Source organism: Schistocerca serialis, chromosome 9 (assembly GCF_023864345.2).
Source record: "Schistocerca serialis cubense isolate TAMUIC-IGC-003099 chromosome 9, iqSchSeri2.2, whole genome shotgun sequence".
In the NCBI taxonomy this organism is placed as follows: Eukaryota; Metazoa; Arthropoda; class Insecta; order Orthoptera; family Acrididae; genus Schistocerca; species Schistocerca serialis.
Window position 1 is genome coordinate 523,113,335 of NC_064646.1, and position 1,153,433 is coordinate 524,266,767.

The window sequence follows — 1,153,433 nt, forward strand, 5'->3', positions numbered from 1 at the left end:
CACAATGCCGCCTTAAGTACAAGAATAGAGACTCTTCTTACAGTCGTTTTTTTGAGCATTCCCTGTGAGACCAGTATTAGTTTCCGATACACCACTGCAGGTTCAATGTATTCCTTGGACCTTCACTTTGACGACGAAACACAGAAACCGCATCGGAATTAAATACAAAAGGCACAATGCCGCCTTAAGTACAAGAATAGAGATTCTTTTTACAGTCGGTGCTTTGAGCATTCCCTGTGAGACCAGTATTAGTTCCGATACACCACTGCAGATTCAATGTATTCCTTGTAGCTTCACATTTGCGAAGAAACACAGAAATCGCATCGGAATTAAATACACAAAGCACAAAACCGCCTTAAGTGAGGGAGTGGAGACTCTTGTTACAGTCGTTGCTTTGAGCATTCCCTGTGAGACCAGTATTAGTTTCCGATACACAGCTGCAGTTTCAATGTATTCCTTGGACATTCACATTGACGATCAAACACTGAAATTACATTGGAATTAAATACCAAAAGCACAATGCCGCTTAATTGCAAGAACAGTGAGACTTCTTAGAGTCAGTGATTTGATCCTTTCCTGTGAGACCAGTATTAGTTTCCGATACACCACTGCAGGTGCAATGTATTCCTTGGACCTTCACATTGACGATGAAACACAGAAATCGCATCGTAATTAAATACAAAAGGCAGAATGCCGCCTTAAGTACAAGAACACAGACTCTTCTTACAGTCTGTGCTTTGAGCATTCCCTGTGAGACCAGTATTAGTTTCCGAGACACCACTGCAGCTTCAATGTATTCCTTGGACCTTCACATTTGCGAAGAAACACAGAAATCGCATCGGAATTAAATACAAAAGGCACAATGCCGCCTTAAGTACAAGAACAGAGACTATTCTTACAGTTGGTGCTTTGAGCATTCCCTGTGAAACCAGTATTAGTTTCCGATACACCACTGCCGGTTCAATGTATTCCTTGGACCTTCACTTTGACGATGAAACACAGAAATCGCATCGCAGTTAAATACAAAAGGCACAATGCCGCCTTAATTACAAGAATAGAGACTCATCTTACAGTCGGTGCTTTGAGTATTCCCTGTGAGACCAGTAATAGTTTTCGATACACCACTGCAGGTTCAATGTATTCCTTGGACGTAAACATTGACGATGGAACACTGAAATTATATGGGAATTAAATACAAAAGGCACAATGCCGCCTTAAGTACAAGAATAGACACTCTTCTTACAGTCGGTGCTTTTAGCATTCCCTGTGAGACCAGTATTAGTTTCCAATACACCACTGCAGGTTCAAAGTATTCCTTGGACCTTCACATTGACTATGAAACACAGAAATCGCATCGGAATTAAATGCAAAAGGCACAAAGCCGCCTTAAGTACAAGAATAGAGACTCTTCATACAGTCGGTGTTTGGAGCATTGCCTGTGAGACCAGTATTAGTTTCTGATACAGCACTGCAGGTTCAATGTATACCTTGGACCTTCACATTTGCGAAGAAACACAGAAATCGAATCGGAATTAAATAAAAAAGGCACAATGCCGCCTTAAGTACAAGAATAGAGACTCTTCTTACAGTCGGTGATTTGAGCATTCCCTGTGAGACCAGTATTAGTTTCCGATACAACACTGCAGGTTCAATGTATTCCCTGGACATACACAATGACGATGAAACACTGAAATTACATCGGAATTAAATACAAATGACACAATGCCGCCTTAATGCAAGAATAGTGAGACTTCTTAGAGTCCATTCTTTGATGCTTTCCTGTGAGACCAGTATTAGTTTCCGATACACCACTGCAGGTCCAATGTATTCCTTGGACCTTCACATTGACGATGAAACACAGAAATCGCATCGGAATTAAATACAAAAGGCACAATGCCGCCTTAATTCCAAGAAGAGAGATTTCTTAGAGTCTGTGCTTGATCCTTTCCTGTGAGACCAGTATTAGTTTCCGATACACCACTGCAGGTTCAATGTATTCCTTGGACCTTCACATTGACGATGAAACACAGAAATCGCATAGGAATTAAATACAAATGGCACAATGCCGCCATATTTGCAAGAAGTATGAGACTTCTTAGAGTCTGTGCTTTGATCCTTTCCTGTGAGACCAGTATTAGTTCCGATACACCACTGCACGTTCAATGCATTCCTTGGACCATCACATTGAATATGAAAGACAGAAATCGTATCGGAATTAAACTCAAAAGGCACTAAGATGCCTTAAGTACAAGAATACAGACTTTTCTTACAGTCGATGCTTTGAGCATTCCCTGTGAGACCTATATTAGTTTCCGATACACCACTGCAGGTTCAATGTATTCCTTTGACCTTCACATTGACGATGAAACACAGAAATCGCATAGGAATTAAATATAAAAGGCACAATGCCGCATTAAGTACAAGAATAGAGACTCTTCTTACAGTCGGTGCTATGAGCTTTAACTGTGAGACCAGTATTAGTTTCCGATACACCACTGCAGGTTCAATGTATTATAAAGGCACATTTGCATGCCGAGCGTGAGTTTCCTCGGAAACGCGAGATATTAATTAAATAAATAATCAGTGACAAATAAATAAAGCCTATGGCACACAACTGCAGCGCTGTGTCGCTGATAAAACAAAAGTACATTTTCGTTAGTCGTATTTTTGATTAAAAAAGAAGAGCCCTGGTTGAAGTGGTGCGAGAAGCACGTATTTTAGTTTATTGTCTGGCACACCGCCATATTTCGTGATATAGAAAATTACTGCGAGTTGCAACCATACTAGGCACTCGATTCTGTAAAGAATTTATATTTATAAAAGTAAGTAGGATTATGAACTGTAGGCTTATTCATTGAATATATCTGATTTAACTAACTGTGTAATTTTTTGTTTAGTAGACAATCACCTCTGTACGACGTTTTGGCATGGCTGGCAAATTATTGTAATATTGAGATTTAGATTATGAGTCCGCACCTACCGCAGCAGTCTTTGGAAACGATTTAATTACGAAGTCCGATTATTTCAGTTTTATTTCACGGTCAACTACGAGTAACATTGCCTTTACGAAAAAGCCATTGTCAAGCGTCTGATACCGAATAATCAAAACCTGACGACTCATAGGAGAGCCAATCAGACAGATAAAAATAATTAATATTTTATTTTATTTTATTTTATTTATTTTATATTGGCGACTGCGTGTCGGACTTGTTATTTTGTCATTTGTTACATTGTTCTCTTTGTTTCATGTGAAAAATCAACCTTCTGGTCCTGGACTTGACTATATGAGAAATAAAAAAAAAATCAGAAGATATTTGCCAATTATAAAATTTTGCGGGAAGACGCAAAGAAGCTTCCAGCAAAATAAGGTAAGACGCAGCATCTTTGCATTAGCAGGCTTGACCAGACGTATAATTCAGTGTATTAGCTTTTCAGTAAAATTCTGTAGTGTTTCTTTTCCGCATAACAGTTTCAGTGATAAATTCCATTCTCAGTATTTTTCCTTAAACAATAACGTATGCAACAATACCAATACACGAGTGTACAATATGGCCGACTTCTGTACGATATCATGTAACATGGCCAGCAGCCATTACCAATAATCTCAAATTCAGTTTATATTTTTAAATTAACAGACAGCCATTGTTGCTACGACCGATTCATGCTCAACTGCATTTTATTTTAAAACCAGTGTCAAACATTAATTTCTTGAAATATATAGCACGTGTGGCATGGTAATAACTAGAAAACAATACGCAAAAATGGAACAGCAAAGACGTACTATTCAGACGCAATCCGACTCGGACGAGAGACAAATGTTAGAAAATGACTTTACGACAGCAACCGGTAGTGACGATACATCAAATATTGACGCAAGTGTCAACGGAAATTTTGACAATAGGCCGTCCACCACAAAAATTTCAAAGTCTCAGTCAGAGCCCATGTTAATACATGACGTCACGTCTAATGACGCGGCGGGGGCAGAGACCTTGCAAACAGTAAACATTGCCAACATGTTACAAATGCTAATGAAACAAAACGCAGAAAATATGGCAACCTTAAGGATGCAGAACGCGGAAAACATGGCAACCTTAAAGACACAAAATGAACAGTTAAAGACACAAAATGACGAAATTAAATCTGATCTCATAGCAATCAAGGCATGTAATGACACTTTGTGTAAACGTGTGGAATTTATAGACGCCACACTGACCGAACAGATGACTGAACTCAGTACGAAATTTTCCAAGCTTAATACGAGACAAGAAAAGACTACAAATGACGTAGCACTTTTACAGAAACAATTAAAAAACCTTAATGTCACGTGTGAAGCTCTTACTGAACAAATTCAAACATATCCTTCAGTACACGACAACCTTGAAAAACGAATTACTGACGTGCAGAATAAATTTGACGATGTTGAACAACACCTGACTGACATCTTACAATCTGATGCCACAGCTCATTTTCAAAATATTAATAAAGAATTTCATGATTGGGTAGAGAACAAAGACAAACATTTTGATAGATGCATACGTGAAAATTTACCAACAATTGTGCACGACTCCGTAGCGGAATACATCACTAATAACAAACAGCTGATTAGTGACGCAGTACAATCCGTCACTGCACCCATGAGACAATTCACCGATCAACCACAGTCTGAATGTAACGAAAATATCAGTCAAAATGTACAGTTCAGAAACCAATATACATTCGAGTATGACGCACACATACCGCACACCACAAACACACAAGAACAAAACACACCACGACTACAACACATACCACGACGTGCAACCACAAACACAAGCTATTATCATGGTAAACCACAGCAACATTATCGTAATTACTCGCCAGCTGAGCATTGCAGTAATTACAGTGGAACAAATCCATATCATAATGCAAAGGAAGAAGAAAGCTTAATAAAACACAGGCAATTTCAGGCTTTTATCCCAGAGAAACGAACCATTCATCCGGTGATTTTTCTTAAATCTTTTAGTAACGCATTTCCACGCACTTGGAGTGACCGGAAAAAGATTTCATATATTGTCGGTTACATCCAAGGCGATGCAGCTGTCTGGGCATTCAGTCAAGCTGACGTATGTACCACGTACAGTGAGTTTGAGCGTGCCTTTCTGAACAAATTCTGGTCGCAATCCGTCCAGGAGCGACTCAGGAGACAAATTTTAGAACCTGAAACTTTTAACAGTAAAAATGGTAACTTACGCAGATATTTTGAAAAATACTTGAACATGGGACATTTTTTAGACGAACCAGTCGCAACGCGTGATATACTCCGTGCGTTGAAGGCCAAATTGCCTTTCAACATTAAAGAAAAACTCCTACATATCCCGGATGACGATTCAGATTATTTTTTAACAGCTTTAGATTCGGTTGACATGGTACTTGAAGATCAGCGCTTCGCGCGGCAAAACAGCAGCCACAATGTTTACACTAGTGGTATGCAAAACATGCAGGCTTGCCAACACAATTCTGGCGCGCCCACAGTTGGATACGCGGTACAACAAAAACAGCAAACTCACATGCCGTCTCAGTACGGAAATCAAAATCAACACGCGTATTCCAATACGAACAATAGTTACAACAGTAATAACATTTCATGCGGCAATCCATACAAAAGGCACCGCGGTAATAACTGCAACGGTAACAACGGATACAAAGGTAATAACAAAAACACAAACAGAAATAGAAATAATAATAACTACGAGCCAAGACAGCATCAAGGTTGGACTCGTAACGATCAGTACTTTCATTCAAACTCTGCTTTACCACAGCAGCCACCAGGTCAAAATTGGAGCATACCTTACGACCGACAGGTAAGTTATAATGCGCAACAGCAACAACAACCGCAAAAGTTTGGAGATCATAATAGGCAATATCCGAATGTGAATATAATAGAAATGACACCTGATGCACAACCTCAATCTGTGTCAGTACCTAGTACAAATGATAATCCAACAAACTAGAAACAGTCACTACTTTGCCCCAGGTCGTGGCTGAAGAATCCTTGGGGGGCGGCTTCAATGTTAATCAGTTATTTGACACCACACTTGAACAACAGAATAATGATATGCCGAGTAATTCTAAACAAAAACTACCTGTTTTATTTATAAGATACAACCACAATAACAATATATCAGATGAACTTTTACAAGACAGTACACAATGTCGTTTAAACACAAATGAAATTGTTTTAGCATCTACTACTGGTGTAGTAGGTGGGATTCCAACTACTATTATCCTAGATACAGGTGCAGCTGTGAGCGTTTTATCTTTTAATTTTTATAAAAAGATGTGTGAATTGGAACCTGTGCCTGAGTTTCCTGCCCAAAACTGTAAAATAACTACTGCACTAGGTAATAAGTCATGTAGGGTTACGAAGCAAGTTTTTGTAAACGTTAAAATAGGTAATGGAACAGTACAATGGCCATTCCTGGTTGTACAAAACCTTGTGACAAATTGCATATTAGGAATAGATATTATGAGCGAGAAGGACTGCATTATAGACTTCTCCAAAGGTAAATGTATTTTAAATGATAAAGGCAGTGTAATTATTATTGATTTGGACAGGAGAACTCTAAAGCATGACAAACACTGTACAGGGTACAAGGTACAGTTATTACTTGACAAAGACATTCAAGACATGCAAACACACTCATCTGACAGAGAGCTAATGGACTTGAAAACATTGCTTGATCATAAGATAAGTGAAGCTACAGCTCTCAGTGTACATGAACGTATAAAACTACAGGAAGTGTTATCCAAATATTTACAAGTTTTTACCAAACGATTAGGTGTTATCAACACGTATGTGTACAAGATTGAAGTTAAGCCTCACAAGATCTTCTACCATAAGACATATAACGTACCGTTATCTCAACGACCTGCTGTGTGGCAAGAACTAAAACAAATTACAACATAGATTATAAGTAGTATAGAAATTTTCATTTCAGCGGTTCCAGTGACGCAGTTGAAGACAGAAGAACTTTTCTTTCAACGCCGCGGTTCCACCGAGAAGACTGAATATTAAAGTAAAATTTATGATTACGTAGCAGTGAATGATATATAAATTTTTCACGGAACATTTGTGACTGTAGGTACCACTGACTTGCTATGACACCTGACGAACCGACAGACGTCATCTGTGAAGCGATCTTTTACTTCGAGAAATAGATTAGACGCACATCTCTCAGCAAGAAAAGCATCTACCAGTAGTCAAGGCCACACAGACACACTACACACACGCACAAAACGCGAGGAATCGAACATTTTCTCTCTCTTACTATTTTGAATATTTATTGAGTAGTGAAAACGCCTGGTCTTGCCTACTGATGTAATGAATGTTGTGTCTAACCTATCTTAATTTCAGATGACATCACAAAAAACATCGATAATATCCCAGCAAAACCGCTAAAGAGGATGTAAATATCTGCAATTCATGTAATCAAATATGACACAATGTAATAACCTATAGCTATGTAATGATGATGTAAACATGTTTATGTGCAACTGTATTATGTTTATGCTAAGAAAATATGTGACGTGTGTATGTATTATTACTTATGTTTTTTTAAACTGATGTATAATGTAACTGTTACTGTGTGAAAATTTGAACGATAACGAGTGCCAAAATGTGAAAAACTTTTTAAAAAAAAAAAAAAAAAAATTGCGTAGTGAACCACTATTCACGGACATTAACGTACATTACTAAGTCTGCAACTACGCAGAAACCTATGTGAAAGAAACTGTTAATGACATTCATGATGCATCGTACCTTTGTTAACGCGATGAACGATTTCTTCGATGAGTAACCACGAACATTTAGGTGAGCTATATTTAAAAAAAAAAAAAAAAAACTGAATATGTGAAGTGCATAATTCGTGCATCGTCTAGCGACATTACTACAGTACCCAACTTCAAGATGTTAACTGGATTAAATGGACACAAAGTGCCTGTCCAGAAAACAACACGACGGGTGGAAGAATTTTGGTTGGTACTTCAGGGAATGAAATGTTCTCGAAATGTGACGGACACGCTTACCTGGACTGTCCAAGGATCGACGCCAGCTATGTGCCGTCCGAGGTTCTGCAACCAAGCTTCCACGGAATATCGAAAACGAACTGCATATGGACTAATTACTCGACGGGTCACGTCTGATCTGTAATAAACAATGCTTTTTGTCACAACGAACTGCATCACAACGACTATAATGGAAATAGGAAATGGACATGCTTATGTATCAATCACGTTGTTATACAACGATGTTACTGTGATCAAAAAAACTTTACCACGACGATACTAACCTGTAAAAAATTATTGTGCAGCAGATGAATATGAACTGTGATAACGACACCATGTGTATAGGTCAACGCACCTGAAAAATACGGACATTTTTCTTTGAAGCATTTCATTGCAATGCTATGTAACTAAGAACATTCAACAATCTAAAGTTGTATTGTATTATAACAAATATTGTAATTTTAAAACTAAGTTACCTGTCATAGAATGTAGCCTTCATATGTAATCTTGGTGGAGTATTTTCTTTGTGCAACGACTAAGAAATGCGCGCGCACACGAACAATATGAACTGCAATACTGTGCCGCGTGATCTAAATTTACGAAATAACGGCAGTGCCGTAGTTACACAGACGCTTCTGCGCATGCGCGCACTCTGTTTTGCCAACATAAGAACTTTTTCGGCGCACGCGCGTCATTCAAATTTTGTGTATAATATACAGTATAATGTAAGTCATGTAAATAGTTGTAGATAATTTAGATTTTCTTGCGCCTTTAGGTGAATTGCTCGCCTGCAGGTGTGTCCTTTCGCCTCGCAATTCAGGGGGCAATATAAAGGCACATTTGCATGCCGAGCGTGAGTTTCCTCGGAAACGCGAGATATTAATTAAATAAATAATCAGTGACAAATAAATAAAGCCTATGGCACACAACTGCAGCGCTGTGTCGCTGATAAAACAAAAGTACATTTTCGTTAGTCGTATTTTTGATTAAAAAAGAAGAGCCCTGGTTGAAGTGGTGCGAGAAGCACGTATTTTAGTTTATTGTCTGGCACACCGCCATATTTCGTGATATAGAAAATTACTGCGAGTTGCAACCATACTAGGCACTCGATTCTGTAAAGAATTTATATTTATAAAAGTAAGTAGGATTATGAACTGTAGGCTTATTCATTGAATATATCTGATTTAACTAACTGTGTAATTTTTTGTTTAGTAGACAATCACCTCTGTACGACGTTTTGGCATGGCTGGTAAATTATTGTAATATTGAGATTTAGATTATGAGTCCGCACCTACCGCAGCAGTCTTTGGAAACGATTTAATTACGAAGTCCGATTATTTCAGTTTTATTTCACGGTCAACTACGAGTAACATTGCCTTTACGAAAAAGCCATTGTCAAGCGTCTGATACCGAATAATCAAAACCTGACGACTCATAGGAGAGCCAATCAGACAGATAAAAATAATTAATATTTTATTTTATTTTATTTTATTTATTTTATAGTATTCCTTGGACCTTCACATTGACGATGAAACACTGAAATCGCATCGGAATTAAATACAAAAGGGACAATGCCGCCTTAAGTGCAAGCAGAGTGAGACTTCTTAGAGTCTGTGCTTTGATCCTTTCCTGTGAGGCCAGTATTAGTTTCTGATACACCACTGCAGGTTCAATGTATTCCTTGTACCTTCACATTGACGATGAATCAAAGAAATCGCATCGGAATTAAATTCAAAAGGCACAGCGGAGCCTTAAGTACAAGAATAGAGACTCTTCTTACAGTCGGTGCTTTGAGCATTCCCTGTGAGACCAGTATTAGTTTCCCATACACCACTGCAGGTTCAAAGTATTCCTTGGAGCTTCACATTGACTATGAAACACAGAAATCGCATCGGAATTAAATGCAAAATGCACAAAGCCGCCTTAAGTACAAGAATAGAGACTCTTCATAGAGTCGGTGTTTTGAGCATTTCCTGTGAGACCAGTATTAGTTTCCGATACACCACTGCAGGTTCAATGTATTCCTTGGACCTTCACATTGACGATGAAACACAGAAATTTCATCGGAATTAAATACAAAAGGCTCAATGCCGCCTTAAGTACAAGAATAGAGACTCTTCTTGCAGTCGGTGATTTGAGCATTCCCTGTGAGACCAGTATTAGTTTCCGATACAACACTGCTGGTTCAATGTATTCCCTGGACATACACAATGACGATGAAACACTGAAATTACATCGGAATTAAATACAAAAGACACAATGCCGCCTTAATGCAAGAAGAGTGAGACTTCTTAGAGTCCATTCTTTGATCCTATCCTGTGAGACCAGTATTAGTTTCCGATACACCACTGCAGGTTCAATGTATTCCTTGGACCTTCACATTGACGATGAAACACAGAAATCGCATCGGAATTAAATACAAAAAGCCAGAATGCCGCCTTAATTCCAAGAAGAGTGAGACTTCTTAGAGTTTTTGCTTGGTCCTTTCCTTTGAGAGCAGTATTAGTTTTCGATACACCACTGCAGGTTCAATGTATTCCTTGGACCTTCACATTGACGATGAAACACAGAAATCGCATCGGAATTAAATACAAAAGGCACAATGCCGCCTTAATTACAAGAATAGAGACTCTTGTTACAGCCGTTGCTTTGAGCATTCCCTGTGAGACCAGTAATAGTTTCCGATACACCACTGCAGGTTTAATGTATTCCTTGGACGTCCACATTCACGATGAAACACAGAAATTGCATCGGAATTAAATAGAAAAGGCACAATGCCGCCTTAAGTACAAGAATAGAGACACTTCTTACAATCGGTGCTTTGAGCATTGTCTCTGAGCGCAGTATTAGTTTCTGATACACCACTGCAGGTTCAAGGTATTCCTTGGACCTTCACATTGACTATGAAACACAGAAATCGCATCGGAATTAAATACAAAAGGCACAATGCCGCCATAATTACAAGAATAGAGACTCTTCTTACAGTCGGTGCTTTGAGCATTCCCTGTGAGACTAGTATTAGTTTCCGATACACCACTGCAGGTTCAAAGTATTCCTTGGACCTTCACATTGACTATGAAACACAGAAATCGCATCGGAATTAAATACAAAAGGCACAATGCCGCCATAATTACAAGAATAGAGACTCTTCTAACAGTCGGTGCTTTGAGGATTCCCCGTGAGACCAATATTAGTTTCCGATACACCACTGCAGGTTCCATGTATCCCTTGGACCTTCACATTGACGATGAGACACAGAAATCGCATCGTAATTAAATACAAAAGGCACAATGCCGCCTTAAGTACAAGAATAGAGACCCTTCTTACAGTTAATGCTTTGAGCATTCCCTGTGAGACCAGTATTAGTTTCCGATACACCACTGCAGGTTCAATGTATTCCTCGGACCTTCACACTGATGATGAAACACAGAAATCGCATCGGAATTAAATACAAAATGCACAATGCCGCCTTAAGCACAATAATAGAGACACTTCTTACAGTCGTTGCATTGAGCATTCCCTCTGAGACCAAGATTAGTTTCCGATACACCACTGCAGGTTCAATGTATTCCTTTGACCTTCACATTGACGATGAAACACAGAAATCGCATCGTAATTAAATACAAAAGGCACAATGCCGCCTTAAGTACAAGAATAGAGACTATTCTTACAGTCGGTGCTTTGAGCATTCCCTGAGAGACGAGTATTAGTTTCCGATACACCACTGCAGGTTCAATGTATTCCTTGGACATACACATTGACGATGAAACACTGAAATTACATCGGAATTAAATACAAAATGAACTATGCCGCCTTAATTGCAAGAACAGTGAGACTTCTTAGAGTCTGTGCTTTGATCCTTTCCTGTTAGCCCAGTATTAGATTCCGATACACCACTGCACGTTCAATGTATTTCTAGGAGAGTCACATTGACGATGAAAGACAGAAATCGCACTGGAATTAAATACAAAAGGCACAATGCCGCCTTAAGTACAAGAATACAGACTCTTCTTACAGTCGGTTCTCTGAGCATTCTCTGTGAGACCTGTATTAGTTTCCGATACTGCACTGCAGGTTCAATGTATTCCTTGGACCTTCACATTGACGATGAAACACAGAAATCGCATCGGAATTAAATGCAAAAGGCACAAAGCCGCCTTAAGTACAAGAATAGAGACTCTTCGTAGAGTCTGTGTTTTGATCCTTTCCTCTGAGACCAGTATTAGTTCCGATACTCCACTGCAGTTTCAATGTATTCCTTGGACCTTCACATTGACGATGAATCACAGACATCGCATCGGAATTAAATACAAAAGGCACAATGGCGCCTTAAGTACAAGAATAGAGACTCTTCTTGGAGTCGGTGCTTGGAGCATTCCCTGTGAGACCAGTATTAGTTTCCGATACACCACTGCAGATTCAATGTATTTCTTGGAGCTTCACATTGACGATGAGACACAGAAATCGCACCGGAATTAAATACAAAATTCACAATACCGCCTTGTGTGAGGGAGTAGAGACTCTTCTTACAGTCGTTGCTTTGAGCATTCCCTGTGAGACCAGTATTAGATTCCGATACACAGCTGCAGGTTCAATGTATTCCTTGGACATTCACATTGACGATCAAACACTGAAATTACATCGGAATTAAATACAAAAGGCACAATGCCGCCTTAATTGCAAGAAGAGTGAGACTTCTTAGAGTCAGTGCTTTGATCCTTTCCTGTGAGACCAGTATTAGTTTCCGATACACCACTGCAGGTTCAATGTATTCCTTGGACCTTCACATTGACGATGAAACACAGAAATTTCATCGGAATTAAATACAAAAGGCACAATGCCGCCTTAAGTACAAGAATAGAGACTCTTCTTACAGTCGGTGATTTGAGCATTCCCTGTGAGACCAGTATTACTTTCCGAAACAAAACTGCTGGTTCAATGTATTCCCTGGACATACACAATGACGATGAAACACTGAAATTACATCGGAATTAAATACAAAAGACACAATGCCGCCTTAATGCAAGAAGAGTGAGACTCCTTAGAGTCCATTCTTTGATCCTTTCCTGTGAGACCAGTATTAGTTTCCGATACACCACTGCAGGTTCAATGTATTCCTTGGACCTTCACACTGACGATGAAACACAGAACTCGCATCTGAATTAAATACAAAAAGCCACAATGCCGCCTTAATTCCAAGAAGAGTGAGACTTCTTAGAGTTTGTGCTTGGTCCTTTCCTGTGAGAGCAGTATTAGTTTTCGATACACCACTGCAGGTTCAATGTATTCCTTGGACCTTCACATTGACGATGAAACACAGAAATCGCATCGGAATTAAATACAAAAGGCACAATGCCGCCTTAATTACAAGAATAGAGACTCTTGTTACAGCCGGTGCTTTGAGCATTCCCTGTGAGACCAGTAATAGTTTCCGATACACCACTGCAGGTTTAATGTATTCCTTGGACGTCCACATTCACGATGAAACACAGAAATTGCATCGGAATTAAATAGAAAAGGCACAATGCCGCCTTAAGTAGAAGAATAGAGACACTTCTTACAATCGGTGCTTTGAGCATTGCCTCTGAGCGCAGTATTAGTTTCTGATACACCACTGCAGGTTCAAGGTATTCCTTGGAGCTTCACATTCACTATGAAACACAGAAATCGCATCGGAATTAAATACGAAAGGCACAAGGAAGCCTTAAGTACAAGAATAGAGACTCTTCTTAAAGTCGGTGCTTTGAGCATTCCCTGTGAGACTAGTATTAGTTTCCGATACACCACTGCAGGTTCAAAGTATTCCTTGGACCTTCACATTGACTATGAAACACAGAAATCGCATCGGAATTAAATACAAAAGGCACAATGCCGTCTTAATTACAAGAATAGAGACTCTTCTAACAGTCGGTGCTTTGAGGATTCCCCTTGAGACCAATATTAGTTTGCGATACACCACTGCAGGTTCCATATATCCCTTGGACCTTCACATTGACGATGAAACACAGAAATCGCATCGTAATTAAATACAAAAGGCACAATGCCGCCTTAAGTACAAGAATAGAGACTCTTCTTACAGTTGGTGCTTTGAGCATTCCCTGTGAGACCAGTATTAGTTTCCGATACACCTCTGCAGGTTCAATGTATTCCTTGGACCTTCACATTGATGATGAAACACAGAAATCTCATCGGAATTAAATACAAAATGCACAATGCCGTCTTAAGCACAATAATAGAGACACTTCTTACAGTCGGTGCATTGAGCATTCCCTCTGAGAGCAGTATTAGTTTCCGTACACCACTGCAGGTTCAAAGTATTCCTTGGACCTTCACATTGACTATGAAACACAGAAATCGCATCGGAATTAAATACAAAAGGCTCAATGCCGCCTTAAGTACCAGAATAGAGACTCTTCTTACAGTCGGTGCTTTGAGCATTCCCTCTTATACCAAGATTAGTTTCCAATACACCACTGCAGGTTCAATGTATTCCTTTGACCTTCAAATTGACGATGAAACACAGAAATCGCATCGTAATTAAATACAAAAGGCACAATGCCGCCTTAAGTACAAGAATAGAGACTATTCTTACAGTCGGTGCTTTGAGCATTCCCTGAGAGACGAGTATTAGTTTCCGATACACCACTGCAGGTTCAATGTATTCCTTGGACATACACATTGACGATGAAACACTGAAATTACATCGGAATTAAATACAAAATGAACTATGCCGCCTTAATTGCAAGAACAGTGAGACTTCTCAGTGTCTGTGCTTTGATCCTTTCCTGTGAGCCCAGTATTAGATTCCGATACACCACTGCACGTTCAATGTATTTCTAGGACCGTCACATTGACGATGAAAGACAGAAATCGCACTGGAATTAAATACAAAAGGCACAATGGCGCCTTAAGTACAAGAATAGAGACTCTTCTTGGAGTCGGTGCTTGGAGCATTCCCTGTGAGACCAGTATTAGTTTCCGATACACCACTGCAGATTCAATGTATTTCTTGGAGCTTCACATTGACGATGAGACACAGAAATCGCACCGGAATTAAATACAAAATTCACAATACCGCCTTGTGTGAGGGAGTAGAGACTCTTCTTACAGTCGTTGCTTTGAGCATTCCCTGTGAGACCAGTATTAGATTCCGATACACAGCTGCAGGTTCAATGTATTCCTTGGACATTCACATTGACGATCAAACACTGAAATTACATCGGAATTAAATACAAAAGGCACAATGCCGCCTTAATTGCAAGAAGAGTGAGCCTTCTTAGAGTCAGTGCTTTCATCCTTTCCTGTGAGACCAGTATTAGTTTCCGATACTCCACTGCAGTTTCAATGTATTCCTTGGACCTTCACATTGACGATGAAACACAGAAATCGCATCGGAATTACATACAAAAGGCACAATGCCGCCTTAAGTACAAGAATAGAGACTCTTCTTACAGTCTGTGCTATGAGCTTTCCCTGTGAGACCAGTATTAGTTTCCGATACACAGCTGCAGGTTCAATGTATTCCTTGGACATTCACATTAACGATCAAACACTGAAATTACATCGGAATTAAATAGAAAAGGCACAATGCCGCCTTAATTGCAAGAAGAGTGAGACTTCTTAGTGTCAGTGCTTTGATCCTTTCCTGTGAGACCAGTATTAGTTTCCAATAGTCCACTGCAGATTCAATGTATTCCTTGGACCTTCACATTGACGATGAAACACAGAAATCGCATCGGAATTAAATACAAAAGGCACAATGATGCCTTAAGTACAAGAATAGAGACTCTTCTTACAGTCTGTGCTATGAGCTTTCCCTGTGAGACCAGTATTAGTTTCCGATACACAGCTGCAGGTTCAATGTATTCCTTGGACATTCACATTGACGATCAAACACTGAAATTACATCGGAATGAAATAGAAAAGGCACATTGCCGCCTAAATTGCAAGGAGAGTAAGACTTCCTAGAGTCTGTGCTTTGATCCTTTCCTGTGAGACCAGTATTAGTTTTTAATACACCACAGCAGGTTCAATGTATTGCTTGGATCTTCACATTGACGATGAATCACAGAAATCGCGTAGGAATTAAATACAAAAGTCACAATGGCGCCTTAAGTACAAGAATAGAGATTCTTGTTACAGTCGGTGCTTGGAGCATTCCCTGTGAGACCAGTATTAGATTCCGATACACCTCTGAAGATTCAATGTATTCCTTGGAGCTTCACATTGACGATGAAACACAGAAATCGCATGGGAATTAAATACAAAAGGGCACAAATCCGCCTTAAGTGAGGGAGTAGAGTCTCATCTTACAGTCGTTGCTTTGAGCATTCCCTGTGAGACCAGTATTAGTTTCCGATACACAGCTGCAGGTTCAATGTATTCCTTGGACATTCACATTGACGATCAAACACTGAAATTACATTGCAATTAAATACAAAAGGCATAATGCCGCCTTAATTGCAAGAAGAGTGAGACTTCTTAGAGTCAGTGCTTTGATCCTTTCCTGTGAGACCTGTATTAGTTTTCGATACACCACCGCAGGTTCAATGTATTCCTTGGACCTTCACATTGACGATGAAACAAAGAAATCGCATCGGAATTCAATACAAAAGGCACAATGCCGCCCTAATTACAAGAATAGAGACTCATCTTACAGTCGGTGCTATGAGCCTTTCCTGTGAGACCAGTAATAGTTTCCGATACACCACTGCAGGTTCAATGTATTCCTTGGACGTTAGAATTCACGATGAAACACAGAAATCGCATCGGAATTAAATACAAAAGGCACAATGCCGCCTTAAGTACAAGAATAGAGACACTTCTTACAGTTGGTGCTTTGAGCATTCCCTGTGAGACCAGTATTAGTTTCCATTACACCACTGCAGGTTCAATGTATTCCTTGGACGTAAACATTGACGATCGAACACTGAAATTACATGGAAATTAAATACAAAAGGCACAATGCCGCCTTAAGTACAAAAATAGAGACTCTTCTTACAGTCGGTGCTTTGAGCATTCCCTGTGAGACCAGTATTAGTTTCCGATACACCACTGCAGGTTCAAAGTATTCCTTGGACCTTCACATTGACTATGAAACACAGAAATCGCATCGGAATTAAATGCAAAAGGCACAAAGCCGCCTTAAGTACAAGAATAGAGACTCTTCTTACAGTCGGTGATTTGAGTATTTCCTGTGAGACCAGTATTAGTTTCCGATACACCACTGAAGGTTCAATTTATTCCTTGGACCTTCACATTGACGATGAAACACAGTAATCTCATCGGAATTAGATACAAAAGGCACAATGCCACCTTAAGAACAAGAATAGAGACACTTCTTACAGTCGGAGCTTAGAGCATTCCCTCTGAGAGCAGTATTACTTTCCGATACACCACTGCAGGTTCAAAGTATTCCTTGGACATTCACAATGACGATGAAACACTGAAATTACATCGGAATTAAATACAAAAGACACAATGCCGCCTTAATGCAAGAATAGTGAGACTTCTTAGAGTCCATTATTTGATCCTTTCCTGTGAGACCAGTATTAGTTTCCGATACACCACTGCTTGTTCAATGTATTCCTTGGACCTTCAAATTGACGATGAAACAAAGAAATCGCATCGGAATTAAATACAAAAGGCACAATGCCGCCTTAAGTACCAGAATAGAGACTCTTCTTACAGTCGGTGCTTTGAGCATTCCCTGTGAGACCAGTATTAGTTTCCGATACACCACCGCAGGTTCAATGTATTCCTTGGACCTTCACATTGACGATGAAACACAGAAATCGCATCGGAATTAAATACAAAAGGCACAATGCCGCTTTAATTCCAAGAGGAGTGAGACTTCTTAGAGTCTGTGCTTGATCCTTTCCTGTGAGACCAGTATTAGTTTCCGATACACCACTGCAGGTTCAATGTATGACTTGGACCTTCACATTGACGATGAAACACAGAAATCGCATCGGAAATAAATACAAAATACACAATGAAGCCTTAATTACAAGAATAGAGACTCTTCTTATAGTCGGTGCTTGGAGCATTCCCTGTGAGACCAGTAATAGTTTTCGATACACCACTGCAGGTTCAAAGTATTCCTTGGACGTTCACATTCACAATGAAACATAGAAATCGCATCGGAATTAAATACAAAAGGCACAATGCCGCCTTAAGTACAAGAATAGAGACACTTCTTAAAGTCGGTGATTTGAGCATTGCCTCTGAGGGCAGTATTAGTTTCCGATACACCACTGCAGGTTCAAGGTATTCCTTGGACCTTCAAATTGACTATGAAACACAGAAATAGCATCGGAATTAAATACAAAAGGCACAAGGAAGACTTAAGTACAAGAATAGAGACTCTTCTTACAGTCGGTGCTTTGAGCATTCCCTGTGAGACCAGTATTAGTTTCCGATACACCACTGTAGGTTCAAAGTATTCCTTGGACATTCACATTGACTATGAAACACAGAAATCGCATCGGAATTAAATGCAAAAGGCACAAAGCCGCCTTAAGTACAAGATCAGAGACTCTTCTTACAGTCGGTGCTTTAAGCATTCCCTGTGAGACCAGTATTAGTTTCCGATACACCACTGTAGGTTCAAAGTATTCCTTGGTCCTTCACATTGACTATGAAACATAGAAATCGCATCGGAATTAAATGCAAAAGGCACAAAGCCGCCTTAAGTACAAGAATAGAGACTCTTCTTACAGTCGGTGTTTTGAGCATTTCCTGTGAGACCAGTATTAGTTTCTGATACACCACTGCAGGTTCAATGTATTCCTTGGACCTTCACATTGACGATGAAACACAGAAATCGCATCGGAATTAAATACAAAAGGCACAAAGCCGCCTTAAGCACAAGAATAGAGACTCTTCTTACAGTCGTTGCATTGAGCATTCCCTGTGAGACCAGTATTAGTTAACGATACACAGCTGCAGGTTCAATGTATTCCTTGGACATTCACATTGACGATCAAACACTGAAATTACATTGCAATTAAATACAAAAGGCATAATGCCGCCTTAATTGCAAGAAGAGTGAGACTTCTTAGAGTCAGTGCTTTGATCCTTTCCTGTGAGACCAGTATTAGTCTCCGATACACCACTGCAGGTTCAAAGTATTCCTTGGACCTTCACATTGACGATGAAACACAGAAATCGCATCGGAATTAAATACAAAAGGCACAAAGCCGCCTTAAGTACAAGAATAGAGACTATTCTTACAGTCGTTCCTTTGAGCATTCCCTGTGAGACCAGTATTAGTTTCCGATACACAGCTGCAGGTTCAATGTATTACTTGGACATTCACATTGACGATCGAACACTAAAATTACATTGGAATTAAATACAAAAGGCACAATGCCGCCTTAATTGCATGCAGAGTGAGACTTCTTAGAATCTGTGTTTGATCCTTTCCTGTGAGTCCAGTATTAGTTTCCGATACACCACTGCACGTTCAATACAGGGCGTTTCAAAAAGAAAGAGCAGATTTCAAACATTTATTTCTCAAAAACTACAAATGATAGAAACACAATTCCAACGGTCCTTCACTCAATATGAGTACCAAATGTTACACAACAAATATCAAAACTGTACCTCAATATGAGCACCATTTGTTACACGACAAATATCAAACCGGTATCTCACTTCTTGCCACACACGACGCAACTGGTCTTTAGTTACCGAATTCACGGCCGCAACAATTCGATGTCGTACCTCTTGAAGAGTAGCGGGCATAGGTGGGACATAAACACAGTCCTTTATGTACCCCCACAAATAAAAATCGCAGGGAGTAAGGTCTGGTGACCTGGGAGGCCACAGACGATGACATTGATCTTGTGCTCCTGCTCTTCCAATCCACCGTCCTGGAATGGTGTTATTTAGGTACCGTCGTACAGGTTCAGAGAAGTGTGGTGGGGCGCCATCTTGCATGAAGATGAAGTGATTTGAATCTTCCTGAAGTTGAGGAAATAGCCAGTTTTCTAACATGTCCAGGTAAATGGTTCCTGTGATAGTTTTCTCCATGAAAAAGAAAGGTCCATAAACTTTGTTTACCGAAATTGCACAAAAGACGTTAACCTTTGGTGAGTCTCTTTCATGTTGAATAACGTCCCTCGGAGTTTCACTCGCCCAAATTCGTACGTTATGCCGATTAACTTTACCAGAAATGTGAAACGTTGATTCATCTGAAAAAATTAATCGTTCGGCAAAATTGTCCTCTTCCATGTCCTGTAGAATTGCAGTTGAAAATTCGAACCTTTTGTTGTGGTCGTCAGGACGCAATGCTTGCAATAACTGCAGTTTGTACGGCTTCATGTGCAGACGGTTACTCAGAACGCGCCATACCGTTGTTTTAGACATGTTTAGTTCGTGACTTGCCCGTGCCGTGGATTTTCTAGGGCTCCTTTCGTAAGCTGCACGGACACGCTCGACATTTTCATCCGATGTGCGTGGACGACCCGTGCTTTTTCGCTTGCAGATGCAACCATCTTCTACGAATCTGTGATGCCACTCATAAATTTGCTTATGACGAGGCGGCTGTTTGTTGAATTGACGGCGGAATGCACGTTGCACACCAACAATGGACTCTAACTTTGCAAATTGCACCACACAAAATGATCGTTCCTGTGGTGTCGTCGCCATTTTCCTACAAACAAACGCCAGCGCCACTGCGGATTTGCATGGAACTTCTGCGCGGACCATTGAAAAACTTTGAACCTTTCTCTGACAAGAAACGTTTGAATTGTGTTTCTATCATTTGTAGTTTTTGAGAAATAAATGTTTGAAATCTGCTCTTTCTTTTTGAAACGCCCTGTATATTCCTTGGACGGTCACATTGAATATGAAAGACAGAAATCGTATCGGAACTAAACTCAAAAGGCACTAAGCCGCCTTAAGTACAAGAATACAGTTTTTTATTACAGTCGATGCTTTGAGCAATCCCTGTGAGACCTGTATTAGTTTCCGATACACCACTGCAGGTTCAATGTATTCCTTGGACCTTCACATTAACGATGAAACACAGAAATCGCATCGGAATTAAATATAAAAGGCACAATGCCGCCTTAAGTACATGAATAGAGACTCTTCTTACAGTCGGTGCTATGAGCTTTCCCTGTGAGACCAGTATTAGTTTCCGATACACCACTGCAGGTTCAATGTATTCCTTGGACCTTCACATTGTCGATGAAACACAGAAATCGCATCGGAATTAAATACAAAAGGCACAATGCCGCCTTAATTACAAGAATAGAGACTCATCTTACAGTCGGTGCTTTGAGCATTCCCTGTGAGACCAGTAATAGTTTCCGATACACCACTGCACGTTCAATGTATTCCTTGGACGTTCACATTCACGATGAAACACAGAAATCGCATCGGAATTACATACAAAAGGCACAATGCCGCCTTAAGTACAAGAATAGAGACACTTCTTACAGTTGGTGCTTTGAGCATTCCCTGTGATACCAGTATTAGTTTCCATTACACCACTGCAGGTTCAATGTATTCCTTGGACGTAAACATTGACGATGGAACACTGAAATTACATGGGAATTAAATACAAAAGGCACAATGCCGCCCTCAGTACATAAATAGAGACTCTTCTTACAGTCGGTGCTTTGAGCATTCCCTGTGAGACCAGTATTAGTTTCCGATACACCACTGCAGGTTCAAAGTATTCCTTGGACCTTCACATTGACTATGAAACACAGAAATCGCATCGGAATTAACTGCAAAAGGCACAAAGCCGCCTTAAGTACAAGAATAGAGACTCTTCTTACAGTCGGTGTTTTGACCATTTCCTATGAGACCAGTATTATTTTCCGATACACCACTGCAGGTTCAATGTATTCCTTGGACCTTCACATTGACGATGAAACACAGAAATCTCATCGGAATTAGATACAAAAGGCACAATGCCGCCTTAAGAACAAGAATAGAGACACTTCTTACAGTCGGAGCTTAGAGCATTCCCTCTGAGAGCAGTATTAGTTTCCGATACACCACTGCAGGTTCAAAGTATTCCTTGGACATACACAATGCCGATGAAACACTGAAATTACATCGGAATTAAATACAAAAGACACAATGCCGCCTTAATGCAAGAAGAGTGAGACTTCTTAGAGTCCATTATTTGATCCATTCCTGTGAGTCCAGTATTAGTTTCCGATACACCACTGCATGTTCAATGTATTCCTTGGACCTTCAAATTGACGATGAAACAAAGAAATCGCATCGGAATTAAATACAAAAGGCACAATGCCGCCTTAAGTACAAGAATAGAGACTCTTCTTACAGTCGGTGCTTTGAGCATTCCCTGTGAGACCAGTATTAGTTTCCGATACACCACCGCAGGTTCAATGTATTCCTTATACCTTCACATTGACGATGAAACACAGAAATCGCATCGGAATTAAATACAAAAGGCACAATGCCGCCTTAATTCTAAGAAGAGTGAGACTCCTTAGAGTCTGTGCTTGATCCTTTCCTGAGAGACCAGTATTAGTTTCCGATACACCACTGCAGGTTCAATGAATGACTTGGACCTTCACATTGACGATGAAACACAGAAATCGCATCGGAATTAAATACAAAAGGCACAATGCCGCCTTAATTACATGAATAGAGACTCATCTTACAGTCGGTGCTTTGAGCATTCCCTGTGAGACCAGTAATAGTTTCCGATACACCACTGCACGTTCAATGTATTCCTTGGACGTTCACATTCACGATGAAACACAGAAATCGCATCGGAATTAAATACAAAAGGCACAATGCCGCCTTAACTACAAGAATAGAGACACTTCTTACAGTTGGTGCTTTGAGCATTCCCTGTGAGACCAGTATTAGTTTCCATTACACCACTGCAGGTTCAATGTATTCCTTGGACGTAAACATTGACGATGGAACACTGAAATTACATGGGAATTAAATACAAAAGGCACAATGCCGCCTTAAGTACAAAAATAGAGACTCTTCTTACAGTCGGTGCTTTGAGCATTCCCTGTGAGACCAGTATTAGTTTCCGATACACCACTGCAGGTTCAAAGTATTCCTTGGACCTTCACATTGACTATGAAACACAGAAATCGCATCGGAATTAAATGCAAAAGGCGCAAAGCCGCCTTAAGTACAAGAATAGAGACTCTTCTTACAGTCGGTGTTTTGAGCATTTCCTATGAGACGAGTATTAGTTTCCGATACACCACTGCAGGTTCAATGTATTCCTTGGACCTTCACATTGTCGATGAAACACAGAAATCTCATCGGAATTAGATACAAAAGGCACAATGCCGCCTTAAAAACAAGAATAGAGACACTTCTTACAGTCGGAGCTTAGAGCATGCCCTCTGAGAGCAGTATTAGTTTCCGAAACACCACTGCAGGTTCAAAGTATTCCTTGGACATACACAATGCCGATGAAACACTGAAATTACATCGGAATTAAATACGAAAGACACAATGCCGCCTTAATGCAAGAAGATTGAGACTTCTTAGAGTCCATTATTTGATCCTTTCCTGTGAGTCCAGTATTAGTTTCCGATACACCACTGCATGTTCAATGTATTCCTTGGACCTTCAAATTGACGATGAAACAAAGAAATCGCATCGGAATTATATACAAAAGGCACAATGCCGCCTTAAGTACAAGAATAGAGACTGTTCTTACAGTCGGTGCTTTGAGCATTCCCTGTGAGACCAGTATTAGTTTCCGATACACCACCGCAAGTTCAATGTATTCCTTAGGCCTTCACATTGACGATGAAACACAGAAATCGCATCGGAATTAAATACAAAAGGCACAATGCCGCCTTAATTCCAAGAAGAGTGAGACTTCTTAGAGTCTGTGCTTGATCCTTTCCTGAGAGACCAGTATTAGTTTCCGATACACCACTGTAGGTTCAATGTATGACTTGGACCTTCACATTGACGATGAAACACAGAAATCGCATCGGAAATAAATACAAAAGGCACAATGCCGCCTTAATTACAAGAATAGAGACTCTTCTTATAGTCGGTGCTTTGAGCATTCCCTGTGAGAACAGTGATAGTTTTCGATACACCACTGCAGGTTCAATGTATTCCTTGGACGTTCACATTCACAATGAAACATATAAATCGCATCGGAATTAAATACAAAAGGCACAATGCCGCCTTAAGTACAAGAATAGAGACACTTCTTAAAGTCGGTATTTGAGCATTGCCTCAGAGGGCAGTATTAGTTTCCGATAGACCACTGCAGGTTCAAGGTATTCCTTGGACCTTCAAATTGACTATGAAACACAGAAATAGCATCGGAATTAAATACAAAAGGCACAAGGAAGACTTAAGTACAAGAATAGAGACTCTTCTTACAGTCGGTGCTTTGAGCATTCCCTGTGAGACCAGTATTAGTTTCCGATACACCACTGCAGGTTCAAAGTATTCCTTGGATCTTCACATTGACTATGAAACACAGAAATCGCATCGGAATAAAATGCAAAAGGCACAAAGCCGTCTTAAGTACAAGAATAGAGACTCTTCTTACAGTCGGTGTTTTGAGCATTTCCTGTGAGACCAGTATTAGTTTCCGATACACCACTGCAGGTTCGATGTATTCCTTGGACCTTCACATTGACGATGAAACACAGAAATCTCATCGGAATTAAATACAAAAGGCACAATGCCGCCTTAAGCACAAGTATAGAGACACTTCTTAAAGTCGGTATTTGAGCATTGCCTCAGAGGGCAGTATTAGTTTCCGATAGACCACTGCAGGTTCAAGGTATTCCTTGGACCTTCAAATTGACTATGAAACACAGAAATAGCATCGGAATTAAATACAAAAGGCACAAGGAAGACTTAAGTACAAGAATAGAGACTCTTCTTACAGTCGGTGCTTTGAGCATTCCCTGTGAGACCAGTATTAGTTTCCGATACACCACTGCAGGTTCAAAGTATTCCTTGGATCTTCACATTGACTATGAAACACAGAAATCGCATCGGAATAAAATGCAAAAGGCACAAAGCCGTCTTAAGTACAAGAATAGAGACTCTTCTTACAGTCGGTGTTTTGAGCATTTCCTGTGAGACCAGTATTAGTTTCCGATACACCACTGCAGGTTCGATGTATTCCTTGGACCTTCACATTGACGATGAAACACAGAAATCTCATCGGAATTAAATACAAAAGGCACAATGCCGCCTTAAGTACAAGAATAGAGACTCTTCTTACAGTCTGTGCTTTGATCCTTTCCTGTGAGACCAGTATTAGTTTCCGATACACCACTGCAGGTTCAAGGTATTCCTTGGACCTTCACATTGACGATGAAACACAGTAATCGCATCGGAATTAAATACAAAGGTCACAAAGCCGCCTTAAGTACATGTACAGAGATTCTTCTTACAGTCGTTGCATTGAGCATTCCCTGTGAGACCAGTATTAGTTTCCGATACACAGCTGCAGGTTCAATGTATTCCTTGGACATTCACATTGACGATCAATCACTGAAAATACATTGCAATTAAATACAAAAGGCATAATGCCGCCTTAATTGCAAGAAGAGTGAGACTTCTTAGAGTCAGTGCTTTGATTCTTTCCTGTGAGACCAGTATTAGTTTCCGATACATCACTGCAGGTTCAATGTATTCCTTGGACCTTCACATTGACGATGAAACACAGAAATCGCATCGGAATTAAATACAAAAGGCACAAAGCCGCCTTAAGTACAAGAATAGAGACTCTTCTTACAGTCGTTGCTTTGAGCATTCCCTGTGAGACCAGTATTAGTTTCCGATACACCACTGCAGGTTCAATGTATTCCTTGGACCTTCACATTAACGATGAAACACAGAAATCGCATCGGAATTAAATATAAAAGGCACAATGCCGCCTTAAGTACAAGAATAGAGACTCTTCTTACAGTCGGTGCTATGAGCTTTCCCTGTGAGACCAGTATTAGTTTCCGATACACCACTGCACGTTCAATGTATTCCTTGGACGGTCACATTGAATATGAAAGACAGAAATCGTATCGGAATTAAACTCAAAAGGCACTAAGCCGCATTAAGTACAAGAATACAGACTTTTCTTACAGTCGATGCTTTGAGCATTCCCTGTGAGACCTGTATTAGTTTCCGATACACCACTGCATATTCAATGTATCCTTTGACCTTCACATTAACGATGAAACACAGAAATGGCATCGGAATTAAATATAAAAGGCACAATGCCGCCATAAGTACAAGAATAGAGACTCTTCTTACAGTTGGTGCTATGAGCTTTCCCTGTGAGACCAGTATTAGTTTCCGATACACCACTGCAGGTTCAATGTATTCCTTGGACATACACAATGACGATGAAACACTGAAATTAAATCGGAATTAAATACAAAAGACACAATGCCGCCTTAATGCAAGAAGAGTGAGACTTCTTAGAGTCCATTATTTGATCCTTTCCTGTGAGACCAGTATTAGTTTCCGACACACCACTGCATGTTCAATGTATTACTTGGACCTTCAAATTGACGATGAAACACAGAAATCGCATGGGAATTAAATGCAAAAGGCACAAAGCCGCCTTAAGTACAAGAATAGAGACTCTTCTTACAGTCGGTGCTTTGAGCACTCCCTGTGAGACCAGTATTAGTTTCCGATACACCACTGCAGGTTCAATGTATTCCTTGGACCTTCACATTGACGATGAAACACAGAAATCGCATCGGAATTAAATAAAAAAGGCACAAAGCCGCCTTAAGTACAAGAATAGAGACTCTTCTTACAGTCGTTGCTTTGAGCATTCCCTGTGAGACCAGTATTAGTTTCCGATACACCACTGCAGGTTCAATGTATTCCTTGGACCTTCACATTAACGATGAAACACCGAAATCGCATCGGAATTAAATATAAAAGGCACAATGCCGCCTTAAGTACAAGAATAGAGACTCTTCTTACAGTCGGTGCTATGAGCTTTCCCTGTGAGACCAGTATTAGTTTCCGATACACCACTGCAGGTTCAATGTATTCCTTGGACCTTCACATTGACGATGAAACACAGAAATCGCATCGGAATTAAATACAAAAGGCACAATGCCGCCTTAATTACAAGAGTAGAGACTCATCTTACAGTCGGTACTTTGGGCATTCCCTGTGAGACCAGTAATAGTTTCCGATACACCACTGCACGTTCAATGTATTCCTTGGACGTTCACATTCACGATGAAACACAGAAATCGCATCGGAATTAAATACAAAAGGCCCAATGCCACCTTAAGTACAAGAATAGAGACACTTCTTACAGTTGGTGCTTTGAGCATTCCCTGTGAGACCAGTATTAGTTTCCATTACACCACTGCAGGTTCAATGTATTCTTTGGACGTAAACATTGACGATTGAACACTGAAATTACATGGAAATTAAATACAAAAGGCACTATGCCGCCTTAAGTACAAGAATAGAGACTCTTCTTACAGTCGGTGCTTTGAGCATTCCCTGTGAGACCAGTATTAGTTTCCGATACACCACTGCAGGTTCAAAGTATTCCTTGGACCTTCACATTGACTATGAAACACAGAAATCGCATCGGAATTGTGGTGTCACCGCCAGACACCACACTTGCTAGGTGGTAGCTTAAATCGGCCGCGGTCCATTTAGTACATGTCGGACCCGCGTGTCGCCACTGTGTAATTGCAGACCTAGCGCCACCACCAAGGCAGGTCTCGTGATACGAGAGAGCACTCGCCCCAGTTGTACGAGAACCTAGCTACCGACCAGATGTACGAAGCCTTTCTCTCTCATTAGCCGAGAGACAGAATAGCCATCAGCTAAGTTAATGGCTACGAACTAGCAAGGCGCCATTAGCCATACAGTGATTGAACTTAAAGTCTTCTGTGTATCGTCAAGATCGATGTACCACAAGGAATGAGTAAAGTTAAGTATTAAACCTGCTCTGTACTTTTCTTCCTAACATTAATTACGTATCCTGTTCCAGTACTTCACGCCCGTCTGCGTTAGTCTAGCCTGCCTTTTCAGCCATCTCAACTTCACGGTGTCGGCCCAGCTACCGACACAACATTGGCGACGAGGGAAAAGAGTTCTTTCTGATTGCTTACATTTAATTGTGTCATGGCTTCGCCGCATTCTCCAGATGTACTGTCCGAATTTTATCGCTTGCAGAATCAGCAGACGCAGGCGTTACTGGATGCCCTTGGACAGCTCGTCCAGGGTCAACGTACCATTCAAACCGATGCGGCCGCCGCCGCTTCTTCGCTACCGCTGCCGCTAAACGCTGTTGCACCTCCCTTTCGACCATACGTGGCAGCCGATGAGACCTGGCACGAGTGGTCTCGCCAGTTCAACTTTCATCTAGCAGCCTACAGAATTCAAGGTAAAGAGCGGCAGCCGTTTTTGCTTTCTTGTGTCGGTGTGTCCACATACCGTGTGATAGTGAAATTGTTTCCCCGACGCGACGTAGCAACTCTGTCCTACGAGGAAATTTTGTCTGCATTAGATGCCTATTTCAAAGAAACAGTTAATGTGGTAGCAAAACGGTATACGTTTTTTCGTACAAAACGTACGGCGTGTCAAACTAATAGGGAGTGGGTAGCAACATTGCAAGGACTTACTAGGGACTGTGCCTTTGAATGTGACTGTGGTCTTTCTTATTCAGATACAATGGTGCGTGATGCAATTGCACAGAACGTTTCTGATGTTCGCATAAGGGAGCAAATTTTGAAACTAGTTAATCCCTCCCTTCAACAAGAGTTAGACATATTGGATAGATAGGACACACTTGACTGTGCTCAGGAATCTTTTGAAACTTCGCCAGCCGTGTGTAACATTAACCGGCCCGCTGGACGCGCTGCGCGGCCCGGTAACCGGGCCTCGCGCACGTCCGCACAGCTGCCGCCGCGCGCTAAGCCACGTGTGCCGCGCCAGCCCACAAATGTAGTGAAATCGTGCCCGCGGTGTGCTACTGGACATTCGCGCAAACATTGCCCGTCACGCCAAGCTATTTGCTTTTTCTGCAATAAGAAAGGACATGTTCAAAGTGTTTGTCAGAAAAAGCTCAGATCAGACAATCACAATCATTCCAGGCCCTTTGCTTCGCGCCGGAATCGAACCAAGGACACTCAGGCTCGTGGACCTTCGCCTATGGACATTCATGTCGTTAATTCCGCTTCGTCCAGTGACACTTTCTCTAACAGTGACTGTGATCGTCCCACAAAAACTGTGCGTCGACGTCGCCGGAAATCACGTCAATTAGCAAGTGATTCTGTACCAGTGTCTGTTCCAATTGCACAAAACAGTCGCTCTTGTCGTCAGCAGAACAATAAACTTTTTGTGGACTTAGACTTTGAAGGCAAAGTGATACCATTCCAGCTCGATACCGGAGCTGCAGTTTCATTGCTCAATCACGACACGTACAAACAACTGGGCAAACCTCCGTTGCGTCCGCAAATGTTAAGCTAACTACATATTCCGGACAGAAAATTCCTGTGTTTGGACAGTGCAGCCTTCTTGCAACATACAAGGGACAAACAAAACTTGTGTCATTTTACGTTCTTCGTTCTTCTTCTGCAGTGAACTTGTTTGGTCTAGATTTATTTCAGTTGTTTAACATGTCTATTGTAAATCAGGTCCTATCAGTGAATCAGACTGTGCCTACAGACAGTGTTTCTCGGCTGTGTGACGAATTTGCAGACATTTTTGCACCGGGCTTAGGTTGCGCTAAAAACTATGAAGCACATTTAGAACTGAAGGTAAACGCGCAACCGAAATTTTTCAGGGCGCGCAATGTTCCCGACGCATTGCGTGATGAGGTCGCAAGAACGTTACACGATCTCGAATCACAGGGTGTAATTGAACGTGTGCAAGCTTCTCTGGGCCTCACCCTTAGTAATTTTGCCAAAACCTTCCGGAAAATTGAGACTTTGCGTGGACTTCAAGGCCACAGTGAATCAACAGCTAGTGACTGCTACTTTTCCTTTGCCCCGCCCGGAAGATCTTTTTGCTAAACTGTGCCCGGGAAAATATTTTTCAAAGTTGGACCTAGCCGATGCGTACTTGCAAATACCGGTGGACGACGAATCCCAGCGCGTATTGGTGGTTAACACGCATCTTGGATTGTACCGCTTCAAAAGACTGCCATTCGGGTGTGCATCCGCCCCTGCCTTGTTTCAGCAATATTTACAAACTATTTGTGCGTCGGTCCCTACTGCAGCAAACTATCTGGACGATATAGTGATCTCCGGACAGACAGAAGAAGATCATCTTGCGAACTTACGAACATTATTTCAGGTCTTGCGGCAAAATGGTCTTCGCTTGAGGAAGGACAAATGTGTGTTTTTTGCTCGTGACTTACCATACCTGGGACATGTCATTAATGCCCAAGGCATACATCCGAGTCCAGAGCACCTCCGTGCCATACAAGAATTGCCTTCCCCTCAAAATGTGAAACAGCTACAGAGTGTGTTGGGTAACATTAATTATTACAATAAATATGTGCGCAATGCCTCTTCCATTTCAGCTCCGCTTCATCGCTTACGCCGTAAAGGTGTTCCGTTCGTCTGGACGACGGAATGTGAACGCGCCTTTCGCCAGTTGAAATCGGCGTTGCTTTCTAATACTTGCCTTACGCCATTCGATCCCCAGAAACCCCTTTTGTTGATGGTAGATGCATCGGATTTCGGGATCGGTGCTGTGCTTGCGCACAAAGTTGGCTCCCATGATCGCCCTATTGCCTTTGCGTCCAAATTGCTCTCGTCTGCGCAAAGAAATTATTCACAGATAGAGAAAGAAGCTTTGGCTCTCGTGTTTGGTGTTACTAAGTTCCATGATTTCTTGTATGGTCGTCACTTTACCATCATCACAGACCACAAACCTTTGACATCGCTTTTTATCCGACCAAGCCTGTACCTCCACGTACAGCGCAGAAATTCATTCGCTGGTCTATGTTCCTCTCGCAGTACCGCTACGATATCTTGTATCGGTCCACTGCTAAGCACGGAAACGCCGATGCGTTGTCCCGTTTGCCTGTTGCTGAGGATAAAGCATTCGATTCTTCCGAACTTGCTTGCATGTTCATTGATTCGGAAACCGATGAAGTGGTCGAATCGTTTCCGATTGATTTTCGTCGTGTCGCTACAGCCACAGCTGCTGACCCTGTCCTTGCTACTGTTTTACGTTTTGTTGCTACGCAATGGCCTTTGTCAAAGTCTCGGATCGAGGATCCGTTGGTTCGCCGATTTTTTGCTCACAAGGAGAGACTTCTTGTTCGACGTGGTGTTTTGTTGTTGCGTTCTGATAATGATCAGTCCAGAGTCGTGGTCCCACGTTCGTTACAGTCCTCTGTTTTACGGCTTCTTCACCACGGACATTGGGGTATAGTGCGAACTAAACAACTTGCTCGTCAGCACTGTACTTGGTTCGGAATCGATGCTGCGATTACGAATATGTGTTCTTCGTGCCCGGCGTGTGCCGAACAACAATCCGCACCGCCGCGGAAAGTCTTTGCATGGCTAAAAGCCACTTCCCCTTGGCAACGCTTGCACATTGATTTTGCTGGTCCATTCTGGAATGCTCGATGGTTGGTTCTGGTCGACGCCTTCAGTAATTTTCCTTTTGTTGTCCGGATGTCTTCCACGACGTCCTCCGCCACCATCCAAGCGTTGTCTGCTATCTTTTGCATTGAAGGTCTTCCGCAGACTATTGTTTCCGACAATGGCCCACAATTCATGTCCGCAGAATTTCAGTCATTCAGCCAGGCCAATGGTATTCAACATCTGACATCCGCGCCGTTTTCGCCTCAGTCCAACGGTGCCGCTGAACGATTGGTCCGGACTTTCAAGTCACAGATGTTCAAATTGAAAGAGTCGCATTCTCGGGAGGACGCATTGTTGCTCTTTTTGTCTTCGTATCGCTCTCAGCCCCGAGATGGTCGCTCGCCGGCTGAGTTGCTCCACGGTCGTCCTCATCGCACCTTGATGTCTTTGCTGCATCCGCCGCATCAGGTTCCTGTGCAGCGGCAGACTCCTGCTTTTGCTCCAGGCGACGTTGTATTTTATCGCAACTATCGAGGTTCACGGCGTTGGCTCGCAGGGCCCATTCTTCGCTGCCTCGGCCGCGCGATGTATTTGGTTTTGGGGGCCTCTGGTGAGGTGCGTCGGCATCTCAATCAGCTGCGCCTCTGTCGTCGCTCGGGTTCTACCGCTCCCCGTCTGCTTTCAGCGACGGTGCCGTCCGGTCAGCGCCCTGGGGACCCATCTACTGGCTCGCGCTCATCCCCAGGTGTTACCGACGATGCCTTCCATTTTGCCCCATGGCGACGCGCCGCCGCAGCAGCCGCCGCCGCCGCCGCCGCCTGTTCTCCCGCCGGCGCCGCCCGCATTAGACGCTTCGCTGCAGCCGCCAAGCGCCTCCCAGGGTCACGCGCCGCCGATCGCTTCCCGTGACCAGCTGTCCTCCGCCATGGAACTCCCGCCCGCTCCGGACCACATGACGTCATCGCGCGTCGGCTACCCCGACGCAATGGAGGTTGATCCTTCGGTCCCTCCTGTCTCTTTACGGGCGCATACACCGCATGTTGACGTGCACCCTGGAATAGTTTTTCAAGCGTTTCCTAGCTCCCCTCGGACCGAATGGCCGGGTGCGGGTGGCACAGCCTCGCCTGTTGTTAGGCTCCCCACCTCATCGCATACGTCAACATGTGGTCCTCCCCACGGCGGGCGGAAGCCTTATCACACGACCGTTCGCCGATTTGCGGGGGAGGAATGTGGTGTCACCGCCAGACACCACACTTGCTAGGTGGTAGCTTAAATCGGCCGCGGTCCATTTAGTACATGTCGGACCCGCGTGTCGCCACTGTGTAATCGCAGACCTAGCGCCACCACCAAGGCAGGTCTCGTGATACGAGAGAGCACTCGCCCCAGTTGTACGAGAACCTAGCTACCGACCAGATGTACGAAGCCTTTCTCTCTCATTAGCCGAGAGACAGAATAGCCATCAGCTAAGTTAATGGCTACGAACTAGCAAGGCGCCATTAGCCATACAGTGATTGAACTTAAAGTCTTCTGTGTATCGTCAAGATCGATGTACCACAAGGAATGAGTAAAGTTAAGTATTAAATCTGCTCCGTACTTTTCTTCCTAACATTAATTACGTATCCTGTTCCAGTACTTCACGCCCGTCTGCGTTAGTCTAGCTTGCCTTTTCAGCCATCTCAACTTCACGGTGTCGGCCCAGCTACCGACACAACAGCAATTAAATGCAAAAGGCACAAAGCCGCCTTAAGTACAAGAATAGAGACTCTGCTTACAGTCGGTGTTTTGAGCATTTCCTGTGAGACCAGTATTAGTTTCCGATACACCACAGCAGGTTCAATGTATTCCTTGGACCTTCACATTGACCATGAAACACAGAAATCTAATCGGAATTAAATACAAAAGGCACAATGCCGCCTTAAATACAATAATAGAGACTCTTCTTACAGTCGTTGCTTTGAGCATTCCTGTGAGACCAGTATTAGTTTCCGATACACAGCTGCAGGTTCAATGTATTCCTTGGACATCACATTGACGATCAAACACTGAAATTACATTGCAATTAAATACAAAAGGCATAATGCCGTCTTATTTGCAAGAAGAGTGAGACTTCTTAGTGTCAGTGCTTTGATCCTTTCCTGTGAGACCAGTATTACTTTCCGATACAACACTGCGGGTTCAATGTATTCCTTGGACGGTCACATTGAATATGAAAGACAGAAATCGTATCGGAATTAAACTGAAAAGGCACTAAGCCGCCTTAAGTACAAGAATACAGACTTTTCTTACAGTCGATGCTTTGAGCATTCCCTGTGAGACCTGTATTAGTTTCCGTTACACCACTGCAGGTTCAATGTATTCCTTCGACCTTCACCTTAACGATGAAACACAGAAATCGCATCGGAATTAAATATAAAAGGCACAATGCCGCCTTAAGTACAAGAATTGAGACTCTTCTTACAGTCGGTGCTATGAGCTTTCCCTGTGAGACCAGTATTAGTTTCCGATACATCACTGCAGGTTCAATGTACTCCTTGGACCTTCACATTGACGATGAAACACAGAAATCGCATCGGAATTAAATACAAAAGGCACAATGCCGCCTTAATTACAAGAGTAGAGACTCATCTTACAGTCGGTGCTTTGGGCATTCCCTGTGAGACCAGTAATAGTTTCCGATACACCACTGCACGTTCAATGTATTCCTTGGACGTTCACATTCACGATGAAACACAGAAATCGCATCGGAATTATATACAAAGGGCACAATGCCACCTTAAGTACAAGAATAGAGACACTTCTCACAGTTGGTGCTTTGAGCATTCCCTGTGAGAAAAGTATTAGTTTCCATTAAACCACTGCAGGTTCAATGTATTCCTTGGACGTAAACATTGACGATGGAACACTGAAATTACATGGGAATTAAATACAAAAGGCACAATGCCGCCTTAAGTACAAGAATAGAGACTATTCCTACAGTCGGTGCTTTGAGCATTCCCTGTGAGACCAGTATTAGTTTCCGATACACCACTGCAGGTTCAAAGTATTCCTTGGACCTTCACATTGACTATGAAACACAGAAATCGCATCGGAATTAAATACAAAAGGCACAATGCCGCCTTAATTACAAGAATAGAGACTCATCTTACAGTCGGTGCTTTGGGCATTCCCTGTGAGACCAGTAATAGTTTCCGATACACCACTGCACGTTCAATGTATTCCTTGGACGTTCACATTCACGATGAAACACAGAAATCGCATCGGAATTAAATACAAAAGGCACAATGCCACCTTAAGTACAAGAATAGAGACACTTCTCACAGTTGGTGCTTTGAGCATTCCCTGTGAGAAAAGTATTAGTTTCCATTACACCACTGCAGGTTCAATGTATTCCTTGGACGTAAACATTGACGATGGAACACTGAAATTACATGGGAATTAAATACAATAGACACAATGCCGCCTTAAGTGCTAGAAGACTGAGACTTCTTAGAGTCTGTGCCTTGATCCTTTCCTGTGAGACCAGTATTAGTTTCCGATACACCACTGCAGGTTCAATGTATTCCTTGGACTTTCACATTGACGATGAAACACAGAAATCGCATCGGAACTAAATACAAAAGGCACAATGCCGCCTTATTTACAATAATAGAGACTCTTCTTACAGTCGGTGCTTTGAGCATTCCCTGTGAGTCCAGTAATAGTTTCCGATACACCACTGCCGGTTCAAGGTATTCCTTGGACCTTCACATTGACTATGAAACACAGAAATTGCATCGGAATTAAATACAAAAGGCACAAGGCCGCCTTAAGTACAAGAATAGAGACTCTTCTTACAGTCGGTGCTTTGAGCATTCGCTGTGAGACCAGTATTAGTTTCCGATACACCACAGCAGGTTCAAAGTATTCCTTGGACCTTCACATTGACTATGAAACACAGAAATCGCATCGGAATTAAATACAAAAGGCACAATGCCACCTTAAGAACAAGAATAGAGACACTTCTTAGTGTCGGAGCTTAGAGCATTCCCTCTGAGAGCAGTGTTAGTTTCTGATACAAAACTGCAGGTTCAAAGTATTCCTTGGACATACACAATGACGATGAAACACTGAAATTACATCGGAATTAAATACAAAAGACACAATGCCGCCTTAATGCAAGAAGAGTGAGACTTCTTAGAGTCCTTTATTTGATCCTTTCCTGTGAGACCAGTATTAGTTTCCGATACACCACTGCAGGTTCAATGTATTCCTTGGACGTTCACATTCACAATGAAACATAGAAATCGCATCGGAATTAAATACAAAAGGCACAATGCCGCCTTAAGTACAAGATTAGAGACTCTTCTTACAGTCGGTGCTTTGAGCATTCCCTGTGAGACCAGTTTTAGTTTCCGATATACCACTGCAGGTTCAATGTATTATATGGACCTTCACATTGACGATGAACACAGAAATCGCATCGGAATTAAATACAAAAGGCACAATGCGCCTTAAGTACAAGAATAGAGACACTTCTTACAGTCGGTGCTTTGAGCATTCCCTCTGAGAGCAGTATTAGTTTCCGATACACCACTGCAGGTTGAAAGTATTCCTTGGACCTTCGCATTGTCTATGAAACACCGAAATCGCATCGGAATTCAATACAAAAGGCACAATGCCGCCTTAAGTACAAGAATAGAGACTCTTCTTACAGTCGGTGCTTTGAGCATTCCCTGTGAGACCAGTATTAGTTTTCGATACACCACTGCAGGTTCAATGTATTCCTTGGACCTTCATATTGACGATGAAACACAGAAATCGCATCGGAATTAAATACAAAAGGCACAATGCCGTCTTATGTGCTAGAAGAGTGAGACTTCTTAGAGTCTGTGCCTTGATCCTTTCCTGTGAGACCAGTATTAGTTTCCGATACACCACTGCAGATTCAATGTATTCCTTGGACCTTCACATTGACGATGAAACACAGAAATCGCATCGGAATTAAATACAAAAGGCACAATGCCGCCTTAAGTACAAGATTAGAGACTCTTCTTACAGTCGGTGCTTTGAGCATTCCCTGTGAGACCAGTTTTAGTTTCCGATATACCACTGCAGGTTCAATGTATTATTTGGACCTTCACATTGACGATGAACACAGAAATCGCATCGGAATTAAATACAAAAGGCACAATGCCGTCTTAAGTACAAGTATAGAGACTCTTCTTACAGTCGGTGATTTGAGCATACCCTGTGAGACCAGTATTAGTTTCCGATACACCACTGCAGGTTCAATGTATTCCCAGGACATACACAATGACGAAGAAACACTGAAATTACATCGGAATTAAATACAAAATACACAATGCCGCCTTAATGCAAGAAGAGTGAGACTTCTTAGAGTCCATTCTTTGATGCTTTCCTGTGAGACCAGTATTTGTTTCTGATACACCACTGCATGTTCAATGTATTCCTTGGACCTTCAAATTAACGATGAAACAAAGAAATCGCATCTGAATCAAATACAAATGGCACAATGCCGCCTTAATTACAAGAATGGAGACACTTCTTGCAGTCGGTGCTTTGAGCATTCCCTGTGAGACCAGTATTAGTATCCTATACACCACTGCAGGTACAATGTATTCCTTAGACCTTCACATTGACGATGAAACACAGAAATCGCATCGGAATTAAATACAAAAGGCACAATGCCGCCTTAAGTACAAGAATAGAGAAACTTCTTACATACGGTGATTTGAGCATTCCTTCTGAGAGCAGTATTAGTTTCCGATACACCACTGCAGGTTCAAGGTATTCCTTGGACTTTCACATTGACTATGAAATACAGAAATCGCATCGGAATTAAATACAAAAGGCACAATGCCGCCTTATGTACAAGTATAGAGACTCTTCTTACATTCGGTGTTTTGAGCATTCCCTGTGAGACCATTATTAGTTTCCGATACACCACTGCAGTTTCAATGTATTCCTTGGACCTTCACATTGACGATGAAACACAGAAATCGCATCGGAATTAAATACAAAAGGCACAATGCCGCCTTAAGTACAAGAATAGAGACACTTCTTTCAGTCGGTGCTTTGAGCATTGCCTCTGAGAGCAGTATTAGTTTCCGATACACCACTGCCGGTTCAAGGTATTCCTTGGACCTTCACATTGACTATGAAACACAGAAATTGCATCGGAATTAAATACAAAAGGCACAAGGCCGCCTTAAGTACAAGAATAGAGACTCTTCTTACAGTCGGTGCTTTGAGCATTCGCTGTGAGACCAGTATTAGTTTCCGATACACCACAGCAGGTTCAAAGTATTCCTTGTACCTTCACATTGACTATGAAACACAGAAATCGCATCGGAATTAAATACAAAAGGCACAATGCCACCTTAAGGACAAGAATAGAGACACTTCTTACAGTCGGAGCTTAGAGCATTCTTTCTGAGAGCAGTGTTTGTTTCCGATACACCACTGCAGGTTCAAAGTATTCCTTGGACATACACAATGACGATGATACACTGATATTACATCGGAATTAAATACAAAAGACACAATGCCGCCTTAATGCAAGAAGAGTGAGACTTCTTAGAGTCCATTATTTGATCCTTTCCTGTGAGACCAGTATTAGTTTCCGATACACCACTGCAGGTTCAATGTATTCCTTGGACGTTCCCATTCACAATGAAACATAGAAATCGCATCGGAATTAAATACAAAAGGCACAATGTCGCCATAAGTACAAGAATAGAGACACTTCTTAAAGTCGGTGCTTTGAGCATTGCCTCTGAGGGCAGTATTAGTTTCCGATACATCACTGCGGGTTCAAGGTATTCCTTGGACCTTCAAATTGACTATGAAACACAGAAATAGCATCGGAATTAAATACAAAAGGCACAAGGAAGACTTAAGTACAAGAATAGATACTCTTCTTACAGTCGGTGCTCTGAGCTTTCCCTGTGAGACCAGTATTAGTTTCCGATACACCACTGCAGGTTCAAAGTATTCCTTGGACCTTCACATTAACTATGAAACACAGAAATCACATCGGAATTAAATTCAAAAAGCACAATGCGCCTTAAGTACAAGTATAGAGACACTTCTTACAGTCGGTGATTTGAGCATTCCCTCTGAGAGCAGTATTAGTTTCCGATACACCACTGCAGGTTGAAAGTATTCCTTGGACCTTCGCATTGTCTATGAAACACCGAAATCGCATCGGAATTCAATACAAAAGGCACAATGCCGCCTTAAGTACAAGAATAGAGACTCTTCTTACAGTCGGTGCTTTGAGCGTTCCCTGTGAGACCAGTATTAGTTTTCGATACACCACTGCAGGTTCAATGTATTCCTTGGACCTTCACATTGACGATGAAACACAGAAATCGCATCGGAATTAAATACTAAAGGCACAATGACGCCATAAGTACAAGAAAAGAGACTCTTCTTACAGTCGGTGCTTTGAAAATTCCCTGTGAGACAAGTATTAGTTTCCGATACACCACTGTAGGTTCAATGTATTCCTTGGACATACACATTGACGATGAGATAATGGAATTACATCGGAATTAAATACAAAAGGCACAATGCCGTCTTATGTGCTAGAAGAGTGAGACTTCTTAGAGTCTGTGCCTTGATCCTTTCCTGTGAGACCAGCATTAGTTTCCGATACACCACTGCAGATTCAATGGATTCCATGGACCTTCACATTGACGATGAAGCACAGAAATCGCATCGGAATTAAATACAAAGGCACAATGCCGCCTTAAGTACAAGAATAGAGACTCTTCTTACAGTCGGTGCATTGAGCATTCCCTGTGAGACCAGTTTTAGTTTCCGATATACCACTGCAGGTTCAATGTATTATTTGGACCTTCACATTGACGATGAGCGCAGATATCGCATCGGAATTAAATACAAAAGGCACAATGCCGTCTTAAGTACAAGTATAGAGACTCTTCTTACAGTCGGTGATTTGAGCATACCCTGTGAGACCAGTATTAGTTTCCGATACACCACTGCAGGTTGAATGTATTCCCTGGACATACACAATGCCGATGAAACACTGAAATTACATCGCAATTAAATACAAAATACACAATGCCGCCTTAATGCAAGAGGAGTGAGACTTCTTAGAGTCCATTCTTTGATGCTTTCCTGTGAGACCAGTATTAGTTTCTGATACACCACTGCATGGTCAATGTATTCCTTGGACCTTCAAATTAACGATGAAACAAAGAAATCGCATCTGTATTAAATACAAATGGCACAATGCAGCCTTAATTACAAAAATGGAGACACTTCTTACAGTCGGTGCTTTGAGCATTCCCTGTGAGACCAGTATTAGTATCCTATACACCACTGCAGGTACAATGTATTCCTTAGACCTTCACATTGACGATGAAACACAGAAATCGCATCGGAATTAAATACAAAAGGCACAATGCCGCCTTAAGTACAAGTATAGAGACTCTTCTTACATTCGGTGCTTTGAGCATTCCCTGTGAGACCATTATTAGTTTCCGATACACCACTGCAGTTTCAATGTATTCCTTGGACCTTCACATTGACGAACAAACACAGAAATCGCATCGGAATTAAATACAAAAGGCACAATGCCGCCTTAATTACAAGAATAGAGACTCTTCTTGCAGTCGGTGTTTTGAGCATTCCCTGTGAAACCAGTATTAGTTTCAGATACACCACTGCAGGTTCAATGTATTCCTTGGACCTTCACATTGACGATGAAACACAGAAATCGAATCGGAATTAAATACAAAAGGCACAATGCCGCCTTAAGTACAAGTGTAGAGACTCTTCTTACAGTCGGTTCTTTGAGCATTCCCTGTGAGACCAGTATTAGTTCCCGAAACACCACTGCAGGTTCAAAGTATTCCTTGGACCTTGACATTGACTATGAAACACAGAAATCGCATCGGAATTAAATGCAAAAGGCACAATGAGGCCTTAAGTACAAGTATAGAGACTCTTCTTACAGTCGGTGCTTAGAGCATTCCCTGTGAGACCAGTATTAGTTTCCGATTCACCACTGCAGGTTGAAAGTATTCCTTGGACCTTCACATTGACGATGAAACACAGAAATCGCATCGGAATTAAATACAAAAGGCACAATGCCGCCTTAAGTACAAGAATAGAGACACTTCTTACAGTCGGTGCTTTGAGCATTCCTTCTGAGAGCAGTATAAGTTTCCGATACACCACTGCACGTTCAAGGTATTCCTTGGACATACACAATGACGATGAAACACTGAAATTACATCGGGATGAAATACAAAAGACACAATGCCGCCTCAATGCAAGAAGAGTGAGACTTCTTAGTGTCCATTCTTTGAGCCTTTCCGGTGAGACCAGTATTGGTTTCCGATACACCACTGCAGGTTCATTGTATTCCTTGGACCATCACATTGACGATGAAACACAGAAATCGCATCGGCATTAAATACAAAAGGCACAATGCCGCCTTAATTACAAGAATTGACACTCTTCTTACAGTCGGTGCTTTGAGCATTCCCTGTGAGACCACTATTAGATTCTGATACACCACTGTAGGTTCAATGTTTTCCTTGGCCATACACATTGACGATGAAACACTGAAATTACATCGGAATTAAATACAAAAGGCACAATGCCGCCTTAAGTGCAAGAAGAGTGAGACTTCTTAGAGCCTGTGCCTTGATCCTTTCCTGTGCGACCAGTATTAGTTTCCGATACACCACTGCAGGTTCATTGTATTCCTTGGACCATCTTATTGACGATGAAACACAGAAATCGCATCGGAATTAAATACAAAAGGCACAATGCCGCCTTAAGTACAAGAATAGAGATTCTTGTTACAGTCGGTGCTTCGAGCATTCCCTGTGAGACCAATATTGGTTTCCGATACACCACTGCAGGTTCAATGTATACCTTGGACATTCACATTGACGATGAAAAACAGAAATCGCATCGGAATAAAATACAAAAGGCACAATGCCGACTTAAGTACAAGAATAGAGACCCTTCTTACATACGGTAATTTGAGCATTCCTTCTGAGAGCAGTATTAGTTTCCAATACACCACTGCAGGTTCACGGTATTCCTTGGACTTTCACATTGACTATGAAACACAGAAATCGCATCGGAATTAAATACAAAAGGCACAATGCCGCCTTAAGTACAAGTATAGAGACTCTTCTTACATTCGGTGCTTTGAGCATTCCCTGTGAGACCATTATTAGTTTCCGATACACCACTGCAGTTTCAATGTATTCCTTGGACCTTCACATTGACGAAGAAACACAGAAATCGCATCGGAATTAAATACAAAAGGCACAATGCCGCCTTAATTACAAGAATAGAGACTCTTCTTGCAGTCGGTGTTTTGAGCATTCCCTGTGAAACCAGTATTAGTTTCAGATACACCACTGCAGGTTCAATGTATTCCTTGGACCTTCACATTGACGATGAAACACAGAAATCGAATCGGAATTAAATACAAAAGGCACAATGCCGCCTTAAGTACAAGTATAGAGACTCTTCTTACAGTCGGTTCTTTGAGCATTCCCTGTGAGACCAGTATTAGTTCCCGATACACCACTGCAGGTTCAAAGTATTCCTTGGACCTTGACATTGACTATGAAACACAGAAATCGCATCGGAATTAAATGCAAAAGGCACAATGAGGCCTTAAGTACAAGTATAGAGACTCTTCTTACAGTCGGTGCTTTGAGCATTCCCTGTGAGACCAGTATTAGTTTCCGATTCACCACTGCTGGTTCAATGTATACCTTGGACATTCACATTGACGATGAAAAACAGAAATCGCATCGGAATAAAATACAAAAGGCACAATGCCGACTTAAGTACAAGAATAGAGACCCTTCTTACAGTCGGTGCTATGAGTATTCCCTGTGAGACCAGTATTAGTTTCCGATACACCACTGCAGGTGCAATGTATTCCTTGGACCCTCACATTGACGATGAAACACTGAAATCGCATCGGAATTAAATACAAAAGGTACAATGCCGCCTTAATTGCAAGAAGAGTGAGACTTCTTAGAATCTGTGCTTTGATCCTTTCCTGTGAGTCCAGTATTAGTTTCCGATACACCACTGCACGTTCAATGTATTCCTTGGACGGTCACATTCAATATGAAAGACAGAAATCGTATCGGAATTAAACTCAAAAGGCACTAAGCCGCCTTAAGTACAAGAATACAGACTTTTCTTACAGTCGATGCATTGAGCATTCCCTGTGAGACCTGTATTAGTTTCCGATACACCACTGCAGGTTCAATGTATTCCTTGGACCTTCACATTGACGATGAAACACAGAAATCGCATCGGAATTAAATATAAAGGGCACAATGCCGCCTTAAGTACAAGAATAGAGACTCTTCTTACAGTCGGTGCTATGAGCTTTCCATGTGAGACCAGTATTAGTTTCCGATACACCACTGCATGTTCAATGTATTCCTTGGACCTTCACATTGACGATGAAACACTGAAATCGCATCGGAATTAAATACAAAATGGACAATGCCGCCTTAAGTGCAAGAAGAGTGAGACTTCTTAGAGTCTGTGCTTTGATCCTTTCCTCTGAGACTAGTATTAGTTTCTGATACACCACTGCAGGTTCAATGTATTCCTTGGACCTTCACATTGACGATGAATCACAGAAATCGCATCGGAATTAAATACAAAAGGCAAATTGGAGCCTTAAGTACAACAATAGAGACTCTTCTTACAGTCGGTGCTTGGAGCATTCCCTGTGAGACCAGTATTAGTTTCCGATACACCACTGCAGGTTCAATGTATTCCTTGGACATTCACATTGACGATGAAACACAAAAATAGCATCGCAATTAAATACAAAAGGCACAATGCCGCCTTAAGTAAAGAACACAGACTCTTCTTACAAAGTGTGCTTTGAGCATTCCCTGTGAGACCAGTATTAGTTTTCGATACACCACTGCAGGTTCAATGTATTCCTCGGACCTTCACATTTGCGAAGGAACACAGAATTCGCATCGGAATCAAATACAAAAGGCACAATGCCGCCTTAAGTACAAGAATGGAGACTCTTCTTACAGTTGGTGCTTTGAGCATTTCCTGTGAAACCAGTATTAGTTTCCGATACACCACTGCAGGTTCAATGTATTCCTTGGACCTTCACATTGACGATGAAACACAGAAATCGCATCGGAATTAAATACAAAAGGCACAATGCCGCCTTAATTACAATAATAGAGACTCTTGTTACAGTCGGTGTTTTGAGCATTCCCTGTGAGACCAGTAATAGTTTCCGATACACCACTGCATGTTCAATGTATTCCTTGGACGTTCACATTCACGATGAAACACAGTAATCGCATCGGAATAAAATACAATAGGCACAATGTCGCCTTGAGTACATGAATAGAGACACTTCTTACAGTTGGTGCTTTGAGCATTTCATGTTAGAATAGTATTAGTTTCCATTTCACCACTGCATGTTCAATGTATTCCTTGGACGTAAACATTGACGATGGAACACTGAAATTACATGGGAATTAAATACAAAAGGCACAATGCCGCCTTAAGTACAAGAATAGAGACTCTTCTTACAGTCGGTGCTTTGAGCATTCCCTGTGAGACCAGTATTAGTTACCGATACACCACTGCAGGTTCAAAGTATTCCTTGGACCTTCACATTGACTATGAAACACAGAAATCGCATCGGAATTAAATGCAAAAGGCACAAAGCCGCCTTAAGTACAAGAATAGAGACTCTTCTTACAGTCGGTGTTTTGAGCATTTCCTGTGAGACCGGTATTAGTTTCCGATACACCACAGCAGGTTCAATGTATTCCTTGGACCTTCACATTGACGATGAAACACAGAAATCTCATCGGAATTAAATACAAAAGGCACAATGCCGCCTTAAGTACAAGAATAGAGACACTTCTTAAAGTCGGTGCTTTGAGCTTTGCCTCTGAGGGCGGTATTAGTTTCCGATACACCACTGTAGGTTCAAGGTATTCCTTGGACCTTCAAATTGACTATGAAACACAGAAATAGCATCGGAATTAAATACAAAAGACACAAGGAAGACTTAAGTACAAGAATTGAGACTCTTCTTACAGTCGGTGATTTGAGCTTTCCCTGTGGGACCAGTATTAGTTTCCGATACACCACTGCAGGTTCAAAGTATTCCTTGGACCTTCACATTGACTATGAAACACAGAAATCTCATCGGAATTAAATACAAAAGGCACAATGCCGCCTTAAGTACAAGAATAGAGACACTTCTTACAGTCGGTGCTTTGAGCATTCCCTCTGAGAGCAGTATTAGTTTCCGATACACCACTGCAGGTTCAAAGTAATCCTTGGACCTTCACATTGTCTATGAAACACAGAAATCGCATTGGAATTAAATACAAAAGGCACAATGCCGCCTTAAGTACAAGAATAGAGACTCTTCTTACAGTCGGTGCTTTGATCATTCCCTGTGAGACCAGTATTAGTTTTCGATACACCACTGCAGGGTCAATGTATTCTTTGGACCTTCACATTGACGATGAAACACAGAAATCTCATCGGAATTAAATACAAAAGGCACAATGCCGCCTTAAGTGCTAGAAGACTGAGACTTCTTAGAGTCTGTGCCTTGATCCTTTCCTGTGAGACCAGTATTATTTTCCGATACACCACTGCAGGTTCAATGTATTCCTTGGACCTTCACATTGACGATGAAACACAGAAATCGAATCGGAACTAAATACAAAAGGCACAATGCCGCCTAATTTACAAGAATAGAGACCCTTCTTACAGTCGGTGCTTTGAGAATTCCCTGTGAGACCAGTATTAGTTTCCGATACACCACAGCACGTTCAAAGTATTCCTTGGACCTTCACATTGACTATGAAACACAGAAATCGCATCGGAATTAAATACAAAAGGCACAATGCCGCCTTAAGAACAAGAATAGAGACACTTCTTACAGTCGGAGCTTAGAGCATTCCCTCTGAGAGCAGTATTAGTTTCCGATACACCACTGCAGGTTCAAAGTAATCCTTGGACATACACAATGGCGATGAAACACTGAAATTACATCGGAATTAAATACAAAAGACACAATGCCGCCTTATTGCAAGAATAGTGAGACTTCTCTGAGTCCATTATTTGATCCTTTCCTGAGAGACCAGTATTAGTTTCCGATACACCGCTGCATGTTCAATGTATTCCTTGGACCTTCAAATTGACGATGAAACAAAGAAATCGCATCGGACTTAAAATACAAAAGTCACAATGCCGCCTTAATTACAAGAATAGAGATTCTTCTTACAGTCGGTGATTTGAGCATTCCCTGTGAGACCAGAATTAGTTTCCGATACACCACCGCAGGTTCAATGTATTCCTTAGACCTTCACATTGACGATGAAACACAGAAATCGCGACGGAATGAAATACAAAAGGCACAATGCCGCCTTAATTCCAAGAAGAGTGAGACTTCTTAGAGTCTGTGCTTGATCCTTTCCTGTGAGACCAGTATTAGTTTCCGATAAGCCACTGCAGGTTCAATGTATTCCTTGGACCTTCACATTGACGAGGAAACACAGAAATCGCATCGGAAATAAATACAAAAGGCACAATGCCGCCTTAATTACAAGAATAGAGACTCTTCTTGCAGTCGGTGCTTGGAGCATTCCCTGTGAGACCAGTAATAGTTTCCGATACACCACTGCAGGTTCAATGTATTCCTTGGACGTTCACATTCACAATGAAACATAGAAATCGCATCGGAATTAAATACAAAAGGCACAATGCCGCCTTAAGTACAAGAATAGAGGCACTTCTTAAAGTTGGTGATTTGAGCATTGCCTCTGAGGGCAGTATTAGTTTCCGATACACCACTGCAGGGTCAAGGTATTCCTTAGACCTTCAAATTGACTATGAAACACAGAAATAGCATCGGAATTAAATACAAAAGGCACAAGGAAGACTTAAGTACGAGAATAGAGACTCTTCTTACAGTCGGGACTTTGAGCTTTCCCTGTGAGACCAGTATTAGTTTCCGATACACCACTGCAGGTTCAAAGTATTCCTTGGACCTTCACATTGACTATGAAACACTGAAATCGCATCGGATTTAAATACAAAAGGCACAATGCCGCCTTAAGTACAAGAATAGAGACACTTCTTACAGTCGGTGCTTTGAGCATTCCCTCTGAGAGCAGTATTAGTTTTCGATACACCACTGCATTTTCAAAGTATTCCTTGGACCTTCACATTGTCTATGAAACACAGAAATCGCATCGGAATTAAATACAAAAGGCACAATGCCGCCTTTAGTACAAGAATAGAGACTCTTCTTACAGTCGGTGCTTTGGGCATTCCCTGTGAGACCAGTATTAGTTTTCGATACACCACTGCAGGTTCAATGTATTCCTTGGACCTTCACATTGACGATGAAACACAGAAATCGCATCGGAATTAAAAACAAAAGGCACAATGACGCCAGACGTACAAGAAAAGAGAGTCTTCTTACAGTCGGTGCTTTGAAAATTCCCTGTGAGACCAGTGTTAGTTTCCGATACACCACTGTAGGTTCAATGTATTCCTTGGACATACACATTGACGATGAGATACTGAAATTACATCGGAATTAAATACAAAAGGCACAATGCCGCCTGAAGTACAAGTATAGAGACTCTTCTTACAGTCGGTGCTTTGAGCAGTCCCTGTGAGACCAGTATTAGTTTCCGATACACCACTGCAGGTTCAATGTATTCCTTGGACCTTCACATTGTCTATGAAACACAGAAATCGCATCGGAATTAAATACAAAAGGCACAATGCCGCCTTAAGTACAAGAATAGAGACACTTCTTACAGTCGGTGCTTTGAGCATTCCTTCTGAGAGCAGTATTAGTTTCCGATACACCACTGCAGGTTGAAGGTATTCCTTGGACTTTCACATTGACTATGAAACACAGAAATCGCATCGGAATTAAATACAAAAGGCACAATGCCGCCTTAAGTACAAGTATAGAGACTCTTCTTACAGTCGGTGCTTTGAGCATTCCCTGTGAGACCAGTATTAGTTTCCGATACACCACTGCAGGTTCAATGTATTCCTTGGACCTTCACATTGACGAAGAAACACAGAAATCGCATCGGAATTAAATACAAAGGGCAAAATGCCGCCTTAATTGCAGGAATAGAAACTCTTCTTACAGTCGGTGTTTTGAGCATTCCTTTTGAGACCAGTATTAGTTTCAGATACGCTACTGCAGGTTCAATGTATTCCTTGGACCTTCACATTGACGATGAAACACAGAAATCGCATCGGAATTAAATACAAAAGGCACAATGCCGCCTTAATTACAATAATAGAGACTCTTCTTACAGTCGGTGTTTTGAGCATTCCCTGTGAGACCAGTAATAGTTTCCGATACACCACTGCATGTTCAATGTATTCCTTGGACGTTCACATTCACGATGAAACACAGTAATCGCATCGGAATAAAATACAATAGGCACAATGTCGCCTTAAGTACATGAATAGAGACACTTCTTACAGTTGGTGCTTTGAGCATTCCATGTTAGACCAGTATTAGTTTCCATTTCACCACTGCATGTTCAATGTATTCCTTGGACGTAAACATTGACGATGGAACACTGAAATTACATGGGAATTAAATACAAAAGGCACAATGCCGCCTTAAGTACAAGAATAGAGACTCTTATTACAGTCGGTGCTTTGAGCATTCCCTGTGAGACCAGTATTAGTTACTGATACACCACTGCAGGTTCAACGTATTCCTTGGATCTTCACATTGACTATGAAACACAGAAATCGCATCGGAATTAAATGCAAAAGCCACAAAGCCGCCTTAAGTACAAGAATAGAGACTCTTCTTACAGTCGGTGTTTTGAGCATTTCCTGTGAGACCGGTATTAGTTTCCGATACACCACTGCAGGTTCAATGTATTCCTTGGACCTTCACATTGACGATGAAACACAGAAATCTCATCGGAATTAAATACAAAAGGCACAATGCCGCCTTAAGTACAAGAATAGAGACACTTCTTAAAGTCGGTGCTTTGAGCTTTGCCTCTGAGGGCGGTATTAGTTTCCGATACACCACTGCAGGTTCAAGTAATTCCTTGGACCTTCAAATTGACTATGAAACACAGAAATAGCATCGGAATTAAATACAAAAGGCACAAGGAAGACTTAAGTACAAGAATAGAGACTCTTCTTACAGTCGGTGCTTTGAGCTTTCCCTGTGAGACCAGTATTAGTTTCCGATACACCACTGCAGGTTCAAAGTATTCCTAGGACCTTCACATTGACTATGAAACACAGAAATCTCATCGGAATTAAATACAAAAGGCACAATGCCGCCTTAAGTACAAGAATAGAGACACTTCTTACAGTCGGTGCTTTGAGCATTCCCTCTGAGAGCAGTATTAGTTTCCGATACACCACTGCAGGTTCAAAGTAATCCTTGGACCTTCACATTGTCTATGAAACACAGAAATCGCATTGGAATTAAATACAAAAGGCACAATGCCGCCTTAAGTACAAGAATAGAGACCCTTCTTACAGTCGGTGCTTTGATCATTCCCTGTGAGACCAGTATTAGTTTTCGATACACCACTGCAGGGTCAATGTATTCTTTGGACCTTCACATTGACGATGAAACACTGAAATCTCATCGGAATTAAATACAAAAGGCACAATGCCGCCTTAAGTGCTAGAAGACTGAGACTTCTTAGAGTCTGTGCCTTGATCCTTTCCTGAGAGTCCAGTATTATTTTCCGATACACCACTGCAGGTTCAATGTATTCCTTGGACCTTCACATTGACGATAAAACACAGAAATCGAATCGGAACTAAATACAAAGGGCACAATGCCGCCTTATTTACAAGAATAGAGACTCTTCTTACAGTCGGTGCTTTGAGCATTCCCTGTGAGACCAGTAATAGTTTCCGATACACCACTGCAGGTTCAATGTATTCCTTGGACCTTCACATTCACGATGAGACACAGAAATCGCATCGGGATTAAATACAAAAGGCACAATGCCGCCTTAAGTACAAGAATAGAGACACTTCTTTCAGTCGGTGCTTTGAGCATTGCCTCTGAGAGCAGTATTAGTTTCCGATACACCAATGCCGGTTCAAAGTATTCCTTGGACCTTCACATTGACTATGAAACACAGAAATCGCATCGGAATTAAATACAAAAGGCACAAGACCACCTTAAGTACAAGAATAGAGACACTTCTTACAGTCGGTGCATTGAGCATTGCCTCTGAGAGCAGTATTAGTTTCCGATACACCACTGCAGGTTCAAGGCATTCCTTGATCTTTACAATGACTATGAAACACAGAAATCGCATCGGAATTAAATACAAAAGGCACAAGGCCGCCTTAAGTACAAGAATAGAGACATTTCTTACAGTCGGTGCTTTGAGCATTCCCTGTGAGATTAGTATTAGTTTCCGATACACCACTGCGGGTTCAAAGTATTCCTTGGACCTTCACATTGACGAGGAAACACAGATATCGCATCGGAAATAAATACAAAAGGCACAATGCCGCCTTAATTACAAGAATAGAGACGCTTCTTGCAGTCGGTGCTTGGAGCATTCCATGTGAGACCAGTAATAGTTTCCGATACACCGCTGCAGGTTCAATGTATTCCTTGGACGTTCACATTCACAATGAAACATAGAAATCGCATCGGAATTAAATACAAAAGGCACAATGCCGCCTTAAGTACAAGAATAGAGGCACTTCTTAATGTCGGTGCTTTGAGCATTGCCTCTGAGGGCAGTATTAGTTTCCGATACACCACTGCACGTTCAAGGTATTCCTTAGACCTTCAAATTGACTATGAAACACGTAATAGCATCGGAATTAAATACAAAAGGCACAAGGAAGACTTAAGTACAAGAATAGAGACTCTTCTTACAGTCGGGGCTTTGAGCTTTCCCTGTGAGACCAGTATTAGTTTCCGATACACCACTGCAGGTTCAAAGTATTCCTTGGACCTTCACATTGACGATGAAACACAGATATCGCATCGGAATGAAATACAAAAGGCACAATGACGCCAGACGTACAAGAAAAGAGACTCTTCTTACAGTCGGTGCTTTGAAAATTCCCTGTGAGACCAGTATTAGTTTCCGATACACCACTGTAGGTTCAGTGTATTCCTTGGACATACACATTGACGATGAGATACTGAAATTACATCGGAATTAAATACAAAAGGCACAATGCCGCCTTAAGTACAAGTATAGAGACTCTTCTTACAGTCGGTGCTTTGAGCATTCCCTGTGAGACCAGTATTAGTTTCCGATACACCACTGCAGGTTCAATGTATTCCTTGGACCTTCACATTGTCTATGAAACACAGAAATCGCATCGGAATTAAATACAAAAGGCACAATGCCGCCTTAAGTACAAGAATAGAGACACTTCTTACAGTCGGTGCTTTGAGCATTCCTTCTGAGAGCAGTATTAGTTTCCGATACACCACTGCAGGTTGAACGTATTCCTTGGACTTTCACATTGACTATGAAACACAGAAATCGCATCGGAATTAAATACAAAAGGCACAATGCCGCCTTGAGTACAAGTATAGAGACTCTTCTTACAGTCGGTGCTTTGAGCATTCCCTGTGAGACCAGTATTAGTTTCCGATACACCACTGCAGGTTCAATGTATTCCTTGGACCTTCACATTGACGAAGAAACACAGAAATCGCATCGGAATTAAATACAAAAGGCACAATGCCGCCTTAATTGCAAGAATAGAAACTCTTCTTACAGTCGGTGTTTTGAGCATTCCTTTTGAGACCAGTATTAGTTTCAGATACGCTACTGCAGGTTCAATGTATTCCTTGGACCTTCACATTGACGATGAAACATAGAAATCGAATCGGAATTGAATACAAAAGGCACAATGCCGCCTTAAGTACAAGTATAGAGACTCTTCTTACAGTCGGTGCTTTGAGCATTCCCTGTGAGACCAGTATTAGTCCCGATACACCACTGCAGGTTCAAAGAATTCCTTGGACCTTGACATTGACTATGAAACAAGAAATCGCATCGGAATTAAATACAAAAGGCACAATGCCGCCTTAATTACAGGAATAGAGACTCTTCTTACAGTCGGTGCTTTGAGCATTCCCTGTGAGACCACTATTAGTTTCTGATACACCACTGTAGGTTCAAGGTTTTCCTTGGACATACACATTGACGATGAAACACTGAAATTACATCGGAATTAAATACAAAAGGCACAATGCCGCCTTAAGTGCAAGAAGAGTGAGACCTCTTAGAGCCTGTGCCTTGATCCTTTCTTGTGCGACCAGTATTAGTTTCCGATACACCACTGCAGGTTCAATGTATTCCTTGGAAATACACATTGACGAAGAAACACAGATATCGCATCGGAATTAAATACAAGAGGCACAATGCCGACTTCAGTACAAGAATAGAGACTCTTCTTACAGTCGGCGCTTTGAGCGTTCCCTGTGAGACCAGTATTAGTTTCCGATACACCACTGCAGGTTCAATGTATTGCTTGGAGCTTCACATTGACGATAATACACAGAAATCGCATCGGAATTAAATACAAAAGGCACAATGCCGCCTTAAGTCCAGGAGTAGAGACCCTTCTTACAGTCGGTGCTTTGAATATTACCTGTGAGACCAGTATTAATTTCCGATAAACCACTGCAGGTTCAATGTATTCCTTGTCATACACATTGACGATGAAACACTGAAATTACATCGGAATTTAATACAAAAGGCAGAATGCCGCCTTAAGTCCAAGAATAGAGACTCTTCTTACAGTCGGTGCTTTGAGCATTCCCTGTGAGACCAGTATTAGTTTCCGATACACAACTGCAGGTTCAGTAAATTCCTTGGACCTTCATATTGACGATGAAACACAGAAATCGCATCGGAATTAAATACAAAAGGAACAATGCCGCCGTAAGTACAAGAATACAGATTCTTGTTACAGTCGGTGCTTTGAGCATTCCCTGTGAGACCAGTATTTGTTCCCGATACACCACTGCAGGTTCAATGTATTCCTTGGACATTCACATTGACGATGAAACACAGAAATCGCATCGGAATAAAATACAAAAGGCACAATGCCGACTTAAGTACAAGAATAGACACACTTCTTACTGTCGGCACTATGCGCGTTCCCTGTGAAACCAGTATTTGTTTCCGATACACCACTGCAGGTTCAATGTATTCCTTGGACATTCACATTGACGCTGAAACACAGAAATCGCATCGGAATTAAATACAAGAAGCACAATGCCGCCTTAACTACAGGAGTAGAGACCCTTCTTACAGTCGAAGCTTTGAATATTCCCTGTGAGACCAGTATTAATTTCCGATACACCACCGCAGGTTCAATGTATTCCTTCTCATACACATTGACGATGAAACACTGAAATTACATCAGAATTAAATACAAAAGGCACAATGCCGACTTAATTTCTAGAATAGAGTCTCATCTTACATTCGTTGCTTTGAGCATTCCCTGTGAGACCAGTAATAGTTTCCGATTCACCACTGCAGGTTCAATGTATTCCGTGGACCTTCACATTCACGATGAAACACAGAAATCGCATCGGAATTAAATACAAAAGGCACAATGACGCCTTAAGTACACGAATAGAGACACTTCTTACAGTCGGTGCTTTGAGCATTCCCTCTGAAAGCAGTATTAGATTCCGATACACCACTGCAGGTTCAAAGTATTCGTTGGACCTTCACATTGACTATGAAACACAGAAATCGCATCGGAATTAAATATAAAAGGCACAATGCCGGCTTAAGTACAAGAATAGAGACTCTTCTTACAGTTGGTGCTTTAAGCATTCCCTGTGAGACCAGTATTAGTTTCCGATACACCACTGCAGGTTCAATGTATTCTTTTGACCTGCACATTGACGATGAAACACAGAAATCGCATCGGAATTAAATACAAGAAGCACAATGCCGCCTTAAGTGCAAGAATAGAGACTCTCCTTACAGTCGGTGCTTTGAGCATTCCCTGTGAGACCAATATTAGTTTCCGATACACCGCTGCAGGTTCAATGTATTCCTTGGACATACACAATGACGATGAAACACTGAAATTACATCGGAATTAAATACAAAAGGCACAATGCTGCCTTAATGCAAGAAGAGTGAGACTTCTTACAGTCCACCCTTTGATCCTTTCCTGTGAGACCAGTATTAGTTTCCGATACACCACTGCAGGTTCAATGTATTCCTTGGACCTTCACATTGACGATGAAACCCAGAAATCGCATCGGATTTAAATATAAAAGGCACAATGCCGAATTAATTGCAAGAATAGAGACTCTTATAACAGTCGGTGCTTTGAGCAGTATCAGTTTCCGATACAACACTGCAGGTTCAATTTATTCCTTGGACCTTCACATTGACGATGAAACACAGAAATCGCATCGGAATTAAATACAAAAGGCACAATGCCGCCTTAAGTACAAGAATAGAGACACTTCGTACAGTCGGTGCTTTGAGAATTCTCTCTGAGAGCAGTATTAGTTTCCGATACACCACTGCAGGTTCAAGGTATTCCTTGGACCTTCAAATTGACTATGAAACTCAGAAATCGCATCGGAATTAAATACAAAAGGCACAAGGCCGCCTTAAGTACAAGAATAGAGACTCTTCTTACAGTTGGTGCATTGAGCATTCCCTGTAAGACCAGTATTAGTTTCCGATACACCACTGAAGGTTCAAAGTATTCCGTGCACCTTCTCATTGACTATGAAACACAGACATCGCATCGGAATTAAATACAAAGGGCAAAATGCCGCCTTAAGTACAAGAATAGAGACACTTCTTACCGTCGATGCTTTGAGCATTCCCTCTGAGAGCAGTATTAGTTTCCGATACACCACTGCAGGTTCAAAGTATTCCTTGGACCTTCACATTGACTATGAATCACAGAAATCGCATCGGAATTAAATACAAAAGGCACAATGCCGGCGTAAGTACAAGAATAGATACTCTTCTTACAGTTAGTGCTTTGAGCATTCCCTGTGAGACCAGTATTACTTTCCAATACACCACTGCCGGTTCAATGTATTCCTTGGACTTTCACATTGACGATGAAACACAGAAATCGCATCGGAATTAAATACAAAAGGCACAATGCAGGCTTAAGTACAAGAATAGAGACCCGTCTTACAGTTGGTGCCTTGAGCATTCCCTGTGAGACCAGTATTAGTCTCCGATACAACACTGCAGGTTCAATGTATTCCTTGGACCTTCACATTGACGATGAAACACAGAAATCGCATCGGAATTAAATACAAAAGGCACAATGCCGCCTTAAGTACAAGAAAAGAGACACTTCTTACCATCGATGCATTGAGCATTCCCTCTGAGAGCAGTATTAGTTTCCGATACACCACTGCAGGTTCAAAGTATTCCTTGGAGCTTTACATTGACTATGAAACACAGAAATCGCATCGTAATTAAATACAAAAGGCACAATGCCGGCTTAAGTACAAGAATAGAGACTCTTCTTACAGTTAGTGCCTTGAACATTCCCTGTGAGACCAGTATTACTTTCCGATACACCACTGCAGATTCAATGTATCCCTTGGACTTTCACATTGACGATGAAACACAGAAATCGCATCGGAATTAAATACAAGAAGCACAATGACGCGTAATGTACAAGATCAGAGACTCTTCTACAGTCTGTGCCTCGAACACTCCCTGTGAGACCAGTATTAGTTTGCGATACACCACTGCAGGTTCAATGTACTCCTTGGGCATACACATTGACGATGAAACACTAAAATTACATCGAAATTAAATACAAAAGGCACAATGCCGCCTTAAGTGCAAGAAGAGTGAGACATCTTAGAGTCTGTGCTTTGATCCTTTCCTGTGAGACCAGTATTAGTTTCCGATACACCACTGCAGGTTCAATGTATTCCTTGGACCTTCACATTGACGATGAAACACAGAAATCGCATCGGAATTAAATACAAGAAGCACAATGCCGCGTAAAGTACAAGATCAGAGACTCTTCTACAGTCTGTGCCTTGAACACTCCCTGTGAGGCCAGTATTAGTTTCCGATACACCACTGCAGGTTCAATGTATTCCTTGGACATACACATTGACGATGAAACACTCAAATTACATCGGAATTAAATACAAAAGGCACAATGCCGCCTTAGGTGCCAGAAGAGTGAGACTTCTTAGTGTCTGTGCTTTGATCGTATCCTGTGAGACCAGTATAAGTTTCCGATACACCACTACAGGTTCAATGTATTTCTTGGACCATCACATCGACGATGAAACACAGAAATCGCATCGGAATTAAATACAAGAAGCACAATGCCGCGTAAAGTACATGATCAGAGACTCTTCTACAGTCTGTGGCTTGAACACTCCCTGTGTGACCAGTATTAGTTTCCGATGCACCACTACAGGCTCAATGTATTCCTTGGACCTAAACATTGATGATGAAACACTAAAATTACATCGGAATTAAATACAAAAGGCACAATGCCGTCTTTAGTGCAAGATGAGTGAGACTTCTTAGAATCTGTGCTTTGATCCTTTAATGTGAGACCTGTACTAGTTTCCGATACACGACTGCAGGTTCAAAGAATACCTTTAACCTTCACATTGACTATGAAACACAGAAATCGCATCGGAATTAAATACAAAGGGCACAATGCCGGCTTCAGTACAAGATTATAGACTCTTCTTACTGTTGGTGCCTTGAGCATTCCCTGTGAGACCAATATTAGTTTCCGATATACCACTGCAGGTTCAATGTATTCCTTTGACCTTCACATTGACGATGAAACACAGAAATCGCATCGGAATTAAATACAAGAGGCACAATGCCGACTTAAGTACAAGAATAGAGACCCTTCTTACAGCCGGTGCTTTGAGCTTTCCCTGTGAGACCAGTATTAGTTTCCAGTACACCACTGGAGGTTTAAAGTATTCTTTGGACCTTCACATTGACTATGAAACACAGAAATCGCATCGGAATTAAATGCAAAAGCACGAAGCCGCCTTAAGTACAAGAATAGAGACTCTTCTTACAGTCGGTGATTTGGGCATATCCTGCGAGACCAGTATTAGTTTCCGATACACCACTGCAGGTTCAATGTATTCCTTGGACCTTCACATTGACAATGAAACACAGAAATCGCATCGGAATTAAATACAAATGGCACAATGCCGCCTTAAGTACAAGAATAGAGACACTTCTTACAGTCGGAGCTTTGAGCATTCCCTCTGAGAGCAGTATTAGTTTCCGATACACCACTGCAGGTTCAATGTATTCCTTGGACCTTCACATTGACGATGAAACACAGAAATCGCATCGGAACTAAATACAAAAGGCACAATGCCGCCTTAAGTGCTAGAGGAGTGAGACTTCTTAGTGTCTGTGCCTTGATCCTTTCCTGTGAGACCAGTATTAGTTTCCGATACACCACTGCAGGTTTAATCTATTCCTTGTACCTTCACATTGACGATGAAACACAGAAATCGCATCGGAACTAAATACAAAAGGCACAATGCCGCCTTAATTTCAAGAATAGAGACTCTTCTTACAGTCGGTGCTTGAGCATTCCCTGTGAGACCAGTAATAGCTTCCGATACACCACTGCAGGTTCAAAGTATTCCTTGTAACTTCACTTTGACTATGAAACACAGAAATTGCATCGGAATTAAATGCAAAAGGCAGAATGCCGCCTTAAGTACAAGAATAGAGACACTTCTTACAGTCGGAGCTTTGAGCATTCCCTCTGAGAGCAGTATTAGTTTCCGATACACCACTGCAGTTTCAATGTATTCCTTGGACCTTCACATTGACGATGAAACACAGAAATCGCATCGGAATTAAATACAAAATGCAGAATGCCGCCATAAGTACAAGAATAGAGAATCTTCTTACAGTCGGTGCTTTGAGCATTCCCTGTGAGACCAGTATTAGTTTCCGATACACCACTGCAGTTTCAATGTATTCCTTGGACGTACACATTGACGATGAAACACTGAAATTACATCGGAATTAAATACAAAAGGCACAATGCCGCCTTAAGTGCAAGAAGAGTGAGACTTCTTAGAGTCTGTGCCTTGATCCATTCCTGTGCGACCAGTATTAGTTTCCGATACACCACTGCAGGTTCAATGTATTCCTTGGCCCTTCACATTGACGATGAAACACAGAAATCGCATCGCAATTAAATACAAAAGGCACAATGCCGACTTAAGTACATGAATAGAGACTCTTCTTACAGTCGGTGCTTTGAGCGTTTCCTGTGAGACCAGTTCTAGTTTCCGATTCACCACTGCAGGTTCAATGTATTGCTTGGAGCTTCACATCGACGTTGAAACACAGAAATCGCATCGGAAATAAATACAAAAGGCACAATGCCGCCTTAAGTACAAGATAAGAGACACTTCTTACAGTCGGTGCTTTGAGCATTCCCTCTGAGAGCAGTATTAGTTTCCGATACACCACTTCAGGTTCAAGGTATTCCTTGGACCTTCACATTGACTACGAAACACAGAAATCGCATCGGAGTTAAATACAAAAGGCACAAGGCCGCCTTAAGTAGTATAATAGAGACTCTTCTTACAGTTGGTGCTTTGAGCATTCCCTGTGAGTCCAGTATTAGTTTCCGATACACCACTGCCGGTTCAAAGTATTCCTTGGACCTTCACATTGTCTATGAAACACAGAAATCGACGCGGAATTAAATGCAAAAGGCACAATGCAGCCATAAGTACAAGAATAGAGACACTTCTTACAGTCGGTGCTTTGAGCACTCCCTCTGAGAGCAGTATTAGTTTCCGATACACCACTGCAGGTTCAAAGTACCTTGGACCTTCACATTGACTATGAAACACAGATATCGCATCGGAATTAAATACAAAAGGCACAAGGCCGCCTTAATTACAAGAATAGATACTCTTCTTACATTCGGTGCTTTGAGCACTCCCTGTGAGACCAGTATTAGTTTCCGATACACCACTGCAGGTTCAAAGTATTCCTTGGACCTTCACAGTGACTATGAAAGACAGAAATCGCATCGGAATTAAGTACAAAGGGCACAATGCTGCCTTAAGTACAAGAATAGAGACACTTCTTACAGTCTTTGCTTTCAGCATTGCCTCTGAGAGCAGTATTAGTTTCCGATACACCACTGCAGGTCAAAGTATTCCTTGGACCTTCACATTGACTATGAAACACAGAAATCGCATCGGAATTAAATACAAAAGGCACAATGCCGGCTTAAGTACAAGAATAGTGACTCTTCTTACAGTTAGTGCTTTGAGCATTCCCTGTGAGACCAGTATTACTTTCCGATACACCACTGCAGGTTCAGTGTATTCCTTGGACTTTCACATTGACGATGAAGCACAGAAATCGCATCGGAATTAAATACAAGAAGCAAAATGCCGCGTAAAGTACAAGATCAGAGACTCTTCTACAGTCTGTGCCTTGAACACTCCCTGTGAGACCAGTATTAGTTTCCAATACACCACTGCAGGTTCAATGTATTCCTTGGACATACACATTGACGATGAAACACTGAAATTACATCGAAAATAAATACAAAAGGCACAATACCGCCTTAAGTGCAAGAAGAGTGAGACTTCTTAGAGTCTGTGCTTTGATCCTTTCCTGTGAGACAAGTACTAGTTTCCGATTCACCACAGTAGGTTCAATGTATTCCTTGGACATACACATTGACGATGAAACACTGATATTACTTCGGAATTAAATAAAAAAGGCACAATGACGCCTTCAGTGCAAGAAGAGTGAGACTTCTTAGAGTCTGTGCTTTGATCCTTTCATGTGAGACCGGTATTAGATTGCGATACACCACTGCAGGTTCAATGTATTCCTTGGACCTTCACATTGACGATGAAACACAGAAATCGCATCGGAATTAAATACAAGAACCACAATGCCGCGTAAAGTACAAGATCAGAGACTCTTCTACAGTCTGTGCCTTGAACACTCCCTGTGAGACCAGTATTAGTTTCCGATACACCACTGCAGGTTCAATGTATTGCTTGGACCTTCACATTGACGATGAAACACAGAAATCGCATCGGAATTAAATACAAAATGCACAATGCCGCCTTAAGTACAAGAATAGAGACTCTTCTCACAGCCGGTGCTTTGAGCTTTCCCTGTGAGACCAGTATTAGTTTCCGATACACCGCTGCAGGTTCAATGTATTCCTTGGACATACACAAGGACGATGAAACACTGAAATTACATCGGAATTAAATACAAAAGACACAATGCCGCCATAATGCAAGAAGAGTGAGACTTCTTAGAGTCCATTCTTTGATCTTTTCCTGTAAGACCAGTATTAGTTTCTGATACACCACTGCAGGTTCAATGTATTCCATGGACCTTCACATTGATGATGAATCCTAGAATTCGCATCGGATTTAAATATAAAAGGCACAATGCCGCCTTAATTACAAGAATAGAGACTCTTCTAACAGTCGGTGCTTTGAGCATTCCCTGTGAGACCAGTATTAGTCTCCGATACAACATTGCAGGTTCAATGTATTCCTTGGACCTTCACATTGACGATGAAACACAGAAATGGCATCGTAATTAAATACAAAAGGCAAAATGCCGCCTTAAGTACAAGAATAGAGACACTTCTTACAGTCGGTGCTTTGAGCATTCACTCTGAGAGCAGTATTAGTTTCCGATACACATCTGCAGATACAAGGTATTCCTTGTACCTTCACATTGACTATGAAACACAGAAATCGCATCGGAATTAAATACAAAAGGCACAAGACCGCCTTAAGTACAAGAATAGAGACTCTTCTTACAGTTGTTGCTTTGAGCATTCCCTGTGAGACCAGTATTAGTTTCCGGTACGCCACTGCAGGTTCAAAGTATTCCGTGCACCTTCACATTGACTATGAATCACAGAAATCGCATCGGAATTAAATACAAAGGGCACAATGCCGCTCTAAGTACAAGAATAGAGACACTTCTTACCGTCGATGCTTTGAGCATTCCCTCTGAGAGCAGTATTAGTTTCCGATACAGCACTGCAGGTTCAAAGTATTCCTTGGAACTTCACATTGACTATGAAACACAGAAATCGCATCGGAATTAAATACAAAAGGCACAATGCCGGCTTAAGTACAAGAATAGAGACTCTTCTTACAGTTAGTGCTTTGAGCATTCCCTGTGAGACTAGTATTACTCTCCGATACACCACTGCAGGTTCAAAGTATTCCTTGGACTTTCACATTGACGATGAAACACAGAAATCGCATCGGAATTAAATACAAGAAGCACAATGCCGCGTAAAGTACAAGATCAGAAACTCTTCTACAGTCTGTGCCTTGAACACTCCCCGTGAGACCAGTATTAGTTTCCGATACACCACTACAGGTTCAATGAATTTCTTGGACCTTCACATTGACGATGAAACACAGAAATCGCAACGGAATGAAATACAAGAAGCACAATGCCGCGTAAAGTACATGATCAGAGACCCTTCTACAGTCTGTGCCTTGAACACTCCCTGTGTGACCAGTATTAGTTTCCGATGGACCACTACAGGCTCAATGTATTCCTTGGACATACACATTGACGATGAAACACTGAAATTACATCGGAATTAAATACAAAAGGCACAATGCCGCCTTTAGTGCAAGATGAGTGAGACTTCTTAGAATCTGTGCTTTGATACTTTAATGTGAGACCAGTATTAGTTTCCGATACAGGACTGCAGGTTCAAAGAATTCCTTTAACCTTCACATTGACTATGAAACACAGAAATCGCATCGGAATTAAATACAAAGGGCACAATGCCGTGTTAAGTACAAGAATACAGACTCTTCTTACAGTTAGTGCTTTGAGCATTCCCTGTGAGGCCAGTATTAATTTCCGATACACCACTGCAGTTTCAATGTATTCCTTGGACATACACATTGACGATGAAACACTGAAATTACATCGGAATTAAATACAAAAGGCACAATGCCGCCTTAAGTGCAAGAAGAGTGAGACTTCTTAGAGTCTGTGCTTTGATCGTTTCCGGTGAGACCAGTATTAGTTTCCGATACACCACTGCAGGTTCAATGTATTGCTTGGACCTTCACATTGACGATGAAACACAGAAATCGCATCGGAATTAAATACAAAAGGCAGAAAGCCGCCTTAAGTACAACAATAGAGATTCTTCTTACAGTCGGTGCTATGAGCATTCCCTGTGAGACCAGTATTAGTTTCCGATACACCACTGCAGGTTCAATGTATTCCTTGGACCTTCACATTGACTATCAAACACAGAAATCGCATCGTAATTAAATACAAAATGCACAATGCCGCCTTAAGTACAAGAATAGAGACTCTTCTCACAGCCGGTGCTTTGAGCTTTCCCTGTGAGACCAGTATTAGTTTCCGATACACCGCTGCAGGTTCAATGTATTCCTTGGACATACACAAGGACGATGAAACACTGAAATTACATCGGAATTAAATACAAAAGACACAATGCCGCCATAATGCAAGAAGAGTGAGACTTCTTAGAGTCCATTCTTTGATCTTTTCCTGTAAGACCAGTATTAGTTTCTGATACACCACTGCAGGTTCAATGTATTCCATGGACCTTCACATTGATGATGAATCCTAGAATTCGCATCGGATTTAAATATAAAAGGCACAATGCCGCCTTAATTACAAGAATAGAGACTCTTCTAACAGTCGGTGCTTTGAGCATTCCCTGTGAGACCAGTATTAGTCTCCGATACAACATTGCAGGTTCAATGTATTCCTTGGACCTTCACATTGACGATGAAACACAGAAATGGCATCGTAATTAAATACAAAAGGCAAAATGCCGCCTTAAGTACAAGAATAGAGACACTTCTTACAGTCGGTGCTTTGAGCATTCACTCTGAGAGCAGTATTAGTTTCCGATACACATCTGCAGATACAAGGTATTCCTTGTACCTTCACATTGACTATGAATCACAGAAATCGCATCGGAATTAAATACAAAAGGCACAAGACCGCCTTAAGTACAAGAATAGAGACTCTTCTTACAGTTGTTGCTTTGAGCATTCCCTGTGAGACCAGTATTAGTTTCCGGTACGCCACTGCAGGTTCAAAGTATTCCGTGCACCTTCACATTGACTATGAATCACAGAAATCGCATCGGAATTAAATACAAAGGGCACAATGCCGCTCTAAGTACAAGAATAGAGACACTTCTTACCGTCGATGCTTTGAGCATTCCCTCTGAGAGCAGTATTAGTTTCCGATACAGCACTGCAGGTTCAAAGTATTCCTTGGAACTTCACATTGACTATGAAACACAGAAATCGCATCGGAATTAAATACAAAAGGCACAATGCCGGCTTAAGTACAAGAATAGAGACTCTTCTTACAGTTAGTGCTTTGAGCATTCCCTGTGAGACTAGTATTACTCTCCGATACACCACTGCAGGTTCAAAGTATTCCTTGGACTTTCACATTGACGATGAAACACAGAAATCGCATCGGAATTAAATACAAAAGGCACAATGCCGGCTTAAGTACAAGAATAGAGACTCTTCTTACAGTTAGTGCTTTGAGCATTCCCTGTGAGACTAGTATTACTCTCCGATACACCACTGCAGGTTCAAAGTATTCCTTGGACTTTCACATTGACGATGAAACACAGAAATCGCATCGGAATTAAATACAAGAAGCACAATGCCGCGTAAAGTACAAGATCAGAAACTCTTCTACAGTCTGTGCCTTGAACACTCCCCGTGAGACCAGTATTAGTTTCCGATACACCACTACAGGTTCAATGAATTTCTTGGACCTTCACATTGACGATGAAACACAGAAATCGCAACGGAATGAAATACAAGAAGCACAATGCCGCGTAAAGTACATGATCAGAGACCCTTCTACAGTCTGTGCCTTGAACACTCCCTGTGTGACCAGTATTAGTTTCCGATGGACCACTACAGGCTCAATGTATTCCTTGGACATACACATTGACGATGAAACACTGAAATTACATCGGAATTAAATACAAAAGGCACAATGCCGCCTTTAGTGCAAGATGAGTGAGACTTCTTAGAATCTGTGCTTTGATCCTTTAATGTGAGACCAGTATTAGTTTCCGATACAGGACTGCAGGTTCAAAGAATTCCTTTAACCTTCACATTGACTATGAAACACAGAAATCGCATCGGAATTAAATACAAAGGGCACAATGCCGTGTTAAGTACAAGAATACAGACTCTTCTTACAGTTAGTGCTTTGAGCATTCCCTGTGAGGCCAGTATTAATTTCCGATACACCACTGCAGTTTCAATGTATTCCTTGGACATACACATTGACGATGAAACACTGAAATTACATCGGAATTAAATACAAAAGGCACAATGCCGCCTTAAGTGCAAGAAGAGTGAGACTTCTTAGAGTCTGTGCCTTGATCCATTCCTGTGCGACCAGTATTAGTTTCCGATACACCACTGCTGGTTCAATGTATTCCTTGCACCTTCACATTGACGATGAAACACAGAAATCGCATCGAAATTAAATACAAAAGGCAGAATGCCGCCTTAAGTACAAGAATAGAGACTCTTCTTACAGTCGGTGCTTTGAGCATTCCCTGTGAGACCAGTATTAGTTTCCGATACACCACTGCAGTTTCAATGTATTCCTTGGACATACACATTGAGGATGAGACACTGAAATTACATCGGAATTAAATACAAAAGGCACAATGCCGCCTTAAGTGCAAGAAGAGTGAGACTTCTTAGGGTCTGTGCCTTGATCCATTCCTGTGCGACCAGTATTAGCTTCCGATACACCATTGCAGGTTCAATGTATTGCTTGGAGCTTCACATCGACGATGAAACACAGAAATCGCATCGGAATTAAATACAAAAGGCACAATGCCGCCTTAAGTCCAGGAGTAGAGACCCTTCTTACTGTTGGTGCTTTGAATATTCCCTGTAAGACCAGTATTAATTTCCGATAAACCACTGCAGCTTCAATGTATTTCTTGTCATACACATTGACGATGAAACACTTAAATTACATCGGAATTAAATACAAAAGGCACAATGCCACCTTAAGTGCAAGAGTAGAAACTCTTCTTACAGTCGTTGCTTTGAGCATTCCCTGTGAGACCAGTATTAGTTTCCGATACACAACTGCAGGTTCAGTGTATTCCTTGGACCTTCATATTTGCAATGAAACACAGAAATCGCATCGGAATTAAATACAAAAACACAATGCCGCCTTAAGTACAAGAGTAGAGATTCTTGTTACAGTCGGTGCATGTGAGACCAGTATTTGTTTCCGATACACCACTGCAGTTTCAATGTATTCCTTGGACCTTCACATTGAAGATGAAACACAGAAATCGCATCGGAATTAAATACAAAAGGCACAATGCCACCTTAATTACAAGAATAGAGACTCTTCTTACAGTCGGTGCTTTGAGCATTCCCTGTGAGACCAGTATTAGTTTCCGATACACCACTGCAGGTTCAAAGTATTCCTTGGACCTTCACATTGTCTATGAAACACAGAAATCGACGCGGAATTAAATGCAAAAGGCACAATGCCGCCTTAAGTACAAGAATAGAGACACTTCTTACAGTCGGTGCTTTGAGCATTCCCTCTGAGAGCAGTATTAGTTTCCGATACACCACTGCGGGTTCAAAGTATTCGTTGGTCCTTCACATTGACTATGAAACACAGAAATCGCATCGGAATTAAATATAAAAGGCACAAGGCCGCCTTCATTACAAGAATAGAGACTCTTCTTACATTCGGTGCTTTGAACATTGCCAGTGAGACCAGTATTAGTTTCCGATACACCACTGCAGGTTCGAAGTATTCCTTGGACCATCACAGTGACTATGAAACACAGAAATCGCATCGGAATTAAATACAAAGGGCACAATGCCGCCTTAAGTACAAGAATAGAGACACTTCTTACTGTCGGTGCTTTGAGCATTCCCTCTGAGAGGAGTATTAGTTTCCGATACACCACTGCAGGTTCAAAGTATTCCTTGGACCTTCACATTGACTATGAAACATAGAAATCGCAACGGATTTAAATACAAAAGTCACAATGCCGGCTTAAGTACAAGAATAGAGACTCTTCTTACAGTTCGTGCTTTAAACATTCCCTGTGAGACCAGTATTAGTTTCCGATACACCGCTGCAGGTTCAATGTATTCCTTTGACTTTCACATTGACGATGAAACACAGAAATCGCATCGGAATTAAATACAAACGTCACAATGCCGCCTTAAGTACAAGAATAGAGACTCTTCTTACAGTCGGTGCTTTGAGCAATCCCTGTGAGACCAGTATTAGTTTCCGATACACCGCTGCAGGTTCAATATATTCCTTGGACATACACAATGACGATGAAACACTGAAATTACATCGGAATTAAATACAAAAGACACAATGCCGCCTTAATGCAAGAAGAGTGAGACTTCTTACAGTCCATACTTTGATCCTTTCCTGTGAGACCAGTATTAGTTTCCGATACACCACTGCAGATTCAATGTATTCCTTGGACCTTCACATTGACGATGAAACCCAGAAATCGCATCGGAATTTAATATAAAAGGCACAATGCCGCCTTAAGTACAAGAAAAGAGACAATTCTTACAGTCGGTGCTTTGAGCATTCCCTCTGAGAGCAGTATTAGTTTCCGATAAACCACTTCAGGTTCAAGGTATTCCTTGGACCTTCACATTGACTATGAAACACAGAAATCGCATCGGAATTAAATTCAAAAGGCACAATGCCGGCTTAAGTACAAGAATAGAGACTCTTCTTACAGTTAGTGCTTTGAGCATTCCCTGTGAGACCAGTATTACTTTCCGATACACCACTGCATGTTCAATGTATTCCTTGGACTTTCACATTGACGATGAAGCACAGAAATCGCATCGGAATTAAATACAAGAATCACAATGCCGCGTAAAGTACAAGATCAGAGGCTCTTCTACAGTCTGTGCCTTGAACACTCCCTGTGAGACCAGTATTAGTTTCCGATACACCACTGCAGGTTCAATGTATTCCTTGGACATACACATTGACGATGAAACACTGAAATTACATCGAAATTAAATACAAAAGGCACAATGCCGCCTTAAGTGCAAGAAGAGTGAGACTTCTTAGAATCTGTGCTTTGATCCATTCATGTGAGACCAGTATTAGTTTCCGATTCACCACTGTAGGTTCAATGTATTCCTTGGACGTACACATTGACGATGAAACACTGATGTTTGTTGTGTTGTTGTGGTTTTCAGTCCAGAGACTGGTTTGATGCAGCTCTCCATGCTACTCTATCCTGTGCAAGCTGCTTCATCTCCCAGTACCTACTGCAACCTACATCCTTCTGAATCTGCTTAGTGTATTCATCTCTTGGTCGCCCTCTACGATTTTTACCCTCCACGCTGTCCTCCAATACTAAATTGGTGATCCCTTGATGCCTCAGGACATGTCCTACCAACCGATCCCTTCTTCTGGTCAAGTTGTGCCACAAACTTCTCTTCTCCCCAATCCTATTCAATACTTCCTCATTAGTTATGTGATCTACCCATCTAATCTTCAGCATTCTTCTGTAGCACCACATTTCGAAAGCTTCTATTCTCCTCTTGTCCAAACTATTTATCGTCCATGTTTCACTTCCATACATGGCTACACTCCATACGAATACTTTCAGAAATGACTTCCTGACACTTAAATCTATACTGGATGTTAACAAATTTCTCTTCTTCAGAAACGCTTTCCTTGCCATTGCCAGCCTACATTTTATATCCTCTCTACTTCGACCATCATCAGTTATTTTGCTCCCCAAATAGCAAAACTCCTTTACTACTTTAAGTGCCTCATTTCCTAATCTAATTCCCTCAGCATCACCCGACTTAATTAGACTACATTCCATTATCCTTGTTTTGCTTTTGTTGATGTTCATCTTATATCCTCCTTTCAAGACACTGTCCATTCCATTCCACTGCTCTTCCAAGTCCTTTGCTGTCTCTGACAGAATTACAATGTCATCGGCAAACCTCAAAGTTTTTATTTCTTCTCCATGAATTTTAATACCTACTCCGAATTTTTCTTTTGTTTCCTTTACTGCTTGCTCAATATACAGATTGAACAACATTGGGGAGAGGCTACAACCCTGTCTTACTCCCTTCCCAACCACTGCTTCCCTTTCATGTCCCTCGACTCTTATAACTGCCATCTGGTTTCTGTACAAATTGTAAATAGCCTTTCGCTCCCTGTATTTTACCCCTGCCACCTTCAGAATTTGAAAGAGAGTATTCCAGTCAACATTGTCAAAAGCTTTCTCTAAGTCTACAAATGCTAGAAACGTAAGTTTGCCTTTCCTTAATCTTTCTTCTAAGATAAGTCGTAAGGTCAGTATTGCCTCACGTGTTCCAGTGTTTCTACGGAATCCAAACTGATCTTCCCCGAGGTTGGCTTCTACTAGTTTTTCCATTCGTCTGTAAAGAATTCGTGTTAGTATTTTGCAGCTGTGACTTATTAAGCTGATAGTTCGGTAATTTTCACATCTGTCAACACCTGCTTTCTTTGGGATTGCAATTATTATATTCTTCTTGAAGTCTGAGGGTATTTTGCCTGTTTGATACATCTTGCTCACCAGATGGTGGAGTTTTGTCAGGACTGGCTCTCCCACGGCCGTCAGTAGTTCCAATGGAATATTGTCTACTCCGGGGGCCTTGTTTCGACTCAGGTCTTTCAGTGCTCTGTCAAACTCTTCACGCAGTAACATATCTTCCATTTCATCTTCATCTACATCCTCTTCCATTTCCATAATATTGTCTTCAAGTACATCGCCCTTGTATAGACCCTCTATATACTCCTTCCACCTTTCTGCTTTCCCTTCTTTGCTTAGAACTGGGTTTCCATCTGAGGTCTTGATATTCATACAAGTCGTTCTCTTATCTCCAAAGGTGTCTTTAATTTTCCTGTAGGCGGTATCTATCTTACCCCTAGTGAGATAGGCCTCTACATCCTTACATTTGTCCTCTAGCCATCCCTGCTTAGCCATTTTGCACTTCCTGTCGAACTCATTTTTGAGACGTTTGTATTCCTATTTGCCTGTTTCACTTACTGCATTTTTATATTTTCTCCTTTCATCAATTAAATTCAATATTTCTTCTGTTACCCAAGGATTTCTACTAGCCCTCGTCTTTTTACCTACTTGATCCTCTGCTGCCTTCACTACTTCATCCCTCAAAGCTACCCATTCTTCTTCTACTGTATTTATTTCCCCCATTCCTGTCAATTGCTCCCTTATGCTCTCTCTGAATCTCTGTACAACCTCTGGTTCTTTTAGTTTATCCAGGTCCCATCTCCTTAAATTCCCACCTTTTTGCAGTTTCTTCAGTTTTAATCTACAGGTCACAACCAATAGAATGTGGTCAGAATCCACATCTGCCCCTGGAAATGTCTTACAATTTAAAACCTGGTTCCTAAATCTCTGTCTTACCATTATATAATCTATTTGATACCTTTTAGTATCTCCAGGGTTCTTCCATGTATACAACCTTCTTTCATGATTCTTAAACCAAGTGTTAGTTATGATTATGTTGTGCTCTGTGCAAAATTCGACCAGGCGGCTTCCTCTTTCATTTCTGTCCCCCAATCCATATTCACCTACTATGTTTCCTTCTCTCCCTTTTCCTATACTCGAATTCCAGTCACCCATGACTATTAAATTTTCGTCTCCCTTCACAATCTTAATAATATCTTTTATTTCATCATACATTTCTTCAATTTCTTCGTCATCTGCAGAGCTAGTTGGCATATAAACTTGTACTACTGTAGTAGGTGTGGGCTTCGTATCTATCTTGGCCACAATAATGCGTTCACTATGCTGTTTGTAGTAGCTTGCCCGCATTCTTATTTTCCTATTCATTATTAAACCTACTCCTGCATTACCCCTATTTAATTTTGTGTTTATAACCCTGTAGTCACCTGACCAGAAGTCTTGTTCCTCCTGCCACCGAACTTCACTAATTCCCACTATATCTAACTTCAACCTATTAATTTCCCTTTTTAAATTTTCTAACCTACCTGCCCGATTAAGGGATCTGACATTCCACGCTCCGATCCGTAGAACGCCTGTTTTCTTTCTCCTGATAACGACATCCTCTTGGGTAGTCCCCGCCCGGAGATCCGAATGGGGGACTATTTTACCCCCGGAATATTTTACCCAAGAGGACGCCATCATCATGTAATCATACAGTAAAGCTGCATGCCCTCGGGAAAAATTATGGCTGTAGTTTCCCCTTGCTTTCAGCCGTTCGCAGTACCAGCACAGCAAGGCCGTTTTGGCTATTCTTACAAGGCCAGATCAGTCAATCATCCAGACTGTTGCCCTAGAAACTACTGAAAAGGCTACTGCCCCTCTTGAGGAACCACACGTTTGTCCGGCCTCTCAACAGATACCCCTCCGTTGTGGTTGCACCTACGGTACGGCTATCTGTATCGCTGAGACACGCAAGCCTCCCCACCAACGGCAAGGTCCATGGTTACATCGGAATTAAATACAAAAGGCACAATGCCGCCTTAAGTGCAAGAAGAGTGAGACTTCTTAGAGTCTGTGTTTTGATCCTTTCCTGTGAGACCGGTATTAGATTCCGATACACCACTGCAGGTTCAATGTATTCCTTGGACCTTCACATTGACGATGAAACACAGAAATCGCATCGGAATTAAATACAAGAAGCACAAAGCCGCCTTAAGTACAACAATAGAGATTCTTCTTACAGTCGGTGCTTTGAGCATTCCCTGTGAGACCAGTATTAGTTTCCGATACACCACTGCAGGTTCAATGTAATCTTTGGACATACACATTGACGATGAAACACTCAAATTACATCGGAATTACATACAAAAGGCACAATGCCGCCTTAAGTGCAAGAAGAGTGAGACTTCTTAGAGTCTGTGTTTTGATCCTTTCCTGTGAGACCAGTATTAGTTTCCGATACACCACTGCAGGTTCAATGTATTCCTTGGACCTTCACATTGGCGATGAAACACAGAAATCGCATCGGAATTAAATACAAAAGGCACAAAGCCGCCTTAAGTACAACAATAGAGATTCTTCTTAAAGTAGGTGCTTTTAGCATTCCCTGTGAGACCAGTATTAGTTTCCGATACACCACTGCAGGTTCAATGTATTCCTTGGAACTTCAAGTTGACGATGAAACACAGAAATCGCATCGGAATTAAATTCAAAAGGCAACAATGCCGCCTTAAGTACAAGAATAGAGAACCTTCTTACAGTCGGTGCTTTGAGCATTCACTGTGAGACCAGTATTAGTTTCCGATACACCACTGCAGGTTCAATGTATTCCTTGGACCTTCACATTGACGATGACACACAGAAATCACTTCGGAATTAAATACAAGAAGCACAATGCCGCGTAAAGTACAAGATCAGAGACTCTTCTACAGTCTGTGCCTTGAACACTCCCTGTGAGACCAGTATTAGTTTCCGATACACCACTGCAGGTTCAATGTATTCTTTGGACATACACATTGACGATGAAACACTCAAATTACATCGGAATTAAATACAAAAGGCACAATGCCGCCTTAAGTGCAAGAAGAGTGAGACTTCTTAGAGTCTGTGCGTTGATCCTTTCCTGTGAGAACAGTATTAGTTTCCGATACACCACTGCAGGTTCAATGTATTCCTTGGACCTTCACATTGACGATGAATCACCGAAATCGCATCGGAATTAAATACAAAAGGCAACAATGCCGCCATAAGTACAAGAATAGGGAATCTTCTTACAGTCGGTGCTATAAGCATTCACTGTGAGACCAGTATTAGTTTCCGATACACCACTGCAGGTTCAATGTATTCCTTGGACCTTCACATTGACTATGAAACATAGAACTCGCATCGGAATTAAATACAAAAGGCACAAGGCCGCCGTAAGTACAAGAATAGAGACTCTTCTTACAGTCGGTGCTTTGAGCATTCCCTGTGAGACCAGTATTAGTTTCCCATACACCACTGCAGGTTCAATGCATTCCTTGGACCTTCACGTTGACGATGAAACACGGAAATAGCATCGGAATTAAATACAAAAGGCACAAGGCCGCCGTAAGTACAAGAATAGAGACTCTTCTTACAGTCGGTGCTTTGAGCATTCCCTGTGAGACCAGTATTAGTTTCCGATACACCACTGCAGGTTCAATGTATTCCTTGGAACTTCAAGTTTACGATGAAACACAGAAATCGCATCGGAATTAAATACAAAAGGCAACAATGCCGCCTTAAGTACAAGAATAGAGAATCTTCTTACAGTCGGTGCTTTGAGCATTCACTGTGAGACCAGTATTAGTTTCCGATACACCACTGCAGGTTCAATGTATTCCTTGGACCTTCACATTGACGATGAAACACAGAAATCGCATCGGAATTAAATACAAGAAGCACAATGCAGCGTAAAGTACAAGATCAGAGACTCTTCTACAGTCTGTGCCTTGAACACTCCCTGTGAGACCAGTACTAGTTTCCGATACACCACTGAAGGTTCAATGTATTCTTTGGACATACACATTGACGATGAAACACTCAAGTTACATCGGAATTAAATACAAAAGGCACAATGCCGCCTTAAGTGCAAGAAGAGTGAGACTTCTTAGAGTCTGTGCTTTGATCCTTTCCTGTGAGACCAGTATTAGTTTCCTATACACCACTGCAGGTTCAATGTATTCCTTGGACCTTCACATTGACGATGAAACACAGAAATCGCATCGGAATTAAATGCAAAAGGCACAAAGCCGCCTTAAGTACACCAATAGAGATTCTTCTTACAGTAGGTGCTTTGAGCATTCCCTGTGAGACCAGTATTAGTATCCGATACACCACTGCAGGTTCAATGTACTCCTTGGAACTTCAAGTCGACGATGAAACACAGAAATGGCATCGGAATTAAACACAAAAGGCAACAATGCCGCCTTAAGTACAAAAATAGAGAATCTTCTTACAGTCGGTGCTTTGAGCATTCACTGTGAGACCAGTATAAGTTTCCGATACACCACTGCAGGTTCAATGTATTCCTTGGACCTTCACATTGACGATGAAACACAGAAATCGCATCGGAATTAAATACAAGAAGCACAATGCCGCGTAATGTACAAGATCAGAGACTCTTCTACAGTCTGTGCCTTGAACACTCCCTGTGAGACCAGTATTAGTTTCCGTTACACCACTGCAGGTTCAAAGTATTCGTTGGACCTTCACATTGACTATGAAACACAGAAATCGCATCGGAATTAAATATAAAAGGCACAAGGCCGCCTTCATTACAAGAATAGAGACTCTTCTTATATTCGGTGCTTTGAGCATTGCCTGTGAGACCAGTATCAGTTTCCGATACACCACTGCAGGTTCAAAGTATTCCTTGGACCTTCACAGTGACTATGAAACACAGAAATCGCCTCGGAATTAAATACAAAGGGCACAATGCCGCCTTAAGTACAAGAATAGAGACTCTTCTTACAGTCGGTGCTTTGAGCATTCCCTGTGAGACCAGTATTAGTTTCCGATACACCGCTGCAGATTCAATATATTCCTGGGACATACACAATGACGATGAAACACTGAAATTACATCGGAATTAAATACAAAAGACACCATGCCGCCTTAATGCAAGAAGAGTGAGACTTCTTAGAGTCCATACTTTGATCCTTTCCTGCGAGACCAGTATTAGTTTCCGAGACACCACTGCAGATTCAATGTATTCCTTGGACCTTCACATTGACGATGAAACCCAGAAATCGCATCGGAATTAAATATAAAAGGCACAATGCCGCCTTAAGTACAAGAAAAGAGACAATTCTTACAGTCGGTGCTTTGAGCATTCCCTCTGAGAGCAGTATTAGTTTCCGATAAACCACTTAAGGTTCAAGGTATTCCTTGGACCTTCACATTGACTATGAAACACAGAAATCGCATCGGAATTAAATACAAAAGGCACAAGGCCGCCTTAAGTACAAGAATAGAGACTCTTCTTACAGTCGGTGCTTTGAGCATTCCCTGTGAGACCAGTATTAGTTTCCGATACACCACTGCAGGTTCAAAGTATTCCTTGGACCTTCACAGTGACTATGAAACATAGAAATCGCATCGGAATTAAATACAAAGGGCACAATGCCGCCTTAAGTACAAGAATAGAGACACTTCTTACAGTCGGTGCTTTGAGCATTCCCTCTGAGAGCAGTATTAGTTTCCGATACACCACTGCAGGTTCAGAGAATTCCTTGGACCTTCACATTGACTATGAAACACAAAAATCGCAACGGAATTAAATACAAAAGACACAAGGCCGCCTTAATTACAAGAATAGGGACTCTTCTTACATTCGGTGCTTTGAGCATTCCCTGTGAGACCAGTATTAGTTTCCGATACACCACTGCAGGTTCAAAGTATTCCTTGGACCTTCACAGTGACTATGAAACATAGAAATCGCATCGGAATTAAATACAAAGGGCACAATGCCGCCTTAAGTACAAGAATAGAGACACTTCTTACAGTTGGTGCTTTGAGCATTCCCTCTGAGAGCAGTATTAGTTTCCGATACACCACTGCAGGTTCAATGTATTCCTTGGTCTTTCACATTGACGATGAAGCACAGAAATCGCATCGGAATTAAATACAAGAATCACAATGCCGCGTAAAGTACAAGATCAGAGGCTCTTCTACAGTGTGTGCCTTGAGCACTCCCTGTGAGACCAGTATTAGTTTCCGATACACCACTGCAGGTTCAAAGTATTCCTAGGACATACACATTGACGATGAAACACTGAAATTACATCGAAATTAAATACAAAAGGCACAATGCCGCCTTAAGTGCAAGAAGAGTGAGACTTCTTAGAGCCTCTGCTTTGATCCTTTCATGTGAGACCAGTATTAGTTTCCGATTCACCACTGTAGGTTCAATGTATTCCTTGGAGATACACATTGACGATGAAACACTGATGTTTGTTGTGTTGTTGTGGTTTTCAGTCCAGAGACTGGTTTGATGCAGCTCTCCATGCTACTCTATCCTGTGCAAGCTTTTTCATCTCCCAGTACCTACTGCAACCTACATCCTTCTGAATCTGCTTAGTGTATTCATCTCTTGGTCGCCCTCTACGATTTTTACCCTCCACGCTGCCCTCCAATACTAAATTGGTGATCCCTTGATGCCTCAGGACATGTCCTACCAACCGATCCCTTCTTCTGGTCAAGTTGTGCCACAAACTTCTCTTCTCCCCAATCCTATTCAATACTTCCTCATTAGTTATGTGATCTACCCATCTAATCTTCAGCATTCTTCTGTAGCACCACATTTCGAAAGCTTCTATTCTCTTCTTGTCCAAACTATTTATCGTCCATGTTTCACTTCCATACATGGCTACACTCCATACGAATACTTTCAGAAATGACTTCCTGACACTTAAATCTATACTGGATGTTAACAAATTTCTCTTCTTCAGAAACGCTTTCCTTGCCATTGCCAGCCTACATTTTATATCCTCTCTACTTCGACCATCATCAGTTATTTTGCTCCCCAAATAGCAAAACTCCTTTACTACTTTAAGTGCCTCATTTCCTAATCTAATTCCCTCAGCATCACCCAACTTAATTAGACTACATTCCATTATCCTTGTTTTGCTTTTGTTGATGTTCATCTTATATCCTCCTTTCAAGACACTGTCCATTCCATTCAACTGCTCTTCCAAGTCCTTTGCTGTCTCTGACAGAATTACAATGTCATCGGCAAACCTCAAAGTTTTTATTTCTTCTCCATGAATTTTAATACCTACTCCGAATTTTTCTTTTGTTTCCTTTACTGCTTGATCAATATACAGATTGAACAACATCGGGGAGAGGCTACAACCCTGTCTTACTCCCTTCCCAACCACTGCTTCCCTTTCATGTCCCTCGACTCTTATAACTGCCATCTGGTTTCTGTACAAATTGTAAATAGCCTTTCGCTCCCTGTATTTTACCCCTGCCACCTTCAGAATTTGAAAGAGAGTATTCCAGTCAACATTGTCAAAAGCTTTCTCTAAGTCTACAAATGCTAGAAACGTAAGTTTGCCTTTCCTTAATCTTTCTTCTAAGATAAGTCGTAAGGTCAGTATTGCCTCACGTGTTCCAGTGTTTCTACGGAATCCAAACTGATCTTCCCCGAGGTTGGCTTCTACTAGTTTTTCCATTCGTCTGTAAAGAATTCGTGTTAGTATTTTGCAGCTGTGACTTATTAAGCTGATAGTTCGGTAATTTTCACATCTGTCAACACCCGCTTTTTTTGGGATTGCAATTATTATATTCTTCTTGAAGTCTGAGGGTATTTCGCCTGTTTCATACATCTTGCTCACCAGATGGTAGAGTTTTGTCAGGACTGGCTCTCCCACGGCCGTCAGTAGTTCCAATGGAATATTGTCTACTCCGGGGGCCTTGTTTCGACTCAGGTCTTTCAGTGCTCTGTCAAACTCTTCACGCAGTATCATATCTCCCATTTTATCTTCATCTACATCCTCTTCCATTTCCATAATATTGTCTTCAAGTACATCGCCCTTGTATAGACCCTCTATATACTCCTTCCACCTTTCTGGTTTCCCTTCTTTGCTTAGAACTGGGTTTCCGTCTGAGCTCTTGATATTCATACAAGTCGTTCTCTTATCTCCAAAGGTGTCTTTAATTTTCCTGTAGGCGGTATCTATCTTACCCCTAGTGAGATAGGCCTCTACATCCTTACATTTGTCCTCTAGCCATCCCTGCTTAGCCATTTTGCACTTCCTGTCGAACTCATTTTTGAGACGTTTGTATTCCTATTTGCCTGTTTCACTTACTGCATTTTTATATTTTCTCCTTTCATCAATTACATTCAATATTTCTTCTGTTACCCAAGGATTTCTACTAGCCCTCGTCTTTTTACCTACTTGATCCTCTGCTGCCTTCACTACTTTATCCCTCAAAGCTACCCATTCTTCATCTACTGTATTTATTTCCCCCATTCCTGTCAATTGCTCCCTTATGCTCTCTCTGAATCTCTGTACAACCTCTGGTTCTTTTAGTTTATCCAGGTCCCATCTCCTTAAATTCCCACCTTTTTGCAGTTTCTTCAGTTTTAATCTACAGGTCATAACCAATAGAATGTAATCAGAATCCACATCTGCCCCTGGAAATGTCTTACAATTTAAAACCTGGTTCCTAAATCTCTGTCTTACCATTATATAATCTATTTGATACCTTTTAGTATCTCCAGGGTTCTTCCATGTATACAACCTTCTTTCATGATTCTTAAACCAAGTGTTAGTTATGATTATGTTGTGCTCTGTGCAAAATTCGACCAGGCGGCTTCCTCTTTCATTTCTGTCCCCCAATCCATATTCACCTACTATGTTTCCTTCTCTCCCTTTTCCTACACTCGAATTCCAGTCACCCATGACTATTAAATTTTCGTCTCCCTTCACAATCTGAATAATTTCTTTTTTATCATCATACATTTCTTCAATTTCTTCGTCATCTGCAGAGCTAGTTGGCATATAAACTTGTACTACTGTAGTAGGTGTGGGCTTCGTATCTATCTTGGCCACAATAATGCGTTCACTATTCTGTTTGTAGTAGCTTACCCGCATTCCTATTTTCCCATTCATTATTAAACCTACTCCTGCATTACCCCTATTTAATTTTGTGTTTATAACCCTGTAGTCACCTGACCAGAAGTCTTGTTCCTCCTGCCACCGAACTTCACTAATTCCCACTATATCTAACTTCAACCTATCCATTTCCCTTTTTAAATTTTCTAACCTACCTGCCCGATTAAGGGATCTGACATTCCATGCTCCGATCCGTAGAACGCCAGTTTTCTTTCTCCTGATAACGACATCCTCTTGGGTAGTCCCCGCCCGGAGATCCGAATGGGGGACTATTTTACCTCCGGAATATTTTACCCAAGAGGACGCCATCATCATGTAATCATACAGTAAAGCTGCATGCCCTCGGGAAAAATTACGGCTGTAGTTTCCCCTTGCTTTCAGCCGTTCGCAGTACCAGCACAGCAAGGCCGTTTTGGCTATTCTTACAAGGCCAGATCAGTCAATCATCCAGACTGTTGCCCTAGAAACTACTGAAAAGGCTACTGCCCCTCTTGAGGAACCACACGTTTGTCCGGCCTCTCAACAGATACCCCTCCATTGTGGTTGCACCTACGGTACGGCTATCTGTATCGCTGAGACACGCAAGCCTCCCCACCAACGGCAAGATCCATGGTTACATCGGAATTAAATACAAAAGGCACAATGCCGCTTTAAGTGCAAGAAGAGTGAGACTTCTTAGAGTCTGTGCTTTGATCCTTTCCTGTGAGACCGGTATTAGATTCCGACACACCACTGCAGGTTCAATGTATTCCTTGGACCTTCGCATTGACGATGAAACACAGAAATCGCATCGGAATTAAATACAAGAAGCACAAAGCCGCCTTAAGTACAACAATAGAGATTCTTCTTACAGTCGGTGCTTTGAGCATTCCCTGTGAGACCAGTATTAGTATCCGATACACCACTGCAGGTTCAATGTATTCCTTGGAACTTCAAGTTGACGATGAAACACAGAAATCGCATCGGAATTAAATACAAAAGGCAACAATGCCGCCTTAAGTACAAGAATAGAGGATCTTCTTACAGTCGGTGCTTTAAGCATTCACTGTGAGACCAGTATTAGTTTCCGATACACCACTGCAGGTTCAATGTATTCCTTGGACCTTCACATTGACGATGAAACACAGAAATCGTATCGGAATTAAATACAAGAAGCACAATGCCGCGTAAAGTACAACATCAGACACTCTTCTACAGCCTGTGCCTTGAACACTCCCTGTGAGACCAGTACTAGTTTCCGATACACCACTGCAGGTTCAATGTATTCTTTGGACATACACATTGACGATGAAACACTCAAATTACATCGGAATTAAATACAAAAGGCACAATGCCGCCTTAAGTGCAAGAAGAGTGAGACTTCTTAGAGTCTGTGCTTTGATCCTTTCGTGTGGGACCAGTATTAGTTTCCGATGCACCACTGCAGGTTCAATGTATTCCTTGGACCTTCACATTGACGATGAAACACAGAAATCGCATCGGAATTAAATACAAAAGGCAAAAATCCGTCATAAGTACAACAATAGAGATTCTTCCTACAGTAGGTGCTTTGAGCATTCCCTGTGAGACCAGTATTGGTTTCCGATACACCACTGCAGGTTTAATGTATTCCTTGGAACTTCAAGTTGACGATGAAACACAGAAATCGCATCGGAATTAAATACAAAAGGCAACAAAGCCGCCTTAAGTACAAGAATAGAGAATCTTCTTACAGTCGGTGTTTTGAGCATTCACTGTGAGACCAGTATTAGTTTCCGATACACCACTGCAGTTTCAATGGTTTCCTTTGACCTTCACATTGACGATGAAACACAGAAATCGCATCGGAATTAAATACAAGAAGCACAATGCCGCGTAAAGTACAAGATCAGAGACTCTTCTACAGGCTGTGCCTTGAACAGTCACTGTGAGACCAGTATTAGTTTCCGATACACCACTGCAGGTTCAATGTATTCTTTGGACATACACATTGACTATGAAACACTCAAATTACATCGGAATTAAATACAAAAGGCACAATGCCGCCTTAAGTGCAAGAAGAGTGAGACTTCTTAGAGTCTGTGCTTTGATCCTTTCCTGTGAGACCAGTATTAGTTTCCGATACACCACTGCAGGTTCAATGTATTCCTTGGACCTTCAAATTGACGATGAATCACAGAAATCGCATCGGAATTAAATACAAAAGGCACAAAGCCGCCTTACGTACAACAATAGAGATTCTTCTTACAGTCGGTGCTTTGAGCATTCCCTGTGAGACCAGTATTAGTTTCCGATACACCACTGCAGGTTCAATGTATTCCTTGGAACTTCAAGTTGACGATGAAACACAGAAATCGCATCGGAATTAAATACAAAAGGCAACAATGCCGCCTTAAGTACAAGAATGGGGAATCTTCTTACAGTCGGTGCTTTGAGCATTCACTGTGAGACCAGTATTAGTTTCCGATACACCACTGCAGGTTCAATGTATTCCTTGGACCTTCACATTGACGATGAAACACAGAAATTACATCGGAATTAAATACAAAAGACAGAATGCCGCCTTAATGCAAGAAGAGTGAGACTTCTTAGAGTCCATTCTTTGTTCCTTTCCTGTGAGACCAGTATTAGTTTCCGATACACCACTGCAGGTTCAATGTATTCCTTGGACCTTCACATTGAGGATGAGACACAGATATCTCATCGGATTTAAATACAAATGGCACAATGCCGCCTTAATTACAAGTATAGAGACTGTTCTTACAGTCGCTGCTTTGAGGATTCCCTGTGAGACCAGTATTAGTTTCCGACACACCACTGCAGTTTCAGTGTATTCCTTGGACCTTCACGTTGACGATGAAACACAGAAATCGCATCGGAATTAAATACAAAAGGCACAATTCCGCCTTAAGTACAAGAATAGAGACACTTCTTACAGTCGGTGATTTGAGCATTCCCTCTGAGAGCAGTATTAGTTTCCGATACACCACTGCAGGTTCAAGGTATTCCTTGGACCTTCACATTGACTATGAAACATAGAACTCGCATCGGAATTAAATACAAAAGGCAAAAGGCCGCCTTAAGTACAAGAACAGAGACTCTTCTAACAGTCGGTGCTTTGAGCATTCCCTGTGAGGCCAGTATTAGTTACCCATACACCACTGCAGGTTCGAAGTATTTCTTGGACATTAACATTGACTATGAAACACAGAAATCGCATCGGAATTAAATGCAAATGGCACAATGCCGCCTTAAGTAGAAGAATAGAGACTCTTCTTACCGTCGGTGGTTTGAGCATTCCCTGTGAGACCAGTATTAGTTTCCGATACACCACTACAGTTTCAATATATCCCTTGGACCTTCACATTGACGATGAAACACGGAAATAGCATCGGAATTAAATACAAAAGGCAGAAGGACGCCGTAAGTACAAGAATAGAGATTCTTCTTACAGTCGGTGCTTTGAGCATTCCCTGTGAGACCAGTATTAGTTTCCGAAATACCACTGCAGGTTCAAAGTATTCCTTGGACCTTCACATTGACTATGAAACTCAGAAATCGCATCGGAATTAAATGCAAAAGGCACAATGCCGCCTTAAGTACAAGAATAGAGACTCTTCTCACAGTCGGTGTTTTGAGCATTCCCTGTGAGACCAGTATTAGTTTCCGATACACCACTGCAGGTTCAATGTATTCCTTGGACCTTCACATTTACGATGAAACACAGAAATCGCATCGGAATTAAATACACGAAGCACAATGCCGCGTAAAGTACAAGATCAGAGACTCTTCTACAGTCTGTGCCTTGAACACTCCCTGTGAGACCAGTACTAAATTCCGATACACCACTGCAGATTCAATGTATTCTTTGGACCTACACATTGACGATGAAACACTCAAGTTACATGGGAATTAAATACAAAAGGCACAAATCCGCCTTAAGTACAACAATAGAGATTCTTCTTACAGTAGGTGCTTTGAGCATTCCCTTTGAGACCAGTATTAGTTTCCGATACACCACTGCAAGTTCAATGTTTTCCTTGGAACTTCAAGTTGACGATGAAACACAGAAATCGCATCGGAATTAAATACAAAAGGCAACAATGCCGCCTTAAGTACAAGAACAGAGTATCTTCTTACAGTCGGTGCTTTGAGCATTCACTGTGAAACCAGTATTAGTTTCCGATACACCACTGCAGGTTCAATGTATTCCTTGGACCTTCACATTGACAATGAAACACAGAAATCGCATCGGAATTAAATACAAGAAGCACAATGCCGCGTAAAGTACAAGATCAGAGACTCTTCTACAGTCTGTGCCTTGAACACTCCCTGTGAGACCAGTATTAGTTTCCGATACACCACTGCAGGTTCAATGTATTCCTTGGACATACTCATTGACGGTGAAATACTGAAATTACATCGGAATTAAATACAAAAGGCACAATGCCGCCTTAAGTGCTAGAGGAGTGAGACTTCTTAGTGTCTGTGCTTGATCCTTTCTTGTGAGACCAGTATTAGTTTCCGATACACCACTGCAGGTTCAATGTATTCCTTGGACCATCACATTGACGATGAAACACAGAAATCGCATCGGAATTAAATACAAAAGGAACAATGCTGCCATAATTACAAGAATAGAGACTCTTCTTACAGTCGGTTCTTTGAGCATTCCCTGTGAGACCAGTATTAGTTTCCGATACACCGCTGCAGGTTCAATGTATTCCTTGGACATACACAAGGACGATGAAACACTGAAATTACATCGGAATTAAATACAAAAGACACAATGCCGCCATAATGCAAGAAGAGTGAGACTTCTTAGAGTCCATTCTTTGAACCTTTCCTGTGAGACCAGTATTAGTTTCCAATACACCACTGCAGGTTCAATGTATTCCTTGGACCTTCACATTGACGATGAATCCCAGAATTCGCATCGGATTTAAATATAAAAGGCACAATGCCGCCTTAATTACAAGAATAGAGACTCATCTAACAGTCGGTGCTTTGAGCATTCCCTCTGAGAGCGGTATTAGTTTCCGATCCACATCTGCAGGTACAAGGTATTCCTTGGACCTTCACATTGACTATGAGACACAGAAATCGCATGGGAATTAAATACAAAAGGAACAAGGCCGCCTTAAGTACAAGAATAGAGACTCTTCTTACAGTTGGTGCTTTGAGCATTCCCTGTGAGACCAGTATTAGTTTCCGGTACACCACTGCAGGTACAAAGTATTCCGTGCACCTTCACATTGACTATGAATCACAGAAATCGCATCGGAATTAAATACAAAGGGCACAATGCCGCCTTAATTACAAGAATAGAGACACTTCTTACCGTCGATGCTTTGAGCTTTCCCTCTGAGAGCAGTATTAGTTTCCGATACACCACTGCAGGTTCAAAGTATTCCTTGGACCTTCACATTGACCATGAAACACAGAAATCGCATCGGAATTAAATACAAGAAGCACAATGCCGCCTAAAGTACATGATCAGAGACTCTTCTACAGTCTGTGCCTTGAACACTCCCTGTGTGACCAGTATTAGTTTCCGATGCACCACTGTGGGTTCAATGTATTCCTTGGACATACACATTGACGATGAAATACTGAAAATACATCGGAATTAAATACAAAAGGCACAATGCCGCCTTAAGTGCTAGAAGAGTGAGACTTCTTAGAGTCTTTTCCTTGATCCTTTCCTGTGAGACCAGGATTAGTTTCCGATACACCACTGCAGGTTCAATGTATTCCTTGGACCTTCACATTGACGATGAAATACAGAAATCGCATCGGAACTAAATACAAAAGGCACAATGCCGTCTTAATTACAAGAATAGAGACTCTTCTTACAGTCGGTGCTTTGAGCATTCCCTGTGAGGCCAGTAATAGTTTCCGATACACCATTGCATGTTCAAGGTATTCCTTGGACCTTCACATTCACTATGAAACACAGAAATCGCATCGGAATTAAATACAAAAGGCACAATGCCGCCTTAAGTACAAGAATAGAGGCTCTTCTTACAGCCGGTGCTTTGAGCTTTCCCTGTGAGACCAGTATTAGATTCCGATACACCACTGCAGGTTCAAAGTATTCCTTGGACCTTCACATTGACTACGAAACACAGAAATCGCATCGGAATTAAATGCAAAAGGCACAAAGCCGCCTTAAGTACAAGAATAGAAACTCTTCTTACAGTCGGTGTTTGTACATATCCTGTGAGACCAGTATTAGTTTCCGATACACCACTGCGGTTTCAATGTATTCCTTGGACCTTCACATTGACGATGAAACACAGAAATCGCATCGGAATTAATTACAAAAGGCACAATGCCGCTTTAAGTACAAGAATAGAGACTCATCTTACAGTCGGTGCTTTGAGCATTCCCTGTGAGACCAGTATTAGTTTCCGATACACCACTGCAGGTTCAATGTATTCCTTGGACGTACACATTGACGATGAAATACTCAAATTACATCGGAATTAGATACAAAAGGCACAATGCCGCCTTAAGTGCTAGAGGAGTGAGGCTTCTTAGTGTCTGTGCCTTGATCGTTTTCTGTGAGACCAGTATTAGTTTCCGATACGCCACTGCAGGTTCAATCTATTCCTTGGACCTTCACATTGACGATGAAACACAAAAATCGCATCGGAACTAAATACAAAAGGCACAATGCCGCCTTAATTTCATGAATAGAGACTCTTCTTACAGTCCGTGCTTGAGCATTCCCTGTGAGACCAGTAATAGTTTCCGATACACCACTGCAGGTTCAAAGTATTCCTTGTACCATCACATTGACTATGAAACACAGAAATCGCATCGCAATTAAATGCAAAAAGCAGAATGCCGCCTTAAGTACAAGAATAGAGACACTTCTTACAGTCGGAGCTTTGAGCATTCCCTCTGAGAGCAGTATTAGTTTCCGATACACCACTGCAGGTTCAATGAATTCCTTGGACCTTCACATTGACGATGAAACTCAGAAATCACATCGGAATTAAATACAAAAGGCAGAATGCCGCCTTAAGTACAAGAATAGAGCCTCTTCTTACAGTCGGTGCTTTGAGCGTTCCCTGTGAGACCAGTATTAGTTTCCGATACACCACTGCAATTTCAATGTATTCCTTGGACATACACATTGACGATGAAACACTGAAATTACATCGGAATTAAATACAAAAGGCACAATGCCGCCTTAAGTGCAAGAAGAGTGAGACTTCTTAGAGTCTGTGCCTTGATCCATTCCTGTGCGACCAGTACTAGTTTCCGATACACCACTGCAGGTTCAATGTATTCCTTGGACATACACAATGACGATGAAACACTGAAATTACATCGGAATTAAATACAAAAGACAGAATGCCGTCTTAATGCAAGAAGAGTAAGACTTCTTAGAGTCCATTCTTTGATCCTTTCCTGTGAGACCAGTATTAGTTTCCGATACACCACTGCAGGATCAATGTATTCCTTGGACCTTCACATTGAAGATGAAACACAGAAATCGCATCGGAATTAAATACAAAAGGCACAATGCCGCCTTAATTACAAGAATAGAGACTCTTCTTACAGTTGGTGCTTTGAGTATTCCCTGTGAGACCAGTATTAGTTTCCGATACACCACTGCAGGTTCAAAGTATTCCTTGGACCTTCACATTGACTATGAAATACAGAAATCGCAACGGATTTAAATACAAAAGGCACAATGCCGGCTTATGTACAAGAATAGAGACTCTTCTTACAGTTCGTGCTTTGAGCATTCCCTGTGAGACCAGTATTAGTTTCCGATACACCGCTGCAGGTTCAATGTATTCCTTTGACTTTCACATTGACGATGAAACACAGAAATCGCATCGGAATTAAATACAAAAGGCACAATGCCGCCTTAAGTACAAGAATAGAGACTCTTCTTACAGTCGGTGCTTTGAGCATTCCCTGTGAGACCAGTATTAGTTTCCGATACACCGCTGCAGGTTCAATATATTCCTTGGACATACACAATGACGATGAAACACTGAAATTACATCGGAATTAAATACAAAAGACAGAATGCCGTCTTAATGCAAGAAGAGTAAGACTTCTTAGAGTCCATTCTTTGATCCTTTCCTGTGAGACCAGTATTTGTTTCCGATACACCACTGCAGGATCAATGTATTCCTTGGACCTTCACATTGTAGATGAAACACAGAAATCGCATCGGAATTAAATACAAAAGGCACAATGCCGCCTTAATTACAAGAATACAGACTCTTCTTACAGTTGGTGCTTTGAGCAATCCCTGTGAGACCAGTATTAGTTTCCGATACACCACTGCAGGTTCAAAGTATTCCTTGGACCTTCACATTGACTATGAAATACAGAAATCGCAACGGATTTAAATACAATAGGCACAATGCCGGCTTAAGTACAAGAATAGAGACTCTTCTTACAGTTCGTGCTTTGAGCATTCCCTGTGAGGCCAGTATTAGTTTCCGATACACCGCTGCAGGTTCAATGTATTCCTTTGACTTTCACATTGACGATGAAACACAGAAATCGCATCGGAATTAAATACAAAAGGCACAATGCCGCCTTAAGTACAAGAATAGAGACTCTTCTTACAGTCGGTGCTTTGAGCATTCCCTGTGAGACCAGTATTAGTTTCCGATACACCACTGCAGGTTCAATGTATTCCTTGTCATACACATTGACGATGAAACACTGAAATCACATCGGAATTAAATACAAAAGGCACAATGCCGCCTTAAGTACATGAATAGAGACTCTTCCTACAGTCGGTGCTTTGAGCATTCCCTGTGAGACCAGTATTAGTTTCCGATACACCACTGTAGGTTCAATGTATTCCTTGGACATACACGTTGACGATGAAATACTGAAATTACATCGGAATTAAATACAAAAGGCACAATGCCGCCTTAAGTGCTAGAAGAGTGAGACTTCTTAGAGTCTGTTCCTTGATCCTTTCCTGTTAGACCAGTATTAGTTTCCGATACACCACTGCAGGTTCAATGTATTCCTTGGACCTTCACATTGACGATGAAACACGGAAATCGCATCGGAACTAAATACAAAAGGCACAATGCCGCCTTAATTACAAGAATAGAGACTCTTCTTACAGTCGGTGCATTGAGCATTCCCTGTGATGCCAGTAATAGTTTCCGATACACCACTGCAGGTTCAATGTATTCCTTGGACCTTCACATTGACGATGAAACACAGAAATCGCATCGGAATTAAATACAAAAGGCACAATGCCGCCTTAAGTACAAGAATAGAGACACTTCTTACAGTCGGTGATTTGAGCATTCCCTCTGAGAGCAGTATTACTTTCCGATACACCACTGCACATTCAATGTATTCCTTAGACCTTCACATTGACGATGAAACACAGAAATCTCACCGGAATTAAATATAAAATGCACAATGCCGCCTAAAGTACAAGAATTGAGACACTGTTTACAGTTGGTGCTTTGAGCATTCCCTGTGAGACCAGTTTTAGTTTTCAATACACCACTGCAGGTTCAATGTATTCTTTGGACATACACATTGACGATGAAACTCTGAGATTACATCGGAATTAAATACAAAAGGCACAATGCTGTCTGAAGTACAAGAATAGGGACTCTTCTTACAGTCGGTGCTTTGAACATTCCCTGTGCGACCTGTATTTGTTTCCGATACACCACTGCAGGATCAATGTATTACTTGGACCTTCACATTGACGATGAAACACAAAAATCGCATCGGAATTAAATACAAAAGGCACAATGCCGTCTTAAGAACAAGAATAGAGACTCTTCTTGCAGTCGGTGCTTTGAGCATTCCCTGTGAGACCAGTATCAGCTTCCGATACACCACTACAGATTCAATGTATTCCTTGGACCTTCTCATTGACGATGAAACACAGAAATCGCATCGGAATTAAATACAAAAGGCACAATGCCGCCTTAAGTACAAGAATAGAGACTCTTCTTACAGTCGGTGCTTTGAGCATTCCCTGTGAGACCAGTATTAGTTTCCGATACACCACTGCAGGTTCAATGTATTCCTTGGACATACACATTGACGATGAAACACATAAATTACATCGGAATTAAATACAGAAGGCACCATGCCGCCTTAAGTACATGAATAGAGACTCTTCTTACAGTCGGTGCTTTGAGCATTCCCTGTGAGACCAGTATTAGTTTCCGATACACCACTGTAGGTTCAATGTATTCCTTGGACCTTCATATTGACGATGAAACACAGAAATCTCATCGGAATTAAATATAAAAGGCACAATGCCGCCTTAAGTACAAGAATAGAGACACTTCTTGCAGTCTGTGCTTTCAGCATTCCCTGTGAGACCAGTATTAGTTTCCTATACACCACTGCAGGTTCAATGTATTCTTTGGACATACACATTGACGATGAAACACTGAGATTACATCGGAATTAAATACAAAAGGCACAATGCCGCCTGAAGTACAAGAATAGAGACTCTTCTTACAGTCGGTGCTTTGAGCACTCCCTGTGCGATCAGTATTAGTTTCCGATACACCTCTGCAGGTTCAATGTATTACTTGGACCTTCACATTGACGATGAAACACATAAACTACATCGGAATTAAATACAAGAGGCACAATAACGCCTTAAGTACAAGAATAGAGACACTTCTTACAGTTGGTGCTTTGAGCATTCCCTGTGAGACACGTATTAGTTTCCAATACACCACTGCAGCCTCAAAGTATTCCTTGGACGTAAACATTGACGATGAACCACTGAAATTACATGGGAATTAAATACAAATAGCACAATGCCGCCTTAAGTACAAGAATAGAGACTCGTCTTACAGTCGGTGTTTGAGCATTCCCGGTGAGACCAGTATTAGTTTCCGATACACCACTGCACGTTCAATGTATTCCTTGGACCTTCACATTGACGATAAAACAAAGAAATCGCATCGGAATTAAATACAAAAGGCACAATGCCGCCTTCAGTACAAGAATGTAGACTCTTCTTACAGTCGGTTATTTAAGCATTCCCTGTGAGACCAGTAATAGTTTCCGATACACCACTGCCGGTTCAATGTATTCCTTGGACATACACATTGACGATGAAACACATAAATTACATCGGAATTAAATACAGAGGGCACAATGTCGCCTTAAGTACAAGAATAGGGACTCTTCTTACAGTCGGTGCTTTGAGCATTCCCTGTGAGACCAGTATTAGTTTCCGATACCCCACTGCAGGTTCAATGTATTCCTTGGACCTTCACATTGACGATGAAACACAGTAATCTCATCGGAATTAAATATAAAATGCACAATGCCGCCTAAAGTACAAGAATAGAGACACTTCTTACAGTCGGTGCTTTGAGCATTCGCTGTGAGACCAGTATTAGTTTCCAATACACCACTGCAGGTTCAATGTATTCCTTGGACATACACATTGACGATGAAACTCTGAGATTACATCGGAATTAAATACAAAAGGCACAATGCCGTCTCAAGTACAAGAATAGAGACTCTTCTTGCAGTCGGTGCTATGAGCATTCCCTGTGCGACCTGTATTAGTTTCCGATACAACACTGCGGGATCAATGTATTACTTGGACCTTCACATTGACGATGAAACACAAAAATCGCATCGGAATTAAATACAAAAGGCACAATGCCGTCTTAAGTACAAGAATAGAGACTCTTCTTACAGTCGGTGCTTTGACCATTCCCTGTGAGACCAGTATTAGTTTCCGATACACCACCACAGGTTCAATGTATTCCTTGGACCATCACATTGTCGATGAAACACAGATATCGCATCGGAATTAAATACAAAAGGCACAATGAGACCTTAAGTACAAGAATAGAGACTCTTCTTACAGTCGGTGCTTTGAGCATTCCCTGTGAGACCAGTATTAGATTCCGATACAGCACTACACGTACAATGTATTCTTTTGACATAAAAATTGACGATGAAACACTGAAATTATCTCGGAATTAAATACAAAAGGCACAATGCCGCCTTAAATGCAACAAGAGTGAGACTTCTTAGGATCTGTGCTTTGTTCCTTTCCTGTGAGACCAGTATTAGTTTCCGATACACTACTGCAGGTTCATTGTTTTCCTTGGACCATCAGATTTACGATGAAACACAGAAATCGCATCGGAATTAAATACAAAAGGCACAATGCCGCCTTAAGTGCAAGAAGAGTGAGACTTCTTAGAGTCTGTGCTTTGATCCTTTCCTGTGAGACCGGTATTAGATTCCGACACACCACTGCAGGTTCAATGTATTCCTTGGACCTTCACATTGACGATGAAACACAGAAATCGCATCGGAATAAAATACAAGAAGCACAATGCCGCGTAAAGTACAAGATCAGAGACTCTTCTACAGTCTGTGCCTTGAACACTCCCTGTGAGACCAGTATTAGTTTCCGATACACCACTGCAGGTTCAATGTAATCTTTGGACATACACATTGACGATGAAACACTCAAATTACATCGGAATTCAATACAAAAGGCACAATGCCGCCTTAAGTGCAAGAAGAGTGAGACTTCTTAGAGTCTGTGTTTTGATCCTTTCCTGTGAGACCAGTATTAGTTTCCGATACACCACTGAAGGTTCAATGTATTCCTTGGACCTTCACATTGACGATGAAACGCAGAAATCGCATCGGAATTAAATACAAAAGGCACAAAGCCGCCTTAAGTACAACAATAGAGATTCTTCTTACAGTCGGTGCTTTGAGCATTCCCTGTGAGACCAGTATTAGTTTCCGATACACCACTGCAGGTTCAATGTATTCCTTGGAACTTCAAGTTGACGATGAAACACAGAAATCGCATCGGAATTGAATACAAAAGGCAACAATGCCGACTTAAGTACAAGAATAGAGGATCTTCTTACAGTCGGTGCTTTGAGCATTCACTGTGAGACCAGTATTAGTTTCCGATACACCACTGCAGGTTCAATGTATTCCTTGGACCTTCACATTGACGATGAAACACAGAAATCGTATCGGAATTAAATACAAGAAGCACAATGCCGCGTAAAGTTCAAGATCAGACACTCTTCTACAGCCTGTGCCTTGAACACTCCCTGTGAGACCAGTACTAGTTTCCGATACACCACTGCAGGTTCAATGTATTCTTTGGACATACACATTGACGATGAAACACTCAAATTACATCGGAATTAAATACAAAAGGCACAATGCCGCCTTAAGTGCAAGAAAAGTGAGACTTCTTAGAGTCTGTGCTTTGATCCTTTCGTGTGGGACCAGTATTAGTTTCCGATGCACCACTGCAGGGTCAATGTATTCCTTGGACCTTCACATTGACGATGAAACACAGAAATCGCATCGGAATTAAATACAAAATGCAAAAATCCGCCATAAGTACAACAATAGAGATTCTTCCTACAGTAGGTGCTTTGAGCATTCCCTGTGAGACCAGTATTAGTTTCCGATACACCACTGCAGGTTTAATGTATTCCTTGGAACTTCAAGTTGACGATGAAACACAGAAATCGCATCGGAATTAAATACAAAAGGCAATAATGCCGCCTAAAGTACAAGAATAGAGAATCTTCTTACAGTCGGTGTTTTGTGCATTCACTGTGAGACCAGTATTAGTTTCCGATACACCACTGCAGTTTCAATGGTTTCCTTTGACCTTCACATTGACGATGAAACACAGAAATCGCATCGGAATTAAATACAAGAAGCACAATGCCGCGTAAAGTACAAGATCAGAGACTCTTCTACAGGCTGTGCCTTGAACAGTCACTGTGAGACCAGTATTAGTTTCCGATACACCACTGCAGGTTCAATGTATTCTTTGGACATACACATTGACTATGAAACACTCAAATTACATCGGAATTAAATACAAAAGACACAATGCCGCCTTAAGTGCAAGAAGAGTGAGACTTCTTCGAGTCTGTGCTTTGATCCTTTCCTGTGAGACCAGTATTAGTTTCCGATACACCACTGCAGGTTCAATGTATTCCTTGGACCTTCACATTGACGATGAATCACAGAAATCACATCGGAATTAAATATAAAAGGCACAAAGCCGCCTTACGTACAACAATAGAGATTCTTCTTACAGTCGGTGCTTTGAGCATTCCCTGTGAGACCAGTATTAGTTTCCGATACACCACTGCAGGTTCAATGTATTCCTTGGAACTTCAAGTTGACGATGAAACACAGAAATCGCATCGGAATTAAATACAAAAGGCAACAATGCCGCCTTAAGTACAAGAATGGGGAATCTTCTTACAGTCGGTGCTTTGAGCATTCACTGTGAGACCAGTATTAGTTTCCGATACACCACTGAAGGTTCAATGTATTCCTTGGACCTTCACATTGACGATGAACACAGAAATTACATCGGAATTAAATACAAAAGACAGAATGCCGCCTTAATGCAAGAAGAGTGAGACTTCTTAGAGTCCATTCTTTGATCCTTTCCTGTGAGACCAGTATTAGTTTCCGATACACCACTGCAGGTTCAATGTATTCCTTGGACCTTCACATTGAGGATGAGACACAGATATCTCATCGGAATTAAATACAAAAGGCACAATGCCGCCTTAATTACAAGTATAGAGACTCTTCTTACAGTCGCTGCTTTGAGGATTCCCTGTGAGACCAGTATTAGTTTCCGATACACCACTGCAGTTTCAATGTATTCCTTGGACCTTCACGTTGACGATGAAACACAGAAATTCCATCGGAAATAAATACAAAAGGCACAATTCCGCCTTAAGTACAAGAATAGAGACACTTCTTACAGTCGGTGATTTGAGCATTCCCTCTGAGAGCAGTATTAGTTTCCGATACACCACTGCAGGTTCAAGGTATTCCTTGGACCTTCACATTGACTATGAAACATAGAACTCGCATCGGAATTAAATACAAAAGGCACAAGGCCGCCTTAAGTACAAGAACAGAGACTCTTCTAACAGTCGGTGCTTTGAGCATTCCCTGTGAGGCCAGTATTAGTTTCCCATATACCACTGCATGTTCGAAGTATATCTTGGACATTAACATTGACTATGAAACACAGAGATCGCATCGGAATTAAATGCAAAAGGCACAATGCCGCCTTAAGTAGAAGAATAGAGACTCTTCTTACCGTCGGTGGTTTGAGCATTCCCTGTGAGACCAGTATTAGTTTCCGATACACCACTACAGTTTCAATATATTCCTTGGACCTTCACATTGACGATGAAACACGGAAATAGCATCGGAATTAAATACAAAAGGCAGAAGGCCGCCGTAAGTACAAGAATAGAGACTCTTCTTACAGTCGGTGCTTTGAGCATTCCCTGTGAGACCAGTATTAGTTTCCGATATACCACTGCAGGTTCAAAGTATTCCTTGGACCTTCACATTGACTATGAAACTCAGAAATCGCATCGGAATTAAATGCAAAAGGCACAATGCCGCCTTAAGTACAAGAATAGAGACTCTTCTCACAGTCGGTGTTTTGAGCATTCCCTGTGAGACCAGTATTAGTTTCCGATACACCACTGCAGGTTCAATGTATTCCTTGGACCTTCACATTGACGATGAAACACAGAAATCGCATCGGAATTAAATACACGAAGCACAATGCCGCGTAAAGTACAAGATCAGAGACTCTTCTACAGTCTGTGCCTTGAACACTCCCTGTGAGACCAGTACTAAATTCCGATACACCACTGCAGATTCAATGTATTCTTTGGACCTACACATTGACGATGAAACACTCAAGTTACATGGGAATTAAATACAAAAGGCACAATGCCGCCTAAAGTGCAAGAAGAGTGCGACTTCTTAGAGTCTGTGCTTTGATCCTTTCCTGTGAGACAAGTATTAGTTTCCGATACACCACTGCAGGTTTAATGTATTCCTTGGACCTTCACATTGACGATGAAACACAGAAATCGCATCGGAATTAAATACAAAAGGCACAAAGCCGCCTTAAGTACAACAATAGAGATTCTTCTTACAGTAGGTGCTTTGAGCATTCCCTTTGAGACCAGTATTAGTTTCCGATACACCACTGCAGGTTCAATGTATTCCTTGGACCTTCACATTGACGATGAAACACAGAAATCGCATCGGAATTAAATACAAGAAGCACAATGCCGCGTAAAGTACAAGATCAGAGACTCTTCTACAGTCTGTGCCTTGAACACTCCCTGTGAGACCAGTATTAGTTTCCGATACACCACTGCAGGTTCAATGTATTCCTTGGACATACACATTGACGGTGAAATACTGAAATTACATCGGAATTAAATACAAAAGGCACAATGCTGCCATAATTACAAGAATAGAGACTCTTCTTACAGTCGGTTCTTTGAGCATTCCCTGTGAGACCAGTATTAGTTTCCGATACACCGCTGCAGGTTGAATGTATTCCTTGGACATACACAAGGACGATGAAACACTGAAATTACATCGGAATTAAATACAAAAGACACAATGCCGCCATAATGCAAGTAGAGTGAGACTTCTTAGAGTCCATTCTTTGATCCTTTCCTGTGAGACCAGTATTAGTTTCCGATACACCACTGCAGGTTCAATGTATTCCTTGGACCTTCACATTGACGATGAATCCCAGAATTCGCATTGGATTTAAATATAAAAGGCACAATGCCGCCTTAATTACAAGAATAGAGACTCTTCTAACAGTCGGTGCTTTGAGCATTCCCTCTGAGAGCGGTATTAGTTTCCGATCCACATCTGCAGGTACAAGGTATTCCTTGGACCTTCACATTGACTATGAGACACAGAAATCGCATCGGAATTAAATACAAAAGGAACAAGGCCGCCTTAAGTACAAGAATAGAGACTCTTCTTACAGTTGGTGCTTTGAGCATTCCCTGTGAGACCAGTATTAGTTTCCGGTACACCACTGCAGGTACAAAGTATTCCGTGCACCTTCACATTGACTATGAATCACAGAAATCGCATCGGAATTAAATACAAAGGGCACAATGCCGCCTTAATTACAAGAATAGAGACACTTCTTACCGTCGATGCTTTGAGCTTTCCCTCTGAGAGCAGTATTAGTTTCCGATACACCACTGCAGGTTCAAAGTATTCCTTGGACCTTCACATTGACTATGAAACACAGCAATCGCATCGGAATTAAATACAAGAAGCACAATGCCGCGTAAAGTACATGATCAGAGACTCTTCTACAGTCTGTGCCTTGAACACTCCCTGTGTGACCAGTATTAGTTTCCGATGCACCACTGTAGGTTCAATGTATTCCTTGGACATACACAATGACGATGAAACACTGAAATTACATCGGAATTAAATACAAAAGACAGAATGCCGTCTTAATGCAAGAAGAGTAAGACTTCTTAGAGTCCATTCTTTGATCCTTTCCTGTGAGACCAGTATTAGTTTCCGATACACCACTGCAGGATCAATGTATTCCTCGGACCTTCACATTGTAGATGAAACCCAGAAATCGCATCGGAATTAAATACAAAAGGCACAATGCCGCCTTAATTACAGGAATACAGACTCTTCTTACAGTTGGTGCTTTGAGCATTCCCTGTGAGACCAGTATTAGTTTCCGATACACCACTGCAGGTTCAAAGTATTCCTTGGACCTTCACATTGACTATGAAATACAGAAATCGCAACGGATTTAAATACAAAAGGCACAATGCCGGCTTAAGTACAAGAATAGAGACTCTTCTTACAGTTCGTGCTTTGAGCATTCCCAATGAGGCCAGTATTAGTTTCCGATACACCGCTGCAGGTTCAATGTATTCCTTTGACTTTCACATTGACGATGAAACACAGAAATCGCATCGGAATTAAATACAAAAGGCACAATGCCGCCTTAAGTACAAGAATAGAGTCTCTTCTTACAGTCGGTGCTTTGAGCATTCCCTGTGAGACCAGTATTAGTTTCCGATACACCGCTGCAGGTTCAATATATTCCTTGGACATACACAAAGACGATGAAACACTGAAATTACATCGGAATTAAATACAAAAGACACAATGCCGCCTTAATGCAAGAAGAGTGAGACTTCTTAAAGTCCATACTTTGATCCTTTCCTGTGAGACCAGTATTAGTTTCCGATACACCACTGCAGATTCAATGTATTCCTTGGACCTTCACATTGACGATGAAACCCAGAAATCGCATCGAAATTAAATATAAAAGGCACAATGCCGCCTTAAGTACAAGAAAAGAGACAATTCTTACAGTCGGTGCTTTGAGCATTCCCTCTGAGAGCAGTATTAGTTTCCGATACACCACTGCAGGTTCAAAGTATTCCTTGGACCTTCACATTGACTATGAAACACAGAAATCGCATCGGCATTAAATACAAAAGGCACAATGCCGGCTTAGGTACAAGAAAAGAGACTCTTCTTACAGTTAGTGCTTTGAGCATTCCCTGTGAGACCAGTATTACTTTCCGATACACCACTGCAGGTTCAATGTATTCCTTGGACTTTCACATTGACGATGAAACACAGAAATCGCATCGGAATTAAATACAAGAATCACAGTGCCGCGTAAAGTACAAGATCAGAGACTCTTCTACAGTCTGTGCCTTGAACACTCCCTGTGAGACTAGTATTAGTTTCCGATGCACCACTACAGGCTCAATGTTTTCCTTGGACATACACATTGACGATGAAATACTGAAATTACATCGGAATTAAATACAAAAGGCACAATGCCGACCTTCGTGCAAGATGAGTGAGCCTTCTTAGAATCTGTGCTTTGATCCTTTAATGTGAGACCAGTATTAGTTTTCGATATACGACTGCAGGTTCAAAGAATTCCTTTAACCTTCACATTGACTATGAAACACAGAAATCGCATCGGAATTAAATACAAAGGGCACAATGCCGGCTTAAGTACAAGAATACAGACTATTCTTACAGTTAGTGCTTTGAGCATTCCCTGTGAGGCCAGTATTAATTTCCGATACACCACTGCAGGCACAATGTATTCCTTGTCATACACATTGACGATGAAACACTGAAATCACATCGGAATTAAATACAAAAGGCACAATGCCGCCTTAAGTACATGAATAGAGACCCTTCTTACAGTCGGTGCTTTGAGCATTCCCTGTGAGACCAGTATTAGTTTCCGATACACCACTGTAGGTTCAATGTATTCCTTGGACATACACATTGACGATGAAATACTGAAATTACATCGGAATTAAATACAAAAGGCACAATGCCGCCTTAAGTGCTAGAAGAGTGAGACTTCTTAGAGTCTGTTCCTTGATCCTTTCCTGTGAGACCAGTATTAGTTTCCGATACACCACTGCACGTTCAATGTATTCCTTGGACCTTCACATTGACGATGAAACACGGAAATCGCATCGGAACTAAATACAAAAGGCACAATGCTGCCTTAATTACAAGAATAGAGACTCTTCTTACCGTCGGTGCTTTGAGCATTCCCTGTGATGCCAGTAATAGTTTCCGATACACCACTGCAGGTTCAATGTATTCCTTGGACCTTCACATTGACGATGAAACACAGAAATCGCATCGGAATTAAATACAAAAGGCACAATGCCGCCTTAAGTACAAGAATAGAGACACTTCTTACAGTCGGAGATTTGAGCATTCCCTCTGAGAGCAGTATTAGTTTCCGATACACCACTGCAGGTTCAATGAACTCCTTGGACCTTCACATTGACGATGAAACTCAGAAATCGCATCGGAATTAAATACAAAAGGCAGAATGCCGCCTTTTGTACAAGAATAGAGACTCTTCTTACAGTCGGTGGTTTGAGCTTTCCCTGTGAGACCAGTATTAGTTTCCGATACACCACTGCAGTTTCAATGTATTCCTTGGACATACACATTGACGATGAAACACTGAAATTACATCGGAATTAAATACAAAAGGCACAATGCCGCCTTAAGTGCAAGAAGAGTGAGACTTCTTAGAGTCTGTGCCTTGATCCATTCCTGTGCGACCAGTATTAGTTTCCGATACACCACTGCAGGTTGAATGTATTCCTTGGACCTTCACATTGACGATGAAACACAGAAATCGCATCGGAATTAAATACAAAAGGCAGAATGCCGCCTTAATTACATGAATAGAGACTCTTCTTACAGTCGGTGCTTTGAGCATTCCCTGTGAGACCAGTATTAGTTTCCGATGAACCACTGCAGTTTCAATGTAGTCCTTGGACATACACATTGACGATGAAATACTCAAATTACATCGGAATTAAATACAAAAGGCACAATGCCGCCTTAAGTGCAAGAAGAGTGAGACTTCTTAGAGTCTTTGCCTTGATCCATTCCTGTGCGACCAGTATTAGTTTCCGATACACCACTGCCGGTTCAATGTATTGCTTGAAGCTTCACATCGACGATGAAACACAGAAATCGCATCGGAATTAAATACAAAAGGCACAATGCCGCCTTAAGTCCAGGAGTAGAGACCCTTCTTACAGTCGGTGCTTTGAATATTCCCTGTGAGACCAGTATTAATTTCCGATAAACCACTGCAGCTTCAATGTATTCCTTGTCATACACATTGACGATGAAACACTTAAATTTCATCGGAATTAAATACAAAAGGCACAAAGCCGCCTTAATTACAAGAATAGAGACTCTTCTTACAGTCGGTGCTTTGAGCATTCCCTGTGAGACCATTATTAGTTTCCGATACACCACTGCAGGTACAAAGTATTCCTTGGACCTTCACAGTGACTATAAAATACAGAAATCGCATCGGAATTAAATACAAAGGGCACAATGCCGCCTTAAGTACAAGAATAGAGACACTTCTTACAGTCGGTGATTTGAGCATTCCCTCTGAGAGCAGTATTAGTTTCTGATACACCACTGCAGGTTCAAAGTATTCCTTGGACCTTCACATTGACTATGAAACATAGAAATCGCAACGGATTTAAATACAAAAGGCACAATGCCGGCTTAAGTACAAGAATAGAGACTCTTCTTACAGTTCGTGCATTGAGCATTCCCTGTGAGACTAGTATTAGTTTCCGATACACCACTGCAGGTTCAATGTATTCCTTTGACTTTCACATTGACGATGAAACACAGAAATCGCATCGGAATTAAATACAAAAGGCACAATGCCGCCTTAAGTACAAGAATGTAGACTCTTCTTACAGTCGGTGCTTTGAGCATTCCCTGTGAGACCAGTATTAGTTTCCGATACAGCACTGCAGGTTCAATGTAATCCTTGGACGTAAACATTGACGATGAAACACTGAGAACACATCGGAATTAAATATAAAAGGCACAATGCCGCCTTAAGTACAAGAATAGAGACACATCTTACAGTTGGTGCTTTGAGCATTCCCTGTGAGACCAGTATTAGTTTCCGATACACCACTGCAGGTTCAATGTATTCCTTGGACATACACATTGACGATGAAACACATAAATTACATCGGAATTAAATACAGAAGGCACCATGCCGCCTTAAGTACATGAATAGAGACTCTTCTTACAGTCGGTGCTTTGAGCATTCCCTGTGAGACCAGTATTAGTTTCCGATACACCACTGTAGGTTCAATGTATTCCTTGGACCTTCATATTGACGATGAAACACAGAAATCTCATCGGAATTAAATATAAAAGGCACAATGCCGCCTTAAGTACAAGAATAGAGACACTTCTTGCAGTCGGTGCTTTGAGCATTCCGTGTGAGACCAGTATTAGTTTCCTATACACCACTGCAGGTTCAATGTATTCTTTGGACATACACATTGACGATGAAACACTGAGATTACATCGGAATTAAATACAAAATGCACAATGCCGCCTGAAGTACAAGAATAGAGACTCTTCTTACAGTCGGTGCTTTGAGCATTCCCTGTGCGATCAGTATTGGTTTCCGATACACCTCTGCAGGTTCAATGTATTACTTGGACCTTCACATTGACGATGAAACACATAAATTACATCGGAATTAAATACAAGAGGCACAATTCCGCCTTAAGTACAAGAATAGAGACACTTCTTACAGTTGGTGCTTTGAGCATTCCCTGTGAGACACGTATTAGTTTCCAGTACACCACTGCAGGCTCGAAGTATTCCTTGGACGTAAACATTGACGATGAACCACTGAAATTACATGGGAATTAAATACAAATAGCACAATGCCGCCTTAAGTACAAGAATAGAGACTCGTCTTACAGTCGGTGTTTGAGCATTCCCGGTGAGACCAGTATTAGTTTCCGATACACCACTGCACGTTCAATGTATTCCTTGGACCTTCACATTGACGATAAAACAAAGAAATCGCATCGGAATTAAATACAAAAGGCACAATGCCGCCTTCAGTACAAGAATGTAGACTCTTCTTACAGTCGGTTATTTAAGCATTCCCTGTGAGACCAGTAATAGTTTCCGATACACCACTGCCGGTTCAATGTATTCCTTGGACATACACATTGACGATGAAACACATAAATTACATCGGAATTAAATACAGAGGGCACAATGTCGCCTTAAGTACAAGAATAGGGACTCTTCTTACATTCGGTGCTTTAAGCATTCCCTGTGAGACCAGTATTAGTTTCCGATACCCCACTGCAGGTTCAATGTATTCCTTGGACCTTCACATTGACGATGAAACACAGTAATCTCATCGGAATTAAATATAAAATGCACAATGCCGCCTAAAGTACAAGAATAGAGACACTTCTTACAGTCGGTGCTTTGAGCATTCGCTGTGAGACCAGTATTAGTTTCCAATACACCACTGCAGGTTCAATGTATTCCTTGGACATACACATTGACGATGAAACTCTGAGATTACATCGGAATTAAATACAAAAGGCACAATGCCGTCTCAAGTACAAGAATAGAGACTCTTCTTGCAGTCGGTGCTATGAGCATTCCCTGTGCGACCTGTATTAGTTTCCGATACAACACTGCGGCATCAATGTATTACTTGGACCTTCACATTGACGATGAAACACAAAAATCGCATCGGAATTAAATACAAAAGGCACAATGCCGTCTTAAGTACAAGAATAGAGACTCTTCTTATAGTCGGTGCTTAGAGCATTCCCTGTGAGACAAGTATTAGTTTCCGATACACCACTGCCGGTTCAATTTGTTACTTGGACTTTCAGATTGACCATTAAAAACAGAAATCGCATCGCAATTACATACAAAAAGTACAATGCCGCCTTAAGTACAAGAATAGAGACTCCTCTTACAGTCGGTGCTTTGAGCATTTCCTGTGAGACCAGTATTAGTTTCCGATACAGCACTGCACGTTTAATGAATTCTTTGGAAATTCACAATGACGATGAAACACAGAAATTGCATCGGAATTAAATACAAAAGTCACTATGCCGCCTTAAGTACAAGAATAGAGACTCTTCTTACAGTCGGTGCTTTGATCCTTTCCTGTGAGACCTGTATTAGTTTCCGATACCCCACTGCAGGTTCAATGTATTCCTTGGACATACACATTGACGATGAAACACTGAAATTACATCGGAATTAAATGCAAAAGGCACAATGCCGTTTTAAATGCAAGAAGAGTGAGACTTCTTAGAGTCTGTGCTTTGTTCCTTTCCTCTGAGACCAGTATTAGTTTCCGATACACCACTGCCGGTTCAATGTATTCCTTGGACATACACATTGACGATGAAACACATAAAATACATCGGAATTCAATACAAAAGGCACAATGCCGCCTTAAGTACAAGAATAGAGACCCTTCTTACAGTCGGAGCTTTGAGCATTCCCTGTGCGACCAGTATTAGTTTCCGATACACCACTGCAGGTTCAATGTATTACTTGGACCTTCACAATGACTATGAAATACAGAAATCGCAACGGATTTAAATACAAAAGGCACAATGCCGGCTTATGTACAAGAATAGAGACTCTTCTTACAGTTCGTGCTTTGAGCATTCCCTGTGAGACCAGTATTAGTTTCCGATACACCGCTGCAGGTTCAATGTATTCCTTTGACTTTCACATTGACGATGAAACACAGAAATCGCATCGGAATTAAATACATAAGGCACAATGCCGCCTTAAGTACAAGAATAGAGACTCTTCTTACAGTCGGTGCTTTGAGCATTCCCTGTGAGACCAGTATTAGTTTCCGATACACCGCTGCAGGTTCAATATATTCCTTGGACATACACAATGACGATGAAACACTGAAATTACATCGGAATTAAATACAAAAGACAGAATGCCGTCTTAATGCAAGAAGAGTAAGACTTCTTAGAGTCCATTCTTTGATCCTTTCCTGTGAGACCAGTATTAGTTTCCGATACACCACTGCAGGATCAATGTATTCCTCGGACCTTCACATTGTAGATGAAACCCAGAAATCGCATCGGAATTAAATACAAAAGGCACAATGCCGCCTTAATTACAGGAATACAGACTCTTCTTACAGTTGGTGCTTTGAGCATTCCCTGTGAGACCAGTATTAGTTTCCGATACACCACTGCAGGTTCAAAGTATTCCTTGGACCTTCACATTGACTATGAAATACAGAAATCGCAACGGATTTAAATACAAAAGGCACAATGCCGGCTTAAGTACAAGAATAGAGACTCTTCTTACAGTTCGTGCTTTGAGCATTCCCAATGAGGCCAGTATTAGTTTCCGATACACCGCTGCAGGTTCAATGTATTCCTTTGACTTTCACATTGACGATGAAACACAGAAATCGCATCGGAATTAAATACAAAAGGCACAATGCCGCCTTAAGTACAAGAATAGAGTCTCTTCTTACAGTCGGTGCTTTGAGCATTCCCTGTGAGACCAGTATTAGTTTCCGATACACCGCTGCAGGTTCAATATATTCCTTGGACATACACAAAGACGATGAAACACTGAAATTACATCGGAATTAAATACAAAAGACACAATGCCGCCTTAATGCAAGAAGAGTGAGACTTCTTAGACTCCATACTTTGATCCTTTCCTGTGAGACCAGTATTAGTTTCCGATACACCACTGCAGATTCAATGTATTCCTTGGACCTTCACATTGACGATGAAACCCAGAAATCGCATCGGAATTAAATATAAAAGGCACAATGCCGCCTTAAGTACAAGAAAAGAGACAATTCTTACAGTCGGTGCTTTGAGCATTCCCTCTGAGAGCAGTATTAGTTTCCGATACACCACTGCAGGTTCAAAGTATTCCTTGGACCTTCACATTGACTATGAAACACAGAAATCGCATCGGCATTAAATACAAAAGGCACAATGCCGGCTTAGGTACAAGAAAAGAGACTCTTCTTACAGTTAGTGCTTTGAGCATTCCCTGTGAGACCAGTATTACTTTCCGATACACCACTGCAGGTTCAATGTATTCCTTGGACTTTCACATTGACGATGAAACACAGAAATCGCATCGGAATTAAATACAAGAATCACAGTGCCGCGTAAAGTACAAGATCAGAGACTCTTCTACAGTCTGTGCCTTGAACACTCCCTGTGAGACTAGTATTAGTTTCCGATGCACCACTACAGGCTCAATGTTTTCCTTGGACATACACATTGACGATGAAATACTGAAATTACATCGGAATTAAATACAAAAGGCACAATGCCGACCTTCGTGCAAGATGAGTGAGCCTTCTTAGAATCTGTGCTTTGATCCTTTAATGTGAGACCAGTATTAGTTTTCGATATACGACTGCAGGTTCAAAGAATTCCTTTAACCTTCACATTGACTATGAAACACAGAAATCGCATCGGAATTAAATACAAAGGGCACAATGCCGGCTTAAGTACAAGAATACAGACTATTCTTACAGTTAGTGCTTTGAGCATTCCCTGTGAGGCCAGTATTAATTTCCGATACACCACTGCAGGTTCAATGTATTCCTTGTCATACACATTGACGATGAAACACTGAAATCACATCGGAATTAAATACAAAAGGCACAATGCCGCCTTAAGTACATGAATAGAGACCCTTCTTACAGTCGGTGCTTTGAGCATTCCCTGTGAGACCAGTATTAGTTTCCGATACACCACTGTAGGTTCAATGTATTCCTTGGACATACACATTGACGATGAAATACTGAAATTACATCGGAATTAAATACAAAAGGCACAATGCCGCCTTAAGTGCTAGAAGAGTGAGACTTCTTAGAGTCTGTTCCTTGATCCTTTCCTGTGAGACCAGTATTAGTTTCCGATACACCACTGCACGTTCAATGTATTCCTTGGACCTTCACATTGACGATGAAACACGGAAATCGCATCGGAACTAAATACAAAAGGCACAATGCTGCCTTAATTACAAGAATAGAGACTCTTCTTACAGTCGGTGCTTTGAGCATTCCCTGTGATGCCAGTAATAGTTTCCGATACACCACTGCAGGTTCAATGTATTCCTTGGACCTTCACATTGACGATGAAACACCGAAATCGCATCGGAATTAAATACAAAAGGCACAATGCCGCCTTAAGTACAAGAATAGAGACACTTCTTACAGTCGGAGATTTGAGCATTCCCTCTGAGAGCAGTATTAGTTTCCGATACACCACTGCAGGTTCAATGAACTCCTTGGACCTTCACATTGACGATGAAACTCAGAAATCGCATCGGAATTAAATACAAAAGGCAGAATGCCGCCTTCTGTACAAGAATAGAGACTCTTCTTACAGTCGGTGGTTTGAGCTTTCCCTGTGAGACCAGTATTAGTTTCCGATACACCACTGCAGTTTCAATGTATTCCTTGGACATACACATTGACGATGAAACACTGAAATTACATCGGAATTAAATACAAAAGGCACAATGCCGCCTTAAGTGCAAGAAGAGTGAGACTTCTTAGAGTCTGTGCCTTGATCCATTCCTGTGCGACCAGTATTAGTTTCCGATACACCACTGCAGGTTGAATGTATTCCTTGGACCTTCACATTGACGATGAAACACAGAAATCGCATCGGAATTAAATACAAAAGGCAGAATGCCGCCTTAATTACATGAATAGAGACTCTTCTTACAGTCGGTGCTTTGAGCATTCCCTGTGAGACCAGTATTAGTTTCCGATGAACCACTGCAGTTTCAATGTAGTCCTTGGACATACACATTGACGATGAAATACTCAAATTACATCGGAATTAAATACAAAAGGCACAATGCCGCCTTAAGTGCAAGAAGAGTGAGACTTCTTAGAGTCTTTGCCTTGATCCATTCCTGTGCGACCAGTATTAGTTTCCGATACACCACTGCCGGTTCAATGTATTGCTTGAAGCTTCACATCGACGATGAAACACAGAAATCGCATCGGAATTAAATACAAAAGGCACAATGCCGCCTTAAGTCCAGGAGTAGAGACCCTTCTTACAGTCGGTGCTTTGAATATTCCCTGTGAGACCAGTATTAATTTCCGATAAACCACTGCAGCTTCAATGTATTCCTTGTCATACACATTGACGATGAAACACTTAAATTTCATCGGAATTAAATACAAAAGGCACAAAGCCGCCTTAATTACAAGAATAGAGACTCTTCTTACAGTCGGTGCTTTGAGCATTCCCTGTGAGACCATTATTAGTTTCCGATACACCACTGCAGGTACAAAGTATTCCTTGGACCTTCACAGTGACTATAAAATACAGAAATCGCATCGGAATTAAATACAAAGGGCACAATGCCGCCTTAAGTACAAGAATAGAGACACTTCTTACAGTCGGTGATTTGAGCATTCCCTCTGAGAGCAGTATTAGTTTCTGATACACCACTGCAGGTTCAAAGTATTCCTTGGACCTTCACATTGACTATGAAACATAGAAATCGCAACGGATTTAAATACAAAAGGCACAATGCCGGCTTAAGTACAAGAATAGAGACTCTTCTTACAGTTCGTGCATTGAGCATTCCCTGTGAGACTAGTATTAGTTTCCGATACACCGCTGCAGGTTCAATGTATTCCTTTGACTTTCACATTGACGATGAAACACAGAAATCGCATCGGAATTAAATACAAAAGGCACAATGCCGCCTTAAGTACAAGAATGTAGACTCTTCTTACAGTCGGTGCTTTGAGCATTCCCTGTGAGACCAGTATTAGTTTCCGATACAGCACTGCAGGTTCAATGTAATCCTTGGACGTAAACATTGACGATGAAACACTGAGAACACATCGGAATTAAATATAAAAGGCACAATGCCGCCTTAAGTACAAGAATAGAGACACATCTTACAGTTGGTGCTTTGAGCATTCCCTGTGAGACCAGTATTAGTTTCCGATACACCACTGCAGGTTCAATGTATTCCTTGGACATACACATTGACGATGAAACACATAAATTACATCGGAATTAAATACAGAAGGCACCATGCCGCCTTAAGTACATGAATAGAGACTCTTCTTACAGTCGGTGCTTTGAGCATTCCCTGTGAGACCAGTATTAGTTTCCGATACACCACTGTAGGTTCAATGTATTCCTTGGACCTTCATATTGACGATGAAACACAGAAATCTCATCGGAATTAAATATAAAAGGCACAATGCCGCCTTAAGTACAAGAATAGAGACACTTCTTGCAGTCGGTGCTTTGAGCATTCCGTGTGAGACCAGTATTAGTTTCCTATACACCACTGCAGGTTCAATGTATTCTTTGGACATACACATTGACGATGAAACACTGAGATTACATCGGAATTAAATACAAAATGCACAATGCCGCCTGAAGTACAAGAATAGAGACTCTTCTTACAGTCGGTGCTTTGAGCATTCCCTGTGCGATCAGTATTGGTTTCCGATACACCTCTGCAGGTTCAATGTATTACTTGGACCTTCACATTGACGATGAAACACATAAATTACATCGGAATTAAATACAAGAGGCACAATTCCGCCTTAAGTACAAGAATAGAGACACTTCTTACAGTTGGTGCTTTGAGCATTCCCTGTGAGACACGTATTAGTTTCCAGTACACCACTGCAGGCTCAAAGTATTCCTTGGACGTAAACATTGACGATGAACCACTGAAATTACATGGGAATTAAATACAAATAGCACAATGCCGCCTTAAGTACAAGAATAGAGACTCGTCTTACAGTCGGTGTTTGAGCATTCCCGGTGAGACCAGTATTAGTTTCCGATACACCACTGCACGTTCAATGTATTCCTTGGACCTTCACATTGACGATAAAACAAAGAAATCGCATCGGAATTAAATACAAAAGGCACAATGCCGCCTTCAGTACAAGAATGTAGACTCTTCTTACAGTCGGTTATTTAAGCATTCCCTGTGAGACCAGTAATAGTTTCCGATACACCACTGCCGGTTCAATGTATTCCTTGGACATACACATTGACGATGAAACACATAAATTACATCGGAATTAAATACAGAGGGCACAATGTCGCCTTAAGTACAAGAATAGGGACTCTTCTTACAGTCGGTGCTTTAAGCATTACCTGTGAGACCAGTATTAGTTTCCGATACCCCACTGCAGGTTCAATGTATTCCTTGGACCTTCACATTGACGATGAAACACAGTAATCTCATCGGAATTAAATATAAAATGCACAATGCCGCCTAAAGTACAAGAATAGAGACACTTCTTACAGTCGGTGCTTTGAGCATTCGCTGTGAGACCAGTATTAGTTTCCAATACACCACTGCAGGTTCAATGTATTCCTTGGACATACACATTGACGATGAAACTCTGAGATTACATCGGAATTAAATACAAAAGGCACAATGCCGTCTCAAGTACAAGAATAGAGACTCTTCTTGCAGTCGGTGCTATGAGCATTCCCTGTGCGACCTGTATTAGTTTCCGATACAACACTGCGGCATCAATGTATTACTTGGACCTTCACATTGACGATGAAACACAAAAATCGCATCGGAATTAAATACAAAAGGCACAATGCCGTCTTAAGTACAAGAATAGAGACTCTTCTTATAGTCGGTGCTTAGAGCATTCCCTGTGAGACAAGTATTAGTTTCCGATACACCACTGCCGGTTCAATTTGTTACTTGGACTTTCAGATTGACCATAAAAAACAGAAATCGCATCGCAATTACATACAAAAAGTACAATGCCGCCTTAAGTACAAGAATAGAGACTCCTCTTACAGTCGGTGCTTTGAGCATTTCCTGTGAGACCAGTATTAGTTTCCGATACAGCACTGCACGTTTAATGAATTCTTTGGAAATTCACAATGACGATGAAACACAGAAATTGCATCGGAATTAAATACAAAAGTCACAATGCCGACTTTAGTACAAGTATAGAGACTCTTCTTACAGTCGTTGCTTTGAGAATTTCCTGTGAGACCAGTATTAAATTTCCGATACACCACTGCAGGTTCAATGTATTCCTTCGACCATAACATTGAAGATGAAACACAGAAATCGCATCGGAATTATATACAAAAGGCACTATGCCGCCTTAAGTACAAGAATAGAGACTCTTCTTACAGTCGGTGCTTTGATCCTTTCCTGTGAGACCTGTATTAGTTTCCGATACCCCACTGCAGGTTCAATGTATTCCTTGGACATACACATTGACGATGAAACACTGAAATTACATCGGAATTAAATGCGAAAGGCACAATGCCGTTTTAAATGCAAGAAGAGTGAGACTTCTTAGAGTCTGTGCTTTGTTCCTTTCCTCTGAGACCAGTATTAGTTTCCGATACACCACTGCCGGTTCAATGTATTCCTTGGACATACACATTGACGATGAAACACATAAAATACATCGGAATTCAATACAAAAGGCACAATGCTGCCTTAAGTACAAGAATAGAGACCCTTCTTACAGTCGGAGCTTTGAGCATTCCCTGTGCGACCAGTATTAGTTTCCGATACACCACTGCAGGTTCAATGTATTACTTGGACCTTCACAATGACGATGAAACACAGAAATCGCTTCGGAATTAAATACAAAAGGCACAAAGCCGCCTTAAGTACAAGAATAATGGCCCTTCTTACAGTCGGAGCTTTGAGCATTCCCTGTGAGACCACTATTAGTTTCCAATACACCACTGCAGGTTCAATGTATTCCTTGGACATACACATTGACTATGAAACACTGAGATTACATCGGAATTAAATACAAAAGGCACAATGCCGCCTGAAGTACAAGAATAGAGACTCTTCTTACAGTCGGTGCTTTGACCATTCCCTGTGCGACCAGTATTAATTTCCGATACACCACTGCAGGTTCAATGTATTACTTGGACCTTCACAATGACGATGAAACACAGAAATCGCTTCGGAATTAAATACAAAAGGCACAATGCCGCCTTAAGTACAAGCATAGAGATTCTTCTTACAGTCGGTGATTTGAGCATTCCCTGTGAGACCAGTATTAGTTTCCGATACACCACTGCAGGTTCAATGTATTTCTTGGACATACACATTGACGATGAAACGCTGAAATTACATCGGAATTAAATAAAAAAGGCACCATGCCTCCTTAAGTGCAAGAGGAGTGAGACTTCTTAGAGTCTGTGCTTTGATCCTTTCCATGTGAGGCCAGTATTAGTTTCCGATACACCACTGCAGGTTCAATGTATTCCTTGGACCTTCACATTGACGATGAAACACAGAAAACGCATCGGAATTAAATACAAAAGGCACAATGCCGCCTTAAGTACAAGAATAGAGAGTCTTCTTACAGTCGGTGCTTTGAGCATTCACTGTGTGACCAGTATTGGTTTCCGATACACCACTGCCGGTTCAATGTATTCCTTGGACGTAAAGATTGACGATGAAACACACAAATCGTATCGGAATTAAATACAAAAGGCACAATCCCGCCTTAAGTACAAGAATAGAGACTCTCCTTACAGTCTGTTCTTTGATTCTTTCCTGTGAGACCAGTATAAGTTTCTGATACACCATTTCAGGTTCTATGTAGTCCTTTGACCTTCACATTGACGATGAAACACAGAAATCGGATCGGAACTAAATACAAAAGGCACATTGCCGCCTTATGTACAAGAATAATGACTCTTCTTACAGTCTGTGCTTTGATCCTCTCCTGTGAGACCAGTATTAGTTTCCGATACACCACTGCAGGGTCGATGTATTCCATTGACCCTCACATTGACGATGAAACACATAAATCGCATCGGAATTAAATACATAAGGCACAATGCCGCCATAAGTACAAGCATAGAGACTCTTCTTACAGTCAGTGCTTTGATCCTTTCCTGTGACACCAGTATTAGTTTCCGATACACCACTGCTGGTTCAATGGATTCCTTGGACCTTCACATTCTCGATGAAACACAGAAATTGCATCGGAATTAAATACAAAAGGCACAATGCCGCCTTAAGTGCAAGAGGAATGCGGCTTCTTAGAGTCTGGGCTTTGATCCTTTCCTGTGAGAACAGTATTAGTTTCCGATACACCACTGCAAGTTAATTGTATTCCTTGGACCTTTAAATTGATGATAAAACACGTAAATCGCGTCAGAATTAAATACAAATGGCACAACGCCGCCTTAAGTACAAGAATAGAGACTCCTCTTACAGTCGGTGCTTTGAGCATTCCCTGTGAGACCCGTATTAGTTTCCGATACCCCACTGCAGGTTCAATGTATTCCTTGGACCTTCACATTGACGATGAAACACAGAAATCGCATCGGAATTAAATACAAAATGCTCAATGCCAACTTAAGTACAAGAATAGAGACTCTTCTTACAGTTGGTGCTTTGAGCATTTCCTGTGACACCAGTATTAGTCTCCGATACACCACTGCAAGTTCAATGTATTCCTTGGACCTTCAAATTGAAGATGAAACACAGAAATCGCATCGGAGTTAAATACAAAACGCACAATGCGCCCTTAAGTACAAGAATAGAGACTCTTCTTACAGTCGGTGCTTTGAGCATTCCCTGTGGGACCAGTATTAGTTTCCAATACACCACTGCAGGTTCAATGTATTCCTTGGACCTTCACATTTACGATGAAACACTGAAATTACATCGGAATTAAATACAAAATGCACAATGCCGCCTGAAGTACAAGAATAGAGACTCTTCTTACAGTCGGTGCTTTGAGCATTCCCTGTGGGACCAGTATTAGTTTCCAATACACCACTGCAGGTTCAATGTATTCCTTGGACCTTCACATTTACGATGAAACACTGAAATTACATCGGAATTAAATACAAATAGCACAATGCCGCCTTAAGTACAAGAATAGAGACTCGTCTTACAGTCGGTGTTTGAGCATTCCCGGTGAGACCAGTATTAGTTTCCGATACACCACTGCACGTTCAATGTATTCCTTGGACCTTCACATTGACGATAAAACAAAGAAATCGCATCGGAATTAAATACAAAAGGCACAATGCCGCCTTCAGTACAAGAATGTAGACTCTTCTTACAGTCGGTTATTTAAGCATTCCCTGTGAGACCAGTAATAGTTTCCGATACACCACTGCCGGTTCAATGTATTCCTTGGACATACACATTGACGATGAAACACATAAATTACATCGGAATTAAATACAGAGGGCACAATGTCGCCTTAAGTACAAGAATAGGGACTCTTCTTGCAGTCGGTGCTATGAGCATTCCCTGTGCGACCTGTATTAGTTTCCGATACAACACTGCGGCATCAATGTATTACTTGGACCTTCACATTGACGATGAAACACAAAAATCGCATCGGAATTAAATACAAAAGGCACAATGCCGTCTTAAGTACAAGAATAGAGACTCTTCTTATAGTCGGTGCTTAGAGCATTCCCTGTGAGACAAGTATTAGTTTCCGATACACCACTGCCGGTTCAATTTGTTACTTGGACTTTCAGATTGACCATAAAAAACAGAAATCGCATCGCAATTACATACAAAAAGTACAATGCCGCCTTAAGTACAAGAATAGAGACTCCTCTTACAGTCGGTGCTTTGAGCATTTCCTGTGAGACCAGTATTAGTTTCCGATACAGCACTGCACGTTTAATGAATTCTTTGGAAATTCACAATGACGATGAAACACAGAAATTGCATCGGAATTAAATACAAAAGTCACAATGCCGACTTTAGTACAAGTATAGAGACTCTTCTTACAGTCGTTGCTTTGAGAATTCCCTGTGAGACCAGTATTAAATTTCCGATACACCACTGCAGGTTCAATGTATTCCTTCGACCATAACATTGAAGATGAAACACAGAAATCGCATCGGAATTATATACAAAAGGCACTATGCCGCCTTAAGTACAAGAATAGAGACTCTTCTTATAGTCGGTGCTTTGAGCATTCCCTGTGAGACCAGTATTAGTTTCCGATACACCACCGCCGATTCAATGTATTCCTTGGACCTTCAAATTGAAGATGAAACACAGAAATCGCATCGGAGTTAAATACAAAACGCACAATGCGCCCTTAAGTACAAGAATAGAGACTCTTCTTACAGTCGGTGCTTTGAGCATTCCCTGTGGGACCAGTATTAGTTTCCAATACACCACTGCAGGTTCAATGTATTCCTTGGACCTTCACATTTACGATGAAACACTGAAATTACATCGGAATTAAATACAAAAGGCACAATGCCGCCTTCAGTGCATGAAGAGTGAGACTTCTTAGAGTCTGTGCTTTGATCCTTTTCTGTGAGACCAGAATTAGTTTCCGATACACCACTGCAGGTTCAATGTATTCCTTGCACCTTCACATTGACGATGAAACACAGATATCGCATCGTAATTAAATACAAAAATCACAATGTCACCTTATGTACAAGAATACAGACTCTTCTTACGGTCGGTGTTTGAGCATTCCCTGTGAGACCAGTTTTAGATTCCGATACATCACTGCCGGTTCAATGTATTCCTTGGACCTTCACATTGACGATCAAACACAGAAATCTCATCGGAATTAAATATAAAATGCACAATGCCGCCTTAAGTACAAGAATAGAGACACTTCTTACAGTCGGTGCTTTGAGCATTCCCTGTGAGACCAGTATTAGTTTCCGATACCCCACTGCAGGTTCAATGTATTCCTTGGACCTTCACATTGACGATCAAACACAGAAATCTCATCGGAATTAAATATAAAATGCACAATGCCGCCTTAAGTACAAGAATAGAGACACTTCTTACAGTCGGTGCTTTGAGCATTCCCTGTGAGACCAGTATTAGTTTCCAATACACCACTGCAGGTTCAATGTATTCCTTGGACATACACATTGACGATGAAACTCTGAGATTACATCGGAATTAAATACAAAAGGCACAATGCCGTCTGAAGTACAAGAATAGAGACTCTTCTTACAGTCGGTGCTTTGAGCATTCCCTGTGAGCCAGTATTAGTTTCCGATTGACTACTGCACGTTCAATGTATTCGTTGGACCTTCACATTGACGATGAAACACAGAAATCGCATCGGAATTAAATACAAAATGCTCAATGCCAACTTAAGTACAAGAATAGAGACTCTTCTTACAGTTGGTGCTTTGAGCATTCCCTGTGAGACCAGTATTAGTTTCCGATACACCACTGCAGGTTCAATGTATTCCTTGGACATACACATTGACGATGAAACACTGAAATTACATCGGAATTAAATACAAAAGGCACAATGCCGTCTGAAGTACAAGAAAAGAGACTCTTCTTACAGTCGGTGCTTTGAGCATTCCCTGTGAGCCAGTATTAGTTTCCGATTGACTACTGCACGTTCAATGTATTCGTTGGACCTTCACATTGACGATGAAACACAGAAATCGCATCGGAATTAAATACAAAATGCTCAATGCCAACTTAAGTACAAGAATAGAGACTCTTCTTACAGTCGGTGTCTGAGCATTCCCTGTGAGACCAGTTTTAGATTCCGATACATCACTGCCGGTTCAATGTATTCCTTGGACCTTCACATTGACGATGAAACACAGAAATCGCATCGGAATTAAATACAAAAGGCACAATGCCGCCATAAGTACAAGAATAGAGACTCTTCTTATAGTCGGTGCTTTGAGCATTCCCTGTGAGACCAGTATTAGTTTCCGATACACCACCGCCGATTCAATGTAATCCTTGGACCTTCACATTGACGATAAAACACAGAAATCGTATCGCAATTACATACAAAAAGCACAATGCCGCCTTAAGTACAAGAATAGAGACAGTCGGTGCTTTGACCATTCCCTGTGAGACCAGTATTAGTTTCCGATACACCACTGCAGGTTCAATGTATTCCTTGGAGCATCACATTGACGATGAATCACAGATATCGCATCGGAATTAAATACAAAAGTCACAATGCCACCTTAAGTACAAGAATTGAGACTCTTCTTACAGTCGGTGCTTTGAGCATTCCCTGTGAGACCAGTATTAGTTTCCGATACACCACTGCAGGTTCAATGTATTCCTTGGACATTCACAATTACGATGAAACACTGAAATTACATCGGAATTAAATACAAAAGGCACTATGCCGCCTTAAGTGCATGAAAAGTGGGACTTCTTAGAGTCTGTGCTTGGATCCTTTTCTGTGAGACCAGTATTAGTTTCCGACACACCACTGCAGGTTCAATGTACTCCTTGGACCTTCACATTGACGATAAAACACAGAAATCGCATCGTAATTAAATACAAAAATTACAATGTCACCTTATGTACAAGAGTACAGACTCTTCTTACAGTCGGTGATTTGAGCATTCCCTGTGAGACCAGTTTTAGATTCCGATACATCACTGCCGGTTCAATGTATTCCCTGGACCTTCACATTGACGACGAAACACAGAAATCGCATCGGAATTAAATACAAAAGGCACAATGCCGCCATAAGTACAAGAATAAAGACTCTTCTTATAGTCGGTGCTTTGAGCATTCCCTGTGAGACCAGTATTAGTTTCCGAATCACCACTGCAGGTTCAATGTATTCGTCGGACCTACACATTGACGATGAAACACAGAAATCGCAACGGAATTTAATACAAAAGTCACAATGCCGCCTTAAGTACAAGAATAGAGACTCTTCTTACAGTCGGTGCATTGAGCATTCCCTGTGAGACCAGTATTAGCTTCCGATACACCACTGCAGGTTCAATGTAATCCTTGGAGCATCACATTGACGATGAAACACAGATATCGCATCGGAATTAAATACAATAGGCACAATGCCACCTTAAGTACAAGAATAGAGACTCTTCTTACAGTCGGTGCTTTGAGCATTCCCTGTGAGACCAGTATTAGTTTCCGATACAGCACTACAGGATCAATGTATTCTTTGGACATAAAAATTGACGATGAAACACTGAAATTATCTCGGAATTAAATACAAAAGGCACAATGCCGCCTTAAGTACAAGAATAGAGACACTTCTTACAGTCGGTGCTTTGAGCATTCCCTGTGAGACCAGTATTAGTTTCCGATACACCACTCCAGGTTCAATGTATTTCTTGGACATACACATTGACGATGAAACACTGAAATTTCATCGGTATTAAATAAAAAAGGCACCATGCCTCCTTAAGTGCAAGAAGAGTGAGACTTCTTAGAGTCTGTGCTTTGATTCTTTCCTGTGAGACCAGTATTAGTTTCCGATACACCACGTCAGGTTCAATGTAGTCCTTTGACCTTCACATTGACGATGAAACACAGAAATCGGATCGGAATTAAATACAAAAGTAACAATGCCGCCTTAAGTACAAGAATAGAGACTCTTTTTACAGTCTGTGCTTTGATCCTTTCCTGTGAGACCATTATTAGTTTCCGATACACCACTGCAGGTTCAATGTATTCCATTGACCCTCACATTGACGATGAAACACAGAAATCGCATCGGAATTAAATACAAAAGGCACAATGCCGCCTTAAGTACAAGCATAGAGACTCTTCTTACAGTCGGTGCTTTGAGCATTCCCTTGTGGGACCAGTATTAGTTTCCAATACACCACTGCAGGTTCAGTGTATTCCTTGGTCATACACATTGACGATGAAACACTGAAATTACATCGGAATTAAATACAAATGGCACAATGCCGCTTTCAGTGCAAGAAGAGTGAGACTTCTTAGAGTCTGTGCTTTGTTCCTTTCCTGTGAGATCAGTATTAGTTTCCGATACACTACTGCAGGCTCAAGGTAATCCTTGGACCTTAGCATTGATGATGAAACACAGATATTACATCGGAATTAAATTCAAAAGACACAATGCTGCCGTAAGTACAAGAATAGAGACGCTACTTACAGTCGGTGCTTTGAGCATTCCCTGTGAGACCAGTATTAGTTTCCGATACACCACTGCAGGTTCAATGTATTCCTTGGACCTTCACATTTACGATGAAACACTGAAATTACATCGGAATTAAATACATAAGGCACAATGCCGCCTTCAGTGCATGAAGAGTGAGACTTCTTAGAGTCTGTGCTTTGATCCTTTTCTGTGAGACCAGAATTAGTTTCCGATACACCACTGCAGGTTCAATGTATTCCTTGCACCTTCACATTGACGATGAAACACAGAAATCGCATCGTAATTAAATACAAAAATCACAATGTCACCTTATGTACAAGAATACAGACTCTTCTTACAGTCGGTGTTTGAGCATTCCCTGTGAGACCAGTTTTAGATTCCGATACATCACTGCCGGTTCAATGTATTCCTTGGACCTTCACATTGACGATGAAACACAGAAATCGCATCGGAATTAAATACAAAAGGCACAATGCCGCCATAAGTACTAGCATAGAGACTCTTCTTACAGTCAGTGCTTTGATCCTTTCCTGTGACACCAGTATTAGTTTCCGATACACCACTGCAGGTTCAATGGATTCCTTGGACCTTCACATTCACGATGAAACACAGAAATTGCATCGTAATTAAATACAAAAGGCACAATGCCGCCTTAAGTGCAAGAGGAATGAGGCTTCTTAGAGTCTGGGCTTTGATCCTTTCCTGTGAGACCAGTATTAGTTTCCGATACACCACTGCAAGTTAATTGTATTCCTTGGACCTTTAAATTGATGATAAAACACGTAAATCGCGTCAGAATTAAATACAAATGGCACAACGCCACCTTAAGTACAAGAATAGAGACTCCTCTTACAGTCGGTGCTTTGAGCATTCCCTGTGAGACCCGTATTAGTTTCCGATACCCCACTGCAGGTTCAATGTATTCCTTTCACCTTCACATTGACGATCAAACACAGAAATCTCATCGGAATTAAATATAAAATGCACAATGCCGCCTTAAGTACAAGAATAGAGACACTTCTTACAGTCGGTGCTTTGAGAATTCCCTGTGAGACCAGTATTAGTTTCCAATACACTACTGCAGGTTCAATGTATTCCTTGGACATACACATTGACGATGAAACTCTGAGATTACATCGGAATTAAATACAAAAGGCACAATGCCGTCTGAAGTACAAGAATAGAGACTCTTCTTACAGTCAGTGCTTTGAGCATTCCCTGTGAGCCAGTATTAGTTTCCGATTGACTACTGCACGTTCAATGTATTCGTTGGACCTTCACATTGACGATGAAACACAGAAATCGCATCGGAATTAAATACAAAATGCTCAATGCCAACTTAAGTACAAGAATAGAGACTCTTCTTACAGTTGGTGCTTTGAGCATTCCCTGTGAGACCAGTATTAGTTTCCGATACACCACTGCAGGTTCAATGTATTCCTTGGACATAGTCATTGACGAAGTAACACTGAAATTACATCGGAATTAAATACAAAATGCACAATGCCGCCTTCAGTGCATGAAGAGTGAGACTTCTTAGAGTCTGTGCTTTGATCCTTTTCTGTGAAACCAGAATTAGTTTCCGATACACCACTGCAGGTTCAATGTATTCCTTGCACCTTCACATTGACGATGAAACACAGAAATCGCATCGTAATTAAATACAAAAATCACAATGTCACCTTATGTACAAGAATACAGACTCTTCTTACAGTCGGTGTTTGAGCATTCCCTGTGAGACCAGTTTTAGATTCCGATACATCACTGCTGGTTCAATGTATTCCTTGGACCTTCACATTGACGATGAAACACAGAAATCGCATCGGAATTAAATACAAAAGGCACAATGCCGCCATAAGTACAAGAATAGAGACTCTTCTTATAGTCGGTGCTTTGAGCATTCCCTGTGAGACCAGTATTAGTTTCCGATACACCACCGCCGATTCAATGTAATCCTTGGACCTTCACATTGACGATAAAACACAGAAATCGTATCGCAATTACATACAAAAAGCACAATGCCGCCTTAAGTACAAGAATAGAGACTCTTCTTACAGTCGGTGCTTTGACCATTCCCTGTGAGACCAGTATTAGTTTGCGATACACCACTGCAGGTTCAATGTATTCCTTGGAGCATCACATTGACGATGAAACACAGATATCGCATCGGAATTAAATACAAAAGTCACAATGCCACCTTAAGTACAAGAATAGAGACTCTTCTTACAGTCGGTGCTTTGAGCATTCCCTGTGAGACCAGTATTAGTTTCCGATACACCACTGCAGGTTCAATGTATTCCTTGGACCTTCACAATTACGATGAAACACTGAAATTACATCGGAATTAAATACAAAAGGCACTATGCCGCCTTAAGTGCATGAAAAGTGGGACTTCTTAGAGTCTGTGCTTCGATCCTTTTCTGTGAGACCAGTATTAGTTTCCGACACACCACTGCAGGTTCAATGTATTCCTTGGACCTTCACATTGACGATAAAACACAGAAATCGCATCGTAATTAAATACAAAAATTACAATGTCACCTTATGTACAAGAGTACAGACTCTTCTTACAGTCGGTGATTTGAGCATTCCCTGTGAGACCAGTTTTAGATTCCGATACACCACTGCTGGTTCAATGTATTCCCTGGACCTTCACATTGACGACGAAACACAGAAATCGCATCGGAATTAAATACAAAAGGCACAATGCCGCCATAAGTACAAGAATAAAGACTCTTCTTATAGTCGGTGCTTTGAGCATTCCCTGTGAGACCAGTATTAGTTTCCGATACACCACTGCAGGTTCAATGTATTCGTCGGACCTTCACATTGACGATGAAACACAGAAATCGCAACGAAATTTAATACAAAAGTCACAATGCCGCCTTAAGTACAAGAATAGAGACTCTTCTTACAGTCGGTGCATTGAGCATTCCCTGTGAGACCAGTATTAGCTTCCGATACACCACTGCAGGTTCAATGTAATCCTTGGACCTTCACATTGACGATAAAACACAGAAATCGTATCGCAATTACATACAAAATGCTCAATGCCGCCTTAAGTACAAGAATAGAGACTCTTCTTACAGTCGGTGCTTTGACCATTCCCTGTGAGACCAGTATTAGTTTCCGATACACCACTGCAGGTTCAATGTATTCCTTGGAGCATCACATTGACGATAAAATACAGATATCGCATCGGAATTAAATACAAAAGGCACAATGCCACCTTAAGTACAAGAATAGAGACTCTTCTTACAGTCGGTGCTTTGAGCATTCCCTGTGAGACCAGTATTAGTTTCCGATACAGCACTACAGGATCAATGTATTCTTTGGACATAAAAATTGACGATGAAACACTGAAATTATCTCGGAATTAAATACAAAAGGCACAATGCCGCCTTAAATGTAACAAGAGTGAGACTTCTTAGAATCTGTGCTTTGATCCTTTCCTGTGAGACCAGTATTAGTTTCCGATACACCACTGCACGTTCAATGAATCCTTGGACCTTCACATTGACGATGAAACACAGAAATTGCATCGGAATAAAATACAATAGGCAAAATGCCGCCTTTAGTACAAGAATAGAGACTCTTCTTACAGTCGTTCCTTTGAGCATTCCCTGTGAGATCAGTATTAAATTTCCGATACACCACTGCAGGTTCAATGGATTACTTCGACCATAACGTTGAAGACGAAACACAGCAATCGCATCGGAATTAAATACAAAAGGCACAATGCCGCCTTAAGTACAAGAATAGAGACTCTTCTTACAGTCGGTGCTTTGAGCATTCCCTGTGAGACCAATATTAGTTTCCAATACACCACTGCAGGTTCAATGTATTCCTTGGACATACACATTGACGATGAAACACTGAAATTACATCGGAATTAAATGCAAAAGGCACAATGCCGTTTTAAATGCAAGAAGAGTGAGACTTCTTAGAGTCTGTGCTTTGATCCTTTCCTGTGAGACCAGTATTAGTTTCCGATACACCACTGCACGTTCAATGAATCCTTGGACCTTCACATTGACGATGAAACACAGAAATTGCATCGGAATAAAATACAATAGGCAAAATGCCGCCTTTAGTACAAGAATAGAGACTCTTCTTACAGTCGTTCCTTTGAGCATTCCCTGTGAGATCAGTATTAAATTTCCGATACACCACTGCAGGTTCAATGGATTCCTTCGACCATAACGTTGAAGACGAAACACAGCAATCGCATCGGAATTAAATACAAAAGACACAATGCCGCCTTAAGTACAAGAATAGAGACTCTTCTTACAGTCGGTGCTTTGAGCATTCCCTGTGAGACCAATATTAGTTTCCAATACACCACTGCAGGTTCAATGTATTCCTTGGACATACACATTGACGATGAAACACATAAATTACATCGGAATTAAATACAAAAGGCACAATGCCGCCTTAAGTACAAGAGTAGAGACTCTTCTTACAGTCGGAGCTTTGAGCATTCCCTGTGAGACCAGAATTAGTTTCCGATACACCACTGCACGTTCAATGAATCCTTGGACCTTCACATTGACGATGAAACACAGAAATCGCATCGGAATTAAATACAAAAGGCACAATGCCGCCTTAAGTACAAGCATAGAGATTCTTCTTACAGTCGGTGCTTTGAGCATTCCCTGTGAGACCAGTATTAGTTTCCGATACACCACTCCAGGTTCAATGTATTTCTTGGACATACACATTGACGATGAAACACTGAAATTTCATCGGTATTAAATAAAAAAGGCACCATGCCTCCTTAAGTGCAAGAAGAGTGAGACTTCTTAGAGTCTTTGCTCTGATTCTTTCCTGTGAGACCAGTATTAGTTTCCGATACACCACGTCAGGTTCAATGTAGTCCTTTGACCTTCACATTGACGATGAAACACAGAAATCGGATCGGAATTAAATACAAAAGGCACAATGCCGCCTTAAGTACAAGAATAGAGACTCTTTTTACAGTCTGTGCTTTGATCCTTTCCTGTGAGACCATTATTAGTTTCCGATACACCACTGCAGGTTCAATGTATTCCATTGATCCTCACATTGACGATGAAACACAGAAATCGCATCGGAATTAAATACAAAAGGCACAATGCCGCCTTAAGTACAAGCATAGAGACTCTTCTTACAGTCGGTGCTTTGAGCATTCCCTTGTGGGACCAGTATTAGTTTCCAATACACCACTGCAGGTTCAGTGTATTCCTTGGGCATACACATTGACGATGAAACACTGAAACTACATCGGAATTAAATACAAATGGCACAATGCCGCTTTCAGTGCAAGAAGAGTGAGACTTCTTAGAGTCTGTGCTTTGTTCCTTTCCTGTGAGATCAGTATTAGTTTCCGATACACTACTGCAGGCTCAAGGTAATCCTTGGACCTTAGCATTGATGATGAAACACAGATATTACATCGGAATTAAATTCAAAAGACACAATGCTGCCGTAAGTACAAGAATAGAGACGCTTCTTACAGTCGGTGCTTTGAGCATTCCCTGTGAGACCAGTATTAGTTTCCGATACACTACTGCAGGTTCAATGTATTCCTTGCACCTTCACATTGACGATGAAACACAGAAATCGCATCGTAATTAAATACATAAATCACAATGTCACCTTATGTACAAGAATACAGACTCTTCTTACAGTCGGTGTTTGAGCATTCCCTGTGAGACCAGTTTTAGATTCCGATACATCACTGCCGGTTCAATGTATTCCTTGGACCTTCACATTGACGATGAAACACAGAAATCGCATCGGAATTAAATACAAAAGGCACAATGCCGCCATAAGTACAAGAATAGAGACTCTTCTTATAGTCGGTGCTTTGAGCATTCCCTTCGAGACCAGTATTAGTTTCCGATACACCACTGCCGATTCAATGTAATCCTTGGACCTTCACATTGACGATAAAACACATAAATCGTATCGCAATTACATACAAAAAGCACAATGCCGCCTTAAGTACAAGAATAGAGACTCTTCTTACGGTCGGTGCTTTGACCATTACCTGTGAGACCAGTATTAGTTTCCGATACACCACTGCAGGTTCAATGTATTCCTTGGAGCATCACATTGACGATGAAACACAGATATCGCATCGGAATTAAATACAAAAGGCACAATGCCACCTTAAGTACAAGAATAGAGACTCTTCTTACAGTCGGTGCTTTGAGCATTCCCTGTGAGACCAGTATTAGTTTCCGATACACCACTGCAGGTTCAATGTATTCCTTGGACCTTGACAATTACGATGAAACACTGAAATTACATCGGAATTAAATACAGAAGGCACTATGCCGCCTTAAGTGCATGAAGAGTGGGACTTCTTAGAGTCTGTGCTTCGATCCTTTTCTGTGAGACCAGTATTAGTTTCCGACACACCACTGCAGGTTCAATGTATTCCTTGGACCTTCACATTGACGATGAAACACAGAAATCGCATCGTAATTAAATACAAATATTACAATGTCACCTTATGTACAAGAGTACAGACTCTTCTTACAGTCGGTGATTTGAGCATTCCCTGTGAGACCAGTTTTAGATTCCGATACACCACTGCCGGTTCAATGTATTCCCTGGACCTTCACATTGACGACGAAACACAGAAATCGCATCGGAATTAAATACAAAATGCACAATGCCGCCATAAGTACAAGAATAAAGACCCTTCTTATAGTCGGTGCTTTGAGCATTCCCTGTGAGACCAGTATTAGTTTCCGATACACCACTGCAGGTTCAATGTATTCGTCGGACCTTCACATTGACGATGAAACACAGAAATCGCAACGGAATTTAATACAAAAGTCACAATGCCGCCTTAAGTACAAGAATAGAGACTCTTCTTACAGTCGGTGCATTGAGCATTCCCTGTGAGACCAGTATTAGCTTCCGATACACCACTGCAGGTTCAATGTAATCCTTGGACCTTCACATTGACGATAAAACACAGAAATCGTATCGCAATTACATACAAAAAACACAATGCCACCTTAAGTACAAGAATAGAGACTCCTCTTACAGTCGGTGCTTTGAGCATTCCCTGTGAGACCAGTATTAGTTTCCGATACAGCACTACAGGTTCAATGTATTCTATGGACATAAAAATTGACGATGAAACACTGAAATTATCTCGGAATTAAATACAAAAGGCACAATGCCGCCTTAAATGTAACAAGAGTGAGACTTCTTAGAATCTGTGCTTTGATCCTTTCCTGTGAGACCAGTATTAGTTTCCGATACACCACTGCACGTTCAATGAATCCTTGGACCTTCACATTGACGATGAAACACTGAAATTGCATCGGAATTAAATACAATAGGCAAAATGCCGCCTTTAGTACAAGAATAGAGACCCTTCTTACAGTCGTTGCTTTGAGCATTCCCTGTGAGATCAGTATTAAATTTCCGATACACCACTGCAGGTTCAATGTATTCCTTCGACCATAACATTGAAGATGAAACACAGCAATCGCATCGGAATTAAATACAAAAGGCACAATGCCGCCTTAAGTACAAGAATAGAGTCTCTTCTTACAGTCGGTGCTTTGAGCATTCCCTGTGAGACCAATATTAGTTTCCAATACACCACTGCAGGTTCAATGTATTCCTTGGACCTTCACATTGACGATGAAACACTGAAATTACATCGGAATTAAATGCAAAAGGCACAATGCCGTTTTAAATGCAAGAAGAGTGAGACTTCTTAGACTCTGTGCTTTGATCCTTTCCTGTGAGACCAGTATTAGTTTCCGATACACCACTGCAGGTTCAATGTATTCCTTGGACATACACATTGACGATGAAACACATAAATTAAATCGGAATAAAATACAAAAGGCACAATGCCGCCTTAAGTACAAGAGTAGAGACTCTTCTTACAGTCGGAGCTTTGAGCATTCCCTGTGAGACCAGTATTAGTTTCCGATACACCACTGCACGTTCAATGTATTCCTTGGACCTTCACATTGACGATTAAACACAGAAATCTCATCGGAATTAAATATAAAAGGCACAATGCCACCTTAAGTACAAGAATAGCGACACTTCTTACAGTCGGTGCTTTGAGCATTCCCTGTGAGACCAGTATTAGTTCCCAATACACCACTGCAGGTTCAATGTATTCCTTGGACATACACATTGGCGATGAAACACTGAGATTACATCGGAATTAAATACAAAAGGCACAATGCCGCCTGAAGTACAAGAATAGAGACTCTTCTTACAGTCGGTGCTTTGAGCATTCCCTGTGCGACCAGTATTAGTTTCCGATACACCACTGCAGGTTCAATGTATTACTTGGACCTTCACATTGACGATGAAACACAGAAATCGCATCGGAATTAAATACAAAAGGCACAATGCCGCCTTAAGTACAAGCATAGAGACCCTTCTTACAGTCGTTGCTTTGAGCATTCCCTGTGAGATCAGTATTAAATTTCCGATACACCACTGCAGGTTCAATGTATTCCTTCGACCATAACATTGAAGATGAAACACAGCAATCGCATCGGAATTAAATACAAAAGGCACAATGCCGCCTTAAGTACAAGAATAGAGTCTCTTCTTACAGTCGGTGCTTTGAGCATTCCCTGTGAGACCAATATTAGTTTCCAATACACCACTGCAGGTTCAATGTATTCCTTGGACCTTCACATTGACGATGAAACACTGAAATTACATCGGAATTAAATGCAAAAGGCACAATGCCGTTTTAAATGCAAGAAGAGTGAGACTTCTTAGACTCTGTGCTTTGATCCTTTCCTGTGAGACCAGTATTAGTTTCCGATACACCACTGCAGGTTCAATGTATTCCTTGGACATACACATTGACGATGAAACACATAAATTAAATCGGAATAAAATACAAAAGGCACAATGCCGCCTTAAGTACAAGAGTAGAGACTCTTCTTACAGTCGGAGCTTTGAGCATTCCCTGTGAGACCAGTATTAGTTTCCGATACACCACTGCACGTTCAATGTATTCCTTGGACCTTCACATTGACGATTAAACACAGAAATCTCATCGGAATTAAATATAAAAGGCACAATGCCACCTTAAGTACAAGAATAGCGACACTTCTTACAGTCGGTGCTTTGAGCATTCCCTGTGAGACCAGTATTAGTTCCCAATACACCACTGCAGGTTCAATGTATTCCTTGGACATACACATTGGCGATGAAACACTGAAATTACATCGGTATTAAATAAAAAAGGAACCATGCCTCCTTAAGTGCAAGAAGAGTGAGACTTCTTAGAGTCTGTGCTTTGATTCTTTCCTGTGAGACCAGTATTAATTTCCGATACACCACGTCAGGTTCAATGCAGTCCTTTGACCTTCACATTGACGATGAAACACAGAAATCGGATCGGAATTAAATACAAAAGGCACAATGCCGCCTTAAGTACAAGAATAGAGACTCTTATTACAGTCTGTGCTTTGATCCTTTCCTGTGAGACCATTATTAGTTTCCGATACACCACTGCAGGTTCAATGTATTCCATTGACCCTCACATTGACGATGAAACACAGAAATCGCATCGGAATTAAATACAAAAGGCACAATGCCGCCATAAGTACAAGCATAGAGACTCTTCTTACAGTCTGTGCTTTGATCCTTTCCTGTGAGACCAGTATTAGTTTCCGATACACCACTGCAGGTTCAATGCATTCTTTGGACCTTCACATACACGATGAAACACAGAAATCGCATCGGAATTAAATACAAAATGCACAATGCCGCCTTAAGTACAGGAATAGAGACACTTCTTACAGTCTGTGCTTTGATCCTTTCCTGTGAGACCAGTATTAGTTTCCGATACACCACTGCAGGTTCAATGTATTCATTGGACATACACATTGTCAATGAAACACTGAAATTACATCGGAATTAAATAAAAATGGCACAATGCCGCCTTAAGTGCAAGAGGAATGAGGCTTCTTAGAGTCTGGGCTTTGATCCTTTCCTGTGAGACCGGTATTAGTTTCCGATACACCACTGCAAGTTCAATGTATTCCTTGGACCTTTACATTGATGATAAAACACAGAAATCGCATCAGAATTAAATACAAATGGCACAACGCCGCCTTAAGTACAAGAATAGAGACACTTCTTACTGTCGATGCTTGGAGCATTCCCTGTGAGATTAGTATTAGTTTCCGATGTACCACTGCAGGTTCAATGTATTCCTTGGACATACACATTGACGATGAAACACTGAAATTACATCGGAATTATATACAAAAGCCACAATGCCGCCTTAAGTGCAAGAAGAGTGAGACTTCTTAGAGTCTGTGCTTTGATCCTTTCCTGTGAGACCAGTATTAGTTTCCGACACACCACTGCAGGTTCCATGTATTCCTTGTACCTTCACATTGACGATGAAACACCGAAATCGCATCGGAATTAAATACAAAAGGCACAATGCGGGCTTAAGTACAAGAATAGAGACTCTTTTTACAGTCTGTGCTTTGATCCTTTCCTGTGAGACCATTATTAGTTTCCGATACACCACTGCAGGTTCAATGTATTCCATTGACCCTCACATTGACGATGAAACACAGAAATCGCATCGGAATTAAATACAAAAGGCACAATGCCGCCTTAAGTACAGGATTAGAGACACTTCTTACAGTCTGTGCTTTGATCCTTTCCTGTGAGACCAGTATTAGTTTCCGATACACCACTGCAGGTTCAATGTATTCATTGGACATACACATTGTCAATGAAACACTGAAATTACATCGGAATTAAATAAAAAAGGCACAATGCCGCCTTAAGTGCAAGAGGAATGAGGCTTCTTAGAGTCTGGGCTTTGATCCTTTCCTGTGAGACCAGTATTAGTTTCCGATACACCACTGCAAGTTCAATGTATTCCTTGGACCATTACATTGATGATAAAACACAGAAATCGCATCAGAATGAAATACAAATGGCACAACGCCGCCTTAAGTACAAGAATAGAGACACTTCTTACTGTCGATGCTTGGAGCATTCCCTGTGAGACCAGTATTAGTTTCCGATACACCACTGCAAGTTCAATGTATTCCTTGGACCTTCACATTGACGATGAAACACAGAAATCGCATCGGCATTAAATACAAAAGGCACAATGCGGACTTAAGTACAAGAATAGAGACTCTTCTTACAGTCGGTGCTTTGAGCATTCCCTGTGAGACCAATATTAGTTACCGATACACCACTGTAGGTTCAATGTATTCCTTCGACACTCACATTGACTATGAAACACAGAAATCGCATCGGAAGTAAATACAAAAGACACAATGCCGCCTTAAGTACAAGAATAGAGACTCTTCTTTCAGTCTGTGCTTTCATCCTTTCCTGTGAGACCAGTATTAGTTTCCAATACACCACTGCAGGTTCAATGTATTACTTTGACCAACACATTGACGATGAAACACAGAAATCGCATCGGAATTTAATACAAAAGGCACAATGCCGCCTAAGGTACAAGAATAGAGACTCTTCTTACATTCGGTGCTTTGATCCTTTCCTGTGAGACCAGTATTCGTTTCCAATACACCACTGCAGGTTCAATGTAGTCCTTGGACGTAAACATTGCCGATGAAACACACAAATCGCAACGGAATTAAAAAAAAAAGGCACAATGCCGCCTTAAGAACACGAATAGAGACTCTTCTCACAGTCTGTGCTTTGATCCTTTCCTGTGAGACCAGTATTAGTTTCCGATACACCACTGCAGGTTCAATGTACTCCATTGACCCTCACATTGACGATGAAACACAGAAATCTCATCGGAATTAAATACAAAAGTCACAATGCCGCCTTAAGTACAAGAATTGAGACACTTCTTACAGTCTGTGCTTTGATCCCATCCTGTGAGACCAGTATTAGTTTTCGATACATCACTGCAGGATCAATGAATTCCTTGGACATACACATTGTCACTGAAACACTGAAATTACATCGGAATTAAATACAAAAGGCACAATGCCGCCTTAAGTGCGAGAGGAATGAGGCTTCTTAGAGACTGGGCTTTGATCCTTTCCTGTGAGACCAGTATCAGTTTCCGATACACCACTGCTGGTTCATTGTATTCCTTGGACCTTCACATTGATGATTAAACACAGAAATCGCATCGGAATTAAATACAAATGGCACAATGCCGCCTTAAGTACAAGAATAGAGACACTTCCTACTGTCGATGCTTTGTGCATTCCCTGTGAGACCAGTATTAGTTTCCGATGTACCACTGCAGGTTCAATGTATTCCTTGGACATACACATTGACGATGAAACACATAAATTACATCGGAATTAAAGACAAAAGGCACAATGCCGCCTAAAGTACAAGCATAGAGATTCTTCTTACAGTCGGTGCTTTGAGCATTGCCTGTGAGACCAGTATTAGTTTCCGATACCCCACTGCAGGTTCAATGTATTTCTTGGACATACACATTGACGATGAAACTCTGAAATTACATCGGTATTAAATAAAAAAGGCACTATGCCTCCTTAAGTGCTAGAAGAGTGAGACTTCTTAGAGTCTGTGCTTTGATCCTTTCCTGTGAGACCACTATTAGTTTCCGATACACCACTGCAGGTTCAATGTATTCCTTGGACCTTCAAATTGACGATGAAACACAGAAATCGCATCGGAATTTAATACAAAAGGCACAATACCGCCTTAAGTACAAGAATAGAGACTCTTCTTACAGTCGGTGCTTAGAGCATTCCCTGTGTGACCAGTATTAGTTTCCAATACACCACTGCAGGTTCAATGTATTCCTTCGACGTAAACATTGACGAAGAAACACTCAAATCGTATCGGAATTAAATACAAAAGGCTCAATTCTGCCTTAAGTACAAGAATAGAGACTCTTCTAACAGTCTGTGCTTTGATCCTTTCCTGTGAGACCAGTATTAGTTTCCGATACACCACCTCAGGTTCAATGTAGTCCTTTGACCTTCACATTGACGATGAAACACAGAAATCGGATCGGAATTAAATACAAAAGGCACAATGCCGCCTTAAGTACAAGTATAGAGACTCTTTTTACAGTCTGTGCTTTGATCCTTTCCTGTGAGACCATTATTAGTTTCCGATACACCACTGCAGGTTCAATGTATTCCATTGACCCTCACATTGACGATGCAACACAGAAATAGCCTCGGAATTAAATACAAAAGGCACAAAGCCGCATTAAGCACAAGCATAGAGATTCTTCTTACAGTCGGTGCTTTGAGCATTGCCTGTGAGACCAGTATTACTTTCCGATACACCACTGCAAGTTCAATGTATTCCTTGGACCTTTACATTGATGATAAAACACAGAAATCGCATCAGAATTAAATACAAATGGCACAACACCGACTTAAGTACAAGAATAGTGACATTTCTTACTGTCGATGCTTGGAGCATTCCCTGTGAGATTAGTATTAGTTTCCGATGTACTACTGCAGGTTCAATGTATTCCTTGGACATACACATTGACGATGAAACACTGAAATTACATCGGAATTAAATAAAAAAGCCACAATGCCGCCTTAAGTGCAAGAAGAGTGAGACTTCTTAGAGTCTGTGCTTTGATCCTTTCCTGTGACACCAGTATTAGTTTCCGATACACCACTGCAGGTTCAATGTATTCCTTGGACCTTCACATTGACGATGAAACACAGAAATCGCATCGGAATTAAATACAAAAGGCACAATGCGGACTTAAGTACAAGAATAGAGGCTCTTCTTACAGTCTGTGCTTTGATCCTTTCGTGTGAGACCAGTATTAGTTTCCGATACACCACTGCAGGTTCAATGTATTACTTTGACCTTCACATTGACGATGAAACACAGAAATCGCATCGGAATTAAATACAAAAGGCACAATGCCGCCTTAGGTAAAAGAATAGAGACTCTTCTTACAGTCGGTGCTTTGATCCTTTCCTGTGAGACCAGTATTCGTTTCCGATACACCACTGCAGGTTCAATGTATTCCTTGGACGTAAACATTGACGATGAAACACACAAATCGCATCGGAATTAAATACAAAAGGCACAATGCCGCCTTAAGAACACGAATAGAGACTCTTCTTACAGTCTGTTCTTTGATTCTTTCCTGTGAGACCAGTATTAGTTTCCGATACACCACTGCAGATTCAATGTATTCCTTGGACCGTCACATTCACGATGAAACACAGATATCGCATCGGAATTAAATAAAAAAGGCACAATGCCGCCTTAAGTACAAGAATAGAGACACTTCTTACAGTCTGTGCTTTGATCCCTTCCTGTGAGACCAGTATTAGTTTTCGATGCACCACTGCATATTCATTGTATTCCTTGGACATACACATTGTCAATGAAACACTGAAATTACATCGGAATTAAATACAAAAGGCACAATGCCGCCTTAAGTGCGAGAGGAATAAGGCTTCTTAGGGTCTGGGCTTTGATCCTTTCCTGTGAGACCAGTATCAGTTTCCGATACACCACTGCAGGTTCAATGTATTCCTTGGACCTACACATTGATGATAAAACACAGAAATCGCATCGGAATTAAATACAAATGGCACAATGCCGCCTTAAGAACAAGAATAGAGACACTTCTTATTGTCGATGCTTTGTGCATTCCCTGTGAGACCAGTATTAATTTCCGATGTACCACTGCAGGTTCAATGTATTCCTTGGACATACACATTGACGATGAAACACTGAAATTACATCGGAAATAAATACAAAAGCCACAATGCCCCCATAAGTGCAAGAAGAGTGAGACCTCTCAGAGTCTGTGCTTTTATCCTTTCCTGTGGGACCAGTATTAGTTTCCCATACACCACTGCAGGTTCAATGTATTCCTTGGACCTTCACATTGACGATGAAACACAGAAATCGCATCGGACTTATATACAAAAGGCACTATGCCGCCTTAAGTACAAGAATAGAGACTCTTCTTACAGTCGGTGCTTTGAGCATTTTCTGTGAGACCAGTAGTAGTTTCCGATACACCACTGCCGGTTCAATGTATTCCTTCGACATTCACATTGACGATGAAACACAGAAATCGCATCGGAATTAAATACAAAAGGCACAGTGCCGCCTTAAGTTCAAGAATAGAGGCTCTTCTTACAGTCTGTGCTTTGATCCTTTCCTGTGAGACCAGTATTAGTTTCCGATACACCACTGCAGGTTCAATGTATTCCTTTGACCTTCACATTGACGATGACACACAGAAATCGCATCGGAATTTAATACAAAAGGCACAATGCCGCCTTAGGTACAAGAATGTAGACTCTTCATACAGTCAGTGCTTTATCCTTTCCTGTGAGACCAGTATTAGTTTCCGATACAACACTGCTGGTTCAATGTATTCCTTGAATCTTCACATTGACGATGAAACACAGATATCACATCGGAATTAAATGCAAAAGGCACAATGCCGCCTTAAGTACAAGAATAGAAATTCTTCTTACAGTCGGTGCTTTGAGCATTCCCTGTGAGACCAGTATTAGTTTCCGATACACCACTTCAGGTTCAGTGTATTCCTTGGACCATCACATTGACGATGAAAGACAGAAATCGCATTGGAAATAAATACAAAACGCACAATGCCGCCTTAAGTACAAGAATAGAGACTCATCTTACAGTCGGAGTTTTGAGCATACCCTGTGAGACCAGTATTAGTTTCCGATACAGCACTGCACGTTCAAAGTATTCCTTGAACGTAAACATTGCCGATGAAACACTGAAATTACATCGGAATTAAATACAAAAGGCACAATGCCGCCTTAAGTACAAGAATAGAGACCCTTCTTACGGTCAGTGCTTTGAGCATTGCCTGTGAGACCAGTGTTAGTTTCCGATACACCACTGCAGGTTGAATGTATTCCTTGGACCTTCACATTGACGATGAAACACAGAAATCGCATAGGAATTAAATACAAAAGCCACACTGCCGTCATAGGTACAAGAATAGAGACTCTCCTTACAGTCGGTGATTTAAGCATTCGTGTGAGACCAGTTTTACTTTCCGATACACCACTGCAGGTTCAATGTATTCCTTGGACATACGCATTGACGATGAAACCTAAAATTTACATCGGAATTAAAAACAAAAGGCACAATGCCGCCATAAGTGTAAGAAGAGTGAGACTTCTTAGAGTCTGTGTTTGATCCTTTTCTGTGAGACCATTATTAGTTTCCGATACACCTCTGCCGGTTCAATGTATTCCTTGGACCTTCACATTGATGATAAAACACAGAAATCGCATCGGAGTTAAATACAGATGGCACAATGCCGCCTTAAGTACAAGAATGGAGACATTTCTATTGTCGATGCTTTGAGCATTCCCTGTGAGTCCAGTATTAATTACCGATACACCACTGCAGGATAAATGTATTCATTGGACCATCACATTGACGATGAAACACAGAAATCGCATGGGAATTAAATACAAAACGCACAATGCCGCCTTAGGTGCAAGAAGAGTGAGACTTCTTAGAGTCTGTGCTTTCATCCTTTCCTGTGAGCCCAGTATTAGTTTCCGATACACCACTGCAGGTTCAATGTATTCCTTGGACCTTCACATTGACGATGAAACACAGAAATCGCATCGGAATGAAATACAAAAGGCACAATACCGCCATAGGTACAAGAATAGAGAGTCTTCTCACAGTCGGTGCTTTGAGCATTCCCTGTGATACCAGCATTAGTTTCCGATACACCACTGCGGGTTCAATTTATTAGTTGGACCTTCACATTGACGATGAAACACAGAAATCGCAATTGAATTAAATGCAAATGGCACAATGCCGTCTTAAGTACAAGAATAGAGATTCTTCTTACAGTCGGTGCTTTGAGCAATCCCTGTGAGACCACTATTAGTTTCCGATACACCACTGCAGGTTCAATGTATTCCTTGGACCATCACATTGACGATGAAAGACAGAAATCGCATGGGAATTAAATACAAAACGCACAATGCCGCCTTAAGTACAAGAATAGAGACCCATCTTACAGTCGGTGCTTTAAGCATTCCCTGTGAGACGAGTATTAGTTTCCGATACAGCACTGCATGTTCAATGTATTCCTTGGACGTAAACATTCACGATGAAACACTGAAATTACATCGGAGTTAAATACAAAAGGCACAATGCCTCCTTAAGTACAAGAATAGAGACTCTTCATACTGTCGGTGCTTTGAGCATTCCCTGTGAGACCAGTATTAGTGTCCGATACACCACTGCACGTTCAATGTATTGCTTGGTGCTTCACATTGATGATGAAACACAGAAATCGCATCGGAATTAAATTCAAAAGGCACAATGCCGCCTTAAGTACAAGATTTGAGACTCTTCTTACAGTCGGTGCTTTGAGCATTCCCTGTGAGACCAGTATTAGTTTCCGATACACCACTGCAGGTTCAATGTATTCCTTGGACATACACATTGACGATGAAACACTGAAATTACATCGGAAATAAATACAAAAGCCACAATGCCGCCATAAGTGCAAGAAGAGTGAGACTTCTTAGAGTCTGTGCTATTATCCTTTCCTGTGAGACCAGTATTAGTTTCCCATACACCACTGCAGGTTCAATGTATTCCTTGGACCTTCACATTGACGATGAAACACAGAAATCGCATCGGACTTATATACAAAAGGCACTATGCCGCCTTAAGTACAAGAATAGAGACTCTTCTTACAGTCGGTGCTTTGAGCATTTTCTGTGAGACCAGTAGTAGTTTCCGATACACCACTGCCGGTTCAATGTATTCCTTCGACATTCACATTGACGATGAAACACAGAAATCGCATCGGAATTAAATACAAAAGGCACAGTGCCGCCTTAAGTTCAAGAATAGAGGCTCTTCTTACAGTCTGTGCTTTGATCCTTTCCTGTGAGACCAGTATTAGTTTCCGATACACCACTGCAGGTTCAATGTATTCCTTTGACCTTCACATTGACGATGACACACAGAAATCGCATCGGAATTTAATACAAAAGGCACAATGCCGCCTTAGGTACAAGAATGTAGACTCTTCATACAGTCAGTGCTTTATCCTTTCCTGTGAGACCAGTATTAGTTTCCGATACAACACTGCTGGTTCAATGTATTCCTTGAATCTTCACATTGACGATGAAACACAGATATCACATCGGAATTAAATGCAAAAGGCACAATGCCGCCTTAAGTACAAGAATAGAAATTCTTCTTACAGTCGGTGCTTTGAGCATTCCCTGTGAGACCAGTATTAGTTTCCGATACAGCACTGCATGTTCAATGTATTCCTTGGACGTAAACATTCACGATGAAACACTGAAATTACATCGGAGTTAAATACAAAAGGCACAATGCCTCCTTAAGTACAAGAATAGAGACTCTTCATACTGTCGGTGCTTTGAGCATTCCCTGTGAGACCAGTATTAGTGTCCGATACACCACTGCACGTTCAATGTATTGCTTGGTGCTTCACATTGATGATGAAACACAGAAATCGCATCGGAATTAAATTCAAAAGGCACAATGCCGCCTTAAGTACAAGATTTGAGACTCTTCTTACAGTCGGTGCTTTGAGCATTCCCTGTGAGACCAGTATTAGTTTCCGATACACCACTGCAGGTTCAATGTATTCCTTGGACATACACATTGACGATGAAACACTGAAATTACATCGGAAATAAATACAAAAGCCACAATGCCGCCATAAGTGCAAGAAGAGTGAGACTTCTTAGAGTCTGTGCTATTATCCTTTCCTGTGAGACCAGTATTAGTTTCCCATACACCACTGCAGGGTCAATGTATTCCTTTGACCTTTACATTGACGATGAAACACAGAAATCGCATCGGAATTAAATACAAAAATTACAATGCCGCCTTAAGTACAAGAATAGAGACTCGTCTTACGGTCTGTGATTTGATCCTTTCCTGTGAGACCAGTATTAGTTTCCGATACACCACTGCAGGTTCAATGTATTCGATTGACCTTCACATTGACGACGAAACACAGAAATCGCATCGGAATTAAATACAAAAGGCACAATGCCGCCTTAGGTACAAGAATAGAGACTCTTCTTACAGTCGGTGCTTTGATCCTTTCCTGTGAGACCAGTATTATTTTCCGATACACCACTGCAGGTTCAATGTATTCCTTGGACGTAAACATTGACGATGAAACACACAAATCGCATCGGAATTAAATACAAAAGGCACAATGCAGCCTTATGTACAAGAATAGAGTCTCTTCTTACAGTCTGTGCTTTGATCCTTTCCTGTGAGACCAGTATTAGTTTCCGATACACCACTGCAAGTTCAATGTATTCCATTGACCCTCACATTGACGACGAAACACAGAAATCGCATCGGAATTAAATACAACAGGCTAAATGCCGCCTTAAGTACAAGAATAGAGACCCTTCTTACAGTCTGTTCTTTGATCCTATCCTGTGAGACCAGTATTAGTTTCCGGTACACCACTGCAGGTTCAATGCATTCCTTGGACCTTCACATTCACGATGAAACACAGAAATCGCATCGGAATTAAATACAAAAGGCACAATGCCGCCTTAAGTACAAAAATAGAGACACTTCTTACAGTCTGTGCTTTGATCCTTTCCTGTGAGACCAGAATTAGTTTCCGATACACCACTGCAGGTTCAATGTATTCCTTGGACATCCACATTGTCAATGAAAAACTGAAATTACATCGGAATTAAATACAAAAGGCACAATGCCGCCTTAAGTGCAAGAAGAGTGAGACTTCTTTGAGTCTGTGCTTTCATCCTTTCCTGTGAGCCCAGTATTAGTTTCCGATTCACAACTGCAGGTTCAATGTATTCCTTCGACATTCACATTGACGTTGAAACACAGAAATCGCATCGGAATTAAATACAAAAGGCACAATGCCGCCTTCAGTACAAGAATAGAGACTCTTCTTACAGTCTGTGCTTTGATCCTTTCCTGTGAGACCAGTATTAGTTTCCGATACACCACTGCAGGTTCTATGGATTCCTTTGACCTTCTCATTGACGATGAAACACAGAAATCGCATCGGAATTAAATACAAAAGTCACAATGCCGCCTTAAGTAGAAGAATAGAGACTCTTCTTACAGTCTGTGGTTTGATCTATTCCTGTGAGACCAGTATTAGTTTCCGATACACCACTGCAGGTTCAGTGTATTCCATTGACCCTCACATTGACGAGGAAACACAGATATCGCATCGGAATTAAATACAAAAGGCACAATGCAACCTTAAGTAAAAGAATAGAGACTCTTCTTACAGTCTGTGCTTTGATCCTTTCCTGTGAGACCTGTATTAGTTTCCGATACACCACTGCAGGTTCAATGAATTCCTTGGACATTCATATTGACGATGAAACACAGAAATCGCATAGGAATTAAATACAAAAGCCACAATGCCGTCATAGGTACAAGAATAGAGACTCTCCTTACAGTCGGTGATTTAAGCATTCGAGTGAGACCAGTTTTAGTTTCCGATACACCACTGCAGGTTCAATGTATTCCTTGGACATACACATTGACGATGAAACATTGTATTTACATCGGAATTAAATACAAAAGGCACAATGCCGCCTTAAGTGTAAGAAGAGTTAGACTTCTGAGAGTCTGTGTTTGATCCTTTTCTGTGAGACCATTATTAGTTTCCGATACACCTCTGCAGGTTCAATGTATTCCTTGGACATACACATTGACGATGAAACACTGAAATTACATCGAAATTAAATACAAAAGGCACAATGCCGCCTTAAGTGCAAGAAGAGTGAGACTTCTTAGAGTCTGTGCTTTCATCCTTTCCTGTGAGCCCAGTATTAGTTTCCGATACACAGCTGCAGGTTCAATGTATTCCTTGGACCTTCACATTGAAGATGAAACACAGAAATAGCATCGGAATGAAATACAAAAGGCACAATGCCGCCATAAGTACAAGATTTGAGACTCTTCTTACAGTCGGTGCTTTGAGCATTCCCTGTGAGACCAGTATTAGTTTCCGATACACCACTGCAGGTTCAATGTATTCCTTGGACCTTCATATTGACGATGAAACACAGAAATACCATAGGAATTAAATACAAAAATTACAATGCCGCCTTAAGTACAAGAATAGAGACTCTTCTTACAGTCTGTAATTTGATTTTTTCCTGTGAGACCAGTATTAGTTTCAGATACACCACTGCAGGTTCAATGTATTCCTTGGACCTTCATATTGACGATGAAACACAGAAATACCATAGGAATTAAATACAAAAATTACAATGCCGCCTTAAGTACAAGAATAGAGACTCTTCTTACAGTCTGTAATTTGATTTTTTCCTGTAAGACCAGTATTAGTTTCAGATACACCACTGCAGGTTCAATGTATTCGTTTGACCTTCACATTGACGATGAATCACAGAAATCGCATCGGAATTAAATACAAAAGGCACAATGCCGCGTTATGTACAAGAATAGAGACTCTTATTACAGTCTGTGCTTTGACCCTTTCCGGTGAGGCCAGCATTAGTTTCCGATACACCACTGCAGGTTCAATGTATTCCTTCGACATTCACATTGACGATGAAACACAGAAATCGCATCGGAATTAAATACAAAAGGCACAGTGCCGCCTTAAGTTCAAGAATAGAGGCTCTTCTTACAGTCTGTGCTTTGATCCTTTCCTGTGAGACCAGTATAAGTTTCCGATACACCACTGCAGGTTCAATGTATTACTTTGACCTTCACATTGACGATGAAACACAGAAATCGCATCGGAATTAAATACAAAAGGCACAATGCCGCCTTATGTAAAAGAATAGAGACTCTTCTTACAGTCGGTGCTTTGATCCTTTCATGTGAGACCAGTATTCGTTTCCGATACACCACTGCAGGTTCAATGTATTCCTTGGACGTAAACATTGACGATGAAACACACAAATCGCATCGGAATTAAATACAAAAGGCACAATGCCGCCTTAAGAACACGTATAGAGACTCTTCTTACAGTCTGTGCTTTGGTCCTTTCCTGTGAGACCAGTATTAGTTTCCGATACACCACTGCAGATTCAATGTATTCCTTGGACCGTCACATTCACGATGAAACACAGATATCGCATCGGAATTAAATAAAAAAGGCACAATGCCGCCTTAAGTACAAGAATAGAGACACTTCTTACAGTCTGTGCTTTGATCCCTTCCTGTGAGACCAGTATTAGTTTTCGATACACCACTGCATGTTCATTGTATTCCTTGGACATACACATTGTCAATGAAACACTGAAATTACATCGGAATTAAATACAAAAGGCACAATGCCGCCTTAAGTACAAGAATAGTGACACTTCTTACTGTCGATGCTTTGTGCATTCCCTGTGAGACCAGTATTAGTTTCCGATGTACCACTGCAGGTTCAATGTATTCCTTTGACCTTCACATTGACGATGACACACAGAAATCGCATCGGATTTTAATACAAAAGGCACAATGCCGCCTTAGGTACAAGAATGTAGACTCTTCATACAGTCAGTGCTTTATCCTTTCCTGTGAGACCAGTATTAGTTTCCGATACAACACTGCTGGTTCAATGTATTCCTTGAATCTTCACATTGACGATGAAACACAGATATCACATCGGAATTAAATGCAAAAGGCACAATGCCGCCTTAAGTACAAGAATAGAAATTCTTCTTACAGTCGGTGCTTTGAGCATTCCCTGTGAGACCAGTATTAGTTTCCGATACACCACTGCAGGTTCAGTGTATTCCTTGGACCATCACATTGACGATGAAAGACAGAAATCGCATTGGAAATAAATACAAAACGCACAATGCCGCCTTAAGTACAAGAATAGAGACTCATCTTACAGTCGGTGTTTTGAGCATACCCTGTGAGACCAGTATTAGTTTCCGATACAGCACTGAACGTTCAAAGTATTCCTTGAACGTAAACATTGACGATGAAACACTGAAATTACATCGGAATTAAATACAAAAGGCACAATGCCGCCTTAAGTACAAGAATAGAGACCCTTCTTACGGTCAGTGCTTTGAGCATTGCCTGTGAGACCAGTGCTAGTTTCCGATACACCACTGCAGGTTGAATGTATTCCTTGGACCTTCACATTGACGATGAAACACAGAAATCGCATAGGAATTAAATACAAAAGAAACAATGCCGTCATAGGTACAAGAATAGAGACTCTCCTTACAGTCGGTGATTTAAGCATTCGTGTGAGACCAGTTTTACTTTCCGATACACCACTGCAGGTTCAATGTATTCCTTGGACATACACATTGACGATGAAACATAGTATTTACATCGGAATTAAATACAAAAGCACAATGTCGCCATAAGTGTAAGAAGAGTGAGACTTCTTAGAGTCTGAGTTTGATCCTTTTCTGTGAGACCATTATTAGTTTCCGATACACCTCTGCCGGTTCAATGTATTCCTTGGACCTTCACATTGATGATAAAACACATTAATCGCATCGGAGTTAAATACAAATGGCAAAATGCCGCCGTAAGTACAAGAATGGAGACATTTCTATTGTCGATGCTTTGAGCATTCCCTGTGAGTCCAGTATTAATTACCGATACACCACTGCAGGATAAATGTATTCATTGGACCATCACATTGACGATGAAACACAGAAATCGCATGGGAATTAAATACAAAACGCACAATGCCGCCTTAGGTGCAAGAAGAGTGAGACTTCTTAGAGTCTGTGCTTTCATCCTTTCCTGTGAGCCCAGTATTAGTTTCCGATACACCACTGCAGGTTCAATGTATTCCTTGGACCTTCACATTGACGATGAAACACAGAAATCGCATCGGAATGAAATACAATAGGCACAATACCGCCATAGGTACAAGAATAGAGAGTCTTCTCACAGTCGGTGCTTTGAGCATTCCCTGTGATACCAGCATTAGTTTCCGATACACCACTGCGGGTGCAATTTATTAGTTGGACCTTCACATTGACGATGAAACACAGAAATCGCAATTGAATTAAATGCAAATGGCACAATGCCGTCTTAAGTACAAGAATAGAGATTCTTCTTACAGTCGGTGCTTTGAGCAATCCCTGTGAGACCACTATTAGTTTCCGATACACCACTGCAGGTTCAATGTATTCCTTGGACCATCACATTGACGATGAAAGACAGAAATCGCATGGGAATTAAATACAAAACGCACAATGCCGCCTTAAGTACAAGAATAGAGACCCTTCCTACAGTCGGTGCTTTAAGCATTCCCTGTGAGACGAGTATTAGTTTCCGATACAGCACTGCATGTTCAATGTATTCCTTGGACGTAAACATTCACGATGAAACACTGAAATTACATCGGAGTTAAATACAAAAGGCACAATGCCTCCTTAAGTACAAGAATAGAGACTCTTCATACTGTCGGTGCTTTGAGCATTCCCTGTGAGACCAGTATTAGTGTCCGATACACCACTGCACGTTCAATGTATTGCTTGGTGCTTCACATTGACGATGAAACACAGAAATCGCATCGGAATTAAATTCAAAATGCACAACGCCGCCTTAAGTACAAGATTTGAGACTCTTCTTACAGTCGGTGCTTTGAGCATTCCCTGTGAGACCAGTATTAGTTTCCGATACACCACTGCAGGATCAATGTATTCCTTGGACACACACATTGACGATGAAACACTGAAATTACATCGGAAATAAATACAAAAGCCACAATGCCGCCATAAGTGCAAGAAGAGTGAGACTTCTTAGAGTCTGTGCTTTTATCCTTTCCTGTGAGACCAGTATTAGTTTCCCATACACCACTGCAGGTTCAATGTATTCCTTTGACCTTTACATTGACGATGAAACACAGAAATCGCATCGGAATTAAATACAAAAATTACAATGCCGCCTTAAGTACAAGAATAGAGACTCGTCTTACGGTCTGTGATTTGATCCTTTCCTGTGAGACCAGTATTAGTTTCCGATACACCACGGCAGGTTCAATGTATTCCTTGGACGTAAACATTGACGATGAAACACACAAATCGCATCGGAATTAAATACAAAAGGCACAATGCAGCCTTATGTACAAGAATAGAGTCTCTTCTTACTGTCTGTGCTTTGATCCTTTCCTGTGAGACCAGTATTAGTTTCCGATACACCACTGCAAGTTCAATGTATTCCATTGACCCTCACATTGACGACGAAACACAGAAATCGCATCGGAATTAAATACAACAGGCTAAATGCCGCCTTAAGTACAAGAATAGAGACCCTTCTTACAGTCTGTTCTTTGATCCTATCCTGTGAGACCAGTATTAGTTTCCGGTACACCACTGCAGGTTCAATGCATTCCTTGGACCTTCACATTCACGATGAAACACAGAAATCGCATCGGAATTAAATACAAAAGGCACAATGCCGCCTTAAGTACAGAAATAGAGACACTTCTTACAGTCTGTGCTTTGATCCTTTCCTGTGAGACCAGAATTAGTTTCCGATACACCACTGCAGGTTCAATGTATTCCTTGGACACCCACATTGTCAATGAAAAACTGAAATTACATCGGAATTAAATACAAATGGCACAATGCCGCCTTAAGTGCAAGAAGAGTGAGACTTCTTTGAGTCTGTGCTTTCTTCCTTTCCTGTGAGCCCAGTATTAGCTTCCGATACACAACTGCAGGTTCAATGTATTCCTTCGACATTCACATTGACGTTGAAACACAGAAATCGCATCGGAATTAAATACAAAAGGCACAATGCCGCCTTCAGTACAGGAATAGAGACTCTTCTTACAGTCTGTGCTTTGATCCTTTCCTGTGAGACCAGTATTAGTTTCCGATACACCACTGCAGGTTCTATGGATTCCTTTGACCTTCTCATTGACGATGAAACACAGAAATCGCATCGGAATTAAATACAAAAGTCACAATGGCGCCTTAAGTAGAAGAATAGAGACTCTTCTTACAGTCTGTGGTTTGATCTATTCCTGTGAGACCAGTATTAGTTTCCGATACACCACTGCAGGTTCAGTGTATTCCATTGACCCTCACATTGACGAGGAAACACAGATATTGCATCGGAATTCAATACAAAAGGCACAATGCAACCTTAAGTAAAAGAATAGAGACTCTTCTTACAGTCTGTGCTTTGATCCTTTCCTGTGAGACCTGTATTAGTTTCCGATACACCACTGCAGGTTCAATGAATTCCTTGGACATACATATTGACGATGAAACACAGAAATCGCATAGGAATTAAATACAAAAGCCACAATGCCGTCATAGGTACAAGAATAGAGACTCTCCTTACAGTCGGTGATTTAAGCATTCGTGTGAGACCAGTTTTAGTTTCCGATACACCACTGCAGGTTCAATGTATTCCTTGGACATACACATTGACGATGAAACATTGTATTTACATCGGAATTAAATACAAAAGGCACAATGCCGCCTTAAGTGTAAGAAGAGTTAGACTTCTGAGAGTCTGTGTTTGATCCTTTTCTGTGAGACCATTATTAGTTTCCGATACACCTCTGCAGGTTCAATGTATTCCTTGGACATACACATAGACGATGAAACACTGAAATTACATCGAAATTAAATACAAAAGGCACAATGCCGCCTTAAGTGCAAGAAGAGTGAGACTTCTTAGAGTCTGTGCTTTCATCCTTTCCTGTGAGCCCAGTATTAGTTTCCGATACACAGCTGCAGGTTCAATGTATTCCTTGGACCTTCACATTGAAGATGAAACACAGAAATAGCATCGGAATGAAATACAAAAGGCACAATGCCGCCATAGGTACAAGAATAGAGACTCTTCTCACAGTCGGTGCTTAGAGCATTCCCTGTGAGACCAGTATTAGTTTCCGATACACCACTGCAGGTTCAATGTATTCCTTGGACCTTCACATTGACGTTGAAACACAGAAATCGCATCGGAATTAAATGCAAAAGGCACAATGCCGCCTTAAGTACAAGAATAGAGATTCTTCTTACAGTCGGTGCTTTGAGCATTCCCTGTGAGACCAGTATTAGTTTCCGATACACCACTGCAGGTTCCACGTATTCCTTGGACCATCACATTGACGATGAAAAACAGAAATCGCATTGGAATTAAATACAAAACGCACAAAGCCACCTTAAGTACAAGAATAGAGACTCTTCTTACAGTCGGTGCTTTGAGCATTCCCTGTGAGACCAGTATTAGTTTCCGATACAGAACTGCATGTTCAATGTATTACATGGACGTAAACATTGACGATGAAACACTGAAATTACATCGGAATTAAATACAAAAAGCACAATGCCTCCTTAAGTACAAGAATAGAGACTCTTCTTACTGTCGGTGCTTTGAGCATTCCCTGTGAGACCAGTATTAGTATCCGATACACCACTGCAGGTTCAATGTATTCCTTGGACCTTCATATTGACGATGAAACACAGAAATACCATAGGAATTAAATACAAAAATTACAATGCCGCCTTAAGTACAAGAATAGAGACTCTTCTTACAGTCTGTAATTTGATTTTTTCCTGTGAGACCAGTATTAGTTTCAGATACACCACTGCAGGTTCAATGTATTCGTTTGACCTTCACATTGACGATGAAACACAGAAATCGCATCGGAATTAAATACAAAAGGCACAATGCCGCGTTATGTACAAGAATAGAGACTCTTCTTACAGTCGGTGCTTTGACCCTTTCCGGTGAGGCCAGCATTAGTTTCCGATACACCACTGCAGGTTCAATGTATTCCTTTGACGAAAACATTGACGATGAATCACACAAATCGCATCGGAATTAAATACGAAAGGCACAATGCAGCCTTAAGTACAAGAATAGAGTCTCTTCTTACAGTCTGGGCTTTGATCCTTTCCTGTGAGACCAGTATTAGTTTCCGATACATTACTGCAGGTTCAATGTATTCCATAGACCCTCACATTGACGATGAAACACAGAAATCGCATCGGAATTAAATACAACAGGCTAAATGCCGCCTTAAGTACAAGAATAGAAACCCTTCTTACAGTCCGTGCTTTGATCCTTTAATGTGAGACCAGTATTAGTTTCCGATACACCACTGCAGGTTCAATGTATTCCTTGGATATACACATTGTCGATGAAACACTGAAATTACATCGGAATTAAATACAAAAGTCACAATGCCGCCTTAAGTGCAAGAGGAATGAGGCTTCTTAGAGTCTGGGCTTTGATCCTTTCCTGTGTGACCAGTATTAGTTTTCTATACACCACTGCAGGTTCAATATATTCCTTTGACCTTCACATTGACGATGACACACAGACATCGCATCGGAATTAAATACAAAAGGCACTATGCCGCCTTAGGTACAAGAATGTAGACTCTTCATACAGGCGCTGCTTTTAGAATTCCCTGTTAGACCAGTATTAGATTCCGATACAACACTGCAGGTTCAATGTATTCCTTGGACATACACATGGACGATGAAACACTGAAATTACATCGGAATTAAATACAAAAGGCACAATGCCGCCTTAAGTGCAAGAAGAGAGAGACTTCTTAGAGTCTGTGCTTTGACACTTTTCTGTGAGACCAGTATTAGATTCCGATACACAACTGCTGGTTCAATGTATTCCTTAGATCTTCATATTGACGATGAAACACAGAAATCGCATCGGAATTAAATACAACAGGCTAAATGCCGCCTTAAGTACAAGAATAGAAACCCTTCTTACAGTCCGTGCTATGATCCTTTAATGTGAGACCAGTATTAGTTTCCGATACACCACTGCAGGTTCAATGTATTCCTTCGACATTCACATTGACGATAAAAAACAGAAATCGCATCGGAATTAAATACAAAAATCACAATGAAGCCTTAAGTACAAGAATAGAGACTCTTCTTACAGTCTGTGCTTTGATCACTTCCTGTGAGACCAGTATTAGTTTCCGATACACCACTGCAGGTTCAATGTATTCCTTGGACCTTCACATTGACGATGAAACACAGAAATCGCATCGGAATTAAATACAAATGGCACAATGCCGCCTTAAGTACAAGAATAGAGACACTTCTTACATTCGGTGCTTTGAGCATTCCCTGTGAGACCAGTATTAGTTTCCGATACACCACTGCAGGCTCAATGTATTCCTTCGACATTCACATTGACGATGAAACAAAGAAATCGCATCGGAATTAAATACAAAAGGCACAATGAAGCCTTAAGTACAAGAATAGAGACTCTTCTTACAGTCTGTGCTTTGATCCTTTCCTGTGAGACTAGTATTAGTTTCCGATACATCACTGCAGGTTCAATGTATACATTTGACCTTCATATTGACGATGAAACACAGAAATCGCATCGGAGATAAATACTAAAAGCACAATGCCGCCTTAACTACAAGAATAGAGACTCTTCTTACAGTCTATGTTTTGATCCTTTCCTGTGATACCAGTATTAGTTTCCGATACACCACTGCAGGCTCAATGTATTCCTTCGACATTCACATTGACGATGAAACAAAGAAATCGCATCGGAATTAAATACAAAAGGCACAATGAAGCCTTAAGTACAAGAATAGAGACTCTTCTTACAGTCTGTGCTTTGATCATTTCCTGTGAGACCAGTATTAGTTTCCGATACACCACTGCAGGTTCAATGTATTCCTTAGACATACACATTGTCGGTTGAAACACTGAAATTACATCGGAATTAATTACAAAAGGCACAATGCCGCCTTAAGTGTAAGAGGAATGAGGCTTCTTAGAGTCTGGGCTTTGTTCCTTTCCTGTGAGACCAGTATTATATTCCGATACACCACTGCAGGTTCAATGTATTCCTTGGACCTTCACATTGACGATGAAACACAGAAATCGCATCGGAATTAAATACAAATGGCACAATGCCGCCTTAAGTACAAGAATAGAGACACTACTTACAGTCGATGCTTTGAGCATTCCCTGCGAGACCAGTATTAGTTTCCGATACACCAGGGCAGGTTCAATGTATTCCTTTGACCACAACATTGACGATGACACACAGATATCGCATCGGAATTAAATACAAAAGGCACAATGCCGCCTTAGGTACAAGAATGTAGACTCTTCATACAGTCGCTGCTTTGAGAATTCGCTGTTAGACCAGTATTAGTTTTTTATACCACACTGCAGGTTCAATGTATACTTTGTACATACACATGGACGATGAAACACTGAAATTACATCGTAATTAAATACAAAAGGCACAATGCCGCCTTAAGTACAAGAATAGAGACACCTCTTGGAGTCGGTGCTTTGAGCATTGCCTGTGAGACCAGTGGTAGTTTCCGATACACCACTGCAGGTTCAATGTATTCCTTGGACCTTCACATTGACGATGAAACACAGAAATCGCATAGGAATTAAATAAAAAGGCACAATGCTGCCATAGGTACAAGAATAGAGACTCTCCTTACAGTCGATGCTTTAAGCATTCCCTGTGAGACCAGTATTAGTTTCCGATACACCTCTGCAGGTTCAATGTATTCCTTGGACATACACATTGACGATGAAACATTGTATTTACATCGGAATTAAGTACAAAAGGCACAATGCAAACTTAAGTACAAGAATAGAGACTCTACTTACAGTCTGTGCTTTGATCCTTTCCTGTGAGACCAGTATTAGTTTCCGATACACCACTGCAGGTTCAATGCAATCCTTGGACCTTCACATTGACGATGAAACACAGGAATCGCATCGGAATTAAATACAAAAGGCACAACGGCGCGTTAAGTACAAGAATAGAGACTCTTTTTACAGTATGTGCCTTGAACACTCAATGTGAGACCAGTATTACTTTCCGATACACCACTGTAGGCTCTATGTATTCCTTGGACCTTCACATTGACGATGAAACACTGAAATTACATCGGAATTAAATACAAAAGGCACAATGCCGCCTTAAGTGCAAGAAGAGTGAGACTTCTTAGAGTCTGTGCTTTGATCCTTTCCTGTGAGCCCAGTATTAGTTTCCGATACACCTCTGCAGGTTCAGTACATTCCTTGGACCTTCACATTGGCGATGAAACACAGATATCGCATAGGAATGAAATACAAAAGGCACAATTGTGCCATAAGTACAAGAAAAGAGACTCTTCTCACAGTCGGTGCTTTGAGCATTCCCTGTGAGACCAGTATTAGTTTCTGATACACCACTGCAGGTTCGAATTATTCCTTGGACCTTCACGTTGACGATGAAACACAGATATCGCATCGGAATTAAATAGAAAACGCACAATGCCGCCTTAAGTACAAGAATCGAGATTCTTCTTACAGTCGGTACTTTGAGCATTCCCTGTGAGACCAGTATTGGTTTCCGATACACCACTGCAGGTTCAATTATTCCTTGGACCTTCACATTGACGATGAAACACAGAAATCCCATCGGAATTAAATGCAAAAGGCACAATGCCGCCGTAAGTACAAGAATAGAGATTGTTCTTACAGTCGGTGCTTTGAGCATTCCTTGTGAGACCAGTATTAGTTTCCGATACACCACTGCTTGTTCTTTGTATTCCTTGGACCATCATATTGACGATGAAACACAGAAATCGCATTGGAATTAAATACAGAACGCACAATGCCGCCTTAAGTACAAGAATAGAGACTCTTCTTACATCGGTGTTTTGAGCATTGCCTGTGAGACCAGTATCAGTTTCCGATACAGCACTGCTTGTTCAATGTATTCCTTGGACGTACACATTGACGATAAAACACTGAAATTACATCGGAATTAAATTCAAAAGGCACAATGCCGCCTTAAGTACAAGAATAGAGACTCTTCTTACAGTCGGTGATTCGAGCATTCCCTGTGAGACCAGTATTAGTTTCCGATACACCTTTGCACGTTCAATGTATTCCCTGGACCTTCACATTGACGATGAAACACAGAAATCGCATCGGATTTAAATACAAAAGGCCCAATGCCGCCTTAAGTACAAAATTTGAGACTTCTCCTACAGTCGGTGCTTTGAGCATTCCCTGTGAGACCAGTATTAGTTTCCGATACACCACTGCAGGTTCAATGTATTCCTTGGACCTTCATATTGACGATGAAACACAGAAATCTCATAGGAATTAAATACAAAAGGCACAATGCCACCATAAGTACAAGAATAGCGACTCTCCTTACAGTCGGTGCTTTAAACATTCCCAGTGAGACCAGTATTAGTTTCCGATACACCTTTGCACGTTCAATGTATTCGTTGGACCTTCACATTGACGATGAAACACAGAAATCACATCGGAATTAAATACAAAAGGCACAATGCCGCCTTAAGTACAAGAATAGAGACTCTTCTTACAGTCGGTGCTTTGACCCATTCCTGTGAGACAAGTATTAGTTTCCGATACAGCACTGCCGGTTCAGTGTATTCCTTGGACATTCACATTGACGATGAAACACTGAAATTACATCGGAATTACATACAAAATGCACAACGCCGCCTTAAGTGCAAGAGGAATGAGGCTTCTTAGAGTCTAGGCTTTGATCCTTCCCTGTGAGACCAGTATTATTTTCCGATACACCACTGCAGGTTCAAAGTATTCCTTGGACCTTCACATTGACGATGAAACACAGAAATCGCATCGGAATTAAATACAAATGGCACAATGCCGCCTTAAGTACAAGAATAGAGACACTTCTTACAGTCGATGCTTTGAGCATTCCCTGTGAGACCAGTATTAGTTTCCGATACACCACTGCAGGTTCAATGTATTCCTTGGACCTTCACATTGACGATGAAACACAGAAATCACATCGGAATTAAATACAAATGGCACAATGCCGCCTTAGGTACAAGAATTTAGACTCTTCATACAGTCGCTGTTTTGAGAATTCCCTGTTAGACCAGTATTAGTTTCCGATACAACACTGCAGGTTCAATGTATTCCTTGGACATACACATTGACGATGAAACACTGAAATTACATCGGAATTAAATACAAAAGCCACATTGACGCCTTAAGTGCAAGAAGAGTGAGACTTCTTAGAGCCTGTGCTTTGATCCTTTCCTGTGAGACCAGTATTAGTTTCCGTTACACCACTGCAGTTTCAATGTATTCCTTGGACCTTCACATTGACGATGAAACACAGAAATCGCATCGGAATTAAATACAAAAGGCACAATGCCGCCTTAGGTACAAGAATAGAGACTCTTCTTACATTCGGTGCTTTGAGCATTCCCTGTGAGACCAGTATTAGTTTCCGATACACCACTGCAGGCTCAATGTATTCCTTCGACATTCACATTGACGATGAAACACAGAAATCGCATCGGAATTAAATACAAAAGGCACAATAAAGCATTAAATACAAGAATAGAGACTCTTCTTACAGTCTGTGCTTTGATCCTTTCCTGTGAGACCAGTATTAGTTTCCGATACACCACTGCAGGTTCAATGTATTCCTTGGACCTTCACATTGACGATGAAACACAGAAATCGCATCGGAATGAAATACAAATGGCACAATGCCGCCTTAAGTACAAGAATAGAGTCACTTCTTACAGTCGATGCTTTGAGCATTCCCTGTGAGACCAGTATTAGTTTCCGATACACCACTGCAGGTTCAATGTATTCCATTGACCCTCACATTGACGATGAAACACAGAAATCGCATCGGAATTAAATACAAAAGGCACAATGCAAACTTAAGTACAAGAATAGAGACTCTTGTTACAGTGTGTGTTTTGATCCTTTCCTGTGAGACCAGTATTAGTTTCCGATACACCACTGCAGGTTCAATGTATTCCTTGGACATACACAATGTCGATGAAACACTCAAATTACATCGGAATTAAATACAAAAGGCACAATGCCGCCTTAAGTGCAAGAGGAATGAGGCTTCTTAGAGTCTGGGTTTTGATCCTTCCCTGTGAGACCAGTATTATTTTCCGATACACCACTGCAGGTTCAATGTATTCCTTGGACCTTCACATTGACGATGAAACACAGAAATCGCATCGGAATTAAATACAAATGGCACAATGCCGCCTTAAGTACGAGAATAGAGACACTTCTTACAATCGATGCTTTGAGCATTCCCTGTGAGACCAGTATTAGTTTCCGATACACCACTGCAGTTTCAATGTATTCCTTTGACCTTCACATTGACGATGACACACAGAAATCGCATCGGAATTAAATACAAATAGCACAATGCCGCCTTAGGTACAAGAATTTAGACTCTTCATACAGTCGCTGCTTTAAGAATTTCCTGTTAGACCAGTATTAGTTTCCGATACAACACTGCAGCTTCAATGTATTCCTTGGACATACACATTGACGATGAAACACTGAAATTACATCGGAATTAAATACAATAGCCACAATGCCGCCTTAAGTGCAAGAAGAGTGAGACTTCTTAGAGTCTGTGCTTTGATCCTTTCCTATGAGACCAGTATTAGTTTCCGTTTCACCACTGCAGTTTCAATGTATTCCTTGGACCTTCACATTGACGATGAAACACAGAAATCGCATCGGAATTAAATACAAAAGGCACAATGCCGCCTTAAGTACAAGAATAGAGACTCTTCTTACATTCGGTGCTTTGTGCATTCCCTGTGAGACCAGTATTAGTTTCCGATACACCACTGCAGGCTCAATGTATTCCTTCGACATTCACATTGACGATGAAACACAGAAATCGCATCGGAATTAAATACAAAAGGCACAATGAAGCCTTAAGTACAAGAATAGAGACTCTTCTTACAGTCTGTGCTTTGATCCTTTCCTGTGACACCAGTATTAGTTTCCGATACATCACTGCTGGTTCAATGTATTCCATTGACCCTCACATTGACGATGAAACACAGAAATCGCATCGGAATTAAATACAAAAGGCCCAATGCAACCTTAAGTACAAGAATAGAGACTCTTCTTACAGTCTGTGTTTGATCCTTTCCTGTGAGACCAGTATTAGTTTCCGATACACCACTGATGGTTCAATGTATTCCTTGGACATACATATTGTCGATGAAACACTGAAATTACATCGGAATTAAATACAAAAGGCACAATGCCGCCTTAAGTGTAAGAGGAATGAGGCTTCTTAGAGTCTGGGCTTTGATCCTTTCCTGTGAGACCAGTATTATATTCCGATACACCACTGCAGGTTCAATGTATTCCTTGGACCTTCACATTGACGATGAAACACAGAAATCGCATCGGAATTAAATACAAATGGCACAATGCCGCCTTAAGTACAAGAATAGAGACACTTCTTACAGTCGATGTTTTGAGCATTCCCTGCGAGACCAGTATTAGTTTCCGATACACCACTGCAGGTTAAACGTATTCCTTTGACCTCCACATTGACGATGACACAGAGAAATCGCATCGGAATTAAATACAAAAGGCATAATGCCGCCTTAGGTACAAGAATGTAGACTCTTCATACAGTCGCTGCTTTGAGAATTCCCTGTTAGACCAGTATTAGTTTCCGATACAACACTGCAGGTTCAATGTATTCCTTGGGTCTTCACATTGACGATGAAACACGGAAATCACATGGGAATTAAATGCAAAAGGCATAATGCCGGCTTAAGTACAAGAATAGAGATTCTTTTTACAGTCGGAGATTTGAGCATTCCCTGTGAGACCAGTATTAGTTTCCGATACACCACTGCAGGTACAATGTATTCCTTGGGCCATCACATTCACGATGAAAGACGGAAATCGCATTGGAATTAAATACAAAACTCACAATGCCGCCTTAAGTACAAGAATAGAGTCTCTTCTTACAGTCGGTGTTATGAGCATAACCTGTGAGACCAGTATTAGTTTCCGATACAGCACTGCAGGTTCAATGTATACCTTGGACGTAAACATTGACTGTGAAACTCTGAAATTACATCGTAATTAAATACAAAAGGCACAATGCCGCCTTAAGTACAAGAATAGAGACTCCTCTTAGAGTCGGTGCTTTGAGCATTGCCTGTGAGACCAGTGTTAGTTTCCGATACACCACTGAATGTTCAATGTATTCCTTGGACGTACACATTGACGATGAAACACTGAAATTACATCGGAATTAAATACAAAAGCCACAATGCCGCCTTAAGTGCAAGAACAGTGAGACTTCTTAGAGTCTGTGCTTTGATCCTTTCCTGTGAGACCAGTACTAGTTTCCGTTACACCACTGCAGTTTCGATGTATTCCTTGGACCTTCACATTGACGATGAAACACAGAAATCGCATCGGAATTAAATACAAAAGGCACAAGGCCGCCTTAAGTACAAGAATAGAGACTCTTCTTACATTCGGTGCTTTGAGCATTCCCTGTTAGACCAGTATTAGTTTCCGATACACCACTGCAGGCTCAATGTATTCCTTCGACACTCACATTGACAATGAAACACAGAAATCGCATCGGAATTAAATACATAAGGAACAATGAAGCCTTAAGTACAAGAATTGAGACTCTTCTTACAGTCTGTGCATTGATCCTTTCCTGTGAGACCAGTATTAGTTTCCGATACACCACTGCAGGTTCAATGTATTCCTTTGACCTTCACATTGACGATGAAACACAGAAATCGCATCGGAATTAAATACAAAAGGCACAATGCCACCTTAAGTACAAGAATAGAGACTCTTCTCACAGTCTGTGCTTTGATCCTTTCCTGTGATACCAGTATTAGTTTCCGATACACCACTGCTGGTTCAATGTATTCCATTGACCCTCACATTGACGATGAAACACAGAAATCGCATCGGAATTAAATACAAAAGGCCCAATGCAACCTTAAGTACAAGTATAGAGACTCTTCTTACAGTCTGTGCTTTGATACTTTCCTGTTAGACCAGTATTAGTTTCCGATACACCACTGCAGGTTCAATGTATTCCTTGGACATACACATTGTCGATGAAACACTGAAATTACATCGGAATTAAATACAAAAGGCACAATGCCGCCTTAAGTGTAAGAGGAATGAGGCTTCTTAGAGTCTGGGCTTTGATCCTTTCCTGTGAGACCAGTATTATATTCCGATACACCACTGCAGGTTCAATGTATTCCTTGGACCTTCACATTGACGATGAAACATAGAAATCACATCGGAATTAAATACAAATGGTACAATGCCGCCTTAAGTTCAAGAATAGAGACACTTCTAACAGTCGATGCTTTGAGCATTCCCTGCGAGACCAGTATTAGTTTCCGATACACCACTGCAGGTTCAATGTATTCCTTTGACTTCCACATTGACGATGACACACAGAAATCGCATCGGAATTAAATACAAAAGGCACAATGCCGCCTTTGGTACAAGAATGTAGACTCTTCATACAGTCGGTGCTTTGAGAATTCCCTGTTAGACCAGTATTAGTTTCCGATACAACACTGCAGGTTCAATGTATTCCTTGGACATACACATGGACGATGAAACACTGAAATTACATCGTAATTAAATAGAAAAGGCACAATGCCGCCTTAAGTGCAAGAAGAGAGAGACTTCTTACAGTCTGTGCTTTGATCCTTTCCTGTGAGACCAGTATTAGTTTCCGATACACCACTGCAGGTACAATGTATTCCTTGGACCATCACATTGACGATGAAAGACAGAAATCGCATTGGAATTAAATACAAAACTCACAATGCCGCCTTAAGTACAAGAATAGAGTCTCTTCTTACAGTCGGTGTTATGAGCATAACCTGTGAGATCAGTATTAGTTTCCGATACAGCTCTGCAGGTTCAATGTATACCTTGGACGTAAACATTGACGATGAAACACTGAAATTACATCGTAATTAAATACAAAAGGCACAATGCCGCCTTAAGTACAAGAATAGAGACTCCTCTTAGAGTCGGTGCTTTGAGCATTGCCTGTGAGACCAGTGTTAGTTTCCGATACACCACTGCAGGTTCAATGTATTCCTTAGACCTTCACATTGACGATGAAACACTGAAATTACATCGGAATTAAATACAAAAGGCACAATGCCGCCTTAAGTGCAAACAAAGTGAGACTTCTTAGAGTCAGTGCTTTGATCCTTTCCTGTGAGCCCAGTATTAGTATCCGATACACCACTGCAGGTTCAGTATATTCCTTGGACCTTCACATTGACGATGAAACACAGATATCGCATTGGAATGAAATACAAAAGGCACAATGGTGCCATAAGTACAAGAAAAGAGACTCTTCTCACAGTCGGTGCTTTGAGCATTCCCTGTGAGACCAGTATTAGTTTCCGATACACCACTGCAGGTTCAATGTATTCCTTGGACCTTCACATTGACGATGAAACACAGAAATCCCATCGGAATTAAATGCAAAAGGGACAATGCCGCCTTAAGTACAAGAATAGAGATTGTTCTTACAGTCGGTGCTTTGAGCATTCCTTGTGAGACCAGTATTAGTTTCCGATACACCACTGCTGGTTCTTTGTATTCCTTGGACCATCACATTGACGATGAAACACAGAAATCGCATTGGAATTAAATACAGAACGCACAATGCCGCCTTAAGTACAAGAATAGAGACTCTTCTTACAGTCGGTGCTTTGAGCATTCCCTGTGAGACCAGTATTAGTTTCCGATACAGCACTGTATGTTCAATGTATTCCTTGGACGTACACATTGACGATGAAACACTGAAATTACATCGGAATTAAATACAAAAGGCACAATGCCGCATTAAGTACAAGAATAGAGACTCTTCTTACAGTCGGTGATTTGAGCATTCCCTGTGAGACCAGTATTAGTTTCCGATACACCTCTGCACGTTCAATGTATTCCTTGGACCTTCACATTGACGATGAAACACAGAAATCGCATCGGAATTAAATACAAAAGGCCCAATGCCGCCTTAAGTACAAGATTAGAGACTCTTCCTACAGTCGGTGCTTTGAGCATTCCCTGTGAGACCAGTATTAGTTTCCGATACACCACTGCAGGTTCAATGTATTCCTTGGACCTTCATATTGACGATGAAACACGGAAATCGCATAGGAATTAAATACAAATGGCACAATGCCGCCTTAAGTACAAGAATAGAGACACTTCTTACAGTCGATGTTTTGAGCATTCCCTGCGAGACCAGTATTAGTTTCCGATACACCACTGCAGGTTAAACGTATTCCTTTGACCTCCACATTGACGATGACACAGAGAAATCGCATCGGAATTAAATACAAAAGGCATAATGCCGCCTTAGGTACAAGAATGTAGACTCTTCATACAGTCGCTGCTTTGAGAATTCCCTGTTAGACCAGTATTAGTTTCCGATACAACACTGCAGGTTCAATGTATTCCTTGGGTCTTCACATTGACGATGAAACACGGAAATCGCATCGGAATTAAATACAAAAGGCACAAGGCCGCCTTAAGTACAAGAATAGAGACTCTTCTTACATTCGGTGCTTTGAGCATTCCCTGTTAGACCAGTATTAGTTTCCGATACACCACTGCAGGCTCAATGTATTCCTTCGACACTCACATTGACAATGAAACACAGAAATCGCATCGGAATTAAATACATAAGGAACAATGAAGCCTTAAGTACAAGAATTGAGACTCTTCTTACAGTCTGTGCTTTGATCCTTTCCTGTGAGACCAGTATTAGTTTCCGATACACCACTGCAGGTTCAATGTATTCCTTTGACCTTCACATTGACGATGAAACACAGAAATCGCATCGGAATTAAATACAAAAGGCACAATGCCACCTTAAGTACAAGAATAGAGACTCTTCTCACAGTCTGTGCTTTGATCCTTTCCTGTGATACCAGTATTAGTTTCCGATACACCACTGCTGGTTCAATGTATTCCATTGACCCTCACATTGACGATGAAACACAGAAATCGCATCGGAATTAAATACAAAAGGCCCAATGCAACCTTAAGTACAAGTATAGAGACTCTTCTTACAGTCTGTGCTTTGATACTTTCCTGTTAGACCAGTATTAGTTTCCGATACACCACTGCAGGTTCAATGTATTCCTTGGACATACACATTGTCGATGAAACACTGAAATTACATCGGAATTAAATACAAAAGGCACAATGCCGCCTTAAGTGTAAGAGGAATGAGGCTTCTTAGAGTCTGGGCTTTGATCCTTTCCTGTGAGACCAGTATTATATTCCGATACACCACTGCAGGTTCAATGTATTCCTTGGACCTTCACATTGACGATGAAACATAGAAATCGCATCGGAATTAAATACAAATGGCACAATGCCGCCTTAAGTTCAAGTATAGAGACACTTCTTACAGTCGATGCTTTGAGCATTCCCTGCGAGACCAGTATTAGTTTCCGATACACCACTGCAGGTTCAATGTATTCCTTTGACTTCCACATTGACGATGACACACAGAAATCGCATCGGAATTAAATACAAAAGGCACAATGCCGCCTTTGGTACAAGAATGTAGACTCTTCATACAGTCGGTGCTTTGAGAATTCCCTGTTAGACCAGTATTAGTTTCCGAACAACACTGCAGGTTCAATGTATTCCTTGGACATACACATGGACGATGAAACACTGAAATTACATCGTAATTAAATAGAAAAGGCACAATGCCGCCTTAAGTGCAAGAAGAGAGAGACTTCTTAGAGTCTGTGCTTTGATCCTTTCCTGTGAGACCAGTATTAGTTTCCGATACACCACTACAGGTACAATGTATTCCTTGGACCATCACATTGACGATGAAAGACAGAAATCGCATTGGAATTAAATACAAAACTCACAATGCCGCCTTAAGTACAAGAATAGAGTCTCTTCTTACAGTCGGTGCTATGAGCATAACCTGTGAGATCAGTATTAGTTTCCGATACAGCTCTGCAGGTTCAATGTATACCTTGGACGTAAACATTGACGATGAAACACTGAAATTACATCGTAATTAAATACAAAAGGCACAATGCCGCCTTAAGTACAAGAATAGAGACTCCTCTTAGAGTCGGTGCTATGAGCATTGCCTGTGAGACCAGTGTTAGTTTCCGATACACCACTGCAGGTTCAATGTATTCCTTAGACCTTCACATTGACGATGAAACACTGAAATTACATCGGAATTAAATACAAAAGGCACAATGCCGCCTTAAGTGCAAAAAAAGTGAGACTTCTTAGAGTCAGTGCTTTGATCCTTTCCTGTGAGCCCAGTATTAGTATCCGATACACCACTGCAGGTTCAGTATATTCCTTGGACCTTCACATTGACGATGAAACACAGATATCGCATTGGAATGAAATACAAAAGGCACAATGGTGCCATAAGTACAAGAAAAGAGACTCTTCTCACAGTCGGTGCTTTGAGCATTCCCTGTGTGACCAGTATTAGTTTCCGATACACCACTGCAGGTTCAATGTATTCCTTGGACCTTCACATTGACGATGAAACACAGAAATCCCATCGGAATTAAATGCAAAAGGGACAATGCCGCCTTAAGTACAAGAATAGAGATTGTTCTTACAGTCGGTGCTTTGAGCCTTCCTTGTGAGACCAGTATTAGTTTCCGATACACCACTGCTGGTTCTTTGTATTCCTTGGACCATCACATTGACGATGAAACACAGAAATCGCATTGGAATTAAATACAGAACGCACAATGCCGCCTTAAGTACAAGAATAGAGACTCTTCTTACAGTCGGTGCTTTGAGCATTCCCTGTGAGACCAGTATTAGTTTCCGATACAGCACTGTATGTTCAATGTATTCCTTGGACGTACACATTGACGATGAAACACTGAAATTACATCGGAATTAAATACAAAGGGCACAATGCCGCATTAAGTACAAGAATAGAGACTCTTCTTACAGTCGGTGATTTGAGCATTCCCTGTGAGACCAGTATTAGTTTCCGATACACCTCTGCACGTTCAATGTATTCCTTGGACCTTCACATTGACGATGAAACACAGAAATCGCATCGGAATTAAATACAAAAGGCCCAATGCCGCCTTAAGTACAAGATTTGAGACTCTTCCTACAGTCGGTGCTTTGAGCATTCCCTGTGAGACCAGTATTAGTATCCGATACACCACTGCAGGTTCAATGTATTCCTTGGACCTTCATATTGACGATGAAACACGGAAATCGCATAGGAATTAAATACAAACGGCACAATGCCGCCATAAGTACAAGAATAGCGACTCTCCTTACAGTCGGTGCTTTAAACATTCCCAGTGAGACCAGTATTAGTTTCCGATACACCACTGCGGGTCAATGTATTCCTTTGACCTTCACATTGACGATGAAAGACAGAAATCGCATGGGATATAAATATAACAGGCAGAATGACGCCTTAAGTACAAGGATCGAGACTCTTCTTACGGTCGGTGCTTTGAGTACTCCCTGTGAGATCAGTATTAGTTTCCAATACACCACTGCAGGTTCAATGTATTCTTTGGACCTTCACATGGACGATGAAACATTGAAATTACATCGGAATGAAATACAAAAGGCACAATGCCGCTTTAAGTACAAGAAGACTGAGACTTCTTAGAGTCTGTGCTTTGATCCTTTCCTGTGAGCCCAGTATTAGTTCCCGATACACCACTGCTGGTTCAATGTATTCCTTGGACATACACATTGACGATGAAACACAGAATTCGCATCGGAATTAAATACAAAAGGCACAATGCCGCCTTAAGTACAAGAATAGAGACTCTTCTCACAGTCGGTGCTTTGAGCATTCCCTGTGAGACCAGTATTCGTTTCCGATACACCACTGCAGGTTCGATGTATTCCTTGGACCTCCACACTGACGATGATACACAGATATCGCATTGGAATTAAATAGAAAAGGCACAATTCCGCCTTAAGCACAAGAATAGAGACTCTTCTTACAGTCGGTGCTTTGATCTATTCCTGTGAGACCAGTATTAGTTTCCGATACACCACTGCAGGTTCAATGTATTCCTTGGACATACACATTGACGATGAAACACTGAAATTACATCGGAATTACATACTAAAGGCACAATGCCGCCTTAAGTGCAAGAAGAGTGAGACTTCTTAGAGTCTGTGCTTTGATCCATTCCTATGAGACCAGTATTAGTTTCCGATACACCACTGCAGGTTCAACGTATTCCTTTTAGATACACATTGACGATGAAACACTGATATTACATCGGAATTAAATACAAAAGGCACAATGCAGCCTTAAGTGTAAGAAGAGTGAGACTTCTTAGAGTCTGTGCTTTGATCCTTTCCTATGAGACCAGTATTAGTTACCGATACACCACTGCCGGTTCAATGTATTCCTTGGTCCTTCACATTGACGATGAAACACAGAAATCGCATCGGAATGAAATACAAAAGGCACAATGCCGCCATAGGTACAAGAAAAGGGACTCTTCTCACAGTCGGTGCTTTGAGCATTCCCTGTGAGACCAGTATTAGTTTCCGATACACCACTGAAGGTTCGAATTATTCCTTGGACCTTCATGTTGACGATGAAACACAGAAATCGCATCGGAATTAAATAGAAAACGCACAATGCCGCCTAAGTACAATAATCGAGATTCTTCTTACAGGCGGTGCTTTGAGCATTCCCTGTGAGACCAGTATTAGTTTCCGATACACCACTGCTGGTTCTTTGTATTCCTTGGACCATAACATTGACGATGAAACACAGAAATCGCATTGGAATTAAAAACAAATGACACATTGCCGCCTTAAGTACAAGAATAGAGACTCTTCTTACAGTCTGTGCTTTGACCCATTCCTGTGAGACCAGTATTAGTTTCCGATACACCACTGCAGGTTCAATGGATTCCTTGGACTTTCACATTGACGATGAAACACTGAAATTACATCGGAATTACATAGAATAGGCACAATGCCGACTTAAGTGCAAGAAGAGTGAGACCTCTTTAGAGTCTGTGCTTTGATCCTTTCCTATGAGACCAGTCTTAGTTTCCGATACACCACTGCAGGTCAATGTATTCCTTGGACCTTCACATTGACGATGAAACACAGAAATCACATCGGAATTAAATACAAAATGCACAATTCCGCCTTAAGTACAAGAATAGAGACTCTTCTTTCGGTCGGTGCTTTGAGCATTCCCTGTGCCACCAGTATTAGTTTCCGATACACCTCAACAGGTTCAATGTATTCCTTGGACATACACATTGACGATGAAACACAGAAATCGCATCGGAATTAAATACAAATGGCAGAATGCCGCCTTAAGTACAAGAATAGATACTCTTCTTACTGTCGTTGCTTTGACCATTCCCTGTGAGACCAGTATTAGTTTCCGATACACCACTGCAGGTTCAATGTATTCCTTGGACCTTCACATTGACGATGAAACACAGAAATCGCATCGGATATAAATACAACAGGCACAATGACGCCTTAAGTACAAGGATCGAGACTCTTCTTACAGTCGGTGCTTTGAGTACTCCCTGCGAGATCAGTATTAGTTTCCGATACACCACTGCAGGTTCAATGTATTCCTTGGACCTTCACATGGACGATGAAACTTTGAAATTACATCGGAATGAAATAAAAAAGGCACAATGCCGCCTTAAGTACAAGAAGACTGAGACTTCTTAGAGTCTGTGCTTTGATCCTCTCCTGTGAGCCCAGTATTAGTTTCCGATACACCACTGCAGGTTCAATGTATTCCTTGGACCATCACATTAACGATGAAACACAGAAATCGCATAGGAATTAAATACAACAGCAACAATGCCGCCTAAGTACAAGAATAGAGACTCTTCTTACAGTCTGTGACTTGAACACTCCCTGTGAGACCAGTATAAGTTTCCGATACACCACTGAAGGCTCAATGTATCTCTTGGACGTTCACTTTGACGATGAAACACTGAATTTCCATCGGAATTAAATACAAAAGGCATAATGCCGCCTTAAGTGCAAGAATACAGACTCTTCTTACAGTCGGTGATATGAGCATTACCTGTGAGACCAGTATTAGTTTCCGATACACCTCTGCACGTTCAATGTATTCCTTGGAACTTCTCATTGACGATGAAACACAGAAATCGCATCGGAATTAAATACAAAAGGCCCAATGCCACCTTAAGTACAAGATTTGAGACTCTTCCTACAGTCGGTGCTTTGAGCATTCCCTGTGAGACCAGTATTAGTTTCCGATACACCACTGCAGGTTCAATGTATTCCTTGGAGCTTCATATTGACGATGAAACACGGAAATCGCATAGGAATTAAATACAAAAGGCACAATGCCGCCATAAGTACAAGAATAGCGACTCTTCTTACAGTCGGTGCTTTGATCTATTCCTGTGAGACCAGTATTAGTTTCCGATACACCACTGCAGGTTCAATGTATTCCTTGGACATACACATTGACGATGAAACACTGAAATTACATCGGAATTACATACTAAAGACACAATGCCGCCTTAAGTGCAAGAAGAGTGAGACTTCTTAGAGTCTGTGCTTTGATCCTTTCCTATGAGACCAGTATTAGCTAACGATACTCCACTGAAGGTTCAATGTATTCCTTTTACATACACATTGATGATGAAACACTGAAATTTTATTGGAATTAATTGCAATATGCACAAAGCCGCCATAAGTGCAAGAAGCGTGAGACTTCTTAGAGTCTGTGCTTTGATCGTTTCCTGTGAGACAAGTATTAGTTGCCAATACACCACTGCAGGGCCAATGTATTCCTTTGACCTTCACATTGACGATGAAACACAGAAATCGCATCGGAATTATATACAAAATGCACAATGCCGCCTTAAGTACAAGAATAAAGACTCTTCTTACTGTCGGTGCTTTGAGCATTCCCTGTGAGACCAGCATTAGTTTCCGGTACACCACTGCAGGATCAATGTATTCCTTGGACATACACATTGACGATGAAACACTGAAAATACATCGGAATAAAATACAAAAGTCACAATGCCACCTTAAGTGCAAGAGGAGTGAGACTTCTTAGAGTCTGTGCTTTGATCCTTTCCTATTTGACCAGAATTAGTTTCCGATACACCACTGCAGGTTCAATGTAATCCGTTTACATACACATTGACGATGTAACACTGATATTACGTCGCAATTAAATTCAAAAGGCACAATGCCGCCTTAAGTGCAATTAGAGTGAGACTTCTTAGAGTCTGTGCTTTGATCCTATTTTGTGAGACCAGTATTCGTTTCCGATACACCACTATAGGTTCAATGTATTCCTTGGACCTTCACATTGACGATGAAACACAGATATCGCATCGTAATTAAATAGAAAAGGCACAATGCCGCCTTATGTACAAGAATAGAGACTCTTCTTACAGTCGGTGCTTTGATCCATTCCTGTGAGACTAGTATTAGTTTCCGATAAACCACTGCAGGTTCAATGTATTCCTTGGACTTTCACATTGAGGATGAATCACTGAAATTACATCGGAATGATATACAAAAGGCTCAATGCCGCCTTAAGTACAAGAATAGAGACTCTTCTTAAAGTCAGTGCTTTGAGCATTCCCTGTGAGACCAGTATTCGTTGCCGATACACCACTGCAGGTTCAATGTATTCCTTGGACCTTCACATTGACGATGAAACACAGATATCGCATCGTAATTAAATAGAAAAGGCACAATGCCGCCTTATGTACAAGAATAGAGACTCTTCTTACAGTCGGTGCTTTGATCCATTCCTGTGAGACTTGTATTAGTTTCCGATAAACCACTGCAGGTTCAATGTATTCCTTGGACATTCACATTGACGATGAAACACTGAAATTGCATCGGAATTACATACAAAAGGCACAATGCCGCTTTAAGTACACGACTCGAGACTCTTCTTACAGTCGGTGCTTTGAGATTTCCCTGTGAGGGCAGTATTAGTTTCCGATAAACCACTGCAGGTTCAATGTATTCCTTGGACTTACACATTGACGATGAAACACTGAATTTACATCGGAATTACATACAAAAGGCACAATGCCGCCTTAAGTGCAAGAAGAGTGAGACTTCTTAGAGTCTGTGCTTTGATCCTTTCCTATGAGACCAGTTTAGTTTCCGATACACCACTGCAGGTTCAATGTATTCCTTTTACATACACATTGACGATGAAACACTGAAATTACATCGGAATTAAAGACAAGAGGCACAATGCCCATTTAAATGCAAGAAGAGTGAGAATTCTTAGATTCTGTGCTTTGATCCTTTCCTGTGAGACCTGTATTAGTATCCGATACACCACATCAAGTTCAATGTATTCCTTCGTCCATCACATTGACGATGAAACACTGAAATCCCATCGGAATTAAAACAAAACGCACAATGCCGCCTTAAGTACAAGAATAGAGACTCTTCTTACAGTCGGTGCTTTGAGCATTCCCTGTGAGACCAGTATTAGGTTCTGATACACCACTGCAGGTTCAATGTATTCCTTGGACATACACATTGACGATGAAACACAGAAATTGCATTAGAATTAAATACAAAAGGCACAATGCCGCCTTAAGTATAAGAGTAGAGACTCTTCTTATAGTCGGTGCTTTGATCCATACCTGTGAGACCTGTATTAGTTTCCGATAAACCACTGCGGGTTCAATGTATTCCTTGGACTTACACATTGACGATTAAACACTGAATTTACATCGGAATTAAATACAAAAGGCACAATGCCGCCTTAAGTGCAAGAAGAGTGAGACTTCTTAGAGTCTGTGCTTTGATCTTTTCCTATGAGACCAGTATTACTTTCCGATACACCACTTAAGGTTCAATGTATTCCTTTTACTTACACATTGACGATGAAACACTGAAATTACATCGGAATTAAATACAAAAGGCGCAATGCCGCCTTAAGTTCAAGAAGAGTGAGACTTCTTAGAGTCTGTGTTTTGATCCTTTCCTGTGAGACCAGTATTAGTTTCCGATACACCACTGCAGGTTCAATGTATTCCTTGGACATTCACTTTGACGATGAAACACAGAAATCGCATCGGAATTAAATACAAAAGGCACAATGCCGCCTTAAGTACAAGATTATAGACTCTTCTTAGAGTCAGTGCATTAAGCATTCCCTGTGAGACCAGTATTCGTTTCCGATACACCACTGCAGGTTCAATGTATTCCTTGGACCTTCACATTGACGATGAACCACAGATATCGCGTCGGAATTAAATAGAAAAGGCACAATGCCGCCTTAAGTACAGGAATTGAGACTCTTCTTACAGTCTGTGCCTTGAATACTCCCTGTGAGACCAGTATTAGTTTTCGAAACACCACTGCAGGCACAATGTCTTCCTTGGACGTTCACATTGACGATGAAACACAGATATCGCATCGCAATTAAATAGAAATGGCACAATGCCGCCTTATGTACAAGAATAGAGACTCTTCTTACAGTTGGTACTTTGATCAATTCCTGTGAGACTAGTATTAGTTTCCGATAAACCACTGCAGGTTCAATGTATTCCTTGGACATTCACATTGACGATGAAACCCTGAAATTACATCGGAATTACATACAAAAGGCACAAACCCGCCTTAAGTGCAAGAAATGTGAGTTTTCTTAGAGTCTGTGCTTTGATTCGTTCCTATGAGACCTGTATTAGTTTCCGATACACCACTGCAAGTTCAATATACTCCTTTTACATACACATTGACGATGAAACACTGAAATTACATCGGAGTTAAATTCAATAGGCACAATGCCGCCTTAAGTTCAAGAAGAGTGAGACTTCTTAGAGTCTGTGCTTTGATCCTTTCCTATGAGACCAGTATTAGTTTGCGATACACCACTGCAGGTTCAATGTATTCCTTTTACATACACATTGACGATGAAACACTGAAATTACATCGAAATTAAATACATAGGCACAACGCCCCATTAAATGCAAGAAGATTGAGAATTCTTAGATTCTGTGCTTTGATCCTTTCCTGTGAGACCTGTATTAGTTTCCGATACACCACATCAGGTTCAATGTATTCCTTCGTCCATCACATTGACGATGAAACACAGAAATCGCAACGGAATTAAAACAAAACGCACAATCCCGCCTTAAGTTCGAGAATAGAGACTCTTCTTACAGTCGGTGCATTGAGCATTCCCTGTGAGACCAGTATTAGGATCTGATACACCACTGCAGGTTCAATGTATTTCTTGGACATACACATTGACGATGAAACAGAGAAATCGCATCGGAATTAAATACAAAAGGCACAATGCCGCATTAAGTATAAGAATAGAGACCCTTCTTACAGTCGGTTCTTTGATCCTTTCCTGTGAGACCAGTATTATTTTCTGATACACCACTACAGGTTCAATGTATTCCTTGGACATGCACATTGACGATGAAACACTGAAATTACATCGGAATAAAATACAAAAGGGACAATGCAGCCTTAAATGCAAGAAGAGTGAGACTTCTTAGAGTCTGTGCTTTGATCCTTTCCTATGAGACCAGTATTAGTTTCCGATACACCACTGCAGGTTCAAAGTATTCCTTTTACATACACATTGACGATGAAACCCTCAAATTACATCGGAATTAAATACAAAAGGCACAATGCCGCCTTAAGTGCAAGAAGAGTGAGACCTCTTAGAGTCTGTGCTTTGATCTTTTCCTATGAGACCTGTATTACTTTCCGATACACCACTTCAGGTTCAAAGTATTCCTTTTACTTACACATTGACGATGAAACACTGAAATTACATCGGAATGAAATAAAAAAGGCACAATGCCGCCTTAAGTACAAGAAGACTGAGACTTCTTAGAGTCTGTGCTTTGATCCTCTCCTGTGAGCCCAGTATTAGTTTCCGATACACCACTGCAGGTTCAATGTATTCCTTGGACCATCACATTAACGATGAAACACAGAAATCGCATAGGAATTAAATACAACAGCAACAATGCCGCCTAAGTACAAGAATAGAGACTCTTCTTACAGTCTGTGACTTGAACACTCCCTGTGAGACCAGTATAAGTTTCCGATACACCACTGAAGGCTCAATGTATCTCTTGGACGTTCACTTTGACGATGAAACACTGAATTTCCATCGGAATTAAATACAAAAGGCATAATGCCGCCTTAAGTGCAAGAATAGAGACTCTTCTTACAGTCGGTGATATGAGCATTACCTGTGAGACCAGTATTAGTTTCCGATACACCTCTGCACGTTCAATGTATTCCTTGGAACTTCTCATTGACGATGAAACACAGAAATCGCATCGGAATTAAATACAAAAGGCCCAATGCCGCCTTAAGTACAAGATTTGAGACTCTTCCTACAGTCGGTGCTTTGAGCATTCCCTGTGAGACCAGTATTAGTTTCCGATACACCACTGCAGGTTCAATATATTCCTTGGAGCTTCATATTGACGATGAAACACGGAAATCGCATAGGAATTAAATACAAAAGGCACAATGCCGCCATAAGTACAAGAATAGCGACTCTTCTTACAGTCGGTGCTTTGATCTATTCCTGTGAGACCAGTATTAGTTTCCGATACACCACTGCAGGTTCAATGTATTCCTTGGACATACACATTGACGATGAAACACTGAAATTACATCGGAATTACATACTAAAGACACAATGCCGCCTTAAGTGCAAGAAGAGTGAGACTTCTTAGAGTCTGTGCTTTGATCCTTTCCTATGAGACCAGTATTAGCTAACGATACTCCACTGAAGGTTCAATGTATTCCTTTTACATACACATTGATGATGAAACACTGAAATTTTATTGGAATTAATTGCAATATGCACAAAGCCGCCATAAGTGCAAGAAGCGTGAGACTTCTTAGAGTCTGTGCTTTGATCGTTTCCTGTGAGACAAGTATTAGTTGCCAATACACCACTGCAGGGCCAATGTATTCCTTTGACCTTCACATTGACGATGAAACACAGAAATCGCATCGGAATTATATACAAAATGCACAATGCCGCCTTAAGTACAAGAATAAAGACTCTTCTTACTGTCGGTGCTTTGAGCATTCCCTGTGAGACCAGCATTAGTTTCCGGTACACCACTGCAGGATCAATGTATTCCTTGGACATACACATTGACGATGAAACACTGAAAATACATCGGAATAAAATACAAAAGTCACAATGCCACCTTAAGTGCAAGAGGAGTGAGACTTCTTAGAGTCTGTGCTTTGATCCTTTCCTATTTGACCAGAATTAGTTTCCGATACACCACTGCAGGTTCAATGTAATCCGTTTACATACACATTGACGATGTAACACTGATATTACGTCGCAATTAAATTCAAAAGGCACAATGCCGCCTTAAGTGCAATTAGAGTGAGACTTCTTAGAGTCTGTGCTTTGATCCTATTTTGTGAGACCAGTATTCGTTTCCGATACACCACTATAGGTTCAATGTATTCCTTGGACCTTCACATTGACGATGAAACACAGATATCGCATCGTAATTAAATAGAAAAGGCACAATGCCGCCTTATGTACAAGAATAGAGACTCTTCTTACAGTCGGTGCTTTGATCCATTCCTGTGAGACTAGTATTAGTTTCCGATAAACCACTGCAGGTTCAATGTATTCCTTGGACTTTCACATTGAGGATGAATCACTGAAATTACATCGGAATGATATACAAAAGGCTCAATGCCGCCTTAAGTACAAGAATAGAGACTCTTCTTAAAGTCAGTGCTTTGAGCATTCCCTGTGAGACCAGTATTCGTTGCCGATACACCACTGCAGGTTCAATGTATTCCTTGGACCTTCACATTGACGATGAAACACAGATATCGCATCGTAATTAAATAGAAAAGGCACAATGCCGCCTTATGTACAAGAATAGAGACTCTTCTTACAGTCGGTGCTTTGATCCATTCCTGTGAGACTTGTATTAGTTTCCGATAAACCACTGCAGGTTCAATGTATTCCTTGGACATTCACATTGACGATGAAACACTGAAATTGCATCGGAATTACATACAAAAGGCACAATGCCGCTTTAAGTACACGACTCGAGACTCTTCTTACAGTCGGTGCTTTGAGATTTCCCTGTGAGGGCAGTATTAGTTTCCGATAAACCACTGCAGGTTCAATGTATTCCTTGGACTTACACATTGACGATGAAACACTGAATTTACATCGGAATTACATACAAAAGGCACAATGCCGCCTTAAGTGCAAGAAGAGTGAGACTTCTTAGAGTCTGTGCTTTGATCCTTTCCTATGAGACCAGTTTAGTTTCCGATACACCACTGCAGGTTCAATGTATTCCTTTTACATACACATTGACGATGAAACACTGAAATTACATCGGAATTAAAGACAAGAGGCACAATGCCCATTTAAATGCAAGAAGAGTGAGAATTCTTAGATTCTGTGCTTTGATCCTTTCCTGTGAGACCTGTATTAGTATCCGATACACCACATCAAGTTCAATGTATTCCTTCGTCCATCACATTGACGATGAAACACTGAAATCCCATCGGAATTAAAACAAAACGCACAATGCCGCCTTAAGTACAAGAATAGAGACTCTTCTTACAGTCGGTGCTTTGAGCATTCCCTGTGAGACCAGTATTAGGTTCTGATACACCACTGCAGGTTCAATGTATTCCTTGGACATACACATTGACGATGAAACACAGAAATTGCATTAGAATTAAATACAAAAGGCACAATGCCGCCTTAAGTATAAGAGTAGAGACTCTTCTTATAGTCGGTGCTTTGATCCATACCTGTGAGACCTGTATTAGTTTCCGATAAACCACTGCGGGTTCAATGTATTCCTTGGACTTACACATTGACGATTAAACACTGAATTTACATCGGAATTAAATACAAAAGGCACAATGCCGCCTTAAGTGCAAGAAGAGTGAGACTTCTTAGAGTCTGTGCTTTGATCTTTTCCTATGAGACCAGTATTACTTTCCGATACACCACTTAAGGTTCAATGTATTCCTTTTACTTACACATTGACGATGAAACACTGAAATTACATCGGAATTAAATACAAAAGGCGCAATGCCGCCTTAAGTTCAAGAAGAGTGAGACTTCTTAGAGTCTGTGTTTTGATCCTTTCCTGTGAGACCAGTATTAGTTTCCGATACACCACTGCAGGTTCAATGTATTCCTTGGACATTCACTTTGACGATGAAACACAGAAATCGCATCGGAATTAAATACAAAAGGCACAATGCCGCCTTAAGTACAAGATTATAGACTCTTCTTAGAGTCAGTGCATTAAGCATTCCCTGTGAGACCAGTATTCGTTTCCGATACACCACTGCAGGTTCAATGTATTCCTTGGACCTTCACATTGACGATGAACCACAGATATCGCGTCGGAATTAAATAGAAAAGGCACAATGCCGCCTTAAGTACAGGAATTGAGACTCTTCTTACAGTCTGTGCCTTGAATACTCCCTGTGAGACCAGTATTAGTTTTCGAAACACCACTGCAGGCTCAATGTCTTCCTTGGACGTTCACATTGACGATGAAACACAGATATCGCATCGCAATTAAATAGAAATGGCACAATGCCGCCTTATGTACAAGAATAGAGACTCTTCTTACAGTTGGTACTTTGATCAATTCCTGTGAGACTAGTATTAGTTTCCGATAAACCACTGCAGGTTCAATGTATTCCTTGGACATTCACATTGACGATGAAACCCTGAAATTACATCGGAATTACATACAAAAGGCACAAACCCGCCTTAAGTGCAAGAAATGTGAGTTTTCTTAGAGTCTGTGCTTTGATTCGTTCCTATGAGACCTGTATTAGTTTCCGATACACCACTGCAAGTTCAATATACTCCTTTTACATACACATTGACGATGAAACACTGAAATTACATCGGAGTTAAATTCAATAGGCACAATGCCGCCTTAAGTTCAAGAAGAGTGAGACTTCTTAGAGTCTGTGCTTTGATCCTTTCCTATGAGACCAGTATTAGTTTGCGATACACCACTGCAGGTTCAATGTATTCCTTTTACATACACATTGACGATGAAACACTGAAATTACATCGAAATTAAATACATAGGCACAACGCCCCATTAAATGCAAGAAGATTGAGAATTCTTAGATTCTGTGCTTTGATCCTTTCCTGTGAGACCTGTATTAGTTTCCGATACACCACATCAGGTTCAATGTATTCCTTCGTCCATCACATTGACGATGAAACACAGAAATCGCAACGGAATTAAAACAAAACGCACAATCCCGCCTTAAGTTCGAGAATAGAGACTCTTCTTACAGTCGGTGCATTGAGCATTCCCTGTGAGACCAGTATTAGGATCTGATACACCACTGCAGGTTCAATGTATTTCTTGGACATACACATTGACGATGAAACAGAGAAATCGCATCGGAATTAAATACAAAAGGCACAATGCCGCATTAAGTATAAGAATAGAGACCCTTCTTACAGTCGGTTCTTTGATCCTTTCCTGTGAGACCAGTATTATTTTCTGATACACCACTACAGGTTCAATGTATTCCTTGGACATGCACATTGACGATGAAACACTGAAATTACATCGGAATAAAATACAAAAGGGACAATGCAGCCTTAAATGCAAGAAGAGTGAGACTTCTTAGAGTCTGTGCTTTGATCCTTTCCTATGAGACCAGTATTAGTTTCCGATACACCACTGCAGGTTCAAAGTATTCCTTTTACATACACATTGACGATGAAACCCTCAAATTACATCGGAATTAAATACAAAAGGCACAATGCCGCCTTAAGTGCAAGAAGAGTGAGACCTCTTAGAGTCTGTGCTTTGATCTTTTCCTATGAGACCTGTATTACTTTCCGATACACCACTTCAGGTTCAATGTATTCCTTTTACTTACACATTGACGATGAAACACTGAAATTACATCGGAATTAAATACAAAAGGCGCAATGCCGCCTTAAGTTCAAGAAGAGTGAGACTTCTTAGAGTCTGTGGTTTGATCCTGTCCTATGAGACCAGTATTAGTTTCCGATACACCACTGCAGGTTCAATGTATTACTTGCAAATACACATTTACGATGAAACACTGAAATTACATCGGAATTAAATACAAAACGCAAAATGCCGCCTTAAGTGCAAGAAGAGTGAGACTTCTTAGAGTCTGTGTTTTGATCCTTTCCTGTGAGACCAGTATTAGTTTCCGATACACCACTGCAGGTTCAATGTATTCCTTGGACCTTCACTTTGACGATGAAACACAGAAATCGCATCGGAATTAAATACAAAAGGCACAATGCCACGTTAAGTACAAGAATAGAGACTCTTCTTACAGTCGGTGCATTAAGCATTCCCTGTGAGACCAGTATTCGTTTCCGATGGACCACTGCAGTTTCAATGTATTCCTTGGACATACACATTGACGATGAAACACTGAAATTACATCGGAATTGAATACAAAAGGCACAATGCCGCCTTAAGTGCAAGAAGAGTGAGACTTCTTTGAGTCTGTGCTTTGTTCCTTTCCTGTGAGACCAGTATTACTTTCCGATACACCACTGCAGCTTCAATGTATTCCTTGCACCTTCACATTGACGATGAATCACAGATATCGCATCGGAATTAAATAGAAAAGACACAATGCCGCCTTAAGTACAAGAATAGGGACTCTTCTTACAGTCGGTGCTTCGATCCATTCCTGTGAGACTAGTATTAGTTTCCGATAAACCACTGCAGGTTCAATGTATTCCTTGGACTTTCACATTGACGATGAATCACTGAAATTACATCGGAATTACATACAAAAGGCACAATGCCGCCTTAAGTGCAAGAAGAGTGAGACTTCATAGAGTCTGTGCTTTGATCCATCCCTATGAGACCAGTATTAGTTTCCGATACACCACATCAGGTTCAATGTATTCCTTGGTCCATCACATTGACCATGAAACACAGAAATCGCATCGGATTTAAAACAAAACGCACAATGCCGCCTTAAGTACAAAAATAGAGAGTCTTCTTACAGACGGTGCTTTGATCCATTCCTGTGAGACCAGTATTAGTTTCCGATACACCACTGCAGGTTCAATGTATTCCTTGGACATTCACATTGACAATGAAACACTGAAATTACATCGGAATTACGTACAAAAGGCACAATGCCGCCTTAAGTGCAAGAAGAGTGAGACTTCATAGAGTCTGTGCATTGATCCTTTCCTGTGAGACCAGTATTAGTTTCCGATTCACCACTGCAGATTCAATGTAATCCTTGGACCTTCACATTGACGATGAAACACAGAAATCGCATCGGAATTAAATACAAAAGGCACAATGCCGCATTAAGTATAGGAAAAGAGACTCTTCTTACGGTCGGTTTTTTGATCCTTTCCTGTGAGACCAGTATTAGTTTCTGATACACCACTACAGGTTCAATGTATTTCTTGGACATGCACATTGACGATGAAACACTGAAATTACATCGGAATTAAATACAAAAGGCGCAATGCCGCCTTAAATGCAGGAAGAGTGAGACTTCTTAGAGTCTGTGCTTTGATCCTTTCCTATGAGACCAGTATTAGTTTCCGATACACCACTGCAGGTTCAAAGTATCCTTTTACATACACATTGACGATGAAACACTGAAATTACATCGGAATTAAATACAAGAGGCACAATGCCGCCTTAAGTGCAAGAAGAGTGAGACTTCTTAGAGTCTGTGCTTTGATGCTTTCCTGTGAGACCAGTATTAGTTTCCGATACCCCACTGCAGGTTCAATGAATTCCTAGGACCTTCACTTTGACGATGAAACACAGATATCGCATCGGAATTCAATAGAAAAAGCACAATGCAGCCTTAAGTACAAGAATAGAGCCTCTTCTTACAGTCGGTGCATTAAGCATTCCCTGTGAGACCAGTATTCCCTTCCGATGCACCACTGCAGGTTCAATGTATTCCTAGGACCTTCACATTGACGATAAAACACAGATATCGCGTCGGAATTAAATTGAAAAGGCACAATGCCGCCTTAAGTACTAGAATAGAGACTCTTCTTACAGTCGGTGCTTTGAGCATTCCCTTTGAGACCAGTATAAGTTTCCGATACACCACTGCAGTTTCAATGTATTCATTGGAGATACACATTGACGATGAAACAGTGAAATTACATCGGAATTGAATACAAAAGGCACAATGCCGCCTTAAGTGCAAGAAGAGTGAGACTTCTTTGAGTCTGTGCTTTGTTCCTTTCCTGTGAGACCAGTATTAGTTTCCGATACACCACTGCAGTTTCAATGTATTCCTTGGACCTTCACATTGACAATGAAACACAGAAATCGCATCTTAATTAAATACAAAACTCGCAATGCCGCCTTAAGTACAAGAATAGAGACTCTTCTTACAGTCGGTGTTATGAGCATTCCCTGTGAGACCAGTATTGGTTTCCGATACACCACTGCAGGTTCAATGTATTCCTTAGACATACACATTGACGATGTAACACTGAAATTAAATCGAATTAAATACAAAAGGCACAATGCCGCCTTAAGTGCAAGAAGAGTGAGACTTCTTAGAATCTGGGCTTTGATCCTTGCCTGTGAGACCAGTATTAGGTTCCGATACACCACTGCTGGTGCAATGTATTCCTTGGACCTTCACATTGACGATGAAACACAGAAATCGCATCGGAAGTAAATACAAAAGGCGCAATGGAGCCTTAAGTACAAGATTCGAGACTCTTTTTACAGTCGGTGGTTTGAGCAATCCCTGTGAGACCAGTATTAGATTCTGATACACCACTGCAGGGTCAATGTATTCCTTGGTCATACACATTGACGATGAAACACAGAAATCGCTTCGGAATTGAATACACAAGGCACAATGCCGCATTAAGTACAAGAATAGAGACTCTTCTTACAGTCGGTGCTTTGAACATTCCCTGTGAGACCAGTAATAGTTTCCGATACAACACTGCAGGTTCAATGTATTCCTTGGACCTTCACATTGACGATGAAACACAGACATCGCATCGGAATTAAATACAAAAGGCACAATGCCGCCTTCAGAACGAGAATAGAAACTCTTCTTACATTCGGTGCTTTGATCCATTTCTGTGAGACCAATATTAGTTTCGGAAACACCACTGCAGGTTCAATGTATTCCTTGGACTTTCACATTGACGATGAAACACTGATTTACATCGGAATTACATACAAAAGGCACAATGCCGCCTTAAGTGCAAGAAGAGTGAGACTTCTTAGAGTCTGTGCTTTGATACTTTCCTGTGGGACCAGTATTAGTTTCCGATACACCACTGCAAGTTCAATGTATTCCTTGGACCTTCACATTGACGATGAAACACAGAAATCGCATCGGAATTAAATACAAAAGGCACAATGCCGCCTTAAGTACAAGAATAGAGACTCTTCTTACAGTCGGTGCTTTGAGCATTCCCTGTGAGACCAGTATTAGTTTCCGATACACCACTGCTCTTTCAATGTATACCTTGGAACTTCACATTGACGATGCAACACAGATATCGCATTGGAATTAAATACAAAAGGCACAATGCCGCCTTAAGTACGCGGATAGAGCCTCTTCTTACAGTCGGTGCTTTGATCCATTTCTGTAAGAGTAAAATAATTTTCCGATGCTACACTGCAGGTTCAATGTATTCCTTGGACATACACATTGACGATGAAACACTGTATATACATCGGAGTTTAACACAAAAGGCACAATGCAGCCTTAAGTGCAAGAAGAGTGAGACTTCTTAGAGTCTGCGCTTTGATCATTTCCTATGAGACCAATATTAGTTTTCGATACATCACTGCAGGTTCAAAGTATTCTTTTTACGAGTACATACACATTGACGCTGAAACACTGAAATTGCATCGGAATTAAATACAAAAGGCGCAATGCCGCCTTAAGTCCATGAAGAGTGGAACTTCTTAGAGTCTGTGCATCGATCCTTTCCTGTGAGACCAGTATTAGTTTCCAATAAACCACTGCAGGTTCAATGTATTCCTTGGACCTTCACATTGACGATGAAACACAGAAATCGCATCGGAATTAAATACATAAGGCACAATGCCGCATTAAGTACAAGAATAGAGACTCTTCTTACAGCCGGTTCTTTGATCCTTTCCTGTGAGACCAGTATTAGTTTCCGACACACCACTGCAGGTTCAATGTTTCCTTGGACATTCACATTGACGATAAGACACTGAAATTACATCGGAGTTAAATACAAAGGGCACAATGCCGCCTTAAATGCAAGAAGAGTGAGACTTCTTAGAGTCTGTGCTTTGATCCTTTCCTATGAGACCAGTATTAGTTTCCGATACACCACTGCAGGTTCAATGTATTCCTTTTACATACACATTGACGATGAAACACTAACATTACATCGGAAAAAAACACAAAAGGCACAATGTCGCCTTAAGTGCAAGAAGAGTGAGACTTCTTAGAGTCTATGCTTTAATCCTTTCCTGTGAGACCAGTATTAGTTTCCGATACACCACTGCAGGTTCAATGTAATCCCTGTACATAAACATTGACGATGAAACACTGAAATTACATCGGAATTAAATGCAAAAGGCAAAATGCCGTCTTAAGTGCAAGAAGAGTGAGACTTCTTAGGGTCTGAGTTTGATCCTTTCCTGACAGACCAGTGTTAGTTTCCGATATACCACTGCAGGTTCAATGTATTCCTTGGACTTTCGCATTGACGATGAAATACAGAAATCGCATCGGAATTAAATACAAAAGGCACAATGCCGCCTTTAGTACAGAATAAAGACTCTTCTTACTGTCGGTGTTTTGATCCCTTCCTGTGAGACCAGTAATAGTTTCCGATACACCACTGCAGGTTCAATGTATTCCTTTGACATTCCCATTGACGATGAAACACTGAAATTACATCATAATTACATAGAAAAGGCACAATGCCGCCTTAAATGCAAGAAGAGTGAGATTTCTTAGAGTCTGTGCTTTGATCCTTTGCTATGAGCACAAAATTAGTTTCCGAAACACCACGGCAGGTTCAATGTATTCCTTTTACTTACACATTGACGATGAAACACTGAAATTACATCGGAATTAAATACAAAAGGCACAATGCCGCCTTCAGTGCAAGAAGAGTGAGACTTCTTAGGGTCTGTGCTTTGATCTTTTCCTACGAGTTCAGTATTAGTTTCCGATACATAACTTCAGGTTCAATGTATTCCTTTTACTTACACATTGACGATGAAACACTGAAATTATATCGGAATTAAATACAAAAGGCACAATGCCGCCTTAAGTGCAAGAAGAGTGAGACTTCTTAGAGTTTGTGATTTGATCCTTTACTATGAGAACAGTATTAGTTTCCAATACACCACTGCAGGTTCAATGTATTCCTTTTACATACACATTGATGATGAAACACTGAAATTACATCGCAATTAAATAAAAAAGGCACAATACCGCCTTAAGTGCAAGAGGTGTGAGACTTCTCAGAGTCAGTGCTTTGAGCATACCCTGTGAGACCAGTATTAGTTTCCGATACACCACTGCAGGTTCAATGCATTCATTGCAAATACACATTGACGATGAAACACTGAAATTACATCGGAATTAAATACAAAAGGCAGAATGCCACCTTAAGAGCAAGAAGAGTGAGACTTCTTAGAGTCTGTGCTTTGATCCTTTCCTGTGAGACCAGTATTAGTTTCCGATACACCACTGCAGGTTCAATGTATTCCTTGGACCTTCACATTGACGATGAAACACAGAAATCGCATCGGAAATAGATACAAAAAGCACAATGCCACCTTAAGTTCAAGAATAGAGACTCCTTTTACAGTCGGTGCTTTAAGCATTCCCTGTGAGACTAGTATTCGTTTCCGATACACCACTGCAGGTTCAATGTATTCCTTGGACCTTCACATTGACGAGGAAACACAGATATTGCGTCGGAATTAAGTAGAAATTGCACAATGCCGCCTCAAGTACAAGAATCGAGACTCTTCATACAGTCGGTGTTTTGAGCATTCCCTGTGGGACCAGTATTAGTTTCCGATACACCACTGCAAGTTCAATGTTTTCCATGGACATATACATTTACGATGAAACACTGAAATCGCATCGGAATTAAATACAAAAGGCACAATGCCGCCTTAAGTACAAGAATAGAGACTCATTTTGCAGTCGGTGATTTGAGCACTCCCTGTGGGACCAGTATTAGTTTCCGATACACCACTGCAGGTTCAATGTTTTCCATGGACATACACATTTACGATGAAACACTGAAATTACATCGGAATTAAATACAAAAGGCACAATGCCGCCTTAAGTGCAAGTAGAGTGAGACTTCTTAGAGTCTGTGCTTTGATCCTTTCCTGTGGGCCAGTATTAGTTTCCGATACACCGCTGCAGGTTCAATGTATTCCTTGGACCTTCACATTGACGAGGAAACACAGAAATCGCATAGGAATTAAATACAAAAGGCACAATGCCGCCTTAAGTACGAGAATAGAGACTCTTCTTACAGTCTGTGCTTTGATCCATTTCTGTGAGACCAATATTATTTTCCGATACACCACTTCAGGTTCAATGTATTCCTTGGACATTCACATTGACAATGGAACACTGAAATTACATCGGAATTACATACAAAAGGCACAATGCCGATTTAAGTGCAAGAAGAGTGAGACTTCTTAGAGTCTGTGCTTTGACCCCTTCCCATGAAAACAGTATTAGTTTCCGATACACCACTGAAGGTTCAATGTAATCCTTTTACATACACATTGACGATGAAACACTAACATTAGATCGGAATTAAATACAAAGGGCACAATGCCGCCTTAAGTACAAGAATCGAGACTCTTCTTACGGTCGGTGCTCTGAGCATTCCCTGGGAGACCAGTATTAGTTTGGGATACACCACTGCAGGTTCAATGTTTTCCTTGGACATACACAGTTACGATGAAACACTGAAATCGCATCGGAATTAAATACAAAATGCACAATGCCGCCTTAAGTACAAGAATAGAGACTCTTCTTGCAGTCGGTGATTTGAGCATTCCCTGTAAGACCCGTATTAGTTTCTGATACACCACTGCACTTTCAATGTGTACCTTGGACCTTCACATTGACGATGAATCACAGATATTGCATCGGAATTAAATACAATAGGCACAATGCCGCCTTAAGTACGATAATAGAAACTCTTCTTACAGTCGGTGCTTTGATCCATTTCTGTTAGACCAATATTAGTTTCCGATACACCACTGCTGGTTCAATGTATTCCTTGGACTTTCACATTGATGATGAAACACTGAAATTACATCGGAATTACATACAAAAGGCACAAGGCCGCCTTAAGTGCAAGAAGAGTGAGACTTCTTAGAGTCTGTGCTTTGATCCTTTCCTGTGGGACCAGTATTAGATTCCGATACACCACTGCAGGTTCAATGTATTCCTTGGACCTTCACATTGACGATGAAACACAGAAATCGCATCGGAATTAAAACAAAAATGCACAATGCCGCCTTAAGTACAAGAATAGATACTCTTCTTACAGTCAGTGCTTTGAGCATTCCCTGTGAGACCAGTATTAGTTTCCGATACTGCACTGCACTTTCAATGTATTCCTTGGAACTTCACAATGACGATGAAACACAGATATCGCATCGGAATTAAATACAAAAGGTACAATGCCGCCTTAAGTACAAGAATAGATACTCTTCATACAGTCGGTTCTTTGATCCTTTCCTGTGAGACCAGTATTAGTTTCCGATACACCACTGCAGGTTCAATGTATTCCATGGACATTCACATTGATGATGAAACACTGAAATTACATCGGAGTTAAATACAAAAGGCACAATGCCGCCTTAAATGCAACAAGAGGGAGACTTCTTAGAGTCTGTGCTATGATCCTTTCCTATGAGACCGGTATTAGCTTCCGATACACCGCTGCAGGTTCAATGTATTCCTTTTACATACACATTGACGATGAAACACTAACATTACATCGGAAAAAAATACAAAAGGCACAATGCCGCCTTAAGTGCAAGAAGAGTGAGACTTCTTAGAGTCTGTGCTTTGATCCTTTCCTGTGAGACCAGTATTAGTTTCCGATTCACCACTGCAGGTTCAATGTATTCCTTTTACATACACAATGACGATGAAACACTGAAATTACATCGGAATTAAATGCAAAAGGCAAAATGCCGCCTTAAGTGCAAGAAGAGTGAGACTTCTTAGAGTCTGTGTTTGATCCTTTCCTGACAGACCAGTATTAGTTTCCGATACACCACTGCAGGTTCAATGTATTCCTTGGACTTTCGCATTGACGATGAAAAACAGAAATCGCATTGGAATTAAATACAAAAGGCACAATGCCGCCTTAAATGCAAGAAGAGTGAGACTTCTTAGAGTCTGTGCTTTGATCCTTTCCTATGAGCACAGTATTAGTTTCCGATACACCACTGCAGGTTCAATGTATTCCTTTTACTTACACATTGACAATGAGACACTGAAATTACATCGGAATTAAATACAAAAGGCACAATGCCGCCTTAAGTGCAAGCAGAGTGAGACTTCTTAGGGTCTGTGCTTTGATCTTTTCCTATGAAAAGAGTTTTAGATTCCGATACACCACTGCGTGTTCAATGTATTCCTTTTACTTACACATTGACGATGAAACACTGTAATTACATCGGAATTAAATACAAAAGGCACAATGCCGCCTTAAGTTCAAGAAGAGTGAGACTTCTTAGAGTATGTGATTTGATCCTTTCCTATGAGACCAGTATTAGTTTCCGATACACAACTGCAGGTTCAATGTATTCCTTTTACATACACATTGATGATGAAACACTGAAATTACATCGGAATTGAATACAAAAGGCACAATGCCGCCTTAAGTGCAAGAAGTGTGAGACTTCTTAGAGTCTGTGCTTTGATCCTTTCCTCTGAGACCAGTATTAGTATCCAATACACCACTGCAATTTCAATGTATACCTCGGACCTTCACATTGACGATGAAACACAGAAATCGCATCGGAATAAAATACAAAACGCAAAATGCCGCCTAAAGTACAAGAATAGAGATTCTTCTCAGAGTCGTTGCTTTGAACATTCCCTGTGAGACCAGTATTAGTTTCCGATACACCACTGCAGGTTCAATGTGTTCATTCCAAATACACATTGACGATAAAACACTGAAATTACATCGGAATTAAATACAAAAGGCAGAATGCCGCCTTAAGTGCAAGAAGAGTGTGACTTCTTAGAGTCTAAGCTTTGATCCTTTCCTGTAGGACCAGTATTAGTTTCCGATACACCACTGCAGGTTCAATGTATTCCTTGGACCTTCACATTGACGATGAAACACAGCAATCGCATCGGAATTAAATACAAAAGGCACAATGCCGCCTTAAGTACAAGAATAGAGACTCTTCTTACCGTCGGTGCTTTAAGCGTTCCCTGTGAGACCACTATTCGTTTCCGATACACCACTGCAGGTTCAATGTATTCCTTGGACCTTCACATTGACGATGAAACACAGATATCGCGTCGGAATTAAGTAGAAAGTGCACAATGCCGCCTTAAGTACAAGAATCGAGACTCTTCTTACAGTCGGTGCTTTGAGCATTCCCTGTGGGACCAGTATTAGTTTCTGATACACCACTGCAGGTTCAATGTTTTCTTTGGACATACTCATTTACGATGAAACACTGAAACCGCATCGGAATTAAATATAAAAGGCACAATGCCGCCTTAAGTACAAGAATAGAGACTATTCTTACAGTCGGTGCTTTGATCCATTCCAGTGAGACCAGTATTAGTATCCGATACACTCCTGCAGGTTCAATGTATTCCTTGGACATTCACATTGACAATGAAACACAGAAATCGCATCGGAATTAAATACAAAAGGCACAATGCCCCCTTAAGAGCAAGAAGAGTGAGACTTCGTAGAGACTGTGCTTTGATCCCTTCCCATGAGAATAGTATTAGTTTCAGATACACCACTGCAGGTTCAATGTTTTCCTTGGACATTCACATTGACGATGAAACACTGAAATTACATCGCAATTAAATAAAAAAGTCATAATGCCGCCTTAAGTGCAAGAAGAGTGAGACTTCTTAGAGTCTGTGCTTTGACCCTTTCCTGTGGGACCAGTATTAGTTTCCGATACACCACTGCAAGTTCAATGTATTCCTTGGACCTTCACATTGACGATGAAACACAGAAATCGCATCGGAATGAAATACAAAAGGCACAATGCCGCCTTAAGTACGAGAATAGAGACTCTTCTTACAGTCTGTGCTTTGATCCATTTCTGTGAGACCAATATTATTTTCCGATACACCACTGCAGGTTCAATGTATTCCTTGGACATTCACATTGATAATGGAAGACTGAAAATACATCGGAATTACATACAAAAGGCACAATGCCGCCTTAAGTGCAAGAAGAGTGAGACTTCGTAGAGACTGTGCTTTGATCCCTTCCCATGAGACCAGTATTAGTTTCAGATACACCACTGCAGGTTCAATGTAATCCTTTTACATACACATTGACGATGAAACACTAACATTACATCGGAATTAAATACAAAAGGCACAATGCCGCCCTAAGTACGAGAATAGAGACTCTTCTTACAGTCGGTGCTTTGATCCATTCCAGTAAGACCAGTATTAGTTTCCGATACACCACTGCAGGTTCAATGTATTCCTTGGACATTCACATTGACAATGAAACACTGAAATTACATCGGAATTACATTCAAAAGGCACAATGCCACCCTAAGTGCAAGAAGAGTGAGACTTCTTAAAAGTCTGCGATTTGATCCTTTCCTATGAGACCAGTATTAGTTTCCGATACATCACTTCAGGTTCAATGTACTCCTTTTACATACACATTGATGATGAAACACTGAAATTACATCGGAATAGAATACAAAAGGCAGAATGCCGCCTTAAGTGCAAGAAGAGTGAGACTTCTTAGAGTCTGTGTTTTTATCCTTTCCTGTGAGACCAGTATTGGTTTCCGATACACCACTGCAAGTTCAATGTATTCCTTGGACCTTCACTTTGACGAAGAAACACAGAAATCGCATCGGAATAAAATACAAAAGTCACAATGCAGCCTTAAGTACAAGAATAGAGACTCTTCATACAGTCGGTGCTTTAAGCATTCCCTGTCAGACCAGTATTCGTTTCCGATACACCACTGCAGGTTCAATGTATTCCTTGGACCTTCACATTGACGATGAAACACAGATATCGCGTAGGAATTAAATAGAAAAGGCACAATGCCGCCTTAAGAACAAGAATAGACACTCTTCTTACAGTCGGTGCTTTGAGCATTCCCTGTGAGACCAGTATTAGTTTTCGATACACCACTGCAGTTTCAATGTATTCCTTGGACATACACATTGACGATGAAACACTGAAATTACATCGGAATTAAATACAAAAGGCACAATGCCGCCTTAAGTGCAAGAAGAGTGAGACTTCTTAGAGTCTATGCTTTGTTCGTTTCCTGTGAGACCAGTATTAGTTTCCGATACACCACTGCAAGTTCAATGTATTCCTTGGACCTTAACATTGACAATGAAACACAGAAATCGCATCTTAATTAAATAAAAAAGGCGCAATGCCCCCTTAAGTACAAGAATAGAGATTCTTCTTGCAGTCGGTGTTTTGAGCATTCCCTGTGAGACCAGTATTAGTTTCCGATACGCCACTGCAGGTTCAATGTATTCCTTAGACATACATATTGACGATGAAACACTGAAATTAAATCGAATTAAATACAAAAGGCACAATGCAGCCTGAAGTACAAGAAGAGTGAGACTTCTTAGAGTCTGTGCATTGATCCTTGCCTGTGAGACAAGTATTAGTTTCCGATACACCACTGCGGGGTCAATGTATTCCTTGGACCTTCACATTGACGATGAAACACAGCAATTGCATCGGAAGTAAATGCAAAAGGCACAATGCAGCTCAAAGTACTAGAAACGAGACTCTTCTTACAGTCGGTGGTTTGAGCTATCCCTGTGGACCAGTATTAGTTTCTGATACACCACTGCAGGTTCAATGTATTCCTTGGTCATACACATTGACGATGAAACACAGAAATCGCATCGGAATTGAATACAAAAGGCACAATGCCGCATTAAGTACAAGAATAGAGACTCTTCTACCAATCGGTGCTTTGAACATTCCCAGTGAGGCAAGTATTAGTTTCCGATACACCACTGCAGTTTCAATGTATTCCTTGGACCTTCACATTGACGATGAAACACAGAAATCGCATCGGAATTAAATACAAAAGGCACAATGCCGCCTAAAGTACAAGAATCGAGACTCTTCCTACGGTCGGTGCTTTGAGCATTCCCTGGGAGACCAGTATTATTTTCCGATACAACACTGCAGGTTCAATGTTTTCCTTGGACATACACATTTACAATGAAACACTGTAATCGTATCGGAATTAAATACAAAATGCACAATGCCGCCTTAAGTACAAGAATAGAGACTCTTCTTGCAGTCGGTGATTTGAGCATTCCCAGTGAGACCAGTATTAGTTTCCGATACACCACTGCACTTTCAATGTATACCTTGGACCTTCACATTGACGATGAAACACAGATATCACATCGGAATTAAATACAATAGGCACAATGCCGCCTTAGGTACGAGAATGGAAACTCTTCTTACAGTCGGTGTTTTTACCATTTCTGTGAGACCAATATTAGTTTCCGATACACCAATGCAGGTTCAATGTATTCCTTGGACATTCACATTGACGATGAAACACTGAAATGACATCGGAATTACATACAAAAGGCACAATGCCGCCGTAAGTGCAAGAAGAGTGAGACTTCTTAGGGTCTGCGCTTTGATCCCTTCCTATGAGACCAATAGTAGTTTCCGATACATCACTGCGGGTTCAATGTATTCTTTTTACATACACATTGAGGATGAAACACTGAAATTACATTGGAATTAAATACAAAAGGCACAATTCCGCCCTAAGTGCAAGAAGAGTGAGACTTCTATGAGTCTGTGCATTGATCCTTTCCTGTGAGACCAGTATTAGTTTCCGATACACCACTGCAGGCTCAATGTATTCCTTGGACATTCACATTGACGATGAAACACTGAAATGACATCGGAATTACATACAAAAGGCACAATGCCGCCGTAAGTGCAAGAAGAGTGAGACTTCGTAGAGACTGTGCTTTGATCCCTTCCCATGAGACCAGTATTAGTTTCAGATACACCACTGCAGGTTCAATGTAATCCTTTTACATACACATTGACGATGTATTACTAATATTACATCGGAATTAAATACAAAAGGCACAATGCCGCCTTAAGTACGAGAATAGAGACTCTTCTTACAGTCGGTGCTCTGATCCATTCCAGTGAGAACAGTATTAGTTTCCGATACACCACTGCAGGTTCAATGTATTCCTTGGACATTCACATTGACAATGAAACACTGAAATTACATCGGAATTACATACAAAAGGCACAATGCCGCCTTAAGTGCAAGAAGAGTGAGACTTCTTAGAGTTTGCGCTTTGATCCTTTCCTATGAGACCAATATTAGTTTCCGATACATCACTGCAGGTTCAATGTACTCCTTTTACATACACATTGAGGATGAAACACTGAAATTACATCGGAATTAAATACAAAAGGCAAAATGCGGCCTTAAGTGCAAGAAGAGTGAGACTTCTTAGAGTCTGTGATTTGATCCTTTCCTATGAGACCAGTATTAGTTTCCGATACACCACTGCAGGTTCAATGTATTCCTTTTACATACACATTGATGATGAAACACTGAAATTACATCGGAATAGAATACAAAGGGCAGAATGCCGCCTTAAGTGCAAGAAGAGTGAGACTTCTTAGAGTCTGTGTTTTGATCCTTCCCTGTGAGACCAGTATTAGTTTCCGATACACCACTGCAGGTTCAATGTATTCCTTGGACCTTCACTTTGACGAAGAAACACAGATATCGCATCGGAATTAAATACAAAAGGCACAATGCCGCCATAAGTACAAGAATAGAGACTCTTCTTACAGTCGGTGCTTTAAGCATTCCCTGTGAGACCAGAATTCGTTTCCGATACACCACTGCAGGTTCAATGTATTCCTTGGACCTTCACATTGACGATGAAACACAGATATGGCGTCGGAATTAAATAGAAAAGGCACAATGCCGCCTTAAGAACAAGAATAGACACTCTTCTTACAGTCGGTGCTTTGAGCATTCCCTGTGAGACCAGTATTAGTTTCCGATACACCACTGCAGTTTCAATGTATTCCTTGGACATACACATTGACGATGAAACACTGAAATTACATCGGAATTAAATACAAAAGGCACAATGCCGACTTAAGTGCAAGAAGAGTGAGACTTCTTAGAGTCTATGCTTTGTTCCTTTCCTGTGAGACCAGTATTAGTTTCCGATACACCACTGCAAGTTCAATGTATTCCTTGGACCTTAACATTGACAATGAAACACAGAAATCGCATCTTAATTAAATACAAAAGGCGCAAAGCCCCCTTAAGTACAAGAATAGAGACTCTTCTTACAGTCGGTGTTTTGAGCATTCCCTGTGAGACCAGTATTAGTTACCGATACACCACTGCAGGTTCAATGTATTCCTTAGACATACACATTGACGATGAAACACTGAAATTAAATCGAATTAAATACAAAAGGCACAATGCAGCCTGAAGTGCAAGAAGAGTGAGACTTCTTAGAGTCTGTGCTTTGATCCTTGCCTGTGAGACCAGTAATAGGTTCCGATACACCACTGCAGGTGCAATGTATTCCTTGCACCTTCACATTGACGATGAAACACAGAAATCGCATCGGAATTAATACAAAAGGCACAATGCCGCCTTAAGTACAAGAATAGAGACTCTTCTTACAGTCGGCGCTTGAGCATTCCCTGTGAGACCAGTATTAGTTTCCGATACAACACTGCAGGTTCAAAGTTTTCCTTGGACATACACATTGACGAAGAAACACTGAAATTCAAACCGAATTAAATACAAAAGTCACAATGCCGCTTAAAGTGCAAGAAGAGTGAGACTTCTAGGAGTCTGTGCTTTGATCCTTTCCTGTGAGACCAGTATTAGTATCCGATACACCACTGCGGGGTCAATGTATACCTTGGACCTTCACATTGACGATGAAACACAGAAATTGCATCGGAAGTAAATACAAAAGGCACAATGCAGCCTTAAGTACTAGAATCGAGACTCTTCTTACAGTCGGTGGTTTGAGCTATCCTTGTGAGACCAGTATTAGTTTCTGATACACCACTGCAGGTTCAATGTATTCCTTGGTCTTACACATTGACGATGAAACACAGAAATCGCATCGGAATTAAATACAAAATGCACAATGCCGCCTTAAGTACAAGAATAGAGACTCTTCTTGCAGTCGGTGATTTGAGCATTCCCAGTGAGACCAGTATTAGTCTCCGATACACCACTGCACTTTCAATGTATACCTTTGACCTTCACATTGACGATGAAACACAGATATCACATCGGAATTAAATACAATAGGCACAATGCCGCCTTAAGTACAAGAATAGAGACTCTTCTCACAGTCGGTGCTTTGATCCATTTCTGTGTCACCAATATTATTTTCCGATACACCACTGCAGGTTCAATGTATTTCTTGGACATACACATTGACGATGAAACACTGAATATACATCGGAATTTAACACATAAGGCACAATGCAGCCTTAAGTGCAAGAAGAGTGAGACTTCATAGAGTCTGCGCTTTGATCCTTTCCTATGAGACCAATACTAGTTTCCGATACATCACTGCAGGTTCAATGTATTCTTTATACATACACATTGCGGATGAAACACTGAAATTACATCGGAATTAAATACAAAACGCACAATGCCGTCTTAAGTGCAAGAAGAGTGAGACTTCTTAGAGTCTATGCATCGATCCTTTCCTGTGAGACCAGTATTAGTTTCCGATACACCACTGCAGGTTCAATGTATTCCTTGGACCTTCACATTGACGATGAAACACAGAAATCGCATCGGAATTAAATACAAAAGGCACAATGCCGCATTAAGTACAAGAATAGAGACTCTTCTTACAGTCGGTTCTTTGATCCTTTCCTGTGAGACCAGTATTAGTTTGGGATACACCACTGCAGGTTCAATGTATTCCTTGGACATTCACATTGACGATGAAACACTGAAATTACATCGGAGTTAAATACAAAAGGCACAATGCCGCCTTAAATGCAAGAAGAGTGCGACTTCTTAGAGTCTGTGCTTTAATCCTTTTCTATGAGACCAGTATTAGTTTCCGATACACCACTGCAGGTTCAATGTATTCCTTTTACATACACATAGACGATGAAACACTAACACTACATGGGAATCAAAATACAAAAGGGACAATGCCGGCTTAAGTGCAAGAAGAGTGAGACTTCTTAGAGTCTGTGCTTTGATCCTCTCCTGTGAGACCAGTATTACTTTCCGATAAAAAACTGCAGGTTCAATGTATTCCTTTTACATACACATTGACGATGAAACACAGAAATTACATCGGAATTAAATGCAAAATGCAAAATGACGTCTTAAGTGCAAGAAGAGTGAGACTTCTTAGAGTCTGTGCTTAGATCCTTTCCTGACAGACCAGTATTAGTTTCCGATACACCACTGCAGGTTCAATGTATTACTAGGACTTTCGCATTGACGATGAAATACAGAAATCGCATCGGATTTAAATACAAAAGGCACAATGCCGCCTTTAGTACAAGAATAGAGACCCGTCTTACTGTCGGTGTTTTGATCCTTTCCTGTGAGACCAGTATTAGTTTCTGATACACCACTGCAGGTTCAATGTATTCCTTTGACATTCACATTGACGATGAAACACTGAAATTACATCGGAATTAAAAACAAAAGGCACAATGCCGCCTTAAGTGCAAGAAGAGTGAGACTTCTTAGAGTCTGTGCTTTGATCCTTCCCTCTGAGACCAGTATTAGTTTCCGATACACCACAGCAGGTTCAGTGTATACCTTGGACCTTCACATTGACGATGAAACACAGAAATCGCATCGGAATAAAATACAAAACGCAAAATGCCGCCTTAAGTACAAGAATAGAGACTCTTCTCAGAGTCGGTCCTTTGAGCATTCCCTGTGAGACCAGTATTAGTTTCCGATACACCACTGCAGGTTCAATGTATTCATTGCAAATAGACATTGACGATGAAACACTGAAATTACATCGGAATTAAATACAAAAGGCAGAATGCCGCCTTAAGTGCAAGAAGAGTGAGACTTCTTAGAGTCTGTGCTTTGATCCTCTCCTGTGAGACCAGTATTAGTTTCCGATACACCACTGCAGGTTCAATGTATTCCTTGGACCTTCACATTGACGATGAAACACAGAAATCGCATCGGAATTAAATACAAAAGGCACAATGCCGCCTTAAGTACAAGAATTGGGTCTCTTCTTACAGTCGGTGCTTTAAGCATTCCCTGTGAGACCAGTATTCGTTTCCGATACACCACCGCAGGTTCAATGTAATCCTTGGACCTTCACATTGACGTTGAAACACAGATATCGCGACGGAATTATGTAGAAAAGGCACAATGCCGCCTTAAGTACAAAAATCGAGACTCTTCTTACAGTCGGTGGTTTGAGCATTCCCTGTGGGACCAGTATTAGTTTCCGATACACCACTGCAGGTTCAATGTTTTCCTTGGACATACACATTTACGATGAAACACTGGAATCGCATCGGATTTAAATACAAAATGCACAATGCCCCTTAAGTACAAGAATAGAGACTCTTTTTGCAGTCGGTGATTTGAGCATTCCCTGTGGGACCAGTATTAGTTTCCGATACACCACTGCAGGTTCAGTGTATTCCTTGGAACTTCACATTGACGATGAAACACAGAAATCGCATCGGAATTAAATACAAAAGGCACAATGCCGCCTTAAGTACGAGAATAGAGACTCTTCTTACAGTCGGTGCTTTGATCCATTTCTGTGAGACCAATATTATTTTCCGATACACCCCTGCAGGTTCAATGTATTCCTTGGACATTCACATTGACAATGGAAAACTGAAATTACATCGGAATGACATACAAAAGGCACAATGCCGCATTAAGTGCAAGAAGAGTGAGACTTCTTAGAGTCTGTGCTTTGATCCTTTCCCATGAGACCAGTATTAGTTTCCGATACACCACTGCAGGTTCAATGTATTCCTTTTACATACACATTGACAATGAAACACCAACATTACATCGGAATTAAATGCAAAAGGCAAAAGGCCGTCTTAAGTGCAAGAATAGTGAGACTTCTTAGAGTCTGTGCTTTGATCCTTTCCTGACAAACCAGTATTAGTTTCCGATACACCACTTTAGGTTCAATGTATTCCTTGGACCATCGCATTGACGATGCAATACAGAAATCGCATCGGAAGTAAATACAAAAGGCACAATACCCCCTTTAGTACAAGAATAGAGACACTTCTTATTGTTGGTGTTTGATCCCTTCCTGTGAGACCAGTATTAGTTTCTGATACACCACTGCAGGTTCAACGTATTACTTTGACATTCACATTGACGATGAAACACTGAAATTACATCATAATTACGTAGAAAAGGCACAATGCCGCCTTAAATGCAAGAATAGTGAGACTTCTTAGAGTCTGTGCTCTGATACTTTCCTATGAGAACAGTATTAGTTTCCGATACACCACTGCAGGTTCAATGTATTCCTTGGACCTTCACATTGTCGATGAAACACAGAAATTACATCGGAATTAAATACATAAGGCACAATGAAGCCATAAATGCAAGAAGAGTGAGACTTCTTAGAGTCTCTGCTTTGATCCTTTCCTGTGTGACCAGTATTAGTTTCCGATACACCACTGCAGGTTCAATGTTTTCCTTGGACATTCACATTGACGATGAAACACTGAAATTACATCAAAATTAAATACAAAAGGCACAATGCCGTCTTAAATGCAAGATGAGTGAGACCTCTTAGTGTCGGTGTTTTGGTCCTTTCCTGTGAGACCAGTATTAGCTTCCGATACACCACCGCAGGTTTAATGTATTCCATGGACCTTCACTTTGAAGATGAAACACAGAAATCGCAATGGAATTAGAAACAAAAGGCGCAATGCCGCCTTAAGTACATGAATCGAGACTCTTCTTACAGTCGGTGCTTTGAGAATTCACTGTGAGACCAGTATTAGTTCCCGATACACCACTGCAGGTTCAATCATTAGACATACACATTGACGATGAAACACTGAAATTACATCAGAATTAAATACAAATGACACAATACCGCCTAAGGTGCAAGAAGAGTGAGACTTCGTAGAGTCTGTGCTTTGATCCTTTCCTGTGAGACCAGTATTAGGTTCCGATACACCACTGCGGGTGCAATGTATTAATTGGACCTTCACATTGACGATGAAACACAGAAATCGCATCGGAATTATATACAAAAGGCACAATGCCGCCTTAAGTACGAGAATAGAGACTCTTCTTAAAGTCGGTGCTTTGATCCATTTCTATGAGTCCAATATTAGTTTCCGATACACCACTGCCGATTCAAAGTATTCCTTGGACATTCACATTGACGATGAAACAGTGAAATTACATCAGAATTACATACAAAAGGCACAATACCGCCTTAAGTGCAAGAAGAGTGAGGCTTCTTAGAGTGTGCGCTTTGATCCTTTCCTATGAGACCAATATTAGTTTCCGATACATCACTGCCGGTTCAATGTATTCTTTTTACATACACATTGAGGATGAAACACTGAAATTACATCGGAATTAAATACAAAAGGCACAATGCCGCCTTCAGTGCAAGAAGAGTGAGACTTCTTAGGGTCTGTGCATTGATCCTTTCCTGTGAGACCAGAATTAGTTTCCGATACACCACTGCATGTTCAATGTATTCCTTACACCTTCACATTGACGATGAAACGCAGAAATCGCATCGGAATTTAATACATAAGGCACAATGCCGCATTAAGTACAAGAATAGAGACTCTGCTTACAGTCGGTTCTTTGATCCTTTCTTGTGAGACCAGTATTATTCTCCGATACACCACTGCAGGTTCAATGTATTCCTTTTACATACACATTGACGATGAAACACTATCATTACATCGGAATTAAATAGAAAAGGCACAATGCCGCATTAAATGCAAGAAGAGTGAGACTTCTTAGAGTCTGTGCTTTGATTCTTTCCTATGAGACCAGTATTAGTTTCCGATACACCAATGCAGGTTCAATGTATTCCTTGGACCTTCAATTTGACGACGAAACACAGAAATCGCATCGGAATTAAATACAAAAGGCACAATGCCACCTTAAGTACAAGAATATAGACTCTTCTTAGAGTCGGTGCTTCGATCCTTTCCTATGAGACCAGTATTAGTTTCCGATACACCACTGCAGGTTCAATGAATTTCTTTTACATACACATTGACGATGAAACACTGAAATTACATAGGAAATAAATACAAAAGGCACAATGACGCCTTAAGTGCAAGAAGGGTGAGACTTATTGGAGTCTGTGCTTTGATTCTTTCCTATGAGACCAGAATTAGTTTCCGATACACCACTGCAGGTTCAATGTATTTCTTTGACCGTCACATTATCGACGAAACACAGAAATCGCATCGGAATTAAATGCAAAAGGCACAATGTCGCCTTATATGCAAGATGAGTGAGACTTCTTAGAGTCTGTGCTTTGATCCTTTTCTATGAGACCAGTATTAGTTTCCGATACACCACTGCAGGTTCAATGTATACCTTTTACATACACATCGACGATGAAACACTATCATTACATCGGAATTAAATACAAAAGGCACAATGCCGCTTTAAGTGCAAGAAGAGTGAGACTTCTTAGGGTCTGTGAATTGATCCTTTCCTATGAGGCCAGTATTAGTTTCCGAACACCACTGCAGGTTCAATGTGTTCCTTTTACATACACATTGACGACGAAACACTGAAATTACATCGGAAATAAATACAAAAGGAATAATGCCGCCTTAAGGGCAAGAATAGTGAGACCTCTTAGAGTCTGTGCTTTGATCCTTTCCTGTAAGACCAGAATTAGTTTCCGATACACCACTGCAGGTTCAATGGATTTCTTTGACCGTCACATTATCGACGAAACACAGAAATCGCATCGGAATTAAATGCAAAAGGCACAATGTCGCCTTATATGCAAGATGAGTGAGACTTCTTAGAGTCTGTGCTTTGATCCTTTCCTGTGAGACCAGTATTAGTTTCCGATACACCACTGCAGGTTCAATGTATTCCTTGGTCATTCACATTGACGATGAGACAATGAAATTACATCAAAATTAAATACAAAAGGCACAATGCCGCATTAAATGCAAGAAGAGTGAGACTTCTTAGAGTCTGCGGTTTGATCCTTTCCTATGAGACCAATATTAGTTTCCGATACATCACTGCAGGTTCAATGTACTCCTTTTACATATACATTGAGGATGAAACACTGAAATTACATCGGAATTAAATACAAAAGTCAAAATGCCGCCTTAAGTGCAAGAAGAGTGAGACTTCTTAGAGTCTGTGATTTGATCCTTTCCTATGAGACCAGTATTAGTTTCCGATACACCACTGCAGGTTCAATGTATTCCTTTTACATACACATTGATGATGAAACACTGAAATTACATCGGAATAGAATACAAAAGGCACAATGCCGCCTTAAGTGCAAGAAGAGTGAGACTTCTTAGAGTCTATGTTTTGTTCCTTTCCTGTGAGACCAGTATTAGTTTCCGATACACCACTGCAAGTTCAATGTATTCCTTGGACCTTAACATTGACAATGAAACACAGAAATCGCATCTTAATTAAATACAAAAGGCGCAAAGCCCCCTTAAGTACAAGAATAGAGACTCTTCTTACAGTCGGTGTTTTGAGCATTCCCTGTGAGACCAGTATTAGTTTCCGATACACCACTGCAGGTTCAATGTATTCCTTAGACATACACATTGACGATGAAACACTGAAATTAAATCGAATTAAATAGAAAAGGCACAATGCAACCTGAAGTGCAAGAAGAGTGAGACTTCTTAGAGTCTGTGCTTTGATCCTTGCCTGTGAGACGAGTAATAGGTTCCGATACACCACCTCAGGTGCAATGTATTCCTTGCACCTTCACATTGACGATGAAACACAGAAATCGCATCGGAATTAATACAAAAGGCACAATGCCGCCTTAAGTACAAGAATAGAGACTCTTCTTACAGTCGGCGCTTTGAGCATTCCCTGTGAGACCAGTATTAGTTTCCGATACAACACTGCAGGTTCAATGTTTTCCTTGGACATACACATTGACGAAGAAACACTGAAATTCAAACCGAATTAAATACAAAAGTCACAATGCCGCTTAAAGTGCAAGAAGAGTGAGGCTTCTTGGAGTCTGTGCTTTGATCCTTTCCTGTGAGACCAGTATTAGTATCCGATACACCACTGGGGGGTCAATGTATACCTTGGACCTTCACATTGACGATGAAACACAGAAATTGCATCGGAAGTAAATACAAAAGGCACAATGCAGCCTTAAGTACTAGAATCGAGACTCTTCTTAAAGTCGGTGGTTTGAGCTATCCCTGTGAGACCAGTATTAGTTTCTGATACACCACTGCAGGTTCAATGTATTCCTTGGTCATACACATTGACGATGAAACCCAGAAATCGCATCGGAATTGAATACAAAAGGCACAATGCCGCATTAAGTACAAGAATAGAGACTCTTCTTACAGTCGGTGCTTTGAACATTCCCAGTGAGGCAAGTATTAGTTTCCGATACACCACTGCAGTTTCAATGTATTCCTTGGACCTTCACATTGAGGATGAAACACAGAAATCGCATCGGAATTAAATACAAAAGGCACAATGCCGCCTAAAGTACAAGAATCGAGACTCTTCTTACGGTCGGTGCTATGAGCATCCCCTGGGAGACCAGTATTAGTTTCCGATACACCACTGCAGGTTCAATGTTTTCCTTGGACATACACATTTACAATGAAACACTGTAATCGCATCGGAATTAAATACAAAATGCACAATGCCGCCTTAAGTACAAGAATAGAGACTCTTCTTGCAGTCGGTGATTTGAGCATTCCCAGTGAGACCAGTATTAGTCTCCGATACACCACTGCACTTTCAATGTATACCTTGGACCTTCACATTGACGGTGAAACACAGATATCACATCGGAATTAAATACAATAGGCACAATGCCGCCTTAAGTACAAGAATAGAGACTCTTCTTACAGTCGGTGCTTTGATCCAATTCTGTGTCACCAATATTATTTTCCGATACACCACTGCAGGTTCAATGTATTTCTTGGACATACACATTGACGATGAAACACTGAATATACATCGGAATTTAACACAAAAGGCACAATGCAGCCTTAAGTGCAAGAAGAGTGAGACTTCATAGAGTCTACGCTTTGATCCTTTCCTATGAGACCAATACTAGTTTCCGATACATCACTGCAGGTTCAATGTATTCTTTATACATACACATTGCGGATGAAACACTGAAATTACATCGGAATTAAATACAAAAGGCACAATGCCGTCTTAAGTGCAAGAAGAGTGAGACTTCTTAGAGTCTATGCATCGATCCTTTCCTGTGAGACCAGTATTAGTTTCCGATACACCACTGCAGGTTCAATGTATTCCTTGGACCTTCACATTGACGATGAAACACAGAAATCGCATCGGAATTGAATACAAAAGGCACAATGCCGCATTAAGTACAAGAATAGAGACTCTTCTTACAGTCGGTGCTTTGAACATTCCCAGTGAGGCAAGTATTAGTTTCCGATACACCACTGCAGTTTCAATGTATTCCTTGGACCTTCACATTGAGGATGAAACACAGAAATCGCATCGGAATTAAATACAAAAGGCACAACGCCGCCTAAAGTACAAGAATCGAGACTCTTCTTACGGTCGGTGCTTTGAGCATCCCCTGGGAGACAAGTATTAGTTTCCGATACACCACTGCAGGTTCAATGTTTTCCTTGGACATACACATTAACAATGAAACACTGTAATCGCATCGGAATTAAATACAAAATGCACAATGCCGCATTAAGTACAAGAATAGAGACTCTTCTTACCGTCTGTGCCTTGAACACTCCCTGTGAGACCAGTACTAGTTTTCGATACACCACTGCAGGCTCAATGTATTCCTTGGACCTTCACATTGTCGATGAAACACAGAAATTACATCGGAATTAAATACATAAGGCACAATGAAGCCATAAATGCAAGAAGAGTGAGACTTCTTAGAGTCTCTGCTTTGATCCTTTCCTGTGTGACCAGTATTAGTTTCCATTACACCACTGCAGGTTCAATGTTTTCCTTGGACATTCACATTGACGATGAAACACTGAAATTATATCAAAATTAAATACAAAAGGCACAATGCCGTCTTAAATGCAAGATGAGTGAGACCTCTTAGTGTCGGTGTTTTGGTCCTTTCCTGTGAGACCAGTATTAGCTTCCGATACACCACCGCAGGTTTAATGTATTCCATGGACCTTCACTTTGAAGATGAAACACAGAAATCGCAATGGAATTAGAAACAAAAGGCGCAATGCCGCCTTAAGTACATGAATCGAGACTCTTCTTACAGTCGGTGCTTTGAGAATTCACTGTGAGACCAGTATTAGTTCCCGATACACCACTGCAGGTTCAATCCTTAGACATACACATTGACGATGAAACACTGAAATTACATCAGAATTAAATACAAATGACACAATACCGCCTAAGGTGCAAGAAGAGTGAGACTTCGTAGAGTCTGTGCTTTGATCCTTTCCTGTGAGACCAGTATTAGGTTCCGATACACCACTGCGGGTGCAATGTATTAATTGGACCTTCACATTGACGATGAAACACAGAAATCGCATCGGAATTATATACAAAAGGCACAATGCCGCCTTAAGTACGAGAATAGAGACTCTTCTTAAAGTCGGTGCTTTGATCCATTTCTATGAGTCCAATATTAGTTTCCGATACACCACTGCCGATTCAAAGTATTCCTTGGACATTCACATTGACGATGAAACAGTGAAATTACATCAGAATTACATACAAAAGGCACAATACCGCCTTAAGTGCAAGAAGAGTGAGGCTTCTTAGAGTGTGCGCTTTGATCCTTTCCTATGAGACCAATATTAGTTTCCGATACATCACTGCCGGTTCAGTGTATTCTTTTTACATACACATTGAGGATGAAACACTGAAATTACATCGGAATTAAATACAAAAGGCACAATGCCGCCTTAAGTGCAAGAAGAGTGAGACTTCTTAGGGTCTGTGCATTGATCCTTTCCTGTGAGACCAGAATTAGTTTCCGATACACCACTGCATGTTCAATGTATTCCTTACACCTTCACATTGACGATGAAACGCAGAAATCGCATCGGAATTTAATACATAAGGCACAATGCCGCATGAAGTACAAGAATAGAGACTCTGCTTACAGTCGGTTCTTTGATCCTTTCCTGTGAGACCAGTATTATTTTCCGATACACCACTGCAGGTTCAATGTATTCCTTTTACATACACATTGACGATGAAACACTATCATTACATCGGAATTAAATAGAAAAGGCACAATGCCGCATTAAATGCAAGAAGAGTGAGACTTCTTAGAGTCTGTGCTTTGATTCTTTCCTATGAGACCAGTATTAGTTTCCGATACACCAATGCAGGTTCAATGTATTCCTTGGACCTTCAATTTGACGACGAAACACAGAAATCGCATCGGAATTAAATACAAAAGGCACAATGCCACCTTAAGTACAAGAATATAGACTCTTCTTAGAGTCGGTGCTTCGATCCTTTCCTATGAGACCAGTATTAGTTTCCGATACACCACTGCAGGTTCAATGAATTTCTTTTACATACACATTGACGATGAAACACTGAAATTACATAGGAAATAAATACAAAAGGCACAATGACGCCTTAAGTGCAAGAAGGGTGAGACTTATTGGAGTCTGTGCTTTGATTCTTTCCTATGAGACCAGAATTAGTTTCCGATACACCACTGCAGGTTCAATGTATTTCTTTGACCGTCACATTATCGACGAAACACAGAAATCGCATCGGAATTAAATGCAAAAGGCACAATGTCGCCTTATATGCAAGATGAGTGAGACTTCTTAGAGTCTGTGCTTTGATCCTTTTCTATGAGACCAGTATTAGTTTCCGATACACCACTGCAGGTTCAATGTATACCTTTTACATACACATTGACGATGAAACACTATCATTACATCGGAATTAAATACAAAAGGCACAATGCCGCTTTAAGTGCAAGAAGAGTGAGACTTTTTAGGGTCTGTGATTTGATCCTTTCCTATGAGGCCAGTATTAGTTTCCGAACACCACTGCAGGTTCAATGTGTTCCTTTTACATACACATTGACGACGAAACACTGAAATTACATCGGAAATAAATACAAAAGGAATAATGCCGCCTTAAGGGCAAGAATAGTGAGACTTCTTAGAGTCTGTGCTTTGATCCTTTCCTGTAAGACCAGAATTAGTTTCCGATACACCACTGCAGGTTCAATGGATTTCTTTGACCGTCACATTATCGACGAAACACAGAAATCGCATCGGAATTAAATGCAAAAGGCACAATGTCGCCTTATATGCAAGATGAGTGAGACTTCTTAGAGTCTGTGCTTTGATCCTTTCCTGTGAGACCAGTATTAGTTTCCGATACACCACTGCAGGTTCAATGTATTCCTTGGACATTCACATTGACGATGAGACAATGAAATTACATCAAAATTAAATACAAAAGGCACAATGCCGCATTAAATGCAAGAAGAGTGAGACTTCTTAGAGTCTGTGATTTGATCCTTTCCTATGAGACCAGTATTAGTTTCCGATACACCACTGCAGGTTCAATGTATTCCTTTTACATACACATTGATGATGAAACACTGAAATTACATCGGAATAGAATACAAAAGGCACAATGCCGCCTTAAGTGCAAGAAGAGTGAGACTTCTTAGAGTCTATGTTTTGTTCCTTTCCTGTGAGACCAGTATTAGTTTCCGATACACCACTGCAAGTTCAATGTATTCCTTGGACCTTAACATTGACAATGAAACACAGAAATCGCATCTTAATTAAATACAAAAGGCGCAAAGCCCCCTTAAGTACAAGAATAGAGACTCTTCTTACAGTCGGTGTTTTGAGCATTCCCTGTGAGACCAGTATTAGTTTCCGATACACCACTGCAGGTTCAATGTATTCCTTAGACATACACATTGACGATGAAACACTGAAATTAAATCGAATTAAATAGAAAAGGCACAATGCAACCTGAAGTGCAAGAAGAGTGAGACTTCTTAGAGTCTGTGCTTTGATCCTTGCCTGTGAGACGAGTAATAGGTTCCGATACACCACCTCAGGTGCAATGTATTCCTTGCACCTTCCCATTGTCGATGAAACACAGAAATCGCATCGGAATTAATACAAAAGGCACAATGCCGCCTTAAGTACAAGAATAGAGACTCTTCTTACAGTCGGCGCTTTGAGCATTCCCTGTGAGACCAGTATTAGTTTCCGATACAACACTGCAGGTTCAATGTTTTCCTTGGACATACACATTGACGAAGAAACACTGAAATTCAAACCGAATTAAATACAAAAGTCACAATGCCGCTTAAAGTGCAAGAAGAGTGAGGCTTCTTGGAGTCTGTGCTTTGATCCTTTCCTGTGAGACCAGTATTAGTATCCGATACACCACTGGGGGGTCAATGTATACCTTGGACCTTCACATTGACGATGAAACACAGAAATTGCATCGGAAGTAAATACAAAAGGCACAATGCAGCCTTAAGTACTAGAATCGAGACTCTTCTTACAGTCGGTGGTTTGAGCTATCCCTGTGAGACCAGTATTAGTTTCTGATACACCACTGCAGGTTCAATGTATTCCTTGGTCATACACATTGACGATGAAACCCAGATATCGCATCGGAATTGAATACAAAAGGCACAATGCCGCATTAAGTAAAAGAATAGAGACTCTGCTTACAGTCGGTGCTTTGAACATTCCCAGTGAGGCAAGTATTAGTTTCCGATACACCACTGCAGTTTCAATGTATTCCTTGGACCTTCACATTGAGGATGAAACACAGAAATCGCATCGGAATTAAATACAAAAGGCACAATGCCGCCTAAAGTACAAGAATCGAGACTCTTCTTACGGTCGGTGCTTTGAGCATCCCCTGGGAGACCAGTATTAGTTTCCGATACACCACTGCAGGTTCAATGTTTTCCTTGGACATACACATTTACAATGAAACACTGTAATCGCATCGGAATTAAATACAAAATGCACAATGCCGCCTTAAGTACAAGAATAGAGACTCTTCTTGCAGTCGGTGATTTGAGCATTCCCAGTGAGACCAGTATTAGTCTCCGATACACCACTGCACTTTCAATGTATACCTTGGACCTTCACATTGACGATGAAACACAGATATCACATCGGAATTAAATACAATAGGCACAATGCCGCCTTAAGTACAAGAATAGAGACTCTTCTTACAGTCGGTGCTTTGATCCATTTCTGTGTCACCAATATTATTTTCCGATACACCACTGCAGGTTCAATTTATTTCTTGGACATACACATTGACGATGAAACACTGAATATACATCGGAATTTAACACAAAAGGCACAATGCAGCCTTAAGTGCAAGAAGAGTGAGACTTCATAGAGTCTACGCTTTGATCCTTTCCTATGAGACCAATACTAGTTTCCGATACATCACTGCAGGTTCAATGTATTCTTTATACATACACATTGCGGATGAAACACTGAAATTACATCGGAATTAAATACAAAAGGCACAATGCCGTCTTAAGTGCAAGAAGAGTGAGACTTCTTAGAGTCTATGCATCGATCCTTTCCTGTGAGACCAGTATTAGTTTCCGATACACCACTGCAGGTTCAATGTATTCCTTGGACCTTCACATTGACGATGAAACACAGAAATCGCATCGGAATTGAATACAAAAGGCACAATGCCGCATTAAGTACAAGAATAGAGACTCTTCATTACAGTCGGTGCTTTGAACATTCCCAGTGAGGCAAGTATTAGTTTCCGATACACCACTGCAGTTTCAATGTATTCCTTGGACCTTCACATTGAGGATGAAACACTGAAATCGCATCGGAATTAAATACAAAAGGCACAACGCCGCCTAAAGTACAAGAATCGAGACTCTTCTTACGGTCGGTGCTTTGAGCATCCCCTGGGAGACAAGTATTAGTTTCCGATACACCACTGCAGGTTCAATGTTTTCCTTGGACATACACATTTACAATGAAACACTGTAATCGCATCGGAATTAAATACAAAATGCACAATGCCGCCTTAAGTACAAGAATAGAGACTCTTCTTGCAGTCGGTGATTTGAGCATTCCCAGTGAGACCAGTATTAGTCTCCGATACACCACTGCACTTTCAATGTATACCTTGGACCTTCACATTGACGATGAAACACAGATATCACATCGGAATTAAATACAATAGGCACAATGCCGCCGTAAGTACAAGAATAGAGACTCTTCTTACAGTCGGTGCTTTGATCCATTTCTGTGTCACCAATATTATTTTCCGATACACCACTGCAGGTTCAATGTATTTCTTGGACATACACATTGACGATGAAACACTGAATATACATCGGAATTTAACACAAAAGGCACAATGCAGCCTTAAGTGCAAGAAGAGTGAGACTTCATAGAGTCTGCGCTTTGTTCCTTTCCTATGAGACCAATACTAGTTTCCGATACATCACTGCAGGTTCAATGTATTCTTTATACATACACATTGCGGATGAAACACTGAAATTACATCGGAATTAAATACAAAAGGCACAATGCCGTCTTAAGTGCAAGAAGAGTGAGACTTCTTAGAGTCTATGCATCGATCCTTTCCTGTGAGACCAGTATTAGTTTCCGATACACCACTGCAGGTTCAATTTATTCCTTGGACCTTCACATTGACGATGAAACACAGAAATCGCATCGGAATTAAATACAAAAGGCACAATGCCGCATTAAGTACAAGAATAGAGACTCTTCTTACAGTCGGTTCTTTGATACTTTCCTGTGAGACCAGTATTAGTTTGGGATACACCACTGCAGGTTCAATGTATTCCTTGGACATTCACATTGACGATGAAACACTGAAATTACATCGGAGTTAAATACAAAAGGCACAATGCCGCCTTAAATGCAAGAAGAGTGCGACTTCTTAGAGTCTGTGCTTTGATCCTTTTCTATGAGACCAGTATTAGTTTCCGATACACCACTGCAAGTTCAATGTATTCCTTGGACCTTAACATTGACAATGAAACACAGAAATCGCATCTTAATTAAATACAAAAGGCGCAAAGCCCCCTTAAGTACAAGAATAGAGACCCTTCTTACAGTCGGTGTTTTGAGCATTCCCTGTGAGACCAGTATTAGTTTCCGATACACCACTGCAGGTTCAATGTATTCCCTAGACATACACATTGACGATGAAACACTGAAATTAAATCGAATTAAATACAAAAGGCACAATGCAGCCTGAAGTGCAAGAAGAGTGAGACTTCTTAGAGTCTGTGCTTTGATCCTTGCCTGTGAGACCAGTAATATGTTCCGATACACCACCGCAGGTGCAATGTATTCCTAGCACCTTCACATTGACGATGAAACACAGAAATCGCATCGGAATTAATACAAAAGGCACAATGCCGCCTTAAGTACAAGAATAGAGACTCTTCTTACAGTCGGCGCTTTGAGCATTCCCTGTGAGACCAGTATTAGTTTCCGATACAACACTGCAGGTTCAATGTTTTCCTTGGACACACACATTGACGAAGAAACACTGAAATTCAAACTGAATTAAATACAAAAGTCACAATGCCGCTTAAAGTGCAAGAAGAGTGAGACTTCTTGGAGTCAGTGCTTTGATCCTTTCCTGTGAGACCAGTATTAGTATCCGATACACCACTGGGGGGTCAATGTATACCTTGGACCTTCACATTGACGATGAAACACAGAAATTGCATCGGAAGTAAATACAAAAGGCACAATGCAGCCTTAAGTACTACAATCGAGACTCTTCTTACAGTCGGTGGTTTGAGCTATCCCTGTGAGACCAGTATTAGTTTCTGATACACCACTGCAGGTTCAATGTATTCCTTGGTCATACACATTGACGATGAAACACAGAAATCGCATCGGAATTGAATACAAAAGGCACAATGCCGCATTAAGTACAAGAATAGAGACTCTTCGTACAGTCGGTGCTTTGAACATACCCAGTGAGGCAAGTATTAGTTTCCGATACACCACTGCAGTTTCAATGTATTCCTTGGACCTTCACATTGAGGATGAAACACAGAAATCGCATCGGAATTAAATACAAAAGGCACAATGCCGCCTAAAGTACAAGAATCGAGACTCTTCTTACGGTTGGTGCTTTGAGCATCCCCTGGGAGACCAGTATTAGTTTCCGATACACCACTGCAGGTTCAATGTTTTCCTTGGACATACACATTTACAATGAAACACTGTAATCGCATCTGACTTAAATACAAAATGCACAATGCCGCCTTAAGTACAAGAATAGAGACTCTTCTTGCAGTCGGTGATTTGAGCATTCCCAGTGAGACCAGTATTAGTCTCCGATACACCACTGCACTTTCAATGTATACCTTGGACCTTCACATTGACGATGAAACACAGATATCACATCGGAATTAAATACAATAGGCACAATGCCGCCTTAAGTACAAGAATAGAGACTCTTCTTACAATCGGTGCTTTGATCCATTTCTGTGTCACCAATATTATTTTCCGATACACCACTGCAGGTTCAATGTATTTCTTGGACATACACATTGACGATGAAACACTGAATATACATCGGAATTTAACACAAAAGGCACAATGCAGCCTTAAGTGCAAGAAGAGTGAGACTTCATAGAGTCTGCGCTTTGATCCTTTCCTATGAGACCAATACTAGTTTCCGATACATCACTGCAGGTTCAATGTATTCTTTATACATACACATTGCGGATGAAACACTGAAATTACATCGGAATTAAATACAAAAGGCACAATGCCGTCTTAAGTGCAAGAAGAGTGAGACTTCTTAGAGTCTATGCATCGATCCTTTCCTGTGAGACCAGTATTAGTTTCCGATACACCACTGCAGGTTCAATGTATTCCTTTTACATACACATTGACGAAGAAACACTAACACTACATGGGAATCAAAATACAAAAGGGACAATGCGGGCTTAAGTGCAAGAAGAGTGAGACTTCTTAGAGTCTGTGCTTTGATCCTCTCCTGTGAGACCAGTATTACTTTCCGATAAACCACTGCAGGTTCAATGTATTCCTTTTACATACACATTGACGATGAAACACTGAAATTACATCGGAATTAAATGCAAAATGCTAAATGACGTCTTAAGTGCAAGAAGAGTGAGACTTCTTAGAGTCTGTGCTTAGATCCTTTCCTGACAGACCAGTATTAGTTTCCGATACACCACTGCAAGTTCAATGTATTACTTGGACTTTCGCATTGACGATGAAATACAGAAATCGCATCGGATTTAAATACAAAAGGCACAATGCCGCCTTTAGTACAAGAATAGAGACCCGCCTTACTGTCGGTGTTTTGATCCTTTCCTGTGAGACCAGTATTAGTTTCTGATACACCACTGCAGGTTCAATGTATTCCTTTGACATTCACATTGACGATGAAACACTGAAATTACATCATAATTACATAGAAAAGGCACAATGCCGCCTTAAATGCAAGAAGAGTGAGACTTCTTAGAGTCTGCGCTTTGATCCTTTCCTATGAGGACAGTATTAGTTTCCGATACACCACTGCAGGTTCAATGTATTCCTTTTACTTACACATTGACGATGAAACACTGAAATTACATCGTAATTAAAAACAAAAGGCACAATGCCGCCTTAAGTGCAAGAAGAGTGAGACTTCTTAGAGTCTGTGCTTTGATCCTTTCCTCTGAGACCAGTATTAGTTTCCGATACACCACAGCAGGTTCAATGTATACCTTGGACCTTCACATTGATGATGAAACACAGAAATCGCATCGGAATAAAATACAAAACGCAAAATGCCGCCTTAAGTACAAGAATAGAGACTCTTCTCAGAGTCGGTCTTTTGAGCATTCCCTGTGAGACCAGTATTAGTTTCCGATACACCACTGCAGGTTCAATGTATTCATTGCAAATACACATTGACGATGAAACACTTAAATTACATCGGAATTAAATACAAAAGACAGAATGCCGCCTTAAGTGCAAGAAGAGTGAGACTTCTTAGAGTCTGTGCTTTGATCCTTTCCTGTGAGACCAGTATTAGTTTCCGATACACCACTGCAGGTTCAATGTATTCCTTGGACCTTCACATTGACGATGAAACACAGAAATCGCATCGGAATTAAATACAAAAGGCACAATGCCGCCTTAAGTACAAGAATTGGGTCTCTTCTTACAGTCGGTGCTTTAAGCATACCCTGTGAGACCAGTATTCGTTTCCGATACACCACCGCAGGTTCAATGTAATCCTTGGACCTTCACATTGACGATGAAACACAGATATCGCGACGGAATTAAGTAGAAAAGGCACAATGCCGCCTTAAGTACAAAAATCGAGACTCTTCTTACAGTCGGTGGTTTGAGCATTCCCTGTGGGACCAGTATTAGTTTCCGATACACCACTGCAGGTTCAATGTTTTCCTTGGACATACACATTTACGATGAAACACTGAAATCGCATCGGATTTTAATACAAAATGCACAATGCCCCTTAAGTACAAGAATAGAGACTCTTTTTGCAGTCGGTGATTTGAGCATTCCCTGTGGGACCAGTATTAGTTTCCGATACACCACTGCAGGTTCAATGTATTCCTTGGACCTTCACATTGACGATGAAACACTGAAATTACATCGGAATTAAATACAAAAGGCACAATGCCGCCTTAAGTGCAAGAAGAGTGATACTTCCAAGAGTCTGTGCTATGATCCTTTCCTGTGAGACCAGTATTAGTTTCCGATACACCACTGCAGGTTCAATGTATTCCTTTTACATACACATTGACGATGAAACACTATCATTACATCGGAATTTAATACAAAAGGCACAATGCCGCATTAAATGCAAGGAGAGTGAGACTTCTTAGAGTCTGTGCTTTGATTCTTTCCTATGACACCAGTTTTAGTTTCCGATACACCACTGCAGGTTCAATGTATTCCTTGGACCTTCAATTTGACGACGAAACACAGAAATCGCATCGGAATTAAATACAAAAGGCACAATGCCACCTTAAGTACAAGAATATAGACTCTTCTTAGAGTCGGTGCTTCGATCCTTTCCTATGAGACCAGTATTAGTTTCCGATAGACCACTGCAGGTTCAATGAATTCCTTTTACACACACATTGACGATGAAACACTGAAATTACATAGGAAATAAATACAGAAGGCACAATGCCGCCTTAAGTGCAAGAAGGGTGAGACTTATTGGAGTCTGTGCTTTGATACTTTCTTATGAGACCAGAATTAGTTTCCGATACACCACTGCAGGTTCAATGTATTTCTTGGACCGTCACATTGACGACGAAACACAGAAATCGCATCGGAAATAAATGCAAAAGGCACAATGCCGTCATATATGCAAGAATAGTGAGACTTCTTTGAGTCTGTGCTTTGATCCTTTCCTATGAGACCAGTATTAGTTTCCGATACACCACTGCAGGTTCAATGTATTCCTTTTACATACACATTGACAATGAAACACTATCACTACATCGGAATTAAATACAAAAGGCACAATGCCGCCTTACGTGCAAGAAGAGTGAGACTTCTTAGGGTCTGGAACTTGATCCTTTCCTGTGAGACCAGTATTAGTTTCCGATACACCACTGCAGGTTCTATGTATTGCTTGGACCTTCACATTGACGATGAAACACAGAAATTACATAGGAATTAAATACAAAAGGCACAATGACTCCTTAAATGCAACAAGAGTGAGACTTCTTAGAGTCTGTGCTTTGATCCTTTCCTGTGAGACCAGTATTAGTTTCCGATACACCACTGCAGGTTCAATGTATTCGTTGGACATTCACATAGACGATGAAACACTGAAATTACATCAACATAAAATACAAAAGGCACAATGCCGCCTTAAATGTAAGAAGAGTGAGACTTCTTAGAGTCTGTGCTTTGATCCTTTCCTATGAGACCAGTATTAGTTTCCGATACACCACTGCAGGTTCAATGTATTCCTTGCACATTCACATTGACGATGAAACACTGAAATTACATCAACATTAAATACAAAAGGCACAATGCCGCCTTAAATGAAGAAGAGTGAGATTTCTTAGATTCTGTGCTTTGATGCTTTCCTGTGAGACCAATACTAGTTTCATATACACCACTGTAGGTTCAATGTATCCCTTGGACAATCACATTGACGATGAAACACAGAAATCGTATCGGAATTAAATACAAAAGGCACAATGCCGCCTTAAGTACAAGAAAAGAGTCTCTTCTTACAGGTGGTGCTTTGAGCAGCCCCTGTGAAACCAGTATTAGTTTCCGATACACCACTGCAGGTTCAATGTATTCCTTGGACCTTCACATTGACGATGAAACACAGAGATCGCAACGGAATTAAATACAAAAGGCACAAAGCCGCATTAAGTACAAGAATAGAAACTCTGCTTACAGTCGGTTCTTTGATCCTTTCCTGTGAGACCAGTATTAGTTTCCGATACACCACTGCAGGTTCTATGTATTGCTTGGACCTTCACATTGACGATGAAACACAGAAATTACATAGGAATTAAATACAAAAGGCACAATGACTCCTTAAATGCAACAAGAGTGAGACTTCTTAGAGTCTGTGCTTTGATCCTTTCCTGTGAGACCAGTATTAGTTTCCGATACACCACTGCAGGTTCAATGTATTCCTTGGACATTCACATAGACGATGAAACACTGAAATTACATCAACATAAAATACAAAAGGCACAATGCCGCCTTAAATGTAAGAAGAGTGAGACTTCTTAGAGTCTGTGCTTTGATCCTTTCCTATGAGACCAGTATTAGTTTCCGATACACCACTGCAGGTTCAATGTATTCCTTGCACATTCACATTGACGATGAAACACTGAAATTACATCAACATTAAATACAAAAGGCACAATGCCGCCTTAAATGAAGAAGAGTGAGGTTTCTTAGATTCTGTGCTTTGGTGCTTTCCTGTGAGACCAATACTAGTTTCATATACACCACTGTAGGTTCAATGTATCCCTTGGACAATCACATTGACGATGAAACACAGAAATCGTATCGGAATTAAATACAAAAGGCACAATGCCGCCTTAAGTACAAGAAAAGAGTCTCTTCTTACAGTTGGTGCTTTGAGCAGCCCCTGTGAAACCAGTATTAGTTTCCGATACACCACTGCAGGTTCAATGTATTCCTTGGACCTTCACATTGACGATGAAACACAGAGATCGCAACGGAATTAAATACAAAAGGCACAAAGCCGCATTAAGTACAAGAATAGAAACTCTGCTTACAGTCGGTTCTTTGATCCTTTCCTGTGAGACCAGTATTAGTTTCCGATACACCACTGCAGGTTCAATATATCCCTTGGACATTCCCATTGACGATGAAACACTGAAATTACATCTGAATTAAATACAAATGGCACAATGCCGCCTTATATGCAAGAAGAGTGAGACTTCTTAGAGTCTGTGCTTTGATCCTTTCCTATGAGACCAGTATTAGTTTCCGATACACCACTGCAGGTTCAATGTATTCCTTTTACATACACATTGAGGATGAAACACTATCATTACATCGCAATTAAATACAAAAGGCACAATGCCGCCTTAAGTGCAAGAAGAGTGAGACTTCTTAGGGTCTGTGATTTGATCCTTTTCTATGAGACCAGTATTAGTTTCCGAACACCACTGCAGGTTTAATGTGTTCCTTTTACATACACATTGACGATGAAACACTGAAATTACATCGGAATTAAATACAAAAGGTATAATGCCGCCTTAAGTGCAAGAAGAGTGAGACTTCTTAGAGTCTGTGCTTTGATCCTTTCCTGTGAGACCAGAATTAGTTTCCGATACACCACTGCAGGTTCAATGTATTCCTTGGACCTTCACATTGACGACGAGACACAGAAATCGCATCGGAATTAAATACAAAAGGTACAATGCCACCTTAAATACAAGAATATAGACTCTTCTTAGAGTCTGTGCTTTGATCCTTTCCTATGAGACCAGTATTAATTTCCGATACACCACTGCAGGTTCAATGAATTTCTTTTACATACACATTGACGATGAAACACTGAAATTGCATAGGAAATAAATACAAAAGGCACAATGTCGCCTTAAGTGCAAGAAGGGTGAGACTTATTGGAGTCTGTGCTTTGATTCTTTCCTATGAGACCAGAATTAGTTTCCGATACACCACTGCAGGTTCAATGTATTTCTTTGACCGTCACATTATCGACGAAACACAGAAATCGCATCGGAATTAAATGCAAAAGGCACAATGTCGCCTTATATGCAAGATGAGTGAGACTTCTTAGAGTCTGTGCTTTGATCCTTTTCTATGAGACCAGTATTAGTTTCCGATACACCACTGCAGGTTCAATGTATACCTTTTACATACACATTGACGACGAAACACTATCATTACATCGGAATTAAATACAAAAGGCACAATGCCGCCTTAAGTGCAAGAAGAGTGAGACTTCATAGGGTCTGTGATTTGATCCTTTCCTATGAGAGCAGTATTAGTTTCCGAACACCACTGCAGGTTCAATGTGTTTCTTTTACATACACATTGACGACGAAACACTGAAATTACATCGGAAATAAATACAAAAGGAATAATGCCGCCCTAAGGGCAAGAATAGTGAGACTTCTTAGAGTCTGTGCTTTGATCCTTTCCTGTAAGACCAGAATTAGTTTACGATACACCACTGCAGGTTCAATGGATTTCTTTGACCGTCACATTATCGACGAAACACAGAAATCGCATCGGAATTAAATGCAAAAGGCACAATGTCGCCTTATATGCAAGATGAGTGAGACTTCTTAGAGTCTGTGCTTTGATCCTTTCCTGTGAGACCAGTATTAGTATCCGATACACCACTGCAGGTTCAATGTATTCCTTGGACATTCACATTGACGATGAGACAATGAAATTACATCAAAATTAAATACAAAAGGCACAATGCCGCATTAAATGCAAGAAGAGTGAGTCTTCTTAGAGACTGTTCATTGATCCTTTCCTGTGAGACCACTACTAGTTTCAGATACACCACTGCAAGTTCAATGTATTACTTGGACATTCACATTGACGATGAAAAACTGCAATTACATCGGAATTAAATACAAAAGGCACAATGCCAAATTAAGTACAAGAATATAGACTCTTCTTACAGTCGGTTTTTTGATCCTTTCCTGTGAGACCAGTATTAGTTTCCGATACACCACTTCAGGTTCAAAGTAATCCTTGGACCTTCACATTGGCGATGAAACACAGAAATCGCATCGGAATTAAATACAAAAGGCACAATGCCGCCTTAAGTACAAGAATAGACACTCTTCTTAAAGTCGGTGTTTTGATCCATTCCTGTGAGACCAGTATTAGTTACCGTTACACCACTGCAGGTTCAATGTATTCCTTGGACATTCACATTGACGATGAAACACTGAAATTACATTGAAATTAAATACAAAAGGCACAATGCCGCCTTTAGTGCAAGAAGAGTGAGACTTCTAAGAGTCTGTACTTTGATCCTTTCCTGTGAGACCAGTTTTAGTTTCCGATACACCACTGCAGGTTCAATGTATTCCTTGGACATTCACATTGACGATGAAACACTGAAATTACATCAAAATTAAATACAAAAGGCACAATGCCGCCTTAAATGCAAGAAGAGTGAGACCTCTTAGTGTCTGTGTTTTGGTCCTTTCCTGTGAGACCAATATTAGTTTCCGATACACCACTGCAGGTTCAAAGTAATCCTTCGACCTTCACATTGGCGATGAAACACAGAAATCGCATCGGAATTAAATACAAATGGCACAATGCCGCCTTAAGTACAAGAATTGGGACTCTTCTTACAGTCAATGCTTTGAGCATTTCCTGTGAGACCAGTATTACTTTCCGATATACCACTGCAGGTTCAATGTATTCCTTAGACATACACATTGACGAAGAAACACTGAAATTACATCGGAATTAAATACAAAAGGTATAATGCCGCCTTAAGTGCAAGAAGAGTGAGACTTCTTAGAGTCTGTGCTTTGATCCTTTCCTGTGAGACCAGAATTAGTTTCCGATACACCACTGCAGGTTCAATGTATTCCTTGGACCTTCACATTGACGACGAAACACAGAAATCGCATCGGAATTAAATACAAAAGGTACAATGCCACCTTAAATACAAGAATATAGACTCTTCTTAGAGTCTGTGCTTTGATCCTTTCCTATGAGACCAGTATTAATTTCCGATACACCACTGCAGGTTCAATGAATTTCTTTTACATACACATTGACGATGAAACACTGAAATTGCATAGGAAATAAATACAAAAGGCACAATGTCGCCTTAAGTGCAAGAAGGGTGAGACTTATTGGAGTCTGTGCTTTGATTCTTTCCTATGAGACCAGAATTAGTTTCCGATACACCACTGCAGGTTCAATGTATTTCTTTGACCGTCACATTATCGACGAAACACAGAAATCGCATCGGAATTAAATGCAAAAGGCACAATGTCGCCTTATATGCAAGATGAGTGAGACTTCTTAGAGTCTGTGCTTTGATCCTTTTCTATGAGACCAGTATTAGTTTCCGATACACCACTGCAGGTTCAATGTATACCTTTTACATACACATTGACGACGAAACACTATCATTACATCGGAATTAAATACAAAAGGCACAATGCCGCCTTAAGTGCAAGAAGAGTGAGACTTCATAGGGTCTGTGATTTGATCCTTTCCTATGAGAGCAGTATTAGTTTCCGAACACCACTGCAGGTTCAATGTGTTTCTTTTACATACACATTGACGACGAAACACTGAAATTACATCGGAAATAAATACAAAAGGAATAATGCCGCCCTAAGGGCAAGAATAGTGAGACTTCTTAGAGTCTGTGCTTTGATCCTTTCCTGTAAGACCAGAATTAGTTTACGATACACCACTGCAGGTTCAATGGATTTCTTTGACCGTCACATTATCGACGAAACACAGAAATCGCATCGGAATTAAATGCAAAAGGCACAATGTCGCCTTATATGCAAGATGAGTGAGACTTCTTAGAGTCTGTGCTTTGATCCTTTCCTGTGAGACCAGTATTAGTATCCGATACACCACTGCAGGTTCAATGTATTCCTTGGACATTCACATTGACGATGAGACAATGAAATTACATCAAAATTAAATACAAAAGGCACAATGCCGCATTAAATGCAAGAAGAGTGAGTCTTCTTAGAGACTGTTCATTGATCCTTTCCTGTGAGACCACTACTAGTTTCAGATACACCACTGCAAGTTCAATGTATTACTTGGACATTCACATTGACGATGAAAAACTGCAATTACATCGGAATTAAATACAAAAGGCACAATGCCAAATTAAGTACAAGAATATAGACTCTTCTTACAGTCGGTTCTTTGATCCTTTCCTGTGAGACCAGTATTAGTTTCCGATACACCACTTCAGGTTCAAAGTAATCCTTGGACCTTCACATTGGCGATGAAACACAGAAATCGCATCGGAATTAAATACAAAAGGCACAATGCCGCCTTAAGTACAAGAATAGACACTCTTCTTAAAGTCGGTGTTTTGATCCATTCCTGTGAGACCAGTATTAGTTACCGTTACACCACTGCAGGTTCAAAGTATTCCTTGGACATTCACATTGACGATGAAACACTGAAATTACATTGAAATTAAATACAAAAGGCACAATGCCGCCTTTAGTGCAAGAAGAGTGAGACTTCTAAGAGTCTGTACTTTGATCCTTTCCTGTGAGACCAGTTTTAGTTTCCGATACACCACTGCAGGTTCAATGTATTCCTTGGACATTCACATTGACGATGAAACACTGAAATTACATCAAAATTAAATACAAAAGGCACAATGCCGCCTTAAATGCAAGAAGAGTGAGACCTCTTAGTGTCTGTGTTTTGGTCCTTTCCTGTGAGACCAATATTAGTTTCCGATACACCACTGCAGGTTCAAAGTAATCCTTCGACCTTCACATTGGCGATGAAACACAGAAATCGCATCGGAATTAAATACAAATGGCACAATGCCGCCTTAAGTACAAGAATTGGGACTCTTCTTACAGTCAATGCTTTGAGCATTTCCTGTGAGACCAGTATTACTTTCCGATATACCACTGCAGGTTCAATGTATTCCTTAGACATACACATTGACGAAGAAACACTGAAATTACATCGGAATTAAATACAAAAGGTATAATGCCGCCTTAAGTGCAAGAAGAGTGAGACTTCTTAGAGTCTGTGCTTTGATCCTTTCCTGTGAGACCAGAATTAGTTTCCGATACACCACTGCAGGTTCAATGTATTCCTTGGACCTTCACATTGACGACGAAACACAGAAATCGCATCGGAATTAAATACAAAAGGTACAATGCCACCTTAAATACAAGAATATAGACTCTTCTTAGAGTCTGTGCTTTGATCCTTTCCTATGAGACCAGTATTAATTTCCGATACACCACTGCTGGTTCAATGAATATCTTTTACATACACATTGACGATGAAACACTGAAATTGCATAGGAAATAAATACAAAAGGCACAATGTCGCCTTAAGTGCAAGAAGGGTGAGACTTATTGGAGTCTGTGCTTTGATTCTTTCCTATGAGACCAGAATTAGTTTCCGATACACCACTGCAGGTTCAATGTATTTCTTTGACCGTCACATTATCGACGAAACACAGAAATCGCATCGGAATTAAATGCAAAAGGCACAATGTCACCTTATATGCAAGATGAGTGAGACTTCTTAGAGTCTGTGCTTTGATCCTTTTCTATGAGACCAGTATTAGTTTCCGATACACCACTGCAGGTTCAATGTATACCTTTTACATACACATTGACGATGAAACACTATCATTACATCGGAATTAAATACAAAAGGCACAATGCCGCCTTAAGTGCAAGAAGAGTGAGACTTCATAGGGTCTGTGATTTGATCCTTTCCTATGAGAGCAGTATTAGTTTCCGAACACCACTGCAGGTTCAATGTGTTTCTTTTACATACACATTGACGACGAAACACTGAAATTACATCGGAAATAAATACAAAAGGAATAATGCCGCCTTAAGGGCAAGAATAGTGAGACTTCTTAGAGTCTGTGCTTTGATCCTTTCCTGTAAGACCAGAATTAGTTTACGATACACCACTGCAGGTTCAATGGATTTCTTTGACCGTCACATTATCGACGAAACACAGAAATCGCATCGGAATTAAATGCAAAAGGCACAATGTTGCCTTATATGCAAGATGAGTGAGACTTCTTAGAGTCTGTGCTTAGATCCTTTCCTGTGAGACCAGTATTAGTTTCCGATACACCACTGCAGGTTCAATGTATTCCTTGGACATTCACATTGACGATGAGACAATGAAATTACATCAAAATTAAATACAAAAGGCACAATGCCGCATTAAATGCAAGAAGAGTGAGTCTTCTTAGAGACTGTTCATTGATCCTTTCCTGTGAGACCACTACTAGTTTCAGATACACCACTGCAAGTTCAATGTATTACTTGGACATTCACATTGACGATGAAAAACTGCAATTACATCGGAATTAAATACAAAAGGCACAATGCCAAATTAAGTACAAGAATATAGACTCTTCTTACAGTCGGTTCTTTGATCCTTTCCTGTGAGACCAGTATTAGTTTCCGATACACCACTTCAGGTTCAAAGTAATCCTTGGACCTTCACATTGGCGATGAAACACAGAAATCGCATCGGAATTAAATACAAAAGGCACAATGCCGCCTTAAGTACAAGAATAGACACTCTTCTTAAAGTCGGTGTTTTGATCCATTCCTGTGAGACCAGTATTAGTTACCGTTACACCACTGCAGGTTCAATGTATTCCTTGGACATTCACATTGACGATGAAACACTGAAATTACATTGAAATTAAATACAAAAGGCACAATGCCGCCTTTAGTGCAAGAAGAGTGAGACTTCTAAGAGTCTGTACTTTGATCCTTTCCTGTGAGACCAGTTTTAGTTTCCGATACACCACTGCAGGTTCAATGTATTCCTTGGACATTCACATTGACGATGAAACACTGAAATTACATCAAAATTAAATACAAAAGGCACAATGCCGCCTTAAATGCAAGAAGAGTGAGACCTCTTAGTGTCTGTGTTTTGGTCCTTTCCTGTGAGACCAATATTAGTTTCCGATACACCACTGCAGGTTCAAAGTAATCCTTCGACCTTCACATTGGCGATGAAACACAGAAATCGCATCGGAATTAAATACAAATGGCACAATGCCGCCTTAAGTACAAGAATCGGGACTCTTCTTACAGTCAATGCTTTGAGCATTTCCTGTGAGACCAGTATTACTTTCCGATATACCACTGCAGGTTCAATGTATTCCTTAGACATACACATTGACGAAGAAACACTGAAATTACATCGGAATTAAATACAAAAGGCACAATGACGCCTTAAATGCAAGAAGAGTGAGACTTCTTAGAGTCTGTGCTTTGATCCTTTCCTGTGAGACCAGTATTAGTTTCCGATACACCACTGCAGGTTCAATGTATTCCTTTTACATACACATTGACGATGAAACACTAACATTACATCGGAATTAAATACAAAAGGCACAATGCCGCCTTAAGTGCAAGAGGATTGAGACATCTTAGAGTCTATGCTTTGTTCCATTCCTATGAGACCAGTATTAGTTTCAGAACACCACTGCAGGTTCAATGTGTTCCTATTACATACACATTGACGATGAAACACGGAAATTACATCGGAATTAAATACAAAAGGAATAATGCCGCCTTAAGTGCAAGAAGAGTGAGACTTCTTAGAGTCTGTGCTTTGATCCTTTCCTGTGAGACCAGTATTAGTTTCCGATACACCACTGCAGGTTCAATGTAATCCTTGGAACTTCACATTGACAATGAAACACAGAAATTACATCGGAATTAAATACAAAAGGCACAATGCCGCATTAAATGCAAGAAGAGTGAGACTTCTTAGTGACTGTGCATTGATCCTTTCCTGTGAGACCACTACTAGTTTCCGATACACCACTGCAGGTTCAATGTATTCCTTGGAAATTCACATTGACGATGAAAAACTGCAATTACATTGGAATTAAATACAAAAGTCCCAATGCCGAATAAGGTACAAGAATATAGACTCTTCTTACAGTCTGTTCTTTGATCCTTTCCTGTGAGACCAGTATTTGTTTCCGATACACCACTGCAGGTTCAAAGTAATCCTTGGACCTTCACATTGGCGATGAAACACAGAAATCGCATCGGAATTAAATACAAAATGCACAATGCCGCCTTAAGTACAAGAATAGACACTCTTCTTAAAGTCGGTGCTTTGATCCTTTCCTGTGAGTGCAGTATTAGTTACCGTTAGAGCACTGCAGGTTCAATGTATTCCTTGGATATTTACATTGACGATGGAACACTGAAATTACATTGAAATTAAATACAAAAGGCACAATGCCGCCTTTAGTGCAGGAAGAATGAGACTTCTAAGAGTCTGTACGTTGATCCTATCCTGTGAGACCAGTATTAGTTTCCGATACACCACTGCAGGTTCAATGTATTCCTTGGACATTCACATTGATGATGAAACACTGAAATTACATCAAAATTAAATTCAAAAGGCACCATGCCGCTTTAAATGCAAGAAGAGTGAGACTTCTTAGTGTCTGTGCTTTGGTCCTTTCCTGTGAGACCAATAGTAGTTTCCGATACACCACTACATGTTCAAAGTAATCCTTGGACCTTCACTTTGCCGATGAAACACAGAAATCGCATCGGAATTAAATACAAAAGGCACAATGCCGCCTTAAGTATAAGAATAGAGTCTCTTCTTACAGTCGAAGCTTTGAGCAGCTCCTGTGAGACCAGTATTAGTTTCCGATACACCACTGCAGGTTCAATGTATTCCTTGGACCTTCACATTGACGATGAAACACAGATATCGCATCGGATTTAAATACAAAAGGCACAATGCCGGCTTAAGCGCAAGAAGAGTGAGACTTCGTAGAGTCTGTGCTTTGATCCTTTCCTGTGAGACCTGTATTAGGTTCCGATACATCACTGCAGGTTCAATGTATTCTTTTTATATACACATTGAGGATGAAATACTGAAATTACATAGGAATTAAATACAAAAGGCACAATGCCGCCTTAAGTGCAAGAAGAGTGAGACTTCTTAGAGTCTTTGCATTGATCCTTTCCTGTGAGACCAGTATTAGTTTCCGATACACCACTGCAGGTTCAATGTATTCCTTAGACCTTCACATTGACGATGAAACACAGAAATCGCATCGGAATTTAATACAAAAGGCACAATGCCGCATTAAGTACAAGAATAGAGACTCTTCTTACAGTCGGTTCTTTGTTCCTTTCCTGTGAGACCGATATTAGTTTCCGATACACCTCTGCAGGTTCAGAGTAATCCTTGGACCTTCACATTGGCGATGAAACAAATAAATCGCATCGGAATTAAATACAAAAGGCACAATGCCGCCTTAAGTACAAGAATAGAGACTCTTCTTACCGTCTGTGCCTTGAACACTCCCTGTGAGACCAGTACTAGTTTTCGATACACCACTGCAGGCTCAATGTATTCCTTGGACCTTCACATTGACGATGAAACACTGAAATTACATCGGAATTGAATACAATAGGCATAATGCCGCCTTAAGTGCAAGAAGAGTGAGACTTCCAAGAGTCTTTGCTATGATCCTTTCCTGTGAGACCAGTATTAGTTTCCGATTCACCACTGCAGGTTCAATGAATTCCTTGGACCTTCACATTGACGATGAAACACTGAAATTACCTCGGAATTAAATACAAAAGGCACAATGACGCCGTAAGTACAAGAAGAGTGAGACATCTTAGAGTCTGTGCTTTGATCCTTTCCTATTAGACGAGTATTACTTTCCGATACATCACTGCAGGTTCAATGTATTCTTTTTATATACACATTGAGGATGAAACACTGAAATTACATAGGAATTAAATACAAAAGTCACAATGCCGCCTTAAGTGCAAGAAGAGTGAGACTTCTTAGAGTCTTAGCATTGATCCTTTCCTGTGAGACCAGTATTAGTTTCCGATACACCACTGCAGGTTCAATGTATTACTTAGACCTTGACATTGACGATGAAACACAGAAATCGCATCGGAATTTAATACAAAAGGCACAATGCCGCATTAAGTACAAGAATAGAGACTCTTCTTACAGTCGGTTCTTTGATCCTTTCCTGTGAGACCAATATTAGTTTCCGATACACCACTGCAGGCTCAAAGTAATCCTTGGACCTTCACATTGGCGATGAAACACATAAATCGCATCGGAATTAAATACAAAAGGCACAATGCTGCCTTAAGTACAAGAATAGAGACTCTTCTTACAGTCTGTGCCTTGAACACTCCCTGTGAGACCAGTATTAGTTTCCGATACACCACTGCAGGTTCAGTGTATTCCTTGGACCTTCACATTGAAGATGCAACACAGAAATCGCGTCGGAATTAAATACAAAAAGCACAATGCCGCCTTAAGTACGAGAATAGAGACTCTTCTTACAGTCTGTGCTTCGATCCATTTCTTTGAGACCAGTATTAGTTTCCGATACACCACTGCGGGTTCAATGTATTCCTTGGACATTCACATTGACTATGAAACACTGAAATTACATCGGAATTACATACAAAAGGCGGAATGCCTCCTTAAGTGCAAGAAGAGTGAGACCTCTTAGAGTCTGCGCTTTGATCCTTTCCTATGAGACCAATATTAGTTTCCAATACATCACTGCAGGTTCAATGTATTCTTTTTCCATACACATTGAGGATGAAACACTGAAATTACATCGGAATTAAATACAAAAGGCACAATGCCGCCCTAAGTGCAAGAAGAGTGAGACTTCTTAGAGTCTGTGCATTGATCCTTTCCTGTGAGACCAGTATTAGTTTCCGATACACCACTGCAGGTTCAATGTATTCCTTGGACCTTCACATTGACGATGAAACACAGACATCGCATCGGAATTAAATACAAAAGGCTAAAAGCCGCATTAAGTACAAGAATAGAGACTCTTCTTACAGTCGGTTCTTTGATCCTTTCCTGTGAGACCAGTATTAGTTTCCGATACACCACTGCAGGTTCAATGTATTCCTTGGACATTCACATTGACGATGAAACACTGAAATTACATCGGAATTAAATACAAAAGGCACAATGCTGCCTTAAATGCAAGAAGAGTGAGACTTCTTAGAGTCTGTGCTTTGATCCTTTCCTATGAGACCAGTATTAGTTTCCGATACACCACTGCAGGTACAATAAATTCCTTTTACATACATATTGACGATGAAACACTAACATTACATCGGAATTAAATACAAAAGGCAAAATGACACCTTAAGTACAAGAAGAGTGAGACTTCTTAGGGTCTGTGATTTGATCCTTTCCTATGAGACCAGTATTAGTTTCCGAACACCACTGCAGGTTCAATGTATTCCTTGGACCTTCACATTGACGATGAAACACAGAAATTACATCGGAATTAAATACAAAAAGCACAATGCCGCCTTAAGTACAAGATTATAGACTCTTCTTACAGTCGGATCTTTGATCCTTTCCTGTGAGACCAGTATTAGTTTCCGATACACCACTGCAGGTTCAATGTATTCCTTGGACATTCACATTGACGATGAAACACTGAAATTACATCGGAATTAAATACAAAACGCACAATGCCGTCTTAAATGCAAGAAGAGTGAGACTTCTTAGAGTCTGTGCTTTGATCCTTTCCTATGAGACCAGTATTAGTTTCCGATACACCACTGCAGGGTCAATGTATACCTTGGACCTTCACATTGACAATGAAACACTGAAATTACATCGGAATTAAATACAAAAGGCACAATGACGCCTTAAATGCAAGAAGAGTGAGACTTCTTAGAGTGTGTGCTTTGATCCTTTCATGTGAGACCAGTATTAGTTTCCGATACACCACTGCAGGTACAATGTATTCCTTGGACATTCACATTGACGATCAAACACTAAAATTACATCGGAATTAAATACAAATCGCACAACGCCGCCTTAAGTGCAAGAAGAGTGAGACTTCCTAGAGTCTGTGGTTTGATCCTTTACTATGAGACCAGTATTAGTTTCCGATACACCACTGCAGGTTCAATGTATTCCTTGGACCTTCACATTGACGATGAAACATTGTATTTACATCGGAATTGCATACGAAAGGCACAATGCTGCCTTAAGTGCAAGACGAGTGAGACTTCTATGACTCTGTGCTTTGACCCTTTCCTGTGAGACTACTATTAGTTTCCGATACTCCAGAGCAGGTTTAAAGTAATACTTAGACCTTCACATTGACGATGTAACACAGAAATCGCATCGGAATTAAATACAAAAGGCACAATGCCGCCTTAAGTACAATAATAGAGACTCTTCTTACAGTCTGTGCCTTGAACACTCTCTGTGAGACTAGTATTAGTTTTCGGTACACCACTGCCGGCTCAATGTATTCCTTGGACATTCTCATTGACGATGAAATACTGAAATTACATCGGAATTAAATCCAAAGGCACAATGCCGCCTTAAGTGCAAGAAGAGTGAGTCTTCTTAGAGTCTGTCCTTTGATCCTTTCCTGTGAGACCAGTATTAGTTTCCGATACACCACTGCAGGGTCAATGTATACCTTGGACCTTCACATTGACAATGAAACACTGAAATTACATCGGAATTAAATACAAAAGGCACAATGCCATCTTAAATGCAAGAAGAATGAGACTTCTTGGAATCTGTGCTTTGATCCTTTCCTATGAGACCAGTATTAGTTTCCGATACACCACTGCACGTTCAATGTATTCCTTTTACATACACATTGACGATGAAACACTAACGTTACATCGGAATTAAATACAAAAGGCACAATGCCGCCTTAAGTGCAAGAAGATTGAGACTTCTTAGAGTCTGTGATTTGATCCTTTCCTATGAGACCAGTATTAGTTTCCTAACACCACTGCAGGTTCATTGTGTTCCTTTTACGTACACATTGACGATGAAACACTGAAATCACATCGGAATTAAATACAAAAGGCACAATGACGCCTTAAATGCAAGAAGAGTGTGACGTTTTAGAGTCTGTGCTTTGATCCTTTCCTGTGAGACCAGTATTAGTTTCCGATATACCACTGCAGGTTCAATGTATTCCTTGGACATTCACATTGACGATGAAACACTGAAATTACATCAAAATTAAATACAAAAGGCACAATGACGCATTACATGCAAGAAGAGTGAGACTTCTTAGAGTCTGTGCTTTGATCCTTTCCTGTGAGACCAGTACTAGTTTCCGATACACCACTGCAGGTTCAATGTATTCCGTGGACATTCACATTGACGATGAAAAACTGCAATTACATCGGTATTAAATACAAAAGGCACAATGCCGCCTTAAGTACAAGAATATAGACTCTTCTTACAGTCGGCTCTTAGATCCTTTCCTGTGAGACCAGTATTAGTTTCCGATACACCACTGAAGGTTCAAAGTAATCCTTGGACCTTCACATTGACGATGAAACACAGAAATCGCATCGGAATTAAATACAAAAGGCACAATGCCGCCTTAAGTACAATAATAGAGACTCTACTTACAGTCTGTGCCTTGAACACTCTCTGTGAGACCTGTATTAGTTTTCGATACACCACTGCTGGCTCAATGTATTCCATGGACCTGCACATTGACGATGAAACACAGAAATTACATCGAAATTAAATACAAAAGGCACAATGACGCCTTAAGTGCAAGAAGATTGAGACTTCTAAGAGTCTGTGATTTGATCCTTTCCTATGAGACCAGTATTAGTTTCCTAACACCACTGCAGGTTCATTGTGTTCCTTTTACGTACACATTGACGATGAAACACTGAAATTACATCGCAATTAAATACAAAAGGAATAATGCCGCCTTAAGTGCAAGAAAAGTGAGACTTCTTAGAGTCTGTGCTTTGATCCTTTCCTGTGACACCAGTATTACTACCGATACACCAATGCAGGTTCAATGTATTCCTGGGCCCTCCACATTGACGCTGAAACACAGAAATTACATCGGAATTAAATACAAAAGGCACAATGACGCCTTAAATGCAAGAAGAGTGAGACTTAGAGCCTGTGCTTTGATTCTTTCCTGTGAGACCAGCATTAGTTTCCGATACACCACTGCAGGTTCAATGTATTCCTTGGACATTCACATTGCCGATGAAACACTGAAATTACATCAAAATTAAATACAAAAGGCACAATGCCACATTAAATGCAAGAAGAGTGAGACTTCTTTGACTCTGTGCTTTGATCCTTTCCTGTGAGACCAGTATTAGTTTCCGATACACCACTGCAGGTTCAAAGTAATCCTTGGACCTTCACATTGACGATGTAACACAGAAATCGCATCGGAATTAAATACAAAAGGCACACTGCCGCCTTAAGTACAATAATAGAGACTCTTCTTACAGTCTGTGCCTTGAACACTCTCTTTGAGACCAGTATTAGTTTTCGATACACCACTACCGGCTCAATGAATTCCTTGGACCTTCACATTGACGATGAAACACTGAAATTTCATCGGAATTAAATACAAAAGGCACAATGCGGCCTTAAGTGCAAGAAGAGTGAGACTTCTTTGACTCTGTGCTTCGATCCTTTCCTGTGAGACCAGTACTAGTTTCCGATACACCACTGCTGGTTCAATGTATTCCTTGGACATTCACATTGACGATGAAAAACTGCAATTACATCGGAATTAAATACAAAATGCACAATGCCGCCTTAAGTACAAGAATATAGAATCTTCTTACAGTCGGCTCTTAGATCCTTTCCTGCGAGACCAGTATTAGATTCCGATACACCACTGCAGGTTCAAAGGAATCCTTGGACCTTCACATTGACGATGAAACACAGAAATCGCATCGGAATTAAATACAAAAGGCACAATGCCGCCTTAAGTACAATAATAGAGGCTCTACTTACAGTCTGTGCCTTGAACACTCTCTGTGAGACCTGTATTAGTTTTCGATACACCGCTGCCGGCTCAATGTATTCCAAGGACCTTCACATTGACGATGAAAAACTGCAATTACATCGGAATTAAATACAAAGGGCACAATGCTGCCTTAAATGCAAGAAGAGTGAGACTTCTTAGAGTGTGTGCTTTGATCCTTTCCTGTGACACCAGTATTAGTTTCCGATACACCACTGCAGGTTCAATGTATTCCGTGGACTTTCACATTCACGATCAAACACTAAAATTACATCGGAATTAAATACAAATGGCATAATGCTGCCTTAAGTGCAAGAAGAGTGAGACTTCTTAGAGTCTGTGCTTTGATCCTTTCCTGTGAGACCAGTATTAGTTTCCGATACACCACTGCAGGTTAAATGTATTCCTTGGACACACACATTGACGATGAAACACTGTATTTACATCGGAATTGCAACCGAAAGGCACAATGCTTCCTTAAGTGCAAGAAGAGTGAGACTTCTTTGACTCTGTGCTTCGATCATTTCCTGTGAGACCAGTATTAGTTTCCGAAACACCACTGCAGGTTCAAAGTAATCCTTGGACCTTCGCATTGACGATGAAACATAGAAATCGCATCGGAATTAAATACAAAAAGCATCATGCCGCCTTAAGTACAATAATAGAGACTCTTCTTACAGTCTGTGCCTTGAACACTCTCTGTGAGACCAGTATTAGTTTCCGATACACCACTGCAGGTTCAATGTATTCCTTGGACATTAACATTGACGATGAAACACTGAAATTACATCGGAATTAAATACAAAAGGCACAATGCCGCCTTAAATGCAAGAAGAGTGAGACTTCTTAGAGTCTGTGCTTTGATCCTTTCCTGTGAGACCAGTATTAGTTTCCGATACACCACTGCAGGTTCAATGTATTCCTTGGACATTCACATTTACGATGAAAAACTGCAATTACATCGGAATTAAATACAGAAGGCACAATGCCGCCTTAAATGCAAGAAGAGTGAGCCTTCTTAGAGTGTGTGCTTTGATCCTTTCCTGTGAGACCAGTATTAGTTTCCGATACACCACTGCAGGTTCAATGTATTCCTTGGACATTTACATTGACGATCAAACACTAAAATTACATCGGAATTAAATGCAAATGGCAAAACGCCGCCTTAAGTGCAAGAAGAGTGAGACTTCTTAGAGTCTGTGGTTTGATCCTTTTCTGTGAGACCAGTATTAGTTTCCGATACACCACTGCAGGTTCAAAGTAATCCTTGGAGCTTCACATTGACGATGAAACACAGAAATCGCATCGGAATTAAATACAAAAGGCACAATGCCGCCTTAAGTACAATAATAGAGACTCTTCTTACAGTCTGTGCCTTGAACACTCTCTGTGAGACCAGTATTAGTTTTCGATACACCACTGCCGGCTCAATGTATTCCTTGGACCTTCACATAGACGATGAAACACTGAAATTACATCGAAATTAAATACAAAAGGCACAATGCTGCCTTAAGTGCAAGAAGAGTGAGACTTCTTTGTCTCTGTGCTTTGATCCTTTCCTGTGAGACCAGTACTAGTTTCCGATACACCACTGCAGGTTCGATGTATTCCTTGGACATTCACATTGACGATGAAAAACTGCAATTACATCGGAATTAAATACAAAAGGCACAATGCCACCTTAAGTACAAGAATATAGACTCTTCTTACAGTCGGTTCTTTGATCCTTTCCTGTGAGACCAGTATTAGTTTCCGATACACCACTGCAGGTTCAAAGTAATCCTTGGACCTTCACATTGGCGATGAAACACAGAAATCGCATCGGAATTAAATACAAAAGGCACAATGCCGCCTTAAGTACAATAATAGAGACTCTTCTTACAGTCTGTGCCTTGAACACTCTCTGTGAGACCAGTAATAGTTTTCGATACACCACTGCCGGCTCAATGTATTCCTTGGACCTTCACATTGACGATGAAAAACTGCAATTACATCGGAATTAAATACAAAGGGCACAATGCCGCCTTAAATGCAAGAAGAGTTAGACTTCTTAGAGTGTGTGCTTTGATCCTTTCCTGTGAGACCAGTATTAGTTGCCGATACACCACTGCATTTTCAATGTATTCCTTGGACATTCACATTGACGATCAAACACTAAAATTACATCGGAATTAAATACAAATGGCACAAAGCCGCCTTTAGTGCAAGAAGAGTGAGACTTCTTTGACTCTGTGCTTTGATCCATTCCTGTGAGACCAGTATTAGTTTCCGATACACCACTGCAGGTTCAAAGTAATCCTTGGACCTTCACATTGACGATGAAACACAGAAATCGCATCGGAATTAAATACAAAAGGCACAATGCCGCCTTAAGTACAATAATAAAGACTCTGCTTACCGTCTGTACCTTGAACACTCTCTGTGAGACCAGTATTAGTTTTCGATACAACACTGCCGGCTCAATGCATTCCTTGGACCATCACATTGACGATGAAACACTGAAATTACATCGGAATTAAATCAAAAAGCACAATGCCGCCTTAAGTGCAAGAAGAGTGAGACTTCTTACTGTCTGTCCTTTGATCCTTTCCTGTGAGACCAGTATTAGTTTCCGATAGACCATTGCAGGGTCAATGTATACCTTGGACCATCACATTGACAATGAAACACTGAAATTACATCGGAATTATATACAAAAGGCACAATGACGCCTTAAATGCAAGAAGAGTGAGACTTCTTAGAGTCTGTGATTTGATCCTTTCCTGTGAGCCCAGTATTAGTTTCCGATACACCACTGCAGGTTCAATGTATTCCTTTTACATACACATTGACGATGAAACACTGAAATTACATAGGAAATAAATACAAAATGCACAATGCCGTATTAAGTGCAAGAAGATTGAGACTTATTGGAGTCTGTGCTTTGTTTGTTTCCTATGAGACCAGTATTAGTTTCCGATACACCACTGCAGGTTCAATGTATTTCTTGGACCGTCACATTGACGACGAAACACAGAAATCGCATCGGAATTATATACAAAAGGCACAATGCCGCCGTAAGTACAAGTATATAGACTCTTCTTACAGTCGGTTCTTTGATCCTTTCCAGTGAGACCAGTATTAGTTTCCGATACACCACTGCAGGTTCAATGTATTCCTTTTACATACACATTGACGATGAAACACTACATTACATCGGAATTAAATACAACAGGCACAATGCCGCCTTAAGTGCAAGAAGATTGAGACTTAGATTCTGTGATTTGATCCTTTCCTATGAGACCAGTATTAGTTTCCGAACACCACTGCAGGTTCAATGTGTTCCTTTTACATACACATTGACGATGAAACACTGAAATTACATCGGAATTAAATACAAAAGGAATAATGCCGCCTTAAGTGCAAGAAGAGTGAGACTTCTTACAGTCTGTGCATTGATCCTTTCCTGTGAGACCGGTATTAGTTTCCGATACACCACTGCAGGTTCAATGTATTCCTTGGACCTTCAAATTGACGATGAAACACAGAAATTACATTGGAATTTAATACAAAAGGCACAATGACGCCTTAAATGCAAGAAGAGTGAGACTTCTTAGAGTCTGTGCTTTGATCCTTTCCTGTGAGACCAGCATTAGTTTCCGATACACCACTGCAGGTTCAATGTATTCCTTGGACATTCACATTGACGATGAAAAACTGCAATTACATCGGAATTAAATAAAAAAGGCACAATGCCGCCTTAAGTACAAGAATATAGACTCTTCTTACAGTCGGTTTTTTGATACTTTCCTGTGAGACCAGTATTAGTTTCCGATACACCACTGCAGGTTCAATGTATTCCTTGGACATTCACATTGACGATGAAACACTGAAATTACATCGGAATTAAATACAAAAGGCACAATGCCACCTTAAATGCAAGAAGAGTGATACTTCTTAGAGTCTGTGCTTTGATACTTTCCTATGAGACAAGTATTAGTTTCCGATACAGCACTGCAAGTTCAACGTATTCCATTTAGATAAACATTGACGATGAAACACTAACATTACATCGGAACTAAAAACAAAACTCACAATGCCGCCTTAAGTGCAAGAAGAGTGAGAATTCTTAGAGTCTGTGAGTTGATCCTTTCCTATGAGACCAGTATTAGTTTCCGAACACCACTGCAGGTTCAATGTGTTCATTTTACATACACATTGACGATGAAACACTGAAATTACATCGGAATTAAATACAAAGGCACAATGCCGCCCTAAGTGCAAGAAGAGTAAGACTTCTTAGCGTCTGTGCTTTGATCCTATCCTGTGAGACCAGTATTAGTTTCCGATACACCACTGCAGGTTCAATGTATGCCATGGACCTGCACATTGACGATGAAACACAGATATTACATCGAAATTAAATACAAAAGGCACAATGACGCCTTAAATGCAAGGAGAGTGAGACTCCTTAGAGTCTGTGCTTTGATCCTATCCTGTGAGACCAGTATTAGTTTCCGATACACCACTGCATTTTCAATGTATTCCTTGGACATTCACATTGACGATCAAACACTAAAATTACATCGGAATTAAATACAAATGGCACAACGCCGCCTTAAGTGCAAGAAGAGTGAGACTTCTTAGAGTCTGTGCTTTGATCCTTTACTATGAGACCAGTATTAGTTTTCGATACACCACTGCAGGTTCAATGTATTCCTTGGACATACACGTTGACGATGAAACACTGAATTTACATCGGAATTGCATACGAAAGGCACAATGATGCCTTAAGTGCAAGAAGAGTGAGACTTCTTTGACTGTGTGCTTTGATCCTTTCCTGTAAGACCAGTATTAGTGTCCGATACACCACTGCAGGTTCAAAGTAATCCTTGGTCCTTCACATTGACGATGAAACACAGAAATCGCATCGGAATTAAATACAAAAGCACAATGCCGCCTTAAGTACAATAATAGAGACTCTTCTTACAGTCTGTGCCTTGAACACTCTCTGTGAGACCAGTATTAGTTTTCGATACACCACTGCCGGCTCAATGTATACCTTGGACCTTCACAATGACGATGAAACACTGAAATTACATCGGAATTAAATACAAAAGGCACAATGCTGCCGTATGTGCAAGAAGAGTGAGACTTCTTTGATTCTGTGCTTTGATCCTTTCCTGTGAGACCAGTACCAGTTTCCGATACACCACTGCAGGTTCAATGTATTCCTTGGACATTCACATTGACAATGAAAAACTGCAATTACATCGGAATTAAATACAAAAGGCACAATGCCGCCTTAAGTACAAGAATATAGACTCTTCTTACAGTCGGTTGATTGATCCTATCCTGTGAGACCAGTATTACTTTCCGATACACCACCGCAGGTTCAAAGTAATCCTTGGACTTTCACATTGACGATGAAACACAGAAATCGCATCGGAATTTAATACATAAGGCACAATGCCGCCTTAAGTACAATAATAGAGACTCTTCTTACAGTCTGTGCCTTGAACACTCTCTGTGAGACCAGTATTAGTTTTCGATACACCACTGCCGGCTCAATGTGTTCCTTGGACCTTCACATTGACGATGAAACACTGAAATTACATCGGAATTAAATCCAAAGGCACAATGCCGCCTTAAGTGCAGGAAGAGTGAGACTTCTTACTGTCTGTCGTTTGATCCTTTCCTGTGAGACCAGTATTAGTTTCCGATAGACCATTGCAGGTTCAATGTATTCCTTGGACCTTCACATTGACGATGAAACCCAGAAATTACATCGGAATTAAATACAAAAGGCAGAATGACGCCTTAAATGCAAGAAGAGTGAGACTTCTTAGAGTCTGTGCTTTGATCCTTTCCTGTGAGACCAGCATTAGTTTCCGATACACCACTGCAGGTTCAATGTATTCCTTGGACATTCACATTGACGATGAAACACTGAAATTACATCAAAATTAAATACAAGAGGCACAATGCCGCATTAAATGCAAGAAGAGTGAGACATCTTAGAGACTGTGCATTGATCCTTTCCTGTGAGACCAGTACTAGTTTCCGATACACCACTGCAGGTTCGATGTATTCCTTGCACATTCACATTGACGAGGAAAACAGCAATTACATCGGAATTACATAAAAAAGGCACAATGCCGCCTTAAGTACAAGAATATAGACTCCTCTTACAGTCGGTTCTTTGATCCTTTCCTGTGGGACCAGTATTAGTTTCCGATACGCCACTGCAGGTTCAATGTATTCCTTGGACATTCTTATTGACGATGAAACACTGAAATTACATCGGAATTAAATACAAAAGGCACAATGCCGCCTTAAATGCAAGAAGAGTGATACTTCTTAGATTCTGTGCTTTGATCATTTCCTATGAGACCAGTATTAGTTTCCGATACACCACTGCAGGTTCAATGCATTCCATTTACATAAACATTGACGATGAAACACTAACATTACATCGGAATTAAATACAAAAGTCACAATGCCGCCTTAAGTGCAAGAAGAGTGAGAATTCTTAGAGTCTGTGATTTGATCCTTTCCTGTGAGACCAGCACTAGTTTCCGATACACCACTGCAGGTTCAATGTATTCCTTGTACATTCACATTGACGATGAAACACTGAAATTACATCAAAATTAAATACAAGAGGCCCAATGCCGCATTAAATGCAAGAAGAGTGAGACTTCTTAGAGACTGTGCATTGATCCTTTCCTGTGAGACCAGTACTAGTTTCCGATACACCACTGCAGGTTCAATGTATTCCTTGGACATTCACATTGACGATGAAAAACTGCAATTACATCGGAATTAAATAAAAAAGGCACAATGCCGCCTTAAGGACAAAAATATAGACTCTTCTTACAGTCGGTTCTTTGATCCTTTCCTGTGAGACCAGTATTAGTTTCCGATACACCACTGCAGGTTCAATGTATTCCTTGAACATTCACATTGACGATGAAACACAGAAATCGCATCGGAATTAAATACAAAAGCACAATGCCAACTTAAGTACAATAATAGAGACTCTTCTTACAGTCTGTGCCTTGAACACTCTCTGTGAGACCAGTATTAGTTTTCGATACACCACTGCCGGCTCAATGTATTCCTTGGGCCTTCACAATGACGATGAAACACTGAAATTACATCGGAATTAAATACAAAAGGCACAATGCTGTCGTATGTGCAAGAAGAGTGAGACTTCTTTGACTCTGTGCTTTGATCCTTTCCTGTGAGACCGGTACCAGTTTCCGATACACCACTGCAGGTTCAATGTATTCCTTGGACATTCACATTGACAATGAAAAACTGCAATTACATCGGAATTAAATACAAAAGGCACAATGCCGCCTTAGGTACAAGAATATAGACTCTTCTTACAGTCGGTTCTTTGATCCTATCCTGTGAGACCAGTATTAGTTTCCGTTACACCACCGCAGGTTCAAAGTAATCCTTGGACTTTCACATTGACGATGAAACATAGAAATCGCATCGGAATTAAATACAAAAGGCACAATGCCGCCTTAAGTACAATAATAGAGACTCTTCTTACAGTCTGTGCCTTGAACACTCTCTGTGAGACCAGTATTAGTTTTCGATACACCACTGCCGGCTCAATGTATTCCTTGGACCTTCACATTGACGATGAAACACTGAAATAACATCGGAATTAAATCCAAAGGCACAATGCCGCCTTAAGTGCAGGAAGAGTGAGACTTCTTACTGTCTGTCGTTTGATCCTTTCCTGTGAGACCAGTATTAGTTTCCGATAGACCATTGCAGGGTCAATGTATACCTTGACCTTCACATTGGCAATGAAACACTGAAATTACATAGGAAATAAATACAAAAGGCACAATGCCGCCTTAAGTGCAAGAAGATTGAGACTTCTTAGAGTCTGTGATTTGATCCTTTCCTATGAGACCAGTATTAGTTTCCGAACACCACTGCAGGTTCAATGTGTTCCTTTTACATACACATTGACGATGAAACTCTGAAATTACATCGGAATTAAATACAAAAGGAATAATGCCGCCTTAAGTGCAAGAAGAGTGAGACTTCTTACAGTCTGTGCCTTGAACACTCTCTGTGAGACCAGTATTAGTTTCCGAACACCACTGCAGGTTCAATGTGTTCCTTTTACATACACATTGACGATGAAACTCTAATATTACTTCGGAATTAAATACAAAAGGAATAATGCCGCCTTAAGTGCAAGAAGAGTGAGAATTCTTAGAGTCTGTGATTTGATCCTTTCCTGTGAGACCATCACTAGTTTCCGATACACCACTGCAGGTTCAATGTATTCCTTGGACATTCACATTGACGATGAAACACTGAAATTACATCAAAATTAAATACAAGAGGCCCAATGCCGCATTAAATGCAAGAAGAGTGAGACTTCTTAGAGACTGTGCATTGATCCTTTCCTGTGAGACCAGTACTAGTTTCCGATACACCACTGCAGGTTCAATGTATTCCTTGGACATTCACATTGACGATGAAAAACTGCAATTACATCGGAATTAAATAAAAAAGGCACAATGCCGCCTTAAGGACAAGAATATACACTCATCTTACAGTCGGTTCTTTGATCCTTTCCTGTGAGACCAGTATTAGTTTCCGATACACCACTGCAGGTTCAATGTATTCCTTGAACATTCACATTGACGATGAAACACAGAAATCGCATCGGAATTAAATACAAAAGCACAATGCCGCCTTAAGTACAATAATAGAGACTCTTCTTACAGTCTGTGCCTTGAACACTCTCTGTGAGACCAGTGTTAGTTTTCGATACACCACTGCCGGCTCAATGTATTCCTTGGGCCTTCACAATGACGATGAAACACTGAAATTACAACGGAATTAAATACAAAAGGCACAATGCTGCCGTATGTGCAAGAAGAGTGAGACTTCTTTGACTCTGTGCTTTGATCCTTTCCTGTGAGACCGGTACCAGTTTCCGATACACCACTGCAGGTTCAATGTATTCCTTGGACATTCACATTGACAATGAAAAACTGCAATTACATCGGAATTAAATACAAAAGGCACAATGCCGCCTAAGTACAAGAATATAGACTCTTCTTACAGTCGGTTCTTTGATCCTATCCTGTGAGACCAGTATTAGTTTCCGTTACACCACCGCAGGTTCAAAGTAATCCTTGGACTTTCACATTGACGATGAAACATAGAAATCGCATCGGAATTAAATTCAAAAGGCACAATGCCGCCTTAAGTACAATAATAGAGACTCTTCTTACAGTCTGTGCCTTGAACACTCTCTGTGAGACAAGTATTAGTTTTCGATACACCACTGCCGGCTCAATGTATTCCTTGGACCTTCACATTGACGATGAAACACTGAAATAACATCGGAATTAAATCCAAAGGCACAATGCCGCCTTAAGTGCAGGAAGAGTGAGACTTCTTACTGTCTGTCGTTTGATCCTTTCCTGTGAGACCAGTATTAGTTTCCGATAGACCATTGCAGGGTCAATGTATACCTTGGACCTTCACATTGACAATGAAACACTGAAATTACATAGGAAATAAATACAAAAGGCACAATTCCGCCTTAAGTGCAAGAAGATTGAGACTTCTTAGAGTCTGTGATTTGATCCTTTCCTATGAGACCAGTATTAGTTTCCGAACACCACTGCAGGTTCAATGTGTTCCTTTTACATACACATTGACGATGAAACACTGAAATTACATCGGAATTAAATACAAAAGGCACAATGACACCTTAAATGCAAGAAGAGTGAGACTTCTTAGAGTCTGTGCTTTGATCCTTTCCTGTGAGGCCAGCATTAGTTTCCGATACACCACTGCAGGTTCAATGTATTCCTTGGACATTCACATTGACGATGAAACACTGAAATTACATCTAAATTAAATTCAAGAGGCACAATGCCGCCTTAAATGCAAGAAGAGTGATACTTCTTAGAGTCTGTGCTTTGATCCTTTCCTATGAGACCAGTATTAGTTTCCGATACACCACTGCATGTTCAATGCATTCCATTTACATAAACATTGACGATGAAATACTAACATTACATCGGAATTAAATACAAAAGTCACAATGCCGCCTTAAGTGCAAGAAGAGTGAGAATTCTTAGAGTCTGTGCTTTGATCCTATCCTGTGAGACCAGTATTAGTTTCCGATACACCACTGCTGGTTCAATGTATTCCATGGACCTGCACATTGACGATGAAACACAGATATTACATCGAAATTAAATCCAAAAGGCACATAGACGCCTTAAATGCAATTAGAGTGAGACTTCTTAGAGTCTGTGCTTTGATCCTTTCCTGTGAGACCAGTATTAGTGTCCGATACACCACTGCAGGTTCAATGTATTCCTTGGACATTCACATTGACGATGTAACACTGAAATTACATCAAAATTAAATACAAAAGGCACAATGACGCATTAAATGCAAGAAGAGTGAGACTTCTTAGAGTCTGTGCATTGATCTTTTCCTGTGAGACCAGTACTAGTTTCCGATACACCACTGCAAGTTCAATGTATTCCTTGTACGTTCACATTGACGATGAAAAACTGCAATTACATCGGAATTAAATACAAAAGGCACAATGCCGCCTTAAATGCAAGAAGAGTGAGATTTCTTAGAGTGTGTGCTTAGATCCTTTCCTGTGAGACCAGTATTAGTTTCCGATACACCACTGCAGGTTCAATGTATTCCTTGGACATTCACATTGACGATCAAACACTAAAATTACATCGGAATTAAATACAAATGGCACAACGCCGCCTTAAGTGCAAGAAGTGTGAGACTTCTTAGAGTCTGTGCTTTGATCCTTTACTATGAAACCAGTATTAGTTTTCGATACACCACTGCAGGTTCAAAGTAATCCTTGGACTTTCACATTGACGATGAAACACAGAAATCGCATCGGAATTAAATACAAAAGGCACAATGCCACTTAACTGCTTGAAGAGTGAGACTTCTTACTGTCTATCCTTTGATCCTTTCCTGTGAGACCAGTATTAGTTTCCGATAGACCATTGCAGGGTCAATGTATACCTTGGACCTTCACATTGACAATGAAGCACTGAAATTACATAGGAAATAAATACAAAAGGCACAATGCCGCCTTAAGTGCAAGAAGATTGAGACTTATTGGAGTCTGTGCTTTGATTCTTTCCTATGAGACCAGTATTAGTTTCCGATACACCACTGCAGGTTCAATGTATTTCTTGGACCGTCACATTGACGACGAAACACAGAAATCGCATCGGAAATATATACAAAAGGCACAATGCCGCCTTAACAACAAGAATATAGACTCTTCCTACAGTCGGTTTTTTGATCCTTTCCAGTGAGACCAGTATTAGTTTCCGATACACCACTGCAGGTTCAATGTATTCCTTGGACATTCACATTAACGATGAAACACTGAAATTACATCGGAATTAAATACAAAAGGCACAATGCCGCCTTAAATGCAAGAAGAGTGAGACTTCTTAGAGTCTGTGCTTTGATCCTTTCCTATGAGACCAGTATTAGTTTCCGATACACCACTGCAGGTTCAATGTATTCCTTTTACATACACATTGACGATGAAACACTATCATTACATCGGAATTAAATACAAAAGGTACAATGCCGCCTTAAGTGCAAGAAGATTGAGACTTCTTAGAGTCTGTGATTTGATCCTTTCCTATGAGACCAGTATTAGTTTCCGAACACCACTGCAGGTTCAATGTGTTCCTTTTAAATACACATTGACGATGAAACACTATCATTGCATCGGAATTAAATACAAAAGGTACAATGCCGCCGTAAGTGCAAGAAGAGTGAGACTTCTTACAGTCTGTGCTTTGATCCTTTCCTGTGAGACCAGTATTAGCTTCCGATACACCACTGCAGGTTCATTGTATTCCTTGGACCTTCACATTGACGATGAAACAGAGAAATTACATCGGAATTAAATACAAGAGGCACAATGACGCCTTAAGTGCAAGAAGAGTGAGACTTCTTAGAGTCTGTGCATTGATCCTTTCCTGTGAGACCATCATTAGTTTCCGATACACCACTGCAGGTTCAATGTATTCCTTGGACATTCACATTGACGATGAAACACTGAAATTACATCAAAATTAAATACAAAAGGCACAATGCCGCATTAAATGCAAGAAGAGTGAGACTTCTTAGAGACTGTGCATTGATCCTTTCCTGTGAGACCAGTACTAGTTTCCGATACACCACTGTAGGTTCAATGTATTCCTTGGACATTCACATTGACGATGAAAAACTGCAATTACATCGGAATTAAATACAAAAGGCACAATCCCGCCTAAAGTTCAAGAAGAGTGAGACTTCTTAGAGTCTGTGCTTTGATCCTTTCCTATGAGACCAGTATTAGTTTCCGATACACCACTGCTGGTTCAATGTATTCCTTAGACATACACATTGAGGATGAAACACTGAAATTACATCGGAATTCAATACAAAAGGCACAATGCCGCCTTAAGTGCAAGAAGAGTGAGACTTCTTAGAGTCTGTGATTTGATCTTTTCCTATGAGACCAGTATTAGTTTCCGAACACCACTGCAGGTTCAACGTATTCCTTGTACATACACATTGACGATGAAACACTGAAATTAAATCGGACTTAAGTACAAAAGGAATAATGCCGCCTTAAGTGCAAGAAGAGTGAGACTTCTTAGAGTCTGTGCTTTGATCCTTTTCTATGAGACCAGTATTATTATCCGATACACCACTGCAGGTTCAATGTATTCCCTTTACATACACATTGACTATGAAACACTGATATTACATCGGAATTAAATGCAAAAGGCAAAATGCCGTCTTAAGTGCGAGAAGAGCGAGACATCTTAGAGTCTGTGCTTTGATCCTTTCCTATGAGAATAGTATTAGTTTCCGATACACCACTGCAGCTTCAATGTATTCCTTGGACATTCACATTGACGATGAAACACTGATATTACATCCGAATTAAATACAATAGGCACAATGCCGCCTTAAATGCAAGAAGAGAGAGACTTCTTCGAGTCTGTGCTTTGATTCTTTCCTATGAGACCAGTATTAGTTTCCGATACACCACTGCAGGTTCAATATATTCCTTTTACATACACATTGACGATGAAACACTGATATTACATCGGAATTAAATAGAAAAGGCACAATGTCGCCTTAAGTGCAAGAAGAGTGAGACTTCTTAGGCTCCGTGCTTTGATCCTTTCCTGTGAGACCAGTATTAGTTTCCGATACACCACTGCAGGATCAATGTATTCCTTAGAAATTCACATTGACGACCAAACACTAAAATTACATCGGAGTAAAATACAAATGGCACAATGCCGCACTATGTGCATGAAGAGTGAGACTTCTCAGAGTCTGTGATTTGATACTTTCCTATGAGACCAGTATTAGTTTCCGATACACCACTACAGGTTCAATGTCTTTCTCGGACCTTCACATTCACAATGAAACACAGAAATCGGATCGGAATTAAATACAAAAGGCACAATGCCGCCTTAAGTACAAGATTATGGACTCTTCTTACAGTCAGTGCTTTGATCCTTTCCTGTGAGACCAGTATTAGTTTCCGATACACCACTGCAGGTTCAATGTATTCCTTGGACATTCACATTGACGATGAAAAACTGATATTACATCAGAATTAAATACAATAGGCACAATGCCGCCTTAAATGCATGAAGACAGAGACTTCTTAGAGTCTGTGCTTTGATCCTTTCCTATGAGACCAGTATTAGTTTCCAATACACCACTGCAGTTTCAATGTATTGCTTGGACCTTCACATTGACGATGAAACACAGAAATTACATCGGAATTAAATACAAAAGGCACAATGACGCCTTAAATGCAAGAAGAGTGAGACTTCTTAGAGTCTGTGCTTTGATCCTTTCCTGTGAGACCAGTATTAGTTTCCGATACACCACTGCAGGTTCTATGTATTCCTTGGACATTCACATTGACGATGAAACACTGAAATTACATCAATATTAATTACAAAAGGCACAATGCCGCATTAAATGCAAGAAGAGTCAGACTTTTTGGAGTCTGTGCTTTGATCCTATCCTACGAGACCAGTATTAGTTTCCGATACACCACTGCCGGTTCAATGTATTTCTTGGATCTTCACGTTGACGACGAAACACAGAAATCGCATCGGAATTAAACACAAAAGGCACAATGCCGCCTTAAGTACAATAATATAGACTCTTCTTAGGGTCGGTGCTTTGATAATTTCCTGTGAGACCAGTATTAGTTTCCGATACACCACTGCAGGTTCAATGTATTCCTGGGACATTCACATTGACGATGAAAACTGCAATTACATCGGAATTAAAAACAAAAGGCACAATGCCGCCATAAATGCAAGAAGAGTGAGACTTCATAGAGAGTGTGCTTTGATCCTTTCCTGTGAGACCAGTTTTAGTTTCCGATACACCACTGCAGGTTCAATGTATTCCTTGGACATTCACATTGACGATCAACCACTAAAATTACATCGGATTTAAATACAAATGGCACAACGCCGCCTTAAGTGCAAGAAGAGTGAGACTTCTTAGAGTCTGTGCTTTGATCCTTTCCTATGAGACCAGTATTAGTTTCCGATTCACCGCTGCACGTTCAATGTATTCCTTGGACATACACATTGACGATGAAACACTGAATTTACATCGGAATTGCATACAATAGGCACAATGCTGCCGTAAGTGCAAGAAGAGTGAGACTTCTTAGAGTCTGTGCTTTGATCCCATCCTGAGAGACCAGTAATAGTTTCCGATACACCACTGCAGGTTCAATGTATTCCTTGGACCATCACATTGACGATAAAACACAGAAATCGCGTCGGATTATATTCAAAAGGCACAATGCCGCCTTAAGTACAAGAATAGAGACTCTTCTTACAGTCGGTGCTTTGATCCTTTCCTGTGAGACCAGTATTAGCTTTCGATACGCAACTGCAGGTTCAATGTATTCCTTGGACATTCACATTGACGATGTACCACTGAAATTACACCGGAATTAAATACAAAAGGCAAAATGCCGCCTTAAATGCAAGAAGAGTGAGACTTCTTAGAGTCTGTGCTTTGATTCTTTCCTATGAGATAAGTATTAGTTTCCGATACACCACTGCAGTGTTAATGTATTCCTTTTACATATACATTGACGATGAAACACTGAATTTACATCGGAATTAAATACAAAAAGGCACTATGCCGCATTAAGTGCAAGAAGAGTGAGACTTCTTAGAGTCTGTGCTTTGATCCTTTCCTGTGAGACCAGTATTATTTTCCTATACACCACTGCAGGTTCAATGTATTCCTTGGACCTTCACATTGACGACAAAACACAGAAATCGCAATGGAATTAAATACAAAAGGCACAATGCGCCTTAAGTACAAGAAGAGTGAGACTTCTTGGAGTCTGTGCTTTGATTCTTTCCTATGGGATCAGTATTATTTTCCGATACACCACTCCAGGTTCAATGTATTTTTTGGACCTTCACATTGACGACGATACACAGAAATCGCATCGGAATTTAATACAAAGGGATCAATGCCGTCTTAAGTAAAAGAATATAGACTCTTCTTACAGTCGGTGCTTTGATCCTTTCCTGTGAGACCAGTACTAGTTTCCGATACACCACTGCAGGTTCAATGTATTCCTTAGAAATTCATATTGACGATCAAACACTAAAATAACATCGGAATTAAATACAAATGGCACAATGCCGTCTTAAGTGCAAGAAGAGTGAGACTTCTTAGAGTCTGTGCTTTGATACTTTCCTATGAGACCAGTATTAGTTTCCGATACACCACTGCAGGTTCAATGTATTTCTTGGACCTTCACATTGACAATGAAACACAGAAATCGCATCGGAATTAAATACAAAAGGCACAATGCCGCCTTAAGTACAAGGTAATGGACTCTACTTACAGTCGGTGCTTTGATCCTTTCCTGTGAGACCAGTATTAGTTTCCGATACACCACTGCAGGTTCAATGTATTCCTTGGACATTCACATTGACGATGAAAAACTGATATTACATCCGAATTAAATACAAAAGGCACAATGCCGCCTTAAATGCAAGAAGAGTGAGACATCTTAGAGTATTTGCTTTGATCCTTTCCTATGAGACCAGTATCAGTTTCTGTTACACCACTGCAGTTTCAATGTATTCCTTGGACCTTCATATTGACGATGAAACACAGAAATTACATTGGAATTAAATACAAAAGGCACAATGACGCCTTAAATGCAAGAAGGGTGAGACTTCTTAGAGTCTGTGCTTTGATCCTTTCCTGTGAGACCAGTATTAGTTTCCGATACACCACTGCAGGTCCTATGTATTCCTTGGACATTCACATTGACGATGAAACACTGAAATTACATCAAAATTAATCACAAAGGCACAATGCCGCATTAAATGCTAGAAGTGTCACACTTATTAGAGTCTGTGCTTTGATCCTTTCCTATGAGACCAGTATTAGTTTCCGATACACCACTGCAGGTTCAATGTATTCCTTGGAACTTCACATTGACGACGAAACACAGAGATCGCATCGCAATTAAAAACAAATGGAACAATGCCACCTTAAGTACAAGAATATAGACTCTTCGTAGAGTCGGTGCTTTGATCCTTTCCTATGAGACCAGTATTAGTTTCCGATACACCACTGCAGGTTCAATTATTCCTTTTACATACACATTAACGATGAAACACTGAAATTACATAGGAATTAAATACAAAAGGCACAATGCCGCCTTAAGTGCAAGAAGAGTGAGACTTCTTTGACTCTGTGCTTTGATCCTTTCTTGTGAGACCAGTATTAGTTTCCGATACACCACTGCCGGTTCAATGTATTCCTTTTACATACACATTGACGATGAAACACTGAAATTACATCGCAATTAAATACAAAAGGCACAATGCCGCCTTAAGAGCAAGAAGAGTGAGACTTCTTAGAGTCTGTGATTTGATCCTTTCCTGTGAGATCAGTATTCGTTTCCGATACACCACTGCAGGTTCAATGTATTCCCGTAACATACACATTGACGATGAAACACTGAAAATACATCGGAATTAATTACAAAAGGCACAATGCCACCTTATGTGCAGGAAGAGTGAGACTTTTTAGAGTCTATGATTTGATCCTTCCCTGTGGGACCAGTATTCGTTTTTGATACACCACTGCAGGTTCAATGTATTCCTTGGACCTTCACATTGACGATGAAACAGAGAAATTACATCGGAATTAAATACAAGAGGCACAATGACGCCTTAAGTGCAAGAAGAGTGAGACTTCTTAGAGTCTGTGCATTGATCCTTTCCTGTGAGACCATCATTAGTTTCCGATACACCACTGCAGGTTCAATGTATTCCTTGGACATTCACATTGACGATGAAACACTGAAATTACATCAAAATTAAATACAAAAGGCACAATGCCGCATTAAATGCAAGAAGAGTGAGACTTCTTAGAGACTGTGCATTGATCCTTTCCTGTGAGACCAGTACTAGTTTCCGATACACCACTGTAGGTTCAATGTATTCCTTGGACATTCACATTGACGATGAAAAACTGCAATTACATCGGAATTAAATACAAAAGGCACAATCCCGCCTAAAGTTCAAGAAGAGTGAGACTTCTTAGAGTCTGTGCTTTGATCCTTTCCTATGAGACCAGTATTAGTTTCCGATACACCACTGCTGGTTCAATGTATTCCTTAGACATACACATTGAGGATGAAACACTGAAATTACATCGGAATTCAATACAAAAGGCACAATGCCGCCTTAAGTGCAAGAAGAGTGAGACTTCTTAGAGTCTGTGATTTGATCTTTTCCTATGAGACCAGTATTAGTTTCCGAACACCACTGCAGGTTCAACGTATTCCTTGTACATACACATTGACGATGAAACACTGAAATTAAATCGGACTTAAGTACAAAAGGAATAATGCCGCCTTAAGTGCAAGAAGAGTGAGACTTCTTAGAGTCTGTGCTTTGATCCTTTTCTATGAGACCAGTATTATTATCCGATACACCACTGCAGGTTCAATGTATTCCCTTTACATACACATTGACTATGAAACACTGATATTACATCGGAATTAAATGCAAAAGGCAAAATGCCGTCTTAAGTGCGAGAAGAGCGAGACATCTTAGAGTCTGTGCTTTGATCCTTTCCTATGAGAATAGTATTAGTTTCCGATACACCACTGCAGCTTCAATGTATTCCTTGGACATTCACATTGACGATGAAACACTGATATTACATCCGAATTAAATACAATAGGCACAATGCCGCCTTAAATGCAAGAAGAGAGAGACTTCTTCGAGTCTGTGCTTTGATTCTTTCCTATGAGACCAGTATTAGTTTCCGATACACCACTGCAGGTTCAATATATTCCTTTTACATACACATTGACGATGAAACACTGATATTACATCGGAATTAAATAGAAAAGGCACAATGTCGCCTTAAGTGCAAGAAGAGTGAGACTTCTTAGGCTCCGTGCTTTGATCCTTTCCTGTGAGACCAGTATTAGTTTCCGATACACCACTGCAGGATCAATGTATTCCTTAGAAATTCACATTGACGACCAAACACTAAAATTACATCGGAGTAAAATACAAATGGCACAATGCCGCACTATGTGCATGAAGAGTGAGACTTCTCAGAGTCTGTGATTTGATACTTTCCTATGAGACCAGTATTAGTTTCCGATACACCACTACAGGTTCAATGTCTTTCTCGGACCTTCACATTCACAATGAAACACAGAAATCGGATCGGAATTAAATACAAAAGGCACAATGCCGCCTTAAGTACAAGATTATGGACTCTTCTTACAGTCAGTGCTTTGATCCTTTCCTGTGAGACCAGTATTAGTTTCCGATACACCACTGCAGGTTCAATGTATTCCTTGGACATTCACATTGACGATGAAAAACTGATATTACATCAGAATTAAATACAATAGGCACAATGCCGCCTTAAATGCATGAAGACAGAGACTTCTTAGAGTCTGTGCTTTGATCCTTTCCTATGAGACCAGTATTAGTTTCCAATACACCACTGCAGTTTCAATGTATTGCTTGGACCTTCACATTGACGATGAAACACAGAAATTACATCGGAATTAAATACAAAAGGCACAATGACGCCTTAAATGCAAGAAGAGTGAGACTTCTTAGAGTCTGTGCTTTGATCCTTTCCTGTGAGACCAGTATTAGTTTCCGATACACCACTGCAGGTTCTATGTATTCCTTGGACATTCACATTGACGATGAAACACTGAAATTACATCAATATTAATTACAAAAGGCACAATGCCGCATTAAATGCAAGAAGAGTCAGACTTTTTGGAGTCTGTGCTTTGATCCTATCCTACGAGACCAGTATTAGTTTCCGATACACCACTGCCGGTTCAATGTATTTCTTGGATCTTCACGTTGACGACGAAACACAGAAATCGCATCGGAATTAAACACAAAAGGCACAATGCCGCCTTAAGTACAATAATATAGACTCTTCTTAGGGTCGGTGCTTTGATAATTTCCTGTGAGACCAGTATTAGTTTCCGATACACCACTGCAGGTTCAATGTATTCCTGGGACATTCACATTGACGATGAAAACTGCAATTACATCGGAATTAAAAACAAAAGGCACAATGCCGCCATAAATGCAAGAAGAGTGAGACTTCATAGAGAGTGTGCTTTGATCCTTTCCTGTGAGACCAGTTTTAGTTTCCGATACACCACTGCAGGTTCAATGTATTCCTTGGACATTCACATTGACGATCAACCACTAAAATTACATCGGATTTAAATACAAATGGCACAACGCCGCCTTAAGTGCAAGAAGAGTGAGACTTCTTAGAGTCTGTGCTTTGATCCTTTCCTATGAGACCAGTATTAGTTTCCGATTCACCGCTGCACGTTCAATGTATTCCTTGGACATACACATTGACGATGAAACACTGAATTTACATCGGAATTGCATACAATAGGCACAATGCTGCCGTAAGTGCAAGAAGAGTGAGACTTCTTAGAGTCTGTGCTTTGATCCCATCCTGAGAGACCAGTAATAGTTTCCGATACACCACTGCAGGTTCAATGTATTCCTTGGACCATCACATTGACGATAAAACACAGAAATCGCGTCGGATTATATTCAAAAGGCACAATGCCGCCTTAAGTACAAGAATAGAGACTCTTCTTACAGTCGGTGCTTTGATCCTTTCCTGTGAGACCAGTATTAGCTTTCGATACGCAACTGCAGGTTCAATGTATTCCTTGGACATTCACATTGACGATGTACCACTGAAATTACACCGGAATTAAATACAAAAGGCAAAATGCCGCCTTAAATGCAAGAAGAGTGAGACTTCTTAGAGTCTGTGCTTTGATTCTTTCCTATGAGATAAGTATTAGTTTCCGATACACCACTGCAGTGTTAATGTATTCCTTTTACATATACATTGACGATGAAACACTGAATTTACATCGGAATTAAATACAAAAAGGCACTATGCCGCATTAAGTGCAAGAAGAGTGAGACTTCTTAGAGTCTGTGCTTTGATCCTTTCCTGTGAGACCAGTATTATTTTCCTATACACCACTGCAGGTTCAATGTATTCCTTGGACCTTCACATTGACGACAAAACACAGAAATCGCAATGGAATTAAATACAAAAGGCACAATGCGCCTTAAGTACAAGAAGAGTGAGACTTCTTGGAGTCTGTGCTTTGATTCTTTCCTATGGGATCAGTATTATTTTCCGATACACCACTCCAGGTTCAATGTATTTTTTGGACCTTCACATTGACGACGATACACAGAAATCGCATCGGAATTTAATACAAAGGGATCAATGCCGTCTTAAGTAAAAGAATATAGACTCTTCTTACAGTCGGTGCTTTGATCCTTTCCTGTGAGACCAGTACTAGTTTCCGATACACCACTGCAGGTTCAATGTATTCCTTAGAAATTCATATTGACGATCAAACACTAAAATAACATCGGAATTAAATACAAATGGCACAATGCCGTCTTAAGTGCAAGAAGAGTGAGACTTCTTAGAGTCTGTGCTTTGATACTTTCCTATGAGACCAGTATTAGTTTCCGATACACCACTGCAGGTTCAATGTATTTCTTGGACCTTCACATTGACAATGAAACACAGAAATCGCATCGGAATTAAATACAAAAGGCACAATGCCGCCTTAAGTACAAGGTAATGGACTCTACTTACAGTCGGTGCTTTGATCCTTTCCTGTGAGACCAGTATTAGTTTCCGATACACCACTGCAGGTTCAATGTATTCCTTGGACATTCACATTGACGATGAAAAACTGATATTACATCCGAATTAAATACAAAAGGCACAATGCCGCCTTAAATGCAAGAAGAGTGAGACATCTTAGAGTATTTGCTTTGATCCTTTCCTATGAGACCAGTATCAGTTTCTGTTACACCACTGCAGTTTCAATGTATTCCTTGGACCTTCATATTGACGATGAAACACAGAAATTACATTGGAATTAAATACAAAAGGCACAATGACGCCTTAAATGCAAGAAGGGTGAGACTTCTTAGAGTCTGTGCTTTGATCCTTTCCTGTGAGACCAGTATTAGTTTCCGATACACCACTGCAGGTCCTATGTATTCCTTGGACATTCACATTGACGATGAAACACTGAAATTACATCAAAATTAATCACAAAGGCACAATGCCGCATTAAATGCTAGAAGTGTCACACTTATTAGAGTCTGTGCTTTGATCCTTTCCTATGAGACCAGTATTAGTTTCCGATACACCACTGCAGGTTCAATGTATTCCTTGGAACTTCACATTGACGACGAAACACAGAGATCGCATCGCAATTAAAAACAAATGGAACAATGCCACCTTAAGTACAAGAATATAGACTCTTCGTAGAGTCGGTGCTTTGATCCTTTCCTATGAGACCAGTATTAGTTTCCGATACACCACTGCAGGTTCAATTATTCCTTTTACATACACATTAACGATGAAACACTGAAATTACATAGGAATTAAATACAAAAGGCACAATGCCGCCTTAAGTGCAAGAAGAGTGAGACTTCTTTGACTCTGTGCTTTGATCCTTTCTTGTGAGACCAGTATTAGTTTCCGATACACCACTGCCGGTTCAATGTATTCCTTTTACATACACATTGACGATGAAACACTGAAATTACATCGCAATTAAATACAAAAGGCACAATGCCGCCTTAAGAGCAAGAAGAGTGAGACTTCTTAGAGTCTGTGATTTGATCCTTTCCTGTGAGATCAGTATTCGTTTCCGATACACCACTGCAGGTTCAATGTATTCCCGTAACATACACATTGACGATGAAACACTGAAAATACATCGGAATTAATTACAAAAGGCACAATGCCACCTTATGTGCAGGAAGAGTGAGACTTTTTAGAGTCTATGATTTGATCCTTCCCTGTGGGACCAGTATTCGTTTTTGATACACCACTGCAGGTTCAATGTATTCCTTGGACCTTCACACTAACGACGAAACACAGAAATCGCGTCGGAATGAAATGCAAAAGCCACAATGCCGCCTTAAGTACAAGAATAGAGACTCTTCTTGCAGTCGGTGTTTTGATCCTTTCCTGTGAGACCAGTATTAGTTTCCGATACACCACTGCAGGTTCTATGTATTCCTTGGAAATTCACATTGACGATGAAACACTGAAATTACATCGGAATTAAATACAAAAGGCACAATGCCGCCTTAAGAGCAAGAAGAGTGGGACTTCTAAAAGTCTGTGATTTGATCCTTTCCTATGACACCAGTATTAGTTTCCGATACAACACTGCAGGTTCAATGTATTCCTTTTACATACACATTAACGATGAAACACTGATATTACATCGGAATTAAATACAAAAGGCACAATGCCACCTTAAGTGCAAAAGGTGTGAGACTTCATAGAGTCTGTGCTTTGATCCTTTCCTATGAGGCCAGTATTAGTTTCCGATACACCACTGCAGGTTCAATGTATTCCTTTTATATACACATTGACGATGAAACACTGAAATTACATCTGTATTAAATACAAAAGGCACAATGCCACCGTAAGTGCAAAAGATGAGAGACTTCATCCAGTCTGTGCTTTGATCCTTTCCTATGAGACCAGTATTAGTTTCCGATACACCACTGCAGGTTCAATGTATTCCTTTTACATAGACATTGACGATGAAGCACTGAAATTACATCGCAATTAAATACAAAAGGCACAATGCCGCCTTAAGTGCAAGAAGAGTGAGACTTCTTAGAGTCTCTGATTTGATCCTTTCTGTGAGATCAGTATTCGTTTCCGATACACCAATGCAGGTTCAATGTATTCCTTGGACCTTCACATTAACGTCGAAACACAGAAAGCGCGTGTGAATTAAATACAAAAGGCACAATGCCGCCTTAAGTACAAGAATAGAGACTCTTCTTACAGTCTGTGCTTTGATTCTTTCCTGTGAGACCAGTATTAGTTTCCGATACACCACTGCAGGTTCTATGTATTCCTTGGATATTCACATAGACGATGAAACACTGAAATTACATCGGAATTAAATACAAAATGCACAATGCCACCTTAAGTGCAAAAGGAGTGAGACTTCTTATAGTCTGGGCTTTGATCCTTTCCTATGAGACCAGTATTAGTTTCCGATACACCACCGCAGGTTCAATGTATTCCTTTTACATACACATTGACGATGAAACACTGATATTACATCGGAATTAAATACAAAAGGCACAATGCCACCTTAAGTACAAAAGGAGTGAGACTTCTTAGAGTCTGTGCTTTGATCCTGTCCTATGAGACCAGTACTAGTTTCCGATACACCACTGCAGGTTCAATGTATCCCTTTTACATACACATTGACGATGAAACACTGAAATTACATCGGAATTAAATACAAAAGGCACAATGCCGCCTTAAGTGCAAGAAGAGTGAGACTTCTTAGAGTCTGTGATTTGATCCTTTTCTGTGAGACCAGTATTCGTTTCCGATACACCACTGCAGGTTCAGTGTATTCCTTTTACATGCACATTGACCATGAAACACTGAAATTACATCGGAATCAAATACAAAAGGCACAATGCCGCCTTAAATGCAAGAAGAGTGAGACTTCTTAAAGTCTGTGCTTTGATCCTTTCCTATGAGACCAGTATTAGTTTCCGATACACCACTGCAGGTTCAATGTATTCCTGTAACATGCACATTGACGATGAAACACTGATATGACATCGGAATTAATTACAAAAGGCACAATGCCACCTTAAGTGCAGGAAGAGTGAGACTTCTTAGAGTCTATGATTTGATCCTTTCCTGTGAGACCAGTATTCGTTTCCGATACACCACTGAAGGTTCAATGTATTCCTTGGACCCTCACACTAACGACGAATCACAGAAATGGCGTCGGAATTAAATGCAAAAGGCACAATTTCGCCTTAAGTACAAGAATAGAGACTCTTCTAGCAGTCGGTGCTTTGATCCTTTCCTGTGAGACCAGTATTAGTTTCCGATACACCACTGCAGGTTCTATGTATTCCTTGGATATTCACATTGACGATGAAACACTGAAATTACATCGGAGTTAAATACAAAATGCACAATGCCACCATAAGTGCAAAAGGAGTGAGACTTCTTATAGTCTGGGCTTTGATCCCTTCCTATGAGACCAGTATTACTTTCCGATACACAACTGCAGGTTCAATGTAATCCTTTTACATACACATTGACGATGAAACACTGAAATTACATCGGAATTAAATACAAAATGCACAATGCCACCTTAAGTGCAAAAGGAGTGAGATTTCTTATAGTCTGGGCTTTGATCCCTTCCTATGAGACCAGTATTAGTTACCGATACACCACTGCAGGTTCAATGTAATCCTTTTACATACACATTGTCGATGAAACACTGATATTACATCGGAATTAAATACAAAAGGCACAATGCCACCTTAAGTACAAAAGGAGTGAGACTTTTAAGAGTCTGTGCTTTGATCCTTTCCTGTGAGACCAGTATTCGTTTCCGATACACCACTGCAGGTTCAATGTGTTCCTTGGACCTTCACATAAACGACGAAACACAGAAATCGCGTCGGAATGAAATACAAAAGGCACAATGCCGCCTTAAGTACAAGAATAGAGACTCTTCTTAGAGTCTGTGCTTTGATCCTTTCCTGTGAGACCAGTATTAGTTTCCGATACACCACTGCAGGTTCTATGTATTCCTTGGACATTCACACTGACGATGAAACACTGAAATTACATCGGAATTAAATACAAAAGGCACAATGCCGCCTTAAGTGCAAGAAGAGTGAGACTTCTTAGAGTATGTGATTTGATCCTTTCCTGTGAGACCAGTATTCGTTTCCGATACACCACTGCAGGTTCTATGTATTCCTGCGATTTTCACATTGACGATGAAACACTGAAATTACATCGGAATTAAATACAAAAGGCACAACTCCGCCTTAAGTGCCAGGAGAGTGAGACTTCTTGGAGTCTGTGATTTGATCCTTTCCTATGTGACCAGTATTCGTTTCCTATACACCACTGCAGGTTCAATGTATTCCTTGAACATTCACATTAACGACGGAACACAGAAATCGCGTCGGAATTAAATACAAAAGGCACAATGCCGCCTTAAGTACAAGAACAGAGACTCTTCGTAGAGTTTGTGCTTTGATCCTTTCCTGTGAGACCAGTATTAGTTTCCGATACACCACTGCAGGTTCTATGTAATCCTTTTACATACACATTGACGATGAAACACTGATATTACATAGGAATTAAATACAAAAGGCGCAATGCCAACTTAAGTACAAAAGGAGTGAGACTTCTTAGAGTCTGTGCTTTGATCCTTTCCTATGAGACCACTATTAGTTTCCGATACACCACTGCAGGTTCAATGTATTCCTTTTACATACACATTGACGATGAAACACTGAAATTAGATAGGTATTAAATCCAAATGCACAATGCCGCCTTAAGTGCAAGAAGAGTGAGACTTCTAAGAGTCTGTGATTTGATCCTTTCCTATAAGACCAGTATTAGTTTCTGATACAACACTGCAGGATCAATGTATGCCTTTTACATACACATTAACGATGAAACACTGATATTACATCGGAATTAAATACAAAAGGCACAATGCCACCTTAAGTGCAAAAGGTGTGAGACTTCTTAGAGTCTGTGCTTTGATCCTTTCCTATGAGACCAGTATTAGTTTCCGATTCACCACTGCAGGTTCAATGTATTCCTTTTACAAACACATTGACGATGAAACACTGAAATTACATCTGTATTAAATACAAAAGGCACAATGCCACCGTAAGTGCAAAAGGTGACAGACTTCTTCCAGTCTGTGCTTTGATCCTTTCCTATGAGACCAGTATTAGCTTCCGATACACCACTGCAGGTTCAATGTATTCCTTTTACATAGACATTGACGATGAAACACTGAAATTACATCGCAATTAAGTACAAAAGGCACAATGCCGCCTTAAGTGCAAGAAGAGTGAGACTTCTTAGAGTCTGTGATTTGATCCTTTCCTGTGAGATCAGTATTCGTTTCCGATACACCAATGCAGGTTCAATGTATTCCTTGGACCTTCACACTAACGACGAAACACAGAAATCGCGTCGGAATTAAATGCAAAAGGCACAATGCCGCCTTAAGTACAAGAATAGAGACTCATCTTGCAGTCGGTGCTTTGATCCTTTCCTCTGGGACCACTATTAGTTTCCGATACACCACTGCAGGTTCAATGTATTCCTTTTACATACACATTGACGATGAAACACTGAAATTACATAGGTATTAAATACAAAAGGCACAATGCCGCCTTAAGTGCAAGAAGAGTGAGACTTCTAGGAGTCTGCGATTTGATCCTTTCCTATAAGAACAGTATTAGTTTCTGATACAACACTGCAGGTTCAATGTATTCCTTTTACATACACATTAACGATGAAACACTGATATTACATCGGAATTAAATACAAAAGGCACAATGCCACCTTAAGTGCAAAAGGAGTGAGACTTCTTATAGTCTGTGCTTTGATCCTTTCCTATGAGACCAGTATTAGTTTCCGATACACCACTGCAGGTTCAATGTATTCCTTTTACTTACACATTGACGATGAAACACTGAAATTACATCGGAATTAAATACAAAATGCACAATGCCACCTTAAGTGCAAAAGGAGTGAGACTTCTTATAGTCTGTGATTTGATCCTTTCCTATGACACCAGTATTAGTTTCCGATACACCACTGCAGGTTCAATGTATTCCTTTTACATACACATTGACGATGAAACGCTGATATTACATCGGAATTAAATACAAAAGGCATAATACCACCTTAAGTACAAAAGGAGTGAGACTTCTTAGAGTCTGTGCTTTGATCCATACCTATGAGACCAGTATTAGTTTCCGATACACCACTGCAGGTTCAATGTATTCCTTGGCCCTTCACATTAACGACGAAACACAGAAATCGCGTCGGAATGAAATACAAAAGGCACAATGCCGCCTTAAGTACAAGAACAGAGACTCTTCGTACAGTCTGTGCTTTGATCCTTTCCTGTGAGACCAGTATTAGTTTCCGATACACCACAGCAGGTTCTATGTATTCCTTGGACATCCACATTGACGATGAAATACTGAAATTACATCGGAATTAAATACAAAAGGCACAATGACGCCTTAAATGCAAGAAGAGTGAGACTTCTTAAAGTCAGTGCTTTGATCCTTACCTATGAGACCAGTATTAGTTTCCGATACACCACTGCAGGTTCAATGTATTCCATTTACATACACATTGACGATGAAACACTGATATTACATCGGAATTACATACAAAAGACACAATGCCGCCTTAAGTGCAAGAAGAGTGAGACTTCTTAGAGTCTGTGATTTGATCCTTTCCTGTGAGACCAGTATTCGTCTCGATACACCACTGCAATTTCAATGTATTCCTTGGACATTCACATTGACGATGAAACACTGAAATTACATCGGAATTAAATAGAAAAGGCACAATGCCGACTTAAATGCAATAAGAGTGAGACTTCTTAGAGTCTGTGCTTTCATCCTTTCCTATGAGACCAGTATTAGTGTCCGATACACCACTGCAGGTTCAAAGTAATCCTTGGACCTTCACATTGACGATGATACACTGAAATTACATCGGAATGAAATACAAAAGGCACAATGCCGCCTAAAGTGCAAGAAGAGTGAGACTTCTTAGAGTCTGAGCTTTGATCCTTTCCTGTGAGACCAGTATTAGTTTCCGATAGACCACTGCCGGTTCAAACTATTCCTTGGTCCTTCACACTGACGATGAAACACTAAAATTACATCGGAATCAAATACAAAAGCACAATGACGCCATAAGTACAAGAAGAATTACACTTCTTAGAGTATGTGCTTTGATCCTTTCCTATGAGGCAAGTATTAGTTTCCGATACACCACTGCAGGTTCTATGTATTCCTTGGACCTTCACATTAACGACGAAACACAGAAATCGCGTCGGAATTAAATACAAAAAAGCACAATGCTGCCTTAAGTACAAAAATAGAGACTCTTCCTACAGTCGGTGCTTTGATCCTTTCCTGTGAGAACAGTATTAGTTTCCGGTACACCACTGCTGGTTCTATGTATTCCTTGGATATTCACATTGACGATGAAACACTGAAATTGCATCGGAATTAAATACAAAATGCACAATGCCACCTTAAGTGCAAAAGCAGTGAGACTTCTTATAGTCTGTGCTTTGATCCTTTCCTATGAGACCAGTATTAGTTTCCGACACACCACTGCAGGTTCAATGTATTCCTTTTACATACACATTCACGTTGAAACACTAATATTACATCGGAATTAGATACAAAAGGCACAATGCCACCTTAAGTAGAAAAGGATTGAGACTTCTTAGAGTCTGTGCTTTGATCCTTTCCCATGAGACCAGTATTAATTTCCGATACAACACTGCAGGTTCAATGTATTCCTATTACCTACACATTGACGATGAAGCACTGATATTTCATAGGAATTAAATACAAAAGGCACAATGCCACCTTAAGTACAAAAGAAGTGAGACTTCTTAGAGTCTGTGCTTTGATCCTTTCCTATGAGACCACTATTAGTTTCCGATACACCACTGCAGGTTCAATGTAATCCTTTTACATACACATTGTCGATGAAACACTGATATTACATCGGAATTAAATACAAAAGGCACAATGCCACCTTAAGTACAAAAGGAGTGAGACTTTTAAGAGTCTGTGCTTTGATCCTTTCCTGTGAGACCAGTATTCGTTTCCGATACACCACTGCAGGTTCAATGTGTTCCTTGGACCTTCACATAAACGACGAAACACAGAAATCGCGTCGGAATGAAATACAAAAGGCACAATGCCGCCTTAAGTACAAGAATAGAGACTCTTCTTAGAGTCTGTGCTTTGATCCTTTCCTGTGAGACCAGTATTAGTTTCCGATACACCACTGCAGGTTCTATGTATTCCTTGGACATTCACATTGACGATGAAACACTGAAATTACATCGGAATTAAATACAAAAGGCACAATGCCGCCTTAAGTGCAAGAAGAGTGAGACTTCTTAGAGTATGTGATTTGATCCTTTCCTGTGAGACCAGTATTCGTTTCCGATACACCACTGCAGGTTCTATGTATTCCTGCGATTTTCACATTGACGATGAAACACTGAAATTTCATCGGAATTAAATACAAAATGCACAATGCCACCTTAAGTGCAAAAGGAGTAAGACTTCTTATAGTCTGTGCTTTGATCCATTCCTATGAGACCAGTATTAGTTTCCGATACACCACTGCAGGTTCAATGTATTCCTTTTACATACACATTGACGATGAAACACTGAAATTACATCGGAATTAAATACAAAAGGCACAACTCCGCCTTAAGTGCCAGGAGAGTGAGACTTCTTGGAGTCTGTGATTTGATCCTTTCCTATGTGACCAGTATTCGTTTCCTATACACCACTGCAGGTTCAATGTATTCCTTGAACATTCACATTAACGACGGAACACAGAAATCGCGTCGGAATTAAATACAAAAGGCACAATGCCGCCTTAAGTACAAGAACAGAGACTCTTCGTAGAGTTTGTGCTTTGATCCTTTCCTGTGAGACCAGTATTAGTTTCCGATACACCACTGCAGGTTCTATGTAATCCTTTTACATACACATTGACGATGAAACACTGATATTACATAGGAATTAAATACAAAAGGCGCAATGCCAACTTAAGTACAAAAGGAGTGAGACTTCTTAGAGTCTGTGCTTTGATCCTTTCCTATGAGACCACTATTAGTTTCCGATACACCACTGCAGGTTCAATGTATTCCTTTTACATACACATTGACGATGAAACACTGAAATTAGATAGGTATTAAATCCAAATGCACAATGCCGCCTTAAGTGCAAGAAGAGTGAGACTTCTAAGAGTCTGTGATTTGATCCTTTCCTATAAGACCAGTATTAGTTTCTGATACAACACTGCAGGATCAATGTATGCCTTTTACATACACATTAACGATGAAACACTGATATTACATCGGAATTAAATACAAAAGGCACAATGCCACCTTAAGTGCAAAAGGTGTGAGACTTCTTAGAGTCTGTGCTTTGATCCTTTCCTATGAGACCAGTATTAGTTTCCGATTCACCACTGCAGGTTCAATGTATTCCTTTTACAAACACATTGACGATGAAACACTGAAATTACATCTGTATTAAATACAAAAGGCACAATGCCACCGTAAGTGCAAAAGGTGACAGACTTCTTCCAGTCTGTGCTTTGATCCTTTCCTATGAGACCAGTATTAGCTTCCGATACACCACTGCAGGTTCAATGTATTCCTTTTACATAGACATTGACGATGAAACACTGAAATTACATCGCAATTAAGTACAAAAGGCACAATGCCGCCTTAAGTGCAAGAAGAGTGAGACTTCTTAGAGTCTGTGATTTGATCCTTTCCTGTGAGATCAGTATTCGTTTCCGATACACCAATGCAGGTTCAATGTATTCCTTGGACCTTCACACTAACGACGAAACACAGAAATCGCGTCGGAATTAAATGCAAAAGGCACAATGCCGCCTTAAGTACAAGAATAGAGACTCATCTTGCAGTCGGTGCTTTGATCCTTTCCTCTGGGACCACTATTAGTTTCCGATACACCACTGCAGGTTCAATGTATTCCTTTTACATACACATTGACGATGAAACACTGAAATTACATAGGTATTAAATACAAAAGGCACAATGCCGCCTTAAGTGCAAGAAGAGTGAGACTTCTAGGAGTCTGCGATTTGATCCTTTCCTATAAGAACAGTATTAGTTTCTGATACAACACTGCAGGTTCAATGTATTCCTTTTACATACACATTAACGATGAAACACTGATATTACATCGGAATTAAATACAAAAGGCACAATGCCACCTTAAGTGCAAAAGGAGTGAGACTTCTTATAGTCTGTGCTTTGATCCTTTCCTATGAGACCAGTATTAGTTTCCGATACACCACTGCAGGTTCAATGTATTCCTTTTACTTACACATTGACGATGAAACACTGAAATTACATCGGAATTAAATACAAAATGCACAATGCCACCTTAAGTGCAAAAGGAGTGAGACTTCTTATAGTCTGTGCTTTGATCCTTTCCTATGACACCAGTATTAGTTTCCGATACACCACTGCAGGTTCAATGTATTCCTTTTACATACACATTGACGATGAAACGCTGATATTACATCGGAATTAAATACAAAAGGCATAATACCACCTTAAGTACAAAAGGAGTGAGACTTCTTAGAGTCTGTGCTTTGATCCATACCTATGAGACCAGTATTAGTTTCCGATACACCACTGCAGGTTCAATGTATTCCTTGGCCCTTCACATTAACGACGAAACACAGAAATCGCGTCGGAATGAAATACAAAAGGCACAATGCCGCCTTAAGTACAAGAACAGAGACTCTTCGTACAGTCTGTGCTTTGATCCTTTCCTGTGAGACCAGTATTAGTTTCCGATACACCACAGCAGGTTCTATGTATTCCTTGGACATCCACATTGACGATGAAATACTGAAATTACATCGGAATTAAATACAAAAGGCACAATGACGCCTTAAATGCAAGAAGAGTGAGACTTCTTAAAGTCAGTGCTTTGATCCTTACCTATGAGACCAGTATTAGTTTCCGATACACCACTGCAGGTTCAATGTATTCCATTTACATACACATTGACGATGAAACACTGATATTACATCGGAATTACATACAAAAGACACAATGCCGCCTTAAGTGCAAGAACAGAGACTCTTCGTAGAGTTTGTGCTTTGATCCTTTCCTGTGAGACCAGTATTAGTTTCCGATACACCACTGCAGGTTCTATGTAATCCTTTTACATACACATTGACGATGAAACACTGATATTACATAGGAATTAAATACAAAAGGCGCAATGCCAACTTAAGTACAAAAGGAGTGAGACTTCTTAGAGTCTGTGCTTTGATCCTTTCCTATGAGACCACTATTAGTTTCCGATACACCACTGCAGGTTCAATGTATTCCTTTTACATACACATTGACGATGAAACACTGAAATTAGATAGGTATTAAATCCAAATGCACAATGCCGCCTTAAGTGCAAGAAGAGTGAGACTTCTAAGAGTCTGTGATTTGATCCTTTCCTATAAGACCAGTATTAGTTTCTGATACAACACTGCAGGATCAATGTATGCCTTTTACATACACATTAACGATGAAACACTGATATTACATCGGAATTAAATACAAAAGGCACAATGCCACCTTAAGTGCAAAAGGTGTGAGACTTCTTAGAGTCTGTGCTTTGATCCTTTCCTATGAGACCAGTATTAGTTTCCGATTCACCACTGCAGGTTCAATGTATTCCTTTTACAAACACATTGACGATGAAACACTGAAATTACATCTGTATTAAATACAAAAGGCACAATGCCACCGTAAGTGCAAAAGGTGACAGACTTCTTCCAGTCTGTGCTTTGATCCTTTCCTATGAGACCAGTATTAGCTTCCGATACACCACTGCAGGTTCAATGTATTCCTTTTACATAGACATTGACGATGAAACACTGAAATTACATCGCAATTAAGTACAAAAGGCACAATGCCGCCTTAAGTGCAAGAAGAGTGAGACTTCTTAGAGTCTGTGATTTGATCCTTTCCTGTGAGATCAGTATTCGTTTCCGATACACCAATGCAGGTTCAATGTATTCCTTGGACCTTCACACTAACGACGAAACACAGAAATCGCGTCGGAATTAAATGCAAAAGGCACAATGCCGCCTTAAGTACAAGAATAGAGACTCATCTTGCAGTCGGTGCTTTGATCCTTTCCTCTGGGACCACTATTAGTTTCCGATACACCACTGCAGGTTCAATGTATTCCTTTTACATACACATTGACGATGAAACACTGAAATTACATAGGTATTAAATACAAAAGGCACAATGCCGCCTTAAGTGCAAGAAGAGTGAGACTTCTAGGAGTCTGCGATTTGATCCTTTCCTATAAGAACAGTATTAGTTTCTGATACAACACTGCAGGTTCAATGTATTCCTTTTACATACACATTAACGATGAAACACTGATATTACATCGGAATTAAATACAAAAGGCACAATGCCACCTTAAGTGCAAAAGGAGTGAGACTTCTTATAGTCTGTGCTTTGATCCTTTCCTATGAGACCAGTATTAGTTTCCGATACACCACTGCAGGTTCAATGTATTCCTTTTACTTACACATTGACGATGAAACACTGAAATTACATCGGAATTAAATACAAAATGCACAATGCCACCTTAAGTGCAAAAGGAGTGAGACTTCTTATAGTCTGTGCTTTGATCCTTTCCTATGACACCAGTATTAGTTTCCGATACACCACTGCAGGTTCAATGTATTCCTTTTACATACACATTGACGATGAAACGCTGATATTACATCGGAATTAAATACAAAAGGCATAATACCACCTTAAGTACAAAAGGAGTGAGACTTCTTAGAGTCTGTGCTTTGATCCATACCTATGAGACCAGTATTAGTTTCCGATACACCACTGCAGGTTCAATGTATTCCTTGGCCCTTCACATTAACGACGAAACACAGAAATCGCGTCGGAATGAAATACAAAAGGCACAATGCCGCCTTAAGTACAAGAACAGAGACTCTTCGTACAGTCTGTGCTTTGATCCTTTCCTGTGAGACCAGTATTAGTTTCCGATACACCACAGCAGGTTCTATGTATTCCTTGGACATCCACATTGACGATGAAATACTGAAATTACATCGGAATTAAATACAAAAGGCACAATGACGCCTTAAATGCAAGAAGAGTGAGACTTCTTAAAGTCAGTGCTTTGATCCTTACCTATGAGACCAGTATTAGTTTCCGATACACCACTGCAGGTTCAATGTATTCCATTTACATACACATTGACGATGAAACACTGATATTACATCGGAATTACATACAAAAGACACAATGCCGCCTTAAGTGCAAGAAGAGTGAGACTTCTTAGAGTCTGTGATTTGATCCTTTCCTGTGAGACCAGTATTCGTCTCGATACACCACTGCAATTTCAATGTATTCCTTGGACATTCACATTGACGATGAAACACTGAAATTACATCGGAATTAAATAGAAAAGGCACAATGCCGACTTAAATGCAATAAGAGTGAGACTTCTTAGAGTCTGTGCTTTCATCCTTTCCTATGAGACCAGTATTAGTGTCCGATACACCACTGCAGGTTCAAAGTAATCCTTGGACCTTCACATTGACGATGATACACTGAAATTACATCGGAATGAAATACAAAAGGCACAATGCCGCCTAAAGTGCAAGAAGAGTGAGACTTCTTAGAGTCTGAGCTTTGATCCTTTCCTGTGAGACCAGTATTAGTTTCCGATAGACCACTGCCGGTTCAAACTATTCCTTGGTCCTTCACACTGACGATGAAACACTAAAATTACATCGGAATCAAATACAAAAGCACAATGACGCCATAAGTACAAGAAGAATTACACTTCTTAGAGTATGTGCTTTGATCCTTTCCTATGAGGCAAGTATTAGTTTCCGATACACCACTGCAGGTTCTATGTATTCCTTGGACCTTCACATTAACGACGAAACACAGAAATCGCGTCGGAATTAAATACAAAAAAGCACAATGCTGCCTTAAGTACAAAAATAGAGACTCTTCCTACAGTCGGTGCTTTGATCCTTTCCTGTGAGAACAGTATTAGTTTCCGGTACACCACTGCTGGTTCTATGTATTCCTTGGATATTCACATTGACGATGAAACACTGAAATTGCATCGGAATTAAATACAAAATGCACAATGCCACCTTAAGTGCAAAAGCAGTGAGACTTCTTATAGTCTGTGCTTTGCTCCTTTCCTATGAGACCAGTATTAGTTTCCGACACACCACTGCAGGTTCAATGTATTCCTTTTACATACACATTCACGTTGAAACACTAATATTACATCGGAATTAGATACAAAAGGCACAATGCCACCTTAAGTAGAAAAGGATTGAGACTTCTTAGAGTCTGTGCTTTGATCCTTTCCCATGAGACCAGTATTAATTTCCGATACAACACTGCAGGTTCAATGTATTCCTATTACCTACACATTGACGATGAAGCACTGATATTTCATAGGAATTAAATACAAAAGGCACAATGCCACCTTAAGTACAAAAGAAGTGAGACTTCTTAGAGTCTGTGCTTTGATCCTTTCCTATGAGACCACTATTAGTTTCCGATACACCACTGCAGGTTCAATGTATTCCTTTTACATACACATTAACGATGAAACACTGATATTACATCGGAATTAAATACAAAAGGCACAATGCTACCTTAAGTGCAAAAGGTGTGAGACTTCTTAGAGTCTGTGCTTTGATCGTTTCCTATGAGACCAGTATTAGTTTCCGATACACCACTGCAGGTTCAATGTATTCCTTTTACATACACATTGACGATGAAACACTGAAATTACATCTGTATTAAATACAAAAGGCACAATGCCACTGTTAGTGCAAAACGTGAGAGACTTCTTCCAGTCTGTGCTTTGATCCTTTCCTAAGAGACCAGAATTAGTTTCCGATACACCACTGCAGGTTCAATGTATTCCTTTTACATAGACATTGACGATGAAACACTGAAATTACATCGCAATTAAATACAAAAGGCACAATGCCGCCTTAAGTGCAAGAAGAGTGAGACTTCTTAGAGTCTGTGATTTGATCCTTTCCTGTTAGATCAGTATTCGTTTCCGATACACCAATGCAGGTTCAATGTATTCCTTGGACCTTCACATTAACGACGAAACACAGAAAGCGCGTCTGAATTAAATACAAAAGGCACAATGCCGCCTTAAGTACAAGAATAGAGACTCTTCTTACAGTCTGTGCTTTGAACCTTTCCTGTAAGACCAGTATTAGTTTCCGATACACCACTGCAGGTTCTATGTATTCCTTGGATATTCACATTGACGATGAAACACTGAACTTACATCGGAATTAAATACAAAATGCACAATGCCACCTTAAGTGCAAAAGGAGTGAGACTTCTTATAGTCTGGGCTTTGATCCTTTCCTATGAGACCAGTATTAGTTTCCGATACACCACTGCAGGTTCAATGTATTCCTTTTACATACACATTGACGATGAAACACTGATATTACATAGGAATTAAATACAAAAGGCGCAATGCCAACTTAAGTACAAAAGGAGTGAGACTTCTTGGAGTCTGTGATTTGATCCTTTCCTATGTGACCAGTATTCGTTTCCTATACACCACTGCAGGTTCAATGTATTCCTTGAACATTCACATTAACGACGGAACACAGAAATCGCGTCGGAATTAAATACAAAAGGCACAATGCCGCCTTAAGTACAAGAACAGAGCCTCTTCGTAGAGTTTGTGCTTTGATCCTTTCCTGTGAGACCAGTATTAGTTTCCGATACACCACTGCAGGTTCTATGTAATCCTTTTACATACACATTGACGATGAAACACTGATATTACATAGGAATTAAATACAAAAGGCGCAATGCCAACTTAAGTACAAAAGGAGTGAGACTTCTTAGAGTCTGTGCTTTGATCCTTTCCTATGAGACCACTATTAGTTTCCGATACACCACTGCAGGTTCAATGTATTCCTTTTACATACACATTGACGATGAAACACTGAAATTAGATAGGTATTAAATCCAAATGCACAATGCCGCCTTAAGTGCAAGAAGAGTGAGACTTCTAAGAGTCTGTGATTTGATCCTTTCCTATAAGACCAGTATTAGTTTCTGATACAACACTGCAGGATCAATGTATGCCTTTTACATACACATTAACGATGAAACACTGATATTACATCGGAATTAAATACAAAAGGCACAATGCCACCTTAAGTGCAAAAGGTGTGAGACTTCTTAGAGTCTGTGCTTTGATCCTTTCCTATGAGACCAGTATTAGTTTCCGATACACCACTGCAGGTTCAATGTATTCCTTTTACAAACACATTGACGATGAAACACTGAAATTACATCTGTATTAAATACAAAAGGCACAATGCCACCGTAAGTGCAAAAGGTGACAGACTTCTTCCAGTCTGTGCTTTGATCCTTTCCTATGAGACCAGTATTAGCTTCCGATACACCACTGCAGGTTCAATGTATTCCTTTTACATAGACATTGACGATGAAACACTGAAATTACATCGCAATTAAATACAAAAGGCACAATGCCGCCTTAAGTGCAAGAAGAGTGAGACTTCTTAGAGTCTGTGATTTGATCCTTTCCTGTGAGATCAGTATTCGTTTCCGATACACCAATGCAGGTTCAATGTATTCCTTGGACCTTCACACTAACGACGAAACACAGAAATCGCGTCGGAATTAAATGCAAAAGGCACAATGCCGCCTTAAGTACAAGAATAGAGACTCATCTTGCAGTCGGTGCTTTGATCCTTTCCTCTGGGACCACTATTAGTTTCCGATACACCACTGCAGGTTCAATGTATTCCTTTTACATACACATTGACGATGAAACACTGAAATTACATAGGTATTAAATACAAAAGGCACAATGCCGCCTTAAGTGCAAGAAGAGTGAGACTTCTAGGAGTCTGCGATTTGATCCTTTCCTATAAGAACAGTATTAGTTTCTGATACAACACTGCAGGTTCAATGTATTCCTTTTACATACACATTAACGATGAAACACTGATATTACATCGGAATTAAATACAAAAGGCACAATGCCACCTTAAGTGCAAAAGGAGTGAGACTTCTTATAGTCTGTGCTTTGATCCTTTCCTATGAGACCAGTATTAGTTTCCGATACACCACTGCAGGTTCAATGTATTCCTTTTACTTACACATTGACGATGAAACACTGAAATTACATCGGAATTAAATACAAAATGCACAATGCCACCTTAAGTGCAAAAGGAGTGAGACTTCTTTTAGTCTGTGCTTTGATCCTTTCCTATGACACCAGTATTAGTTTCCGATACACCACTGCAGGTTCAATGTATTCCTTTTACATACACATTGACGATGAAACGCTGATATTACATCGGAATTAAATACAAAAGGCATAATACCACCTTAAGTACAAAAGGAGTGAGACTTCTTAGAGTCTGTGCTTTGATCCATACCTATGAGACCAGTATTAGTTTCCGATACACCACTGCAGGTTCAATGTATTCCTTGGCCCTTCACATTAACGACGAAACACAGAAATCGCGTCGGAATTAAATACAAAAGGCACAATGCCGCCTTAAGTACAAGAACAGAGACTCTTCGTACAGTCTGTGCTTTGATCCTTTCCTGTGAGACCAGTATTAGTTTCCGATACACCACTGCAGGTTCTATGTATTCCTTGGACATTCACATTGACGATGAAATACTGAAATTACATCGGAATTAAATACAAAAGGCACAATGACGCCTTAAATGCAAGAAGAGTGAGACTTCTTAAAGTCAGTGCTTTGATCCTTACCTATGAGACCAGTATTAGTTTCCGATACACCACTGCAGGTTCAATGTATTCCATTTACATACACATTGACGATGAAACACTGATATTACATCGGAATTACATACAAAAGACACAATGCCGCCTTAAGTGCAAGAAGAGTGAGACTTCTTAGAGTCTGTGATTTGATCCTTTCCTGTGAGACCAGTATTCGTCTCGATACACCACTGCAATTTCAATGTATTCCTTGGACATTCACATTGACGATGAAACACTGAAATTACATCGGAATTAAATAGAAAAGGCACAATGCCGACTTAAATGCAATAAGAGTGAGACTTCTTAGAGTCTGTGCTTTCATCCTTTCCTATGAGACCAGTATTAGTGTCCGATACACCACTGCAGGTTCAAAGTAATCCTTGGACCTTCACATTGACGATGATACACTGAAATTACATCGGAATGAAATACAAAAGGCACAATGCCGCCTAAAGTGCAAGAAGAGTGAGACTTCTTAGAGTCTGAGCTTTGATCCTTTCCTGTGAGACCAGTATTAGTTTCCGATAGACCACTGCCGGTTCAAACTATTCCTTGGTCCTTCACACTGACGATGAAACACTAAAATTACATCGGAATCAAATACAAAAGCACAATGACGCCATAAGTACAAGAAGAATTACACTTCTTAGAGTATGTGCTTTGATCCTTTCCTATGAGGCAAGTATTAGTTTCCGATACACCACTGCAGGTTCTATGTATTCCTTGGACCTTCACATTAACGACGAAACACAGAAATCGCGTCGGAATTAAATACAAAAAAGCACAATGCTGCCTTAAGTACAAAAATAGAGACTCTTCCTACAGTCGGTGCTTTGATCCTTTCCTGTGAGAACAGTATTAGTTTCCGATACACCACTGCTGGTTCTATGTATTCCTTGGATATTCACATTGACGATGAAACACTGAAATTGCAGCGGAATTAAATACAATATGCACAATGCCACCTTAAGTGCAAAAGCAGTGAGACTTCTTATAGTCTGTGCTTTGCTCCTTTCCTATGAGACCAGTATTAGTTTCCGACACACCACTGCAGGTTCAATGTATTCCTTTTACATACACATTCACGTTGAAACACTAATATTACATCGGAATTAGATACAAAAGGCACAATGCCACCTTAAGTAGAAAAGGATTGAGACTACTTAGAGTCTGTGCTTTGATCCTTTCCCATGAGACCAGTATTAATTTCCGATACAACACTGCAGGTTCAATGTATTCCTATTACCTACACATTGACGATGAAGCACTGATATTTCATAGGAATTAAATACAAAAGGCACAATGCCACCTTAAGTACAAAAGAAGTGAGACTTCTTAGAGTCTGTGCTTTGATCCTTTCCTATGAGACCACTATTAGTTTCCGATACACCACTGCAGGTTCAATGTATTCCTTTTACATACACATTAACGATGAAACACTGATATTACATCGGAATTAAATACAAAAGGCACAATGCTACCTTAAGTGCAAAAAGAGTGAGACTTCTTAGAGTCTGTGCTTTGATCGTTTCCTATGAGACCAGTATTAGTTTCCGATACACCACTGCAGGTTCAATGTATTCCTTTTACATACACATTGACGATGAAACACTGAAATTACATCTGTATTAAATACAAAAGGCACAATGCCACTGTAAGTGCAAAACGTGAGAGACTTCTTCCAGTCTGTGCTTTGATCCTTTCCTAAGAGACCATAATTAGTTTCCGATACACCACTGCAGGTTCAATGTATTCCTTTTACATAGACATTGACGATGAAACACTGAAATTACATCGCAATTAAATACAAAAGGCACAATGCCGCCTTAAGTGCAAGAAGAGTGAGACTTCTTAGAGTCTGTGATTTGATCCTTTCCTGTTAGATCAGTATTCGTTTCCGATACACCAATGCAGGTTCAATGTATTCCTTGGACCTTCACATTAACGACGAAACACAGAAAGCGCGTCTGAATTAAATACAAAAGGCACAATGCCGCCTTAAGTACAAGAATAGAGACACTTCTTACAGTCTGTGCTTTGATCCTTTCCTGTAAGACCAGTATTAGTTTCCGATACACCACTGCAGGTTCTATGTATTCCTTGGATATTCACATTGACGATGAAACACTGAACTTACATCGGAATTAAATACAAAATGCACAATGCCACCTTAAGTGCAAAAGGAGTGAGACTTCTTATAGTCTGGGCTTTGATCCTTTCCTATGAGACCAGTATTAGTTTCCGATACACCACTGCAGGTTCAATGTATTCCTTTTACATACACATTGACGATGAAACACTGATATTACATCGGAACTAAATACAAAAGGCACAATGCCACCTTAAGTACAAAAGGAGTGAGACTTCTTAGAGTCGGTGCTTTGATCCTTTCCTATGAGACCAGTATTAGTTTCCCATACACCACTGCATGTTCAATGTATTCCTTTTACATACACATTGACGATGAAACACTGAAATTACATCGGAATTAAATACAAAAGGCACAATGCCGCCTTAAGTGCAAGAAGAGTGAGACTTCTTTGAGTCTGTGATTTGATCCTTTTCTGTGAGACCAGTATTCGTTTCCGATACACCACTGCAGGTTCAATGTATTCCTTTTACATACACATTGACGATGAAACACTGAAATTACATCGGAATTAAATACAAAAGGCACAATGCCGCCTTAAATGCAAGAAGAGTGAGACTTCTTAAAGTCTGTGCTTTGATCCTTTCCTATGAGACCAGTATTAGTTTCCGATACACCACTGCAGGTTCAATGTATTCCTGTAACATACACATTGACGATGAAACACTGAAATTACATCGTAATTAATTACAAAAGGCACAATGCCACCTTAAGTGCAGGAAGAGTGAGACTTTTTAGAGTCAATGATTTGATCCTTTCCTGTGAGACCAGTATAAGTTTCCGATACACCACTGCAGGTTCAATGTATTCCTTGGACCTTCACACTAACGACGAAACACAGAAATCGTGTCGGAATTAAATGCAAAAGGCACAATGCCGCCTTAAGTACAAGAATAGAGACTCTACTTAGAGTCTGTGCTTTGATCCTTTCCTGTGAGACCAGTATTAGTTTCCGATACACCACTGCAGGTTCTATGTATTCCTTGGACATTCACATTGACGATGAAACACTGAAATTACATCGGAATTAAATACAAAATGCACAATGCCACCTTAAGTGCAAAGGGAGTGAGACTTCTAATAGTCTGGGATTTGATCCTTTCCTATGAGACCAGTATTAGTTTCCGATACACCTCTGCAGGTTCAATGTAATCCTTTTACATACACATTGACGATGAAACACTGATATTACATCGGAATTAAATACAAAAGGCACAATGCCACCTTAACTACAAAAGGAGTGAGACTTCTTAGAGTCTGTGCTTTGATCCTTTCCTGTGAGACCAGTATTCGTTTCCGATACACCACTGCTGGTTCAATGTGTTCCTTGGACCTTCACATAAACGACGAAACACAGAAATCGCGTCGGAATTAAATACAAAAGGCACAATACCGCCTTAAGTACAAGAATAGAGACTCTACTTAGAGTCTGTGCTTTGATCCTTTCCTGTGAGACCGGTATTAGTTTCCGATACACCACTGCAGGTTCTATGTATTCCTTGGACATTCACATTGACGATGAAACACTGAAATTACATCGGAATTAAATACAAAATGCACATTGCCACCTTAAGTGCAAAAGGAGTGGGACTTCTTATAGTCTGTGCATTGATCCTTTCCTATGAGACCAGTATTAATTTCCGATACACCACTGCAGGTTCAATGTATTCCTTTTACATTCACATTGACGATGAAACACTGATATTACATCGGAATTAAATACAAAAGGCATAATGCCGCCTTAAGTACAAAAATAGAGACTCTTCTTACAGTCTGTGCTTTGATCCTTTCCTATGAGACCAGTATTAATTTCCGATACACCACTGCAGGTTCAATGTATTCCTTTTACATACACATTGACGATGAATCACTGAAATTACATCGGAATTAAATACAAAAGGCACAATTTCACCTTAAGTGCAAGAAGAGTGAGACTTCTTAGAGTCTGTGATTTGATCCTTTCCTGTGAGTCCAGTATTCGTTTCCGATACACCACTGCAGGTTCTATGTATTCCTGGGATATTCACATTGACGATGAAACACTGAAATTTCATCGGAATTAAATACAAAATGCACAATGCCACCTTAAGTGCAAAAGGAGTGAGACTTCTTATAGCCTGTGATTTGATCCATTCCTATGAGACCAGTATTAGTTTCCGATACACCACTGCAGGTTCAATGTATTCCTTTTACATACACATTGACGATGAAACACTGAAATTACATCGGAATTAAATACAAAAGGCACAATGCCGCCTTAAGTGCCAGGAATGTGAGACTTCTTAGAGTCTGTGATTTGATCCTTTCCTATGAGACCAGTATTCGTTTCCGATACACCACTGCAGGTTAAATGTATTCCTTGGACCTTCACATTAACGACGAAACACAGAAATCGCGTCGGAATTAAATACAAAAGGCACAATGCCGCCTTAAGTACAAGAACAGAGACTCTTCGTACAGTCTGTGCTTTGATCCTTTCCTGTGGGACCAGTATTAGTTTCCGATACACCACTGCAGGTTCTATGTATTCTTTGGACATTCACATTGACGATGAAATACTGAAATTACATCCGAATTAAATACAAAAGGCACAATGCTGCCTTAAATGCAAGAAGAGTGAGACTTCTTAAAGTCAGTGCTTTGATCCTTTCCTATCAGACCAGTATTAGTTTCCGATACACCACTGCAGGTTCAATGTATTCCATTTACATACACATTGCCGATGAAACACTGATATTACATCGGAATTAAATACAAAAGACACAATGCCGCCTTAAGTGCAAGAAGAGTGAGACTTCTTAGAGTCTGTGATTTGATCCTTTCCTGTGAGACCAGTATTCGTTTCCGATACACCACTGCAAGTTCAATGTATTCCTTGGACATTCACATTGACGATGAAAAACTGAAATTACATCGGAATTAAATAGATAAGGCACAATGCCACCTTAAGTGCAAAAGGAGTGAGACTTCTTAGAGTCTGTGCTTTCATCCTTTCCTATGAGACCAGTATTAGTTTCCGATACACCACTGCTGGTTCAAGGTATTCCTTTCACTTACACATTGACGATGAAACACTGAAATTACGTCGGAATTAAATACAAAAGGCACAATGCCGCCTTAAGTGCAAGAAGAATGAGACTTCTTAGAGTCTGTGCTTTGATCCTTTCCTGTGCAACCAGTTATAGTTTCCGATACACCACTGCAAGTTCAATGTATTCCTTCGACCTTCACATTAACGATGAAACACAGAAATCGCGTCGGAATTAAATACAAAAGACACAATGCCACCTTAAGTACAAGAATAGAGACTCTTCTTACAGTCGGTGCATTGATCCTTTCCTATGAGACCAGTATTAATTTCCGATACACCACTGCAGGTTCAATGTATTCCTTTTACATTCACATTGACGATGAAACACTGATATTACATCGGAATTAAATACAAAAGGCATAATGCCGCCTTAAGTACAAGAATAGAGACTCTTCTTACAGTCTGTGCTTTGATTCTTTCCTATGAGACCAGAATTAGTTTCCGATACATCACTGCAGGTTCGATTTATTCCTTTTACATACACATTGACGATGAAACACTGAAATTACATCGGAATTAAGTACAAAACGCACAATGCCGCCTTAAGTGCAAGAAGAGTGAGACTTTTTAGAATCTGTGATTTGATCCTTTCCTGTGAGACCAGTATTCGTTTCCGATACACCACTGCAGGTTCTATGTTTTCCTTGGACCTTCACATTAACGACGAAACACAGAAATCGCGTCGGAATTAAATACAAAAAGGCACAATGCTCTCTTAAGTACAAAAATAGAGACTCTTCTTACAGTCGGTGCTTTGATCCTTTCCTGTGAGACCAGTATTAGTTTCCGATACAACACTGCTGGTTCTATGTATTCCTTGGATATTCACATTGACGATGAAACACTGAAATTACATCGGAATTAAATACAAAATGCACAATGCCACTTTAAGTGCAAAAGCAGTGAGACCTCTTATAGTCTGTGCCTTGATCCTTTCCTATGAGACCATTATTAGTTTCCGAAACACCACTGCAGGTTCAATGTATTCCTTTTACATACACATTCACGTTGAAACACTAATATTACATCGGAATTAGATACAAAAGGCACAATGCCACCTTAAGTACAAAAGGAGTGAGACTTCTTAGAGTCTGTGGTTTGATCCTTTCCAATGAGACAAGTATTAATTTCCGATACATCACTGCAGGTTCAATGTATTCCTTTTACATACACATTGACGATGAAACACTGATATTACATCGCAATTAAATACAAAAGGCACAATGCCACCTTAAGTACAAAAGGAGTGAGACTTCTTAGAGTCTGTGCTTTGAACCTTTCCTATGAGACCACTATTAGTTTCCGATACACCACTGCAGGTTCAATGTATTCCTTTTACATACACATTGACGATGAAACACTGAAATTACATCGGAATGAAATACAAAAGGCACAATGCCGCCTTAAGTGCAAGAAGAGTGAGACTTCTTAGAGTCTCTGATTTGATCCTTTCCTATGAGACCAGTATTAGTATCCGATACAACACTGCAGGTTCAACGTATTCCTTTGACATAGACATTGACGATGAACCACTGATATTACATCGGAATTAAATACAAAAGGCACAATGCCACCTTAAGTGCAAAAGGTGTGAGACTTCTTAGAGTCTGTGCTTTGATCCTTTCCTATGAGACCAGTACTAGTTTCCGATACACCACTGCAGGATCAATTTATTCCTTTTACATACACATTGACGATGAAACACTGAAATTACGTCTGTATTAAATACAAAAGGCACAATGCCATCGTAAGTGCAAAAGGTGAGAGACTTCTTCCAGTCTGTGCTTTGATCCTTTCCTATGAGACCAGTACTAGTTTCCGATACACCACTGCAGGTTCAATTTATTCCTTTTACATACACATTGACGATGAAACCCTGAAATTACATCGGAATTAAATACAAAAGGCACAATGCCGCCTTAAATGCAAGAAGAGTGAGACTTCTTAAAGTCTGTGTTCTGATCCTTTCCTATGAGACCAGTATTAGTGTCCGATACACCACTGCAGGTTCAATGTAATCCTTTTACATACACATTGACGATGAAACACTGATATTACATCGGAATTAAATACAAAAGGCACAATGCCACCTTAAGTACAAAAGGAGTAAGACTTCTTAGAGTCTGTGCTCTGATCATTTCCTGTGAGACCAGTATTTGTTTCCGATACACCACTGCAGGTTCAATGTGTTCCTTGGACCTTCACATAAACGACGAAACACAGAAATCGCGTCGGTATTAAACACAAAAGGCACAATGCCGCCTAAAGTACAAGAATACAGACTCTTCTTACAGTCTGTGCTTTGATCCTTTCCTGTGAGACCAGTATTAGTTTCCGATACACCACTGCAGGTTCTATGTATTCCTTGGACATTCACATTGACGATGAAACACTGAAATTACTTCGGAATTAAATACAAAAGGCACAATGCCACCTTAAGTGGTAAAGGAGTGAGACTTCTTATAGTCTGTGCTTTGATCCTTTCCTATGAGACCAGTATTACTTTCCGATACACCACTGCAGGTTCAATGTATTCCTTTTACTTACACATTGACGATGAAACACTGAAATCACATCGGAATTAAATACAAAATGCGCAATGCCACCTTAGGTGCAAAAGGAGTGAGACTTCTTATAGTCTGTGCTTTGATCCTTTCCTATGAGACCAGTATTAGTTTCCGATACACCACTGCAGGTTCAATGTATACCTTTTACATACACATTGACGATGGAACACTGATATTACATCGGAATTAAATACAAAAGGCACAATGCCACCTTAAGTACAAAAGGAGTGAGACTTCTTAGAGTCTGTGGTTTGATCCTTTCCAATGAGACAAGTATTAATTTCCGATACAACACTGCAGGTTCAATGTATTCCTTTTACATACACATTGACGATGAAACACTGATATTACATCGCAATTAAATACAAAAGGCACAATGCCACCTTAAGTACAAAAGGAGTGAGACTTCTTAGAGTCTGTGCTTTGAACCTTTCCTATGAGACCACTATTAGTTTCCGATACACCACTGCAGGTTCAATGAATTCCTTTTACATACACATTGACGATGAAACACTGAAATTACATCGGAATGAAATACAAAAGGCACAATGCCGCCTTAAGTGCAAGAAGAGTGAGACTTCTTAGAGTCTCTGATTTGATCCTTTCCTATGAGACCAGTATTAGTATCCGATACAACACTGCAGGTTCAACGTATTCCTTTTACATAGACATTGACGATGAAACCCTCATATTACATCGGAATTAAATACAAAAGGCACAATGCCACCTTAAGTGCAAAAGGTGTGAGACTTCTTAGAGTCTGTGCTTTGATCCTTTCCTATGAGACCAGTACTAGTTTCCGATACACCACTGCAGGATCAATTTATTCCTTTTACATACACATTGACGATGAAACACTGAAATTACATCTGTATTAAATACAAAAGGCACAATGCCACCGTAAGTGCAAAAGGTGAGAGACTTCTTCCAGTCTGTGCTTTGATCCTTTCCTGTGAGACCAGTACTAGTTTCCGATACACCACTGCAAGTTCAATTTATTCCTTTTACATACACATTGACGATGAAACCCTGAAATTACATCGGAATTAAATACAAAAGGCACAATGCCGCCTTAAATGCAAGAAGAGTGAGACTTCTTAAAGTCTGTGCTTTGATCCTTTCCTATGACACTAGTATTAGTGTCCGATTCACCACTGCAGGTTCAATGTAATCCTTTTACATACACATTGACGATGAAACACTGATATTACATCGGAATTAAATACAAAAGGCACAATGCCACCTTAAGTACAAAAGGAGTAAGACTTCTTAGAGTCTGTGCTCTGATCATTTCCTGTGAGACCAGTATTCGTTTCCGATACACCACTGCAGGTTCAATGTGTTCCTTGGACCTTCACATAAACGACGAAACACAGAAATCGCGTCGGTATTAAACACAAAAGGCACAATGCTGCCTAAAGTACAAGAATACAGACTCTTCTTACAGTCTGTGCTTTGATCCTTTCCTGTGAGACCAGTATTAGTTTCCGATACACCACTGCAGGTTCTATGTATTCCTTGGACATTCACATTGACGATGAAACACTGAAATTACATCGGAATTAAATACAAAAGGCACAATGCCACCTTAAGTGGTAAAGGAGTGAGACTTCTTATAGTCTGTGCTTTGATCCTTTCCTATGAGACCAGTATTACTTTCCGATACACCACTGCAGGTTCAATGTATTCCTTTTACTTACACATTGACGAAGAAACACTGAAATCACATCGGAATTAAATACAAAATGCACAATGCCACCTTAGGTGCAAAAGGAGTGAGACTTCTTATAGTCTGTGCTTTGATCCTTTCCTATGAGACCAGTATTAGTTTCCGATACACCACTGCAGGTTCAATGTATACCTTTTACATACACATTGACGATGGAACACTGATATTACGTCGGAATTAAATACAAAAGGCATAATACCACCTTAAGTACAAAAGGAGTGAGACTTCTTAGAGTCTGTGCTTTGATCCATACCTATGAGACCAGTATTAGTTTCCGATACACCACTGCAGGTTCAATGTATTCCTTTTACATACACATTGACGATGAAACACTGACATTACATTGGAATTAAATACAAAAGGCACAATGCCGCCTTAAGTGCAAGAAGAGTGAGACTTCTTAGAGTCTGTGATTTGATCCTTTCCTGTGAGACCAGTATTCGTTTCCGATACACCACTGCAGGTTCAATGTATCCCTTTTACATACACATTGACGATGATACACTGAAATTACATTGGAATTAAATACAAAAGGCATAATGCCGCCTTAAATGCAAGATGAGTAAGACTTCTTAAAGTCTGTGCTTTGATCCTTTCCTATGAGACCAGTATTAGTTTCCGATACACCACTACAGGTTCAATGTATTCTTTTTACATACACATTGACGATGAAACACTGAAATTACATCGGAATTAAATACAAAAGGCGCAGTGCCGCCTTAAGTGCAAGAAGAGTGAGACTTCATAGAGTCTGTGATTTGATCCTTTCCTGTGAGACCAGTATTGGTTTCCGATACACCGCTGCAGGTTCTATGTATTCCTGGGATATTCACATTGACGATGAAACACTGAAATTTCATCGGAATTAAATACAAAATGCACAATGCCACCTTAAGTGCAAAAGGAGGGAGACTTCTTATAGTCTGTGCTTTGATCCATTCCTATGAGACCAGTATTAGTTTCCGATACACCACTGCAGGTTCAATGTATTCCTTTTACATACTCTTTGACGATGAAACACTGAAATTACATCGGAATTAAATAGAAAAGGCACAATGCCGCCTTAAGTGCATGGAGAGTGAGACTTCTTTGAGTCTGTGATTTGATCCTTTCCTATGAGACCAGTATTCGTTTCCGATACACCACTGCAGGTTCAACGTATTCCTTGGACCTTCACATTAACGACGAAACACAGAAATCGCGTCGGAATTAAATACAAAAGGCACAATGCCGCCTTAAGTACAAGAACAGAGACTCTTCGTACAGTCTGTGCTATGATCCTTTCCTGTGAGACCAGTATTAGTTTCCGATACACCACTGCTGGTTCTATGTATTCCTTGGACATTCACATTGACGATGAAACACTGAAATTACATCGGAATTAAATACAAAATGCACAATGCCACCTTAAGTGCAAAAGGAGTGAGACTTTTTATAGTCTGTGCATTGATCCTTTCCTATGAGACCAGTATTAGCTTCCGATACACCACTGCAGGTTCAATGTATTCCTTTTACATACACATTGACGATGAAACACTGATATTACATCGGAATGAAATACAAAAGGCACAATGCCACCTTAAGTACAAAAGAAGTGAGACTTCTAAGGGTCTGTGCTTTGATCCTTTCCTATGAGACCAGTATTAGTTTCCGATACAACACTGCAGGTTCAATGTATTCCTTTTACATATAGATTGACGATGAAACACTGAAATTACATCGGAATTAAATACAAAAGGCACAATGCCGCCTTAAATGCAAGAAGAGTGAGACTTCTTAAAGTCAGTGCTTTGATCCTTTCCTATGAGACCAGTATTAGTTTCCGATACACCACTGCCGGTTCAATGTATTCCATTTACATACACATTGACGATGAAACACTGATATTACATCGGAATTAAATACAAAAGACACAATGCCGCCTTAAGTTCAAGAGGAGTGAGAATTCTTAGAGTCTGTGATTGGATCCTTTCCTGTGAGACCAGTATTCGTTTCCGATACACCACTGCAGGTTCAATGTATTCCTTGGACCTTCACATTAATGACGAAACACAGAAATCGCGTCGGAATTAAATACAAAAGGCACAATGCCGCCTTAAGTACAAGAATAGAGACTCTTCTTACAGTCGGTGCTTTGATCCTTTCCTGTGAGACCAGTATTTGTTTCCGATACACCACTGCAGGTTCAATGTATTCCCTTTACACACACATTGACGATTAAACACTGAAATTACATCGGAATTAAATACAAAATGCACAATGCCACCTTAATTGCAAAAGGAGTGAGACTTTTTATAGTCTGTGCTTTGATCCTTTCCTATGAGACCAGTATTAGCTTCCGATACACCACTGCAGGTTCAATGTATTCCTTTTACATACACATTGACGATGAAACACTGATATTACATCGGAATGAAATACAAAAGGCACAATGCCACCTTTAGTACAAAAGGAGTGAGACTTCTAAGGGTCTGTGCTTTGATCCTTTCCTATGAGACCAGTATTAGTTTCCGATACAACACTGCAGGTTCAATGTATTCCTTTTACATATAGATTGACGATGAAACACTGAAATTACATCGGAATTAAATACAAAAGGCACAATGTCGCCTTAAGTGCAAGAAGAGTGAGACTTTTTATAGTCTGTGCTTTGATCCTTTCCTATGAGACCAGTATTAGCTTCCGATACACCACTGCAGGTTCAATGTATTCCTTTTACATACACATTGACGATGAAACACTGCAATTACATCGGAATTAAATACAAAAGGCACAATGCCACCTTAAGTGCAAAAGGAGTGAGACTTCTTAGAGTCTGTGCTTTGATCCTTTCCTATGAGACCAGTATTAGTTTCCGATACACCACTGCTGGTTCTATGTATTCCTTGGACATTCACATTGACGATGAAACACTGAAATTACATCGGAATTAAATACAAAAGGCACAATGCCGCCTTAAATGCAAGAAGAGTGAGACTTCTTAAAGTCAGTGCTTTGATCCATTCCTATGAGACCAGTATTAGTTTCCGATACACCACTGCAGGTTCAATGTATTCCATTTACATACACACTGACGATGAAACACTGATATTACATCGGAATTAAATACATAAGACACAATGCCGCCTTAAGTTCAAGAGGAGTGAGAATTCTTAGAGTCTGTGATTGGATCCTTTCCTGTGAGACCAGTATTCGTTTCCGATACACCACTGCAGGTTCAATGTATTCCTTGGACCTTCACATTAATGACGAAACACAGAAATCGCGTCGGAATTAAATACAAAAGGCACAATGCCGCATTAAGTACAAGAATAGAGACTCTTCTTACAGTCGGTGCTTTGATCCTTTCCTGTGAGACCAGTATTTGTTTCCGAAACACCACTGCAGGTTCAATGTATTCCTTTTACACACACATTGACGATTAAACACTGAAATTACATCGGAATTAAATACAAAATGCACAATGCCACCTTAAGTGCAAAAGGAGTGAGACTTTTTATAGTCTGTGCTTTGATCCTTTCCTATGAGACCAGTATTAGCTTCCGATACACCACTGCAGGTTCAATGTATTCCTTTTACATACACATTGACGATGAAACACTGATATTACATCGGAATGAAATACAAAAGGCACAATGCCACCTTTAGTACAAAAGGAGTGAGACTTCTAAGGGTCTGTGCTTTGATCCTTTCCTATGAGACCAGTATTAGTTTCCGATACAACACTGCAGGTTCAATGTATTCCTTTTACATATAGATTGACGATGAAACACTGAAATTACATCGGAATTAAATACAAAAGGCACAATGTCGCCTTAAGTGCAAGAAGAGTGAGACTTTTTATAGTCTGTGCTTTGATCCTTTCCTATGAGACCAGTATTAGCTTCCGATACACCACTGCAGGTTCAATGTATTCCTTTTACATACACATTGACGATGAAACACTGCAATTACATCGGAATTAAATACAAAAGGCACAATGCCACCTTAAGTGCAAAAGGAGTGAGACTTCTTAGAGTCTGTGCTTTGATCCTTTCCTATGAGACCAGTATTAGTTTCCGATACACCACTGCTGGTACAAGGTATTCCTATTACTTACACATTGACGATGAAATACTGAAATTACATCGGAAATAAATACAAAAGGCACAATACCGCCTTAAGTGCAAGAAGTGTGAGACTTCTTAGAGTCTGTGATTTGATCCTTTCCTGTGAGACCAGTTATAGTTTCCGATACACCACTGCAGGTTCATTGTATTCCTTGGACCTTCACATTAACGATGAAAGCCAGAAATCGCGTCGGAATTAATTACAAAAGACACAATGCCACCTTAAGTACAAGAATAGAGACTCTTCTTACAGTCGGTGCTTTGAGCATTCCCTGTGAGATCAGTATTACTTTCCGAAACACCACTGCAGGTTCAATGTATTCCTTGGACATTCACATTGACGATGAAACACTGAAATTACATCGGAATTAAATACAAAAGGCACAATGCCGCATTAAATGCAAGAAGAGTGAGACTTCTTAGAGTCTGTGCTTTGATCCTTTCCTATGAGACCAGTATTAGTTTCCGATACACCACTGCAGGTTCAATGTATTCCTTTTTCATACACATTGACGATGAAACAGTGAAATTACATCGGAATTAAATACAAAAGGCATAATGCCGCCATAAGTACAAGAATAAAGACACTTCTGACAGTCGGTGCTTTGAGCATTCCCTGTGAGACCAGTATTAGTTTCCGATACACCACTGCAGGTTCAATGTATTCCTTTTACACACACATTGACGATTAAACACTGAAATTACATCGGAATTAAATACAAAATGCACAATGCCACATTAAGTGCAAAAGGAGTGAGACTTTTTATAGTCTGTGCTTTGATCCTTTCCTATGAGACCAGTATTAGTTTCCGATACACCACTGCAGGTTCAATGTATTCCTTTTACATACACATTGACGATGAAACACTGCAATTACATCGGAATTAAATACAAAAGGCACAATGCCACCTTAAGTGCAAAAGGAGTGAGACTTCTTAGAGTCTGTGCTTTGATCCTTTCCTATGAGACCAGTATTAGTTTCCGATACACCACTGCTGGTACAAGGTATTCCTATTACTCACACATTGACGATGAAATACAGAAATTACATCGGAATTAAATACAAAAGGCACAATACCGCCTTAAGTGCAAGAAGAGTGACACTTCTTAGAGTCTGTGATTTGATCCTTTCCTGTGAGACCAGTTATAGTTTCCGATACACCACTGCAGGTTCATTGTATTCCTTGGACCTTCACATTAACGATGAAAGCCAGAAATCGCGTCGAAATTAATTACAAAAGACACAATGCCACCTTAATTACAAGAATAGAGACTCTGCTTACAGTCGGTGCTTTGATTCTTTCCTGTGAGACCAGTATTAGTTTGCGATACACCACTGCAGGTTCAATGTATTCCTTTTACAGACACACAGACGATGAAGCACTGAAATTACATCGGAATTAAATACAAAAGGCACAATGCCACCTTAAGTGCTAAAGGTGTGAGACTTGTTAGAGTCTGTGCTTTGATCCTTTCCTATGAGACCAGTATTAGTTTCCGATACACCACTGCAGGTTCAATGTATTCCTTTTACATGCACATTGACGATGAAACACTGAAATTACATCGGAATTAAATACAAAAGGCACAATGCCAACTGAAGTGAAAAAGGAGTGAGACTTCTTAGAGTCTGTGCTTTGATCCTTTCCTATGAGACCAGTATTGGTTTCCGATACACCACTGCAGGTTCAATGTATTCCTTTTACATCCACATTGACGATGAATCACTTAAATTACATCGGAATTAAGTACAAAGCGCACAATGCCGCCTACAGTGCAAGAAGAGTGAGACTTCTTAGAGTCTGTGATTTGATCCTTTCCTGTGAGACCAGTATTAGTTTCCGATACACCACTGCAGGTTCAATGTACTCCCTGGATCTTCACATTAACGATGAAACACAGAAATCGCGTCGGAATTAACTACAATAGGCACAATGCCGCCTTAAGTACAAGAATAGAGACTCTTCTTACAGTCGGTGCTTTAATCCATTCCTGTGAGACCAGTATTATTTTGCGATACACCACTGCCGGTTCAATGTATTCCTTGGACATTCACATTGACGACGAAACACTGACATTACATCGGAATTAAATACAAAAGGCACAATGCCATCTTAAGTGCAAAATGAGTGAGACTTCTTAGAGACTGTGCTTTGATCCTTTCCTATGAGACCAATATTAGATTCAGATACACCACTGCAGGTTCAATGTATTCTTTGGATCTTCACATTGACGATGAATCTCAGAAATCGCATCGGAATTAAATACAAAAGGCACAACGCCGCTTTAAGTACAAGAATTGAGACTCTACTTACAGTCGGTGCTTTGATCCATTCCTGTGAGACCAGTATTCGTTTCAGATACACCTCTGTTGGTTTTATGTATTCCTTGGACCATCACATTGACGATGAAACACAAAAATCGCATCGGAATTAAATACAAAAGGCACAACGCCGCCATAAGTAGAAGAATTGAGACTGTTCTTACAGTCGGAGCTTTGATCCTTTCCTGTGAGACCTCTATTAGTTTCCGATACACCACTGCAGGTTCAATGTATTCCTTGGACATACACTTGACGATGAAACACTGAAATTACATCGGAATTAAATACAAAAGGCACAATGCCGCCTTAAGTGCAAGAAGAGTGAGACTTCTTAGAGTCTGTGCTTTGACCCTTTCCTGTGAGACCAGTGTTAGTTTCCGATGCTCCACTGCAGTTTAAATGTATTCCTTGTACCTACACATCGGCGATGAAACACAGAAATCGCATCGGAATTAAATACGAGAGGCACAATGCCGCCTTAAGTACAAGAATAAAGACTCTTCTTACAGTCGGTGCTTTGAGCATTCCCTATGAGACCAGTATTAGTTTCCGATACAACACTGCCGGTTCAAGGTATGCCTTGGACCTTTACATTGACGATGAAACACAGAAATCGCATCGGATTTAAATACAAAAGGCACAACGCCGCCTTAAGTACAAGAATAACGACTCTTCTTACAGTCGGTGCTTTGAGCATTCCCTGTGAGATCAGTATTACTTTCCGAAACACCACTGAAGGTACAATGTATTCCTTGGACCTTCACATTGACGATGCAACGCAGAAATCGCATCGGAATTAATTACAAAAGGCACAATGCCGTCTTAAGTACAAGAATAGAGACTCTTCTTACAGTCGGTGCTTTGATCCTTTCCTGTGAGACCAGTATTAGTTTCCGATACACCACTGCAGGTTCAATGTATTCCTTGGACATTCACATTGACGATGAAACACTGAAATTACATCGGAATTAAATACAAAAGGCACAATGCCGCATTAAATGCAAGAAGAGTGAGACTTCGTAGAGTCTGTGCTATGATCCTTTCCTATGAGACCAGTATTAGTTTCCGATACACCACTGCAGGTTCAATGTATTCTTTTTTCATACACATTGACGATGAAACAGTGAAATTACATCGGAATTAAATACAAAAGGCATAATGCCGCCATAAGTACAAGAATAAAGACACTTCTGACAGTCGGTGCTTTGAGCATTCCCTGTGAGACCAGTATTAGTTTCCGATACACCACTGCAGGTTCAATGTATTCCTTTTACACACACATTGACGATTAAACACTGAAATTACATCGGAATTAAATACAAAATGCACAATGCCACATTAAGTGCAAAAGGAGTGAGACTTTTTATAGTCTGTGCTTTGATCCTTTCCTATGAGACCAGTATTAGCTTCCGATACACCACTGCAGGTTCAATGTATTCCTTTTACATACACATTGACGATGAAACACTGATATTACATCGGAATGAAATACAAAAGGCACAATGCCACCTTAAGTACAAAAGGAGTAAGACTTCTAAGGGTCTGTGCTTTGATCCTTTCCTATGAGACCAGTATTAGTTTCCGATACAACACTGCAGGTTCAATGTATTCCTTTTACATATACATTGACGATGAAACACTGAAATTACATCGGAATTAAATACAAAAGGCACAATGACGCCTTAAGTACAAGAAGAGTGAGACTTCTTAGAGTCTGTGCTTTGATCCTTTCCTGTGAGACCAGTATTATTTTCCGATACACCACTACAGGTTCAACGTATTCCTTGGACCTTCACATTGACCACAAAACACAGAAATCGCATCGGAATAAAATACAAAAGCCACAATGCCGCCTTAAGTACTAGAATATAGACTCTTCTTACAGTCGGTGCTTTGATCCTTTCCTGTAAGACCAGTATTAGTTTCCGATACACCACTGCAAGTTCAATGTATTCCTTGGACATTCACATTGACGATGAAACTCTGAATTTACATCGGAATTAAATAGAAAAGGCACAATGCCGACTTAAATGCAAGAAGAGTGAGACTTCTTAGAGTCTGTGCTTTCATCCTATCCTATGAGACCAGTATTAGTTTCCGATACACCACTGCAGGTTCAATGTATTCCTTTTACATACACATTGACGATGAAACACTGCAATTACATCGGAATTAAATACAAAAGGCACAATGCCACCTTAAGTGCAAAAGGAGTGAGACTTCTTAGAGTCTGTGCTTTGATCCTTTCCTATGAGACCAGTATTAGTTTCCGATACACCACTGCTGGTACAAGGTATTCCTATTACTTACACATTGACGATGAAATACTGAAATTACATCGGAATTAAATACAAAAGGCACAATACCGCCTTAAGTGCAAGAAGAGTGACACTTCTTAGAGTCTGTGATTTGATCCTTTCCTGTGAGACCAGTTATAGTTTCCGATACACCACTGCAGGTTCATTGTATTCCTTGGACCTTCACATTAACGATGAAAGCCAGAAATCGCGTCGAAATTAATTACAAAAGACACAATGCCACCTTAATTACAAGAATAGAGACTCTGCTTACAGGCGGTGCTTTGATCCTTTCCTGTGAGACCAGTATTAGTTTGCGATACACCACTGCAGGTTCAATGTATTCCTTTTACAGACACACAGACGATGAAGCACTGAAATTACATCGGAATTAAATACAAAAGGCACAATGCCACCTTAAGTGCAAAAGGTGTGAGACTTGTTAGAGTCTGTGCTTTGATCCTTTCCTATGAGACCAGTATTAGTTTCCGATACACCACTGCAGGTTCAATGTCTTCCTTTTACATACACATTGACGATGAAACACTGATATTACATCGGAATTAAATACAAAAGGCACAATGCCAACTTAAGTGCAAAAGGAGTGAGACTTCTTAGAGTCTGTGCTTTTATCCCTTCCTATGAGACCAGTATTGGTTTCCGATACACCACTGCAGGTTCAATGTATTCCTTTTACATCCACATTGACGATGAATCACTTAAATTACATCGGAATTAAGTACAAAGCGCACAATGCCGCCTAAAGTGCAAGAAGAGTGAGACTTCTTAGAGTCTGTGATTTGATCCTTTCCTGTGAGACCAGTATTAGTTTCCGATACACCACTGCAGGTTCAATGTACTCCTTGGATCTTCACATTAACGATGAAACACAGAAATCGCGTCGGAATTAACTACAATAGGCACAATGCCGCCTTAAGTACAAGAATAGAGACTCTTCTTACAGTCGGTGCTTTAATCCATTCCTGTGAGACCAGTATTAGTTTGCGATACACCACTGCCGGTTCAATGTATTCCTTGGACATTCACATTGACGACGAAACACTGACATTACATCGGAATTAAATACAAAAGGCACAATGCCATCTTAAGTGCAAAATGAGTGAGACTTCTTAGAGACTGTGCTTTGATCCTTTCCTATGAGACCAATATTAGATTCAGATACACCACTGCAGGTTCAATGTATTCTTTGGACCTTCACATTGACGATGAAACTCAGAAATCGCATCGGAATTAAATACAAAAGGCACAACGCCGCTTTATGTACAAGAATTGAGACTCTACTTACAGTCGGTGCTTTGATCCATTCCTGTGAGACCAGTATTGGTTTCAGATACACCTCTGCTGGCTTTATGTATTCCTTGGACCATCACATTGACAATGAAACACAAAAATCGCATCGGAATTAAATACAAAAGGCACAACGCCGCCATAAGTAGAAGAATTGAGACTGTTCTTACAGTCGGAGCTTTGATCCTTTCCTGTGAGACCTGTATTAGTTTCCGATACACCACTGCAGGTTCAATGTATTCCTTGGACATACACTTGACGATGAAACACTGAAATTACATCGGAATTAAATACAAAAGGCACAATGCCGCCTTAAGTGCAAGAAGAGTGAGACTTCTTAGAGTCTGTGCTTTGACCCTTTCCTGTGAGACCAGTGTTAGTTTCCGATGCTCCACTGCAGTTTAAATGTATTCCTTGGACCTACACATTGGCGATGAAACACAGAAATCGCATCGGAATTAAATACGAGAGGCACAATGCCGCCTTAAGTACAGGAATAAAGACTCTTCTTACAGTCGGTGCTTTGAGCATTCCCTATGAGACCAGTATTAGTTTCCGATACACCACTGCCGGTTCAAGGTATGCCTTGGACCTTCACATTGACGATGAAACACAGAAATCGCATCGGATTTAAATACAAGAGGCACAACGCCGCCTTAAGTACAAGAATAACGACTCTTCTTACAGTCGGTGCTTTGAGCATTCCCTGTGAGATCAGTATTACTTTCCGAAACACCACTGCAGGTACAATGTATTCCTTGGACCTTCACATTGACGATGCAACGCAGAAATCGCATCGGAATTAAATAGAAAAGGCACAATGCCGTCTTAAGTACAAGAATAGAGACTCTTCTTACAGTCGGTGCTTTGATCCTTTCCTGTGAGACCAGTATTAGTTTCCGATACACCACTGCAGGTTCAATGTATTCCTTGGACATTCACATTGACGATGAAACACTGAAATTACATCGGAATTAAATACAAAAGGCACAATGCCGCATTAAATGCAAGAAGAGTGAGACTTCGTAGAGTCTGTGCTATGATCCTTTCCTATGAGGCCAGTATTAGTTTCCGATACACCACTGCAGGTTCAATGTATTCCTTTTTCATACACATTGACGATGAAACAGTGAAATTACATCGGAATTAAATACAAAAGGCATAATGCCGCCATAAGTACAAGAATAAAGACACTTCTGACAGTCGGTGCTTTGAGCATTCCCTGTGAGACCAGTATTAGTTTCCGATACACCACTGCAAGTTCAATGTATTCCTTGGACCTTCACATTGAGGATGAAACACAGATATCGCATAGGAATTAAATAAAAAATGCACAATGCCGCCTTAAGTACAAGAATAGAGACTCTTCTTACAGTCGGTGCTTTGATCCTTTCCTGTGAGACCAGTATTAATTTCCGATACACCACTGCCGGTTCAATGAATTCCTTGGACTGTCACATTGACGATGAAACACTGAAATTACATCGGAATTAAGTACAAAAGGCACAATGCCCCCTTAAATGCAAGAAGAGTGCGACACCTTAGAGTCTGTGCTTTGATCCTTTCCTATGAGACCAGTATTAGTTTCCGATACACCACTGCAAGTTCAATGTATTCCTTCGACCTTCACATTAACGATGAAACACAGAAATCGCGCCGGAATTAAATACAAAAGACACAATGCCACCTCAAGTACAAGAATAGAGACTCTTCTTACAGTCGGTGTTTTGATCCTTTCCTGTGAGACCAGTATTAGTTTGCGATACACCACTGCAGGTTCAATGTATTCCTTTTACATACGCATTGACGATGAAACACTGAAATTACATCTGAATTAAATACAAAAGGCACAATGCCACCGTAAGTGCAAAAGGTGAGAGACTTCTTCCAGTCTGTGCTTTGATCCTTTCCTATGAGACTAGAATTAGTTTCCGATACATCACTGCAGGTTCGATTTATTCCTTTTACATACACATTGACGATGAAACACTGAAATTACATCGGAATTAAGTACAAAAGGCACAATGCCGCCTTAAGTGCAAGAAGAGTGAGACTTTTTAGAGTCTGTGATTTGATCCTTTCCTGTGAGACCAGTATTCGTTTCCGATACACCACTGCAGGTTCTACGTATTCCTTGGACCTTCACATTAACGACGAAACACACAAATCGCGTCGGAATTAAATACAAAAAGGCAAAATGCTATCTTAAGTACAAAAATAGAGACTCTTCTTACAGTCGATGCTTTGATCCTTTCCTGTGAGACCAGTATTAGTTTCCGATACACCACTGCTGGTTCTATGTATTCCTTGGATATTCACACTGACGATGAAACACTGAAATTACATCGGAATTAAATACAAAATGCACAATGCCACTTTAAGTGCAAAAGCAGTGAGACCTCTTATAGTCTGTGCCTTGATCCTTTCCTATGAGACCAGTATTAGTTTCCGAAACACCACTGCAGGTTCAATGTATTCCATTTACATACACATTCACGTTGAAACACTAATATTACATCGGAATTAGATACAAAAGGCACAATGCCACCTTAAGTACAAAAGGAGTGAGACTTCTTAGAGTCTGTGCTTTGATCCTTTCCAATGAGACAAGTATTAATTTCCGATACAACACTGCAGGTTCAATGAATTCATTTTACATACACATTGACGATGAAACACTGATATTACATCGCAATTAAATACAAAAGGCACAATGCCACCTTAAGTACAAAAGGAGTGAGACTTCTTAGAGTCTGTGCTTTGATCCTTTCCTATGAGACCACTATTAGTTTCCGATACACCACTCCAGGTTCAATGTATTCCTTTTACATACACATTGACGATGAAACACTGAAATTACATCGGAATGAAATACAAAAGGCACAATGCCGCCTTAAGTGCAAGAAGAGTGAAACTTCTTAGAGTCTCTGATTTGATCCTTTCCTATGAGACCAGTATTAGTTTCCGATACAACACTGCAGGTTCAACGTATTCCTTTTACATAGACATTGACGATGAAACACTGATATTACATCGGAATTAAATACAAAAGGCACAATGCCACCTTAAGTGCAAAAGGTGTGAGACTTGTTAGAGTCTGTGCTTTGATCCTTTCCTATGAGACCAGTACTAGTTTCCGATACACCACTGCAGGATCAATTTATTCCTTTTACATACACATTGACGATGAAACACTGACATTACATCTGTATTAAATACAAAAGGCACATTGCCACCGTAAGTGCAAAAGGTGAGAGACTTCCTCCAGTATGTGCTTTGATCCTTTCCTATGAGACCAGTACTAGTTTCCGATACACCACTGCAAGTTCAATTTATTCCTTTCACATACACATTGACGATGAAACCCTGAAATTACATCGGATTAAATACAAAAGGCACAATGCCGCCTTAAATGCAAGAAGAGTGAGACTTCTTAAAGTCTGTGCTTTGATCCTTTCCTATGAGACCAGTATTATTGTCCGATACACCACTGCAGGTTCAATGTAATCCTTTTACATACACATTGACGATGAAACACTGATATTACATCGGAATTAAATACAAAAGGCACAATGCCACCTTAAGTACAAAAGGAGTAAGACTTCTTAGAGTCTGTGCTTTGATCATTTCCTGTGAGACCAGTATTAGTTTCCGATACACCACTACATGTTCAATGTATTCCTTTTACTTACACATTGACGATGAAACACTGAAATTACATCGGAATTAAATACAAAATGCACAATGCAACCTTAAGTGCAAAAGGAGTGAGACTTCTTATAGTCTGTGCTTTGATCCTTTCCTATGAGACCAGTATTAGTTTCCGATACACCACTACATGTTCAATGTATACCTTCTACATACACATTGACGATGGAACACTGATATTACATCGGAATTAAATACAAAAGGCATAATACCACCTTAAGTACAAAAGGAGTGAGACTTCTTAGAGTCTGTGCTTTGATCCATACCTATGAGACCAGTATTAGTTTCCGATACTCCACTGCAGGTTCAATGTATTCCTTTTACATACACATTGACGATGTAACACTGACATTACATTGGCATTAAATACAAAAGGCACAATGCCGCCTTAAGTGCAAGAAGAGTGAGACTTCTTAGAGTCTGTGATTTGATCCTTTCCTGTGAGACCATTATTCGTTTCCGATACACCACTGCAGGTTCAATGTATTCCTTTTACATACACATTGACGATGATACACTGAAATTACATTGGAATTAAATACAAAAGGCATAATGCCGCCTTAAATGCGAGATGAGTAAGACTTCTTAGAGTCTGTGATTTGATCCTTTCCTGTGAGACCAGTATTGGTTTCCGATACACCACTGCAGGTTCTATGTATTCCTGGGATATTCACATTGACGATGAAACACTGAAATTTCATCGGAATTAAATACAAAATGCACAATGCCACCTTAAGTGCAAAAGGAGTGAGACTTCTTATAGTCTGTGCTTTGATCCATTCCTATGAGACCAGTATTAGTTTCCGATACACCACTGCAGGTTCAATGTATTCCATTTACATACACATTGACGATGAAACACGGATATTACATCGGAATTAAATACAAAAGACACAATGCCGCCTTAAGTTCAAGAAGAGTGAGACTTCTTAGAGTCTGTGATTTGATCCTTTCCTGTGAGACCAGTATTCGTTTCCGATACACCACTGCAGGTTCAATGTATTCCTTGGACCTTCACATTAATGACGAAACACAGAAATCGCGTCGGAATTAAATACAAAAGGCACAATGCCGCCTTAAGTACAAGAATAGAGACTCTTCTTACAGGCGGTGCTTTGATCCTTTCCTGTGAGACCAGTATTTGTTTCCGATACACCACTGCAGGTTCAATGTATTCCTTTTACACACACATTAACGATTAAACACTGAAATTACATCGGAATTAAATAAAAAATGCACAATGCCTACTTAAGTGCAAAAGGAGTGAGACTTTTTATAGTCTGTGCTTTGATCCTTTCCTATGAGACCACTATTAGCTTCCGATACACCACTGCAGGTTCAATATATTCCTTTTACATACACATTGACGATGAAACATTGATATTACATCGGAATGAAATACAAAAGGCACAATGCCACCTTAAGTACAAAAGGAGTGAGACTTCTAAGGGTCTGTGCTTTGATCCTTCCCTATGAGACTAGTATTAGTTTCCGATACAACACTGCAGGTTCAATGTATTCCTTTTACATATAGATTGACGATGAAACACTGAAATTACATCGGAATTAAATACAAAAGGCACAATGTCGCCTTAAGTGCAAGAAGAGTGAGACTTCTTAGAGTCTGTGCTTTGATCCTTTCCTGTGAGACCAGTATTATTTTGCGATACACCACTACAGGTTCAACGTATTCCTTGGACCTTCACATTGACCACAAAACACAGAAATCGCATCGGAATAAAATACAAAAGGAACAATGCCGCCTTAAGTACTAGAATATAGACTCTTCTTACTGTCGGTGCTTTGATCCTTTCCTGTGAGACCAGTATTAGTTTCCGATACACCACTGCAAGTTCAATGTATTCCTTTTACATACACATTGACGATGAAACACTGCAATTACATCGGAATTAAATACAAAAGGCACAATGCCACCTTAAGTGCTAAAGGAGTGAGACATCTAAGAGTCTGTGCTTTGATCCTTTGCTATGAGACCAGTATTAGTTTCCGATACACCACTGCTGGTACAAGGTATTCCTATTACTTACACATTGACGATGAAACACTGAAATAACATCGGAATTAAATACAAAAGGCACAATGCCGCCTTAAGTGCAAGAAGTGTGAGACTTTTTAGAGTCTGTGATTTGATCCTTTCCTGTGAGACCAGTTATAGTTTCCGATACACCACCGCAGGTTCATTGTATTCCTTGGACCTTCACATTAACGATGAAAGCCAGAAATCGCGTCGGAATTAATTACAAAAGACACAATGCCAGCTTAAGTACAAGAATAGAGACTCTTCTTACAGTCGGTGCTTTGAGCATTCCCTGTGAGATCAGTATTACTTTCCGAAACACCACTGCAGGTACAATGTATTCCTTGGACCTTCACATTGACGATGCAACGCAGAAATCGCATCGGAATTAAATACAAAAGGCACAATGCCGTCTTAAATACAAGAATAGAGACTCTTCTTACAGTCGGTGCTTTGATCCTTTCCTGTGAGACCTGTATTAGTTTCCGATACACCACTGCAGGTTCAATGTATTCCTTGGACATTCACATTGACGATGAAACACTGAAATTACATCGGAATTAAATACAAAAGGCACAACGCCGCATTAAATGCAAGAAGAGTGAGACTTCGTAGAGTCTGTGCTTTGATCCTTTCCTATGAGACCAGTATTAGTTTCCGATACACCACTGCAGGTTCAAAGTATTCCTTTTTCATACACATTGACGATGAAACAGTGAAATTACATCGGAATTAAATACAAAAGGCATAATGCCGCCATAAGTACAAGAATAAAGACACTTCTGACAGTCGGTGCTTTGAGCATTCCCTGTGAGACCAGTATTAGTTTCCGATACACCACTGCAGGTTCAATGTATTCCTTTTACACACACATTGACGATTAAACACTGACATTACATCCGAATTAAATACAAAATGCACAATGCCACATTAAGTGCAAAAGGATTGAGACTTTTTATAGTCTGTGCTTTGATCCTTTCCTATGAGACCAGTATTAGCTTCCGATAAACCACTGCAGGTTCAATGTATTCCTTTTACATACACATTGACGATGAAACACTGATATTACATCGGAATGAAATACAAAAGGCACAATGCCACCTAAAGTACAAAAGGAGTGAGACTTCTAAGGGTCTGTGCTTTGATCCTTTCCTATGAGACCAGTATTAGTTTCCGATACAACACTGCAGGTTCAATGTATTCCTTTTACATATACATTGACGATGAAACACTGAAATTACATCGGAATTAAATACAAAAGGCACAATGTCGCCTTAAGTGCAAGAAGAGTGAGACTTCTTAGAGTCTGTGCTTTGATCCTTTCCTGTGAGACCAGTATTATTTTCCGATACACCACTACAGGTTCAACGTATTCCTTGGACCTTCACATTGACCACAGAACGCAGAAATCGCATCGGAATAAAATACAAAAGCCACAATGCCGCCTTAAGTACTAGAATATAGTCTCTTCTTACAGTCGGTGCTTTGATCCTTTCCTGTGAGACCAGTATTAGTTTCCGATACACCACTGCAAGTTCAATGTATTCCTTGGACATTCACATTGACGATGAAACACTGAAATTACATCGGAATTAAATAGAAAAGGCACAATGCCGACTTAAATGCAAGAAGAGTGGGACTTCTTAGAGTCTGTGCTTTCATCCTTTCCTATGAGACCAGTAATAGTTTCCGATACACCACTGCAGGTTCAATGTATTCCTTTTACATACACATTGACGATGAAACACTGCAATTACTTCGGAATTAAATACAAAAGGCACAATGCCACCTTAAGTGCAAAAGGAGTGAGACTTCTTAGAGTCTGTGCTTTGATCCTTTCCTATGAGACCAGTATTAGTTTCCGATACACCACTGCTGGTACAAGGTATTCCTATTACTTACACATTGACGATGAAATACTGAAATTACATCGGAATTAAATACAAAAGGCACAATACCGCCTTAAGTGCAAGAAGAGTGAGACTTCTTAGAGTCTGTGATTTGATCCTTTCCTGTGAGACCAGTTATAGTTTCCGATACACCACTGCAGGTTCATTGTATTCCTTGGACCTTCACATTAACGATGAAATCCAGAAATCGCGTCGAAATTAATTACAAAAGACACAATGCCACCTTAATTACAAGAATAGAGACTCTGCTTACAGTCGGTGCTTTGATCCTTTCCTGTGAGACCAGTATTAGTTTGCGATACACCTCTGCAGGTTCAATGTATTCCTTTTACAGACACACAGACGATGAAGCACTGAAATTACATCGGAATTAAATACAAAAGGCACAATGCCACCATAAGTGCAAAAGGTGTGAGACTTGTTAGAGTCTGTGCTTTGATCCTTTCCTATGTGACCAGTATTAGTTTCCGATACACCACTGCAGGTTCAATGTATTCCTTTTACATACACATTGACGATGAAACACTGAAATTACATCGGAATTAAATACAAAAGACACAATGCCAACTTAAGTGCAAAAGGAGTGAGACTTCTTAGAGTCTGCGCTTTGATCCTTTCCTATGAGACCAGTATTGGTTTCCGATACACCACTGCAGGTTCAATGTATTCCTTTTACATCCACATTGACGATGAATCACTTAAATTACATCGGAATTAAGTACAAAGCGCACAATGCCGCCTAAAGTGCAAGAAGAGTGAGACTTCTTAGAGTCTGTGATTTGATCCTTTCCTGTGAGACCAGTATTAGTTTCCGATACACCACTGCAGGTTCAATGTACTCCTTGGATCTTCACATTAACGATGAAACACAGAAATCGCGTCGGAATTAACTACAATATTGACAATGCCGCCTTAAGTACAAGAATAGAGACTCTTCTTACAGTCGGTGCTTTAATCCTTTCCTGTGAGACCAGTATTAGTTTGCGATACACCACTGCCGGTTCAATGTATTCCTTGGACATTCACATTGACGATGAAACACTGACATTTCATCGGAATTAAATACAAAAGGCACGATGCCACCTTAAGTGCAAAAGCGTGAAACTTCTTAGAGTCTGTGCTTTGATCCTTTCCTATGAGACCAGTATTAGTTTACGATACACCACTGCAGGTTCAATGTATTCCTTTTACATACACATTGACGATGAAACACTGAAATTACATCGGAATTAAATACAAAAGGCACAATGCCATCTTAAGTGCAAAATGATTGAGACTTCTTAGAGACTGTGCTTTGATCCTTTCCTATGAGACCAATATTAGATTCAGATACACCACTGCAGGTTCAATGTATTCTTTGGACCTTCACATTGACGATGAAACTCAGAAATCGCATCGGAATTAAATACAAAAGGCACAGCGCCGCTTTAAGTACAAGAATTGAGACTCTACTTACAGTCGGTGCTTTGATCCATTCCTGTGAGACCAGTATTAGTTTCAGATACACCTCTGCTGGTTTTATGTATTCCTTGGACCATCACATTGACGATGAAACACAAAAATCGCATCGGAATTAAATACAAAAGGCACAACGCCGCCATAAGTAGAAGAATTGAGACTGTTCTTACAGTCGGTGCTTTGATCCTTTCCTGTGAGACCTGTATTAGTTTCCGATACACCACTGCAGGTTCAATGTATTCCTTGGACATACACTTGACGATGATACACAGAAATCGCATCGGAATTAAATACAAAAATGCACAATGCCGCCTTTAGTACAAGAATAGAGACTCTTCTTACAGTCGGTGCTTTGAGCTTTCCCTGTGAGACCAGTATTAGTTTCCGAAACACCACTGCTGGTTCTATGTATTCCTTGGACATTCACATTGACGATGAAACACTGAAATTACATCGGAATTAAATACAAAAGGCACAATGCCGCCTTAAGTGCAAGAAGAGTGAGACTTCTTAGAGTCTGTGCTTTGACCCTTTCCTGTGAGACCAGTGTTAGTTTCCGATGCTCCACTGCAGTTTAAATGTATTCCTTGGACCTACACATTGGCGATGAAACACAGAAATCGCATCGGAATTAAATACGAGAGGCACAATGCCGACTTAAGTACAAGAATAAAGACTCTTCTTACAGTCGGTGCTTTGAGCATTCCCTGTGAGATCAGTATTACTTTCCGAAACACCACTGCAGGTACAATGTAATCCTTGGACCTTCACATTGACGATGCAACGCAGAAATCGCATCGGAATTAAATACAAAAGGCACAATGCCGTCTTAAGTACATGAATAGAGACTCTTCTTACAGTCGGTGCTTTGATCCTTTCCTGTGAGACCAGTATTAGTTTCCGATACACCACTGCAGGTTCAATGTATTCCTTGGACATTCACATTGACGATGAAACACTGAAATTACATCGGAATTAAATACAAAAGGCACAATGCCGCATTAAATGCAAGAAGAGTGAGACTTCGTAGAGTCTGTGCTATGATCCTTTCCTATGAGACCAGTATTAGTTTCCGATACACCACTGCAGGTTCAATGTATTCCTTTTTCATACACATTGACGATGAAACATTGAAATTACATCGGAATTTCATACGATAGGCACAATGCCGCCTTAAGTGCAAGAAGAGTGGGACTTCTTAGAGTCAGTGCTTTGATCCTTTCCTGTGAGGCCAGTATTAGTTTCCGATACAACACTGCAGGTTCAATGTATTCCTTGGACCTTCACATTGACGATGAAACTCAGAATTCGCATCGGAATTATATACAAAAGGCACAACGCCGCCTTAAGGACAAGAATTGAGACTCTTCTTACAGTCGGTGCTTTGATCCTTTCCTGTGAGACCAGTATTAGTTTCCGATACAGCACTGCTGGTTCTATGTATTCCTTGCACCATCACATTGACGATGAAACACAGAAATCGCATCGGAATTTAATACAAAAGGCACAACGCCGCCTTAAGTACAAGAATTGACACACTTCTTACAGTCGGTGCTTTGATCCTTTCCTGTGAGACCAGTATTAGTTTCCGATACACCAATGCTGGTTCTATGTATTCATTGGACATTCACATTGACGATGAAACACTGAAATTACGGCGGAAATAAATACAAAAGGCACAATGCCGCCTTACGTGCAAGAAGAGTAAGACTTCTTAGAGTCTGTGTTTGATCCTTTCCTGTGAGACCAGTGTTAGTTTCCGATACTCCACTGCAGGGTCGATGTATCCCTTGGACCTTCACATTGACGATGAAACACAGAAATCGCATCGTAATTAAATACAAAACGCACAATGCAGCCTTAAGTTCGAGAATAAAGACTCGTCTTACAGTCGGTGTTTTGAGCATTTCCTGTGAGATCAGTATTAGTTTCCGATACACCACTGCAGGTTCAATGTATTCCTTGGACCTTCACATTGACGATGAAACACAGAAATCGCATCGGAATTAAATACAAAAGGCACAATGACGACTTAAGTACAAGAATAGAGACTCTTCTTACAGTCGGTGCTTTGATCCTTTCCTGCTTGACTAGTGTTAATTTCCGATACACCACTGCAGGTTCAATGTATTCCTTGGACATTCACATTGACGATGAAACACTGAAATTACATCGGAATTAAATACAAAAGGCACAATGCCACCTTAAACGCAAGAAGAGTGAGACTTCGTAGAGTCTGTGCTTTGATCCATTTCTATAAGACCAGTATTAGGTTCCGATACACCACTGCAGGTTCAATGTATTCCTTTTACATACACATTGACGATGAAACACTGAAATTACATCGGAATTAAATACAAAAGGCACAATGCCGCATTAAATGCAAGAAGAGTGAGACTTCGTAGAGTCTGTGCTTTGATCCTTTCCTATGAGACCAGTATTAGTTTCCGATACACCACTGCAGGTTCAATGTATTCCTTTTTCTTACACATTGACGATGAAACAGTGAAATTACATCGGAATTAAATACAAAAGGCATAATGCCGCCATAAGTACAAGAATAAAGACACTTCTGACAGTCGGTGCTTTGAGCATTCCCTGTGAGACCAGTATTAGTTTCCGATACACCACTGCAGGTTCAATGTATTCCTTTTACACACACATTGACGATTAAACACTGAAATTACATCGGAATTAAATACAAAATGCACAATGCCACATTAAGTGCCAAAGGAATGAGACTTTTTATAGTCTGTGCTTTGATCCTTTCCTATGAGACCAGTAATAGCTTCCGATACACCACTGCAGGTTCAATGTATTCCTTTTACATACACATTGACGATGAAACACTGATATTACATCGGAATGAAATACAAAAGGCACAATGACACCTTAAGTACAAAAGGAGTGAGACTTCTAAGGGTCTGTGCTTTGATCCTTTCCTATGAGACCAGTATTAGTTTCCGATACAACACTGCAGGTTCAATGTATTCCTTTTACATATACATTGACGATGAAACACTGAAATTACATCGGAATTAAATACAAAAGGCACAATGTCGCCTTAAGTGCAAGAAGAGTGAGACTTCTTAGAGTCTGTGCTTTGATCCTTTCCTGTGAGACCAGTATTATTTTCCGATACACCACTACAGGTTCAACGTATTCCTTGGACCTTCACATTGACCTCAAAACACAGAAATCGCATCGGAATAAAATTCAAAAGCCACAATGCCGCCTTAAGTACTAGAATATAGACTCTTCTTACAGTCGGTGCTTTGATCCTTTCCTGTGAGACCAGTATTAGTTTCCGATACACCACTGCAAGTTCAATGTATTCCTTGGACATTCACATTGACGATGAAACACTGAAATTACATCGGAATTAAATAGATAAGGCACAATGCCGACTTAAATGCAAGATGAGTGAGACTTCTTAGAGTCTGTGCTTTCATCCTTTCCTATGAGACCAGTATTAGTTTCCGATACACCACTGCAGGTTCAATGTATTCCTTTTACATACACATTGACGATGAAACACTGCAATTACATCGGAATTACATACAAAAGGCACAATGCCACCTTAAGTACAAAAGGAGTGAGACTTCTTAGAGTCTGTGCTTTGTTCCTTTGCTATGAGACCAGTATTAGTTTCCGATACACCACTGCTGGTACAAGGTATTCCTATTACTTACACATTGACGATGAAATACTGAAATTACATCGGAATTAAATACAAAATGCACAATACCGCCTTAAGTGCAAGAAGAGTGAGACTTCTTAGAGTCTGTGATTTGATCCTTTCCTGTGAGACCAGTTATAGTTTCCGATACACCACTGCAGGTTCATTGTATTCCTTCGACCTTCACATTAACGAAGAAAGCCAGAAATCGCGTCGAAATTAATTACAAGAGACACAATGCCACCTTAATTACAAGAATAAAGACTCTGCTTACAGTCGGTGCTTTGATCCTTTCCTGTGAGACCAGTATTAGTTTGCGATACACCACTGCAGGTTCAATGTATTCCTTTTACAGACACACAGACGATGAAGCACTGAAATTACATCGGAATTAAATACAAAAGGCACAATGCCACCTTAAGTGCAAAAGGTGTGAGACTTGTTAGAGTCTGTGCTTTGATCCTTTCCTATGAGACCAGTATTAGTTTCCGATACACCACTGCAGGTTCAATGTATTCCTTTTACATACACATTGTTGATGAAACACTGAAATTACATCGGAATAAAATACAAAAGGCACAATGCCAACTTAAGTGCAAAAGGAGTGAGACTTCTTAGAGTCTGTGCTGTGATCCTTTACTATGAGACCAGTATTGGTTTCCGTTACACCACTGCAGGTTCAATGTATTCCTTTTACATCCACATTGACGATGAATCACTTAAAATACATCGGAATTAAGTACAAAGCGCACAATGCCGCCTAAAGTGCAAGAAGAGTGAGACTTCTTAGAGTCTGTGATTTGATCCTTTCCTGTGAGACCAGTATTAGTTTCCGATACACCACTGCAGGTTCAATGTACTCCTTGGATCTTCACATTAACGATGAAACACAGAAATCGCGTCGGAATTAACTACGATAGGCACAATGCCGCCTTAAGTACAAGAATAGAGACTCTGCTTACAGTCGGTGCTTTGATCCTTTCCTGTGAGACCAGTATTAGTTTGCGATACACCACTGCAGGTTCAATGTATTCCTTTTACAGACACACAGACGATGAAGCACTGAAATTACATCGGAATTAAATACAAAAGGCACAATGCCACCATAAGTGCAAAAGGTGTGAGACTTGTTAGAGTCTGTGCTTTGATCCTTTCCTATGAGACCAGTATTAGTTTCCAATACACCACTGCAGGTTCAATGTATTCCTTTTACATACACATTGACGATGAAACACTGAAATTACATCGGAATTAAATACAAAAGGCACAATGCCAACTTAAGTGCAAAAGGAGTGAGACTTCTTAGAGTCTGTGCTTTGATCCTTTCCTATGAGACCAGTATTGGTTTCCGATACACCACTGCAGGTTCAATGTATTCCTTTTACATCCACATTGACGATGAATCACTTAAATTACATCGGAATTAAGTACAAAGCGCACAATGCCGCCTAAAGTGCAAGAAGAGTGAGACTTCTTAGAGTCTGTGATTTGATCCTTTCCTGTGAGACCAGTATTAGTTTCCGATACACCACTGCAGGTTCAATGTACTCCTTGGATCTTCACATTAACGATGAAACACAGAAATCGCGTCGGAATTAACTACAATAGGGACAATGCCGCCTTAAGTACAAGAATAGAGACTCTTCTTACAGTCGGTGCTTTAATCCTTTCCTGTGAGACCAGTATTAGTTTGCGATACACCACTGCCGGTTCAATGTATTCCTTGGACATTCACATTGACGACGAAACACTGACATTTCATCGGAATTAAATACAAAAGGCACGATGCCACCTTAAGTGCAAAAGCGTGAGACTTCTTAGAGTCTGTGCTTTGATCCTTTCCTATGAGACCAGTATTAGTTTACGATACACCACTGCAGGTTCAATGTATTCCTTTTACATACACATTGACGATGAAACACTGAAATTACATCGGAATTAAATACAAAAGGCACAATGCCATCTTAAGTGCAAAATGATTGAGACTTCTTAGAGACTGTGCTTTGATCCTTTCCTATGAGACCAATATTAGATTCAGATACACCACTGCAGGTTCAATGTATTCTTTGGACCTTCACATTGAAGATGAAACTCAGAAATCGCATCGGAATTAAATACAAAAGGCACAACGCCGCTTTAAGTACAAGAATTGAGACTCTACTTACAGTCGGTGCTTTGATCCTTTCCTGTGAGACCAGTATTAGTTTCCGAAACACCACTGCTGGTTCTATGTATTCCTTGGACATTCACATTGACGATGAAACACTGAAATTACATCGGAATTAAATACAAAAGGCACAATGCCGCCTTAAGTGCAAGAAGAGTGAGACTTCTTAGAGTCTGTGCTTTGACCCTTTCCTGTGAGACCAGTGTTAGTTTCCGATGCTCCACTGCAGTTTAAATGTAATCCTTGGACCTACACATTGGCGATGAAACACAGAAATCGCATCGTAATTAAATACGAGAGGCACAATGCCGACTTAAGTACAAGAATAAAGACTCTTCTTACAGTTGGTGCTTTGAGCATTCCCTGTGAGATCAGTATTACTTTCCGAAACACCACTGCAGGTACAATGTATTCCTTGGACCTTCACATTGACGATGCAACGCAGAAATCGCATCGGAATTAAATACAAAGGGCACAATGCCGTCTTAAGTACAAGAATAGAGACTCTTCTTACAGTCGGTGCTTTGATCCTTTCCTGTGAGACCAGTATTAGTTTCCGATACACCACTGCAGGTTCAATGTATTCCTTGGACATTCACATTGACGATGAAACACTGAAATTACATCGGAATTAAATACAAAAGGCACAATGCCGCATTAAATGCAAGAAGAGTGAGACTTCGTAGAGTCTGTGCTATGATCCTTTCCTATGAGACCAGTATTAGTTTCCGATACACCACTGCAGGTTCAATGTATTCCTTTTTCATACACATTGACGATGAAACATTGAAATTACATCGGAATTTAATACGATAGGCACAATGCCGCCCTAAGTGCAAGAAGAGTGGGACTTCTTAGAGTCAGTGCTTTGATCCTTTCCTGTGAGGCCAGTATTAGTTTCCGATACAACACTGCAGTTTCAATGTATTCCTTGGACCTTCACATTGACGATGAAACTCAGAATTCGCATCGGAATTATATACAAAAGGCACAACGCCGCCTTAAGTACAAGAATTGAGACTCTTCTTACAGTCGGTGCTTTGATCCTTTCCTGTGAGACCAGTATTAGTTACCGATATACCACTGCTGGATCTATGTATTCCTTGCACCATCACATTGACGATGAAACACAGAAATCGCATCGGAATTTAATACAAAAGGCACAACGCCGCCTTAAGTACAAGAATTGACACACTTCTTACAGTCGGTGCTTTGATCCTCTCCTGTGAGACCAGTATTAGTTTCCGATACACCAATGCTGGTTCTATGTATTCATTGGACATTCACATTGACGATGAAACACTGAAATTACGGCGGAAATAAATACAAAAGGCACAATGCCGCCTTACGTGCAAGAAGAGTAAGACTTCTTAGAGTCTGTGCTTTGATCCTTTCCTGTGAGACCAGTGTTAGTTTCCGATACTCCACTGCAGGGTCGATGTATCCCTTGGACCTTCACATTGACGATGAAACACAGAAATCGCATCGTAATTAAATACAAAACGCACAATGCAGCCTTAAGTTCGAGAATAAAGACTCGTCTTACAGTCGGTGTTTTGAGCATTTCCTGTGAGATCAGTATTAGTTTCCGATACACCACTGCAGGTTCAATGTATTCCTTGGACCTTCACATTGACGATGAAACACAGAAGTCGCATCGGAATTAAATACAAAAGGCACAATGACGACTTAAGTACAAGAATAGAGACTCTTCTTACAGTCGGTGCTTTGATCCTTTCCTGTGAGACTAGTGTTAATTTCCGAAACACCACTGCAGATTCAATGTATTCCTTGGACATTTACATTGACGATGAAACACTGAAATTACATCGGAATTAAATACAAAAGGCACAATGCCGCCTTAAACGCAAGAAGAGTGCGACTTCGTAGAGTCTGTGCTTTGATCCTTTCCTATAAGACCAGTATTAGGTTCCGATACACCACTGCAGGTTCAATGTATTCCTTTTACATACACATTGACGATGAAACACTGAAATTACATCGGAATTAAATACAAAAGGCACAATGCCGCATTAAATGCAAGAAGAGTGAGACTTCGTAGAGTCTGTGCTTTGATCCTTTCCTATGAGACCAGTATTAGTTTCCGATACACCACTGCAGGTTCAATGTATTCCTTTTTCATACACATTGACGATGAAACAGTGAAATTACATCGGAATTAAATACAAAAGGCATAATGCCGCCATAAGTACAAGAATAAAGACACTTCTGACAGTCGGTGCTTTGAGCATTCCCTGTGAGACCAGTATTAGTTTCCGATACACCACTGCAGGTTCAATGTATTCCTTTTACACACACATTGACGATTAAACACTGAAATTACATCGGAATTAAATACAAAATGCACAATGCCACATTAAGTGCAAAAGGAGTGAGACTTTTTATAGTCTGTGCTTTGATCCTTTCCTATGAGACCAGTAATAGCTTCCGATACACCACTGCAGGTTCAATGTATTCCTTTTACATACACATTGACGATGAAACACTGCAATTACATCGGAATTAAATACAAAAGGCACAATGCCACCTTAAGTGCAAAAGGAGTGAGACTTCTTAGAGTCTGTGCTTTGATCCTTTCCTATGAGACCAGTATTAGTTTCAGATACACCACTGCTGGTACAAGGTATTCCTATTACTTACACATTGACGATGAAATACTGAAATTACATCGGAATTAAATACAAATTGCACAATACCGCCTTAAGTGCAAGAAGAGTGAGACTTCTTAGAGTCTGTGATTTGATCCTTTCCTGTGAGACCAGTTATAGTTTCCGATACACCACTGCAGGTTCATTGTATTCCTTGGACCTTCACATTAACGATGAAATCCAGAAATCGCGTCGAAATTAATTACAAGAGACACAATGCCACCTTAATTACAAGAATAGAGACTCTGCTTACAGTCGGTGCTTTGATCCTTTCCTGTGAGACCAGTATTAGTTTGCGATACACCACTGCAGGTTCAATGTATTCCTTTTACAGACACACAGACGATGAAGCACTGAAATTACATCGGAATTAAATACAAAAGGCACAATGCCACCTTAAGTGCAAAAGGTGTGAGACTTGTTAGAGTCTGTGCTTTGATCCTTTCCTATGAGACCAGTATTAGTTTTCGATACACCACTGCAGGTTCAATGTATTCCTTTTACATACACATTGACGATGAAACACTGAAATTACATCGGAATTAAATACAAAAGGCACAATGCCAACTTAAGTGCAAAAGGAGTGAGACTTCTTAGAGTCTGTGCTTTGATCCTATACTATGATACCAGTATTGGTTTCCGTTACACCACTGCAGGTTCAATGTATTCCTTTTACATCCACATTGACGATGAATCACTTAAATTACATCGGAATTAAGTACAAAGCGCACAATGCCGCCTAAAGTGCAAGAAAAGTGAGACTTCTTAGAGTCTGTGATTTGATCCTTTCCTGTGAGACCAGTATTAGTTTCCGATACACCACTGCAGGTTCAATGTACTCCTTGGATCTTCACATTAACGATGAAACACAGAAATCGCGTCGGAATTAACTACAATAGGCACAATGCCGCCTTAAGTACAAGAATAGAGACTCTTCTTACAGTCGGTGCTTTAATCCTTTCCTGTGAGACCAGTATTAGTTTGCGATACACCACTGCCGGTTCAATGTATTCCTTGGACATTCACATTGACGACGAAACACTGACATTTCATCGGAATTAAATACAAAAGGCACGATGCCACCTTAAGTGCAAAAGCGTGAGACTTCTTAGAGTCTGTGCTTTGATCCTTTCCTATGAGACCAGTATTAGTTTACGATACACCACTGCAGGTTCAATGTATTCCTTGGACATACACTTGACGATGATACACAGAAATCGCATCGGAATTAAATACAAAAATGCACAATGCCGCCTTTAGTACAGGAATAGAGACTCTTCTTACAGTCGGTGCTTTGAGCTTTCCCTGTGAGACCAGTATTAGTTTCCGAAACACCACTGCTGGTTCTATGTATTCCTTGGACATTCACATTGACGATGAAACACTGAAATTACATGGGAATTAAATACTAAAGGCACAATGCCGCCTTAAGTGCAAGAAGAGTGAGACTTCTTAGAGTCTGTTCTTTGACCCTTTCCTGTGAGACCAGTGTTAGTTTCCGATGCTCCACTGCAGTTTAAATGTATTCCTTGGACCTACACATTGGCGATGAAACACAGAAATCGCATCGGACTTAAATACGAGAGGCACAATGCCGCCTTAAGTACAAGAATAAAGACTCTTCTTACAGTCGGTGCTTTGAGCATTCCCTATGAGACCAGTATTAGTTTCCGATACACCACTGCTGGTACAAGGTATTCCTATTACTTACACATTGACGATGAAATACTGAAATTACATCGGAATTAAATACAAAATGCACAATACCGCCTTAAGTGCAAGAAGAGTGAGACTTCTTAGAGTCTGTGACTTGATCCTTTCCTGTGAGACCAGTTATAGTTTCCGATACACCACTGCAGGCTCATTGTATTCCTTGGACCTTCACATTAACGATGAAATCCAGAAATCGCGTCGAAATTAATTACAAGAGACACAATGCCACCTTAATTACAAGATTAGAGACTCTGCTTACAGTCGGTGCTTTGATCCTTTCCTGTGAGACCAGTATTAGTTTGCGATACACCACTGCAGGATCAATGTATTCCTTTTACAGACACACAGACGATGAAGCACTGAAATTACATCGGAATTAAATACAAAAGGCACAATGCCACCTTAAGTGCAAAAGGTGTGTGACTTGTTAGAGTCTGTGTTTTGATCCTTTCCTATGAGACCAGTATTAGTTTCCGATACACCACTGCAGGTTCAATGTATTCCTTTTATATACACATTGACGAATAAACACTGAAATTACATCGGAATTAAATACAAAAGGCACAATGCCAACTTAAGTGCAAAAGGAGTGAGACTTCTTAGAGTCTGTGCTTTGATCCTTTACTATGAGACCAGTATTGGTTTCCGTTACACCACTGCAGGTTCAATGTATTCCTTTTACATCCACATTGACGATGAATCACTTAAATTAAATCGGAATTAAGTACAAAGCGCACAATGCCGCCTAAAGTGCAAGAAGAGTGAGACTTCGTAGAGTCTGTGCTATGATCCTTTCCTATGAGACCAGTATTAGTTTCCGATACACCACTGCAGGTCCAATGTATTCCTTTTTCATACACATTGACGATGACACATTGAAATTACATCGGAATTTAATACGATAGGCACAATGCCGCCTTATGTGCAAGAAGAGTGGGACTTCTTAGAGTCAGTGCTTTGATCCTTTCCTGTGAGGCCAGTATTAGTTTCCGATACAACACTGCAGGTTCAATGTATTCCTTGGACCTTCACATTGACGATGAAACTCAGAATTCGCATCGGAATTATATACAAAAGGTACAACGCCGCCTTAAGTACAAGAATTGAGACTCTTCTTACAGTCGGTGCTTTGATCCTTTCCTGTGAGACCAGTATTAGTTTCCGATACACCACTGCTGGTTCTATGTATTCCTTGCACCATCACATTGACGATGAAACACAGAAATCGCATCGGAATTTAATACAAAAGGCACAACGCCGCCTTAAGTACAAGAATTGACACACTTCTTACAGTCGGTGCTTTGATCCTTTCCTGTGAGACCAGTATTAGTTTCCGATACACCAATGCTGGTTCTATGTATTCATTGGACATTCACATTGACGATGGAACACTGAAATTACGGCGGAAATTAATACAAAAGGCACAATGCCGCCTTACGTGCAAGAAGAGTAAGACTTCTTAGAGTCTGTGCTTTGATCCTTTCCTGTGAGACCAGTGTTAGTTTCCGATACTCCACTGCAGGGTCGATGTATTCCTTCGACCTTCACATTGACGATGAAACACAGAAATCTCATCGTAATTAAATACAAAACGCCCAATGCAGCCTTAAGTTCGAGAATAAAGACTCGTCTTACAGTCGGTGTTTTGAGCATTTCCTGTGTGATCAGTATTAGTTTCCGATACACCACTGCAGGTTCAATGTATTCCTTGGACCTTCACTTTGACGATGAAACACAGAAATCGCATCGGAATTAAATACAAAAGGCACAATGACGACTTAAGTACAAGAATAGAGACTCTTCTTACAGTCGGTGCTTTGATCCTTTCCTGTGAGACTAGTGTTAATTTCCGATACACCACTGCAGGTTCAATGTATTCCTTGGACATTCACATTGACGATGAAACACTGAAATTACATCGGAATTAAATACAAAAGGCACAATGCCGCCTTAAACGCAAGAAGAGTGAGTTTTCGTAGAGTCTGTATTTTGATCCTTTCCTATAAGACCAGTATTAGGTTCCGATACACCACTGCAGGTTCAATGTATTCCTTTTACGTACACAATGACGATGAAACACTGAAATTACATCGGAATTAAATACAAAAATGCATAATGCCGCCTTAAGTGCAAGAAGTGTGAGACTTCTTGGAGTCTGTGTTTTGATCCTTTCTTATGAGACTAGTATTAGTTTCCGATACACCACTGCAGGGTCAATGTATTCCTTGGAAATTCACATTGACGATGAAACACAGAAATCGCATCGCAATTAAATACAAAAGCCACAATGCCGCCTTAAGTACAAGAATAGAGACTCTTCTTACAGTCAGTGCTTTAATCCTTTCCTGTGAGACCAGTATTAGTTTGCGATACACCACTGCCGGTTCAATGTATTCCTTGGACATTCACATTGACGACGAAACACTGACATTTCATCGGAATTAAATACAAAAGGCACGATGCCACCTTAAGTGCAAAAGCGTGAGACTTCTTAGAGTCTGTGCTTTGATCCTTTCCTATGAGACCAGTATTAGTTTACGATACACCACTGCAGGTTCAATGTATTCCTTTTACATACACATTGACGATGAAACACTGAAATTACATCGGAATTAAATACAAAAGGCACAATGCCATCTTAAGTGCAAAATGATTGAGACTTCTTAGAGACTGTGCTTTGATCCTTTCCTATGAGACCAATATTAGATTCAGATACACCACTGCAGGTTCAATGTATTCTTTGGACCTTCACATTGACGATGAAACTCAGAAATCGCATCGGAATTAAATACAAAAGGCACAACGCCGCATTAAGTACAAGAATTGAGACTCTACTTACAGTCGGTGCTTTGATCCATTCCTGTGAGACCAGTATTAGTTTCAGAGACACCTCTGCTGGTTTTATGTATTCCTTGGACCATCACATTGACGATGAAACACAAAAATCGCATCGGAATTAAATACAAAAGGCACAACGCCGCCATAAGTAGAAGAATTGAGACTGTTCTTACAGTCGGTGCTTTGATCCTTTCCTGTGAGACCTGTATTAGTTTCCAATACACCACTGCAGGTTCAATGTATTCCTTGGACATACACTTGACGATGATACACAGAAATCGCATCGGAATTAAATACAAAAATGCACAATGCCGCCTTTAGTACAAGAATAGAGACTCTTCTTACAGTCGGTGCTTTGAGCTTTCACTGTGAGACCAGTATTAGTTTCCGAAACACCACTGCTGGTTCTATGTATTCCTTGGACATTCACATTGACGATGAAACACTGAAATTACATCGAAATTAAATACAAAAGGCACAATGCCGCCTTAAGTGCAAGGAGAGTGAGACTTCTTAGAGTCTGTGCTTTGACCCTTTCCTGTGAGACCAGTGTTAGTTTCCGATGCTCCACTGCAGTTTAAATGTATTCCTTGGACCTACACATTGGCGATGAAACACAGAAATCGCATCGGACTTAAATACGAGAGGCACAATGCCGCCTTAAGTACTAGAATAAAGACTCTTCTTACAGTCGGTGCTTTGAGCATTCCCTATGAGACCAGTATTAGTTTCCGATACACCACTGCTGGTACAAGGTATTCCTATTACTTACACATTGACGATGAAATACTGAAATTACATCGGAATTAAATACAAAATGCACAATACCGCCTTAAGTGCAAGAAGAGTGAGACTTCTTAGAGTCTGTGATTTGATCCTTTCCTGTGAGACCAGTTATAGTTTCCGATACACCACTGCAGGTTCATTTTATTCCTTGGACCTTCACATTAACGATGAAATCCAGAAATCGCGTCGAAATTAATTACAAGAGACAGAATGCCACCTTAATTACAAGAATAGAGACTCTGCTTACAGTCGGTGCTTTGATCCTTTCCTGTGAGACCAGTATTAGTTTGCGATACACCACTGCAGGTTCAATGTATTCCTTTTACAGACACACAGACGATGAAGCACTGAAATTACATCGGAATTAAATACAAAAGGCACAATGCCACCTTAAGTGCAAAAGGTGTGAGACTTGTTAGAGTCTGTGCTTTGATCCTTTCCTATGAGACCAGTATTAGTTTCCGATACACCACTGCAGGTTCAATGTATTCCTTTTACATACACATTGACGATGAAACACTGAAATTACATCGGAATTAAATACAAAAGGCACAATGCCAACTTAAGTGCAAAAGGAGTGAGACTTCTTAGAGTCTGTGCTTTGATCCTTTACTATGAGACCAGTATTGGTTTCCGTACACCACTGCAGGTTCAATGTATTCCTTTTACATCCACATTGACGATGAATCACTTAAATTAAATCGGAATTAAGTACAAAGCGCACAATGCCGCCTAAAGTGCAAGAAGGGTGAGACTTCGTAGAGTCTGAGCTATGATCCTTTCCTATGAGACCAGTATTAGTTTCCGATACACCACTGCAGGTCCAATGTATTCCTTTTTCATACACATTGACGATAACACATTGAAATTACATCGGAATTTAATACGATAGGCACAATGCCGCCTTAAGTGCAAGAAGAGTGGGACTTCTTAGAGTCAGTGCTTTGATCCTTTCCTGTGAGGCCAGTATTAGTTTCCGATACAACACTGCAGGTTCAATGTATTCCTTGGACCTTCACATTGACGATGAAACTCAGAATTCGCATCGGAATTATATACAAAAGGCACAACGCCGCCTTAAGTACAAGAATTGAGACTCTTCTTACAGTCGGTGCTTTGATCCTTTCCTGTGAGACCAGTATTAGTTTCCGATACACCACTGCTGGTTCTATGTATTCCTTGCACCATCACATTGACGATGAAACACAGAAATCGCATCGGAATTTAATACAAAAGGCACAACGCCGCCTTAAGTACAAGAATTGACACACTTCTTACAGTCGGTGCTTTGATCCTTTCCTGTGAGACCAGTATTAGGTTCCGATACACCAATGCTGGTTCTATGTATTCATTGGACATTCACATTGACGATGGAACACTGAAATTACGGCGGAAATTAATACAAAAGGCACAATGCCGCCTTACGTGCAAGAAGAGTAAGACTTCCTAGAGTCTGTGCTTTGATCCTTTACTGTGAGACCAGTGTTAGTTTCCGATACTCCACTGCAGGGTCGATGTATTCCTTCGACCTTCACATTGACGATGAAACACAGAAGTCGCATCGTAATTAAATACAAAACGCACAATGCAGCCTTAAGTTCGAGAATAAAGACTCGTCTTACAGTCGGTGTTTTGAGCATTTCCTGTGTGATCAGTATTAGTTTCCGATACACCACTGCAGGTTCAATGTATTCCTTGGACCTTCACATTGACGATGAAACACAGAAATCGCATCGGAATTAAATACAAAAGGCACAATGACGACTTAAGTACAAGAATAGAGACTCTTCTTACAGTCGGTGCTTTGATCCTTTCCTGTGAGACTAGTGTTAATTTCCGATCCACCACTGCAGGTTCAATGTATTCCTTGGACATTCACATTGACGATGAAACACTGAAATTATATCGGAATTAAATACAAAAGGCACAATGCCGCCTTAAACGCAAGAAGAGTGAGTTTTCGTAGAGTCTGTGCTTTGATCCTTTCCTATAAGACCAGTATTAGGTTCCGATACACCACTGCAGGTTCAATGTATTCCTTTTACGTACACATTGACGATGAAACACTGAAATTACATCGGAATTAAATACAAAAGGCATAATGGCGCCTTAAGTGCAAGAAGAGTGAGACTTCTTAGAGTCAGTGGTTTGATATTTTCCTGTGAGACCAGACTTAGTTTCCGATACACCACTGCAGGTTCAATGTATTCCTTGGACCTTCCCATTGACGATGAAACACTGAAATCGCATCGGAATTGAATACAAAAGGCACAACGCCGCCTTAAGTACAAGAATTGAGGCTCTTCTTACAGTCGGTGCTTTGATCCTTTCCTGTGAGACCAGTATTCGTTTCAGATAAACCACTGCTAGTTATATGTATTCCTTGGACATTCACAATGACGATGAAACACTGAAATGATATCGGAATTAAATACAAAAGGCACAATGCCGCCATAGGTGCAAGAAGAGTGAGACTTCTTAGAGTCTGTGCTTTGATCCTTTCCTGTGAGACCAGTTTTAGTTTCCGATACTCCACTGCAGGTTCAATGTATTCCTTTTACATGCACATTGACGATGAAACACAGAAATTACATCGGAATTAAATACAAAAGGCACAATTCCGCCTTAAGTGCAAGAAGATTGAGACTTCATTGAGTCTGTGCTTTGATCCTTTGCTGTGAGACCAGTTTTAGTTTCCGATACACCACTGCAGGTTCAAAGTATTGCTTGGACCTTCACATTGACGATGAAACACAGAAAACGCATCGGGATTATATTCAAAAGGCACAACGCCGCCTTAAGTACAAGAATAGAGAATCTTCATACAGTCGGTGCTCTGATCCTTTCCTGTGAGTCCAGTATTAGTTTCCGATACACCACTGCAGGTTCAATGTATCCCTTTTACATACACATTGACGATGAAACACTGAAATTACATCGGAATTAAATACAAAAAGCACAATTCCGCCTTAAATGCAAGAAGAGTGAGACTTCTTGGAGTCTGTGTTTTGATCCTTTCTTATGAGACTAGTATTAGTTTCCGATACACCACTGCAGGGTCAATGTATTCCTTGGAAATTCACATTGACGATGAAACACAGAAATCGCATCGCAATTAAATACAAAAGCCACAATGCCGCCTTAAGTACTAGAACATAGACTCTTCTTACAGTCGGTGTTTTGATCCTTTCCTGTGAGACCAGTATTAGTTTCCGATACACCACTGGAAGTTCAATGTATTCCCTGGACATTCCCAATGACGATGAAACACTGAAATTACTTCGGAATTATTTACCAAAGGCGCAATGCCGCCTTACGTGCAAGGAGAGTGAGACTTCTTAGAGTCTTAGATTTGATCCTTTCTGTGAGACCAGTATTAGTTTCCGATACACCACTACTGGTTCAATGTATTCCATGGACCTTCACATTAACGATGAAACGCAGAAATTGCGTTGGAATTAAATACAAAAGGCACAATGCCGCCTTAAGAACAAGAATAGAGACTCGTCTTACAGTCGGTGCTTTGATCGTTTCCTGTGAGACCAGTATTAGTTTCCGATACACCACTGCAGGTTCTATGTATTCCTTGGACATTCACATTGACGACGAAACACTGAAATTACATCGGAATTATATACAAAATGCACAATGCCACCTTAAGTGCAAAAGGAGTGAGACTTGTTATAGTCTCTGCTTTGATCCTTTCCTATGAGACCAGTATTAGTTTCCGATACACCACTGCAGGTTCAATGTATTCCTTTTACATACACATTGACGATGAAACACTGAAATTACATCGCAAATAAATACAACAGGCACAATGCCACCTTAAGTACAAAAGGAGTGAGACTTCTTAGAGTCTGTGACTTGATCCTTTCCTATGAGACCAGTATTAGTTTCCGATACACCACTGCAGGCTCAATGCTTTCCTTGGACAATCACATTGACGATGAAAGACTGAAATCACATCGGAATTCAATACAAAAGGCACAATGCCGCCTTTAATGCAAGAAGAGTGAGACTTCTTAGAGTCTGCGCTTTGATTCTTTCTTATGAGACAAGTATTAGTTTCCGATACACCACTGCAGGTTCAATGTATTCCTTTTACATACACATTGACGATGAAATACTGAAATTACATCGGAATTAAATACAAAAGGCGCAAAGCCGCCTTAAGTGCAAGAAGAGTGAGACTTCTTAGAGTCTGTCTTTTGATCCTTTCCTGTGAGACCAGTATTATTTTCCCATACACCACTGCAGTTTCAATGTATTTCTTGGACCTTCACATTGACGGCTAAACAAAGAAATCGCATCGGAATTAAATACAAAAGGCACAACGCCGCCTTAATTACAAGAATAGAGACTCTTCTTACAATCGGTGCTTTGATACTCTAATGTGAGGCCAGTATTACTTTCCGATACACCACTGCAGGTTTAATGTATTCCTTGGACATTCACATTAACGACGCAACACTGAAATTACATCGGAATTAAATACAAAAGCACAATGCCGCCTTGAATGCAAGAAGAGTGGGACTTCTTAGGGTCTGTGCTTTGATCCTTTCCTGTGAGACCAGTATTAGTTTCCGATACACCACTGCAGGTTCAATGTATTCCTTTTACATTCACATTGACGATGAATCACTTAAATTACATCGGAATTAAGTACAAAGCGCACAATGCCGCCTAAAGTGCTAGAAGAGTGAGACTTCTTAGAGTCTGTGATTTGATCCTTTCCTGTGAGACCAGAATTAGTTTCCGATACACCACTGCAGGTTCAATGTACTCCTTGGATCTTCACATTAACGATGAAACACAGAAATCGCGTCGGAATTAACTACAATAGGCACAATGCCGCCTTAAGTACAAGAATAGAGACTCTTCCTACAGTCGGTGCTTTAATCCTTTCCTGTGAGACCAGTATTAGTTTGCGATACACCACTGCCGGTTCAATGTATTCCTTGGACATTCACATTGACGACGAAACACTGACATTACATCGGAATTAAATACAAAAGGCACGATGCCACCTTAAGTGCAAAAGGAGTGAGACTTCTTAGAGTCTGTGCTTTGATCCTTTCCTATGAGACCAGTATTAGTTTACGTTACACCACTGCAGGTTCAATGTATTCCTTTTACATACACATTGACGATGAAACACTGAAATTACATCGGAATTAAATACAAAAGGCACAATGCCATCTTATGTGCAAAATGAGTGAGACTTCTTAGAGTCTGTGCTTTGATCCTTTCCTATGAGACCAATATTAGATTCAGATACACCACTGCAGGTTCAATGTATTCTTTGGAAGTTCACATTGACGATGAAACTCAGAAATCGCATCGGAATTAAATCCAAAAGGCACAACGCCGCTTTAAGTACAAGAATTGAGACTCTACTTACGGTCGGTGCTTTGATCCATTCCTGTGAGACCAGTATTAGTTTCTGATACACCTCTGCTGGTTTTATGTATTCCTTGGACCATCACATTGACGATGAAACACAAAAATCGCATCGGAATTAAATACAAAAGGCACAACGCCGCCATAAGTAGAAGAATTGAGACTGTTCTTACAGTCGGTGCTTTGATCCTTTCCTGTGAGACCTGTATTAGTTTCCGATACACCACTGCAGGTTCAATGTATTCCTTGGACATACACTTGACGATGATACACAGAAATCGCATCGGAATTAAATACAAAAATGCACAATGCCGCCTTTAGTACAAGTATAGAGACTCTTCTTACAGTCGGTGCTTTGAGCTTTCCCTGTGAGACCAGTATTAGTTTCCGAAACACAACTGCTGGTTCTATGTTTTCCTTGGACATTCACATTGACTATGAAACACTGACATTACATCGGAATTAAATACAAAAGGCACAATGCCGCCTTAAGTGCAAGAAGAGTGAGACTTCTTAGAGTCTGTGCTTTGACCCTTTCCTGTGAGACCAGTGTTAGTTTCCGATGCTCCACTGCAGTTTAAATGTATTCCTTGGACCTACACATTGGCGATGAAACACAGAAATCGCATCGGAATTAAATACGAGAGGCACAATGCCGCCTTAAGTACAAGAATAAAGACTCTTCTTACAGTCGGTGCTTTGAGCATTCCCTATGAGACCAGTATTAGTTTCCGATACACCACTGCCGGTTCAAGGTATGACTTGGACCTTCACATTGACGATGAAACACAGAAATCGCATCGGATTTAAATACAAAAGGCACAACGCCGCCTTAAGTACAAGAATAAAGACTCTTCTTACAGTCGGTGCTTTGAGCATTCCCTGTGAGATCAGTATTACTTTCCGAAACACCACTGCAGGTACAATGTATTCCTTGGACCTTCACATTGACGATGCAACGCAGAAATCGCATCGGAATTAAATTCAAAAGGCACAATGCCGTCTTAAGTACAAGAATAGAGACTCTTCTTACAGTCGGTGGTTTGATCCTTTCCTGTGAGACCAGTATTAGTTTCCGATACACCACTGCAGGTTCAATGTATTCCTTGGACATTCACATTGACGATGAAACACTGAAATTACATCGGAATTAAATACAAAAGGCACTATGCCGCATTAAATGCAAGAAGAGTGAGACTTCGTAGAGTCTGTGCTATGATCCTTTCCTATGAGACCAGTATTAGTTTCCGATACACCACTGCAGGTTCAATGTATTCCTTCTTCATACACATTGACGATGAAACAGTGAAATTACATCGGAATTAAATACAAAAGGCATGATGCCGCCATAAGTACAAGAATAAAGACACTTCTGACAGTCGGTGCTTTGAGCATTCCCTGTGAGACCAGTATTAGTTTCCGATACACCACTGCAAGTTCAATGTATTCCTTGGACCTTCACATTGAGGATGAAACACAGAAATCGCATCGGAATTAAATAAAAAATGCACAATGCCGCCTTAAGTACAAGAATAGAGACTCTTCTTACAGTCGGTGCTTTGATCCTTTCCTGTGAGACCAGTATTAATTTCCGATACACCACTGCCGGTTCAATGAATTCCTTGGACTGTCACATTGACGATGAAACACTGAAATTACATCGGAATTAAGTACAAAAGGCACAATGCCCCCTTAAATGCAAGAAGAGTGCGACACCTTAGAGTCTGTGCTTTGATCCTTTCCAATGAGACCAGTATTAGTTTGCGATATACCACTGCAGGTTCAATGTATTCCTTTTACATACACATTGACGATGAAACATTGAAATTACATCGGAATTTAATACGATAGGCACAATGCCGCCTTAAGTGCAAGAAGAGTGGGACTTCTTAGAGTCAGTGCTTTGATAATTTCCTGTGAGGCCAGTATTAGTTTCCGATACAACACTGCAGGTTCAATGTATTCCTTGGACCTTCACATTGACGATGAAACTCAGAATTCGCATCGGAATTATATACAAAAGGCACAACGCCGCCTTAAGTACAAGAATTGACACTCTTCTTACAGTCGGTGCTTTGATCCTTTCCTGTGAGACCAGTATTAGTTTCCGATACACCAATGCTGGTTCTATGTATTCATTGGACATTCACATTGACGATGAAACACTGAAATTACGGCGGAAATAAATACAAAAGGCACAATGCCGCCTTACGTGCAAGAAGAGTAAGACTTCTTAGAGTCTGTGCTTTGATCCTTTCCTGTGAGACCAGTGTTAGTTTCCGATACTCCACTGCAGGGTCGATGTATTCCTTGGACCTTCACATTGACGATGAAACACAGAAATCGCATCGTAATTAAATACAAAAGGCACAATGCAGCCTTAAGTTCGACAATGAAGACTCGTTTTACAGTCGGTGTTTTGAGCATTTCCTGTGAGATCAGTATTAGTTTCCGATACACCACTGCAGGTTCAATGTATTCCTTGGACCTTCACATTGACGATGAAACACAGAAATCGCATCGGAATTAAATACAGAAGGCACAATGACGACTTAAGTACAAGAATAGAGACTCTTCTTACAGTCGGTGCTTTGATCCTTTCCTGTGAGACTAGTGTTAATTTCCGATACACCACTGCAGGTTCAATGTATTCCTTGGACATTCACATTGACGATGAAACACTGAAATTACATCGGAATTAAATACAAAAGGCACAATGCCGCCTTAAACGCAAGAAGTGTGAGACTTCGTAGAGTCTGTGCTTTGATCCTTTCCTATAAGACCAGTATTAGGTTCCGATACACCACTGCAGGTTCAATGTATTCCTTTTAGATACACATTGACGATGAAACACTGAAATTACATCGGAATTAAATACAAAAGGCATAATGCCGCCTTAAGTGCAAGAACAGTGAGACTTCTTAGAGTCAGTGCTTTGATCCTTTCCTGTGAGACCAGACTTAGTTTCCGATACACCACTGCAGGTTCAATGTATTCCTTGGACCTTCCCATTGACGATGAAACACTGAAATCGCATCGGAATTAAATACAAAAGGCACAACGCCGCCTTAAGTACAAGAATTGAGACTCTTCTTACAGTCGGTGCTTTGATCCTTCCCTGTGAGACCAGTACTCGTTTCAGATAAACCACTGCTAGTTATATGTATTCCTTGGACATTCACAATGACGATGAAACACTGAAATGACATCGGAATTAAATACAAAAGGCACAATGCCGCCATAAGTGCAAGAAGAGTGAGACTTCTTAGAGTCTGTGCTTTGATCCTTTCCTGTGAGACCAGTTTTAGTTTTCGATACTCCACTGCAGGTTCAATGTATTCCTTTTACATGCACATTGACGATGAAACACAGAAATTACATCGGAATTAAATACAAAAGGCACAATTCCGCCTTAAGTGCAAGAAGATTGAGACTTCATTGAGTCTGTGCTTTGATCCTTTGCTGTGAGACCAGTTTTAGTTTCCGATACACCACTGCAGGTTCAATGTATTGCTTGGACCTTCACATTGACGATGAAACACAGAAAACGCATCGGGATTAAATACAAAAGGCACAACGCCGCCTTAAGTACAAGAATAGAGAATCTTCATACAGTCGGTGCTCTGATCCTTTCCTGTGAGTCCAGTATTAGTTTCCGAAACACCACTGCAGGTTCAATGTATCCCTTTTACATACACATTGACGTTGAAACACTGAAATTACATCGGAATTAAATACAAAAAGCACAATTCCGCCTTAAATGCAAGAAGAGTGAAACTTCTTAGAGCCTCTGCTTTGATCCTTTCCTATAAGACCAGTATTTGTTAACGATACACCACTGCATGTTCAACGTATTCCTCTTACATAAACATTGACGATGAAACACTGAAATTACATCGGAATTAAATACAAAAGGCTCAATGCCGCCTTAAATGCAAGAAGAGTGAGACTTCTTAGAGTCTTAGATTTGATCCTATCTGTGAGACCGGTATTAGTTTCCGATACACCACTACTGGTTCAATGTATTCCATGGACCTTCACATTAACGATGAAACGCAGAAATTGCGTTGGAATTAAATACAAATGGCACAATGCCGCCTTAAGAACAAGAATAGAGACTCGTCTTACAGTCGGTGCTTTGATCCTTTCCTGTGAGACCAGTATTAGTTTCCGATACACCACTGCAGGTTCAATGTATTCCTTGGACATTCACATTGACGACGAAACACTGAAATTACATCGGAATTAAATACAAAAGGCACTATGCCGCATTAAATGCAAGAAGAGTGAGACTTCGTAGAGTCTGTGCTATGATCCTTTCCTATGAGACCAGTATTAGTTTCCGATACACCACTGCAGGTTCAATGTATTCCTTCTTCATACACATTGACGATGAAACAGTGAAATTACATCGGAATTAAATACAAAAGGCATGATGCCGCCATAAGTACAAGAATAAAGACACTTCTGACAGTCGGTGCTTTGAGCATTCCCTGTGAGACCAGTATTAGTTTCCGATACACCACTGCAAGTTCAATGTATTCCTTGGACCTTCACATTGAGGATGAAACACAGAAATCGCATCGGAATTAAATAAAAAATGCACAATGCCGCCTTAAGTACAAGAATAGAGACTCTTCTTACAGTCGGTGCTTTGATCCTTTCCTGTGAGACCAGTATTAATTTCCGATACACCACTGCCGGTTCAATGAATTCCTTGGACTGTCACATTGACGATGAAACACTGAAATTACATCGGAATTAAGTACAAAAGGCACAATGCCCCCTTAAATGCAAGAAGAGTGCGACACCTTAGAGTCTGTGCTTTGATCCTTTCCAATGAGACCAGTATTAGTTTGCGATATACCACTGCAGGTTCAATGTATTCCTTTTACATACACATTGACGATGAAACATTGAAATTACATCGGAATTTAATACGATAGGCACAATGCCGCCTTAAGTGCAAGAAGAGTGGGACTTCTTAGAGTCAGTGCTTTGATAATTTCCTGTGAGGCCAGTATTAGTTTCCGATACAACACTGCAGGTTCAATGTATTCCTTGGACCTTCACATTGACGATGAAACTTAGAATTCGCATCGGAATTATATACAAAAGGCACAACGCCGCCTTAAGTACAAGAATTGACACTCTTCTTACAGTCGGTGCTTTGATCCTTTCCTGTGAGACCAGTATTAGTTTCCGATACACCAATGCTGGTTCTATGTATTCATTGGACATTCACATTGACGATGAAACACTGAAATTACGGCGGAAATAAATACAAAAGGCACAATGCCGCCTTAAAAGCAAGAAGAGTGAGACTTCTTAGAGTCTGCGCTTTGATTCTTTCTTATGAGACAAGTATTAGTTTCCGATACACCACTGCAGGTTCAATGTATTCCTTTTACATACACATTGACGATGAAACACTGAAATTACATCGGAATTAAATACAAAAGGCGGAAAGCCGCCTTAAGTGCAAGAAGAGTGAGACTTCTTAGAGTCTGTCTTTTGATCCTTTCCTGTGAGACCAGTATTATTTTCCCATACACCACTGCAGGTTCAATGTATTTCTTGGACCTTCACATTGACGGCTAAACAAAGAAATCGCATCGGAATTAAATACAAAAGGCACAACGCCGCCTTAATTACAAGAATAGAGACTCTTCTTACAATCGGTGCTTTGATCCTTTAATGTGAGGCCAGTATTACTTTCCGATACACCACTGCAGGTTTAATGTATTCCTTGGACATTCACATTAACGACGCAACACTGAAATTACATCGAAATTAAATACAAAAGCACAATGCCGCCTTAAATGCAAGAAGAGTGAGACTTCTTAGAGTCTGTGCTTTGATCCTTTCCTGTGAGACCAGTATTAGTTTCCGATACACCATTGCAGGTTCAATGTATTCCTTTTACATACACATTGGCGATGAAACACTGAAATTACATCGGAATTAAATAGAAAAGGCACAATGCCGCCTTCAATGTAAGAAGAGTGAGCCTTCTTAAAGTCTGTGCTTTGATCCTTTCATGTGAGACCAGTATTAGTTTCCTATACACCACTGTAGGTTCAATGTATTCCTTTTACATACACATTGACGGTGAAACACTGAAATTACATCGGAATTAAATACAAAAGGCACAACGCCGCCTTAAGTGCAAGAAGAGTGGGACTTCTTAGAGTCTGTGTTTTGATCCTTACTTGTAAGACCAGTATTAGTTTCCGATACACCACTGCAGGTTCAACGTATTCCTTGGACCTTCACATTAACGATGAAACACAGAAATCGCGTCGGAATTAAATACAATAGGCACTATGCCGTCTTAAGTACAAGAATAGAGACTCTTCTTACAGTCGGTGTTTTGATCCTGTCCTGTGAGACCAGTATTAGTTTCCGATACACCACTGCAGGTTCTATGTATTCCTTAGACATTCACATTGACGACGAAACACTGAAATTACATCGGAATTAAATACAAAATGCACTATGCCACCTTAAGTGCAAAAGGAGTGAGACTTGTTAGAGTCTCTGCTTTGATCCTTTCCTATGAGACCAGTATTAGTTTCCGATACACCACTGCAGGTTCAATGTATTCCTATTACATACAAATTGACGATGAAACACTGAAATTACATCGGAATTAAATACAAAAGGCACAATGCCACCTTAAGTGCAAAAGGAGTGAGACTTCTTAGAGTCTGTGCTTTGATCCTTCCCTGTGAGACCAGTTTTAGTTTCCGATTCACCACTGCAGGTTCAATGTATTCCTTGGACCTTCACATTGACGATGATACACAGAAATCACATCGGAATTAAATACAAAAGGCACAACGCCGCTTTAAGTACAAGAATTAAGACTCAACTTACAGTCGTTGCATTGATCCTTTCCTGTGAGGCCAGTGTTAGTTTCCGATACTCCACTGCAATTTCAATGTATTCCTTGGACCTACACATGTCGATGAAACTCAGAAATCGCATCGGAATTAAATACAAAAGGCACAATGCCGCCTTAAGTACAAGAATAGAGACTCTTCTTACAGTCGGTGCTTTGATCCTTTCCTGTGAGACCAGTATTAGTTTCCGATACACCACTGCAGGTTCAATGTATTCCTTGGTCATTTACATTGACGACGAAACACTGAAATTACATCGGAAATAAATACAAAAGGCATAATGCCGCCTTAAGTGCAAGAAGAGTGAGACTTCTTAGAGTCAGTGCTTTGATCCTTTCCTGTGAGACCAGTATTATATTCCGATACACCACTGCAGGTTCAATGTATTCCGTGGACCTTCACATTAAAGATGAAACACAGAAATCGCGTCGGAATTAAATACAAAAGACACAATGCCACCTTAAGTAACAAGAATAGAGGCTCTTCTTACAGTCGGTGCTTTGCAACTTTCCTGTGAGACCAGTATTAGTTTGCAATACACCACTGCAGGTTCAAGGTATTCCTTGGTCCTTCACATTGACGATGAAACACAGAAATCGCTTCGGAATTAAATACAAAAGGCTCAACGCCGCTTTAAGTACAAGAATTAAGACTCTACTTACAGTCGGTGCATTGATCCTTTCCTGTGAGACCAGTATTAGTTTCAGATACACCACTGCTGGTTATATGTATTCCACGGTCCTTCACATTGACGATGAAACACAAAAATCGCATCGGAATTAAATATAAAAGGCTCAACGCACCCTTAAGTAGAGGAATTGAGACTCTTCTTACAGTCGGTGCTTTGATCCTTTCCTGTGAGACCAGTATTAGTTTCCGAAACACCACTGCTGGTTCTATGTATTCTTTGGACATTCACATTGACGATGAAACACTGAAATTACATCGGAATTAAATACAAAGGGTACAATGCCGCCTTAAATGCAAGAAGAGTGAGACTTCTTAGAGTCTGTGTTTTGATCCTTTCCTATGAGCCAGTGTTAGTTTCCGATACACCACTGCATGTTCAATGTATTCCTTGGACCTTCACATTGACGATGAAACACAGAAATCGCATCGGAATTAAATACAAAAGGCACAACGCAGCTTTAAGTACAAGAATTAAGACTCTACCTACAGTCGGTGCTTTGATCCTTTCCTGTGAGACCAGTATTAGTTTCAGATACACCACTGCTGGTTATATGTATTCCTTGGACCTTCACATTGACGATGAAACACCAAAATCGCATCGGAATTAAATACAAAAGGCTCAACGTCGCCTTAAGTAGAAGAATTGAGACTCTTCTTACAGTCTGTGCTTTGATCCTTTCCTGTGAGACCAGTTTTAGTTTACGATACACCACTGCAGGTTCAATGTATTCCTTGGACGTTCACATTGACGATGAGACACTGAAATTACATCGGAATAAAATACAAAAGGCACAATGCCGCCATAAATGCAAGAAGAGTGAGTCTTCGTAGAGTCTGTGCTTTGATCCTTTCCTATGAGACCATTATTAGTTTCCGATACACCACTGCAGGTTCAATGTATTCCTTTTACATACACATTGACGACGAAACACTGAAATTACATCGGAATTTAATACAAAAGGCATAATGCCGCCATAAGTGCCAGAAGAGTGAGACTTCTTAGAGTCAGTGCTTTGATCCTTTCCTGTGAGACCAGTATAAGTTTCCGATACACCACTGCAGGTTCAATGTATTCCTTGGACATTTACATTGACGATGAAACACAGAAATCGCATTGGAATTAAATACAATTGGCACAATGCCGCCTTAAGTACAAGATTAGAGACTCTTCTTACAGTCGGTGCTTTGATCCTTTCCTGTGAGACCAGTATTAGTTTCCGATACACCACTGCAGGTTCAATGCATTCCTTGGACATTCACATTGACGATGAAACACTGAAATTACATCGGAATTAAATACAAAAAGCACAATGCCACCTTAAGTGCAAAAGGAGTGAGACTTCTTCGTGTCTGTGCTTTGATCCTTTCCTATGAGACCAGTATTAATTTCCGATACACCATGGCAGGTTCAATGTATTCCTTTTACATACGCATTGACGATGAGACACTGAAATTACATCGGAATTATGTAAAAAAGGCACAATGCCGCCTTACGTGCAAGAAGGGTGAGACATCTTAGAGTCTGTAATTTGATCGTTTCCTGTGAGACCATTATTAGTTTCCGATACACCACTGCAGGTTCCATGTATTCCTTGGACCTTCACATTGACGATGAAACATAGAAATCGCATCGGAATTAAATACAGAAGGCACAACGCCGCCATAAGTACAAGAATTGAGACTCTTCTTACAGTCGGTGCTTTGATCCTTTCCTGTGAGACCAGTATTAGTTTCCGATACACCACTGCTGGTTTTATGAATTCCTTGGTCCTTCACATTGACGATGAAACACCAAAATCGCATCGGAATTATATACAAAAGGCTCAACGCCGCCTTAAGTAGAAGAATTGAGACTCTTCTTACAGTCGGTGCTTTGATCCTTTCCTGTGAGACCAGTATTAGTTTCCGATACACCACTGCTGGTTCTATGTATTCCTTGGACATTCACATTGACGATGAAACGCTGAAATGACATCGGATTTAAATACAAAAGGCACAATGCCACCTTAAGTGCAAAAGGAGTGAGACTTATTAGAGTCTGTGCTTTGATCCTTTCCCATGAGACCAGTATTAGTTTCCGATACACCACTGCAGGTTCAATGTATTCCTTGGACCTTCGCATTGACGATGAAACACAGAAATCGCATCGGAATTAAATACTAAAGGCACAATGCCGCCTTAAGTACAAGAATAGAGACTCTTCTTACAGGCGGTGCTTTGTGCATTCCCTGTGATACCAGTATTAGTTTCCGATACACCACTGCAGGTACAATGTATTCCTTGGACTTTCACATTGACGATGAACACTGAGATTACATCGGAATTAAATACAAAAGGCACAATCCCGCCTTAATTGCAAGAAGAGTGAGACTTCTTAGAGTCTGTGCTTTGATTCTTTCCTATGAGACCAGTATTAGTTTCCGATACACCACTGCAGGTTCAATGTATTCCTTTTACATACACATTGACGACGAAACACAGAAATTACATCGGAATTAAATCAAAAGGCATAATGCCAACTTAAGTGCTAGAAGAGTGAGACTTCTTAGAGTCAGTGCTTTGATCCTTTCCTGTGAGACCAGTATTAGTTTCCGATACACCACTGCAGGTTCAATGTATTCCTTGGACCTTTACAATGACGATGAAACATAGAAATCGCATCGGAATTAAATACAAAAGGCACAACTCCGCCTTAGGTACAAGAATTGAGACTCTTCTTACAGTCGGTGCTTTGATCCTTTCCTGTGAGACCAGTATTAGTTTCCGATACACCACTGCTGGTTTTATGTATTCCTTGGACCTTCACATTGACGATGAAACACCAAATTCTCATCGGAATTATATACAAAAGGCTCAACGCCGCCTTAAGTAGAAGAATTGAGACTCTTCTTACAGTCGGTGTTTGATCCTTTCCTGTGAGACCAGTATTAGTTTCCGATACACCACTGCTGGTTCTATGTATTCCTTGGACATTCACATTGACGATGAAACACTGAAATGACATCGGATTTAAATACAAAAGGCACAATGCCACCTTAAGTGCAAAAGGAGTGAGACTTATTAGAGTCTGTGCTTTGATCCTTTCCTATGAGACCAGTATTAGTTTCCGATACACCACTGCAGGTTCAATGTATTCCTTGGACCTTCGCACTGACGATGAAACACAGAAATCGCATCGGAATTAAATACAAAAGGTAACACGCCGCTTTAAGTACAAGAATTAGGACTCTACTTACAGTCGGTGCTTTGATCCTTTCCTGTGAGACCAGTATTAGTTTCAGATACACCACTGCTGGTTTTATGTATTCCTTGGACCTTCAAATTGACGATGAAACACAAAAATCGCATCGGAATTAAATACAAAAGGCTCAACGCCACCTTAAGTAGAAGAATGGAGGCTCTTCTTACAGTCGGTGCTTTGATCCTTTCCTGTGAGACCAGTATTAGTTTCCGATACACCACTGCTGGTTCTATGTATTCCTTGGACATTCACATTGACGATGAAACACTGAAATGACATCGGATTTAAATACAAAATTCACAATGCCACCTTAAGTGCAAAAGGAGTGAGACTTATTAGAGTCTGTGCTTTGATTCTTTCCTATGGGACCAGTATTAGTTTCCGATTCACCACTGCAGGTTCAATATATTCTTTTACATACACATTGACGATGAAACACTGAATTTACTTCGGAATTAAATACGAAAGGCACAATGCCGCCTTAAGTGCAAGAAGGTTGAGACCTCTTAGAGTCTGTGATTTGATCCTTTCCTGTGAGACCAGTATTAGTTTCCGATACACCACTGCAGGTTCAATGTATTCCTTGGACATTCACATTGACGATGAAACACAGAAATCGCATCGGAATTAAATACAAAAGGCACAATGCCGCCTTAAGTACAAGAATAGAGACTCTTCTTACAGTCGGTGCTTTGATCCTTTCCTGTGAGACCAGTATTAGTTTCTGATACAACACTGCAGGTTCAATGTATTCCTTGGACATTCACATTGACGATGAAACACTGAAATTACATCGGAATTAAATACAAAAGGCACAATGCCACCTTAAGTACAAGAATAGGGACTCTTCTTACAGTCGGTGCTTTGATCCTTTCCTGTGAGACCAGTATTAGTTTCTGATACAACACTGGAGGTTCAATGTATTCCTTGGACATTCATATTGACGATGAAACACTGAAATTGCATCGGAATTAAATTCAAAAGGCACAATGCCGCCTTAAGTGCAAGAAGAGTGAGACTTCATTGTGTCTGTGCTTTGATCCTTTCCTGTGAGTCCAGTTTTAGTTTCCGATACACCACTGCAGGTTCAATGTATTGCTTGGACCTTCACATTGAAGATGAAACACAGAAAACGGATCGGGATTAAATACAAAAGGCACAATGCCGCCTTAAGTGCAAGAAGAGTGAGACTTCTTAGAGTCAGTGCTTTGATTCTTTCCTGTGAGACCAGTATTAGTTTCCGATACACCACTGCAGGTTCAATGTAGTCCTTCGACCTTCACATTGACGAGGAAACATAGAAATCACATCGGAATTAATTACAAAAGGCACAACTCCGCCTTAGGTACAAGAATTGAGACTCTTCTTACAGTTGGTGCTTTGATCCTTTCCTGTGAGACCAGTGTTAGTTTCCGATACACCACTGCTGGTTCTATCTATTCCTTGGACATTCACATTGACGATGAAACACTGAAATTACATCGGAATTAAATACAAAAGGCATAATTCCGCCTAAAGTGCAAAAAGAGTGAGGCCTCTTAGAGTCTGTGCTTTGATCCTTTCCTGTGAGACCGGTGTTAGTTTCTGATATTCCACTGCAGGTTCAATGAATTCCTTTTACATTCACATTGACGATGAAACACTGAAATTACATCGGAATTAAATACAAAAGGCACAATGCCATCGTAAGTGCAAGAAGAGTGAGACTTCTTATAGTCTGTGCTTTGATCCTTCCCTATGGGACCAGTATTAGTTTCCAATACACCACTGCAGGTTCAATGTATTCCTTGTACCTTCACATTGACGATGAAACACAGAAATCGCATCGGAATTAAATACAAAAGGCACAATGCCGGCATAAGTACAAGAATAAAGACTCTTCTTACAGTCGGTGCTTTGAGCATTCCCTGTGAGACCAGTATTAGTTTCCGATTCACCACTGCAGGTTCAAAGTATTCCTTGGACCTTCAAATTGTCGATGAAACACTGAAATTACATCGGAATTAAATACAAAAGGCACAATGCCACCTTAAGTGCAGAAGGAGTGAGACTTCTACGAGTCTGTGCTTTGATCCTTTCCTATGATACCAGTATTAATTTCCGATACACCACAGCAGGTTCAATGTATTCCTTTTACATACACATTGACAATGAAACACTGAAATTACATCGGAATTAAGTACAAAAGGCACAATGCCACCTTAAGTGCAAAAGGAGTGAGACTTCTTAGAGTCTGTGCTTTGATCCTTTCCTATGAGACCAGTATTAGTTTCCGTACACCACTGCAGGTTCAATGTATTCCTTTAACATACACATTGACGATGAAACACTGATATTACATCGGAATTAAGTACAAAAGGCACAATGCCGCCTTACGTGCAAGAAGGGTGAGACTTCTTAGAGTCAGTGCTTTGATCTTTTCCAGTGAGACCAGACTTAATTTCCGATACACCACTGCGGGTTCAATGTATTCCTTGGACCTTCACATTGACGATGAAACACAGAAATCGCATCGGAATTAAATACAGAATGCACAACGCCGTCTTAAGTACAAGAATTGAGACTCTTCTTACAGTCGGTGCTTTGATCCTTTCCTGTGAGACCAGTATTAGTTTCCGATACACCACTGCAGGTTCAATGTATTCCTTTTACATATACATTGACGATGAAACACTGAAATTACATCGGAATTAAATACAAAAGGCATAATGCCGCCTTAAGTGCAAGAAGAATGAGACTTCTTAGAGTCAGTGCTTTGATCGTTTCCAGTGAGACCAGACTTCATTTCCGATACACCACTGCGGGTTCAATGTATTCCTTGGACCTTCACATTGACGATGAAACACAGAAATCGCATCGGAATAAAATACAGAATGCACAACGCCGTCTTAAGTACAAGAATTGAGACTCTTCTTACAGTCGGTGCTTTGATCCTTTCCTGTGAGACCAGTATTCGTTTCCGATACACCAATGCTGGTTCTATGTATTCCTTCGACATTCATATTGACGATGAAACACTGAAATTACATCGGAATTAAATTCAAAAAGCACAATGCCAACTTAAGTGCAAGAACAGTGAGACTTCTTAGAGTCTGTGCTTTGATCCTTTCCTATGACACCAGTATTAGTTTCCGATACACCACTGCAGGTTCAATGTATTCCTTTTACATACAAATTGGCGATGAAACACTGAAATTACATTGGAATTAAATACAAAAGGCACAATGCCGCCTTAAGTGCAAGAAGAGTGAGGCTTCTTAGAGTCTGTGCTTTGATCCTTTCCTATGAGACCAGTATTAGTTTCCTATACAACACAGCAGGTTCAATGTATTCCTTTTACATACACATTGACGATGAAACACTGAAATTACATCGGAATTAAATACAAAACGCACAATGCCGCCTTAAGTACAAGAATAGAGACACTTCATACAGTCTGAGATTTGATCCTTTCCTGTGAGACCAGTATTAATTTCCGATACACCACTGCACGTTCAATGTATTCCTTGGACATTCCCAATGACGATGAAACACTGAACTTACTTCGGAATGAAATACAAAACGCAAAATGCCGCACTAAGTGCAAGAAGAGTGAGACTTCTTAGAGTCTGTGCTTTGATCCTTTCCTGTGAGACCAGTATAAATTTCCGATACACCACTGCAGGTTCAATGTATTCCTTTTACATACACATTGACGATGAAACACTGAAATTACATCGGAATTAAGTACAAAAGGCACAATGCCACCTTAAGTGCAAAAGTAGTGAGACTTCTTAGAGTCTGTGCTATGATCCTTTCCTATGAGACCAGTATAAGTTTGCGATACACCACTGCAGGTTCAATGTATTCCTTTTACATACACATTGGCGATGAAACACTGAAATTACATCGGAATTAAGTACAAAAGGCATTATGCCGCGTTACGTGCAAGAAGGGTGAGACTTCGTAGAGTCTGTGAATTGATCCTTTCCTGTGAGACCAGTATTAGTTTCCGATACACCACTGAAGGTTCAATGTAATCCTTGGACATTCACATTGACGATGAAACACAGAAATCGCATCGGAATGAAATACAAAAGTCACAATGGCGCCTTAAGTACAGGAATAGATACTCTTCTTACTGTCGGTGCTTTTTTCCTTTCCTGTGAGACCAGTATTAGTTTCCGATACACCACTGCAGGTTCAATGTATTCCATTTACATAAACATTGACGATGAAAGACTAACATTACATCGGAATTAAATACAAAAGGCACAATGCCGCCTTAAGTGCAAGAAGAGTGAGACTTCATAGAGTCTGTGCTTTGATCCTGTCCTATGAGACCAGTATTAGTTTCCGATACACCAATGCAGGTTCAGTGTATTCCTATTACATATACATTGACGATGAAACACTGAAATTACATCGGAATTAAATGCAAAATCATATGGCCGCCTTAAGTGCAAGAAAAATGAGACTTCTTAGAGTCAGTGCTTTGATCCTTTCCTGTGACACCAGACTTAGTTTCCGATACACCACTGCGGGTTGAATGTATTCCTTGGACTTTCACATTGACGATGAAACACAGTAATCGCATCGGAATTAAATACAGAATGCACAACGCAGCCTTAAGTACAAGAATTGAGACTCTTCTAACAGTCGGTGCTTTGATCCTTTCCTGTGAGACCAGTATTCGTTTCCGATACACCACTGCCGGTTCTATGTATTCCTTGGACATTCATATTGACGATGAGACACTGAAATTACATCGGAATTAAATACAAAAGGCACAATGCCGCCTTAAGTGCAAGAAGATTGAGACTTCATTGAGTCTGTGCTTTGATCCTTTCCTGTGAGACCAGATTTAGTTTCCGATACACCACTGCAGGTTCATTGTATTGCTTGGACCTTCACATTGAAGATGAAACACAGAAAACACATCGGGTTAAATACAAAAGGCACAATGCTGCCTTAAGTACAAGAATAGAGACTCTTCTTACAGTCGGTGCTCTGATCCTTTCCTGTGAGACCAGTATTAGTTTCCAATACACCACTGCAGGTTCAATGTTTTAGTTTTACATACACATTGACGATGAAGCACTGAAATTACATCGGAATTAAATACAAAAGGCACAATGCCGCCATAAATGCATGAAGAGTGAGACTTCTTAGAGTCTGTGCTTTTGTTCCTTTCCTATGACACCAGTATTAGTTTCCGATACACCACTGCAGGTTCAATGTATTCCTTTTACATACAAATTGACGATGAAACACTGAAATTACATTGAAATTAAATACAAAAGGCACAATGCCGCCTTAAATGCAAGAAGAGTGAGACTTCTTAGAGTCTGTGCTTTGATCCTTTCCTATGAGACCAGTATTAGTTTCCGACACACCACTGCAGGTTCAATGTATTCCTTTTAGATACACATTGACGATGAAACACTTAAATTACATTGGAATTAAATACAAAAGGCACAATGCCGCCTTAAATGCAAGAAGAGTGTGACTTCTTTACAGTCTTTGCTTTGATCCTTTCCTATGAGACCAGTATTAGTATCCGATACACCACTGCAGGTTCAATGTATTTCTTTTACATACACATTGACGATGAAACATTGAAATTACATAACAATTAAATACAAAAGCCACAATGCAGCCTTAAATGCAAGAAGAGTGAGACTTCTTAGAGTCTCTGCTTTGATCCTTTCCTATAAGACCAGTATTAGTTTACGATACACCACTGCAAGTTCAATTTATTCCTCTTACATACACATTGACGGTGAAACACTGAAATAACATCGGAATTAAATACAAAAGGCTCAATGCCGCCTTAAGTGCAAGAAGAGTGAGACTTCTTAGAGTCTGTGCTTCGATCCTTTCCTATGAGACCAGTATTAGTTTCCGATACACCACTGCAGGGTGAATGTATTCCTTGGACCTTCACATTGACGATGAAACACAGAAATCGCATCGCAATTAAATACAAAAGGCACAATGCCGCCTTAAGTACAAGAATAGAGACTCTGCTTACAGTCGGTGTTTTGATCCTTTCCTGTGAGACCAGTATTAGTTTCCGATACATCACTGCAGGTTCAGTGTATTCCTTGGACATTCACATTGACGATGAAACACTGAAATTACATCGGAATTAATTACAAAAGGCACAGTGCCGCCTTAAGAGCAAGATGAGTGAGACTTCTTAGAGTCTGTGCGTCGATCCTATCCTATGAGACCAGTATTAGTTTCCGATACACCACTGCGGGTTCAATGTATTACGTTTACATACACATTGACGATGAAACACTGAAATTACATCGGAATTAAATAGAAAAGGCACCATGCCGCCTTAAGTGTAAGAAGAGTGAGACTTCTTATAGTCTGTGCTTTGATCCTTTCCTATGAGACCAGTATTAGTTCTCGATACAACACAGCAGGTTCACTGTATTCCTTTTACATACACAGTGACGATGAAACACTGAAATTACATCAGAATAAAATACAAAAGGCACAATGCCGCCTTAAGTACAAGAATAGAGTCTCTTCTTACAGTTGAGCTTTGATCCTTTCCTGTGAGACCAGTATTAGTTACCGATACACCACTGCACGTTCAATATATTCCATGGACCTTCACATTGACGATGAAACAATGATAATACTTCGGAACTAAATACAAAAGGCACAATGCCGACTTAAGTGCAAGAAGATTGAGACTTCTTACAGTCAGTGCTTTTATCCTTTCCGATGAGACCAGTATTAGTTTCCGATACACCACCGCAGGTTCAATGTATTCCTTTTACATACACATTGACGATGAAACACTGAAATTACGTCGGAATTAAATACAAAAAGCACAATGCCGACTTAAGTACAAGAATAGAGACTCTTCTTACAGTCTGTGCTTTGATCCTTTCCTGTGAGACAAGGATACACCACTGCACGTTCAATGTGTTCGTTGGACATTCACATTGACGATGATACACTGAAATTACATCGGAATTAAATACAAAAGGCACAATGCCGCCTTAAGTGCAAGAAGAGTAAGACTTCTTAGAGTTTGTGCTTTGATCCTTTCCTATGAGACCAGTATTAGTTTCCGATACACCACTGCAGGTTCAATGTATTCCTTATACATACACATTGACGATGAAACACTGAAATTACTTCGGAATTATATACAAAATGCACAATGAGGCCTTAAGTGCAAGGAGATTGAGACTTCATAGAGTCTGTGCTTTGATCCTTTCCTGTGAGACCAGTATTAGTTTCCGATACACCATTGCAGGTTCAATGTATACCTTGGACCTTCACATTGACGATGAAACACAGAAATCGCATCGGAATTAAATACAAAAGCCACAATGCCGCCTTAAGTATAGGAATAGAGACTCTTCTTACAGTTTGTGCTTTGATCCTTTCCTATGTGACCAGTATTAGTTTCCGATACACCACAGCATATTCAATGTATTCCTTTTACATACACATTGACGATGAAGCACTGAAATTACATCGGAATTAAATACAAAAGGCAAAATGCCGCCTTAAGTACAAGAATAGAGACACTTCTTACAGTCTGAGCTTTGATCCTTTCCTGTGAGACCAGTATTAGTTTCCGATACACCACTGCACGTTCCATGTATTCCTTGGACATTCACATTGACGATGAAACACTGAAATTACTTCGGAAATAAATACAAAAGGCACAATGCCGCGATAAGTGCAAGAGGAGTGAGACTTCTTAGTGTCTGTGCTTTGATACTGTCCTATGAGACCAGTATTAGTTTCCGATACACCATTGCAGGTTCAATGTATACCTTGGACATTCACATTGACGATGAAACACTGAAATTACATCGGAATTAAATACAAAAGGCACAATGCCGCCTTAAGTGCAAGAAGAGTGAGACTTCTTAGAGTCTGTGCTTTGATTCTTTCCTATGAGACCAGTATTAGTTTCCGATAACCCACTGCAGGTTCAATGTATTCCGTTTACATAAACTTTGACGATGAAACACTGAGATTAAATCGGAATTAAATACAAATGGCACAATGCCGCCTTAAGTGCAAGAAGAGTGAGACTTCTCAGTGTCTGTGCTTAGATCCTGTCCTATGAGACCAGTATTAGTTTCCGATACACCCCTGCAGGTTCAATGTATTCCTTTTGCATACACATTGACGATGAAACATTGATATTACATCGGAATTAAATACAAAAGGCACAATACCGCCTTAAATGAAAGAAGAGTGACACTTTTTACAGTCTGTGCTTTGATCCTTTCCTATGAGACCAGTATTAGTTTCCGATACACCACAGCTGGTTCAATGTATTACTTTTACATACACATTGACGGTGAAACACAGAAATTACATCGGAATTAAATGCTAAAGGCACAATGTCGCCTTAAGTACAAAAATAGAGACTCTTCTTACAGTCTGAGATTTGATCCTTTCCTGTGAGACCAGTATTAGTTTCCGATACACCACTGCACGTTCAACGTATCCCTTGGACATTCCCAATGACGATGAAACCCAGAAATTACTTCGGAATTAAATACAAAAGGCACAATGCAGCCTTAAGTGCAAGAAGAGTGAGACTTCTTAGGGTCTGTGCTTTGCTCCTTTCCTATGAGACCAGTATTAGTTTCCGATACTCCACTGCAGGTTCAATGTTATCTTTGGACCTTCACATGGACGTTGGAACACAGAAATCGCATCGGAATTAAACACAAAAGACACAATGCCGCCTAAAGTATAAGAATAGTGACTCTTCTTACAGTCGGAGCTTTGATCCTTTCCCGTGAGACCAGTATTAGTTTCGGATACACCACTGCAGGTTCAATGTATTCCTTGGACATTCACATTGACGATGAAACACTGAAATTGCATCGGAATTAAATACAAAAGGCACAATGCCGCCTTAAGTGCAAGAAGAGTGAGACCTCTTAGAGTCTGTGCTTTGATCCTTTCCTATGGGACCAGTATTAGTTTCCGATAACCCACTGCAGGTTCAATGTATTCCGTTTACATACACATTGACGATGAAACACTGATATTACTTCGGAATTGAATACAAAAGGCACAATGCCGGCTTAAGTGCAAGAAGAGTGAGACTTCTTAGCGTGTGTGCTTTGATCCTTTCCCATGAGACCAGTATCAGTTTCCGATACACTACTTCAGGGTCAATGTATTCCTTGGACCTTCACATTGACGATGAAACACAGAAATCGCATCGGAAATAAATACAAAAGGCACAATGCAGCCTTAAGTACAAGAACAGAGACTCTTCTTACAGACGGTGCTTTGATCCTTTCCTGTGAGACCAGTATTAGTTTCCGATACACCACTGCAGGTGCAATGTATTCCTTGGACATTCACATTGACGATGAAACACTGAAATTACATCGGAATTTAATACAAAAGGCACAATGCCGCCTTAAGTGCAAGAAGAGTGAGACTTCTTACAGCGTGTGCTTTGATCATTTTCTATGAGACCAGTATTAGTTTCCGATACACCACTGCAGGTTCAATGTATTAAGTTTACATACACATTGACGATGAAACACTAAAATTACATCGGAGTGAAATACAAAGGCACAATGCTGCCTTAAGTGCAAGAAGAGTGAGACTTCTCAGTGTCTGTGCTTTGATCCTTTCCTGTGAGACCAGTATTAGTTTCCGATACACCACTGCACGGTCAATATATTATTTGGACCTTCACATTGACGATGAAACACTGATATTACTTCGGAATTGAATACAAAAGGCACAATGCCGCCTTAGGTGCAAGGAGATTGAGATTTCATAGGGTCTGTGCTTTGATCCTTTCCAATAAGACCAGTATTAGTTTCCGTTACACCATTGCAGGTTCAATGTATTCCTTGGACCTTCACATTGACGATGAAACACAGAAATCGCATCGGAATTTAATACAAAAGCCACAATGCCGCCTTAAGTATAAGAATAGAGACTCTTCTTACAGTCTGTGCTTTGATCCTTTCCTATGAGACCAGTATTAGTTTCCGATACACCACTGCAGGTTCAATGTATTCCTTTTACATACACATTGAGGATGAAACACTGAAATTGCATCGGAATTAAATACAAAAGGCACAATGCCGCCTTAAATCCTAGAAGAGTGAGACTTCTCAGAGGCTGTGCTTTGATCCTTTCCTATGAGACCAGTATTAGTTTCCGATACAACACTGCAGGGTCAATGTATTCCTTGAACCTTCACATTGGTGATGAAACACAGAAATCGAATCGGAATTTAGTACAAAAGGCACAATGCCGCCTTAAGTACAGGAATAGACACTCTTCTTACAGTCGGTGCTTTGATCCTTACCTGTGAGACCAGTATTAGTTTCCAATACACCACTGCAGGTTCAATGTATTCCTTTTACATACACATTGACGATGAAGCACTGAAATTACATCGGAATTATATACAAAAGGCAAAATGTCACCTTAAGTGGATGAAGAGTGAGACTTCTGAGAGTCTGTGCTTTGATCCTTTCTTATGAGACCAGTATTAGTTTCCGATACACCACTGCAGGATCAATGTATTCCTTTTGCATACACATTGACGATGAAACACTGAAATTACATCGGAATTAAACACAAAAGGCACAATACCGCCTTAAATGCAAGAAGAGTGAGACTTAATACAGTCTGTGCTTTGATCCTTTCCTATGAGACCAGTATTAGTTTCCGATACACCACCGCAGGTTCAATGTATTCCTTTTACATACACGTTGAGGATGAAACACTGAAATTACATCGGAATTAAATACAAAAGGCACAATGCCGCCTTAAATCCTAGAAGAATGAGACTTCTCAGAGTCTGTGCTTTGATCCTTTCCTATGAGACCAGTATTAGTTTCCGATACAAGACTGCTGGGTCAATGTATTCCTTGAACCTTCACATTGGCGATGAAACACAGAAATCGAATCGGAATTTAGTACAAAAGGCACAATGCCGCCTTAAGTACTAGAATAGACACTCTTCTTACAGTCGGTGCTTTGATCCTTACCTGTGAGACCAGTATTAGTTTCCGATACACCACTGCAGGTTCAATGTATTCCTTTTACATACACATTGACGATGAAGCACTGAAATTACATCGGAATTATATACAAAAGGCAAAATGTCGCCTTAAGTGGATGAAGAGTGAGACTTCTTAGAGTCTGTGATTTGATCCTTTCCTATGAGACCAGTATTAGTTTCCGATACACCACTGCAGGTTCAATGTATTCCTTTTACATACACATTGACGATCAATCACTGAAATTACATCGGATTTAAATACAAAAGGCACAATGCCGCCTTAAGTGCAAGAAAAGTGAGACTTCTTAGAGTCTGTGCTTTGATCCTTTCCTATGAGACCAGTATTAGTTTCCGATACACCACTGCAGGTTGAATGTATTCCTTGGACATTCACAATGACGATGAAACACTGAAATTACATCGGAATTAAATACAAAAGGCACAATGCTGCCTTAAGTGCAAGGAAAGTGAGACTTCTTAGAGTCGGTGCTTTGATCCTTTCCTATGAGACCAGTATTAGTTTCCGATACACCATTGCAAGTTCAATGTATTCCTTGGACATTCACATTGACGATGAAACACTGAAATTACATCGGAATTAAATACAAAAGGCACAATGCTACCTTAAGTGCAAGAAGAGTGAGACTTCTTAGAGTCTGTGCTTTGATCTTTTCCTATGAGACCAGTATTAAATTCCGACACACCATTGCAGGTTCAATGTATTCCTTGGACATTCACATTGACGATGAAACACTGAAATTACATCGGAATTAAATACAAAAGGCACAATGCCGCCTTAAGTGCAAGAAGAGTGAGACTTCTTAGAGTCTGTGCTTTTATTTTTCCCTATGAGACCAGTATTAGTTTGCGATAACCCACTTCAGGTTCAATGTATTCCGTTTACATACACATTGACGATGAAACACTGAAATTACATCGGAATTAAATACAAATGGCACAATGCCGCATTAAGTGCAGGAAGAGTGAGACTTCTTAGTGTCTGTGTTTTGATCCTGTCCTATGAGACCAGTATTAGTTTCCGATACACCACTGCAGGATCAATGTATTCCTTTTGCATACACATTGACGATGAAACACTGAAATTACATCGGAATTAAATACAAAAGGCACAATACCGCCTTAAATGCAAGAAGAGTGAGACTTATTACAGTCTGTGCCTTGATCCTTTCCTATGAGACCAGTATTAGTTTCCGATACACCACTGCAGGTTCAATGTATTCCTTTTACATACACATTGACGATGGAACACTGAAATTACATCGGAAATAAATACAAAAGGCACAATGCCGCCTTAAATCCTAGAAGAGTGAGACTTCTCAGAGTCTGTGCTTTGATCCTATCCTATGAGACCAGTATTAGTTTCCGATACAACACTGCAGGGTCAATGTATTCCTTGAACCTTCACATTGGCGATGAAACACAGAAATGGAATCGGAATTTAATACAAAAGGCACAATGCCGCCTTAAGTACAAGAATAGACACTCTTCTTACAGTCGGTGCTTTGATCCTCACTTGTGAGACCAGTATTAGTTTCCGATACACCACTGCAGGTCCAATGTATTCCTTTTACATACACATTGACGATGAAGCACTGAAATTACATCGGAATTAAATACAAAAGGCAAAATGTCGCCTTAAGTGGATGAAGAGTGAGACTTCTTAGAGTCTGTGCTTTGATCCTTTCCTATGAGACCAGTATTAGTTTCCGATACACCACTGCAGGTTCAATGTATTCCTTTTACATACACATTGAAGATGAAACACTGAAATTACATCGGATTTAAATACAAAAGGCACAATGCCGCCTTAAGTGCAAGAAAAGTGAGACTTCTTAGAGTCTGTGCTTTGATCGTTTCCTATGAGACCAGTATTAGTTTCCGATACACCACTGCAGGATCAATGTATTCCTTGGACATTCACATGGACGACGAAACACTGAAATTACATCGGAATTAAATACAAAACGCACAATGCTGCCTTAAGTGGAAGAACAGTGAGACTTCTTAGAGTCTGTGCTTTGATGCTTTCCAATGAGAGCAGTATTAGTTTCCGATACACCATTGCAGGTTCAATGTATTCCTTGGACATTCACATTGACGATGAAACACTGAAATTACATCGGAATTAAATACAAAAGGCACAATGCCGCCTTAAGTGCAAGAAGAGGGAGACTTCTTAGAGTCTGTGCTTTGATTCTTTCCTATGAGACCAGTATTAGGTTCCGATAATCCACTGCAGGTTCAATGTATTCCGTTTACATACACATTGACGATGAAACACTGAAATTACATCGGAATTAAATACAAATGGCACAATGCCGCCTTAAGTGCAGGAAGAGTGAGACTTCTTAGTGTCTGTGCTTTGATCCTGACCTATGAGACCAGTATTAGTTTCCGATACACCACTGCAGGATCAATGTATTTCTTTTGCTTACACATTGACGATGAAACACTGATATTACATCGGAATTAAATACAAAAGGCACAATACCGCCTTAAATGCAAGAAGAGTGAGACTTATTACAGTCTGTGCTTTGATCCTTTCCTATGAGACCCGTATTAGTTTCCGATACACCACTGCAGGTTCAATGTATTCCTTTTAAATACACATTGACGATGAAACACTGAAATTACATCGGAATTAAATACAAAAGGCACAATGCCGCCTTAAATCCTAGAAGATTGAGACTTCTCAGAGTCTGTGCTTTGATCCTTTAATATGAGACCAGTATTAGTTTCCGATACAACACTGCAGGATCAATGTATTCCTTGGACCTTCACATTGGCGATGAAACACAGAAATCGAATCGGAATTTAATACAAAAGGCACAATGCCGCCTTAAGTACAAGAATAGACACTCTTCTTACAGTCGGTGCTTTGATCCTTTCCTGTGAGACCAGTATTATTTTCCGATACACCACTGCAGGTTCAATGTATTCCTTTTACATACACATTGACGATGAAACACTGAAATTACATCGGATTTAAATACAAAAGGCACAATGCCGCCTTAAGTGCAAGAAGTTTGAGACTTTTTGAGTCTATGCCTTGATCCTTTCCTATGAGACCAGTATTAGTTTCCGATACACCACTGCAGGTTCAATGTAATACTTGGACATTCACATGGACGATGAAACACTTAAATTACATCGGAATTAAATACAAAAGGCACAATGATACCTTAAGTGCAAGAAGAGTGAGACTTCTTAGAATCTGTGCTTTGATCTTTCCTATGAGACCAGTATTAATTTCCGATACACCATTGCAGGTTCAATGTATTACTTGGACATTCACATTGACGATGAAACACTGAAATTACATCGGAATTAAATACAAAAGGCACAATGCCGCCTTAAGTGCAAGAAGAGTGAGACATCTTAGAGTCTGTGCATTGATTCTTTCCAATGAGACCAGTATTAGTTTCCGATACAACACTTCAGGGTCAATGTATTTCTTGGACCTTCACATTGGCGATGAAACACAGAAATCGAATCGGAATTTAATACAAAAGGCACAATGCCGCCTTAAGTACAAGAATAGACACTCTTCTTACAGTCGGTGCTTTGATCCTTTCCTGTGAGACCAGTATTAGTTTCCGACACAACACTGCAGGTTCAATGTATTCCTTTTACATACACATTGACGACGAAGCACTGAAATTACATCGGAATCAAATACAAAACGCAAAATGCCACCTTAAGTGCAAGAAGAGTGAGACTTCTTAGAGTCTGTGCTTTGATCCTTTCCTATGAGACCAGTATTATTTTCCGATACACCACTGCAGGTTCAATGTATTCCTTTTACATACACATTGACGATGAAACACTGAAATTACATCGGATTTAAATACAAAAGGCACAATGCCGCCTTAAGTGCAAGAAGTTTGAGACTTTTAGAGTCTATGCCTTGATCCTTTCCTATGAGACCAGTATTAGTTTCCGATACACCACTGCAGGTTCAATGTAATACTTGGACATTCACATGGACGATGAAACACTTAAATTACATCGGAATTAAATACAAAAGGCACTATGATACCTTAAGTGCAAGAAGAGTGAGACTTCTTAGAATCTGTGCTTTGATCTTTCCTATGAGACCAGTATTAATTTCCGATACACCAATGCAGGTTCAATGTATTCCTTGGACATTCACATTGACGATGATACACTGAAATTACATCGGAATTAAATACAAATGGCACGATGCCGCCTTAAGTACAGGAAGAGTGAGACTTCTAATTGTCTGTGCTTTGATCCTGTCCTATGAGACCATTATTAGTTTCCGATACACCACTGCAGGATCAATGTATTCCTTTTACATACACATTGACGATGAAACACTGAAATTACATCGGAATTAAATACAAAAGGCACAATACCGCCTTAAATGCAAGAAGAGTGAGACTTATTACAGTCTGTGCTTTGATCCTTTCCTATGAGACCCGTATTAGTTTCCGATACACCACTGCAGGTTCAATGTATTCCTTTTAAATACACATGGACGATGAAACACTGAAATTACATCGGAATTAAATACAAAAGGCACAATGCTGCCTTAAATCCTAGAAGATTGAGACTTCTCAGAGTCTGTGCTTTGATCCTTTCCTATGAGACCAGTATTAGTTTCCGATACAACACTTCAGGGTCAATGTATTTCTTGGACCTTCACATTGGCGATGAAACACAGAAATCGAATCGGAATTTAATACAAAAGGCACAATGCCGCCTTAAGTACAAGAATAGACACTCTTCTTACAGTCGGTGCTTTGATCCTTTCCTGTGAGACCAGTATTAGTTTCCGACACAACACTGCAGGTTCAATGTATTCCTTTTACATACACATTGACGACGAAGCACTGAAATTACATCGGAATCAAATACAAAAGGCAAAATGCCACCTTAAGTGCAAGAAGAGTGAGACTTCTTAGAGTCTGTGCTTTGATCCTTTCCTATGAGACCAGTATTAGTTTCCGATACACCACTGCAGGTTCAATGTATTCCTTTTACATACACATTGACGATGAAACACTGAAATTACATCGGATTTAAATACAAAAGGCTCAATGCCGCCTTAAGTGCAAGAAGAGTGAGACTTCTTAGTGTGTGTGCTTTAATCCTTTCCTATGAGACCAGTTTTTAGTTTCCGATACAACACTGCAGGGTCAATGTATTCCTTGAACCTTCACATTGGCGATGAAACACAGAAATCGAATCGGAATTTAATACAAAAGGCACAATGCCGCCTTAAGTACAAGAATAGACACTCTTCTTACAGTCGGTGCTTTGATCCTTACCTGTGAGACCAGTATTACTTTCCGATACACCACTGCAGGTTCAATGTATTCCTTTTACATACACAATGACGATGAAGCACTGAAATTACATCGGAATTAAATACAAAAGGCAAAATGTCGCCTTAAGTGGATGAAGAGTGAGACTTCTTAGAGTCTGTGCTTTGATCATTTCCTATGAGACCAGTATTAGTTTCCGATACACCACTGCAGGTTCAATGTATTCCTTTTACATACACATTGACGATGAAACACTGAAATTACATCGAATTTAAATACAAAAGGCACATAGCCGTCTTAAGTGCAAGAAGAGTGAGACTTCTTAGGGTCTGTGCTTTGATCCTTTCCTATGAGACCAGTATTAGTTTTCGATTCAACACTGCAGGGTCAATGTATTCCTTCAACCTTCACATTGGCGATGAAACACAGAAATCGAATCGGAATTTAATACAAAAGGCACAATGCCGCCTTAAGTACAAGAATAGACACTCTTCTTACAGTCGGTGCTTTGATCCTTACCTGTGAGACCAGTATTACTTTCCGATACACCACTGCAGGTTCAATGTATTCCTTTTACATACACAATGACGATGAAGCACTGAAATTACATCGGAATTAAATACAAAAGGCAAAATGTCGCCTTAAGTGGATGAAGAGTGAGACTTCTTAGGGTCTGTGCTTTGATCCTTTCCTATGAGACCAGTATTAGTTTTCGATTCAACACTGCAGGGTCAATGTATTCCTTCAACCTTCACATTGGCGATGAAACACAGAAATCGAATCGGAATTTAATACAAAAGGCTCAATGCCGCCTTAATTACAAGAATAGAGACTCATCTTACAGTCTGTGCTATGAGCATTCCCTGTGAGACCAGTATTAGATTCCGATACACCACTGCAGGTTCAATGTATTCCTTGGTCCTTCACATTGACGATGAAACACAGAAATCGCATCGGAATTAAATAAAAAAGGCACAATGCCGCCTTAAGTACAAGAATAGATACTCTTATTACAGTCGGTGCTTTGATCCTTTCCTGTGGGACCAGTATTACTTTCCGATACACCACTGCAGGTTCAATGTATTCCTTGGACATTCACATTGACGATGAAACACTGAAATTACATCGGAATTAAATACAAAATGCACAATGCCGCCTTAAATGCAAGAAGAATGAGACTTCGTAGAGTCTTTGCTTTGATCCTTTCCTATGAGACCAGTATTAGTTTTCAATACACCACTGCAGGTTCAATGTATTCCTTTTACATACACATTAACGATGAAACACTGATATTACATCGGAATTAAATACAAAAGGCATAATGCCGACTTAAGTGCAAGAAGAATGAGGCTTCTTAGAGTCAGTAATTTGATCCTTTCCTGTGAGACCTGACTTAGTTTCCGATACACCACTGCAGATTCAATGTACTCCTTGGACCTTCACATTGACGATGAAACACAGAAATCGCATCGGAATTAAATACAGAAGGCACAACGCCGCCTTAAGTACAAAAATTGAGACTCTTCTTACAGTCGGTGCTTTGATCCTTTTCTGTGAGACCATTATTCGTTTCCGATACACCACTGCTGGTTCTATGTATTCCTTGGAGATTCATATTGACGATGAAACACTGAAATTACATCGGAATTAAATGTAAAAGGCACAATGCCGCCTTAAGTGCAAGAAGAGTGAGACTTTTTAGAGTCTGTGCATTGATCGTTTCCTGTGAGACCAGTGTTAGTTTCCGATACTCCACTGCAGGTTCAATGTATTCCTTATACATACACTTTGACGATGAAACACTGAAATTACATCGGAATTAAATACAAAAGGCACAATACCGCCTTAAGTGCAAGAAGATTGTGACTTCATTGAGTCTGTGCTTTGATCCTTTCCTGTGAGACCAGTATTAGTTTCCGATACACCACTGCAGGTTCAATGTATTCGTTTTACATACACATTTACGATGAAACACTGAAATTACATCGGAATTAAATACAAAAGGCCAATGCCGCCTTAAATGCAAGAAGAGTGAGACTTCTTAGAGTCTGCGCTTTGTTCCTTTCCTATGACACCAGTATTAGCTTCCGATACACCACTGCAGATTCAATGTATTCCTTTTACATAAACATTGACGATGAAACACTGAAATTACATTGGAATTAAATACAAAAGGCACAATGCCGCCTTAAGTACCAGTATAGAGACTCTTCTTACTGTCGGTGTTTTGATCCTTTCCTGTAAGACCAGTATTAGTTTATGATACACCACTGCAGGTTCAATGTATTCCTTGGACATTCACATTGACGATGAAACACTGAAATTACATCGGAATTAAATACAAAAGGCACAATGCCGCCTTAAGAGCAAGATGAGTGAGACTTCTAAGAGTCTGTGCTTTGATCCTTTCCTATGAGACCAGTATTAGTTTCCGATACACCACTGCGGGTTCAATGTATTCCGTTTACATACACATTGACGATGAAACACTGAAATTACATCGGAATTAAATTCAAAGGCACAATGCCGCCTTAAGTGCAAGAAGAGTGAGACTTCTTAGCGTCTGTGCTTTGATCCTTTCCTGTGAGACCAGTATTAGTTTCCGATACACCACTGCACGATCAATGTATTCCTTGGACCTTCACATTGGCGATGAAACACTGATATTACTTCGGAATTAAATACAAAAGGCACAATGCCGCCTTAAGTGCAAGAAGAGTGAGACTTCTTAGAGTCTGTGCTTTGATCCTTTCCTATGAGACCAGTATTAGTTTTCGATACAACACAGCAATTTCAATTGATTCCTTTTACATACACATTGACGATGAAACACAGAAATTACATCAGAATTAAATACAAAAGGCACAATGCCGCCTTTAGTAAAAGAATAGAGACTCTTCTTACAGTCTGAGCTTTGATCCTTTCCTGTGAGACCAGTATTAGTTACCGATACACCACTGCACGTACAATGTATTCCTTGGACATTCCCAATGACGATGAAACACTGAAATTACTTCGGAATTAAATACAAAAGGCACAATGCCGCCTTAAGTGCAATAAGATTGAGACATCATTGAGTCTGTGGTTTGATCTTTTCCTGTGAGACCAGTTTTAGTTTCCGATGCACCACTGCAGGTTCAATGTATTGCTTGGACCTTCACATTGAAGAAAACGCATCGGGATTAAATACACAAGGCACAACGCCGTATTAAGTACAAGAATAGAGACTCTTCTTACAGTCGGTGCTCTGATCCTTTCCTGTGAGACCAGTATTAGTTTCCGATTCACCACTCCAGGTTCAATGTATTCCGTTTACATACACATTGACGACGAAACACTGAAATTACATCGGAATTAAATACAAATTGCACCATGCCGCCTTAAGTGCAGGAAGAGTGAGACTTCTTAGTGTCTGTGCTTTGAACCTGTCCTATGAGACCAGGATTAGTTTCCGATACACCACTGCACGATCAATGTATTATTTTTGCATACACATTGAAGATGAAACACTGAAATTACACCGGAATTAAATACAAAAGGCACAATACCGCATTAAATGCAAGAAGAGTGAGACTTATTACAGTCTGTGCTTTGATCCTTTCCTATGGGACCAGTATTAGTTTCCGATACACCACTGCAGGCTTAATGTATTCCTTTTAAAATTGACATTGACGATGAAACACTGAAATTACATTTGAATTAAATACAAAAGGCACAATGCCGCCTTAAGTACAAGAATAGAGACTCTTCTTACAGTCTGAGCTTTGATCCTTTCCTGTGAGACCAGTATTAGTTTCCGATACACCACTGCACGTTCAATGTATTCCTTGGACATTCCCAATGACGATGAAACACTGAAATTACTTCGTAATTAAATACAAAAGGCACAATGCCGCCTTAAGTGCAAGAAGAGTGAGACATCTTAGTGTCTGTGCTTTGATCCTTTCCTATGAGACCAGTATTAATTTCCGATACACCACTGCAGGTTCAATGTATTCCTTTTACATACACATTGACGATGAAACACTGAAATTACATCGGAATTAAATACAAAAGGCATAATGCCGCCTTAACTGCAAGAAGAATGAGACTTCTTAGAGTCAATGCTTTGATCCTTTCCTGTGAGACCAGACTTAGTTTCCGATACACCACTGCAGGTTCAATGTATTCCTTGGACCTTCACATTGACGATGAAACACAGAAATCGCATCGGAATTAAATACAGAAGGCACAACGCAGACTTAAGTACAAGAATTGAGACTCTTCTTACAGTCGGTGCTTTGATCCTTTCCTGTGAGACCAGTATTAGCTTCCGATACACCACTGCTGGTTCTATGTTTCCTTGGACATTCATCTTGACGATGAAACACTGAAATTACATCGGAATTAAATTCAAAAGGCACAATGCCGCCTTAAGTGCAAGAAGAGTGAGAGTTCTTAGAGTCTGTGCTTTGATCCTTTCCTGTGATCCCAGTGTTAGTTTCCGATACACCACTGCAGGTTCAATGTATTCCTTTTACATACACATTGACGATGAAAACTGAAATTACATCACAATTAAATACAAAAGGCACAATTCCACCTTAAATGCAAGAAGAGTGAGACTTCTTAGAGTCTCTGCTTTGATCCTTTCCAATAAGACCAGTATTACATTACGATACACCACTGCAGGTTCAATGTATTTCTCTTACATACACTTTGACGATGAAACACTGAAATTACATCGGAATTAAATACAAGAGGCTTAATGCCGCCTTAAGTGCAAGAAGAGTGAGACTTCTTAGAGTCTGTGCTTCGATCCTTTCCTATGAGACCAGTATTGGTTTCCGATACACCACTGCAGGGTGAATGTATTCCTTGGACCTTCACATTGACGATGAAACACAGAAATCACATCGCAATTATATACAAAATGCACAATGCCGCCTTAAATACTAGAATAGAGACTCTTCTTACAGTCGGTGTTTTGATCCTTTCCTGTGAGACCAGTATTAGGATCCGATCCACCACTGCAGGTTTAATGTATTCCTTGGACATTCACATTGACGATGAAACAATGAAATTACATCGGAATTAAATACAAAAGGCACAATGCCGCCTTAAGGGCAAGATGAGTGAGACTTCTTAGAGTCCGTGCTTTGATCCTTTCCTATGAAACCAGTATTAGTTTCCGATACACCACGGCGGGTTCAATGTATTCCGTTTACATACACATTGACGATGAAACACTGAAATTACAACGGAATTAAATACAAAGGCACAATGCCGCCCTAAGTGCAAGAAGAGTAAGGCTTCTTAGCGTCTGTGCTTTTATCCTTTCCTGTGAGACCAGTATTAGTTTCCGATACACCACTGCACGTTCAATGTATTCCTTGGACCTTCACATTGGCGATGAAACACTGATATTACTTCGGAATTAAATACAAAAGGCACAATGCCGCCTTAAGTGCAAGAAGAGTGAGACTTCTTAGAGTCTGTGCTTTGATCCTTTCCTATGAGACCGGTATTAGTTTTCGATACAACACAGCAGGTTCAATGTATTCCTTTTACATACACATTGACGATGAAACACTGTCATTACATCAGAATTAAATACAAAAGGCACATTGCCGCCTTAAGTACAAGATTAGAGACTCTTCTTACAGTCGGTGCTTTGATCCTTTCCTGTGAGACCAGTATTAGTTTCCGATACACCACTGCAGGTTCAATGTATTCCTTGGACATTCACATTGACGATGAAACACTGAAATTACATCGGAATTAAATACAAAAGGCACAATGCCGCCTTAAGTGCAAGAAGTGTGAGACTTCTTAGAGTCTTTGCTTTGATCCTTTCCTATGAGACCAATATTAGTTTCCGATACACCACAGCACGTTCAATGTATTACTTTTACATACACATTGACGATGAAACACAGAAATTACATCGCAATTAAATACAAAAGGCACAATGTCGCCTTAAGTACAAGAATAGTGACTCGTCTTACAGTCTGAGCTTTGATCCCTTCCTGTGAGACCAGTATTAGTTTCCGATACACCACTGCACGTTCTATGTATTCCTTGGACATTCCCAATGACGATGAAACACTGAAATTACTTCGGAATAAAATACAAAATGCACAATGCCGCCTTAAGTGCAAGAAGAGTGAGACTTCTTAGAGTCTGTGCTTTAATCCTTTCCTATGAGACCAGTATTAGTTTCCGATACACCACTGCAGGGTCAATGTATTCCTTGGACCTTCACATTGACGATGAAACACAGAAATCGCATCGGAATTATATACAAAAGGCACAAAGCCGCCTTAAGTACAAGAATAGAGACTCTTCTTACAGTCGGTGCTTTGATCCTTTCCTGTGAGACCAGTATTAGTTTTCGATACACCACTGCAGGTGCAATGTATTCCTTGGACATTCACATTGACGATGAAACACTGAAATTACATCGGAATTAAATACAAAAGGCACAATGCCGCCTTAAGAGCAAGATGAGTGAGACTTCTTAGAGTCTGTGCATTGATCCTTTCCTATGAGACCAGTATTAGTTTCCGATACACCACTGCGGGTTCAATGTATTCCGTTTACATACACATAGACGATGAAACACTGAAATTACATCGGAATTAAATACATAGGCACAATGCCGCCTTAAGTGCAAGAAGAGTGAGACTTCTTAGCGTCTGTGCTTTGATCCGTTCCTGTGAGACCAGTATTAGTTTCCGATACACCACGGCATGTTCAATGTATTCCTTGGACCTTCACATTGGCGATGAAACACTGATATTACTTCGGAATTAGATACAAAAGGCACAATGCCGCCTTAAGTGCAAGAAGAGTGAGACTTCTTAGAGTCTGTGCTTTGATCCTTTCCTATGAGACCAGTATTAGCTTTCGATACAACACAGCAGGTTCAATGTACTCCTTTTACATACACATTGACGATGAAACACTGAAATTACATCAGAATTAAATACAAAAGGCACAATGCCGCCTTAAGTATAAGAATAGAGACTCTTCTTACAGTCTGAGCTTTGATCCTTTCCTGTGAGACCAGTATTAGTTGCCGATACACCACTGCACGTTCAATGTATTCCTTGGACATACCCAATGACGATGAAACACTGAAATTACTTCGGAATTAAATACAAAAGGCATAATGCCGCCTTAAGTGCAAGAAGAATGAGTCATCTTAGTGTCTGTGCTTAGATCCTTTCCTATGAGACCAGTATTAATTTCCGATACACAACTGCAGGTTCAATGTATTCCTTTTACATACACATTGACGATGAAACACTGAAATTACATCGGAATTAAATACAAAAGGCATAATGCCACCTTAAGTGCAAGAAGAATGAGACTTCTTAGAGTCAGCGCTTTGATCCTTTGCTGTGAGACCAGACTTAGTTTCCGATACACCACTGCAGGTTCAATGTATTCCTTGGACCTTCACATTGACGATGAAACACAGAAATCGCATCGGAATTAAATACAGAAGGCACAACGCCGGCTTAAGTACAAGAATTGAGACTCTTCTTACAGTCGGTGCTTTGATCCTTTCCTGTGAGACCAGAATTAGTTTCCGATACATCACTGCTGGTTCCATGTATTCCTTGGACATTCATCTTGACGATGAAACCCTGAAATTACATCGGAATTAAATTCAAAAGGCACAATGCCGCCTTAAGTGCAAGAAGAGTGAGACTTCTTAGGGTCTGTGCTTTGATCCTTTCCTGTGAGACCAGTGTTAGTTTCCGATACACCACTGCAGGTTCAATGTATTCCTTTTACATACACATTGACGATGAAAACTGAAATTACGTCACAATTAAATACAGAAGGCACAATTCCGCCTTAAATGCAAGAAGAGTGAGACTTCTTAGAGTCTCTGCTTTGATCCTTTCCTATAAGACCAGTATTACATTACGATACACCACTGCAGGTTCAATGTAATTCTCTTACATACACATTGACGATGAAACACTGAAATTACATCGGACTTAAATACAAGAGGCTTAATGCCCCCTTAAGTGCAAGAAGAGTGAGACTTCTTAGAGTCTGTGCTTCGATCCTTTCCTATGAGACCAGTATTAGTTTCCGATACACCACTGCAGGGTGAATGTATTCCCTGGACCTTCACATTGACGATGAAACACAGAAATCGCATCGCAATTATATACAAAAGGCACAATGCCGCCTTAAGTACTAGAATAGAGACTCTTCTTACAGTCGGTGTTTTGATCCTTTCCTGTGAGACCAGTATTAGTTTCCGATCCACCACTGCAGGTTTAATGTATTCCTTGGACATTCACATTGACGATGAAACACTGAAATTACATCAGAATTAAATACATAAGGCACAATGCCGCCTTAAGGGCAAGATGAGTGAGACTTCTTAGAGTCTGTGCTTTGATCCTTTCCTATGAAACCAGTATTAGTTTCCGATACACCACGGCGGGTTCAATGTATTCCGTTTACATAATAAATTGACGATGAAGCACTGAAATTACATCGGAATTAAGTACAAAGGCACAATGCCGCCCTAAGTGCAAGAAGAGTAAGACTTCTTAGCGTCTGTGCTTTGATCCTTTCCTGTGAGACCAGTATTAGTTTCCGATACACCACTGCAGGTGCAATGTATTCCTCGGACGTTCACATTGACGATGAAACACTGAAATTACATCGGAATTAAATACAAAAGGCACAATGCCGCCTTAAGAGCAAGATGAGTGAGACTTCTTAGAGTCTGTGCATTGATCCTTTCCTATGAGACCAGTATTAGTTTCCGATACACCACTGCGGGTTCAATGTATTCCGTTTACATACACATAGACGATGAAACACTGAAATTACATCGGAATTAAATACAAAGGCACAATGCCGCCTTAAGTGCAAGAAGAGTGAGACTTCTTAGCGTTTGTGCTTTGATCCGTTCCTGTGAGACCTGTATTAGTTTCCGATACACCACTGCATGTTCAATGTATTCCTTGGACCTTCACATTGGCGATGAAACACTGATATTACTTCGGAATTAGATACAAAAGGCACAATGCCGCCTTAAGTGCAAGAAGAGTGAGACTTCTTAGAGTCTGTGCTTTGATCCTTTCCTATGAGACCAGTATTAGCTTTCGATACAACACAGCAGGTTCAATGTAGTCCTTTTACATACACATTGACGATGAAACACTGAAATTACATCAGAATTAAATACAAAAGGCACAATGCCGCCTTAAGTACAAGAATAGAGACTCTTCTTACAGTCTGAGCTTTGATCCTTTCCTGTGAGACCAGTATTAGTTGCCGATACAACACTGCACGTTCAATGTATTCCTTGGACATAATCAATGACGATGAAACACTGAAATTACTTCGGAATTAAATACAAAAGGCATAATGCCGCCTTAAGTGCAAGAAGAATGAGACATCTTAGTGTCTGTGCTTTGATCCTTTCCTATGAGACCAGTATTAATTTCCGATACACCACTGCAGGTTCAATGTATTCCTTTTACATACACATTGACGATGAAACACTGAAATTACATCGGAATTAAATACAAAAGGCATAATGCCGCCTTAAGTGCAAGAAGAATGAGACTTCTTAGAGTCAGTGCTTAGATCCTTTCCCGTGAGACCAGTATTAGTTTCCGATACACCACTAATAGTTCTATGTATTCCTTGGACATTCATCTAGACGATGAAACACTGAAATTACATCGGAATTAAATTCAAAGGGCACAATGCCGCCTTAATTGCAAGAAGAGTGAGACTTCTTAGAGTCTGTGCTTTGATCCTTTCCTGTGAGACCAGTGTTAGTTTCCGATACACCACTGCAGGTTCAATGTATTCCTTTTACATACACATTGACGATGAAAACTGAAATTACGTCACAATTAAATACAAAAGGCACAATTCCGCCTTAAATGCAAGAAGAGTGAGACTTCTTAGAGTCTGTGCTTCGATCCTTTCCTATGAGACCAGTATTACTTTCCGATATACCATTGCAGGGTGAATGTATTCCTTGGACCTTCACATTGACGATGAAACACAAAAATCGCATCGCAGTTATATACAAAATGCACAATGCCGCCTTAAGTACTAGAATAGAGACTCTTCTTACAGTCGGTGTTTTGATCCTTTCCTGTGAGACCAGTATTAGTTTCCGATCCTCCACTGCAGGTTTAATGTATTCCTTGGACATTCACATTGACGATGAAACACTGAAATTACATCGGAATTAAATACAAAAGGCACAATGCCGCCTTAAGAGCAAGATGAGTGAGACTTCTTAGAGTCTGTGCTTTGATCCTTTCCTATGAAACCAGTATTAGTTTCCGATACACCACGGCGGGTTCAATGTATTCCGTTTACATACACATTGACGATGAAACACTGAAATTACATCGGAATTAAGTACAAAGGCACAATGCCGCCCTAAGTGCAAGAAGAGTGAGACTTCTTAGCGTCTGTGCTTTGATCCTTTCCTGTGAGACCAGTATTAGTTTCCGATACACCACTGCACGTTCAATGTATTCCTTGGACCTTCACATTGGCGATGAAACACTGATATTACTTCGGAATTAAATACAAAAGGCACAATGCCGCCTTAAGTGCAAGCAGAGTGAGACTTCTTAGAGTCTGTGCTTTGATCCTTTACTATGAGACCAGTATTAGTTTTCGATACAACACAGCAGGTTCAATGTATTCCTTTTACATACACATTGACGATGAAACACTGAAATTACATCAGAATTATATACAAAAGGCACATTGCCGCCTTAAGTACAAGAATAGAGACTCTTCTTACAGTCGGTGCTTTAATCCTTTCCTGTGAGACCAGTATTAGTTTCCGATACACCTCTGCAGGTTCAATGTATTCCTTGGACATTCACATTGACGATGAAACACTGATATTACTTCGGAATTAGATACAAAAGGCACAATGCCGCCTTAAGTGCAAGAAGAGTGAGACTTCTTAGAGTCTGTGCTTTGATCCTTTCCTATGAGACCAGTATTAGCTTTCGATACAACACAGCAGGTTCAATGTACTCCTTTTACATACACATTGACGATGAAACACTGAAATTACTTCAGAATTAAATACAAAAGGCACAATGCCGCCTTAAGTACAAGAATAGAGACTCTTCTTACAGTCTGAGCTTTGATCCTTTCCTGTGAGACCAGTATTAGTTGCCGATACGCCACTGCACGTTCAATGTATTCCTTGGACATACCCAATGACGATGAAACACTGAAATTACTTCGGAATTAAATACAAAAGGCATAATGCCGCCTTAAGTGCAAGAAGAATGAGTCATCTTAGTGTCTGTGCTTAGATCCTTTCCTATGAGACCAGTATTAATTTCCGATACACAACTGCAGGTTCAATGTATTCCTTTTACATACACATTGACGATGAAACACTGAAATTACATCGGAATTAAATACAAAAGGCATAATGCCACCTTAAGTGCAAGAAGAATGAGACTTCTTAGAGTCAGCGCTTTGATCCTTTGCTGTGAGACCAGACTTAGTTTCCGATACACCACTGCAGGTTCAATGTATTCCTTGGACCTTCACATTGACGATGAAACACAGAAATCGCATCGGAATTAAATACAGAAGGCACAACGCCGGCTTAAGTACAATAATTGAGACTCTTCTTACAGTCGGTGCTTTGATCCTTTCCTGTGAGACCAGAATTAGTTTCCGATACATCACTGCTGGTTCCATGTATTCCTTGGACATTCATCTTGACGATGAAACACTGAAATTACATCGGAATTAAATTCAAAAGGCACAATGCCGCCTTAAGTGCAAGAAGAGTGAGACTTCTTAGAGTCTGTGCTTTGATCCTTTCCTGTGAGACCAGTGTTAGTTTCCGATACACCACTGCAGGTTCAATGTATTCCTTTTACATACACATTGACGATGAAAACTGAAATAACGTCACAATTAAATACAGAAGGCACAATTCCGCCTTAAATGCAAGAAGAGTGAGACTTCTTAGAGTCTCTGCTTTGATCCTTTCCTATAAGACCAGTATTACATTACGATACACCACTGCAGGTTCAATGTAATTCTCTTACATACACATTGACGATGAAACACTGAAATTACATCGGACTTAAATACAAGAGGCTTAATGCCCCCTTAAGTGCAAGAAGAGTGAGACTTCTTAGAGTCTGTGCTTCGATCCTTTCCTATGAGACCAGTATTAGTTTCCGATACACCACTGCAGGGTGAATGTATTCCCTGGACCTTCACATTGACGATGAAACACAGAAATCGCATCGCAATTATATACAAAAGGCACAATGCCGCCTTAAGTACTAGAATAGAGACTCTTCTTACAGTCGGTGTTTTGATCCTTTCCTGTGAGACCAGTATTAGTTTCCGATCCACCACTGCAGGTTTAATGTATTCCTTGGACATTCACATTGACGATGAAACACTGAAATTACATCAGAATTAAATACATAAGGCACAATGCCGCCTTAAGGGCAAGATGAGTGAGACTTCTTAGAGTCTGTGCTTTGATCCTTTCCTATGAAACCAGTATTAGTTTCCGATACACCACGGCGGGTTCAATGTATTCCGTTTACATAATAAATTGACGATGAAGCACTGAAATTACATCGGAATTAAGTACAAAGGCACAATGCCGCCCTAAGTGCAAGAAGAGTAAGACTTCTTAGCGTCTGTGCTTTGATCCTTTCCTGTGAGACCAGTATTAGTTTCCGATACACCACTGCAGGTGCAATGTATTCCTCGGACGTTCACATTGACGATGAAACACTGAAATTACATCGGAATTAAATACAAAAGGCACAATGCCGCCTTAAGAGCAAGATGAGTGAGACTTCTTAGAGTCTGTGCATTGATCCTTTCCTATGAGACCAGTATTAGTTTCCGATACACCACTGCGGGTTCAATGTATTCCGTTTACATACACATAGACGATGAAACACTGAAATTACATCGGAATTAAATACAAAGGCACAATGCCGCCTTAAGTGCAAGAAGAGTGAGACTTCTTAGCGTTTGTGCTTTGATCCGTTCCTGTGAGACCAGTATTAGTTTCCGATACACCACTGCATGTTCAATGTATTCCTTGGACCTTCACATTGGCGATGAAACACTGATATTACTTCGGAATTAGATACAAAAGGCACAATGCCGCCTTAAGTGCAAGAAGAGTGAGACTTCTTAGAGTCTGTGCTTTGATCCTTTCCTATGAGACCAGTATTAGCTTTCGATACAACACAGCAGGTTCAATGTACTCCTTTTACATACACATTGACGATGAAACACTGAAATTACATCAGAATTAAATACAAAAGGCACAATGCCGCCTTAAGTACAAGAATAGAGACTCTTCTTACAGTCTGAGCTTTGATCCTTTCCTGTGAGACCAGTATTAGTTGCCGATACAACACTGAACGTTCAATGTATTCCTTGGACATAATCAATGACGATGAAACACTGAAATTACTTCGGAATTAAATACAAAAGGCATAATGCCGCCTTAAGTGCAAGAAGAATGAGACATCTTAGTGTCTGTGCTTTGATCCTTTCCTATGAGACCAGTATTAATTTCCGATACACCACTGCAGGTTCAATGTATTCCTTTTACATACACATTGACGATGAAACACTGAAATTACATCGGAATTAAATACAAAAGGCATAATGCCGCCTTAAGTGCAAGAAGAATGAGACTTCTTAGAGTCAGTGCTTTGATCCTTTCCTGTGAGACCAGACTTAGTTTCCGATACACCACTGCAGGTTCAATGTATTCCTTGGACCTTCACATTGACGTTGAAACACAGAAATCGCATCGGAATTAAATACAGAAGGCACAACGCCGGCTTAAGTACAAGAATTGAGACTCTTCTTACAGTCGGTGCTTAGATCCTTTCCCGTGAGACCAGTATTAGTTTCCGATACACCACTAATAGTTCTATGTATTCCTTGGACATTCATCTAGACGATGAAACACTGAAATTACATCGGAATTAAATTCAAAGGGCACAATGCCGCCTTAATTGCAAGAAGAGTGAGACTTCTTAGAGTCTGTGCTTTGATCCTTTCCTGTGAGACCAGTGTTAGTTTCCGATACACCACTGCAGGTTCAATGTATTCCTTTTACATACACATTGACGATGAAAACTGAAATTACGTCACAATTAAATACAAAAGGCACAATTCCGCCTTAAATGCAAGAAGAGTGAGACTTCTTAGAGTCTGTGCTTCGATCCTTTCCTATGAGACCAGTATTACTTTCCGATATACCATTGCAGGGTGAATGTATTCCTTGGACCTTCACATTGACGATGAAACACAAAAATCGCATCGCAGTTATATACAAAATGCACAATGCCGCCTTAAGTACTAGAATAGAGACTCTTCTTACAGTCGGTGTTTTGATCCTTTCCTGTGAGACCAGTATTAGTTTCCGATCCTCCACTGCAGGTTTAATGTATTCCTTGGACATTCACATTGACGATGAAACACTGAAATTACATCGGAATTAAATACAAAAGGCACAATGCCGCCTTAAGAGCAAGATGAGTGAGACTTCTTAGAGTCTGTGCTTTGATCCTTTCCTATGAAACCAGTATTAGTTTCCGATACACCACGGCGGGTTCAATGTATTCCGTTTACATACACATTGACGATGAAACACTGAAATTACATCGGAATTAAGTACAAAGGCACAATGCCGCCCTAAGTGCAAGAAGAGTGAGACTTCTTAGCGTCTGTGCTTTGATCCTTTCCTGTGAGACCAGTATTAGTTTCCGATACACCACTGCACGTTCTATGTATTCCTTGGACCTTCACATTGGCGATGAAACACTGATATTACTTCGGAATTAAATACAAAAGGCACAATGCCGCCTTAAGTGCAAGCAGAGTGAGACTTCTTAGAGTCTGTGCTTTGATCCTTTACTATGAGACCAGTATTAGTTTTCGATACAACACAGCAGGTTCAATGTATTCCTTTTACATACACATTGACGATGAAACACTGAAATTACATCAGAATTATATACAAAAGGCACATTGCCGCCTTAAGTACAAGAATAGAGACCCTTCTTACAGTCGGTGCTTTAATCCTTTCCTGTGAGACCAGTATTAGTTTCCGATACACCTCTGCAGGTTCAATGTATTCCTTGGACATTCACATTGACGATGAAACACTGAAATTACATCGGAATTAAATACAAAAGGCACATTGCCGCCTTAAGTGCAAGAAGAGTGAGACTTCTTAGAGTCTTTGCTTTGATCCTTTCCTATGAGACCAGTATTAGTTTCCGATACACCACAGCACGTTCAATGTATTACTTTTACATACACATTGACGATGAAACACAGAAATTACATCGGAATTAAATACAAAAGGCACAATGTCGCCTTAAGTACAAGAATAGTGACTCGTCTTACAGTCTGAGATTTGATCCCTTCCTGTGAGACCAGTATTAGTTTCCGATACACCACTGCACGTTCTATGTATTCCTTGGACATTCCCAATGACGATGAAACACTGAAATTACTTCGGAATTAAATACAAAATGCACAATGCCGCCTTAAGTGCAAGAAGAGTGAGACTTCTTAGAGTCTGAGCTTTAATCCTGTCCTATGAGACCAGTATTAGTTTCCGATACACCACTGCAGGGTCAATGTATTCCTTGGACCTTCACATTGACGATGAAACATAGAAATCGCATCGGAATTAAATACAAAAGGCACAAAGCCACCCTAAGAGCAAGATGAGTGAGACTTCTTAGCGTCTGTGCTTTGATCCTTTCCTATGAGACCAGTATTAGTTTCCGATACACCACAGCAGGTTCAATGTAATACTTTTACATACACATTGACGATGAAACACTGAATTTACATCGCAATTAAATACAAAAGGCACAATGCCGCCTTAAGTGCAAGAAGATTGAGACTTCATTGAGTCCGTGCTATGATCCTTTCCTGTGAGCCCAGTTTTAGTTTCCGATACACCACTGCAGGATCAATGTATTCCTTTTGCATACACATTGAAGATGAAACACTGAAATTACATCGGAATTAAATTCAAAAGGCACAATACCGCCTTAAATGCAAGAAGAGTGAGACTTATTACAGTCTGTGCTTTGATTCTTTCCTATGAGACCAGTATTAGTTTCCGATACACCACTGCAGGTTCAATGTATTCCTTTTAAATATACATTGACGATGAAACACTGAAATTACATCGGAGTTAAATGCAAAAGGCACAATGCCGCCTTAAATCCTAGAAGAGTGAGACTTCTTAGAGTCTTTGCTTTGACCCTTTCCTATGAGACCAGTATTAGATTCCGATACAACACTGCAGGATCAATGTATTCCTTGGACCTTCACATTGGCGATGAAACACAGAAATCGAATCGGAATTTAATACAAAAGGCACAATGCCGCCTTAAGAACAAGAATAGAGACTCTTCTTACAGTCGGTGCTTTGATCCTTTCCTGTGAGACCAGTATTAGTTACCGATACACCACTGCAGGTTCAATGTATTACTTGGACCTTCACATTGACGATGAAACACTGATATTACTTCGGAATTAAATAAAAAAGGCGCAATGCCGCCTTAAGTGCAAGAAGAGTGAGACTTCTTAGAGTCTGTGCTTTGATCCTTTCCTATGAGACCAGTATTAGTTTCCGAAACAACACAGCAGGTTCAATGTATTCCTCTTACATACACATTGACGATGAAACACTGAAATTACATCGGAATTAAATACAAAAGGCACAATGCCGCCTTAAGTACAAGAATAGAGACTCTTCTTACAGTCTGAGCTTTGATCCTTTCCTGTGAGACCAGTATTAGTTTCCGATACACAACTGCACGTTCAATGTATTCCTTGGACATTCCCAATGACGATGAAACACTGAAATTACTACGGAATTAAATACAAAAGGCATAATGCCGCCTTAAGTGCAAGAAGAGTGAGACTTCTTAGAGTCTGTGCTTTGATCCTTTCCTATGTGACCAGTATTAATTTCCGATACACCACTGCAGGTTCAATGTATTCCTTTTACATACACATTGACGATGAAACACTGAAATTACATCGGAATTAAATAAAAATGGCATAATGCCGCCTGAAGTGCAAGAAGATTGAGACTTCTTAGAGTCAGTGCTTTGATCCTTTCCTGTGAGACCAGACTTAGTTTCCGATACACCACTGCAGGTTCAATGTATTCCTTGGACCTTCACATTGACGATAAAACACAGAAATCGCATCGGAATTAAATACAGAAGCGCAACGCCGCCTTAAGTACAAGAATTGAGACTCTCCTTACAGTCGGTGCTTTGATCCTTTCCTGTGAGACCAGTATTAGTTTCCGATACACCACTGCGGGTTCTATGCATTCCTTGGACATTCATATTGACGATGAAACACTGAAATTACATCGGAATTAAATTGAAAAGGCACAATGCCGCCTTAAGTACAAGAAGAGTGAGACTTCTTAGAGTCTGTGCTTTGATCCTTTCCTGTGAGACCAGTATTAGTTTCCGATACACCACTGCAGGTTCAATGTATTCCTTGGACATTCACATTGACGATGAAACACAGATATCGCAACGGACTTAAATACAAAAGGCACAATGCCGCCTTAAGTGCAAGAAGAGTGTGACTTCTTAGAATCTGTGCTTTGATCCTTTCCTGTGTGACCAGTGATAGTTTCCGATACTCCACTGCAGGTTCAATGTATTCCTTTAACATACACTTTGACGATGAAACACTGAAATTACATCGGAATTAAATACAAAAGGCACAATGCCGCCTTAAGTGCAAGAAGATTGAGACTTTATTGAGTCTGTGCTTTGATCCTGTCCTGTGAGACCAGTTTTAGTTTCCGATACACCACTGGAGGTTCAATGTATTGCTTGGATCTCCACATTGAAGTTGAAACACAGAAAACGCATCGGGATTAAATACAAAAGGCACAACGCCGCCTTAAGTACAAGAATAGAGACTCTTCTTACAGTCGGTGCTCTGATCCTTTCCTGTGAGACCAGTATTAGTTTCCGATACAACACTGCAGGTTCAATGTGTTCCTTTTACATACACATTGACGATGAAACACTGAAATTACATTGGAATTAAATACAAAAGGCACAATGCCGCCTTAAATGCAAGAAGAGTGAGACTTCTTACAGTCTGTGCTTTGATCCTTTCCTATGAGACCAGTATTAGTTTCCGATACACCACTGCAGGTTCAATGTATTCCTTTTACATACACATTGACGATGAAAACTGAAATTACATCACAATAAAATACAAAAGGCACAATTCCGACTTAAATGCAAGAAGAGTGAGACTTCTTAGAGTCTCTGCTTTGATCCTTTCCTGTGAGACCAGTATTAGTTTCCGATACACCACTGACGTTTAATGTATCCCTTGGACCTTCACATTGGCGATGAAACACTGATATTACTTCGGAATTAAATACAAAAGGCACAATGAAGCCTAAGTGCAAGAAGAGTGAGACTTCTTAGAGTCTGTGCTTTGATCCTTTCCTATGAGACCAGTATTAGTTTCCGATACACCACAGCAGGTTCAATGTAATACTTTTACATACACATTGACGATGAAACACTGAATTTACATCGCAATTAAATACAAAAGGCACAATGCCGCCTTAAGTGCAAGAAGATTGAGACTTCATTGAGTCCGTGATATGATCCTTTCCTGTGAGCCCAGTTTTAGTTTCCGATACACCACTGCAGGATCAATGTATTCCTTTTGCATACACATTGAAGATGAAACACTGAAATTACATCGGAATTAAATTCAAAAGGCACAATACCGCTTTAAATGCAAGAAGAGTGAGACTTATTACAGTCTGTGCTTTGATTCTTTCCTATGAGACCAGTATTAGTTCCCGATACACCACTGCAGGTTCAATGTATTCCTTTTAAATATACATTGACGATGAAACACTGAAATTACATCGGAGTTAAATGCAAAAGGCACAATGCCGCCTTAAATCCTAGAAGAGTGAGACTTCTTAGAGTCTTTGCTTTGACCCTTTCCTATGAGACCAGTATTAGATTCCGATACAACACTGCAGGATCAATGTATTCCTTGGACCTTCACATTGGCGATGAAACACAGAAATCGATTCGGAATTTAATACGAAAGGCACAATGCCGCCTTAAGTACAAGAATAGAGACTCTTCTTACAGTCGGTGCTTTGATCCTTTCCTGTGAGACCAGTATTAGTTACCGATACACCACTGCAGGTTCAATGTATTACTTGGACCTTCACATTGACGATGAAACACTGATATTACTTCGGAATTAAATAAAAAAGGCGCAATGCCGCCTTAAGTGCAAGAAGAGTGAGACTTCTTAGAGTCTGTGCTTTGATCCTTTCCTATGAGACCAGTATTAGTTTCCGAAACAACACAGCAGGTTCAATGTATTCCTCTTACATACACATTGACGATGAAACACTGAAATTACATCGGAATTAAATACAAAAGGCACAATGCCGCCTTAAGTACAAGAATAGAGACTCTTCTTACAGTCTGAGCTTTGATCCTTTCCTGTGAGACCAGTATTAGTTTCCGATACACAACTGCACGTTCAATGTATTCCTTGGACATTCCCAATGACGATGAAACACTGAAATTACTACGGAATTAAATACAAAAGGCATAATGCCGCCTTAAGTGCAAGAAGAGTGAGACTTCTTAGAGTCTGTGCTTTGATCCTTTCCTATGTGACCAGTATTAATTTCCGATACACCACTGCAGGTTCAATGTATTCCTTTTACATACACATTGACGATGAAACACTGAAATTACATCGGAATTAAATAAAAATGGCATAATGCCGCCTGAAGTGCAAGAAGATTGAGACTTCTTAGAGTCAGTGCTTTGATCCTTTCCTGTGAGACCAGACTTAGTTTCCGATACACCACTGCAGGTTCAATGTATTCCTTGGACCTTCACATTGACGATAAAACACAGAAATCGCATCGGAATTAAATACAGAAGCGCAACGCCGCCTTAAGTACAAGAATTGAGACTCTCCTTACAGTCGGTGCTTTGATCCTTTCCTGTGAGACCAGTATTAGTTTCCGATACACCACTGCGGGTTCTATGCATTCCTTGGACATTCATATTGACGATGAAACACTGAAATTACATCGGAATTAAATTGAAAAGGCACAATGCCGCCTTAAGTACAAGAAGAGTGAGACTTCTTAGAGTCTGTGCTTTGATCCTTTCCTGTGAGACCAGTATTAGTTTCCGATACACCACTGCAGGTTCAATGTATTCCTTGGACATTCACATTGACGATGAAACACAGATATCGCAACGGACTTAAATACAAAAGGCACAATGCCGCCTTAAGTGCAAGAAGAGTGTGACTTCTTAGAATCTGTGCTTTGATCCTTTCCTGTGTGACCAGTGATAGTTTCCGATACTCCACTGCAGGTTCAATGTATTCCTTTAACATACACTTTGACGATGAAACACTGAAATTACATCGGAATTAAATACAAAAGGCACAATGCCGCCTTAAGTGCAAGAAGATTGAGACTTTATTGAGTCTGTGCTTTGATCCTGTCCTGTGAGACCAGTTTTAGTTTCCGATACACCACTGGAGGTTCAATGTATTGCTTGGACCTCCACATTGAAGTTGAAACACAGAAAACGCATCGGGATTAAATACAAAAGGCACAACGCCGCCTTAAGTACAAGAATAGAGACTCTTCTTACAGTCGGTGCTCTGATCCTTTCCTGTGAGACCAGTATTAGTTTCCGATACAACACTGCAGGTTCAATGTGTTCCTTTTACATACACATTGACGATGAAACACTGAAATTACATTGGAATTAAATACAAAAGGCACAATGCCGCCTTAAATGCAAGAAGAGTGAGACTTCTTACAGTCTGTGCTTTGATCCTTTCCTATGAGACCAGTATTAGTTTCCGATACACCACTGCAGGTTCAATGTATTCCTTTTACATACACATTGACGATGAAAACTGAAATTACATCACAATAAAATACAAAAGGCACAATTCCGACTTAAATGCAAGAAGAGTGAGACTTCTTAGAGTCTCTGCTTTGATCCTTTCCTGTGAGACCAGTATTAGTTTCCGATACACCACTGACGTTTAATGTATCCCTTGGACCTTCACATTGGCGATGAAACACTGATATTACTTCGGAATTAAATACAAAAGGCACAATGAAGCCTAAGTGCAAGAAGAGTGAGACTTCTTAGAGTCTGTGCTTTGATCCTTTCCTATGAGACCAGTATTAGTTTCCGATACACCACAGCAGGTTCAATGTATTACTTTTACATACACATTGACGATGAAACACAGAAATTACATCGGAATTAAATACAAAAGGCACAATGTCGCCTTAAGTACAAGAATAGAGACTCGTATTACAGTCTGAGCTTTGATCCCTTCCTGTGAGACCAGTATTAGTTTCAATTACACCACTGCAGGTTCAATGTATTCCTTTTACATACACATTGACGATGAAACACTAAAATTACATCGGAATTAAATACAAAAGTCACAATGCCGCCTTAAGTGCAAGGAGTTTGAGACTTCATAGAGTCTGTGCTTTGATCCTTTCCTATGAGACCAGTATTAGTTTTCGATACACCATTGCAGGTTCAATGTATTCTTTGGACCTTCACATTGACGATGAAACACAGAAATCGCATCGGAAATAAATACAAAAGGCACAATGCTGCCTTAAGTGCAAGAAGAGTGAGACTTCTTAGAGTCTGTGCTTTGATCCTTTCCTATGAGACCAGTATTAGTTTCCCATACACCATTGCAGGTTCAATGTATTCCTTGGACCTTCACATTGACGATGAAACACAGAAATCGCATCGGAATTAAATACAAAAGGCACAATGCTGCCTTAAGTGCAAGAAGAGTGAGACTTCTTAGCGACTGTGCTTTGATCCTTTATTGTGAGACCAGTATTAGTTTCCGATACACCACTGCACATTCAATGTATTCCTTGGACCTTCACATTGGCGATGAAACACTGAAATTACTACGGAATTAAATACAAAAGGCATAATGCCGCCTTAAGTGCAAGAAGAGTGAGACTTCTTAGAGTCTGTGCTTTGATCCTTTCCTATGAGACAAGTATTAATTTCAGATACACCTCTGCAGGTTCAATGTATTCCTTTTACATACACATTGACGATGAAACACTGAAATTACATCGGAATTAAATACAAATGGCATAATGCCGCCTTAAGTGCAAGAAGATTGAGACTTCTTAGAGTCAGTGCTTTGATCCTTTCCTGTGAGACCAGACTTAGTTTCCGATACACCACTGCAGGTTCAATGTATTCCTTGGACCTTCACATTGACGATAAAACACAGAAATCGCATCGGAATTAAATACAGAAGGCACAACGCCGCCTTAAGTACAAGAATTGAGACTCTCCTTACAGTCGGTGCTTTGATCCTTTCCTGTTAGACCAGTATTAGTTTCCGATACACCACTGCTGGTTCTATGCATTCCTTGGACATTCATATTGACGATGAAACACTGAAATTACATCGGAATTAAATTGAAAAGGCACAATGCCGCCTTAAGTACAAGAAGAGTGAGACTTCTTAGAGTCTGTGCTTTGATCCTTTCCTGTGAGACCAGTATTAGTTTCCGATACACCACTGCAGGTTCAATGTATTCCTTGGACATTCACATTGACGATGAAACACAGATATCGCAACGGACTTAAATACAAAAGGCACAATGCCGCCTTAAGTGCAAGAAGAGTGTGACTTCTTAGAATCTGTGCTTTGATCCTTTCCTGTGAGACCAGTGATAGTTTCCGATACTCCACTGCAGGTTCAATGTATTCCTTTTACTTACACTTTGACGATGAAACACTGAAATTACATCGGAATTAAATACAAAAGGCACAATGGCGCCTTAAGTGCAAGAAGATTGAGACTTTATTGAGTCTGTGCTTTGATCCTGTCCTGTGAGACCAGTTTTAGTTTCCGATACACCACTGGAGGTTCAATGTATTGCTTGGACCTTCACATTGAAGTTGAAACACAGAAAACGCATCGGGATTAAATACAAAAGGCACAACGCCACCTTAAGTACAAGAATAGAGTCTCTTCTTACAGTCGGTGCTCTGATCCTTTCCTGTGAGACCAGTATTAGTTTCCGATACAACACTGCAGGTTCAATGTATTCCTTTTACATACACATTGACGATGAAACACTGAAATTACATTGGAATTAAATACAAAAGGCACAATGGCGCCTTAAATGCAAGAGGAGTGAGATTTCTTACAGTCTGTGCTTTGATCCTTTCCTATGAGACCAGTATTAGTTTCCGATACACCACTGCAGGTTCAATGTATTCCTTTTACATACAAATTGACGATGAAAACTGAAATTACATCACAATAAAATACAAAAGGCACAATTCCGACTTAAATGCAAGAAGAGTGAGACTTCTTAGAGTCTCTGCTTTGATCCTTTCCTGTGAGACCAGTATTAGTTTCCGATACACCACTGACGTTTAATGTATTCCTTGGACCTTCACATTGGCGATGAAACACTGATATTACTTCGGAATTAAATACAAAAGGCACAATGCCGCCTAAGTGCAAGAAGAGTGAGACTTCTTAGAGTCTGTGCTTTGATCCTTTCCAATGAGACCAGTATTAGTTTCCGATACACCACAGCAGGTTCAATGTATTACTTTTACATACACATTGACGATGAAACACAGAAATTACATCGGAATTAAATACAAAAGGCACAATGTCGCCTTAAGTACAAGAATAGAGACTCGTATTACAGTCTGAGTTTTGATCCCTTCCTGTGAGACCAGTATTAGTTTCAATTACACCACTGCAGGTTCAATGTATTCCTTTTACATACACATTGACGATGAAACACTAAAATTACATCGGAATTAAATACAAAAGTCACAATGCCGCCTTAAGTGCAAGGAGATTGAGACTTCATAGAGTCTGTGATTTGATCCTTTCCTATGAGACCAGTATTAGTTTCCGATACACCATTGCAGGTTCAATGTATTCTTTGGACCTTCACATTGACGATGAAACACAGAAATCGCATCGGAATTAAATACAAAAGGCACAATGCTGCCTTAAGTGCAAGAAGAGTGAGACTTCTTAGAGTCTGTGCTTTGATCCTTTCCTATGAGACCAGTATTAGTTTCCGATACACCATTGCCGGTTCAATGTATTCCTTGGACCGTCACATTGACGATGAAACACAGAAATCGCATCGGAATTAAATACAAAAGGCACAACGCTGCCTTAAGTGCAAGAAGAGTGAGACTTCTTAGCGACTGTGCTTTGATCCTTTATTGTGAGACCAGTATTAGTTTCCGATACACCACTGCACGTTCAATGTATTCCTTGGACCTTCACATTGGCGATGAAACACTGATATTACTTCGGAATTAAATACAAAAGGCACAATCCCGCCTTAAGTGCAAGAAGAGTGAGACTTCTTAGAATTTGTGCTTTGATCCTTTCCTATGAGACCAGTATTAGTTTTCGATACAACACAGCAGGTTCAATGTATTCCTTTTACATACACATTGACGATGAGACACTGAAATTACATTAGAATTAAATACAAAAGGCACAATGCCGCCTTAATTACAAGAATAGGGACTCTTCTTACAGTCGGTGCTTTGATCCATTCCTGTGAGGCCAGTATTAGTTTCCGATACACCACTGCAGGTGCGATGTATTCCTTGGACATTCACATTGACGATGAAACACTGAAATTACATCGGAATTAAATACAAAAGGCACAATGTCGCCTTAAGTACAAGAATAGAGACTCGTATTACAGTCTGAGCTTTGATCCCTTCCTGTGAGACCAGTATTAGTTTCAATTACACCACTGCAGGTTCAATGTATTCCTTTTACATACACATTGACGATGAAACACTGAAATTACATCTGAATGAAATACAAAGGAACAATGCTGCCTAAAGTGCAAGAAGAGTGAGACTTCGCAGAGTCTGTGCTTTGATCCTTTCCTGTGATACCAGTATTAGTTTCTGATACACCACTGCACGTTCAATATATTCCTTGGACCTTCACATTGACGATGAAACACTGATATTACTTCTGAAGTAAATACAAAAGGCACAATGCCGACTTAAGTGCAAGAAGATTGAGACTTCTTAGAGTCTGTGCTTCGATCATTTCCTATAAGACCAGTATTAGTTTCCGATACACCACTGCACGGTGAATGTATTCCTTGGACCTTCACATTGACGATGAAACACAGAAATCGCATCGCAATTAAATACAAAAGGCACAATGCCGCCTTAAGTACTAGAATAGAGACTCTTCTTGCAGTCGGTGTTTTGATCCTTTCCTGTGAGACCAGAATTAGTTTCCGATACACCACTGCAGGTTCAATGTATTCCTTTTACATACACATTGACGATGAAACACTGAAATTACATCGGAATTAAATACAAAAGGCACAATGCCGCGTTAAGTGCAAGGAGATTGAGACTTCATAGAGTCTGTGCTTTGATCCTTTCCTATGAGACCAGTATTAGTTTCCGATACACCATTGCAGGTTCAATGTATTCCTTGGACCTTCACATTGACGATGAAACACAGAAATCGCATCGGAATTAAATACAAATGCCACAATGCCGCCTTAAGTATAAGAATAGAGACTCTTCTTACAGTCTGTGCTTTGATCCTTTCCTATGTGACCAGTATTAGTTTCCGATACACCACAGCATATTCAATGTATTCCTTTTACATACACATTGACGATGAAGCACTGAAATTACATCGGATTTAAATACAAAAGGCAAAAAGCCGCCTTAAGTACAAGAATAGAGACTCTTCCTACAGTCTGAGCTTTGATCCTTTCCTGTGAGACCAGTATTAGTTTCCGATACACCACTGCACGTTCAATGTATTCCTTGGACATTCACATTGACGATGAAAGACTGATATTACTTCGGAATTAAATACAAAAGGCACAATGATGCCTTAAGTGCAAGAAGAGTGAGACTTCATAGAGTCTGTGCTTTGATCCTTTCCTATGAGAACAGTATTAGTTTCCGATACACCACTGCAGGTTCAATGTATTCCTTTTACATACACATCGACGATGAACCACTGAAATTACATCGGAATTAAATACAAAAGGCACAATGCTGCCTTAAGTGCAAGAAGAGTGAGACTTATTACAATCTGTGCTTTGATCCTATCCTATGAGACCAGTATTAGTTTCCGATACACCATTGCAGGTTCAATGTATCCCTTGGACATTCACATTGACGATGAAACACTGAAATTACATCACAATTAAATACAAAAGGCACAATGCCGCCTTAAGTGCAAGAAGAGTGAGACTTCTTAGAGTCTGTGCTTTGATCCTTTCCTATGAGACCAGTATTAGTTTTCGATACAACACAGCAGGTTCAATGTATTCATTTTACATACACATTGACGATGACACACTGAAATTACATCAGAATTAAATACAAAAGGCACAATGCCGCCTTAAGTACAAGAATAGAGACTCTTATTACAGTCGGTGCTTTGATCCTTTCCTGTGAGACCAGTATTAGTTTCCGATACACCACTGCAGGTGCAATGTATTCCTTGGACATTCACATTGACGATGAAACACTGAAATTACATCGTAGTTAAATACAAAAGGTACAATGCGGCCTTAAGTGCAAGAAGAGTGAGACTTCTTATAGTCTGTGCTTTGATCATTTCCTATGAGACCAGTGTTAGTTTCCGATACACCACTGCTGTTTCAATGTATTCCGTTTACATACACATTGACGATGAAACACTGAAATTACATCGGATTGAAATACAAAGGAACAATGCTGCCTTAAGTGCAAGAAGAGTGAGACTTCTCAGAGTCTGTGCTTTGATCCTTTCCTGTGAGACCAGTATTAGTTTCCGATACACCACTGCACGTTCAATATATTCCTTGGACCTTCACAATGACGATGAAACACTGATATTACTTCTGAAGTAAATATAAAAGGCACAATGCCGCCTTAAGTGCAAGAAGATTGAGACTTCTTAGAGCCTGTGCTTCGATCCTTTACTATGAGACCAGCATTAGTTTCCGATACACCACTGCAGGGTGAATGTATTCCTTGGGCATTCACATGGACGATGAAACACTGAAATTACATTGGAATTAAATACAAAAGGCACAATGCTGCCTTAAGTGCAAGAAGAGTGAGACTTCTTAGAGTCTGTGCTTTGATCCTTTCCTATGAGACCAGTATTAGTTTCCGATACACCATTGCAGGTTCAATGTATTCCTTGGACATTCACATTGACGATGAAACACTGAAATTACATCGGAATTAAATACAAAAGGCACAATGCCGCCTTAGGTGCAAAAAGAGTGAGACTTCTTAGAGTCTGTGCTTTGATTCTTTCCTATGAGACCAGTATTAGTTTCCGATAACCCACTGCAGGTTCAATGTATTCCGTTTACATACACATTGATGATGAAACACTGAAATTACATCGGTATTAAATACAAATGGCACAATGCCGCCTTAAGTGCAAGAAGAGTGAGACTTCTTAGTGTCTGTGCTTTGATCCTGTCCTAAGAGACCAGTATTAGTTTCCGATACACCAGTGCAGGTTCAATGTATTCCTTTTGCATACACATTGACGATGAAACACTGAAATTACATCGGAATTAAATGCAAAAGGCACAATACCGCCTTAAATGCAAGAAGAGTGAGACTTATTACAATCTGTGCTTTGATCCTTTCCTATGAGACCAGTATTACTATCCGCTACACCACTGCAGGTTCAATGTATTCCTTTTAAATCCACATTTACGATGAAACACTGAAGTTACATCGGAATTAAATACAAAAAGCACAATGCCGCCTTAAGTGCTAGAAGAGTGAGACTTCTTAGAGTCTGTGCTTTGATCCTTTCCTATGAGACCAGTATTAGTTTTCGATACAACACAGCAGGTTCAATGTATTCCTTTTACAAACACATTGACGATGAGACACTGAAATTACATCAGAATTAAATACAAAAGGCACAATGCCGCCTTAAGTACAAGAATAGAGACTCTTCTTACAGTCGGTGCTTTGATCCTTTCCTGTGAGACCAGTATTAGTTTCCGATACACCACTGCAGGTGCAATGTATTCCTTTTACATACACATTGACGATGAAACACTGAAATTACATCGGAATTAAATACAAAAGGCACAATGCCGCCTTAAGTGCAAGAGGAGTGAGACTTCTTATAGTCTGTGCTTTGATCATTTCCTATGAGACCAGTATTAGTTTCCGATACACCACTGCTGTTTCAATGTATTCCGTTTACATACACATTGACGTTGAAACACTGAAATTACATCGGAATGAAATACAAAGGAACAATGCTGCCTTAAGTACAAGAAGAGTGAGACTTCTCAGAGTCTGTGCTTTGATCCTTTCCTGTGATACCATTATTAGTTTCCGATACACCACTGCACGTTCAATATATTCCTTGGACCTTCACATTGACGATGAAACACTGATATTACTTCTGAAGTAAATACAAAAGGCACAATGCCGCCTTAAGTGCAAGCAGATTGAGACTTCTTAGAGTCTGTGTTTCGATCCTTTCCGATGAGACCAGTATTACTTTCCGATACACCACTGCAGGGTGAATGTATTCCTTGGACCTTCACATTGACGATGAAACACAGAAATCGCAACGCAATTAAATACAAAAGGCCCAATGCCGCGTTAAGTACTAGAATAGAGACTCTTCTTACAGTCGGTGTTTTGATCCTTTCCTGTTAGACCAGTATTAGTTTCCGATACACCACTGCAGGTTCAATGTATTCCTTATACATACACATTGACGATGAAACACTGAAATTACATCGGAATTAAATACAAAAGGCACAATGCCGCCTTAAGTGCAAGGAGATTAAGACTTCATAGAGTCTGTGCTTTGATCCTTTCCTATGAGACCAGTATTAGTTTCCGATACACCATTGCAGGTTCAATGTATTCCTTGGACATTCACATTGACGATGAAACACAGAAATCGCATCGGAATTAAATACAAAAGCCACAATGCCGCCTTAAGTATAAGAATAGAGACTCTTCTTACAGACTGTGCTTTGATCCTTTCCTATGTGACCAGTATTAGTTTCCGATACACCACAGCATATTCAATGTATTCCTTTTACATACACATTGACGATGAAGCACTGAAATTACATCGGAATTAAATACAATAGGCAAAATGCCGCCTTAAGTACAAGAATAGAGTCTCTTCTTACAGTCTGAGCTTCGATCCTTTCCTGTGAGACCAGTATTAGTTTCCGATGCACCACTGCACGTTCAATGTATTCCTTGGACATTCACATTGACGATGAAACACTGAAATTACTTCGGAATTAAATACAAAAGGCTCAATGAAGCCTTAAGTGCAAGAAGAGTGAGACTTCATAGAGTCTGTGCTTTGATCCTTGCCTATGAGAACAGTATTACCTTCCGATACACCACTGCAGCTTCAATGTATTCCTTTTACATACACATTGACGATGAAACACTGAAATTACATCGGAAATAAATACAAAAGGCACAATGCTGCCTTAAGTGCAAGAAGAGTGAGACTTCTTAGAGTCTGTGCTTTGATCCTTTCCTATGAGACCAGTATTAGTTTCCGATACACCATTGCAGGTTCAATGTTTCCTTGGACATTCACATTGACGATGAAACACTGAAATTACATCGGAAATAAATACAAAAGGCACAATGCCGCCTTAAGTGCACGAAGAGTGAGACTTCTTAGAGACTGTGCTTTGATGCTTTCCTATGAGACCAGTATTAGTTTTCGATACAACACAGCAGGTTCAATGTATTCGTTTTACATACACATTGACGATGAGACACTGAAATTACATCAGAATTAAATACAAAAGGCACAATGCCGCCTTAAGTACAAGAATAGAGACTCTTCTTACAGTCGGTGCTTTGATCCTTTCCTGTGAGACCAGTACTAGTTTCCGATACACCACTGCAGGTGCAATGTATTCCTTGGACATTCACATTGACGATGAAACACTGAAATTACATTGGAATTAAATACAAAAGGCACAATGCCGCCTTAAGTGCAAGAAGAGTGAGACTTCTTATAGTCTGTGCTTTGATCATTTCCTATGAGACCAGTATTAGTTTCCGATACACCACTGCTGTTTCAATGTATTCCATTTACATACACATTGACGTTGAAACGCTGAAATTACATCGGAATGAAATACAAAGGAACAATACTGCCTTAAGTGCAAGAAGAGTGAGACTTCTCAGAGTCTGTGCTTTGATCCTATCCTGTGAGACCAGTATTAGTTTCCGATACACCACTGCACGTTCAATATATTCCTTGGACCTTCACATTGACGATGAAACGCTGATATTACTTCTGAAGTAAATAGAAAAGGCACAATGCTGCCTTAAGTGCAAGAAGATTGAGACTTCTTAGAGTCTGTGCTTCGATCCTTTCCTATGAGACCAGTATTAGTTTCCGATACACCACTGCAGGGTGAATGTATTCCTTGGACCTTCACATTGACGATGAAACACAGAAATCGCATCACAATTAAATACAAAAGGCCCAATGCCGCCTTAAGTACTAGAATAGACACTCTTCTTACAGTCTGAGCTTTGATCCTTTCCTGTGAGACCAGTATTAGTTTCCGAAACACCACTGCACGTTCAATGTATTCCTTGGACATTCACATTGACGATGAAACACTGAAATTACTTCGGAATTAAATACAAAAGGCAAAATGAAGCCTTAAGTGCAAGAAGAGTGAGACTTCTTAGAGTCTGTGCTTTGATCCTTTCCTATGAGATCAGAATTAGTTTCCGATACACTACTTCAGGTTCAATGTATTCCTTGGACATTCACATGGACGATGAAACACTGAAATTACATCGGAATTAAATACAAAAGGCACAATGCTGCTTAAGTGCAAGAAGAGTGAGACTTCTTAGAGTCTGTGCTTTGATTCTTTCCTATGAGACCAGTATTAGTTTCCGATAACCCACTGCAGGTTCAATGTATTCCGTTTACATACACATTGACGATGAAACACTGAAATTACATCGGAATTAAATACAAATGGCACAATGCCCCCTTAAGTGCAAGAAGAGTGAGACTTCTTAGTGTCTGTGCTTTGATCCTGTCCTAAGAGACCAGTATTAGTTTCCGATACACCACTGCAGGTTCAATGTATTCCTTTTAAATTCACATTTACGATGAAACACTGAAATTACATCGGAATTAAATACAAAAGGCATAATGCCACCTTAAATCCTGGAAGAGTGAGACTTCTTAGAGTCTGTGCTTTGATCCTTTCCTATGAGACCAGTATTAGTTTCCGATACAACACTGCAGGGTCAATGTATTCCTTGGACATTCACATTGGCGATGAAACACAGAAATCGAATCGGAATTAAATACAAAAGCCACAATGCCGCCTTAAGTACAAGAATAGAGACTCTTCTTACAGTCGGTACTTTGATCCTTCCCTATGAGACCAGTATTAGTTTCCGATACACCACTGCACGTTCAATGTATTCCTTTTACATTCACATTGACGATGAAACACTGAAATTACATCGGAATTAAATACAAAAGGCAGAATGCCGCCTTAAGTGTTAGAAGAGTGAGACTTCTTAGAGTCTTTGCTTTGATCCTTTCCTATGAGACCAGTATTAGTTTCCGATACACCACTGCAGGTTCAATGTATTCCTTTTACATACACATTGACGATAAACCACTGAAATTACATCGGAATTAAATACAAAAGGCACAATGCTGCCTTAAGTGCAAGAAGAGTGAGACTTCTTAGAGTCTGTGCTTTGACCCTTTCGTATGAGACCAGTATTAGTTTCCGATACACCATTGCAGGTTCAAAGTATTCCTTGGACATTCACATTGACGATGAAACACTGAAATTACATCGGAATTAAATACAAAAGGCACAATGCCGCCTTAAGTGTTAGAAGAGTGAGACTTCTTAGAGTCTTTGCTTTGATCCTTTCCTATGAGACCAGTATTAGTTTCCGATACACCACTGCAGGTTCAATGTATTCCTTTTACATACACATTGACGATAAACCACTGAAATTACATCGGAATTAAATACAAAAGGCACAATGAAGCCTTAAGTGCAAGAAGAGTGAGACCTCATAGAGCCTGTGCTTTGATCTTTTCCTATGAGAACAGTATTACTTTCCGATACACCACTGCAGGTTCAATGTATTCCTTTTACATACACATTGACGATGAAACACTGAAATTACATCGGAATTAAATTCAAAAGCCACAATGCCGCCTTCAGTATAAGAATAGAGACTCTTCTTACAGACTGTGCTTTGATCCTTTCCTATGTGACCAGTATTAGTTTCCGATACACCACAGCATATTCAATGTATTCCTTTTACATACACATTGACGATGAAGCACTGAAATTACATCGGAATTAAATACAATAGGCAAAATCCCGCCTTAAGTACATGAATAGAGTCTCTTCTTACAGTCTGAGCTTTGATCCTTTCCTGTGAGACCAGTATTAGTTTCCGATGCACCACTGCACGTTCAATGTATTCCTTGGACATTCACATTGACGATGAAACACTGAAATTACTTCGGAAATAAATACAAAAGGCACAATGCCGCCTTAAGTGCAAGAAGAGTGAGACTTCTTAGAGACTGTGCTTTCATCCTTTCCTATGAGACCAGTATTAGTTTTCGATACAACACAGCAGGTTCAATGTATTCGTTTTACATACACATTGACGATGAGACACTGAAATTACATCAGAATTAAATACAAAAGGCACAATGCCGCCTTAAGTACAAGAATAGAGACTCTTCTTACAGTCGGTGCTTTGATCCTTTCCTGTGAGACCAGTACTAGTTTCCGATACACCACTGCAGGTGCAATGTATTCCTTGGACATTCACATTGACGATGAAACACTGAAATTACATTGGAATTAAATACAAAAGGCACAATGCCGCCTTAAGTGCAAGAAGAGTGAGACTTCTTATAGTCTGTGCTTTGATCATTTCCTATGAGACCAGTATTAGTTTCCGATACACCACTGCTGTTTCAATGTATTCCGTTTACATACACATTGACGTTGTAACGCTGAAATTACATCGGAATGAAATACAAAGGAACAATACTGCCTTAAGTGCAAGAAGAGTGAGACTTCTCAGAGTCTGTGCTTTGATCCTTTCCTGTGAGACCAGTATTAGTTTCCGATACACCACTGCACGTTCAATATATTCCTTGGACCTTCACATTGACGATGAAACGCTGATATTACTTCTGAAGTAAATAGAAAAGGCCGCCTTAAGTGCAAGAAGATTGAGACTTCTTAGAGTCTGTGCTTCGATCCTTTCCTATGAGACCAGTATTAGTTTCCGATACACCACTGCAGGGTGAATGTATTCCTTGGACTTTCACATAGACGATGAAACACAGAAATCGCAACACAATTAAATACAAAAGGCCCAATGCCGCCTTAAGTACTAGAATAGAGACTCTTCTTACAGTCTGAGCTTTGATCCTTTCCTGTGAGACCAGTATCAGTTTCCGAAACACCACTGCACGTTCAATGTATTCCTTGGACATTCACATTGACGATGAAACACTGAAATTACTTCGGAATTAAATCCAAAAGGCAAAATGAAGCCTTAAGTGCAAGAAGAGTGAGACTTCTTAGAGTCTGTGCTTTGATCCTTTCCTATGAGATCAGTATTAGTTTCCGATACACTACTTCAGGTTCAATGTATTCCTTGGACATTCACATGGACGATGAAACACTGAAATTACATCGGAATTAAATACAAAAGGCACAATGCTGCTTAAGTGCAAGAAGAGTGAGACTTCTTAGAGTCTGTGCTTTGATTCTTTCCTATGAGACCAGTATTAGTTTCCGATAACCCACTGCAGGTTCAATGTATTCCGTTTACATACACATTGACGATGAAACACTGAAATTACATCGGAATTAAATACAAATGGCACAATGCCCCCTTAAGTGCAAGAAGAGTGAGACTTCTTAGTGTCTGTGCTTTGATCCTGTCCTAAGAGACCAGTATTAGTTTCCGATACACCACTGCAGGTTCAATGTATTCCTTTTAAATTCACATTTACGATGAAACACTGAAATTACATCGGAATTAAATACAAAAGGCACAATGCCGCCTTAAATCCTAGAAGAGTGAGACTTCTTAGAGTCTGTGCTTTGATCCTTTCCTATGAGACCAGTATTAGTTTCCGATACAACACTGCAGGGTCAATGTATTCCTTGGACATTCACATTGGCGATGAAACACAGAAATCGAATCGGAATTAAATACAAAAGCCACAATGACGCCTTAAGTACAAGAATAGAGACTCTTCTTACAGTCGGTACTTTGATCCTTTCCTATGAGACCAGTATTAGTTTCCGATACACCACTGCACGTTCAATGTAATCCTTTTACATTCACATTGACGATGAAACACTGAAATTACATCGGAATTAAATACAAAAGGCAGAATGCCGCCTTAAGTGTTAGAAGAGTGAGACTTCTTAGAGTCTTTGCTTTGATCCTTTCCTATGATACCAGTATTAGTTTCCGATACACCACTGCAGGTTCAATGTATTCCTTTTACATACACATTGACGATAAACCACTGAAATTACATCGGTATTAAATACAAAAGGCACAATGCTGCCTTAAGTGCAAGAAGAGTGAGACTTCTTAGAGTCTGTGCTTTGATCCTTTCCTATGAGACCAGTATTAGTTTCCGATACACCATTGCAGGTTCAAAGTATTCCTTGGACATTCACATTGACGATGAAACACTGAAATTACATCGGAATTACATACAAAAGGCACAATGCCGCCTTAAGTGCAAGAAGAGTGAGACTTCTTAGAGTCTGTGCTTTGATTCTTTCCTATGAGACCAGTATTAGTTTGCGATAACCCACTGCAGGTTCAATGTATTCCGTTTACATACACATTGACGATGAAACACTGAAATTACATCGGAATTAAATACAAATGGCACAATGCCGCCTTAAGTGCAAGAAGAGTGGGACTTCTTAGTGTCTGTGCTTTGATCCTGTCCTAAGAGACCAGTATTAGTTTCCGATACACCACTGCAGGTTCAATGTATTCCTTTTGCATACACATTGACGATGAAACACTGAAATTACATCGAAATTAAATACAAAAGGCGCAATACCGCCTTAAATGGAAGAAGAGTGAGACTTATTACAGTCTGTGCTTTGATCCTTTTCTATGAGACCAATATTAGTTTCCGATACACCACTGCAGGTTCAATGTATTCCTTTCAAATCCACATTGACGATGAAACACTGAAATTACATCGGAAGTAAATACAAAAGGCACAATGCCGCCTTAAGTACAAGAATAGAGACTCTTCTTACAGTCGGTGCTTTGATCCTTTCCTATGTGACCAGTATTAGTTTCTGATACACCACAGCATATTCAATGTATTCCTTTTACATACACATTGACGATGAAGCACTGAAATTACATCGGAATTAAATACAAAAGGCAAAATGCCGCATTAAGTACAAGAATAGAGACTCTTCTTACAGTCTGCGCTTTGTTCCTTTCCTGTGAGATCAGTATTAGTTTCCGATACACCACTGCACATTCAATGTATTCCTTTTAAATCCACATTTACGATGAAACACCGAAATTACATCGTAATTAAATACAAAAGGCACAATGCCGCTTTAAATCCTAGAAGAGTATGACTTCTTAGAGTCTGTGCTTTGATCCTTTCCTATGAGACCAGTATTAGTTTCCGATACAACACTGCTGGGTCAATGTATTCCTTGGACATTCACATTGGCGATGAAACACAGAAATCGAATCGGAATTAAATACAAAAGGCACAATGCCGCCTTAAGTTCAAGAATAGAGACTCTTCTTACAGTCGGTACTTTGATCCTTTCCTATGAAACCAGTATTAGTTTCCGATACACCACTGCACGTTCAATGTATTCCTTGGACATTCACATTGACGATGAAACACTGAAATTACATCGGAATTAAATACACAAGGCACAATGCCGCCTTAAGTGTTAGAAGAGTGAGACTTCTTAGAGTCTTTGCTTTGATCCTTTCCTATGAGACCAGTACTAGTTTCCGAAACACCACTGCAGGTTCAATGTATTCCTTTTACTTACACATTGACGATGAAACACTGAAATTACTTCGGAATTAAAGACAAAAGGCACAATGCCGCCTTAAGTGCAAGGAGATTGAGACTTCATAGAGTCTGTGCTTTGATCCTTTCCTATGAGACCAGTATTAGTTTCCGATACACCATTGCAGGTTCAATGTATTCCTTGGACCTTCACATTGACGATGAAACACAGAAATCGCATCGGAATTAAATACAAAAGCCACAATGCCGGCTTAAGTATAAGAATAGAGACTCTTCTTACAGTCTGTGCTTTGATCCTTTTCTATGTGACCAGTATTAGTTTCCGATACACCACAGCATATTCAATGTATTCCTTTTACATACACATTGACGATGAAGCACTGAAATTGCATCGGAATTAAATACAAAAGGCAAAATGCCGCCTCAAGTACAAGAATAGAGACTCTTCTTACAGTCGGTGCTCTGATCCTTTCCTGTGAGACCAGTATTAGTTTCCGATACACCACTGCAGGTTCAATGTATTCCTTTTACATACACATTGACGATGAAACACTGAAATTACTTCGGAATTAAAGACAAAAGGCACAATGCCGCCTTAAGTGCAAGGAGATTGAGACTTCATAGAGTCTGTGCTTTGATCCTTTCCTATGAGGCCAGTATTACTTTCCGATACACCACTGCACGTTCAATGTATTCCTTGGACATTCACATTGACGATGAAACACTGAAATTACATCGGAATTAAATACAAAAGGCACAATGCCGCCTTAAGTGTTACAAGAGTGAGACTTCTTAGAGTCTTTGCTTTGATCCTTTCCTATGAGACCAGTATTAGTTTCCGATACATCACTGCAGATTCAATGTATTCCGTTTACATACACATTGCCGTTGAAACACTGAAATTACATCGGAATTAAATACAAAGGCACAATGCCGCCTTAGGTGCAAGAAGAGTGAGACTTCTTAGAGTCTGTGCATTGATCCTTTCCTGTGAGACCAGCGTTAGTTTCCGATACAGCACTGCACGTTCAATGTATTCCTTGGACCTTCACATTGACGATGAAACACTGGTATTACTTCGGAATTAAATACAAAAGGCACAATGCCGCCTTAAGCGCAAGAAGAGTGAGACTTCTTAGAGTCTGGGCTTTGATCCTTTCCTAAGAGACCAGTATTAGTTTCCGATAACCCACTGCAGGTTCAATGTATTCCTTTTACGTACACATTGACGGTGAAACACTGAAATTACATCGGAATTAAATACAAAGGGCACAATGCCGCCCTAAGTGCAAGAAGAGTGAGACTTCTTAGTGTCTGTGCTTTGATCCTCTCCTATGAGACCAGTATTAGTTTCCAATACACCACTGCAGGTTCAATGTATTCCTTTTACATACACATTGACGATGAAACACTGAAATTACATCGGAATTAAATACAAAATGCACAATGCCGCCTTAATTGCAAGAAGAGTGAGACTTCTTACAGTCTGAGCTTTGATCCTTTCCTACGAGACCAGTATTAGTTTCCACTACACCACTGCTATTTCAATGTTTCCTTTTACACACACATTAACGACGAAACACTGAAATTACATCGGAATTAAATACAAAAGGCACAATGCCGTCTTAAATGCAAGAAGAGTGAGACTTCTCAGAGTCTGTGCTTTGATCCTTTCCTCTGAGACCAGTATTAGTTTCCGATACACCACTGCAGGGTCAATGTATTCCTTGGACCTTCACATTGACGATGAAACACAGAAATCTCAACGGAATTAAATACAAAAGGCACAATGCCCCCTTAAGTACAAGAATAGAGACTCTTCTTACAGTCGGTGCTCTGATCCTTTCCTGTGAGACCAGTATTAGTTTCCGATACACCACTGCAGGTTCAATGTTATCCTTGGACATTCACAGTTACGATGAAACACTGAAATTACATCGGAATTAAATACGAAAGGCACAATGCCGCCTTTAGTGCAAGGTGAGTGAAACTTCTTAGAGTCTGTGCTTTGATCCTTTCCTATGAGACCAGTATTAGTTTCCGATACATCACCGCAGGTTCAATGTATTACTTTTACATACACATTGACGATGAAACACAGAAATTACTTCGGAATTAAATACAAAAGGCACAATGTCGCCTTAAGTACAAGAATAGAGACTCTTCTTGCAGTCTGAGCTTTGATCCTTTCCTGTGAGACCAGTATTAGTTTCCAATACACCACTGCAGGGTCAATGTATTCCTTGAACCTTCACATTGACGATGAAACACAGAAATCGCATCGGAATTAAATACAAAAGGCACAATGCCGCCTTAAGTATGAGAATAGAGACTCTTCTTACAGTCGGTGCTTTGATTCTTTCCTGTGAGACCAGTATTAGTTTCCGATACACCACAGCAGGTTCAATGTATTCCTTGGACCTTCACATTGACGATGATACACAGAAATCGCATCGGAATCAAATACAAAAGGCACAATGCCGCCTTAAGTACAAGATTAGAGACTCTTCTTACAGTCGGTGCTTTGATCCTTTCCTGTGAGACCAGTATTAGTTTCCGATACACCACTGCAGGTGCAATGTATTCCTTGGCCATTCACATTGACGATGAAAAACTGAAATTACGTCGGAATTAAATACAAAAGGCACAATGCCGCCCTAATTGCAAGAAGAGTGAGACTTCTTAGAGTCTGTGCTTTGATTATTTCCTATGAGACTAGTATTAGTTTCCGATACACCACTGCAGGTTCAATGTAATCCTGTTACATACTCATTGACGAAGAAACACTGAAATTACATCGGAATTAAATACAAAAGGCACAATGCCGCCTTGAATGCAAGAAGAGTGAGACTTCTTAGAGTCTGTGCTTTGATCCTTTCCTATGAGACCAGTATTAGTTTCCGATACACCACTGCAGGTTCAATGTATTCTGTTTACATTCACATTGACGATGAAACACTGAAATTACATCGGAATGAAATACAAAGGCACAATGCTGCCTTAAGTGCAAGAAGATGAGACTTCTTAGAGTCAGTGCTTTGATCCTTTCCGATGAGACCAGTATTAGTTTCCGATAGACGACTGCAGGTTCAATGTATTCCTTTTACATACACATTGACGATGAAACACTGAAATTACATCGGAATTAATTACAAAAAGCACAATGCCGAATTAAGTACAAGAATAGAGACTCTTCTTACAGTCTGTGCTTTGATCCTTTCCTGTGAGACCAGTATTAGTTTCCGATGCACCACTGCACTTTCAATGTATTCCTTTTACATACACATTGACGATGAAACACTGAAATTACATCGGAATTAAATAGAAAAGGCACAATGCCGCCTTAAGTGCAAGAAGATTGAGACTTCATAGAGTCTGTGCTTTGATCCTTTCCTATGAGACCAGTATTAGTTTCCGATACACCATTGCAGGTTCAATGTATTCCTTGGACCTTCACATTGACGATGAAACACAGAAATCGCATCGGAATTAAATACAGAAGCCACAATGGCGCCTTATGTATAAGTATAGAGACTCTTCTTACAGTCTGTGCTTTGATCCTTTCCTATGTGACCAATATTAGTTACCGATACACCACAGCATATTCAATGTATTCCTTTTACATACACATTGACGATGAAGCACTGAAATTACATCGGAATTAAATACAAAAGGCACAATGCCGCCTTAAGTGCAGGAAGAGTGAGACTTCTTAGTGTCTGTGCTTGGATCCTGTCCTATGAGACCAGTATTAGTTTCCGATACACCACTGCAGGATCAATGTATTCTATTTGCATACACATTGACGATGAAACACTGAAATTACATCGGAATTAAATACAAAAGGCACAATGCCGCCTTAAATCCTAGAAGAGTGGGACTTCTTAAAGTCTGTGCTTTGATCCTTTTCTATGAGACAAGTATTAGTTTCCGATACAACACTGCAGGGTAAATGTATTCCTTGGACCGTCACATTGGCGATGAAACACAGAAATCGAATCGGAATTTAATTCAAAACGCACAATGCCGCCTTAAGTACAAGAATAGAGACTCTTCTTACAGTCGGTGCTTTGATCCTTTCCTGTGAGACCAGTATTAGTTTCCGATACACCACTGCAGGTTCAATGTATTCCTCTTAAATACACATTGACGGTGAAACACTGAAATTACATCGGAATTAAATACAAAAGGCACAATGCCGCCTTAAATCCTAGAAGAGTGGGACTTCTTAAAGTCTGTGCTTTGATCCTTTTCTATGAGACAAGTATTAGTTTCCGATACAACACTGCAGGGTAAATGTATTCCTTGGACCGTCACATTGGCGATGAAACACAGAAATCGAATCGGAATTTAATTCAAAACGCACAATGCCGCCTTAAGTACAAGAATAGAGACTCTTCTTACAGTCGGTGCTTTGATCCTTTCCTGTGAGACCAGTATTAGTTTCCGATACACCACGGCAGGTTCAATGTATTCCTTGGACATTCACATTGACGATGAAACACTGAAATTGCATCGGAATTAAATACAAAAGGCACAATGCCGCCCTAAGTGCAAGAAGAGTGAGACTTCTTAGTGTCTGTGCTTTGATCCTTTCCTGTGAGACCAGTATTAGTTTCCGATACACCACTGCAGATTCGATGTATTCCTTTTACATACACATCGACGATGAAACACTGAAATTACATCGGAATTAAATACAAAAGGCACAATGCCGCCATAAGTGCAAGAAGAGTGAGACTTCTTAGAGTCTGTGCTTTTATCCTTTCCTATGAGAGCAGTATTAGTTTCCGATACACCACTGCAGGTTCAATGTATTCCGTAGACATTCACATAGACGATGAAACACTTAAATTACATCGAAATTAAATGCAAAAGGCACTATGCTGCCTAAAGTGCAAGAAGAGTGAGACTTCTTAGAGTCTGTGCTTTGATCCTTTCCTATGAGCCCAGTATTAGTTTCCTATATACCATTGCAGGTTCAATGTATTCCTTGGACAATCACATTGACGATGAAACATTGAAAGTACGTCGCAATTAAATACAAAAGGCACAATGCCGCCCTAATTGCAAGAAGAGTGAGACTTCTTAGAGTCTGTGCTTTGATTCTTTCCTAAGAGACTAGTATTAGTTTCCGATACACCACTGCAGGTTCAATGTAATCCTGTTACATACTCATTGACGAAGAAACACTGAAATTACATCGGAATTAAATACAAAAGGCACAATGCCGCCTTGAATGCAAGAAGAGTGAGACTTCTTAGAGGCTGTGCTTTGATCCTTTCCTATGAGACCAGTATTAGTTTCTGATACACCACTGCAGGGTCAATGTATTCCTTGGACCTTCACATTGACGATGAAACAAAGAAATCGCATCAGAATTAAGTACAAAAGGCACAATGCCGCCTTAAGTACAAGAATAGAGACTCCTCTTACAGTCGGTGCTTTGATCCTTTCCTGTGAGACCAGTATTAGTTAACGATACACCACTGCAGGTTCAATGTATTCCTTGGACATCCACATGACGATGAAACACTGACATTACATCGGAATTAAATACAAAAGGAACAATGCCGCCTTAAGTGCAACATGGGTGAGACTTCTTAGAGTCTGTGCTTTGATCCTTTCCTATGAGACCACTATTAGTTTCCGAAAACCCACTGCAGGTTCAATGTATTCCGTTTACATACACATTGACGATGAAACACTGAAAATACATCGGAGTTAAATACAAATAGCACAAAGCCGCAATAAGTGCAAGAGGAGCGAGATTTCTTAGTGTCTGTGATCCTTTCCAATGAGACCAGTATTAGTTTCCACTACACTACTGCAGGTTCAATGTATTCCTTTTACATACACATTAACGATGAAACACTGAAATTACATCGGAATTAAATTCAAAAGGCACAATGCCGCCTTAAATGCAAGAAGAGTGGGACTTCTTAGAGTCTGTGCTCTGATCCTTTCCTATGAGACCAGTATTAGTTTCCGATACACCACTGCAGGGTCAATGTATTCCTTGGACCTACACATTGACGATGAAACACAGAAATCGCATCGGAATTAAAAACGAAAGGCACAATGCCGCCTTAAGTACAACAATAGAGACTCTTCTTACTGTCGGTGCTTTGATCCTTTCCTGTGAGACCAGTATTAGTTTCCGATACACCACTTGTAACACTACCGCCCTACTCGGACGTAGGTTAGCTATATAAAGCCTGTACTGTAATAAGTTTACTGGATTCACCTTATGAACAAGGATTTTAGTACGAAAGTTGACCGCGTGTACCTAATAGAAGCAAGATCGGACTTATATTCAGTCAATAACTACAGTGATGCATCAAGTAAATGTAGAGTATAATTACTCTTCCGCATGGACAAGAAGTACACACAGTAGATGCTACCTATAATTAACAATTCGGTCGCCAGCCTACTTAGGCAATGAATGAGTTTTTCCTTGTACAGGTGGGTGCATGTACAAGCATAGTAACTCGTAGTAATGAAGCGTTATCTGGCAAAGTTTGGAACCCGAAAAAAATCCACTGAACTAAAGTTTTCTCTTTTTGGTACTAATTTGGACGAGCTACATTTACACAACACCACACAGTAATGATTACTACGAACTGCATTTTGTATGTTGAGCAGACTGAAATCGGGCATAGATTGCCCTAGCGTCGACAATCTTAAAAGTACACACACAATATCACTATGAATAAAGGAAAAACTCTAATACATTTAGGATTAATATAGAATTTAGCTTTACTGGTCAAATTTGATCAGTACACATCAAGGTTTGAACGAATGAACAAGAGCAAAAGGGGGGGGGGGGGGCCTGAAACTGTTATAGTCGTTATTCTGAAACTGTCTAGTACTGAAGGCAAATTAACACACAAAATTATCAATCTCTGGATAACTACGCTTTTGTCTTACTTCTGAATAATTTAACAGTCATTATTTCTGGCTCAAATTAATTAAATAACATCGCTAACTCCATCCAACAAAAACTCTTTTGTTCTTTACCAATATTTGCAACAGCACATAGAACTATAGATACCTTTATGGCATAGATTAATCTGCTGATAATTTTCATTAACACAAATATAAAACTTTCAGTTTAAGATACTCGGATTGCACAATACGAGGTAAGGATCCTGTCTAGGTCAGTGATCAGGATAAGTCATGGCTAAAGCAATTCTGGTACAAGTCACGTTATTATTGAACCATTAGAAACATTTTCGACACTGGTCCACACAGATACACTTCTAAAGATGAAATAAATGTTTGACCTGTGCAAGTCGGTGCGGCGGTTGGCGGGCAGCAAGATAGCGGGCAGCACGGCACACATGCAAGCACGGCTAAGGCTCACACAAGATCGGCACTTTCCATCTTCTTAGCGTCGTAATCTTTCCAATTTTGTGCCTCAGAATATAGCCATGCCAAGTAGTCGTCGGAATCGGTTCATCCGAGGCTCAATGGAATCCACTTTTCCTGGGTAGCCTCCTCGGTACAGTACGTGTACTTCCGACTGTTGCTCGCCTCCGACTGTGTTACTGAGCCCGTTGTGCCGAACCGCGCCCAGTGTGCGTTTTCCCGCCTCGCCTGCCTCCACCTTTTCCAGCTCCCCTACAGGTAGGGTATTCACCACAGGTTTTCTACTACACATATCCTAATGCATTACCTACGTATGGACCAAGTGTATAAATTACAATTTCACATCTTACAATAGTATTTAACATTAAATACACTTTCCTTTGATTACCACATTATTTGAAATCTAACATAAATAATATTCGTTTCAAAAGTTACTCAGAGTTTCTTTAACATGACACGAAAAGAATCGAAAAAGAAATTTAACACATTGCTATTATTAAATTATCTAAATTCATAAAGAAAAAAAATTCTTCTACGTATAATTCTCGTTACACACTGCTTGTTCAATGTATTCCTTGGACATTCACAATTACGATGAAACACTGTTATTACATCGGAATTAAATACAAAAGGCACAATGCCGCCTTAAGTACAAGGAGAGTGAGACTTCTTAGAGTCTGTGCTTTCCTATGAGACCAGTATTAGGTTCCGATACACCACTGCAGGTTCAATGTATTCCAATTACATACACATTGACGATGAAACACTGAAATTACATCGGAATTAAATACAAAGGCACAATGCCGCGTTAAGTGCAAGAGGAGTGAGGCTTCTTAGAGTCTGTGCTTTGATCCTTTCCTGTGAGACAAGTATTAGTTTCCGATACACCACTGCACGTTCAATGTATTCCTTGGACCTTCACATTGATGATGAAACACTGATATAACTTCGGAATTAAATACAAAAGGCACAATGCCGCCGTAAGTGCAAGAAGAGTGAGACTTCTTAGAGTCTGTGCTTAGATCCATTCCTATGATACCAGTATTACTTTTCGATACACCACTGCAGGTTGAATGTATTCCTTTTACATACACATTGACGATGAAACACTGAAATTACGTCGGAATTAAATACAAAAGGCACAATGCCGCCTTAAGTGCAAGAAGATTGAGACATCATAGAGCCTGTGCTTTGATCCTTTCCTATGAGACCAGTTTTAGTTTCCGATACACCACTGCAGGTTCAATGTATTCCTTGGACCTTCACATTGACGATGAAACACAGAAATCGCATCGGAATTAAATACAAAAGCCACAATGCCGCCTTACCTATAAGAATGGAGACTCTTCTTACAGTCGGTACTTTGATCCTTTCCTGTGAGTCCAGTATTAGTTTCCGATACACCACTGCAGGTACAATGTATTCCTTAAACATTCACATTGACGATTAAACACTGAAATTACATGGGAATTATATACAAAAGGCACAATGCCGCCTTACGTGCATGAAGAGTGAGACTTCTTAGGGTCTGTGCTTTGATCCTTTCCTATAAGACCAGTATTAGTTTCCATTACACCACTGCAGGTGCAATGTATTCCTTGGACATTCACATGGACGATGACACACTGAAATTACATCGGAATTAAATAAAAAAGGCACAACGCCGCCTTAAGTGCAAGAAGAGTGAGACTTCTTAGAGTCTGTGCTTTGATCCTTTCCTATGAGACCAGTGTTAGTTTCCGATACACCACTGCAGGTTCAATGTATTTCCTAGACATTCACATTGACGATGAAACACTGAAATTACATCGGAATTAAATACAGAAGGCACAATGCCGCCTTAAGTGCAAGAAGAGTGAGACTTCTTAGAGTCTGTGCTTTGATCCCTTAATATGAGACCATTATTAGTTTCCGACAACCCACTGCAGGTTCAATGTATTCCGTGTACATACACCTTGACGATGAAACACTGAAATTACATCGGAATTAAATACAAAAGGCACTATGCCGCCTTAAATGCAAGAAGATTGTGACTTCTTAGAGCCTGTGCTTTGATCCTTTCCTATGAGACCAGTATTAGTTTCCGATACACCACTGCAGGTTCAATGTATTCCGTTTACATACACATTGACGATGAAACACTGAAATTTTATCGGAATTAAATACAAAAGGCACAATGCCGCCTTAAGTGCAAGAGGAGTGAGACTTCTTAGAGTCTGTGCTTTGATCCTTTCCTGTGAGCCCAGTTTTAGTTTCCGATACACCACTGCAGGATCATGTATTCCTTGGTCCTTCACATTGACGATGAAACACTGACATTACTTCGGAATTAAATACAAAAGCCACAATGCCGCTTAAGTGCAAGAAGAGTGTGACTATTTTGAGTCTGTGCTTTAATCCTTTCCTGCGAGACCAGTATTAGTTTCCGATACACCACCGCAGGTTCAATGTATTCCTTGGACCTTCACATTGATGATGAAACACAGAAATCGAATCGGAATAAAATACAAATTTCACAGTGCCGCCATAAGTACAAGAATAGAGCCTCTTCTTACAGTCGGTGCTTTGAGCATTCCCTGTGAGACCAGTATTAGTTTCCGATACACCACTGCAGGTTCAATGTATTCCTTGCACCTTCACATTGACGACGAAACAAAGATATCGCATCGAAATTAAATACAAAACTCATAACGCCGCCTCAATTACAAGATTAGAGACTCTTCTTAGAGTCGGTGTTTTGATATTTTCCTGTGAGACCAGTATTAGATTCCGACACACCACTGCAGTTTCAATGTATCCTTGGACATAAACATTGACGATGAAACACTGAAATTCCATCGGAATTAAAAACAAATGGCACATTGCCGCCTTAAGTGCAAGAAGAGTGAGACTTCTTAGAGTCTGTGCTTTGTTCCTTTAGTGTGAGACCAGTATTAGTTTCCGATACACCACTGCATGTCAATATATTCCTTGGACATACTCATTGACGAGGAAACACTGAAATTACATCGGAATTAAATACAAAAGGCTCAATGCCGCCTTAAGTGCAAGCAGAGCGAGACGTTTTAGAGTCTGTGCTTTGATCCTTTCCTGTGTGACCTGTATTAGTTTCCGATACACCACTGCAGGTTCAATGTATTCCTTGGACCTTCACATTGACGATGAAACACCGAAATCGCATCGGAATTAAATACAAAAGTCATAACGCCGCCATAAGTACAAGAATAGAGCCTCTTCTTACAGTCGGTGCTTTGAGCATTCCCTGTGAGACCAGTATTAGTTTCCGATACACCACTGCAGGTTCAATGTATTCCTTGCACCTTCACATTGACGACGAAACAAAGATATCGCATCGAAATTAAATACAAAACTCATAACGCCGCCTCAATTACAAGATTAGAGACTCTTCTTAGAGTCGGTGTTTTGATATTTTCCTGTGAGACCAGCATTAGTTTCCGATACACCACTGCAGGGTGAATGTATTCCTTGGGCATTCACATGGACGATGAAACACTGAAATTACATTGGAATTAAATACAAAAGGCACAATGCTGCCTTAAGTGCAAGAAGAGTGAGACTTCTTAGAGTCTGTGCTTTGATCCTTTCCTATGAGACCAGTATTAGTTTCCGATACACCATTGCAGGTTCATTGTATTCCTTGGACATTCACATTGACGATGAAACACTGAAATTACATCGGAATTAAATACAAAAGGCACAATGCCGCCTTAGGTGCAAAAAGAGTGAGACTTCTTAGAGTCTGTGCTTTGATTCTTTCCTATGAGACCAGTATTAGTTTCCGATAACCCACTGCAGGTTCAATGTATTCCGTTTACATACACATTGATGATGAAACACTGAAATTACATCGGTATTAAATACAAATGGCACAATGCCGCCTTAAGTGCAAGAAGAGTGAGACTTCTTAGTGTCTGTGCTTTGATCCTGTCCTAAGAGACCAGTATTAGTTTCCGATACACCAGTGCAGGTTCAATGTATTCCTTTTGCATACACATTGACGATGAAACACTGAAATTACATCGGAATTAAATGCAAAAGGCACAATACCGCCTTAAATGCAAGAAGAGTGAGACTTATTACAATCTGTGCTTTGATCCTTTCCTATGAGACCAGTATTACTATCCGCTACACCACTGCAGGTTCAATGTATTCCTTTTAAATCCACATTTACGATGAAACACTGAAGTTACATCGGAATTAAATACAAAAAGCACAATGCCGCCTTAAGTGCTAGAAGAGTGAGACTTCTTAGAGTCTGTGCTTTGATCCTTTCCTATGAGACCAGTATTAGTTTTCGATACAACACAGCAGGTTCAATGTATTCCTTTTACAAACACATTGACGATGAGACACTGAAATTACATCAGAATTAAATACAAAAGGCACAATGCCGCCTTAAGTACAAGAATAGAGACTCTTCTTACAGTCGGTGCTTTGATCCTTTCCTGTGAGACCAGTATTAGTTTCCGATACACCACTGCAGGTGCAATGTATTCCTTTTACATACACATTGACGATGAAACACTGAAATTACATCGGAATTAAATACAAAAGGCACAATGCCGCCTTAAGTGCAAGAGGAGTGAGACTTCTTATAGTCTGTGCTTTGATCATTTCCTATGAGACCAGTATTAGTTTCCGATACACCACTGCTGTTTCAATGTATTCCGTTTACATACACATTGACGTTGAAACACTGAAATTACATCGGAATGAAATACAAAGGAACAATGCTGCCTTAAGTACAAGAAGAGTGAGACTTCTCAGAGTCTGTGCTTTGATCCTTTCCTGTGATACCATTATTAGTTTCCGATACACCACTGCACGTTCAATATATTCCTTGGACCTTCACATTGACGATGAAACACTGATATTACTTCTGAAGTAAATACAAAAGGCACAATGCCGCCTTAAGTGCAAGCAGATTGAGACTTCTTAGAGTCTGTGTTTCGATCCTTTCCGATGAGACCAGTATTACTTTCCGATACACCACTGCAGGGTGAATGTATTCCTTGGACCTTCACATTGACGATGAAACACAGAAATCGCAACGCAATTAAATACAAAAGGCCCAATGCCGCGTTAAGTACTAGAATAGAGACTCTTCTTACAGTCGGTGTTTTGATCCTTTCCTGTTAGACCAGTATTAGTTTCCGATACACCACTGCAGGTTCAATGTATTCCTTATACATACACATTGACGATGAAACACTGAAATTACATCGGAATTAAATACAAAAGGCACAATGCCGCCTTAAGTGCAAGGAGATTAAGACTTCATAGAGTCTGTGCTTTGATCCTTTCCTATGAGACCAGTATTAGTTTCCGATACACCATTGCAGGTTCAATGTATTCCTTGGACATTCACATTGACGATGAAACACAGAAATCGCATCGGAATTAAATACAAAAGCCACAATGCCGCCTTAAGTATAAGAATAGAGACTCTTCTTACAGACTGTGCTTTGATCCTTTCCTATGTGACCAGTATTAGTTTCCGATACACCACAGCATATTCAATGTATTCCTTTTACATACACATTGACGATGAAGCACTGAAATTACATCGGAATTAAATACAATAGGCAAAATGCCGCCTTAAGTACAAGAATAGAGTCTCTTCTTACAGTCTGAGCTTCGATCCTTTCCTGTGAGACCAGTATTAGTTTCCGATGCACCACTGCACGTTCAATGTATTCCTTGGACATTCACATTGACGATGAAACACTGAAATTACTTCGGAATTAAATACAAAAGGCTCAATGAAGCCTTAAGTGCAAGAAGAGTGAGACTTCATAGAGTCTGTGCTTTGATCCTTGCCTATGAGAACAGTATTACTTTCCGATACACCACTGCAGCTTCAATGTATTCCTTTTACATACACATTGACGATGAAACACTGAAATTACATCGGAAATAAATACAAAAGGCACAATGCTGCCTTAAGTGCAAGAAGAGTGAGACTTCTTAGAGTCTGTGCTTTGATCCTTTCCTATGAGACCAGTATTAGTTTCCGATACACCATTGCAGGTTCAATGTTTCCTTGGACATTCACATTGACGATGAAACACTGAAATTACATCGGAAATAAATACAAAAGGCACAATGCCGCCTTAAGTGCACGAAGAGTGAGACTTCTTAGAGACTGTGCTTTGATGCTTTCCTATGAGACCAGTATTAGTTTTCGATACAACACAGCAGGTTCAATGTATTCGTTTTACATACACATTGACGATGAGACACTGAAATTACATCAGAATTAAATACAAAAGGCACAATGCCGCCTTAAGTACAAGAATAGAGACTCTTCTTACAGTCGGTGCTTTGATCCTTTCCTGTGAGACCAGTACTAGTTTCCGATACACCACTGCAGGTGCAATGTATTCCTTGGACATTCACATTGACGATGAAACACTGAAATTACATTGGAATTAAATACAAAAGGCACAATGCCGCCTTAAGTGCAAGAAGAGTGAGACTTCTTATAGTCTGTGCTTTGATCATTTCCTATGAGACCAGTATTAGTTTCCGATACACCACTGCTGTTTCAATGTATTCCATTTACATACACATTGACGTTGAAACGCTGAAATTACATCGGAATGAAATACAAAGGAACAATACTGCCTTAAGTGCAAGAAGAGTGAGACTTCTCAGAGTCTGTGCTTTGATCCTTTCCTGTGAGACCAGTATTAGTTTCCGATACACCACTGCACGTTCAATATATTCCTTGGACCTTCACATTGACGATGAAACGCTGATATTACTTCTGAAGTAAATAGAAAAGGCACAATGCCGCCTTAAGTGCAAGAAGAGTGAGACTTCTTACAGTCTGAGCTTTGATCCTTTCCTGTGAGACCAGTATTAGTTTCCGAAACACCACTGCACGTTCAATGTATTCCTTGGACATTCACATTGACGATGAAACACTGAAATTACTTCGGAATTAAATACAAAAGGCAAAATGAAGCCTTAAGTGCAAGAAGAGTGAGACTTCTTAGAGTCTGTGCTTTGATCCTTTCCTATGAGATCAGAATTAGTTTCCGATACACTACTTCAGGTTCAATGTATTCCTTGGACATTCACATGGACGATGAAACACTGAAATTACATCGGAATTAAATACAAAAGGCACAATGCTGCTTAAGTGCAAGAAGAGTGAGACTTCTTAGAGTCTGTGCTTTGATTCTTTCCTATGAGACCAGTATTAGTTTCCGATAACCCACTGCAGGTTCAATGTATTCCGTTTACATACACATTGACGATGAAACACTGAAATTACATCGGAATTAAATACAAATGGCACAATGCCCCCTTAAGTGCAAGAAGAGTGAGACTTCTTAGTGTCTGTGCTTTGATCCTGTCCTAAGAGACCAGTATTAGTTTCCGATACACCACTGCAGGTTCAATGTATTCCTTTTAAATTCACATTTACGATGAAACACTGAAATTACATCGGAATTAAATACAAAAGGCATAATGCCGCCTTAAATCCTGGAAGAGTGAGACTTCTTAGAGTCTGTGCTTTGATCCTTTCCTATGAGACCAGTATTAGTTTCCGATACAACACTGCAGGGTCAATGTATCCCTTGGACATTCACATTGGCGATGAAACACAGAAATCGAATCGGAATTAAATACAAAAGCCACAATGCCGCCTTAAGTACAAGAATAGAGACTCTTCTTACAGTCGGTACTTTGATCCTTCCCTATGAGACCAGTATTAGTTTCCGATACACCACTGCACGTTCAATGTATTCCTTTTACATTCACATTGACGATGAAACACTGAAATTACATCGGAATTAAATACAAAAGGCAGAATGCCGCCTTAAGTGTTAGAAGAGTGAGACTTCTTAGAGTCTTTGCTTTGATCCTTTCCTATGAGACCAGTATTAGTTTCCGATACACCACTGCAGGTTCAATGTATTCCTTTTACATACACATTGACGATAAACCACTGAAATTACATCGGAATTAAATACAAAAGGCACAATGCTGCCTTAAGTGCAAGAAGAGTGAGACTTCTTAGAGTCTGTGCTTTGACCCTTTCGTATGAGACCAGTATTAGTTTCCGATACACCATTGCAGGTTCAAAGTATTCCTTGGACATTCACATTGACGATGAAACACTGAAATTACATCGGAATTAAATACAAAAGGCACAATGCCGCCTTAAGTGTTAGAAGAGTGAGACTTCTTAGAGTCTTTGCTTTGATCCTTTCCTATGAGACCAGTATTAGTTTCCGATACACCACTGCAGGTTCAATGTATTCCTTTTACATACACATTGACGATAAACCACTGAAATTACATCGGAATTAAATACAAAAGGCACAATGAAGCCTTAAGTGCAAGAAGAGTGAGACCTCATAGAGCCTGTGCTTTGATCTTTTCCTATGAGAACAGTATTACTTTCCGATACACCACTGCAGGTTCAATGTATTCCTTTTACATACACATTGACGATGAAACACTGAAATTACATCGGAATTAAATTCAAAAGCCACAATGCCGCCTTCAGTATAAGAATAGAGACTCTTCTTACAGACTGTGCTTTGATCCTTTCCTATGTGACCAGTATTAGTTTCCGATACACCACAGCATATTCAATGTATTCCTTTTACATACACATTGACGATGAAGCACTGAAATTACATCGGAATTAAATACAATAGGCAAAATCCCGCCTTAAGTACATGAATAGAGTCTCTTCTTACAGTCTGAGCTTTGATCCTTTCCTGTGAGACCAGTATTAGTTTCCGATGCACCACTGCACGTTCAATGTATTCCTTGGACATTCACATTGACGATGAAACACTGAAATTACTTCGGAAATAAATACAAAAGGCACAATGCCGCCTTAAGTGCAAGAAGAGTGAGACTTCTTAGAGACTGTGCTTTGATCCTTTCCTATGAGACCAGTATTAGTTTTCGATACAACACAGCAGGTTCAATGTATTCGTTTTACATACACATTGACGATGAGACACTGAAATTACATCAGAATTAAATACAAAAGGCACAATGCCGCCTTAAGTACAAGAATAGAGACTCTTCTTACAGTCGGTGCTTTGATCCTTTCCTGTGAGACCAGTACTAGTTTCCGATACACCACTGCAGGTGCAATGTATTCCTTGGACATTCACATTGACGATGAAACACTGAAATTACATTGGAATTAAATACAAAAGGCACAATGCCGCCTTAAGTGCAAGAAGAGTGAGACTTCTTATAGTCTGTGCTTTGATCATTTCCTATGAGACCAGTATTAGTTTCCGATACACCACTGCTGTTTCAATGTATTCCGTTTACATACACATTGACGTTGTAACGCTGAAATTACATCGGAATGAAATACAAAGGAACAATACTGCCTTAAGTGCAAGAAGAGTGAGACTTCTCAGAGTCTGTGCTTTGATCCTTTCCTGTGAGACCAGTATTAGTTTCCGATACACCACTGCACGTTCAATATATTCCTTGGACCTTCACATTGACGATGAAACGCTGATATTACTTCTGAAGTAAATAGAAAAGGCCGCCTTAAGTGCAAGAAGATTGAGACTTCTTAGAGTCTGTGCTTCGATCCTTTCCTATGAGACCAGTATTAGTTTCCGATACACCACTGCAGGGTGAATGTATTCCTTGGACTTTCACATAGACGATGAAACACAGAAATCGCAACACAATTAAATACAAAAGGCCCAATGCCGCCTTAAGTACTAGAATAGAGACTCTTCTTACAGTCTGAGCTTTGATCCTTTCCTGTGAGACCAGTATCAGTTTCCGAAACACCACTGCACGTTCAATGTATTCCTTGGACATTCACATTGACGATGAAACACTGAAATTACTTCGGAATTAAATCCAAAAGGCAAAATGAAGCCTTAAGTGCAAGAAGAGTGAGACTTCTTAGAGTCTGTGCTTTGATCCTTTCCTATGAGATCAGTATTAGTTTCCGATACACTACTTCAGGTTCAATGTATTCCTTGGACATTCACATGGACGATGAAACACTGAAATTACATCGGAATTAAATACAAAAGGCACAATGCTGCTTAAGTGCAAGAAGAGTGAGACTTCTTAGAGTCTGTGCTTTGATTCTTTCCTATGAGACCAGTATTAGTTTCCGATAACCCACTGCAGGTTCAATGTATTCCGTTTACATACACATTGACGATGAAACACTGAAATTACATCGGAATTAAATACAAATGGCACAATGCCCCCTTAAGTGCAAGAAGAGTGAGACTTCTTAGTGTCTGTGCTTTGATCCTGTCCTAAGAGACCAGTATTAGTTTCCGATACACCACTGCAGGTTCAATGTATTCCTTTTAAATTCACATTTACGATGAAACACTGAAATTACATCGGAATTAAATACAAAAGGCACAATGCCGCCTTAAATCCTAGAAGAGTGAGACTTCTTAGAGTCTGTGCTTTGATCCTTTCCTATGAGACCAGTATTAGTTTCCGATACAACACTGCAGGGTCAATGTATTCCTTGGACATTCACATTGGCGATGAAACACAGAAATCGAATCGGAATTAAATACAAAAGCCACAATGACGCCTTAAGTACAAGAATAGAGACTCTTCTTACAGTCGGTACTTTGATCCTTTCCTATGAGACCAGTATTAGTTTCCGATACACCACTGCACGTTCAATGTAATCCTTTTACATTCACATTGACGATGAAACACTGAAATTACATCGGAATTAAATACAAAAGGCAGAATGCCGCCTTAAGTGTTAGAAGAGTGAGACTTCTTAGAGTCTTTGCTTTGATCCTTTCCTATGAGACCAGTATTAGTTTCCGATACACCACTGCAGGTTCAATGTATTCCTTTTACATACACATTGACGATAAACCACTGAAATTACATCGGTATTAAATACAAAAGGCACAATGCTGCCTTAAGTGCAAGAAGAGTGAGACTTCTTAGAGTCTGTGCTTTGATCCTTTCCTATGAGACCAGTATTAGTTTCCGATACACCATTGCAGGTTCAAAGTATTCCTTGGACATTCACATTGACGATGAAACACTGAAATTACATCGGAATTACATACAAAAGGCACAATGCCGCCTTAAGTGCAAGAAGAGTGAGACTTCTTAGAGTCTGTGCTTTGATTCTTTCCTATGAGACCAGTATTAGTTTGCGATAACCCACTGCAGGTTCAATGTATTCCGTTTACATACACATTGACGATGAAACACTGAAATTACATCGGAATTAAATACAAATGGCACAATGCCGCCTTAAGTGCAAGAAGAGTGGGACTTCTTAGTGTCTGTGCTTTGATCCTGTCCTAAGAGACCAGTATTAGTTTCCGATACACCACTGCAGGTTCAATGTATTCCTTTTGCATACACATTGACGATGAAACACTGAAATTACATCGAAATTAAATACAAAAGGCGCAATACCGCCTTAAATGGAAGAAGAGTGAGACTTATTACAGTCTGTGCTTTGATCCTTTTCTATGAGACCAATATTAGTTTCCGATACACCACTGCAGGTTCAATGTATTCCTTTCAAATCCACATTGACGATGAAACACTGAAATTACATCGGAAGTAAATACAAAAGGCACAATGCCGCCTTAAGTACAAGAATAGAGACTCTTCTTACAGTCGGTGCTTTGATCCTTTCCTATGTGACCAGTATTAGTTTCTGATACACCACAGCATATTCAATGTATTCCTTTTACATACACATTGACGATGAAGCACTGAAATTACATCGGAATTAAATACAAAAGGCAAAATGCCGCATTAAGTACAAGAATAGAGACTCTTCTTACAGTCTGCGCTTTGTTCCTTTCCTGTGAGATCAGTATTAGTTTCCGATACACCACTGCACATTCAATGTATTCCTTTTAAATCCACATTTACGATGAAACACCGAAATTACATCGTAATTAAATACAAAAGGCACAATGCCGCTTTAAATCCTAGAAGAGTATGACTTCTTAGAGTCTGTGCTTTGATCCTTTCCTATGAGACCAGTATTAGTTTCCGATACAACACTGCTGGGTCAATGTATTCCTTGGACATTCACATTGGCGATGAAACACAGAAATCGAATCGGAATTAAATACAAAAGGCACAATGCCGCCTTAAGTTCAAGAATAGAGACTCTTCTTACAGTCGGTACTTTGATCCTTTCCTATGAAACCAGTATTAGTTTCCGATACACCACTGCACGTTCAATGTATTCCTTGGACATTCACATTGACGATGAAACACTGAAATTACATCGGAATTAAATACACAAGGCACAATGCCGCCTTAAGTGTTAGAAGAGTGAGACTTCTTAGAGTCTTTGCTTTGATCCTTTCCTATGAGACCAGTACTAGTTTCCGAAACACCACTGCAGGTTCAATGTATTCCTTTTACTTACACATTGACGATGAAACACTGAAATTACTTCGGAATTAAAGACAAAAGGCACAATGCCGCCTTAAGTGCAAGGAGATTGAGACTTCATAGAGTCTGTGCTTTGATCCTTTCCTATGAGACCAGTATTAGTTTCCGATACACCATTGCAGGTTCAATGTATTCCTTGGACCTTCACATTGACGATGAAACACAGAAATCGCATCGGAATTAAATACAAAAGCCACAATGCCGGCTTAAGTATAAGAATAGAGACTCTTCTTACAGTCTGTGCTTTGATCCTTTTCTATGTGACCAGTATTAGTTTCCGATACACCACAGCATATTCAATGTATTCCTTTTACATACACATTGACGATGAAGCACTGAAATTGCATCGGAATTAAATACAAAAGGCAAAATGCCGCCTCAAGTACAAGAATAGAGACTCTTCTTACAGTCGGTGCTCTGATCCTTTCCTGTGAGACCAGTATTAGTTTCCGATACACCACTGCAGGTTCAATGTATTCCTTTTACATACACATTGACGATGAAACACTGAAATTACTTCGGAATTAAAGACAAAAGGCACAATGCCGCCTTAAGTGCAAGGAGATTGAGACTTCATAGAGTCTGTGCTTTGATCCTTTCCTATGAGGCCAGTATTACTTTCCGATACACCACTGCACGTTCAATGTATTCCTTGGACATTCACATTGACGATGAAACACTGAAATTACATCGGAATTAAATACAAAAGGCACAATGCCGCCTTAAGTGTTACAAGAGTGAGACTTCTTAGAGTCTTTGCTTTGATCCTTTCCTATGAGACCAGTATTAGTTTCCGATACATCACTGCAGATTCAATGTATTCCGTTTACATACACATTGCCGTTGAAACACTGAAATTACATCGGAATTAAATACAAAGGCACAATGCCGCCTTAGGTGCAAGAAGAGTGAGACTTCTTAGAGTCTGTGCATTGATCCTTTCCTGTGAGACCAGCGTTAGTTTCCGATACAGCACTGCACGTTCAATGTATTCCTTGGACCTTCACATTGACGATGAAACACTGGTATTACTTCGGAATTAAATACAAAAGGCACAATGCCGCCTTAAGCGCAAGAAGAGTGAGACTTCTTAGAGTCTGGGCTTTGATCCTTTCCTAAGAGACCAGTATTAGTTTCCGATAACCCACTGCAGGTTCAATGTATTCCTTTTACGTACACATTGACGGTGAAACACTGAAATTACATCGGAATTAAATACAAAGGGCACAATGCCGCCCTAAGTGCAAGAAGAGTGAGACTTCTTAGTGTCTGTGCTTTGATCCTCTCCTATGAGACCAGTATTAGTTTCCAATACACCACTGCAGGTTCAATGTATTCCTTTTACATACACATTGACGATGAAACACTGAAATTACATCGGAATTAAATACAAAATGCACAATGCCGCCTTAATTGCAAGAAGAGTGAGACTTCTTACAGTCTGAGCTTTGATCCTTTCCTACGAGACCAGTATTAGTTTCCACTACACCACTGCTATTTCAATGTTTCCTTTTACACACACATTAACGACGAAACACTGAAATTACATCGGAATTAAATACAAAAGGCACAATGCCGTCTTAAATGCAAGAAGAGTGAGACTTCTCAGAGTCTGTGCTTTGATCCTTTCCTCTGAGACCAGTATTAGTTTCCGATACACCACTGCAGGGTCAATGTATTCCTTGGACCTTCACATTGACGATGAAACACAGAAATCTCAACGGAATTAAATACAAAAGGCACAATGCCCCCTTAAGTACAAGAATAGAGACTCTTCTTACAGTCGGTGCTCTGATCCTTTCCTGTGAGACCAGTATTAGTTTCCGATACACCACTGCAGGTTCAATGTTATCCTTGGACATTCACAGTTACGATGAAACACTGAAATTACATCGGAATTAAATACGAAAGGCACAATGCCGCCTTTAGTGCAAGGTGAGTGAAACTTCTTAGAGTCTGTGCTTTGATCCTTTCCTATGAGACCAGTATTAGTTTCCGATACATCACCGCAGGTTCAATGTATTACTTTTACATACACATTGACGATGAAACACAGAAATTACTTCGGAATTAAATACAAAAGGCACAATGTCGCCTTAAGTACAAGAATAGAGACTCTTCTTGCAGTCTGAGCTTTGATCCTTTCCTGTGAGACCAGTATTAGTTTCCAATACACCACTGCAGGGTCAATGTATTCCTTGAACCTTCACATTGACGATGAAACACAGAAATCGCATCGGAATTAAATACAAAAGGCACAATGCCGCCTTAAGTATGAGAATAGAGACTCTTCTTACAGTCGGTGCTTTGATTCTTTCCTGTGAGACCAGTATTAGTTTCCGATACACCACAGCAGGTTCAATGTATTCCTTGGACCTTCACATTGACGATGATACACAGAAATCGCATCGGAATCAAATACAAAAGGCACAATGCCGCCTTAAGTACAAGATTAGAGACTCTTCTTACAGTCGGTGCTTTGATCCTTTCCTGTGAGACCAGTATTAGTTTCCGATACACCACTGCAGGTGCAATGTATTCCTTGGCCATGCACATTGACGATGAAAAACTGAAATTACGTCGGAATTAAATACAAAAGGCACAATGCCGCCCTAATTGCAAGAAGAGTGAGACTTCTTAGAGTCTGTGCTTTGATTATTTCCTATGAGACTAGTATTAGTTTCCGATACACCACTGCAGGTTCAATGTAATCCTGTTACATACTCATTGACGAAGAAACACTGAAATTACATCGGAATTAAATACAAAAGGCACAATGCCGCCTTGAATGCAAGAAGAGTGAGACTTCTTAGAGTCTGTGCTTTGATCCTTTCCTATGAGACCAGTATTAGTTTCCGATACACCACTGCAGGTTCAATGTATTCTGTTTACATTCACATTGACGATGAAACACTGAAATTACATCGGAATGAAATACAAAGGCACAATGCTGCCTTAAGTGCAAGAAGATGAGACTTCTTAGAGTCAGTGCTTTGATCCTTTCCGATGAGACCAGTATTAGTTTCCGATAGACGACTGCAGGTTCAATGTATTCCTTTTACATACACATTGACGATGAAACACTGAAATTACATCGGAATTAATTACAAAAAGCACAATGCCGAATTAAGTACAAGAATAGAGACTCTTCTTACAGTCTGTGCTTTGATCCTTTCCTGTGAGACCAGTATTAGTTTCCGATGCACCACTGCACTTTCAATGTATTCCTTTTACATACACATTGACGATGAAACACTGAAATTACATCGGAATTAAATAGAAAAGGCACAATGCCGCCTTAAGTGCAAGAAGATTGAGACTTCATAGAGTCTGTGCTTTGATCCTTTCCTATGAGACCAGTATTAGTTTCCGATACACCATTGCAGGTTCAATGTATTCCTTGGACCTTCACATTGACGATGAAACACAGAAATCGCATCGGAATTAAATACAGAAGCCACAATGGCGCCTTATGTATAAGTATAGAGACTCTTCTTACAGTCTGTGCTTTGATCCTTTCCTATGTGACCAATATTAGTTACCGATACACCACAGCATATTCAATGTATTCCTTTTACATACACATTGACGATGAAGCACTGAAATTACATCGGAATTAAATACAAAAGGCACAATGCCGCCTTAAGTGCAGGAAGAGTGAGACTTCTTAGTGTCTGTGCTTGGATCCTGTCCTATGAGACCAGTATTAGTTTCCGATACACCACTGCAGGATCAATGTATTCTATTTGCATACACATTGACGATGAAACACTGAAATTACATCGGAATTAAATACAAAAGGCACAATGCCGCCTTAAATCCTAGAAGAGTGGGACTTCTTAAAGTCTGTGCTTTGATCCTTTTCTATGAGACAAGTATTAGTTTCCGATACAACACTGCAGGGTAAATGTATTCCTTGGACCGTCACATTGGCGATGAAACACAGAAATCGAATCGGAATTTAATTCAAAACGCACAATGCCGCCTTAAGTACAAGAATAGAGACTCTTCTTACAGTCGGTGCTTTGATCCTTTCCTGTGAGACCAGTATTAGTTTCCGATACACCACTGCAGGTTCAATGTATTCCTCTTAAATACACATTGACGGTGAAACACTGAAATTACATCGGAATTAAATACAAAAGGCACAATGCCGCCTTAAATCCTAGAAGAGTGGGACTTCTTAAAGTCTGTGCTTTGATCCTTTTCTATGAGACAAGTATTAGTTTCCGATACAACACTGCAGGGTAAATGTATTCCTTGGACCGTCACATTGGCGATGAAACACAGAAATCGAATCGGAATTTAATTCAAAACGCACAATGCCGCCTTAAGTACAAGAATAGAGACTCTTCTTACAGTCGGTGCTTTGATCCTTTCCTGTGAGACCAGTATTAGTTTCCGATACACCACTGCAGGTTCAATGTATTCCTTGGACATTCACATTGACGATGAAACACTGAAATTGCATCGGAATTAAATACAAAAGGCACAATGCCGCCCTAAGTGCAAGAAGAGTGAGACTTCTTAGTGTCTGTGCTTTGATCCTTTCCTGTGAGACCAGTATTAGTTTCCGATACACCACTGCAGATTCGATGTATTCCTTTTACATACACATCGACGATGAAACACTGAAATTACATCGGAATTAAATACAAAAGGCACAATGCCGCCATAAGTGCAAGAAGAGTGAGACTTCTTAGAGTCTGTGCTTTTATCCTTTCCTATGAGAGCAGTATTAGTTTCCGATACACCACTGCAGGTTCAATGTATTCCGTAGACATTCACATAGACGATGAAACACTTAAATTACATCGAAATTAAATGCAAAAGGCACTATGCTGCCTAAAGTGCAAGAAGAGTGAGACTTCTTAGAGTCTGTGCTTTGATCCTTTCCTATGAGCCCAGTATTAGTTTCCTATATACCATTGCAGGTTCAATGTATTCCTTGGACAATCACATTGACGATGAAACATTGAAAGTACGTCGCAATTAAATACAAAAGGCACAATGCCGCCCTAATTGCAAGAAGAGTGAGACTTCTTAGAGTCTGTGCTTTGATTCTTTCCTAAGAGACTAGTATTAGTTTCCGATACACCACTGCAGGTTCAATGTAATCCTGTTACATACTCATTGACGAAGAAACACTGAAATTACATCGGAATTAAATACAAAAGGCACAATGCCGCCTTGAATGCAAGAAGAGTGAGACTTCTTAGAGGCTGTGCTTTGATCCTTTCCTATGAGACCAGTATTAGTTTCTGATACACCACTGCAGGGTCAATGTATTCCTTGGACCTTCACATTGACGATGAAACAAAGAAATCGCATCAGAATTAAGTACAAAAGGCACAATGCCGCCTTAAGTACAGGAATAGAGACTCCTCTTACAGTCGGTGCTTTGATCCTTTCCTGTGAGACCAGTATTAGTTAACGATACACCACTGCAGGTTCAATGTATTCCTTGGACATCCACATGACGATGAAACACTGACATTACATCGGAATTAAATACAAAAGGAACAATGCCGCCTTAAGTGCAACATGGGTGAGACTTCTTAGAGTCTGTGCTTTGATCCTTTCCTATGAGACCACTATTAGTTTCCGAAAACCCACTGCAGGTTCAATGTATTCCGTTTACATACACATTGACGATGAAACACTGAAAATACATCGGAGTTAAATACAAATAGCACAAAGCCGCAATAAGTGCAAGAGGAGCGAGATTTCTTAGTGTCTGTGCTTTGATCCTTTCCAATGAGACCAGTATTAGTTTCCACTACACTACTGCAGGTTCAATGTATTCCTTTTACATACACATTAACGATGAAACACTGAAATTACATCGGAATTAAATTCAAAAGGCACAATGCCGCCTTAAATGCAAGAAGAGTGGGACTTCTTAGAGTCTGTGCTCTGATCCTTTCCTATGAGACCAGTATTAGTTTCCGATACACCACTGCAGGGTCAATGTATTCCTTGGACCTACACATTGACGATGAAACACAGAAATCGCATCGGAATTAAAAACGAAAGGCACAATGCCGCCTTAAGTACAAGAATAAAGACTCTTCTTACTGTCGGTGCTTTGATCCTTTCCTGTGAGACCAGTATTAGTTTCCGATACACCACTTGTAACACTACCGCCCTACTCGGACGTAGGTTAGCTATATAAAGCCTGTACTGTAATAAGTTTACTGGATTCACCTTATGAACAAGGATTTTAGTACGAAAGTTGACCGCGTGTACCTAATAGAAGCAAGATCGGACTTATATTCAGTCAATAACTACAGTGATGCATCAAGTAAATGTAGAGTATAATTACTCTTCCGCATGGACAAGAAGTACACACAGTAGATGCTACCTATAATTAACAATTCGGTCGCCAGCCTACTTAGGCAATGAATGAGTTTTTCCTTGTACAGGTGGGTGCATGTACAAGCATAGTAACTCGTAGTAATGAAGCGTTATCTGGCAAAGTTTGGAACCCGAAAAAAATCCACTGAACTAAAGTTTTCTCTTTTTGGTACTAATTTGGACGAGCTACATTTACACAACACCACACAGTAATGATTACTACGAACTGCATTTTGTATGTTGAGCAGACTGAAATCGGGCATAGATTGCCCTAGCGTCGACAATCTTAAAAGTACACACACAATATCACTATGAATAAAGGAAAAACTCTAATACATTTAGGATTAATATAGAATTTAGCTTTACTGGTCAAATTTGATCAGTACACATCAAGGTTTGAACGAATGAACAAGAGCAAAAGGGGGGGGGGGGCCTGAAACTGTTATAGTCGTTATTCTGAAACTGTCTAGTACTGAAGGCAAATTAACACACAAAATTATCAATCTCTGGATAACTACGCTTTTGTCTTACTTCTGAATAATTTAACAGTCATTATTTCTGGCTCAAATTAATTAAATAACATCGCTAACTCCATCCAACAAAAACTCTTTTGTTCTTTACCAATATTTGCAACAGCACATAGAACTATAGATACCTTTATGGCATAGATTAATCTGCTGATAATTTTCATTAACACAAATATAAAACTTTCAGTTTAAGATACTCGGATTGCACAATACGAGGTAAGGATCCTGTCTAGGTCAGTGATCAGGATAAGTCATGGCTAAAGCAATTCTGGTACAAGTCACGTTATTATTGAACCATTAGAAACATTTTCGACACTGGTCCACACAGATACACTTCTAAAGATGAAATAAATGTTTGACCTGTGCAAGTCGGTGCGGCGGTTGGCGGGCAGCAAGATAGCGGGCAGCACGGCACACATGCAAGCACGGCTAAGGCTCACACAAGATCGGCACTTTCCATCTTCTTAGCGTCGTAATCTTTCCAATTTTGTGCCTCAGAATATAGCCATGCCAAGTAGTCGTCGGAATCGGTTCATCCGAGGCTCAATGGAATCCACTTTTCCTGGGTAGCCTCCTCGGTACAGTACGTGTACTTCCGACTGTTGCTCGCCTCCGACTGTGTTACTGAGCCCGTTGTGCCGAACCGCGCCCAGTGTGCGTTTTCCCGCCTCGCCTGCCTCCACCTTTTCCAGCTCCCCTACAGGTAGGGTATTCACCACAGGTTTTCTACTACACATATCCTAATGCATTACCTACGTATGGACCAAGTGTATAAATTACAATTTCACATCTTACAATAGTATTTAACATTAAATACACTTTCCTTTGATTACCACATTATTTGAAATCTAACATAAATAATATTCGTTTCAAAAGTTACTCAGAGTTTCTTTAACATGACACGAAAAGAATCGAAAAAGAAATTTAACACATTGCTATTATTAAATTATCTAAATTCATAAAGAAAAAAAATTCTTCTACGTATAATTCTCGTTACACACTGCTTGTTCAATGTATTCCTTGGACATTCACAATTACGATGAAACACTGTTATTACATCGGAATTAAATACAAAAGGCACAATGCCGCCTTAAGTACAAGGAGAGTGAGACTTCTTAGAGTCTGTGCTTTCCTATGAGACCAGTATTAGGTTCCGATACACCACTGCAGGTTCAATGTATTCCAATTACATACACATTGACGATGAAACACTGAAATTACATCGGAATTAAATACAAAGGCACAATGCCGCGTTAAGTGCAAGAGGAGTGAGGCTTCTTAGAGTCTGTGCTTTGATCCTTTCCTGTGAGACAAGTATTAGTTTCCGATACACCACTGCACGTTCAATGTATTCCTTGGACCTTCACATTGATGATGAAACACTGATATAACTTCGGAATTAAATACAAAAGGCACAATGCCGCCGTAAGTGCAAGAAGAGTGAGACTTCTTAGAGTCTGTGCTTAGATCCATTCCTATGATACCAGTATTACTTTTCGATACACCACTGCAGGTTGAATGTATTCCTTTTACATACACATTGACGATGAAACACTGAAATTACGTCGGAATTAAATACAAAAGGCACAATGCCGCCTTAAGTGCAAGAAGATTGAGACATCATAGAGCCTGTGCTTTGATCCTTTCCTATGAGACCAGTTTTAGTTTCCGATACACCACTGCAGGTTCAATGTATTCCTTGGACCTTCACATTGACGATGAAACACAGAAATCGCATCGGAATTAAATACAAAAGCCACAATGCCGCCTTACCTATAAGAATGGAGACTCTTCTTACAGTCGGTACTTTGATCCTTTCCTGTGAGTCCAGTATTAGTTTCCGATACACCACTGCAGGTACAATGTATTCCTTAAACATTCACATTGACGATTAAACACTGAAATTACATGGGAATTATATACAAAAGGCACAATGCCGCCTTACGTGCATGAAGAGTGAGACTTCTTAGGGTCTGTGCTTTGATCCTTTCCTATAAGACCAGTATTAGTTTCCATTACACCACTGCAGGTGCAATGTATTCCTTGGACATTCACATGGACGATGACACACTGAAATTACATCGGAATTAAATAAAAAAGGCACAACGCCGCCTTAAGTGCAAGAAGAGTGAGACTTCTTAGAGTCTGTGCTTTGATCCTTTCCTATGAGACCAGTGTTAGTTTCCGATACACCACTGCAGGTTCAATGTATTTCCTAGACATTCACATTGACGATGAAACACTGAAATTACATCGGAATTAAATACAGAAGGCACAATGCCGCCTTAAGTGCAAGAAGAGTGAGACTTCTTAGAGTCTGTGCTTTGATCCCTTAATATGAGACCATTATTAGTTTCCGACAACCCACTGCAGGTTCAATGTATTCCGTGTACATACACCTTGACGATGAAACACTGAAATTACATCGGAATTAAATACAAAAGGCACTATGCCGCCTTAAATGCAAGAAGATTGTGACTTCTTAGAGCCTGTGCTTTGATCCTTTCCTATGAGACCAGTATTAGTTTCCGATACACCACTGCAGGTTCAATGTATTCCGTTTACATACACATTGACGATGAAACACTGAAATTTTATCGGAATTAAATACAAAAGGCACAATGCCGCCTTAAGTGCAAGAGGAGTGAGACTTCTTAGAGTCTGTGCTTTGATCCTTTCCTGTGAGCCCAGTTTTAGTTTCCGATACACCACTGCAGGTTCATGTATTCCTTGGTCCTTCACATTGACGATGAAACACTGACATTACTTCGGAATTAAATACAAAAGCCACAATGCCGCTTAAGTGCAAGAAGAGTGTGACTATTTTGAGTCTGTGCTTTAATCCTTTCCTGCGAGACCAGTATTAGTTTCCGATACACCACCGCAGGTTCAATGTATTCCTTGGACCTTCACATTGATGATGAAACACAGAAATCGAATCGGAATAAAATACAAATTTCACAGTGCCGCCATAAGTACAAGAATAGAGCCTCTTCTTACAGTCGGTGCTTTGAGCATTCCCTGTGAGACCAGTATTAGTTTCCGATACACCACTGCAGGTTCAATGTATTCCTTGCACCTTCACATTGACGACGAAACAAAGATATCGCATCGAAATTAAATACAAAACTCATAACGCCGCCTCAATTACAAGATTAGAGACTCTTCTTAGAGTCGGTGTTTTGATATTTTCCTGTGAGACCAGTATTAGATTCCGACACACCACTGCAGTTTCAATGTATCCTTGGACATAAACATTGACGATGAAACACTGAAATTCCATCGGAATTAAAAACAAATGGCACATTGCCGCCTTAAGTGCAAGAAGAGTGAGACTTCTTAGAGTCTGTGCTTTGTTCCTTTAGTGTGAGACCAGTATTAGTTTCCGATACACCACTGCATGTCAATATATTCCTTGGACATACTCATTGACGAGGAAACACTGAAATTACATCGGAATTAAATACAAAAGGCTCAATGCCGCCTTAAGTGCAAGCAGAGCGAGACGTTTTAGAGTCTGTGCTTTGATCCTTTCCTGTGTGACCTGTATTAGTTTCCGATACACCACTGCAGGTTCAATGTATTCCTTGGACCTTCACATTGACGATGAAACACCGAAATCGCATCGGAATTAAATACAAAAGTCATAACGCCGCCATAATTACAAGAATAGAGACTCTTCTTACAGTCGGTGCTTTGATCTTTTCCAGTGAGACCAGTAATAGATTCCGATTCACCACTGCAGGTTCAATGTATTCCTTGGACATACACATTGACGATGAAACACTGAAATTACATCGGAATTAAATACAAAAGGCACAATGCCGGCTTCAGTGCAAGCGTAGCGAGACTTTTTAGAGTCTGTGCTTTGATCCTTTCCAGTGAGACCAATATTAGTTTCCGATACACCACTGCAGGTTCAATGTATTCCTTGCACCTACACATTAACGATGAAACACCGAAACCGCATCGGAATTATATACAAAAAGGCACAATGCCGCCTTAAGTAAAAGAATAGAGACTCTGCTTACAGTCTGTGCTTTGAGCATTACCTGTCAGGCCAGTATTAGTTTCCGATACACCACTGCTGTTTCAATGTATTCCTTGGACCTTCACATTGACGATGAAACACCGAAATCGCATCGCACGTAAATACAAAAGGCACAATGCCGCCTTAAGTTCAAGAATAGAGACTCTTCTTACAGTCGGTGTTTGATCCTTTCCTGTGAGACCAGTTTTAGTTTCCGATACACCACTGCAGGTTCAATGTATTCCTTGGACATTCACATTGACGATGAAACACTGAAATTACGTAGGAATTAAATACAAAAGGCACAATGCCGCCTTAAGTGCTACAAGAGTGAGACTTCTTAGAGTCTGAGCTTTGATCCTTTCCTATGAGACCATTATTAGTTTCCGATACACCACTGTAGGTTCAAATTATTCCGTTTACATACACATTGACGTAGAAACACTGAAATTACATCTAAATTAAGTACAAAGGCACAATGCCGCGTTAAGTGCTAGAAGAGTGAGACTTCTTAGAGCCTGTGCTTTGATACTTTCCTGTGAGACCAGTATTAGTTTCCGATACACCACTAAACGTTCAATGTATTCCTTGGACCTTCACATTGACGATGCTACACTGATAATACTTCGGAATTAAATACAAAAGGCACAATGCCGCCTTACATGCAAGAAGAGTGAGACCTCTTAGAGTCTGTGCTTTGATCCTTTCCTATGAGACCAGTATTACTCTCCGATACACCACTGCAGGTTCAATGTATTGCTTTTACATACACATTGACGATGAAACACTGAAATTACATCGGAATTAAATGCAAAAGGCACAATGCCGCCTTAAGTGCATGAAGAGTGAGACTTCTTAGAGTATGTGCATTGTTCCTTTCCTATGAGACAAGTATTAGTTTCCGATACACCACTGCAAGTTCAATGTATTCCTTGGACATTCACATTGACGATGAAACACTGAAATTACATAGGAATTAAATACAAATGGCACAATGCCGCCTTAAGTGCAAGAAGAGTGAGACTTCTTAGAGTCTGAGCTTTTATCCTTTCCAATGAGACCAGTATTAGCTTCCGATAACCCACTGCAGTTTCAATGTATTCCGAATACATACACATTGACGATGAAACGCTGAAATTACATCGGAAATAAATACAAAAGGCACAATGCCGCCTTAAGTGCTAGAAGAGTTTTACTTCTCAGAGTCTGTGCTTTGAACCTTTCCTATGAGACCAGTATTAGTCTCCGATACACCACTGCAGGTTCAGTGTATTCCGTTTACATACACATTGACGATGAAACACTGAAATTACATCGGATTTAAATACAAAAGGCACAATGCCGCCTTAAGTGCAAGAAGAGTGAGACTTCTTAGAGTCTGTGTTTTGATCCTATCCTGTGAGACCAGCATTAGTTTCCGATACACCACTGCAGGTCCAATGTATTCCTTGGACAGACACATTGACGAGAAAACACTGAAATTACATTGGAATTAAATACAAAAGGCACAATGCCGCCTTAAGTGCAAGAAGAGTGAGACATCTTAGAGTCTGTGGTTTGATACTTTCGTGTGAGACCAGTATTGTTTTCCGATACACCACTGCACGGTCACTGTATTCCTTGGACCTTCACATTGACAATGAAACACTGAAATCGCATCGGAACTATATACAAAAGGCACAATGCCGCCTTAAGTACAAGAATAGAGACTCTTATTACAGTCGGTGTTTGATCCTTTCCTGTGAGACCAGTATTAGTTTCCGATACACCACTGCAGGTTCACTGTATTCCTTGGACATTCACATTAATGATGAAACACGGCAAATACATAGGAATTAAATACAAAAGGCACAATGCCGCCTTAAGTGCAAGACGAGTGAGACTTCTTAGAGTCTGTGCTTTGATCCTTTCCTATGAGACCATTATTAGTTTCCGATACACCACTGCAGGTTCAATGTATACCACTTACATACACATTGACGATGAAACACTGAAATTAGATCGGAATTAAATACAAAAGCACAATGCCGCGTTAAGTGCAAGAAGAGTGAGACTTCTTAGAGACTGTGCTTTGATCCTTTCCTGTGAGACCAGTATTAGTTTCCGATACACCACTGCACGTTCAATGTATTCCTTGGACATACACATTGACGAGAAAACACTGAAATTACATCTGAATTAAATACAAAAGGCACAATGCCGCCTTAAGTGCAAGAAGAGTGAGACTTCTTAGAGTCTGTGCTTTGATCGTTTCCTATGAGACCAGTGATACTTTCCGATACACCACTGCAGGTTCGATGTATTCCTTTTACATACACATTGACGACGAAACACTGAAATTACATCGGAATTAAATACAAAAGGCACAATGCCGCCTTAAGTGGAAGAAGAGTGAGACTTCTTAGAGTCTGTGCTTTGATCCTTTCCTGTGAGTCCAGTATTAGTTTCCGATACACAACTGCAGGTTCAATGTAATCCTTGGACATACACATTGACGAGAAAACACTGAAATTACATCTGAATTAAATACAAAAGGCAGAATGCCGCCTTAAGTGCAAGAAGAGTGAGACTTCTTAGAGTCTGTGGTTTGATACTTTCCTGTGAGACCAGTATTAGTTTCCGATACACCACTGCAGGTTCAAAGTATTCCTTGGCCCTTCACATTGACGATGAAACACAGAAATCGCATCGGAATTATAAACAAAAGGCACAATGCCGCCTTACGTACAAGAATAGAGACTCTTCTTACAGTCGGTGCTTTGATCCTTTCCTGTGAGAGCAGTATTAGTTTCCGATACACCACTGCAGGTTCAATGTATTCCTTGGACATTCCCACTGACGATGAAACACTGAAATTACATCGGAATTAAATACAAAAGGCACAATGCCGCCTTAAGTGGAAGAAGAGTGAGACTTCTTGGAGTCTGTGATTTGATCCTGTCGTTCGAGACCAGAATTAGTTTCCGATGCACCACTGCAGGTTCAATGTATTCCGTTTACAAACACATTGACGATGAAACCCTGAAACTACATCGGAAATAAATACAAAAGTCACAATGCCGCCTTAAGTGCAAGAAGAGTGAGACTTTTTAGAGTCTTTGCTTTGATCCATTCCAGTGAGACCAATATTAGTTTCCGATACACCACTGCAGGTTCTATGTATTCCTTGGACCATCACATTGACGATGAAACACAGATATCGCATCGGAATTAAATACAAAATGCACAATGCCGCCTTAAGTACAAGAATAGAGCCTCTTCTTACAGTCTGTGCTTTGAGTATTCCCTGTGAGACCAGTATTAGTTTCCGATACACCACTGCAGGTTCAATGTATTCCTTGGACCCTCTCATTGACGATGGAACACAGAAATCGCATCGGAATTAAATACAAATGGCACATTGACGCCTTAAGTACAAGTATAGAGATTCTTCTTACAGTCGGTGCTTTGATCCATTAATGTGACACCAGTATTAGTTTCCGATACACCACTGCAGTTCAATGTATTCCTTGGACATTCACATTGAGGATGAAAAACTGAAATTACATCGGAATTAAATACAAAAGGCACAATGCCGCCTTAAATGCAAGAAGAGTTTGACCTCTTAGAGTCTGTGCTTTGATCCTTTCCTATGAGAGCAGTATTAGTTTCCGATACACCACTGCAGGTTCAATGTATTCCTTTTACATTCACATTGACGTTGAAAAATTGAAATTACATCAGAATTAAATACAAAAGGCACAATGCCGCCTTAAGTGCAAGAAGAGTGAGACTTCATAGAGTCTGTGCTTTGATCCTTTCCTGTGTGACCATTATTAGTTTCCGATACACCACTGCAGGTTCAATGTCTTCCTTGGACCTTCACATTGTCGAGGAAACACAGAAAACGCATCGGGATTAAATACAAATGGCACAGTGCCGCCTTAAGTACAAGAATAGAGACTCTTCTTACACTCGGTGCTTTGATCCTTTCCTATGAGACCAGTTTTAGTTGCCGAAACACCACTGCAGATTCAATGTATTCCTTTTACATACACATTGACGATGAAACACTGAAATTACATCAGAATTAAATACAAAAGATACAATGCCGCCTTAAGTGCAAGAAGAGTGAGACTTCTTAGAGTCTGTGCTTTGATCCTTTCCTGTGAGACCAGTATTAGTTTCCGATACACCACTGCAGGTTCAATGTATTCCTTGGACCTTCACATTGACGATGAAACACAGAAATCACATCGGAATTAACTACAAAAGGCACAAAGCCGCCTTAAGTACAAAATTAGAGACTATTCTTACAGTCGGTGCTTCGATCCTTTCCTATGACACCAGTATTAGTTTCCGACACACCACTGCAGGTTCAATATATTCCTTGGACCTTCACGTTGACGATGAAACACAGAAATCGCATCGGAATTAAATACAAAAATAACAATGCCGCCTTAAGTAAAAGAAAAGAGACTCTTCTTACAGTCGGTGCTTTGATCCTTTCCTATGAGACCAGTTTTAGTTTCCGATACACCACCGCAGGTTCAATGTATTCCTTTTACATACACATTGACGATGAAACACTGAATTTACATCGGAATTAAATACAAAAGGCACAATGCCGCCTTAAGTGCAAGAAGAGTGAGACTTCTTACAGTCTGTGCTTTGATCCTTAACTGTGAGACCAGTAATAGTTTCCGATACACCACTGCAGGTTCAATGTATTCCTTGGACCATCACATTGACGATGAAACAAAGAAATCGCATCGGAATTAAATACGTAAGGCACATTGCCGCCTTAAGTGCAAGAAGAGTGACACCTCTTAGAGTCTGTGCTTTGAACCTTTCCTGTGAGACCAGTATTAGTTTCCGATACACCACTGCAGGTTCAAAGTATTCCTTGGACCTTCACATTGACGATGAAACACAGAAATCACATCGGAGATAAATACAACAGGCACAATGCCGCCTTAAGTGCGAGAAGAGTAAGACTTCTTAGAGTCTGAGCTTTGATCCTTTCCTGTGAGTCCAGTATTAGTTTCCGATACACCACTGCAGGTTCAATGTATTCCTTGGACATACACATTGACGATGAAACACAGAAATCGCATCCGAATGAAATACAAAAAGCACAATGCCGACTTAAGTGCTAGAAGTGTGAGACTTCTTAGAGTCTGTGCTTTGATCCCTTAATATGAGACCATTATTAGTTTCCGACAACCCACTGCAGGTTCAATGTATTCCGTGTACATACACCTTGACGATGAAACACTGAAATTACATCGGAATTAAATACAAAAGGCACTATGCCGCCTTAAATGCAAGAAGATTGTGACTTCTTAGAGCCTGTGCTTTGATCCTTTCCTATGAGACCAGTATTAGTTTCCGATACACCACTGCAGGTTCAATGTATTCCGTTTACATACACATTGACGATGAAACACTGAAATTTTATCGGAATTAAATACAAAAGGCACAATGCCGCCTTAAGTGCAAGAGGAGTGAGACTTCTTAGAGTCTGTGCTTTGATCCTTTCCTGTGAGCCCAGTTTTAGTTTCCGATACACCACTGCAGGTTCAATGTATTCCTTGGTCCTTCACATTGACGATGAAACACTGAAATTACTTCGGAATTAAATACAAAAGCCACAATGCCGCTTAAGTGCAAGAAGAGTGTGACTATTTTGAGTCTGTGCTTTAATCCTTTCCTGCGAGACCAGTATTAGTTTCCGATACACCACCGCAGGTTCAATGTATTCCTTGCACCTTCACATTGACGACGAAACATAGAAATCGCATCGAAATTAAATACAAAACTCATAACGCCGCCTCAATTACAAGAATAGAGACTCTTCTTAGAGTCGGTGTTTTGATATTTTCCTGTGAGACCAGTATTAGATTCCGACACACCACTGCAGTTTCAATGTATCCTTGGACATAAACATTGACGATGAAACACTGAAATTCCATCGGAATTAAAAACAAATGGCACATTGCCGCCTTAAGTGCAAGAAGAGTGAGACATCTTAGAGTCTGTGCTTTGTTCCTTTAGTGTGAGACCAGTATTAGTTTCCGATACACCACTGCATGTCAATATATTCCTTGGACATACTCATTGACGAGCAAACACTGAAATTACATCGGAATTAAATACAAAAGGCTCAATGCCGCCTTAAGTGCAAGCAGAGCGAGACGTTTTAGAGTCTGTGCTTTGATCCTTTCCTGTGTGACCAGTATTAGTTTCCGATACAACACTGCAGGTTCAATGTATTCCTTGGACCTTCACATTGACGATGAAACACCGAAATCGCATCGGAATTAAATACAAAAGTCATAACGCCGCCATAATTACAAGAATAGAGACTCTTCTTACAGTCGGTGCTTTGATCTTTTCCAGTGAGACCAGTAATAGATTCCGATTCACCACTGCAGGTTCAATGTATTCCTTGGACATACACATTGACGATGAAACACTGAAATTACATCGGAATTAAATACAAAAGGCACAATGCCGGCTTCAGTGCAAGCGTAGCGAGACTTTTTAGAGTCTGTGCTTTGATCCTTTCCAGTGAGACCAATATTAGTTTCCGATACACCACTGCAGGTTCAATGTATTCCTTGCACCTACACATTGACGATGAAACACCGAAACCGCATCGGAATTATATACAAAAAGGCACAATGCCGCCTTAAGTAAAAGAATAGAGACTCTGCTTACAGTCTGTGCTTTGAGCATTCCCTGTCAGGCCAGTATTAGTTTCCGATACACCACTGCTGGTTCAATGTATTCCTTGGACCTTCACATTGACGATGAAACACCGAAATCGCATCGCACGTAAATACAAAAGGCACAATGCCGCCTTAAGTTCAAGAATAGAGACTCTTCTTACAGTCGGTGTTTGATCCTTTTCTGTGAGACCAGTTTTAGTTTCCGATACACCACTGCAGTTTCAATGTATTCCTTGGACATTCACATTGACGATGAAACACTGAAATTACGTAGGAATTAAATACAAAAGGCACAATGCCGCCTTAAGTGCTACAAGAGTGAGACTTCTTAGAGTCTGAGCTTTGATCCTTTCCTATGAGACCATTATTAGTTTCCGATACACCACTGTAGGTTCAAATTATTCCGTTTACATACACATTGACGTAGAAACACTGAAATTACATCTAAATTAAGTACAAAGGCATAATGCCGCGTTAAGTGCTAGAAGAGTGAGACTTCTTAGAGCCTGTGCTTTGATACTTTCCTGTGAGACCAGTATTAGTTTCCGATACACCACTATACGTTCAATGTATTCCTTGGACCTTCACATTGACGATGCTACACTGATAATACTTCGGAATTAAATACAAAAGGCACAATGCCGCCTTACGTGCAAGAAGAGTGAGACCTCTTAGAGTCTGTGCTTTGATCCTTTCCTATGAGACCAGTATTACTTTCCGATACACCACTGCAGGTTCAATGTATTGCTTTTACATACACATTGACGATGAAACACTGAAATTACATCGGAATTAAATGCAAAAGGCACAATGCCGCCTTAAGTGCATGAAGAGTGAGACTTCTTAGAGTATGTGCATTGTTCCTTTCCTATGAGACAAGTATTAGTTTCCGATACACCACTACAAGTTCAATGTATTCATTGGACATTCACATTGACGATGAAACACTGAAATTACATAGGAATTAAATACAAATGGCACAATGCCGCCTTAAGTGCAAGAAGAGTGAGACTTCTTAGAGTCTGAGCTTTTATCCTTTCCAATGAGACCAGTATTAGTTTCCGATAACCCACTGCAGTTACAATGTATTCCGAATACATACACATTGACGATGAAACACTGAAATTACATCGGAAATAAATACAAAAGGCACAATGCCGCCTTAAGTGCTAGAAGAGTTTGACTTCTTAGAGTCTGTGCTTTGAACCTTTCCTATGAGACCAGTATTAGTCTCCGATACACCACTGCAGGTTCAGTGTATTCCGTTTACATACACATTGACGATGAAACACTGAAATTACATCGGAATTAAATACAAAAGGCACAATGCCGCCTTAAGTGCAAGAAGAGTGAGACTTCTTAGAGTCTGTGTTTTGATCCTTTCCTGTGAGACCAGCATTAGTTTCCGATACACCACTGCAGGTCCAATGTATTCCTTGGACAGAAACATTGACGAGAAAACACTGAAATTACATTGGAATTAAATACAAAAGGCACAATGCCGCCTTAAGTGCAAGAAGAGTGAGACATCTTAGAGTCTGTGGTTTGATACTTTCGTGTGAGACCAGTATTGTTTTCCGATACACCACTGCACGGTCAATGTATTCCTTGGACCTTCACATTGACAATGAAACACTGAAATCGCATCGGAACTATATACAAAAGGCACAATGCCGCCTTAAGTACAAGAATAGAGACTCTTATTACAGTCGGTGTTTGATCCTTTCCTGTGAGACCAGTATTAGTTTCCGATACACCACGGCAGGTTCACTGTATTCCTTGGACATTCACATTAATGATGAAACACGGCAAATACATAGGAATTAAATACAAAAGGCACAATGCCGCCGTAAGTGCAAGACGAGTGAGACTTCTTAGAGTCTGTGCTTTGATCCTTTCCTATGAGACCATTCTTAGTTTCCGATACACCACTGCAGGTTCAATGTATACCGCTTACATACACATTGACGATGAAACACTGAAATTAGATCGGAATTAAATGCAAAAGCACAATGCCGCGTTAAGTGCAAGAAGAGTGAGACTTCTTAGAGTCTGTGCTTTGATCCTTTCCTGTGAGACCAGTATTAGTTTCCGATACACCACTGCACGTTCAATGTATTCCTTGGACATACACATTGACGAGAAAACACTGAAATTACATCTGAATTAAATACAAAAGGCACAATGCCGCCTTAAGTGCAAGAAGAGTGAGACTTCTTAGAGTCTGTGCTTTGATCGTTTCCTATGAGACCAGTGATACTTTCCGATACACCACTGCAGGTTCGATGTATTCCTTTTACATACACATTGACGACGAAACACTGAAATTACATCGGAATTAAATACAAAAGGCACAATGCCGCCTTAAGTGGAAGAAGAGTGAGACTTCTTAGAGTCTGTGCTTTGATCCTTTCCTGTGAGTCCAGTATTAGTTTCCGATACACAACTGCAGGTTCAATGTAATCCTTGGACATACACATTGACGAGAAAACACTGAAATTACATCTGAATTAAATACAAAAGGCACAATGCCGCCTTAAGTGCAAGAAGAGTGAGACTTCTTAGAGTCTGTGGTTTGAAACTTTCCTGTGAGACCAGTATTAGTTTCCGATACACCACTGCAGGTTCAAAGTATTCCTTGGCCCTTCACATTGACGATGAAACACAGAAATCGCATCGGAATTATATACAAAAGGCACAATGCCGCCTTACGTACAAGAATAGAGACTCTTCTTACAGTCGGTGTTTTGATCCTTTCCTGTGAGAGCAGTATTAGTTTCCGATACACCACTGCAGGTTCAATGTATTCCTTGGACATTCCCACTGACGATGAAACACTGAAATTACATCGGAATTAAATACAAAAGGCACAATGCCGCCTTAAGTGGAAGAAGAGTGAGACTTCTTAGAGTCTGTGATTTGATCCTGTCGTTCGAGACCAGAATTAGTTTCCGATGCACCACTGCAGGTTCAATGTATTCCGTTTACAAACACATTGACGATGAAACCCTGAAACTACATCGGAAATAAATACAAAAGTCACAATGCCGCCTTAAGTGCAAGAAGAGTGAGACTTTTTAGAGTCTTTGCTTTGATCCATTCCAGTGAGACCAATATTAGTTTCCGATACACCACTGCAGGTTCTATGTATTCCTTGGACCATCACATTGACGATGAAACACAGATATCGCATCGGAATTAAATACAAAAGGCACAATGCCGCCTTAAGTACAAGAATAGAGCCTCTTCTTACAGTCTGTGCTTTGAGTATTCCCTGTGAGACCAGTATTAGTTTCCGATACACCACTGCAGGTTCAATGTATTCCTTGGACCCTCTCATTGACGATGGAACACAGAAATCGCATCGGAATTAAATACAAAAGGCACATTGACGCCTTAAGTACAAGTATAGAGATTCTTCTTACAGTCGGTGCTTTGATCCATTAATGTGACACCAGTATTAGTTTCCGATACACCACTGCAGTTCAATGTATTCCTTGGACATTCACATTGAGGATGAAAAACTGAAATTACATCGGAATTAAATACAAAAGGCACAATGCCGGCTTAAATGCAAGAAGAGTTTGACTTCTTAGAGTCTGTGCTTTGATCCTTTCCTATGAGAGCAGTATTAGTTTCCGATACACCACTGCAGGTTCAATGTATTCCTTTTACATTCACATTGACGTTGAAAAATTGAAATTACATCAGAATTAAATACAAAAGGCACAATGCCGCCTTAAGTGCAAGAAGAGTGAGACTTCATAGAGTCTGTGCTTTGATCCTTTCCTGTGTGACCATTATTAGTTTCCGATACACCACTGCAGGTTCAATGTCTTCCTTGGACCTTCACATTGTCGAGGAAACACAGAAAACGCATCGGGATTAAATACAAATGGCACAGTGCCGCCTTAAGTACAAGAATAGAGACTCTTCTTACACTCGGTGCTTTGATCCTTTCCTATGAGACCAGTTTTAGTTGCCGATACACCACTGCAGATTCAATGTATTCCTTTTACATACACATTGACGACGAAACACTGAAATTACATCAGAATTAAATACAAAAGATACAATGCCGCCTTAAGTGCAAGAAGAGTGAGACTTCTTAGAGTCTGTGCTTTGATCCTTTCCTGTGAGACCAGTATTAGTTTCCGATACACCACTGAAGGTTCAATGTATTCCTTGGACGTTCACATTGACGATGAAACACAGAAATCACATCGGAATTAACTACAAAAGGCACAAAGCCGCCTTAAGTACAAAATTAGAGACTATTCTTACAGTCGGTGCTTCGATCCTTTCCTATGACACCAGTATTAGTTTCCGACACACCACTGCAGGTTCAATATATTCCTTGGACCTTCACGTTGACGATGAAACACAGAAATCGCATCGGAATTAAATACAAAAATAACAATGCCGCCTTAAGTAAAAGAAAAGAGACTCTTCTTACAGTCGGTGCTTTGATCCTTTCCTATGAGACCAGTTTTAGTTTCCGATACACCACCGCAGGTTCAATGTATTCCTTTTACATACACATTGACGATGAAACACTGAATTTACATCGGAATTAAATACAAAAGGCACAATGCCGCCTTAAGTGCAAGAAGAGTGAGACTTCTTACAGTCTGTGCTTTGATCCTTAACTGTGAGACCAGTATTAGTTTCCGATACACCACTGCAGGTTCAATGTATTCCTTGGACCATCACATTGACGATGAAACAAAGGAATCGCATCGGAATTAAATACGTAAGGCACATTGCCGCCTTAAGTGCAAGAAGAGTGACACCTCTTAGAGTCTGTGCTTTGATCCTTTCCTGTGAGACCAGTATTAGTTTCCGATACACCACTGCAGGTTCAAAGTATTCCTTGGACCTTCACATTGACGATGAAACACAGAAATCACATCGGAGATAAATACAACAGGCACAATGCCGCCTTAAGTGCAAGAAGAGTAAGACTTCTTAGAGTCTGAGCTTTGATCCTTTCCTGTGAGTCCAGTATTAGTTTCCGATACACCACTGCAGGTTCAATGTATTCCTTGGACATACACATTGACGATGAAACACAGAAATCGCATCCGAATGAAATACAAAAAGCACAATGCCGACTTAAGTGCTAGAAGTGTGAGACTTCTTATAGTCTGTGCTATGATCCTTTCCTGTGAGACCAGTATTAGTTTCCGATACACGACTGCAGGTTCAATGTATTCCTTGGACATACGCATTGACAAGGAAACACTGAAATTACATCGGAATTAAATACAAAAGGCACAATGCCGCTTAAATGTAAGAAGAGTGAGACTTCTTAGAGTCTGTGGTTTGATCCTCTCCTGTGCGACCAGTATTAGTTTCCGATACACCACTGCAGGTTCAATGTATTCCTTGAACATACACATTGACGATGAAACACAGAAATCCCATCACAATTAAATACAAAAGGCACAATGCCGCCTTAAGTACAAGAATAGGGACTCTTCTTACGGTCGGTGCTTTGATCCTTTCCTGTGAGACCAGTATTAGTTTCCGATACACCACTGCAGGTTCAATGTATTCCTATGACCTTCACATTGCCGATGAAACACAGCAATCGCTTCGGAATTAAATACAAAAGGCACAATGCCGCATTAAGTGCAAGAACAGTAAGACTTCTTAGAGTCTGTGCTTTGGTCCTTTCCTGTGGGACCAGTATTAGTTTCCGATACACGATTGCAGGTTCAATGTATTCCTTGGACCTTCACATTGACGATGAAACACATAAATCGCGTCGGAATTAAATACAAAAGGCACAATGCTGCCTTTTCTATAACAATAGAGACTATTCTTACAGTCGGTGTTTGAGCATTCCCTGTGAGACCAGTATTAGTGTCCGATACACCACTGCAGGTTCAATGTATTCCTTTGGACGTACACATTGACGATGAAACACTGAAATTAGATCGGAATTAAATACAAAACTCACAACGCCGCGATAAGTGCAAGAAGAGTGAGACTTCTTAGAGTCTGTGCTTTGATTTTTTCCTGTGAGACCAATATTAGATCCCAACACAACCGCAGGTTCAATGTATTCCTTGGACCTTCACATTGACGATGAAACACAGAAATCGCATCGGAATTAAATACAAAAGGCACAATGATGCCTTAAGTGCAAGAAGGGTGAGACTTCTTAGAGTCTGTGCATTAATTCATTCCTGTGAGACCAGTATTAGTTTCCGATACACCACTGCAGGTTCAATGTATTCCTTGTACCGTCACATTGACCGTGAAACACAGATATCGCATCGGAATTAAATACAAAAGGCACAATGCCGCCTTAAGTAAAGGAATAGAGACTCTTCTTACAGTCGGTGCTTTGTTCCCTTCCTGTGAGACCAGTATTAGTTTCCGATACACCTCTGCAGGTTCAATGTATTCCTTTTACACACACATTGACGATGAAACACTGAAATTACATCGGAATTAAAAACAAAAGGCACAAAGCCGCCTTAAGTACAAGAATAGAGACTCTTCTCTCAGTCGTTGCTTTGATCCTTTCCTGTGAGGCCAGTATTAGTGTCCGATACACCACTGCAGGTTCAATGTATTCCTTGTACCTTCACATTGACGATGAACCACAGATATCACATCGGAGATAAATGCAACAGGCACAATGCCGCTTTAAGTGCAAGAAGAATAAGACTTCTTAGAGTCTGTGCTTTGATCCTTTCGTGTTAGACCAGTATTAGTTTCCGATACACCACTGCAGGTTCGATGTATTCCTTGGACATACACATTGACGATGAAACACAGATATCGCATCGGAATTAAATACAAAAGGCACAATGCCGACTTACGTGCAAGAAGAGTGAGACTTCTTATAGTCTCCTTTGATCCTTTCCTGTGAGACCAGTATTAGTTTCCGATACACCACTGCAGGTTCAATGTGTTCCTTAGACATACACATTGACGATGAAACACTGACATTACATCGGAATTAAATACAAAAGCCACAATGCCGCCTTAAGTGCAAGAAGAGTGAGACTTCTTAGAGTCTGTGCTTTGATCCTTTCCTGTTATTCCAGTATTAGTTTCCGATACACCACTGCAGGTTCAATGTATTCCTTGAACATACACATTGACGATGAAACACTGAAATTACATCGGAATTAAATACAAAGGGGAAAATGCCGGCTTCGGTGCAAGAAGAGAGAGACTTCTTAGAGTCTGTGCTTTGATCCTTTCCTGTGAGACCAGTATTAGTTTCCGTTTCACCACTGCAGCTGCAATGTATTCCTTGGACCTTCACATTGACGATGAAACACAGAAATCGCATCGGAATTAAATACAAAAGGCACAATGCCGCTTAAATGTAAGAAGAGTGAGACTTCTTAGAGTCTGTGGTTTGATCCTCTCCTGTGCGACCAGTATTAGTTTCCGATACACCACTGCAGGTTCAATGTATTCCTTGAACATACACATTGACGATGAAACACAGAAATCCCATCACAATTAAATACAAAAGGCACAATGCCGCCTTAAGTACAAGAATAGGGACTCTTCTTACGGTCGGTGCTTTGATCCTTTCCTGTGAGACCAGTATTAGTTTCCGATACACCACTGCAGGTTCAATGTATTCCTATGACCTTCACATTGCCGATGAAACACAGCAATCGCTTCGGAATTAAATACAAAAGGCACAATGCCGCCTTAAGTGCAAGAACAGTAAGACTTCTTAGAGTCTGTGCTTTGGTCCTTTCCTGTGAGACCAGTATTAGTTTCCGATACACGATTGCAGGTTCAATGTATTCCTTGGACCTTCACATTGACGATGAAACACATAAATCGCGTCGGAATTAAATACAAAAGGCACAATGCTGCCTTTTCTATAACAATAGAGACTATTCTTACAGTCGGTGTTTGAGCATTCCCTGTGAGACCAGTATTAGTGTCCGATACACCACTGCAGGTTCAATGTATTCCTTTGGACGTACACATTGACGATGAAACACTGAAATTAGATCGGAATTAAATACAAAACTCACAACGCCGCGATAAGTGCAAGAAGAGTGAGACTTCTTAGAGTCTGTGCTTTGATTTTTTCCTGTGAGACCAATATTAGATCCCAACACAACCGCAGGTTCAATGTATTCCTTGGACCTTCACATTGACGATGAAACACAGAAATCGCATCGGAATTAAATACAAAAGGCACAATGATGCCTTAAGTGCAAGAAGGGTGAGACTTCTTAGAGTCTGTGCATTAATTCATTCCTGTGAGACCAGTATTAGTTTCCGATACACCACTGCAGGTTCAATGTATTCCTTGTACCGTCACATTGACGGTGAAACACAGATATCGCATCGGAATTAAATACAAAAGGCACAATGCCGCCTTAAGTAAAGGAATAGAGACTCTTCTTACAGTCGGTGCTTTGTTCCCTTCCTGTGAGACCAGTATTAGTTTCCGATACACCACTGCAGGTTCAATGTATTCCTTTTACACACACATTGACGATGAAACACTGAAATTACATCGGAATTAAAAACAAAAGGCACAAAGCCGCCTTAAGTACAAGAATAGAGACTCTTCTCTCAGTCGTTGCTTTGATCCTTTCCTGTGAGGCCAGTATTAGTGTCCGATACACCACTGCAGGTTCAATGTATTCCTTGTACCTTCACATTGACGATGAACCACAGATATCACATCGGAGATAAATGCAACAGGCACAATGCCGCTTTAAGTGCAAGAAGAATAAGACTTCTTAGAGTCTGTGCTTTGATCCTTTCGTGTTAGACCAGTATTAGTTTCCGATACACCACTGCAGGTTCGATGTATTCCTTGGACATACACATTGACGATGAAACACAGATATCGCATCGGAATTAAATACAAAAGGCACAATGCCGACTTACGTGCAAGAAGAGTGAGACTTCTTATAGTCTCCTTTGATCCTTTCCTGTGAGACCAGTATTAGTTTCCGATACACCACTGCAGGTTCAATGTGTTCCTTAGACATACACATTGACGATGAAACACTGACATTACATCGGAATTAAATACAAAAGCCACAATGCCGCCTTAAGTGCAAGAAGAGTGTGACTTCTTAGAGTCTGTGCTTTGATCCTTTCCTGTTATTCCAGTATTAGTTTCCGATACACCACTGCAGGTTCAATGTATTCCTTGAACATACACATTGACGATGAAACACTGAAATTACATCGGAATTAAATACAAAGGGGACAATGCCGGCTTCGGTGCAAGAAGAGAGAGACTTCTTAGAGTCTGTGCTTTGATCCTTTCCTGTGAGACCAGTATTAGTTTCCGTTTCACCACTGCAGCTGCAATGTATTCCTTGGACCTTCACATTGACGATGAAACACAGAAATCGCATCGGAATTAAATACAAAAGGCACAATGCCGCTTTAAGTACAAGAATAGAGACTCTTCTTACAGTAGGTGCTTTGATCGTTTCCTATGAGGCCAGTATTAGTTTCCGATACACCACTGCAGGTTCAATGTATTCCTTGGATCTTCACATTGACGATGAAACACAGAAATCGCATCGGAATTAAATACAAAAAGAACAATGCCGCTTTAAGTAAAAGAATAGAGACTCTTCTTACAGTCGGTGATTCAATAATTTTCCTATGAGACCAGTTTTAGTTCCCGATACACCACTGCAGGTTCAAAGTATTCCTTGGACCTTCACATTGACGATGAAACACAGACATCGCATCGGAATTAAATACAAAAGGCACAATGCCGCCTTCAGTACAAGAATAGTGACTCTTCTTACAGACGGTGCTTTGATCCTTTCCTGTGAGACCATTATTAGTTTCCGATACATCACTGCAGGTCTAATGTATTCCTTGGACCTTCACATTGACGATGAAACACAGAAATCGCGTCGGAATTAAATACAAACGGCACAATGCCGCCTTAAGTACAAGAATAGAGACTCTTCTTACAGTCGGTGTTTTGAGCAATCCCTGTGAGACCAGTATTAGTTTCCGATACACCACTGCAGGCTCAATGTATTCCTTGGACATACACATTGACGATGAAACAGAGAAATTATATCGGAATTAAATACAAAAGGCACAATGCCGCCTTAAGTGCAAGAAGAGTGAGACTTCTTAGAGTCTGTGCTTTGATCCTTTCCTGTGAGACCTGTATTAGTTTCCAATACTACACTGCTGGTTCAATGTATTCCTTGGACCTTCACATTGACGATGTAACACAGAAAGCGCATCGGAATTAAATACAAAACGCACAAGGCCGCCTTAAGTACATGAATAGAGACTCTTCTTACAGTCGGTGCTTTGAGCATTCCCTGTGAGACCAGTCTTAGTTTCCGATACACCACTGCTGGTTCAATGTATTCCTTGGACATACACATTGACGATGAAACACTGAAATTACATCGGAATTAAATACAAAAGGCACAATGCAATCTTAACCGCAAGAAGTGTGAGACTTCTTAGAGTCTGTGCTTTCATCTTTTCCTGTGAGACCAGTATTAGTTTCCGATACACCACTGCAGGTTCAATGTATTCCTTGGACCTTTAAATTGACGAGGAAACACAGAAATAGCATCGGAATTAAATACAAAAGGAACAATGCCGCTTTAAGTACAAGAATAGAGACTCTTCTTACAGTCGGTGATTTAATCCTTTCCAATGAGACCAGTTTTAGTTACTGATACACCATTGCATGTTCAATGTATTCCTTGGACATTCACATTGACGATGAAACACAGAAATCGCATCGGAATTAAATACAAATGACACAATGCCGCCTTAAGTAAAAGAATAGAGACTCTTCTTACAGTCGGTGCTTTGATCCTTTCCTATGACACCAGTATTAGTTTCCGATACACCACTGCAGGTTCAATGTATTCCTTGGACCTTCACATTGACGATGAAACACAGAAATCGCATCGGAATTAAATACAAAAAGCACAGTGCCGCCTTAGGTACAAGAATAGAGACTCTTCTTACTGTCGGTGTTTTGATCCTTTCCTGTGAGGCCAGTATTTGTTTCCGATACACCACTGCAGGTCTAATGTATTCCTTGGACCTTCACATTGACGATGAAACACAGAAATCGCATCGGAACTAAATACAAATGGCACAATGCCGCCCTAAGTACAGGAATAGAGACTCTTCTTACAGTCGGTGCTTTGATACTTTCCTATGACACCAGTATTAGTTTCCGATACACCACTGCAGGTTCAATGTATTCCTTGGACCTTCACATTGAAGGTGAAACACAGAAATCGCATCGGAATTGAATACAAAAGGAACAATGCCGCTTTAAGTACAAGAATAGAGACTCTTCTTACTGTCGGTGCTTTGGTCCTTTCCTGTGAGACCAGTATTTGTTTCCTATACACCACTGCAGGTCTAATGTATTCCTTGGACCTTCACATTGACGATGAAACACAGAAATCACATCGGAACTAAATACAAATGGCACAATGCCGAGTTAAGTACAAGAATAGAGACTCTTCTTACAGACGGTGCTTTGCTTCTTTCCTATGAGACTAGTTTTAGTTTCCGCTACACCACTTCAGGATCAATGTATTCCTTTTACACACACATTGACGATGAAAGACTGAAATTACATCGGAATTAAATACAAAAGGCACAATACCGCCTTAAGTGCAAGAAGAGTGAGACTTCTTAGAGTCTGGGCTTTGATCCTTTCCTGTGAGACCAGTATTAGTTTCCGATACACCAATGCAGGTTCAATATATTCCTTGCACCTTCACATTGACGATGAAACACAGAAATCGCATCGGAATTAAATACAAAAGGCACAATGCCGCCTTAAGTACAAGAATAGAGACTCCTCTCTCAGTCGTTGCTTGGATCCTTTCCTGTGAGACCAGTATTAGTTTCCGATACATCACTGCTTTTTCAATGTATTCCTTTTACATACACATTGACGATGAAACACTGAATTTACATCGGAAATAAATACAAAAGGCACAATGCCGCCTACAGTGCAAGAGGAGTTAGACTTCTTAGAGTCTGTGCTTTGATCCGTAACTGTGAGACCAGTATTAGTTTCCGATACACCACTGCAGGTTCAATGTATTTCTTGGACATACACGTTGACGATGAAACACAGAAATAGCATCGGAAATAAATACGAAAGGCACAATGCCCCCTTAAGTGCAAGAAGAGTGACACCTCTTAGAGTCTATGCTTTGATCCGTTCCTGGGAGACCAGTATTAGTTTCCGATACACCACTGCAGGTTCAATGTGTTCCTTGGACCTTCACATTGACGATGAAACACAGAAGTCACATCGGAGGGAAATGCAACCGGCACAATGCCGCCTAAAGTGCAAGAAGAGTAAGACTTCTTAGAGTCTGTGATTTGATTTCTTCCTGTGAGACCAGTATTAGTTTCCGATACACAAATGCAGGTTCAATGTATTCCTTGAACCTTCACATTGACGACGAAACACAGAAATCGCATCGGAATTATATACAAAACGCACAATGCCGCCTTAAGTGCAAGAAGGGTGAGACTTCTTAGAGTCTGTGCATTGATCCATTCCTGTGAGACCAGTATTAGTTTCGGATACACGACTGCAGGTTCAATGTATTCCTTGGACCCTCACATTGACGATGAAACACAGAATTCGCGTCGGAATTAAATACAAAAGGCACAATGCTGCCTTAAGTATAAGAATAGAGACTATTCTTACAGTCGGTGTTTGAGCATTCCCTGTGAGACCAGCATTAGTTTCCGATACACCACTGTAGGTTCAATGTATTCCTTGGACATACCCATTGACGATGAAACACTGAAATTAGATCGGAATAAAATACAAAACTCACAATGCCGCCTTAAGTGCAAGAAGAGTGAGACTTCTTAGAGCCTGTGCTTTGATTTCTTCCTGTGAGACCAGTATTAGTTTCCGATACACAAATGCAGGTTCAATGTATTCCTTGGACCTTCACATTGACGATGAAACACAGAAATCGCATCGGAATTATATACAAAAGGCAAAATGCCGCCTTAAGTGCAAGAAGGGTGAGACTTCTAAGAGTCTGTGCATAGATCCATTCCTGTGAGACCAGTATTAGTTTCCGATACTCCACTGCAGGATCAATGTATTCCTTGGACCTTCACATTGACGTTGAAACACAGAAATCGCATCGGAATTGATTACAAAAGGCACAATGCCGCCTTAAGTGCAAGAAGCGCGAGACTTCTTAGAGTCTGTGCATTGATCCATTCCTGTTAGACCAGTATTAGTTTCCGATACACCACTTCAGATTCAATGTATTCCTTGGACCTTCACATTGACGAGGAAACACAGAAATCGCGTCGGAATTAAATGCAAAAGGCACAATGCCGCCTTAAGTACAAGAATAGAGACTCTTCTTACAGTCGGTGTTTTGAGCAATCCCTGTGAGACCAGTATTAGTTTCCGATACACTACTGCAGGTTCAATGTATTAATAGGACCTTCACATTGACGATGAAACACAGAAATCGCGTCGGAATTAAATACAAAAGGCCCAATGCCGCCTTAACTATAAGAATAGAGACTCATCTTACAGTCGGTGTTTTGAGTATTCCCTGTGAGACCAGTATTAGTTTCCGATACACCACTGCAGGTTCAATGTATTTCTTGGACATGCACGTTGACGATGAAACACAGAAATAGCATCGGAAATAAATACGAAAGGCACAATGCCCCCTTAAGTGCAAGAAGAGTAAGACTTCTTAGAGTCTGTGCTTTGATCCTTTCCTGTGAGACCAGTATTATTTTCCGATACACCACTGCAGGTTCAATGTATTCGTTGGACATTAACATTGACGATGAAACACAGATATCGCATCGGAATTAAATACAATAGGCACAATGCCGACTTAAGTGCAAGAACAGTGAGACTTCTTATAGTCTGTGCTTTGATCCTTTCCTGTGAGACCAGTATTAGTTTCCGATACACCACTGCAGGTGTATGTCCAAGGAATACATTGGTATTCCTTGGATATACACATTGACAAGGAAACACTGAAATTACATCGGAATTAAATACAAAAGGCACAATGCCGCCTTAAGTGTAAGAAGAGTGAGACTTCTTAGAGTCTGTGGTTTGATCCCCTCCTGTGCGACCAGTATTAGTTTCCGATACACCACTGCAGATTCAATGAATTCCTTGGACCTTCAAATTGACGATGTAACACTGAAATCGCATCGGAATTAAATACATATAGCACAATGCCGCCTTAAGTACACGAATAGAGACTCTTCTTACAGTCTGTGCTTTGAGCATTCCCTGTGAGACCAGTATTAGTTTCCGATATACCACTGCAGGTTCAATGTGTTCCTTGGACATACACATTGACGATGAAACACTGACATTACATCGGAATTAAATACAAAAGGCACAATGCCGCCTTAAGTGCAAGAAGAGTGAGACTTCTTAGAGTCTGTGCTTTGATCCTTTCCTGTGAGACCAGTATTAGTTTCCGATACACCACTGCAGGTTCAATGTATTCCTTGAACATACACATTGACGATGAAACACTGAAATTACATCGGAATTAAATACAAAAGGCACAATGCCGGCTTAGGTGCAAGAAGAGAGAGACTTCTTAGAGTCTGTGCTTTGATCCTTTCCTGTAAGACCAGTATTAGTTCCCGATACACCACTGCAGGTTCAATGTATTCCTTGGACCTTCACATTGACGATGAAACACAGAAATCCCATCGCAATTAAATACAAAAGGCACAATGCCGCCTTATGTACAAGAATAGGGTCTCTCCTTACAGTCGGTGGTTTGATCCTTTCCAGTGAGACCAGTATTAGTTTCCGATACACCACTGCAGATTCAATGTATTCCTTGGACCTTCACATTGACGATGAAACACAGAAATCGCATCGGAATTAAATACAAATGGCACAAAGCCGCATTAAGGGCAAGAAGAGTATGACCTCTTAGAGGCTGTGCTTTGATCCTTTCCTGTGAGACCAGTATTAGTTTCCGATACACCAATGTAGGTTCAATGTATTCCTTGGACTTACACATTGACGATGAAACACTGAAATTAGATCGGAATTAAATACAAAACTCACAATGCCGCCTTAAGTGCAAGAAGAGTGAGACTTCTTAGAGCCTGTGCTTCGATTTCTTCCTGTGAGACCAGTATTAGTTTCCGATACACAACTGCAGGTTCAATGTATTCCTTGGACCTTCACATTGACGATGAAACACAGAAATCGCATCGGAATTATATACAAACGGCACAATGCCGCCTTAAGTGCAAGATGGCCGAGACTTCTTAGAGTCTGTGAGACCAGTATTAGTTTCCGATACTCCACTGCAGTTTCAATGTATTCCTTGGACCTTCACATTGACGATGAAACACTGAAATCGCATCGGAATTGAATACAAAAGGCACAATGCCGCCTTAAGTGCAAGAAGCGTGAGACTTCTTAGAGTCTGTGCAACGATCCATTCCTGTGAGACCAATATTAGTTTCCGATACACCATTTCAGATTCAATGTATTCCTTGGACCTTCACATTGACGAGGAAACACAGAAATCGCGTCGGAATGAAATGCAAAAGGCACAATGCCGCCTTATGTACAAGAATATAGACTCTTCTTACAGTCGGTGCTTTGAGCAATCCCTGTGAGACCAGTATTAGTTTCCGATACACCACAGCAGGTTCAATGTATTCCTAGGACCTTCACATTGACGATGAAACACAGAAATCGCGTCGGAATTAAATACAATACGCACAATGCCGCCTTAACTATAAGAATAGAGACTCTTCTTACAGTCGGTGTTTTGAGTATTCCCTGTGAGACCAGTATTAGTTTCCGATACACCACTGCAGGTTCAATGTATTCCTTGGACATACACATTGACGATGAAACAGTGAAATTAGATCGGAATTAAATACAAAAGGCACAATGCCGCCTTATGTGCAAATAGAGTGAGACTTCTTAGAGTCTGTGCTTTGATCCTTTCATGTGAGACCAGTATTAGTTTCCGATACACCACTGCAGGTTCAATGTATTCCGTGGACTTTCACATTGACGATGAAACACAGAAATCGCGTCGGAATTAAATACAAAAGGCACAATGCTGCCTTAAGTATAAGATTAGAGACTCTTCTTACAGTCTGTGTTTTGAGCAATCCCTGTGAGACCAGTATTAGTTTCCGATACACCCCTGCAGGTGCAATGTATTCCTTGGACCTTCACATTGACGATGAAACACAGAAATCGCGTCGGAATTAAATACAAAAGGCACAAAGGTGCCTTAAGTATAAGAATAGAGACTCTTCTTACAGTCGGTGCTTTGAGCATTCCCTGTGAGACCAGTATTAGATTCCGATACACCACTGCAGGTTCAATGTATTCCTTGGACATACACATTGACGATGAAACACTGAAATTAGATCGGAATTAAATACAAAAGACACAATGCCGCCTTAAGTGCGAGAAGAGTGAGCCTTCTTAGAGTGTGTGCTTTGAGCCTTTCCGGTGAGACCAGTATTAGTTTCCGATACACCACTGCCGGTTCAATGTATTCCTTGGACCTTCAAATTGACCATGATATACTGAAATCGCATCGGAATTAAATACAAAAGGGACAATGCATTCTTAAGCGCAAGAAGAGTGAGACTTCTTAGAGTCTGTGCTTTCAATTTTTCCTTTGAGACCTGTATTAGTTTCCGATACACCACTGCAGGTTCAATGCACTTCTTGGACCTTCACATTGACGATGAAACACAGAAATCGCGTCGTAATGAAATAAAAAATGGACAATGCCGCCTTAAGTACAAGAATAGAGACTCTTCTTACAGTCGGTGTTTTGAGCATTCCCTGTGAGACCAGTATTAGTTTCCGATACACCACTACTGGTTCAATGGATTCCTTGTACATACACATTGACGATGAAACACAGAAATCGCATCGGAATTAAATTCAAAAGGCACAAAGCCGCCTTAAGTGCAAGAAGAGTGAGACCTCTTAGAGTCTGTGCATTGATCCTTTCCTGTGGGACCAGTATTAGTTACCGATACTCCACTGCAGCTTCAATGTATTCCTTGAACCTTCACATTGAAGATGTAACACAGAAATCGCATCGAAATTAAATACATAAGGCACAATGCCGCCTTAAGTACAAGAATCGAGACTCCTCTTAAAGTCGGTGCTTTGAGCATTCCCTGTTAGACCAGTATTAGTTTCCGATACTCTACTGCAGGTTCAGTGTGTTCCTTGGACATACACATTGACGATGAAACACTGACATTACATCGGAATTAAATACAAAAGGCACAATGCCGCCTTAAGTGCAAGAGGAGTGAGACTTCTTAGAGTCTGTGCTTTGATCCTTTCCTGTGAGACCAGTATTAGTTTCCGATACACCACTGCAGGTTCAATGTATTCCTTGGACATACACATTGACGACGAAACACTGAAATTACATCGGAATGAAATACAAAGGGCACAATGCCGGCTTAGGTGCAAGAAGAGAGAGACTTCATAGAGTCTGTGCATTGATCCTTTCCTGTGAGACCAGTATTAGTTTCCGATACACCACTGCAGGTTCAATGTATTCCTTGGACCTTCACATTGACGATGAAACACAGAAATCGCATCAGAATTAAATACAAAAGGCACAATGCCGCCTTAAGTTCAAGAAGAGAGACACTTCTTAGAGTCGGTGCTTTGACCCTTTCCTGTGAGACCAGTATTAGTTTCCGATACACCACGGCAGGTTCAATGTATTCCTTGGACCTTCACATTGACGATGAAACACAAAAATCGCGTCGGAATTATATACAAAAGGCACAATGCTGCCTTAAGTATAAGAATAGAGGCTCTTCATACAGTCGGTGCTTTGCTTCTTTCCTATGGGACCAGTTTTAGTTTCCGCTACACCACTGCAGTATCAATGTATTCCTTTTACACACAGATTGACGGTGAAAGACTGTAATTACATCGGAATTAAATACAAAAGGCACAATACCGCCTTAAGTGCAAGAAGAGTGAGACTTCTTAGAGTCTGTGCTTTGATCCTTTCCTGTGAGACCAGTATTAGTTTCCGATACACCACTGCATGTTCAATATATTCACCGACTCTAAGAAGTGTCTCTCTTCTTGAACTTAAGGCGGCATTGTGCTTTTTGTATTTAATTCCGATGCGATTTCTGTGTTTCATCGTCAATGTGAAGGTCCAAGGAATACATTGAACCTGCAGTGGTGTATGGGAAACTAATACTGGTCTCACAGGAAAGGATCAATGGCACATTGACGATGAAACACAGAAATCGCATCGGAATTAAATACAAAAGGCACAATGCCACTTTAAGTGCAAGAAGAGTGACACCTCTTAGAGTCTGTGCTTTGATCCGTTCCTGGGAGACCAGTATTAGTTTCCGATACACCACTGCAGGTACAATGTGTTCCTTGGACCTTCACATTGACGATGAAACACAGAAGTCACATCGGAGGTAAATGCAACAGGCACAATGCCGCCTTAAGTTGAGGAAGAGAGACACTTCTTAGAGTCTGTGCTTTGACCCTTTCCTGTGAGACCAGTATTAGTTTCCGCTACACCACTGCAGTATCAATGTATTCCTTTTACACACAGATTGACGGTGAAAGACTGTAATTACATCGGAATTAAATACAAAACTCATAATGCCGCCTTAAGTGCAAGAAGAGTGAGACTTCTTAGAGCCTGTGCTTTGATTTCTTCCTGTGAGACCAGTATTAGTTTCCGATACACAAATGCAGGTTCAATGTATTCCTTGGACCTTCACATTGACGATGAAACACAGAAATCGCATCGGAATTATATACAAAAGGCACAATGCCGCCTTAAGTGCAAGAAGGGTGAGACTTCTTAGAGTCTGTGCATTGATCCATTCCTGTGAGACCAGTATTAGTTTCCGATACACCACTTTAGGTTCAATGTATTCCTTGGATCTTCACGTTGACGAGGAAACACAGAAATCGCGTCGGAATTAAATGCAAAAGGCACAATGCCGCCTTACGTACAAGAATAGAGACTCTTCTTACAGTCGGTGTTTTGAGCAATCCCTGTGAGACCAGTATTAGTTTCCGATACACCACTGCAGGTTCAATGTATTCCTTGGACCTTCACATTGACGATGAAACACAGAAATCGCGTCGGAATTAAATACAAAAGGCACAATGCCGCCTTAACTATAAGAATAGAGACTCTTCTTACAGTCGGTGTTTTGAGTATTCCCTGTGAGACCAATATTAGTTTCCGATATACCACTGCAGGTTCAATGTGTTCCTTGGACATACACATTGACGATGAAAGACTGACATTACATCGGAATTAAATACAAAAGTCACAATGCCGCCTTAAGTGTAAGAAGAGTGAGACTTCTTACAGTCTGTGGTTTGATCCCCTCCTGTGCGACCAGTATTAGTTTCCGATACACCACTGCAGATTCAATGAATTCCTTGGACCTTCAAATTGACGATGTAACACAGAAATCGCATCGGAATTAAATACATAAAGCACAATGCCGCCTTAAGTACACGAATAGAGACTCTTCTTACAGTCGGTGCTTTGAGCATTCCCTGTGAGACCAATATTAGTTTCCGATATACCACTGCAGGTTCAATGTGTTCCTTGGACATACACATTGACGATGAAACACTGACATTACATCGGAATTAAATACAAAAGGCACAATGCAGCTTTAAGTGCAAGAGGAGTGAGACTTCTTAGAGTCTGTGCTTTGTTCCTTTCCTGTGAGACCAGTATTAGTTTCCGATACACCACTGCAGGTTCAATGTATTCCTTGAACATACACATTGACGATGAAACACTGAAATTACATCGGAATTAAATAGAAAGGGCACAATGCCGGCTTAGGTGCAAGAAGAGAGAGACTTCTTAGAGTCTGTGCATTGATCCTTTCCTGTAAGACCAGTATTTGTTTCCGATACACCACTGCAGGTTAAATGTATTCCTTGGACCTTCACATTGACGATGAAACACAGAAATCCCATCGCAATTAAATACAAAAGGCACAATGCCGCCTTAAGTACAAGAATAGGGACTATTCTGACAGTCGGTGCTTTTATCCTTTCCTGTGAGACCAGTATTAGTTTCCGATACACCACTGCAGATTCAATGTATTCCTTGGACCTTCACATTTACGATGAAACACAGAAATCGCATCGGAATTAAATACAAATGGCACAAAGCCGCATTAAGGGCAAGAAGAGTAAGAGTTCTTAGAGTCTGTGCTTTGATCCTTTCCTGTGAGACCAGTATTAGTTTCCGATACACCACTGTAGGTTCAATGTATTCCTTGGACACACACATTGACGATGAAACACTGATATTAGATCGGATTAAATCCAAAACTCACAATGTCGCCTTAAGTGCAAGAAGAGTTAGACATCTTAGAGCCTGTGCTTCGATTTCTTCCTGTGAGACCAGTATTAGTTTCCGATACACAACTGCAGGTTCTATGTATTCCTTGGACCTTCACATTGACGATGAAACACAGAAATCGCATCGGAATTATATACAAAAGGCACAATGCCGCCTTAAGTGCAAGATGGCCGAGACTTCTTAGAGTCTGTGCATTGATCCATTCCTGTGAGACCAGTATAAATTTCCGATACTCCACTGCAGGTTCAATGTATTCCTTATACCTTCACATTGACGATGAAACACAGAAATCGCATCGGAATTGTATACAAAAGGCACAATGCCGCCTTAACTGCAAAAAGAGTGAGACTTCTTAGAGTCTGTGCTTTGATCCTTTCCTGTGAGACCAGTATTAGTTTCCGATACACCACTGCAGGTTCAATGTATTCCTTGGACATACACATTGACGATGAAACACTGAAATTACATCGGAATTAAATACAAAAGCACAATGCATTCTTAAGCGCAAGAAGAGTGAGACTTCTTAGAGTCTGTGCTTTCCTCTTTTCCTGTGAGACCAGTATTAGTTTCCGATACACCACTGCAGGTTCAATGCACTCCTTGGACCTTCACATTGACGATGAAACACAGAAATCGCGTCGTAATGAAATACAAAATGGACAATGCCGCCTTAAGTACAAGAATAGAGACTCTTCTTACAGTCGGTGTTTTGAGCATTCCCTGTGAGACCAGTATTAGTTTCCGATACACCACTACTGGTTCAATGGTTCCTTGGACATACACATTGACGATGAAACACAGAAATCGCATCGGAATTAAATTCAAAAGGCACTATGCCGCCTTAAGTGCAAGAAGAGTGAGACCTCTTAGAGTCTGTGCATTGATCCGTTCCTGTGGGACCAGTATTAGTTTCCGATACTCCACTGCAGATTCAATGTATTCCTTGAAACTTCACATTGACGATGTAACACAGAAATCGCATCGAAATTAAATACATAAGGCACAATGCCGCCTTAAGTACAAGAATCGAGGCTCCTCTTAAAGTCGGTGCTTTGAGCATTCCCTGTGAGACCAGTATTAGTTTCCGATACACTACTGCAGGTTCAGTGTGTTCCTTGGACATACACATTGACGATGAAACACTGACATTACATCGGAATTAAATACAAAAGGCACAATGCCGCCTTAAGTGCAAGAAGAGTGAGACTTCTTAGAGTCTGTGCTTTGATCCTTTCCTGTGAGACCGGTATTAGTTTCCGATACACCACTGCAGGTTCAATGTAATCCTTGGACCATCAAATTGACCATGATATACAGAAATCGCATCGGAATTAAATACAAAAGGGACAATGCTGCCTTAAGTGCAAGAAGAGTGAGACTTCTTAGAGTCTGTTGTTTGATCCTTTCCTGTGAAACCAGTATTAGTTTCCAATACAACACTGCAGGTTCAATGTATTCCTTGGACCTTCATATTGACGATGAAACCCAGAAAGCGCATCGGAATTAAATACAAAAGGCACAAGGCCGCCTTAAGTACAAGAATAGAGACTCTTCTTACAGTCGGTGATTTGAGCATTCCCTGTGACACCAGTATTAGTTTCCGATACACCACTGCTGGTTCAATGTATTCCTTGGACATACACATTGACTATGAAGCACTGAAATTAGATCGGAATTAAATACAAAACTCACAATGCCGCCTTAAGTGCAAGAAGAGTGAGACTTCTTAGAGCCTGTGCTTCGATTTCTTCCTGTGGACCAGTATTAGTTTCCGATACACAACTGCAGGTTCATTGTATTCCTAGGACCTTCACATTGACGATGAAACACAGAAATCGCATCGGAATTAAATACAAAAGGCACAATGCCGCCTTAAGTGCTAGATGGCCGAGACTTCTTAGAGTCTGTGCATTGATTCATTCCTGTGAGACCAGTATTAGTTTCCGATACTCCACTGCAGGTTCAATGTATTCCTTGGACCTTCACATTGACGATGAAACACAGAAATCGCATCGGAATTGAATACAAAAGGCACAATGCCGCCTTAAGTGCAAGAAGCGTGAGACTTCTTAGAGTCTGTGCATTGATCCATTCCTGTGAGACCAGTATTAGTTTCCGATACACCACTTCAGGTTCAATGTATACCTTGGACCTTCACATTGACGAGGAAACACAGAAATCGCGTCGGAATTAAATGCAAAAGGCACAATGCCGCCTTAAGTACAAGAATAGAGACTCTCCTTACAGTCGGTGTTTTGAGCAATCCCTGTGAGGCCAGTATTAGTTTCCGATACACCACTGCAGGTTCAATGTATTCCTAGGACATTCACATTGGCGATGAAACACAGAAATCGCGTCGGAATTAAATACAAAAGGCACAATGCCGCTTTAACTATAAGAATAGAGACTCTTCTTACAGTCGGTGTTTTGAGTATTCCCTGTGAGACCAGTATTAGTTTCCGATACACCACTGCAGGTTCAATGTATTCCTTGGACATACACATTGACGATGAAAGACTGAAATTAGATCGGAATTAGATACAAAAGGCACAATGCCGCCTTAAGTGCAAGAAGAGTGAGCCTTCTTAGAGTGTGTGCTTTGATCCTTTAATGTGAGACCGGCATTGGTTTCCGATACACCACTTCAGGTTCAATGTATTCCTTGGACCATCGAATTGACCATGATATACAGAAATCGCATCGGAATTAATTACAAAAGGGACGATGCTGCCTTAAGTGCAAGAAGAGTGAGACTTCTTAGAGTCTGTTGTTTGATCCTTTCCTGTGAAACCAGTATTAGTTTCCAATACAACACTGCAGGTTCAATGTATTCCATGGACCTTCATATTGACGATGAAACCCAGAAAGCGCATCGGAATTAAATACAAAAGGCACAAGGCCGCCTTAAGTACAAGAATAGAGACTCTTCTTACAGTCGGTGATTTGAGCATTCCCTGTGAGACCAGTATTAGTTTCCGATACACCACTGCTGGTTCAATGTATTCCTTGGACATACACATTGACGATGAAACACTGACATTACATCGGAATTAAATACAAAAGGCACAATGCCGCCTTAAGTGCAAGAAGAGTGAGACTTCTTAGAGTCTGTGCTTTGATCCTTTCCTGTGAGACCGGTATTAGTTTCCGATACACCACTGCAGGTTCAATGTATTCCTTGGACCATCAAATTGACCATGATATACAGAAATCGCATCGGAATTAAATACAAAAGGGACAATGCTGCCTTAAGTGCAAGAAGAGTGAGACTTCTTAGAGTCTGTTGTTTGATCCTTTCCTGTGAAACCAGTATTAGTTTCCAATACAACACTGCAGGTTCAATGTATTCCTTGGACCTTCAAATTGACGATGAAACCCAGAAAGCGCATCGGAATTAAATACAAAAGGCACAAGGCCGCCTTAAGTACAAGAATAGAGACTCTTCTTACAGTCGGTGATTTGAGCATTCCCTGTGACACCAGTATTAGTTTCCGATACACCACTGCTGGTTCAATGTATTCCTTGGACATACACATTGACTATGAAGCACTGAAATTAGATCGGAATTAAATACAAAACTCACAATGCCGCCTTAAGTGCAAGAAGAGTGAGACTTCTTAGAGCCTGTGCTTCGATTTCTTCCTGTGGACCAGTATTAGTTTCCGATACACAACTGCAGGTTCAAGGTATTCCTTGGACCTTCACATTGACGATGAAACACAGAAATCGCATCGGAATTGAATACAAAAGGCACAATGCCGCCTTAAGTGCAAGAAGCGTGAGACTTCTTAGAGTCTGTGCATTGATCCATTCCTGTGAGACCAGTATTAGTTTCCGATACACCACTTCAGGTTCAATGTATACCTTGGACCTTCACATTGACGAGGAAACACAGAAATCGCGTCGGAATTAAATGCAAAAGGCACAATGCCGCCTTAAGTACAAGAATAGAGACTCTCCTTACAGTCGGTGTTTTGAGCAATCCCTGTGAGGCCAGTATTAGTTTCCGATACACCACTGCAGGTTCAATGTATTCCTAGGACATTCACATTGGCGATGAAACACAGAAATCGCGTCGGAATTAAATACAAAAGGCACAATGCCGCTTTAACTATAAGAATAGAGACTCTTCTTACAGTCGGTGTTTTGAGTATTCCCTGTGAGACCAGTATTAGTTTCAGATACACCACTGCAGGTTCAATGTATTCCTTGGACATACACATTGACGATGAAAGACTGAAATTAGATCGGAATTAGATACAAAAGGCACAATGCCGCCTTAAGTGCAAGAAGAGTGAGCCTTCTTAGAGTGTGTGCTTTGATCCTTTAATGTGAGACCGGCATTGGTTTCCGATACACCACTTCAGGTTCAATGTATTCCTTGGACCATCGAATTGACCATGATATACAGAAATCGCATCGGAATTAATTACAAAAGGGACGATGCTGCCTTAAGTGCAAGAAGAGTGAGACTTCTTAGAGTCTGTTGTTTGATCCTTTCCTGTGAAACCAGTATTAGTTTCCAATACAACACTGCAGGTTCAATGTATTCCATGGACCTTCATATTGACGATGAAACCCAGAAAGCGCATCGGAATTAAATACAAAAGGCACAAGGCCGCCTTAAGTACAAGAATAGAGACTCTTCTTACAGTCGGTGATTTGAGCATTCCCTGTGAGACCAGTATTAGTTTCCGATACACCACTGCTGGTTCAATGTATTCCTTGGACATACACATTGACGATGAAGCACTGAAATTACATCGGAATTAAATACAAAAGGCACAATGCATTCTTAAGCGCAAGAACAGTAAGACTTCTTAGAGTCTGTGCTTTCATCTTTTCCTGTGAGACCAGTATTAGTTTCCGATACACCACTGCTGGTTCAATGTATTCCTTGGACATACACATTGACGATGAAACACAGAAATCGCATCGGAATTAAATACAAAAGGCACAATGCTGCCTTAAGTAGAAGAATAGAGACTCTTCTCACAGTCGGTGATTTGAGCAACCCCTGTGAGACCAGTATTAGTTTCCGATACACCACTGCAGGTTCAATGTATTCCTTGGACCTTCACATTGACGATGAAACACAGAAATCGCGTCGGAATTAAATTCAAAAGGCAGAATGGCGCCTTAAGTGTAAGAATAGAGACTCTTCTTACAGTCGGTGTTTTGAGCATTCCCTGTGAGACCAGTATTAGATTCCGATACACCACAGCAGGTTCAATGTATTCCTTGGACATTAACACATTGACGATGAAATACTGAAATTAGATCGGAATTAAATACAGAAGGCACAATTCCGCCTTAAGTGCAAGAAGAGTGAGCCTTCTTATAGTCTGTGCTTTGATCCTTTCCTGTGAGACCAGTATTAGTTTCCGATACACCACTGCAGGTTCAATGTATTCCTTGGACCTTCAAATTGACCATGATATACAGAAATCGCATCGGAATTAAATACAAAATGGACAATGCTGCCTTAAGTGCAAGAAGAGTGAGACTTCTTAGAGTCTGTCCTTTGATCCTTTCCTGTGACACCAGTATTAGTTTCCGATACTCCACTGCAGGTTCAATGTATTCCCTGGACCTTCACATTGACGATGAAACACAGAAATCGCATCGGAATTAAATACAAATGCACAATGCCGCCTTAAGTACAAGAAGAGTGACACTTCTAAGAGTGTCTGCTTTGATCCTTTCCTGTGAGTCAAGTATTAGTTTCCGATACACCACTGCAGGTTCAATGTATTCCTTGGACATACACATTGACGATGAAACACTGAAATTACATCGGAATGAAGTACAAAGGGCACAATGCCGGCTTAGGTGTAAGAAGAGAGAGACTTCATAGAGTCTGTGCATTGATCCTTTCCTGTGAGACCAGAATTAGTTTCTGATACACCACTGCAGGTTCAATGTATTCCTTGGACCTTCCCATTGACGATGAAACACAGAAATCGCATCGGAATTAAATACAAAAGGCACAATGCCGCCTTAAGTTCAAGAAGAGAGACACTTCTTAGAGTCTGTGCTTTGACCCTTTCCTGTGAGACCAGTATTAGTTTCCGATACACCACGGCAGGTTCACGTATTCCTTGGACCTTCACATTGACGATGAAACACAGGAATCGCGTCGGAATTAAATACAAAAGGCACAATGCTGCCTTAAGTATAAGAATAGAGACTCTTCTTACAGTCGGTGTTTTGAGCATTCCCTGTGAGACGAGTATTAGTTTCCGATACACCACTGCCGGTTCAATGTATTCCTTGGACATACTTATTGACGATGAAACACTGAAATTGGATCTGAATTAAATACAAAACTCACAACGCCGCCGTAAGTGCAAGAAGAGTGACTCTTCTTAGAGTCTGTGCTTTGATTTCTTCCTGTGAGACCAGTATTAGGTTCCGATACACAACTGCAAGTTCAATGCATTGCTTGGACCTTCACATTGACGATGAAACACAGAAAACGCATCGGAATGAAATACAAAAGGCACAATGCTGCCTTAAGTGCAAGAAGAGTGAGCCTTCTTAGAGTGTGTGCTTTGAGTCTTTCCTGTGAGACCAGTATTAGTTTCCGATACACCACTGCAGGTTCAATGTATTCCTTGGACCTTCAAATTGACCATGATATACTGAAATCGCATCGGAATTAAATACAAAAGGGACAATGCTGCCTTAAGTGCAAGAAGAGTGAGACTTCTTAGAGTCTGTCCTTTGATCCTTTCCTGTGAGACCAGTATTAGTTTCCAATACTACACTGCAGGTTCAATGTATTCCTTGGACCTTCACTTTGACGATGAAACACTGAAATTACATCGGAATTAAATACAAAAGGCACAATGCATTTTTAAGCGCAAGAAGAGTGAGACTTTTTAGAGTCTGTGCTTTCATCTTTTCCTGTGAGACCAGTATTAGTTTCCGATACACCACTGCAGGTTCAATGCACTTCTTGGACCTTCACATTGACGATGAAACAGAGAAATCGCGTCATAATGAAATACAAAATGGACAATGCCGCCTTAAGTACAAGAATAGAGACTCTTCTTACAGTCGGTGATTTGAGCATTCCCTGTGAGACCAGTATTAGTTTCCGAGACACCACTGCTGGTTCAATGTATTCCTTGGACATACTCATTGACGATGAAACACTGAAATTACATCGGAGATAAATACAAAAGGCACAATGCATTCTTAAGCGCAAGAAGAGTGAGACTTCTTAGAGTCTGTGCTTTCATCTTTTCCTGTGAGACCAGTATTAGTTTCCGATACACCACTGCTGGTTCAATGGATTCCTTGGACATACACATTGACGATGAAACACAGAAATCGCATCGGAATTAAATACAAAAGGCACAACGCCGCCTTAAGAGCAAGAAGAGTGAGACTTCTTAGAGTCTGTGCATTGATCCTTTCCTGTGGGACCAGTATTAGTTTCCGATACTCCACTGCAGGTTCGATGTATTCCTTGGACCTTCACATAGACGATGAAACACAGAAATCCCATCGGAATTAAATACAAAAGGCACAATGCTGCCTTAAGTAGAAGAATAGAGACTCTTCTCACAGTCGGTGTTTTGAGCAACCCCTGTGAGACCAGTATTAGTTTCCGATACACCACTGCAGGTTCAATGTATTCCTTGGACCTTCACATTGACGATGAAACACAGAAATCGCATCGGAATTAAATACAAATGCACAATGCCGCCTTAAGTGCAAGAAGAGTGACACTTCTAAGAGTGTCCGCTTTGATCCTTTCCTGTGAGACCAGTATTGGTTTCCGATACACCACTGCAGGTTCAATGTATTCTTTGGACATACACATTGACGATGAAACACTGAAATTAGATCGGAATTAGATACAAAAGGCACAATGCCGCCTTAAGTGCAAGACGAGTGAGCCTTCTTAGAGTGTGTGCTTTGATCCTTTCCTGTGAGGCCAGTATTAGTATCCGATACACCGCTGCAGGTTCAATGTAATCCTTGGACCTTCAAATTGACCATGATATACAGAAATCGCATCGGAATTAAATACAAAAGGGACAATGCTGCCTTAAGTGCAAGAAGAGTGAGACTTCTAGGAGTTTGTTGTTTGATCCTTTCCTGTGAGACCAGTATTAGTTTCCAATACTACACTGCAGGTTCAATGTATTCCTTGGACCTTCACATTGACGATGAAACCCGGAAAGCGCATCGGAATTAAATACAAAAGGCACAAGGCCGCCTTAAGTACAAGAATAGAGACTCTTCATACAGTCGGTGATTTGAGCATTCCCTGTGAGACCAGTATTAGTTTCCGTTACACCACTGCTGGTTCAATGTATTCCTTGGACATACACATTGACGATGAAACACTGAAATTACATCGGAATTAAATACAAAAGGCGCAATGCATTCTTAAGCGCAAGAAGAGTGAGACTTCTTAGAGTCTGTGCTTTCTTCTTTTCCTGTGAGACCAGTATTAGTTTCCGATACACCACTGCAGGTTCAATGTACCCCTTGGACGTTCACATTGACGATGAAACACAGAAATCGCGTCGTAATGAAATACAAAATGGACAATGCCGCCTTAAGTACAAGAATAGAGACTCTTCTTACAGTCGGTGATTTGAGCATTCCCTGTGAGACCAGTATTAGTTTCCGTATACAACACTGCTGGTTCAATGTATTCCTTGGACATACACATTGACGATGAAACACAGAAATCGCATCGGAATTAAATACAAAACGCACAATGCTGCCTTAAGTATAAGAATAGAGACTCTTCTCACAGTCGGTGTTTTGAGCAACCCCTGTGAGACCACTATTAGATTCCGATACACCACTGCAGGTTCAATGTATTCCTTGGACCTTCACATTGACGTTGAAACACAGAAATCGCGTCGGAATTAAATACAAAAGGCACAATGGCGCCTTAAGTATAAGAATAGAGACTCTTCTTACAGTCGGTGTTTTGAGCATTCCCTGTGAGACCAGTATTTGGTTCCGATACACCACTGCAGGTTCAATGTATTCCTTGGACATACACATTGACGATGAAACACTGAAATTAGATCGGAATTAAATACAGAAGGCACAATGCCGCCTTAAGTGCAAGAAGAGTGAGCCTTCTTATAGTCTGTGCTTTGATCCTTTCCTGTGAGACCTGTATTAGTTTCCGATACACCACTGCAGGTTCAATGTATTCATTGGACCTACAAATTGACCATGACATAGAGATATCGCTTCGAAATAAAATACAAAAGGGACAATGCTGCCTTAAGTGCAAGAAGAGTGAGACTTCTTAGAGTCTGTCCATTGTTCCTTCGCTGTGACACCAGTATTAGTTTCCAATACAACACTGCTGGTTCAATGTATTCCTTGGACCTTCGCATTGACGATGAAACACAGAAAGCGCATCGGAATTAAATACAAAAGGCGCAAGGCCGCCTTTAGTACAAGAATAGAGACTCTTCTTACAGTCGGTGTTTTGAGCATTCCCTGTGAGACCAGTATTAGTTTCCTATACACCACTGCTGGTTCAATGTATTCCTTGGACATACACATTGACGATGAAACACAGAAATCGCATCGGAAATAAATACAAAAGGCACAATGCCGCCTTAAGTGCGAGAAGAGTGAGACTTCTTAGAGTCTGTGCATTGATCCTTTCCTGTGGGACCAGTATTAGCTTCCAATACTCCACTGCAGGTTCAATGTATTCCTTGGACCTTCACATTGACGATGAAACGCAGAAATCGCATCGGAATTAAATACAAATGCACAATGCCGCCTTAAGTGCAAGAAGAGTGACACTTCTTAGAGTTTCTGCTTTGATCCTCTCCTGTGAGACCAGTATTGGTTTCCGATACACCACTGCAGGTTCAATGTATTCCTTAGACCTTCACATTGAAGATGAAGCACAGAAATTACATCGGAATGAAATACAAAGGGCACAATGCCGGCTTAGGTGCAAGAAGAGAGAGACTTCACAGAGTCTGTGCATTGATCCTCTCCTGTGAGACCAGTATTAGTTTCCGATACACCACTGCAGGTATAATGTATTCCTTGTACCTTCACATTGACGATGAAACACAGAAATCGCATCGGAATTAAATACAAATGGCACAATGCCGCCTTAAGTTCAAGAAGAGAGACACTTCTTAGAGTCTGTGCTTTGACCCTTTCCTGGGAAACCAGTATTAGTTTCCGATACACCACGGCAGGTTCAACGTATTCCTTGGACCTTCACATTGACGATGAAACACAGAAATCGCGTCGGAATTAAATACAAAAGGCACAATGCTGCCTTAAGTATAAGAATAGAGACTCTTCTTACAGTCGGTGTTTTGAGCAATCCCTGTGAGGCCAGTATTAGTTTCCGATACACCACTGCAGGTGCAATGTATTCCTTGGACCTTCCCATTGACGATGAATTAAATACAAAAGGCACAATGGCGCCTTAAGTATAAGAATAGAGACTCTTCTTACAGTCGGTGTTTTGAACATTCCCTGTGAGACCAGTATTAGATTCCGATACACCACTGCAGGTTCAATGTATTCCTTGGACATACACATTGACGATGAAACACTGAAATTAGATCGGAATTAGATACAGAAGGCACAATGCCGCCTTAAGTGCAAGAAGGGTGAGCCTTCATAGAGTCTGTTGTTTGATCCTTTCCTGTGAGACCAGTATTAGTTTCCAATACTACACTGCAGGTTCAATGTATTCCTTGGACCTTCAAATTGACGATGAAACCCGGAAAGCGCATCGGAATCAAATACAAAAGACACAAGGCCGATTTAAGTACAGGAATAGAGACTCTTCTTACAGTCGGTAATTTGAGCATTCCCTGTGAGACCAGTATTTGTTTCCGATTCACCACTGCTGGTTCAATGTATTCCTTGGACATACACACTGACGATGAAACACTGAAATTACATCGGAATTAAATACAAAAGCCACAATGCATTCATAAGCGCAAGAGGAGTGAGACTTCTTAGAGTCTGTGCTTTCATCTTATCCTGTGAGACCAGTATTAGTTTCCGATACACCACTGCAGGTTCAATGTACTCCTTGGACCTTCACATTGACGATGAAACACAGAAATCGCGTCGTAATGAAATACAAAATGCACAATGCCGCCTTAAGTGCAAGAAGAGTGACACTTCTTAGAGTGTCTGCTTTGATCCTTTCCTGTGAGACCAGTATTGGCTTCCGATACACAACTGCAGGTTCAATGTATTCTTTGGTCATACACATTGACGATGAAACACTGAAATTACATCGGAATTAAATACAAAAGGCGCAATGCCGCCTTAAGTGAAAGAAGAGTGGGATTTCTTAGAGTCTGTGCATTGATCTTTCCTGTGTGAGCAGTATTAGTTTCCGATACACCACTGCTGGTTCAATGTATTCCTTGGACAAACACATTGACGATGAAACACAGAAATCGCATCGGAATTAAATACAAAAGGCACAATGCCGACTTAAGTGCAAGAAGAGTGAGACTTCTTATAGTCTGTGCTTTGATCCTTTCCTGTGAGACCAGTATTACTTTCCGATACACAACTGCAGGTTCAATGTAATCCTTGGTCCTTCACATTGACGATGAAACACAGAAATCGCGTCGGAATTGAATACAAAAGGCACAGTGCCTCCATAAGTACAAGAATAGAGACTCGTCTTACAGTCTGTGTTTTGAGCACTCCCTGTGAGACCAGTAATAGTTTGCGATACACCACTGCAGGTTCAGTGTATTCCTTGGACATACACATTGACGATGAAACACTGAAATTAGATCGGATTTAAATAAAAAAGGCTCAATGCCGCCTTAAGTGCAAGAAGAGTGAGACTTCTTAGAGTCTTTGCTTTGATCCTTTCCTGTGAGACCAGTATTAGTTTCCGATACACCACTGCAGGTTCTATGTATTCCTTGGACCTTCACGTTGACGATGAAACACAGAAATCGCATCGGAATTAAATACAAAAGGCACAATGCCGCCTTAAGTGCAAGAAGAGTGACACTTCTTAGAGTCTGTGCTTAGATCCTTTCCTGTGAGACCACTATTAGTTCCCGATACACCACTGCAGGTACAATGTATTCCTTGGACCTTCACATTGACGATGAAACTCAGAAATCACATCGGAGAGAAATACATCAGGCACAATGCCGCTATAAGTGCAAGTAGAGTGGGACTTCTTAGAGTCTGTGCATTGATCCTTTCCTGTGAGACCAGTATTAGCTTCCGATACACCACTGCAGGTTCAGTGTATTCCTTGGACCTTCACATTGACGATGAAACACAGAAATCACATCGGAGATAAATACAACAGGCACAATGCCGCCTTAAGTGCAAGAAGAGTGCGACTTCTTAGAGTCTGTGCATTGATCCTTTCCTGTGAGACCAGTAATAGTTTCCGATACACCACTGCTGGTTCAATGTATTCCTTGGAAATACACATTGACAATGAAACACAGAAATCGCATCGGAATTAAATACAAAAGTCACAATGCCTCCATAAGTACAAGAATAGAGACTCTTCTTACAGTCGGTGTTTTGAGCACTCCCTGTGAGACCAGTATTAGTTTGCGATACACCACTGCAGGTTCAATGTATTCCTTGGACATACACATTGTGGGTGAAACACTGAAATTAGATTGGAACTATATAAAAAAGACTCAATGCCGCCTTAAATGCAAGAAGAGTGAGACTTCTTATGGTCTGTCCTTTGATCCTTTCCTGTGAGACCAGTATTAGTTTCCGATACACCATTGCAATTTCAATGTATTCCTTGGACCTTCACATTGACGATTAAACACAGAAACGCATCGGAATTAAATACAAAAGGCACAATGCCTCCATAGGTACTAGAATAGAGACTCTTCTTACAGTCGGTGTTTTGAGCACTCCCTGTGAGACCAGTATTAGTTTGCGATACACCACTGCAGGTTCAATGTATTCCTTGGACATACACATTGACGATGAAACACTGAAATTAGATCGGAATTAAATAAAAAAGGCTCAATGCCGCCTTAAGTGCAAGAGGAGTGAGACTTCTTAGAGTCCTTGCTTTGATCCTCTCCTGTGAGACCAGTATTAGTTTCCGATACACCACTGCAGGTTCAATGTATTCCTTGGACGTTCACATTGACGATGAAACACAGAAATCGCATCGGAATTAAATACAAAAGGCACAATGCCTCCATAAGTACAACAATAGAGACTCTTCTTACAGTCGGTGTTTTGAGCACTCCCTGTGAGACCAGTATTAGTTTCCGATACACCAGTGCAATTTAAATGTATTCCTTGGACCTTCACATTGACGATGAAACACAGAAATCGCATCGGAATTAAATACAAAAGGCACAATGCCACCATAAGTACAAGAATAGAGACTCTTCTTACAGTCGGTGTTTTGAGCACTCCCTGTGAGACCAGTATTAGTTTGCGATACACCACTGCAGGTTCAATGTATTCCTTGGACATACACATTGACGATGAAACACTGAAATTGGATCGGAATTAAATAAAAAAGGCTCAATGCCGCCTTAAGTGCAAGAAGAGTGAGACTTCTTATAGTCTGTGCTTTGATCCTTTCCTGTGTGACCAGTATTAGTTTCCGATACACCACTGCAATTTCAATGTATTCTTTGGACCTTCACATTGATGATGAAACACAGAAATCGCATCGGAATTAAATACAAAAGGCACAATGCCTACTTAAGTGCAAGAAGAGTGAGACTTCTTATAGTCTGTGTTTTGATCCTTACCTGTGAGACCAGTATTAGTTTCCGATACACCATTGCAATTTCAATGTATTCCATGGACCTTCACATTGACGATGAAACACTGAAATCGCATCGGAATTTAATACAAAAGGCACAGTGATGCCTTAAGTGCAAGAAGACAGAGACTTCTTAGAGTCTGTGCTTTGATCCTTTCCTGTGAGACCAGTATTAGTTTCCGATACACCACTCCAAATTCTATGTATTCCTTGGACCTTCACGTTGACGATGAAACACAGAAATCGCATCGGAATTAAGTACTAAAGGCACAATGCCGCTTTAAGTGCATGAAGAGTGACACTTCTTAGAGTCTGTGCTGTGATCCTTTCCTGTGAGACCAGTTTTATTTTCCGATGCACCACTGCAGGTTCAATGTATTGCTTGGACCTTCACATTGACGATAAAACACAGAAACCGCATCGGAATTAAATACAAAAGGCACAATGCCGCCTTAAATGCATGAAGAGTGACACTTCTTAGAGTCTGTGCTTTGATCCTTTCCTGTGAGACCAGTATTAGTTTCCGATTCGCCACTGCAGGTTCAATGTATTCCTTGTGCCTTCACATTGACGATGAAACACAGAAATCGCATCGGAATTAAATACAAAAGGCACAATGCCACCTGAAGTACATGAACAGAGCCTCTTCTTACAGTCGGTCCTTTGAGCATTCCCTGTGAGACCAGTATTAGTTTCCGACACACCACTGCAGATTCAATGTATTCCTTATACCTTCGCATTTACGATGAAACTCAGAAATCGCGTCGGAATTAAATACAAAAGGCACAATGCAGCCTTAAGTACAAGAATAGAGACTCTTCTTACAGTCGGTGTTTTGAGCATACCCTGTGAGGCCAGTATTAGTTTCCGATACACCACTGCTGGTTCAATGTATTCCATGGACATACACTTTGACGATGAAACACTGAAATTAGATCGGAATTAAATACAAAAGGCACAATGCCGCCTTAAGTGCAACAAGAGTGACACTTCTTAGAGTCACTGCTTTGATCCTTTCCTGTGAGATCAGTATTAGTTTCCGATACACCACTGCAGGTTCAATGTATTCCTCGGGCATACACGTTGACGATGAAACACTGAAATTAGATCGGAATTAAATACAAAAGGCACAATGCGACTTAAGTGCAAGAAGAGTGAGACTTCTTAGAGTCTGTGTTTGATCCTTTACTGTGAGACCAGTATTAGTTTCCGATTCACCACTGCAGGTTCAATGTATTCCTTGGACATTCACATTGAGGATGAAACACAGAGATCGTATCGGTATTAAATACAAAAGGCACAATGCCGCCTTATGTGCAAGAAGAGTGTGACTTCTTAGAGTCTGTGCATTGATCCTTTTCTGTGAGACCAGTATTAGTTTCCGACACACCACTGCAGGTTCAATGTATTCCTTGGACCTTCACATTGACGATGAAACTCAGAAATCGCGTCGAAATTAAATACAAAAGGCACAATGCAGCCTTAAGTACAAGAATAGAGACTCTTCTTACAGTCGGTGTTTTGAGCACTCCCTGTGAGACCAGTATTAGTTTCCGATACACCACTGCAATTTAAATGTATTCCTTGGCCCTTCACATTGACGATGAAACACAGAAATCGCATCGGAATTAAATACAAAAGGCACAATGCCTCCATAAGTACAAGAATAGAGACTCTTCTTACAGTCGGTGTTTTGAGCACTCCCTGTGAGACCAGTATTAGTTTGCGATACACCACTGCAGGTTCAATGTATTCCTTGGACATACACATTGACGATGAAACACTGAAATTGGATCGGAATTAAATAAAAAAGGCTCAATGCCGCCTTAAGTGCAAGAAGAGTGAGACTTCTTATAGTCTGTGCTTTGATCCTTTCCTGTGTGACCAGTATTAGTTTCCGATACACCACTGCAATTTCAATGTATTCTTTGGACCTTCACATTGATGATGAAACACAGAAATCGCATCGGAATTAAATACAAAAGGCACAATGCCTACTTAAGTGCAAGAAGAGTGAGACTTCTTATAGTCTGTGTTTTGATCCTTTCCTGTGAGACCAGTATTAGTTTCCGATACACCATTGCAATTTCAATGTATTCCTTAGACTTTCACATTGACGATGAAACACAGAAACGCATCGGAATTAAATACAAAAGGCACAATGCCTCCATAAGTACAAGAATAGAGACTCTTCTTACAGTCGGTGTTTTGAGCACTCCCTGTGAGACCAGTATTAGTTTGCGATACACCACTGCAGGTACAATGTATTCCTTGGACATACACATTGACGATGAAACACTGAAATTAGATCGGAATTAAATAAAAAAGGTTCAATGCCGCCTTAAGTGCAAGAAGAGTGAGACTTCCTGGAGTCTGTGCTTTGATCCTTTCCTGTGAGACCAGTATTAGTTTCCAATTCACCACTGCAGGTTCAATGTACTCCTTGGACATTCACATTGAGGATGAAACACAGAGATCGCATCGGTATTAAATACAAAAGGCACAATGCCGCCTTAAGTGCAAGAAGAGTGTGACTTCTTAGAGTCTGTGCATTGATCCTTTTCTGTGAGACCAGTATTAGTTTCCGACACACCACTGCAGGTTCAATGTATTCCTTGGACCTTCACATTGACGATGAAACTCAGAAATCGCGTCGAAATTAAATACAAAAGGCACAATGCAGCCTTAAGTACAAGAATAGAGACTCTTCTTACAGTCGGTGTTTTGAGCATTCCCTGTGAGACCAGTATTAGTTTCAGATACACCACTGCAGGTTCAATGTATTCCTTGGTCATACACATTGACGATGAAACACTGAAATTAGATCGGAATTAAATACACAATGCACAATGCTGCCTTAAGTACAAGCAGGGTGAGACTTCTTAGAGTCTGTGCTTTGATCCGTCCCTGTGAGACCAGTATTAGTTTCCGATACACCACTGCAGGTTCAATGTGTTCCTTGGAACTTCACATTGACGATGAAACACAGAAAACGCATCGGAATTAAATACAAAAGGGACAATGCTGCCTTAAGTGCAAGAAGAGTGAGACTTCTTAGAGTCTGTTGTTTGATCCTTTCCTGTGAGAGCAGTATTAGTTTCCAATACTACACTGCAGGTTCAATGTATTCCTTGGACCTTCAAATTGACGATGAAACCCGGAAAGCGCATCGGAATTAAATACAAAAGACACAAGGCCGACTTAAGTACAAGAATAGAGACTCTTCTTACAGTCGGTGATTTGAGCATTCCCTGTGAGACCAGTATTTGTTTCCGATTCACCACTGCTGGTTCAATGTATTCCTTGGACATACACACTGACGATGAAACACTGAAATTACATCGGAATTAAATACAAAAGCCACAATGCATTCATAAGTGCAAGAGGAGTGAGACTTCTTAGAGTCTGTGCTTTCATCTTTTCCTGTGAGACCAGTATTAGTTTCCGATACACCACTGCAGGTTCAATGTACTCCTTGGACCTTCACATTGACGATGAAACACAGAAATCGCGTCGTAATGAAATACAAAATGCACAATGCCGCCTTAAGTGCAAGAAGAGTGACACTTCTTAGAGTGTCTGCTTTGATCCTTTCCTGTGAGACCAGTATTGGCTTCCGATACACAACTGCAGGTTCAATGTATTCTTTGGTCATACACATTGACGATGAAACACTGAAATTACATCGGAATTAAATACAAAAGGCGCAATGCCGCCTTAAGTGAAAGAAGAGTGGGATTTCTTAGAGTCTGTGCAATGATCTTTCCTGTGTGAGCAGTATTAGTTTCCGATACACCACTGCTGGTTCAATGTATTCCTTGGACATACACATTGACGACGAAACACAGAAATCGCATCGGAATTAAATACAAAAGGCACAATGCCGACTTAAGTGCAAGAAGAGTGAGACTTCTTATAGTCTGTGCTTTGATCCTTTCCTGTGAGACCAGTATTACTTTCCGATACACAACTGCAGGTTCAATGTAATCCTTGGACCTTCACATTGACGATGAAACACAGAAATCGCGTCGGAATTGAATACAAAAGGCACAGTGCCTGCATAAGTACAAGAATAGAGACTCTTCTTACAGTCTGTGTTTTGAGCACTCCCTGTGAGACCAGTAATAGTTTGCGATACACCACTGCAGGTTCAGTGCATTCCTTGGACATACACATTGACGATGAAACACTGAAATTAGATCGGAATTAAATAAAAAAGGCTCAATGCCGCCTTAAGTGCAAGAAGAGTGAGACTTCTTAGAGTCTTTGCTTTGATCCTTTCCTGTGAGACTAGTATTAGTTTCCGATACACCACTGCAGGTTCTATGTATTCCTTGGACCTTCACGTTGACGATGAAACACAGAAATCGCATCGGAATTAAATACAAAAGGCACAATGCCGCCTTAAGTGCAAGAAGAGTGACACTTCTTAGAGTCTGTGCTTAGATCCTTTCCTGTGAGGCCACTATTAGTTTCCGATACACCACTGCAGGTACAATGTATTCCTTGGACCTACACATTGACGATGAAACTCAGAAATCACATCGGAGAGAAATACATCAGGCACAATGCCGCTATAAGTGCAAGAAGAGTGGGACTTCTTAGAGTCTGTGCATTGATCCTTTCCTGTGAGACCAGTATTAGCTTTCGATACACCACTGCAGGTTCAGTGTATTCCTTGGACCTTCACATTGACGATGAAACACAGAAATCACATCGGAGATAAATACAACAGGCACAATGCCGCCTTAAGTGCAAGAAGAGTGCGACTTCTTAGAGTCTGTGCATTGATCCTTTCCTGTGAGACCAGAAATAGTTTCCGATACACCACTGCTGGTTCAATGTATTCCTTGGAAATACACATTGACAATGAAACACAGAAATCGCATCGGAATTAAATACAAAAGTCACAATGCCTCCATAAGTACAAGAATAGAGACTCTTCTTACAGTCGGTGTTTTGAGCACTCCCTGTGAGACAAGTATTAGTTTGCGATACACCACTGCAGGTTCAATGTATTCCTTGGACATACACATTGTGGGTGAAACACTGAAATTAGATCGGAACTATATAAAAAAGACTCAATGCCGCCTTAAATGCAAGAAGAGTGAGACTTCTTATAGTCTGTGCTTTGATCCTTTCCTGTGAGACCAGTATTAGTTTCCGATACACCAATGCAATTTCAATGTATTCCTTGGACCTTCACATTGACGATGAAACACAGAAACGCATCGGAATTAAATGCAAAAGGCACAATGCCTCCATAAGTACTAGAATAGAGACTCTTCTTACAGTCGGTGTTTTGAGCACTCCCTGTGAGACCAGTATTAGTTTGCGATACACCACTGCAGGTTCAATGTATTCCTTGGACATACACATTGACGATGAAACACTGAAATTAGATCGGAATTAAATAAAAAAGGCTCAATGCCGCCTTAAGTGCAAGAAGAGTGAGACTTCTTAGAGTCCTTGCTTTGATCCTTTCCTGTGAGACCAGTATTAGTTTCCGATACACCACTGCAGGTTCAATGTATTCCTTTGACGTTCACATTGACGATGAAACACAGAAATCGCATCGGAATTAAATACAAAAGGCAAAATGCCTCCATAAGTACAACAATAGAGACTCTTCTTACAGTCGGTGTTTTGAGCGCTCCTTGTGAGACCAGTATTAGTTTGCGATGCACCACTGCAGGTTCAATGTATTCCTTGGACATACACATTGACGATGAAACACTGAAATTAGATCGGAATTAAATAAAAAAGGCTCAATGCCGCCTTAAGTGCAAGAAGAGTGAGACTTCTTAGAGTCTGTGTTTGATCCTTTACTGTGAGACCAGTATTAGTTTCCGATTCACCACTGCAGGTTCAATGTATTCCTTGGACATTCACATTGAGGATGAAACACAGAGATCGCATCGGTATTAAATACAAAAGGCACAATGCCGCCTTAAGTGCAAGAAGAGTGTGACTTCTTAGAGTCTGTGCATTGATCCTTTTCTGTGAGACCAGTATTAGTTTCCGACACACCACTGCAGGTTCAATGTATTCCTTGGACCTTCACATTGACGATGAAACTCAGAAATCGCGTCGAAATTAAATACAAAAGGCACAATGCAGCCTTAAGTACAAGAATAGAGACTCTTCTTACAGTCGGTGTTTTGAGCATTCCCTGTGAGACCAGTATTAGTTTCCGATACACCACTGCAGGTTCAATGTATTCCTTTGACGTTCACATTGACGATGAAACACAGAAATCGCATCGGAATTAAATACAAAAGGCAAAATGCCTCCATAAGTACAACAATAGAGACTCTTCTTACAGTCGGTGTTTTGAGCACTCCCTGTGAGACCAGTATTAGTTTCCGATACACCACTGCAATTTAAATGTATTCCTTGGACCTTCACATTGACGATGAAACACAGAAATCGCATCGGAATTAAATACAAAAGGCACAATGCCTCCATAAGTACAAGAATAGAGACTCTTCTTACAGTCGGTGTTTTGAGCGCTCCTTGTGAGACCAGTATTAGTTTGCGATGCACCACTGCAGGTTCAATGTATTCCTTGGACATACACATTGACGATGAAACACTGAAATTGGATCGGAATTAAATAAAAAAGGCTCAATGCCGCCTTAAGTGCAAGAAGAGTGAGACTTCTTATAGTCAGTGCTTTGATCCTTTCCTGTGAGACCAGTATTAGTTTCCGATACACCACTGCAATTTCAATGTATTCTTTGGACCTTCACATTGATGATGAAACACAGAAATCGCATCGGAATTAAATACAAAAGGCACAATGCCTACTTAAGTGCAAGAAGAGTGAGACTTCTTATAGTCTGTGTTTTGATCCTTTCCTGTGAGACCAGTATTAGTTTCCGATACACCATTGCAATTTCAATGTATTCCTTAGACTTTCACATTGACGATGAAACACAGAAACGCATCGGAATTAAATACAAAAGGCACAATGCCTCCATAAGTACAAGAATAGAGACTCTTCTTACAGTCGGTGTTTTGAGCACTCCCTGTGAGACCAGTATTAGTTTGCGATACACCACTGCAGGTTCAATGTATTCCTTTTACATACACATTGACGATGAAACACTGAAATTAGATCGGAATTAAATAAAAAAGGTTCAATGCCGCCTTAAGTGCAAGAAGAGTGAGACTTCCTGGAGTCTGTGCTTTGATCCTTTCCTGTGAGACCAGTATTAGTTTCCGATACACCACTGCAGGTTCAATGTATTCCATGGACCTTCACATTGACGATGAAACACTGAAATCGCATCGGAATTTAATACAAAAGGCACAATGATGCCTTAAGTGCAAGAAGACAGAGACTTCTTAGAGTCGGTGCTTTGATCCTTTCCTGTGAGACCAGTATTAGTTTCCGATACACCACTCCAAATTCGATGTATTCCTTGGACCTTCACGTTGACGATGAAACACAGAAATCGCATCGGAATTAAGTACTAAAGGCACAATGCCGCTTTAAGTGCATGAAGAGTGACACTTCTTAGAGTCTGTGCTGTGATCCTTTCCTGTTGGACCAGTTTTATTTTCCGATGCACCACTGCAGGTTCAATGTATTGCTTGGACCTTCACATTGACGATAAAACACAGAAACCGCATCGGAATTAAATACAAAAGGCACAATGCCGCCTTAAGTGCAAGAAGAGTGACACTTCTTAGAGTCTGTGCTTTGATCCTTTCCTGTGAGACCAGTATTAGTTTCCGATTCGCCACTGCAGGTTCAATGTATTCCTTGTGCCTTCACATTGACGATGAAACACAGAAATCGCATCGGAATTAAATACAAAAGGCACAATGCCACCTGAAGTACATGAACAGAGACTCTTCTTACAGTCGGTGCTTTGAGCATTCCCTGTGAGACCAGTATTAGTTTCCGTCACACCACTGCAGATTCAATGTATTCCTTATACCTTCGCATTTACGACGAAACTCAGAAATCGCATCGGAATTAAATACAAAAGGCACAATGCAGCCTTAAGTACAAGAATAGAGACTCTTCTTACAGTCGGTGTTTTGAGCATTCCCTGTGAGGCCAGTATTAGTTTCCGATACACCACTGCTGGTTCAATGTATTCCATGGACATACACTTTGACGATGAAACACTGAAATTAGATCGGAATTAAATACAAAAGGCACAATGCCGCCTTAAGTGCAACAAGAGTGACACTTCTTAGAGTCACTGCTTTGATCCTTTCCTGTGAGATCAGTATTAGTTTCTGATACACCACTGCAGGTTCAATGTATTCCTCGGGCATACACGTTGACGATGAAACACTGAAATTAGATCGGAATTAAATACAAAAGGCACTATGCGACTTAAGTGCAAGAAGAGTGAGACTTCTTAGAGTCTGTGTTTGATCCTTTACTGTGAGACCAGTATTAGTTTCCGATTCACCACTGCAGGTTCAATGTATTCCTTGGACATTCACATTGAGGATGAAACACAGAGATCGCATCGGTATTAAATACAAAAGGCACAATGCCGCCTTAAGTGCAAGAAGAGTGTGACTTCTTAGAGTCTGTGCATTGATCCTTTTCTGTGAGACCAGTATTAGTTTCCGACACACCACTGCAGGTTCAATGTATTCCTTGGACCTTCACATTGACGATGAAACTCAGAAATCGCGTCGAAATTAAATACAAAAGGCACAATGCAGCCTTAAGTACAAGAATAGAGACTCTTCTCACAAGCGGTGTTTTGAGCATTCCCTGTGAGACCAGTATTAGTTTCCGATACACCACTGCAGGTTCAATGTATTCCTTGGTCATACACATTGACGATGAAACACTGAAATTAGATCGGAATTAAATACACAATGCACAATGCTGCCTTAAGTACAAGAAGGGTGAGACTTCTTAGAGTCTGTGCTTTGATCCGTCCCTGTGAGTCCAGTATTAGTTTCCGATACACCACTGCAGGTTCAATGTGTTCCTTGGACCTTCACATTGACGATGAAACACAGAAAACGCATCGGAATTAAATACAAAAGGCACAATGCCGCCTTAAGTGCGAGAAGAGTGAGACTTCTTAGAGTCTGTGCATTGATCCTTTCCTGTGAGCCTGTGAGACCTGTATTAGTTTCAGATACTCCACTGCAGGTTCAATGTATTCCTTGGACCTTCACATTGACGATGAAACATAGAAATCGCATCGGAATTAAATACAAAATGCACAATGCCGCCTGAAATGCAAGAAGATTGAGACTTCATAGAGTCTGTTCTTTGATCCTTTCCTGTGAGACCAGTATTAGTTTCCGATACACCACTGCAGGTTCAATGTATTCCTTGGACACTCACATTGACGATAAAACACAGAAATCGCACCGGACTTAAATATAAAAGGCACAATGCCGCCATAAGTGCAAGAAGAGTTTGACTCCTTAGAGTCTGTGATTTGATCCTTTCCTGTGAGAGCAGTATTAGTTTCCGATACTCCACTGCAAGTTCAGTGTATTCCTTGTACCTTCACACTGACGATGAAACACAGAAATCGCATCGGAATTAAATACAAAAGGCACAATGCTACCTTAAGTACAAGAACATAGACTCTTCTTACAGTCGGTGCTTTGAGCATTCCCTGTGAGACCAGTATTAGTTTCCGACACACCACTGGAGGTTCAATGTATTCCTTGGACCTTCACATTGACGATGAAACTCAGAAATCGTGTCGCAATTAAATACAAAAGGCACAATGCAGCCTTAAGTACAAGAATAGAGACTCTTCTTACAGTCGGTGTATTGAGCATTCCCTGTATAGTGTAACGACGTATTAGTTTTTCGTTTGATATATGTATGACCATGTGCAGACTTCGTCACCTACGTCAGTTACAACCCACTTCAAAAATGATTCATATTCTTTTAAATTGTCATAGAATGGTTCTTGAACGAAACTGTAAAACATCAGTTGAGTCGTGTGCAAAGAATTACATCACTTGGGCCAATTGGTTTATGTAACTTTTCCCAATTTTAATTTCGTTTGTTTCTCCTCAGAAATTATATTGACACACGTTATCTTGATCTAATCGATATCAGAATCACACATTAAATAAACTTTTTAGATTCAACGTTTCGGCGAACGACGTAAGAATTACTAATCTTGTCAAATATATTATTAATCCGTTCCCACAATTCTTCATAAATAAATCTTCAAGACACGTGTTTCAACTTTAATAGCATAGACTATTTTATTAGCTTCCTACACATACAGATGTGAACTTGAGCGTTGACAGACAGTGACTGACATTTCAATAAGATTAAGCTCTATACGACGTCATTGTTGTACAAAAAGAGTATAAAAATTCATTTTTAATTTTTAGAAACACGACGCAACAACTCGGTTCCAGGATCTTCTGTTGCTCCTTGGCTGTCGACCCGCGACGTATAGCGGCCAGCAATTTCCTCTCTGGTCGCGGCAACGAAGATGCTGTCCCCGTTCGTTGGGCCGATCTCTCCGTACATGAAACACATAAAAAAAATACAAAACTTTTAGATAATTCACATCTATTACAAATAATAAGAAAACACATAAACAAAACTAAATTAAACTTATAGTCACCTGCAAACTTGGCTGACTTTGGTGGATGGGTGACGCTTAATTTCGTCCCACTACATACCCCACCCACAAGCTCAGTTTGTCAGGTTTTAACCGAAATTAAAACTTTTCAATATACAATATTTAACTGTTAATACATTTTCCTCACATTTTACGTAACCTAGAGTCCTTGCTCTTAGATAGATTTAATCCTTTTAATACGAAATTGTTGTGACTATTTGTCATTTACTCTTAATTGTACTATTATGGTAATTCGTAACCAAATATAGGGAGATTGCTCCTCTTCAGTTAATAGTTGCTAATAAATACTAATTTAGTACGTTCTTTAACGTTGTCCTTTAGGACAGAGCGTTCATATTGTGCATGTGCAGACTTCGTCACCTACGTCAGTTACAACCCACTTCAAAAATGATTCATATTCCTTTAAATTGTCATAGAATGGTTCTTGAACGAAACTGTAAAACATCAGTTGAGTCGTGTGCAAAGAATTACATCACTTGGGCCAATTGGTTTTTGTAACTTTTCCCAATTTAAATTTCGTTTGTTTCTCCTCAGAAATTATATTGACACACGTTATCTTGATCTAATCGATATCAGAATCACACATTAAATAAACTTTTTAGATTCAAAGTTTCGGCGAACGACGTAAGAATTACTAATCTTGTCAAATATATTATTAATCCGTTCACACAATTCTTCATAAATAAATCTTCAAGACACGTGTTTCAACTTTAATAGCATAGACTATTTTATTAGCTTCCTACACATACAGATGTGAACTTGGGCGTTGACAGACAGTGACTGACATTTCAATAAGATTAAGCTCTATATGACGTCATTGTTGTTCAAAAGGAGTATAAAAATTCATTTTTAATTTTTAGAAACACGACGCAACAACTCGGTTCCAGGATCTTCTGTTGCTCCTTGGCTGTCGACCCGCGACGTATAGCGGCCAGCAATTTCCTCTCTGGTCGCGGCAACGAAGATGCTGTCCCCGTTCGTTGCGCCGCCCTCTCCGTACATGAAACACATAAAAAAAATACAAAACTTTTAGATAATTCACATCTATTACAAATAATAAGAAAACAAATAAACAAAACTAAATTAAACTTATAGTCACCTGCAAACTGGGCTGACTTTGGTGGATGGGTGACGCTTAATTTCGTCCCACTACATACCCCACCCACAAGCTCAGTTTGTCAGGTTTTAACCGAAATTAAAACTTTTCAATATACAATATTTAACTGTTAATACATTTTCCTCACATTTTACGTAACCTAGAGTCCTTGCTCTTAGATTGATTTAATCCTTTTAATACGATATTGTTGTGACTATTTGTCATTTACTCTTAATTGTGCTATTATGGTAATTCGTAACCGAATATAGGGAGATTGCTCCTCTTCAGTTAATAGTTGCTAATCAATACTAATTTAGTACGTTCTTTAACGTTGTCCATTAGGACAGAGCGTTCAAATTGTGATAGATTAGTTTCAGTTTCATTTATTTACTAGAGTTATTCTTTTCAAGAATGTATATTACTAATAAGTTTCTCACAATAACTAATAGTACTATTTACTTTACGTCATTCTCTTCCCTAATGCCTTATTTATGCCTGAGATCAAGAAGAAATCAAGCAAAACTTTCTTTAGAATCTCGGCACGGCTTTCTTTACCTTCGGACACCTTGTTGGGTAATGGCCATTGATTTAGGAGAAACAAGCGAGAGAGCCCCGTTTGGTGTGTTCTATATTAACACTATTACAAACCTCTATTAAAGGCACTCTGCTATGTTCTCGTGAGCCATATAGCTCTGGACGTCCATGGTCCCTAAAACTATTAACCATCCCCTTTGGTTCCTACTTTTCGAGTAAATTTAAAATACGCAAAATTCCTTTAGACCTAAGAGCAAAATTTCCTCCATATAAATCCCCCTTTTGGTTATCTTTCTCATTTTGAAGTACCAGTAGATTATTGTAGAACACATGTTTAAGCTTTCTGTCATTTATTTAAAATAACACGTAACTATCACGAAAAACTTCACATGAATAAACTATGAACGCTCTTCCGTGTGTAACATATACTAAATATTAACTTATTTAGGAATGAAGGGTTTCATTTGATCAACACTATATAATCCTTTAATTACACCTGATGAAGGTTCCATAAGAAGTAATGCTTTGGGATGTACAATCTTATGTACAACATATGGACCTTCAAAGATAAAGAAGAATTTTCTACATTCCTTACCGATCTTAGAACTTTTAGGATGAGATCGTACTAACACAAGATCTCCTACCTGAAATGAGGGTTCTATAGCCTGTTGATTATAACTTTTAATTCTCCGTTCGGCATTTTTTACAATCTGTTCGCAAACTTTTTCGTCTGAAATGCATTGTTGGATCTCATTTACTGGTGGCCAAGGTAAAGCAGCTAGTAAAGGCTCACCTATAATTCGTTTGCCTAAAATTTCTATAGGTGATAATCCCGTCGTTAGGTGAGGCAATTCATTTAATATCTTTTCGAATTCAGGCAATAGTTTGGCCCACCGAGTATGTTTATGTGCACAATAAGTTCTACATAATCGTCCTAGTTCTTTCATGACTCTTTCTAATAAATTACTTTGAGGGTGATATTTCGAAATTAAGATATGTTTGATTCCATATAGTCTTATTATATCTTGATATCTTTGACTAATAAAGGCACTACCGTTGTCAGACATAAGCCGTTTAGGAATTCCCCAGTTAACAAAGTAATTTCGGGTGAGGCAGCGTATAACGCTTGCTGTATTCGCTCGTTTCAAAGTATATAGCTTCACATGTTTGGACCAACATTCCATTACAACAAACACATATGTTAATCCTCCTGAACTCCGAGGCAGAGGGCCGAAAAAATCTAATGACAGTAGATCCCACAAACCTCGAGGAATTACAGCATATAATTTATAACGCTAAGATTTGTTATTAACTCTAACCTTTTGACAGGTTTCACAAGCCCTAATAATACTTCTCACAATACGGGACATATTTTTGAAATAATAATACTTCATTAGATGTTTAATACATTTATGAATTCCAAAATGCCCGTAACCTTCATGAATATAAGTAATTAACTCGTCCACAACAGTTTTTGGAATGCAGATTTTCCATCTCTGGTGTTCCCTCTGTGCTTTCCAATACAACAAGTCGTTAAAATATAACCACACACCCCGGGTGTTAACTGTTTCGTCCCCATTATTAAGGTTTTGTATAATTCGTAGAATAACATTTTCCTTTCCTGTACATAATACGGTAACCTACTACTTAGGACTCGTATTAGATGACTTTCAATAATTGGTTCTTCAATTAACTGAGCACGGTTTAAAGGCCATTCAAAATAATTCCTATAACCTCTCCACCGTTTAGAATATGGAGGAGGGTCTAACAACTCTAAAGTTAAGTGCTGTTGTTTTACTCTTGACCAATAATTTTGTTTAAACTGCTTAACTAAATCATCCCAATCCCTGAATTCAGTTCTATGCAGTACTGCCCATTCCGCAGCTTCTGCTTCTAAATGTCCTATTACAAATTGAATGCGTTTTTCATTACTCCATTTAGGAGATAATGATGTTTCAAAAGCTTTTATAAAGATTATAGGGTGAAGTTCACCTCCTGGTTTGAATACAGGAAATCGACTTGCTACATTTGAATTTGTCGTTATGTCATCCAGACACTCTGCGAGAGAAATAGTCGGATTTTGTTTAGATTGCAGAGACGGAGTTGCATCGGATTGGCTTGCCGTGATTGCTTTATTCATATTGTTGTCGTCCGTGCTAGCAAATTCGATGCGACTGCTGTCTCTGATTACTTTATTACCTCTGCTACCTGAAATGTTCTCGTTATTATCTAATTTCGATAACCGTTTAGTAATTTCCTGTATCCGCATTTCTGTATTGGATACGCGATTAGCTAATATCGATTCTTCACTGTGCTCACGATGTGAACGCTCTGTACCTTCATCGATGTTATTATCTTTGGCAGTCTCAAGGTTACTGCATATTTCAGTAATTAAAAATTTCATGTTTTCGATTTCGGTATGGTCCTTTTCTACTTGATGGGTTAATGTCTCTAATTCTACATTATCTATTGAAGAAATCTCTACAGGTTTGGTAGAGACCTCTTTAATAGATTTCAATAATTCTCTGCGAACAGTTTCTGTTTGCATAGAAAATTCATCTCGTAACATATCGTTATTTTTCTGTATTTCATTTACAACTAAGATATGGACACTATCTAGTCTCTCGGTAAAGTCAGTGATACCGTTTCGCATGCGAGCTTTTTCCTCGCGCGATTCCTGGATATGTTCTTCTAACCTTTTACAATTATCAGCAATCTTATTACTAAGTCCTACTAATTTTTCCTGCATTTCAACTTTAGAAGACTCTATTTTATCACTTAATTCTCGACTGGTTTCATTAAGATATTCCTGCAACCTGTCTGTTGATTTTGTTAGCTCCCCTTTAAGTCTAGCAGTAGATTCCTCGTTAGACTGTTTTAATTCCTGTTTTAGTTCCTCTTTTAATCTAGCAGTAGATTCCTCGTTAGACTGTTTTAATCTAGCCATAGATTCTTCGTTAGACTGTTTTAATTCCTGTTTTAGTTCCTCTTTTAATCTAGCAGTAGATTCCTCGTTAGATTGTTTTAATTTAGCGATCGCCCTAAAAAGGGCTCTCATGCTCCTATCGGACATAGATTGCTCTTCGTCTGACATTTCACTTCCCGACATTATTGTAAGATATTAACTATTTACACACGCAGACTTGTAATCAACAATCCTGTAAAAGCACGCTCCCTATGTACAACACTCCACTTCCAACTTGAAACAAACTCAGCGGACACTAATATTGTAATTTGTAGTTCTCGATGATCAGTGTGCTGCTATGGGCTGCAGATGTAACAGCCGTCGATGCAGCCGCTGAGATGCTGCGACCCCGCTTCCGCAACCGGCAGGACGCTGAGTCGAACACCGGAAACGTCACTGGCTGCTACCACGCCCGGCACCGCCGTAGACAGGCGAAGCCCTCAGCAACACCTCTAATACCAGCTGGAGGAACGCCCCGCAGCTGACGTACTGGGCCTATTAGTTTAGGGAGAAAAAAGGTTGTCTGGGTTTGCAGCGTTCAGCTGCTGCCCAACAGATGCGCCTTCTCGTGGAACAACTGCGTGACCGTACTGCTTGGCTGCGGCTCCGTCAGATGCCCACACCCACGAAGTCGCCGCTGGCTGGTGAAGGCTCCACGAAAACTCGCGTTGATTTCCGAAGGACTCTTGATGTTTTGTTTCGTACCTGTGTGCCTTAGTTGCACACAAGTCCTGTCACGGTCGCCACGGTATAGTGTAACGACGTATTAGTTTTTCGTTTGATATATGTATGACCATGTGCAGACTTCGTCACCTACGTCAGTTACGACCCACTTCAAAAATGATTCATATTCTTTTAAATTGTCATAGGATGGTTCTTGAACGAAACTGTAAAACATCAGTTGAGTCGTGTGCAAAGAATTACATCACTTGGGCCAATTGGTTTTTGTAACTTTTCCCAATTTAAATTTCGTTTGTTTCTCCTCCGAAATTATATTGACACACGTTATCTTGATCTAATCGATATCAGAATCACACATTAAATAAACTTTTTAGATTCAAAGTTTCGGCGAACGACGTAAGAATTACTAATCTTGTCAAATATATTATTAATCCGTTCACACAATTCTTCATAAATAAATCTTCAAGACACGTGTTTCAACTTTAATAGCATAGACTATTTTATTAGCTTCCTACACATACAGATGTGAACTTGAGCGTTGACAGACAGTGACTGACATTTCAATAAGATTAAGCTCTATATGACGTCATTGTTGTTCAAAAAGAGTATAAAAATTCATTTTTAATTTTTAGAAACACGACGCAACAACTCGGTTCCAGGATCTTCTGTTGCTCCTTGGCTGTCGACCCGCGACGTATAGCGGCCAGCAATTTCCTCTCTGGTCGCGGCAACGAAGATGCTGTCCCCGTTCGTTGCGCCGCCCTCTCTGTACATGAAACACATAAAAAAAATACAAAACTTTTAGATAATTCACATCTATTACAAATAATAAGAAAACACATAAACAAAACTAAATTAAACTTATAGTCACCTGCAAACTGGGCTGACTTTGGTGGATGGGTGACGCTTAATTTCGTCCCACAACATACCCCACCCACAAGCTCAGTTTGTCAGGTTTTAACCGAAATTAAAACTTTTCAATATACAATATTTAACTGTTAATACATTTTCCTCACATTTTACGTAACCTAGAGTCCTTGCTTTTAGTTAGATTTAATCCTTTTAATACGAAATTGTTGTGACTATTTGTCATTTACTCTTAATTGTGCTATTATGGTAATTCGTAACCGAATATAGGGAGATTGCTCCTCTTCAGTTAATAGTTGCTAATCAATACTAATTTAGTACGTTCTTTAACGTTGTCCATTAGGACAGAGCGTTCAAATTGTGATAGATTAGTTTCAGTTTCATTTATTTACTAGAGTTATTCTTTTCAAGAAAGTATATTACTAATAAGTTTCTCACAATAACTAATAGTACTATTTACTTTACGTCATTCTCTTCCCTAATGCCTTATTTATGCCTGAGGTCAAGAAGAAATCAAGCAAAACTTTCTTTAGAATCTCGGCACGGCTTTCTTTACCTTCGGACACCTTGTTGGGTAATGGCCATTGATTTAGGAGAAACAAGCGAGAGAGCCCTGTTTGGTGTGTTCTATATTAACACTATTACAAACCTCTATTAAAGGCACTCTGCTATGTTCTCGTGAGCCATATAGCTCTGGACGCCCATGGTCCCTTAAACTATTAACCATCCCCTTTGGTTCCTACTATCCGAGTAAATTTAAAATACGGAATATTCCTTTAAACCTAAGAGCAAAATTTCCTCCATATAAATCCCCCTTTTGGTTATCTTTCTCTTTTTGAAGTACCAGTAGATTATTGTAGAACACATGTTTAAGCTTTCTGTCATTTATTTAAAATAACACGTAACTATCACGAAAAACTTCACATGAATAAACTATGAACGCTCTTCCGTGTGTAACATATACTAAATATTAACTTATTTAGGAATGAAGGGTTTCATTTGATCAGCACTATATAATCCTTTAATTACACCTGATGAAGGTTCCATAAGAAGTAATGCTTTGGGATGTACAATCTTATGTACAACATATGGACCTTCAAAGACAAAGAAGAATTTTCTACATTCCTTACCGATCTTAGAACTTTTAGGATGAGATCGTACTAACACAAGATCTCCTACCTGAAATGAGGGTTCTATAGACTGTTGATTATAACTTTTAATTCTCCGTTCGGCATTTTTTACAATCTGTTCGCAAACTTTTTCGTCTGAAATGCATTGTTGGATCTCATTTACTGGTGGCCAAGGTAAAGCAGCTAGTAAAGGCTCACCTATAATTCGTTTGCCTAAAATTTCTATAGGTGATAATCCCGTCGTTAGGTGAGGCAATTCATTTAATATCTTTTCGAATTCAGGCAATAGTTTGGCCCACCGAGTATGTTTATGTGCACAATAAGTTCTACATAATCGTCCTAGTTCTTTCATGACTCTTTCCACTAAATTATTTTGAGGGTGATATTTCGAAATTAAGATATGTTTGATTCCATATTGTCTTATCATATCTTGAAATCTTTGACTAATAAAGGCACTACCGTTGTCAGACATAAGCCGTTTAGGAATTCCCCAGTTAACAAAGTAATTTCGTGTGAGGCAGCGTATAACGCTTGCTGTATTCGCCCGTTTCAAAGTATATAGCTTCACATGTTTGGACCAACATTCCATTACAACAAACACATATGTTAATCCTCCTGAACTCCGAGGCAGAGGGCCGAAAAAATCTAATGACAGTAGATCCCACAAACCTCGAGGAATTACAGCATATAATTTATAACGCTTAGATTTGTTATTAACTCTAACCTTTTGACAGGTTTCACAAGCCCTAATAATACTTCTCACAATACGGGACATATTTTTGAAATAATAATACTTCATTAGATGTTTAATACATTTATGAATTCCAAAATGCCCGTAACCTTCATGAATATAAGTAATTAACTCGTCCACAACAGTTTTTGGAATGCAGATTTTCCATCTCTGGTGTTCCCTCTGTGCTTTCCAATACAACAAGTCGTTAAAATATAACCACACACCCCGGGTGTTAACTGTTTCGTCCCCATTATTAAGGTTTTGTATAATTCGTAGAATAACATTTTCCTTTCCTGTACATAATACGGTAACCTACTACTTAGGACTCGTATTAGATGACTTTCAATAATTGGTTCTTCAATTAACTGAGCACGGTTTAAAGGCCATTCAAAATAATTCCTATAACCTCTCCACCGTTTAGAATATGGAGGAGGGTCTAACAACTCTAAAGTTAAGTGCTGTTGTTTTACTCTTGACCAATAATTTTGTTTAAACTGCTTAACTAAATCATCCCAATCCCTGAATTCAGTTCTATGCAGTACTGCCCATTCAGCAGCTTCTGCTTCTAAATGTCCTATTACAAATTGAATGCGTTTTTCATTACTCCATTTAGGAGATAATGATGTTTCAAAAGCTTTTATAAAGATTATAGGGTGAAGTTCGCCACCTGGTTTGAATACAGGAAATCGACTTGCTACATTTGAATTTGTCGTTATGTCATCCAGACACTCTGCGAGAGAAATAGTCGGATTTTGTTTAGATTGCAGAGACGGAGTTGCATCGGATTGGCTTGCCGTGATTGCTTTATTCATATTGTTGTCGTCCGTGCTAGCAAATTCGATGCGACTGCTGTCTCTGATTACGTTATTACCTCTGCTACCTGAAATGTTCTCGTTATTATCTAATTTCGATAACCGTTTAGTAATTTCCTGTATCCGCATTTCTGTATTGGATACGCGATTAGCTAATATCGATTCTTCACTGTGCTCACGATGTGAACGCTCTGTACCTTCATCAATGTTATTATCTTTGGCAGTCTCAAGGTTACTGCATATTTCAGTAATTAAAAATTTCATGTTTTCGATTTCGGTATGGTCCTTTTCTACTTGATGGGTTAATGTCTCTAATTCTACATTATCTATTGAAGAAATCTCTACCGGTTTGGTAAAGACCTCTTTAATAGATTTCAATAATTCTCTGCGAACAGTTTCTGTTTGCATAGAAAATTCATCTCGTAACATATCGTTATTTTTCTGTATTTCATTTACAACTAAGATATGGACACTATCTAGTCTCTCGGTTAAGTCAGTGATATCGTTTCGCATGCGAGCTTTTTCCTCGCGCGATTCCTGGATATGTTCTTCTAACCTTTTACAATTATCAGCAATCTTATTACTAAGTCCTACTAATTTTTCCTGCCTTTCAACTTTAGAAGACTCTATTTTATCACTTAATTCTCGACTGGTTTCATTAAGATATTCCTGCAACCTGTCTGTTGATTTTGTTAGCTCCCCTTTAAGTCTAGCAGTAGATTCCTCGTTAGACTGTTTTAATTCCTGTTTTAGTTCCTCTTTTAATCTAGCAGTAGATTCCTCGTTAGACTGTTTTAATCTAGCCATAGATTCTTCGTTAGACTGTTTTAATTCCTGTTTTAGTTCCTCTTTTAATCTAGCAGTAGATTCCTCGTTAGATTGTTTTAATTTAGCGATCGCCCTAAAAAGGGCTCTCATGCTCCTATCGGACATGGATTGCTCTTCGTCTGACATTTCACTTCCCGACATTATTGTAAGATATTAACTATTTACACACGCAGACTTGTAATCAACAATCCTGTAAAAGCACGCTCCCTATGTACAACACTCCACTTCCAACTTGAAACAAACTCAGCGGACACTAATATTGTAATTTGTAGTTCTCGATGATCAGTGTGCTGCTATGGGCTGCAGATGTAACAGCCGTCGATGCAGCCGCTGAGATGCTGCGACCCCGCTTCCGCAACAGGCAGGACGCTGAGTCGAACACCGGAAACGTCACTGGCTGCTACCACGCCCGGCACCGCCGTAGACAGGCGAAGCCCTCAGCAACACCTCTAATACCAGCCGGAGGAACGCCCCGCAGCTGACGTACTGGGCCTATTAGTTTAGGGAGAAAAAAGGTTGTCTGGGTTTGCAGCGTTCAGCTGCTGCCCAACAGATGCGCCTTCTCGTGGAACAACTGCGTGACCGTACTGCTTGGCTGCAGCTCCGTCAGATGCCCACACCCACGATGTCGCCGCTGGCAGGTGAAGGCTCCACGAAAACTCGCGTTGACTTCCGAAGGACTCTTGATGTTTTGTTTCGTACCTGTGTGCCTTAGTTTCACACAAGTCCTGTCACGGTCGCCATGGAATAGTGTAACGACGTATTAGTTTTTCGTTTGATATATGTATGACCATGTGCAGACTTCGTCACCTACGTCAGTTACAACCCACTTCAAAAATGATTCATATTCTTTTAAATTGTCATAGAATGGTTCTTGAACGAAACTGTAAAACATCAGTTGAGTCGTGTGCAAAGAATTATATCACTTGGGCCAATTGGTTTTTGTAACTTTTCCCAATTTAAATTTCGTTTGTTTCTCCTCAGAAATTATATTGACACACGTTATCTTGATCTAATCGATATCAGAATCACACATTAAATAAACTTTTTAGATTCAAAGTTTCGGCGAACGACGTAAGAATTACTAATCTTGTCAAATATATTATTAATCCGTTCACACAATTCTTCATAAATAAATCTTCAAGACACGTGTTTCAACTTTAATAGCATAGACTATTTTATTAGCTTCCTACACATACAGATGTGAACTTGAGCGTTGACAGACAGTGACTGAATTTCAATAAGATTAAGCTCTATACGACGTCATTGTTGTACAAAAAGAGTATAAAAATTCATTTTTAATTTTTAGAAACACGACGCAACAACTCGGTTCAAGGATCTTCTGTTGCTCCTAGGCTGTCGACCCGCGACGTATAGCGGCCAGCAATTTCCTCTCTGGTCGCGGCAACGAAGATGCTGTCCCCGTTCGTTGCGCCGATCTCTCCGTACATGAAACACATAAACAAAATACAAAACTTTTAGATAATTCACATCTATTACAAATAATAAGAAAACACATAAACAAAACTAAATTAAACTTATAGTCACCTGCAAACTGGGCTGACTTTGGTGGATGGGTGACGCTTAATTTCGTGACACTACACCTGTGAGACCAGTATTAGTTTCCGATACACCACTGCTGGTTCAATGTATTCCATGGACATACACTTTGACGATGAAACACTGAAATTAGATCGGAATTAAATACAAAAAGCACAATGACGCCTTAAGTGCAACAAGAGTGAGACTTCTTAGAGTCAGTGCTTTGATCCTTTCCTGTGAGAGCAGTATTAGTTTCCGATACACCACTGCAGCATCAATGTATTCCTTGGACCTTCACATTGACGATGAAACACAGAAATCGCATCGGAATTAAATACAAAAGGCACAATGCCGCCTTAACTGCAAGAAGAGTGAGACTTCCTAGAGTCTGTGCATTGATCCTTTCCTGTGAGATCAGTATTAGTTTCTGATATGCCACTGCAGGTTCAATGTATTCCTTGAACCTTCACATTGACGATGAAACACAGAAATCGCATCGGAATTAAATACATATGGCACAATGCCACCTTAAGTGCAAGAAGAGTGAGACTTCTTAGAGTCTGTGCTTTGTTCCTTTCCTCTGAGACCAGCATTAATTTCCAATACACCACTGCAGGTTCAATGTATTCCTTGGACCTTCACATTGACGATGAAACACAGAAATCGCATCGGAATTAAATACAAAAAGCACAATGCCGCATTAAGTACAAGAATACAGACTCTTCTTACTGTTGGTGCTTTGAGCTTTCCGTGTGAGATCAGTATTAGTTTCCGATACACCACTGCAGGTTCAATGTATTCCTTGGACATACACACTGACGATGAACTACTGAAATTAGATCGGAATTAAATACAAAAGGCACAATACGACTTAAGTGCAAGAAGAGTGAGACTTCTTAGAGTCTGTGCTTTGATCGTTTCCTGTGAGACCAGTATTAGTTTCCGATTCCCTACTGCAGGTTCAATGTATGCCTCGGACATACACGTTGACGATGAAACACTGAAATTAGATCGGAAATAAATACAAAAGGCACAATGCTACTTAAGTGCAAGAAGAGTGAGACTTCTTAAAGTCTGTGCTTTGATCCTTTACTGTGAGACCAGTATTAGTTTCCGATACACCACTGCAGGTTCAATGTATTCCTTGGACATTCACATTTAGGATGAAACACAGAAATCGCATCGGTACTAAATACAAAAGTTACAATGCCGCCTTAAGTGCAAGAAGAGTGTGACTTCTTAGAGTCTGTTCTTTGATCCTTTTCTGTGAGACCAATATTTGTTTCCGACACACCACTGCAGGTTCAATGAACGCCTTGGACCTTCACACTGACGATGAAACACAGAAATCGCGTCGGAATTAAATACAAAAGGCACAATGCCGCCTTAAGTATAAGAATAGAGACTCTTCTTACAGTCGGTGTTTTGAGCATTCCCTATGAGACCAGTATTAGTTTCTGACACACCACTACAGGTTCAATGTATTCCTTGGACATACACGTTGACGATGAAACACTGAAATTAGATCGGAATTAAATACAAAAGGCACAATACGACTTAAGTGGAAGAAGAGTGAGACTTCTTAGAGTCTGTGCTTTGATCCTTTCCTGTGAGACTAGTATTAGTTTCCGATTCCCCACTGCAGGTTCAATGTATTCCTCGGACATACACATTGACGATGAATCACTGACATTAGATCGGAATTAAATACAAAAGGCAAAATGGGACTTAGGTGCAAGAAGAGTGAGACTCCTTAAAGTCTGTGATTTGATCCTTTACTGTGAGACCAGTATTAGTTTCTGACACACCACTGCAGGTTCAATGTATTCCGAGGACACACACATTGTCGATAAACCACTGAAATTACATCGGAATTAAATACAAAAGGCGCAGTGCCGCCTTAAGTGCAAGAAGAGTGAGACTTCTTAGAGTCTGTGATTTGATCCATTCCTGTGAGATTAGTATTAGTTTCCGATACTCCACTGCAGGTTCAATGTATTCCTTAGACCTTCACATTGACGATGAAACACAGAACTCGCATCGGAATTAAATACAAAAGGCACAATGCCGCATTAAGTGCAAGAAGAGTGACACTTCTTAGAGTCTGTGATTTGATCCTTTCCTGTGAGACCAGTATTAGTTTCCGATACACCACTGCAGGCTTAATGTATTCCTTGGACCTTCACACTGACGATGAAACACAGAAATCGCATTGGAACTATATTCAAAAGGCACAATGCCGCCATAAGTGCAAGAAGAGTGAGACTTCTAAGAGTCTGTGCATAGATCCTTTCCTGTGAGACCAGTTTTAGTTTCCGATACTCCACCGCAGGTTCTAAGTATTTATTGGACCTTCACATTGACGATGAAACACAGAAATCGCATCGGAATGAAATACGAAAGGCACAATGCCGCCTTAAGTACAAGAACAGAGACGCTTCTTACACCCAGTGTTTTGAGCATTCCCTGTGAGACCAGTATTAGTTTCCGATACACCACTGCAGGTTCAATGTATTCCTTGGACCTTCACATTGACGATGAAACACAGAAATGGCATAATGGCATCGGAATTAAATACAAAAGGCACAATGCCGCCTTAAGTACAAGAAGAGTGAGACTTCTTAGAGTCCGTGCTTTGATCCTTTCCTGTGAGACCAGTATTAGTTTCCGATACACCACTTCAGGTTCAATGTATTCCTTGGACCTTCACATTGACGATGAAACAGAGAAATCGCATCGGAATTAAATACAAAAGGCACAATGCCTCCTTATGTACAAGAAGAGTGGGACTTCTTAGAGTCTGTGCTTTGATCCTTTCCTGTGAGACCGGTATTAGTTTCTGATACACCACTGCAGGTTCAATGTATTCCTTGGACCTTCACATTGACATATGAAACACAGAGATCGAATCGGAATTTAATACAAAAGGCACAATGCCGCCTTAAGTGCAAGAAGAGTGAGACTTCTTACAGTCTGTGCATTAATCCTTTCCTGTGAGACCAGTATTAGTTTCCGATACTCCACTGCAGGTTCAATGTATTCCTTGGACATTCACTTTCACGATGAAACACAGAAATCGCATCGGAATTAAATACAAAAGGCACAATGCCGAATTAAGTGCAACAAGAGTGAGACTTCTTAGAGTCTGTGCTTTGATCCTTTCCTGCGAGACCAGTATTAGTTTCCGATACACCACTGAGGTTCAATGTATTCGTTGGACATTCACATTGACGATGAAACACAGATATCGCATCGGAATTAAATACATAAGGCAGAATGCCGCCTTAAGTGCAAGAAGAGTGTGACTTCTTCGAGTGTGTGCTTTGATCCTTTCCTGTGAGACCAGTATTAGTTTCCGATATACCACTGGAGGTTCAATGTATTCCTTGAACCTGCACATTGACGATGAACTACTGAAATTAGATCGGAATTAAATACAAAAGGCACAATGCCGCCTTAAGTATAAGAATAGAGACACTTCTTACAGTCGGTGTTTTGAGCATTCCCTGTGAGACCAGTATTAGTTTCTGAGACACCACTGCAGGTACAATGTATTCCTTGGACATACACACTGACGATGAACTACTGAAATTAGATCCGAATTAAATACAAAAGGCACAATGCCGCCTTAAGTGCAAGAAGAGTGGGACTTCTTATAGTCTGTGCTTTGATCCTTTCCTGTGAACCAGTATTAGTTTCCGATGCACCACTGCAGGTTCAATGTATTCCTTGGACCTTGACATTGATGATGAAACACAGAAATCGCATAACAATTAAATACAAAAGGCACAATGCCACGTTAAGTACAGGAATAGAGACTCTTCTTACGGTCGGTGCTTTGAGCATTCCCTGTGAGACCAGTATTAGTTTCCGATACACCACTGCAGGATCAATGTATTCCTTGGACATACACGTTGACGATGAAACACTGAAATTATATCAGAATTAAATACAAAAGGCACAATACGACTTAAGTGCAAGAAAAGAGAGACTACTAAGAGTCTGAGACTTGATCCTTGCTAGTGTGACCAGTATCAGTTTCCGATACAACCCCTGCAGGTTCAATGTATTCCTTGGACATTAACATTGACGATGAAACACAGATATCTCATCGGTATTAAATACAAAAGGCACAATGCCTCTTTAAGTGCAAGAAGAGTGTGACTTCTTGGAGTCTGTGCTTTGGTCCTTTCCTGTGAGACCAGTATTAGTTTCCGACACACCACTGCAGGTTCAATGTACTCCTTGGACCTTCACATTGACGATGAAACACAGAAATCGCGTCGGAATTAAATACAAACGCCACAATGCTGCCTTAAATATAAGAATAGAGACTCCTCTTACAGTCGGTGTTTTGAGCATTCCCTGTGAGACCAGTATTAGTTTCTGACACACCACTGCAGGTTAAATGTATTCCTTGGACATACACATTGACGATGAAACACCGAAATAAATCGGAATTGAATACAAAACTTACAATGCCACCTTAAGTGCAAGAAGTGTGAGACTTCTTAGAGTCTGTGCTTTGATCCTTTCCTGTGAGACCAGTATTAGTGTCCGATACACCACTGCAGGTTCAATGTATTCCTAGGACATACACATCGACGATAAACCACTGAAATTACATCGGAAATAAATACAAAAGGCGCAGTGCCACCTTAAGTGCAAGAAGAGTGAGACTTCTTAGAGTCTGTGCTTTGATCCTTTCTGTGAGACCAGTATTAGTTCCCCATACTCCACTTCAGGGTCAATGTATTCCTTGGACCTTCACATTGACGATGAAACACAGAAAGCGGAGCGGAATTAAATACAAAAGGCACAATGCCGCATTAAGTGCAAGAAGAGTGACACTTCTTAGAGTCTGTGCTTTGATCCTTTCCTGTGAGACCAGTATTAGTTTCCGATAAACCACTGCAGGTTCAATGTATTCCATGGACCTTCACATTGACGATGAAACACAGAAATCACATCGGAGATATATCCGAGGGCAGAATGCCGCCTTAAGTGCAAGAAGAGTGAGACTTCTTAGAGTCTGTGCTTTGATCCTTTCCCGTGAGACCAGTATTAGTTTCCGATACACCACTGCAGGTTCAATGTATTCCTTGGACATACACATTGACAATGAAACACAGAAATCGCATCGGAATTAAATGCAAAAGGCACAATGCTACCTTAAGTACAAGAACAGAGACTCTTCTTACAGTCGGTGCTTTCAGCATTCCCTGTGAGACCAGTATTAGTTTCCGATACACCACTGCAGGTTCAATGTATTCCTTGGACATACACATTGACTATGAAACACAGAAATCGCATCGGTATTAAATACAAGAGGCACAATGCTACCTTAAGTACAAGAACAGAGACTCTTCTTACAGTCGGTGCTTTCAGCATTCCCTGTGTGACCAGTATTAGTTTCCGATACACCACTGCAGGTTCAATGAATTCCTTTGACATACACACTGACGATGAATCACTAAAATTAGATCGGAATTAAATACAAAAGGCACAACGCCGCCTTAAGTGCAAGAAGAGTGAGACTTCTTAGAGTCTGTACTCTGATCCTTTCCTGCGAGACCAGTATTAGTTCCGATACACCACTGCAGGTTCAATGTATTCCTTGGAACTTCACATTGACGATGAAACACAGAAATCGCATCGGAATTAAATACAAAACGCACAATGCCACCTTAAGTGAACAAGAGTTAGACTTCTTAGAGTCTGTGCTGTGAACTTTTCCTGCGAGACCAGTATTAGTTACCGATACACCACTGCAGGTTCAATGTATTCCTTGGACATACACATTGACCATGAAACACAGAAATCGCATCGGTATTAAATACAAGAGGCACAATGCTACCTTAAGTACAAGAACAGAGACTCTTCTTACAGTCGGTGCTTTCAGCATTCCCTGTGTGACCAGTATTAGTTACCGATACACCACTGCAGGTTCAATGTATTCCTTGAACCTTCACATTGACGATGAAACAGAGAAATCGCATCGGAATTAAATAGAAATGGCACAATGCCGCCTTAAGTGCAAGAAGAGTGAGACTTCTTAGAGTCTGTGCTTTGTTCCTTTCCTGTGAGACCAGTATTAGTTTCCGATACACCACTGCAGGTTCGATGTATTTCTTCGACATTCACATTGACGATGAAACACAGAAATCGCATCGGAATTAAATACAAAAGGCACAATCCCGCCTTAAGTGCAAGAGGATTGTGGCTTCTTAGAGTCTGTGCTTTGATCCTTTCCTGTGAGACCAGTATCAGTTTCCGATTTACCACAGCAGACTCAATGTATTCCTTGGACCTTCACATTGACGATGTAACACAGAAATCGCATCGGAATTAAATACAAAAGGCACAATGCCGCCTAAGGTGCAAAAAGAGTGAGATTTCTTAGAGTCTGTGCTTTGATCCTTTCCCCTGCGGCCAGTATTAGTTTCCGATACACCACTGCAGGTTCAATGTATTCCTTGGACCTTCACTTTGACGATGAAATACAGAAATCGCATCGGAATTAAATGCAAAAGGCACAATGCAGCCATAAGTACAAGAATAGAGACTCTTCTTACAGTCGGTGCTTTGAGCTTTCCCTGTGAGACCAGTATTATCTTCCGATACACCACTGCAGGTTCAATGTATTCCTTGGGCATTCACACTGACGATGAACTACTGAAATTAGATCGGAATTAAATACAAAAGGCACAATGCCGCCATAAGTGCAAGAAGAGTGGGAGTTCTAATAGTCTGTGCTTTGATCCTTTCCTGTGATCCAGTATTAGTTTCCGATGCACCACTGCAGGTTCAATGTATTCCTTGGACCTTCACATTGATGATGAAACACAGAAATCGCATCACAATTAATTACAAAAGGCACAATGCCGCGTTAAGTACAGGAATAGAAACTCTTCTTACGGTCGGTGCTTTGAGCATTCCCTGTGAGACCACTATTAGTTTCCGTTACACGACTGCTGGATCAATGTATTCCTTGGACATACACGTTGACGATGAAACACTGAAATTAGATCAGAATTAAATACAAAAGGAACAATACGACTTAAGTGCAAGAGAAGAGAGACTACTAAGAGTCTGAGCTTTGATCCTTTCCTGTGAGACCAGTATTAGATTCCGATACACCACTGCAGGTTCAATGTATTCTTTGGACCTTCACATTGACGATGAAACACAGATATCTCATCGGAATTAAATACAAAAGGCACAATGCCGCCTTGAGTGCAACAAGAGTGAGGCTTCTTAGAGTCTGTGCCCTGATCCTTTCCTGCGAGACCAGTATTTGTTTCCGATACTCCACTGCAGGTTCAATGTATTCCTTGGACATTCACATTGACGATGAAACACAGAAATCGCATCGGAATTTAATACAAAATGCAGAATGCCGCCTTAAGTGCAAGAAGAGTGTGACTTCTTCGAGTCTGTGCATTGATCCTTTCCTGTGAGACCAGTATTAGTTACAGATATACCACTGCAGGATCAATGTATTCCTTGAACATTCACATTGACGATCAAACACAGAAATCGCATCGGAATTAAATACAAATGGCACAATACCGCCTTAAGTGCGAGAAGGGTGAGACTTCTTAGAGTCTGTGCTTTGTTCCTTTCCGGTGAGACCAGTATTAGTTTCCGATACACCACTGAAGGTTCAATGAATTCCTTGGACCTTCACATTGACGATGAAACACATAAATCGAATCGGAATTAAATACTAAAGGCACAATGCCGCCTTAAGTATAAGAATAGAGACTCTTCTTACAGTCGGTGTTTTGAGCATTCCCTGTGAGACCAGTATTAGTTTCTGACACACCATTGCAGGTTCAAGGTATTCCTTGGACATACACATTGTCGATGAAACACTAAAATTAAATCGGAATTAAGTACAAAAGGCACAATGCCACTTTAGTGCAAAAAGAGTGATACTTCTTAGAGTCTGTGCTTTGATCCTTTCCTGTGAGAGCAGTATTAGTTTCCGATACACCACTGCAGGTTCAATGTATTCCTTGGACATTCACATTGACGATGAAACACAGAAATCGCATCGGAATTAAATACAAAAGGCACAATGCCGCCTTAAGTGCAAGAGGCGTGTGACTTCTTAGGGTCTGTGCTTTGATCCTTTCCTGTGAGTCCAGTATTAGTTTCCGATACACCACTGCAGGGTCAATGTATTCCTTGGACCTTCACATTGACGATGAAACACAAATATCGCATCGGAATTAAATGCAAAAGGCACAATGCCGCCTTAAGTACAAGAATAGAGACTCTACTTACAGTCGGTGCTTTGAGCATTCCCTGTGAGACCAGTATTAGTTTCCGATACACCACTGCAGGTTCAATGTATTTCTTGGACATACACACTGACGATGAACTACTATAATTAAATCGGAATTAAATACAAAAGGCTCAATACCGCCTTAAGTGCAAGAAGAGTGGGACTTATTATAGTCTGTGCTTTGATCCATTCCTGTGAACCAGTATTAGTTTCCGATGCACCACTGCAGGTTCAATGTATTCCTTGGACCTTCACATTGATGATGAAACACAGAAATCACATCACAATTAAATACAAAAAGCACAATGCCGCCTTAAGTACAGGAATAGAGACTCTTCCTACTGTCGGTGCTTTGAGCATTCCCTGTGAGACCCGTATTAGTTTCCGATACACCACTGCAGGTTCAATGTATTCCCTGGACATACACGTTGACGATGAAACACTTACATTAGATCGGAATTAAATAAAAAAGGCACAATGCGACTTAAGTGCAAGAAGAGTGAGACTTCTTAGAGTCTGTGCTTTGATCCTTACCTGTGAGACCAGCATTAGTCTCCGATACACCAATGCAGGTTCAATGTATTCCTTGGACATTATCATTAACGATGAAACACAGATATCACATCGGCATTAAATACAAAAGGCACAATGCCGCTTTAAGTGCAAGAAGACTCCTTAGAGTCTGTAATTTGATCCTTTCCTGTGACACCAGTAATATTTTCAGATACACCACTGCAGGTTCAATGTACTCCTTGTACCTTCACATTGACAATGAAACACAGAAATCGCGTCGGAATTAAATACAAAAGGCACAATGCTGCCTTAAGTATAATATTAGAGACACTTCTTACAGTCGGTGTTTTGAGCATTCCCTGTGTGACCAGTATTAGTTTCTGACACACCACTGCAGATACAATGTACTCCTTGGATATACACATTGACGATGAAACACTGAAATTATATCGGAATTGAATACAAAACTCACAATGCCGCCTTAAGTGCAAGAAGAGTGAGGCTTCATAGAGTCTGTGCATTGATCCTTTCCTGTGAGACCAGTATTAGTTTCCGATACTCCACTGCAGGTTCAATGTATTCCTTGGACCTTCACATTGACGATGAAATACAGAAATCGCATCGGAATTAAATACAAAAGGCACAATGCCGCCTTAAGTGCAAGAAGAGAGAGACTTCTTAGAGTCTGTGCATTGATCCTGTCCTGTGAGAACAGTATTAGTTTCCGATATACCACTGCAGATTCAAGGTATTCCTGGGACCTTCACATTGACGATGAAACACAGAAATCGTTCCGGAATTTAATACAAAAGGCACAATGCCGCCTTAAGTGCAAGAAGAGTGAGACTTCTTAGAGTCTGTGCTTTGATCCTTTCCTGTGAGGCCAGTATTGGTTTCCGATACACCACTGCAGGTTCAATGTACTCCTTGGACCTTCACATTGACGATGAAACAAAGAAATTGCATCGGAATTAAATACAAAAGGCACAATGCCGCCTTAGGTACAAGAACAGAGACTCTTCTTACACCCGGTGCTTTGAGCATTCCCTGTGAGACCGGTATTAGTTTCCGATACACCACTGCAGTTTCAATGTATTCCTTGGACATACACGTTGACGATGAAACACTGAAATTAGATCGGAGTTAAATACAAAAGCCACAATGCGACTTGAGTGCAAGAAGAGTGTGACTTCTTAGAGTCTGTGCTTTGATCCTTTCCTGTGAGACCAGTATTAGTTTCCGATAAACCACTGCAGGTTCAATGTACTCCTTGGACCTTCACATTGATGATGAAACACAGAAATCGCATCACAATTAAATACAAAAGGCACAATGCCGCCTTAAGTACAGGAATAGAGACTCTTCCTACAGTCGGTGCTTTGAGCAATCCCTGTGAGACCAGTATTAGTTTCCGATACACCACAGCAGGTTCAATGTATTCCTTGGACATACACATTGACGATGAAACACAGAAATCGCATCGGAATTAAATACAAAAGGCACAATGCCGCCTTAAGTACAAGAACAGAGACTCTTCTTACACCCGGTGCTTTGAGCATTCCCTGTGAGACCAGTATTTGTTTAAGATACACCACTGCAGGTTCAATGTATTCCTTGGACATACACGTTGATGATGAATCACTGAAATTAGATCGGAATTAAATACAAAAGGCACAATACGACTCGAGTGCAAGAAGAGTGTGACTTCTTAGAGTCTGTGCTTTGATCCTTTCCTGTGAGACCAGTATTAGTTTCCGATAAACCACTGCAGGTTCAATGTACTCCTTGGACCTTCACATTGACGATGAAACACAGAAATCGCGTCGGAATTAAATACAAAAGGCACAATGCCGCCTTAAGTATAAGAATAGAGACTCTTCTTACAGTCCGTGTTTTGAGCATTCCCTGTGAGACCAGTATTAGTTTCTGACACACCACTGCAGGTACAATGTAATCCTTGGTCCTTCACATTGACGATGAAACACAGAAATCGCATCGGAATTAAATACAGAAGGCACAATGCCGCCTTAAATGCAATAAGAGTGAGACTTCTTAGAGTCTGTGCTTTGATCCTTTCCTGCGATACCAGTATTAGTTTCCGATGCACCACTGCAGGTTCAATGTATTCCTAGGACATACACATTGACGATAAACCACTGAAATTACATCGAAATTAAATACAGAAGGCGCAGTGCCACCTTAAGTGCAAGAAGAGTGAGACATCTTAGAGTCTGTGCTTTGATCCTTTCCTGTGAGACCAGTATTAGTTTCCGATACTCCACTGCAGGTTCAGTGTATTCCTTGGACCTTCCCATTGACGATGAAACACGGAAAACGCATCGGAATTAAATACAAAAGGCACAATGCCGCATTAAGTGCAAGAAGAGTGACACTTCTTAGAGTCTGTGCTTTGATCCTTTCCTGTGAGACCAGCATTAGATTCCGATAAACCACTGCAGGTTCAATGTATTCCTTGGACCTTCACATTGACGAAGAAACACAGAAATCACATCGGAGATAAATCCAAAGGCACAATGCCGCCTTAAGTGCAAGTAGAGTGAGACTTCTTAGAGTCTGTGCTTTGATCCTTTCCTGTGAGACCAGTATTAGTTTTCGAAACACCACTGCAGGTTCAATGTATTCCTTGGACATACACATTGACGATGAAACACAGAAATCGCATCGGAATTAAATACAAAAGCCACAATGCCGCCATAAGTGCAAGAAGAGTGAAACATCTTAGAGTCTGTGCTTTGATCCTCTCCTGTGAGACCAGTATTAGTTTCCGATACACCACTGCAGGTTCAATGTATTCCTTGGACCTTCACATTGACGATGAAACACAGAAATCGCATCGAAATTGAATACAAATGGCACAATGCCGCCTTAAATGAAACAAGATTGAGACTTCTTAGAGTCTGTGCTTTGATCCTTTCCTGCGATACCGGTATTAGTTTCCGATACACCACTGCAGGTTCAATGTATTTGTTGGACATTCACATTGACGATGAAACACAGAAATCGCATCGGAATTAAATACATAAGGCACAATGCCGCCTTAAGTGCAAGAGGCGTGTGCTCTCTTAGAGTCTGTGCTTTGATCCTTTCCTGTGAGACCAGTATCAGTTTCCGATATACCACTGCAGATTCAATGTATTCCTTGGACCTTCACATTGACGATGAAACACAGAAATCGCATCACAATTATATACAAAAGGCAAAATACCGCCTTAAGTACAAGAATAGCGACTCTTCCTACAGTCGGTGCTTTGAGCATTTCCTGTGAGACCAGTATTAGTTTCCGATACACCACTGCAGGTTATTTGTATTCCTTGGACGTACACGTTGACCGTGAAACACTGAAATTAGATCAGAATTAAATACAAAAGGCAAAATACGACTTAAATGCAAGAAAAGTGAGATTTCTTCGAGTCTGTGCTTTGATCCTTTCCCGTGTGTCCAGTATTAGTTTTCGAAACACCACTGCAGGTTCAATGTATTCCTTGGACATACACATTGACGATGAAACACAGAAATCGCATCGGAATTAAATACAAAAGCCACAATGCCGCCATAAGTGCAAGAAGAGTGAGACTTCTTAGAGTCTGTGCTTTGATCCTTTCCTGTGAGACCAGTTTTAGTTCCCGATACACCACTGCAGGTTCAATGTATTCCTTCGACATTATCATTGACGATGAAACACAGATATCTCATCGGTATTAAATACGAAAGGCACAATGCCGCTTTAAGTGCAAGACGAGTGTGACTTCTTAGAGTCTGTGCTCTGGTCCTTTCCTATGGGACCAGTATTAGTTTCCTACACACCACTGCAGGTTCAATATACTCCTTGGACCTTCACATTGGCGATAAAACACGGAGATCGCGTCGGAATTACATACAAAAATCACAATGCCGCCTTAAATATAAGAATAGAGACTCCTCTTACAGTCTGTGTTTTGAGTATTCCCTGTGAGACCAGTATTAGTTTCTGACACATTACTGCAGGTTCAATTTATTCCTTGGACATATTAATTGACGATGAAACACTGAAATTAAAACGGAATTGAATACAAAACACACAATGCCGCCTTAAGTGCAAGAAGAGTGAGACTTCTTAGAGTCTGTGCTTTGATCCTTTCCTGTGAGACCAGTATTAGTTTCCGATACACCACTGCAGGTTCAATGTATTCCTAGGACATACACATTGACGATAAACCACTGAAATTACATCGGAATTAAATACAGAAGGCGCAGTGCCATCTTAAGTGCAAGAAGAGTGAGACTTCTTAGAGTCTGTGCTTTGATCCTTTCCTGTGAGACCAGTAGTAGTTTCCGATACTCCACTGCAGGTTCAATGTATTCCTTGGACCTTCACTTTGACGATGAAACACAGAAATCGCATCGGAATTAAATTCAAAAGGCACAATGCCGCCTTACTAGCAAGAGGCGTGTGACTTCTTAGAGTCTGTGTTTTGATCCTTTCCTGTGAGACCAGTATCGGTTTCCGATATACCACTGCAGATTCAATGTATTCCTTGGACCTTCACATTGACGATGAAACACAGAAATCGCATCGGAATTAAATACAAAAGGCACAATGCCGCCTTAAGTGCGAGAAGAGTGAGACTTCTTAGAGTCCGTGCTTTTGATCCTTTCCTGTGAGGCCAGTATTAGTTTCCGATACACCACTGCAGGTTCAATGTATTCCGTGGACCTTCACATTTACGATGAAACACAAATATCGCATCGCAATTAAATACAAAAGGCACAATGCCGCCTTAAGTACAGGAATAGAGACTCTTCCAACAGTCGGTGCTTTGAGCAATCCCTGTGAGACCAGTATTAGTTTCTGATACACCACTGCAGGTTCAATGTATTCCTTCGACATACACGTTGACGATGAAACACTGAAATTAGAACGGAATTAAATACAAAAGGCACAATGCGACTTAAGTGCAAGAAGAGTGAGACTTCTTAGAGTCTGTGCTTTGATCCTTTCCTGTGGGACCAGTTTTAGTTCCCGATACAACACTGCAGGTTCAATGCATTCCTTGGACATACACATTGACGATGAAGCACCGAAATCGTATCGGAATTAAATACAAAAGCCACAATACCGCCTTAAGTGCAAGAACAATGAGACATCTTAGAGTCTGTGCTTTGATCCTCTCCTGTGAGACCAGTAATAGTTTCCGATACACCACAGCAGGTTCAATGTATTCCTTGGACCTTCACATTGTCGATGAAACACAGAAATCGCATCGGAATTAAATACAAAAGGCACAATGCCGCCTTAAGTACAAGAATAGCGACTCTTCCTACAGTCGGTGCTTTGAGCATTTCCTGTGAGACCAGTAATAATTTCCGATACACCACTGCAGGTTCAATGTATTCCTTGGACGTACACGTTGACCGTGAAACACTGAAATTAGATCAGAATTAAATACAAAAGGCAAAATACGACTTAAATGCAAGAAAAGTGAGATTTCTTCGAGTCTGTGCTTTGATCCTTTCCCGTGTGTCCAGTATTAGTTTCCGATACACCACTGCAGGTTCAATGTATTCCTTGGACATGCACGTTGACGATGAAACACTGAAATTAGATCGGAATTAAATACAAAAGGCACAATGCGACTTAAGTGCAAGAAGAGTGAGACTTCTTAGAGTCTGTGCTTTGATCCTTTCCTGTAGACCAGTATTAGTTTCCGATACACCACTGCAGGTTCAATGTATTCCTAGGACATACACATTGACGATAAACCACTGAAATTACATCGGAATTAAATACAGAAGGCGCAGTGCCATCTTAAGTGCAAGAAGAGTGAGACTTCTTAGAGTCTGTGCTTTGATCCTTTCCTGTGAGACCAGTAGTAGTTTCCGATACTCCACTGCAGGTGCAATGTATTCCTTGGACATACACACTGACGATGAACTACTGAAATTAGATCGGAATTAAATACAAAATTCACAATACCCCTTAAATGCAAGAAGAGTGGGACTTCTTATTGTCTGTGCTTTGATCCTTTCCTGTGAACCAGTATTAGTTTCCGATGCACCACTGCAGCTTCAATGTATTCCTTGAACCTTCACATTGATGATGAAACACAGAAATCGCATCACAATTAAATACAAAAGGCAAAATGCCGCCTTAAGTACAGGAATAGAGACTCTTCTTACAGTCGGTGCTTTGAGCATACCCTGTGAGACCAGTATTAGTTTCCGATACACCACTGCAGGTTCAATGTATTCCTTGGACATACACGTTGACGATGAAACACTGATATTAGATCAGGATTAAATACAAAATGCACAATGCGACTTAAGTGCAAGAAGAGTGAGACTTCTTAGAGTCTGTGTTTTGATCCATTCCTGTGAGACCAGTATTAGTTTCCGATACACCACTGCAGGTTCAATGTACTCCTTGGACCTTCACATTGACGATGAAACACAGAAATCGCGTCGGAATTAAATACAAAAGGCACAATGCCGCCTTAAATATAAGAATAGAGACGCCTCTTACAGTCGATGTTTTGAGCATTCCCTGTGAGACCAGTATTAGTTTCTGACACACCACTGCAGGTTCAATGTATTCCTTGGACATACACATTGACGATGAAACACTGAAATTAAATCGGAATTGAATACAAAACACACAATGCCGCCTTAAGTGCAAGGAGAGTGAGACTTCTTAGAGTCTGTACTTTGATATTTTCCTGTGATATCACTATTAGTTTCCGATACACCACTGCAGGTTCAATGTTTTCCTAGGACATACACATTGACGATAAACCACTGAAATTACATCGGAATTAAATACATAAGGCGCAGTGCCACCTTAAGTGCAAGAAGAGTGAGACTTCTTAGAGTCTGTGCTTTGATCCTTTTCCTGGAGACCAGTAATAGTTTCCGATACTCCACTGCAGGGTCAATGTATTCCTTGGACCTTCACATTGAAGATGAAACACAGAAATCGCATCGGAATTAAATACGAAAGGCACAATGCCGCATTAAGTGCAAGAAGAGTGACACTTCTTAGAGTCTGTACTTTGATCCTTTCCTGTGAGACCAGTTTTAGTTTCCGATAAACCACTGCATGTTCAATGTATTCCTTGGACCGTCACATTGACGATGAAACACAGAAATCACATCGGAGATAAATCCAAAGGCACAATGCCGCCTTAAGTGCAAGAAGAGTGAGACTTCTTAGGGTCTGTGCTTTGTCCTTTCCTGTGAGACCAGTATTAGTTTCCGATACACCACTGCAGGTTCAATGTATTCCTTGGACCTTCACATTGTCGATGAAACACAGAAATCGCATCGGAATTTAATACAAAAGGCACAATGCCGTTTTAAGTACAAGAACAGAGACTCTTCTTACACTCGGTGCTCTGAGCATTCCCTGTGAGACCAGTATTAGTTTCCGATACACCACTGCGGGTTCAATGTATTCCTCGGACATACACATTGACGATGAAACACAGAAATCGCATCGGAATCAAATACAAAAGCCACAATGCCGCCTTAAGTGCAAGAAGAGTGAGACATCTTACAGTCTGTGATTTGATCCTCTCCTGTGAGACCAGTATTAGTTTCCGATACACCACTGCAGGTTCAATGTATTCCTTGCACCTTCACATTGACGATAAAACACAGAAATCGCATCGGAATTAAATACAAAAGGCACAATGCCACCTTAAGTATAAGAATAGAGACTCTTCTTACAGTCAGTTTTTTGAGCATTCCCTGTGAGACCAGTATTAGTTTCTGACACACCACTGCAGGTTCAATGTATTCCTTGGACATACACATTGACGATGAAACACTGACATTAAATCGGAAATGAATACACAACTCACAATGCCGCCTTAAGTGCAATAAGAGTGAGACTTCTTAGAGTCTGTGCTTTGATCCTTTCCTGTGAGACCAGTAATAGTTTCCGATACGCCACTGCAGGTTCAATGTATTAATTTTAATTTCACATTGACGATGAAACACAGAGATCGCATCGGAATTAAATACAAACGGCACAATGCCCCCTTAAGTGCCAGAAGAGTGAGACTTCTTAGAGCCTGTGTATTGATCCTTTCCTGTGAGACCAGTATTAGTTTCCGATACTAAACTGCAGGTTAAATGTATTCCTTGGACCTTCACATTGACGATGAAACACAGAAATCGCATCGGAATTAAATACAAAAGGCACAATGCCGCCTTAAGTGCGAGAAGGGTGAGACTTCTTAGAGTCTGTGCTTTGAACCTTTCCTGTGAGGCCAGTATTAGTTTCCGATACACCACTGCAAGTTCATTGTATTCCTTGGACCTTCACATTGATGTTGACACACAGAAATCGCATCGCAATTAAATACAAAAGGCACAATGCCGCCTTAAGTACAAGAATAGAGACTCTTCTTACAGTCGGTGCTTAGAGCTTTCCCTGTGAGACCAGTATTAGATTCCGATACACCACTGCAGGTTCAATGTATTCCTTGGACATACACATTGACGATGAAACACTGAAATTACATCGGAATTAAAAACAAAAGGCACAATGCGACTTATGTGCAAGAAGAGTGAGACTTCTTAGAGTCTGTGCTTTGAACCTTTCCTGTGAGACCAGTTTTAGTTTCCGATACACCACTGCAGGTTCAATGTATTCCTTCGACATTATCATTGACGATGAAACACAGATATCTCATCGGTATTAAATACGAAAGGCACATTGCCGCTTTAAATGCAAGAAGAGTGTGACTTCTTAGAGTCTGTGCTTTGGTCCTTTCCTGTGAGACCAGTATTAGTTTCCGACACACCACTGCAGGTTTAATGTACTCCTTGTACCTTCACATTGACGCGTGAAACACAGAGATCGCGTCGGAATTAAATACAAAATGCACAATGCCGCCTTAAATATAAGAATAGAGACTCCTCTTACAGTCGGTGTTTTGAGTATTCCCTGTGAGACCAGTATTAGTTTCTGACACACCACTGCAGGTTCAATGTATTCCTTGGACATATTAATTGACGATGAAATACTGAAATTAAATCGGAATTGAATACAAAACACACAATGCCGCCATAAGTGCAAGAAGAGTGAGACTTCTTAGAGTCTGTGCTTTGATCCTTTCCTGTGAGACCCGTATTAGTTTCCGATACACCACTGCAGGTTCAATGTATTCCTAGGACATACACATTGACGATAAACCACTGAAATTACATCTGAATTAAATACAAAAGGCGCAGTGCCACCTTAAGTGCAACAAGAGTGACACTTCTTACCGTCTGTCCTTTGATCCATTCCTGTGAGACCAGCATTAGTTTCCGATAAACCACTGCAGGTTCAATGTATTCCTTGGACCTTCCCATTGACGAAGAAACACAGAAATCTCATCGGAGATAAATCCAAAGGCACAATGCCGCCTTAAGTGAAGAAGAGTGAAACTTCTTAGAGTCTGTGATTTGATCCTTTCCTGTGAGACCAGTATTAGTTTCCGATACACCACTGCAGGTTCAATGTATTCCTTGGACATACACATTGACGATGAAACACAGAAATCGCATCGGAATTAAATACAAATGCCACAATGCGACTTAAGTGCAAGAAGAGTGAGACTTCTTAGAGTCAGTGTTTTGATCCTTTCCTGTGTGACCAGTATTAGTTTCCGATACACCACTGCTGGTTCAATGTATTCCTTGGACATTATCATTGACGATGAAACACAGTTATCTCATCGGTATTAAATACAAAAGGCACAATGTCGCTTTAAGTGCAAGAAGAGTGTGACTTCTTAGAGTCTGTGCTTTGGTCCTTTCCTGTGAGACCAGTATTAGTTTCCGACACACCACTGCAGGTTCAATGTACTCCTTGGACCTTCACATTGACGACGAAACACAGAAATCGCGTGGGAATTTTATACAAAAGGCACAATGCCGCCTTAAATATTTGAATAGAGACTCCTCTTACAGTCGGTGATTTGAGCATTCCCTGTGAGACCAGTATTGGTTTCTGACACACCACTGCAGGTTCAATGTAATCCTTGGACATACACATTGACGATGAAACACTGAAACTAAATCGGAATTGAATACAAAATTCACAATGCCGCCTTAAGTGCAAGAAGAATGAGACTTCTTAGAGTCTGTGCTTTGATCCTTTCCTGTGAGACGAGTATTTGTTTCAGATAAACCACTGCAGGTTCAATGTATTCCTAGAACATACACATTGACGATAAACCACTGAAATTACATCGGAATTAAGTACAAAAGGCGCAGTGCCACCTTAAGTGCAAGAAGAGCGAGACTTCTTAGCGTCTGTGCTTTGATCCTCTCCTGTGAGACCAGTATTAGTTTCCGATACACCACTGCAAGTTCAATGTAGTCCTTGGACCTTCACATTGATGATGAAACACAGAAATCGCATCTGAATTAAATACAAATGGCACAATGTCGCATTAAGTGCAAGAAGAGTGACACTTCTTAGAGTCTGTGCTATGATCCTTTCCTGTGAGACCAGCATTAGTTTCCGATAAACCACTGCAGGTTCAATGTATTCCTTGGACCTTCCCATTGACGAAGAAACACAGAAATCTCATCGGAGATAAATCCAATGGCACAATGCCGCCTTAAGTGCAAGAAGAGTGAGACTTCTTAGAGTCTGTGATTTGATCCTTTCCTGTGAGACCAGTATTAGTTTCCGATACACCACTGCAGGTTCAATGTATTCCTTGGACATACACATTGACGATGAAACACAGAAATCGCATCGGAATTAAATGCAAAAGCCACAATGCCGCCTTAAGTGCAAGAAGAGTGAGACATCTTAGAGTCTGTGCTTTGATTCTCTCCTGTAAGACCGGTATTAGTTTCCGATACACTACTGCAGGTTCAATGTATTCCTTGGACCTTCACATTGACGAAGAAACACAGAAATCGCATCGCAATTAAATACAAAAGGCACAATGCCGCCTTAAGTTCAAGAACAGACACTATTCTTTCACCCGGTGCTTTGAGCATTCCCTGTGAGACGGTGTTTTGATCATTCTCTGTGAGACCAGTATTAGTTTCCGATACACAACTGCAGGTTCCATGTGTTCCTCGGACGTACACGTTGATCATGAAACACTGAAATTAGATCGGAATTAAATACAAAAGACACAATGCCACCTTCAGTGCAAGAAGAATGAGACTTCTTAGAGTCTGTGCTTTGATCCTTTCCTGTGAGACCAGTATTTGTTTCCGATACACCACTGCATTTTCAATGTATTCCTTGGACCTTCACATTGACGATGAAACATAGAAATCGCATCGGAATTAAATACAATAGGCACAATTCGACTTAAGTGCAAGAAGAGTGAGACTTCTTAGAATCTGTGCTTTGATCTTTTCCTGTGAGACCAGTATTAGTTTCTGATACACCACTGCAGGTTCAATGTATTCCTTGGACATTAACATTGACGATGAAACACAGATATCCCCTCGGTAATAAATACTAAAGGCACAATGCCGCTTTAAGTGCAAGAAGGGTGTGACTTCTTAGAGTCTGTGCTTTGGTCCTTTCCTGTGAGACCAGTATTAGTTTCCGACACACCACTGCAGTTTCAATGTACTCCTTGGACCTTCACATTGACGATGAAACACAGAAATCGCGTCGGAATTCAATACAAAAGGCACAATGCCGCCTCAAATATAAGAATAGAGACGTTGATGATGAAACACTGAAATTTAATCGGAATCGAATACAAAACTCACAATGCCGCCTTAAGTGCAAGAAGAGTGAGAATTCTTAGATTCTGTGCTTTGATCCTTTCCTGTGGGACCAGTATTAGTTTCTGATACTCCACTGCAGGGTCAATGTATTTCTTGGACCTTCACATTGACGATGAAACACAGAATTCGCATCGGAATTAAATACAAAATGCACAATGCCTCATTAAGTGCAAGAAGATTGACTTCTCATAGAGTCTCTGCTTTGATCCTTTCCTGTAACACCAGTATTAGTTTCCGATAAACCACTGCAGGTTCAATGTATTCCTTGGACCTTCACATTGACGATGAAACACAGAAATCGCATCGGAATTAAATACAAAAGGCACAATGCCGCCTTAAGTGAAAGAAGAGTGGGACTTCTTAGAGTCTGTGCATTGATCATTTCCTCTGAGACCAGTATTAGTTTCCGATACTCCACTGCAGGTTCAGTGTATTCCTTGGACCTTCACATTGACGATGAAACACAGAAATCGCATCGGAATTAAATACAAAAGGCACAATGCCGCCTTAAGTGCAAGAAGAGTGAGACTTCTTAGAGTCTGTGCTTTGATCCTTTGCTGTGACACCAGTATTAGCTTCCGATACACCACTGCTGGGTCAATCTATTCCTTTTACCTTCACATTGACGATGAAACACAGAAATCGCATAGGAATTAAATACAAAAGGCACAATGCCGCATTTAAGTGAAAGAAGAGTGGGACTTCTTAGAGTCTGTGCATTGATCATTTCCTCTGAGACCAGTATTAGTTTCCGATACTCCACTGCAGGTTCAGTGTATTCCTTGGACCTTCACATTGACGATGAAACACAGAAATCGCATCGGAATTAAATACAAAAGGCACAATGCCGCCTTAAGTGCAAGAAGAGTGAGACTTCTTAGAGTCTGTGCTTGGATCCTCTCCTGTGAGACCAGTATTAGTTTCCGATACTCCACTGCAGGTTCAGTGTATTCCTTGGACCTTCACATTGACGATGAAACACAGAAATCGCATCGGAATTAAATACAAAAGGCACAATGCCGCCTTAAGTGCAAGAAGAGTGAGACTTCTTAGAGTCTGTGCTTGGATCCTCTCCTGTGAGACCAGTATTAGTTTCCGATACACCACTGCAGGTTCAATGTATTCCTTGGACTTCATATTGATGATGAAACACAGAAATCGCATCGTAATTAAATACAAAAGGCACCATCCCGCCTTAAGTACAGGAATAGAGACTCTTCTTACAGTCGGTGCTTTGAGCATTCCCTGTGAGACCAGTATTAGTTTCCGATACACCACTGCAGGTTCAATGTATTCCTTGGACATACACGTTGACGATGAAACACTGAAATTAGATCGGAATTAAATACAAAAGGCACAATGCGACTTAAGTGCAAGAAGAGTGAGACTTCTTAGAGTCTGTGTTTCGATCCTTTCCTGTGAGACCAGTATTAGTTTCCGATACACCACTGCAGGTTCAATGTATTCCTTGGACATTATCATTAACGATGAAACACAGTTATCTCATCGGTATTAAATACAAAAGGGACAATGCCGCTTTAAGTGCAAGAAGAGTGTGACTTATTAGAATCTGTGCTTTGGTCGTGTCCTGTGAGACCAGTATTAGTTTCCGACACACCACTGCAGGTTCAATGTACTCCTTGGACCTTCACATTGACGATGAAACACAGTAATCGAGTCGGAATTAAATACAAAAGGCACAATGCCGCCTTAAATATAAGAATAGAGACTCCTCTTACAGTCGGTGTTTTGTGCATTCCCTGTGAGACCAGTATTAGTTTCTGACACACCACTGCGGGTTCAATGTATTCCTTGGACATACACATTGACGATGAAACACTGAAATTAAATCGGAATTGAATACAAAACTCACAATGCCGCCTTAAGTGCAAGAAGAGTGAGACTTCTTAGAGTCTGTGTTTGATCCTTTCCTGTGAGACCAGTATTTGTTTCCGATACACCACTGCAGGTTCAATGTGTTCCTAGGACATACACATTGACGATAAACCACTGAAATTGCATCGGAATTAAATACAAAAGGCGCAGTGCCACCTTAAGTGCAAGAAGTGTTAGTCTTCTTAGAGTCTGTGCTTTGATCCTTTCCTGTGAGACCAGTATTAGTTTCCGATACACCACTGCCGGTTCAATGTATTCCTTGGACCTTCACATTGACGATGAAACACAGAAATCGCATCGGAATTAAATACAAAAGGCTCATTGCATCCATAAGTGCAAGAAGAGTGAGACGCCTTTGAGTCTGTGCTTTCATCCTTTCCTGTGAGACCAGTATTATTTTTCGATGCACCACTGCAGGTTCAATGTATTCCTTGGACATACACATTGACGATGACACACAGAAATCGCATCGGAATTAAATACAAAAGGCACAATGCCGCCTTAAGTACAAGAATAGAGACTCTTCTTACAGTCGGTGTTTTGAGCATTCTCTGTGAGACCAGTATTAGTTTCCGATACACCACTGCAGGTTCAATGTATTCCTTGGACGTACACGTTGGTGATGAAAAACTGAAATTAGATAGGACTTAAATACAAAAGGCACAATGCCCCCTTAAGTGCAAGAAGAGTGAGACTCCTTAGAGTCTGTGTTTTGACCCTTTCCTGTGAGACCAGTATTAGTTTCCGATACATCACTGCAAATTCAATGTATTCCATGGACATTCACATTGACGATGAAACACAGATATCGCAACAGAATTAAATACAAAAGGCACAATGCCGCCTTAAGTGCATGAAGAGTGTGACTTCTTAGAGTCTGTGCTTTCATCCTTTCCTGTGGGACCAGTATTAGTTTTGATAAACCACTGCAGGTTTAATGTATTCCATGGACCTACACATTGACGATGAAACACAGAAATCGCATCGGAATTAAATACAAAAGGCACAATGCCGCCTTATGTGCAAGAAAGCCGAGACTTCTTAGAGTCTAAGCTTTGATCATATCCTGTGAGACCGGTATTAGTTTCCGATACACCACTGCAGGTTCAATGTATTCCTTGGACCTTCACAATGACGATGAAACACAGAAATCGCATCGGAATTAAATACGCAAGGTACAATGCCGCCCTAAGTATAAGAATAGAGACTCTTCTTACAGTCGGTGATATGAGCTTTCCCTGTGAGACCAGTATTAGTTTCCGATACACCACTGCAGGTTCAATGTATTCCTTGCACATTCACATTGACGATGAAACACAGATATCGCAACGGAATTAAAAACTAAAGGCACAATGCCGACTTATGTGCTAGAAGAGTGTGACTTCTTAGAGTCTTTGCTTTGATCTTTTCCTGTGAGACCAGTGTTAGTTTCCGATACACCACTGGAGGCTCAATGTATTCCTTGGACCTTCACATTGACGATGAAACACAGAAATCGCATCGGATTTATATACAAATGGAACAATGTCGCATTAAGTGCAAGAAGAGTGACACTTCTTAGAGTCTGTGCTTTGATCCTTTCCTGTGAGACCAGCATTAGTTTCCGATAAACCACTGCAGGTTCAATGTATTCCTTGTACCTTCCCATTGACGAAGAAACACAGAAATCTCATCGGAGATAAATCCAATGGCACAATGCCGCCTTAAGTGCAAGAAGAGTGAGACTTCTTAGAGTCTGTGATTTGATCCTTTCCTGTGAGACCAGTATTAGTTTCCGATACACCACTGCAGGTTCAATGTATTCCTTGGACATACACATTGACGATGAAACACAGAAATCACATCGGAATTAAATGCAAAAGCCACAATGCCGCCTTAAGTGCAAGAAGAGTGAGACATCTTAGAGTCTGTGCTTTGATTCTCTCCTGTGAGACTAGTATTAGTTTCCGATACACTACTGCAGGTTCAATGTATTCCTTGGACCTTCACATTGACGATGAAACACAGAAATCGCATCGGAATTAAATACAAAAGGCACAATGCCGCCTTAAGTTCAAGAACAGACACTCTTCTTTCACCCGGTGCTTTGAGCATTCCCTGTGAGACCAGTATTAGTTTCCGATACACCACTGCAGGTTCAATGTATTCCTTGGACATACACACCGACGATGAACTACTGAAATTAGATCGTAATTAAATACAAAAGGTACAATACCCCCTTAAATGCAAGAAGAGTGGGACTTCTTATAGTCTGTACTTTGATCCTTTCCTGTGAACCAGTATTAGTTTCCGTTGCACCACTGCAGGGTCAATGTATTCCTTGGACCTTCACAATGATGATGAAACACAGAAATCGCATCACAATTAAATACAAAAGGCACAATGCCGCCTTAAGTACAGGAATAGGGACTCTTCTTACATTTGGTGCTTTGAGCATTCCCTGTGAGACCAGTATTAGTTTCCGATACACCACTGCAGGTTCAATGTATTCCTTGGACATACACGTTGACGATGAAACACTGAAATTAGATCAGAATGAAATACAAAAGGCACAATACGACTTAAGTGCAAGAAAAGTGAGACTTCTAAGAGTCTGTGCTTTGATCCTTTCCTGTTTGACCAGTATTAGTTTCCGATACACCACTGCAGGGTCAATGTATTCCTTGGACATACACATTGACGATGAAACACTGAAATTAAATCGGAATTGAATACAAAACTCACAATGCCGCCTTAAAGGCAAGAAGAGTGAGACTTCTTAGAGTCTGTGCTTTCATCCTTTCCTGTGAGACCAGTATTTCTTTCCGATACACCACTGCAGGTTCAATGTATTCCTAGGACATACACATTGACGATAAACCACTGAAATTACATCGGAATTAAATACAAAAGGCGCAGTGCCACCTTAAGTGCAAGAAGAGTGAGACTTCTTAGAGTCTGTGCTTTGATCCATTCCTGTGAGACCAGTATTAGTTTCCGATACACCACTGCAGGTTCAATGTATTCCTTGGACCTTCACATTGACGATGAAACACAGAAATCGCATCGGAATTAAATACAAAAGGCACAATGCCGCCTTAAGTGCATGTAGAGTGAGACTTCTTAGAGTCTGTGCTTTCATCTTCTCCTGTGAGACCAGTATTAATTTCCGATACACCACTGCAAGTTCAATGTATTCCTTGGACCTTCACATTGATGATGAAACACAGAAATCGCATCGCAATTAAATACAAAAGGCACAATGCCGCCTTAAGAACAAGAATAGAGACTCTTCTTACAGTCGGTGCTTTGAGCATTCCCTGTGAGACCAGTATTAGTTTCCGATACACCACTGCAGGTTCAATGAATTCCTAGAACATACACGTTGCCGATGAACCACTGAAATTACATCGGAATTAAATACAAAAGGCGCAATGACGCCATAAATGCAAGGAGAGTGAGACTTCTTAGAGTCTGTGCATTGATGCTTTCCTGTGAGACCAGTATTGGTTTCTGCTACTCCACTGCAGGTTCAATGTATTCCTTGGACCTACACATTGACGATGAAACACAGAAATCGCATCGCAATTAAATACAAAAGGCACAATGCCGCCTTAAGTACAAGAATAGAGACTCTTCTTACAGTCGATGCTTAGAGCTTTCCCTGTGAGACCAGTATTAGATTCCGATACACCACTGCAGGTTCAATGTATTCCTTGGACATACACGTTGACGATGAAACACTGAAATTAGATCAGAATTAAATACAAAAGGCACAATACGACATAAGTGCAAGAAAAGTGAGACTTCTCAGAATCTGTGCTTTGATCCTTTCCTGTGTGACCACAATTAGTTTCCGATACACCACTGCAGGTTCAATGTATTCCTTGGACATACACGTTGACGATGAAACACTGAAATTACATCGGAATTAAAAACAAAAGGCACAATGCGACTTATGTGCAAGAAGAGTGAGACTTCTTAGAGTCTGTGCTTTGAACCTTTCCTGTTAGACCAGTTTTAGTTTCCGATACACCACTGCAGGTTCAATGTATTCCTTCGACATTATCATTGACGATGAAACACAGATATCTCATCGGTATTAAATACGAAAGGCACATTGCCGCTTTAAATGCAAGAAGAGTGTGACTTCTTAGAGTCTGTGCTTTGGTCCTTTCCTGTGAGACCAGTATTAGTTTCCGACACACCACTGCAGGTTTAATGTACTCCTTGGACCTTCACATTGACGATGAAACACAGAGATCGCGTCGGAATTAAATACAAAATGCACAATGCCGCCTTAAATATAAGAATAGAGACTCCTCTTACAGTCGGTGTTTTGAGTATTCCCTGTGAGACCAGTATTAGTTTCTGACACACCACTGCAGGTTCAATGTGTTCCTTGGACATATTAATTGACGATGAAATACTGAAATTAAATCGGAATTGAATACAAAACACACAATGCCGCCATAAGTGCAAGAAGAGTGAGACTTCTTAGAGTCTGTGCTTTGATCCTTTCCTGTGAGACCCGTATTAGTTTCCGATACACCACTGCAGGTTCAATGTATTCCTAGGACATACACATTGACGATAAACCACTGAAATTACATCTGAATTAAATACAAAAGGCGCAGTGCGACCTTAAGTGCAAGAAGAGTGACACTTCTTACAGTCTGTCCTTTGATCCATTCCTGTGAGACCAGCATTAGTTTCCGATAAACCACTGCAGGTTCAATGTATTCCTTGGACCTTCCCATTGACGAAGAAACACAGAAATCTCATCGGAGATAAATCCAAAGGCACAATGCCGCCTTAAGTGAAGAAGAGTGAAACTTCTTAGAGTCTGTGATTTGATCCTTTCCTGTGAGACCAGTATTAGTTTCCGACACACCACTGCAGGTTCAATGTACTCCTTGGACCTTCACATTGACGACGAAACACAGAAATCGCGTGGGAATTTTATACAAAAGGCACAATGCCGCCTTAAATATTTGAATAGAGACTCCTCTTACAGTCGGTGATTTGAGCATTCCCTGTGAGACCAGTATTGGTTTCTGACACACAACTGCAGGTTCAATGTAATCCTTGGACATACACATTGACGATGAAACACTGAAACTAAATCGGAATTGAATACAAAATTCACAATGCCGCCTTAAGTGCAAGAAGAATGAGACTTCTTAGAGTCTGTGTTTTGATCCTTTCCTGTGAGACCAGTATTTGTTTCAGATAAACCACTGCAGGTTCAATGTATTCCTAGAACATACACATTGACGATAAACCACTGAAATTACATCGGAATTAAGTACAAAAGGCGCAGTGCCACCTTAAGTGCAAGAAGAGTGAGACTTCTTAGCGTCTGTTCTTTGATCCTCTCCTGTGAGACCAGTATTAGTTTCCGATACACCACTGCAAGTTCAATGTAGTCCTTGGACCTTCACATTGATGATGAAACACAGAAATCGCATCTGAATTAAATACAAATGGCACAATGTCGCATTAAGTGCAAGAAGAGTGACACTTCTTAGAGTCTGTGCTTTGATCCTTTCCTGTGAGACCAGCATTAGTTTCCGATAAACCACTGCAGGTTCAATATATTCCTTGGACCTTCCCATTGACGAAGAAACACAGAAATCTCATCGGAGATAAATCCAATGGCACAATGCCGCCTTATGTGCAAGAAGAGTGAGACTTCTTAGAATCTGTGCTTTGATTCTCTCCTGTAAGACCGGTATTAGTTTCCGATACACTACTGCAGGTTCAATGTATTCCTTGGACCTTCACATTGACGAAGAAACACAGAAATCGCATCGCAATTAAATACAAAAGGCACAATGCCGCCTTAAGTTCAAGAACAGACACTCTTCTTTCACCCGGTGCTTTGAGCATTCCCTGTGAGACGGTGTTTTGATCATTCTCTGTGAGACCAGTATTAGTTTCCGATACACCACTGCAGGTTCCATGTGTTCCTCGGACGTACACGTTGATCATGAAACACTGAAATTAGATCGGAATTAAATACAAAAGACACAATGCCACCTTCAGTGCAAGAAGAATGAGACTTCTTAGAGTCTGTGCTTTGATCTTTTCCTGTGAGACCAGGATTTGTTTCCGATACACCACTGCAGGTTCAATGTATTCCTTGGACCTTCACATTGACGATGAAACATAGAAATCGCATCGGAATTAAATACAAAAGGCACAATTCGACTTAAGTGCAAGAAGAGTGAGACTTCTTAGAATCTGTGCTTTGATCTTTTCCTGTGAGACCAGTATTAGTTTCTGATACACCACTGCAGGTTCAATGTATTCCTTGGACATTAACATTGACGATGAAACACAGATAACCCCTCGGTAATAAATACTAAAGGCACAATGCCGCTTTAAGTGCAAGAAGGGTGTGACTTCTTAGAGTCTGTGCTTTGGTCCTTTCCTGTGAGACCAGTATTAGTTTCCGACACACCACTGCAGTTTCAATGTACTCCTTGGACCTTCACATTGACGATGAAACACAGAAATCGCGTCGGAATTCAATACAAAAGGCACAATGCCGCCTTAAATATAAGAATAGAGACGTTGATGATGAAACACTGAAATTTAATCGGAATCGAATACAAAACTCACAATGCCGCCTTAAGTGCAAGAAGAGTGAGAATTCTTAGATTCTGTGCTTTGATCCTTTCCTGTGGGACCAGTATTAGTTTCTGATATTCCACTGCAGGGTCAATGTATTTCTTGGACCTTCACATTGACGATGAAACACAGAATTCGCATCGGAATTAAATACAAAATGCACAATGCCTCATTAAGTGCAAGAAGAGTGACTTCTCATAGAGTCTCTGCTTTGATCCTTTCCTGTGACACCAGTATTAGTTTCCGATAAACCACTGCATGTTCAATGTATTCCTTGGACCTTCACATTGACGATGAAACACAGAAATCACATCGGAGTTAAATCCAAAGGCACAATGCCGCCTTAAGTGCAAGAAGAGTGAGACTTCTTAGAGTCTGTGCTTTGATCCTTTGCTGTGACACCAGTATTAGCTACCGATACACCACTGCTGGGTCAATCTATTTTTTTACCTTCACATTGACGATGAAACACAGAAATCGCATAGGAATTAAATACAAAAGGCACAATGCCGCATTTAAGTGAAAGAAGAGTGGGACTTCTTAGAGTCTGTGCATTGATCATTTCCTCTGAGACCAGTATTAGTTTCCGATACTCCACTGCAGGTTCAATGTATTCCTTGGACCTTCACATTGACGATGAAACACAGAAATCGCATCGGAATTAAATACAAAAGGCACAATGCCGCCTTAAGTGCAAGAAGAGTGAGACTTCTTAGAGTCTGTGCTTTGATCCTCTCCTGTGAGACCAGTATTAGTTTCCGATACACCACTGCAGGTTCAATGTATTCCTTGGACTTCACATTGATGATGAAACACAGAAATCGCATCGTAATTAAATACAAAAGGCACCATCCCGCCTTAAGTACAGGAATAGAGACTCTTCTTACAGTCGGTGCTTTGAGCATTCCCTGTGAGACCAGTATTAGTTTCCGATACACCACTGCAGGTTCAATGTATTCCTTGGACATACACGTTGACGATGAAACACTGAAATTAGATCGGAATTAAATACAAAAGGCACAATGCGACTTAAGTGCAAGAAGAGTGAGACTTCTTAGAGTCTGTGTTTCGATCCTTTCCTGTGAGACCAGTATTAGTTTCCGATACACCACTGCAGGTTCAATGTATTCCTTGGACATTATCATTGACGATGAAACACAGTTATCTCATCGGTATTAAATACAAAAGGGACAATGCCGCTTTAAGTGCAAGAAGAGTGTGACTTATTAGAGTCTGTGCTTTGGTCGTTTCCTGTGAGACCAGTATTAGTTTCCGACACACCACTGCAGGTTCAATGTACTCCTTGGACCTTCACATTGACGATGAAACACAGTAATCGAGTCGGAATTAAATACAAAAGGCACAATGCCGCCTTAAATATAAGAATAGAGACTCCTCTTACAGTCGGTGTTTTGAGCATTCCCTGTGAGACCAGTATTAGTTTCTGACACACCACTGCGGGTTCAATGTATTCCTTGGACATACACATTGACGATGAAACACTGAAATTAAATCGGAATTGAATACAAAACTCACAATGCCGCCTTAAGTGCAAGGAGAGTGAGACTTCTTAGAGTCTGTGTTTGATCCTTTCCTGTGAGACCAGTATTTGTTTCCGATACACCACTGCAGGTTCAATGTGTTCCTAGGACATACACATTGACGATAAACCACTGAAATTGCATCGGAATTAAATACAAAAGGCGCAGTGCCACCTTAAGTGCAAGAAGTGTTAGTCTTCTTAGAGTCTTTGCTTTGATCCTTTCCTGTGAGACCAGTATTAGTTTCCGATACACCACTGCCGGTTCAATGTATTCCTTGGACCTTCACATTGACGATGAAACACAGAAATCGCATCGGAATTAAATACAAAAGGCTCATTGCATCCATAAGTGCAAGAAGAGTGAGACGCCTTTGAGTCTGTGCTTTCATCCTTTCCTGTGAGACCAGTATTATTTTTCGATACACCACTGCAGGTTCAATGTATTCCTTGGACCTTCACAATGACGATGAAACACAGAAATCGCATCGGAATTAAATACGCAAGGTACAATGCCGCCCCCGAAGTATAAGAATAGAGACTCTTCTTACAGTCGGTGATATGAGCTTTCCCTGTGAGACCAGTATTAGTTTCCGATACACCACTGCAGGTTCAATGTATTCCTTGCACATTCACATTGACGATGAAACACAGATATCGCAACGGAATTAAAAACTAAAGGCACAATGCCGACTTATGTGCTAGAAGAGTGTGACTTCTTAGAGTCTTTGCTTTGATCTTTTCCTGTGAGACCAGCATTAGTTTCCGATAAACCACTGCAGGTTCAATGTATTCCTTGTACCTTCCCATTGACGAAGAAACACAGAAATCTCATCGGAGATAAATCCAATGGCACAATGCCGCCTTAAGTGCAAGAAGAGTGAGACTTCTTAGAGTCTGTGATTTGATCCTTTCCTGTGAGACCAGTATTAGTTTCCGATACACCACTGCAGGTTCAATGTATTCCTTGGACATACACATTGACGATGAAACACAGAAATCGCATCGGAATTAAATGCAAAAGCCACAATGCCGCCTTAAGTGCAAGAAGAGTGAGACATCTTAGAGTCTGTGCTTTGATTCTCTCCTGTGAGACTAGTATTAGTTTCCGATACACTACTGCAGGTTCAATGTATTCCTTGGACCTTCACATTGACGATGAAACACAGAAATAGCATCGGAATTAAATACAAAAGGCACAATGCCGCCTTAAGTTCAAGAACAGACACTCTTCTTTTACCCGGTGCTTTGAGCATTCCCTGTGAGACCAGTATTAGTTTCCGATACACCACTGCAGGTTCAATGTATTCCTTGGACATACACACCGACGATGAACTACTGAAATTAGATCGTAATTAAATACAAAAGGCACAATACCCCCTTAAATGCAAGAAGAGTGGGACTTCTTCTAGTCTGTACTTTGATCCTTTCCTGTGAACCAGTATTAGTTTCCGTTGCACCACTGCAGGGTCAATGTATTCCTTGGACCTTCACAATGATGATGAAACACAGAAATCGCATCACAATTAAATACAAAAGGCACAATGCCGCCTTAAGTACAGGAATAGGGACTCTTCTTACATTTGGTGCTTTGAGCAATCCCTGTGAGACCAGTATTAGTTTCCGATACACCACTGCAGGTTCAATGCATTCCTTGGACATACACGTTGACGATGAAACACTGAAATTAGATCAGAATGAAATACAAAAGGCACAATACGACTTAAGTGCAAGAAAAGTGAGACTTCTAAGAGTCTGTGCTTTGATCCTTTCCTGTTTGACCAGTATTAGTTTCCGATACACCACTGCAGGGTCAATGTATTCCTTGGACATACACATTGACGATGAAACACTGAAATTAAATCGGAATTGAATACAAAACTTACAATGCCGCCTTAAAGGCAAGAAGAGTGAGACTTCTTAGAGTCTGTGCTTTCATCCTTTCCTGTGAGACCAGTATTTCTTTCCGATACACCACTGCAGGTTCAATGTATTCCTAGGACATACACATTGACGATAAACCACTGAAATTACATCGGAATTAAATACAAAAGGCGCAGTGCCACCTTAAGTGCAAGAAGAGTGAGACTTCTTAGAGTCTGTGCTTTGATCCTTTCCTGTGAGACCAGTATTAGTTTCCGATACACCACTGCAGGATCAATGTATTCCTTGGACCTTCACATTGACGATGAAACACAGAAATCGCATCGGAATTAAATACAAAAGGCACAATGCCGCCTTAAGTGCATGTAGAGTGAGACTTCTTAGAGTCTGTGCTTTCATCTTCTCCTGTGAGACCAGTATTAGTTTCCGATACACCACTGCAAGTTCAATGTATTCCTTGGACCTTCACATTGATGATGAAACACAGAAATCGCATCGCAATTAAATACAAAAGGCACAATGCCGCCTTAAGAACAAGAATAGAGACTCTTCTTACAGTCGGTGCTTTGAGCATTCCCTGTGAGACCAGTATTAGTTTCCGATACACCACTGCAGGTTCAATGAATTCCTAGAACATACACGTTGCCGATGAACCACTGAAATTACATCGGAATTAAATACAAAAGGCGCAATGACGCCATAAATGCAAGGAGAGTGAGACTTCTTAGAGTCTGTGCATTGATGCTTTCCTGTGAGACCAGTATTGGTTTCTGCTACTCCACTGCAGGTTCAATGTATTCCTTGGACCTTCACATTGACGATGAAACACAGAAATCGCATCGCAATTAAATACAAAAGGCACAATGCCGCCTTAAGTACAAGAATAGTGACTCTTCTTACAGACGGTGTTTTGATCATTCTCTGTGAGACCAGTATTAGTTTCCGATACACCACTGCAGGTTCCATGTGTTCCTCGGACGTACACGTTGATCATGAAACACTGAAATTAGATCGGAATTAAATACAAAAGACACAATGCCACCTTCAGTGCAAGAAGAATGAGACTTCTTAGAGTCTGTGCTTTGATCCTTTCCTGTGAGACCAGTATTTGTTTCCGATACACCACTGCAGGTTCAATGTATTCCTTGGACCTTCACATTGACGATGAAACATAGAAATCGCATCGGAATAAAATACAAAAGGCACAATTCGACTTAAGTGCAAGAAGAGTGAGACTTCTTAGAGTCTGTGCTTTGGTCCTTTCCTGTGAGACCAGTATTAGTTTCCGACACACCACTGCAGTTTCAATGTACTCCTTGGACCTTCACATTGACGATGAAACACAGAAATCGCGTCGGAATTAAATACAAAAGGCACAATGCCGCCTTAAATATAAGAATAGAGACTCCTCTTACAGTCGCTGTTTTGAGCATTCCCTGTGAGACCAGTATTAGTTTCTGACACACCACTGCAGGTTCAATGTATTCCTTGCATATACAAGTTGATGATGAAACACTGAAATTAAATCGGAATCGAATACAAAACTCACAATGCCGCCTTAAGTGCGAGAAGAGTGAGAATTCTTAGATTCTGTGCTTTGATCCTTTCCTGTGGGACCAGTATTAGTTTCTGATACTCCACTGCAGAGTCAATGTATTTCTTGGACCTTCACATTGACGATGAAACACAGAATTCGCATCGGAATGAAATACAAAATGCACAATGCCTCATTAAGTGCAAGAAGAGTGACTTTTCATAGAGTCTCTGCTTTGATCCTTTCCTGTGACACCAGTATTATTTTCCGATAAACCACTGCAGGTTCAATGTATTCCTTGGACCTTCACATTGACGATGAAACACAGAAATCACATCGGAGTTAAATCCAAAGGCACAATGCCGCCTTAAGTGCAAGAAGAGTGAGACTTCTTAGAGTCTGTGCTTTGATCCTTTTCTGTGACACCAGTATTAGTTTCCGATACACCACTGCTGGGTCAATCTATTCCTTTTACCTTCACATTGACGATGAAACACAGAAATCGCATAGGAATTAAATACAAAAGGCACAATGCCGCATTTAAGTGAAAGAAGAGTGGGACTTCTTATAGTCTGAGCATTGATCATTTCCTCTGAGACCAGTATTAGTTTCCGATACTCCACTGCAGGTTCAATGTATTCCTTGGACCTTCACATTGACGATGAAACACATAAATCGCATCGGAATTAAATACAAAAGGGACAATGCCGCCTTAAGTGCAAGAAGAGTGAGACTTCTTAGAGTCTGTGCTTTGATCCTCTCCTGTGAGACCAGTATTAGTTTCCGATACACCACTGCAGGTTCAATGTATTCCTTGGACATACACGTTGACGATGAAACACTGAAATTAGATCGGAATTAAATACAAAAGGCACAATGCGACTTAAGTGCAAGAAGAGTGAGACTTCTTAGAGTCTGTGTTTCGATCCTTTCCTGTGAGACCAGTATTAGTTTCCGATACACCACTGCAGGTTCAATGTATTCCTTGGACATTATCATTGACGATGAAACACAGTTATCTCATCGGTATTAAATACAAAAGGCACAATACCGCTTTAAGTGCAAGAAGAGTGTGACTTCTTAGAGTCTGTGCTTTGGTCGTTTCCTGTGAGACCAGTATTAGTTTCCGACACACCACTGCAGGTTCAATGTACTCCTTTGACCTTCACATTGACGATGAAACACAGTAATCGCGTCGGAATTAAATACAAAAGGCACAATGCCGCCTTAAATATAAGAATAGAGACTCCTCTTACAGTCGGTATTTTGAGCATTCCCTGTGAGACCAGTATTAGTTTCTGACACACCACTGCGGGTTCAATGTATTCCTTGGACCTACACATTGACGATGAAACACTGAAAATAAATCGGAATTGAATACAAAACTCACAATGCCGCCTTAAGTGCAAGAAGAGTGAGACTTCTTACAGTCTGTGCTTTGATCCTTTCCTATGAGACCAGTATTAGTTTCCGGTACACCACTGCAGGTTCAATGTATTCCTTGGACATTTACATTGACGTTGACACACAGATATCGCAACGGAATTAAATACAAAAGGCACGATGCCGCCTTAAGTACAAGAAAAGAGACTCTTCCTACAGTCGGTGCTTAGAGCATTCCCTATGAGACCAGTATAAGCTTCCGATACTCCACTGCAGGTTCAATGTTTTCCTTGGACATACACATTGACGATGAAACACAGAAATCGCATCAGAATAAAATAAAAAAGGCTCAATGGCGCCTTAAGTGCAAGTAGAGTTAGACTTCTTAGAGTCTGTGCTTTGATCCTTTCCTGTGAGACCAGTATTAGTTTCCGATACACCACTGCAGGTTCAATGTATTCATTGGACCTTCACATCGATGATGAAACACAGAAATCGCATCGCAATTAAATACAAAAGGCACAATGCCGCCTTAAGTACAAGAATAGAGACTCTTCTTACAGTCGGTGCTTTGATCCTTTCCTGTGACACCAGTATTAGTTTCCGATACATCACTGCAGGTTCATTGTATTCCTTGGACCTTCACAATGACGATGAAACACAGAAATCGCATCGGAATTAAATACAAAAGGCACAATGCCGTCTTAAGGGCAAGAAGAGTGTGACTTCTTAGATTCTGTGCTTTGACCCTTTCCTGTGAGACCAGTATTAGTTTCCGATACACCACTGCAGGTTTAATGTATTCCTTGGACCTTCACATTGACGATGGAACACTGAAATCGCATCGGAATTATATACAAAGGCAAAATGCCGCCTTAAGTGCAAGAAGAGTGAGACTTCTTAGAGTGTGTTCTTTGATCCTTTCCTGTGAGACCGGTGTTAGTTTCCGAAACACCACTGCAGGTTCAATGTATTCCTTGGACCTTCCCAATGACGATGAAACACAGAAATCGCATCGGAATTTAATACAAAATGCACAATGCCGCCTGAAGTATAAGAATAGAGACTTATCTTACAGTCGGTGCTTTGAGCGTTCCCTGTGAGACCAGTATTAGTTTCCGATACACCACTGCTGGTTCAATGTATTCCTTGGACATACATATTGATGATGAAACACTGAAATTACATCGGAATTAAATACAAAAGCCACAATGCCGCCTTAAGTGCAAGAAGAGTGAGACTTCTTAGAGTCTGTGCTTTGATCCTTTCCTGTGAGTCCAGTATTAGTTTCCAATACACCACTGCAGGTTAAATGTATTCCTTGGACCTTCACATTGACGATGAAACACAGAAATCGCATCGTAATTAAATACAAAAGGCACAATGCCGCCTTAAGTGCAAGAAGAGTGAGACTTCTTAGAGTCTGTGCTTTGATCCTTTCCTGTGAGACCAGTATTAGTTTTCGATACACCACTGCAGGTTCAATGTATTCCTTCGACCTTCACATTGACGATGAAACACAGAAATCGCATCGGAATTAAATACAAAAGGCACAATGCCGCCTTAAGTACATGAATAGAGACTCTTCTTACAGTCGGTGTTTGAGCATTCTCTGTGAGACCAGTATTAGTTTCCGATACACCACTGCAGGTTCAATGTTTTCTTTGGACGTACAAGTTGGTGATGAAAAACTGAAATTAGTTCGGAATTAAATACAAAAGGCATAATGCCGCCTTAAGTGCAACAAGAGTGAGACTTCTTAGAGTCTGTGCTTTGATCCTTTCCTGTGAGTCCAGTATTAGTTTCCGATACACCACTGCAGGTTAAATGTATTCCTTGGACCTTCACATTGACGATGAAACACAGAAATCGCATCGTAATTAAATACAAAAGGCACGATGCCGCCTTAAGTGCAAGAAGAGTGAGACTTCTTAGAGTCTGTGCTTTGATCCTTTCCTATGAGACCAGTATTAGTTTCCGGTACACCACTGCAGGTTCAATGTATTCCTTAGACATTCACATTGACGATGAAACACAGAAATCGCAACGGAATTAAATACAAAAGGCACAATGCCGCCTTAAGTGCAAGAAGGGTGTGACTTCTTAGAGTCTGTGCTTTGAGCCTTTCCTATGAGACCAGTATTAGTTTCCGATACACCACTGCAGGTTCAATGTATTCCTTGGACCTTCACATTGACGATGAAACACAGAAATCGCATTGGAATTAAATACAAAAGGCACAATGCCGCCTTGAGTGCAAGAAGAGTGAGACTTCTTAGAGTCTGTGCTTTGATCCTTTCCTGTGAGAATAGTATTAGTTTCCGATACACCACTGCAGGTTCAATGTATTCCTTGGACCTTCACATTGACGATGATACATAGAAATCGCATCGGAATTAAATACAAAAGGCACAATGCCGCCTTAAGTACAAGAATAGATACTCTTCTTACAGTCGGTGTTTTGAGCATTCCCTGTGAGACCAGTATTTGGTTCCGATGCACCACTGCAGGTTCAATGAATTCCTTGGACATACACATTGACGATGAAACACAGAAATCGCATCGGAATTAAATAGAAAAAGCACAATGCCGCCCTAAGTACAAGAATAGATTTTCTTCTTACAGTCGGTGCTTTGAGCATTCCCTGTGAGACCAGTATTAGTTTCCGATACACCTCTGCAGGTTCAATGTATTCCTTCGACATACACATTGACGATGAAACACTGAAATCGCATCGGAATTAAATACAGAAGGCACAATACCGCCTTTAGTACAAGAATCGAGACTCTTCTTACAGTCGGTGCTTTTAGAATTCCCTGTGAGGCCAGTATTAGTTTCCGATACACCACTGCAGGTTCAATGTATTCCTTGTACATACACATTGACGATGATACACAGAAATCGCATCGGAATTAAATACAAAAGGCACAATGCCGCCTTTAGTACAAGAATAAGACTCTTCTTACAGTCGGTGCTTTGAACATTCCCTGTGAGACCAGTATTAGTTTCCGATACACCGCTGCAAGTTCAATGTATTCCTTGGACATACACATTGACGAAGAAACACTGTAATCGCATCGGAATTAAATACAGAAGGCACAATACCGCCTTAAGTACAAGAATAGAGACTTTTCTTACAGTCGGTGCTTTTAGCATTCCCTGTGAGACCAGTATTAGGTTTCGATGCACCACTGCAGGTTCAATGTATTCTTTGGACATACACGTTGACGATGAAACACAGAAATCGCATCATAATTAAATACAAAAGGAACAATGCCGCCCTAAGTACAAGAATAGAGACTCTTCTTACAGTCGGTGCTTTGAGCATTCCCTGTGAGACAAGTATTAGCTTCCGATACACCACTGCAGGTTCAATGTATTACTTGGACATACACATTGACGATGATAAGCAGAAATCACATCGAAATTAAATACAAAAGGCACAATGCCGCCTTTAGTACAAGAATAGAGACTCTTCCTACAGTCGGTGCTTAGAGCATTCCCTGTGAGACCAGTATTAGCTTCCGATAAACCACTGCAAGGTTCAATGTCTTCCTTGGACATACACATTGACGATGAAACACAGAAATCGCTTCGGAATTAAATAAAAAAGCATCAATGCCGCCTTAAGTGCAAGTAGAGTGAGACTTCTTAGAGTCTGTGATTTGATCCTTTCCTGTGAGACCAGTATTAGTTTCCGATACACCACTGCAGGTTCAATGTATTCCTTGGACATTCACATTGACGATGAAACACAGAAATCGCATCGGAATTAAATACAAAAGGCTCATTGAATCCTTAAGTGAAAGAAGAGTGAGACGTCTTTGAGTCTGTGTTTTGATCCTTTCCTGTGAGACCAGTATTAGTTTCCGATACACCACTGCCAGTTCAATGTATTCCTAGGACCTTCACATTGACGATGAAACACAGATATCGCAACGGAATTAAATACAAAAGGCACAATGTCGCCTTAAGTGCAATAAGAGTGTGATTTCTTAGAGTCTGTGCTTTGATCCTTTCCTGTGAGACCAGTATTAGTTTCCGATACACCACTGCCGGTTCAATGTATTCCTTGGACCTTCACATTGACGATGAAACACAGAAATCGCATCGGAATTAAATACAAAAGGCACAATGTCGCATTAAGTACAACAATAGAGACTCTTCTTACAGGCGGTGCTTTGAGCTTTCCCTGTGGGACCAGTATTAGTTTCCGATACACCATTGCAGGTTTAATGTATTCCGTCGACCTTCACATTGACGATGAAACACAGAAATCGCATCGGAATTAAATACAAAAGGCACAATTCCGCATTAAGTACAAGAATAGAGACTCTTCTTACAGGCGGTGCTTTGAGCTTTCCCTGTGAGACCAGTATTAGTTTCCGATACACCACTGCAGGTTTAATGTATTCCTTCGACCTTCACATTGACGATGAAACACAGAAATCGCATCGGAATTAAATACAAAAGGCACAATGCCGCCTTAAGAGCAAGAAGAGTGTGACTTCTTAGATTCTGTGCTTTGATCCTTTCCTGTGAGACCAGAATTAGTTTCCGATACACCACTGCAGGTTTGATGTATTCCTTGGACCTTCACACTGACGATGGAACACTGAAATCGCATCGGAATTAAATACAAAAGGCACAATGCCGCCTTAGGTGCAAGAAGAGTGAGACTTCTTAGAGTGTGTGCTTTGATCCTTTCCTGTGAGACCGGTATTAGTTTCCGAAACACCACTGCAGGTTCAATGTATTCCTTGGACCTTCACAATGACGATGAAACACAGAAATCGCATCGGAATTAAATACAAAAGGCACAATGCCGCCTTAAGTACAAGAATTGAGACACATCTTACAGTCGGTGCTTTGAGCGTTCCCTGTGAGACCAGTATTAGTTTCCGATACACCACTGCTGGTTCAATGTATCCCTTGGACATACACATTGATGATGAAACACTGAAATTACATCGGAATTAAATACAAAAGCCACAATGCCGCCTTAAGTGCAAGAAGAGTGAGACTTTTTAGAGTCTGTCCTTTGATCCTTTCCTGTGAGACGAGTATTAGTTTCCGATACACCACTGCTGGTTCAATGTATTCCTTGGACATACACATTGATGATGAAACACTGAAATTACATCGGAATTGAATACAATAGCCAGAATGCCGCCTTAAGTGCAAGAAGAGTGAGACTTTTAGAGTCTGTCCTTTGATACTTTCTTGTGAGACCAGTATTAGTTTCCGATGCACCACTGCAGGTTCAATGTATTCCTTGTACATACACATTGACGATGAAACACAGAAATCGCATCGGAATTAAATACAAAAGGCACAATGCCGCCTTAAGTACATGAATAGAGACTCTTCTTACAGTCGGTGTTTTGAACATTCACTGTGAGACCAGTATTAGTTTCCGATACACCACTGCAGGTTCAATGTTTTCTTTGGACGTACAAGTTGGTGATGAAAAACTGAAATTAGATCGGAATTAAATACAAAAGGCACAATGCCGCCATAAGTGCAAGAAGAGTGAGACTTCTTAGAGTCTGCGCTTGGATCCTTTCCTGTGAGACCAGTATTAGTTTCCGATACACCACTGCAGGTTAAATGTATTCCTTGGACCTTCACATTGACGATGAAACACAGAAATCGCAACGGAATTAAATTCAAAAGGCACAATGCCGCCTTAAGTGCAAGAAGGGTGTGACTTCTTAGAGTCTGTGCTTTGATCCTTTCCTGTGAGACCAGTATTAGTTTCCGATACACCACTGCAGGTTCAATGTATTCCTTGGACCTTCACATTGATGATGACACACAGAAATCGCATTGGAATTAAATACAAAAGGCACAATGCCGCCTTGAGTGCAAGAAGAGTGAGACTTCTTAGAGTCTGTGCTTTGATCCTTTCCTGTGAGAATAGTATTAGTTTCCGATACACCACTGCAGGTTCAATGTATTCCTTGGACCTTCACATTGACGATGATACATAGAAATCGCATCGGAATTAAATACAAAAGGCACAATGCCGCCTTAAGTACAAGAATAGAGACTCTTCTTACAGTCGGTGTTTTGAGCATTCCCTGTGAGACCAGTATTAGGTTCCGATGCACCACTGCAGGTTCAATGAATTCCTTGGACATACACATTGACGATGAAACACAGAAATCGCATCGGAATTAAATACAAAAGGCACAATGCCGCCCTAAGTACAAGAATAGATACTCTTCTTACAGTCGGTGCTTTGAGCATTCCCTGTGAGACCAGTATTAGTTTCCCATACACCTCTGCAGGTTCAATGTATTCCTTGGACATACACATTGACGATGAAACACTGAAATCGCATCGGAATTAAATACAGAAGGCACAATACCGCCTTAAGTACAAGAATCGAGACTCTTCTTACAGTCGGTGCTTTTAGCATTCCCTGTGAGACCAGTATTAGTTTCCGATACACCACTGCAGGTTCAATGTATTCCTTGTACATACACATTGACGATGATACACAGAAATGGCATCGGAATAAAATACAAAAGGCACAATGCCGCCTTTAGTACAAGAATAAGACTCTTCTTACAGTCGGTGCTTTGAGCATTCCCTGTGAGACCAGTATTAGTTTCCGATACACCACTGCAGGTTCAATATATTCCTTGGACATACACATTGACGATGAAACACAGATATCGCATCGGAATTAAATACAAAAGGCACAATGCCGCCCTAAGTACAACAATATAGACTCCTCTTACAGTCGGTGTTTTGAGCATTCCCTGTGAGACAAGTATTAGTTTCCGATACACCACTGCAAGTTCAATGTATTCCTTGGACATACACATTGACGAAGAAACACTGTAATCGCATCGAAATTAAATACAGAAGGCACAATACCGCCTTAAGTACAAGAATAGAGACTCTTCTTACAGTCGGTGCTTTTAGCATTCCCTGTGAGACCAGTATTAGGTTTTGATGCACCACTGCAGGTTCAATGTATTCCTTGGACATACACGTTGACGATGAAACACAGAAATCGCATCGGAATTAAATACAAAAGGCACAATGCCGCCCTAAGTACAAGGATAGAGACTCTTCTTACAGTCGGTGCTTTGAGCATTCCCTGTGAGACAAGTATTAGTTTCCGATACACCACTGCAGGTTCTATGTATTACTTGGACATACACATTGACGATGATACGCAGAAATCACATCGAAATTAATTACAAAAGGCACAATGCCGCCTTTAGTACAAGAATAAAGACCCTTCCTACAGTCGGTGCTTGGAGCATTCCCTGTGAGACCAGTATTAGCTTACGATAAACCACTGCAAGGTTCAATGTTTTCCTTGGACATACACATTGACGATGAAACACAGAAATCGCTTCGGAATTAAATAAAAAAGCCTCAATGCCGCCTTAAGTGCAAGTAGAGTGAGACTTCTTAGAGTCTGTGCTTTGATCCTTTCCTGTGAGACCAGTATTAGTTTCCGATACACCACTGCAGGTTCAATGTATTCCTTGGACATTCACATTGACGATGAAACACAGAAATCGCATCGGAATTAAATACAAAAGGCTCATTGATTCCTTAAGTGCAAGAAGAGTGAGACGTCTTTGAGTCTGTGCTTTGATCCTTTCCTCTGAGATCAGTATTAGTTTCCGATGCACCACTGCAGGTTCAATGTATTCCTTGTACATACACATTGACGATGAAACACAGAAATCGCATCGGAATTAAATACAAAAGGCACAATTCCGCCTTAAGTACATGAATAGAGACTCTTCTTACAGTCGGTGTTTTGAGCATTCTCTGTGAGACCAGAATTAGTTTCCGATACACCACTGCAGGTTCAATTTATTGCTTGGACGTACAAGTTGGTGATGAAAAACTGAAATTAGATCGGAATTAAATACAAAAGGCACAATGCCGCCATAAGTGCAAGTAGAGTGAGACTTCTTAGAGTCTGTGCTTTGATCCTTTCCTGTGAGACCAGTATTAGTTTCCGATACACCACTGCAGGTTCAATGTATTCCTTGGACCTTCGCATTGACGATGAAACACTGAAATCGCATCGTAATTAAATACAAAAGGCACAATGCCTACTTAAGTGCAAGAAGAGTAGGACTTCTTAGAGTCAGTGCTTTGATCCTTTCCTATGAGACCAGTATTAGTTTCTGGTACACCACTGCAGGTTTAATGTATTCCTTGGACATTCACATTGACGATGAAACACAGATATTGCAACGGAATTAAATACAAAAGGCACAATGCCGCCTTAAGTGCAATAAGAGTGTGACTTCTTAGAGTCTGTGCTTTGATCCTTTCCTGTGAGACCAGTTTTAGTTTCCGATACACAACTGCAGGTTCAATGTATTCCTTGTACATACACGTTGACGATGAAGCACAGAAATAGCATCGGAATTAAATACAAAATGCACAATGCCGCCTTAAGTACATGAATAGAGACTCTTCTTACAGTCGGTGTTTTGAGCATTCTCTGTGAGACCAGTATTAGTTTCCGATACACCACTGCAGTTTCAATGTATTCCTTGGACGTACAAGTTGGTGATGAAAAACTGATATTATATGGGAATTAAATACAAAAGGCACAATGCCGCCTTAAGTGTTAGAAGAGTGAGACTGCTTAGAGTTTGTGTTTGATCCTTTCCTGTGAGACCAGTATTAGCTTCCGATACACCACTGCAGGTTCAATGTATTTCTTGGACCTTCACATTGACGATGAAACACAGAAATCGCATCGTAATTAAATACAAAAGGCACTATGCACACTTAACTGCAAGAAGAGTGAGACTTCTTAGAGTCTGTGCTTTGATCCTTTCCTATGAGACCAGTATTAGTTTCCGATACACCACTGCAGGTTCAATGTATTCCTTGGACCTTCACATTGACGATGATACACAGAAATCGCATCGGAATTAAATACAAAAGGCACAATGCCGCCTTAAGTACAAGAATAGAGACTCTTCTTACAGTCGGTGTTTTGAGCATTCCCTGTGAGACCAGTATTAGGTTCCGATGCACCACTGCAGGTTCAATGAATTCCTTGGACATACACACTGACGATAAAACACAGAAATCGCATCGGAATTAAATACAAAAGGCACAATGCCGCCCTAAGTACAAGAATAGATACTCTTCTTACAGTCGGTGTTTTGAGCATTCCCTGTGAGACCAGTATTAGTTTCCGATACACCTCCGCAGGTTCAATGTATTCCTTGGACATACACACTGACGATGAAACACTGAAATCGCATCGGAAATAAATACAGAAGGCACAATACCGCCTTAAGTACCAGAATAGAGACTCATATTACAGTCGGTGCTTTTAGCATTCCCTGTGAGATCAGTATTAGTTTCCGATACACCACTGCAGGTTCAATGTATTCCTTGGACATACACATTGACAATTATACACAGAAATCGCATCGGAATTAAATACAAAAGGCTAAATGCCGCCCTAAGTACAAGAATAGAGACTCTTCTTACAGTCGGGGCTTTGAGCATTCCCTGTGAGACAAGTATTAGTTTCCGATACACCACTGCAGGTTCAATGTATGACTTGGACGTACACATTGACGATGATAAACAGAAATCGCATCGGAATTAAATACAATAGGCACAATGCCGCCTTTAGTACAAGAATAGAGACTCTTCCTACAGTCGGTGCTTAGAGCATTCCCTGTGAGACCAGTATTAGCTTCCGATACACCACTGCAAGTTTCAATGTTTTCCTTGGACATACACATTGACGATGAAACACATAAATCGCATCGGAATTAAATAAAAAAGCCTCAATGCGGACATAAGTGCAAGTAGAGTGAGACTTCTTAGAGTCTGTGCTTTGATCCTTTCCTGTGAGACCAGTATTACTTTCCGATTCACCACTGCAGGTTCAATGTATTCCTTGGACCTTCACATTGACGATGAAACACAGAAATCGCATCGGAATTAAATACAAAAGGCTCATTGCATCCTTAAGTGCAAGAAGAGTGAGACGTCTTTGAGTCTGTGCTTTGATCCTTTCCGGTGAGACCAGTATTAGTTTCCGATGCACCACTGCAGGTTCAATGTATTCCTTGGACATACACATTGACGATGAAACAGAGATATCGCATCGGAATTAAATACAAAAGGCACAATGCCGCCCTAAGTACAAGAATAGAGACTCTTCTTACAGTCGGTGCCCTGAGCATTCCCTGTGAGACCAGTATTACTTTCCGATACACCTCTGCAGGTTCAATGTATTCCTTGGACATACACATTGACGATGAAACACTGACATCGCATCGGAATTAAATACAGAAGGCACAATACCGCCTTAAATACAAGAATAGGGACTCTTCTTACAGTCGGTGCTTTGAGCATTCCCTGTGAGACAAGTATTAGTTTCCGATACACCACTGCAGGTTCAATGTATTCCTTGGACATACAAATTGACGATGAAACACAGAAGTCGCATCGGAATTAAATACAAAAGGACAATGCCGCCTTTAATACAAGAATAAGACTCTTCTTACAGTCGGTGCTTTGAGCATTCCCTGTGAGACCAGTATTAGTTTCCGATACACCACTGCAGGTTCAATGTACTCCTTGGACATACACATTGACGAAGAAACACAGATATCGCATCGGAATTAAATACAAAAGGCACAATGCCGCCCTAAGTACAAGAATAGAGACTCTTCTTACAGTCGGTGCTTTGAGCATTCCCTGTGAGACAAGTATTAGTTTCCGATACACCACTGCAGGTTCAATGTATTCCTTGGACATACACATTGACGATGAAACACTGAAATCGCATCGAAATTAAATACAGAAGGCACAATACCGCCTTAAGTACAAGAATAGAGACTCTTCTTACAGTCGGTGCATTTAGCATTCCCTGTGAGACCAGTATTAGGTTTCGATGCACCACTGCAGGTACAATGTATACTTTGGACATACACGTTGACGATGAAACACAGAAATCGCATCGGAATTAAATACAAAAGGCACAATGCCGCCCTAAGTACAAGAATAGAGACTCTTCTTACAGTCGGTGCTTTGAGCATTCCCTGTGAGACAAGTATTAATTTCCGATACACCACTGCAGGTTCAATGAATTACTTGGACATACACATTGACGATGATACACAGAAATCGCTTCGGAATTAAATACAAAAAGCACAATGCCGCCTTTAGTACAAGAATAGAGACTCTTCCTACAGTCGGTGCTTAGAGCATTCCCTGTGAGACCAGTATTAGCTTCCGATACACCACTGCAAGGTTCAATGTATTCCTTGGACCTTCACATTGACGATGATACACAGAAATAGCATCATAATTAAATACAAAAGGCACAATGCCGCCTTAAGTGCAAGAAGAGTGAGACTTCTTAGAGTATGTGCTTTGATCCTTTCCTGTGAGACCAGTATTAGTTTCCGATACAACACTGCCGGTTCAATGTATTCCTAGGACCTTCACATTGACGATTAAATACAGATATCGCAACGGAATTAAATACAAAAGGCAAAAATGCCGCCTTAAGTGCAATAAGAGTGTGACTTCTTTGAGTCTGTGCATTGATCCTTTCCTGGGAGACCAGTATTAGTTTGCGATACACCACTGCCGGATCAATGTATTCCTTGGACCTTCACATTGTCGATGGAACACAGAAATCGCATCGGAATTAAATACAAAAGGCACAATGCCGCCTTAAGTACAAGAAAAGTGACACTTCTTAGAGTCTGTGCTTTGATCCTTTCCTGTGAGACCAGTATCAGTTTCCGATACACCACTGCAGGTTCAATGTACTCCTTGGACCTCCACTTTGGCGATGAAATACAGAAATCGCATCGGAATTAAATACAAAAGGCACAATGCCGCATTAAGTACAAGAATAGAGACTCTTCTTACAGGCGGTGCTTTGAGCTTTCCCTGTGAGACCAGTATTACTTTCCGATACACCAATGCAGGTTTAATGTATTCCTTCGACCTTCACATTGACGATGAAACACAGAAATCACATCGGAATTAAGTACAAAAAGCACAATGCCGCCTTAAGTGCAAGAAGAGTGAGACTTCATAGAGTCTGTGATTTGATCCTTTCCTTTGAGACCGGTATTAGTTTCCGATACACCACTGCAGGTTCAATGTATTCCTTGGACCTTCACAATGACGATGAAACACAGAAATCGCATCGGAATTAGATACAAAAGGCACAATGCCGCCTTAAGTACAAGAAGAGTGAGACTTCTTAGAGTCTGTGCTTTGTTCCTTTCCTGTGAGACCAGTATTAGTTTCCGATACACCACTGCTGGTTCAATGTATTCCTTGGACATTCACATTGACGATGAAACACAGATAACGCAACGGAATTAAATACAAAAGGCACAATGCCGCCTTAAGTGCATGAAAGTGTGACTTCTTACAATCTGTGCTTTGATCCTTTCCTGTGAGACCAGTATTAGTATCCGATACACCACTGCAGGTTCAATGTATTCCTTGGACCTTCATAATGACGATGAAACACAGAAATCGCATCGGAATTAAGTACAAAAGCCACAATGCCGCCTTAAGTACAAGAATAGAGACTCTTCTTACAGTCGGTGCTTTGAGCTTTCCCTGTGAGACCAGTATTAGTTTCCGATACACCACTGCAGGTTCAATGTATTCCTTGGACCTTCACATTGACGATGAAACACAGAAATCGCATCGGAATTAAATACCAAAGGCACAATGCCGCCTTAAGTACAAGAATGGAGACTCTTCTTACAGTCGGTGCTTTGAGCATTCCCTGTGAGATCTGTATTAGTTTCCGATACACCACTGCAGGTTCAATGGATTCCTTGGACCTTCACATTGACGATTATACATAGAAATCGCATCGGAATTAAATACAGAACGCACAATACCGCCTTAAGTACAAGAATAGAGACTCTTCTTACAGTCGGTGCTTTTAGCATTCCCTGTGAGACCAGTATTAGGTTTCGATGCACCACTGCAGGTTCAATGTATTCTTTGGACATACACGTTGACGATGAAACACAGAAATCGCATCGGAATTAAATACAAAAGGCACAATGCCGCCCTAAGTACAAGAATAGAGACTCTTCTTACAGTCGGTGCTTTGAGCATTCCCTGTGAGACAAGTATTAGTTTCCGATACACCACTGCAGGTTCTATGTATTACTTGGACATACACATTGACGATGATACGCAGAAATCACATCGAAATTAATCACAAAAGGCACAATGCTGCCTTTAGTACAAGATAGAGACTCTTCCTACAGTCGGTGCTTGGAGCATTCCCTGTGAGACCAGTATTAGCTTCCGATAAACCACTGCAAGTTTCAATGTTTTCCTTGGACATACACATTGACGATGAAACACAGAAATCGCGTCGGAATTAAATAAAAAAGCCTCATTGATTCCTTAAGTGCAAGAAGAGTGAGACGTCTTAGAGTCTGTGCTTTGATCCTTTCCTCTGAGACCAGTATTAGTTTCCGATGGACCTCTGCAGGTTCAATGTATTCCTTGTACATACACATTGACGATGAAACACAGAAATCGCATCGGAATTAAATACAAAAGGCACAATTCCGCCTTAAGTACATGAATAGAGACTCTTCTTACAGTCGGTGTTTTGAGCATTCTCTGTGAGACCAGAATTAGTTTCCGATACACCACTGCAGGTTCAATTTATTGCTTCGACGTACAAGTTGGTGATGAAAAACTGAAATTAGATCGGAATTAAATACAAAAGGCACAATGCCGCCATAAGTGCAAGTAGAGTGAGACTTCTTAGAGTCTGGGCTTTGATCCTTTCCTGTGAGACCAGTATTAGTTTCCGATACACCACTGCAGGTTCAATGTATTCCTTGGACATTCACATTGACGATGAAACACAGAAATCGCATCGGAATTAAATACAAAAGGCTCATTGATTCCTTAAGTGCAAGAAGAGTGAGACGTCTTAGAGTCTGTGCTTTGATCCTTTCCTCTGAGACCAGTATTAGTTTCCGATGCACCTCTGCAGGTTCAATGTATTCCTTGTACATACACATTGACGATGAAACACAGAAATCGCATCGGAATTAAATACAAAAGGCACAATTCCGCCTTAAGTACATGAATAGAGACTCTTCTTACAGTCGGTGTTTTGAGCATTCTCTGTGAGACCAGAATTAGTTTCCGATACACCACTGCAGGTTCAATTTATTGCTTCGACGTACAAGTTGGTGATGAAAAACTGAAATTAGATCGGAATTAAATACAAAAGGCACAATGCCGCCATAAGTGCAAGTAGAGTGAGACTTCTTAGAGTCTGTGCTTTGATCCTTTCCTGTGAGACCAGTATTAGTTTCCGATACACCACTGCAGGTTCAATGTATTCCTTGGACCTTCGCATTGACGATGAAACACAGAAATCGCATCGTAATTAAATACAAAAGGCACAATGCCTACTTAAGTGCAAGAAGAGTAGGACTTCTTAGAGTCTGTGCTTTGATCCTTTCCTATGAGACCAGTATTAGTTTCCGGTACACCACTGCAGGTTTAATGTATTCCTTGGACATTCACATTGACGATGAAACACAGATATCGCAACGGAATTAAATACAAAAGGCACAATGCCGCCTTAAGTGCAAGAAGAGTGTGACTTCTTAGAGTCTGTGCTTTGATCCTTTCCTGTGAGACCAGTTTTAGTTTCCGATACACCACTGCAGGTTCAATGTATTCCTTGTACATACACGTTGACGATGAAACACAGAAATAGCATCGGAATTAAATACAAAAGGCACAATGCCGCCTTAAGTACATGAATAGAGACTCTTCTTACAGTCGGTGTTTTGAGCATTCTCTGTGAGACCAGTATTAGTTTCCGATACACCACTGCAGTTTCAATGTATTCCTTGGACGTACAAGTTGGTGATGAAAAACTGATATTATATGGGAATTAAATACAAAAGGCACAATGCCGCCTTAAGTGTTAGAAGAGTGAGACTGCTTAGAGTTTGTGCTTTGTTCCTTTCCTGTGAGACCAGTATTAGCTTCCGATACACCACTGCAGGTTCAATGTATTCCTTGGACCTTCACATTGACGATGAAACACAGAAATCGCATCGTAATTAAATACAAAAGGCACAATGCACACTTAAGTGCAAGAAGAGTGAGACTTCTTAGAGTCTGTGCTTTGATCCTTTCCTATGAGACCAGTATTAGTTTCCGATACACCACTGCAGGTTCAATGTATTCCTTGGACCTTCACATTGACGATGATACACAGAAATCGCATCGGAATTAAATACAAAAGGCACAATGCCGCTTTAAGTACAAGAATAGAGACTCTTCCTACAGTCGGTGTTTTGAGCATTCCCTGTGAGACCAGTATTAGGTTCCGATGCACCACTGCAGTTTCAATGAATTCCTTGGACATACACACTGACGATAAAACACAGAAATCGCATCGGAATTAAATACAAAAGGCACAATGCCGCCCTAAGTACAAGATTAGATACTCTTCTTACAGTCGGTGTTTTGAGCATTCCCTGTGAAACCAGTATTAGTTTCCGATACACCTCTGCAGGTTCAATGTATTCCTTGGACATACACATTGACGATGAAACACTGAAATCGCATCGGAAATAAATACAGAGGGCACAATACCGCCTTAAGTACCAGAATAGAGACTCATCTTACAGTCGGTGCTTTAGCATTCCCTGTGAGACCAGTATTAGTTTCCGATACACCACTGCAGGTTCAATGTATTCCTTGGACATACACATTGACAATTATACACAGAAATCGCATCGGAATTAAATACAAAAGGCACAATGCCGCCTTTAGTACAAGAATAAGACTCTTCTTACAGTCGGTGCTTTGAGCATTCCCTGTGAGACCAGTATTAGTTTCCGATACACCACTGCAGGTTCAATGTATTCCTTGGACATACACATTGACGATGAAACACTGAAATCGCATCGTAATTAAATACAGAAGACACAATACCGCCTTAAGTACAAGAATAGAGACTCTTCTTACAGTCGGTGCATTTAGCATTCCCTGTGAGACCAGTATTAGGTTTCGATGCACCACTGCAGGTTCAATGTATACTTTGGACATACACGTTGACGATGAAACACAGAAATCGCATCGGAATTAAATACAAAAGGCACAATGCCGCCCTAAGTACAAGAATAGAGACTCTTCTTACAGTCGGTGCTTTGAGCATTCCCTGTGAGACAAGTATTAGTTTCCGATACACCACTGCAGGTTCAATGTATGACTTGGACATACACATTGACGATGATAAACAGAAATCGCATCGGAATTAAATACAATAGGCACAATGCCGCCTTTAGTACAAGAATAGAGACTCTTCCTACAGTCGGTGCTTAGAGCATTCCCTGTGAGACCAGTATTAGCTTCCGATACACCACTGCAAGTTTCAATGTTTTCCTTGGACATACACATTGACGATGAAACACATAAATCGCATCGGAATTAAATAAAAAAGCCTCAATGCGGACATAAGTGCAAGTGGAGTGAGACTTCTTAGAGTCTGTGCTTTGATCCTTTCCTGTGAGACCAGTATTACTTTCCGATACACCACTGCAGGTTCAATGTATTCCTTGGACATACACATTGACGATGAAACAGAGAAATCGCATCGGAAATAAATACAAAAGGCACAATGCCGCCCTAAGTACAAGAATAGAGACTCTTCTTACAGTCGGTGCCCTGAGCATTCCCTGTGAGACCAGTATTAGTTTCCGATACACCACTGCAGGTTCAATGTATTCCTTGGACATACACATTGACGATGAAACACTGACATCGCATCGGAATTAAATACAGAAGGCACAATACCGCCTTAAATACAAGAATAGAGACTCTTCTTACAGTCGGTGCTTTTAGCATTCCCTGTGAGACAAGTATTAGTTTCCGATACACCACTGCAGGTTCAATGTATTCCTTGGACATACACATTGACGATGAAACAGAGAAATCGCATCGGAATTAAATACAAAAGGCACAATGCCGCCCTAAGTACAAGAATAGAGACTCTTCTTACAGTCGGTGCTTTGAGCATTCCCTGTGAGACAAGTATTAGTTTCCGATACACCACTGCAGGTTCAATGTATTCCTTGGACATACACATTGACGATGAAACACTGAAATCGCATCGAAATTAAATACAGAAGGCACAATACCGCCTTAAGTACAAGAATAGAGACTCTTCTTACAGTCGGTGCATTTAGCATTCCCTGTGAGACCAGTATTAGGTTTCGATGCTCCACTTCAGGTTCAATGTATACTTTGGACATACACGTTGACGATGAAACACAGAAATCGCATCGGATATAAATACAAAAGGCACAATGCCGCCCTAAGTACAAGAATAGAGACTCTTCTTACAGTCGGTGCTTTGAGCATTCCCTGTGAGACAAGTATTAGTTTCCGATACACCACTGCAGGTTCAATGTATTACTTGGACATACACATTGACGATGATACACAGAAATCGCATCGGAATTAAATACAAAAAGCACAATGCCGCCTTTAGTACAAGAATAGAGACTCTTCCTACAGTCGGTGCTTAGAGCATTCCCTGTGAGACCAGTATTAGCTTCCGATACACCACTGCAAGGTTCAATGTATTCCTTGGACCTTCACATTGACGATGATACACAGAAATAGCATCATAATTAAATACAAAAGGCACAATGCCGCCTTAAGTGCAAGAAGAGTGAGACTTCTTAGAGTATGTGCTTTGATCCTTTCCTGTGAGACCAGTATTAGTTTCCGATACAACACTGCCGGTTCAATGTATTCCTAGGACCTTCACATTGACGATTAAATACAGATATCGCAACGGAATTAAATACAAAAGGCACAATGCCGCCTTAAGTGCAATAAGGGTGTGACTTCTATGAGTCTGTGCATTGATCCTTTCCTGGGAGACCAGTATTAGTTTCCGATACACCACTGCCGGTTCAATGTATTCCTTGGACCTTCACATTGTCGATGGAACACAGAAATCGCATCGGAATTAAATACAAAAGGCACAATGCCGCCTTAAGTACAAGAAGAGTGACACTTCTTAGAGTCTGGGCTTTGATCCTTTCCTGTGAGACCAGTATCAGTTTCCGATACACCACTGCAGGTTCAATGTACTCCTTGGACCTTCACATTGGCGATGAAATACAGAAATCGCTTCGGAATTAAATACAAAAGGCACAATGCCGCATTAAGTACAAGAAAAGAGACTCTTCTCACAGGCGGTGCTTTGAGCTTTCCCTGTGAGACCAGTATTACTTTCCGATACACCAATGCAGGTTTAATGTATTCCTTCGACCTTCACATTGACGATGAAACACAGAAATCACATCGGAATTAAGTACAAAAAGCACAATGCCGCCTTAAGTGCAAGAAGAGTGAGACTTCATAGAGTCTGTGCTTTGATCCTTTCCATTGAGACCGGTATTAGTTTCCGATACACCACTGCAGGTTCAATGTATTCCTTGGACCTTCACAATGACGATGAAACACAGAAATCGCATCGGAATTAAATACAAAAGGCACAATGCCGCCTTAAGTACAAGAAGAGTGAGACTTCCTAGAGTCTGTGCTTTGTTCCTTTCCTGTGAGACCAGTATTAGTTTCCGATACACCACTGCTGGTTCAATGTATTCCTTGGACATTCACATTGACGATGAAACACAGATAACGCAACGGAATTAAATACAAAAGGCACAATGCTGCCTTAAGTGCATGAAAAGTGTGACTTCTTAGAGTCTGTGCTTTGATCCTTTCCTGTGAGACCAGTATTAGTTTCCGATACACCACTGCAGGTTCAATGAATTCCTTGGACCTTCATAATGACGATGTAACACAGAAATCGCATCGGAATTAAGTACAAAAGCCACAATGCCGCCTTAAGTACAAGAATAGAGACTCTTCTTACAGTCGGTGCTTTGAGCTTTCCCTGTGAGACCAGTATTAGTTTCCGATAGACCACTGCAGGTTCAATGTATTCCTTGGACCTTCACATTGACGATGAAACACAGAAATCGCATCGGAATTAAATACCAAAGGCACAATGCCGCCTTAAGTACAAGAATAGAGACTCTTCTTACAGTCGGTGCTTTGAGCATTCCCTGTGAGATCTGTATTAGTTTCCGATACACCACTGCAGGTTCAATGGATTCCTTGGACCTTCACATTGACGATGATACATAGAAATCGCATCGGAATTAAATACAAAAGGCACAATGCCGCCTTAAGTACAAGAATACAGACTCTTCTTACAGTCGGTGTTTTGAGCATTCGCTGTGAGACCAGTATTACGTTCCGATGCACCACTGCAGGTTCAATGTATTCCTTGGACATACAAATTGGCGATGAAACACAGAAATCGCATCGGAATTAAATACAAAAGGCACAATGCCGCCCTAAGTACAAGAATAGAGACTCTTCTTACTGTCGGTGCTTTAAGCATTCCCTGTGAGACCAGTATTAGTTTCCGTTACACCACTGCAGGTTCAATGTATTCCTTGGACATACAAATTGACGATGAAACACAGAAATCGCATCGGAATTAAATACAAAAGGCACAATGCCGCCTTAAGTACAAGAATAGAGACTCTTCTTACAGTCGGTGCTTTGAGCATTCCATGTGAGACCAGTATTAGTTTCCGATACACCACTGCCGGTTCAATGTATTCCTTGGACCTTCACATTGACGATGAAACACAGAAATCGCATCGGAATTAAATACAAAAGGCAATATGCAACCTGAAGTGCAAGAAGAGTGAGACGTCTTAGAGTCTGGGCTTTGATCCTTTCCTGTGAGACCAGTATTAGTTTCCGATGCACCACTACAGGTTCAATGTATTCCTTGGACATACACATTGACTATGAAATACAGAAATCTCTTCGGAATTAAATACAAAAGGCACAATGCCGCCTTAAGTGCAAGAAGATTGAGACTTCTTAGAGTCTGAGCTTTGATCCTTTCCTGTGAGTCCAGTGTTAGTTTCAGATACACCACTGCAGGTTCAATGTATTCCTAGGACCTTCACATTGACGATGAAACACAGATATCGCAACGGAATTAAATACAGAAGGCACAATGCCGCCTTAAGTGCAATAAGAGTGTGACTTCTTAGAGTCTGTGCTTTGATCCTTTCCTGGGAGACCAGTATTAGTTTCCGATACACCACTGCTGGTTCAATGTATTCCTTGGACCTTCACATTGACGATGAAACACAGATATCGCATCGGAATTAAATACAAAAGGCACAATGCCGCCTTAAGTACAAGAAGAGTGGGACTTCTTTGAGTCTGTGCTTTGATCCTTTCCTGTGTGATCTGTATTAGTTTCCGATACACCACTGCAGGTTCAATATATTCCTTGGACCTTCACATTGACGATGAAACACAGAAATCGCATCGGAATTAAATACAAAAGGCACAATGCCGCATTAAGTACAAGAAAAGAGACTCTTCTTACAGGCGGTGCTTTGAGCTTTCCCTGTGAGACCAGTATTAGTTTCCGATACACCACTGCAGGTTAAATGTATTCCTTGGACCTTCACATTGACGATGAAATACAGAAATCGCATCGGAATTAAACACTAAAGGCACAATGCCGCCTTAAGTGCAAGAAGAGTGAGACTTCTTAGAGTCTGTGTTTTGATCCTTTCCTTTGAAACCGGTATTAGTTTCCGATACACCACTGCAGGTTCAATGTAATCCTTGGACCTTCATAATGACGATGAAACACAGAAATCGCATCGGAATTAAGTACAAAAGCCACAATGCGGACTTAAGTACAAGAATAGAGATTCTTCTTACAGTCGGTGCTTTGTGCTTTCCCTGTGAGACCAGTATTAGTTTCCGATACACCACTGCAGGTTCAATGTATTCCTTGAACCTTCACATTCACGATGAAACACAGAAATCGCATCGGAATTAAATACAAAAGGCACAATGACGCCTTAAGTGCAAGACGAGTGAGACTTCTTACAGTCTGTGCATTGATCCTTTCCTGCGAGACCAGTATTAGTTTCCGATACACCACTGCAGGTTCAATGTATTCCTTGGACCTTCACATTGACGATGAAACACAGAAATCGCATCGTAATTAAATATAAAAGACACAATGCAGCCTTTAGTGCAAGAAGAGTGAGACTTCTTGGAGTCTGTGCTTTGTTCCTTTCTTGTGAGACCAGTATTAGTTTCCGATACACTACTGCAGGTGCAATGTATTCCTTGGACATTCACATTGACGATGAAACACAGATATCGCAACGGAATTAAATACAAAAGGCACACTGCCGCCTTAAGTGCAAGAAGAGTGTGACTTCTTAGAGTCTGTGATTTGATCCTCTCCTGTGAGACCAGTATTAGTTTCCGATACCTCACTACAGGTTCAATGTATTCCTTGGACCTTCACATTGACGATGAAACATAGAAATCGCATCGGAATTAAATACAAAAGGCACAATGCCGCCTTAAGTGCAAGAAGAGTGAGACTTCTTAGAGTCTGTGCATTGATCCATTCCTGTGAGACCAGTATTACTTTCCGATACACCACTGCAGGTTCAATGTATTCCTTGCACCTTCACATTGTCGATGGAACACAGAAATCGCATCGGAATTAAATACCAAAGGCACAATGCCGCCTTAAGTACAAGAAGAGTGAGACTTCTTAGAGTCTGTGCTTTGTTCCCTTCCTGTGAGACCTGTATTAGTTTCCGATACACCACTGCATGTTCAATGTATTCCTTGGACATTCACATAGACGATGAAACACAGAAATCGCATCGGAATTAAATACCAAACTCACAATGCCGCCTTAAGTACAAGAATAGAGACTCTTCTAACAGTCGGTGTCTTGAGCATTCCCTGTGAGACCTGTATTAGTTTCGGATACACCACTGCTGGTTCAATGTATTCCTTGGACCTTCACATTGACGATGATACATAGAAATCGCATCGGAATTAAATACAAAAGGGACAATGCCGCCCTAAGTACAAGAAAGGAGACTCTTCCTACAGTCGGTGCTTTGAGCATTCCCTGTGAGACCAGTATTAGTTTCCGATACACCTCTGCAGGTTCAATGTATTCCTTGGACCTTCTCATTGACGATGAAACACAGAAATCGCATCGGAATTAAATACAAAAGGCTCAATGCAACCTGAAGTGCAAGAAGAGTGAGACGTCTTAGAGTCTGGGCTTTGATCCTTTCCTGTGAGACCAGTATCACTTTCCGATACACCACTGCAGGTTCAATGTACTCCTTGGACCTTCACATTGGCGATGAAATACAGAAAACGCATCGGAATTAAATACAAAAGGCACAATGCCGCATTAAGTACAAGAATAGAGACTCTTCTTACAGGCGGTGCTTTGAGCTTTCCCTGTGAGACCAGTATTACTTTCCGATACACCAATGCAGGTTTAATGTTTTCCTTCGACCTTCACATTGACGGTGAAAGAGAGAAATCACATCGGAATTAAGTACAAAAAGCACAATGCCGCCTTAAGTGCAAGAAGAGTGAGACTTCATAGAGTCTGTGCTTTGATCCTCTCCTTTGAGACCGGTATTAGTTTCCGATACACCACTGCAGGTTCAATGTATTCCTTGGACCTTCACAATGACGATGAAACACAGAAATCGCATCGGAATTAAATACAAAAGGCACAATGCCGCCTTAAGTACAAGAAGAGTGAGACTTCTTAGAGTCTGTGCTTTGTTCCTTTCCTGTGAGACCAGTATTAGTTTCCGATACACCACTGCTGGTTTAATGTATTCCTTGGACATTCACATTGACGATGAATCACAGATAACGCAACGGAATTAAATACAAAAGGCACAATGCCGCCTTAAGTGCATGAAAAGTGTGACCTCTTAGAGTCTGTGCTTTGATCCTTTCCTGTGTGATCTGTATTACTTTCCGATACACCACTGCAGGTTCAATATATTCCTTGGACCTTCACATTGACGATGAAACACAGAAATCGCATCGGAATTAAATACAAAAGGCACAATTCCGCATTAAGTACAAGAATAGAGACTCTTCTTACAGGCGGTGCTTTGAGCTTTCCCTGTGAGACCAGTATTAGTTTCCGATACACCACTGCAGGTTAAATGTATTCCTTGGACCTTCACATTGACGATGAAATACAGAAATCGCACCGGAATTAAACACTAAAGGCACAATGCCGTCTTAAGTGCAAGAAGAGTGAGACTTCTTAGAGTCTGTGCATTGATCCTTTACTGTGAGACCAGTATTAGTTTCCGATACACCACTGCAGGTACAATGTATTCCTTGGACCTCCACATTGACGATGAAACACCGAAATCGCATCGTAATTAAATATAAAAGACACAATGCCGCCTTTAGTGCAAGAAGAGTGAGACTTCTTGGAGTCTGTGCATTGTTCCTTTCTTGTGAGACCAGTATTAGTTTCCGATACACCACTGCAGGTGCAGTGTATTCCTTGGACATTCACATTGACGATGAAACACAGATATCGCAACGGAATTAAATACAAAAGGCAGAATGCCGCCTTAAATGCAAGAAGAGTGTGACTTTTTAGAGTCTGTGATTTGATCCTTTCCTGTGAGACCAGTATTAGTTTCCGATACACCACTACAGGTTCAATGTATTCCTTGGACCTTCACAGTGACGATGAAACACAGAAATTGCATCGGAATTAAATACAAAAGGCACAATGCCGCCTTAAGTGCAAGAAGAGTGAGACTTCTTAGAGTCTGCGCATTGATCCATTCCTGTGAGACCAGTATTAGTTTCCGATACACCACTGCAGGTTCAATGTATTCCTTGGACCTTCACATAGAACGATGAAACACAGAAATCGCATCGGAATTAAATACCTAAGGCACAATGCCGCCTTAAGTACAAGAAGAGTGAGACTTCTTAGAGTCTGTGCTTTGTTCCTTTCCTGTGAGACCAGTATTAGTTTCCGATACACCACTGCAGGTTCAATGTATTTCTTGGACATTCACATTGACGATGAAACACAGAAATCGCATCGGAATTAAATACCAAAGGCACAATGCCGCCTTAAGTACAAGAATAGAGACTCTTCTAACAGTCGGTGCTTTGAGCATTCCCTGTGAGACCTGTATTAGTTTCGGATACACCACTGCCGGTTCAATGTATTCCTTGGACTTTCACATTGACGATGATACATAGAAATCGCATCGGAATTAAATACAAAAGGCACAATGCCGCCCTAAGTACAAGCAAGGAGACTCTTCTAACAGTCGGTGCTTTGAGCATTCCCTGTGAGACCAGTATTAGTTTCCGATTCACCGCTGCAGTTTCAATGTATTCCTTGGACATACACATTGACGATGAAACACAGATATCGCATCGGATTTAAATACCAAAGGCACAATGCCGCCATAAGTACGAGGATAGAGACTCTTCTTACAGTCGGTGCTTTGAGCAATCCCTGTGGGACTTGTATTAGTTTCCGCTACATCACTGCAGGTTCAATGCATTTCTTAAAGCTTCACATTGACGATAATACATAGAAATCGCATCGGAATTAAACACAAAAGGGACAATGCCGCCCTAAGTACAAGAATAGGGACTCTTCTTACAGTCGGTGATTTGAGCATTCCCTGTGAGACCAGTATTAGGTTCCGATGCACATCTGCAGGTTCAATGTATTCCTTGGACATACACATTGACGATGAAACACAGAAATCGCATCGCAATTGAATACAGAAGGCACAATGCCGCCCTAAGTACAAGAATAGAGACTCTTCTTACAGTCGGTGCTTTGAGCATTCCCTGTGAGACCAGTATTAGTTTCCGATACACCACTGCAGGTTCAATGTATTCCTTTGACAAACACATTGACGATGAAACAACGAAATCGCATCGGAATTAAATACAAAGGGCACAATGCCGCCTTAAGTACAAGAATAGAGACTCTTTTTACAGTCGGTGCTTTGAGCATTCCCTGTGTGACCAGTATTAGTTTTCGATACACCACTGCAGGTTCAATGTATTCGTTGGACCTTCAAATTGACGATGAAACACAGATATCGCATTGGAATTAAATACAAAGGGCTCAATGCAACCTAAAGTGCAAGAAGAGTGAGACGTCTTAGAGTCTGGGCTTTGATCCTTTCCTGAGAGACCAGTATTAGTTTCCGCTGCACCACTGCAGGTTCAATGTATTCCTTGGACATACACATTGACGATGAAACACAGAAATCGCAACGGAAATAAATACAGAAGGCACAATGCCGCCTTAAGTACAAGAATAGAGACCCTTCTTACAGTCGGTGCTTTGATCCTTTCCAGTGAGACCAGTATTAGTTTCCGATTCATCACTGCAGGTTCAATGTATTCCTTGGACCTTCACAATGACGGTGAAACACAGAAATCGCGTCGGGATTAAATACAAAAGGCACAATGCCGCCTTAAGAGCAAGAAGGGTGTGATTTCGTAGATTCTGTGCTTTGATCCTTTTCTGTGTGACCAGTATTAGTTTCCGATACACCAATGCAGGTTTAATGTACTCCTTGGACCTTCACATTGACGATGAAACACAGAAATCGCATCGGAATTAAATACAAAAGGCACAATGCCGCCTTAAGTGCAAGAAGAGTGAGACTTCTTAGAGTCTGTGCTTTGATCCTTTCCTGTGAGACCAGTATTAGTTTCCGATACACCACTGCAGGTTCAATGTATGCCTTGGACCCTCACATTGACGATGAAACACAGTAATCGCATCGGAATTAAATACAAAAAGGCACAATGCCGCCTTAAGTACAAGAATAGAGACTCTTCTTAAAGTCGGTGTTTTGAGCATTCCCTGTGAGACCTGTATTAGTTTCCGATACACCACTGCAGGTTCAATGTATTCCTTGGACCTTCACATTGACGATGATACATAGAAATCACATCGGAATTAAATACAAACGGCACAATGCCGCCCTAAGTACAAGAATAGAGACTCTTCTTACAGTCGGTGCTTTGAGCATTCCCTGTGAGACCAGTATTAGTGTCCGATACACCTCTGCAGGTTCAATGTATTCCTTGGAAAAACACATTGACGATGAAACACTGAAATCGCATCGGAATTAAATACAGAAGGCACAATACCGCCTTAAGTACAAGAATAGAGACTCATCTTACAGTCGGTGCTTTGAGCGTTCCCTGTGAGACCAGTATTAGTTTCCGATACACCACTGCAGGTTCAATGTATTCCTTGGACCTTCACAATGACGATGAAACACAGAAATCGCATCGGAATTAAATACAAAAGTCACAATGCCGCCTTAAGTACAAGAATAGAGACTCATCTTACAGTCGGTGCTTTGAGCAATCCCTGTGAGACCAGTATTAGTTTCCGATATACCACTGCAGGTTCAATGTATTCCTTGGACCTTCACATTGAAGATGAAACACAGAAATCGCATCGGAAATAAATACAAAAGGCACAATGCCGCCGTAAGTACATGAATAGAGACTCTTCTTACAGTCGGTGTTTTGAGCATTCCCTGTGAGACCAGTATTAGTTTCCGATACACCACTGCAGGTTCAATGTATTCCTTGGACCTTCACATTGACGATGAAACACAGAAATCGCATCGTAATTAAATATAAAAGACACAATGCAGCCTTTAGTGCAAGAAGAGTGAGACTTCTTGGAGTCTGTGCTTTGTTCCTTTCTTGTGAGACCAGTATTAGTTTCCGATACACCACTGCAGGTGCAATGTATTCCTTGGACATTCACATTGACGATGAAACACAGATATCGCAACGGAATTAAATACAAAAGGCACACTGCCGCCTTAAGTGCAAGAAGAGTGTGACTTCTTAGAGTCTGTGATTTGATCCTCTCCTGTGAGACCAGTATTAGTTTCCGATATCTCACTAATGGTTCAATGTATTCCTTGGACCTTCACATTGACGATGAAACATAGAAATCGCATCGGAATTAAATACAAAAGGCACAATGCCGCCTTAAGTGCAAGAAGAGTGAGACTTCTTAGAGTCTGTGCATTGATCCATTCCTGTGAGACCAGTATTAGTTTCCGATACACCACTGCAGGTTCAATGTATTCCTTGGACCTTCACATTGTCGATGAAACACAGAAATCGCATCGGAATTAAATACCAAAGGCACAATGCCGCCTTAAGTACAAGAAGAGTGAGACTTCTTAGAGTCTGTGCTTTGTTCCTTTCCTGTGAGACCAGTATTAGTTTCCGATACACCACTGCAGGTTCAATGTATTCCTTGGACATTCACATAGACGATGAAACACAGAAATCACATCGGAATTAAATACAAAAGGCACAACGCCGCCTTAAGTACAAGAATAGAGACTCTTCTAACAGTCGGTGTTTTGAGCATTCCCTGTGAGACCTGTATTAGTTTCGGATACACCACTGCTGGTTCAATGTATTCCTTGGACCTTCACATTGACGATGATACATAGAAATCGCATCGGAATTAAATACAAAAGGGACAATGCCGCCCTAAGTACAAGAAAGGAGACTCTTCCTACAGTCGGTGCTTTGAGCATTCCCTGTGAGACCAGTATTAGTTTCCGATACACCTCTGCAGGTTCAATGTATTCCTTGGACCTTCTCATTGACGATGAAACACAGAAATCGCATCGGAATTAAATACAAAAGGCACAATGCCGCCTTAAGTACAAGAATAAAGACGCTTCTTACAGTCGGTGTTTTGAGCATTCACTGTGAGACCAGTATTAGTTTCCGATACACCACTGCAGGTTCAATGTATTCCTTGGACATTCACATTGACGATGAAATACAGATATCGCAACGGAATTAAATACAAAAGGTACAATGCCGCCTTAAGTGCAAGAAGAGTGAGACTTCTTAGTCTGATCTTCGATCCTTTCCTGTGAGACCAGTATTAGTTTCCGATACACCACTGCAGGTCCAATGTATTCCTAGGACCTTCACATTGACGATGAAACACAGATATCGCAACGGAATTAAATACAAAAGGCACAATGCCGCCTTAAGTGCAATAAGAGTGTGACTTCTTAGAGTCTGTGCTTTGATCCTTTCCTGGGAGACCAGTATTAGTTTCCGATACACCACTGCAGGATCAACGTATTCCTTGGACCTTCACATTGACGATGAAACACAGAAATCGCATCGGAATTAAATACAAAAGGCACAATGCCGCCTTAAGTACAAGAAGAGTGAGACTTCTTAGAGTCTGTGCTTTGATCCTTTCCTGTGAGATCTGTATTAGTTTCCGATACACCACTGCAGGTTCAATATATTCCTTGGACCTTCACATTGACGATGAAACACAGAAATCGCATCGGAATTAAATACAAAAGGCACAATGCCGCATTAAGTACAAGAATAGAGACTCTTCTTACAGGCGGTGCTTTGAGCTTTCCCTGTGAGACCAGTATTAGTTTCCGATACACCACTGCAGGTTAAATATATTCCTTGGACCTTCACATTGAAACGAAATACAGAAATCGCACCGGAATTTAACACTAAAGGCACAATGACGCCTTAAGTGCAAGAAGAGTGAGACTTCTTAGAGTCTGTGTTTTGATCCTTTCCTTTGAAACCGGTATTAGTTTCCGATACACCACTGCAGGTTCAATGTATTTCTTGGACCTTCATAATGACGATGAAACACAGAAATAGCATCGGAATTAAGTACAAAAGCCACAATGCCGCCTTAAGTACAAGAATAGAGACTCTTCTTACAGTCGGTGCTTTGAGCTTTCCCTGTGAGACCAGTATTAGTTTCCCATACACCACTGCAGGTTCAATGTATTCCTTGGACCTTCACATTGACGATGAAACACAGAAATCGCATCGGAATTAAATACAAAGGCCACAATGACGCCTTTAGTGCAAGACGAGTGAGACTTCTTAGTCTGTGCATTGATCCTTTACTGTGAGACCAGTATTAGTTTCCGATACACCACTGCAGGTACAATGTATTCCTTGGACCTCCACATTGACGATGAAACACCGAAATCGCATCGTAATTAAATATAAAAGACACAATGCCGCCTTTAGTGCAAGAAGAGTGAGACTTCTTGGAGTCTGTGCATTGTTCCTTTCCTGTGAGACCAGAATTAGTTTCCGATACACCACTGCAGGTTCAATGTATATCTTGGACATTCACATTGACGATGAAACAAAGAAATCGCATCGGAATTAAATACCAAAGGCACAATGCCGCCTTAAGTACAAGAATAGAGACACTTCTAACAGTCGGTGCTTTGAGCATTCCCTGTGAGACCTGTATTAGTTTCGGATACACCACTGCCGGTTCAATGTATTCCTTGGACTTTCACATTGACGATGATACATAGAAATCGCATCGGAATTAAATACAAAAGGCACAATGCCGCCCTAAGTACAAGAAAGGAGACTCTTCTAACAGTCGGTGCTTTGAGCATTCCCTGTGAGACCAGTATTAGTTTCCGATTCACCTCTGCAGTTTCAATGTATTCCTTGGACATACACATTGACGATGAAACACAGATATCGCATCGGATTTAAATACCAAAGGCACAATGCCGCCATAAGTACGAGGATAGAGACTCTTCTTACAGTCGGTGCTTTGAGCAATCCCAGTGGGACTTGTATTAGTTTCCGCTACACCACTGCAGGTTCAATGCATTTCTTAAAGCTTCACATTGACGATAATACATAGAAATCGCATCGGAATTAAACACAAAAGGGACAATGCCGCCCTAAGTACAAGAATAGAGACTCTTCTTAAAGTCGGTGATTTGAGCATTCCCTGTGAGACCAGTATTAGGTTCCGATGCACCACTGCAGGTTCAATGTATTCCTTGGACATACACATTGACGATGAAACACAGAAATCGCATCGCAATTGAATACAGAAGGCACAATGCCGCCCTAAGTACGAGAATAGAGATTCTTCTTACAGTCGGTGCTTTGAGCATTCCCTGTAAGACCAGTATTAGTTTCCGATACACCACTGCAGGTTCAATGTATTCCTTTGACAAACACATTGACGATGAAACAACGAAATCGCATCGGAATTAAATACAAAGGGCACAATGCCGCCTTAAGTACAAGAATAGAGACTCTTCTTACAGTCGGTGCTTTGAGCATTCCCTGTGTGACCAGTATTAGTTTTCGATACACCACTGCAGGTTCAATGTATTCGTTGGACCTTCAAATTGACGATGAAACACAGATATCGCATTGGAATTAAATACAAAGGGCTCAATGCAACCTAAAGTGCAAGAAGAGTGAGACGTCTTAGAGTCTGGGCTTTGATCCTTTCCTGAGAGACCAGTATTAGTTTCCGCTGCACCACTGCAGGTTCAATGTATTCCTTGGACATACACATTGACGATGAATCACAGAAATCGCAACGGAAATAAATACAAAAGGCACAATGCCGCCTTAAGTACAAGAATAGAGACTCTTCCTACAGTCGGGGGTTAGAGCATTCCCTGTGAGACCCGTATTAGCTTCCGATACACCACTGCAGGTTCAATGTTTTCCTTGGACATACACATTGACGATGAAACACAGAAATCGCAACGGAAAAAAATACAAAAGGCACAATGCCGCCATAAGTACAAGAATAGAGACTCTTCTTACAGTCGGGGCTTTGATCCTTTCCAGTGAGACCAGTATTAGTTTCCGATACATCACTGCAGGTTCAATGTATTCCTTGGACCTTCACAATGACGGTGAAACACAGAAATCGCGTCGGAATTAAATACAAAAGGCACAATGCCGCCTTAAGAGCAAGAAGAGTGTGATTTCTTAGATTCTGTGCTTTGATCCTTTTCTGTGTGACCAGTATTAGTTTCCGATACACCAATGCAGGTTTAATGTACTCCTTGGACCTTCACATTGATGATGGAACACTGAAATCGCATCGGAATTAAATACAAAAGGCACAATGCCGCCTTAAGTGCAAGAAGAGTGAGACTTCTTAGAGTGTGTGCTTTGATCCTTTCCTGTGAGACCGGTATTAGTTTCCGAAACACCACTGCAGGTTCAATGTATTCCTTGGACCTTCACAATGACGATCAAACACAGAAATCGCATCGGAATTAAATACAAAAGGCACAATGCCGCCTTAAGTACAAGACTAGAGACTTATCTTACAGTCGGTGCTTTGAGCGTTCCCTGTGAGACCAGTATTAGTTTCCGATACATCACTGCTGGTTCAATGTATTCCTTGGACATACACATTGATGACGAAACAAAGAAATTACATCGGAATTAAATACAAAAGCCACAATGACGCCTTAAGTACAAGAAGAGTGAGACTTCTTAGAGTCTGTGCTTTGATCCTTTCCTATGAGACCAGTATTATTTTCCGGTACACCACTGCAGGTTCAATGTATTCCTTGGACATTCACATTGACGATGAAACACAGATATCGCAACGGAATTAAATACAAAAGGCACAATGCCGCCTTAAGTGCAAGAAGAGTGTGACTTCTTAGAGTCTGTGCTTTGATCCTTTCCTGTGAGACCAGTATTGGTTTCCGATACACCACTGAAGATTCAATGTATTCCTTGGACCTTCACATTGACGATGAAACACAGAAATCGCATCGGAATTAAATACAAAAGGCATAATGCCGCCTTAAGTGCAAGAAGAGTGAGACTTCTTAGAGTCTGTGCTTTGATCCTTTCCTGTGAGACCAGTATTAGTTTCCGATACACCACTGCAGGTTCAATGTATGCCTTGGACCCTCACATTGACGATGAAACACAGTAATAGCATCGGAATTAAATACAAAAAGGCACAATGCCGCCTTAAGTACAAGAATAGAGACTCTTCTTAAAGTCGGTGTTTTGAGCATTCCCTGTGAGAGCTGTATTAGTTTCCGAAACACCACTGCAGGTTCAATGTATTCCTTGGACCTTCACATTGACGATGATACATAGAAATCACATCGGAATTAAATACAAAAGGCACAATGCCGCCCTAAGTACAAGAATAGAGACTCTTCCTACAGTCGGTGCTTTGAGCATTCCCTGTGAGACCAGTATTAGTGTCCGATACACCTCTGCAGGTTCTATGTATTCCTTGGAAATACACATTGACGATGAAACACTGAAATCGCATCGGAATTAAATACAGAAGGCACAATACCGCCTTAAGTACAAGAATAGAGACTCTTCTTACAGTCGGTGCTTTTAGCATTCCCTGTGAGACCAGTATTGGTTTCCGATACACCACTGCAGGTTCAATGTATTCCTTGGACATACACATTGACGATGATACACAGAAATCGCATCGGAATTAAATACAAAAGGCACAATGCCGCCTTTAGTACAAGAATAAGACTCTTCTTACAGTCGGTGCTTTGAGCATTCCCTGTGAGACCAGTATTAGTTTCCGATACACCACTGCAGGTTCAATGTATTCCTTGGACCTTCACAATGACGATGAAACACAGAAATCGCATCGGAATTAAATACAAAAGTCACAATGCCGCCTTAAGTACAAGAATAGAGACTCATCTTACAGTCGGTGCTTTGAGCGTTCCCTGTGAGACCAGTATTAGTTTCCGATACACCACTGCTGGTTCAATGTATTCCTTGGACATACACATTGATGATGAAACACTGAAATTACATCGGAATTAAATACAAAAGCCACAATGCCGCCTTAAGTGCAAGAAGAGTGAGACTTTTTAGAGTCTGACCTTTGATCCTTACCTGTGAGATCAGTATTAGTTTCCGATATACCACTGCAGGTTCAGTGTATTCCTTGGACCTTCACATTGAAGATGAAACACAGAAATCGCATCGGAAATAAATACAAAAGGCACAATGCCGCCGTAAGTACATGAATAGAGACTCTTCTTACAGTCGGTGTTTTGAGCATTCCCTGTGAGACCAGTATTAGTTTCCGATACACCACTGCAAGTTCAATGTATTCCTTGGACGTACAAGTTGGTGATGAAAAACTGAAATTAGATCGGAATTAAATACAAAGGTCACAATGCCGCCTTAAGTGCAAGAAGAGTGAGACTTCTTAGAGTCTGTGCTTTGATCCTTTCCTGTGAGACCAGTATTAGTTTCCGATACTCCACTGCAGGTTCGATGTATTCCTTGGACCTCCACTTTGCCGATGACACACAGAAATCGCATCGGAATTAAATAGAAATAGCACAATGCCGCCTTAAGTGCAAGAAGAGTGAGACTTCTTCGAGTCTGTGCATTGATCCTTTCCTGTGAGACCAGTATTAGTTTCCGATTCACCACTGCAGGTTCAATGTATTCCTTGGACATACACATTGACGATGAAACACAGAAATCGCAACGGATATAAACACAAAAGGCACAATGCCGCCTTAAGTAGAAGAATAGAGACTCTTCCTACAGTCGGTGGTTAGAGCATTCCCTGTGAGACCCATATTAGCTTCCGATACACCACTGCAGGTTCAATGTTTTCCTTGGACATACACATTGACGATGAAACACAGAAATCGCAACGGAAAAAAATACAAAAGGCACAATGCCGCCTTAAGTACAAGAATAGAGACTCTTCTTACAGTCGGTGCTTTGATCCTTTCCAGTGAGACCAGTATTAGTTTCCGATACATCACTGCAGGTTCAATGTATTCCTTTGACAAACACATTGACGATGAAACAACGATTTCGCATCGGAATTAAATACAAAGAGCACAATGCCGCCTTAAGTACAAGAATAGAGACTCTTCTTACAGTCGGTGCTTTGAGCATTCCCTGTGTGACCAGTATTAGTTTTCGATACACCACTGCAGGTTCAATGTATTCGTTGGACCTTCAAATTGACGATGAAACACAGATATCACATTGGAATAAAATACAAAGGGCTCAATGCAACCTAAGGTGCAAGAAGAGTGAGACGTCTTAGAGTCTGGGCTTTGATCCTTTCCTGAGAGACCAGTATTAGCTTCCGCTGCACCACTGCAGGTTCAATGTATTCCTTGGACATACACATTGACGATGAAACACAGAAATCGCAACGGAAATAAATACAAAAGGCACAATGCCGCCTTAAGTACAAGAATAGAGACTCTTCCTACAGTCGGTGGTTAGAGCATTCCCTGTGAGACCCGTATTAGCTTCCGATACACCTCTGCAGGTTCAATGTTTTCCTTGGACATACACATTGACGATGAAACACAGAAATCGCAACGGAAAAAAATACAAAAGGCACAATGCCGCCTTAAGTACAAGAATAGAGACTCTTCTTACAGTCGGTGCTTTGATCCTTTCCAGTGAGACCAGTATTAGTTTCCGATACATCACTGCAGGTTCAATGTATTCCTTGGACCTTCACAATGACGGTGAAACACAGTAATCGCGTCGGAATTAAATACAAAACGCACAATGCCGTCTTAAGAGCAAGAAGAGTGTGATTTCTTAGATTCTGTGCTTTGATCCTTTTCTGTGTGACCTGTATTAGTTTCCGATACACCAATGCAGGTTTAATGTACTCCTTGGACCTTCACATTGACGATGGAACACTGAAATCGCATCGGAATTAAATACAAAAGGCACAATGCCGCCTTAAGTGCAAGAAGAGTGAGACTTCTTAGAGTGTGTGCTTTGATCCTTTCCTGTGAGACCGGTATTAGTTTCCGAAACACCACTGCAGGTTCAATGTATTCCTTGGACCTTCACAATGACGATCAAACACAGTAATCGCATCGGAATTAAATACAAAAAGGCACAATGCCGCCTTAAGTACAAGAATAGAGACTCTTCTTAAAGTCGGTGTTTTGAGCATTCCCTGTGAGACCTGTATTAGTTTCCGATACACCACTGCGGGTTCATTGAATTCCTTGGACATACACATTGACGAAGAAACACAGATATCGCATCGGAATTAAATACAAAAGGCACAATGCCGCCCTAAGTACAAGAATAGAGACTCTTCTTACAGTCGGTGCTTTGAGCATTCCCTGTGAGACCAGTATTAGTGTCCGATACACCTCTGCAGGTTCAATGTATTCCTTGGAAATACACATTGACGATGAAACACTGAAATCGCATCGGAGTTAAATACAGAAGGCACAATACCGCCTTAAGTACATGAATAGAGACTCTTCTTACAGTCGGTGCTTTTAGCATTCCCTGTGAGACCAGTATTGGTTTCCGATACACCACTGCAGGTTCAATGTATTCCTTGGACATACACATTGACGATGATACACAGAAATCGCATCGGAATTAAATACAAAAGGCACAATGCCGCCTTTAGTACAAGAATAAGACTCTTCTTACAGTCGGTGCTTTGAGCATTCCCTGTGAGACCAGTATTAGTTTCCGATACACCACTGCAGGTTCAATGTACTCCTTGGACCTTCACAATGACGATGAAACACAGAAATCGCATCGGAATTAAATACAAAAGGCACAATGCCGCCTTAAGTACAAGAATAGGGACTCTTCTTACAGTCGGTGTTTTGAGCATTCCCTGTGAGACCAGTATTAGTTTCCTATACACCACTGCAAGTTCAATGTATTCCTTGGACGTACAAGTTGGTGATGAAAAACTGAAATTAGATCGGAATTAAATACAAAGGGCACAATGCCGCATTAAGTGCAAGAAGAGGGAGACTTCTTAGAGTCTGTGCTTTGATCCTTTCCTGTGAGAGCAGTATTAGTTTCCGATGCTCCACTGCAGGTGCGATGTATTCCTTGGACCTTCACATTGCCGATGACACACAGAAATCGCATCGGAATTAAATAGAAAGGGCACAATGCCGCCTTAAGTGCAAGAAGAGTGAGACTTCTTCGAGTCTGTGCATTGATCCTTTTCTGTGAGACCAGTATTAGTTTCCGATACACCACTGCAGGTTCAATGTATTCCTTGGACTTCACATTGACAATGAAACACAGAAATCGCATCGGAATTAAATACCAAAGGCACAATGCCTCCTTAAGTACAAGAATAGAGACTCTTCTTACTGTCGGTGCTTTGAGCATTCCCTGTGACACCTGTATTAGTTTTCGATACACCACTGCAGGTTCAATGGATTCCTTGGACCTTCACATTGACGATGATACATAGAAATCGCATCGGAATTAAATACAAAAGGCACAATGCCGCTTTAAGTACAAGAATAGAGACTCTTCTTACAGTCGGTGTTTTGAGCATTCGCTGTGAGACCAGTATTAGGTTCCGATGCACCACTGCAGGTTCTATGTATTCCTTGGACATACACATTGACGATGAAACACAGAAATCGCATCGGAATTAAATACAAAAGGCACAATGCAGCCCTAAGTACAAGAATAAAGACTCTTCTAACTGTCGGTGCTTTAAGCATTCCCTGTGAGACCAGTATTTGTTTCCGATGCACCACTGCAGGTTCAATGTATTCCTTGGACATACACATATACGATGAAACACAGAAATCGCAACGGAATTAAATACAAAAGGCACAATGCCGCCTTAAGTACAAGAATAGAGACTCGTCCTACAGTCGGTGCTTAGAGCATTCCCTGTGAGACCAGTATTAGCTTCCGATACACCACTGCAGGTTCAATGTATTCCTTGAACATACACATTGAAGATGAAACACTGAAATCGCATCGGAATTAAATAAAAAAGGCTCAATGCCACTTATTTGCAAGTAGGGTGAGACTTCTTAGAGTCTGTGATTTGATCCGTTCCTGTGAGACCAGTATTAGTTTCCGATACATCACTGCAGTTTCAATGTACTCCTTGGACATTCACATTGACGATGAAACACAGAAATCGCATCGGAATTGAATACAAAAGGCTCATTGCAACCTTAAGTGCAAGAAGAGTGAGACGTCTCAGAGTCTGTGCCTTGATCCTTTCCTGTGAGACCAGTATTAGTTTCCAATGCACCACTGCAGGTTCAATGTATTCCTTGGACATACACATTGACGATGAAATACAGAAATCGCATCGGAATTAAATACAAAAGGCACAATGCCGCCTTAAGTACAAGAATAGAGACGCTTCTTACAGTCGGTGTTTTGAGCATTGACTGTGAGACCAGTATTAGCTTCCGATACACCACTGCAGGTTCAATGTATTCCTTGGACGTACGCGTTGGTGATGAAGAACTGAAATTAGATCGGAATTAAATACAAAAGGCACAATTCCGCATTAAGTACAAAAATAGAGACCCTTCTTACAGGCGGTGCTTTGAGCTTTCCCTGTGAGACCGGTATTAGTTTCCGATACACCACTGCAGGTTCAATGGATTCCTTGGACCTTCACATTGACGATGATACATAGAAATCGCATCGGAATTAAATACAAAAGGCACAATGCCGTCTTAAGTACATGAATAGAGACTCTTCTTACAGTCGGTGTTTTGAGCATTCCCTGTGAGACGAGTATTAGTTTCCGATACACCACTGCAAGTTCAATGTATTCCTTGGACGTACAAGTTGGTGATGAAAAACTGAAATTAGGTCGGAATTAAATACAAAAGGCACAATGCCGCCTTAAGTGCAAGAAGAGTGAGACTTCTTAGAGTCTGTGCTTTGATCCTTTCCTGTGAGACCAGTGTTAGTTTCTGATACACTATTGCAGGTTCAATGTATTCCTAGGACCTTCACATTGACGATGAAACACAGAAATCGCATCGTAATTAAATACAAAAGGCACAATGCCGCCTTAAGTGCAAGAAGAGTGAGACTTCTTAGAGTCTGTGCTTTGATCCTTTCCTATGAGACCAGTATTAGTTTCCGGTACACCACTGCAGGTTTAATGTATTCCTTGGACATTCACATTGACGATGAAACACAGATGTCGCAACGGAATTAAATACAAGAGGCACAATGCCGCCTTAAGTGCAAGAAGAGTGAGACTTCTTAGAATCTGTGGGTTGATACTTTCCTGTGAGACCAGTATTAGTTTCCGATACACCACTGCAGGGTCAATGTATTCATTGGACCTTCACATTGATGATGAAAGACAGAAATCGCATCGCAATTAAATACAAAAGGCACAATGCCGCCTTAAGTACAAGAATAGAGACTCTTCTTACAGTCGGTGCTTTGATTCTTTCCTGTGAGACCAGTATTAGTTTCCGATACACCACTGCAGGTTCAATGTATTCTTTGGACCTTCACAATGACGATGAAACACAGAAATCGCATCGGAATTGAATACAAAAGGCGCAATGCAGCCTTAAGTACAAGAATAGAGACTCATCTTACAGTCGGTGATTTGAGAGTTCCCTGTGAGACCAGTATTAGTTTCCGATACACTACTGCTGGTTCAATGAATTCCTTGGACATACACATTGATGATGAAACACTGAAATTACATCGGAATTAAATACAAAAGGCACAATGCCGCCGTAAGTACATGATTAGAGACTCTTCTTACAGTCGGTGTTTTGAGCATTCCCTGTGAGACCAGTATAAGTTTCCGATACACCACTGCAAGTTCAATGCATTCCTTGGACGTACAAGTTGGTGATGAAAAACTGAAATTAGATCGGAATTAAATACAAAGGGCACAATGCCGCCTTAAGTGTAAGAAGAATGAGACTTCTTAGAGTCTGTGCTTTGATCCTTTCCTGTGAGACCAGTATTAGTTTCCGATACACCACTGCAGGCTCAATGTATTCCATGGACCTTCACATTGCCGATGAAACACAGAAATCGCATCGTAATTAAATACAAAAGGCACAATGCCGCCTTAAGAGCAAGAAGAGAGTGATTTCTTAGATTCTGTGCTTTAATCCTTTCCTGTGAGACCAGTATTAGTTTCCGATACCCCACTGTAGGTTCAATGTATTCCTTGGACCTTCACAATGACGATGAAACACAGAAATCGCATCGGAATTGAATACAAAATGCACAATGCCGCTTTAAGTACAAGAATAGAGACTCATCTTACAGTCGGTGATTTGAGCGTTCCCTGTGAGACCAGTATTAGTTTCCGATACACCACTGCTGGTTCAGTGTATTCCTTGGACATACACATTGATGATGAAACACTGAAATTACATCGGTATTAAATAGAAAAGGCACAATGCCGCCGTAAGTACATGATTAGAGACTCTTCTTACAGTCGGTGTTTTGAGCATTCCCTGTGAGACCAGTATTAGTTTCCGATACACCACTGCAAGTTCAATGTATTCCTTGGACGTACAAGTTGGTGATGAATAACTGAAATTAGATCGGAATTAAATACAAAAGGCACAATGCCGCCTTAAGTGTAAGAAGAATGGGACTTCTTAGAGTCTGTGCTTTGATCCTTTCCTGTGAGACCAGTATTAGTTTCCGATACACCACTGCAGGCTCAATGTATTCCTTGGACCTTCACATTGCCGATGAAACACAGAAATCGCATCGTAATTAAATACAAAAGGCACAATGCCGCCTTAAGTGCAAGAAGAGTGAGACTTCTTAGAGTCTGTGCTTTGATCCTTTCCTATGAGACCAGTATTAGTTTCCGGTACACCACTGCAGGTTCAATGTATTCCTTGGACATTCACATTGATGATGAAACACAGATATCGCAACGGAATTAAATACAAAAGGCACAATGCCGCCTTAAGTGCAAGAAGAGTGTGACTTCTTAGAGGCTGTGCTTTGATCCTTTCCTGTGAGACCAGTATTAGTTTCCGATACACCACTGCAGGTTCAATGTATTCCTTGGACCTTCACATTGACGATGAAACACAGAAATCGCATCGGAATTAAATACAAAAGGCACAATGCCGCCTTAAGTGCAAGAAGAGTGAGACTTCTTAGAGTCTGTGCTTTGATCCTTTCCTGTGAGACCAGTATTAGTTTCCGATACACCACTGCAGGTTCAATGTTTTCCTTGGACATACACATTGACGATGAAACACAGAAATCGCATCGGAATTAAATACAAAAAGGCACAATGCCGCCTTAAGTACAAGAATAGAGACTCTTCATAAAGTCGGTTATTTGAACATTCCCTGTGAGACCTGTATTAGTTTCCGATACACCACTGCAGGTTCAATGTATTCCTTGGACCTTCACATTGACGATGATACATAGAAATCGGATCGGAATTAGATACAAAAGGCACAATGCCGCCTTAAGTACAAGAACAGAGACTCTTCTTACAGTCGGTGTTTTGAGCATTCCCTGTGAGACCAGTATTAGCTTCCGATACACCACTGCAGGTTCAATGTTTTCCTTGGACATACACATTGACGATGAAACACAGAAAACGCAACGGAAATAAATACAAAAGGCACAATGCCGCCTTAAGTACAAGAATAGAGACTCTTCTTACAGTCGGTGCTTTGATCCTTTCCAGTGAGACCAGTATTAGTTTCCGATTCATCACTGCAGGTTCAATGTATCCCTTGGACCTTCACAATGACGGTGAAACACAGAAATCGCGTCGGAATTAAATACAAAAGGCACAATGCCGCCTTAAGAGCAAGAAGAGTGTGATTTCTTAGATTCTGTGCTTTGATCCTTTTCTGTGTGACCAGTATTAGATTCCGATACACCAATGCAGGTTTAATGTACTCCTTGGACCTTCACATTGACGATGGAACACTGAAATCGCGTCGGAATTAAATACAAAAGGCACAATGCCGCCTTAAGGGCAAGAAGAGTGTGATTTCTTAGATTCTGTGCTTTGATCCTTTCCTGTGAGACCAGTTTTAGTTTCCGAAACACCACTGCAGGTTCAATGTATTCCTTGGACCTTCACAATGACGATGAAACACACAAATCGCATCGGTATTAAATACAAAAGGCACAATGCCGCCTTAAGTACAAGACTAAAGACTCATCTTACAGTCGGTGCATTGAGCGTTCCCTGTGAGACCAGTATTAGTTTCCGATACACCACTGCTGGTTCAATGTATGCCTTGGACATACACATTGATGATCAAACACCGAAATTACATCGGAATTAAATACAAAAGCCACAATGCCGCCTTAAGTGCAAGAAGAGTGAGACTTCTTAGAGTCTGTGATTTGATCCTTTCCTATGAGACCAGAATTAGTTTCCGGTACACCACTGCAGGTTCAATGTATTCCTTGGACAGTCACATTGACGATGAAACACAGATATCGCAACGGAATTAAATACAAAAGGCACAATGCCGCCTTAAGTGCAAGAAGAGTGTGACTTCTTAGAGTCTGTGCTTTGATCCTTTCCTGTGAGACCAGTATTAGTTTCCGATACACCACTGCAGGTTCAATGTATGCCTTGGACCCTCACATTGACGATGAAACACAGTAATCGCATCGGAATTAAATACAAAAAGGCACAATGCCGCCTTAAGTACAAGAATAGAGACTCTTATTAAAGTCGGTGTTGTGAGCATTCCCTGTGAGACCTGTATTAGTTTCCGATACACCACTGCAGGTTCAATGTATTCCTTGGACCTTCACAATGACGATGATACATAGAAATCATATCGGAATTAAATAGAAAAGGCACAATGCCGCCTTAAGTACAAGAATAGAGACTCTTCTTTCAGTCGGTGTTTTGAGCATTCCCTGTGAGACCAGTATTAGGTTCCGATGCACCACTGCAGGTTCAATGTATTCCTTGGAAATACACATTGACGATGAAACACTGAAATCGCATCGGAATTAAATACAGAAGGCACAATGCCGCCTTAAGTGCAAGAAGAGTGAGACTTCTTAGAGTCTGTGATTTGATCCTTTCCTGTGAGAGCAGTATTAGTTTCCGATACTCCACTGCAGGTTCGATGTATTCCCTGGACCTTCACTTTGCCGATGACACACAGAAATCGCATCGGAATTATATAGAAAAGGCACAATGCCGCCTTAAGTGCAAGAAGAGTGAGACTTCTTCGAGTCTGTGCATTGATCCTTTCCTGTGAGACCAGTATTAGTTTCCGATACACCACTGAAGGTTCAATGTATTCCTTGGACCTTCACATTGACGATGAAACACACAAATCGCATCGGAATTAGATACCAAAGGCACAATGCCGCCTTAAGTACAAGAATAGAGACTCTTCTTACTGTCGGTGCTTTGAGCATTCCCTGTGAGACCTGTATCAGTTTCCGATACACCACTGCAGGTTCAATGGATTCCTTGGACCTTCTCATTGGCGATGATACATAGAAATCGCATCGTAATTAAATACAAAAGGCACAATGCCGCATTAAGTTCAAGACTAGAGACTCTTCTTACAGTCGGTGTTTTGAGCATTGGCTGTGTGACCTGTATTAGGTTCCGATGCATCACTGCAGGTTCTATGTATTCCTTGGACATACACATTGACGATGAAACACAGAAATCGCATCGGAATTAAATACAAAAGGCACAATGCAGCCCTAAGTACAAGAATAGAGACTCTTCTAACTGTCGGTGCTTTAAGCATTCCCTGTGAGACCAGTATTAGTTTCCGATGCACCACTGCAGGTTCAATGTATTCCTTGGACATACACATTGACGATGAAACACAGAAATCGCAACGGAATTAAATACAAAAGGCACAATGCCGCATTAAGTACAAGAATAGAGACTCTTCCTAGAGTCGGTGCTTAGAGCATTCCCTGTGAGCCCAGTATTAGCTTCCGATACACCACTGCCGGTTCAATGCATTCCTTGGACATACACATTGATGATGAAACACAGAAATCGCATCGGAATTAAATAAAAAAAGGCTCAATGCCACTTATTTGCAAATAGAGTGAGACTTCTTAGAGTCTGTGCTTTGATCCTTTCCTGTGAGACCAGTATTAGTTTCCGATACACCACTGCAGTTTCAATGTATTCCTTGGACATTCACATTGACGATGAAACACAGAAATCGCATCGGAATTGAATATAAAATGCTCATTGCAACCGTAAGTGCAAGAAGAGTGAGACGTCTCAGAGTCTGTGCTTTGATCCTCTCCTGTGAGACCAGTATTAGTTTCCGATGCACCACTGCAGGTTCAATGTATTCCTTGGACATACACATTGACGATGAAATACAGAAATCGCATCGGAATTAAATACAAAAGGCACAATGCCGCCTTAAGTACAAGAATAGAGACGCTTCCTACAGTCGGTGTTTTGAGCATCACTGTGAGACCAGTATTAGTTTCCGATACGCCACTGCAGGTTGAATGTATTCCTTGGACGTACACGTTGGTGATGAAAAACTGAAATTAGGTCGGAATTAAATACAAAAGGCACAATGCCGCATTAAGTACAAGAATAGAGACTCTTCTTACAGGCGGTGCTTTGAGCTTTCCCTGTGAGACCGGTATTAGTTTCCGATACACCACTGCAGGTTCAATGGATTCCTTGGACCTTCACATTGACGATGATACATAGAAATCGCATCGGAATTAAATACAAAAGGCACAATGCCGCCTTAAGTACATGAATAGAGACTCTTCTTACAGTCGGTGTTTTGAGCATTCCCTGTGAGACCAGTATTTGTTTCCGATACACCACTGCAAGTTCAATATATTCCTTGGACGTACAAGTTGGTGATGAAAAACTGAAATTAGATCGGAATTAAATACAAAAGGCACAATGCCGCCTTATGTGCAAGAAGAGTGAGACTTCTTAGAGTCTGTGCTTTGATCCTTTGCTGTGAGACCAGTATTAGTTTCCGATACACCACTGCAGGTTCAATGTATTCCTTGGACCTTCACACTGACGATGAAACACAGAAATCGCATCGTAATTAAATACAAAAGGCACAATGCCGTCTTAAGTGCAAGAAGAGTGAGACTTCTTAGAGTCTGTGCTTCGATCCTTTCCTATGAGACCAGTATTAGTTTCCGGTACACCACTGCAGGTCCAATGTATTCCTTGGACATTCACATTGACGAAGAAACACAGATGTCGCAACGGAATTAAATACTAAAGGCACAATGCCGCCTTAAGTGCAAGAAGAGTGTGACTTCTTAGAGTCTGTGCTTTGATCCTTTCCTGCGAGACCAGTATTAGTTTCCGATACACCACTGCAGGTTCAATGTATGCCTTGGACCCTCACATTGACGATGAAACACAGAAATCGCATCGGATTAAATACGAAAAGGCACAATGCCGCCTTAAGTACAAGAATAGAGACTGTTCTTACAGTCGGTGCTTTGAGCTTTCCCTGTGAGACCAGTATTAGTTTCCGATACACCACTGCAGGTTCAATGTATTCCTTGGACATACACATTGACGATGAAACACAGAAATCGCATCGGAATAAAATAAAAAAGGCTCAATGGCGCCTTAAGTGCAAGTAGAGTGAGACTTCTTAGAGTCTGTGCGTTGATCCTTTCCTGTGAGACCAGTATTAGTTTCCGATACACCACTGCTGGTTCAATGTATTCATTGGACCTTCACATTGATGATGAAAGACAGTAATCGCATCCCAATTAAATACATAAGGCACAATGCCGCCTTAAGTACAAGAATAGAGACTCTTCTTACAGTCGGTGCTTTGATCCTTTCCTGTGAGACCAGTATTAGTTTCCGATACATCACTGCAGATTCAATGTATTCCTTGGACCTTCACAATGACGATGATACACAGAAATCGCGTCGGAATTAAATACAAAAGGCACAATGCCGCCTTAAGAGCAAGAAGAGTGTGACTTCTTAGATTCTGTGCTTTGATCCTTTTCTGTGAGACCAGTATTAGTTTCCGATACACCACTGCAGGTTTAATGTATTCCTTGGACCTTCACATTGACGATGGAACACTGAAATCGCATGGGAATTAAATACAAAAGGCACAATGCCGCCTTAAGTGCAAGAAGAGTGAGACTTCTTAGAGTGTGTGCTTTGATCCTTTCCTGTGAGACCATTATTAGTTTCCGAAACACCACTGCAGGTTCAATGTATTCCTTGGACCTTCACAATGACGATGAAACACAGAAATCGCATCGGAATTAAATTCAAAAGGCACAATGCCGCCTTAAGTACAAGAATAGAGACTCATCTTACAGTCGGTGCTTTGAGCGTTCCCTGTGAGACCAGTATTAGTTTCCGATACACCACTGCTGGTTCAATGTATTCATTGGACCTTCACATTGATGATGAAAGACAGTAATCGCATCGCAATTAAATACATAAGGCACAATGCCGCCTTAAGTACAAGAATAGAGACTCTTCTTACAGTCGGTGCTTTGATCCTTTCCTGTGAGACCAGTATTAGTTTCCGATACATCACTGCAAGTTCAATGTATTCCTTGGACATACACATTGATAATGAAACACTGAAATTACATCGGAATTTAATACAAAAGGCACAATGCCGCCGTAAGTACATGAATAGAGACTCTTCTTACAGGCTGTGTTTTGAGCATTCCCTGTGAGACCAGTATTAGTTTCCGATACACCACTGCAAGTTCAATGTATTCCTTGGACGTACAAGTTGGTGATGAAAAACTGAAATTAGATCGGAATTAAATACAAAAGGCACAATGCCGCCTTAAGTGCAAGAAGAGTGAGACTTCTTAGAGTCTGTGCTTTGATCCTTTCCTGTGGGACCAGTATTAGTTTTCGATACACCACTGCAGGTTCAATGTATTCCTTGGACCTTCACATTGACGATGAAACACAGAAATCGCATCGGAATTAAATACAAAAGGCACAATGTCGTCTTAAGTGCAAGAAGAGTGAGACTTCTTAGAGTCTGTGATTTGATCCTTTCCTGCGAGACCAGTATTAGTTTCCGATACACCACTGCAGGTTCAATGTATGCCTTGGACCCTCAAATTGACGATGAAACACAGAAATCGCATCGGAATTAAATACAAAAAGGCAGAATGCCGCCTTAAGTACAAGAATAGAGACTCTTCTTAAAGTCGGTGCTTTGAGCATTCCCTGTGGGACAAGTATTAGTTTCCGATACACCACTGCAGGTTCAATGTATTACTTGGACACACACATTGACGATGATACACAGAAATCCCTTCGGAATTAAATACAAAAGGCACAATGCCGTCTTTAGTACAAGAATAGAGACTCTTCTTACAGTCGGTGCTTTGAGCATTCCCTGTGGGACAAGTATTAGTTTCCGATACACCACTGCAGGTTCAATGTATTACTTGGACACACACATTGACGATGATACACAGAAATCCCTTCGGAATTAAATACAAAAGGCACAATGCCGTCTTTAGTACAAGAATAGAGACTCTTCCTACAGTCGGTGGTTAGAGCATTCCCTGTGAGACCAGTATTAGCTTCCGATACACCACTGCAAGGTTCAATGTTTTCCTTGGACATACACATTGACGATGAAACACAGAATTCGCATCGGAATTAAATACAAAAGGAACAATGTCGCCTTAAGTACAAGAATAGAGACTCTTCTTACAGTCGGTGTTTTGAGCATTCTCTGTGAGACCAGTATTAGTTTCCGATACACCACTGCCGGTTCAATGTATTCCTTGGACGTACACGTTGGTGATGAAAAACTGAAATTAGATCGGAATTAAATACAAAAGGCACAACGCCGCCTTAAGTGCAAGAAGAGTGAGACTTCTTAGAGTCTGTGCTTTGATCCTTTCCTGTGAGACCAGTATTAGTTTCCGATACTCCACTGCAGGTTCAATGTATTCCTTGGACCTAAAGATTGACAATGAAACACAGAAAACTCATCATAATTAAATACAAAAGGCACAATGCGGCCTTAAGTGCAAGAAGAGTGAGACTTCTTAGAGTCTGTGCTTTGATCCTTTCCTGTGAGACCAGTATTAGTTTCCGATACACCACTGCCGGTACAATGTATTCCTAGGACCTTCACATTGACGATGAAACACAGAAATCGCATTGGAATTAAATACAAAAGGAACAATGCCGCCTTAAGTACAAGAAGAGTGAGACTTCTTAGAGTCTGTGCTTTGATCCTTTCCTGTGAGACCAGTATTAGTTTCCGATACACCACTGCAGGTTCAATGTATTCCTAGGACCTTCACATTGACGATGAAACACAGAAATCGCATCGGAATTAAATACAAAAGGCACAATGCCGCATTAAGTACAAGAATAGAGACTCTTCTTACAGGCGGTGCTTCGAGCTTTCCCTGTGAGACCAGTATTAGTTTCCGATACACCACTGCATTTTTAATGTATTCCTTCGACCATCACATAGACGATGAAACTCAGAAATCGCATCGGAATTAAATACAAAAGGCACAATGCCGCCTTAAGTGCAAGAAGAGTGAGACTTCTTAGGGTGTGTGCTTTGATCCTTTCCTTTGAGACCGGTATTAGTTTCAGATACACCAATGCAGGTTCAATGTATTCCTTGGACCTTCACAATGACGATGAAACACAGGAATCGCATCGGAATTAAATACAAAAGGCACAATGCCGCCTTAAGTACAAGAAGAGTGAGACTTCATTGAGTTAGTGCTTTGTTCCATTCCTGTGAGACCAGTATTAGTTTCCGATACACCACTGCAGATTCAATGTATTCCTTGGACATTCACATTGCCGATGAAACACAGATATAGCAACGGAATTAAATACAAAAGTCACAATGCCGCCTTAAGTGCAAGAAGAGTGTGACTTCTTAGAGTCTCTGCTTTGATCCTTTCCTGTGAGACCAGTATTAGTTTCCGATACTCCACTGCAGGTTCGATGTATTCCTTGGACCTTCACTTTGCCGATGACACACAGAAATCGCATCGGAATTAAATAGAAAAGGCACAATGCCGCCTTAAGTGCAAGAAGAGTGAGACTTCTTCGAGTCTGTGCATTGATCCTTTCCTGTGAGACCAGTATTAGTTTCCGATACACCACTGCAGGTTCAATGGATTCCTTGGACCTTCAGATTGACGATGATACATAGAAATCGCAACGGAATTAAATACAAAAGGCACAATGCCGCCTTAAGTACAAGAATAGAGACTCTTCTTACAGTCGGTGTTTTGAGCATTCGCTGTGAGACCAGTATTATGTTCCGAAGCACCACTGCAGGTTCTATGTATTCCTTGGACATACACATTGACGATGAAACACAGAAATCGCATCGGAATTAAATACAAACGGCACAATGCAGCCCTAAGTACAAGAATAGAGACTCTTCTAACTGTCGGTGTTTTAAGCTTTCCCTGTGAGACCAGTATTAGTTTCCGATGCACCACTGCAGGTTCAATGTATTCCTTGGACATACACATTGACGATGAAACACAGAAATCGCAACGGAATTAAATACAAAAGGCACAATGCCGCCTTAAGTACAAGAATAGAGACTCTTCCTACAGTCGGTGCTTAGAGCATTCCCTGTGAGACCAGTATTAGCATCCGATACACCACTGCAGGTTCAATGTATTCCTTGGGCATACACATTGAAGATGAGACACAGAAATCGCATCGGAATTAAATAGAAAAGGCTCAATGACACTTATTTGCAAGTAGAGTGAGACTTCTTAGAGTCTGTGCTTTGATCCTTTCCTGTGAGACCAGTATTAGTTTCCGATACGCCACTGCAGTTTCAATGTATTCCTTGGACATTCACATTGACGATGAAACACAGAAATCGCATCGGAATTGAATACAAAAGGCTCATTGCAACCTTAAGTGCAAGAAGAGTGAGACGTCTCAGAGTCTGTGCTTTGATCGTTTCCTGTGAGACCAGTATTAGTTTCCGATGCACCACTGCAGGTTCAATGTATTCCTTGGACATACACATTGACGATGAAATACAGAAATCGCATCGGAATTAAATACAAAAGGCACAATGCCGCCTTAAGTACAAGAATAGAGACGCTTCTTACAGTCGGTGTTTTGAGCATTCACTGTGAGACCAGTGTTAGTTTCCGATACACCACTGCAGGTTCAATGTATTCCTTGGACGTACACGTTGGTGATGAAAAACTGAAATTAGATCGCAATTAAATACAAAAGGCACAATGCCGCCTTAAGTGCAAGAGGAGTGAGACTTCTTAGAGTCTGGGCTTTGATCCTTTCGTGTGAGACCAGTATTAGTTTCCGATACACCACTGCAGATTCAATTTATTCCTTCGACCTTCACATTGACGATGAAACACAGAAATCGCATCGTAATTAAATGCAAAAATCACAATGCCGCCTAAAGTGCAAGAAGAGTGAGACTTCTTAGAGTCTGTGCTTTGATCCTTTCCTGTGAGACCAGTATTAGTTTCCGATACACCACTGCAGGTTTAATGTATTCCTAGGACCTTCACATTGACGATGAAACACAGATATCGCAACGGAATTAAATACAAAAAAACACAATGCCGCCTTAAGTGCAATAAAAGTGTGACTTCTTAGAGTCTGTGCTTTGATCCTTTCCTGGGAGACCTGTATTAGTTTCCGATACACCACTGCAGGTTCAATGTATTCCTTGGACCTTCACATTGACGATGAAATACAGAAATCGCATCGGAATTAAATACTAAAGGCACATTGCCGCCTTAAGTGCAAGAAGAGTGAGACTTCTTAGAGTCTGTGCTTTGATCCTTTCCCTTGAGACCGGTATTAGATTCCGATACACCACTGCAGGTTCAATGTATTCCATGGACCTTCACAATGACGACGAAACACAGAAATCGCATCGGAATTAAATACAAAACGCACAATGCCGCCTTAAGTACAAGAAGAGTGTGACTTCTTAGAGTCTGTGATTTGATCCTTTCCTGTGAGACCAGTATTAGTTTCCGATACACCACTACAGGTTCAATGTGTTCCTTGGACCTTCACATTGACGATGAAACACAGATATCGCAATGGAATTAAATACAAAAGGCACAATGCTGCCTTAAGTGCAATAAGAGTGTGACTTCTTAGAGTCTGTGCTTTGATCCTTTCCTGAGAGACAAGTATTAGTTTCCGATACACCACTGCAGGTTCAATGTATTCCTTGGACCTTCACATTGACGATGAAACACAGAAATCGCATCGGAAATAAATACAAAAGGCACAGTGCCGCCTTAAGTACAAGAAGAGTGAGACTTCTTAGAGTCTGTGCTTTGATCCTTTCCTGTGAGACCAGTATTAGTTTCCGATACACCACTGCAGGTTCAATGTATTCCTTGGACCTTCACATTGACGATGAAACAAGAAATCGCATCCGAATTAAATACAAAAGGCACAATGCCGCATTATGTACAAGAATAGAGACTCTTCTTACAGGCGGTGCTTTGAGTTTTCCCTGTGAGACCGGTATTTGTTTCCGATACACCACTGCAGGTTAAATGTAATCCTTGGACCTTCACATTGACGATGAAACACAGAAATCGCATCGGAATTAAATACAAAAGGCACAATGCCGCCTTAAGTGCAAGAAGAGTGAGACCTCTTAGAGTCTGTGCGTTGATCCATTCCTGTGAGACCAGTATTAGTTTCCGATACACCACTGCAGGTTCTATGTTTTCCTTGGACCTTCACATTGACGATGAAACACAGAAATCGCATCGGAATTAAATACAAAAGGCACAATGCCGCCCTAAGTACAAGAATAGAGACTCTTCTTACAGTCGGTGCTTTAAGCATTCCCTGTGAGACCAGTATTAGTTTCCGATACACCACTGCAGGTTCAATGTATTCCTTGGACATACACATTGGCGATGATACACAGTAATCGCATCGGAATTAAATACAAAAGGCACAATGCCGCCTTAAGTACAAGAATAGAGACTCTTCTTACAGTCGGTGCTTCGAGCATTCCCTGTGAGACGAGTATTACTTTCCGATACACCACTGCAGGGTCAATGTATTCCTTGGACCTTCACATTGACGATGAAACACAGAAAACGCATCGGAATTAAATACAAAAGTCTCAATGCAACCTGAAATGCAAGAAGAGTGAGACTTCTTAGAGTCTGGGCTTTGATCCTTTTCTGTGAGCCCAGTATTAGTTTCCGATGCACCACTGCAGGTTCAATGTACTCCTTGGACATACACATTAAAGATGAAACACAGATATCGCAACGGAATTAAATAGAAAAGGCACAATGCCGCCTTAAGTACAAGAACAGAGACTCTTCTTACAGTCGGTGTTTTGAGCATTCACTGTGAGACCAGTATTACTTTCCGATACACCACTGCAGGTTTAATGTATTCCTTGGACGTACACGTTGGTGAAGAAAAACTGAAATTAGATCGGAATTAAATACAAAAGGCACAATGCCGAATTAAGTACAAGAATAGATACTCTTCTTACAGTCGGTGTTTTGAGCATTCGCTGTGAGACCAGTATTAGGTTCCGATGCATCACTGCAGGTTCAATGTATAACTTGGACATACACATTGACGATGAAACACAGAAATCGCATCGGAATTATATACAAAAGGCACAATGCCGCCTTAAGTACAAGAATAGAGACGCTTCTTACAGTCGGTGATTTGAGCATTCACTGTGAGACCAGTATTAGTTTCCGATACACCGCTGCAGGTTCAATGTATTCATTGGACGTACACGTTGGTGATGAAAAACTGAAATTAGATCGGAATTAAATACAAAAGGCACAATGCCGCCTTAAGTACAAGAATAGAGACTGTTTTACAGTCGGTGTTTTGAGCATTCGCTGTGAGACCAGTATTAGGTTCCGATGCGCCACTGGAGGTTCAATGTATTCCTTGGACATACACATTGAAGATGAAACACAGAAATCGCATCGCAATTAAATACAAAAGGCACAATGCCGCCCTAAGTACAAGAATAGAGACTCTTCTTACCGTCGGTGCTTAAAGCATTCCCTGTGAGACCAGTATTAGTTTTGGATACACCACTGCAGGTTCTATGTATTCCTTGGACATACACATTGACGATGAAACACAGAAATCGCATCGGAATTAAATACAAAAGGCACAATGCAGCCCTAAGTACAAGAATAGAGACTCTTCTAACTGTCGGTGCTTTAAGCATTCCCTGTGAGACCAGTATTAGTTTCCGATGCACCACTGCAGGTTCAATGTATTCCTTGGACATACACATTGACGATGAAACACAGAAATCGCAACGGAATTAAATACAAAAGGCACAATGCCGCCTTAAGTACAAGAATAGAGACTCTTCCTACAGTCGGTGCTTAGAGCATTCCCTGTGAGACCAGTATTAGCATCCGATACACCACTGCAGGTTCAATGTATTCCTTGGACATACACATTGAAGATGAAACACAGAAATCGCATCGGAATTAAATAGAAAAGGCTCAATGACACTTATTTGCAAGTAGAGTGAGACTTCTTAGAGTCTGTGCTTTGATCCTTTCCTGTGAGACCAGTATTAGTTTCCGATACGCCACTGCAGTTTCAATGTATTCCTTGGACATTCACATTGACGATGAAACACAGAAATCGCATCGGAAATGAATACAAAAGGCTCATTGCAACCTTAAGTGCAAGAAGAGTGAGACGTCTCAGAGTCTGTGCTTTGATCGTTCCTGTGAGACCAGTATTGGTTTCCGATGCACCACTGCAGGTTCAATGTATTCCTTGGACATACACATTGACGATGAAATACAGAAATCGCATCGGAATTAAATACAAAAGCCACAATGCCGCCTTAAGTACAAGAATAGAGACGCTTCTTACAGTCGGTGTTTTGAGCATTCACTGTGAGACCAGTGTTAGTTTCCGATACACTACTGCAGGTTCAATGTATTCCTAGGACGTACACGTTGGTGATGAAAAACTGAAATTAGATCGCAATTAAATACAAAAGGCACAATGCCGCCTTAAGTGCAAGAGGAGTGAGACTTCTTAGAGTCTGGGCTTTGATCCTTTCGTGTGAGACCACTATTAGTTTCCGATACACCACTGCAGATTCAATTTATTTCTTGGACCTTCACTTTGACGATGAAACACAGAAATTGCATCGTAATTACATGCAAAAGTCACAATGCCGCCTTAAGTGCAAGAAGAGTGAGACTTCTTAGAGTCTGTGCTTTGATCCTTTCCTGTGAGACCAGTATTAGTTTCCGATACACCACTGCAGGTTCAATGTATTCCTAGGACCTTCACATTGACGATGAAACACAGAAATCGCATCGGAATTAAATACAAAAGGCACAATGCAGCCCTAAGTACAAGAATAGAGACTCTTCTAACTGTCGGTGCTTTAAGCATTCCCTGTGAGACCAGTATTAGTTTCCGATGCACCACTGCAGGTTCAATGTATTCCTTGGACATACACATTGACGATGAAACACAGAAATCGCAACGGAATTAAATACAAAAGGCACAATGCCGCCTTAAGTGCAAGAAGAGTGTGACTTCTTAGAGTCTGTGATTTGATCCTTTCCTGTGAGACCAGTATTAGTTTCCGATACACCACTGCATGTTCAATGTAATCCTTGGACCTTCACATTGACGATGAAACACAGAAATCGCATCGGAATTAAATACAAAAGCCACAATGCCGCCTTAAGTGCAAGAAGAGTGAGACCTCTTAGAGTCTGTGCATTGATCCATTCCTGTGAGACCAGTATTAGTTTCCGATACACCACTGCAGGTTCTATGTTTTCCTTGGACCTTCACATTGACGATGAAACAAGAAATCGCATCGGAATTAAATACAAAAGGCACAATGCCGCATTATGTACAAGAATAGAGACTCTTCTTACAGGCGGTGCTTTGAGCTTTCCCTGTGAGACCGGTATTTGTTTCCGATACACCACTGCAGGTTAAATGTATTCCTTGGACCTTCACATTGACGATGAAACACAGATATCGCAACGGAATTAAATACAAAAGGCACAATGCCGCCTTAAGTGCAAGAAGAGTGTGACTTCTTAGAGTCTGTAATTTGATCCTTTCCTGTGAGACCAGTATTAGTTTCCGATACACCACTGCATGTTCAATGTAATCCTTGGACCTTCACATTGACGCTGAAACACAGAAATCGCATCGGAATTAAATACAAAAGGCACAATGCAGCCCTAAGTACAAGAATAGAGACTCTTCTAACTGTCGGTGCTTTAAGCATTCCCTGTGAGACCAGTATTAGTTTCCGATGCACCACTGCAGGTTCAATGTATTCCTTGGACATACACATTGACGATGAATTACAGAAATCGCAACGGAGTTAAATACAAAAGGCACAATGCCGCCTTAAGTGCAAGAGGAGTGAGACTTCTTAGAGTCTGGGCTTTGATCCTTTCGTGTGAGACCACTATTAGTTTCCGATACACCACTGCAGATTCAATTTATTTCTTGGACCTTCACATTGACGATGAAACACAGAAATCGCATCGTAATTAAATGCAAAAGTCAGAATGCCGCCTTAAGTGCAAGAAGAGTGAGACTTCTTAGAGTCTGTGCTTTGATCCTTTCCTGTGAGACCAGTATTAGTTTCCGATACACCACTGCAGGTTCAATGTATTCCTAGGACCTTCACATTGACGATGAAACACAGAAATCGCATCGGAATTAAATACAAAAGGCACAATGCAGCCCTAAGTACAAGAATAGAGACTCTTCTAACTGTCGGTGCTTTAAGCATTCCCTGTTAGACCAGTATTAGTTTCCGATGCACCACTGCAGGTTCAATGTATTCCTTGGACATACACATTGACGATGAAACACAGAAATCGCAACGGAATTAAATACAAAAGGCACAATGCCGCCTTAAGTGCAAGAAGAGTGTGACTTCTTAGAGTCTGTGATTTGATCCTTTCCTGTGAGACCAGTATTAGTTTCCGATACACCACTGCAGGTTCAATGTATTCCTTGGACATACACATTGACGATGAAACACAGAAGTCGCATCGGAATTAAATACAAAAGGCACAATGCCGCCTTAAGTACAAGAACAGAGACTCTTCTTACAGTCGGTGATTTGAGCATTCGCTGTGAGACCAGTATTGGGTTCCGATGCACCACTGCAGGTTCAATGTATTCTTTGGGCAAAGACATTTACGATGAAACACAGAAATCGCATCGGAATTAAATGCAAAAGGCACAATGCCGCTCTAAGTACAAGAATAGAGACTCTTATTACAGTCGGTGCTTTAAGCATTCCCTGTGAGACCAGTATTAGTTTCCGATACACCACTGCAGGTTCAATGTATTCCTTGGACATACACATTGGCGATGAAACACAGTAATCGCATCGGAATTAAATACAAAAGGCACAATGCCGCCTTAAGTACAAGAATAGAGACTCTTCTTACAGTCGGTGCTTCGAGCATTCCCTGTGAGACGAGTATTACTTTCCGATACACCACTGCTGGGTCAATGTATTCCTTGGACCTTCACAATGACGATGAAACACAGAAAACGCATCGGAATTAAATACAAAAGTCTCAATGCAACCTGAAATGCAAGAAGATTCAGACGTCTTAGAGTCTGGGCTTTGATCCTTTTCTGTGAGACCAGTATTAGTTTCCGATGCACCACTGCAGGTTCAATGTATTCCTTGGACATACACGTTAAAGATGAAACACAGATATCGCAACGGAATTAAATACAAAAGGCACAATGCCGCCTTAAGTACAAGAACAGAGACTCTTCTTACAGTCGGTGTTTTGAGCATTCACTGTGAGACCAGTATTACTTTCCGATACACCACTGCAGGTTTAATGTATTCCTTGGAATACACGTTGGTGAAGAAAAACTGAAATTAGATCGGAATTAAATGCAAAAGGCACAATGCCGAATTAAGTACAAGAATAGATACTCTTCTTACAGTCGGTGCTTTGAGCATTCGCTGTGAGACCAGTAATAGGTTCTGATGCATCACTGCAGGTTCAATGTATAACTTGGACATACACATTGACGATGAAACACAGAAATCGCATCGGAATTAAATACAAAAGGCACAATGCCGCCTTAAGTACAAGAATAGAGACTCTTCTTACAGTCGGTGTATTGAGCATTCACTGTGAGACCAGTATTAGTTTCCGATACACCACTGCAGGTTGAATGTATTCATTGGACGTACACGTTGGTGATGAAAAACTGAAATTAGATCGGAATTAAATACAAAAGGCACAATGCCGCCTTAAGTACAAGAATAGAGACTGTTTTACAGTCGGTGTTTTGAGCATTCGCTGTGAGACCAGTATTAGGTTCCGATGCGCCACTGGAGGTTCAATGTATTCCTTGGACATACACATTGAGGATGAAACACAGAAATCGCATCGCAATTAAATACAAAAGGCACAATGCCGCCCTAAGTACAAGAATAGAGACTCTTCTTACCGTCGGTGCTTTAAGCATTCCCTGTGAGACCAGTATTAGTTTTCGATACACCACTGCAGGTTCAATGTATTCCTTGGACTTACACGTTGGTGATGAAAAACTGAATTAGATCGGAATTAAATACAAAAGGCACAATTCCGCCATAAGTGCAAGAAAACGGAGATTTCTTAGACTCTGGGCTTTGATCCTTTCCTGTGAGACCAGTATTAGTTTCCGATTCACCACTGCAGGTTCAATTTATTCCTTGGACCTTCACATTGACGATGAAACACAGAAATCGCATCGGAATTCAATACCAAAGGCACAATGCCGCCTTAAGTACAAGAATAGAGACTCTTCTTACTGTCGGTGCTTTGAGCATTCCCTGTGAGACCTGTATTAGTTTCCGATACACCACTGCGGGTTCAATGGATTCCTTGTACCTTCAGATTGACGATGATACATAGAAATCGCAACGGAATTAAATACAAAAGGCACAATGCCGCCTTAAGTACAAGAATAGAGACTCTTCTTACAGTCGGTGTTTTGAGCATTCGCTGTGAGACCAGTATTAGGTTCCGATGCACCACTGCAGGTTCTATGTATTCCTTGGACATACACATTGACGATGAAACACAGAAATCGCATCGGAATTAAATACAAAAGGCACAATGCAGCCCTAAGTACAAGAATAGAGACTCCTCTAACTGTCGGTGCTTTAAGCATTCCCTGTGAGACCAGTATTAGTTTCCGATGCACCACTGCAGGTTCAATGTATTCCTTGGACATACACATTGACGATGAAACACAGAAATCGCAACGGAATTAAATACAAAAGGCACAATGCCGCCTTAAGTACAAGAATAGAGACTCTTCCTACAGTCGGTGCTTAGAGCATTCCCTGTGAGACCAGTATTAGCATCCGATACACCACTGCAGGTTCAATGTATTCCTTGGACATACACATTGAAGATGAAACACAGAAATCGCATCGGAATTAAATAGAAAAGGCTCAATGACACTTATTTGCAAGTAGAGTGAGACTTCTTAGAGTCTGTGCTTTGATCCTTTCCTGTGAGACCAGTATTAGTTTCCGATACGCCACTGCAGTTTCAATGTATTCCTTGGACATTCACATTGACGATGAAACACAGAAATCGCATCGGAATTGAATACAAAAGGCTCATTGCAACCTTAAGTGCAAGAAGAGTGAGACGTCTCAGAGTCTGTGCTTTGATCGTTTCCTGTGAGACCAGTATTGGTTTCCGATGCACCACTGCAGGTTCAATGTATTCCTTGGACATACACATTGACGATGAAATACAGAAATCGCATCGGAATTAAATACAAAAGGCACAATGCCGCCTTAAGTACAAGAATAGAGACGCTTCTTACAGTCGGTGTTTTGAGCATTCACTGTGAGACTAGTGTTAGTTTCCGATACACCACTGCAGGTTCAATGTATTCCTTGGACGTACACGTTGGTGATGAAAAACTGAAATTAGATCGCAATTAAATACAAAAGGCACAATGCCGCCTTAAGTGCAAGAGGAGTGAGACTTCTTAGAGTCTGGGCTTTGATCCTTTCGTGTGAGACCACTATTAGTTTCCGATACACCACTGCAGATTCAATTTATTTCTTGGACCTTCACATTGACGATGAAACACAGAAATGGCATCGTAATTAAATGCAAAAATCACAATGCCGCCTTAAGTGCAAGAAGAGTGAGACTTCTTAGAGTCTGTGCTTTGATCCTTTCCTGTGAGACCAGTATTAGTTTCCGATACACCACTGCAGGTTCAATGTATTCCTAGGACCTTCACATTGACGATGAAACACAGATATCGCAACGGAATTAAATACAAAAAGCACAATGCCGCCTTAAGTGCAATAAAAGTGTGACTTCTTAGAGTCTGTGATTTGATCCTTTCCTGGGAGACCAGTATTAGTTTCCGATACACCACTGCAGGTTCAATGTATTCCTTGGACCTTCACATTGACGATGAAACACAGAAATCGCATCGGAAATAAAAACAAAAGGCAAAATGCCGCCTTAAATACAAGAAGAGTGAGACTTCTTAGAGTCTGTGCTTTGATCCTTTCCTGTGAGACCAGTATTAGTTTCCGATACACCACTGCAGGTTCAATGTAATCCTTGGACCTTCACATTGACGATGAAACACAGAAATCGCATCGGAATTAAATACAAAAGGCACAATGCCGCATTAAGAACAAGAATAGAGACTCTTCTTACAGGCGGTGCTTTGAGCTTTCCCTGTGAGACCGGTATTAGTTTCCGATACACCACTGCGGGTTAAATGTATTCCTTGGACCTTCACATTGACGATGAAATACAGAAATCGCATCGGAATTAAATACTAAAGGCACATTGCCGCCTTAAGTGCAAGAAGAGTGAGACTTCTTAGAGTCTGTGCTTTGATCCTTTCCCTTGAGACCGGTATTAGATTCCGATACACCACTGCAGGTTCAATGTATTCCTTGGACCTTCACAATGACGATGAAACACAGAAATCGCATCGGAATTAAATACAAAACGCACAATGCCGCCTTAAGTACAAGAAGAGTGTGACTTCTTAGAGTCTGTGATTTGATCCTTTCCTGTGAGACCAGTATTAGTTTCCGATACACCACTACAGGTTCAATGTGTTCCTTGGACCTTCACATTGACGATGAAACACAGATATCGCAACGGAATTAAATACAAAAGGCACAATGCCGCCTTAAGTGCAATAAGAGTGTGACTTCTTAGAGTCTGTGCTTTGATCCTTTCCTGGGAGACCAGTATTAGTTTCCGATACACCACTGCAGGTTCAATGTATTCCTTGGACCTTCACATTGACGATGAAACACAGAAATCGCATCGGAAATAAATACAAAAGGCACAGTGCCGCCTTAAGTACAAGAAGAGTGAGACTTCTTAGAGTCTGTGGTTTGATCCTTTCCTGTGAGACCAGTATTAGTTTCCGATACACCACTGCAGGTTCAATGTATTCCTTGGACCTTCACATTGACGATGAAACAAGAAATCGCATCGGAATTAAATACAAAAGGCACAATGCCGCATTATGTACAAGAATAGAGACTCTTCTTACAGGCGGTGCTTTGAGCTTTCCCTGTGAGACCGGTATTTGTTTCCGATACACCACTGCAGGTTAATTGTATTCCTTGGACCTTCACATTGACGATGAAACACAGATATCGCAACGGAATTAAATACAATGGCACAATGCCGCCTTAAGTGCAAAAAGAGTGTGACTTCTTAGAGTCTGTGATTTGATCCTTCCCTGTGAGACCAGAATTAGTTTCCGATACACCACTGCATGTTCAATGTAATCCTTGGACCTTCACATTGACGATGAAACACAGAAATCGCATCGGAATTAAATACAAAAGGCACAATGCCGCCTTAAGTGCAAGAAGAGTGAGACCTCTTAGAGTCTGTGCATTGATCCATTCCTGTGAGACAAGTATTAGTTTCCGATACACCACTGCAGGTTCTATGTTTTCCTTGGACCTTCACATTGACGATGAAACACAGAAATCGCATAGTAATTAAATACCAAAGGCACAATGCCGCCTTAAAAACAAGAACAGAGACTCTTCTTACAGTCGGTGTTTTGAGCATTCGCTGTGAGACCAGTATTACTTTCCGATACACCACTGCAGGTTTAATGTATTCCTTGGACGTACACGTTGGTGAAGAGAAACTGAAATTAGATCGGAATTAAATACAAAAGGCACAATGCCGCCTTAAGTACAAGAATAGATACTCTTCTTACAGTCGGTGCTTCGAGCATTCCCTGTGAGACGAGTATTACTTTCCGATACACCACTGCAGAGTCAATGTATTCCTTGGACCTTCACATTGACGATGAAACACAGAAAACGCATCGGAATTAAATACTAAAGGCACAATGCCGCCTTAAGTACAACAATAGAGACTCTTCTTACAGTCGGTGTTTTGAGCATTCACTGTGAGACCAGTATTAGTTTCCGATACACCACTGCAGGTTCAACGTATTCATTGGACGTACACGTTGGTGATGAAAAACTGAAATTAGATCGGAATTAAATACAAAAGGCACAATGCCGCCTTAAGTACAAGAATAGAGACTGTTTTACAGTCGGTGTTTTGAGCATTCGCCGTGAGACCAGTATTAGGTTCCGATGCGCCACTGGAGGTTCAATGTATTCCTTGGACATACACATTGAGGATGAAACACAGAAATCGCATCGCAATTAAATACAAAAGGCACAATGCCTCCCTAAGTACAAGAATAGAGACTCTTCTTACCGTCGGTGCTTTAAGCATTCCCTGTGAGACCAGTATTAGTTCTCGATACTCCACTGCAGGTTCAATGTATTCCTTGGACTTACACGTTGGTGATGAAAAACTGAATTAGATCGGAATTAAATACAAAAGGCACAATTCCGCCATTAGTGCAAGAAAACGTAGATTTCTTAGACTCTGGGCTTTGATCCTTTCCTGTGAGACCAGTATTAGTTTCCAATACACCACTGCAGGTTCAATGTATTCCTTGGACCTTCACATTGACGATGAAACACAAAAATCGCATCGGAATTAAATACAAATGGCACAATGCCGCATTAAGTACAAGAATAGAGACTCTTCTTACAGGCGGTGCTTTGAGCTATCCCTGTGAGACCAGTATTAGTTTCCGATACACCACTGCAGGTTTAATGTATTCCTTGGACCTTCACATTGACGATGAAACACAGAAATCGCATCGGAATTAAATAAATAAGCACAATGCCGCCTTAAGTGCAAGAAGAGTGAGACTTCTTAGAGTCTGTGCTTTGATCATTTCCTGTGAGACCAGTATTAGTTTCCGATACACCACTGCAGGTTCAATGTATTCCTTGGACCTTCACAATGACGATGAAACACAGTAATCGCATCGGAATCAAATACAAAAGGCACAATTCCGGCTTAAGTACAAGAATAGAGACTCTTCTTACAGTCGGTGCTTTGAGCTTTCCCTGTGACACCAGTATTAGTTTCCGATACACCACTGCAGGTTCAATGTATTCCTTGGACATTCACATTGACGATGAAACACAGATATCGCAACGGAATTAAATACAAAAGGCACAATGCCGCCTTAAGTGCAAGAATAGTGTGACTTCTCAGAGTCTGTGATTTGATCCTTTCCTGTGAGACCAGTATTAGTTTCCGATACACCACTGCATGTTCAGTGTAATCCTTGGACCTTCACATTGACGATGAAACACAGAAATAGCATCGGAATTAAATACAAAAGGCACAATGCCCCCTTAAGTGCAAGAAGAGTGAGACCTCTTAGAGTCTGTGCATTGATCCATTCCTGTGAGACCAGTATTAGTTTCCGATACACCACTGCAGGTTCTATGTTTTCCTTGGACCTTCACATTGACGATGAAACACAGAAATCGCATCGGAATTAAATACCAAAGGCACAATGCCGCCTTAAGTACAAGAATAGAGTCTCTTCTTACAGTTGGTGATTTGAGCATTCGCTGTGAGACCAGTATTAGGTTCCGATGCACCACTGCAGGTTCAATGTATTCCTTGGGCAAAGACATTGACGATGAAACACAGAAATCTAATCGGAATTAAATACAAAAGGCAAAATGCCGCCCTAAGTACAAGAATAGAGACTCTTCTTACAGTCGGTGCTTTAAGCATTCCCTGTGAGACCAGTATTAGTTTCCGATACACCACTGCACGTTCAATGTATTCCTTGGACTTACACATTGGCGATGAAACACAGAAATCGCATCGGAATTAAATACAAAAGGCACAATGCCGCCATAAGTACAAGAATAGAGACTCTTCTTACAGTCGGTGCTTTGAGCATTCCCTTTGAGACGAGTATTACTTTCCGATACACCACTGCAGGGTCAATGTATTCCTTGGACCTTCACATTGACGATGAAACACAGAAAACGCATCGGAATTAAATACAAAAGGCTCAATGCAACCTGAAATGCAAGAAGTGTGAGACGCCTTAGAGTCTGGGCTTTGATCCTTTTCTGTGAGACCAGTATTAGTTTCCGATGCACCACTGCAGGTTCAATGTATTCCTTGGACATACACATTGACGATGAAACACAGAAATCGCAAGGGAATTAAATTCCAAAGGCACAATGCCGCCTTAAGTAGAAGAATAGAGACTCTTCCTACAGTCGGTGCTTAGAGCATTCCCTGTGAGACCAGTATTAGCTTCCGATACACCACTGCAGGTTGAATGTGTTCCTTGGACATACACATTGAAGATAAAACACAGAAATCGCCTCTGAATTGAATAAAAAAGGCTCAATGCCGCCTTAAATGCAAGTAGAGTGAGACTTCTTAGAGTCGGTGAATTGATCCTTTCCTGTGAGACCAGTATTAGTTTCCGGTACACCACTGCAGTTTCAATGTATTCCTTGGACTTTCACATTGACGATGAAACACAGATATCGCAACGGAATTAAATACAAAAGGCACAATGCCGCCTTAAGTACAAGAACAGAGACTCTTCTTACAGTCGGTGTTTTGAGCATTCACTGTGAGACCAGTATTACTTTCCGATACACCACTGCAGGTTTAATGTATTCCTTGGACGTACACGTTGGTGAAGAAAAACTGAAATTAGATCGGAATTAAATACAAAAGGCACAATGCCGCCTTAAGTACAAGAATAGATACTCTTCTTACAGTCGGTGTTTTGAGCATTCGCTGTGAGACCAGTATTAGGTTCCGATGCATCACTGCAGGTTCAATGTATAACTTGGACATGCACATTGACGATGAAACACAGAAATCACATCGGAATTAAATACAAAAGGCACAATGACGCCTTAAGTACAAGAATAGAGACTCTTCTTACAGTCGGTGTTTTGAGCATCCACTGTGAAACCAGTATTAGTTTCCGATACACCACTGCAGGTTCAATGTATTCATTGGACGTACACGTTGGTGATGAAAAACTGAAATTAGATTGGAATTAAAAACAAAAGGCACAATGCCGCCTTAAGTACAAGAATAGAGACTGTTTTACAGTCGGTGTATTGAGCATTCGCTGTGAGACCAGTATAAGGTTCCGATGCACCACTGGAGGTTCAATGTATTCCTTAAACATACACATTGAGGATGAAACACAGAAATCGCATCGCAATTAAATACAAAAGGCACAATGCCGCCCTAAGTACAAGAATAGAGACTCTTCTTACCGTCGGTGCTTTAAGCATTCCCTGTGAGACCAGTATTAGTTTTCGATACACCACTGCAGGTTCAATGTATTCCTTGGACTTTCACGTCGGTGATGAAAAACTGAATTAGATCGGAATTAAATACAAAAGGCACAATTCCGCCATAAGTGCAAGAAAACGGAAATTTCTTAGACTCTGGGCTTTGATCCTTTCCTGTGAGACCAGTATTAGTTTCCGATACACCACTGCAGGTTCAATGCATTCCTTGGACCTTCACATTGACGATGAAACACAAAAATCGCATCGGAATTAAATACAAATGGCACAATGCCGCATTAAGTACAAGAATAGAGACTCTTCTTACAAGCGGTGCTTTGAGCTATCCCTGTGAGACCAGTATTAGTTTCCGATAAACCACTGCAGGTTTAATGTATTCCTTGGACCTTCACATTGACGATGAAACACAGAAATCGCATCGGAATTAAATAAAAAAGCACAATGCCGCCTTAAGTGCAAGAAGAGTGAGACTTCTTAGAGTCTGTGCTTTGATCCTTTCCTGTGAGACCAGTATTAGTTTCCGATACACCACTGCAGGTTCAATGTATTCCTTGGACCTTCACATTGACGATGAAACACAGAAATCGCATCGGAATTAAATACAAAAGGCCCAAAGCCGCATTAAGTATAAGAATAGAGACTCTTCTTGCAGGCGGTGCTTTGAGCTTTCCCTGTGAGACCGGTATTAGTTTCCGATACACCACTGCAGGTTATATGTATTCCTTGAACCTTCACATCGACGATGAAATACAGAAATCGCATCGGAATTAAATACCAAAGGCACAATGCCGCCTTAAGTACAAGAATAGAGACTCTTCTTACAGTTGGTGATTTGAGCATTCGCTGTGAGACCAGTATTAGGTTCCGATGCACCACTGCAGGTTCAATGTATTCCTTGGGCAAAGACATTGACGATGAAACACAGAAATCGAATCGGAATTAAATACAAAAGGCAAAATTCCGCCCTAAGTACAAGAATAGAGACTCTTCTTACAGTCGGTGCTTTAAGCATTCCCTGTGAGCCAGTATTAGTTTCCGATACACCACTGCAGGTTCAATGTATTCCATGGACCTTCACAATGACGACGAAACACAGAAAACGTATCGGAATTAAATACAAAAGGCTCAATGCAACCTGAAATGCAAGAAGAGTGAGACGTCTTAGAGTCTGGGCTTTGATCCTTTTCTGTGAGACCAGTATTAGTTTCCAATGCACCACTGCAGGTTCAATGTATTCCATGGACCTTCACAATGACGACATAACACAGAAATCGCATCGGAATTAAATACAAAACGCACAATACCGCCTTAAATGCAAGTAGAGTGAGACTTCTTAGAGTCTGTGAATTGATCCTTTCCTGTGAGACCAGTATTAGTTTCCGATAAACCACTGCAGTTTCAATGTATTCCTTGGACATTCACATTGGCGATGAAACACAGATATCGCAACGGAATTAAATACAAAAGGCACAATGCCGCCTTAAGTAGAAGAACAGAGACTCTTCTTACAGTCGGTGTTTTGCGCATTCACTGTGAGACCAGTATTACTTTCCGATACACCACTGCAGGTTTAATGTATTCCTTGGACGAACACGTTGGTGATGAAAAACTGAAATTAGATCGGAATTAAATACAAAAGGCACAATGCCGCCTTAAGTACAAGAATAGAGATTCTTCTTACAGTCGGTGTTTTGAGCATTCGCTGTGAGACCAGTATTAGGTTCCGATGCACCACTGCAGGTTCAATGTATTCCTTGGAAATACACATTGACGATGAAACACAGAAATCACATCGGAATTAAATACAAAAGGCACAATGCCGCCTTAAGTACTAGAATAGAGACTCTTCTTACATTCGGTGCTTTGAGCATTCCCTGTGAGACCAGTATTACTTTCCGAGGCACCACTGCCGGTTCAATGTATTCCTTGGACCTTCACATTGACGATGAAACACAGAAATCGCATCGGAATTAAATACAAAAGGCTTAATGCGACCTGAAGTGCTAGAAGAGTGAGACGTCTTACAGTCTGGGCTTTGATCCTTTCCTGTGAGATCAGTATTAGTTTCCGATGCACCACTGCATGTTCAATGTATTCCTTGGACATACACATTGACGATGAAGCACAGAAATCGCAACGGAATTAAATACAAAACGCACAATGCCGCCCTAAGTGCAAGAATAGAGACTCTTCTTACAGGCGGCGCTTTAAGCACTCCCTGTGAGACCAGTATTACTTTCCGATACACCACTGCCGGTTCAATGTATTCCTTGGACCTTCACATTGTCGATGAAACACAGATATCGCAACGGAATTAAATACAAAAGGCACAATGCCGCCTTAAGTAGAAGAACAGAGACTCTTCTTACAGTCGGTATTTTGAGCATTCACTGTGAGACCAGTATTACTTTCCGATACACCACTGCAGGTTTAATGTATTCCTTGGACGTACACGTTGGTGATGAAAAACTGAAATTAGATCGGAATTAAATACAAAAGGCACAATGCCGCCTTAAGTACAAGAATAGAGACTGTTCTTACAGTCGGTGTTCTGAGCATTCGCTGTGAGACCAGTATTAGGTTCCGATGCACCACTGGAGGTTCAATGTATTCCTTGGACATACACATTGATGATGAAACACAGAAATCGCATCGCAATTTAATACAAAAGGCAAAATGCCGCCCTAAGTACAAGAATAGAGACTCTTCTTACAGTCGGTGCTTTAAGCATTCCCTGTGAGACCAGTATTACTTTCCGATACACCACTGCAGGTTCAATGTATTCCTTGGACATTCACATTGACGATGAAACACACGTATCGCAACGGAATTAAATACAAAAGGCACAATGCCGCCTTAAGTGCAAGAAGAGTGTGACTTCTTAGAGTCTGTGATTTGATCCTTTCCTGTGAGACCAGTATTAGTTTCCGATACACCACTGCATGTTCAATGTAATCCTAGGACCTTCACATTGACGATGAAACACAGAAATCGCATCGGAATTAAATACAAAAGGCACAATGCCGCCTTAAGTGCAAGAAGAGTGAGACCTCTTAGAGTCTGTGCATTGATCCGTTCCTGTGAGACCAGTATTAGTTTCCGATACACCACTGCAGGTTCTATGTTTCCCTTGGACCTTCACATTGACGATGAAACACAGAAATCGCATCGGAATTAAATACCAAAGGCACAATGCAGCCTTAAGTACAAGAATAGAGACTCTTCTTACAGTCGGTGATTTGAGCACTCGCTGTGAGACCAGTATTAGGTTCCGATGCACCACTGCAGGTTCAATGTATTCCTTGGGCAAAGACATTGGCGATGAAACACAGAAATCGCATCGGAATTAAATACAAAAGGCACAATGCCGCCTTAAGTACAAGAATAGAGACTCTTCTTACAGTCGGTGCTTTGAGCATTCCCTGTGAGACGAGTATTACTTTCCGATACACCACTGCAGGGTCAATGTATTCCTTGGACTTTCACATTGACGATGAAACACAGAAAACGCATCGGAATTAAATACAAAAGGCTGAATGCCACCTGAAATGCAAGAAGAGTGAGACTTCTTAGAGTCTGGGCTTTGATCCTTTTGTGTGAGACCAGTATTAGTTTCCGATGCACCACTGCAGGTTCAATGTATTCCTTGGACAGACACATTGACGATGAAACACAGATATCGCAACGGAATTAAATTCCAAAGGCAAAATGCCGCCTTAAGTACAAGAATAGAGACTCTTCTTACAGTCGGTGCTTTGAGCATTCACTGTGAGACCAGTATTACTTTCCGATACACCACTGCAGGTTTAATGTATTCCTTGGACGTACACGTTGGTGAAGAAAAACTGAAATTAGATCGGAATTAAATACAAAAGGCACAATGCCGCATTAAGTACAAGAATAGAGACTCTTCTTACAGGCGGTGCTTTGAGCTTTCCCTGTGAGACCGGAATTAGTTTCCGATACACCACTGCATGTTAAATGTATTCCTTAGACCTTCACATTGACGATGAAATACAGAAATCGCATCGGAATTAAATACTAAAGGCACAATGCCGCCTTAAGTGCAAGAAGAGTGAGACTTCTTAGAGTCTGTGCTTTGATCCTTTCCTTTGAGACCGGTATTAGTTTCCGATACACCACTGCAGGTTCAATGTATTCCTTGGACCTTCACAATGACGATGAAACACAGAAATCGCATCGGATTTAAATACAAAAGGCACAATGCGGCTTAAGTACAAGAATAGAGACTCTTCTTACAGTCGGTGCTTTGAGCTTTCCCTGTGAGACCAGTATTAGTTTCCGATACACCACTGCCGGTTCAATGTATTCCTTGGGCCTTCACATTGACGATGTAATACAGAAATCGCATCGGAATTAAATACAAAAGGCACAATGCCGCATTAAGTACAAGAATAGAGACTCTTCTTACAGGCGGTGCTTTGAGCATTCCCTGTGAGACCAGTATTACTTTCCGAGGCACCACTGCCGGTTCAATGTATTCCTTGGACCTTCACATTGACGATGAAACACAGAAATCGCATCGGAATTAAATGCAAAAGGCTCAATGCAACCTGAAGTGCTAGAAGAGTGAGACGTCTTACAGTCTGGGCTTTGATCCTCTCCTGTGAGACCAGTATTAGTTTCCGATGCACCACTGCATGTTCAATGTATTCCTTGGACATACACATTGAGGATGAAACACAGAAATCGCATCGCAATTTAATACAAAAGGCAAAATGCCGCCCTAAGTACAAGAATAGAGACTCTTCATACAGTCGGTGCTTTAAGCATTCCCTGTGAGACCAGTATTTCTTTCCGATACACCACTGCAGGTTCAATGTATTCCTTGGACATTCACATTGACGATGAAACACAGATATCGTAACGGAATTAAATACAAAAGGCACAATGCCGCCTTAAGTGCAAGAAGAGTGTGACTTCTTAGAGTCTGTGATTTGATCCTTTCCTGTGAGACCAGTATTAGTTTCCGATACACCACTGCTTGTTCAATGTAATCCTAGGACCTTCACATTGACGATGAAACACAGAAATCGCAACGGAATTAAATACAAAAGGCACAATGCCGCCTTACGTGCAAGATGAGTGTGACTTCTTAGAGTCTGTGATTTCATCCATTCCTGTGAGACCAGTATTAGTTTCCGATACACCACTGCAGGTTCTATGTTTCCCTTGGACCTTCACATTGACGATGAAACACAGAAATCGCATCGGAATTAAATACCAAAGGCACAATGCCGCCTTAAGTACAAGAATAGAGACTCTTCTTACAGTCGGTGATTTGAGCACTCGCTGTGAGACCAGTATTAGGTTCCGATGCACCACTGCATGTTCAATGTATTCCTTGGGCAAAGACATTGACGATGAAACACAGAAATCGCATCGGAATTAAATACAAAAGGCACAATGCCGCCCTAAGTATAAGAATAGAGACTCTTCTTACAGTCGGTGCTTTAAGCATTCCCTGTGAGACCAGTATTAGTTTCCGATACACCACTGCAGGTTCAATGTATTCCTTGGACATACACATTGGCGATGAAACACAGAAATCGCAACGGAATTAAATACAAAAGGCACAATGCCGCCTTAAGTACAAGAATATTGACTCTTCTTACAGTCGGTGCTTTGAGCATTCCCTGTGAGACGAGTATTACTTTCCGATACACCACTGCAGGGTCAATGTATTCCTTGGACCTTCACATTGACGATGAAACACAGACAACGCATCGGAATTAAATACAAAAGGCTCAATGCAACCTGAAATGCAAGAAGAGTGAGACGTCTTAGAGTCTGGGCTTTGATCCTTTTCTGTGAGACCAGTATTAGTTTCCGATGCACCACTGCAGGTTCAATGTATTCCTTGGACAGACACATTGACGAAGAAACACAGAAATCGCAACGGAATTAAATTCCAAAGGCACAATGCCGCCTTAAGTACAAGAATAGAGACTCTTCTTACAGTCGGTGTTTTGAGCATTCACTGTGAGACCAGTATTACTTTCCGATACACCACTGCAGGTTTAATGTATTCCTTGGACGTACACGTTGGTGAAGAAAAACTGAAATTAGATCGGAATTAAATACAAAAGGCACAATGCCGCCTTAAGTACAAGAATAGAGACTCTTCTTACAGTCGGTGTTTTGAGCATTCCCTGTGAGACCAGTATTACTTTCCGATACACCACTGCCGGTTCAATGTATTCCTTGGGCCTTCACATTGACGATGAAATACAGAAATCGCATCGGAATTAAATACAAAAGGCAGAATGCCGCATTAAGTACAAGAATAGAGACTCTTCTTACAGGCGGTGCTTTGAGCTTTCCCTGTGAGACCGGTATTAGTTTCCGATACACCACTGCAGGTTAAATGTATTCCTTAGACCTTCACATTGACGATGAAATACAGAAATCGCATCGGAATTAAATACTAAAGGCACAATGCCGCCTTAAGTGCAAGAAGAGTGAGACTTCTTAGAGTCTGTGCTTTGATCCTTTCCTGTGAGACCGGTATTAGTTTCCGATACACCACTGCAGGTTCAATGTATTCCGTGGACCTTCACAATGACGATGAAACACAGAAATCGCATCGGATTTAAATACAAAAGGCACAATGCCGGCATAAGTACAAGAATAGAGACTCTTCTTAAAGTCGGTGCTTTGAGCTTTCCCTGTGAGACCAGTATTATTTTCTGATACACCACTGCAGGTTCAATGTATTCCTTGGACATTCACATTGACGATGAAACACAGATATCGCAACGGAATTAAATACAAAAGGCACAATGCCGCCTTAAGTGCAAGAAGAGTGTGACTTCTTAGAGTCTGTGATTTGATCCTTTCCTGTGAGACCAGTATTAGTTTCCGATACACCACTGCATGTTCAATGTAATCCTTGGACCTTCACATTGACGATGAAACACAGAAATCGCATCGGCATTAAATACAAAAGGCACAATGCCGCCTTAAGTGCAAGATGAGTGAGACCTCTTAGAGTCTGTGCATTGATCCATTACTGTGAGACCAGTATTAGTTTCCGATACACCACTGCAGGTTCAATGTATTCCTTGGACATACACATTGGCGATGAAACACAGAAATCGCATCGGAATTAAATACAAAAGGCACAATGCCGCCTTAAGTACAAGAATAGAGACTCTTCTTACTGTCGGTGCTTTGAGCATTCCCTGTGAGACGAGTAATACTTTCCGATACACCACTGCAGGGTCAATGTATTCCTTGGACCTTCACATTGACGATGAAACACAGAAAACGCATCGGAATTAAATACAAAAGGCTCAATGCAACCTGAAATGCAAAAAGAGTGAGACGTCTTAGAGTCTGGGCTTTGATCCCTTTCTGTGAGACCAGTATTAGTTTCCGATGCACCACTGCAGGTTCAATGTATTCCTTGGACAGACACATTGACGATGAAACACAGAAATCGCAACGGAATTAAATTCCAAAGGCACAATGCCGCCTTAAGTACAAGAATAGAGACTCTTCTTACAGTCGGTGTTTTGAGCATTCACTGTGAGACCAGTATTACTTTCCGATACACCACTGCAGGTTTAATGTATTCCTTGGACGTACACGTTGGTGAAGAAAAACTGAAATTAGATCGGAATTAAATACAAAAGGCACAATGCCGCCTTAAGTACAAGAATAGAGACTCTTCTTACAGTTGGTGTTTTGAGCATTCACTGTGAGATCAGTATTAGTTTCCGATACACCACTGCAGGTTCAATGTATTCCTTGGACGCACACGTTGGTGATGAAAAACTGAAATTAGATCGGAATTAAATACAAAAGGCACAATTCCGCCATAAGTGCAAGAAGAGGGAGGTTTCTTAGAGTCTGGGCTTTGATCCTTTCCTGTGAGACCTGTATTAGTTTCCGATACACCACTGCAGGTTCAATGTATTCCTTGGACCTTCACATTGACGATGAAACACAAAAATCGCATCGGAATTAAATACAAATGGCACAATGCCGCATTAGGTACAAGAATGGAGACCCTTCTTACAGGCGGTGCTTTGAGCTTTCCCTGTGAGACCAGTATTAGTTTCCGATACACCACTGCAGGTTTAAAGTATTCCTTGGACCTTCACATTGACGATGAAACACAGAAATCGCATCGGAATTAAATAAAAAAGCACAATGCCGCCTTAAGTGCAAGAAGAGTGAGACTTCATAGAGACTGTGCTTTGATCCTTTCCTGTGAGACCGGTATTAGTTTCCGATACACCACTGCAGGTTCAATGAATTCCTTGGACCTTCACAATGACGATGAAACACAGAAATCGCATCGGAATTAAATACAAAAGACACAATGCCGCCTTAAGTACGGGAATAGAGACTCTTCTTACAGTCGACTCTTTGAGCTTTCCCTGTGAGACCAGTATTAGTTTCCGATACACCACTGCAGGTTCAATGTATTCCTTGGACCTTCACATTGACGATGAAACACAGATATCGCAACGGAATTAAATACAAAAGGCACAATGCCGCATTAAGTGCAAGAAGAGTGTGACTTCTTAGAGTGTGAGCTTTGATCCTTTCCTGTGAGACCAGTATTAGTTTCCGATAGACCACAGCAGGTTTAATGTATTCCTTGGACCTTCACATTGACGATGAAACACAGAAATCGCATCGGAATAAAATACAAAAGGCACAATGCCGCCTTAAGTGCAAGAATAGAGACTCTTAATACAGTCGGTGCTTACAACATTCTTTGTGAGACCAGTATTAGCTTCCGATACACCACTGCAGGTTCAATGTATTTCTTGGACATACACATTGAAGATAAAACACGGTAATCGCATCGGAATTAATTAAAAAATGCTCAAAGCCGCCTTAAATTCAAGTAGAGTGAGACTTCTTAGAGTCTGTGCTTTGATCCTTTTCTGTGAGACCAGTATTAGTTTCCAATACACCACTGCAGTTTCAATGTATTCCTTGGACATTCACATTGACGATGAAACACAGATATCGAAACGGAATTAAATACAAAAGGCACAATGCCGACTTAAGTACAAGAATAGAGACTTTTCTTACAGTCGGTGCTTTGAGCATTCACTGTGAGACCAGTATTAATTTTTGATACACCACTGCAGGTTCAATGTATTCCTTGGACGTACACGTTGGTGATGAAAAACTGAAATTATATAGGTATTAAATACTAAAGGCACAATGCCGCCTTAAGTACAAAAATAGAGACTCTTCTGGCAGTCGGTGTTTTGAGCATTCGCTGTGAGACCAGTATTAGGTTCCGATGCACCACTGCTGGTTCAATGTATTCCTTGGACATACACATTGACGATGAAACACAGAAATCGCATCGGAATTAAATACAAAAGGCACAATGCCGCCTTAAGTACAAGAATAGAGACTCTTCTTACAGTCGGTGCTTTGAGCATTCCCTGTGAGACCAGTATTACTTTCCGATACACCACTGCCGGTTCAATGTATTCCTTGGACCTTCACATTGACGATGAAACACAGAAATCGCATCGGAATTAAATAAAAAAGGCACAATGCCGCCTTAAGTACGAGTATAGAGACTCTTCTTACAATCGGTGCTTTGAGTATTCCCTGTGGGACCAGTATTAGTTTCCGATACACCACTGCAGGTTCAATGTATTCCTTGGACATACACATTGACGATGAAACACAGGATTCGCATGGGAATTAAATTCAAAAGGCACAATGCCGCCTTAAGTGCAAGAAGAGAGAGATTTCTTAGAGTCTGTGCATTGATCCATTCCTGTGAGACCAGTATTAGTTTCCGATACACCACTGAAGGTTCAATGTATTCCTTGGACATTCACATTGACGATGAAACACAGATATCGCAACGGAATTAAATACAAATGGCACAATGCTGCCTTAAGTGCAAGAATAGAGACTCTTCTTACAGTCGGTGCTTTGAGCATTCACTGTGAGACCAGTATTAGTTTCCGATACACCACTGAAGGTTCAATGTATTCCTTGGACATTCACATTGACGATGAAACACAGAAATCGCATCGGAATTAAATACAAAAGGCACAATGCCAAATTAAGTACAACAATAGAGACTCTTCTTACAGGCGGTGCTTTGAGCTTTCCCTGTGAGACCAGTATTAGTTTCCAATACACCACTGCAGGTTTAATGTATTCCTTGGACTTTCACATTGACGATGAACCACAGAAATCGCATCGGAATTAAATAAAAAAGGCACAATGCCGCCATAAGTGCAAGAACAGTGAGACTTCTTAGAGTCTGTGCTTTGATCCTTTCCTGTGAGACCGGTATTAGTTTCCGATACACCACTGCAGGTTCAATGTATTCCTTGGACCTTCACAACGACGATGAACACAGAAATCGCATCGGAATTAAATACAAAAGCCACATTGCCGCCTTAAGTACAAGAATAGAGACTCTTCTTACAGTCGATGATTTGAGCTTTCCCTGTGAGACCGGTATTAGTTTCCGATACACCACTGCAGGTTAAATGTATTCCTTAGACCTTCACATTGACGATGAAATACAGAAATCGCATCGGAATTAAATACTAAAGGCACAATGCCGCCTTAAGTGCAAGAAGAGTGAGACTTCTTAGAGTCTGTGCTTTGATCCTTTCCTTTGAGACCGGTATTAGTTTCCGATACACCACTGCAGGTTCAATGTATTCCTTGGACCTTCACAATGACTATGAAACACAGAAATCGCATCGGATTTAAATATAAAAGGCACAATGCCGGCTTAAGTACAAGAATAGAGACTCTTCTTACAGTCGGTGCTTTGAGCTTTCCCTGTGAGACCAGTATTAGTTTCCGATACACCACTGCAGGTTCAATGTATTCCTTGGACATTCACATTGACGATGAAACACAGATATCGCAACGGAATTAAATACAAAAGGCACAATGCCGCCTTAAGTGCAAGAAGAGTGTGACTTCTTAGAGTCTGTGATTTGATCCTTTCCTGTGAGACCAGTATTAGTTTCCGATACACCACTGCATGTTCAATGTTATCCTAGGACCTTCACATTGACGATGAAACACAGAAATCGCATCGGAATTAAATACAAAAGGCACAATGCCGCCTTAAGTGCAAGAAGAGTGAGACCTCTTAGAGTCTGTGCATTGAACCAATCCTGTGAGACCAGTATTAGTTTCCGATACACCACTGCAGGTTCTATGTTTCCCTTGGACCTTAACATTGACGATGAAACACAGAAATCGCATCGGAATTAAATACCAAAGGCACAATGCCGCCTTAAGTACAAGAATAGAGACTCTTCATACAGTCGGTGATTTGAGCATTCGCTGTGAGACCAGTATTAGGTTCCGATGCACCACTGGAGGTTCAATGTATTCCTTGGGCAAAGACATTGACGATGAAACACAGAAATCGCATCGGAATTAAATACAAAAGGCACAATGCCGCCCTAAGTACAAGAATAGAGACTCTTCTTACAGTCGGTGTTTTAAGCACTCCCTGTGAGACCAGTATTAGTTTCCGATACACCACTGCAGGTTCAATGTATTCCTTGGACATACACATTGGCGATGAAACACAGAAATCGCATCGTAATTAAATACAAAAGGCACAATGCCGCCTTAAGTACAAGAATAGAGACTCTTCTTACAGTCGGTGTTTTGAGCATTCCCTGTGAGACCAGTATTACTTTCCGATACACCACTGCCGGTTCAATGTATTCCTTGGACCTTCACATTGACGATGAAACACAGAAAACGCATCGGAATTAAATACAAAAGGCTCAATGCAACCTGAAATACAAGAAGAGTGAGACGTCTTAGAGTCTGGGCTTTGATCCTTTTCTGTGAGACCAGTATTAGTTTCCGATGCACCACTGGAGTTTCAATGTATTCCTTGGACAGACACATTGACGATGAAACACAGAAATCGCAACGGAATTAAATTCCAAAGGCACAATGCCGCCTTAAGTACAAGAATAGAGACTCTTCTTACAGTCGGTGTTTTGAGCATTCACTGTGAGACCAGTATTACTTTCCGATACACCACTGCAGGTTTAATGTATTCCTTGGACGTACACGTTGGTGAAGAAAAACTGAAATTAGATCGGAATTAAATAAAAAGGCTCAATGCCACCTTAAGTACAAGAATAGAGACTCTTCTTACAGTCGGTGTTTTGAGCAATCGCTGTGAGACCAGTATTAGGTTCCGATGCACCACTGCAGGATCAATGTATTCCTTGGACATACACATTGACGATGAAACACACAAATCGCATCGGAATTAAATACAAAAGGCACAATGCCGCCTTAAGTACAAGAATAGAGACTCTTCTTACAGTCGGTGTTTTGAGCCTTCCCTGTGAGACCTGTATTACTTTCCGATACACCACTGCAGGTTCAATGTATTCCTTGGACCTTCACATTGACGATGAAACACAGAAATCGCATCGGAATTAAATACAAAAGGCACAATGCCGAATTAAGTACAACAATAGAGACTCTTCTTACAGGCGGTGCTTTGAGCTTTCCCTGTGAGACCAGTATTAGTTTCCAATACACCACTGCAGGTTTAATGTATTCCTTGGACTTTCACATTGACGATGAACCACAGAAATCGCATCGGAATTAAATAAAAAAGGCACAATGCCGCCATAAGTGCAAGAACAGTGAGACTTCTTAGAGTCTGTGCTTTGATCCTTTCCTGTGTGACCGGTATTAGTTTCCGATACACCACTGCAGGTTCAATGTATTCCTTGGACCTTCACAACGACGATGAACACAGAAATCGCATCGGAATTAAATACAAAAGCCACATTGCCGCCTTATGTACAAGAATAGAGACTCTTCTTACAGTCGATGATTTGGGCTTTCCCTGTGAGACCGGTATTAGTTTCCGATACACCACTGCAGGTTAAATGTATTCCTTAGACCTTCACATTGACGATGAAATACAGAAATCGCATCGGAATTAAATACTAAAGGCACAATGCCGCCTTAAGTGCAAGAAGAGTGAGACTTCTTAGAGTCTGTGCTTTGATCCTTTCCTTTGAGAACGGTATTAGTGTCCGATACACCACTGCAGGTTCAATGTATTCCTTGGACCTTCACAATGACTATGAAACACAGAAATCGCATCGGATTTAAATACTAAAGGCACAATGCCGGCTTAAGTACAAGAATAGAGACTCTTCTTACAGTCGGTGCTTTGAGCTTTCCCTGTGAGATTAGTATTAGTTTCCGATACACCACTGCAAGTTCAATGTATTCCTTGGACATTCACATTGACGATGAAACACAGATATCGCAACGGAATTAAATATAAAATGCACCATGCCGCCTTAAGTGCAAGAAGGGTGTGACTTGTTAGAGTCTGTGATTTGATCCTTTCCTGTGAGACCAGTATTAGTTTCCGATACACCACTGCATGTTCAATGTAATCCTAGGACCTTCACATTGACGATGAAACACAGAAATCGCATCGGAATTAAATACAAAAGGCACAATGCCGCCTTAAGTGCAAGAAGAGTGAGACCTCTTAGAGTCTGTGCATTGATCCATTCCTGTGAGACCAGTATTAGTTTCCGATACACCACTGCAGGTTCTATGTTTCCCTTGGACCTTCACATTGACGATGAAACACAGAAATCGCATCGGAATTAAATACCAAAGGCACAATGCCGCCTTAAGTACACGAATAGAGACTCTTCTTACAGTCGGTGATTTGAGCATTCGCTGTGAGACCAGTATTAGGTTCCGATGCACCACTGGAGGTTCAATGTATTCCTTGGGCAAAGACATTGACGATGAAACACAGAAATCGCATCGGAATTAAATACAAAAGGCACAATGCCGCCCTAAGTACAAGAATAGAGACTCTTCTTACAGTCGGTGCTTTAAGCATTCCCTGTGAGACCAGTATTAGTTTCCGATACACCACTGCAGGTTCAATGTATTCCTTGGACATACACATTGGCGATGAAACACAGAAATCGCATCGGAATAAAATACAAAATGCACAATGCCGCCTTAAGTGCAAGAATAGAGACTCTTAATACAGTCGGTGCTTAGAACATTCCCTGTGAGACCAGTATTAGCTTCCGATACACCACTGCAGGTTCAATGTATTTCGTGGACATACACATTGAAGATAAAACACAGAAATCGCATCGGAATTAAGTAAAAAATGCTCAATGCCGCCTTAAATTCAAGTAGAGTGAGCCTTCTTAGAGTCTGTGCTTTGATCCTTTCCTGTGAGACCAGTATTAGTTTCCGATACACCACTGCAGTTTCAATGTAATCCTTGGACCTTCACATTGACGATGAAACACAGAAATCGCATTGGAATTAAATACAAAAGGCACAATGCCGCATTAAGTACATGAATAGAGACTCTTCTTACAGGCGGTGCTTTGAGCTTTACCTGTGAGACCGGTATTAGATTCCGATACACCACTGCAGGTTAAATGTATTCCCTAGACCTTCACATTGACGATGAAATACAGAAATCGCATCGGAATTAAATACTAAAGGCACAATGCCGCCTTAAGTGCAAGAAGAGTGAGACTTCTTAGAGTCTGTGCTTTGATCCTTTCCTTTGAGACCGGTATTAGTTTCCGATACACCACTGCAGGTTCAATGTATTCCTTGGACCTTCACAATGACTATGAAACACAGGAATCGCATCGGATTTAAATACAAAAGGCACAATGCCGGCATAAGTACAAGAATAGAGACTCTTCTTACAGTCGGTGCTTTGAGCTTTCCCTGTGAGACCAGTATTAGTTTCCGATACACCACTGCAGGTTCAATGTATTCCTTGGACATTCACATTGACGATGAAACACAGATATCGCAACGGAATTGAATACAAAAGGCACAATGCCGCCTTAAGTGCAAGAAGAGTGTGACTTGTTAGAGTCTGTGATTTGATCCTTTCCTGTGAGACCAGTATTTGTTTCCGATACACCACTGCATGTTCAATGTAATCCTAGGACCTTCACATTGACGATGAAACACAGAAATCGCATCGGAATTAAATACAAAAGGCACAATGCCGCCTTAAGTGCGAGAAGAGTGAGACCTCTTAGAGTCTGTGCATTGATCCATTCCTGTGAGACCAGTATTAGTTTCCGATACACCACTGCAGGTTCTATGTTTCCCTTGGACCTTCACATTGACGATGAAACACAGAAATCGCATCGGAATTAAATACCAAAGGCACAATGGCGCCTTAAGTACAAGAATAGAGACTCTTCTTACAGTCGGATCTTTGAGCATTCCCTGTGAGACGAGTATTACTTTCCGATACACCACTGCAGGGTCAATGTATTCCTTGGACCTTCACATTGACGATCAAACACAGAAAACGCATCGGAATTAAATACAAAAGGCTCCATGCAACCTGAAATGCAAGAAGAGTGAGACGTCTTAGAGTCTGGGCTTTGATCCTTTTCTGTGAGACCAGTATTAGTTTCCGATGCACCACTGCAGGTTCAATGTATTCCTTGGACAGACACATTGACGATGAAACACAGAAATCGCAACGGAATTAAATTCCAAAGGCACAATGCCGCCTTAAGTACAAGAATAGAGACTCTTCTTACAGTCGGTGTTTTGAGCATTCACTGTGAGACCAGTATTACTTTCCGATACACCACTGCAGGTTTAATGTATTCCTTGGACGTACACGTTGGTGAAGAAAAACTGAAATTAGATCGGAATTAGATACAAAAGGCACAATGCCGCCTTAAGTACAAGAATAGAGACTCTTCTTACAGTCGGTATTTTGAGCATTCGCTGTGAGACCAGTATTAGGTTCCGATGCACCACTGCAGGATCAATGTATACCTTGGACACACACATTGACGATGAAACACAGAAATCGCATCGGAATTAAATACAAAAGGCACAATGCCGCTTTAAGTACAAGAATAGAGACTCTTCTTACAGTCGGTGTTTTGAGCATTCCCTGTGAGACCAGTATTACTTTCCGATACACCACTGCCGGTTCAATGTATTCCTTTGGCCTTCACATTGACGATGAAATACAGAAATCGCATCGGAATTAAATACAAAAGCACAATGCCGCATTAAGTACAGGAGTAGAGACTCTTCTTACAGGCGGTGCTTTGAGCTTTCCCTGTGAGACCAGTATTAGTTTCCGATACACCACTGCATGTTCAATGTAATCCTTGGCCTTCACATTGACGATGAAACACAGAAATCGCATCGGCATTAAATACAAAAGGCACAATGCCGCCTTAAGTGCAAGAAGAGTGAGACCTCTTAGAGTCTGTGCATTGATCCATTACTGTGAGACCAGTATTAGTTTCCGATACACCACTGCAGGTTCTATGTTTCCCTTGGACCTTCACATTGACGATGAAACACAGAAATCGCATCGGAATTATATACCAAAGGCACAATGCCGCCTTAAGTACAAGAATAGAGACTCTTCTTACAGTCGGTGATTTGAGCATTCGCTGTGAGACCAGTATTAGGTTCCGATGCACCACTGCAGGTTCAAAGTATTCCTTGGGCAAAGACATTGACGATGAAACACAGTAATCGCATCGGAATTAAATACAAAAGGCACAATGCCGCCCTAAGTACAAGAATAGAGACTCTTCTTACAGTCGGTGCTTTAAGCATTCCCTGTGAGACCAGTATTAGCTTCCGATACACCACTGCAGGTTCAATGTATTCCTTGGACATACACATTGGCGATGAAACACAGAAATCGCATCGGAATTAAATACAAAAGGCACAATGCTGCCTTAAGTACAAGAATAGAGACTCTTCTTACTGTCGGTGCCTTGAGCATTCCCTGTGAGACGAGTATTACTTTCCGATACACCACTGCAGGGTTAATGTATTCCTTGGACCTTCACATTGACGATGAAACACAGAAAACGCATCGGAATTAAATACAAAAGGCTCAATGTAACCTGAAATGCAAAAAGAGTGAGACGTCTTAGAGTCTGGGCTTTGATCCTTTTCTGTGAGACCAGTATTAGTTTCCGATGCACTACTGCAGGTTCAATGTATTCCTTGGACAGACACATTGACGATGAGACACAGAAATCGCAACGGAATTAAATTCCAAAGGCACAATGCCGCCTTAAGTACAAGAATAGAGACTCTTCTTACAGTCGGTGTTTTGAGCATTCACTGTGAGACCAGTATTACTTTCCGATACACCACTGCAGGTTTAATGTATTCCTTGGACGTACACGTTGTTGAAGATAAACTGAAATTAGATCGGAATTAAATACAAAAGGCACAATGCCGCCTTATGTACAAGAATAGAGACTCTTCTTACAGTCGGTGTTTTGAGCATTCACTGTGAGACCAGTATTACTTTCCGATACACCACTGCAGGTTTAATGTATTCCTTGGACGTACACGTTGGTGAAGAAAAACTGAAATTAGATCGGAATTAAATACAAAAGGCACAATGCCGCCTTAAGTGCAAGAAGAGGGAGATTTCTTAGAGTCTGGGCTTTGATCCTTTCCTGTGAGACCAGTATTAGTTTCCGATACACCACTGCAGGTTCAATGTATTCCTTGGACCTTCACATTGACGATGAAACACAAAAATCGCATCGGAATTAAATACAAATGGCACAATGCCGCATTAAGTACAAGAATAGAGACTCTTCTTACAGGCGGTGCTTTGAGCTTTCCCTGTGAGACCAGTATTAGTTTCCGATACACCACTGCAGGTTTAATGTATTCCCTAGACCTTCACTTTGACGATGAAATACAGAAATCGCATCGGAATTAAATACTAAAGGCACAATGCCGCCTTAAGTGCAAGAAGAGTGAGACTTCTTAGAGTCTGTGCTTTGATCCTTTCCTTTGACACCGGTATTAGTTTCCGATACACCACTGCAGGTTCAATGTATTCCTTGGACCTTCACAATGACTATGAAACACAGGAATCGCATCGGATTTAAATACAAAAGGCACAATGCCGGCTTAAGTACAAGAATAGAGACTCTTCTTACAGTCGGTGCTTTGAGCTTTCCCTGTGAGACCAGTATTAGTTTCCGATACACCACTGCAGGTTCAATGTATTCCTTGGACATTCACATTGACGATGAAACACAGATATCGCAACGGAATTGAATACAAAAGGCACAATGCCGCCTTAAGTGCAAGAATAGAGACTCTTCTTACAGTCGGTGCTTTATGCATTCCCTGTGAGACCAGTATTACTTTCCGATACACCACTGCAGGTTTAATGTATTCCTTGGACGTACACGTTGGTGAAGAAAAACTGAAATTAGATCGGAATTAAATACAAAAGGCACAATGCCGCCTTAAGTACAAGAATAGAGACTGTTCTTACAGTCGGTGTTTTGAGCATTCGCTGTGAGACCAGTATTAGGTTCCGATGCACCACTGGAGGTTCAATGTATTCCTTGGACATACACATTGAGGATGAAACACAGAAATCGCATCACAATTAAATACAAAAGGCACAATGCCGCCCTAAGTACAAGAATAGAGACTCTTCTTACAGTCGGTGCTTTATGCATTCCCTGTGAGACCAGTATTAGTTTTCGATACACCACTGCAGGTTCAATGTATTCCTTGGACTTACACGTTGGTGATGAAAAACTGAATTAGATCGGAATTAAATACAAAAGGCACAATTCCGCCATAAGTGCAAGAAGAGGGAGATTTCTTAGAGTCTGGGCTTTGATCCTTTCCTGTGAGACCAGTATTAGTTTCCGATACACCACTGCAGGTTCAATGTATTCCTTGGACCTTCACATTGACGATGAAACACAAAAATCGCATCGGAATTAAATACAAATGGCACAATGCCGCATTAAGTACAAGAATAGAGACTCTTCTTACAGGCGGTGCTTTGAGCTTTCCCTGTGAGACCAGTATTAGTTTCCGATCCACCACTGCAGGTTTAATGTATTCCCTAGACCTTCACTTTGACGATGAAATACAGAAATCGCATCGGAATTAAATACTAAAGGCACAATGCCGCCTTAAGTGCAAGAAGAGTGAGACTTCTTAGAGTCTGTGCTTTGATCCTTTCCTTTGAGACCGGTATTAGTTTCCGATACACCACTGCAGGTTCAATGTATTCCTTGGACCTTCACAATGACTATGAAACACAGGAATCGCATCGGATTTAAATACAAAAGGCACAATGCCGGCTTAAGTACATGAATAGAGACTCTTCTTACAGTCGGTGCTTTGAGCTTTCCCTGTGAGACCAGTATTAGTTTCCGATACACCACTGCAGGTTCAATGTATTCCTTGGACATTCACATTGACGATGAAACACAGATATCGCAACGGAATTGAATACAAAAGGCACAATGCCGCCTTAAGTGCAAGAAGAGTGTGACTTCTTAGAGTCTGTGATTTGATCCTTTCCTGTGAGACCAGTATTTGTTTCCGATACACCACTGCATGTTCAATGTAATCCTAGGACCTTCACATTGACGATGAAACACAGAAATCGCATCGGAATTAAATACAAAAGGCACAATGCCGCCTTAAGTGCGAGAAGAGTGAGACCTCTTAGAGTCTGTGCATTGATCCATTCCTGTGAGACCAGTATTAGTTTCCGATACACCACTGCAGGTTCTATGTTTCCCTTGGACCTTCACATTGACGATGAAACACAGAAATCGCATCGGAATTAAATACCAAAGGCACAATGGCGCCTTAAGTAAAAGAATAGCGACTCTTCTTACAGTCAGTGATTTGAGCATTCGCTGTGAGACCAGTATTAGGTTCCGATGCACCACTGCAGGTTCAATGTATTCCTTGGGCAAAGACATTGACGATGAAACACAGAAATCGCATCGGAATTAAATGCAAAAGGCACAATGCCGCCCTAAGTACAAGAATAGAGACTCTTCTTACAGTCGGTGCTTTAAGCATTCCCTGTGAGACCAGTATTAGTTTCCGATACACCACTGCAGGTTCAATGTATTCCTTGGACATACACATTGGCGATGAAACACAGATATCGCATCGGAATTAAATACAAAAGGCACAATGCCGCCTTAAGTACAAGAATAGAGACTCTTCTTACAGTCGGATCTTTGAGCATTCCCTGTGAGACGTGTATTACTTTCCGATACACCACTGCAGGGTCAATGTATTCCTTGGACCTTCACATTGACGATGAAACACAGAAAACGCATCGGAATTAAATTCAAAAGGCTCCATGCAACCTGAAATGCAAGAAGAGTGAGACGTCTTAGAGTCTGGGCTTTGATCCTTTTCTGTGAGACCAGTATTAGTTTCCGATGCACCACTGCAGGTTCAATGTATTCCTTGGACAGACACATTGACGATGAAACACAGAAATCGCAACGGAATTAAATTCCAAAGGCACAATGCCGCCTTAAGTACAAGAATAGAGACTCTTCTTACAGTCGGTGTTTTGAGCATTCACTGTGAGACCAGTATTACTTTCCGATACACCACTGCAGGTTTAATGTATTCCTTGGACGTACACGTTGGTGAAGAAAAACTGAAATTAGATCGGAATTAGATACAAAAGGCACAATGCCGCCTTAAGTACAAGAATAGAGACTCTTCTTACAGTCGGTATTTTGAGCATTCGCTGTGAGACCAGTATTAGGTTCCGATGCACCACTGCAGGATCAATGTATACCTTGGACATACACATTGACGATGAAACACAGAAATCGCATCGGAATTAAATACAAAAGGCACAATGCCGCTTTAAGTACAAGAATAGAGACTCTTCTTACAGTCGGTGTTTTGAGCATTCCCTGTGAGACCAGTATTACTTTCCGATACACCACTGCCGGTTCAATGTATTCCTTTGGTCTTCACATTGACGATGAAATACAGAAATCGCATCGGAATTAAATACAAAAGCACAATGCCGCATTAAGTACAGGAATAGAGACTCTTCTTACAGGCGGTGCTTTGAGCTTTCCCTGTGAGACCAGTATTAGTTTCCGATACACCACTGCATGTTCAATGTAAACCTTGGACCTTCACATTGACGATGAAACACAGAAATCGCATCGGCATTAAATACAAAAGGCACAATGCCGCCTTAAGTGCAAGAAGAGTAAGACCTCTTAGAGTCTGTGCATTGATCCATTACTGTGAGACCAGTATTAGTTTCCGATACACCACTGCAGGTTCTATGTTTCCCTTGGACCTTCACATTGACGATGAAACACAGAAATCGCATCGGAATTAAATACCAAAGGCACAATGCCGCCTTAAGTACAAGAATAGAGACTCTTCTTACAGTCGGTGATTTGAGCATTCGCTGTGAGACCAGTATTAGGTTCCGATGCACCACTGCAGGTTCAATGTATTCCTTGGGCAAAGACATTGACGATGAAACACAGTAATCGCATCGGAATTAAATACAAAAGGCACAATGCCGCCCTAAGTACAAGAATAGAGACTCTTCTTACAGTCGGTGCTTTAAGCATTCCCTGTGAGACCAGTATTAGTTTCCGATACACCACTGCAGGTTCAATGTATTCCTTGGACATACACATTGGCGATGAAACACAGATATCGCATCGGAATTAAATACAAAAGGCACAATGCCGCCTTAAGTACAAGAATAGAGACTCTTCTTACTGTCGGTGCTTTGAGCATTCCCTGTGAGACGAGTATTACTTTCCGATACACCACTGCAGGGTCAATGTATTCCTTGGACCTTCACATTGACGATGAAACACAGAAAACGCATCGGAATTAAATACAAAAGGCTCAATGCAACCTGAAATGAAAAAAGAGTGAGACGTCTTAGAGTCTGGGCTTTGATCCTTTTCTGTGAGACCAGTATTAGTTTCCGATGCACCACTGCAGGTTCAATGTATTCCTTGGACAGACGCATTGACGATGAAACACAGAAATCGCAACGGAATTAAATTCCAAAGGCACAATGCCGCCTTAAGTACAAGAATAGAGACTCTTCTTACAGTCGGTGTTTTGAGCATTCACTGTGAGACCAGTATTACTTTCCGATACACCACTGCAGGGTTAATGTATTCCTTGGACGTACACGTTGGTGAAGAAAAACTGAAATTAGATCGGAATTAAATACAAAAGGCACAATGCCGCCTTAAGTACAAGAATAGAGACTCTTCTTACAGTCGGTATTTTGAGCATTCACTGTGAGACCAGTATTACTTTCCGATACACCACTGCAGGTTTAATGTATTCCTTGGACGTACACGTTGGTGAAGAAAAACTGAAATTAAATCGGAATTAAATACAAAAGGCACAATGCCGCCTTAAGTACAAGAATAGAGACTCTTCTTACAGTCGGTGCTTCAAGCATTCCCTGTGAGACCAGTATTAGTTTCCGATACACCACTGCAGGTTCAATGTATTCCTTGGACGTACACGTTGGTGAAGAAAAACTGAAATTAGATCGGAATTAAATACAAAAGGCACAATGCCGCCTTAAGTACAAGAATAGAGACTCTTCTTACAGTTTGTGTTTGAGCATTCACTGTGAGATCAGTATTAGTTTCCGATACACCACTGCAGGTTCAATGTATTCCTTGGACGCACACGTTGGTGATGAAAAACTGAAATTAGATCGGAATTAAATACAAAAGGCACAATGCCGCCTTAAGTACAAGAATAGAGACTGTTCTTACAGTCGGTGTTTTGAGCATTCGCTGTGAGACCAGTATTAGGTTCCGATGCACCACTGGAGGTTCAATGTATTCCTTGGAGATACACATTGAGGATGAAACACAGAAATCGCATCACAATTAAATACAAAAGGCACAATGCCGCCCTAAGTACAAGAATAGAGACTCTTCTTACAGTCGGTGCTTTATGCATTAACTGTGAGACCAGTATTAGTTTTCGATACACCACTGCAGGTTCAATGTATTCCTTGGACTTACACGTTGGTGATGAAAAACTGAATTAGATCGGAATTAAATACAAAAGGCACAATTCCGCCATAAGTGCAAGAAGAGGGAGATTTCTTAGAGTCTGGGCTTTGATCCTTTCCTGTGAGACCAGTATTAGTTTCCGATACACCACTGCAGGTTCAATGTATTCCTTGGACCTTCACATTGACGATGAAACACAAAAATCGCATCGGAATTAAATACAAATGGCACAATGCCGCATTAAGTACAAGAATAGAGACTCTTCTTACAGGCGGTGCTTTGAGCTTTCCCTGTGAGACCAGTATTAGTTTCCGATACACCACTGCAGGTTTAATGTATTCCTTGCACCTTCACATTGACGATGAAACACATAAATCGCATCGGAATTAAATAAAAAAGCACAATGCCGCCTTAAGTGCAAGAAGAGTGAGACTTCTTAGAGACTGTGCTTTGATCCTTTCTGTGAGACCGGTATTAGTTTCCGATACACCACTGCAGGTTCAATGAATTCCTTGGACCTTCACAATGACGATGAAACACAGAAATCGCATCGGAATTAAATACAAAAGACACAATGCTGCCTTAAGTACGGGAATAGAGACTCTTCTTACAGTCGATGCTTTTAGCTTTCCCTGTGAGACCAGTATTAGTTTCCGATACACCACTGCAGGTTCAATGAATTCCTTGGACCTTCACAATGACGATGAAACACAGAAATCGCATCGGAATTAAATACAAAAGACACAATGCTGCCTTAAGTACGGGAATAGAGACTCTTCTTACAGTCGATGCTTTTAGCTTTCCCTGTGAGACCAGTATTAGTTTCCGATACACCACTGCAGGTTCAATGTATTCCTTGGACCTTCACATTGACGATGAAACACAGATATCGAAACGGAATTAAATACAAAAGCACAATGCCGACTTAAGTCCAAGAATAGAGACTCTTCTTACAGTCGGTGCTTCGAGCATTCACTGTGAGACCAGTATTAGTTTCCGATACACCACTGCAGGGTCAATGTATTCCTTGGACCTTCACATTGACGATGAAACACAGAAAACGCATCGGAATTAAATACAAAAGGCTCAATGCAACCTGAAATGCAAAAAGAGTGAGACGTCTTAGAGTCTGGGCTTTGATCCTTTTCTGTGAGACCAGTATTAGTTTCCGATGCACCACTGCAGGTTCAATGTATTCCTTGGACAGACACATTGACGATGAAACACAGAAATCGCAACGGAATTTAATTCCAAAGGCACAATGCCGCCTTAAGTACAAGAATAGAGACTCTTCTTACAGTCGGTGTTTTGAGCATTCACTGTGAGACCAGTATTACTTTCCGATACACCACTGCAGGGTTAATGTATTCCTTGGACGTACACGTTGGTGAAGAAAAACTGAAATTAGATCGGAATTAAATACAAAAGGCACAATGCCGCCTTAAGTACAAGAATAGAGACTCTTCTTACAGTCGGTATTTTGAGCATTCACTGTGAGACCAGTATTACTTTCCGATACACCACTGCAGGTTTAATGTATTCCTTGGACGTACACGTTGGTGAAGAAAAACTGAAATTAAATCGGAATTAAATACAAAAGGCACAATGCCGCCTTAAGTACAAGAATAGAGACTCTTCTTACAGTCGGTGCTTCAAGCATTCCCTGTGAGACCAGTATTAGTTTCCGATACACCACTGCAGGTTCAATGTATTCCTTGGACGTACACGTTGGTGAAGAAAAACTGAAATTAGATCGGAATTAAATACAAAAGGCACAATGCCGCCTTAAGTACAAGAATAGAGACTCTTCTTACAGTTTGTGTTTGAGCATTCACTGTGAGATCAGTATTAGTTTCCGATACACCACTGCAGGTTCAATGTATTCCTTGGACGCACACGTTGGTGATGAAAAACTGAAATTAGATCGGAATTAAATACAAAAGGCACAATGCCGCCTTAAGTACAAGAATAGAGACTGTTCTTACAGTCGGTGTTTTGAGCATTCGCTGTGAGACCAGTATTAGGTTCCGATGCACCACTGGAGGTTCAATGTATTCCTTGGAGATACACATTGAGGATGAAACACAGAAATCGCATCACAATTAAATACAAAAGGCACAATGCCGCCCTAAGTACAAGAATAGAGACTCTTCTTACAGTCGGTGCTTTATGCATTCCCTGTGAGACCAGTATTAGTTTTCGATACACCACTGCAGGTTCAATGTATTCCTTGGACTTACACGTTGGTGATGAAAAACTGAATTAGATCGGAATTAAATACAAAAGGCACAATTCCGCCATAAGTGCAAGAAGAGGGAGATTTCTTAGAGTCTGGGCTTTGATCCTTTCCTGTGAGACCAGTATTAGTTTCCGATACACCACTGCAGGTTCAATGTATTCCTTGGACCTTCACATTGACGATGAAACACAAAAATCGCATCGGAATTAAATACAAATGGCACAATGCCGCATTAAGTACAAGAATAGAGACTCTTCTTACAGGCGGTGCTTTGAGCTTTCCCTGTGAGACCAGTATTAGTTTCCGATACACCACTGCAGGTTTAATGTATTCCTTGCACCTTCACATTGACGATGAAACACATAAATCGCATCGGAATTAAATAAAAAAGCACAATGCCGCCTTAAGTGCAAGAAGAGTGAGACTTCTTAGAGACTGTGCTTTGATCCTTTCTGTGAGACCGGTATTAGTTTCCGATACACCACTGCAGGTTCAATGAATTCCTTGGACCTTCACAATGACGATGAAACACAGAAATCGCATCGGAATTAAATACAAAAGACACAATGCTGCCTTAAGTACGGGAATAGAGACTCTTCTTACAGTCGATGCTTTTAGCTTTCCCTGTGAGACCAGTATTAGTTTCCGATACACCACTGCAGGTTCAATGAATTCCTTGGACCTTCACAATGACGATGAAACACAGAAATCGCATCGGAATTAAATACAAAAGACACAATGCTGCCTTAAGTACGGGAATAGAGACTCTTCTTACAGTCGATGCTTTTAGCTTTCCCTGTGAGACCAGTATTAGTTTCCGATACACCACTGCAGGTTCAATGTATTCCTTGGACCTTCACATTGACGATGAAACACAGATATCGAAACGGAATTAAATACAAAAGCACAATGCCGACTTAAGTCCAAGAATAGAGACTCTTCTTACAGTCGGTGCTTCGAGCATTCACTGTGAGACCAGTATTAGTTTCCGATACACCACTGCAGGGTCAATGTATTCCTTGGACCTTCACATTGACGATGAAACACAGAAAACGCATCGGAATTAAATACAAAAGGCTCAATGCAACCTGAAATGCAAAAAGAGTGAGACGTCGTAGAGTCTGGGCTTTGATCCTTTTCTGTGAGACCAGTATTAGTTTCCGATGCACCACTGCAGGTTCAATGTATTCCTTGGACAGACACATTGACGATGAAACACAGAAATCGCAACGGAATTTAATTCCAAAGGCTCAATGCCGCCTTAAGTACAAGAATAGAGACTCTTCTTACAGTCGGTGTTTTGAGCATTCACTGTGAGACCAGTATTACTTTCCGATACACCACTGCAGGTTTAATGTATTCCTTGGACGTACACGTTGGTGAAGAAAAACTGAAATTAGATCGCAATTAAATACAAAAGGCACAATGCCGCCTTAAGTACAAGAATAGAGACTCTTCTTACAGTCGGTATTTTGAGCATTCACTGTGAGACCAGTATTACTTTCCGATACACCACTGCAGGTTTAATGTATTCCTTGGACGTACACGTTGGTGAAGAAAAACTGAAATTAAATCGGAATTAAATACAAAAGGCACAATGCCGCCTTACGTACAAGAATAGAGACTCTTCTTACAGTCGGTGCTTCAAGCATTCCCTGTGAGACCAGTATTAGTTTCCGATACACCACTGCAGGTTCAATGTATTCCTTGGACGTACACGTTGGTGAAGAAAAACTGAAATTAGATCGGAATTAAATACAAAAGGCACAATGCCGCCTTAAGTACAAGAATAGAGACTCTTCTTACAGTGTGTGTTTGAGCATTCACTGTGAGATCAGTATTAGTTTCCGATACACCACTGCAGGTTCAATGTATTCCTTGGACGCACACGTTGGTGATGAAAAACTGAAATTAGATCGGAATTAAATACAAAAGGCACAATGCCGCCTTAAGTACAAGAATAGAGACTGTTCTTACAGTCGGTGTTTTGAGCATTCGCTGTGAGACCAGTATTAGGTTCCGATGCACCACTGGAGGTTCAATGTATTCCTTGGACATACACATTGAGGATGAAACACAGAAATCGCATCACAATTAAATACAAAAGGCACAATGCCGCCCTAAGTACAAGAATAGAGACTCTTCTTACAGTCGGTGTTTTATGCATTCCCTGTGAGACCAGTATTAGTTTTCGATACACCACTGCAGGTTCAATGTATTCCTTGGACTTACACGTTGGTGATGAAAAACTGAATTAGATCGGAATTAAATACAAAAGGCACAATTCCGCCATAAGTGCAAGAAGAGGGAGATTTCTTAGAGTCTGGGCTTTGATCCTTTCCTGTGAGACCAGTATTAGTTTCCGATACACCACTGCAGGTTCAATGTATTCCTTGGACCTTCACATTGACGATGAAACACAAAAATCGCATCGGAATTAAATACAAATGGCACAATGCCGCATTAATTACAAGAATAGAGACTCTTCTTACAGGCGGTGCTTTGAGCTTTCCCTGTGAGACCAGTATTAGTTTCCGATACACCACTGCAGGTTTAATGTATTCCTTGGACCTTCACATTGACGATGAAACACAGAAATCGCATCGGAATTAAATAAAAAAGCACAATGCCGCCTTAAGTGCAAGAAGAGTGAGACTTCTTAGAGACTGTGCTTTGATCCTTTCCTGTGAGACCGGTATTAGTTTCCGATACACCACTGCAGGTTCAATGAATTCCTTGGACCTTCACAATGACGATGAAACACAGAAATCGCATCGGAATTAAATACAAAAGACACAATGCTGCCTTAAGTACGGGAATAGAGACTCTTCTTACAGTCGATGCTTTTAGCTTTCCCTGTGAGACCAGTATTAGTTTCCGATACACCACTGCAGGTTCAATGAATTCCTTGGACCTTCACAATGACGATGAAACACAGAAATCGCATCGGAATTAAATACAAAAGACACAATGCTGCCTTAAGTACGGGAATAGAGACTCTTCTTACAGTCGATGCTTTTAGCTTTCCCTGTGAGACCAGTATTAGTTTCCGATACACCACTGCAGGTTCAATGTATTCCTTGGACCTTCACATTGCCGATGAAACACAGATATCGAAACGGAATTAAATACAAAAGCACAATGCCGACTTAAGTGCAAGAAGAGAGAGATTTCTTAGAGTCTGGGCTTTGATCCTTTCGTGTGAGACCAGTATTAGTTTCCGATACACCACTGCAGGTTCAATGTATTCCTTGGACCTTCACACTGACGATGAAACACAGAAATCGCATCGTAATTAAATACAAAAGGCACAATGCCGCCTTAAGTGCAAGAAGAGTGAGACTTCTTAGAGTCTGTGCTTTGATCCTTTCCTGTGAGACCAGTATTAAAAAATGGTTCAAATTGCTCTGAGCACTATGGGACTCAACTGCTGTGGTCATAAGTCCCCTAGAACTTAGAACTACTTAAACCTAACTAACCTAAGGACAGCACACAACACCCAGCCATCACGAGGCAGAGAAAATCCCTGACCCCGCCGGGAATCGAACCCGGGAACCTGGGCGTGGGAAGCGGGAACGCTACCGCACGACCACGAGATGCGGGCAGACCAGTATCAGTTTCCGATACACCACTGAAGGTTCAATGTATTCCTTGGACATTCACATTGACGATGAAACACAGATATCGCAACGGAATTAAATACAAAAGGCACAATGCCGCCTTAAGTACAAGAATAGAGACTCTTCTTACAGTCGGTGTTTTGAGCATTCACTGTGAGACCAGTATTAGTTTCCGATACACCACTGCAGGTTCAATGTATTCCTTTGACGTACACGTTGGTGATGAAAAACTGAAATTAGATCGGAATTAAATACAAAAGGCACAATGCTGCCTTAACTGCAAGAAGAGTGAGACTTCTTAGAGTCTGTGCTTTGATCCTTTCCTGTGAGACCAGTATTAGTTTCCGAAACACCACTGCAGGTTCAATGTATTCCTTGGACCTTCACATTGACGATGAAACACAGAAATCGCATCGGAATTAAATACAAAAGGCACAATGCCGAATTAAGTACAACAATAGAGACTCTTCTTACAGGCGGTGCTTTGAGCTTTCCCTGTGAGACCAGTATTAGTTTCCAATACACCACTGCAGGTTTAATGTATTCCTTGGACTTTCACATTGACGATGAACCACAGAAATCGCATCGGAATTAAATAAAAAAGGCACAATGCCGCCTTAAGTGCAAGAAGAGTGAGACTTCTTAAAGTCTGTGCTTTGATCCTTTCCTGTGAGACCGGTATTAGTTTCCGATACACCACTGCAGGTTCAATGTATTCCTTGGACCTTCACAACGACGATGAACACAGAAATCCCATCGGAATTAGATACAAAAGCCACATTGCCGACTTAAGTACAAGAATAGAGACTCTTCTTACAGTCGATCATTTGAGCTTTCCCTGTGAGACCGGTATTAGTTTCCGATACACCACTGCAGGTTAAATGTATTCCTTAGACCTTCACATTGACGATGAAATACAGTAATCGCATCGGAATTAAATACTAAAGGCACAATGCCGCCTTAAGTGCAAGAAGAGTGAGACTTCTTAGAGTCTGTGCTTTGATCATTTCCTTTGAGACCGGTATTAGTTTCCGATACACCACTGCAGGTTCAATGTATTCCTTGGACCTTCACAATGACGATGAAACACAGAAATCGCATCGGATTTAAATAAAAAAGGCACAATGCCGGCTTAAGTACAAGAATAGGGACTCTTCTTACAGTCGGTGCTTTGAGCTTTCCCTGTGAGACCAGTATTAGTTTCCGATACACCACTGCAGGTTCAATGTATTCCTTGGACATTCACATTGACGATGAGACACAGATATCGCAACGGAATTAAATACAAAAGGCACAAAGCCGCCTTAAGTGCAAGAAGAGTGTGACTTCTTAGAGTCTGTGATTTGATCCTTTCCTGTGAGACCAGTATTAGTTTCCGATACACCACTGCATGTTCAATGTAATCCTTGGACCTTCACATTGACGATGAAACACAGAAATCGCATCGTAATTAAATACAAAAGGCACAATGCCGCCTTAAGTGCAAGAAGAGTGAGACCTCTTAGAGTCTGTGCATTGATCCATTCCTGTGAGACCAGTATTAGTTTCCGATACACCACTGCAGGTTCTATGTTTCCCTTGGACCTTCACATTGACGATGAAACACAGAAATCGCATCGGAATTAAATACCAAAGGCACAATGCCGCCTTAAGTACAAGAATAGAGACTCTTCTTACAGTCGGTGATTTGAGCATTCGCTGTGAGACCAGTATTAGGTTCCGATGCACCACTGCAGGTTCAATGTATTCCTTGGGCAAAGACATTGACGATGAAACACAGAAATCGCATCGGAATTAAATACAAAAGGCACAATGCCGCCCTAAGTACAAGAATAGAGACTCTTCTTACAGTCGGTGCTTTAAGCATTCCCTGTGAGACCAGTATTAGTTTCCGATACACCACTGCAGGTTCAATGTATTCCTTGGACATACACATTGGCGATGAAACACAGAAATCGCATCGGAATTAAATACAAAAGGCACAATGCCGCCTTAAGTACAAGAATAGAGACTCTTCTTACAGTCGGTGCATTGAGCATTCCCTGTGAGACGAGTATTACTTTCTGATACACCACTGCAGGGTCAATGTATTCCTATGACCTGCACATTGACGATGAAACACAGAAAACGCATCGGAATTAAATACAAAAGGCTCAATGCAACCTGAAATGCAAGAAGAGTGAGACGTCTTAGAGTCTTGGCTTTGATCCTTTTCTGTGAGACCAGTATTAGTTTCCGATGCACCACTGCAGGTTCAATGTATTCCTTGGACAGACACATTGACGATGAAACACAGAAATCGCAACGGAATTAAATTCCAAAGGCACAATGCCGCCTTAAGTACAAGAATAGAGTCTCTTCTTACAGTCGGTGCTTAGAGCATTCCCTGTGAGACCAGTATTAGTTTCCGATACACCACTTCAGGTTCAATGTATTCCTTGGACGTACACGTTGGTGAAGAAAAACTGAAATTAGATCGGAATTAAATACAAAAGGCACAATGCCGCCTTAAGTGCAAGAATAGAGACTCTTCTTACAGTCGGTGTTTTGAGCATTCACTGTGAGATCAGTATTAGTTTCCGATACACCACTGCAGGTTCAATGTATTCCTTGGACGCCCACGTTGGTGATGAAAAACTGAAATTAGATCGCAATTAAATACAAAAGGCACAATGCCGCCTTAAGTACAAGAATAGAGACTGTTCATACAGTCGGTGTTTTGAGCATTCGCTGTGAGACCAGTATTAGGTTCCGATGCACCACTGGAGATTCAATGTATTCCTTGGACATACACATTGAGGATGAAACACAGAAATCGCATCGCAATTAAATACAAAAGGCACAATGCCGCCCTAAGTAAAAGAATAGAGACTCTTCTTAAAAACGGTGCTTTAAGGATTCCCTGTGAGACCAGTATTAGTTTTCGATACACCACTGCAGGTTCAATGTATTCCTTGGTCTTACACGTTGGTGATGAAAAACTGAATTAGATCGGAATTAAATACAAAAGGCACAATTCCGCCATAAGTGCAAGAAGAGGGAGATTTCTTAGAGTCTGGGCTTTGATCCTTTCCTGTGAGACCAGTATTAGTTTCCGATACACCACTGCAGGTTCAATGTATTCCTTGGACCTTCACATTGACGATGAAACACAAAAATCGCATCGGAATTAAATACAAATGGCACAATGCCGCATTAAGTACAAGAATAGAGGCTCTTCTTACAGGCGGTGCTTTGAGCTTCCCCTGTGAGACCAGTATTAGTTTCCGATACACCACTGCAGGTTCAATGTATTCCTTGGACCTTCACATTGACGATGAAACACAGATATCGCAACGGAATTAAATAAAAAAGCACAATGCCGCCTTAAGTGCAAGAAGAGTGAGACTTCTGAGAGACTGTGCTTTGATCCTTTCCTGTGAGACCGGTATTAGTTTTCGATACACCACTGCAGGTTCAATGAATTCCTTGGACCTTCACAATGACGATGAAACACAGAAATCGCATCGGAATTAAATACAAAAGACACAATGACGCCTTAAGTACGGGAATAGAGACTCTTCTTACAGTCGATGCTTTGAACTTTCCCTGTGAGACCAGTATTAGTTTCCGATACACCACTGCAGGGTCAATGTATTCCTTGGACCTTCACATTGACGATGAAACACAGAAAACGCATCGGAATTAAATACAAAAGGCTCAATGTAACCTGAAATGCAAGAAGAGTGAGACGTCTAAGAGTCTTGGCTTTGATCCTTTTCTGTGAGACCAGTATTAGTTTCCGATGCACCACTGCAGGTTCAATGTATTCCTTGGACAGACACATTGACGATGAAACACAGAAATCGCAACGGAATTAAATTCCAAAGGCACAATGCCGCCTTAAGTACAAGAATAGAGACTCTTCTTACAGTCGGTGCTTCAAGCATTCCCTGTGAGACCAGTATTAGTTTCCGATACACCACTGCAGGTTCAATGTATTCCTTGGACGTACACGTTGGTGAAGAAAAACTGAAATTAGATTGGAATTAAATACAAAAGGCACAATGCCGCCTTAAGTGCAAGAATGGAGACTCTTCTTACAGTCGGTGTTTTGAGCATTCACTGTGAGATCGGTATTAGTTTCCGATACACCACTGCAGGTTCAATGTATTCCTTGGACGCCCACGTTGGTGATGAAAAACTGAAATTAGATCGGAACTAAATACAAAAGGCAAAATGCCCCCTTAAGTACAAGAATAGAGACTGTTCATACAGTCGGTGTTTTGAGCATTCGCTGTGAGACCAGTATTAGGTTCCGACGCACCACTGGAGGTTCAATGTATTCCTTGGACATACACATTGAGGATGAAACACAGAAATCGCATCGGAATTAAATAAAAAAGCACAATGCCGCCTTAAGTGCAAGAAGAGTGAGACTTCTTAGAGACAGTGCTTTGATCCGTTCCTGTGAGACCGGTATTAGTTTTCGATACACCACTGCAGGTTCAATGAATTCCTTGGACCTTCACAATGACGATGAAACACAGAAATCGCATCGGAATTAAATACAAAAGGCACAATGCCGCCTTAAGTACGGGAATAGAGACTCTTCTTACAGTCGATGCTTTGAGCTTTCCCTGTGAGACCAGTATTATTTTCCGATACACCTCTGCAGGTTCAATGTATTCCTTGGACCTTCACATTGACGATGAAACACAGATATCGCAACGGAATTAAATACAAAAGGCACAATGCCGCATTAAGTGCAAGAAGAGTGTGACTTCTTAGAGTGTGAGCTTTGATCCTTTCCTGTGAGACCAGTATTAGTTTCCGATACACCACTGCAGGTTTAATGTATTCCTTGGACCTTCACATTGACGATGAAACACAGAAATCGCATCGGAATAAAATACAAAAGGCACAATGCCGCCTTAAGTTCAAGAATAGAGACTCTTAATACAGTCGGTGCTTAGAACATTCCCTGTGAGACCAGTATTAGCTTCCGATACACCACTGCAGGTTCAATGTATTTCTTGGACATACACATTGAAGATAAAACACAGAAATCGCATCGGAATTAAATAAAAAATGCTCAATGACGCCTTAAATTCAAGTAGAGTGATACTTCTTAGAGTCTGTGCTTTGATCCTTTCCTGTGAGACCAGTATTAGTTTCCAATACACCACTGCTGTTTCTATGTATTCCTTGGACATTCACATTGACGATGAAACACAGATATCGCAACGGAATTAAATACAAAAGGCACAATGCCGACTTAAGTACAAGAATTGAGACTATTCTTACAGTCGGTGCTTTGAGCATTCACTGTGAGACCAGTATTAGTTTCCGATACACCACTGCAGGTTCAATGTATTCCTTGGACGTACACGTTGGTGATGAAAAACTGAAATTAGATCGGTATTAAATACAAAAGGCACAATGCCGCCTTAAGTACAAAAATAGAGACTCTTCTTACAGACGGTGTTTTGAGCATTCGCTGTGAGACCAGTATTAGGTTCCGATGCACCACTGCTGGTTCAATGTATTCCTTGGACATACACATTGACGATGAAACACAGAAATCGCATCGGAATTAAATACAAAAGGCACAATGCCGCCTTAAGTACGAGAATAGAGGCTCTTCTTACAGTCGGTGCTTTGAGTATTCCCAGTGGGACCAGTATTAGTTTCCGATACACCACTGCAGGTTCAATGTATTCCTTGGACATACACATTGACGATGAAACACAGGATTCGCATCGGAATTAAATACAAAAGGCACAATGCCGCCTTAAGTGCAAGAGGAGAGAGATTTCTTAGAGTCTGGGCTTTGATCCTTTCGTGTGAGACCAGTATTAGTTTCCGATACACCACTGCAGGTTCAATGTATTCCTTGGACCTTCACACTGACGATGAAACACAGAAATCGCATCGTAATTAAATACAAAAGGCACAATGCCGCCTTAAGTGCAAGAAGAGTGAGACTTCTTAGAGTCTGTGCTTTGATCCTTTCCTGTGAGACCAATATTAAAAAATGGTTCAAATGGCTCTGAGCACTATGGGACTCAACTGCTGTGGTCATAAGTCCCCTAGAACTTAGAACTACTTAAACCTAACTAACCTAAGGACAGCACACAACACCCAGCCATCACGAGGCAGAGAAAATCCCTGACCCCGCCGGTAATCGAACCCGGGAACCTGGGCGTGGGAAGCGGGAACGCTACCGCACGACAACGAGATGCGGGCAGACCAGTATTAGTTTCCGATACACCACTGAAGGTTCAATGTATTCCTTGGACATTCATATTGACGATGAAACACAGATATCGCAACGGAATTAAATACAAAAGGCACAATGCCGCCTCAAGTGCAAGAATAGAGACTCTTCTTACAGTCGGTGTTTTGAGCATTCACTGTGAGACCAGTATTAGTTTCAGATACACCACTGCAGGTTCAATGTATTCCTTTGACGTACATGTTGGTGATGAAAAACTGAACTGAGATCGGAATTAAATACAAAAGGCACAATGCCGCCTTAAGTGCAAGAAGAGTGAGACTTCTTAGAGTCTGTGCTTTGATCCTTTTCTGTGAGACCAGTATTAGTTTCCGATACACCACTGCAGGTTCAATGTATTCCTTGGACCTTCACATTGACGATGAAACACAGATATCGCATCGGAATTAAATACAAAAGGCACAATGCCGAATTAAGTACAACAATAGAGACTCTTCTTACAGGCGGTGCTTTGAGCTTTCCCTGTGAGACCAGTATTAGTTTCCAATACACCACTGCAGGATTAATGTATTCCTTGGACTTTCACATTGACGATGAACCACAGAAATCGCATCGGAATTAAATAAAAAAGGCACAATGCCGCCTTAACTGCAAGAAGAGTGAGACTTCTTAGAGTCTGTGCTTTGATCCTTTCCTGTGAGACCGGTATTAGTTTCCGATACACCACTGCAGGTTCAATGTATTCCTTGGACCTTCACAACGACGATGAACACAGAAATCGCATCGGAATTAAATACAAAAGCCACATTGCCGCCTTAAGTACAAGAATAGAGACTCTTCTTACAATCGATGATTTAAGCATTCCCTGTGAGACCAGTATTAGTTTCCGATACACCAATGCGGGTTTAATGTATTCATTGGACATACACATTGACGATGAAACACATAAATCGCATCGGATTTAAATACAAAAGGCAATGCCGCTTTAAGTACAAGAATAGAGACTCTTAATACAGTCGGTGCTTAGAGCATTCCCTGTGAGACCAGTATTAGCTTCCGATAAACCACTGCAGGTTCAATGTATTCCTTGAACATACACATTGACGATGAAACACAGAAATCGCATCGGAATTTAATACAAAAGGCACAATGCCGCCCTAAGTACAAGAATAGAGATTCTTCTTACAGTCGGTGCTTTGAGCATTCCCTGTGAGACCAGTATTAGGTTCCGATGCACCACTGCAGGTTCAATGTATTCATTGGACATACACATTGACGATGAAACACATAAATCGCATCGGAATTAAATACAAAAGGCAATGCCGCCTTAAGTACAAGAATAGAGACTCTTAATACAGTCGGTGCTTAGAGCATTCCCTGTGAGACCAGTATTAGCTTCCGATACACCACTGTAGGTTCAATGTATTCCTTGGACATAAACATTGAAGATAAAACACAGAAATCGCATTGGAATTAAATAAAAAATGCTCAATGCCGCCTTAAATGCAAGTAGAGTGAGACTTCTTAGAGTCTGTGCCTTGATCCTTTCCTGTGAGACCAGTATTAGTTTCCGATACACCTCTGATGGATCAAAGGAATCCTTGGACATACACATTGACGAAGAAACACTAAATTCGCATCGGAATTAAATACAGAAGGCACAATACCGCCTTAAGTACAAGAATAGAGACTCTTCTTACAGTCGGTGCTTTGAGCATTCCCTGTGAGACCAGTATTAGTTTCCGATACACCACTGCAGTATCAATGTATACCTAGGAACTTCACATTGACGATGATACATAGAAATCGCATCGTAATTAAATACAAAAGGCACAATGCCGCCTTAAGTACACGAATAGAGACTCTTCTTACAGTCGGTGTTTTGAGCATTCTCTGTGAGACCAGTATTAGGTTCCAATGCACCACTGCAGGTTCAATGTATTCCTTGGACATGCACATTGACGATGAAACACAGAAATCGCATCGGAATTTAATACAAAAGGCACAATGCCGCCCTAAGTACAAGAATAGAAACTCATCTTACAGTCGGTGCTTTGAGCATTCCCTGTGAGACCAGTATTAGTTTCTGATACACCACTGCAGGTTCAATGTATTCCTTGGACATACACATTGACGATGAAACACAGAAGTCGCATCGGAATTAAATAAAAAAGGCTCAATGCCGACTTAAGTGCATGTAGAGTGAGACTTATAAGAGTCTGTGCTTTGATCCTTTCCTGTGAGACCAGTAGTATTTTCCGATACACCACTGCAGGTTCAATGTATTCGTTGGACCTTCACATTGACGATGAAACACAGAAATCGCATCGAAATTAAATACAAAATGCTCATAGCAACCTTAAGTGCAAGAAGAGTGAGACGTTTTAGTGTCTGTGATTTGATCCTTTCCTGTGAGACCAGTATTAGTTTCCGATGCACCACTGCAGGTTCAATGTTTTCCTAGGACTTACACATTGACAATGAACCACTGAAATTACATTGGAATTAAGTACAAAAGGCGCAATGCCGCCTTAAGTGCAGGAAGAGTGACACTTCTTCGAGTCTGTGCTTTGATCTTTTCCTGTGAGACCAGTATTAGTTTCCGATACACCACTGCAGGTTCAATGTGTTCATTGGACCTCACATTGACGATGAAACACAGATATCACATCGGAATTAAATACAAAAAGCACAATGCCGCTTTAAGTACAAGAATAAAGACTCTTCTTACAGTCGGTGCTTTAAGCGTTCCCTGTGAGACCAGTATTATTTTCCGATACACCACTGCTGGTTCAATGTATTCCTTGGACATACACATTGACGATGAAACACTGAAATTACATCGAAATTAAATACAAAAGGCACAATGCCGACTTAAGTGCAAGAAGAGTGAGACTTCTTAGAGTCTGTGATTTGATCCTTTCCTGTGAGACCAGTATTAGATTCCGATACACCACTGCAGGTTCAATGTATTCCTTGGACCTCCACATTGACGATGAAACACAGAAATCGCATCGGCATTAAATACCAAAGACACAATGCCGCCTTAAGTACAAGAATAGATACTCTTCTTACAGTCGGTGCTTTGAGCATTCCCTGTGAGACCTGTATTAGGTTCTGATACACCACTGCAGGTTCAATGTACTCCTTGGACCTTCACATTGACGATGATACATAGAAATCGCATCGGAATTAAATACTAAACGCACGATACCGCCTTAAGTACAAGAATAGAGACTCTTCTTAAATGTGGGTGCTTTGAGCATTCCCTGCGAGACCAGTATTAGTTTCCGGTACACCACTGCAGGTTCAATGTATTTCTTGGACCTTCAGATTGACGATGATACACAGAAATCGCATCGGAATTGAATACAAAAGGCAATGCCGCCTTAAGTACAAGAATAGAGACTCTTCTTACAGTCGGTGCTTTGAGCATTCCCTGTGAGACCAGTATTATTTTCCGATACACCTCTGCTGGATCAAAGTATTCCTTGGACATACACATTGACGATGAAACACTGAAATCGCATCGGAATTAAATACAGAAGGCACAATACCGCCTTAAGTACAAGAATAGAGTCTCTTCTTACAGTCGGTGCTTTGAGCATTCCCTGTGAGACCAGTATTAGTTTCCGATACACCACTGCAGGTTCAATGTATACCTAGGACCTTCACATTGACGATGATACATAGAAATCGCATCGTAATTAAATACAAAAGGCACAATGCCGCCTTAAGTACAAGAATAGAGACTCTTCTTACAATCGGTGCTTTGAGCATTCTCTGTGAGACCAGTTTTAGGTTCCGATGCACCACTGCAGGTTCAATGTATTCCTTGGACATACACATTGACGATGAAACACAGAAATCGCATCGGAATTTAATACAAAAGGCACAATGCCGCCCTAAGTACAAGAATAGAAACTCATCTTACAGTCGGTGCTTTGAGCATTCCCTGTGAGACCAGTATTAGTTTCAGATACACCACTGCAGGTTCAATGTATTCCTTGGACATACACATTGACGATGAAACACAGAAGTCGCATCGGAATTAAATACAAAAGGCACAATGCCGCCTTAAGTACAAGATTAGAGACTATTCTTGCAGTCGGTGCTTTGAGCATTCCCTGTGAGACCAGTATTAGTTTCTGATACACCACTGCAGGTTCAATGAATTCCTTGGACCTTCACATTGACGGTGAAACACAGAAATCGCATCGGAATTAAATACAAAAGGCTCAATGCAACCTGAAGTGCAAGAAGAGTGAGACGTCTTAGAGTCTGGGGGTTGATCCTCTCCTGTGAGACCAGTATTAGTTTCCGATGCACCACTGCAGGTTCAATGTATTCCTTGGACATAAACATTGACGATGAAACACAGAAATCGCAACGGAATTAAATACAACAGGCACAATGCCGCCTAAAGGACAAGAATAGAGACTCTTCCTACAGTCGGTGCTTAGAGCATTCCCTGTGAGACCAGTATTAGCTTCCGATACACCACTGCGGGTTCAATGTATTCCTTGAACATACACATTGACGATGAAACACAGACATCGCATCGGATTTATATAAAAAAGGCTCAATGCCGCCTTAAGTGCATGTAGAGTGAGAATTCTTAGAGTCTGTGCTTTGATTATTTCCTGTGAGACCAGTATTATTTTCCGATACACCACTGCAGGTTCAATGTATTCGTTGGACCTTCACATTGACGATGAAACACAGAAATCGCATCGAAATTAAATACAAAATGCTCATAGCAACCTTAAGTGCAAGAAGAGTGAGACGTCTTGGTGTCTGTGCTTTGATCCTTTCCTGTGAGACCAGTATTAGTTTCCGATGCACCACTGCAGGTTCAATGTATTCCTAGGACTTACACATTGACAATGAACCACTGAAATTACATTGGAATTAAATACAAAAGGCGCAATGCCGCCTTAAGTGAAGGAAGAGTGACACTTCTTCGAGTCTGTGCTTTGATCTTTTCCTGTGAGACCAGTATTAGTTTCCGATACACCACTGCAGGTTCAATGTGTTCCTTGGACCTCACATTGACGATGAAACACAGAAATCACATCGGAATTAAATACAAAAAGCACAATGCCGCTTTAAGTACAAGAATAAAGACTCTTCTTACAGTCGCTGCTTTGAGCTTTCCCTGTGAGACCAGTATTATTTTCCGATACACCACTGCTGGTTCAATGTATTCCTTGGACATACACATTGACGATGAAACACTGAAATTACATCGGAATTAAATTCAAAGGCCGCAATGCCGCCTTAAGTGCAAGAAGAGTGAGACTTCTAAGAGTTTGTCCTTTGATCCTTTCCTGTGAGACCAGTATTAGTTTCCGATACACCACTGCAGGTTCAATGGATTCCTTGGACGTACACGTTGGTGATGAAAAACTGAAATTAGATCGGAATTAAATACAAAGGGCACAATGCCGCCTTAAGTGCAAGAAGAGTGAGACTTCTTAGAGGCTGTGCTTTGATCCTTTCCTGTGAGACCGGTATTAGTTTCCGATACACCACTGCAGGTTCAATGTAATCCTTGGCCCTTCCAATTGACGATGAAACACAGAAATCGCATCGTAATTAAATACAAAAGGCACAATGCCGCCTTGAGTGCAAGAAGAGTGAGATTTCTTAGAGTCTGTGCTTTGATCCTTTCCTGTGAGACCAGTATTAGTTTCCGATACACCACTGCAGGTTCAATGTATTCCTTGGACATTCACATTGACGATGAAACACAGATATCGCAACAGAATTAAATACAAAAGGCACAATGCCGCCTTAAGTGCAAGAAGAGTGTGACTTCTTAGAGTCTGTGCTTTGATCCTTTCCTGTGAGACCAGTATTAGTTTCCGATACACCACTGCAGGTTCAATGTATTCCTTGGACCTCCACATTGACGATGAAACACAGAAATCGCATCGGAATTAAATACCAAAGTCACAATGCCGCCTTAAGTACAAGAATAGATACTCTTCTTACAGTCGGTGCTTTGAGCATTCCCTGTGAGACCTGTATTAGGTTCCGATACACCACTGCAGGTTCAATGTACTCCTTGGACCTTCACATTGACGATGATACATAGAAATCGCAACGGAATTAAATACAAAAGGCACAATGCCGCCTTAAGTACAAGAATAGAGACTCTTCTTACAGTCGGTGTTTTGAGCATTCCCTGTGAGACCAGTATTAGGTTCCGATGCACCACTGCAGGTTCAATGTATTCCTTGGACATTCACATTGACGATGAAACACAGAAATCGCATCGGAATTAAATACAATATGCACAATGCCGCCGTAAGTACAAGAATAGAGACTCTTCTTACAGTCGGTGCTTTGAGCATTCCCTGTGAGACCAGTATTAGTTTCCGATACACCACAGCAGGTTCAATGTATTCCTTGGATATACACATTGACGATGAAACACAGAAATCGCATCGGAATTAAATACAAAAGGCACAATGCCGCCTTAAGTACAAGAATAGAGACTCTTCTTACAGTCGGTGCTTTGAGCATTCCCTGTGAGACCAGTATTAGTTTCCGATACACCACTGCAAGTTCAATGTATTCCTTGGACCTTCACGTTGACGATGAAACACAGAAATCGCATCGAAATTAAATACAAAAGGCACAATGTCGCCCTAAGTACAAGAATAGAGACTCATCTTACAGTCGGTGCTTTGAGCATTCCCTGTGATACCAGTATTAGTTTCCGATACACCACTGCAGGTTCAATGTATTCCTTGGACATACACAATTACGATGAAACACAGAAGTCGCATCGGAATTAAATACAAAAGGCACAATGCCGCCTTAAGTACAAGAATAGAGACTCTTCTTACAGTCGGTGCTTTGAGCATTCCCTGTGAGACCAGTATTAGTTTCCGATACACCACTGCAGGTTCAATGTATTCCTTGGACCTTCACATTGACGATGAAACACAGAAATCGCATCGGAATTAAATACAAAAGGCTCAATGCAACCTGAAGTGCAAGAAGAGTGAGACGTCTTAGAGTCTGGGCGTTGATCCTTTCCTGTGAGACCAGTATTAGTTTCCGATACACCACTGCAGGTTCAATGTATCCCTTGGACATTCACATTAACGATGAAACACTGAAATTACATCGAAATTAAATACAAAAGGCACAATGCCGCCTTAAGTGCAAGTAGAGTGAGACTTCTTAGAGTCTGTGCTTTGATCCTTTCCTGTGAGACCAGTATTAGTTTCCGAACCACCACTGCAGGTTCAAAGTATTGCTTGGACCTTCACATTGACGATGAAACACAGAAATCGCATCGGAATTAAATACAAAAGACACAATGCCGCCTTAAGTACAAGAATAGGGACTCTTCTTACAGTCGGTGCTTTTAGCGTTCCCTGTGAGACCAGTATTAGTTTCCGATAGCCCACTGCAGGTTCAATGTATTCCTTGGACATACACATTGACGATGAAACACAGAAATCGCATCGGAATTAAATACAAAAGGCACAATGCCGCCTTAAGTACAAGAATAGAGACTCTTCTTACGGTCGGTGCTTTGAGCATTTCCTGTGGGACCAGTATTATATTCCGATACACCACTGCAGGTTCAATGTATTCCTTTGGCATACTCATTGACGATGAAACACAGAAATCGCATCGGAATTAAATACAAAAGACACAATGCCGCCTTAAGTACAAGAATAGGGACTCTTCTTACAGTCGGTGCTTTTAGCGTTCCCTGTGAGACCAGTATTAGTTTCCGATAGCCCACTGCAGGTTCAATGTATTCCTTGGACATACACATTGACGATGAAACACAGAAATCGCATCGGAATTAAATACAAGAGGCACAATGCCGCCATAAGTGCAAGAATAGAGACTCTTCTTACAGTCGGTGCTTTGAGCATTCCCTGTGAGACCAGTATTAGTTTCCGATACACCTCTGCAGGTTCAATGTATTCCTTGGACATACACATTGACGATGAAACACAGAAGTCGCATCGTAAAAAAATACAAAAGGCTCAATGCCGCCTTAAGTGCAAGAAGAGTGAGACTTCTTAGAGTCTGTGCTGTGATCCTTTTCTGTGAGACCAGTATTTCTTTCCGATACACCACTGCAGTTTCAATGTATTCCATGGACCTTCAAATTGACGATGAAACGCAGAAATCGCATCGGAAGTAAATACAAAAGGCAATATGCCGCCTTAAGTGCAAGAAGAGTGAGACTTCTTAGAGTCTGTGCTTTGATCCTTTCCTGTGAGACCAGTATTAGTTTCCGATACACCACTGCAGGATCAATGTATTCCTTGGACCTTCACATTGACGATGAAAAACAGAAATCGCATCGGAATTAAATACAAAAGGCACAATGCCGCCCTAAGTACAAGAATAGAGACTCATCTTTCAGTTGGTGCTTTGAGCATTCCCTGTGATACCAGTATTAGTTTCCGATACACCACTGCAGGTTCAATGTATTCCTTGGACAACACATTAACGATGAAACACAGATGTCGCATCGGAATTAAATACAAGAGGCACAATGCCGCCTTAAGTACAAGAATAGAGATTCTTCCTACAGTCGGTGCTTTGAGCATTCCCTGTGAGACCAGTATTAGTTTCCGATACACCACTTCACTTTCAATGTATTGTTTGGACCTTCACATTGACGATGAAACACAGAAATCGCATCGGAATTAAATACAAAAGGCTCAATGCAACCTGAAGTGCAAGAAGAGTGAGACGTCTTAGAGTCTGGGCGTTGATCCTTTCCTGTGAGACCAGTATTAGTTTCCGATGCACCTCTGCAGGTTCAATGTATTCCTTGGACATGCACATTGACGATGAAACACAGAAATCGCATCGGAATTAAATTCTAAAGGCACAATGCCGCCTTAAGTGCAAGAAGAGTGTGACTTCTTAGAGTCTGTGCTTAGATCCTTTCCTGTGAGACCGGTATTAGTTTCCGATACACCACTGCAGGTTCAATGTATTCCTTGGACCTTCACAATGACGATGAAACACAGAAATCGCATCGGAATTAAATACAAAATTCACAATGCCGCCTTAAGTACAAGAAGAGAGACTCTTCTTACAGACGGTGCTTTGAGCATTCCCTGTGAGACCAGTATTAGTTTCCGATAGCCCACTGCAGGTTCAATGTATTCCTTGGACATACACATTGACGATGAAACACAGAAATCGCATCGGAATTAAATACAAAAGGCACAAATCCGCCTTAAGTACAAGAATAGAGACTCTTCTTACGGGCGGTGCTTTGAGCATTCCCTGTGCCACCAGTATTATATTGCGATACACCACTGCAGGTTCAATGTATTCCTTTGACATACATATTGAGGATGAAACACAGAAATCGCATCGGAATTAAATACAAAAGGTACAATGCCGCCTAAAGTACAAGAATAGAGACTCCTCTTACAGTCGGTCCTTTGAGCATTCCCTGCGAGACCAGTATTAGTTTCCGATACACCACTGGAGGTTCAATGTATTCCTTGGACCTTCAGATTGACGATGATACACAGAAATCGCATCGGAATTAAATACAAAATGCACAATGCCGCCTTAAGTACAAGAATCGAGACTCATCTTACAGTCGGTGCTTTGAGCATTCCCTGTGATACCTGTATTAGTTTCCGATACACCACTGCAGGTTCAATGTATTCCTTGGACATTCACATTAACGATGAAACACTGAAATTACATCGAAATTAAATACAAAAGGCACAATGCCGCCTTAAGTGCAAGTAGAGTGAGACTTCTTAGAGTCTGTGCTTTGATCCTTTCCTGTGAGACCAGTATTAGTTTCCGAACCACCACTGCAGGTTCAAAGTATTCCTTGGACCTTCACATTGACGATGAAACACAGAAATCGCATCGGAATTAAATACAAAAGACACAATGCCGCCTTAAGTACAAGTATAGGGACTCTTCTTACAGTCGGTGCTTTTAGCATTCCCTGTGAGACCAGTATTAGTTTCCGATAGCCCACTGCAGGTTCAATGTATTCCTTGGACATACACATTGACGATGAAACACAGAAATCGCATCGGAATTAAATACAAAAGGCACAATGCCGCCTTAAGTACAAGAATAGAGACTCTTCTTACGGTCGGTGCTTTGAGCATTCCCTGTGGGACCAGTATTATATTCCGATACACCACTGCAGGTTCAATGTATTCCTTGGACCTTCACTTTGACGATGAAACACAGAAATCGCATCGGAATTAAATACAAAAGGCTCAATGCAACCTGAAGTGCAAGAAGAGTGAGACGTCTTAGAGTCTGGGCGTTGATCCTTTCCTGTGAGACCAGTATTAGTTTCCGATACACCACTGCAGGTTCAATGTATCCCTTGGACATTCACATTAACGATGAAACACTGAAATTACATCGAAATTAAATACAAAAGGCACAATGCCGCCTTAAGTGCAAGTAGAGTGAGACTTCTTAGAGTCTGTGCTTTGATCCTTTCCTGTGGGACCAGTATTAGTTTCCGAACCACCACTGCAGGTTCAAAGTATTCCTTGGACCTTCACATTGACGATGAAACACAGAAATCGCATCGGAATTAAATACAAAAGACACAATGCCGCCTTAAGTACAAGAATAGGGACTCTTCTTACAGTCGGTGCTTTTAGCGTTCCCTGTGAGACCAGTATTAGTTTCCGATAGCCCACTGCAGGTTCAATATATTCCTTGGACATACACATTGACGATGAAACACAGAAATCGCATCGGAATTAAATACAAAAGGCACAATGCCGCCTTAAGTACAAGAATAGAGACTCTTCTTACGGTCGGTGCTTTGAGCATTCCCTGTGGGACCAGTATTATATTCCGATACCCCACTGCAGGTTCAATGTATTCCTTTGGCATACACATTGACGATGAAACACAGAAATCGCATTGGAATTAAATACAAGAGGCACAATGCCGCCTTAAGTACAAGAATAGAGACTCCTCTTACAGTCGGTGCTTTGAGCATTCCCTGCGAGTCCAGTATTAGTTTCCGATACACCACTGCAGGTTCAATTTATTCCTTGGACCTTCAGATTGACGATGATACACAGAAATCGCATCGGAATTAAGTACAAAAGGCACAATGCCGCCTTAAGTACAAGAATAGAGACTCTTCTTACAGTCGGTGCTTTGAGCATTTCCTGTGAGACCAGTATTAGTTTCCGATACACCTCTGCAGGTTCAATGTATTCCTTGGACATACACATTGACGATGAAACACAGAAGTCGCATCGTAAATAAATACAAAAGGCTCAATGCCGCCTTAAGTGCAAGAAGAGTGAGACTTCTTAGAGTCTGTGCTGTGATCCTTTTCTGTGAGACCAGTATTTGTTTCCGATACACCACTGCAGTTTCAATGTATTCCATGGACCTTCAAATTGACGATGAAACGCAGAAATCGCATCGGAAGTAAATACAAAAGGCAATATGCCGCCTTAAGTGCAAGAAGAGTGAGACTTCTTAGAGTCTGTGCTTTGATCCTTTCCTGTGAGACCAGTATTAGTTTCCGATACACCACTGCAGGATCAATGTATTCCTTGGACCTTCACATTGACGATGAAACACAGAAATCGCATCGGAATTAAATACAAAAGGCATAATGCCGCCCTAAGTACAAGAATAGAGACTCATCTTTCAGTTGGTGCTTTGAGCATTCCCTGTGATACCAGTATTAGTTTCCGATACACCACTGCAGGTTCAATGTATTCCTTGGACAACACATTGACGATGAAACACAGAAGTCGCAACGGAATTAAATTCAAAAGGCACAATGCCGCCTTAAGTGCAAGAAGAGTGTGACTTCTTAGAGTCTGTGCTTTGATCCTTTCCTGTGAGACCGGTATTAGTTTCCGATACACCACTGCAGTATCAATGTATTCCTTGGACCTTCACAATGACGATGAAACACAGAAATCGCATCGGAATTAAATACAAAATTCACAATGCCGCCTTAAGTACAAGAATAGAGACTCTTCTTACAGACGGTGCTTTGAGCATTCCCTGTGAGACCAGTATTAGTTTCCGATAGCCCACTGCAGGTTCAATGTATTCCTTGGACATACACATTGACGATGAAACACAAAAATCGCATCGGAATTAAATACAAAAGGCACAAATCCGCCTTAAGTACAAGAATAGAGACTCTTCTTACGGGCGGTGCTTTGAGCATTCCCTGTGCCACCAGTATTATATTGCGATACACCACTGCAGGTTCAATGTATTCCTTTGACATACATATTGACGATGAAACACAGAAATCGCATCGGAATTAAATACAAAAGGTACAATGCCGCCTAAAGTACAAGAATAGAGACTCCTCTTACAGTCGGTCCTTTGAGCATTCCCTGCGAGACCAGTATTAGTTTCCGATACACCACTGGAGGTTCAATGTATTCCTTGGACCTTCAGATTGACGATGATACACAGAAATCGCTTCGGAATTAAATACAAAATGCACAATGCCGCCCTAAGTACAAGAATAGAGACTCATCTTACAGTCGGTGCTTTGAGCATTCCCTGTGATACCAGTATTAGTTTCCGATACACCACTGCAGGTTCAATATATTCCTTGGACATTCACATTAACGATGAAACACTGAAATTACATCGAAATTAAATACAAAAGGCACAATGCCGCCTTAAGTGCAAGTAGAGTGAGACTTCTTAGAGTCTGTGCTTTGATCCTTTCCTGTGAGACCAGTATTAGTTTCCGAACCACCACTGCAGGTTCAAAGTATTCCTTGGACCTTCACATTGACGATGAAACACAGAAATCGCATCGGAATTAAATACAAAAGACATAATGCCGCCTTAAGTACAAGTATAGGGACTCTTCTTACAGTCGGTGCTTTTAGCATTCCCTGTGAGACCAGTATTAGTTTCCGATAGCCCACTGCAGGTTCAATGTATTCCTTGGACATACACATTGACGATGAAACACAGAAATCGCATCGGAATTAAATACAAAAGGCACAATGCCGCCTTAAGTACAAGAATAGAGACTCTTCTTACGGTCGGTGCTTTGAGCATTCCCTGTGGGACCAGTATTATATTCCGATACACCACTGCAGGTTCAATGTATTCCTTTGGCATACACATTGACGATGAAACACAGATATCGCATTGGAATTAAATACAAGAGGCACAATGCCGCCTTAAGTACAAGAATGGAGACTCCTCTTACAGTCGGTGCTTTGAGCATTCCCTGCGAGTCCTGTATTAGTTTCCGATACACCACTGCACGTTCAATTTATTCCTTGGACCTTCAGATTGACGACGATACACATAAATCGCATCGGAATTAAGTACAAAAGGCACAATGCCGCCTTAAGTACAAGAATAGAGACTCTTCTTACAGTCGGTGCTTTGTGCATTCCCTGTGAGACCAGTATTAGTTTCCGATACACCTCTGCTGGTTCAATGTATTCCTTGGACATACACATTGACGATGAAACACAGAAGTCGCATCGTAAATAAATACAAAAGGCACAATGCCGCCTTAAGTGCAAGAAGAGTGAGACTTCTTAGAGTCTGTGCTGTGATCCTTTTCTGTGAGACCAGTATTAGTTTCCGATACACCACTGCAGTTTCAATGTATTCCATGGACCTTCAAATTGACGATGAAACGCAGAAATCGCATCGGAAGTAAATACAAAAGGCAATATGCCGCCTTAAGTACAAGAATTGAGACTATTCTTACAGTCGGTGCTTTGAGCATTCACTGTGAGACCAGTATTAGTTTCCGATACACCACTGCAGGATCAATGTATTCCTTGGACCTTCACATTGACGATGAAACACAGAAATCGCATCGGAATTAAATACAAAAGGCACAATGCCGCCCTAAGTACAAGAATAGAGACTCATCTTTCAGTTGGTGCTTTGAGCATTCCCTGTGATACCAGTATTAGTTTCCGATACACCACTGCAGGTTCAATGTATTCCTTGGACAACACATTGACGATGAAACACAGAAGTCGCATCGGAATTAAATACAAGAGGCACAATGCCGCCTTAAGTACAAGAATAGAGACTCTTCTTACAGTCGGTGCTTTGAGCATTCCCTGTGAGACCAGTATTAGTTTCCGATACACCACTTCACTTTCAATGTATTCCTTGGACCTTCACATTGACGATGAAACACAGAAATCGCATCGGAATTAAATACAAAAGGCTCAATGCAACCTGAAGTGCAAGAAGAGTGAGACGTCTTAGGGTCTGGGCGTTGATCCTTTCCTGTGAGACCAGTATTAGTTTCCGATGCACCTCTGAAGGTTCAATGTATTCCTTGGACATACACATTGACGATGAAACACAGAAATCGCAACGGAATTAAATTCAAAAGGCACAATGCCGCCTTAAGTGCAAGAAGAGTGTGACTTCTTAGAGTCTGTGCTTTGATAATTTCCTGTGAGACCGGTATTAGTTTCCGATACACCACTGCAGGTTCAATGTATTCCTTGGACCTTCACAATGACGATGAAACACAGAAATCGCATCGGAATTAAATACAAAATTCACAATGCCGCCTTAAGTACAAGAATAGAGACTCTTCTTACAGACGGTGCTTTGAGCATTCCCTGTGAGACCAGTATTAGTTTCCGATAGCCCACTGCAGGTTCAATGTATTCCTTGGACATACACCTTGACGATGAAACACAGATATCGCATCGGAATTAAATACAAAAGGCACAAATCCGCCTTAAGTACAAGAATAGAGACTCTTCTTACGGGCGGTGCTTTGAGCATTCCCTGTGCCACCAGTATTATATTGCGATACACCACTGCAGGTTCAATGTATTCCTTTGACATACATATTGACGATGAAACACAGAAATCGCATCGGAATTAAATACAAAAGGTACAATGCCGCCTAAAGTACAAGAATAGAGACTCATCTTACAGTCGATGCTTTGAGCATTCCCTGTGATACCAGTATTAATTTCCGATACACCACTGCAGGCTCAATGTATTCCTTGGATATACACATTGACCATGAAACACAGAAGTCGCATCGGAATGAAATACAAAAGGCACAATGCCGCCTTAAGTACAAGAATAGAGACTCTTCTTACAGTCGGTGCATTGAGCATTCCCTGTGCGACCAGTATTAGTTTCCGATACACCACTGCAAGTTCGATGTATTCCTTGGACCTTCACATTGACGATGAAACACAGAAATCGCATCGGAATTAAATACAAAATTCACAATGCCGCCTTAAGTACAAGAATAGACACTCCTCTTACAGTCGGTGCTTTGAGCGTTCCCTGTGAGACCAGTATTAGTTTCCGATACACCGCTGCTGGTGCAGTGTATTCCTTGGACATACACATTGATGATGAAACACTGAAATTACATAGGAATTAAATACAAAAGCCACAATGTCGCCTTAAGTGCCAGAAGAGTGAGACTTCTTAGAGTCTGTGCTTTCATCCTTTCCTGTGAGACCAGTATTAGTGTCAGATCCACCACTGCAGGTTCAATGTATTCCTTGGACCTTCACATTGACGATGAAACACAGAAATCGCATCGGAATTAAATACAAAAGGCACAATGTCACCTTAAGTACAAGAATAGAGACTCTTCTTACGGTCGGTGCTTTGAGCATTCCCTGTGAGACCAGTATTATATTCCTATACACCACTGCAGATTCAATGTATTCCTTTGACATACACATTGACGATGAAACACAGAAATCGCATTGGAATTAAATACAAAAGGCACAATGCCGCCTTAAGTACAAGAATAGACACTCCTCTTACAGTCGGTGCTTTGAGCATTCCCTGCGGGATCAGTATTAGTTTCCGACACACCAATGTAGGTTCAATGTATTCCTTGGACCTTCAGATTGACGATGATACACAGAAATCGCATCGGAATTAAATACAAGAGGCACAATGCCGCCTTAAGTACAAGAATAGAGACTCTTCTTACAGTCGGTGCTTTGAGCATTCCCTGTGAGACCAGTATTAGTTTCCGATACACCACTGCAAGTTCAATGTATTCCTTGGACCTTCACATTGACGATGAAACATAGAAATCGCAACGGAATTAAATACAAAAGGCTCAATGCAACCGGAAGTGCAAGAAGAGTGAGACGTCTTAGAGTCTGGGCGTTGATCCTTTCCTGTGAGACCAGTATTAGTTTCCGATGCACCACTGCAGGTTCAATGTATTCCTTGGACATACACATTGACGATGAAGCACAGAAATCGCAACGGAATTAAATACAAAAGGCACAATGCCGCCTTATGTGCAAGATGAGTGTGACTTCTTAGAGTCTGTGCTATGATCGTTTCCTGTGAGACCAGTATTAGTTTCCGATCCACCACTGCAGGTTCAATGTATTCCTTGGACATACATATGGGCGATGAAACACTGAAATTACATCGAAATTAAATACAAAAGGCACAATGCCGCCTTAAGTGCCAGAAGAGTGAGACTTCTTAGAGTCTGTGCTTTGATCCTTTCCTGTGAGACCAATATTAGTTTCCGATCCACCACTGCAGGTTCAATGTATTCCTTGGACCTTCACATTGGCGATGAAACACAGAAATCGCATCCGAATTAAATACAAAAGACACAATGCCGCCTTAAGTGCAAGAAGAGTGAGACGTCTTAGAGTCTGTGCTTTGATCCTTTCCTGTGAGACCAGTATTAGATTCCGATACACCACTGCAGGTTCAATGTATTCCATGGACCTTCACATTGACGATGAAACTCAGAAATCGCATCGGAATTAAATACCAAAGACACAATGCCGCCTTAAGTACAAGAATAGATACTCTTCTTACAGTCGGTGCATTGAGCATTCCCTGTGAGACCTGTATTAGGTTCTGATACACCACTGCAGGTTCAATGTACTCCTTGGACCTTCACAATGACGATGATACATAGAAATCGCAACGGAATTAAATACTAAAGGCACGATACCGCCTTAAGTACAAGAATAGAGACTCTTCTCAAATGTGGGTGCTTTGAGCATTCCCTGCGAGACCAGTATTAGTTTCCGGTACACCACTGCAGGTTCAATGTATTTTTTGGACCTTCAGATTGACGATGATACACAGAAATCGCATCGGAATTGAATACAAAAGGCACAATGCCTTATTAAGTACAAGAATAGAGACTCTTCTTACAGTCGGTGCTTTGAGCATTCCCTGTGGGACCAGTATTAGTTTGCGATACACCACTGCAGGTTCAATGTATTCATTGGACATACACATTGACGATGAAACACAGATATCGCATCGGAATTAAATACAAAAGGCAATGCCGCCTTAAGAACAAGAATAGAGACTCTTCTTACAGTCGGTGCTTTGAGCATTCCCTGTGAGACCTGTATTAGTTTCCGACACACCACTGCAGGTTCAATGTATACCTAGGACCTTCACATTGACGATGATACATAGAAATCGCATCGTAATTAAATACAAAAGGCACAATGCCGCCATAAGTACAAGAATAGAGACTCTTCTTACAATCGGTGTTTTGAGCATTCTCTGTGAGACCAGTATTAGGTTCCGATGCACCACTGCAGGTTCAATGTATTCCTTGGACATACACATTGACGATGAAACACAGAAATCGCATCGGAATTTAATACAAAAGGCAAAATGCCGCCCTAAGTACAAGAATAGAAACTCATCTTACAGTCGGTGCTTTGAGCATTCCCTGTGAGACCAGTATTAGTTTCTGATACACCACTGCAGGTTCAATGTATTCCTTGGACATACACATTGACGATGAAACACAGAAGTCGCATCGGAATTAAATACAAAAGGCACAATGCCGCCTTAAGTACAAGATTAGAGACTATTCTTACAGTCGGTGCTTTGAGCATTCCCTGTGAGACCAGTATTAGTTTCTGATACACCACTGCAGGTTCAATGTATTCCTTGGACCTTCACATTGACGATGAAACACAGAAATCGCATCGGAATTAAATACAAAAGCTCAATGCAACCTGAAGTGCAAGAAGAGTGAGACGTCTTAGAGTCTGGGGGTTGATCCTTTCCTGTGAGACCAGTATTAGTTTCCGATGCACCACTGCAGGTTCAATGTATTCCTTGGACATACACATTGACGATGAAACACAGAAATCGCAACGGAATTAAATACAACAGGCACAATGCCGCCATAAGTACAAGAATAGAGACTCTTCCTACAGTCGGTGCTTAGAGCATTCCCTGTGAGACCAGTATTAGCTTCCGATACACCACTGCAGGTTCAATGTATTCCTTGAACATACACATTGACGATGAAACACAGACATCGCATCGGATTTAAATAAAAAAGGCTCAATGCCGTCTTAAGTGCATGTAGAGTGAGACTTTTTAGAGTCTGTGCTTTGATTATTTCCTGTGAGACCAGTATTATTTTCCGATACACCACTGCAGGTTCAATGTATTCGTTGGACCTTCACATTGACGAAGAAACACAGAAATCGCATCGAAATTAAATACAAAATGCTCATAGCAACCTTAAGTGCAAGAAGAGTGAGACGTCTTAGTGTCTGTGCTTTGATCCTTTCCTGTGAGACCAGTATTAGTTTCCGATGCACCACTGCAGGTTCAATGTATTCCTAGGACTTACACATTGACAATGAACCACTGAAATTACATTGGAATTAAATACAAAAGGCGCAATGCCGCCTTAAGTGAAGGAAGAGTGACACTTCTTCGAGTCTGTGCTTTGATCTTTTCCTGTGAGACCAGTATTAGTTTCCGATACACCACTGCAGGTTCAATGTGTTCCTTGGACCTCACATTGACGATGAAACACAGATATCACATCGGAATTAAATACAAAAAGCACAATGCCGCTTTAAGTACAAGAATAGAGACTCTTCTTACAGTCGGTGCTTTGAGCATTCCCTGTGAGACCAGTATTAGTTTCCGATACACCACTGCAAGTTCAATGTATTCCTTGGACCTTCACATTGACGATGAAACACAGAAATCGCATCGTAATTAAATACAAAAGGCAATATGCCGCCTTAAGTGCAAGAAGAGTGAGACTTCTTAGAGTGTGTGCTTTGATCCTTTCCTGTGAGACCAGTAATAGTTTCCGATACACCACTGCAGGTTCAATGTATTCCTTGGACCTTCACATTGACGATGAAACACAGAAATCGCATCGAAATTAAATACAAAAGGCACAATGCCGCCCTAAGTACAAGAATAGAGACTCATCTTACAGTCGGTGCTTTGAGCATTCCCTGTGATACCAGTATTAGTTTCCGATACACCACTGCAGGTTCAATGTACTCCATGGACCTTCACATTGACGATGATACATAGAAATCGCAACGGAATTAAATACAAAAGGCACAATGCCGCCTTAAGTACAAGAATAGAGACTCTTCTTACAGTCGGTGTTTTGAGAATTCCCTGTGAGACCAGTATTAGGTTCCGATGCACCACTGCAGGTTCAATGTATTCCTTGGACATTCACATTGACGATGAAACACAGAAATCACATCGGAATTAAATACAAAATGCACAATGCCGCCGTAAGTACAAGAATAGAGACTCTTCTTACAGTCGGTGCTTTGAGCATTCCCTGTGAGACCAGTATTAGTTTCCGATACACCACAGCAGGTTCAATGTATTCCTTGGATATACACATTGACGATGAAACACAAAAATCGCATCGGAATTAAATACAAAAGGCACAATGCCGCCTTAAGTACAAGAATAGAGACTCTTCTTACAGTCGGTGCTTTGAGCATTCCCTGTGAGACCAGTATTAGTTTCCGATACACCACTGCTAGTTCAATGTATTCCTTGGACCTTCACATTGACGATGAAAGACAGAAATCGCATCGTAATTAAATACAAAAGGCAATATGCCGCCTTAAGTGCAAGAAGAGTGAGACTTCTTAGAGTGTGTGCTTTGATCCTTTCCTGTGAGACCAGTAATAGTTTCCGATACACCACTGCAGGTTCAATGTATTCCTTGGACCTTCACATTGACGATGAATCACAGAAATCGCATCGAAATTAAATACAAAAGGCACAATGCCGCCCTAAGTACGAGAATAGAGACTCATCTTACAGTCGGTGCTTTGAGCATTCCCTGTGATACCAGTATTAGTTTCCGATACACCACTGCAGGTTCAATGTATTCCTTGGAGATACACATTGACGATGAAACACAGAAGTCGCATCGGAATTAAATACAAAAGGCACAATGCCGCCTTAAGTACAAGAATAGAGACTCTTCTTACAGTCGGTGCTTTGAGCATTCCCTGTGAGACCAGTATTAGTTTCCGATACACCACTGCAGGTTCAATGTATTCCTTGGACCTTCACATTGACGATGAAACACACAAAATCGCATCGGATTTAAATACAAAAGGCTCAATGCAACCTGAAGTGCAAGAAGAGTGAGAGGTCTTAGAGTCTGGGCGTTGATCCTTTCCTGTGAGACCAGTATTAGTTTCCGATACACCACTGCAGGTTCAATGTATTCCTTGGACATACACATTGACGATGAAACACTGAAATTACATCGAAATTAAATACAAAAGGCCCACGCCGCCTTAAGTGCAAGTAGAGTGAGACTTCTTAGAGTCTGTGCTTTGATCCTTTCCTGTGAGACCAGTATTAGTTTCCGAACCACCACTGCAGGTTCAAAGTATTCCTTGGACCTTCACATTGACGATGAAACACAGAAATCGCATCGGAATTAAATACAAAAGACACAATGCCGTCTTAAGTACAAGAATAGGGACTCTTCTTACAGTCAATGCTTTTAGCATTCCCTGTGAGACCATTATTAGTTTCCGATTGCCCACTGCATGTTCAATGTATTCCTTGGACATACACATTGACGATGAAACACAGAAATCGCATCGGAAATAAATACAAAAGGCACAATGCCGCATTAAGTACAAGAATAGAGACTCTTCTTACGGTCGGTGCTTTGAGCATTCCCTGTGAGACCAGTATTATATTCCGATACACCACTGCAGGTTCAATGTATTCCTTTGGCATACACATTGACGATGAAACACAGAAATCGCATTGGAATTAAATACAAGAGGCACAATGCCGCCTTAAGTACATGAATAGAGACTCCTCTTACAGTCGGTGCTTTGAGCATTCCCTGCGAGTCCAGTATTAGTTTCCGATACACCACTGCAGGTTCAATTTATTCCTTGGACCTTCAGATTGACGATGATACACAGAAATCGCATCGGAATTAAGTACAAATGGCACAATGCCGCCTTAAGTACAAGAATAGAGACTCTTCTTACAGTCGGTGCTTTGAGCATTCCATGTGAGACCAGTATTAGTTTCCGATACACCTCTGCAGGTACAATGTATTCCTTGGACATACACATTGACGATGAAACACAAAAGTCGCATCGTAAATAAATACAAAAGGCACAATGCCGCCTTAAGTGCAAGAAGAGTGAGACTTCTTAGAGTCTGTGCTGTGATCCTTTTCTGTGAGACCAGTATTAGTTTCCGATACACCACTGCAGTTTCAATGTATGCCATGGACCTTCAAATTGACGATGAAACGCAGAAATCGCATCGGAAGTAAATACAAAAGGCAACATGCCGCCCTAAGTGCAAGAAGAGTGAGACTTCTTAGAGTCTGTGCTTTGATCCTTTCCTGTGAGACCAGTATTAGTTTCCGTTACACCACTGCAGGATCAATGTATTCCTTGGACCTTCACATTGACGATGAAACACAGAAATCGCATCGGAATTAAATACAAAAGGCACAATGCCGCCCTAAGTACAAGAATAGAGACTCATCTTTCAGTTGGTGCTTTGAGCATTCCCTGTGATACCAGTATTAGTTTCCGATACACCACTGCAGCTTCAATGTATTCCTTGGACAACACATTGACGATGAAACACAGAGGTCGCATCGGAATTAAATACAAGAGGCACAATGCCGCCTTAAGTACAAGAATAGAGACTCTTCTTACAATCGGTGCTTTGAGCATTCCCTGTGAGACCAGTATTAGTTTCCGATACACCACTTCACTTTCAATGTATTCCTTGGACCTTCACATTGACGATGAAACACAGAAATCGCATCGGAATTAAATACAAAAGGCTCAATGCAACCTGAAGTGCAAGAAGGGTGAGACGTCTTAGAGTCTGGGCGTTGATCCTTTCCTGTGAGACCAGTATTAGTTTCCGATGCACCTCTGCAGGTTCAATGTATTCCTTGGACATACACATTGACGATGAAACACAGAAATCGCAACGGAATTAAATTCAAAAGGCACAATGCCGCCTTAAGTGCAAGAAGAGTGTGACTTCTTAGAGTCTGTGCTTTGATCCTTTCCTGTGAGACCGGTATTAGTTTCCGATACACCACTGCAGGTTCAATGTATTCCTTGGACCTTCACAATGACGATGAAACACAGAAATCGCATCGGAATTAAATACAAAATTCACAATGCCGCCTTAAGTACAAGAATAGAGACTCTTCTTACAGACGGTGCTTTGAGCATTCCCTGTGAGACCAGTATTAGTTTCCGATAGCCCACTGCAGGTTCAATGTATTCCTTGGACATACACATTGACGATGAAACACAGAAATCGCATCGGAATTAAATACAAAAGGCACAAATCCGCCTTAAGTACAAGAATAGAGACTCTTCTTACGGGCGGTGCTTTGAGCATTCCCTGTGACACCAGTATTATATTGCAATACACCTCTGCAGGTTCAATGTATTCCTTTGACATACATATTGACGATGAAACACAGAAATCGCATCGGAATTAAATACAAAAGGTACAATGCCGCCTAAAGTACAAGAATAGAGACTCCTCTTACAGTCGGTCCTTTGAGCATTCCCTGCGAGACCAGTATTAGTTTCCGATACACCACTGGAGGTTCAATGTATTCCTTGGACCTTCAGATTGACGATGATACACAGAAATCGCATCGGAATTAAATACAAAAGGCACAATGCCGCCTAAAGTACAAGAATAGAGACTCATCTTACAGTCGATGCTTTGAGCATTCCCTGTGATACCAGTATTAATTTCCGATACACCACTGCAGGTTCAATGTATTCCTTGGACATACACATTGACCATGAAACACAGAAGTCGCATCGGAATTAAATACAAAAGGCACAATGCCGCCTTAAGTACAAGAATAGAGACTCTTCCTACAGTCGGTGCATTGAGCATTCCCTGTGAGACCAGTATTAGTTTCCGATACACCACTGCAGGTTCGATGTATTCCTTGGACCTTCACATTGACGATGAAACACAGAAATCGCATCGGAATTAAATACAAGAGGCAGTATGCAACCTGAAGTGCAAGAAGAGTGAGACGTCTTAGAGTCTGGGCGTTGATCCTTTCCGGCGAGACCAGTATTAGTTTCCGATGCACCACTGCAGGTTCAATGTATTCCTTGGACATACACATTGACGATGAAACACAGAAATCGCAACGGAATTAAATACAAAAGGCACAATGCCGCCTTAAGTGCAAGAACAGTGTGACTTCTTAGAGTCTGTGCTATGATCGTTTCCTGTGAGACCAGTATTAGTTTCCGATACACCACTGCAGGTTTAATGTATTCCTTGGACACACACATTGACGATGAAACACAGAAATCTCATCGGAATTAAATACAAAAGGCACAATGCCGCCTTAAGTGCAAGAAGAGTGAGACTTCTTAGAGTCTGTGCTGTGATCCTTTCCTGTGAGACCGGTATTAGTTTCCGATACACCACTGCAGGTTCAATGAATTCCTTGGACCTTCATAATGACGACAAAACACAGAAATCGCATCGGAATTAAATACAAAATTCACAATGCCGCCTTAAGTACAAGAATAGAGACTGTTCTTACAGTCGGTGCTTTGAGCGTTCCCTGTGAGACCAGTATTAGTTTCCGATAAACCACTGCTGGTGCAATGTATTCCTTGGACATACACATTGATGATGAAACACTGAAATTACATCGGAATTAAATACAAAAGCCACAATGACGCCTTAAGAGCAAGAAGAGTGAGACTTTTTAGAGTCCGTCCTTTGATCCTTTCCTGTGAGACCAGTATTAGTTTCCGATACACCACTGCAGGTTCAATGTATTCCTTGGACATACACATTGACGATGAAACACTGAAATTACATCGAAATTAAATACGAAAGGCACAATGCCGCCTTAAGTGCCATTAGAGTGAGACTTCTTAGAGTCTGTGCTTTGATCCTTTCCTGTGAGACCAGTATTAGTTTCCGAACCACCACTGCAGGTTCAATGTATTCCTTGGACCTTCACATTGACGATGAAACACAGAAATCGCATCGGAATTAAATACAAAAGGCACAATGTCACCTTAAGTACAAGAATAGAGACTCTTCTTACGGTCGGTGCTTTGAGCATTCCCTGTGAGACCAGTATTATATTCCGATACACCACTGCAGATTCAATGTATTCCTTTGACATACACATTGACGATGAAACACAGAAATCGCATTGGAATTAAATACAAAAGGCACAATGCCGCCTTAAGTACAAGAATAGACACTCCTCTTACAGTCGGTGCTTTGAGCATTCCCTGCGGGATCAGTATTAGTTTCCGACACACCAATGTAGGTTCAATGTATTCCTTGGACCTTCAGATTGACGATGATACACAGAAATCGCGTCGGAATTAAATACAAAAGGCACAATGCCGCCTTAAGTACAAGAATAGAGACTCTTCTTACAGTCGGTGCTTTGAGCATTCCCTGTGAGACCAGTATTAGTTTCCGATACACCACTGCAGGTTCAATGTATTCCTTGGACATACACATTGACGATCAAACACAGAAGTCGCATCGTAATTAAATACACATGGCACAATGCCGCCTTAAGTGCAAGGAGAGTGAGACTTCTTAGAGTCTGTGCTGTGGTCCTTTCCTGTGAGACCAGTATTAGTTTCCGATACACCACTGCAGGTTCAATGTATTCCTTGGACATTCACATTGACGATGAAACACAGATATCGCAACGGAATTAAATACAAAAGGCACAATGCCGCCTTAGGTGCAAGAAGAGTGTGACTTTTTAGAGTCTGTGCTTTGATCCTTTCCTGTGAGACCAGTATTAGTTTCCGATACTTCACTGCAGTTTCAATGTATTCCTTGGGCCTTCACATTGACGATGAAACACAGAAATCGCATCGGAAGTAAATACAGAAGGCAATATGCCGCCTTACGTGCAAGAAGAGTGAGACTTCTTAGAGTCTGTGCTTTGATCCTTTCCTGTGACCCATTATTAGTTTCCGATACACCACTGCAGGTTCAATGTATTCCTTGGACCTTCACATTGACGATGAAACACAGAAATCGCATCGGAATTAGATACAAAAGACACAATGCCGCCCTAAGTAAAAGAATAGACACTCATATTACAGTCGGTGCTTTGAGCATTCCCTGTGATACCAGTATTAGTTTCCGATACACCACTGCAGGTTCAATGTATTCCTTGGACATACACATTGACGATGAAACACAGAAGTCGCATCGGAATTAAATACAAGAGGCACAATGCCGCCTTAAGTACAAGTATAGAGACTCTTCTTACAGTCGGTGCTTTAAGCATTCCCTGTGAGACCTGTATTAGTTTCCGATACACCACTGCAAGTTCAATGTATTCCTTGGACCTTCACATTTACGATGACACACAGAAATCGCTTCGGAATTAAATACAAAAGGCTCAATGCAACCTGAAGTGCAAGAAGAGTGAGACGTCTTAGAGTCTGGGCGTTGATCCTTTCCTGTGAGACCAGTATTAGTTTCCGATGCACCACTGCAAGTTCAATGTATTCCTTGGACATACACATTGACGATGAAGCACAGAAATCGCAACGGAATTAAATACAAAAGGCACAATGCCGCCTTATGTGCAAGATGTGTGTGACTTCTTAGAGTCTGTGCTATGATCGTTTTCTGTGAGACCAGTATTAGTTTCCGATCCACCACTGCAGGTTCAATGTATTCCTTGGACCTTCACATTGACGATGAAACACAGAAATCGCATCCGAATTAAATACAAAAGACACAATGCCGCCTTTAGTGCAAGAAGAGTGAGACGTCTTAGAGTCTGGGCGTTGATCCTTTCCTGTGAGACCAGTATTATATTCCGTTACACCACTGCAGGTTCAATGTAATCCTTTGGCATTCACATTGACGATGAAACACAGAAATCGCATTGGAATTAAATACAAAAGGCACAATGCCGCCTTAAGTACAAGAATAGAGACTCCTCTTACAGTCGGTGCTTTGAGCATTGCCTGCGAGACCAGTATTAGTTTCCGATACACCACTGCAGGTTCAATGTATTCCTTGGACCTTCAGATTGACGATGATACACAGAAATCGCATCGGAATTAAGTACAAAAGGCACAATGCCGCCTTAAGTACAAGAATAGAGCCTCTTCTTACAGTCGGTGCTTTGAGCATTCCCTGTGAGACCAGTATTAGTTTCCGATACACCTCTGCAGGTTCAATGTATTTCTTGGACATACACATTGACGATGAAACACAGAAGTCGCATCGTAATTAAATACAAAGGGCACAATGCCGCCTTAAGTGCAAGAAGAGTGAGATTTCTTAGAGTCTGTGCTGGGATCCTTTCCTGTGAGACCAGTATTAGTTTCCGATACACCACTGCAGGTTCAATGTATTCCTTGGACATTCAAATTGACGATGAAACACAGATATCGCAACGGAATTAAATACAAAAGGCACAATGCCGCCTTAAGTGCAGGAAGAGTGTGACTTCTTAGAGTCTGTGCTTTGATCCTTTCCTGTGAGACCAGTATTAGTTTCCGATACACCACTGCAGTTTCAATGTATTCCATGGACCTTCACATTGACGATGAAACACAGAAATTGCATCGGAAGTAAATACAAAAGGCAATATGCCGCCTTAAGTGCAAGAAGAGTGAGACTTCTTAGAGTCTGTGCTTTGATCCTTTCCTGTGAGACCAGTATTAGTTTCCGATACACCACTGCAGGATCAATGTATTCCTTGGACCTTCACATTGACGATGAAACACAGTAATCGCATCGGAATTAAATACAAAAGGCACAATGCCGCCCTAAGTACAAGAATAGAGACTCATCTTACAGTCGATGTTATGAGCATTCCCTGTGATACCAGTATTAGTTTCCGATACACCACTGCTGGTTCAATGTATTCCTTGGACATACACATTGACGATGAAGCACAGAAGTCGCTTCGGAATTAAATACAAGAGGCACAATGCCGCCTTAAGTACAAGAATAGAGACTCTTCCTACAGTCGATGTTTTGAGCATTCCCTGTGATACCAGTATTAGTTTCCGATACACCACTGCAGGTTCAATGTATTCCTTGGACATTCACATTGACGATGAAACACAGAAATCGCATCGGAACTAAATACAAAAAACTCAATGCAACCTGAAGTGCAAGAAGAGTGAGACGTCTTAGAGTCTGGGCGTTGATCCTTTCCTGTGAGACCAGTATTAGTTTCCGATGCACCACTGCAGGTTCAATGTATTCCTTGGACATACACATTGACGATGAAACACAGAAATCGCAACGGAATTAAATACAAAAGGCACAATGCCGCCTTAGGTGCAAGAAGAGTGAGACTTCTTAGAGTCTGTGCTTTGATCCTTTCCTGTGAGACCGGTAATAGTTTCCGATACACCACTGCAGGTTCAATGTATTCCTTGGACCTTCACAATGACGATGAAACACAGAAATCGCATCGGGATTAAATACAAAATTCACAATGCCGCCTTAAGTACAAGAACAGAGACTCTTCTTACAGTCGGTGCTATGAGCGTGCCGTGTGAGACCAGTATTAGTTTCCGACACACCACTGCAGGTTCAATGTATTCCTTGGACATACACATTGGCGATGAAACACTGAAATTACATCGAAATTAATTACAAAAGGCTCAATGCCGCCTTCAGTGCAAGAAGAGTGAGTCTTCTTAGAGTCTGTATTTTGATCCTTTCCTATGAGACCAGTATTAGTTTCCGATCCACCACTGCAGGTTCAATGTATTCCTTGGACCTTCACATTGACGATGAAACACAGAAATCGCATCGGAATTAAATACAAAATTCACAATGCCGCCTTAAGTACAAGAATAGAGACTCTTCCACGGTCGGTGCTTTGAGCATTCCCTGTGAGACCAGTATTAGTTTCCGATACACCACTGCAGGTTCAATGTATTCCTTGGACATACACATTGACGATGAAACACAGAAGTCGCATCGTAATTAAATACAAAAGGCACAATGCCGCCATAAGTGCAAGAAGAGTGAGACTTCTTAGAGTCTGTGCTGTGCTCCTTTCCTGTGAGAACAGTATTAGTTTCCGAAACACCACTGCAGGTTCAATGTATTCCTTGGACATTCACATTGACGATGAAACACAGATATCGCAACGGAATTAAATACAAAAGGCACAATGCCGCCTTAAGTGCAAGGAGAGTGTGACTTCTTAGAGTCTGTGCTTTGATCCTTTACTGTGAGACCAGTATTAGTTTCCGATACACCACTGCAGGTTCAATGTATTCCTTGGACCTTCACATTGACGATGAAACACAGAAATCGCATCGGAATTAAATACAAAAGGCACAATGCCGCCTTAAGTACAAGAATAGAGACTCTTCTTACAGTCGGTGCTGTGAGCATTCCCTGTGAGACCAGTATTAGTATCCGATACACCACTGCAGGTTCAATGTATTCCTTGGACATACACATTGGCGATGAAACACTGAAATTACATCGAAATTAAATACAAAAGGCACATTGCCGCCTTAAGTGCAAGAAGAGTGAGACTTCTTAGAGTCTGTGCTTTGATCCTTTCCCGTGAGACCAGTATTAGTTTCCGATCCACCACTGCAGGTTCAATGTATTCCTTGGACCTTCACACTGACGATGAAACACAGAAATCGCATCGGAATTAAATACAAAAGACACAATGCCGCCTTAAGTACTAGAATAGGGACTCTTCTTACAGTCAGTGCTTTTAGCATTCCCTGTGAGACCAGTAATAGTTTCCGATAGCCCACTGCCGGTTCAATGTATTCCTTGGACATACACATTGACGATGAAACACAGAAATCGCTTCGAAATTAAATACAAAAGGCACAAAGCCGCCTTAAGTACAAGAATAGAGACTCTTCTTACGGTCGGTGCTTTGAGCATTCCCTGGGAGACCAGTATTAGTTTCCGACAAACCACTGCAGGTTCAATGTATTCCTTGGACATACACATTGGCGATGAAACACTGAAATTACATCGAAATTAAATACAAAAGGCACAATGCCGCCTTAAGTGCAAGAAGAGTGAGACTTCTTAGAGTCTGTGCTTTGATCCTTTCCTGTGAGACCAGTATTAGTTTCCGATCCACCACTGCAGGTTCAATGTATTCCTTAGACCTTCACATTGACGATAAAACACAGAAATCGCATCGGAATTAAATACAAAAGTCACAATGTCGCCTTAAGTACAAGAATAGGGACTCTTCTTACAGTCGGTGCTTTTAGCATTCCCTGTGAGACCAGTATTAGTTTCCGATAGCCCACTGCAGGTTCAATGTATTCCTTGGACATTCACATTGACGATGAAACACAGATATCGCAACGGAATTAAATACAAAAGGCACAATGCCGCCCTAAGTGCAAGGAGAGTGTGACTTCTTAGAGTCTGTGCTTTGATCCTTTCCTGTGAGACCAGTATTAGTTTCCGATGCACCACTGCAGGTTCAATGTATTCCTTGGACATTCACATTGACGATGAAACACAGAAATCGCATCGGAATTAAATACAAAAGGCACAATGCCGCCTTAAGTACAAGAATAGAGACTCTTCCACGGTCGGTGCTTTGAGCATTCCCTGTGAGACCAGTATTATATTCCGATACACCACTGCAGGTTCAATGTATTCCTTTGACATACACATTGACGATGAAACACAGAAATCGCATTGGAATTAAATACAAAAGGCACAATGCCGCCTTAAGTACAAGAATTGAGACTCCTCTTACAGTCGCTGCTTTGAGCATTCCCTGCGAGACCAGTATTAGTTTCCGATACACCACTGCAGGTTCAATGTCTTCCTTGGACCTTCAGATTGACGATGATACACATAAATCGCATCGGAATTAAATACAAAAGGCACAATGCCGCCTTAAGTACAAGAATAGAGACACTTCTTACAGTCGGTGCTTTGAGCATTCCCTGTGAGACCAGTATTAGTTTCCGATACACCACTGCAGGTTCAATGTATTCCTTGGACATACACATTGACGATGAAACACAGAAGTCGCATCGTAATTAAATACAAAAGGCACAATGCCGCCATAAGTGCAAGAAGAGTGAGACTTCTTAGAGTCTGTGCTGTGCTCCTTTCCTGTGAGAACAGTATTAGTTTCCGAAACACCACTGCAGGTTCAATGTATTCCTTGGACATTCACATTGACGATGAAACACAGATATCGCAACGGAATTAAATACAAAAGGCACAATGCCGCCTTAAGTGCAAGGAGAGTGTGACTTCTTAGAGTCTGTGCTTTGATCCTTTACTGTGAGACCAGTATTAGTTTCCGATACACCACTGCAGGTTCAATGTATTCCTTGGACCTTCACATTGACGATGAAACACAGAAATCGCATCGGAATTAAATACAAAAGGCACAATGCCGCCTTAAGTACAAGAATAGAGACTCTTCTTACAGTCGGTGCTGTGAGCATTCCCTGTGAGACCAGTATTAGTATAAGATACACCACTGCAGGTTCAATGTATTCCTTGGACATACACATTGGCGATGAAACACTGAAATTACATCGAAATTAAATACAAAAGGCACATTGCCGCCTTAAGTGCAAGAAGAGTGAGACTTCTTAGAGTCTGTGCTTTGATCCTTTCCCGTGAGACCAGTATTAGTTTCCGATCCACCACTGCAGGTTCAATGTATTCCTTGGACCTTCACACTGACGATGAAACACAGAAATCGCATCGGAATTAAATACAAAAGACACAATGCCGCCTTAAGTACTAGAATAGGGACTCTTCTTACAGTCAGTGCTTTTAGCATTCCCTGTGAGACCAGTAATAGTTTCCGATAGCCCACTGCCGGTTCAATGTATTCCTTGGACATACACATTGACGATGAAACACAGAAATCGCTTCGAAATTAAATACAAAAGGCACAAAGCCGCCTTAAGTACAAGAATAGAGACTCTTCTTACGGTCGGTGCTTTGAGCATTCCCTGGGAGACCAGTATTAGTTTCCGACAAACCACTGCAGGTTCAATGTATTCCTTGGACATACACATTGGCGATGAAACACTGAAATTACATCGAAATTAAATACAAAAGGCACAATGCCGCCTTAAGTGCAAGAAGAGTGAGACTTCTTAGAGTCTGTGCTTTGATCCTTTCCTGTGAGACCAGTATTAGTTTCCGATCCACCACTGCAGGTTCAATGTATTCCTTAGACCTTCACATTGACGATAAAACACAGAAATCGCATCGGAATTAAATACAAAAGACACAATGTCGCCTTAAGTACAAGAATAGGGACTCTTCTTACAGTCGGTGCTTTTAGCATTCCCTGTGAGACCAGTATTAGTTTCCGATAGCCCACTGCAGGTTCAATGTATTCCTTGGACATTCACATTGACGATGAAACACAGATATCGCAACGGAATTAAATACAAAAGGCACAATGCCGCCCTAAGTGCAAGGAGAGTGTGACTTCTTAGAGTCTGTGCTTTGATCCTTTCCTGTGAGACCAGTATTAGTTTCCGATGCACCACTGCAGGTTCAATGTATTCCTTGGACATACACATTGACGATGAAACACAGAAATCGCAACGGAATTGAATACAAAAGGCACAATGCCGCCGTAAGTGCAAGAAGAGTGTGACTTCTTAGAGTCTGTGCTATGATCGTTTCCTGTGAGACCAGTGTTAGTTTCCAATACACCACTGCAGGTTTAATGAATTCCTTGGACCTTCACATTGACGATGAAACACAGAAATCGCATCGGAATTAAATACAAAAGGCACAATGCCGACTTAAGTGCAAGAAGAGTGAGACTTCTTAGAGTGTGTGCTTTGATCCTTTCCTGTGAGACCGGTATTAGTTTCCGATACACCACTGCAGGTCCAATGTATTCCTTGGACCTTCACAATGACGATGAAACACAGAAATCGCATCGGAATTAAATACAAAATTCACAATGCCGCCTTATGTACAAGAACAGAGACTCTTCTTACAGTCGGTGCTTTGAGCGTTCCCTGTGAGACCAGTATTAGTTTCCGACACACCACTGCAGGTTCAATGTATTCCTTGGACCTTCACATTGACGATAAAACACAGAAATCGCATCGGAATTAAATACAAAAGACACAATGTCGCCTTAAGTACAAGAATAGGGACTCTTCTTACAGTCGGTGCTTTTAGCATTCCCTGTGAGACCAGTATTAGTTTCCGATAGCCCACTGCAGGTTCAATGTATTCCTTGGACATACACATTGACGATGAAACACAGGAATCGCATCGGAATTAAATACAAAAGGCACAATGCCGCCTTAAGTACAAGAATAGAGACTCTTCTTACGGTCGGTGCTTTGAGCATTCCCTGCGAGACCTGTATTAGTTTCCGATACACCACTGCAGGTCCAATGTATTCCTTGGACATACACATTGACGATGAAACACAGGAATCGCATCGGAATTAAATACAAAAGGCACAATGCCGCCTTAAGTACAAGAATAGAGACTCTTCTTACGGTCGGTGCTTTGAGCATTCCCTGTGAGACCAGTATTATATTCCGATACACCACTGCAGGTTCAATGTATTCCTTTAACATACACATTGACGATGAAACACAGAAATCGCATTGGAATTAAATACAAAAGGCACAATGCCGCCTTAAGTACAAGAATAGAGACTCTTCTTACGGTCGGTGCTTTGAGCATTCCCTGCGAGACCTGTATTAGTTTCCGATACACCACTGCAGGTCCAATGTATTCCTTGGACCTTCAGATTGACGATGATACACAGAAATCGCATCGGAATTAAATACAAAATGCACAATGCCGCCTTAAGTACAAGAATAGAGACCCTTCTTACAGACGGTGCTTTGAGCATTCCCTGTGAGACCAGTATTAGTTTCCGATACAGCACTGCAGGTTCAATGTATTCCTTGGACATACACATTGACGATTAAACACAGAAGTCGCATCGTAATTAAATACAAAAGTCACAATGCCGCCATAAGTGCAAGAAGAGTGAGACTTCTTAGAGTCTGTGCTGTGATCCTTTCCTGTGAGACCAGTATTAGTTTCCGATACACCACTGCAGGTTCAATGTATTCCTTGGATATTCACATTGACGATGAAACACAGATATCGCAACGGAATTAAATACAAAAGGCACAATGCCGCCTTAAGTGCAAGGAGAGTGTGACTTCTTAGAGTCTGTGCTTTGATCCTTTACTGTGAGACCAGTATTAGTTTCCGATACACCACTGCTGTTTCAATGTATTCCTTGGACCTTCACATTGACGATGAAACACAGAAATCGCATCGGAATTAAATACAAAAGGCAATATGCTGCCTTAAGTGCAAGAAGAGTGAGACTTCTTAGAGTCTGTCCTTTGATCCTTTCCTGTGAGACCAGTATTAGTTTCCGATACACCACTGCAGGTTCAATGTAATCCTTGGACATACACATTGACGATGAAACACTGAAATCGCATCGGAATTAAATACAAAAGGCACAATGCCGCCTTAAGTACAAGAATAGAGACTCTTCTTACGGTCGGTGCTTTGAGCATTCCCTGTGACACCAGTATTATATTCCGATACACCACTGCAGGTTCAATGTATTCCTTTGACATACACATTGACGATGAAACACAGAAATCGCATCGGAATTAAATACAAAAGGTACAATGCCGCCTTAAGTACAAGAATAGAGACTCCTCTTACAGTCGGTGCTTTGAGCATTCCCTGCGAGACCAGTATTAGTTTCCGATACATCACTGCAGGTTCAAAGTATTCCTTGGACCTCCAGATTGACGATGATACACAGAAATTGCATCGGAATTAAATACAAAATGCACAATGCCGCCTTAAGTACAAGAATAGAGACCCTTCTTACAGTCGGTGCTTTGATCATTCCCTGTGAGACCAGTATTAGTTTCCGATACAGCACTGCAGGTTCAATGTATTCCTTGGACATACACATTGACGATTAAACACAGAAGTCGCATCGTAATTAAATACAAAAGTCACAATGCCGCCATAAGTGCAAGAAGAGTGAGACTTCTTAGAGTCTGTGCTGTGATCCTTTCCTGTGAGACCAGTATTAGTTTCCGATACACCACTGCAGGTTCAATGTATTCCTTGGACATTCACATTGACGATGAAACACAGATATCGCAACGGAATTAAATACAAAAGGCACAATGCCGCCTTAAGTGCAAGGAGAGTGTGACTTCTTAGAGTCTGTGCTTTGATCCTTTACTGTGAGACCAGTATTAGTTTCCGATACACCACTGCAGTTTCAAAGTATTCCTTGGACCTTCTCATTGACGATGAAACACAGAAATCGCATCGGAATTAAATACAAAAGGCAATATGCTGCCTTAAGTGCAGGAAGAGTGAGACTTCTTAGAGTCTGTGTTTGATCCTTTCCTGTGAGACCAGTATTAGTTTCCGATACACCACTGCAGGTTCAATGTATTCCTTGGACCTTCACATTGACGATGAAACACAGAAATTGCATCGGAATTAAATACAAAAGGCACAATGCCGCCCTAAGTACAAGAATAGAGACTCATCTTACAGTCGGTGCTTTGAGCATTCCCTGTGATAACAGTATTAGTTTCCGATACACCACTGCTAGTTCAATGTATTCCTTGGACATACACATTGACGATGAAACACAGAAATCGCATCGGAATTAAATACAAAAGGCACAATGCCGCCTTAAGTACAAGAATAGAGACTCTTCTTACAGTCGGTGCTGTGAGCAATCCCTGTGAGACCAGTATTAGTTTCCGATAAACCACTGCAGGTTCAATGTATTCCTTGGACCTTCACAATGACGATGAAACACAGAAATCGCATCGGAATTAAATACAAAATTCACTATCCCTCCTTAAGTACAAGAATAGAGACTCTTCTTTCAGTCGGTGCTTTTAGCTTTCCCTGTGAGACCAGTATTATTTTCCGATACACCACTGCTGGTTCAATGTATTCCTTGGACATACACATTGATGATGAAACACTGAAATTACATCGGAATTAAATACAAAAGCCACAATGCGCCTTAAGTGCAAGAAGAGTGAGACGTTTATTGAGTCTGTCCTTTGATCCTTTCCTGTGAGACCAGTATTAGTTTCCTACACACCACTGCAGGTTCAATGTAATCCTTGGACATACACATTGACGATGAAACTCTGAAATCGCATCGGAATTAAATACAAAAGGCACAATGCCGCCTTAAGTACAAGAATAGAGACTCTTCTTACGGTCGGTGCTTTGAGCATTCCCTGTGACACCAGTATTATATTCCGATACACCACTGAAGGTTCAATGTATTCCTTTGACATACACATTGACGATGAAACACAGAAATCGCATCGGAATTAAATACAAAAGGTACAATGCCGCCTTAAGTACAAGAATAGAGACTCCTCTTACAGTCGGTGCTTTGAGCATTCCCTGCGAGACCAGTATTAGTTTCCGATACACCACTGCAGGTTCAAAGTATTCCTTGGACCTCCAGATTGACGATGATACACAGAAATCGCATCGGAATTAAATACAAAATGCACAATGCCGCCTTAAGTACAAGAATAGAGACCCTTCTTACAGTCGGTGCTTTGAGCATTCCCTGTGAGACCAGTATTAGTTTCCGATACAGCACTGCAGGTTCAATGTATTCCTTGGACATACACATTGACGAATAAACACAGAAGTCGCATCGTAATTAAATACAAAAGTCACAATGCCGCCATAAGTGCAAGAAGAGTGAGATTTCTTAGAGTCTGTGCTGTGATCCTTTCCTGTGAGACCAGTATTAGTTTCCGATACACCACTGCAGGTTCAATGTATTCCTTGGATATTCACATTGACGATGAAACACAGATATCGCAACGGAATTAAATACAAAAGGCACAATGCCGCCTTAAGTGCAAGGAGAGTGTGACTTCTTAGAGTCTGTGCTTTGATCCTTTACTGTGAGACCAGTATTAGTTTCCGATACACTACTGCAGTTTCAATGTATTCCTTGGACCTTCACATTGACGATGAAACACAGAAATCGCATCGGAATTAAATTCAAAAGGCAATATGCTGCCTTAAGTGCAAGAAGAGTGAGACTTCTTAGAGTCTGTCCTTTGATCCTTTCCTGTGAGACCAGTATTAGTTTCCGATACACCACTGCAGGTTCAATGTAATCCTTGGACATACACATTGACGATGAAACACTGAAATCGCATCGGAATTAAATACAAAAGGCACAATGCCGTTTTAAGTACAAGAATAGAGACTCTTCTTACGGTCGGTGCTTTGAGCATTCCCTGTGACACCAGTATTATATTCCGATACACCACTGCAGGTTCAATGTATTCCTTTGACATACACATTGACGATGAAACACAGAAATCGCATCGGAATTAAATACAAAAGGTACAATGCCGCCTTAAGTACAAGAATAGAGACTCCTCTTACAGTCGGTGCTTTGAGCATTCCCTGCGAGACCAGTATTAGTTTCCGATACACCACTGCAGGTTCAAAGTATTCCTTGGACCTCCAGATTGACGATGATACACAGAAATCGCATCGGAATTAAATACAAAAGGCACAATGCCGCCTAAAGTACAAGAATAGAGACTCTTCTTACAGTCGGTGCATTGAGCATTCCCTGTGAGACCAGTATTAGTTTCCGATACTCCACTGCAGGTTCAATGTATTCCTTGGACATACACATTGACGATGAAACACAGAAATCGCATCGGAATTAAGTACAAAAGGCACAATGCCACCTTAAGTACAAGAATAGAGACTCAACTTACAGTCGGTGCTTTGAGCATTCCCTGTGAGACCTGTATTAGTTTCCGATACACCTCTGCAGGTTCAATGTATTCGTTGGAAGTTAACATTGACGATGAAACACTGAAATCGCATCGGAATTAAATACAAAAGGCACAATGCCGCATTAAGTACAAGAATAGAGACTCTTCTTACAGGCGGTGCTTTGAGTTTTCCCTGTGAGACCAGTATTAGTTTCCGATACACCACTGCAGGTTCAATGTATTCCTTGGACCTTCACATTGACGATGAAACACAGAAATCGCATCGGAATTAAATACAGAAGGCACAATGCCGCCTTAAGTACAAGAATAGAGACTCTTCTTAGAGTCGGTGCTTTGAGCATTCCCTGTGAGACCAGTATTAGTTTCCGATACACCACTGCAGGTTCAATGTATTCCTAGGACATACACAATGACGATTAATCACAGAAATCGCATGGGAATTAGATACAAAAGACACAATGCCGCCTTAGGTGCAAGAAGAGTGAGACTTCTTAGAGTCTGTGCTTTGATCCTTTCCTCTGCGACCAGTATTAGTTTCTGATACACCACTGCAGGTTCAATGTATTCCTTGGACCTTCACATTGACGATGAAACACAGAAATCGCATCAGAATTATTTACAAAAGGCAATATGCCGACTTAAGTGCAAGAAGAGTGAGACTTCTTTCCTGTGAGACCACTATTAGTTTCCGATACACCACAGTAGGTTCAATGTATTCCTTGGATATACACATTGACGATGAAACACAGAAATCGCATCGGAATTAAATACAAAAGGCACAATGCCGCCTTAAGTACAAGAATAGAGACTCTTCTTACAGTCGGTGCTCTGAGCATTCCCTGTGAGACCAGTATTAGTTTCCGATACACCACTGCAGGTTCAATGTATTCCTTGGACCTTCACATTGACGATGAAACACAGAAATCGCATCGGAATTAAATACAAAAGGCTCAATGCAACTTGATGTGCAAGAAGAGTGAGACGTCTTAGAGTCTGGGCTTTGATCCTTTGCTGTGAGATCAGTATTAGTTTCCGCTGCACCACTGAAGGTTCAATGTATTCCTTGGACATACACATTGTCGATGAAACACAGAAATCGCAACGGAATTAAATACAACAGGCACAATGCCGCCTTAAGTACAAGAATAGAGACTCTTCCTACAGTCGGTGCTTAGAGCATTCCCTGTGAGACCAGTATTAGCTTCCGATACACCACTGTAGGTTCAATGAATTCGTTGGACATACACATTGACGATGAAACACAGAATTCGCATCGGAATTAAATAAAAAAAGGTCAATGCCGCCTTAAGTGCATGTAGACTGAGACTTCTTAGAGTCTGTACATTGATCCTTTCCTGTGAGACCAGTATTATTTTCCGATACACCACTGCAGGTTCAATGTATTCGTTTGACCTTCACATTGACGATGAAACACAGAAATCGCATCGGAATTAAATACAAAATGCTCATAGCAACCTTAAGTGCAAGAAGAGTGAGACGTCTTAGTGTCTGTGCTTTTATCCTTTCCTGTGAGACCAGTATTAGTTTCCGATGCACCACTGCAGGTTCAATGTATTCCTAGGACTTACACATTGACAATGAACCACTGAAATTACATTGGAATTAAATACAAAAGGCGCAATGCCGCCTTAAGTGCAGGAAGGGTGACACTTCTTCGAGTGTGTGCTTTGATCTTTTCCTGTGAGACCAGTATTAGTTTCCGATACACCACTGCAGGTTCAATGTGTTCCTTGGACCTCCCATTGACGATGAAACACAGATATCACATCGGAATTAAATACAAAAAGCACAATGCCGCTTTAAGTACAAGAATAGAGACTCTTCTTACAGTCGGTGCATTGAGCGTTCCCTGTGAGACCAGTATTAGTCTCCGATACACCACTGCTGGTTCAATGTATTCCTTGGACATACACATTGACGATGAAACACTGAAATTACATCGAAATTAAATACGAAAGGCACAATGCCGACTTAAGTGCAAGGAGAGTGAGACTTCTAAGAGTCTGTGTTTTGATCCTTTCCTGTGTGACCAGTATTAGTTTCCGATACACCACAGCAGGTTCAATGTATTCCTTGGACCTTCACATTGACGATGAAACTCAGAAATCGCATCGGAATTAAATACAAAAGACACAATGCCGCCTTAAGTGCAAGAAGGGTGAGACTCCTTAGAGTCTGTGCTTTGATCCTTTCCTGTGAGACCAGTATTAGTTTCCGATACACCACTGCTGGTTCAATGTATTCCTTGGACATTCACATTGACGATGAAACACAGATATCGCAACGGAATTAAATACAAAAGGCACAATGCCGCCTTAAGTGCAAGAAGAGTGTGACTTCTTAGAGTCTGTGCTTTGATCCTTTCCTGTGAGACCAGTATTTGTTTCCGATACACCACTGCAGGTTCAATGTATTCCATGGACCTTCACATTGACGATGAAACACAGAAATCGCATCATAATTAAATACAAAAGGCACAATGCCGCCTTAAGTGCAAGAAGAGTGAGACTTCTTAGAGTCTGTGCTTTGATCCTTTCCTCTGAGACCAGTATTAATTTCCGATACACCACTGGAAGTTCAATGTATTCCTTGGACCTTCACATTGACGATGAAACACAGAAATCGCATAGGAATTAGATACAAAAGGCACAATGCCGCCTAAAGTACAAGAATAGAGACTCTTCTTACAGTCGGTGTTTTGAGCATTCCCTGTGAGACCAGTATTAGTTTCCGATGCACCACTGCAGGTTCAATGTATTCCTTGGACATACACATTGACGATGTAACACAGAAATCGCATCGGAATTAAATACAAAATGCACAATGCCACCGTAAGTACAAGAATGGAGACTCTTCTTACAGTCGGTGCTTTGATCATTCCCTGTGAGACCAATATTAGTTTCCGATACACCACAGCAGGTTCAATGTATTCCTTGGATATACACATTGACGATGAATCACAGAAATCGCATCGGAATTAAAAACAAAAGGCACAATGCCGCCTAAAGTACAAGAATAGAGACTCTTCTTACGGTCGGTGCTTTGAGCATTCCCTGTGACACCAGTATTATATTCCGATACACCACTGCTGGTTCAATGTATTTCTTTGACATACACATTGACGATGAAACACAGAAATGGCATCGGAATTAAATACAAAAGGTACAATGCCGCCTTAAGTACAAGAATAGAGACTCCTCTTACAGTCGGTGCTTTGAGCATTCCCTGCGAGACCAGTATTAGTTTCCGATACACCACTGCAGGTTCAATGTATTCCTTTGACATACACATTGACGATGAAACACAGAAATCGCATCGGAATTAAATACAAAAGGTACAATGCCGCCTTAAGTACAAGAATAGAGACTCCTCTTACAGTCGGTGCTTTGAGCATTCCCTGCGAGACCAGTATTAGTTTCCGATACACCACTGCAGGTTCAAAGTATTCCTTGGACCTCCAGATTGACGATGATACACAGAAATCGCATCGGAATTAAATACAAAATGCACAATGCCGCCTTAAGTACAAGAATAGAGACCCTTCTTACAGTCGGTGCTTTGAGCATTCCCTGTGAGACCAGTATTAGTTTCCGATACAGCACTGCAGGTTCAATGTATTCCTTGGACATACACATTGACGATTAAACACAGAAGTCGCATCGTAATTAAATACAAAAGTCACAATGCCGCCATAAGTGCAAGAAGAGTGAGACTTCTTAGAGTCTGTGCTGTGATCCTTTCCTGTGAGACCAGTATTAGTTTCCGATACACCACTGCAGGTTCAATGTAATCCTTGGACATACACATTGACGATGAAACTCTGAAATCGCATCGGAATTAAATACAAAAGGCACAATGCCGCCTTAAGTACAAGAATAGAGACTCTTCTTACGGTCGGTGCTTTGAGCATTCCCTGTGACACCAGTATTATATTCCGATACACCACTGCAGGTTCAATGTATTCCTTTGACATACATTTTGACGATGAAACACAGAAATCGCATCGGAATTAAATACAAAAGGTACAATGCCGCCTTAAGTACAAGAATAGAGACTCCTCTTACAGTCGGTGCTTTGAGCATTCCCTGCGAGACCAGTATTAGTTTCCGATACACCACTGCAGGTTCAAAGTATTCCTTGGACCTCCAGATTGACGATGATACACAGAAATCGCATCGGAATTAAATACAAAATGCACAATGCCGCCTTAAGTACAAGAATAGAGACCCTTCTTACAGTCGGTGCTTTGAGCATTCCCTGTGAGACCAGTATTAGTTTCCGATACAGCACTGCAGGTTCAATGTATTCCTTGGACATACACATTGACGAATAAACACAGAAGTCGCATCGTAATTAAATACAAAAGTCACAATGCCGCCATAAGTGCAAGAAGAGTGAGACTTCTTAGAGTCTGTGCTGTGATCCTTTCCTGTGAGACCAGTATTAGTTTCCGATACACCACTGCAGGTTCAATGTATTCCTTGGATATTCACATTGACGATGAAACACAGATATCGCAACGGAATTAAATACAAAAGGCACAATGCCGCCTTAAGTGCTAGGAGAGTGTGACTTCTTAGAGTCTAAGCTTTGATCCTTTACTGTGAGACCAGTATTAGTTTCCGATACACCACTGCAGTTTCAATGTATTCCTTGGACCTTCACATTGACGATGAAACACAGAAATCGCATCGGAATTAAATTCAAAAGGCAATATGCTGCCTTAAGTGCAAGAAGAGTGAGACTTCTTAGAGTCTGTCCTTTGATCCTTTCCTGTGAGACCAGTATTAGTTTCCGATACACCACTGCAGGTTCAATGTAATCCTTGGACATACACATTGACGATGAAACACTGAAATCGCATCGGAATTAAATACAAAAGGCACAAGCCGCCTTAAGTACAAGAATAGAGACTCTTCTTACGGTCGGTGCTTTGAGCATTCCCTGTGACACCAGTATTATATTCCGATACACCACTGCAGGTTCAATGTATTCCTTTGACATACACATTGACGATGAAACACAGAAATCGCATCGGAATTAAATACAAAAGGTACAATGCCGCCTTAAGTACAAGAATAGAGACTCCTCTTACAGTCGGTGCTTTGAGCATTCCCTGCGAGACCAGTATTAGTTTCCGATACACCACTGCAGGTTCAAAGTATTCCTTGGACCTCCAGATTGACGATGATACACAGAAATCGCATCGGAATTAAATACAAAAGGCACAATGCCGCCTAAAGTACAAGAATAGAGACTCTTCTTACAGTCGGTGCATTGAGCATTCCCTGTGAGACCAGTATTAGTTTCCGATACTCCACTGCAGGTTCAATGTATTCCTTGGACATACACATTGACGATGAAACACAGAAATCGCATCGGAATTAAGTACAAAAGGCACAATGCCACCTTAAGTACAAGAATAGAGACTCAACTTACAGTCGGTGCTTTGAGCATTCCCTGTGAGACCTGTATTAGTTTCCGATACACCTCTGCAGGTTCAATGTATTCGTTGGAAGTAAACATTGACGATGAAACACTGAAATCGCATCGGAATTAAATACAAAAGGCACAATGCCGCATTAAGTACAAGAATAGAGACTCTTCTTACAGGCGGTGCTTTGAGTTTTCCCTGTGAGACCAGTATGAGTTTCCGATACACCACTGCAGGTTCAATGTATTCCTTGGACCTTCACATTGACGATGAAACACAGAAATCGCATCGGAATTAAATACAGAAGGCACAATGCCGCCTTAAGTACAAGAATAGAGACTCTTCTTAGAGTCGGTGCTTTGAGCATTCCCTGTGAGACCAGTATTAGTTTCCGATACACCACTACAGGTTCAATGTATTCCTAGGACATACACAATGACGATTAATCACAGAAATCGCATGGGAATTAGATACAAAAGACACAATGCCGCCTTAGGTGCAAGAAGAGTGAGACTTGTTAGAGTCTGTGCTTTGATCCTTTCCTCTGCGACCAGTATTAGTTTCTGATACACCACTGCAGGTTCAATGTATTCCTTGGACCTTCACATTGACGATGAAACACAGAAATCGCATCAGAATTATTTACAAAAGGCAATATGCCGACATAAGTGCAAGAAGAGTGAGACTTCTTTCCTGTGAGACCACTATTAGTTTCCGATACACCACAGTAGGTTCAATGTATTCCTTGGATATACACATTGACGATGAAACACAGAAATCGCATCGGAATTAAATACAAAAGGCACAATGCCGCCTTAAGTACAATAATAGAGACTCTTCTTACAGTCGGTGCTCTGAGCATTCCCTGTGAGACCAGTATTAGTTTCCGATACACCACTGCAGGTTCAATGTATTCCTTGGACCTTCACATTGACGATGAAACACAGAAATCGCATCGGAATTAAATACAAAAGGCTCAATGCAACTTGATGTGCAAGAAGAGTGAGACGTCTTAGAGTCTGGGCGTTGATCCTTTGCTGTGAGATCAGTATTAGTTTCCGCTGCACCACTGAAGGTTCAATGTATTCCTTGGACATACACATTGACGATGAAACACAGAAATCGCAACGGAATTAAATACAACAGGCACAATGCCGCCTTAAGTACAAGAATAGAGACTCTTCCTACAGTCGGTGCTTAGAGCATTCCCTGTGAGACCAGTATTAGCTTCCGATACACCACTGTAGGTTCAATGAATTCGTTGGACATACACATTGACGATGAAACACAGAATTCGCATCGGAATTAAATAAAAAAAGGTCAATGCCGCCTTAAGTGCATGTAGACTGAGACTTCTTAGAGTCTGTACATTGATCCTTTCCTGTGAGACCAGTATTATTTTCCGATACACCACTGCAGGTTCAATGTATTCGTTGGACCTTCACATTGACGATGAAACACAGAAATCGCATCGGAATTAAATACAAAATGCTCATAGCAACCTTAAGTGCAAGAAGAGTGAGACGTCTTAGTGTCTGTGCTTTTATCCTTTCCTGTGAGACCAGTATTAGTTTCCGATGCACCACTGCAGGTTCAATGTATTCCTAGGACTTACACATTGACAATGAACCACTGAAATTACATTGGAATTAAATACAAAAGGCGCAATGCCGCCTCAAGTGCAGGAAGGGTGACACTTCTTCGCGTGTGTGCTTTGATCTTTTCCTGTGAGACCAGTATTAGTTTCCGATACACCACTGCAGGTTCAATGTGTTCCTTGGACCTCCCATTGACGATGAAACACAGATATCACATCGGAATTAAATACAAAAAGCACAATGCCGCTTTAAGTACAAGAATAGACACTCTTCTTACAGTCGGTGCATTGAGCGTTCCCTGTGAGACCAGTATTAGTCTCCGATACACCACTGCTGGTTCAATGTATTCCTTGGACATACACATTGACGATGAAACACTGAAATTACATCGAAATTAAATACAAAAGGCACAATGCCGACTTAAGTGCAAGGAGAGTGAGACTTCTAAGAGTCTGTGTTTTGATCCTTTCCTGTGTGACCAGTATTAGTTTCCGATACACCACAGCAGGTTCAATGTATTCCTTGGACCTTCACATTGACGATGAAACTCAGAAATCGCATCGGAATTAAATACAAAAGACACAATGCCACCTTAAGTGCAAGAAGGGTGAGACTCCTTAGAGTCTGTGCTTTGATCCTTTCCTGTGAGACCAGTATTAGTTTCCGATACACCACTGCTGGTTCAATGTATTCCTTGGACATTCACATTGACGATGAAACACAGATATCGCAACGGAATTAAATACAAAAGGCACAATGCCGCCTTAAGTGCAAGAAGAGTGTGACTTCTTAGAGTCTGTGCTTTGATCCTTTCCTGTGAGACCAGTATTTGTTTCCGATACACCACTGCAGGTTCAATGTATTCCATGGACCTTCACATTGACGATGAAACACAGAAATCGCATCATAATTAAATACAAAAGGCACAATGCCGCCTTAAGTGCAAGAAGAGTGAGACTTCTTAGAGTCTGTGCTTTGATCCTTTCCTCTGAGACCAGTATTAGTTTCCGATACACCACTGGAAGTTCAATGTATTCCTTGGACCTTCACATTGACGATGAAACACAGAAATCGCATAGGAATTAGATACAAAAGGCACAATGCCGCCTAAAGTACAAGAATAGAGACTCTTCTTACAGTCGGTGTTTTGAGCATTCCCTGTGAGACCAGTATTAGTTTCCGATGCACCACTGCAGGTTCAATGTATTCCTTGGAGATACACATTGACGATGTAACACAGAAATCGCATCGGAATTAAATACAAAAGGCACAATGCCACCGTAAGTACAAGAATGGAGACTCTTCTTACAGTCGGTGCTTTGATCATTCCCTGTGAGACCAATATTAGTTTCCGATACACCACAGCAGGTTCAATGTATTCCTTGGATATACACATTGACGATGAATCACAGAAATCGCATCGGAATTAAAAACAAAAGGCACAATGCCGCCTAAAGTACAAGAATAGAGACTCTTCTTACGGTCGGTGCTTTGAGCATTCCCTGTGACACCAGTATTATATTCCGATACACCACTGCTGGTTCAATGTATTTCTTTGACATACACATTGACGATGAAACACAGAAATGGCATCGGAATTAAATACAAAAGGTACAATGCCGCCTTAAGTACAAGAATAGAGACTCCTCTTACAGTCGGTGCTTTGAGCATTCCCTGCGAGACCAGTATTAGTTTCCGATACACCACTGCAGGTTGAAAGTATTCCTTGGACCTCCAGATTGACGATGATACACAGAAATCGCATCGGAATTAAATACAAAGGGCACAATGCCGCCTAAAGTACAAGTATAGAGACTCTTCTTACAGTCGATGCTTTGAGCATTCCCTGTGAGACCAGTATTAGTTTCCGATACACCACTGCAGGTTCAATGTATTCCTTGGACATACACATTGACGATGAAACACAGAAATCGCATCGGAATTAAGTACAAAAGGCACAATGCCACCTTAAGTATAAGAATAGAGACTCTTCTTACAGTCGGTGCTTTGAGCATTCCCTGTGAGACCTGTATTAGTTTCCGATACACCTCTGCAGGTTCAATGTATTCCTTGGAAATAAACATTGACGATGAATCACTGAAATCGCATCGGAATTAAATACAAAAGGCACAATGCCGCATTAAGTACAAGAATAGAGACTCTTCTTACAGGCGGTGCTTTGAGCTTTACCTGTGAGACCAGTATTAGTATCCGATACACCACTGCAGGTTCAATGTATTCCATGGACCTTCACATTGACGATGAAACACAGAAATCGCATCGGAATTAAATACAGAAGGCACAATGCCGCCTTAAGTACAAGAATTGAGACTCTTCTTAGAGTCGGTGCTTTGAGCATTCCCTGTTAGACCAGAATTAGTTTCCGATACACCACTGCAGGTTCAATGTATTCCTAGGACATACACATTGACGATGAAACACTGAAATTACATCGAAATTAAATACAAAAGGCACAATGCCGACTTAAGTGCAAGGAGAGTGAGACTTCTAAGAGTCTGTGTTTTGATCCTTTCCTGTGTGACCAGTATTAGTTTCCGATACACCACAGCAGGTTCAATGTATTCCTTGGACCTTCACATTGACGATGAAACTCAGAAATCGCATCGGAATTAAATACAAAAGACACAATGCCGCCTTAGGTGCAAGAAGAGTGAGACTTCTTAGTGTCTGTGCTTTGATCCTTTCCTCTGCGACCAGTATTAGCTTCCGATACACCACTGTAGGTTCAATGAATTCGTTGGACATACACATTGACGATGAAACACAGAAATCGCATCGGAATTAAATAAAAAAAGCTCAATGCCGCCTTAAGAGCATGTCGAGTGAGACTTCTTAGAGTCTGTGCATTGATCCTTTCCTGTGAGACCAGTATTAGTTTCCGATACACCACTGCAGGTTCAATGTGTTCCTTGGACCTCACATTGACGATGAAACACAGATATCACATCGGAATTAAATACAAAAAGCACAATGCCGCTTTAAGTACAAGAATAGAGACTCTTCTTACAGTCGGTGCATTGAGCGTTCCCTGTGAGACCAGTATTAGTTTCCGATACACCACTGCTGGTTCAATGTATTCCTTGGACATACACATTGACGATGAAACACTGAAATTACATCGAAATTAAATACAAAAGGCACAATGCCGACTTAAGTGCAAGGAGAGTGAGACTTCTAAGAGTCTGTGTTTTGATCCTTTCCTGTGTGACCAGTATTAGTTTCCGATACACCACAGCAGGTTCAATGTATTCCTTGGACCTTCACATTGACGATGAAACTCAGAAATCGCATCGGAATTAAATACAAAAGACACAATGCCGCCTTAAGTGCAAGAAAAGTGAGACTTCTTAGAGTCTTTGCTTTGATCCTTTCCTGTGAGACCAGTATTAGTTTCCGATACACCACTGCTGGTTCAATGTATTCCTTGGACATTCACATTGACGATGAAACACAGATATCGCAACGGAATTAAATACAAAAGGCACAATGCCGCCTTAAGTGCAAGAAGAGTGTGACTTCTTAGAGTCTGTGCTTTGATCCTTTCCTGTGAGACCATTATTTGTTTCCGATACACCACTGCAGGTTCAATGTATTATATGGACCTTCACATTGACGATGAAACACAGAAATCGCATCATAATTAAATACAAAAGGCACAATGCCGCCTTAAGTGCAAGAAGAGTGAGACTTCTTAGAGTCTGTGCTTTGATCCTTTCCTCTGAGACCAGTATTAGTTTCCGATACACCACTGGAGGTTCAATGTATTCCTTGGACCTTCACATTGACGATGAAACACAGAAATCGCGTAGGAATTAAATACCAAAGGCGCAATGCCGCCTTAAGTACAAGAATAGATACTCTTCTTACAGTCGGTGCTATGAGCATTCCCTGTGAGACCTGTATTAGGTTCCGATACACCACTGCAGGTTCAATGTATTCCTTGGACCTTCACATTGACGATGATACATAGAAATCGCATAGGAATTAGATACAAAAGGCACAATGCCGCCTAAAGTACAAGAATAGAGACTCTTCTTACAGTCGGTGTTTTGAGCATTCCCTGTGAGACCAGTATTAGGTTCCGATGCACCACTGCAGGTTCAATGTATTCCTTGGACATACACATTGACGATGTAACACAGAAATCGCATCGGAATTAAATACAAAATGCACAATGCCGCCGTAAGTACAAGACTGGAGACTCTTCTTACAGTCGGTGCTTTGATCATTCCCTGTGAGACCAGTATTAGTTTCCGATACACCACAACAGGTTCAATGTATTCCTTGGATATACACATTGACGATGAATCACAGAAATCGCATCGGAATTAAAAACAAAAGGCACAATGCCGCCTAAAGTACAAGAATATAGACTCTTCTTAGAGTCGGTGCTTTGAGCATTCCCTGTGAGACCAGTATTAGTTTCCGATGCACCACTGCAGGTTCAATGTATTCCTAGGACTTACACATTGACAATGAACCTCTGAAATTACATTGGAATTAAATACAAAAGGCGCAATGCCGCCTTAAGTGCAGGAAGAGTGACACTTCTTCGAGTCTGTGCTTTGATCTTTTCCTGTGAGACCAGTATTAGTTTCCGATACACCACTGCAGGTTCAATGTGTTCCTTGGACCTCACATTGACGATGAAACACAGATATCACATCGGAATTAAATACAAAAAGCACAATGCCGCTTTAAGTACAAGAATAGAGACTCTTCTTACAGTCGGTGCATTGAGCGTTCCCTGTGAGACCAGTATTAGTTTCCGATACACCACTGCTGCTTCAATGTATTCCTTGGACATACACATTGACGATGAAACACAGAAATCGCATCGGAATTAAATACAAAAGACACAATGCCGCCTTAAGTGCAAGAAGAGTGAGACTTCTTAGAGTCTGTGCTTTGATCCTTTTCTGTGAGACCAGTATTAGTTTCCGATACACCACTGCAGGTTCAATGTATTCCTTGGACGTACACGTTGGTGATGAAAAACTGAAATTAGATCGGAATTAAATACAAAAGGCACAATGCCGCCTTAAGTGCAAAAAGAGTGAGTCTTCTTAGAGTCGGTGCTTTGAGCATTCCCTGTTAGACCAGTATTAGTTTCCGATACACCACTGCAGGTTCAATGTATTCCTAGGACATACACATTGACGATGAAACACAGAAATCGCATGGGAATTAAATACAAAAGACACAATGCCGCCTTAGGTGCAAGAAGAGTGAGACTTCTTAGTGTCTGTGCTTTGATCCTTTCCTCTGCGACCAGTATTAGCTTCCGATACACCACTGTAGGTTCAATGAATTCGTTGGACTTACACTTTGACGATGAAACACAGAAATCGCATCGGAATTAAATAAAAAAAGCTCAATGCCGCCTTAAGTGCATGTCGAGTGAGACTTCTTAGAGTCTGTGCTTTGATCCTTTCCTGTGAGACCAGTATTAGTTTCCGATACACCACTGCAGGTTCAATGTGTTCCTTGGACCTCACATTGACGATGAAACACAGATATCACGTCGGAATTAAATACAAAAAGCACAATGCCGCTTTAAGTACAAGAATAGAGACTCTTCTTACAGTCGGTGCATTGAGCGTTCCCTGTGAGACCAGTATTAGTTTCCGATACACCACTGCTGGTTCAATGTATTCCTTGGACATACACATTGACGATGAAACACTGAAATTACATCGAAATTAAATACTAAAGGCACAATGCCGACTTAAGTGCAAGGAGAGTGAGACTTCTAAGAGTCTGTGTTTTGATCCTTTCCTGTGTGACCAGTATTAGTTTCCGATACACCACAGCAGGTTCGATGTATTCCTTGGACCTTCACATTGACGATGAAACTCAGAAATCGCATCGGAATTAAATACAAAAGACACAATGCCGCCTTAAGTGCAAGAAGAGTGAGACTTCTTAGAGTCTTTGCTTTGATCCTTTCCTGTGAGACCAGTATTAGTTTCCGATACACCACTGCCGGTTCAATGTATTCCTTGGACATTCACATTGACGATGAAACACAGATATCGCAACGGAATTAAATACAAAATGCACAATGCCGCCTTAAGTGCAAGAAGAGTGTGACTTCTTAGAGACTGTGCTTTGATCCTTTCCTGTGAGACCAGTATTTGTTTCCGATACACCACTGCAGGTTCAATGTATTCCATGGACCTTCACATTGATGATGAAACACAGAAATCGCATCATAATTAAATACAAAAGGCACAATGCCGCCTTAAGTGCAAGAAGAGTGAGACTTCTTAGAGTCTGTGCTTTGATCCTTTCCTCTGAGACCAGTATTAGTTTCCGATACACCACTGGAGGTTCAATGTATTCCTTGGACCTTCACATTGACGATGAAACACAGAAATCGCGTAGGAATTAAATACCAAAGGCGCAATGCCGCCTTAAGTACAAGAATAGATACTCTACTCACAGTCGGTGCTTTGAGCATTCCCTGTGAGACCTGTATTAGGTTCCGATACACCACTGCAGGTTCAATGTATTCCTTGGACCTTCACATTGACGATGATACATAGAAATCGCATAGGAATTAGATACAAAAGGCACAATGCCGCCTAAAGTACAAGAATAGAGACTCTTCTTACAGTCGGTGTTTTGAGCATTCCCTGTGAGACCAGTATTAGGTTCCGATGCACCACTGAAGGTTCAATGTATTCCTTGGACATACACATTGACGATGTAACACAGACGTCGCATCGGAATTAAATCCAAAATGCACAATGCCGCCGTAAGTACAAGAATGGAGACTCTTCTTACAGTCGGTGCTTTGATCATTCCCTGTGAGACCAGTATTAGTTTCCGATACACCACAGCAGGTTCAATGTATTCCTTGGATATACACATTGACGATGAAACACAGAAATCGCATCGGAATTAAAAACAAAAGGCACAATGCCGCCTAAAGTACAAGAATAGAGATTCTTCTTACGGTCGGTGCTTTGAGCATTCCCTGTGACACCAGTATTATATTCCGATACACCACTGCAGGTTCAATGTATTCCTTTGACATACACATTGACGATGAAACACAGAAATGGCATCGGAATTAAATACAAAAGGTACAATGCCGCCTTAAGTACAAGAATAGAGACTCCTCTTACAGTCGGTGCTTTGAGCATTCCCTGCGAGACCAGTATTAGTTTCCGATACACCACTGCAGGTTGAAGGTATTCCTTGGACCTCCAGATTGACGATGATACACAGAAATCGCATCGGAATTAAATACAAAAGGCACAATGCCGCCTAAAGTACAAGAGTAGAGACTCTTCTTACAGTCGGTGCTTTGAGCATTCCCTGTGAGACCAGTATTAGTTTCCGATACACCACTGCAGGTTCAATGTATTCCTTGGACATACACATTGACGATGAAACACAGAAATCGCATCGGAATTAAGTACAAAAGGCACAATGCCACCTTAAGTATAAGAATAGAGACTCTTCTTACAGTCGGTGCTTTGAGCATTCCCTGTGAGACCTGTATTAGTTTCCGATACACCTCTGCAGGTTCAATGTATTCCTTGGAAATAAACATTGACGATGAAACACTGAAATCGCATCGGAATTAAATACAAAAGGCACAATGAGGCATTAAGTACAAGAATAGAGACTCTTCTTACAGGCGGTGCTTTGAGCTTTCCCTGTGAGACCAGTATTAGTATCCGATACACCACTGCAGGTTCAATGTATTTCTTGGACCTTCACATTGACGATGAAACACAGAAATCGCATCGGAATTAAATACAGAAGGCACAATGCCGCCTTAAGTACAAGAATTGAGACTCTTCTTAGAGTCGGTGCTTTGAGCATTCCCTGTTAGACCAGTATTAGTTTCCGATACACCACTGCAGGTTCAATGTATTCCTAGGACATACACATTGACGATGAAACACAGAAATCGCATGGGAGTTAAATACGAAAGACACAATGCCGCCTTATGTGCAAGAAGAGTGAGACTTCTTAGTGTCTGTGCTTTGATCCTTTCCTCTGCGACCAGTATTAGCTTCCGATACACCACTGTAGGTTCAATGAATTCGTTGGACATACACATTGACGATGAAACACAGAAATCGCATCGGAATTAAATAAAAAAGCTCAATGGCGCCTTAAGTGCATGTAGAGTGACACTTCTTAGAGTCTGTGCATTGATCCTTTCCTGTGAGACGAGAATTACTTTCCGATACACCACGGCAGGTTCAATGTATTCCTTGGACCTTCACATTGACGATGAAACACAGAAATCGCATCGGAATTAAATACAGAAGACACAATGTCGCCTTAAGTGCAAGAAGAGTGAGACTTCTTAGAGACTGTGCTTTGATCCTTTCCTGTGAGACCAGTATTAGTTTCCGATACACCACTGCAGGTTCAATGTATTCCTTGGACGTACACGTTGGTGATGAAAAACTGAAATTAGATCGGAATTATATACAAAAGGCACAATGCCGCCTTAAGTGCAAAAAGAGTGAGTCTTCTTAGAGTCTCTGATTTGATCCTCTTCTGTGAGACCAGTATTAGTTTCCGATACACCACTGCAGGTTCAATGTATTCCTTGGACCTTCCCATTGGCGATGAAACACAGAAATCGCATCGTAATTAAATACAAAAGGCACAATGCCGCCTTGAGTGCAAGAATAGTGAGATTTCTTAGAGTCTGTGCTTTGATCCTTTCCTGTGAGACCAGTATTAGTTTCCGATACACCACTGCAGGTTCAATGTATTCCTTGGACATTCACATTGACGATGAAACACAGATATCGCAACGGAATTAAATACAAAAGGCACACTGCCGCCTTAAGTGCAAGAAGAGTGTGACTTCTTAGAGTCTGTGCTTTGATCCTTTCCTGTGAGACCAGTATTAGTTTCCGATACACCACTGCAGGTTCAATGTATTCCATGGACCTTCACATTGACGATGAAACACAGAAATCGCATCATAATTAAATACAAAAGGCACAATGCTGCCTTAAGTGCAAGATGAGTGAGACTTCTTAGAGTCTGTGCTTTGATCCTTTCCTGTGAGACCAGTATTAGTTTCCGATACACCACTGCAGGTTCAATGTATTCCTTGGACCTTCACATTGACGATGAAATACAGAAATCGCGTAGGAATTAAATACCAAAGGCACAATGCCGCCTTAAGTACAAGAATAGATACTCTTCTTACAGTCGGTGCTTTGAGCATTCCCTGTGAGACCTGTATTAGGTTCCGATACACCACTGCAGGTTCAATGTATTCCTTGGACCTTCACATTGACGATAAAACACAGAAATCGCATCGTAATTAAATACAAAAGGCAAAATGCCTCCTTAAGTGAAAGAAGAGTGAGACTTCTTAGAGTCTGTTCTTTGATCCTTTCCTGTGAGACCAGTATTAGTTTCCGAAACACCACTGCAGGTGCAATGTATTCCTTGGACATTCACGTTGACGATGAAACACAGATATCGCAACGGAATTAAATACAAAAGGCACAATGCCGCCTTAAGTGCAAGAAGCGTGTCACTTCTTAGAGTCTGTGCTTTGATCCTTTCCTGTGAGACCAGTATTAGTTTCCGATACACCACTGCAGTTTCAATGTATTCCTTGGACCTTCACATTGACGATGAAACACAGAAATCGCGTCGGAATTAAATACAAAAGGCAATATGTTGCCTTAAGTGCAAGAAGAGTGAGACTTCTTAGAGTCTGTGCTTTGATCCTTTCCTGTGAGACCAGTATTAGTTTCCGATACACCACTGCAGGTTCAATGTATTCCTTGGACCTTCACATTGACGATGAAACACAGAAGTCGCATCGGAATTAAATACAAAAGGCACAATGCCGCCTTAAGTACAAGAATAGAGACTCTTCTTACAGTCGGTGCTTTGAGCGTTCCCTGTGAGACCAGTATTAGTTTCCGATACACCACTGCTGGTTCAATGTATTCCTTGGACATACACATTGATGATGAAACACTGAAATTACATCGGAATCAAATACAAAGGCCACAATGCCGCCTTAAGTGCAAGAAGAGTGAGACTTTTTAGAGTCAGTCCTTTGATCCTTTCCTGTGAGACCAGTATTAGTTTCCGATACACCACTGCAGGTTCAATGGATTCCTGGGACATACAAATTGACGATGAAACACTGAAATTACATCGAAATTAAATACAAAAGGCCCAATGCCGCCTTAAGTGCAAGTAGAGTGAGACTTCTTAGACTCTGTGCTTTGATCCTTTCCTGTGAGACCAGTATTAGTTTCCGATCCACTACTGCTGGTTCAATGTATTCCTTGGACCTTCACATTGACGATGAAACACAGAAATCGCATAGTCATTAGATACAAAAGACACAATGCCGCCTTAAGTACAAGAATAGGAACTCTTCTTACAGTCGGTGGTTTTAGCATTCCCTGTGAGACCAGTATTAGTTTCAAATAGCACACTGCAGGTTCAATGTATTCCTTGGACCTTCCCATTGACGATGAAACACAGAAATCGCATCGAAATTAAATACAAAAGGCACAATGCCGCCTTGAGTGCAAGAAGAGTGAGATTTCTTAGAGTCTGTGCTTTGATCCTTTCCTGTGAGACCAGTATTAGTTTCCGTTACACCACTGAAGGTTCATTGTATTCCTTGGACATTCACATTGACGATGAAACACAGATATCGCAACGGAATTAAATACAAAAGGCACAAAGCCGCCTTAAGTGCAAGAAGAGTGTGACTTCTTAGTGTCTGTGCTTTGATCGTTTCCTGTGAGACCAGTATTAGTTTCCGATACACCACTGCTGGTTCAATGTATTCCATGGACCTTCACATTGACGATGAAACACAGAAATCGCATAGGAATTAAATACAAAAGGCACAATGCCACCTTAAGTGCAAGAAGAGTGAGACTTCTTAGAGTCTGTGCTTTGATCCTTTCCTGTGAGACCAGTATTAGTTTCCGATACACCACTGCAGGTTCAATGTATTCCTTGGACATACACATTGACGATGCAACACAGAAATCGCATCGGAATTAAATACAAAATGCACAATGCCGCCTTAAGTACAAGAATAGAGACTCTTCTTACAGTCGGTGCTTTGAGTATTCCCTGAGAGACCTGTATTACGTTCCGATACACCACTGCAGGTTCAATGTATTCCTTGGTCCTTCACATTGACGATGATACATAGAAATCGCATCGGAATTAAATACAAAAGGCACAATGCCGCCTTAAGTACAAGAATAGAGACTCTTCTTACAGTCGGTGCTTTGAGTATTCCCTGAGAGACCTGTATTACGTTCCGATACACCACTGCAGGTTCAATGTATTCCTTGGTCCTTCACATTGACGATGATACATAGAAATCGCATCGGAATTAAATACAAAAGGCACAATGCCGCCTTAAGTACAAGAATAGAGACTCTTCTTACAGTCGGTGTTTTGAGCATTCCCTGTGTGACCAGTATTAGGTTCCGATGCACCACTGCAGGTTCAATGTATTCCTTGGACATACACATTGACGATGAAACACAGAAATCGCATCGGAATTAAATACAAAATGCACAATGCCGCCGTAAGTACAAGAAAAGAGACCCTTCTTACAGTCGGTGCTTTGAGCATTCCCTGTGATACCAGTATTAGTTTCCGATACACAACAGCAGGTTCAATGTATTCCTTGGATATACACATTGACGATGAAACACAGAAATCGCATCGGAATTACATACAAAAGGCTCATTGCATCCTTAATTGCAAGAAGAGTGAGACGTCTTAGGGTCTGGTCTTTGATCCTTTCCTGTCAGACCAGTATTAGTTTCCGATGCACCACTGCAGGTTCAATGTAATCCTTGGACATACACATTGACGATGAAACACGAAATCGCATCGGAATTAAATACAAAACGCACAATGCCGCCTTAAGTACAAGAATAGAGACTCTTCTTAGGGTCGGTGTTTTGAGCATTCTCTGTGAGACCAGTATTAGTTTCCGATGCACCACTGCAGGTTCAATGTATTCCTTGGACCTTCACATTGACGATAAAACACAGAAATCGCATCGTAATTAAATACAAAAGGCAAAATGCCGCCTTAAGTGCAAGAAGAGTCAGACTTCTTAGAGTCTGTTCTTTGATCCTTTCCTGTGAGACCAGTATTAGTTTCCGATACACCACTGCAGGTTCAATGTATTCCTTGGACATTCACATTGACGATGAAACACAGATATCGCAACGGAATTAAATACAAAAGGCACAATGCCGCCTTAAGTGCAAGAAGAGTGTGACTTCTTAGAGTCTGTGCTTTGATCCTTTCCTGTGAGACCAGTATTAGTTTCCGATACACCACTGCATTTTCAATGTATTCCTTGGACCTTCACATTGACGATGAAACACGGAAATCGCATCGGAATTAAATACAAAAGGTAATATGTTGCCTTAAGTGCAAGAAGAGTGAGACTTCTTAGAGTCTGTGCTTTGATCCTTTCCTGTGAGACCAGTATTAGTTTCCGATACACCACTGCAGGTTCAAAGTATTCCTTGGACCTTCACATTGACGATGAAACACAGAAATCGCATCGGAATTAAATACAAAAGGCCCAATGCCGCCCTAAGTACAAGAATAGAGACTCATCTTACAGTCGGTGCTTTGAGCATTCCCTGTGATACCAGTATTAATTTCCGATACACCACTGCAGGTTCAATGTATTCCTTGGACTTACACATTGACGATGAAACACAGAAGTCGCATCGGAATTAAATACAAAAGGCACAATGCCGCCTTAAGTACAAGAATAGAGACTCTTCTTACAGTCGGTGCTTTGAGCATTCCCTGTGATACCAGTATTAGTTTCCGATACACGACTGCAGGTTCAATGTATTCCTTGGACATACACATTGACGATGAAACACAGAAGTCGCATCGGAATTAAATACAAGAGGCACAATGCCGCCTTAAGTACAAGAATAGAGACTCTTCTTACAGTCGGTGCTTTGAGCATTCCCTGTGAGACTAGTATTAGTTTCCGATACACCACTGCAGGTTCAATGTATTCCTTGGACCTTCACATTGACGATGAAACACAGAAATCGATCGGAATTAAATACAAAAGGCTCAATGCAACCTGAAGTGCAAGAAGAGTGAGACGTCTTAGAGTCTGGGCGTTGATCCTTTCCTGTGAGACCAGTATTAGTTTCCGATGCACCACTGCAGGTTCAATGTATTCCTTGGACATACACATTGACGATGAAACACAGAAATCGCAACGCTATTAAATGCAAAAGGCACAATGCCGCCTTAAGTGCAAGAAGAGTGTGACTTCTTAGAGTCTGTGCTATGATCGTTTCCTGTGAGACCAGTATTAGTTTCCGATACACCACTGCTGGTTTAATGTATACCTTGGACCTTCACATTGACGATGAAACACAGAAATCGCATCGGAATTAAATACAAAAGGCACAATGCCGCCTTAAGTGCAAGAAGAGTGAGACTTCTTAGAGTCTGTGTTTGATCCTTTTCTGTGAGGCCGCTATAAGTTTCCGATACACCACTGCAGGTTCAATGTATGCCTTGGACCTTCACAATGACTATGAAACACAGAAATCGCATCGGAATTAAATACAAAATTCACAATGCCGCCTTAAGTACAAGAATAGAGACTCTTCTTACAGTCGGTGCTTTGAGCGTTCCCTGTGAGACCAGTATTAGTTTCCGATACACCACTGCTGGTTCAATGTATTCCTTGGACATACACATTGACGATGAAACACTGAAATTACATCGAAATTAAATACAAAAGGCACAATGCCGCCTTAAGTGCAAGTAGAGTGAGACTTCTTAGACTCTGTGCTTTGATCCTTTCCTGTGAGACCAGTATTAGTTTCCGATCCACTACTGCAGGTTCAATGTATTCCTTGGACCTTCACATTGACGATGAAACACAGTAATCGCATCGGCATTAAATACAAAAGACACAATGCCGCCTTAAGTACAAGAATAGGGACTCTTCTTACAGTCGGTGCTTTTAGCATTCCCTGTGAGGCCAGTATTAGTTTCCGATAGCACACTGCTGGTTCAATGTATTCCTTGGACCTTCCCATTGACGATGAAACACAGAAATCGCATCGTAATTAAATACAAAAGGCACAATGCCGCCTTGAGTGCAAGAAGAGTGAGATTTCTTAGAGTCTGTGCTTTGATCCTTTCCTGTGAGACCAGTATTAGTTTCCGTTACACCACTGCAGGTTCAATGTATTCCTTGGACATTCACATTGACGATGAAACACAGATATCGCAACGGAATTAAATACAAAAGGCACAAAGCCGCCTTAAGTGCAAGAAGAGTGTGACTTCTTAGAGTCTGTGCTTTGATCCTTTCCTGTGAGACCAGTATTAGTTTCCGATACACCATTGCAGGTTCAATGTATTCCATGGACCTTCACATTGACGATGAAACACAGAAATCGCATAGGAATTAAATACAAATGGCACAATGCCGCGTTAAGTGGAAGAAGAGTGAGACTTCTTAGAGTCTGTGCTTTGATCCTTTCCTGTGAGACCAGTATTAGTTTCCGATACACCACTGCAGGTTCAATGTATTCCTTCGACCTTCACATTGACGATGAAACACAGAAATCGCGTAGGATTTAAATACCAAAGGCACAATGCCGCCTTAAGTACAAGAATAGATACTCTTCCTACAGTCGGTGCTTTGAGCATTCCCTGTGAGACCTGTATTAGGCTGCGATACACCACTGCAGGTTCAATATATTCCTTGGACCTTCACATTGACGATGATACATAGAAATCGCATCGGAATTAAATACAAAAGGCACAATGCCGCCTTAAGTACAAGAATAGAGACTCTTCTTACAGTCGGTGTTTTGAGCATTCCCTGTGTGACCAGTATTAGGTTCCGATGCACCACTGCAGTTTCAATGTATTCCTTGGACATACACATTGACGATGAAACACAGAAATCGCATCGGAATTAAATACAAAATGCACAATGCCGCCGTAAGTACAAGAATAGAGACTCTTCTTACAGTCGGTGCTTTGAGCATTCCCTGTGAGACCAGTATTAGTTTCCGATACACCACAGCAGGTTCAATGTATTCCTTGGATATACACATTGACGATGAAACACAGAAATCGCATCGGAATTAAATAGAAAAGGCACAATGCCGCCTTAAATGCAAGTAGAGTGAGACTTCTTAGAGTCTGTGCTTTGATCCTTTCCTGTGAGACCAGTATTAGTTTCCGATACACCACTGCGGGTTCAATGTATTCCTTGGACCTTCACATTGACGATGAAACAAAGAAATCGCATCGGAATTAAATACAAAAGGCTCATTGCATCCTTAATTGCAAGAAGACTGAGCCGTCTTAGAGTCTGGTCTTTGATCCTTTCCTGTGAGACCAGTATTAGTTTCCGATGCACCACTGCAGGTTCATTGTATTCCTTGGACATACACATTGACAATGAAACATGAAATCGCATCAGAGTTAAATACAAAACGCACAATGCCGCCTTAAGTACATGAATAGAGACTCTTCTTACAGTCGGTGTTTTGAGCATTCTCAGTGAGACCAAGATTAGTTTCCGATACACCACTGCAGGTTCAATGTATTCCTTGGACCATCACATTGACGATAAAACACAGAATTCGCATCGTAATTAAATACAAAAGGCAAAATGCCGCCTTAAGTGCAAGAAGAGTCGACTTCTTAGAGTCTGTTCTTTGATCCTTTCCTGTGAGACCAGTATTAGTTTCCGATACACCACTGCAGGTTCAATGTATTCCTTTGACATTCACATTGACGATGAAACACAGATATCGCAACGGAATTAAATACAAACGGCACAATGCCGCCTTAAGTGCAAGAAGAGTGTGACTTCTTAGAGTCTGTGCTTTGATCCTTTCCTGTGAGACCAGTATTAACTTCCGATACACCACTGCAGTTTCAATGTATTCCTTGGACCTTCACATTGACGATGAAACACAGAAATCGCATCGTAATTAAATACAAAAGGCAATATGTTGCCTTAAGTGCAAGAAGGGTGAGACTTCTTAGAGTCTGTGCTTTGATCCTTTAATGTGAGACCAGTATTAGTTTCCGATACACCACTGCATGTTCAATGTATTCCTTGGACCTTCACATTGACGATGAAACACAGAAATCGCATCGGAATTAAATACAAAAGGCACAATGCCGCCCTAAGTACAAGAATAAAGACTCATCTTACAGTCAGTGATTTGAGCATTCCCTGTGATACCAGTATTAATTTCCGATACACCACTGCAGGTTCAATGTATTCCTTGGACCTACACATTGACGATGAAACACAGAAGTCGCATCGGAATTAAATACAAAAGGCACAATGCCGCCTTCAGTACAAGAATAGAGACTCTTCTTACAGTCGGTGCTTTGAGCATTCCCTGTGAGACCAGTATGAGTTTCCGATACACCACTGCAGGTTCAATGTATTCCTTGGACCTTCACATTGACGATGAAACACAGAAATCGCATCGGAGTTAAATACAAAAGGCTCAATGCAACCTGAAGTGCAAGAAGAGTGAGACTTCTTAGAGTCTGTGCTATGATCGTTTCCTGTGAGACCAGTATTAGTTTCCGATACACCACTGCAGGTTTAATGTATTCCTTGGATATACACATTGACGATGAAACACAGAAAAAGCGTCGGAATTAAATACAAAACGCACAATGCCGCCTTAAGTGCAAGAAGAGTGAGACTTCTTAGAGTCTGTGCTTTGATCCTTTCCTGTGAGACCGGTATTAGTTTCCGATACACCACTGCAGGTTCAATGTATGCCTTGGACCTTCACAATGACGATGAAACACAATAATCGCATCGGAATTAAGTACAAAATTCACAATGCCGCCTTAAGTACAAGAATAGAGACTCTTCTTACAGTCGGTGCTTTGAGCGTTCCCTGTGAGACCAGTATTAGTTTCCGATACACCACTGCTGGTTCAATGTATTCCTTGGACATACACATTGAGGATGAAACATTGAAATTACATCGGAATTAAATACAAAAGCCACAATGCCGCCTTAAGTGCAAGAAGAGTGAGACTTCTTAGACTCTGTGCTTTGATCCTTTGCTATGAGACCTGTATTAGTTTCCGATCCACTACTGCAGGTTCAATGTATTCCTTGGACCTTCACATTGACGATGAAACACAGAAATCGCATCGGCATTAAATACAAAAGACACAATGCCGCCATAAGTACAAGAATAGGGACTCTTCTTACAGTCGGTGCTTTTAGCATTCCCTGTGAGACCAGTATTAGTTTCCGATAGCACACTGCAGGTTCGATGTATTCCTTGGACATACACATTGACGATAAAACACAGAAATCGCATCGGAATTAAATACAAAAGACACAATGCCGCCTTAAGTACAAGAATAGAGACTCTTCTTACGGTCGGTGCTATGAGCATTCCCTGTGAGACCAGTATTATATTCCGATACACCACTGCAGGTTCAATGTATTCCTTTGACATACACATTGACGATGAAACACAGAAATCGCATCGGAATTAAATACAAAAGTCACAATGCCGCCTTAGGTACAAGAATAGAGACTCCTCTTACAGTCGGTGCTTTGAGCTTTCCCTGCGAGACCAGTATTAGTTTCCGATACACCACTGCAGGTTCAATGTATTCCTTGGACCTTCAGATTGACGATGATACACAGAAATCGCATCGGAATTAAATACAAAATGCACAATGCCGCCTTAAGTACAAGAATAGAGACTCTTCTTACGGTCGGTGCTTTGAGCATTCCCTGTGAGACCAGTATTATATTCCGATACACCACTGCAGGTTCAATGTATTCCTTTGACATACACATTGACGATGAAACACAGAAATCGCATCGGAATTAAATACAAAAGGCACAATGCCGCCTTAAGTACAAGAATAGAGACTCCTCTTACAGTCGGTGCTTTGAGCATTCCCTGCGAGACCAGTATTAGTTTCCGATACACCACTGCAGGTTCAATGTATTCCTTGGACCTTCAGATTGACGATGATACACAGAAATCGCATCGGAATTAAATACAAAAGGCACAATGCCGCCTTAAGTACAAGAATAGAGACTCTTCTTACAGTCGGTGCTTTGAGCATTCCCTGTGATACCAGTATTAGTTTCCGATACACGACTGCAGGTTCAATGTATTCCTTGGACATACACATTGACGATGAAACACAGAAGTCGCATCGGAGTTAAATACAAGAGGCACAATGCCGCCTTAAGTACAAGAATAGAGACTCTTCTTACAGTCGGTGCTTTGATCATTCCCTGTGAGACTAGTATTAGTTTCCGATACACCACTGCAGGTTCAATGTATTCCTTGGACCTTCACATTGACGATGAAACACAGAAATCGATCGGAATTAAATACAAAAGGCTCAATGCAACCTGAAGTGCAAGAAGAGTGAGACGTCTTAGAGTCTGGGCGTTGTTCCTTTCCTGTGAGACCAGTATTAGTTTCCGATGCACCACTGCAGGTTCAATGTATTCCTTGGACATACACATTGACGATGAAACACAGAAATCGCAACGGAATTAAATGCAAAAGGCACAATGCCACCTTAAGTGCAAGAAGAGTGTGACTTCTTAGAGTCTGTGCTATGATCGTTTCCTGTGAGACCAGTATTAGTTTCCGATACACCACTGCTGGTTTAATGTATACCTTGGACCTTCACATTGACGATGAAACACAGAAATCGCATCGGAAGTAAATACAAAAGGCACAATGCCGCCTTAAGTGCAAGAAGAGTGAGACTTCTTAGAGTCTGTGCTGTGATCCTTTTCTGTGAGGCCGCTATAAGTTTCCGATACACCACTGCCGGTTCAATGTATTCCTTGGACCTTCACAATGACGATGAAACACAGAAATCGCATCGGAATTAAATACAAAATCCACAATGCCGCCGTAAGTACAAGAATAGAGACTCTTCGTACAATCTTTCCTTTGATCCTTTCCTGTGAGACCAGTATTAGTTTCGGACACACCACTGCAGGTTCAATGTATTCCTTGGACATTCACATTGACGATGAAACACAGATATCGCAACGGAATTAAATACATAAGGCACAACGCCGCCTTAAGTGCCGCCTTAAGTGCAAGAAGAGTGTGACTTCTTAGAGTCTGTGCTTTGATCCTTTCCTGTGAGACCAGTATTTGTTTCCGATCCACCACTGCAGGTTCGAATTATTCCTTGGACCTTCACATTGACGATGAAACACAGATATCGAATCGGAATTAAATACAAAAGACACAATGCCGCCTTAAGTACAAGAATAGGGACTCTTCTTACAGTCGTTGCTTTTAGCATTCCCTGTGAGACCAGTATTAGTTTCCGATAGCCCACTGCAGGTTCAATGTATTCATTGGACATACACATTGACGATGAAACACAGAAGTCGCATCGTAATTAAATACTAAAGGCACAATGCCGCCTTAAGTGCAAGAAGAGTGAGACTTCTTAGAGTCTGTGCTTTGATCTTTCCTGTGAGACCAGTATTAGTTTCCGATACACCACTGCAGGTTCAATGTATTCCTTGGACCTTCACATTGACGATGAAACACAGAAATCGCATCGGAAGAAAATACAAAAGGCTATATGCCGCATTAAGTGCAAGAAGAGTGACACTTCTTAGAGTCTGTGCTTTGATCCTTTCCTGTGAGACCAGTATTAGTTCCCGATACACCACTGCAGGTTCAATGTATTCCTTGGAGCTTCACATTGACGATGAAACACAGAAATCGCATCGGAATTAAATACAAAAGTCACAATGCCGCCCTAAGTACAAGAATAGAGACTCATCTTACAGTCGGTGCTTTGAGCATTCCCTGTGATACCAGCATTAGTTTCCGATACACCACTGCAGGTTCAATGTATTCCCTGGACATTCACATTGTCGATGAAACACAGAAGTCGCATCGGAATTAAATACAAAAGGCACAATGCCGCCTTAAGTACAAGAATAGAGACTCATCTTACTGTCGGTGCTTTGAGCATTCCCTGTGAGACCAGTATTCGTTTCCGATACACCACTGCAGGTTCAATGTATTCCCTGGACTTTCACATTGACGATGAAACACAGAAATCGCATCGGAATTTAATACAAAAGGCACAATGCCGCCTTAATTACAAGAATTGAGACTCTTCTTACAGTCGGTGCTTTGAGCATTCCCTGTGAGACCATTAATAGTTTCCGTTACACCACTGCAGGTTCACTGTATTCCTTGGACATACACATTGACGATGAAATACTGCAATTACATCGGAATTAAATACAAAAGGCACAATGCCGCCTTAAGTACAAGAATAGAGACTTCTTACGGTCGGTGCTTGGAGCATTCCCTGTGAGACCAGTATTAGTTTCCGATACACCACTGCAGGTTCAATGTATTACTTGGACTTTCATATTGACGATGAAACACAGAAAACGCATCGGAATTAATTACAAAAGACACAATGCCGCCTTAAGTACAGGAATAGAGACTCTTCTTACAATCGGTGCTTTGAGCATTCCCTGTGAGACCAGTATTAGTTTCCGATACACCACTGCAGGCTCAATGTATTCCTTGGACCTTCACATTGACGATGTAACACAGAAATCGCATCGGAATTAAATACAAAAAGCACAATGCCGCCTTAAGTACAGGAATAGAGACTCTTCTTACAATCGGTGCTTTGAGCATTCCCTGTGAGACCAGTATTAGTTTCCGATACACCACTGCAGGCTCAATGTATTCCTTGGACCTTCACATTGACGATGAAACACAGAAATCGCATTGGAATTAAATACAAAATGCAAAATTCCGCCTTAAGTACAAGAATAGAGACTCTTCTTACAGTCGGTGATTTGAGCATTCCCTTTGAGACCAGTATTAGTTTCCGATACACCACTGCAGGTTCAATGTATTCCTTGGACATACACAATGACGATGAAACACTGAAATTACATCGGAATTAAATACAAAAGACACAATGCCGCCTTAATGCAAGAAGAGTGAGACTTCATAGAGTCCATTCTTTGATCCTTTCCTGTGAGTCCAGTATTAGCTTCCGATACACCACTGCAGGTTCAATGTATTCCTTAGACCCTTACATTGACGATAAATAACAGAAATCGCATCGGATTTAAATACAAAAGGCACAATGCCGACTTAAGTACAAGAATAGAGGCTCTTCTTAGAGGCTCTTCTTACGATCGGTGCTTTGAGCATTCCCTGTGAGACCAGTATGAGTTTCCGATACACCACTGCAGTTTCAATGTATTTCTTGGAATTACACATTTACAATGAAATACTGAAATTACATCGGAATTAAATACAAAAGGTACAATGCCGCCTTAAGTGCTAGAAGAGTGAGACTTCTTAGAGTCTGTGCTTGATCCTTACCTGTGAGACCAGTATCAGTTTCCGATACACCACTGCAGGTTCAATGTATTCCTTGGACCTTCCCATTGACGATGAAACACAGAAATCGCATCGGAATTTAATACAAAAGGCACAATGCCGCCTTAATTACAAGAATTGAGACTCTTCTTACAGTCGGTGCTTTGAGCATTCCCTGTGAGACCATTAATATTTTCCGATACACCACTGCCGGTTCAATGTATTCCTTGGATGTTCACATTCACGATGAAGCACAGAAATCGCATCGGAATTAAATACAAAAAGCACAATGCCGCCTTAAGTACAAGAATAGAGACACTTCTTACAGTTGGTGCTTTGAGCATTCCCTGTGAGACCAGTATTAGTTTCCAATACACCACTGCATGTTCAATGTATTCCTTGGACGTAAACATAGACGGTGAAACACTGAAATTACATGGGAATTAAATACAAAAGGCACAATGCCGCTTTAAGTACAAGAATAGAGACTCTTCTTACAGTCGGTGCTTTGAGCATTCCCTGTGAGACCAGTATTAGTTTCCGATACACCACTGCAGGTTCATAGTATTCCTTGGACCTTCACATTGACTATGAAACACAGAAATCGCATCGGAATTAAAAGCTAAAGGCATAAAGCCGCCTTAAGTACAAGAATAGGGACTCTTCTTACAATCGTTGTTTTGAGCATTTCCAGTGAGACCAGTATTAGTTTCCGATACACCACTGCAGGTTCAATGTATTCCTAGGACATACACATTGACGATAAAATAAGGCAATTACATCTGAATTAAATACAAAAGGCACAATGCCGCCTTAAGTACAAGAATAGAGACTCTTCTTACTGTCGGTGCTTGGAGCATTCCCTGTGAGACCAGTATTAGTTTCCGATACACCACTGCATATTGAAAGTATTCCTTGGCCTTCACATTCACGATGAAACACAGAAATCGCATCGGGATTAAATACAGAAGGCACAATGCCGCCTTAATTACAAGAATTTAGAATCTTCTTACAGTCGGTGCTTTGAGCATTCCCTGTGAGACCAGTATTAGTTTCCGATACACCACCGCAGGTTCAATGTATTCCTTAGACCTTCACATTGACCATGAAACGCAGATATCGCATCGCAATTAAATACAAAAGGCACAATGCCGCCTTAAGTACAAGAATAGAGACTCTTCTTACAGTCGGTGCTTTGAGCATTCCTTGTGAGACCAGTATTAGTTTCCGACACACCACTGCAGGTTCAATGTATTCCTTGGACCTTCACATTGACGAAGAAACACAGAAATCGCATCGGTATTAAATTCAAAAGGCACAATGCCGCCTTAATTACAAGAATAGAGACTCTTCTTACAGTCTGTTCTTTGAGCATTCCCTGTGAGAACAGTATTAGTCTTCGATACACCACTGCAGGTTCAATGTATTCGTTGGACCTTCACATTGACGACGAAACACAGAAATCGCATCGGTATTAAATACAAAAGGTACAATGACGCCATAAGTACAAGAAGAGAGACTCTTCTTACAGTCGGTGCTTTGAGCATTCCCTCTGAGAGCAGTATTAGTATCCGATACACAACAGCAGGTTCAATGTATTCCTTGGATCTTCACATTGACGATGAAACACAGAAATCGCATCGGAATTAAATACAAAAGGCACAAAGCTGCCGTAATTCCAAGAAGAGTGAGACTTCTTAGAGTCTGTGCCTTGATCTTTTCCTGTGAGACCAGTATTAGTTTCCGATACACCACTGCAGGTTCAATGTATTCCTTGGACCTTCACATTGACGATGAAACACAGAAATCGCATCGGAACTAAATACAAAAGGCACAATTACGCCTTAATTACCAATTGAGACTCTTCTTACAGACGTTGCTATGAGCATTGCCTCTGAGGGCAGTATTAGTTTCCGATACACCACTGCAGGTTCAAAGTATTCCTTGGACCTTCACATTGTCTATGAAACACCGAAATCGCATCGGAATTAAATACAACAGGCACAATGCCGCCTTAAGTACAAGAATAGAGACTCTTCTTACAGTCGGTGCTTTGAGCATTCCCTGTGAGACCAGTATTAGCCTTCGATACACCACTGCAGGTTCAATGTATTCGTTGGACCTTCATATTGACGACGAAACACAGAAATCGCATCGGTATTAAATACAAAAGGTACAATGACGCCATAAGTACAAGAAGAGAGACTCTTCTTACAGTCGGTGCTTTGAGCATTCCCTGTGAGACCAGTATTAGTTTCCGATACACCACTGTAAGTTCAATGTATTCCTCGGACATACACATTGACGATGAGATACTGAAATTACATCGGAATTAAATACAAAAGGCACAATGCCGCCTTAAGTGCTAGAAGAGTGAGACTTCTTAGAGTCTGTGCCTTGATCCTTTCCTGTGAGACCAGCATTAGTCTCCGATACAACACTGCAGGTTCAATGTATTCCTCGGACCTTCACATTGACGATGAAACACAGAAATCGCATCGGAATTAAATACAAAAGGCACAATCCCACTTAATTACAAGAATAGAGACTCTTCTTGCAGTCGGTGCTTTAAGAATTCACTGTGAGTCCAGTATTAGTTTCCGATACACCACTGTAGGTTCAATGTATTCCTTGGACATACACATTGACGATGAGATACTGAAATTACATCGGAATTAAATACAAAAGGCACAATGCCGCCTTAACTACAAGAATAGAGACTCTTCTTACAGTCGGTGTTTTGAGCATTCCCTGTGAGACCAGTATTAGTTTCAGATACACCACTGCAGGTTCAATGTATTCCTTGGACCTTCACATTGACGATGAAATACAGAAATCGCATCGGAATTAAATACAAAAGGCACGATGCCGCCTTAAGTACAAGTATAGAGACTCTTCTTACAGTCGGTGCTTTGAGCATTCCCTGTGAGACTAGTAATAGTTTCCTATACACCACAGCAGGTTCAAAGTATTCCTTGGACCTTCACATTGACTATGAAATACAGAAATCGCATCGGAATTAAATACAAAAGTCACAATGCCGCCTTAAGTACAAATATAGAGACTCTTCTTACAGTCGGTGCTTTGAGCATTCCCTGTGAGACCAGTATTAGTTTCCGATACACCACTGCAGGTTCAATGTATTCCTTGGAATTACACATTTACAATGAAATACTGAAATTACATCGGAATTAAATACAAAAGGTACAATGCCGCCTTAAGTGCTAGTAGAGTGAGACTTCTTAGAGTCTGTGCTTGATCCTTACCTGTGAGACCAGTATCAGTTTCCGATACACCACTGCAGGTTCAATGTATTCCTTGGACCTTCCCATTGACGATGAAACACAGAAATCGCATCGGAATTTAATACAAAAGGCACAATGCCGCCTTAATTACCAGAATTGAGACTCTTCTTACAGTCGGTGCTTTGAGCATTCCCTGTGAGACCATTAATATTTTCCGATACACCACTGCCGGTTCAATGTATTCCTTGGATGTTCACATTCACGATGAAGCACAGAAATCGCATCGGAATTAAATACAAAAAGCACAATGCCGCCTTAAGTACAAGAATAGAGACACTTCTTACAGTTGGTGCTTTGAGCATTCCCTGTGAGACCAGTATTAGTTTCCAATACACCACTGCATGTTCAATGTATACCTTGGACGTAAACATAGACGGTGAAACACTGAAATTACATGGGAATTAAATACAAAAGGCACAATGCCGCCTTAAGTACAAGAATAGAGACTCTTCTTACAGTCGGTGCTTTGAGCATTCCCTGTGAGACTAGTATTAGTTTCTGATACACCACTGCAGGTTCAATGTATTCCTTGGACCTTCACAATGACGATGAAACACCGAAATCTCATCGAAATTAAATACAAAATGCACAATGCCGCTTTAAGTACAAGAATGGAGACTCTTCTTACAGTCGGTGCTTTGAGCATTCCCTGTGAGACCAGTATTAGTTTCCGATACAGCACTGCAGGTTCAATGTATTCCTTGGACATACACATTGACGATGAAATAAGGCAATTACATCTGAATTAAATACAAAAGGCACAATGCCGCCTTAAGTACAAGAATAGAGACTCTTCTTACAGTCGGTGCTTGGAGCATTCCCTGTGAGACCAGTATTAGTTTCCGATACACCACTGCATATTGAAAGTATTCCTTGGCCTTCACATTCACGATGAAACACAGAAATCGCATCGGGATTAATTACAGAAGGCACAATGCCGCCTTAATTACAAGAATTTAGAATCTTCTTACAGTCGGTGCTTTGAGCATTCCCTGTGAGACCAGTATTAGTTTCCGATACACCACCGCAGGTTCAATGTATTCCTTAGACCTTCACATTGACGATGAAACGCAGATATCGCATCGCAATTAAATACAAAAGGCACAATGCCGCCTTAAGTACAAGAATAGAGACTCTTCTTAAAGTCGGTGCTTTGACCATTCCTTGTGAGACCAGTATTAGTTTCCGACACACCACTGCAGGTTCAATGTATTCCTTGGACCTTCACATAGACGAAGAAACACAGAAATCGCATCGGTATTAAATTCAAAAGGCACAATGCCGCCTTAATTACAAGAATAGAGACTCTTCTTACAGTCGGTTCTTTGAGCATTCCCTGTGAGAACAGTATTAGTCTTCGATACACCACTGCAGGTTCAATGTATTCGTTGGACCTTCACATTGACGACGAAACACAGAAATCGCATCGGTATTAAATACAAAAGGTACAATGACGCCATAAGTACAAGAAGAGAGACTCTTCTTACAGTCGGTGCTTTGAGCATTCCCTCTGAGAGCAGTATTAGTATCCGATACACAACAGCAGGTTCAATGTATTCCTTGGACCTTCACATTGACGATGAAACACAGAAATCGCATCGGAATTAAATACAAAAGGCACAATGCTGCCTTAATTCCAAGAAGAGTGAGACTTCTTAGAGTCTGTGCCTTGATCTTTTCCTGTGAGACCAGTATTAGTTTCCGATACACCACTGCAGGTTCAATGTATTCCTTGGACCTTCACATTGACGATGAAACACAGAAATCGCATCGGAACTAAATACAAAAGGCACAATTACGCCTTAATTACAAAATAGAGACTCTTCTTACAGTCGGTGCTATGAGCATTGCCTCTGAGGGCAGTATTAGTTTCCGATACACCACTGCATATTGAAAGTATTCCTTGGCCTTCACATTCACGATGAAACACAGAAATCGCATCGGGATTAAATACAGAAGGCACAATGCCGCCTTAATTACAAAAATTTAGAATCTTCTTACAGTCGGTGCTTTGAGCATTCCCTGTGAGACCAGTATTAGTTTCCGATACACCACCGCAGGTTCAATGTATTCCTTAGACCTTCACATTGACGATGAAACGCAGATATCGCATCGCAATTAAATACAAAAGGCACAATGCCGCGTTAAGTACAAGAATAGAGACTCTTCTTAAAGTCGGTGCTTTGAGCATTCCTTGTGAGACCAGTATTAGTTTTCGACACACCACTGCAGGTTCAATGTATTCCTTGGACCTTCACATTGACGAAGAAACACAGAAATCGCATCGGTATTAAATTCAAAAGGCACAATGCCGCCTTAATTACAAGAATAGAGACTCTTCTTACAGTCTGTTCTTTGAGCATTCCCTGTGAGAACAGTATTAGTCTTCGATACACCACTGCAGGTTCAATGTATTCGTTGGACCTTCACATTGACGACGAAACACAGAAATCGCATCGGTATTAAATACAAAAGGTACAATGACGCCATAAGTACAAGAAGAGAGACTCTTCTTACAGTCGGTGCTTTGAGCATTCCCTCTGAGAGCAGTATTAGTATCCGATACACAACAGCAGGTTCAATGTATTCCTTGGATCTTCACATTGACGATGAAACACAGAAATCGCATCGGAATTAAATACAAAAGGCACAAAGCTGCCTTAATTCCAAGAAGAGTGAGACTTCTTAGAGTCTGTGCCTTGATCTTTTCCTGTGAGACCAGTATTAGTTTCCGATACACCACTGCAGGTTCAATGTATTCCTTGGACCTTCACATTGACGATGAAACACAGAAATCGCATCGGAACTAAATACAAAAGGCACAATTACGCCTTAATTACCAATTGAGACTCTTCTTACAGACGGTGCTATGAGCATTGCCTCTGAGGGCAGTATTAGTTTCCGATACACCACTGCAGGTTCAAAGTATTCCTTGGACCTTCACATTGTCTATGAAACACCGAAATCGCATCGGAATTAAATACAACAGGCACAATGCCGCCTTAAGTACAAGAATAGAGACTCTTCTTACAGTCGGTGCTTTGAGCATTCCCTGTGAGACCAGTATTAGCCTTCGATACACCACTGCAGGTTCAATGTATTCGTTGGACCTTCACATTGACGACGAAACACAGAAATCGCATCGGTATTAAATACAAAAGGTACAATGACGCCATAAGTACAAGAAGAGAGACTCTTCTTACAGTCGGTGTTTTGAGCATTCCCTGTGAGACCAGTATTAGTTTCCGATACACCACTGTAAGTTCAATGTATTCCTTGGACATACACATTGACGATGAGATACTGAAATTACATCGGAATTAAATACAAAAGGCACAATGCCGCCTTAAGTGCTAGAAGAGTGAGACTTCTTAGAGTCTGTGCCTTGATCCTTTCCTGTGAGACCAGCATTAGTCTCCGATACAACACTGCAGGTTCAATGTATTCCTCGGACCTTCACATTGACGATGAAACACAGAAATCGCATCGGAATTAAATACAAAAGGCACAATCCCACTTAATTACAAGAATAGAGACTCTTCTTGCAGTCGGTGCTTTAAGAATTCACTGTGAGTCCAGTATTAGTTTCCGATACACCACTGTAGGTTCAATGTATTCCTTGGACATACACATTGACGATGAGATACTGAAATTACATCGGAATTAAATACAAAAGGCACAATGCCGCCTTAACTACAAGAATAGAGACTCTTCTTACAGTCGGTGTTTTGAGCATTCCCTGTGAGACCAGTATTAGTTTCAGATACACCACTGCAGGTTCAATGTATTCCTTGGACCTTCACATTGACGATGAAATACAGAAATCGCATCGGAATTAAATACAAAAGGCACGATGCCGCCTTAAGTACAAGTATAGAGACTCTTCTTACAGTCGGTGCTTTGAGCATTCCCTGTGAGACTAGTAATAGTTTCCTATACACCACAGCAGGTTCAAAGTATTCCTTGGACCTTCACATTGACTATGAAATACAGAAATCGCATCGGAATTAAATACAAAAGTCACAATGCCGCCTTAAGTACAAATATAGAGACTCTTCTTACAGTCGGTGCTTTGAGCATTCCCTGTGAGACCAGTATTAGTTTCCGATACACCACTGCAGGTTCAATGTATTCCTTGGAATTACACATTTACAATGAAATACTGAAATTACATCGGAATTAAATACAAAAGGTACAATGCCGCCTTAAGTGCTAGTAGAGTGAGACTTCTTAGAGTCTGTGCTTGATCCTTACCTGTGAGACCAGTATCAGTTTCCGATACACCACTGCAGGTTCAATGTATTCCTTGGACCTTCCCATTGACGATGAAACACAGAAATCGCATCGGAATTTAATACAAAAGGCACAATGCCGCCTTAATTACCAGAATTGAGACTCTTCTTACAGTCGGTGCTTTGAGCATTCCCTGTGAGACCATTAATATTTTCCGATACACCACTGCCGGTTCAATGTATTCCTTGGATGTTCACATTCACGATGAAGCACAGAAATCGCATCGGAATTAAATACAAAAAGCACAATGCCGCCTTAAGTACAAGAATAGAGACACTTCTTACAGTTGGTGCTTTGAGCATTCCCTGTGAGACCAGTATTAGTTTCCAATACACCACTGCATGTTCAATGTATACCTTGGACGTAAACATAGACGGTGAAACACTGAAATTACATGGGAATTAAATACAAAAGGCACAATGCCGCCTTAAGTACAAGAATAGAGACTCTTCTTACAGTCGGTGCTTTGAGCATTCCCTGTGAGACTAGTATTAGTTTCTGATACACCACTGCAGGTTCAATGTATTCCTTGGACCTTCACAATGACGATGAAACACCGAAATCTCATCGAAATTAAATACAAAATGCACAATGCCGCTTTAAGTACAAGAATGGAGACTCTTCTTACAGTCGGTGCTTTGAGCATTCCCTGTGAGACCAGTATTAGTTTCCGATACAGCACTGCAGGTTCAATGTATTCCTTGGACATACACATTGACGATGAAATAAGGCAATTACATCTGAATTAAATACAAAAGGCACAATGCCGCCTTAAGTACAAGAATAGAGACTCTTCTTACAGTCGGTGCTTGGAGCATTCCCTGTGAGACCAGTATTAGTTTCCGATACACCACTGCATATTGAAAGTATTCCTTGGCCTTCACATTCACGATGAAACACAGAAATCGCATCGGGATTAATTACAGAAGGCACAATGCCGCCTTAATTACAAGAATTTAGAATCTTCTTACAGTCGGTGCTTTGAGCATTCCCTGTGAGACCAGTATTAGTTTCCGATACACCACCGCAGGTTCAATGTATTCCTTAGACCTTCACATTGACGATGAAACGCAGATATCGCATCGCAATTAAATACAAAAGGCACAATGCCGCCTTAAGTACAAGAATAGAGACTCTTCTTAAAGTCGGTGCTTTGACCATTCCTTGTGAGACCAGTATTAGTTTCCGACACACCACTGCAGGTTCAATGTATTCCTTGGACCTTCACATAGACGAAGAAACACAGAAATCGCATCGGTATTAAATTCAAAAGGCACAATGCCGCCTTAATTACAAGAATAGAGACTCTTCTTACAGTCGGTTCTTTGAGCATTCCCTGTGAGAACAGTATTAGTCTTCGATACACCACTGCAGGTTCAATGTATTCGTTGGACCTTCACATTGACGACGAAACACAGAAATCGCATCGGTATTAAATACAAAAGGTACAATGACGCCATAAGTACAAGAAGAGAGACTCTTCTTACAGTCGGTGCTTTGAGCATTCCCTCTGAGAGCAGTATTAGTATCCGATACACAACAGCAGGTTCAATGTATTCCTTGGACCTTCACATTGACGATGAAACACAGAAATCGCATCGGAATTAAATACAAAAGGCACAATGCTGCCTTAATTCCAAGAAGAGTGAGACTTCTTAGAGTCTGTGCCTTGATCTTTTCCTGTGAGACCAGTATTAGTTTCCGATACACCACTGCAGGTTCAATGTATTCCTTGGACCTTCACATTGACGATGAAACACAGAAATCGCATCGGAACTAAATACAAAAGGCACAATTACGCCTTAATTACAAAATAGAGACTCTTCTTACAGTCGGTGCTGTGAGCATTGCCTCTGAGGGCAGTATTAGTTTCCGATACACCACTGCATATTGAAAGTATTCCTTGGCCTTCACATTCACGATGAAACACAGAAATCGCATCGGGATTAAATACAGAAGGCACAATGCCGCCTTAATTACAAAAATTTAGAATCTTCTTACAGTCGGTGCTTTGAGCATTCCCTGTGAGACCAGTATTAGTTTCCGATACACCACCGCAGGTTCAATGTATTCCTTAGACCTTCACATTGACGATGAAACGCAGATATCGCATCGCAATTAAATACAAAAGGCACAATGCCGCGTTAAGTACAAGAATAGAGACTCTTCTTAAAGTCGGTGCTTTGAGCATTCCTTGTGAGACCAGTATTAGTTTCCGACACACCACTGCAGGTACAATGTATTCCTTGGACCTTCACATTGACGAAGAAACACAGAAATCGCATCGGTATTAAATTCAAAAGGCACAATGCCGCCTTAATTACAAGAATAGAGACTCTTCTTACAGTCGGTTCTTTGAGCATTCCCTGTGAGAACAGTATTAGTCTTCGATACACCACTGCAGGTTCAATGTATTCGTTGGACCTTCACATTGACGACGAAACACAGAAATCGCATCGGTATTAAATACAAAAGGTACAATGACGCCATAAGTACAAGAAGAGAGACTCTTCTTACAGTCGGTGCTTTGAGCATTCCCTCTGAGAGCAGTATTAGTATCCGATACACAACAGCAGGTTCAATGTATTCCTTGGACCTTCACATTGACGATGAAACACAGAAGTCGCATCGGAATTAAATACAAAAGGAACAATGCTGCCTTAATTCCAAGAAGAGTGAGACTTCTTAGAGTCTGTGCCTTGATCTTTTCCTGTGAGACCAGTATTAGTTTCCGATACACCACTGCAGGTTCAATGTATTCCTTGGACCTTCACATTGACGATGAAACACAGAAATCGCATCGGAACTAAATACAAAAGGCACAATTACGCCTTAATTACAAAATAGAGACTCTTCTTACAGTCGGTGCTATGAGCATTGCCTCTGAGGGCAGTATTAGTTTCCGATACACCACTGCAGGTTCAAAGTATTCCTTGGACCTTCACATTGTCTATGAAACACAGAAATCGAATCGGAATTAAATACAACAGGCACAATGCCGCCTTAAGTACTAGAATAGAGACTCTTCTTACAGTCGGTGCTTTGAGCATTCCCTGTGAGACCAGTATTACCCTTCGATACACCACTGCAGGTTCAATGTATTCGTTGGACCTTCACATTAACGACGAAACACAGAAATCGCATCGGTATTAAATACAAAAGTTACAATGACGCCATAAGTACAAGAAGAGAGACTCTTCTTACAGTCGGTGCTTTGAGCATTCCCTGTGAGACCAGTACTAGTTTCCGATACACCACTGTAAGTTCAATGTATTCCTTGGACATACACATTGACGATGAGATACTGAAATTACATCGGATCTAAATACAAAAGGCACAATGCCGCCTTAAGAGCTAGAAGAGTGAGACTTCTTAGAGTCTGTGCCTTGATCCTTTCCTGTGAGACCAGCATTAGTCTCCGATACACCACTGCCGGTTCAATGTATTCCTTGGATGTTCACATTCACGATGAAGCACAGAAATCGCATCGGAATTAAATACAAAAAGCACAATGCCGCCTTAAGTACAAGAATAGAGACACTTCTTACAGTTGGTGCTTTGAGCATTCCCTGTGAGACCAGTATTAGTTTCCAATACACCACTGCATGTTCAATGTATTCCTTGGACGTAAACATAGACGGTGAAACACAGAAATTACATGGGAATTAAATACAAAAGGCACAATGCCGCCTTAAGTACAAGAATAGAGACTCTTCTTACAGTCGGTGCTTTGAGCATTCCCTCTGAGAGCAGTATTAGTATCCGATACACAACAGCAGGTTCAATGTATTACTTGGATCTTCACATTGACGATGAAACACAGATATCGCATCGGAATTAAATACAAAAGGCACAAAGCTGCCTTAATTCCAAGAAGAGTGAGACTTCTTAGAGTCTGTGCCTTGATCTTTTCCTGTGAGACCAGTATTAGTTTCCGATACACCACTGCAGGTTCAATGTATTCCTTGGACCTTCACATTGACGATGAAACACAGAAATCGCATCGGAACTAAATACAAAAGGCACAATTACGCCTTAATTACAAAATAGAGACTCTTCTTACAGACGGTGCTATGAGCATTGCCTCTGAGGGCAGTATTAGTTTCCGATACACCACTGCAGGTTCAAAGTATTCCTTGGACCTTCACATTGTCTATGAAACACCGAAATCGCATCGGAATTAAATACAACAGGCACAATGCCGCCTTAAGTACAAGAATAGAGACTCTTCTTACAGTCGGTGCTTTGAGCATTCCCTGTGAGACCAGTATTAGCCTTCGATACACCACTGCAGGTTCAATGTATTCGTTGGACCTTCACATTGACGACGAAACACAGAAATCGCATCGGTATTAAATACAAAAGGTACAATGACGCCATAAGTACAAGAAGAGAGACTCTTCTTACAGTCGGTGCTTTGAGCATTCCCTGTGAGACCAGTATTAGTTTCCGATACACCACTGTAAGTTCAATGTATTCCTTGGACATACACATTGACGATGAGATACTGAAATTACATCGGAATTAAATACAAAAGGCACAATGCCGCCTTAAGTGCTAGAAGAGTGAGACTTCTTAGAGTCTGTGCCTTGATCCTTTCCTGTGAGACCAGCATTAGTCTCCGATACAACACTGCAGGTTCAATGTATTCCTCGGACCTTCACATTGACGATGAAACACAGAAATCGCATCGGATTTAAATACAAAAGGCACAATCCCACTTAATTACAAGAATAGAGACTCTTCTTGCAGTCGGTGCTTTAAGAATTCACTGTGAGTCCAGTATTAGTTTCCGATACACCACTGTAGGTTCAATGTATTCCTTGGACATACACATTGACGATGAGATACTGAAATTACATCGGAATTAAATACAAAAGGCACAATGCCGCCTTAACTACAAGAATAGAGACTCTTCTTACAGTCGGTGTTTTGAGCATTCCCTGTTAGACCAGTATTAGTTTCAGATACACCACTGCAGGTTCAATGTATTCCTTGGACCTTCACATTGACGATGAAACACAGAAATCGCATCGGAATTAAATACAAAAGGCACGATGCCGCCTTAAGTACAAGTATAGAGACTCTTCTTACAGTCGGTGCTTTGAGCATTCCCTGTGAGACTAGTAATAGTTTCCTATACACCACAGCAGGTTCAAAGTATTCCTTGGACCTTCACATTGACTATGAAATACAGAAATCGCATCGGAATTAAATACAAAAGTCACAATGCCGCCTTAAGTACAAATATAGAGACTCTTCTTACAGTCGGTGCTTTGAGCATTCCCTGTGAGACCAGTATTAGTTTCCGATACACCACTGCAGGTTCAATGTATTCCTTGGAATTACACATTTACAATGAAATACTGAAATTACATCGGAATTAAATACAAAAGGTACAATGCCGCCTTAAGTGCTAGTAGAGTGAGACTTCTTAGAGTCTGTGCTTGATCCTTACCTGTGAGACCAGTATCAGTTTCCGATACACCACTGCAGGTTCAATGTATTCCTTGGACCTTCCCATTGACGATGAAACACAGAAATCGCATCGGAATTTAATACAAAAGGCACAATGCCGCCTTAATTACCAGAATTGAGACTCTTCTTACAGTCGGTGCTTTGAGCATTCCCTGTGAGACCATTAATATTTTCCGATACACCACTGCCGGTTCAATGTATTCCTTGGATGTTCACATTCACGATGAAGCACAGAAATCGCATCGGAATTAAATACAAAAAGCACAATGCCGCCTTAAGTACAAGAATAGAGACACTTCTTACAGTTGGTGCTTTGAGCATTCCCTGTGAGACCAGTATTAGTTTCCAATACACCACTGCATGTTCAATGTATACCTTGGACGTAAACATAGACGGTGAAACACTGAAATTACATGGGAATTAAATACAAAAGGCACAATGCCGCCTTAAGTACAAGAATAGAGACTCTTCTTACAGTCGGTGCTTTGAGCATTCCCTGTGAGACCAGTATTAGTTTCTGATACACCACTGCAGGTTCAATGTATTCCTTGGACCTTCACAATGACGATGAAACACCGAAATCTCATCGAAATTAAATACAAAATGCACAATGCCGCTTTAAGTACAAGAATGGAGACTCTTCTTACAGTCGGTGCTTTGAGCATTCCCTGTGAGACCAGTATTAGTTTCCGATACACCACTGCAGGTTCAATGTATTCCTTGGACATACACATTGACGATGAAATAAGGCAATTACATCTGAATTAAATACAAAAGGCACAATGCCGCCTTAAGTACAAGAATAGAGACTCTTCTTACAGTCGGTGCTTGGAGCATTCCCTGTGAGACCAGTATTAGTTTCCGATACACCACTGCATATTGAAAGTATTCCTTGGCCTTCACATTCACGATGAAACACAGAAATCGCATCGGGATTAAATACAGAAGGCACAATGCCGCCTTAATTACAAGAATTTAGAATCTTCTTACAGTCGGTGCTTTGAGCATTCCCTGTGAGACCAGTATTAGTTTCCGATACACCACCGCAGGTTCAATGTATTCCTTAGACCTTCACATTGACGATGAAACGCAGATATCGCATCGCAATTAAATACAAAAGGCACAATGCCGCCTTAAGTACAAGAATAGAGACTCTTCTTAAAGTCGGTGCTTTGACCATTCCTTGTGAGACCAGTATTAGTTTCCGACACACCACTGCAGGTTCAATGTATTCCTTGGACCCTCACAGTGACGAAGAAACACAGAAATCGCATCGGTATTAAATTCAAAAGGGACAATGCCGCCTTAATTGCAAGAATAGAGACTCTTCTTACAGTCGGTTCTTTGAGCATTCCCTGTGAGAACAGTATTAGTCTTCGATACACCACTGCAGGTTCAATGTATTCGTTGGACCTTCACATTGACGACGAAACACAGAAATCGCATCGGTATTAAATACAAAAGGTACAATGACGCCATAAGTACAAGAAGAGAGACTCTTCTTACAGTCGGTGCTTTGAGCATTCCCTCTGAGAGCAGTATTAGTATCCGATACACAACAGCAGGTTCAATGTATTCCTTGGACCTTCACATTGACGATGAAACACAGAAATCGCATCGGAATTAAATACAAAAGGCACAATGCTGCCTTAATTCCAAGAAGAGTGAGACTTCTTAGAGTCTGTGCCTTGATCTTTTCCTGTGAGACCAGTATTAGTTTCCGATACACCACTGCAGGTTCAATGTATTCCTTGGACCTTCACATTGACGATGAAACACAGAAATCGCATCGGATCTAAATACAAAAGGCACAATTACGCCTTAATTACAAAATAGAGACTCTTCTTACAGTCGGTGCTATGAGCATTGCCTCTGAGGGCAGTATTAGTTTCCGATACGCCACTGCATATTGAAAGTATTCCTTGGCCTTCACATTCACGATGAAACACAGAAATCGCATCGGGATTAAATACAGAAGGCACAATGCCGCCTTAATTACAAAAATTTAGAATCTTCTTACAGTCGGTGCTTTGAGCATTCCCTGTGAGACCAGTATTAGTTTCCGATACACCACCGCAGGTTCAATGTATTCCTTAGACCTTCACATTGACGATGAAACGCAGATATCGCATCGCAATTAAATACAAAAGGCACAATGCCGCGTTAAGTACAAGAATAGAGACTCTTCTTAAAGTCTGTGCTTTGAGCATTCCTTGTGAGACCAGTTTTAGTTTCCGACACACCACTGCAGGTTCAATGTATTCCTTGGACCTTCACATTGACGAAGAAACACAGAAATCGCATCGGTATTAAATTCAAAAGGCACAATGCCGCCTTAATTACAAGAATAGAGACTCTTCTTACAGTCGGTTCTTTGAGCATTCCCTGTGAGAACAGTATTAGTCTTCGATACACCACTGCAGGTTCAATGTATTCGTTGGACCTTCACATTGACGACGAAACACAGAAATCGCATCGGTATTAAATACAAAAGGTACAATGACGCCATAAGTACAAGAAGAGAGACTCTTCTTACAGTCGGTGCTTTGAGCATTCCCTCTGAGAGCAGTATTAGTATCCGATACACAACAGCAGGTTCAATGTATTCCTTGGACCTTCACATTGACGATGAAACACAGAAGTCGCATCGGAATTAAATACAAAAGGAACAATGCTGCCTTAATTCCAAGAAGAGTGAGACTTCTTAGAGTCTGTGCCTTGATCTTTTCCTGTGAGACCAGTATTAGTTTCCGATACACCACTGCAGGTTCAATGTATTCCTTGGACCTTCACATTGACGATGAAACACAGAAATCGCATCGGAACTAAATACAAAAGGCACAATTACGCCTTAATTACAAAATAGAGACTCTTCTTACAGTCGGTGCTATGAGCATTGCCTCTGAGGGCAGTATTAGTTTCCGATACACCACTGCAGGTTCAAAGTATTCCTTGGACCTTCACATTGTCTATGAAACACAGAAATCGAATCGGAATTAAATACAACAGGCACAATGCCGCCTTAAGTACTAGAATAGAGACTCTTCTTACAGTCGGTGCTTTGAGCATTCCCTGTGAGACCAGTATTAGCCTTCGATACACCACTGCAGGTTCAATGTATTCGTTGGACCTTCACATTAACGACGAAACACAGAAATCGCATCGGTATTAAATACAAAAGTTACAATGACGCCATAAGTACAAGAAGAGAGACTCTTCTTACAGTCGGTGCTTTGAGCATTCCCTGTGAGACCAGTACTAGTTTCCGATACACCACTGTAAGTTCAATGTATTCCTTGGACATACACATTGACGATGAGATACTGAAATTACATCGGATCTAAATACAAAAGGCACAATGCCGCCTTAAGAGCTAGAAGAGTGAGACTTCTTAGAGTCTGTGCCTTGATCCTTTCCTGTGAGACCAGCATTAGTCTCCGATACACCACTGCCGGTTCAATGTATTCCTTGGATGTTCACATTCACGATGAAGCACAGAAATCGCATCGGAATTAAATACAAAAAGCACAATGCCGCCTTAAGTACAAGAATAGGGACACTTCTTACAGTTGGTGCTTTGAGCATTCCCTGTGAGACCAGTATTAGTTTCCAATACACCACTGCATGTTCAATGTATTCCTTGGACGTAAACATAGACGGTGAAACACTGAAATTACATGGGAATTAAATACAAAAGGCACAATGCCGCCTTAAGTACAAGAATAGAGACTCTTCTTACAGTCGGTGCTATGAGCATTCCCTGTGAGACCAGTATTAGTTTCCGATACACCACTGCAGGTTCATAGTATTCCTTGGACCTTCACATTGACTATGAAACACAGAAATCGCATCGGAATTAAAAGCTAAGGGCATAAAGCCGCCTTAAGTACAAGAATAGGGACTCTTCTTACAATCGTTGTTTTGAGCATTTCCAGTGAGACCAGTATTAGTATCCGATACACCACTGCAGGTTCAATGTATTCCTTGGACCTTCACAATGACGATGAAACACCGAAATCTCATCGAAATTAAATACAAAATGCACAATGCCGCTTTAAGTACAAGAATGGAGACTCTTCTTACAGTCGGTGCTTTGAGCATTCCCTGTGAGACCAGTATTAGTTTCCGATACACCACTGCAGGTTCAATGTATTCCTTGGACAAACACATTGACGATGAAATAAGGCAATTACATCTGAATTAAATACAAAAGGCACAATGGCGCCTTAAGTACAAGAATAGAGACTCTTCTTACAGTCGGTGCTTGGAGCATTCCCTGTGAGACCAGTATTAGTTTCCGATACACCACTGCATATTGAAAGTATTCCTTGGCCTTCACATTCACGATGAAACACAGAAATCGCATCGGGATTAAATACAGAAGGCACAATGCCGCCTTAATTACAAGAATTTAGAATCTTCTTACAGTCGGTGCTTTGAGCATTCCCTGTGAGACCAGTATTAGTTTCCGATACACCACCGCAGGTTCAATGTATTCCTTAGACCTTCACATTGACGATGAAACGCAGATGTCGCATCGCAATTAAATACAAAAGGCACAATGCCGCCTTAAGTACAAGAATAGAGACTCTTCTTACAGTCGGTGCTTTGAGCATTCCTTGTGAGACCAGTATTAGTCTCCGACACACCACTGCAGGTTCAATGTATTCCTTGGACCTTCACATTGACGAAGAAACACAGAAATCGCATCGGTATTAAATTCAAAAGGCACAATGCCGCCTTAATTACAAGAATAGAGACTCTTCTTACAGTCGGTTCTTTGAGCATTCCCTGTGAGAACAGTATTAGTCTTCGATACACCACTGCAGGTTCAATGTATTCGTTGGACCTTCACATTGACGACGAAACACAGAAATCGCATCGGTATTAAATACAAAAGGTACAATGACGCCATAAGTACAAGAAGAGAGACTCTTCTTACAGTCGGTGCTTTGAGCATTCCCTCTGAGAGCAGTATTAGTATCCGATACACAACAGCAGGTTCAATGTATTCCTTGGACCTTCACATTGACGATGAAACACAGAAATCGCATCGGAATTAAATACAAAAGGCACAATGCTGCCTTAATTCCAAGAGGAGTGAGACTTCTTAGAGTCTGTGCCTTGATCTTTTCCTGTGAGACCAGTATTAGTTTCCGATACACCACTGCAGGTTCAATGTATTCCTTGGACCTTCACATTGACGATGAAACACAGAAATCGCATCGGATCTAAATACAAAAGGCACAATTACGCCTTAATTACAAAATAGAGACTCTTCTTACAGTCGGTGCTATGAGCATTGCCTCTGAGGGCAGTATTAGTTTCCGATACGCCACTGCATATTGAAAGTATTCCTTGGCCTTCACATTCACGATGAAACACAGAAATCGCATCGGGATTAAATACAGAAGGCACAATGCCGCCTTAATTACAAAAATTTAGAATCTTCTTACAGTCGGTGCTTTGAGCATTCCCTGTGAGACCAGTATTAGTTTCCGATACACCACCGCAGGTTCAATGTATTCCTTAGACCTTCACATTGACGATGAAACGCAGATATCGCATCGCAATTAAATACAAAAGGCACAATGCCGCGTTAAGTACAAGAATAGAGACTCTTCTTAAAGTCTGTGCTTTGAGCATTCCTTGTGAGACCAGTTTTAGTTTCCGACACACCACTGCAGGTTCAATGTATTCCTTGGACCTTCACATTGACGAAGAAACACAGAAATCGCATCGGTATTAAATTCAAAAGGCACAATGCCGCCTTAATTACAAGAATAGAGACTCTTCTTACAGTCGGTTCTTTGAGCATTCCCTGTGAGAACAGTATTAGTCTTCGATACACCACTGCAGGTTCAATGTATTCGTTGGACCTTCACATTGACGACGAAACACAGAAATCGCATCGGTATTAAATACAAAAGGTACAATGACGCCATAAGTACAAGAAGAGAGACTCTTCTTACAGTCGGTGCTTTGAGCATTCCCTCTGAGAGCAGTATTAGTATCCGATACACAACAGCACGTTCAATGTATTCCTTGGACCTTCACATTGACGATGAAACACAGAAGTCGCATCGGAATTAAATACAAAAGGAACAATGCTGCCTTAATTCCAAGAAGAGTGAGACTTCTTAGAGTCTGTGCCTTGATCTTTTCCTGTGAGACCAGTATTAGTTTCCGATACACCACTGCAGGTTCAATGTATTCCTTGGACCTTCACATTGACGATGAAACACAGAAATCGCATCGGAACTAAATACAAAATGCACAATTACGCCTTAATTACAAAATAGAGACTCTTCTTACAGTCGGTGCTATGAGCATTGCCTCTGAGGGCAGTATTAGTTTCCGATACACCACTGCAGGTTCAAAGTATTCCTTGGACCTTCACATTGTCTATGAAACACAGAAATCGAATCGGAATTAAATACAACAGGCACAATGCCGCCTTAAGTACTAGAATAGAGACTCTTCTTACAGTCGGTGCTTTGAGCATTCCCTGTGAGACCAGTATTAGCCTTCGATACACCACTGCAGGTTCAATGTATTCGTTGGACCTTCACATTAACGACGAAACACAGAAATCGCATCGGTATTAAATACAAAAGTTACAATGACGCCATAAGTACAAGAAGAGAGACTCTTCTTACAGTCGGTGCTTTGAGCATTCCCTGTGAGACCAGTACTAGTTTCCGATACACCACTGTAAGTTCAATGTATTCCTTGGACATACACATTGACGATGAGATACTGAAATTACATCGGATCTAAATACAAAAGGCACAATGCCGCCTTAAGAGCTAGAAGAGTGAGACTTCTTAGAGTCTGTGCCTTGATCCTTTCCTGTGAGACCAGCATTAGTCTCCGATACACCACTGCCGGTTCAATGTATTCCTTGGATGTTCACATTCACGATGAAGCACAGAAATCGCATCGGAATTAAATACAAAAAGCACAATGCCGCCTTAAGTACAAGAATAGGGACACTTCTTACAGTTGGTGCTTTGAGCATTCCCTGTGAGACCAGTATTAGTTTCCAATACACCACTGCATGTTCAATGTATTCCTTGGACGTAAACATAGACGGTGAAACACTGAAATTACATGGGAATTAAATACAAAAGGCACAATGCCGCCTTAAGTACAAGAATAGAGACTCTTCTTACAGTCGGTGCTATGAGCATTCCCTGTGAGACCAGTATTAGTTTCCGATACACCACTGCAGGTTCATAGTATTCCTTGGACCTTCACATTGACTATGAAACACAGAAATCGCATCGGAATTAAAAGCTAAGGGCATAAAGCCGCCTTAAGTACAAGAATAGGGACTCTTCTTACAATCGTTGTTTTGAGCATTTCCAGTGAGACCAGTATTAGTATCCGATACACCACTGCAGGTTCAATGTATTCCTTGGACCTTCACAATGACGATGAAACACCGAAATCTCATCGAAATTAAATACAAAATGCACAATGCCGCTTTAAGTACAAGAATGGAGACTCTTCTTACAGTCGGTGCTTTGAGCATTCCCTGTGAGACCAGTATTAGTTTCCGATACACCACTGCAGGTTCAATGTATTCCTTGGACAAACACATTGACGATGAAATAAGGCAATTACATCTGAATTAAATACAAAAGGCACAATGGCGCCTTAAGTACAAGAATAGAGACTCTTCTTACAGTCGGTGCTTGGAGCATTCCCTGTGAGACCAGTATTAGTTTCCGATACACCACTGCATATTGAAAGTATTCCTTGGCCTTCACATTCACGATGAAACACAGAAATCGCATCGGGATTAAATACAGAAGGCACAATGCCGCCTTAATTACAAGAATTTAGAATCTTCTTACAGTCGGTGCTTTGAGCATTCCCTGTGAGACCAGTATTAGTTTCCGATACACCACCGCAGGTTCAATGTATTCCTTAGACCTTCACATTGACGATGAAACGCAGATGTCGCATCGCAATTAAATACAAAAGGCACAATGCCGCCTTAAGTACAAGAATAGAGACTCTTCTTACAGTCGGTGCTTTGAGCATTCCTTGTGAGACCAGTATTAGTCTCCGACACACCACTGCAGGTTCAATGTATTCCTTGGACCTTCACATTGACGAAGAAACACAGAAATCGCATCGGTATTAAATTCAAAAGGCACAATGCCGCCTTAATTACAAGAATAGAGACTCTTCTTACAGTCGGTTCTTTGAGCATTCCCTGTGAGAACAGTATTAGTCTTCGATACACCACTGCAGGTTCAATGTATTCGTTGGACCTTCACATTGACGACGAAACACAGAAATCGCATCGGTATTAAATACAAAAGGTACAATGACGCCATAAGTACAAGAAGAGAGACTCTTCTTACAGTCGGTGCTTTGAGCATTCCCTCTGAGAGCAGTATTAGTATCCGATACACAACAGCAGGTTCAATGTATTCCTTGGACCTTCACATTGACGATGAAACACAGAAATCGCATCGGAATTAAATACAAAAGGCACAATGCTGCCTTAATTCCAAGAGGAGTGAGACTTCTTAGAGTCTGTGCCTTGATCTTTTCCTGTGAGACCAGTATTAGTTTCCGATACACCACTGCAGGTTCAATGTATTCCTTGGACCTTCACATTGACGATGAAACACAGAAATCGCATCGGAACTAAATACAAAAGGCACAATTACGCCTTAATTACAAAATAGAGACTCTTCTTACAGTCGGTGCTATGAGCATGCCCTGTGAGACCAGTATTAGTTTCCGATACACCACTGCAGGTTCAAAGTATTCCTTGGACCTTCACATTGTCTATGAAACACAGAAATCGCATCGGAATTAAATACAACAGGCACAATGCCGCCTTAAGTACAAGAATAGAGACTCTTCTTACAGTCGGTGCTTTGAGCATTCCCTGTGAGACCAGTATTAGCCTTCGATACACCACTGCAGGTTCAATGTATTCGTTGGACCTTCACATTGACGACGAAACACAGAAATCGCATCGGTATTAAATACAAATGGTACAATGACGCCATAAGTACAAGAAGAGAGACTCTTCTTACAGTCGGTGCTTTGAGCATTCCCTGTGAGACCAGTATTAGTTTCCGATACACCACTGTAAGTTCAATGTATTCCTTGGACATACACATTGACGATGAGATACTGAAATTACATCGGAATTAAATACAAAAGGCACAATGCCGCCTTAAGTGCTAGAAGAGTGAGACTTCTTAGAGTCTGTGCCTTGATCCTTTCCTGTGAGACCAGCATTAGTCTCCGATACAACACTGCAGGTTCAATGTATTCCTCGGACCTTCACATTGTCGATGAAACACAGAAATCGCATCGGAATTAAATACAAAAGGCACAATGCCCACTTAATTACAAGAATAGAGACTCTTCTTGCAGTCGGTGCTTTAAGCATTCACTGTGAGTCCAGTATTAGTTTCCGATACACCACTGTAGGTTCAATGTATTCCTTGGACATACACATTGACGATGAGATACTGAAATTACATCGGAATTAAATACAAAAGGCACAATGCCGCCTTAACTACAAGAATAGAGACTCTTCTTACAGTCGGTGCTTTGAGCATTCCCTGTGCGACCAGTATTAGGTTCCGATACACCACTGCAGGTTCAATGTATTATTTGGACCTTCACATTGACGATAAAACACAGAAATCGCATCGGAATTAAATACAAAAGGCACAATGCCGCCTTAAGTACATGAATAGAGACTTTTCTTACAGTCGGTGATTTGAGCATTACCTGTGAGACCAGTATTAGTTTCCGATACACCACTATAGGTTCAATGTATTCCTTGGACCTTGACATTGACGAAGAAACACAGAAATCGCATCGGAATGAAATACAAAAGGCACAATGCCGCCTTAATTACAAGAATAGAGACTCTTCTTACAGTCGGTGTTTTGAGCATTCCCTGTGAGACCAGTATTAGTTTCAGATACACCACTGCAGGTTCAATGTATTCCTTGGACCTTCACATTGACGATGAAACACAGAAATCGCATCGGAATTAAATACAAAAGGCACGATGCCGCCTTAAGTACAAGTATAGAGACTCTTCTTACAGTCGGTGCTTTGAGCATTCCCTGTGAGACTAGTAATAGTTTCCTATACACCACAGCAGGTTCAAAGTATTCCTTGGACCTTCACATTGACTATGAAATACAGAAATCGCATCGGAATTAAATACAAAAGTCACAATGCCGCCTTAAGTACAAGTATAGAGACTCTTCTTACAGTCGGTGCTTGGAGCATTCCCTGTGAGACCAGTATTAGTTTCCGATACACCACTGCATATTGAAAGTATTCCTTGGCCTTCACATTCACGATGAAACACAGAAATCGCATCGGGATTAAATACAGAAGGCACAATGCCGCCTTAATTACAAGAATTTAGAATCTTCTTACAGTCGGTGCTTTGAGCATTCCCTGTGAGACCAGTATTAGTTTCCGATACACCACCGCAGGTTCAATGTATTCCTTAGACCTTCACATTGACGATGAAACGCAGATGTCGCATCGCAATTAAATACAAAAGCACAATGCCGCCTTAAGTACAAGAATAGAGACTCTTCTTACAGTCGGTGCTTTGAGCATTCCTTGTGAGACCAGTATTAGTCTCCGACACACCACTGCAGGTTCAATGTATTCCTTGGACCTTCACATTGACGAAGAAACACAGAAATCGCATCGGTATTAAATTCAAAAGGCACAATGCCGCCTTAATTACAAGAATAGAGACTCTTCTTACAGTCGGTTCTTTGAGCATTCCCTGTGAGAACAGTATTAGTCTTCGATACACCACTGCAGGTTCAATGTATTCGTTGGACCTTCACATTGACGACGAAACACAGAAATCGCATCGGTATTAAATACAAAAGGTACAATGACGCCATAAGTACAAGAAGAGAGACTCTTCTTACAGTCGGTGCTTTGAGCATTCCCTCTGAGAGCAGTATTAGTATTCGATACACAACAGCAGGTTCAATGTATTCCTTGGACCTTCACATTGACGATGAAACACAGAAATCGCATCGGAATTAAATACAAAAGGCACAATGCTGCCTTAATTCCAAGAAGAGTGAGACTTCTTAGAGTCTGTGCCTTGATCTTTTCCTGTGAGACCAGTATTAGTTTCCGATACACCACTGCAGGTTCAATATATTCCTTGGACCTTCACATTGACGATGAAACACAGAAATCGCATCGGAACTAAATACAAAAGGCACAATTACGCCTTAATTACAAAATAGAGACTCTTCTTACAGTCGGTGCTATGAGCATTCCCTGTGAGACCAGTATTAGTTTCCGATACACCACTGCAGGTTCAAAGTATTCCTTGGACCTTCACATTGTCTATGAAACACAGAAATCGCATCGGAATTAAATACAACAGGCACAATGCCGCCTTAAGTACAAGAATAGAGACTCTTCTTACAGTCGGTGCTTTGAGCATTCCCTGTGAGACCAGTATTAGCCTTCGATACACCACTGCAGGTTCAATGTATTCGTTGGACCTTCACATTGACGACGAAACACAGAAATCGCATCGGTATTAAATACAAAAGGTACAATGACGCCATAAGTACAAGAAGAGAGACTCTTCTTACAGTCGGTGCTTTGAGCATTCCCTGTGAGACCAGTATTAGTTTCCGATACACCACTGTAAGTTCAATGTATTCCTTGGACATACACATTGACGATGAGATACTGAAATTACATCGGAATTAAATACAAAAGGCACAATGCCGCCTTAAGTGCTAGAAGAGTGAGACTTCTTAGAGTCTGTGCCTTGATCCTTTCCTGTGAGACCAGCATTAGTCTCCGATACAACACTGCAGGTTCAATGTATTCCTCGGACCTTCACATTGACGATGAAACACAGAAATCGCATCGGAATTAAATACAAAAGGCACAATGCCCACTTAATTACAAGAATAGAGACTCTTCTTGCAGTCGGTGCTTTAAGCATTCACTGTGAGTCCAGTATTAGTTTCCGATACACCACTGTAGGTTCAATGTATTCCTTGGACATACACATTGACGATGAGATACTGAAATTACATCGGAATTAAATACAAAAGGCACAATGCCGCCTTAACTACAAGAATAGAGACTCTTCTTACAGTCGGTGCTTTGAGCATTCCCTGTGCGACCAGTATTAGGTTCCGATACACCACTGCAGGTTCAATGTATTATTTGGACCTTCACATTGACGATAAAACACAGAAATCGCATCGGAATTAAATACAAAAGGCACAATGCCGCCTTAAGTACATGAATAGAGACTTTTCTTACAGTCGGTGATTTGAGCATTACCTGTGAGACCAGTATTAGTTTCCGATACACCACTATAGGTTCAATGTATTCCTTGGACCTTGACATTGACGAAGAAACACAGAAATCGCATCGGAATGAAATACAAAAGGCACAATGCCGCCTTAATTACAAGAATAGAGACTCTTCTTACAGTCGGTGTTTTGAGCATTCCCTGTGAGACCAGTATTAGTTTCAGATACACCACTGCAGGTTCAATGTATTCCTTGGACCTTCACATTGACGATGAAACACAGAAATCGCATCGGAATTAAATACAAAAGGCACGATGCCGCCTTAAGTACAAGTATAGAGACTCTTCTTACAGTCGGTGCTTTGAGCATTCCCTGTGAGACTAGTAATAGTTTCCTATACACCACAGCAGGTTCAAAGTATTCCTTGGACCTTCACATTGACTATGAAATACAGAAATCGCATCGGAATTAAATACAAAAGTCACAATGCCGCCTTAAGTACAAGTATAGAGACTCTTCTTACAGTCGGTGCTTGGAGCATTCCCTGTGAGACCAGTATTAGTTTCCGATACACCACTGCATATTGAAAGTATTCCTTGGCCTTCACATTCACGATGAAACACAGAAATCGCATCGGGATTAAATACAGAAGGCACAATGCCGCCTTAATTTCAAGAATTTAGAATCTTCTTACAGTCGGTGCTTTGAGCATTCCCTGTGAGACCAGTATTAGTTTCCGATACACCACCGCAGGTTCAATGTATTCCTTAGACCTTCACATTGACGATGAAACGCAGATGTCGCATCGCAATTAAATACAAAAGCACAATGCCGCCTTAAGTACAAGAATAGAGACTCTTCTTACAGTCGGTGCTTTGAGCATTCCTTGTGAGACCAGTATTAGTCTCCGACACACCACTGCAGGTTCAATGTATTCCTTGGACCTTCACATTGACGAAGAAACACAGAAATCGCATCGGTATTAAATTCAAAAGGCACAATGCCGCCTTAATTACAAGAATAGAGACTCTTCTTACAGTCGGTTCTTTGAGCATTCCCTGTGAGAACAGTATTAGTCTTCGATACACCACTGCAGGTTCAATGTATTCGTTGGACCTTCACATTGACGACGAAACACAGAAATCGCATCGGTATTAAATACAAAAGGTACAATGACGCCATAAGTACAAGAAGAGAGACTCTTCTTACAGTCGGTGCTTTGAGCATTCCCTCTGAGAGCAGTATTAGTATCCGATACACAACAGCAGGTTCAATGTATTCCTTGGACCTTCACATTGACGATGAAACACAGAAATCGCATCGGAATTAAATACAAAAGGCACAATGCTGCCTTAATTCCAAGAAGAGTGAGACTTCTTAGAGTCTGTGCCTTGATCTTTTCCTGTGAGACCAGTATTAGTTTCCGATACACCACTGCAGGTTCAATATATTCCTTGGACCTTCACATTGACGATGAAACACAGAAATCGCATCGGAACTAAATACAAAAGGCACAATTACGCCTTAATTACAAAATAGAGACTCTTCTTACAGTCGGTGCTATGAGCATTCCCTGTGAGACCAGTATTAGTTTCCGATACACCACTGCAGGTTCAAAGTATTCCTTGGACCTTCACATTGTCTATGAAACACAGAAATCGCATCGGAATTAAATACAACAGGCACAATGCCGCCTTAAGTACAAGAATAGAGACTCTTCTTACAGTCGGTGCTTTGAGCATTCCCTGTGAGACCAGTATTAGCCTTCGATACACCACTGCAGGTTCAATGTATTCGTTGGACCTTCACATTGACGACGAAACACAGAAATCGCATCGGTATTAAATACAAAAGGTACAATGACGCCATAAGTACAAGAAGAGAGACTCTTCTTACAGTCGGTGCTTTGAGCATTCCCTGTGAGACCAGTATTAGTTTCCGATACACCACTGTAAGTTCAATGTATTCCTTGGACATACACATTGACGATGAGATACTGAAATTACATCGGAATTAAATACAAAAGGCACAATGCCGCCTTAAGTGCTAGAAGAGTGAGACTTCTTAGAGTCTGTGCCTTGATCCTTTCCTGTGAGACCAGCATTAGTCTCCGATACAACACTGCAGGTTCAATGTATTCCTCGGACCTTCACATTGACGATGAAACACAGAAATCGCATCGGAATTAAATACAAAAGGCACAATGCCCACTTAATTACAAGAATAGAGACTCTTCTTGCAGTCGGTGCTTTAAGCATTCACTGTGAGTCCAGTATTAGTTTCCGATACACCACTGTAGGTTCAATGTATTCCTTGGACATACACATTGACGATGAGATACTGAAATTACATCGGAATTAAATACAAAAGGCACAATGCCGCCTTAACTACAAGAATAGAGACTCTTCTTACAGTCGGTGCTTTGAGCATTCCCTGTGCGACCAGTATTAGGTTCCGATACACCACTGCAGGTTCAATGTATTATTTGGACCTTCACATTGACGATAAAACACAGAAATCGCATCGGAATTAAATACAAAAGGCACAATGCCGCCTTAAGTACATGAATAGAGACTCTTCTTACAGTCGGTGATTTGAGCATTACCTGTGAGACCAGTATTAGTTTCCGATACACCACTATAGGTTCAATGTATTCCTTGGACCTTGACATTGACGAAGAAACACAGAAATCGCATCGGAATGAAATACAAAAGGCACAATGCCGCCTTAATTACAAGAATAGAGCCTCTTCTTACAGTCGGTGTTTTGAGCATTCCCTGTGAGACCAGTATTAGTTTCAGATACACCACTGCAGGTTCAATGTATTCCTTGGACCTTCACATTGACGATGAAACACAGAAATCGCATCGGAATTAAATACAAAAGGCACGATGCCGCCTTAAGTACAAGAATAGAGACTCTTCTTACAGTCGGTGCTTTGAGCATTCCCTGTGAGACTAGTAATAGTTTCCTATACACCACAGCAGGTTCAAAGTATTCCTTGGACCTTCACATTGACTATGAAATACAGAAATCGCATCGGAATTAAATACAAAAGTCACAATGCCGCCTTAAGTACAAGTATAGAGACTCTTCTTACAGTCGGTGCTTTGAGCATTCCCTGTGAGACCAGTATTAGTTTCCGATACACCACTGCAGGTTCAATGTATTCCTTGGACCTTCACATTGACGAAGATACACAGAAATCGCATCGGAATTAAATACAAAAGGCACAATGCCGCCTTAATTACAAGAATAGAGACTCTTCTTACAGTCGCTGTAATGAGCATTCCCTGTGAGACCAGTATTAGTTTCAGATACACCACTGCAGGTTCAATGTATTCCTTGGACCTTCACATTGACGATGAAACACAGATATCGCATCGGAATTATATACAAAAGGCACAATGCCGCCTTAAGTACAAGATTAGAGACTCTTCTTACAGTCGGTGCTTTGAGCATTCCCTGTGACACCAGAATTAGTTTCCTATACACCACTGCAGGTTCAATGTATCCCTTAGACTTTCACATTGACGATGAAACACAGAAATCGCATCGGAATTAAATCCAAAAGGCACAATGCCGCCTTAAGTACAGGAAAAGAGACTCTTCTTACAGTCGGTGATTTGAGCATTCCCTGTGAGACGAGTATTAGTTTCCGATAGACCACGGCAGGTTCAATGTATGCCCTGGACATACACAATGACGATGAAACACTGAAATTACATCGGAATTAAATACAAAAGACACAATGCTGCCTTAATGCAAGAAGAATTGACTTGATAGAGTCCATTCTTTGATCCTTTCCTGTGAGACCAGTATTAGTTTCCGATACACCACTGCAGGTTCAATGTATTCCTCGGACCTTCACATTCACGATGAAACACCGAAATCGCATCGGAATTAAATACAAAAGGCACAATGCCCCCTTAATTACAAGAATAGAGACTCTTCTTGCTGTCGGTATTTTGAGCATTCCCTGTGAGACCAGAATTAGTTTCCGATACACCACTGCAGGCTAAAGTATTCCTTGGACCTTCATATTGACGATGAAACACAGAAATCGCATCGGAATTAAATACAAAAGGCACAATGCCGCCTTAAGTACAAGAATAGAGACTCTTCTTACAGTCGGTGCTTTGAGCATTCCCTGTGAGACCAGTATTAGTTTGCGATACACCACTGCAGGTTCAATGTATTACTTGGACCTTCATATTGACGATGAAACACAGAAATCGCATCGGAATTAATTACAAAAGGCACAATGCCGCCTTAAGTACAAGAATAGAGACTCTTCTTACAGTCGGTGCTTTGAGCATTCCCTGTGAGACCAGTATTAGTTTCCGATACACCACTGCAGGCTCAATGTATTCCTTGGACCTTCACATTGACGATGAAACACAGAAATCGCATCGGAATTAAATACAAAAAGCACAATGGCGCCATAAGTACAAGAAAAGAGACTCTTCTTACAGTCGGTGCTTTGAGCATTCCCTGTGAGACCAGTATTAATTTCCGATACACCACTGCAGGTTCAATGTATTCCCTGGACATACCTAATGACGATTAAACACTGAAATTACATCGGAATTAAATACAAAAGACACAATGCCGCCTTAATGCAAAAAGAGTGAGACTTCTTAGAGTCCATTATTTAATCCTTTCCTGTGAGACCAGTATTAGTTTCTGATACACCACTGCATGTTCAATGTATTCCTTGGACCTTCAAATTGACGATGAAACAAAGAAATCGCATCGGAATTAAATACAAAAGGCACAATGCCGCCTTAATTACAAGAATGGAGACTCTTCTTACAGTCGGTGCTTTGAGCATTCCCTGTGAGACCAGTATTAGTATCCGATACACCACTGCAGGTACAATGTATTCCTTAGACCTTCACATTGACGATGAAACACAGAAATCGCATCGGAATTAAATACAAATGGCACAATGCCGCCTTAAGTACAAGAATAGAGACACTTCTTACAGTCGGTGATTTGAGCATTCCTTCTGAGAGCAGTATTAGTTTCCGATACACCACTGCAGGTTCAGGGTATTAATTGGACCTTCACATTGACGATGAAATACAGAAATAGCATCGGAATTAAATACAAAAGGCACAATGCCGCCTTAAGTACAAGAATAGAGACTCTTCTTACAGTCGGTGCTTTGAGCATTCCCTGTGAGACCAGTATTAGTTTCCGATACACCACTGCAGGTTCAATGTATTAATTGGACCTTCACATTGACGATGAAACACAGAAATCGCATCGGAATTAAATACAAAATGCACAATGCCGCCTTAAGTATAAGAATAGACTCTTCTTACAGTCGGTGATTTGAGCATTCCCTGTGAGACCAGTAATAGTTTCCGATACACCACTGCAGGTTCAATGTATTCCCTGGACATACACCATGACGATGAAACACTGAAATTACATCGGAATTAAATACAAAAGACAGAATGCCGCCTTAATGCAAAAAGAGTGAGACTTCTTAGAGTCCATTCATTGATCCTTTCCTGTGAGACCAGTATTAGTTTCTGATACACCACTGCATGTTCAATGTATTCCTTGGACCTTCAAATTGACGATGAAACAAAGAAATCGCATCGGAATTAAATACAAAAGGCACAATGCCGCCTTCATTACAAGAATGGAGACTCTTCTTACAGTCGGTGCTTTGAGCGTTCTGTGTGAGACCAGAATTAGTTTCAGATACACCACTGCAGGTACAATGTATTCCTTGGACCTTCACATTGACGATGAAACACAGAAATCGCTTCGGAATTAAATACAAAAGGCACAATGACGCCTTAAGTACAAGTATAGAGACTCTTCTTACAGTCGGTGCTTTGAGCATTCCCTGTGAGACCAGTATTAGTTTCCGATACACCACTGCAGGTTCAAAGTATTCCTTGGACCTTCACATTTACTATGAAACACAGAAATCGCATCGGAATTAAATACAAAAGGCACAATGACGCCTTAAGTACTAGTATAGAGACTCTTCTTACAGTCGTTGCTTTGAGCATTCCCTGTGAGACCAGTATTAGTTTCCGATACACCACTGCAGGTTCAATGTATTCCTAGGACCTTCACATTGACGAAGAAACACAGAAATCGCATCGGAATTAAATACAAAAGGCACAATGCCGCCTTAATTACAAGAATAAGGACTCTTCTTACAGTCGCTGTTTTGAGCATTCCCTGTGAGACCAGTATTAGTGTCAGATACACCACAGCAGGTTCAATGTATTCCTTGGACCTTCACATTGACGATGAAACACAGAAATCGCATCGGAATTAAATACAAAAGGCACGATGCCGCCTTAAGTACAAGTATAGAGACTCTTCTTACAGTCGGTGCTTTGAGCATTCCCTGTGAGACCAGTATTAGTTTCCTATACACCACTGCAGGTTCAAAGTATTCCTTGGACCTTCACATTGACTATGAAATACAGAAATCGCATCGGAATTAAATACAAAAGGCACAATGACGCCTTAAGTACAAGTATAGAGACTCTTCTTACAGTCGCTGTTTTGAGCATTCCCTGTGAGACCAGTATTAGTTTCAGATACACCACTGCAGGTTCAATGTATTCCTTGGACCTTCACATTGACGATGAAACACAGAATTCGCATCGGAATTATATACAAAAGGCACAATGCCGCCTTAAGTATAAGATTAGAGACTCTTCTTACAGTCGGTGCTTTGAGCATTCCCTGTGACACCAGAATTAGTTTCCTATACACCACTGCAGGTTCAATGTATCCCTTAGACCTTCACATTGACGATGAAACACAGAAATCGCATCGGAATTAAATCCAAAAGGCACAATGCCGCCTTAAGTACAAGAATAGAGACTCTTCTTACAGTCGGTGATTTGAGCATTCCCTGTGAGACGAGTATTAGTTTCCGATACACCACGGCAAGTTCAATGTATGCCCTGGACATACACAATGACGATGAAACACTGAAATTACATCGGAATTAAATACAAAAGACACAATGCTGCCTTAATGCAAGAAGAATGGGACCTCATAGAGTCCATTCTTTGATCCTTTCCTGTGAGACCAGTATTAGTTTCCGATACACCACTGCAGGTTCAATGTATTCCTCGGACCTTCACATTGACGATGAAACACAGAAATCGCATCGGAATTAAATACAAAAGGCACAATGCCCCCTTAATTACAAGAATAGAGACTCTTCTTGCTGTCGGTATTTTGAGCATTCCCTGTGAGACCATTATTAGTTTCCGATACACCACTGCAGGTTTAAAGTATTTCTTGGACCTTCATATTGACGATGAAACACAGAAATCGCATCGGAATTAAATACAAAAGGCACAATGCCGCCTTAAGCACAAGAATAGAGACTCTTCTTACAGTCGGTGCTTTGAGCATTCCCTGTGAGACCAGTATAAGTTTGCGATACACCACTGCAGGTTCAGTGTATTACTTGGACCTTCATATTGACGATGAAACACAGAAATCGCATCGGAATTAATTACAAAAGGCACAATGCCGCCTTAAGTACAAGAATAGAGACTCTTCTTACAGTCGGTGCTTTGAGCATTCCCTGTGAGACCAGTATTAATTTCCGATACACCACTGCAGGTTCAATGTATTCCCTGGACATACACAATGACGATTAAACACTGAAATTACATCGGAATTAAATACAAAAGACACAATGCCGCCTTAATGCAAAAAGAGTGAGACTTCTTAGAGTCCATTATTTAATCCTTTCCTGTGAGACCAGTATTAGTTTCTGATAAACCACTGCATGTTCAATGTACTCCTTGGACATTCAAATTGACGATGAAACAAAGAAATCGCATCGGAATTAAATGCAAAAGGCACAATGCCGCCTTAATTACAAGAATGGAGACTCTTCTTACAGTCGGTGTTTTGAGCATTCCCTGTGAGACCAGTATTAGTATCCGATACACCACTGCAGGTACAATGTATTCCTTAGACCTTGACATTGACGATGAAACACAGAAATCGCATCGGAATTAAATACAAAAGGCAGAATGCCGCCTTAAGTACAAGAATAGAGACACTTCTTACAGTCGGTGATTTGAGCATTCCTTCTGAGAGCAGTATTAGTTTCCGATACACCACTGCAGGTTCAGGGTATTCCTTGGACCTTCACATTGACGATGAAACACAGAAATCGCATCGGAATTAAATACAAAAGGCACAATGCCGCCTTAATTACAAGAATAGAGACTCTTCTTACAGTCGGTGCTTTGAGCATTCCCTGTGAGACCAGTATTAGTTTCCGATACACCACTGCAGGCTCAATGTATTCCTTGGACCTTCACATTGACGATGAAACACAGATATCGCATCGGAATTAGAAAAAAAAGCACAATGGTGCCATAAGTACTAGAAAAGGGACTCTTCTTACAGTCGGTGCTTTGAGCATTCCCTGTGAGACCAGTATTAGTTTCCGATACACCACTGCAGGTTCAATGTATTAATTGGACCTTCACATTGACGATGAAACACAGAAATCGCATCGGAATTAAATACAAAATGCAAAATGCCGCCTTAAGTATAAGAATAGAGACTCTTCTTACAGTCGGTGATTTGAGCATTCCCTGTGAGACCAGTATTAGTTTCCGATACACCACTGCAGGTTCAATGTATTCCCTGGACATACACCATGACGATGAAACACTGAAATTACATCGGAATTAAATACAAAAGACACAATGCCGCCTTAATGCAAAAAGAGTGACACTTCTTAGAGTCCATACTTTGATCCTTTCCTGTGAGACCAGTATTAGTTTCTGATACACCACTGCATGTTCAATGTATTCCTTGGACCTTCAAATTGACGATGAAACAAAGAAATCGCATCGGAATTAAATACAAAAGGCACAATGCCGCCTTCATTTCAAGAATGGAGACTCTTCTTACAGTCGGTGTTTTGAGCATTCCCTGTGAGACCAGTATTAGTATCCGATACACCACTGCGGCTACAATGTATTCCTTAGACCTTCACATTGACGATGAAACACAGAAATCGCTTCGGAATTAAATACAAAAGGCACAATGCCGCCTTAAGTACAAGAATAAAGACACTTCTTACAGTCGGTGATTTGAGCATTCCCTCTGAGAGCAGTATAAGTTTCCGATACACCACTGCAGGTTCAGGGTATTCCTTGGACCTTCACATTGACCATGAAACACAGAAATCGCATCGGAATTAAATACAAAGGGCACAATGCCGCCTTAAGTACAAGTATAGAGACTCTTCTTACAGTCGGTGCTTTGAGCATTCCCTGTGAGACCTGTATTAGTTTCCGATACACCACTGCAGGTTCAATGTATTCCTTGGACCTTCACATTGACGATGAAACACAGAAATCGCATCGGAATTAAATACAAAATGCACACTGCCACCTTAAGTACAAGAATTTAGACACATCTTACAGTCGGTGCTTTGAGCATTCCCTGTGAGACCAGTATTAGTTTCAGATACACCACTGCAGGTTCAATGTATTCCTTGACCTTCACATTGACGATGAAACACAGAAATCGCATCGGAATTAAATACAAAAGGCACAATGACGCCTTAAGTACAAGTATAGAGACTCTTCTTACAGTCGGTGCTTTGAGCATTCCCTGTGAGACCAGTATTAGTTTCCGATACACCACTGCAGGTTCAAAGTATTCCTTGGACCTTCACATTGACTATGAAACACAGAAATCGCATCGGAATTAAATACAAAATGCACACTGCCGCCTTAAGTACAAGAATTTAGACACATCTTACAGTCGGTGCTTTGAGCATTCCCTGTGAGACCAGTAGTAGTTTCAGATACACCACTGCAGGTTCAATGTATTCCTTGGACCTTCACATTGACGAAGAAACACAGAAATCGCATCGGAATTATATACAAAAGGCACAATGCCGCCTTAATTACAAAAATAAGGACTCTTCTTACAGTCGCTGTTTTGAGCATTCCCTGTGAGACCAGTATTAGTGTCAGATACACCACTGCAGGTTCAATGTATTCCTTGGACCTTCACATTGACGATGAAACACAGAAATCGCATCGGAATTAAATACAAAAGGCACGATGCCGCCTTAAGTACAAGTATAGAGACTCTTCTTACAGTCGGTGCTTTGAGCATTCCCTGTGAGACCAGTATTAGTTTCCTATACACCACTGCAGGTTCAAAGTATTCCTTGGACCTTCACATTGACTATGAAATACAGAAATCGCATCGGAATTAAATACAAAAGGCACAATGACGCCTTAAGTACAGGTATAGCGACTCATCTTACAGTCGCTGTTTTGAGCATTCCCTGTGAGACCAGTATTAGTTTCAGATACACCACTGCAGGTTCAATGTATTCCTTGGACCTTCACATTGACGATGAAACACAGAAATCGCATCGGAATTATATACAAAAGGCACAATGCCGCCTTAAGTACAAGAATAGAGACTCTTCTTACAGTCGGTGCTTTGAGCATTCCCTGTGAGACCAGTATTAGTTTCCGATACACCACTGCATGTTCAATGTACTCCTTGGTCATTCAAATTGACGATGAAACAAAGAAATCGCATCGGAATTAAATACAAAAGGCACAATGCCGCCTTAATTACAAGAATGGAGACTCTTCTTACAGTCGGTGTTTTGAGCATTCCCTGTGAGACCAGTATTAGTATCCGATACACCACTGCAGGTACAATGTATTCCTTAGACCTTGACATTGACGATGAAACACAGAAATCGCATCGGAATTAAATACAAAAGGCAGAATGCCGCCTTAAGTACAAGAATAGAGACACTTCTTACAGTCAGTGATTTGAGCATTCCTTCTGAGAGCAGTATTAGTTTCCGATACACCACTGCAGGTTCAGGGTATTCCTTGGACCTTCACATTGACGATGAAACACAGAAATCGCATCGGAATTAAATACAAAAGGCACAATGCCGCCTTAAGTACAAGAATAGAGACTCTTCTTACAGTCGGTGCTTTGAGCATTCCCTGTGAGACCAGTATTAGTTTCCGATACACCACTGCAGGCTCAATGTATTCCTTGGACCTTCACATTGACGATGAAACACAGAAATCGCATCGGAATTAGAAAAAAAAGCACAATGGTGCCATAAGAACAAGAAAAGGGCCTCTTCTTACAGTCGGTGCTTTGAGCATTCCCTGTGAGACCAGTATTAGTTTCCGATACACCACTGCAGGTTCAATGTATTAATTGGACCTTCACATTGACGATGAAACACAGAAATCGCATCGGAATTAAATACAAAATGCACAATGCCGCTTTAAGTATAAGAATAGAGACTCTTCTTACAGTCGGTGATTTGAGCATTCCCTGTGAGACCAGTATTAGTTTCCGATACACCACTGCAGGTTCAATGTATTCCCTGGACATACACCATGACGATGAAACACTGAAATTACATCGGAATTAAATACAAAAGACACAATGCCGCCTTAATGCAAAAAGAGTGACACTTCTTAGAGTCCATACTTTGATCCTTTCCTGTGAGACCAGTATTAGTTTCTGATACACCACTGCATGTTCAATGTATTCCTTCGACCTTCAAATTGACGATGAAACAAAGAAATCGCATCGGAATTAAATACAAAAGGCACAATGCCGCCTTCATTTCAAGAATGGAGACTCTTCTTACAGTCGGTGTTTTGAGCATTCCCTGTGAGACCAGTATTAGTATCCGATACACCACTGCGGGTACAATGTATTCCTTAGTTCTTCACATTGACGATGAAACACAGAAATCGCTTCGGAATTAAATACAAAAGGCACAATGCCGCCTTAAGTACAAGAATAAAGACACTTCTTACAGTCGGTGATTTGAGCATTCCCTCTGAGAGCAGTATAAGTTTCCGATACACCACTGCAGGTTCAGGGTATTCCTTGGACCTTCACATTGACCATGAAACACAGAAATCGCATCGGAATTAAATACAAATGGCACAATGCCGCCTTAAGTACAAGTATAGAGACTCTTCTTACAGTCGGTGCTTTGAGCATTCCCTGTGAGACCAGTATTAGTTTCCGATACACCACTGCAGGTTCAATGTATTCCTTGGACCTTCACATTGACGATGAAACACAGAAATCGCATCGGAATTAAATACAAAATGCACACTGCCACCTTAAGTACAAGAATTTAGACACATCTTACAGTCGGTGCTTTGAGCATTCCCTGTGAGACCAGTATTACTTTCAGATACACCACTGCAGGCTCAATGTATTCCTTGGACCTTCACATTGACGATGAAACACAGAAATCGCATCGGAATTAAATACAAAAAGCACAATGGCGCCATAAGTACAAGAAAAGAGACTCTTCTTACAGTCGGTGCTTTGAGCATTCCCTGTGAGACCAGTATTAATTTCCGATACACCACTGCAGGTTCAATGTATTCCCTGGACATACCTAATGACGATTAAACACTGAAATTACATCGGAATTAAATACAAAAGACACAATGCCGCCTTAATGCAAAAAGAGTGAGACTTCTTAGAGTCCATTATTTAATCCTTTCCTGTGAGACCAGTATTAGTTTCTGATACACCACTGCATGTTCAATGTATTCCTTGGACCTTCAAATTGACGATGAAACAAAGAAATCGCATCGGAATTAAATACAAAAGGCACAATGCCGCCTTAATTACAAGAATGGAGACTCTTCTTACAGTCGGTGCTTTGAGCATTCCCTGTGAGACCAGTATTAGTATCCGATACACCACTGCAGGTACAATGTATTCCTTAGACCTTCACATTGACGATGAAACACAGAAATCGCATCGGAATTAAATACAAATGGCACAATGCCGCCTTAAGTACAAGAATAGAGACACTTCTTACAGTCGGTGATTTGAGCATTCCTTCTGAGAGCAGTATTAGTTTCCGATACACCACTGCAGGTTCAGGGTATTAATTGGACCTTCACATTGACGATGAAATACAGAAATAGCATCGGAATTAAATACAAAAGGCACAATGCCGCCTTAAGTACAAGAATAGAGACTCTACTTACAGTCGGTGCTTTGAGCATTCCCTGTGAGACCAGTATTAGTTTCCGATACACCACTGCAGGTTCAATGTATTAATTGGACCTTCACATTGACGATGAAACACAGAAATCGCATCGGAATTAAATACAAAATGCACAATGCCGCCTTAAGTATAAGAATAGACTCTTCTTACAGTCGGTGATTTGAGCATTCCCTGTGAGACCAGTAATAGTTTCCGATACACCACTGCAGGTTCAATGTATTCCCTGGACATACACCATGACGATGAAACACTGAAATTACATCGGAATTAAATACAAAAGACAGAATGCCGCCTTAATGCAAAAAGAGTGAGACTTCTTAGAGTCCATTCATTGATCCTTTCCTGTGAGACCAGTATTAGTTTCTGATACACCACTGCATGTTCAATGTATTCCTTGGACCTTCAAATTGACGATGAAACAAAGAAATCGCATCGGAATTAAATACAAAAGGCACAATGCCGCCTTCATTACAAGAATGGAGACTCTTCTTACAGTCGGTGCTTTGAGCATTCCGTGTGAGACCAGAATTAGTTTCAGATACACCACTGCAGGTACAATGTATTCCTTGGACCTTCACATTGACGATGAAACACAGAAATCGCTTCGGAATTAAATACAAAAGGCACAATGACGCCTTAAGTACAAGTATAGAGACTCTTCTTACAGTCGGTGCTTTGAGCATTCCCTGTGAGACCAGTATTAGTTTCCGATACACCACTGCAGGTTCAAAGTATTCCTTGGACCTTCACATTTACTATGAAACAAAGAAATCGCATCGGAATTAAATACAAAAGGCACAATGACGCCTTAAGTACAAGTATAGAGACTCTTCTTACAGTCGTTGCTTTGAGCATTCCCTGTGAGACCAGTATTAGTTTCCGATACACCACTGCAGGTTCAATGTATTCCTATCACCTTCACATTGCCGAAGAAACACAGAAATCGCATCGGAATTAAATACAAAAGGCACAATGCCGCCTTAATTACAAGAATAAGGACTCTTCTTACAGTCGCTGTTTTGAGCATTCCCTGTGAGAGCAGTATTAGTGTCAGATACACCACAGCAGGTTCAATGTATTCCTTGGACCTTCACATTGACGATGAAACACAGAAATCGCATCGGAATTAAATACAAAAGGCACGATGCCGCCTTAAGTACAAGTATAGAGACTCTTCTTACAGTCGGTGCTTTGAGCATTCCCTGTGAGACCAGTATTAGTTTCCTATACACCACTGCAGGTTCAAAGTATTCCTTGGACCTTCACATTGACTATGAAATACAGAAATCGCATCGGAATTAAATACAAAAGGCACAATGACGCCTTAAGTACAAGTATAGAGACTCTTCTTACAGTCGCTGTTTTGAGCATTCCCTGTGAGACCAGTATTAGTTTCAGATACACCACTGCAGGTTCAATGTATTCCTTGGACCTTCACATTGACGATGAAACACAGAATTCGCATCGGAATTATATACAAAAGGCACAATGCCGCCTTAAGTATAAGATTAGAGACTCTTCTTACAGTCGGTGCTTTGAGCATTCCCTGTGACACCAGAATTAGTTTCCTATACACCACTGCAGGTTCAATGTATCCCTTAGACCTTCACATTGACGATGAAACACAGAAATCGCATCGGAATTAAATCCAAAAGGCACAATGCCGCCTTAAGTACAAGAATAGAGACTCTTCTTACAGTCGGTGATTTGAGCATTCCCTGTGAGACGAGTATTAGTTTCCGATACACCACGGCAAGTTCAATGTATGCCCTGGACATACACAATGACGATGAAACACTGAAATTACATCGGAATTAAATACAAAAGACACAATGCTGCCTTAATGCAAGAAGAATGGGACCTCATAGAGTCCATTCTTTGATCCTTTCCTGTGAGACCAGTATTAGTTTCCGATACACCACTGCAGGTTCAATGTATTCCTCGGACCTTCACATTGACGATGAAACACAGAAATCGCAACGGAATTAAATACAAAAGGCACAATGCCCCCTTAATTACAAGAATAGAGACTCTTCTTGCTGTCGGTATTTTGAGCATTCCCTGTGAGACCATTATTAGTTTCCGATACACCACTGCAGGTTTAAAGTATTTCTTGGACCTTCATATTGACGATGAAACACAGAAATCGCATCGGAATTAAATACAAAAGGCACAATGCCGCCTTAAGCACAAGAATAGAGACTCTTCTTACAGTCGGTGCTTTGAGCATTCCCTGTGAGACCAGTATAAGATTGCGATACACCACTGCAGGTTCAGTGTATTACTTGGACCTTCATATTGACGATGAAACACAGAAATCGCATCGGAATTAATTACAAAAGGCACAATGCCGCCTTAAGTACAAGAATAGAGACTCTTCTTACAGTCGGTGCTTTGAGCATTCCCTGTGAGACCAGTATTAGTTTCCGATACACCACTGCAGGCTCAATGTATTCCTTGGACCTTTACATTGACGATGAAACACAGAAATCGCATCGGAATTAAATACAAAAAGCACAATGGCGCCATAAGTACAAGAAAAGAGACTCTTCTTACAGTCGGTGCTTTGAGCATTCCCTGTGAGACCAGTATTAATTTCCGATACACCACTGCAGGTTCAATGTATTCCCTGGACATACACAATGACGATTAAACACTGAAATTACATCGGAATTAAATACAAAAGACACAATGCCGCCTTAATGCAAAAAGAGTGAGACTTCTTAGAGTCCATTATTTAATCCTTTCCTGTGAGACCAGTATTAGTTTCTGATAAACCACTGCATGTTCAATGTACTCCTTGGACATTCAAATTGACGATGAAACAAAGAAATCGCATCGGAATTAAATACAAAAGGCACAATGCCGCCTTAATTACAAGAATGGAGACTCTTCTTACAGTCGGTGTTTTGAGCATTCCCTGTGAGACCAGTATTAGTATCCGATACACCACTGCAGGTACAATGTATTCCTTAGACCTTGACATTGACGATGAAACACAGAAATCGCATCGGAATTAAATACAAAAGGCAGAATGCCGCCTTAAGTACAAGAATAGAGACACTTCTTACAGTCGGTGATTTGAGCATTCCTTCTGAGAGCAGTATTAGTTTCCGATACACCACTGCAGGTTCAGGGTATTCCTTGGACCTTCACATTGACGATGAAACACAGAAATCGCATCGGAATTAAATACAAAAGGCACAATGCCGCCTTAATTACAAGAATAGAGACTCTTCTTACAGTCGGTGCTTTGAGCATTCCCTGTGAGACCAGTATTAGTTTCCGATACACCACTGCAGGCTCAATGTATTCCTTGGACCTTCACATTGACGATGAAACACAGATATCGCATCGGAATTAGAAAAAAAAGCACAATGGTGCCATAAGTACTAGAAAAGGGACTCTTCTTACAGTCGGTGCTTTGAGCATTCCCTGTGAGACCAGTATTAGTTTCCGATACACCACTGCTGGTTCAATGTATTAATTGGACCTTCACATTGACGATGAAACACAGAAATCGCATCGGAATTAAATACAAAATGCAAAATGCCGCCTTAAGTATAAGAATAGAGACTCTTCTTACAGTCGGTGATTTGAGCATTCCCTGTGAGACCAGTATTAGTTTCCGATACACCACTGCAGGTTCAATGTATTCCCTGGACATACACCATGACGATGAAACACTGAAATTACATCGGAATTAAATACAAAAGACACAATGCCGCCTTAATGCAAAAAGAGTGACACTTCTTAGAGTCCATACTTTGATCCTTTCCTGTGAGACCAGTATTAGTTTCTGATACACCACTGCATGTTCAATGTATTCCTTGGACCTTCAAATTGACGATGAAACAAAGAAATCGCATCGGAATTAAATACAAAAGGCACAATGCCGCCTTCAGTTCAAGAATGGAGACTCTTCTTACAGTCGGTGTTTTGAGCATTCCCTGTGAGACCAGTATTAGTATCCGATACACCACTGCGGGTACAATGTATTCCTTAGACCTTCACATTGACGATGAAACACAGAAATCGCTTCGGAATTAAATACAAAAGGCACAATGCCGCCTTAAGTACAAGAATAAAGACACTTCTTACAGTCGGTGATTTGAGCATTCCCTCTGAGAGCAGTATAAGTTTCCGATACACCACTGCAGGTTCAGGGTATTCCTTGGACCTTCACATTGACCATGAAACACAGAAATCGCATCGGAATTAAATACAAAGGGCACAATGCCGCCTTAAGTACAAGTATAGAGACTCTTCTTACAGTCGGTGCTTTGAGCATTCCCTGTGAGACCTGTATTAGTTTCCGATACACCACTGCAGGTTCAATGTATTCCTTGGACCTTCACATTGACGATGAAACACAGAAATCGCATCGGAATTAAATACAAAATGCACACTGCCACCTTAAGTACAAGAATTTAGACACATCTTACAGTCGGTGCTTTGAGCATTCCCTGTGAGACCAGTATTAGTTTCAGATACACCACTGCAGGTTCAATGTATTCCTTGACCTTCACATTGACGATGAAACACAGAAATCGCATCGGAATTAAATACAAAAGGCACAATGACGCCTTAAGTACAGGTATAGCGACTCATCTTACAGTCGCTGTTTTGAGCATTCCCTGTGAGACCAGTATTAGTTTCAGATACACCACTGCAGGTTCAATGTATTCCTTGGACCTTCACATTGACGATGAAACACAGAAATCGCATCGGAATTATATACAAAAGGCACAATGCCGCCTTAAGTACAAGAATAGAGACTCTTCTTACAGTCGGTGCTTTGAGCATTCCCTGTGAGACCAGTATTAGTTTCCGATACACCACTGCATGTTCAATGTACTCCTTGGTCATTCAAATTGACGATGAAACAAAGAAATCGCATCGGAATTAAATACAAAAGGCACAATGCCGCCTTAATTACAAGAATGGAGACTCTTCTTACAGTCGGTGTTTTGAGCATTCCCTGTGAGACCAGTATTAGTATCCGATACACCACTGCAGGTTCAATGTATTCCTTAGACCTTGACATTGACGATGAAACACAGAAATCGCATCGGAAATAAATACAAAAGGCAGAATGCCGCCTTAAGTACAAGAATAGAGACACTTCTTACAGTCAGTGATTTGAGCATTCCTTCTGAGAGCAGTATTAGTTTCCGATACACCACTGCAGGTTCAGGGTATTCCTTGGACCTTCACATTGACGATGAAACACAGAAATCGCATCGGAATTAAATACAAAAGGCACAATGCCGCCTTAAGTACAAGAATAGAGACTCTTCTTACAGTCGGTGCTTTGAGCATTCCCTGTGAGACCAGTATTAGTTTCCGATACACCACTGCAGGCTCAATGTATTCCTTGGACCTTCACATTGACGATGAAACACAGAAATCGCATCGGAATTAGAAAAAAAAGCACAATGGTGGCATAAGAACAAGAAAAGGGCCTCTTCTTACAGTCGGTGCTTTGAGCATTCCCTGTGAGACCAGTATTAGTTTCCGATACACCACTGCAGGTTCAATGTATTAATTGGACCTTCACATTGACGATGAAACACAGAAATCGCATCGGAATTAAATACAAAATGCACAATGCCGCTTTAAGTATAAGAATAGAGACTCTTCTTACAGTCGGTGATTTGAGCATTCCCTGTGAGACCAGTATTAGTTTCCGATACACCACTGCAGGTTCAATGTATTCCCTGGACATACACCATGACGATGAAACACTGAAATTACATCGGAATTAAATACAAAAGACACAATGCCGCCTTAATGCAAAAAGAGTGACACTTCTTAGAGTCCATACTTTGATCCTTTCCTGTGAGACCAGTATTAGTTTCTGATACACCACTGCATGTTCAATGTATTCCTTCGACCTTCAAATTGACGATGAAACAAAGAAATCGCATCGGAATTAAATACAAAAGGCACAATGCCGCCTTCATTTCAAGAATGGAGACTCTTCTTACAGTCGGTGTTTTGAGCATTCCCTGTGAGACCAGTATTAGTATCCGATACACCACTGCGGGTACAATGTATTCCTTAGTTCTTCACATTGACGATGAAACACAGAAATCGCTTCGGAATTAAATACAAAAGGCACAATGCCGCCTTAAGTACAAGAATAAAGACACTTCTTACAGTCGGTGATTTGAGCATTCCCTCTGAGAGCAGTATAAGTTTCCGATACACCACTGCAGGTTCAGGGTATTCCTTGGACCTTCACATTGACCATGAAACACAGAAATCGCATCGGAATTAAATACAAATGGCACAATGCCGCCTTAAGTACAAGTATAGAGACTCTTCTTACAGTCGGTGCTTTGAGCATTCCCTGTGAGACCAGTATTAGTTTCCGATACACCACTGCAGGTTCAATGTATTCCTTGGACCTTCACATTGACGATGAAACACAGAAATCGCATCGGAATTAAATACAAAATGCACACTGCCACCTTAAGTACAAGAATTTAGACACATCTTACAGTCGGTGCTTTGAGCATTCCCTGTGAGACCAGTATTAGTTTCAGATACACCACTGCAGGTTCAATGTATTCGTTGACCTTCACATTGACGATGAAACACAGAAATCGCATCGGAATGAAATACAAAAGGCACAATGACGCCTTAAGTACAAGTATAGAGACTCTTCTTACAGTCGGTGCTTTGAGCATTCCCTGTGAGACATGTATTAGTTTCCGATACACCACTGCAGGTTCAAAGTATTCCTTGGACCTTCACATTGACTATGAAACACAGAAATCGCATCGGAATTAAATACAAAATGCACACTGCCGCCTTAAGTACAAGAATTTAGACACATCTTACAGTCGGTGCTTTGAGCATTCCCTGTGAGACCAGTAGTAGTTTCAGATACACCACTGCAGGTTCAATGTATTCCTTGGACCTTCACATTGACGAAGAAACACAGAAATCGCATCGGAATTAAATACAAAAGGCACAATGCCGCCTTAATTACAAAAATAAGGACTCTTCTTACAGTCGCTGTTTTGAGCATTCCCTGTGAGACCAGTATTAGTGTCAGATACACCACTGAAGGTTCAATGTATTCCTTGGACCTTCACATTGACGATGAAACACAGAAATCGCATCGGAATTAGAAAAAAAAGCACAATGGTGCCATAAGTACAAGAAAAGGGCCTCTTCTTACAGTCGGTGCTTTGAGCATTCCCTGTGAGACCAGTATTAGTTTCCGATACACCACTGCAGGTTCAATGTATTAATTGGACCTTCACATTGACGATGAAACACAGAAATCGCATCGGAATTAAATACAAAATGCACAATGCCGCCTTAAGTATAAGAATAGAGACTCTTCTTACAGTCGGTGATTTGAGCATTCCCTGTGAGACCAGTATTAGTTTCCGATACACCACTGCAGGTTCAATGTATTCCCTGGACATACACCATGACGATGAAACACTGAAATTACATCGGAATTAAATACAAAAGACACAATGCCGCCTTAATGCAAAAAGAGTGACACTTCTTAGAGTCCATACTTTGATCCTTTCCTGTGAGACCAGTATTAGTTTCTGATACACCACTGCATGTTCAATGTATTCCTTGGACCTTCAAATTGACGATGAAACAAAGAAATCGCATCGGAATTAAATACAAAAGGCACAATGCCGCCTTCATTTCAAGAATGGAGACTCTTCTTACAGTCGGTGTTTTGAGCATTCCCTGTGAGACCAGTATTAGTATCCGATACACCACTGCGGGTACAATGTATTCCTTAGACCTTCACATTGACGATGAAACACAGAAATCGCTTCGGAATTAAATACAAAAGGCACAATGCCGCCTTAAGTACAAGAATAAAGACACTTCTTACAGTCGGTGATTTGAGCATTCCCTCTGGGAGCAGTATAAGTTTCCGATACACCACTGCAGGTTCAGGGTATTCCTTGGACCTTCACATTGACCATGAAACACAGAAATCGCATCGGAATTAAATACAAATGGCACAATGCCGCCTTAAGTACAAGTATAGAGACTCTTCTTACAGTCGGTGCTTTGAGCATTCCCTGTGAGACCAGTATTAGTTTCCGATACACCACTGCAGGTTCAATGTATTCCTTGGACCTTCACATTGACGATGAAACACAGAAATCGCATCGGAATTAAATACAAAATGCACACTGCCACCTTAAGTACAAGAATTTAGACACATCTTACAGTCGGTGCTTTGAGCATTCCCTGTGAGACCAGTATTAGTTTCAGATACACCACTGCAGGTTCAATGTATTCGTTGACCTTCACATTGACGATGAAACACAGAAATCGCATCGGAATTAAATACAAAAGGCACAATGACGCCTTAAGTACAAGTATAGAGACTCTTCTTACAGTCGGTGCTTTGAGCATTCCCTGTGAGACCAGTATTAGTTTCCGATACACCACTGCAGGTTCAAAGTATTCCTTGGACCTTCACATTGACTATGAAACACAGAAATCGCATCGGAATTAAATACAAAATGCACACTGCCGCCTTAAGTACAAGAATTTAGACACATCTTACAGTCGGTGCTTTGAGCATTCCCTGTGAGACCAGTAGTAGTTTCAGATACACCACTGCAGGTTCAATGTATTCCTTGGACCTTCACATTGACGAAGAAACACAGAAATCGCATCGGAATTAATTACAAAAGGCACAATGCCGCCTTAATTACAAAAATAAGGACTCTTCTTACAGTCGCTGTTTTGAGCATTCCCTGTGAGACCAGTATTAGTGTCAGATACACCACTGCAGGTTCAATGTATTCCTTGGACCTTCACATTGACGATGAAACACAGAAATCGCATCGGAATTAAATACAAAAGGCACGATGCCGCCTTAAGTACAAGTATAGAGACTCTTCTTACAGTCGGTGCTTTGAGCATTCCCTGTGAGACCAGTATTAGTTTCCGATACACCACTGCAGTTTCAAAGTATTCCTTGGACCTTCACATTGACTATGAAACACAGAATTCGCATCGGAATTAAATACAAAATGCACACTGCCGCCTTAAGTACAAGAATTTAGACACATCTTACAGTCGGTGCTTTGAGCATTCCCTGTGAGACCAGTAGTAGTTTCAGATACACCACTGCAGGTTCAATGTATTCCTTGGACCTTCACATTGACGAAGAAACACAGAAATCGCATCGGAATTAAATACAAAAGGCACAATGACGCCTTAATTACAAAAATAAGGACTCTTCTTACAGTCGGTGCTTTGAGCATTCCCTGTGAGACCAGTATTAGTTTCCTATACACCACTGCAGGTTCAAAGTATTCCTTGGACCTTCACATTGACTATGAAATACAGAAATCGCATCGGAATTAAATACAAAAGGCACAATGACGCCTTAAGTACAGGTATAGAGACTCTTCTTACAGTCGCTGTTTTGAGCATTCCCTGTGAGACCAGTATTAGTTTCAGATACACCACTGCAGGTTCAATGTATTCCTTGGACCTTCACATTGACGATGAAACACAGAAATCGCATCGGAATTATATACAAAAGGCACAATGCCGCCTTAAGTACAAGAATAGAGACTCTTCTTACAGTCGGTGCTTTGAGCATTCCCTGTGAGACCAGTACTAGTTTCCGATACACCACTGCATGTTCAATGTACTCCTTGGACATTCAAATTAACGATGAAACAAAGAAATCGCATCGGAATTAAATACAAAAGGCACAATGCCGCCTTAATTACAAGAATGGAGACTCTTCTTACAGTCGGTGTTTTGAGCATTCCCTGTGAGACCAGTATTAGTATCCGATACACCACTGCAGGTACAATGTATTCCTTAGACCTTGACATTGACGATGAAACACAGAAATCGCATCGGAATTAAATACAAAAGGCAGAATGCCGCCTTAAGTACAAGAATAGAGACACTTCTTACAGTCAGTGATTTGAGCATTCCTTCTGAGAGCAGTATTAGTTTCCGATACACCAGTGCAGGTTCAGGGTATTCCTTGGACCTTCACATTGACGATGAAACACAGAAATCGCATCGGAATTAAATACAAAAGGCACAATGCCTCCTTAAGTACAAGAATAGAGACTCTTCTTACAGTCGGTGCTTTGAGCATTCCCTGTGAGACCAGTATTAGTTTCCGATACACCACTGCAGGCTCAATGTATTCCTTGGACCTTCACATTGACGATGAAACACAGAAATCGCATCGGAATTAGAAAAAAAAGCACAATGGTGCCATAAGTACAAGAAAAGGGCCTCTTCTTACAGTCGGTGCTTTGAGCATTCCCTGTGAGACCAGTATTAGTTTCCGATACACCACTGCAGGTTCAATGTATTAATTGGACCTTCACATTGACGATGAAACACAGAAATCGCATCGGAATTAAATACAAAATGCACAATGCCGCCTTAAGTATAAGAATAGAGACTCTTCTTACAGTCGGTGATTTGAGCATTCCCCGTGAGACCAGTATTAGTTTCCGATACACCACTGCAGGTTCAATGTATTCCCTGGACATACACGATGACGATGAAACACTGAAATTACATCGGAATTAAATACAAAAGACACAATGCCGCCTTAATGCAAAAAGAGTGACACTTCTTAGAGTCCATACTTTGATCCTTTCCTGTGAGACCAGTATTAGTTTCTGATACACCACTGCATGTTCAATGTATTCCTTGGACCTTCAAATTGACGATGAAACAAAGAAATCGCATCGGAATTAAATACAAAAGGCACAATGCCGCCTTCATTTTAAGAATGGAGACTCTTCTTACAGTCGGTGTTTTGAGCATTCCCTGTGAGACCAGTATTAGTATCCGATACACCACTGCGGGTACAATGTATTCCTTAGACCTTCACATTGACGATGAAACACAGAAATCGCTTCGGAATTAAATACAAAAGGCACAATGCCGCCTTAAGTACAAGAATAAAGACACTTCTTACAGTCGGTGATTTGAGCATTCCCTCTGGGAGCAGTATAAGTTTCCGATACACCACTGCAGGTTCAGGGTATTCCTTGGACCTTCACATTGACCATGAAACACAGAAATCGCATCGGAATTAAATACAAATGGCACAATGCCGCCTTAAGTACAAGTATAGAGACTCTTCTTACAGTCGGTGCTTTGAGCATTCCCTGTGAGACCAGTATTAGTTTCCGATACACCACTGCAGGTTCAATGTATTCCTTGGACCTTCACATTGACGATGAAACACAGAAATCGCATCGGAATTAAATACAAAATGCACACTGCCACCTTAAGTACAAGAATTTAGACACATCTTACAGTCGGTGCTTTGAGCATTCCCTGTGAGACAAGTATTAGTTTCAGATACACCACTGCAGGTTCAATGTATTCGTTGACCTTCACATTGACGATGAAACACAGAAATCGCATCGGAATTAAATACAAAAGGCACAATGACGCCTTAAGTACAAGTATAGAGACTCTTCTTACAGTCGGTGCTTTGAGCATTCCCTGTGAGACCAGTATTAGTTTCCGATACACCACTGCAGGTTCAAAGTATTCCTTGGACCTTCACATTGACTATGAAACACAGAAATCGCATCGGAATTAAATACAAAATGCACACTGCCGCCTTAAGTACAAGAATTTAGACACATCTTACAGTCGGTGCTTTGAGCATTCCCTGTGAGACCAGTAGTAGTTTCAGATACACCACTGCAGGTTCAATGTATTCCTTGGACCTTCACATTGACGAAGAAACACAGAAATCGCATCGGAATTAATTACAAAAGGCACAATGCCGCCTTAATTACAAAAATAAGGACTCTTCTTACAGTCGCTGTTTTGAGCATTCCCTGTGAGACCAGTATTAGTGTCAGATACACCACTGCAGGTTCAATGTATTCCTTGGACCTTCACATTGACGATGAAACACAGAAATCGCATCGGAATTAAATACAAAAGGCACGATGCCGCCTTAAGTACAAGTATAGAGACTCTTCTTACAGTCGGTGCTTTGAGCATTCCCTGTGAGACCAGTATTAGTTTCCGATACACCACTGCAGTTTCAAAGTATTCCTTGGACCTTCACATTGACTATGAAACACAGAATTCGCATCGGAATTAAATACAAAATGCACACTGCCGCCTTAAGTACAAGAATTTAGACACATCTTACAGTCGGTGCTTTGAGCATTCCCTGTGAGACCAGTAGTAGTTTCAGATACACCACTGCAGGTTCAATGTATTCCTTGGACCTTCACATTGACGAAGAAACACAGAAATCGCATCGGAATTAAATACAAAAGGCACAATGCCGCCTTAATTACAAAAATAAGGACTCTTCTTACAGTCGGTGCTTTGAGCATTCCCTGTGAGACCAGTATTAGTTTCCTATACACCACTGCAGGTTCAAAGTATTCCTTGGACCTTCACATTGACTATGAAATACAGAAATCGCATCGGAATTAAATACAAAAGGCACAATGACGCCTTAAGTACAGGTATAGAGACTCTTCTTACAGTCGCTGTTTTGAGCATTCCCTGTGAGACCAGTATTAGTTTCAGATACACCACTGCAGGTTCAATGTATTCCTTGGACCTTCACATTGACGATGAAACACAGAAATCGCATCGGAATTATATACAAAAGGCACAATGCCGCCTTAAGTACAAGAATAGAGACTCTTCTTACAGTCGGTGCTTTGAGCATTCCCTGTGAGACCAGTACTAGTTTCCGATACACCACTGCATGTTCAATGTACTCCTTGGACATTCAAATTGACGATGAAACAAAGAAATCGCATCGGAATTAAATACAAAAGGCACAATGCCGCCTTAATTACAAGAATGGAGACTCTTCTTACAGTCGGTGTTTTGAGCATTCCCTGTGAGACCAGTATTAGTATCCGATACACCACTGCAGGTACAATGTATTCCTTAGACCTTGACATTGACGATGAAACACAGAAATCGCATCGGAATTAAATACAAAAGGCAGAATGCCGCCTTAAGTACAAGAATAGAGACACTTCTTACAGTCAGTGATTTGAGCATTCCTTCTGAGAGCAGTATTAGTTTCCGATACACCAGTGCAGGTTCAGGGTATTCCTTGGACCTTCACATTGACGATGAAACACAGAAATCGCATCGGAATTAAATACAAAAGGCACAATGCCTCCTTAAGTACAAGAATAGAGACTCTTCTTACAGTCGGTGCTTTGAGCATTCCCTGTGAGACCAGTATTAGTTTCCGATACACCACTGCAGGCTCAATGTATTCCTTGGACCTTCACATTGACGATGAAACACAGAAATCGCATCGGAATTAGAAAAAAAAGCACAATGGTGCCATAAGTACAAGAAAAGGGCCTCTTCTTACAGTCGGTGCTTTGAGCATTCCCTGTGAGACCAGTATTAGTTTCCGATACACCACTGCAGGTTCAATGTATTAATTGGACCTTCACATTGACGATGAAACACAGAAATCGCATCGGAATTAAATACAAAATGCACAATGCCGCCTTAAGTATAAGAATAGAGACTCTTCTTACAGTCGGTGATTTGAGCATTCCCCGTGAGACCAGTATTAGTTTCCGATACACCACTGCAGGTTCAATGTATTCCCTGGACATACACGATGACGATGAAACACTGAAATTACATCGGAATTAAATACAAAAGACACAATGCCGCCTTAATGCAAAAAGAGTGACACTTCTTAGAGTCCATACTTTGATCCTTTCCTGTGAGACCAGTATTAGTTTCTGATACACCACTGCATGTTCAATGTATTCCTTGGACCTTCAAATTGACGATGAAACAAAGAAATCGCATCGGAATTAAATACAAAAGGCACAATGCCGCCTTCATTTTAAGAATGGAGACTCTTCTTACAGTCGGTGTTTTGAGCATTCCCTGTGAGACCAGTATTAGTATCCGATACACCACTGCGGGTACAATGTATTCCTTAGACCTTCACATTGACGATGAAACACAGAAATCGCTTCGGAATTAAATACAAAAGGCACAATGCCGCCTTAAGTACAAGAATAAAGACACTTCTTACAGTCGGTGATTTGAGCATTCCCTCTGGGAGCAGTATAAGTTTCCGATACACCACTGCAGGTTCAGGGTATTCCTTGGACCTTCACATTGACCATGAAACACAGAAATCGCATCGGAATTAAATACAAATGGCACAATGCCGCCTTAAGTACAAGTATAGAGACTCTTCTTACAGTCGGTGCTTTGAGCATTCCCTGTGAGACCAGTATTAGTTTCCGATACACCACTGCAGGTTCAATGTATTCCTTGGACCTTCACATTGACGATGAAACACAGAAATCGCATCGGAATTAAATACAAAATGCACACTGCCACCTTAAGTACAAGAATTTAGACACATCTTACAGTCGGTGCTTTGAGCATTCCCTGTGAGACAAGTATTAGTTTCAGATACACCACTGCAGGTTCAATGTATTCGTTGACCTTCACATTGACGATGAAACACAGAAATCGCATCGGAATTAAATACAAAAGGCACAATGACGCCTTAAGTACAAGTATAGAGACTCTTCTTACAGTCGGTGCTTTGAGCATTCCCTGTGAGACCAGTATTAGTTTCCGATACACCACTGCAGGTTCAAAGTATTCCTTGGACCTTCACATTGACTATGAAACACAGAAATCGCATCGGAATTAAATACAAAATGCACACTGCCGCCTTAAGTACAAGAATTTAGACACATCTTACAGTCGGTGCTTTGAGCATTCCCTGTGAGACCAGTAGTAGTTTCAGATACACCACTGCAGGTTCAATGTATTCCTTGGACCTTCACATTGACGAAGAAACACAGAAATCGCATCGGAATTAATTACAAAAGGCACAATGCCGCCTTAATTACAAAAATAAGGACTCTTCTTACAGTCGCTGTTTTGAGCATTCCCTGTGAGACCAGTATTAGTGTCAGATACACCACTGCAGGTTCAATGTATTCCTTGGACCTTCACATTGACGATGAAACACAGAAATCGCATCGGAATTAAATACAAAAGGCACGATGCCGCCTTAAGTACAAGTATAGAGACTCTTCTTACAGTCGGTGCTTTGAGCATTCCCTGTGAGACCAGTATTAGTTTCCGATACACCACTGCAGTTTCAAAGTATTCCTTGGACCTTCACATTGACTATGAAACACAGAATTCGCATCGGAATTAAATACAAAATGCACACTGCCGCCTTAAGTACAAGAATTTAGACACATCTTACAGTCGGTGCTTTGAGCATTCCCTGTGAGACCAGTAGTAGTTTCAGATACACCACTGCAGGTTCAATGTATTCCTTGGACCTTCACATTGACGAAGAAACACAGAAATCGCATCGGAATTAAATACAAAAGGCACAATGCCGCCTTAATTACAAAAATAAGGACTCTTCTTACAGTCGGTGCTTTGAGCATTCCCTGTGAGACCAGTATTAGTTTCCTATACACCACTGCAGGTTCAAAGTATTCCTTGGACCTTCACATTGACTATGAAATACAGAAATCGCATCGGAATTAAATACAAAAGGCACAATGACGCCTTAAGTACAGGTATAGAGACTCTTCTTACAGTCGCTGTTTTGAGCATTCCCTGTGAGACCAGTATTAGTTTCAGATACACCACTGCAGGTTCAATGTATTCCTTGGACCTTCACATTGACGATGAAACACAGAAATCGCATCGGAATTATATACAAAAGGCACAATGCCGCCTTAAGTACAAGAATAGAGACTCTTCTTACAGTCGGTGCTTTGAGCATTCCCTGTGAGACCAGTACTAGTTTCCGATACACCACTGCATGTTCAATGTACTCCTTGGACATTCAAATTGACGATGAAACAAAGAAATCGCATCGGAATTAAATACAAAAGGCACAATGCCGCCTTAATTACAAGAATGGAGACTCTTCTTACAGTCGGTGTTTTGAGCATTCCCTGTGAGACCAGTATTAGTATCCGATACACCACTGCAGGTACAATGTATTCCTTAGACCTTGACATTGACGATGAAACACAGAAATCGCATCGGAATTAAATACAAAAGGCAGAATGCCGCCTTAAGTACAAGAATAGAGACACTTCTTACAGTCAGTGATTTGAGCATTCCTTCTGAGAGCAGTATTAGTTTCCGATACACCAGTGCAGGTTCAGGGTATTCCTTGGACCTTCACATTGACGATGAAACACAGAAATCGCATCGGAATTAAATACAAAAGGCACAATGCCTCCTTAAGTACAAGAATAGAGACTCTTCTTACAGTCGGTGCTTTGAGCATTCCCTGTGAGACCAGTATTAGTTTCCGATACACCACTGCAGGCTCAATGTATTCCTTGGACCTTCACATTGACGATGAAACACAGAAATCGCATCGGAATTAGAAAAAAAAGCACAATGGTGCCATAAGTACAAGAAAAGGGCCTCTTCTTACAGTCGGTGCTTTGAGCATTCCCTGTGAGACCAGTATTAGTTTCCGATACACCACTGCAGGTTCAATGTATTAATTGGACCTTCACATTGACGATGAAACACAGAAATCGCATCGGAATTAAATACAAAATGCACAATGCCGCCTTAAGTATAAGAATAGAGACTCTTCTTACAGTCGGTGATTTGAGCATTCCCCGTGAGACCGGTATTAGTTTCCGATACACCACTGCAGGTTCAATGTATTCCCTGGACATACACCATGACGATGAAACACTGAAATTACATCGGAATTAAATACAAAAGACACAATGCCGCCTTAATGCAAAAAGAGTGACACTTCTTAGAGTCCATACTTTGATCCTTTCCTGTGAGACCAGTATTAGTTTCTGATACACCACTGCATGTTCAATGTATTCCTTGGACCTTCAAATTGACGATGAAACAAAGAAATCGCATCGGAATTAAATACAAAAGGCACAATGCCGCCTTCATTTTAAGAATGGAGACTCTTCTTACAGTCGGTGTTTTGAGCATTCCCTGTGAGACCAGTATTAGTATCCGATACACCACTGCGGGTACAATGTATTCCTTAGACCTTCACATTGACGATGAAACACAGAGATCGCTTCGGAATTAAATACAAAAGGCACAATGCCGCCTTAAGTACAAGAATAAAGACACTTCTTACAGTCGGTGATTTGAGCATTCCCTCTGAGAGCAGTATAAGTTTCCGATACACCACTGCAGGTTCAGGGTATTCCTTGGACCTTCACATTGACCATGAAACACAGAAATCGCATCGGAATTAAATACAAAGGGCACAATGCCGCCTTAAGTACAAGTATAGAGACTCTTCTTACAGTCGGTGCTTTGAGCATTCCCTGTGAGACCAGTATTAGTTTCCGATACACCACTGCAGGTTCAATGTATTCCTTGGACCTTCACATTGACGATGAAACACAGAAATCGCATCGGAATTAAATACAAAATGCACACTGCCACCTTAAGTACAAGAATTTAGACACATCTTACAGTCGGCGCTTTGAGCATTCCCTGTGAGACCAGTATTAGTTTCAGATACACCACTGCAGGTTCAATGTATTCCTAGACCTTCACATTGACGATGAAACACAGAAATCGCATCGGAATTAAATACAAAAGGCACAATGACGCCTTAAGTACAAGTATAGAGACTCTTCTTACAGTCGGTGCTTTGAGCATTCCCTGTGAGACCAGTATTAGTTTCCGATACACCACTGCAGGTTCAAAGTATTCCTTGGACCTTCACATTGACTATGAAACACAGAAATCGCATCGGAATTAAATACAAAATGCACACTGCCGCCTTAAGTACAAGAATTTAGACACATCTTACAGTCGGTGCTTTGAGCATTCCCTGTGAGACCAGTAGTAGTTTCAGATACACCACTGCAGGTTCAATGTATTCCTTGGACCTTCACATTGACGGAGAAACACAGAAATCGCATCGGAATTAAATACAAAAGGCACAATGCCGCCTTAATTACAAAAATAAGGACTCTTCTTACAGTCGCTGTTTTGAGCATTCCCTGTGAGACCAGTATTAGTGTCAGATACACCACTGCAGGTTCAATGTATTCCTTGGACCTTCACATTGACGATGAAACACAGAAATCGCATCGGAATTAAATACAAAAGGCACGATGCCGCCTTAAGTACAAGTATAGAGACTCTTCTTACAGTCGGTGCTTTGAGCATTCCCTGTGAGACCAGTATTAGTTTCCTATACACCACTGCAGGTTCAAAGTATTCCTTGGACCTTCACATTGACTATGAAATACAGAAATCGCATCGGAATTAAATACAAAAGGCACAATGACGCCTTAAGTACAGGTATAGAGACTCTTCTTACAGTCGCTGTTTTGAGCATTCCCTGTGAGACCAGTATTAGTTTCAGATACACCACTGCAGGTTCAATGTATTCCTTGGACCTTCACATTGACGATGAAACACAGAAATCGCATCGGAATTATATACAAAAGGCACAATGCCGCCTTAAGTACAAGAATAGAGACTCTTCTTACAGTCGGTGCTTTGAGCATTCCCTGTGAGACCAGTATTAGCCTTCGATACACCACTGCAGGTTCAATGTATTCGTTGGACCTTCACATTGACGACGAAACACAGAAATCGCATCGGTATTAAATACAAAAGGTACAATGACGCCATAAGTACAAGAAGAGAGACTCTTCTTACAGTCGGTGCTTTGAGCATTCCCTGTGAGACCAGTATTAGTTTCCGACACACCACTGTAAGTTCAATGTATTCCTTGGACATACACATTGACGATGAGATACTGAAATTACATCGGAATTAAATACAAAAGGCACAATGCCGCCTTAAGTGCTAGAAGAGTGAGACTTATTAGAGTCTGTGCCTTGATCCTTTCCTGTGAGACCAGCATTAGTCTCCGATACAACACTGCAGGTTCAATGTATTCCTCGGACCTTCACATTGACGATGAAACACAGAAATCGCATCGGAATTAAATACAAAAGGCACAATGCCCACTTAATTACAAGAATAGAGACTCTTCTTGCAGTCGGTGCTTTAAGCATTCACTGTGAGTCCAGTATTAGTTTCCGATACACCACTGTAGGTTCAATGTATTCCTTGGACATACACATTGACGATGAGATACTGAAATTACATCGGAATTAAATACAAAAGGCACAATGCCGCCTTAACTACAAGAATAGAGACTCTTCTTACAGTCGGTGCTTTGAGCATTCCCTGTGCGACCAGTATTAGGTTCCGATACACCACTGCAGGTTCAATGTATTATTTGGACCTTCACATTGACGATAAAACACAGAAATCGCATCGGAATTAAATACAAAAGGCACAATGCCGCCTTAAGTACATGAATAGAGACTCTTCTTACAGTCGGTGATTTGAGCATTACCTGTGAGACCAGTATTAGTTTCCGATACACCACTATAGGTTCAATGTATTCCTTGGACCTTCACATTGACGAAGAAACACAGAAATCGCATCGGAATGAAATACAAAAGGCACAATGCCGCCTTAATTACAAGAATAGAGACTCTTCTTACAGTCGGTGTTTTGAGCATTCCCTGTGAGACCAGTATTAGTATCAGATACACCACTGCAGGTTCAATGTATTCCTTGGACCTTCACATTGACTATGAAATACAGAAATCGCATCGGAATTAAATACAAAAGTCACAATGCCGCCTTAAGTACAAGTATAGAGACTCTTCTTACAGTCGGTGTTTGAGCATTCCCTGTGAGACCAGTATTAGTTTCCGATACACCACTGCAGGTTCAATGTATTCCTTGGACCTTCACATTGACGAAGAAACACAGAAATCGCATCGGAATTAAATACAAAAGGCACAATGCCGCCTTAATTACAAGAATAGAGACTCTTCTTACAGTCGCTGTATTGAGCATTCCCTGTGAGACCAGTATTAGTTTCTGATACACCACTGCAGGTTCAATGTATTCCTTGGACCTTCACATTGACGATGAAACACAGAAATCGCATCGGAATTATATACAAAAGGCACAATGCCGCTTTAAGTACAAGATTAGAGACTCTTCTTACAGTCGGTGCTTTGAGCATTCCCTGTGACACCAGAATTAGTTTCCTATACACCACTGCAGGTTCAATGTATCCCTTAGACTTTCACATTGACGATGAAACACAGAAATCGCATCGGAATTAAATCCAAAAGGCACAATGCCGCCTTAAGTACAAGAAAAGAGACTCTTCTTACAGTCGGTGATTTGAGCATTCCCTGTGAGACGAGTATTAGTTTCCGATAGACCACGGCAGGTTCAATGTATGCCCTGGACATACACAATGACGATGAAACACTGAAATTACATCGGAATTAAATACAAAAGACACAATGCTGCCTTAATGCAAGAAGAATGGGACTTGATAGAGTCCATTCTTTGATCTTTTCCTGTGAGACCAGTATTAGTTTCCGATACACCACTGCAGGTTCAATGTATTCCTCGGACCTTCACATTCACGATGAAACACAGAAATCGCATCGGAATTAAATACAAAAGGCACAATGCCTCCTTAATTACAAGAATAGAGACTCTTCTTGCTGTCGGTATTTTGAGCATTCCCTGTGAGACCAGAATTAGTTTCCGATACACCACTGCAGGCTAAAGTATTCCTTGGACCTTCATATTGACGATGAAACACAGAAATCGCATCGGAATTAAATACAAAAGGCACAATGCCGCCTTAAGTACAAGAATAGAGACTCTTCTTACAGTCGGTGCTTTGAGCATTCCCTGTGAGACCAGTATTAGTTTGCGATACACCACTGCAGGTTCAATGTATTACTTGGACCTTCATATTGACGATGAAACACAGAAATCGCATCGGAATTAATTACAAAAGGCACAATGCCGCCTTAAGTACAAGAATAGAGACTCTTCTTACAGTCGGTGCTTTGAGCATTCCCTGTGAGACCAGTATTAGTTTCCGATACACCACTGCAGGCTCAATGTATTCCTTGGACCTTCACATTGACGATGAAACACAGAAATCGCATCGGAATTAAATACAAAAAGCACAATGGCGCCATAAGTACAAGAAAAGAGACTCTTCTTACAGTCGGTGCTTTGAGCATTCCCTGTGAGACCAGTATTAATTTCCGATACACCACTGCAGGTTCAATGTATTCCCTGGACATACCTAATGACGATTAAACACTGAAATTACATCGGAATTAAATACAAAAGACACAATGCCGCCTTAATGCAAAAAGAGTGAGACTTCTTAGAGTCCATTATTTAATCCTTTCCTGTGAGACCAGTATTAGTTTCTGATACACCACTGCATGTTCAATGTATTCCTTGGACCTTCAAATTGACGATGAAACAAAGAAATCGCATCGGAATTAAATACAAAAGGCACAATGCCGCCTTAATTACAAGAATGGAGACTCTTCTTACAGTCGGTGCTTTGAGCATTCCCTGTGAGACCAGTATTAGTATCCGATACACCACTGCAGGTACAATGTATTCCTTAGACCTTCACATTGACGATGAAACACAGAAATCGCATCGGAATTAAATACAAATGGCACAATGCCGCCTTAAGTACAAGAATAGAGACACTTCTTACAGTCGGTGATTTGAGCATTCCTTCTGAGAGCAGTATTAGTTTCCGATACACCACTGCAGGTTCAGGGTATTAATTGGAACTTCACATTGACGATGAAATACAGAAATAGCATCGGAATTAAATACAAAAGGCACAATGCCGCCTTAAGTACAAGAATAGAGACTCTTCTTACAGTCGGTGCTTTGAGCATTCCCTGTGAGACCAGTATTAGTTTCCGATACACCACTGCAGGGTCAATGTATTCCTTGGACCTTCACATTGACGATGAAACACAGAAATCGCATCGGAATTAGATAAAAAAAGCACAATGGTGCCATGAGTACAAGAAAAGAGACTCTTCTTACAGCCGGTGCTTTGAGCATTCCCTGTGAGACCAGTATTAGTTTCCGATACACCACTGCAGGTTCAATGTATTAATTGGACCTTCACATTGACGATGAAACACAGAAATCGCATCGGAATTAAATACAAAATGCACATTGCCGCCTTAAGTATAAGAATAGACTCTTCTTACAGTCGGTGATTTGAGCATTCCCTGTGAGACCAGTAATAGTTTCCGATACACCACTGCAGGCTCAATGTATTCCCTGGACATACACCATGACGATGAAACACTGAAATTACATCGGTATTAAATACAAAAGACAGAATGCCGCCTTAATGCAAAAAGAGTGAGACTTCTTAGAGTCCATTCATTGATCCTTTAATGTGAGACCAGTATTAGTTTCTGATACACCACTGCATGTTCAATGTATTCCATGGACCTTCAAATTGACGATGAAACAAAGAAATCGCATCGTAATTAAATACAAAAGGCACAATGCCGCCTTCATTACAAGAATGGAGACTCTTCTTACAGTCGGTGCTTTGAGCATTCCGTGTGAGACCAGTATTAGTTTCAGATACACCACTGCAGGTACAATGTATTCCTTGGACCTTCACATTGACGATGAAACACAGAAATCGCTTCGGAATTAAATACAAAAGGCACAATGACGCCTTAAGTACAAGCATACAGACTCTTCTTACAGTCGGTGCTTTGAGCATTCCCTGTGAGACCAGTATTAGTTTCCGATACACCACTGCAGGTTCAAAGTATTCCTTGGACCTTCACATTGACTATGAAACACAGAAATCGCATCGGAATTAAATACAAAAGGCACAATGACGCCTTAAGTACAAGTATAGAGACTCTTCTTACAGTCGTTGCTTTGAGCATTCCCTGTGAGACCAGTATTAGTTTCCGATACACCACTGCAGGTTCAAAGTATTCCTTGGACCTTCACATTGACTATGAAACACAGAAATCGCATCGGAATTAAATACAAAATGCACACTGCCGCCTTAAGTACAAGAATTTAGACACATCTTACAGTCGGTGCTTTGAGCATTCCCTGTGAGACCAGTAGTAGTTTCAGATACACCACTGCAGGTTCAATGTATTCCTTGGACCTTCACATTGACGAAGAAACACAGAAATCGCATCGGAATTAAATACAAAAGGCACAATGCCGCCTTAATTACAAAAATAAGGACTCCTCTTACAGTCGCTGTTTTGAGTATTCCCTGTGAGACCAGTATTAGTGTCAGATACACCACTGCAGGTTCAATGTATTCCTTGGACCTTCACATTGACGATGAAACACAGAAATCGCATCGGAATTAAATACAAAAGGCACGATGCCGCCTTAAGTACAAGTATAGAGACTCTTCTTACAGTCGGTGCTTTGAGCATTCCCTGTGAGACCAGTATTAGTTTCCTATACACCACTGCAGGTTCAAAGTATTCCTTGGACCTTCACATTGACTATGAAATACAGAAATCGCATCGGAATTAAATACAAAAGGCACAATGACGCCTTAAGTACAGGTATAGAGACTCTTCTTACAGTCGCTGTTTTGAGCATTCCCTGTGAGACCAGTATTAGTTTCAGATACACCACTGCAGGTTCAATGTATTCCTTGGACCTTCAAATTGACGATGAAACACAGAAATCGCATCGGAATTATATACAAAAGGCACTATGCCGCCTTAAGTACAAGATTAGAGACTCTTCTTACAGTCGGTGCTTTGAGCATTCCCTGTGACACCAGAATTAGTTTCCTATACACCACTGCAGGTTCAATGTATCCCTTAGACCTTCACATTGACGATGAAACACAGAAATCGCATCGGAATTAAATCCAAAAGGCACAATGCCGCCTTAAGTACAAGAATAGAGACTCTTCTTACAGTCGGTGATTTGAGCATTCCCTGTGAGACGAGTATTAGTTTCCGATACACCACGGCAGGTTCAATGTATGCCCTGGACATACACAATGACGATGAAACACTGAAATTACATCGGAATTAAATACAAAAGACACAATGCTGCCTTAATGCAAGAAGAATGGGACTTCATAGAGTCCATTCTTTGATCCTTTCCTGTGAGACCAGTATTAGTTTCCGATACACCACTGCAGGTTCAATGTATTCCTCGGACCTTCTCATAGACGATGAAACACAGAAATCGCATCGGAATTAAATACAAAAGGCACAATGCCCCCTTAATTACAAGAATAGAGACTCTTCTTGCTGTCGGTTTTTTGAGCATTCCCTGTGAGACCATTATTAGTTTCCGATACACCACTGCAGGTTTAAAGTATTTCTTGGACCTTCATATTGACGATGAAACACAGAAATCGCATCGGAATTAAATACAAAAGGCACAATGCCGCCTTAAGCACAAGAATAGAGACTCTTCTTACAGTCGGTGCTTTGAGCATTCCCTGTGAGACCAGTATTAGTTTGCGATACACCACTGCAGGTTCAGTGTATTACTTGGACCGTCATATTGACGATGAAACACAGAAATCGCATCGGAATTAATTACAAAAGGCACAATGCCGCCTTAAGTACAAGAATAGAGACTCTTCCTACAGTCGGTGCTTTGAGCATTCCCTGTGAGACCAGTATTAGTTTCCGATACACCACTGCAGGTTCAATGTATTCCCTGGACATACACAATGACGATTAAACACTGAAATTACATCGGAATTAAATACAAAAGACACAATGCCGCCTTAATGCAAAAAGAGTGAGACTTCTTAGAGTCCATTATTTAATCCTTTCCTGTGAGACCAGTATTAGTTTCTGATACACCACTGCATGTTCAATGTACTCCTTGGACCTTCAAATTGACGATGAAACAAAGAAATCGCATCGGAATTAAATACAAAAGGCACAATGCCGCCTTAATTACAAGATTGGAGACTCTTCTTACAGTCGGTGCTTTGAGCATTCCCTGTGAGACCAGTATTAGTATCCGATACACCACTGCGGGTACAATGTATTCCTTAGACCTTCACATTGACGATGAAACACAGAAATCGCTTCGGAATTAAATACAAAAGGCAAAATGCCGCCTTAAGTACAAGAATAAAGACACTTCTTACAGTCGGTGATTTGAGCATTCCTTCTGAGAGCAGTATAAGTTTCCGATACACCACTGCAGGTTCAGGGTATTCCTTGGACCTTCACATTGACCATGAAACACAGAAATCGCATCGGAATTAAATACAAAGGGCACAATGCCGCCCTAAGTACAAGTATAGAGACTCTTCTTACAGTCGGTGCTTTGAGCATTCCCTGTGAGACCAGTATTAGTTTCCGATACACCACTGCAGGTTCAATGTATTCCTTGGACCTTCACATTGACGATGAAACACAGAAATCGCATCGGAATTAAATACAAAATGCACACTGCCGCCTTAAGTACAAGAATTTAGACACATCTTACAGTCGGTGCTTTGAGCATTCCCTGTGAGACCAGTATTAGTTTCAGATACACCACTGCAGGTTCAATGTATTCCTTGGACCTTCACATTGACGATGAAACACAGAAATCGCTTCGGAATTAAATACAAAAGGCACAATGACGCCTTAAGTACAAGTATAGAGACTCTTCTTACAGTCGGTGCTTTGAGCATTCCCTGTGAGACCAGTATTAGTTTCCGATACACCACTGCAGGTTCAAAGTATTCCTTGGACCTTCACATTGACTATGAAACACAGAAATCGCATCGGAATTAAATACAAAAGGCACAATGACGCCTTAAGTACAAGTATAGAGACTCTTCTTACAGTCGTTGCTTTGAGCATTCCCTGTGAGACCAGTAGTAGTTTCCGATACACCACTGCAGGTTCAATGTATTCCTAGGACCTTCACATTGACGAAGAAACACAGAAATCGCATCGGAATTAAATACAAAAGGCACAATGCCGCCTTAATTACAAGAATAAGGACTCTTCTTACAGTCGCTGTTTTGAGCATTCCCTGAGAGACCAGTATTAGTGTCAGATACACCACTGCAGGTTCAATGTATTCCTTGGACCTTCACATTGACGATGAAACACAGAAATCGCATCGGAATTATATACAAAAGGCACAATGCCGCCTTAAGTACAAGATTAGAGACTCTTCTTACAGTCGGTGCTTTGAGCATTCCCTGTCAAACCAGTATTAGTTTCCGATACACCACTGCAGGTTCAATGTATTCCTTGGACCTTCACATTGCCGATGAAACACAGAAATCGCATCGGAATTAAATCCAAAAGGCACAATGCCGCCTTAAGTACAAGAATAGAAACTCTTCTTACAGTCGGTGATTTGAGCATTCCCTGTGAGACCAGTATTAGTTTCCGATACACCACTGCAGGTTCAATGTATTCCCTGGACATACACAATGACAATGAAACACTGAAATTACATCGGGATTAAATACAAAAGACACAATGCTGCCTTAATGAAAGAAGAGTGAGACTCCTTAGAGTCCATTCTTTGATCCTTTCCTGTGAGACCAGTATTAGATTTCGATACACCACTGCAGGTTCAATGTATTCCTCGGACCTTCACATTGACGATGAAACACAGAAATCGCATCGGAATTAAATACAAAAGGCACAATGCCGCCTTAAGTACAAGAATAGAGACACTTCTTACAGTCGGTGCTTTGAGCATTCCTTCTGAGAGCAGTATAAGTTTCCGATACACCACTGCAGGTTCAAGGTATTCCTTGGACCCTCACATTGACTATGAAACACAGTAATCGCATCGGAATTAAATACAAAAGGCACAAGGCTGCCTTAAGTACAAGAATAGAGACTCTTCTTACAGTCAGTGCTTTGAGCATTCCCTGTGAGACCAGTATTAGTTTCCGATACACCACTGCAGGTTCAAAGTATTCCTTGGACCTTCACATTGACTATGAAACACAGAAATCGCATCGGGGTTAAATACAAAAGGCACAATGCCGCCTTAACTACAAGAACAGAGACTCTTCTTACAGTCGGTGCTTTGAGCATACCCTGTGAGACCAGTATTAGTTTCCGATACACCACTGCAGGTTCAATGTATTACTCGGACCTTCATATTGACGATGAAACATAGAAATCGCATCGGAATTAAATACAAAAGGCACAATGCCGCCTTAAGTACAAGAATAGCGACTCTTCTTACAGTCGGTGCTTTGAGCATTCCCTGAGAGACCAGTATTAGTTTCCGATACAGCACTGCAGGTTCAAAGTATTCCTTGGACCTTCACATTGACGATGAAACACAGAAATCGCATCGGAATTAAATACAAAAGGCACAAGGCTGCCTTAAGTACAAGAATAGAGATTCTTGTTACAGTCGGTGCTTTGAATATTCGCTGTGAGACCAGTATTAATTTCCGATACATCACTGCAGATTCAATGTATTCCTTGTCATGCTCATTGACGATGAAACACTGAAATTACATAGGAATTAAATACATAAGGCGCAATGCCGCCTTAAGTACAAGAATAGGGACTCTTCTTACAGTCGGTGCTTTGAGCATTCCCTGAGAGACCAGTATTAGTTTCCGATACACCACTGCAGGTTCAAAGTATTCCTTGGACCTTCACATTGACTATGAAACACAGAAATTACATCGATTAAATACAAAAGACACAATGCCGCCTTAATGCAAGAAGAGTGAGACTTCTTAGTGTCCATTCTTTGATCCTTTCCTGTGAGACCAGTATTAGTTTCCGATACACCACTGCAGGTTCAATGTATTCCTTGGACCTTCACATTGACGATGAAACCCAGAAAACGCATCGGATTTAAATATAAAAGGCACAATGCCGCCTTAATTACAAGAATAGAGACTCCTCTAACAGTCGGTGCTTTGAGCATTCCCTGTGAGACCTGTATTAGTTTCCGATACAACACTGCAGGTTCAGTGGATTCCTTGGACCTTCACATTGACGATGAAACACAGAAATCGCATCGGAATTAAATACAAAAGGCACAATGCCGCCATAAGTACAAGAATAGAGACACTTCTTACAGTCGGTGCTTTGAGCATTTCCTCTAAGAGCAGTATTAGTTTCCGATACACCACTGCAGGTTCCAGGTTTTCCTTGGACCTTCACATTGACAATGAAACACAGAAATCGCATCGGAAGTAAATACATAATGCACAAGGCCGGCTTAAGTACAAGATTAGAGACTCTTCTTACAGTTGGTGCTTTGAGCATTCCCTGTGAGACCAGTATTAGTTTCCGATACACCACTGCAGGTTCAATGTATTCCTTGGACATACACATTGACGATGAAACACTCAAATTACATCGGAATTAAATACAAAAGGCACAATGCCGCCTTAGGTGCCAAAAGAGTGAGGCTTCTTAGTGTCTGTGCTTTGATCGTTTCCTGTGAGACCAGTATTAGTTTCCGATACACCACTGCAGGTTAAATGTATTTCTTGGACCTTCATATTGACAATGATACACGGAAATCGCATTGGAATTAAATACAAGAAGCACAATGCCGCGTAAAGTACATGATCAGAGACTCTTCTACAGTCTGTGCCTTGAACACTCCCTGTGTGACCAGTATTAGTTTCCGATGCACCACTTCAGGCTCAATGTATTCCTTGGACCTAAACATTTATGATGAAACACTGAAATTACATCGGAATTAAATACAAAAGTCACAATGCCGCCTTTAGTGCAAGATGAGTGGGACTTCTTAGAATCTGTGCTTTGATCCCTTAACGTGAGACCAGTATTAGTTTCCGATACACGACTGCAGGTTCAAAGTATTCCTTGAACCTTCACATTGACGATGAAACACAGAAATAGCATCGGAATTAAATACAAAAGGCACAATGCCGCCTTAAGTACAAGAATAGCGACTCTTCTTACAGTCGGTGCTTTGAGCATTCCCTCTGAGGGCAGTATTAAGTTCCGATACACCACTGCAGGTTCAAGGTATTCCTTGGACTTTCACATTGACGATGAAACACAGAAGTCGCATCGGAATTAAATACAAAAGGCACAATGCCACCTTAATTACAAGAATAGAGACTCTTCTTACAGTCGGTGCTTTGAGCATTCCCTGTGAGACCAGTAATAGTTTCCGATACAGCACTGCAGATTCAATGTATTCCTTGGACAATCAAGGTGACGATGAAACAAAGAAATCCCATCGGAATTAAATAGAAAAGGCAAAATGCTGCCCTAAGTACAAGAATAGAGACACTTCTTACAGTCGGTGCTTTGAGCATTGCCCCTGAGAGCAGTATTAGTTTCCGATACACCACTGCAGGTTCAATGTATTCCTTGGACACACACATTGACGATGAAACACTGAAATTACATCGGAATTAAATACAAAAGGCACAATGCCGCCTTAAGTGCAAGAATAGAGGCTCTTCTTACAGTCTGTGCTTTGATCCTTTCCTGTGTGACCAGTATTAGTTTCCGATACACCACTGCAGGTTCAATGTATTCCTTGGACCTTCACATTGACGATGAAACACAGAAATCGCATCGGAATTAAATACAAGAAGCAAAATGCCACGTAAAGTACAAGATCAGAGACTCTTCTACAGTCTGTGCCTTGAACACTCCCTGTGAGACCAGTATTAGTTTCCGATACACCACTGCAGTTTAAATGTATTTCTTGGACCTTCATATTGACAATGATACACAGAAATCGCATCGGAATTAAATACAAGAAGCACAATGCCGCGTAAAGTACATGATCAGACTCTTCTACAGTCTGTGCCTTGAACACTCCCTGTGTGACCAGTATTAGTTTCCGATGCACCACTTCAGGCTCAATGTATTCCTTGGACCTAAACATTTATGATGAAACACTGAAATTACATCGGAATTAAATACAAAAGTCACAATGCCGCCTTTAGTGCAAGATGAGTGGGACTTCTTAGAATCTGTGCTTTGATCCCTTAACGTGAGACCAGTATTAGTTTCCGATACACGACTGCAGGTTCAAAGTATTCCTTGAACCTTCACATTGACTATGAAACACAGTAATCGCATCGGAATTATATACAAAGGGCACAATGCCGGCTTAAGTACAAGAATAGAGATTCTTCTTAAACTCGGTGCTTTGAGCATTCCCTGTGAGACCAGTATTAGTTTCCGATACATCACTGTAGGTTCAATGTATTCCTTGGACATACACATTGACGATGAAATACTGAAATTACATCGGAATTAAATACAAAAGTCAAAATGCCGCCTTAAGTGCTAGAAGAGTGAGACTTCTTAGAGTCTGTGCCTTGATGCTTTCCTGTGAGACCAGTATTAATTTCCGATACACCACTGCAGGTTCAATGTATTCCTTGGACCTTCACATTCACGATGAAACACAGAAATCACATCGGAACTAAATACAAAAGGCACAATGCCGCCTTAATGACAAGAATAGAGACTCTTCTTACAGTCGGTGCTTTGAGCATTCCCTGTGAGGCCAGTAATAGTTTCCGATACACCACTGCAGGTTCAATGTATTCCTTGGACCTTCACATTCACGATGAAACACAGAAATCACATCGGAACTAAATACAAAAGGCACAATGCCGCCTTAATGACAAGAATAGAGACTCTTCTTACAGTCGGTGCTTTGAGCATTCCCTGTGAGGCCAGTAATAGTTTCCGATACACCACTGCAGGTTCAATGTATTCCTTGGACCTTCACATTGACGATGAAACACAGAAATCGCATCGGAATTAAATACAAAAGGCACAATGCCGCCTTAAGCACAAGAATAGAGACTCTTCTTACAGTCTGTGCTTTGAGCATTCCCTCTGAGAGCAGTATTAGTTTCCGATACACCACTGCAGCAGGTTCAAGGTATTCCTTGGACCTTCACATTGACGATGAAACACAGAAATCGCATCGGAATTAAATACAAAAGGCACAATGCCACCTGAATTACAAGAATAGAGACTCTTCTTACAGTCGGTGCTTTGAGCATTCCCTGTGAGACCAGTAATAGTTTCCGATACACCACTGCAGGTTCAATGTATTCCTTGGACACACACATTGACGATGAAACACTGAAATTACATCGGAATTAAATATAGAAGGCAAAATGCCGCCTTAAGTACAAGAATAGAGACACTTCTTACAGTCGTTGCTTTGAGCATTGCCCCTGAGAGCAGTATTAGTTTCCGATACACCACTGCAGGTTCAATGTATTCCTTGGACACACACATTGACGATGAAACACTGAAATTACATCGGAATTAAATACAAAAGGCACAATGCCGCCTTAAGTGCAAGAATAGAGGCTCTTCTTACAGTCTGTGCTTTGATCCTTTCCTGTGTGACCAGTATTAGTTTCCGATACACCACTGCAGGTTCAATGTATTCCTTGGACCTTCACATTGACGATGAAACACAGAAATCGCATCGGAATTAAATACAAGAAGCAAAATGCCACGTAAAGTACAAGATCAGAGACTCTTCTACAGTCTGTGCCTTGAACACTCCCTGTGAGACCAGTATTAGTTTCCGATACACCACTGCAGGTTAAATGTATTTCTTGGACCTTCATATTGACAATGAAACACAGAAATCGCATCGGAATTAAATACAAGAAGCACAATGCCGCGTAAAGTACATGATCAGAGACTCTTCTACAGTCTGTGCCTTGAACACTCCCTGTGTGACCAGTATTAGTTTCCGATGCACCACTTCAGGCTCAATGTATTCCTTGGACCTAAACATTTATGATGAAACACTGAAATTACATCGGAATTAAATACAAAAGTCACAATGCCGCCATTAGTGCAAGATGAGTGGGACTTCTTAGAATCTGTGCTTTGATCCCTTAACGTGAGACCTGTATTAGTTTCCGATACACGACTGCAGGTTCAAAGTATTCCTTGAACCTTCACATTGACTATGAAACACAGAAATCGCATCGGAATTATATACAAAGGGCACAATGCCGGCTTAAGTACAAGAATAGAGATTCTTCTTAAAGTCGGTGCTTTGAGCATTCCCTGTGAGACCAGTATTAGTTTCCGATACATCACTGTAGGTTCAATGTATTCCTTGGACATACACATTGACGATGAAATACTGAAATTACATCGGAATTAAATACAAAAGTCAAAATGCCGCCTTAAGTGCTAGAAGAGTGAGACTTCTTAGAGTCTGTGCCTTGATCCTTTCCTGTGAGACCAGTATTAATTTCCGATACACCACTGCAGGTTCAATGTATTCCTTGGACCTTCACATTGACGATGAAACACAGAAATCACATCGGAACTAAATACAAAAGGCACAATGCCGCCTTAATGACAAGAATAGAGACTCTTCTTACAGTCGGTGCTTTGAGCATTCCCTGTGAGGCCAGTAATAGTTTCCGATACACCACTGCAGGTTCAATGTATTCCTTGGACCTTCACATTGACGATGAAACACAGAAATCACATCGGAATTAAATACAAAAGGCACAATGCCGCCTTAAGTACAAGAATAGAGACTCTTCTTACAGTCGGTGCTTTGAGCATTCCCTCTGAGAGCAGTATTAGTTTCCGATACACCACTGCAGCAGGTTCAAGGTATTCCTTGGACCTTCACATTGATGATGAAACACAGAAATCGCATCGGAATTAAATACAAAAGGCACAATGCCACCTTAATTACAAGAATAGAGACTCTTCTTACAGTCGGTGCTTTGAGCATTCCCTGTGAGACCAGTAATAGTTTCCGATACACCACTGCAGGTTCAATGTATTCCTTGGACACACACATTGACGATGAAACACTGAAATTACATCGGAATTAAATATAGAAGGCACAATGCCGCCTTCAGTGCAAGAATAGAGGCTCTTCTTACAGTCGGTGCTTTGAGCATTCCCTGTGGGACCCGTATTAGTTTCCGATACACAACTGCAGGTTCAGTGTATTCCTTGGACCTTCATGTTGACGATGAAATACAGAAATCGCATCGGAATTAAATACAAAAGGCACAATGCCGCCTTACGTACAAGAATAGAGATTCTTGTTACAGTCGGTGCTTTGAGCATTCCCTGTGAGACCTGTATTTGTTTCCGATACACCACTGCAGGTTCAATGTATTCCTTGGACCTTCACATTGACGATGAAACACAGAAATCGCATCGGAATAAAATACAAAAGACACAATGCCGACTTAAGTACAAGAATAGAGACTCATCTTACTGTCGGTGCCTTGCGAGTTCCCTGTGGGACCAGTATTATTTTCCGATACACCACTGCAGGTTCAATTTATTGCTTGGAGCTTCACATTGACGATGAAACACAGAAAACGCATCGGAATTAAATACAAAAGGCACAATGCCGCCTTCAGTACAGGAGTAGAGACCCTTCTTACGGTCGGTGCTTTGATTATTAACTGTGAGACCAGTATTAATTTCCGATACACCACTGCAGGTTCAATGTATTCCTTGTCATACACATTGACGATGAAACACTGAAATTACATCGGAATTAAATAGAAAAGGCACAATGCCGCCTTAATTACAAGAATAGATAATCTTCTTGCATTCGGTGCTTTGAGCATTCCCTGTGAGACCAGTAATAGTTTCCGATTCACCACTGCAGGTTCAATGTATTCCTTGGACTTTCACATTGACTATGAAACACAGAAGTCGCATCGGAATTAAATTCAAAAGGCACAATGCCGCCTTAAGTACTAGAATAGAGACCCTTCTTACAGTCGGTGCTTTGAGCATTGCCTCTGAGCGCAGTATTAGTTTCCGATACACCACTGCAGGTTCAAGGTATTCTTTGGACCTTCACATCGGCTATGAAACACAGAAATCGCATCGGATTTAATTACAAAAGGCACAATGCCACCTTAAGTACAAGAATAGAGACTCTTCTTACAGTTGGTGCTTTGAGCATACCCTGTGAGACCAGTATTAGTTTCCGATACACCACTGCAGGTTCAATGTATTCCTTTGACCTTTACATTGACGAGGAAACACAGAAATCGCATCGGAATTAAATACAAGAGGCACAATGTCGCCTTAAGTACAAGAATAGAGACACTTCTTACAGTCGGTGCTTTGAGCATTCCCTCTGAGAGCAGTATTAGTTTCCGATACTCCACTGCAGGTTCAAGGTACTTCTTGGACCTTCACATTGACTATGAAACACAGAAATCGCATCGGACTTAAATACAAAAGGCACAAGGCCGCCTTAAGTACAAGAATAGAATCTTTTCTTACAGTTGGTGCTTTGAGCATTCCCTGTGAGACCAGGATTAGTTTCCGATACACCACTGCAGGTTCAATGTATTTCTTGAACCTTCGCATTGTCGATGAATCACAGAAATCGCATCGGAATTAAATACAAGAAGCACAATGCCGCGTAAAGTACATGATCGGAGACTCTTCTACAGTCTGTGCGTTGAACACTCCCTGTGTGACCAGTATTAGTTTCCGATGCACCACTGCAGGCTCAATGTATTCCTTGAACCTAAACATTGATGATGAAACACTGAAATTTCATCGGAATTAAATACAAAAGTCACAATGCCGCCTTTAGTGAAAGATGAGTGAGACTTCTCAGAATCTGTGCTTTGATCCTTTAACGTGAGACCAGTATTAGCTTCCGACACACGACTGCAGGTTCAAAGTATTCCTTGAACCTTCACATTGACTATGAAACACAGAAATTGCATCGGAATTGAATACAAAGGGCCCAATGCCGGCTTAAGTACAAGAATACAGACTCTTCTTACAGTTAGTGCTTTGAGCATTCCCTGTGAGGCCAGTATTAATTTCCGATACACCACTGCAGGTTCAATGTATTCCTTGTCATACACATTGACGAAGAAACACTGAAATTACATCGGAATTAAATACAAAAGGCACAATGCCTCCATAAGTACAAGAATAGAGACTCTTCTTACAGTCGATGCTTTGAGCATTTCCTCTGAGAGCAGTATTAGTTTCCGATACACCACTGCAGTTCAATGTATTCCTTGGACCTTCACATTGACGATGAAACACAGAAATCGCATCGGAATTAAATACAAAAGGCACAATGCCGCCTTAAGTACAAGAATAGACTCTTCCTACAGTCGGTGATATGATCATTCCCTCTGAGAGCAGTATTAGTTTCCGATACACCACTGAAGGTTCAAGGTATTCCTTGGACCTTCACATTGACGATGAAACACAGAAATCGCATCGGAATTAAATACAAAAGGCACAATGCCGCCTTAATTACAAGAATAATGACTCTTCTTACAGTCGGTGCTTTGAGCATTCCCTGTGAGACCAGTATTTGTTTCTGATACACCACTGAAGGTTCAATGTATTCCTTGGACATACACATTTACGATGAAACACTGAAATTACTTCGGAATTAAATACAAAAGGCACAATGCCTACTTAAGTACATGAATAGAGACTCTTCTTACAGTCGGTGCTTTGAGATTTTCCTGTGAGACCAGTATTAGTTTCCGATACACCACTGCAGGTTCAATGTATTGCTTGGAGCTTCACATTGACGATGAAACACAGAAATCGCATCGGAATTAAATACAAAATACACAATGCCGCCTTAAGTCCAGGAGTGGAGACCCTTCTTACAGTCGATGCTTTGAATATTCCCTGTGAGACCAGTATTAATTTCCGATAAACCACTGCAGCTTCAATGTATTATTTGTCATACACATAGACGATGAAACACTGAAATTACATCGGAATTCAATACAAAAGGCAATATGCCGCCTTAAGTGCAAGAATAGAGACTCTTCTTACAGTTGGTGCTTTGAGCATTCCCTGTGAGGCCAGTATTAATTTCCGATACACCACTGCAGTTTCAGTGTATTCCTTGTCATACACATTGACGATGAAACACTGAAATTACATCGGAATTAAATACAAAAGGCACAATGCCGCCGTAAGTGCAAGAATAGAGACTCTTATTACAGTCGGTGCTTTGAGCATTCCCTGTGAGACCAGTATTAGTTTCCGATACACCGCTGCAGGTTCAATGTATTCCTTGGACATACACAATGACGATGAAGCACTGAAATTACATCGGAATTAAATACAAAAGACACAATGCCGCCATAATGCAAGAAGAGTGAGACTTCTTAGGGTCCATTCTTTATCCTTTCCTGTGAGACCAGTATTAGTTTCCGATAGACCACTGCAGATTCAATGTATTCCTTGGACCTTCACATTGACGATGAAACCCAGAAATCGGATCGGAATTATATTTAAAAGACACAATGCCGCCTTAATTACAAGAATAGAGACTCTTCTTACAGTCGGTGCTTTGAGCATTCCCTGTGAGACCAGTATTAGTTTCCGATACAACACTGCAGGTTCAATGTATACCTTGGACCTTCACATTGACAATGAAACACAGAAGTCGCATCGGAATAAATTACAAAGGGCACAATGCCGCCATAAGTACAAGAATAGAGACACTTCTTACAGTCGGTGCTTTGAGCATTCCCTCTGAGAGCAGTATTAGTTTCCGATACACCACTTCAGGTTCAAGGTATTCCTTGGACCTTCACATTGACTATGAAACACAGAAATCGCATCGGAATTAAATGCAAAAGGCACAAGGCCGCCTTAAGTACAAGAATAGAGACTCTTCTTAAAGTTGGTGCTTTGAGCATTCCCTGTGAGTCCAGTATTAGTTTCCGATACACCACTGCAGGTTCAAAGTATTCCGTGCACCTTCACATTGACTATGAAACACAGAAATCGCATCGGAATTAAATACAAAAGGCACAATGCCGCCTTAAGTACAAGAAGAGAGACACATCTTACAGTCGATGCTTTGAGCATTCCCTCTGAGTGCAGTATTAGTCTCCGATACACCACTGCAGGTTCAAAGTATTCCTTGGACCTTCACATTGACTATGAAACACAGAAATCGCATCGGAATTAAATACAAGAAACACAATGCTGCGTAAAGTACAAGATCAGAGACTCTTCTACAGTCTGTGCCTTGAAAACTCCCTGTGAGTCCAGTATTAGTTTCCGATACACCACTGCAGGTTCAATGTATTCCTTGGACATACACATTGACGATGAAACACTGAAATTACATCGAAATTAAATACTAAAGGCACAATGCCGCCTTAAGTGCAAGAAGAGTGAGACTTCTTAGAGTCTGTGCTTTGATCCCTTCCTGTGAGACCAGTATTAGTTTCCGATACACCACTGCAGGTTCAATGTATTCCTCTGACCTTCACATTGACGATGAAACACAGAAATCGCATCGGAATTAAATACAAAATGCTCAAAGCCGCCTTAAGTACAACAATAGAGATTCTTCTTACAGTCGGTTCTTTGAGCCTTCCCTGTGAGACCAGTATTAGTTTCCGATACACCAATGCAGGTTCAATGTGTTCCTTGGACCTTCAAGTTGACTATGAAACACAGAAATCGCATCGGAATTAAATACAAAAGGCAACAATGCCGCCTTAAGTACAAGAATAGAGAATCTTCTTACAGTCGGTGCTTTAAGCATTCACTGTGAGACCAGTATTAGTTTCCGATACACCGCTGCAGGTTCAATGTATTCCTTGGACTTACACAATGACGATGAAACACTGAAATTACATCGGAATTAAATACAAAAGACACAATGCCGCCTTAATGCAAGAATAGTGAGACTTCTTAGAGTCAATTCTTTGATCCTTTCCTGTGAGAACAGTATTAGTTTCCGATACACCACTGCAGGTTCAATGTATTCCTTGGACCTTCACATTGACGATGAAACCCAGAAATCGCATCGGAATTAAATAAAAGAGGCACAATGCCGCCTTAAGTACAAGAATTGAGACTCTTCTTACAGTCGGTGCTTTGAGCATTCCCTGTGAGACCAGTATTAGTTTCCGATACACCGCTGCAGGTTCAATGTATTCCTTGGACATACACAATGACGATGAAGCACTGAAATTACATCGGAATTAAATACAAAAGACACAATGCCGCCTTAATGCAAGAAGAGTGAGACTTCTTAGGGTCCATTCTTTATCCTTTCCTGTGAGACCAGTATTAGTTTCCGATACACCACTGCAGGTTCAAGGTATTTCTTGGACCTTCACATTGACTATGAAACACAGAAATTGCATCGGACTTAAATACAAAAGGCACAAGGCTGCCTTAAGTACAGAATAGAAACTTTTCTTACAGTTGGTGCTTTGAGCATTCCCTGTGAGACCAGCATTAGTTTGCGATACACCACTGCATGTTCAAAGTATTCCGTGCACTTTCACATTGACTATGAAACACAGAAATCGCATCGGAATTAAATAGAAAAGGCAAAATGCCGCCTTAAGTGCAAGAAGAGTGAGACTTCTTAGTGTCAGTGCTTTGATCGTTTCCTGTGAGACCAGTATTAGTTTCCGATACACCACTGCAGGTTCAATGTATTCCTTGGACATACACCTTGACGATGAAACACTCAAATTACATCGGAATTAAATACAAAAGGCACAATGCCGCCTTAGGTGCCAGAAGAGTGAGACTTCTTAGTGTCTGTGCTTTGATCGTTTCCTGTGAGACCAGTATTAGTTTCCGATACACCACTGCAGGTTCAATGTATTTCTTGGACCTTCACATTGACGATGAACCACAGATATCGCTTCGGAATTAAATAAAAGAAGCACAATTGCGCGTAAAGTACATGTTCAGAGACTCTTCTACAGTCTGTGCCTTGAACACTCCCTGTGTGACCAGTATTAGTTTCCGATACACCACTGCAGGTTCAATGTATTTCTTGGACCTTCACATTGACGATGAAACACAGAAATCGCATCGGAATTAAATACAAGAAGCACAATTTCGCGTAAAGTACATGATCAGAGACTCTTCTACAGTCTGTGCCTTGAACTCTCCCTGTGTGACCAGTATTAGTTTCCGATACACCACTGCAGGTTCAAAGTATTCCTTGAACCTTCACATTGACTATGAAACACAGAAATCGCATTGGAATTAAATACAAAGGGCACAATGCCGGCTTAAGTACAAGAATACAGACTCTTCTTACAGTTAGTGCTTTGAGCATTCCCTGTGGGGCCAGTATTAGTTTCCGATAGACTACTGCAGATTCAATGTATTCCTTGGACCTTCACATTGACAATGAAACACAGAAGTCGCATCGCAATAAATTACAAAAGGCACAATGCCGCCTTAAGTACAAGAATAGAGACACTTCTTACAGTCGGTGCTTTGAGCATTCCCTCTGAGAGCAGTATTAGTTTCCGATACACCACTTCAGGTTCAAGGTATTCCTTGGACCTTCACATTGACTATGAAACACAGAAATCGCATCGGAATTAAATGCAAAAGGCACAAGGCCGCCTTAAGTACAAGAATCGAGACTCTTCTTAAAGTTGATGCTTTGAGCATTCCCTGTGAGTCCAGTATTAGTTTCCGATACACCACTGCAGGTTCAAAGTATTCCGTGCACCTTCACATTGACTATGAAACACAGAAATTGCATCGGAATTAAATACAAAATACAGTATTAGTTTCCGATACACCACTGTAGGTTCAATGTATTCCTTGGACATACAAATTGACGATGAAATACTGAAATTACATCGGAATTAAATACAAAAGGCACAATGCCGCCTTAAGTGCTAGAAGAGTGAGACTTCTTAGAGTCTGTGCCTTGATCCTTTCCTGTGAGACAAGTATTAGCTTCCGATACACCACTGCAGGTTCAATGTATTCCTTGTCATACACATTGACGAAGAAACACTGAAATTACATCGGAATTAAATACAAAAGGCAAAATGCCGCCTTAATTACAAGAATAGAGACTCTTCTTACAGTCGGTGCTTTGAGCATTCCCTGTGAGGCCAGTAATAGTTTCCGATACACCACTGCAGGTTCAATGTATTCCTTGGACCTTCACATTGACGATGAAACACAGAAATCGCATCGGAATGAAATACAAAAGGCACAATGCCGCCTTAAGTACAAGAATAGAGACTCTTCTTACAGTCGGTGCTTTGAGCGTTCCCTCTGAGAGCAGTATTAGTTTCCGATACACCTCTGCAGGTTCAAGGCATTCCTTGGACCTTCACATTGACGATGAAACACAGAAATCGCATTGGAATTAAATACAAGAAGCACAATGCCGCGTAAAGTACAAGATCAGAGACTCATCTACAGTCTGTGCCTTGAACACTCCCTGTGAGACCAGTTTTAGTTTCCGATACCCCACTGCAGGTTCAATGTATTCCTTGGACATACACCTTTACGATGAAGCACTCAAATTACATCGGAATTAAATACAAAAGGCACAATGCCGCCTTAGGTGCCAGAAGAGTTAGACTTCTTAGAGTCTGCGCTTTGATCCATTCCTATGAGACCAGTATTAGTTTCCGATACACCACTGCAGGTTCAATGTATTCCTTGGACCTTCTCATTGACGATGAAACACAGAAATCGCATTGGAATTAAATACAAGAAGCACAATGCCGCGTAAAGTACAAGATCAGAGACTCTTCTACAGTCTGCGCCTTGAACACTCCCTGTGAGACCAGTTTTAGTTTCCGATACCCCACTGCAGGTTCAATGTATTCCTTGGACATACACCTTGACGATGAAACACTCAAATTACATCGGAATTAAATACAAAAGGCACAATGCAGCCTTAGGTGCCAGAAGAGTGAGACTTCTTAGTGTCTGTGCTTTGATCGTTTCCTGTGAGACCAGTATTAGTTTCCGATACACCACTGCAGGTTCAATGTATTTCTTGGACCTTCACACTGACGATGAACCACAGAAATCGCTTCGGAATTAAATACAAGAAGCACAATTGCGCGTAAAGTACATGTTCAGAGACTCTTCTACAGTCTGTGCCTTGAACACTCCCTGTGTGACCAGTATTAGTTTCCGATACACCACTGCAGGTTCAATGTATTTCTTGGACCTTCACATTGACGATGAAACACAGAAATCGCATCGGAATTAAATACAAGAAGCACATTTCCGCGTAAAGTACATGATCAGAGACTCTTCTACAGTCTGTGCCTTGAACACTCCCTGTGTGACCAGTATTAGTTTCCGATACACCACTGCAGGTTCAAAGTATTCCTTGAACCTTCACATTGACTATGAAACACAGAAATCGCATTGGAATTAAATACAAAGGGCACAATGCCGGCTTAAGTACAAGAATACAGACTCTTCTTACAGTTAGTGCTTTGAGCATTCCCTGTGCGGCCAGTATTAATTTCCGATACACCACTGCAGGTTCAATGTATTCCTTGTCATACACATTGACGAAGAAACACTGAAATTACATCGGAATGAAATACAAAAGGCACAATGCCTCCTTAAGTATAAGAATAGAGACTCCTCTTACAGTCGGTGCTTTGAGCATTCCCTGTGAGACCAGTATTAGTTTCCGATACACCACTGTAGGTTCAATGTATTCCTTGGACATACAAATTGACGATGAAATACTGAAATTACATCGGAATAAAATACAAAAGGCACAATGCCGCCTTAAGTACAAGAATAGAGACTCTTCTTACAGTCGGTGCTTTGAGCATTCCCTGTGAGGCCAGTAATAGTTTCCGATACACCACTGCAGGTTCAATGTATTCCTTGGACCTTCACATTGACGATGAAACACAGAAATCGCATCGGAATGAAATACAAAAGGCACAATGCCGCCTTAAGTACAAGAATAGAGACTCTTCTTACAGTCGGTGCTTTGAGCGTTCCCTCTGAGAGCAGTTTAGTTTCCGATACACCTCTGCAGGTTCAAGGCATTCCTTGGACCTTCACATTGACGATGAAACACAGAAATCGAATCGGAATTAAATACAAAAGGCACAATGCCGCCTTAATTACAAGAATAATGACTCTCCTTACAGTCGGTGCTTTGAGCTATCCCTGTGAGACCAGTATTAGTTTCCGATACACCACTGCAGGTTCAATGTATTGCTTGGAGCTTCACATTGACGATGAAACACAGAAATCGCATAGGAATTAAATACAAAAGGCACAATGCCGTCTTAAGTCCAGGAGTAGAGACCCTTCTTACAGTGGATGCTTTGAATATTCCCTGTGAGACCAGTATTAACTTCCGATAAACCACTGCAGCTTCAATGTATTCTTTGTCATACACATTGACGATGAAACACTGAAATTACATCGGAATAAAATACAAAAGGCACAATGCCGCCGTAAGCTTAAGAATAGGGATTCTTCTTACAGTTGGTGCTTTGAGCATTCCCTGTAAGACCAGTATTAGTTTCCGATACACCACTGCAGGTTCAATCTATTCCTTGGAACATCAAGTTGACGATGAAACACAGAAATCGCATCGGAATTATATACAGAAGGCACAATGCCGGCATAAGTACAAGAATACCGACTCTTCTTACAGTCGGTGCTTTGAGCATTCCCTGTGAGACCAGTATTAGTTTCCGACACACCACTGCAGGTTCAATGTATTCGTTGGACTTACCCAATGACCATGAAACACTGAAATTACATCGGAATTAAACACAAAAGGCACAATGCCGCCTTAAGTGCAAGAAGAGTGAGACTTCTTGAAGTCTGTCCCTTGATCCTTTCCTGTGCGACCAGTATTAGTTTCCGATACACCACTGCAGGTTCAATGTATTCCTTGGATCTTCACATTGACGATGAAACACAGAAATCGCATCGCAATTAAATACAAAAGGCACAATGCCGCCTTAATTACAAGAATAGAGACTCTTCTTACAGTCGGTGCTTTGAGCATTCCCTGTGGGACCAGTATTAGTTTCCGATACACCACTGCTGCAGGTTCAATGTATTCCTTGGACCTTCACATTGACTATGAAACACAGAAATCGCATCGGAATTAAATACAAAAGGCACAAGGCCGCCTTAAGTACAAGAATAGAGACTCTTCTTACAGTCGGTGCTTTAAGCATTCCCTGTGAGACCAGTATTAGTTCCCGATACACCACTGCAGGTTCAAGGTATTCCATGGACCTTCACATTGACTATGAAACACAGAAATCGACGCGGAATTAAATGCAAAAGGCACAATGCCGCCTTAAGTACAAGAATAGAGACTCTTCTTACAGTCGGTGTTTTGAGCATTCCCTGTGAGACCAGTATTAGTTTCCGAAACACCACTGCAGGTTTAAGGTATTCCTAGGCCCTTCACATTTACTATGAAACACAGAAGTCGCATCGGAATTAAATACAAATGGCACAAGGCCGCCTTAAGTACAAGAATAGAGACTCTTCTTACATTCGGTGCTTTGAGCATTGCCTGTGAGACAAGTATTAGTTTCCGATACACCACTGCAGGTTCAAAGTGTTCCTTGGACCTTCACAGTGACTATGAAACACAGAAATCGCATCGGAATTAAATACAAACGGCACAATGCCGCCTTAAGTACAAGAATAGGGACACTTCTTACAGTCGTTCCTTTGAGCATTCCCTCTGAGAGTAGTATTAGTTTCCGATACACCACTACAGGTTCAAAGTATTCCTTGGACCTTCACAATGACTATGAAACACAGAAATCGCATCGGAATTATATACAAAAGGCACAAGGCCGCCTTAAGTACAAGAATAGAGACTCTTCTTACAGTTGGTGCTTTGAGCATTCCCTGTGAGTCCAGTATTAGTTTCCGATACACCACTGCAGGATCAAAGTATTCCGTGCACCTTCACATTGACGATGAAACACAGAAATCGCATCGGAATTAAATACAAAAGGCACAAAGCCGCCTTAAGTACAACAATAGAGATTCTTCTTACAGTCGGTGCTTTGAGCATTCCCTGTGAGACCAGTATTAGTTTCCGATACACCAATGCAGGTTCAATGTGTTCCTTGGAACTTCAAGTCGACGATGAAACACAGAAATCGCATCGGAATTAAATACAAAATGGCAACAATGCCGCCTTAAGTACAAGAACAGAGAATCTTCTTACAGTCGGTGCTTTGAGCATTCACTGTGAGACCAGTATTAGTTTTCGATACACCACTGCAGGTTCAATGTATTCCTTGGACCTTCACAATGACGATGAAACACAGAAATTACATTGGAATTGAATAAAAAAGACGGAACGCCGCCTTAATGCAAGAAGAGTGAGACTTCTTAGAGTCCATTCTTTGATCCTTTCCTGTGAGACCAGTATTAGTTTCCGATACACCACTGCAGGTTCAATGTATTCCTTGGACCTTCACATTGAAGATGAAACACAGAAATCGCATCGGAATTAAATACAAATGGCACAATAACGCCTTAATTACAAGAATAGAGACTCTTCTTACAGTCGCTGCTTTGAGCATTCCCTGTGAGACCAGTATTAGTTTCCGATACACCACTGCAGTTTCAATGTATTCCTTGGACCTTCACATTGACGATGAAACACAGAAATCGCATCGGAATTAAATACAAAAGGCACAATTCCGCCTTAAGTACAAGAATAGAGACACTTCTTACAGTCGGTGCTTTGAGCATTCCCTCTGAGAGCAGTATTAGTTTCCGATACACCATTGCAGGTTCAAGGTATTCCTTGGACCTGCACATTGACTATGAAACACAGAAATCGCATCGGAATTAAATTCAAAAGGCACAAGGCCGCCGTATGTACAAGAATAGAGACTCTTCTTACAGTCGGTGCTTTGAGCATTCCCTGTGAGACCAGTATTAGTTTCCGATACACCACTGCAGGTTCAAAGTATTCCTTGGACCTCCACATTGACTATGAAACACAGAAATCGCATCGGAATTAAATACAAAAGGCACAAGGCCGCCTTAAGTACAGGAATAGAGACTCTTCTTACAGTCGGTGCTTTGAGCATTCCCTGTGAGACCAGTATTAGTTTCCGATACACCACTGCAGGTTCAATGTATTCCTTGGACATACACAATGACGATGAAACACTGAAATTACATCGGAATTAAATACAAAAGACACAATGCCGTCTTAATGCAAGAAGAGTGTGACTTCTTAGAGTCCATTCTTTGATCCTTTCCTGTGAGACCAGTATTAGTTTCCGATTCACCACTGTGGGTTCAATGTATTCCTTTGACATACACATTGACGATGAAACACAGAAATTACATCGGAATTAAAAACGAAAGGCACATTGCCGCCTTAAGTGCAAGAAGAGTGAGACTTCTTAGAGTCTGTGCTTTGGTCCTTTCCTGTGAGACCAGTATTAGTTTCCGATTCACCACTGCAGGCTCAATGTATTCCTTGGAACTACTCATTGACGATGAAACACAGAATTTACATCGGAATTAAATACAAAAGGCACAATACCGTCTTTAGTACAAGAATAGTGACTCTTCTACAGTCTGTGCCTTGAACACGCCCTGTGTGACCAGTATTAGTTTCCGATGCACCTCTGGAGGTTCAATGTATTCCTTGGACCTAAACATTGACGATGGCACACAGAAATTACATCGGAATTAAATACAAAAGGCACAATGCCGCCTTTAGTGCAAGATGAGTGAGACTTCTTAGTATCTGTGCTTTGATCCTTTTAATGTGAGACCCGTATTAGTTTCCGATACACCACTGCCGGTTCAATGTATTCCTTGGACCTTCACATTGACGATGGAACACAGAAATCGCATCGGAATTAAATACAAGAACCACAATGCCGCGTAAAGTACAAGATCAGAGACTCATCTACAGTGTGTGCCTTGAACACTCCCTGTGAGACCAGTATTAGTTTCCGATACACCACTGCAGGTTCAATGTATTCCTTGGACATACACATTGACGATGAAACACTGAAATTACATCGAAATTAAATACTAAAGCACAATGCCGCCTTAAGTGCATGAAGAGTGAGACTTCTTAGAGTCTGTGCTTTGATCCTTTCCTGTGAGACCCGTATTAGTTTCCGATTCACCACTGTAGGTTCAATGTATTTCTTGGACATACACATTGACGATGAAACACTGATATTACATCGGAATTAAATACTAAAGGCACAAAGCCGCCTTAAGTGCAAGAAGAGTGAGACTTCTTAGAGTCTGTGCTTTGATCCTTTCCTGTGAGACCGGTATTAGTTTCCGAAACACCACTGCAGGTTCAATGTATTCCGTGGATCTTCACATTGACGATGAAACATAGAAATCGCATCGGAATTAAATACAAGAAACACAATGCCGCGTAATGTACAAGTTTAGAGACTCTTCTACAGTCTGTGCCTTGTACACTCCCTGTGAGACCAGTATTAGTTTCCGATACATCACTGCAGGTTCAATGTATTCCTTGAACATACACAGTGACGATGAAACACTCAAATTACATCGGAATTAAGTACAAAAGTCACAATGCCGTCTTAAGTGCATGAAGAGTGAGACTTCTTAGAGTGTGTGCTTTGATCCTTTCCTGTGAGACCAGTATTAGTTTCCGATACACCACTGCAGGTTCAATGTATTCCTCTGACCTTCACATTGACGATGAAACACAGAAATCGCATCGGAAATAAATACAAAATGCTCAAAGCCGCCTTAAGTACAAGAATAGAGAATCTTCTTACAGTCGGTGCTTTAAGCATTCACTGTGAGACCAGTATTAGTTTCCGATACACCGCTGCAGGTTCAATGTATTCCTTGGACTTACACAATGACGATGAAACACTGAAATTACATCGGAATTAAATATAAAAGACACAATGCCGCCTTAATGCAAGAAGAGTGAGACTTCTTAGAGTCAATTCTTTGATCCTTTCCTGTGAGAACAGTATTAGTTTCCGATACACCACTGCAGGTTCAATGTATTCCTTGGACCTTCACATTGACGATGAAACCCAGAAATCGCATCGGAATTAAATAAAAGAGGCACAATGCCGCCTTAAGTACAAGAATAGAGACTCTTCTTACAGTCGGTGCTTTGAGCATTCCCTGTGAGACCAGTATTAGCTTCCGATACACCGCTGCAGGTTCAATGTATTCCTTGGACTTACACAATGACGATGAAACACTGAAATTACATCGGAATTAAATACAAAAGACACAATGCCGCCTTAATGCAAGAAGAGTGAGACTTCTTAGAGTCAATTCTTTGATCCTTTCCTGTGAGAACGGTATTAGTTTCCGATACACCACTGCAGGTTCAATGTATTCCTTGGACCTTCACATTGACGATGAAACCCAGAAATCGCATCGGATTTAAATGTAAAAGGCACAATGCCGCCTTAATTACAAGAATAGAGACTCTTCTAACAGTCGGTGCTTTGAGCATTCCCTGTGAGACCAGTATTAGCTTCCGAAACAGCACTGCAGGTTCAATGTATTCCTTGGACCTTCACATTGACGATGAAACACAGAAATCGCATCGGAATTAAATACAAAATGCACAATGCCGCCTTAAGTACAAGAATAGAGACACCTCTTACAGTCGGTGCTTTGAGCATTCCCTCTGAGAGCAGTATTAGTTTCCGATACACCACTGCAGGTTCAAGGTATTTCTTGGACCTTCACATTGACTATGAAACACAGAAATTGCATCGGACTAAAATACAAAAGGCACAAGACTGCCTTAAGTACAGAATAGAAACTTTTCTTACAGTTGGTGCTTTGAGCATTCCCTGTGAGACCAGCATTAGTTTCCGATACACCACTGCAGGTTCAAAGTATTCCTTGAACCTTCACATTGACTATGAAACACCGAAATCGCATTGGAATTAAATACAAAGGGCACAATGCCGGCTTAAGTACAAGAATACAGACTCTTCTTACAGTTAGTGCTTTGAGCATTCCCTGTGAGGCCAGTATTAATTTCCGATACACCACTGCAGGTTCAATGTATTCCTTGTCATACACATTGACGAAGAAACACTGAAATTACATCGGAATTAAATACAAAAGGCACAATGCCTCCTTAAGTACAAGAATAGAGACTCCTCTTACAGTCGGTGTTTTGAGCATTCCCTGTGAGACCAGTATTAGTTTCCGATACACCACTGTAGGTTCAATGTATTCCTTGGACATACAAATTGACGATGAAATACTGAAATTACATCGGAATGAAATACAAAAGGCACAATGCCGCCTTAAGTGCTGGAAGAGTGAGACTTCTTAGAGTCTGTGCCTTGATCCTTTCCTGTGAGACAAGTATTAGCTTCCGATACACCACTGCAGGTTCAATGTATTCCTTGTCATACACATTGACGAAGAAACACTGAAATTACATCGGTATTAAATACAAAAGGCAAAATGCCGCCTTAATTACAAGAATAGAGACTCTTCTTACAGTCGGTGCTTTGAGCATTCCCTGTGAGGCCAGTAATAGTTTCCGATACACCACTGCAGGTTCAATGTATTCCTTGGACCTTCACATTGACGATGAAACACAGAAATCGCATCGGAATGAAATACAAAAGGCACAATGCCGCCTTAAGTACAAGAATAGAGACTCTTCTTACAGTCGGTGCTGTGAGCGTTCCCTCTGAGAGCAGTATTAGTTTCCGATACACCTCTGCAGGTTCAAGGCATTCCTTGGACCTTCACATTGACGATGAAACACAGAAATCGCATTGGAATTAAATACAAGAAGCACAATGCCGCGTAAAGTACAAGATCAGAGACTCTTCTACAGTCTGTGCCTTGAACACTCCCTGTGAGACCAGTTTTAGTTTCCGATACCCCACTGCAGGTTCAATGTATTCCTTGGACATACACCTTGACGATGAAACACTCAAATTACATCGGAATTAAATACAAAAGGCACAATGCAGCCTTAGGTGCCAGAAGAGTGACACTTCTTAGTGTCTGTGCTTTGATCGTTTCCTGTGAGACCAGTATTAGTTTCCGATACACCACTGCAGGTTCAATGTATTTCTTGGACCTTCACATTGACGATGAACCACAGAAATCGCTTCGGAATTAAATACAAGAAGCACAATTGCGCGTAAAGTACATGTTCAGAGACTCTTCTACAGTCTGTGCCTTGAACACTCCCTGTGTGACCAGTATTAGTTTCCGATACACCACTGCAGGTTCAATGTATTTCTTGGACCTTCACATTGACGATGAAACACAGAAATCGCATCGGAATTCAATACAAGAAGCACATTTCCGCGTAAAGTACATGATCAGAGACTTTTCTACAGTCTGTGCCTTGAACACTCCCTGTGTGACCAGTATTAGTTTCCGATACACCACTGCAGGTTCAAAGTATTCCTTGAACCTTCACATTGACTATGAAACACAGAAATCGCATTGGAATTAAATACAAAGGGCACAATGCCGGCTTAAGTACAAGAATACAGACTCTTCTTACAGTTAGTGTTTTCAGCATTCCCTGTGAGGCCAGTATTAATTTCCGATACACCACTGCAGGTTCAATGTATTCCTTGGATCTTCACATTGACGATGAAACACAGAAATCGCATCGCAATTAAATACAAAAGGCACAATGCCGCCTTAATTACAAGAATAGAGACTCTTCTTACAGTCGGTGCTTTGAGCATTCCCTGTGGGACCAGTATTAGTTTCCGATACACCACTGCTGCAGGTTCAATGTATTCCTTGGACCTTCACATTGACTATGAAACACAGAAATCGTATCGGAATTAAATACAAAAGGCACAAGGCCGCCTTAAGTACAAGAATAGAGACTCTTCTTACAGTCGGTGCTTTAAGCATTCCCTGTGAGACCAGTATTAGTTTCCGATACACCACTGCAGGTTCAAGGTATTCCTTGGACCTTCACATTGACTATGAGCACAGAAATCGACGCGGAATTAAATGCAAAAGGCACAATGCCGCCTTAAGTACAAGAATAGAGACTCTTCTTACAGTCGGTGTTTTGAGCATTCCCTGTGAGACCAGTATTAGTTTCCGGTACACCACTGCAGGTTCAAGTTATTCCTAGGCCCTTCACATTTACTATGAAACACAGAAGTCGCATCGGAATTAAATACAAATGGCACAAGGCCGCCTTAAGTACAAGAATAGAGACTCTTCTTATATTCGGTGCTTTGAGCATTGCCTGTGAGACAAGTATTAGTTTCCGATACACCACTGCAGGTTCAAAGTGTTCCTTGGACCTTCACAGTGACTATGAAACACAGAAATCGCATCGGAATTAAATACAAACGGCACAATGCCGCCTTAAGTACAAGAATAGAGACACTTCTTACAGTCGGTGCTTTGAGCATTCCCTCTGAGAGTAGTATTAGTTTCCGATACACCGCTACAGGTTCAAAGTATTCCTTGGACCTTCACAATGACTATGAAACACAGAAATCGCATCGGAATTATATACAAGAGGCACAAGGCCGCCTTAAATACAAGAATAGAGACTCTTCTTACAGTTGGTGCTTTGAGCATTCCCTGTGAGTCTAGTATTAGTTTCCGATACACCACTGCAGGATCAAAGTATTCCGTGCACCTTCACATTGACGATGAAACACAGAAATCGCATCGGAATTAAATACAAAAGGCACAAAGCCGCCTTAAGTACAACAATAGCGATTCTTCTTACAGTCGGTGCTTAAAGCATTCCCTGTGAGACCAGTATTAGTTTCCGATACACCAATGCAGGTTCAATGTGTTCCTTGGAACTTCAAGTCGACGATGAAACACAGAAATCGCATCGGAATTAAATACAAAAGGCACAATGCCGCCTTAATTACAAGAATAATGACTCTTCTTACAGTCGGTGCTTTGAGCATACCCTGTGAGACCAGTAATAGTTTCCGATACACCACTGCAGATTCAGTGTATTCCTTGGACCTTCACATTGACGATGAAACACAGAAATCGCATCATAATTAAATACAAAAGGCAGAATGCCGCCTTAAGTACAAGAATGGAGACTCTCCTTACAGTCGGTGCTTTGAGCATTCTCTGTGAGACCAGTATTAGTTTCCGATACACCACTGCAGGTTCAATGTATTCCTTGGACATACACATTGACGATGAAACACTGAAATTACATCGGAATTAAATACAAAAGGCACAATGCTGCCTTAAGTGGAAGAAGAGTGAGACTTCTTAGAGTCTGTGCCTTGATCCTTTCCTGTGCGACCAGTATTAGTTTCCGATACACCACTGCAGGTTCAACGTATTCCTTGGACCTCCACATTGAAGATGAAACACAGAAATCGTATCGCAATTAAATACAAAGGGCACAATGCCGACTTAAATACATGAATAGAGACTCTTCTTACAGTCGGTGCTTTGAGCTTTCCCTGTGAGACCAGTATTAGCTTCCGATACACCACTGCAGGTTCAATGTATTGCTTGGAGCTTCACATTGACGATGAAACACAGAAATCGCATTGGAATTAAATACAAAAGGCGCAATGCCGCCTTAAGTCCAGGAGTAGAGACCCTTCTTACAGTGGATGCTTTGAATATTCCCTGTGAGACCAGTATTAACTTCCGATAAACCACTGCAGCTTCAATGTATTCTTTGTCATACACATTGACGATGAAACACTGAAATTACATCGGAATAAAATACAAAAGGCACAATGCCGCCGTAAGTTTAAGAATAGGGATTCTTCTAACAGTTGGTGCTTTGAGCATTCCCTGTGAGACCAGTATTAGTTTCCGATACACCACTGCAGGTTCAATCTATTCCTTGGAACATCAAGTTGACGATGAAACACAGAAATCGCATCGGAATTATATACAGAAGGCACAATGCCGGCAAGTGTACAAGAATACCGACTCTTCTTACAGTCGGTGCTTTGAGCATTCCCTGTGAGATCAGTATTAGTTTCCGACACACCGACTGCAGGTTCAATGTATTCCTTGGACTTACCCAATGACCATGAAACACTGAAATTACATCGGAATTAAATACAAAAGGCACAATGCCGCCTTAAGTGCAAGAAGAGTGAGACTTCTTAGAGTCTGTGCCTTGATCCTTTCCTGTGCGACCAGTATTAGTTTCCGATACTCCACTGCAGGTTCAAGGTATTCCTTGGACCTTCACATTGACTATGAAACACAGAAATCGACGCGGAATTAAAAGCAAAAGGCACAATGCCGCCTTAAGTACAAGAATAGAGACACTTCTTACAGTCGGTGCTTTGAGCATTCCCTCTGAGAGCAGTATTAGTTTCCGATACACCACTGCAGGGTCAAGGTATTCCTTGGACCTTCACATTGACTATGAAACACAGAAATCGCATCGGAATTAAATTCAAAAGGCACAAGGCCGCCGTATGTACAAGAATAGAGACCCTTCTTACAGTCGGTGCTTTGAGCATTCCCTGTGAGACCAGTATTAGTTTCCGATACACCACTGCAGGTTCAAAGTATTCCTTGGACCTCCACATTGACTATGTAACACAGAAATCGCATCGGAATTAAATACAAAAGGCACAAGGCCGCCTTAAGTACAAGAATAGAGACTCTTCTTACAGTCTGTGCTTTGAGCATTCCCTGTGAGACCAGTATTAGTTTCCGATACACCACTGCAGGTTCAAAGTCTCCCTTGGACCTTCACATTGACTATGAAACACAGAAATTACATCGGAATTAAATACAAAAGGCAGAATGCCGACTTAAGTCCTAGAATAGAGACTCTTCTTACAGTTGGTGCTTTGAACATTCCCTGTGAAACCAGTATTAGTTTCCGATACATCACTGCAGGTTCAATGTATTCCTTGGACATTCACATTGACGATGAAACACAGAAATCGCATCGGAATTAAATACAAAAGGCACAATGCCGCCTTAAGTACAGGAATAGAGACTCTTCTTACAGTCGGTGCTTTGAGCATTCCCTGTGAGACCAGTATTAGTTTCCGATACACCACTGCAGGTTCAATGTATTCCTTGGACTTACACAATGACGATGAAACACTGAAATTACATCGGAATTAAATACAAAAGACACAATGCCGTCTTAATGCAAGAAGAGTGAGACTTCTTAGAGTCCATTCTTTGATCCTTTCCTGTGAGACCAGTATTAGTTTCCGATACACCACTGCAGGCTCAAAGTATTCCTTGGACCTTCACGTTGACTACGAAACACAGAAATCGCATCGGAATTATATACAAAAGGCACAATGCCGGCTTAAGTACAAGAATAGAGACTCTTCTTACAGTTAGTACTTTGAGCATTCCTTGTGAGACCAGTATTAATTTCCGATACACCACTGCAAGTTCAATGTATTCCTTGGACCTTCACATTGACGATGAAACACAGAAATCGCATCGTAATTAAATACAAGAAGCACAATGCCGCTTAAAGTACAAGATCAGAGACTCTTCTATAGTCTGTGCCTTGAACACTCCCTGTGAGACCAGTATTAGTTTCCGATACACCACTGCAGGTTCAAATAATTCCTTGCACCTTCACATTGACTAAGAAACACAGAATTCGCATCGGAATTAAATACAAAAGACACAATGCCGCCTTAAGTACAGAAATAGAGACACTTCTTACAGTCGGTGCTTTGAGCATTCCCTCTGAGAGCAGTATTAGTTTCCGATACACCATTGCGGGCTCAATGTATTCCTTGGACATACACATTGACGATGAAACACTGAAACTACATCGAAATTAAATACAAAAGGCACAATGCCGCTTTAAGTGCAAGAAGAGTGAGACTTCTTAGAGTCTGTGCTTTGATCCTTTCCTGTGAGACCAGTATTAGTTTCCGATTCACCACTGTGGGTTCAATGTATTCCTTTGACATACACATTGACGATGAAACACAGAAATTACATCGGAATTAAAAACGTAAGGCACATTGCCGCCTTAAGTGCAAGAAGAGTGAGACTTCTTAGAGTCTGTGCTTTGGTCCTTTCCTGTGAGACCAGTATTAGTTTCCGATTCACCACTGCAGGCTCAATGTATTCCTTGGAACTACTCATTGACGATGAAACACAGAACTTACATCGGAATTAAATACAAAAGGCACAATACCGTCTTTAGTACAAGAATAGTGACTCTTCTACAGTCTGTGCCTTGAACACGCCCTGTGTGACCAGTATTAATTTCCGATGCACCTCTGGAGGTTCAATGTATTCCTTGGACCTAAACATTGACGATGGCACACAGAAATTACATCGGAATTAAATACAAAAGGCACAATGCCGCCTTTAGTGCAAGATGAGTGAGACTTCTTAGTATCTGTGCTTTGATCCTTTTAATGTGAGACCCGTATTAGTTTCCGATACACCACTGCCGGTTCAATGTATTCCTTGGACCTTCACATTGACGATGAAACACAGAAATCGCATCGGAATTAAATACAAGAAGCACAATGCCGCGTAAAGTACAAGATCAGAGACTCATCTACAGTGTGTGCCTTGAACACTCCCTGTGAGACAAGTATTAGTTTCCGATACACCACTGCAGACTCAATGTATTCCTTGGACCTACACATTGACGATGAAACACTGAAATTACATCGGAATTAAATACAAACGGCACAACGCCGGTTTAAGAGCAAGAAGAGTGAGACTTCTTAGAGGCTGTGATTTGATCCTTTAAAGTGAGACCAGTATTAGTTTCCGATACACCACTGCAGGTTGAATGTATTCCTTGGACCTTCACATTGACGTTGAAACACAGAAATCGCATCGCAATTAAATACAAAAGGCACAATGCCGCCGTAAGTACAAGAATAGAGACTCTTCTTACAGTCGGTGCTTTGAGCTTTCCCTGTGAGACCAGTATTAGTTTCCGATACACCACTGCAGGTCCAATGTATTCCTTGGACCTTCACATTGACGATGAAACACAGAAATCACATCGGAATTAAATACATGAAGCACAATGCCGCGTAAAGTACAAGATCAGAGACTCTTCAACAGTCTGTGCCTTGAACACTCTCTGTGAGACCAGTATTAGTTTCCGATACACCACTGAAGGTTCAATGCATAACTCGGACCTTCACATTGACGATGAAACACAGAAATCGCATTGGAATTAAATACAAAAGGCACCATGCCGCCTTAAGTACAGGAATAGCGACTCTTCTTACAGTCGGTGCTTTGAGCATTCCCTGTGAGACCAGTATTAGTTTCCGATAGATCACTGCAGGTTCTATGTTTTCCTTGGACATACACATTGACGATGAAACACAATAATGACATCGGAATTAAATACAATAGGCACGATGCGGCCTTAATTGCAAGAATAGAGACTCTTCTTACAGTCGGTGCTTTGAGCTTTCCCTGTGAGACCAGTATTAGTTTCTGATAGACCACTGCCGGTACAATCTATTCTTAGGATTTTCACATTGACGAAGTAACACAGAAATCGCATCGGAGTTAATTACAGAAGGCAAAATGCCGCCTAAAATACAAGAATAGAGACTCTTCTTACAGTCAGAGCTTTGAGCATTCCCTGTGAGACCAGTATTAGTTTCCGATACACGACTGCTGGTTCAAAGTAATCCTTCGACCTTCACATTGACGACGAAACACAGAAATCGCATCGGAATTAAATACAAAAAGCACAATGCCGCCTTAAGTACAAGAATAGAGATTCCTCTTACAGTCGGTGCTTTGAGCATTCCCTGTGAGACCAGTATTAGTTTCCGATACACCACTGCAGGTTCAATGTATTCCTGGGACCTTCACATTGACGATGAAACACAGAAATCGCATCGGAATTAAATACAAAATTCACAATGCTGCCGTAAGTACAAAAATAGTGACACTTCTTACAGTCGGTGCTTTGAGCTTTCCCTGTGAGACCAGTATTAGTTTCCGATACACCACTGCAGGTTCAATGTATTCCTTGGACCTTCACATTGACGATGAAACACAGAAATCACATCGGAATTAAATACATGAAACACAATGCCGCGTAAAGTACAAGATCAGAGACTCTTCAACAGTCTGTGCCTTGATCACTCTCTGTGAGACCAGTATTAGTTTCCGATACACCACTGCAGGCTCAATGTATTCCTTGGACATACACATTGACCAAGAAACACAGAAATTACATCGGAATTAAATACAAAAGGCACAAAACCGCCTTAAGTACAAGAATAGTGACTCTTCTTACAGTCTGTGATTTGAGCATTCCCTCTGAGACCAGATTAAGATACCGATGCACCAATGCAGGTTTAATGTATTACTTGGTCCCACACATTGACGATGAAACACAGAGATTGCATTGGATTTAAATACAAAAGGCAAAATGCCGCCATTGGTACACAAATAGTGACACTTCTTACAGTCTGTGGAATGAGCATTCCGTGTGAGTCCAGTATTAGTTTCCGATAAACCACTGCAGGTTCAATGTATTAATTGGACCTTCACATTGACGATGAAACACAGAAATTGCATCGGAATTAAATACAAAAGCCACAATGCCGCCTTATGTACATGAAGAGATACTCTTCTATGAGTCTATACTTTGACCGTTTTCTGTGAGACCAGTACTAGAATCCGATGCACTACTGAAGGTATAATGCATAACTCGGACCTTCACATTGACGATAAAACACAGAAATTGCATCGGAATTAAATACAAAAGGCACACTGCCGCCATAAGTACATGAATAGAGACTCTTCTTACAGTCGGTGCCTTGAGCATTCCCTGTGAGACAAGTATTAGTTTCCGATACACGACTGCAGGTTCGATGTTTTCCTTGGACATACACATTGACGATGACACACTGAAATTACATGGGAATTAAATACAAAAGTAACAATGCCGCCTCAAGTACAAGAATAGAGTCTCTTCTTACAGTCGGTGCCTTGAGAATTCCCTGTGAGACCAGTATTAGTTTCCGATACACGACTGCAGGTTCAATGAATTCCTGGGACCTTCACATTGACGATGAGACACAGAAGTTACATCGGAATTATATACAAAAGGCAGAATGCCGCCTTAAGTACACGAGTAGAGACTCTTCTTACAGTCGGTGCTTTGAGAATTCCCTGTGAGACCAGTATTAGACTCCGATACACCACTGCAGGTTCAATGTATTCGTTGGAGCTTCACATTGTCGATGAAACACTGAAATTATATCGGAATTAAATACAAAAGTCACAATGCCGCCTTAAGTGCAAGAAGAGTGAGACTTTATAGTCTGTGTTTTGCTCCTTTCCAGTGAGACCATTATTAGCTTCCGATACATCACTGCAGGTTCAATGTATTCCTTCGACCTTCACATTGGCGGTGAAACACAGATATCGCATCGGAATTAAATACAAAAGGCACAATGTCGCCTTAAGTGCAAGAATAGAGACTCTTCTTACAGTCGGTGCTTTGAGCATTCCCTGTGAGACCAGTATTAGTTTCTGATAGACCAATGCCGGTTCAATCTATTCCTAGATCTTTCACATTGACGAAGAAAAACAGAAATCGCATCGGAGTTAAATACAAAAGGCATGATGCCGCCTTAAATACAAGAATACAGACTCTTCTTACAGTCGGTGCTTTGAGCATTCCCTGTGAGACCAGTATTGGTTTCGATAACCCCACTGCAGGTTCAATGTATTCCTTGGACCTTCACATTGACGATGAAACACAGAAATTGCATCGGAATTAAATACAAAAGACACAATGCCGCACTAAGTACAAGAATAGAGACTCTTCTTGCAGTCGGTGCTTTGAGCATTCGCTGTGAGACCAGTATTAGTTTCCGATACACCACTGCAGTTTCAATGTACTCCTTGGACCTTCACATTGTAGATGAAACAAAGAAATCGCATCGGAATTAAATACAAAAGGCACAATGCCACCTCAAGTTCGAGAATAGAGACTCATTTTACAGACGGTGCTTTGAGCATTCCCTGTGAGGTCAATTTTAATTTCCGATACACCACTGCAGGATCAATGTATTTCTTGGACCTTCACATTGACCATGAAACACAGAAGTCGCATCGGAATTAAATACAAAAGGCACAATGCCGTCTTAAGTACAAGAATGGGGACTCTTCTTACATTCGGTGCTTTGAGCATTCCCTGTGAGACCAGTATTAGTTTCCTATACACCACTGCCGATTCAATGTATTCCTTGGACATACACATTGACGATGAAACACTGTAATTGCATCGGAATTAAATACAAAAGGCACAATGCTGACTTAAGTACATGAATAGATAATCATCTTACAGTCGGTGCTTTGAGAATTCCCTGTGAAACCAGATTTAGTTTCCGATACACCACTGCGGGTTCATTGTATTCCCTGGACCTTCACACTGGCGATGAAACACTGAAATTACATCGGAATAAAATACAAAGGGCACAATGCCGCCTTAAGTGCAAGAAGAGTGAGACTTCTTAGTTTGTGCTTTGATCCTTTCCTGTGAGATCAGTATTAGCTTCCGATACACCACTGCCGGTTCAATGTATTCCTTGGACCTTCACATTGGCGATGAAACACAGAAATCGCATCGGAATTAAATACAAAAGGCAAAATGCCGCCTTAAATACAAGAATACAGAATCTTCTTACAGTCGGTGCTTTGAGCATTCCCTGTGAGACCAGTATTAGTTTCCGATGGACCACTGCAGGTTCAATGTATTCCTTTGACCTTCACATTGACGATGAAACACAGAAATTGCATCGGAATTAAATAAAAAATGCACAATGCCCCCTAAGTACAAGAATGGAGTCTCTTCCTACGGTCGGTGCTTTAAGCAATCCCTGTGGGACCAGTTTTAGTTTCCGATACACCACTGCAGGTGCAATGTATTCCTTGGACCTTCAAATTGAAGATGAAACACAGAAATCGCATCGGAATTAAATACAAAAGGCACAATGCGGCCTTAAGTACAAGAATAGAGACTCTTCTTACAGTCGGTGCTTTGAGCATTCCCTGTGAGACCAGTACTAGTTTCCAATACAGCACTGCAGGTTCAATGTATTCCTTGGACATACACATTGATGATGAAACACTGAAATTACATCGGAATTAAATACAAAAGGCACAATGCCACTTTCAGTGCTAGAAGAGTGAGACTTCTTGGAGTCTGTGCTTTGATCCTTTCCTGTGAGACCAGTATTAGTTTCCGATACACCACTGCAGGTTCAATGTATTCCTAGAACCTTCACATTGACGATGATACACAGAAATCGCATCGGAATTAAATACAAAAGGCACAATGCCGCCTTAAGTACAAGATTAGAGACTCTTCTTGCAGTCGGTGCTTTGAGTATTCCCTGTGAGACCAGTATTAGTTTCCGATACACCACTGCAGGTTCAATGTATTACTTGGACTTTCACATTGACGATAAAACACAGTATCGCAACGCAATAACATACAAAAAGCGCAATGCCGCCTTAAGTACAAGAATAGAGACTCTTCTTACAGTTGGCGCTTTGAGCATTTCCTGTGAGAGCAGTATTAGTTTCCGATACACCATTCCACGTTCAATGGATTGTTTGGACCTTCACATTGACGATGAAACACAGAAATCGCATCGGAATTAAATACAAAAGGCACAATGCCGCCTTAAGTACAAGAATAGAGACTCTTCTTACAGTCGGTGCTTTGAGCATTCCCTGTGAGACCAGTATTAGTTTCCGATACACCACTGCAGGTTCAATGTATTCCTTGGACCATCACATTGACGATGAAACACAGAAATCGCGTCGGAATTGAATACAAAAGGCACAATGCCGCCTTAAGTACAAGAATAGAGGCTCTTCTTACAGTCGGTGCTTTGAGCATTCCCTGTGAGACCAGTATTAGTTTCCGATACACCACTTCAGGTTCAATATATTCCTTGGACATACACATTGACGATGAAACACTGAAATTACATCGGAATTAAATACAAAAGGCACATTGCCGCCTTAAGTACAAGAATAGAGCCTCTTCTTACAGTCGGTGCTTTGAGCATTCCCTGTGAGACCAGTATTAGTTTCCGATACACCACTGCAGGTTCAATGTATTCCTTGGACCTTCACATTGACGAAGAAACACAGACATCGCAACGGAATAAAATACAAAAGTCACAATGCCGCCTTAAGTACAAGGTTGGAGACTCTTCTTACAGTCAGTGCATTGAGCATTCAGTGTGAGACCAGTAGTAGTTTCCGATACACCACTGGATTTTCAATGTATTACTTCGACCTTCACATTGACGATAAAACACAGAAATCGCAATGCAATTACGTACAAAAAGCACAATGGCTCCTTAAGTACAAGAATAGAGACTCTTCTTACAGTCGTTTCTTTGAGCATTCCCTGTGAGACCAGTATTAGTTTCCAATACACCACTGCAGGTTCAATATATTCCTTGGACATACACATTGACGATGAAACACTGAGATTACATCGGAATTAAATATAAAAGGCACAATGACGCCTTAAGTACAAGGATAGAGGCACTTCTTGCAGTCGGTGTTTTGAGCATTCCCTGTGAGACCAGTATTAGTTTCCAATACACCACTGCAGTTTCAATATATTCCTTGGACATACACATTGACGATGAAACACTGAGATTACATCGGAATTAAATACAAAAGGCAAAGTGTCGCCTGAAGTAGAAGAATAGAGACTCTTCTTACAGTCGGTGCTTTGAGCATTCCCTGTGCGACCAGTATTAGTATCCGATACACCACTGCAGGTTCAATGTATTACTTGGACCTTCACATTGACGATGAAACACAGAAATCACATCGCAATTAAATACAAAAGGCACAATGCCGCCTTAAGTGCAAGAAGAGAGAAACTTCTTAAAGTCTGTGCTTTGATCCTTTCCTGTGAGACCAGTATTAGTTTCCGATACACCACTGCTGGTTCGATGTATTCCTTTGACATTCACATTGACGATGAAACACAGAAATCGCATCGGAATTTAATACAAATGGCACAACGCCGCCTTAAGAACAAGAATAGAGATTCTTATTACAGTCGGTGCTTTGAGCATTTCCTGTGAGACCAGTATTAGTTACCGATACACCACTGCTGGTTCAATGTATTCTTTGGACCTTCACATTGACGATGAAACACAGAAATCGCATCGGAATTAAATACAAAAGGCACAATGCCGCCTTAAGTACAAGAATAGAGACTCTTCTTACAGTCGGTGCTTTGTGCATTCCCTGTGAGACCAGTATTAGTTTCCGATACACCACTGCAGGTTCAATGTATTCCTTGGACCATCACATTGACGATGAAACACAGAAATCGCGTCGGAATTGAATACAAAAGGCACAATGCCGCCTTAAGTATAAGAATAGAGACTCTTCTTACAGTCGGTGCTTTGAGCATTCCCTGTGAGACCAGTATTAGTTTCCGATACACCACTGCAGGTTCAATGTATTCCTAGGACCTTCACATTGACGATAAAACACAGAAATCGCATCGCAATTACATACAAAAAGCACAATGCCGCCTTAAGTACAAGAATAGAGACTCTTCTTACAGTTGGTGCTTTGAGCATTTCCTGTGAGACCAGTATTAGTTTCCGATACACCATTGCACGTTCAATGTATTCTTTGGACCTTCGCATTGACGATGAAACACAGAAATCGCATCGGAATTAAATACAAAAGGCACAATGCCGCCTTAAGTACAAGAATAGAGACTCTTCTTACAGTCGGTGTTTTGTGCATTCCCTGTGAGACCAGTATTAGTTTCCGATACACCACTGCAGGTTCAATGTATTCCTTGGACCATCACATTGACGATGAAACACAGAAATCGCGTCGGAATTGAATACAAAAGGCACAATGCCGCCCTAAGTACAAGAATAGAGACTCTTCTTACAGTCGGTGCTTTGAGCATTCCCTGTGAGGCCAGTATTAGTTTCCGATACACCACTGCAGGTTCAATGTATTCCTTGGACCTTCACATTGACGATGAAACACAGAAATCGCGTCGGAATTGAATGCAAAAGGCACAATGCCGCCTTAAGTACAAGAATAGAGGCTCTTCTTACAGTCGGTGCTTTGAGCATTCCCTGTGAGACCAGTATTAGTTTCCGATACACCACTTCAGGTTCAATATATTCCTTGCACATACACATTGACGATGAAACACTGAAATTACATCGGAATTAAATATAAAGGCACATTGCCGCCTTAAGTACAATAATAGAGCCTCTTCTTACAGTCGGTGCTTTGAGCATTTCCTGTGAGACCAGTATTAGTTTCCGATACACCACTGCACGTCCAATGTATTCTTTGGACCTTCACATTGACGATGAAACACAGACATTGCATCGGAATTAAATACAAAAGTCGCAATGCCGCTTTAAGTGCAAGAAGAGTTAGACTTCTTAGATTCTGTGCTTTGATCCTTTCCTGTGAGACCAGTATTAGTTTCCGATACACCACTGCAGGTTCAATGTTATCCTTGAACCTTCACATTGACAATGAGACACTGAAATCAAATCGGAATTAAGTACAAGAATAGAGACTCTTCTTACAGTCGGTGCTTTGAGCATTTCCTGTGAGACCAGTATTAGTTTCCGATACACCACTGCACGTCCAATGTATTCTTTGGACCTTCACATTGACGATGAAACACAGACATTGCATCGGAATTAAATACAAAAGGAGCAATGCCGCTTTAAGTGCAAGAAGAGAGAGAGTTCTTAGAGTCTGTGCTTTGATCCTTTCCTGTGAGACCAGTATTAGTTTCCGATACACCACTGCACGTCCAATGTATTCTTTGGACCTTCCCATTGACGATGAAACACAGAAATCGCATCGGAATTAAATTCAAAAGGCACAATACCGCCTTAGGTACAAGAATGTAGACTCTTCTTACGGTCGGTGCTTTGAGAATTCCCTATTAGACCAGTATTAGTTTCCGATACAATACTGCAGGTTCAATGTATTCCTTGGACATACACATGGTCGATGAAATACTGAAATTACATCGGAATTAAATACAAAAGGCACAATGCCGCCGTAAGTGCAAGAAGAGAGAGAGTTCTTAGAGTCTGTGCTTTGATCCTTTCCTGTGAGACCAGTATTAGTTTCCGATACACCACTGCAGGTTCAATGTATTCCTTGGACCATCACATTGACGATGAAACACAGAAATCGCATTGGAATTAAATACAAAACGCACAATGCCGCCTTAAGTACAAGAACAGAGACTCTTCTTACAGTCGTTTCTTTGAGCATTCCCTGTGAGACCAGTATTAGTTTCCAATACACCACTGCAGGTTCAATATATTCCTTGGACATACACATTGACGATGAAACACTGAGATTACATCGGAATTAAATATAAAAGGCACAATGACGCCTTAAGTACAAGGATAGAGGCACTTCTTGCAGTCGGTGTTTTGAGCATTCCCTGTGAGACCAGTATTAGTTTCCAATACACCACTGCAGTTTCAATATATTCCTTGGACATACACATTGACGATGAAACACTGAGATTACATCGGAATTAAATACAAAAGGCAAAGTGTCGCCTGAAGTAGAAGAATAGAGACTCTTCTTACAGTCGGTGCTTTGAGCATTCCCTGTGCGACCAGTATTAGTATCCGATACACCACTGCAGGTTCAATGTATTACTTGGACCTTCACATTGACGATGAAACACAGAAATCACATCGCAATTAAATACAAAAGGCACAATGCCGCCTTAAGTGCAAGAAGAGAGAAACTTCTTAAAGTCTGTGCTTTGATCCTTTCCTGTGAGACCAGTATTAGTTTCCGATACACCACTGCTGGTTCGATGTATTCCTTTGACATTCACATTGACGATGAAACACAGAAATCGCATCGGAATTTAATACAAAAGGCACAACGCCGCCTTAAGAACAAGAATAGAGATTCTTATTACAGTCGGTGCTTTGAGCATTTCCTGTGAGACCAGTATTAGTTACCGATACACCACTGCTGGTTCAATGTATTCTTTGGACCTTCACATTGACGATGAAACACAGAAATCGCATCGGAATTAAATACAAAAGGCACAATGCCGCCTTAAGTACAAGAATAGAGACTCTTCTTACAGTCGGTGCTTTGTGCATTCCCTGTGAGACCAGTATTAGTTTCCGATACACCACTGCAGGTTCAATGTATTCCTTGGACCATCACATTGACGATGAAACACAGAAATCGCGTCGGAATTGAATACAAAAGGCACAATGCCGCCTTAAGTATAAGAATAGAGACTCTTCTTACAGTCGGTGCTTTGAGCATTCCCTGTGAGACCAGTATTAGTTTCCGATACACCACTGCAGGTTCAATGTATTCCTAGGACCTTCACATTGACGATAAAACACAGAATTCGCATCGCAATTACATACAAAAAGCACAATGCCGCCTTAAGTACAAGAATAGAGACTCTTCTTACAGTTGGTGCTTTGAGCATTTCCTGTGAGACCAGTATTAGTTTCCGATACACCATTGCACGTTCAATGTATTCTTTGGACCTTCGCATTGACGATGAAACACAGAAATCGCATCGGAATTAAATACAAAAGGCACAATGCCGCCTTAAGTACAAGAATAGAGACTCTTCTTACAGTCGGTGTTTTGTGCATTCCCTGTGAGACCAGTATTAGTTTCCGATACACCACTGCAGGTTCAATGTATTCCTTGGACCATCACATTGACGATGAAACACAGAAATCGCGTCGGAATTGAATACAAAAGGCACAATGCCGCCCTAAGTACAAGAATAGAGACTCTTCTTACAGTCGGTGCTTTGAGCATTCCCTGTGAGGCCAGTATTAGTTTCCGATACACCACTGCAGGTTCAATGTATTCCTTGGACCTTCACATTGACGATGAAACACAGAAATCGCGTCGGAATTGAATGCAAAAGGCACAATGCCGCCTTAAGTACAAGAATAGAGGCTCTTCTTACAGTCGGTGCTTTGAGCATTCCCTGTGAGACCAGTATTAGTTTCCGATACACCACTTCAGGTTCAATATATTCCTTGCACATACACATTGACGATGAAACACTGAAATTACATCGGAATTAAATATAAAGGCACATTGCCGCCTTAAGTACAATAATAGAGCCTCTTCTTACAGTCGGTGCTTTGAGCATTTCCTGTGAGACCAGTATTAGTTTCCGATACACCACTGCACGTCCAATGTATTCTTTGGACCTTCACATTGACGATGAAACACAGACATTGCATCGGAATTAAATACAAAAGTCGCAATGCCGCTTTAAGTGCAAGAAGAGTTAGACTTCTTAGATTCTGTGCTTTGATCCTTTCCTGTGAGACCAGTATTAGTTTCCGATACACCACTGCAGGTTCAATGTTATCCTTGAACCTTCACATTGACAATGAGACACTGAAATCAAATCGGAATTAAGTACAAGAATAGAGACTCTTCTTACAGTCGGTGCTTTGAGCATTTCCTGTGAGACCAGTATTAGTTTCCGATACACCACTGCACGTCCAATGTATTCTTTGGACCTTCACATTGACGATGAAACACAGACATTGCATCGGAATTAAATACAAAAGGAGCAATGCCGCTTTAAGTGCAAGAAGAGAGAGAGTTCTTAGAGTCTGTGCTTTGATCCTTTCCTGTGAGACCAGTATTAGTTTCCGATACACCACTGCACGTCCAATGTATTCTTTGGACCTTCCCATTGACGATGAAACACAGAAATCGCATCGGAATTAAATTCAAAAGGCACAATACCGCCTTAGGTACAAGAATGTAGACTCTTCTTACGGTCGGTGCTTTGAGAATTCCCTGTTAGACCAGTATTAGTTTCCGATACAATACTGCAGGTTCAATGTATTCCTTGGACATACACATGGTCGATGAAATACTGAAATTACATCGGAATTAAATACAAAAGGCACAATGCCGCCGTAAGTGCAAGAAGAGAGAGAGTTCTTAGAGTCTGTGCTTTGATCCTTTCCTGTGAGACCAGTATTAGTTTCCGATACACCACTGCAGGTTCAATGTATTCCTTGGACCATCACATTGACGATGAAACACAGAAATCGCATTGGAATTAAATACAAAACGCACAATGCCGCCTTAAGTACAAGAACAGAGACTCTTCTTACAGTCGTTTCTTTGAGCATTCCCTGTGAGACCAGTATTAGTTTCCAATACACCACTGCAGGTTCAATATATTCCTTGGACATACACATTGACGATGAAACACTGAGATTACATCGGAATTAAATATAAAAGGCACAATGACGCCTTAAGTACAAGGATAGAGGCACTTCTTGCAGTCGGTGTTTTGAGCATTCCCTGTGAGACCAGTATTAGTTTCCAATACACCACTGCAGTTTCAATATATTTCTTGGACATACACATTGTCGATGAAGCACTGAGATTACATCGGAATTAAATACAAAAGGCAAAGTGTCGCCTGAAGTACAAGAATAGAGACTCTTCTTACTGTCGGTGCTTTGAGCATTCCCTGTGCGACCAGTATTAGTATCCGATACACCACTGCAGGTTCAATGTATTACTTGGACCTTCACATTGACGATGAAACACATAAATCACATCGCAATTAAATACAAAAGGCACAATGCCGCCTTAAGTGCAAGAAGAGAGAAACTTCTTAAAGTCTGTGCTTTGATCCTTTCCTGTGAGACCAGTATTAGTTTCCGATACACCACTGCTGGTTCGACGTATTCCTTTGACATTCACATTGACGATGAAACACAGAAATCGCATCGGAATTTAATACAAAAGGCACAACGCCGCCTTAAGAACAAGAATAGAGATTCTTATTACAGTCGGTGCTTTGAGCATTTCCTGTGAGAAAAGTATTAGTTACCGATACACCACTGCTGGTTCAATGTAATCTTTGGACCTTCACATTGACGATGAAACACAGAAATCGCATCGGAATTAAATACAAAAGGCACAATGCCGCCTTAAGTACAAGAATAGAGACTCTTCTTACAGTCGGTGCTTTGTGCATTCCCTGTGAGACCAGTATTAGTTTCCGATACACCACTGCAGGTTCAATGTATTCCTTGGACCATCACATTGAGGATGAAACACAGAAATCGCGTCGGAATTGAATACAAAAGGCACAATGCCGCCTTAAGTATAAGAATAGAGACTCTTCTTACAGTCGGTGCTTTGAGCATTCCCTGTGAGACCAGTATTAGTTTCCGATACACCACTGCAGGTTCAATGTATTCCTAGGACCTTCACATTGACGATAAAACACAGAAATCGCATCGCAATTACATACAAAAAGCACAATGCCGCCTTAAGTACAAGAATAGAGACTCTTCTTACAGTTGGTGCTTTGAGCATTTCCTGTGAGACCAGTATTAGTTTCCGATACACCATTGCACGTTCAATGTATTCTTTGGACCTTCGCATTGACGATGAAACACAGAAATCGCATCGGAATTAAATACAAAAGGCACAATGCCGCCTTAAGTACAAGAATAGAGACTCTTCTTACAGTCGGTGCTTTGTGCATTCCCTGTGAGACCAGTATTAGTTTCCGATACACCACTGCAGGTTCAATGTATTCCTTGGACCATCACATTGACGATGAAACACAGTAATCGCGTCGGAATTGAATACAAAGGGCACAATGCCGCCTTAAGTACAAGAATAGAGACTCTTCTTACAGTCGGTGCTTTGAGCATTCCCTGTGAGGCCAGTATTAGTTTCCGATACACCACTGCAGGTTCAATGTATTCCTTGGACCTTCACATTGACGATGAAACACAGAAATCGCGTCGGAATTGAATACAAAAGGCACAATGCCGCCTTAAGTACAAGAATAGAGGCTCTTCTTACAGTCGGTGCTTTGAGCATTCCCTGTGAGACCAGTATTAGTTTCCGATACACCACTTCAGGTTCAATATATTCCTTGCACATACACATTGACGATGAAACACTGAAATTACATCGGAATTAAATATAAAGGCACATTGCCGCCTTAAGTACAGGAATAGAGCCTCTTCTTACAGTCGGTGCTTTGAGCATTTCCTGTGAGACCAGTATTAGTTTCCGATACACCACTGCACGTCCAATGTATTCTTTGGACCTTCACATTGACGATGAAACACAGACATTGCATCGGAATTAAATACAAAAGTCGCAATGCCGCTTTAAGTGCAAGAAGAGTTAGACTTCTTAGATTCTGTGCTTTGATCCTTTCCTGTGAGACCAGGATTAGTTTCCGATACACCACTGCAGGTTCAATGTTATTCTTGAACCTTCACATTGACAATGAGACACTGAAATCAAATCGGAATTAAGTACAAGAATAGAGACTCTTCTTACAGTCGGTGCTTTGAGCATTTCCTGTGAGACCAGTATTAGTTTCCGATACACCACTGCACGTCCAATGTATTCTTTGGACCTTCACATTGACGATGAAACACAGACATTGCATCGGAATTAAATACAAAAGGAGCAATGCCGCTTTAAGTGCAAGAAGAGTTAGACTTCTTAGATTCTGTGGTTTGATCCTTTCCTGTGAGACCAGTATTAGTTTCCGATACACCACTGCAGGTTCAATGTAATCCTTGGACCTTCACATTGACAATGAGACACAGAAATCGAATCGGAATTAAGTACAAGAATAGAGACTCTTCTTACAGTCGGTGCTTTGAGCACTCTCTGTGCGGCCAGTATTAGTTTCCAATACACCACTGCAGGTTCAATGTATTACTTGGACCTTCACATTGACGATGAAACACAGAAATCGCATCGGAATTAAATACAAAAGGCACAATGCCACCTTAAGTACAAGCATAGAGATTCTTCTTACAGTCGGTGCTTTGAGCATTCCCTGTGAGACCACTATTAGTTTCCGATTCACCACTGCAGGTTCAATGTATTTCTTGGACATACACATTGACGATGAAACACTGAAATTACATCGGAAATAAATAAAAAAGGCACCATGCCGCTTTAAGTGCAAGAAGAGTGAGACTTCTTAGAGCCTGTGGCATGATCCTTTCCTGTGAGACCAGTATTAGTTTCCGATACGCCACTGCTGGTTCAATGTATTCCTTTGTCATTCACATTGACGATGAAACACAGAAATCGCATCGGAATATAATACAAAAGGCACAATGCCGCCTTAAGTACAAGAATAGAGACTCTTCTTACAGTCGGTGCTTTGAGCATTCCCTGTGAGACCAGTATTAGTTTCCGATACACCACAGCAGGTTCAATGTATTCCTAGGACCTTCACATTGACGATGAATCACAGAAATCGCATCGGAATCAAATACAAGAATCACAATGCCGCCTTGAGTACAAGAATTGAGACTCTTCTTACAGTCTGTGCTTTGATCCTTTCCTGTGAGACCAGTATTAGTTTCCGATACACCACTGCAGGTTCAATGTATTCCTTTGACTTTCACATTGACGATGAAACACAGAAATCGCATCAGAATTTAATACAAAAGGCACAATGCCGCCTTAAGTACAAGAATAGAGACTCTTCTTACAGTCGGTGCTTTGAGCATTCCCTGTGAGACCAGTATTAGTTTCCGATACACCACTGCAAGTTCAATGTATTCCTTTGACATTCACATTGACGATGAATCACAGAAATCGCATCGGAATTAAATACAAAAGGCACAATACCGCCATAGGTACAAGAATGTAGACGCTTCTTACGGTCGGTGCTTTGAGAATTCCCTGTTATACCAGTATTACTTCCCGATACAACACTGCAGGTTCAATGTATTCCTTGGACATACACATGGACGATGAAACACTGAAATTACATCGGAATTAAATACAAAAGGCACAATGCCACCTTAAGTGCAAGAAAAGAGAAACTTCTTAGAGTCTGTGCTTTGATCCTTTCCTGTGAGACCAGTATTAGCTTCCGATACACCACTGCAGGTTCAATGTATTCCATGGACCATCACATTGACGATGAAACACAGAAATCGCATTGGAATTATATACAAAACGCACAATGCCGCCGTCAGTACAAGAACAGAGACTCTTCTTACAGTCGTTTCTTTGAGCATTCCCTGTGAGACCAGTATTAGTTTCCAATACACCACTGCAGGTTCAATATATTCCTTGTACATACACATTGACGATGAAACACTGAGATTACATCGGAATTAAATATAAAAAGCACAATGACGCCGTAAGTACAAGGATAGAGGCACTTCTTGCAGTCGGTGTTTTGAGCATTCCCTGTGAGACCAGTATTAGTTTCCAATACACCACTGCAGTTTCAACATATTCCTTGGACATACACATTGACGATGAAACACTGAGATTACATCGGAATTAAATACAAAAAGCACAATGCCGCCTGAAGTACAAGAATAGAGACTCTTCTTACAGTCGGGGCTTTGAGCATTCCCTGTGCGACCAGTATTAGTTTCCGATACACCACTGCAGGTTCAATGTATTACTTGGACCTTCACATGGACGATGAAGCACAGAAATCACATCGGAATTAAATACAAAAGGCACAATGCCGCCTTAAGTACAAGAATCGAGACTCTTCTTACAGTCGGTGCTTTGAGCATTCCCTGTGAGACCAGTATTGGTTTCCAATACACCACTGCAGGTTCAATGTATTCCTTGGACATACATATTGACGATGAAACACATAAATTAAATCGGAATTAAATATAAAAGGCACAATGCCGCCTTAAGTACAAGAATAGAGACACTTCTTACAGTCGGTGCTTTGAGCATTCCGTGTGAGACCAGTATTAGTTTCCAATACACCACTGTCGGTTCAATGTATTCCTTGGACGTAAACATTGACGATGAAACACTGAAATTACATGGGAATTAAATACAAAAGGCGCAATGCCGTCTTAAGTACAAGAATAGAGACTCTTCTTACAGTCGGTGTTTGAGCATTCCCTGTGAGACCAGTATTAGTTTCCGATAGACCACTGCACGTTCAATATATTCCTTGGACCTTCACATTGACGATAAAACAAAGAAATCGCATCGGAATTAAATACAAAAGGCACAATGCCACCTTAAGTACAAGAATGTAGACACTTCTTACAGTCGGTGATTTGAGCATTGCCTGTGACACTAGTATAAGTTTCCGATACACCACTGCAGGTTCAATGTATTCCTTGGACATACACATTGACGATGAATCACATAAATTTCATCGGAATTAAATACAAAAGGAATAATGCCGCCTTAAGTGCAAGAACGGAGACTCTTCTTACAGTCGGTGCTTTGAGCATTCCCTGTGAGTCCAATATTAGTTTCCGATACACCTCTGCCGGTTCAATGTATTCCTTAGACCTTCACATTTACGATGAAACACAGAAATCTCGTCGGAATTAAATATAAAAGGCACAATGCCGCCTTAAGTACAAGAACAGAGACTCTTCTTACAGTCGTTTCTTTGAGCATTCCCTGTGAGACCAGTATTAGTTTCCAATACACCACTGCAGGTTCAATATAATCCTTGGACATGCACATTGACGATGAAACACTGAGATTACATCGGAATTAAATATAAAAGGCACAATGACGCTTTAAGTACAAGGATAGAGGCACTTCGTGCAGTCGGCGTTTTGAGCATTCCCTTTAAGACAAGTATTAGTTTCCAATACACCACTGCAGTTTCAATATATCCCTTGGACATACACATTGACGATGAAACACTGAGATTACATCGGAATTAAATACAAAAGGCACAATGCCGCCTGAAGTACAAGTATAGAGACTCTTCTTACAGTCGGTGCTTTGAGCATTCCCTGTGCGACCAGTATTAGTTTCCGATACACCACTGCAGGTTCAATGTATTACTTGGACCTTCACATTGACGATGAAACACAGAGATCACATCGGAATTAAATACAAAAGGCACAATGCCGCCTTAAGTACAAGAATAGAGACTCTTCTTACAGTCGGTGCTTTGAGCATTCCCTGTGAGACCAGTATTTGTTTCCAATACACCACTGCAGGTTCAATGTATTCCTTGGACATACATATTGACGATGAAACACATAAATTAAATCGGAATTAAATATAAAAGGCACAATGCCGCCTTAAGTACAAGAATAGAGACATTTCTTACAGTCGGTGCTTTGAGCATTCCCTGTGAGACCAGTATTAGTTTCCAATACACCACTGCCGGTTCAATGTATTCCTTGGACGTAAACATTGACGATGAAACACTGAAATTACGTGGGAATTAAATACAAAAGGCACAATGCCGCCTTAAGTACAAGAATAGAGACACTTCTTACAGTCGGTGTTTGAGCAATTACCTGTGAGACCAGTATTAGTTTCCGATAGACCACTGCACGTTCAATATATTCCTTGGACCTTCACATTGACGATAAAACAAAGAAATCGCATCGGAATTAAATACAAAAGGCACAATGCCGCCTTAAGTGCAAGAAGAGTGAGACTTCTTAGAGTCTGTGCTTTGATCTTTTCCTGTGAGACCAGTATTAGTTTCCGATACACTAATGCAGGTTCAAGGTAATCCTTGGACCTTAGCATTGATGATGAAACACAGAAATTACATCGGAATTAAATTCAAAAGGCACAATGCCGCCTTAAGTACAAGAATATAGACTCTTCTTACAGTCGGTGTTTTGAGCATTCCCTGTGAGACCAGTATTAGTTTCCGATACACCACTGCAGGTTCAATGTATTCCTTGGACCTTCACATTTACGATGAAACACTGAATTTACATCGGAATTAAATACAAAAGGCACAATGCCGCCTTAAGTGTAAGAAGAGTGAGACTTCTTAGAGTCTGTGCTTTGATCTTTTCCTGTGAGACCAGTATTAGTTTCCGATACACTACTGCAGGTTCAAGGTAATCCTGGGACCTTCACATTAACGATAAAACAAAGAAACCGTATCGGAATTGAATACAAAAGGCACAATGCCGCCTTAAGTACAAGAATAGAGACTCTTCTTACAGTCGGTCCTTTGAGCATTACCTGTGAGATTAGTATTAGTTTCCGATACACCACTGCACGTACAATGTATCCCTTGGACCTTCACATTGACGATAAAACAAAGAAATCGCATCGCAATTAAATACAAAAGGCACAATGCCGCCTTAAGTACAAAATTGTAGACTCTTCTTACAGTCGGTGCTTTGAGCATTCCCTGTGGTACCAGTATTAGTTTCCGATACCCCACTGCAGGTTCAATGTATTCCTTGGACCTTCACATTGACGATGAAACACAGAAATCTCATCGTAATTAAATATAAAGGGCACAATGCCGCCTTAAGTACTAGTATAGAGACACTTCTTACAGTCGGTGCTTTGAGCATTCCCTGTGAGACCAGTATCAGTTTCCGATACACCACTACAGGTTCAATGTATTCCTTTAGCCTTCACATTGACGATAAAACAAAGAATCGCATCGCAATTACATACAAAAGGCACAATGCCGCCTTAAGTACAAGAATAGAGACTCTTCTTACAGTCGGTGCTTTGAGCATTCCCTGTGAGACCAGTATTAGTTTCCAATACACCACTGCTGGTTCAATGTATTCCTTGGACATACACATTGACGATGAAACACTGAAATTACATCGTAATTAAATACAAATGGCACAATGCCGCTTTCAGTGCAAGAAGAGTGAGGCTTCTTAGTGTCTGTGCTTTGTTCCTTTCCTGTGAGACCAGTATTAGTTTCCGATACATTACTGCAGGCTCAAGGTAATCCTTGGACCTTAGCATTGATGATGAAACACAGAAATTACATCGGAATTAAATTCAAAAGACACAATGCCGCCGTAAGTACAAGAATAGAGACTCTTCTTACAGTCGGTGCTTTGAGCATTCCCTGTGAGACCAGTATTAGTTTCCGATACACCACTGCAGGTTCAATGTATTCCTTGGACCATCACATTGACGATGAAACACAGATATCGCATCGGAATTAAATACAAAAGGCACAATGCCACCTTAAGTACAAGAATAGAGACTCTTCTTACAGTCGGTGCTTTGATCATTCCCTGTGAGACCTGTATTAGTTTCCGATACACCACTTCAGGTTCAATGTATTCCTTGTACATACACATTGACGATAAAACACTGAAATTACATCGGAATTAAACACAAAAGGCAAAATGCGGCCTTATGTACAAGAATAGAGACTCTTCTTACAGTCGGTGCTTTGAGCATTCCCTGTGAGACCTATATTAGTTTCCGATACACCACTGCAGGTTCAATGTATTCCTTGGACCTTCGCATTGACGATTAAACACAGAAATCGCAACGGAATTAAATACAAAAGTCACAATGCCGCCTTAAGTACTAGAATAGAGACTCTTCTTACAGTCGGTGCTTTGAGCATTCCCTGTGTGACCAGTATCAGTTTCCGATACACCACTGCAGGTTCAATGTATTCCTTGGACCTTCACATTGACGATAAAACAAAGAAATCGCATCGCAATTACATACAAAAGGCACAATGCCGCCTTAAGTACAAGAATAGAGACTCTTCTTACAGTCGGTGCTTTGAGCATTCCCTGTGAGCCAGTATTAGTTTCCGATAGACCACTGCAGGTTCAATGTATTCCTTGGACCATCACATTTACGATGAAACACTGAATTTACTTCGGAATTAAATACAAAAGGCACAATGCCGCCTTAAGTGCAAGAAGAGTGAGACTTCTTAGGGTCTGTACTTTGATCCTTTCCTGTGAGACCAGTATTAGTTCCCGAAACACTACTGCAGGTTCAAGGTAATCCTTGGACCTTCACATTGACGATAAAACAAAGAAACCGCATCATAATTAAATACAAAAGGCAGAATGCCGCCTTAAGTACAAGAATGGAGACTCTCCTTACAGTCGGTGCTTTGAGCATTCTCTGTGAGACCAGTATTAGTTTCCGATACACCACTGCAGGTTCAATGTATTGCTTGGAGCTTCACATTGACGATGAAACACAGAAATCGCATAGGAATTAAATACAAAAGGCGCAATGCCGCCTTAAGTCCAGGAGTAGAGACCCTTCTTACAGTGGATGCTTTGAATATTCCCTGTGAGACCAGTATTAACTTCCGATAAACCACTGCAGCTTCAATGTATTCTTTGTCATACACATTGACGATGAAACACATAAATTACGTCGGAATTAAATACAAAAGGCACAATGCCGCATTAAGTACAAGAATAGAGACTCTTCTTACAGTCGGTGCTTTGAGCATTCCCTGTGGTACCAGTATTAGTTTCCGATACCCCACTGCAGGTTCAATGTATTCCTTGGACCTTCACATTGACGATGAAACACAGAAATCTCATCGGAATTAAATATAAAAGGCACAATGCCGCATTAAGCACAAGTATAGAGGCACTTCTTACAGTCGGTGCTTTGAGCATTCCCTGTGAGACCAGTATTAGTTTCCAATACACCACTGCAGGTTCAATGTATTCCTTGGACATACACATTGACGATGAAACTCTGCGATTACATCGGAATTAAATACAAAAGGCACAATGCCATCTGAAGTACAAGAATAGTGACTCTTCTTACAGTCGGTGCTTTTAGCATTCCCTGTGCGACCAGTATTAGTTTCCGATACACCACTGCAGGTTCAATGTATTACTTGGACCTTCACATTGACGATGAAACACAAAAATCGCATCGGAATTAAATACAAAAGGCACAATGCCTTCTTAAGTACAAGAATAGAGACTCTTCTTACAGTCGGTGCTTTGAGCATTCCCTGTGAGACCAGTATCAGTTTCCGATACACCAATACAGGGTCAATGTATTCCTTGGGCCTTCACATTGACGACAAAACAAAGAAATCGCATCGCAATTACATACAAAAGGCACAATGCCGCCTTATGTACAAGAATAGAGACTCTTCTTACAGTCGGAGCTTTGAGCATTCCCTGTGAGACCAGTATTAGTTTCCAATACACCACTGCTGGTTCAATGTATTCCTTGGACATACACATTGACGATGAAACAATGAAATTACATCGGAATTAAATACAAATGGCACAATGCCGCTTTCAGTGCAAGAAGAGTGAGACTTCTTAGAATCTGTGCTTTGATCCTTTCCTGTGAGACCAGTATTAGTTTCCGATACATTACTGCAGGCTCAAGGTAATCCTTGGACCTTAGCATTGATGATGAAACACAGAAATTACATCGGAATTAAATTTAAAAGATACAATGCCGCCGTAAGTACAAGAATAGAGACTCTTCTTACAATCGGTGCTTTGAGCAATCCCTGAGAGACCAGTATTAGCTTCCGATACAGCACTACAGGTTCAATGTATTCTTTGGACATAAAAATTGACGATGAAACACTGAAATTATCTCGGAATTAAACACAAAAGGCACAATGCCGCCTTAAGTGCAACAAGAGTGAGACTTCTTAGAATCTGTGCTTTGATCCTTTCCTGTGAGACCAGTATTAGTTTCCGATACACTACTGCAGGTTCAATGCTTTCCTTGGACCATCACATTTACGATGAAACACAGAAATCGCATCGGAATTAAATACAAAAGGCACAATGCCACCTTAAGTACAAGAATAGAGACTCTTCTTACAGTCGGTACTTTGAGCATTCCCTGTGAGACCAGTATTAGTTTCCGATACACCACTGCAGGTTCAATGTATTCCTTGGACACACACATTGACGATGAAACTCTGCGATTACATCGGAATTAAATACAAAAGGCACAATGCCATCTGAAGTACAAGAATAGAGACTCTTCTTACAGTCGGTGCTTTGAGCATTCCCTGTGCGACCAGTATTAGTTTCCGATACACCACTGCCGGTTCAATTTATTACTTGGACTTTCACATTGACCATAAAACACAGAAATCGCATCGTAATTACATACAAAAAGCACAATGCCGCCTTAAGTACAAGAATAGAGACTCTTCTTACGGTCGGTGCTTTGAGCATTTCCTGTGAGACCAGTATTAGTTTCCGATACACCACTGCACGTTCAATGAATTCTTTGGACCTTCACATTGACTATGAAACACAGAAATTGCATCGGAATTAAATACAAAAGGCACAATGCCGCCTTAAGTACAAGAATAGAGACACTTCTTACTGTCGATGCTTGGAGCATTCCCTGTGAGACCAGTATTAGTTTCCGATGTACCACTGCAGGTACAATGTATTCCTTGGATATACACATTGACGATGAAACACTGAAATTACATCGGAATTAAATACAAAAGCCACAATGCCGCCTTAAGTACAAGAAGAGTGAGACTTCTTAGAGTCTGTGCTTTGATCCTTTCCTGTGAGACCAGTATTAGTTTCCGATACACCACTGCAGGTTCAATGTATTCCTTGGACCTTCACATTGACGATGAAACACAGAAATCGCATCGGAATTAGATACAAAAGGCAGAATGCCGACTTAAGTACAAGAATAGAGACTCTTCTTACAGTCGGTGCTTTGAGCATTCCCTGTGAGACCAGTATTAGTTTCTGATACACCACTGCAGGTTCAATGTATTCCTTCGACATTCACATTGACGATGAAACACAGAAATCGCAACGGAATTAAGTACTAAAGGCACATTGCCGCCTTAAGTACAAGAATAGAGACTCTTCTAACAGTCTGTGCTTTGATCCTTTCCTGTGAGACCAGTATTAGTTTCCGATACACCACTGCAGGTTCAATGTATTCCTTTGACTTTTATATTGACGATGAAACACAGAAATCGCATCGGAAATAAATACAAAAATTACATTGCCGGCTTAAGTACAAGAATAGAGACTCCTCTAACAGTCTGTGATTTGATCCTTTCCTGTGAGACCAGTATTAGTTTCCGATACACCACTGCAGGTTCAAAGTATTACTTTGACCTTCACATTGACGATGAAACACAGAAATCGCAACGGAATTAAATACAAAAGGCACAATGCCGCCTTAGGTATAAGAATAGAGACTCTTCTTACAGTCGGTGCTTTAATTCTTTCCTGTGAGACCAGTATTCGTTTCCGATACACCACTGCAGGTTCAATGTATTCCTTGGACGTAAACATTGACGATGAAACACACAAATCGCATCGGAATTAAATACAAAAGGCACAATGCCGCCTTAAGAACACGAATAGAGACTCTTCTCACAGTCTGTGCTTTGATCCTTTCCTGTGAGACCAGTATTAGTTTCCGATACACCACTTCATGTTCAATGTAGTCCTTTGACCTTCACATTGACGATGAAACACAGACATCGGATCGGAATTAAATACAAAAGGCACAATGCCGCATTAAGTACAAAAATAGAGACTCTTCTTACAGTCTGTGCTTTGATCCTTTCCTGTGAGACCAGTATTAGTTTCCGAAACACCACTGCAGAATCAATGTATTCCTTGGACCTTCACATTCACGATGAAACACAGATATCGCATCGGAATTAAATACAAAAGGCACAATGCCGCCTTAAGTACGAGAATAGAGACACTTCTTACAGTCTGTGCTTTGATCCTTTCCTGTGAGACCAGTATTAGTTTCCGATACACCACTTCAGGTTCAGTGTATTGCTTGGACATACACATTGTCAATGAAACACTGAAATTACATCGGAATTAAATACAAAAGGCACAATGCCGCCTTAAGTGCGAGAGGAATGAGGCATCTTAGAGTCTGGGCTTTGATCCTTTCCTGTGAGACCAGTATTAGTTTCCGATACACCACTGCAGGTTCAATGTATTCCTTGGACCATCACATTGATGATAAAACACAGAAATCGCATCGGAATTAAATACAAATGGCACAATGCCGCCATAAGTTCAAGAATAGAGACACTTCTTACTGTCGATGCTTTGAGCATACCCTGTGAGAGCAGAATTAGTTTCCGATGTACCACTGCAGGTTCAATGAATTCCTTGGACATACACATTGACGATGAAACACTGAAATTACATCGGAATTAAATACAAAAGCCACAATGCCGCCATAAGTGCAAGAAGAGTGAGACTTCTTAGAGTCTGTGCTTTGATCCTTTCCTGTGAGACCAGTATTAGTCTCCGATACACCACTGCAGGTTCAATGTATTCCTTGGACCTTCACATTCACGATGAAACACAGATATCGCATCGGAATTAAATACAAAAGGCATAATGCCGCCTTAAGTACAGGAATAAAGACACTTCTTACAGTCTGTGCTTTGATCCTTTCCTGTGAGACCTGTATTACTTTCCGATACACCACTGCAGGTTCAATGTATTCCTTGGACATACACATTGTGAATGAAATACTGAAATTACATCGGAATTAAATACAAAAGGCACAATGCCGCGTTAAGTGCAAGAGGAATGAGGCTTCTTAGAGTCTGGGCTTTGATCCTTTCCTGTGAGACCAGTATTAGTTTCCGATACACCACTGCAAGTTCAAGGTATTCCTTGGACCTTTACATTGATGATAAAACACAGAAACCGCATCAGAATTAAATACAAATGGCACAACGCCGACTTAAGTACAAGAATAGAGACACTTCTTAATGTCGATGCTTGGAGCATTCCCTGTGAGACCAGTATTAGTTTCCGATGTACCACTGCAGGTTCAATATATTCCTTGGACATACACATTGACGATGAAACTCTGCAATTACATCGGAATTAAATACAAAAGGCACAATGCCATCTGAAGTACAAGAATAGAGACTCTTCTTACAGTCGGTGCTTTGAGCATTCCCTGTGCGACCAGTATTAGTTTCCGATACACCACTGCCGGTTCAATGAATTCCTAGGACCTTCACATTCACGATTAAACACAGAAATCGCAACGGAATTAAATACAAAAGTCACAATGCCGCCTTAAGTACTAGAATAGAGACTCTTCTTACAGTCAGTGCATTGAGCATTCCCTGTGAGACCAGTATTAGTTTCCGATACACCACTGCAGGTTCAATGTATTCCTTGGACATACACATTGACGATGAAACTCTGCGATTACATCGGAATTAAATACAAAAGGCACAATGCCATCTGAAGTACAAGAATTGTGACTCTTCTTACAGTCGGTGCTTTGAGCATTCCCTGTGCTAAAAGTATTAGTTTCCGATACACCACTGCCGGTTCAATTTATTACTTGGACTTTCACTTTGACCATAAAACACAGAAATCGCATCGTAATTACATACAAAAAGCACAATGCCGCCTTAAGTACAAGAATAGAGACTCTTCTTACGGTCGGTGCTTTGAGCATTTCCTGTGAGACCAGTATTAGTTTCCGATACACCACTGCACGTTGAATGAATTCTTTGGACCTTCACATTGACTATGAAACACAGAAATTGCATCGGAATTAAATACAAAAGGCACAATGCCGCCTTAAGTACAAGAATAGAGATTCTTCTTACAGTCGGTGCTTTGAGCGTTCCCTGTGAGACCAGTATTAGTTTCCGACACACCACTGCAGGTTCAATGTATTCCTTGGACATACACATTGTGAATGAAACACTGAAATTACATCGGAATTAAATACAAAAGGCACAATGCCGCCTTAAGTGCAAGAGGAATGAGGCTTCTTAGAGTCTGGGCTTTGATCCTTTCCCGTGAGACCACTATTAGTTTCCGATACACCACTGCAAGTTCAATGTATTCCTTGGACCTTTACATCGATGATAAAACACAGAAATAGCATCAGAATTAAATACAAATGGCACAACGCCGCCTTAAGTACAAGAATAGAGACACTTCTTACTGTCGATGCTTGGAGCATTCCCTGTGAGACCAGTATTAGTTTCCGATGTACCACTGCAGGTACAATGTATTCCTTGGATATACACATTGACGATGAAACACTGAAATTACATCGGAATTAAATACAAAAGCCACAATGCCGCCTTAAGTACAAGAAGAGTGAGACTTCTTAGAGTCTGTGCTTTGATCCTTTCCTGTGAGACCAGTATTAGTTTCCGATACACCACTGCAGGTTCAATGTATTCCTTGGACCTTCACATTGACGATGAAACACAGAAATCGCATCGGAATTAAATACTAAAAGCAGAATGCCGACTTAAGTACAAGAATAGAGACTCTTCTTACAGTCGGTGCTTTGAGCATTCCCTGTGAGACCAGTATTAGTTTCCGATACACCACTGCAGGTTCAATGTATTCCTTCGACATTCACATTGACGATGAAACACAGAAATCGCAACGGAATTAAATACTAAAGGCACAATGCCGCCTTAAGTACAAGAATAGAGACTCTTGTTACAGTCTGTGCTTTGATCCTTTCCTGTGAGACCAGTATTAGTTTCCGATACACCACTGCATGTTCAATGTAATCCTTTGACTTTTACATTGACGATGAAACACAGAAATCGCATCGGAATTAAATACAAAAATTACATTGCCGGCTTAAGTACAAGAATAGAGACTCCTCTAACAGTCTGTGATTTGATCCTTTCCTGTGAGACCAGTATTAGTTTCCGATACACCACTGCAGGTTCAATGTTTTACTTTGACCTTCACATTGACGAGGAAACACAGAAATCGCATCGGAATTAAATACAAAAGGCACAATGCCGCCTTAGGTACAAGAATAAAGAGTCTTCTTACAGTCGGTGCCTTGGTCCTTTCCAGTGAGACCATTATTCGTTTCCGTTACACCACTGCAGGTTCAATGTATTCCTTGGACGTAAACATTGACGATGAAACACACGAATTGCATCGGAATTAAATACAAAAGACACAATGCCGCCTTTAGAACACGAATGGAGACTCTTCTCACAGTCTGTGCTTTGATCCTTTCCTGTGAGACCAGTATTAGTTTCCGATACACCACTTCAGGTTGAATGTAGTCCTTTGACCTTCACATTGACGATGAAACACAGACATCGGATCGGAATTAAATGCAAAAGGCACAATGCCGCCTTAAGTACAAGAATAGAGACTCTTCTTACAGTCTGTGATTTGATCCTTTCCTGTGAGACCAGTATTAGTTTCCGATACACCACTGCATATTCAATGTATTCCTTGGACCTTCACATTCACGATGAAACACAGATATCGCATCGGAATTAAATACAAAAGGCACAATGCCGTCTTAAGTACAGGAATAGAGACACTTCTTACAGTCTGTGCTTTGATCCTTTCCTGTGAGACCTGTATTAGTTTCCGATACACCACTGCAGGTTCAATGTATTCCTTGGACATACACATTGTGAATGAAACACTGAAATTACATCGGAATTAAATACAAAAGGCACAATGCCGCCTTAAGTGCAAGAGCAATGAGGCTTCTTAGAGTCTGGGCTTTGATCCTTTCCTGTGAGACCAGTATTAGTTTCCGATACACCACTGCAAGTTCAATGTATTCGTTGGACCTTTACATTGACGATGAGACACAGAAATCGCATCGGAATTAAATACAAAAATTACAATGCCGCCTTAAGTACAAGAATAGAGACTCTTCTTACAGTCTCTGATTTGATCCTTTCCTGTGAGACCAGTATTAGTTTCCGATACACCACTGCAGGTTCAAAGTATTACTTTGACCTTCACATTGACGATGAAACACAGAAATCGCAACGGAATTAAATACAAAAGGCACAATGCCGCCTTAGGTACAAGAATAGATTCTCTTCTTACAGTCGGTGCTATGATTCTTTCATGTGAGACCAGTATTCGTTTCCGATACACCACTGCAGGTTCAATGTATTCCTTGGACGTAAACATTGACGATGAAACACACAAATCGCATCGGAATTAAATACAAAAGGCACAATGCCGCCTTAAGAACACGAATAGAGACTCTTCTTTCAGTCTGTGCTTTGATCCTTTCCTGTGAGACCAGTATTAGTTTCCGATACACCACTTCAGGTTCAATGTAGTCCTTTGACCTTCACATTGACGATGAAACACAGACATCGGATCGGAATTAAATACAAAAGGCCCAATGCCGCATTAAGTACAAAAATAGAGACTCTTCTTACAGTCTGTGCTTTGATCCTTTCCTGTGAGACCAGTATTAGTTTCCGAAACACCACTGCAGAATCAATGTATTCCTTGGACCTTCACATTCACGATGAAACACAGATATCACATCGGAATTAAATACAAAAGGCACAATGCCGCCTTAAGTACGAGAATAGAGACACTTCTTACAGTCTGTGCTTTGATCCTTTCCTGTGAGACCAGTATTAGTTTCCGATACACCACTGCAGGTTCAGTGTATTGCTTGGACATACACATTGTCAATGAAAACTGCAATTACATCGGAATTAAATACAAAAGGCACAATGCCGCCTTAAGTGCGAGAGGAATGAGGCATCTTAGAGTCTGGGCTTTGATCCTTTCCTGTGAGACCAGTATTAGTTTCCGATACACCACTGCAGGTTCAATGCATTCCTTGGACCTTCACATTGATGATAAAACACAGAAATCGCATCGGAATTAAATACAAATGGCACAATGCCGCCATAAGTTCAAGAATAGAGACACTTCTTACTGTCGATGCTTTGAGCATACCCTGTGAGACCAGTATTAGTTTCCGATGTACTACTGCAGGTTCAATGAATTCCTTGGACATACACATTGACGATGAAACACTGAAATTACATCGGAATTAAATACAAAAGCCACAATACCGCCATAAGTGCAAGAAGAGTGAGACTTCTTAGAGTCTGTGCTTTGATCCTTTCCTGTGAGACCAGTATTAGTTTCCGATACACCACTGCAGGTTCAATGTATTCCTTGGACCTTCACATTCACGATGAAACACAGATATCGCATCGGAATTAAATACAAAAGGCATAATGCCGCCTTAAGAACAGGATTAGAGACACTTCTTAAAGTCTGTGCTTTGATCCTTTCCTGTGAGACCTGTATTACTTTCCGATACACCACTGCAGGTTCAATGTATTCCTTGGACATACACATTGTGAATGAAATACTGAAATTACATCGGAATTAAATACAAAAGGCACAATGCCGCCTTAAGTGCAAGAGGAATGAGGCTTCCTAGAGTCTGGGCTTTGATCCTTTCCTGTGAGACCAGTATTAGTTTCCGATACACCACTGCAAGTTCAAGGTGTTCCTTGGACCTTTACATTTATGATAAAACACAGAAACCGCATCAGAATTAAATACAAATGGCACAACGCCGCCTTAAGTACAAGAATAGAGACTCTTCTTACAGTCTGTGCTTTGATCCTTTCCTGTGAGACCGGTATTAGTTTCCGATACACCACTGCAGGTTCAATGTTTCCTTTGACTTTTACATTGACGATGAAACACAGAAATCGCATCGGAATTAAATACAAAAGGCACAATGCCGCCTTAAGTACAAGAATAGAGACACTTCTTACAGTCTGTGCTTTGATCCTTTCCTGTGAGACCAGTATTAGTTTCCGATACACCACTGCAGGTTCAGTGTCTTCCTTGGACATACACATTGTCAATGAAACACTGAAATTACATCGTAATTAAATACAAAAGGCACAATGCCGCCTTAAGTGCGAGAGGAATGAGGCATCTTAGAGTCTGGGATTTGATCCTTTCCTGTGAGACCAGTATTAGTTTCCGATACACCACTGCAGGTTCAATGTATTCCTTGGACCTTCACATTGATGATAAAACACAGAAATCGCATCGGAATTAAATACAAATGGCACAATGCCGCCATAAGTTCAAGAATAGAGACACTTCTTACTGTCGATGCTTTGAGCATACCCTGTGAGACCAGTATTAGTTTCCGATGTACCACTGCAGGTTCAATGAATTCCTTGGACACACACATTGACGATGAAACTCTGAAATTACATCGGAATTAAATACAAAAGCCACAATGCCGCCATAAGTGCAAGAAGAGTGAGAATTCTTAGATTCTGTGCTTTGATCCTTTCCTGTGAGACCACTAATAGTTTCCGATACACCACTGCAGGTTCAATGTATTCCTTGGACCTTCACATTCATGATGAAACACAGATATCGCATCGAAATTAAATACAAAAGGCACAATGCCGCCTTAAGTACAGGAATAGAGACACTTCTTACAGTCTGTGCTTTGTTCCTTTCCTGTGAGACCTGTATTACTTTCCGATACACCACTGCAGGTACAATGTATTTTTTGGACATACACATTGTGAATGAAATACTGAAATTACATCGGAATTAAATACAAAATGCACAATGCCGCCTTAAGTGCAAGAGGAATGAGGCTTCTTAGAGTCTGGGCTTTGATCCTTTCCTGTGAGACCAGTATTAGTTTCCGATACACCACTGCAGGTTCAATGTATTCCTTGGACCTTCACATTCACGATGAAACGCTGATATCGCATCGGAATTAAATACAAAAGGCACAATGCCGCCTTAGGTACAAGAATAAAGACTCTTCTTACAGTCGGTGCTTTGAGCATTCCCTGTGAGACCAGTATTAGTTTCCGATACACCACTGCAGGTTCAATGTATTCCTTTGACCTTTACATTGACGATGAAACACAGAAATCGCATCGGAATTAAATACAAAAATTATAATGCCACCTTAAGTACAAGAATAGAGACTCTTCTTACAGTCTGTGTTTTGATCCTTTCCTGTGAGACCAGTATTAGTTTCCGATACACCACTTCAGGTTCAATGTAGTCCTTTGACCTTCACATTGACGATGAAACACAGACATCGGATCGGAATTAAATGCAAAAGGCACAATGCCGCCTTAAGTACAAGAATAGAGACTCTTTTTACAGTCTGTGCTTTGATCCCTTCCTGGGAGACCAGTATTAGTTTCCGATACACCACTGCAGATTCAATGTATTCCTTGGACCTTCACATTCACGATGAAACACAGATATCGCATCGGAATTAAATACAAAAGGCACAATGCCGCCTTAAGAACAGGAATAGAGGCACTTCTTACAGTCTGTGCTTTGATCCTTTCCTGTGAGACCTGTATTAGTTTCCGATACACCACTGCAGGTTCAATGTATTCCTTGGACATACACATTGTGAATGAAACACTGAAATTACATCGGAATTAAATACAAAAGGCACAATGCCACCATAAGTGCAAGAGGAATGAGGCTTCTTAGAGTCTGGGCTTTGATCCTTACCTGTGAGACCAGTATTAGTTTCCGATACACCACTGCAAGTTCAATGTATTCCTTGGACCTTTACATTGATGATAAAACACAGAAACCGCATCAGAATTAAATACAAATGGCACAACGCCGCCTTAAGTAAAAGAATAGAGACACTTCTTAATGTCGATGCTTGGAGCATTCCCTGTGAGACCAGTATTAGTTTCCGATGTACCACTGCAGGTTCAATGTATTCCTTGGACATACACATTGACGATGAAACACTGAAATTACATCGGAATTAAATACAAAAGCAACAATGAAGCCTTAAGTACAAGAAGAGTGAGACTTCTTAGAGTCTGTGCTTTGATCCTTTCCTGTGAGACCAGTAATAGTTTCCGATACACCACTGCAGGTTCAATGTATTCCTTGGACCTTCACATTGACGATGAAGCACAGAAACCGCTTCGGAATTAAATACAAAAGGCACAATGCCGTCTTAAGTACAAGAATAGAGACTCTTCTTACAGACGGTGCTTTGAGCATTACATGTGAGACCAGTATTAGTTTCCGATACACCACTGCAGGTTCAATGTATTCCTTCGACATTCACACTGACGATGAAACACAAAAATCGCATCGGAATTAAATACAAAAGGCACAATGCCTCCTTAAGTACAAGAATAGAGACTCTTCTTACAGTCTGTGCTTTGATCCTTTCCTGTGAGACCAGTATTAGTTTCCGATACACCACTGCAGAATCAATGTATTCCTTGGACCTTCACATTCACGATGAAACACAGATATCGCATCGGAATTAAATACAAAAGGCACAATGCCGCCTTAAGTACAGGAATAGAGGCACTTCTTACAGTCTGTGCTTTAATCCTTTCCTGTGAGACCTGTATTAGTTTCTGATACACCACTGCAGGTTCAATGTATTCCTTGGACATACAAATTGAGAATGAAACACTGAAATTACATCGGAATTAAATACAAAAGGCACAATGCCACCATAAGTGCAAGAGGAATGAGGCTTCTTAGAGTCTGGGCTTTGATCCTTTCCTGTGAGACCAGTATTAGTTTCCGATACACCACTGCAAGTTCAATGTATTCCTTGGACCTTTACATTGATGATAAAACACAGAAACCGCATCAGAATTAAATACAAATGGCACAACGCCGCCTTAAGTACAAGAATAGAGACACTTCTTACAGTTGGTGCTTTGAGCATTCCCTGTGAGACCAGTATTAGTTTCCGATACTTCACTGCAGGTTCAATGTATTCCTTCGACATTCACATTGACGATGAAACACAGAAATCGCATCGGAATTAAATACAAAAGGCACAATGCCTCCTTAAGTACAAGAATAGAGACTCTTCTTACAGTCTGTGATTTGATCCTTTCCTGTGAGACCAGTATTAGTTTCCGATACACCACTGCAGGTTCAATGTATTCCTTTGACCTTTACATTGACGATGAGACACAGAAATCGCATCGGAATTAAATACAAAAATTACAATGCCGCCTTAAGTACAAGAATAGAGACTCTTCTTACAGTCTGTGATTTGATCCTTCCCTGTGAACCAGTATTAGTTTCCGAACACTTCAGGTTCAAAGTATTACTTTGACCTTCACATTGACGATGAAACACAGAAATCGCATCGGAATAAAATACAAAAGGCACAATGCCGCCTTAGGTACAAGAATAGAGACTCTTCTTAAAGTCGGTGCTTTGATTCTTTCCTGTGAGACCAGTATTCGTTTCCGATACACCACTGCAGGTTCAATGTATTCCTTGGACTTAAACATTGACGATGAAACACACAAATCGCATCGGAATTAAATACAAAAGGCACAATGCCGCCTTAAGAACACGAATAGAGACTCTTCTTACAGTCTGTGCTTTGATCCTTTCCTGTGAGACCAGTATTAGTTTCCGATACACCACGTCAGGTTCAATGTAGTCCTTTGACCTTCACATTGACGATGAAACACAGACATCGGATCGGAATTAAGTACAAAAGGCACAATGCCGCATTAAGTACAAGAATAGAGACTCTTCTTACAGTCTGTGCTTTGATCCTTTCCTGTGAGACCAGTATTAGTTTCCGAAACACCACTGCAGAATCAATGTATTCCTTGGACCTTCACATTCTCGATGAAACACAGATATCGCATCGAAATGAAATACAAAAAGCACAATGCCGCCTTAAGTACAAGAATAGAGACACTTCTTACAGTCTGTGATCTGATCCTTTCCTGTGAGACCAGTATTAGTTTCCGATACACCACTGCAGGTTCAGTGTATTCCTTGGACATACACATTGTCAATGAAACACTGAAATTACATAGGAATTAAATACAAAAGGCACAATGCCGCCTTAAGTGCGAGAGGAATGAGGCATCTTAGAGTCTGGGCTTTGATCCTTTCCTGTGAGACCAGTATTAGTTTCCGATACACCACTGCAGGTTCAATGTATTCCTTGGACCTTCACATTGATGATAAAACACAGATAATCGCATCGGAATTAAATACAAATGCCACAATGCCGCCTTAAGTACAGAAATAGAGACACCTCTTACAGTCTTTGCTTTGATCCTTTCCTGTGAGACCTGTATTAGTTTCCGATACACCACTGCAGGTTCAATGTATTCCTTGGACATACACATTGTGAATGAAATACTGAAATTACATCGGAATTAAATACAAAAGCCACAATGCCGCCTTAAGTGCAAGAGGAATGAGGCTTCTTAGAGTCTGGGCATTGATCCTTTCCTGAGAGACCAGTATTAGTTTCCGATACACCACTGCAAGTTCAATGTATTCCTTGGACATTTACATTGATGATAAAACACAGAAACCGCATCAGAATTAAACACACATGGCACAACGCCGCCTTAAGAACAAGAATAGAGACACTTCTTAATGTCGATGCTTGGAGCATTCCCTGTGAGACCAGTATTAGTTTCCGATGTACCACTGCAGGTTCAATGTATTCCTTGGACACACACATTGTCAATGAAACACTGAAATTACATCGTAATTAAATACAAAAGGCACAATGCCGCCTTAAGTGCGAGAGGAATGAGGCATCTTAGAGTCTGGGCTTTGATCCTTTCCTGTGAGACCAGTATTAGTTTCCGATACACCACTGCAGGTTCAATGTATTCCTTGGACCTTCACATTGATGATAAAACACAGAAATCGCATCGGAATTAAATACAAATGGCACAATGCCGCCATAAGTTCAAGAATAGAGACACTTCTTACTGTCGATGCTTTGAGCATACCCTGTGAGACCAGTATTAGTTTCCGATGTACCACTGCAGGTTCAATGAATTCCTTGGACACACACATTGACGATGAAACTCTGAAATTACATCGGAATTAAATACAAAAGCCACAATGCCGCCATAAGTGCAAGAAGAGTGAGACTTCTTAGAGTCTGTGCTTTGATCCTTTCCTGTGAGACCACTATTAGTTTCCGATACACCACTGCAGGTTCAATGTATTCCTTGGACCTTCACATTCACGATGAAACACAGATATTGCATCGAAATTAAATTCAAAAGGCACAATGCCGCCTTAAGTACAGGAATAGAGACACTTCTTACAGTCTGTGCTTTGATCCTTTCCTGTGAGACCTGTATTACTTTCCGATACACCACTGCAGGTACAATGAATTCCTTGGACATACACATTGTGAATGAAATACTGAAATTACATCGGAATTAAATACAAAAGGCACAATGCCGCCTTAAGTGCAAGAGGAATGAGGCTTCTTAGAGTCTGGGCTTTGATCCTTTCCTGTGAGACCAGTATTAGTTTCCGATACACCACTGCCGGTTCAATGTATTCCTTGGACCTTCACATTCACGATGAAACGCTGATATCGCATCGGAATTAAATACAAAAGGCACAATGCCGCCTTAGGTACAAGAATAAAGACTCTTCTTACAGTCGGTGCTTTGAGCATTCCCTGTGAGACCAGTATTAGTTTCCGATACACCACTGCAGGTTCAATGTATTCCTTTGACCTTTACATTGACGATGAAACACAGAAATCGCATCGGAATTAAATACAAAAATTATAATGCCACCTTAAGTACATGAATAGAGACTCTTCTTACAGTCTGTGTTTTGATCCTTTCCTGTGAGACCAGTATTAGTTTCCGATACACCACTTCAGGTTCAATGTAGTCCTTTGACCTTCACATTGACGATGAAACACAGACATCGGATCGGAATTAAATGCAAAAGGCACAATGCCGCCTTAAGTACAAGAATAGAGACTCTTTTTACAGTCTGTGCTTTGATCCCTTCCTGGGAGACCAGTATTAGTTTCCGATACACCACTGCAGATTCAATGTATTCCTTGGACCTTCACATTCACGATGAAACACAGATATCGCATCGGAATTAAATACAAAAGGCACAATGCCGCCTTAAGAACAGGAATAGAGGCACTTCTTACAGTCTGTGCTTTGATCCTTTCCTGTGAGACCTGTATTAGTTTCCGATACACCACTGCAGGTTCAATGTATTCCTTGGACATACACATTGTGAATGAAACACTGAAATTACATCGGAATTAAATACAAAAGGCACAATGCCACCATAAGTGCAAGAGGAATGAGGCTTCTTAGAGTCTGGGGTTTGATCCTTACCTGTGAGACCAGTATTAGTTTCCGATACACCACTGCAAGTTCAATGTATTCCTTGGACCTTTACATTGATGATAAAACACAGAAACCGCATCAGAATTAAATACAAATGGCACATCGCCGCCTTAAGTAAAAGAATAGAGACACTTCTTAATGTCGATGCTTGGAGCATTCCCTGTGAGACCAGTATTAGTTTCCGATGTACCACTGCAGGTTCAATGTATTCCTTGGACATACACATTGACGATGAAACACTGAAATTACATCGGAATTAAATACAAAAGCCACAATGAAGCCTTAAGTACAAGAAGAGTGAGACTTCTTAGAGTCTGTGCTTTGATCCTTTCCTGTGAGACCAGTAATAGTTTCCGATCCACCACTGCAGGTTCAATGTATTCCTTGGACCTTCACATTGACGATGAAGCACAGAAACCGCTTCGGAATTAAATACAAAAGGCACAATGCCGTCTTACGTACAAGAATAGAGACTCTTCTTACAGTCGGTGCTTTGAGCATTACCTGTGAGACCAGTATTAGTTTCCGATACACCACTGCAGGTTCAATGTATTCCTTCGACATTCACACTGACGATGAAACACAGAAATCGCATCGGAATTAAATACAAAAGGCACAATGCCTCCTTAAGTACAAGAATAGAGACTCTTCTTACAGTCTGTGCTTTGATCCTTTCCTGTGAGACCAGTATTAGTTTCCGATACACCACTGCAGAATCAATGTATTCCTTGGACCTTCACATTCACGATGAAACACAGATATCGCATCGGAATTAAATACAAAAGGCACAATGCCGCCTTAAGTACAGGAATAGAGGCACTTATTACAGTCTGTGCTTTAATCCTTTCCTGTGAGACCTGTATTAGTTTCCGATACACCACTGCAGGTTCAATGTATTCCTTGGACATACACATTGTGAATGAAACACTGAAATTACATCGGAATTAAATACAAAAGGCACAATGCCACCATAAGTGCAAGAGGAATGAGGCTTCTTAGAGTCTGGGCTTTGATCCTTTCCTGTGAGACCAGTATTAGTTTCCGATACACCACTGCAAGTTCAATGTATTCCTTGGACCTTTACATTGATGATAAAACACAGAAACCGCATCAGAATTAAATACAAATGGCACAACGCCGCCTTAAGTACAAGAATAGAGACACTTCTTAATGTCGATGCTTGGAGCATTCCCTGTGAGACCAGTATTAGTTTCCGATATACCACTGCAGGTTCAACGTATTCATTGGACATACACATTGACGATGAAACACTGAAATTACATCGGAATTAAATACAAAAGCCACAATGCCGCCTTAAGTACAAGAAGAGTGAGACTTCTTAGAGTCTGTGCTTTGATCCTTTCCTGTGAGACCAGTAATAGTTTCAGATACACCACTGCAGGTTCAATGTATTCCTTGGACCTTCACATTGACGATGAAGCACAGAAATCGCTTCGGAATTAAATACAAAAGGCACAATGCCGACTTAAGTACAAGAATAGAGACTCTTCTTACAGTCGGTGCTTTGAGCATTCCCTGTGAGACCAGTATTAGTTTCCGATACTTCACTGCAGGTTCAATGTATTCCTTCGACATTCACATTGACGATGAATCACAGAAATCGGATCGGAATAAAATACAAAAGGCACAATGCCTCCTTAAGTACAAGAATAGAGACTCTTCTTACAGTCTGTGATTTGATCCTTTCCTGTGAGACCAGTATTAGTTTCCGATACACCACTGCAGGTTCAATGTATTCCTTTGACCTTTACATTGACGATGAGACACAGAAATCGCATCGGAATTAAATACAAAAATTACAATGCCGCCTTAAGAACAAGAATAGAGACTCTTCTTACAATCTGTGATTTGATCCTTCCCTGTGAACCAGTATTAGTTTCCGAACACTGCAGGTTCAAAGTATTACTTTGACCTTCACATTGACGATGAAACACAGAAATCGCATCGGAATAAAATACAAAAGGCACAATGCCGCCTTAGGTACAAGAATAGAGACTCTTCTAGAAGTCGGTGCTTTGATTCTTTCCTGTGAGACCAGTATTCGTTTCCGATACACCACTGCAGGTTCAATGTATTCCTTGGACTTAAACATTGACGATGAAACACACAAATCGCATCGGAATTAAATACAAAAGGCACAATGCCGCCTTAAGAACACGAATAGAGACTCTTCTTACAGTCTGTGATTTGATCCTTTCCTGTGAGACCAGTATTAGTTTCCGATACACCACGTCAGGTTCAATGTAGTCCTTTGACCTTCACATTGACGATGAAACACAGACATCGGATCGGAATTAAGTACAAAAGGCACAATGCCGCATTAAGTACAAGAATAGAGACTCTTCTTACAGTCTGTGCTTTGATCCTTTCCTGTGAGACCAGTATTAGTTTCCGATACACCACTGCAGGATCAATGTATTCCTTGGACCTTCACATTCTCGATGAAACACAGATATCGCATCGAAATTAAATACAAAAGGCACAATGCCGCCTTAAGTACAAGAATAGAGACACTTCTTACAGTCTGTGCTCTGATCCGTTCCTGTGAGACCAGTATTAGTTTCCGATACACCACTGCAGGTTCAGTGTATTCCTTGGACATACACATTGTCAATGAAACACTGAAATTAATTAGCAATTAAATACAAAAGGCACAATGCCGCCTTCAGTGCGAGAGGAATGAGGCATCTTAGAGTCTGGGCTTTGATCCTTTCCTGTGAGACCAGTATTAGTTTCCGATACACCACTGCAGGTTCAATGTATTCCTTGGACCTTCACATTGATGATAAAACACAGATAATCGCATCGGAATTAAATACAAATGCCACAATGCCGCCTTAAGTACAGAAATAGAGACACTTCGTACAGTCTGTGCTTTGATCCTTTCCTGTGAGACCTGTATTAGTTTCCGATACACCACTGCAGGTTCAATGTATTCCTTGGACATACACATTGTGAATGAAATACTGAAATTACATCGGAATTAAATACAAAAGCCACAATGCCGCCTTAAGTGCAAGAGGAATGAGGCTTCTTAGAGTCTGGGCATTGATCCTTTCCTGAGAGACCAGTATTAGTTTCCGATACACCACTGCAAGTTCAATGTATTCCTTGGACATTTACATTGATGATAAAACACAGAAACCGCATCAGAATTAAACACACATGGCACAACGCCGCCTTAAGAACAAGAATAGAGACACTTCTTAATGTCGATGCTTGGAGCATTCCCTGTGAGACCAGTATTAGTTTCCGATGTACCACTGCAGGTTCAATGTATTCCTTGGACATACACATTGACGATGAAACACTGAAATTACATCGGAATTAAATACAAAAGCCACAATGGCGCCTTAAGTACAACAAGAGTGAGACTTCTTAGAGTCTGTGCTTTGATCCTTTCCTGTGAGACCAGTAATAATTTCCGATACACCACTGCAGGTTCAATGTATTCCTTGGACCCTCACATTGACGATGAAACACAGTAATCGCTTCGGAATTAAATACAAAAGGCACAATGCCGACTTAAGTACAAAAATAGAGACTCTTCTTACAGTCGGTACTTTGAACAATCCCTGTGAGACCAGTATTAGTTTCCGATACACCACTGCAGGTTCAATGTATTCCCTTGACTTTTACATTGACGATGAGACACAGAAATCGCATCGGAATTAAATACAAAAATTACAATGCCGCCTTTAGTACATGAATAGAGACTCTTCTTACAGTCTGTGATTTGATCCTTTCCTGTGAGACCAGTATTAGTTTCCGATACACCACTGCAGGTTCAAAGTATTACTTTGACCTTCACATTGACGATGAAACACAGAAATCGCATCGGAATTAAATACAAAAGGCACAATGCCGCCTTAGGTACAAGAATAGAGACTCTTCTTACAGTCGGTGCTTTGATCCTTTCCTGTGAGACCAGTATTAGTTTCCGATACACCATTGCAGGTTCAATGTATTCCTTGGACGTAAACATTGACGATGAAACACACAAATCGCATCGGAATTAAATACAAAAGGCACAATGCCGCCTTAATAACACGAATAGAGACTCTTCTTACAGTCTGTGCTTTGATCCTTTCCTGTGAGACCAATATTAGTTTCCGATACACCACGTCAGGTTCAATGTAGTCCTTTGACCTTCACATTGACGATGAAACACAGACATCGGATCGGAATTAAATACAAAAGGCACAATGCCGCATTAAATACAAGAATAGAGACTCTTCTTACAGTCTGTGCTTTGATCCTTTCCTGTGAGACCAGTATTAGTTTCCGAAACACCACTGCAGAATCAATGTACTCCTTGGACCTTCACATTCACGATGAAACACAGATATCGCATCGAAATTACATACAAAAGGCACAATGCCGCCTTAAGTTCAAGAATAGAGACACTTCTTACAGTCTGTTCTTTGATCCTTTCCTGTGAGACCAGTATTAGTTTCCGATACACCACTGCAGGTTCAGTGTATTCCTTGGACATACACATTGACGATGAAACACTGAAATTAGATCGGAATTAAATACAAAAGCCACAATGCCGCCATAAGTGCAAGAAGAGTGAGACTTCTTAGAGTCCGTGCTTTGATCCTTTCCTGTGAGACCAGTATTAGGTTCCGATACACCACTGCAGGTTCAATGTATTCCTTGGACCTTCGCATTGACGATGATACACAGAAATTGCATCGGAATTAAATACAAAAGGCACAATGCCGCCTAAAGTACAAGAATAGAGACTCTTCTTACAGTCGGTGCTTTGAGCTTTCCCTGTGAGATCAATATTAGTTTCCGATACACCACTGCAGGTTCAATGTATTCCTTCGACATTCACATTGACGATGAAACACAGAAATCGCATCGGAATTAAATACAAAATGCACAATGCCACCTTAAGTACAAGAATAGAGACTCTTCTTACAGTCTGTGCTTTGATCCGTTCCTGTGAGACCAGTATTAGTTTGCGATACACCACTGCAGGTTCAATGTATTCCTTTGACCTTCACATTGACGATGAAACACAGAATTCGCATCGGAATTAAGTACAAAAGGCACAATGCCGCCTTAAGTACAAGAATAGAGGCTCTTCTTCCAGTCTGTGCTTTGATCCTTTCCTGTGAGACCAGTATTAATTTGCGATACACCACTGCTGGTTCAATGTATTCCTTTGACCTTCTCATTGACGATGAAACACAGAATTCGCATCGGAATTAAATACAAAAGTCACAATGCCGCCTTAAACACAAGAATAGAGACTCTTCTTCCAGTCTGTGTTTGATCCTTTCCTGTGAGGCCAGTATTAGTTTCCGATACACCACTGCAAGTTCAACATGTTCCATTGACTCTCACATTGACGATGAAACACAGAAATCGCATCGGAATTAAATACAAAAGGCACAGTGCCAACGTAAGTACAAGAATAGAGACCCTTCTTACAGTCGGTGCTTTGATCCTTTCCTGTGAGACCAGTGTTAGTTTCCGATACACCACTGCAGGTTGAATGTATTCCTTGGACCTTCACATTGACGATGAAACACAGAAATCGCATAGGAATTAAATACAAAAGCCACAATGCCGTCATAGGTACAAGAATAGAGACCCTCCTTACAGTCGGTGATTTAAGCATTCGTGTGAGGCCAGTATTAGTTTCCGATACACCACTGCAGGTTCAATGTATGCCTTGGACATACACATTTACGATGAAACATTGTATTTACATCGGAATTAAATACAAAAGGCACAATGCCGCCTTAAGTGTAAGAAGAGTGAGACTTCTTAGAGTCTGTGTTTGATCCTTTTCTGTGAGACCAGTATTAGTTTCCGATACACTACCGCAGATTCAATGCAATCCTTGGACCTTCACATTGACGATGAAACACAGAAATCGCATCGGAATTATAAATCAAAAGGAACAACGCCGCCTTAAGTACAAGAATAGAGACTCCTTATACTGTCTGTGCCTTGATCACTCCCTGTGAGACCAGTATTAGTTTCCGATACAGCACTGCATGTTCAATGTATTCCTTGGACGTAAAGATTGACGATGAAACACTGAAATTACAGCGGAAATAAATACAAAAGGCACAATTCCTCCTTAAGTACAAGAATAGAGACTCTTCTTACTGTCGGGGCTTTAAGCATTCCCTGTGAGACCAGTATTAGTTTCCGATACACCACAGCACGTTCAATGTATTTCTTGGACCTTCACATTGACGATGAAACACAGAAATCGCATCGGAATTAAATACAAAAGGCACAATGCCGCCTTAAGTACAATACTTGAGACTCTTCTTACAGTCGGTGATTTTGAGCATTCCCTGTGAGACCAGTATTAGTTTCCGATACACCACTGCAGGTTCAATGTATTCCTAGGACCTTCATATTGACGATGAAACACAGAAATACCATAGGAATTAAATACAAGAGGCACAATGCCGCCATAAGTACAAGCATAGAGATTCTTCTTACAGTCGGTGCTTTGAGCATTGCCTGTGAGACTAGTATTTGTTTCCGATACACCACTGCAGGTTCAATGTATTCCTTTGACCTTCACATTGACGATGAAACACAGAAGTCGCATCGGAATTTAATACCAAAGGCACAATGCCGCCCTACGTACAAGAATAGAGACTCTTCCTACAGTCGGTTATTTGAGCCTTTTGCGTGAGACCAGTATTAGTTTCCGATACACCACTGCAGGTTCAATGTATTCCTTGGACCTTCACATTGACGATGAATCACAGAAATCGCATCGGAATTAAATACAAAAGACACAATGTCGCCTTAAGTACAAGAATTGAGACTCTTCTTACAGTCTGTGCTTTGATCCTTTCCTGAGAGACCAGTATTAGTTTCCGATACACCACTGCAGGTTCAATGTATTCCTTTGACCTTTACATTGACGATGAAGCACCGAAATCGCATCGGAATTAAATCCAAAAATACAATGCCGCCATAAGTACAAGAATAGAGACTCTTCTTACAGTCTGTGATTTGATCCTTTCCTGTGAGACCAGTATCAGTTTCCGATACACCACTGCAGGTTCAATGTATTCGTTTGACCTTCACATTGACGACGAAACACACAAATCGCATCGGAATTAAAGACAAAAGGCACAATGCCGCCTTAGGTACAAGAATAGAGACTCTTCTTACAGTCGGTGCTTTGATCCTTTCCTGTGAGACCAGTATTAGTTTCCGATACACCACTGCAGAATCAATGTATTCCTTGGACCTTCACATTCACGATGAAACACAGATATCGCATCGGAATTAAATACAAAAGGCACATTGCCGCCTTAAGTACAAGAATAGAGACACTTCTTACAGTCTGTGCTTTGATCCTTTCCTGTGAGACCAGTATTAGTTTCCGATACACCACTGCAGGTTCAGTGTATTCCTTGGACATACACATTGTCAATGAAACACTGAAATTACATCGGAAGCAAATACAAAAGGCACAATGCCGCCTTAAGTGCGAGAGGAATGAGGCTTCTTAGAGTCTGGTATTTGATCCTTTCCTGTGAGACCAGTATTAGTTTCCGATACACCACTGCAGGTTCAATGTATTCCTTGGACCTTCACATTGATGATAAAACACAGAAATCGCATCGGAATTAAATACAAATGGCACAATGCCGCCTTAAGTTCAAGAATAGAGACACTTCTTACTGTCGATGCTTTGAGCATTCCCTGTGAGACCAGTGTTAGTTTCCGATGTACCACTGCACGTTCAATGTATTCCTTGGACGTAAACATTGACGATGAAACACACAAATCGCATCGGAATTAAATACAAAAGGCTCAATGCCGCCGTAAGAACACGAATAGAGACTCTTCTTACAGTCTGTGCTTTGATCCATTACTGTGAGACCAGTATTAGTTTGCGATACACCACTGCAGGTTCAATGTATTCCTTTGACCTTCACATTGACGATGAAACACAGAATTCGCATCGGAATTAAATACAAAAGGCACAATGCCGCCTTAAGTACAAGAATAGAGGCTCTTCTTCCAGTCCGTGCTTTGATCCTTTCCTGTGAGACCAGTATTAATTTGCGATACACCACTGCCGGTTCAATGTATTCCTTTGACCTTCTCATTGACGATGAAACACAGAATTCGCATCGGAATTAAATACAAAAGTCACAATGCCGCCTTAAACACAAGAATAGAGACTCTTCTTACAGTCGGTGCTTTGAGCATTCCCTGTGAGACCAGTATTAGTTTCCGATACACCACTTCAGGTTCAATGTACTCCTTGGACATACATGTTGTCGATGAAACACTGAAATTACGTCGGAATTAAATACAAAAGGCACAATGCCGCCTTAAGTACAAGAATAGAGAGTCTTCATACGGTCGGTGTTTTGAGCATTGCCTGTGAGACCAGTGTTTGTTTCTGATACACCACTGCAGGTTGAATGTATTCCTTGGACCTTCACATTGACGATGAAACACAGAAATCGCATAGGAATTAAATACAAAAGCCACAATGCCGTCATAGGTACAAGAATAGAGACTCTCCTTACAGTCGGTGATTTAAGCATTCGTGTGAGGCCAGTATTAGTTTCCGATACACCACTGCAGGTTCAATGTATTCCTTGGACCTTCACATTGACGATGAATCACAGAAATCGCATCGGAATTAAATACAAAAGACACAATGTCCCCTTAAGTACAAGAATTGAGACTCTTCTTACAGTCTGTGCTTTGATCCTTTCCTGAGAGACCAGTAATAGTTTCAGATACACCACTGCAGGTTCAATGTATTCCTATGACCTTAACTTTGCGAAGAAACACAGAAATCGCATCGGAATTAAATCCAAAAATTACAATGCCGCTTTAAGTACAAGAATAGAGACTCTTCTTACAGTCTGTGATTTGATCCTTTCCTGTGAGACCAGTATTAGTTTCCGATACACCACTGCAGGTTCAATGTATTCCTTTGACCTTCACATTGTCGATGAAACACAGAAATCGCATCGGAATTAAAGACAAAAGGCACAATGCCGCCTTAGGTACAAGAATAGAGACTCTTCTTACAGTCGGTGCTTTGATCCTTTCCTGTGAGACCAGTATTAGTTTCCGATACACCACTGCAGGTCCAATGTATTCCTTGGACGTAAACATAGACGATGAAACACACAAATCGCATCGGAATTAAATACAAAAGGCACAATGCCGCCTTAAGTACAAGATAAGAGACTCTTCTTACAATCGGTGCTTTGAGAATTCCCTGAGCGACCAGTATTAGTTGCCGATACACCACTGCAGGTTCAAAGTATTCCTTCGACATTCACATTGACGATGAAACACAGAGATCGCATCGGAATTAAATACAAAAGGCACAATGACACCTTAAGTACAAGAATAGGGACTCTTCTTACAGTCTGTGCTTTGATCCTTTCCTGTGAGACCAGTATTAGTTTGCGTTACACCACTGCAGGTTCAATGTATTCCTTTGACCTTCACATTGACGATGAAACACAGAGTTCGCATCGGAATTAAATACAAAAGGCACAATGCCGCCTTAAGTACAAGAATAGAGACTCTTCTTACAGTCTGTGCTTTGATCCTTTCCTGTGAGGCCAGTATTAGTTTCCGATACACCACTGCAAGTTCAACGTATTCCATTGACCCTCACACTGACGATGAAACACAGAAATCGCATCGGAATTAAATACAAAAGGCACAGTGCCAACTTAAGTACAAGAATAGAGACCCTTCTTACAGTCTGTGCTTTGATCCTTTCCTCTGAGGCCAGTATTAGTTTCCGATACACCACTGCAGGTTCAATGTACTCCTTGGACATACATATTGTCGATGAAACACTGAAATTACATCGGAATTAAATACAAAAGGCATAATGCCGCTTTAAGTACAAGAATAGAGAGTCTTCATACGGTCGGTATTTTGAGCATTGCCTGTGAGACCAGTGTTAGTTTCCGATACACCACTGCAGGTTGAATGTATTCCTTGGACCTTCACATTGACGATGAAACACAGAAATCGCATAGGAATTAAATACAAAAGCCACAATGCCGTCATAGGTACAAGAATAGAGACTCTCCTTACAGACGGTGATTTAAGCATTCGTGTGAGGCCAGTATTAGTTTCCGATACACCACAGCAGGTTCAATGTATTCCTTGGACATACACATTTACGATGAAACATTGTACTTACATCGGAATTAAATACAAAAGGCACAATGCCGCCTTAAGTGTAAGAAGAGTGAGACTTTTTAGAGACTGTGTTTGATCCTTTTCTGTGAGACCAGTAATAGTTTCCGATACACTACTGCAGGTTCAATGCAATCCTTGGACCTTCACATTGACGATGAAACACAGAAATCGCATCGGAATTAAAAACAAAAGGAACAATGCCGCCTTAAGTACAAGAATAGAGACTCCTTTTACTGTCTGTGCCTTGATCACTCCCTGTGAGACCAGTATTAGTTTCCGATACAGAACTGCATGTTCAATGTATTCCATGGACGTAAACATTGACGATGAAACAGTGAAATTACATCGGAATTAAATACAAAACGCACAATGCCTCCTTAAGTACAAGAATAGAGACTCTTCTTACTGTCAGTGCTTTGAGCATTCCCTGTGAGACCTGTATTAGCTTCCGATACACCACAGCACGCTCAATGTATTTCTTGGACCTTCACATTGACGATGAAACACAGAAATCGCATCGGAATTAAATACAAAAGGCACAATGCCGCCTTAAGTACAAGATTTGAGACTCTTCTTTCAGTCGGTGCTTTGAGCATTCCCTGTGAGACCAGTATTAGTTTCCGATACACCACTGCAGGTTCAATGTATTCCTTCAACCTTCATATTGACGATGAAACACAAAAATACCATAGGAATTAAATACAAGACGCACAATGCCGCCATAAGTACAAGCATAGAGATTCTTCTTACAGTCGGTGCTTTGAGCATTGCCTGTGAGACTAGTATTTGTTTCCGATACACCACTGTAGGTTCAATGTATTTCGTGGACATACACATTGACGATGAAACACTGAAATTACATCGGAATTAAATAAAAAAGGCACCATGCCGCCTTAAGTGCAAGAAGAGTGAGACTTCTTAGAGATTGTGCTCTGATCCTTTCCTGTGAGACCAGTATTAGTTTCCGATACACCACTGCAGGTTCAATGTATTCCTTTGACCTTCACATTGACGATGAAACACAGAAGTCGCATCGGAATTTAATACAAAAGGCACAATGCCGCCCTACGTACAACAATAGAGACTCTTCCTACAGTCGGTTATTTGAGCATTCCCCGTGAGACCAGTATTAGTTTCCGATACACCACTGCAGGTTCAATGTATTCCTTGGACCTTCACGTTGACGATGAAACACAGAAATCGCATCGGAATTAAATACAAAAGGCAGAATGCCGACTTAAGTACAAGAATAGATACTCTTCTTACAGTCGGTGCTTTGAGCATTCCCTGTGAGACCAGTATTAGTTTCCGATACACCACTGCAGGTTCAATGTATTCCTTCGACATTCACATTGATGATGAAACACAGAAATCGCAACCGAATTAAATACAAAAGGCACAATGCAACCTTAAGTACAAGAATAGAGACTCCTCTTACAGTCTGTGCTTTGATCCTTTCCTGTGAGACCAGTATTAGTTTCCGATACACCACTGCAGGTTCAATGTATTCCTTTGACTTTTACATTGACGATGAAACATAGAAATCGCATCGGAATTAAATACAAAAATTGCATTGCCGCCTTAAGTACAAGAATAGAGACTCCTCTTACAGTCTGTGATTTGATCCTTTCCTGTGAGACCAGTATTAGTTTCCGATACACCACTGCAGGTTCAATGTATCACTTTGACCTTCACATTGTCGAGGAAACACAGAAATCGCATCGGAATTAAATACAAAAGGCACAATGCCGCCTTAGGTACAAGAATAAAGACTCTTCTTACAGTCGGTGCCCTGATCCTTTCCTGTGAGACCAGTATTCGTTTCCGATACACCACTGCAGGTTCAATGTATTCCTTGGACGTAAACATTGACGATGAAACACACAAATCGCATCGGAATTAAATACAAAAGGCACAATGCCGCCTTAAGAACACGAATAGAGACTCTTCTCACAGTCTGTGCTTTGATCCTTTCCTGTGAGACCAGTATTAGTTTCCGATACACCACTGCAGGTTCAATGTATTACTTTGACCTTCACATTGACGAGGAAACACAGAAATCGCATCGGAATTAAATACAAAAGGCACAATGCCGCCTTAGGTACAAGAATAAAGACTCTTCTTACAGTCGGTGTCTTGATCCTTTCCTGTGAGACCAGTATTCGTTTCCGATACACGACTGCAGGTTCCATGTATTTCTTGGACGTAAACATTGACGATGAAACACACAAATCGCATCGGAATTAAATACAAAAGGCACAATGCCGCCTTAAGGACACGAATAGAGACTCTTCTCACAGTCTGTGCTTTGATCCTTTCCTGTGAGACCAGTATTAGTTTCCGATACACCACTTCAGGATCAATGTAGTCATTTGACCTTCACATTGACGATGAAACACAGACATCGGATCGGAATTAAATGCAAAAGGCACAATGCCGCCTTAAGTACAAGAATAGAGACCTTTCTTACAGTCTGTGCTTTGATCCTTTCCTGTGAGACCAGTATTAGTATCCGATACACCACTGCAGATTCAATGTATTCCTTGGACCTTCACATTCACGATGAAACACAGATATCGCATCGGAATTAAATACAAAAGGCACAATGCCGCCTTACGTACAGGAATAGTGACACTTCTTACAGTCTGTGCTTTGATCCTTTCCTGTGAGACCTGTATTAGTTTCCGATACACCACTGCAGGTTCAATGTATTCTTTGGACATACACATTGTGAATGAAACACTGAAATTACATCGGAATTAAATACAAAAGGCACAATGCCGCCTTAAGTGCAAGAGGAACGAGGCTTCTTAGAGTCTGGGCTTTGATCCTTTCCAGTGAGACCAGTATTAGTTTCCGATACACCACTGCAAGTTCAATGTGTTCCTTGGACCTTTACATTGATGATAAAACACAGAAACCGCATCAGAATTAAATACAAATGGCACAACGCCGCCTTAAGTACAAGAATAGAGACACTTCTTAATGTCGATGCTTGGAGCATTCCCTGTGAGACCAGTATTAGTTTCCGATGTACCACTGCAGGTTCAATGTATTCCTTGGACATACACATTCACGATGAAACACTGAAATTACATCGGAATTAAATACAAAAGCCACAATGCCGCCTTAAGTACAAGAAGAGTGAGACCTCTTAGAGTCTGTGCTTTGATCCTTTCCTGTGAGACCAGTAATAGTTTCCGATACACCACTGCAGGTTCAATGTATTCCTTGGACCTTCACATTGACGATGAAACAGAGAAATCGCTTCGGAATTGATTACAAAAGGCACAATGCCGACTTAAGTACAAGAATAAAGACTCTTCTTACAGTCGGTGCTTTGAGCATTCCCTGTGAGACCAGTATTAGTTTCCAATACACCACTGCAGGTTCAATGTATTCCTTCGACATTCACATTGACGATGAAACACAGAAATCGCATCGGAATTAAATACAAAAGGCACAATGCCTCCTTAAGTAGAAGAATAGAGACTCTTCTTACAGTCGGTGCTTTGATTCTTTCCTGTGAGACCTGTATTAGTTTCCGATACACCACTGCAGGTTCAATGTATTCCTTGGACATACACATTGTGAATGAAATACTGAAATTTCATCGGAATTAAATACAAAAGGCACAATGCCACCTTAAGTGCAAGAGGAATGAGGCTTCTTAGAGTCTGGGCTTTGATCCTTTCCTGTGAGACCAGTATTAGTTTCCGATACACCACTGCAAGTTCAATGTATTCCTTGGACCTTCACATTGATGATAAAACACAGAAATCGCATCGGAATTAAATACAAAAGGCACAATGCCGCCTTAGGTACAAGAATAGAGACACTTCTTACAGTCGGTGCTTTGATTCTTTCCTGTGAGACCTGTATTAGTTTCCGATACACCACTGCAGGTTCAATGTATTCCTTGGACATACACATTGTGAATGAAATATTGAAATTACATCGGAATTAAATACAAAAGGCACAATGCCGCCTTAAGTGCAAGAGGAATGAGGCTTCTTAGAGTCTGGGCTTTGATCCTTTCCTGTGAGACCAGTAATAGTTTCCGATACACCACTGCAGGTTCAATGTATTCCTTGGACCTTCACATTGACGATGAAACACAGAAATCGCTTCGGAATTAAATACAAAATGCACAATGCCGACTTAAGTACAAGAATAGAGACTCTTCTTACAGTCGGTGCTTTGAGCATTCCCTGTGAGACCAGTATTAGTTTCCGATACACCACTGCAGGTTCAATGTATTCCTTTGACCTTTACATTGACGATGAAACACAGAAATCGCATCGGAATTAAATACAAAAATTATAATGCCACCTTAAGTACAAGAATAGAGACTCTTCTTACAGGCTGTGTTTTTATCCTTTCCTGTGAGACCAGTATTAGTTTCCGATACACCACTGCAGGTTCAATGTATTCCTTTGACCTTCACAATCGACGATGAAACACAGAAATCGCATCGGAATTAAAGTCAAAAGTCACAATGCCGCCTTAGGTACAAGAATAGAGACACTTCTTACAGTCGGTGTTTTGATCCTTTCCTGTGAGACCAGTATTAGTTTCCAATACACCACTGCTGGTTCAATGTATTCCATTGACCCTCACATTGACGATGAAACACAGAAATCGCATCGGAATTAAATACAAAAGGCACAATGCCCCCATAAGTAGAAGAATAGAGACTCTTCTTACAGTCTGTGCTTGATCCTTTCCTGTGAGACCAGTATTAGTTTCCGACACACCACTGCAGGTTCAATGTATTCCTTGGACATACACATTGTCAATGAAACACTGAAATTACATCGGATTTAAATACAAAAGGCATAATGCCGCCTTAAGTGCAAGAGGAATGAGGCTTCTTACAGTCTGGGCTTTGATCCTTTCCTGTGAGACCGGTATTAGTTTCCGATACACCACTGCAGGTTCAATGTATTCCTTTGACTTTTACATTGACGATGAAACACAGAAATCGCATCGTAATTAAATACAAAAATTACATTGCCGCCTTAAGTACAAGAATATAGACTCCTCTTACAGTCTGTGATTTGATCCTTTCCTGTGAGACCAGTATTAGTTTCCGATACACCACTGCAAGTTCAATGTATTCCTTGGACCTTTACAATGATGATAAAACACAGAAACCGCATCAGAATTAAATACAAATGGCACAACGCCGCCTTAAGTACAAGAATAGAGACACTTCTTAACGTCGATGCTTGGCGCATTCCCTGTGAGACCAGTATTAGTTTCCGATGTACCACTGCAGGTTCAATGTATTCGTTGGACATACACATTGACGATGAAACACTGAAATTACATCGGAATTAAATACAAAAGCCACAATGCCGCCTTAAGTACAAGAAGAGTGAGACTTCTTAGAGTCTGTGCTTTGATCGTTTCTTGTGAGACCAGTAATAGTTTCCGATACACCACTGCAGGTTCAATGTATTCCTTGGACCTTCACATTGACGATGAAACACAGAAATCGCTTCGGAAGTAAATACAAAAGGCACAATGCCGACTTAAGTACAAGAATAGAGACTCTTCATACGGTCGGTGCTTTGAGCATTCCCTGTGAGACCAGTATTAGTTTCCGATACACCACTGCAGGTTCAATGTATTCCTTCGACATTCACATTGACGATGAAACACAGAAATCGCATCGGAATTAAATACAAAAGGCACAATGCCTCCTTAAGTACAAGAATAGAGACTCTTCTTACAGTCTGTGATTTGATCCTTTCCTGTGAGACCAGTATTAGTTTCCGATACTCCACTGCAGGTTCAATGTATTCCTTTGACATTTACATTGACGATGAGACACAGAAATCGCATCGGAATTAAATACAAAAATTACAATGCCGCCTTAAGTACAAGAATAGAGACTCTTCTTACAGTCTGTGATTTGTTCCTTTCCTGTGAGACCAGTATTAGTTTCCGATACACCACTGCAGGTTCAAAGTATTACTTTGACCTTCACATTGACGATGAAACACAGAAATCGCATCGGAATTAAATACAAAAGGCACAATTCCGCCTTAGGTACAAGAATAGAGACTCTTCTTACAGTCGGTGCTTTGATTCTTTCCTGTGAGACCAGTATTCGTTTCCGATACACCACTGCAGGTTCAATGTATTTCTTGGACGTAAACATTGACGATGAAACACACAAATCGCATCGGAATTAAATACAAAAGGCACAATGCCGCCTTAAGAACACGAATAGAGACTCTTCTTACAGTCTGTGCTTTGATCCTTTCCTGTGAGACCAGTATTAGTTTTCGATACACCACGTCAGGTTCAATGTAGTCCTTTGCCCTTCACATTGACGATGAAACCCAGACATCGGATCGGAATTAAATACAAGAGGCACAATGCCGCATTAAGTACAAGAATAGAGACTCTTCTTACAGTCTGTGCTTTGATCCTTTCCTGTGAGACCAGTATTAGTTTCCGAAACACCACTGCAGAATCAATGTATTCCTTGGACCTTCACATTCACGATGAATCACAGATTTCGCATCGGAATTAAATACAAAAGGCACAATGCCGCCTTAAGTACAAGAATAGAGACACTTCTTACAGTCGGTGCTTTGATCCTTTCCTGTGAGACCAGTATTAGTTTCCGATACACCACTGCAGGTTCAGTGTATTCCTTGGACATACACATTGTCAATGAATCACTGAAATTACATCGGAATTAAATACAAAAGGCACAAGCCGCCTTAAGTGCGAGAGGAATGAGGCATCTTAGAGTCTGGGCTTTGATCCTTTCCTGTGAGACCAGTATTAGTTTCCGATACACCACTGCAGGTTCAATGTATTCCTTGGACCTTCACATTGATGATAAAACACAGAAATCGCATCGGAATTATACACAAATGCCACAATGCCGCCTTAAGTTCAAGAATAGAGACACTTCTTACTGTCGATGCTTTGAGCATTCCCTGTGAGACCAGTATTAGTATCCGATGTACCACTGCAGGTTCAATGAATTCCTTGGACATACACATTGACGATGAAACACTGAAATTACATCGGAATTAAATACAAAAGCCACAATGCCACCATAAGTGCAAGAAGAGTGAGACTTCTTAGAGTCTGTGCTTTGATCCTTTCCTGTGAGACCAGTATTAGTTTCCGATACACCACTGCAGGTTCAATGTATTCCTTGGACCTTCACATTCACGATGAAACACAGATATCGCATCGGAATTAAATACAAAAGGCACAATGCCGCCTTAAGTACAGGAATAGAGACACTTCTTACAGTCTGTGCTTTGATCCTTTCCTGTGAGACCTGTATTAGTTTCCGATACACCACTGCAGGTTCAATGTATTCCTTGGACATACACATTGTGAATGAAATACTGAAATTACATCGGAATTAAATATAAAAGGCACAATCCCGCCTTAAGTGCAAGAGGAATGAGGCTTCTTAGAGTCTGGGCTTTGATCCTTTCTTGAGAGACCAGTATTAGTTTCCGATACACCACTGCAAGTTAAATGTATTCCTTGGACCTTTACATTGATGATAAAACACAGAAACCGCATCAGAATTAAATACAAATGGCACAACGCCGCCTTAAGTACAAGAATAGAGACACTTCTTAATGTCGATGCTTGGAGCATTCCCTGTGAGACCAGTATTAGTTTCTGATGTACCACTGAAGGTTCAATGTATTCCTTGGACATACACATTGACGATGAAACACTGAAATTACATCGGAATTAAATACAAAAGCCACAATGCCGCCTTAAGTACAAGAAGAGTGAGACCTCTTAGAGTCTGTGCTTTGATCCTTTCCTGTGAGACCAGTAATAGTTTCCGATACACCACTGCAGGTTCAATGTATTCCTTGGACCTTCACATTGACGATGAAACACAGAAATCGCTTCGGAATTAAATACAAAAGGCACAATGCCGCCTTAAGTGCAAGAGGAACGAGGCTTCTTAGAGTCTGGGCTTTGATCCTTTCCAGTGAGACCAGTATTAGTTTCCGATACACCACTGCAAGTTCAATGTGTTCCTTGGACCTTTACATTGATGATAAAACACAGAAACCGCATCAGAATTAAATACAAATGGCACAACGCCGCCTTAAGTACAAGAATAGAGACACTTCTTAATGTCGATGCTTGGAGCATTCCCTGTGAGACCAGTATTAGTTTCCGATGTACCACTGCAGGTTCAATGTATTCCTTGGACATACACATTCACGATGAATCACTGAAATTACATCGGAATTAAATACAAAAGCCACAATGCCGCCTTAAGTACAAGAAGAGTGAGACCTCTTAGAGTCTGTGCTTTGATCCTTTCCTGTGAGACCAGTAATAGTTTCCGATACACCACTGCAGGTTCAATGTATTCCTTGGACCTTCACATTGACGATGAAACACAGAAATCGCTTCGGAATTGATTACAAAAGGCACAATGCCGACTTAAGTACAAGAATAGAGACTCTTCTTACAGTCGGTGCTTTGAGCATTCCCTGTGAGGCCAGTATTAGTTTCCAATACACCACTGCAGGTTCAATGTATTCCTTCGACATTCACATTGACGATGAAACACAGAAATCGCATCGGAATTAAATACAAAAGGCACAATGTCTCCTTAAGTACAAGAATAGAGACTCTTCTTACAGTCGGTGCTTTGATTCTTTCCTGTGAGACCTGTATTAGTTTCCGATACACCACTGCAGGTTCAATGTATTCCTTGGACATACACATTGTGAATGAAATACTGAAATTTCATCGTAATTAAATACAAAAGGCACAATGCCACCTTAAGTGCAAGAGGAATGAGGCTTCTTAGAGTCTGGGCTTTGATCCTTTCCTGTGAGACCAGTATTGGTTTCCAAAACACCACTGCAAGTTCAATGTATTCCTTGGACCTTCACATTGATGATAAAACACAGAAATCGCATCGGAATTAAATACAAAAGGCACAATGCCGCCTTAGGTACAAGAATAGAGACACTTCTTACAGTCGGTGCTTTGATTCTTTCCTGTGAGACCTGTATTAGTTTCCGATACACCACTGCAGGTTCAATGTATTCCTTGGACATACACATTGTGAATGAAATATTGAAATTACATCGGAATTAAATACAAAAGGCACAATGCCGCCTTAAGTGCAAGTGGAATGAGGCTTCTTAGAGTCTGGGCTTTGATCCTTTCCTGTGAGACCAGTAATAGTTTCCGATACACCACTGCAGGTTCAATGTATTCCTTGGACCTTCACATTGACGATGAAACACAGAAATCGCTTCGGAATTAAATACAAAATGCACAATGCCGACTTAAGTACAAGAATAGAGACTCTTCTTACTGTCGGTGCTTTGAGCATTCCCTGTGAGACCAGTATTAGTTTCCGATACACCACTGCAGGTTCAATGTATTCCTTTGACCTTTACATTGACGATGAAACACAGAAAGCGCATCGGAATTAAATACAAAAATTATAATGCCACCTTAAGTACAAGAATAGAGACTCTTCTTACAGGCTGTGTTTTTATCCTTTCCTGTGAGACCAGTATTAGTTTCCGATACACCACTGCAGGTTCAATGTATTCCTTTGACCTTCACAATCGACGATGAAACACAGAAATCGCATCGGAATTAAAGTCAAAAGTCACAATGCCGCCTTAGGTACAAGAATAGAGTCACTTCTTACAGTCGGTGTTTTGATCCTTTCCTGTGAGACCAATATTAGTTTCCGATACACCACTGCTGCTTCAATGTATTCCATTGACCCTCACATTGACGATGAAACACAGAAATCGCATCGGAATTAAATACAAAAGGCACAATGCTCCCATAAGTAGAAGAATGGAGACTCTTCTTACACTCTGTGCTTTGATACTTTCCTGTGAGACCAGTATTAGTTTCCGACACACCACTGCAGGTTCAATGTATTCCTTGGACATACACATTGTCAATGAAACACTGAAATTACATCGGATTTAAATACAAAAGGCACAATGCCGCCTTAAGTGCAAGAGGAATGAGGCTTCTTACAGTCTGGGCTTTGATCCTTTCCTGTGAGACCGGTATTAGTTTCCGATACACCACTGCAGGTTCAATGTATTCCTTTGACTTTTACATTGACGATGAAACACAGAAATCGCATCGGAATTAAATACAAAAATTACATTGCCGCCTTAAGTACAAGAATAGAGACTCCTTTTACAGTCTGTGATTTGATCCTTTCCTGTGAGACCAGTATTAGTTTCCGATGTACCACTGCAGGTTCAATGTATTCCTTGGACATACACATTGACGATGAAACACTGAAATTACATCGGAATTAAATACAAAAGCCACAATGCCGCCTTAAGTACAAGAAGAGTGAGACTTCTTAGAGTCTGTGCTTTGATCGTTTCTTGTGAGACCAGTAATAGTTTCCGATACACCACTGCAGGTTCAATGTATTCCTTGGACCTTCACATTGACGATGAAACACAGAAATCGCTTCGGAAGTAAAAACAAAAGGCACAATGCCGACTTAAGTACAAGAATAGAGACTCTTCATACGGTCGGTGCTTTGAGCATTCCCTGTGAGACCAGTATTAGTTTCCGATACACCACTGCAGGTTCAATGTATTCCTTCGACATTCACATTGACGATGAAACACAGAAAACGCATCGGAATTAAATACAAAAGGCACAATGCCTCCTTAAGTACAAGAATAGAGACTCTTCTTACAGTCTGTGATTTGATCCTTTCCTGTGAGACCAGTATTAGTTTCCGATACACCACTGCAGGTTCAAAGTATTACTTTGACCTTCACATTGACGATGAAACACAGAAATCGCATCGGAATTAAATACAAAAGGCACAATTCCGCCTTAGGTACAAGAATAGAGACTCTTCTTACAGTCGGTGCTTTGATTCTTTCCTGTGAGACCAGTATTCGTTTCCGATACACCACTGCAGGTTCAATGTATTTCTTGGACGTAAACATTGACGATGAAACACACAAATCGCATCGGAATTAAATACAAAAGGCACAATGCCGCCTTAAGAACACGAATAGAGACTCTTCTTACAGTCTGTGCTTTGATCCTTTCCTGTGAGACCAGTATTAGTTTTCGATACACCACGTCAGGTTCAATGTAGTCCTTTGCCCTTCACATTGACGATGAAACACAGACATCGGATCGGAATTAAATACAAGAGGCACAATGCCGCATTAAGTACAAGAATAGAGACTCTTCTTACAGTCTGTGCTTTGATCCTTTCCTGTGAGACCAGTATTAGTTTCCGAAACACCACTGCAGAATCAATGTATTCCTTGGACCTTCACATTCACGATGAATCACAGATTTCGCATCGGAATTAAATACAAAAGGCACAATGCCGCCTTAAGTACAAGAATAGAGACACTTCGTACAGTCTGTGCTTTGATCCTTTCCTGTGAGACCAGTATTAGTTTCCGATACACCACTGCAGGTTCAGTGTATTCCTTGGACATACACATTGTCAATGAATCACTGAAATTACATCGGAATTAAATACAAAAGGCACAATGCCGCCTTAAGTGCGAGAGGAATGAGGCATCTTAGAGTCTGGGCTTTGATCCTTTCCTGTGAGACCAGTATTAGTTTCCGATACACCACTGCAGGATCAATGTATTCCTTGGACCTTCACATTGATGATAAAACACAGAAATCGCATCGGAATTATACACAAATGCCACAATGCCGCCTTAAGTTCAAGAATAGAGACACTTCTTACTGTCGATGCTTTGAGCATTCCCTGTGAGACCAGTATTAGTTTCCGATGTACCACTGCAGGTTCAATGAATTCCTTGGACATACACATTGACGATGAAACACTGAAATTACATCGGAATTAAATACAAAAGCCACAATGCCACCATAAGTGCAAGAAGAGTGAGACTTCTTAGAGTCTGTGCTTTGATCCTTTCCTGTGAGACCAGTATTAGTTTCCGATACACCACTGCAGGTTCAATGTATTCCTTGGACCTTCACATTCACGATGAAACACAGATATCGCATCGGAATTAAATACAAAAGGCACAATGCCGCCTTAAGTACAGGAATAGAGACACTTCTTACAGTCTGTGCTTTGATCCTTTCCTGTGAGACCTGTATTAGTTTCCGATACACCACTGCAGGTTCAATGTATTCCTTGGACATACACATTGTGAATGAAATACTGAAATTACATCGGAATTAAATATAAAAGGCACAATGCCGCCTTAAGTGCAAGAGGAATGAGGCTTCTTAGAGTCTGGGCTTTGATCCTTTCTTGAGAGACCAGTATTAGTTTCCGATACACCACTGCAAGTTAAATGTATTCCTTGGACCTTTACATTGATGATAAAACACAGAAACCGCATCAGAATTAAATACAAATGGCACAACGCCGCCTTAAGTACAAGAATAGAGACACTTCTTAATGTCGATGCTTGGAGCATTCCCTGTGAGACCAGTATTAGTTTCTGATGTACCACTGAAGGTTCAATGTATTCCTTGGACATACACATTGACGATGAAACACTGAAATTACATCGGAATTAAATACAAAAGCCACAATGCCGCCTTAAGTACAAGAAGAGTGAGACCTCTTAGAGTCTGTGCTTTGATCCTTTCCTGTGAGACCAGTAATAGTTTCCGATACACCACTGCAGGTTCAATGTATTCCTTGGACCTTCACATTGACGATGAAACACAGAAATCGCTTCGGAATTAAATACAAAAGGCACAATGCCGCCTTAAGTGCAAGAGGAACGAGGCTTCTTAGAGTCTGGGCTTTGATCCTTTCCAGTGAGACCAGTATTAGTTTCCGATACACCACTGCAAGATCAATGGGTTCCTTGGACCTTTACATTGATGATAAAACACAGAAACCGCATCAGAATTAAATACAAACGGCACAACGCCGCCTTAAGTACAAGAATAGAGACACTTCTTAATGTCGATGCTTGGAGCATTCCCTGTGAGACCAGTATTAGTTTCCGATGTACCACTGCAGGTTCAATGTATTCCTTGGACATACACATTCACGATGAAACACTGAAATTACATCGGAATTAAATACAAAAGCCACAATGCCGCCTTAAGTACAAGAAGAGTGAGACCTCTTAGAGTCTGTGCTTTGATCCTTTCCTGTGAGACCAGTAATAGTTTCCGACACACCACTGCAGGTTCAATGTATTCCTTGGACCTTCACATTGACGATGAAACACAGAAATCGCTTCGGAATTGATTACAAAAGGCACAATGCCGACTTAAGTACAAGAATAGAGACTCTTCTTACAGTCGGTGCTTTGAGCATTCCCTGTGAGGCCAGTATTAGTTTCCAATACACCACTGCAGGTTCAATGTATTCCTTCGACATTCACATTGACGATGAAACACAGAAATCGCATCGGAATTAAATACAAAAGGCACAATGCCTCCTTAAGTACAAGAATAGAGACTCTTCTTACAGTCGGTGCTTTGATTCTTTCCTGTGAGACCTGTATTAGTTTCCGATACACCACTGCAGGTTCAATGTATTCCTTGGACATACACATTGTGAATGAAATACTGAAATTTCATCGTAATTAAATACAAAAGGCACAATGCCACCTTAAGTGCAAGAGGAATGAGGCTTCTTAGAGTCTGGGCTTTGATCCTTTCCTGTGAGACCAGTATTAGTTTCCGATACACCACTGCAAGTTCAATGTATTCCTTGGACCTTCACATTGATGATAAAACACAGAAATCGCATCGGAATTAAATACAAAAGGCACAATGCCGCCTTAGGTACAAGAATAGAGACACTTCTTACAGTCGGTGCTTTGATTCTTTCCTGTGAGACCTGTATTAGTTTCCGATACACCACTGCAGGTTCAATGTATTCCTTGGACATACACATTGTGAATGAAATATTGAAATTACATCGGAATTAAATACAAAAGGCACAATGCCGCCTTAAGTGCAAGAGGAATGAGGCTTCTTAGAGTCTGGGCTTTGATCCTTTCCTGTGATACCAGTAATAGTTTCCGATACACCACTGCAGGTTCAATGTATTCCTTGGACCTTCACATTGACGATGAAACACAGAAATCGCTTCGGAATTAAATACAAAATGCACAATGCCGACTTAAGTACAAGAATAGAGACTCTTCTTACTGTCGGTGCTTTGAGCATTCCCTGTGAGACCAGTATTAGTTTCCGATACACCACTGCAGGTTCAATGTATTCCTTTGACCTTTACATTGACGATGAAACACAGAAATCGCATCGAAATTAAATACAAAAATTATAATGCCACCTTAAGTACAAGAATAGAGACTCTTCTTACAGGCTGTGTTTTTATCCTTTCCTGTGAGACCAGTATTAGTTTCCGATACACCACTGCAGGTTCAATGTATTCCTTTGACCTTCACAATCGACGATGAAACACAGAAATCGCATCGGAATTAAATACAAAAGGCACAATGCTCCCATAAGTAGAAGAATAGAGACTCTTCTTACAGTCTGTGCTTTGATCCTTTCCTGTGAGACCAGTATTAGTTTCCGACACACCACTGCAGGTTAAATGTATTCCTTGGACATACACATTGTCAATGAAACACTGAAATTACATCGGATTTAAATACAAAAGGCACAATGCCGCGTTAAGTGCAAGAGGAATGAGGCTTCTTACAGTCTGGGCTTTGATCCTTTCCTGTGAGACCGGTATTAGTTTCCGATACACCACTGCAGGTTCAATGTATTCCTTTGACTTTTACATTGACGATGAAACACAGAAATCGCATCGGAATTAAATACAAAAATAACATTGCCGCCTTAAGTACAAGAATAGAGACTCCTCTTACAGTCTGTGATTTGATCCTTTCCTGTGAGACCAGTATTAGTTTCCGATACACCACTTCAAGTTCAATGTATTCCTTGGACCTTTACAATGATGATAACACACAGAAACCGCATCAGAATTAAATACAAATGGCACAACGCCGCCTTAAGTACAAGAATAGAGACACTTCTTAACGTCGATGCTTGGCGCATTCCCTGTGAGACCAGTATTAGTTTCCGATGTACCACTGCAGGTTCAATGTATTCCTTGGACATACACATTGACGATGAAACACTGAAATTACATCGGAATTAAATACAAAAGCCACAATGCCGCCTTAAGTACAAGAAGAGTGAGACTTCTTAGAGTCTGTGCTTTGATCGTTTCTTGTGAGACCAGTAATAGTTTCCGATACACCACTGCAGGTTCAATGTATTCCTTGGACCTTCACATTGACGATGAAACACAGAAATCGCTTCGGAAGTAAATACAAAAGGCACAATGCCGACTTAAGTACAAGAATAGAGACTCTTCATACGGTCGGTGCTTTGAGCATTCCCTGTGAGACCAGTATTAGTTTCCGATACACCACTGCAGGTTCAATGTATTCCTTCGACATTCACATTGACGATGAAACACAGAAATCGCATCGGAATTAAATACAAAAGGCACAATGCCTCCTTAAGTACAAGAATAGAGACTCTTCTTACAGTCTGTGATTTGATCCTTTCCTGTGAGACCAGTATTAGTTTCCGATACACCACTGCAGGTTCAATGTATTCCTTTGACCTTTACATTGACGATGAGACACAGAAATCGCATCGGAATTAAATACAAAAATTACAATGCCGCCTTAAGTACAAGAATAGAGACTCTTCTTACAGTCTGTGATTTGTTCCTTTCCTGTGAGACCAGTATTAGTTTCCGATACACCACTGCAGGTTCAAAGTATTACTTTGACCTTCACATTGACGATGAAACACAGAAATCGCATCGGAATTAAATACAAAAGGCACAATTCCGCCTTAGGTACAAGAATAGAGTCTCTTCTTACAGTCGGTGCTTTGATTCTTTCCTGTGAGACCAGTATTCGTTTCCGATACACCACTGCAGGTTCAATGTATTTCTTGGACGTAAACATTGACGATGAAACACACAAATCGCATCGGAATTAAATACAAAGGCACAATGCCGCCTTAAGAACACGAATAGAGACTCTTCTTACAGTCTGTGCTTTGATCCTTTCCTGTGAGACCAGTTTTAGTTTTCGATACACCACGTCAGGTTCAATGTAGTCCTTTGCCCTTCACATTGACGATGAAACACAGACATCGGATCGGAATTAAATACAAGAGGCACAATGCCGCATTAAGTACAAGAATAGAGACTCTTCTTACAGTCTGTGCTTTGATCCTTTCCTGTGAGACCAGTATTAGTTTCCGAAACACCACTGCAGAATCAATGTATTCCTTGGACCTTCACATTCACGATGAATCACAGATTTCGCATCGGAATTAAATACAAAAGGCACAATGCCGCCTTAAGTACAAGAATAGAGACACTTCTTACAGTCTGTGCTTTGATCCTTTCCTGTGAGACCAGTATTAGTTTCCGATACACCACTGCAGGTTCAGTGTATTCCTTGGACATACACATTGTCAATGAATCACTGAAATTACATCGGAATTAAATACAAAAGGCACAATGCCGCCTTAAGTGCGAGAGGAATGAGGCATCTTAGAGTCTGGGCTTTGATCCTTTCCTGTGAGACCAGTATTAGTTTCCGATACACCACTGCAGGATCAATGTATTCCTTGGACCTTCACATTGATGATAAAACACAGAAATCGCATCGGAATTATACACAAATGCCACAATGCCGCCTTAAGTTCAAGAATAGAGACACTTCTTACTGTCGATGCTTTGAGCATTCCCTGTGAGACCAGTATTAGTTTCCGATGTACCACTGCAGGTTCAATGAATTCCTTGGACATACACATTGACGATGAAACACTGAAATTACATCGGAATTAAATACAAAAGCCACAATGCCACCATAAGTGCAAGAAGAGTGAGACTTCTTAGAGTCTGTGCTTTGATCCTTTCCTGTGAGACCAGTATTAGTTTCCGATACACCACTGCAGGTTCAATGTATTCCTTGGACCTTCACATTCATGATGAAACACAGATATCGCATCGGAATTAAATACAAAAGGCACAATGCCGCCTTAAGTACAGGAATAGAGACACTTCTTACAGTCTGTGCTTTGATCCTTTCCTGTGAGACCTGTATTAGTTTCCGATACACCACTGCAGGTTCAATGTATTCCTTGGACATACACATTGTGAATGAAATACTGAAATTACATCGGAATTAAATATAAAAGGCACAATGCCGCCTTAAGTGCAAGAGGAATGAGGCTTCTTAGAGTCTGGGCTTTGATCCTTTCTTGAGAGACCAGTATTAGTTTCCGATACACCACTGCAAGTTAAATGTATTCCTTGGACCTTTACATTGATGATAAAACACAGAAACCGCATCAGAATTAAATACAAATGGCACAACGCCGCCTTAAGTACAAGAATAGAGACACTTCTTAATGTCGATGCTTGGAGCATTCCCTGTGAGACCAGTATTAGTTTCTGATGTACCACTGAAGGTTCAATGTATTCCTTGGACATACACATTGACGATGAAACACTGAAATTACATCGGAATTAAATACAAAAGCCACAATGCCGCCTTAAGTACAAGAAGAGTGAGACCTCTTAGAGTCTGTGCTTTGATCCTTTCCTGTGAGACCAGTAATAGTTTCCGATACACCACTGCAGGTTCAATGTATTCCTTGGACCTTCACATTGACGATGAAACACAGAAATCGCTTCGGAATTAAATACAAAAGGCACAATGCCGACTTAAGTACAAGAATAGAGACTCTTCTTACAGTCGGTGATTTGAGCATTCCCTGTGAGACCAGTATTAGTTTGCGATACACCACTGCAGGTTCAATGTATTCCTTTGACCTTCACATTGACGATGAAACACAGAATTCGCATCGGAATTAAATACAAAAGGCACAATGCCGCCTTAAGTACAAGAATAGAGACTCTTCTTACAGTCTGTGCTATGATCCATTCCTGTGAGGCCAGTATTAGTTTCCGATACACCACTGCAAGTTCAACGTATTCCTTTGACCTTCACATTGACGATGAAACACAGAATTCGCATCGGAATTAAATACAAAAGGCACAATGCCGCCTTAAGTACAAGAATAGAGAGACTTCATACGGTCGGTGTTTTGAGCATTGCCTGTGAGACCAGTGTTAGTTTCCGATACACCACTGCAGGTTGAATGTATTCCTTGGACCTTCACATTGACGATGAAACACAGAAATCGCATTGGAATTAATTACAAAAGCCACAATGCCGTCATAGGTACAAGAATAGAGACTCTCCTTACAGTCGGTGAATTATGCATTCGTGTGGGGCCAGTATTAGTTTCCGATACACCACTGCAGGTTCAATGTATTCCTTGGACATACACATTTACGATGAAACATTGTATTTACATCGGAAGTAAATAGAAAAGGCACAATGCCGCCTTAAGTGTAAGAAGAGTGAGACTTCTTAGAGTCTGTGTTTGATCCTTTTCTGCGAGACCAGTATTAGTTTCCGATACACTACTGCAGGTTCAATGCAATCCTTGGACCTTCACATTGACGATGAAACACAGAAATCGCATCGGAATTAAAAACAATAGGAACAACGCCGCCTTAAGTACAAGAATAGAGACTCATTTTACTGTCTGTGCCTTGATCACTCCCTGTGAGACCAGTATTAGTTTCCGATACAGCACTGCATGTTCAATGTATTCCTTGGACGTAAACATTGACGATGAAACACTGAAATTACATCGGAATTAAATACAAAAGGCACAATGCCTCCTTTAGCACAAGAATAGAGACTCTTCTTACTGTCGGTGCTTTGAGCATTTCCTGTGAGACCAGTATTAGTTTCCGATACACCACAGCACGTTCAATGTATTTCTTGGACCTTCACATTGACGATGAAACACAGAAATCGCATCGGAATTAAATACAAAAGGCACAATGCCGCCTTAAGTACAATATTTGAGACTCTTCTTACAGTCGGTGCTTTGAGCATTCCCTGTGAGACCAGTATTAGTTTCCGATACACCACTGCAGGTTCAATGTATTTCTTGGACCTTCATATTGACGATGAAACACAGAAATACCATAGGAATTAATTACAAGAGGCACAATGCCGCTATAAGTACAAGCATAGAGATTCTTCTTACAGTCGGTGCTTTGAGCATTGCCTGTGAGACTAGTATTTGTTTCCGATACACCACTGCAGGTTCAATGTATTTCGTGGCCATACACATTGACGATGAAACACTGAAATTACATCGGAATTAAATAAAAAAGGCACCATGCCGCCTTAAGTGCAAGAAGAGTGAGACTTCTTAGAGATTGTGCTCTGATCCTTTCCTGTGAGACCAGTATTAGTTTCCGATACACCACTGCAGGTTCAATGTATTCCTTGGACCTTCACATTGACGATGAATCACAGAAATCGCATCGGAATTAAATACAAAAGACACAAAGTCGCCTTAAGTACAAGAATTGAGACTTTTCTTACAGTCTGTGCTTTGATCCTTTCCTGAGAGACCAGTATTATTTTCCGATACACCACCGCAGGTTCAATGTATTCCTTTGTCCTTTACATTGACGATGAAACACAGAAATAGCATCGGAATAAAATCCAAAAATTACAATGCCGCCTTAAGTACAAGAATAGAAACTCTTCTGACAGTCTGTGATTTGATCCTTTCCTGTGAGACCAGTATTAGTTTCCGATACACCACTGCAGGTTCAATGTATTCGTTTGACCTTCACATTGACGATGAAACACAGAAATCGCATCGGAATTAAAGACAAAAGGCACAATGCCGCCTTAGGTACAAGAATAGAGACTCTTCTTACAGTCGGTGCTTTGATCCTTTCCTGTGAGACCGGTATTAGTTTCCGATACACCACTGCAGGTTCAATGTATTCCTTGGACGTAAACATAGACGATGAAACACACAAATCGCATCGGAATTAAATACAAAAGGCACAATGCCGCCTTAAGTACAAGATAAGAGACTCTTCTTACAGTCGGTGCTTTGAGCATTCCCTGAGAGACCAGTATTAGTTTCCGATACACCACTGCAGGTTCAAAGTATTCCTTCGACATTCACATTGACGATGAAACACAGAGATCGCATCGGAAATAAATACAAAAGGCACAATGCCGCGTTAAGTACAAGTATAGAGACTCTTCTTACAGTCTGTGCTTTGATCCTTTCCTGTGAGACCAGTATTAGTTTCCGATACACCACTGCAGGTTCAATGTATTCCTTGGACGAAAAAATTGAAGATGAAACACACAAATCGCATCGGAATTAAATACAAAAGGCACAATGCCGCCTTAAGAACACGAATGGAGACTCTTCTTACAGTCTGTGCTTTGATCCTTTCCTATGAGACCAATATAAGTTTCCGATACACCACTTCAGGTTCAATGTAGTCCTTTGACCTTCACATTGACGATGAAACACAGACATCGGAACGGAATAAAATACAAAAGGCACAATGCCGCCTTAAGTACAAGAATTGAGACTCTTCTTACAGTCTGTGATTTGATCCTTTCCTGTGAGACCAGTATTAGTTTCCGAAACACCACTGCAGAATCAATGTATTCCTTGGACCTTCACATTCACGATGAAACACAGATATCGCATCGGAATTAAATACAAAAGGCACATTGCCGCCTTAAGTACAAGAATAGAGACACTTCTTACAGTCTGTGCTTTGATCCTTTCCTGTGAGACCAGTATTAGTTTCCGATACACCACTGCAGGGTCAGTGTATTCCTTGGACATTAACATTGTCAATGAAACACTGAAATTACATCGGAATTAAATACAAAAGGCACAATGCCGCCTTAAGTGCGAGAGGAATGAGGCTTCTTAGAGTCTGGTATTTGATCCTTTCCTGTGAGACCAGTATTAGTTTCCGATACACCACTGCAGGTTCAATGTTTTCCTCGGACCTTCACATTGATGATAAAACACAGTAATCGCATCGGAATTAAATACAAATGGCACAATGCCGCCTTAAGTTCAAGAATAGAGACACTTCTTACTGTCGATGCTTTGAGCATTCCCTGTGAGACCAGTATTAGTTTCCGATGTACCACTGCAGGTTCAATGTATTCCTTGGACGTAAACATTGACGATGAAACACACAAATCGCATCGGAATTAAATACAAAAGGCACAATGCCGCCTTAAGCACACGAATAGAGACTCTTCTTACAGTCTGTGCTTTGATCCATTACTGTGAGACCAGTATTAGTTGGCGATACACCACTGCAGGTTCAATGTATTCCTTTGACCTTCACATTGACGATGAAACACAGAATTCACATCGGAATTAAATACAAAACGCACAATGCCGCCTTAAGTACAAGAATAGAGACTCTTCTTCCAGTCTGTGCTTTGATCCTTTCCTGTGAGACCAGTATTAATTTGCGATACACCACTGCCGGTTCAATGTATTCCTTTGACCAGCACATTGCCAATGAAACACAGAATTCGCATCGGAATTAAATACAACAGGCACAATGCCGCCTTAAGTACAACAATAGAGACTCTTCTACCAGTCTGTGCTTTGATCCTTTCCTGTGAGGCCAGTATTAGTTTCCGATACACCACTACAAGTTCAACGTATTCCATTGACCCTCACATTGACGATGAAACACAGAAATCGCATCGGAATTAAATACAAAAGGCACAGTGCCAACTTAAGTACAAGAATAGAGACCCTTCTTACAGTCTGTGCTTTGATCCTTACCTGTGAGACCAGTATTAGTGTCCGATACACCACTGCAGGTTCAATGTACTCCTTGGACATACATATTGTCGATGAAACACTGAAATTACATCGGAATTAAATACAAAAGGCACAATGCCGCCTTAAGTACAACAATAGAGAGTCTTCATACGGTCGGTGTTTTGAGCATTGCCTGTGAGACCAGTGTTAGTTTCCGATGCACCACTGCAGGTTGAATGTATTCCTTGGACCTTCACATTGACGATGAAACACAGAAATCGCATAGGAATTAAATACAAAAGCCACAATGCCGTCATAGGTACAATAATAGAGACTCTCCTTACAGTCGGTGATTTAAGCATTCGTGTGAGGCCAGTATTTGTTTCCGATACACCACTGCTGGTTCAATGTATTCCTTGGACCTTCACATTGACGATGAAACACAGAAATCGCATCGGAATTAAATGCAAAATTTACAATGCCGCCTTAAATACAATAATAGAGACTCTTCTAACAGTCTGTGATTTGATCATTTCCTGTGAGACCAGTATTAGTTTCCGATACACCACTGCAGGTTCAATGTATTCCTTTGACCTTCACATTGACGATGAAACACAGAAATCGCATCGGAATTAAAGACAAAAGGCACAAAGCCGCCTTAGGTACAAGAATAGAGACTCTTCTTACAGTCGGTGCTTTGATCCTTTCCTGTGAGACCAGTATTAGTTTCCGATAAACCACTGCAGGTTCAATGTATTCCTTGGACGTAAACATAGACGATGAAACACACAAATCGCATCGGAATTAAATACAAAAGGCACAATGCCGCCTTAAGTACAAGATAAGAGACTGTTCTTACAGTCGGTGCTTTGAGCATTCCCTGAGAGACCAGTATTAGTTTCCGATACACCACTGCAGGTTCAAAGTATTCCTTCGACATTCACATTGACGATGAAACACAGAAATCGCATCGGAATTAAATAAAAAAGGCACAATGCCACCTTAAGTACAAAAATAGGGACTCTTCTTACAGTCTGTGCGTTGATCCTTTCCTGTGAGACCAGTATTAGTTTCCGATACACCACTGTAAGTTCAACGTATTCCATTGACCCTCACATTGACGATGAAACACAGAAATCGCATCGGAATTAAATACAAAAGGCACAGTGCCAACTTAAGTACAAGAATAGAGACCCTTCTTACAGTCTGTGCTTTGATCCTTTCCTGTGAGACCAGTATTAGTTTCCGATACACCACTGCATGTTCAATGTACTCCTTGGACATACATATTGTCGATGAAACACTGAAATTACATCGGAATTAAATACAAAAGGCACAATGCCTCCTTTAGTACAAGAATAGAGACTCTTCTTACTGTCGGTGCTTTGAGCATTCCCTGTGAGACCAGTATTAGTTTCCGATACACCACAGCACGCTCAATGTATTTCTTTTACCTTCACATTGACGATGAAACACAGAAATCGCATCGGAATTAAATAAAAAAGGCACAATGCCGCCCTACGTACAAGAATAGAGACTCTCCTACAGTCGGTTATTTGAGCATTCCCCGTGACACCAGTATTAGTTTCCGATACACCACTGCAGGTTCAATGTATTCCTTGGACCTTCACATTGACGATGAATCGCAGAAATCGCATCGGAATTAAATACAAAAGACACAATGTCGCCTTAAGTACAAGAATTGAGACTCTTCTTACAGTCTGTGCTTTGATCCTTTCCTGAGAGACCAGCATTAGTTTCCGATACACCACTGCAGGTTCAATGTATTCCTTTGACCTTTACATTGACGATGAAACACAGAAATCGCATCGGAATTAAATCCAGAAATTACAATGCCGCCTTAAGTACAAGAATAGAGGCACTTCTTACAGTCTGGGCTTTGATCCTTTCCTGTGAGACCAGTATTAGTTTCCGATACACCCATCCAGGTTCAATGTATTCCTATGACCTTTCCATTGACAATGAAACACAGAAATCGCATCGGAATTAAATACAAAAGGCACAATGCCGCCTTAAGTACAAGAATAGAGATTCTTCTTACAGTCTGTGCTTTGATCCTTTCCTGTGAGACCAGTATTAGTTTCCGATACACCACTGCTGGTTCAATGTATTCCTAGGATATTCACATTGACGATGAAACACAGAAATCACATCGGAATTAAGTGCAAAAGGCACAATGCCGCTTTAAGTACAAGAATAGAGATTCTTCTTACAGTCGGTGATTTAAGCATTCGTGTGAGACCAGTATTACTTTCCGATACACCACTGCAGGTTCAATGTATTCCTTGGACATACACATTGACGATGAAACATTGTATTTACATCGGAATTAAATACAAAAGGCACAATGCCGCTTTAAGTGTAAGAAGAGTGAGACTTCTTAGAGTCTGTGTTGGATCCTTTTCTGTGAGACCAGTATTAGTTTCCGATACACTACTGCAGGTTCAATGCTATCCTTGGACCTTCACATTGACGATGAAACACTGAAATCGCATCGGAATTAAAAAGAAAAGGAACAACGCCGCCTTAAGTAAAAGAATAGAGACTCCTTTTACTGTCTGTGTCTTGATCACTCCCTGTGAGACCAGTATTAATTACCGATACACCACTGCAGGCTCAATGTATTCCTTGGACTTTCACATTGACGATGAAACACTGAAATTACATCGGAATTAAATACAAAAGGCACAATGCCGCCTTAAGTGCAAGGAGAGTGAGACTTCTTAGAGTCTGTGCTTTGATCCTTTCCTGTGAGCCCAGTATTTGTTCCCGATACACCACTGCAGGTTCAATGTATTCCTTGGACGTAAACATAGACGATGAAACACACAAATCGCATCGGAATTAAATTCAAAAGGCACAATGCAGCTTTAAGTACAAAAATAGAGTCTCTTCTTACAGTCTGTGCTTTGATCCTTTCCTGTGAGACCAGTATTAGTTTCCGATACACCACTGCAGGTTCAATGTATTCCATTGACCCTCATATTGACGATGAAACACAGAAATCGCATCGGAATTAAATACAACAGGCACAATGCCGCCTTATGTACAAGAATAGAGACCCTTCTTACAGTGGGTGCTTTGAGCATTCCCTGTGAGACCAGTATTAGTGTCCGATACACCACTGCAGGTTCAATGTATTTCGTGGACATACACATTGACGATGAAACACTGAAATTACATCGGAATTAAATAAAAAAGGCACCATGCCGCCTTAAGTGCAAGAAGAGTGAGTTTTCTTAGAGATTGTGCTCTGATCCTTTCCTGTGAGACCAGTATTAGTTTCCGATACACCACTGCAGGTTCAATGTATTCCTTTGACCCTCACATTGACGATGAAACACATAAGTCGGATCGGAATTTAATACAAATGGCACAATGCCGCCCTACGTACAAGAATAGAGACTCTTCCTACAGTCGGTTATTTGAGCATTCCCCGTGTTTTAGTTTTAGTGTTAGTTTTAGTGTTTAGTATTAGTTTCCGATACACCACTGCAGGTTCAATTTATTCCTTGGACCTTCACATTGACGATGAATCACAGAAATCGCATCGGAAATAAATACAAAAGACACAATGCCGCCTTAAGTACAAGAATTGAGACTCTTCATACAGTCTGTGCTTTGATCCTTTCCTGAGAGACCAGTATTAGTTTCCGATACACCACTGCAGGTTCAATGTATTCCTTTGACCTTTACATTGACGATGAAACACAGAAATCGCATCGGAAATAATTACAAAAATTACAATGCCGCCTTAAGTACAAGAATAGATACCCTTCTTACAGTCTGTGATTTGATCCTTTCCTGTGAGACCAGTATTAGTTTCCGATACACCACTGCAGGTTCAATGTATTCGTTTGACCTTCACATAGACGATGAAACACAGAAATCGCATCGGAATTAAAGACCAAAGCCACAATGCCGCCTTAGGTACAAGAATAGAGACTCTTCTTACAGTCGGTGCATTGATCCTTTCCTGTGAGACCAGTATTAGTTTCCGATACACCACTGCATGTTCAATGTATTCCTTGGACCTTCACATTGACGATGAAACACAGATATCGCGTCGGAATTTAATAGAAAAGGCACAATGCCGCCTTAAGTACAAGAATAGAGACTCTTCTTACAGTCGGTGCTTTGAGCATTCCCTGTGAGACAAGTATTAGTATCCGATACACCACTGCAGTTTCAATATATTCCTTGGACATACACATTGACGATGAAACACTGAAATTACATCGGAATTGAATACAAAAGGCACAATGCCGCCTTAAGTGCAAAAAGAGTGAGACTTCTTTGAGTCTGTGTTTTTGTCTCTTTCCTGTGAGACCAGTATTAGTTTCCGATACACCACTGCAGGTTCAATGTATTCCTTGCAAATACACATTGACGATGAAACACTGAAATTACATCGGAATTATATACAAAAGGCAGAATGCCGCCTTAAGTGCAAGAAGAGTGAGACTTCATAGACTCTGTGTTTTGATCCTTTCCTGTGGGACCAGTATTAGTTTCCGATACACCACTGCAGGTTCAATGTATTCCTGGGACCTTCACATTGACGATGAAACACAGAAATCGCATCGGAATTAAAAACAAATGTCACAATGCCGCCTTAAGTACAAGAATAGAGACTCTTCTTACAGTCGGTGCTTTGAACATTCCCTGTGAGACCAGTATTAGTTTCCGATACACCACTGCACCTTCAATTTATACCTTGGAACTTCACATTGACGATGAAACACAGATATCGCATCGGAATTAAATACAAAAGGCACAATGCCGCCTTAAGTACGAGAATAGAGACTCTTCTTACAGTCGGTGCTTTGATCCATTTCTGTGAGACCAGTATTAGTTTCCGATACACCACTGCAAGGTCAAAGTAATTCTTGGACCTTCACATTGACGATGAAACAAAGAAATCGCATCGGAATTAAATACAAAAGGCACAATGGCGCCTTAACTACAAGAATAGCGACTCTTCTTACAGTCTGTGCCTTGAACACTCCCTGTGAGACCAGTATTAGTTTTCGATACACCACTGCAGGCTCAATGTATTCCTTGGACCTTCACATTGACGATGATACATAGAACTTACATCGGAATTAAAAACAAAACGCACAATGCCGGCTTCAGTGCAAGTAAGTGAGACTTCTTAGAGTCTGTGCTTTGATCCTTTCCTGTGAGACCAGTATTAGTTTCCGATACACCACTGCAGGTTCAATGTATTCCTTGGACCTTCACATTGACGATGAAACACAGAAATCGCATCGGAATTAAATACAAAAGGCACAATGCCGCCTTAAGTACAAGAATCGAGACTCTTCTTACAGTCGGTGCTTTGATCCTTTCCTGTGAGACCAGTATTAGTTTCCGATATACCACTTTAGGTTCAATGTATATCGTGGACATTCACATTGACGATGAAACACTGAAATTACATCGGAATTAATTACAAGAGGCACAATGCCGCCATAAATGCAAGAAGAGTGAGACTTCTTAGAGTCTGTGCTTTGATTCGTTCCTATGAGACCTGTATTAGTTTCCGATACTCCACTGCAAGTTCAATGTACTCCTTTTACATACCCACTGACGATGAAACACTGAAATTACATCGGAGTTAAATACAATAGGCACAATGCCGCCTTAAGTTCAAGAAGAGTGAGACTTCTTAGAGTCTGTGCTTTGATCCATTCCTATGAGACCAGTATTAGTTTCCGATACACCACTGCAGGTTCAATGCATTCCTTTTACATACACATTGACGATGAAACACCGAAATTACATCAGAATTAAATACAAGAGGCACAATGCCGCCTTAAGTGCTAGAAGAGTGAGACTTCTTAGAGTCTGCGCTTTGATCCTTTCCTATGAGACCAGTATTACTTTCCAATACACCACTGCCGGTTCAATGTATTCCTTTTACTTACACATTGACGATGAAACACTGAAATTACATCAGAATTAAATACAAAAGGCACAATGCCGCCTTAAGTGCATGAAGAGTGAGACTTCTTAGAGTCTGTGCTTTGATCCTTTCCTGTGAGACCAGTATTAGTTTGCGATAAACCACTGCAGGTTCAATGTATACCTTGGACCTTCACACTGACGATGAAACTCAAAAATCGCATCGGAATAAAATACAAAACGCAAAATGCCGCCTTAAGTACAAGAATAGAGACTCTCCTCAATGTCGTTGCTTTGAGCATTCCCTGTGAGACCAGTATTAGTTTCCGATACACCACTGCAGGTTCAATGTATTCCTTGCAAATACACATTGACGATGAAACACTGAAATTACATCGGAATTAAATACAAAAGGCAGAATGCCGCCTTAAGTGCAAGAAGAGTGAGACTTCTTAGAGTCTGTGTTTTGATCCTTTACTGTGAGACCAGTATTAGTTTCCGATACACCACTGCAGGTTCAATGTATTCCTTGGACCTTCACTTTGACGATGAAACACAGAAATCGCATCGGAATTAAATACAAAAGGAACAATGCCGCCTTAAGTACAAGAATAGAGACACTTCTTACAGTCGGTGCATTAAACATTCCCTGTGTGACCAGTATTCGTTCCCGATACACCACTGCAGGTTCAATGTATTCCTTGGACCTTCACATTGACGATGAAACACAGAAATCGCATCGGAAGTAAATACAAAAGGCGCAATGGAGCCTTAAAGACAAGAATCGAGACTCTTCTTACAGTCGGTGGTTTGAGCAATCCCTGTGAGACCAGTATTAGTTTCTGATACACCACTGGAGGTTCAATGTATTCCTTGGTCATACACATTGCCGATGAAACACAGAAATCGCATCGGAATTTAATACAAAATGCACAATGCCGCATTAAGTACTAGAATAGAAACTCTTATTGCAGTCGGTGCTTTGAACATTCCCTGTAAGACCAGTATTAGTTTCCGATACACCACTGCAGGTTCAATGTATTCCTTGGACCTTCACATTGACGATGAAACACAGAAATCGCATCGCAATTAAATACATAAGGCACAATGCCGCCTTAAGTACAAGAATCGAGATTCTTCTTTCGGTCGGTGCTTTGAGCATTCCCTGGGAGACCAGTATTAGTTTCCGATACACCACTGCAGGTTCAATGTATTCCTCGGACTTTCACATTGACAATGAAACACAGAAATTACATCGGAATTACATACAAAAGGCACAATCCCGCATTAAGTGCAAGAAGAGTGAGACTTCTAAGAGTCTGTGCTTTGATCCTTTCCTGTGGGACCAGTATTAGTTTCCGATACACCACTGCAGGTTCAATGTTTTCCTTGGACCTTCACATTGACAATGAAACACAGAAATCGCATCGGAATTAAAAACAAATGTCACAATGCCGCCATAAGTACAAGAATAGAGACTCTTCTTACAGTCGGTGCTTTGAGCATTCCCTGTGAGACCAGTATTAGTTTCCGATACACCACTGCTCCTGCAATTTATACCTTGGAACTTCACATTGACGATGAAACACAGATATCGCATCGGAATTAAATACAAAAGGCACAATGCCGCCTTAAGTACGAGAATAGAGACTCTTCTTACAGTCGGTGCTTTGATCCATTTCTGTGAGACCAAAATCAATTTCCGATGCACCACTGCAGGTTCAATGTATTCCTTGGACATACACATTGACGATGAAACACAGAATATGCATCTGAATTTAACACAAAAGGCACAATGCAGCCTTAATTGTAAGAAGAGTGAGACTTCTTAGAGTCTGCGCTTTGATCATTTCCTATGAGACCAATATTAGTTTCCGATACATCACTGCAGGTTCAATGTATTCTTTTAAATACACATTGAGGATGAAACACTGAAATTACATCGGAATTAAATACAAAAGGCACAATGCCGCCATAAGTGCAAGAAGAGAGGAACTTGTTAGAGTCTGTTCATCGATCCTTTCCTGTGAGACCAGTACTAGTTTCCGATACACCACTGCAGGTTCAATGTATTCCTTGGACCTTCACATTGACGATGAAACACAGAAATCGCATCGGAATTAAATACAAAAGGCACAAAGCCGCATTAAGTACAAGAATAGAGACTCTTCACCAGGCGGTTCTTTGATCCTTTCCTGTGAGACCAGTATTAGTTTCCGATACACCACTGCAGGCTCAATGTATTCCTTGGACGTTCACATTGACGATGAAACACTGAAATTACATCGGAGTTAAATACAAAAGGCACAATGCCGCCTTAAATGCAAGAAGAGTGAGACTTCTTAGAGTCTGTGCTTTGATCCTTTCCTATGCGACCAGTATTAGTTTCCGATACACCACTGCATGTTCAATGTACTCCTTTTACATACACACTGACGATGAAACACTAACATTACATCGGAATAAAATAGAAAGGCACAACGCCGCCTTAAGTGCAAGAAGAGTGAGACTTCTTAGAGTCTGTGCTTTGATCGTTTCCTGTGAGACCAGTATTAGTTTCCGATACACCACTGCAGGTTTAATGTATACCTTGGACCCTCACATTGACGATGAAACACAGAAATCGCATCGGAATAAAATACAAAACGCAAAATGGCGCCTTAAGTACAAGAATAGAGACTCTTCTCAGTGTCGGTCCTTTGAGCATTCCCCGTGAGACCAGTATTAGTTTCCGATACACCACTGCAGTATCAATGTATTCCTTGCAGATACACATTGACGATGAAATACTGAAATTACATCGTAATTAAATACAAAAGGCAGATTGCCGCCTTAAGTGCAAGAAGAGTGAGACTTCTTAGAGTCTGTGTTTTGATCCTTTCCTGTGAGACCAGTATTAGTTTCCGATACACCACAGCAGGTTCAATGTATTCCTTGGACCTTCACGTTGAAGATGAAACACAGAAATCGCATCGGAATTAAATACAAAAGGCACAATGCCGCCTTAAGTACAAGATTAGAGACTCTTCTTACAGTCGGTGCTTTAAGCATTCCCTGTGAGACCAGTATTCGTTTCCGATACACCACTGCAGGTTCAGTGTATTCCTTGGACCTTCACATTGACGATGAAACACAGATATCGCGTCGGAATTAAATAGAAAAGGCACAATGCCGCCTTAAGTACAAGAATAAACACTCTTCTGACAGTCGCTGCTTTGAGCATTCCCTGTGAGACCAGTATTAGTTTCCGATACACCACTGCAGTTTCCATGTATTCCTTGGACATACACATTGACGATGAAACACAGATATCGCATCGGAATTAAATACAAAAGGCACAATGCCGCCTTAAGTACGAGAATAGAGACTCTTCTTACAGTCGGTGCTTTGATCCATTTCTGTGAGACCAAAACTATTTTCCGATACACCACTGCAGGTACAATGTATTCCTTGGACATACACATTGACGATGAAACAGTGAATATACATCGGAATTTAACACAAAAGGCACAATTCAGCCTTAAGTGCAAGAAGAGTGAGACTTCTTAGAGTCTGCGCTTTGATCATTTCCTATGAGACCAATATTAGTTTCCGATACATCACTGCAGGTTCAATGCATTCTTTTTACATACACATTGAGGTTGAAACACTGAAATTACATCCGAATTAAATACAAAAGGCACAATGCCGTTTTAAGTGCAAGAAGAGTGGAACTTCTTAGAGTCTGTGCATCGATCCTTTCCTGTGAGACCAGTATTAGTTTCCGATACACCACTGCAGGTTCAATGTATTCCTTGGACCTTCACATTGACGATGAAACACAGAAATCGCATCGGAATTAAATACAAAAGGCACAATGCCGCATTAAGTACAAGAATAGAGACTCTTCTTACAGGCGGTTCTTTGATCCTTTCCTGTCAGACCAGTATTAGTTTCCGATACACCACTGCAGGTTCAATGTATTCCTTGGACATTCACATTGACGATGAAACACTGAAATTACATCGGAGTTAAATACAAAAGGCACAATGCCGCCTTAAATGTAAGAAGAGTGAGACTTCTTAGAGTCTGTGCTTTGATCCTTTCCTATGAGTCCAGTATTAGTTTCCGATACACCACTGCAGGTTCAATGTAATCCTTTTACATACACATTGACGATGAAACACTAACATTACATCGGAATAAAATACAAAAGGCACAATGCCGTCTTAAGTGCAAGAAGAGTGAGACTTCTTAGGGTCTGTGCTTTAATCTTCTCCTATGAGACCAGTATTAGTTTCCGATACAGCACTGCAGGTTCAATGTGTTTCTTTTACTTACACATTGACGATGAAACTCTCATATTGCATCGGAGTTAAATACAAAAGGCACAATGCCGCCTTAAGTTCAAGAAGAGTGAGACTTCTTAGAGTATGTGATTTGATCCTTTCCTATGAGACCAGTATTAGTTTCCGATACACCACTGCAGGTTCAATGTATTCCTTTTACATACACATTGATGATGAAACACTGAAATTACATCGGAATTAAATACAAATGGCACAACGCCGCTTCTAGTACAAGAATAAATGCTCTTCTTACTGTCGGTGTTTTGATCCCTTCCTGTGAGACCAGTATTAGTTTCCGATACACCACTGCAGGTTCAATGTATTCCTTTGACATTCACATGCACGAGGAAACACTGAAATTACATCATAATTACATTGAAAAGGCACAATGCCGCCTTAAATGCAAGAAGAGTGAGTCTTCTTAGAGTCTGTGCTTTGATCCTTTCCTATGAGCACAGTATTAGTTTCCGATACACCACAGCAGGTTCAATGTATTCCTTTTACTTACACATTGACGATTAAACACTGAAATTACATCGGAATTAAATACAAAATGCACAATGCCGCCTTAAGTGCTAGAAGAGTGAGACTTCTTAGAGTCTGTGCTTTGATCCTTTCCTGTGAGACCAGTATTAGTTTCCGATACACCACTGCAGGTTCAATGTATTCCTTGGACCTTCACATTGACGATGAAACACAGAAATCGCATCGGAATTAAATACAAAAGGCACAATGCCGCCTTAAGTACAAGAATAGAGACTCTTCTTACAGTCGGTGCTTTAAGCATTCCCTGTGAGACCAGTATTCGTTTCCGATACACCACTGCAGGTTCAATGTATTCCTTGGACCTTCACATTGACGATGAAACACAGATATCGCGTCGGAATTAAGTAGGAAGGGCACATTGGCGCCTTAAGTACAAGAATCGAGACTCTTCTTACAGTCGGTGCTTTGAGCATTCCCTGTGGGACCAGTATTAGTTTACGATACACCTCTGCACTTTCAATGTATATCTTGAACCTTCACATTGACGAAGAACCACAAATATCGCATCGGAATTAAATACAAAAGGCACAATGCCGCCTTAAGTACGAGAATAGAAACTCTTCTTACAGTCGGTGCTTTGATCCATTTCTGTGAGACCAATATTAATTTCCGATAAACCACTGCAGGTTCAATGTATTCCTTGGACATTCACATTGACGATGAAACACTGAAATTACATCGGAATTAAATACAAAAGACACAATTCCGCCTTAAGTGCAAGAAGAGTGGGACTTCTTAGAGTCTGCGCTTTGATCCTTTCCTATGAGACCAATGGTAGTTTCCGATACATCACTGCAGGTTCAATGTATTCTTTTTACATACACATTAAGGATGAAACACTGAAATTACATCGGAATTAAATATAAAAGGCACAATGCCGCCTTAAGAGCCAGAAGAGTGAGACTTCTTAGAGTCTGTGCATTGATCCTGTCCTTGAGACCAGTATTAGTTTCCGATACACCACTGCAGGTTCAATGGTTTCCTTGGACATTCACATTGACGATGAAACACTAAAATTACATCGGAATTAAATACAAAAGACACAATTCCGCCTTAAGTGCAAGAAGAGTGAGACTTCTTAGAGTCTGTGCTTTGATCCTTTCCTGTGGGACCAGTATTAGTTCCCGATACAACACTGCAGGTTCAATGTAATCCTTTTACATACACATTGAGGTTGAAACACTAACATTACATCGGAATTAAATACAAAAGGCACAATGCCGCCTTAAGTACGAGAATAGAGACTCTTCTTACAGTCGGTGCTTTGATCCATTCCTGTGAGACCAGTATTAGTTTCCGATACACCACTGCAGGTTCAATGTATTCCTTGGACATTCACATTGCCAATGAAACACTGAAATTACATCGGAATTACAAACAAAAGGCACAATGCCGCCTTATGTGCAAGAAGAGTGAGACTTCTTAGAGTCTGTGCATTGATCCTTTCCTGTGAGACCAGTATTAGTTTCCGATACACCACTGCAGGTTCAATGTATTCCTTCTAGTTACACATTGACGATGAAACACTGAAATTACATCGGATTTAATACAAAAGGCGCAATGCTGCCATAAGTTCAAGAAGAGTGAGTCTTCTTAGAGTCTTAGATTTGATCCTTTCCTATGAGACCAGTATTCGTTTCCGATACACCACTGCAGGTTCAATGTATTCCTTTTACATACACATTGATGATGAAACACTGAAATTACATCGGAATTAAATACAAAACGCAAAATGCGCCTTAAGTCCAAGAATAGAGACTCTTCTCACTGCCGGTGCTTTGTGCATTCCCTGTGGGACCAGTATACGTTCCCGATACACCACTGCAGGTTCAATGTATTCCTTGGACCTTCACATTGACGATGAAACACAGATATCGCGTCGGAATTGAATAGAAAAGGCACAATGCCGCCTTAAGTACAAGAATAGACACTCTTCTTACAGTCGGTGCTTTGAGCATTCCCTGTGAGACCAGTATTAGTTTCCGATACACCACTGCAGTTTCAATGTATTCCTTGGGCATACACATTGACGATGAAACACAGAAATCGCATCGGAATTAAATACAAAAGGCACAATGCCGCCTTAAGTACGAGAATAGAGACTCTTCTTACAGTCGGTGCTTTGATCCATTTCTGTGAGACCAAAATTATTTTCCGATTCACCACTGCAGGTTCAATGTATTCCTTTGACATTCACATTGACGTTGAAATACTGAATATACATCGGAATTTAACATAAAAGGCACAATGCAGCCGTAAGTGCAAGAAGAGTGAGACTTCTTAGAGTATGTGATTTGATCCTCTCCTATGAGACCAGTAATAGTTTCCGATACACCACTACAGCTTCAATGGATTCCTTTTACATACACATTGATGATGAAACACTGAAATTACATCGGAATTAAATACAAAAGGCACAATGCCGCCTTTAGTACAAGAATAAAGACTCTTCTTACTGTCGATGATTTGATCCCTTCCTGTGAGACCAGTATTAGTTTCCGATACACCACTGCAGGTTCAATGTATTCCTTTGACATTCAAATTCACGATGAAACACTGAAATTACATCATATTTACATAGAAAAGGCACAATGCAGCCTTAAGTGCAAGAAGAGTGAGACTTCTTAGAGTCTGTGCTTTGATCCTTTCCCATGAGACCAGTATTAGTTCCCGATACACCACAGCAGGTTCAATGTATTCCTTTTACTTACACATTGACGATTAAACACTGAAATTACATCGGAATTAAATACAAAAGTCACAATGACGCCAGACGTGCAAGAATAGAGACTGCTCTTACAGTCTGTGCTTTGATCCTTTCCTGTGAGATCATTATTAGTTTCCGATACAACACTGCAGGTTCAATGTATTCCTTCTACTTACACATTGACGATGAAACACTGAAATTTCATCGGAATTAAATACAAAAGGCGCAATGCCGCCTTAAGTTCAAGAAGAGTGAGACTTCTTAGAGTCTGTGATTTGATCCTTTCCTATGAGACCAGTATTAGTTTCCGATACTTCACTGCAGGTTCAATGTATTCATTTAACATACAAATTGATGATGAAAGACTGAAATTACATCGGAATTAAATACAAAACGCAAAATGCCGCCTTAAGTACAAGAATATAGACTCTTCTTACAGTCGGTGCCTTAAGCATTCCCTGTGAGACCAGTATTCGTTTCCGATACACCACTGCAGCTTCAATGTATTCCTTGGAACTTCACATTGACGATGAAACACAGATATCGAATCGGAATTAAATACAAAAGGCACAATGCCGCCTTAAGTACGAGAATAGAAACTCTTCTTACAGTCGGTGCTTAGATCCATTTCTGTGAGACCAATATTAATTTCCGATACACCACTGCAGGTTCAATGTATTCCTTGGACATTCACATTGACGATGAAACACTGAAATTACATCGGAATTACATACAAAAGGCACAATGCCGCCTTAAGTGCAAGAAGAGTGAGACCTCTTAGAGTCTGCGCTTTGATCCTTTCCTATGAGACCAATAGTAGTTTCCGATACATCACTGCAGGTTCAATGTATTCTTTTTACATACACATTGAGGATGAAACACTGAAATTACAGCGGAATTAAATGTAAAAGGCACAATGCCGCCTTAAGAGCAAGAAGTGTGAGACTTCTTAGAGTCTGTGCATTGATCCTGTCCTTGAGACCAGTATTAGTTACCGATACACCAGTGCAGGTTCAATGGTTTCCTTGGACATTCACATTGACGATGAAACACTGAAATTACATCGGAATTACATACAAAAGGCACAATGCCGCCTTAAGTGCAAGAAGAGTGAGACTTCTTAGAGTCTGCGCTTTGATCCTTTCCTATGAGACCAATATTTGTTTCCGATACATCACTGCAGGTTCAATGTATTCCTTTTACATACATTTTGAGGATGAAACACTGAAATTACATCGGAATTAAATACAAAAGGCAAAATGCCGCCTTAAGTGCAAGAAGAGTGAGACTTCTTAGAGTCTGTGCATTGATCCTTTCCTGTGAGACCAGTATTAGTTTCCGATACAACACTGCAGGTTCAATGTATTCCTTCTACTTACACATTGACGATGAAACAATGAAATTACATCGGAATTAAATACAAAAGGCGCAATGCCGCCTTAAGTACAAGAATAGACAGTCTTCTTACAGTCGGTGCTTTGAGCATTCCCTGTGAGACCAGTATTAGTTTCCGATACACCACTGCAGTTTCAATGTATTCCTCGGACATACACATTGACGATGAAACACTGAAATTACATCGGAATTAAATACAAAAGGCACAATGCCGCCATAAGTGCAAGAAGAGTGAGTCTTCTTAGAGTCTGTGCTTTGTTCCTTTCCTGTGAGACCAGTATTAGCTTCCGATACACCACTGCAAGTTCAATGTATTCCTTGGACCTTCACATTGACGATGAAACACAGAAATCGCATCGGATTTAAGTACAAAAGGCACAATGCCGCCTTAAGTACAAGAATCGAGACTCTTCTTAAGGTCGGTGTTTTGAGCATTCCCTGGGAGACCAGTATTAGTTTCCGATACACCACTGCAGGTTCAATGTTTTCCTTGGACATACACATTTACGATGAAACACTGAAATCGCATCGGAATTAAATACAAAATGCACAATGTCGCCTTAAGTACAAGAATAGAGACTCTTCTTGCAGTCAGTGATTTGAGCGTTCCCTGTGAGACCAGTATTAGTTTCCGATACACCACTGCACTTTCAATGTATACCTTGGACCTTCACATTTACGATGAACACAGATATCGAATCGGAATTAAATACAATAGGCACAATGCCGCCTTAAGTACGAGAATAGAAACTCTTCTTACAGTCGGTGCTTAGATCCATTTCTGTGAGACCAATATTAGTTACCGATACACCACTGCAGGTTCAATGTATTCCTTGGACTTTCACACTGACGATGAAACACTGAAATTACATCGGAATTACATACAAAAGGCACAATGCCGCCTTAAGTGCAAGAAGAGTGAGACTTCTTAGAGTCTGTGCTTTGATCCTTTCCTGTGGGACCAGTATTAGTTTCCGATACACCACTGCAGGTTCAATGTATTTCTTGGACCTTCACTTTGACGATGAAACACAGAAATCGCATCGGAATTAAATTCAAAAGGCACAATGCTGAATTAAGTACAAGAATAGAGACTCTTCTTACAGTCGGTGCTTTAAGCATTCCCTGTGAGACCAGTATTCGTTTCCGATACACCACTGCAGGTTCAATGTATTCCTTGGACCTTCACATTGACGATGAAACACAGATATCGCGTCGGAATTAAATACAAAAGGCACAATGCCGCCTTAAGTACAAGAATAGAGACTCTTCTTACAGTCGGTGCTTTGAGCATTCCCTGTGAGACCAGTATTAGTTTCCGATACAACACTGCAGGTTCAATGCTTTCGTTGGACATACACATTGACGAAGAAACACTGAAATTACATCGGAATTAAATACAAAAGGTACAATGCCTTTTTAGTGCAAGAAGAGTGAAACTTCCTAGAGTCTGTGCTTTGATCCTTTCCTGAGAGACCAGTATTAGTTTCCGATACACTACTGCGGGTTCAAAGTATCCCTTGGACCTTCACATTGACGATGAAACACAGGAATCGCATCGGAAGTAGATACAAAAGGCACAATGCCGCCTTAAGTACAAGAATCGAGACTCTTCTTACGGTCGGTGCTTTGAGCATTCCCTGGGAGACCAGTATTAGTTTCCGATTCACCACTGCAGGTTCAATGTTTTCCTTGTACATACACATTTACGATGAAACACAGATATCGGATCGGAATTAAATACAATAGGCACAATGCCGCCTTAAGTACGAGAACAGAAACTCTTCTTACAGTCGGTGCTTTGATCCATTTCTGTGAGACCAATATTAGTTTCCGATACACCACTGCAGGTTTAATGTATTCCTTGGACTTTCACATTGACGATGAAACACTGAAATTACATCGGAATTACATACAAAAGGCACAATGCCGCCTTAAGTGCAGGAAGAGTGAGACTTCTTAGAGTCTGTGTTTTTGATCCTTTCCTGTGGGACCAGTATTAGTTTCCGATACACCACTGCTGGTTCAATGTATTCCTTGGACCGTCACATTGACGATTAAACACAGAAATCGCATCGGAATTAAATACAAAAGGCACAATGCCGCCTTAAGTACAAGAATAGAGACTCTTCTTACAGTCGGTGCTTTGAGCATTCCCTGTGAGACCAGTATTACTTTCCGATACACCACTGCACTTTCAATGTATACCTTGGAACTTCACATTGACGATGAAACACAGATATCGCAACGGAATTAAATACAAAAGGCACAATGCCGCCTTAAGTACGACAATAGAGACTCTTCTTACAGTCGGTGCTTTGATCCATTTCTGTGAGACCAATATTATTTTCCGATACACCACTGCAGGTTAAATGTATTCCTTGGACATACACATTGACGATGAAACACTGAATATACATCGGAATTTAACACAAAAGGGACAATGCAGCCTTAAGTGCTAGAAGAGTGAGACTTCTTAGAGTCTGCGCTTTGATCCTTTCCTATGAGACCAATATTCCGATACATCACTGCAGGTTGAATGTATTCATTTTACATACACATTGAGGATGAAACACTGAAATTACATCGGAATTAAATACAAAAGGCACAATGCCGCCTTAAGTGCAAGAAGAGTGAGACTTCTTAGAGTCTGTGCTTTGATCCTTTCCTGTGAGACCAGTATTAGTTTGCGATAAACCACTGCAGGTTCAATGTATACCTTGAACCTTTACACTGACGATGAAACTCAGAAATCGCATCGGAATAAAATACAAAACGCAAAATGCCGCCTTAAGTACAAGAATAGAGACTCTTCTCAGTGTCGGTGCTTTGAGCATTCCCTGTGAGACCAGTATTAGTTTCCGATACACCACTGCAGGTTCAATGTATTCCTCGGACCTTCACATTGACGATGAAACACAGATATCGCGTCGGAATTTAATAGAAAAGGCACAATGCCGCCTTAAGTACAAGAATAGAGACTCTTCTTACTGTCGGTGCTTTGAGCATTCCCTGTGAGACCAGTATTAGTATCCGATACACCACTGCAGTTTCAATGTATTCCTTGGACATACACATTGACGATGAAACACTGAAATTACATCGGAATTGAATACAAAAGGCACAATGCCGCCTTAAGTGCAAGAAGAGTGAGACTTCTTTGAGTCTGTGTTTTTGTTCTTTTCCTGTGAGACCAGTATTAGTTTCCGATACACCACTGCAAGTTCAATGTATTCCTTGGACCTTCACATTGACAATGAAACAAAGAAATCGCATCTTAATTAAATACAAAAGGCGCAATGCCGCCTTAAGTACAAGAATAGAAACTCTTCTTACAGTTGGTGTTTTGAGCATTCCCTGTGAGACCAGTATTAGTTTCCGATACACCACTGCAGGTTCAATGTATTCCTTGCAAATACACATTGACGATGAAACACTGAAATTACATCGGAATTATATAGAAAAGGCAGAATGCCGCCTTAAGTGCAAGAAGAGTGGGACTTCATAGAGTCTGTGTTTTGATCCATTCCTGTGAGACCAGTATTAGTTTCCGATACACCACTGCGTGTTCAATATATTCCTTGGACCTTCACATTGACGATGAAACACAGAAATCGAATCGGAAGTAAATACAAAAGGCGCAATGGAGCCTTAAGTACAAGAATCGAGACTCTTCTTACAGTCGGTGGTTTGAGCAATCCCTGTGAGACCAGTATTAGTTTCTGATACACCACTGGAGGTTCAATGTATTCCTTGGTCATACACATGGGCGATGAAACGCAGAAATCGCATCGGAATTTAATACAAAAGGCACAATGCCGCATTAAGTACTAGAATAGAGACTCTTCTAACAGTCGGTGCTTTGAACATTCCCTGTAAGACCAGTATTAGTTTCCGATACACCACTGCAGGTTCAATGTATTCCTCGGACTTTCACATTGACAATTAAACACTGAAATTACATCGGAATTACATACAAAAGGCACAATCCCGCATTAAGTGCAAGAAGAGTGAGACTTCTAGGAGTCTGTGCTTTGATCCTTTCCTGTGGGACCAGTATTAGTTTCCGATACACCACTGCAGGTTCAATGTATTCCTTGGACCTTCACATTGACGATGAAACACAGAAATCGCATCGGAATTAAAAACAAATGGCACAATGCCGCCTTAAGTACAAGAATAGAGACTCTTCTTACAGTCGGTGCTTTGAGCATTCCCTGTGAGACCAGTATTAGTTTCCGATACACCACTGCACCTTCAATATATACCTTTGAACTTCACATTGACGATGAAACACAGATCGCATCGGAATTAAATACAAAAGGCACAATGCCGCCTTAAGTACGAGAATAGAGACACTTCTTACAGTCGGTGCTTTGATCCATTTCTGTGAGACCAAAATCAATTTCCGATGAACCACTGCAGGTTCAATGTATTCCTTGGACATACACATTGACGATGAAACACAGAATATACATCTGAATTTAACACAAAAGGCACAATGCAGCCTTCATTGTAAGAAGAGTGAGACTTCTTAGAGTCTGCGCTTTGATCATTTCCTATGAGACCAATATTAGTTTCCGATACATCACTGCAGGTTCAATGTATTCTTTTTAAATACACATTGAGGATGAAACACTGAAATTACATCGGAATTACATACAAAAGGCACAATCCCGCATTAAGTGCAAGAAGAGTGAGACTTCTAAGAGTCTGTGCTTTGATCCTTTCCTGTGGGACCAGTATTAGTTTCCGATACACCACTGCAGGTTCAATGTATTTCTTGGACATTCACATTGACGATGAAACATAGAAATTACATCGGAGTTAAATACAAAAGGCACTATGCCGTCTTAAATGCAAGAAGAAAGAGACTTCTTAGAGTCTGTGCTTTGATCCTTTCCTATGAGACCAGTATTAGTTTCCGATACACAACTGCAGGTTCAATGTAATCCTTCTACATACACATTGACGATGAAACACTAACATTACATCGGAATAGAATACAAAAGGCACAATGCCGCCTTAAGTGCAAGAAGAGTGAGGCTTCTTAGAGTCTGTGCTTTGATCGGTTCCTGTGAGTCCAGTATTAGTTTCCGATACACCACTGCAGGTTCAATGTATTCCTTTTACTTACACATTGACGATGAAACACTGAAATTACATCGGAATTAAATACAAAAGGCACAATGCCGCCTTAAGTGCAAGAAGAGAGAGACTTCTTAGGGTCTGTGCTTTAATCTTCTCCTATGAGACCAATATTAGTTTTCGATACAGCACTGCAGGTTCAATGTGTTTCTTTTACTTACACATTGACGATGAAACTCTCATATTACATCGGAGTTAAATACAAAAGGCACAATGCCGCCTTAAGTTCAAGAAGAGTGAGACTTCTTAGAGTATGTGATTTGATACTTTCCTATGAGACCAGTATTAGTTTCCGATACACCACTGCAAGTTCAATGTATTACTTTTACATACACATTGATGATGAAACACTGAAATTACATCGGAATTAAATACAAAAGGCACAACGCCGCTTTTAGTACAAGAATAAAGACTCTTCTTACAGTCGGTGTTTTGATCCCTTCCTGTGGGACCAGTATTAGTTTCCGATACACCACTGCAGGTTCAATGTATTCCTTTGACATTCACATTCACGATGAAACACTGAAATTACATCATAATTACATTTAAAAGGCACAATGCCGCCTTAAGTGCAAGAAGAGTGAGTCTTCTTAGAGTCTGTGCATTGATCCTTTCCTATGAGCACACTATTAGTTTCCGATACACCACAGCAGGTTCAATGTATTCCTTTTACTTACACATTGACGATTAAACACTGAAATTACATCGGAATTAAATACAAAAGGCACAATGCCGCCTTAAGTACAAGAATAGAGACTCTTCTTACAGTCGGTGCTTTGATCCATTCCTGTGAGACCAGTATTAGTTTCCGATACACCACTGCCGGTTCAATGTATTCCTTGGACCTTCACATTGACGAAGAAACACAGATATCGCGTCTGAATTATGTAGGAAGGGCACATTGCCGCCTTAAGTACAAGAATCGAGACTCTTCTTACAGTCGGTGCTTTGAACATTCCCTGTAATACCAGTATTAGTTTCCGATACACCACTGCATGTTCAATGTATTCCTTGGACATTCACATTGACGATGAAACACTGAAATTACATCGGAATTAAATACAAAAGGCACAATGCCGCCTTAAGTGCAAGAAGAGTGAGACTTCTTAGAGTCTGTGCTTTGATCCTTTCCCATGAGACCAGTATTAGTTCCCGATACACCACTGCAGGTTCAATGTAATCCTTTTACATACACATTGACGATGAAACACTAACATTACATCGGAATTAAATACAAAAGGCACAATGCCGCCTTAAGTACGAGAATAGAGACTCTTCTTACAGTCGGTGCTTTGATCCATTCCTGTGAGACCAGTATTAGTTTCCGATACACCACTGCAGGTTCAATGTATTCCTTGGACATTCACATTGACAATGAAACACTGAAATTACATCGGAATTAGAAACAAAAGGCACAATGCCGCCTTAAGTGCAAGAAGAGTGAGACTTCTTAGAGTCTGCGCTTTGATCCTTTCCTATGACACCTATATTTGTTACCGATACATCACTGCAGGATCAATGTATTCCTTTTACATACACATTGAGGATGAAACATTGAAATTACATCGGAATTAAATACAAAAGGCAAAATGCCGCCTTAAGTGCAAGAAGAGTGAGACTTCTTAGAGTCTGTGCATTGATCCTTTCCTGTGAGACCAGTATTAGTTTCCGATACACCACTGCAGGTTCAATGTATTCCTTCTACTTACACATTGACGATGAAACACTGAAATTACATCGGAATTAAATACAAAAGGCGCAATGCTGCCTTAAGTTCAAGAAGAGTGAGTCTTCTTTGAGACTGTGATTTGATCCTTTCCTATGAGACCAGTATTAGTTTCCGATACACCACTGCAGGTTCAATGTATTCCCTTTACTTACACATTGATGATGAAACACTGAAATTACATCGGAATTAAATACAAAACGCAAAATGCCGCCTTAAGTACAAGAATAGAGACTCTTCTCAATGCCGGTGCTTTGAGCATTCCCTGTGCGACCAGTATTCGTTTCCGATACACCACTGCATGTTCAATGTATTCCTTGCACCTTCACATTGACAATGAAACACAGATATCGCGTTGGAATTAAATAGAAAAGGCACAATGCCGCCTTAAGTACAAGAATAGACACTCTTCTTACAGTCGGTGCTTTGAGCATTCCCTGTGAGACCAGTATTAGTTTCCGATACACAACTGCAGTTTCAATGTATTCCTTGGACATACACATTGACGATGAAACACAGAAATAGCATCGGAATTAAATACAAAAGGCACAATGCCGCCTTAAGTACGAGAATAGAGACTCTACTTACAGTCGGTGTTTTGATCCATTTCTGTGAGACCAAAATTATTTTCCGATACACCACTGCAGGTTCAATGTATTCCTTGGACATTCACATTGACGATGAAATTCTCAATATACATCGGAATCTAACACACAAGGCACAATGCAGCCTTAAGTGCAAGAAGAGTGAGACTTCTTAGAGTATGTGATTTGATCCTTTCCTATGAGACCAGTATTAGTTTCCGATACACCACTACAGCTTCAATGTATTCCTTTTACATACACATTGATGATGAAACACTGAAATTACATCGGAATTAAATACAAAAGGCACAATGCCGCCTTTAGTACAAGAATAAAGACTCTTCTTACTGTCGATGTTTTGATCCCTTCCTGTGAGACCAGTATTAGTTTCCGATACACCACTGCAGGTTCAATGTATTCCTTGGACCTTCACATTGACAATGAAACTCAGATATCGCGTCGGAATTGAATAGATAAGGCACAATGCCGCCTTAAGTACAAGAATAGACACTCTTCTTACAGTCGGTGCTTTGAGCATTCCCTGTGAGACCAGTATTAGTTTCCGATACACCACTTCAGATTCAATGTATTCCTTGGACCTTCACATTAACGATGAAACACAGAAATCGCATCGGAATTAAATACAAAAGGCACAATGCCGCCTTAAGTACAAGAATAGAGACTCTTCTTACAGTCGGTGCTTTAAGCATTCCCTGTGAGACCAGTATTAGTTTCCGATACACCACTCCAGGTTCAATGTATTCCTTGGACCTTCACATTGACGATGAAACACAGAAATCGCATCGGAATTAAATACAAAAGGCACAATGCTGCCTTAAGTACGAGAATAGAGACTCTTCTTACAGTCTCTACTTTGATCCATTTCTGTGAGGCCAATATTATTTTCCGTTACACCACTGCAGGTTCAATGTATTCCTTGGACATTCACATTGACAATGGAACACTGAAATTATATCGGAATTACATACAAAACGCACAATGCCGCCTTAAGTGCAAGAAGAGTGAGACTTCTTAGAGTCTGTGCTTTGACTCTTCCCCCTGAGTCCAGTATTAGTTCCCGACACACCACTGCAGGTTCAATGTAATCCTTTTACATACACATTGACGAAGAAACACCAACATTATATCGGAATTAACTACAAAAGGCACAATGCCGCCTTAAGTACGAGAATAGAGACTCTTCTTACAGTCGGTGCTTTGATCCATTCCTGTGAGACCAGTATTAGTTTCCGATACACCACTGCAGGTTCAATGTATTCCTTGGACCTTCACATTGACGATGAAACACAGATATCGCATCGGAATTAAATACAAAAGGCACAATCCCGCCCTAAGTGCTAGAAGAGTGAGACTTATTGGAGTCTGTGCTTTGATTCTTTCCTATGAGACCAGTATTAGTTTCCGATACACCACTACAGCTTCAATGTATTCCTTTTACATACACATTGATGATGAAACACTGAAATTACATCGGAATTAAATACAAAAGGCACAATGCCGCCTTTAGTACAAGAATAAAGACTCTTCTTACTGTCGATGTTTTGATCCCTTCCTGTGAGACCAGTATTAGTTTCCGATACACCACTGCAGGTTCAATGTATTTCTTGGACCGTCACATTGACGACGAAACACAGAAATCGCATCGGAATTACATACAAAAGGCACAATCCCGCCCTAAGTGCTAGAAGAGTGAGACTTCTTAGAGTCTGTGCATTGATCCTATCCTGTGAGACCAGTAATAGTTTCCGATACACCACTGCTGATTCAATGTATTCTTTGGACCTTCACATTGAGGATGAAACGCAGAGATCGCATCGGAATTAAATACAAAAGGCACAAAGCCGCATTAAGTACAAGAATAGTTACTCCTCTTACAATCGGTTCTTTGATCCTTTCCTGTGAGACCAGTATTAGTGTCCGATACACCACTGCAGGTTCAATGTATTCCTTTTACATACACATTGACGATGAGACACTAACATTACATCGGAATTAAATACAAAAGGCACAATGCCGCCTTAAGTGCAAGAAGAGTGAGACTTCTTAGGGTCTGTGATTTGATCCTTTCCTATGAGACCAGTATTAGTTTCCGAACACCACTGCAGGTTCAATTTGTTCCTTTTACATACACATTAACGATGAAACTCTAAAATTACATCTGAATTAAATACAAAGGGAATAATGCCGCCTTAAGTGCAAGAAGAGTGAGACTTCTTAGAGTCTGTGCTTTGATCCTTTCCTGTGAGACCAGTATTAGTTTCCGATACACCACTGCATGTTCAATGTATTCCTTGGACCTTCACATTGACGATGAAACACAGAAATTACATCGGAATTAAATACAAAAGGCACAATCAAGCTTTAAATGCAAGAAGAGTGAGAATTCTTAGAGTCTGTGCTTTGATCCTTTCCTGTGAGACCAGTATTAGTTTCCGATACACCACCGCAGGTTCAATGTATTCCTTGGACCTTCACATTGACGATGAAACACAGATATCGCATCGGATTTAAATACAAAAGGCACAATGCCGCCTTAAGTACAAGAATCGTGACTCTTCTTACAGTCGGTGCTTTGAGCATTCCCTGTGAGACAAGTATTAGTTTCCGATACACCACTGCAGGTTCAATGTATTTCTTGGACCGTCACATTGACGACGAAACACAGAAATCGCATCGGAATTAAATACAAAAGGCACAATGCCGCCTTAAGTACAAGAATATAGACTCTTCTTACAGTCGGTTCTTTGATCCTTTCCTGTGAGACCAGTATTAGTTTCCGATACACCACTGCAGGTTCAATGTATTCCTTTTACATACACATTGACGATGAAACACTAACATTACATGGGAATTACATACAAAAGGCGCAATGCCGCCTTAAGGGCAAGAAGATTGAGACTTCTTAGAGTCTGTGATTTGATCCTTTCCTATGAGACCAGTATTAGTTTCCGAACACCACTGCAGGTTAAATGTGTTCCTTTTACATACACATTGACGATGAAACACTGAAATTTCATCGGAATTAAATACAAAAGGTATAATGCCGCCTTAAGTGCTAGAAGATTGAGACTTCTTAGAGTCTGTGCTTTGATCCTTTCCTGTGAGACCAGTATTAGTTTCCGAAACACCACAGCAGGTTCAATGTATTCTTTGGACCTTCACATTGACCATGAAACACAGAAATTACATCGGAATTCAATTCAAATGGCACAATGACGCCTTAAATGCAAGAAGAGTGAGACTTCTTATAGTCTGTGCTTTGTTCCTTTCCTGTGAGACCAGTATTAGTTTCCGATACACCATTGCAGGTTCAATGTTTTCCTTGGTCATTCACATTGAGTGAGACTTCTTAGAGACTGTGCATTGATCCTTTCCTGTGAGACCAGTACTAGTTTCCGATACACCACTGCAGGTTCAATGTATTCCTTGGACATTCACATTGGCGATGAAAAACTGCAATTACATCGGAATTAAATACAAAAGGCACAATTCCGCCTTATTTACAAGAATATAGACTCTTCTTACAGTCGGTTCTTTGATCCTTTCCTGTGAGACCAGTATTAGTTTCCGATACACCACTGCAGGTTCAATGTATTCCTTGGACATTCACATTGACGATGAAACACTGAAATTACATCGGAATTAAATACAAAAGGCACAATGCCGCCTTAAATGCAAGAAGAGTGAGACTTCTTAGAGTCTGTGCTTTGATCCTTTCCTATGAGACCAGTTTTAGTTTCCGATACACCACTGCAGGTTCAATGAATTCCATTTACATAAACATTGACGATGAAACACTAACATTACATCGGAATTAAATTCAAAAGGCACAATGCCGCCTTAAGTGCAAGAAGAGTGAGACTTCTTAGAGTCTGTGATTTGATCCTTTCCTATGAGACCAGTATTAGTTTCCGAACACCACTGCAGGTTCAATGTGTTCCTTGGACTTTCACATTGACAATGAAAAACTGCAATTACATAGGAATTAAATACAAAAGGCACAATGCCGCCTTAAATGCAAGAAGAGTGAGACTACTTAGAGTGTGTGCTCTGATCCTTTCCTGTGAGACCAGTATTAGTTTCCGATACACCACTGCAGGTTCAATGTATTCCTTGGACATACACATTGACGATGAAACACTGAATTTACATCGGAATCGCATTGGAAAGGCACAATGCTGCCTTAAGTGCAAGGAGAGTGGGACTTCTTTGACTCTGTGCTTGTATCCTTTCCTGTGAGACCAGTATTAGTTTCCGATACACCACTGCAGGTTCAAAGTAATCCTTGGACCTTCACATTGACGATGAAACACAGAAATCGCATCGGAATTAAATACAAAAGGCACAATGCCACCTTAAGTACAATAATAGAGACTCCTCTTATCGTCTGTGCCATGAACTCTCTGTGAGACCAGTATTAGTTTTCGATACACCACTGCCGGCTCAATGTATTCCTTGGACCTTCACATTGACGATGAAACACTGAAATTACATCGGAATTAAATACAAAAGGCACAATGGCGCCTTAAGTGCAAGAAGAGTGAGACTTCTTAGAGTCTGTGCTTTGTTCCTTTCCTGTGAGACCAGTATTAGTTTCCGATAGATCATTGCAGGGTCAATGTATTCCTTGGTCCTTCACATTGACAATGATACACTGAAATTACATCGGAATTAAATACAAAAGGCACAATGACGCCTTAAGTACAAGAATAGAGACTCTTCTTACAGTCGGTGCTTTGAGCATTCCCTGTGAGACCAGTATTAGTTTCCGATACAACACTGCAGGTTCAATGTTTTCCTTGGACATACAAATTGACGAAGAAACACTGAAATTACATCGGAATTAAAAACAAAAGTCACATTGCCGCTTTAAGTGCAAGAAGAGTGAGAGTTCTTAGAGTCTGTCTTTTGATCCTTTCCTGTGAGACCAGTATTAGTTCCCGATACACCACTGCGGGTTCAATGTATTCCTTGGACCTTCACATTGACGATGAAACACAGAAATCGCATCGGAAGTAAATACAAAAGGCACAATGCTGCCTTACGTACAAGAATCGAGACTCTTCTTACATTCGGTGGTTTGAGCAATCCCTTGTGAGGCCAGTATTAGTTTCTGAGACACCACTGCAGGTTCAATGTATTCCTTGGTCATACACATTGACGATGAAACACAGAAATAGCATCGGAATTGAATACAAAAGGCCCATTGCCGCATTAAGTACAAGAATAGAGACTCTTTCTACAGTCGGTGCATTGAACATTCCCTGTGAGGCTAGTATTAGTTTCCGATACACCACTGCAGTTTCAATGTATTCCTTGGACCTTCACACTGACGATGAAACACAGAAATAGCATCGGAAATAAATACAAAAGGCACAATGCCGCCTTAAGTACAAGAATCGAGACTGTTCTTACGGTCGGTGGTTTGAGCATTCCCTGGGAGACCAGTATTAGTTTCCGATACACCACTGCAGGTTCAATGTTTTCCTTGGACATACACATTTACGATGAAACACTGAAATCGCATCGGAATTAAATACAAAATGCACAATGCCGCCTTAAGTACAAGAATAGAGACTCTTCTTGCAGTCGGTGATTTGAGCATTCCCTGTGAGACCTGTATTTGTTTCCGATACACCACTGCACTTTCAATGTATACCTTGGACCTTCAAATTGACGATGAAACACAGATATCGCATCGGAATTAATTACAATAGGCACAATGCCGCCTTAAGTACGAGAATAGAAACTCTTCTTACAGTCGGTGCTTTGATCCATTTTTGTGAGACCAATATTAGTTTCCGATACACCACTGCAGGTTCAATGTATTCCTTGGACTTTCACATTGACGATGAAACACTGAAATTACATCGGAATTACATACAAAAGGCACATGCCGCCTTAAGTGCAAGAAGAGTGAGACTTCTTAGAGTCTGTGCTTTGATCCTTTCCTGTGGGACCAGTATTAGTTTCCGATACACCACTGCCGGTTCAATGTATTCCTTGGACCTTCACATTGACAATTAAACACAGAAATCGCATCGGAATTAAATACAAAAGGCACAATGCCGCCTTAAGTACAAGAATAGAGACTCTTCTTACAGTCGGTGCTTTGAGCATTCCCTGTGAGACCAGTACCATTTTCCGATACACCACTGCAGGTTCAAAGTATTCCTTGGACCTTCACATTGGTGATGAAACACAGAAATCGCATCGGAATTAAATACAAAAGGCACAATGCCGCCTTAAGTACAAGAGTGAAGTCTTTTCTTACAGTCGGTGCTTCGAGCAGCTCCTGTGAGACCAGTATTAGTTTCCGATACACCACTGCAGGTTCAAAGTATTCCCTGGACCTTCACATTGACGATGAAACACAGACATCGCATCGGATTTAAATACAAAAGGCACAATGCCGCCTTAAGTACAAGAATCGGGACTCTTCTTACAGTCGGTGCTTTGAGCATTCCCTGTGAGACCAGTATTTGTTTCCGATACACCACTGCAGGTTCAATGTATTCCTTAGACATACACATTGACGATTAAAAACTGAAATTACATCGGAATTAAATACAAAAGGCACAATGCCGCCTTAGGTACAAGAATAGAGACTCTTCTTACAGTCGGCGCTATGATCCATTTCTGTGAGTCCAATATTAGTTTCCGATACACCACTGCAGGTTCAATGTATTCCTTGGACATTCACATTGACGATGAAACACTGAAATTATATCGGAAATACATACAAAAGGCACAATGCCGCCTTAAGTGCAAGAAGAGTGAGACTTCTTTGAGTCTGCGCTTTGATCCTTTCCTATGAGACCAATATTAGTTTCCGATACATCACTGCAGGTTCAATGTATTCTTTTTACATACACATTGAGGATGAAACACTGAAATTACATCGGAAATAAATACAAAAGGCACAATGCCGCCTTAAGTACAAGAATAGAGACTCTTCTTACGGTCTGTGCCTTGAACACTCCCTGTGAGACCAGTATTAGTTTTCGTTACACCACTGCAGGCTCAATGTATTCCTAGGACCTTCACATTGACAATTAAACACAGAAATCGCATCGGAATTAAATACAAAAGGCACAATGCCCCCTTAAGTACAAGAATAGAGACTCTTCTTACGGTCTGTGCCTTGAACATTCCCTGTGAGACCAGTACTATTTTCCGATACACCACTGCTCATTCAATGTATACCTTGGAACTTCACATTGACGATGAAACACAGATATCGCATCGTAATTAAATACAAAAGGCACAATGCCGCCTTAAGTACGAGAATAGAGACTCTTCTTACAGTCGGTTCTTTGATCCTTTCCTGTGAGACCAGTATTAGTTTCCGATACACCACTGCAGATTCAATGTATTCCTTGGAGATTCACATTGACGATTAAACACTGAATTTACATCGCAGTTAAATACAAAAGGCACAATGCCGCCTTAAATGCAAGAAGAGTGAGACTTCTTTGAGCCTGTACTTTGATCCTTTCCTGTGAGACCAGTATTAGTTTCCGATACACCACGGCAGGTTCAATGTATTCCTGTTACATTCACATAGACGATGAAACACTGAAATTACATCACAATTACATAGAAAAGGCACAATGCCGCCTTAACCGCAAGAAGAGTGAGACTTCTTAGAGTCTGTGCTTTGATCCTTTCCTATGAGAACAGTATTAGTTTCCGATACACCACTGCCGGTTCAATGTATTCCTTTTACTTACACATTGACGATGAAACACTGAAATTACATCGGAATTAAATACATAAGGCACAATGCCGCCTTAAGTGCAAGAAGAGTGAGACTTCTTAGGGTCTGTGCTTTGATCTTTTCCTATGAGACCAGCATTATTTTCCGATACACCTCTGCAGGTTCAATGTATTCCTTTTACATACACATTGATGATGGAACACTGAAATTACATCGGAATTAAATGCAAAAGGCACAATGCCGCCTTAAGTTCAAGAAGAGTGCGACTTCTTAGAGTCTGTGCTTTGATCCTTTCCTCTGGGACCAGTATTAGTTTCCGATACACCACAGCAGTTTCAATGTATACCTTGGACCTTCACATTGACGATGAAACACAGAAATCGCATCGGAATAAAATACAATACGCAATATGCCGCCTTAAGTACAAGAATAGAGACTCTTCTCAGAGTCAGTGCTTTGAGCATTCCCAGTGAGACCAGTATTAGTTTCCGATACACCACTGCAGGTTCAATGTATTCATTGCAAATACACATTGACGATGAAACACTGAAATTACATCGGAATTAAATACAAAAGGCAGAATGCCGCCTTAAGTGCAAGAAGAGTGAGACTTCTTAGAGTCTGTGCTTTGATCCTTTCCTGTGAGACCAGTATTAGTTTCCGATACACCACTGCAGGTTCAATGTATTCCTTGGACCTTCACATTGACGATGAAACACAGATATCGCATCGGAATTAAATACAAAAGGCACAATGCCGCCTTAAGTACAAGAATAGAGGCTCTTCTTACAGTCGGTGCTTTAAGCATTCCCTGTGAGACCAGTATTCGTTTCCGATACACCACTGCAGGTTCAATGTATTCCTAGGACCTTCACATTGACGATGAAACACAGATATCGCGTCGGAATTAAGTAGAAAATAAACAATGCCGCCTTAAATACAAAAATCGAGACTCTTCTTACAGTCGGTGCTTTGAGCATTCCCTGTGGGACCAGTATTAGATTCCGTTACACCACTGCAGGTTCAATGTATTCCTTGGACATTCACATTGACGATGAAACACAGAAATCCCATCGGAATTATATACAAAAGGCACAATGCCGCCTTAAGTACGAGAATAGAGACTCTTCTTAAAGTCGGTGCATTGATCCATTTCTGTGGGACCAATATTATTTTCCGATACACCACTGCAAGTTCAATGTATTCCTTGGACATTCACATTGACTATGGAACACTGAATTTACATCGGAATTAAATACAAAAGGCACAATGCCGTCTTTAGTGCAAGAAGAGTGAGACTTCTAAGAGTCTGTGCTTTGATCCTTTCCTGTGAGACCAGTATTAGTTTCCGATACACCACTGCATGTTCATTGTATTCCTTGGACATTCACATTGACGATGAACCACTGAAATTACATCAAAATTAAATACAAAAGGCACAATGCCGCCTTAAATGCCAGAACAGTGAGACTTCTTAGTGTCTGTGCTTTGGTCCTTTCCTGTGAGACCAATATTAGTTTCCGATACACCACTGCAGGTTCAAAGTATTCCTTGGACCTTCACATTGGCGATGAAACACAGAAATCGCATCGGAATTAAATACAAAAGGCACAATGCCGCCTTAAGTACAAGAGTGAAGTCTTTTCTTACAGTCGGTGCTTTGAGCAGCTCCTGTGAGACCAGTATTAGTTTCCGATACACCACTGCAGGTTCAAAGTATTCCTTGGACCTTCACATTGACGATGAAACACAGACATCGCATCGGATTTAAATACAAAAGGCACAATGCCGCCTTAAGTACAAGAATCGGGACTCTTCTTACAGTCGGTGCTTTGAGCATTCCCTGTGAGACCAGTATTTGTTTCCGATACACCACTGCAGGTTCAATGTATTCCTTAGACATACACATTGACGATTAAACACTGAAATTACATCGGAAATAAATACAATATTCACAATGCCGCCTTAAGTACAAGAATAGTGACTCTTCTTACGGTCTGTGCCTTGAACACTCCCTGTGAGACCAGTATTAGTTTTCGATACACCACTGCAGGCTCAATGTATTCCTTGGACCCTCACATTGACGATGAAGCACTGAAATTACATCGGAATTAAATACAAAAGGCACAATGCCGCCTTAAGTGCAAGAAGAAAGAGACGTCCAAGAGTCTGTGCTATGATCCATCCCTGTGAGACCAGTATTAGTTTCCGATTCACCACTGCAGGTTCAATGTATTCCTTGGACCTTCACATTGACGATGAAACACTGAAATTACCTCGGAATTAAATACAAAAGGCACAATGACGCCATAAGTACAGGAGGAGTGAGACTTCTTAGAGTACGTGCTTTGATCCTTTCCTGTCAGGCAAGTATTAGTTTCCGATACACCACTGCAAGTTCAATGTATTCCTTGGACGTTGACATTGACGATGAAACACTGAAATTACATCGGAATTAAAAACAAAAGGCACAATGCCGCATTAAGTTCAAGAAGCGTGAGACTTCTTAGAGTCTGTGCTTTGATTCTTTCCTATGAGACCAGTATTACTTTCCGATACACCACTCAGTTTCAATGTATTCCTTTTAGAGACACATTGACGATGAAACACTGAAATTACATCGGAATTAAATACAAAAGGCAGAATGCCGCCTTAAGTTCAAGAAGAGTGAGACTTCTTAGAGTCTGTGCTTTGATCCTTTCCTCTGGGACCAGTATTAGTTTCCGATACACCACAGCAGTTTCAATGTATACCTTGGACCTTCACATTGACGATGAAACACAGATATCGCATCGTAATAAAATACAAAACGCAATATGCCGCCTTAAGTACAAGAATAGAGACTCTTCTCAGAGTCGGTGCTTTGAGCATTCCCTGTGAGACCAGTATTAGTTTCCGATACACCACTGCAGGTTCAATGTATTCATTGCAAATACACATTGACGATGAAACACTGAAATTACATCGGAATTAAATACAAAAGGCAGAATGCCGCCTTAGGTGCAAGAAGAGTGAGACTTCTTAGAGTCTGTGTTTTGATCCTTTCCTGTGAGACCAGTATTAGTTTCCGATACACCACTGCAGGTTCAATGTATTCCTTGGACCATCACATTGACGATGAAACACAGATATCGCATCGGAATTAAATACAAAAGGCACAATGCCGCCTTAAGTACAAGAATTAAGTCCTTTCTTACAGTCGGTGCTTCGAGCAGCTCTTGTGAGACCAGTATTAGTTTCCGATTCACCACTGCAGGTTCAATGTATTCCTTGGACCTTCACATTGACGATGAAACACTGAAATTACCTCGGAATTAAATACAAAAGGCACAATGCCCCCTTAAGTGCAAGAAGAGTGAGATTTCTTAGATTCTGTGCTTTGATGCTTTCCTGTGAGACCAGTATTAGTTTCCGATACACCACTGCAGGTTCAATGTATTCCTTGGACCTTCACATTGACGATGAAACACAGAAATCGCATCGGAATTAAATACAAAAGGCACAATGCCGCAATAAGTACAAGAATAGAGACTCTTCTTACAGTCGGTTCTTTGATCCTTTCCTGTGAGACCAGTATTAGTTTCCGATACACCACTGCAGATTCAATGTATTCCTTGGACATTCACATTGACGATGAAACACTGAATTTACATCGCAGTTAAATTCAAAAGGCACAATGCCGCCTTAAATGCAAGAAGAGTGAGACTTCTTAGAGTCTGTGCTTTGATCCTTTCCTGTGAGACCAGTATTAGCTTCCGATACACCACTGCAGGTTCAATGTATTCCTGTTACATTCACATTGACGATGAAACACTGAAATTACATCACAATTACATAGAAAAGGCACAATGCCGCCTTAACCGCAAGAAGAGTGAGACTTCTTAGAGTCTGTGCTTTGATCCTTTCCTATGAGAACAGTATTAGTTTCCGATACACCACTGCCGGTTCAATGTATTCCTTTTACTTACACATTGACGATGAAACACTGAAATTACATCGGAATTAAATACAAAAGGCACAATGCCGCCTTAAGTGCAAGAAGAGTGAGACTTCTTAGGGTCTGTGCTTTGTTCTTTTCCTATGAGACCAGTATTAGTTTCCGATACACCTCTGCAGGTTCAATGTATTCCTTTTACTAACACATTGATGATGAAACACTGAAATTACATCGGAATTAAATACAAAAGGCACAATGCCGCCTTAAGTTCAAGAAGAGTGAGACTTCTTAGAGTCTGTGCTTTGATCCTTTCCTCTGGGACCAGTATTAGTTTCCGATACACCACAGCAGTTTCAATGTATACCTTGGACCTTCACATTGTCGATGAAACACAGATATCGCATCGGAATAAAATACAAAACGCAATATGCCGCCTTAAGTACAAGAATAGAGACTCTTCTCAATGTCGGTGCTTTGAGCATTCCCTGTGAGACCAGTATTCGTTTCCGATACACCACTGCAGGTTCAATGTATTCCTTGGACCATCACATTGACGATGAAACACAGATATCGCATCGGAATTAAATACAAAAGGCACAATGCCGCCTTAAGTACAAGAATGAAGTCCTTTCTTACAGTCGGTGCTTCGAGCAGCTCCTGTGAGACCAGTATTAGTTTCCGATACACCACTGCAGGTACAATGTATTCCTCGGACCTTCACATTGGCGATGAAACACAGATATCGCGTCGGAATTAAGTAGAAAATTCACAATGCCGCCTTAAGTACAAAAATCGAGACTCTTCTTACAGTCGGTGCTTTGAGCATTCCCTGTGGGACCAGTATTAGTTTTCGATACACCACTGCAGGTTCAATGTTTACCTTGGACATACACATTTACGATGAAACACTGAAATCGCATCGGATTTAAATACAAAAGGCACAATGCCGCCTTAAGTACGAGAATAGAAACTCTTCTTACAGTCGGTGCTTTGATCCATTTCTGTGAGACCAATATTAGTTTCCGATACACCACTGCAGGTTCAATGTATTCCTTGGACCTTCACATTGACGATGAAACACAGAAATCCCATCGGAATTAAATTCAAAAGGCACAATGCCGCCTTAAATGCAAGAACAGTGAGACTTCTTAGTGTCTGTGCTTTGGTCCTTTCCTGTGAGACCAATATTAGTTTCCGATACACCACTGCAGGTTCAAAGTAATCCTTGGACCTTCACATTGGCGATGAAACACAGAAATCGCATCGGAATTAAATACAAAAGGCACAATGCCGCCTTAAGTACAAGAATGAAGTCCTTTCTTACAGTCGGTGCTTTGAGCAGCTCCTATGAGACTAGTATTAGTTTCCGATACACCACTGCAGGTTCAATGTATTCCTTGGACCTTCACATTGACGATGAAACACAGACATCGCATCGGATTTAAATACAAAAGGCACACTGCCGCCTTAAGTACAAGAATCGGGACTCTTCTTACAGTCGGTGCTTTGAGCATTCCCTGTGAGACCAGTATTTTTTTCCGATACACCACTGCAGGTTCAATGTATTCCTTAGACATACACATTGACGATTAAACACTGGAATTACATCGGAATTAAATACAAAAGGCACAATGCCGCCTTAGGTAAAAGAATAGAGACTCTTCTTACAGTCGGCGTTTTGATCCATTTCTGTGACATCACAGCGGAAGAAGTTGCAGCAGCCTTGTCAAAAATCAAAAGTGGCAAGGCTCTCGGCTTCGATGGCATCCACCCGGAATTCCTACTTCACTGTGGAAAATATACTAGAACATGGCTCGCAAACTTCTTAACAGATATTTTAGAATTGGGTAATATCCCACACCAGCTTAAACGAGCAAAGATTATAGCGATACTAAAGCCAGGCAAACCTAATGACATGCCCCAAAACTACCGCCCTATCGCTCTGCTGAACTGTGTCTATAAGCTGTTGGAACGTATCATCTACAACAGAATAAGCGGAAAAATTCTTGAAGTGGTACCGATTGAACAGGCAGGTTTTCGACCCAACCGCAGTTGCACCGACCAGATCCTCTCCCTAGCAACTCATATAGAGGCGAGCTTTCAGAAAAAACTCAAAACATCAGTAGCCTTTATTGACCTATCAGCCGCTTATGATACCGTTTGGCGACAAGGCCTGATATTTAAGTTGCTGCGGGTCATACCATGTAATAAGCTGGCCAACCTCATTGATAACATGCTCACAGATAGAAGTTTCAGAGTCATAATGGGCGACTTAAAAAGTGACCAAATGAAGCTCAACAATGGTTTACCACAAGGCTCCGTTCTGGCGCCATTGATGTTTAACCTCTACATATCTGACTTACCTGAAACCACTTCTCAAAAATTCGGATATGCCGACGACTGGGCAATAGCTGCAAGAGGCAGATCAATGGAGGCAACGGAAAACACATTAACTGCGGATCTAACAAAGCTGGGAGATTACTTCCGAAGGTGGAGATTACGGCCAAACGCAACAAAAACGGAGGTGACATGCTTTCACCTCGACAATGCCCAAGCAAAAAAAAGCTCAACGTTCATTTCGAAAACAGGCAGCTAAACCATAACAATTACCCCAGATATCTAGGCGTCACCTTTGACAGAACCCTAACATTCAAGGAACACCTACGTAATACAGCCGCAAAACATAAAACTCGAAATAATATCATACAGAAGCTATGTGGGACCACGTGGGGCTCTTCCGCGGCTGTGCTGAGATCTTCGGCTCTGGGACTTGTCTACACAACAGCAGAATATGCCGCACCGGTATGGCTAAACAGTAAACACACAGGCTTGATCGATGCTCAACTAAACTACACAATGAGGATGATATCAGGAACAATAAAGCCAACGCCTTTACACTGGCTACCTATACTGAGCAACATTCCCCCACCGGACCTGCGCAGAGAGAACGCTCTCTTACGTGAGTATGGAAAAGTGCTGAACAACGAGAAACTGCCAATCCATAAGGATGTTCTTGCCCTGGAGATGAACAGATTGCGCTCAAGACACCCCTCTTTAAAAAAGGCAAAAAATACGCATCCTCTCAACCCGGATTATGGCAACCTCTGGAAAATGCGGTGGAGAGAATCTGTGCCCCAAAACCTGCAGAATATGCCATGCATCAATGTCCAACCACCAGGATTCAATTTGCCAACGAAAACTTGGACGACCCTGAATCGAATTCGGACAAACAACGGCAGATGTGCAGACAGCCTCCACAGGTGGGGTAAAATCACCACCCCGAGATGTGACTGCGGTGCGGACCGGCAGACGATTCGTCACATCGTGGAAGATTGCCCTCTGAGACGTTTTGCAGGAGACCACAATGAGTTTCTGACCGCAACTGAAAGTGCAATAGATTATGTCACAAATCTGGATGTTTGTTTGTGAACTTTTGTTTGTTATATACACTATTTTTAAACACTTTTATATCTACAACTATATGTTACACACTGTGACTACTCTTTATTTCTGTGTCTTATGATTTTTATGTCTTTTCTATATGATGTGTTATATGCCATAAGCTAAATAAATAAATAAATCTGTGAGTCCAATATTAGTTTCCGGTTGGTTGGTTGGTTTGGGGGATTAAAGGGACCAGACTGCCATGGTCATCGGTCCCTTTTTCCAAAGACAAAGAACACCCACAGAGAATAAAAACAAGGAACAGAAGATATCACAGACGATACAGAACAAGGGATACTGAGACAAAGACAAGACAAAACAAACTAAAACCACACAGAGTGTGACGGTGGTTGGCCGACCATTGACATAAAAAAGGAAAGGCCAGCCACTTAGAAACACATTAAAAAATCAGTGTAAAACCATAGGCCAAAGGCCAGAATCAACACAAAACAATAAAATACAACAGAAACACTCAGAGTAAATGATAAAATCCCCCTGCCCGAATAAAACGTAAAACTAAGTCAGCCATAGTGGAGTCGTCTGTTAAAAGGGCAGGGAGCGTAGCAGGCAGCGCAAATGTCTGCCTGACCACTGCTAAAATGGGGCAGGCCAGCAAAATGTGGGCCACTGTCAAAGCTGCCCCACAGCGACATAGAGGAGGGTCCTCCCGGCGCAATAAATAACTGTGTGTCAGCCGGGAGTGGCCAATGCGGAGCCGGCAAAGAACTACTGAGTCCCTGCGAGTGGCTCGCAGGGATGACCGCCACACAGCCGTCGTCTCCTTGACAGCACGGAGTTTATTGCGCATTGGCAGTTCGCGCCATTCATCGTCCCATAGCGCCAAGATTTTGCGGCGGAAGACTGCCCGCAAATCAGTCTCTGGGAGGCCAACGTCCAGAGATGGCTTACTGGTGGCCTCTTTCGCCAGGCGGTCAACATGTTCGTTACCCGGGATACCGACATGACCGGGGGTCCACACAAAGACCACAGAGCGGCCGCAACAGGCGAGAGTATGCAGAGACTCGTGGATAGCCATCACCAAACGAGTACGAGGGAAACACTGGTCGAGAGCTCGTAAACCGCTCAGGGAATCGCTACAGATAACGAAGGACTCACCTGAGCAGGAGCGGATATACTCTAGGGCACGAAAGATGGCGACCAGTTCAGCAGTGTAAACGCTGCAGCCATCCGGCAAGGAACGTTGTTCGGAAAGGTCCCCTAGAGTGAGCGCATATCCGACACGACCAGCAACCATCGAACCGTCAGTGTAAACAACACCAGAGCCCTGATACGTGGCCAGGATGGAATAAAAGCGGCGGCGGAAGGCCTCTTGAGGGACTGAGTCCTTAGGGCCCTGTGCCAAGTCGAGCCGAAGGCTAGGGCGACGAACACACCATGGGGGTGTATGCAAAATAGCCCGGAAAGGAGGTGGAACAGTGAAACCCTGGAGCCCAGAGAGAAGCTCCTTGATGCGGACCGCTATTGTACAACCAGACCGGGGCCGACGTTCTGGCATATGGACGACCGACCGCGGGAACAGGAGATGATAGTTTGGATGCCCGGGCGAGCTTAGAACATGGGCAGCATAGGCGGCCAGCAAACGTTGGCGTCGGAACCGCAGTGGAGGTACACCTGCCTCCACTAGTACGCTGTCCACAGGGCTGGTGCGGAAAGCACCAGTGGCAAGGCGTATCCCGCTGTGGAGAATCGGGTCCAGCACCCGTAACGCAGATGGGGATGCCGAGCCATAAGCCAGGCTCCCATAATCCAGACGGGACTGAATTAACGCCTGGTAGAGCCGCAACAGTGTAGAGCGGTCGGCGCCCCAGTGGGTGTTGCTCAAGCATCTCAGAGCGTTTAGATGCCGCCAACACGTCTGTTTCAGCTGCCGGATATGAGGCAGCCAAGTCAACCGGGCATCGAAAACCACCCCCAAAAACCTGTGGGTCTCCACCACAGCAAGGAGTTCGTCGGCAAGATAAAGCCGCGGCTCAGGATGGGCTGTTCGGCACCGGCAGAAATGCATAACGCAGGTCTTGGCTGCCGAAAACTGAAACCCATGCGCTACAGCCCAAGACTGCGCCTTACGGATAGCGCCCTGTAGCTGACGTTCAACAGCTGCAATGCCAGGAGAGCTGTAATAAAGGCAGAAGTCGTCAGCATACAGGGAAGCGGAGACAGAATTTCCCACGGCCGCAGCAAGCCCGTTAATGGCTATTAAAAACAGACAGACACTTAAAACAGAGCCCTGTGGCACACCGTTCTCCTGGACGTGGGAGGAACTATACGAGGCCGCGACTTGCACGCGGAAGGTACGACACGACAGAAAATTGCGGATAAAAATCGGCAGAGGACCCCGAAGACCCCATCCATGAAGCGTAGAAAGAATGTGATGACGCCACGTCGTATCGTACGCCTTCCGCATGTCGAAAAAGACAGCGACCAGGTGCTGACGGCGGGAAAAGGCAGTACAGATGGCCGACTCCAGGCTCACCAGATTGTCGGCGGCGGAGCGGCCTTTACGGAACCCACCCTGAGATGGAGCCAGAAGGCCCCGAGACTCCAGTACCCAATGCAAGCGCCGGCTCACCATCCGTTCAAGCAACTTGCAAAGAACGTTGGTGAGGCTAATGGGACGGTAGCTGTCCACCTCCAGAGGGTTCTTTCCAGGTTTCAAAACGGGGATGACAATGCTTTCCCGCCATTGCGACGGAAACTCCCCCTCGACCCAAAGACGGTTGTAAAGATCGAGAAGGCGCCGCTAGCAGTCCACTGAAAGGTGTTTCAGCATCTGACAGTGGATGCCATCTGGCCCAGGAGCGGTATCAGGGCAAGCAGCGAGGGCACTGCGAAATTCCCACTCACTAAATGGAGCATTGTAAGATTCTGGGTGGTTGGTGTGAAACGAAAGGCTCCGACATTCCATCCGCTCTTTAATGGAGCGGAAGGCCTGGGGGTAATTCGCAGAAGCGGAACTCATAGCAAAATGCTCTGCTAAGCGATTAGCAATGACGTCGGAGTCAGTACAAACTGCTCCATTCAGTGAGAGCGCAGGGACGCTGGCAGGTGGCCGATAGCCGTAGACGCGTCGAATCTTGGCCCAGACCTGCGAGAGAGTGACATGGAGGCCAATGGTGGACACATACCGCTCCCAGCACTCCTTCTTGCCTTGGCGGATAAGGAGGTGGGCCTGCGCACGCAGCCGTTTGAAGGCGATAAGGTGGTCGAGGGAGGGGTGTCGCTTGTGACGCTGGAGCGCCCGCCGGCGATCTTTAATCGCTTCAGCGATCTCAGGCGACCACCAAGGCACAGCCTTCCGCCGAGGGGACCCACAGGAATCGGGAATGGCAGATTCGGCGGCAGTAACGATGCTGGTGGTGACCGATTGAACCACCGCATCAATGTCATCGGTAGAGAGAGGCTCAAAAGCGGCAGTGGAGGAGAACAAGTCCCAGTCAGCCTTATTCATAGCCCATCTGCTAGGGCGCCCAGAAGAGTGGCGCTGTGGTAGTGACAAAAAGATCGGAAAATGGTCACTACCACACAGGTCGTCATGCACACTCCATTGGACAGACGGTAAGAGGCTATGGCTACAGATTGAAAGGTCAATGGCGGAGTAGGTGCCATGCGCCACACTGAAGTGTGTGAAGGCACCATCATTTAACAGCGAGAGATCGAGCTGCGACAATAAATGCTCAATGATGGCGCCTCGACCTGTTGCCACTGACCCACCCCACAGAGGGTTATGAGCGTTGAAGTCGCCCAATAGCAAGAAAGGTGGCGGCAATTGGGCGACCAGTGCAGCTAGGACATGATGCGAGACATCACCATCCGGTGGAATGTAAAGACAGCAGACGGTAACAGCCTGTGGCGTCCACACGCGTACAGCGACAGCCTCTAAAGGCGTCTGGAGAGGGACAGACTCGCTGTGCAGAGTGTGAAGGACATATTTGCAGACGCCACCAGACACCCTTTCATAAGCTGCTCGGTTCTTGTAATAACCCCGATAGCCACGGAGGGCGGGGGTTCGCATTGCTGGAAACCAAGTTTCCTGGAGAGCAATGCAGAAGAAAGGGCGAAGGCTGAGAAGTTGGCGGAGCTCAGCTAAATGGTGGAAAAAACCGCCGCAGTTCCACTGGAGGATGGTATTGTCCATGGCTGAGAAAGGCGTGAAAGGACTGGGAAGGCAATTTACGCCGCTTGTTCACTCACTGCCACAGATTCAGTACCCGTACGAGAGGCATCCATGGCGTCTGAGGGACTAGCGAGATCAAGGTCCTCAGCGGACGCTAGAATCTCGACTTCATCCTCAGACGCAGAGCGCGAAAGGTGCGGTGGGGTTGGTGCCACCGCAAGTTCTTTAGCCTTAGAGGTCTTTCTCTTGGACTTCTCTCGCTGAACCTTGGGTTTCACCGGCTGGGAAGGCTTCACCGATTCAGTCTCCGGGACAGAGGAGGATCGTGAAGCCCTACGCCCGGCTGCTGGTGAGGACTTATGCCACTGGTGGCCGTCATCCTTCCCGCTGGTGGAACCCTGGGAAGGGAGGGTCCCAAGGGAACTCTTACGGGCGAGAGTAGCCGAAGAAGTTAGACGCTTCTCCGGCTGAGAAGCGGGGATGGACGTCCCCGACGGGTGGGAGGAGGTTGCTCCTGAGGTAGGTGGTGCAGGAGCAACCGGTTGGGGAGAGCCCCCCACGGGCAAGGGGGCAGAAGGAGTCGTACAGCTTATCGAGCTGGCTGGAAGTTTCGAAACTGATGGAGCTAGCACAGTTGTTGTAGCAGCTGCATACGAAGATGTCATTCTCACAGGATGGAGTCTGTCATATTTCCGTTTGGCCTCAGTATAGGTCAGCCGGTCCAGGGTCTTATATTCCATGATTTTGCGCTCTTTCTGAAAGACTTTGCAGTCAGGCGAGCAAGGTGAATGGTGCTCCCCGCAGTTGACGCAGATGGGAGGCGGGGCACATGGAGTATCGGGATGAGACGGGCGTCCGCAATCGCGACATGTGAGGCTGGAAGTGCAGAGGGAAGACATATGGCCGAACTTCCAGCACTGGAAGCACCGCATCGGGGGAGGGATATAGGGCTTGACGTCACATCGGTAGACCATCACCTTGACCTTTTCCGGTAACGTATCACCCTCGAAGGCCAAGATGAAGGCACCGGTAGCAACCTGATTGTCCCTCGGACCCCGATGAACGCGCCGGACGAAATGAACACCTCTACGTTCTAAGTTGGAGCGCAGCTCGTCATCAGACTGCAAAAGGAGATCCCTATGGAAAATAACACCCTGGACCATATTTAAACTCTTATGTGGCGTAATAGAAACGTTAACATCCCCCAACTTGTCACAAGCAAGTAACCTGCGGGACTGGGCGGAGGATGCCGTTTGTATCAGTACTGACCCAGAGCGCATTTTAGACAAGCGCTCCACCTCCCCAAACTTGTCCTCTAAATGCTCGACGAAGAACTGAGGCTTTGTGGAGAGAAAAGACTCCCCATCAGCTCGCGTGCAAACTAAGAATCGGGGCAAATAACTGTTAACTCCATCCTGCGACTTACGCTCTTCCCACGGCGTGGCCAGGGAAGGGAACGTTTTCGGATCGTACTTCTGAGCATTAAATTGAGCCCGAGAACGCTTAGAGACTGCTGGCGGCTGGCCGCCAGCGAGAGATGATGTACCACGCTTCATTGCGGGTCATCCGCCCTGATGCCACCTACTCCGACCAAGGGCCCTCCCCACGGGCGCCACCCAGCCACAGCAATAGCCACCTGGCAGGATGGCCATTGCCGGGAGTCCTGATGCCCCAGGGAGATGGGCATCTACTCTTTGGCATACGTGGGGAGTGAACGGCGCAGGCATCAGTAGAGCGATCCCTGTGTTGTCAGGGGGCTACAACCAAGAGGGTACATGGCGGCCCCACCACAACGGACTGGCTACCGTGCTGGATGTTAGGTGACATGTGGTCCATGGGCGTCGTCAGTGCAGAAAATGGCCCTGCACAGTGCTTGGCAGAAAGTGCACGCAGGGACGCATCGATGCCCAAGAGATGGAGAGCGGGCAAGACTGCAATGCAACGACGAATAAGATGGCGAAAGTTCTCAACACAACACGGACACAATGCACCAAGTAAGGCGCCCTTCCCCAATCGGCTCGCTCTTCGGAAAAATTTTGAGATATGGAGGTCAAACCCGACAGGGGACCATCACATAAGGCCGAAACGTTTGAGACTCCTTTTAGTCGCCTCTTACGACAGGCAGGAATACCACGGGCCTATTAGTTTCCGATACACCACTGCAGGTTCAATGTATTCCTTGGACCTTCACATTGACGATGAAACACAGAGATCGCATCGGAATTAAATACAAAAGGCACAAAGCCGCATTAAGTACAAGAATAGATACTCTTCTTACAGTCGGTTCTTTGATCCTTTCCTGTGAGACCAGTATTAGTTTCCGATACACCACTGAAGGTTCAATGTATTCCTTTTACATACACATTGACGATGAAACACTAACATTACATCGGAATTAAATACAAAAGCCACAATGCCGCCTTAAGTGCAAGAAGAGTGAGACTTCTTAGGGTCTGTGATTTGATCCTTTCCTATGAGACCAATATTAGTTTCCGAACACCACTGCAGGTTCAATGTGTTCCTTTTACATACACATTGACGATGAAACTCTGAAATTACATCTGAATTTAATACAAAAGGAATAATGCCGCCTTAAGTGCAAGAAGAGTGAGACTTCTTAGAGTCTGTGCTTTGATCCTTTCCTGTGAGACCAGTATTAGTTTCCGATACACCACTGCAGGTTCAATGTATTCCTTGGACCTTCACATTGACGACGAAACACAGAAATTACATCGGAATTAAATACAAAAGGCACAATGACGCCTTAAATGCAAGAAGAGTGAGAATTCTTAGAGTCTGTGCTTTGATCCTTTCCTGTGAGACCAGTATTAGTTTCCGATACACCACCGCAGGTTCAATGTACTCCTTGGACCTTCACATTGACGATGAAACACAGAAATAACATCGGAATTAAATAGAAATGGCACAATGACGCCTTAAATGCAAGAAGAGTGAGACTTCATAGAGTCTGTGCTTTGATCCTTTCCTATGAGACCAGTATTAGTTTCCGATACACCACTGCAGGTTCAATGTATTCCATTTACATACACATTGACGATGAAACACTGAAATTACTTAGGAAATAACTACAAAAGGCACAATGCCGCACTAAGTGCAAGAAGAGTGAGACTTATTGGAGTCTGTGCTTTGATTCTTTCCTATGAGACCAGTATTAGTTTCCGATACGCCACTGCAGGTTCAATGTATTTCTTGGACCGTCACATTGACGACGAAACACAGAAATCGCATCGCAATTAAATACAAAAGGCACAATGCCGCCTTAAGTACAAGAATATAGACTCTTCGTACAGTCGGTTCTTTGATCCTTTCCTGTGAGACCAGTATTAGTTTCCGATACACCACTGCAGGTTCAATGTATTCCTTGGACATTCACATTGACAATGAAACACTGAAATTACATCGGAATTAAATACAAAAGGTACAATGCCGCCTTAAATGCAAGAAGAGTGAGACTTCTTAGAGTCTGTGCTTTGATCCTTTCCTATGAGACCAGTATTAGTTTCCGATACACCACTGCAGGTTCAATGTATTCCATTTATGTAAACATTGACGATGAAACACTAACATTACATCGGAATGAAATACAAAAGGCACAATGCCGCCTTAAGTGCAAGAAGAGTGAGACTTCTTAGAGTCTGTGATTTGATCCTTTCCTATGAGACAAGTATTAGTTTCCGAACACCACTGCAGTTTAAATGTGATACATACACATTGACGATGAAACACAGAAATTGCATTGGAATTAAATACAAAAGGCACAATGCTGCCGTAAGTACAAAAATAGTGACACTTCTTACAGTCGGTGCTTTGATCCTTTCCTGTGAGACCAGTATTAGTTTCCGATACACCACTGCAGGTTCAATGTATTCCTTGGACATTCACATTGACGATGAAACACGGAAATTACATCGGAATTAAATACAAAAGGCACAATGCCGCCTTAAATGCAAGAAGAGGGAGACTTCTTAGAGTCTGTGCTTTGATCCTTTCCTATGAGACCAGTATTAGTTTCCGGTACACCACTGCAGGTTCAATGTATTCCACTTACATAAACATTGACGATGAAACACTAACATTACATCGGAATTAAATACAAAAGGCACAATGCCGCCTTAAGTGAAGAAGAGTGAGACTTCTTAGAGTCTGTGATTTGATCCTTTCCTATGAGACCAGTATTAGTTTCCGAACACCACTGCAGGTTCAATGTGTTCCTTGGATAATCACATTGACAATGAAAAACTGCAATTAGATTGGAATTAAATACAAAAGGCACAATGCCGCCTTAAATTCACGAAGAGTGAGACTACTTAGTGTGTGTGCTTTGATTCTTTCCTATAAGACCAGTATTAGCTTCCGATACGCCACTTCAGGTTCAATGTATTCCTTGGACATACACATTGACGATGAAACACTGAATTTACATCGGAATTGCATACGAAAGGCACATTGCTGCCTTAAGTGCAAGAAGAGTGTGACTTCTTTGACTCTGTGCTTTGATCCTTTCCTGTGAGACCAGTATTAGTTTCCGATACACCACTGCAGGTTCAAAGTAATCCTTGGACCTTCACATTGACGATGAAACACAGAAATCGCATCGGAATTAAATACAAAAGGCACAATGCCGCCTTAAGTACAATAATAGAGACTCTTCTTATAGTCTGTGCCTTGAACACTTCCTGTGAGACCAGTATTAGTTTTCGATACACCACTGCAAGATCAATGTATTTCTTGGACGTTCACATTGACGATGAAACACTGAAATTACATCGGAATTACATACAAAAGGCACAATGCCGCCTAAAGTGCAAGAAAAGTGAGACTTCTTAGAGTCTGCGCTTTGATCCTTTCCTATGAGACCAAATTTAGTTTCCGATACATCACTGCAGGTTCAATGTATTCTTTTTACATACGCATTGAGGATGAAACACTGAAATTACATCGGAATTAAATACAAAAGGCACAATTCCGCCTTAAGTGCAAGAAGAGTGAGACTTCTTAGAGTCTGTGCTTTGATCCTTTCCTATGAGACCAGTATTAGTTTCGATACACCACTGCAGGTTCAATGTATTCCTTTTACATACACATTAACGATGAAACACTAAAATTACATCGGAATTAAATACAAAAGGCACAATGCCGCCTTAAGTGCAAGAAAAGTGAGACTTCTTAGAGTCTGTGTTTTGATCTTTTCCTATGAGACCAGTATTAGTTTCCGAACACCACTGCAGGTTCAATGTATTCCTTTTACATACACATTGACGATGAAACGCTGATATTACATCGGAATTAAATGCAAAAGGCAAAATGCCGTCTTAAGTGCAAGAAGAGTGAGACTTCTTAGAGTCTGCGCTTTGATCCTTTCCTGACAGACCAGTACTAGTTTCCGATACACCACTGCAGGTTCAATGTATTCCTTGGACCTTCGCATTGACGATGAAATACAGAAATCGGATCGGAATTAAATACAAAAGGCACAATGCCGCCCTTAGTACAGGACTAGAGACTCTTCATACTGTTGGCGTTTGATCCTTTCCTGTGAGACCAGTATTAGTTTCCGATACACCACTGCAGGTTCAATGTATTCCTTGGAAATTCACATTGACGATGAAACACTGAAATTACGTCAGAATTATATAGAAAAGGCACAATGCCGCCTTAAATGCAAGAAGAGTGAGACTTCTTAGAGTCTGTGCTTTGATCCTTTCCTATGAGAACAGTATTAGTTTCCGATACACCACTGCAGGTTCAATATATTCCTTGGACCTTCATATTGACGATGAAACACAGAAATTACATAGGAACTAAATACAAAAGGCACAATGCCACCTTAAGTGCAAGAAGAGTGAGACTTCATGGAGATTGTGCTTTGATTCATTCCTATGAGACCAGTATTGGTTTCCGATACACCACTGCAGGTTCAAAGTATTTCTAGGACCTTCACATTGGCGACGATACACAGAAATCACATCGGAATTTAATACAAAGGGCTCAATGCCGCATTAAGTTAAAGAATATTGACTCTTCTTACAGTCGGTGCTTTGATCCTTTCCTGTGAGACCAGTACTAGTTTCCGATACACCACTGCTGGTTCAATGTATTCCTTAGAAATTCACATTGGTGATCAAACACTAAAATTTCAAAGGAAATAAATACAAATGGCACAATGCCACCGTAAGTGGAAGAAGAGTGAGACTTCTTAGAGTCTGTGCTTTGATACTTTCCTATGAGACCAGTATTAGTTTCCGATACACCACTGCAGGTTCAATGTATTTCTTGGACTTTCACATTGACAACTAAACACAGAAATCGCATCGGAATTAAATACAACAGGCACAATGCCGCCTTAAGTACAAGAATATGGACTCTACTTACAGTCGGTGCTTTGATCCTATCCTGTGAGACCAGTATTAGTTTTCGATACACGACTGCAGGTTCAATGTATTCCTTGGATATTCACATTGACGATGAAAAACTGATATTACATCCGAATTAAATACAAAATGCAAAATGCCGCCTTAAATGCAAGAAGAGTGAGACTTCTTAGAGTCTGTGCTTTGATCCTTTCCTGTGAGACCAGTATTAGTTTCCGATACACCACTGCAGGTTCAATGTATTTCTTGGTCCCTCACATTGACAACGAAACACAGAAATCGCATCGGAATTAAATACAAAAGCCACAATGCCGCCTTAAGTACAAGAATATGGACTCTTCTTACAGTCGGTGCTTTGATCCTTTCCTGTGAGACCAGTATTGGTTTCCGATACACCACTGCAGGTTCAATGTATTCCTTGGACATTCACATTGACGATGAAAACCTGATATTACATCCGAATTAAATACAAAAGGCACAATGCAGCCTTAAATGCATGAAGAGAGAGACTTCTTCGAGTCTGTGCTTTGATTCTTTCATATGAGACCAGTATTAGTTTCCGATACACCACTGCAGGTTCAATGTATTCCTTTTACATACACATTGACGATGAAAGACTGAAATTACATCGGAATTAAATACAAAAGGCACTAGGCCGCCTTAAGGGAAAGAAGAGTGAGACTTCTTAGAATCTGTGCTTTGATCCTTTCCTGTGAGACCAGTATTATATTCCGATACACCACTGCAGTTTCAATGTATTCCTTGGTCCTTCACATTGACGACAAAAAACAGAAATCGCATCGGAATTAAATCCAAAAGGCACAATGCCGCCTTCAGTAAAAGAATAGATACTCTTCTTACAGTCGGTGCTTTGATCCTTTCCTCTGAGACCAGTATAAGTTTCCGATATACCACTGTAGGTTCAATGTATTCCTCGTACATTCACATTGACGATGAAACACTGAAATTACATCGGAATTAAATACAAATGGCACAATGCCGCCTTAAATGCAAGAAGGGTGAGACTTCTTACAGTCTGTGCTTTGATTCTTTCCTATGAGACCAGTATTAGTTTCCGATACACCACTGCAGTTACATTGTATTCCTTGGACCTTCACATTGACGATGAAACACAGAAATTACATCGGAATTAAATACAAAAGGCACAATGACGCCTTAAATGCAAGAAGAGTGAGACTTCGTACAGTCTGTGCTTTGATCCTTTCCTGTGAGACCAGTATTAGTTTCCGATACACCACTGCAGGTTCTATGTATTCCTTGGACATTCACATTGACGATGAAACACTGAATTTACATCAAAATTAATTACAAAAGGCACAATGCCGCATTAAATGCAAGAAGAGTGAGACATCTTAGAGTCTGTGCTTTGATCCTTTCCTATGAGACCAGTGTTAGGTTCCGATACACCACTGCAGGTTCAGTGTATTCCTTGGACCTTCACATTGACGACGAAACACAGAAATCGCATCGGAATTAAATACAAAAGGCACAATGCCACCTTAAGTACAAGAATATAGACTCTTCTTAGAGTCGGTGCTTTGATCCTTTCCTATGAGTCCAGTATTAGTTTCCGATACACCACTGCAGGGTCAATGTATTCCTTTTACATACACATTGACGATGAAACACTGAAATTACATAGTAATTAAATACAAAAGGCACAATGCCGCCTTAAGTGCAAAAAGAGTGAGACTTCTTGGAGTCTGTGCTTTGATTCTTTCCTATGAGACCAGTATTAGTTTCCGATACACCATTGCCGGATCAATGTATTTCTTGGACCTTTACATTGACGACGAAACACAGAAATCGCATCGGAATTAAATACAAAAGGCACAAAGCCGCCTTAAGTACAAGAATATAGACTCTTCTTAGAGTCGGTGCTTTGATCCTTTCCTGTGAGACCAGTACTAGTTTCCGATACACCACTGCAGGTTCAATGTATTCCTGGGACATTCACATTGACGATGAAAAACTGCAATTACATCGGAATGAAATACAAAAGGCACATAGCCGCCTTAAATGCAAGAAGAGTGAGACTTCTTAGAGTGTGTGCTTTGATCCTTTCATGTGAGACCAGTATTAGTTTCCGATACACCACTGCAGGTTCAATGTATTCCATAGACATTCACATTGACTATCAAACATTAAAATTACATCGGAATTAAATACAAATGGCACAGCGCAGCCTTAAGTGCAAGAAGAGTAAGACTTCTTAGAGTCTGTGCTTTGATCCTTTCCTATGAAACCAGTATTAGTTTCCGATACACCACTGCACGTTCAATGTATTCCTCGGACACACACATTGACGATGAAACACTGAATTTACATCGGAATTGCATACAAAAGGCACAATGCTGCCTTAAGTGCAAGAAGAGTGAGACTTCTTTGACTCTGTGCTTTGATCCTATCCTGTGACACCAGTATTAGTTTCCGATACACCACTGCAGGTTCAAAGTAATCCTTGGACCTTCACATATACGATGAAACACTGTAATTACTTAGGAATTAAATACAAAAGGCACAATGCCGCCATAAGTACAAGAAGAGTGAGACTTCTTAGAGTTTGTGCTTTGATACTTTCCTGTGAGGCAAGTATTAGTTTCCGATACACCACTGCAAATTCAATGTCTTCCTTGGACGTTCACATTGACGATGAAACACTGAAATTCCATCGGAATTAAAAACAAAAGCACAACGTCGCCTTCAGTACAAGAAGAGTGAGAATTGTTAGAGTCTGTGCTTTGATCCTTTCCTGTGAGGCCAGTATTAGTTTCCGATACACCACAGCAGGTTCAATGTATTCCTTTTACATACACATTGACGATGAACCACTGAAATTACATAGGAATGAAATACAAAAGGCACAATGCCGCCTTAAGTGCAAGAAGAGTGAGACTTCTTGGAGTCTGTGCTTTGATTCTTTCCTATGAGACCAATATTAGTTTCCGATACACCATTGCCGGATCAATGTATTTCTTGGACCTTCACATTGACGACGAAACACAGAAATCGCATCGGAATTAAATACAAAAGGTACAATACCGCCTTAAGTACAAGAATATAGACTCTTCTTAGAGTCGGTGCTTTGATCCTTTCCTGTGAGACCAGTATTAGTTTCCGATACACCACTGCAGGTTCAAAGTAATCCTAGGACCTTCACATATACGATGAAACACTGAATTTACTTCGAAATTAAATACAAAAGGCACAATGCCGCCTAAAGTGCAAGAAGAGTGAGACTTCTTAGAGTCTGTGCTTTGATCCTTTCCTGTGAGACCAGTATTAGTTTCCGATAGACCATTGCAGGTTCAATGTATTCCTTGGACCTTCACACTGACGATGAAACACTGAAATTACATCGGAATTAAATACAAAAGGCACAATGACGCCATAAGTACAAGAAGAGTGAGAATTGTTAGAGTCTGTGCTTTGATCCTTTCCTGTGAGGCCAGTATTAGTTTCCGATACACCACTGTAGGTTCAATGTATTCCTTTTACATACACATTGACGATGAAACACTGAAATTACATCGGAATTAAATACAAAAGGCTCAATGCCGCCTTGAGTGCAAGAAGAGTGAGACTTCTTAAGAGTCTGTGATTTGATCCTTTCCTATGAGACCAGTATTAGTTTCCGATACACCACTGCAGGTTCAATGTATTCCTTTTACATATACATTGACGATGAAACACTGAAATTACATCGGAATTAAATACAAAATGCACAATGACGCCTTAAGTGCAAGAAGAGTGAGACTTCTTAGATTCTGTGCTTTGATCCTTTCCTGTGAGACCAGTATTATTTTACGATACACCCCTGCAGGTTCAATGTATTCCTTGGACCATCACATTCACGACAAAACACAGAAATCGCATCGGAATTAAATACAAAAGGCACAATGCCGCCTTAAGTACAAGAATATAGACTCTTCTTGCAGTCGGTGCTTAAATCCTTTCCTGTGAGACCAGTATTAGTTTCCGATACACCACTGCAAGTTTAATGTATTCCTTGGACATTCACATTGACGATGAAACACTGAGATAACATCGGAATTAAAGAGAAAAGGCACTATGCCGACTTAAATGCAAGAAGAGTGAGACTTCTTAGAGTCTGTGCTTTCCTCCTTTCCTATGAGACCAGTATTAGTTTCCGATACACCAGTGCATGTTCAATGTATTCCTTTTACATAGACATTGACGATGAAACACTGAAATTACATCGGAATTAAATACAAAATGCACAATGACGCCTTACATGCAAGAAGAGTGAGACTTCTTAGATTCTGTGCTTTGATCCTTTCCTGTGAGACCAGTATTATTTTACGATACACCACTGCAGGTTCAATGTATTCCTTGGACCTTCACATTGACGACGAAACACAGAAATCGCATCGGAATTCAATACAAAAGGCACAATGCCGCCTTAAGTACAAGAATATAGACTCTTCTTACAGTCGGTGCTTTGATCCTTTCCTGTGAGACCAGTAATAGCTTCCGATACGCCACTGCAGGTTCTATGCATTCCTTGGACATACACATTGACGATGAAACACTGAAATTACATAGGAATTAAATACAAAAGGGACAATGCCGCCTTAAATGCAATAAGAGTGAGACTTCTCAGAGTCTGTGCTTTGATTCTTTCCTATGAGATCAGAATTAGTTTCCGATACAGCACTGAAGGTTCAATGTATTCCTTTTACATATACATTGACGATGAAACACTGAAATTACATCGGAATTAAATACAAAATGCACAATGACGCCTTAAGTGCAAGAAGAGTGAGACTTCTTAGAATCTGTGCTTTGATCCTTTCCTGTGAGACCAGTATTATTTTACGAGACACCCCTGCACGTTCAATGTATTCCTTGGACCATCACATTCACGACAAAACACAGAAATCGCATCGGAATTAAATACAAAAGGCACAATGCCGCCTTAAGTACAAGAATATAGACTCTTCTTGCAGTCGGTGCTTTAATCCTTTCCTGTGAGACCAGTATTAGTTTCCGATACACCACTGCAAGTTTAATGTATTCCTTGGACATTCACATTGACGATGAAACACTGAGATAACATCGGAATTAAAGAGAAAAGGCACTATGCCGACTTAAATGCAAGAAGAGTGAGACTTCTTAGAGTCTGTGCTTTCCTCCTTTCCTATGAGACCAGTATTAGTTTCCGATACACCAGTGCATGTTCAATGTATTCCTTTTACATAGACATTGACGATGAAACACTGAAATTACATCGGAATTAAATACAAAAGGCACAATGCCACCTTAAGTGCAAAAGGAGTGAGACTCCTTAGAGTCTGTGCTTTGATCCTTTCCTATGAGACCAGTATTAGTTTCCGATACATCACTGCAGGTTCAAGGTATTCCTTTTACTTACACATTGATGCTGAAACACTGAAATTACATCGGAAATAAATACAAAAGGAACAATGCCGCCTTAAGTGCAAGAAGAGTGAGACTTCTTTGAGTCTGTGCTTTGATCCTTTCCTGTGAGACCAGTTATAGTTTCCGATACACCACTGCAGGTTCAATGTATTCCTTGGACCTTCACATTAACGATGAAACACAGAAATCGCGTCGAAATTAAAAAAAAAAAGCCACAATGCCGCCTTAAGTACAAGAATAGAGACTCTTCTTACAGTCGGTGCTTTGATCCTTTCCAGTGAGACCAGTATTAGTTTGCGATACACCACTGCAGCTTCAATGTATTCCTTTTACATACACATTGACGATGAAACATTGAAATTACATCTGAATTAAATACAAAAGGCACAATGCCACCGTAAGTGCAAAAGGTGAGAGACTTCTTCCAGTCTGTGCTTTGATCCTTTCCTATGAGACCAGAATTAGTTTCCGATACACCACTGCAGGTTCAATGTATTCCTTTTACATACACGTTGACGATGAAACACTGAAATTACATCAAAATTAAGTACAAAAGGCACAATGCCACCTTAAGTGCAAAAGGAGTGAGACTTCTAAGAGTCTGTACTTTGATCCTTTCCTATGAGACCAGTATTGGTTTCCGATACACCACTGCAGGTTCAATGTATTCATTTTACATACACATTGACGATGAAACACTTAAATTAAATCGGAATTAAGTAAAAAAGGCACAATGCCGCCTTAAGTGCAAGAAGAGTGAGACTTCTTAGAGTCTGTGCTTTGATCCTTTCGTGTGAGACCAGTATTAGTTTCCGATACACCACTGCAGGTTCAATGTATTCCTAGGACCTTCACATTAACGATGAAACACAGAAATCGCTACGGAAGTAAATACAAAAGGCACAATGCCGCCTTAAGTACAAGAATAGAGATTCTTCTTACAATCGGTGCTTTGAGCAATCCCTGTGAGACCAGTATTAGTTTCCGATACAACACTGCAGGTTCAATGTATTCCTTTTACATACACATTGACGATGAAACACTGATATTACATCGGAATCAAATATAAATGGCACAATGCCACCTTAAGTACAAAAGGAGTGAGACTTCTTAGAGTCTGAGCTTTGATCCTTTCCTATGAGACCAGTATTAGTTTCCGATACACCTCTGCAGGTTCAATGTATATCTTTTTCATACACATTGATGATGAAACATTGAAATTACATCGGAATTAAATACAAAAGGCACAATGCCGCCTTAAGTACAAGAATAGAGACTCTTCTCACAGTCGGTGCTTTGATCCTTTCCTGTGAGATCAGTATTAGGTTTCCGATACACCACTGCAGGTTCTATGTATTCCTTGGATATTCACATTGACGATGAAACACTGAAATTACATCGGAATTAATTACAAAATGCACAATGCCACCTTAAGTGCATAAGGAGTGAGACTTCTAATAGTCTGTGCTTTGATCCTTTCCTATGAGACCAGTATTAGTATCCGATACACCACTGAAGGTTCAATGTATTCCTTTTACATATACATTGACGATGAAACACTGAAATTACATCGGAATTAAATACAAAATGCACAATGACGCCTTAAGTGCAAGAAGAGTGAGACTTCTTAGATTCTGTGCTTTGATCCTTTCCTGTGAGACCAGTATTATTTTACGATACACCCCTGCAGGTTCAATGTATTCCTTGGACCATCACATTCACGACAAAACACAGAAATCGCATCGGAATTAAATACAAAAGGCACAATGCCGCCTTAAGTACAAGAATATAGACTCTTCTTGCAGTCGGTGCTTTAATCCTCTCCTGTGAGACCAGTATTAGTTTCCGATACACCACTGCAAGTTTAATGTATTCCTTGGACATTCACATTGACGATGAAACACTGAGATAACATCGGAATTAAAGAGAAAAGGCACTATGCCGACTTAAATGCAAGAAGAGTGAGACTTCTTAGAGTCTGTGCTTTCCTCCTTTCCTATGAGACCAGTATTAGTTTCCGATACACCAGTGCATGTTCAATGTATTCCTTTTACATAGACATTGACGATGAAACACTGAAATTACATCGGAATTAAATACAAAAGGCACAATGCCACCTTAAGTGCAAAAGGAGTGAGACTCCTTAGAGTCTGTGCTTTGATCCTTTCCTATGAGACCAGTATTAGTTTCCGATACAGCACTGCAGGTTCAAGGTATTCCTTTTACTTACACATTGATGCTGAAACACTGAAATTACATCGGAAATAAATACAAAAGGTACAATGCCGCCTTAAGTGCAAGAAGAGTGAGACTTCTTTGAGTCTGTGCTTTGATCCTTTCCTGTGAGACCAGTTATAGTTTCCGATACACCACTGCAGGTTCAATGTATTCCTTGGACCTTCACATTAACGATGAAACACAGAAATCGCGTCGAAATTAAAAAAAAAAAGCCACAATGCCGCCTTAAGTACAAGAATAGAGACTCTTCTTACAGTCGGTGCTTTGATCCTTTCCAGTGAGACCAGTATTAGTTTGCGATACACCACTGCAGCTTCAATGTATTCCTTTTACATACACATTGACGATGAAACATTGAAATTACATCTGAATTAAATACAAAAGGCACAATGCCACCGTAAGTGCAAAAGGTGAGAGACTTCTTCCAGTCTGTGCTTTGATCCTTTCCTATGAGACCAGTATTAGTTTCCGATACACCACTGCAAGTTTAATGTATTCCTTGGACATTCACATTGACGATGAAACACTGAGATAACATCGGAATTAAAGAGAAAAGGCACTATGCCGACTTAAATGCAAGAAGAGTGAGACTTCTTAGAGTCTGTGCTTTCCTCCTTTCCTATGAGACCAGTATTAGTTTCCGATACACCAGTGCATGTTCAATGTATTCCTTTTACATACACGTTGACGATGAAACACTGAAATTACATCAAAATTAAGTACAAAAGGCACAATGCCACCTTAAGTGCAAAAGGAGTGAGACTTCTAAGAGTCTGTACTTTGATCCTTTCCTATGAGACCAGTATTGGTTTCCGATACACCACTGCAGGTTCAATGTATTCATTTTACATACACATTGACGATGAAATACTTAAATTAAATCGGAATTAAGTAAAAAAGGCACAATGCCGCCTTAAGTGCAAGAAGAGTGAGACTTCTTAGAGTCTGTGCTTTGATCCTTTCGTGTGAGACCAGTATTAGTTTCCGATACACCACTGCAGGTTCAATGTATACCTAGGACCTTCACATTAACGATGAAACACAGAAATCGCTACGGAATTAAATACAAAAGGCACAATGCCGCCTTAAGTACAAGAATAGAGATTCTTCTTACAATCGGTGCTTTGAGCAATCCCTGTGAGACCAGTATTAGTTTCCGATACAACACTGCAGGTTCAATGTATTCCTTTTACATACACATTGACGATGAAACACTGATATTACATCGGAATCAAATATAAATGGCACAATGCCACCTTAAGTACAACAGGAGTGAGACTTCTTAGAGTCTGAGCTTTGATCCTTTCCTATGAGACCAGTATTAGTTTCCGATACACCTCTGCAGGTTCAATGTATTCCTTTTTCATACACATTGATGATGAAACATTGAAATTACATCGGAATTAAATACAAAAGGCACAATGCCGCCTTAAGTACAAGAATAGAGACTCTTCTCACAGTCGGTGCTTTGATCCTTTCCTGTGAGATCAGTATTAGTTTCCGATACACCACTGCAGGTTCTATGTATTCCTTGGATATTCACATTGACGATGAAACACTGAAATTACATCGGAATTAATTACAAAATGCACAATGCCACCTTAAGTGCATAAGGAGTGAGACTTCTAATAGTCTGTGCTTTGATCCTTTCCTATGAGACCAGTATTAGTTTCCGATACACCACTGCAGGTTCAATGTATTTCTTTTACATACACATTGACGATGAAACACTGATATTACATCGGAATTAAATACAAAAGGCACAATGCTACCTTAAGTGCAAAAGGAGTGAGACTTCTTAGAGTCTGTGCTTTGATCCTTTCCTATGAGACCAGTATTAGTTTCCGATACAACATTGCAGGTTCAATGTATTCCTTTTACATACACATTGACGATGAAACTCTGATATTACATTGGAATTATATACAAAAGGCACAATGCCACCTTATGTACTAAAGGAGTGGGACTTCTTAGAGTCTGTGATTTGATCCTTTCCTATGAGACCAGTATTGGTTTCCGATACACCACTGCAGGTTCAATGTATTCCTTTTACTTACACATTGACGATGAAACACTGAAATTACATCGGAATTAAATACAAAAGTCTCAATGCCGCCTTATGTGCAAGAAGAGTGAGACTTCTTGGAGTCTGTGCTTTTAACCTTTCCTATGAGACCAGTATTAGTTTCCGATACACCACTGCAGGTTCAATGTATTCCTTGGACCTTCACATTGACGACGAAACACAGAAATCGCATCGGAATTAAATACAAAAGGCACAATGCCACCTTAAGTACAAGAATATAGACTCTTCTTAGAGACGGTGTTTCGATCCTTTCCTATGAGACCAGTATTAGTTTCCGATACACCACTGCAGGTTCAATGTATTCCTTTTACATACACATTGACGATGAAACACTGAAATTACATAGGAATTAAATACAAAAGGCACAATGCCGCCTTAAGTCAAAGAAGAGTGAGACTTCTTGGAGTCTGTGCTTTGATCTTTCCTATGAGACCAGTATTAGTTTCCGATACACCATTGCCGGATCAATGTATTTCTTGGACCTTCACATTGACGACGAAACACAGAAATCGCATCGGAATTAAATACAAAAGGCACAATACCGCCTTAAGTACAAGAATATAGACTCTTCATAGAGTCGGTGCTTTGATCCTTTCCTGTGAGACCAGTATTAGTTTCCGATACACCACTGCAGGTTCAAAGTAATCCTTGGACCTTCACATATACGATGAAACACTGAATTTACTTCGGAATTAAATACAAAAGGCACAATGCCGCCTAAAGTGCAAGAAGAGTGAGACTTCTTAGAGTCTGTGCTTTGATCCTTTCCTGTGAGACCAGTATTAGTTTCCGATAGACCATTGCAGGTTCAATGTATTTCTTGGACCTTCACACTGACGATGAAACACTGAAATTACATCGGAATTAAATACAAAAGGCACAATGACGCCATAAGTACAAGAAGAGTGAGAATTGTTAGAGTCTGTGCTTTGATCCTTTCCTGTGAGGCCAGTATTAGTTTCCGATACACCACTGTAGGTTCAATGTATTCCTTTTACATACACATGACGATGAAACACTGAAATTTCATCGGAATTAAATACAAAAGGCTCAATGCCGCCTTGAGTGCAAGAAGAGTGAGACTTCTTAAGAGTCTGTGATTTGATCCTTTCCTATGAGACCAGTATTAGTTTCCGATACACCACTGCAGGTTCAATGTATTCCTTGGACCTTCACATTGACGACGAAACACAGAAATCGCATCGGAATTAAATACAAAAGGCACAATGCCACCTTAAGTACAAGAATATAGACTCTTCTTGGAGTCGGTGCTTTGATCCTTTCCTATGAGACCAGTATTAGTTTCCGATACACCACTGCAGGTTCAATGTATTCCTTTTACATACACATTGACGATGAAACACTGAAATTACATAGGAATTAAATACAAAAGGCACAATGCCGCCTTAAGTGCAAGAAGAGTGAGACTTCTTGGAGTCGGTGCTTTGACTCTTTCCTATGAGACCAGTATTAGTTTCCGATACACCATTGCAGGATCAATGTATATCTTGGGCCTTCACATTGACGACGAAACACAGAAATCGCATCGGAATTAAATACAAAAGGCACAATGCCGCCTTAAGTACAAGAATATAGACTCTTCTTACAGTCGGTGCTTTGATCGTTTCCTGTGAGACCAGTAATAGCTTCCGATACGCCACTGCAGGTTCAATGCATTCCTTGGACATTCACATTGATGATGAAACACTGAAATTACATCGGAATTAAATACAAAAGGCAAAATGCCGCCTTAAATGCAATAAGAGTGAGACTTCTCAGAGTCTGTGCTTTGATTCTTTCCTATGAGATCAGTATTAGTTTCCGATACACCACTGCAGGTTCAATGTATTCCTTTTACATATACATTGACGATGAAACACTTAAATTACATCGGAATTAAATACAAAATGCACAATGCCGCCTTAAGTGCAAGAAGAGTGAGACTTCTTAGATTCTGTGCTTTGATCCATTCCTGTGAGACCAGTATTATTTTACGATACACCCCTGCAGGTTCAGTGTATTCCTTGGACCATCACATTCACGACAAAACACAGAAATCGCATCGGAATTAAATACAAAAGGCACAATGCCACCTTAAGTGCAAAAGGAGTGAGACTCCTTAGAGTCTGTGCTTTGATCCTTTCCTATGAGACCAGTATTAGTTTCCGATACATCACTGCAGGTTCAAGGTATTCCTTTTACTTACACATTGATGCTGAAACACTGAAATTACATCGGAAATAAATACAAAAGGAACAATGCCGCCTTAAGTGCAAGAAGAGTGAGACTTCTTTGAGTCTGTGCTTTGATCCATTCCTGTGAGACCAGTTATAGTTTCCGATACACCACTGCAGGTTCAATGTATTCCTTGGACCTTCACATTAACGATGAAACACAGAAATCGCGTCGAAATTAAAAAAAAAAGTCACAATGCCACCTTAAGTACAAGAATAGAGACTCTTCTTACAGTCGGTATTTTGATCCTTTCCAGTGAGACCAGTATTAGTTTGCGATACACCACTGCAGCTTCAATGTCTTCCTTTTACATACACATTGACGATGAAACACTGAAATTAAATCTGAATTAAATACAAAAGACACAATGCCACCGTAAGTGCAAAATGTGAGAGACTTCTTCCAGTCTGTGCTTTGATCCTTTCCTATGTGACCAGAATTAGTTTCCGATACACCACTGCAGGTTCAATGTATTCCTTTTACATACACATTGACGATGAAACACTGAAATTACATCGAAATTAAGTACAAAAGGCACAATGCCACCTTAAGGGCAAAAGGAGTGAGACTTCTAATAGTCTGTGCTTTGATCCTTTCCTATGAGACCAGTATTAGTTTCCGATACAACATTGCAGGTTCAATGTATTCCTTTTACATACACATTGACGATGAAACTCTGATATTACATTGGAATTATATACAAAAGGCACAATGCCACCTTAAGTACTAAAGGAGTGGGACTTCTTAGAGTCTGTGCTTTGATCCTTTCCTATGAGACCAGTATTGGTTTCCGATACACCACTGCAGGTTCAATGTATTCCTTTTACATACACATTGACGATGAAACACTGTAATTACATCGGAATTAAATACAAAAGGCACAATGCCGCCTTAAGTGCAAGACGATTGAGACTTCTTAGAGTCTGTGATTTGATCCTTTCTTGTGAGACCAGTATTCGTTTCCGATACACCACTGCAGGTTTAATGTATTCCTTTTCCATACACACTGACGATGAAACACTGAAATTACATCGGAACTAAATACAAAAGGCACAGTGCCGCCTTAAATACAAGAAGAGTGAGACTTCTTATAGTCTGTGCTTTGATCCTTTCCTATGAGACCAGTATTAGTTGCCGATACACCACTGCAGGTTCAATGTATTCCTTTTACATACACATTGACGATGAAACACTGAAATTACATCTGAATTAAATACAAAAGGCACAATGCCGCCTTAAGTGCAAGAAGAGTGAGACATCTTAGAGACTGTGCTTTGATCTTTTCCTGTGAGACCGGTATTCGTTTCCGATACACCACTGCAGTTCATTGTATTCCTTGGACCTTCACATTAACGACGAAACACAGAAATAGCGTCGGAATGAAATACAAAAGGCACAATGCCGCCTTAAGTACAAGAATAGAGCCTCTTCTTACAGTCGGTGCTTTGTTCCTTTCCTGTGTGACCAGTATTAGCTTCCGATACACTACTGCAGGGTCTATGTATTCCTTGGATATTCACATTGACGATGAAACACTGAAATTAGATCGGAATTAAATACAAATTGCACAATGCCACCTTAAGTGCAAAAGGAGTGAGACTTCTTATAGTCTGTGCTTTGATCCTTTCCTATGAAACCAGTATTAGTTTCCGATACACCACTGCAGGTTCAATGTATTCCTTTTACATACACATTGACGATGAAACACTGACATTACATCGGAATTAAATACAAAATGCACAATGCCACCTTAAGTGCAAAAGTAGTGAGACTTCTTATAGTCTGTGCTTTGATCCTTTCCTATGAGACCAGTATAAGTTTCCGATACACCACTGCAGGTTCAATGTATTCCTTTTACATACACATTGACGAAGAAACACTGATATTACATCGGAATTAAATACAAAAGGCACAATGTCACCTTAAGTATAGAAGGAGTGAGACTTCTGAGAGTCTGTGCTTTGATCCTTTCCTATGAGACCAGTATTAGTTTCCGCTACACCACTGCAGGTTCAATGTATTCCTTTTACATACACATTAACTATGAAACACTGAAATTACTTCGGAATTAAAAACAAAAGGCACAATGCCGCCTTAAGTGCAAGAAGAGTGAGACTTCTTAGAGTCTGTGCTTTCATCCATTCCTGTCAGACTAGTAATAGTTACCGATACACCACTGCAGGTTCAATGTATTCCTTGGACCTTCACATTGACGACAAAACACAGAAATCGCATCGGAATTAAATACAAAAGGCAGATTGCCGCCTTAAGTACTAAAGTATAGACTCTTCTTACAGTCGGTGATTTGATCGTTTGCTGTGAGACCAGTATTAGTTTCCGATACACCACTGCAGGTTCAATGTATTCCTTGAACCTTCACATTAACGATGAAACACGGAAATCGCGTCGGAATTAAATACAAAAGACACAAATCCACCTTAAATACAAGAAGAGAGACTCTTCTTACAGTCGGTGCTTTGATCCTTTCCTGTCAGTCCAGTATTAGTTTCAGATACACCACTGCTGGTTTTATGTATTCCTTGTACCTTCTCATTGTCGATGAAACACAAAAATCGCATCGGAATTAAATACAAAAGGCACAACGCCGCCATAAGTAGAAGAATTGAGACCCTTCTTACAGTCGGTGCTTTGATCCTTTCCTGCGAGACCAGTATTAGTTACCGATACACCACTGCTGGTTCTATGTATTCCTTGGACATTCACATTGACGATGAAACACTGATATTACATCGGAATTAAATACAAAAGGCATAATGCAGCCTTAAGTGCAAAAGCAGTGTGACTTCTTAGAGTCTGAGATTTGATCCTTTCCTATGAGACCAGTATTAGTTTCCGATACACCACTGCAGGTTCAATGTATTCTTTGGACCTTCACATTGACGATGAAACACAGAAATCGCATCGGAATTACATACAAAAGGCACAATGCCGCCATAAGTACAAGAATAGAGACTCTTCCTGCAGTCGGTGCTTTGAGCATTCCCTGTGAGACCAGTATTAGTTTCCGATACACCTCTGCAGGTTCAATGTATTTCTTGGACCTTCACATTGACGATGAAACACAGATATCGCATCGGAAATAAATACAAAAGGCACAATGCCGCCTTAAGTACAGGAATAGAGACTCTTCTTACAGTCGGTGCTTTGAGCATTCCCTGTGAGACCTGTATTAGTTTCCGATACACCACTGCAGGTTCAATATATTCCTTGGACCTTCACATTGACGATGAAACACAGAAATCGCATCGGAATTAAATACAAAAGGCACAATGCCGCCTTAAATGCAAGAAGAGTGAGACTTCTTAAAGTCTTTGATCTTTTCCTATGAGACCAGTATTAGTTTCCGATACACCACTGCAGGTTCAATGTATTCCTTTTACATACACATTGACGATGAAACACGGAAATTACATCGGAATTAAATACAAATGGCACAATGCCACCTTAAGTACAAAAGGAGTGAGACTTCTTAGAGTCTGTGCTTTGCTCCTTTCCTATGAGACCAGTATTAGTTTCCGATACAACACTGCAGGTTCAATGTATTTCTTTTACATACACATTGACGATGAAACACTGAAATTACATCGGAATTAATTACAAAAGGCACAATGCTGCCTTAAGTGCAAGAAGAGTGAGACTTCTTAGAGTCTGTGCTTTCATCCATTCCTGTCAGACTAGTATTAGTTACCGATACACCACTGCAGGTTCAATGTATTCCCTTTACATACACATTGACGATGAAACACTGAAATTGCATCGGAATTAAATACAAAAGGCAAAATGCCGTCTTAAGTGCAAGAAGAGTGAGACTTCTTAGAGTCTGTGCTTTGATCCTTTCCTGTGAGACCAGCATTATTTTCCGATACACCACTGCAGGTTCAATGTATTCCTTGGACCTTCACATTGACGATGAAACACAGAAATCGCATCGGAATTAAATACAAAAGGCACAACGCCGCCTTAAGTACAAGAATAGAGGCTCTTCTTACAGTTGGTGCTTTGATCCTTTCCTGTGAGACCAGTGTTAGTTTCCGATACACCACTGCTTGGTCTATGTATTCCTTGGACATTCACATTGACGATGAAACACTGAAATTACATCGGAATTAAATACAAAAGTCACAATGCCGCCTTAAGTGCAAGAAGAGTGAGACTTCTTTGAGTCTGTGCTTTGTTCCTTTCCTGTGAGAATAGTGTTAGATTCCGATACTCCACTGTAGGTTCAGTGTATTCCTTGGACTTTCACATTGACGATGAAACACAGAAATGGCATCGGAATTAAATACCAAAGGCACAATGCCGCCTTAAGTACAAGAATAAAGACTCTTCTTACAGTCGGTGCTTCTAGCATTCCCTGTGAGACCAGTATTAGTTTCCGAAACACCACTGCAGGTTCAATGTATTCCTTGGACCTTCACATTGACGATGAAACGCAGTAATCGCATCGGAATTAAATACAAAAGGCACAACGCCGCCTTAAGTACAAGAATAGAGACTCTTCTTACAGTCGGTGCATTGATCCTTTCCAGTGAGACCAGTGTTAGTTTCCGATACACCACGGTAGGATGAATGTATTCCTTGGACATTTACATTGATGATGAAACACTGAAATTACATCGGAATTAAATACAAAAGGCACAATGCCGCCGTAAATGCAAGAAGAGTGAGACTTCGTAGAGTCTGTGCTTTGATCCTTTCCTATGAGGCCAGTATTAGTTTCCGATGCACCACTGCAGGTTCAATGTATTCCTTTTACATACACATTGACGATGAAACACTGAAATTTCATCGGAATTAAATACAAAAGGCATAATGCCGCCTTAAGTACAAAAGGTGTGTGACTTCTTAGAGTCTGTGCTTTGATCCTTTCCTATGAGACCAGTATTAGTTTCCGATACACCACTGCTGGTTCAATGTATTCCTTGGACCTTCACATTGACGATGAAACACAGAAATCGCATCGGAATTAAATACAAAAGGCACAATGCCGCCATAAGTACAAGAATAAAGACTCTTCCGACAGTCGGTGTTTTGAGCATTCCCTGTGAGACCAGTATTAGTTTCCGATACACCACTGCAGGTTCAATGTATTTCTTGGACCTTCACATTGACGATGAAACACAGATATCGCATTGGAATTAAATACAAAAGGCACAATGGCGCCTTAAGTACAACCACTGCAGGTTCAATTTATTCCTTGGACCTTCACATTAACGACGAAACACAGAAATCGCGTCGGAATTAAATACAAAAGGCACCATGCCGCCTTAAGTACAAGAATAGAGACTCTTCTTACAGTCGGTGCTTTGATCCTTTCCTGTGAGACCAGACAATGCCGCCTTAAGTGCAAGAAGAGTGAGACTTCTTAGAGTCTGTGATTTGATCCTTTCCTGTGAGACCAGTATTCGTTTCCGATACACCACTGCAGGTTCAATTTATTCCTTGGACCTTCACATTAACGACGAAACACAGAAATCGCGTCGGAATTAAGTACAAAAGGCACCATGCCGCCTTAAGTACAAGAATAGAGACCCTTCTTACAGTCGGTGCTTTGAGCATTCCCTGTGAGACCAGTATTAGTTTCCGATACACCACTGCAGGTTCAATGTAGTCCTTGGACCTTCACATTGACGATGAAACACAGAAATCGCATCGGAATTCAACACAAAAGGGACAATGCCGCCTTAAAAGCCAGAATAGTGAGACTTCTTATAGTCTGTGCTTTGATCCTTTCCTATGAGGCCAGTATTAGTTTCTGATACACAATTGCAGGTTCAATGTATTCCTTTTACATACACATTGTCGATGAAACACTGAAATTACATCGGAATTAAATACAATAGGCACAATGCCGCCTTAAGTGCAAGAAGAGTGAGACCTCTTAGAGTCTGTGATTTGATCCTTTCCTGTGAGACCAGTATTCGTTTCCGATACACCACTGCAGGTTCAATTTATTCCTTGGACCTTCACATTAACGACGAAACACAGAAATCGCGTCGGAATTAAATACAAAAAGGCAACATGTCGCCTTAAGTACAAGAATAGAGACTCTTCTGACAGTCGGTGCTTTGATCCTTTCCTGTGAGACCAGTATTAGTTTCCGATACACCACTGCAGGTTCTATGTATTCCTTGGATATTCACATTGACGATGAAACACTGAAATTACATCGGAATTAAATACAAAAGGCACAATGCCACCTTAAATACAAAAGGAGTGAGACTTCTTAGAGTCTGTGCTTTGATCCTTTCCTATGAGACCAGTATTAGTTTCAGATACACCTTTGCTGGTTTTATGTATTCCTTTTACATACACATTGACGATGAAACACGGAAATTACATCGGAATTAAATACAAATGGCACAATGCCACCTTAAGTACAAAAGGAGTGAGACTTCTTAGAGTCGGTGCTTTGCTCCTTTCCTATGAGACCAGTATTAGTTTCCGATACAACACTGCAGGTTCAATGTATTCCTTTTACATACACATTGACGATGAAACACTGAAATTACATCGGAATTAAATACAAAAGGCACAATGCTGCCTTAAGTGCAAGAAGAGTGAGACTTCTTAGAGTCTGTGCTTTCATCCATTCCTGTCAGACTAGTATTAGTTACCGATACACCACTGCATGTTCAATGTATTCCCTTTACATACACATTGACGATGAAACACTGAAATTGCATCGGAATTAAATACAAAAGGCAAAATGCCGTCTTAAGTGCAAGAAGAGTGAGACTTCTTAAAGTCTGTGCTTTGATGCCTTCCTGAGAGACCAGTATTAGTTTCCGATACACCACTGCAGGTTCAAGGTATTCCTTGGACCTTCACATTGACGATGAAACACAGAAATCGCATCGGAATTAAATACAAAAGGCACAACGCCGCCTTAAGTACAAGAATAGAGGCTCTTCTTACAGTTGGTGCTTTGATCCTTTCCTGTGAGACCAGTATTAGTTTCCGATACACCACTGCTTGGTCTATGTATTCCTTGGACATTCACATTGACGATGAAACACTGAAATTACATCGGAATTAAATACAAAAGTCACAATGCCGCCTTAAGTGCAAGAAGAGTGAGACTTCTTTGAGTCTGTGCTTTGTTCCGTTCCTGTGAGAATAGTGTTAGATTCCGATACTCCACTGTAGGTTCAGTGTATTCCTTGGACTTTCACATTGACGATGAAACACAGAAATGGCATCGGAATTAAATACCAAAGGCACAATGCCGCCTTAAGTACAAGAATAAAGACTCTTCTTACAGTCGGTGCTTCTAGCATTCCCTGTGAGACCAGTATTAGTTTCCGAAACACCACTGCAGGTTCAATGTATTCCTTGGACCTTCAAATTGACGATGAAACGCAGTAATCGCATCGGAATTAAATACAAAAGGCACAACGCCGCCTTAAGTACAAGAATAGAGACTCTTCTTACAGTCGGTGCATTGATCCTTTCCAGTGAGACCAGTGTTAGTTTCCGATACACCACTGCAAGTTCAATGTATTCCTTGGACCCTCACATTGACGATGAAACACTGAAATTAGATCGGAATTAAATACAAAAGGCACAATGCTGCCTTAAATGCAAGAAGAGTGAGACATCTTAGAGTCTGTACTTTGATCCTTTCCTATGAGACCAGTATTAGTTTCCGATACACCACTGCAGGTTCAATGTATTCCGTTTACATACACATTGACGACACTGAAATTACATCGGTATTAAATACAAAGGCACAATGCCGCCTTAAGTGCAAGAAGAGTGAGACTTCTTAGCGTCTGGCATTCATCCTTTCCTGTGAGACCAGTATTACTTTCCGATACACCACTGCACGTTCAATGTATTCCTTGGACCTTCACATTGACGATGATACACTGATATTACTTCGAAATTAAATACAAAAGGCACAATGCCGCCTTAAGTGCAAGTAGAGTGAGACTTCTTAGAGTCTGTGCTTTGATCCTTTCCTATGAGACCAGTATTAGTTTCCGATATAACACAGCCGGTTCAATGTATTCCTTTTACATACACATTGACAATGAAACACTGAAATTACATCGGAATTAAAAACAAAAGGCACAATGAAGACTTAAGTACAAGAAAAGAGACTCTTCTTACAGTCGGTGCTTTGATCCTATCCTGTTAGACCAGTATACGTTTCCGATACACCACTGCTGGTTCTATGTATTCCGTGGACATTCATATTTACGTTGAAACACTGAAATTACATCGGAATTAAATTCAGAAGGCACAATGCCGCCTTAAGTGCAAGAAGAGTGAGACTTCTTAGAGTCTGTGCTTTGATCCTTTCCTGTGAGACCTGTGTTAGTTTCCGATACTCCACTGCAGGTTCAATGTATTCCTTTTACATACACTTTGACGATTAAACACTGAAATTACATCGGAATTAAATACAAAAGGCACAATGCCGCCCTATGTGCAAGAAGATTGAGACTTCATTGAGTCCGTGCTTTGATCTTTTCCTGTGAAACCAGTTTTAGTTTCCGATACACCACTGCAGGTTCAATGTATTGCTTGGACTTTCACTTTGAAGATGAAACACAGAAAACGCATCGGGATTAAATACAAAAGGCACAACGCCGCCTTAAGTACAAGAATAGAGACTTTTCTTACAGTCGGTGCTCTGTTCCTTTCTTGTGAGACCAGTATTAGTTTCCGATACACTACTGCAGGTTCAATGTATTCGTTTTACATACACATTGACGATGAAACACAGAAATTACATCGGAATTAAATACAAAAGGCACAATGCTGCCTTAAATGCAAGAAGAGTGAGACTTCCTAGAGTCTGTGCATTGATCCTTTCCTATGACACCAGTATTAGTTTCCGATACACCACTGCAGGTTCAATGTATTCCTTTTACACACACATTATCGATGAAACACTGAAATTACATTTTAATTAAATACAAAAGGCACAATGCCGCCTTAAATGCAAGAAGAGGGAGACTTCTTACAGTCTGTGCTTTGATCCTTTCCTATGAGACCAGTATTAGTTTCCGATACACAACTGCAGGTTCAATGTATTCCATTTACATACACATAGACGATGAAAGACTAAAATTACATCAGAATTAAATACAAAAGACACAATTCCGCCTTAAATGCAAGAAGAGTGAGGCTTCTTAGAATCTCTGCTTTGATCCTTTCCTATTAGACCAGTATTAGTTTACGATACACCACTGCAGGTTCAATGTATTCCTCTTCCATACACATTGACGATGAAACACTGAAATTACATCGGAATTAAATACAAACGGCTCAATGCCGCCTTAAGTGCAAGAAGAGTGAGACTTCTTAGAGTCTGTGCTTCCATCCTTTCCTATGAGACCAGTATTAGTTTCCGATACAATACTGCAGGGTCAATGTATTCCTTGGACCTTCACATTGACGATGAAACACAGAAATCGCATCGCAATTAAATACAAAAGGCACAATGCCGCCTTAAGTACTAGAAGAGAGACTCATCTTACAGTCGGTGTTTTGATCCTTTCCTGTGAGACCAGTATTAGTTTCCGATACACCACTGCAGGTTCAATGATTTCCGTTTACATACACATTGACGATGAAACACTGAAATTACATCGGAATTAAATACAAAGGCACAATGCCGCCTTAAGTGCAAGAAGAGTGAGACTTCTTAACGTCAGTGCTTTGATCCTTTCCTGTGAGACCAGTATTAGTTTCCGATACACCACTGCACGTTCAATGTATTCCTTGGACATTCCCAATGACGATGAAACACTGGAATTAATTCGGAATTAAATACAAAAGGCACAATGCTGCCTTAAGTGCAAGAAGAGTGAGACTTCTTAGAGTCTGTGCTTTGAACCATTCCTATGAGACCAGTATTAGTTTCCGAAACACCACAGCAGGTTCAATGTATTCCTTTTACATACACATTGACGATGAAACACAAAAATTACATCGGAATTAAATACAAAAGGCACAATGCCTCCTTAAGTACAAGAATAGATACTCTTCCTACAGTCTGAGCTTTGATCCTTTCCTGTGAGACCGGTATTAGTTTCCGATACACCACTGCACGTTCAATGTATTCCTTGGACATTCCCTATGACGATGAAACACTGAAATTACTTCGGAATTAAATACAAAAGGCACAATGACACCTTAAGTGCAAGAAGAGTGAGACTTCTTAGAGTCTGTGCTTTTGATCCTTTCCTATGAGACCAGTATTAGCTTCCGATACACCACTGCAGGGTCAATGTCTTCCTTGGACCTTCACAATGACGATGAAACACTGAAATTACAACGAAATTAAATACAAAAGGCACAATGTCGCCTTAAGTGCAAGAAGAGTGAGACTTCTTATAGTCTGTGCTATGATACTATCCTATGAGACCAGTATTAGTTTTCGATACACCACTGCAGGCTCAATGTATTCCGTTTACATACACATTGACGATGAAACACTGAAATTACATCGGAATGAAATACAAAGGCACAATGCCGCCTTAAGTCCAAGAAGAGTGAGACTTCTCAGAGTCTGTGCTTTGATCCTTTCCTGTGAGATCAATATTAGTTTCCGATACACCACTGCACAATCAATGTATTCGTTGGACATTCACATTGACAATGATACACTGAAATTACATCGGAATTAAATACAAAAGGCGCAATGCTGCCTTAAGTGCACGAAGAGTAAGACTTCTTAGAGTTTGTGCTTTGATCCTTTCCTATGAGACCACTATTAGTTTCCGACACACCACTGCAGGTTCAATGAATACCTTTTACATACACATTGACCATGAAACACTGAAATTACATTGGAATGAAATACAAAAGGCACAATGCCGCCTTAAATGCAAGAAGAGTGAGACTTCTTTCAGTCTGTGTTTTGATCCTTTCCTATGAGACCAGTATTAGTTCCCGATACACCACAGCAGGTTCAAAGTATTCCTTTTACATACACATTGACGATGAAGCACAGAAATTACATCGGAATTAAATACAAAAGGCTCAATGCCACCTTAAGTGCAATAAGAGTGAGATTTCTTAGTGTCTGTGCTTCGATCCTTTCCTATGAGACCAGTATTAGTTTCTGATACACCACTGCAGGGTCAATGTATTGCTTGGACCTTCACATTGACGATGAAACACAGAAATCGCATCGCAATTAAATACAAAAGGCGCAATGCCACCTTAAGTACTAGAATAGAGACTCATCTTACAGTCGGTGTTTTGATCCTTTACTGTGAGACCAGTATTAGTTTCCGATACACCACTGCAGGTTCAATGTATTCCTTGGACATTCACATTGACGATGAAACACTGAAATTACATCGGAATTAAATACAAAAGGCACAATGCCGCCTTAAGAGCAAGATGAGTGAGACTTCTTAGAGTCTGTGCTTCGATCCTTTCCTATGAGACCAGTATTAGTTTCCGATACACCACTGCAGGTTCAATGTATTCCGTTTACATACACATTGACGATGAAACACTGTAATTACATCGGAATTAAATACAAAGGCACAATGCCGCCTTAAGTGCAAGAAGAGTGAGGCTTCTTAGCGTCTGTGCTTTGATCCTTTCCTGTGAGACCAGTATTAGTTTCCGATACACCACTGCACGTTCAATTTATTCCTTGGACCTTCACATTGACGATGAAACACTGAAATTACTTCGGAATTAAATACATAAGGCACAATGCCGCCTGAAGTGCAAGAAGAGTGAGGCTTCTTAGAGTCTGTGCTTTGATCCTTTCCTATGAGACCAGTATTAGTTTCCGATACACCACAGCAGGTTCAATGTGTTCCTTTTACATACACATTGACGATGAAACACAGAAATTACATCGCAATTAAATACAAAAAGCACAATGCCGCCTTAAGTACAAGAATAGAGACCCTTCTTACAGTCTGAGCTTTGATCCTTTCCTGTGAGACCAGTATTAGTTTCCCATACACCACTGCACGTTCAATGTATTCCTTGGACATTCCCAATGACGATGAAACACTGAAATTACTTCGGAATTAAATACAAAAGGCACAATGCCGCCTTAAGTGCAAGAAGAGTGAGACTTCTAAGAGTCTGTGTTTTAATCCTTTCCTATGAGACCAGTATTAGTTTCCGATACACCACTGCAGGTTCAATGTATTCCTTGGACATTCACATTGAAGATGAAACACTGAAATTACATCGGAATTAAATACAAAAGCCACAATGCCGCCTGAAGTATAAGAATAGGGACTCTTCTTACAGTCTGTGCTTTGATCCTTTCCTATGAGACCAGAATTAGTTTCCGAGAACCCACTGCAGGTTCAACGTATTCCGTTTACACACACATTGACGATGAAACACTGAAATAACATCGTAATTAAATACAAAAGGCACAATGCCGCTCTAAGTGCAGAGACCAGTATTAGTTTCCGATACACCACTGCAGAGTCAATGTATTCCTTGGACCTTCACATTGACGACGAAACACAGAAATCGCATCTGAATTAAATACAAAAGGCACAATGCCGCCTTAAGTGCAAGAAGATTGCGACTTCTTAGAGTCTGTGCTTTGATCCTTACCTGTGAGACCAGTATTAGCTTCCGATACACCACGGCACGTTCAATGTATTCCTTGGACCTTCATTTTGACGATGAAACACTGATATTACATCAGAATTAACCGCAAAAGGCACAATGCCCCCTTAAGTGCAAGAAAAGTGAGACTTCTTAGAGTCTGTGCATTGATCCTTTCCTATGTGACCAGTGTTAGTTTCCGATACACCACAGCATATTCAATGTATTCCTTTTACATACACATTGACGATGAAGCACTGAAATTACATCGGAACTAAATACAAAAGGCAAAATGCCGCCTTAAGTACAAGAATAGAGACTCTTCTTACGGTCTGAGCTTTGATCCTTTCCTGTGAGACCAGTATTAGTTTCCGATACACCACTGCACGTTCAATGTATTCCTTGGACATTCACATTGTCGATGAAACACTGAAATTACTTCGGAATTAAATACAAAAGGCACAATGCCGCCTTAAGTGCAAGAAGAGTGAGACTTCTTAGAGACTGTGGTTTGATCCTTCCCTATGACACTAGTATTAGTTTCCGATATACCACTGCAGATTCAATGTCTTCCTTTTACATACACATTGACGATGAAATACTGAAATTACATCGGATTTAAATACAAAAGGCACAATGCCGCCTTAAGTGCAAGAATAGTGAGACTTCTTAGAGTCTGTGCTTTGATCCTTTCCTATGAGACCAGTATTAGTTTCCGATACACCACTGCTGGTTCAATGTCTTCCTTGTTCATACACATTGACGATGAAACACTGAAATTACATCGGAAATTAATACAAAATGCACAATACCGCCTTAAATGCAAGAAGAGTGAGACTTCTTAAAGTCTGTGCTTTGATCCTTTCCTATGAGACCAGTATTAGTTTCCGATACATCACTGCAGGGTCAATGGATTCCTTGGACCTTCACATTGGCGATGAAACACAGAAATCGCATCGGAATTAAATGCAAAAGGCGCAATGCCGCCTTAAATACAAGAATAGAGACTCTTCTTACAGTCGGTGCTTTGATCCTTTCCTGTGAGACCAGTATTAATTTCCGATACACCACTGCAGGTTCAATGTTTTCCTTGGACATTTGCATTGACGATGAAATACAGAAATTACATCGGATTTAAATACAAAAGACACAATGCCGCCTTAAGTGCAAGAGGAGTGAGACTTCTTAGAGTCTGTGCTTTGATCCTTTCCTATCAGACCAGTATTAGTTTCCTATACACCATTGCAGGTTCAATGTATTCCTTGGACATTCAAATTGACGATGAAACAATGAAATTACATCGGAATTAAATACAAAAGGCACAATGCCGCCTGAAGTGCAAGAAGAGTGAGACTTCATAGAGTCTGTGCTTTGATCCTTTCCTATGAGACCACTATTAGTTTCCGATAACCAACTGCAGGTTCAATGTATTCCGTTTACATACACATTGACGATGAAACACTGAAATTACATCGGAGTTAAATACAAATGGCAGAATGCCGCAATAAGTGCAAGAAGAGTGCGATTTCTTAGTGTCTGTGCTTTGATCCTTTCCTATGATCCCAGTATTAGTTTCCGATACACCACTGCAGGTTCAGTGTATTCCTTTTACATACACATTGACGATGAAACACTGAAATTACATCGGAATTAAATACAAAAGGCACAATACCGCCTTAAATGCAAGAAGAGTGAGACTTATTACAGTCTGTGCTTTGATCCTTCCCTATGAGACCAGTATTAGTTTCCGATACACCACTGCTGGTTCAATGTATTCCGTGGACATTCACATGGACGATGAAACACTGAAATTACATCGAAATTAAATACTAAAGGCACTATGCTGCCTTAAGTGCAAGAAGAGTGAGACTTCTAAGAGTCTGTGCTTTGATCCTTTCCTATGAGCCCAGTATTAGTTTTCTATACACCATTGCAGGTTCAATGTATACCTTGGACCTTCACACTGACGATGAAACACTGAAATTACATCGGAAATAAATACAAAAGGCACAATGCCGCCTTAAGTCCAAGAAGAGTGAGACTTCTTAGAGTCTGTGCTTTGATCCTTTACTTTGAGACCACTATTAGTTTCCGATAACCCACTGCAGGTTCGATGTATTCCGTTTACATACAGATTGACGATGAAACACTGAAATTACATCGGAGTTAAATACAAATGGCACAATGCCGCAATAAGTGCAAGAAGAGTGAGATTTCTTAGTGTCTGTGCTTTGATCCTTTCTTATGATACCAGTATTAGTTTCCGATACACCACTGCAGGTTCCGTGTATTCCTTTTACATACAAATTGACGATGAAACACTGAAATTACATCGGAATTATTTACTAAAGTCACAATGCCGCCCAAAGTGCAAGAAGAGTGAGACTCCTTATGGTATGTGCTTTGATCCTTTCCTATGAGACCAGTATTAGTTTCCGATACACCACTGCAGGTTCAATGTATTCCTTTTACATACATATTGACAGTGAAACACTGAAATTACATCGGAATTAAATAAAAAAGGCACAATACCGCCTTAAGTACAAGAATGGAGACTCTTCATACAGTCTGAGCTTTGATCCTTTCCTGTGAGACCAGTATTAGTTTCCGATACACCACTGCAGGTTCAATGTATTCCGTGGACATTCACATGGACGATGAAACACTGAAATTACATCGAAATTAAATGAAAAAGGCACTATGCTGCCGTAAGTGCAAGAAGAGTGAGACTTCTTAGAGTCTGTGCTTTGATCCTTTCCTATGAGCCCAGTATTAGTTTCCTATACATCATTGCAGGTTCAATGTATTCCTTGGACCTTCACATTGACGATGAAACACAGAAATCGCATCGGAATTAAATACAAAAGCCACAATACCGCCTAAAGTATAAGAATAGAGACTCTTCTTACAGCCTGTGCTTTGATCGTTTCCTATGAGACCAGAATTAGTTTCCGAGAACCCACTGCAGGTTCAACGTTTTCCGTTTGCATACACATTGACGATGAAACACTGAAATTACATCGGAATTAAATGCAAAAGGCACAATGCCGCCTTAATTGCAAGAAGAGTGTGACTTCTTAAAGTCTGTGCTTTGATCCTTTCCTATGACACCAGTATTAGTTTCCACTACACCACTGCAGGTTCAATGTATTCCTTTTACATACACATTAACGATGAAACACTGAAATTACATCGGAATTAAATACAAAAGGCACAATGCCGCCTTAAATGCAAGAAGAGTGAGACTTCTTAGAGTCTGTGTTTTGATCCTTTCCTATGAGACCAGTGTTAGTATCCGATACACCACTGCAGGGTCAATGTATTCCTAGGACCTTCACATTGGCGATGAAACACAGAAATCGCATCGGAATTAAATGCAAAAGGCACAAAGCAGCCTTAAATACAAGAATAGAGACTCTTCTTACAGTCGGTGCTTTGATCCTTTCCTGTGAGACCAGTATTAATTTCCGATACACCACTGCAGGTTCAATGTTTTCCTTGGACATTCGCATTGACGATGAAATACTGAAATTACATCGGAATTAAATACAAAAGACACAATGCCGCCTTAAGTGCAAGAAGAGTGAGACTTCTTAGAGTCATTGCTTTGATCCTTTCCTATGAGACCAGTATTAGTTTCCGATACACCACTGCAGGTTCAATGTATTCCGTTTACATGCACATTGGCGAAGAAACACTGAAATTACATCGGAATTAAATACAAAGGCGCAATGCCGCCTTAGGTGCAAGAAGAGTGAGACTTCTTACAGTCTGTGCATTGATCCTTTCCTATGAGACCAGTATTAGTTTCCACTACACCACTGCAGGTTCAATGTATTCCTTTTACACACACATTAACGATGAAACACTGAAATTATATCGGAATTAAATACAAAAGGCACAATGCCGCCTTAAATGCAAGAAGAGTGAGACTTCTTAAAGTCTGTACTTTGATCCTTTCCTATGAAACCAGTATTAGTTTCCGATACTCCACTGCAGGTGCAATGTATTCCTTGGACCTTCACATTGACGATGAAACACAGAAATCGCATCTGAATTACCTACAAAAGGCACAATGCCGCCTTAAGTACAAGAATAGGGACTCTTCTTACAGTCGGTGCTTTGATCCTTTCCTGTGAGACCAGTATTAGTTTCCGATACACCACTGCAGGTTCAATGTATACATTGGAAATTTACAGTTACGATGAAACACTGAAATTAGTTCGGAATTAAATACAAAGGCACAATGCCGCCTTTAGTGCAAGGTGAGTGTGACTTCTTAGAGTCTGTGCTTTGATCCTTTCCTACGAGACCAGTGTTAGTTTCCGATACACCACAGCATATTCAATGTATTCCTTTTACATACACATTGACGATGAAGCACTGAAATTACATCGGAACTAAATACAAAAGGCAAAATGCCGCCTTAAGTACAAGAATAGATACTCTTCCTACAGTCTGAGCTTTGATCCTTTCCTGTGAGACCAGTATTAGTTTCCGATACACCACTGCTCGTTCAATGTATTCCTTGGACATTCACATTGTCGATGAAACACTGAAATTACTTCGGAATTAAATACAAATGGCACAATGCCGCCTTAAGTGCAAGAAGAGTTATACTTCTTAGAGTCTGTGGTTTGATCCTTTCCTATGATACTAGTAATAGTTTCCGATACACCACTGCAGGTTCAATGTCTTCCTTTTACATACACATTAGCGATGAAACACTGAAATTACATCGGATTTAAATACAAAAGGCACAATGCCGCCTTAAGTGCAAGAATAGTGAGACTTCTTAGAGTCAGTGCTTTGATCATTTCCTATGAGACCAGTATTAGTTTCCGATACACCACTGCAGGTTCAATGTATTCCTTTTGCATACACATTGACGATGAAACACTGTAATTACATCGGAATTTAATACAAAAGGCACAATACTGCCTTAAATCCTAGAGGAGTGAGACTTCATAGAGTCTGTGCTTTGATCCTTTCCTATGAGACCAGTATTATTTTCCGATACACCACTGCAGGGTCAATGTATTCCTAGGACCTTCACATTGGCGATGAAACACAGAAATCGCATCGGAATTAAATGCAAAAGGCACAATGCCGCCTTAAATACAAGAATAGAGACTCTTCTTACTGTCGGTGCTTTGATCCTTTCCTGTGAGACCAGTATTAAATTCCGATACACCACTGCAGGTTCAATGTTTTCCTTGGACATTCGCATTGACGATGAAAAACTGAAATTACATCGGAATTAAATACAAAAGGCACAATGCCGCCTCAAGTGCAAGAAGAGTGATACTTCTTAGAGTCTGTGCTTTGATCCTTTCCTATGAGACCACTATTATTTTCCGATAACCCACTGCAGGTTCAATGTATTCCGTTTACATACACATTGACGATGAGACACTGAAATTGCATCGGAGTTAAATACAAATGGCACAATGCCGCAATAAGTGCAAGAAGAGTGAGATTTCTTAGTGTCTGTGCTTTGATCCTTTCCTATGAGACCAGTATTAGTTTCCGATACACCACTGCAGGTTCAGTGTATTCCTTTTACATACACATTGACGATGAAACACTGAAATTACATCGGAATTAAATACAAAAGGCACAATGCCGCCCTAAGTGGAAGAAGAGTGAGACTCCTTAGTGTCTGTGCTTTGATCCTTTCCTATGAGACCAGTATTAGTTTCCGATAGACCACTGCAGGTTCAATGTATTCCGTGGACATTCACATGGACGATGAAACACTGAAATTACAGCGAAATTAAATGCAAAAGGCACTGTGCTGCCTTAAGTGCAAGAAGAGTGAGACTTCTTAGAGTCTGTGCTTTGATCCTTTCCTATGAGCCCAGTATTAGTTTTCTATACACCATTGCAAGTTCAATGTATTCCTTGGACATTCACATTGACGATGAAATACTGAAATTTCATCGGAGTTAAATACAATTGGCACAAGCCGCAATAAGTGCAAGAAGAGTGAGATTTCTTAGTGTCTGTGCTTTGATCCTTTCTTATGATACCAGTATTAGTCTCCGATACACCACTGCAGGTTCAGTGTATTCCTTTTACATACAAATTTACGATGAAACACTGAAATTACATCGGAATTAAATTCCAAATTCACAATGCCGCCCAAAGTGCAAGAAGAGTGAGACTCCTTATGGTCTGTGCTTTGATCCTTTCCTATGAGACCAGTATTGGTTTCCGATACACCACTGCAGGTTCAATATATTCCTTTTACATACATATTGACGATGAAACACTGAAATTACATCGGAATTAAATACAAAAGGCACAATGCCGCCTTAAGTACAAGAATAGAGACTCTTCTTACTGTCGATGCTTTGAGCATTACCTGCGAGACCAGTATTAGTTTCCGATACACCACTGCAGGTTTAGTGTATTCCTTTTACATACACATTGACGATGAAACACTGAAATTACATCGGAATTAAATACAAAAGGCACAATGCCGCCCTAAGTGGAAGAAGAGTGAGACTCCTTAGTGTCTGTGCTTTGATCCTTTCCTATGAGACCAGTATTAGTTTCCGATACACCACTGCAGGTTCAATGTATTCCTTGGACATTCACACTGACGATGAAACACAGAAATTGCATCGGAATTAAATACAAAAGCCACAATGCCTCCTTAACTATAAGAATAGAGACTCTTCTTACAGTCGGTGCTTTGATCCTTTCCTGTGAGTCCAGTATTAGTTTCCGATACACCACTGCAGGTTCAATGTCTTCCTTGGACATTCACATTGACGATGAAACACTGAAATTACATGGGAATTAAATACAAAAGGCACAATGCCGCCTTAAGTACAAGAATAGAGACTCTTCTAACAGTCGGTGCTTTGATCTATTCCTGTGTGACCAGTATTAGTTTCGGATACAACATTTCAGGTTCAATGTATTCCTTGGACCTTCACATTGACGATGAAAGACGGAAATCGCATCGGAATTGAATACAAAAGACACAATGCCGCCTTTAGTACAACAATAGAGACTCTTCTTACAGTCGGTGCTTTGATCCCTTCCTGTGAGACCAGTATTAGTTTCCGATACACTACTGCCGGTTCAATGTTTTCCTTTTACATACACATTGACGATGAAACACTGAATTTACATCGGAATTAAATACAAAAGGCATTATGCCGCCTTAAGTGCAAGAAGAGTGAGACTTCTTAGACTCTGTGCTTTGATCCTTTCCTGTGAGACCAGTATTAGTTTCCGATACACCACTGCAGGTTCAATGTATTCCTTGGACCTTCACATTGACGATGAAACACAGAAATCGCATCGGAATTAAATACAAAAGGCACTATACCGCCTTAAGTACGAGAATAGAGACTCTTCTTACAGTCGGTGCTTTGATCCGTTCCTGTGAGACCAGTACTAGGTTCCGATACACCACTGCAGGTTCAATGTATTCCTTGGACCATCACATTGACGATGAAACACAGAAATCGCATCGGAATTAAATACAAAAGGCACAATGCCGCCTTAAGTACAAGAATAGTGACTCTTCTTACAGTCGGTGCTTTGATCCTTTCCTGCGAGACCAGTATTAGTTTCCGATACACCATTTCCAGTTCAATGTATTCCTTGGACCTTCACATTGACGATGAAACACAGAAATCGTATCGGAATTAAATAGAAAAGGCACAATGCCGCCTTAAGTACAAGAATAGAAACAATTCTTACGGTCGGTGCTTTGATCCCTTCCTGTGAGACCAGTATTAGTTTCCGATACACAACTGCAGGTTCAATGTATTCCTTTTGCATACACATTGACGATGAAACACTGAAATTACATCGGAATTATATACAAAAGGCATTATGCCGCCTTAAGTGCAAGAAGAGTGAGACTTCTTAGAGTCTGTGCTTTGATCCTTTCCTGTGAGACCAGTATTAGTTTCCGATACACCAATGCAGGTTCAATGTATTCCTTGGACCTTCACATTGGAGATGAAACACAGAAACAGCATCGGAATTAAATACAAAAGGCACAATGCCGCCTTATGTACAAGAATAGAGACTCTTCGTACAGTCGGTACTTTGATCCTTTCCTGTGAGACCAGTATTAGTTTCCGATACACCACTGCAGGTTCAATGTATTCCTTGGACCTTCACATTGACGATGAAACACAGTAATCGCATCGGAATTAAACACAAAAGGTACAATGCCGCCTTAAGTACAAGAATAGAGACTCTTCTTACAGTCGGTGCTTGGATCCGTGCCTATGAGACCAGTTTTACTTTCCGATACAAAACTGCAGGTTCAATGTATTCGTATTACATAGACATTGACGATGAAACACTGAAATTACATCGGAATTAAATACAAAAGGCACAATGCCGCATTAATTGCAAGAGGAGTGAGACTTCTTAGACTCTGTGCTTTCATCCTTTCCTATGACACCAGTATTAGTTTCCGATTCACCACTGCAGGTTCAATGAATTCCTTTTACATACACATTGACGATGAAACTCTGAAATTACATCGGAATTAAATACAAAAGGCACAATGCCACCTTAAGTGCAAGAAGAGTGAGACTTCTTAGAGTCTGTGCTTTGATCCTTTCGTGTGAGACCAGTATTAGTTTCCGATACACCACTGCAGGTTCAATTAATTCCTTGGACCTTCACATTGACGATGAAACACAGAAATCGCATCGGAATTGAATACAAAAGGCACAATGCCGCCTTAAGTACAAGAATAGATACTCGTCTTACAGTCGGTACTTTGATCCTTTCCTTGGAGACCAGTATTAGTTTCCGATACACCACTGCAGGTTCAATGTATTCCTTGGACATTCACATTGACGATGAAACACTGAAATTACATCGGAATTAAATACAAAAGGCACAATGCGGCCTTAAATGCAAGAAGGGTGAGACTTCTTAGAGTCTGTGATTTGATCCTTTCCTATGGCACCAGTATAAGTTTCCAATTCACCAATGCAGGTTCAATGTATTCCTTTTACATACACATTAACGATGAAACACAGAAATCGCATCGGAATTAAATACGAAAGGCACAATACCGCCTTAATTGCAAGAAGAGTGAGACTTCTTAGAGTGTGTGCTTTGATCCTTTCCTACGACATCTGTATTAGTTTCCGATTCACCACTGCAGTCTCAATGTATACCTTTTACATTCACATTGACGATGAAACACAGAAATCGCATCGCAATTAAATACAAAAGGCACAATGCCGCCTTAAGTAAAAGAATAGAGCCTCTTCTTACAGTCGGTGCTTTGATCCTTTCCTGTGAGACCTGTATTAGTTTCCGATACACCACTGCAGTATCAATGTATTCCTTGGACCTTCACATTGTCGATGAAACACAGAAAAAGCATCGGGATTAAATACAAATGGCACAATGCTGCCTTAAGTAAAAGAATAGAGACTCTTCTTACAGTCGGTGCTTTCATCCTTTGCTATGAGACCAGTATTTGCTTCCGATAACCCACTGCAGTTTCAATGTAATCCGATTACATACACATTGACGATGAAACACTGAAATTACATCGGAATTAAATAAAAAAAGCACAATGCCGCCTTAAGTGCAAGAAGAGTGTGATTTCTTAGAGTCTGTGCTTTGATCCTGTCCTATGAGACCAGTATTAGTTTCCGATACACCACTGCAGGTTCAACGTATCCGTTTGCATACACATTGACGATGAAACACTGAAATTACATCGGAATTAAATGCAAAAGGCACAATGCCGCCTTAATTGCAAGAAGAGTGTGACTTCTTAAAGTCTGTGCTTTGATCCTTTCCTATGACACCAGTATTAGTTTCCACTACACCACTGCAGGTTCAATGTATTCCTTTTACATACACATTAACGATGAAACACTGAAATTACATCGGAATTAAATACAAAAGGCACAATGCCGCCTTAAATGCAAGAAGAGTGAGACTTCTTAGAGTCTGTGCTTTGATCCTTTCCTATGAGACCAGTGTTAGTATCCGATACACCACTGCAGGGTCAATGTATTCCTTGGACCTTCACATTGACGATGAAACACAGAAATCGCATCTGAATTAAATACAAAAAGCACAATGCCGCCTTAAGTGCAAGAAGATTGAGACTTCTTAGAGTCTGTGCTTTGATCCATTCCTGTGAGACCAGTATTAGCTTCCGATACACCCCGGCACGTTCAATGTATTCCTTGGAGCTTCATTTTGACGATGAAACACTGATATTACATCACAATTAACCGCAAAAGGCACAATGCCGCCATAAGTGCAAGAAGAGTGAGACGTCTTAGAGTCTGTGCTTTGATCCTTTCCTATGTGACCAGTGTTAGTTTCCGATACACCACAGCATATTCAATGTATTATTTTTACATACACATTGACGATGAAGCACTGAAATTACATCGGAACTAAATACAAAAGGCAAAATGCCGCCTTAAGTACAAGAATAGAGACTCTTCTTACAGTCTGAGCTTTGATCCTTTCCTGTGAGACCAGTATTAGTTTCCGATACACCACTGCACGTTCAATGTATTCCTTGGACATTCACATTGTCGATGAAACACTGAAATTACTTCGGAATTAAATACAAATGGCACAATGCCGCCTTAAGTGCAAGAAGAGTTATACTTCTTAGAGTCTGTGGTTTGATCCTTTCCTATGATACTAGTAATAGTTTCCGATACACCACTGCAGGTTCAATGTCTTCCTTTTACATACACGATGACGATGAAACACTGAAATTACATCGGATTTTAATACAAAAGGCACAATGCCGCCTTAAGTGCAAGAATAGTGAGACTTCTTAGAGTCAGTGCTTTGATCCTTTCCTATGAGACCAGTACTAGTTTCCGATACACCACTGCAGGTTCAATGTATTCAATTTGCATACACATTGACGATGAAACACTGAAATTACATCGGAATTTAATACAAAAGGCACAATACCGCCTTAAATCCTAGAAGAGTGAGGCTTCTTAGAGTCTGTGCTTTGATCCTTTCCTATGGGACCAGTATTAGTTACCGATACACCACTGCAGGGTCAATGTATTCCTAGGACCTTCACATTGGCGATGAAACACAGAAATCGCATCGGAATTAAATGCAAAAGGCACAATGCCGCCTTAAATACAAGAATAGAGACTCTTCTTACAGTCGGTGCTTTGATCCTTTCCTGTGAGACCAGTGTTAATTTCCGATACACCACTGCAGGTTCAATGTTTTCCTTGGACATTCGCATTGACGATGAAATACTGAAATTACATCGGAATTAAATACAAAAGACACAATGCCGCCTTAAGTGCAAGAAGAGTGAGACTTCTTACAGTCTGTGCATTGATCCTTTCCTATGAGACCAGTATTAGTTTCCACTACACCACTGCAGGTTCAATGTATTCCTTTTACACACACATTAACGATGAAACACTGAAACTATATCGGAATTAAATACAAAAGGCACAATGCCGCCTTAAATGCAAGAAGAGTGAGACTTCTTAAAGTCTGTACTTTGATCCTTTCCTATGAAACCAGTATTAGTTTCCGATACACCACTGCAGGGGCAATGTATTCCTTGGACCTTCACATTGACGATGAAACACAGAAATCGCATCTGAATTACCTACAAATGGCACAATGCCGCCTTAAGTACAAGAATAGAGACTCTTCTTACAGTCGGTGCTTTGATCCTTTCCTGTGAGACCAGTATTAGTTTCCGATACACCACTGCAGGTTCAGTGTATACATTGGAAATTTACAGTTACGATGAAACACTGAAATTAGTTCGGAATTAAATACAAAAGGCACAATGCCGCCTTTAGTGCAAGGTGAGTGTGACTTTTAGAGTCCGTGCTTTGATCCTTTCCTACGAGACCAGTGTTAGTTTCCGATACACCACAGCATATTCAATGTATTCCTTTTACATACACATTGACGATGAAGCACTGAAATTACATCGGAACTAAATACAAAAGGCAAAATGCCGCCTTAAGTACAAGAATAGAGACTCTTCTTACAGTCTGAGCTTTGATCCTTTCCTGTGAGACCAGTATTAGTTTCCGATACACCACTGCACGTTCAATGTATTCCTTGGACATTCACATTGTCGATGAAACACTGAAATTACTTCGGAATTAAATAAAAATGGCACAATGCCGCCTTAAGTGCAAGAAGAGTTATACTTCTTAGAGTCTGTGGTTTGATCCTTTCCTATGATACTAGTAATAGTTTCCGATACACCACTGCAGGTTCAATGTATTCCGTTTACATACACATTGACGATGAGACACTGAAATTGCATCGGAGTTAAATACAAATGGCACAATGCCGCAATAAGTGCAAGAAGAGTGAGATTTCTTAGTGTCTGTGCTTTGATCCTTTCCTATGAGACCAGTATTAGTTTCCGATACACCACTGCAGGTTCGTTGTATTTCCTTTACATACACATTGACGATGAAACACTAAAATTACATCGGAATTAAATACAAAAGGCACAATACCGCCTTAAATGCAAGAAGAGTGAGACTTATTACAGTCTGTGCTTTGATCCTTTCCTATGAGACCAGTATTAGTTTCCGATACACCACTGCAGGTTCAATGTAATCAATTTGCATACACATTGACGATGAAACACTGAAATTACATCGGAATTAAATACAAAAGGTACAATGCCGCCTTAAGGGCAAGAAGAGTGAGACTTATTAGAGTCTGTGCTTTGATCCTTTCCTATGAGACCAGTATTAGTTTCCGATACACCACTGCAGGGTCAATGTATTCCTTGGACCTTCACACTGACGATGAAACACAGAAATCGCTTCGGAATTAAATACAAAAGGCACAATGCCGCCTTAAGTACAAGAATAGAGACTCTTCTTACAGTCGGTGCTTTGATCCTTTCCTGTGAGACCAGTATTAGTTTCCGATACACCACTGCAGGTTCAATGTATTCCTTGGACATTCACATGACGATGAAACACTCAAATTACATCGGAATTAAATACAAAAGGCACAATGCCGCCTTAAGTGCAAGAAGGGTTAGACTTCTTAGAGTCTGTGCTTTGATCCTTTCCTATGAGACCAGTATTAGTTTCCGATAGACCACTGCAGGTTCAATGTATTCCGTGGACATTCACATGGACGATGAAACACTGAAATTACAGCGAAATTAAATGCAAAAGGCACTGTGCTGCCTTAAGTGCAAGAAGAGTGAGATTTCTTAGTGTCTGTGCTTTGATCCTTTCTTATGATACCAGTATTAGTCTCCGATACACCACTGCAGGTTCAGTGTATTCCTTTTACATACAAATTTACGATGAAACACTGAAATTACATCGGAATTAAATTCCAAATTCACAATGCCGCCCAAAGTGCAAGAAGAGTGAGACTCCTTATGGTCTCTGCTTTGATCCTTTCCTATGAGACCAGTATTAGTTTCCGATACACCACTGCAGGTTCAATATATTCCTTTTACATACATATTGACGATGAAACACTGAAATTACATCGGAATTAAATACAAAAGGCACAATGCCGCCTTAAGTACAAGAATAGAGACTCTTCTTACTGTCGGTGCTTTGAGCATTACCTGCGAGACCAGTATTAGTTTCCGATACACCACTGCAGGTTTAGTGTATTCCTTTTACATACACATTGACGATGAAACACGGAAATTACATCGGAATTAAATACAAAAGGCACAATGCCGCCCTAAGTGCAAGAAGAGTGAGACTCCTTAGTGTCTGTGCTTTGATCCTTTCCTATGAGACCAGTATTAGTTTCCGATACACCACTGCAGGTTCAATGTATTCCTTTTACATACATATTGACGATGAAACACTGAAATTACATCGGAATTAAATACAAAAGGCACAATGCCGCCTTAAGTTCAAGAATAGAGGCTCTTCTTACAGTCTGAGCTTTGATCCTTTCCTGTGAGACCAGTATTAGTTTCCGATACACCACTGCAAGATCAAATTATTCCATGGACCTTCACATTGACGATGAAACACAGAAATCGCATCGGAATTAAATTCAAAAGGCCCACTGCCGCTTTAAGTAAAAGAATAGAGACTCTTCCTGCAGTCGGTGCTTTGATCCTTTCCTGTGAGACCAGTATTAGTTTCCGATACACCACTGCAGGTTCAATGTATTCCTTGGACATTCACATGACGATGAAACACTGAAATTACATCGGAATTAAATACAAAAGGCACAATGCCGCCTTAAGAGAGAGAAGGGTGAGACTTCTTAGAGTCTGTGCTTTGATCCTTTCCTGTGAGACCAGTATTACTTTCCGATAACCCACTGCAGGTTCAATGTATTCCGTTTACATACACATTGACGATGAAACACTGAAATCACATCGGAATTATATACAAAAGGTTCAATGCCGCCCTAAGTGCAAGAAGAGTGAGACTCCTTAGTGTCTGTGCTTTGATCCTTTCCTATGAGACCAGTATTAGTTTCCGATACACCACTGCACGTTCAATGTATTCCTTGGACCTTCACATTGATGATGAAACACTGATATTACTTCGGAATTAAATACAAAAGGCACAATGCCGCCGTAAGTGCAAGAAGAGTGAGACTTCTTAGAGTCTGTGCTTTGATCCTTTCCTATGAGACCAATATTAGTTTCCGATACACCACTGGACGTTCAATGTATTCTTTGGACCTTCACATTGACGATGTAACACAGAAATCGCATCGGAATTGAATACAAAAGCCACAATACCGCCTTAAGTATAAGATTGGAGACTCTTCCTACAGTCGGTGCTTTGATCCTTTCCCGTGAGACCAGTATTAGTTTCGGATACACCACTGCAAGTTCAATGTATTCCATGGAGATTCACATTGACGATGAAACACTGAAATTGCATCGGAATTAAATACAAAAGGCACAATGCCGCCTTAAGTGCAAGAAGAGTGAGACTTCTTAGAGTCAGTGCTTTGATCCTTTCCTATGAGACCAGTATTAGTTTCCGATAACCCACTGCAGGTTCAATGTATTCCGTTTACATACACATTGACGATGAAACACTGAAATTACATCGGAATTATATACAAAAGGCACAATGCCGCCCTAAGTGCATGAAGAGTGAGACTCCTTAGTGTCTGTGCTTTGATCCTTTCCTATGAGACCAGTGTTAGTTTCCGACACACCACTGCAGGTTCAATGTATTCCTTTTACATACATATTGACGATGAAGCACTGAATTTACATCGGAATGAAATACAAAAGGCACAATGCCGCCTTAAATGCAAGAAGAGTGAGACTTCTTACAGTCTATGCTTTGATCCTTTCATATGAGACCAATATTAGTTTCCACTACAGCACTGCAGGTTCAATGTATTCCTTTTACATACACATTAACGATGAAACACTGAAATTACATCGGAATTAAATACAAAAGGCACAATGCCGCCTTAAATGCAAGAAGTGTGGGACTTCTTAGAGTCTGTGCTTTGATCCTTTCCTATGAGACCAGTATTAGTTTCCGATACACCACTGCAGGTTCAATGTATTCCGTTTACATACACATTGACGATGAAACACTGAAATTACATCGAAATTAAATACAAAGGCACAATGCCGCATTAAGTGCAAGAAGAGTGAGACTTCTTAGAGTCTGTTCTTCGATCCTTTCCTGTAAGACCAGTATTAGTTTCCGATACACCACTGCACGTTCAATGTATTCCTTGGACCTTCACATTGACGATGAAACACTGATATAACTTCGGAATTAAATACAAAAGGCACAACGCCGCCTTAAGAGCAAGAAGAGTGAAACTTCTTAGAGTCTGTGCTTTGATCCATTCCTATGACACCAGTATTACATTTCGATACACCACTGCAGGTTGAATGTATTCCTTTTACATACACATTGATGATGAAACACTGAAATTACGTCGGAATTAAATACAAAAGGCACAATGCCGCCTTAAGTGCAAGGAGATTGAGTCTTCATAGAGTCTGTGCTTTGATCCTTTCCTATGATACCAGTTTCGGTTTCCGATACACCACTGCAGGTTCAATGTATTCCGTTTACATGCACATTGGCGATGAAACACTGAAATTACATCGGAATTAAATACAAAGGCGCAATGCCGCCTTAGGTGCAAGAAGAGTGAGACTTCTTACAGTCTGTGCATTGATCCTTTCCTATGAGACCAGTATTAGTTTCCACTACACCACTGCAGGTTCAATGTATTGCTTTTACACACACATTAACGATGAAACACTGAAACTATATCGGAATTAAATACAAAAGGCACAATGCCGCCTTAAATGCAAGAAGAGTGAGACTTCTTAAAGTCTGTACTTTGATCCTTTCCTATGAAACCAGTATTAGTTTCCGATACACCACTGCAGGGGCAATGTATTCCTTGGACCTTCACATTGACGATGAAACACAGAAATCGCATCTGAATTACCTACAAAAGGCACAATGCCGCCTTAAGTACAAGAATAGAGACTCTTCTTACATTCGGTGCTTTGATCCTTTCCTGTGAGACCAGTATTAGTTTCCGATACACCACTGCAGGTTCAATGTATACATTGGAAATTTACAGTTACGATGAAACACTGAAATTAGTTCGGAATTAAATACAAAAGGCACAATGCCGCCTTTAGTGCAAGGTGAGTGTGACTTCTTAGAGTCCGTGCTTTGATCCTTTCCTACGAGACCAGTGTTAGTTTCTGATAAACCACAGCATATTCAATGTATTCCTTTTACATACACATTGACGATGAAGCACTGAAATTACATCGGAACTAAATACAAAAGGCAAAATGCCGCCTTAAGTACAAGAATAGAGACTCTTCTTACAGTCTGAGCTTTGATCCTTTCCTGTGAGACCAGTATTAGTTTCCGATACACCACTGCACGTTCAATGTATTCCTTGGACATTCACATTGTCGATGAAACACTGAAATTACTTCGGAATTAAATACAAATGGCACAATGCCGCCTTAAGTGCAAGAAGAGTTATACTTCTTAGAGTCTGTGGTTTGATCCTTTCCTATGATACTAGTAATAGTTTCCGATACACCACTGCAGGTTCAATGTCTTCCTTTTACATACACATTGACGATGAAACACTGAAATTACATCGGATTTAAATACAAAAGGCACAATGCCGCCTTAAGTGCAAGAATAGTGAGACTTCTTAGAGTCAGTGCTTTGATCCTTTCCTATGAGACCAGTATTAGTTTCCGATACACCACTGCAGGTTCAATGTATTCCTTTTGCATACACATTGACGATGAAACACTGAAATTACATCGGAATTTAATACAAAAGGCACAATACTGCCTTAAATCCTAGAAGAGTGAGACTTCATAGAGTCTGTGCTTTGATCCTTTCCTATGAGACCAGTATTATTTTCCGATACACCACTGCAGGGTCAATGTATTCCTAGGACCTTCACATTGGCGATGAAACACAGAAATCGCATCGGAATTAAATGCAAAAGGCACAATGCCGCCTTAAATAAAAGAATAGAGACTCTTCTTACAGTCGGTGCATTGATCCTTTCCTGTGAGACCAGTATTAATTTCCGATACACCACTGCAGGTTCAATGTTTTCCTTGGACATTCGCATTGACGATGAAAAACTGAAATTACATCGGAATTAAATACAAAAGGCACAATGCCGCCTGAAGTGCAAGAAGAGTGATACTTCTTAGAGTCTGTGCTTTGATCCTTTCCTATGAGACCACTATTAGTTTCCGATAACCCACTGCAGGTTCAATGTATTCCGTTTACATACACATTGACGATGAGACACTGAAATTGCATCGGAGTTAAATACAAATGGCACAATGCCGCAATAAGTGCAAGAAGAGTGAGATTTCTTAGTGTCTGTGCTTTGATCCTTTCCTATGAGACCAGTATTAGTTTCCGATACACCACTGCAGGTTCAATGTAATCAATTTGCATACACATTGACGATGAAACACTGAAATTACATCGGAATTAAATACAAAAGGTACAATGCCGCCTTAAGGGCAAGAAGAGTGAGACTTCTTAGAGTCTGTGCTTTGATCCTTTCCTATGAGACCAGTATTAGTTTCCGATACACCACTGCAGGGTCAATGTAATCCTTGGACCTTCACACTGACGATGAAACACAGAAATCGCTTCGGAATTAAATACAAAAGGCACAATGCCGCCTTAAGTACAAGAATAGAGACTCTTCTTACAGTCGGTGCTTTGATCCTTTCCTGTGAGACCAGTATTAGTTTCCGATACACCACTGCAGGTTAAATGTATTCCTTGGACATTCACATGACGATGAAACACTGAAATTACATCGGAATTAAATACAAAAGGCACAATGCCGCCTTAAGTGCAAGAAGGGTTAGACTTCTTAGAGTCTGTGCTTTGATCCTTTCCTATGAGACCAGTATTAGTTTCCGATAGACCACTGCAGGTTCAATGAATTCCGTGGACATTCACATGGACGATGAAACACTGAAATTACAGCGAAATTAAATGCAAAAGGCACTGTGCTGCCTTAAGTGCAAGAAGAGTGAGATTTCTTAGTGTCTGTGCTTTGATCCTTTCTTATGATACCAGTATTAGTCTCCGATACACCACTGCAGGTTCAGTGTATTCCTTTTACATACAAATTTACGATGAAACACTGAAATTACATCGGAATTAAATTCCAAATTCACAATGCCGCCCAAAGTGCAAGAAGAGTGAGACTCCTTATGGTCTGTGCTTTGATCCTTTCCTATGAGACCAGTATTAGTTTCCGATACACCTCTGCAGGTTCAATATATTCCTTTTACATACATATTGACGTTGAAACACTGAAATTACATCGGAATTAAATACAAAAGGCACAATGCCGCCTTAAGTACAAGAATAGAGACTCTTCTTACTGTCGGTGCTTTGAGCATTACCTGCGAGACCAGTATTAGTTTCCGATACACCACTGCAGGTTTAGTGTATTCCTTTTACATACACATTGACGATGAAACACTGAAATTACATCGGAATTAAATACAAAAAGCACAATGCCGCCCTAAGTGCAAGAAGAGTGAGACTCCTTAGTGTCTGTGCTTTGATCCTTTCCTATGAGACCAGTATTAGTTTCCGATACACCACTGCAGGTTCAATGTATTCCTTTTACATACATATTGACGATGAAACACTGAAATTACATCGGAATTAAATACAAAAGGCACAATGCCGCCTTAAGTACAAGAATAGAGGCTCTTCTTACAGTCTGAGCTTTGATCCTTTCCTGTGAGACCAGTATTAGTTTCCGATACACCACTGCAAGATCAAATTATTCCATGGACCTTCACATTGACGATGAAACACAGAAATCGCATCGGAATTAAATTCAAAAGGCCCACTGCCGCTTTAAGTAAAAGAATAGAGACTCTTCCTGCAGTCGGTGCTTTGATCCTTTCCTGTGAGACCAGTATTAGTTTCCGATACACCACTGCAGGTTCAATGTATTCCTTGGACATTCACATGACGATGAAACACTGAAATTACATCGGAATTAAATACAAAAGGCACAATGCCGCCTTAAGAGAGAGAAGGGTGAGACTTCTTAGAGTCTGTGCTTTCATCCTTTCCTGTGAGACCAGTATAACTTTCCGATAACCCACTGCAGGTTCAATGTATTCCGTTTACATACACATTGACGATGAAACACTGAAATCACATCGGAATTATATACAAAAGGTTCAATGCCGCCCTAAGTGCCAGAAGAGTGAGACTCCTTAGTGTCTGTGCTTTGATCCTTTCCTATGAGACCAGTATTAGTTTCCGCACTGCACGTTCAATGTATTCCTTGGACCTTCACATTGATGATGAAACACTGATATTACTTCGGAATTAAATACAAAAGGCACAATGCCGCCGTAAGTGCAAGAAGAGTGAGACTTCTTAGAGTCTGTGCTTTGATCCTTTCCTATGAGACCAATATTAGTCTCCGATACACCACTGGACGTTCAATGTATTCTTTGGACCTTCACATTGACGATGTAACACAGAAATCGCATCGGAATTGAATACAAAAGCCACAATACCGCCTTAAGTATAAGATTGGAGACTCTTCCTACAGTCGGTGCTTTGATCCTTTCCCGTGAGACCAGTATTAGTTTCGGATACACCACTGCAAGTTCAATGTATTCCATGGAGATTCACATTGACGATGAAACACTGAAATTGCATCGGAATTAAATACAAAAGGCACAATGCCGCCTTAAGTGCAAGAAGAGTGAGACTTCTTAGAGTCAGTGCTTTGATCCTTTCCTATGAGACCAGTATTAGTTTCCGATAACCCACTGCAGGTTCAATGTATTCCGTTTACATACACATTGACGATGAAACACTGAAATTACATCGGAATTATATACAAAAGGCACAATGCCGCCCTAAGTGCATGAAGAGTGAGACTCCTTAGTGTCTGTGCTTTGATCCTTTCCTATGAGACCAGTGTTAGTTTCCGACACACCACTGCAGGTTCAATGTATTCCTTTTACATACATATTGACGATGAAACACTGAATTTACATCGGAATGAAATACAAAAGGCACAATGCCGCCTTAAATGCAAGAAGAGTGAGACTTCTTACAGTCTATGCTTTGATCCTTTCATATGAGACCAATATTAGTTTCCACTACAGCACTGCAGGTTCAATGTATTCCTTTTACATACACATTAACGATGAAACACTGAAATTACATCGGAATTAAATACAAAAGGCACAATGCCGCCTTAAATGCAAGAAGAGTGGGACTTCTTAGAGTCTGTGCTTTGATCCTTTCCTATGAGACCAGTATTAGTTTCCGATACACCATTGCAGGTTCAATGTATTCCGTTTACATACACATTGACGATGAAACACTGAAATTACATCGGAATTAAATACAAAGGCACAAAGCCGCCTTAAGTACAAGAATAGAGACTCTTCTAACAGTCGGTGCTTTGTTCTATTCCTGTGTGACCAGTATTAGTTTCGGATACACCATTTCAGGTTCAATGTATTCCTTGGACCTTCACATTGACGATGAAAGACGGAAATCGCATCGGAATTGAATACAAAAGACACAATGCCGCCTTTAGTACAACAATAGAGACTCTTCTTACAGTCGGTGCTTTGATCCCTTCCTGTGAGACCAGTATTAGTTTCCGATACACTACTGCCGGTTCAATGTTTTCCTTTTACATACACATTGACGATGAAACACTGAATTTACATCGGAATTAAATACAAAAGGCATTATGCCGCCTTAAGTGCAAGAAGAGTGAGACTTGTTAGACTCTGTGCTTTGATCCTTTCCTGTGAGACCAGTATTAGTTTCCGATACACCACTGCAGGTTCAATGTATTCCTTGGACCTTCACATTGACGATGAAACACAGAAATCGCATCGGAATTAAATACAAAAGGCACTATACCGCCTTAAGTACGAGAATAGAGACTCTTCTTACAGTCGGTGCTTTGATCCGTTCCTGTGAGACCAGTACTAGGTTCCGATACACCACTGCAGGTTCAATGTATTCCTTGGACCATCACATTGACGATGAAACACAGAAATCGCATCGGAATTAAATACAAAAGGCACAATGCCGCCTTAAGTACAAGAATAGTGACTCTTCTTACAGTCGGTGCTTTGATCCTTTCCTGTGAGACCAGTATTAGATTCCGATACACCATTTCCAGTTCAATGTATTCCTTGGACCTTCACATTGACGATGAAACACAGAAATCGTATCGGAATTAAATAGAAAAGGCACAATGCCGCCTTAAGTACAAGAATAGAGACAATTCTTACGGTCGGTGCTTTGATCCCTTCCTGTGAGACCAGTATTAGTTTCCGATACACAACTGCAGGTTCAATGTATTCCTTTTACATACACATTGACGATGAAACACTGAAATTACATCGGAATTATATACAAAAGGCATTATGCCGCCTTAAGTGCAAGAAGAGTGAGACTTCTTAGAGTATGTGCTTTGATCCTTTCCTGTGAGACCAGTATTAGTTTCCGATACACCAATGCAGGTTCAATGTATTCCTTGGATCTTCACATTGGAGATGAAACACAGAAAAAGCATCGGAATTAAATACAAAAGGCACAATGCCGCCTTATGTACAAGAATAGAGACTCTTCGTACAGTCGGTACTTTGATCCTTTCCTGTGAGACCAGTATTAGTTTCCGATACACCACTGCAGGTTCAATGTATTCCTTGGACCTTCACATTGACGATGAAACACAGTAATCGCATCGGAATTAAACACAAAAGGTACAATGCCGCCTTAAGTACAAGAATAGAGACTCTTCTTACAGTCGGTGCTTGGATCCGTGCCTATGAGACCAGTTTTACTTTCCGATACAAAACTGCAGGTTCAATGTATTCGTATGACATAGACATTGACGATGAAACACTGAAATTACATCGGAATTAAATACAAAAGGCACAATGCCACATTAATTGCAAGAGGAGTGAGACTTCTTAGACTCTGTGCTTTCATCCTTTCCTATGACACCAGTATTAGTTTCCGATTCACCACTGCAGGTTCAATGAATTCCTTTTACATACACATTGACGATGAAACTCTGAAATTACATCGGAATTAAATACAAAAGGCACAATGCCTCCTTAAGTGCAAGAAGAGTGAGACTTCTTAGAGTCTGTGCTTTGATCCTTTCGTGTGAGACCAGTATTAGTTTCCGATACACCACTGCAGGTTCAATTAATTCCTTGGACCTTCACATTGACGATGAAACACAGAAATCGCATCGGAATTGAATACAAAAGGCACAATGCCGCCTTAAGTACAAGAATAGATACTCGTCTTACAGTCGGTACTTTGATCCTTTCCTTGGAGTCCAGTATTAGTTTCCGATACACCACTGCAGGTTCAATGTATTCCTTGGACATTCACATTGACGATGAAACACTGAAATTACATCGGAATTAAATACAAAAGGCACAATGCGGCCTTAAATGCAAGAAGGGTGAGACTTCTTAGAGTCTGTGATTTGATCCTTTCCTATGGCACCAGTATAAGTTTCCAATTCACCACTGCAGGTTCAATGTATTCCTTTTACATACACATTAACGATGAAACACAGAAATCGCATCGGAATTAAATACAAAAGGCACAATGCCGCCTTAAGTAAAAGAATAGAGCCTCTTCTTACAGTCGGTGCTTTGATCCTTTCCTGTGAGACCTGTATTAGTTTCCGATACACCACTGCAGTTTCAATGTATTCCTTGGACCTTCACATTGTCGATGAAACACAGAAAAAGCATCGGGATTAAATACAAATGGCACAATGCCGCCTTAAGTAAAAGAATAGGGACTCTTCTTACAGTCGGTGCTTTGATCCTTTGCTATGAGACCAGTATTTGTTTCCGATAACCCACTGCAGGTTCAATGTATTCCGATTACATACACATTGACGATGAAACACTGAAATTACACCGGAATTAAATAAAAAAAGCACAATGCCGCCTTAAGTGCAAGAAGAGTGTGATTTCTTAGAGTCTGTGCTTTGATCCTTTCCTATGAGACCAGTATTAGTTTCCGATACACCACTGCAGGTTCAATGTAATCTGTTTACATATTCATTGACGATGAAACACAGAAATCGCATCGGAATTATATACAAAAGGCACAATGCCGCCTTAAGTGCAAGAAGAGTGAGACTTCATAGAGTCTGTGCTTTGATCCTTTCCTGTGAGACCATTATTAGTTTCCGATACACCACTGCAGGTTCAATGTATTCCTTGGACCTTCACATTGTCGATGAAACACAGAAAAAGCATCGGGATTAAATACAAATAGCACAACGCCACCTTATGTACAAGAATAGAGACTCTTCTTATAGTCGCTGCTTTGATCCTTTCCTGTGAGACCAGTATTAGTTTCCGATACACCAATGCAAGTTCAATGTATTCCTTGGACATTCACATTGACGATGAAATACTGAAATTACATCGGAATTAAATTCAAAAGGCACAAAGCCGCCTTAAATGCAAGAAGAGTGAGCCTTCTTAGATTCTGTGCTTTGATCCTTTCCTATGAGACCAGTTTTAGTTTACGATACACCACAGAAGATTCAATGTATTCCTTTTACATACACATTGACAATGAAACACTGAAATTATATCGGAATTGAATACAAAAGGCACAATGCCGCCTTAAGTGCAAGAAGAGTGAGACTTCTTAGAGTCTGTGCTTTTATCCTTTCCTGTGAGACCAGTATTAGTATCCGATACACCACTGCAGGTTCAATGTATTCTTTGGACCTTCACTTTGACGATGAAACACAGAAATCGCATCGGAATAAAATACAAAAGGCACAATGCCTCTTTAAGTGCAAGAATACAGACCCTTCTTACAGTCGGTGCTTTGATCCTTTCCTGTGAGACCAGTATTAGTTTGCGAAACAACACTGCAGGTTCAATGTATTCCTTGGACATTCACATTGACGATGAAACACTGAAATTACATCGGAATTAAATACAAAAGGCACAATGCCACCTTAAATGCTAGAAGAGTGAGACTTTTTAGAGTCTGTGCTTTCATCCTTTCCTATGACACCAGTATTAGTTTCGAATTCACCACTGCAGGTTCAATGTATTCCTCTTACATACACATTGACGATGAAACACTGAAATTACATCGGAATTAAATACTAAAGGCACAATGCCGCCTTAAGTTCAAGAACAGTAAGACTTCTAAGAGTCTGTGCTCTGATCCTTTCCTATGACACCAGTATTAGTTTCCGATACACCACTGCAGGTTCAATGTATTCCTTGGACCTTCACATTGACGATGAATCACAGAAATCACATCGTTATTAAATACAAAAGGCACAATGCCGAATTTAAGTACGAGAATAGAGACTCTTCTTACAGTCGGTGCTTTGATCCTTTCCTGTGAGACCAGTATTAGTTTCCGATACACCACTGCAGGTTCAATGTATTCCTTGGACTTTCACATTGACGATGAAATACAGAAATCGCATCGGAATTAATTACAAAAGGCACAATGCCGCCTTAAGTACAAGAATAGAGACTCTTCTAACAGTCGGTGCTTTGATCCATTCCTGTGTGACCAGTATTAGTTTCGGATACACCATTTCAGGTTCAATGTATTCCTTGGACCTTCACATTGACGATGAAACACGGAAATCGCATCGGAATTGAATACAAAAGACACAATGCCGCCTTTAGTACAACAATAGAGACTCTTCTTACAGTCGGTGCTTTGATCCCTTCCTGTGAGAACAGTATTAGTTTCCGATACACTACTGCCAGTTCAATGTTTTCCTTTTACATACACATTGACGATGAAACACTGAATTTACATCGGAATTAAATACAAAAGGCATTATGCCGCCTTAAGTGCAACAAGAGTGAGACTTCTTAGACTCTGTGCTTTGATCCTTTCCTGTGAGACCAGTATTAGTTTCCGATACACCACTGCAGGTTCAATGTATTCCTTGGAGCTTCACATTGACGATGAAACACAGAAATCGCATCGGAATTAAATACAAAAGGCACTATACCGCCTTAAGTACGAGAATAGAGACTCTTCTTACAGTCGGTGCTTTGATCCGTTCCTGTGAGACCAGTACTAGGTTCCGATACACCACTGCAGGTTCAATGTATTCCTTGGACCATCACATTGACGATGAAACACAGAAATCGCATCGGAAGTAAATACAAAAGGCACAATGCCGCCTTAAGTACAAGAATAGTGACTCTTCTTACAGTCGGTGCTTTGATCCTTTCCTGTGAGACCAGTATTAGATTCCGATACACCATTTCCAGTTCAATGTATTCCTTGGACCTTCACATTGACGATGAAACACAGAAATCGTATCGGAATTAAATAGAAAAGGCACAATGCCGCCTTAAGTACAAGAATAGAGACAATTCTTACGGTCGGTGCTTTGATCCCTTCCTGTGAGACCAGTATTAGTTTCCGATACACAACTGCAGGTTCAATGTATTCCTTTTACATACACATTGACGATGAAACACTGGAATTACATCGGAATTATATACAAAAGGCATTATGCCGCCTTAAGTGCAAGAAGAGTGAGACTTCTTAGAGTCTGTGCTTTGATCCTTTCCTGTGAGACCAGTATTAGTTTCCGATACACAAATGCAGGTTCAATGTATTCCTTGGACCTTCACATTGGAGATGAAACACAGAAAAAGCATCGGAATTAAATACAAAAGGCACAATGCCGCCTTAAGTACAAGAATAGAGACTCTTCGTACAGTCGGTGCTTTGATCCTTTCCTGTGAGACCTGTATTAGTTTCCGATACACCACTGCAGGTTCAATGTATTCCTTGGACCTTCACATTGACGATGAAACACAGAAATCACATCGGAATTAAATACAAAAGGCACAATGCCGCCTTTAGTACAAGAATGAAGACTCTTCTTTCATTCGGTGCTTTGATCCTTTCCTGTGAGACCAGTATTAGTTTCCGATACACCACTGCAGGTTCAATGTATTCCTTCGACCTTCACATTGACAATGAAACACTGAAATCTCATCGGAATTAAATACAAAAGGCACAATGCCGCCTTAAGTACAAGAATATAGACTCTTCTTACAGTCGGTGCTTTGATCCTTTCCTATGACACCAGTATTTTTTTCCGACACACCACTACAGGTTCAATGTATTCCTTGGACCTTCACGTTGACGATGAAACACAGAAATCGCATCGGAATTAAATACAAATGGCACAATGCCGCCTTAAGTAAAAGAATAGAGACTCTTCTTACAGTCGGTGCTCTGATCCTTTGATATGAGACCAGTTTTAGTTTCCTATACACAACCGCAGGTTCAATGTATTCCTTTTACATACACATTGACGATGAAACACTGAAATTACATCGGATTTAAATACAAAAGGCACAATGCCGTCTTAAGTGCAAAGGGAGTGAGACTTCTTAGAGTCTGTGCTTTCATCCTTTCCTATGACACCAGTATTAGTTTCCGATTCACCACTGCAGGTTCAATGAATTCCTTTTACATACACATTGACGATAAAACTCTGAAATTACATCGGAATTAAATAAAAAAGGCACAATGCCGCCTTAAGCGTAAGAAGAGTTAGACTTCTTAGGGTCTGTGCTTTGATCCTTTCCTGTGAGACCAGTATTAGTTTCCGATACACCACTGCAGGTTCAATGTATTCCTTGGACCTTCACATTGACGATGAAATACAGAAAAGCATTCCCTGTGAGACCAGTATTAGTTTCCGACACACCACTCCAGGTTCAATGTATTCCTTGGACATACACATTGACGATGAAACACTGAAATTACATCGGAATTAAATTCAAAAGGGACAGTGCCGCCGTAAGTGCAAGATGTGTGAGACTTCTTAGAGTCCGTGCTTTGATCCTTTCCTGTGAGACCAGTATTAGTTTCCGATACATCACTGCAGGTTCAATGTGTTCCTTGGACCTTCACATTGACGATGAAACACAGAAATCGCATCGGAATTGAATACAAAAGGCACAATGCCGCCTTAAGTACAAGAATAGAGACTCTTCTTACAGTCGGTGCTTGGATCCGTGCCTATGAGACCAGTTTTACTTTCCGATACAAAACTGCAGGTTCAATGTATTCCTATTACATACACATTGACGATGAAACACTGAAATTCCATCGGAATTAAATACAAAAGGCACAATGCCGCATTAATTGCAAGAAGAGTGAGACTTCTTAGACTCTGTGCTTTCATCCTTTCCTATGACACCAGTATTAGTTTCCGATTCACCACTGCAGGTTCAATGAATTCCTTTTACATACACATTGACGATGAAACTCTGAAATTACATCGGAATTAAATACAAAAGGCACAATGCCACCTTAAGTGCAAGAAGAGTGAGACTTCTTAGAGTCTGTGCTTTGATCCTTTCGTGTGAGACCAGTATTAGTTTCCGATACACCACTGCAGGTTCAATTAATTCCTTGGACCTTCACATTGACGATGAAACACAGAAATCGCATCGGAATTGAAAACAAAAGGCACAATGCCGCCTTAAGTACAAGAATAGATACTCGTCTTACAGTCGGTGCTTTGATCCTTTCCTTGGAGACCAGTATTAGTTTCCGATACACCACTGCAGGTTCAATGTATTCCTTGGACATTCACATTGACGATGAAACACTGAAATTACATCGGAATTAAATACAAAAGGCACAATGCGGCCTTAAATTCAAGAAGGGTGAGACTTCTTAGAGTCTGTGATTTGATCCTTTCCTATGGCACCAGTATAAGTTTCCAATTCACCACTGCAGGTTCAATGTATTCCTTTTACATACACATTAACGATGAAACACAGAAATCGCATCGGAATTAAATACGAAAGGCACAATACCGCCTTAATTGCAAGAAGAGTGAGACTTCTTAGAGTCTGTGCTTTGATCCTTTCCTACGACATCTGTATTAGTTTCCGATTCACCACTGCAGGCTCAATGTATACCTTTTACATTCACATTGACGATGAAACACTGCAATTACATCGGAATTAAATACAAAAGGCACAATGCCGCCTTAAGTAAAAGAATAGAGCCTCTTCTAACAGTCGGTGCTTTGATCCTTTCCTGTGAGACCTGTATTAGTTTCCGATACACCACTGCAGGTTCAATGTATTCCTTGGACATTCACACTGACGGTGAAACACAGAAATCGCAACGGAATTAAATACAAAAGGCACAATGCCGCCTTAAGTAAAAGAATAGAGACTCTTCTTACAGTCGGTGCTTTGATCCTTTCCTGTGAGACCTGTATTAGTTTCCGATACACCACTGCAGGTTCAATGTATTCCTTGGACTTTCACATTGACGATGAAACACAGAAATCACATCGGAATTAAATACAAAAGGCACAATGCCGCCTTTAGTACAAGAATGGAGACTCTTCTTTCATTCGGTGCTTTGATCCTTTCCTGTGAGACCAGTATTAGTTTCCGATACACCACTGCAGGTTCAATGTATTCCTTCGACCTTCACATTGACGATGAAACACTGAAATCGCATCGGAAATAAATACAAAAGGCACAATGCCGCCTTAAGTACAAGAATATAGACTCTTCGTACAGTCGGTACTTTGATCCTTTCCTATGACACCAGAATTAGTTTCCGACACACCACTGCAGGTTCAATGAATCCTTGGACCTTCACATTGATGATAAAACACAGAAATCGCATCGGAGTTAAATACAAAAGGCACAGTGCCGCCTTAAGTACCAGAATAGAGACTCTTCTTACAGTCGGTGCTTTGATCCGTTCTTATGAGACCAGTTTTACTTTCCGATACAACACTGCAGGTTCAATGTATTCCTTTTACATACACATTGACGATGATACACTGAAATTACATCGGATTGAAATACAAAAGGCACAATGCCGTCTTAAGTGCAAAGGGAGTGAGACTTCTTAGAGTCTGTGCTTTCATCCTTTCCTATGACACCAGTATTAGTTTCCGATTCACCACTGCAGGTTCAATGAATTCCTTTTACATACACATTAACGATAAAACTCTGAAATTTCATCGGAATTAAATAAAAAAGGCACAATGCCGCCTTAAGCGCAAGAAGAGTGAGACTTCTTAGGGTCTGTGCTTTGATCCTTTCCTGTGAGACCAGTATTAGTTTCCGATACACCACTGCAGGTTCAATGTATTCCTTGGACATTCACATTGACGATGAAATACAGAAAAGCATTCCCTGTGAGACCAGTATTAGTTTCCGACACACCACTCCAGGTTCAATGTATTCCTTGGACATACACATTGACGATGAAACACTGAAATTACATCGGAATTAAATTCAAAAGGGACAGTGCCGCCGTAAGTGCAAGATGTGTGAGACTTCTTAGAGTCCGTGCATTGATCCTTTCCTGTGAGACCAGTATTAGTTTCCGATACATCACTGCAGGTACAATGTGTTCCTTGGACCTTCACATTGACGATGAAACACAGTAATCGCATCGGAATTAAACACAAAAGGTACAATGCCGCCTTAAGTACAAGAATAGAGACTCTTCTTACAGTCGGTGCTTGGATCCGTGCCTATGAGACCAGTTTTACTTTCCGATACAAAACTGCAGGTTCAATGTATTCCTATTACATACACATTGACGATGAAACACTGAAATTCCATCGGAATTAAATACAAAAGGCACAATGCCGCATTAATTGCAAGAAGAGTGAGACTTCTTAGACTCTGTGCTTTCAACCTTTCCTATGACACCAGTATTAGTTTCCGATTCACCACTGCAGGTTCAACGAATTCCTTTTACATACAAATTGACGATGAAACTCTGAAATTACATCGGAATTAAATACAAAAGGCACAATGCCACCTTAAGTGCAAGAAGAGTGAGACTTCTTAGAGTCTGTGCTTTGATCCTTTCGTGTGAGACCAGTATTAGTTTCCGATACACCACTGCAGGTTCAATTAATTCCTTGGACCTTCACATTGACGATGAAACACAGAAATCACATCGGAATTGAATACAAAAGGCACAATGCCGCCTTAAGTACAAGAATAGAGACAATTCTTACGGTCGGTGCTTTGATCCCTTCCTGTGAGACCAGTATTAGTTTCCGATACACAACTGCAGGTTCAATGTATTCCTTTTACATACACATTGACGATGAAACACTGAAATTACATCGGAATTATATACAAAAGGCATTATGCCGCCTTAAGTGCAAGAAGAGTGAGACTTCTTAGAGTCTGTGCTTTGATCCTTTCCTGTGAGACCAGTATTAGTTTCCGATACACCAATGCAGGTTCAATGTATTCCTTGGACCTTCACATTGGAGATGAAACACAGAAAAAACATCGGAATTAAATACAAAAGGCACAATGCCGCCTTAAGTACAAGAATAGAGACTCTTCGTACAGTCGGTACTTTGATCCTTTCCTGTGAGACCAGTATTAGTTTCCGATACACCACTGCAGGTTCAATGTATTCCTTGGACCTTCACATTGACGATGAAACACAGTAATCGCATCGGAATTAAACACAAAAGGTACAATGCCGCCTTAAGTACAAGAATAGAGACTCTTCTTACAGTCGGTGCTTGGATCCGTGCCTATGAGACCAGTTTTACTTCCCGATACAAAACTGCAGGTTCAATGTATTCCTATTACATACACATTGACGATGAAACACTGAAATTACATCGGAATTAAATACAAAAGGCACAATGCCGCATTAATTGCAAGAAGAGTGAGACTTCTTAGACTCTGTGCTTTCATCCTTTCCTATGACACCAGTATTAGTTTCCGATTCACCACTGCAGGTTCAATGAATTCCTTTTACATACACATTGACGATGAAACTCTGAAATTACATCGGAATTAAATACAAAAGGCACTATGCCACCTTAAGTGCAAGAAGAGTGAGACTTCTTAGAGTCTGTGCTTTGATCCTTTCGTGTGAGACCAGTATTAGTTTCCGAAACACCACTGCAGGTTCAATTAATTCCTTGGACCTTCACATTGACGATGAAACACAGAAATCGCATCGGAATTGAATACAAAAGGCACAATGCCGCCTTAAGTACAAGAATAGATACTCGTCTTACAGTCGGTGCTTTGATCCTTTCCTTGGAGACCAGTATTAGTTTCCGATACACCACTGCAGGTTCAATGTATTCCTTGGACATTCACATTGACGATGAAACACTGAAATTACATCGGAATTAAATACAAAAGGCACAATGCGGCCTTAAATGCAAGGAGGGTGAGACTTCTTAGAGTCTGTGATTTGATCCTTTCCTATGGCACCAGTATAAGTTTCCAATTCACCACTGCAGGTTCAATGTATTCCTTTTACATACACATTAACGATGAAACACAGAAATCGCATCGGAATTAAATACGAAAGGCACAATACCGCCTTAATTGCAAGAAGAGTGAGACTTCTTAGAGTCTGTGCTTTGATCCTTTCCTACGACATCTGTATTAGTTTCCGATTCACCACTGCAGGCTCAATGTATACCTTTTACATTCACATTGACGATGAAACACTGAAATTACATCGGAATTAAATACAAAAGGCACAATGCCGCCTTAAGTAAAAGAATAGAGCCTCTTCTTACAGTCGGTGCTTTGATCCTTTCCTGTGAGACCTGTATTAGTTTCCGATACACCACTGCAGGTTCAATGTATTCCTTGGACATTCACACTGACGGTGAAACACAGAAATCGCATCGGAATTAAATACAAAAGGCACAATGCCGCCTTAAGTAAAAGAATAGAGCCTCTTCTTACAGTCGGTGCTTTGATCCTTTCCTGTGAGACCTGTATTAGTTTCCGATACACCACTGTAGGTTCAATGTATTCCTTGGACTTTCACATTGACGATGAAACACAGAAATCACATCGGAATTAAATACAAAAGGCACAATGCCGCCTTTAGTACAAGAATGGAGACTCTTCTTTCATTCGGTGCTTTGATCCTTTCCTGTGAGACCAGTATTAGTTTCCGATACACCACTGCAGGTTCAATGTATTCCTTCGACCTTCACATTGACGATGAAACACTGAAATCGCATCGGAATTAAATACAAAAGGCACAATGCCGCCTTAAGTACAAGAATATAGACTCTTCGTACAGTCGGTACTTTGATCCTTTCCTATGACACCAGTATTAGTTTCCGACACACCACTGCAGGTTCAATGAATCCTTGGACCTTCACATTGATGATAAAACACAGATATCGCATCGGAGTTAAATACAAAAGGCACAGTGCCGCCTTAAGTACCAGAATAGAGACTCTTCTTACAGTCGGTGCTTTGATCCGTTCTTATGAGACCAGTTTTACTTTCCGATACAACACTGCAGGTTCAATGTATTCCCTTTACATACACATTGACGATGATACACTGAAATTACATCGGATTGAAATACAAAAGGCACAATGCCGTCTTAAGTGCAAAGGGAGTGAGACTTCTTAGAGTCTCTGCTTTCATCCTTTCCTATGACACCAGTATTAGTTTCCGATTCACCACTCCAGATTCAATGTATTCCTTGGACATACACATTGACGATGAAACACTGAAATTACATCGGAATTAAATTCAAAAGGGACAGTGCCGCCGTAAGTGCAAGATGTGTGAGACTTCTTAGAGTCCGTGCTTTGATCCTTTCCTGTGAGACCAGTATTAGTTTCCGATACATCACTGCAGGTTCAATGTGTTCCTTGGACCTTCACATTGCCGATGATACACAGAAATCGCATTGGAGTTAAATACAAAAGGCACAATGACGCCTTAAGTACAAGAATAGAGACTCTTCTTACAGGCGGTGTTTTGAGCATTCCCTGTAAGACCAGTATTAGTTTCCGATACACCACTGCAGGTTCAATGTATTCCTTGGACATACACGTTGACGATGAAACACTGAAATTACATCAGAATTAAATACAAAAGGCACAATGCCGCCTTAAATGCAAGAGTAGAGACTCTTCATACTGTTGGTGCTTTGAGCATTCCCTGCGTGACCAGTATTAGTTTCCGATACACCACTGCAGGTTCAATGTATTCCTTGGACATACACATTGACGATGAAACACTGAAATTACATCGTAATTAAATACAAAAGTACAATGCCACCTTAAGTGGAAGAAGAGTGAGACTTCTTAGAGTCTGTGCTTTTATCCTTCCCCGTGCGACCAGTATTAGTATCCGATACGCCACTGCAGGTTCAATGTATTCCTTGGACCATCACATTGACTATCAAACACAGAAATCGCATCGGAATTAAATACAAAAGCTACAATTCCGCCTTAAGTACAAGAATAGAGACTCTTCTTACAGTCGGTGCTTGAGTATTCCCTGTGAGACCAGTATTAGCTTGTGATACACCACTGCAGGTTCAATGTGTTCCTTGGACCTTCATATTGACGTTGAAACACAGAAATGGCATCGGAATTAAATACAAAATGTACAATGCCGCCATAACTACAAGAATAGAGACTCTTCTTACAGTCGGTGCTTTGAGCATTCCCTGAGAGACCAGTATTAGTTCCCGACACACCACTACAGGTTCAATGTATTCCTTGGACCGTCACGTTGACGATGAAACACAGAAATCGCATCGGAATTAAATACAAATGGCACAATGCCGCCTTAAGTAAAAGAATAGAGACTCTTCTTCCTGTCGGTGCTTTGAGCATTCCCTGCGTGACCAGTATTAGTTTCCGATACACCTCTGCAGGTTCAATGTATTCCTTGGACATACACATTGACGATGAAACACTGAAATTACATCGTAATTAAAAACAAAAGTACAATGCCACCTTAAGTGCAAGAAGAGTGAGATTTCTTAGTGTCTGTGCTTTGATCCTTTCTTATGATACCAGTAATAGTTTCCGATACACCACTGCAGGTTCAGTGTATTCCTTTTACATACAAATTGACGATGAAACGCTGAAATTACGTCGGAATTAAATACTAAAGTCACAATGCCGCCCAAAGTGCAAGAAGAGTGAGACTCCTTATGGTCCGTGCTTTGATCCTTTCCTATGAGACCAGTATTAGTTTCCGATACATCGCTGCAGGTTCAATGTATTCCTTTTACATACATATTGACGATGAAACACTGAAATTACATCGGAATTAAATACAAAAGGCACAATGCCGCCTTAAGTACAAGAATAGAGACTCTTCTTACAGTCTGAGCTTTGATCCTTTCCTGTGAGACCAGTATTAGTTTCCGATACACCACCGCAGGTTCAATGTATTCAGTTTACATACACATTGACGATGAAACACTGAAATTACATCGGAGTTAAATACAAATGGCACAATGCCGCAATAAGTGCAAGAAGAGTGAGATTTCTTAGTGTCTGTGCTTTGATCCTTTCTTATGATACCAGTAATAGTTTCCGATACACCACTGCAGGTTCAGTGTAATCCTTTTACATACAAATTGACGATGAAACGCTGAAATTACGTCGGAATTAAATACTAAAGTCACAATGCCGCCCAAAGTGCAAGAAGAGTGAGACTCCTTATGGTCTGTGCTTAGATCCTTTCCTATGAGACCTGTATTAATTTCCGAGACACCACTGCAGGTTCAATGTATTCCTTTTACATACATATTGACGATGAAACACTGAAATTACATCGGAATTAAATACAAAAGGCACAATGCCGCCTTAAGTACAAGAATAGAGACTCTTCTTACAGTCTGAGCTTTGATCCTTTCCTGTGAGACCAGTATTAGTTTCCGATACACCACTGCAAGTTCAATGTATTCCATGGACATTCACATTGACGATGAAACACTGAAATTGCATCGTAATTAAATACAGAACGCACAATGCCGCAATAAGTGCAAGAAGAGTGAGACTTCTTAGAGTCAGTGCTTTGATCCTTTCCTATGAGACCAGTATTAGTTTCCGATAACCCACTGCAGGTTCAATGTATTCCGTTTACATACACATTGACGATGAAACACTGAAATTACATCGGAATTATATACAAAAGGCCCAATGCCGCCCTAAGTGCAAGAAGAGTGAGACTCCTTAGTGTCTGTGCTTTGATCCTTTCCTATGAGACCAGTGTTAGTTTCCGACACACCACTGCAGGTTCAATGTATTCCTTTTACATACATATTGACGATGAAACACTGAATTTACATCGGAATGAAATACAAAAGGCACAATGCCGCCTTAAATGCAAGAAGAGTGAGACTTCTTACAGTCTATGCTTTGATCCTTCCCTATGAGACCAATATTAGTTTCCACTACACCACTGCAGGTTCAATGTATTCCTTGGACATACACATTGACGATGAAACACTGAAATTACATCGTAATTAAATACAAAAGTACAATGCCACCTTAAGTGCAAGAAGAGTGAGACTTCTTAGAGTCTGTGCTTTTATCCTTTCCTGTGAGACCAGTTTTAGTTTCCGATACACCACTGCAGGTTCAATGCATTCCGTGGACATTCACATGGATGATAAAACACTGAAATTACTTCGAAATTAAATGCAAAATACACTATGCTGCCTTAAGTGCAAGAAGAGTGAGACTTCTTAGAGTCTGTGCTTTGATCCTTTACTATGAGACCACTATTAGTTTCCGATACACCACCGCAGGTTCAATGTATTCCGTTTACATACAGATTGACGATGAAACACTGAAATTACATCGGAATTAAATACAAAAGGCACAATGCCGCCTTAAGTACAAGAATAGAGACTCTTCTTACAGTCTGAGCTTTGATCCTTTCCTGTGAGACCAGTATTAGTTTCCGATACACCACCGCAGGTTCAATGTATTCCGTTTACATACACATTGACGATGAAACACTGAAATTACATCGGAGTTAAATACAAATGGCACAATGCCGCAATAAGTGCAAGAAGAGTGAGATTTCTTAGTGTCTTTGCTTTGATCCTTTCTTATGATACCAGTAATAGTTTCCGATACACCACTGCAGGTTCAGTGTATTCCTTTTACATACAAATTGACGATGAAACGCTGAAATTACGTCGGAATTAAATACTAAAGTCACAATGCCGCCCAAAGTGCAAGAAGAGTGAGACTCCTTATGGTCTGTGCTTTGATCCTTTCCTATGAGACCAGTATTAATTTCCGATACACCACTGCAGGTTCAATGTATTCCTTTTACATACATATTGACGATGAAACACTGAAATTACATCGGAATTAAATACAAAAGGCACAATGCCGCCTTAAGTACAAGAATAGAGACTCTTCTTACAGTCTGAGCTTTGATCCTTTCCTGTGAGACCAGTATTAGTTTCCGATACACCACTGCAAGTTCAATGTATTCCACGGACATTCACATTGACGATGAAACACTGAAATTGCATCGTAATTAAATACAGAACGCACAATGCCGCCTTAAGTGCAAGAAGAGTGAGACTTCTTAGAGTCAGTGCTTTGATCCTTTCCTATGAGACCAGTATTAGTTTCCGATAACCCACTGCAGGTTCAATGTATTCCGTTTACATACACATTGACGATGAAACACTGAAATTACATCGGAATTATATACAAAAGGCCCAATGCCGCCCTAAGTGCAAGAAGAGTGAGACTCCTTAGTGTCTGTGCTTTGATCCTTTCCTATGAGACCAGTGTTAGTTTCCGACACACCACTGCAGGTTCAATGTATTCCTTTTACATACATATTGACGATGAAACACTGAGTTTACATCGGAATGAAATACAAAAGGCACAATGCCGCCTTAAATGCAAAAAGAGTGAGACTTCTTACAGTCTATGCTGTGATCCTTCCCTATGAGACCAATATTAGTTTCCACTACACCACTGCAGGTTCAATGTATTCCTTTTACATACACATTGACGATGAAACACTGAAATTACATCGAAATTAAATACAAAGGCACAATGCCGCATTAAGTGCAAGAAGAGTGAGACTTCTTAGAGTCTGTTCTTCGATCCATTCCTGTGAGACCAGTATTAGTTTCCGATACACCACTGCACGTTCAATGTATTCCTTGGACCTTCACATTGACGATGAAACACTGATATAACTTCGGAATTAAATACAAAAGGCACAACGCCGCCTTAAGTGCAAGAAGAGTGAGACTTCTTAGAGTCTGTGTTTTGATCCATTCCTATGACACCAGTATTACTTTTCGATACACCACTGCTTGTTGAATGTATTCCTTTTACATACACATTGATGATGAAACACTGAAATTACGTCGGAATTAAATACAAAAGGCACAATGAAGCCTTAAGTGCAAGGAGATTGAGACTTCATAGAGTCTGTGCTTTGATCCTTTCCTATGAGACCAGTTTTAGTCTCCGATACACCACTGCAGGTTCATTGTATTCCTTGGACCTTCACACTGACGATGAAACACACAAATCGCATCGGAATTAAATACAAAAGCCACAATGCCTCCTTAACTTTAAGAATAGAGACTCTTCTTACAGTCGGTGCTTTGATCCTTTCCTGTGAGTCCAGTATTAGTTTCCGATACACCACTGCAGGTTCAATGTCTTCCTTGGACATTCACATTGACGATGAAATACTGAAATTACATGGGAATTAAATACAAAAGGCACAAAGCCGCCTTGTGTGCATGAAGAGTGAAACGTCTTAGGGTCTGAGCTTTGATCCTTTCCTATGAGACCAGTATTAGTTTCCATTACACCACTGCAGGTTCAATGTATTCCTTGGACATTCACATTGACGATGAAACACTGAAATTACATCGGAATTAAATACAAAAGGCACAATGCCGCCTTAAGTGCAAGAAGAGTTAGACTTCTTAGAGTCTGTGCTTTGATCCTTTCCTATGAGTCCATTATTAGTTTCCGATAACCCACTGCAGGTTCAATGTATTCCGTTTACATACACATTGACGATGAAACACTGAAATTACATCGGAATTAAAAACAAAAGGCACTATGCCGCCTTAAATGCAAGAAAAGTGTGACTTCTTAGAGTCTGTGCTTTGATCCTTTCCTATGAGACCAGTATTAGTTTCCGATACACCACTGCACGTTCAATGAATTCCTTGGACCTTCACATTGACGTAGAAACACTGATATTACTTCGGAATTAAATACAAAAGGCACAATGCCGCCTTAAGTGCAAGAAGGGTGAGACTTCTTAGAGTCTGTGGTTTGATCCATTCCTGTGAGACCAGTATTAGTTTCCGATACACCACTGCAAGTTCAATGTATTCCTTTTACATACACATTGACGATGAAACACTGAAATTACATCGGAATTAAATACAAAAGGCACAATGCCGCCTTATGTGTAAGAAGAGTGAGTCTTCTTAGAGTCTGTGCTTTGATCGTTTCCTATGAGACCAGTATTAGTTTCCGATACACCACTGCAGGTTCCATGTATTCCTTTGATATTCACATTGACGATGAAACACTGAAATTATATAGGAATTAAATACAAAAGGCACAATGCCGCCTTAAGTGCAAGAAGAATGAGACTTCTAAGAGTCTGTGCTTTGAACCTTTCCTATGAGACCAGTATTTGTTTCCGATAACCCACTGCAGGTTCAATGTATTCCGATTACATACACATTGACGATGAAACACTGAAATTACATCGGAATTAAATAAAAAAAGCACAATGCCGCCTTAAGTGCAAGAAGAGTGTGATTTCTCAGAGTCTGTGCTTTGATCCTTTCCTATGAGACCAGTATTAGTTTCCGATACACCACTGCAGGTTCAATGTATTCCGTTTACATATTCATTGACGATTCAACACAGAAATCGCATCGGAATTATATACAAAAGGCACAATGCCGCCTTAAGTGCAAGAAGAGTGAGACTTCATAGAGTCTGTGCTTTGATCCTTTCCTGTGAGACCATTATTAGTTTCCGATACACCACTGCAGGTTCAATGTATTCCTTGGACCTTCACATTGTCGATGAAACACAGAAAACGCATCGGGATTAAATACAAATGGCACAACGCCACCTTATGTACAAGAATAGAGACTCATCTTATAGTCGCTGCTTTGATCCTTTCCTGTGAGACCAGTATTAGTTTCCGATACACCAATGCAAGTTCAATGTATTCCTTGGACATTCACATTGACGATGAAACACTGAAATTACATCGGAATTAAATTCAAAAGGCACAAAGCCGCCTTAAATGCAAGAAAAGTGAGCCTTCTTAGATTCTGAGCTTTGATCCTTTCCTATGGGACCAGTTTTAGTTTCCGATACACCACAGAAGATTCAATGTATTCCTTTTACATACACATTGACGATGAATCACTGAAATTATATCGGAATTAAATACAAAAGGCACAATGCCGCCTTAAGTGCAAGAAGAGTGAGACATCTTAGAGTCTGTGCTTTGATCCTTTCCTGTGAGACCAGTATTAGTTTCCGATACACCACTGCAGGATCAATGTATTCTTTGGACCTTCACATTGACGATGAAACACAGAAATCGCATCGGAATAAAATACAAAAGTCACAATGCCGCGTTAAGTACAAGAATAGAGACTCTTCTTACAGTCGGTGCTTTGATCCTTTCCTATGACACCAGTATTAGTTTCGAATTCACCACTGCAGTTTCAATGTATTCCTCTTACATACACATTGACGATGAAACACTGAAATTACATCGGAATTAAATACTAAAGGCACAATGCCGCCTTATGTTCAAGAACAGTAAGACTTCTAAGAGTCTGTGCTCTGATCCTTTCCTATGACACCAGTATTAGTTTCCGATACACCACTGCAGGTTCAATGTATTCCTTGGACCTTCACATTGACGATGAAACACAGAAATCGCATCGGAATTAAAAATAATAGGCACAATGCCGACTTAAGTACAAGAATAGAGTTTCTTCTTACAGTCGGTGCTTTGATCCTTTCCTGTGAGACCAGTATTAGTTTCCGATACACCACTGCAGATTCAATGTATTCCTTGGACCTTCAAATTGACGATGAAACACAGAAATCAAATCGTTATTAAATACAAAAGGCACTATGCCGCCTTAAGTACGAGAATAGAGACTCCTCTTACAGTCGGTGCTTTGATCCTTTCCTGTGAGACCAGTATTAGTTTCCGATACACCACTGCAGGTTCAATGTATTCCTTGGACCTTCAAATTGACGATGAAACACAGAAATCGCATCGGAATTAAATACAAAAGGCACAATGCCGCCTTAAGTACAAGAATAGAGACTCTTCTAACAGTCGGTGCTTAGATCCATTCCTGTGAGACCAGTATTAGTTTCGGATACACCATTTCAGGTTCAATGTATTCCTTGGACCTTCACATTGACGATGAAACACGGAAATCGCATCGGAATTGAATACAAAAGGCACAATGCCGCCATAAGTACAACAATAGAGACTCTTCTTACAGTCGGTGCTTTGATCCCTTCCTGTGAGACCAGTATTAGTTTCGAATTCACCACTGCTGGTTCGATGTATTCCTCTTACATACACATTGACGATGAAACACTGAAATTACATCGGAATTAAATACTAAAGGCACAATGCCGCCTTATGTTCAAGAACAGTAAGACTTCTAAGAGTCTGTGCTCTGATCCTTTCCTATGACACCAGTATTAGTTTCCGATACACCACTGCAGGTTCAATGTATTCCTTGGACCTTCACATTGACGATGAAACACAGAAATCGCATCGGAATTATAAACAATAGGCACAATGCCGACATAAGTACAAGAATAGAGTTTCTTCTTACAGTCGGTGCTTTGATCCTTTCCTGTGAGACCAGTATTAGTTTCCGATACACCACTGCAGATTCAATGTATTCCTTGGACCTTCACATTGACGATGAAACACAGAAATCACATCGTTATTAAATACAAAAGGCACTATGCCGCCTTAAGTACGAGAATAGAGACTCTTCTTACAGTCGGTGCTTTGATCCTATCCTGTGAGACCAGTACTAGGTTCCGATACACCACTGCAGGTTAAATGTATTCCTTGGACCTTCACATTGACGATGAAACACAGAAATCGCATCGGAATTAAATTCAAAAGGAACAATGCCGCCTTAAGTACAAGAATAGTGACTCTTCTGACAGTCGGTGCTTTGATCCTTTCCTGTGGGACCAGTATTAGAATCCGATACACCATTTCCGGTTCAATGTATTCCTTGGACCTTCACATTGACGATGAAACACAGAAATCGTATCGGAATTAAATAGAAAAGGCACAATGCCGCCTTAAGTACAAGAATAGAGGCAATTCTTACAGTCGGTGCTTTGATCCCTTCCTGTGAGACCTGTATTAGTTTCCGATACACAACTGCAGGTTCAATGTATTCCTTTTACATACACATTGACGCTCAAACACTGAAATTACATCGGAATTAAATACAAAAGGCACAATGCCGCATTAATTGCAAGAAGTGTGAGACTTCTCAGACTCTGTGCTTTCATCCTTTCCTATGACACCAGTATTATTTTCCGATTCACCACTGCAGGTTCAATGACTTCCTTTTACATACACATTGACGATGAAACTCTGAAATTACATCGGAATTAAATACAAAAGGCACAATGCCACCTTAACTGCAAGTAGAGTGAGACTTCTTAGAGTCTGTGCTATGATCCTTTCGTGTGAGACCAGTATTAGTTTCCGATACACCACTGCAGGTTCAATTAATTCCTTGGACCTTCACATTGACTATGTAACACAGAAATCGCATCGGAATTGAATACAAAAGCCACAATACCGCCTTAAGTATAAGAATAGAGACTCTTCCTACAGTCGGTGCTTTGATCCTTTCCCGTGAGACCAGTATTAGTTTCGTATACACCACTGCAAGTTCAATGTATTCCATGGACATTCACATTGACGATGAAACACTGAAATTGCATCGGAATTAAATACAAAACGCACAATGCCGCCTTAAGTGCAAGAAGAGTGAGACTTCTTAGAGTCAGTGCTTTGATCCTTTCCTATGAGACCAGTATTAGTTTCCGATAACCCACTGCAGGTTCAATGTATTCCGTTTACATACACATTGACGATGAAACACTGTAATTACATCGGAATTATATACAAAAGGCACAATGCCGCCATAAGTGCAAGAAGAGTGAGACTCCTTAGTGTCTGTGCTTTGATCCTTTCCTATGAGACCAGTGTTGGTTTCCGACACACCACTGCAGGTTCAATGTATTCCTTTTACATACATATTGACGATGAAACACTGAATTTACATCGGAATGAAATACAAAAGGCACAATGCCGCCTTAAATGCAAGAAGAGTGAGACTTCTTACAGTCTATGCTTTAATCCTTTCCTATGAGACCAAAATTAGTTTCCACTACACCACTGCAGGTTCAATGTATTCCTTTTACATACACATTAACGATGAAACACTGAAATTACATCGGAATTAAGTACAAAAGGCACAATGCCGCCTTAAATGCAAGAAGAGTGGGACTTCTTAGAGTCTGTGCTTTGATCCTTTCCTATGAGACCAGTATTAGTTTCCGATACACCACTGCAGGTTCAATGTATTCCGTTTACATACACTTTGACGATGAAACACTGAAATTACATCGAAATTATATACAAAGGCACAATGCCGCATTAAGTGCAAAAAGAGTGAGACTTCTTAGAGTCTGTTCTTCGATCCTTTCCTGTGAGACCAGTATTAGTTTCCGATTCACCACTGCACGTTCAATGTATTCCTTGGACCTTCACATTGACGATGAAACACTGATATAACTTCGGAACTAAATACAAAAGGCACAACGCCGCCTTAAGTACAAGAAGAGTGAGACTTCTTAGAGTATGTGCTTTGATCCATTCCTATGACACCAGTATTACTTTTCGATACACCACAGCAGGTTGAATGTATTCCTTTTACATACACATTGATGATGAAACACTGAAATTACGTCGGAATTAAATACAAAAGGCACAATGCCGCCTTAAGTGCAAGGAGATTGAGACTTCATAGAGTCTGTGCTTTGATCCTTTCCTATGAGACCAGTTTTAGTTTCCGATACACCACTGCAGGTTCATTGTATTCCTTGGACCTTCACACTGACGATGAAACACAGAAATCGCATCGGAATTAAATACAAAAGCCACAATGCCTCCTTAACTATAAGAATAGAGACTCTTCTTACAGTCGGTGCTTTGATCCTTTCCTGTGAGTCCAGTATTAGTTTCCGATACACCACTGCAGGTTCAATGTCTTCCTTGGACATTCACAAAGACGATGAAATACTGAAATTACATGGGAATTAAATACAAAAGGCACAATGCCGCCTTATGTGCATGAAGAGTGAAACGTCTTAGAGTCTGTGCTTTGATCCTTTCCAAACACGGAAATCGCATCGGAATTGAATACAAAAGGCACAATGCCGCCATAAGTACCACAATAGAGACTCTTCTTACAGTCGGTGCTTTGATCCCTTCCTGTGAGACCAGTATTAGTTTCCGATACACTACTACCGGTTCAATGTTTTCCTTTTACATACACATTGACGATGAAACACTGAATTTACATCGGAATTAAATACAAAAGGCATTATGCCGCCTTAAGTGCAAGAAGAGTGAGACTTCTTAGACTCTGTGCTTTGATCCTTTCCTGTGAGACCAGTATTAGTTTCCGATACACCACTGCAGGTTCAATGTATTCCTTGGACCTTCACAATGACGATGAAACACAGAAATCGCATCGGAATTAAATACAAAAGGAACAATGCCGCCTTAAGTACAGGAATAGTGACTCTTCTTACAGTCGGTGCTTTGATCCTTTCCTGTGAAACCAGTATTAGATTCCGATACACCATTTCCGGTTCAATGTATTCCTTGGACCTTCACATTGACGATGAAACACAGAAATCGTATCGGAATTAAATAGAAAAGGCACAATGCCACCTTAAGTACAAGAATAGAGGCAATTTTTACAGTCGGTGCTTTGATCCCTTCCTTTGAGCACAGTATTAGTTTCCGATACACAACTGCAGGTTCAATGTATTCGTTTTACATACACATTGACGATGAAACACTGAAATTACATCGGAATTATATACAAAAGGCATTATGCCGCCTTAAGTGCAAGAAGAGTGAGACTTCTTAGAGTCTGTGCTTTGATCCTTTCCTGTGAGACCAGTATTAGTTTCCGATACACCAATGCAGGTTCAATGTATTCCTTGGATCTTCACATTGGAGATGAAACACAGAAAAAGCATCGGAATTAAATACAAAAGGCACAATGCCGCCTTATGTACAAGAATAGAGACTCTTCGTACAGTCGGTGCTTTGATCCTTTCCTGTGAGACCAGTATTAGTTTCCGAAACACCACTGCAGGTTCAATGTAATCCCTGGACCTTCACATTGACGATGAAACACAGTAATCGCATCGGAATTAAACACAAAAAGTACAATGCCGCCTTAAGTAAAAGAATAGAGACTCTTCTTACAGTCGGTGCTTGGATCCGTTCCTATGAGACCAGTTTTACTTTCCGATACAAAACTGCAGGTTCAATGTATTCCTATTACATACACATTCACGATGAAACACTGAAATTACATCGGAATTAAATACAAAAGGCACAATGCCACCTTAAGTGCAAGAAGAGTGAGACTTCTTAGAGTCTGTGCTTTGATCCTTTCGTGTGAGACCAGTATTAGTTTCCGATACACCACTGCAGGTTCAATTAATTCCTTGGACCTTCACATTGACGATGAAGCACAGAAATCGCATCGGAATTGAATACAAAAGGCACAATGCCGCCTTAAGTACAAGAATAGATACTCGTCTTACAGTCGGTGCTTTGATCCTTTCCTTGGAGACCAGTATTAGTTTCCGATACACCACTGCAAGTTCAATGTATTCCTTGGACATTCACATTGACGATGAAACACTGAAATTACATCGGAATTAAATACAAAAGGCACAATGCGGCCTTAAATGCAAGAAGGGTGAGACTTCTTAGAGTGTGTGATTTGATCCTTTCCTATGACACCAGTATAAGTTTCCGATTCACCACTGCAGGTTCAATGTATTCCTCTTACATACACATTAACGATGAAACACAGAAATCGCATCGGAATTAAATACGAATGGCACAATACCGCCTTAATTGCAAGAAGAGAGAGACTTCTTAGAGTCTGTGCTTTGATCCTTTCCTATGACATCTGTATTAGTTTCCGATTCACCACTGCAGGCTCAATGTATACCTTTTACATTCACATTGACGATGAAACACTGAAATTACATCGGAATTAAATACAAAAGGCATAATGCCGCCTTAAGTGCAAGAAGAGTGAGACTTCTTAGAGACTGTGTTTTGATCCTTTCCTGTAAGACCAGCATTAGTTTCCGATACACCACTGCAGGTTCAATGTATTCCTTGGACATTCACACTGACGGTGAAACACAGAAATCGCATCGGAATTAAATACAAAAGGCACAATGCCGCCTTAAGTAAAAGAATAGAGCCTTTTCTTACAGTCGGTGCTTTGATCCTTTCCTGTGAGACCTGTATTAGTTTCCGATACACCACTGCAGGTTCAATGTATTCCTTGGACCTTCACATTGACGATGAAACACAGAAATCACATCGGAATTAAATACAAGAGGCACAATGCCGCCTTTAGTACAAGAATGGAGACTCTCCTTTCATTCGGTGCTTTGATCCTTTCCTGTGAGACCAGTATTAGTTTCCGATACACCACTGCAGGTTCAATGTATTCCTTCGACCTTCACATTGACGATGAAACACTGAAATCGCATCGGAATTAAATACAAAAGGCACAATGCCGCCTTAAGTACAAGAATACAGACTCTTCTTACAGTCGGTGCTTTAATCCTTTCCTATGACACCAGTATTAGTTTACGACACACCACTACAGGTTCTATGTATTCCTTGGACCTTCACGTTGACGATGAAACACAGAAATCGCATCGGAATTAAATACAAATGGCACAATACCGCCTTAAGTAAAAGAATAGAGATTCTTCTTACAGTCGGTGCTTTGATCCTTTGCTATGAGACCAGTTTTAGTCTCCGATACACCACCGCAGGTTCAATGTATTCCTTTTACATACACATTGACGATGAAACACTGAATCTACATCGGAGTTAAATACAAAAGGCACAATGCCGCCTTAAGTGCAAGAAGAGTGATACTTTTTAGGGTCTGTGCTTTGATCTCTTAACTGTGAGACCAGTATTAGTTTCCGATACACCACTGCAGGTTCAATGTATTCCTTGGACCTTCACATTGACGATGAAACACAGAAATCACATCGGAGATAAATACAACAGGCACAATGATGCCTTAAGTGCATGAAGCGTAAGACTTCTTAGTGTCTCTGCTTTGATCCTTTCCTGTGAGACCAGTATTAGTTTTCGATACACCACTGCAGGTTCAATGTATTCCTTGGTCATTCACATTGACGATGAAACACAGAAATCGCATCGGAATTAAATACAAAAGGCACAATGCCGCCTTAAGTAAAAGAATAGAGACTCTTCTTACAGTCGGTGCTTTGATCCTTTCCTATGACACCAGTATTAGTTTCCGACACACCACTGCAGGTTCAATGTATTCCTTGGACCTTCACATTGATGATAAAACACAGAAATCGCATCGGAATTAAATACAAAAGGCACAGTGCCGCCCTAAGTACAAGAATAGAGACTCTTCTTACAGTCGGTGCTTTGATCCGTTCTTATGAGACCAGTTTTACTTTCCGATACAACACTGCAGGTTCAATGTATTCCTTTTACATACACATTGACGATGAAACACTGAAATTACATCGGAATTAAATACAAAAGGCACAATGCCGTCTTAAGTGCAAGAGGAGAGAGACTTCTTAGATTCTGTGCTTTCATCCTTTCCTATGACACCAGTATTAGTTTCCGATTCACCACTGCAGGTTCAATGAATTCCTTTTACATACACATTGACGATGAAACTCTGAAATTACATCGGAATTAAATAAAAAAGGCACAATGCCGCCTTAAGTGCAAGAAGAGTGAGACTTCTTAGGGTCTGTGCTTTGATCCTTTCCTGTGAGACCAGTATTAGTTTCCGATACACCACTGCAGGTTCAATGTATTCCTTGGACCTTCACATTGACGATGAAACACAGAAATCACATCGGAATTAAATACAAAAGGCACAATGCCGCCTTAAGTACAAGAATAGAGACTCTTCTTACAGTCGGTGCTTTGAGCATTCCCTGTGAGACCAGTATTAGTTTCCGACACACCACTCCAGGTTCAATGTATTCCTTGGACATACACATTGACCATGAAACACTGAAATTACATCGTAATTAAATACAAAAGTACAATGCCACCTTAAGTGCAAGAAGAGTGAGACTTCTTAGAGTCTGTGCTTTTATCCTTTCCTGTGCGACCAGTATTAGTATCCGATACGCCACTGCAGGTTCAATGTATTCTTTGGACCATCTCATTGACTATCAAACACAGTAATCGCATCGGAATTAAATACAAAAGGCACAATTCCGCCTTAAGTACAAGAATAGAGACTCGTCTTACAGTCGGTGCATTGAGTATTCCCTGTGAGACCAGTATTAGCTTGTGATACACCACTGCAGGTTCAATGTGTTCCTTGGACCTTCATATTGACGATGAAACACAGAAATGGCATCGGAATTAAATACAAAATGTACAATGCCGCCATAACTACAAGAATAGAGACTCTTCTTACAGTCGGTGCTTTGAGCATTCCCTGAGAGACCAGTATTAGTTTCCGATACAACACTGCAGGTTCAATGTATTCCTTGGACTTTCACGTTGACGATGTAACACAGAAATCGCATCGGAATTAAATACAAAAGGCACAATGCCGCCTTAAGTACAAGAATAGAGACTCTTCTTACAGTCGGTGCTTTGAGCATTCCCTGTGAGACCAGTATTAGCTTGTGATACACCACTGCAGGTTCAATGTGTTCCTTGGACCTTCATATTGACGATGAAACACAGAAATCGCATCCGAATTAAATACAAATGGAACAATGCCACCAATAGTACAAGAATAGAGACTCTTCTTACAGTCGGTGCTTTGAGCATTTCCTGCGAGACCAGTATTAGTTTCCGATACACCACTGCAGGTTCAATGTATACCTTAGACACACACATTGACGAAGAAACACTGAAATTAATCGGAATTAGATACAAAAGGCACAATGCCGCCTTAAGTGCAAGAAGAGTGAGACTTCTTAAAGTCTGTGATTTGATCCTTTGCTGTGAGACCAGTATGTTTCCGATACACCACTGCTGGTTCAATGTATTCTTTGGACCATCACATTGACAGTGAAACACAGAAATCGCATCGGAATTAAATACAAAAGGAACAATGCCGCCTTAAGTACAAGAATAGAGACTCTTCTTACAGTCGGTGCTTTGGACATACCCTGTGAGGCCAGTATTAGTTTCCGATACCCCACTGCAAGTTCAATGTATTCCTTGGACCATCACATTGACGATGAAACACAGAAATAGCATCGGAATTAAATAGAAGAATCACAATGCCGACTTAAGTACAAGAATAGAGACTCTTTTTACGGTCGGTGCTATGAGCATTCCCTGTGAGACCAGTATTAGTTTCCGATACACCACTGCAGGTTCAATGTATTTCTTGGACATACACATTGACGATGGAAAACTGAAATTACATCGGAATTAAATACAAAAGGCATAATGCCGCCTTAAGTACAAGAAGAGTGAGATTTCTTAGAGTCTGTGCTTTGATCCTTTCCTGTCAGACCAGTATTAGTTTCCGATACAGCACTGCAGGTTCTGTGTATTCCACGGACTTTCAAATTGACGATGAAACACTGAAATCACATCGGAATTAAATACAAAAGGCACAATACCGCCTTAAGTGCAAGAAGAGTGACACTTCTTACAGTCGGTGCTTTGAGCATTCCCTGTGAGACCAGTATTAGTTTCCGATACCCCACTGCAGGTTCAATGTATTCCTTGGACATACACAATGACAATGAAACACTGAAATTACATCGGAATTAAATACAAACGGAACAATTCCGCCTTAAGTGCCAGAAGAGTGAAACTTCTTAAAATCAGTGCTTTGATCCTTTCCTGTGAGACCAGTATTAGTTTCCGATACACCACTACAGGTTCAATGTATTCCTTGGACCTTCACATTGACGATGAAACACCGAAATCGCATCGGAAAAAAATACAAAAGGCACAATGCAGCCTTAAGTACAAGAATACAGACTCATCTTACAGGCGGAGCTTTGAGCATTCCCTGTGAGACTAGTATTAGTTTCCGATACACCACTGCAGGTTCAAGGTATTCCTTGGACATACACATTGACGATGAAACACAGAAATCGCATCAGAATTAAATACAAAAGGCACAATGCCCCCTTAAGTACAAGAATAGAGACTCTTCTTACAGTCTTTCAGTCGGTGTTTTGCGCATTCCCTGTGGCACCATAAAATTAGTACAAGTATGGAGACTCTTCTTACAGTCGGTACTTTGAGCATTCCCTGTGAGACCAGTATTAGTTTCCGACACACCACTTCAGGTTCAATGTATTCCTTGGACATACGCATTGACGATGAAACACTGAAATTACATCGGAATTAAATTCAAAAGGGATAATGCCGCCTTAAGTGCAAGCTGTGTGAGACTTCTTAGAGTCCGTGCTTTGATCCTTTCCTGTGAGACCAGTATTAGTTTCCGATACATCACTACAGGTTCAATGTGTTCCTTGGACCTTCACAATGACGATGATACACAGAAATCGCATTGGAGTTAAAAACAAAAGGCACAATGCCGCCTTAAGTACAAGAATAGAGAGTCTTCTTACAGTCGGTACTTTGAGCATTCCCTGTGAGACCAGTATTAGGTTCCCATACACCACTGCAGGATCAATGTATTCCTTGGACATACACATTGACGATGAAACACTGAAATTACATCGTAATTAAATACAAAAGTACAATGCCACCTTAAGTGCAAGAAGAGTGAGACTTCTTAGAGTCTGTGCTTTTATCCTTTCCCGTGTGACCAGTATTAGTATCCGATACGCCACAGCAGGTTCAATGTATTCCTTGGACCTTCACATTGACTATCAAACGCAGAAATCGCATCGGAATTAAATACAAAAGGCAGAATGCTGCCTTAAGTACAATATTAGAGACTCTTCTTTCAGTCGGTGATTTGAGCATTCCCTGTGAGAGAAGTATTAGTTTCCGATAGACCACTGCAGGTTCAATATATTCCTTGGACTTTCACATTGACGATGAAGTACAGAAATCGCATCGGAATGAAATACAAAAGGCACAATGCCGCCTTTAGTAAAAAGAATAGAGACTCTTCTTACAGTCGGTGCTATGAGTATTCCCTGTGAGACCAGTATTAATTTCCGATACACCACTGCAGGTTCAATGTATTCCGTAGACATACACATTGACGATGAAACCCTGAAATTACATCGGAATTAAATACAAAAGGCACAATGCCGCCATAAGTGCCTGAAATGAGACTCTTCTTACAGTCGGTGCTTTGAGCATTCCCTGTGAGGCCAGTATTTGTTTCCGATACACCACTGCAGGTACAATGTATTCCTTGGACCTTCAAATTGACGATGAAACACAGATATCGCATCGGAATTAAATACAAAATGCACAATGCCGCCTTAAGTACAAGAATAGAGACTCTTCTTACAGTCGGTGCTTTGAGCATTCCCTTTGAGACCAGTATTGGTTTCCGATACACCACTGCAGGTTCAATGTATTCCTTGGACATACACATTGACAATGAAACACAGAAATCGCATCGGAATTAAACACAAAAGGCACAATAACGCCATAAGTGCCAGAATACAGACCCTTCTTACAGTCGGTGCTTTGAGCATTCCCTGTGAGACCAGTATTAGTTTCCGATACACCACTGCAGGTACAATGTATTCCTTGTACCTTCACATTGACGATGAAACACAGAAACCGCATCGGAATTAAATACAAAAGGCACAATGCCGCCTTACGTACAAGAATAGAGACTCATCTTACAATCGGTGCTTTGAGCATTCCCTGTGAGACCAGTATTAGTTTCTGATACACCACTACAGGTTCAATGTATTCCTTAGACATACACATTGACAATGAATCACTGAAATTACATAGGAATTAAATACAAACGTCACAATGCCGCCATAAGTGCAAGAACATATACTCTTCTTACAGTCGGTGCTTTGAGCATTCCCTGCGAGACCAGTACTAGTTTCCGATACACAACTGCAGGTACAATGTATTCCTTGGACCTTCACATTGACGATGGAACACAGAAATGGCATCGGAGTTAAATACATAGGGTACAATGCCGCCTAAAGTACAAGAATAGAGAGTCTTCTTACAGTCGGTACTTTGAGCATTCCCTGTGAGACCAGTATTAGGTTCCCATACACCACTGCAGGGTCTATGTATTCCTTGGACCTTCACATTGACGATGAACCACAGAAATCGCATCGGAATTTAATACAAAAGGCACAATGCCGCCCTAGGTACAAGAATAGAGACTCTTCTTACAGTCGGTGCTTTGAGCATTCCCTGTCAGACCAGTATTAGCTTCCGATACACCACTGCAGATTCCATGTATTCCTAGGACATACACATTGACGATGAAACACTGAAATTACATCGGTATTAAATACAAAAGGAACAATGCCGACTTAAGTGCAAGAAGAATGTGACTTCTTAGAGTCTGTGCTATGATCCTTTCCTGTGAGACCAGTAATAGTTTCCGATACACCACTGCAGGTGCAATGTATTTCTTGGACCTTCACATTGACGACGAAACACAAAAATCGCATTGGGATTAAATACAAAAGGCACAATGCCGCAATAAGTACAAGAATAGAGACTCTTCTTACAGTCGGTGCTTTGAGCATTCCCTGTGAGACCAGTATTAGTTTCCGATACACCACTGCAGGTTCAATGTATTCCTTAGACATACACATTGACGATTAAACACTGAAATTACATCGGAATTAAATACAATTGGCACAATGCCGCCATAAGTGCAAGAATAGAGACTCCTCTTACAGTCGGTGCTTTGAGCATTCCCTGTGAGACCAGGATTAGTTTCCGATACACCACTGCAGGTACAATGTATTCCCTGTACCTTCACATTGACGATGAAACACAGAAATCGCATCGGAATTAAATACAAAAGGCTCAATGCCGTCTTAAGTACAAGAATAGAGACTCTTCTTACAGTCGGTGCTTTGAGCATTCCCTGTGAGACCAGTATTGGTTTCTGATACACCACTGCAGGTTCAATGTATTCCTTGGACATACACATTGACGATGAAACACAGAAATCGCATCGGAATTAAATACAAAAGGCACAATCCCGCCTTTCGCACAAAAATAGAGACTCTTGTTACAGTCGGTGCTTTGAGCATTACCTGTGAGACCAGTATTAGTTTCCGATTCACCACTCCAGGTTCAATGTATTCCTCGGTCATACTCATTGACGATGAAACACTGAAATTACATCGGAATTAAAAACAAAAGGAGCAATGCCGCCTTAACTGCAAGATGAGTGAGACTTCTTAGAGTCTGTGCTTTGATCCTTTCCTGTGAGACCAGTATTAGTTTCCGGTAAACCACTGCAGGTTCAATGTATTCCTTGGACCTTCGCATTGACGATGAAACACAGAAATCGCATCGGAATTAAATACAAAAGGCACAATGCCGCCTTAAGTACAAGAATAGAGACTCTTCTTACAGTCAGTGCTTTGAGCATTCCCTGTGAGACCAGTATTAGTTTCCGATACACCACTGCAGGTTCATTATATTCCTTAGACATACACATTGACAATGAAACACTGAAATTACATCGGAATTAAATACAAAAGGCTCAATGCCGCCATGAGTGCATGTATAGAGACTCTTCTTACAGTCGGTGCTTTGAGCATTCCCTGTGAGGCCAGTATTAGTTTCCGATACACCACTACAGGTACGATGTATTCCTTGGACCTTCACATTGACGATGGAACATAGAAATGGCATCGGAATTAAATACAAATGGCACAATGCCGCCTTAAGTACAAGAATAGAGACTCTTCTTACTGTCGGTGCTTTGAGCATTCCCTGTGAGACCAGTATTAGCTTCCGATACACCACTGCAGGTTCCATGTATTCCTAGGAGATACACATTGACGATGAAACACTGAAATTACATCGGAATTAAATACAAAAGGAACAATGCCGCCTTAAGTGCAAGAAGAATGAGACTTCTTAGAGTCTGTGCTTTGATCCTATCCTGTGAGACCAGTATTAGTTTCCGATACACCACTGCAGGTGCAATGTATTCCTTGGACCTTCACATTGACGATGAAACACAGAAATCGCATTGGAATTAAATACAAAAGGCTCAATGCCGCCTTAAGTACAAGAATTGAGACCCTTCTTACAGTCGATGCTTTGAGCTTTCCCTGTGAGACCAGTATTAGTTTCGATACACCACTGCAGGTTCAATGTATTCCTTGGACATACACGTTGACGATGAAACACAGATATTGCATCGGAATTTAATAAAAAAGGCACAATGCCGCCATAAGTAAAAGAATAGAGACTCTTCTTACAGTCGGTGCTTTGCGCATTCCCTGTGAGACCAGTATTAATTTCCGATACACCACTGCAGGTTCAATGTATTCCTTGGACCTTCACATTGACGATGAAACACAGAATTCGCATCGGAATTAAATACTACAGGCATAATGCCGCCTTCAGTACAAGAATAGAGACTCTTCTTACAGTCGGTGCTTTGAGCATTCCCTGTGAGACCAGTATTAGTTTCTGATACACCACTGCAGGTTCAATGTATTCCTTGGACATAAACATTGACGATGAAACACAGAAATCGCATCTGAATTAAATACAAAAGGCACAATGCCGACTATCGTACGAGAATAGAGACTCTTCTTACAGTCGGTGCTTTGAGCATTCCCTGTGAGACCAGTATTAGTTTCAAAAACACCACTCCAGGTTCTATGTATTCTTTGGACATACTCATTGGCGATGAAACACTGAAATTACATCGGAATTAAATACAAAAGGAACAATGGCGCCTTAACTGCAAGATGAGTGAGACTTCTTAGAGTCTGTGCTTTGATCCTTTCCTGTGAGACCAGTATTAGTTTCCGATACACCACTGCAGGTTCAGTGTATTCCTTGGACATACACATTGACAATGAAACACAGAAATCGCATCGGAATTAAACACAAAAGGCACAATGCCGCCATAAGTGCCAGAATAGAGACCCTTCTTTCAGTCGGTGCTTTGAGCATTCCCTGTGAGACCTGTATTAGTTTCCGATACACCACAGCAGGTACAATGTATTCCTTGGAACTTCACATTGACGATGAAACACTGAAATTACATTGGAATTAAATACAAAAGGCACAATGCCACCATAAGTGCAAGAATAGAGACTCCTCTTACAGTCCGTGCTTTGAGCATTCCCTGTGAGACCAGTATTCGTTTCCGACACACCACTGCAGGTTCAATGTATTCCTTAGACATACAAATTGACAATGAAACACTGAAATTATTTCGGAATTAAATACAAAAGACACAATGCCGCCATAAGTGCAAGTACATAGACTCTTCTTACAGTCGGTGCTTCGAGCATTCCCTGCGAGACCAGTACTAGTTTCCGATACACCACTGCCGGTGCAACGTATTCCTTGGACCTTCACATTGACGATGAAACACAGAAATCGCATCGGAATTAAATACAAAAGGCACAATGCCGCCTTTAGTAAAAAGAATAGGGACTCTTCTTACAGTCGGTGCTATGAGCATTCCCTGTGAGACCAGTATTAGTTTCCAATACATTAGTGCAGGTTCAATGTATTCCTTGGACATAAACATTGACGATGAAACACAGAAATCGCATCTGAATTAAATACAAAAGGCACAATGCCGACTATCGTACGAGAATAGACACTCTTCTTACAGTCGGGGCTTTGAGCATTCCCTGTGAGTCCAGTATTAGTTTCCGATACACCACTGCAATTTCAGTGTATTCCTTGTACCTTCACATTGGGGCTGAAGCACATAAATCGCATCGGAATGAAATACAAAAGGAACAATGCCGCCTTAAGTACACGAATTTAGACTCTTCTTACAGTCGGTGGTTCGAGCATTCTCTGTGAGACCAGTATTAGTTTCCGATACACCATTGCAGGTTCAATGTATTCCTTGGATTTCACATTGACGATGTGACACAGAAATCGCATCGGAATTAAATACAAAAGGCACAATGCCGCCTTATCTACAAGAATAGAGACTCTTCTTATGTCGGTGCTTTGGGCGTTCCCTGTGAGGCCAGTATTAGCTTCCGATACACCACTGCAGGTTCAATGTATTCCTTGGACATACACATTGACGATGAAACACTGAAATTACATCGAGATTAAATACAAATGGCACAATGCTGCCTTAAGTGCAGGAAGAGTGAGACTTCTTAGAGTCTGTGCTTTGATCCTTTCCTGTGAGACCTGTATTAGTTTCCGATACACCACTGTAGGTACAATGTGTTCCTTGCACCTTCACATTGACGAAGAAACACATAAATCGCATCGGAATTAAATACAAAATGCACAATGCCGCCTTAAGTACAAGAATAGAGACTCTTCTTTCAGTCGGTGCTTTGAGGATGCCCTGTGAGACCAGTATTAGTTTCCGATACACCACTGCAGGTTCAATGTATTCCTTGGACCTTCAAATTGACGATGATTCACAGAAATCGCATCGGAATTAATTACAAAGGGCTCAATGCCGCCTTATGTACAAGAATAGAGACTCTCCTTACAGTCGGTGTTTTGAGCAATCCATGTGAGACCAGTATTAGTTTCCGATACACCACTGCAGGTTCAATGTATTCCTTGGACCTTCACATTGACGATGAAACACAGAAATCGCATCGGAATCAAATACAAAAGGCACAATGCCGCCTTAAGTAAAGAATAGAGACTCTTCATACAGTCGGTGCTTAGAGCATTCCCTGTGAGACCAGTATTAGTTACCGCTACACCTCTGCAGGTTCAATGTATTCCTTGGACCTTCACATTGACGATGAAACGCAGAAATCGCATCGGAATTAAATACAAAATGCACAAAGCCGCCTTAAGTACAAGTATAGAGACTCATGTTACAGTCGGTGCTTTGAGCATTCGCTGTGACACCAGTATTAGTTTCCGATACACCACTGCAGGTTCAATGAATTCCTTGGACCTTCACATTGACGATGAAACACAGAAATCGCATCGGAATTAAATACAAAACGCACAATGCCGCCATTAGTACAAGAATAGAGACACTTCTTACAGTCGGTGCTTTGAGCATTCCCTGTGAGACCAGTATTAGTTTCCGATACACCACTGCAGGTTCAATGTATTCCTTGGACCTTCAAATTGACGATGATACACAGAAATCGCATCGGAATCAAATACAAAAGGCACAATGCCGCCTTAAGTACAAGAATAGAGACTCTTCTTACAGTCGGAGCTTTGAGCATTCCCTGTGAGACCAGTATTAGTTTCCGCTACACACCTGCAATTTAAATGTATTCCTTGGACCTTCACGTTGACGATGAAACGCAGAAATCGCATCGCTATTAAATACAAAAGGCACAATGCTGCCTTAAGTACAAGAATAGGGACTCTTCTTACAGTCGGTGCTTTGAGCATTCCCTGTGAGACCAGTATTAGTTTCCGATACGTCACTGCAGGTTCAATGCATTCCTTGGACCTACAAATTGACGATGATACACAGAAATCGCATCGGAATTAGATACAAAAGGCACAATGCCGCCTTAAGTACAAGAATAGAGACTCTTCTTACAGTCGGTGCTTTGAGCATTCCCTGTGAGACCAGTATTAGTTTCCGATACACCACTGGAGGTTCAATGAATTCCTTGGACATTCACGTTGACGATGAAAGACTGAAATTACATCGCAATTAAATACAAAAGGCACAATGCCGCCTTAAGTACAAGAATAGAGACTCTTCATACAGTCGGTACTTTGAGCATTCTCTGTGAGACCAGTAATAGCTTCCGCTACACCTCTGCAGATTCAGTTTTTTCCTCGGACCTTCACATTGACGATGAAACACAGAAATCGCATCGGAATTAAATACAAAACGCACAATGCCGCCATTAGTACAAGAATAGAGACACTTCTTACAGTCGGTGCTTTGAGCATTCCCTGTGAGACCAGTATTAGTTTCCGATACACCACTGCAGGTTCAATGTATTCCTTGGACCTTCAAATTGACGATGATACACAGAAATCGCATCGGAATCAAATACAAAAGGCACAATGCCGCCTTAAGTACAAGAATAGAGACTCTTCTTACAGTCGGAGCTTTGAGCATTCCCTGTGAGACCAGTATTAGTTTCCGCTACACACCTGCAATTTAAATGTATTCCTTGGACCTTCACATTGACGATGAAACGCAGAAATCGCATCGCAATTAAATACAAAAGGCACAATGCTGCCTTAAGTACAAGAATAGGGACTCTTCTTACAGTCGGTGCTTTGAGCATTCCCTGTGAGACCAGTATTAGTTTCCGATACGTCACTGCAGGTTCAATGCATTCCTTGGACCTTCAAATTGACGATGATACACAGAAATCGCATCGGAATTAGATAGAAAAGGCACAATGCCGCCTTAAGTACAAGAATAGAGACTCTTCTTACAGTCGGTGCTTTGGGCATTACCTGTGAGGCCAGTATTAGTTTCCGATACACCACTGCAGGTTCAATGTATTGCTTGGACATTCACGTTGACGATGAAACACTGAAATTACATCGCAATTAAATACAAAAGTCACAATGCCGCCTTAAGTACAAGAATAGAGACTCTTCTTACAGTCGGTGCTTTGAGCATTCCCTGTGAGACCAGTATTAGTTTCCGCTACACCTCTGCAGGTTCAGTTTATTCCTTGGACCTTCACATTGACGATGAAAATCAGAAATGGCACCGGAATTAAATACAAAAGGCACAATGCCGCCTTAAGTACCAGAATAGAGACTCTTCTTACAGTCGGTGATTTGAGCATTCCCTGTGAGACCAGTATTAGTTTCCGATACACCACTGCAGGTTCATTTTATTCTTTGGACCTCCACATTGACGATGAAACACAGAAATGACATCGGAATTAAATACAAAAGGCACAATGCCGCCTTAAGTACAGAATAGAGACTCTTCTTACAGTCGGTGCTTTGAGAATTCCTTGTGAGACCAGTATTAGTTTCCGATACACGACTGCAGGTTCAATGTATTCCTTGGACCTTCAAATTGACGATGATACACAGAAATCGCATCGGAATTAAATACAAAAGGCACAATGCCGCCTTTAGTATAAGAATAGAGACTCCTCTTACAGTCGGTGCTTTGAGCATTCCCTGTGAGACCAGTATTAGTTTCCGCTACACCTCTGCAGGTTCAGTTTATTCCTTGGACCTTCACATTGACGATGAAACACAGAAATGGCATCGGAATTAATTACAAAAGGCACAATGCCGCCTTAAGTACAAGAATAGAGACTCTTCTTACAGTCGGTGATTTGAGCATTCCCTGTGAGACCAGTATTAGTTTCCGATACACCACTGCAGTTTCAGTTTATTCCTTGGACCTTCACATTGACGATGAAATACCGAAGTGGCATCGGAATTAAAATCAAAAGGAACAATGCCGCCTTAAGTACAAGAATAAAGAATCTACTTACAGTCGGTGCTTTGAGCATTCCCTGTGAGGCCAGTATTAGTTTCCGATACACCACTGGAGGTTCAATGAATTCTTTTGACATTCACATTGACGATGAAACACTGAAATTACATCGGAATTAAATACAAAATGCGCAATGCCGCCTTAAGTACAAGAATAGAGACTCTTCTTACAGTAGGTGCTTTGTGCATTCCCTGTGAGACCAGTATTAGTTTCCGCTACACCTCTGCAGGTTCAGTTTATTCCTTGGACCTTCACTATGACGATGAAAAACTGAAATTGCATCGGACTTAAATACAAAAGGCACAATGCCGCATTAAGTACAAGAATTGAGACTCTTCTTACAGTCGGTGCTTTGAGCATTCCCTGTGAGACCATTATTAGTTTCCGATACACCACTGCAGGTTCAGTTTATTCCTTGGACATTCACATTGACGATGAAACACAGAAATGGCATCGGAATTAAATACAAAAGGTACAATGCAGCCTTAAGTACAAAAATAGAGACTCTTCTTACAGTCGGTGCTTTGAGCATTCCCTGTGAGACCAGTATTAGTTTCCGATACACCACTGCAGAATCAATGTATTCCTTGGACCTTCAAATTAACGATGATACACAGAAATCGCATCGGAATTAAATACAAAAGGCACAATGCCTCCTTAAGTACATGAATAGATACTCCTCTTACAGTCGGTGCTTTGAGCATTCCCTGTGAGACCAGTATTAGTTTCCGCTACACCTCTGCAGGTTCAGTTTATTCCTTGGACGTTCACTTTGACGTTGAAACACAGGAATGGCATCGGTATTAAATACAAAAGGCACAATGCCGCCTTAAGTACAAGAATAGAGACTCTTCTTACAGTCGGTGCTTTGAGCATTCCCTGTGAGACCAGTATTAGTTTCCGATTCACCACTGCAGGTTCAGTTTATTTCTTGGACCTTCACATTGACGATGAAACACAGAAATGGCATCGGAATTAAATACAAAAGGCACAATGCCGCCTTAAGTACAAGAATACAGACTCTACTTACAGTCGGTGCTTTGAGCATTCCCTGTGAGGCCAGTATTAGTTTCTGATACACCACTGCATCTTCAATGTATTCCTTGGACCTTCACATTCACGATGAAACACGGAAATCGCATCGGAATCAAATACAAAAGGCACAATGCCGCCTTAAGTACAAGAATATAGACTCTTCTTACAGTCGGTGCTTTGAGCATTCCCTGTGAGACCAGTATTAGTTTCCGATACACCACTGCAGGTTCAATATATTCCTTGGACCTTCACATTGACGATGAAACACAGATATCGCATCGAAATCAAATACAAAAGGCACAATGCCGCCTTAAGTAAAGAATAGAGACACATCTTACAGTCGGTGCTTTGAGCATTCCCTGTGAGACCAGTATTAGTTACCGCTACACCTCTGCAGGTTTAATGTATTCTTTGGACCTTCACATTGACGATGAAACGCAGAAATCGCATCGCAATTAAATACAAAAGGCACAATGCCGCCTTAAGTACAAGTATAGAGACTCATCTTACAGTCGGTGCTTTGAGCATTCCCTGTGAGACCAGTATTAGGTTCCGATACACCACTGCAGGATCAATGTATTCCTTGGACCTTCACATTGACGATGTAACACAGAAATCGCATCGGAATTAAATACAAAACGCACAATGCCGCCTTAAGTACAAGAATAGAGACTCTTCTTACAGGCGGTGCTTTGAGCATTCCCTGTGAGACCAGTATTAGTTTCCGATACACCACTGCAGGTTCAATGTATTGCTTGGACCTTCAAATTGACGATGATACATAGAAATCGCATCGGAATCAAATACAAAAGGCACAATGCCGCCTTAAGTACAAGAATAGAGACTCTTCTTACAGTCGGTGCTTTGAGCATTCCCTGTGAGACCAGTATTAGTTTCCGATACACCACTGCAGGTTCAATTTATTCCTTGGACCTTCACATCGACGATGAAACACAGAAATCGCATCGGAATCAAATACAAAAGGCACAATGCCGCCTTAAGTACAAGAATAGAGACTCTTCTTACAGTAGGTGCTTTGTGCATTCCCTGTGAGACCAGTATTAGTTTCCGCTACACCTCTGCAGGTTCAGTTTATTCCTTGGACCTTCACTATGACGATGAAAAACTGAAATTGCATCGGACTTAAATACAAAAGGCACAATGCCGCATTAAGTACAAGAATTGAGACTCTTCTTACAGTCGGTGCTTTGAGCATTCCCTGTGAGACCATTATTAGTTTTCGATACACCACTGCAGGTTCAGTTTATTCCTTGGACATTCACATTGACGATGAAACACAGAAATGGCATCGGAATTAAATACAAAAGGTACAATGCAGCCTTAAGTACAAGAATAGAGACTCTTCTTACAGTCGGTGCTTTGAGCATTCCCTGTGAGACCAGTATTAGTTTCCGATACACCACTGCAGAATCAATGTATTCCTTGGACCTTCAAATTAACGATGATACACAGAAATCGCATCGGAATTAAATACAAAAGGCACAATGCCTCCTTAAGTACATGAATAGATACTCCTCTTACAGTCGGTGCTTTGAGCATTCCCTGTGAGACCAGTATTAGTTTCCGCTACACCTCTGCAGGTTCAGTTTATTCCTTGGACGTTCACTTTGACGTTGAAACACAGGAATGGCATCGGTATTAAATACAAAAGGCACAATGCCGCCTTAAGTACAAGAATAGAGACTCTTCTTACAGTCGGTGCTTTGAGCATTCCCTGTGAGACCAGTATTAGTTTCCGATTCACCACTGCAGGTTCAGTTTATTTCTTGGACCTTCACATTGACGATGAAACACAGAAATGGCATCGGAATTAAATACAAAAGGCACAATGCCGCCTTAAGTACAAGAATACAGACTCTACTTACAGTCGGTGCTTTGAGCATTCCCTGTGAGGCCAGTATTAGTTTCTGATACACCACTGCATCTTCAATGTATTCCTTGGACCTTCACATTCACGATGAAACACGGAAATCGCATCGGAATCAAATACAAAAGGCACAATGCCGCCTTAAGTACAAGAATATAGACTCTTCTTACAGTCGGTGCTTTGAGCATTCCCTGTGAGACCAGTATTAGTTTCCGATACACCACTGCAGGTTCAATATATTCCTTGGACCTTCACATTGACGATGAAACACAGATATCGCATCGAAATCAAATACAAAAGGCACAATGCCGCCTTAAGTAAAGAATAGAGACACATCTTACAGTCGGTGCTTTGAGCATTCCCTGTGAGACCAGTATTAGTTACCGCTACACCTCTGCAGGTTTAATGTATTCTTTGGACCTTCACATTGACGATGAAACGCAGAAATCGCATCGCAATTAAATACAAAAGGCACAATGCCGCCTTAAGTACAAGTATAGAGACTCATCTTACAGTCGGTGCTTTGAGCATTCCCTGTGAGACCTGTATTAGGTTCCGATACACCACTGCAGGATCAATGTATTCCTTGGACCTTCACATTGACGATGTAACACAGAAATCGCATCGGAATTAAATACAAAACGCACAATGCCGCCTTAAGTACAAGAATAGAGACTCTTCTTACAGGCGGTGCTTTGAGCATTCCCTGTGAGACCAGTATTAGTTTCCGATACACCACTGCAGGTTCAATGTATTGCTTGGACCTTCAAATTGACGATGATACATAGAAATCGCATCGGAATCAAATACAAAAGGCACAATGCCGCCTTAAGTACAAGAATAGAGACTCTTCTTACAGTCGGTGCTTTGAGCATTCCCTGTGAGACCAGTATTAGTTTCCGATACGTCACAGCAGGTTCAATGTATTCCTTGGACCTACAAAATGATGATGATACACAGAAATCGCGTCGGAATTAGATACAAAAGGCACAATGCCGCCTTAAGTACAAGAATAGAGACTCTTCTTACAGTCGGTGCTTTGAGCATTCCCTGTGAGACCAGTATTAGTTTCCGATACACCACTGCAGGTTCAATTTATTCCTTGGACCTTCACATCGACGATGAAACACAGAAATCGCATCGGAATCAAATACAAAAGGCACAATGCCGCCTTAAGTACAAGAATAGAGACTCTTCTTACAGTAGGTGCTTTGTGCATTCCCTGTGAGACCAGTATTAGTTTCCGCTACACCTCTGCAGGTTCAGTTTATTCCTTGGACCTTCACTATGACGATGAAAAACTGAAATTGCATCGGACTTAAATACAAAAGGCACAATGCCGCATTAAGTACAAGAATTGAGACTCTTCTTACAGTCGGTGCTTTGAGCATTCCCTGTGAGACCATTATTAGTTTCCGATACACCACTGCAGGTTCAGTTTATTCCTTGGACATTCACATTGACGATGAAACACAGAAATGGCATCGGAATTAAATACAAAAGGTACAATGCAGCCTTAAGTACAAGAATAGAGACTCTTCTTACAGTCGGTGCTTTGAGCATTCCCTGTGAGACCAGTATTAGTTTCCGATACACCACTGCAGAATCAATGTATTCCTTGGACCTTCAAATTAACGATGATACACAGAAATCGCATCGGAATTAAATACAAAAGGCACAATGCCTCCTTAAGTACATGAATAGATACTCCTCTTACAGTCGGTGCTTTGAGCATTCCCTGTGAGACCAGTATTAGTTTCCGCTACACCTCTGCAGGTTCAGTTTATTCCTTGGACGTTCACTTTGACGTTGAAACACAGGAATGGCATCGGTATTAAATACAAAAGGCACAATGCCGCCTTAAGTACAAGAATAGAGACTCTTCTTACAGTCGGTGCTTTGAGCATTCCCTGTGAGACCAGTATTAGTTTCCGATTCACCACTGCAGGTTCAGTTTATTTCTTGGACCTTCACATTGACGATGAAACACAGAAATGGCATCGGAATTAAATACAAAAGGCACAATGCCGCCTTAAGTACAAGAATACAGACTCTACTTACAGTCGGTGCTTTGAGCATTCCCTGTGAGGCCAGTATTAGTTTCTGATACACCACTGCATCTTCAATGTATTCCTTGGACCTTCACATTCACGATGAAACACGGAAATCGCATCGGAATCAAATACAAAAGGCACAATGCCGCCTTAAGTACAAGAATATAGACTCTTCTTACAGTCGGTGCTTTGAGCATTCCCTGTGAGACCAGTATTAGTTTCCGATACACCACTGCAGGTTCAATATATTCCTTGGACCTTCACATTGACGATGAAACACAGATATCGCATCGAAATCAAATACAAAAGGCACAATGCCGCCTTAAGTAAAGAATAGAGACACATCTTACAGTCGGTGCTTTGAGCATTCCCTGTGAGACCAGTATTAGTTACCGCTACACCTCTGCAGGTTTAATGTATTCTTTGGACCTTCACATTGACGATGAAACGCAGAAATCGCATCGCAATTAAATACAAAAGGCACAATGCCGCCTTAAGTACAAGTATAGAGACTCATCTTACAGTCGGTGCTTTGAGCATTCCCTGTGAGACCTGTATTAGGTTCCGATACACCACTGCAGGATCAATGTATTCCTTGGACCTTCACATTGACGATGTAACACAGAAATCGCATCGGAATTAAATACAAAACGCACAATGCCGCCTTAAGTACAAGAATAGAGACTCTTCTTACAGGCGGTGCTTTGAGCATTCCCTGTGAGACCAGTATTAGTTTCCGATACACCACTGCAGGTTCAATGTATTGCTTGGACCTTCAAATTGACGATGATACATAGAAATCGCATCGGAATCAAATACAAAAGGCACAATGCCGCCTTAAGTACAAGAATAGAGACTCTTCTTACAGTCGGTGCTTTGAGCATTCCCTGTGAGACCAGTATTAGTTTCCGATACGTCACAGCAGGTTCAATGTATTCCTTGGACCTACAAAATGATGATGATACACAGAAATCGCGTCGGAATTAGATACAAAAGGCACAATGCCGCCTTAAGTACAAGAATAGAGACTCTTCTTACAGTCGGTGCTTTGAGCATTCCCTGTGAGACGAGTATTAGTTTCCGATACACCACTGCAGGTTCAATTTATTCCTTGGACCTTCACATCGACGATGAAACACAGAAATCGCATCGGAATCAAATACAAAAGGCACAATGCCGCCTTAAGTACAAGAATAGAGACTCTACTTACAGTCGGTGATTTGAGCATTCCCTCTGAGACCAGTAATAGTATCCGATACACCACTGCAGGTTCAATATATTGTTTGGACATACACATTGACGATGAAACAATGAAATTACACCGGAATAAAATACAAAAGGAACAATGCCGCCTTAAGTACAAGAATAGGGACTCTTCTTACCATCGGTGCTTTGAGCATTCCCTGTGAGACCAGTAATAGTATCCGATACACCACTGTAGTTTCAATCTATTCTTTGGACATACACATTGATGATGAAACAATGAAATTACATCGGAATTAAATACAAAAGGAACAATGCCGCCTTAAGTACAAGAATAGGGACTCTTCTTACCATCGGTGCTTTGAGCATTCCTTGTGCGACCAGTATTAGTTTCCGATACACCACTGCAGGTTCAATGTATTCCTTGGACCTTCAAATTGACGATGATACACAGAAATCGCATCGGAATTAAATTCAAAAGGCACAATGCCACCTTAAGTACAAGAATAGATACTCCTCTTACAGTCGGTGCTTTGAGCATTCCCTGTGACACCAGTATTAGTTTCCGCTTCACCTCTGCAGGTTCAGTTTATTCCTTGGACCTTCACATTGACGTTGAAACACAGAAATTGCATCGGAATTAAATACAAAAGGCACAATGCCGCCTTAAGAACAAGAATAGAGACTCTTCTTACAGTCGGTGCTGTGAGCATTCCCTGTGAGACCAGTATTAGTTTCCGATACACCACTGCAGGTTCAGATTATTCCTTGGACCTTCACATTGACGATGAAACACAGAAATGGCACCGGAATTAAATACAACAGGCACAAAGCCGCCTTAAGTACAAGAATACAGACTCTACTTACAGTCGGTGCCTTGAGCATTCCCTGTGAGGCTAGTATTAGTCTCCGATACACCACTGCAGGTTCAATGTATCCCTTGGATCTTCACATTGACGATGAAACACAGAAATCGCATTGGAATCAAATACAAAAGGCACAATGCCGCCTTAAGTACAAGAGTAGAGACTCTTCTTACAGTCGGTGCTTTGAGCATTCCCTGTGAGACCAGTAATAGTATCCGATACACCACTACAGGTTCATCCTATTCCTTGGACATACACATTGACGATGAAACACTGAAATTACATCGGAATTAAATACAAAAGGCACAATGTCACCTTAAGTACAAGAATAGAGTCTCTTCTTACCGTCGGTGCTTTGAGCATTTCCTGTGAGACCAGTAATAGTATCCGATACACCACTGGAGGATCAATGAATTCCTTGGACATTCACATTGACGATGAAACACTGAAATTACATCGGAATTAAATACAAAAGGCACAATGCCGCCTTAAGTACAAGAATAGAGACTCTTCTTACAGTCGGTGCTTTGAGCATCCCCTGTGAGAGCAGTATTTTTCCGCTACACCTCTGCAGGTTCAGTTTATTCCTTGTACCTTCACATTGACGATGAAACTCAGAAATGGCATCGGAATTAAATACAAAAGGCACAATGCCGCCTTAAGTACAAGAATAGAGACTCTTCTTACAGTCGGTGCTTTGAGCATTTCCTGTGAGACCAGTATTTGTTTCCGATACACTACTGCAGGTTCAGTTTATTCCTTGGACCTTCACATTGACGATGAAACACAGAAATGGCATCGGAATTAAACACAAAAGGCGCAATGCCGCTTTAAGTACAAGAATAGAGACTCTTCTTACAGTCGGTGCTTTGAGCATTCCATGTGAGACCAGTATTAGTTTCCGATACACCACTGCAGGTTCAATGTATTCCTTGAACCTTCACATTGACAATGAAACACAGAAATCGCATCGGAATCAAATACAAAAGGCACAATGCCGCCTTAAGTACAAGAATAGAGACTCTTCTTACAGTCGGTGCTTTGAGCATTCCCTGAGAGACCAGTATTAGTTTCCGATACACCTCTGCAGGTTCAATGTATGCCTTAAACCTTCACATTGACGATGAAACGCAGAAATCGCATCGGAATTAAATACAAAAGGCACAATGCCGCCTTAAGTACGAGTATAGAGACTCATCTTACAGTCGGTGCTTTGAGCATTCACTGTGAGACCAGTATTAGTTTCCGATACACCACTGCAGGTTCAATGTATTCCTTGGACCTTCACATTCACGATGAAACACAGAAATCGCATCGGAATTAAATACAAAACGCACAATGCCGCCTTAAGTACAAGAATAGAGACTCTTCTTACAGTCGGTGCTTAGAGCATTCCCTGTGAGACCAGTATTAGTTTCCGATACACCACTGCAGGTTCAATATATTCCTTGGACCTTACAATTGACGATGATACACAGAGATAGCATCGGATTTAAATACAAAAGGCACAATGCCGCCTTAAGTACAAGAATAGAGACTCCTCTTACAGTCGGTGCTTTGAGCATTCCCTGTCAGGATAGTATTGGTTTCCGCTACACCTCTGCAGGTTCAGTTTATTCCTTGGACCTTCACATTGACGATGAAACACTGAAATGACATCGGAATTAAATACAAAAGGCACAATGCCGCCATAAGTGAAAGAAGAGTGAGACTTCTTAGAGTCTATGTTTTGATCCTTTCCTGTGCGACCTGTATTAGTTTTCGATACGCCACTGCAGTTTCAGTTTATTCCTTGGACCTTCACATTGACGATGAAACACAGAAATGGCATCGGAATTAAATACAAAAGGAACAATGCCGCCTTAAGTACAAGAATACAGAATCTACTTACAGTCAGTGCTTTGAGCTTTCCCTGTGAGGCCAGTATTGGTTTCCGATACACCACTGCAGGTTCAATGTATTCCTTGGACCTTCACATTGACGATGAAACACAGAAATCGCATCGGAATCAAATACAAAAGGCACAATGCCGCCTTAAGTACACGAATAGAGACTCTTCTTACAGTCAGTGCTTTGAGCTTTCCCTGTGAGGCCAGTATTGGTTTCCGATACACCACTGCAGGTTCAATGTATTCCTTGGACCTTCACATTCACGATGAAACACAGAAATCGCATCGGAATTAAATACAAAACGCACAATGCCGCCTTAAGTACAAGAATTGAAACTCTACTTACAGTCGGTGCTTTGAGCATTCCCTGTGGGACCAGTATTAGTTTCCACTACACCTCTGCAGGTTCAGTTTAGTCCTTGGACCTTCACATTGACGATGAAACACAGAAATGGCATCGGAATTAAATCCAAAAAGCACAATGCCGCCTTAAGTACAAGAATAGAGACTCTTCTTACAGTCGGTGCTTTGAGCATTCCCTGTGAGACCAGTATTAGTTTCCGATACACCACTGCAGGATCAGTTTATTCCTTGGACCTTCACATTGACGATGAAACACAGGAATGGCATCGGAATTAAACACTATAGGCACAATGCTGCATTAAGTACAAGAATAGAGACTCTTCTTACAGTCGGTGCTTAGAGCATTTCCTGTGAGACCAGTATTAGTTTCCGATACACCACTGCAGGTTTAATGTATTCCTTGGACCTTCAAATTGACGATGATACACAGAAATCGCATCGGAATCAAATACAAAAGGCACAATGCCGCCTTAAGTACAAGAATAGATACTCCTCTTACAGTCGGTGCATTGAGCATTCCCTGTGAGACCAGTATTAGTTTCCGCTACACCTCTGCAGGTTCAGTTTATTCCTTGGACCTACACATTGACGATGAAACACAGAAATGTCATCGGAATTAAATACAAAAGGCACAATGCCGCCTTAAGTACAAGAATACAGACTCTACTTACAGTCGGTGCTTTGAGCATTCCCTGTGAGGCCAGTATTAGTTTCCGATACACCACTGCAGGTTCAATGTATTCCTTGGACCTTCACATTGACGATGAAACACAGAAATCGCATCGGAATCAAATACAAGAGGCACAATGCCGCCTTTAGTACAAGAATAGAGACTCTTCTTACAGTCGGTGCTTTGAGCATTCCCTGTTAGACCAGTAATAGTATCCGATACACCACTGCAGGTTCAATCTATTCGTTGGACATACACATTGACGATGAAACACTGAATTTACATCGGAATTAAATACAAAAGGCACAATGCCAATTTAAGTACAAGAATAGAGACTCTTCTTACCGTCGGTGCTTTGAGCATTCCCTGTGAGACCAGTAATAGTATCCGATACACCACTGGAGGTTAAATGAATTTCTCGGACATTCACATTGACGATGAAACACTGAAATTACATCGGAATTAAATACAAAAGGCACAATGCCGCCTTAAGTACAAGAATAGAGACTCTTCTTACAGTCGGTGCTTTGAGCATTCCCTGTGAGACCAGTATTTGTTTCCGCTACACCTCTGCAGGTTCAGTTTATTCCTTGGACCTTCACATTGACGATGAAACACAGAAATGGCATCGGAAATAAATACAAAAGGTACAATGCCGCCTTAAGTACAAGAATAGAGACTCTTCTTACAGTCGGTGCTTTGAGCATTCCCTGTGAGACCAGTATTAGTTTCCGATACACCACTGGTGGTTCAATGAATCCCTTGGACATTCACGTTGACGATGAAACACTGAAATTATATCGGAATTAAATACAAAAGGCACAATGCCGCCTTAAGTACAAGAATAGAGACTCTTCTTACAGTCGGTGCTTTCACCATTCCCTGTGAGACCAGTATTAGTTTCCGCTACGCCTGTGCAGGTTCAGTTTATTCCTCGGACTTTCACATTGACGATGAAACACAGAAATGGCATCGGAATTAAATACAAAAGGCACAATGCCGCCTTAAGTACAAGAATAGAGACTCTTCTTACAGTTGGTGCTTTGAGCATTCCCTGTGAGACCAGTATTAGTTTCCGATACACCACTGCAGGTTCAGTTTATTCCTTGGACCTTCATATTGACGATGAAACACAGAAATGGCAGCGGAATTAAATACAAAAGGCACAATGCCGCCTTAAGTACAAGAATAGAGATTCTTCTTACAGTCGGTGCTTTGAGCATTCCCTGTGAGACCAGTATTAGTTTCCGATACACCACTGCAGGTTCAATGTATCCCTTGGACCTTCAATTTGACGATGATACACAGAAATCGCATCGGAATTAAATGCAAAAGGCACAATGCCGCCTTAAGTACAAGAATAGAGACTCTTCTTACAGTCGGTTCTTTGAGCATTCCCAGTGAGACCAGTATTAGTTTCCGATACAGCACTGCAGGTTCAATGTATTCCTTGGACCTTCAAATTGACGATGATACACAGAAATCGCATCGGAATTAAATACAAATGGCACAATGCCGCCATAAGTACAAGAATAGAGACTCTTCTTACAGTCGGTGCTTTCAGCATTCCCTGTGAGACCAGTATTAGTTTCCGCTACACACCTGCAATTTAAATGTATTCCTTGGACCTTCACATTGACGATGAAACGCAGAAATCGCATCGGAATTAAATACAAAAGGCACAATGCCGCCTTAAGTACAAGAATAGAGACTCTTCTTACAGTCGATGCTTTGAGCATTCCCTGTGAGACCAGTATTAGTTTCCGATACGTCACTGCAGGTTCAATGTATACCTTGGACCTTCAAATTGACGATGATACACAGAAATCACATCGGAATTAGATACAAAAGGCACAATGCTGCCTTAAGTACAAGAATAGAGACTCTTCTTACAGTCGGTGCTTTGAGCATTCCCTGTGAGACCAGTATTAGTTTCCGATACACCACTGGAGGTTCAATGAATTCCTTGGACATTCACGTTGACGATGAAACACTGAAATTACATCGGAATTAATTACAAAAGGCACAATGCCGATTTAGGTACAAGAATAGAGACTCTTCTTACAGCCGGTGCTTTGAGCATTCCATGTGAGACCAGTATTAGTTTCCGATACACCACTGCAGTTTCAGTTTATCCCTTGGACCTTCACATTGACGATGAAACACAGAAATGGCATCGGAATTAAATACAAAAGGAACAATGCCGCCTTAAGTACAAGAATACAGAATCTACTTACAGTCGGTGCTTTGAGCTTTCCCTGTGAGGCCAATATTGGTTTCCGATACACCACTGCAGGTTCAATGTATTCCTTGGACCTTCACGTTGACGATGAAACAGAGAAATCGCATCGGAATCAAATACAAAAGGCACAATTCCGCCTTAAGTACACGAATAGAGACTCTTCTTACAGTCGGTGCTTTGAGCATTCCCTGTGAGACCAGTAATAGTATCCGTTACACCACTGCAGGTTCAATCTATTCCTTGGACATACACATTGACGATGAAACACTGAAATTACATCGGAATGTAATACAAATGGAACAATGCCGCCTTAAGTACTAGAATAGAGACTCTTCTTACCATCGGTGCTTTGAGCATTCCCTGTGAGACCAGTATTAGTATCCGATACACCACTGGAGGTTCAAAGAATTCTTTGGACATTCACATTGACGATGAAACACTGAAATGGTATCGGAATTAAATACAAAAGGCACAATGCCGCCTTAAGTACAAGAATAGAGACTCTTCCCACAGTCGGTGCTTTCACCATTCCCTGTGAGACCAGTATTAGTTTCCGATACACCACTGCAGGTTCAGTTTATTCCTTGGATCTTCACATTGACGATGAAACACAGAAATGGCATCGGAATTAAATACTATAGGCACAATGGTGCCTTAAGTACAAGAATAGAGACTCTTCTTACAGTCGGTGCTTTGAGCATTTCCTGTGAGACCAGTATTAGTTTCCGATACACCACTGCAGGTTCAATGTATTCCTTGGACCGTCAAATTGACGATGATACACAGAAATCGCATCGGAATCAAATACAAAAGGCACAATGCCGCCTTAAGTACAAGATTAGATACTCCTCTTACAGTCGGTGCTTTGAGCATTCCCTGTGAGACCAGTATTGATTTCCGCTACACCTCTGCAGGTTCAGTTTATTCCTTGGACCTTCACATTGACGTTGAAACATGGAAATGGCATCGGAATTAAATACAAAAGGCACAATGCCGCCTTAAGTACAAGAATAGAGACTCTTCTTACCGTCAGTGCTTGGAGCACTCCCTGTGAGACCAGTATTTGTTTCCGATACACCACTGCAGGTTCAGTTAATTCCTAGGACCTTCACATTGACGATGAAACACAGAAATGGCATCGGAATTAAATACAAATGGCACAATGCCGCCTTAAGTACAAGAATACAGACTCTACTTACAGTCGGTGCTTTGAGCATTCCCTGTGAGGCCAGTATTAGTTTCCGATACACCACTGCAGGTTCAATGTATTCCATGGACCTTCATATTGACGATGAAACACAGAAATCGCATCGGAATCAAATACAAAAGGCACAATGCCGCCTTTAGTACAAGAATAGAGACTTTTCTTACAGTCGGTGCTTTGAGCATTCCCTGTTAGACCAGTAATAGTATCCGATACACCACTGCAGGTTCAATCGATTCCTTGGACATACACATTGACGATGAAACACTGAAATTACATCGGAATTAAATACAAAAGGCACAATGCCAATTTAAGTACAAGAATAGAGTCTCTTCTTACCGTCGGTGCTTTGAGCATTCCCTGTGAGACCAGTAATAGTATCCGATACACCACTGGAGGTTCAATGAATTTCTCGGACATTCACATTGACGATGAAACACTGAAATTACATCGGAATTAAATACAAAAGGCCCAATGCCGCCTTAAGTACAAGAATAGAGACTCTTCTTACAGTCGCTGCTTTGAGCATTCCCTGTGAGACCAGTATTGGTTTCCGCTACACCTCTGCAGGTTCAGTTTATTCCTTGGACCTTCACATTGACGATGAAACACAGAAATGGCATCGGAAATAAATACAAAAGGTACAATGCCGCCTTAAGTACAAGAATAGAGACTCTTCTTACAGTCGGTGCTTTGAGCATTCCCTGTGAGACCAGTATTAGTTTCCGATACACCACTGGACGTTCAATGAATCCCTTGGACATTCACGTTGACGATGGAACACTGAAATTACATCGGAATTAAATACAAAAGGCACAATGCCGCCTTAAGTACAAGAATAGAGACTCTTCTTACAGTCGGTGTTTTCACCATTCCCTGTGAGACCAGTATTAGTTTCCGCTACGCCTCTGCAGGTTCAGTTTATTCCTCGGACCTTCATATTGACGATGAAACACAGAAATGGCATCGGAATTAAATACAAAAGGCACAATGCCTCCTTAAGTACAAGAATAGAGACTCTTCTTACAGTCGGTGATTTGAGCATTCCCTGAGAGACCAGTATTAGTTTCCGATACACCACTGCAGGTTCAATGTATCCCTTGGACCTTCACATTGACGATGAAACGCAGAAATCCCATCGGAATTAAATACAAAAGGCACAATGCCGCCTTAAGTACAAGAATAGAGACTCTTCTTACAGTCGGTGCTTTGAGCATTCCCTGTGAGACCAGTATTAGTTTCCGATACGTCACTGCAGGTTCAATGTATACCTTGGACCTTCAAATTGACGATGATACACAGAAATCACATCGGAATTAGATACAAAAGGCACAATGCCGCCTTAAGTACAAGAATAGAGACTCTTCTTACAGTCGGTGCTTTGAGCATTCCCTGTGAGACCAGTATTAGTTTCCGATACACCACTGGAGGTTCAATGAATTCCTTGGACATTCACGTTGACGATGAAACACTGAAATTACATCGGAATTAAATAAAAAAGGCACAATGCCGCCTTAAGTACAACAATAGAGACTCTTCTTACAGTCGATGCATTGAGCATTCCCTGTGAGACCAGTATTAGTTTCCGCTACACATCTGCGGGTTCAGTTTATTCCTTGGAGCTTCACATTGACGATGAAACACAGAAATGGCATCGGAATTAAATATAAAAGGCACAATGCCGCCTTAAGTACAAGAATAGAGACTCTTCTTACAGTCGGTGCTTTGAGCATTCCCTGTGAGACCAGTATTAGTTTCCGATACACCACTGCAGGTTCATTTCATTCCTTGGACCTCCACATTGACGATGAAACACAGAAATGGCATCGGAATTAAATACCAAAGGCACAATGCCGCCTTAGGTACAAGAATAGAGGCTCTTCTTACAGTCGGTGCTTTGAGAATTCCCTGTGAGACCGGTATTAGTTTCCGATACACCACTGCAGGTTCAATGAATTCCTTGGACATTCACGTTGACGATGAAACACTGAAATTACATCGGAATTAATTACAAAAGGCACAATGCCGATTTAGGTACAAGAATAGAGACTCTTCTTACAGCCGGTGCTTTGAGCATTCCATGTGAGACCAGTATTAGTTTCCGATACACCACTGCAGTTTCAGTTTATCCCTTGGACCTTCACATTGACGATGAAACACAGAAATGGCATCGGAATTAAATACAAAAGGAACAATGCCGCCTTAAGTACAAGAATACAGAATCTACTTACAGTCGGTGCTTTGAGCTTTCCCTGTGAGGCCAATATTGGTTTCCGATACACCACTGCAGGTTCAATGTATTCCTTGGACCTTCACGTTGACGATGAAACAGAGAAATCGCATCGGAATCAAATACAAAAGGCACAATTCCGCCTTAAGTACACGAATAGAGACTCTTCTTACAGTCGGTGCTTTGAGCATTCCCTGTGAGACCAGTAATAGTATCCGTTACACCACTGCAGGTTCAATCTATTCCTTGGACATACACATTGACGATGAGACACTGAAATTACATCGGAATTTAATACAAATGGAACAATGCCGCCTTAAGTACTAGAATAGAGACTCTTCTTACCATCGGTGCTTTGAGCATTCCCTGTGAGACCAGTATTAGTATCCGATACACCACTGGAGGTTCAAAGAATTCTTTGGACATTCACATTGACGATGAAACACTGAAATGGTATCGGAATTAAATACAAAAGGCACAATGCCGCCTTAAGTACAAGAATAGAGACTCTTCCCACAGTCGGTGCTTTCACCATTCCCTGTGGGACCAGTATTAGTTTCCGATACACCACTGCAGGTTCAGTTTATTCCTTGGATCTTCACATTGACGATGAATCACAGAAATGGCATCGGAATTAAATACTATAGGCACAATGGTGCCTTAAGTACAAGAATAGAGACTCTTCTTACAGTCGGTGCTTTGAGCATTTCCTGTGAGACCAGTATTAGTTTCCGATACACCACTGCAGGTTCAATGTATTCCTTGGACCGTCAAATTGACGATGATACACAGAAATCGCATCGAAATCAAATACAAAAGGCACAATGCCGCCTTAAGTACAAGATTAGATACTCCTCTTACAGTCGGTGCTTTGAGCATTCCCTGTGAGACCAGTATTAGTTTCCGCTACACCTCTGCAGGTTCAGTTTATTCCTTGGACCTTCACATTGACGTTGAAACATGGAAATGGCATCGGAATTAAATACAAAAGGCACAATGCCGCCTTAAGTACAAGAATAGAGACTCTTCTTACCGTCAGTGCTTGGAGCACTCCCTGTGAGACCAGTATTTGTTTCCGATACACCACTGCAGGTTCAGTTAATTCCTAGGACCTTCACATTGACGATGAAACACAGAAATGGCATCGGAATTAAATACAAATGGCACAATGCCGCCTTAAGTACAAGAATACAGACTCTACTTACAGTCGGTGCTTTGAGCATTCCCTGTGAGGCCAGTATTAGTTTCCGATACACCACTGCAGGTTCAATGTATTCCTTGGACCTTCACATTGACGATGAAACACAGAAATCGCATCGGAATCAAATACAAAAGGCACAATGCCGCCTTTAGTACAAGAATAGAGACTCTTCTTACAGTCGGTGCTTTGAGCATTCCCTGTTAGACCAGTAATAGTATCCGATACACCACTGCAGGTTCAATCGATTCCTTGGACATACACATTTTTTATTTTTTTTTTTTTATTTATTTATTTATTGTTCCGTGGGACCACATTTAGGAGAAGTCTCCATGGTCATGGAACGAGTCAATACATGAAATTATAACACGATTGTAGAAACAGATAAAATGAAATATAAGAAACATATTCAGGCGACAAGTCGTTAGTTTAAATAAAGAAAATCAAGAATGTAACACTAGAATTTGCTTAATTTTTTAGCTCTTCCAGGAGCTCCTCGACAGAATAGAAGGAGTGAGCCATGAGGAAACTCTTCAGTTTAGACTTAAAAGTGTTTGGGCTACTGCTAAGATTTTTGAGTTCTTGTGGTAGCTTATTGAAAATGGATGCAGCAGAATACTGCACTCCTTTCTGCACAAGAGTCAAGGAAGTGCATTCAACATGCAGATTTGATTTCTGCCTAGTATTAACTGAGTGAAAGCTGCTAACTCTTGGGAATAAGCTAATATTGCTAACAACAAACGACATTAAAGAAAATACATACTGTGAGGGCAATGTCAAAATTCCCAGACTATTGAATAGGGGTCGACAAGAGGTTTTCGAACTTACACCATACATAGCTCGAACAGCCCGTTTTTGAGCCAAAAATACCCTTTTTGAATCAGAAGAATTACCCCAAAAAATAATACCATATGACATAAGCGTATGAAAATATGCGAAGTATACTACTTTTCGTGTTGAAATGTCACTTATTTCAGATACTGTTCTAATGGTAAATAAAGCGGCATTTAGTTTCTGAACAAGATCCTGAACATGGGCTTTCCACAACAGCTTACTATCTATCCGTACGCCTAGGAACTTGAACTGTTCCGTCTCGCTTATAACATGCCCATTCTGTCTGATTAAAATGTCAGTTCTTGTTGAATTGTGGGTTAGAAACTGTAAAAACTGAGTCTTACTGTGATTTAGCATCAAATTATTTTCCACAAGCCACGAACTTATATCATGGACTACATTATTTGATAATGTTTCAATATTACACACAAGATCCTTCACTACCAAGGTGGTGTCATCAGCAAACAGAAATATTTTTGAATCACCTGTAATACTAGAAGGCATATCATTTACATAAACAAGAAACAGCAGTGGCCCCAGCACCGACCCTTGGGGAACGCCCCATTTAACAGTGCCCCATTGGGACTGAACATCATTACCACTCTCAATATTGCGGAGGAATACCTTCTGCTTTCTGTTCTTAAAGTAGGAGGCGAACCAATTGTAAGCTACTCCCCTTACTCCATAATGTTCCAACTTCTGCAGTAATATTTTGTGGTCAACACAGTCAAAAGCCTTCGTTAAATCAAAGAAAACACCTAACGTTCGCAACCTTTTATTTAATCCGTCCAAAACCTCACAGAGAAAAGAGACTATAGCATTTTCAGTTGTTAAGCCATTTCTAAAACCAAACTGTACATTTGACAGCAAATTATGTGAATTTAAATGCTGCAGTAACCTTGTATATACAACCCTCTCAATAACTTTAGCAAACACCGATGGCATAGAAATAGGTCTATAATTGTCAACATTATCCCTGTCTCCCTTTTTATAAAGTGGCTTCACTACCGAGTACTTTAATCGGTCAGGAAACCGACCACTCCTAAAGGAAAAGTTACAGATATGGCTAAGTACTGAGCTAACATACGTGGAACAATACTTCAGTATTCTGCTAGATACCCCGTCATATCCATGAGAGTCCTTGGTCTTTAGTGATTTAATTATTAACTCAATCTCCCTCTTGTCAGTATCATGGAGAAGCATTTCAGTTAACAGTCTCGGAACACTTTTTTCTAAGAGCGCTATATGATTCCCTGTTGGGACTAGGTTTCTATTTAGTTCACCTGCTATATTCAGAAAGTGATTATTAAGTACTGTGCATATTTGCGACTTATCAGTAACACGGACATCCCCACTACGCACTGATTCTATATTCTCGACCTGTCTCTCCAGACCAGCCACTTCCTTTACGACTGACCATATGGTTTTAATTTTATCCTGAGACTTAGCTATTCTATCTGCATACCACATACTTTTTGCCTTCCTAATAACTTTTTTAAGCACCTTACAATACAGTTTGTAATGGGCTGCTGCATTTAGATTTTGACTGTTTCTAACGTTTTGATATAATTGCCACTTTGTTCTACAAGATATTCTTATCCCTTTAGTCAGCCACCCAGGCTGCCTGTTTGTGCTAGTACCCTCTTTTGAACGTTCTAACGGAAAGCAACTTTCAAAGAGCACGAGAAAAGTCTTCAGGAAAGCGTTATATTTATCGTCTACTGTATCAGCACTATAAACATCTTGCCACTCTTGTTCCTTGATGAGGTTTACAAAAGTCTGTACAGCAACTGGATCAGCTTTCCTAAAAAGTTGGTAACTATATTTAACATGTGTTGCAGCACAAAAATCTTTTAGACTTAAAATTTGTGCATCATGATCTGAAAGGCCATTCACCTTTTTGCTAACAGAATGCCCTTCTAATAATGACGAATGAACAAAAATATTGTCTATGGTTGTTCTACTGTTCCCTTGCACTCTAGTTGGAAAGAATACGGTTTGCATAAGATTATATGAATTAAGGAGGTCTACCAGCATCCTTTTCCTTGCACAGTCACTTATACAATTAATATTGAAGTCACCACATATCACTAACTTTTTGTATTTCCTATAAAGTGAACCAAGAACCTCCTCTAGCTTTAGCAAAAATGTTGTGAAATCGGAGTCTGGGGATCTATAAATAACAACAGTAAGAAGTTTAGCTCCACTAAATTTAACCACACCTGCACAACATTCAAACACCTTTTCAGTGCAGTACTTTGAAACATCAATTGACTCAAATGGGATACCGTTTTTCACATACATGGCTACTCCCCCACACCGCAAAGAGCTCCTAGAAAAGCTGCCAGCCAACCTGTATCCTGGTAAAGGAAGCCTCTGAATTATCTCCTTATTTAAGAAGTGTTCAGATATACCAATAATTTCAGAGTCAACATCTATAAGCAGTTCACTAACTTTATCTCTAATACCTTGTATATTTTGATGAAATATACTAATTCCCTCATTAATCGGATACCCAAGCTTTGTAGAAAGTGGTTTCTTTGTTAGAGAGACTTCCCTTAAGCAGGAATACCTATCAGCTGACTTCAATCTAAAAAAGGTACAGCTCTAACACCCACAACTACCGGAATTTTCCCATGAGTGATCCCACCACCCCCACCTATGCTGTCACCTATAAGTTTCGCCAACCTCCCCTTCCCATACCTGTTGAGGTGCAGGCCATGTCTAGTGAATCCCGTCCTACTGATAGACTCCACCGACACCACTGAAATGTGACTCATGCCTTCTGTCATCAGCGCACCCCCAAGTCTCATGTTATTACGCCTGACGGCTGTATTAAGATGAGGCCGATCGTGACGCTGAAACAGTTCCACGAAATGCACATTCGTGTTGCCAGTCTCAGTGGCTATCTTTTCCAGGTCACCATCTATGTCATACTCCCCATCCCTATCAATACTATTACCAGCCCCACCCACAATCACTACCTGATCCTCTTTAGTAAAATCCCTACATAACCCCCCTATGTTAAAAGTCACCTGAGCCAATCCTGCATTAGGCTTCACAATGCTGGTGACCTGGTACTCACTCCCCAAAACTTCCTGCAACTGCTGGCCTACACCTCTACCATGAGAACTACCTAACAGCAGAACCCTGTGAGACCAGTATTGGTTTCCGCTACACCTCTGCAGGTTCAGTTTATTCCTTGGACCTTCACATTGACGATGAAACACTGAAATTACATCGGAATTAAATACAAAAGGCACAATGCCAATTTAAGTACAAGAATAGAGTCTCTTCTTACCGTCGGTGCTTTGAGCATTCCCTGTGAGACCAGTAATAGTATCCGATACACCACTGGAGGTTCAATGAATTTCTCGGACATTCACATTGACGATGAAACACTGAAATTACATCGGAATTAAATACAAAAGGCCCAATGCCGCCTTAAGTACAAGAATAGAGACTCTTCTTACAGTCGGTGCTTTGAGCATTCCCTGTGAGACCAGTATTGGTTTCCGCTACACCTCTGCAGGTTCAGTTTATTCCTTGGACCTTCACATTGACGATGAAACACAGAAATGGCATCGGAAATAAATACAAAAGGTACAATGCCGCCTTAAGTACAAGAATAGAGACTCTTCTTACAGTCGGTGCTTTGAGCATTCCCTGTGAGACCAGTATTAGTTTCCGATACACCACTGGACGTTCAATGAATCCCTTGGACATTCACGTTGACGATGGAACACTGAAATTACATCGGAATTAAATACAAAAGGCACAATGCCGCCTTAAGTACAAGAATAGAGACTCTTCTTACAGTCGGTGTTTTCACCATTCCCTGTGAGACCAGTATTAGTTTCCGCTACGCCTCTGCAGGTTCAGTTTATTCCTCGGACCTTCATATTGACGATGAAACACAGAAATGGCATCGGAATTAAATACAAAAGGCACAATGCCGCCTTAAGTACAAGAATAGAGACTCTTCTTACAGTCGGTGCTTTGAGCATTCCCTGAGAGACCAGTATTAGTTTCCGATACACCACTGCAGGTTCAATGTATCCCTTGGACCTTCAAATTAACGATGATACACAGAAATCGCATCGGAATTAAATGCAAAAGGCACAATGCCGCCTTAAGTACAAGAATAGAGACTCTTCTTACAGTCGGTGCTTTGAGCATTCCCTGTGAGACCAGTATTAGTTTCCGATACACCACTGCAGGTTCAATGTATTCCTTGGACCTTCAAATTGACGATGATACACAGAAATCGCATCGGAATTAAATACAAATGGCACAATGCCGCCATAAGTACAAGAATAGAGACTCTTCTTAGAGTCGGTGCTTTCAGCATTCCCTGTGAGACCAGTATTAGTTTCCGCTACACACCTGCAATTTAAATGTATTCCTTGGACCTTCACATTGACGATGAAACGCAGAAATCCCATCGGAATTAAATACAAAAGGCACAATGCCGCCTTAAGTACAAGAATAGAGACTCTTCTTACAGTCGGTGCTTTGAGCATTCCCTGTGAGACCAGTATTAGTTTCCGATACACCACTGGAGGTTCAATGAATTCCTTGGACATTCACGTTGACGATGAAACACTGAAATTACATCGGAATTAAATAAAAAAGGCACAATGCCGCCTTAAGTACAACAATAGAGACTCTTCTTACAGTCGATGCATTGAGCATTCCCTTTGAGACCAGTATTAGTTTCCGCTACACATCTGCGGGTTCAGTTTATTCCTTGGAGCTTCACATTGACGATGAAACACAGAAATGGCATCGGAATTAAATATAAAAGGCACAATGCCGCCTTAAGTACAAGAATAGAGACTCTTCTTACAGTCGGTGCTTTGAGCATTCCCTGTGAGACCAGTATTAGTTTCCGATACACCACTGCAGGTTCATTTCATTCCTTGGACCTCCACATTGACGATGAAACACAGAAAAGGCATCGGAATTAAATACCAAAGGCACAATGCCGCCTTAAGTACAAGAATAGAGGCTCTTCTTACAGTCGGTGCTTTGAGAATTCCCTGTGAGACCGGTATTAGTTTAAGATACACCACTGCAGGTTCAATGTATTCCTTGGACCTTCAAATTGACGATGATACACAGAAATCGCATCGGAATTAAATGCAAAAGGCACAATGCCGCCTTAAGTACAAGAATAGAGACTCTTCTTACAGTCGGTGCTTTGAGCATTCCCTGTGAGACCAGTATTAGTTTCCGCTACACCTCTGCAGCTTCAGTTTATTCCTTGGACCTTCACATTGACGATGAAACACAGTAATGGCATCGCAATTAATTACAAAAGGCACAATGCCGATTTAGGTACAAGAATAAAGACTCTTCTTTCAGCCGGTGCTTTGAGCATTCCCTGTGAGACCAGTATTAGTTTCCGATACACCAATGCAGTTTCAGTTTATTCCTTGGACCTTCACATTGACGATGAAACACAGAAATGGCATCGGAATTAAATACAAAAGGAACAATGCCGCCTTAAGTACAAGAATACAGAATCTACTTACAGTCGGCGCTTTGAGTTTGCCCTGTGAGGCCAGTATTGGTTTCCAATACACCACTGCAGGTTCAATGTATTCCTTGGACCTTCACATTGACGATGAAACACAGAAATCGCATCGGAATCAAATACAAAAGGCACAATGCCGCCTTAAGTACACGAATAGAGACTCTTCTTACAGTCGGTGCTTTGAGCATTCCCTGTGAGACCAGTAATAGTATCCGTTACACCACTGCAGGTTCAATCTATTCCTTGGACATACACATTGACGATGAAACACTGAAATTACATCGGAATTTAATACAAAAGGAACAATGCCGCCTTAAGAACTAGAATAGAGACTCTTCTTACCATCAGTGCTTTGAGCATTCCCTGTGAGACCAGTATTAGTATCCGATACACCACTGGAGGTTCAAAGAATTCTTTGGACATTCACATTGACGATGAAACACTGAAATTACATCGGAATTAAATACAAAAGGCACAATGCCGCCTTAAGTACAAGAATAGAAACTCTTCTTACAGTCGGTGCTTTGAGCATTCCCTGTGGGACCAGTATTAGTTTCCACTACACCTCTGCAGGTTCAGTTTATTCCTTGGAGCTTCACATTGACGATGAAACACAGAAATGGCATCGGAATTAAATACAAAAGGCACAATGCCGCCTTAAGTACAAGAATAGAGACTCTTCTTACAGTCGGTGCTTTGAGCATTCCCTGTGAGACCAGTATTAGTTTCCGATACACCACTGCAGGTTCAGTTTATTCCTTGGACCTTCACATTGACGATGAAACACAGAAATGGCATCGGAATTAAATACAATAGGCACAATGCTGCCTTAAGTACAAGAATAGAGACTCTTCTAACAGTCGGTGCTTTGAGCATTTCCTGTGAGACCAGTATTAGTTTCCGATACACCACTGCAGGTTCAATGTATTCCTTGGACCTTCAAATTGACGATGATACACAGAAATCGCATCGGTATCAAATACAAAAGGCACAATGCCGCCTTAAGTACAAGAATAGATACTCCTCTTACAGTCGGTGCTTTGAGCATTCCCTGTGAGACCAGTATTAGTTTCCGCTACACCTCTGCAGGTTCATTTTATTCCTTGGACCTTCACATTGACGTTGAAACACAGAAATGGCATCGTAATTAAATACAAAAGGTACAATGCCGCCTTAAGTACAAGAATAGAGACTCTTCTTACAGTCGGTGCTGGGAGCATTCCCTGTGAGACCAGTATTAGTTTCCGATACACCACTGCAGGTTCAGTTTATTCCTAGGACCTTCACATTGACGATGAAACACAGAAATGGCATCGGAATTAAATACAAAAGGCACATTGCCGCCTTAAGTACAAGAATACAGACTCTACTTACAGTCGGTGCTTTGAGCATTCCCTGTGAGGCCAGTATTAGTTTCCGATACACCACTGCAGGTTCAATGTATTCCTTGGACCTTCACATTGACGATGAAACACAGAAATCGCATCGGAATCAAATACAAAAGGCACAATGCCGCCTTTAGTACAAGAATAGAGACTCTTCTTACAGTGGTGCTTTGAGCATTCCCTGTTAGACCAGTAATAGTATCCGATACACCACTGCAGGTTCAATCTATTCCTTGGACATACACATTGACGATGAAACACTGAAATTACATCGGAATTAAATACATAAAGCACAATGCCAATTTAAGTACAAGATTAGAGTCTCTTCTTAACGTCGGTGCTTTCAGCATTCCCTGTGAGACCAGTAATAGTATCCGATACACCACTAGAGGTTCAATGAATTTCTCGGACATTCACATTGACGATGAAACGCTGAAATTACATCGGAATTAAATACAAAAGGCACAATGCCGCCTTAAGTACAAGAATAGAGACTCTTCTTACAGTCGGTGCTTTGAGCATTCCCTGTGAGACCAGTATTTGTTTCCGCTACACCTCTGCAGGTTCAGTTTATTCCTTGGACCTTCACATTGACGATGAAACACAGAAATGGCATCGGAAATAAATACAAAAGGTACAATGCCGCCTTAAGTACAAGAATAGAGACTCTTCTTACAGTCGGTGCTTTGAGCATTTCCTGTGAGACCAGTATAAGTTTCCGATACACCACTGGAGGTTCAATGAATCCCTTGGACATTCACGTTGACGATGAAACACTGAAATTACATCGGAATTAAATACAAAAGGCACAATGCCGCATTAAGTACAAGAATAGAGACTCTTCTTACAGTCGGTGTTTTCACCATTCCCTGTGAGACCAGTATTAGTTTCCGCTACGCCTCTGCAGGTTCAGTTTATTCCTCGGACCTTCACATTGACAATGAAACACAGAAATGGCATCGGAATTAAATACAAAAGGCACAATGCCGCCTTAAGTACAAGAATAGAGACTCTTCTTACAGTCGGTGCTTTGAGCATTCCCTGTGAGACCAGTATAAGTTTCCGATACACCACTGCAGGTTCAATGTATCCCTTGGACCTTCAAATTGACGATGATACGCAGAAATCGCATCGGAATTAAATGCAAAAGGCACAATGCCAACTTAAGTACAAGAATAGAGACTCTTCATACAGTCGGTGCTTTAAGCAATCCCTGTGAGTTCAGTATTAGTTTCCGCTACACCTCTGCAGGTTCAGTTTATTCCTTGGACCTTCACATTGACGTTGAAACACAGATATGGCATCGGAATTAAATACCAAAGGCACAATGCCGCCTTAAGTACAAGAATTGAGACTCTTCTTACAGTCGGTGTTAGAGCATTCCCTGTGAGACCAGTATTAGTTTCCGATACACCACTGCAGGTTCAGTTTATTCCTTGGACCTTCACATTGAGGATGAAACACAGAAATGGCATCGGAATTAAATACAAAAGGCACAATGCCGCCTTAAGTACAAGAATACAGACTCTTCTTACAGTCGGTGCTTTGAGCATTCCCTGTGAGGCCAGTATTAGTTTCCGATACACCACTGCAGGTTCAATGTATTCCTTGGACCTTCACATTGACAATGAAACACAGAAATCGCATCGGAATTAAATACAAAAGGCACAATGCCGCCTTAAGCACAAGAATAGAGACTCTTCTTACAGTCGGTCCTTTGAGCATTCCCTGTGAGACCAGTAATAGTATCCGATACACCACTGCAGGTTCAATCCATTCCTTGGACATACACATTGACGATGAAACACTGAAATTACATCGGCATTAAATACAAAAGGCACAATGCCACCTTAAGTACAAGAATAGAGTCTCTTCTTACCGTCGGTGCTTTGAGCAATCCCTGTGAGACTAGTAATAGTATCCGATACACTCTTGGAGCTTCAATGAATTCCTTGGACATACACATTGACGATGAAACACTGAAATTACATCGGAAATAATTACAAAAGGCACAATGCCGCCTTAAGTACAAGAATAGAGACTCTTCTTACAGTCGGTGCTTTGAGCATTCCCTGTGAGACCAGTATTTGTTTCCGCTACACCTCTGCAGGTTCAGTTTATTCCTTGGACCTTCACATTGACGATGATAAACAGAAATCGCATCGGAGTTAAATACAAAAGGCACAATGCCGCCTTAAGTACAAGAATACAGACTCTTCTTAGAGTCGGTGCATTGAGCATTCCCTGTGAGACCAGTATTAGTTTCCGATACACCACTGCAGGTTCAATGTATTCCTTGGACCTTCACATTGACGATGAAACACAGAAATCGCATCGGAATTAAATACAAAAGGCACAATGCCGCCTTAAGTACAAGAATAGAGACTCATCTTACAGTCGGTGCTTTGAGCATTCCCTGTGAGACCAGTATTAGTTTCCGCTACACCTCTGCAGGTTCAGTTTATTCCTTGGACCTTCACATTGACGATGAAACACACAAATGGCATCGGAATTAAATACAAAAGGCACAATGACGCCTTAAGTACAAGAATAGAGATTCTTCTTGCAGTCGGTGCTATGAGCATTCCCTGTGAGACCAGTATTAGTTTCCGATACACCACTGCTGGTTCAATGTATTCCTTGGACCTTCACATTGACGATGAAACACAGAAATCGCATCGGAATTAAATCCAAAACGCACAATGCAGCCTTAAGTACAAGAATACAGACTCTACTTACAGTCGGTGTTATGAGCATTCCCTGTGAGACCAGTATTAGTTTCCGATACACCACTGCAAGTTCAATGTATTCCTTGGACCTTCACATTGACGATGAAACACAGAAATCGCATCGGGATCAAATACAAAATGCACAATGCCGCCTTAAGTACAAGAATAGAGACTCTTCTTACAGTCGGTGCTTTGAGCATTCCCTGTGAGACCAGTAATAGTGTCCGATACACCACTGCAGGTTCAATGTATTCCTTGGACATACACATTGACGATGAAACACTGAAATTACATCGGAATTAAATACAAAGGGAACAATGCCCCCTTAATTACAAGAATAGAGACTCTTCTTACCGTCGGTGCTTTGAGCATTCCCTGTGAGACCAGTATTAGTTTCCGATACACCACTAGAGGTTCAATGAATTCCTTGGACATTCACATTGACGATGATACACTGATATTACATCGGAATTAAATACAAAAGGCACAATGCCACCTTAAGTACAAGAATAGAGACTCTTCTTACCGTCGGTGATTTGAGCATTCCCTGTGAGACCAGTATTAGTTTCCGCCACACCTCTGCAGGTTCAGTTTATTCCTTGGACCTTCACATTGACGATGAAACACAGAAATCGCATCGGAATTAAAAACAAAATGCACAATGCCGCCTTAAGTACAGAAATACAGACTCTACTTACAGTCGGTGCTTTGAGCATTCCCTATGAGACCAGTATTAGTTTCCGATACACCACTGCAGGTTCAATGTATTCCTTGGACCTTCACATTGACGATGAAACACAGAAATGGCATCGGAATTAAATACAAAAGGCACAATGCCGCCTTAAGTACAAGAATAGAGACTCTTCTTACAGTCGGTGCTTTGAGCATTCCCTTTGAGACCAGAATTAATTTCCGATACACCACTGCCGGTTCAATGTATTCCTTGGACCTTCACATTGACGATGAAACACAGAAATCGCGTCGGAATTAAATACAAAACGCACAATGCCGCCTTAAGCACAACAATAGAGACTCTTCTTACAGTCGGTGCTTTGAGCATTCCCTGTGAGACCAGTATTAGTTTCCGACACGCCAATGCAGGTTCAATGTATTCCTTGGACCTTCAAATTGACGATGATACACAGAAATCGCATCGGAATTAAATACAAAAGGCACAATGCCGCCTTAAGTACGAGAATAGAGACTCTTCGTACAGTCGGTGCTTTGAGCATTCCCTGTGAGACCAGTATTAGTTTCCGATACACCACTGCAGGTTCAATGTATTCCTTGGACCTTCACATTAACGATGAAACACAGAAATCACATCGGAATTAGATCCAAAACGCACAATGCCGCCTTAAGTACAAGAATACAGATTCTACTTACAGTCGGTGCTTTGAGCATTCCCTGTAAGACCAGTATTAGTTTCCGATACACCACTGCAGGTTCAATGTATTCCTTGGACCTTTCCATTGACAATGAAACACAGAAATCGCATCGGAATCAAATACAAAAGGCACAATGCCGCCTTTAGTACAAGAACAGAGTCTCTTCATACAGTCGGTGCTTTGAGCACTCCCTGTGAGACCAGTAATAGTATCCGATACACCACTGCAGGTTCATTGTATTCCTTGGACATACACATTGACGATGAAACACTGAATTTACATCGGAATGAAATACAAAAGGAACAATGCCTCCTTAGTACAAGAATAGAGACTCTTCTTACCGTCGGTGCTTTGAGCATTCCCTGTGAGACCACTTTTAGTTTCCGATACACCACTGCAGGTTCATTGTATTCCTTGGATCTTCAAATTGACGATGTTACACAGAAATCGCATCGGAATTAAATACAAAAGGCACAATGCCGCCTTAAGTACAAGAATAGGGACTCTATTTACAGTCGGTGCTTTGAGCATTCCCTGTGAGACCAGTATTAGTTTTTGCTACACCTCTGCAGGTTCAGTTTATTCCTTGGACCTTCACATTGACGAAGAAACACAGAAGTGGCATCGGAATTAAATACAAAAGGCACAATGCCGCCTTAAGTACAAGAATAGAGACTCTTCTTACAGTCGGTCCTATGAGCATTCCCTGTGAGAGCAGTATTAGTTTCCGATACACCACTGCAGGTTCAATGTATTCCTTGGACCTTCACATTGACGATGAATCACAGAAATCGAATCGGAATTAAATCCAAAACACACAATGCCGCCTTAGGTACAAGAATACAGACTCCACTACAGTCGGTGCTTTGAGCATTCCCTGTGAGGCCAGTATTGGTTTCCGAAACACCACTGCAGGTTCAATGTTTTCCTTGGACTTTCACATAGACGATGATACACAGAAATCGCATCGGAATCAAATACAAAAGGCACAATGCTGCCTTAAGTACAAGAATAGAGACTCTTCTAACAGTCGGTGCTTTGAGCATTCCCTGTGAGACCAGTAATAGTATCCGATACACCACTGCAGGTTCAATCTATTCCTTGGACATACACTTTGACGATGAAACACTGAAATTACATCGGAATTTATTACAAAAGGAACAATGCCGCCTTAAGTACAAGAATAGAGACTCTTCTTACCGTCGGTGCTTTGAGCATTCCCTGTGAGACCAGTATTAATTTCCGATACGCCACTGGAAGTTCAATGAATTCCTTAGACATTCACATTGTAAATGAAACACTGAAATTACATCGGAATTAAATACAAAATGCACAATGCCACCTTAAGTACAAGAATAGAGACTCTTCTTACAGTCGGTGCTTTGAGCATTCCCTTTGAGACCAGTATTAGTTTCCGATACAGCACTGCAGGTTCAATGTATTCCTTGGACCTTCACATTGACGATGAAACACAGAAATCGCATCGGAATTAAATACAATAGGCACAATGCCGCCTTAAGTACAAGAATACAGACTCTACTTACAGTCTGTGCTTTGAGCATTCCCTATCAGACCAGTATTAGTTTCCGATACACCACTGAAGGTCCAATGTATTCCTTGGACCTTCACATTGACGATGAAACGGTGAAATCGCATCGAAATTAAATACAAAAGGTACAATGCCGCCTTAAGTACAAGAATAGACATTCTTGTTACAGTCGGTGCTTTGAGCATTCCCTGTGAGACCAGTATTACTTTCCGCTACGCCACTTCAGGTTCCATGTATTCCTTGGACCTTCAAATTGACAATGATACACAGAAATCGCATCACAATTAAATACAAAAGGCACAATGCCGCCTTAAGTACAAGAATAGAGACTCCTCTTACAGTCGGTGCTTTGAGCATTCCCTGTGAGACCAGTATTAGTTTCCGATACACCACTGCAGGTTCAATGTATTCCTTGGACCTTCACATTGACGATGAAACACAGAAATCGCATCGGAATTAAATACAAAACGCACAATGCCGCCTTTAGCACACGAATAGAGACTCTTCTTACAGTCGGTGCTTTGAGCATTCCCTGTGAGACCAGTATTAGTTTCCGATACACCACTGCAGGTTCAATGTATTCCTTGGACCTTCAAATTGAAGATGATACACAGAAATCGCATCGGAATCAAATACAAAAGGCACAATGCCGCCTTAAGTACAAGAATAGAGACTCTTCTTACAGTCGGTGCTTTGAGCATTCCCTGTGAGACCAGTATTAGTTTCCGATACACCACTGCAGGTTCAATGTATTCCTTGGACCTTCAAATTGACGATGATACACAGAAATCGCATCGGAATTAAATACAAAAGGCACAATGCCGCCTTAAGTACAGGTATAGAGTCTCTTCTTACAGTCGGTGCTTTGAGCATTCCCTGTGGACCAGTATAAGTTTCCGATACGCCACTTGAAGTTCAATGAATTCCTTGGACATTCACATTGACAATGAAACACTGAAATTACATCGGAATTAAATACAAAAGGCACAATGCCACCTTAAGTACAAGAATAGAGACTCTTCTTACCGTCGGTGCTTTGAGCATTCCCTGTGAGACCAGTATTAGTTTCCGCTACACCTCTGCAGGTTCAGTTTATTCCTTGGACCTTCACATTGACGATGAAACACAGAAATGGCATCGGAATTAAAAACAACATGCCCAATGCCGCCTTAAGTACAAGAATAGAGACGCTTCTTACAGTCGGTGCTTTGAGCATTCCCTGTGAGACCAGTGTTAGTTTCCGATACACCACTGCAGGTTCAATGTATTCCTTGGACCATCGCATTGACGATGAAACACAGAAATGGCATCGGAATTAAATACAAAACGCACAATGCCGCCTTTAGCACACGAATAGAGACTCTTCTTACAGTCGGTGCTTTGAGCATTCCCTGTGAGACCAGTATTAGTTTCCGATACACCACTGCAGGTTCAATGTATTCCTTGGACCTTCAAATTGAATATGATACACAGAAATCGCATCGGAATTAAATACAAAAGGCACAATGCCGCCTTAAGTACAAGAATAGAGACTCCTCTTACAGTCGGTGTTTTGAGCATTCTCTGTGAGACCAGTATTAGTTTCCGATACACCGCTGCAGGTTCAATGTATTCCCTGGACCTACAAATTGACGATGATACACAGAAATCGCATCGGAATTAAATACAAAAGGCACAATGCCGCCTTAAGTACAAGAATAGAGACTCTTCTTACAGTCGGTGCTTTGAGCATTCCCTTTGAGACTATTAGTAGTATCCGATACACCACTGCAGGATCAATCTATTCCTTGGACATACACATTGACGATGAAACACTGGAATTACATCGGAATTAAATACAAAAGGAGCAATGCCGTCTTAAGTACAGGAATAGAAACTCTTCTTACCGTCGGTGCTTTGAGCATTCCCTGTGAGACCAGTATTAGTTTCCGCTACACCTCTGCAGGTTCAGTTTATTCCTTGGACCTTCACATTGACGATGAAACACAGAAATGGCATTGGAATTAAATTCAAAAGGCACAATGCCGCCTTAAGTACAAGAATAGAGACTCTTCTTACAGTCGGTGCATTGAGCATTCCCTGTGAGACCAGTATTAGCTTCCGATACACCACTGCAGGTTCAATGTATTCCTTGGACCATCGCATTGACGATGAAACACAGAAATGGCATCGGAATTAAATCCAAAACGCACAATGCCGCCATAAGTACAAGAATAGAGACTCTTCTTACAGTCGGTGATTTGAGCATTCCCTGTGAGACCAGTATTAGTTTCCGATACACCACTGTAGGTTCAATGAATTCCTTGGACATTCACATTGATGATGAAACTCTGAAATTAAAGCGGAATTAAATACAAAAGGCACAATGCCGCCATAAGTACAAGAATAGAGACTCTTCTTACCGTCGGTGCTTTGAGCATTCCCTGTGAGACTAGTATTAGTTTCCGCTACACCACTGCAGGTTCAGTGTATTCCTTGGACCTTCACATTGACGATGAAACACAGAAATGGCATCGGAATTAAATCCAAAACGCACAATGCCGCCTTAAGTACAAGAATAGAGATTCTTCTTACAGTCGGTGCTTTTAGCATTCCCTGTGAGACCAGTATTAGTTTCCGATACACCACTGCAGGTTCAATTTATTCCTTGGACCTTCTCATTGACGATGAATCACAGAAATCGCATCGGAATTAAACACAAAAGGCACAATGCCGCCTTATGCTCAAGAATAGAGACTCTTCTTACAGTCGGTGCTTTGAGCATTCCCTGTGAGACCAGTATTAGTTTCCGATACGCCAATGCAGGTTCAATGTAGTCCTTGGACCATCAAATTGACGATGATACACAGAAATCGCATCGGAATTAAATACAAAAGGCACAATGCCGCCTTAAGTACAAGAAGAGAGACTCTTCTTACAGTCGGTGCTTTGAGCATTCCCTGTGAGACCAGTATTAGTTTCCGATACACCCCTGCAGGTTCAATGTATTCCTTGGCCTTCACATTGACGATGAAACACAGAAATCGCATCTGAATTAAATCCAAAACGCACAATGCCGCCTTAAGTCCAAGAATACAGACTCTATTCACAATCGGTGCTTTGAGCATTCCCTGTCAGACCAGTATTAGTTTCCATTACACCACTGCAGGTTCAATGTATTCCTTGGACCATCACATTGACGATGAAACACAGAATTCGCATCGGAATCAAATACAAAAGGCACAATGCCGCCTTAAGTACAAGAATAGAGACTCTTCTTACAGTCGGTGCTTTGAGCATTCCCTGTGAGACCAGTAGTAGTATCCGATACACCACTGCAGGTTCAATCTATTCCTTGGACATTGACGATGAAACACTGAAATTACAACGGAATTAAATACAAAAGGAACAATGCCGCCTTAAGTACAAGAATAGAGACTCTTCTCACCGTCTGTGCTTTGAGCATTCCCGGTGAGACCAGTATTAGTTTCCGATACACCACTGCAGGTTCAATGTATTCCTTGGACCTTCACATTGACGTTGAAACACATAAATCGCATCGGAATCAAATACAAAAGGCACAATGCCGCCTTAAGTACAAGAATAGAGACTCTTCTTACCGTCGGTGCTTTGAGCATTCCCTGTGAGACTAGTATTAGTTTTCGCCACACCTCTGCAGGTTCAGTTTATTCCTTGGACCTTCACATTGACGATGAAATACAGAAATGGCATCGGATTTAAATCCAACACGCACAATGCCGTCTTAAGTACAAGAATAGAGACTCTTCTTACAGTCGGTGGTTTGAGCATTCCCTGTGAGACCAGTATTAGTTTCCGCTACACCTCTGCAGGTTCAGTTTATTCCTTGGACCTTCACATTGACGATGAAACACAGAAATGGCATCGGAATTAAATACAATAGGCACAATGCCGCCTTAAGTACAAGAATAGAGACTCTTCTTACAGTCGGTGCTTTGAGCATTCCCTGTGAGACCAGTATTAGTTTCCGATACACCACTGCAGGTTCAATGTATTCCTAGGACCTTCACATTGACGATGAAACACAGAAATGGCATCGGAATTAAATCCAAAACGCACAATGCAGCCTTAAGTACAAGAATAGAGACTCTTCTTACAGTCGGTGCTTTGAGCATTCCCTGTGTGACCAGTATTAATTTCCGATACACCACTGCAGGTTTAATGTATTCCTTGGTGCTTCACATTGACGATGAAACACAGAAATGGCATCGGAATTAAATACAAAAGGCACAATGCCGCCTTAAGTACAAGAATAGAGACTCTTCTTACAGTCGGTGCCTTGGGCATTCCCTGTGAGACCAGTATTAGTTTCCGATACACCACTGCAAGGTCAATGTATTCCTTGGTGCTTCACATTGACGATGAAACACAGAAATGGCATCGGAATTAAATACAAAAGGCACAATGCCGCCTTAAGTACAAGAATAGAGACTCTTCTTACAGTCGGTGCTTTAAGCATTCCCTGTGAGACCAGTATTAGTTTCCGATACACCACTGCAGGTTCAATGTATTCCTTGGCCCTTCACATTGACGATGAAACACAGAAATGGCATCGAAAGTAAATCCAAAATGCACAATGCAGCCTTAAGTACAAGTATAGAGACTCTCCTTACAGTCGGTGCTTTGAGCATTCCCTGTGAGACCAGTATTAGTTTCCGATACACCACTGCAGGTTCAATGAATTCCTTGGACCTTCACATTGACGATGAGACACAGATATCGCATCGGAATTTAATCCAAAACGCACAATGCCGCCTTTAGTACAAGAATACAGACTCTACTTACAGTCGGTGCTTTGAACATTCCCTGTAAGACCAGTATTAGTTTGCGATACACCACAGCAGGTTCGATGTATTTCTTGGACCTTCACATTGACGATGAAACACAGAAATGGCATCGGAATTATACCCAAAACGCACAATGCCGCCTTAAGTACAAGAATAGAGACTCTTCTTACAGTCGGTGCTTTGAGCATTCCCTGTGAGACCAGTATTAGTTTCCGATACACCACTGGAGGTCAATGAATTCCTTGGACATTCACATTGACGATGAAACACTGACATTACATCGGAATTAAATACAAAAGGCACAATGCCGCCTTAAGTACAAGAATAGAGACCCTTCTTACAGTCGGTGCTTTCAGCTTTCCCTGTGAGACCAGTATTAGTTTCCGATACACCACTGCAGGTTCAATGTATTCCTTGGTCCTTCACATTGACGATGAAACACAGAAATGGCATCGGAATTAAATCCAAAACGCATAAAGCCGTCTTAAGTACCAGAATAGAGTCTCTTCTTACCGTCGGTGCTGTGAGCAATCCCTGTGAGACCAGTATTAGTTTCCGCTACACCTCTGCAGGTTCAGTTTATTCCTTGGACCTTCACAGTCACGATGAAACACAGAAATGGCATCGGAATTAAATACAATAGGCACAATGCCGCCTTAAGTACAAGAATAGAGACTCCTCTCACCGTCGGTGCTTTGAGCAATCCCTGTGAGACCAGTATTAGTTTCCGCTACACCTCTGCAGGTTCAGTTTATTCCTTGGACCTTCACATTAACGATGAAACACAGAAATGGCATCGGAAATAAATAAAAAGGCACAATGCCGCCTTAAGTACAAGAATAGAGACTCTTCTACAGTCGGTGCTTTGAGCATTCCCTGTGAGACCAGTATTAGTTTCCGATACACCACTGCAGGTTCAATGTATTCCTTGGACCTTCACATTGACGATGAGACACAGAAATCGCATCGGAATTAAATCCAAAACGCACAATGCCACCTTAAGTACAAGAATACAGACTCTACTTACAGTCGGTGCTTTGAGCATTCCCTGCGAGACCAGTATTAGTTTCCGATACACCACTGGAGGTTCAATGTATTCCTTGGACCTTCACATTGACGATGAAACACAGTAATCGCATCGGAATCAAATACAAAAGGCACAATGCCGCCTTAAGTACAAGAATAGAGACTCTTCTTACCGTCGGTGCTTTTAGCATTCCCTGTGAGAACAATAATAGTATCCGATACACCACTGCAGGTTCAATCTATATCTTGGACATTCACAGTGACGATGAAACACTGAAATTACATCGGAATTAAATACAAAAGGCACAATGCCGCCTTAAGTACAAGAATAGAGACTCTTCTAACAGTAGGTGCTTTGAGCATTCCCAGTGAGACCAATATTAGTTTCCGATACACCACTGCAGGTTCAATGTATTCCTTGGACCTTCACATTGACGATGAAACACAGCAATGGCATCGGAATTATACCCAAAACGCACAATGCCGCCTTAAGTACAAGAATAGAGACTCTTCTTACAGTCGGTGATTTGAGAGTTCCCTGTGAGACCAGTATTAGTTTCCGATACACCACTGGAGGTCAATGAATTCCTTGGACATTCACATTGACGATGAGACACAGATATCGCATCGGAATTTAATCCAAAACGCACAATGAAGCCTTAAGTACAAGAATACAGACTCTACTTACAGTTGGTGATTTGAACATTCCCTGTAAGGCCAGAATTAGTTTCCGATACACCACAGCAGGTTCAATGTATTTCTTGGACCTTCACATTGACGATGAAACACATCAATGGCATCGGAATTATACCCAAAACGCACAATGCCGCCTTAAGTACAAGAATAGAGACTCTTCTTACAGTCGGTGATTTGAGCATTCCCTGTGAGACCAGTATTAGTTTCCGATACACCACTGGAGGTCAATGAATTCCTTGGACATTCACATTGACGATGAAACACTGACATTACATTGGAATTAAATACAAAAGGCACAATGGCGCCTTAAGTACAAGAATAGAGACCCTTCTTACAGTCGGTGCTTTCAGCTTTCCCTGTGAGACCAGTATTAGTTTCCGATACACCACTGCAGGTTCAATGTATTCCTTGGACCTTCACATTGACGATGAAACACAGAAATGGCATCGGAATTAAATCCAAAACCCACAAAGCCGTCTTAAGTACCTGAATAGAGACTATTCTTACCGTCGGTGCTTTGAGCATTCCCCGTGAGACCAGAATTAGTTTCCGATACACCACCGGAGGTTCAATGAATTAATTGGACTTTCACATTGACGATGAAACACAGAAATGGCATCGGAATTAAATCCAAAACGCACAATGCAGCCTTAAGTACAAGAATAGAGACTCTTCTTACCGTCTGTGCTTTGAGCAATCCCTGTGAGACCAGTATTAGTTTCCGCTACACCTCTGCAGGTTCAGTTTATTCCTTGGACCTTCACATTAACGATGAAACACAGAAATGGCATCGTAATTAAATACAAAAGGCTCAATGCCGCCTTCAGTACAAGAATAGAGACTCTTCTTACCGTCGGAGCTTTGAGCATTCCCCGTGAGACCAGTATTAGTTTCCGATACACCACCGGGGGTTCAATGAATTAATTGGACTTTCACATTGACGATGAAACACAGAAATGGCATCGGAATTAAATCCAAAACGCACAATGCCGCCTTAAGTACAAGAATAGAGACTCTTCTTACCGTCGGTGCTATAGCAATCCCTGTGAGACCAGTATTAGTTTCCGATACACCACTGCAGGTTCAATGTATTCCTTGGACCTTCACATTGACGATGAAACACAGCAATGGCATCGGAATTATACCCAAAACGCACAATGCCGCCTTAAGTACAAGAATAGAGACTCTTCTTACAGTCGGTGATTTGAGAGTTCCCTGTGAGACCAGTATTAGTTTCCGATACACCACTGGAGGTCAATGAATTCCTTGGACATTCACATTGACGATGAGACACAGATATCGCATCGGAATTTAATCCAAAACGCACAATGAAGCCTTAAGTACAAGAATACAGACTCTACTTACAGTTGGTGATTTGAACATTCCCTGTAAGGCCAGTATTAGTTTCCGATACACCACAGCAGGTTCAATGTATTTCTTGGACCTTCACATTGACGATGAAACACATCAATGGCATCGGAATTATACCCAAAACGCACAATGCCGCCTTAAGTACAAGAATAGAGACTCTTCTTACAGTCGGTGATTTGAGCATTCCCTGTGAGACCAGTATTAGTTTCCGATACACCACTGGAGGTCAATGAATTCCTTGGACATTCACATTGACGATGAAACACTGACATTACATTGGAATTAAATACAAAAGGCACAATGGCGCCTTAAGTACAAGAATAGAGACCCTTCTTACAGTCGGTGCTTTCAGCTTTCCCTGTGAGACCAGTATTAGTTTCCGATACACCACTGCAGGTTCAATGTATTCCTTGGACCTTCACATTGACGATGAAACACAGAAATGGCATCGGAATTAAATCCAAAACCCACAAAGCCGTCTTAAGTACCTGAATAGAGACTATTCTTACCGTCGGTGCTTTGAGCATTCCCCGTGAGACCAGAATTAGTTTCCGATACACCACCGGAGGTTCAATGAATTAATTGGACTTTCACATTGACGATGAAACACAGAAATGGCATCGGAATTAAATCCAAAACGCACAATGCAGCCTTAAGTACAAGAATAGAGACTCTTCTTACCGTCGGTGCTTTGAGCAATCCCTGTGAGACCAGTATTAGTTTCCGCTACACCTCTGCAGGTTCAGTTTATTCCTTGGACCTTCACATTAACGATGAAACACAGAAATGGCATCGTAATTAAATACAAAAGGCTCAATGCCGCCTTCAGTACAAGAATAGAGACTCTTCTTACCGTCGGAGCTTTGAGCATTCCCCGTGAGACCAGTATTAGTTTCCGATACACCACCGGGGGTTCAATGAATTAATTGGACTTTCACATTGACGATGAAACACAGAAATGGCATCGGAATTAAATCCAAAACGCACAATGCCGCCTTAAGTACAAGAATAGAGACTCTTCTTACCGTCGGTGCTATAGCAATCCCTGTGAGACCAGTATTAGTTTCCGATACACCACTGCAGGTTCAATGTATTCCTTGGACCTTCACATTGACGAATCAAATACAAAAGGCACAATGCCGCCTTAAGTACAAGAATAGAGACTCTTCTTACAGTCGGTGCTTTGAGCATTCCCTGTGAGACCAATATTAGTTTCCGATACACCACTGCAGGTTCAATGTATTCCTTGGAGCTTCACATTGACGATGAAACACAGAAATGGCATCGGAATTAAATCCTAAACGCACAATGCATCCTTAAGTTCAAGAATAGAGACTCTTCTTACAGTCGGTGCTTTGAGAATTCCCGGTCAGACCAGTATTAATTTCCGATACACCACTGCAGGTTCAATGTATTCCTTGGACCTTCACATTGACGATGAAACACAGAAATCGCATCGGAATAAAATCCAAAACGCACAATGCCGTTTTAAGTACAAGGATATTGACTCTGCTTACAGTCGTTGCTTTGAGCATTTCCTGTGAGACCAGTATTAATTTCCGATACACCACCGGAGGTTCAATGAATTAATTGGACTTTCACATTGAAGATGAAACACACAATTGGCATCGGAATTAAATACAATAGGCACAATGCCGCCTTAAGTACAAGATTAGAGACTCTTCTTACCGTCGGTGCTTTGAGCATTCCCTGTGAGACCAGTATTAGTTTCCGCTACACCTCTGCAGGTTCAGTTTATTTCTTGGACCTTCACATTGAAGAAGAAACACAGAAATGGCATCGGAATTAAATACAAAAGGCACAATGCTGCCTTAAGTACAAGAATAGAGACTCTTCTTACAGTCGGTGATAAGAGCATTCCCCGTGAGACCAGTATAAGCTTCCGATACACCTCTGCAAGTTCAGTTTATTCCTTGGACCTTCACATTGACGATGAAACACAGAAATCGAATCGGAATTAAATCCAAAACGCACAATGCCGCCTTAAGTACAAGAATGCAGACTCTACTTACAGTCGGTGCTTCGAGCATTCCCTGTGAGACCAGTATTAGTTTCCGATACACCACTGCAGGTTCAATGTATTCCTTTGACCTTCACATTGACGATGAAACACAAAAATCGCATCGGAATCAAATACAAAAGGCACAATCCCGCCTTAAGTACAAGAATAGGGACTCTTCTTACAGTCGGTGCTTTGAGCATTCCCTGTGAGACCAGTATTAGTTTCCGATACACCAATGGAGGTTCAATGAATGCCTTCGACATTCACATTGACGATGAAACACTGAAATTACATTGGAATTAAATACAAAAGGCACAATGCAGCCTTAAGTACAAGAATAGAGACTCTTCTTACCGTCGGTGCTTTGAGCATTCCCTGTGAGACTAGTATTAGTTTCCGCTACACCTCTGCAGGTTCAGTTTATTCCTTGGACCTTCACATTGACGATGAAACACAGAAATGGCATCGGAATTAAATCCAAAACGCACAATGCCGCCTTAAGTACAAGAACAGAGACTCTTCTTACAGTCGGTGCTTTGAGCATTCCCTGTGAGACCAGTATCAGTTTCCGCTACACCTCTGCAGGTTCAGTTTATTCCTTGGAACTTCACATTGACGATGAAACACAGAAATGGCATCGGAATTAAAAACAATAGGCACAATGCCGCCTTAAGTACAAGAATAGAGACTCTTCTTACAGTCGGTGCTTTGAGCATTCCCTGTGAGACCAGTATTAGTTTCCGATACACCACTGCAGGTTCAATGTATTCCTTGGACCTTCACATTGACGATGAAACACAGTAAAGGCATCGGAATTAAATCCAAAACGCACAATGCAACCTTAAGTACAAGAATAGAGACTCCTCTTACAGTCGGTGCTTTGAGCATTCCCTGTAAGACCAGTATTAGTTTCCGATACACCACTGCAGGTTCAATGTATTCCTTGGACCTTCACATTGACGATGAAACACAGAAATGGCATCGGAATTAAATCCAAAACGCACAATGCTGTCTTAAGTACCAGAATAGAGACTCTTCTTACAGTCGGTGTTTTGAGCATTCCCTGTGAGACCAGTATTAGTTTCCGATACACCACCGGAGGTTCAATGAATTAATTGGACTTTCACATTGACGATGAAACACAGAAATGGCATCGGAATTAAATCCAAAACGCACAGTGCCGCCTTAAGTACAAGAATAGAGACTCTTCTTTCCGTCGGTGCTTTGAGCAATCCCTGTGAGACCAGTATTAGTTTCCGCTACACCTCTGCAGGTTCAGTTTATTCCTTGGACCTTCACATTGACGATGAAACACAGAAATGGCATCGGAATTAAATACAAATGGCATTATGCCGTCTTAAGTACAAGAATTGAGACTCTACTTACAGTCGGTGCTTTGAGCATTCCCTGTGAGACCAGTATTAGTTTCCGATACACCACTGCAGGTTCAATGTATTCCTTGGATCTTCACATTGACGATGAAACACAGAAATGGCGTCGAAATCAAATCCAAAACGCACAATGCCGCCTTAAGTACAAGAATAGATACTCCTCTCACAGTCGGTGCTTTGAGCATTCCCTGTGAGACCGGTATTAGTTTCCGCTACACCTCTGCAGATACAGTTAACTCCTTGGACCTTCACATTGACGATGAAACACAGAAACCGCATCGGAATTAAATACAAAAGGCACAATGCAGCCTTAAGTACAAGAATAGAGACACATCTTACCGTCGGTGCTTTGAGCATTCCCTGTGAGACCAGTAATAGTATCCGATACACCACTGCATGTTCAATCTATTCTTTGGACCTTCACATTGACGATGAAAAACAGAAATTACATCGGAATTAAATACAAAAGGCACAATGCCGCCTTATGTACAAGAATAGAGACTCTTCTTACAATCGGTGCTTTGAGCATTCCCTGTGAGACCAGTAATAGTATCCGATACACCACTGCAGGTTCAATCTATTCCTTGGACCTTCACATTGACGATGAAACACAGAAATTACATCGGAATTAAATACAAAAGGCACAATGCCGCCTTAAGTACAAGAATAGAGACTCTTCTTACAATCGGTGCTTTGAGAATTCCCTGTGAGACCAGTATTAGTTTCCGATACACCACTGCAGGTTCAATGTATACCTTGGACCTTCACATTGACAATGAAACACAGGAATGGCATCGGAATTAAATCCAAAACGCACAATGCCGCCTTAAGTACAAGAATAGAGACTCTTCTTACAGTCGGTGCTTTGAGCATCCCCTGTGAGACCAGTAATTGTTTCCGCTACACCTCTGCAGTTTCAGTTTATTCCTTGGAACTTCACATTGACGATGAAACACAGAAATGGCATCGGAATAAAATCCAAAACGCACAATGCCGTCTTAAGTACAAGAATAGAGACTCTGCTTACAGTCGGTGCTTTGAGCATTTCCTGTGAGACCAGTATTAGTTACCGATACACCACCGGAAGTTCAATGATTTAATTGGACTTTCACATTGACGATGAAACACAGAAATGGCATCGGAATTAAATCCAAAACGCATAATGCCGCCTTATGTACTAGAATGGAGACTCTTCTTACCGTCGGTGCTTTGAGCAATCCCTCTGAGACCAGTATTAGTTTCCGCTACACCACTGCCGGTTCAATCTATTCCTTGGACATACACATTGACGATGAAACACAGAGATGGTATCGGAATTAAATCCAAAACGCACTATGAAGCCTTAAGTACAAGATTAGAGACTCTTCTTACCGTCGATGATTTGAGCATTCCCTGTGAGACCAGTATTAGTTTCCGATACACCACTGCAAGTTCAATGTATTCCTTGGACCTTCACATTGACGATGAAACACAGAGATGGTATCGGAATTAAATCCAAAACGCACAATGCCGCCTTAAGTACAAGATTAGAGACTCTTCTTACCGTCGGTGATTTGAGCATTCCCTGTGAGACCACTATTAGTTTCCGTTACACCTCTGCAGGTTCAGTTTATTCCTTGGACCTTCAAATTGACGATGAAACACAGAAATGGCATCGGAATTAAATACAAAAGGCACAATGCCGCCTTAAGTACAAGAATTGAGACTCTTCTTACAGTCGGTGCTTTGAGCATTCCCTGTGAGACCAGAATTAGTTTCCGATACACCACTGCAGGTTCAATGTATTCCTTGGACCTTCACATTGACGATGAAACACAGAAATGGCATCGGAATTAAATCCAAAACCCACAATGCCGCCTTAAGTACAAGAATAGAGACTCTTCTTACAGTCGGCGCTTTGAGCATTCCCTGGGAGACCAGTATTAGTTTCCGATACACCACTGGAGGTTCAATGAATGCCTTGGACATTCACATTGACGATAAAACACTGAAATTACATTGGAATTAAAAACAAAAGGCACAATGCAGCCTTAAGTACAAGAATAGAGACTCTTATTACCGTCGGTGCTTTGAGCATTCCCTGTGAGACTAGTATTAGTTTCCGCTACACCTCTGCAGGTTCAGTTTATTCCTTGGACCTTCACATTGACGATGAAACACAGAAATGGCGTCGGAATTAAATCCAAAACGCACAATGCGGCCTTAAGTACAAGAACAGAGACTCTTCTTACGTTCGGTGCTTTGAGCATTCCCTGTGAGACCAGTATCAGTTTCCGCTACACCTCTGCAGGTTCAGTTTATTCCTTGGAACTTCACATTGACGATGAAACACAGAAATGGCATCGGAATTAAAAACAATAGGCACAATGCCGCCTTAAGTACAAGAATAGAGACTCTTCTTACAGTCGGTGCTTTGAGCATTCCCTGTGAGACCAGTATTAGTTTCCGATACACCACTGCAGGTTCAATGTATTCCTTGGACCTTCACATTGACGATGAAACACAGTAAAGGCATCGGAATTAAATCCAAAACGCACAATGCAACCTTAAGTACAAGAATAGAGACTCCTCTTACAGTCGGTGCTTTGAGCATTCCCTGTAAGACCAGTATTAGTTTCCGATACACCACTGCAGGTTCAATGTATTCCTTGGACCTTCACATTGACGATGAAACACAGAAATGGCATCGGAATTAAATCCAAAACGCACAATGCTGTCTTAAGTACCAGAATAGAGACTCTTCTTACAGTCGGTGTTTTGAGCATTCCCTGTGAGACCAGTATTAGTTTCCGATACACCACCGGAGGTTCAATGAATTAATTGGACTTTCACATTGACGATGAAACACAGAAATGGCATCGGAATTAAATCCAAAACGCACAGTGCCGCCTTAAGTACAAGAATAGAGACTCTTCTTTCCGTCGGTGCTTTGAGCAATCCCTGTGAGACCAGTATTAGTTTCCGCTACACCTCTGCAGGTTCAGTTTATTCCTTGGACCTTCACATTGACGATGAAACACAGAAATGGCATCGGAATTAAATACAAATGGCATTATGCCGTCTTAAGTACAAGAATTGAGACTCTACTTACAGTCGGTGCTTTGAGCATTCCCTGTGAGACCAGTATTAGTTTCCGATACACCACTGCAGGTTCAATGTATTCCTTGGATCTTCACATTGACGATGAAACACAGAAATGGCGTCGAAATCAAATCCAAAACGCACAATGCCGCCTTAAGTACAAGAATAGATACTCCTCTTACAGTCGGTGCTTTGAGCATTCCCTGTGAGACCGGTATTAGTTTCCGCTACACCTCTGCAGATACAGTTAACTCCTTGGACCTTCACATTGACGATGAAACACAGAAACCGCATCGGAATTAAATACAAAAGGCACAATGCAGCCTTAAGTACAAGAATAGAGACACATCTTACCGTCGGTGCTTTGAGCATTCCCTGTGAGACCAGTAATAGTATCCGATACACCACTGCATGTTCAATCTATTCTTTGGACCTTCACATTGACGATGAAAAACAGAAATTACATCGGAATTAAATACAAAAGGCACAATGCCGCCTTATGTACAAGAATAGAGACTCTTCTTACAATCGGTGCTTTGAGCATTCCCTGTGAGACCAGTAATAGTATCCGATACACCACTGCAGGTTCAATCTATTCCTTGGACCTTCACATTGACGATGAAACACAGAAATTACATCGGAATTAAATACAAAAGGCACAATGCCGCCTTAAGTACAAGAATAGAGACTCTTCTTACAATCGGTGCTTTGAGAATTCCCTGTGAGACCAGTATTAGTTTCCGATACACCACTGCAGGTTCAATGTATTCCTTGGACCTTCACATTGACAATGAAACACAGGAATGGCATCGGAATTAAATCCAAAACGCACAATGCCGCCTTAAGTACAAGAATAGAGACTCTTCTTACAGTCGGTGCTTTGAGCATCCCCTGTGAGACCAGTAATTGTTTCCGCTACACCTCTGCAGTTTCAGTTTATTCCTTGGAACTTCACGTTGACGATGAAACACAGAAATGGCATCGGAATAAAATCCAAAACGCACAATGCCGTCTTAAGTACAAGAATAGAGACTCTGCTTACAGTCGGTGCTTTGAGCATTTCCTGTGAGACCAGTATTAGTTACCGATACACCACCGGAAGTTCAATGATTTAATTGGACTTTCACATTGACGATGAAACACAGAAATGGCATCGGAATTAAATCCAAAATGCATAATGCCGCCTTATGTACTAGAATGGAGACTCTTCTTACCGTCGGTGCTTTGAGCAATCCCTCTGAGACCAGTATTAGTTTCCGCTACACCACTGCCGGTTCAATCTATTCCTTGGACATACACATTGACGATGAAACACAGAGATGGTATCGGAATTAAATCCAAAACGCACTATGAAGCCTTAAGTACAAGATTAGAGACTCTTCTTACCGTCGATGATTTGAGCATTCCCTGTGAGACCAGTATTAGTTTCCGATACACCACTGCAAGTTCAATGTATTCCTTGGACCTTCACATTGACGATGAAACACAGAGATGGTATCGGAATTAAATCCAAAACGCACAATGCCGCCTTAAGTACAAGATTAGAGACTCTTCTTACCGTCGGTGATTTGAGCATTCCCTGTGAGACCACTATTAGTTTCCGTTACACCTCTGCAGGTTCAGTTTATTCCTTGGACCTTCAAATTGACGATGAAACACAGAAATGGCATCGGAATTAAATACAAAAGGCACAATGCCGCCTTAAGTACAAGAATTGAGACTCTTCTTACAGTCGGTGCTTTGAGCATTCCCTGTGAGACCAGAATTAGTTTCCGATACACCACTGCAGGTTCAATGTATTCCTTGGACCTTCACATTGACGATGAAACACAGAAATGGCATCGGAATTAAATCCAAAACCCACAATGCCGCCTTAAGTACAAGAATAGAGACTCTTCTTACAGTCGGCGCTTTGAGCATTCCCTGGGAGACCAGTATTAGTTTCCGATACACCACTGGAGGTTCAATGAATGCCTTGGACATTCACATTGACGATGAAACACTGAAATTACATTGGAATTAAAAACAAAAGGCACAATGCAGCCTTAAGTACAAGAATAGAGACTCTTATTACCGTCGGTGCTTTGAGCATTCCCTGTGAGACTAGTATTAGTTTCCGCTACACCTCTGCAGGTTCAGTTTATTCCTTGGACCTTCACATTGACGATGAAACACAGAAATGGCGTCGGAATTAAATCCAAAACGCACAATGCGGCCTTAAGTACAAGAACAGAGACTCTTCTTACGTTCGGTGCTTTGAGCATTCCCTGTGAGACCAGTATTAGTTTCCGCTACACCTCTGCAGGTTCAGTTTATTCCTTGGACCTTCACATTGACGATGAAACACAGAAATGGCATCGGAATTAAATACAAAAGGCACAATGCCGCCTTAAGTACAAGAATTGAGACTCTTCTTACAGTCGGTGCTTTGAGCATTCCCTGTGAGACCAGTATTAGTTTCCGATACACCACTGCAGGTTCAATGTATTCCTTGGACCTTCACATTGACGATGAAACACAGAAATGGCATCGGAATTAAATCCAAATCGCACAATGCCGCCTTAAGTACAAGAATAGAGACTCTTCTTACAGTCGGTGCTTTGAGAATTCCCTGTGAGACCAGTATTAGTTTCCGATACACCACTGCAGGTTCAATGTATTCCTTGGACCTTCACATTGACGATGAAACACAGAAATGGCATCGGAATTAAATCCAAAACGCACAATGCCGCCTTAAGTACAAGAATAGAGACTCTTCTTACAGTCGGTGCTTTGAGCATTCCCTGTGAGACCAGTATTAGTTACCAATACACCACTGGAGGTTCAATGAATTCCTTGGACTTTCACATTGACGATGAAACACTGAAATTATATCGGAATTAAATACAAAAGGCACAATGCCGCCTTAAGTACAAGAATTGAGACTCTTCTTACAGTCGCGGCTTTGAGCATTCCCTGTGAGACCAGTATTAGTTTCCGATACACCACTGCAGGTTCAATGTATTCCTTGGACCTTCACATTGACGATGAAACACAGAAATGGCATCGGAATCAAATACAAAACGCACAATGCCATCTAAAGTACAAGAATAGAGACTCTTCTTACAGTCGGTGCTTTGAGCATTCCCTGTGAGACCAGTATTAGTTTCCGATACACCTCTGCAGGTTCAATGTATTCCTTTGACCTTCACATTGACGATGAAACACAAAAATCGCATTGGAATCAAATACAAAAGGCACAATGCCGCCTTAAGTACAAGAATTGAGACTCTTCTTACAGTCGGTGCTTTGAGCATTCCCTGTGAGACCAGTAATAGTATCCGATACACCACTGCAGGTTCAATCTATTCCTTGGACATACACATTGACGATGAAACACACAAATTACATCGGAATTAAATACAAATGCACAATGCTGCCTTAAGTACAAGAATAGAGACTCTTCTTACAGTGGGTGCTTTGAGCATTCCCTGTGAGACCAGTATTAGTTTCCGATACACCACCGGAGGTTCAATGAATTAATTGGACTTTCACATTGACGATGAGACACAGAAATGGCATCGGAATTAAATCCAAAACGCACAGTGCCGCCTTAAGTACAAGAATAGAGACTCTTCTTACAGTCGGTCTTTTGAGCATTCCCTGTGAGACCAGTATTAGTTTCCGATACACCACTGCAGGTTCAATGTATTCCTTGGACCTTCACATTGACGATGAAACACATAAATGGCATCGGAATTAAATCCAAAACGCACAATGCGGCCTTAAGTACAAGAATAGAGACTCTTCTTACAGTCGGTGCTTTGAGCATTCCCTGTGAGACCAGTATTAGTTTCCGATACACCACTGCAGGTTCAATGTATTCCTTGGACCTTCACATTGACGATGAAACACAGAAATGGCATCGGAATTAAATCCAAAACGCTCAATGCCGCCCTAAGTACAAGAATAGATACTCCTCTTACAGTCGGTGCTTTGAGCATTCCCTGTGAGACCGGTATTAGTTTCCGCTACACCTCTGCAGGTACAGTTAACTCCTTGGACCTTCACATTGACGATGAAACACAGATATCGCATCGGAATTAAATACAAGAGGCACAAAGCAGCCTTAAGTACAAGAATAGAGACTCTTCTTACCGTCGGTGCTTTGAGCATTCCCTGTGAGACCAGTATTAGTTTCCGATACACCACTGCAGGTTCAATGTATTCCTTGGACCTTCACATTGACGATGAAACACAGAAATGGCATCGGAATTAAATCCAAAACGCACAATGCCGCCCTAAGTACAAGAATAGAGACACTTCTTTCAGTCGGTGCTTTGAGCATTCCCTGTGAGACCAGTAATAGTATCCGATACACCACTTCAGGTTCAATCTATTCCTTGGACATTCACATTGACGATGAAACACAGAAATTACATCGGAATTAAATACAAAAGGCACAATGCCGCCTTAAGTACAAGAATAGAGACTCTTCTTACAATCGGTGCTTTGAGCATTCCCTGTGAGACCAGTAATAGTATCCGATACACCACTGCAGGTTCAATCTATTCCTTGTAACTTCACATTGACAATGAAACACAGAAATTACATCGGAATTAAATACAAAAGGAACAATGCCGCCTTAAGTACAAGAATAGAGACTCTTCTTACAATCGGTGCTTTGAGCATTCCCTGTGAGACCAGTTATACTTTCCGATACACCACTGCAGGTTCAATGTATTCCTTGGACCTTCACATTGACAATGAAACACAGGAATGGCATCGGAACTAAATCCAAAACGCACAATGCCGCCTTAAGTACAAGAATAGAGACTCTTCTTACAGTCGGTGCTTTGAGCATTCCCTGTGAGACCAGTATTAGTTTCCGATACACCACTGCAGGTTCAATGTATTCCTTGGACCTTCACATTGACGATGAAACACAGAAATGGCATCGGAATTAAATCCAAAACGCACAATGCCGCCTTAAGTACAAGAATAGAGACTCTTCTTACAGTCGGTGCTTTGAGCATTCCCTGTGAGACCAGTATTAGTTTCCGATACACCACTGCAGGTTCAATGTATTCCTTGGACCTTCACATTGACGATGAAACACAGAAATGGCATCGGAATTAAATCCAAAACGCACAATGCCGCCTTAAGTACAAGAATAGAGACTCTTCTTACAGTCGGTGCTTTGAGCATTCCCTGTGAGACCAGTAATTGTTTCCGCTACACCTCTGCAGTTTCAGTTTATTCCTTGGAACTTCACATTGACGATGAAATACAGAAATGGCATCGGAATTAAATACAAAAGGCACAATGCCATCTTAAGTACAAGAATAGAGACTCTTCTTACAGTCGGTGCTTTGAGCATTACCTGTGAGACCAGTATTAGCTTCCGATACACCACTGCAGGTTCAATGTATTCCTTGGACATTCTCATTAACGATGAAACACAGAAATCGAATCGGAATTAAATCCTAAACGCACAATGCCGCCTTAAGTACAAGAATGCATACTCTACTTACAGTCGGTGCTTTGAGCATTCCCTGTGAGTCCAGTTTTAGTTTCCGATACACCACTGCAGGTTCAATGTATTCCTTGGACCTTCACATTGACGATGAAACACAGAAATCGCATCGGAATCAAATACAAAGGGCACAATGCCGCCTTAAGTACAAGAATAGAGTCTCTTCTTACAGTCGGTGCTTTAAGCATTCCCTGTGAGACCAGTAATAGTATCCGATACACCACTGCAGGTTCAATCTATTCCTTGGACATACACATTGACGGTGAAACACAGAAATTACATCGGAATTAAATACAAAAGGAACACTGACGCCTTAAGTACAAGAATAGAGACTCCTCTTACAGTCGGTGCTTTCAGCATTCCCTGTGAGACCAGTATTAGTTTCCGATACACCACTGCTGGTTCAATGTATTCCTTGGACCTTCACATTGACGATGAAACACAGAAATGGCATCGGAATTAAATCCAAAACGCACAATGCCGCCTTAAGTGCAAGAATAGAGACTCTTCTTACAGTCGGTGCTTTGAGCTTTCCCTGTGAGACCAGTATTAGTTTCCGATACACCACTGCAGGTTCAATGTATTCCTTGGACCTTCACATTGACGATGAGACACAGATATGGCATCGGAATTAAATCCAAAACGCACAATGCCGCCTTAAGTACAAGAATAGAGACTCTTCTTACAGTCGGTGCTTTGAGCATTCCCTGTTAGACCAGTATTAGTTTCCGATACACCACTGCAGGTTCAATGTATTCCTTGGACCTTCACATTGACGATGAAACACAGAAATGGCATCGGAATTAAATCCAAAACGCACAATGCCGCCTTAAGTACAAGAATAGAGACTCCTCTTACAGTCGGTGCCTTGAGCATTCCCTGTGAGACCAGTATTAGTTTCCGAAACACCACTGCTGGTACAATGTATTCCTTTTATCTTCACAATGACGATGAAACACAGAAATGGAATCGGAATTAAATCCAAAACGCACAATGCCGCATTATGTACAAGAATAGAGTCTCTTCATACAGTCGGTGCTTTGAGCATTCCCTGTGAGACCAGTATTAGTTTCCGCTACACCTCTGCAGGTTCAGTTTATTGCTTGGACCTTGACACTGACGATGAAACACAGAAATCGCATCGGAATTAAATACAAAACGCACAATGCGGCCTTAAGTACAAGAATAGAGACTCTTCTTACAGTCGGTGCTTTGAGCATTCCCTGTGAGACCAGTATTAGTTTCCGATACACCACTGCATGTTCAATGTATTCCTTGGACCGTCACATTGACGATGAAACACAGAAATGGCATCGGAATTAGATCCAAAACGCACAATGCCGCCTTAAGTACAAGAATAGTGACTCTTCTTATAATCGGTGCTTTGAGCATTCCCTTTGAGACCAGTATTAGTTTCCGATACACCACTGCAGGTTCAACGTATTCCTTGGATTTCACATTGACGATGAAACACAGAAATGGCATCGGAATTAAATCCAAAACGCACAATGCCACCTTAAGTACAAGAATAGACACTCTTCTTACAGTCGGTGCTTTGAGCATTCCCTGTGAGACTAGTATTAGTTTCCGCTACACCTCTGCAGGTTCAGTTTATTCCTTGGACCTTCACTTTGACGATGAAACACAGAAATCGCATCCGAAATAAATACAAAAGACACAATGCCGCATTAAGTACAAGAATGGAGACTCTTCTTACAGTCGGTGCTTTGAGCATTCCCTGTGAGACCAGTATTAGTTTCCGATACACCACTGCAGGTTCAATGTATTGCTTGGACCTTCACATTGACGATGAAACACAGAAATCGCATCAGAATCAAATACAAAAGGCACAATGCCGCCTTAAGTACAAGAAAAGAGACTCTTCTTACAGTCGGTGCTTTGAGCATTCCCTGTGAGTCCAGTAGTACTTTCCGATACACCACTGCAGGTTCAATGTATTCCTTGGACATACACATTGACGATGAAACACAGAAATGGCGTCGGAATTAAATCCATAACGCACAATGCCGCCTTAAGTACAAGATTAGAGACTCTTCTGACCGTCGGTGCTTTGAGCATTCCCTGTGAGACCAGTATTAGTTTCCGCTACACTTCTGCAGGTTCAGTTTATTCCTTGGACCTTCACATTGACGATGAAACACAGAAATGGCATCGGAATTAAATACAAATGGCACAATGCCGCCTTAAGTACAAGAATAGAGACGCTCCTTACAGTCGGTGCTTTGAGCATTCCCTGTGAGATCAGTATTGGCTTCCGCTACACCTCTGCAGGTTCAGTTTATTCCTTGGACCTTCACATTGACGATGAAACACAGAAATGGCATCGGAATTAAATACAAAAAGCACAATGCCGCCTTAAGTACAAGAATAGAGGCTCTTCTTACAGTCGGTACTTTGAGCATTCCCTGTGAGACTACTATTAGTTTCCGATACACAACTGCAGGTTCAATGTATTCCTTGGACCTTCACATTGACGATGAAACACAGAAATCGAATCGGAATTATATCCAAAACGCACAATGCCGCCTTAAGTACAAGAATGGAGACTCTACTTACAGTCGGTGCTTTGAGCATTCCCAGTGAGACCAGTATTAGTTTCCGATACACCACTGCAGGTTCAATGTATTGCTTGGACCTTCACATTGACGATGAAACACAGAAATCGCATCAGAATCAAATACAAAAGGGACAATGCCGCCTTAAGTACAAGAAAAGAGACTCTTCTTACAGTCGGTGCTTTGAGCATTCCCTGTGAGACCAGTATTACTTTCCGATACACCACTGCAGGTTCAATGTATTCCTTGGACCTTCAAATTGACGATGAAAGACAGAAATGGCATCGGAATTAAATCCAAAACGGACAATGCCGCCTTAAGTACAAGAATAGAGACTCCTCTTACAGTTGGTGCTTTGAGCATTCCCTGTGAGACCGGTATTAGTTTCCGCTACACCTCAGCAGGTTCAGTTTATTCCTTGGACCTTCACATTGACGATGAAAGACAGAAATCGCATCGGAATTAGATACAAAAGGCAAAATGCCGCCTTAAGTACAAGAATAGAGACTCTTCTAACAGTCGATGCTTTGAACATTCCCTGTGAGACCAGTAATAGTATCCGATACACCACTGCAGGTTCAATCTATTCCTTGGACATACACATTGACGATGAAACACAGAAATTACATCGGAATTAAATACAAAAGGCACAATGCCGCCTTAAGTACAAGAATAAAGACTATTCTTACAGGCGGGTGCTTTGAGCATTCCCTGTGAGACCAGTATTAGTTTCCGATACACCACTGCAGGTTCAATGTATTCCTTGGACCTTCACATTGACGATGAAACACAGAAATGGCATCGGAATTAAATCCAAAACGCACAATGCCGCCCTAAGTACAAGAAAAGAGACTCCTTTTACAGTCGGTGCCTTGAGCATTCCCTGTGAGACCAGTATTAGTTTCCGATACACCACTGCTGGTACAATGTATTCCTTGGACCTTCACATTGACGATGAAACACAGAAATGGAATCGGAATTAAATCCAAAACGCACAATGCCGCCTTATGTACTAGATTAGAGACTCTTCTTACAGTCGGTGCTTTGAGCATTCCCAGTGAGACCAGTATTAGTTTCCGCTACACCTCTGCAGGTTCAGTTTATTCCTTGGACCTTCACATTAACGGTGAAACACAGAAATCGCATCGGAATTTAATACAAAAGGCACAATGCCGCCTTAAGTACAAGAATAGAGACTCTTCTTACAGTCGGTGCTTTGAGCATTCCCTGTGAGACCAGTAGTAGTATCCGATACACCACTGCAGGTTCAATCTATTCTTTGGACATACACATTGACGATGAAACACAGAAATTACATCGGAATTAAATACAAAAGGCACAATGCCGCCTTAAGTACAAGAATAGAGACTCTTCTTACAGTCGGTGCTTTGAGCATTCCCTGTGAGACCAGTAGTAGTATCCGATACACCACTGCAGGTTCAATCTATTCTTTGGACATACACATTGACGATGAAACACAGAAATTACATCGGAATTAAATACAAAAGACACAATGCCGCCTTAAGTACAAGAATAGAGACTCTTCTTACAGTCGTTGCCTTAAGCATTCCCTGTGAGACCAGGATTAGTTTCCGATACACCACTGCAGGTACAATGTATTCCTTGGACCTTCACATTGACGATGAAACACAGAAATGGCATCGGAATTAAATCCAAAACGCACAATGCCGCCTTAAGTACAAGAATAGAGACTCTTCTTACAGTCGGTACTTTGAGCATTCCCTGTGAGACCAGTATTAGTTTCCGCTACACCTCTGCAGGTTCAGTTTATTCCTAGGACCTTCACATTGACGATGAAACACAGAAATCGCATCGGAATTAAATACAAAAGGCACAATGCCGCCTTAAGTACAAGAATAGAGACTCTTCTTACCGTCGGTGCTTTGAGCATTCCCTGTGAGACCAGTATTAATTTCCGATACACCACTGCGGGTTCAATGTATTCCTTGGACCTTCACATTGACGATGAAACACAGAGATATCATCGGAATTAAATCCAAAACGAACAAAGCCGCCTTAAGTAAAAGAATAGAGACTCTTCTTACAGTCGGTGCTTTGAGCATTCCCTGTGAGACCAGTAATAGTATCCGATACACCACTGCAGGTTCAATCTATTCCTAGGACATACACATTGACGATGAAACACAGAAATTACATCGGAATTAAATACAAAAGGCACAATGCCGCCTTAAGTACAAGAATAGAGACTCTTCTTACAGTCGGTGCATTGAGCATTCCCTGTGATACCAGAATTAGTTTCCGATACACCACTGCAGGTTCAATGTATTCCTTGGACCTCCACATTGACAATGAAACATAGGAATGGCATCGGAATTAAATCCAAAACGCACAATGCCGCCTTAAGTACAAGAATAGAGACTCTTCTTACAGTCGGTGCTTTGAGCATTCCCTGTGAGACCAGTATTAGTTTCCGCTATACCTCTGCAGGTTCAGTTTATTCCTTGGACCTTCACATTGACGATGAAACACAGAAATGGCATCGGAATTAAATACAAAAGGCACAATTCCGCCTTAAGTACAAAGATAGAGACTCTTCTTACAGTCGGTGCTTTGAGCATTCCCTGTGAGAGCAGTATTTGTTTCCGATACACCACTGCAGGTTCAATGTATTCCTTGGACCTTCACATTGACGATCAAACACAGAAATCGAATCGGAATTAAATCCAAAACGCACAATGCCGCCTTAAGTACAAGAATGCAGACTGTACTTACAGTCGGTGTTTTGAGCATTCCCTGTGAGACCAGTATTAGTTTCCGATACACCACTGCAGGTTCAATGTATTCCTTGGACCTTCTCATTGACGATGAAACACAGATATCGCATCGTAATCAAATACAAAAGGCACAATACCGCCTTAAGTAAAAGAATAGAGACTCTTCTTACAGTCGGTGCTTTGAGCATTCCCTGTGAGACCAGTAATAGTATCCGATACACCACTGCAGGTTCAATCTATTCCTTGGACATACTCATTGACGATGAAACACAGAAATTACATCGGAATTAAATACAAAAGGAACAATGCCGCCTTTAGTACAAGAATAGAGACTCTTCTTACCGTCGGTGCTTTGAGCATTCCCTGTGAGACCACTATTAGTTTCCGATACACCACTGCAGGTTTAATGTTTTCCGTGGACCTTCACATTGACGATGAAACACAGAAATGGCATCGGAATTAAATCCAAAACGAACAATGCCGCCTTAAGTACAAGAATGGAGACTCTTCTTACAGTCGGTGCTTTGAGCATTCCCTGTGAGACCGATATTAGTTTCCGCTACACCTCTGCAGGTTCTGTTTATTTCTTGGACCTTCACATTGACGATGAAACACAGAAACGCATCGAAATTAAATACAAAATGCAAAATGCCTCCTTAAGTACAAGAATAGAGACTCTTCTTACAGTCGGTGCTTTGAGCATTCCCTGTGAGACCAGTAATAGTATCCGATACACCACTGCAGGTTTAATCTATTCCTTGGACCTTCACATTGACGATGAAACACAGAAATGGCATCGGAATTAAATCCAAACCGCACAATGCCGCCTTAAGTACAAGAATTGAGACTCTTCTTACAGTCGGTGCTTTGAGCATTCCCTGTGAGACCGGTATTAGTTTCCGCTACACCTCTGCAGGTTCTGTTTATTTCTTGGACCTTCACATTGACGATGAAACACAGAAATCGCATCGAAATTAAATACAAAATGCAAAATGCCGCCTTAAGTACAAGAATAGAGACTCTTCTTACAGTCGGTGCTTTGAGCATTCCCTGTGAGACCTGTAATAGTATCCGATACACCACTGCAGGTTCAATCTATTCCTTGGACGTACACATTGACGATGAAACACAGAAGTTACATCGGAATTAAATACAAAAGGCACAATGCCGCCTTAAGTATAAGAATAGAGACTCTTCTTACAGTCGGTGCTTTGAGCATTCCCTGTGAGACCAGTATTAGTTTCCGATACACCACTGGAGGTTCAATGAATTCCTTGGACATTCACATTGACGATGAAACACTGAAATTACATCGGAATTAAATACAAAAGGCACAATGTCGCCTTAAGTACAAGAATAGAGACTCTTCTTACCGTCGGTGCTTTGAGCATTCCCTGTGAGACCAGTATTAGTTTCCGATACACCACTGCAGGTTCAATGTATTCCTTGGACCTTCACATTGACGATGAAACACAGAAATGGCATCGGAATTAATTCCAAAACGCACAATGCCGCCTTAAGTACAAGAATAGAGACTCTTCTTTCAGTCGGTGTTTTCAGCATTCCCTGTGAGACCAGTATTAGTTTCCGATACACCACTGCAGTTTCAATGTATTCCTTGGACCTTCACATTGACGATGAAACACAGAAATGGCATCGGAATTAAATCCAAAACGCACAATGCCGCCTTAAGTACAAGAATAGAGACTCCTCTTACAGTCGGTGCCTTGAGCATTCCCTGAGAGACCAGTATTAGTTTCCGATACACCACTGCTGGTACAATGTATTCCTTGGACCTTCACATTGACGATGAAACACTGAAATTACATCGGAATTAAATACAAAGGCACAATGCCGCCTTAAGTACAAGAATAGAGACTCTTCTTACCGTCGCTGCTTTGAGCATTCCCTGTGAGACCAGTATTAGTTTCCGATACACCACTGCTGGTTCATTGTATTCCTTGGACCTTCACATTGACGATGAAACACAGAAATGGCATCGGAATTAATTCCAAAACGCACAATGCCGCCTTAAGTACAAGAATAGAGACTCTTCTTACCTTCGGTGCTTTTAGCATTCCCTGTGAGACCAGTATTTGTTTCAGATACACCACTTCAGGTTCAATGTATTCCTTGGACCTTCACATTGACGATGAAACACAGAATTGGCATCGGAATTAAATCCAAAACGCACAATGCCGCCTTAAGTACAAGAATAGAGACTCTTCTTACAGTCGGTGCTTTGAGCATTCCCTGTGAGACCAGTAATAGTATCCGATACACCACTGCCGGTTCAATCTATTCCTTGGACATACACATTGACAATGAAACACTGAAATTACATCGGAATCAAATACAAAACGAACAATGCCGCCTTAAGTACAAGAATAGAGACTCTTCTTACCGCCGGTGCGTTGAGCATTCCCTGGGAGACCAGTATTAGTTTCCGATACACCACTTTAGGTTCAATGAATTCCTTGGACATTCACATTGACGATGAAACACTTAAATTACATCGGAATTAAATACAAAAGGCACAATGCCGCCTTAAGTACAAGAATAGAGTCTCTTCTTACCGTCGGTGCTTTGAGCATTCCCTGTGAGACCAGTATTAGTTTCCGATACACCACTGCAGGTTCAATGTATTCCTTTGACCTTCACATTGACGATGAAACACAGAAATCGCATCGGGATTAAATCCAAAACGCACAATGCCGCCTTAAGTACAAGAATAGAGACTCATCTTACAGTCGGTGCTTTGAGCACTCCCTGTGAGACCAGTAATAGTATCCGATACACCACTGCAGGTTCAATCCATTCCTTGGACCTTCACATTGACGATGAAACACAGAAATGGCATCGGAATTAAATCCAAAACGCACAATGCCGCCTTAAGTACAAGAATAGAGACTCTTCTTACAGTCGGTGCTTTGAGCATTCCCTGTGAGACCAGTATTAGTTTCTGCTACACCTCTGCAGGTTCAGTTTATTCCTTGGACCTTCACATTGACGATGAAACACAGAAATCGCATCGGAATTAAATTGAAAAGGCACAATGCCGCCTTAAGTACAAGAATAGAGACTCTTCTTACAGTCGGTGCTTTTAGCATTCCCTGTGAGACCAGTATTAGTTTCCGCAACACCTCTGCAGGTTCAGTTTATTCCTTGGACCTTCACATTGACGATGAAACACAGAAATCGCATCGGAATTAAATACAAAAGACGCAATGCCGCCTTAAGTACAAGAATAGGGACTCTTCTTACAGCCGGTGCTTTGAGCATTCCCTGTGAGACCAGTAATAGTATCCGATACACCACTGCAGGTTCAATCTATTCCTTGGACATACACATTGACGATGAAGCACAGAAATTACATCGGAATTAAATACAAACGGCACAATGCCGCCTTAGGTACAAGAATAGAGACTCTTCTTACAGTCGGTGCTTTGAGCATTCCCTGTGAGACCAGTAATAGTATCCGATACACCACTGCCGGTTCAATCTATTCCTTGGTCATACACATTGACGATGAAACACTGAAATTACATCGGAATTAATTAAACAAGGAACAATGTCGCCTTAAGTACAAGAATAGAGACTCTTCTTACCGTCGGTGCTTTGAGCATTCCCCGTGAGACCAGTATTAGTTTCCGATACACCACTGCAGGTTCAATGTATTCCATGGACCTTCACATTGACGATGAAACACAGAAATGGCATCGGAATTAATTCCAAAACGCACAATGCCGCCTTAAGTACAAGAATAGAGACTCTTCTTACAGTCGGTGCTTTCAGCATTCCCTGTGAGACCAGTATTAGTTTCCGATACACCACTGCAGTTTCAATGTATTCTTTGGACCTTCACATTGACGATGAAACACAGAAATGGCATCGGAATTAAATCCAAAACGCACAATGCCGCCTTAAGTACAAGAATAGAGACTCCTCTTACAGTCGGTGCCTTGAGCATTCCCTGAGAGACCAGTATTAGTTTCCGATACACCACTGCTGGTACAATGTATTCCTTGGACCTTCACATTCACGATGAAACACTGAAATTACATCGGAATTAAATACAAAGGCACAATGCCGCCTTAAGTACAAGAATAGAGACTCTTCTTACCGTCGCTGCTTTGAGCATTCCCTGTGAGACCAGTATTAGTTTCCGATACACCACTGCAGGTTCAATGTATTTCTTGGACCTTCACATTGACGATGAAACACAGAAATGGCATCGGAATTAATTCCAAAACGCACAATGCCGCCTTAAGTACAAGAATAGAGACTCTTCTTACCTTCGGTGCTTTTAGCATTCCCTGTGAGACCTGTATTTGTTTCAGATACACCACTTCAGGTTCAATGTATTCCTTGGACCTTCACATTGACGATGAAACACAGAATTGGCATCGGAATTAAATCCAAAACGCACAATGCCGCCTTAAGTACAAGAATAGAGACTCTTCTTACAGTCGGTGCTTTGAGCATTCCTGTGAGACCAGTAATAGTATCCGATACACCACTGCCGGTTCAATCTATTCCTTGGACATACACATTGACAATGAAACACTGAAATTACATCGGAATCAAATACAAAACGAACAATGCCGCCTTAAGTACAAGAATAGAGACTCTTCTTACCGCCGGTGCGTTGAGCATTCCCTGGGAGACCAGTATTAGTTTCCGATACACCACTTTAGGTTCAATGATTTCCTTGGACATTCACATTGACGATGAAACACTTAAATTACATCGGAATTAAATACAAAATGCACAATGCCGCCTTAAGTACAAGAATAGAGTCTCTTCTTACCGTCGGTGCTTTGAGCATTCCCTGTGAGACCAGTATTAGTTTCCGATACACCACTGCAGGTTCAATGTATTCCTTGGACCTTCACATTGACGATGAAACACAGAAATCGCATCGGGATTAAATCCAAAACGCACAATGCCGCCTTAAGTACAAGAATAGAGACTCTTCTTACAGTCGGTGCTTTGAGCACTCCCTGTGAGACCAGTAATAGTATCCGATACACCACTGCAGGTGCAATCTATTCCTTGGACCTTCACATTGACGATGAAACACAGAAATGGCATCGGAATTAAATCCAAAACGCACAATGCCGCCTTAAGTACAAAAATGGAGACTCTTCTAACAGTCGGTGCTTTGAGCATTCCCTGTGAGACCAGTATTAGTTTCCGATACACCACTGCAGGTTCAATGTACTCCTTGGACCTTCACATTGACGATGAAACACAGAAATGGCATCGGAATTAAATCCAAAACGCACAATGCCGCCTTAAGTACAAGAATAGAGACTCTTCTTACAGTCGGTGCTTTGAGCATTCCCTGTGAGACCAGTATTAGTTTCTGCTACACCTCTGCAGGTTCAGTTTATTCCTTGGACCTTCACATTGACGATGAAACACAGAAATCGCATCGGAATTAAATTCAAAAGGCACAATGCCGCCTTAAGTACAAGAATAGAGACTCTTCTTACAGTCGGTGCTTTGAGCATTCCCTGTGAGACCAGTATTAGTTTCCGCAACACCTCTGCAGGTTCAGTTTATTTCTTGGACCTTCACATTGACGATGAAACACAGAAATCGCATCGGAATTAAATACAAAAGACGCAATGCCGCCTTAAGTACAAGAATAGGGGCTCTTCTTACAGCCGGTGCTTTGAGCATTCCCTGTGAGACCAGTAATAGTATCCGATGCACCACTGCAGGTTCAATCTATTCCTTGGACATACACATTGATGATGAAGCACAGAAATTACATCGGAATTAAATACAAACGGCGCAATGCCGCCTTAGGTACAAGAATAGAGACTCTTCTTACAGTCGGTGCTTTGAGCATTCCCTGTGAGACCAGTAATAGTATGCGATACACCACTGCCGGTTCAATCTATTCCTTGGTCATACACATTGACGATGAAACACTGAAATTACATCGGAATTAAATACAAAAGGCACAATGCCGCCTTAAGTACAAGAATAGAGACTCTTCTTACAGTCGGTGCTTTGGGCATTTCCTGTGAGACCAGTTTCCGATACACCACTGCAGGTTCAATGTATTCCTTGGACCTTCACATTGACGATGAAACACAGAAATGGCATCGGAATTATATACAAAACGCACAATGCCGCCTTAAGTACAAGAATAGAGACACTTCTTACAGTCGGTGATTTGAGCATACCCTGTGAGACCAGTATAAGTTTCCGATACACCACTGCAGGTTCAATGTATTCCTTGGACCTTCACATTGACGATGAAACACAGAAATGGCATCGGAATTAAATCCAAAACGCACAATGCCGCCTTAAGTACAAGAATAGAGACTCTTCTTACAGTCGGTGCTTTGAGCATTCCCTGTGAGACCAGTAATAGTATCCGATACACCACTGCAGGTTCAATCAATTCCTTGGACATACACATTGACGATGAAACACAGAAATTACATCGGAATTAAATACAAAAGGAACAATGCCGCCTTAAATACAACAATAGAGACTCTTCTTACAGTCGGTGCTTTGAGCATTCCCTGTGAGACCAGTAATAGTATCCGATGCACCACTGCAGGTTCAATCTATTCCTTGGACATACACATTGACGATGAAGCACAGAAATTACATCGGAATTAAATACAAACGGCACAATGCCGCCTTAGGTACAATAATTGAGACTCTTCTTACAGTCGGTGCTTTGAGCATTCCCTGTGAGACCAGTAATAGTGTCCGATACACCACTGCAGGTTCAATCTATTCCTTGGACATACACATTGACGATGAAACATAGAAATTACATCGGAATTAAATACAAAACGCACAATGCCGCCTTAAGTACAAGAATAGAGACTCTTCTTACAGTCGGTGCAATGAGCATTCCCTGTGAGACCAGTTTCCGATACACCACTGCAGGTTCAATGTATTCCTTGGACCTTCACATTGACAATGAAACACAGAAATGGCATCGGAATTAAATCCAAAACGCACAATGCCGCCTTAAGTACAAGAATAGAGACTCTTCTTACAGTCGGTGCTTTGAGCATTCCCTGTGAGACCAGTATTAGTTTCTGCTACACCTCTGCAGGTTCAGTTTATTCCTTGGACCTTCACATTGACGATGAAACACAGAAATCGCATCGGAATTAAATTGAAAAGGCACAATGCCGCCTTAAGTACAAGAATAGAGACTCTTCTTACAGTCGGTGCTTTTAGCATTCCCTGTGAGACCAGTATTAGTTTCCGCAACACCTCTGCAGGTTCAGTTTATTCCTTGGACCTTCACATTGACGATGAAACACAGAAATCGCATCGGAATTAAATACAAAAGACGCAATGCCGCCTTAAGTACAAGAATAGGGACTCTTCTTACAGCCGGTGCTTTGAGCATTCCCTGTGAGACCAGTAATAGTATCCGATACACCACTGCAGGTTCAATCTATTCCTTGGACATACACATTGACGATGAAGCACAGAAATTACATCGGAATTAAATACAAACGGCACAATGCCGCCTTAGGTACAAGAATAGAGACTCTTCTTACAGTCGGTGCTTTGAGCATTCCCTGTGAGACCAGTAATAGTATCCGATACACCACTGCCGGTTCAATCTATTCCTTGGTCATACACATTGACGATGAAACACTGAAATTACATCGGAATTAATTAAACAAGGAACAATGTCGCCTTAAGTACAAGAATAGAGACTCTTCTTACCGTCGGTGCTTTGAGCATTCCCCGTGAGACCAGTATAAGTTTCCGATACACCACTGCAGGTTCAATGTATTCCATGGACCTTCACATTGACGATGAAACACAGAAATGGCATCGGAATTAATTCCAAAACGCACAATGCCGCCTTAAGTACAAGAATAGAGACTCTTCTTACAGTCGGTGCTTTCAGCATTCCCTGTGAGACCAGTATTAGTTTCCGATACACCACTGCAGTTTCAATGTATTCTTTGGACCTTCACATTGACGATGAAACACAGAAATGGCATCGGAATTAAATCCAAAACGCACAATGCCGCCTTAAGTACAAGAATAGAGACTCCTCTTACAGTCGGTGCCTTGAGCATTCCCTGAGAGACCAGTATTAGTTTCCGATACACCACTGCTGGTACAATGTATTCCTTGGACCTTCACATTCACGATGAAACACTGAAATTACATCGGAATTAAATACAAAGGCACAATGCCGCCTTAAGTACAAGAATAGAGACTCTTCTTACCGTCGCTGCTTTGAGCATTCCCTGTGAGACCAGTATTAGTTTCCGATACACCACTGCAGGTTCAATGTATTTCTTGGACCTTCACATTGACGATGAAACACAGAAATGGCATCGGAATTAATTCCAAAACGCACAATGCCGCCTTAAGTACAAGAATAGAGACTCTTCTTACCTTCGGTGCTTTTAGCATTCCCTGTGAGACCTGTATTTGTTTCAGATACACCACTTCAGGTTCAATGTATTCCTTGGACCTTCACATTGACGATGAAACACAGAATTGGCATCGGAATTAAATCCAAAACGCACAATGCCGCCTTAAGTACAAGAATAGAGACTCTTCTTACAGTCGGTGCTTTGAGCATTCCTGTGAGACCAGTAATAGTATCCGATACACCACTGCCGGTTCAATCTATTCCTTGGACATACACATTGACAATGAAACACTGAAATTACATCGGAATCAAATACAAAACGAACAATGCCGCCTTAAGTACAAGAATAGAGACTCTTCTTACCGCCGGTGCGTTGAGCATTCCCTGGGAGACCAGTATTAGTTTCCGATACACCACTTTAGGTTCAATGATTTCCTTGGACATTCACATTGACGATGAAACACTTAAATTACATCGGAATTAAATACAAAATGCACAATGCCGCCTTAAGTACAAGAATAGAGTCTCTTCTTACCGTCGGTGCTTTGAGCATTCCCTGTGAGACCAGTATTAGTTTCCGATACACCACTGCAGGTTCAATGTATTCCTTGGACCTTCACATTGACGATGAAACACAGAAATCGCATCGGGATTAAATCCAAAACGCACAATGCCGCCTTAAGTACAAGAATAGAGACTCTTCTTACAGTCGGTGCTTTGAGCACTCCCTGTGAGACCAGTAATATTATCCGATACACCACTGCAGGTGCAATCTATTCCTTGGACCTTCACATTGACGATGAAACACAGAAATGGCATCGGAATTAAATCCAAAACGCACAATGCCGCCTTAAGTACAAAAATGGAGACTCTTCTAACAGTCGGTGCTTTGAGCATTCCCTGTGAGACCAGTATTAGTTTCCGATACACCACTGCAGGTTCAATGTACTCCTTGGACCTTCACATTGACGATGAAACACAGAAATGGCATCGGAATTAAATCCAAAACGCACAATGCCGCCTTAAGTACAAGAATAGAGACTCTTCTTACAGTCGGTGCTTTGAGCATTCCCTGTGAGACCAGTATTAGTTTCTGCTACACCTCTGCAGGTTCAGTTTATTCCTTGGACCTTCACATTGACGATGAAACACAGAAATCGCATCGGAATTAAATTCAAAAGGCACAATGCCGCCTTAAGTACAAGAATAGAGACTCTTCTTACAGTCGGTGCTTTGAGCATTCCCTGTGAGACCAGTATTAGTTTCCGCAACACCTCTGCAGGTTCAGTTTATTCCTTGGACCTTCACATTGACGATGAAACACAGAAATCGCATCGGAATTAAATACAAAAGACGCAATGCCGCCTTAAGTACAAGAATAGGGGCTCTTCTTACAGCCGGTGCTTTGAGCATTCCCTGTGAGACCAGTAATAGTATCCGATGCACCACTGCAGGTTCAATCTATTCCTTGGACATACACATTGATGATGAAGCACAGAAATTACATCGGAATTAAATACAAACGGCGCAATGCCGCCTTAGGTACAAGAATAGAGACTCTTCTTACAGTCGGTGCTTTGAGCATTCCCTGTGAGACCAGTAATAGTATGCGATACACCACTGCCGGTTCAATCTATTCCTTGGTCATACACATTGACGATGAAACACTGAAATTACATCGGAATTAAATACAAAAGGCACAATGCCGCCTTAAGTACAAGAATAGAGACTCTTCTTACAGTCGGTGCTTTGGGCATTTCCTGTGAGACCAGTTTCCGATACACCACTGCAGGTTCAATGTATTCCTTGGACCTTCACATTGACGATGAAACACAGAAATGGCATCGGAATTATATACAAAACGCACAATGCCGCCTTAAGTACAAGAATAGAGACACTTCTTACAGTCGGTGATTTGAGCATACCCTGTGAGACCAGTATAAGTTTCCGATACACCACTGCAGGTTCAATGTATTCCTTGGACCTTCACATTGACGATGAAACACAGAAATGGCATCGGAATTAAATCCAAAACGCACAATGCCGCCTTAAGTACAAGAATAGAGACTCTTCTTACAGTCGGTGCTTTGAGCATTCCCTGTGAGACCAGTAATAGTATCCGATACACCACTGCAGGTTCAATCAATTCCTTGGACATACACATTGACGATGAAACACAGAAATTACATCGGAATTAAATACAAAAGGAACAATGCCGCCTTAAATACAACAATAGAGACTCTTCTTACAGTCGGTGCTTTGAGCATTCCCTGTGAGACCAGTAATAGTATCCGATGCACCACTGCAGGTTCAATCTATTCCTTGGACATACACATTGACGATGAAGCACAGAAATTACATCGGAATTAAATACAAACGGCACAATGCCGCCTTAGGTACAATAATTGAGACTCTTCTTACAGTCGGTGCTTTGAGCATTCCCTGTGAGACCAGTAATAGTGTCCGATACACCACTGCAGGATCAATCTATTCCTTGGACATACACATTGACGATGAAACATAGAAATTACATCGGAATTAAATACAAAACGCACAATGCCGCCTTAAGTACAAGAATAGAGACTCTTCTTACAGTCGGTGCAATGAGCATTCCCTGTGAGACCAGTTTCCGATACACCACTGCAGGTTCAATGTATTCCTTGGACCTTCACATTGACAATGAAACACAGAAATGGCATCGGAATTAAATACAAAACGCACAATGCCACCTTAAGTACAAGAATAGAGACACTTCTTACAGTCGGTGATTTGAGCATACCCTGTGAGACCAGTATTAGTTTCCGATACACCACTGCAGGTTCAATGTATTCCTTGGACCTTCACATTGACGATGAAACATAGAAATGGCATCGGAATTAAATCCAAAACGCACAATGCCGCCTTAAGTACAAGAATAGAGACTCTTCTTACAGTCGGTGCTTTGAGCATTCCCTATGAGACCAGTAATAGTATCCGATACACCACTGCAGGTTCAATCAATTCCTTGGACATACACATTGACGATGAAACATAGAAATTACATCGGAATTAAATACAAAAGGAACAATGCCGCCTTAAGTACAAGAATAGAGACTCTTCTTACCGTCGGTGCTTTGAGCATTCCCTGTGAGACCAGTATTAGTTTCCGCTACACCTCTGCAGGTTCAGTTTATTCCTTGGACCTTCGCATTGACGATGAAACACAGAAATCGCATCGGAATTAAATACAAAAGGCACAATGCCGCCTTAAGTACAAGAATAGAGACTCTTCTTACAGTCGCTGCTTTGAGCATTCCCTGTGAGACCAGTATTAGTTTCCGATACACCACTGCAGGTTCAATGTATTCCTTTTACCTTCACATTGACGATGAAACACAGAAATGGCATCGGAATTAAATCCAAAACGCACAATGCCGCCTTAAGTATAAGAATAGAGACACTTCTTACAGTCGGCGCATTGAGCATTCCCTGTGAGACCAATAATAGTATCCGATACACCACTGCAGGTTCAATCTATTCTTTGGACATACACACTGACGATGAAACACAGAAATTACATGGGAATTAAATACAAAAGGAACAATGCCGCCTTAAGTACAAGAATAGAGACTCTTCTTACAGTCGGTGCTTTGGGCATTTCCTGTGAGACCAGTTTCCGATACACCACTGCAGGTTCAATGTATTCCTTGGACCTTCACATTGACGATGAAACACAGAAATGGCATCGGAATTATATACAAAACGCACAATGCCGCCTTAAGTACAAGAATAGAGACACTTCTTACAGTCGGTGATTTGAGCATACCCTGTGAGACCAGTATAAGTTTCCGATACACCACTGCAGGTTCAATGTATTCCTTGGACCTTCACATTGACGATGAAACACAGAAATGGCATCGGAATTAAATCCAAAACGCACAATGCCGCCTTAAGTACAAGAATAGAGACTCTTCTTACAGTCGGTGCTTTGAGCATTCCCTGTGAGACCAGTAATAGTATCCGATACACCACTGCAGGTTCAATCAATTCCTTGGACATACACATTGACGATGAAACACAGAAATTACATCGGAATTAAATACAAAAGGAACAATGCCGCCTTAAATACAACAATAGAGACTCTTCTTACAGTCGGTGCTTTGAGCATTCCCTGTGAGACCAGTAATAGTATCCGATGCACCACTGCAGGTTCAATCTATTCCTTGGACATACACATTGACGATGAAGCACAGAAATTACATCGGAATTAAATACAAACGGCACAATGCCGCCTTAGGTACAATAATTGAGACTCTTCTTACAGTCGGTGCTTTGAGCATTCCCTGTGAGACCAGTAATAGTGTCCGATACACCACTGCAGGTTCAATCTATTCCTTGGACATACACATTGACGATGAAACATAGAAATTACATCGGAATTAAATACAAAACGCACAATGCCGCCTTAAGTACAAGAATAGAGACTCTTCTTACAGTCGGTGCAATGAGCATTCCCTGTGAGACCAGTTTCCGATACACCACTGCAGGTTCAATGTATTCCTTGGACCTTCACATTGACAATGAAACACAGAAATGGCATCGGAATTAAATACAAAACGCACAATGCCACCTTAAGTACAAGAATAGAGACACTTCTTACAGTCGGTGATTTGAGCATACCCTGTGAGACCAGTATTAGTTTCCGATACACCACTGCAGGTTCAATGTATTCCTTGGACCTTCACATTGACGATGAAACATAGAAATGGCATCGGAATTAAATCCAAAACGCACAATGCCGCCTTAAGTACAAGAATAGAGACTCTTCTTACAGTCGGTGCTTTGAGCATTCCCTATGAGACCAGTAATAGTATCCGATACACCACTGCAGGTTCAATCAATTCCTTGGACATACACATTGACGATGAAACATAGAAATTACATCGGAATTAAATACAAAAGGAACAATGCCGCCTTAAGTACAAGAATAGAGACTCTTCTTACCGTCGGTGCTTTGAGCATTCCCTGTGAGACCAGTATTAGTTTCCGCTACACCTCTGCAGGTTCAGTTTATTCCTTGGACCTTCACATTGACGATGAAACACAGAAATCGCATCGGAATTAAATACAAAAGGCACAATGCCGACTTAAGTACAAGAATAGAGACTCTTCTTACAGTCGGTGCTTTGAGCATTCCCTGTGAGACCAGTATTAGTTTCCGATACACCACTGCAGGTTCAATGTATTCCTTTTACCTTCACATTGACGATGAAACACAGAAATGGCATCGGAATTAAATCCAAAACGCACAATGCCGCCTTAAGTATAAGAATAGAGACACTTCTTACAGTCGGCGCATTGAGCATTCCCTGTGAGACCAATAATAGTATCCGATACACCACTGCAGGTTCAATCTATTCTTTGGACATACACACTGACGATGAAACACAGAAATTACATGGGAATTAAATACAAAAGGAACAATGCCGCCTTAAGTACAAGAATAGAATCTCTTCTTACCGTCGGTGTTTTGTGCATTCCCTATGAGACCAGTATGAGTTTCCGCTACACCTCTGCAGGTTCAGTTTATTCCTTGGACCTTCACATTGACGATGAAACACAGAAATCGCATCGGAATTAAATACAAAAGTCACAATGCCGCCTTAAGTACATGAATAGAGACTCTTCCTACAGTCGGTGCTTTGAGCATTCCCTGTGAGACCAGTTTTAGTTTCCGATACACCACTGCAGGTTCAATGTATTCCTTGGACCTTCACATTGACGATGAAACACAGAAATCGCATCGCGATTAAATCCAAAACGCACAATGCCGCCTTAAGTACAAGAATAGAGACTCCTCTTACGGTCGGTGCTTTGAGCATTCCCTGTGAGACCAGTAATAGTATCCGATACACCACTGCAGGTTCAATCTATTCCTTGGACCTTCACATTGACGATGAAACACAGAAATGGCATCGGAATTAAATCCAAAACGCACAATGCCGCCTTAAGTACAAGAATAGAGACTCTTCTTACCGTCGGTGCCTTGAGGATTCCCTGTGAGACCAGTATTAGTTTCCGATACACCACTGCAGGTTCAATGTATTCCTTGGACCTTCACATTGACGATGAAACACAGAAATGGCATCGGAATTAAATCCAAAACGCACAATGCCGCCTTAAGTATAAGAATAGAGACTCTTCTTACAGTCGGTGGATTGAGCATTCCCTGTGAGACCGGTATTAGTTTCCGCTACACCTCTGCAGGTTCTGTTTATATCTTGGACCTTCACATTGACGATGAAACACAGAAATCGCATCGAAATTAAATACAAAATGCAAAATGCCGCCTTAAGTACAAGAATAGATACTCTTCTTACAGTCGGTGCTTTGAGCATTCCCTGTGAGACCAGTAATAGTATCCCATACACCACTGCAGGTTCAATCTATTCCTTGGACCTTCACATTGACGATGAAACACAGAAATGGCATCGGAATTAAATCCAAAACGCACAATGCCGCCTTAAGTACAAGAATAGAGACTCTCTTTACAGTCGGTGCTTTCAGCATTCCCTGTGAGACCAGTATTAGTTTCCGATACACCACTGCAGTTTCAATGTATTCCTTGGACCTTCACATTGACGATGAAACACAGAAATGGCATCGGAATTAAATCCAAAACGCACAATGCCGCCTTAAGTACAAGAATAGAGACTCCTCTTACAGTCGGTGCCTTGAGCATTCCCTGAGAGACCAGTATTAGTTTCCGATACACCACTGCTGGTACAATGTATTCCTTGGACCTTCACATTGACGATGAAACACTGAAATTACATCGGAATTAAATACAAAGGCACAATGCCGCCCTAAGTACAAGAATAGAGACTCTTCTTAACGTCGCTGCTTTGAGCATTCCCTGTGAGACCAGTATTAGTTTCCGATACACCACTGCAGGTTAAATGTATTCCTTGGACATTCACATTGACGATGAAACACAGAAATGGCATCGGAATTAATTCCAAAACGCACAATGCCGCCTTAAGTACAAGAATAGAGACTCTTCTTACCTTCGGTGCTTTTAGCATTCCCTGTGAGACCAGTATTTGTTTCAGATACACCACTTCAGGTTCAATGTATTCCTTGGACCTTCACATTGACGATGAAACACAGAATTGGCATCGGAATTAAATCCAAATCGCACAATGCCGCCTTAAGTACAAGAATAGAGACTCTTCTTACAGTCGGTGCTTTGAGCATTCCCTGTGAGACCAGTAATAGTATCCGATACACCACTGCCGGTTCAATCTATTCCTTGGACATACACATTGACAATGAAACACTGAAATTACATCGGAATCAAATACAAAAGGAACAATGCCGCCTTAAGTACAAGAATAGAGACTCTTCTTACCGCCGGTGCGTTGAGCATTCCCTGGGAGACCAGTATTAGTTTCCGATACACCACTTTAGGTTCAATGAATTCCTTGGACATTCACATTGACGATGAAACACTTAAATTACATCGGAATTAAATACAAAAGGCACAATGCCGCCTTAAGTACAAGAATAGAGTCTCTTCTTACCGTCGGTGCTTTGAGCATTCCCTGTGAGACCAGTATTAGTTTCCGATACACCACTGCAGGATCAATCTATTCCTTGGACCTTCACATTGACGATGAAACACAGAAATGGCATCGGAATTAAATCCAAAACGCACAATGCCGCCTTAAGTACAAAAATGGAGACTCTTCTAACAGTCGGTGCTTTGAGCATTCCCTGTGAGACCAGTATTAATTTCCGATACACCACTGCAGGTTCAAAGTACTCCTTGGACCTTCACATTGACGATGAAACACAGAAATGGCATCGGAATTGAATCCAAAACGCACAATGCCGCCTTAAGTACAAGAATAGAGACTCTTCTTACAGTCGGTGCGTTGAGCATTCCCTGTGAGACCAGTATTAGTTTCTGCTACACCTCTGCAGGTTCAGTTTATTCCTTGGACCTTCACATTGACGATGAAACACAGAAATCGCATCGGAATTAAATTCAAAAGGCACAATGCCGCCTTAAGTTCAAGAATAGAGACTCTTCTTATAGTCGGTGCTTTGAGCATTCCCTGTGAGACCAGTATTAGTTTCCGCTACACCTCTGCAGGTTCAGTTTATTCCTTGGACCTTCACATTGACGATGAAAAACAGAAATCGCATCGGAATTAAATACAAAAGACGCAATGCCGCCTTAAGTACAAGAATAGGGACTCTTCTTACAGCCGGTGCTTTGAGCATTCCCTGTGAGACCAGTAATAGTATCCGATACACCACTGCAGGTTCAATCAATTCCTTGGACATACACATTGACGATGAAACACAGAAATTACATCGGAATTAAATACAAAAGGAACAATGCCGCCATAAGTACAACAATAGAGACTCTTCTTACAGTCGGTGCTTTGAGAATTCCCTGTGAGACCAGTAATAGTATCCGATACACCACTTCAGGTTCAATCTATTCCTTGGACATACACATTGACGATGAAACACTGAAATTACATCGGAATTAATTACAAAAGGCACAATGCCGCCTTAAGTACAAGAATAGAGACTCTTCTTACAGTCGGTGCTTTGGGCATTCCCTGTGAGACCAGTTTCCGATACACCACTGCAGGTTCAATGTATTCCTTGGACCTTCACATTGACGATGAAACACAGAAATGGCATCGGAATTAAATACAAAACGCACAATGCCGCCTTAAGTACAAGAATAGAGACACTTCTTACAGTCGGTGATTTGAGCATACCCTGTGAGACCAGTATTAGTTTCCGATACACCACTGCAGGTACAATGTATTCTTTGGACCTTCACATTGACGATGAAACACAGAAATGGCATCGGAATTAAATCCAAAACGCACAATGCCGCCTTAAGTACAAGAATAGAGACTCTTCTTACAGTCGGTGCTTTGAGCATTCCCTGTGAGACCAGTAATAGTATCCGATACACCACTGCAGGTTCAATCAATTCCTTGGACATACACATTGACGATGAAACACAGAAATTACATCGGAATCAAATACAAAAGGAACAATGCCGCCTTAAGTACAACAATAGAGACTCTTCTTACAGTCGGTGCTTTGAGAATTCCCTGTGAGACCAGTAATAGTATCCGATACACCACTTCAGGTTCAATCTATTCCTTGGACATACACATTGACGATGAAGCACAGAAATTACATCGGAATTAAATACAAACGGCACAATGCCGCCTTAGGTACAATAATTGAGACTCTTCTTACAGTCGGTGCTTTGAGCATTCCCTGTGAGACCAGTAATAGTGTCCGATACACCACTGCAGGTTCAATCTATTCCTTGGACATACACATTGACGATGAAACACTGAAATTACATCGGAATTAAATACAAAAGGCACAATGCCGCCTTATGTACAAGAATAGAGACTCTTCTTACAGACGGTGCAATGAGCATTCCCTGTGAGACCAGTTTCCGATACACCACTGCAGGTTCAATGTATTCCTTGGACCTTCACATTGACGATGAAACACAGAAATGGCATCGGAATTTAATACAAAACGCACAATGCCACCTTAAGTACAAGAATAGAGACACTTCTTACAGTCGGTGATTTGAGCATACCCTGTGAGACCAGTATTAGTTTCCGATACACCACTGCAGGTTCAATGTATTCCTTGGACCTTCACATTGACGATGAAACACAGAAATGGCATCGGAATTAAATCCAAAACGCACAATGCCGCCTTAAGTACAAGAATAGAGACTCTTCTTACAGTCGGTGCTTTGAGCATTACCTGTGAGACCAGTGACAGTATCCGATACCCCACTGCAGGTTCAATCAATTCCTTGGACATACACATTGACGATGAAACATAGAAATTACATCGGAATTAAATACAAAAGGAACAATGCCGCCTTAAGTACAAGAATAGAGACTCTTCTTACCGTCGGTGCTTTGAGCATTCCCTGTGTGACCAGTATTAGTTTCCGCTACACCTCTGCAGGTTCAGTTTATTCCTTGGACCTTCACATTGACGTTGAAACACAGAAATCGCATCGGAATTAAATACAAAAAGCACAATGCCGCCTTAAGTACAAGAATAGAGACTCTTCTTACAGTCGGTGCTTTGAGCATTCCCTGTGAGACCAGTATTAGTTTCCGATACACCACTGCTGGTTCAATGTATTCCTTTTACCTTCACATTGACGATGAAACACAGAATTGGCATCGGAATTAAATCCAAAACGCACAATGCCGCCTTAAGTATAAGAATAGAGACACTTCTTACAGTCGGCGCATTGAGCATTCCCTGTGAGACCAATAATAGTATCCGATACACCACTGCAGGTTCAATCTATTCCTTGGACATACACACTGACGATGAAACACAGAAATTACATCGGAATTAAATACAAAAGGAACAATGCCGCCTTAAGTACAAGGATAGAGTCTCTTCTTACCGTCGGTGTTTTGAGCATTCCCTGTGAGACCAGTATGAGTTTCCGCTACACCTCTGCAGGTTCAGTTTATTCCTTGGACATTCACATTGACGATGAAACACAGAAATCGCATCGGAATTAAATACAAAAGTCACAATGCCGCCTTAAGTACATGAATAAAGACTCTTCCTACAGTCGGTGCTTTGAGCATTCCCTGTGAGACCAGTTTTAGTTTCCGATACACCACTGCAGGTTCAATGTATTCCTTGGACCTTCACATTGACGATGAAACACAGAAATCGCATCGCGATTAAATCCAAAACGCACAATGCCGCCTTAAGTACAAGAATAGAGACTCTTCTTACAGTCGGTGCTTTGAGCATTCCCTGTGAGACCAGTAATAGTATCCGATACACCACTGCAGGTTCAATCTATTCCTTGGACCTTCACATTGACGATGAAACACAGAAATGGCATCGGAATTAAATCCAAAACGCACAATGCCGCCTTAAGTACAAGAATAGAGACTCTTCTTACCGTCGGTGGCTTGAGGATTCCCTGTGAGACCAGTATTAGTTTCCGATACACCACTGGAGTTTCAATGAATTCCTTGGACATTCACATTGATGATGAAACACTGAAATTACATCGGAATTAAATACAAAAGGCACAATGCCCCCTTAAGTACAAGAATAGAGACTCATCTTACCGTCGGAGCTTTGAGCATTCCCTGTGAGACCAGTATTAGTTTCCCATACACCACTGCAGGTTCAATGTATTCCTTGGACCTTCACGTTGACGATGAAACACAGAAATGGCATCGGAATTAAATTCAAAACGCACAATGCCGCCTTAAGTACAAAAATTTAGACTCTTCTAACAGTCGGTGCTTTGTGCATTCCCTGTGAGACCAGTATTAGTTTCCGATACACGACTGCAATTTCAATGTATTACTTGGACCTTCACATTGACGATGAAACACAGAAATGGCATCGGAATTAAATCAAAAACGCACAATGCCGCCTTAAGTACAAGAATAGAGACTCTTCTTACAGTCGGTGCTTTGAGCATTCCCTGTGAGACCAGTATTAGTTTCTGCTACACCTCTGCAGGTTCAGTTTCTTCCTTGGACCTTCACATTGACGATGAAACACAGAAATCGCATCGGAATTAAATTCAAAAGGCACAATGCCGCCTTAAGTACAAGAATAGAGACTCTTCTTACTGTCGGTGCTTTGAGCATTCCCTGTGAGACCAGTGATAGTATCCGATACCCCACTGCAGGTTCAATCAATTCCTTGGACATACACATTGACGATGAAACACAGAAATGGCATCGGAATTAAATACAAAACGCACAATGCCACCTTAAGTACAAGAATAGAGACACTTCTTACAGTCGGTGATTTGAGCATACCCTGTGAGACCAGTATTAGTTTCCGATACACCACTGCAGGTTCAATGTATTCCTTGGACCTTCACATTGACGATGAAACACAGAAATGGCATCGGAATTAAATCCAAAACGCACAATGCCGCCTTAAGTACAAGAATAGAGACTCTTCTTACAGTCGGTGCTTTGAGCATTACCTGTGAGACCAGTGATAGTATCCGATACCCCACTGCAGGTTCAATCAATTCCTTGGACATACACATTGACGATGAAACATAGAAATTACATCGGAATTAAATACAAAAGGAACAATGCCGCCTTAAGTACAAGAATAGAGACTCTTCTTACCGTCGGTGCTTTGAGCATTCCCTGTGTGACCAGTATTAGTTTCCGATACACCACTGCAGGTTCAATGTATTCCTTGGACCTTCACATTGACGATGAAACACAGAAATGGCATCGGAATTAAATAAAAAACGCACAATGCCGCCTTAAGTACAAGAATAGAGACTCTTCTTACAGTCGGTGCTTTGAGCATTCCCTGTGAGACCAGTATTAGTTTCTGCTACACCTCTGCAGGTTCAGTTTATTCCCTGGACCTTCACATTGACGATGAAACACAGAAATCGCATCGGAATTAAATTCAAAAGGCACAATGCCGCCTTAAGTACAAGAATAGAGACTCTTCTTACAGTCGGTGCTCTGAGCATTCCCTGTGAGACCAGTATTAGTTTCCGCTACACCTCTGCAGGTTCAGTTTATTCCTTGGACCATCACATTGACGATGAAACACAGAAATCGCATCGGAATTAAATACAAAAGGCGCAATGCCGCCTTAAGTACAAGAATAGAGACTCTTCTTACAGTCGGTGCTTTGAGCATTCCCTGTGAGTCCAGTAATAGTATCCGATACACCACTCCAGGTTCAATCTATTCCTTGGACATACACATTGACGATGAAGCACAGAAATTACATCGGAATTAAATACAAACGGCACAATGCCGCCTTAGGTACAAGAATAGAGACTCTTCTTACAGTCGGTGTTTTGAGCATTCCCTGTGAGACCAGTAATAGTATCCGATACACCACTGCAGGTTCAATCTATTCCTTGGACATACACATTGACGATGAAGCACAGAAATTACATCGGAATTAAATACAAACGGCACAATGCCGCCTTAGGTACAAGAATAGAGACTCTTCGTACAGTCGGTGCTTTGAGCATTCCCTGTGAGACAAGTTTCCGATACACCACTGCTGGTTCAATGTATTCCTTGGACCTTCACATTGACGATGAAACACAGAAATCGCATCGGAATTAAATACAAAATGCACAATGCCGCCTTAAGTACAAGAATAGAGACTCATCTTACAGTCAGTGCTTTGAGCATTCCTATGTGAGACCAGTAATAGTATCCAATACACCACTGCAGGTTCAAATAATTCCTTGGACATACACATTGACGATGAAACACAGAAATTGCATCGGAATTAAATACAAAAGAACAATGCGGCCTTAAGTACAAGAATAGAGACTCTTCTTACAGTCGGTGCTTTGAGCATTCCCTGTGAGACCAGTAATAGTATCCGATACTCCACTGCAGGTTCAATCTATTCCTTGGACATACACATTGACGATGAAACACTGAAATTATATCGGAATTAAATACAAAAGGCACAATGCCGCCTTAAGTACAAGAATAGAGACTCTTCTTACTGTCGGTGCTTTGAGCATTTCCTGTGAGACCAGTTTCCGATACACCACTGCAGGTTCAATGTATTCCTTGGACCTTCACATTGACGATGAAACACAGAAATGGTATCGGAATTAAATACAAAACGCACAATGCCGCCTTAAGTATAAGAATAGAGACACTTCTTACAGTCGGTGATTTGAGCATACCCTGTGAGACCAGTATTAGTTTCCGATACACCACTGCAGGTTCAATGTATTCCTTGGACCTTCACATTGACGATGAAACGCAGAAATGGCATCGGAATTAAATCCAAAACACACAATGCCGCCTTAAGTACAAGAATAGAGACTCTTCTTACAGTCGGTGCTTTGAGCATTCCCTGTGAGACTAGTAATAGTATCCGATACACCACTGCAGGTTCAATCAATTCCTTGGACATACACATTGACGATGAAACACAGAAATTACATCGGAATTAAATACAAAAGGAACAATGCCGCCTTAAGTACAAGAATAGAGACTCTTCTTAGAGTCGGTGCTTTGAGCATTACCTGTGAGACCAGTAATAGTATCCGATACACCACTGCAGGTTCAATCTATTCCTTGGACATACACATTGACGATGAAGCACAGAAATTACTTCGGAATTAAATACAAACGGCACAATGCCCCCTTAGGTACAAGAATTGAGACTCTTCTTACAGTCGGTACTTTGAGCATTCCCTGTGAGACCAGTAATAGTATCCGATACACCACTGCAGGTTCCATCTGTTCCTTGAACATACACATTGACGATGAAACACTGAAATTACATCGGAATTATATACAAAAGGCACAATGCCGCCTTGAGTACAAGAATAGAGACTCTTCTTACAGTCGGTGCTTTGAGCATACCCTGTGAGACCAGTTTCCGATACACCACTGCAGGTTCAATGTATTCCTTGGACCTTCACATTGACGATGAAACACAGAAATGGCATCGGAATTAAATACAAAACGCACAATGCCGCGTTAAGTACAAGAATAGAGACTCTTCTTACTGTCGGTGCCTTGAGCATTCCCTGTGAGACCAGTATTAGTTTCCGATACACCACTGGAGTTTCAATGAATTCCTTGGACATTCACATTGACGATGAAACACTGAAATTACATCGGAATTAAATAGAAAAGGCACAATGCCGCCTTAAGTACAAGAATAGAGACTCTTCTTACCGTCGGTGATTTGAGCATTCCCTGTGAGACCAGTATTAGTTTCCGATACACCACTGCAGGTTCAATGTATTCCTTGGACCTTCACATTGACGATGAAACACAGAAATGGCATCGGAATTAAATCCAAAACGCACAATGCCGCCTTAAGTACAAGAATCGAGACTCTTCTTACAGTCGGTGCTTTGAGCATTCCCTGTGAGACCTGTATTAGTTTCCGATACACCACTGCAGGTTCAATGTATTCCTTGGACCTTCACATAGACGATGAAACACAGAAATGGCATCGGAATTAAATCCAAAACGCACAATGCCGCCTTAAGTACAAAAATGGAGACTCTTCTAACAGTCGGTGCTTTGAGCATTCCCTGTCAGACCAGTATTAGTTTCCGATACACCACTGCAGGTTCAATGTACTCCTTGGACCTTTACATTGACGATGAAACACAGAAATGGCATCGGAATTAAATCAAAAACGCACAATGCCGCCTTAAGTACGAGAATAGAGGCTCTTCTTACAGTCGGTGCTTTGAGCATTCCCTGTGAGACCAGTATTAGTTTCTGCTACACCTGTGCAGGTTCAGTTTATTCCTTGGACCTTCACATTGACGATGAAACACAGAAATCGCATCGGAATTAAATTCAAAAGGCACAATGCCGCCTTAAGTACAAGAATAGAGACTCTTCTTACAGTCGGTGCTTTGAGCATTCCCTGTGAGACCAGTATTAGTTTCCGCTACACCTCTGCAGGTTCAGTTTATTCCTTGGACCTTCACATTGACGATGAAACACAGAAATTACATCGGAATTAAATACAAACGGCACAATGCCGCCTTAGGTACAATAATTGAGACTCTTCTTACAGTCGGTGCTTTGAGCATTCCCTGTGAGACCAGTAATAGTGTCCGATACACCACTGCAGGTTCAATCTATTCCTTGGACATACACATTGACGATGAAACACTGAAATTACATCGGAATTAAATACAAAAGGCACAATGCCGCCTTAAGTACAAGAATAGAGACTCTTCTTACAGTCGGTGCATTGAGCATTCCCTGTGAGACCAGTTTCCGATACACCACTGCAGGTTCAATGTATTCCTTGGACCTTCACATTGACGATGAAACACAGAAATGGCATCGGAATTAAATACAAAACGCACAATGCCGCCTTAAGTACAAGAATAGAGACACTTCTTACAGTCGGTGATTTGAGCATTACCTGTGAGACCAGTATTAGTTTCCGATACACCACTGCAGGTTCAATGTATTCCTTGGACCTTCACATTGACGATGAAACACAGAAATGGCATCGGAATTAAATCCAAAACGCACAATGCCGCCTTAAGTACAAAAATTTAGACTCTTCTAACAGTCGGTGCCTTGTGCATTCCCTGTGAGACCAGTATTGGTTTCCGATACACGACTGCAATTTCAATGTATTCCTTGGACCTTCACATTGACGATGAAACACAGAAATGGCATCGGAATTAAATCAAAAACGCACAATGCCGCCTTAAGTACAAGAATAGAGAGTCTTCTTACAGTCGGTGCTTTGAGCTATCCCTGTGAGACCAGTATTAGTTTCTGCTACACCTCTGCAGGTACAGTTTATTCCTTGGACCTTCACATTGACGATGAAACACAGAAATCGCATCGGAATTAACTTCAAAAGGCACAATGCCGCCTTACGTACAAGAATAGAGACTCTTCTTACTGTCGGTGCTTTGAGCATTCCCTGTGAGACCAGTATTAGTTTCCGCTACACCTCCGCAGGTTCAGTTTATTCCTTGGACCTTCACATTGACGATGAAACACAGAAATGGCATCGGAATTAAATACAAAAGGCGCAATGCCGCCCTAAGTACAAGAATAGAGACTCTTCCTACAGTCGGTGTTTTGAGCATTCCCTGTGAGACCAGTAATAGTATCCGATACACCACTGCAGGTTCAATCTATTCCTTGGACATTGACGATGAAACACCGAAATTACATCGGAATTAAATACAAACGGCTCAATGCCGCCTTATGTACAAGAATAGAGACTCTTCTTACAGTCGGTGCTTTGAGCATGACCTGTGAGACCAGTAATAGTATCCGATACACCACTGCAGGTTCAATCTATTCTTTGGACATACACATTCACAATGAAACACTGAAATTACATCGGAATTAAATACAAAAGGCACAATGCCGCCATAAGTACAAGAATAGAGACTCTTCTTACAGTCGGTGCTTTGAGCATTCCCTGTGAGACCAGTATTAGTTTCCGATACACCACTGCAGGTTCAATGTATTCCTTGGACCTTCACATTGACAATGAAACACGGGAATGGCATCGGAATTAAATCCAAAACGCACAATGCCGCCTTAAGAACAAGAATACAGACTCTTCTTACAGTCGGTGCTTTGAGCATTCCCTGTGAGACCAGTATTAGTTTCCGATACACCACTGCAGGTTCAATGTATTCCTTGGACCTTCACATTGACGATGAAACACAGAAATGGCATCGGAATTAAATCCAAAACGCACAATGCCGCCTTAAGTACAAGAATAGAGACTCTTCTTACAGTCGGTGCTTTGAGCATTCCCTGTGAGACCAGTAATAGTATCCGATACACCACTGCAGGTTCAATCAATTCCTTGGACATACACATTGACGGTGAAACACAGAAATTACATCGGAATTAAATACAAAAGGAACACTGACGCCTTAAGTACAAGAATAGAGACTCTTCTTACAGTCGGTGCTTTCAGCATTCCCTGTGAGACCAGTATTAGTTTCCGATACACCACTGCTGGTTCAATGTATTCCTTGGACCTTCACATTGACGATGAATCACAGAAATGGCATCGGAATTAAATCCAAAACGCACAATGCCGCCTTAAGTGCAAGATTAGAGACTCTTCTTACAGTCGCTGCTTTGAGCATTCCCTGTGAGACCAGTATTAGTTTCCGATACACCACTGCAGGTTCAATGTATTCCTTGGACCTTCACATTGACGATGAAACACAGAAATGGCATCGGAATTAAATCCAAAACGCACAATGCCGCCTTAAGTACAAGAATAGAGACTCCTCTTACAGTCGGTGGCTTGAGCATTCCCTGTGAGACCAGTATTAGTTTCCGAAACACCACTGCTGGTACAATGTATTCCTTTTATCTTCACAATGACGATGAAACACAGAAATGGAATCGGAATTAAATCCAAAACGCACAATGCCGCATTATGTACAAGAATAGAGTCTCTTCATACAGTCGGTGCTTTGAGCATTCCCTGTGAGACCAGTATTTGTTTCCGCTACACCTCTGCAGGTTCAGTTTATTCCTTGGACCTTCACATTGACGATGAAACACTGAAATCGAATCGGAATTAATTACAAAACGCACAATGCGGCCTTAAGTACAAGAATAGATACTCTTCTTACAGTCGGTGCTTTGAGCATTCCCTGTGAGACCAGTATTAGTTTCCGATACACGACTGCAATTTCAATGTATTCCTTGGACCTTCACATTGACGATGAAACACAGAAATGGCATCGGAATTAAATCAAAAACGCACAATGCCGCCTTAAGTACAAGAATAGAGAGTCTTCTTACAGTCGGTGCTTTGAGCAATCCCTGTGAGACCAGTATTAGTTTCTGCTACACCTCTGCAGGTTCAGTTTATTCCTTGGACCTTCACATTGACGATGAAACACAGAAATCGCATCGGAATTAACTTCAAAAGGCACAATGCCGCCTTAAGTACAAGAATAGAGACTCTTCTTACTGTCGGTGCTTTGAGCATTCCCTGTGAGACCAGTATTAGTTTCCGCTACACCTCTGCAGGTTCACCTTATTCCTTGGACCTTCACATTGACGATGAAACACAGAAATGGCATCGGAATTAAATACAAAAGGCGCAATGCCGCCCTAAGTACAAGAATAGACACTCTTCCTACAGTCGGTGTTTTGAGCATTCCCTGTGAGACCAGTAATAGTATCCGATACACCACTGCAGGTTCAATCTATTCCTTGGACATTGACGATGAAACACCGAAATTACATCGGAATTAAATACAAACGGCTCAATGCCGCCTTATGTACAAGAATAGAGACTCTTCTTACAGTCGGTGCTTTGAGCATTACCTGTGAGACCAGTAATAGTATCCGATACACCACTGCAGGTTCAATCTATTCTTTGGACATACACATTCACAATGAAACACTGAAATTACATCGGAATTAAATACAAAAGGCACAATGCCGCCTTAAGTACAAGAATAGAGACTCTTCTTACAGTCGGTGCTTTGAGCATTCCCAGTGAGACCAGTATTAGTTTCCGATACACCACTGCAGGTTCAATGTATTCCTTGGACCTTCACATTGACAATGAAACACGGGAATGGCATCGGAATTAAATCCAAAACGCACAATGCCGCCTTAAGAACAAGAATACAGACTCTTCTTACAGTCGGTGCTTTGAGCATTCCCTGTGAGACCAGTATTAGTTTCCGATACACCACTGCAGGTTCAATGTATTCCTTGGACCTTCACATTGACGATGAAACACAGAAATGGCATCGGAATTAAATCCAAAACGCACAATGCCGCCTTAAGTACAAGAATAGAGACTCTTCTTACAGTCGGTGCTTTGAGCATTCCCTGTGAGACCAATATTAGTTTCCGATAAACCACTGCAGGTTCAATGTATTCCTTGGACCTTCACATTGACGATGAAACACAGAAATGGCATCGGAATTAAATCCAAAACGCACAATGCCGCCTTAAGTACAAGAATAGAGACTCTTCTTACAGTCGGTGCTTTGAGCATTCCCTGTGAGACCAGTAATAGTATCCGATACACCACTGCAGGTTCAATCTATTCCTTGGACATACACATTGACGGTGAAACACAGATATTACATCGGAATTAAATACAAAAGGAACACTGACGCCTTAAGTACAAGAATAGAGACTCTTCTTGCAGTCGGTGCTTTCAGCATTCCCTGTGAGACCAGTATTAGTTTCCGATACACCACTGCTGGTTCAATGTATTCCTTGGACCTTCACATTGACGATGAATCACAGAAATGGCATCGGAATTAAATCCAAAACGCACAATGCCGCCTTAAGTGCAAGATTAGAGACTCTTCTTACAGTCGGTGCTTTGAGCATTCCCTGTGAGACCAGTATTAGTTTCCGATACACCACTGCAGGTTCAATGTATTCCTTGGACCTTCACATTGACGATGAAACACAGAAATGGCATCGGAATTAAATCCAAAACGCACAATGCCGCCTTAAGTACAAGAATAGAGACTCCTCTTACAGTCGGTGCCTTGAGCATTCCCTGTGAGACCAGTATTAGTTTCCGAAACACCACTGCTGGTACAATGTATTCCTTTTATCTTCACAATGACGATGAAACACAGAAATGGCATCGGAATTAAATCAAAAACGCACAATGCCGCCTTAAGTACAAGAATAGAGAGTCTTCTTACAGTCGGTGCTTTGAGCAATCCCTGTGAGACCAGTATTAGTTTCTGCTACACCTCTGCAGGTACAGTTTATTCCTTGGACCTTCACATTGACGATGAAACACAGAAATCGCATCGGAATTAACTTCAAAAGGCACAATGCCGCCTTACGTACAAGAATAGAGACTCTTCTTACTGTCGGTGCTTTGAGCATTCCCTGTGAGACCAGTATTAGTTTCCGCTACACCTCCGCAGGTTCAGTTTATTCCTTGGACCTTCACATTGACGATGAAACACAGAAATGGCATCGGAATTAAATACAAAAGGCGCAATGCCGCCCTAAGTACAAGAATAGAGACTCTTCCTACAGTCGGTGTTTTGAGCATTCCCTGTGAGACCAGTAATAGTATCCGATACACCACTGCAGGTTCAATCTATTCCTTGGACATTGACGATGAAACACCGAAATTACATCGGAATTAAATACAAACGGCTCAATGCCGCCTTATGTACAAGAATAGAGACTCTTCTTACAGTCGGTGCTTTGAGCATGACCTGTGAGACCAGTAATAGTATCCGATACACCACTGCAGGTTCAATCTATTCTTTGGACATACACATTCACAATGAAACACTGAAATTACATCGGAATTAAATACAAAAGGCACAATGCCGCCATAAGTACAAGAATAGAGACTCTTCTTACAGTCGGTGCTTTGAGCATTCCCTGTGAGACCAGTATTAGTTTCCGATACACCACTGCAGGTTCAATGTATTCCTTGGACCTTCACATTGACAATGAAACACGGGAATGGCATCGGAATTAAATCCAAAACGCACAATGCCGCCTTAAGAACAAGAATACAGACTCTTCTTACAGTCGGTGCTTTGAGCATTCCCTGTGAGACCAGTATTAGTTTCCGATACACCACTGCAGGTTCAATGTATTCCTTGGACCTTCACATTGACGATGAAACACAGAAATGGCATCGGAATTAAATCCAAAACGCACAATGCCGCCTTAAGTACAAGAATAGAGACTCTTCTTACAGTCGGTGCTTTGAGCATTCCCTGTGAGACCAGTAATAGTATCCGATACACCACTGCAGGTTCAATCAATTCCTTGGACATACACATTGACGGTGAAACACAGAAATTACATCGGAATTAAATACAAAAGGAACACTGACGCCTTAAGTACAAGAATAGAGACTCTTCTTACAGTCGGTGCTTTCAGCATTCCCTGTGAGACCAGTATTAGTTTCCGATACACCACTGCTGGTTCAATGTATTCCTTGGACCTTCACATTGACGATGAATCACAGAAATGGCATCGGAATTAAATCCAAAACGCACAATGCCGCCTTAAGTGCAAGATTAGAGACTCTTCTTACAGTCGCTGCTTTGAGCATTCCCTGTGAGACCAGTATTAGTTTCCGATACACCACTGCAGGTTCAATGTATTCCTTGGACCTTCACATTGACGATGAAACACAGAAATGGCATCGGAATTAAATCCAAAACGCACAATGCCGCCTTAAGTACAAGAATAGAGACTCCTCTTACAGTCGGTGGCTTGAGCATTCCCTGTGAGACCAGTATTAGTTTCCGAAACACCACTGCTGGTACAATGTATTCCTTTTATCTTCACAATGACGATGAAACACAGAAATGGAATCGGAATTAAATCCAAAACGCACAATGCCGCATTATGTACAAGAATAGAGTCTCTTCATACAGTCGGTGCTTTGAGCATTCCCTGTGAGACCAGTATTTGTTTCCGCTACACCTCTGCAGGTTCAGTTTATTCCTTGGACCTTCACATTGACGATGAAACACTGAAATCGAATCGGAATTAATTACAAAACGCACAATGCGGCCTTAAGTACAAGAATAGATACTCTTCTTACAGTCGGTGCTTTGAGCATTCCCTGTGAGACCAGTATTAGTTTCCGATACACGACTGCAATTTCAATGTATTCCTTGGACCTTCACATTGACGATGAAACACAGAAATGGCATCGGAATTAAATCAAAAACGCACAATGCCGCCTTAAGTACAAGAATAGAGAGTCTTCTTACAGTCGGTGCTTTGAGCCATCCCTGTGAGACCAGTATTAGTTTCTGCTACACCTCTGCAGGTTCAGTTTATTCCTTGGACCTTCACATTGACGATGAAACACAGAAATCGCATCGGAATTAACTTCAAAAGGCACAATGCCGCCTTAAGTACAAGAATAGAGACTCTTCTTACTGTCGGTGCTTTGAGCATTCCCTGTGAGACCAGTATTAGTTTCCGCTACACCTCTGCAGGTTCACCTTATTCCTTGGACCTTCACATTGACGATGAAACACAGAAATGGCATCGGAATTAAATACAAAAGGCGCAATGCCGCCCTAAGTACAAGAATAGACACTCTTCCTACAGTCGGTGTTTTGAGCATTCCCTGTGAGACCAGTAATAGTATCCGATACACCACTGCAGGTTCAATCTATTCCTTGGACATTGACGATGAAACACCGAAATTACATCGGAATTAAATACAAACGGCTCAATGCCGCCTTATGTACAAGAATAGAGACTCTTCTTACAGTCGGTGCTTTGAGCATTACCTGTGAGACCAGTAATAGTATCCGATACACCACTGCAGGTTCAATCTATTCTTTGGACATACACATTCACAATGAAACACTGAAATTACATCGGAATTAAATACAAAAGGCACAATGCCGCCTTAAGTACAAGAATAGAGACTCTTCTTACAGTCGGTGCTTTGAGCATTCCCAGTGAGACCAGTATTAGTTTCCGATACACCACTGCAGGTTCAATGTATTCCTTGGACCTTCACATTGACAATGAAACACGGGAATGGCATCGGAATTAAATCCAAAACGCACAATGCCGCCTTAAGAACAAGAATACAGACTCTTCTTACAGTCGGTGCTTTGAGCATTCCCTGTGAGACCAGTATTAGTTTCCGATACACCACTGCAGGTTCAATGTATTCCTTGGACCTTCACATTGACGATGAAACACAGAAATGGCATCGGAATTAAATCCAAAACGCACAATGCCGCCTTAAGTACAAGAATAGAGACTCTTCTTACAGTCGGTGCTTTGAGCATTCCCTGTGAGACCAATATTAGTTTCCGATAAACCACTGCAGGTTCAATGTATTCCTTGGACCTTCACATTGACGATGAAACACAGAAATGGCATCGGAATTAAATCCAAAACGCACAATGCCGCCTTAAGTACAAGAATAGAGACTCTTCTTACAGTCGGTGCTTTGAGCATTCCCTGTGAGACCAGTAATAGTATCCGATACACCACTGCAGGTTCAATCTATTCCTTGGACATACACATTGACGGTGAAACACAGAAATTACATCGGAATTAAATACAAAAGGAACACTGACGCCTTAAGTACAAGAATAGAGACTCTTCTTACAGTCGGTGCTTTCAGCATTCCCTGTGAGACCAGTATTAGTTTCCGATACACCACTGCTGGTTCAATGTATTCCTTGGACCTTCACATTGACGATGAATCACAGAAATGGCATCGGAATTAAATCCAAAACGCACAATGCCGCCTTAAGTGCAAGATTAGAGACTCTTCTTACAGTCGGTGCTTTGAGCATTCCCTGTGAGACCAGTATTAGTTTCCGATACACCACTGCAGGTTCAATGTATTCCTTGGACCTTCACATTGACGATGAAACACAGAAATGGCATCGGAATTAAATCCAAAACGCACAATGCCGCCTTAAGTACAAGAATAGAGACTCCTCTTACAGTCGGTGCCTTGAGCATTCCCTGTGAGACCAGTATTAGTTTCCGAAACACCACTGCTGGTACAATGTATTCCTTTTATCTTCACAATGACGATGAAACACAGAAATGGAATCGGAATTAAATCCAAAACGCACAATGCCGCATTATGTACAAGAATAGAGTCTCTTCATACAGTCGGTGCTTTGAGCATTCCCTGTGAGACCAGTATTTGTTTCCGCTACACCTCTGCAGGTTCAGTTTATTCCTTGGACCTTCACATTGACGATGAAACACAGAAATCGAATCGGAATTAATTACAAAACGCACAATGCGGCCTTAAGTACAAGAATAGATACTCTTCTTACAGTCGGTGCTTTGAGCATTCCCTGTGAGACCAGTATTAGTTTCCGATACACCACTGCATGTTCAATGTATTCCTTGGACCGTCACATTGACGATGAAACACAGAAATGGCATCGGAATTAAATCCAAAACGCACAATGCCGCCTTAAGTACAAGAATAGTGACTCTTCTAACAATCGGTGCTTTGAGCATTCCCTTTGAGACCAGTATTAGTTTCCGATACACCACTGCAGGTTCAACGTATTCCTTGGACTTCACATTGACGATGAAACACAGAAATGGCATCGGAATTGAATCCAAAACGCACAATGCCGCCTTAAGTACAAGAAAAGAGACTCCTCTTACAGTCGGTGCCTTGAGCATTCCCTGTGAGACCAGTATTAGTTTCCGATACACCACTGCTGGTACAATGTATTCCTTGGACCTTCACAGTGACGATGAAACACAGAAATGGCATCGGAATTAAATCCAAAACGCACAATGCCGAATTAAGTACAAGAATAGAGACTCTTCTTACTGTCGGTGCTTTGAGCATTCCCTGTGAGATCGGTATTAGTTTCCGCTACACCTCTGCAGGTTCTGTTTATTTCTTGGACCTTCACATTGACGATGAAACACAGAAATCGCATCGAAATTAAATACAAAATGCAAAATGCCGCCTTAAGTACAAGACTTGAGACTCTTCTTACAGTCGGTGCTTTGAGCATTCCCTGTGAGACCTGTTATAGTATCCGATACACCACTGCAGGTTCAATCTATTCCTTGGACCTTCACATTGACGATGAAACACAGAAATGGCATCGGAATTAAATCCAAAACGTACAATGCCGCCTTAAGTACAAGAATAGAGACTCGTCTTACAGTCGGAGCTTTGAGCATTCCCTGTGAGACCGGTATTAGTTTCCGCTACACCTCTGCAGGTTCTGTTTATTTCTTGGACCTTCACATTGACGATGAAACCCAGAAATCGCATCGAAATTAAATACAAAATGCAAAATGCCGCCTTAAGTACAAGAATAGAGACTCTTCTTACAGTCGGTGCTTTGAGCATTCCCTGTGAGACCAGTAATAGTATCCGATACACCACTGCAGGTTCAATCTATTCCTTGGACATACACATTGACGATGAAACACAGAAGTTACATCGGAATGAAATACAAAAGGCACTATGCCGCCTTAAGTATAAGAATAGAGACTCTTCTTACAGTCGGTGCTTTGAGCATTCCCTGTGAGACCAGTATTAGTTTCCGATACACCACTAGAGGTTCAATGAATTCCTTGGACATTCACATTGACGATGAAACACTGAAATTACATCGGAATTAAATACAAAAGGCACAATGTCGCCTTAAGTACAAGAATAGAGACTCTTCTTACAGTCGGTGCTTTGAGCATTCCCTGTGAGACCAGTATTAGTTTCCGATACACCACTGCAGGTTCAATGTATTCCTTGGACCTTCACATTGACGATGAAACACAGAAATGGCATCGGAATTAATTCCAAAACGCACAATGCCGCCTTAAGTACAAGAATAGAGACTCTTCTTACAGTCGGTGCTTTGAGCATTCCCCGTGAGACCAGTATTAGTTTCCGATACACCACTGGAGGTTCAATGTATTCCTTGGACCTTCACATTGACGATGAAACACTGAAATTACATCGGAATTAAATACAAAGGCACAATGCCGCCTTAAGTACAAGAATAGAGACTCTTCTTACCGTCGCTGCTTTGAGCATTCCCTGTGAGACCAGTATTAGTTTCCGATACACCACTGCAGGTTCAATGTATTCCTTGGACCTTCACATTGACGATGAAACACAGAAATGGCATCGGAATTAATTCCAAAACGCACAATGCCGCCTTAAGTACAAGAATATAGACTCTTCTTACCTTCGGTGCTTTTAGCATTCCCTGTGAGACCAGTATTTGTTTCAGATACACCACTTCAGGTTCAATGGATTCCTTGGACCTTCACATTTACGATGAAACACAGAAATGGCATCGGAATTAGATCCAAAACGCACAATGCCGCCTTAAGTACAAGAATAGAGACTCTTCTTACAGTCGGTGCTTTGAGCATTCCCTGTGAGACCAGTTATAGTATCCGATACACCACTGCCGGTTCAATCCATTCCTTGGACATACACATTGACAATAAAACACTGAAATTACATCGGAATCAAATACAAAAGGAACAATGCCGCCTTAAGTACAAGAATAGAGACTCTTCTTACCGCCGGTGCGTTGAGCATTCCCTGGGAGACCAGTATTAGTTTCCGATACACCACTTTAGGTCCAATGAATTCCTTGGACATTCACATTGACGATGAAACACTTAAATTACATCGGAATTAAATACAAAAGGCACAATGCCGCCTTAAGTACAAGAATAGAGTCTCTTCTTACCGTCGGTGCTTTGAGCATTCCCTGTGAGTCCAGTATTAGTTTCCGATACACCACTGCAGGTTCAATGTATTCCTTGGACCTTCACATTGACGATGAAACACAGAAATCGCATCGGGATTAAATCCAAAACGCACAATGCCGCCTTAAGTACAAGAATAGAGACTCTTCTTACAGTCGGTGCTTTGAGCACTCCCTGTGAGACCAGTAAAAGTATCCGATACACCACTGCAGGTTCAATCTATTCCTTGGACCTTCACATTGACGATGAAACACAGAAATGGCATCGGAATTAAATCCAAAACGCACAATGCCGCCTTAAGTACAAATATGGAGACTCTTCTAACAGTCAGTGCTTTGAGCATTCCCTGTGAGACCAGTATTAGTTTCCGATACACCACTGCAGGTTCAATGTACTCCTTGGACCTTCACATTGACGATGAAACACAGAAATGGCATAGGAATTAAATCCAAAACGCACAATGCCGCCTTATGTACAAGAATAGAGACTCTTCTTACAGTCGGTGCTTTGAGCATTCCCTGTGAGACCAGTATTAGTTTCTGCTACACCTCTGCAGGTTCAGTTTATTCCTTGGACCTTCACATTGACGATGAAACACAGAAATCGCATAGGAATTAAATTCAAAAGGCACAATGCCGCCTTAAGTACAAGAATAGAGACTCTTCTTACAGTCGGTGCTTTGAGCATTCCCTGTGAGACCAGTATTAGTTTCCGCTACACCTCTGCAGGTTCAGTTTATTCCTTGGACCTTCACATTGACGATGAAACACAGAAATCGCATCGGAATTAAATACAAAAGACGCAATGCCGCCTTTAGTACAAGAATAGGGACTCTTCTTACAGCCGGTGCTTTGAGCATTCCCTGTGAGACCAGTAATAGTATCCGATACACCACTGCCGGTTCAATCTATTCCTTGGACATACACATTGACGATGAAACACTGAAATTACATCGGAATTAAATACAAAAGGCACAATGCCGCCTTAAGTACAAGAATAGAGACTCTTCTTACAGTCGGTGCTTTGGGCATTCCCTGTGAGACCAGTTTCCGATACACCACTGCAGGTTCAATGTATTCCTTGGACCTTCACATTGACGATGAAACACAGAAATGGCATCGGAATTAAATACAAAACGCACAATGCCGCCTTAAGTACAAGAATAGAGACACTTCTTACAGTCGGTGATTTGAGCATACCCTGTGAGACCAGTATTAGTTTCCGATACACCACTGCAGGTTCAATGTATTCCTTGGACCTTCACACTGACGATGAAACACAGAAATGGCATCGGAATTAAATCCAAAACGCACAATGCCGCCTTAAGTACAAGAATAGAGACTCTTCTTACAGTCGGTGCTTTGAGCATTCCCTGTGAGACCAGTAATAGTATCCGATACACCACTGCAGGTTCAATCAATTCCTTGGACATACACATTGACGATGAAACACAGAAATTACATCGGAATTAAATACAAAAGGAACAATGCCGCCTTAAGTACAATAATAGAGACTCTTCTTACAGTCGGTGCTTTGAGCATTCCCTGTGAGACCAGTAATAGTATCCGATACACCACTGCAGGTTCAATCTATTCCTTGGACATACACATTGACGATGTAGCACAGAAATTACATCGGAATTAAATACAAACGGCACAATGCCGCCTTAGGTACAATAATTGAGACTCTTCTTACAGTCGGTGCTTTGAGCATTCCCTGTGAGACCAGTAATAGTGTCCGATACACCACTGCAGGTTCAATCTATTCCTTGGTCATACACATTGACGATGAAACACTGAAATTACATCGGAATTAAATACAAAAGGCACAATGCCGCCTTAAGTACAAGAATAGAGACTCTTCTTACAGTCGGTGCATTGAGCATTCCCTGTGAGACCAGTTTCCGATACACCACTGCAGGTTCAATGTATTCCTTGGACCTTCACATTGACGATGAAACACAGAAATGGCATTGGAATTAAATACAAAACGCACAATGCCGCCTTAAGTATAAGAATAGAGACACTTCTTACAGTCGGCGCATTGAGCATTCCCTGTGAGACCAATAATAGTATCCGATACACCACTGCAGGTTCAATCTATTCCTTGGACATACACACTGACGATGAAACACAGAAATTACATCGGAATTAAATACAAAAGGAACAATGCCGCCTTAAGTACAAGAATAGAGTCTCTTCTTACCGTCGGTGTTTTGAGCATTCCCTGTGAGACCAGTATGAGTATCCGCTACACCTCTGCAGGTTCAGTTTATTCCTTGGACCTTCACATTGACGATGAAACACAGAAATCGCATCGGAATTAAATACAAAAGTCACAATGCCGCCTTAAGTACATGAATAGAGACTCTTCCTACAGTCGGTGCTTTGAGCATTCCCTGTGAGACCAGTTTTAGTTTCCGATACACCACTGCAGGTTCAATGTATTCCTTGGACCTTCACATTGACGATGAAACACAGAAATCGCATCGCGATTAAATCCAAAACGCACAATGCCGCCTTAAGTACAAGATTAGAGACTCTTCTTACAGTCGGTGCTTTGAGCATTCCCTGTGAGACCAGTAATAGTATCCGATACACCACTGCGGGTTCAATCTATTCCTTGGACCTTCACATTGACGATGAAACACAGAAATGGCATCGGAATTAAATCCAAAACGCACAATGCCGCCTTAAGTACAAGAATAGAGACTCTTCTTACCGTCGGTGACTTGAGGATTCCCTGTGAGACCAGTATTAGTTTCCGATACACCACTGGAGTTTCTATGAATTCCTTGGACATTCACATTGATGATGAAACACTGAAATTACATCGGAATTAAATACAAAACGCACAATGCCGCCTTAAGTACAAGAATAGAGACTCATCTTACCGTCGGTGATTTGAGCATTCCCTGTGAGACCAGTATTAGTTTCCCATACACCACTGCAGGTTCAATGTATTCCTTGGACCTTCACATTGACGATGAAACACAGAAATGGCATCGGAATTAACTCCAAAACGCACAATGCCCCCTTAAGTACAAGAATCGAGACTATTCTTACAGTCGGTGCTTTGAGCATTCCCTGTGAGACCTGTATTAGTTTCCGATACACCACTGCAGGTTCAATGTATTCCTTGGACCTTCACATTGACGATGAAACACAGAAATGGCATCGGAATTAAATCCAAACCGCACAATGCCGCCTTAAGTACAAGAATAGAGACTCTTCTTACAGTCGGTGCTTTGAGCATTCCCTGTGAGACCAGTATTAGTTTCTGCTACACCTCTGCGGGTTCAGTTTATTCCTTGGACCTTCACATTGACGATGAAACACAGAAATCGCATCGGAATTAAATTCAAAATGCACAATGCCGCCTTAAGTACAAGAATAGAGACTCTTCTTGCAGTCGGTGCTTTGAGCATTCCCTGTGAGACCAGTATTAGTTTCCACTACACCTCTGCAGGTTCAGTTTATTCCTTGGACCTTCACATTGACGATGAAACACAGAAATCGCATCGGAATTAAATACAAAAGGCGCAATGCCGCCTTAAGTACAAGAATAGAGACTCTTCTTACAGTCGGTGCTTTGAGCATTCCCTGTGAGTCCAGTAATAGTATCCGATACACCACTGCAGGTTCAATCTATTCCTTGGACATACACATTGACGATGAAGCACAGAAATTACATCGGAATTAAATACAAACGGCACAATGCCACCTTAGGTACAAGAATAGAGACTCTACTTACAGTCGGTGTTTTGAGCATTCCCTGTGAGACCAGTAATAGTATCCGATACACCACTGCAGGTTCAATCTATTCCTTGGACATACACATTGACGATGAAGCATAGAAATTACATCGGAATTAAATACAAACGGTACAATGCCGCCTTAGGTACAAGAATAGAGACTCTTCTTACAGTCGGTGCTTTGAGCATTCCCTGTGAGACCAGTATTAGTTTCCGATACACCACTGCAGGTTCAATGTATTCCTTGGACCTTCACATTGACGATGAAACACAGAAATGGCATCGGAATTAAATCCAAAACGCACAATGCCGCCTTAAGTACAAGAATAGAGACTCTTCTTACAGTCGGTGCTTTGAGCATTACCTGTGAGACCAGTAATAGTATCCGATACACCACTGCATGATCAATCAATTCCTTGGACGTACACATTGACGATGAAACATAGAAATTACATCGGAATTAAATACAAAAGGAACAATGCCGCCTTAAGTACAGGAATAGAGACTCTTCTTACCGTCGGTGCTTTGAGCATTCCCTGTGAGACCAGTATTAGTTTCCGCTACACCTCTGCAGGTTCAGTTTATTCCTTGGTCCTTCACATTGACGATGAAACACAGAAATCGCATCGGAATTAAATACAAAAGGCACAATGCCGCCTTAAGTACAAGAACAGAGACTCTTCTTACAGTCGGTGCTTTGAGCATTCCCTGTGAGACCAGTATTAGTTTCCGATACACCACTGCAGGTTCAATGTATTCCTTTTACCTTCACGTTGACGATGAAACACAGAAATGGCATCGGAATTAAATCCAAAACGCACAATGCCGCCTTAAGTATAAGAATAGAGACACTTCTTACAGTCGGCGCATTGAGCATTCCCTGTGAGACCAATAATAGTATCCGATACACCACTGCAGGTTCAATCTATTCCTTGGACATACACACTGACGATGAAACACAGAAATTACATCGGAATTAAATACAAAAGGAACAATGCCGCCTTAAGTACAAGAATAGAGTCTCTTCTTACCGTCGGTGTTTTGAGCATTCCCTGTGAGACCAGTATGAGTTTCCGCTAAACCTCTGCAGGTTCAGTTTATTCCTTGGACCTTCACATTGACGATGAAACACAGAAATCGCATAGGAATTAAATACAAAAGTCACAATGCCGTCTTAAGTACATGAATAGAGTCTCTTCCTACAGTCGGTGCTTTGAGCATTACCTGTGAGACCAGTTTTAGTTTCCGATACACCACTGCAGGTTCAATGTATTCCTTGGACCTTCACATTGACGATGAAACACAGAAATCGCATCGCGATTAAATCCAAAACGCACAATGCCGCCTTAAGTACAAGAATAGAGACTCTTCTTACAGTCGGTGCTTTGAGCATTCCCTGTGAGACCAGTAATAGTATCCGATACACCACTGCGGGTTCAATCTATTCCTTGGACCTTCACATTGACGATGAAACACAGAAATGGCATCGGAATTAAATCCAAAACGCACAATGCCGCCTTAAGTACAAGAATAGAGACTCTTCTTACCGTCGGTGCCTTGAGGATTCCCTGTGAGACCAGTATTAGTTTCCGATACACCACTGGAGTTTCTATGAATTCCTTGGACATTCACATTGATGATGAAACACTGAAATTACATCGGAATTAAATACAAAACGCACAATGCCGCCTTAAGTACAAGAATAGAGACTCATCTTACCGTCGGTGATTTGAGCATTCCCTGTGAGACCAGTATTAGTTTCCCATACACCACTGCAGGTTCAATGTATTCCTTGGACCTTCACATTGACGATGAAACACAGAAATGGCATCGGAATTAACTCCAAAACGCACAATGCCCCCTTAAGTACAAGAATCGAGACTATTCTTACAGTCGGTGCTTTGAGCATTCCCTGTGAGACCAGTATTAGTTTCCGATACACCACTGCAGGTTCAATGTATTCCTTGGACCTTCACATTGACGATGAAACACAGAAATGGCATCGGAATTAAATCCAAACCGCACAATGCCGCCTTAAGTACAAGAATAGAGACTCTTCTTACAGTCGGTGCTTTGAGCATTCCCTGTGAGACCAGTATTAGTTTCTGCTACACCTCTGCGGGTTCAGTTTATTCCTTGGACCTTCACATTGACGATGAAACACAGAAATCGCATCGGAATTAAATTCAAAATGCACAATGCCGCCTTAAGTACAAGAATAGAGACTCTTCTTGCAGTCGGTGCTTTGAGCATTCCCTGTGAGACCAGTATTAGTTTCCACTACACCTCTGCAGGTTCAGTTTATTCCTTGGACCTTCACATTGACGATGAAACACAGAAATCGCATCGGAATTAAATACAAAAGGCGCAATGCCGCCTTAAGTACAAGAATAGAGACTCTTCTTACAGTCGGTGCTTTGAGCATTCCCTGTGAGTCCAGTAATAGTATCCGATACACCACTGCAGGTTCAATCTATTCCTTGGACATACACATTGACGATGAAGCACAGAAATTACATCGGAATTAAATACAAACGGCACAATGCCACCTTAGGTACAAGAATAGAGACTCTACTTACAGTCGGTGTTTTGAGCATTCCCTGTGAGACCAGTAATAGTATCCGATACACCACTGCAGGTTCAATCTATTCCTTGGACATACACATTGACGATGAAGCATAGAAATTACATCGGAATTAAATACAAACGGTACAATGCCGCCTTAGGTACAAGAATAGAGACTCTTCTTACAGTCGGTGCTTTGAGCATTCCCTGTGAGACCAGTTTCCGATACACCACTGCTGGTTCAATGTATTCCTTGGACCTTCACATTGACGATGAAACACAGAAATCGCATCGGAATTAAATACAAAATGCACAATGCCGCCTTAAGTACAAGAATAGAGACTCATCTTACAGTCGGTGCTTTGAGCATTCCCTGTGAGACCAGTAATAGTATCCGATACACCACTGCAGGTTCAATTAATTCCTTGGACATACACATTGACGATGAAACACAGAAATTGCATCGGAATTAAATACAAAAATAACAATGCCCCCTTAAGTACAAGAATAGAGACTCTTCTTACAGTCGGTGCTTTGAGCATTCCCTGTGAGACCAGTAATAGTATCCGATACACCACTGCAGGTTCAATCTATTCCTTGGACATACACATTGACGATGAAGCACAGAAATTACATCGGAATTAAATACAAACGGCACAATGCCGCCTTAGGTACAAGAATAGGGACTCTTCTTACAGTCGGTGCTTTGAGCATTCCCTGTGAGACCAGTAACAGTATCCGATACTCCACTGCAGGTTCAATCTATTCCTTGGACATACACATTGACGATGAAACACTGAAATTACATCGGAATTAAATACAAAAGGCACAATGCCGCCTTAAGTACAAGAATAGAGACTCTTCTTACTGTCGGTGCTTTGAGCATTCCCTGTGAGACCAGTTTCCGATACACCACTGCTGGTTCAATGTATTCCTTGGACCTTCACATTGACGATGAAACACAGAAATGGCATCGGAATTAAATACAAAACGCACAATGCCGCCTTTAGTACAAGAATAGAGACACTTCTTACAGTCGGTGATTTGAGCATACCCTGTGAGACTAGTAATAGTATCCGATACACCACTGCAGGTTCAATCAATTCCTTGGACATACACATTGACGATGAAACACAGAGATTACATCGGAATTAAATACAAAAGGAACAATGCCGCCTTAGGTACAAGAATAGAGGCTCTTCTTACAGTCGGTGCTTTGAGCATTCCCTGTGAGACCAGTAATAGTATCCGATACACCACTGCAGGTTCCATCTATTCCTTGGACCTACACATTGACGATGAAACACTGAAATTACATCGGAATTATATACAAAAGGCACAATGCCGCCTTAAGTACAAGAATAGAGACTCTTCTTACAGTCGGTGCTTTGAGCATTCCCTGTGAGACCAGTTTCCGATACACCACTGCAGGTTCAATGTATTCCTTGGACCTTCACATTGACGATGAAACACAGAAATGGCATCGGAATTAAATACAAAACGCACAATGCTGCGTTAAGTACAAGAATAGAGACTCTTCTTACCGTCGGTGCCTTGAGCATTCCCTGTGAGACCAGTATTAGTTTCCGATACACCACTGGAGTTTCAATGAATTCCTTGGACATTCACATTGACGATGAAACACTGAAATTACATCGGAATTAAATACAAAAGCCACAATGCCGCCTTAAGTACAAGAATAGAGACTCTTCTTACCGTCGGTGATTTGAGCATTCCCTGTGAGACCAGTATTAGTTTCCGATACACCACCGCAGGTTCAATGTATTCCTTGGACCTTCACATTAACGATGAAACACAGAAATGGCATCGGAATTAAATCCAAAACGCACAATGCCGCCGTAAGTACAAGAATAGAGACTCTTCTTACCGTCGGTGCCTTGAGGATTCCCTGTGAGACCAGTATTAGTTTCCGATACACCACTGGAGTTTCTATGAATTCCTTGGACATTCACATTGATGATGAAACACTGAAATTACATCGGAATTAAATACAAAACGCACAATGCCGCCTTAAGTACAAGAATAGAGACTCATCTTACCGTCGGTGATTTGAGCATTCCCTGTGAGACCAGTATTAGTATCCCATACACCACTGCAGGTTCAATGTATTCCTTGGACCTTCACATTGACGATGAAACACAGAAATGGCATCGGAATTAACTCCAAAACGCACAATGCCCCCTTAAGTACAAGAATCGAGCCTATTCTTACAGTCGGTGCTTTGAGCATTCCCTGTGAGACCAGTATTAGTTTCCGATACACCACTGCAGGTTCAATGTATTCCTTGGACCTTCACATTGACGATGAAACACAGAAATGGCATCGGAATTAAATCCAAACCGCACAATGCCGCCTTAAGTACAAGAATAGAGACTCTTCTTACAGTCGGTGGTTTGAGCATTCCCTGTGAGACCAGTATTAGTTTCCGCTACACCTCTGCGGGTTCAGTTTATTCCTTGGACCTTCACATTGACGATGAAACACAGAAATCGCATCGGAATTAAATTCAAAATGCACAATGCCGCCTTAAGTACAAGAATAGAGACTCTTCTTGCAGTCGGTGCTTTGAGCATTCCCTGTGAGACCAGTATTAGTTTCCACTACACCTCTGCAGGTTCAGTTTATTCCTTGGACCTTCACATTGACGATGAAACACAGAAATCGCATCGGAATTAAATACAAAAGGCGCAATGCCGCCTTAAGTACAAGAATAGAGACTCTTCTTACAGTCGGTGCTTTGAGCATTCCCTGTGAGTCCAGTAATAGTATCCGATACACCACTGCAGGTTCAATCTATTCCTTGGACATACACATTGACGATGAAGCACAGAAATTACATCGGAATTAAATACAAACGGCACAATGCCGCCTTAGGTACAAGAATAGAGACTCTACTTACAGTCGGTGTTTTGAGCATTCCCTGTGAGACCAGTAATAGTATCCGATACACCACTGCAGGTTCAATCTATTCCTTGGACATACACATTGACGATGAAGCATAGAAATTACATCGGAATTAAGTACAAACGGTACAATGCCGCCTTAGGTACAAGAATAGAGACTCTTCTTACAGTCGGTGCTTTGAGCATTCCCTGTGAGACCAGTTTCCGATACACCACTGCTGGTTCAATGTATTGCTTGGACCTTCACATTGACGATGAAACACAGAAATCGCATCGGAATTAAATACAAAATGCACAATGCCGCCTTAAGTACAAGAATAGAGACTCATCTTACAGTCGGTGCTTTGAGCATTCCCTGTGAGACCAGTAATAGTATCCGATACACCACTGCAGGTTCAATTAATTCCTTGGACATACACATTGACGATGAAACACAGAAATTGCATCGGAATTAAATACAAAAATAACAATGCCCCCTTAAGTACAAGAATAGAGACTCTTCTTACAGTCGGTTCTTTGAGCATTCCCTGTGAGACCAGAAATAGTATCCGATACACCACTGCAGGTTCAATCTATTCCTTGGACATACACATTGACGATGAAGCACAGAAATTACATCGGAATTAAATACAAACGGCACAATGCCGCCTTAGGTACAAGAATAGAGACTCTTCTTACAGTCGGTGCTTTGAGCATTCCCTGTGAGACCAGTAACAGTATCCGATACTCCACTGCAGGTTCAATCTATTCCTTGGACATACACATTGACGATGAAACACTGAAATTACATCGGAATTAAATACAAAAGGCACAATGCCGCCTTAAGTACAAGAATAGAGACTCTTCTTACTGTCGGTGCTTTGAGCATTCCCTGTGAGACCAGTTTCCGATACACCACTGCTGGTTCAAAGTATTCCTTGCACCTTCACATTGACGATGAAACACAGAAATGGCATCGGAATTAAATACAAAACGCACAATGCCGCCTTTAGTACAAGAATAGAGACACTTCTTACAGTCGGTGATTTGAGCATACCCTGTGAGACTAGTAATAGTATCCGATACACCACTGCAGGTTCAATCAATTCCTCGGACATACACATTGACGATGAAACACAGAGATTACATCGGAATTAAATACAAAAGGAACAATGCCGCCTTAGGTACAAGAATAGAGACTCTTCTTACAGTCGGTGCTTTGAGCATTCCCTGTGAGACCAGTAATAGTATCCGATACACCACTGCAGGTTCCATCTATTCCTTGGACATACACATTGACGATGAAACACTGAAATTACATCGGAATTATATACAAAAGGCACAATGCCGCCTTAAGTACAAGAATAGAGACTCTTCTTACAGTCGGTGCTTTGAGCATTCCCTGTGAGACCAGTTTCCGATACACCACTGGAGTTTCAATGAATTCCTTGGACATTCACGTTGACGATGAAACACTGAAATTACATCGGAATTAAATACAAAAGCCACAATGCCGCCTTAAGTACAAGAATAGAGACTCTTCTTACAGTCGGTGCTTTGAGCATTCCCTGTGAGACCAGTTTCCGATACACCACTGCAGGTTCAATGTATTCCTTGGACCTTCACATTGACGATGAAACACAGAAATGGCATCGGAATTAAATACAAAACGCACAATGCCGCGTTAAGTACAAGAATAGAGACTCTTCTTACCGTCGGTGCCTTGAGCATTCCCTGTGAGACCAGTATTAGTTTCCGATACACCACTGGAGTTTCAATGAATTCCTTGGACATTCACATTGACGATGAAACACTGAAATTACATCGGAATTAAATACAAAAGCCACAATGCCGACTTAAGTACAAGAATAGAGACTCTTCTTACAGTCGGTGCTTTGAGCATTCCCTGTGAGACCAGTTTCCGATACACCACTGCAGGTTCAATGTATTCCTTGGACCTTCACATTGACGATGAAACACAGAAATGGCATCGGAATTAAATACAAAACGCACAATGCCGCGTTAAGTACAAGAATAGAGACTCTTCTTACCGTCGGTGCCTTGAGCATTCCCTGTGAGACCAGTATTATTTTCCGATACACCACTGGAGTTTCAAAGAATTCCTAGGACATTCACATTGACGATGAAACACTGAAATTACATCGGAATTAAATACAAAAGCCACAATGCCGCCTTAAGTACAAGAATGGAGGCTCTTCTTACCGTCGGTGATTTGAGCATTTCCTGTGAGACCAATATTAGTTTCCGATACACCACTGCAGGTTCCATGTATTCCTTGGACCTTCACATTGACGATGAAACACAGAAATGGCATCGGAATTAAATCCAAAACGCACAATGCCGCCTTAAGTACAAGAATCGAGACTCTTCTTACAGTCGGTGCTTTGAGCATTCCCTGTGAGACCAGTATTAGTTTCCGATACACCACTGCAGGTTCAATGAATTCCTTGGACCTTCACATTGACGATGAAACACAGAAATGGCATCGGAATTAAATCCAAAACGCACAATGCCGCCTTAAGTACAAAAATGGAGACTCTTCTAACAGTCGGTGCTTTGAGCATTCCCTGTGAGACCAGTATTAGTTTCCGATTCACCACTGTTGGTTCAATGTACTCCTTGGACCTTCACATTGACGATGAAACACAGAAATGGCATCGGAATTAAATCAAAAACGCACAATACCGCCTTAAGTACAAGAATAGAGACTCTTCTTACAGTCGGTGCTTTGAGCATTCCCTGTGAGACCAGTATTAGTTTCTGCTACACCTCTGCAGGTTCAGTTTATTCCTTGGACCTTCACATTGACGATGAAACACAGAAATTGCATCGCAATTAAATTCCAAAGGCACAATGCCGCCTTAAGTACAAGAATAGAGACTCTTTTTACTGTCGGTGCTTTGAGCATTCCCTGTGAGACCAGTAATAGTATCCGATACACCACTGCAGGTTCAATCTATTCCTTGGACATACACATTGACGATGAAGCACAGAAATTACATCGGAATTAAATACAAACGGCACAATGCCGCCTTAGGTACAATAATTGTGACTCTTCTTACAGTCGGTGCTTTGAGCATTCCCTGTGAGACCAGTAATAGTGTCCGATACACCACTGCAGGTTCAATCTATTCCTTGGACATACACATTGACGATGAAACACTGAAATTACATCGGAATTAAATACAAAAGGCACAATGCCGCCCTAAGTACAAGAATAGAGACTCTTCTTACAGTCGGTGCATTGAGCATTCCCTGTGAGACCAGTTTCCGATACACCACTGCACGTTCAATGTATTCCTTAGACCTTCACATTGACGATGAAACACAGAAATGACATCGGAATTAAATACAAAACGCACAATGCCGCCTTAAGTACAAGAATAGAGACACTTCTTACAGTCGGTGATTTGAGCATACCCTGTGAGACCAGTATTAGTTTCCGATTCACCACTGCAGGTTCAATGTATTCCTTGGACCTTCACATTGACGATGAAACACAGAAATGGCATCGGAAATAAATCCAAAACGCACAATGCCGCCTTAAGTACAAGAATAGAGACTCTTCTTACCGTCGGTGCTTTGAGCATTACCTGTGAGACCAGTATTAGTTTCCGATACACCACTGCAGGTTCAATGTATTCCTTGGACCTTCACATTGACGATGAAACACAGAAATGGCATCGGAATTAAATCCAAAACGCACAATGCCGCCTTAAGTACAAGAATTTAGACTCTTCTAACAGTCGGTGCTTTGTGCATTCCCTGTGAGACCAGTATTAGTTTCCGATACACGACTGCAATTTCAATGAATTCCTTGGACCTTCACATTGACGATGAAACACAGAAATGGCATCGGAATTAAATCAAAAACGCACAATGCCGCCTTAAGTACAAGAATAGAGACTCTTCTTACAGTCGGTGCTTTGAGCATTCCCTGTGAGACCAGTATTAGTTTCTGCTAAACCTCTGCAGGTTCAGTTTATTCCTTCGACCTTCACATTGACGATGAAACACAGAAATCGCATCGGAATTAAATTCAAAAGGCACAATGCCGCCTTAAGTACAAGAATAGAGACTCTTTTTACTGTCGGTGCTTTGAGCATTCCCTGTGAGACCAGTATTAGTTTCCGCTACACCTCTGCGGGTTCAGTTTATTCCTTGGACCTTCACATTGACGATGAAACACAGAAATCGCATCGGAATTAAATACAAAAGGCGCAATGCCGCCCTAAGTACAAGAATAGACACTCTTCCTACAGTCGGTGTTTTGAGCATTCCCTGTGAGACCAGTAATAGTATCCGATACACCACTGCAGGTTCAATGTAATCCTTGGACATACACATTGACGATGAAACACCGAAATTACATCGGAATTAAATACAAACGGCTCAATGCCGCCTTATGTACAAGAATAGAGACTCTTCTTACAGTCGGTGCTTTGAGCATTACCTGTGAGACCAGTAATAGTATCCGATACACCACTGCAGGTTCAATCTATTCTTTGGACATACACATTGACGATGAAACACTGAAATTACATCGGAATTAAATACAAAAGGCACAATGCCGCCTTAAGTACAAGAATAGAGACTCTTCTTACAGTCGGTGCTTTGAGCATTCCCTGTGAGACCAGTATTAGTTTCCGATACACCACTGCAGGTTCAATGTATTCCTTGGACCTTCACATTGACGATGAAACACAGAAATGGCATCGGAATTAAATCCAAAACGCACAATGCCGCCTTAAGTACAAGATTTGAGACTCTTCTTACAGTCGGTGTTTTGAGCATTCCCTGTGAGACCAGTATTAGTTTCTGCTACACCTCTGCAGGTTCAGTTTATTCCTTGGACCTTCACATTGACGATGAAACACAGAAATCGCATTGGAATTAAATTCAAAAGGCACAATGCCGCCTTAAGTACAAGAATAGAGACTCTTCTTACAGTCGGTGCTTTGAGCATTCCCTGTGAGACCAGTATTAGTTTCCGCTACACCTCTGCAGGTTCAGTTTATTCCTTGGACCTTCACATTGACGATGAAACACAGAAATCGCATCGGAATTAAATACAAAAGGCGCAATGCCGCCTTAAGTACAAGAATAGAGACTCTTCTTACGGTCGGTGCTTTGAGCATTCCCTGTGAGTACAGTAATAGTATCCGATACACCACTGCAGGTTCAATCTATTCCTTGGACATACACATTGACGATGAAGCACAGAAATTACATCGGAATTAAATACAAACGGCACAATGCCGCCTTAGGTACAAGAATAGAGACTCTTCTTACAGTCGGTGCTTTGAGCATTCCCTATGAGACCAGTAATAGTGTCCGATACACCACTGCAGGTACAATCTATTCCTTGGACATACACATTGACGATGAAGCACAGAAATTACATCGGAATTAAATACAAACGGCACAATGCCGCCTTAGGTACAAGAATAGAGACTCTTCTTACAGTCGGTGCTTTGAGCAATCCCAGTGAGACCAGTCTCCGATACACCACTGCTGGTTCAATGTATTCCTTGGACCTTCACATTGACGATGAAACACAGTAATGGCATCGGAATTAAATACAAAACGCACAATGCCGCCTTAAGTACAAGAATAGAGACTCTTCTTACATTCGGTGATTTGAGCATTACCTGTGAGACCAGTATTAGTTTCCGATACACCACTGCAGGTTCAATGTATTCCTTGGACCTTCACATTGACGATGAAACACAGAAATGGCATCGGAATTAAATCCAAAACGCACAATGCCGCCTTAAGTACAAAAATTTAGACTCTTCTAACAGTCGGTGCTTTGTGCATTCCCTGTGAGACCAGTATTAGTTTCCGATACACGACTGCAATTTCAATGTATTCCTTGGACCTTCACATTGACGATGAAACACAGAAATGGCATCGGAATTAAATCAAAAACGCACAATGCCGCCTTAAGTACAAGAATAGAGACTCTTCTTACAGTCGGTGCTTTGAGCATTCCCTGTGAGACCAGTATTAGTTTCTGCTACACCTCTGCAGGTTCAGTTTATTCCTTGGACCTTCACATTGACGATGAAACACAGAAATCGCATCGGAATTAAATTCAAAAGGCACAATGCCGCCTTAAGTACAAGAATAGAGACTCTTCTTACAGTTGGTGCTTTGAGCATTCCCAGTGAGACCAGTATTAGTTTCCGCTACACCTCTGCAGGTTCAGTTTATTCCTTGGACCTTCACATTGACGATGAAACACAGAAATCGCATCGGAATTAAATACAAAAGGCGCAGTGCCGCCTTAAGTACAAGAATAGAGACTCTTCTTACAGTCGGTGCTTTGAGCATTCCCTGTGAGTACAGTAATAGTATCCGATACACCACTGCAGGTTCAATCTATTCCTTGGACATACACATTGACGATGAAGCACAGAAATTACATCGGAATTAAATACAAACGGCACAATGCCGCCTTAGGTACAAGAATAGAGACTCTTCTTACAGTCGGTGCTTTGAGCATTCCCTATGAGACCAGTAATAGTATCCGATACACCACTGCAGGTTCAATCTATTCCTTGGAAATACACATTGACGATGAAGCACAGAAATTACATCGGAATTAAATACAAACGGCACAATGCCGCCTTAGGTACAAGAATAGAGACTCTTCTTACAGTCGGTGCTTTGAGCATTCCCTGTGAGACCAGTCTCCGATACACCACTGCTGGTTCAATGTATTCCTTGGCCCTTCACATTGACGATGAAACACAGAAATGGCATCGGAATTAAATACAAAACGCACAATGCCGCCTTAAGTACAAGAATAGAGACACTTCTTACAGTCGGTGATTTGAGCATACCCTGTGAGACCATTATTAGTTTCCAATACACCACTGCAGGTTCAATGTATTCCTTGGACCTTCACATTGACGATGAAACACAGAAATGGCATCGGAATTAAATCCAAAACGCACAATGCCGCCTTAAGTACAAGAATAGAGAATCATCTTACAGTCGGTGCTTTGAGCATTCCCTGTGAGACCAGTAATAGTATCCGATACACCACTGCAGGTTCAATTAATTCCTTGGACATACACATTGACGATGAAACACAGAAATTGAATCGGAATTAAATAGAAAAGGAACAATGCCGCCTTAAGTTCAAGAATAGTGACTCTTCTTACAGTCGGTGCTTTGAGCATTCCCTGTGAGACCAGTATTAGTTTCCGATACACCACTGCAGGTTCAATGTATTCCTTGGACCTTCACATTGACGATGAAACACAGAAATGGCATCGGAATTAAATCCAAAACGCACAATGCCGCCTTAAGTACAAGAATAGAGACTCTTCTTACAGTCGGTGCTTTGAGCATTACCTGTGAGACCAGTATAAGTTTCCGATACACCACTGCAGGTTCAATGTATTCCTTGGACCTTCACATTGACGATGAAACACAGAAATGGCATCGGAATTAAATCCAAAACGCACAATGCCGCCTTAAGTACAAAAATGGAGACTCTTCTAACAGTCGGTGCTTTGAGCATTCCCTGTGAGACCAGAAATAGTTTCCGATACACCACTGCAGGTTCAATGTACTCCTTGGACCATCACATTGACGATGAAACGCAGAAATGGCATCGGAATTAAATCAAAAACGCACAATGCCGCCTTAAGTACAGGAATAGAGACTCTTCTTACTGACGGTGCTTTGAGCATTCCCTGTGAGACCAGTATTAGTTTCTGCTACACCTCTGCAGGTTCAGTTTATTCCTTGGACCTTCACATTGACGATGAAACACAGAAATCGCATCGGAATTAAATTCAAAAGGCACAATGCCGCCTTAAGTACAAGAATAGAGACTCTTCTTACAGTCGGTGATTTGAGCATTCCCTGTGAGACCAGTATTAGTTTCCGCTACACCTCTGCAGGTTCAGTTTATTCCTTGGACCTTCACATTGACGATGAAACACAGAAATCGCATCGGAATTAAATTCAAAAGGCACAATGCCGCCTTAAGTACAAGAATAGGGACTCTTCTTACAGACGGTGCTTTGAGCATTCCCTGTGAGACCAGTAATAGTGTCCGATACACCACTGCAGGTTCAATCTATTCCTTGGACATACACATTGACGATAAAACACTGAAATTACATCGGAATTAAATACAAAAGGCACAATGCCGCCTTAAGTACAAGAATAGAGACTCTCCTTACAGTCGGTGCATTGAGCATTCCCTGTGAGACCAGTTTCCGATACACCACTGCAGGTTCATTGTATTCCTTGGACCTTCACATTGACGATGAAACACAGAAATGGCATCGGAATTAAATACAAAACGCACAATGCCGCCTTAAGTACAAGAATAGAGACACTTCTTACAGTCGGTGATTTGAGCATACCCTGTGAGACCAGTATTAGTTTCCGATACACCATTGCAGGTTCAATGTATTCCTTGGACCTTCACATTGACGATGAAACACAGAAATGGCATCGGAATTAAATCCAAAACGCACAATGCCGCCTTAAGTACAAGAATAGAGACTCTTCTTACAGTCGGTGCCAAGAGCATTACCTGTGAGACCAGTATTAGTTTCCGATACACCACTGCAGGTTCAATCTATTCCTTGGACATACACATTGACGATGAAGCACAGAAATTACATCGGAATTAAATACAAACGGCACAATGCCGCCTTAGGTACAATAATAGAGACTCTTCTTACAGTCGGTGCTTTGAGCATTCCCTATGAGACCAGTAATAGTATCCGATACACCACTGCAGGTTCAATCTATTCCTTGGAAATACACATTGACGATGAAGCACAGAAATTACATCGGAATTAAATACAAACGGCACAATGCCGCCTTAGGTACAAGAATAGAGACTCTTCTTACAGTCGGTGCTTTGAGCATTCCCTGTGAGACCAGTCTCCGATACACCACTGCTGGTTCAATGTATTCCTTGGCCCTTCACATTGACGATGAAACACAGAAATGGCATCGGAATTAAATACAAAACGCTCAATGCCGCCTTAAGTACAAGAATAGAGACACTTCTTACAGTCGGTGATTTGAGCATACCCTGTGAGACCATTATTAGTTTCCAATACACCACTGCAGGTTCATTGTATTCCTTGGACCTTCACATTGACGATGAAACACAGAAATGGCATCGGAATTAAATCCAAAACGCACAATGCCGCCTTAAGTACAAGAATAGAGAATCTTCTTACAGTCGGTGCTTTGAGCATTCCCTGTGAGACCAGTAATAGTATCCGATACACCACTGCAGGTTCAATTAATTCCTTGGACATACACATTGACGATGAAACACAGAAATTGAATCGGAATTAAATAGAAAAGGAACAATGCCGCCTTAAGTTCAAGAATAGTGACTCTTCTTACAGTCGGTGCTTTGAGCATTCCCTGTGAGACCAGTATTAGTTTCCGATACACCACTGCAGGTTCAATGTATTCCTTGGACCTTCACATTGACGATGAAACACAGAAATGGCATCGGAATTAAATCCAAAACGCACAATGCCGCCTTAAGTACAAGAATAGAGACTCTTCTTACAGTCGGTGCTTTGAGCATTACCTGTGAGACCAGTATTAGTTTCCGATACAACACTGCAGGTTCAATGTATTCCTTGGACCTTCACATTGACGATGAAACACAGAAATGGCATCGGAATTAAATCCAAAACGCACAATGCCGCCTTAAGTACAAAAATGGAAACTCTTCTAACAGTCGGTGCTTTGAGCATTCCCTGTGAGACCAGAAATAGTTTCCGATACACCACTGCAGGTTCAATGTACTCCTTGGACCATCACATTGACGATGAAACACAGAAATGGCATCGGAATTAAATCAAAAACGCACAATGCCGCCTTAAGTACAGGAATAGAGACTCTTCTTACTGTCGGTGCTTTGAGCATTCCCTGTGAGACCAGTATTAGTTTCTGCTACACCTCTGCAGGTTCAGTTTATTCCTTGGACCTTCACATTGACGATGAAACACAGAAATCGCATCGGAATTAAATTCAAAAGGCACAATGCCGCCTTAAGTACAAGAATAGAGACTCTTCTTACAGTCGGTGATTTGAGCATTCCCTGTGAGACCAGTATTAGTTTCCGCTACACCTCTGCAGGTTCAGTTTATTCCTTGGACCTTCACATTGACGATGAAACACAGAAATCGCATCGGAATTAAATTCAAAAGACGCAATGCCGCCTTAAGTACAAGAATAGGGACTCTTCTTACAGACGGTGCTTTGAGCATTCCCTGTGAGACCAGTAATAGTGTCCGATACACCACTGCAGGTTCAATCTATTCCTTGGACATACACATTGACGATGAAACACTGAAATTACATCGGAATTAAATACAAAAGGCACAATGCCGCCTTAAGTACAAGAATAGAGACTCTTCTTACAGTCGGTGCATTGAGCATTCCCTGTGAGACCAGTTTCCGATACACCATTGCAGGTTCAATGTATTCCTTGGACCTTCACATTGACGATGAAACACAGAAATGGCATCGGAATTAAATACAAAACGCAGAATGCCGCCTTAAGTACAAGAATAGAGACACTACTTACAGTCGGTGATTTGAGCATACCCTGTGAGACCAGTATTAGTTTCCGATACACCATTGCAGGTTCAATGTATTCCTTGGACCTTCACATTGACGATGAAACACAGAAATGGCATCGGAATTAAATCCAAAACGCACAATGCCGCCTTAAGTACAAGAATAGAGACTCTTCTTACAGTCGGTGCCAAGAGCATTACCTGTGAGACCAGTATTAGTTTCCGATACACCACTGCAGGTTCAATCTATTCCTTGGACATACACATTGACGATGAAGCACAGAAATTACATCGGAATTAAATACAAACGGCACAATGCCGCCTTAGGTACAATAATAGAGACTCTTCTTACAGTCGGTGCTTTGAGCATTCCCTATGAGACCAGTAATAGTATCCGATACACCACTGCAGGTTCAAACTATTCCTTGGACATACACATTGACGATGAAGCACAGAAATTTAATCGGAATTAAATACAAACGGCACAATGCCGCCTTAGGTACAAGAATAGAGACTCTTCTTACAGTCGGTGCTTTGAGCGTTCCCTGTGAGACCAGTCTCCGATACACCACTGCTGGTTCAATGTATTCCTTGGACCTTCACATTGACGATGAAACACAGAAATGGCATCGGAATTAAATACAAAACGCACAATGCCGCCTTAAGTACAAGAATAGAAACACTTCTTACAGTCGGTGATTTGAGCATACCCTGTGAGACCATTATTAGTTTCCGATACACCACTGCAGGTTCAATGTATTCCTTGGACCTTCACATTGAAGATGAAACACAGAAATGGCATCGGAATTAAATCCAAAACGCACAATGCCGCCTTAAGTATAAGAATAGAGACTCATCTTACAGTCGGTGCTTTGAGCACTCCCTGTGAGACCAGTAATAGTATCCGATACACCATGCAAGTTCAATTAATTCCTTGGACATACACATTGACGATGAAACACAGAAATTGCATCGGAATTAAATACAAAAGGAACAATGCCGCCTTAAGTTCAAGAATAGTGACTCTTCTTACAGTCGGTGCTTTGAGCATTCCCTGTGAGACCAGTATTAGTTTCCGATACACCACTGCTGGTTCAGTGTATTCCTTGGACCTTCACATTGACGATGAAACACAGAAATGGCATCGGAATTAAATCCAAAACGCACAATGCCGCCTTAAGTACAAGAATAGAGACTCTTCTTACAGTCGGTGCTTTCAGCATTACCTGTGAGACCAGTATTAGTTTATGATACACCACTGCAGGTTCAATGTATTCCTTGGACCTTCACACTGACGATGAAACACAGAAATGGCATCGAAATTAAATCCAAAACGCACAATGCCGCCTTAAGAACAAAAATTTAGACTCTTCTAACAGTCGGTGCTTTGTGCATTCCCTGTGAGACCAGTATTAGTTTCCGATACACGACTGCAATTTCAATGTATTCCTTGGACCTTCACATTGACGATGAAACACAGAAATGGCATCGGAATTAAATCAAAAATGCACAATGCCGCCTTAAGTACAAGAATAGAGACTCTTCTTACAGTCGGTGCTTTGAGCATTCCCTGTGAGACCAGTATTAGTTTCTGCTACACCTCTGCAGGTTCAGTTTATTCCTTGGACCTTCACATTGACGATGAAACACAGAAATCGCATCGGAATTAAATACAAAACGCACAATGCCGCCTTAAGTACAAGAATAGAGACACTTCTTACAGTCGGTGATTTGAGCATACCCTGTGAGACCATTATTAGTTTCCGATACACCACTGCAGGTTCAATGTATTCCTTGGACCTTCACATTGACGATGAAACACAGAAATGACATCGGAATTAAATCCAAAACGCACAATGCCGCCTTAAGTACAAGAATAGAGACTCATCTTACAGTCGGTGCTTTGAGCATTCCCTGTGAGACCAGTAATAGTATCCGATACACCACTGCAGGTTCAATTAATTCCTTGGACATACACATTGACGATGAAACACAGAAATAGCATCGGAATTAAATACAAAAGGAACAATGCCGCCTTAAGTTCAAGAATAGTGACTCTTCTTACAGTCGGTGCTTTGAGCATTCCCTGTGAGACCAGTAATAGTATCCGATACACCACTGCAGGTTCAATCTATTCCTTGGACATACACATTGACGATGAAGCACAGAAATTACATCGGAATTAAATACAAACGGCACAATGCCGCCTTAGGTACAAGAATAGAGACTCTTCTTACAGTCGGTGCTTTGATCATTCCCTGTGAGACCAGTAATAGTATCCGATACTCCTCTGCAGGTTCAATCTATTCCTTGGACATACACATTGACGATGAAACACTGAAATAACATCGGAATTAAATACAAAAGGCACAATGCCGCCTTAAGTACGAGAATAGAGACTCTTCTTACTGTCGGTGATTTGAGCATTCCCTGTGAGACCATATTCCGATACACCACTGCAGGTTCAATGTATTCCTTGGATCTTCACATTGACGATGAAACACAGAAATGGCATCGGAATTAAATACAAAACGCACAATGCCGCCTTAAGTACAAGAATAGAGACACTTCTTACAGTCGGTGATTTGAGCATACCCTGTGAGACCAGTATTAGTTTCCGATACACCACTGCAGGTCCAATGTATTCCTTGGACCTTCACATTGACGATGAAACGCAGAAATGGCATCGGAATTAAATCCAAAACGCACAATGCCGCCTTAAGTACATAATAGAGACTCTTCTTACAGTCGGTGCTCTGAGCATTCCCTGTGAGACCAGTAATAGTATCCGATACACCACTGCAGGTTCAATCAATTCCTTGGACATACACATTGACGATGAAACACAGAAACTACATCGGAATTAAATACAAATGGAATAATGCCGCCTTAAGTACAAGAATAGAGACTCTTCTTACAGTCGGTGCTTTGAGCATTCCCTGTGAGACCAGTAATAGTATCCGATACACCACTGCAGGTTCCATCTATTCCTTGGACATACACATTGACGATGAAACACTGAAATTACATCGGAATTATATACTAAAGGCACAATGCCGCCTTAAGTACAAGAATAGAGACTCATCTTACAGTCGGTGCTTTGAGCATTCCCTGTGAGACCAGTTTCCGATACACCACTGCAGGTTCAATGTATTCCTTGGACCTTCACATTGACGATGAAACACAGAAATGGCATCGGAATTAAATACAAAACGCACAATGCCGCCTTAAGTACAAGAAAAGAGACTCTTCTTACCGTCGGTGCCTTGAGCATTCCCTGTGAGACCAGTATTAGTTTCCGATACACCACTGGAGTTTCAATAAATTCCTTGGACATTCACATTGACGATGAAACACTGAAATTACATCGGAATTAAATACAAAAGGCACAATGCCGCCTTAAGTACAAGAATATAGACTCTTCTTATCGTCGGTGATTTGAGCATTCCCTGTGAGACCAGTATTAGTTTCCGATACACCACTGCAGGTTCAATGTATTCCTTGGACCTTCACATTGACGATGAAACACAGAAATGGCATCGGAATTAAATCCAAAACGCACAATGCCGCCTTAAGTACAAGAATCGAGACTCTTCTTACAGTCGGTGCTTTTAGCATTCCCTGTGAGACCAGTATTAGTTTCCGATACACCACTGCAGGTTCAATGTATTCCTTGGACCTTCACATTGACGATGGAACACAGAAATGGCATCCGAATTAAATCCAAAACGTACAATGCCGCCTTAAGTACAAAAATGGAGACTTTTCTAACAGTCGGTGCTTTGAGCATTCCCTGTGAGACCAGTATTAGTTTCCGATACACCACTGCAGGTTCAATGTACTCCTTGGACCTTCACATTGACGATGAAATACAGAAATGGAATCGGAATTAAATCTAAAACGCACAATGCCGCCTTAAGTACAAGAATAGAGACTCTTCTTACAGTCGGTGCTTAGAGCATTCCCTGTGAGACCAGTATTAGTTTCTGCTACACCTCTGCAGGTTCAGATTATTCCTTGGACCTTCACATTGACGATGAAACACAGAAATCGCATCGGAATTAAATTCAAAAGGCACAATGCCGCCTTAAGTACAAGAATAGAGACTCTTCTTACAGTCGGTGCTTTGAGCATTCCCTGTGAGACCAGTATTAGTTTCCGCTACACCTCTGCAGGTTCAGTTTATTCCTTGGACCTTCACATTGACGATGAAACACAGAAATCGCATTGGAATTAAATACAAAAGACGCAATGCCGCCTTAAGTACAAGAATAGGGACTCTTCTTACGGTCGGTGTTTTGAGCATTCCCTGTGAGACCTGTAATAGTATCCGATACACTACTGCAGGTTCAATCTATTCCTTGGACATACACATTGACGATGAAGCACAGAAATTACATCGAAATGAAATACAAACGGCACAATGCCGCCTTAGGTACAATAATTGAGACTCTTCTTACAGTCGGTGCTTTGAGCATTCCCTGTGAGACCAGTAATAGTGTCCGATACACCACTGCAGGTTCAATCTATTCCTTGGACATACACATTGACGATGAAACACTGAAATTACATCGGAATTAAATACAAAAGGCACAATGCCGCCTTAAGTACAAGAATAGAGACTCTTCTTACAGTCGGTGCATTGAGCATTCCCTGTGAGACCAGTTTCCGATACACCACTGCAGGTTCAATGTATTCCTTGGACCTTCACATTGACGATGAAACACAGAAATGGCATCGGAATTAAATACAAAACGCACAATGCCGCCTTAAGTACAAGAATAGAGACACTTCTTACAGTCGGTGATTTGAGCATACCCTGTGAGACCAGTATTAGTTTCCGATACACCACTGCAGGTTCAATGTATTCCTTGGACCTTCACATTGACGATGAAACACAGAAATGGCATCGGAATTAAATCCAAAACGCACAATGCCGCCTTAAGTACAAGAATAGAGACTCTTCTTACAGTCGGTGCTTTGAGCATTACCTGTGAGACCAGTAATAGTATCCGATACACAACTGCAGGTTCAATCAATTCCTTGGACATACACATTGACGATGAAACACAGAAATTACATCGGAATTAAATACAAAAGGAACAATGCCGCCTTAAGTACAAGAATAGAGACTCTTCTTACCGTCGGTGCTTTGAGCATTCCCTGTGAGACCAGTATTAGTTTCCGCTACACCTCTGCAGGTTCAGTTTATTCCTTGGACCTTCACATTGACGATGAAACACAGAAATCGCATCGGAATTAAATACAAAAGGCACAATGCCGCCTTAAGTACAAGAATAGAGACTCTTCTTACAGTCGGTGCTTTGAGCATTCCCTGTGAGACCAGTATTAGTTTCCGATACACCACTGCAGGTTCAATGTATTCCTTATACCTTTACATTGACGATGAAACACAGAAATGGCATCGGAATTAAATCCAAAACGCACAATGCCGCCTTAAGTATAAGAATAGAGACACTTCTTACAGTCGGCGCATTGAGCATTCCCTGTGAGACCAATAATAGTATCCGATACACCACTGCAGGTTCAATCTATTCCTTGGACATACACACTGAAGATGAAACACAGAAATTACATCGGAATTAAATACAAAAGGAACAATGCCGCCTTAAGTACAAGAATTGAGTCTCTTCTTACCGTCGGTGTTTTGAGCATTCCCTGTCAGACCAGTATGAGTTTCCGCAACACCTCTGCAGGTTCTGTTTATTCCTTGGACCTTCACATTGACGATGAAACACAGATATCGCATCGGAATTAAATACAAAAGTCACAATGCCGCCTTAAGTACATGAATAGAGACTCTTCTTACAGTCGGTGCTTTGAGCATTCCCTGTGAGACCAGTTTTAGTTTCCGATACACCACTGCAGGTTCAATGTATTCCTTGGACCTTCACATTGACGATGAAACACAGAAATCGCATCGGGATTAAATGCAAAACGCACAATGCCGCCTTAAGTACAAGAATAGAGACTCTTCTTACAGTCGGTGCTTTGAGCATTCCCTGTGAGACCAGTAATAGTATCCGATACACCACTGCAGGTTCAATCTATTCCTTGGACCTTCACATTGACGAAGAAACACAGAAATGGCATCGGAATTAAATCCAAAACGCACAATGCCGCCTTAAGTACAAGAAAAGAGACTCTTCTTACCGTCGGTGCCTTGAGGATTCCCTTTGAGACCAGTATTAGTTTCCGATACACCACTGGAGTTTCAATGAATTCCTTGGACATTCACATTGATGATGAAACACTGAAATTACATCGGAATTAAATACAAAAGGCACAATGCCGCCTTAAGTACAAGAATAGAGACTCATCTTACCGTCGGTGCTTTGAGCATTCCCTGTGAGACCAGTTTTAGTTTCCCATACACCACTGCAGGTTCAATGTATTCCTTGGACCTTCACATTGACGATGAAACACAGAAATGGCATCGGAATTAAATCCAAAACGCACAATGCCCCCTTATGTACAAAAATCGAGACTATTCTTACAGTTGGTGCTTTGAGCATTCCCTGTGAGACCAGTATCAGTTTCCGATACACCACTGCAGGTTCAGTGTATTCCTTGGACCTTCACATTGACGATGAAACACAGAAATGGCATCGGAATAAAATCCAAAACGCACAATGCCGCCTTAAGTACAAAAATTTAGACTCTTCTAACAGTCGGTGCTCTGTGCATTCCCTGTGAGAGCAGTATTAGTTTCCGTTACACGACTGCAATTTCAATGTATTCCTTGGACCTTCACATTGACAATGAAACACAGAAATGGCATCGGAATTAAATCAAAAACGCACAATGCCGCCTTAAGTACAAGAATAGAGACTCTTCTTACAGTCGGTGCTTTGAGCATTCCCTGTGAGACCAGTATTAGTTTCTGCTACACCTCTGCAGGTTCAGTTTATTCCTTGGACCTTCACATTGACGATGAAACACAGAAATCGCATCGGAATTAAATTGAAAAGGCACAATGCCGCGTTAAGTACAAGAATAGAGACTCTTCTTACAGTCGGTGCTTTGAGTATTCCCTGTGAGACCAGTATTAGTTTCCGCTACACCTCTGCAGGTTCAGTTTATTCCTTGGACCTTCACATTGACGATGAAACACAGAAATCGCATCGGAATTAAATACAAAAGGCGCAATGCCGCCCTAAGTACAAGAATAGAGACTCTTCCTACAGTCGGTGTTTTGAGCATTCCCTGTGAGACCAGTAATAGTATCCGATACACCACTGCAGGTTCAATCTATTCCTTCGACATACACATTGACGATGAAACACCGAAATTACATCGGAATTAAATACAAACGGCACAATGCCGCCTTATGTACAAGAATAGAGACCCTTCTTACAGTCGGTGCTTTGAGCATTACCTGTGAGACCAGTAATAGTATCCGATACACCACTGCAGGTTCAATCTATTCTTTGGACATACACATTGACGATGTAACACTGAAATTACATCGGAATTAAATACAAAAGGCACAATGCCGCCTTAAGTACAAGAATAGAGACTCTTCTTACAGTCGGTGCTTTGAGCATTCCCTGTGAGACCAGTATTAGTTTCCGATACACCACTGCAGGTTCAATGTATTCCTTGGACCTTCACATTGACGATGAAACACAGAAATGGCATCGGAATTAAATCCAAAACGCACAATGCCGCCTTAAGTACAAGAATAGAGACTCTTCTTACAGTCGGTGCTTTGAGCATTCCCTGTGAGACCAGTATTAGTTTCTGCTACACCTCTGCAGGTTCAGTTTATTCCTTGGACCTTCACATTGACGATGAAACACAGAAATCGCATCGGAATTAAATTCAAAAGGCACAATGCCGCCTTAAGTACAAGAATAGATCCTCTTCTTACAGTCGGTGCTTTGAGCATTCCCTGTGAGACCAGTATTAGTTTCCGCTAAACCTCTGCAGGTTCAGTTTATTCCTTGGACCTTCACATTGACGATGAAACACAGAAATCGCATCGGAATTAAATACAAAAGGGGCAATGCCGCCTTAAGTACAAGAATAGAGACTCTTCTTACAGTCGGTGCTTTGAGCATTCCCTGTGAGTCCAGTAATAGTATCCGATACACCACTGCTGGATCAATCTATTCCTTGGACATACACATTGACGATGAAGCACAGAAATTACATCGGAATTAAATACAAACGGCACAATGCCGCCTTAGGTACAAGAATAGAGACTCTTCTTACAGTCGGTTCTTTAGGCATTCCCTGTGAGACCAGTAATAGTATCCGATACACCACTGCAGGTTCAATCTATTCCTTGGACATACACATTGACGATGAAGCACATAAATTACATCGGAATTAAATACAAACGGCACAATGCCGCCTTAGGTACAAGAATAGAGACTCTTCTTACAGTCGGTGCTTTGAGAAATCCCTGTGAGACCAGTTTCCGATACTCCACTGCTGGTTCAATGTATTCCTTGGACCTTCACATTGACGATGAAACACAGAAATGGCATCGGAATTAAATACAAAACGCACAATGCCGTCTTAAGTACAAGAATAGAGACACTTCTTACAGTCGGTGATTTGAGCATACCCTGTGAGACCATTATTAGTTTCCGATACACCACTGCAGGTTCAATGTATTCCTTGGACCTTCACATTGACGATGAAACACAGAAATGGCATCGGAATTAAATCCAAAACGCACAATGCCGCCTTAAGTACAAGAATACAGACTCATCTTACAGTCGGTGCTTTGAGCATTCCCTGTGAGACCAGTAATAGTATCCGATACACCACTGCAGGTTCAATTAATTCCTTGGACATACACATTGACGATGAAACACAGAAATTGCATCGGAATTAAATACAAAAGGAACAATGCCGCCTTAAGTACAAGAATAGAGACTCTTCTTACCGTCGGTGCTTTGAGCATTCCCTGTGAGACCAGTAATAGTATCCGATACACCACTGCAGGTTTAATCTATTCCTTGGACATACACATTGACGATGAAGCACAGAAATTACATCGGAATTAAATACAAACGGCACAATGCCGCCTTAGGTACAAGAATAGAGACTCTTCTTACAGTCGGTGCTTTGAGCATTCCCTGTGAGACCAGTAATAGTATCCGATACTCCACTGCAGGTTCAATCTATTCCTTGGACATACACATTGACGATGAAACACTGAAATTACATCGGAATTAAATACAAAAGGCACAATGCCGCCTTAAGTACAAGAATAGAGACTCTTCTTACTGTCGGTGCTTTGAGCATTCCCTGTGAGACCAGTTTCCGATACACCACTGCAGGTTCAATGTATTCCTTGGACCTTCACATTGACGATGAAACGCAGAAATGGCATCGGAATTAAATCCAAAACGCACAATGCCGCCTTAAGTACAAGAATAGACACTCTTCTTAGAGTCGGTGCTTTGAGCATTCCCTGTGAGACCAGTAATAGTATCTGATACACCACTGCAGGTTCAATCAATTCCTTGGACATACACATTGACGATGAAACACAGAAATTACATCGGAATTAAATACAAAAGGAACAATGCCGCCTTAAGTACAAGAATAGAGACTCTTCTTACAGTCGGTGCTTTGAGCATTACCTGTGAGACCAGTAATAGTATCCGATACACCACTGCAGGTTCAATCTATTCCTTGGACATACACATTGACGATGAAACACTGAAATTACATCGGAATTAAATACAAAAGGGACAATGACGCCTTAAGTACAAGAATAGAGACTCTTCTTACAGTCGGTGCTTTGAGCATTCCCTGTGAGACCAGTTTCCGATACACCACTGCAGGTTCAATGTATTCCTTGGACCTTCACAATGACGATGAAACACAGAAATGGCATCGGAATTAAATACAAAACGCACAATGCCGCCTTAAGTACAAGAATGGAGACACTGCTTACAGTCGGTGATTTGAGCATACCCTGTGAGACCAGTATTAGTTTCCGATACACCACTGCAGGTTCAATGTATTCCTTGGACCTTCACATTGACGATGAAACACAGAAATGGCATCGGAATTAAATCAAAAACGCACAATGCCGCCTTAAGTACAAGAATAGAGTCTCTTTTTACCGTCGGTGCTTTGAGCATTCCCTGTGAGACCAGTATGAGTTTCCGCTACACCTCTACAGGTTCAGTTTATTCCTTGGACCTTCACATTGACGATGAAACACAGAAATCGCATCGGAATTAAATACAAAAGGCACAATGCCGCCTTAAGTATATGAATACAGACTGTTCTTACAGTCGGTGCTTTGAGCATTCCCTGTGAGACCAGTATTAGTTTCCGATACACCACTGCAGGTTCAATGTATTCCTTGGACCCTCACATTGACGATGAAACACAGAAATCGCATCGGGATTAAATCCAAAACGCACAATGCCGCCTTAAGTACAAGAATAGAGACTCTTCTTACAGTCGGTGCTTTGAGCATTCCCTGTGAGACCAGTATTAGTCTCCGATACACGACACCAGGTTCAATGTATTCCTTGGACCTTCACATTGACGATGAAACACAGAAATGGCATCGGAATTAAATCAAAAACGCACAATGCCGCCTTAAGTACAAGAATAGAGACTCTTCTTACACTCGGTGCTTTGAGCATACCCTGTGAGACCAGTATTAGTTTCTGCTACAACTCTGCAGGTTCAGTTTATTCCTTGGACCTTCACATTGACGATGAAACACAGAAATCGCATCGGAATTAAACTCAAAAGGCACAATGCCGCCTTAAGTACAAGAATAGAGACTCTTCTTACAGTCGGTGCTTTGAGCATTCCCTGTGAGACCAGTATTAGTTTCCGCTACACCTCTGCAGGTTCAGTTTATTCCTTGGACCTTCACATTGACGATGAAACACAGAAATCGCATCGGAATTAAATACAAAGGGCGCAATGCCGCCTTAAGTACAAGAATAGAGACTCTTCTTAAAGTCGGTGCTTTGAGCATTCCCTGTGAGACCAGTAATAGTATCCGATACACCACTGCAGGTTCAATCTATTCCTTGGACAGACACATTGACGATGAAACACAGAAATTACATCGGAATTAAATACAAACGGCACAATGCCGCCTTATGTACAAGAATAGAGACTCTTCTTACCGTCGGTGCTTTGAGCATTCCCTGTGAGACCAGTAATAGTATCCGATACACCACTGCAGGTTCAATCTATTCCTTGGACATACACATTGACGATGAAACACATAAATTACGTCGGTATTAAATACAAAAGGAACAATGCCGCCTTAAGTACAAGAATAGAGACTCTTCTTACCGTCGGTGCTTTGAGCATTCCCTGTGAGACCAGTATTAGTTTCCGCTACACCCCTGCAGGTTCAGTTTATTCCTTGGACCTTCACATTGACGATGAAACACAGAAATCGCATCGGAATTAAATACAAAAGGCACAATGCCGCCTTAAGTACAAGAATAGAGACTCTTCTTACAGTCGGTGCTTTGAGCATTCCCTGTGAGACCAGTATTAGTTTCCGATACACCACTGCAGGTTCAATGTATTCCTTGGACCTTCACATTGACGATCAAACACAGAAATGGCATCGGAATTAAATCCAAAACGCACAATGCCGCCTTAAGTACAAGAATAGAGACTCTTCTTACAGTCGGTGCCTTGAGCATTCCCTGTGAGACCAGTAATAGTATCCGATACACCACTGCAGGTTCAATGTATTCCTTGGACATACACACTGACGATGAAACACAAAAATTACATCGGTATTAAATACAAAAGGAACAATGCCGCCTTAAGTACAAGAATAGAGACTCTTCTTACCGTCGGTGCTTTGAGCATTCCCTGTGAGACCAGTATTAGTTTCGGCTACACCTCTGCAGGTTCAGTTTATTCCTAGGACCTTCACATTGACGATGAAACACAGAAATCGCATCGGAAATAAATACAAAAGGCACAATGCCGCCTTAAGTACATGAATAGAGACTATTCTTACAGTCGGTGCTTTGAGCATTCCCTGTGAGACCAGTAATAGTATCCGATACACCACTGCAGGTTCAATCTATTCCTTGGATATACACATTGACGATGAAACACAGAAATGGCATCGGAATTAATCCAAAACGCACAATGCCGCCTTAAGTATAAGAATAGAGACTCTTCTTACAGTCGGTGATTTGAGCATTCCCTGTGAGACCAGTGATAGTTTCCGATACACCACTGCAGGTTCAATCTATTCCCTGGACATACACATTGACGATGAAACACAGAAATTACATCGGAATTAAATACAAACGGCACAATGCCGCCTTATGTACAAGAATAGAGACTCTTCTTACAGTCGGTGCTTTGAGCATTCCCTGTGAGACCAGTAATAGTATCCGATACACCACTGCAGGTTCAATCTATTCCTTGGACATACACATTGACGATGAAACACTGAAATTACATCGGAATTAAATACAAAAGGCACAATGCCGCCTTAAGTACAAGAATAGAGACTCTTCTTACAGTCGGTGCTTTGAGCATTCCCTGTGAGACCAGTATTAGATTCCGATACACCACTGCAGATTTAATGTATTCCTTGGACCTTCACATTGACGATGAAAAACAGAAATGGCATCGGAAATAAATCCAAAACGCACAATTCCGCCTTAAGTACAAGAATAGAGACTCTTCTTACAGTCGGTGGTTTGAGCATTCCCTGTGAGACCAGTATTTGTTTCCGCTACACCTCTGCAGGTTCAGTTTATTCCTTGGACCTTCACATAGACGATGAAACACAGAAATGGCATCGGAATTAAATACAAAAGGCACAATGCCGCCATAAGTACAAGAATAGAGACTCTTCTTACAGTCGGTGATTTGAGCATTCCCTGTGAGACCAGTAATAGTATCCGATACACCACTGCAGGTTCAATCTATTCCTTGGACTTACACATTGACGATGAAGCACATAAATTACATCGGTATTAAATACAAAAGAAACAGTGCCGCCTTAAGTACAAGAATAGAGACTCTTCTTACCGTCGGTGCTTTGAGCATTCCCTGTGAGACCAGTATTAGTTTCCGCTACACCCCTGCAGGTTCACTTTATTCCTTGGACCTTCACATTGACGACGAAAAACAGAAATCGCATCGGAATTAAATACAAAAGGCACAATGCCGCCTTAAGTACAAGAATAGAGACTCTTCTTACAGTCGGTGCTTTGAGCATTCCCTGTGAGGCCAGTATTAGTTTCCGATACACCACTGCAGGTTCAATGTATTCCTTGGACCTTCACATTGACGATGAAACACAGAAATCGCATCGGAAATAAATACAAAAGGCACAATGCCGCCTTAAGTACGTGAATAGAGACTCTTCTTACAGTCGGTGCTTTGAGCATTCCCTGTGAGACCAGTATTAGTTTCCGATACACCACTGCAGGTTCAATGTATTTCTTGGACCTTCACATTGACGATGAAACACAGAAATGGCATCGGAATTAATCCAAAACGCACAATGCCGCCTTAAGTACAAGAATAGAGACTCTTCTTACAGTCGGTGCTTTGAGCATTCCCTGTGAGACCAGTAATAGTATCCGATACACCACTGCAGGTTCAATCTATTCCTTGGACATACACACTGACGATGAAACACAGAAATAACATCGGTATTAAATACAAAAGGAACAATGCCGCCTTAAGTACAAGAATAGAGACTCTTCTTTCCGTCGGTGCTTTGAGCATTCCCTGTGAGACCAGTATTAGTTTCGGCTACACCTCTGCAGGTTCAGTTTATTCCTTGGACCTTCACATTGACGATGAAACACAGAAATCGCATCGGAAATAAATACAAAAGGCACAATGCCGCCTTAAGTACATGAATAGAGACTCTTCTTACAGTCGGTGCTTTGAGCATTCCCTGTGAGACCAGTATTAGTTTCCGATACACCACTGCAGGTTCAATGTATTCCTTGGACCCTCACATTGACGATGAAACACAGAAATCGCATCGGGATTAAATCCAAAACGCACAATGCCGCCTTAAGTACAAGAATAGAGACTCTTCTTACAGTCGGTGCTTTGAGCATTCCCTGTGAGACCAGTATTAGTTTCCGATACACCTCTGCAGGTTCAGTTTATTCCTTGGACCTTCACATTGACGATAAAAACAGAAATCGCATCGGAATTAAATTCAAAAGGCACAATGCCGCCTTAAGTAAAAGAATAGAGACTCTTCTTACAGTCGGTGCTTTGAGCATTCCCTGTGAGACCAGTATTAGTTTCCGCTACACCTCTGCAGGTTCAGTTTATTCCTTGGACCTTCACATTGACGATGAAACACAGAAATCGCATCGGAATTAAATACAAAAGGCGCAATGCCGCCTTAAGTACAAGAATAGAGACTCTTCTTAAAGTCGGTGCTTTGAGCATTCCCTGTGAGACCAGTAATAGTATCCGATACACCACTGCAGGTTCAATCTATTCCTTGGACATACACATTGACGATGAAACACAGAAATTACATCGGAATTAAATACAAACGGCACAATGCCGCCTTATGTACAAGAATAGAGACTCTTCTTACCGTCGGTGCTTTGAGCATTCCCTGTGAGACCAGTAATAGTATCCGATACACCACTGCAGGTTCAATCTATTCCTTGGACATACACATTGACGATGAAACACATAAATTACATCGGTATTAAATACAAAAGGAACAATGCCGCCTTAAGTACAAGAATAGAGACTCATCTTACCGTCGGTGCTTTGAGCATTCCCTGTGAGACCAGTATTAGTTTCCGCTACACCCCTGCAGGTTCAGTTTATTCCTTGGACCTTCACATTGACGATGAAACACAGAAATCGCATCGGAATTAAATACAAAAGGCACAATGCCGCCTTAAGTACAAGAATAGAGACTCTTCTTACAGTCGGTGCTATGGGCATTCCCTGTGAGACCAGTATTAGTTTCCGATACACCACTGCAGGTTCAATGTATTCCTTGGACCTTCACATTGACGATGAAACACAGAAATGGCATCGGAATTAAATGCAAAACGCACAATGCCGCCTTAAGTACAAGAATAGAGACTCTTCTTACAGTCGGTGCCTTGAGCATTCCCTGTGAGACCAGTAATAGTATCCGATACACTACTGCAGGTTCAATGTATTCCTTGGACATACACACTGACGATGAAACACAAAAATTACATCGGTATTAAATACAAAAGGAACAATGCCGCCTTAAGTACAAGAATAGAGACTCTTCTTACCGTCGGTGATTTGAGCATTCCCTGTGAGACCAGTATTAGTTTCGGCTACACCTCTGCAGGTTCAGTTTATTCCTTGGACCTTCACATTGACGATGAAACACAGAAATCGCATCGGAAATAAATACAAAAGGCACAATGCCGCCTTAAGTACATGAATAGAGACTCTTCTTACAGTCGGTGCTTTGAGCATTCCCTGTGAGACCAGTAATAGTATCCGATACACCACTGCAGGTTCAATCCATTCCTTGGATATACACATTGACGATGAAACACAGAAATGGCATCGGAATTAATCCAAAATGCACAATGCCGCCTTAAGTATAAGAATATTGACTCTTCTTACAGTCGGTGATTTGAGCATTCCCTGTGAGACCAGTGATAGTATCCGATACACCACTGCAGGTTCAATCTATTCCTTGGACATACACATTGACGATGAAACACAGAAATTACATCGGAATTAAATACAAAAGGCACAATGCCGCCTTAAGTACAAGAATAGAGACTCTTCTTACAGTCGGTGCTTTGAGCATTCCCTGTGAGACCAGTATTAGATTCCGATACACCACTGCAGATTCAATGTATTCCTTGGACCTTCACATTGACGATGAAAAACAGAAATGGCATCGGAAATAAATCCAAAACGCACAATGCCGCCTTAAGTACAAGAATAGAGACCCTTCTTACAGTCGGTGGTTTGAGCATTCCCTGTGAGACCAGTATTTGTTTCCGCTACACCTCTGCAGGTTCAGTTTATTCCTTGGACCTTCACATAGACGATGAAACACAGAAATGGCATCGGAATTAAATACAAAAGGCACAATGCCGCCATAAGTACAAGAATAGAGTCTCTTCTTACAGTCGGTGATTTGAGCATTCCCTGTGAGACCAGTAATAGTATCCGATACACCACTGCAGGTTCAATGTATTCCTTGGACTTACACATTGACGATGAAGCACATAAATTACATCGGTATTAAATACAAAAGAAACAATGCCGCCTTAAGTACAAGAATAGAGACTCTTCTTACCGTCGGTGCTTTGAGCATTCCCTGTGAGACCAGTATTAGTTTCCGCTACACCCCTGCAGGTTCACTTTATTCCTTGGACCTTCACATTGACGATGAAACACAGAAATCGCATCGGAATTAAATACAAAAGGCACAATGCCGCCTTAAGTACAAGAATAGAGACTCTTCTTACAGTCGGTGCTTTGAGCATTCCCTGTGAGGCCAGTATTAGTTTCCGATACACCACTGCAGGTTCAATGTATTCCTTGGACCTTCACATTGACGATGAAACACAGAAATCGCATCGGAAATAAATACAAAAGGCACAATGCCGCCTTAAGTATATGAATAGAGACTCTTCTTACAGTCGGTGCTTTGAGCATTCCCTGTGAGACCAGTATTAGTTTCCGATACACCACTGCAGGTTCAATGTATTCCTTGGACCTTCACATTGACGATGAAACACAGAAATGGCATCGGAATTAATCCAAAACACACAATGCCGCCTTAAGTACAAGAATAGAGACTCTTCTTACAGTCGGTGCTTTGAGCATTCCCTGTGAGACCAGTAATAGTATCCGATACACCACTGCAGGTTCAATCTATTCCTTGGACATACACACTGACGATGAAACACAGAAATAACATCGGTATTAAATACAAAAGGAACAATGCCGCCTTAAGTACAAGATCAGAGACTCTTCTTTCCGTCGGTGCTTTGAGCATTCCCTGTGAGACCAGTATTAGTTTCGGCTACACCTCTGCAGGTTCAGTTTATTCCTTGGACCTTCACATTGACGATGAAACACAGAAATCGCATCGGAAATAAATACAAAAGGCACAATGCCGCCTTAAGTACATGAATAGAGACTCTTCTTACAGTCGGTGCTTTGAGCATTCCCTGTGAGACCAGTATTAGTTTCCGATACACCACTGCAGGTTCAATGTATTCCTTGGACCCTCACATTGACGATGAAACACAGAAATCGCATCGGGATTAAATCCAAAACGCACAATGCCGCCTTAAGTACAAGAATAGGGACTCTTCTTACAGTCGGTGCTTTGAGCATTCCCTGTGAGACCAGTATTAGTTTCCGATACACCTCTGCAGGTTCAGTTTATTCCTTGGACCTTCACATTGACGATGAAAAACAGAAATCGCATCGGAATTAAATTCAAAAGGCACAATGCCGCCTTAAGTACAAGAATAGAGACTCTTCTTACAGTCGGTGCTTTGAGCATTCCCTGTGAGACCAGTATTAGTTTCCGCTACACCTCTGCAGGTTCAGTTTATTCCTTGGACCTTCACATTGACGATGAAACACAGAAATCGCATCGGAATTAAATACAAAAGGCGCAATGCCGCCTTAAGTACAAGATTAGAGACTCTTCTTAAAGTCGGTGCTTTGAGCATTCCCTGTGAGACCAGTAATAGTATCCGATACACCACTGCAGGTTCAATCTATTCCTTGGACATACACATTGACGATGAAACACAGAAATTACATCGGAATTAAATACAAACGGCACAATGCCGCCTTATGTACAAGAATAGAGACTCTTCTTACCGTCGGTGCTTTGAGCATTCCCTGTGAGACCAGTAATAGTATCCGATACACCACTGCAGGTTCAATCTATTCCTTGGACATACACATTGACGATGAAACACATAAATTACATCGGTATTAAATACAAAAGGAACAATGCCGCCTTAAGTACAAGAATAGAGACTCTTCTTACCGTCGGTGCTTTGAGCATTCCCTGTGAGACCAGTATTAGTTTCCGCTACACCCCTGCAGGTTCAGTTTATTCCTTGGACCTTCACATTGACGATGAAACACAGAAATCGCATCGGAATTAAATACAAAAGGCACAATGCCGCCTTAAGTACAAGAATAGAGACTCTTCTTACAGTCGGTGCTTTGGGCATTCCCTGTGAGACCAGTATTAGTTTCCGATACACCACTGCAGGTTCAATGTATACCTTGGACCTTCACATTGACGATGAAACACAGAAATGGCATCGGAATTAAATGCAAAACGCACAATGCCGCCTTAAGTACAAGAATAGAGACTCTTCTTACAGTCGGTGCCTTGAGCATTCCCTGTGAGACCAGTAATAGTATCCGATACACTACTGCAGGTTCAATGTATTCCTTGGACATACACACTGACGATGAAACACAAAAATTACATCGGTATTAAATACAAAAGGAACAATGCCGCCTTAAGTACAAGAATAGAGACTCTTCTTACCGTCGGTGCTTTGAGCATTCCCTGTGAGACCAGTATTAGTTTCGGCTACACCTCTGCAGGTTCAGTTTATTCCTTGGACCTTCACATTGACGATGAAACACAGAAATCGCATCGGAAATAAATACAAAAGGCACAATGCCGCCTTAAGTACATGAATAGAGACTCTTCTTACAGTCGGTGCTTTGAGCATTCCCTGTGAGACCAGTAATAGTATCCGATACACCACTGCAGGTTCAATCCATTCCTTGGATATACACATTGACGATGAAACACAGAAATGGCATCGGAATTAATCCAAAACGCACAATGCCGCCTTAAGTATAAGAATAGAGACTCTTCTTACAGTCGGTGATTTGAGCATTCCCTGTGAGACCAGTGATAGTATCCGATACACCACTGCAGGTTCAATCTATTCCTTGGACATACACATTGACGATGAAACACAGAAATTACATCGGAATTAAATACAAAAGGCACAATGCCGCCTTAAGTACAAGAATAGAGACTCTTCTTACAGTCGGTGCTTTGAGCATTCCCTGTGAGACCAGTATTAGATTCCGATACACCACTGCAGATTCAATGTATTCCTTGGACCTTCACATTGACGATGAAAAACAGAAATGGCATCGGAAATAAATCCAAAACGCACAATGCCGCCTTAAGTACAAGAATAGAGACTCTTCTTACAGTCGGTGCTTTGAGCATTCCCTGTGAGACCAGTATTTGTTTCCGCTACACCTCTGCAGGTTCAGTTTATTCCTTGGACCTTCACATAGACGATGAAACACAGAAATGGCATCGGAATTAAATACAAAAGGCACAATGCCGCCATAAGTACAAGAATAGAGGCTCTTCTTACAGTCGGTGATTTGAGCATTCCCTGTGAGACCAGTAATAGTATCCGATACACCACTGCAGGTTCAATGTATTCCTTGGACTTACACATTGACGATGAAGCACATAAATTACATCGGTATTAAATACAAAAGAAACAATGCCGCCTTAAGTACAAGAATAGAGACTCTTCTTACCGTCGGTGCTTTGAGCATTCCCTGTGAGACCAGTATTAGTTTCCGCTACACCCCTGCAGGTTCACTTTATTCCTTGGACCTTCACATTGACGATGAAACACAGAAATCGCATCGGAATTAAATACAAAAGGCACAATGCCGCCTTAAGTACAAGAATAGAGACTCTTCTTACAGTCGGTGCTTTGAGCATTCCCTGTGAGACCAGTATTAGTTTCCGATACACCACTGCAGGTTTAATGTATTCCTTGGACCCTCACATTGACGATGAAACACAGAAATCGCATCGGGATTAAATCCAAAACGCACAATGCCGCCTTAAGTACAAGAATAGAGACTCTTCTTACAGTCGGTGCTTTGAGCATTCCCTGTGAGACCAGTATTAGTTTCCGATACACCTCTGCAGGTTCAGTTTATTCCTTGGACCTTCACATTGACGATGAAAAACAGAAATCGCATCGGAATTAAATTCAAAAGGCACAATGCCGCCTTAAGTACAAGAATAGAGACTCTTCTTACAGTCGGTGCTTTGAGCATTCCCTGTGAGACCAGTATTAGTTTCCGCTACACCTCTGCAGGTTCAGTTTATTCCTTGGACCTTCACATTGACGATGAAACACAGAAATCGCATCGGAATTAAATACAAAAGGCGCAATGCCGCCTTAAGTACAAGAATAGAGACTCTTCTTAAAGTCGGTGCTTTGAGCATTCCCTGTGAGACCAGTAATAGTATCCGATACACCACTGCAGGTTCAATCTATTCCTTGGACATACACATTGACGATGAAACACAGAAATTACATCGGAATTAAATACAAACGGCACAATGCCGCCTTATGTACAAGAATAGAGACTCTTCTTACCGTCGGTGCTTTGAGCATTCCCTGTGAGACCAGTAATAGTATCCGATACACCACTGCAGGTTCAATCTATTCCTTGGACATACACATTGACGATGAAACACATAAATTACATCGGTATTAAATACAAAAGGAACAATGCCGCCTTAAGTACAAGAATAGAGACTCTTCTTACCGTCGGTGCTTTGAGCATTCCCTGTGAGACCAGTATTAGTTTCCGCTACACCCCTGCAGGTTCAGTTTATTCCTTGGACCTTCACATTGACGATGAAACACAGAAATCGCATCGGAATTAAATACAAAAGGCACAATGCCGCCTTAAGTACAAGAATAGAGACTCTTCTTACAGTCGGTGCTTTGGGCATTCCCTGTGAGACCAGTATTAGTTTCCGATACACCACTGCAGGTTCAATGTATTCCTTGGACCTTCACATTGACGATGAAACACAGAAATGGCATCGGAATTAAATGCAAAACGCACAATGCCGCCTTAAGTACAAGAATAGAGACTCTTCTTACAGTCGGTGCCTTGAGCATTCCCTGTGAGACCAGTAATAGTATCCGATACACTACTGCAGGTTCAATGTATTCCTTGGACATACAAACTGACGATGAAACACAAAAATTACATCGGTATTAAATACAAAAGGAACAATGCCGCCTTAAGTACAAGAATAGAGACTCTTCTTACCGTCGGTGCTTTGAGCATTCCCTGTGAGACCAGTATTAGTTTCGGCTACACCTCTGCAGGTTCAGTTTATTCCTTGGACCTTCACATTGACGATGAAACACAGAAATCGCATCGGAAATAAATACAAAAGGCACAATGCCGCCTTAAGTACATGAATAGAGACTCTTCTTACAGTCGGTGCTTTGAGCATTCCCTGTGAGACCAGTAATAGTATCCGATACACCACTGCAGGTTCAATCCATTCCTTGGATATACACATTGACGATGAAACACAGAAATGGCATCGGAATTAATCCAAAACGCACAATGCCGCCTTAAGTATAAGAATAGAGACTCTTCTTACAGTCGGTGATTTGAGCATTCCCTGTGAGACCAGTGATAGTATCCGATACACCACTGCAGGTTCAATCTATTCCTTGGACATACACATTGACGATGAAACACAGAAATTACATCTGAATTAAATACAAAAGGCACAATGCCGCCTTAAGTACAAGAATAGAGACTCTTCTTACAGTCGGTGCTTTGAGCATTCCCTGTGAGACCAGTATTAGATTCCGATACACCACTGCAGATTCAATGTATTCCTTGGACCTTCACATTGACGATGAAAAACAGAAATGGCATCGGAAATAAATCCAAAACGCACAATGCCGCCTTAAGTACAAGAATAGAGACCCTTCTTACAGTCGGTGGTTTGAGCATTCCCTGTGAGACCAGTATTTGTTTCCGCTACACCTCTGCAGGTTCAGTTTATTCCTTGGACCTTCACATAGACGATGAAACACAGAAATGGCATCGGAATTAAATACAAAAGGCACAATGCCGCCATAAGTACAAGAATAGAGTCTCTTCTTACAGTCGGTGATTTGAGCATTCCCTGTGAGACCAGTAATAGTATCCGATACACCACTGCAGGTTCAATGTATTCCTTGGACTTACACATTGACGATGAAGCACATAAATTACATCGGTATTAAATACAAAAGAAACAATGCCGCCTTAAGTACAAGAATAGAGACTCTTCTTACCGTCGGTGCTTTGAGCATTCCCTGTGAGACCAGTATTAGTTTCCGCTACACCCCTGCAGGTTCACTTTATTCCTTGGACCTTCACATTGACGATGATACACAGAAATCGCATCGGAATTAAATACAAAAGGCACAATGCCGCCTTAAGTACAAGAATAGAGACTCTTCTTACAGTCGGTGCTTTGAGCATTCCCTGTGAGGCCAGTATTAGTTTCCGATACACCACTGCAGGTTCAATGTATTCCTTGGACCTTCACATTGACGATGAAACACAGAAATCGCATCGGAAATAAATACAAAAGGCACAATGCCGCCTTAAGTACATGAATAGAGACTCTTCTTACAGTCGGTGCTTTGAGCATTCCCTGTGAGACCAGTATTAGTTTCCGATACACCACTGCAGGTTCAATGTATTCCTTGGACCTTCACATTGACGATGAAACACAGAAATGGCATCGGAATTAATCCAAAACGCACAATGCCGCCTTAAGTACAAGAATAGAGACTCTTCTTACAGTCGGTGCTTTGAGCATTCCCTGTGAGACCAGTAATAGTATCCGATACACCACTGCAGGTTCAATCTATTCCTTGGACATACACACTGACGATGAAACACAGAAATTACATCGGTATTAAATACAAAAGGAACAATGCCGCCTTAAGTACAAGAATAGAGACTCTTCTTACCGTCGGTGCTTTGAGCATTCCCTGTGAGACCAGTATTAGTTTCGGCTACACCTCTGCAGGTTCAGTTTATTCCTTGGACCTTCACATTGACGATGAAACACAGAAATCGCATCGGAAATAAATACAAAAGGCACAATGCCGCCTTAAGTACATGAATAGAGACTCTTCTTACAGTCGGTGCTTTGAGCATTCCCTGTGAGACCAGTATTAGTTTCCGATACACCACTGCAGGTTCAATGTATTTCTTGGACCTTCACATTGACGATGAAACACAGAAATGGCATCGGAATTAATCCAAAACGCACAATGCCGCCTTAACTACAAGAATAGAGACTCTTCTTACAGTCGGCGCTTTGAGCATTCCCTGTGAGACCAGTAATAGTATCCGATACACCACTGCAGGTTCAATCTATTCCTTGGACATACACATTGACGATGAAACACAGAAATGGCATCGGAATTAATCCAAAACGCACAATTCCGCCTTAAGTACAGAATAGAGACTCTTCTTACAGTCGGTGCTCTGAGCATTCCCTGTGAGACCAGTAATAGTATCCGATACACCACTGCAGGTTCAATCTATTCCATGGACATACACATTGGCGATGAAACACAGAAATTACATCGGAATTAAATACAAAAGGAACAATACCGCCTTAAGTACAAGAATAGAGACTCTTCTTACCGGCGGTGCTTTGAGCATTCCCTGTGAGACCAGTATTAGTTTCCGGTACACCACTGCAGGTTCAATCTATTCCTTGGACATACACATTGACGATGAAACACAGAAATGACATCGGAATGAAATACAAAATGCACAATGCTGCCTTAAGTACAAGAATAGAGACTCTTCTTACAGTCGGTGCTTTGAGCATTCCCTGTGAGACCAGTAATAGTATCCGATACACCACTGCAGGTTCAATCTATTCCTTGGACATACACATTGACGATGAAACACTGAAATTACATCGGAATTAAATACAAAAGGGACAATGCCGCCTTAAGTACAAGAATAGGGACTCTTCTTACAGTCGGTGCTGTGAGCATTCCCTGTGAGACCAGTATAAGTTTCCGATACACCACTGCAGGTTCAATGTATTCCTTTTACCTTCACATTGACGATGAAACACAGAAATGGAATCGGAATTAAATCAAAAACGCACAATGCCGCCTTAAGTACAAGAAGAGAGACTCTTCTTACAGTCGGTTCTTTGAGCATTCCCTGTGAGACCAGTATTAGTTTCCGCTACACCTCTGCAGGTTCAGTTTATTCCTTGGACCTTCACATTGACTATGAAACACAGAAATCGCATCGGTATTCAATACAAAAGCCACAATGCCGCCATAAGTACAAGAATAGTGTCTCTTCTTACAGTCGGTGCTTTGAGCATTCCCTGTGACGCCAGTAATAGTATCCGATACACCACTGCAGGTTCAATCTATTCCTTTGACATACACATTGACGATGAAACACAGAAATTACATCGGAATTAAATACAAAAGGCACAATGCCGCCTTAAGTACAAGAATAGAGACTCTTCTTACAGTCGGTGCTTTGAGCATTCCCTGTGAGACCAGTATTAGTTTCCGCTACACCTCTGCAGGTTCAGTTTATTCCTTGGACCTTCACATTGACGATGAAACACAGAAATCGCATCGGAATTAAAAACAAAAGGCACAATGCCACCTTAAGTACAAGAATAGAGACTCTTCTTACAGTCGGTGCTTTGAGCATCCCCTGTGAGACCAGTATTAGTTTCCGTTACACCACTGCAGGTTCAATGTATTTCTTGGACCTTCACATTGACGATGAAACACAGAAATGGCATCGGAATTAAATCCAAAACGCACAATGCCGCCTTAAGTACAAGAATAGAGACCCTTCTTACAGTCAGTGCTTTGAGAATTCCCTGTGAGACCAGTAATAGTATCCGATACACCACTGCAGGTTCAATCTATTCCTTGGACATACACATTGACGATGAAACACTGAAATTACATCGGAATTAAATCCAAAACGCACAATGCCGCCTTAAGTACAAGAATAGAGGCTCTTCTTACAGTCGGTGTTTTGAGCATTCCCTGTGAGACTAGTATTAGTTTCCGCTACACCTCAGCAGGTTCAGTTTATTCCTTGGACCTTCACATTGACTATGAAACACAGAAATCGCATCGGAATTAAATACAAAAGGCACAATGCCGCCTTAAGTACAAGAATAGAGACTCTTCTTACAGTCGGTGCTTTGAGCATTCCCTGTGAGACCAGTAATAGTATCCGATACACCACTGCAGGTTCAATCTATTCCTTAAACATACACATTGACGATGAAACACTGAAATTACATCGGAATTAAATCCAAAACGCACAATGCCGCCTTAAGTACAAGAATAGAGACTCTTCTTACAGTCGGTGCTTTGAGCATTCTCTGTGAGACCAGTATTAGTTTCCAATACACCACTGCAGGTTCAATGTATTCCTTGGACCTTCACATTGACGATGAAACACAGAAATGGCATCGGAATTTAATCCAAAACGCACAATGCCGCCTTAAGTACAAGAATAGATACTCTTCTTACAGTCGGTGCTTTGAGCATTCCCTGTGAGACCACTATTAGTTTCCGCTACACCTCTGCAGGTTCAGTTTATTCCTTGGACCTTCACATTGACGATGAAACACAGAAATCGCATCGGAATTAAATACAAAAGGCACAATGCCGCCTTAAGAACACGAATAGAGACTATTCTTACAGTCGGTGCTTTGAGCATTCCCTGTGAGACCAGTAATATTATCCGATACACCACTGCAGGTTCAATCTATTTCTTGGACATACACATTGACGATGAAACACTGAAATTACATCGGAATTAAATACAAAATGCACAATGCCGCCTTAAGTACAAGAATAGAGACTCTTCTTACAGTCGGTGCTTTGAGCATTCCCTGTGAGACCAGTATTAGTTTCCGATACACCACTGTAGGTTCAATGTATTCCTTGGACGCTCACATTGACGATGAAACACAGAAATGGCATCGGAATTAAATCCAAAACGCACAATGCCGCCTTAAGTACAAGAATAGAGACTCTTCTTACAGTCGGTGCTTTGAGCATTCCCTGTGAGACCAGTATTAGTTTCCGCTACACCTCGGCAGGTTCAGTTCATTCCTTGGACCTTCACATTGACTATGAAACAATGAAATCGCATCGGAATTAAATACAAAAGGCACAATGCCGCCTTAAGTACAAGAATAGAGACTCTTCTTACAGTCGTTGCTTTGAGCATTCCCTGTGAGACCAGTAATAGCATCCGATACACCACTGCAGGTTCAGTTTATTTCTCTGACCTTCAAATTGACGATGAAACACAGAAATCGCATCGGAATTAAATACAAAGGGCACAATGCCGCCTTTAGTACAAGAATAGAGACTCTTCTTACCGTCGATGCTTTGAGCATTCCCTGTGAGACCAGTAATAGTATCCGATACACCACTGCAGGTTCAATCTATTCCTTGGACATACACATTGACGATGAATCACAGAAATTACATCGGAATTAAATACAAAAGGAACAATGCCGCCTTAAGTACAAGGATAGAGACTCTTCTTACTGTCGGTGATTTGAGCATTCACTGTGAGACCAGTATTAGTTTCCGGTACACCTCTGCAGGTTCAGTTTATTCCTTGCACCTTCACATTGTCGATGAAACACAGAAATCGCATCGGAATTCAATACAAATGCACAATGCCGCCTTAAGTACAAAAATAGAGACTCTTCTTACAGTCGGTGCTTTCAGCATTTCCTGTGAGACGAGTAATAGTATCCGATACACCACTGCAGGTTCAATCTATTCCTTGGACATACACATTGACGATGAAAAACAGAAATTACATCGGAATTAAATACAAAAGGCACAATGCCGCTTTAAGTACAAGAATAGAGACTCTTCTTACAGTCGGTGCTTTGAGCATTCCCTGTGAGACCAGTAATAGTATCCGATTCACCACTGCAGGTTCAATCTATTCCTTGGACATACACATTGACGATGAAACACTGAAATTATATCGGAATTAAATACAAAAGGCACAATGACGCCTTAAGTACAAGAATAGAGACTCTTCTTACAGTCGGTGCTTTGAGCATTCCCTGTGAGACCAGTATTAGTTTCCGCTACACCTCTGGTGGGCCAGATTATTTCTTGGACCTTCACATTGACGATGAAACACAGAAATCGCATCGGAATTAAATACAAAAGGCACAATGCCGCCTTAAGTACAAGAATAGAGACTCTTCTTGCAGTCGGTGCTTTGAGCATTCCCTGTGAGACCAGTAATAGTATCCGATACACCACTGCAGGTTCAGTTTATTCCTTTGACCTTCACATTGACGATGAAACACAGAAATCGCATCGGAAATAAATACGAAAGGCACAATGCCGCCTTAAGTACAAGAATAGAGACTCTTCTTACTGTCGGTGCTTTGAGCATTCCCTGTGAGACCAGTAATAGCATCCGATACACCACTGCAGGTTCAGTTTATTCCTCTGACCTTCACATTGACGACGAAACACAGAAATCGCATCGGAATTAAATACAAAGGGCACAATGCCGCCTTCAGTACAAGAATAGAGACTCTTCTTACTGTCGATGCTTTGAGCATTCCCTTTGAGACGAGTATTAGTTTCCGCTACTCCTCTGCAGGTTCAGTTTATTCCTTGGACCTTCACATTGACGATGAAACACAGAAATCGCATCGGAATTAAATACAAAAGGCACAATGCCGCCTTAAGTACAAGAATAGAGACTCTTCTTACAGTCGGTGCTTTGAGCATTCCCTGTGAGACCAGTAATAGTATCCGATACACCACTGCAGGTTCAATCTATTCCTTGGGCATACACATTGGCGATGAAACGCAGAAATTACATCGGAATTAAATACAAAAGGAACAATACCGCCTTAAGTACAAGAATAGAGACTCTTCTTACCGTCGGTGCTTTGAGCATTCCCTGTGAGACCAGTATTAGTTTCCGATACACCACTGCAGGTTCAATCTATTCCTTGGACATACACATTGACGATGAAACACAGAAATTACATTGGAATGAAATACAAAATGCACAATGCCGCCTTAAGTACAAGAATAGAGACTCTTCCTACAGTCGGTGCTTTGAGCATTCCCTGTGAGACCAGTAATAGTATCCGATACACCACTGCAGGTTCAATCTATTCCTTGGACATACACATTGACGATGAAACACTGAAATTACATCGGAATTAAATACAAAAGGCACAATGCCGCCTTAAGTACAAGAATAGAGACTCTTCTTACAGTCGGTGCTGTGAGCATTCCCTGTGAGACCAGTATTAGTTTCCGATACACCACTGCAGGTTCAATGTATTCCTTTTACCTTCACATTGACGATGAAACACAGAAATGGCATCGGAATTAAATCAAAAACGCACAATGCCGCCTTAAGTACAAGAATAGAGACTCTTCTTACAGTCGGTGCTTTGAGCAATCCCTGTGAGACCAGTATCAGTTTCCGCTACACCTCTTCAGATTCAGATTATTCCTTGGACCTTCAAATTGACTATGAAACACAGAAATCGCATCGGAATTAAATACAAAAGGCACAATGCCGCCTTAAGTACAAGAATAGAGACTCTACTTACTGTCGGTGCTTTGAGCATTCCCTGTGAGGCCAGTAATAGTATCCGATACACCACTGCAGGTTCAATCTATTCCTTAAACATACACATTGAAGATGAAACACTGAAATTACATCTGAATTAAATACAAAAGGCACAATGCCGCCTTAAGTACAAGAATAGTGTCTCTTCTTACAGTCGGTGCTTTGAGCATTCCCTGTGACGCCAGTAATAGTATCCGATACACCACTGCAGGTTCAATCTATTCCTTGGACATACACATTGACGATGAAACACAGAAATTACATCGGAATGAAATACAAAATGCACAATGCCGCCTTAAGTACAAGAATAGAGACTCTTCTTACAGTCGGTGCTTTGAGCATTCCCTGTGAGACCAGTAATAGTATCCGATACACCACTGCAGGTTCAATCAATTCCTTGGACATACACATTGACGATGAAACACTGAAATTACATCGGAATTAAATACAAAAGGCACAATGCCGCCTTAAGTACAAGAATAGAGACTCTTCTTACAGTCGGAGCTGTGAGCATTCCCTGTGAGACCAGTATAAGTTTCCGATACACCACTGCAGGTTCAATGTATTCCTTTTACCTTCACATTGACGATGAAACACAGAAATGGAATCGGAATTAAATCAAAAACGCACAATGCCGCCTTAAGTACAAGAATAGAGACTCTTCTGACAGTCGGTGCTTTGAGCATTCCCTGTGAGACCAGTATTAGTTTCCGCTACACCTCTGCAGGTTCAGTTTATTCCTTGGACCTTCACATTGACTATGAAACACAGAAATCGCATCGGAATTAAATACAAAAGGCACAATCCCGCCTTAAGTACAAGAATAGAGACTCTACTTACAGTCGGTGCTTTGAGCATTCCCTGTGAGGCCAGTAATAGTATCCGATACACCACTGCAGGTTCAATCTATTCCTTAAACATACACATTGAAGATGAAACACTGAAATTACATCGGAATTAAATACAAAAGGCACAATGCCGCCTTAAGTACAAGAATAGTGTCTCTTCTTACAGTCGGTACTTCGAGCATTCCCTGTGACGCCAGTAATAGTATCCGATACACCACTGCAGGTTCAATCTATTCCTTTGACATACACATTGACGATGAAACACAGAAATTACATCGGAATGAAATACAAAATGCACAATGCCGCCTTAAGTACAAGAATAGAGACTCTTCTTACAGTCGGTGCTTTGAGCATTCCCTGTGAGACCAGTAATAGTATCCGATACACCACTGCAGGTTCAATCAATTCCTTGGACATACACATTGACGATGAAACACTGAAATTACATCGGAATTAAATACAAAAGGCACAATGCCGCCTTAAGTACAAGAATAGAGACTCTTCTTACAGTCGGAGCTGTGAGCATTCCCTGTGAGACCAGTATAAGTTTCCGATACACCACTGCAGGTTCAATGTATTCCTTTTACCTTCACATTGACGATGAAACACAGAAATGGAATCGGAATTAAATCAAAAACGCACAATGCCGCCTTAAGTACAAGAATAGAGACTCTTCTGACAGTCGGTGCTTTGAGCATTCCCTGTGAGACCAGTATTAGTTTCCGCTACACCTCTGCAGGTTCAGTTTATTCCTTGGACCTTCACATTGACTATGAAACACAGAAATCGCATCGGAATTAAATACAAAAGGCACAATCCCGCCTTAAGTACAAGAATAGAGACCCTTCTTACAGTCAGTGCTTTGAGAATTCCCTGTGAGACCAGTAATAGTATCCGATACACCACTGCAGGTTCAATCTATTCCTTGGACATACACATTGACGATGAAACATAGAAATTACATCGCAATTAAATACAAAAAGCACAATGCCGCCTTAAGGACAAGAATAGACTCTCTTCTTACAGTCGGTGCTTTGAGCATTCCCTGTGAGACCAGTATTAGTTTCCGATACACCACTGCAGGTTCAATGTATTCCTTGGACCTTCACATTGTCGATGAAACACAGAAATGGCATCGGAATTAAATGCAAAACTCACAATGCCGCCTTAAGTAGAAGAATAGAGACTCTTCTTTCAGTCGGTGTTTTGAGCATTCCCTGTGAGACTAGTATTAGTTTCCGCTACACCTCTACAGGTTCAGTTTATTCCTTGGACCTTCACATTGACTATGAAACACAGACATCGCATCGGAATTAAATACAAAAGGCACAATGCCGCCTTAAGTACAAGAATAGAGACTCTTCTTACAGTCGGTGCTTTGAGCAATCCCTGTGAGACCAGTAATAGTATCCGATACACCACTGCAGGTTCAATCTATTCCTTAAACATACACACTGACAATGAAACACTGAAATTACATCGGAATTAAATCCAAAACGCACAATGCCGCCTTAAGTACAAGAATAGAGACTCTTCTTACAGTCGGTGCTTTGAGCATTCCCTGTGAGACCAGTATTAGTTTCCTATACACCACTGCAGGTTCAATGTATTCCTTGGACCTTCACATTGACGATGAAACACAGAAATGGCATCGGAATTTAATCCAAAACGCACAATGCCGCCTTAAGTACAAGAATAGATACTTTTCTTACAGTCGGTGCTTTGAGCATTCCCTGTGAGACCTGTATTAGTTTCCGCTACACCTCTGCAGGTTCAGTTTATTCCTTGGACCTTCACATTGACGATGAAACACAGAAATCGCATCGGAATTAAATACAAAAGGCACAATGCCGCCTTAAGAACACGAATAGAGACTCTTCTTACAGTCGGTGCTTTGAGCATTCCCTGTGAGACCAGTAATATTATCCGATACACCACTGCAGGTTCAATCTATTTCTTGGAGATACACATTGACGATGAAACACTGAAATTACATCGGAATTAAATACAAAAGGCACAATGCCGCCTTAAGTACAAGAATAGAGACTCTTCTTACAGTCGGTGCTTTGAGCATTCCCTGTGAGACCAGTATTAGTTTCCGATACACCACTGTAGGTTCAATGTATTCCTTGGACGCCCACATTGACGATGAAACACAGAAATGGCATCGGAATTAAATCCAAAACGCACAATGCCGCCTTAAGTACAAGAATAGAGACTCTTCTTACAGTCGGTGCTTTGAGCATTCCCTGTGAGACCAGTATTAGCTTCCGCTACACCTCTGCAGGTTCAGTTCATTCCTTGGACCTTCACATTGACTATGAAACAATGAAATCGCATCGGAATTAAATACAAAAGGCACAATGCCGCCTTAAGTACAAGAATAGAGACTCTTCTTACAGTCGGTGCTTTGAGCATTCCCTGTGAGACCAGTAATAGTATCCGATTCACCACTGCTGGTTCAATCTATTCCTTGGACATACACATTGACGATGAAACACTGAAATTACATCGGAATTAAATACAAAAGGCACAATGCCGCCTTAAGTACAAGAATAGAGACTCTTCTTACAGTCGGTGCTTTGAGCATTCCCTGTGAGACCAGTATTAGTTTCCGCTACACCTCTGCAGGGCCATTTTATTTCTTGGACCTTCACATTGACGATGAAACACAGAAATCGCATCGGAATTAAATACAAAAGGCACAATGCCGCCTTAAGTACAAGAATAGAGACTCTTCTTACAGTCGGTGCTTTGAGCATTCCCTGTGAGACCAGTAATAGCATCCGATACACCACTGCAGGTTCAGTTTATTCCTTTGACCTTCACATTGACGATGAAACACAGAAATCGCATCGGAATTAAATACAAAAGGCACAATGCCGCCTTATGTACAAGAATAGAGACTCTTCTTACAGTCGGTGCTTTGAGCATTCCCTGTGAGACCAGTAATAGCATCCGATACACCACTGCAGGTTCAGTTTATTCCTCTGACCTTCACATTGACGACGAAACACAGAAATCGCATCGGAATTAAATACAAAGGGCACAATGCCGCCTTCAGTACAAGAATAGAGACTCTTCTTACCGTCGATGTTTTGAGCATTCCCTTTGAGACCAGTATTAGTTTCCGCTACACCTCTGCAGGTTCAGTTTATTCCTTGGACCTTCACATTGACGAAGAAACACAGAAATCGCATCGGAATTAAATACAAAAGGCACAATGCCGCCTTCAGTACAAGAATAGAGACTCTTCTTACAGTCGGTGCTTTGAGCATTCCCTGTGAGACCAGTAATAGTATCCGATACACCACTGCAGGTTCAATCTATTCCTTGGACATACACATTGACGATGAAACACTGAAATTACATCGGAATTAAATACAAAAGGCACAATGCCGCCTTAAGTACAAGAATAGAGCCTCTTCTTACAGTCGGTGCTGTGAGCATTCCCTGTGACACCAGTATTAGTTTCCGATACAAAACTGCGGGTTCAATGTATTCCTTTTACCTTCACATTGACGATGAAACACATAAATGGCATCGGAATTAAATCAAAAACGCACAATGCCGCCTTAAGTACAAGAATAGAGACTCTTCTTACAGTCGGTGCTTTGAGCATTCCCTGTGAGACCAGTATTAGTTTCCGTTACACCTCTGCAGGTTCAGTTTATTCCTTGGACCTTCACATTGACTATGAAACACAGAAATCGCATCGGAATTAAATACAAAAGGCACAATGCCGCCTTAAGTACAAGAATAGAGACTCTACTTACTGTCAGTGCATTGAGCATTCCCTGTGAGGCCAGTAATAGTATCCGATACACCACTGCAGGTTCAATCTATTCCTTAAACATACACATTGAAGATGAAACACTGAAATTACATCGGAATTAAATACAAAAGGCACAATGCCGCCTTAAGTACAAGAATAGTGTCTCTTCTTACAGTCGGTGCTTTGAGCATTCCCTGTGACGCCAGTAATAGTATCCGATACACCACTGCAGGTTCAATCTATTCCTTGGACATACACATTGACGATGAAGCGCGGAAATTACATCGGATTTAAATACAAAAGGCACAATGCCGCCTTAAGTACAAGAATAGAGACTCTTCTTACAGTCGGTGCTTTGAGCATTCCCTGTGAGACCAGTATTAGTTTCCGATACACCACTGCAGGTTCAATGTATTCCTTGGACCTTCACATTGACGATGAAACACAGAAATCGAATCGGAATTAAATCCGAAACGCACAATGCCGCCTAAAGTACAAGAATAGAGACTCTTCCAACAGTCGGAGCTTTGAGCATTCCCTGTGAGACCAGTAATAGTATCCGATACACCACTGCAGGTTCAATCTATTCCTTGGACATACACACTGACTATGAAACACAGATTATTACATCGGAATTAAATACAAAAGGAACAATGCCGCCTTAAGTACAAGAATAGAGACTCTTCTTACTGTCGGTGCTTTGAGCATTCCCTGTGAGACCAGTATTAGTTTCCGCTACACCTCTGCAGGTTCAGTTTATTCCTTGGACCTTCACATTGACGATGAAACACAGAAATCGCATCGGAATTAAATACAAAAGGCACAATGCCGCCTTAAGTAGAAGAATAGAGACTCTTCTTTCAGTCGGTGTTTTGAGCATTCCCTGTGAGACTAGTATTAGTTTCCGCTACACCTCTGCAGGTTCAGTTTATTCCTTGGACCTTCACATTGACTATGAAACACAGAAATCGCATCGGAATTAAATACAAAAGGCACAATGCCGCCTTAAGTACAAGAATAGAGACTCTTCTTACAGGCGGTGCTTTGAGCATTCCCTGTGAGACCAGTAATAGTATCCGATACACCACTGCAGGTTCAATCTATTCCTTAAACATACACATTGACGATGAAACACTGAAATTACATCGGAATTATATCCAAAACGCACAATGCCGCGTTAAGTACAAGAATAGAGACTCTTCTTGCAGTCGGTGCTATGAGCATTCCCTGTGAGACCAGTATTAGTTTCCGATACACCACTGCAGGTTCAATGTATTCCTTGGACCTTCACATTGACGATGAAACACAGAAATGGCATCGGAATTTAATCCAAAACGCACAATGCCGCCTTAAGTACAAGAATAGATACTCTACCTACAGTCGGTGCTTTGAGCATTCCCTGTGAGACCAGTATTAGTTTCCGCTACACCTCTGCAGGTTCAGTTTATTCCTTGGACCTTCACATTGACGATGAAACACAGAAATCGAATCGGAATTAAATACAAAAGGCACAATGCAGCCTTGAGTACAAGAATCGAGACACTTCTTACAGTCGGTGCTTTGAGCATTCCCTGTGAGACCAGTATTAGTGTCCGCTACACCTCTGCAGGTTCGGTTTATTCCTTGGACCTTCACATTGACGATGAAACACAGAAATCGCATCGGAATTAAATACAAAAGTCACAATGCCGCCTTAAGTACAAGAATAGATACTCTACTTACAGTCGGTGCTTTGAGCATTCCCTGTGAGACCAGTATTAGTTTCCGCTACACCTCTGCAGGTTCAGTTTATTCCTTGGACCTTCACATTGACGATGAAACACAGAAATCGAATCGGAATTAAATACAAAAGGCACAATGCAGCCTTAAGTACAAGTATAGAGACTCTTCTTACAGACGGTGCTTTGAGCATTCCCTGTGAGACCAGTATTAGTTTCCGCTACACCTCTGCAGGTTCAGTTTATTCCTTGGACCTTCACATTGACTATGAAACACAGAAATCGCATCGGAATTAAATACAAAAGGCACAATGCCGCCTTAAGTACAAGAATAGAGACTCTACTTACTGTCGGTGCTTTGAGCATTCCCTGTGAGGCCAGTAATAGTATCCGATACACCACTGCAGGTTCAATCTATTCCTTAAACATACACATTGAAGATGAAACACTGAAATTACATCGGAATTAAATACAAAAGGCACAATGCCGCCTTAAGTACGAGAATAGTGTCTCTTCTTACAGTCGGTGCTTTGAGCATTCCCTGTGACGCCAGTAATAGTATCCGATACACCACTGCAGGTTCAATCTATTCCTTGGACATACAGATTGACGATGAAGCGCGGAAATTACATCGGATTTAAATACAAAAGGCACAATGCCGCCTTAAGTACAAGAATAGAGACTCTTCTTACAGTCGGTGCTTTGAGCATTCCCTGTGAGACCAGTTTTAGTTTCCGATACACCACTGCAGGTTCAATGTATTCCTTGGACCTTCACATTGACGATGAAACACAGAAATCGAATCGGAATTAAATCCGAAACGCACAATGCCGCCTAAAGTACAAGAATAGAGACTCTTCCAACAGTCGGAGCTTTGAGCATTCCCTGTGAGACCAGTAATAGTATCCGATACACCACTGCAGGTTCAATCTATTCCTTGGACATACACACTGACTATGAAACACAGATTATTACATCGGAATTAAATACAAAAGGAACAATGCCGCCTTAAGTACAAGAATAGAGACTCTTCTTACTGTCGGTGCTTTGAGAATTCCCTGTGAGACCAGTATTAGTTTCCGCTACACCCCTGCAGGTTCAGTTTATTCCTCGGACCTTTACATTGACGATGAAACACAGAAATCGCATCGGAATTAAATACAAAAGGCACAATGCCGCCTTAAGTACAAGAATTGAGACTCTTCTGACAGTCGGTGATTTGAGCATTTCCTGTGAGACCAGTAATAGTATCCGATACACCACTGCAGATTGGATCAATTCCTTGGACATACACATTGACGATGAAACACAGAAATTACATCGGAATTAAATACAAAAGGAACAATGCCGCCTTAAGTACAAGAATAGAGACTCTTCTTACCGTCGGTGCTTTGAGCATTCCCTGTGAGACCAGTATTACTTTCCGCTACACCTCTGCAAGTACAGTTTATTCCTTGGACCTTCACACTGACGATGAAATACAGAAATCGCATCGGAATTAAATACAAAAGACACAATGCCGCCTTAAGTACAAGAATAGTGACTCTTCTTACAATCGGTGCTTTGAGCATTTCCTGTGAGACCAGTATTAGTTTCCGATACACGTCTGCAGGTTCAGATTATTCTTTGGACCTTCACATTGACGATGAAACACAGAAATCGCATCGGAATTAAATACAAAAGGCACAATGCGGCCTTAGGTACAAGAATAGAGACTCTTCTTACCGTCGGTGCTTTGAGCATTCCCTGTGAGACCAGTATTAGTTCCCGCTACACCTCTGCAAGTTCAGTTTATTCCTTGGACCTTCACATTGACGATGAAACACAGAAATCTCATCGGAATTAAATACAAAAGGCACAATGCCGCCTTAAGTACAAGAATAGAAACTCTTCTTACAGTCGGTGCTTTGAGCATTCCCTGTGAGACCAGTAATAGTATCCGATACACCACTGCAGGTTCAATCCATTCCTTGCACATATACATTAACGATGAAACACAGAAATTACATCGGAATTAAATACAAAAGGAACAATGCCGCCTTATGTACATGAATATAGACTCTTCTTACCGTCGGTGCTTTGAGCATTCCCTGTGAGACCAGTATTAGTTTCCGCTACACCTCTGCAGGTTCAGTTTATTCCTTGGACCTTCACATTGACGATCAAACACAGAAATCGCATCGGAATTAAATACAAAAGGCACAATGCTGCATTAAGTACAAGAATAGAGACTCTTCTTACAGTCGGTGCTTTGAGCATTCCCTGTGACACCAGTATTAGTTTCCGCTACACCTCTGCAGGTTCAGTTTATTCCTTGGACCTTCACATTGACGATGAAACACAGAAATCGCATCGGAATTAAATACAAAAGGCACAATGCCGAAAAGTACAAGAATGGAGACTCTTCTTACAGTCGGTGCTTTGAGCATTCCCTGTGAGACCAGTAATAGTATCCGATACACCACTGAAGGTTCAGGTTATTCCTTTGACCTTCACATTGACGATGAAACACAGAAATCGCATCGGAATTAAATACAAAAGGCACAATGCCGCCTTAAGTACAAGAATAGAGACTCTTCTTACCGTCGATGCTTTGAGCATTCTCTTTGAGACCAGTATTAGTTTCCGCTACACCTCTGCAGGTTCAGTTTATTCCTTGGACCTTCACATTGACGATGAAACACAGAAATCGCATCGGAATTAAATACAAAAGGCACAATGCCGCCTTAAGTACAAGAATCGAGACACTTCTTACAGTCGGTGCTCTGAGCATTCCCTGTGAGACCAGTATTAGTTTCCGCTACACCTCTGCAGGTTCGGTTTATTCCTTGGACCTTCACATTGACGATGAAACACAGAAATCGCATCGGAATTAAATACAAAAGGCACAATGACACCTTAAGTACAAGAATAGAGACTCTTCTTACAGTCGGTGCTTTGAGCATTCCCTGTGAGACCAGTAATAGTATCCGATACACCACTGCAGATTGGATCAATTCCTTGGACATACACATTGACGATGAAACACAGAAATTACATCGGAATTAAATACAAAAGGAACAATGCCGCCTTAAGTACAAGAATAGAGACTCTTCTTACCGTCGGTGCTTTGAGCATTCCCTGTCAGACCAGTATTAGTTTCCGATACACCACTGGAGGTTCAGTGAATTCCTTGGACATTCACATTGACGATGAAACACTGAAATTACATCAGAATTAAATACAAAAAGCACAATGCCGCCTTAAGTACAAGAATAGAGACTCTTCTTACAGTCGGTGCTTTGAGCATTCCCTGTGGGACCAGTAATAGTGTCCGATACACCACTGCAGGTACAATCTATTCCTTGGACATACACATTGACGATGAAACACAGAAATTACATCGGAACTAAATACAAAAGGAACAATGCCGCCTTAAGTACAAGAATAGAGACTCTTCTTCACACATCGGTGCATTTAGCATTCCCTGTGAGACCAGTATTAGATTCCGCTACACCTCTGCAGGTTCAGTTTATTCCTTGGACCTTCACATTGACGATGAAACACAGAAATCGCATCGGAATTAAATACAAAAGGCACAATGCCGCCTTAAGTACAAGAATAGAGACTCATCTTACAGTCGGTGCTTTGAGCATTCCCTGTGAGACCAGTATTAGTTTCCGCTACACCTCTGCAGGATCAGTTTACTCCCTGGACCTTCACATTGACGATGAAACACAGAAATTACATCGGAATTAAATACAAAAGGCACAATGCCGCCTTAAGTACAAGAATAGAGACTCTTCTTACAGTCGGTGCTTTGAGCATTCCCTGTGAGACCAGTATTAGTTTCCGCTACACCTCTGCAAGTACAGTTTATTCCTTGGACCTTCACATTGACGATGAAATACAGAAATCGCATCGGAATTAAATACAAAAAACACAATGCCGCCTTAAGTACAAGAATAGAGACTCTTCTTACAGTCGGTGCTATGAGCATTTCCTGTGAGACCAGTATTAGTTTCCGCTACACCTCTGCAGGTTCAGTTTATTCTTTGGACCTTCACATTGACGATGAAACACAGAAATCGCATCGGAATTAAATACAAAAGGAACAATGCCGTCTTAAGTACATGAATAGAGACTCTTCTTACCGTCGGTGCTTTGAGCATTCCCTGTGAGACCAGTATTAGTTTCCGATACACCACTAGAGGTTCAATGAATTCCTTGGACATTCACATTGACGATGAAACACTGAAATTACATCGGAATTAAATACAAAAGGCACAATGCCGCCTTAAGTACAAGAATAGAGACTCTTCTTACAGTCGGTGCCTTGAGCATTCCCTGTGAGACCAGTAATAGTATCCGATACACCACTGCAGGTTCAATCTATTCCTTGCACATATACATTGACGATGAAACATAGAAATTACATCGGAATTAAATACAAAAGGAACAATGCCGCCTTAAGTACATGAATAGAGACTCTTCTTACCGTCGGTGATTTGAGCATTCCCTGTGAGACCAGTATTAGTTTCCGATACACCACTGGAGGTTCAATGAATTCCTTGGACATTTACATTGACGATGAAACACTGAAATTACATCGGAATTAAATACAAAAGGCACAATGCCGCCTTAAGTACAAGAATAGAGACTCTTCTTACAGTCGGTGCTTTGAGCATTCCCTGTGAGACCAGTAATAGTATCCGATACACCACTGCAGGTTCAATCTATTCCTTGGACATACACATTGACGATGAAACACAGAAATTACATCGGAATTAAATACAAAACGAACAATGCCGCCTTAAGTACAAGAATAGAGACTCTTCTTACAGTCGGTGCTTTGAGCATTCGCTGTGAGACCAGTATTAGTTTCCTCTACACCTCTGCAGGTTCAGTTTATTCCTTGGACCTTCACATTGACGATGAAACACAGAAATCGCATCGGAATTAAATACAAAAGGCACAATGCCGCCTTAAGTACAAGAATCGAGACACTTCTTACAGTCGGTGCTTTGAGCATTCCCTGTGAGACCAGTATTAGTTTCCGCTACACCTCTGCAGGTTCGGTTTATTCCTTGGACCTTCACATTGACGATGAAACACAGAAATCGCATCGGAATTAAATACAAAAGTCACAATGCCGCCTTAAGTACAAGAATAGAGACTCTTCTTACGGACGGTGCTTTGAGCATTCCCTGTGAGACCAGTATTAGTTTCCGCTACACCTCTGCCGGTTCAGTTTATTCCTTGGACCTTTACATTGACGATGAAACACAGAAATCGCATCGGAATTAAATACAAAAGGCACAATGCCGCCTTAAGTACAAGAATAGAGACCCTTCTGACAGTCGGTGATTTGAGCATTTCCTGTGAGACCAGTAATAGTATCCGATACACCACTGCAGGTTCAGTTTATTCCTTGGACCTTCACATTGACAATGAAACACAGAAATCGCATCGGAATTAAATACAAAAGGCACAATGACACCTTAAGTACAAGAATAGAGACTCTTCTTACAGTCGGTGCTTTGAGCATTCCCTGTGAAACCAGTAATGGTATCCGATACACCACTACAGATTGGATCAATTCCTTGGACATACACATTGACGATGAAACACAGAAATTACATCGAATTAAATACAAAAGGAACAATGCCACCTTAAGTCCAAGAATAGAGACTCTTCTTACCGTCGGTGCTTTGAGCATTCCCTGTGAGACCAGTATTAGGTTCCGATACACCTCTGAAGGTTCAATGAATTCCTTGGACATTCACATTGACGATGAAACACTGAAATTACATCGGAATTAAATACAAAATGCACAAAGAAGCCTTAAGTACAAGAATAGAGACTCTTCTTACAGTCGGTGATTTGACCATTCCCTGTGAGACCAGTAATAGTATCCGATACACCACTGCAGGTTCGATCTATCCTTGGACATACAAATTGACGATGAAACACAGAAATTACATCGGAATTAAATACAAAAGGAACAATGCCGCCTTAAGTACAAGAATTGGGACTCTTCTTACCGTCGGTGCTTTGAGCAATCCCTATCAGACCAGTATTATTTTCCGATACACCACTGGAGGTTCAATGAATTCCTTGGACATTCACATTGACGATGAAACACTGAAATTACATCGGAATTAAATACAAAAAGCCAATGCCGCCTTAAGTACAAGAATAGAGACTCTTCTTACAGTCGGTGCTTTGAGCATTCCCTGTGAGACCAGTAATAGTATCCGATACACCACTGCAAGTTCAATCTATTCCTTGGACATACACATTGACGATGAAACACAGAAATTACATCGGAATTAAATACAAAAGGAACAATGCCGCCTTAAGTACAAGAATAGAGACTCTTCTTACAGTCGGTGCTTTGAGCATTCCCTGTGAGACCAGTATTAGTTTCCGCTTCACCTCTGCAGGTTCAGTTTATTCCTTGGACCTTCACATTGACGATCAAACACAGAAATCGCATCGGAATTAAATCCAAAAGGCACAATGCCGCCTTACGTACAAGAATAGAGACTCTTCTTACAGTCGGTGCTTTGAGCATTTCCTGTGAGACCAGTATTAGTTTCCGCTACACCTCTGCAAGTACAGTTTATTCCTTGGACCTTCACATTGACGATGAAATACAGAAATCGCATCGGAATTAAATACAAAAGACACAATGCCGCCTTAAGTACAAGAATAGAGACTCCTCTTACAGTCGGTGCTTTGAGCATTTCCTGTGAGACCAGTATTAGTTTCCGCTACACCTCTGCAGGTTCAGTTTATTCTTTGGACCTTCACATTGACGATGAAACACAGAAATGGCATCGGAATTAAATACAAAAGGTACAATGCCGCCTTACGTACAAGAATAGAGACTCTTCTTACAGTCGGTGCTTTGAGCATTCCCTGTGAGACCAGTAATAGTATCCGATACACCACTGCAGGTTCAATCCATTCCTTGCACATATACATTGACGATGAAACACAGAAATTACATCGGAATTAAATACAAAAGGAATAATGCCGCCTTAAGTACATGAATAGAGACTCTTCATACCGTCGGTGCTTTGAGCATTCCCTGTGAGACCAGTATTAGTTTCCGATACACCACTGGAGGTTCAATGAATTCCTTGGACATTCACATTGACGATGAAACACTGAAATTACATCGGAATTAAATACAAAAGGCACAATGCCGCCTTAAGTACAAGAATAGAGACTCTTCTTACAGTCGGTGCTATGAGCATTCCCTGTGAGACCAGTAATAGTATCCGATACACCACTGCAGGTTCAATCTATTCCTTGCACATATACATTGACGATGAAACACAGAAATTACAACGGAATTAAATACAAAAGGAACAATGCCGCCTTAAGTACATGAATGGAGACTCTTCTTACCGTCGGTGCTTTGAGCATTCCCTGTGAGACCAGTATTAGTTTCCGATACACCACTGGAGGTTCAATGAATTCCTTGGACATTTACATTGACGATGAAACACTGAAATTACATCGGAATTAAATACAAAAGGCACAATGCCGCCTTAAGTACAAGAATAGAGACTCTTCTTACAGTCGGTGCTTTGAGCATTCCCTGTGAGACCAGTAATAGTATCCGATACACCACTGCAGGTTCAATCTATTCCTTGGACATACACATTGACGATGAAACACAGAAATTACATCGGAATTAAATACAAAACGAACAATGCCGCCTTAAGTACAAGAATAGAGACTCTTCTTACAGTCGGTGCTTTGAGCATTCCCTGTGAGACCAGTATTAGTTTCCGCTTCACCTCTGCAGGTTCAGTTTATTCCTTGGACCTTCACATTGACGATCAAACACAGAAATCGCATCGGAATTAAATACAAAAGGCACAATGCCGCCTTAAGTACAAGAATAGAGACTCTTCTTACAGTCGGTGCTTTGAGCATTCCCTGTGAGACCAGTATTAGTTTCCGCTACACCTCTGCAGGTTCAGTTTATTCCTTGGACCTTCACATTGACGATGAAACACAGAAATCGCATCGGAATTAAATACAAAAGGCACAATGCCGCCTTAAGTACAAGAATAGAGACTCTTCTTACAGTCGGTGCTTTGAGCATTCCCTGTGAGACCAGTATTAGTTTCCGCTACACATCTGCAGGTTCAGTTTATTTCTTGGACCTTCACATTGACGATGAAACACAGAAATCGCAACGGAATTAAATACAAAAGGCACAATGCCGCCTTAAGTACAAGAATAGAGACTCTTCTTACAGTCGGTGATTTGAGCATTCCCTGTGAGACCAGTAATAGTATCCGATACACCACTGCAGGTTCAGTTTATTCCTCAGACATGCACATTGACGATGAAACACAGAAATCGCATCGGAATTAAATACAAAAGGCACAATGCCGCCTTAAGTACAAGAATAGAGACTCTTCCTACCGTCGGTGCTTTGAGCATTCCCTTTGAGACCGGTATTAGTTTCCGCTACACCTCTGCAGGTTCAGTTTATTCCTTGGACCTTCACATTGACGATGAAACACAGAAATCGCATCGGAATTAAATACAAAAGGCACAATGCCGCCTTAAGGACAAGAATAGAGACTCTTCTTACAGTCGGTGCTTTGAGCATTCCCTGTGAGACCAATATTAGTTTCCGCTACACCTCTGCAGGTTCGGTTTATTCCTTGGACCTTCACATTGACGATGAAACACAGAAATCGCATCGGAATTAAATACAAAAGGCACAATGCCGCCTTAAGTACAAGAATAGAGACTCTTCTTACAGACGGTGCTTTGAGCTTTCCCTGTGAGACCAGTATTGGTTTCCGCTACACCTCTGCAGGTTCAGTTTATTCCTTGGACCTTTACATTGACGATGAAACACAGAAATCGCATCGGAATTAAATACAAAAGGCACAATGCCGCCTTATGTACAAGAATAGAGACTCTTCTTACAGTCGGTGCTTTGAGAATTCCCTGTGAGACCAGTAATAGTATCCGATACACCACTGCAGGTTCAGTTTATTCCTTGGACCTTCACATTGACGATGAAACACAGAAATCGCATCGGAATTAAATACAAAAGGCACAATGCCACCTTAAGTACAAGAATAGAGACTCCTCTTACAGACGGTGTTTTGAGCATTCCCTGTGAGACCAGTAATAGTATCCGATACACCACTGCAGGTTCGATCAATTCCTTGGACATACACATTGACGATGAAACACAGAAATTTCATCGGAATTAAATACAAAAGGAACAATGCCGCCTTAAGTACAAGAATAGAGACTCTTCATACCGTCGGTGCTTTGAGCATTCCCTGTGAGACCAGTATTAGTTTCCGATACACCACTGAAGGTTCAATGAATTCCTTGGACATTCACATTGACGATGAAACACTGAAATTACATCGGAATTAAATACAACATGCACAATGAAGCCTTAAGTACAGGAATAGAGACTCTTCTTACAGTCGGTGCTTTGAGCATTCCCTGTGAGACCAGTAATAGTATCCGATACACCACTGCAGGTTCGATCTATTCCTTGGACATACACATTGACCATGAAACACAGAAATTACATCGGAATTAAATACAAAAGGAACAATGCCGTCTTAAGTACAAGAATAGAAACTCTTCTTACAGTCGGTGCTTTGAGCATTCCCTGTGAGACCAGTAATAGTATCCGATACACCACTGCAGGTTCAATCTATTCCTTGCACATATACATTGACGATGAAACACAGAAATTACATCGGAATTAAATACAAAAGGAACAATGCCGCCTCAAGTACATGAATAGAGACTCTTCTTACCGTCGGTGCTTTGAGCATTCCCTGTGAGACCAGTATTAGTTTCCGATACACCACTGGAGGTTCAATGAATTCCTTGGACATTCACATTGACGATGAAACACTGAAATTACATCGGAATTAAATACAAAAGGCACAATGCCACCTTAAGTACAAGAATAGAGACTCTTCTTACAGTCGGTGCTTTGAGCATTCCCTGTGAGACCAGTAATAGTATCCGATACACCACTGCAAGTTCAATCTATTCCTTGCACTTATACATTGACGATGAAACACAGAAATTACATCGGAATTAAATACAAAAGGAACAATGCCGCCTTAAGTACATGAATAGAGACTCTTCTTACCGTCGGTGCTTTGAGCATTCCCTGTGAGACCAGTATTAGTGTCCGATACACCACTGGAGGTTCAATGTATTCCTTGGACATTCACATTGACGGTGAAACACTGAAATTACATCGGAATTAAATACAAAAGGCACAATGCCGCCTAAAGTACAAGAATAGAGACTCTTCTTACAGTCGGTGCTTTGAGCATTCCCTGTGAGACCAGTAATAGTATCCGATACACCACTGCAGGTTCAATCTATTCCTTGGACATACACATTGACGATGAAACACAGAAATTACATCGGAATTAAATACAAAACGAACAATGCCGCCTTAAGTACAAGAATAGAGACTCTTCTTACAGTCGGTGCTTTGAGCATTCCCTGTGAGACCAGTATTAGTTTCCGCTACACCTCTGCAGGTTCAGTTTATTCCTTGGACCTTCTCATTGACGATGAAACACAGAAATCGCATCGGAATTAAATACAAAAGGCACAATGCCGCCTTAAGTACAAGAATAGAGACTCTTCTTACAGTCTTTGCTTTGAGCATTCCCTGTGAGACCAGTATTAGTTTCCGCCACACCTCTGCAGGTTCAGTTTATTCCTTGGATCTTCACATTGACGATGAAACACAGAAATCGCATCGGAATTAAATACAAAAGGCACAATGCCGCCTTAAGTACAAGAATAGGGACTCTTCTTACAGTCGGTGCTTTGAGCATTCCCTGTGAGACGAGTATTAGTTTCCGCTACACCTCTGCAGGTTCAGTTTATTTCTTGGACCTTCACATTGACAATGAAACACAGAAATCGCATCGGAATTAAATACAAAAGGCACAATGCCGCCTTAAGTACAAGAATAGAGACTCTTCTTACAGTCGGTGCTATGAGCATTCCCTGTGAGACCAGTAATAGTATCCGATACACCACTGCAGGTTCAATCTATTCCTTGCACATATACATTGACGATGAAACACAGAAATTACAACGGAATTAAATACAAAAGGAACAATGCCGCCTTAAGTACATGAATGGAGACTCTTCTTACCGTCGGTGCTTTGAGCATTCCCTGTGAGACCAGTATTAGTTTCCGATACACCACTGGAGGTTCAATGAATTCCTTGGACATTTACATTGACGATGAAACACTGAAATTACATCGGAATTAAATACAAAAGGCACAATGCCGCCTTAAGTACAAGAATAGAGACTCTTCTTACAGTCGGTGCTTTGAGCATTCCCTGTGAGACCAGTAATAGTATCCGATACACCACTGCAGGTTCAATCTATTCCTTGGACATACACATTGACGATGAAACACAGAAATTACATCGGAATTAAATACAAAACGAACAATGCCGCCTTAAGTACAAGAATAGAGACTCTTCTTACAGTCGGTGCTTTGAGCATTCCCTGTGAGACCAGTATTAGTTTCCGCTTCACCTCTGCAGGTTCAGTTTATTCCTTGGACCTTCACATTGACGATCAAACACAGAAATCGCATCGGAATTAAATACAAAAGGCACAATGCCGCCTTAAGTACAAGAATAGAGACTCTTCTTACAGTCGGTGCTTTGAGCATTCCCTGTGAGACCAGTATTAGTTTCCGCTACACCTCTGCAGGTTCAGTTTATTCCTTGGACCTTCACATTGACGATGAAACACAGAAATCGCATCGGAATTAAATACAAAAGGCACAATGCCGCCTTAAGAACAAGAATAGAGACTCTTCTTACAGTCGGTGCTTTGAGCATTCCCTGTGAGACCAGTATTAGTTTCCGCTACACATCTGCAGGTTCAGTTTATTTCTTGGACCTTCACATTGACGATGAAACACAGAAATCGCAACGGAATTAAATACAAAAGGCACAATGCCGCCTTAAGTACAAGAATAGAGACTCTTCTTACAGTCGGTGATTTGAGCATTCCCTGTGAGACCAGTAATAGTACCCGATACACCACTGCAGGTTCAGTTTATTCCTCAGACATGCACATTGACGATGAAACACAGAAATCGCATCGGAATTAAATACAAAAGGCACAATGCCGCCTTAAGTACAAGAATAGAGACTCTTCCTACCGTCGGTGCTTTGAGCATTCCCTTTGAGACCGGTATTAGTTTCCGCTACACCTCTGCAGGTTCAGTTTATTCCTTGGACCTTCACATTGACGATGAAACACAGAAATCGCATCGGAATTAAATACAAAAGGCACAATGCCGCCTTAAGGACAAGAATAGAGACTCTTCTTACAGTCGGTGCTTTGAGCATTCCCTGTGAGACCAATATTAGTTTCCGCTACACCTCTGCAGGTTCGGTTTATTCCTTGGACCTTCACATTGACGATGAAACACAGAAATCGCATCGGAATTAAATACAAAAGGCACAATGCCGCCTTAAGTACAAGAATAGAGACTCTTCTTACAGACGGTGCTTTGAGCTTTCCCTGTGAGACCAGTATTGGTTTCCGCTACACCTCTGCAGGTTCAGTTTATTCCTTGGACCTTTACATTGACGATGAAACACAGAAATCGCATCGGAATTAAATACAAAAGGCACAATGCCGCCTTATGTACAAGAATAGAGACTCTTCTTACAGTCGGTGCTTTGAGAATTCCCTGTGAGACCAGTAATAGTATCCGATACACCACTGCAGGTTCAGTTTATTCCTTGGACCTTCACATTGACGACGAAACACAGAAATCGCATCGGAATTAAATACAAAAGGCACAATGCCACCTTAAGTACAAGAATAGAGACTCCTCTTACAGACGGTGTTTTGAGCATTCCCTGTGAGACCAGTAATAGTATCCGATACACCACTGCAGGTTCGATCAAGTCCTTGGACATACACATTGACGATGAAACACAGAAATTTCATCGGAATTAAATACAAAAGGAACAATGCCGCCTTAAGTACAAGAATAGAGACTCTTCATACCGTCGGTGCTTTGAGCATTCCCTGTGAAACCAGTATTAGTTTCCGATACACCACTGAAGGTTCAATGAATTCCTTGGACATTCACATTGACGATGAAACACTGAAATTACATCGGAATTAAATACAACATGCACAATGAAGCCTTAAGTACAGGAATAGAGACTCTTCTTACAGTCGGTGCTTTGAGCATTCCCTGTGAGACCAGTAATAGTATCCGATACACCACTGCAGGTTCGATCTATTCCTTGGACATACACATTGACCATGAAACACAGAAATTACATCGGAATTAAATACAAAAGGAACAATGCCGTCTTAAGTACAAGAATAGAAACTCTTCTTACAGTCGGTGCTTTGAGCATTCCCTGTGAGACCAGTAATAGTATCCGAAACACCACTGCAGGTTCAATCTATTCCTTGCACATATACATTGACGATGAAACACAGAAATTACATCGGAATTAAATACAAAAGGAACAATGCCGCCTCAAGTACATGAATAGAGACTCTTCTTACAGTCGGTGCTTTGAGCATTCCCTGTGAGACCAGTAATAGTATCCGATACACCACTGCAAGTTCAATCTATTCCTTGCACATATACATTGACGATGAAACACAGAAATTACATCGGAATTAAATACAAAAGGAACAATGCCGCCTTAAGTACATGAATAGAGACTCTTCTTACCGTCGGTGCTTTGAGCATTCCCTGTGAGACCAGTATTAGTGTCCGATACACCACTGGAGGTTCAATGTATTCCTTGGACATTCACATTGACGGTGAAACACTGAAATTACATCGGAATTAAATACAAAAGGCACAATGCCGCCTAAAGTACAAGAATAGAGACTCTTCTTACAGTCGGTGCTTTGAGCATTCCCTGTGAGACCAGTAATAGTATCCGATACACCACTGCAGGTTCAATCTATTCCTTGGACATACACATTGACGATGAAACACAGAAATTACATCGGAATTAAATACAAAACGAACAATGCCGCCTTAAGTACAAGAATAGAGACTCTTCTTACAGTCGGTGCTTTGAGCATTCCCTGTGAGACCAGTATTAGTTTCCGCTACACCTCTGCAGGTTCAGTTTATTCCTTGGACCTTCTCATTGACGATGAAACACAGAAATCGCATCGGAATTAAATACAAAAGGCACAATGCCGCCTTAAGTACAAGAATAGAGACTCTTCTTACAGTCTTTGCTTTGAGCATTCCCTGTGAGACCAGTATTAGTTTCCGCCACACCTCTGCAGGTTCAGTTTATTCCTTGGACCTTCACATTGACGATGAAACACAGAAATCGCATCGGAATTAAATACAAAAGGCACAATGCCGCCTTAAGTACAAGAATAGGGACTCTTCTTACAGTCGGTGCTTTGAGCATTCCCTGTGAGACGAGTATTAGTTTCCGCTACACCTCTGCAGGTTCAGTTTATTTCTTGGACCTTCACATTGACGATGAAACACAGAAATCGCATCGGAATTAAATACAAAAGGCACAATGCCGCCTTAAGTACAAGAATAGAGACTCTTCTGACAGTCGGTGCTTTGAGCATTCCCTGTGAGACCAGTAATAGTATCCGATACACCACTGCAGGTTCAGTTTATTCCTTAGATCTGCACATTGACGATGAAACACAGAAATCGCATCGGAATTAAATACAAAAGGCACAATGCCGCCTTAAGTACAAGAATAGAGACTCTTCTTACCGTCGGTGCTTTGAGCATTCCCTTTGAGACAAGTATTAGTTTCCGCTACACCTCTGCAGGTTCAGTTTATTCCTTGGACCTTCACATTGACGATGAAACACAGAAATCGCATCGGAATTAAATACAAAAGGCACAATGCCGCCTTAAGGACAAGAATAGAGACTCTTCTTACAGTCGGTGCTTTGAGCATTCCCTGTGAGACCAGTATTAGTTTCCGCTACACCTCTGCAGGTTCGGTTTATTCCTTGGACCTTCACATTGACGATGAAACACAGAAATCGCATCGGAATTAAATACAAAAGGCACAATGCCGCCTTAAGTACAAGAATAGAGACTCCTCTTACAGACGGTGCTTTGAGCATTCCCTGTGAGACCAGTATTGGTATCCGCTACACCTCTGCAGGTTCAGTTTATTCCTTGGACCTTTACATTGACGATGAAACACAGAAATCGCATCGGGATTAAATACAAAAGGCACAATGCCGCCTTAAGTACAAGAATAGAGACTCTTCTTACAGTCGGTGCTTTGAGCATTCCCTGTGAGACCAGTAACAGTATCCGATACACCACTGCAGGTTCGATCAATTCCTTGGACATACACATTGGCGATGAAACACAGAAATTACATCGGAATTAAATACAAAAGGAACAATGCCGCCTTAAGTACAAGAATAGAGACTCTTCTTACCGTCGGTGCTTTGAGCATTCCCTGTGAGACCAGTATTAGTTTCCGCTACACCTCTGCAGGTTCGGTTTATTCCTTGGACCTTCACATTGACGATGAAACACAGAAATCGCATCGGGATTAAATACAAAAGGCACAATGCCGCCTTAAGGACAAGAATAGAGACTCTTCTTACAGTCGGTGCTTTGAGCATTCCCTGTGAGACCAGTATTAGTTTCCGCTACACCTCTGCAGGTTCGGTTTATTCCTTGGACCTTCACATTGACGATGAAACACAGAAATCGCATCGGAATTAAATACAAAAGGCACAATGCCGCCTTAAGTACAAGAATAGAGACTCCTCTTACAGACGGTGCTTTGAGCATTCCCTGTGAGACCAGTATTGGTATCCGCTACACCTCTGCAGGTTCAGTTTATTCCTTGGACCTTTACATTGACGATGAAACACAGAAATCGCATCGGGATTAAATACAAAAGGCACAATGCCGCCTTAAGTACAAGAATAGAGACTCTTCTTACAGTCGGTGCTTTGAGCATTCCCTGTGAGACCAGTAACAGTATCCGATACACCACTGCAGGTTCGATCAATTCCTTGGACATACACATTGGCGATGAAACACAGAAATTACATCGGAATTAAATACAAAAGGAACAATGCCGCCTTAAGTACAAGAATAGAGACTCTTCTTACCGTCGGTGCTTTGAGCATTCCCTGTGAGACCAGTATTAGTTTCCGATACACCACTGAAGGTTCAATGAATTCCTTGGACATTCACATTGACGATGAAAAACAGAAATTACATCGGAATTAAATACAAAATGCACAATGAAGCCTAAAGTACAGGAATAGAGACTCTTCTTATGGGTCGGTGTTTTGAGCATTCCCTGTGAGACCAGTAATAGTATCCGATACACCACTGCAGGTTCGATCTATTCCTTGGACATACACATTGTCGATGAAACACAGAAATTACATCGGAAATAAATACAAAAGGAACAATGCCGCCTTAAGTACAAGAATTGGGACTCTTCTTACCGTCGGTGCTTTGAGCATTCCCTGTGAGACCAGTATTAGTTTTATATACACCACTGGAGGTTCAATGAATTCCTTGGACATTCACATTGACGATGAAACACTGAATTACATCGGAATTAAATACAAAAGGCACAATGCCGCCTTAAGTACAAGAATAGAGACTCTTCTTACAGTCGGTGCTTTGAGCATTCCCTGTGAGACCAGTAATAGTATCCGATACACCACTGCAGGTTCAATCTATACCTTGGACATACACATTGACGATGAAACACAGAAATTACATCGGAATTAAATACAAAAGGAACAATGCCGTCTTAAGTACAAGAATAGAAACTCTTCTTACAGTCGGTGCTTTGAGCATTCCCTGTGAGACCAGTAATAGTATCCGATACACCACTGCAGGTTCAATCTATTCCTTGCACATATACATTGACGATGAAACACAGAAATTACATCGGAATTAAATACAAAAGGAACAATGCCGCCTCAAGTACATGAATAGAGACTCTTCTTACCGTCGGTGCTTTGAGCATTCCCTGTGAGACCAGTATTAGTTTCCGATACACCACTGGAGGTTCAATGAATTCCTTGGACATTCACATTGACGATGAAACACTGAAATTACATCGGAATTAAATACAAAAGGCACAATGCCGCCTTAAGTACAAGAATAGAGACTCTTCTTACAGTCGGTGCTTTGAGCATTCATTGTGAGACCAGTATTAGTTTCCGCTACACCTCTGCAGGTACAGTTTATTCCTTGGACCTTCACATTGACGATGAAACACAGAAATCGCTTCGGAATTAAATACAAAAGACACAATGCCGCCTTAAGTACAAGAATAGAGACTCTTGTTACAGTCGGTGCTTTGAGCATTCCCTGTGAGACCAGTAATAGTATCCGATACACCACTGCAGGTTCAATCTATTCCTTGGACATACACATTGACGATGAAACACAGAAATTACATCGCAATTAAATACAAAAGGCGCAATGCCGCCTTAAGTACAAGAATAGAGACTCTTCTTACAGTCGGTGCTTTGAGCATTCCCTGTGAGACCAGTATTAGTTTCCGCTACACCTCTGCCGGTTCAGTTTATTCCTTGGACGTTCACATTGACGATGAAACACAGAAGTCGCATCGGAATTAAATACAAAAGGCACAATGCCGCCTTAAGTACAAGAATAGAGACTCTTCTTACAGTCGGTGCTTTTAGCATTTCCTGTGAGACCAGTATTAGTTTCCGCTACATCTCTGCAGGGTCAGTTTATTCCTTGGACCTTCACATTGACGATGAAACACAGAAATCGCATCGGAATTAAATACAAAAAGACCAATGCCGCCTTAATTACAAGAATAGAGACTCTTCTTACAGTCGGTGCTTTGAGCATTCCCTGTGAGACCAGTATTAGTTCCGCTACACCTCTGCAGGTTCAGTTCATTCCTTGGACCTTCACATTGACGATGAAACACAGAAATCGCATCGGAATTAAATACAAAAGGCACAATGGCGCCTTAAGTACAAGAATAGAGACTCTTCTTACTGTCGGTGCTTTGAGCATTCCCTGTGAGACCAGTATTAAATTCCGATACACCACTGCGGGTTCAATGTATTCCTTGGACCTTCGCATTAACAATGAAACACAGAAATGGCATCGGAATTAAATTAAAAACGCACAATGCCGCCTTAAGTACAAGAATAGAGACTCTTCTTACAGTCGGTGCTTTGAACATTCCCTGTTAGACCAGTATTAGTTTCCGATACACCACTGCAGGTTCAATGTATTCCTTGGACCTTCACATTGACGATGAAACACAGAAATGGCATCGGAATTATATCCAAAACGCACAATGCCGCCTTAAGGACAAGAATAGAGACTCTTCTTACAGTCGGTGCTTTGAGCATTCCCTGTGAGACCAGTATTAGTTTCTGATACACCACTGGAGGTCAATGAATTCCTTGGACATTCACATTGACGATGAAACACTGACATTACATCGGAATTATATACAAAAGGCACAATGCCGCTTTAAGTACAAGAATAGAGACTCTTCTTACAGTCGGTGCTTTGAGCATTCCCTGTGACACCAGTATTAGTTTCCGATACACCACTGCAGGTTCAATGTATTCCTTGGACCTTCACATTGACCATGAAACACAGAAATTTCATCGGAATTAAATACAAAAGGAATAATGCCGCCTTATGTACGTGATTAGAGATTCTTCTTACCGTCGGTGCTTTGAGCATTCCCCGTGAGACCAGTATTAGTTTCCGATACACCACTGGAGGTTCAATGAATTCCTTGGACATTCACATTGACGATGAAACACTGAAATTACATCGGAATTAAATACAAATGCACAATGCTGCCTTAAGTACAAGAATAGAGACTCTTCTTACAGTCGGTGCTTTGAGCATTCCCTGTGAGACCAGTAATAGTATCCGATACACCACTGCAGGTTCAATCTATTCCTTGGACATACACATTGACGATGATACACAATACTTACATCGGAATTAAATACAAAAGGAACAATGCCGCCTGAAGTACAAGAATAGGGACTCTTCTTACCGTCGATGCTTTGAGCATTCCCTGTGAGACCAGTATTAGTTTCCGATACACCACTGGAGGTTCAATGAATTCCTTGGACATTCACATTGACGATGAAACACTGAAATTACATCGGAATTAAATACAAAAAGCACAATGCCGCCTTAAGTACAAGAATAGAGACTCTTCTTACAGTCGGTGCTTTGAGCATTCCCTGTGAGACCAGTATTAGTTTCCGCTACACCTCTGCAGGTTCATTTTATTCCTTGGACCTTCACATTGACGATGAAACACAGAAATCGCATCGGAATTAAATACAAAAGGCACAATGCCGCCTTAAGTACAAGAATAGAGACTCTTCTTACAGTCGGTGCTTTGAGCATTCCCTGTGAGACCAGTATTAGTTTCCGCTACACCTCTGCAGGTTCAGTTTATTCCTTGGACCTTCACATTGACGATCAAAATCAGAAATCGCATCGGAATTAAATACAAAAGCACATTGCCGCCTTAAGTACAAGAATAGAGACTCTTCTTACAGTCGGTGCTTTGAGCATTCCCTGTGAGACCAGTAATAGTATCCGATACACCACTGCAGGTTCGATCAATTCCTTGGACGTAGACATTGACGATGAAACACAGAAATTACATCGGAATTAAATACAAAAGGAACAATGCAGCCTTAAGTACAAGAATAGGGACTCTTCTTACAGTCGGTGCTTTGAGCATTCCCTGTGAGACCAGTATTAGTTTCCGATACACCACTGGAGGTTCAATGAATTCCTTGGACATTCACATTGACGATGAAACACTGAAATTACATCGGAATTAAATACAAAAGGCACAATGCCGCCTTAAGTACAAGAATTGAGACTCTTCTTACAGTCAGTGTTTTGAGCATTCCCTGTGGGACCAGTTATAGTATCCGATACACCACTGCAGGTTCAATCTATTCCTTGGACATACACATTGACGATGATACACAGAAATTACGTCGGAATTAAATACAAAAGCCCAATGCCGCCTTAAGTACACGAATAGAGACTCTTCTTACCGTCGGTGCTTTGAGCATTCCCTGTGAGACCAGTATTAGTTTCCGATACTCCACTGCAGGTTCAATGTGTTCCTTGGACCTTCACATTGACGAAGAAACACTGAAATTTCATCAGAATTAAATACAAAAGGCACAATGCTGTTTAAGTACAAGAATAGAGACTCTTCTTACAGTCGGTGCTTTGAGCATTCCCAGTGAGACCAGTATTAGTTTCCGCTACACCTCTGCCGGTTCAGTTTATTCCTTGGACATTCACATTGACGATGAATCACAGAAGTCGCATCATAATTAAATACAAAAGGAACAATGCAGCCTTAAGTACAAGAATAGAGACTCTTCTTACAGTCGGTACTTTTAGCATTCCATGTGAGACCAGTTTTAGTTTCCGCTACACCTCTGCAGGTTCAGTTTATGCCTTGGACCTTCACATTGACGATGAAACACAGAAATCGCATCGGAATTAAATACAAAAGGCACAATGCCGCCTTAAGTACAAGAATAGAGACTCCTCTTACAGTCGGTGCTTTGAGCATTCCCTGAGAGACCAGTATTAGTTTCCGCTACACCTCTGCAGGTTCAGTTTATTCCTTGGACCATCACATTGACGATCAAAATCAGAAATCGCATCGGAATTAAATACAAAAGGCACATTGCCGCCATAAGTACAAGAATAGAGACTCTTCTTACAGTCGGTACTTTGAGCATTCCCTGTGAGACCAGTTATAGTATCCGATACACCACTGCAGGTTCGATCTATTCTTTGGACGTAGACATTGACGATGAAACACAGAAATTACATCGGAATTAAGTACAAAAGGAACAATGCAGCCTTAAGTACAAGAATAGGGACTCTTCTTACCGTCGGTGCTTTGAGCATTTCCTGTGAGACCAGTATTAGTTTCCGATACACCACTGGAGGTTCAATGAATTCCTTGGACATTCACATTGACGATGAAACACTGAAATTACATCGGAATTAAATACAAAACGCACAATGCCGCCTTAAGTACAAGAATAGAGACTCTTCTTACAGTCAGTGCTTTGAGCATTCCCTGTGGGACCAGTAATAGTATCCGATACACCACTGCAGGTTCAATCTATTCCTTGGACATACTCATTGACGATGAAACACAGAAATCACGTCGGAATTAAATACAAAAGGCCCAATGCCGCCTTAAGTACAAGAATAGAGACTCTTCTTACCGTCGGTGCTTTGAGCATTCCCTGTGAGACCAGTATTAGTTTCCGATACTCCACTGCAGGTTCAATGTGTTCCTTGGACCTTCACATTGACGAAGAAACACTGAAATTTCATCAGAATTAAATACAAAAGGCACAATGCCGCCTTAAGTACAAGAATAGAGACTCTTCTTACAGTCGGTGCTTTGAGCGTTCCCTGTGAGACCAGTATTAGTTTCCGCTACACCTCTGCCGGTTCAGTTTATTCCTTGGACATTCACATTGACGATGAAACACAGAAGTCGCATCATAATTAAATACAAAAGGCACAATGCCGCCTTAAGTACAAGAATAGAGACTCTTCTTACAGTCGGTGCTTTTAGCATTCCCTGTGAGACCAGTATTAGTTTCCGTTACACCTCAGGCGGTTCAGTTTATTCCTTGGACCTTCACATTTACGATGAAACACAGAAATCGCATCGGAATTAAATACAAAAGGCACAATGCCGCCTTAAGTACAAGAATAGAGACCCTTCTTACAGTCGGTGCTCTGAGCTTTCCCTGTGAGACCAGTATTAGTTTCCGCTACACCTCTGCAGGTTCAGTTTATTCCTTGGACATTCACATTAACGATGAAACACAGAAATCGCATCGGAAATAAATACAAAAGGCACAATGCCGCCTTAAGTACAAGAATAGAGACTCTTCTTACAGTCGGTGTTTTGAGCATTCCCTGTGAGACCAGTATTAGTTTCCGCTACACCTCTGCAGGTTCAGTTTACTCCTTGGACCTTCACATTGACGTTGAAACACAGAAATCGCATCGGAATTAAATACAAAAGGCACAATGCCGCCTTAAGTACAAGAATAGAGACTCTTCTTACAGCCGGTGCTTTGAGCAATCCCTGTGAGAACAGTATTAGTTTCCGCTACACCTCTGCAGGTTCAGTTTATTCCTTGGAACTTCACATTGACGATGAAACACAGAAATCGCAACGGAATTAAATACAAAACGTACAATGCCGCCTTACGTACAAGAATAGAGACTCTTCTTACAGTCGGTGCTTTGAGCATTCCCTGTGGGACCAGTATTAGTTTCCGATAAACCACTGCAGGTTCAATTTTTTCCTTGCACATTTACATTGTAGATGAAACACAGAAATTACATCGGAATTAAATACAAAGGGAACAATGCCGCCTTAAGTACATGAATAGAGACTCTTCTTACCGTCAGTGCTTTGAGCATACCCTCTGAGACCAGTAATAGTATCCGATACACCACTGCAGGTTCAATCTATTCCTTGGACATACACATTGACGATGAAACACAGAAATGGCATCGGAATTAAATACAAAAGGCACAATGCTGCCTTAAGTACAAGAATAGAGACTCTTCTTACTGTCGGTGCTTTGAGCATTCCCTGTGAGACCAGTATTAGTTTCCGCTACACCTCTGCAGGTACAGTTTATTCCTTGGTCCTTCACATTGACGATCAAAATCAGAAATCGCATCGGAATTAAATACAAAAGGCACATTGCCGCCTTAAGTACAAGAATTGAGACTCTTCTTACAGTCGGTGCTTTGAGCATTCCCTGTGAGACCAGTAATAGTATCCGATACACCACTGCAGGTTCGATCTATTCCTTGGACGTAGACACTGACGATGAAACACAGAAATTACATCGGAATTAAATACAAAAGGAACAATGCCGCCTTAAGTACAAGAAAAGGGACTCTTCTTACCGTCGGTGCATTGAGCATTCCCTGTCAGACCAGTATTAGTTTCCGATACACCACTGGAGGTTCAATGAATTCCTTGGACATTCACATTGACGATGAAACACTGAATTTACATCGGAATTAAATACAAAAGGCACAATGCCGCCTTAAGTAAAAGAATAGAGACTCTTCTTACAGTCGGTGCTTTGAGCATTCCCTGTGGGACCAGTAATAGTATCCGATACACCACTGCAGTTTCAATCGATTCCTTGGACATACACATTGACGATGAAACACAGAAATTACATCGGAATTAAATACAAAAGGCGCAATGCCGCCTTAAGTACAAGAATAAAGACTCTTCTTACCGTTGGTGCTTTGAGCATTCCCTGAGAGAGTAGTATTAGTTTCCGATACTCCACTGCAGGTTCAATGTGTTCCTTGGACCTTCACATTGACGAAGAAACACTGAAATTTCATCAGAATTAAATACAAAACGCACAATGCCGCCTTAAGTACAAGAATAGAGACTCTTCTTACAGTCGGTGCTTTGAGCATTCCCTGTGAGACCAGTATTAGTTTTCGCTACACCTCTGCCGTTTCAGTTTATTCCTTGGACCTTCACATTGACGATGAAACACAGAAATCGCTTCGGAATTAAATTCAAAAGGCACAATGCCGCCTTAAGTACAAGAATAGAGACTCTTCTTACAGTCGGTGCTTTGAGCAATCCCTGTGAGAACAGTATTAGTTTCCGCTACACCTCTGCAGGTTCAGTTTATTCCTTGGACCTTCACATTGACGATGAAACACAGAAATCGCAACGGAATTAAATACAAAACGCACAATGCCGCCTTAAGTACAAGAATAGAGTCTCTTCTTACAGTCGGTGCTTTGAGCATTCCCTGTGAGACCAGTAATAGTATCCGATACACCACTGCAGGTTCAATCTATTCCTTGGACATACACATTGACGATGAAACACAGAAATTACATCGGAATTAAATACAAAACGAACAATGCCGCCTCAAGTACAAGAATAGAGACTCTTCTTACCGTCGGTGCTTTGAGCATTCCCTGTGAGACCAGTATTAGTTTCCGATACACCACTGCAGGTTCAATGTATTCCTTGGACCTTCACATTGACGATGAAACACAGAAATGGCATCGGAATTAAATACAAAAGGCACAATGCCGCCATAAGTACAAGAATAGAGTCTCTTCTTACAGTCGGTGATTTGAGCATTCCCTGTGAGACCAGTAATAGTATCCGATACACCACTGCAGGTTCAATGTATTCCTTGGACTTACACATTGACGATGAAGCACATAAATTACATCGGTATTAAATACAAAAGAAACAATGCCGCCTTAAGTACAAGAATAGAGACTCTTCTTACCGTCGGTGCTTTGAGCATTCCCTGTGAGACCAGTATTAGTTTCCGCTACACCCCTGCAGGTTCACTTTATTCCTTGGACCTTCACATTGACGATGAAACACAGAAATCGCATCGGAATTAAATACAAAAGGCACAATGCCGCCTTAAGTACAAGAATAGAGACTCTTCTGACAGTCGGTGCTTTGAGCATTCCCTGTGAGGCCAGTATTAGTTTCCGATACACCACTGCAGGTTCAATGTATTCCTTGGACCTTCACATTGACGATGAAACACAGAAATCGCATCGGAAGTAAATACAAAAGGCACAATGCCGCCTTAAGTACATGAATAGAGACTCTTCTTACAGTCGGTGCTTTGAGCATTCCCTGTGAGACCAGTATTAGTTTCCGATACACCACTGCAGGTTCAATGTATTCCTTGGACCTTCACATTGACGATGAAACACAGAAATGGCATCGGAATTAATCCAAAACGCACAATGCCGCCTTAAGTACAAGAATAGAGACTCTTCTTACAGTCGGTGCTTTGAGCATTCCCTGTGAGACCAGTAATAGTATCCGATACACCACTGCAGGTTCAATCTATTCCTTGGACATACACACTGACGATGAAACACAGAAATTACATCGGTATTAAATACAAAAGGAACAATGCCGCCTTAAGTACAAGAATAGAGACTCTTCTTACCGTCGGTGCTTTGAGCATTCCCTGTGAGACCAGTATTAGTTTCGGCTACACCTCTGCAGGTTCAGTTTATTCCTTGGACCTTCACATTGACGATGAAACACAGAAATCGCATCGGAAATAAATACAAAAGGCACAATGCCGCCTTAAGTACATGAATAGAGACTCTTCTTACAGTCGGTGCTTTGAGCATTCCCTGTGAGACCAGTATTAGTTTCCGATACACCACTGCAGGTTCAATGTATTTCTTGGACCTTCACATTGACGATGAAACACAGAAATGGCATCGGAATTAATCCAAAACGCACAATGCCGCCTTAACTACAAGAATAGAGACTCTTCTTACAGTCGGCGCTTTGAGCATTCCCTGTGAGACCAGTAATAGTATCCGATACACCACTGCAGGTTCAATCTATTCCTTGGACATACACATTGACGATGAAACACAGAAATGGCATCGGAATTAATCCAAAACGCACAATTCCGCCTTAAGTACAGAATAGAGACTCTTCTTACAGTCGGTGCTCTGAGCATTCCCTGTGAGACCAGTAATAGTATCCGATACACCACTGCAGGTTCAATCTATTCCTTGGACATACACATTGGCGATGAAACACAGAAATTACATCGGAATTAAATACAAAAGGAACAATACCGCCTTAAGTACAAGAATAGAGACTCTTCTTACCGGCGGTGCTTTGAGCATTCCCTGTGAGACCAGTATTAGTTTCCGATACACCACTGCAGGTTCAATCTATTCCTTGGACATACACATTGACGATGAAACACAGAAATTACATCGGAATGAAATACAAAATGCACAATGCTGCCTTAAGTACAAGAATAGAGACTCTTCTTACAGTCGGTGCTTTGAGCATTCCCTGTGAGACCAGTAATAGTATCCGATACACCACTGCAGGTTCAATCTATTCCTTGGACATACACATTGACGATGAAACACTGAAATTACATCGGAATTAAATACAAAAGGCACAATGCCGCCTTAAGTACAAGAATAGGGACTCTTCTTACAGTCGGTGCTGTGAGCATTCCCTGTGAGACCAGTATAAGTTTCCGATACACCACTGCAGGTTCAATGTATTCCTTTTACCTTCACATTGACGATGAAACACCGAAATGGAATCGGAATTAAATCAAAAACGCACAATGCCGCCTTAAGTACAAGAAGAGAGACTCTTCTTACAGTCGGTTCTTTGAGCATTCCCTGTGAGACCAGTATTAGTTTCCGCTACACCTCTGCAGGTTCAGTTTATTCCTTGGACCTTCACATTGACTATGAAACACAGAAATCGCATCGGTATTCAATACAAAAGCCACAATGCCGCCATAAGTACAAGAATAGTGTCTCTTCTTACAGTCGGTGCTTTGAGCATTCCCTGTGACGCCAGTAATAGTATCCGATACACCACTGCAGGTTCAATCTATTCCTTTGACATACACATTGACGATGAAACACAGAAATTACATCGGAATTAAATACAAAAGGCACAATGCCGCCTTAAGTACAAGAATAGAGACTCTTCTTACAGTCGGTGCTTTGAGCATTCCCTGTGAGACCAGTATTAGTTTCCGCTACACCTCTGCAGGTTCAGTTTATTCCTTGGACCTTCACATTGACGATGAAACACAGAAATCTCATCGGAATTAAAAACAAAAGGCACAATGCCACCTTAAGTACAAGAATAGAGACTCTTCTTACAGTCGGTGCTTTGAGCATCCCCTGTGAGACCAGTATTAGTTTCCGTTACACCACTGCAGGTTCAATGTATTTCTTGGACCTTCACATTGACGATGAAACACAGAAATGGCATCGGAATTAAATCCAAAACGCACAATGCCGCCTTAAGTACAAGAATAGAGACCCTTCTTACAGTCAGTGCTTTGAGAATTCCCTGTGAGACCAGTAATAGTATCCGATACACCACTGCAGGTTCAATCTATTCCTTGGACATACACATTGACGATGAAACACTGAAATTACATCGGAATTAAATCCAAAACGCACAATGCCGCCTTAAGTACAAGAATAGAGACTCTTCTTACAGTCGGTGTTTTGAGCATTCCCTGTGAGACTAGTATTAGTTTCCGCTACACCTCAGCAGGTTCAGTTTATTCCTTGGACCTTCACATTGACTATGAAACACAGAAATCGCATCGGAATTAAATACAAAAGGCACAATGCTGCCTTAAGTACAAGAATAGAGACTCTTCTTACAGTCGGTGCTTTGAGCATTCCCTGTGAGACCAGTAATAGTATCCGATACACCACTGCAGGTTCAATCTATTCCTTAAACATACACATTGACGATGAAACACTGAAATTACATCGGAATTAAATCCAAAACGCACAATGCCGCCTTAAGTACAAGAATAGAGACTCTTCTTACAGTCGGTGCTTTGAGCATTCTCTGTGAGACCAGTATTAGTTTCCAATACACCACTGCAGGTTCAATGTATTCCTTGGACCTTCACATTGACGATGAAACACAGAAATGGCATCGGAATTTAATCCAAAACGCACAATGCCGCCTTAAGTACAAGAATAGATACTCTTCTTACAGTCGGTGCTTTGAGCATTCCCTGTGAGACCACTATTAGTTTCCGCTACACCTCTGCAGGTTCAGTTTATTCCTTGGACCTTCACATTGACGATGAAACACAGAAATCGCATCGGAATTAAATACAAAAGGCACAATGCCGCCTTAAGAACACGAATAGAGACTATTCTTACAGTCGGTGCTTTGAGCATTCCCTGTGAGACCAGTAATATTATCCGATACACCACTGCAGGTTCAATCTATTTCTTGGACATACACATTGACGATGAAACACTGAAATTACATCGGAATTAAATACAAAAGGCACAATGCCGCCTTAAGTACAAGAATAGAGACTCTTCTTACAGTCGGTGCTTTGAGCATTCCCTGTGAGACCAGTATTAGTTTCCGATACACCACTGTAGGTTCAATGTATTCCTTGGACGCTCACATTGACGATGAAACACAGAAATGGCATCGGAATTAAATCCAAAACGCACAATGCCGCCTTAAGTACAAGAATAGAGACTCTTCTTACAGTCGGTGCTTTGAGCATTCCCTGTGAGACCAGTATTAGTTTCCGCTACACCTCTGCAGGTTCAGTTCATTCCTTGGACCTTCACATTGACTATGAAACAATGAAATCGCATCGGAATTAAATACAAAAGGCACAATGCCGCCTTAAGTACAAGAATAGAGACTCTTCTTACAGTCGGTGCTTTGAGCATTCCCTGTGAGACCAGTATTAGTTTCCGATACACCACTGTAGGTTCAATGTATTCCTTGGACGCTCACATTGACGATGAAACACAGAAATGGCATCGGAATTAAATCCAAAACGCACAATGCCGCCTTAAGTACAAGAATAGAGACTCTTCTTACAGTCGGTGCTTTGAGCATTCCCTGTGAGACCAGTATTAGTTTCCGATACACCACTGTAGGTTCAATGTATTCCTTGGACGCTCACATTGACGATGAAACACAGAAATGGCATCGGAATTAAATCCAAAACGCACAATGCCGCCTTAAGTACAAGAATAGAGACTCTTCTTACAGTCGGTGCTTTGAGCATTCCCTGTGAGACCAGTATTAGTTTCCGCTACACCTCTGCAGGTTCAGTTCATTCCTTGGACCTTCACATTGACTATGAAACACTGAAATTACATCGGAATTAAATACAAAAGGCACAATGCCGCCTTAAGTACAAGAATAGAGACTCTTCTTACAGTCGGTGCTTTGAGCATTCCCTGTGAGACCAGTATTAGTTTCCGATACACCACTGTAGGTTCAATGTATTCCTTGGACGCTCACATTGACGATGAAACACAGAAATGGCATCGGAATTAAATCCAAAACGCACAATGCCGCCTTAAGTACAAGAATAGAGACTCTTCTTACAGTCGTTGCTTTGAGCATTCCCTGTGAGACCAGTAATAGCATCCGATACACCACTGCAGGTTCAGTTTATTTCTCTGACCTTCAAATTGACGATGAAACACAGAAATCGCATCGGAATTAAATACAAAGGGCACAATGCCGCCTTTAGTACAAGAATAGAGACTCTTCTTACCGTCGATGCTTTGAGCATTCCCTGTGAGACCAGTAATAGTATCCGATACACCACTGCAGGTTCAATCTATTCCTTGGACATACACATTGACGATGAATCACAGAAATTACATCGGAATTAAATACAAAAGGAACAATGCCGCCTTAAGTACAAGGATAGAGACTCTTCTTACTGTCGGTGATTTGAGCATTCACTGTGAGACCAGTATTAGTTTCCGGTACACCTCTGCAGGTTCAGTTTATTCCTTGCACCTTCACATTGTCGATGAAACACAGAAATCGCATCGGAATTAAATACAAATGCACAATGCCGCCTTAAGTACAAAAATAGAGACTCTTCTTACAGTCGGTGCTTTCAGCATTTCCTGTGAGACGAGTAATAGTATCCGATACACCACTGCAGGTTCAATCTATTCCTTGGACATACACATTGACGATGAAAAACAGAAATTACATCGGAATTAAATACAAAAGGCACAATGCCGCTTTAAGTACAAGAATAGAGACTCTTCTTACAGTCGGTGCTTTGAGCATTCCCTGTGAGACCAGTAATAGTATCCGATTCACCACTGCAGGTTCAATCTATTCCTTGGACATACACATTGACGATGAAACACTGAAATTATATCGGAATTAAATACAAAAGGCACAATGACGCCTTAAGTACAAGAATAGAGACTCTTCTTACAGTCGGTGCTTTGAGCATTCCCTGTGAGACCAGTATTAGTTTCCGCTACACCTCTGGTGGGCCAGATTATTTCTTGGACCTTCACATTGACGATGAAACACAGAAATCGCATCGGAATTAAATACAAAAGGCACAATGCCGCCTTAAGTACAAGAATAGAGACTCTTCTTGCAGTCGGTGCTTTGAGCATTCCCTGTGAGACCAGTAATAGTATCCGATACACCACTGCAGGTTCAGTTTATTCCTTTGACCTTCACATTGACGATGAAACACAGAAATCGCATCGGAAATAAATACGAAAGGCACAATGCCGCCTTAAGTACAAGAATAGAGACTCTTCTTACTGTCGGTGCTTTGAGCATTCCCTGTGAGACCAGTAATAGCATCCGATACACCACTGCAGGTTCAGTTTATTCCTCTGACCTTCACATTGACGACGAAACACAGAAATCGCATCGGAATTAAATACAAAGGGCACAATGCCGCCTTCAGTAAAAGAATAGAGACTCTTCTTACTGTCGATGCTTTGAGCATTCCCTTTGAGACGAGTATTAGTTTCCGCTACTCCTCTGCAGGTTCAGTTTATTCCTTGGACCTTCACATTGACGATGAAACACAGAAATCGCATCGGAATTAAATACAAAAGGCACAATGCCGCCTTAAGTACAAGAATAGAGACTCTTCTTACAGTCGGTGCTTTGAGCATTCCCTGTGAGACCAGTAATAGTATCCGATACACCACTGCAGGTTCAATCTATTCCTTGGACATACACATTGGCGATGAAACACAGAAATTACATCGGAATTAAATACAAAAGGAACAATACCGCCTTAAGTACAAGAATAGAGACTCTTCTTACCGTCGGTGCTTTGAGCATTCCCTGTGAGACCAGTATTAGTTTCCGATACACCACTGCAGGTTCAATCTATTCCTTGGACATACACATTGACGATGAAACACAGAAATTACATTGGAATGAAATACAAAATGCACAATGCCGCCTTAAGTACAAGAATAGAGACTCTTCCTACAGTCGGTGCTTTGAGCATTCCCTGTGAGACCAGTAATAGTATCCGATACACCACTGCAGGTTCAATCTATTCCTTGGACATACACATTGACGATGAAACACTGAAATTACATCGGAATTAAATACAAAAGGCACAATGCCGCCTTAAGTACAAGAATAGAGGCTCTTCTTACAGTCGGTGCTGTGAGCATTCCCTGTGAGACCAGTATTAGTTTCCGATACACCACTGCAGGTTCAATGTATTCCTTTTACCTTCACATTGACGATGAAACACAGAAATGGCATCGGAATTAAATCAAAAACGCACAATGCCGCCTTAAGTACAAGAATAGAGACTCTTCTTACCGTCGGTGCTTTGAGCAATCCCTGTGAGACCAGTATCAGTTTCCGCTACACCTCTTCAGATTCAGATTATTCCTTGGACCTTCAAATTGACTATGAAACACAGAAATCGCATCGGAATTAAATACAAAAGGCACAATGCCGCCTTAAGTACAAGAATAGAGACTCTACTTACTGTCGGTGCTTTGAGCATTCCCTGTGAGGCCAGTAATAGTATCCGATACACCACTGCAGGTTCAATCTATTCCTTGGACATACACATTGACGATGAAACACAGAAATTACATCGGAATGAAATACAAAATGCACAATGCCGCCTTAAGTACAAGAATAGAGACTCTTCTTACAGTCGGTGCTTTGAGCATTCCCTGTGAGACCAGTAATAGTATCCGATACACCACTGCAGGTTCAATCAATTCCTTGGACATACACATTGACGATGAAACACTGAAATTACATCGGAATTAAATACAAAAGGCACAATGCCGCCTTAAGTACAAGAATAGAGACTCTTCTTACAGTCGGAGCTGTGAGCATTCCCTGTGAGACCAGTATAAGTTTCCGATACACCACTGCAGGTTCAATGTATTCCTTTTACCTTCACATTGACGATGAAACACAGAAATGGAATCGGAATTAAATCAAAAACGCACAATGCCGCCTTAAGTACAAGAATAGAGACTCTTCTGACAGTCGGTGCTTTGAGCATTCCCTGTGAGACCAGTATTAGTTTCCGCTACACCTATGCAGGTTCAGTTTATTCCTTGGACCTTCACATTGACTATGAAACACAGAAATCGCATCGGAATTAAATACAAAAGGCACAATCCCGCCTTAAGTACAAGAATAGAGACTCTACTTACAGTCGGTGCTTTGAGCATTCCCTGTGAGGCCAGTAATAGTATCCGATACACCACTGCAGGTTCAATCTATTCCTTAAACATACACATTGAAGATGAAACACTGAAATTACATCGGAATTAAATACAAAAGGCACAATGCCGCCTTAAGTACAAGAATAGTGTCTCTTCTTACAGTCGGTACTTCGAGCATTCCCTGTGACGCCAGTAATAGTATCCGATACACCACTGCAGGTTCAATCTATTCCTTTGACACACACATTGACGATGAAACACAGAAATTACATCGGAATGAAATACAAAATGCACAATGCCGCCTTAAGTACGAGAATAGAGACTCTTCTTACAGTCGGAGCTTTGAGCATTCCCTGTGAGACCAGTAATAGTATCCGATACACCACTGCAGGTTCAATCAATTCCTTGGACATACACATTGACGATGAAACACTGAAATTACATCGGAATTAAATACAAAAGGCACAATGCCGCCTTAAGTACAAGAATAGAGACTCTTCTTACAGTCGGAGCTGTGAGCATTCCCTGTGAGACCAGTATAAGTTTCCGATACACCACTGCAGGTTCAATGTATTCCTTTTACCTTCACATTGACGATGAAACACAGAAATGGAATCGGAATTAAATCAAAAACGCACAATGCCGCCTTAAGTACAAGAATAGAGACTCTTCTGACAGTCGGTGCTTTGAGCATTCCCTGTGAGACCAGTATTAGTTTCCGCTACACCTCTGCAGGTTCAGTTTATTCCTTGGACCTTCACATTGACTATGAAACACAGAAATCGCATCGGAATTAAATACAAAAGGCACAATCCCGCCTTAAGTACAAGAATAGAGACCCTTCTTACAGTCAGTGCTTTGAGAATTCCCTGTGAGACCAGTAATACTATCCGATACACCACTGCAGGTTCAATCTATTCCTTGGACATACACATTGACGATGAAACATAGAAATTACATCGCAATTAAATACAAAAGGCACAATGCTGCCTTAAGGACAAGAATAGAATCTCTTCTTACAGTCGGTGCTTTGAGCATTCCCTGTGAGACCAGTATTAGTTTCCGATACACCACTGCAGGTTCAATGTATTCCTTGGACCTTCACATTGTCGATGAAACACAGAAATGGCATCGGAATTAAATGCAAAACTCACAATGCCGCCTTAAGTAGAAGAATAGAGACTCTTCTTTCAGTCGGTGTTTTGAGCATTCCCTGTGAGACTAGTATTAGTTTCCGCTACACCTCTACAGGTTCAGTTTATTCCTTGGACCTTCACATTGACTATGAAACACAGACATCGCATCGGAATTAAATACAAAAGGCACAATGCCGCCTTAAGTACAAGAATAGAGACTCTTCTTACAGTCGGTGCTTTGAGCAATCCCTGTGAGACCAGTAATAGTATCCGATACACCACTGCAGGTTCAATCTATTCCTTAAACATACACATTGACAATGAAACACTGAAATTACATCGGAATTAAATCCAAAACGCACAATGCCGCCTTAAGTACAAGAATAGAGACTCTTCTTACAGTCGGTGCTTTGAGCATTCCCTGTGAGACCAGTATTAGTTTCCTATACACCACTGCAGGTTCAATGTATTCCTTGGACCTTCACATTGACGATGAAACACAGAAATGGCATCGGAATTTAATCCAAAACGCACAATGCCGCCTTAAGTACAAGAATAGATACTTTTCTTACAGTCGGTGCTTTGAGCATTCCCTGTGAGACCTGTATTAGTTTCCGCTACACCTCTGCAGGTTCAGTTTATTCCTTGGACCTTCACATTGACGATGAAACACAGAAATCGCATCGGAATTAAATACAAAAGGCACAATGCCGCCTTAAGAACACGAATAGAGACTCTTCTTACAGTCGGTGCTTTGAGCATTCCCTGTGAGACCAGTAATATTATCCGATACACCACTGCAGGTTCAATCTATTTCTTGGAGATACACATTGACGATGAAACACTGAAATTACATCGGAATTAAATACAAAAGGCACAATGCCGCCTTAAGTACAAGAATAGAGACTCTTCTTACAGTCGGTGCTTTGAGCATTCCCTGTGAGACCAGTATTAGTTTCCGATACACCACTGTAGGTTCAATGTATTCCTTGGACGCCCACATTGACGATGAAACACAGAAATGGCATCGGAATTAAATCCAAAACGCACAATGCCGCCTTAAGTACAAGAATAGAGACTCTTCTTACAGTCGGTGCTTTGAGCATTCCCTGTGAGACCAGTATTAGCTTCCGCTACACCTCTGCAGGTTCAGTTCATTCCTTGGACCTTCACATTGACTATGAAACAATGAAATCGCATCGGAATTAAATACAAAAGGCACAATGCCGCCTTAAGTACAAGAATAGAGACTCTTCTTACAGTCGGTGCTTTGAGCATTCCCTGTGAGACCAGTAATAGCATCCGATACACCACTGCAGGTTCAGTTTATTCCTCTGACCTTCAAATTGACGATGAAACACAGAAATCGCATCGGAATTAAATACAAAGGGCACAATGCCGCCTTTAGTACAAGAATAGAGACTCTTCTTACCGTCGATGCTTTGGGCATTCCCTGTGAGACCAGTAATAGTATCCGATACACCACTGCAGGTTCAATCTATTCCTTGGACATACACATTGACGATGAATCACAGAAATTACATCGGAATTAAATACAAAAGGAACAATGCCGCCTTAAGTACAAGGATAGAGACTCTTCTTACCGTCGGTGATTTGAGCATTCCCTGTGAGACCAGTATTAGTTTCCGCTACACCTCTGCAGGTTCAGTTTATTCCTTGCACCTTCACATTGACGATGAAACACAGAAATCGCATCGGAATTAAATACAAATGCACAATGCCGCCTTAAGTACAAGAATAGAGACTCTTCTTACAGTCGGTGCTTTCAGCATTCCCTGTGAGACGAGTAATAGTATCCGATACACCACTGCAGGTTCAATCTATTCCTTGGACATACACATTGACGATGAAAAACAGAAATTACATCGGAATTAAAAACAAAAGGCACAATGCCGCTTTAAGTACAAGAATAGAGACTCTTCTTACAGTCGGTGCTTTGAGCATTCCCTGTGAGACCAGTAATAGTATCCGATTCACCACTGCTGGTTCAATCTATTCCTTGGACATACACATTGACGATGAAACACTGAAATTACATCGGAATTAAATACAAAAGGCACAATGCCGCCTTAAGTACAAGAATAGAGACTCTTCTTACAGTCGGTGCTTTGAGCATTCCCTGTGAGACCAGTATTAGTTTCCGCTACACCTCTGCAGGGCCATTTTATTTCTTGGACCTTCACATTGACGATGAAACACAGAAATCGCATCGGAATTAAATACAAAAGGCACAATGCCGCCTTAAGTACAAGAATAGAGACTCTTCTTACAGTCGGTGCTTTGAGCATTCCCTGTGAGACCAGTAATAGCATCCGATACACCACTGCAGGTTCAGTTTATTCCTTTGACCTTCACATTGACGATGAAACACAGAAATCGCATCGGAATTAAATACAAAAGGCACAATGCCGCCTTATGTACAAGAATAGAGACTCTTCTTACAGTCGGTGCTTTGAGCATTCCCTGTGAGACCAGTAATAGCATCCGATACACCACTGCAGGTTCAGTTTATTCCTCTGACCTTCACATTGACGACGAAACACAGAAATCGCATCGGAATTAAATACAAAGGGCACAATGCCGCCTTCAGTACAAGAATAGAGACTCTTCTTACCGTCGATGTTTTGAGCATTCCCTTTGAGACCAGTATTAGTTTCCGCTACACCTCTGCAGGTTCAGTTTATTCCTTGGACCTTCACATTGACGAAGAAACACAGAAATCGCATCGGAATTAAATACTAAAGGCACAATGCCGCCTTCAGTACAAGAATAGAGACTCTTCTTACAGTCGGTGCTTTGAGCATTCCCTGTGAGACCAGTAATAGTATCCGATACACCACTGCAGGTTCAATCTATTCCTTGGACATACACATTGACGATGAAACACTGAAATTACATCGGAATTAAATACAAAAGGCACAATGCCGCCTTAAGTACAAGAATAGAGCCTCTTCTTACAGTCGGTGCTGTGAGCATTCCCTGTGACACCAGTATTAGTTTCCGATATACCACTGCGGGTTCAATGTATTCCTTTTACCTTCACATTGACGATGAAACACATAAATGGCATCGGAATTAAATCAAAAACGCACAATGCCGCCTTAAGTACAAGAATAGAGACTCTTCTTACAGTCGGTGCTTTGAGCATTCCCTGTGAGACCAGTATTAGTTTCCGTTACACCTCTGCAGGTTCAGTTTATTCCTTGGACCTTCACATTGACTATGAAACACAGAAATCGCATCGGAATTAAATACAAAAGGCACAATGCCGCCTTAAGTACAAGAATAGAGACTCTACTTACTGTCGGTGCTTTGAGCATTCCCTGTGAGGCCAGTAATAGTATCCGATACACCACTGCAGGTTCAATCTATTCCTTAAACATACACATTGAAGATGAAACACTGAAATTACATCGGAATTAAATACAAAAGGCACAATGCCGCCTTAAGTACAAGAATAGTGTCTCTTCTTACAGTCGGTGCTTTGAGCATTCCCTGTGACGCCAGTAATAGTATCCGATACACCACTGCAGGTTCAATCTATTCCTTGGACATACACATTGACGATGAAGCGCGGAAATTACATCGGATTTAAATACAAAAGGCACAATGCCGCCTTAAGTACAAGAATAGAGACTCTTCTTACAGTCGGTGCTTTGAGCATTCCCTGTGAGACCAGTATTAGTTTCCGATACACCACTGCAGGTTCAATGTATTCCTTGGACCTTCACATTGACGATGAAACACAGAAATCGAATCGGAATTAAATCCGAAACGCACAATGCCGCCTAAAGTACAAGAATAGAGACTCTTCCAACAGTCGGAGCATTGAGCATTCCCTGTGAGACCAGTAATAGTATCCGATACACCACTGCAGGTTCAATCTATTCCTTGGACATACACACTGACTATGAAACACAGATTATTACATCGGAATTAAATACAAAAGGAACAATGCCGCCTTAAGTACAAGAATAGAGACTCTTCTTACTGTCGGTGCTTTGAGCATTCCCTGTGAGACCAGTATTAGTTTCCGCTACACCTCTGCAGGTTCAGTTTATTCCTTGGACCTTCACATTGACGATGAAACACAGAAATCGCATCGGAATTAAATACAAAAGGCACAATGCCACCTTAAGTACAAGAATAGAGACTCTTCTTACAGTCGGTGCATTGAGCATCCCCTGTGAGACCAGTATTAGTTTCCGATACACCACTGTAGGTTCAATGTATTTCTTGGACCTTCACATTGACGATGAAACACAGAAATGGCATCGGAATTAAATCCAAAACGCACAATGCCGCCTTAAGTACAAGAATAGAGACCCTTCTTACAGTCAGTGCTTTGAGAATTCCCTGTGAGACCAGTAATAGTATCCGATACACCACTGCAGGTTCAATCTATTCCTTGGACATACACATTGACGATGAAACACAGAAATTACATCGCAATTAAATACAAAAGGCACAATGCCGCCTTAAGTACAAGAATAGAATCTCTTCTCACAGTCGGTGCTTTGAGCATTCCCTGTGAGACCAGTATTAGTTTCCGATACACCACTGCAGGTTCAATGTATTCCTTGGACCTTCACATTGTCGATGAAACACAGAAATGGCATCGGAATTAAATGCAAAACGCACAATGCCGCCTTAAGTAGAAGAATAGAGACTCTTCTTTCAGTCGGTGTTTTGAGCATTCCCTGTGAGACTAGTATTAGTTTCCGCTACACCTCTGCAGGTTCAGTTTATTCCTTGGACCTTCACATTGACTATGAAACACAGAAATCGCATCGGAATTAAATACAAAAGGCACAATGCCGCCTTAAGTACAAGAATAGAGACTCTTCTTACAGGCGGTGCTTTGAGCATTCCCTGTGAGACCAGTAATAGTATCCGATACACCACTGCAGGTTCAATCTATTCCTTAAACATACACATTGACGATGAAACACTGAAATTACATCGGAATTATATCCTAAACGCACAATGCCGCGTTAAGTACAAGAATAGAGACTCTTCTTGCAGTCGGTGCTTTGAGCATTCCCTGTGAGACCAGTATTAGTTTCCGATACACCACTGCAGGTTCAATGTATTCCTTGGACCTTCACATTGACGATGAAACACAGAAATGGCATCGGAATTTAATCCAAAACGCACAATGCCGCCTTAAGTACAAGAATAGATACTCTACTTACAGTCGGTGCTTTGAGCATTCCCTGTGGGACCAGTATTAGTTTCCGCTACACCTCTGCAGGTTCAGTTTATTCCTTGAACCTTCACATTGACGATGAAACACAGAAATCGAATCGGAATTAAATACAAAAGGCACAATGCAGCCTTGAGTACAAGAATCGAGACACTTCTTACAGTCGGTGCTTTGAGCATTCCCTGTGAGACCAGTATTAGTGTCCGCTACACCTCTGCAGGTTCGGTTTATTCCTTGGACCTTCACATTGACGATGAAACACAGAAATCGCATCGGAATTAAATACAAAAGTCACAATGCCGCCTTAAGTACAAGAATAGATACTCTACTTACAGTCGGTGCTTTGAGCATTCCCTGTGAGACCAGTATTAGTTTCCGCTACACCTCTGCAGGTTCAGTTTATTCCTTGGACCTTCACATTGACGATGAAACACAGAAATCGAATCGGAATTAAATACAAAAGGCACAATGCAGCCTTAAGTACAAGTATAGAGACTCTTCTTACAGACGGTGCTTTGAGCATTCCCTGTGAGACCAGTATTAGTTTCCGATACACCTCTGCAGGTTCAGTTTATTCCTTGGACCTTCACATTGACTATGAAACACAGAAATCGCATCGGAATTAAATACAAAAGGCACAATGCCGCCTTAAGTACAAGAATAGAGACTCTACTTACTGTCGGTGCTTTGAGCATTCCCTGTGAGGCCAGTAATAGTATCCGATACACCACTGCAGGTTCAATCTATTCCTTAAACATACACATTGAAGATGAAACACTGAAATTACATCGGAATTAAATACAAAAGGCACAATGCCGCCTTAAGTACAAGAATAGTGTCTCTTCTTACAGTCGGTGCTTTGAGCATTCCCTGTGACGCCAGTAATAGTATCCGATACACCACTGCAGGTTCAATCTATTCCTTGGACATACACATTGACGATGAAGCGCGGAAATTACATCGGATTTAAATACAAAAGGCACAATGCCGCCTTAAGTACAAGAATAGAGACTCTTCTTACAGTCGGTGCTTTGAGCATTCCCTGTGAGACCAGTATTAGTTTCCGATACACCACTGCAGGTTCAATGTATTCCTTGGACCTTCACATTGACGATGAAACACAGAAATCGAATCGGAATTAAATCCGAAACGCACAATGCCGCCTAAAGTACAAGAATAGAGACTCTTCCAACAGTCGGAGCTTTGAGCATTCCCTGTGAGACCAGTAATAGTATCCGATACACCACTGCAGGTTCAATCTATTCCTTGGACATACACACTGACTATGAAACACAGATTATTACATCGGAATTAAATACAAAAGGAACAATGACGCCTTAAGTACAAGAATAGAGACTCTTCTTACTGTCGGTGCTTTGAGCATTCCCTGTGAGACCAGTATTAGTTTCCGCTACACCCCTGCAGGTTCAGTTTATTCCTCGGACCTTTACATTGACGATGAAACACAGAAATCGCATCGGAATTAAATACAAAAGGCACAATGCCGCCTTAAGTACAAGAATTGAGACTCTTCTGACAGTCGGTGATTTGAGCATTTCCTGTGAGACCAGTAATAGTATCCGATACACCACTGCAGATTGGATCAATTCCTTGGACATACACATTGACGATGAAACACAGAAATTACATCGGAATTAAATACAAAAGGAACAATGCCGCCTTAAGTACAAGAATAGAGACTCTTCTTACCGTCGGTGCTTTGAGCATTCCCTGTGAGACCAGTATTACTTTCCGCTACACCTCTGCAAGTACAGTTTATTCCTTGGACCTTCACACTGACGATGAAATACAGAAATCGCATCGGAATTAAATACAAAAGACACAATGCCGCCTTAAGTACAAGAATAGTGACTCTTCTTACAATCGGTGCTTTGAGCATTTCCTGTGAGACCAGTATTAGTTTCCGCTACACGTCTGCAGGTTCAGATTATTCTTTGGACCTTCACATTGACGATGAAACACAGAAATCGCATCGGAATTAAATACAAAAGGCACAATGCGGCCTTAGGTACAAGAATAGAGACTCTTCTTACCGTCGGTGCTTTGAGCATTCCCTGTGAGACCAGTATTAGTTCCCGCTACACCTCTGCAAGTTCAGTTTATTCCTTGGACCTTCACATTGACGATGAAACACAGAAATCTCATCGGAATTAAATACAAAAGGCACAATGCCGCCTTAAGTACAAGAATAGAAACTCTTCTTACAGTCGGTGCTTTGAGCATTCCCTGTGAGACCAGTAATAGTATCCGATACACCACTGCAGGTTCAATCCATTCCTTGCACATATACATTAACGATGAAACACAGAAATTACATCGGAATTAAATACAAAAGGAACAATGCCGCCTTATGTACATGAATATAGACTCTTCTTACCGTCGGTGCTTTGAGCATTCCCTGTGAGACCAGTATTAGTTTCCGCTACACCTCTGCAGGTTCAGTTTATTCCTTGGACCTTCACATTGACGATCAAACACAGAAATCGCATCGGAATTAAATACAAAAGGCACAATGCTGCATTAAGTACAAGAATAGAGACTCTTCTTACAGTCGGTGCTTTGAGCATTCCCTGTGACACCAGTATTAGTTTCCGCTACACCTCTGCAGGTTCAGTTTATTCCTTGGACCTTCACATTGACGATGAAACACAGAAATCGCATCGGAATTAAATACAAAAGGCACAATGCCGAAAAGTACAAGAATAGAGACTCTTCTTACAGTCGGTGCTTTGAGCATTCCCTGTGAGACCAGTAATAGTATCCGATACACCACTGAAGGTTCAGGTTATTCCTTTGACCTTCACATTGACGATGAAACACAGAAATCGCATCGGAATTAAATACAAAAGGCACAATGCCGCCTTAAGTACAAGAATAGAGACTCTTCTTACCGTCGATGCTTTGAGCATTCTCTTTGAGACCAGTATTAGTTTCCGCTACACCTCTGCAGGTTCAGTTTATTCCTTGGACCTTCACATTGACGATGAAACACAGAAATCGCATCGGAATTAAATACAAAAGGCACAATGCCGCCTTAAGTACAAGAATCGAGACACTTCTTACAGTCGGTGCTCTGAGCATTCCCTGTGAGACCAGTATTAGTTTCCGCTACACCTCTGCAGGTTCGGTTTATTCCTTGGACCTTCACATTGACGATGAAACACAGAAATCGCATCGGAATTAAATACAAAAGGCACAATGACACCTTAAGTACAAGAATAGAGACTCTTCTTACAGTCGGTGCTTTGAGCATTCCCTGTGAGACCAGTAATAGTATCCGATACACCACTGCAGATTGGATCAATTCCTTGGACATACACATTGACGATGAAACACAGAAATTACATCGGAATTAAATACAAAAGGAACAATGCCGCCTTAAGTACAAGAATAGAGACTCTTCTTACCGTCGGTGCTTTGAGCATTCCCTGTCAGACCAGTATTAGTTTCCGATACACCACTGGAGGTTCAGTGAATTCCTTGGACATTCACATTGACGATGAAACACTGAAATTACATCAGAATTAAATACAAAAAGCACAATGCCGCCTTAAGTACAAGAATAGAGACTCTTCTTACAGTCGGTGCTTTGAGCATTCCCTGTGGGACCAGTAATAGTGTCCGATACACCACTGCAGGTACAATCTATTCCTTGACATACACATTGACGATGAAACACAGAAATTACATCGGAACTAAATACAAAAGGAACAATGCCGCCTTAAGTACAAGAATAGAGACTCTTCTTCACACATCGGTGCATTTAGCATTCCCTGTGAGACCAGTATTAGATTCCGCTACACCTCTGCAGGTTCAGTTTATTCCTTGGACCTTCACATTGACGATGAAACACAGAAATCGCATCGGAATTAAATACAAAAGGCACAATGCCGCCTTAAGTACAAGAATAGAGACTCAGCTTACAGACGGTGCTTTGAGCATTCCCTGTTAGACCAGTATTAGTTTCCGCTACATCTCTGCAGGATCAGTTTACTCCCTGGACCTTCACATTGACGATGAAACACAGAAATTACATCGGAATTAAATACAAAAGGCACAATGCCGCCTTAAGTACAAGAATAGAGACTCTTCTTACAGTCGGTGCTTTGAGCATTCCCTGTGAGACCAGTATTAGTTTCCGCTACACCTCTGCAAGTACAGTTTATTCCTTGGACCTTCACATTGACGATGAAATACAGAAATCGCATCGGAATTAAATACAAAAGACACAATGCCGCCTTAAGTACAAGAATAGAGACTCTTCTTACAGTCGGTGCTATGAGCATTTCCTGTGAGACCAGTATTAGTTTCCGCTACACCTCTGCAGGTTCAGTTTATTCTTTGGACCTTCACATTGACGATGAAACACAGAAATCGCATCGGAATTAAATACAAAAGGAACAATGCCGTCTTAAGTACATGAATAGAGACTCTTCTTACCGTCGGTGCTTTGAGCATTCCCTGTGAGACCAGTATTAGTTTCCGATACACCACTAGAGGTTCAATGAATTCCTTGGACATTCACATTGACGATGAAACACTGAAATTACATCGGAATTAAATACAAAAGGCACAATGCCGCCTTAAGTACAAGAATAGAGACTCTTCTTACAGTCGGTGCTTTGAGCATTCCCTGTGAGACCAGTAATAGTATCCGATACACCACTGCAGGTTCAATCTATTCCTTGCACATATACATTGACGATGAAACATAGAAATTACATCGGAATTAAATACAAAAGGAACAATGCCGCCTTAAGTACATGAATAGAGACTCTTCTTACCGTCGGTGATTTGAGCATTCCCTGTGAGACCAGTATTAGTTTCCGATACACTACTGGAGGTTCAATGAATTCCTTGGACATTTACATTGACGATGAAACACTGAAATTACATCGGAATTAAATACAAAAGGCACAATGCCGCCTTAAGTACAAGAATAGAGACTCTTCTTACAGTCGGTGCTTTGAGCATTCCCTGTGAGACCAGTAATAGTATCCGATACACCACTGCAGGTTCAATCTATTCCTTGGACATACACATTGACGATGAAACACAGAAATTACATCGGAATTAAATACAAAACGAACAATGCCGCCTTAAGTACAAGAATAGAGACTCTTCTTACAGTCGGTGCTTTGAGCATTCGCTGTGAGACCAGTATTAGTTTCCTCTACACCTCTGCAGGTTCAGTTTATTCCTTGGACCTTCACATTGACGATGAAACACAGAAATCGCATCGGAATTAAATACAAAAGGCACAATGCCGCCTTAAGTACAAGAATCGAGACACTTCTTACAGTCGGTGCTTTGAGCATTCCCTGTGAGACCAGTATTAGTTTCCGCTACACCTCTGCAGGTTCGGTTTATTCCTTGGACCTTCACATTGACGATGAAACACAGAAATCGCATCGGAATTAAATACAAAAGTCACAATGCCGCCTTAAGTACAAGAATAGAGACTCTTCTTACGGACGGTGCTTTGAGCATTCCCTGTGAGACCAGTATTAGTTTCCGCTACACCTCTGCCGGTTCAGTTTATTCCTTGGACCTTTACATTGACGATGAAACACAGAAATCGCATCGGAATTAAATACAAAAGGCACAATGCCGCCTTAAGTACAAGAATAGAGACCCTTCTGACAGTCGGTGATTTGAGCATTTCCTGTGAGACCAGTAATAGTATCCGATACACCACTGCAGGTTCAGTTTATTCCTTGGACCTTCACATTGACAATGAAACACAGAAATCGCATCGGAATTAAATACAAAAGGCACAATGACACCTTAAGTACAAGAATAGAGACTCTTCTTACAGTCGGTGCTTTGAGCATTCCCTGTGAAACCAGTAATGGTATCCGATACACCACTACAGATTGGATCAATTCCTTGGACATACACATTGACGATGAAACACAGAAATTACATCGAATTAAATACAAAAGGAACAATGCCACCTTAAGTCCAAGAATAGAGACTCTTCTTACCGTCGGTGCTTTCAGCATTCCCTGTGAGACCAGTATTAGGTTCCGATACACCTCTGAAGGTTCAATGAATTCCTTGGACATTCACATTGACGATGAAACACTGAAATTACATCGGAATTAAATACAAAATGCACAAAGACGCCTTAAGTACAAGAATAGAGACTCTTCTTACAGTCGGTGATTTGACCATTCCCTGTGAGACCAGTAATAGTATCCGATACACCACTGCAGGTTCGATCTATCCTTGGACATACAAATTGACGATGAAACACAGAAATTACATCGGAATTAAATACAAAAGGAACAATGCCGCCTTAAGTACAAGAATTGGGACTCTTCTTACCGTCGGTGCTTTGAGCAATCCCTATCAAACCAGTATTATTTTCCGATACACCACTGGAGGTTCAATGAATTCCTTGGACATTCACATTGACGATGAAACACTGAAATTACATCGGAATTAAATACAAAAAGCCAATGCCGCCTTAAGTACAAGAATAGAGACTCTTCTTACAGTCGGTGCTTTGAGCATTCCCTGTGAGACCAGTAATAGTATCCGATACACCACTGCAAGTTCAATCTATTCCTTGGACATACACATTGACGATGAAACACAGAAATTACATCGGAATTAAATACAAAAGGAACAATGCCGCCTTAAGTACAAGAATAGAGACTCTTCTTACAGTCGGTGCTTTTAGCATTCCCTGTGAGACCAGTATTAGTTTCCGCTACACCTCTGTAGGTTCAGTTTATTCCTTGGACCTTCACATTGACGATTAAACACAGCAATCGCATCGGAATTAAATACAAAAGGCAGAATGCCGCCTTAAGTACAAGAATAGAGACTCTTCTTACAGTCGGTGCTTTGAGCATTCCCTGTGAGACCAGTATTAGTTTCCGCTACACCTCTGCAGGATCAGTTTAATCCCTGGACCTTCACATTGACGATGAAACACAGAAATCTCATGGGAATTAAATACAAAAGGCACAATGCCGCCTTACGTACAAGAATAGAGACTCATCTTACAGTCGGTGCTTTGAGCATTTCCTGTGAGACCAGTATTAGTTTCCGCTACACCTCTGCAAGTACAGTTTATTCCTTGGACCTTCACATTGACGATGAAATACAGAAATCGCATCGGAATTAAATACAAAAGACACAATGCCGCCTTAAGTACAAGAATAGAGACTCCTCTTACAGTCGGTGCTTTGAGCATTTCCTGTGAGACCAGTATTAGTTTCCGCTACACCTCTGCAGGTTCAGTTTATTCTTTGGACCTTCACATTGACGATGAAACACAGAAATGGCATCGGAATTAAATACAAAAGGTACAATGCCGCCTTACGTACAAGAATAGAGACTCTTCTTACAGTCGGTGCTTTGAGCATTCCCTGTGAGACCAGTAATAGTATCCGATACACCACTGCAGGTTCAATCCATTCCTTGCACATATACATTGACGATGAAACACAGAAATTACATCGGAATTAAATACAAAAGGAATAATGCCGCCTTAAGTACATGAATAGAGACTCTTCATACCGTCGGTGCTTTGAGCATTCCCTGTGAGACCAGTATTAGTTTCCGATACACCACTGGAGGTTCAATGAATTCCTTGGACATTCACATTGACGATGAAACACTGAAATTACATCGGAATTAAATACAAAAGGCACAATGCCGCCTTAAGTACAAGAATAGAGACTCTTCTTACAGTCGGTGCTATGAGCATTCCCTGTGAGACCAGTAATAGTATCCGATACACCACTGCAGATTGGATCAATTCCTTGGACATACACATTGACGATGAAACACAGAAATTACATCGGAATTAAATACAAAAGGAACAATGCCGCCTTAAGTACAAGAATAGAGACTCTTCTTACCGTCGGTGCTTTGAGCATTCCCTGTGAGACCAGTATTACTTTCCGCTACACCTCTGCAAGTACAGTTTATTCCTTGGACCTTCACACTGACGATGAAATACAGAAATCGCATCGGAATTAAATACAAAAGACACAATGCCGCCTTAAGTACAAGAATAGTGACTCTTCTTACAATCGGTGCTTTGAGCATTTCCTGTGAGACCAGTATTAGTTTCCGCTACACGTCTGCAGGTTCAGATTATTCTTTGGACCTTCACATTGACGATGAAACACAGAAATCGCATCGGAATTAAATACAAAAGGCACAATGCGGCCTTAGGTACAAGAATAGAGACTCTTCTTACCGTCGGTGCTTTGAGCATTCCCTGTGAGACCAGTATTAGTTCCCGCTACACCTCTGCAAGTTCAGTTTATTCCTTGGACCTTCACATTGACGATGAAACACAGAAATCTCATCGGAATTAAATACAAAAGGCACAATGCCGCCTTAAGTACAAGAATAGAAACTCTTCTTACAGTCGGTGCTTTGAGCATTCCCTGTGAGACCAGTAATAGTATCCGATACACCACTGCAGGTTCAATCCATTCCTTGCACATATACATTAACGATGAAACACAGAAATTACATCGGAATTAAATACAAAAGGAACAATGCCGCCTTATGTACATGAATATAGACTCTTCTTACCGTCGGTGCTTTGAGCATTCCCTGTGAGACCAGTATTAGTTTCCGCTACACCTCTGCAGGTTCAGTTTATTCCTTGGACCTTCACATTGACGATCAAACACAGAAATCGCATCGGAATTAAATACAAAAGGCACAATGCTGCATTAAGTACAAGAATAGAGACTCTTCTTACAGTCGGTGCTTTGAGCATTCCCTGTGACACCAGTATTAGTTTCCGCTACACCTCTGCAGGTTCAGTTTATTCCTTGGACCTTCACATTGACGATGAAACACAGAAATCGCATCGGAATTAAATACAAAAGGCACAATGCCGAAAAGTACAAGAATAGAGACTCTTCTTACAGTCGGTGCTTTGAGCATTCCCTGTGAGACCAGTAATAGTATCCGATACACCACTGAAGGTTCAGGTTATTCCTTTGACCTTCACATTGACGATGAAACACAGAAATCGCATCGGAATTAAATACAAAAGGCACAATGCCGCCTTAAGTACAAGAATAGAGACTCTTCTTACCGTCGATGCTTTGAGCATTCTCTTTGAGACCAGTATTAGTTTCCGCTACACCTCTGCAGGTTCAGTTTATTCCTTGGACCTTCACATTGACGATGAAACACAGAAATCGCATCGGAATTAAATACAAAAGGCACAATGCCGCCTTAAGTACAAGAATCGAGACACTTCTTACAGTCGGTGCTCTGAGCATTCCCTGTGAGACCAGTATTAGTTTCCGCTACACCTCTGCAGGTTCGGTTTATTCCTTGGACCTTCACATTGACGATGAAACACAGAAATCGCATCGGAATTAAATACAAAAGGCACAATGACACCTTAAGTACAAGAATAGAGACTCTTCTTACAGTCGGTGCTTTGAGCATTCCCTGTGAGACCAGTAATAGTATCCGATACACCACTGCAGATTGGATCAATTCCTTGGACATACACATTGACGATGAAACACAGAAATTACATCGGAATTAAATACAAAAGGAACAATGCCGCCTTAAGTACAAGAATAGAGACTCTTCTTACCGTCGGTGCTTTGAGCATTCCCTGTCAGACCAGTATTAGTTTCCGATACACCACTGGAGGTTCAGTGAATTCCTTGGACATTCACATTGACGATGAAACACTGAAATTACATCAGAATTAAATACAAAAAGCACAATGCCGCCTTAAGTACAAGAATAGAGACTCTTCTTACAGTCGGTGCTTTGAGCATTCCCTGTGGGACCAGTAATAGTGTCCGATACACCACTGCAGGTACAATCTATTCCTTGACATACACATTGACGATGAAACACAGAAATTACATCGGAACTAAATACAAAAGGAACAATGCCGCCTTAAGTACAAGAATAGAGACTCTTCTTCACACATCGGTGCATTTAGCATTCCCTGTGAGACCAGTATTAGATTCCGCTACACCTCTGCAGGTTCAGTTTATTCCTTGGACCTTCACATTGACGATGAAACACAGAAATCGCATCGGAATTAAATACAAAAGGCACAATGCCGCCTTAAGTACAAGAATAGAGACTCAGCTTACAGTCGGTGCTTTGAGCATTCCCTGTGAGACCAGTATTAGTTTCCGCTACACCTCTGCAGGATCAGTTTACTCCCTGGACCTTCACATTGACGATGAAACACAGAAATTACATCGGAATTAAATACAAAAGGCACAATGCCGCCTTAAGTACAAGAATAGAGACTCTTCTTACAGTCGGTGCTTTGAGCATTCCCTGTGAGACCAGTATTAGTTTCCGCTACACCTCTGCAAGTACAGTTTATTCCTTGGACCTTCACATTGACGATGAAATACAGAAATCGCATCGGAATTAAATACAAAAGACACAATGCCGCCTTAAGTACAAGAATAGAGACTCTTCTTACAGTCGGTGCTATGAGCATTTCCTGTGAGACCAGTTTTAGTTTCCGCTACACCTCTGCAGGTTCAGTTTATTCTTTGGACCTTCACATTGACGATGAAACACAGAAATCGCATCGGAATTAAATACAAAAGGAACAATGCCGTCTTAAGTACATGAATAGAGACTCTTCTTACCGTCGGTGCTTTGAGCATTCCCTGTGAGACCAGTATTAGTTTCCGATACACCACTAGAGGTTCAATGAATTCCTTGGACATTCACATTGACGATGAAACACTGAAATTACATCGGAATTAAATACAAAAGGCACAATGCCGCCTTAAGTACAAGAATAGAGACTCTTCTTACAGTCGGTGCTTTGAGCATTCCCTGTGAGACCAGTAATAGTATCCGATACACCACTGCAGGTTCAATCTATTCCTTGCACATATACATTGACGATGAAACATAGAAATTACATCGGAATTAAATACAAAAGGAACAATGCCGCCTTAAGTACATGAATAGAGACTCTTCTTACCGTCGGTGATTTGAGCATTCCCTGTGAGACCAGTATTAGTTTCCGATACACCACTGGAGGTTCAATGAATTCCTTGGACATTTACATTGACGATGAAACACTGAAATTACATCGGAATTAAATACAAAAGGCACAATGCCGCCTTAAGTACAAGAATAGAGACTCTTCTTACAGTCGGTGCTTTGAGCATTCCCTGTGAGACCAGTAATAGTATCCGATACACCACTGCAGGTTCAATCTATTCCTTGGACATACACATTGACGATGAAACACAGAAATTACATCGGAATTAAATACAAAACGAACAATGCCGCCTTAAGTACAAGAATAGAGACTCTTCTTACAGTCGGTGCTTTGAGCATTCGCTGTGAGACCAGTATTAGTTTCCTCTACACCTCTGCAGGTTCAGTTTATTCCTTGGACCTTCACATTGACGATGAAACACAGAAATCGCATCGGAATTAAATACAAAAGGCACAATGCCGCCTTAAGTACAA